General features: G+C 42.0%; 9 protein-coding genes, 1 non-coding gene and 3 pseudogenes across 21 annotated transcripts; 8 read left to right on the top strand and 5 right to left on the bottom strand.

Annotated features, from left to right (window-relative positions):
• Positions 1-138,767: 138,767 nt before the first annotated feature.
• MEX3B (mex-3 RNA binding family member B) lies at positions 138,768-143,046 on the bottom strand. Its single transcript, XM_059056048.2, has 2 exons — positions 142,425-143,046; positions 138,768-141,590 (listed from the first exon to the last, which is right to left on the bottom strand). The coding sequence occupies exons 1-2, from the start codon at positions 142,711-142,713 to the stop codon at positions 140,143-140,145; spliced, it is 1,737 nt and encodes a 578-aa protein (XP_058912031.1). The 5' UTR covers positions 142,714-143,046; the 3' UTR covers positions 138,768-140,142.
• Positions 143,047-221,310: 78,264 nt separating this feature from the next.
• EFL1 (elongation factor like GTPase 1) lies at positions 221,311-355,135 on the bottom strand. 4 transcript variants are annotated; one of them, XM_067030032.1, is made up of 21 exons: positions 355,021-355,135; positions 354,142-354,251; positions 353,121-353,188; positions 351,117-351,201; positions 344,652-344,785; positions 342,549-342,686; positions 340,761-340,975; positions 331,406-331,529; positions 329,580-329,656; positions 328,703-328,839; positions 327,578-327,700; positions 323,909-324,008; positions 319,313-319,464; positions 318,905-319,071; positions 308,808-308,946; positions 259,322-259,453; positions 253,726-253,873; positions 246,554-247,536; positions 236,282-236,466; positions 225,922-226,042; positions 221,311-221,637 (listed from the first exon to the last, which is right to left on the bottom strand). In XM_067030032.1, exons 2-20 carry the CDS (start codon positions 354,230-354,232, stop codon positions 225,947-225,949), a joined length of 3,294 nt encoding a protein of 1,097 aa, XP_066886133.1. In that variant the 5' UTR covers positions 354,233-354,251; positions 355,021-355,135; the 3' UTR covers positions 221,311-221,637; positions 225,922-225,946. The 4 variants fall into 4 exon arrangements, with proteins under 4 accessions (XP_066886133.1, XP_058912022.1, XP_066886132.1 ...); XM_059056039.2 differs by lacking the exon at positions 225,922-226,042; XM_067030031.1 differs by lacking the exon at positions 225,922-226,042 and having other exon boundaries at positions 354,142-354,769; positions 355,021-355,122.
• Positions 355,136-357,751: 2,616 nt separating this feature from the next.
• LOC136793852 (serine/threonine-protein kinase MARK2-like) lies at positions 357,752-369,865 on the top strand. Its single transcript, XM_067030027.1, has 3 exons — positions 357,752-357,879; positions 360,379-360,483; positions 367,714-369,865. The coding sequence occupies exon 3, from the start codon at positions 367,741-367,743 to the stop codon at positions 368,965-368,967; it is 1,227 nt and encodes a 408-aa protein (XP_066886128.1). The 5' UTR covers positions 357,752-357,879; positions 360,379-360,483; positions 367,714-367,740; the 3' UTR covers positions 368,968-369,865.
• Positions 369,866-377,450: 7,585 nt separating this feature from the next.
• Positions 377,451-389,233, top strand: LOC136793851 (serine/threonine-protein kinase MARK2-like). Its single transcript, XM_067030026.1, has 3 exons — positions 377,451-377,578; positions 380,077-380,181; positions 387,417-389,233. The coding sequence occupies exon 3, from the start codon at positions 387,444-387,446 to the stop codon at positions 388,668-388,670; it is 1,227 nt and encodes a 408-aa protein (XP_066886127.1). The 5' UTR covers positions 377,451-377,578; positions 380,077-380,181; positions 387,417-387,443; the 3' UTR covers positions 388,671-389,233.
• A 280-nt stretch (positions 389,234-389,513) lies between these two features.
• ADAMTSL3 (ADAMTS like 3) lies at positions 389,514-857,890 on the bottom strand. Of its 6 annotated transcripts, none has more exons than XM_067030016.1 (26): positions 857,806-857,890; positions 819,728-819,829; positions 759,202-759,321; positions 703,953-704,080; positions 685,013-685,058; positions 666,515-666,751; positions 651,978-652,104; positions 630,443-630,517; positions 623,790-623,947; positions 594,415-594,526; positions 591,794-591,932; positions 590,628-590,678; positions 589,732-589,936; positions 585,016-585,163; positions 583,405-583,489; positions 564,390-564,679; positions 549,344-549,473; positions 524,021-524,213; positions 523,729-523,908; positions 510,059-510,212; positions 497,780-498,839; positions 487,007-487,134; positions 484,750-484,878; positions 459,420-459,602; positions 454,021-454,204; positions 389,514-389,974 (listed from the first exon to the last, which is right to left on the bottom strand). In XM_067030016.1, exons 1-26 carry the CDS (start codon positions 857,839-857,841, stop codon positions 389,743-389,745), a joined length of 4,632 nt encoding a protein of 1,543 aa, XP_066886117.1. In that variant the 5' UTR covers positions 857,842-857,890; the 3' UTR covers positions 389,514-389,742. The 6 variants fall into 6 exon arrangements, with proteins under 6 accessions (XP_066886117.1, XP_066886123.1, XP_066886120.1 ...); XM_067030022.1 differs by lacking the exon at positions 857,806-857,890 and adding an exon at positions 821,293-821,598; XM_067030019.1 differs by lacking the exons at positions 389,514-389,974; positions 857,806-857,890 and adding exons at positions 409,221-409,681; positions 821,293-821,598.
• LOC136793850 (serine/threonine-protein kinase MARK2-like) lies at positions 397,162-408,718 on the top strand. Its single transcript, XM_067030025.1, has 3 exons — positions 397,162-397,289; positions 399,787-399,891; positions 407,128-408,718. The coding sequence occupies exon 3, from the start codon at positions 407,155-407,157 to the stop codon at positions 408,379-408,381; it is 1,227 nt and encodes a 408-aa protein (XP_066886126.1). The 5' UTR covers positions 397,162-397,289; positions 399,787-399,891; positions 407,128-407,154; the 3' UTR covers positions 408,382-408,718.
• LOC136793849 (serine/threonine-protein kinase MARK2-like) lies at positions 421,550-448,193 on the top strand. Its single transcript, XM_067030024.1, has 6 exons — positions 421,550-421,841; positions 422,035-422,186; positions 434,704-434,784; positions 435,802-436,002; positions 439,205-439,309; positions 446,545-448,193. Exon 6 carries the CDS (start codon positions 446,572-446,574, stop codon positions 447,796-447,798), a length of 1,227 nt encoding a protein of 408 aa, XP_066886125.1. The 5' UTR covers positions 421,550-421,841; positions 422,035-422,186; positions 434,704-434,784; positions 435,802-436,002; positions 439,205-439,309; positions 446,545-446,571; the 3' UTR covers positions 447,799-448,193.
• LOC131752074 (transmembrane emp24 domain-containing protein 2 pseudogene) lies at positions 633,350-634,156 on the top strand (annotated as a pseudogene).
• On the bottom strand, positions 819,753-984,699 carry SH3GL3 (SH3 domain containing GRB2 like 3, endophilin A3). Of its 4 annotated transcripts, none has more exons than XM_067030029.1 (9): positions 984,480-984,698; positions 893,100-893,168; positions 886,788-886,860; positions 883,807-883,950; positions 875,896-876,029; positions 871,489-871,647; positions 862,072-862,175; positions 857,806-857,915; positions 819,753-819,829 (listed from the first exon to the last, which is right to left on the bottom strand). In XM_067030029.1, the coding sequence occupies exons 1-9, from the start codon at positions 984,522-984,524 to the stop codon at positions 819,819-819,821; spliced, it is 849 nt and encodes a 282-aa protein (XP_066886130.1). In that variant the 5' UTR covers positions 984,525-984,698; the 3' UTR covers positions 819,753-819,818. The 4 variants fall into 4 exon arrangements, with proteins under 4 accessions (XP_066886130.1, XP_058912007.1, XP_066886131.1 ...); XM_059056024.2 differs by lacking the exon at positions 819,753-819,829 and adding an exon at positions 834,789-835,457 and having other exon boundaries at positions 984,480-984,697; XM_067030030.1 differs by lacking the exon at positions 819,753-819,829 and adding an exon at positions 834,789-835,457 and having other exon boundaries at positions 883,807-883,943; positions 984,480-984,696.
• On the bottom strand, positions 880,680-883,050 carry LOC131752073 (ubiquitin-like modifier-activating enzyme 5; annotated as a pseudogene).
• Positions 957,490-958,578, top strand: LOC131752007 (actin-related protein 3-like; annotated as a pseudogene).
• Positions 984,700-998,586: 13,887 nt separating the features above from the next.
• TRNAV-CAC (transfer RNA valine (anticodon CAC)) lies at positions 998,587-998,659 on the top strand. Its single transcript has one exon. It is a non-coding gene; the product is annotated as a tRNA-Val (tRNA).
• A 123,927-nt stretch (positions 998,660-1,122,586) lies between these two features.
• BNC1 (basonuclin zinc finger protein 1) lies at positions 1,122,587-1,152,815 on the top strand. The gene is made up of 5 exons (XM_067030729.1): positions 1,122,587-1,122,664; positions 1,142,169-1,142,268; positions 1,143,554-1,143,789; positions 1,145,793-1,147,636; positions 1,152,131-1,152,815. The coding sequence occupies exons 1-5, from the start codon at positions 1,122,587-1,122,589 to the stop codon at positions 1,152,813-1,152,815; spliced, it is 2,943 nt and encodes a 980-aa protein (XP_066886830.1).
• The last annotated feature ends 618 nt before the right edge of the window (positions 1,152,816-1,153,433 follow it).

Here is a 1,153,433-nt window from a genome sequence, read left to right as displayed (position 1 = left end):
TATCCATCCAAGCTCAAATTATTTTGACACCTTTGTGAAATAGTCATATGTCTCTTTTCAAAGTGCTTACAATTCTAAACCAGAATTCACGTTAAAGAAAGAAAATGTGGCCCATGTTTCTCTCCTCTTCCCACCCGCCCCCCCAAACATCATAAACACATCTGCACACCCAACGTGCCCAATTAATTTTGGAAGAACCCAGGAAGGTTCTCATGGGTATTTGCAACATGTTCCAGGCATTACCATGTGCCAGATGCAGTTTTAGCCCTCTTGTCCTGCAATGGCCCTCTCAGTGAGTACGTCCAGAAGGCACCCAGCACCTACGAAGACAAGTCCGTCCTCCCTCGAATTATGCTGCACCCCCTTATCTGCTTATGCCCCCCAAAAGTCTGGCAGAGCTTTGCCTGAACCAGCACTTTCAGATTTTATGGCTGGCCCTCCACCTTCCTCCCTAGCACTCAGTTGAGTGAACTGGGAGACAAGCCTAAGTAAAAATACAGCAGGCTCGACTCAGAATGGACCTTCCTCGTTGATGACAGTTTTTCTTACTTGGCCAAGATTATTCTCTTTCTTTAAATCGGTTGCTCTTCCATTAGGGTGTTTTCTGTGCCAGGGGGCTTCTTCATCCCTCGTGCATGCCAGTTCCTGACAGGGTTACCCTGCAGTTCTCTAGATGAACAGGGGCAGGTCTGAACCCCAATGATGGGCTTCGCGGAGGCTCAGAGTAGGTTCTCACTGCCAGTCATCATCATCATATCAACATTTGTTGTAAAATTAGGCCAAAAGAATTTTTTAATGAATCGTTTGGGGTTGCAATCTTTGTACTGAAGGAATTTAAAATACCCATTTACAATAGCCAAGACATGGGAGAAACCTAAATGTCCATCGACAGAGGAGCGGATAAAGAAGATGTGGTACATGTATACAATGGAATATTACTCAGCCATAAAAAAGAATGAAATAATGCCATTTGCAGTACCATGGATGGACCTAGAGATAGTCATACCGAATGAGGTAAGTCAGACAGAGAAAGACAAATATCACATGATGTCGCATATGTGGCATCTTAAAAAACGTGGTACAAATAAACTTATTTCCAAAACAGAAATAGAGTCACAGATGTAGAAAACAAACTTATGGTGACTGGGGGAAAGTAGGGGAGAGGGATAAATTGGAGATTGGGATTGACATATACACACTACTATATATAAAATAGATCACTAAGGACCTACTGTACAGCACAGGAAACTCTACTCAATACTCTGTAATGACCTATATGGGAAAAGAATCTAAAAAAGAGTGGATATATGTATATGTATAACTGATTCACTTTGCTCTACACCTGAAACTAACACAGCATTGTAAATCAACAATACTCCAATAAAAATTTTTAAAAAGAAAACAGAAAACAAAAACCAGACCTCTTGTGGGAAGGTTTTAAAAACCTAAAATAGACAAGTTGCTCTGGCCTACTTTTCAACAAGTCCTAACAAGGCACCGACAGTAAAAACTGGCAGTTTTCTTTTGGTCTTCACCAGACTAGGAACGTGTTGAGGTCTGGTTTGCAATTTTCCACTGGTCAAAAAGACCATTTTCCTAAAGGACAGCCTAGAGGTATTGGCACCTACGGTGGTCCCAGACTCTGCGTCTTCCCTCCCCGCCCCGCAAAAGGGAAAGTGCTGCAAGCGAGCTTTCTGCCCATAGCTAATACATTTATCATCTAAAAGAGACGTATCTTTGTTGGCCAGATCAATGACTTCCCTAATGAAAAGCACATTTCTAGACATAGTCCTAATGAGATCTCATGGAGGGCTTGTGAAGGCTGGAGCAGCCGAAGCCTGCACAGCTTTCAAAGCTAACTGCATCCAGGTGAACGAAGAATACGATTTTCAACCTAGTGCCCGAGTGTCTTTGTTCTTACAAGTGTAAAGTTTCCCCCATTCTCCTTTTTATGGCCACAGGTTTCTGGCTTACCTAACACCCAATAAGGGAGCACAAAAGGGCTTAGTTTTATTGTTTGGTTGTGTTTTATTGACTCCATGTTTTATTCAACTAATGTGTGCCGGAGAGGCAATAACAGTTCAGTTACACCATTCAGGCTCTTCCTCTCCTCCCAGAGCCCGACCACGACCACGACCCAGTGCACTTTTATTACATCCACATGCAGATGTGAAAGGGAAGAAGAAAGGAATGACGGAGGACTGGGAGGTGCTTGGTTAAAGTATTAAAGCTGGAACCACTCCTTTCCCAAATGATCCTTGAAGGCCAAGAGCTTTCCAAAGAATAGCAGTTTGTTCCTGCTGTGGCCATGGCATCAGTCACGCCATCTCTTCTTGGGAGGAGAATGCTGTTGCTCTTTGGAGAAGACCCAGAGGAAACTTTGCCCATTTGAAGGATTAGGTGCATTGGGATTGTGTCATAAGGGCCCAGCAAGCCCGGAGCCGTTGGTCCAGTCTTGGAACCAGTGGCATCTCAGTGGATGTGGAGGAGCTCACTCACACCTCCTTAGATTTTGCTAATATTAATTTTCATGGTGTTTTAAGTAGTTCACAAGAGGTCATAGAACCTAAGCTTTAGAATCAAAGAAACCAAGGTTCAAATCTAGGCTCTGCCACTTCCTAGCTCTGTGAACTTGAATAAGGTACTTAATTTCTCTAAGCTTCTGTTTCTTCACCTGTAAAGTAGGAATAATGTTACTCACCTCAGGGTTTCTGTGGATATTTAATGAGGTAATTATAAAGTATGTGACATATCACCTGAATGCACACAAATTGGTAGCATGTTACCTTTCATACATACATACAGTTGTAAACAAATGCCCTCAATTTTTGTAGTTTGCTTGTTGTCACTTGTCGTTAAAATTTTATCTGTGGTCTTACACATCTTTGTTAACATTATTTTCATTGTATCATAATGTCCCACTGAGTAGAGGTATCATAAATTTTTAGCCATTCCTCATTGCTAAATATGGAAGATTTCCCCAATACCTATGTAAATAATGCTATAATGTATACATTTGTGCATAAATTAATCAGCATTAATTACCATGTCCTAAAATAGATTCATAGCTGAGGACTTACAGGGTCGAAAGTTGGTAACGTTTTTAAGATTCAATACGTATTACTAAATTATTTTCCAAGAAGGGTCCCCTTACGCTTCACAATGATGCTAATAACATCCCTTATTGGCCATCAGAAATGGGAAGAAATAGCCCAAGTTTGACTTCTTTTATGAAATATGCATATTTGGGCAAAGTTCACATTCCCTTCTACATAACAAAGGAAGTGGAAAATAGTGGTAACTGTACAGCTAACAAGAGTTATCCAGAAAATTGAACGAAAGTGAAAATTGAGTTGTCTGAATATTTTCTTAATTCTCCACAATTTCATTTCCAGACATAATCTCAGTAGCACAGAACTACTGTCTCTACATTTTGCAGTCCAAATGCTTTTGTCCTAAATTAGATGAGTTACAAGCTAAGATGTCCAGCCACTTTATGGAGTCTTAAGTACTCAGTAGGTAGAACATGGGTGCCCAATAATGAATTCTGAACAGTTTAAAGGCTGCAGGGGACATAGTGCTTTCAATGCAACCATCAGCATAAGGCTAGCATCACTGTGAGACAGAGCTTACGGATGATCTACCTAAACGTTCTCATTTTTGCAAGTGAGCAAAATGAAACCACGAGAATTTAAGGGATTCGTCCAGTTGCCCAGCTGGTAAGATGCAGGACCAGACCCACCCACAAGCAGGGCTTGTCCCCATGCTGCTTCCTCTTCCTGAGGCATCCATATCACCACTAGATGGTAACCCTTCCTAGAGATGGCCCAGTTCTCAACAACAGTAACCACCTGAAGGACACATCCTGATGGGAGCTGAGAAATGCGCCCTAATGAGAAAAAGCAGGAAACCATTAGTCTACGTGTTAGAATCATATACTGTTAGATTCTGGTTCACCAACAGAAGATGTGTGACTTAGCCCAAGTCCCACATTCACTCTCTCATCACCCCACGTTGGACCTCCTGCCACCTCTATGCAGATAGGAGAGGAGAAGGACTGTTTCCAGTGGAGCAAAGACCCCCACAAGCATCCCGGCCAGGTGAACTCTTGCTCCAGAAATCCAGGAAGCAGAGGCTCCTCGTCTTTGATGGCTCCGTGGTCTAGCAGACCAGCAGCCAAATCCAGCCAGCAGTCTCTTTTCCTAAGGCTTGTGAGCTAAGAATGATTTTTATATTTTTGTAAGGGTTGAGGAAAAAAATAAAACAGAATAAGTGACAGAGACCATATGGCCCACAAAGCCTAAAATATTTACTATCTGGCCCTTTACTGAAAAAGGTTGCCAACCGCACTGTAGATTACAGCTCATTACTGATTTATCAAGCATAGTTTCAAGGTTCCGACTCTATGTTTGCACCTCAAGTTCCCCCTTGTCTGTCAGAACAAATACAGTCTCAAATACTGTAAAGGGTGATATTTGGAAACACGATGCCCAGGGGTTAGGAGTGCTGCTTTCAGAGTAAGTGGGTCTGAGTTTGAACCTCAGTGATTCCATCATGTGTGAGCTGTCAGACTGTGGGAAAACTGCTTTACTTCTGGGAATCATAATCTTCTCACCTATGAAATGGAGGAAATACTAGTAACTGCCTCATAGGATCGTCGTGAGGATGAAATGAGATTATATATATGTTCATATATATGTATATATTTTTATAACCTATAAATTATATTTATATAAATACATTTATGTTACCTTCATATATACATAAATTAGATTACATATATATATTTAAATAACCTGTAAAGTCCTACAGAGATAAAGGTATTTTAACTCATAATATCGGATCTGAAATGAGATTTTTTTTTAGACTTGCCCATTTTAAAAAATACATTATATCTTTTCATCTTTTTTACTGAGGTATAATTGGCATATAACATATTCATTTCCCGTGTACAATATAATGATTCAGTATTTGTAGATATTGTAAAATGATCACCACAGTCTCTAAGTAACATCTATCACCATACGTAGTCACAATATTTTCTTTTTTTGTGATGAGAACTTCTAAGATCTACTTTCGTAGCAACTTTCAAACACGCGATACAGTATTATTGACTAGAGTCACCCGCTTCACTTCACATTCCCAGGACTTATTTATTTTATAGCTCAAAGTTTGTACCTTGGGCTGCCTTCACCCATTTTGCCCATCCCTCACTTTATTAAAGTAATAAAAAGCATGTTTGTTTTTCTTTTCAGATCACCTGTAATGACTTGCCCTTTGAACTGAAGCAATTTAAGGAAGGCAAACGTACCAGAGGGTGTGTTTTTTGACAAAGCTCAAAGATATCCTTGCAGCGTTGAGCCCGTGGACAAAATAAAGATAGTCAAAGCAAGGGGAGAAGAGTCGAGAGAGAATATGAGATTCCTGGGATAATTACTACGCACTGATTCATCGACTCATGTAACAAATGAGTTTTGTACCTGAAAGAATTAAATTAGGCTGTAAAAAATGACAAGCATATAGGGATTTGTTTTTTTCTTGTAACGAGAATTGACAAGCTACCCAGAAGATGGCCACTCAGGCCCCTTTTATGTCCCTGCTCTGCCACCTGCTGCATCTGGCTTTCATGCTCATGGTCACAGGATGACTGACTACTCCAAGCATCAGGCTCATGGAAGTGAAGAGGGCAAAGAGCCAAGGCAAAGAGCCAAATACTTTAAAATGAACTCTCCTCGTGACCTCAGCATACATCTCGTGGACTTCTGCTTCCAAGAAGTAAATGTATTTCTCCCTATTCCTCCAGCTAAATACAAATAAAAATCTTGGACGTTGTACAGCAAGTCCCCTACACAGGGACCTTCAAGTTGCGAACTTTCAAAGATGCGAACATGCATCTGGAACCTGTGCCATCCACGTCAGGCGTGAGTGACATCGCAGCTTGTCCTCCGTCTCCTGTTGCTGACGATCCTTCAGCTCTACCATCTCCCCCCTCCTCTCTCTCCTCCAACCAGTAACTCTTCTTGCCTGTTCGCTCGAAGCCCGCCCCTGGATGCCAGCTGTTGTACTGCACTACTGTACTTTTCAAGGTCTTGTACTGTAAGAGTCAATGTTTTCTTTATTTTTTGTGTTTGTTTTTTATGTATTATTTGTGTGAAAAGTATTATAAACCTATTATAAATAGTACAGTGCTTTATAGCCGATTGTGTTTGTTGGGTACCTAGGCTAACTTTGTTGGACTTACAAACAAATAGGACTTATGAACCCACTCTCAGAATGGAACTCGTTCGTATGTAGGGGACTTACTATATTTAAAATGAATGTAAGAAGACTCCGAAACATGGAGAGAAGAAGACAGACCAGCTGGGGACTTCGGGCGGGACTCAAGGAACAAAACAGTGGTGGGTTCTCTGGGTTTTCTTTTTGTCCTGTATCTCCCAGATTGGGAGCCAAAGAAGCTGGCAACCAAGAGATGCCAACAAGAACAGACAAAAACCCCCACAAAAGCCTGTTCTCTCTAGCCAAAGGACCAGGAAAAGGCAACCTAGAAAAACAAATCTTTTAGACAATAACCTCTCTACTCCAGCCAACTACCCTAGAAAAGAAAAACGTGTCACAAAGTTGCAACAAGGTGCCCCAATAAACACACACACACAGGATGGTGTCAGAGAAGGCCAAGTAGTGACCCACAACCTCCATCACTGCCAACTGATCATGAGTCCCCAGCCCACAGTGTCAGAGAGGACCATCAGGTGCCAGAACCCCCCCACCCACCCAGCAGTAGATAGGACTCCCTCCACAACCACTGGGTGTCAACAGAGGCCAAGGGGAGAACCCGGGTTCATACCTTCACCCAGCTGTAACCAGGAGGGGCCTCCTTCCCCTGCCAGCATGGTGTCAGGAAAAGACATCTAAAACAGATTTAAACAAGACCACCTGGTGTCTTTAACATAATACACAAATGCCCAGGAGTCAATCAAAAGTCTTCTGTCATACCAACAACCAGGAATACCTCAACATGAATGAAAAAGACTATCAGTAGATATCACCACTGACATGAAAGAAATGTTAGTTGTCTGACAAAGATTTTAAAGCAAGATAAAAATGCTCCAACTAGCAACTGCCCATGAACACACTTGAAACAGATATAAAATGCAAAGCCTCGGGGCTTCCCTGGTGGCGCAGTGGTTGAGAATCCGCCTGCCGATGCAGGGGACACGGGTTCATGACCCGGTCCGGGAAGATCCCACATGCCGCGGAGCGGCTGGGCCCGTGAGCCATGGCCGCTGAGCCTGCGCGTCCGGAGCCTGTGCTCCGCAACGGGAGAGGCCACAACAGTGAGAGGCCCGCGTACTACAGAAAAAAAAAAAAAAAAAAAAAAAAAAAAAAAAAAAGCCCGTGTGTGAAATAATAGCTTTCCAACTTAATAATTATAATAAAAATAAAATAGATCTAATTTATAAAAAAAAAAAAAAAAATGCAAAGCCTCAGCAAAGAAATCAGAAGCCTCAGCAGAAGATACCTCATTGCCCAGGAGGACGGGTCACTGAGCCATCCCTAACTGCAAGGGAATGGAGAAAATGTGTCAGAGTAGAGGAAAAAAGGGAAAACAGGGCTTGTAAGTGGTTTGGAATAACCAATCTGTAGCATATTCTGCAAACCTCCTTACAAAATATCTTTGAAGCCAACTGCTTTATTCACCAAAGCAAACTTAGCATTTTCTATGGATCTTTTGATCTTTCCTTCTAGTGTTTATTGCATAAGTGTGTACATATGGCTCCTATTCCTTTGTGAAAATAATAAGTAAATGAATTATTCCTTCACCGTTGACTGGTGATTGATGACTATTGATAAATGGTCTCCGTAGAAAAAGGCTATGAAGACTAGAATCCTTTCATTTTCACACTGATATTCTAATTACTGCTTTTAAGCAAGCTATTAAAAGGTCAATATTTCAGGGGAAACATAAAAATGTTTTCTGAAGTTGCCGTAGTATCAAAGGTTGTGTGTTTTCTAAGACAGTAGATGCCATCAGAGATGTTTTCTTTCAAAGTGACTTTGGAATACATGCACTCAAACAAATTAATGTTCCCCTGACTGACTCCTTTTGCCAGGAGTGACATCACAAGCCAATTTGGATAGACAAGGAGGGGTGGCACAGGCAAAAACTGGAGACACCCTTTACCACCGTGTAAGATATGTGCAGTGACACCTCATTCAAAAAGAAAAGAAAAGAAAAGAAAGAAAGGAAGAAAAGAAAAAAGGTGTTCTGCGTAACTAATATTTAACCAAAGGAGTGGGGACTGGGTGGTGAGTGAGAATATTTCCAAGAACAGAAGGAGCCCCGTGGGTCCAGGCTGAAGCCCTGGTTTCATGGTGAGACACACTGTTCCAGGAGCGGAGTGAGGTGGGCTCAGAACAAGAAGGCTGCTCATTAAAGAAAAATGAACAGTAATAAAGGATGCAGTAAAAATAGTTCACCGATTCAATTTCTTATTAGGTTCTGGGTTCACATGCCTTCAAAACTTTATTTTGAGAAAGATGTAATTCTCATATATGGTACTTGTGATACAGGAGGTTGGGAAGGAGGGGCTGCAGAGGGAGAGGATAATAAGGAAGGGACTTGGGGCAAGAGTTTTCTGTGGGAAATAAAATAAAACTAGAAGGAGTGGTAGGTGCAGAGAGAGTTCTAGAAGTGGAAAGAGCTGCTGGGTGACCTTGATCGTGCTCTGAATCCAGAGGCATTTCCACCTCCCTCTGGCCTTCCAGAGTCTTTGGCTTTGCCAGGTTGTAGAGAAAGGAAAGGGCAGTCAGACAATTTGACCTCCTCTTGGACACTCATACTTGGAGCTAAGGAGAGCTGGAGGCCTGATTCTGATCATGTCACTTTGAGTGCACGTTACAGGAACAGCCTCCAGCTATAGAAACACTAATAGGAATTTAGTGGAAGAGACCTCATCTGAATACATCAGCTCCAACTGTCTTCCTTCAAGATTTAAATGCCTGGGGGGAGGACATAATCAGCCCCCTATGGGTTACATGCACACCTGCTCACCAAGGACCCCTGGTTTGGCAATCCCATTAAGACTAAAAAAATATTGGAACAGTGATGGTCAAAAATGGGGTCATTAATGCCAAACAGACAAAATCCACAGAAGTCCAGTATGCTAGCAGAAGTCTTGGAGGAGTAAGGTAGTTCTGAGAAATGTAAAATGACAACATTTTCAGTCAATGGGATTAGAAATGAAAATCAGAGTAAGTAGGGAATGATTGACCCTGGGAAGAAGGAGGAAAGAGGTGATCTGTGGTCCTACTCTGAGTACACATACCAGGCACCGTGCCCTGAACTTTGGGGGCATTACCTCTTCCGTCCTTAAGACACCCCAGTAAGGAAAGTTCTAATATTTATCCCCATTATACAGATGAGGAATGTGAGTTTCAAAGCAAAAATGGGGATTTTCTTAAGGTCACACAATGGGTGAAGAGATGAGGGAGTTGGAATTAGAGAGCTGATTCCCTCTTGTTAAGAGTCACAGAATTAACAAGTCACAGAGCAAGTGCACAAACCCAAGGGTAACTCCATCACAGCCTTCCTTGTCTATCCCACAGGCCTGGCCCTGAGCCACTGTGTTGTTCTATGTAAGATTCCTTCTTGCTCAAGACACAATAAACACACCCATGTTTTTAAAGCCTCTAATGGAGGTAAAGAGTATAGAGACTTCCAGATTCCAGCCCATGAAGAGATGATAGGCATCACTTAAGACTTCTATAATGTATTGCTGAAATATATGGGTGGAAGTACTTCTTTGACAATAAGTATAATCACAGAAATTGGTTTCAGCAAGTATTTTATGCCATGGTGGCAGGGGGAAAAAATCTGTAATTGGTTAAACTCCCATGTTAATTCCTTACAATTTGGCCATTGCTACAGTACATGAGTCACTGAGCATATTTTCGTTTTCAGTCCTAAGCACAGTAATGTATTATATAGTTTAAAGCTGGAACTTTTAAAGACAGAGTCAAAATTAAAACCATTTTTAATAAAAAGGCTGAAAATTATTGCATGTCATCTTGATGGTTTAAACTATATATTTAATGTTTTTGTTCTTATATCAATCATTGCTATGAAATGCTATTTATTTAGCACCGTTTTTCAACTCAATGCACCCAAACTATATTCTTTAGTCCTCCTATTAATTGGAAATATCCCGCTATATCTGATTTTGTGTGCGGGAACTGTACTCTTGTAACAATGACAGAATTCAATTTTAAAGACTCTACTGTATTATTGCATAGGGTATACTTTATGCCCAAAAGCTTTTGTTAATATTTCTACAAACTGTTACTCTTTTACCTGGGTTTCATCATAGCATTGATCTCGAAAAACTGAAATGCCTGTCCATGTCTTTCTTGTCTTTACCAAACAATTCAGCTTTTAGAGTTACTATTTCTGAGTCTAATTTCACCAAAGGAAACCCTCACCTAGCCATGACACAGAGTGGCCCATACATAGCCTCAGAGGGAAGGGGATGGGGAACAATAGGTCTGTGACTGCTGCATTTTCTTCCTGGGGTCTCTAAGATCATTTCTAAGCGTGTGACGCAGTAGAGGAAACATGATTGAGGGTTGGAAACTCAGAGTTTAGCAAGCCATCTCCATGGCTAAGCTCCTTGGGCTTCAGTCACTAACTCTGTGAAATAGGGATTCCAAATTCTCAGCTCTGTTCTAGCAGATCAGCTCCCTGGAACTCTCTGGAACTCTGTTCTAGCAGATCTACAATTTCGGCAATTTTTTTTTAAGAAAGTGAGTTATGAAGAGGAACTAAAATAAAGTTGAGATACTACATGGTGAAGAACAATAATGAAGCACATTTGCATGATGCTTCCTTCACAGGTGACAAAGTGATATGACATGCACGTTCCTTTTTCAAGGATTCAATAACTCTGTGTGGTAGAGAGGAGACACAGCTGAGAACGTGGATTCATACTCTTCCTCCACTGTTGACAGCATTGTAACTTTGGACCAGTTACATAATGGCTGTGCACCTTAATTTTGCCCTCTCTAAAATGAAAATTATAATAATGGAAACATTTTTACGAGATTGAGTAAAGACACGTAAAGGATGCCAAACAGCACATGGCAACGCTAAGTGCATTAATGACAGTTGATGATCATCACTGTTGTCACCACCATTATTTTTATGCCTTCTGTGGTTGTATGGTATCTGAGGGGCTGAGTGGTGGATGCCGTGGGTTGCCTCATTCAATTTCCATCACAACCTACTTCTCGTCTGTCTCCCCAAAGTCAGAGTCTGAAAGCTAAGAACACTTGCCAGATTCCACTAGGCTAGAGTCCTGAGTAGGATTTTGGTTACACATTTTGGATGAATTTACAAGTGGGGAGAGAGGCAAGGCTGAAGGCATTCATTTTCCTGGTACAATTAAACAGAGGAGTGCAATTCTGGAATGGGAAGCTGTGGTGGAAATTTCCAGATTGGGCAGCTTTTTAACCACATAGAGGCAGAAGCTCCTTTGGTGGCGTGGCTCAGTGGTATGGTTTTTGGAATTGTTCCCCAAAGCTCAAGCCTCTGTTTCTTCCACACCCTCTATGATACTGTGAGCTATGTATATGTCTTACTATCTCTCATTTTCTTAGACTAAGTAGAGAGGATTCTGTTGTCTGCAACTAAGAAGACTCATCAATGTGGAGGGTACAAGCCACTTTGCCTAAACCATAGGCATAAACCATAGAAGGCCGGGTTTATGACTCCAACTTTAGTGGTCATTTCATTACCTCACGGTAAAAGAAAGGAAAATCAGCCAACTTTAATCTGATCATATCTCTAAATATGATCATATCTCTTCTACAATCTAGAAACTGAGCTAGGCACTAGAAATGTTTCTGAGTTAACATGTAGCTAAATGACATCACCTCAAGGAGCTTTTAATCAGTGGAAAAGACAAAACAAAAGCAAATAATATGTAATGTAAGTGCTTTAATAAAGACAAATACTGTACAGCAGGAACATGATGGAGAAAGCAATTATCCTAGGAAGCCATAGTATGGGTTTCTCAGGTGAGGGGTCCAGACAGAGTATGTGGGGAGGAAGTAATTCTATGCAAAGGCAATAGCATTTGCAGGGGCACAGGAGACATAACCATTTATGGCATTTTTAGGGTTGTTTTAATATTCAGGTAAAAATCAGTATAATTTTATTTCACAATCGGGTTAATTTTAAATTGTTATACTTCGTAACTGTTTTGAACCATCTTGATTGCGGTATGTATTACAGGAGATTCAAACAATCAACATAGAAGCCACAGGCTGGGGATTAGCCAAATAAATGCATAGGGCTATAAAGCATTTGGGCTTATTTAATCACATTCATATCACTGTCATTCCCTTTGGAGGAACACCAGGGGCCATTGTGAATTAAAATTGTAAAGAGCCTTTATTCAGTCCACAAGTATTCCTAAGAACTTGCAATGTGCCACGTGCTGTGCTAGACCAGAACCCAGCAAGATCCTTGCCCTGGAGAAACTGACATTATGAGATTGAAGGGGAAAGAGCTCTTTGCTTTATTGTTTTTTAATATCCATTGACTATTAATAGGAAGAAAAATTTTGTAACTTCCCCTCCACGTTCCTTTGCCTGTGCCCAGGACTTTGGACATCTATTATTCCAAAAAACACTCATATCTTTCTCAATCCCTGGGGTCAACATTTCTACTGCTAACAGACTTCCCAGCCTTCTCTTTCTACCCTCTTCCCTACCTGCCCCCCAATTTTTAAGTATCTCTCAAAAGCTTCCCTTGATTTCTCTGCCCAACTTTTTACCCATCTCTTGTTTAAGATCTCAGAGGATTCCATAACATATTGTGATGGAAATAGCAAAGAAATGGGAATCAGAAATTCTGGGTTCTTACATTTTTGCATCCTTGAAAAAGTCACACCCCCTCTCTGGGTGCCCATGTCCCAACTGTAAAACAAACCCCCTGAGAGAGATGACCTCCAAAGTTCCTCTAGTACCAACAACTTGAAAATTTGTGTCTTCCTGAGCCAGGGAAGTTTCTTTCAGATGCAGATATAATTATGTTTGCTGAGGATAATTGAGATGGAACATGAGTGGTAGAACATTTGTTTTTTAAACTTGTTTATAACTAAATGAGGTTGAACTAAATGTGGAGTTTCTCTACCTCTGGTCTAAGGAATATAGAGGGAAAAAAAACAGACAAATTCTGAAAATGCCCACTGTGGAAGCATCTGATGGTCAGCCAGATGGAATGAGTTGTATGCATAATTCCTATAGAATAAATAACCAAAAAACTGATAACTATTAGTAATGAAGCACAAATGTAATTTCTTAATTTGGCCAGCTGGTTTTATAGGCTTCTGCCATCATCTTGAGGATACAGAACATTTTTCAAATCTAAAGCTGAATAACACAGGCTGAAATTAAATTACAAGTGTAGTCTGGACGTCATGATTTCCAGGGACTGATGAGGACAAGGAAGTAGTCATAAAATCTGGTTCTGCTTCTGGTTCTGCTTCTGGTTCCTGTTGCATCCCTACTCACTGAGTAATTCCAGGTAAGTCACCTAAACTTGTTGAATTCATGCCAGCTTTTGTGGGGTTCAATGGAGACTGTGAAAGTAGGAACATTTTGCAAACTGTCAACCACTGTACTTCCTTGGGGAATTCTTACTGCCTGAGAATCCTGAACATCTGTGTTTTCTCTTGTACTTAAAAGGAACTTTAATACGTGATCTCCCATTGTTCCAGATATGGAGCTAAGTGCTTTAAATACATTTTAATTCTCACAACAGTCCTATCTTCATTTTACACATGAGGAGACAGAGATTCAGAAAGATAAAGTAACTTGTCCAAGTTCACACAGCTAGTTAGTAAAAGCAGAGCCAAGACTCAAACTTGGATCTAGCTGAGTCTAGAACAACTAGAAGTTGTTTTATTTATGAAGATACCTTCATAAGATATCCCATAGATAGCCAATAATAAGGGAGGCATCTTTATCAGAATAAAACATGAGGATTCTTCATCCATTTCCAAGCAATGAAGAAGGCAAAAAATATTCTTTGTCTATAGATGGTCCAACTTTCTGGCATCTTTCCAGCCTGCACATTCCGATCATCTTCTCAACTCCAACAGAAAGTTACTGTTCCTTCCTCTCAGGTGCCAAGGGTGCTACTCTGGCCTGGGTATCACAGGGAGACTGCAATGTCCTGGCCTCTTAAAGGTGCCCTCTGAGAAAATCATGATTCAAAAAGACACATGCACCCTGAGTTCACTGCGGCACTGTTGACAATAGCCAGGACATGGAAGCAACCTAAATGTCTGTCAACAGATGAATGGATAAAGAAGATGTAGCACACATATACAATGGAATATTACTCGGCCATTAAAAGGAATGAAATTGGGTCACTTGTAGAGACATGGATGGACCTAGAGTCTGTTATACAGAGTGAAGTAAGTCTGAAAGAGAAAAACAAATAACATATATTAACGCATATATGTGGAAGCTAGAAGAATGGTACAGATGAACCTATTTGCAGGGCAGGAACAGAGACACAGATGTAGAGAACGGACGTGTGGACACGGATGGGAGGGTGGTGGGACGGAGGATGAACTGGGAGATTGGGACTGACATATACACACCATCATGTGTAAAATAGATAGCTAGTGGGAACCTGCTGTATAGCACAGGGAGATCAGCTCCGTGCTCTGTGATGACCTAGATGGGTGGAGGGGGTGGGGCATGGGAGGGAGGTCCAAGAGGGAGGGGATAGATGTATACGTATAGCTGATTCACTTCATTGTACAGAAGAAACTAACAGGACGTTGTAAAACCACTGTACTGCAATTAAAAAAAAAAAAAAAGCGTCCTCTGCCTTTCCACGTCTGAGCTGTTATATTGGCTTGGAGATCTTTGGCTTCCTGGGCTGTTACCACGTTAGTATCTCCCACAAACACAGACTCGGCAGAGCAGGCCTGTTGGTAAGTAGCTGAGGGAGTCAAAAATGCTCCGACTCAGACAGACAAAAGCAAATAGCATCACTTATATGTGCAATCTAAAAAAAATGATACAAATGAACTTATTTACAAAACAGAAACAGACTCACTGACATGGAGAACAAACGTATAGTTACCGAAGGGGAAAGGCCGGTGGGAGGGATAATTAGGAGGTTTGGATTAGCAGATACACATTACTGTATATAAAATAGACAATCAACAAGATCCCACTATATAGCACAGGGAACTATATTCAGTATCGTATAATAACCTATAATGGAAAAGAATCTGAAAAAGAATATCTATATGTATATCTGAATCACTTTGCTGTACACCCAAAACTAACACAACTTTGTCAATCAACTGTAATTTAATTAAAATGAAAAATGCTCCGACTCAGTGAAGAGAAGCTAAGAAAAGCCAAAGGCCAATACAGTCAGGCTTCCTCCTTCCAGTCATCCAACAATTATTTCCCCAGGCTGTCCCCACATCACAGGTTCTGGGGAGGATGTAAGTTACACCTAGCACTTGTTCCTTCTCTCCAAGAGTTCACACCTTCAAGGAACAGAGATAAGACAGAGACGCAATTTCTCTTCAAAGAATGCAGCAAATTTCTGGATGTTAATGCATCTCATTTGTATACACCTGCTATTAAAGGTGTGGGAGACTAAACAGAATGAAAAAAGAAATTTGTTTTATAAACTGATAAACAGCACACTGTCTGGGCCAGGGAGTTGGTCTGACGTTCATCTTTACGCTTGGTTCAAAATCCAAGGCAAGGATTTACAGCTGTTTCTGCAGATTGGAGAATAGTGTATGGGCGACACCACTTCGCATTTGCACCACAGAAGGTAGGAGGCTGTAACCATGGGTAAATCCAGTATATATAACATTCACTGTTCTTATTTCTTTCTCAGAATGCTAGGAGTCTTTATAGGATAGAGTGAGAAGAAAAGAAAAAGGTAAGAAATCCTGTTTCTAGAATCATAGCATCCTTCCCTACTGGAATGTTTGTAGACGTTTTTATAGAACGCCTGGTGGCAACTTGTCATGGGGCAAATGAGGAAACTGAGGCTGTGGGAAAAGGGGTGGCTTGCCAGAATCACACAGCTAACAGCGAGGGCTAGGGCGTCCTGACCTTGTGAATTCAGATGGCTCAAAAGTTAGTTTCTGTCAACCTAAAAAGAGAGAGGAAAGAAGGAAGGAAGAAGGGAGAGAGGGAGGGAGGGAGGGAGGAAGAGAGAGCAAAAGAGAAAGAAAGAATTTATATTTGGCCCTACTATTTTAATGATCGCCAATAGATGTCACATTTTAGAGTAGGGAGAAGATAGTATTTTTGAGACCTATGTTACTTGCAATTCCCCATAGATAAGAGGCTTTTATTGGAACTTTTAGCTTGAGGCTTATTTACCCTAGCCTTGCTGCTGTGGTGTTGAAAATTAAATCCTGTCTACTCCTTACTCTCTATGTCCTCCTACTCCTGCCCTAGCCCCTAACCAGTACCACCCTTAAACCCAGGAAAGAGGGGCCCCTGCCCAGAGCCCTGAGCTTTAGAAGGTCCCTTTCAGCCCTCCTCTAGCCACGCCTCTCCCTATGAGGACAGGAGTCCCCAGGACTACAGGGGCACACTCCTTCTCCGAACTTGTATTCCACCTTCTAGACCATGCACACAGTACCCAGGACCACACACTTCTCTGCCCAAGTGTCCCTGAGCCTACATGCCACCAGTGTGTAAATCACCATGCCCTAGAGGTGACCAAAGTGGGGCTGTGGCTGGCATGGGTTGAGCCTGGAAGCCCAGGTCAAACCCAGAGGTGTGGGCAGAGCTGGGCCACAGGCCAAAGTCTGGAGACCAAAGCTTGACTGCCATGTTCTGAGGACACCATCAATCCAAGGAATCCCAATTTCCTTCAGCTCAAAATTCTAATCTGGCCTTCCAGTTCATTATGAAGGAATATTTCTCATCGTATGAAGAGAGAACATTGATTTAATAATGTGTTAGCTTGACTTATAATGTTTTAACATGGAGACATAGGGTAAGTGGCTCTCCACTTATACTCCTGCTCTGGGCCCCTACATGAAGTTCCAAGCTGTGTTTTGCCTGAAAATGCCTTTCCCCTGTGCAGAGAGCATTAGCTTGATGTTTTCAAGCCTAAAACCAGCCACAGTGGAGGGGTAGGTGTCTGGAGGCATGTTTCTTCCTACTGTTGGTGTTTTCTCTCATGAAAAGAAAGTTCCATTAGTAATACGCCTAGCTGCTCTCTAATCTTTAACTCAGCCCAGCCCAGGAGAGATGGAGTGAGTGCACTGATAGATTTAGAAAGAATAAACCAGGCGTTCTTGACTCTCCTTTTCCTATTGGGATCAAACTTCTCAAAGGAATTAGGAGTTCCCCTCTTTCTTCCACGCATAAGTCCACTGCCTATGACTGGATAGGTAAGTCTGCTAAATGAACTACAAACCAATTTCTCTAATCAATATAAATATGAAAAATAAAACATATTGAATCTAGATGTCAAAAGCAGGGTATAGAACCAAGCTAAGGTCTCTTCTAGAAATGAAAGGATGATTCGATGTTGGGAAATATACCAGTTATATTAGTAGGTCAAAGAAGAAAAATCACATGATTATCTTGATAGATGGTTATTTGATAAAAGGCAACATTAATAATTGATGAAAGCTCTTAGTAAACTAAGGGTAGAGTGATACTTCCGTAGCATGACTTAATAGGCTAAACCTACATCACCCCAAGACTGAAACACTGAACTGTACTGCCAAAGGTATTTTCTGCTAAGTGAGAGGTCTGTGCTTATGTTATCCACATACCTCCCCACTCTCCACTAATTCTTCCCCACCAAATTGGGGGGGAAAATGATTTCCATGGTAAAAAGACTTCAGAAAAAAAATGCATGTTACATCCTTATTTTTGAGTATGATAACATATGCATAATGATGCAATACAAGATTTTAGAAAATGACTTACAATAAATAAAACTTTAAATCTGTTTACCTTTACAGCATTTGACCATGGAAACTTTTCTCATTAACATTTACTCATTGAACACATTTTGTAAAATAATGTGCAGAATGTCACAGTGTCAAAAATAAACCAAATAGGGCTTCCCTGGTGGCGCAGTGGTTGAGAGTCAGCCTGCCGATGCAGGGGACACGGGTTCGCGACCCTGTCCGGGAAGATCCCACATGCCGCGGAGCGGCTGGGCCCGTGAGCCATGGCCGCTGAGCCTGTGCGTCCGGAGCCTGTGCTCCGCAACGGGAGAGGCCACAGCAGTGAGAGGCCCGCGTACCACCCCCCCACCAAAAAAAAAATAAACCAAATAAGTCCATTATTCTACTATTCTACTATTATTTATCCATTTCTAAATAAAACAAGGAAGAGTAATGGGAATAAATACTGGAGATTAAGCAACAAATTATTGCTTTTGGGAGATGATGGGATTGTCTATCTGGAAAACCAAGAGAATGAACTAGAAAAACTAACTTATTAGAATTAATGAGAGAGTTCAGGAAGATGGCCAGTTAGAGAACAAATATACAGTAATATATATATATATATATATATATATATATATATAGTGTGCCTATAAGCCAGCAATAATCAGTAATAGCATACAATTTTAAAGGACTATAATAGCAACAATGATATATATATTAATACCTAAGAATAATTATCACAAAAATAGACTTGTATAAATAAAAAGAAAAACTACAGACCTTTATTGAAAAACTATAGAAGACTTGAAAAACAATTAGAATATGTACCAGATTCCTTTTTGGGAAGAGTCTAAATGTAAAGATATCAGATCAGTTCTCCCCAAAATAACTCATTAATTCAAAATGATTCCAGTCTAAATTTCTAAGAGATTTTAAAAATTTTGTCCCCCAAAATTTCTAATATTCATCTTGAAGAGTAAACAAGACCAGAAGAAATCTTTAAACATTAAATAAATAAAGGAGATAGCTTGCTAGATAATAAAATCTAATATAACTACAATAATTAAAACACTGTGACACTGGTGCTGGATGAGACAAAGAACACAGACCAGAAACAGAACAAAAAAATACAGAAAGAGTTACGAATTTAGTACAACCAAAAGATTTCATTCCAGTGAACAAGCAAACAAAAAAAATGAATATATTGAATTAAATATGATCTTCGGGCTACTGACTAATATGGAAAACAGGAAATGTAAATCCCTCCATCTTCTCATATTTTTAAAATAAATTTTCAACAAAAATAAAATTTCAATATAAAAAATATGTTCACATATACTTCAAGTAAAATGGATTTAAAAGCAGGATAACAAAAATAGAAATAATAAAGGAAAAGATAAGTACAGATTTAAAATTGAATATCTAATTTATCAACTACCTCTTGAATGTCTACTGTGTCAGGCAGTGTACCAGACACTGGCCTTGCTGGGTTTTCCCTAAGTAAGTAGACTCTACTCCCAAGCTGCTTTGCATTTGGATGGAGCCACGTGACTACTTGGGACAATAAAATGCGGCTGGAAGAGATGCAAGCCAATTCATCTGCCTGACTCTACTGAAGAACAAACTACAAACCTCTCAGTCTTCCTCTCACTCCCCTGTTTGCAGCCATCTTGGAGCCACACGTTGAGGATGCTATCACTTGATAGAAGGAAACTTGATCCCACAGTCACCACTTGGAGAAGGAGCCCAGCCAGGAGGACCACATATCCATGAACATCCCCCTGGAACTTTGTATGAGCAAAGAAGAAATCGTTCTTATATTAAGCCATTGACACTTGAGGCTGTTTGTAACAGCACTGTGTCTTAACTGACTAATACAATTAGTACTGAAAGTGGGATTGACTGAGCAGGCAGGGGATGTGCGGATGCCCACAGCAGGCTGGGAGGCCGGATATCCATGCTATACAGAGGCAAAATATTCGGAAAGACTGTCTTAAAAGATAGACCAGGAGACTGTTGATCCTGGAGGAGAAGATAGAAGACACATTAGCTGTGTACATTGGTTGTCTCTTGCTGACTTGGGCAAGGTCTGATAGGAAAGGGCTGCACCCAGGAAAGAAGAGGCTAGTTTATAAGCAAAGCCAAAAGAACAGAAAGATTTCAAACATTTGCAATGACGAAGGGTGAAAAAGCCAACTGCTTCTAGATTCCAAATAAGAACAAGATGGGATTGGAAAAAATCTTTTTTTTTTTTTTTTTTTTTGCGGTACTAGGGCCTCTCACCGCTGTGGCCTCTCCCGTTGCAGAGCACAGGCTCCGGACGCGCAGGCTCAGCGGCCATGGCTCACGGAGCCAGGTGCTCCGTGGCATGTGGGATCTTCCTGGACCGAGTCACGAACCCGTGTCCCCTGCATCGGCAGGCGGACTCTCAACCACTGCGCCACCAGGGAAGCCCTGGAAAAAATCTTTGAGTGGCAAAAATCCAGGAAAAATTCTCAAGGAATCAAATGACCCCCGGCAGTGATTGCAGTAAAGGTGTATCCTTCTTTTCAAATGCTGTTTTAAATAGACTCAAGGTGGCTGCCTAAATCAAGTCTGTGTATGGGTGGGGAAGCAAAGAACCAAGAAAGAAATTGGCCAGGGTTGGGTATGGGGGATGGGGGAGATTGCTAGCACCTAGTACTGAATGAAAGCCAAGAAGTCAGAAGTCTTCTAAGTCTTAAAGGGAATTATGAATTGCTAAAGAAATTAATTTTTTTTTTTTAAAGGAGCTCTGTTCAAGATACAAAACTTGGGGATTCGAGTTGCAGAAACAGGAAGAAGGCAGCAAAGATGTATAGCTCCCAAAATAGTCCATCACCTGCACACTCACTTCCTATTTGGCCAAGGAGCATAACAGAGAAAGGAAAGGTTTTCCAGAGGGTGGAGTCAGGGGCCCCAGACAGCAAAGCAAGGCTCGCTCGCGCGCTCTCTCGCTCTCTCTCTCTCTCTCTCTCTCTCTCTCTCTCTCTCTCTCTCCTTTCCCAACTAGGTTCTCTTCCAGAACAGAATTAAGTCTTAAAGCCCCAAGGCATTACTTACCTTGAAAGGAATGAATTAACTTCTTTCCCATGTGTCTACAATGGTTCTAACTATGTACCAACCAAGGGAGAATTGGAAATAGTCACTCAAGTCATTTTCTGTGTGGCTTATTTTCTCTTGGAACTCCAGCTGAGAAAGGATTCCAGGGAGTTCCTTCCAGAAAGTCAAACCTGGGTCTAATTAGGAAAGCTCTTCTACCACCAAGGCAGGAGACTTCAGGATTTCACCATTGACAGGGACCAGAAACTGCTGGGTGGAAAAGGAACACTCAAATTATACTGACAGGTATGGAAAAATGACAATATCATTTGAGTATAATGTAAAAGGCCTTTAAAATATAGGTATCTTTTTCAACCCAGCAATTCCACTTCTGGGTTGCATCTCAAGAAAATAATTGTAAATAGGTCCAAAGATGTTCATTCACTGAAATGTTAGTCACGGAGCAAGTTTCTTACTGTGCAGACTTGAATATGCAAGAAATATCAAAATATTTTATAATTTGTAATAGAAATCACAGTGGGGGGAAGGGATAGTTAGGGAGTTTGGAACTGACATGCACACTCTGCTATATTTAACTTGGATAACCAGCAAGGACCCACTGTATAGCACAGGGAACTCTGCTCAATATTCTGTAACAACCTAAAAGGGAAAAGAATTTGAAAAAGAATAGATACATGTATATGTATAACTGAATCACTTTGCTGTACACCTGAAACTAATCCCCTTGCTGTACACCTGAAACTATCACAACATTGTTAATCAACTATACTCCGATATAAAATAAAAAGTTAAAAAGAAATAACTAAACTCATAAATAAATAGAAATAAACATGGCATCCCCACCCAATCGTACCAGGAAGGGGGGAAACCAGTCTCGGCTCTTTCTGAAGACTCCTCTTTCTTCTTGGGGTCTCCAGTCAAAGGAATCAGGAAGCTTACGTTGAGTCCAATCTTGGTGGACACGGGTGACTTCCTTTCCCAAGCTGGTGGGGCCTCGTGTAGGCAGTATCCCCCTGCTTCTGTGCCTTGCTTGGAGATGGGAATACTTGCCCAGGCTTAGAGCCTACGCCCCTCCCCGGCCCTCACCCAGTATCAGCCCTCAGCAGCCATTCCCAGTGATGCCCGAGCCCCCTCCCAACCCCTGGGGCACTGCCAGGCCCAGACTCAATCCTTCCACTCTCTCCTCTCCCTTTTATGACTCCAAAACTCCTCTCTCACACAAAGCCACTTTGCCCTTGCTCTTTGCATAATCCCCTCAATAAACTGAGACTTAACCAACAAAAGCCAGGAAGAGAGATGTGTCTTCCTGCCTGATCACAAAGGATCTCAGGGGCTTTGGGCTCCCTTCTTAAAAGGAGGAAGAGTGAAAACTGGGGAGAAGGAACACAAAGAACTTGCGTCCTTTCACATTCTCTACCAAGGCAAAAAGAACACGCCAAATTGTCTTTGTAAATTATTCTGCACTTTTATGATAGCAAAGCAACTGGACATCAACTGTACGATTTACAAAGTGAGGCTATTAAATGTGTTACCATTTATTCAGTGCAAGAAATAATATGCAAGAAATGAAACAAAATGCTATAGAAGATTTAATAACAGAAAAGGTTATTAAGAAACAGTAAAAAGGGGGGGGACAGGAAAGGTGAAAATCGGGTGACCAAAATGTATTTAAATATATCCCACTTCTAAAAACCCAAAATTTATAATGTAAGGGTGTGTGTGTATGTAAGTGAGCCTATACCCACAAATATACGATATTCCAAGACACACTGCATGCACTACAATGTGTGGTGCAATTTTACATCTTTTGTCTTTTTGCTTGCACGTATGTAATGCAGTTTTTATAATGACACATATTTTCATGATCACATGTATATAAAGAACCCGTATCCCTCCCTCTGCCGTGACCCTCTCTCTGGTCCTGCCTGGCTTACAGCTCCAGCAGCTGCCAGCAGCTTGCTCACTCAGACTTTGAAAGAGCAAAGCCCAAGCCCTGTGAATTATAATTGAAAACATTCTTCAAGGGCTTTAAAAGCATTATTGGCTCAGGAGTTTATGCTGAGGATGAGCCAGCCTGGGCTTCATGAGGACTGAAGGGAAGACAGAGAGTCCTGTCAGATCTGGAGGACCTTGAGGGAAGTGGGGGGTTGTGGGAGAGAAAGGAGGTGAGGAAGTTGGGGGTGGTGAGGCAGAGGGCGGGGCCAGGTGTTTCCTTGGAGCGTCTCCTTTAAAGAAGAAGCAAAATATGTGGAAGGGCCCGGGTTTGGATGCTTGTGTGTCTACCTTAAATAAGGCCTGATTCATCGTGCGGTGATGAGGATTTTCCAAGAGTGTAATTCTGGACATCTACCCTGCTCCCAAATTCATCTTACTGTGCATTAACCTGTGGTTCCTTAAGGCTCATCAATGGATCCTTAGGGCCAAACCAAATCAAAGATCTCTGAAGTGTGGTCCAGGAAAATGAATGCTGGCAGGGCACCGTGGGGAGCCAGGTGGGCTCTGCCACTAATAAGATGCCACCTTCTGCGGACTTTCTCCCCCAGATGAGGAGACCCCAGCCAGGCTAAATTATGCTCAGCAGGGTCACCTGCAGAGAGCCCTGAGGGCGGGGATGGGGTGAGGGGTGTCACCTCTCTACTTGGGCAGCTCCTGCTTGGCTGGCTCTGTGTGTGTGTGTGTGTCTCCCTGAGTGTGTGTGTGTCTGTGTGTGTCTCGGCAACTCTCTCTCATACTTTGTAAATGCTTTCATGTCATTTTTATTTTATGTTCTACAGCTGAAAAATGGTTCGGAAACTATGACCCTTGATTTTTGCATTCCCTTTCTCTTCTATCATTTGGTGTGTTTTTTTTTTTTTTTTTTTTTTTAATCAGTGTAGTAGCAACAACTGGGTAGTTCAATACCAGTATGGGAAACACACCTAACACAATGCAGGAACAGGAACAGCACGGGGCGGGGGTGGGGGGGGGGTGGGGGGGTGGGGGGGGGTGGGGGGGGGGGGAGGTGGTCCCTGTCTTGGTCAGCCCTGTGCTTCTCCATCTCCTTAGAGAGGTTAGCACCTCCTGTTTGGGTGTAAAACAAGGATTTATGGGAAGAAAGAGAGAAATAAAGAGGGAAGTAGAGAGAGTGGGCCAGGCAGGAGGAAAAGAGGGAGAGGGGAGTGAGCCTGCGGCCTTGGGCAGTGATAAAACACGGGTGGTATTATCACCTCCATGGGCCCTGGGCACTTTTGACTTCCCGGGCCCCTTCCTCCAAAAAAATGATATTAAAAATTTTATTTTACAGCTGCGTTGATATAAAGACAAATTTAATCTAGCTTTGATTCTATTCATCGTCTTTCTTCTGACTTCTGATTTTAAAAGAAATAAAGGTATTTCGACGGCTCCTAAAATGATCATGGGCCCCGGGGCACTGGCCTTGCTCTTGCCTGATGCGGAATCAGACGCTAAGCACCGCCCATCTCTGCCCCTTGTCCGTGGTCAGCTCCTTCTGGGATGGGCTTGTCCCTACCCTGACCCCACGCTTGGTGCAAATTCCTAAAAGAGGGGTCTAGGTTTTGCACATCTGAGAGATGGAAAGTTAACCATAATGTTCTGTAGGAATTTTTAAGACCTCTCTGGAAGAAAACCATCACAGAAATGGTAGATACATCGGAATGAACAAACTCCCCCTCCTCTTCCCATCTCAACCCCTGCACCATCATCAAGAGAAAAGCAGGCAAATAAATAAGTAATAGCTTGGAAGAAATTAGCAGATCGTCATTGGATGATTTTGCTTGGTTTCAGCAAAGTGCAGTTGGCATTCTTTCTGGTGTACCAGGCAATTAACTGCACAGTAGTGACAAGAGGCAGAGGCTCATTATAAAAATAAAGGAAATGTGTGACCCGGGCACCAAAAGGGAAGAGACAGGACTGAATATCTTTCCAGCCGGGGCTTTGTAAAATAACTGGCCCTCAATCCAAATATCTAACACACAAAGTGAGCTGGGGGCCTCGGAAGGGCCCCATTTAAGAGCAAGGAGCCGACCATGGATGATCAAAGTAAAAAGGAGAAGTCCAGCAAGGTGAGGCGACAAAGAAAGAGGAAGGAGGGAGGTGGCTGTGGAATGTCAGGGTGAAATCGGGAACTCGGTCCCCACGTTTGATTTATGACATCAAGCAGAGTGTCATTGCTCAATCTGGTGAAGGAAGCAGGCGCTGGGGGTACAGCTCCAGATGGAGGTAGGGCATGGCTCTGCAGGGCCCCTTGGACAAACGGGCTTTCAGCACCATCACAAGGTCGCTGGGTGACCTTGGGCGAGTCAGCTCAGCTCTCTGTGCCTCAGTTGCCCCATCTGTAAAATGGGGATGGTTACCTGCCTCTCAGGGTTGCCGTGAAGATGGAACAAGAGCACACGTGGACACCGCCTGGTTAGAATACGAACTCACTAAGGGTTTGCTGTGACTGCCATCAGCAGCCTTCATATTATGGTCAGCATCTTTAGACAGCTCCTGGGGTGTCATGGAGACGGGGCGGGCAGAGTCAGGGTTTGGCTGTGAGGGGTTCCCACTAAAGAGGTGTGTTTGGGGGACTTCCCTGGCAGTCCAGTGGTTAAGACTCCGCCTTCCAATGCAAGGCGAGCAAGCTCATCCCTGGACGGGGAACTGCCGCATGCCCCGGGGCGCGGCTAAAATTTTTTTTTTTTTAAAGAGGTGTGTTTTTAAGATTTGGGGGATTGGAGAAGAATAGAATTGGTGAGGACCCATTAAGTTTTAGTGATTGTTTCTCTCTCTTTCACACACACACACACACACACACACACACACACACACACTACCTCGCACAAGTTCTTCGTGGCTTTTTACATCAAAGTCAGGAGATGAAGCCTCATATAACCTTCATCCAGATATAACCCAGTCTCAAACTAGAGCAGGACCCCAGGCTTCCTGTACAGACACTGCCACACCCGCTGACCCCACGCCCTCCCCTCACTCCCAAGGCCCTCTGGCCATCTCCAGCTCCGAGCTCTGAGGGCTGGCATTTCTGTGGCACGAGTGCATAAAGGAAAGTAAAGAAAGGCCTGGCTCAGCTGAGGGGGCCAGATGCTGGGAACAGTTCACGGAACCCCTGCTGGCAGGGCAGAGGCGGCATCTTCAAAAGGCAGTCCTGCTAAATGAGGTGCTGCTGTTCCCCCAGCCCCGAACCCCGCATGTCTGAGCTCCTTCTGGGGACATGGAGCAGCTTTCACTGGATCTCTCTACCACTGTCCTTATTAGATTTGCCTCCTAAATGCCAGCCGTGAAGGTTCATGTAAGTTTGTAGCTGTAATTTCTTCTGAGAAAAAAAATGAGCCATTTCTTGTTTGCTTTTCATATGTTAGCCAACTTTTAACTTTTCCCTTCATCACCTGCCCAGCTCCAGCCCTTAATCCTGCTTTTCCACACTCTATTCATTGTGAGGCTTACACTAACATCAATAGCCAAAGCTGATGGCATGCTTACTTTACTATGTGCGGCACTGTGCTAAGCATCCTATGTGCATTATCCCTATTATGTTTACAAATGATGAAGGTGACACTCAGAGAGGTTAAGTCACTTGCGCAAAGTCACACAGCAGAAATGAGTTTACCCAAAAGTCAAGGCTGTCTTTTTCCAGAGCCCATGCTTAGAGCACCAACACTCTATTGAAATGGAGTAGGGACCCTATGGTCTATGCCCACCATGTCCTCCGCCTGCCTTCTGTCTGTGGAAAAACTTCAGCCAAAGAATCAGTTTAATCAGAGAAGTGAGAAAATGCAGAAACAAAAGAAAAGCAAACACAAAACAGTCATAGTTTAGTCAGTAAGCAAAGTCAAGGACCTCTAGTTCCTTCTCAAGGGCTATAGATAATATTCTGAGTCATATCCTGTGAGTTGTCTTATAGATATTGAAACTGCCACCAGGTGGAAGAAGTTACTACATGATGACCAGACAGTAGTCATGACATAAGCTGCCACAATACAGAGAACTGGCCTCAAGGAAATGGGAACAAATCAGCCCTGGAACCGAAGATTAACTGTACCTAAAACAATCAAGATGACACTAATCAGACCACCGATGACCAAGTTCAAGATGACTGTCAGAGCTGCCTGTGCTGTTTCTGCATGTATATATTTCTCCCTCTGTCTATAAAAGCTCTTGCCCGCCATTGTCAGTGGGCGGAGTCAGCCTTCGGACAGAAGAAGTCCGCCCTCCACCCCCAGCCCCCGCCCCAGTTGCCAGCATCCAAAATAAAGCAAACTTTCCTTTCCACCAACCTTGCCACTTTATTGGCTGTTTTTGCTTTGTTTTGTTTGCTGTACGCAGGCCTCTCACTGTTGTGGCCTCTCCCGTTGCGGAGCACAGGCTCTGGACGCGCAGGCTCAGCGGCCATGGCTCACGGGCCCAGCCGCTCCGCGGCATGTGGGATCCTCCCGGACCGGGGCACGAACCTGCGTCCCCTGCATCGGCAGGCTGACTCTCAACCACTGCGCCACCAGGGAAGCCCTTTATTGGCTTTTTAGTGGCGAGCAGCCGGACCCCACTTTCGGTTACACTACTAGTTCATTCGAGACAACGTGGGAAATGTAGAAATAGATGTGCTGTTGATAAAATCCATAATTAAAGCACATGCTAGGGTAATTTAAATAGTTAAATGAGGACGTATTATGCTAAGTCTGACTTACACACAGGATTGACCGCAGTACAGCCTCAGAGAACCCAGCCAAGCAGCATGCTAAGCAGACGCCTGGTGAAAGTGAAAAGAGGTGGACGGTTTCCACTCTCTGAGCTTAGTTCGACCAAGCAGGAGCAGGATAAAGTCTTAACTCTGAAAATAAACAAACAAATCCTCAGCTATATAAAGTCCACAGTATCGAATAGAGGTCAGTGGGCTGGGCGAAACCTGGATACGGATAAACTCTGAGGATGGAAATAACAGGGCAGGCACAGCGTCTGAAGTGAGAGACCCCCAGTGCCTGCAGTAAGTCTAGGGTCCACATAAAGCCCAAAATCTGGCTAAAGGCCAGGGACCTATGAAGCCTGATAAACCCTAGAGACTGATGGTGTTGGGTGAATTCTAGACTCGAGTACAGCCCAGCTCTTCTCCATGGGGCACAGCTGAAGATCATTCCTGGGGGACGGTGGTCCCCAGGAGCCATGGGTCTCCACTGTCCCCCCTTCCTGCCTGGCCGGTGGCACCACCTTAAGCTAAGCTCTACGCCCCACCCCAGGGACAGGAACAAACTCTCGATCTCTTTGACATCTTCCTCAGAAGGTGACAAGGGGACCCAGTGCCTATGTGGTGTCAACCATCTGTCAGCTTTCTCCCAAGACTCTGTAACCACTCTCAAAAGAGGTTAGATTTTGTCCTCTTTCAAAGGCACGCTGTGAGAAGCTTGAATTGCTTCCCCAGAGTACCGGGGACTCCGAGGGGCTCCTCAGGCTTTGAATGAGTCCCACCTTTTAGTTTCTCTATACCGGTTTTTACTGCCTGCAATGTCACTTGAAGAAAGATCTCCACCTTGTTAAAGAGTTTGAAAACCCCTGGGCCATATGGTCAACAGGTCCCTTCCAGCTGTTGCCTCCCATCTTCTATGACAAGTCCCTTCAGCCAGTAATCACAGGCACCAGGTGTGAGGGCCCTGCAGGCACCGGCCAACCGGTATTGATTTCTCTCTGGCCCCTACCAGGACGTGGCTCCGCCACTGCACGCCAGTGCTCCAGGGACCAGCCCCGAGGGAAGCTCCGGCTAGCTTTCCAGCTGATGGGCAACAGCTGGCCATATGCTGGCAGCAATCTCATGGTCCTGGTGGCTCATCCTCTCCCCTCCCCCATTCAGTCACCCGGGCCACCAAGCCAAGGCCAGCTTCCTCTTGGCCTATGGAACCTCGGCAAAGTTCGAGAAGACAGACCCAGTGGGAGGCTTCCTGGGGTGGCCAGAATAGCCACTGCATCCCAGGGAGGGACAGGTGAACCTGGAACAGCAGCCTGCTGGCAGCCACAGCCTCCTGCAGCTTGCACAGTCCCAGGAAACCTTCACCACAACCAGCGTTGTCCTCGTTCTCAGCCAGTCTCAAGTGGGAAGCCCGGCTGAGGACAGGACCACCGGCCGGGGACCCGTTTCCCGTGTGGAGGGCAAGGCCAAGGCTCAGGATCACATTCAGCCTGCTCCCCTGTGTGGCCTCACACAGACCTGCATTTGGACGAGATGCATTTGAATCCTGGTTCCCCAGCTTACTAATTAGGGGACCATGAGAATTGGTTTAGTCTCTCTGTGCGTCCATTCCCTCATCTGTAATATAGAGGTACTAACCCCTACCTGGCTGGGTTGCTTGAGGATCTGCTGAACTATTGTAAGAGGTGCAATGCTTACACCTTGTAGTGGGGGTTTTTATTCTTATTAAATTTTTAACGAGGTGTGTACATCTGATGCTGTTCAAAAACGCAAAATCTCTCTCCAGGTGCATGCTGGGGAAGAATCTATCATTTAAATGTTTATCACAGAATCCAGGTGACCTCACTGCCCTATCCACCTCCAATTCCATCTCTGCCACTTACAAGCTGAATGACCTGGATCAAGTCTCTAAAATGAAGGGCTTGAACTAGTCAGTGGTTCTCACACCTTAGCACGTGTCAGCATGGCCGGCTGGGGCCCACCCACAGAGTTCCTAATTCAGAAGGTCTGGGTTGGGGCCTGAGAATCTGTATTTCTAGTTTCCAGGGGATGCTGATACTACTGATAGTCTGCGCTACACTCTGAGAACTACTGGATCTTAAATGTCCTTTCCAGTTCAAATGTTTTATATTTTACCTATTTATATTTTACATAATTATATTTTAAATATTTATATTTTATGCTTTTAGGATTTTACAGTCTAAGACTATATGGGATCTTGACTGGATAAGTTTTCCAGGAAGGCACTGCAATGTAGTATTAAAGAGCTGACAGCTGGAGTTTGTTAGTCGGCCTGTGGAATCCTGGCTGCTTATAAAATTGTGTGCATGTGATCTTGGAAAAATTACTTACCCTCTTACTACATCTTTCTCATCTGGAAAATGGGGGTAATAACACTACCCTACTTTATATAATTTGAGGTAGAGACTGATCGTTGTCCCCCTGAACCCCCACAAAAGAATACTGGTTTTGTGCCCAACCCCAAGATATGGATCATAATTGGTCAAAGCCAGTTAGTTACATTCTCCTTTGCCAGAAACTGTTGGGGGGATGGGCACATGACACAATTCTATAAAGGGGAAGTCTGCTGGGGCCTTCTAGGAAAGATGTTCATCCCTAATTAATGATAAGAATTTCTCAAGGGAAATTCTTTTTTCCCTGTCCTTTTTTCCACTGCTTTCCTGCTCAGGTTGATATCTTATGAAGATATAATGCTGGAGCTGCAGCAGCCACTTTGCCATCATGAGGCCATCCACCAATGACTCGCTGAAGATGGCTGAATGGAAAGACAGAAAGGACTCGAGTCCTTGAGGGGATCTTTGAGCTGCTGGGCCAACTTTGGGGCCATCAACTTCCAGATTCTTGTTCATAAGAGGCCACATTGGTGAGCACTTACTATATTTACTATACACCAGATATGCTTATATCAGTTGATACATGTGAAGCACGTTTTTGTACAATGCCTGGGACGAAGTTCATAATCAGTAAATATAAGCTCTGGGCAATAATGAAAAATCTCAACATTTTCCTGTTGGTAGCATCTTCTTTAATTTTTAATAAAATCTCTGGCTCAAGGAAACAGAGAGGCAGTGTACATTTACTAAGTGCCCACCTGCTACCCTTTTTGCCCCTGAGGACATTATACAAAGTGCATGCACAGTCCTGTCCTTAAGGACATTACAATCTAATGAAGATAAACAAACTAACATTTTGGAAAAAGATAAGTTTTAAAAATTATTATGTATAGCACTAAGATATTTTAAATCTTTTATTTATAAATAAAAGTAAATGGCTTAAAAACTTTAACACCTTAGAAGGTAGCAAATGAAAAGTACAAGTCTTCCTCAGCCTCTCTTTTTTGCCAAGCCTCTCTTTTTTTTTGTTTACAATTTCTTGTATATCTTATCAGGAAAAAGATTATTTATGTACTAACACACACATATTTATCAGTTTTATTGAGATATAATTTACAAACCATACAATTCACCCATTTAATTTGAATTCAGAGTTGTGCAACCTATGTTGCAATCAATTTTAGAACATTTTCATCACCCCAAAAAGAAACCCCATCATTAGAGTCATGCTCCATTTCCCCCTCTCCCCACCCCCTGGCAACCTCTAATCTACATTCTTGCTCTATAGATTTGCCTATTCTGGACATTTCATATACATGGAATCATACAATAAATGGCCTTTTGTGTCTGTCTTATTTCACTGAGCATAATGTTTTCAAGACTCATCCATGTTATAGAATGTATCAGTTCTTCATTTCTTTTTATTTCTGAATAATATTCCCCTGTATGGATATACCACATTTTTATTTACCCACTCATCAGTTGAAGAACATTTGGATTATTTCCATTGGAGGCTATTATGAATAATGCTGTTGGGAACATTCGAACATACAAGCTTTTAAAAAAATTACAGAAAGGGGCTCATCCTGCTATACTTCACAGTTGGTTTTTCACTTAAAAATCCATTTCAAAGATCTCTTTATATTAGCACATTCAGATTGCTGGGTAGAAAAATAAGTGCGTTGGAAGTTTGATAAATGCACTGAGGAGAAGGAATTTGTGAGAGGAAAAAGCCATCTTTTATTTTGAATGAAGCAAATATATAGAGAAAGGAAACAGCTAAGAAGAGATGACACACAAGCAACCAGAAAAGGTGTTGATGAGGTGAATGCTGTTATCACCTACTCTGGTAAATAAGGTAGCTTCTCTTGACATCCCTAGCCTGATTTCTTACCAGAAAAGCACCAACAGTGGGTGAATCGTCAGAACTGACAGACTGAATTGACAGGTGACTCTGCTTGGTTCACATGACCCTGGCCAGACATGCCCACATCCCACCATCATTAGAGCCAGCACCTTCCCCCACCTACCTCCTCTCACTGCATCTCTTGTCCTCATCTTTTCCCAGACCAGTCCTGCATCCATCCTCCTAATCTCAGCAGATAGAAGGTAAACCCCGCACATGCCCAACCCTTGACTATCTCCCAGTGTCTTTTCCTTTTTAACTTTTTATTTTATATTGGAGTATAGTTGATTAAAAATGTTGTGTTAGTGTCAGGTGGACAGCCAAGTAATCACTATTCTCTTTCAAATGCTTTTCCCATTTAGGTTGCTACATAATATTGAGCAGAGTTCCCTGTGCTATACAGTAGGTCCTTGTTGGTCATCCATTTTAAATACAGCCGTGTGTACGTGTCAATCTCAAACTCTCTGACTATCTGTCCTCCACCACCCTTCCCCCCTGGTAACCATAAGTTCGTTCTTTAAGTCTGTGAGTCTGTTTCTGTTTTGTAAGCAATTTCATTTGTATCATTTCTTTTTAGATTCCACTTATAAGTGATATCATACGATATTTCTCTTTCTCTGTCTGACTTACTTCACTCAGCATGACAATCTCTAGGTTCGTCCATGTTGCTGCCAATGGCATTAATTCATTCTTTTTAATTGGACTATCTCCCATTTTCTTTATGAATGAAGCCCAGAAGTGCCCTGGAGTGTCTGCATTTTTAACCACAGGTACCGCCTGGGATGCTGAGAGCAGCCAAAGGATGGGGAGAAGGTAAATAAAGGGAAGACTTAGGCTCCACATGTTTTCCCTTTGTTACCTGTTATTAAGGTAGCTGACACTAGCCTACTCATCCTGAATGCCCACCCACCCTCAGGGCAAACCTCATGCATGATAATGCAGGATCTTCTTATTTCCCACTTTAACACCCAAAGCTGTTATTCCCCCCCCCCCCGCCACCCCGCAAGTCAGAATGGGTTGCTGTATTTGTAAGAATTCACCTGGCGACCAAATCAGACTGGCAGCAGAGTAAGGCTGATTATACAAAAACCCATCTATCCTCATTAATCTGGATAATGATGTGCAGAACCGCAGCCGGGTACCCTGGAAGCTGGCGCTGAGGACCTATGTGCCGGCAAGAGCAGAGGCGGTGACACTGCTCTACACAGCCTCCCTCTTTGATCTGCAGGAGCCACATCAGACGCGATGACAGCCCAACGTCTAAACACAGCCATGGAGACAAATCATTAGCTGGTGTCAGAGGGGATGGGACCAGTTTGCTACAAAATTCAAGTCTGTCCCCTTTCCAAAGGCTCAGGTGACTCAGTCAATCTCTCCTTCCTTTCCCCTGCTCCGCCATCACCACCCATCACCCTTTCTTAGACTTGAAAAAAACTAATCTAGCTTTTTTAAAACGTGGTTTTATAACATTGTGGATGTTTGGAAGTAAAGAATACAAATTTGTGTGTTGCAAACTTTGTCATCTCCCTCGTTGACCAGCTCACATGCAGACTCTAAATCCTGGAATGACCCCATGGGCAGACATAGGCTGCAACGGTTGGGATTTGGCTGACAGGCACATCTACCATATGCTCACGATCACAGCTCCAAAAGAGCTCAGAGCTCTCCCTTCCCAGCAGCAAAATCATTACCTGCACAGCTCCTCAACACCACTTCACTGGACGCACTGTATTTGTTCAATACAAACCCAGACTTGGTACTAAGAGGGCTGAAAATACCTTTGGTTTCAAAGGGAGCAGCTGCTTATCTAAAGTAAGGATTTGGGTACTTCCCTGGTGGCACAGTGGTTAGGAATCTGCCTGCCAATGCAGGGGACACAGGTTCGAGCCCTAGTCCGGGAAGATCCCACATGCCATGGAACAACTAAGCCCGTGTGCCACAACTACTGAGCCTGCGCTCCGGAGCCTGTGAGCCACAACTACTGAGCCCGCATGCTGCAACTACTGAAGCCACATGCCTAGAGCCCATGCTCCATAACAAGAGAAGCACCACAATAAGCCTACACACCGCATCGAAGAGTAGCCCCTGCTCGCCTCAACTAGAGAAAGCCCGCTTGCAGCAATGAAGATCCAATGCAGCCAAAAATAAAGAACTTTTAAAAAAAAAAAATAAATAAATAAAGTACGGATTTGTCCTAATCTGCAATTACCCAGAAGTCTGAGGACTCTCTACTTGAATATCCCCTGGGACCATCAACTTCACCTAAAACTGAACTCCTTCTTTCCTCTCCCAACATCCAAATGAAGTTCTCTTCCCAACCCTTGAATTTATATTCTGGCACCACTCTCCTCACGTTCACCTTCTCACACTCCTCTCTTCCCACCCAAAGCTGCTGTCCCCACTGGATCGGCTTCCAAGCTCTGATGGTCGTTCGGCAGCTTCCATTGATTGCTACAAAGTTCAGCCATTCATTAGCTCCCATCAAATGAGTGCACGTGCTTCTTAATAAGGGTCCAGTTACCACTCTCTCCAACCTCCCATACAATCAAATAAAACAAGAAAGAAGATATTCGAGGGTATTAATATTGGAAAGGAAAAGACAAGAGTCATTCTTTTCATAGGATGTGGTTGTTGCTCTTAAGTTCAAAATAAGCCACTTAGAAGCTATTAAACTAGTGAGAGAGTTCAGGAATATATCACACACATGATGAGTAAACAAAAAATTCCATATCCAATCCATACACATGCAATAATTAAAGAGAAAATATAACAAAAAGAGATTGCCTCCTCAAAAGCAACAAAAATGTGAATGCTTAGAATTAACACTAAACTAGAAGCACACAAGACTTACATGAAAATTACAACACTTTACTAAATAAGCAGAAGAATACTGCATATTCTTAGATAGGAAGAATTATTGTAAAGATGGTAATTTATCCCCTAACTTAATCTATGAATTCAAATCAATCCCAGTAAAAAATCACCACCAAAACTAATTATAGAATGTAGTTATTCAACAATTCTATAAAAGTCTATATAAATCTAAAATCATAGTGAAGAAAAACACAAATAATGAAGAAAGTTTTAAAAATATTAATTTGACAGAAACAGTTCTATGAGAATTTGAAATGTATTACAAAATTATAGTAATGTGTGTCTTTTTGTGTCAGCAGAAAAAGACAAAGAGATCAGTGGAACAAAATTATGACAGAAATCCAGCAATATAGGAACTTAGTTTATGATATTCTGTAGAGAGTGAGTGGGTTAAAGATGGAAGATAAAATAATCAATAAATGCCATTTAGAAAAATTGGCTATCCATTTGGAAAAACATGAGGATTCAACCTTACCTTACACCATACATAGGACTAAAGATAGAATAATAACTCAAGTGTAAAAGTCAAAACTTTGGGAAAAAAAATATGAGAATATTTGTACAATCTCCAGAAGCCATTAAGTATAAGACTAACTAATTTAACCAAAATTTAACCCCAAATTAAAACTTGTTATAAAAGAGACATAGTAGCAAAGTTCAAAGATAATGTACAAATGTTCATACTGGGAGAAAAAATTGTAACAAAGAGAATGGGAGACATGGTATGAGATAAGAGATAAGGCAAACCATGGAGGACCTCAAAGGCCACGGTATGGAATTTCATCTTTACCCCTGGTCAACCACAAAAGGGAAATATACAAGACAATGACAATATGCTTGGAGATTTGCATTTAGAAAGATCATTCTGGCTACAAAGTGGAGGGTGAATTGGAGTTTAGCTGAGGTGGATATGGGCAGACCAATTACAAGGCCTTATACTACAGTGGTCCAGGCAAGAGATGATGACCAGAGTTATGGTGGACATGGAGAGAAGAGGATAGAGGTGAGAGATAGTGCAGGAGTAAAGTTAACAACTCATGGTCCTGGATTGTCATGGGGCCAGGAGTGAAGGAGAGGAAGGTGTCAGGAATTACTGCTAAGTTCTGGGCTTGTGGAACTGGATGGGTGGTGGTTCCATGCAATGAGATAGGAAACAACGGAAGAACATGCTTGGGAAGAAAAGTCAAAGGTTCAGCTTGGGATATGTAAGATGAAGATAGGTTTGAGACCTCATTGCCAATGTATCTATCTGAGTTCCACAGATCCTGGTAAACAGGACAATACAAAGATGTGGCGAAGTGCAGGTCCAGGAATGAAACAAAAAGACACCAGTCCTTGACTTCAACTAGTGTGTCCTCCAATGGGGAAGTGAGGTCCTCCTTCCATGAGTGATAAACAGCTTGTTCTCCCATGTGGAGACACTTCATTTGACTCTGACTGAATCTGTGGAAAGTCTGAGGAACAGGACCAGCATGAGGTCACAACCAGGCCACCAGGGTCCCCGGCCGTCTTATTACAGAAATCATGATGGTGGGATTACAAGTAAACAGTAATTTCTGCTTGTTGTTTATAACTTCTAAATTTTCTCTAATTGAACTTATTTTATTAGGAGACCAAAGACTCAAAATTTTTAACGTGCTTTACAGAGAAAGAAAAATGGAAAACTGAAGATGGTAGAAGGTTATTTTTTCCTTTTTATTTCCTTTAACACATACTATTTTGAAGAATAATGAAGTTTGGGGGGGGAAACAAGAGTGGAAGCGGGACGGGAAGGCCACCAGTGTCCCAGATTGTATTATGACTCTGTGGGAAGGAAAGGGGGGAGGGAGAAAGAACCCTAAGAGCTGCAGGAGACAAAAAAATCCACAAACACCCACTTTTAAGACTAGTGACATCACTTCACTGTACAGCAGAAACTAACACAATATTGTACAGCAAATATACTCCAATTAAAAAAAAAAAAGACTAGTGACAAACTACAGGTGGCTTCCTACCTCACAGAAAATGAGAACACCATTTCTTAACAAAAATGTTTTCCAAAAAATGTCATTGATGCTCTTGTTCTGTGCATCAGAATCACCCAGTGTGCTTTCCAATTTGGAGTCTTTAGTACTTAAACTTAACAAGGTCACTGAGATTAAACAAACTTCTTCCTTTCCACTGTCAGTTCTCTTATTCTCTCTCTCTCTCTCTCTCTTTTTTTTTTTTTTTTTTTGATGTGTACCTAGTAATACGGGTACTCAAACAAATATTTGTTATTGACTAGCTGACTCTGATTCCCTGGCCCTGTGGGATGTGGGCAGGAATGTCTTGACATTTCCTCAAGTGCAGCCAGGGTTGCTTGGGCTGGCGAGGGCTTCCCCAGGTCAGTTCTGCTGGGCGCCACATCTCCTCTGCTTGGGCGTTTGTACCTTTTGCGTCTTTCTGGACCCTCCTTGTCCCTGAGAAATCCCTCTCAGTGCCACTCTGAGCTGCGTTTCACAGTGTGAAAAGCAGATTCTCTGATACCTGCTTCCTGAGTTTGAATCTGGACCCTCATTTTGGTCTCCAGCAGCCTAAAATTAGATGATATCGCTGGGAAGAAAAGCCATCTGGCCAGCAAACCAGCCCCCAACTCCCAAGCCACCCTTCTGTCTCTAAGAGACAGCACCCAACTCGGACGAAAAGAGGGGAGAATTGCCTTTGGGAAATCAACCACATCGGCGGCTCAGTGTACCACCCTTCCCCAAGAGGGAACTTGGGACCTTTGTTACATGGTGCAGTATCTCTCAATTCCAAAGAGTTCAAGTTATGATCAAATTTGGGGTCAGAGTCCCTCATGTTCACAGCAGCACAAAATATAAAACCTGGAGCTGCATTAGCATGTTTCCTCTGATTAGAAATTGCCTGAAAGCAGCTGATTGTAACAACATTAGAAACATCCCTTCTCTGATCCACATAAACAATAGATATGAATATGTTTGTGTGTATAAATATGTGTGTGCAGCTATAGATATATTTATAAACATATATCAGACTAAAGAAACTGAGGAAAGTAGTCTCATTTGCTTTTTTTCCCCCCCTCTAATCAAGATGCATTTTTTGGAGTCTGCATTCAATTCCAATTAAGGGATGTTTTTATACCTTTATAGAGGAACGACTGTATTAACACTACCATTCACTTTAAGTAGTAATTGAATTTTATAAGGTATGAAGCTTTTAATGCTACCTTGAGTCTCAAAAACTTCTCTCTCCTGCGCATGAGCCAGGTGGCTGAGCTCAAAGTACAAAGGCACTGTGACAGGAGCTACCCAGTCACCAGAGAACCTGCATCGTACCTCTGTGCATAGAGAGTTGGCTGATTTTCACATCCAACAGAGGAAGCAATTCCCTTAAAAAAAAAAAAAAAAAAAAAAAAAAGTAATTTGAGGGAATTGGCCCACTGAATTTTTTAAGAATTCAGAATTAGGTTTTAAACATGACAACTGTAAAGAAGGAAGAGGAGAAATATGCAGAAATATGTTCTGTTGGAAAATATATCAGTTAGGAGGAAAAAAAGGAGGACTTTTGCAATCTCCATTGAAATTAATCGTGATGTGTCCCAGCTCTGTCTGCTTTCTTTTTCTTTATTGGATAGTATCTCATTTTTTAAATAAGCTTCTTAAAAATTAAGGTATAGCATGCATACAGAAAAGTGTGCAGATCCTAAGTGTACAGCTCCATGAGTTTTCAAAGTGAACACACCCATACAACTAGTAACCAGGTCAAGCAACAGAATATTAACACCATTTCAGAAATCTCTCTTGTTCCTCCCACTTCACTGCCCTCACTCTCACACAAGTGTCCACTATACTGACATTTTTTTAAACAGCCTGATTGAGATATAATTGTCTGTCTGCTTTCATGACAACAAATCAGAATTTCTATAAGGTCACAAAACAATTATCTGTGCAAAACTTCAAAGAAGTCAGAACAAAACATCAATTGTGTCAACAGGATGAGTTTTAAAAAATTAACCCTTCAGATATGAGCCTGCCCTTATTACAGCCCAGGCCCTTATTACAGCCCAGGCACCTGCTAGGGCCCCACCATTTCCTCCACAGGGTATTCATGAGTTGATGGACAAAAATGCATCAAAACAGATTTGCTGGATCCTGGGAAGATGATGGTGTAGGAAGCACCAAGAATCTGTCTCCCCATCTAGACAAAAATTGCACTGGCAGAATTTGTCTGCTGTAACTATTTTGGAACTCTGGAGTTTATTGAAAGCTTGCAACTTCCAGAAGAAGCCTTAAAAGGTAAATTGCACTTAAGTCCTGTCAATTTCAGATCTTATCTCATCAGCAGTTACCCATCCCCACCCCAGCCCCATGGTGGGCAGCTGTGCACCTATTCCTAGAGCAACTGGCATAAAGTTTTCAGAAGCCAGAGTGGGCGATAAGTACCTTGTCCTCCAACAATCAGGTATCCATGCTCTGATCACAGATTGTTGATTCTGGTCATAAAGGTGCAAACACAGAGGCAGGCAGCCATTGTTATGCCTCCATCATTGTTGTAAGCTCCTCCCCATCCAGCTGAAGTAACTTTCAGAGGATTTAAAAGGCTGACACTTTTCCCTCCATTCATTTTTCTCTTTTTCTCCTTTAGGGAACCAGGCATTAAGGACTAGATCATTTAAAAGCAACTGCCATATACAGAGGAAATAAGAAAGTCACTGAGTATGCCCAGGGAAAGATTTAGGCTCAGAAAAGACCTGAGAAGACCTTAAGTGTACACCTCAGGCTGACCCTCAACATGACGAGAACCTACAATAATTTTTTAAGGTAAAAGAAAAACAGCAAACCCTAGAGAAAGGGAAGAATTCTGACTTACAGAGTTATCACATTATTAGATTCAAATGTCCAGTTTTCAACAAAAAATCACAAGGAATACAAAGCAACAGGAAAATATGGCTCATTCAAAGGAAAAAAAAAAATTAACCAAAAGAAACTCCCAGAGAAAGACCAGATGACTCACCAACTAGACAAAGATTTAAAACAACTGTCTTAAAGATGCTCAGAGAACTGAAGGAAGATGTGGAGAAAGTCAAGAAAATTATCTATGAACAAAATTGAAACATTAATAAAGAGATAGGAAATCAAAAAAGAAATGAAAAAGAAATTCTAGAAAGTCTAGAGCTAAAAATACCATAACTGAAATGAAAAATTTACTAACAAAGGCATATTTGAGCAGACAGAAGAATCAGTAAAATAGGACAGTTGAAACTAAAAATAGGACAGTTGAACTTATTGCATCTGAAGAACTGAAAGAAAAATATTGAAGAAAAGTAAACAGTGTCTAAGGGACCTGTGGGACCCCATCAAGTAGACCAACACATCCATTGTAGGAGTCCCAGAAGGCAAGGAGAGAGAGAAAAGAGCAGAGAGGTTATTTGAAAAAACAGTAGCTGAAAACTTCCCAAGCTTCATGAAAGATATAAACATTCAAGAAGCTCAACAGGCCTTGCAACCATCAGTTGCTTGTGCCCTTCTGATCCCATACCTTGGTGCGTTCAGTTCCCTACCCCCTCTCGTCGATTGTTGCTGCACTTTGAGGACCCGCCGCGGCTGGCGGCAAGTGGCGCCCGAACAGGGACTTGATAAGAGGGACATCTGAATCTCGGTAGGTGAATCCCCGGAGTGAAGAGTGAAAGTGTAGCCACATAGTAAAGTTGATAGTAACTCGGGGCAATAGTCAGAAGTAAAAAAAACATGGGACAAAAAGTATACAAGAAGCTACCTGAGACCACTGATCACGAGAAGGAGTTGTCCACCAGTGCTTTCCAGGCTTTCACAGCTGGAAATTATGATGTCTGTCTGCAACATCTTGCCTGCCTACAAGATATAAACAAAGACGATTATAAAATAATTTTGAATACGGCAGTAGCTGAGTTTTTCAAAAGTAACCAGATAACAACAGATAGTTTAAGACAGACACTTAACCAGTTGAAGAATCAGGTGCACTCGGCTGTTGAAGAAATGGATGGATCAGATGATGTTGAAAACAGTATGTTGTATTACAATCAAGCAGTCATCCTGTATCATGTCCGACAGTATACAGAAGCCATATCCATTGGTGAAAAACTTTATCAGTTCATAGAACCTTTTGAAGAAAAATTTGCCCAAGCAGTGTGTTTTTTGCTCGTAGACCTGTATATATTAACCTACCAAGCTGAGAAATCTTTACATCTTCTTGCTGTTCTAGAAAAAATGATTTCACAGGGCAACAATAACAAAAATGGAAAGAATGAGACTGGTAATTACAGCAACAAAGACGGGTCTAATCATAAAGCTGAAAGTGGAGCTCTAATAGAAGCTGCAAAGTCAAAGATACTATTTTTGTGTTGAAGTATATGTAGGAGGACAAGGGACTTTACTGGCCGGCCATAGTTTAAAGCTAGTTAAAGCTGTTACAAGTTTGAAGTTTCCCTCCTTTCTTCCTTCTGATTTTCCCCAATCTGATTTTGAATTCTCAAATCTGGTGCACCTTAAATTATAATAACGGTACCATTTTAATTTCTTCAGTTTCTGTTACTAATAATAGTTTGGTTTTTTATAAGCATTGGGATTTGGGGAAGTTTGCATTGTCTTATTCTTATCAACCGGTTATTACTTGTGTTACACCCTCATATGCCTTGCTAATAGGAGATTTACAGATTGAGTTTACTTCTGGTTCCTTAGGATATAATATAACTTGTCAGAATTGTATTTTTAGTACTTGCATTCTGCCTATGAAAGGAACTTTTTCTGTTATGATGTTAAAACAACCTTCCTATGTAATGCTGCCTGTAAATATTTCTGAACCATGGTATCATAGTACTAGCATGCAAGCTTGGCTAGAATTATCTGAAGCTTTAAAAAGACCTAAACGATTCATTGGAATATTAATATGTAGCATATTAGCCTTAGCCGCTTTAACAGCCACAGCCGCTACCGCCGGTTTAGCATTAAGTAAAACTGTACAACAAGCACGTTATGTTAATCAGTTGTCTAAAAATACCAGTATTGCATTAGCATTACAAAGTCATATTGATACTCAACTAAAAACTGAGGTTGATGAGTTTAAAAAATGCTCTCATAGGTTTAGGAGACCAAATTATGGCTTTAAAATTGAAAATGCGTTTGATTTGCCATGCTAAATATACTTGGATTTGTGTGACTCAACACGCTTATAATGAAACTGACTGGGATTGGAACAAAATAAAAATGCACTTTTTAAGTGTATGGACTGATGGACACATTAGTTTGGACGTACAAAAACTTAATGCGGAAATACAAGCAATTCAAGAAGCTCATCTACAAGAAGACAGGTCCCAACAATTAATTCAAGGACTCTTGGATCAGCTTCAATGGTTAAACCCAATACATTGGTTTCAAAATGGACTCACAGGATTGATTACCGTGGGGTCATGTGTATTGTTGATGTTAATTGCCTTACCTTGTTTATTACGCTTTGTTGTTGGCCGTCTCGCTGCTCTTCGTCAGGAGGTGTATGGGTTGAAATTGCATTATCAAGCTTTAAAAAATAAAAGAGGGGGAAATGTGGCGAGCATTGCCCTCTGAGGAAGGCGCCATTAAGACCCTCATAAGCCTCAGGGCCCGATTGTACTCTCCTTGGTATGCATCCTGGACTTTATGGTATGAACGTAAAAAAGGAGATGGCCTTTAGCCAAATCGCTCCAGGGACCTGCTCAGTTACTGGGAGTCCCTGGTTGTTCCCTAAAGCTAGGAAAAGCAACCCTGGAGGCGAAATTGGTGCTTTTGAGGGAGAAGCCGAGAAGCCAATCAACCAGCTGATGCCAATAAGGCGTGACTAAGCCGAGAAGCCAATCAACCAGCTGATGCCAATAAGGCGTGACTAAGCCGAGAAGCCAATCAACCAGCTGATGCCGATAAGATGATGACTAAGCAAATTCCCTGCTTTAGGGGTATATATACGGCTATGCTTTGTTATTAAACTTGCCTTGCAACCATCAAAAAAAAAAAAAAAAAAGAAGCTCAACAAACCTCAAGTATGATGAACTCAAAGAGACCCACACTGAAACATACAAACTATCAAAAGGCAATGACAAAGAAAGAATCTTGAAGCAGGAGAGAAGCAACTCATCACATACAAGAGATCCATAGTAATAATATCAGCATATTTCTCATCAAAAACCTTTCAGGCCAGAAAACCATGAGCTAATATATTCAAAGTGCTAAAAGAAAAAAACTATCAACCAAAAATCCTATATTTGGCAAAACTGTCCTTCAAAGGTGAGGGAGAAATTAAGACATTTCCAGACAATTCCCAAAAGTGAAGGAGTTTGTTACCACTAGATCTGCCCTGTAAGAACGACTAAAAGAAGTCCTGCAGGACTTGAAATGAAAGGACACTAGAGAGAAACTCAAAGCCATATGAAGAAATAAAGATTTCAATAAAGGTAAATACATGGACAATCATAAAAGATAGAACTGTTGTAACAATGATTTGTAACTCTGCTTTTTATTTTCTATATGGTTTAAGAGACTAACACTTTTTTTCAAATCACTTATTAGGTTATGCTTTTGGACACACAATGAAAATGTAATCTTATGACATAAACAACTGAAAGAGATGGGGACAGAGCTGTGAAGGAAGTTTTGCATGTTATTATGCTATAAATTCAAACTAGAGCTGTGTAACTTTAGGATGTAATCCCCATTATAACCACACGGAAATAGGTATAAAATTACATACAGAAGGAAGTAAGAGAATTAAATTACCACAAAAATCAACTAAGCACAAAAGAAGACAGAAATTCAAGAAAAGAAGGACCAAAAAATCTATAAGGTATATGGAAAACAACTAGCAAAATGACAGAGTTCCCTCTTTATCAATAATTACTTTAAATATAAATGGATTAAACTATCTGAGAAATCAAAAGACAGAAATTGGTACAATGGATTAAGAAAACAAACAACACATGATCCAACTATATGCTGTCTATAAGAGACTCATTTTAGGTTCAAAGACAGAAACAGGTTGAAAGTGAACGATTGAAAAAGATTTTTCCATGCACATGATAACAAAAAGAGAGCAGAGGTAGCTATATTAATGAGGCAAAATAGACTTTAAATCAAAAAAAGGTTACAAGAGATAAAGACATTATGTATTAATAAAAGTTTCAATACAGCAAAACAATATAACAATTATAAACATTTATGCACATAATAATGGACCATCAAAATATAAGAAGCAAAAATTTACCTAACTGAAGAGAGAAATAGCCAATTTTACAATAATAGTCTCAATGGAGTTAAACAGATAGACAATATACAAAGTGTCTTCTCCAACAACAAAATGAAGTTAGAAATCAACAGTAGAAGGAAAACTGGAAAATTCACAAATTTATGGACATTAAACCACACTCTTAAACAACCAATGGATCAAAGAAGACATCACAAGGGAAACGAGAAACTTCAAAAAGTTAAAAATAGGATTACCATATGCTCCAGCAATTCCATTTTGGGGTATATACCCAAAAGAATTAAGAGCAGGGACTCAAAGAGATATCTGTACACCTATGTTCGCAGCAGCATTATTCACAATACCCAAAAAGTGGAAGCAACCCAAGTGTCCATCAGTGGATGAATAGATAAACAAAATGTGCTCTATATGTGCAATGGAATATCTTCAACCTTAAAGAAGAAGGAAATTCCCACACATGATACAATATGGGTGAAACTTGAGGACAATTTACTAAGTGAAGTAAGAGAGTCACAAAGACAAATACTGTATGATTCCACTTATATGAGGTACCTGGAGTAGTCACATTTATAGAGACAGGAAGTAGAATGGTGGTTGCCAAGGGCTGAGGAGAGGGGAGAGTGCGGAGTTATTCTTTAATGGGTGCAGTGTCTCAGTTTTGCAACATGAAAAGCATTCTGAAAATGAATGGTGGTGATGGTTGGGCATCGGTATAAATGTACTTAATTCCACTGAAATGTTCACTTAAACGTGGTTAAGATGGTAAATTTTATGTTACATATATTTTACCACAATAAAAAAAAATGAAAAAAGAAAACAGATTTGCTGGTGTTGGGCTAAGCTCACAGAGTTTATGAACCCAATTCCACATCCTCCCACAATGTCATTTCCCCCTTCTCTTTGTTTCCTCTTTTTTTTTTTTTTTTTTTTTTTTTTTGCGGTACGCGGGTCTCTCACTGTTGTGGCCTCTCCCGTTGCGGAGCACAGGCTCCGGACGCGCAGGCTCAGCGGCCATGGCTCACGGGCCCAGCCGCTCCGCGGCACGTGGGATCTTCCCGGACCGGGGCACGAAGCCGTGTCCCCTGCATCGGCAGGCGGACTCTCAACCACTGCGCCACCAGGGAAGCCCTCTTTGTTTCCTCTTAATCTGGATTTCGTTACCTGGAAGTATTGCAGCTGAAGGATACCACACCCACCCCAATTCTCCCAAGGTTAATTCTCTGTGAAATATGTTATTCAGGGGCTAAGAGGACTGGCCCTTGGAGCTCGACCACCTGGGTTTGAATTCCAGCTCTGAAACCCAGTAACTGGGTAACATTGGGTAATTCATTTATTCTCTCTATGCCCTCAGTTTTCCTATTTGTAAAATGCAGATGATAGTAGTCCTTTTCTAACAGAGTATTTCTAAGAATTAAATGTTAAATTGTAAGTACAAAGCTGATCAGAATTCCCAGTTCACACTGGGTGCTCAATTATTCAGATTACCAACATTCCATTAAAACAAGCATTAAAAAAAAAAAATCAATGAGACACCAAAACCCATGGATTTGACATTCTTTTATTTCCCAGAGCCACCCACCTTAGCTTTGGTAGTCTAAATGGTCTCCCTTCCTCCAGTCTTGGCCCTTTCCAATCCATTATCCACCTCCAGGCTAAGGAGATCTTTCTGAAAGACAAATCTGACCATGCCCGTCTCCTGTCTAAAATTGTTCAGCCGCCATGGCCATGATCTGGTCCCTGTCTTTTGCTGTTCTCCAAGGTTTCACTTGCACTCCAATTGCACTGAACTGCTTGCAGTTCCTTGAGTCTGCATTTTTTATTTCACATCTCAGTGTTTTGTCCACACAGCTCCCCCTCCTGGAAAGTTCTTTCATTCTTGGTCCACCTGGCAAACATCAGGCATCTTTTAAAGCACAGCTTTGAGGTCACTTTTCCATGAGTTGTTTCCTGGTCACCTTGGCGTCTGATCCCAGAAGTCCTAATACTTGAGTGCCCTTACTTGTCTCCATCTGGTGGGACTGATGCTTATTCCACCTCGTGTTCCCAGTACCCAACAAGATTCTGCCTCAAAATAGATAAATAATGTGGGATAAATGAACCTACTGTGCACCAGCAGACAAGGGGACGTGAGTTATGGTGTCTGCTCTCAAAGAATTTGGAATTAAACTAAGCTTAGATAATACAATCAATGTGCAGTTAAATGTCTCGTTAGGGGCACAGATATAGCCTCACCTTCAAAATGAGGACATCATTTGGGGAGATTTTAGAAACATTAAAATAGCAGCCAGTATCTCTTGAGCACACCTATTGTGTGTCATGTTAATTGTGTTAAAGTCATTATGTCATTTAAGCCTCATTAATTGATTAAAACATCAGTTTGAGCAGATAGAAATCAGACACTAATGCTGCACATAATTGCAGCAGCTCTTAGTTACTGCACTCATTTACTCTCCATATTGCGAGGGTCAGTTTGCATTTACTGACCCTGTTCCAGAAGGAATGCAAAGAGAAAAACAGAGTTAATATAACCTCTGATCCCACAGCAAGACAGTGGTTTTGAAAGCCAAGCTTTAAATAAATAAGACGGGGGCACAGGGGGGCAGGGAGAGAATCTTAACTCCAAATGTTTCTTTTTACTTAGAGGCAAGCCAGGCCACCTTGTAGACCATAGGGCTTTCCTGTAAACCGTGGAATTCAGATATGAAGTAAAGAAGTTTCTGCCACAATGAAAGGGTGGAATTCCACATTTTCTGGTGCACAGAACGTGGAGAGGAGAGAGGTGAAATGAGACGTGAATCCAGGATGCAAAGGCACTTGCCGAACTTCTCCAGGGTGACTGCTGGGACTAAAAGGTCAATATCGTAGGTTATGGAGGAGTTCAAGGTTAGGATACTGTGGCTAGTGGTCTGCTTCCCTGGGTGTAGCTTGAGGAAGCCTGCAGAGCTAGGAAAAGCCCTACATTTAGCCTAAAAACACATCTGAAAGGGGGTAAAATGAGAAGGCAGCACTGAGAAAGAAGGCGTGAAAACGTCTAATTGCCTAGCCATGAAGGAGATCTGGAAGTTCATGTGCCCCAGAGAAGGTCATGAGGGCAGAGGTATAGACGTGGGACAAAGACACTGCAGAACATGAGCCTCAGGATCAAAGGAAAATGACCCAGGCCATGGTCTTTGCATCAGGTGCTCATGCAAGATCCCAAAGCAGCACAGGACCCAGCACAATCCGAGTGGAAACGGCAGTGATCCAGGGGCTGATCACAGCAGCCACCCAACAGAGAAGTCAATCAGGACACAGAAGCCAGCATCAGGTCCCGTACTCACACAGATCTAAGATGACCCCTCACTTCCTGAGGGGTCATTTGAGGAGAAGCAAGAGGGAAGAGAAAAAGTCTGAATGACTGAACATTTATCTAAAAGGGATTCATCCATTCATTCTACAGATATTAAGCTCCTACCACATGCAGGGCAAAGCTGTGGACACTGGGAACACAAGCAGGGAACCATGAGGAAAAGAACCTGCACTCAGAGACCTCTCATTCTGATAGATAAACACACCTCTCGCAAATAAACAAGATGTGTCCTATATCAGAGGATAAGTGCCAAAGAAGGTAATGGGAGTAGGGGTTGCTGTTTTATGTGGAGTGATCAGGAAAGGCCTCAATGGTGATATATGAGCACAGATCTGATCAAATGAGTAGTGGGCCACAAGGATGTCTGGGAGAAGAAGACTCTGGGTAAAAGAGACAGCAGGTACAAAGATGCTGCCCTAGGAGGATGTTCAAGGAAAATCAAGGAGGCCAGTGTGTCTAGAACAGACAGAGCAAGGCAGAGGGTGGTCAGAGAAGAGCAAGGGACCAAATCATGTTGGCCTTACAGGCTTCATAAGAACTTTGGCTTTTATTCTGAGAGAAAAGAGAAAGACTTGACAGGTTTTGAGCAGAGAGTGACTTTACCTGACTTGTATTGTGGATGCATCACCTCTTGGCTAAGGAGTACACGAAGAGTTTATAACTTCCTAACTCAATGAAGGGAAGAAATGAAGAAAGGAAAGAAAAAAAAATAAAAAGAGAGAGGTACACAGTAAATATATAATAAAGTGATTGATGTGATCACACACACACACACATACACACACACACACACACACACACACACACACACACACACACCAGTAAGCACGAACAATATAAATGGACTAAAATCTCCAGCTAAAACCAAATATTGTCAGGAAGGATAAAAGATTGAGTTGCATGTTGTTTATAACACATATGTTTTAAACAGAAGGACACAGAAAATTTTGAGAGAAAAAAGACAAAAAAAGAAAGTGCTAACCAAAAGAATATTGGTTAAAAATTTACTTTAAAACAGAAAGCGTCACTAAAGATAAAGAAAACTGTAGATGATTAAAGATTCCATTCTCCAGTAAGATATTAACAATTCTGCTGCCCTCAGTGCTTTGAAGATGAATGAAAGCCTCTCTAGAGGAGGGCACATCCAGGTCTTGGGGGCCCCTGTCAATGGCATTTCAAGGGAAATGACCAACACACAGTCAACGGTACCAGGAATATAAGGAAAGGACAAAGAATATTGATAAAAACGTCCTCTTCATAGGAGGCAGTTAAAACTAAAAATATAGAACGATTGAAAGTAAAAAAGATGCCACTTACAATAGCAGCTAAAAATATAAAGAATATAGGAACAAATCTAGCAAAAGATGGGCAAACCTTTGATGGAATAAATTGCAAGACTTCATTGAAAAACAATTTTTAAAAGCTTAATGATTGGAGAAATACACCATACTTTTGGATAGGATGACTCAATATTTTAAATATCACTTCTCCCCTAAATTAACTGTAAATTCCATGCAATCCACAACTAAAATCCAAGCAGATGTTTTTTACAACTTTTATGAGGCAAAACACTATTGAAGAAGAAGACAAGAGACATGTGTCACAATGTATTATTAAACTGAGTAACTAAGACAGTAGGCAATCAGTGAGAACAAATAAATAAAAAGACTAGAGAGTCTAGGAACATACTTATACCTATATGAAACTCACTATAAGACCAAGTAAGCATTGCCAATTAGGAGAAAAAAGAGGTGTACTTTTTTTTTTTAAGTAAATTTGTTCTTTTTATTTATTTATTTATTTATTTATTTATATTTTTTTGGCTGCATTGGATCTTCATTGCTGTGCATGGGCTTTCTCTAGTTGCGGCCAGCGGGGGCTACTCTTCATTGCGGTGCACGGGCTTCTCATTGCGATGGCTTCTCGTTGCGGAGCACGGGCTCTAGGCGCAAGGACTTCAGTAGTTGTGATGCACAGGCTCAGTAGTTGTGGCACATGGACTTATTTTGCTCCGCGGCCTGTGGAACCCTCCTGGACCAGGGCTCAAACCCATGTCCCCTGCATTGGCAGGTGGATTCTTAACCACTGTACCACCAGGGAAGTCCTGAGGTGTACTTTTTAATGAATGGCATGGAGACAACTGATATCCATATGGAAAAAAATAATATTGGATACTTACACCATACCAGACATAAAAATCAATTCCAAGTGGACTCAAGACTTGATTATGAAAAGAAAATTATAAAACTTTCAGAAGATAACATACATGAACATCTTTCTAACTTGGGGATAAAGAAGGTTCTCCCCAAATAAAAAATATTTGTGACAAATATCGTATATTAATGCATATATGTGGAACCTAGAAAAATGGAACAGATGAACCGGTTTGCAGGGCAGAAACTGAGACACAGATGTAGAGAACAAATGTATGGACACCAAGGGGGGAACATGGCGGAAGGGTGGTGGTGGTGGTGGTGGTGTGATGAATTGGGAGATTGGGATTGACATATATAAACTAATATGTATAAAATGGATAACTAATGAGAACCTGCTGTATAAAAAAATAAATTAAATTAAATTTTAAAAATATGAACATTACAGTAAATTAAATCAAAAGAAAAAAACTAAATATTTACAGTCTCAAAAAAAATCAAAAAGTAGAATATTTAAAATTCAGCTACATTAAAATTAAGAACTTCTATTTTTGTATATTATTGAAATTTTCTATAACAAAATATTTTAACTTCTGTTAATCAAAAACCACAATAAAGATAGCAAAAAATGGGCCATAAATTAAATGATATATTTAATTCAATGAATTAAATGATAAAGGATTAATATATAAAATACATAAAGAACTTCCCTGAGTCAATCAAGAAAAAAACAAACAACCCAAGAGAAAATGGATAAAAAAGAGTAATGTCATCAAAGGAAAATACAAATGGGCCATAAGCCTATATTCAATTTCATTAGTTTCATCAGGCATTTAAAAAATGTTTATTGGGGGCTTCTCTGGTGGCGCAGTGATTGAGGGTCCGCCTGCCAATGCAGGGGACACAGGTTCGTGCCCCGGTCCAGGAGGATCCCACATGCCGCAGAGCAGTTGGGCCCGTGAGCCATGGCTGCTGAGCCTGCGCGTCCAGAGTCTGTGCTCCGCAATGGGAGAGGCCACGGCAGTGAGAGGCTCGCATGCCACAAAAAAAAAAAAAAAAAAAAAAGCTTATTAAAACGACACGCAGAAAGCTTTTCACATCCACCCAAATGGTAAAAATTGAAAAGTTGGACAATACCAAGTGTTGGCAGGAGTGTGGCACAACTGTAAATCTATATCCACCACTAGAAGAAGAGAAAATTACTATAATCACTTTGGTAAACAGTCTGGCATCACCTAATAAAGTTAAACATGTATATTTCATATGGCCCATATATTCCACTCCCAGGACTATATCCTGAGTAATCTTCACACATATGCACCAGAAGATTATTTCATAGCAAGATTGTTTATAGCAGGGGTCAGCCAACTTTTTCTGTAAAAGGCCAAATGGTAAATATTTTATTCTTTGCAGGTCATCTAGTGTAGCAGGACAGCAATCATTCGATAATATATAAACAAATGAACATGATTGTCTTCCAAAAGAATTTTTTTATGGACACTGAAATTTGAATTGCACATATCCACATGCCATGAAATATTATACTTCCTTTGATTTTTTTTTTACCGTTTAAAAATGTAAAACCATTTTCATGTTGAGAGCCATACAGAATCAGGTGGATTTGACCCATAGGACACTGTTTTCCAGTCTCTGTTTCTAATGTAAAAACAAGATAAAGGTAAAAAGAAACAATACAATTGTCCATCAACAGATAAATAGCTAAATAAGTTGGGAGGTATAAACAATGGATACTATACTGTTGAGAAAGTGAATGAAATTCACACATCAACACAGATGAAACTCAGCAAAGAAATGTTCAGCAAAAGAAATAAGCCAAAAAATGTCACTACACTAGCCAAGTCTTCCAAGAGGCAGACACCAAGGTGGAATTCAGTGTGCAAGGATTTTTGTTAGGGAAAATGCCTATGTGAGAGAAAGTCTGGCGGAGAGAAGGTTGGGTAGAAGCATCCCGGGCTGCCTCCATGCCGTCTCAGAAAGGTGCTCCAGGGAGTCCTTGAGCCAAAGTTGGCCCACAAAGGGCCTGTGTCCCACACAGGTCTCCCTTAGTATCCTCACGAGCGAGCTGTGTGGGGGAAGTAGCCTTGGCACTGACACCCATGAATTTCAGAGTTTAGAGCTAAGCATTAGGTCAATTACACTCCTGTAGAAGGAAATGCAAGGCACGTTCTCATGGTCACCATTATCACCCATGGTATACATCCCACTTACACAAAGTTCTAAAACAGGCAAAACTAAATACCGTTTTGTTGTTGATTTATACAGAGGTAATGAAACATAAATATAAGCAAATGAGGGACTTCCCTGGAGGTCCGGTGGTTAAGACTCCATGCTTCCACTGCAGGGGGCACGGGTTCGATCCCTGGTCAGGAACTAGGATCCTGCATGCCGTGTGGCACGGCCAACAAAAAGAAAGATGAGCAAATGAATGACATACACTCAGGTGGTGGTTTGGTCTGTGGGGGAGGGTGGGGAAGTAACTGAAGAAGTTCACACCACAACTCAGCACTAAGGCACTGGAAATCGCTTCTTCAGCTGGATAGACGGACGGCACATGGGTGTACATTTTGTTAGTAATCACTAAGCTGCAAAAGGATGTTTTATGTACTCTTTTGTATGTATGGCATATTGCCCGAAAATTTTTATTGAAAAGTATACTTTACATATCTAAGTAATAGTATGTGTCAGTATTCAACCATGTTACAGATATAAAGGCTTTGTGCTTGGATATTGTAAGCATTAGAGATTATGCATGTAAAGTCACCTTGCTGAAGCTCAGTAAATAATAGCTCTTTTCCTCCTTTCCTTCCTGCAGAAGTCATCAGCACCAGTCTGCTTTTCTTCAAGTTCTTCTAGGACATGGTGCGTCAGTTTTCACTAAGGAAGTCAGTCAGTGGAAGTAAATCTTAGCTTTTCAAAGGGACCTCAAAGAGCATCCTCTCCATCTTTCTCCTTCTCTCATCACTGTGGGTGTCATGGCTATTGTTTTAATTTCTGCCACTTTCCCGATCAACAGTCACAGGTGCAAAGGAGTCCATCAAGGATAAATCAGCCTGTATTGGTAAAATGCTCTGTGTGATTCTGGCCTGTTCAACTTCCTCTGAAATTCAGAAGTGCCTACATTGTATTCACACAGAGCTTTATATTCTCCACCAGCCAAATTCATTGTAATAGCCACTAAAGTGACGCATTGGACTAGAAGTCAAGACTCCTGGCTTGAGAGAGAGCAACTTGATAAGATAGAAACTTAATAATGTTGAGGAAGAATTTTCCATTTCTAGTTCATTATTATTCATCAGTAATTGAATTTAAATTTTAACAAATGCCATTTTTGCTACCACTGAGGGGTTTTTTTTTTGACCTGTGGATATATATTATAGTAAAATATTTCTGACATCAAATCATTATTGTATTTCTGGAGTGTTGCTAATTTGGTCATGAATTCATCTTCATTTAGTGGAATGCTGGTCTCAATTTTGCTTATTTTCATAATTCAAATTGAACTTTCTTTTTGTATTGAGGTAGGCATCATGTCAATTCTGTTACCCAGGCTACTAACACATGAATAAGAAAAATTTCCATGTACTTCCTTCCTCTGTTTCTTGTTCATTTAATGAAACCAACCAATAAAACCATCCATCCAGGCCCATGCGTCCTTTTTTAAGTGTAAATTTTGACATCTCTGGAAATTGGTCCTTAGTTATTCTATCTTTCAAGATTTCACTTCTAATGTAAATTTTTAGTATACTTTCCTTAAAATTAGGCTACTTTGAGATGTTCAAATTTACTTTTTTAATTGCACAGAAAGTTTTCTATATCCTTTTCTTTCTCCCTTCACCAAAAAAGAATTAAAGAGAGATTAGATAAATTTCTTTATAATTTCCATAGGTTACTGTCTTTTCATTGTTAATTTTTGGCTTAATACAGGCTTACCCAGAAGATATTGTGGGTTCAGTTCCAGATCACCACAATAAAGCAGATATAAGAATAAAGCGAGTCACAATTTCTTTGGTTTCTCAGTGCATAAAAAGTTATGTTTACACTATACTGTAGTCTATTAAGTATGCAATACCATTACGTCTAAAACCAATTTACATACCTTAATTTAAAAATACTTTGTTGATAAAAAATGCTAACCATCACCTGAGCCTTCAACAAGTCCCAATCTTTTTGCTGGTGGGGGGTCTTGCCTCGATGTTGGTGGCTGCTGACTGGTCAGGGTGGCGGGTGCTGAAGGTTGGGAGGCTGTGACAACTTCTTAATATAAGACAATTAAGTTTACAGCATCTATTCACTCTTCCTTTCACTAATGATTTCTCAACTTCATGCAATGCTATTGGATAGCATTATACCCACAGTAGAACTTTTTTCAAAATTGGAGTCAATCCTCTCAAAACCCGCTGCTGTTTTATCAACTAAGTTTTATAATATTCTAAATCCTTTGTTGTCTGCCAACAATCTTCACAGCATCTTCACCAGGAGTAGCTCCCATCTCAAGAAACCACTTTCTTTGCTCATCCATAAGAAGCAACTCCTCACCTTGTTAAAGTTTTATCATGAGTGTGCAGCAATTCAGTCCCATCTTCAGGCTCCACTTCTAATTCTAGTTCTCTTGCTATTTCCACCACATCTGTGGTTACTTCCTCCACTGTAATCTTGAACCCCTCAGAGTCATCTGTGAGGGTTGGAATGCACTTCTTCCAAACTCCTGTTAATGTTGATATTTTGTCCTATTCCCATGAATCACAAATGTTTTTAATGACATCGGAATGGTGAATGGAATGGTGAATCCTTTCCAGAAGGTTTTCAAGTGGCTCTGTCCAGGTACATCAGAGGAAACAACATCTATGACAGCTATCACCTTAAGAAACATATTTCTTAAATAATAAAACTTGAAGTCAAAATACTCCTTGATCCATGGGCTGCAGAATGGATGTTGTGTTAGCAGGCATGAAAATAACATTGATCTCATTGTACATCTCCATCAGAGGTCTTGGGTGACCAAGTGCATTGTCAATGAGCAGTAATATTTTGAAAGGAATCTTTTTTTCTGAGCAGTAAGGCTTACAGTAGGCTTTAAATATTAGTAAACCATGTTGTAAACAGATGTGCTGTCAACCAGGCTTTGTTGTTCCATTTCTAGAGCACAGGCAAAGTATATTTAGCATAATTCTTAAGGGCTTTCAGATTTCCAGAATGGTAAATGAGCATTGGCTTTAACTGAAAGTCACTAGCTGCATTAGCCCCTAACAAGAGTCAGCCTGTCCTTGGAAGCCTTGAAGCCAGGCATTGACTTCTCCTCCCTAGCTATCAAAGTCCTAGATGGCATCTTCCAATAGAAGGCTGTTTCATCTGCATTGAGAATCTGTTGTTTGGTGTAGCCACTTTCATCAATTATATTAGCTAGATCTTCTGGATAACTTGCTGCAGCTTCCCTTTGCACTTTTACATCACGGAGGCAGCTTCTTTCTTTAAACCTCATGAACAACTTCTGCTAGTTTCCTCACCTCTCTTTGTATAACTGAATAGAGTTAAGGCCTTGCTCTGGATTAGGCTTTGGTTTAAGGGAATGTTGTGGTTGGTTTGATCTTCTATCCAGATCACTACATCTTTCTCTGTATCAGCATTAAGACTCTTTCTCTTGCTTATTATTCGTGTATTCACTGGAGTAGCACTTCTAATTTCCTTCAAGAACTTTTCCTTTGCATTCACAAGTTGGCTCACTATTTGGTGCAAGAGGCCTAGCTTTCGGCCTATCCCAGCTTTCGACATGCCTTCCTCACCAAGCTTAATCATTTCTAGCTGACTTAAAGTGAGAGATGCACGACTGTTCCTTTCACTTGAACACTTAAGAGGCTGTTGTAGGGTTGTTAATTGGCCTAACCTCAATATTGTTGTGTCTCAGGGAATAGGGAGGCCTGAGGAGGAGAGAGATGGGGGACGGCAGGTCGGTGGAGCAGTCAGAACACACACAACATTTATGAAGTTTGCTAGCATGGTGCTCCAAAACAATTACCACAGTAACCAAAGATTACTGATTACAAATCACCACAAAAAATATAATAATAAAGAAAAAGTTTGAACTATTGCAAGAATTACCAAAATGTGACACAGAGACAAGAAGTGAGCAAATGATGTTGGGAAAATGGTGCCAATAGACTTGCTCTACGAAAAGCTGCCACAAACCTGCAATTTATAAAAAATTCAGCATCTGCAAAGTGCAATAAAATGATGTATTCCTGTATTATTCTTTCCTCATGTTTTCATCAGATTTAGCTTGCCTTTCCTTTTCTAACTTGGATTGAATCTTCGATCAATTGAATTCACTTCTCATTCCTATCATTTACTTTCCTTTTTGAGCCATAACCCTTCCTTTTATCACTGCTTCCATAGCACTTTTATGTCTGACGTGGAGAATTCTCATTTTCACTGTTCTCTAAGATGTTTGAAATCACAGGTTCAAGTTGACTATTTTTTTTTTTAGGTGATTGCAATTTTTTCCATGTGATTAATATTTGTGATCACAGAAAATGGGCTATATAATTTCTCCCATTTGAAATGTATTAAGGTTTTCTTTGTGATCTAATTACATTTTATAGTTGTTCAATGAACTCTTACCAAAGGGTATTCAACTATTTGTAAGGTACAAATTCCAATTTGGTCTATTTAATTAAAGCCAGTAGTGCTATTATCCAGATTCTCTATATTCTCACTTAGTTTTGGCTGGTTGAACTTTCAGAGATGTAGGAAACTGTGCCAAAGTCTTTCTCTTCTTCTAGCGTTCAAACTTTTTCTTCTTGTTCACCTTTTACAAAAATATTTTGTCTTGTAGGTCAATGACATGCTAGTCATTGCATGTATATTCCCTTATGTCTGTAGAAAGCCTTGTACTTTTTCTCAAAATAAAATAACCTCCATCAATTTTAATGTTTTTATACTTTTAATTCTTAATTATATATTGATAGTACTAATATAGCAGTCTTCCGAGATTTTTGCTTTTTTGTTAGTTTATTTACCTGTGCATATTAGCCCAACATTTTGGTTTTACTCTTCTCATTTTCTTTTTTTCTTCTTCCTTCCTTTCTTAGATACAGACATACCTCAGTGATGTTGTAGCTTTGAATCCAGACCACAGCAATAAAGCAAGTTACAGAAAGTTTTGAGTTTCCCAGTGTACATAAAAGTTATGTTTACACTGTACTGTAGTCTATTAAGTGTGCACCAGCATTATGTTTAAAAAAGCAATGTACATACCTTAATTTTAAAATATTTTATTGCTAAAAAATCCTAACCATCTTCTGAGCCTTCAGCGAGTTGTAATAGTAACATCAAAGATCACTGATCAGAGATCACCATAACAAATAGAATAATAATTTTAAAAGTTTGAAATAATGTGAAAATTACCAAAATGTGACACAGAGAATGAAGTGAGCAAATGCTGTTGGAAAAATGGTGCTTGCTTGACACAACTGCCACAAATCTTCAATTTGTCAAAAACGCAGTGTCTGTTAAGTGCAATAAAATGAGGTATGCCTTCCTATACAGGTAACATATGTGATTTTGTTTGCTATTTTATTGCTGTTTTTCATACTTTCTTATAGTTTTACACCATGTTTCATTTATTTTGTTTTCTTATTAAAATTGGTCATTTAAAAAATTCATACCAGTGACTCCTCCTAAATTTTGTAAAACCATATGTGAAAAAAAAAATATATATATATATATATATATATATTTCTCTAATGATCAAAATCCAAAATAAAATCTCTTGCATGGATAGATGGATCTATCCAACTATCCTATCTATAGGTGATAAAACAAGTATAGTAAAACATTAATGGTAGAATCTAGGTGGTGGGTATATTGATGTTCATTGTAAAATTCTTTCAACTTTATGCTTGAAAGTGTTCAGAAATAAAATATTGGAAACTTAATTAATTGATTAACTAACTTAACACCAAATAAATAAATAAATGAAATCTCTTTCACTATTCCTCTATAAGATGGCACATTTGGTTCACAATTACCTGTCTCTGACTCTCACTTACCTCTCCACAGTTTAGGTAATAATCCTTAGATTTTTTGAATCATTATAATGATGAAATTATAATTTTTACATTATATTTGTTCTGGTTTTTTGCACTTAGTTTACAGAGTATTTATAAAACAATTCTATTTAACTAGTTTAATTCTCCAAGTCAGTGCTTCCATACAGTAACAACCTCATTTTTATTTATTTTGATTCATCTCTTGGCCAACTTAACTGTTTTGTGAAATAATATTCCTCAAAGAGAGTTTATGGATATTTTACTTTCTGGAAACTTTCAGTATCCCTCTCCCATTCCAAAACACACTACCAAACGTAAAATAGATAGCTAGTGGGAAGCAGCCACATAGCACAGAGAGATCAGCTCTGTGCTCTGTGACCACCTAGAGGGGTGGGATAGGGAGGGTGGGAGACGCAAGAGGGAGGGGATATGGGGATATATGTATATGTATAGCTGATTCACTTTGTTATAAAGCAGAAGCTAACACACCATTGTAAAGCAATTATATTCCAATGAAGATGTTAAAAATAAATAAATAAATAAAATAAAATTCAAACAAACAAATAAAAAGAACTTATGGATGCCTTTCACTTATGAATAATTTTGCTAATATAAAAATTAGAGGCTAAAATATTTTTCTTTCAAAAGAGTAATTTGAAGAAGTTTGAATTAAATAAATTTTTAAATTTTATTATTTATTTTATTATTACTGTAAGCCTGAGTATAAATAAACTGCTATTTGTTATTTTACTCCCTACCTAGATGATTTTATATCTATTTATAAAGTACCACAACATATGATGGCTCTGGTCTTTCCTTACCTTTCTTTTATTAATTGTACTTAGTGCTTACTAATTCAGCTTCAGACAGGTTTTCTTCTGTCTTTATTATTATTTCCTTCTTTTCCTCTTCTCCAGGGATTCTGTTCCATACATGTAGTTTCAATATGGTATTGTACTCCATGTCATCTCCTCTCACTATTTTTATTTCTTTGTAATTTTCCTCCAAATTTTGGGAACTTTTCTCAATTTGATTCAACATCAAGAGTTTTCAGATGGCTTTAGCCATGGAAAACAATTTCAACCAAAATCTCAGATGACCCAATTATAAAGAATTATTCAAAAAAAAAAAAAAGATTACCTGCTCTGCTTGAAGTGGGAATAAGGAGCCCTTACCCCACTCCCTAAAACATGTACACCCCTTACACCAGCCTCTGAGACACCCTCATGAGGACCTAGGGTGCTCAGTTCAAAAACCACTGCTCTGTATTTATCATTAAATTTTCTGCAGCATTAACTTGTTCCTTTACTACTTCTATTATTGATTTTGATTTGATGATTTTATTTTTAATGCAAAATACTATATTTAGTTTATTAGACTCATTCTAAACTTTGTAAAGCTGTGTACCTAATTCTTCTGTACATCTGTAACTTTACAAAGCTTAAACTCTACATATAATTGGCAGCACAGGCCAAAACGTTTAAAAGTCAGACTTATTAACATTTGGAGCAGTTTTAGTAGCACATTTGGCATTCATTGATGTTAGGTCTCTTTGAAAAGCCAAAATAGTAAAGGAGGAATTCAATTTATAATTTTCTCCCTTAAAAAAAAGCTAAATATACATTTTAAAAATAAATTTTGAACTACTGAAAACATCTGTCCCAAGGTGGGAGGGGTGCAAGATGTGGAATCAGCTCTGGTGACAACATAAATTGAAAAGGAATGCAATATTCTGTGCATTTTTATAAGTTTTTGTGTCCAGATCTGTTATCAACCATTTTTAAAAGTCATTAAATTTTAGTTTCCTTAAAAGCTCTACTTATCACAGTAATCTCTCTTTTCATCAAAGTCTATTGTGTTTTTATCTCATCCTTGGCTTCCTGAAGTTTACAGAGCTCAAGTTAGATATTGTCTAAAAGTTTTCTGCTCTTTCCTATCATAAACTTTTTTACAAAGTACACTGTTCCTCAGCCTCTTAAGTCTCATGTTCATTTTCTTCCATGTTCAATCCTTTGATCAGAGAGAGAGATCTCAGTCTTGATATTTGCTCATAAAAAGTGTATGTGATACTGCTTTGGCCCCCTCTCTATCTATGTGCTTTCTGTTGGACTTCACATCTCTGCCCATTCCAAACCAACTTGCCTGTGATTTGCAATTTATTTAACCTGAGGAAGGATCTGCCTGGTCAACTTGCTAGTCTGAAGCAGTGTATATTTACTTCCTTGTCAAAACATTAAATGAAAAACACAGTCTCCTGTTTACACTAATACCACAGTTTTTCCAGCTGCTAAATTCTCATTTCTCCATTAGCATATTGGGAATCATAGCCCAGGAGTCAGTGGAGAGAGAGAGAGCCTGAAAGAAAGACTCTATAATGAGGAAGAATTTCCTATGACCTCCTTTTCCCTATACAGCCTTACTTTGTTTCTTAGAGCTTCTTCTAAGTTCGGTAAAGTAGAAATTCCTCCTGGCTTCTAATAAGTTTTTTAATAATATTTCTGGTTTCTAGCTTTATTGGAAATTTGAATCTCCTTCTATATTTTTATAATTATGTCAGTGGGAAACTAGGGGATGGTAAATTAAGAGTCACTGGTTTCCTGCCATCATAACCCACAAACGAGTACAGTTATTCAAATGCATTAGGCCACTGATCAAAACTGCAATCGTCCCTGAAATTATTTGGAATGACTGGTGGTTCTGAGAGTGAATTTGTCCCTTGAGTACTAAGGAGTCAGTGGAGGTCTTGTGTGTATACATATGCATGTGTGTGCCTATGTGTGACATGTGGACATGTACATGTGTACACATGATGTGGAGGTGGTAGAATAATCAAGGGATGGACAAACAAGAAATTTCATTGAATTTAAAATTGGAGAGATTATTTACTAATTTCTGGGGTATTCCATATAGCAACTGTTAATGGTCACTTATTTTATCTCCCCTCTGGACTCAATTCTACTTGGTGCACGGAATTGTAAGGGGCTTTTAGTGGTTAGGTATTCTGCACCTACTCACCTCTTCTTCCATGCTAACGCTACCCAGTTTTATTTCAGCTTCTCAAATGTCTTTATTATTCCCTTCCGCTTTGGGGAAAGTTGATGCAACCCTCAGTGCTCTACGTGTATCCCAATTGATCTAATCCATTCGGGGTCAGACCATCTCCCCTACCACAGGGTTATTGACCTGTGGTAACTGACCTGTGGCTCAGGTAACTGACTTAAGCCAATCAGTGCCTGGCTTTCCCCAGCCTTAGGGACTGATCTAAAATAAGCAGGTGACCGGTGAGATGTGAGAAGAGGTTTGCTGAGGAATTACAGGAACGAAAAAGAGAGAACATACTGAGAGATATGCTTTCTCTTTAGTTATATGGTGTATCTATATCAAACCTGGAACAGTGATGACAATTTGCTAACATGAAGGGAAGTCACCTTGAAGCTGAAGTTGACACTGCAAAAAGTAGAGCAGAAATGGGAAAAAATGGCTAGGTCCTTGAGAAACTGTCGAGTGACTAAATCGATCCCATCCTGAGGTCATCCCCCCTTTGGAATTTCCAGTTTCATGAACCATCAACCATGGCTTTTGTCACTTAAGCCACTTTGAGTTGGTTTTTCATTATCTCGAAACAAAGAGTTCCAACTAACTCAGGGATCACGGGTCATGTTCACCTCTGTATTCCTTCCTTTAAACATGACAACAGCTGTTTCACTCCATCTGTTTCCAAAGTGGTTAGCCTTAAAGGAATGAAAAGCACAGTGGTTCAGAGAAGCCAGCAGTGGAGGTCAGCACCAGGGTGTCAGCCATCTCTGCTGGACTGAACCATGCCAGCTGTCCCACCCAGAGGACAGCCTTGTGATCACTTCAGTCACCTTGGGTTTTTATTTCATGGCACACATGGCATCATCAGATGAGACCATAGTCCCTCCCAAAGCAAGAGTACCTGCCTTATCTTTGACACTTCCCTCCAGGGTATTCTTGGGGGCCCTCTCACAGAAAAGGAGGTAACTGATCCTATAAGTGAAGATTTCCTCTGATTGTACTAGGACAACTGCCTATGGGGTACATTTCTATGTCCCTAGCACTAAACCTAAGACGTCATTCACAGACTGCATCCCAAATGTTTTGTCAATGATGGCACAGGAAAAACAGCCTTCCAGAAAATGACTGAACTCTGCCTAAATAATGAACACCCCTTCTTACAATGCTCACAGTGACCTAATAAAAGCTAATTAATTGCCTCCAAATTGTAGGATTTATTGCACAGATGTTGTAAGAAAAAGGAACAAAAAGTGGTCAACCAAATTAGGAGTAACCAGACTGGTGAAGAAGCAACCAGGAGGGCCTCTGGATAGATCACAGAAGGGGACACATGGTCAGGGGGTCTGGCTCACCCTAGTCTTTCCATTGACAAGCTGTGTAATTGTGGATGGTAACACTTCTCATCCTCCCACCAGGCAGGAGTTTCCAAAGAGCCATATGGGATCATGGATACAAAAAAAGTTTCAATGGCAGCATGAGTTAGAATCCATTCTAGTTCTGGGGGCAGGCAAGGTGAATAAGGCCCTCCAGGGAACTCTCAGTCCAAAGAAATGACCATTCAGAAACTTCCATGTGATACTGGAAAATTGAATGAACCCCTTTTTCCATTTCCATACATCTTGCCCAACTAGATTCCTGTTAAAATAACAAATGGAAAATAAATTAAGAGATGAATATCTTAAACATATGGAACACTGACATTTGTAGTTCAGTATTTCATGATATATTCTAGTATAACTACTTAGGAAAGCATAAAATTAAATCCCTACCTCAAATGATTCTTCAAAATAAATTACAAATTTACATTATATTAAGTATGTTCCAATAAATGAAATCAAACAACTAAGAGACAATATAGCCCTATATTTTTCCAGTCCTGTTTTCTTTAGTTTTATTATTTTTAAAATTTATTTTATTGAAGTATAGTTGATTTACAATGTTGTGTTAATTTCTGCTGTACAGCAAAGTGATTCTGTTATATATATATATATATATTCTTTTTCATATTCTTCTCCATTATGGTTTATCACAAGATATTGAATACAGTTCCCTGTGCTATACAGTAGAACCTTGTTGCTTATCCTATTTTTCCAGTTTTATAATGGATAAATGCTACTATAAATACAAAAGAAATCAAAAATTTCAGAAGCGAAAAAAAGACTAAGTGTCACTGTATTTAAAAGAACTCTCATATTTCATCTGTTATATGATATTTTTAAACAGCTCTAAAATTGGGATCGATGACATCATGAAATTATTTTCAGACATGCAGTAGTTTTGAAGTAGTTGTCATGACTTTCATGTGCCCCAGCTTGGTTATCACTATTTGTCTTACCTTTGCTTCAACTAAGTCTGTTCATTATTTGTACTACATGGCCAAGTAACATAACTGAAAATAGAAAAAAAGTTGCCAAATGTTCAAAGCATCGAGAGGCTGGTACTACAAATTAACACATCAAACAGGACTATAGTTAAGGTGTTGAACACTGGAAACTTCCTGCAGACTTTGAATAGAATCTAACTTTAAATTTAGTGACATGTGATTCAATTAAAGAAAGCACCGGGCTTCCCTGGTGGCGCAGTGGTTGAGAATCCGCCTGCCGATGCAAGAGACATGGGTTCGTGCCCTAGTCCGGGAAGATCCCACATGCCGCGGAGCAACTAAGCCCGTGAGCCATGGCCGCTAGGCCTGCGCGTCCGGAGCCTGTGCTCCGCAACGGGAGAGGCCACAACAGTGAGAGGCCCGCATACCGCAAAAAACAAACAAACAAACAAAAAAAAGAAAAAAGAAAGAGAAAGCACCAAGTCATGAGTTAATTCAAATAGAAAAGTGACAACATAAAAACTTGCAGATTTGGCAAAGTGGGCAGAGTGGATAACAGCTTGGAGGAAAATCATAAAGATAGTCATGGGGTATGTTTTTTAAACTACTGCATCACCAATTGGTCTTGATGGCACGAAGGATGATATTGTGTAGAAAACCATAGATATCAATGAAAAACTTCAGATTCTTTGAAAAAACACAACTTATCAAAACTGACACTAAGGAGATATAAACAATTAGAATATCCCTATATCTAAAAAGAAGTTGAATGCCTAATTTTTAAAAATTTATTTATTTTCTTTATTTTGGGGGGGCATTGGGTCTTAGTTGCTGCACGCAGGATCTTTTGTTGCACCATGCGGGCTCTACATTTCAGCATGCGGGTTTCTCTCTAGTTGTGGAGCACAGGTTTTCTCTCTCTAATTGTGGCACGCGGGCTCCAGAGCGCATGGGGTCTGTAGTTGCAGCGCACGGGATCAGCAGTCACAGCGCACAAGCTTAGGTGCTCTGCGGCATGTGGGATCTTAGTTCCCTGACCAGGGATTGAACCCGCATCCCCTGCATTGGAAGGTGGATTCTTTACCACTGGACCACTAGGGAAGTCCCTGAATGCCTAATTTTAAACCCTCTCATAAAGAAATCTCCAAGCTCAAATAGCTTCAACAGTAAGTTCTTCAAATATTTAAAAAAGAACTTCTATCTTACACAAACTTTTCCAGAGAACAGGAAAGAAGTAGGAAAACCTTCCAGCTCTTTTATTCATCATCCAGCATTTCTTTAAGTCCCAAACCTAAAAAATTTATACAAAAAAGAGTATATAGTCCAATGAACATTGATGCAAAAATCAAAAATAAAATATTAGCAAATCAGATGATCCAGTGATATAAGAAAAAGAAAATTAATAAGGATCAATCAAGTTGGGTTTATTCTAAGAATGCAACTTGGTTTCACATTTAAAACTTAATCACCAGATTAACATAAAATGGAGAAAACAGGTTTTTTTTCAAATAAGTGAGAAAGAAACACATTAAGGAAATTAACCACCCATTTGTGATTTTTTCTTTAATTTTAGCAAATTGAGAATTAAAGGAAACTTCTTTAACTTCCTGATAAAAGGAATCTGCAAAATAAATATATTAATAATATATAAATAATTATATATTAAAATAATATATAACTAAATATATAATTAAATATAATTATATAATTAAATAATTAATATATAAATAATTAAGTAAACTTAATTAATGGTGAAATATTGAAACTGATTTACCTAAGTTTGGAAATGAGACAGATGCCACTATCACCATTTCTATTCAACATTGTACTAGAAATCCTAGTTAGTATAAATAAATAAAGCAAGAAAAAAATAAAGTTCAAAGTGTTAAAGAAAGTATTGGAAATAAGTATCCTTATGTACACATGATTTAACATCCAAAGAATCTAGCGATAAGAAGTAAAAGACCTCTATAGAGAAAATGATAAAATTTTACTGAAAGGAATTTTTGAAAGACCTAAATATTTGGAAGAGTACACCATGTCCATGGATTTGAAGATTCAATATTATAAGGATGCCGTTCACCCAAACTTATCAATAGATTCAATGTAATCTTAATCAGATTCTGGTAGATCTTCCTGTAGAAATTGACAAGCTGATTGCAGAATTTATATGGAAATGCAAAAGGAGCAAGAACATTGGAAAACAAACTTGAAGACAAAGAACATGTTTAAATGATTTATGCTTCCAGATATGACAACTTATTATAAAGCTCCAGTAAGGGGCTTCCCTGGTGGCGCAGTGGTTGAGAGTCCGCCTGCCGATGCAGGGGACGCGGGTTCGTGCCCCGGTCCGGGAAGGTCCCACGTGCCGCGGAGCGGCTGGGCCCGTGAGCCATGGCCGCTGGGCCTGCGCGTCCGGAGCCCGTGCTCCACAACGGGAGAGGCCACAGCGGTGAGAGGCCCGCGTACCACAAAAAAAAACTCCAGTAAGTAGCACTACGTGGTACTGGCACGAAACTAGACGAAAGAACTAATGGAACTGAACTGAGAGTCCAGAAGTACATATATATGTTCACATAAATTTTGACACAAACTAACTTGCAATACATTGAGGAAAGGATGATCTTTTCCATAAATGTCGCTGGGTCAGTTTGCCATCCAGAAAAATTAAAATATCTGAATCCCTTACTCTTACCATAAAAAAAATCAATTCCACCTGGGTCATAGACCCAAATATAATAAGCAAAACAATAAAGTTTCTAGGCAGTAGTATAAGAGAACACAAAGTCTTCATGACCTAGGGGTAGGCTGGTATTTCTTCAAAAAGACACCATCTGCCCTCTCCCCAAAAAAAGCACAAACATTAAAAAAAAGAATAGCAAATTGAACTTCATTAAAGTAAGAATTCCTTTTTATCCAAAGACACCGATGAGAAGGTGAAAGGCAGGCCAATGAGTGGGAGAAGAGGATTTTTACCCAGCATGTATAAAGGACCCTTACATATCAGTTTAAAAAGAGTTAACAGATCCCTGTTCAACCCTAGAAAACAGTCTTAAACAGGAGATTCACAGAAGAGAATCTCCAAATGGCTAATAAGTATATGAAAATGTTCTCAACATTATTAGTCATCAGGAAAATACATATTAAAAACACAAAGAGATACCACTATACACCTGCTAGAACATTTAAAAACAATTTTAATGTAACAATGCCAATTGTTGTCAAAGACATAGGACAACTGGAACTCTCATAGGCACCTGATAGAAGTGTAAACTAATACAACCACTTCAGAAAACTGTCAATATGTACTAAAGTATAATTTACAGCTTTAGCTGTAATTTGCACATAGCATATGACCCTTTAGTGTTTTTTATATATATATAAATATATATATACATATATGTGTGTGTATATATATATATATATCCCAAAGAATTGCATACATATATGCACAAAATACATTATAAGAATATCCTTAGGGCTTCCCTGGTGGCGCAGTGGTTAAGAATCCGCCTGCCAATGCAGGGGACACAGGTTCAAGCCCTGGTCAGGGAAGATCCCACATGCCATGGAGCAACTAAGCCGATGTACCACAACCACTGAGCCCGCGTGCCACAACAACTGAAGACCACACAGCTAGAGCATGCACACCAAAACAAGAGAAGCCACTGCAATGAGACGCCTGCACACCGCAACGAAGAGTAGCCCCCACTCGCCACAACCAGAGAAAGCCCGTGCACAGCAACGAAGACCCAACGCAGCCAAAAAATTTTTTTTTAACTTAATTAATTAAAAAAAGAATATCCCTAGTATCATATTTTAATAGCCCCAAACTGGAAACAAAAAAATGTTCATCAATAGTATATTGTATAGATAGCAGTATAATTACCCAATGGAATACTATATTTTAGTGAAAAATAAACCAACACACAGAAAAATGGATGAATCTCAAAAGCATAATAGTAAGCAAAAGAAGAGAGACACAAAAGAGTACATACTGTATGACTCCATTTACACTAAGCTCGAAAATATGCAAAACAAATGTATGGTGAGGGAAGTCAAGATAGTGTTTCTCTTGAGGGGTATGATGTCTTGGTGAAGGCAAAGGAAGGCATCCAGGGTGCTGGTAATATTCCATTTCTTTTTCTTTTAAATTAATTAATTAATTTATTTATGGCTGCATTGGGTCGTTGTTGCTGCATGCCGGCTTTCTCTAGTTTCAGTGAGTGGGGGCTACTCTTCATTCGGTGGCTTCTCTTGTTGTGGAGCATGGGTTCTAGGTGCACAGGCTTCAGTAGTTGTGGCACATGGGCTTAGTTGCTCAGCAGCATGTGGGATCTTCCCGGAACAGGGTTCGAACATGTGTCCCCTGCATTGGTGGGTATATTCTCAACCACTGTGCCACCAGGAAAGTCCTAATATTCCACTTCTTTTTTTTTTTTTAAGTTGTACAATCTTTTGATCTATAATTTTTACTGTTACTTTATAAACCATGTAAAAATTAATACTCTAAATTTAATGGTGAAACATTTGCCCTTGAAAAATTTTTAAATGTTTACACAAAGAGAAGCAAGAGTTTTTCACTTTGAAGAGTCACACATGGTACAGGAAGACAGTATTCAGGTGTTTTAGCTAAAAATATAACTACAAAGGTATGTTTCATGAGGAGTGGTATGTGTGTGTGTATTTTGGGCAAAATGAATACCCCATTTCATAAATAAATTAATGCATATATTAATATTGAAGTGAATCAAGTAAGGACTCTATATAAGTACTAAAAGTCAACCCACACTTAAATCACAGAACATACCCGATTATGATTAGGGAAGAAACAGTTCTGTTGTGAATTGGAGTAAACTTTACTTTGACAGATTTCATTTCTCCAGGTTTTAAAATTAAACGTCGGGAGAGGCGCTCTGTAAATCCTGTTGAACTCTGCAGTGGATGAGCCTTGAATCATTGGGTAAACAAATAGGAGTCATTTGTATATTCTCTGGAAAAATTTTTTTCCCTTTAACCCATCCACAGCCCAGTATTAGTTTCTTGAATTGATCACTTCTATAAACAATTTTATCCCTGATGATTTAGAGGCTGGATAGCTGGCAAGGAGAGCTGGACAACCAATGATGACACTTTATATTCTGCATTAAGTCCCAGAAAGAGCTTTGCTCCCCAGGTCACCAAAGTCTTCATGTTTGTACTAAGCACTTGTTTTTGTGTACAGATCTTTTTATTTTTAACTTTAAATGTTTTGAAACATGACACAAAAACAGAAAAGGACACAAACCTAAGAGATGAGTAGCTCAGTGTTTTAGCACAAAGCAAACAGCTGCCAATATTCCACTTCTTGATTTCGGTGTTGGTTACACAGGGCCTGCCCAAGTTGGTCTAAAAAGTGAAAAGATTCAATCTCAAGTATATCTGACTTCAAAGCCCTGTTCATTAAATTATTTTAATAAATGTGTGTCTATGGTGGTGATAAGGAGGTCTACTTTAAAATGGGTATGAATAAGAAAATGTTCAAATTACCTCTCCTTTTATCACCCATTTGGTGACTAAAATCAAAGAACCATGACTAAGAAACCACTGCCACCTAGTGGCATCCTGCCCTAATTGCAGGATCAGGTATTTGGGGCATGACTCAACTTCCAAGCGGTCTACTGCCAATTCAAAATAGCAGGATGACAGCAAAAGCTTGTTCGATCTCCCCACACACACCAAATATTTATTTCTTAAGCAATCATTTATGGAAAGCAGTCATTCTTCCTTCAGACTGCTTATCTTAGTAACATAAATATTCAATCGTTATCCTATATTCATAAAAATAACAAGAACATTACCTACTAATCATTGAGCAGTTACAAATGCCAGACACTGCATTAATCTCCTTGCATAAATTATGTCATTATGTCATTTACCACTCATAACAATCCTATGAGCATTCCACTATTCTTTTTTTTTTTTTTTGCAGTACACGGGCCTCTCACTGTTATGGCCTCTCCCATCGCGGAGCACAGGCTCCGGACGCGCAGGCTCAGCAGCCATGGCTCAGGGGCCCAGCTGCTCCGCGGCATGTGGGATCTTCCCGGACCAGGGCACGAACCCGCATCCCCTGCATCAGCAGGCGGACTCTCAACCACTGCACCCCCAGGAAAGCCCTCCACTATTCTTATACTCATTTTAGAAATGAGTAGACTGAGACATACAGAGATTTCCCAAGGTCCACACAGATACTAAGTAATCAGGTTGAGATTTTAATCCAGATCCATAGGATTCCAAATGACCTGCTCTCCTATTTTCCAAGCATGAAAGTTGGACCTTTCCTCCTCAAAGTAGGAAATCCACAGTTGTGAGTTCCAGTGCTCGAGATGCCAAGGACTCACTGTGGACCACAAGCAAATGCCTTTACTTCTCAGGGACTCAGTTTTCTTATCTGCAAACTTTAAGTCTTGCCCAGATGATCTCTAAGGCTCCTTCCTGCCCCATCACCTAATGGCTCCTGAACACAGAAGAAAGGCATTAATCTAAGTCACTTGGAATATGTTTTTGTGGCTTGGTATGACTATTTTTAGACAATCACAGAATAAGAGTTCATTTCATGGAGCCAGCCACAAATTTCCCACAATCTCTGGGGGAAATCCAGGCATGAGGGATTCTAGTGCTTAATGAGATGAGGTAATACAGGAAAATATATAGCTGGAAGAAAATTTTATTAGTGTGAGTAAATGTACATTTTCAAGTGAATTACAAGACCTTAAGAAGTAAATGTATATGCCCCATGGGGAAAATCACCTAAGACTTTAAAACAGAGCATGTAGTGTTCATTTTCAAGCATTCTGAGAACCTCTGCCAATGTGAGTAAAAAGGAAAATTGTGCAGGACTTTTAACCCTAGAAAGAAAAACAAATGACCTCAGAAAAATATCTTCAGTTAAGCAAATTGAGGATACTCTGTGGCAGGTGCAATTGTTAGATAAAGGGGCTTTATAACACAACATGAGTTAATGTATTCATTCAGCAGAATCACACTTATGTGAAATCTGCTGATGTGAAATCTACAGGATTAGCAACATTTAAGAATAATGCATGAAACTTGTCTGGCATTCAAATAGTAAAGCGTGCACCCTCCAGCTCAACATGCCTATTTTCCAAAAAAATAAAGAAAAACAGCATGTTGGCTCATGCAAATACAAGACATAACATTCTGGGTCATATAATTCCTTAAAGTATTTCTAAGTTGTCACATACCTATAATATGTTCGACATGTGCATCCTAGCAAATTCCAATCCCGTGATGTTGATTTCAGAATTTACATCCGTGACAGAACTGTTAGGGACTGGGATGTCTGGTTCTTTCCATTATTATTTCAATAGCCAACCGTAAATGAATAAAATAACAGAGGTAAGACACAGAGGTACAATGAGAAAGGTGCCCCAAAGAGATGCTCTTTTCTCCTATCTTACGTGTTTTACCTCTGCAGAGGTGCTCCTGGTATTTTTCAGTCATTAAACAAGAATTTATCAGTGTGTAAGATAAGAATAAATTCAGAGATTAGGCATTTTAGGGAACACCACTCATGGATTATTTCAAAACCAAGAGTATTGCAAAGAACAAAGGGATCACAGCCTTGATGGGACTAAAGCAACTAATGCATCCCCAATCTGCATCCCATCATGCAAAGGCCCATGGGAACACAGTCACAGATGAGGAGACTGAAGCACAGTGAGAAGGAAAAACTGTGCATGCATCCAACAGACCCAAGTGTTGGTGCCTCCAAGTGTGGCCTGAAAGTCTCTCTGTAGAAAGTTCCCCTGTCCATTTTAGTCTTTTTGCTGCTGTTCACACCCAACCCAACAGCCAACACCCCCTCCCAAGTATCACCTGGTTCCCCAGTACGTACTGCCTCCTCAAGGCTTGCTCTAACCCTAGAAGGCTTAGCTCTCCCTTGCCCAACAGTGATTCATAAATCCACAGATGCTACAGTAAGGATGGACCTTTGAGACATCTAGTCCTCTCTCTTTACGTCAATTTCATCCATCCAACAAAAAAACTGCATACCCCTGGTGACTAGCATCATGCCTGACACAATAGATTATCAAAATTTATTTACTGGATATAAAGATTTGCAAATTGTTCACATTTACAAGTTGAACAAGATCCATTCCCTGCTTTCTCTGAGCTCAGAGCCCAGCTGAGGAGATGGGACATGTTCAAAAGTAACTCTAATTGAACAATAAGAAACAACAGTCATTTAGAGAGGCCTGGATGAAGTGGCACTGGAGGTATATCTTAAAGGATGGAGATAAATTTCAACAGACAGATAAGAACATGCTTTCTCTTTTCTTTAAAATCCTTGCCTTCTAGTTTCCTTGCTCACATTCTTCTGAGAATTTCAGCCACATGGGCTTTTACTTCCAAATAGACGGGCTCATAAACAATCCCCATTGAGTGTTTATGGATTGGACAGATGGATGGGTGGATGGGTGGATGGATGGATGGGTGGGTGGGTGTATGGATGGATGGATGGGTGGATGGGTGGATGGGTGGATGGGTGGATGGGTGGATGGATGGATGGGTGGATGGCAAATGCTCCCTGCTCAAGTTCTGCAATAGCTCCCTATAGTCTACCATTTTGGGTGTTAGCTCATCTTGATTGACTTAATTGACCAAATCCATGTCATAGTTTAACCTTCATTGTGGTCCTGTCAATGCCCTAAATATCTTACAGAAATCCTGTACTAGACCCAACCTTTGGATTTCCCTAAAGGGTTCTTGGGCTGTAAAATGGCCTATTTACCTTCTCAAACTCTCCATCCCCCAAAGCCCAGTTCAAGTCTCACATCTTCCAGGAAGTCATTTTGACTATAGTAGCCCATAGGGAAATCTTTCTTTGAATTTCTGCAAGATTTGTAATGAGAAACACAGAGTTTGCTCCTCAAATACACAAAGGCTGAAATCTTCTTTATTTCAAGTAAAATCAGATTACTGTGCAAGAGATTGCTCTTCATGCACAGAAATGCATTTTGCATTTATGATGTGTTCTTTCCTAGACACCTTGCACAGATCTTTACAAGCTGCTGAGCAAGGAATGGGGAGGGGGTGGAAGGGGGGACAGATGGAAACTGAGCTGAGTTTGAATCCAAGCTTCCTCACTTATAAGTCATTCCTCATCTTTAAAAAAAAAATGGTGGGCTCCCCTGGTGGCGCAGTGGTTAAGAATCCGCCTGCCAATGCAGGGGACATGGGTTCAATCCCTGGTCGGGGAAGATCCTACATGCCGTGGAACAACTAAACCAGTGGGCCACAAATACTGACCCTGTGCTCTAAAGCCCACGAGCCACAACCACTGAGCCCGCGCGCCTAGAGCCCGTGCTCCACAACAAGAGAAGCCACCGCAATGAGAAGCCCGTGCACTACAACGAAGAGTAGCCCCCACTTGCCACCACTAGAGAAAGCTCGCGCGCAGCAGCAAAGACCCAACTCAACCAAAAATAAATACATAAATAAATAATATTTTTTAAAGAGTTTTTAAAAAATGGGATCAAGGGGCTTCCCTGGTGGTGCAGTGGTTGAGAATCTGCCTGCCAATGCAGGGGACATGGGTTCGAGCCCTGGTCTAGGAAGATCCCACATGCCGCGGAGCAACTAGGCCCGTGAGCCACAACTACTGAGCCTGCGCGTCTGGAGCTTGTGCTCCGCAACAAGAGAGGCCGCGATAGTGAAAGGCCCGCGCACCGCGATGAAGAGTGGCCCCCGCTCGCCACAACTAGAGAAAGCCCACGCACAGAAAAATAGACCCAATACAGCCAAAAATAAAATAAATAAATAAATAAATAAAATTTTTTAAAAATGGGATCAAGATACCTCTATTGCATCCATGTCCTGGCTATTGTAAATAGAGCTGCAATGAACATTGTGGTACATGACTCTTTTTGAATTATGGTTTTCTCAGGGTATATGCCCAGTAGTGGGATTGTTGGGTCATATGGTAGCTCTGTATGACAACTGAATGAGACACCTATGTGGAAGCACTTAGTATGGCACATAGCAAACTCTAATTCTTCAATAAATGCTTGGTTCCCTCTTCTATTGGAAACTCTAAACTGTGGAGGCGGGGCTTAAGGCAAAATAGCCCCCTTTATCGAAGGGTTAATATCAAACTCTGAAACTAATAGTCTGATATTTAAATAATTTGTTGGAAGATGACTTTGAAAAAGTCAAGCTTTAACTGTGAAATCTCTGTATTGCAGCGTCAGCCCTCATTCTATAAAACCCTGTAATCTGGAAGAGAACAGGATGGTGTTCTATGCAGGCAATATAAATGTCCCACAGCCCCACAGAGTCATGGCTTTATCAAAACAGTTCAGTTCTCTTACAAGCCGAGATCCTTGACAGCTACATTGTAGCTCTGTAATTATCTATAAAATGCCTGCAGATCACAATGGCCCTTCATTCTTCCCTGTGTCAGTGGCAGCCTTCCCTTGTTATTTGGGGTCTTCTCTTGAGCAGACGTGAGCAACCAGACAAGATAATGCACTGAACTTTGAGGGTCCTGAATCAGAGGGAAGCTCATTCATCCTGGTGCCTTTCACCAGCCCTGTTTACAAACTTCCTGTGACAGAAATCTAAACATGCTTAAGCAAAATAATAATAATAACAATAACAAAGGGTGGGGGAGGGGATTTTTCCATTTGCCCAACTGGGAAGGACAAAGTGGAGGGTGCCGAGTACACTCTCTCCACGCTTCTGGATTCTGCTTCTCCCCGGGCACCGACCTCGTTTGCTCCTTTTACACGTGGGCTTCCTCCTGGTGCCTCTTCCAGTTAGCACCTTATTCCTTTTCCCTTTGTGGTCAGATTTCATGAAATGGGAGTTGACACAAGATAGCTCTGTGTTCTCCTTTCCCCCCTCCCTCCCCAGACCATCCCAGACTCATTTGTGTGCCTTCACTTCATTCTGAAACTGCTCTCATTCCCGTCACCAATAAGCTCCAATTGTCTAATTGACCGTGCCTTGAAGTCTTTGGCCTTATTGGGCTTTTTTGTTGCCTTTGTTTCTCTTGGCTGGCTCTCCCTCCTACATTTCCATGCAACGTTCTCTCCTGGTCTCTTCCTATCCCCCTGGCTGCCCGTCCTTGGCATTCTTTACTGGCTCCCCTCCTTCTCTCCATCTCTTAGATTGTGTTACTCCCCAAGCTTCCATCCTCAGCTCTCTTCTCTTTTCACGCCGTATCTTTTCTTTGAATGTGACATATCCACATTCCTGGCTGTAATTGCCACCTCTAAGTGATGACTATCTCCCACACAGATCTTTCTCTTGAATTCCAGTCTTCTAACTGATCATTGATTATCTCCTTTCCAATGTCCAAAGGCACTTGGAATTCAACATGTCCAAACTAAACTCAGCACCTACTCCATGGCCCTCAACGTTGTTCCCCTTCTTCTCTGTATGGCGCCATCCTTCCCTCGGGATCCCAAGCTAGACATCTGATAGCCATCCTCTGCTTCCCGGTTTAATTAACCCCAGGTCCTGTTCATCTCAAGACTATATCCTTCTCCCCCCAAAACCACTTCCACTGTCTTAGTTCAGGCCTTCGTCATTTCCCACCTGGAGGACCACAAAGACAGCCTCCCTGGTCTTCAGTCTCCCCTTCCCACCTCCTTCTAGTCCAATCTCAAAACTCCTTCAAGTGTGCTCTTTCTAAAACACAACATAATTGTGATTGTGTTACCCATCCATGCCCACTTAAAATTTAAGTTGCTTCCAGCTGTTCTCAGAACAGATCCTAGGGCAAAAATGTATTTTATCAGCTTGCCTTGCCTGTTTCACCAGCCTTATCCCTCTCTGTGAGTCCTCGTGATCCAGCGTCCCCTTCTCCATGCAGGTGCTCCACTGTGGATGCTTTCTCTTACCTCTTCAAGTAGGCCTGAGCTGTTTCTCTGTACAGGGTGTTTTTCCCCCTTATTCACCTGGAAGGTTCCCACTCATCCTTCAAGTCTCCATTCAGCCATCGTATTAGTTTCCTAGGGCTACCGTAACAAACTACTGCTAACTGGGTGGCTTCAACAAGAGAAATTTACTGTCTCTCAGTTCTGGAGGTTGGAAGTCTGAAATCAAGATGTCAGCCAGGATGGTTTCTTCTGAGGGCAGTGAGGGACAATCTGTCTTATTCCTCTTTCCTAGCTTCGGATAAGCCGCAGACATTATTTGACTTATCCATGGCATTCTCCTTGTGACCCCACACCATCTTCACTTCACTTCACAGAGATGCATGTCTATCTCTGTGTCCAAATTTCCCCTTATTATCAGGGCACAGGCATACTGGATCAGGGCCCCCTAATGACCTTAACTTAATCCCCTTCACTTGATGATCTGCAAAGACTCTATTTCCAAATAAGGTCATATTGACGGGTACTATAGGTTAAGACCTCAACATCTCTTGGGGGGAATGCGATTCAATTTTTGTTTCCAATAATGATCCAGACCCTCATATAAACACTTCCCCACTAGGCTTTAGACACTTCTTTACCCAGCAATTCACATGCCAAAACTAAGAAAAAGACCAGGACCCAGTGAGGTAATCTAACTCTGCCCTAGCCATTTGTTCTTGCAGGGAAACTGAACTATTCTCTTCATAGCCTTCCGGGCCAAGGACCAAAGCACAGAAGTTAAAGCCAAGGGTCACCCATAGTGAGGAATCTGATATGGCCCTTCCACACCCCACATTCTGCCACAATGATGAAAAGCTACACCCTGGAGGTAAAAGTGAGCCAGAAGTACATTGGACTCCCTGCCCCCAACTCAGCAATGCAGGGAGAGTTGCTCTGATGCTGAACAGAAAAGGGAGAGAGATGGTGAACTGACGTTAGTCCTTACACAGAATTATAGTCAGAATTCGCATCACCAAGTAGTCTAAAGTCCTCCTTCTCTCTCTCCCTCTCTCTCATATTGAGCCACTGAAACTAAGAAAGCACCTGTGTGTCCAAAAAGAAGATGGATGTAGAGATAAAAATGAAATGACTGGTGGAAGAAATATATAGCATCTTTAGAACAAAAAAACAATTTAACTCAAAACCATGTAGTATTGATACAGCACACTGACTTTTTTTTAAGAAAGGAGAGTGAATGAAGAACTCCTTAGGTTTTTTGGCTTGACGCTTTTAAAATTGATATTCTAACAGTATATCATTTTGTTATTGAAACTACATGTAATGAAAATCCTTCATTGTTCTGACATCTGATTAAATTTCTTCACTTCTTTTGCTCTTTATGTGTTTTTATAAAACTATTTGGGCTTTGGGGGAGAGAGGTGTTATGACACTGGTGGAGAACATTGTATTACTTGGAATCCAGGGGTTGTGAAACATTAAGAAGCAGCAATGTTTTCATAATGTCACAGGCAAAACAATTCTCAGGTCTTGAGTTCTACGACCAAGGCGCCTGGCACGTCACCCATGGCCTCGGAAAGTTTGAAACCCCTTCCTCACCTCAACATTACAGTAGAAAGTCACCCTCTTTGTAAGAAGGCAGGTGGTAAGTGAAATAACAGGATAGCTGTCACATAAAGTGAGGCATTTCAGGACTTGAAGGGGCCTTAGAAATCAACATTTGTGAAAGCTTAAATGGGTCTTTTTGTAGGACACGGTTGCTATTGAGCTGTTTGTCACACAACAGAAGCCCAGGTGGAGGAAATCAGGCTGAGCAGCTCATAGGACACCTTAGGAAGCTGTAGTGTTGCCTAAAGACTTCAGTCCACTGCTACGACAAATGTTCAGATGGTTCTTAAGCTCTAGGGTCCCTTGTCCACAGAGGGCTTTACCTCTAGCAGAGAGGTACAAAGGCCAGTGGTATAAACCTCTCCTAAGAAGGACAGCCAGGGCAAGTATTTTGCAGACAACTGGCTTTGCCAGAGAGGGCAGACCAGGTAAGCACACCCTTCCCCCAACGAGGCTTATTCCTTCCTGAGTAACTTCCCAAGGAACTTTCACCTCTCTGGGCCTCAGAGTCCTCCTTTATATAATGAATGGCCTGGACAACATCATTTGTGGAGTCCCTTTCAGCATCGCAGTTGTATTGCTGCTGTAACAAATTACCACAAATGTAGTGTAGTGACTGAAGCACAGATGTGCAGTTGTATAGGGCAGAAGTCTGAAATGGGTCTCGCTGGGCTCAAATCAGTTTGCCTGCAGGGCTATGTTCCTTCCAGGGACTCCAGGGGACAATCTGTTTCCATGCCTTTTCCAGCTTCTAAAGGCCTCCCACATTCCTTACTTTTCCTCCTCTTGCAGCAATGTCAGGCTGAGTCCTTCTCATTCTGGCATCCCTCTGGTTCTCTCTTCTGATTTCCTTTTCCATTTCTCCAGACCCTTGTGATTACATTGGGCCCTCCCAGATAACCCAGGAAAATCTCCCCATCTTAAAGTCATCTGATTCCATTCAAGTCACCTTATTTCTAACTGCAACCTTCATTTCTCTTTGCCACTTCACCTAACATAGGCACAGATCCTGGAGATTAGGGCACAGACATCTCTGGGCAATCATTATTCTGCCTACCACACCAATAACACAAAATTCTGTTTCTATAATAATCTTGTTTCATGCCTATCACCTACCCTTCACCTACCAAGAGCCTAAACAGTGAGTGCCATTGAAATAAGGAACAAATACTTTGACTTCTAAACCATCTGATGTTGGGAAAGCTAGAAAAGGAGCGAGGAAACTGACATTTATTGAGAGTATCAGCTACTCTGTCACATGCTTCATCTACAGCATTGCATTTGTTACCATTTTCATAGGAGAAAACTGAGAGTCAGGTCGTTTAATTAATATGGCTTGTAAGTGGTTGAGTGGGAATTCAAATCCATGTGCATCAGGACAACTGCAGAGTTTATGTTTTTTTTTCATCTATTAATGCTTTCCCAATTGAGAGTCCCCTAACGCAACTAAAAGAAACACGTGGTTGAATACACTCAGTTCAAAAGACTATCCTCTATTCTGAGATTTTGTCCTTACTATTTTGTTTTGTTTTGTTTTTAGAAGGATTTTTAATTTATAGAAGTATAGAAGGATGGGGTGGAAAACAAGGGCTGTTGAACTCGTACAGACCTGGTCTTGAATCTCAGCTCTGCTGCCCACTGTCCTTGTTACTGAGAAGCGCTGAGCCTCTGTTTGCTTCTCTATAAAAGAGGATAATAAGGTCTATCTCATAGAGCTGTTTCAAAGGTGGAGATAGTACATAGTACCTGGCACGGTACCTAATATTGCTCTGATATTGATATTGACATGAACTCTCCCATTCCACAATCTCTGCAATGCCAACCAATCCCTGGGCTCCATCTAGCCCTGTTATGCAAATGACACCTGTATCCACACTCCTAGGCTGCTTTCTTCCTGGTCCTGATTTTCCCAGAGCATGCTAAGCATCTCTACCTGGACGCCTTAGCAGGGTCTCAAACTCAGTACATCCAAAGCTGAACTCTGCCCGACCCCAATGTCTGCTTTGTCTCCCATTTTCTTTGTTTCTATTAATGGTGCACACCCAGTATCCAGTCACCCAGGCCAGTAACTTGGGCATCTTCTTTGATTCAGTTTTCCCTTAAACTGATAGTTCTTGCCTCTGTAACACCTCCTCCTGCAGGCTTCCTTCTCCCAGTTTCTCACGGCCGCTGTATCAGTGGTATCAGTGTTCACTGCTGCATCCCACACACATACTATGCCCCATGGCCTTTTACTTCCAGCTTCTCTGCCCTGGGTTACTATTTTAGAGGTATCATCACTCCCTTGTCCAGAAGCCTTATAGTTTCCCAGTGCCTGTAAAATCACATCCAGACTCCTTAGCTTAGTTTTCAAGCTCCTTTGCAAGCCCCCACCAGCTTTCCTGTGCTACCTTCTTTCCTACCACTCCCTGCATATGCCCTAAAGTCCAGCCAAATTATCAAGGACCCGCTTTTGCCTCACTTCTCCTCATTGTTGCCTGGTTCCATGCTTTTGCACACACTCCTCCTTCCACAAGATCTCCTCATGTCCTGATAAGACATCCTCCAGGACCTCCTCCCTGGGCCCTCATGTCTCCAGGCAAATGCCACCTACAACAAGCCTTCTTTTCTCTTTAGCCAGTAGACTTCTCTCTTTTAGTGGTTGATGTCTATAGGCCTTCACTATAAAGCTGGGTGATTATGATACCTCACTTTGAATGTAGTGGTCAAAGCTGTATAGGAAATATAAATGTAGATTGGCTTTTAGTTATGTATTCGTAAAGAATAGCTGGTCACTTTTGCCTGGGCAACTAAGCCACACAATACCTGGTCCTTGTCAATGAAAGTTAGGACTGCACTCACTTACTCTGTAAAACAGAGGTCCCAGTGGCTCTCCCAGTAATAGCTGCTTCCCTGGCACCTACCAAAATCCAGTGACAAAAGCGTGACCTCTTCCCTGGTTCCATGGGAAAGAGCCAGTTTCTTAGGTGGTCCCATGAGCTGCAGGAACGCCCCCAGGATCCTTCCCTTTCCTCCCACCAGGGTCAGGGAAGACGGGAAGCGGCATTAAACTCTTCCTACCTTCACACGCCCAACTTGTGAGTCCGTGGTCTCTCTAGGGACCCACTGGTTTAGAAGAAAAAGAAGCAACTTCTAGCTCAACTCCTGCACCTGGAAAGCGAGTTCTTTATGAAATGACTAATCCTTCCCGTTCACCTACCCCACATGCTCCCAAGCCCCACATCTACCAGGAACCAGCTGGTTTTGGAAAGCTTAGCTGACTCTCCGGCTGTCAGTCAACGTCCGCCACCCTGTATCATGGTAGCTTCTAGTCCCAACTGTGCATCAGAATTATCCATGGAGCTTTGCAGGCACAGAAATTCTGCCTCCCATCCCTAACAGACCCCATCATAACCTCCAGGGTCAGGGCCCGCATCTGTACCTTTTATTTAATTGGGGCTTCCCGATTTCTAGTTTGTCATGAGGAGAATGGTCCCACCACAGTGTCTCGAATTACAATATTCACTCCCACTTTATGTGACATTTGGTCCCTCCTCTTGAGGATGCGCTCCCAGTACTTACACCCACATGCCTAGGGTCCTCCGTGTGCTCATAATTTCAGCAGGCCCATCCCTTTCCTGGAGCTGCCCCTTCAGGCGTTTGTAGGGTCCACTGGTGATGGCAGTGCATGATCAGCTCAAGTTCCCTTCCAACCTGAGGAATTCCAGAATCTGCTTCAAGTGGCTTTCTCTGTCTCCCTGGTGGGAGTGAAGCAAAATGACTATTTCTAATCATCTCCCTGAATTGGGAAATGAAATGAATCCTGCTCTACTTAGAGAACTAAGCTGAAAGTTGAGAGAGAGAAAATGATCTTTGAAGCCCCATGCCATAAACTACATTCATAAATTTAAAAAAATAACTTTTAGATCCTTTCACTAGATTTTCTCAAGGTCTTGTTTTACTACTATATTTCAAACAGTCTGAGATCCTTTGCTACTTGATTTTAGTATTATGAGTATCTTGTCACAGAATTCCCAGTTTCCTTTATGTGCTCTTTTCAAATAGTTTCTCTTCATTCTCAAGTGTGATTCTATTTTGTCTTGGGAACAAAACATTTCCCAGGGAATATAGGTCTAACCATATAGTGGGAGGCCATGGAAAAACCCTGTTCCATCTGTAGGTATTTGGTTTACATGGCACACATCCATCTTCAGGGAGAGGGATGCAATGACGAGAAAAAGCCATAGTCGTGGCTCCCCAGTTCATCTTTCCCTTATCACATCTTAAACACTGGGGAAGAGAAAACCAAATATTTTTCAGATTCTGGCTAAGCATCAGCAGGACATTCCTGAGGACCCCGGCGAAGCCTGCTGATTGTGTCATTCAGGGTGGATAATGGTCACTTGGTATCATTAAAGCAGGGACAGGCTGCCTATAAAAGCCATGGCACCAGAAAAATGTAGCCAACAGGGAAGGACTAAAATTCTTCAAGCTCCCATGATGTGCCAGGTGCATCCTCCTTGACCTCCCAACACTGAGAAAAGCAGGTTTGGATGCCACCCGGGGTACATTGTGAAAAGCTCTAAAAACAAATTTCAAATTCGCAGTTTATCATAAAAATTATTATTACCAAAGTCTGTGACAAATGAAGACACTTACCCTCCCCCAGCCCTACCCACCATCACAGCTTTATTTTCTAAAATGTGGGTGATGCCCGAGGGTGCAATGAAGCTCATTGAGGGGATAAACAAGAAGCATGGGTAAGAGTGAGAGACCAACTCAAAGTGAAGGAAAGATGGGGGTTAGGGGTGCATTTTGGCTACCTACTGCTGCCTGAAAGATCACCCCAAACTTAGTGACAGAAAACAGCCAGCGGTTTTTGTCTAGCAAGTTCTGTGAGTCAGGCATTTAGAAGTGGTATAGCCAGGTGGTTCTGGCTTGGGTTTCCAATGAGGTTGCAGCCAAGATGTCAGCTGGGATTTCAGTTATCTGAGGGCTCGACTGGGTTCCCAAGATCACTCAGGTGCTCTTAGTAGGAAGCCTCCGCTTCATGACACCTGGCGTCTCCATAGGGCTCTTGGAGTGTGCTTAGGACGTGGTAGCTGACTGCTCCCAGAAGGAGAGATCCAAAAGAGAAAGCAAGGAGAAAGGCCTGTCGCCTTTTATGACCGAGTCTTGGAAATGGATACCAACATTTCCACTTTATTCTCTTCACAAAAAATGAGTTACTAAGTCCAGCTCACACTCCCAGGAGGGGAATAAGACTCCACTTGTTGAAGGAACCAGTATCACAGCATTTGTTCACACAGTAGGTCCAGTACATATAAACGAGTTCTGTTCTCAGAGCATGTTCGTTAAGTCCAACAAAGTTAGCCTAGGTGCCCAACTAAGACAGTTGGCTTCACTGTACCAGCTACATCACCACTGCTCTCACGCTTGCTTCCGGACATGCTGGGCTTGAAATAAAGATACGGTACTACTGTGCTCTATACAGCTCTGCACAGTAAAGTGCACAAAAGCACAACCACTTGTAGAGGATGCATGCACGTGACGGTGTACGCCAGACACATGAGCTAACTTATGTGATTGGACCTGTGAACGTACGTTCACATGTTTGAAAGTTCGTGACTTGAAGGTTTGTATGTAGGGGACTTACTGTATTTCAAAACCAGGATTTAGGGGATTCAGGTGGGGATTCAGGAATGGAGTGATGGTGGAGAATTCTGCTGTGCACATTTCTTGGCAATAAAAACACTATTTTTACATTCTCACACAGTTGCTTCCAGACAGCCATTTCAAAATGGCAACTCCTTCGGAAGGGTGCGTCATCACTTGCAACTGTAGGAACCTATGGTTCCATATTAGCACAGTCCTTTCACCCACCTTCTGTTTGGGTGCTCAAAGCTAATAAGCAATTGTATCGACTTATTAGGAAGGTCTTACAGGTCATGGGCCTTTTGGGAGGCCCAGGCTAAGCTCACTGCCCCCAGACTGACCCCAAGGCTGCACTGAATGCAGCAAATTAGACACAATATGTTGAACACTTTGCATATTTGCCCTGTGTATTAAATTCATATAATTTTGTAGCAAGAGCAAGAGACATAGCTTTGTCCCTGCAAAGGCTCCCTAACTCCACCTCAGATAAAAATAAGCAAAGCTGCTTTTAGAAGCTTTGTATACTTTTTCCCCTTCTGACAGCCTTCAAGTGGCAGCATATGATTTTGTCCCCGAGACATACAAAGTGTTTTAATTGAAGGTTGTCTAAAAATACAGAACGTTTCCACAACCACGTCTGCCATTAACTCTTCTGACTTTCTGGCGGCATTAAGTCCCGGAAAATTCTTTACATATTGAAAAGTATCCAAGTGTGTCTGCACACTGCTGGCTGTTTGTACTGACAAAACCAAACGGTCTGTTTACAGTTGGTGACCACAGTAATTGGAGGCACTGCAGGGCCCGAGGCAATTTGTTCTTACAACTTGAGAAACAAGCTTAGAGATTTTGTGGCATTTTGCTGAATGTCTCTATTTAAAACATCCTAAGAGAAGTAACGGCCTACGTATCCACTAGACCAATCTGGGGAACTGGTTTTTTATTTTTCTTTTGGTCCCAGTTGGTTGCCAACTGTTTCTGTGACCTTGAACAAATCAGTTAACCCTTATTGGCTTCAGGTTTGTTTAATCTATTGAGTTGGCCAAAAAGTTCGCTCGGGTTTTTCTGCAACATCTGATGGAAAACCCGAACGAACTTTTTGGCCAAGCCAATATAATAATAGCAGTAGCTATTCAGCAGTGACAACGTGCCAGGGAGTATGCAAAATGCTTTATATTGATGATGACACCAATCCTTACCTCATCCCAATGAGACAGGACCTATTATTATGCCCATTATATAAGCCTCCTTCCTCTTGCTTATTTATGTCTTATATGATGGCAAAGAAAGCTTTTCTCTGAGAGGCAGTGGAGGGTCAGGGTAAACAGCATATACTCAGAGAGAGTGCCTGGGTTCAGATGCTAGTTCTTTCATTTACTAGCTGTGTGATCTCAGGCTAACTTGTTAACCTCTCTGTGCCTCCTTTTTTCCCAACAGTAAAATGTGGATAATACTAGGACCTACCTTATAGGCTTGTCCATATGAATTAAATAAGTTAACATTTGCAAAGTACTTAGAACAGTATTTGGTACATAATAAGTTTGGTTAAAAAATTATAAATCTGGATGATCTTGGGCCAGGTTTTTACTGGAAAGAAGAGGTAGGTCGGGGAATTGGATCCTTGATTAGTCAAGGCGGAGAGAAGATGTGCTTTCATGAATGGCCTCTGTCCAGACGGGCCTCTAGAGTGCTGCCTCCCTGGAGGTGAAGAGCCTTGGGGCTGCCCTGCCCGGCCAGGCTGGAAGACAGCAGAGCCTCCCTGAGGTCTCCATCTGCATTTGGAGACACTTCCACGAATGGTAGCAAAGCGCAACCAAACACACAGCAACAAGAGCCACGTTCAGTGCAGAGCAGAAGTCACGGCACCGCATGCAGAATTCCAAGCTGCTGGTCCCAATTAGGCCCAGTCATGACACCCCTTTCCTCTTTCTCTGTAATCCCTACAGCAACCTTGCAAATAATCTATCAAGACCCAAGAGCTTAAATCCAATTTTTGCTCTGGTCCACCCTGGCCCACAGATGGACAGCAGCCATGCACGAACAAAGTCTTAGCTCTTTCATTCCTTCTTCAGCCCAAATATTCTTCACTACAAATGAGAGGCTGCCTTACATATTCCCAAGGCTACTGTGGGTAGTGTAGGAGTTCTCCTCTTTGAGATAACAAGTTGAAGGTCTTTGTACACAGGAACATCTTTGCAGAGGCAACCAAAAAACGAATGTTTCATTCATCAGAACTTAGGGAGTGAAGTGAGAAGTGTGGATTATCAAGAGAAGAGCTGTTCAAGTGGAAGATAAGGGACTTCTGCAGCTGGAGGGCATGAGGAGAAAGTAGATCTGCATTGAACAGGTTCAGGAAAATCAAAGGGAAGAGAGCAAGAGAAGAGATTGGATGTCAAAGAGAATTTGGGGCTGAGCATTGTTTCATGGGAACAGCTGCAGTCCATGTCGGGGATACTCAGAAAAGGAGACATGGAGAGAATTTTTAAGAAGTGTTGCTATGCATTAACAATGTCTCCCCTCCTTCCACCTAGTCTCTCCCTTGGAGATTTTTCAAGAGACTAAGTAAAAACTGGCAGTGTTTTCAACCCTATTATTCTGAGGGACTTTTAATTCCTGTAATTGATACGATGCAAAGATGGGGCCACATGGGGCCCCAGTTATAGTTAGGTTTTGTATGTGTATATATATGACATACTGGCTTTCAGTAGAACTTCAGCCCTGAGATTCCATAGTTCTGAGAACATAGCATCCAGGCAAATGTTACTTAAACAAGTGTGCCACGCCCTCCTAAGGAAAATGTGCCTTTTATCTTGGGGGCCCCCATGACCAACATTAGGAGTGGCTCAGGAGGAACCTTGCACAGAGTGTAAAACAGGGACATGTCAGAATCTCCTGGGGACGCCTACACTTGTGGAGAAGTAGTGGGGTTCCAGCAAACACATGTGGGACCAGAACCAGTTGGCTGTCTTTGGTTATTATTATTATAAATCTCTGGGGACTTCCCTAGTGGTCCAGTGGTTAAGACTCCGTTCTTCCAATGCAGCGGGCACAGGTTTGATCCCTCATTGGTGAACTAAGATCCCACATCCCACTTGGCCAAAAAAAAAAAAAAAAATCTCTGATCCTCCTAGGCCTGGAAAGCAAGTTCTTTATGAAACAGCTAATCCCTTCCTTTCTCCCACCCCACATGAATTCTTCAGCTGTAAGCCAATGTCACTTGTAAGACACAAGAGTGCACCGTTCATTTAAAAATAAATGGGAGGAGCTGAGTCAGAGACCACATAGGCTTCCATGGCTGGGGGAGGGATTGAATGAGTTCTGTCCCCTCTCCTTCACAGCACTTCCTCATCTCCCCTTCACTCACAAACTCCCAGAGTTGTTTATGAGCCCATCATCCCATCAGTGATATCAAGAAGCTCCACAGAGATTCCTGAGCCCGCTGTTAACCAGGCTTCACAGCCACCTTCCGCGCTGGTGGGAACACTCTCTCCTCGGAAACATCGGCCCCTCCCCCCTCGACTTCAATGACGTCACACCGCCTTCAGTTGTCCTCCTAATCCACTGGCTGTGCCTTCTCTACCTCTTCGCAGGCCTACATTCCTCTACATCCCCGTTTTATTTTTCCTCAGGGACTCCACGCTAGGCTCTCAATGTATTACCCTGCTTCCCTTCCCCAAGCAGCCTCATCAATGCACCCAGGTTCATTGCCATCCAGAATGTCAGCACGCTTCTCAGAGCTCAAAAGAGCCCTGTCTGATTGTACACTTTAAATCTCCACTCGGATCTCTCAAAGATCATCCCTATTCTGTGTGTCCAAGACAGAACATGATATCTACCCTTCCAACTTGGTTCTCTTCTAAGATTCCTCCTCTCAGTTAACCTCAAAAATAATAAGAGGGAGAAAAAACAGACACTCTGCTTACCAGATCCCGAATGCCATGCCACACATATTGAAAGTGACTTCTATAAATCTCTTACTTTGCACAAGAATTCTAAAGCTTGGTTCTTTATTGGCACTCGTTTGCAAATAAAGAAACTAAGGAACCGAGAAGTTAGAGGATTTCCCTCCATTAGTAAGTGGCGGCTCCACTGTCTACATAGCTGTCAAGCCAGAAACCAGGAAGACGTCTGTGACATCCTTCCCCTAGCAACAACCTCCTCATCAACTCATCACCAGTCTGTGGCCTGTTAGGAACCCGGCCGCACAGCAGGAGGTGAGTGGCGGGGGAAAGAGGGAAGCTTCATCTGTATTTACAGCCTCTCCCCATCGCTGGTGTTACTGCCTGAGCTCCGCCTCCTGTCAGCATTATGGTGAGCTGTATATTTCAGTATATATTACAGTGTAATAATATAAAGTGCACAATAAATGTAATGTGCTGTTGTCCAGTTTTGCTTCTAAACAGATGTTTATTCGCTCGATTCTCTTTATCTCTGTGGCCACCTCCTTTCTCACCTTCCGTTGTTTCTTTTTTTTTTAATTTTAAAAAAATATTTTATTTTTTAATTAACTTTTATTGGAGTACAGTTGCTTTACAATGTTGTGTCAGCTTCTACTGCACAGCAAAATGAATCAGCCATACATATGTGTATATCCCCTCCCTTTGGGGTTTCCCTCCCATTTAGGACACCACAGTGCATTAAGCAGAGTTCCCGGTGCTATACAGTATGTTCCCCTCAGTTGTCTGTTTTATACATAGTATCAATAGTGTATATTGCTGATAAGCCTGCAATGGCCTCTCCACCTTCCTCTATCTCCTCTTGTTCATTTCTAAAACATTCCCCACACTGCAGCCAAAACGACAGTGAATTTGATCACCTAAGCCTTTTAATATCTCCCCATTGCTTTTAGAATAAAGACCAAATTCCTAATGATGAGAGCCTGCAACACTCCTCAGGGCCAGCTTCCCTCAACCTTCAACTCTCCAGCTGAAGGCTGGGCGCCAGTCACACTGTGTTTTCAATTCCTGGAATGCATCTTACTTCCTCCTTCTTTCACCCAGGCTCTTCCTTCTGCCTAGAATATTCTTTACCCCCTCACTCTACCTAGTTAGTGCCCGGTCACTCTTCAGATCTCAGACCAAATTCATTGTTTCAGAGAAAATTCTCTGCCTCCAAATGATGTGTTCTTTTCCTCAGGGCATTAATCTCCCTCAGGCGTTTGTTTCACTATTTGATTGATGTCTGTATCCCTTGCTGGTTGGTAAGTTCCTTAAAGCAGCGGTCCCCAACCTTTTTGGCACCAGGGACCGGTTTGGTGGAAGCCAATTTTTCCACGGACCGGGGTGGGGGGGTGGGGGTTGTCGGGGGGGATGGTTTCGGGATGATTCAAGCACATTACATTTATTGTGCACGTTACATTATTACATTGTAATATATATAATGAAATATACAACTCACCATAATGCTGACAGGAGGCGGAGCTCAGGCAGTAATGCGAGTGATGGGGAGAGGCTGTAAATACAGATGAAGCTTCCCTCTTTCCCCCGCCACTCACCTCCTGCTGTGCGGCCCGGCTCCTAACAGGGCATAGACCGGTACCAGTCCGTGGCCCGGGGGTTGGGGACCTCTGCCTTAAAGGCATCGACCATATCTATTTTGTTCACCTTTGCATCCTCATTTAACCAGCACAAAGCCTGGCAAATAGCTGGCACTCCTTGAGGTCTGCTGGATGGATGGACGATGGGTGAATGGATGGATACATAGATGAATGGACGGGTGACTGATTAAATAAAGAGGGAATCAGAAGCCCCACCTACTTGCCCTTGTTTTTGTTCCCCACATTTACCTAAAAGATAATTTTTTTCCCTCCTTTGCATGCTCAGCCATGTCTTCGGTATATTGCGTGGGTGTTAAGCACCAGAAGTCGATTCCTATAAACCTAAAAAGAGGCCAGCTGCCAGACTCATGATAGCAATGAACAAAACTGGAGAGGAAAACAGAGTTCTAATCACAGCAGGAGACAGTGCAAAGAGCACTAAACTGATGTCTAGAAACGTGCTTCCAGTCACAGCTTTGTCACACATTAGGTATGATCCCGGAGAAATCGCTCTGCTTTCTTAGCTTCTCGAAATGTTATTTTTTTTTTTAAAGTTGGCGATACAATGTTGTCTTCATCTCTCAGAACCCTCACTTGGCTTATTGATGAGTTTCAGTTTGTTTCAATTACAGTATTTGAATTCTTCACACAATGACTTCACATGGGGTACAAAAGGAAGGTTTAAAATCAGAAAATTCATATAAGAAAGAAGTATCCGTTTTAAATTTCCTTTGGCTTTTTTTCCAGACCAGGTACTAGTGTTTTGCTGCATTTAAAAATAGCAATTTAAATGTTCTCTTTTTATTCACTGTAGTCATTTATTTTCAGTTCTATGGACTTTAAACTAACATAGAAGAAGCCATGGTTATTTCACTGTCAGAATTATTAATTTCTCTTTATCATAAATGCTGCTGAGTGAAGTCATTTTATGTACTGCAGCTCATGGCTGCAGCCTATCGTCTATGTGTCCATCATCAAAACACATTTTCTTAAAAAAAAAAGTTAATAAAGTATAAGCACCACAAATTGAGCTTCATCTTCTTTCTATAATCGCTGAATTTTATTTGTGCCCTTTCCAGAAATTACCTCGGAAAGGGAAGAAAAGCAAGCTTCAGATCTGCATTAAGTCTAATTAAGATAAGTATAGTGCATGACTTGGAGTGAGACCCATACCACCAGGAAACGTGGGTTCATTTCCTGTCTAAGTGTAAATAAACACATCCACTTTGCTGTTAATAAAAGCAATTGCAAGGCAATAAAATGCTTAGCTGACATGAAGAAAGATGGAGTTATGAATACTTAATGACAACACGCCCCAGTTAAGAGACCCAGACCTGGACTATGTTAGTCCAAACGCATGTGAATTTCCACCAGTGAGGGAAGGACCTGCAAGTTTCACAGTGATGCTGAGCTTCAAATGTGTGAGTTCCAGAAACTCAATCTCAACCAAGATTTTGGGATTTATTTTAGATTTGGTATTTTAAACGTGAGAGGGAAGCAACATGTAAATGGTGGATTCAGTGTTCCTTTGTCAGGGGGTGGGTGAATATTGTTGAAAAGGAGTCAAGTTACAGATTTAAAGAAATGCAATCCTCTTTCATATAAGGGTTAACTACAAAAGTACAATTTTTAGACCTGTTTAAAAGTGTTTATATCCATAAGGTCAAACAAGACATTTTATCCAAGGGGAAGGAAAAAGGAGATGCAGGTGGTAACCACATTTTGTTTCGAGGTCAGGCAATCTTGCAGATTGGGGAAAGGTTTACATACATCAGCTGGGAGACCTTGGGCAAGTCTCTTCCCTACTCTGGACTCAGTTTTCCTGGCTACACACTTTAAGATGGATGTCCTCCAAAGTCTCTTTAGCTGGAATATTCCAGGATCATATTCATAATTTTATCAAAGCATGAGTTGAACTTTTCCTGCTTCCAAATTTTCACAAGTGAAAATTTCCCATCTGACTTGTGCATGAACACCTCTTAAGTTTGGTTGTTGAAGGTCATTTCAGATCTACTTTATGGCCTTCAGTCATTAACTCAGCAAACATTTATTGAGTGCCCTGTACCTTGTTTCTAGAAAGTGTTAGGGAGCTACGCAGCTAAAAACCAAACCCTGAAATAAATGCCTTCATTTGAAATTGGTCCCCAGAGAGGCCCTCTCTGTTCATCAGGTACTCCGTGCAACTACTATTTTATTTCATTGTTTTCTAACGATATTGGTGGTCCTGATATTAATCTGTATGAGTAAAATAAATTTTACCTCTGTCTATGACTCTTTTATGACACCAGACTGAACAGAACTTCAACAAATTTAGTAAGAATGTTGGGAAGAGTCAACTGCACAATATAGAGTCCATGGCACATCTAAAATGTACTTTGAATTGAGTTATTTGTAGTGAGGTGGATGGACCTAGACTCTGTCATACGGAGTGAAGTAAGTCAGAAAGAGAAAAACAAATACAGTATGCTAACACATACATATGGAATCTAAAAAAAAAAAAAAAATGGTTCTGATGAACCTAGGGGCAGGACAGGAATAAAGACACAGACGTAGAGAATGGACTTGAGGACACGGGGAGGGGCAAGGATAAGCTGGGACGAAGTGAGAGAGTAGCACTGACAAATACACACTACCAAATGTAAAGTAGATAGCTAGTAGGAAGCAGCTGCATAGCACAGAGAGATTAGCTGGGTGCTTTGCGACCACCTAGAGGGCTGTGGGATAGGGTGGGTGGGAGGTAGGGAGACGCAAGAGGGAGGGGATATGGGGATATAAGTATACATATAACTGATTCACTTTGTTGTACAGCAGAAACTAACACAGCATTGTAAAGCAATTATACTCCAGTAAAGATATTAAAAAAAAAGTTTAAAAAAAACACCTTTAGATAAAAATAAATTTTAAAAATGTACTTCGAGTAGCCTACAAGTATGTCTGACCGAGAGGCAGTCCTCCCCCAAGCCAGCTAAACCTGAGGTTCAACAGGCTGTCCTGGTACCTGCCAATTAGGAAATCAATACATTAGGGTACTGTAAAATAAATATATAAAATAAAAGAAAGAATCAAAGTGAAGAAGAATAGTATGTATAGTACAACGTGAGTAAAAACGAGAGAGAGAGAGAGAGAGAGAGAGACTTGTATAAGGGTGAAAAGACAATCAACTTTTCATTCTATGCTTTTTTATGCTTTTTGGTTTCTGCATCACATACAGGTATTATATCTATTAAAATAATAAGAATTCCATAACTTACTATAAGGAAGAGTATAATCACCAGCATTTGAGGGAGATAGACAAAATTTCATCCACAGAAAGGTGAACATGGGTGGATTCAAGGTGAAAGGGAAATTCAGTGTAAGCCTAGAAGATTTGCTGACCTCGTTTGATTAGTCAAGGACACTCTGAAAAGACAGAAAGAACAAAGAGAGCAAAGGGGTGAAGAGACCATAGGCTGCATTTGTGGCAGGCTGGAGTGTGGGTATTTATAGGTGAGGTAGGCATACTGTTAAGCCTAACAATCTTCACTACTAAAAAGTTCAATGGCATTTATCAACCGTTCTATCACTCACTTAAAGAAGGAAGAGAATAAGCAAAACTCTTTGCCAAGCATTGTCTGTAATGGATGAGACTACCATGTTGGATATCCAAAGTAATCATTCGATGTTTTCTACCCTATGTTCTATGTTTTCTATCCTATGTTACATTTTGGAAAAACACTATAAAAATGAAACCCTCTGGTCCTCTGCTGATTCCCTCCCCCACTTCCTTCTTCTCCACCTTTCTTGCCCTCCAAGCTCTTCATCTACCTGGGGGAGTTGTCGGGCAACAACAAAATGTCTAAAGCCAGGGGCTTCCCTGGTGGCGCAGTGGTTGAGAATCCGCCTGCCGATGCAGGAGACACGGGTTCGTGCCCTGGTCCGGGAAGATCCCACATGCCGCAGAGCAACTAAGCCCGTGAGCCATGGCCCCTAGGCCTGCGCTTCCGGAGCCTGTGCTCCGCAACGGGAGAGGCCACAACAGTGAGAGGCCCGCATGCCGCAAAAAAAAAAAAAAAAAAAAAAAAAAAAAAAAATGTCTAAAGCCAATGTGGTTGGGAGAGCCCATAGCTCAGCACAGCACCACCTCCATCAGGGTATAACTGCTGGTCTGGGCCTTCTCTGAGTTCTTGAGCACCAGGTGCTGAGGGAAAATAGCAAATTCATCCATAGCAGGTGTCTCCATCCTTCAGCAGGTGTAGAAGAGATAACCATGGTAGAAAGTGTCATGCATTCCTCCAGATTTTATTTGCATCGTGCATACTAACACACTTAGGAACATTTAGGTTTTCTGCCAAGGTCTGAAATGGGAGCTTAGAGGCCTGTTCTTGCATACCCAAATTCAAGACTGTACAATTTGCATCTGTTAAAATATGCATGTCCTTTGACCCACCATTTCTATACTAGATATTTATCTTAGAAAAATATATGTACCTTCACAAAATAATTCATATACGAAGATGTCTATTGCACCAGTTTATAATAATGCAAAAAATTAACTACCCATTAATATGGAAGTGGTTAACCAAATTATGATGTATCTGTATTATGGCGTACAACATAGCTTGTAAAAAGAATGAGATATACATATACTCACATGGACAGCTCTCCAAGATATATCAACAAAGGAAAAAAATCAAGGTACAGAAACATGTATATGGCAGAAGGTTCATTCCAAACATACATCTATTCATGTAAGAATATTAATGTACTGGACTCCCCTGGTTAAGAATCTGCCTACCAATGCAGGGGACATGGGTTCGAGCCCTGGTCTGGGAAGACTCCACCTGCCGTGGAGCAACTAAACCCGTGCGCCACAACTAGTGAAGCCTGCGTGCCTAGAGCATGTGCTCCACAACAAGAGAAGCCACCGCAATGAGAAGCCCACACACCACAATGAAGAGTAGCCCCCGCTTGCTGCAACTAGAGAAAGCCCGCACGCAGCAAAGAAGACCCAACGCAGGCAAAAAAAAAAAAAAAAAAAAGAATATAAATGTATTGGAAAAGGATTGGAAGATTCACACCAAACTGACAATGGTTGCCAAGGGCAAAGAGATTAGGAAAAAGGTTGAAAATGAAGTATTCTATTTCTTCTACATTGTTGGGATTTTTATGCAACAAACATGTTTTTGTGTATTACTTGTGTCATAAAAAATAGTAACCCACTAACTTTGTGAAAATTTTGAAAAATACAAAAACACATAAAGAAGAAAATTAAATTCACTTATAATCCTACTTCCCAGAGACATCTACAATTAATATTTGAATGCATTCTTCCAGTATTCTGTGGACCTTTTTATCACTAAGTGTTCAAGGGTTTTCAAACTTTAAAATCCCCAGTACAGAGCATAAAATAACAACGCTGGGTATGAGTTGTACCTTGAAGTTACACCCTTACTAAAAATCAGCCCAGCATTGCATGGGCAATAATTGTGATAAAGTTTTGGCCTCTCTCGTTGCGGAGCACAGGCTCCGGACCCGCAGGCTCAGCGGCCATGGCTCACGGGCCCAGCCGCTCCACGGCATGTGGTATCCTCCCAGACCGGGGCACGAACCCGTATCCGCTGCATCGGCAGGCGGACTCTCAACCACTGCGCCACCAGGGAAGCCCTGTGATAAAGTTTTTAAAACAAATACCAAGGAAAATAAGAGAAATGAAATGCCCTGAAGTGCTGAAACAGGGCTTTTGATTGGTGCAGTCTCTAAATCTTCACCTATTTTAAAATATGCTGGAATTTTGTGTCACTTTTACCAAGAAAATAAATCTTTATAATCTTTCAAATTCTTTCAGGAGCAAGATTTTTTTAAATAAAAATTTACTGTGGTTTATGATAGTTCCCCTCTTCTATAAAGAAACGTAAAGAAACCTCTGTAAAGAAACATATAGGGTTTCCCTGGTGGCGCAGTGGTTGAGAGTCCGCCTGCCGATGCAGGGGACACGGGTTCGTGCCCCAGTCCGGGAAGATCCCACATGCCGCGGAGCGGCTGGGCCCGTGAGCCATGGCCGCTGAGCCTGCGCGTCCGGAGCCTGTGCTCCGCGACGGGAGAGGCCACAGCAGTGAGAGGCCCGAGTACCGCAAAAAAAAGAAAAGAAAAAAAGAAAAGAAACATATAAAATTCCACAACACCAAAATCCAAGGTCTAACAAACATGCCAATGCCAGGAACCAAGTGAGATCTTTCATAACTACAAGGCAGAGGGAGGTAAACTGAGAAAAAAAGCACATCTCACCTCGCAGGAAACACAGGCTTTATCTAAGCAGGTAGCACAGCCTGGAAAAAGATGTGACGTCTTACTTCTCTCATTGTCTTATTCAAAGAGACAGGGTCTGCGCCAGACTCCTAATTGGGCAGTGCTGCAGGTACATTTTCTTGGTGGCCATTAGAGTGTGACCACCACTGCCACGTGATCCAGTGAGGGGGTGTCTGCATAAGTAGAGCTTGCTGAGGAGAGCCAGAAGAGTCTCAGAATTACACGTTGGGTGTTGTGTTTTTGTGTGCTCTATTAGTTCAGCATATCAGAGAATCGAGATCATTAGGTTTCAACAAAGGAGAGTTGAAACAGGCAAGTAAAGGGGAAAGAGGAGAGAGAAGGATTAATTGGGGGGGGAAAGCTCATAAAAAGAGTAAAAACCCTCACTGGACATAGTAAATGCCAAAATTGATGGTGCAGAAAATTGAATCAGTAATGTGGAAAAAAGATAGACAATCATCCTCAGCTTGAAAAGAAAGGGAGGAATAGACTAAAATGATAAAAGATAAAAAAGATACATGGAAGATAATGGCATGTTCTCTGACATATACATGATTGAGATTCCTGAATTACACACCATAATAAATAAGAAAATAATCATCTACAATATAATCAAAGAAAGCATCCCTTAGGTAAGTAATTCTCAAAATGTGGTCTGCAAACCTTTGGGGGGGGGGGTCCCAGTACACTTTCAGATAATTCATAAAGTCAAAACTATTTGCATAATAATGTAATGATATTATTTGCCCTTTTTCACTTTGTCGCTATTTGCAGTGATAGCACAAAAGCAATGGTGGGTCAAGCTCTAGCACCTAAGCTTGAATCAAAGCAATGGCACCAAACTGTATTATTAGACATTATAGTCTTCGCTCTCATGCACTTTTTAAAAAAATGCTAGTATCCTTTAATAATGTCCTGGCTGCAACAGTAAAAGTACCAATTATGAAATATCTTGTCCTTTGTAAACATGTCCATTTATATCTGAGAGATGTGTGCTATGGTCCTGAGCCTCCAGGACATCCCCAGGGAATCTCCCCTCCTAGGAGTCACACTCCTGTGTCATCTTCTCCCACACTGAATAGTGATGACCTGAGTAACCAACAAGATACTGCAGAAATAAGAATGTGTATCTTCCAAGGCTAAGCCATAAAGATACGGTGCCTTTCTCCTTGTGTCTTAGATCACTCCCTCTGGGGAAGCCAGATGCCGTGTTATGAAGACATTCAAGAAGACTTAACAGAGAGGACCCCATGGAGAGGAATTGAGGTCTATCTACTCCCAATAACAAGCATGAATGCGCCACACATGTAAGTGCGCCATCTTGGAAGTGGATCTTAGCTGCAGTCAAGCCTTCAGCCAACAGCCAACAACCTGGCTACAACTTCGTGAGAAACCCTGAGCCAGAATCACCAAGCTAAGCTGATCCCAAATCCCTTCCCCACAGAAACTCTGTGAGATATAATAAATGTTTATTTTTGCGTTAAGCTGATAAATTTAGCGGTCATTTGTTATACCTCAAAAGATAGACATGAAGCTCTGTGTCACCTACAGAAGTTCAGTGGTTGCTCCAAGATAGTTGCTAGCAGAACTAGCCACTTTTCTCATGGAATAGCATTTTTACTGAATGAATAACTGGCAAACTACAGTTATTTAGGAGCAGACATGTGGCACACTTTTTCTCAAAAATAAACAAAGTGAACCTGACACCTCAAGGACAACTGACAGCATTTATTGCCAATGACAAAATTGGGGCTTTTAAAAGGAAATTAGAATTTTTTAGAATTTATATCTGCCACCATGGGTCTTCATAGTTTTCTAATACATAAAGTCTTTTCTGATGAGACAGTGGTGATATTAACTCATGTGATTTTTCAATATGGTTTAGTGAAATCTGTCAACATTTGGAAAGTCTATAGAACTCAGAAACTTAATATATTTTCTAAATGACCAATGTCTGGTATTATAAAAGATCCATTTGAAGTGCAAGTTAAGTCAGTGGATTTTTTTTTTTTACTTTTATTTATTTATTTATTTTTAAATATTTGGGTAATCAGTCATTCTTCTACAGTTACCATTTTATTTTATTTATTTATTTTTTGGCTGTGTTGGGTCTTCGCTGCTGCGCGCGGGCTTTCTCTAGTTGCGGCGAGCAGGGGCTACTCTTTGTTGCGTGCGAGGGCTTCTCATTGCGGTGACCTCTCTTGTTGAGGAGCACGGGCTCTAGGCACGTGGGCTTCAGTAATTGTGGCATGTGGGCTCAGTAGTTGTGGTTCGCGGGCTCTAGAGTGTAGGCTCAGCAGTTGTGTTGCCTGGGCCTAGCTGCTCCGCGACATGTGGGATCTTCCTGGACCAGGGCTCTAACCTGTGTCCCCTGCATCGGCAGGCAGATTCCCAACCACTGCGCCACCAGGGAAGCCCTAAGTCGGTGGTTTTTAATGTAACAGAGGACAAAGAGTTCGTTGCTATGGTTTCAGCATCTACATTGCAGCTCATCTTTAAGAAACTAACATTTACCAAGTTTTGATGTAATATCAAAGGAAGTTTTTCATAACTATCCCAAAAGACTTTAAAAATATTCCTTTATTCTCCAACTACATAACTGTTGCTGTACTTTTTTTCCTACACTTCAATCAAAACAACATAATGCCACAAAGCAAATGAAGAGAAGCAGATATGAGAATTTAACTATTGTTTATTTAGCACCTGTTAAAGAGATTTGCAAAAATATAAAGCAATTCCACTCTCCTCACTGAAATTTTTTTTGGAAAATACAGGTAGTTTTCATTAAAATGTATTATTTATAAGTTTTAATGAGTTTATTACTATATTTTAATGAATTAATAAATATTTTTAAATTCTCACTTTTAATTTCTAATATGGCAAATAATGATAAATATATCCTTCACAAAGGCAAGTTTGCAGGGGAGGTTTTCAAACATCTTTAAACCTATGACCACAATGTTTGATAACAGCTGCCTTATATGAGGAAAAAGACATTACGTGTATGTCTGATTGAAGGGATCACCTCTCTGTTACTCAGAATCTGTTTGGTTACAAATAGATAGATAGATCTATAAACATATATGTATATTTGAAATGATATAAAAGATAAAAACAATAAAGCCATTTAATAAGGAAACAAAAGAAAAGCTTAAAAGTACAGAGCAAAAAAACGAAGGTCAGATATGATCAATTATGATGATGATTGAAGCTAAACCAAAATCTTTTTTTTAAATGGGAGAGACTCTCTAATGGAGTATTAAACATGCTGTTTATAAAAGGCATTCCTAAAATATGGTGGCAAGTAAGCCAGAAAAAAAAGGTCAAATATGTATGATTCCACTTACATGAGGTACCTAGAATAGCAAAATGCACAGATACCCAAAATAAAATAGAGGTTGCCTACTGTTAGTGGGAGGGGGAAACTGGGAGTTATTGTTTAAGGGTTATAGTGTTTCTGTTTGGGATGATGAAAATGTTCTGGAAAGGTATAGTGTTGTAGCACAACACTTTGAATGTACTTAATGTCACTGAATTATACACTAAAAATGGTTTAATGAATTTTGTTATGTATATTATAGTACAATAAAAATGAAAAAATATATAGAAAAAGAAAATGTATTATTATTGTCTTAAGCTGATATAATAGTATGCCCAGAAAATAAAGAAAAACTAACTGAAAAATTATTAGAATATACTAGCATTTAGTAAAAAGACTAATTACAAAGTAAACACACGAAATCCAATAATTTCCTATATACCAACAGCAGTAACTTATAAAATATATTAAAGATTCCATTTTCAAGAGGAAGTTAAAAATATAAAATGCTTAGAAAAAAAGAGCTAAGACATCCTTATATAAAGATATCTATAAGCTTTATTGAATGACTTAAAAAGAACATCTGAAAAATGGAAAAACATATCCTGTTCCTGGATATGTAAGTATATTGTAAGTATGCTTGATATTGTAAGTATATCAATTATCACCAAAGTAATCTAGAAATACAGCTAAATTTCTATCAGAATTTGATATTTTCAACTTGACAAAAAGCAAATTTACAAATTCATCTGGAAGAGTAAGTGTATTAAAATCACTAGACAAAAAGACACAACGATCTAAAATGTGTTCCTAGTACCAAGATATGCCAACTGTTCAATTCATTTAACATTTATGCCATAAAAATCATTCAGCACATACTATGTGAGATGTGCTAAGGATACAGTGATGAACAAGACAAACGACCAGTTCCTACCCTCATGGACCAGTGAGAGGCGGGCATTCAGTAAATCCTGGGGAAAGGAAGAGAGAGAGAGAGAGACAGTGTAGGCAAGGAAAAACATAATTGTTTTCCTTTACCTGTCTTGGGCTGTAGCCCTGCAGATTAGAGTTTTAAAAGATGAATTAACAAAAGAAAAACAGAGTTTGTTAACACATGCATCAAGTGTACATGTGAGAGAACTCAGGGATGAATAACTCAAAGCAGTGGTGATAATAGGGGGTTTATTTAGCATTTTAACAAAGAACAATAAATTTGTGGAGAAGTGACAAGACAAAGGAAAAGGGGTTTAGGCTCTTAGAGGCAGCAAACCGTGAGAAGGTAAACACATGTGGTTAACTAATGGAAGATAAGGGCTATTTTAGTAAGGTTTTCCGTGCTCTGGGCTGATAAGTGTCAGGAGTCCTGGTGAGTTCTGCTCTTCCTGGTTCAGGAAAGAGAGACACCTTTCCAAACTCTTGTCCTGCTTTGAGGCATAGGAGAAGGACAGAGAGCATTTCTTGTGTCTGCTTCTTCTCTACTGCCTTCAGCTCAAAATAACCTTTATGCTACAGAGGCATTCTTGGGGTGGCATATTTTGATCCCCTAGGAAGGAAAGAGAATTACAGTCAGCACTATGGAGGATATAAACAGGATAACATGAGAGGAACTGACAAAATAGGGACGATCCCACCAAGATAAGATCGTCAAGGAAATGGAAGGGGGACCACATAACAAGTGAGAATTAAAGAATGAGAAGTCAACTGTGGGGAAAACCTGAGTAAGTGGGTTCCACACAAAGGGAACGATGGGTGCAAACACCCTGAAATAGGAAAGGCTTTTGAGGCTTCATCAGGTGGCTATGTCACAGGAGAAGCATAAGCTGGCCAGAGCTAGACACAGGAGTTAGATCATGAAGAGACTGTAGGCCATGGTAAGGACTATGGATTGTATTTTGGTAAGACATATACTTCATCTTGGTAAGGATTATATTTTATTTTGATAAGGAGGAGAAACTTTATACTGGAGGCAGTATGATCCAATTTGTACTTTTAAAATGTTCGGCTAGTTGCTGTGTGAAGAATGGATTGTAGGGAGAACATAGTCAAAGCACAGAAAATAGTTAGGTTTTTGAAGTAATATAAGAAAAGGATGGCAGTGGGTTGTACATCAGAGGTGACAGAGAGAATGGAGAAAAGTATATTGAGTTAAGGGACAGACAACATTTTTTTGGAATAGATCCAAATATATATATAGAAACTGAGTACACCATAAATATACATGTTTTAAATCAGTGAAGAAAGAATAAATTATATAACAAATAATTCAGATGTAGTAAGCTCTTCATTTAGGTAAAAATTAAGTCAGAACCCTACCCAAATCTTACACCAAAATAAATTCAACTTAATTGAAAATTTCAATGTGATGCATGGCTTTGTAATTGTTTGGGGGGAGGATAACGAATTTACTCTCTGAATTTTAAGCCCTTTAAAATACCATCCAAGATTTTGAATTTGTGAAATCATGAAAGAAAAGAGATCAGATAAGAGAATAAAAATTATATTACATGTCATCGTTCTTCCTGAGGCTCCTTTTGGAGATCTTCCTTGTTTAGGATGCCTTCGATAGTTTTGAGGAATGCTGGTTAAGTATTTTGGAGAATAGCCCTCAATTTCGATTTTTCCAATGCTGTTCTCAGGAACAGACTGGGATGATTTCCTCTGGGGAGGAGGACCACAGAGGTAAAGCGCCATTGTCATCACGTCATGTCGAGCGATGTCATACCATCAACATGATGACCTGGAGCACAGGGTTGAGGCCGGAAGTTACGCTCTTCTGTTTCCACGGTGCATTCTTTAGAAGTCTCTGCGGCAGCCATGCTTAAGGAGGGGGAATTAGGCTCCACCTACTTGAGGGCAGAGTTACATCGTTTATTTGGAATTCTTCTACATGAGAGATCTGTCAATTCTCCTTCCTTTATTTATTTATTCAATCATTACTTACATCAGTTTGGAGTCATGGCTATTTGTTTTATGCTTAGCCTATAATCTAAATACTGCTTTACTCTGCTGCTCAAACCTTTGGCCATTGGAGCTCTTCAGTTGGTTCCTTCGACCTTTTGACATACTTTCTTTTATCAGCACTTCCTTACTCTCCGGCACTACAAGACAATCCAGGCTCATTTTGTATATTTTCTATCCCACACCTAGTCACTTCTCCAAGAGGCCCTGGTTGCTTTAGTTGGAAAACGGTATTAGAAACCAAGACCTAGGCACTAGGTGTGAAACTACTTTTTTTTTTTTTTTTTTTTTTTTTGCGGTACGCTGCTGTTGGCCTCTTCCGTTGCGGAGCACAGGCTCCGAACGCGCAGGCTTAGCGGCCATAGCTCACGGGCCCAGCCGCTCCACGGCATGTGGGATCTTCCTGGACTGGGGCACGATCCCGTGTCCCCTGCATCGGCAGGCGGATTCTCAACCACTGAGCCACCAGGGAAGCCCGAAGCTACTTTTTAAAAAAATCTCATATGATACCATGCTGTTAAGGATGTTTTAAAACTGGTGTTTTCATCCATTACTGATGGAGTGAATGATACAATTTTTCTGGAAAAAGTAAATTTTCAATGTGTATAGAGCCTTGACTTTTTATTCAGACTTTAATGTTGCATTCTCATGTCTTAAATGCAAAAACTTTTGCTATATTACTTATATTTTTATTTATTTATTTATTTATTTGTGGTACGTGGGCCTCTCACTGTAGTGGCCTTTCCCGTTGCGGAGCACAGGCTCCGGACGCGCAGGCCCAGCGTCCATGGCTCACGGGCCCAGCCGCTCCGCCGCATGTGGTATCTTCCCAGACCGGGGCATGAACCCGTGTCCCCTGCATCGGCAGGCGGACTCGCAACCACTGCGCCACCAGGGAAGCCCTATATTACTTATAATAGCACAATATTAGAAAAGTCAAACAGCATGGAAATGGTTAAATAAAAGAATAAGAGTCATTAAAAAATAAGTTTAAGCCATCTTAAATTATTTGTTGTATAAGATGGCCGGGGTAATAAATAGATATGTAAATGTATGGATGCCATAGGGAAGTGGTTTTTATGAGAATGAGGAACAGTAACATTGTGTGTTTGTGTGCGTGTGTATTGAAATATATGTTACAATTTGTTTATAGTGAAATATCGTTTAAAATGGAAGGAAATTTTCAAAAATGTTAATAGTAATAGCCTCTGGATGACAGAATTATGTAATTTTTATTCTATTTTTTTTCTGTTTTTCAAAAATTCTTTTAAAAGCTGGTACTTATAATCATCCAATGCTAAACACAAAGTAATTTTTTGGTTTTTTTTACTTTGTTTATGTATAGTTTATTTAGTTTAAAATATAAATTATCTAATGAACTAAAATAATGGTATATAATGCAGTTTTTATATAATTGATATGATAGGAAATTATATATCATACATAAATCATCTAGATTCAAGAAAAAAACAATTCAGTGGCTTGAAAATTATATACTAAATTCTGAGGCTGAAGATATACTTATTTAAATATCTGAAAAATGAAAATAGAATTTTTTATAAAATCTGCAAAAGATATATACACTCATGACTGTCCTGTGTGTAAATCTGTCATAGATTGCTATATAAAGTGGCCCTCTAAATAATTACTGTGGGCAATTTGTATTTTATGGATGACTAATTTACCTATTCACTGAATGACACCATGATTTCCTGACAGTAAGCTCCTTATCTGTAATAGAGGAGGAAGGTCTTAACCAGAGGATTGGATCAGCTCTCCCAAAATCACACAGCAAGTTGATGGCAATAACAGGATTCAACACAGCATCAAACACTAGAAAGAGTGCTGGACTAAGGGTTGGGCTATCAAAATTCCTCTGGGCTGATTTGCTTTGTCAGCTTCTCCTGGCCTTGCTAACTCCTTAGAAACAGACATACCTGCCTGGGTCATAGTGGGGATAAGGGAAAGGAACCGACAAATCTCAGAGTACTACAGGGAGTAGAGCACATTGAAACTACAAAGTCAAACAAACTTGGTTTTCAGATGATGGCAAGGCGGGTAATTAATTCACATGGGACTTTGAGTTCTGGGTTTGTTTTTCTCTTATGCAAATCTGGGTTTGTTTTGGTGGAGCAGTTAAGTCAGAATTTTGTGTCATCTTCCCCAGCTACAGGTCACATGACCCAAAGTTTTACCAAAAGCAGCACTTTTATTCTGTAAAGTTGCCAAGGCAACACCAGCTGCTTATGACATCATGTGACTGAGGGGACACAGGCTGATTTTAGAAGCCTAAAATTATCACTCAATCTGTTCACCAAAATTCTGAAACCGCCAAGACGGCCCCAAGCCCAAGGAAAAGCTTCATTAATACTGCTCTGTGGAAATGATGGTGGTAATGAATTATGGATTCTTCTCTGAAGTCTGGTACCACAGCCTCAAATCACATACTAAAAACGTACTCAAGATCAGCGCATGCTGGGCATACAGGACACACCTGCTGATCTGTTTTCAAGTTCTTCCAATACCATGATGAATAAAAATAATTTTTAGTTTTTGTGGAGTTTAAAAAATAAAATTTATTTTTCTTTAAGGCAAATTATATCTCAAATTGTTCAAGATATATTAAAGATGAAAAATAAGAATGGTATTTTTCTACTATAATATATAATTATATAGTAATTGGGAATATATATATATAGTCAATGTTTCAATATTTTTATGATAATAAACTATAGTCCATGGACCATAGTAAAAGTCTAAATTTTAAGGGTTCTCAGAGAGAATTAATTGCATAGACACATTGAAGAGAACTAAATCATTTGTCAGGCATTTAGAAACAGGGACACTAGTCTCAACCTCCCATTATCACCTCTTAGAGGACAAATAAATCAGAATGGAAAATAAAAACCGGATTAACAGCAAATGTAACACTTTATCATATCATGTTGCTCAGGTTTTCCTCTTTTTCATTCTCAAAAACTCACTTTTAAATTAAAATAGTTGCACTGAAATTTATGCTTACCATGACAAATGAGTAAGATTATTGTCAAAGGAAAATATCCAGAGTATAAATATTCCTTGTAAACAGAAAGACTTCTCATCTCCTTACGTTCTATTTTGTGAAGTTGAATAGCTGAGTACCCACTATGTGCAGGACAATGGACTGGGTCCTATGAGGCTACCAAGATGAACAAAACATCATCCTTTCTTCCAAGGAGATAAGATAAACATACAAATAGCTAAACAAAGATGCAAATAATTAACACTAAAAGCAATAGAACCATGAGAGCACACGAAAGGCAAAGGTCCTCTGGCTGGAAGGACCAGAGGAGGCTTCATGGAAAAAGTGATATTTTGAACTGAACCTTGAAGGATGAGGAAGACTTTAACAGGTTGAATGGGGAAGAGCACGCCAAGGAGGGGACACAGTGTGAGCTAAGGCTGGAGAGCTAAGAGAAGAGCCTGAGAAGAGGCAAAAGATACTCAGGAAGCTGTTGGATGGGAGTGGAAGGGTTACACAAAGATTGGGACCAAGTCCCAGAGGAAGCTGAATACCATTCTGAGGCACTTGGACTTGATTCTGAGAATAAAAGGAAATGACTGAAGACTTCTGGGTAGAAGAGCAACTTGTACAGTAAGATCAACTGGGGGAATGTCTGCTGTAGGAAGGCTAACTCAGAGGAGTGGGAGACGTATCAGGGGCCGGTGGAAACCACCTAGTGAGAAGCAATGGAGATGGCAACTGGATAAGGATAAGCAAGCAGAGGGCCTTAAGACGTACGAGATGGTTGATTGGTAAGACATGGTGGCCTGCTGCACTAGTGTGGGGCAAGGGAGTGTTTTAAGACAACACTGATGGGTATTACATGAAGAGAAACAGCACTCGGATCCCCTTAGCCAGCTAAAGGGTTCTGGCTTTGTCTACTGAGCTTGCTCCCACTCCATTCCTTCCAAGGAGGGGTGTGTGTGCCTATACACCCATCTGCATGTGTTCACGTGTCTATGTGATCGGACGTGGAAGGAAAGAAAGGAGAAATAGACTCGACGGGGCTAGAGGAAAAGTTGTCAGGGACTCTAGAAGAGAGAGAAGTCAAGGGATGGAACAGGAGAGAATTGACGACAGAGAGTGAATACAAAAGGGGGGGGGTACGACTTTGATCCCTTAATACATGACAGAGCAAAGAATCAGATTCACTTAAAATTATTTTTCCCTAATGGATGTTTAATTCTGGAGGCCACACTCCAGAACTGAAACGTATGGATCGCAACTTCAAGAGGGTGACATGTGTCATTAACTGTGGTTTGGTTTGGTCTGGTTCTGAGGATGGCAAAGAAGGGAGAGGTTTTTTGTTTATTACTTTCAATATTAAATGTAAAGGCCTAAGTAGCAATGTCCAGGAGGCAGTTCTAATCATTATAATAAAAATTATTGCCCTGAGATCCATGACAATTGTTGAAATGGATTTGTTCATCTGACCAAAATTACTGGTGGCTCAATAAATAGAGTCAATAAGTCAAAATTCAAATTCTAGCTTAGCTGCAAAATTAGCTCTTAGAATATTAATCTGCGTAAAATAGACATGTACATCCTAAAAATTACACCTGTATCTAAATCCAAATTAAAAGAAAATATGTAGTATTCTATAAGTAATCTTATCAAACAATTCAGTTGCATTTTTCAGATCCAATTAAACCAAAGTTGTCTGAGTAATCATTTAAACTATATGAATTTGAAGTTTTTTAGATATGCCTCTTTTTAAAGATAATTCAATTTCATTTTAGAGAATTTGAAAATTATGGAAAAGTAGAAAAAAGTTCTATTTTGCCCATCACCCAAGTAAAAACTGTTTTCATGTTGATATATTTGCTTTCATTTTTTCCTCTATATAGATTTCTTGGTTGCTTTATATAGTTTAAATTATATTTTATGTGTAAATTTGTGTCACTTAATATATTTCTATGCTATAAAAATTTCATAATTATTTTAATAGAGAAGTAACATTCCATCAGGTCAATATACCATGATTATTTAATTATTGTCCATCATTGAAACTGTAGTTATCTGATATTTTTGCTAATAGAGAAACATCTCATTGCATTTTTTTTTCATGTTTAGGTTTGTTTCCTTGAAATGTGTTCTCAGAAGCAGGATTTCTGATTTAAACGTAATTTGATTTTAATCAAAATTTCTTCACCTGATGTATAAATTCAATCTCTCCCATTTCTAATTTTGGGATGTTCAGTAGGAAAGAACAGAAAATTGTGAAATTTCACATAGCAATCCTTACCGTGACATCATTTTCTCTTTTTCTGTTTTTCTCATTGTCAAGCAATCAAGGACTAAAGGCAGGAAGGGTAAACTGAGGCTGGTGTCAGATGCACTGTCCTACCGAAGAGGTAATTAGACACCAGAGGGAACGGTGTGAGGACCACTTGTTTCCCAGTCCTCTGGCTCTGACTGTTGGTCTCTGATTTCTCCACCCAGTTCTGACTGGCAGCTCCCGACATCATCTGAAAAGTTTCTTTGGCCTCCTCTGTCTGGTACCCGTGGCCTGTACCTCAGAGCCCCAGAATAATGGAGAAAAGCAATAATGCCTGCCTGAACTCTGTTTTAACTAACTCAAACCTAGATCCTGCAATATCAATATGTGTCTCTCCTCCCCAAGAAAGCGTTCTAGACTCCACTTAAAGTTGATTTACATTTGTGCAACTCTTTTATGTTGCTGCCCAAAACTAAAATTTATTCACACTTATCACTGTTGACCAGTGTTTTTCAACATTCAACGTGCATCAGAATCATCTGAAGGGCTTGTTAAAACAGCACTGAGGGGTTTCCCTGGTGGCGCAGTGGTTGAGAGTCCGCCTGCCGATGCAGGGGACATGAGTTCATGCCCCGGTCCGGGAGGATCCCACATGCCACGGAGAGGCTGGGCCGGTGAGCCATGGCCGCTGAACCTGCGCGTCCGGAGCCTGTGCTCCGCAGCGGGAGAGGCCACAACAGTGAGAGGCCCGCGTACCGGGGGAAAAAAAAAAAAAAAAACAACAGCACTGAGCCTCACCTCCAGAATTTCTGATTCACTAGGTCTGAAGTGGAACCCAAGAATTTGCATTCCTGACAAATTCCCGGGTGATGCTGATGCTGCTATTCCGTGGCGCACGCTTTGAAAGCCACTACTGAAGAGTTTTCCATTATGTGACTATACCACAATTGATTTATACTTTCTACATTTTTTTTTTTTTTTCGGTACGCGGGCCTCTCACTGTTGTGGCCTCTCCCGTTGCGGAGCACAGGCTCCGGACGCGCAGGCTCAGCGGCCATGGCTCAAGGGCCCAGCCGCTCCGCGGCACGTGGGATCTTCCTGGACCGGGACACGAACTCGTGTCCCCTGCCTCGGCAGGTGGACTCTCAACCACTGCGCCACCAGAGAAGCCCTATACTTTCTACTTTTGACAGACATCTTGGTCGTTTTCATTTAGGAGTTATTATAAATAATGACTGTGAATTTCCTTGTACACATCATTTGTTCACATATGTACCACCTTTCTGTTGGGTCCCTAGGAATTACTGGGTTATAGGGTGTGTATACGTTCAAAGTTAGTAGATCCTGCCAACAAATTTTTCAAAGTAGTTGAACTAACTTACAGTCTGAGGAGCAATAAATATCTGAGAGTTCCTGTAACTTGCAGGGTCCCTACCAGCTTAGGCTTGTGGAGCTTTTAAGTTTCTGCCAATCTGTTAACTATGGGTGGTTTTCATCGTGGTTTTAATGTTCATTTCCCTGATGACTAATGAGGTGGAGGCCTTTTAATATGTTTATTGGACATTGGGATTTCTTTTTATATGAAGTGTCTCTTCAAGTTTTTGCCCATTTTTCTAATTGATCTGAATGAGTTCTTTATACATTTTAGATACTAGGTCTTTGTCAGTTCTATGTGTTGCAAACATTTTCTTCCATTGTGCAGTGTGTCTTTTCATCTTTGCAGGGCCTTCTTGTGAATAGCATTTCTGGATTTTAATGGAGTCTATTTCAGTGTTTCTCAAACTATCTGTGGTGAAGGACCTTTCTTTTTCCCCCTAAATCAACTGGAAACTGAAATTTTTGAAAATACAATAAAATGACTGAATATAAACATGAAATTTTTAAAAAGGCATTCAAAAAACTTTCAACCTTTTATTATCAAGCAATGTATTCAAGAGACCCCTGCCTTTCTCCCTAAGCCTCACCCAATTTTCTGAGAATATTGTACCCAAGAATGAAGTGAAACTCAGGAGAGAGAGGATTTTTGACATTTATACTTACCAATTAACCCTTAAACAAAAGAACATTCAACTGCCAAGATTTTTATTGCTGAATAAAGGTCACAAAAGATATTCTTACCTTATTCCCCCGAGTTTCTTCTCACTTTGTTCTTGACCTTCACTCCATTTCTCTCCCAGTTCGTGAGCCTCCAATCTCCTTGAAGTACAGGGACGGCTAGAGCCATGGATGTGTACACATGATACCTGGTAATAAAAAAATTATTTTAAAATTATATCAAAATGTCCCCAGAATTTTTATTTTACTGTGAGTCAAAATTTCATGTGGACTAGGTAAGTGTCATACTCATAGTATAGCTTGATTTTTAACAAAGCATTTAAAAACTCTCTTGTAGGATCTAATTACAGATAAAATGATGCAATAAAGCAGAAAGATTATATGGTTAGGTCATAGAAAAAGGAATGTTTGAGCAATATAATTATATATATATAAAGAAATTAAAATGTGATGACTGATTTAATTGAGGTGACCCTTGTTTTCTTCTCTGTTATGAGGACTTAAAAATGATTGTGATTCACAGCTGTAACTGTTTCTGTGCTTATCTCCTTCTGATTTTGAACCCATTGAGGAAAGGAGTTATGTCTTATTCATGTTTGCAGTAGATTTTTTTAATAGATAGTCTTTAGCAGGTTAAGAAAGTTCCCTTCTATTCCTAGTTCATTAAAAATTTACCATGAACGAATGCTTAACTTTTTTACCAGTTTGTCCTGCATCTATTGAAATGATCATATGGCTCTCTGCTTTAATCAATGAATGTAGCAGAATGCATGAATTAGATTTTCTAAAGTTAAACTCTTCTTACATTCCTGAAATAAATCCTGTTTGGTTAATGATGTACTGTCACCTCTACACATTGCTGGATTCAGCTTGCTAATTTTTTGTTCATTAGTCCATGTCTGAAACTGATCAGAAGTTTCCCTTTTTCTTACTGTCTTTGATTTTGATATCAATGTTATGCTTGCTTTAATTAAATGAGTGGGAGAAAATTCCTTTTTTTCCTATTTTATGGAATATTTTGTGTGAGACCAGAACTATATGTTCCTTAACTCTTTGTTAGAACCCAACTCTAAAGCCTTTAGACTTAAGTATTTCTTTTGGAGAAAGTTTTTAACTATTGATTTCTTTCCTTAAAGGTTTGTAGGGAAATTTATGTTTTCCATTTTTCTTGAGTCAGTTTTGATGAGTTATATTTTTCCAGGAAATTGTGCATTTTATCTGTTTTTAAAAATTGGGCACAAAGTTGCTCATAATAGTACCTCATTACATTTCAATCTCTGCAACATATGCACTTATGTTGTGTTGCTTTAAGCCACTTTTGTAATTTGTATGGAAGCCATAGAAAACGAATACACCACCCCTAAATGTTAGTGTTTCTGAGTCTCTCTCTTTGCCCCGCCGACCTTCAAATTTTATATTTCTCTGGGGACGTTTTCAAGATTTTCAAAAAAATCTGTATGCCGATGTCTCCCAAATCAGCATCTTCAGCCCTGACATCCTCCCCAAGCTTCAAATTTCTATACCCAACTGCTCACTGGATATGTCCACCTCCACATTCCATGATTCCTCAAATTCAGCGCATCCAAACAGAACTCACCCAAACCTGCTCCTCCGCTGACATTGCCCTTCTCTGAATTGGGGGTCTTCTACCCAAATACCCATGCCGAAACCCAAGTTGTCTTTCACTCACCCCTGGCTTCTCCCTCTCTTCCACGGGTCATTCAGTCATCACGTGTTTTGCAGGGCCTCTCACTGTTGTGGCCTCTCCTGTTGTGGAGCACAGGCCCCCTGACACACAGGCCCAGCGGCCATGGCTCACGGGCCCAGCTGCTCCGCGGCATGTGGGATCTTCCCGGACCGGGGCACGAACCCAACTCCCCTGCATCGGCAGGCGGACTCGCAACCACTGCGCTGCCACGGAAGCCCCATCACGTGTTTTTGATTTTACTCCCTGAGTTTATTTTTCCTCTGCTGCCCATCCCACCTACTTACCGCTGTCTTAGTTCTGACACTCATTACCTTCATTGTAACAATCTCTTCTCTGATCTCTTTGCATCTCAACTTGTTCTCCTGAAGTTCACCCTCCACGGAGTTGAAAGTAATGTCTTTAAAATCTAAAACAATAGCACTTTCCTACTTAAAACCGCCAAAGCCTACACTGCTTCCGGTGAACTTCTCATAGCATGAAAGTGATTTTGCAAATAGTATCTCATTGCTCAAAACAACAGAGGAGAAAGGTAGAAAAGACTATTATTATCCTCACTTACTAATTTAAAAGCTGAAGTACAAAAAGTTAGGTAATTGCTAAAAGGCATATAGCTAGAAGGAAGAGACGACAAACATCTCCATGCCTTGGAATCTACTGGCCACCACGTGTTCTGTTTAAAGCTGGCAGCAAAGAGGGGAGATAGCTACCAGTAAGAATATGAAGGCAGGTTATGTGGGGTGGGTGAATGAAAACAAAACAGAGACGTTGTTTTGTAACGCTGTAATTATTCCCTTAATGTTCAAGTCTAAATGTCTGTTCTCCCTTACCTGCTGTCCAAGCCACCAGATGTCTTGAAAGACAGATGTTTCAGCATGTCAAACTTTTGGCCCCTTTAAAATGGCGAGTTATGGTCCCTGAAATACTCAATTACCAAAAATAAGTGTGCTGTACTTCATAAATCTCCAGCGAAGCCATAAGCACATGGGCAAGGCAGTATGGTAGATGTCATATCACAAGAAGAATTGTAACAGATGTGCCACTACGAAGTTCTTTCTGGAATAGCCTCTACTAGAAAAGGCACACTCCTGTTTCCTACTCCTTATTTCAAGATAAAAAGTAGAGCATATTAATGAAAGGTCTGGACTTACAGGAAAAAAATATACATTATATAATTTGGCCAAATGTCCCTGTCAAGAGTCTGCAAGACAACCCCTGTCCACCCTTGGGATTCCAGGCTCTTTTGTATGATTTTAGCCATCATGGACTCCTCTTCAAGGCTTTCACTTTTCCTTCCTCTTCTCTCCTGCCTCACCAAGAGTCTATAACTCTCATTCTAGAAAAAAAAAAAATGGCATTGCATTGACAAATGTACTGGAAACATAAAATTATATTAGTATTCAACAGGCATGGCAGAGATCTCATCACAATGAGATCTTCCAAAATCTACCTCTGAGTTCCCTGACTCATCTCTTCTCTCTTCTTTTACTTTCTAGAGCCAGGGATAGTTTGAAGCTGGAGAGTATTGACTAGGGGAGCCCCTGCTGGGACTGAGGCATAGTGGAGAGAAGCACAAAGTAGAAAAGAAAGCATTGGCCACAGTTGCTCCTGGATGAGCCATGTGGACGGCCTGAGCTCCTCTACATGTTTCTCATTAGCATTCCAGCCTGTTTTCATCCTTTTCTCTGTGAAAACGTTCTCTCCAGTTCCACTAAGAAAACTGCCTTCTTCCATCCCATCATCAACACATTATTTCTGCAGTCACCCTCCATCTCTACTCCAATTTCATTCTTCCTATCCGCCACTTCTCCCCACACCTGTGCCTTTGACAGCATCCCCTCCAGTTCCTTGGGAGCATTCTTCATCAGTCTTGACCTCTCTGCCCGATTTCTGAAATCTCTTCCTCTCTCTTGGCACTTTCCCTTCAGTAAATATAAGCATGCTTGACTCTCCCATTCTTTTTTAAGACTTCTACTTTAACCCTGTGTGGTAGATAGAATGATGTCCCCTCTACCCCAGACATGTCCATCCTAATCCCGGGAAGCGGTGAATATGTTAACCTTACATGGCAAATGGGACTTTGCCGGTGTGATTAAGCCAAGGATCTTGAGATGACATATGATCCTGGATTATCTGGGTGGGTCCAAGTGTAGCCACGAGGGTCCTTATAAGAGGGAGCCTGGAGGGTCAGAATCAGAAAAGGTGATATGACAACAGAAACATAGGTCACAGTGATGCCATTGGTGGAAGAGAGCCATGAGCCAAGGAGTATGGAAAATCTCTACAAAGTGGAAGAGGCAAGGAACAGATTTTCCAGAGCCTTCAAAAGGAGCACGGTCCTGCGGACACCCTGATTTTAGCCCCATAAGACCCTTTTTCAGACTCCTGACCTCAATAACTATAAAATAATGATGTTTGGTTGTTTCCAGCCATAAAGTTTCTGCAATTTGTTACAGCAGCAATAGGAAACTTACAAATTCTGCATCCCTCTTTAGCTGGCCTTCAAAGAATCTCCTCTTTCCTTACTATCTCCTCAAAATTCCTTACTATCTCAACTTCTCTCCTTCAGTCTCTCCCCAGATGTCACCCAAGGTATTTTCCTACCATTTCCCATTCTGGAACACTTCTCCCCTTCCCCTTCTCCCAAGTTACAGCATGGCTTCCCTCAACTTCCTGAGGATTTCAACATGCAGGGGAGGTCCTGGCTCCGCTCCCTTCTCCAGGGATGACATGTCCCTCTGAGCCTGTCCTGGTCGCTGAGGTCAGCCGTTCCGTCTTTTCCCGGTGCAGCTTCTCCTGGGCGCTACACTGTTGGTGCCATCTGAGTGATGAGGAAGTTGGTACCTTGAAATGTCTTAAATGTCCTTGAATGGAGACGTTAACAAAGAGACCCAAATCGACTTTGTATTACTTCTCCTATCAGATGGAGGAGTCTAGGTCAGTTCTCCCTGGATGTCTCCCTTCAGCTGAGGAGAACTGGCTGCCTTATGTCTCTACCTCAGCAATGCTGTTCTTGCCTGGCCTACTTTCTTTTTACACATATCTTTTTTGGCATCTCGTTTTTCTCAGCTTGGCTGACATTTGATGCCACCCCATCTCCAATATATTCGTTTCCTATTTGAGCTCCAAGTTCTGAGACAAAGAGTCTTGACTCCAACTCCTTGAAGAAGACTCAGCAGCTGAAACTTCCCTTCACTCCAAGGCAACGTGCTCCAAGGTGGCCTCCTGGGTGGGGACAGCAGGCCACACAGTAGAAGCTACGCTCTGAGTCGGCTGCCACGCTGGGGTCTCCGTTCAGGACCTCTTTTTTTTTTTTCTTTTTAACTTTTAATTCTATATTGGAGTACAGTCGATCTACAATGTTCTGATAGTTTCAGGTGTACAGCAAAGTGATTCAGTTATGCATATACATGTATCTATTCTTTTTCCAATTCTTTTCCCATTTAGGTTGTTACGTAACATTGAACAGAATTCCCTGTGCTGTGCAGTAGGGCCTTGTTGGTTACCCATTTTAAATGTAGCAGTGTGCACATGTCAATCCCAGACCTCTTTTTTTTAACCATTTTTCTATTTAAGTACAGTTGATTTACAATGTTATGTTAGTTTCACGTGTACAGCCAAGTGATCTAATTATACATATACATATATATGTATGTAATCTTTTTCAGATTCTTTTGCATGATAGGTTATTACAAGATATTGACTGTAGTTCCCTGTGCTATACAATAGGTCCTTATTGCTTATTTATATACAGTAGTGTGTACCTGTTAATCCCGAACCCCTAATTTATCTCTTTAACCCCCCCAACTCTACTATCCCCTTTGATGTCCATAAGTTTATTTTCTATATCTGTGAGTCTACTTCTGTTGTGTAAATAAGTTCATTTGTCTTCTCTTTTCCTTCATTAGTGACAAGTGCACATATTTCAGCCACTACCGCCTCCTCAAAAAGCCTGATGGGATTGACAAAGAACAACAACCAATAAACAAGAGCAAGCTTTAGAATATTAAAGATATAATTGCCCAAATGTGTTTTTAAATTTTCAGTAGACGTGTGGGAATATAAAAGTGAGGAACTCTCCTAGGTGTATGCATCAAATCTAGAAGATCAAATAATTAAAACACAAATTCCAGAAAGATATATTAGAAGAGGGAGAATCCTATACAAAAATGAAAGAAAATTTCCCCCAGCCAATAGTAAACACCGACCTTCAAATTAAAAGTCCCCACAAAGAGCTGGGGTGGAATGACTGAGAAATGACCCCTATCCAGACATCACTGTGAAGCTTCAGAACATCCAGAATGAAGCCAATGATCCTCAAACTCCTAGATTCTAGAGAGAGAAAAGCAGGTCATTAAAAAGAAAGAAGAATTCAACATAAGATTCTCATCAGTGATTCTGGATGATATAAGACAATAGAACACCCTGTTCTTCTGATGGAGCAGCGCCTTCAGAAGTTTATATAACTGGCTGGTCTGGAAAAAAAAAAAAAATGAGAGACAGGAAACAGTAGCTCCAACCCAACAGAGCAATGAAGGGATATCCCTTGTGACACTAAAGCAACAGGCCTAGAAAAAAAAAAAGCAGTGCAGGTTTCAACAAGCTGGCTGAAATAAATTTCCAGGATAAATGCAATGGTCTCACATTCAGTCCACAAATATCTCCTGCATACCTATGACACAGCAGGCAGAGGACACGGTGAGGGAAACACTGTCCCTGCTTTCATGGAGCTGACAGTCTAGCCCAAAGGAAACTAGCCCTGGTGACTTCCAGATGCCATGCGCAGGCTAGCTCTTCTCCAGCTCCGCCCCACGCCTCAGCTCCCTGTCTGATTGGTGAAGCCGTGCATGACTCAGCTGCTCTCAGCTGCTGGCAATCCAACAGATAAAGGGATTCCAGGGGTGGCCCTCCCCTTCTGTCCCAAGGCCCCATCCGTTCTTCTGTATTCCAAACCAGGGTGTATTTCCTTGCATTCTTCACCACTCCACAGCTTCTCTGGAAGGGAAGCTGCAGGCGAGAGATTAGTACCTTCCTTCCGTCTGCTACATGGGTGAAAATGGATATAACACAATCCCATCAAGGAAAATCTGGAACCGGAAATAGAAACTTGAGAGTCCATTTCACTCTAGTACCTTCCTTTCGCCTGTGGGTGGCGTCTTCCCTGAGACAGAATTTCCCGTTTTATATCTTTTTTGATTTTCAATCAAAATGGAATGGAGGTGGAGTAAAATGGAGGAAGTAATTTCGTGTGTGTGTGTGTGTGTGTGTGTGTGTGTGTGTGTGTGTGAGAGAGAGATACAGCTACCATTTTACCCAGAAATGGAATGAGCCGAGAGATGAAAGAGAGAAAGAAAATTGGAAGTTAAGTGCTACTTAATAGCAGAATAAGGAACTGAGGATGGCTTGCTTTACTTATTATCTGTCCTCCTTGAATTACAAAATAAACAGGATGAAACTTAGTATTTTCTCTATGCAGACTGAAGTGTGACATTACGAGGCTTTGGTAATTAAATTTAATTGGAACCAGATTTATAAAAAGGGCTGTGAGCTGCTGAGGACAAGCACTCTGTATCATTCACCTTCCTCTTCAGCCAATGCTGGCTATTAGTGCTGCTGTAGCCGCCGTTTCTAATTACCATGTGTAACAGAATTTAGAAAGAATTGCTTCTGAGAATGATCAAAATGGGATTTTACTTTTATTGATGATTGATCAATGTTTCTAAGTTCAATCGTAGCTGAACTAAAAGAACACGGACCTCTTTGTAAGTGGCGGCTTTGTACAGCAGGATTTATAGTTAAACGCTGCAAATCATATTTTTGTTAAAGCTTTTACAAGAATTAGTCATTAAAGAGCTGTTTCTCCTTTTCTATCCGCCGCACAGCCAGGACTTTATAGATGTGTGAACAGAAAACTGCTTGTCACTACACACAGTCACCTGCCCCTATTTCAGACTGACCTCTTCCATCAAGGCAAAGGAGTGAAGTGTCACAAAAGCCAGCGGCGGTTCCACGGAGCATTCAGAGCACAGGGGGCGAATGAAAGGGCGGCAGGGAAGCACAGACAGGAAGTAAAGAAGGGGACAAATCCGGGATGCCCGAGTAAGTGTCACAGGAGGGTGGGAACAACATAGGGGAAAGGAGAAGGTAGTTGGGGTAGAAGTGGCAGCTTGAAGAAAGAGAAAGGGAAATAAGAGCAAGGGGGGAAAGCAGCAGAAAACATGAGTGAGAAGTGTGTAGAGACGGACCTGGCCAAGGAGATGCTGGAGCAGGAGTTCCCCTCCATGCCTGGGTGAGAGCAAAGGGACAGATGGAGGAGGAGTTGGGTGGGGGGGTCAAATGGACTCTCAACTTTCTATTTCCGGTTCCAGATTTTCCTTGATGGGATTGTGTTATATCCATTTTCATCCACGTAGCAGGCACCACACATTTCTTCTATAGGACAGGTGATTCTGAAACTAGCATTTATTGAGCAACTATTTGGGGTCTTGTCCTCCAGGCACATTGCTCATCGTTATTTCACTGAATCCTCATAACTAGCCTGTGAGAGAGTATTTATCCCTCTGTAAGGGGTGGGAAAAATTAGTCTGAAGGGGATTAAATAATTCTCTTCATGGTCTAACCTGGACTGATGTTTGTGTGTGTTTAAAAAGTCCTTGTCCTGAACAACAGGAAGACCTAAGGGGCTTTTAAAGTAAAAAGTCAGAGCAACACATGGTCCCTAGAGCCACAGGTTCATTAGACAGAGATCCTGTTTTTAAAATTATCAGTGGTAACAATTGTACCTAATGTTTGTCTCTGAATCATGTGGGTCTCCGTCTTTCCATCATCTGATAGCCATTTTCTTGCTATGTGATTAAGAAGTAAGCCAAGGACATATATTTTAGGCTTTTGTTACAGCACCACGTCACTCCAAGATTCCAGGTACCAAGTGTCAAACTAGATAAGTCACACTAGCTGCAACAGAGCAGATAAACTACAAAATCTCAGGGTAGAAGAGAATATTAGTTTATTTCTGCACCATATTAATCCAAAATAGGCATTTCTGATTAGCAAGCACCGGTCCCTCAGGGATAATTCAGGAACCCAGAATGGGTAGCTGGAGATGGTAGCTACCATCTCCAAGGTTGATGCAGAAGGTCAAGAAGAATGTGTGGGAGGCCTGAGTATTGGGCAAATCCCCTTAGTTCACATTTCATTGGCTAGAACTCAATCACATGACCACGTTCGTTGCCAAGGAGGCTGGGGAATGTAATCTAGCTGCAGTTCCAGAAAGAAGAGAAAATTTATAAGGTTATCAACTAGCTCTGCCACATACATCCAGTTCCCAAATCTTAATTTAGCATTCTCTTCTGGTTTCTAGATATAGATATAGCCAAAATAATTATGGGTTGTTTAAAGCACTTTTGCTTCAAACATATATTGAGCATATACTGTATGTATATGAGTGGGCTAGGCAGGATATGAAATTTGCTTGGAACTATGGATGTCAGTGGAAGATTCTCTGTAATATCTGTTGCGTTCTTTGTTAACCTCCTTGTTTCCACAAGGAGGAAGGAAACATACATGTTGTGTCATGGGCCTTATTTCAGGAGAGAAGATGGAAGCAGTCATTTTGATGGAGGCCAGTTTTCAGTGGGGAGAAAAGGATGCTCTGGCTAAATGTTCCTCAGGCAGTTTTGGTTTCCAAGGGAACCTCTCTGCTCACCCCCAGAAATGCCAGGTTCCCTCTCTGTACTTCCAGGCATCAGGACTCTCCTGCCTGATCCTCAGAGATATCCAGGCATCGCCCCGTCTTTCTTCTCCCACGCAGCCAGTGCTGTCCTGAGGAGACGTTCAGGCTTGGCCGTAGGCAGACGACTATACTGCAATTTACCTCTACCACTCCTTCCAGCCGCGTTAGAAACCGTGTGCCCTCCAAGATGGCCTCCCTGAGCCTCTTCAGATTTGATTCCCAAGGTCTTTGTCACAGATACTGCAAGCTCCAGAGCATCCTAGCATATCTGGCAACTATAACCTGGGCAGTCTTTGCCCACCCCCTAGGCTGGAGCCCACTGAAAGGGATATGTGTCCCTATCCTTTCCTCTAAGTTCTCCTGAGGTCCCCAGCCCCAGGACCCAGCCCACCTCCCTCCCTCTCCCCTGGTCCTTCACACACAGCTTGTTTGCTGTGTGTGTGTGTGTGTGTGTGTGTGTGTGTGTGTGTTGTTTGGGAGCACATAGTCTCTCCTTTTTAAACATTTTTTAAATTGAAGTATAGTTTATTTACAATGTGTGTTAGTTTCAGGTGTACAGCAAAGTGATTCAGTTACATGTATATATGTAACTGATTTTACACACACACACACACACACACACACACACACACACACACACATATATTCTTTTCCCATAAAGGTTATTACAAAATATTGAGTATAGTTCCCTGTGCTATACACTAGGTCCTTGCTGTTTATCTATTTTATATTTAGTACTGTGTATCTGTTACTCCCAAATTCCTAATTTATGCCCCCCCCCACCTTTCCCCTTTGGTAACCATAAGTTTACTTGTTTTGTTCTAGACATTACATCTCAAAACTGATCAAGTCATCCCGAATGAAAACAGCAGCCTCAAATATGACCAATTCAAGGTCCAAAGCCAGTCAAACCCACAAAATATTCTCAGTCCTCAATAGAGCTCCTTGGGGGTTCCCTGTGGGGCAGTCCAGGGAAGACCCTTCATAGAAGAGCCCACGGACTGATGGTGTCATAAAGCCAATGTCCACACGAAGAGACTCGTTCTTTGCTACTTCTCAGCACGCTGTCCCTTGGCTTTTCCAGTGACAGACTGAGCCCGCCCATGAGCCTCTGGTCCTGGTCTTGGCCTTTAAACTCCTCCCCACCCTGCGGCTACCTTTGCCTCAGTGTCCAGAGAACGATCAGAATTGGAGCCGGAAGCAAAGGACAGTGGCTGTCATCCTCCCCACCCAGCCTCCTGTTTCCCTGTGAGAGGAATCTACAGCCTCTGGAAGCCAGCGGAGAGTACACTGATGCAACCCAGGAAAGAGGCATTCACCTCCTCTCATTAATTATCTAATTCATCTGATCAATCTACAGACATATGCTGATGCCTTCTCTCTGCCAGGCCCGGTGCTGGGCAATGAGGAAAGGATGACTCACACAGTCCCTCCTCCCAGGCCCCATCCCAGGGGATTTTTCTACCGGGAGCCTCTTGGTCCTTTCTAGCATAATCCCTTTGCTAAAACAGAGCCTGGAAGGCCCCTTCTCCATACACTGCGCAACAGTGAGAGATGAGAATTTTAATGGATTTTCCACCCCCGCCCCCACCCCGGAGGTATGAGTGAGGGACTTAAATAAAAACAGTCTTGTTCAAGCCAAATAGCCTTGGACTCTGAATATGCACTTCTTCGTAAATCATGGGCTCTCCTCAACCCTTTGCAAGGATCTCAGGAGACACGTTTTCTCCCTGCTTCCGTGGGAGTTGCTAGGAAGAAAGGGGAAGGCGGTGGTCCTCAGAGGAAGGGATGTAAACCCATATCTCCTGCCAATAAGGTTTCCACACAGCCTGGCGGCTGCTCTGGTTTCTTCGTGTTGCATAGAACTGGTTCCCTGGGTCAAAGGTCAATCCCCTACACTTGCGCGGCTGACATTCCTAGAACCTCTCCCATCCACCCATTACCCACAGAAATCTCTCTCCCATGAAACAGTGAGGCTCACACTCGGGTGCTAAACTCTGCTTTCCCGATTAGGCCCTGGTTCCACCCTCTTCTCTTGGGCATGGGTGTCCCTCTAAGGTCAGCTATTCTGAGCTTCCTCCCAGAACACCTGCTCCCGGGGCCAGTCCTGCTAGGCAATCCAGAGTGGGGGGATGGGTGGCAGATCCAAAGGTCCCTGACGGGGGAGCCTCGAAAAACAGGACAAAACGTTCCACTTGGTTGATTTCTCTTCCAAAGTTGAAGAGCTTTATCCTTAGTCTCATCTTAGGAGCAGGGGATTCCTTGTCTTCCTTCCAAGCCTCCTGTTTTTTTTGCATCCTGTCCAGCTGTTTTTCCAGCCTGTGCAGCTGCTGTCTCTGCTCACCCAACTGCTTTTGCAGGACTGGACATGTTTCTTTCTTTGCCTTCTCTTATCTCTTGGCATCAGGCCAAGCAACAGAAGCCACTAATAGTAACCAGCTATTCCAGCCGGGGTCACCGCCCGGAGCCTTTCTTTCTCCTCCATCTATCCCAGGAACAAGTTCTGCTATTTCAGATTCTATCTTGTCTTCAAGGGTCCCATTGGGACCTCCAGGGGTCCTGTGCTACTTTTGCTTATTGGAGAACAAACGCTGCCCTCTCCTGCAAGCTAGGTATGGAGGAAGGGGATCCTCAGGGGTTAAAAACATGTTCCCTGCTTCCCGTTCAATTGGCTCCTCCTTTAGGGTCCTCCACTGCTTCTCTGATGCCCCCCGGGTCCAGTTTTTTGGCCTTAAGAAAGACCCACCTCAGCTACCCACTGCCCCTTCCTGGATCTGGTAGGAGTCTTTGTTTGGAGGATCCAGCCGAGAACATTTTTCCTCTTCCATAGTAGAAGTCCCCATGAGGTCTCTGGATCCCCCTCCTTGTCTATAATGTAGGGCAAATTCTCAAGCAGAGGCAATTCGACCCCTCAAGGAATATTTGGCAATGTCTGAAGGCATTTTTGATTGTCACACAAGGGTGAAGGGTTGCTGCTGGCCTCTAGCGGGTAGAGGTCAAGCGCGCTGGTAAACATCCCACGATGCATAAGACAGCTCCCTCAACAAAGATTACCTGTCTCAAAATGTCAGTGGTGGGGAGGGTGAGAAACCTTGCCCTATGGGTTTTGATCTCAAGGGATCCATGAGATTCTCTCCAGCCTGGCAGTCTATGAAATCCCATCAATTTTGTCCCACTCCCACCCCAGAGGCTTACTCTACCCTCATTTCAAGTTCTGGGTCCCAAGTACTTGGGGAATATCCAATTAGTGTGTGATTTCAAACAGGCTAATAAGAGTAACACCTAATGACAAACTTGTATTCAACCTAAAGAAAGCCTGCCTTGTTTGTATATATTGTGGCACATTTTGTGCATTTTGTGTTTGTAGAGTACTTATCAATTTAACTTGTTTTTAATTCCAGCATTTGTTTGCTGACTGTTGGATGTAGCTGTCCATCAGAACTTGGAAAAATATCTTTACTAAACCTTCAAAATGCAGTTTTGTGTCAATAGAGGAATATGTGATTTTCTTTAGTAACATTCTAGTTTAAGTAGGAGAAATATTGACCTCTTTAAAGGTAAGACATTTTACATCAGCAAATATATTTAAGGAAGGAGAAAAATCTTATATTTCTGTTAAGGCATTTACAAGATTTCCTGATACAGAGGTGTTCTTTCCCCTTGACAATGTTGCAGTAGGTTATCTATAGACTTGAAAGTAATGAAATTGCCTCTCTCTAAACATTCGCCTCTCAAGTCAAAGTTCTTGAATTCAGATTAACCTCTAGAGTGAAGTCAAGTAATTGACATCTACTGTGTCTGAAATCTTTGAAGTCAGAAGCCAATTCCTCAGTCAAAAGCAGGGCCCAGGAACTCAAAGGGAAGAAGAGTTTGTGAAAGTTTGTGTGTGTGATTGTGGTGTCTGAGGAGGGCAGGGCTGTGGCAGGAAGCGGGGTATCTGTCAGGAAGGGCAAAGAAAGAGGTAAGGAAAGCATCTGGAAGAGTGAGCGGGCAAGAGAAAGGCAAGGGGCAAAGAAGAGCAACAGGAGAAGGCCTGGGACAGAAAAATGAGAGGATAGAGAAAGGAAAGGGGGATAAGAGACGACAGCAGGAACGAGGGGCCAGGAAAGATGTGCAAAGAGTGAAATGTGGCAGGGCCCCAATGTTGAACAAGAAATTCCACATTCTTGAGTTAGGCAAAGCAAACTTTTTAAAATAAGAAAAATAGGAAGTTCTTCCTTGCCAGTTCCTTGATCCCTGAGTGTAAGGTAGACGGGAAGGACAGAGAGGGGTAGAGAGACCGAAGGCAGGGTGGGAGGGCCCCAGCCTCAAAACTACAGCGTCATCAGGGCTCTGGGTTTTGTCTGAAGTGCCATACACTCTTTCCCCACCCAACTCCCATGATCTTCTGGTTTCCTTTTGAATTCACATTGAGGTCAGACCCATTCAGTCCCTGAGCGCTTCTTAATCCAGGCATCCAGTGCTGCCAGCTTGCCCCCCGGCCACCTATACCCTGACTCTCAGAACCTCTTTCCCTTCTTGTTCAGCCCAGGCATTTTCTCTGAGACACTCCATCTCTGCCCCCGCCCCACCGCCCCCCCACCCCCCAAGCACCATCCATCATGAGCTCTCTTTCCCTCTTAGGGTAGCAAGAAATAAGGTCCCACAAGCCCTTCACTCACTGGTAAATTTCTGATTCTTCTTGGCATATGACCTCTGAGGATTCTTTGTTGGGCCACAGGACTCAGGTCAGAGTAACCCCCTGACAAGATTTTCCTGCCCCAGACCCCAGGCAGTTCAATCATCCATGATGACTTCCTTCATCCTGGAATTTCATCTTGGAACTGGATGACTCATTGCCACATCAGCAAGGAGGACCTCATCTCCAGTGGAATGCAGGCACATTCCCTGGCATAAGGTGGCTACCTAATTGCTGTAGATTTCACAAGTGGTAACCTGAGAAAATGTCTCAGTGTGTGTGCGTGTGTGTGTGTGTGTGTTTGTGTGTGTGTGTGTGTGTGTGTGTGTGTGTGTGTGTGTTGGGGGGTGTTTTCTTGATGCTATGGTGGTTTTTAGAACCTGGAGAAGTAGATGGCCCACTTACTAAGCAAAGAGGACATGGCTGAGTTACTTTAGCAAACAATAGAGGAAGGGGAAAAAAAAAAAGATCAGGTCAGTGGGCATGCTGGAATGGATATATTACGAGGCCAATAGACCCACTAGAAGAGTATGGTCCACGGGTGGGCCCAGTGAACCCACCGTGCACCAAGGCCACCAGAAAAGAGCTGGCCAGAGGGGCACCAACAACACGAAGCAACGCATTGATAGCTCTCTTCTGCAGGCTGGAGCTGGCTATAGGTAAGATACTCACACAGCTGGGCAGGTTAATAGCAGTCTGTGTGAAGGGGCCCCGGAACAACAGAGGCGGTGCTTCACTCCCAGAAGCCAAGAGACCACAGTGACTGCACATCAGAGGAGCACCCACAGGGAGTTGTGGAGTTTGCTTATAGAGCACAGTGCCCCGAGGGAGCAAAAGAGACAACCAGCCAACAAGGGAACTGCTTGACATCTACAGTCAGAAGAAGGCATGTACGAATGAGAGTAGGAGGCTGATGGAAAATCACCCCACCAGGAAGAATCCACCATGGAAGAGACGATGGACAACCAACTAGACAAAATGACTTGGCCAGTTGGCTTTAGCCAGCCTTTGTCATCAGCTACCCCAGAGCTTGCAAAATGAGCCCACAGATGGAGAGACGGAGGCTACGCGTGGGCCCAACAGCATGCCACCGCCACCTCTGCATGTCCAACCTGCATCAATAGAGGTCAACACTAGGCCTTGGAAATGGCCCTATTCCTTGAGAACAGCAGGCCACAGAGTGGCAAGTTGACTATGTTGAGCCCCTCCATCCTCTCTCTAGGCTTCAGGTCCCATACCCTGTCCCCAGACTGGTCTCTGCCAAACTCAGACAGATCCTGTTAAACTACCTGGCTGGTGACCTCAGCCTTAACTCTGACTTTGGCAAATTCCCGGCCCTTGCAGTCTTAGCTCCTGAAGGAGTTCTACTGCCCCCTCCCTCAACTTTATCCTTCATCTTTACCAGAAAAATGCAGATTTCATTCAAGGTAACATGGTGTCCAGCTAAAAATATTTGATTTCCCAAACCACAGGAATAGTTCTGGCCAATGAGAGGTAGTCCCTGAATGAAAAGGCAAAGGCGTACCAGGAACATGCCTTTTTATGGTCTTCTTCACCCTTTCACCCCCGTTTTCATGCTGGAACCACAGACAAGAGGCCTGAGGGTGCAGCAGCTGTCTTGTGACCCTGAGGCATTAAACATGTAACAGATGACACAGCAGAAAGATGGAAAGAGCTGTCTCTGAGCCACCAGACAAGTGTTGATCAGCTTACTCTGGGGCTCCCTGTTTGTAAATCCACTCAAATTCTGCTTAAGCCACTATAGGAAGTGTTATGGATTGAATTTCAACATATGAAAAAAAAACATAGGTTGTGGTCCTAGCTCCCAGGACCTCAGAATGTGCCCTTCTCAGGAGATAGGGTCCTTAACAGAAGTAATCAAGGAAAAATGAGGTCATTAAGGTAGGCCCTAATCCAATATGATGGGGGTCCTTACTAAACGAGGAGATTTGAAAATAGAGATGGACACACAGAGAGAGAAGATGATGTGAAGAGATCATATAAAGATGGCCATCTACAAATCAAAGTAGCCAAAACGAGATCCTTTCCTCAGAGCCCTTAGAAGAAACCAACCCCGCTGACGCCTTGCTTTCTCCTTCTCACCTCCAGAACTGTTAGACAATACATTCCTGCTGTTGAAGCCATTCAGTGTGGTATTTTGCCAGCCCCAGCAAACAGATGCTGGAGGGTTTTCTGTTATTTGAAACAGGATGCCTGCCTATACGATATGGCCACACCGTCCCCCATCTCCGCCTCTTCTCCCACACTCACCCTACCTATGACCTCAACCATCATCTGACATAATCCAACATTTGGAAAAATCTCCCTGACTTAAGATGACTGTTCAGTGAGCTGTGGGAATAACCAGTAAATTGCATTTAAACTTAATGAGCCATTAAGAACAACTGATCCACCAGAGAGATTCTCAGAGCTCTTAGCAAAAGCCAAGAGTCCAGTGCCTCCCATTCACAGAGGGCCCATCCCTTTCTGAAAAGCATCAACTTGTGTACAGACTGCCTGTGGCCACAAGGTCCTATCACAGACTTGATTCAATAAGATAGGGCCACACAATGACTTGTTTTTGTATTCTGACTGCCCTGGCTCTAAAACCTGCCTATTTCTCTATTTTGAGAAGCTTCTAAGTTTGATTGATTCATTTTGGACATTAGTCTGGATGCAGGAGTATCAATATTCTGACCATTAAGGAAGGATTAATTGGGCTGCCCTGGAAGGGACTTCATTCCAGTTTCCAAATTTGATATATGGCCTCGTTCCACCCAGAACATGGAGACCTAGATTGTGCTTCACTCTCTTATAGTGAGCTACTTGGCAGCCCCAAATTTACAAAGCAAAGGGCAAGATACTGAGGCAGTATGTTCAACATCCCACCCCTGCTACGATTTCCTCTGTCCCAAACGTCTTATAAATGCTTGAGTAAAATCTGAGCCATTCTTTCTCCCTAAATGGGAAATATAGACTGGAGGTTTTCATTCATTTTGATCTCTTCTTTGCAGTGGAATTGCTGGAATCTAGCTGGCACTTAGTTCTAAATATATATGAATGAAGACTGAGCTCTTGAGATTAAACTTTTATGACAATAACACATTGATGTACATGCTCATACAAACAGAAGATTTGAAACACTGCTACTAATAATAAATGGATCATAAAAGCTTCCTAGTAACAAATGTTTGTCTTGGAAATTTAATTAACACAAGCTGGATCCAGTGTAAGATACATTGTTTAGCAAATTCTAATGGTTACTACTAAAAGAGTGCATTTCTTTATTTCTGTGTGTCATTTAAATATAGTTAGCGATTTTTTTTCTTCTCAGATCAATCATTTAGTGAGTCTGGGGGTCAAATATATTACCATTATGTGCCTTACAGCTTACTATGCTATTGTGTATGTAGTATTGTATGTAAACCTGCTTACAGGTTACACTGTGAGTTCTTATAATAAAGTGCCTCAGACAGAGGCCAAGTTTTAGAAGCTACATTTCTAGACTTCTTAAATATCTTCAACCTTTATGTAATAAGTGCTCAGAAACACAAGATTCTTCTAAAAACACTTTTATTCACTGCAGTAAATTCAAAGTCGATGACAAATGTTTAACCTTAACTGTTGTAGAATTTCTAAACAATTTCAAAAAAGATTAAATAAATGAACCCTCTGAAATGTAATCATCCCTGTAAACAGAAATTTTGTCCCTGTCATCTATTCGTATCAATATGTGTTTAAAGCAACAATGGAGATTTTCAGATAATCTCTGAAAATTGTATATTCATTGGTTAAAACAATTATGTAAAAACCACACCCATGAGAAGGCTGGAAAAAATTCTTAAGCTACACACGCACACACACACACACCATTTTGAAATAAGCAGGCACACTGAGGCTCTCTCTTGATAGTCACTTTTTTATATGCCTGTCATGTCTTTGCTTCTAAATGCATCGTTTGCCTAAGGATATGGAAATAAACTTTTTAATAGACATAGTCAAGATAAGCCTAGCACAAATTGTTTCAAGTTGTATAGAAACCCTGGTCCCCAATTCTCCTACTGAAGAGCAGTTCTTTTCTTCTTTGAAGTCATCCTCAACAGATAGAGCCCCTCCCCAGGTCCTCACCTGATTCTCAGGTGAGCCTGTGGGTAGAGGTGAGGAAGGCTTGCTGTCTTAACATGGTCAGAATATTACTAGGTATAAAAGTTTCTTTTCCCCACACGACCTTTTTTCCTATCCACCTTCCCCTGGTGGGAAGGAAGTCTGTGATAAACAGGAATATAAAAACAGGGCTCCGAGTTCGAATAGTCAGATTCATAGGGACAGAAAGTAGAACAGTGGTTGCCAGGACCTGGGGGAAGGGAGGTAATGGCGAGTTGTTTATTGTTTCCTGGATATAGAGTTTCAGTTTGAGATGATGTAAAGGTTCTGGAGATATATGATGGTGGTGGCTGCACAACAAGGTGAATGTACTTAATGCCACTGTATGGTACACTTGTGTGTGTGTGTGTGTGTGTGTGTGTATGCACACAATGGAATATTACTCGGCCATAAAAAAAATAAAATTTTGCCATTTGCAACAACGTAGATGGACTGGAGGGTATTATGCTTAGAGAAATAAGTCAGACAGAGAAAGACAAGTATGTTATCACTTATATTTGGAATCTAGAAAAAATAAAAGCAAATGAATACATATAACAAAGCAGAAACAAACAGACTCACAGATACAGAGAACAAACTACTGTTTAACAGTGGGGGAGGGGTGGGGAGAGACAAGATAGGGGTAGGGGATTAAGAGGTACAAATTACTATGTATAAAATAAATGAGCTGCAAAGATATATTGTACCTTTTAAAAGTCAGATTCTTAGGTTCTAACCCAGACCTATTGCACCAAGTTTTCAGAGGAGACAAAAACCAAGAATCTGTATTTTATATGTTCTCCCAGGTGATTCTTACACACAGTAAACTTTGAGAACCACTGTATCAGGTAAATATAAGCCCAAGGCAGTAAGCTTCAACTCCCAGATGACGAAGTTAATTTTCTCTACTTTTAGATTATGATCTAAAGAATAAGGTTAAGGCAGTAGTTCTCCAGCAGGGGTGATATTTCCCCCAGTGATATTGGGCAATGCTTGGATATATTTTGGGTTGTCACATTGAGGAGTATGCTACTAGTATCTAGTGCGTATAGGCTAGGGCTGCTACCAAAAAAAGTGGTTAAAATGGTAAGTTTGTGTTAAGTATATTTTAACCACAGGTTTTTTTTTTTTAAGTTAAACGAAAAAAGGGCATGGTAGTCAAATAACATCTAGACATTGTACTATGGGAAGCTGTCAATATTAGAAAGGTTCGTCTTGTAGATGCTCCTGTCTGTTGACACAGAAAGGCTTACACTCTCTCCCACAGTACGCGGTCTCAATATGCCTCCTGCCACGGGGGTAGGGGGTAGGGGGTAGGGTGTTAGAACTTTGAAGACCTTGCACCCACTCTCTAGGATGGAGTTGGGACCCTCACAGGAGGACTATCAAAATGATAGAGACTATCAAGAAGATCGTGGCAGTGAAGGAAGAGGGAGGAAGGTAAGAAAGTGGAGGGGAATCTGCACACCCATCAGAGGTAGCCTCTGTATGAACTGGAAGGAGATTCCATGAGAAGAGTCAAGAAATACTCCGCCATACACGCACCCTCATGTTCACTGCAGTGCTAGTCACAATAACCAAGATGTGAAATGACCCGGGTGTCCCTCAACAGGTGAGCAGATTTTAAAATGTGGTATATATTTTAAAAATGTGGTATTTTAAAATGGAACACCAGCCAACCTTTAAAAAAAAGAAGGAAATCCTGCCATTTGGGACAACATGGATGGGCCTGGAGGACATTATGCTAAATGATAAAAGCCGGTCACAGAAGGACAAATATGGCATGATCTCACTTATGTGTGCAGTCTGAAATAGTCAGACTCATAGAAGCAGAGAGGAGGACAAAGATTGTCAGGGGCTGGGGGGCAAGGGGGAGGGGGAGGGGGAGGGGGTGGTCAAAGGGTCTACAATTTCAGTTATGTAAGATAAATAACTTTTGGAGATGAGGGGGGCAGGAAGACACTTTGGGAAGTGATGGGTATGTCTATGGCCTTAAGGGTGATGATGATTTCTCAGGTATCTACTGATCCCCAAACAAATTGAATTAAATACACTAAATTTGTACATAAACATGTATGGGGATGCATACATTAAATGTGGACAGCTTTTTAGGTCAATCATGCCTCAGTAAAGTGGTTTTTTAAAAAGGCCTCCACAGCCTCTTCTGGATTTCCGATCTATTTACCGTTTCTAATCCACTCTCCACTGCTCTCCCACAAGGCCCCTCAGGGATCTGGAAAAAGACCTGGACCTTACAGACACCTTCTTCAGCTGGCCCAAAGCCAATCTTCATGACAGAGCCTCTGCTTGGAAGGCGGCTCCAGTCCTCACCAACCTCCACATCCAGCCACTCACCAAAGCTGGCCACACACCTGGCAGCCAGTGTGATGCCACCCTCATGGTCTGTGTCAGGACTCACTCCAGCATATGAGCCAGTGTGATTAGGTCACTGAGAAGGTGAATGTTTCCCAAGGCCATGCAAACGGAAGGAGGTGTCCCTGCTCTACTCCTATCTGTCCACACCTAGAGTCCAACTGTTCGGTCGTGAGCTACGGGAGCTTGAGGTAAATGGACCCAAAGCGCATCATTTACAGAGAAGTTAAAGCCCCTGAGCTACGTAGCACGGAAGCGAGAAAATTCGAGGTATCACGGTCAGCGCCTTCAAATCGCTGACGAGCTGTCAGGTAAAAGAATAACGTGACTTGATCCATAAAATGAAAGCTGCCCGGTGGAGTTTCAGCTTGTGACTCCGGGCAAGGACCAGCTTTCTCACAGTTAGACGGGCCCAACGGCGCAAGAGTGATGATTTTCCAGACAGAGAATGACAAATACTGTGTGATTTCACTTGTATGTGGTGTCTGAAGAAAAGATAAATAAATAAACAAAGGTAACAAAACAGAAAGAGTCATAAATTCAGAGAACAAACAGGTAGTTGCCAGAGGGGAAGCAGGTTGGGGGAGGAGAAAAAATAGGTGAGGTAGATTAAGAGGTATAAACTTCCAGTTACAAAATAAGTGAGTCACAAATATGAAATGTAGAGTGTGGGGAATATAGTCATTAATTGTGTAATTTCTTTGGACGGTGATAGATGACAATTGACTTATCATTTTGAAACGTATAGAAATATTGAAACACTCTGTTGTACACCAGGAACTAACATAGTATTGTAGGTCAATTATACTCCCCAAACAAACAAACAAACAAACAAACTCATAGAAAAAGAGATCATTCCTATGATCCCAGATGAGGGGGTTGAGAGAGAGTGGAAATTGGGTGAAAGCAGTCAAAAGGTACCAACTTCCAGTTATAAAATAAATAAGTACTAAGGATGTAATGTACAACATGATAACGATAATTAACACTGCTGTACACTATATACAAAAGTTGTTAAGAGAATAAATCCTAAGCATTCGCATAACAAGGAAAATATATATTTTTTTCCTATTTCTGTAAGGTTGTATCTCTATGAAATGATGGATGTTCACTAAACTTATTATGGTCATCATTTCATGACGTATGAAAGTCAAATCATTATGTCATACACCTTAAACTTCTACAGTGCTGTAGGTCAATTACATCTCAGTAAAACTGAGATATAAAAAAGAGAGTGATGACTTCCCAAGCTCTTCAAGAAAACGGGTGGTTCCAGCGTTGGTGGAGGTGCTGTTTGAACTAGATTATATTTAAACTCCCTTCTTGTGCTAAGATTCGCTAAGCCACGAAGCACCTCATTTCATTCCCCTCCTTCCTAATCCAACTGCTATCTCCTGGGTCCAGGCCCTCACCATCTCATCTTGGGTCACTGACAATTTTGCAGGGAATCAATCCTACCTACCACCAGCAACACCCTCTTCCTAAAATATCACATTCCTTCGGGTGCTGCTCTGTTCCAAGGCCCATTCCCAAGCCCATCAAATGTTCATGATTCTTTCTACCTTTCAAAGGTTTGATAATCTTTCCTCCACCCCAGTGAGGTCATAAACTTTGCTCCAGGTAGACCTTTCTTTTCTCTTTTTTACCAGGCTTCCACTTGGATCTTTACTTAAAAAAAGAAAAATCAACACATTTCCTAGACAGAGGGGATGGTTCAGGCAAAGGCATAAATATGTAGAAACACAAGACATATTCAGGAAATATAAGCAAAAGCGTTTGCTCTAAAATCCCATGGTCTAAAATTCCATGACACTCCATTTAGTCATCACCTCAAACATCCTCGTTCCTCTCTTTTTAATAACGGTGTTCTAGCCGCTGAGACTTAAACCTCCAAATCTCCCCGTCCATCCTCACTCTCTAGAGATGCCCTCTGCCACCTCACAGTGTCGATTCTGTTAGCTTGAACCGCATGAAATTGTGATTAATGTAGATCACAAAGGTCCAATATCAGCAATTTCACATGATTCAACCTAATACTTTTTCAAGGCCCTCACAACTCTCTCCTCTTCTCTCATCATCCCAGATGCTCCGCTACCTCACGCCTCACCATCCACCTCCTGGATCATGGCCATGGCTCCTCACCAGGCTCCCCACTCCAGCCCATCCTGGCCTTTTCCCAGCCCATCTGGCTCACTACGAAAACAGTGTCCCCTGATGCCTGCAAGACACACCACAAAACCTCCAGTCGAGCTTTCCAGGCTCTCTACAACCTAATCTGACCTGCTTTTGCAATCTTACCCTCTACTCTTCTGTTCCCCTGGAACCGTCAGTGGAAGGGGTCTTACACCCACCACATCCAGTGATTCCCAAACCTGGCTACACATCAGAATCTCAGGGGGAACTTTTACTTCATCAGCCTGTCAATCAATCAATCAATCTAGCCTTACATTCATTTATACATGGATTTACCATGCGTAGCACTTTAAAAAATTGTTCTAATGACTTCAATTCTAGAGAATTTCTAGGTTCACACCAACACTGAGGAAAGTACAGAGTTCCCACCTCTCCCCCGATGCCCCCACCCACCCTGCCACACACACAGCCTCGTCCACCATCAATGTGGTACATTTGTTCCAATCAATGAACCAACATTGATGCATCATTATCAACTACAGAAAATATTTTGAATAGGTAACGTACAAAATTTCTTTAAAGATCCAAACACCACAAAAGGATATACAATGACAAGTAGGTCTCTCTCCAGCCCCTGACCCCTGACCCCCAGTCTCCCTCCCCAGCGGTCCATTCCATGTATATACAATTATACTTGTAGGTAAGTCTCCATATACAATCTTAATACAAGTGTAGCATACTGTATGTACTCTAATGTACCTTAACGTTTTCCTCTTAAGAATGCATATTGTTCAATATCAACACAAATCAATCTGCTTAATTCTTTTTAACAGCACTCTGCAGAGTTGTCTAAAGTCTAGTATTTATATCTTTAACTAACCATCCCCTATTGAAGGAATAGAGGGAGCTTTTTAAACTGCAGATTTCCAGGCCTCATACCAAATGTACTGAATAAGAATTCCAAAAGGCGGACCCAGGAAGTTCTAGTTCATATACATTTTCCAGATTACTCTCATGTAGGCATCTCAAGGGACTAATATGCCAAGAAAATTGGAGATGGAAGATGTATAGTGATTTCCCCAAAGTCTCAGAGCAAAGGCAGAGTTAGCTGTGCTCCCCGAATAGGAAGAGTGGATGAATGAACAGATCTGGGAGGTACACCATAAAAGTGTGGCTGTGATAAGTAACTCCAAATATCATAGTCCTTTTTATCAAGAGATTTTAAGTGATCATTTTCTTGCTGTACAGTTCACTGATGTTGAAGTGTCTTCTGAGTCATGGGAGGAATATTAAGGTGACATCATCATGGTTTTTAATGAGAAGTGTGTTTTATAGGCCTCTAAGTCAATGGGTGGTAGGTTTGGATATTTTCAATAAGCAGTCTATTAAATTTACTCATAACTCATTGGAGTCACTTTGGGCTGTTCTGTAAAAGCAGGAGTCTTCTGTATGTCTGCACAGGGCATGGTTAAAAGGAACTAAGTTTCCAGAAATCTCTAGTCTCCACTTCACCAAAGACTGCCTGTTGGGCAAAGCATTTAAGCTCAGTTTCTTGGGCTGTAAAATGAGGATAATAATGATAGCCATATTATTCACTACTTCACGGGGTGTCTGTGAGATGATTCATATGAAAGCATTTTGAAAAGTGTAATGTCTCCTATACAAAATAAAATAATAGCATTGTATGAAAGATATGATGTCCATCAAAATGTTCAGACATAGAAGATCTGGCCCAGACAAAATCGACAAACACCCCTCATGCTTCCGATTCTAAATTTTTGAAATTATTTTTGACCTATGAAAGTAATATAATCACATAGTAAACAACCCCAAAGGTCATGAGGATATTAAGTGAAAAAATGATAATAGCAAACATAAGAACTGATAGACAGAGATAGAGAGCACATACCATAAGCCATGCATTATCCTAAATGCTCCTCAGAGCAACCCTTTGAGTTTTGTTACTGTTATTATCCCCATTTCATAGATGATAAAAGTGAGGCACAGAGAAGTTTAGTAACTTTCCCAAGATACACAGCTAGGAAATGGCAGAGCCAGTTTTCTGTTATCACCCCCAAATACCAGCCTTATTCTCCAAGGATGACCACTGTTTAAACAGTTAATTGCATAACTGTATTCATTTTCTATTTGTGCATAACAAATTGCCCTAAAACTTAGAGGCTTAAAGCAACAAACATTTATTATTTCACTGTTTCTGTGGGTATGGAATCAGGGTTTGGCTTAGCTGGGTATTTCTGACTCAATGTCTCTTAGGAGGCAGTCAAGATGTTGGCCAGGGCTGCAGTCTCATCTGGAGATTCAACTTGGAGAGGGTCTGTTTCCAAGTTCATTCACATGGTTGTTGATGGGTCTCAGTTCCTCACAGACTATTGGACTGAGACTCTCAGTTTCTCGTGGGCAAGGGTCCCCCTCAGTTTCTCACACATGGACCTCCCCACAGGGTTGCCTCAGGTCATGGCAGTTGGATTCATCCAGTGTGAGAGATCTGAGACCACACCCAAGAAGCCAGTCTTTTTATTTTTTTTAATTAATTAATTTTCTTTTTTTTTTTTTTTTTTTTTTGGTCACATGCGCTGCTTGCAGGATCTTAGTTCCCCAAGCAGGGATAGAACCTGCACCCTGCAGTGGAAGCGCAGAATCCTAACCACTGGACCAACAGGGAATTCCCAAGCCGGTCTTTTTATAACCTAATTTCAGAAGTGATATCCCATCACTTCTGCCATATTCTGTTCACTAGAAGCAAGTCACAAAGGCCAACCCACACTCAAGGGGTGGGGGTTACACAAAAGCATGAACATCAGGAGGGCAGGGGATTTTTGCAGGCATCTTTTTTTTTTTTTTTTTCTTTAAATTTATTTATTTTTGGCTGCAGTGGGTCTTTGTTGCTGCGCACGGGCTCTCTCTAGTTGCGGTGAACAGGGACCCCTCCTCGTTGCAGTGCACGGGCCTCTCATTGTGGTGGCTTCTCTTGTTGCGGAGCACGGGCTCCAGGCACACGGACTTCAGTAGTTGTGGCACATGGGCCCAGCAGTTGTGGCTCGTGGGCTCTAGAGCACAGGCTCAGTAGTTGTGGCGCACGGGCCTAGTCGCTCCGCGGCATGTGGGATCCTCCCGGACCAGGGCTCGAACCCGCGTCCTCTGCATTGGCAGGCGGATTCTTAACCACTGCACCACCAGGGAAGTCCCTGCAGGCCATTTTAAAGACTGCCTATCATGATAGCCTTCTAAAAATTGTCCATGCATATAAAACTTCTTTTCCACATCACTGATTATTAGAGAAATGCAAATCAAAACTACAATGAGGTATCACCTCACACCAGTTAGAATGGGCATCATCAGAAAATCTACAAACAACAAATGCTGGAGAGGGTGTGGAGAAAAGGGAACCCTCTTGCACTGTTGGTGGGAAAGTAAATTGGTACAGCCACTATGGAGAACAGTATGGAGCTTCCTTAAAAAACTAAAAATAAAATTACCATATGACCCAGCAATCCCACTACTGGGCATATACCCTGAGAAAACCGTAATTCAAAAAGACACATGCACCCCAATGTTCATTGCAGCACTATTTACAATAGCCAGGTCATGGAAGTAACCTAAATGCCCATCGACAGATGAATGGATAAAGAAGATGTGGTACATATATACAACGGAATATTACTCAGTCATAAAAAGGAACGAAATTGGGTCATTTGTAGAGACGTGGATGGATCTAGAGACTGTCATACAGAGTGAAGTATGTCAGAAAGAGAAAAACAAATATCCTATATTAACGCATATATGTGGAACCTAGAAAAATGGTACAGATGAACCTGTTTGCAGGGCAGAAATTGAGACACAGATGTAGAGAAGAAACGTATGAACACCAAGGGGGGAAAGTGGCAGGGGTTGGTGGTGGTGGTGTGATGAATTGGGAGACTGGGATTGACATGTATACACTGATGTGTATAAAATGGATGACTAATAAGAATAAAAAAATAAATAAATAAATAAAATCATCTTCAAAAAAACCTTCTTTTCCAAAAAGCATATCCTTTGCATGTGCCTTTACCGACATCAAGGGGATCCTCCTCCCATTTATTATGACATATAGAATTCCATTGGATGGAAGTTGCGTAACTGAATAAACAAGTCCCCGATTGACGGGAATGCAGTTTTTTTCAAGTAAAACACCATTTTTACTAGTTTTCCTAATGTGTATCGAGCCCCCCTGTGGGCAAGGCTCTGTGTCGGGCGTTGGGAGCACAGAGATGGAAAGAAGAGACCCCTGACCTCAAGGCATCCTCAGCCTAGTGGGGAGAAAAGACAAGGAGACAAACAGTTGTGAAGGCCCCAGCAGATGTCACTGTGGTAAGAGGTACATGGTGTCGTGTAAGCCCCAAAGAGGGACTAAGCATGTCTGATAATTCCAGAAGGAAGTAAACACTTCCTCTTTCCACAGAGGAGCAAACCAAGTCACAAACCTGCCGTTTTTCTCACCCATACCTTCCATGAAAACATGTGCTCTCACTGGAACCAGCACCAAAGACTTATGGGGTGGGTGGGCAGCTTCCATACTGTCATTTTTAGACCATGCCCAGATCCTACAAGGTCTAAGAAATGCCCTAGAAAATGAAGTCAATGTGAAAGAGAAACAAACAAAGAGCCTGGAATTCTGGAAACCAAACAACTGACTACATTTCACTTTTCAGTCAGGGTTTTGGCATCTTTTAGTCACTATCTAAATTAGTTCATGTGATGTTTTTATGGAGTTTTCTTTTTTTTAGAGAGAATTCTGCACTCATTTTACCCTCATCGAATGCTCATTTATTTTGTCTACCTGGAAAGACTGTACTATAGAATTAGCTTAATGTTCATTGTTTAGTTGGTCACAAAACAGTCAAGAGATGACAAGGCTTTAGAATACATGTCGCAGAAATACCCCCGTGCTCATAAGGTACTAGTCATGCTTTGGGTTCTCAGCCGAGTTGCTGTGAGTCCTGAAGTCGTTATAGCAACTGGGCCCTGCTCCACTTTCAGGTCAATTACACTTATCATTAAGAAAGGACCATCATTCCCATGGTTGAGTATTTTGTGGTGAAGGAGTGCTTGCTTTTTCTGAAAATGTCCCTTGTAAAAAACATTTTTCTCAAGTGGTAAAGATAGGAGGATAGGATTTATTGATGCTCAGGTTGGAATCTTAGGTCCAATGCTTACGGACCGTGTGACCTGGGGTAAGTCATTTAACTTCCCTCCAACTCAGTTTCCTTATCTTTGAAATGGACTTATTCATACCTACCCCATGGGGTTGGATTAATGTAAAACCCTTAGCACAGTTCCTGGTCCAGAGTGAGGGCTCATTGAACTATAGCAATCATCACTGACGTCCAGTGGACCAGTGTAAGGATGCTTAATTCTCCCTCACTTTCCACTTCCTGGAAAATAGGTTGGTCTTAATAGTGGGGGGGAGAGAGATGTTAGCTCTTTATCGCCGGTCAGGTTTTAACTGGGTCAGGGGACAGAGGAAGGCAAAAGGGGGACAGGATTCAGCACTAGACTGTCCCCTGCTGCCTAGCCAGGGAGGGAGTGATTCCCTTAAGGTGAGAAAGAGTGAGTGTAGCCAATACAAATCCCATCTCTCCCCAAGTTGCCTTGTCCCCCATAAAGCTTCAAGGACAATTACTACCAGCATCACCCTGGCCAGCAGGCTCAAAACCCCCTTGAGATGGAGCAAATTTGTTCACATTTCTTGGAAAGATAAGGCTTAAGAGATAAAAAGCTCTGGATCTCTTAGTGCCTGATAGTCACTGACAATAATAGAGCTTTTCCCAAGAGCCAATGTTGGTGGGACTACATTATGAGAGTGTTTTACTACAAATACGCACAGCAAAGTCGCAGTGGTTTCTCCCTTACGGTTGTAGAAAGGATCACAGGAGACAATTGAAAAGAAAGCGCTTTGAACATTCCATGCAAACATTATTCTTGATTGAGTGCAATCTACCACTCTTTGGTGGAGAAAAATGATTTCCTTAATTTTGACCTCCCGTGCTCACACAGCAGCCTTGGCTTCCCCTGCAATATTCCTGATATCACTAGAGCTACCCTGGGTAGTGGGCAATCCCAGAGCACCACGGAGGGTCAACCTCTGTGCATTTAAATGTCAGAACAATACCACCAATTTCAAGGCAGTGAAAAGCCAGCAGGGAAGATCCATTTTCTTTGTCTACATCAGGGTCTCTCACCCTGGGCTGGATGAGTCTTTGTTGTGCTTTGCAGGATGTTTAGCAGCACCCCTGGCTGTTACCCACTAGATGCTAGTAGCACTATCCCACGTTGTCATAACCCAAAATGTCTCCAGAGATTGTCAAATCAGGCGTGAGGGGGTTTGCAAAATCACCCCCAGTTGAGAACCAGTAGTCCACGTAAAGAAAGGAAACATGGACCAATAATTGGGGGCAGAGATGTCTGTTAGCTGATATTTCGTTGCTGCAGAAAGACGGATATCAGATGGGTAGCAGAAAGTAGAAAGGGAAACTGCTAGTAGTTGCAGGGCATAAAAGTGTTACCTCTCATCTCTCCAGCTGGAGAACCTCCACAGCAAGTGACCACCTCCACAGTTGTCATTTGCGGAACCTGGGGGATGGGACAAAAAGCCTGCCTTGGATCAAAAGTCAATGCCATCTAATGCCACTAGCATGTGTCCACATCCTCCGCTGGTGACAAGGGCCTGCCCTGCGGAGGAAACCAAGAGTGAAAAGCTCTCTCTCCTCTCAAGAATCCTGGTTTTATTAATATATTCCAAAACTTCATGTCAACAAAGGGGACCTCTCACCACAAAGAAATACGAGTCATCCAAGGGCGTGTCAGTAGCCTCAAAACCTGATTTTTTTTTTCTCGTTTTCTAAAGCAGCATATGGATCGCAAAAAATCTCAGTGAGCAAGAGCCCATGTGAAATTCAACCAATCAAGGCTTCGATTTTTCCTCGCCTTCTCTGGAATCATTCTGCTAAAGCAGCAAAGCAAAGCTGCATAACTAAAGAAATAAGTGCAAAAAGACCCTTGGTTCTGTTCTAGGCACTTCGGAACAGCTGAAAGAAAGGGAGGATTGGACAGTAATATTGCTCCTTGCCAGGCCTCAGCTAACCTCCAGTCCTTGAGGGAGCAAAAAAGGGGGTAAACACTGCCTGGGAACTTGAAGATGTTCCAGAGTTGAAGATGATGCCAGAAATTTCCCAAGCAGGGCCACTCCTTTCTCTCCTCCCACCCCAAAGGCCTGTCTCCTGCCTTTGCACAGAATCATTCAAACCAAACAAATCAGGAGCTATGACGTAGGCAGTGACTAAATTTCCGGACAAATAAAACTGAATACAAAGGGGAAAAGAGGAACAGCCAATATATGTTAGAGCCTACTCCTTGGACTCACCTGCTAAATGTTACCCATCAGCAAAGGTTAAAATAAAAGGCTGCCACATTCCAGGCAGACACCGTTCTCCAGGGCAGCTCAGCTCAGCCTGGAAGTCTGCTGGCAATTCAGCGGTGTGGTCTGGTTATTCCTAAATACTCTCTAGAAGGCAGAGTTCCTGTCAAGTGAAAGCATGCAGCCTCCATCCCTTGACAAAGCCCCACAGCCAGGGAGCAGGTGTAGCCTGCCAAAAAACAAACAAAAACTTCTCCCAAACAACAACAACAGACAGTTAACACCCACAGCCTGTCAACACCAGTTAGCCTGCCTGAGGAGCAGAAGCCTATTAAGACCAATGCTCAAATCTAGCCCCATCCTCTACAAGCAGAGACTGCCATCTCTGGGCTTCCCCCAAGGAAGCCACCTGCAGTGGAAACTCACCACAGCAAGCACAGCCCTCAGGCCCCCTATACTCTTGAGGCCCCTCACTGGGTGGGATTATGACTTTCCTAGGCCCTAGGTGCTTTTGCTCCTTTTCCTCCATAATAATATTATTCAAATTTATTTTTGATCTAACTTTCAATACTTTGATACCTTGTTTTCTTAATGTGCTAGGTACAATTGAATAGGTTTCTGTGGGCCTGAAAATTAAGACGTTGTCTTTGAATATTTTCATTTCCTTTGCTTTATTTTCTTCTAATTTTAAGAGAAATTAAACGTTTTCCTGGGACCCTAAAAGAATCACAGATCCTAGGCACTGTGCCCACAATATCGAATGAGGAAGCTCTGATTCGGTAGATAACTTGCAATTAAAAAAAAAAAAAAAAAATACTGTTACCCACGGCCTATCCACCCAACCAAACACAACCTTGGCCTCTTTTGAAAGTCCACTCTGTTGATAAAATACTGACATAATATGCCTGGAAGTTGCAGCTTTCAATTTGTCACTGAAGAGTGATCCCCTATAAAGGTAGACTCCAAGAAGCTTAAAAAGAAAACAAAAAAAATCAAGTTACCACACAAGATAGATTTTCTTCAATATTTTATTTATATAGAAATACTTAAAAAATGAAGTAGCACCATTACTTAAGTTTTACCTTTATTATGTAGAACTTTAAATGTCAGAAAAATAAAACTCTTGATACAATTTCAAATCTTGTCTCAGCAAATATAATATTAGTATTTGACCATGAGGTTAAAGGCCCTTTATCATAAAATAAAATATACTTTGTTTTTTTAAACTTTGCTCAGTAAAGTACATTTAAGCTCAAGTAACATCACCTACATATACATAAACAAGTGGTAAACAAATGTATTAAAATAGAAATACTAAAACTATAGTGGTGCAACAGAATTTTTGTAACTTGCACTGAATTCTATTTATACAAATGTTAGAAAGCATTAACAGTTCCTTTTGACATGTTTATACATTTCCGTTTTTTGTAATAATATAGAATAAAATATGCTTTATATCACTGAATAGAAAATATGCTGGGTGAAGCAGATCTAGAAGATTTGTCTGAACCTATAAAATCTCCATCCCAACAGAATACTGTTCAAAACATTACACATTTTATGGTTTGTAATTCCGTCACAATTGTGTGATTATTAAAATAATACAGTGTTCTTTGCCATAAGGCCATACTAAAATAAAAAGATTTAACCCAGCTACAAAAAAGTTCACTGAACTTAAATTAAAATACTTGTAAACATCTTTGCAATATGAAATATAATTTTTCAAGTCAAAAAAGAATAAAATACTTCAATCTGTATTAATGCAATTTCTCTTTAAAACTTTTAAACGTTTTTTAATATATAAGAGATATGTTACAGTTTCTTTAACTTTAATAAAGCTGCAGTATCCTGGTTTCACAGGAACTCCTGGCCCTTCCACGAACATTCAAAAAGGATCCACTGTGTTCTATAATAAGCATCGTAGGAACCCAGCCACAAAGGGGAACACACTAAAACAGTCCACACATCCCATAGCACTATTATTATCATCTTCATCATAATAATTATTGTTCATTTTTTCCTACTTTAAGAAAATGGAAAACTTGTGGGGTTTTCTTCTTTTGGAAGCTTCCTATTAAGTACAGTGTAAAAACTATCATTACTAGAATGTCGCCGTTCCTATTATTTATAGAGCATGCATTTAAGTGGTTCGGAGGTTTCCCAGGCTACAGTACTCTTGATGCAGATATCCTGGCAAGTTCCTTTGTTTAAAAATTGAAATTTAAAAAATGAGCGGATACTACAGCTTTCCAAGCTCCTCTTCGGATCTCAGAGTGTGAGCAGGGAGGCGGGGAGGAGAAGGTGGGGCACCAAGTAGGCAAAGAGGCGCTGGGGAGTGAGGATGGAGGGAAGCGGGTTCTCCATCCCCCGCGTGGTGCACGCCGCCTTCAAGAAAAGATGCGGATGGCCTGAGTGACCGCGGTGTGGCAGACCGGGCATTCAGGCTCACTCTTCTCACAGATGCGGTTGGCGCACTCCATGCAAAAGAGGTTGTGGCCGCAGGGCACCAGTGCGGCGATTACTTCGCTCTCAAAGCACACGGAGCAGTCACGGCTGCCCTTACGCCGCAACCCAGAGGAGGAGGATGAAGAGCTGGAGGAGGAGCTGGACGAGGACGAGGAGCCGGACGTGTCCGACGGCTGCAGGCCCGGCAGCTGCGCCCCCAGGCCGTTGGCATAGGCGGCGTAGGCCAGGCCCCCTCCGCCCGGGTCGCTGCGCACCCGGCGAGCCAGGTGGTGCTCGCCCGCCCCCGGAGCCATGTGCAAGGGCGGGGACAAACGGGGGCAGCTGGTGCCCGGGTGCAGCCGGCGGTGCACCAGCAGCCCCAGGTTGGCATTGGAGGGCGCGCTGGCGCCGCCCCCGGGAAAGACCACAGAGGAAGACGAAGCAGACGAAGATGCAGAGGAAGAGCAGGAAGAGGACACGGGAGCTGCAGGTCCGCCTCCCGGGGACCTCTCAAACTGGGCCCAGAGAAGTGGAGCCCCAGGCGGTGGGGCGGGAGCCGGGTCGAAGGTGGGCTGTAGCTCAGGACAGCCGTCAGAGGAAGGCACAGAAGCTTCCCCCGCCGTGTAGGTGTATCCATTGCCATTGTTGTTGTTTCCATTGTGAGCAAAGCTGAGCGCGGGGCTGGGGGGACTATAGTCCGCCAGGCGCGGGGTGGCAGCTGCACTGCCGCTGGTCCCCCCACCGAAGTAAGAGTCTGTGGAGGCGCTGCCAAGCGAGCTGGAGCTGTCGTTGCGATAACTAGAGAAGGGCTTGCGGCCCGGAGTGGGCGTGATGCTGGGGGTGGGCTTGCTCCAGAGGCTGCCTGGGCCGGACCCGCCGGACCCATGATGCAGATCAAAGCCCACATCCGTGCCATTGGCGTGGAAGTCGTTCTCATCTGTGAGCTCAATGATGCCGCCAGTGCGCAGGGCGATGTGCGCCTCGATCTCCTCGCGAGCTCGGTCCACGTTCTCAGGCATGCCGGTCACCTCGAACACCGGCTCCTTGTCGCGGCTGGGCGTCACGATGTACGTGTGCGTCTGCTGCTGGATGCGCTTGATCGTGGCGCCCTTGGGCCCCACCACGAGCCCCACTACGCGGTAGGGCACCCGCACCTGGATGGTGGTCTGCCCCGGCAGGTTAGGCGGCCCGGGCACTGCGCCGTTGAGCGCCGTGTTCTTATTCCGCGAGGCGCGGATCATGGAGAAGTGCTCGGCGGCAGAGATGATCTCCCTCCGAGCCATGGCCACATCCTCCTTCCTGCCCGTCACAACAAAGACAGGCTCCTCCCCACGAACCGGGGTCTTGATATAAGTGTTGGTCTTCGCCCGCAGTGCTTTGATTTTACAACCTGGGAGCCAGAGTGCAGGGGAGGGAGTGGGAGAGAGAGAGACAGACACGCCCATTACCCCGGGGTAACCGCGGGGACCTGGGACTGCCCGCGTACGGGGCAACAGGAAGGCAAAACGCGCGATGGGCGGAAAGGGGGCGGCTCCCTCACGGACCCCGGGCCGCTCCACAGGCTGGAAAGCGGGTTCTACCCGCGAGGCGCTCGAGGAACAGACCGTTGGCTGCCCAGCCCTCCCCCAGTGACTGCAGTCGTCCTGAGCCAAACCCGAGAACCTCAGAAAAAGTCAGCTGGGGAGATGCCGCTGGGATCCAGCGGGACGCGCCGCCGTCCGCCCTGAAGACGAGGCAAAGGGGTTCGGGGAAGGCGACCGAAGGCCGAGATCCTCCAGCGCGGGGGGGACTGGTGGGAATGGGGGGCAGTCCCGGGACCCATTGTTCCTCCTCTGGGCTCCATTCCGCTTTGCAGAAATCCAGAATCCTCCTCCTATCCGATGCTCACTCCTCCTCCTCCCCCCTCCCAAAGGACCGATCAAAGCCCCCCTCCCCCAAGCATCTTATATTTAAATTCTATTTCCCGGGGTGGGCTGGGTGGGGGGAGCTAGGGGAGAAGGCAGTGATTTTCGCAGGAGAAAGCGCATCCCGCCGTGGCCGCGGCGCAGCTCTGGGAGACAGCCTGCCTGCACTTTCTTTGTCTGGGGCGCCGGCCCTTCGCGCGGCTCTTCTTCCCTCCCCAAGGCTCCCCGGCGCCGCGGATCTCGATTCCTCTCCCGCCTTCCCCGCGGGGCGGTGGCCCGAAACCCTCTCACCTCCAGATGCCCATCCCTGCCGGACCCACCTTGCCGCCCCACGATCTCGGCGACATGCTCGGAACTGGGCACCGGCACGCACTCGGTCATGTTCACGCTCTTCTTCCTCGGCTCGCTGTCGTACAGAGACGCGCCCTCGTCACTGTCCAGCCCCAGCAGGGAGAGCTGGTCGAGAGCGAGCTGCAGGGCTCTTTGGTCATCCAGGGTCTCTCCCCCGCCGCTGCCGCCGCCGCCGCCGCCGCCTCCCCCGCCGCCGCCGCCTCCCCCGCCCCCGCCGCTGCCGTTGCGCTCCAGGTCTGCAAACAGCGAGCTGGGCATCGCTCGGCCGTGCGCACCGCGCCCCCGCCGGCCCTCTGCTCGGCGGCGAGAAACTGCGGCCACAAAGGCAGCCGGGAAGCGAGTGGTCAGGGGCGGAGAGGCCGGCCGGCTGCAGAGGGCTCCGTTGCTCCTTTCTCGGCACCGGGAAGAGCGGGTCGCTCCTTGTGGTCCACGCCGGGCAGTGGCTGCGGGAGCCCCCGCCTGGGTCCCCACCCCAGATCTGCTGGCGGGTGGGGTGGGGGCAGAGCTCGAGCGGCGGCCGCGCGTAGCCCCCAAGTGCCCGGCTGGCTGGCCACAATGCCGAGCGAGAAGCGAGCAGGCGAGCGACAGCAGCGTTTCTTTAAGGAGCCCCTCCCCGGCTCCTCCACTCCCTCCCGCCCGCCCGCCCGCCAGCCCTCACTCAGCGCTTTTTCCTCCTCTCCTCCCCGCCTCTTGACTGAGCCTCTGCAGCCAGACGGCTCCAGAGGGGGACGAGGGAGGTGCAACGTCACCGGCGGGAGCTGACTCTACACTGCTACTGACACTATCGCTGGGGGAGGCGATTGGCGCGCGCCGGGCCGGGGGCGGGCGGAGGCCGCAGGCTGAGCGAGCGGAGAGCGAGCGCCCCCCCACCGCCGCGCTCGCCGCAGCCCGCCCCGTCCTCCTCCCGGCCGCGCCCCTCCCCCGCCGCCGCTAACGCCTCTCTTTGTTGCCTAATGCGGGACCGGCAGGCTCGGGACACTTGCCTGCACCTATCAGCTGAGGATGGTCACTGTCCCCAGGTCTCCTCCCTCGCCAGACTGAGAAAAGGAAACGCGCCCAACTCTGATGCCAGGGGCCCGGCTCTAAGAGACTGGTCCTTAGAAAGTCCCGTTAGTGTCCCCCAAATAAACGACCCCTAGAACCAAAGATGCCACTGGGAGAAGCGTCTATTGTCTGCCCAAAAGGCGGGCCAAGCCCTCGGACACGAAAGGCATGTCTCGAGGTCCTGGTGCGCACTGGCAAAGTGGCCCCCGGCGCGGGCTGCCCACCTGCACGGGAGCGCAGGAGACACAAAGGCAAACGCCCGGCCGCATCGCCGCTCGTGCGCGCGCGCGCCCGCAATTCTGTCCCCTTGGGCAACACTTCGCCCACTGGCCCCGAAACTGCGGATTAAATAGCCAGAAACTGGTTGCAGCGCGGGCCTGGTCGGCCCCGCCTCCGGCGACCTCCGGAACGCACCGCGCTGGGGTTCTGCACATGCCACGCGCGCCAGCTGAGACCCCGCGGGCGCTGATACGCGCACGAGCGCCGCGCCGGCACCGCTGGGACGCCGGCCATACCTCCAGCGGGTGGTGCGGGCGTACGCGCCCGCTGCTCTCAGGGCCCTCCCCGCCCCACGCAGGGCCTGCGCAGTGCGCGCGAGGCACGGGAGGGCCCTTTAAGGCGGGCGCGGCGGAGCGCGCCGGCCCCTCCCGCAGCCCCGCCCAAACGGGAGGTGTGCGCTTGCCTCCCCGCCGCTCTTTGTGCATTTCTCTGGGTGGGGGTGGCGTCGGAGGGAGGGTGCGACGGGACCGGCCGGCAGGGACGGCGAGCTGCGCCCCCTCCCGGATCTCCCGGGGGCCGCCTCCGAGCGCTAGAGAGAAGAAAGGAGGCTTTGAGGGGCGGGCCGGAACGGGGCACGCTGCCCGCCGGGCCCGCCACTCAATCCCTCTCCGCCCGAGTCCCCCTCCGCCGCCGACCCGGGCGGATGCCCCCGGGTCCCGGCGCGCGCTCTCCTCCCTTGTTCCGGGCGCCGCCTGGCTCGCCGGGTCCCCTGCGCCTGGCCGGGGCCGTTCCGCAGAGTGGCGGGGGCCGCGGTTCGCGGAGTCGGCCAACGTTGGCGCAGCGGGACTCCTGCTGAGGACAATGAGGCCATGTGGCCGCAACCGCAGACAGGCTTGCTCGGGAATCCTCGTGGTGCCGCGGTGCGATCTCGGCACTCCAAGACAGCGGATCCCCCAAGTGCTCCCTGCGTGACCCAGGGAAGAGTGAGGGAGCGCCCAGGGCCTTGGTTTCTCGTCCGTAAAATAGGGGAAACCATACCAGCACTCCCCACCTCGTGGGTTCTGGGAATAAAATGTGACAATAGGTGGGAGCGCGCTTTGCAGGCAGTCAGGCAACCGCCTTTTGAGAAAACGAAGGTGTTTTTCCTTCCTTGCTCACCTGGAGCTGTCTTGGCAAAGAGGTGCTGATTATTTCCTTAGGGAAATGAGACTTAGAAGCCACTTACAGTGGTTATTTCCTCAGGATGTTTACATCAGCTTCCTGGTGTGTTTCTTCAAAGGGAAAGCTTGGTGAGGGGGCAGGGATTGGGGTGGTGGGCGTGCTGAGTCTTCTGAGAGAGCCACCACCTACACCTCCAGTAGAGAATTCTTGTATTTTTTTTAACCTGGTTTATGGACTCAAGTCCTACCAATTTGAGAATGAGGAGGGAGTGCCCTTGAGGATTCCTAACGAGATGGAGGGCTGGGAATAAAGGGTCCTGGCTGGGGAGGGCCACAGAGGAGGCTCAGCCTGGAGTCCCTTACTAAGGGCCTGTAAACACCGAGGCAGACAGGAAAAGCCCTCCTGAGTCCTTGGCATTTCTATCTTGCTGACACAACAGGCTAGCTTTGGCCTCTCAACTCTGTTTCTAGGGACTTCATAGACTCGATTGCGCCAACTGAGGTTTCTTTTTTCAAATCACAAACATGATGAAGGTAAAGTTGTTCTTCAGCTTCCACAGCTGATGAGGCCTGTACCCAGGTAAATGGGGGCCCTCCTCCCCAAGGTTGCCTGTGCTAGGGACCAGGCCTGTCATACATCCTCCCCCTCCTACCTGCAGTGTTAAGCTTTCAGATGGTCAATTCAGAAATTGGTTTGGAGAACTGGATGCTTCCGAGTCCCTGGGTCATTCCCAGGAAGGTGAATACACTTTGTGGAAGTGACATATTTCATATCTCTCTTCCCTACTAGATCAGGAAGACAGGAGCTCTACCTGCCTGTAAGTATAAATGTTCAATGAAATCACTCATGTCACCACCACCCCCCATGAAGGATAAGCTAAAACTCTGACCACAGGAATTCATGGAAAGCTGCCAATCGCGAGGTGCCCACGACCTTCCATGTAGCCCAGGTCACCCTCCAAGGACCAGAATGCTTCAGTTAAACCTATACAAAGGTCAACGTGGTTTTCTGAAGACACCCACGAAATCAAAGCCCCTCCTGAGGGTAGGAGGGGGATGATTGTGGTGGCAGGAGTTGAGATGGCTGACGGATCCGGTTCCCAGTCCAGCTCTACCCCAGTGTTTCTTGCCTGCAAAAAGAAGGTAGTGTCCCGCTATCCATCTGCTTCTGGGGTGGAGGGTGGTTTAGCAAATGGATAATGATAGTAAAAGGTGACTCATTGTACGTTGCAAAGTCCTAAGCAGATGTATTGGTAAGTGGGTGCTTTCCCCACTGCCACTTCTTATCTACTTGTATCCAGTACTGACTGGTCGGGGTTATTTTCTGACACTTGAACGCTATTATAAAAATAACGATCTGGAAATTTTAATTCACAGTTAATGGCTTGAATAAGCCAAGACATCATAAAACTTGCAAAGTCCAGTTCTGTTTTTAAATAGATAATACACCCAACCCCAAACTTTCTGGTTAGACTTTCCCAGGCGCCTTTAGGACCCCAGAGCTTAACTACTTTTCCTGATGCAGGACATGTTCCCTAAGGATGTCCCCGATGTAGCCATATTATTTTTTTTTATTAGTACAAGAGAGAAGCTTGCAGAATGTGATCTGGTAAGATAATAGAGAAGTTCAGTTGTCATAAAATAAGAAAAGGTAAAAACAAACCAAGATTAGCGAAAGACCACCTTGTTCTTGTTTCCAGAGGCTCCAAACTATTTTGCACACAGCTTGCTTCCTCTTGCAAACTAAATAGCTGGCAAAAGAAACTAAAATCCTCGTGGGAAAACAAGCATACTTTCAATCAACTCATTCAACATTATCGAGCACCTACATACTTTTTTAAAGGCACAGAGGAAAGTGCTGAAGCTACAGAAATGAAAAAGGCAGAGGAAGCCTTTCCCTTGAATGAGGTCTTGTCCAAATCCAGTTCCCAGCAGGGGTAAGTGCCCAGAGGGTAGTGAATCTGCCTAGGGTCCCAAGAAGCCTTCCCAGAGATGTGGAAATTTGAGTTGTACTTTCAAAGGATGACATTAATTGAGACTAGTGCCTAGCATAACATATGATATCTCGTAGGAACTCAATTAATGTTTATTAAATGAATGAGTGAGCCAGATTGAGAAGGCTCGAGGTGTAACTTTCTTAAGTATGTGGATGAATAACAGTCTCTGGGAAACAGCTCAGATTACTTCAGCCATAACTACATGATTTTGAATAATAATAACCACAGGTAATACTTATTAAGCACTTATTATGTGCATGGCAGTTTTACCAAATGCTTTATAATGCAGTATCTTATTTAATCCTCTTAACTACTGAGGTCAATACTTTTATTATCTCCATTTTACAGATGAAAATAGGTTAAGTCACTTGCCCAAGGAGAGGCACATTTATCCTTTTCCTTAAGGAGTACCCCTAAAATGATGTAATCTTCAAATATTAGACCCACTATTGAACCTAAAGTCTTGAAGCTAGTAAGTGGTACTTGAGCCTGAGATCTTAATCAACCCTAAGTTCCTTCGCATCTCTGAGCCGTGGTTCCTCAGAGAGGAAGTATTTCCAGCCCTACTTCTGTAACGATCACATGTGTGAAGGGACTGGAAAGCATTTTCTTTTCCTGATGTTCTGTGGTTTTTATATCATTAACGTGTATGTGACATATAATACATGGAACACACATATTTTAAGAATATTTTAATAATATGGGAAATGTTATCCTTATGTTGAATGAACACAGAAAAGGAGATAAGGAGTGTGTGTGTGTGTGTGTCTGTGTGTCTGTGTTACTAAACACTCAGTAAGCATTAGAAAAAGCAAATGATGTATGGAAACACAAAAGACCCTGAATAGCCAAAGCAATCTTGAGAAAGAAAAATGGAGCTGGAAGAACCAGGCTCCCTGCCTTCAGACTATACTACAAAGCTACAGCAATCAAGACATCATGATACTGGCACAAAAACAGAAATATAGATCAATGGAACAGGATAGAAAGCCCAGAGATAAACCCACACACCTACGGTCACCTAACCTATGACAAAGGAGGCAAGAATATACAATGGAGAAAAGACAGTCTTCTCAATAAGTGGTGCTGGGAAAACTGGACAGCTACATGTAAAAGAATGAAATTAGAACACTCCCTAACACCATACACAAAAATAAACTCAAAATGGATTAAAGACCTAAATGTAAGGCCAGACACTATCAAACTCTTAGAGGAAAACATAGGCAGAACACTCTATGACATAAATCACAGCAAGATCCTTTTTGACCCATCTCCTAGAGAAATGGAAATAAAAACAAAAATAAACAAATTGGACCTAGTGAAACTTAAAGCTTTTGCACAGCAAAGAAAACCATAAACCAGACGAAAAGACAACCCTCAGAACGAGAGAAAATATTTGCAAATGAAGCAACTGACAAAGGATTAATCTCCAAAATTTATAAGCAGCTCATGCAGCTCAATATCAAAAAAACAAACAACCCAATCCAAAAATGGGCAGAAGACCTAAATAGACATTTCTCCAAAGATATACAGATTGCCAACAAAAACATGAAAGAATGCTCAACATCATTAATCATTAGAGAAATGCAAATCAAAACTACAATGAGATATCATCTCACACCAGTCAGAATGGCCATCATCAAAAAATCTAGAAACAATAAATGCTGGAGAGGGTGTGGAGAAAAGGGAACACTCTTGCACTGCTGGTGGGAATGTAAATTGATACAGCCACTATGGAGAACAGTATGAAGGTTCCTTAAAAAACTACAAATAGAACTACCGTAAGACCCAGAAATCCTACTACAGGGCATATACCCTGAGAAAACCATAATTCAAAAAGAGTCATGTACCAAAATGTTCATTGCAGCTGTATTTACAATAGCCAGGACATGGAAGCAACCTAAGTGTCCATCAACAGATGAATGGATAAAGAAGATGTGGCACATATATACAATGGAATATTACTCAGCCATAAAAGAAATGAAACTGAGTTATTTGTAGTGAGGTGGATGGACCTGGAATCTGTCATACAGAGTGAAGTAAGTCATAAGGAGAAAAACAAATACTGTATGCTAACACATATATATGGAATCTAAGAAAAAAAATGTGAAGAGACTAGGGGTAGGACAGGAATAAAACACAGACCTACTAGAGCATGGACTTGAGGACACGGGGAGGGGGAAGGGTAAGCTGTGACGAAGTGAGAGAGTGGCATGGACATATATACACTACCAAACGCAAAATAGATAGCTAGTGGGAAGCAGCTGCATGGCACAGGGAGATCAGCTCGGTGCTTTGTGACCAACTAGAGGGGTGGGATAGGGAGGGTGGGAGGGAGTGAGATGCAAGAGGGAAGAGATATGGAACATGTGTATATGTATAACTGATTCACTTTGTTGTAAAGCAGAAACTAACACACCATTGTAAAGCAATTATACTCCAATAAAGATGTTTAAAAAAAAAAGAAAGAAAAAGCAAATGAATAGGCTAGAAAGAAATACATCAAAGTTTGACAATGAATATTCTTTAGGTAGCAGGTCACAATTTTATTTTCATTTTATTTTTCTGTATATTTCAAGTTCATCTTTATTCAATTAATTTTTTAAAGTAATGCATGCTTAATTTAAAAATTGAATAGTGCTGAAAGTCTTAATAAAATAGAAAGCACCCCATCCCTGCTGTAAACAGAAGCAAAAAAAAAAAACCAAAAAAACAAAAAACCTAAGCTAATCCTAGCACACATTTATTCATTTATTTTTATTAAAGCTTCTGGAATTGTGAGAGGAAAGGGGAAAGTTTCATAAATTTTATTACTGGGCTTTTAAAAGTAGCTTGACTTCTAAAATTTAAACATCATTTAGTTAATAATCAGTAATAACCATCCTACAATATCAGAAAGGAATAAGAATAAGAGAAAGTAATTTTTAAATCTCTGATATACTGGAATTCAAAGAGCCTGGAAGCTCACCGATCTCCAGAAAGAAGGAATTCTTCTTTCTGAGCAGAGATGAAATAAATCAGTGGAATTCAAACTTTTTTTTGCAGTTGAATCCTCTTTTATCCAAGTCTTAGGTTGAGCCCCTATCTATGAAACTGACAAAAGAATGTTAAGATCTCAGGTGTTAGTGTGTGGTCCAAAACTTTCATTAGACAGTAATCAAACTGAGGGCCAGAAATAGATCATCTGACCCAATGTCAATTGCCCAACCGAGAGTCCTGACTTCCAATGTGAGGTGCTCCTATTTTAGGAAATCTGGTATGGCCCCTAGTAAAAGCCCCTTCGGTGTTTTATGGGTCATCTTCACAGTAGTCATACAGTCAAAACTGCTAGTATCAAAACTAAAAGGAACTCTACGATTGCTCCCCAAGTCTGGGTAGTAAAGAATAAGGAAGGGGGAGTGGTGGGGAAAATCTAAAGGCAGTGCCACTCACCTTTCCTCCGCAGCCTCTCTTCCCTGAACTAAATAGTGCCTCTTTAGTGAAGGCATTGTCTCAAGGAGCTACGCAACCCTGCTCGGGAGAGACAGGTGATGCACCGGCAGTGAAGGTTCCAGTCATCACAGTGGTGCTATACCTTCTTAGAGGGACTTCCATACCATAAATAAACAAAACGAGTGCTCTGTATTGGCATATGATACAAGTCAGGCACAATGCTAAACAGCTGGTTACTTTGTCATCAATTCTCACAGCACACCCATGAAGTATGTACTGTCAATTCTATTCTAGAAATTGACTTTCTCAAGGTCACATTTCTAGAAGAGTTGGAACTAGGATTGGAATCCAGCCACTCCAGAATCCAAACTCCAGCCGAACATCTCAAATAGAAGTGTGTCCAGAAAAAGACAAACCAGGATAGTGAAAAGCCTCAAAATCTTGATGGAATTGAAGGAATTATGACTCTTTGGACAAGAGGAGCTTCAGGCTGACAATATTTATCCCTCAGAGTTGAGAATGACAAACAGATTAAAATAATAAAAGAAAAGAAAGTGTCTCACAAGTGCTCAGTAAACAGAGATTTGAAAAAATCAAAAGTGGGAAGGGACAAGGCAGGGAATGGATGGTTTTCTGATATTTAAAGAACTACTCAGTGGGCGGCGGGTTCTGTGAAACTATGTGGGGTGAACAAGGATAGAAGCTACTGGAAGGTGTACTGGCATAGGCTAAGAACTTGCTTAAGTGGCAGATGGGTGGGGTGGGACACTTCCAGGCAATGCTCACAAATGCCTGAGGACCAGGAGACACCTACAGAGGGTTCATGCATTGGCTGGGCAGACAGGTAAATTTAATCAGTGGTGAAATTTCAAGTTTTTTTCAGTTGGTCTGTTGACATTCAACTAGTCACCTAGTCTCTGAGCTTCAGTTTTCTCATCAGTAAAATAAGAATATTAGTCCTTACATAGGCAGGTAACAAATGTGGAATAGTCTTTCTTGCCAGTGGGACACAGACATAGTCTACATGAGGGTTTTCTCGTCAGACCTCTTATAAAAGTGATAGAGTACAGAATGAAAAAAGTAGTAAAAGCTCTTAAGTCTGTTTCAGTACTTTATATGAGTCCATTGTCTCTGCTCTCATAACTTTTTTTAAAAGTAAGGAATACTTCTATAACCTAGAGAATTTGTGTGTGTACCTTAAACATCAGCCCCAAAGTCGAGATGCTAATTAATGAAATACAGCTGTGATATTCTCACAAAGAACTCTGAACTATCATCTAGTTTATCCTCATGATAAAAGCATTGTTTCCCATGCATTTCAGTTCAAACAATAAAAATTATGTCAACAGGGCTATTGACATTTTAGCTAATAATAGAATCCATTATGTTACATTAATAAAACAAATCTGCAATTTTATTTATTAAAATTCTACCATTATCTCTGTAGTAAAATGTATATGCTGCCATATAAAGAAGATTCACTAATGCTGACAACCAAAGAAATCAAGTGAAAGAGTGCTTTTGAGTAAGCACAATCACTAGTGAACCTAACCAAAGAATTAAAATAGAGGTCATAAAGTAAATTCCACATCTCAGGGGAAAAAAAGAAATGTAGTCTCTAGCTGGAAGCATTATAAATAGGAAATAAATGACAAAACACAATAAAGCATACAAAAGCATTAAACAACCAAATAAAGCAAATACCAACAAGTTGGTAATAATAGATATGAGGAGAATATATTCCTTCTTGAAAAGAGATTGAGTCTCAGGTTGGATTTTACCTTGTCAAGGTCAAGGTCATGGTCTCTGGAGCTAGACTGCCTGGGTTTGAGAGATTCCAGCCCTGCTAGTTTTGTGACCTTGAGAGCATGTCTCCTTTTCCCGTGCTCAGTTTCCTCATCTGTACAATAGAAGTGGTGATAGCACCCTGCCTCCCTGGGCTGATGTTAGGCATGAGGAGTGATGCTTGCAGAGGCCCGTGGTGATGCTCACATAGCTGATAAGAAAAACTCTGAAAAAAAAAAAAAAAAAAAGCAGCGCTTGCATTCTCTTGTGTTACTATGTTATGCAGCGGTAAAAAATTAAAACAGCATATAATGGCATCAGATGAGAGCTAGATAATTCCAATGGACATAAACATTTAGAAACAAACCCAAATTGAAAAGTATTTACTATATGACCAGGATAGAAATGCAGATTAGTGGGGGGAAAGATTATTCCAAAAATAATGCTGAGATAGCTGGCTTTTTAGAAGCACTACATTGGGCTTTTTTTTTTTTTTAACCTCACAGCATACAATGGGATAAATTCCAGGTGAGTTGAGGAGTTAAGTTTGAAAAATAAAATCATAAAAGAACTAAAAGGAAATCACTGTTTCTATAATTTTGAAGTTGGAAAAGGGCTTTCTGAGTGTGACCCTAATGGTGGAAATTATTTAGGGAAAGGCTTATATAAAGAAAGTGTACTGTGGGACAAAATAATGTACAGCAGAGCTTCCCAAAATGTGAGGTACCAGCAGTGACATTGGGAGGTACACAGATGAGTCTACTTTGTTTTAATTTTTATATATTTATTTTAATTGTATTATAAGATCTTAGTTTACCAAACCTTAGAATTCACTGATATCAAGGCAAGGAAGAAGCTAAAGTTGGTTTGTACACTTAGAAGGAAGTCAGTTTGAACAAAAATATTAGATAAATAATATTAGAGTTTGTTCTCAGATGTTGTAAAAATATATAATGCAACCGTTCACTATTTACAATAGTGAAAGACATGGAAGCAACCTAAATATCCATCGACAGATGAATGGATAAGGAAGATGTGGTACATATATACGGTGGAATATTACTCAGCCATAAAAAAGAATGAAGTAATGCCATTTGCAGCAACATGGTTGGGCCTAGAGATTATCATACTAAGTCAGACAGAGAAAGACAAATATTATATGATAACACTTATATGTGGAATCTAAAAAAATGTTACAAATGAACTCATTTGCAAAACAGAAGTAGACTTACAGGCATAGAAAACAAACTAATGGTTACCAAAGGGGAAAGAGGGGGGAGGGATAAGTCAGGAATTTGAGATTAACAGATACACACTACTGTATATAAAATAGATAAATAACAAGGACCTACTGTGTAGCACAGGGAATTATAGTCAATATCTTGTAATAACCTATAATGAAAAAGAATTTGAAAAAGCATATATATATGTAACTGAATCAATTTGCTGTACTATGTATATATACTATATATATAGAAATAAAATCACAAATGTATGGGTGAATGATGACTAGAGATGGAAACTATGGATGAGAATGGATGTTCTAATTAAGCTAATTCTTTAAAAATTCATTTATAATTAGAATTTTATATAATTCCAATTAAAACACCTGCTTTTGAGGGGAAGTCTTTCAGAAGTACATCTGAAAGAACACAGAAGAACCAACGGAATATGGGCTAGCCTTCACAATACCAGATATTAGCACATTTTATTTCACTGAACAAACAAACAGAACAGTGTGGTATCAATGCATTGAAACAGGAAACTCAGAAATAGACCCAAGACTGTGTAAAGCTTTGGTAGAGACACCATCCTTTCAGCAAATACTTGGAGTGCCCGTTCTGTGGGCAATGGGCTGGGGTATGGGAATAAAATGGTGAACCAGAGAGAGACATGGGCCCTTCACCACCTCTGCATGCAGTCTAGAAGGGAAGGTGGCATTCATGAAATCACAGGGCAGGGCCCACGACTCTGTAAAATTGCATCTGTGACAAGTGCCATGTAGGAGGGGACCTTGGTGCAAGGAGAGTTTATAAAAAGGGGGATTTGGCTTCTTCTTATCCCATAGAGGACTTAATCTCTGACTTGGAAATAAATGAGACAAGAACATGTTTTCCTGTATAAAGTGACAAAAGCAGGATCAATTGTTCTTTATAACATTTTGGGGAGCACTTAGTATACACCAGCCTCATGCCAGCTGCTCTAATAATCTCAATAATCCAGTGAAATAGAGACCATCATGCTTTCCATTTTTGCCCTGAAGAGCACGGAGCCTTAGCTGGCATGTGACAGGCAGACCCGGGCTGTCCATAGCCAGTTTTCCCTTACTCTCTTTTTCTTTCAACAGCTTTATGGAGGTATAATCAACATACCAAAAAACTGCACATATTCAACATTTACAAGTTGATGCGTTTGGACACACAGCACATCCGTGAACGTGAAAGCACCACCACAGTAAAGGTAATAGATGTATCCATCACCTCCAAAATTCTCTTGTGTCCCTTTTGTGTGTGTGTGGTGAGAACACCAACCTGAGATCTAGTTTCTCAAATTTTTAAGCGCACATTACGATATTGTTAACTATAGGCTATGTGGACAGCAGAAATCTAGAACTTATTCATCTTGCATAACTGAAACTTTATACCCATCGAACAGCAAGCCCCCATTAGCCCTCACCCCATCCATGGTAATCAGCATTCTACTCTCTGCTTCTGAGTTTGACAACTTTAAATACCTCATAGAAGTGGAATCATGCAGTGTTTGCCCCTCTGTGACTAGCTTATTTCACTTAGCATAATGTCCTCCAAGTTCATCCACATTAGCAGGATTTCCTTTTTTAAGGCTGAATAATATTTCATTGTATGTATATACCACATTTTAAAAATTCCTTCATCTGTCTATGGACATTTGGGTTGTTTCCATATCATAGCTATTAGTGAATAATTCTGCAATGAATGTGGGAGTACAGATGTCTCTTTGAAAGTATGATTTCAATTCTTTGGGGTATGTACCCAGAGGTGGGATTGCTAGATCATATGGTAGTTCTATTTCTTTCCCTTTCCACCAAGAATATACAATTTCCAATTTCTCCACATACTTGCCAACACTTTGATTTGTTTTAAAATAGCCATCCTAGTGGGAAGCTGCTACATAGCACAGGGAGATCAGCTTGATGCTTTGTGACCACCTAGAGGTGTGGGATAGGGAGGGTGGGAGGGAAACGCAAGAGGGTGGGGATATGGGGATATATGTATACATATAGTTGATTCACTTTGTTGTACAGCAGAAACTAACATAATATTGTAAAGCAATTATACTCCAATAAAGATATTAAAAAAATAAAATAGCCATCCTAACAGGTATGAGGTAATATCTTATTGTGGTTTTGATTTGCATTTCCCTGATGATTAGTGATGTTAAACATCTTGTATGTCTTCTTTGGAGAAATGTCTATTAAAGTCATTTGCCCATTTTTTAATCTGGTCTTGGCAATGAAATCATGGATATGACATGAACAGCACAGTCATCAAGAGCGTAAGTAAGATGTCTGCACAGCAAAGGAAACCACCAATAGAATGAAAGGGCAACCTACAGAATGGGAGAAAATATTTGCAAACCATATATCTGATAAGAGATTAATATCCAAAATATCTAAGGAAAGACTACAACTCAATAGCCAAGAAACAGAACAAAGCGAAAAACAATACCCCAGTTGAAAAACAGGCAAAGGACTTGTATAAACACTTCTCCCTCTTAATCATTATACTGTGATATGAGCTGAATTTTAGGATTATACACATTCAGGTATGTATGTGTGTCCTAAACATTTGCTCTCATGCCATGTATCTCAATATTTCAAAGTTATAAATCAAGCTATCAACTGTTGAATAAAATGTGTTCTAACCTCCTACCTAGACAAACAGACCTTCCAAATGGCCTGGGAGACCAGGTTAGAATTTAGAATTCTCAGCCTTCTTGGGGTTCTGTCCTGGACCTTGGTCACACAGGGAGGGGTAGCCCTGGCCATGACCCTGTGACACCCACTCCTCTTCTTCCCACGCCCATCGGTTTCAGACTCCATCGCACATCACAAGGGGGCTTCAAGCACAAGTGTGTGGACTTCCCAGCTCCTTCCACACCTTGTTCCCTGCAGACAGTCACACCCTTGGATGCACCTTGAGCCTAGAGGTGCACACACTTCAGTGCAAGACCTGGGTGGGCCATCAGGAGAGGTCCACACTGGGAGTGTACTGGGGCCTCTGGGCAGGGAAGTCCCACTGTGATTTCATACTCTGGGGAGAGGCCTAGCCAGAGGACAGCAGAAGCATGGAGCCCAGGGCAGTGACCTCTCTTATAACTCAACAATTTGAGTTATAAAATAGCAATTGAGATAAGTACTATTATTATCTCCATTTTCTATGTAGGAAAAGATGACAAGTAAAGCTGTATGCTGGGGAACAGAATGGTTGTAAAGTATCTTTCCACTTGTAACATTTCTCACTAGCTGCTTCTTTTCCTTCCTTTTTTTCCCTTTCTCCCCCTCCCTTCCTCCCTCTGTTCCTTCCCTCCTTTCCTTCCTTCTTTACACAAATATTTAGAGAGTGCCCTGTGTGCCAGGTACTGCCTGGGCCCTGGGGTTCAAGGCTAATCAAGATGAATGCTCTCAGGGAGTTTACAACCTAATAAGGGGACTAGCATTGATCACACACAAATAAATGGATAATTACAAACTGGGACAAGTGTGCCGACAGATAAGCATGTGTTGATTTGTTGGTTGCATTTGATTTAAGCTTTCCTGCTGAGGCGGGAAGGAATGTAAATCTGTTTTTCTCTTAAAGCCAGAGGCCTTACATATTTTCACAAATTTCCCAGTTCTGTACATACATGGCCGGTGTAATGAAACTGTTAATATTCCCCATGTGGATTTAGGCAGAGAAGACCTAGAAGCTTATTATTTTTAAAGAGCTTTGTGTAGAGGAGGAGACTCCTAGAAGGAAAATCTGCTTGTGCCTTTAACATTGGCAATTTGGATTTCTGATCACCCACTGATGTTACATCTTTTCACTAACAGTGTTCACGGTTTCTGGTAAGGGAGAAATAAATCCCCATGAACTTTACCTTGGGAAAGGAATGTTTATATCTTTACCATACCTAAGGGTCACTTAGGCAAACATTCCCTAAGAGGCAAAAGCAGCTGGTCTTACCCTCTCCTCCTCCCCTGCCCCGTACTGAACAGTCAAGCTTTTTAAAATTTTTATTCCTTGCAGGGGAAAACCTTATTCGAGAAGTTGTATTTTAGTACACACAAGACACAACACACACACACACACACACACACACACGTTTTCCTGTACCTTTCTCAGGTTTGGTGCAGGTGCCCCAGGTTGGGGGGTGCCCACGGGAACCGGCGCAACCTGGGATGGGTTTTCTGTCTTTCACTACTGTGTCCTCTCCTGCCAAACAGTCCCCAGAGGACTGATCTGGCTACTGCGCATGAGCTGTCCCCGCCCCTGGGACCGCTGGGTCTCTTCCATCTTCTCCATCCTGCCTGTGGTATCCGCCCGCCAGGCCTTTCCTCTAAGTTACCTACAGACTGCACAGCAAGTATAAGTTTGTTTTAGAGGGGTTTTGCTGGGGGAGGGGTTGTTTTGTTTGTTTGTATGCAGGGTTTGGGAAAGCATCCAATACCAGAATCAGAGCTGAGAAAAGAATAAGGAAATGGCTGGGGAGGGGAGACTATCTTGTCTCCAAAGCATCTTTTATCCTACGAGCCTGCAACTTTTTTTTTTTTTTTTTTTTTTTTTTTTTTGCAGTACGCGGGCCTCTCACTGCTGTGGCCTCTCCCGTTGCGGGCACAGGCCCCGGAGGCGCAGGCTCAGCGGCCATGGCTCACGGGCCCAGGTGCTCCGCGGCATGTGGGATTCTCCCGGACCGGGGCACGAACCTGTGTCCCCTGCATCAGCAGGCGGATGGATTCTCAACCACTGCGCCACCAGGGAAGCCCCTGCAACTTTTTTAAAAACCTCTCATATGCCCCCAAGCAGGGAGCAATCACCAGCTTGATCAAGGCAAGTGGGATAGAAACCAAACTCCTAGTGCAGCTTCTGAAGTGCTCCAGGACTTAACACCCAGCCCGCCACCACCAACCACTGTTCCTACCACTGCTACTATTATTGCTACTGCTAATACTATCACTACTGCTACTGTTATTACTACTGTATTACTATTGCTGCTACTGCTACTGTTACTACTGCTACTGTTCCAGCTACTGCTACTACTAATACTGCTATTGCTACTGTTACAACTACTACTATGACTCCTTCTATTACTACTACAGTAGGTCCCCTACATACGAACAAGCTCCATTCCAAGAGCACATTTGCAAGTCCAATTTGTTTGTAAGTCCAACAGAGTTAGCCTAGGTCCCCAACTAACACAATTGGCTGTATAGTACTGTACTGTAATAGGTTTAAAATAATTTCACACAAAGAATACATAAAAAACAAACCCACACAAATAATAAAGAAAACATTTTGACTCTTATAGTACAATACCTTGAAAAGTGCACTAGTACAGTACAACAGCTGGCATCCAGGGGCTGGCATCGAGTGAACAGGCAAGAAGAGTTACTGGCTGGAGGAGGGCGAGGAGGGGGGAGATGGTAGAGCTGAAGGGTCGCCAGCAACAGGAGACGGAGGGCGAGCTGCCATGTCACTCACGCCTGACGTGGATGGAACTCATGTTCGAATCTTTGAAAGTTCGCAGCTTGAAGGTTCATATGTAGGGGACTTCCTGTACTCCCCCTCCTCCTCCCTCTCCTTTCCTCCTCATCATTATCATGATCATTTTGCTATTATCATGAAGCACTTTTTAAGCTTGCAGGTTTGCTGCCACACTAGATGTGTATAACCCTGGGTGATGCCGTGATGCCTTCCATTCTCATTGATGAAATGAGGGTGGTCCCAGCTCACTTCGGAGAACTGTTGCTTTAAGTGAGCTGATGGATCTAAAGTAGATCCCACAGTGCCCCAGCACACAGAAAGCGTTCAGTCAAGGCCACCTGTTATCCTCTCAACCCCTGCGTAGTTTTTCCACCAACGCAGCCCTCCATAACTCTGCCTTGAATCCCCTTCTCTTTCAAATTATTTTCCTTATGTAATTTTTCATCATCCTCTTAGGCACTATACAAAGGCCACCTCCCCGATGAAGCTTCCCACACCGACCCCAGAATCAAAAGCGATTCCTCTCCCTTTTCATCTCCCAGCCAAGAGTTAGGGTCCGTCTCGGGCACCCCTTTCCTTCAGCCTGATATTGATGTTCTTCGTGGATCCTCTTACCTCCCCTGCGAGGCTGTAGGTTGGTTGGGGAAATCTCTACACCACTTTCTTCTAACCGTGTTACCTCAGAAACTGCTTAACATCTGTGTCTCGGTCTCCACTTCTGGAAAATGGGGGCGGGGGAGGATATTCATTGCACGATGCTCGTGGAGTTAGCACAAGAATTTTAAAAAATGCTACACATAATCACATCATGCAGCAAGGAAGCAACAAGGAAGTAGATGCTCAGAAAATGTTTGTGGAGGGATTCTCATGGCAGCTGATGCACTGAAGGGTGAGAAGGTCTACAACTGGAGGGACACAGGGTCGCCTTGGTGAATTAAGTCAGCAGCTGTGAGGGCCACAGATAGCCCTAGCTGACCCCAGTCACAGTGTGCAAGTCTGCAGCCACACAGACGCTACAGTCCCACGGCCCCGCGATGTGGAGGCCGGGGCTCTCCGACTGCAGCCCCACTGTTCCGAGGGGAGCCGCCATCTGTGGCTGCAGGCCCGACACCACCTGGGCGTCTGCCCCAGCACGTGTCGGATGGCTCCTCCAAGGCACAGGCGTCACTGTTCTCCCAGCGTCACATCTGCAAGGAAACCCAACTGCCTTTCACGGAACTGGGCCAGCTGAACTTGAAACAGATTCAAGGCATAGAAATCGGGAAGGAAAACCAGCCATGACAAGTCAGTCTGAAGGAACTCTCATTCAACCTCGCCAGCCCCTGCTCCCTGTATTTCAAAGAAAAGCATTCATCACACCTTTTTCTCTGGAGTGTTGATTTTTCCCGAGGTCAGCACTTTTTAAAAACTTTTCATTTGGATATCATTTCAAACTTACAGAAAAGTTGCACAAACAAGAAGAGGGCAGAGAACATTCATATATTCTTTACCCAGATTCACGTATTGGTAGCATTTATCCCATCTGCTTTATCATTATCTTTCCCTCTCAATATAAATATAGGTACAGATGTAGATGGATATAGATATACACAAAACCATGGTGTACATCATAGTGTGTATATCATGGTCCTTTACCCCTAAATACTTCATCATACATTTTTCTAAGAATAGGGGTATTTTCTTACAAACCCATGCTACAGTTACCAGCTTCAGCATCGATACAATATTTTTATCAGCTCTACTGTCCTATTCCAATGTTGTCAATAAGGGTCAGCACTTTTAAAATTCTCTTCAAGGGCTTCCCTGGTGGCGCAGTGGTTGAGAATCCGCCTGCCGATGCAGGGGACACGGGTTCGTGCCCCGGTCCGGGGGGATCCCACATGCCGTGGAGTGGCTGGGCCTGTGAGACGTGGCCGCTGAGCCTGCGCGTCCGGACCCTGTGCCCCGCAACGGGAGAGGCCCGCGTAAGATTAAAAAAAATAAATAAATTAATTAATTAAAGTTCTCTTCAAAATTAGAAAAGGTGAAAACCTCAGAATGGTTGAATAGGGTCATATTTATTTTAAAACCCTCAGCTTTTGGAGTAAATCTTCACACACACACACACACACACACACACAACTGGCACTGCCTTAAGCAGCCCACCTTGGTTGGCTTTATATCCTTTTATGTTTCTGTTATCGTCGTGACAAACTGCTTCAGCATCCTGTGTCTGTTGTGCAGGCTGGTGTCACAGGTGTTCTAGGAAGGGAGCCCCGGCAGGTGATTAACACCTCAGGGAATGATCTCCATGGAGTGGGGTCTGGCAAAGCCTGTGAAATGTACTCATTCTTTCAACAGTGAGCCATCGAGCACCTCCCCTAGGCAGGGCATCGAAGATACAAATATCAGAGACAATCTCTGTCCCAAACTTGCTTACATGACAGCTGAGAGCACAAACTTAGGAGCAGGATGAACCTGGGTTGTACTTAACTTGTTGTCAGATGTGGGCGGATTATCAAGCTCTGAGCTTCACTTCCTTGAGCTGGGAAATGGGGGTGATAGTAAAAGCTACCCTCCAGGGGTGCTGTGCTGATCCAGTGAGAACATAGGTGCAAAGCTAGTACAGTGCCCGGTACATGGAAGTACTCAGTAAGTGCTCACTGGTGTGATTGGTGGGGAGGCAGGCACATAAACATGGAATTATTCTATCAATACAATCAACCTATTGCTATCATGGTGGTCTAGAGCACCAAGGGGTCCCCAGAGATGGAAGCCCTGTGTCTTTCAAGTGGAATCAGAGATGTCCTCAGAGGAGGCATTTGAACCAAGACTGGAAAGGTGGCGTATAAGCTGACTGGAGGGAGTCTGGAGGCCGAAGGGAAGGAAGAAGGAAGGAAGGAGAGGTAGCCCACGTCCCAAGCAGAGGAAATTGCGTGAGCAAAGCATGGACCACCAAAAGACAACAAATTGCTTCATTGCGGCTGACCTCGGAGCCAGAGGGGTAGGTCACTAGGAGGTGAGGCTGAAAAATTACCAGGGGGCCCAAGGGTACCAGTGACGTGCAGGTAAAATTCCCACGAAGGATCACACGCTAATGGAATCAACCACTCTACCTTTCATCAGCATCAGGCACAGGCTACCAGGGGAGGCTAGAGCTAAGCAAACTAAGCCCCAGTGTGGTCCTGACTTTCCCCTTGTGGCCCTAGCTGGGGATCACGGCAAGTGAGTCGGGCAGCAGAGGGGTCAGGAGAGAGACATCCAGCTCGGTGGGGGGCGGGGAGAGGGTGTGAGAGAAACTTCAGATCATCCATCAATTAGTGATTGAGAGTTTGACTGTGAATTAATTTTGTGCCATGAAACACCAATCCAATTCTGTTTGACTATGTAGCATCTTAGAAAGAAAACAAAATTAACATGAAGCCCCCAAATGGAGAAAAAAAACAAAAAATCAAAAGGGAGGGGTGTGCGGTGAGCCCACCCCTCCCTTTTAATTGCTCAAAATGGCCAGACGCTTTTTCACGAGAAATATTTTCTTCCGACAGTAAAATGAATAAGGTGCATTACAGATGCTTGCAGAAGTATTTCTTTAATCTCTTTCTCCCACTTTCAATTAAGAACCTCTCAGTCATAGCTTCGTTATCTGGTGTGTTGAGTTAATGAAAGGCTGGTTAGTGAACTCTCTGCAGTCTCCCTGCTTCCACCTTCCGTCCTGTCATCTGTGAGTGCTGAGCAAAAACCACCTACCTCCCATCTCCCAAGCACCTCTTCTCATCCTGGTGTTCCTTTCTTTGGGGTGGGGGGCTGAGGGTCCCGTGGTGCTATGCCATGTGCTGGGTTCCAATAGCACAGTCCCCTGGAGCTTTTAAAACACAGTTTACTTTCAAAAAGTCAGTGCTTGCTCCTTCTCTTCCAGTAATAGATTGGCTCAGTGAAGTCAGGTTCTATAATCTGGCCTCGACTTGGCTCCGACAGCAGTTAGTGAAAACAGCACGGAGCGGAGACTGCATTTTTTTTAGATTGCTTGTCCTGTTCACTGGGTCTTTTCCAAAACACTGCTTTTGTTTTCTGATTTTCAAAATATGATCTTATACAAATGCTCATGAAGGGATTGTGGTCCACTTCACAAAGGGATTTTCAGAGGTTATAAGAGGAGAGCGTAGGTTCCCCCAAAGCACTGATCATTGGATTTAGTTGATCACCATTGGTTTTATCTAAAATTCTTGGGGCATGTAGTTTATGCGTCAGAGAGGTGCAGCTGCCACAAACGCGGCCTGGGTGTCCAAACCTCTCCACGGTCCACCTTTTGAATAAGGGCTACAGACTAGCAAGCTATGGCCTTTTCCAATAGCTCTGCCCATCAGAGCTTCTTGTCCTAGACCTTGAACACAACCAGGCCTTGCTGTTAAAGGTGCACCTCTCCCTCCCTCCCCCTTCTCCCAATGTTTGTGAAAAATTAAGACAAAAATCAAAATGCTCTTGAGAAATACCTGAATGAATTCTTAAGAGGAGTTAGAAGGGAAAACATCCTTCCTTCCCTGCCTTTGTGTTTTGATTATGTTTGGTGTTATCTGTGGTTTGCAGAACAGCAAACTATTCAACCCAGCTTTAAAACATGCCCACACTGACACCCACACAAGGGAAATGTGTTGGAAGGACCCAGGATTCTCTGCCAAGGGCAGAAAATACAGCCCCGCCTCGCCAGCGGCCGGGACCACTGTCTGGAGGGCAAGAGCTGTAGCTCACACTTTTTGTCTCTCTGGGGCTGCCCAGTCCCTGATGTTCTCAGCATTTCTGCTTCATTCATTCACAGACTACATTTCTCTGCTTATCTCCATGTAGCTCCTCAATCCAAATACTTAACAGAACTTTCCAGAGTCTCTGAGCCACAAGTTTATTTTAGAAAAAATCTGATTGGTTCAGCTGGAGTCCAATTAGCTGTAACAAGAGGAGGCTGGGTACCCCTCACCCATCGCCCTAGCATGCCTCCCCACGGCATCACCTCATCCCTGGCTCTGACTTTCATAAACTATTGTACGTGTCTGCTGCCTTTGTCCTCGCAGTCCCTGTAATAGGCATTGCTGGAGGGTCTGTTGTTTTGGCCTACCTAACATCTATTACTCCTCCTTCTGGCATCAGAACCCGCCTTTGCCTGTTGAAAAAACCTTGGCCCCAAAAGGCATCTTCCACTCCCCCTACCTTCCTGGCCAGTGGGTCACAATGATTCAAATTCAGAAGATGAGCATGTGGCACAAGCAGGGCCCCTGAGAACTTATCTAGGACTTTTGCTGGACCATTCAGGGAAAGAACCATTCTCTTTTTGCTACAGTTGCCAAATTCAAGCCTGGAGCTGCTGGTGGCCATCTGGGCTTTGCCCCCAAATGAAGCCAACACAGAATAAATGCAGAACCAAGAAGCAGAAACCAATTGTGACAACATGGGTTTGAACAACTAAATCTGAACATGTCTGAAGCAAGTGGACCCCCAAAATCTCTTCTTTGCTTAAGCCCATTTGAGTTGGATTTCTGTCCCTTACATCCAAAAGAATCCCACCTAAAACACCAGTGGAAAGAAATTACTTCCAATCTTCTTAACGGTTTCAGCCTCATCAGCTAACACTCAAAAGAATGAAAGAGCTGAAAAGCCAGTAGAGTTGATGGAGCCCAAGGCTTTATGGTGCAGAGAAGCTTCGCGATTCAAGGGCTGGAGAAGTTTGCCTGAAGCAGGCTGACCCCTAACATTTGTGGCCTAGAATAAGAGGACAAGTGGAGGCTCACATTACATATGTCTAAATATTTAAAGGTTACCAATCAAGCTAACAAACTATTAAAGACGATATAGTCGGGACTTCCCTGGTGGTCCAGTGGATAAGACTCCGTGCTTCCAATGCAAGAGGCCCGGGTTCGATCTCTGGTTGGGGAACTAGATTCCTCATGCATGCCACAACTAAGAGTCTGCATGCCGCAACTAAAGATCCCACATGCCACAGCTAAGACCTGGAGCAGCCTAAATAAATAAATAATGTATTCTATCCCTCTACCTTGACATATATACCTTCATTTTTTACCTAGCAAGGCAGACCCAAATTTAGGATTCTCAGGCTGCTTGGAATTCTGCACTGGAGCAGATGGGCGTAGGAAAGCCTACCACCAGCATGCGGGCAACCTCCCCTCCCATCCCACTCCCTCCAGCTACACCTTCACTGCTAGAAACCTCACACTTGCAGACTCACATCTCAGCCCACAGGACCAAGCTCTGCAGATCTGCCCTTCCCCCAACACTCAGTGTGGTCTGCCCTCAGGAGGACGGACTCAGCAAAGGAGCCCGAGCAGGTCCCAGAATCAAGCCTTGGAGTTTGGGGGGCAGAAAATTCCGGCAACCTGGGTCCCCAGAGAATGGCCTAAAATGGGGAGGCGCAGGCCTTGAGTGCTACGTTCCTTGGCCCTTTAGACTCCTGCCCTGAGAGGAAGACCACGCCTGCAGAAGAGCTAGGACAAGGCCTCTGAAAGCATGGAGCCCAGGGTAGGGCCCCTCCTGTCCAGGTCTAAGGATAGTTCTAGGCTGAGGTCACACACAAGTGACTAGAACTTAGTTTGCAGGCCCCAAGCCATGTACTGGTTTCTAGCCTCATTATTGGTATTTTTGACTGACTAGAGTTTCTATTTTCTAAATTTGTATCGACCATTTAGGATCTGGCTTACTGTTTGATTAAGCCCAGGGCTACTGGGTTGCAGGGAACTTACGCTGTCAGGGAAAGGTGTTTGCACGGCCCTTCTGACTGTGTCTTCCTGCAAGATGAAATTCAGTGATCCCATCAGCTGAAGACATGTTTGCATTAGAAGTTCATTTTCACAGGAATGATCCTGCTAAGGCATAGACTACCCACCGTGGAGCAGCCCTGAGGGCTGAACAACTTGCAGAATTACAACTCATTTACTTCCTGATTTCTCAAAGCACTTTGGATGGGGAACACATGTAAACAAAACCTTCCTGTATGGGCTCTTCTATGAGAATATTGGCATCTGCAGCTATTTTCAAGAGACTCAGGATTATTATAATATTGGGTTGGCCCAAAAGTTCATTCGGGTTTTTCCATCACATCTTACAGAAAACCTGAACTAACTTTTTGGCTAATCCAATATGTTGCTGGGGGGAATAAGAGTTGGGAAGAAAAATGGACATAATGTTAAGGACCTATGGGATTCTGCAAATGCAACTTGGGGGCTCGTACACAGATGGGAAGGCCTGTGTTGGAGTGTGTGACGGATAATTGTAGGATTTATTAAAAACTATTTATAGGGGCTTCCCTGGTGGCGCAGTGGTTGAGAATCCGCCTGCCGATGCAGGAGACACGGGTTCGTGCCCTGGTCCGGGAAGATCCCACATGCAACTAAGCCCGTGAGCCATGGCCACTAGGCCTGTGCATCCGGAGCCTGTGCTCCGCAACGGGAGAGGCCACAACAGTGAGAGGCCCGCATACCGCAAAAAAAAAAAAAAAACAAACAAAAAAAAAACTATTTATAGTACATCAGAAGCAATACAGTCCAGTCATGATACACAAGCACCAAAGTGTTAGACAAACTTTTTGTCCAATCCTATCGGTGTATCCCTGTGACTGTATTCATAACCTCATTTGGAGATAACCCTGAGGTGGAACTAGAGGCTCTTCCTGAATGGGAGGTCAAGTCACATGGCCCTCTATCCCCACCCAAGCACGTGCCTGGTCCTAGGTCAGTAGTGATCCTGGCTTTGGGGCAGATGCTCTGACCTCTGACCTGGAATATCAGCTTCTGGAGACCCACATGGTCCCTCCAGCCCAGGGCTGCTATTCACCTTGAAGGGTTTGCCATCCTCTGTCTGCAGGTATGAAACGGAGCAGGACCTTATGGTCCTCGCCCACCGCCCCCCACCCCATGTCCTTAGCCTGCCTTTTGTCTGTGGAAAACCTTTAGCCAAAGGATATATTTAATCAGAGAAGTGAGAAAATGTAGAAACAAAGGAAAACCAGTCAAAGGAGACCAAATAATAATAGTTTAGTCATTAAGCATAGTCAAGGATTTTAGTTCCTCCATAAGGGCTGCAGATAATATTCTGAGCCATATCCTGTGAGCTGTCTTATAGATACTGAAACCCACACCAGGTGGAGAAGTTAACTACCTGATGACCAGACTGTAGCCATGACATAAGCTGCCACAATTCCGAGAATTGGCCTCAAAGAAATGGAAACAAACCAACCCTGGAACTGAAGACTAACTGTACTTAAAACAATCAAGATGATGCTGGTCAGACCACTGATGACCAATTTCAAGATGACTGTCAGAGCTGACTGTTCTGTTTCTGCATGTGGCCCCCTCCCTCCACTTATAAAAGCTCTTGCCCACTGGTTGTCAGTGGGGAGAGTGGGCCTTTGGACAGGCTTCCACCCTCCTCCGCTCCCCACCTGGTTGCAGGCATCTAAAATAAAGCAAACTTTCCTTTCCACCAACCTTGCCTCTTTACTGGTTTTTGAGCAGCAAGCAGCCAGACCCCACTTTCGGTTACAGGTATCCAGAGATCACCCTAAAGAAAATATTTTCTGCCCTGCTATGCAAAAGGCAGCAATGGCTGTGGACATTGATTAACTCTCTTCCTGCTCCTGTTTTCCTTACTTTTCTGCCAAATCCATGTAACACACTCCTTCCTTCAAAACTGCAGTGTAATAAGCCCTTGCTCGGCGTTGAAGACACAGAGCTAATAAGCAGTTTGTTCTCCAAGGCCTCTCTGCCCTAGTGAAAGAGACACGTATATAGAGATAATCACCACCCAGTTGGATGAGTATGGAATTAGTTTTGGTTTATCTTTTACTTGATTTTACTGTTCATCTCCCCATCAGACTCTAAGCTCCTTGAGGATAGATGGTGGCTGTTTTGCTTTCTATCTCCCCACGGCCTAGCACAAAGTAGGTGCTCACTAAATACTTGTTGAATTAGACAAATACTTCACAGACTTTCGTATCTTGTTATTTCATTCGACTTTCTTAGTGCTTAAAGTGTCACGCGTATTTTTCAATACAATCACATTATCACTATAAACATCAGCTTCAATGACATTTCATATATTTCCTCTATCAGTGTTTTCCAAATTCATCTGACGATAAGAATCGCGTTGGAATGTAGATTCCTGGGCACCATCCCAGTCCCACTGAATCGGAATTTTCCAGGGACCAAGATCATAATCTGTACGGGTAACCAGTGCCTCAAGTGATTGTCAACAGGAAAATCTGGGACATTCTAATGAATTTATCAAGGATTACTTAACCGACTTCTATTTAGATGATTTCTAAAAAGTTTGTTTTTCCGCTTACAGATGACTTCTTTAGAATGTATGTAACAAGTGTAATTACTAGGCCAAGTGCAGCAAATCACTTTCCAACAGGACTGTACCAGTCCATCAGCAGAGAGGAGCACCCATTTCACTTCACCCCCTCAGCAACAGCAGTAACAACTTCTTAAATGTCACTCATCGTATAATTGAATATTTCTCTCCTTGCATTATTTTTATTCCAGTTTTATTGAGATATAATTGACACACAGCACCGTGTAAATTGAAGGCGTACAGCATAATGATTTGACTTATGTATGTCATGAAATGATAATGTTCACAATAAGTTTAGTGAACATCCATTATCTCATATAGATACAAAATTAAACAAATAGGAAAAAATATTTTTCCTTGTGATGAGAACTCGTAGGGTTTACTCTCTTAACAATAACATACAGCAGTGTTCATTCTATTTATCAGGTTGCACATTACACCCCTAGTACTTATTTATCTTATAACTGGAAGTTATATATAAAGTCCATCTGGGCTAATGTGTCATTTAAGACCAGTATTTCTTTATTGATTTTCTGTCCGGATGATCTATCCATTGATATAATTCCTTGCTTTATTTTGCATTGGTTTGATTCCTACTAAGACTGAACATTTTCCTATGTTTGTGGGAATACATAGTTATAATTATATTTTCTCCGAATTTTTTGATCCTATTTCTTGCCTGTTTAATTTTGGTGCCTTAATATTTTTTCTTATTTATCTTTAATGAACTCTTTATGTATAAAATATCAAATCTTGGTCTTTAGTATTTTCTGCAAACATTTTCCCCCTCCTGTTGTTTGCCTCTTGGTTTGAGTTCTTTTTTGAACACAGAAGCTACACACACACACACACACACACACACACACACACACACACATATTCCCCTTTTCTTTTCTCATTACTTCCTTTGTTCCTGCATCACTCCATGGAGAGTCTATAAGTGTCATGCAGTCTAGAGGTCAGGGCTGAAGTTACAAACCTGGGGCTGGGAGTTCACAGCAATAGATGGCATTGAAGACTAGAGCCTAGATGACCGCTTGGAAATAAAGTATTGAAAGAAAAGAAGTAAAAAATCAAGACCCAAAGGACTCCAACATTCAGAGGTCAAAGCAGAGGGAGAGCTGGCAAAGGAGGCTGAGAAGGACTGGCCAGAAAGGTGAGAGCAAGGCCAGCAGCCTAGGGTGTCATGGAAGCCAAGAGGGGGAAGTGTAGAGAAGATGGAGCTCCAGGGAGAGTTTATGTCTAAGGGTGGACAGGCCTCACTCATTCTTCGACTGGTTTCATGGGGGTTTTGGTGGGTTTAGTATTAACTGTTTCATCCACTTGGAATTTCTTTAGAGATATAGTGCAAGGTGAGCTTTGGATTGCCATCAGCCTAGTTATGAAGGGAGGGAGCCCTGGACAGTTTAGCCCTTTCACTTTCTCCACCCTCCCCAATGAAGGGGTAAAGGAGGAAAACTGGCTGGGAATTGTTTCCCTAACTGTGATAAGGGTGTGGTTTCTGGGCCCAGCTGTCTCTGCCTATCTCTCCCATTCTGATTAGAATGGATGCTTGAAGTGAAGGCAGAATTAGGGAGGAAAAAAGAATCTTGGCCAACCACAAGAAATTGCTATCTAAAAATCACTTTCAATTACCGTGTGACTCAGAAAGACAAAAGTTATGGCTTTGTATTTATAGATGAGGAAATACAGTCTGAGAGTAGTCACATGAGTTGCCCCAAATGCCATGCCTAGAAAGAAGTGGAATTGGAGGAAAACCCCTAGTCCAGCCATTCCCCAGTGCACCAGGAGGCCCCGAAACTGGAAGAACAAGATGATGAAGTTCGACACTGCTCCCTTGCTTGAAGGGACATCTCTGGTCCCGACGTGTCTCAGAGAGACACAGACCTGAAGCAAGAGACAGGCGTTGAGCTCAGGTGATCTCATGGCTTTTTGAATTAATGTTGGATTGGCCAAGACGTCCTTTCGGATTTTTCAGTAAGATCTTATGGAAAAACCCAAACAAAATTTTTGGCCAACCCAATATGTTCTGCTTTCTTGAATGAGAGAGAGACTTCTCCAGGGCTACCTTCTCTCCTGGGGAAGGAAACAGGGCTCCATCCATTCCAGCCAAACAAGGCTGCTTTCATACTCTCGTCTGTTCCCTGCCCTCAGACTTAGCAAGGCTGAGAGATCTTAGTCAGTGGTGGGGCTTAATCACCTGACAGGCAAATCAAGTATATACTTAGGGTACAGCAAAGCAGGGGCATCGTAACAATTCTTAGTAAGTAATTTGATATTTTAGAAAAACATGGTGTTGCCATGGAGGAAATTAACCATGTTGAACTTGCATTCAGTTGTTTCAGAGTCTGGTATCATTGTATATTTTGAATTTTACAGTGAGGTGGGATGGGGAGGGGCATGCCATAGTGTTTTTTAGGATTCAGGGCCTCTAAATATATCCTTCCTGCCTTGGTTAGGATTCAGGTATCTGAAGAGGCCTTACTCTGCACCCCTGCCCTGGTATGGAAGGAAGAATTTGAACTTAAGGCTTTAACCTAATATCCTGACTCTGCTCAGGGAATCAATAATATGAATTTTAGAGGACTTAAAGTAGAGATTAACAATTGGCACACAAAAGATGCTCAAAATATGACAGCTCTTGGTTCGATTACCACTAAATAGCAAGCCCTGCGGTCCTCTTCCATGTCAGGGATCAGCAAAAGTTTTTCTGTAAAGGACCAGACAGTAAATATTTTCGCCTTTGCAGGCAATGCCGTCTCTCTGTTACAACTACTCAGCTCTGCTTTCTGTATCACAAAAGCAGCCATAGACAACATATATGAATGCATGTGGCTGTGTTCCAATAAAACTTTATTTAAATATATGGAGATTTAAATTTCATAGATTTCACATTTCCCCTCAACCATTTAAAATATATATAACCATTCTTACCTATGGGCCATATAAAAACAAGCAGCAAGTCCAATTTGGCCTTCAGGCTGTAAGGTGCCAGCCTCCCATTCCCCCCACCCCACCCCCACCTTGTTTCATGTTACCATTGCTTCTTCCTTACCAAAGACCAGCATCAAATTTTTTCTCACTCCTTAAAATGGAAATTAAGTACCAGCCTATCTTCCTTGTTAGAGCCACAGGGACAGTCCAGTCCCCAGAAAGGCAACTGTTAACTTATTTCTCAGCGCCATCACTCTCTCACAACCATGGAAATGTCGCTTGGATTGAGCCCCTTGGCCCCACGGGACACTGGCAGTCGTTCGTGGCAGAGAAGGGGAGCATTCGTCTGGTGATTTCCGGGTGAATGTGCCCGAATGTAACACAGAGGGTCAAAGTGCGGCTCCTCTACTTCCCAGGCTGCGTGACGTCAGAGCAGCTCCTCGGTGTCCAAGCCAGTGACGCTGACGCTCCCAGCTCACCGGAGTGTTGCGAGGATTCAGCAAGATAAGGCACGTTCGGTACTCAGCCCACCATAAATGCTCAACAAACGCAACGGAGATGATCATGAGCTACCAGAGCAAAAGCTGCATGCATGGTTTGTGGCGTGGGCTGGCACCTCCAGGCGGCACGCGACAGAAAGGGGCTCGCGGCTGGGGGAGCTCACAGACATCTCCAACCTGTGCAGAGTGGCATGATGGGTTCAAGTGCTTTTTTGGCTTCCGTGTGGCAGGTAGCACGTTTGTATCTCCAGCTATGGTAAACAGAGTGTGCAAAGACACCAATGCAACCAGCCAGCTCTGACCCTCCAGCCCCTCAAAGTCCCTGCCTCTTCCCAATCACAGAAAAGAAACAATTTGGGGAGAAAGTCCCTCCTAGTGTGACACACACCCCCCCTTGAGTATCTGCTCTCACTTCTGCAGACTGCTTTCCAGGTCTCCCCCAGTGCATACAGATGTTGACGCAGCTGCCAGATTGTGTCTAATGTTCTCCATCTACATGCACCTTATCCCATGTGGCTGCACTGTTGTCCCAGTTAACGGTGTCGGTGGCAGCATACTACCTCTCAGGATAGTTTAACCGTCACTGATGGTCTTAACATTTCCCAACTTTAGGACATCAGGTTAGAGGTTTTTTTCAATGACAAATACAATGCAGTGATCTTTGTGCCCAAAGCCCTTTTATTCTGCTGAATCTTTTTCTTTGATTTCCTTTAGAGAGATTCTAAGGACAGGATCAAAGCAGTACTACACCTGGATCAGGCAAGAGGTGTCTCTCCAACACTCCTCTGGTTGAGTCCTTCCCCATAGGGTAAGGAATCCACAGACCAAAGGAACATGCCCACCTGAAGTCCACAACCCCCCTTCCAGGTACCTGGGACCCCCAGAAGTCCCTGCCCCAAGCTCATCTCCAGACCTGCTCCTGGGTCTCTCCTTCTGAGGTCCAATCTCATCAATAGCGAGCACAGAGCTGGACCCAAGAAATGGCTAAGGGGGCCTGGGATAGTGGTCAGAGTTTGGACATGTGGGCTGTGGTGTCCGTACACATCCACAGGAGGTCCCTCCCAATGATAGATGACCTAGAAACTAGAAAGAAAATAGGTCTGGGGACCAGCGACTGGCGTTCCCCATGTCATCACACTCCAATATGGAACTCCAAGGAGTCTGAGAACTTTAAACATGAACCTGGCCTTCGGTGGTTGTGAAAACATATTTGACACAGTAGAAGGATAGAACACGTTGTATTTAACAGTTCGTAACCTGATCTATGACTCAAAACTATTTAAGCATATGGTATATGAGGCTCCAATTGTACTCTTACTTGGAACCCTGGAAATTATTAGGAGGAGTCCTGGGTTAAAGGTTGTGACCTTTTTTATAGTCTCTTCTATGTCTATATTGCCACATTGCTTTTCCAAATAGCTATACTGGTTTACCATTTATGACTGTATCCATTTCATTATACTTTCTCAGCCACTGAGGATTATAGTTGCTGCTGCTATTATATCTGCTGATTCAGTAGGTGTGAGATGGTCTGTCAACATTGCTTTACTCTGCATTTCTTTGATCACCTGCAAGAATAATAATAAAAAACCACCATTTATTGAGTGTTTATATGCCAGGCACTATGATAAAACGCTCTGCCTGCATTTTCTCATTCATTCTTCCTAGGAACTCTTTGAAGTATGTACAATTAGGATACCTATTTTGGAGATGAGAGCAATGACCTTGGAGAAATAAAGGACCTTGCCCAATACTGCAGTTAGTAATCAGCACAGCCAGAATTAGAAACTTGGTACATTTGACACCCAAATCTGTGATTTTTTAATTGTTATACACATCTTGCAGGTGTCTATTTCCTAGATGTATTTCCTCTTTGGTGATTGACTTTTTTATTATTTTTAAACTTTTTATTTTGGACTAATTTTAGATTTACAGAGGAGGTGCAAAGATGGAACGTAGAGTTCCCATATACCCTTCACCCAGCTTCCCCTAGTGTTAGAATCTTACATAACCATGGCCCATTTGTGAAAACGTAGCAATTAGTGTTGGTACATACTATCTAGGGACTTCCCTGGCAGTCCAGTTGTTAGGACTCTGCACTTCCACTGCAGGGGGCAAGGGTTCAATCCCTGGTGAGGGAACTAAGATCCCACAAGCCACACGGCGTGGCCGAGAAAAAAGAAAAAGAAAGAAACCATCAAAAAAACTATCAACTTCTCAAAAACCAACACAAAAGGTGGAGACAACCACAATGTCCATCAACAGATAAGTGGATAAAAAATTGTGGTCTATCCATACAATAGAATTTTAGCCATTGTATTGGTTTCCTAGGGCCACCATAACAACCGCCACAGACTGGGTGGCTTCAACAACACAAATTTATTTCTCACAGTTCTGGGGGCTGGGAAGTCCAAGAGCAAGGTGTTGGCAGGTTTGGTTTCTTATGAGGCTTCTCTCCTTGGCTCAGAGATGGTGCCTTCTTGCTGTGTCCTCGGATGGTCTGTGCCCTTCTGTGTTGTCTGTGTCCTAATCTCTCTTCTTATAAGGACACCAGTCATATTGGATTAGGGCTCACCCATATAAACTAGTTTTACTTTAATTATCTCTCCAAAGGCCCTATCTCCAAATATAGTCACATTCTGAGGGACTGGTGGTTAGGACTTCAACATATGAATCTTGGACAGACACAATTCAGCCTAAAACAGCCACAAAAAGCAATGAAGTACTGAAATGCACTGCAACAGGGATGAACCTCAAAAACACTATATGCTCAGTGAAAGAAGCCAGACAAGAAAGGTCACATAGTGTATGATTTCATCTATAGTAAATGTCGAGAACAGGCAAATCCACAGAGACAGAAGCAGATTGGTGGTGACCAGGGACAGGGGTGAGGGGGAATGTGGAGCAACTGCTTAGCACGTACCGGGTTTCTTTTGGGGGAGATGAAAATGTTTTGGAACCAGATAGAGGGGGTGGATGTACTAAATGCCACTGAACTGTTCACTTTAAAAGAGTTACTTTGGACTTCCCTCATGGCGCAGTCGTTAAGAATCCGCCTGCCAATGCAGGGGACACATGTTTGACCCCTGCTCCGGGAAGATCCCACATGCAGCGGAGCAACTAAGCCCGCACGCCACAACTACTGAGCCCACGTGCCACAACTACTGAAGCCTGCGTGCCTAGAGCCTGTGCTCCAGAACAAGAGAAGCCACCACAATGAGAAGCCTGCACACCACAACGAAGAGTAGCCCCTGCTCGCCACAACTAGAGAAAGCCCGCACGCAGCAATGAAGACCCAACGCAGCCAAAAATAAATAAATTTTTTTTTAAAAAAAAAAACGTTACTTTTAGGCTCTGTGAAATTTCACCTCAACAAAACAACCACACGCAGTTACCCACTTCCCAGAACCATCCTCCCTCTCATCCTCCCATCTGTTTCTGGGGTCCACCCCCAGCCTCCTGCAGTTTGCCCTTCAGATCCCAGGGAGCACCCCCTGACTCCCATGCTCTTGGTGCTGAGGCCCCCACTGCCCTCCTGAGGCCCTGGGAACATTCCTCCCTTCCTACAGCCAACTGAAACGCTGTCCTCGCTCCCAGCAAGTCCGGGTTTTCTGCTTTCCTGTATTTTCCCACGGAGCAAAGTTTGGTGCTTTTGTACAGGCTGTGCCGTGTTCCCAGAGCTCATTAAACAGCCTCCTCTGGAAAAACAAAAACAGAAAACCGACTTGTCTACGTATTTCTCCTACCTCTGCCCTGGATCCCTTCCTTTCTGCCTCTGTGGAGATCTAGCATCATCATTTATGCTCTCACACTCACGTTTTCTCCCTCTCTCTCTTTCTCTCTCCGTCTCTCTCTCTCTCTCTCCTGTATCTTCAAATTCTCCCTCACGTATGCTCTCTTCCCATTACAATGTCAGCCTGTGCCAGCCTCTCCTTCATAAAGAGTTTCCTTCCTTCCCTCCACATCTCTCTCCAGTTCCTGCCCTATTTCTCTGCCTGTTCGTGTGAGATTCTTTTTTTCCTTTTAAATTGGAGTATAGTTGCTTTACAATGTTGTGTTTCTGCTGTACAGCAAAGTGAGTCAGCTATACGTATACATATATCCCCTCTTTTTTGGATTTCCTTCCCATTTAGGTCACCACAGAGCACTGAGTAGAGTTCCCTGTGCTACACAGCAGGTTCTCCTTAATTATCTACTTTATACATAGTAGTGTATATGTGTCAGTCCCAATCTCCCAGTTCATCCCACCCCGCCTTTCCCCTCTTGGTGTCCATACATTTGTTCTCTACATCTGGGTGTCTATTTCTGCTTTGCAAATAGGTTCCTCTGTACCATTTTTCTACATTCCCCATATATGCGTTCATATATGATATTTGTGACTCACTCTGTATGACAGTGTCTAGGTCCATCCACATCTCTACAAACGATCCAGTTCCATTCCTTTTTATGGCTGAGTAATTGTCCATTGTATATATGCCACATCTTCTTTATCCATTCCTCTGTAGTGTAAGATTCTTGAAAGAACTGTCGCCTGTGTCTCCTCCGTTCACCCCTGAAGTCACAGAGGCACCCTGGCGTCAGTCTCACCCATCCACTTGAAATGACTCCTTCCGCTAGATAATTCTACCACCTTTAGCTTCCCAACCTAGCTTTCTCTTCCTCTAAGAAGCCTCTGCTGGCCCCCAAGTCTGGGATGAGATCTCCTGGGTGTTTCCCAGAACACCCATGCTGACTTCAGCTGGAGCATTTGTCATATTGCACTGTGGTTGCCTGTTCAGCCCATGTCCCCTCCAAGATGGTGAACACCTGAAGGGACACATCTGTGTTTAAAAAACACTCTACAGGGCTTCCCTGGTGGCGCAGTGGTTGAGAGTCCGCCTGCCGATGCAGGGGACGTGGGTTCGTGCTCTGGTCTGGGCAGATCCCACATGCCGCGAAGCGGCTGGGCCCATGAGCCATGGTCTCTGAGCTTGCACATCCGGAGGCTGTGCTCCGCAACAGTGAGAGGCCCCAACAGTGAGAGGCCCACGTACCGCAGAAAAAAAAAAAAAAAACACTCTACACACAGTTCCTGAAAGCACTTGGCATGTTGTATCAATGGACTTATCCCCCTGTAATTTTCTAGGTGTCCAGCAACAATTATCAAATAATCTTTCATTGTTTCCTGGTTCCAAAATGCTAAATAATAAATTTTTATATTTAGCCAAGTTTATTTCTGGGTCTTTTCTTTTGCTCCATTAACCTATGTTTATTTATTTTGAACTTTCATGTGTTTTAAATATAGACCTCTTAATAATTTTATTATAAATATTTCCTCTGTTTTTTAAAATAAAGTTTGAAATTATTTTGTGTATCTCCATCAGTAAGTCTCTTGGCTTTTTTATTCCGATTATATTGTCTATAAAATGTCTCACAGAGAGAAATCCTCTTTCAATAACATTTAGCCTTACCATATGAAGCATAGTATAATTATTTATTCAAATCTTTATTTATATCTTCCAAAAGTCTTCTATATATTGTTTCCTTTCTAGAGATTCTGTATTTCTGGGTACCATGTGCCCTTTCATTACTTTGCCTTGTAATACGTATATATATTTTGCTTTGTGTGTGTATATTATATATATATGTTCAATCGTGTGTATAAAGTATTTCATAATAAAAACTTAAAAAGATCTTAATATCTCAATTGTTTTATTCCCCTGTGATGAAATATTTTTATTAAATTCATAAGGATGATTTCTCTTTTAATAATTTCTTTCAAGTTTCTTCGTCGCAGTGTGTTCAAGAATGCTCCTTTAGCTACACTTATCTGGCATCTAATAATGTACTTTATTATGCCCTCTTAAAATGATGACATCCTTGTCTCTCTTTCCAATATTGTACTCCTCTTATTTTTCACGTCCAGTTACATTGTCTGATCTTTGTGTTGCTTCAAACACTCATCCTCCGTCTGTCATTGGAAGGGAAAATCAGGGGTTCTGATGGGAGTGTGATCTAAGCTTAGTCAGAGGTACAAAGACAGCTGAGTTTCCATGAAATCCTTTATTGATGACAGTGAAAAGGAGGCGTGGTCCCAGGTGGAGGTGGAGGAGTTGATAGGGAAGGTTTCTTCCACTATAACTGATACGGACATTAGCCTGTTAAATCCACGTTCAGTTTTGACAAAAAGTTAACCTTCCTTAGGAATCAGAACATTGTGCAGTACACAAATATGATTCTAAGTTTCATTTTTGTACTAAATGTTCTTTAATTCTGATAGCCAAAAATGGTTGTTTTTTAAGCTCTCATGCTTTTGATTAATTTCTAAACTAAGAAGGACAAAGAATTGTCTTCTGGCAATAAATATCTTCTGTTTTGAAGCTCCACCTGTCCCACCCTCCTGAGCAATGCCTAGTCTGCACTCTACCTAAATGACTTTCCTCTCTGAGCCTTAGTTCTCTTATTGATTAAAAAGTCACTGGACTAGATGACTGCCGTGAACTTGTGAGGATGTTGATCTATGTTGAAAGCACATTTCCTATTGGTATTAGCTGGTTGATTAATGGATTTGTTGATGATACCAAAACAGAGAAATGTGTTTCTGTGGGTGTGGTTGCCAGGCATTGATGAAAAGCTATGTTGGGGGGTAAAATTGACGCTGGGCTAGAGCTGGAGCTTCCAGGTTCCTTCTAAAAACAAATGTCAAGTCCAGGATTTTAGAAATAATTATTTGAACACATGGTTAAACATCACTTCTTTTGTGAATCTTTTCCAAATGTCCTTCAGACACAGAATTTCACATGACTTCCTGAATGCTACTTTGTATACAGCTCTGTTCCCTTACTTTCCACACTTCACCTGAATTATCTTTTTACTTGTCCTTTGTCCCCATGAGACAGTAAGTTCTCTGTCATGTGGGGCTGTGGCTTATGACCTCTGTAAGGCTATACGCCTTCAGCTAAGCACCTGGCAGGTAGCAGCTGGTAAGAGAACTTCTGTTGAATACGTGAGTGAGACAGAGAGAGTGAGTAGGTGAGTAAATGACTTGAAACCAGCTCTGTGGTGTAGAGCCATGCTGTCCAATATGGCAGCCACCAGCCACATGTGGCCACTTAAAATTCACTGAGATTAAATGCAATAAAAACTCAGTTTCTCCACCACACTGGCCACATCTCAAGTGCTCGATAGCCACATGTGGCTGGTGACTATGGTATTGGACAGCACAGATTACAGAAAACTTCCATCATGGCAGAAAGTGCTTTTGAACAGTGCCGGTCCAAAGTCTTATCTGTGTTACACACACACACACACACACACCCCACGGAATTACAGGGACTCTCCAGTGGAGTGACAAGGAGGGCCATCTCACTGCAAGAGATTTAGCTGAGTCCCTAGCAGATATGTAGGGCTCCACCGCTTTTGACGGGCTGGGGGTGGGGGGAGAAGAAAAAGTTCTAGAGGAAGTAAAAGGGGATGCCTTTGCTCCTAGACACCTTCTACTCCCTACTTCAAGCCCTGTTAGAGATCAGGATGCAAGGGGAGACCCAATTGCCATGATGTCGGGCAGGATCTCATTCCTTTCCCAGACAATAAGCCTTCCATTATCTCCCCATTACTCTAGACTTTCGATTTATAAAGGGAAACTCCCATGTCTCACATGATAAATCATCTTTATTTATTTAAGGCTGGGAAGGGGCCAAAAGGCAAACCGTCAGTGAACAGCATGCTGTAACCACAAATGCCTGCCCGGAGAGCCCTCGTGGAGTGCACGCATTCCTTGCCGATTCCAAAGCACTCTCTGTTGGGCGATGTGTGCCAGGACATTTTCAAGTGTGCTGTGTGTTTGTCCCTGGGGCTTGATATGAAGCTCTGCTCATCCATCACCATCTGAAGGTCCACTCCTTCAGGAGAGATGCCTGGCCACAGACATGCCAGCCCCCTTTCGCCAGCTAGGGCTGTGCTCAGACACGGCCAAACTCTCCCATTCCCTTTTTGGAAACGATAAGCAATGGTTACTGTGGGCAATAGGGAAATGCAATCGCTGGATTCTTAATAAAAATTCAAAACTGCCCATGATATGCTAGGCAGCAGCTTCTACGAATGGAAGATTTTACATGAAAAAGATCTCAGAATTCTACTAAACAACAAATGCCACATGAACCATGAATTGTCACACTCTTAGGCTGGACACATAGAAGGGGACCTTCATACCAAGAAAGTAAGTGTCCCCCTATGTTTGGCCCTGGGAATCACACACCAGTCCAGGGATGGGGGCAACACATCGGGATATTGTCTAGAGGGGAGCCAGGAAAGCGACGGAAATGGTGACCAACCATTGCCTTTGTCCACGGAAACCACATTAGCTGACATTTCTCTGGACAGAAGGATGAGGATTCAAAATAAGCCATCAGGCTGAAATTATGACAAGGTAGATCGCAAACAATAAGGATGGACTCTGGTGGCAAAAAAAAAAAAAAAATTATCTGGTGCCCAAAAATTTATTTGTGAAAGTAAATGCCTAAGAGTTTCAGATAACCACAAGCTCATTAGAAGGCAACAGCATAATTGGAATATTAAAAATAAAAACGTGGGCTTCCCTGGTGGCACAGTGGTTGAGAATCCGCCTGCCGATGCAAGGGACACGGGTTCGTGCCCCGGTCCGGGAAGATCCCACATGCCGCGGAGCGGCTGGGCCCGTGAGCCATGGCCGCTGAGCCTGTGTGTCCGGAGCCTGCGCTCCGCAATGGGAGAGGCCACAACAGTGAGAGGCCCGCGTACCACAAAAAAAATAATAAATAAATAAATAAATAAAATAAAATAAAAACGTAAATGCTCATGAATGATACAGAGTGAGTGGGGGTGACTAAGAGTGCCCCCAGTGCTGAAGAACCAGTGTTCACCTACAAGTGCTATCTTAGGAAAGGGGTTCAGAGCAGCGTAATCAGGATGGCATGGGCGGGGAGTGTTGAGTCTGGACAAAAAGTATTGGCAGTACTGATGGATCTCTGTGGATCTCTTAAGGGTCACCTTATAGGGGAGAGATTAGATAGACATTTTACCAATCGGGCTAATTGTTCTGAACAGGTTTCTGAGCAGAGAAAAGAGATGTTCTTGCTCTTTTCTCTGCGCTAGGGGCACCATGCTAGGGGCACAGTTTCATTTAGTCCTTAGGATAACTCCAGCAGGTAGGTCTTATTATCTTCATTTGACACCTGAGAAAGCTGCTTATTAAATATCAAGCTCAAGTTCACAAGCTTGTAAGTGGCATAGCTGAGATTCAAACCTGCACCTACCTGCCAACCAAGTCCCCTTCCTCCAGGGAGTCTCACCTGACTATGTCTCCCCTGACTATCTAGGAAGGCTACCCCCTTGACCTTTGACCTCTCTCAGGTATCACCTTTCCTCTCGGGCTTCTCCTCCTTCTCTCTCCATCCACTCCCTGGGTTCTGTCTTCCTCCCCCCTCCACAGAACCCACATACAAGTTTTCAACCTTCATCACTCCCTGCTGGTGAGTCCTAATACTATCGCCTTAGCTGACCCACTTGCCAATTTCCATTGCCCTATTACTACCCCCAGGGCAGTTTCATCACTGTTAGGTGCATAAGGTCTGGGATGACTGAACACAGCAATCAGCATTGCTTGAACATCTACCAGGCTCAGGGTGAGCTGGGGTGTGTGTGTGTGTCGGGGGTGATCAGGAAGCAACCAACAGGAACAAAAAGATGGTCAGAAATCATCGTTTGATTGTCAAAGAGCACATTCTCTCCATAATTAGCTAGCACTCAGTCCCTGCCTTCCAGGAATTCCCTGTCCATTGGGAGAAGACAAAGACACACTAACCAATAATTCAGGAATTGTGAAGTGATGCATGGGAGCACAGAGGGGGAAGAGCAAGGGTCTGCAGAGGTGTCACGGCCAGTGTTGTGGAGGAGTTTGAGGGGCAGACAACATGGGGAGGGCTTTCCAGGCAAAGTCACATTGGAAATAGAGGGTACGGGGACTTCCCTGGCAGTCCACTGGTTAAGACTCTGCGCTCCCAATGCAAGGGACCCAGGTTTGATTCCTTGTCGGGGAACTAGATGCCGTATGCATGCCACAACTAAGAGCCCGCATGCCACAGCGAAGATCCTGCGTGCTGCAACTAAGACCCAGTGTAGCCAAATAAATAATAAATAAATAAGTATTTTTTAAAAAAAAAAGAAAGAAGGGGCTTCCCTGGTGGCGCAGTGGTTGAGAATCCGCCTGCCGATGCAAGAGACACGGGTTCGTGCCCTGGTCCGGGAAGATCCCACATGCCGCGGAGCAACTAAGCCCGTGAGCCATGGCCGCTAGGCCTGCGCGTCCGGAGCCTGTGCTCCGCAACGGGAGAGGCCACAACAGTGAGAGGCCCGCATACAGCAAAAAAAAGAAAGAAAGAGAGGGTGTGGAACTCCAGGCCTGGGGCCTGCACTGCTCAGAGATGTCAACATGTGTGGGGTGATTTGGGGTGTTAATCACAAAGGTCAAATTGTCAGCTAATAACAAGCAGAGGTGAGGTGACAGGCATTTGGTGTACACATGACTTACGCACTCATGATTGTTATTCATTACGTTTGTTTACTAGAATAAGAGCACAGAGATTTTGGGAAGGGAATTTGGACTGTACCTGCTGATCAATTATAGATGTGCTACCCTCTGATCCAGCAACTGCACTCTGGGACTCTATCTTACAAGAATTCTCATTGTTCAGCTCAGCATTTTTTTTTTTTTTTCGGTACGCGGGCCTCTCACTGTTGTGGCCTCTCCCGCTGCGGAGCACAGGCTCCGGACGCGCAGGCTCAGCGGCCATGGCTCACGGGCCCAGCCGCTCTGCGGCATGTGGGATCTTCCCGGACCAGGGCACGAACCCGTGTCCCCTGCACTGGCAGGCGGACTCTCAACCACCTCGCCCACAGGGAAGCCCAGCATTTTTATTTATTTATTTTTTTTTGGAAATACTGGAACACTGGAAACAATGCAAATGCTTTTTACCAAAGAATTACTTGGCAACTTATCAAACAACCATACAATGGAATATGATGGAGCTGATAAAAAGGAATGAGTTAAATACATAGGTATCAACATGGAAAGGTAACCATGATAAACTGGGTTGTTTTTTTTTCAGTTGTAGATTAAAATATATAGAGTGTAACTTCATTGTGCTTGTGTGTGTGTTCACCCAGGAAAACATCTGAAAGTATATGTCTCAAACTGTACGTAAGGGTTGACGCTACATAGGGGAGGAAGCAAGGTGCGGGGAAGGGGAGGATTTCGCTTTTTACTACATGCGCTTCTGGGTTGCTTAAAAGTTTTGCAAGAAACATGTAAAACTAGTAATTTAAAACATTTAAGGGTTTCCCTGGTGGCGCAGTGGTTGAGAATCCGCCTGCCTATGCAGGGGACACGGGTTTGTGCCCTGGTCCGGGAGGATCCCACATGCCACGGAGCGGCTGGGCCCGTGAGCCATGGCCCCTGAGCCTGTGCGTCTGGAGCCTGTGCTCCGCAACGGGAGAGGTCACAGCAGTGAGAGGCCTGCGTACCACAAAAAAAAAAAAAAAAAAAGTAAATAAATAAATTAAGATTAAATTGTTTTGCCGCGTTGCACAGCATGTGGGATCTTCCCCAACCAGGGATCGAACCCAAGCCCTCTGCGTTGGAAGTGCAGAGTCTTAACCACTAGACCACCAGGGAAGTCCGTAAAATGTTCTTGAATGAAATAAATACAAAGACACTGGCCTGTAATTAAATTAAGTAAAATCTAATAAAATATCTGCTCCATTCTTTCCCCACAGGGCCTCCCACGCACTGGATCTGAGAGCCTGAACTGAGGGGGCAGATATGCAGGCAGGAACCGCAGCAAGTTGGGGCCTCCGGCTGCTGGACGGTGGTGAGTGGTGAAGGAGACAAAGTCTTGCAGTTCCAGCTGGAAGGGGGCCCCGCAAGGGGAAGACAGCTGGTACCCAGAGATGGAATTTTAGGAACCGACATGTCTGATCCATTTCTGCCCTTCACCAGGCAACCTCTCTTTCATTGACTGTCCTCTTACCATCACTGTCCCATGTGCTAAGCAGACATCTCCCTTTTTCCTCCAGCCAGTATCACTCCTGGGGCCTGGCTTCTCACTCATGCTGGAAGTCTCTCTTCTAACATAGCACATGTATACACAGACCATCAGAATCTAGAACCACAATATTAATGAACTGTATAAACCCACAAAAAAATGACGTGGGCACTGGACGAATGCCTAAGAGCATACTGTCTCTGAGCAACTGACCATACTTCTTAAATGCACCTGCTAGCCTTGTATACATCAAGATTTTGAGGACTTATTACAAGACCATACCATGCATTCATTCCTCCAGTCTTTTACCAAGACTCTTACTCTATGCCAGGCTCTTTGCTAGTATATTAGTTAGCTATTGCTTTTGGCTGCTAGTTACAGGGACCCAAAATAAGAGTGTTTTAAACAAGCTATAGGGGGTATTTTTCTCTCACATAATAGGAAACCCAGAGGTAGGGAGTCCAAGACTAGCATGGTGGTTTCTTGATTTCATTAAAAACATTCTATGTTTCTGCTTTATCTTTTTTCCACCATTTTTATATTGTGGCTTCCAGTCTCAAAATTGCCTCATAATCACAATATGGCTGCTGCACTTCCAGTCATCACACCTAAATTCCAGTCAGCAGGGAAGAGAAAAAGGAAATGACAATAAAGACATGCTTTCCACCTGAATCAATCTCTTTCAAAACAGCTTTAATGGAAACTTTACCCAATTTTATTTGTATCCCATTGACTATCTCTATGTGCAAGGAGAATATGGGAAATGTAGGTTTCTACTACAGCTCCTGACAAACAGAGGTTCTGTCAGCAAGGAAGAAAAGAAAAAGAGATACTAGGAAGACATTTCTCACAGCTGGGCACCAAGGGTGATGCAGAGATTAAGACCCAGCTCTGCCCTCAAGGAGCTCAGGCTTCAGGGAGAACAATTTCCTTCCAAAACGGTTAAAAGAATAATTACATCTTGAGACACAAACTTTCATCTCAAGAAAGAGAGTCTGTAATTTAGGATGGCATTATCCCAGAAGATTCTAGACTGCAGAGAATTTTGCTGACTTTGTTTGTTTTTGTTCACTAAGAATTGCGTTTCTGTCTTTGAAATCTGCTTGGGCCCTGCTCCTATCCACCAGCATTTATATTCCTCACAGCTCTGTGGTAGGAAATGGGAGAATTTTTTGCTAATAGCAAATGTCCACAGAATTTCTGGGCAGATTTCCCTGAAAGACACATGACAGCTAGACGCGGAAGGTGCTGCAGTCCTGTCTGTCCCCTCCCCCTCCCTTAGGCTTATCCCAATCATATTCAGGTTGTGGGCACCAATGGCTGCGGCTTTATTAAAAGAGGGATTCCTCTAGGGAGGGGGTAAAACCCTCTGACTGTGCGTTATGTGGCTTTAACTCCAGACCCAGGAGAGACCCAATTTTTCTATTTCATTTTGAGCAGATCCCTTGTTTTCTTAGATAAAGTCAATGTGGCAGCTCCGATGGTTTTCTGCCCCCAGGGAAGAGGGGTGAATTTTAAGCTGGTTACTTCTATTTCTATCTCGGCCTGGGGTGGGGATTTCCCGTGATGGAGCTAAGAATAGAGGAACCCAGAGCCGGAAGCCTGGGGGTGAGCACCCACTTCTGTCACCTTGCCCTCTGCCATTCGCCTGTGCCCTTGCCCTCTGACAAGGGCACAACAGAGGCTCGGCGGTAGGTGGGAGCGTCATGATGGGGGTGGTCCTGAGAGAGGGTGGGGCACCGCAGACGGCCTTGGGGAGTCCGCAGGAGAAGTGGGGTGGGGGGGCACGGGTAGAGTAAAAGCAAGGCCCCACAGACACCCCAACAACCTTGAGAATGGGTCGCACATCAGCTCAGGTGTGTCTGACCCGGTTGTCTTTCATTCAGCCTTAATTAGGAGCGTTCCTTCTACAGGGCGCTAAACCACACACTAGACACGCTATCCCTGCCCGGGGGCGGCGGGGAAGTAGAAGGTCCAAGGAGGGCGCTGTGCGATGTCAAGGAGAAGCCCTCCAGTTGGGCTGATGGGCAACAGGGAGTATATTTCTTCAGAAAACCCCGATAGGTAAGTACTAGAATGAGCTCCATTTGACTCATAAAGAATCTGGGATCAGAGATGGAGAGTAACTTACTCCAGGTGACCCAGCCAGTTAGTGAGAAACAGAGCATTGGGTTCCAGGTCTTGTGATTCTTGGGTCAGATCCAGGGAGGGAGTTTCACCCAGTGGTTAGCCCATGGACTTTGGAGTTTGATTTGACTCCAAATTCTCCTTCTTACTAACCTCTCTGAGCCTCTGCTTTGTCACCTGTGACTTGAGGGTAAGGCTTCCATCTTCTCAAAGGGGCGCTATGAGGCTTGAGTGAGATAATGCACCGGAGCTACTCCACTGTTGCCGTTACTTAATAAGGGGACTAGAGGGAACCCTGCTCGGGGGGCACGACCCAAGGCCAGGAAGTCAGAGTCAGTCAATGAAACATGGATTTCCACTGGGTGGTTTTTCTTACAGCCAGCATCCAAAAAAGCTGAGTTCATCCTCCCTCCAAAGCTACATGCAAACCAGAGTCTGGTCCCCAACTGGGATTGGAGGGAGAATTTAAAACCCACCCTCCTGGACTTCCCTGGTGGCACAGTGGTTAAGAATCCACCTGCCAATGCAGGGGACACGGGTTCGAGCCCTGGTCCTGGAAGATCCCACATGCCGCGGAGCAACTAAGCCCGTGCACCACAACTACTGAGCCTGCGCTCTAGAGCCCACGGGCCACAACTACTGAGCCCATGTGCCACAACTACTGAAGCCTGCGTGCCTAGAGCCTGTGCTCCGCAACAAGAGAAGCCATGACAATGAGAAGCTCGCGCACCGCAACAAAGGGTAGACCCTGCTCAGTGCAGCTAGAGAAAGGCTGCACGCGGCAACGAAGACCCAATACAGCCAAAAATAAAATTACTTAATTAATTAATTTTTTAAAAGCCCCACCCTCCTGGTGGGCCTGGCTTAGCCTGAGACAGCATACGACACTCCTGGCAGACACAGGCCAGCCTCCTCTGTGGACCGGCTCAGCAATTCGGTCCACACTTACCAATCCCCCTCCTCCTACCTTTCTGCCAAGTCCTCCTCGTCCAGGAGTTAGCCTCTGTGGAGTCGGGCCCAGGAGTGGGGCGGCCTGACTCAGCATCAGAGATCAGAGCCCCAGTCTCAGGCAGGGGTGTGGGCAGGACAGTCGAGAGGGGTCCAGCTAGGGGTAGGGGAAGCATGTCTTTGGGCTCTGCCTTCTGCACCGTCTGGGCCAAAGGCAAGCGGAAGATCTGACTCAACCCAGCTGCTTCATCTGGCCTCTCATCACATGCTCATGGTTGGAACCACAGGCCCCAGCGACAAGGGCACTTAACCATAAGCGACCCAGCTGACAAGCCCACTGTCCCATTTCTGGTAAGGTCCCATAGGATTTCTTGAAATCTTGTTCATGGGGTTGCTATGGACCAGACACTCTTTTAATTCTAAAGTTCAAATGTAGCCTTTTCTTTTCCAAAAAAAAAGAATAAAAATCTGCCACAATTCAAAGTGAACTGTGTTTCTATAAAAAGGAAAAAAATAGTACTTTTTCAAAAAACCATAGCCCAAACTGGAACATTTAAATATGAGGCTGATGTATAAATATGCATACCCTCTCATAAAAATAGAGTGGTTTCAGTATATGTTATTTTTTCCCCTTCATTGGTTGAATGTAATTGAAAATCCACCAAAAGCCATCCTGTGGTGAGTTACAGGTCACACCCCTCCCCCGCTTATGGAGACAACTGTTCATCTGGAGAATAGATCTTAGAGCCTCTCACAGGCACATGGTCTGTTGATGCAATAGTTATCCAGTCACCCATCTCCGTTACCTCACACGGAGGTGCATTTCCAGACCCCCAAACAGAGCTGAGGAATGGGCGGAGGCCTGAAAGAGATGAAGGGGGCCACAGGGAGCATTTCAAAGGAGGGGAAAGTGGAGAAGACTCGGAGGTCCGTGTCCCCCCTCAACGAGGTGCTGGGAGCACGCTTGCTCCGAGGAGAAGCTAAGGCAGCATCTCCTTGGAGGCGAGGCGACCGCATTGTGTAAGAGGCTTGGGTTCAGGTCCTGCTCCCTCTCTGTGTGGTTCTGGCCCAGTGATTTCACATCCCTGACTCACTCTAAACTGAGACAGATGATACTGATGCAGAGGTGTGCTGCAGTGACTAACTGAAAACAGGCTCACTCAGCTAGGAAAAGACGTGGGCAGTCATTGGGTCACCCATGGGAAAGGGCTGCATGTGGTTGGCGCTCTGGCAGTTGAAGCATTTATTTTATTTCACAAGAATAAAGAATTAAGGGGCTTCCCTGGTGGCGCAGTGGTTGAGAGTCCGCCTGCCGATGCAGGGGACACGGGTTCGTGCCCCGGTCCGGGAAGATCCCACGTGCCGCGGAGCGGCTGGGCCCGTGAGCCATGGCCACTGAGCCTGCGCGTTCGGAGCCTGTGCTCCGCAAAGGGAGAGGCCACAACAGTGAGAGGCCCTTGTACCGCAAAAAAAAACAAACAAAAAAACAAAAGAATTAAGAACAGGACGAAGAATAGCCACGAGTGAGGATGAAAAGACAAGAAGAAAGCATCTCGAAGTACCAAAAAGTAAGTAAGTGATTGATTAAACACACAGGCACACGCATGGATGGGGGTTTGTCAAGGACTGCAGGGCAGATTGAAGGAGCGCCCCCTCCCATGGCCAAAGCTGGAACTATCTGAGCAACCCAATAAATAAAGGAATATTGGATTATAAACAAAAGTATAACATAAATATGCATGCCTCCATCCTGATGGAAATAAAAGATTGAATAAATTAATAAATGAGAGAGAAGAGACAAATGCCCCGTGCAAAAGAATCCCAAATCATTCCTGTTGGATGCTTCCCCCTACAGGAGCTAGGGCATAATTCTCCATCCCTTAAGTGTGGGCTGTGTGTCCTGGCTTCCTTCAAAAGACCACGGGATGGAAAAGGGGGGCCAGAAAGAGTAGCTTTACCGTGGAGAAGCCTGGCAAACACCGCTCGCCCAAGCAATCAAGGTCAACGTCAGCAGCCATAAATCACATTGACAGTACGTACTCCTGATGTTGGTGTGATAGGATGTAAATGGCACTTTACCCCTTTGGTCTTCCTCGGAAAAGGAAGACCATAACCCCAGTCTAATCGTGAGTAACACATCAGATCAATTCCAATAGAAGGTCATCCTACAAAATACCTGACCACAACCCCTCAACACTGTCTTGGCCACCCCAAAACAAGGAAAGTTGGATTAACCATCAGCCAAGGGAGCCTAAGGAGATGCAGTGACTAAATGTAATGTGGTGTCCTGGATGGGATCCTGGAATGGAAAGAGGACATAGGGAAAAACGAAGAGAATCCAAATAAACTGTGGACTTTAATGAATAATAATGGACCACTATTGTTCCATTAATTCTAACAAATGGACCTTACTGGTATGTAAGATGACAATAATAGGAGAAACTTTGTGGGGGGAAGAGGGGTATAGGGGAACACTGTACTATCTGCTCAATGTTTCTATAAGTCTAAAACTCTTCTTAAATAGTCTATTAATTTAAAGAAGAAGGAGGAGGAGGAGAGAAGAAGGAAAGGTAATTCTTAGCACACTCCTCCATAAAGAGCTGACCTGAGGGAGGGCATGGTCAGCACATAAGGTGAGGGTGACCCAGAGGAGGGGAAAATGGGGTACCCTCATACCCCTCAAAGTTGCGGGGTGGTGGGTGAACCTCCAAGATGAGCCAGGGGAAGGAGCTGGTGTCAGGGAACCGAGTCCAAGGCTGTCCGTGTGCCAGGGAATTCAATAGGAACACCCAAGGTGGGGAATTTCTGGTTCACTAAACTTGATTTCTGTAAAAGAGGAAAATGTCTTTGCTATTTATAACCCCAAGAGACTTCTAAGGAAGTGGCGCTCCATCCAACGAAGACCCTTGTGTTCTGCCAAAGCACCTCTATGGATTCAGACCTGCATGGAGCTGACTTCAAGGGGATGAAAGGGAGAAGGAGGAAGAGAAGAGATGGAGAAGAATCAGCAAAGTGGCAGAAAGCCGAGGACTCCATGGGGTGAAAGGGCCAGTGAGAAGCCCTCCTGGAAAGTAAGCCGAAAGGATTTTTATAACAGGAACGTCAGACGTGCTGTTGTAAGTTGCTTGCATTCCTCCCTACCACCTGAACTTCCTTGGTGACCCACAACTGCCCCATAGAAGGTTCCACTAAAGTGATGGCCCATGGCATCCCCGGTGGCTTCCCTGGGAGAGAAAGAACATGAAGAATGTATGTGGGCAATCACTTAAATGGAGACAAAGCGGCAACTGCAGGGCACAGAGCAGGAAACAATAATTCAGTGGATGTGGGACGCTGGGTATGGAACTGACTGTGGGAATGTAGACCCCCCCCGCTAGGGGGACCCCAGGCGTCTTGGGGAGAGTTGAGACTTCCATGCATCCTTTGGGGAGAGTCTGCCTGGAAGAGGGATGTCAGCCAGTATCTCCTGCACGACCAGGGGCCAGGAGATGCCCGCTGACAGCCGGGCTGCCTGCAATACTCTACCTCAGCGTTGGAGGGCTTGCAAGGGTGATCAGATCCATGTAGGCAGCACGGCAGGGGGCACATGTCCAAGGAAGTGTGCCCGGAGCCTTTCTAGGGAAGACAGGTACCCAGAGCTTGCACTCAGTTCTCACCATGGAGCCCTGCACCCAGTAGGTCCTCAGCATACCCTAGTTCCTTTTCCAGTAAAGCTCTGCTTAAAGAACATGCCAGGCTGATTGTGCCAAAAGAACACAGTGCAGTGCTGTTCCTTTCATCTGGGTGTGTGTTTGCTCCTCTGCTGACGATTGTCTCTTATGGGTAACGACAAACACACCATTCACTAGTTAGCACCCACAGAAAACATCTGTTTTTCTTCTTTCTGGCTGATATTTGGAAATAGAAATCACTGAGTAGCTAAACTGACCGTGTGTGTGTGTGTGTGTGTGTGTGTGTGTGTGTGTGTGTGTGTGTGTGTGTGTGTGTGTGTTGGCGGGGTGGGGAGTAGGAGAGCAGGGAGACAGTGATGAGTGACTCAGTTTAAAATCTCCCCCCACCACTACTGGGCATATACCCTGAGAAAACCATAATTCAAAAAGAGTCATGTACCACAATGTTCACTGCAGCTCTATTTACGATAGCCAGGACATGGAAGCAACCTAAGTGTCCATCAACAGATGAATGGATAAAGAAGATGTGGCACATATATACAATGGAATATTACTCAGCCATAAAAAGAAACAAAATTGAGTTATTTGTAGTGAGGTGGATGGACCTAGAGACTGTCATACAGAGGGAAGTAAGTCAGAAAGAGAAAAACAAATACCATATTCTAACACATATATATGGAAACTAAAAAAAAAAAAAGGTTCTGAAGAACCTAGGAGCAGGACAGGAATAAAGACGCACACGTAGAGAATGGACTTGAGGACATGGGGGCGGGAAGGGTAAGCTGGGACGAAGTGAGAGAGTGGCATGGACATATATGCACTACCAAGTGTAAATTAGATAGCTAGTGGGAAGCAGCCGCATAGCACAGGGAGATCAGCTCAGTGCTTTGTGACCACCTAGAGGGGTGGGATAGGGAGGGAGGGAGGGAGACACAAGAGGGAGGGGATATGGAGATATATGTATATGTAGAGCTGATCCACTTTGTTATACAGCAGCAACCAACACACGCTTGTAAAGCAATTACACTCCAATAAAGATGTTTAAAAAAAAAAAATCTTCCCCACCAGCCGCAGCTGGCTGCCTGGCACAGAATAACTGGCATGGGTTAGGCTCTCAGTAAGTGGTGTCTGTGGTTGCTGTACTGTTGTCAGGAGGCACTGAAGGGTCGGGGGGAGATGGCGGGGCATGAGCATCGATCTCTGCAGTGGTAGAGTGAAGGCGGGTAGAGGGTTCTGGAAAAGCAGAAGCTTTAGAGCATCACCTTTGATGCTGGCCACAGGAGGCCAAGCTCTCAGTTGGATGTGAGACAGATGTTTTAATCTGGACCAGACTTTTTAATACTGACATGTGACCAGTAAGTTTTTAGATCTTTCTGGGATGACATCAAAAGAACTGAAAAGAACTGCATGGTTGCAGTTGGGATATTTTTTAAGGCAGTTCCTTGTCTGTACCCCCTTGAGTTCAGATTGTCCAGTGAACCAGTTATATAGTTCTAGATATTCATGCGGACAAGTTTAGAAAACACTTGTCTGTAGATAGATGGACATAAAAATCCAACTAGATAAGGAAAGAAAAAGTATTATCCATATTTTTGTGAATAACATTACAGTTTTCAATGTAGTTTCTTTTTTTAAATGTAGTTTCTTTGTAACTTTTTAGTTTGATGTCATTTCAAACTTGCAGAAAAGTTGCAGAAAGAGTACAAGGCACTCCCATATACTCTCCACCCAGATTCACCGCTTGTTCACATTTTGCCCCATTTTCTTTATTTTTCTCCCTTTACTGTCCCTTTATTTTTTCACTTTCTCCCCTGATGTATATAGATTGATATATATGTATATATTGTTATTTTTATAATATGTCAACTACATTCTAATATCTTTATCAATATATTAAATGTTATTGTGACTTAAAATAATAATAAATTTTAACAATATACTCATATATTTTAGACAGACACAATTTCTGAACCGTTTGAGACTAAGTTGCAGATATTGTGCCCTTTAACCCTAAATACTTCAGTGTCTATTTCCTAAGAATCGGGTAGTTCTCTTTCATACCCACAGTGCATCAAAATCAGAAAATTTAGCATTGATGCCATTACCTAATCCGCAGTCTGTATTCAAATGACATCATTTGTCCTAATAATCTTCTTTATAGAAAATTTTTTTCCTGGATCAGTGGCTAACCCAGAATGTCACAATTTATTTAGTTTTCATGTCTCTTTCACCTCCCTTAATGTATAAGAGTTCCTCAGTCTTTACCTTCCGTGACCTTGGTACATATTTTAAAATACAGGCCAGTTAATTTACAGGAAGTCCCTCAATCAGGGGTGATCTGATGTCTCCTCATGATTCCATTTGGGTTATAAATTTTTTGGTACAAATACCCCAGAAGTGATGTGTCCTCAGTACGTCCTATCAGGATGCACATGAAGTGGACTCATCCGGCTATTGGTGATGATAATGTTCGCACCAAGGGATGGTCAGATATTAAGAAAATTGGGTTGCACCGCACACTGTTTTATAAACTGCTTTTTCACTTAAGAATTTACTGCAAACGTTTGGTATGTTTTCAATATTCTGACACAGAATCTTTTTAATAGGTGCATAGTTTTCCATTGCACGTCATATTTACTTATTATAACTCCTATGATTTTGCCAAATTGTAACATTTTACCAAATATCTCCTACCATGAGCAACGTGATGCTGAATATTCTTGTAAATAATTCTTTTTGTATACCAAAGACTATTTCCTGAGGGTGAATCCCTAGAATTGGAATTGACAAAGGCTATGAATACTTTTTTTTTTTTTTTTGGCTATGAATACTTTTAAGGATAAAAGATGCCGTTCAAGGGGCCCTGTCCTCACAAGTTTTGGTCAAACTTACGCTCCCCATCAGAGTGTGTGAAGGGGCCCACTTCACCATCTGTCTCCCTACACCCTCCCCAGCTTGGGGTTTTGTCGTTTCCCCAAATCTTTTCTTGTTTTAATTTGTAATCCTTTAGCTAGAAAATTTGACTTTTGCATATATTTTGGACCATTTACGTTACTTCTTTTCTTTAGTTTCCTAATCATATCCTTTGCTAGTTTTTCCTTGAGTTTCCAGCTTTTGTTATAACATACAGTACTTATTGTTGTTATTGGATGAACAATCTGTAAATTGAGTTTTGAGTGCTTTCTTGTTTTTTCTTTCCTTTGTGGGTTATTTTTTAAAAATTTCCAAATACTTTTCCTTTATTTATTTATTTAAAAAAATTATTAGTTATTTATTTTTGCTGTGTTGGGTCTCTGTTTCTGTGCGAGGGCTTTTCTCTAGTTGTGGCAAGCGGGGGCCACTCTTCATCGCGGTGGGTGGGCCTGTCACTATCGCGGCCTCTCTTGTTGCGGAGCACAAGCTCCAGACGCGCAGGCTCAGTAGTTGCGGCGCACGGGCCTAGTTGCTCCCCGGCATGTGGGATCTTCCCAGACCAGGGCTCGAACCCTTGTCTCCTGCATTAGCATGCAGATTCTCAACCACTGCGCCACCAGGGAAGCCCTTTTCCTTTATTTATAAACAGAGTACATTTATACTTGCGTTTGTAATTTTGTCACATGCTTGTAAATATAGTTGTAAAGAATTGCTCCACTGGTAATTAATTTGTGGTGTTAGGTCTCCAGGTTAAAGAGTACCACCTAGGGCTTCCCTGATGGCGCAGTTGTTGAGAGTCCGCCTGCCGATGGAGGGGTCACAGGTTCGAGCCCCGATCCGGGAGGATCCCACATGCCGCGGAGCGGCTGGGCCCGTGAGCCATGGCCGCTGCGCCTTCGCGTCCGGAGCCTGTGCTCTGCAAAGGGAGAGGCCACAGCAGTGAGAGGTCCGCATACCGCAAAAAAAAAAAAAAAAAAGCGCTACCTAGAAGCAAGTATAGTTTGGTGGCGAAGAGCGCAGGCTTTGGGGTCAGACCAACCTGGTGCTGTGTCCCGTCTCCGCTGGGTGACTCTGGGTGAGTCAGCCACACTGGGTCTCAATTTTCTCAACGGTAAACTAGAAGATAATAATAGGGTCGTGGTGAAGATTAAATGAGATATTGTGTGTAAAACGCCTGCTCCTGGGTACTCAGTAAATGTCGGTTGTTAGATAGTTGTTTTGTTATTGTAACCCCGTCTACTGAGGACCACATTCAAAGAGACTCTGATTCACCAGGACGTGTGGGAAGGGCAGACACAGTGTCCAAAAGTGAGCCGCTAAGGACGAGAAGCGAGGCTTTTAAAGAAGTTCACGGCAGGGCCGGGTCTCAGGCTTGTTATGTAACATCCAGCATTGACCTGCTTTACTGGCTTTTCCAGGAGCCCCTGAACCCTCCTAACCCTTCCAAGCTCGAAGTTACAGCATCTGAATGGTTAAGGGGTTGTTGTTTTGATGGGTTGACTTTTCTATGATGCGCAGACGTCTGTCCCGTGGTGACATCCAACAGCTATTTAAGGTCCCCAGATGTACATCTACAGGCTGCTGACTTGGAGTTTTAACGTCGGTTGGTAGCACTTAGGAACCTCTAACTAAGTGAAAAATGAACTTGGGAAACATTGAGCCCAGTGCCTGGCACATAGTAGGTGCTCATCCAGTGCAACGTGTTTCCCTTTGCCCCACTTTCTCTCTCCCCATTACTGATGGACATAGCAGATCATGGGGAAAAGCATGAACCAGCGACCCAGTCATTCCCAGTTCTGGTCCTGCTCATTACCTACTGTAAAATATTGGGCAAGTTAGGTACCCTCTGAACTTCTCTTTGCTCCCCTATAAAATCATGGTCTTGGGGACAATTTGCTTTCAAAGAGCCCTTCCAACTCTAATATCCTATGATGTTATCATATAAGATTTGGCATAACTGCTTATCCCCGGAAGCTCACACTCTTGAGATACTTATACACACTCAAGAACCAAAACACGAGGCATCGGATGCAAACTGCCCCAAGAAGGAATGCCCGAGGGTCTTCAAAAGGGCCTCCACCCGCTTAGCCTCTTATCATCTGACCCGCTCGCCAGGCACTAAATGCCCCTGTAGAAGCTCCCATTTGTCCATCCCCCACCCCCAGAGGCCAGGCTTCCCACTCGGCTCCACTAACTCACTACTTGTCAAGCCCCAGCTATGCAGTTGTTGGTAGAGGGAGGGCGGAATTCTTTCCAGCCTCACGATGGAAATTTTAAGAAAATAATGCGAGACCTTCACAGATAGCCGCACACTCACCGCCACAAATGGCAGCATCACAAAGACAAATATATAACGTTTCAGAACTTGGGAGCGACCCATGCTCAGAAAGGGAGCGATTTGGCTGATACATGGCCATCCTGTGGTACAGCAGAGGGAAAAAAAGCAAAGTTTCTAATTACCCGGCCACAATCCTGTATTTTGATGTAAAAGAGAGGAAATAACTGAGCTCTCTTCTAGTCACAGACACACCAAGGGGCCAAGAGAAAAGCCTTCTACCCAGATCATTGCTGAGCCCGCAGCTGGCCTTCGGCCCAGGCAGGCCCAGCCAACGATCCTCAGATGAACCCCCAGAAGCCGACAGTGGCCCCACTTCATCCTCCCCACCTTTTGCAGGGGTATCGGCAGCAAGTTCCTTCTCAAAACCTCTTCACCCTCTTCGGTGTCCTTTCTCACACATATGTGTTGGAATAGGAGGAACTGGGGTCAGGGAGATCAAGTAACAACCCTAGTTTACTCAGGAATACTGCAAACCAAATCACAGCTCATCCTGTGCACTGGGCACTTCTGATCTGGGCTCCCATTCCTCCTTCACTCTGTGCTTTCTGGAACTCTGACGCACCCTTCATCTCCGCTGAACGTCACCTGTGGCCACGAGGTCAGCCAAGGTCTCTTCTATTATTGGGCTGCAAAATTAATGGAATCAAGCTTCAATCCTAAGATTTTTAGGGCATGACTCACAACCCATCTCAAGGATCTGTCAGAAGCGTCAGCACAGACAGTCTAGCAGGAAAGGATGCTACCTTCCTAAGAATGCTTGGGGAACGCTTAGCTGTGCCTCAGTTTCCCTTAGCATCCCTCTGAGCTGAGGGTGCTCGAGGCTAAGAGGACTTCCCCACTGTCCTGGGGAGACAAACTTTGCAATGTTCCCTGTCTCACAGCATAGAAGCAATTATTGTAGCACCCCCTCTCCCTGACAACGTTCACACGCACCCTGCTACCAGCCTGTCTGGGTTTTACTAGCCATTCATTTTATTTTCAGGATGTATAGGCAGGAGAATGAAAGAGAGACTGCATGGCATGGGTGAGGAGAAAAGGAGAAGAGACTTGGGAAAGGGGAATGAGGGATCCTCTCTTGCTGGTGCTACCTGGCGTCCTGACACCACTGACACCTGATGTATGATTAGTTTGACATTTCTCCTATCTAGACAACAATAAATCATAAACAAAAATCAGTTTATCAGAAAACATACAAGGAAAAAATATTAACACAGATAGTTGTGATACTTGCCCCTCCCACAGCCTAACACAGCAAATTCCATATCTGGCCACGTTTCCCCTCCCCCTCCTTCCATGGGAGATCCTGGGTCTGCCATCTTGGTTCTTGGGCTCCCCTTCTGACAAAACGTGGTCATACCTCCAAGAGGTGAAACAGAGGGCAAACTGATTTCCTTAACTAATTTGGAAAAGGGCAGAAATTTTGCTTATAGGAAAGAAGAAAAGATTTAAAGAGGGGGAGGAGGAGTAAGGGAGTCAAAGGCCCACCAAAGTTGGATTCAAGGAAAGCTTTTCTTAGGCACTGAGGTGAGGAAGTGAGAAAGAAAGAGTTACTTCATTGGTAAGTGAGAGCTGTAAAGAGCAAAGGTAATGGGGAAAGAGGATTTGTGGGTTGTGAAATTCTCCTTTGACAATCTTCGAGGGATCCCAGTAAAGAATTTGGAAAGACGTTTGGAAATTCAATCCTTGCCTTCGATAGTGCTCTTGTTTATTATTCAAGATCTTCAGCAGAAGCCATCTCTGGTAATCTTTAAAATGACCTCCTAGCGACCTCCCATGTCTCTGAATTCCTAGTAGGCAAGTCCCATCTCAGTCCCCAGAGTCCAGTAATCTCCTCAGGATCGACCCCTGATTTTGTGGCATTGGGTGGGAGGTGGAGTGGCTTGCTTACTTGAGTAGGTTGTCTTAGTCCATTCGGGCTGCTCTAATAGAGTACCATAGGCCGGGTGACTTATAAACAATGAAAATTTATATCTCACAGTTCTGGAGGCTGGAAAGTTCAAGATCAAGGTGCTGGCAGATTAGGTAAGGGCCACTTCCTGGTTCATGGACAGCCATCTTTCACTGTGTCTTCACATGGCAGAAGGGGCAAGAGAGTTCTCTGGGGTTACTTTTATAAGGGCACTAACCCCATTCACGACGGTGCTACTCTCATGACCTACTCTCATGACCTAATCATCTCCCAAAGGCCCTACCTCCTACCCGTCTCTCTGGGGATTAAGTTTCAACACATGAACTTTGGAAGGACACATTCAGTCTATAGCATAAGCCTTGCTTGCCTACATGTTCTGGGTTAACAAATGATGCCAGGGGGTTTGAGCCCCCAGTTTCCCCTCAGTGTGCTTTAGAGCCACAGACTGTTAGTGAGTAGCAAACAATAACAATGGTAGTAATAATAACAGGCGCTTATGATGCTCTAGGCACTGGGCTAAAGGCTTTACTTAACCTCATCTCTCTTAATCCTTACAAAAGTCCCCAAAACAGGGATATTATCTTCATTTTACAGATGAGGAAATTTGGGCTCAGAGAGGTTAAGTGAGTTGTCCAAGTTCATCCAGTTTATAAATGGCCCTTCAGGATTCAAACATTGTCCTCTTTGACTCCAGAGTCCAATCCTCTAATCACTTTGACATAGGAACACACTCACCCCCTTATCTATTTCTTTGTGTGACATATGAGGAAACCTAGGTTTACAGTCACTAGATCAGGGATTAAATCCTGAGGTTTCACCATCAGTGATTGGTAGAGCTTGAACTTGAATTCCTGCCTCCTGGCTTCCTATTGGCTGCTTTATCACAGCACCCTCCTCTTCCAGCCCTTCCCTGAGAGGCTGGCCCAAGGCTTGAGAGCTTTGTGATTGGATGGCAGGGAAGGGGGTAGGACTGTGGAGCAGGGTCCACCCAGCGGAAGAGCAGCCCAGAGGACACTGGGAGGGGATGCAGGAGCACCCAACTGTGTCTTGGTTTGTCCCAGACTTCCCCAGTTTAAGCACTCAGGCTCTGGACAAACCCAGACCATTTGTCACCCTACTGGGACCTGAGCTGACAGCAGTGTCTTGGCCTTAGGTCCAGGTCTGAGGCCAAGGCTTCAGATATCCGAGGAGTCTTTGGAGCCCCGAGACCTGCCTGCACCCAATGAGAAGCCATGAGGTGGCCCAGGTCCTGGCTCTGTAGGCCAACATCAACCAGGAGGGGGTCAGCACTCCAGGTGAAGTGTCTTCAGGGCTACAGGGCATTTTAAGTAGCCCGTAATTATCCCCATCATTTAACTGATGGGGGGGACCCTGACATCCTGAAACCTCTCTCAAGACCCTGCAGCACATGAAGGGCAGGGATGGACTGAGTCTCCTGGGCCAAATCCTACTCTTTGGTTAAGGTGTCACGTGGCTGTTCTTAACTTCAGGTGTCTAAGTCGGGAGGTTCCCAAAGTGGGGTCCCTGGGCACTTGATAGAAATGCAAATCCCCTGGGCCCTGACCCACTAAATTAGAAACTCTGGGTGCGGGGCCCAGCACTCTGTATCTTAATCCTTAGTCCTACAGGTCATTCTGGGCAGGGTCAAGTTTAAGAATTACATACTCCTAAGGCATGGATCTTCTAGAACACTGAACTCCTCAGAGGCAGTACTATATGACCTTTCTCTCTTCTTCGCATGTCCAGCATGGGACCTGGCTGTCAGGAAGTCTCAGTACAGTAATAGGCTATGGTCCTGGGGCACTGGGCCTCCAAAGGGAGTGGCCTCAATGGAGGTTGGGGGGAAAGGCAGGAGGCTCATTCTCCCAAAGTGGCGTCAGTTTAATGATTGCCCTTTAAGATAAAGTGGAGACTGTTAGGACTACGCTGAAAAGATGTTAGGGGAAGTGGTTGAAACCACATGGTGAGACAGGCAGACAGAGCAGGCGGAGGGTGGGGCTTATTTCAAGTGATCGCTTCCCACCTCAAGCAGCCTGCCCTTGCCTGGTTCACTCACTGTTTTTAGAGCTCCCCAAGTGGCTGTCTGCAGGAACAGTGTCACCTGAACAAATTGACTACTGGGGAAAATTCCTGAGAGCAGTTTACCAGAACAGATCAATATTTAATTTCTAATGAGCAGTTTTCAATTCGATCCTAGATTGACTGCTGTCTGATTGTCACCTGTAACCACTGCAGGCCTTTGCTCCAGCCAGTGGCCAAGTGCAGCTGATATTACAGCCATGATACCCTGGGTGTTTGGTCTCACTGCTACACCTAGGGCAGCGGTTCCTAAGTGGGACAGTTTTGCCATCCAGAAGACACTGGACAATGTCGAGATATTTGTGGTTGGAACAACTGAGAGATCTAATGGCCTCTAGTGGAGAGAGGCCAGGGAAGCTGCTAAACATCCTTCAACACACAGGACAGAGTCCCCACAGCAAACAAAGGTAGAAAAACCCTGTCTTACTTAGGGCTTCCTCTCCCTGGTGATCACAGTCACCTCCCTGATGGCCTCTCTACCTCCAATTTCACTCTTAAAAGCATCTTTGTTTGTGCCACAACTGTGCACATGCATACACACACACGCACACCCCTTCACAGCAACAGTCACCTACAGTCCAAACTCCACCCACTGTGTAAGCTCTGCACACCCAGGGCCCACTTGTCTTTCCATTTTTGTTTCCCCATCTCACTCCAGTCTCTGAACTAAAGTCCCTGTCCTGGTGACTCTCAAACTTGACTCTGCATCAGAATCTCCTGGGGAATTTGTTAAAACCATGGTTACTGGGCTCCGTCCCCAGAGGTTTTGATTCAGTAGGTCTGGACGGGGGGCTGCAGGATGTGCATTTCTTCTGGGTGAGGCGGCTTCTGCTGGGCTGAGGCCCACGCTCTGAGAACCTCCACCCCACACCAGCTTCTCTTCACCTCTCATCCTGTCCCCCAGCCTCTGCTTCCGTCCAGGATGCCCTTGCTTACTGTCCTTCTACCCACCCAAGTTCTACCCTCAAGGTCCAGATCAAACGCCACCTCCACCCTGCAGCTGCCCTCCTCTGATGCCCAAGGCAAGAAATATCCCAGCCTCGGCTCTCTTTTCAACACTGTGCACCTCTCCGTGGACACTTACTTTCTTCTTTCACTGACAGTTACAGTGAGTCCTCTACATATGAACGAGTTCCGTTCCGAGAGCATGTTCGTAAGTCCAGTTTGTTCGCTAAGTCCAGCAAAGTTAGCCTAGGTCCCCAACTAACACAATCGGCTCTCTAGTACTGCACTGGAATAGGTTTATCATACTTTTCACACAAATAATACATAAAAAACAAGCAGAAAATAAAGAAAACATTTTAAATCTTACTGCTGTACCTTGAAAAGTACAGTAGTGCAGTGCAAGAGCTGGCATCCAGGGGCTGGCAGCGAGTGAACAGGCAAGAAGAGTTACTGGCTGGAGGAGGGCGAGGAGGGGGGAGATGGTAGAGCTGAAGGATCGTCAGCAACAGGAGACGGAGGGCGAGCTGTGATGTCACTCACGCCTGACGTGGATGGCACAGGTTCCCTGCTGGAACCAGATGCACATTCGCATCTTTGAAACTTCTCAACTTGAAGGTTCATATGTAGGGGACTTACTGTATTTAAATGCGTGCTTTACAAGTCAGGCATGCTCCAGAAGAGTAGCTGGAGAGAGTTTAATCAAAGGGACTATTTACAAAGATGTGGGCAGGACTAAGGGAAACTAACAAGGATGCTGAAGCACCCTAAGGCTGCGATGGACAAGGTGGGGAAATGGTCACTGGAGTCAGGAGAGGGTCACCTGATAGGAGCTGCAGGCTTGGGAAGAGGAGCACGGACACCACTAGAGGGCAGCCTGGCAGGGAGGGAGTTTGGGGAATAAATACCCCAGCCTTTCTCTCCAGCACCTCCTGCTGTCCTGCCAGTGCCTCCCACTGGCTAAACCCAAGAAGAAAACAGAAGGCAAAGGGAACATGATGCAGCCCATAGACGTCAGCCTCCCAAGGCTCAGAGCAGGTGGAGAAGGTTGGACAGTGGACCTAGTGGGGCAAAGAGAGGGTCTCCAGCACACGACTTCTCTCTCTACTATGAAATCCCAGAATTATAGCATCCATGTCAGAAATGTCCCCAGGATCCACAACAAGCCTGGGCTTTGCATAACAGAGTAGGTTATTAAGAAATATTTGGTGAGTGAATCGTTCATCATTAGCTGGTGAGTACATCTGGTGATTAATTTTCAGATATTTTATGGAATTTCATCACTCAAAGGAGTTTCTCAGAATATTCTAAGAATGTTTATAGCTCCACAGAAAAACCTGCCAGCTGAGGCCCCCATGACGTGGCTGGGAAAACCAGCTTATCGTATTTCCCAGCCCTGTCCACCAATTTCTCACTTACATATCACTTTATCTTTCAAAGCAAAGAATATAAAATAGGTATGTATCAGGCCTGTGGAGGAATATTTTCTCAGATTTCAAGCAATCAAAGAAAACAGAAAGGAATGGAATCAACAACAGAGATACTAGTCTTTTTAAAGTGAAATATAACCACACTAAAATTAAAGGGAAAATGTTGTCTGCAAAACATATTTGCATTAGAAGTGATCATGAGTTCAAATTGATTGATTTCATGTGAATATGTAAGAAAAACAACTTGAGCTTAAGAGAGAAGTGGTCTTCTATTCTAGCACAACTGGCACCCATTTACTGAGCACTTACTATGTGCTGGGAACTGTACTAAATACTTTATGTATTCTATCTCATTTAATCCTCACAACTGGCATTTGAGCTCTGAACCATTACGATTTTTCATTTTCAAAGATGTTGAAACTGAAGTACTGAGAGGATAAGTAAATTTTCCTGGTTCTCATAGTTGGTAAAAGGCAGTGTTGGAATTTAAATCCAATTTGCCTAATTAAATCCAATTCTCGCTGGAAAATAGATAGCTAAAAGTTGAAACCGTTATCACTATACAAATTCAATTCAATGACTGAGTGCCATTTACACCTACTAAATTAATTAACACTTTTAAAAATTATTATTCAGTTCCATTACTGATGAGGCACTGGTGAAAGTTATACCCACAGAGCTGGTGCCATGGTGGATGACATATACACTTCTGGGAAAGCAACACAGCAGAACCCATCAGAAATTGGAACCACATTCAGAGCGTTTCTACCATGATCAGAAGGCTGGTTCGCTGTCCTGCAGGAACAGGATTCTGCATGAGGGGCAAGGATGTGAGGTCTGGGTCTCAGCTTTGCACTCTTGGGGCAGGAGAAAGACGGTGTCTTCAGATATGGGATCCACTGTGCTTGCATCTACAAGACCCAGCCCCATCTAGGAGCAGCGTCCTCCAAAGGATCGAGGTGGGGGTGGGGTGCGGCACTGGTCAGCCGACTGGGCTGGATCAGGCACAGGATATGGTCCTGCTGAAGCCCTGGGATGGTGTGACTCAGACACTAGGACCCAGACAGATGGGCACAGCCGTGTTCGGAGTTGTAGCCTTCCCAGAAGACTCTTCGTTTGCTCTCACTGACCGGGCCATGGCTGGTCCTAGACGTGACTCATATTGACGTCCAGATGTTGAGCAGGTAGAGCGAGGAGGTAGCGGGGTGGAGGAGGTTCCTTGCTCCACCCTTCCTGAGCTGGCGAAGAGCGGCCTCCCTGCTGCCCCTGCTGGGAACTCTGAGAACTGCAAGGGGTTTTCTGACATCCCGGATCTTGATTTCTTCTGGAGACAAAGTGGGAATCTTCTTCTGCTCCCTCCGTCATCTCTTTGCCTGACGCTACCTTTATATTTTAGCTGAAGCAGCACGCCGAGCATCCCAGCTCTGCCACTAATGCACTTAAACTCTCGCTTCCCTGCTCCGTCAACACTACTACCTCCCTCACAGGGCTTTCCTGAAACCACAGTGTTTCATAAAGGCCTGGCACACAACAGGGAATCGATAAATATTCACTTTCCCCCTTTCCTTATTTTATTTTTCCTTATTTTAATGGATTGCAGGTGAAAACACCTCGGAGTGGTCTTCATTTTATACGATAAGGTCCATCTAGTGTGGGGCTTTCCCCTCCCTCACATTTTTCTTACATGACCAAAGGGTCGGACCTGGCGGCTGTTTCCAGCCCGCAAGAGTCAACCAGGGGCGGGCAGGGCAGTACGGCAGGGATCCACCAGCGAGCAGCAGAGAGCCAGCCTCCACGGGCTCTGAGGCGTGGGGCTGGGGTCTGCACAGGTGACCTAAAGAGCAGGGAGACTTTCCCAGGCTCTGTCATTAGAGGCTCAAGGTCTTGAGGTTATGGGCTGTGTCTAGAGGCAGAGACCTAGGTGAGCGTGAGCCCAGTATGGCTGTTAGGGTAAGAGGAAGTAGTTCTGGGACTTCCCTGGTAGTGCAGTGGTTAAGAATCCACCTGCCAATGCAGGGGACACGGGTTCGAGCCCTGGTCCAGGAAGATCCCACATGCCGCGGAGCAACTGAGCCCCTGCACCACAACTACTGATAGAGCTTGTGAGCCTCAGCTACTGAGCCTCTGCATCACAGCTGCTGAGGTGCACACCTAAAGCCTGTGCTCCACAACAGGGGAGGCCACCACAATGATGAGAAAGCCTGGACGCAGCAACGAAGACCCAACGCAGCCAAAAATAAATAAATTAATTAATAAATCAAAGGCTATTTCTTAAAAAAAATGAAATAAGAGGAAGTAGTTCTACAGAGTCCAGAAGAAATCCTCTCAATCCAGGGGAGTAATAGTAATAATAGCTGCTATTAACCAAATGTGCTGATATCATAAGGATTTATTGGGGGGCTCTTTATATAATATATGTACATATATTTTATATATATATATATTTTAGGCCGTGGTATGAGGGATCTTAGTTCCCCGACCAGGGATGGAACCCGAGTCCTCTGCATTGGGTGTGCACAGTCTTAACCACTGGACTACCAGGGAAGTCCCGCCAATATATATTTTATCTGTGGTCATGTCTAATGTCAAACCTGGTAGACTTGGGCCATAGAGATTCTTCCGGAACATAGAGAAGATACCCCCAGCAGTCATGGGCTTCAGGACCTGGGGCGGGAGGAGGGTATTGAGTACAAGGAGATTCTCCCAGACAGGAAGTGGAAATGGAAACCCTGATGTTTCCTCTTGATGGAGCGTGGAAGGAAGAGAGGCGGGGGAGGAGAGGCAGTAGGTCAGACACGTGGGTCTTGGGTGCCCCGCGCAGCCCAGCTCCCAGGATATGGTGGGGCTAGATGTTAACATGAAGGAAAGGCCAAAAGTGGAGGGAGGGGGGCTTGTGCTCTGCTGGTGCCGGGCGTGGAGCAGGCACGCCGGGTACCCAAGGAGACCCAGAGGCGTGAGGTGGAGAGGAGGCCTGGGTTAGAGCTCTCCAGCCCTCTCTTGGCCTGGAGGGGCCCCCGAAGAGCCGGCGTGCGAAAGCCACGGTTTGAGACCCAGGGGCCTGCCATGGTAAGGGGTAAGGTGACTGTACCATAAAGGCCACAGAGTCCCCAGCTTAGTAGGGGGCAGGTGGAGGGTGTGTCTGAGACTCAGAAGGCTGAGCAGCACCCTGAAGAGCTGAGGGAGGGGCCAGTCAGCAAAGGAGAACAGCTGGACCCCAACCGAAACAAGAAAACAAGCTTCGTGTTAATCTCTGCACCCAGGGAGAAGTAGCCCACGGGGCAGGCATCCCTGCCTCTATGTCTGCTTTGCCTCTCGAGCCCCAGCCACTCCCATTCTCCTTCACAGCAGCCATGCTGGCCTTCTCAGGCCTTCAATGCTGCCATGCTTCCTCCAGCCACAGGGCCTTTGCACATCCCTTCTCTCCTCCCTGCAAACCCAGCCTCCTGGCTCAGTCCTTTTCTTCTCTTCCATGCTCTCTTTTATAACACTTGTCATTTTATTGAGTTGTGATTTTGCATCTATCTTTGATTAACACCCACCTCCCCCCTAGTATTGTAATCTCCATGGGGGCAGGGACCTTTTTTTTTTTTTTTCTTTTTTAAGTTTTTATTTATTTATTTATTTATTTGGTTGTGCTTGGTCTTAGTCATGGCAGGCAGGCTCCTTAGTTGTGTCATGCATGTGGGATCTAGTTCCCCGACCAGGGATCAAACCCCAGGCCCCCTGCATTGGGAGCATGGAGTCTTAACCACTGTGTCACCAGGGAAGTCCCACCATGTTTATTTTCACGCATCACTGTGTGCCCAGCACCCAACAGACACTGGCAAATGACATACCCTCCGTCAGCGTTTGCTGAATGACCGGACAAACAGCTGAATGAATGAACGTGTGGCCACAACCTTGTCTCCATTTTTGGAAGGAGGAACGGAGGTGAGCAGTGAGCTGTGTTCAGCACAGAAGTGGGGAGGAGGGGGACGGCAGGGGGCAGGTCCCACACTCGCTGAAAGAAGCAGACCTTTCCCCACATCACACAAGCTTTTCCTTTACCCCCAAGTCAGAGCAGCATTTTCTTCTTCAGATGAAGAACCTGAGGATTTGCAGGGTCTTTCGGTTTTATGTTTGCTTCTCATGATGAAAATTTTCAGCAGACAAGAAAAGTGAGGAGGACTGTACCATATCCATTGGAGAATAAATATTTTAAAGTAAATTACAGATATCATGGCAATTGACTGTCAAAGACTTCAGTCTGCATCTTTGAAAAGTAAGGACACTTCCCTACCTAACCCAAATACCGCTGTCGCACCTAACAGAGTGATCCGGAATTTCTTACTATCATCTCACACTCAGGTCTTGTTCATATTTCCCCAGTGGGCTCCAAAATGTCTTCTACACTTGGTTTCCTAGACCCAGGAGCCAAACAAAGTCCTTGCACAGAGCAGCATGTTTTGAAAACGATCTCAAATGTCTTAATTCAGACCATATGTTGACCAGCATGGAACACAGAACCAGACATCTCCCATTTACATTCCGGTATCCTGGGTCCTTCTTTATTCTGATCCATTCCTGGATGGCAGGCAAGTCCAGGAAGGAATTGCCACGGAGCCCAGATCCCTGGGGACGCAGGGCTCCTCAGGCATGTTCCAGAAGCCCACGGCAGCCCCCAGGGGAGGCAACATGCAAGCCGCACTGCGGAGGAGCAGAAAGATGAGCCATAAAGAAAGTATTTTCTTTTTCCGAACTTGCCAAGCCCTCCTGAGAAATCTGGCTCCTACTTCTGAAGGAAGGTGCTGCCCCCTAGGCAGGTCCTGGGGGGCAGTGGTGAGGTCGACCTTTGAAAAGTCATCCACTTAAGGGACAAAGCACTTTCTCCGGTTCTTGGCCCCAGTGCAGCTGGCCTGGTGGCCTGAGGTCGGCCAGAGAGGCTGCAGACAGGCGTGTGTCACCAGAATGTGTGGAGGTCAAACTGGGGGATGGACATGGGACTTGGCTGTGCCAGTGAGATTTTTTTTAATCTTGATGGAAATTTTGTGGTTTTCACAATTGCCTTGGGATAAAATAGGACCTTGGTTCATCGTCCCTCAAGTATGGAGCTGCTGAATTGTCCTTTAGAGGATTCTCTTGAGATTCCAACTTATACTTTTTCCCTTGGGAGATTGCAGGAGGGCAGATTTCCCCGCCCCCTACCCTTGGCTTCCTTGCCTCCAAGAGGAGGGAAAGACTGGGAAATTCCACCCCTAAAGAGAATTTCCCCTAACCTTCCCCCTGAAACGGTGGGGTTTGGACAGACTGATACACGTAAGACTCAGTCCTTTGGGGACGGTCACTCTATGTGCTCCAGAAAAGCTGGGGGCAACCTGGAAACATCCTCAGTGCCTGCAGGAGCCCCACTCGACCAGGTGGGTGCAGACGTGGTCACCCAGGCCACCATCCATCACACCTTTGCCCCCGAGCTGCAGCCTGGGCCCTGGTTCCCATCCGGCGTGGCCCCTATACCACCTTCCCTGCCCATCAGGACAGGGTGCCAATCCCAGGCACAGAGTGGGACTCCAAGAGGGTGGAAGAGACTCCTTTCTCACCATCCCCTCCCTTCCCATTTGGTACAGATACTTCTCTGCTGTGGGGACTGTCCTGGGAACAGGAGGATGGTTAGCAGTGGCCCCAGCCTCTACCCACACGATGCCAGGATCGTCTCCAGACGTTGTCAGATGTCCTCTGGGGACCCAAATCATCCTCAGTGGAGAAGCCCTGGTTTAGATCTCGTTTAAAAAGCCAGGAAAGCTGCAGAACTGTGTACACCAGCTGAGAGTTTCACTCTTTGCTGGGAGAACCTCAAACCGTGCATTTCAGCAGCGTTCAGGAGAGCCTCCATTCTTTTCTTGGAGAGGGAGAGTGGCCACCAGGCCGGGCCAGTTGAGTCCCCTAGGTGGCCCTCTACTCATGCTTGGGAAGCTGCGGAACAGTGCTGTCCATTAAATAGGATGAATGGGGCGTTTCCCCCCTGGAAGTGTGAACCCACGAATGCTTTCCAGCCACCGAGGCCCTGTGTCCCCACCCTCTCCCTTCTTCCTTCCTTCCTTCTCACACCCTCATCCCCCAACCAAGGCCTCTGGCTCTGTCCACCCTGAGCTGGACTCAGGCTGGGCGGCTTCTCTGGCCACAGCTAGAATGGCCCTCGGTTGTACCCGTGGCTCTCCCAACACTCTTACTGCTGGCACCTCCTTTCTCTCATGTCCCAGAGGAGCTGCATCAGGGAGGTGGCCTTAGAGCCCTGGTTGACAGATCTGCAGGGCCTGGGTCTGAATCTGGACTTTGCCCATCCCTGGGCTGGGCCCCTGGTCCTCCCCAGCGGTCAACACAGGGAATTCAGGCGATGAACGTAACTTCTGAGCACGGCGCCCAGCTCACCTCGGAGCTCTGATGTGTTAAGAAGGAGGCTTGTCCTGATATCATAAGGATATTATTGGGGGGTTCTTTATATATATTTATATATATTCTTTTTTTTTTAAGCATGCGGGATATGAGTTACCCGATCAGGGATGGAACCCGTGCCCTCTGCATTGGGAGTGCAGACACTTAACCACTGGACCACCAGGGAAGTCCCGCCAGTACACATTTTATCTGTGGTCATGTCCTGCTTCCCTCTTCATCCAGCAGGGGATGGTGAGAGAAGGCTCAGATGGACCAAGCGGAGAAGAAGGGGCAAGAATAAAAGGACAAGGGTCTGAGGGGACCAGGGAAAAGACACAGGAGGTCAAGGGGAAGCGGTGCCTCTGAGAGCCCCGTTGGGTGACCTTGAGAGCAGAGGGCTGAGGCCCGAGGCTCTGCACCCATGGGAGCGCCTGGCGGAGGAGGAGCCCCTGGGATGGAGCTGAGGGGTCATGTGCTGTCCTAGCCCCCCACCCCCGCGCAACAGACTCTGATGTAAAGGGCTGGACCATATCCCCTCTTCCCATCCTCTGTGGGTGTTTGACGGCCTTGTAGTAACATCTGTCGGCACACAGACTACATCCCTCTCCTCCTTCCCCAGAAGGTTTGGGGTGCTGGGCTCCCCCATAAATGGGTGGTTGTTTATTGTCACTTCTGCTAAGGATCCCCCAGGGGAGGTCAGCATCCTCCGGATCCAGGAGATCCTGTTGGCCCTACTGCCCCTTCCAGACCCTTCTTCCACCAAACCCACTTCCCTACCTCACTGAACATCCCGCTGGGCCAGGCCTCTGGTTCTCGGTCTCTCGGGCCCCTTCTGGCTTCAGCTCTTCCTTCGACCATCTCCCAGCAGCCTAAACTCACCTGCTCTCGTGGCCCCTTGCCTGAATCTCCATGCCTGCCCTGCTCAGCTCAGCAGTGTCCTCTGCCTGCCCCGCCTGGGAGCTTCACGGCGGGGTGGGGGGTGGGGGAACAGTACCAATGTGCTGATTGACCTTGTCGTAAAGAAGGTCACCCAAGTCCTCCAGGCAGCCCTCCATGATGCTACAAGTCCTCCAGCAGCCCCGCTCCCTTTTTCCATGACTGCATCCTCAACCTTCACTGCTGCTCTCAGGGCACCAGAACCATCTCCAGCCTCACCTTCTCAGGAGGATCTTTCTTCCTCCTTTCCCTGAAAAGCAAAACAAGATGAAGCAAGGACCATCAGAGGACTTGCTCTGTTTCAAATATAACCTTTTCTCCATCTTCACAGCTGCCACCCAGGTCAAGCCACAATCACCTGCCTGAAGCACCACGATACTTCCCACCTGACCTCCACAGAGCAGCCAGAGTGACCATAAGTTAGGTCACGTCACCCCATCTAGAATCCTCCAAGACTTCCATTGCTCCTAGGAAAAAGATCAAATTCCTCAAATGGCCTTTCGGGCTCTGCCTGGTCTGGCACCACTTTCCCCCAGGCTGTCTCTGCTCTGGCCATGCTGGCTTTGTCTAAGTTCCTCAGACCTACAAAGATTCCCCCTGTCACAGGGCCTTTGAATATGCTGTTCTTTCTGGAACATGATTTCCTCTCCCATCCTGGCCTAGATATGCTCAAAGGTCACTTTCTCAAGAGAAACTTTTCTGGTCCCCCCAGTAGGTCAGGTTGCTTTGGTATACATTCCTTCCTTCAAAGGCACTTATCCTGGATCACTGGGATGTCTTCCTCCCCAACTAGGGTCACCAATAGCTCCTGAGTGCCTGGCACAGCATTTGGTACATGGTTGGAACTCAATAAATGTTGCTTTGTTGAACGAACCTCACCTCCAATCCTTCATCCTCAGTGGACCATGTCCCATTCTCTCTCTCTCTCTCTCTCTCTTTTTTTTTTTTTTTTGGCCGCACCTCGCGGCTTGCGGGATCCTAGTTCCCCGACCAGGGATCGAACCCATGCCCCCTGCAGTGGAAGTGTGGGGTCCTAACCACTGGACCGCCAGGGAAGTCCCCGTTCTCTCTTCCTCTCCCTCTTTACCCACGCCCCACACCAAAGGGTCCGTTAGAGGTGAACTCTTTCCACCACCGTTCCCTTCACCACGCACCCAGCCAGGCTCTCATGTCAGAAATGGGCATTCGTGCCCTCACAGTCCCTCTGACGCCCACCACGAGGATGCAGGGGGTAGATTCTACAGCTGCTATCAAGTCTTTCCAAAAGGCTTGAAAGTCTTTCCACTGAATACTAGATTGGGTGGATTTCTTGGAAACAATGTGCTTCTTAAGAAAGAGATGAAGTTTAATGTTTCTCAGCAGCTTCTTCTTGGTCTGGCTGAATTTACCTAGCTAGGTGTGCTTTTCTGCCTTTTCTGGCTCTCATTTTCATCAGAGACAGCATGCCAACGCCCTGTGGGGCCGTGTTGAGAGCCAAGCTCAGGAACGAGACGGGCTGAGTCTGAGATTCTGTTGCACCACTTCTTAGCTGTGTGGCCTTTAGGAATTTATGGGCATATTACTAGTACATACCTGAGTCGATTGGGAGGCAGTCTAGCACAGGGTTTGGGAACATGAGGTCTGGTGTGAGAGCATCTGCATTCTAAGACCTTAATTCTTGTGTGTAAATAATGTTAAAACCCAGAGGGAAGGTGACCAAGAGTCACTCCATTTCATGAAAGAATTAGCCATCAGTGTGTGTGTGTGTGTGTGTGTGTGTGTGTGTGTGTGTGTGTGTGTGTGTTTCCCAAGAGCCCACACGATTTGGAAAATATACCATTTACAAATAAGCAGAGCTTCTTTGGGCCACCATCACAGGAAAACAGATGGAATCCCACCCCTCTGGCTCTTGTCCACCTGCCATTACATGACCTTTAGTTCTCAGAAAGGGGCCCCCCACAGTTGCTTCTTGAAGTTCTCTGAGAGTATCTCTGAGATGCACCCTCGGGGTATGAAAACGGAGCCGTGCTCCCTAGAGCCCTCGGGGTGTTGAGACTAAACTGTGTTCTGGGCATTAGTGGGAGAGGTGTCTTTGCTCTCTCCTCAGCTGCCCTTTGGACCAGGAAGAAGGAAACTGTACGGTCTTATGTGTCTGGGGCTCAGAGATTTAGCGAGGCAGCTTTTTCAGTGTTTACTCACAGCCTGCGATGGGGTCAGGGAGACAAATCTGAAATGCAGATCCTCGGTGAACTGAGTCGCTCCCGCCTTCTTTTCCTTGCCACTGTCTAGGGCAGTGGTTCACAAATGTACGAGTGCATGAGAATCAGCTGGAAGGATGGGGCGCACGCCCAGTTCCTGATCCGGTAGGACTGAGGTAGGGCCGAGCATGTGCGTTTCTGAACCGTCCTCAGGTGGCGTTGATGCTGCCGGTCTGGGGACCGCTCTCCGAGAAGCCCTGCTTGAGGGCTTCCAAATCGAATCCAAGCGACTGTCCAAGTCCTCTTTCTAGAGTAGGACTCCTGGGACCTGGGACAGTGGCTCTAAGTCACCTAAATTCCTCCCATCCTTGCAGATGTAGAGACCTTGCGGAGGAGTCAGCAGGCAGCTGAGCTGGGTGCCGCACCCCGGAGCTGGCAGTGGAACTGAGCACGGTGTGTGCGTGTGTCATTCAGGGAGCCCAGCAAAGGGGATGGGGGGTATGTGAACGGGGACGCTGAGGGTGTCGGCTGAGCAGGACCTATAGCTGTTGCTTTTCAGCCGTGCCCCACAGACCCCCAGGTGTTCCATGAACTCCGTCAGGAGCAGCTCTCTGCGCTGGCGGCCAGGTGTGGGGCTCCTCTTCTGCCTCCTCCTCCTGCCCTTCCACTCCCGCCTGCAGCAGGGCAGGCTCTGCGTGCCAGGCTCTCAAAACCTTCCTCCTCTCACCAGAGTGCCAACAGGGTCCCTCCCTAACACCTTCCAGTTCGTGTGCAGATGCCACATACTCAGCCAACCTCTCAGCAACCAGATGGCAGTGCCCTGAGTGACGGTGGAGGGCTACTCGGTTATTTATCTTACCTCATCTAATTATATTTTTCCGATTATTAAAGCAATCCATGTTGGATGTGCAAAAGAAACACTTGTTAGGAAAACAGAATGTGGAAAGAAAAAATGGTCTGTAACGAAATCCATAGGGATAGTCAATTTAACAGGCTTGTAAATGTCTTCAGATTCTTTCTGAGCATTTCTTAATGATGCATATATGCATTATAAATACTTCATAAAATGGATTCAAAGTATAGTTTTGTAGCTTTTTAAAAAATATTCCAGGGCTTCCCTGGTGGCGCAGTGGTTGAGAGTCCGCCTGCCGATGCAGGGGACACGGGTTCGTGCCCCGGTCCGGGAAGATCCCACATGCCGCGGAGCGACTGAGCCCGTGAGCCATGGCCGCTGGGCCTGCGCGTCCGGAGCCTGTGCTCCGCAACGGGAGAGGCCACAGCAGTGAGAGGCCCGCGTACCACAAAAAAAAAAAAAAAAAAAAAAGAATTCCAATATATCTCAAATGTCTATGTCATTAAATAAAGATTTTCTTCAAACTTTCTAATGGCTGTTAGTGAGCCACTGTTCAAATACACCATAATTTACATAAGCAATTCTTCATTGGCTATTAGGATTTTTCCCTGTGGTGGCTGTTATTCACAGCCTTGTTTGGGCGTTTTTGTGCACTTGTGTGAATGTTTCCATAGAGGAGATTTCTAGAAAGATGTCTAGGTTAAAGCGTATGACCACTTTACATTTTAACACATACAGTTGACCCATAATGCGGGTTTGAATTGCGTGGGTCCGATTATACCTGTTTTTCAGTAGTAAACACTACAGTGCTACTGGATCCGTGCTTGGTTGAATCTGCTGATGCTGAGCCGTGTGTACCAAGGGCTGACTGTAAGGTTATATCTGGGTTTTTGACTGCAGGGAACTTCAGTGTCCCTAACTCCCTGTGTGGTTCAAGAGTCAACTGTGTACCACACTGGGCTGGGCCACTTCTCAAAGCTGCTTGCTCAGGTCAGAGTCAACAGCTCGAGGGTGACATGTCCCCTCTCACTCACTTCTCAGCTCTCACCCTGCTGCAAACTACGGATGGATTTAATGGCATTGTGCCACGGCTACCAGCATATTACAAAAAATAATGGCAAGTGGGGGTCTCCTTAGAAGGAGCTAAGGGTATGACAAGGAGATCGACCGAGCTATGTGTAGGGGATCTGGGGAATTTTCTTGGAGAGAAACATCCTGTAAGAAGGCAGCAAACACAATTGGTTGAGTAGGTAGCACAAGAGGGTAATAATTTTGAGTATAGCCGGTGACGGCCATTTGAATCCATCCCAAGCTGGGCCTCGGGGACACTTGTCTGGTTTGCTGGAGAGCAAAGGTGCCGAGGAGCTGATTCACTCAAAACTCCATAAAACCCCAGGACGCCAGGGCCCACGGCTTTGAGGCCTTTCCGACATAACGACACAGAAAGGAAGAGGCAAACAAAATCCATCCCTGTAGCTGTGGCAGGAGCATGGCTCAGTGAGCGGTGGCAGCAGCTGGCAGGGGACTGGGGTGCAAGTGAGAGGCAGCAAAGAAGTGACCGCTCCAGAGGAAAGGGAGCTGTGGTGCCCGCAGAACGGTGCCCAGGGAAGGCAGGTGTGATCGGGGGCCTGTGTGAGACCCCCACCAGCCCCCAAACCCACCGCCGGGAGCCTCCTGCAGCATTTGGGGGAAAGGAGGAAGCAGCAGGAGGTCCTGTATGAAGAGGGCCATCAGCTCAATGATCCCTCCAGGCTGGATGAACCCTTGCACATCACTTAAGAAATATTACTCTTTTCTGGGGAAGGGAGTTAGCTCTCCAAGAGAGAAGCCCAGGGAGTCTCAGACTTGAGGGTACTTTTGCCTTCTTTGGAGAAATATTTGACCAGGAAGCACACCTTTTCTACATCAAATTCCACTCCAAATGCTAAATCCTATTTATTTTGAAGGATTGAAGGTGGTGGCAGCAGCAATTTTAAAACATTTCAAAGCCTCTGAAAACAGCCAAATGAATTCACCTCTGATCGACAGGCTCGAAAGTGCAGTTGTTTTAATGTACGAAAATGACTTTGGAAAGGGTAGCATATAAAATGAAAAGTGTGTACTTTCAATGATCTCATGTGATACACTTAACAGAAGAATTCTCCCAGCCCTGATTTTTCTAGACACTCTTTTAAAAAAAAAAAAAGATAAAAGAAGGGGAGTAAACATTCATAACTAGACATCTCATAAGGTCACTTCTTTTTTCTTTCTTTTTTTTTTTTTGAATGAGGGCAAATAAAAAAAGAAACATCTAAATCTGATGTTCAAACAACCTTTCCAGTTTGATCCAATCCTCTTACCTTAAAAGTCCATTTATAAGTGCCCCCAGATCTTTGAGCTGGTTCTTCCCTTTCTTTGCTTCTTCTGGGTTTGAAAGGCAAATAAGTTCTTCCTCCAAAAATGTTCTGTCCAGAATGAACACCATACGGATATGCTCTTTTTCAAACTGAATACTTTTTGGTGAGTTCTCTCCTTTGACCTTTAGTTTCCCAAACCTAAAATAACAGTGTACACACTTGGAAAGAGTTAAAAGAGTTTCCATATCTACTGTAAGGTGAAAGAAAGTTAATTATCCAAGTGAGGCCTTGCAAATTTTACTTAAAGTTAGACTTAAGATGTATGGTGTCCATTTTCACTTGTAAATCACGAAGAAGTTAAGATAAATTTCAAATAGAGCAAAGTATAATTTTAAATAACTGTCAATTGAAATCTCTATGGTGGTAGTTTTCAAACTGAAGTATGCATCGGAATCACTTGGAGGGCTTGTTAAAACACAGCTTACTGAGACCACCCCAGTTTGATTTAGGAGGTCTTAGGTGGGGGCCGAGAATTTGCATTTCCCACAAGCTTCCAGGCGATGCTGTCTGGGGACCACACTTTGAGAAGCACTGCTCTTGGACACATCCACGCCACTAAGACTTCTCTCTCAGGAAGGAGGAAGTGTGGCATTCCAGAAACACTGGAAGAGAGCCAGGAGAACTATGTTCTCAGTGTGGTTCTGTATGACTAAGTGTACACTCTTAGGCTAATCCATACACTTCCACCAGGATTTACTGAGCATCTACTATGTGCAAAGCACAGATGGTATAAAAAATCTTCACTTTCCAAATAAGTAAATGGGGCAGGATCTGTACCCAAACCACACTTACCAGAATGCCCTGGGTACCATAAAAGAGATGCAAATAATATTATGGGCATCAGAAAAAGGTAAGCTCATTTGGTTGGCAATGAGAAAGGTGACATGCTAATAGAGATGGCACTGGACCCAGGCTTTAAGAGATGGGAAGGACACAGGGTGAAGGTGGGGGGACAGCGGGAACCACAAGACATTCTTGAGCAGAGGAGGGTGTCAGGATCAAAGGTGTTGTATTAGTCAAGGCTGTTCAGTACTGGTGATTTAAAGTCAACTCAAACTGACTTCGACAGAAAAAGGCGAGGAAACTTACTTCCTCATGTAACTGAAAAGTCCAGGGATAGCTTTGGTTTAAGGTACAGAATTTAGATGCTCAAAATTGTTCAGAAATTGGTCTCTCATCCATTCCAAAGAGGCCAAGGGACTTGAACACACCAACTGTCCCATCCTGGGTCACATGCAGGTGTGGTGAGGTCAAACCCACTCCAACCTCATGGACCAAGTAGGAATGACGTGGTTTCCCCAAAGAAAAGCAGGGTGTTATTTCCAGAAGGCTTTTGTCTACTGGCTGCTGCATAGGAGAAAACAACTAAGAACTACTATAGATGTGAATAGCCCAAACATGGGATCCAACAGGTCACTATCAGAGGGGGAGCCAATTTAACAAAAGGTCACTACCCACCTCTTAGGTCCCTTGCCAAATGACTTGCTACAACCTGGCTTCCATTCTCGGGGTCTGGTCCAGGGCAACTCCCTGGTCCTCTGTCCCCTCCACCTCAAGCTTCTCTGCAGCAGCAGGAACCCTGCAAGGGGGACCATCCAGGTGGAGGGAGGAGGGGACAATTGCAGTAGTGGCCCCTGTAGACCAGGCCTTGAAAGCCAATCTCTGGAGGATCCATTGTCTCCAAATGTCTAATCAGGGCAGGGTCAGCTCGGCTACCGTGCATCTTTCTCCCACCAGCCTTGAAGACCAATGTCACTTTCCTAGAAGGTTCTGGATCGTTCCTGTCCCTTGTGGATGCTGCTGTGCACTTAGTGGCCAGAGCAGGAGCCCCTGCTGCTCAAGTTCCTTCCGCTGCACCCAATTCTGCTGGGCGCCAGGCCTCCTCCCATGGTGGGCTCCCTGGGGAGCCCATTCCCAAGTAACCGCAGCGTCAGCAGTCCGTGAACTGCTTTCTCCAAGGCTCTCTTGACCCACCTGCTCTTTGAAAAGGGGAAGGAATGGGCCCCTGTGCCAGAGGTACTGGAGCAGCCCAGAGGGCTGGCTGGAGGAAGCCCTGGCCCTGGCCATGAAGGCAACATCAGTGCCTTGACCAGAGCAGGTCTGCACAGGGATGGTTATGTTCGGTGGATGTGGCTGTCTGGGGACCAGGCTGGGGAGAAAAGAAAGCAAAGCCTATGGAGGGTAAAAAGGTGGAGGGAAATGGTGGCTGGCAGGGTCGTGGTAAGTCAGAGCTTCCCAGTGTTGGGAAGACAGCAGGCTGTGGTGAGAGCAGAGCACAGTGAAGTTCAAACGTCCCAGGTGGGGCAGGCCAGGCCCGCGGCGAGGGCCAGAGCAGCCTTGAGTGCTGCCTCCAAAGCAGAGGAGCAGGAAGGGGAGTTGGCGCGGGGGGTGCTTCAGGAGCCGGGAAGACCACACGGAGACCCAGGAAGCTGACATCTCGGCTGGGCCTAGCCCTCACACTTTCCTGTAGCTCCCATTCCAACCGGAAGCACTGGCTGACGTGGGTTCACGAAGGATGGATGAAGGGCAGCCCACAGGCAAGTTTCTCTGGCTTGGCCTTAAGCAGAGAATCAGTCACTGTCCAAAGGCCAACTGTATGGCGGTCCCCAAAGCGAAGGGTCTTGGGGCTAGCCGATCCCACTTGCTATGTTTTGGGGACAGCACATAATCTGACAAGGGGCGCTGGCTACAGTGTAAAACCTGACCTGAAGGAAAGACCATGAAAAGTGAAGAAACCAGAAAGCAAGCACCCCTGGAATTTCGAGTCCTGCCGCCCTCCCCACTTTAGGTCCAGAGTGCTCAAGGTCAGCAGGATGGGAAGACCTCACTAGAGAAAAATAGAAGTGAAATACGCAGTCTGAATTTTTGTCTTATCAGATCAACTGATTGTGTAATCGGCCTGAAATCAGGTATCTTCCCTCTCCGTGCATGCGCACTGCCTCAGGATTGTAATAAAAATAAAAAAGCAATGATAATTGCTTTTAATATATTGGGCACAATACACCAGGTACTGTGTCCTAACGTGGCTTATTTTGTTTCCTCCTCCCAACAACCCCTTCCACGTGAGAAATTACTGACCACTTTACATCTGAGGGATGTAAGGCTTCCAGAGACTTGCCCAGGGTCACCCAGGTAAGAGTGACAGGACCCTAAGCTCTTGTCTCCCTGCTCCTGACCCCGCTGTGGTACTGTCTGATGATATCAGGGCTCTGTGGTTCACAGAAATGTTTTTTATTTTTTCAAAAAGACAACAGATAACAACGTTTTGGAAAAAATGCTACAAATGGTCATTCAAAATTAAGACATAAAAATTTTTCAAGATCACTGATTTGCAAAAAGGTAAAAGTTGCAGTTGTGGTAAAAAGGCCTCTTAAATTTGGACACGAAAGGCTGTTTGTTTATGAGAAATCACACGAAATCTGGGACAGCAGAATTAGAGCTGCTATACCTTTGGCAACGAACCAAAATCAAACAAAATAATCTCAGCCAGACCCAAAGGCCTGGCAAAGATGTGCAAAGGGCAACCCCCAAAGCAAATGGCGCTCCCGGGCACTCCCGGCCCTGAGGCCAAGGTGAGCTGGGAGGGACCAGCGGGCTGGAATACAACTGCCTGGCCCTCTGGAACTTCCTCAGGAACACCGGAGGGAGGGGACACATGGGCTGGGAGAAACCCCATCCCCATGACTCAAGATCAAGTCTCTGGCCTTCCAGCCCTGGGCCAGGAATGGCCAAGCTGGGAGGGCCTTGGCCCCTTCACTTCCAGAGCCCTTCCTCGTGTTCCACCCCCTCCTCCCTCCGGTCTCCTCTGGTCGGTGCTCCCTTGCTCCCCTGGAGTCTGCGACATATGGCTCTGCTCGTTCCCTGCAGGGCAGACATGCCACAGGGTGAGAAGCCTCCCCACCGCTCATTCCTAAATTGCGAGGAGATGCTCTCTGTGCCGTGGGTTCTGTCTATGGAACAGGATCAAAGGAAAGTCTTCTTACTCCTGTGGTCTGGTTTATGTTTTTAGGTTGACATTCATAATCCTGTTTTTAGAATCTGATCTAAATTCTTGGCTTTTATTATTAATTTTATCATTTTTTTTTCTAGTTTAGGAAGTTTAAAGTGCTCTTTGCCTTAAAAAGAAAGGATTACTTGGACTGCTTTACAATGGCACACCTTCTAATTCTAGGATTTAATAATCTGTTCACCCGGAGGGCTCTGGCTCCGGGGCAAGCCTTCTATGGCTGCTGGGCCTTATTTGTTGTTGTAAGACAGGAGAGAAGGGATATTTCTTACCCAGTTCGTTATTAACAGTTCCAAGAGCACAGGTTAATCTAATTTTTAAAATCTAATTTCTGAAATCAATTATTTTTCCAAACTTACCAGCCATAAATCTGAGCCATATAGATAATGATTTTGAATCTTGGACAATGGTAGCTTTGCCTAAGTTTGAGGCACAGAATATAAATATCATAAATATAAAGATGCCCCCAATCCTCCCCTCGTCCTCTGCTATAGTGAAGATTCAGCTTCTGTTGATGGTTTCCCTGACCTAACACAACTCAGGCAACAAACAGTCCCTGGAATCCTTTTGTGATGTACTCAGAGCATGGCTTACCCAGAGGTGCAACTAAATGAGATATGGGACCATGGGCTGTGAATCTAACTTCTACGAGGCCTTAATGATCTCCTACTCCTATTCCCATACAACGCGTGTGAGGATCCAGTAATTCTCTCTCCCTCTCTGCGCAGACACAGACTACACCCCCACACCCCATACACCCAGGGTCATAATAGGAGATGGATATTTCCCCTCAAGTCTATGAAAACTCTGACCCTTCCAGACTCCGCGCCCCTGGCCCACCTGTGCCCTGGGGTTGCCTTGGAAAAGCCATTAGGTCGATGTTGCCTATGCCTGTCCTCTGAGACCTCAGGACCTCAGTGTCAAGAATCCTCCAGGAGTAAGGGTCTTGATTTTGTGGCTTCCTCACTGTCCCTGAGGCCTGTCTGTAAATGACTGCCGGAAACTAATCCCTATGTAAGAATAGGAACAGCCCCATCCCACTTTGGGACTGATAACTCCTTGGTTCGCTTCCAATGAATTCAGTACACTGAGGCTAGGGTCTGAGCGTGCCATGGGGACACGAAATAGAGACACAGTCTCACTATGCTGTCACACGTGGACGGGGTATCCATGGCTGGGGCCCTGTCACCAATTACACACCACAGCAGATTACTCGCATGGCAGATTAGCTATAGCCCTTGGCCTGCCTGCTCGTGGTCGTTTCTGCTTGTTGTTGTCTCCCCAAACGTGGAGAAGGAAGAGAGGCAATCTGTCAACTTGGCACGCCACTTCTCCACACCAGCACATCTGGCAGAGCCCGAGAGAATGCAGAAAGAGCTCCGGCTCTTTCTGGGTTATGCCTCTTTTCTCTATTAAATGTAGCATTTGCTGATAAAGTGCATAGTCTAAGAACACTTTTTATAGCACATCTGGCAGTTTGAATGATATTATTTACAAATGCTATAAATCGATGTGCTAACTTTTCCTGTGTTATCAAAGTTTTCAGATAAACCAAAACGTGGTATAACTCTCCTAAATTAATTCAGATATCAGTATCTGTTCCACTTAGACAGTGAATTATCTAGCTACATTTTCCCCAAAGTCTGGGTCAATTAGACTTGACCAGATATGCCAGGGCTCTGGTATTAAGAATGACGGAGTTTATTAAAAACAACAACAACAAACAAACAAAAAACCATTAACAGCATTTCAAGCCTGGTCTGATAATTTTAGGTGTTTTGAAAAAGAATCCTTCTTTTAAGTGGCTATAAAAGGTATTAGCACAACATCAAAAATTACAAAATCTATTTTTGACTGGATTGCATTTGTACCTTATATGGGGATCTCCCTGAATGAGGCAACTGAGGAGATTTAGGGAAAGTATTTACAATCAAGGCAATAATCTCATCATATTAGCTAATATCCCTTCAGTGAGGCTAAGAGGAAACAGCCAAGAGAATTATAGAAATTTACCTTCTTTTTAAGAAAAGAAAAAGGTATAGGGCATAACTTTAACTAACATTTATTTAAATATGAGTGATGCAATTTATGAGGGAGTGTAAAAACAGAAGGTTTAAAGGCTAACAGTTAAACATTACATTGTTTTGCTACACAAATAAACCGTAAGATGAATCAGCTGTAACAGTGACTTGGTTTAACTAACCTAAAGGTAGCTGGTCTCTCGAGTATGCGGTCCCTCCAAATGATGTTAAATGCTGTGATTCAACGATAAAATATGAAATATGTTTAAGTGGAGGATGTAATCAGAAGTGCGACACTCTGATGACAGGCAGAGGGGTGGGTGCTCAGTGTAGAGGACCCAGCCCACCGGGGGATCTGCACACCCTGCCCCTGGCACTTAGCAGGTTGCCCTCATCACAGCACGAGTCTTGCTGCCAAGGGGTTATACATAGGGTAGGAAGAAGGCACCACTGCAATATTTATAACCTTCTTGCCTTGTACCAGAATCAATTACAAAAACATTTTGGAACGCCCTCTTTAAAATATGAAATGGATCAGCTTTATTGAAAGTGAATGCACAGAGATGATGCAGCATAAAGAAATTTTCCCAGGATCAAAGCCTGGGTGATACTTCCTAACTTACTACAAAGAGAAGAATCTGCCAACAGCAGTAGTTACTTATTTTTGCTGAGGGTTCTCTGCTTTTCTGCGTGCTCCACAATCTTCTCTTCCACATAAAGACCCTTCCGCTTTCGTACCGCATTCATGTACTTCCGGGCCTGGTTCTCAGAATCAGCCTTTTCTCCAAAGTGCAAATACTCCTCCTCAGTGGTTGGTACCCAGAAGGGGTCGCTGGGAATGATCTTGCAAAAGAAGGTGACAGAATGTGCTAGATTATACAAGTATCCTTTCATTTCAAATGCCAATTCATACACTCTTAGCTTAAGAATAAAAGTGAAGCAATGAAGAGTTAAGCTTGCTAGAAATGGTAGTAAACAAATATGGAGGATCACAGGCGGTATGAACAAATGGAAGTAGATTCAACAAAACTTGTAACATACATATTATTTACTCCTAGAGCCTTTACATAACACTAAGTAAGAAAACTATTAATTTTGAATAATATAATAGAAAAAACTCTCCCTTTCACTAGGATATACCTGGGTATCAGTGTCACTTCACTAATTTTGCCTTTGTCCTCAGCAAAGACCAACACATGTAAGTCCATTCTTGATTATTCTGGGCTTTTTGCTCCAAAATTCAGTGCAGTATTAGGAGCTCGGTATTGCCTACAGATGAAGACCACATTCCACAAGATCAGCTTTATCAGTAATAACAGTGAGATTCTGACTTTTATATGCCTTGTTCTTTTTGTTGTTTTTTCTTATTTCTCAATTGGGAGGAAAGAGGTGGTATTTCTCAAGTGGTCTCAAATCCCAACACTTTTCAATTTAAAATGCAGAAATGAAAGAAGAATTTATTTAATAATAGTCACTCTCCAAAACAAGAAAAGGAAATTTCTGTGGACCAGGAAAGGAGAGGTTCTTGGAGGGAGAGAAGAGAGCCCACAGTAATATGTGAGGGCAAAAGCCCCATCCACTTCCCACAGGGAGCCAAGACAGCTGTGCACCAGGAGGGCCAGGCTTTTACTGCCCACTTAGGATGGGCCCAAAGCCACATAAACCAGGTGTGTGGGGACCAGAACCATCCACTCTTCTCTGGAGCTGGAATAACCATGTCTGCCCAGGGCTGTGGCTGAAAATGAGTTGTAGGTCATGAGATAAAAGCCGTCACCTTCTGAAGATCAGACTTGGCCTGTGCTGAGTCTGTTGTCTTGCACCATCCACACTGGTGAAGGCACCAAGCTGAGCCACTGCAAATGCTACAGTTAGAGCTATGGCACTCAGGAGGACAGAGGAGGAGAGAATTCCTGCTGAAAATGACCCTGCCAGTAAGATATACAGAAGACAAAAGGAAATCCAGCACCATGAAAGACAGGTGCCAGACTCAACAAAAGGAAGAATGAATAATCAAATAGAGATAATAAGGTAATCTGAAGAGAAAATTCTAGAGAGTTCATTTAAAAATCCTCCAAGAAATAAAGGAGATGGAGGTGGGGAATAGCATCCGTAACACATTAGGCAGTTGTGAAAAAGAAAGAACTAGAAATCCCAGAAATTAAAATTTTAGACATTAAAATTAAAAAAAAAAGAAACTCAGTGGGTAGGCTCAACAGAAAACTGCTGAAGGGAGAATAAGTAAATTAAAAAGACAGATTTGATATTCAGAATATATAAAGAACTCTTAGAACTCAACAACAAAATAACCCAAACAACCCGATAAAAAATGGGCAAAGGACTTGAATAGACATTTCTCCAAAAAAGATATACAAATGGCCAACAAGCAATTGAAAAGACGCTCAACATTATCAGTCATGAAGGAAATTCAAATCAAAACCACAGTGAGGTACCACTTCACACCCACTGGGATGACTACTATTTAAAAAAAAAAAAAATGGAAAAAAAGTGTTGGTGAGGATGTGGAGAGACTGGAAGCCTCATGCATTGCTGATAAGAATGTAAGATGCTACAGCCACTGTGGAAAAGTCTGGCGGTTTCTCAAAAAGTTAAATGCAGAATTATCATATGACTCCACAATTCTACTCATAGGTATATACCCCAAAGAACTGAAAATAGGAACTCAAACAAGTATCAATACATATACATGCAAGAACATAGCAGTACTATTCACAACAGCCAAAAGGTGGAAAAGCCTAAATGTCCATCAATGGGCGAACAAACTATGGTATACAATACATACAACGGAATGTTACACAGCCATACATAGAATACTGATACATGCTAAATGTGGATGTACCTCCAAAACAGTATGCTAAGTGGAAGAAGCCAGACACAAAAGGTTACATATTATATGATTCCATTTGTGTAAAATGTCCAGAATAGATAAATCACAGACATAGAATGCAGACTGACGGTCACCCGGGGCTGCTAGGGGAGTCTGTGTGTAAGCCCAGATCCAGGAAGGGTTTGGCACATCTCTAAATCCAAGGCAGGCGCGGAGGCTGGAGAGAATGTAACGCAGGGGTTGACAGTGCTGGTGCTGAAGTCAGATCTGCGTGACTGGGGCAAGTTACTTAAAGGCATCCTGTGCCAACTTAGTTCTCTCGTTTGTAAAGGTGTAATATTAAAAGTCCTAATCTCCTAGGATTGTATGAGGACTAAATGAGATCATCAATTTATGTAAAGTCATGCCAGGGATGTAGTAAAAGCACATCACCACCCTCTCTGACACTGCTGAATTCAAGACCAGGGCTACAAGTGTAAGCACAGTTGAATGGAAGTGGAAGGGGAGAGTCTGGAAAGTGGGCAGTGTCTCTGTGTGCTGTTATGAACCACCAGCCTATTGCGGCTGGAAAAACAGACCCACTCAAAGAACTGCTACTGCATTCTGTCCCCGGGAGATGAACCCCTTTGCTTCCACAGTCACCTCTGGGGACCCTGTCTGCCACTCTCCTCCCCCACCCCCAGCCACAACCACATGTCACAACCTCCTAAGTGTGTCAAAGCACAGACCAGTGCCCTCAAGCTGAAGAAGGATGACATGCTAGGTATGAGGACTCAAGTGTCATCAGGGTATACGTCTACAGAGGATAAGCAAAATCTCCAAGGTGCCATTAACCAAGAATTAGCAGGTTGCTGGGGCCCTGCCACATCCAAGTCTAATCTGACAAGGTACCAGAGTAGTGGGGTGATACTGCTGATCTGGAAGTTCCCACACACTGGTGAGTGGATTCAAAGGTGCTGAGAGGCTGGTGGAAGCCTGGGGGCAGGACAAAGGCAGTTGCAGGTGGGGATTTTGTGGCTAGAGACAAGTGGCTGGTAGGAGAGATTCCTGAAACTGGTTGGTGGCACCATACTGGCCCCAGCAGCCAGATGGGACTGGACCAGTCAAGCCATTTCCCGGCCAAAGCCACTGAGGATCTAGGGTACTGTGTTGAAGCTGAGGCTCCCCTCCCCCTTTCCACAGAAGAACCCCTCTTGCTCAGAGAGGGGAAGAAGAAAGTCAGGAAATAGAACATTTATGTGGGCAGTCATCCACAAAGACTATACTTGTAAGAGACTAGTTTTAAGCCAGTTATCAGTGCCCTCCTCTAACTAGTTGGATGATAAACCCATCATAGAATATAAAGAAGCCACATGTTCTTAGCAGGTCTCAGAGGTAGCAGTGAATACATTTTTAATCCAGTTTTAAAAAAGTGACAAATTTTATAAAGAGAAATGAGTGAGGTGTTAGTTGGGAGATATCAGATTCAGACTAGCCAATTGAGGACCAGAGTGTCCTCTTTTCAAAAATGCAACTTCAGAGCTTCAGAAGGGTCCAGTTTTGCCTGGGCCCCCAGTGTATATTTCTGAGGTTTGCTCAGCTTATTTCCCGAGCTGCCAGGGCCGCTTTCTGTGCCCATCTCCAGCTGCCCGGGGGACTCGACCCGATGCCGGCCCACTGCCCACACCTCTGTCCAGCACAGGCAGCTGCTGTTTTCACCTTCACTCCTCCTGTATCTGTGTGGACATCTGGAAGCTTCTTGCCTCAACATGCCAAACAAACTCTCAGAAAAGGGGCAATGGGGTACACTTCACCAGAAAGTGACTAGCCTGGTCCAGTCCCACCTGACCGTGTTAGGGTCATTTTGAATTTTCCCAGTGGGGTAATGACAAGGCAACCCCAAAGGCTGTCCACGTGGTGCTCCACAGAAAGGCATCCTTGAGGCGACAGAGCAGAGCTTGCTATCAGTTTGGAAGAAAAGATGCTTTCTTCTAACTGGCTCACCCAGAATTCACGTGCCTACAGTGAGAATGTTTTTTTGGCAACTCCACAGCCTAAACAGGATGCCATTTTCTAACTTACAGGAAGAAAGGCACCCAAGTGCTAGCTGTTTCCCTGAGCATTACTACAAAAAAAAAAAAAAAAAGCCTAGAAGAGAAAAGCTTTGGGAGCTCTGTTTCAATACTTTGCCCAATTTTCCCTATGGTTATGGCTGGCAGGTGGCAAACACCATGTCCAAAATACACTTCTTCTGTGCGATTGTGATCACTTCTTCCTTGCGATTGTGATCACTTCTTCCTTACCCTGATGTGAACTTCAGCCCACCCCTCAGCAGCGAGTCTTGAGGTTATGCTGACATACATGTAGATCAGCATTGGCTGGTAATATTTTTCCTTCTGTGTCTGTTATTAGCTCCTTTTCTTCCTTTTTCATAGAAGGGTAAAACATAGAAAGAGAAATTATGAGATTGCTGACTTCAAAGGTTTCCTCATGGAAAATGCCTGTAATTTTATTTTCTCTATTTTTTGAAGCACTTTCTCTCAAAAGCTCTTGATTGTAAATTATATGGTGTGGTAGAATACAAATGAAAAAAAGTGCCTTGGAGTGAGAAGCCAGATCTCAACAACTGTGTTATTTCTAAACCTAACTATGGGGGAAAACTGAGACAGCCAGAAAAGATCAGATCAATGACACTTAATTACAATGTAGTTTTCTAGACTTTCAAAAGATTTGAAGCTTTTGGGAACAGGACCATGACAGGTGGCAAGGGGATGACAGAAGGATGGTACAAAACTGGAGCAAACTTCCCTTGACTACATTTTTCTCTCAAGTTATTTATTAAAGGGTGGATTTGTAATGATTAGCTGTAACTAAGTCAAAAACTAATATTTTTTAAAAACTACTATTAAGCATGTCAGATTAACTTCCAGCCCCCCACCCTTTACTTTTTTTAATTTTGAGAAAGGAGACTGAAAAACCATCATGGTTTTCATGTTCACAAAACCTGCCTGTTTGTAAAACTTTGCTGTTTTATATTAACTGTTCCTAAATACTTATTATCCTCTTTTTCTTTGGTATTAGTATTTCAGGTGGGCATACAGATGACCTAGGTTCTGGGGGGAGGGGTAGGTAGGCACACATTTTCTATAAAGCTCAAGACAGTAAATATTTTAGACTGTGGGCCATATGGTCTCTGTTGTAACTTCTCAAGTCTGCTTGAAAGCAGCCACATAAAATACGTAAATGAATGGGTATGGCTATATCTGAGTATATTTTATTTACCAAAACAGGTAATGGGTCATAGTTTGCTGACTCCTGAATGAGTTAAAGACTACATTGCCCAGCCTCCTTGTCAGATGGAGCCTTGTTAGGTGTGGCGGGATGATGTGTTCTGGGCAATGGACTTGGGCAGCATCCTCTTAACGGGACTATGCCCTATTAACGGAGTATGCCCTCTTCCCATTGCCTATTCTTAATGGCCGGTATGCAGAGGTGACAGTAGCAGGTGAAACAGCCACTCTGGACCATCGGTGGAAGCCAAATGTTGAGAAAGGCAGAAAAGTAGCAGGAGCCTGGGCTCCTTCCACAGTGAGCCACACAGCAGCCCTGGACTGCCTCCTGAGACTCAAAAGAGAATCTTCTGCTTAGTTTGAGCCACTCTACTTTGAGATCCTTTTGATAGAGCAGCCTTATCTGTTTCCAGATATACAGCTGACAATTGGGAAATGATGAGAAGTTTAATTTATAGATCTTTAAAAAAATGTGCTTTATAAAGTCAGCTTCAAGGACAAGGGCGACTACAAAATGATGAGGGGACTTCCCTGGTGGCGCAGTGGTTAAGAATCTGCCTGCCGATGCCAGACACATGGGTTCAAGCCCTGATACGGGAAGATCCCACATGCCGCGGAGCAACTAAGCCCGTGCACCACAACTACTGAGCCCGCGCTCTAGAGCCCGCGAGCCACAACTACTGATGCCCGTGCTCCGCAACAAGAGAAGCCACCGCAACGAGAAGCCCACACACCACAACAAAGAGCAGCCCCTGCTCGCCACAACTAGAGAAAGCCTGCGAGCAGCAACAAAGATCCAATGCAGCCACAAAGACCCCACACAACCATAAATTTAAATAAATAAATTTATATAAAAAAATAAAATGATGAGGTATTTTAAACAAATGATAGAATAAATGAATTCAAATATATAATTCTTCCAATAATGATGCCATTACAAGGGCTCTGAATATGTTTTAGATCTGTATTTATAGAGAATCCCAGGGATCACTTAACCTACATGCTCTTTGTTCTGACCAAACATACTATAGCCCAGTTTTCTGCACCAGTGCTGATCAAGGACATTTTTTTTTTCTTTTTTGAATTTTCTTTTATTTATTTATTTTTTATACAGCAGGTTCTTATTAGTTATCTATCTTATACATATTAGTGTATACATGTCAATCCCAATCTCCCAATTCATCCCACCACTACCACCCACCCCCTGCCACTTTCCCCCCTTGGTGTCCATATGTTTGTTCTCTACATCTCTGTCTCTCTTTCTGCCCTGTAAACCAGTTCATCTGTACCATTTTTCTAGGTTCCACATACATTGTTAATATACTATATTTGTTTTTCTCTTTCTGACTTACTTCACTCTGTATGACAGTCTCTAGATCCATCCACGTCTCTACAAATGACCCAATTTTATTCCTTTTTATGGCTGAGTAATATTCCACCGTATATATGTACCACATCTTCTTTATCCATTCATCTGTCGATGGGCATTTAGGTTGCTTTCATGACCTGGCTATTGTAAATAGTGCTGCAATGAACACTGGGGTGCATGTGTGTTTCTGAATTATGGTTTTCTCTGGGTATATGACCAGCAGTGCAATTTCTGGGTCATATGGTAATTCTATTTTTAGTTTTTTAAGGAACGTCTGTACTGTTCTTCCTAGTGGCTGTATCAATTTACTTTCCCACCAACAGCGCAAGAGGGTTCCCTTTTCTCCACACCCTCTCCAGCATTTGTTGTTTGTAGATTTTCTGATGATGCCCATTCTAACCGGTGTGAGGTGATACCTCATTGTAGTTTTGATTTGCATTTCTCTAATAATTAGTGATGTTGAGCAGATTTTCATGGCTATCTGTATGTCTTCTTTGAAGAAACGTCTATTTAGGTCTTCTGCCCATTTTTTGACTGTTTGTTTTTTTAATATTGAGCTGCATGAGCTATTTATAAATTTTGGAGATTACTCCTTTGTGTGTTGATTTGTTTGCAAATATTTTCTCCCATTCTGAGGGTTGTCTTTTCGTCTTGTTTGTAGTTTGCCATGCAAAAGCTTTGAAGTTTCATTAGATCCCATTTATTTATTTTTGTTTTTACTTCCATTACTCTAGGAGGTGGATGAAAAAAGATCTTGCTGTGATTTGTGTCAGAGAGTATTCTTCCTATGTTTTCCTCTAAGAGTTTTAGAGTGTCTGGTCTTCTATTTAGGTCTTTAATCCATTTTGAGTTTATTTTTTTAAATTTTTTTTAGGGAGTGTTCTAATTTCATCCTTTTACATGTAGCTGGTCCAGTTTTCCCAGCACCACTTATTGAAGAGATTGCCTTTTCTCCATTGTATATCCTTGCCTCCTTTGTCATAGATTAGCTGACCATAGGTATGTGGGCTTTTCTCTGGGCTTTCTATTCTGTTCCACTGATCTATATTTGTTTTTGTGCCAGTACCATATTATCTTGATTACTGTAGCTTTGTAGTATTGTCTGAAGTCAGGGAGTCTCATTCCTCCAGCTCCGTTATTTTCCCTCAAGATTGCTGTGGCCCTTCAGGGTCTTTTGTGTTTCCATACAAATTTTAAGATTTTTTGTTCTAGTTCTGTAAAAAATTCCACTGGTAATTTGACAGGCTTTGCATTGAACCTGTAGATTGCGTTGGTAGTACAGTCATTTTCACAATATTGATTCTTCCAATCCAAGAACATGGTATATCTCTCCATCAGTTGGTATCATCTTTAATTTCTTTCATCAGTGTCTTATAGTTTTCTGCATACTGGTCTTTGTCTCCCTAGGTAGCTTTATTTCTAGGTATTTTCTTCTTTTTTTTTGCAATGGTAAAGTTTCCTTAATTTCTCTTTCAGATGTTTCATCATTAGTACATAGGAATGCAAGAGATTTCTGTGCATTAATTTTGTATCCTGCAACTTTACCACATTCATTGATTAGCTCTAGTAGTTTTCTGGTGGCATCTTTGGAATTCTCTATGTATAGTATCATGTCATCTGCAAACAGTGACAGTTTTACTTCTTCTTTTCCAATTTGTATTCCTTTCATTTCTTTTTCTTCTCTGATTGCCATGGCTAGGACTTCCAAAACTATGTTGAATAATAGTGGTGAGAGTGGACATCCTTGTCTTGTTCCTGATCTTAGAGGCAATGCTGGTTTTTCACCATTGAGAATGATGTTTGCTCTGGGTTTGTCATATATGGCCTTTATTATGTTGAGGTAAGTTCCCTATGTGCCCACTTTCTGGAGAGTTTTTATCATAAATGGGTGTGGAATTTTGTCAAAAGCTTTTTCTGCATCTACTGAGATGATCGTATGGTTTTTACTCTTCAGTTTGTTAATATGGTGTATCACATTGATTAACTTGCATATATTGAAGAATCCTTGCATCCCTGGGATAAATCCCACTTGATCATGGTGTATGATCCTTTTAATGTGTTGTTGCATTCTGTTTGCTAGTATTTTGTTGAGGGTTTTTGCATCTATATTCATCAGTGATACTGGTCTGTAATTTTCTTTTTTGGTAGTACCTCTGTCTGATTTTGGCATCAGGGTGATGGTGGCTTCACAGAATGAGTTTGGGAGTGTTCCTTCCTCTGCAAATTTTTGGAAGAGTTTGAGAAGGATGGGTGTTAGCGCTTCTCTAAATGTTTGATAGAATTCACCTGTGAAGCCATCTGGTCGTGGACTTTTGTTTGTTGGAAGATTTTTTTTTTTTTTTTTTTTTTTGCAGTACGCAGGCCTCCCACTGTTGTGGTCTCTCCCTTTGCAGAGCACAGGCTCCAGACACGCAGGCTCGGCGGCCATGGCTCATGGGCCCAGCCGCTCTGCAGCATGTGGGATCTTCCCAGACCGGGGCACGAACCCGTGTCCCTGGCATCGGCAGGCAGACTCTCAACCACTGCACCACCAGGGAAGCCCTGCTGGAAGATTTTTAATCACAGTTTCAATTTCATTACTTGTGAATGGTCTGTCCATATTTTCTATTTCTTCCTGGTTCAGTCTTGGAAGGTTATACCTTTCTAAGAATCTGTCCATTTCTTCCAGGTTGTCCATTTTATTGGCATAGCTGCTCATAGAAGTCTCTTAGGATGCTTTGTATTTCTGCGGTGTCTGTTGTAACTTCTCCTTTTTCATTTCTAATTTTATTGATTTGAGTCCTCTCCCTCCTTTTCTTGATGAGTCTGGCTAAGGGTCTATCAATTTTGTTTATCTTCTCAAAGAACAAGCTTTTAGTTTTATTGATCTTTGCTATTGGTTTCTTTGTTTCTATTTCATTTATTTCTGCTCTGATCTTTATGATTTCTTTCCTTCTACTAACCTTGGGTTTTGTTTGTCCTTCTTTCTCTAGCTCCTTTAGGTGTAAGGTTAGATTTTTTATTTGACATTTTTCTTGTTTCTTGAGGTAGGACTGTATTGCTATAAGCTTCCCTCTTAGAACTGCTTTTGCTGCATCCCATAGGTTTTGGATAGTCGTGTTTTCATTGTCCTTTGTCTCTAGGTATTTTCTGATTTCCTCTTTGATTTCTTCAGTGATCTCTTGCTTATTTAGTAACATATTGTTTAGCCTCCATGTGTTTGTTTTTTACGTTTTTTTCCCTGTAAGTGATTTCTAATCTCATAGCGTTGTGGTCAGAAAAGATGCTTGATATGATTTCAATTTTCTTAAATTTACTGAGGCTGGATTTGTGACCCAGGATGTGATCTACCCCAGAGAATGTTCCGTGTACACTTGAGATGAATGTGTAATCTGCTGTTTTTGGATGGAATGTCTTATAAATATCAATTAAATCTATCTTGTCCATTGTGTCATTTAAGCTTGTGTTTCCTTATGAAATTTCTGTCTGAAGGATCTGTCCACTGGTGTAAGTGAGGTGTTAAAGTCCCCCACTATTATTATGTTACTATTGATTTCCTCTTTTATAACTGTTAGCAGTTGCTTTAGGTATTGAGGTGCTCCTATGTTGGGTGCATATATATTTATAATTGTTATATCTTCTTCTTGGATTGATCCCTTGATCGTTATGTAGTGTCCTTCCTTGTCTCTTGTAACATTCTTTATTTTAAAGTCTATTTTATCTGATATGAGTATTGCTACTCCAGCTTTCGATTTCCTTTTGCATGGAATATCTTTTCCCATCCCTTCACTTTCAGTCTGTATGTGTCCCTAGGTCTGAAGTGGGTCTCTTGTAGACAGCATATATATGGGTCTTATATTTGTATACATTCAGCGAGCCTGTGTCATTTGGTTGGAGCATTTAATTCATTTACGTTTAAGGTAATCATCGATATGTATGTTCCTGTTACCATTTTCTTAATTGTTATGGGTTTGTTTTTGTAGGTCCTTTTCTTGTCTTGTGTTTCCCACTTAGAGAAGTTCCTTTAGCCTTTGTTGTAGAGCTGGTTTGGTGGTGCTGAATTCTCTTAGCTTTTGCTTGTCTGTAAACCTTTTGATTTCTCCATTGAATCTGAATGAGATTCTTGGTGGGTAGAGTAATCTTGGTTGTAGCTTCTTCCCTTTCACTACTTTAAATATATCATGCCACTCCCTTCCGGCTTGTAGAGTTCCTGCTGAGAAATCAGCTGTTAACCTTATGGGAGTTCCCTTGTATATTATTTGTTGTTTTTCCCTTGATGCTTTCAATAATTTTTCTTTGCCTTTAATTTCTGTCAATTTGATTATTATGTGTCTCAGTGTGTTTCCCCTTGAGTTTATCCTGCCTGGGACTCTCTGCGCTTCCTGGACTTGGGTGGCTATTTGCTTTTCCATGTTAAGGAAGTTTTTAACTATAATCTCTTCAAATATTTTCTCACGTCCTTTCTCTCTCTCTTCTCCTTCTGGGACCCCTATAATGTGCATGTTGTTGCATTTAATTTTGTCCCAGAGGTCTCTTAGGCTGTCTTTATTTCTTTTCAGTCTTTTTTCTTTATTCTGTTCCATGGCAGTGAATTCCACCATTCTGTCTTCCAGGTCACTTATCCGTTCTTCTGCCCCAGTTATTCTGCTACTGATTCCATCTACTGTATTTTTCATTTCAGTTATTGTATTGTCCATCTGTTTGTTTGTTCTTTAATTCTTCTAGGTCTTTGTTAAACATTTCTTGCATCTTCTCGATCTCTGCCTCCATTCTTTTTCTGAGGTCCTGGATCATCTTCACTATCATTATTCTGAATTCTTTTTCTGGAAGGTTGCCTATCTCCACTTCATTTAGTTGTTGTTCTGGGGTTTTATCTTGTTCCTTCATCTGGTACATAGCCCTCTGCCTTTTCATCTTGTCTGTCTTTCTGTGAATGTGGTTTTTGTTCTACAGGCTGGATTGTAGTTCTTCTTCCTTCTGCTGTCTGCCTTCTGGTGGATGAGGCTATCTAAAAGGCTTGTGAAAGTTTCCTGATGGGAGGGACTGGTGGTGGGTAGAGCTGGGTGTTGCTCTGGTGGGCAGGGCTCAATAAAACTTCAATCTGCTGGTCTGCTGATGGGTGGGGCTGGGTTCCCTCCCTGTTGGTTGTTTTGCCTAAGGCGACCCAACACTGGAGCCTACCTGGGGTCTTTGTGGGGCTAATGGCGGACTCTGGGAGGGCTCATGCCAAGGAGTACTTCCCAGAACTTCTGCTGCTAGTGTCCTGGTACTCATGGTGAGACAGAGCCACCTCCACCTCTGCAGGAGACCCTCCAACACTAGCAGGTAGGTCTGGTTCAGTCTTCTATGGGGTCACTGCTCCTTCCCCCTGGGTCCCGATGTGCACACTACTTTGTGTGTGCCCTCCAAGAGTGGAGTCTCTGTTTCCCTCAGTCCTGTCGAAGTCCTGCAATCAAATCCCATGAGTCTTCAAAGTCTGATTCTCTAGGTATTCCTCCTCCTGTTGCCAGACCCCCAGGTTGGGAAGCCTGAGGTGGAGCTCAGAACCTTCACTGCAGTGGGTGGACTTCTGCGGTATAATTGTTCTCCAGATTTGAGTCACCCACCCAGCGGTTATGGGATTTGATTTTATTGTGATTGCGCCCTTCCTACCATCTCATTGAGGCTTCTCCTTTGTCTTTGGATGTGGGGTATCTTTTTTGGTGAGCTCCAGGTTCTTCCTGTCAATGACTGTTCAGCTGTTAGTTGTAATTCCAGTGCTCTCACAAGACGGAGTGAGCACACGTCCTTCTACTCTCAAGGCCATCTGAATGAGATGGACGACTTGTCATCTCTAAGATATTCAGAAGCATGAGCTGCAAGTTCTGAAGGCAGTTTTCAGCAACAGCAGCACAAATGAGGAAAGTGTTTCACTTCTCAAGGTCATTACTTTGAAGTGGAATAAGTCTCTCTTCAGTTCTAAGCATCATTTAGCTGCACTCTCCTGTAATCACACATCTGGTCACTAAAACACGTGGCGGATAACACTTATGTTTTTCATTAGGAACATCAGTAATATATTTACACTACAGACATAGCTCTTCAGAAGCTGCCCTTATAAATCCATCCCTTCTACTTCTTACTGGTTTGTGTTTTTATGGAAAAACTGAGTGCCAAAAAGCAAAACCAAAAAGCTAGAAGTTTGGATAAGTGGGAAATTACTACCCATAAGTGTGGGGCATTAACAAATAACTTAAATGTTTTGTGCTACTGTTTTCTACATAATGAAGTACAGCAATGGTATCTATTCAGATATATGCCAATAAAGCCATCAAAACATCATTTAGCTTCTAGAAAAAGATGCAAGAAAAATTTCATAGTAAATCACTGTTAAAATGTAGTTTGTACTGACAACCAAAAAAATGTAACCTAAATTAGAACAACATTAACTTTAGTTCTATCAAGTACTAAGGATGTAACTTTCTCTTTTTAAGGAGAAGCAGACACAATTGAGTGTTTTGGACTAGGAACTTCACTTGTATCAATTTAGCAAATTTAGCAAATTTGCCCTGTCCAAAGTTAGTTTTGCTGAAGTGTCACCTTTCTTTACTTTGCCAGATTCACTTGACTACAGAATTCATTTTAAAGAGAAAGTTCTCCCTCAATTATTCCCATTCCTCTATACTGTCTAAATTTAAACTGCTCGTTGGAAGCATTCTAGAGAAAGGGACCCAGTTGGCTAAAGAAAGTGAAAGAAGTAAAAAGAGCTTAGCACTGAACCTAAACCATGAGCTTTGTTTAAACAGTTTAAGGAAAAAGTCTGGATTATTTGTGTGAAGTTGAGTGCAATGCCACATTGCTGAGAGAGAGCCAAAAGGAACATGACATGGACTCTAAGAATGTTGACAAGAAAACAATCTTCATGCCAGGGAGGGCCTACCAGTGTCAGGCACTAGGTTAGATATTCCATATACCTTATATCTCAGGGGCAAAACAAACTCAGGGAGGTTCCACAATTTGTCCAAATAAGTGGCAGAATTAGTATCTGAAACCAGGACTTCTCAACACCAAAGTCAATGCTCTTTCCACTAAACTATACACCTCCACGGTACAAGAGAATAATGTGAAGTTACTTAGGTTCCCTGTAAACAGTGACAACAGAACTTTCTTAAAACCACCTTTCAAACTTACAACCTACAGTTTAAAAATGCTATTCCTGACCTTAAGGCTTTGTCTTGAAACATAACACATTGCTTTCTGCACATGCCCTATAGCTTTCCTTCACTGATTCTCACACAGGCACCCTCCAACCCAATGTCCTTCTCTCCTCCTTAGCTGCTAGCTTCTACCTTTCCTTTAAGGATCTGTTCACAAAGGCTGGTCTGACCTCCCCGTCCTTTCTTGTTACTATTTTCTTGCCCTAAGTTAAAAAACAATGTGTTCACAATCTTGTCTTCTCTCCCAAGCAATGTGGACCTGTTAAGTTTGCATTTCTGATTACAGATAAGGTTTGCCTTTCACCTACCTTTCCCTACACTGACAATGAAGTGTTTTGATGAGCCATTTTATTCCACAACCTTTGAAAGCCACAGAAGCCTCGAATCTCTACAATGGGGACTGAAGAATATGTAACATGTAATAATTTAAAGGTGTCCCTTGTAAGAAGCATAACTGTTTGCCTTTAAATGCTAGAAGTACTTTTTCCCCAGAGGAAGCAACACCTTCAAGTTTCACTTTCAAAATATCTGTGGTTTTCTTATCTACAATATTATCTTTGGAGGGAAAAAAGGGATTAAATGTTCTGTCTTAAATTTTACATCAAATGAAAAAAAAGAATATATATGTGTGTGTGTATTACAAAGCACATATAACCTAAGGCTCATTCAAACTGGATGAAAAAATGCCATCTGCTTTGTCCTGTCCATTTGACTGAGCAGAGCCAGAGGAAGGCCACATGGCCTGGGAAGTAGTCTGCTACTCTTGGCACCATCTATAAGGAAGCACATCCGTAGATGCAAAGGAAGGAACGGGGATTTGGATTCTTACCTCCCAATGGCTAAATATCAGCTGCGGGCTGGCCAGGCCACTTGTCCTCTTCCTGATTTCATCAGCAAAGCCAAAGCTTTCAGCCACGGGCAGCACAGCCTTGATGATGAACATGTCTGTCCCCTCTTTCATTTCCTCTTGTAGCACTCGACCTTCTCTCTTTGACAAGACCGCATAGACCCGACCTGCAAAGCCATATACACCTTTTAAATTCAGTGACCGGTTACATGTCTTGAGCGACACAAAGATGGGACTACTCCTGGACCCTGTAATGATCAACTGATGATTAACTTTGTTCCCAATAGTTTTGGTTTGCAAAAGCATGGGACATTTTCAAGTGTTTATTTAAACAGTAAAGCGTGACAATTATAGAAAAATTAGAAACAAATGATAACAAAAGGTGAAATCACCCCAAACTGCATTACCCAAAGACAATCCCCTCAACAAAGCATGAGAACCAGGAGACTGTAAAAGGACCTTCTGATACAGTTTCACTACAAGCTGTCTTTGGGTCTGAAATCCAACGAGATGAGTGTGACTGGGCTTTGTAAATGTTAAAATATTCTAGTAACTTCAAGACATTTTAATGTGATGATGATGATTATCGTGATGACAAGCTATTTGGGACTAGTAAGCAATCAACTGGCTCAATGACATTTTTATACTAAAAATTAAAGCCACACATATATATATATGCTTGCTCGTATTTGTTTTAAGCTGGTAATATTTCAGTAGTACAAATATAAGGGTTTTATTCCCTGAAAACTGATAGTCTGGAATCTTTAATATCTGGTAACAATTTTTACTGCCATGTCACAGGAATTCTAGCAAATCCTCTTGGCTAACACTTTAACTTCATCTTTAGGCACAATTCTGCCTTCCACTCAGGAGGGAGACCCCTTCCCCTCTGACTGGCTTCTGTATGACTGCCTCTGGGTGCTCAGACTATCCATTCAACTAATAAGCAGAACAGACTGCAGAGAACAGAGATAAACTGGCGATCACAGACAACTGGAAGGAACTTGCTTTAGCTAATGGGTACACTCATTAAAGCCCCCACTTTCACCTTCCATTTAGAAAAAATAATTTTAATTACATAAGTGAGCTATAAATATATTATCCTTAAAAATTACACACTGCAGTGAAGCAGAGTGCAAGTCTCCTCTGACTACCACACTGAGTTCTGGACTCTGCCCTCTGTCCTAAATAACTGGGTGGTGAGCTGGTGTGGATGCCACCCACCTTACTTATTTTTTATTTTTTAGACTAGGCACTGAGGATACAGGGCAAATTTTTCTCTCTGACTCAGATTTCCCCCTGGTGGTGGTTATTAGGAAGGATAAAGGAAAACAAACGGCAGGAAACCCATTGTGTCACAAGGCTTAAAAATTGAAAAAAACCTTAAAAATTCCGGCGGGCCTTCTGCATCTCTTGGCTTAGCATCAAAACAAATAAGTTAAAAATTCCATCAGTGATGACAGGCACAGTTGTCCTCTTCCCCACTCCCGTGCCGGCCTCCACAGTTTCCCCTTCTTCCTGCCCCACATGCCCTAAGGGACTGCCTCTCGCGTCTTCACTGTGTGCTCTTTCTTTAACACCCAGGCTCTACTGGTTGCCCTGAGCTCTATTAAAATTGCTTCCTTGAAATTGCACAATACTTTTCATATTCCTATCCTAAATGTCTTTTTTTCAATCCTCATTCTCTGTGGTTTCTGCAGCTACTGATCAACACCCTCTCTGACAAATCTCTCCCATCTTAGTGTCACCTTCCTTTGATCCCTGGCCCTCTAACAACCATCATTCTACTGTCTGCTACAATAATTCTTAAGGGTATGAATTCTTCCTAAGAGTATTCTTTGAGGCTCCATACTCTTCTCCAAATAAACTTTCCCTTCAGAAAGCCCTTTAATTTCTCATTTGTGTGGTTTAAATGATTAACTTTGGGACTCCTGGGACTCTATTTCTAAGCCTGGCCTCTCACTGGACCGCCAATCCCACGTTTACTGGGACTGTGGCTGCCAGGGCATCTCCACCGTGGAGCACAACTTCCTTTTAAATTCAACGTGTCTAAGACACAATACATTGCCTATTGCAAAAGGCAACTTTTGCAATTTTCAAGTCATTTCCCCTGTCATTCACACTAGAAATCTCAGAGTCAGAGAATCACAGAACAGTGGGCTAGAAGGGAACTCAGGGGTCAAGTTCTACCACAGTAGTCATTTAGATTCTGCTTGCATATGTCTAAAACTCGCTTCCTCCCAGGGCAGGCCATTCCATCTTTGGACAGCGCTGATTGGTAGACAGTTCTTGAGCCCCGAGTTTCTAACCATTAGGCCCAGTTTTTGTCCTATGGGACAGGTTTAACCCCTTGTCCACAGACCAGCCTTTAAGCTACTTGAAGACAGTATCCAGCCTTCTCTTCTCCAGTCTGAACATCTCCTCTTTCTCTGTCACGACCTTCCTTTCCTGTTCCATCCTGACCACTTTCCTATTTGAATGACTACAATTTATTTACGTTGCTTTTGGAAAGCAGTTTCTAGAAATGAAAGCCACATTTTAGGTACAGTCTGAAAAGCTCTTGTAAAAAGTGGAATAATTAGTGTCTTTATTAGTGATCCCCTCCAGGTTATATATGACTTACCTGAGATTCTTATGAGAAAAAAAAAAACAACTTACTGTAATAGCTACCATGTGTGAACTAGTCATCTCTATTTACTCCTCTACCTCACTCTAAGGAAAGGTTTAAGGTGGTTTATGGAAGTAAATACAAAACAATGGGGTGGGGAGGGAGAAAGAAGGAGTAAATTGGGGCAAACAGACTATGAGGAGCTGGGCCAGCAGGGACGAGCCTCCTGACTGCTGCTGCAGAGGCTGGCTGCTCCTCCCCCTCCTTCATGGGTCATGCCAGCAGGCTTGGATCAATAATTATAATTGGAACTGAATGTAATTAATCATGTGATTTGGGGCCATTCCATTTTAATTCCACTAAAACTAAATCCTAAAACTGGGACACACGGATGGATCACTGAACAATGGAAACCAGCTATAACAAAACCTTCCACATATACTGGGTGCTCGTGACAGGTGTGTCCAATGCTTGGATGCACTCAGGGACCCTTCTCCACTGCTGAGGTTACACTGAGAAATGAATGCAGTCCTATCAATGAGGATTTCTGATCATGTGGCCCCTGGCAGAATATTTTGACACCCCTTCGACTGGTCATAACACCTCAGGCATTTGTTCACTCACTCAAAGGAAGATCGTGGCGCACCCTACCATACGCAAGGTACCAGGGAAGAGGCATCCGCCCGGAAAGAAGCGGCAACAGAAAGGTTGATTGCCTGAACTGGTTTTGATCGGGGCTCCACTTTTAATGATTACACTGTAAATGTCTCAGCCTGTACTCCAGGCCCTCTAAGACCTGGCAGGAACCCACCACTCTAGCTCCTGAAACTGCCAGACCCTAGAGCACAGAGCACAGACTCTATGCTCTAAGCCAAGGTAAACCCCTCCCTGCCCACAGGACACGTTTGAGGTTCTTCCACTCTGAGCTCACAGTTTCTCCAACTCAGAATACTCTTAGCCCAGCTTTATAGTCAAATCCTTTTCATCATTTACAGACCATTCAAAAACAACTCGTTCCACAAAGTGTTCTGTGAGATCCCAAGATCAAAATAATCTCTTCACCATTTGGGCTTCACTGAACCTAATCTGTTCTTTTGTGGCATTACAGATTCTTATATACATATTTTCTTCTTCCATAATAGGCAGTTAAGATTGGTCTGCAGATTCTACCATCTTTAGAGCTGAAAGTTTGGCAATTAAAGGTATGTTATTTTTTTCCAGAATTTAGGAAAGGAAGCAGCTGTCCACAGCAATATTTTCTCTAAGAGTAAACCAACAGGAAACAATGTGAATTTCCAATTTGGGGATGATGGGAAGTAAATTACAGCACATCAAATTGATAGGATATTATGCAGAGGTTAAAATGAAAATTATGAATACTAAGTAGCCAAATGGAAGTGTGTTTATAAAACAAATAAAAAATGTAAAAAGCAAAACATCAAACTGCCTCTACCATAATGCATAACAGTCATGCAAAATGTACTATTATGGACAAAGATGGTAAAAGAAAATGAAAAATGACAAGTTGACTTCCAAGGAGGAAGATTTTTCTTTCATTTTGTGGTTTCTGTTACCGTCGGTAACACTTGTGGTATAACTTCAATTAAAAACACACACACACACACACGAAGAAATCGGTGGGCATTTCTTATTCTTATAAACTAGGTCACACAAACCTCTTTTCCTTTTGTCACAGAACCACCAGACTGCTAAATCAAGCAAATGTGGTCGACAGGATGCAGGTGGTCTTCAACCAAATATGAGATAAAGTGTGCTGTGGATATAATGGGGAATATGGGCTGGTTGCTATTAGATAGAAATGGATGTTAACAAGTCACTCCCACCCTGGGAGGATGTCCTTAGTGAACTGTCAGTGCTCTGTTCACAGCTCCGTGCCCTTACTATGATAATCAGCCACTTAAAAATTCAGAAGGCATGGTGATCAAATCCAAAGTTGACATGAAGCTGGCAAAGGTAATAAATTCTTTGACAGAATCAGGATAACTAGGTAAGGACCCAAATTTAATAAGACACAGTGTGGGTAAATGCAAGGTTTTACTGTTGGGTTCAACCAACCAGTGTCCAGGATTAGAAACATAATGCTGCATAGCAGTGTCTAGAATACCAACTGGAAAGGAGTTTACTGTAAGTTCAACAGAGGTCTTTAGTGCTGTGGTACAAAGAAAGCCAATTTAATACCTAGTTGATGAACTCAAAATTATTCCATCCATCATCAAAGCCCATTTCAAAGTACAATCACTTTCAAAAGAGTTAACCTGTTTTGAATTTTGCTAATCCAAACTTCTCATTAAATTTCACTAAAAACCCATATTTATTCACTAAATTCAATTGTATTTTACTAATTGTTTTACATAATTAAGCTTTGTCACCTTAACTTATTTCTCAAAGCAGGAACCATACTTTGAACATAGTGCTGGCATATACAGCTCAATAAATTTTTGTTGAATTGAATTTTGAAATGCTGGTAAAACATAAAAAGACCTCCAAGTATGAAATAAGAATAAGTTTTTAAAAGTAAACAGTAATACTTACTAAGAATGTTTCTGATACATTAAAACACATATGTTTTAACAATATAAGCATTTATCCCTACAAATAAAATAGAAGAACTATAATAATTGTAGATGTGAGTAAAACTAACACTAACAGAAAAAGTTATATTTTATATGTGAAGTTATTGCCAAAGGTAAAAACAATGGAGAGCAAGAATGAAAGACGTTAACAGGTTAGAAGAAATATGAAAAGAGACAATTTACTAGTCACATGATGATCAATTAAAAACACAAACCAATTCTTATGTCCGTTCAAGCTCATAAAAGGCAATTTTCATGGGTAAAAAAATGATAGTAAAACCACAGTTAGGAAAGCAGGTTTTACAAGTAAAGGAGGTCATTTTCTTGGGATTATTTCCTCAGACAAAACAATTTTAAGATGATTATTTTTTCTGCAAAATTTCCCATTTTGACCATAAGCAATTCTATACATTTCTAAAAGGATTTCTTATTTTAAAAATCTGTGTAGAAAAGAGTTTTAAAAAGAGACTAATTCATCTTACTAAATAAAAAAGACCTGACTTGTCCCCTTTTATGTGTCTTGTGCCAATTCTTGGAGAATTAAAGGAACCGGCAGCAGTCTGAAGTTTTCCTGGAAGATCTCTGAATATCCAGGGAGGAAGCAAAGAGCCTCAGGAACATAGAGGTCTCCTCATTTCTTTTTCCAGGTGAAGGTGGTGATTTAGAAAGAAAAAGGAGAACACAAGTGAAGAGCTGAGTATCCTGATAGACCTTGGATACTAAAAACTAGTCATCATTACCAAAGAATCCCTCAAAACAATAGAAAACAGGCTTAGGAGGAGATTCTCTAGTCTAAGCAAGAAGGCCTCAAAACCAATTCAGGAATAAAAAAAATTCCAGATCATATCTAAACACAGCTTCTTTGTAAGGCAGTGGGTGTGGTAGCCAGTTGATCTCTGAGAAATGTATTAAGAAGGCTGGTACAGACTATGTACAGTGGACCCTTGAACAACACAGGTCTGAACGGTGTGTGTCCACTTATAAGTGGATTTTTCTAAGTACATACTATAGTACTACAAAATTCGCAGCTGAATCTACCAATGTGGAGCCACGTATAGTGAGGGCCAACTGTAAAGTAATATACAGATTTTCAACTGTGTGGTCAGTCAGCACCCCTAAGCCCTGTGTTGTTCAAGGGTCAACTGTACTAACCAATCCACATATACAAGGTTGAGATTTGTACCTGGATAAGGCAAGGCAAAGACATATTCTGCTCCTGAGGGAGAAGAGGACATATAACCCTGAGAGCTAAGATAAGTATCTATTCCTAGAAAGTGCCAGAACTGACTCAGCTGGGCAGGTGAAAAGTGCCAGGATGAAGATCAAAGTGCAGGATGACAAGTGATATTCAAGGGACTGCCTGGTCACATGCAGGGTCCTAGTGGTGACTTCCTAACACAGATGGAAAAATGGACACAAAGGACTGACTCAACAAAGGTGACTCTACAGTCTGCTGGGAATTTCCAATAAATGCCAACAGCTGAACTTAGCTTCATGTGTTGTGCTGAAAAGCTGTCTTTTCAGAAAGGACAAATACTGCTCCAAATGGTTTATGTAAGGAGAGATGGCCATTTGGGGAGGAAATATGTGTTCCTATTATGCTGGGAATAAGGGAGGGAAAGACAGGCATAGATCTACATGGACCCTAGACTTTGGGAAGGCTCATTTCAAACACATGAAGGAAAAGAAAAACTAAAAACCAAACAGGCTTTAGGATAACAAACCCTAAGATAAAATTCCTTTGGGGAGTATATCAATCATGAATGATTCCAATGAGAAAAAAAGGAGGAGAGATCCTCCCCACCCAAAATAAATAGCTCCAAAATAAATCTGTTGGGTCATGGAAGGCACTCTGTTGTGCCTTCTGACTCCTATTTTAAGAGGACAGGCACAGTAGATAGAAGAAGAAGAAGAAGACAGCAAACAAGGGAGGATCATAGTATATCCTGGATGTTGAAAACTAGAGTAAGGTGAGCCTACCAAGTAACAGAGTTAAAGACAACAAAAAGGGTCACAGCTACAACTTGGAGAGGCCAGTGTAACATTAATACAAGGACAGCAAGAAGGCCAGGGGTGGTTCTCAACACCTACGCTACCTCCATTCTCTTCAGTAAGGAGAATGAGGAAGAAACTACAGCAAGTAGAACAAACATGATAGATGATGAAGTTCAAGACAGCCGAGGAGTTGATAAGCAAGTACCTGGCCTTCTTAAACGAGTTCAGGTCTCCAAGACCAGAATTCTATCTCATGGCCCTAGAGAAACTTGCCCCTTTGAGAACTTGTGGATAGCAGGGTAGCTGCCAAACTACAGGTAAAAGGCAAATGATAAAAGAACTTTTTTAAGGATAAAAGCACTGGTTTCCATAAACTACAGACTAGAAAGCCATACACTAATTTCCTACAGAATTTTAAGAAAACATTATAAAGATTTGTATATATTTATAGAAGCATGAGGTAAACCTTTGGGGATGACACGGACTTTCTAACACAAAAATCCTATCAACCTAAGCTTATTTCTTCTTATAAGATGGTTGGTAAGTTGATAATCAGGGGAATGCTATATATACAAAGGACCTCAACTTCATCACAACATTCAATTCACTACTTATTGAGTTTCACTTCTCACCAGACAAGAAAAGGACACATGAAAAAAAATTTTAAAATGAATCAATGTGTGAAGATTATGGTGTTGAGGGACTTCCCTGGTGGCGCAGTGGTTAAGAATCCGCCTGCCAATGCAGGGGACACGGGTTGGAGCTCTGGTCCAGGAAGATCCCACATGCCACGGAGCAACTAAATAAGCCCATGTGCCACAACTATTGAGCCCACGTGCCACAACTACTGAAGCCCACATGCCTAGAGCCTGTGCTCCACAACCGCAATGAGAAGCCGGCACATGGCAATGAAGAGTAGCCCCTACTCGCCGCAACTGGAGAAAGCCTGCGCACAGCAATGAAGACCCAACACAGCCAAAAATAAATAAATTAAAAAAAAAAAGATTATGGTGTTGAGACTTCTTTTTCTTGGCATTAAAAAACCCCAAAACTCCCTTCACTATTGTTGTAATGTTTATTATATATTTTACACACACACACACACACACACACATACACACACACAACCTAAGGGAAGAAATTAATTGTATAGATCCAGTTTACTCATATGTAAATATAGGAGTTCTACATAATTGCAGTCACTAAAATTTAAATCCAGCTTTTGGGGGGACAAAATAGGAAGACAAACTTATTTAAAAAAAAAAATGAGGTTGATCCTGACTTCTCACAAGTGAATGACAAGATGCAACTGCTGAACTGCATTAAAAGAAGAATGCTGTACTGCATGTGGGAGGTAGCAGTGTGTCTGTGTCTGTACGGGTGAGACGGTATCTGGGGTGCTGTTTATGGGTGCTTTATTTAAGAAGGAGGCCGACCGAAGGAAGTATGTCCAAAGGACAGCAACTGGAACAATGGAAGGATTAAAAAAAAAAATCATATCCTGAAAACCAGCTGAAGGATGTGGAGTTTCCCCCTAGATATAAAACTAGAAAACGAATGCTCCCCTCAAATATATGAAGTGCTACTGCATGCAACAGGGACGAAAGGTGGTATGAATGGTGAGAAACCAGCAGGAGACAAGACTTTTTTGCTCAATATGAGAAAGACAGTTTAATCCCGGAACTGGCTGTGAGCTGCCCATCAACTGAAGTATTCAAACAGAGGTGGTATAAGCATCTGTCAGCGCAGGAGAGACTGGAGAAGATCTCTGAGGTCTTTTTTTTTGAAGGAATTAAGACTGCTTGATTCTAATTCTACTTCTGCCTTCTTAAATTAAGCAGGTTCTCAATGGAGATGTGAAGAACACCTGGGAATGGTCTAGATTGGTGTTCCTCGAACTAAGCTACGGATTCCGTGTGATGTTAATAGGATGCTGTATTCAAGTTAAGGCTGGGAAACACCACACATTCCAGGCCGTATCTGCAGATCTGACTCACAGCACATACTACTGGCTTTAAGCCGTCCCACAGTAACCAAATCTATGTACCTGTGTTTAACTCAGCTGTTTTTGAAATGCTGCTATGGGTGCTCAGTTCCTCTCACAGGAACCTTACTGTGATGCAAGCCTACATTTCTTTATGGGGAAGAAAACCCCCAACAATTTAGATTTATGCCTTTAGGAATTACTCGGCAAAAGAAACTTACCAAAAAGAATGTAAAGGAACCCATATTGACTCAAAGGACCTCAGAGCTCGAGAAAACACAACAATTTGGTCCACTCACTCATCCAGTGCTCAATTCCCCCTTCTACCCTCCTCACCACTGAAGCAGTTCCACAATCTCAAGAGGGTACAGAGAACTACTGTGTGCCAGGCATGGTTCTAGGCCCCACAGTTGTGTTCTCATGCTACTCCTCACAACCTCCAATGAATTATTACCTTCTTTTGCAGAGGTGAAGAAAATAAGTCTCACTGAAGTAAAATCTGTCAAAAGTCAAAACAGCTATCAAGTGCCACGGTTCAATGTCTCCTGAGATCTTAAAGGTTCTTCTCCCAAAGAGAGAAAAATCAGCAGCAGGATCTGATGTAATAGTTAGCAGTGAATAAAGTACCAAATAATTTTCTTCTTCAGAAGACACCCAGAATTCACAGAAGCCCTTTGTGTTAGGAGTACGAGAACGTCACCTTATTCTCTGATTGTTGTCACAACTTTGGTTACCCAGACTGATATGGTTATTCCCCTGTGAATAACTACTGCACGGGTTTGGATAGTAAAATACAAGAGAAGTTTAAACCTCATTTATCAGACCTTCTGTTACAGAAATGTCTTTCTATTTTTGCAAAATAAAATATCCTAAGTTGGCAAAACTTCTGCTCCCTTGCCCCCGAGATTTTAATATTTAAGGCCTCTGGCTTTCTAAGATCTTAGTTCCTGAAAATCAGATGATAATGTAGCTTCTGCAAAAAAAAAATATTAAATGAGTTTAAGCTTTCTGATCTGGGAGACTTCCACTGTTATTCATGGTATTTCTCACTGTCTTTACCTTTCTTGCCTTACCGAGAACATCACTGGTGGCCATGATGTCACATGTGTACATCGCTGCCATCAGACGCTGAGGTTTCACTTGCAGTGCATAGCGACAGGCTTCCTTCATGGTGGCAATGAGCTGTCCTGAGAAGGGTCCATAGCAGTCGGTGAGTGAAGACTCTCCTTTCTGGGAAGCCCTCTTCTCAAAGGGCTCGGAGCAGCCACCTTGTAGGTCTTGGTGTTCATCTCTACCAGAACAGGTTTCACCTTCCCCCTGTACCTCTTTTACCAGATCACTTTGTTCTTGATTCTGCTTATCACTTGCTGTTTGGTCTTCAAATTTACTTAGGTCCCATTTTTCCAGAACAAAACAGACACCCATGAGAGGCTCCTCACACATGGGGCCAGAGAGGGTTGCTAGCTGGAAGCCACTCACGATGCTATTGCCCAAATCTCGGTATCTACTGGCTTCTTTTGAAGCTTTGCCATCTAGGCCTGTCCATACTGAATTCTGAAAATCTTTACTTTTATTTACTAATATGTTGGGCCCACATTTTCTTGGGCCAAATGACAAGATTTGGTCAACAGTGTTCCTCCATTTTCTCCCTGTTAGATGTTGCTCTAGTTTTCCTTTGAATTCCCAAATTTTCTCTTGGGTCTTCTGGTGAATCATCTGAGTGTTTTTACCCTCATTCAAAGAGGATATCAATTGCTCCATAGAACGAATCAAATCACTATTTTCTTCCAGAATCTGAGTGACTTCTTCTGGAAGGGGCATGGCTCGAACACTGAGTGTGGCAAGTTTATTGGGGGTAGTCATGGTGATTAGCCCACCAGAGTAAACTTGGATTCCTTCAGGGATTCTGTTTTGATCTTCTTTTGTTTGGTGTATGACTGCAACTTTTTGTTGTTTGCCTATTTCTTCATTGACCATGTCAACTTTGGGGGGTTTTGTGATTGTTTCTCTGAATGGAATAATGGGTTCAGATACACTGATTTGAATCTTTGCAAACCTACAGAGTCAAGAGAAATAACACAAGGTTATAACCAAAATGGCATCAAAACGCCCATGTAGAAATATTACATAATGAATATTCTGCAAAAACAGAGAAATACAAAAATTATTTTACTAGGAAATATTGGTAATTTACATTATATCAGAATTCAAAAACCGCTTTCATTTCAGATTCAAAAGACCACCTCTAATGGGAACAGACCTTCAGGGAGTTCTTTGCATATACTAGAATCTCACTGCTTTGTTCATTCTCAAAATAAACCATGTATTTAGATAAGAATGTTTTGAGTGGAGAATAAATGTTTTAATAAGATTTGACATGAATTCTTTAAAATAATATCTGCCATTTTTAAGAATCTGGAGAAGAAAAGCTCAATGATTATAACTCTAAAGAGACAAAAAAAAAAAAAAAAACCCACAGAACTTCAGGATATCCAGTCAAATCCTGACAGTGGATTTGGCTTTGATGAGGCTCATGGTGAAGCTGGCAAGACCTAGGAGTTTGTCTAGAGTAGCACTCTCCAAAAGATCTTCCTGAAATAATGGAAATGTTCTATATCTGTACTATGATTACAGAGTACTTGATATGTGGCTAGTGCAACCGGGGAAACAAAGTTTTAATTTCATTTAATTTTAATTACATTTAAATAGCCACACGTAGCTACTGAACATTTGAAATGCAGCTAATGTGACTGAGGGACTGAATTTTTAATCTTATTTAATCTTAATTTAATTTAGAATAGCCATATGTGGTCAGTGGCTACTCTACTAGACCGCATAGGTCTTGAACCTCATAGGTCTTGAACCTCAGTCTGGCACCAAGTTCAGAAAGCCCCCTTTCTCACAATGTGTCAAGTTTAGTTTCATGCTGCACTTTCTTCCAGATGAGTTACAAGTTCACAGAGGGCAGATTCTGGAAACTGGCATGGTCTGATTCTGATGACAATGAAACCACGCAATCTTTCTTTTTCTCTTATTTTCTGTTTACCTCATTCCCAGTTAATACTAAAGCTTTGGTCTGGTCTACTATTGGCAAGGTGGATGGACATATGTATAAATGTACATATATATGTATGTACACATACATAAATGCGTGTGTATGTATACATATATAAGAAATTTTTGGATCTTGGAACAATGCTTTTTCCCTGGGAAATGTTATTCAATAAGGAAATTAAATACTAAAAGGTTTTGAAATGCTTACTTTTTTTTTTTTTTTTTTTCTGTAGTACGCGGGCCTCTCACTGTTGTGGCCTCTCCCGTTGCGGAGCACAGGCTCCGGACGCGCAGGCTCAGCGGCCATGGCTCACGGGCCCAGCCGCTCAGCGGCATGTGGGATCTTCCCGGACCGGGGCATGAACCCGTGTCCCCTGCATCAGCAGGCGGATTCTCAACCGCTGCGCCACCAGGGAAGCCCGAAATGCTTACTTTTGATTCTAGATTTGTTTTTGCTTTCTATATTTTGTGGGTTTAGGGCAGGAATTTGGTTCATCTGATTTCATACTTTGTGATAAAATTGAAAACTCAATGAATGGATGGTTTTCTAAAAATGTTACCAAAACTGACTTTAGAATACAGAACCTGAATAGATCATAATGTATGGAAGAAAATTAAAATTTTCTAAAAATAAAAGTCACTTCCAAGAAAGGTTTTGGTTTTGCCAGTGTTTGTTTACTTTCAAAGATTAGTTTATTCCAATGCTACATACATTGTTGCAGAATATACAAGATGGATGTCTACCTGACACTGTATTCATTTAAAATTACTCTGATACTTGAACCTGACAAAGACAGCAGACATACACAAAACTGTAGCTCAATCTTACCCAAGAATTGAGATATAAAATCTAAGATAAAATAACAATGACAAAAATGGATATATATGTGTGCGTTTTTTTTTTTTTTTTTTTTACTAATCACTTATTATGTATGAGGCACTGTGGTAAGTGGTTTACATGTGTTATTTCTTTAGTAGGTATATTATTATCCTCATTTTGTAGAGGAGAAAATCAAATAAGAAATTATCAAATAACTTCTCCAAAGTCACAGAGCTAGTAAGCTGGGTTTCAAATCGTGGTCTGACCTCAGAATCCATGCTCTTAGCCATTATGCTATAATGAAAAATACAATTAAACAGCATATTAAAGGAATAATTCATTACAACACTAAGTAGTTTTTTTTTTTTTTTTTTTTTTTTTTTTTTTTTTTTGCGGTAAACGGGCCTCTCACTGTTGTGGCCTCTCCCGTTGCGGAACATAGGCTCCGGACGCACAGGCTCAGCGGCCATGGCTCACGGGCCCAGCCGCTCCGCGGCATGTGGGATCTTCCCGGACCGGGGCATGAACCCGTGTCCCCTGCATCGGCAGGCGGATTCTCAACCACTGCGCCACCAGGGAAGCCCTAGTAGTTTTTATTATAGGTTCTAAAACTTGATTTGTATTAGGACATCTGTTAAAATATCACATTAAAAGTGTCTAATAGGGCTTCCCTGGTGGCGCAGTGGTTGAGAGTCTGCCTGCCGGTGCAGCGGACACGGGTTCGTGCCCCGGTCTGGGAGGATCCCACGTGCCGCGGAGCGGCTGGGCCCGTGGGCCATGGCCGCTGAGCCCGCATGTCTGGAGCCTGTGCTCCACAAGGGGAGGGGCCACAACGGTGAGAGGCCCGCGCACCCGCAGGAAAAAAAAAAAAAAAAGTGTCTAATAAAGTAATCCACGTAATCATCTTTAAAAATGCTAAATTGGCATTCAATAAAAGTTAATACCCACTCCTGGCTTTTAAAAAAGAAAAAGCGCTTAGAAATCTTAGAAACTGGAAAATATTTTTTTAGTTATCTTTATTTAGAGAAAATATGTTCAACATACTCAGAACATTCAAGAAAACCAACTGCACAGCTTTCAAACTATGAGAGTTGAGTACTATGACACCGTCCTATTTTCCTCATATCATAAGGTCAAAAGGGCTACTAAAAGTCATATTAGTCCTTCCAGTTTCTAAGGTTCCCAAGAATTCTCCCATAGTCGTCACTTATAAGATTAATTAAAATCACTCCACACCATGGAAGGGGAGGTGTGCATTTGGTTGCCACACCTACAAAGTGCCTCAGGGCTAAAGTTTCTTTAAATCCTGGCAGTGCAGAGTCTGTGATTACTTCAAAAGAAGTGCAGTAGACTCTGACTACTCAGCAATTTCCTGTGGCTTCCTGCCATGTCTGATCATGACTACCTTGAGAGGTGTAGGATAAGAGCTCTGACAGTTTCTCTGGCCTAGAGGTCATAGGAGCCTCCTTGTCTCCCACGCATGTACATAACACATTCTTGCACATGTGTATCAAAGTCAAAAGAGCTTATATATTAGAAGGCATAGGCTCTGTCCCATGAGAGGTAAAAAAAAACCCCTCTAGCATTATATATATATGTTCTTATTCTAAGTATATAATTGTAAAATTTAACAGTCATATAGAACAGTACACAAAACAAAACTCTACTGGATCTATGACTTATCACAACATGAACACCATGTAAATAAATCACTACTCAAGTTAAGAAACAGAACATTACTAGCCCTCAGAAGGCCCCCTTATGCATTCTCTCAACCCCATGAAGGTAATTGCTATCTTGATTTTCATTGTAATCCATTTTAAATTATTTTTTTAATCACCTAAACATAAAACCCCCATACTGTATATAGTTCAGTTTGGCCTGCTTTTTGGACTTTATATGAATAGAATCAAACATTGTTTTCTTCAATTGTCTTCTTTTGCTCAATATTATGTTGTGAAATTCATCCATGTTTGCGTAGTTAGCTTGTTCACTGAGATTATTCTATAAAATTCCCTGGTATGGATTTACCATTATTTATTTGTTTATGCATTTTATTTTGAGTTTTTTCCAGGTTTTGGCTATTAAAATTTTTGTTGCTATGAATATTATTGATGCACATTTGTCCAGCTTTGTGTTAAGTATATATAGAATAGAAATGGGAATAGATTTGCCAAGTCGTAGGAAATAACTATCTGCTACCTTAGTAGATAATACCCAAACTACATTCCAAAGTAGTTGTACCAACTCACACTCCCACTAGTTGTGTAGGTGAATTCCTACATCTTTGCCACCATTTGATGCTGTCACTTTAAAAAATTTCAACCACAAATAAGTAATTCAATTAAAATCACTTTTAGATTTAAAGGGGGAATTTTACATGAAATATAATTCTAAGTACCATAAAGCATTATTTTTAAAGAGGAGTTAATGGCCTGAGAAATGTAAGGTTATTTAACATTGGATTTTAATTTGGTAGCAAAGAGTGTGAAAAGAGAGAAAATAAGTTAGTTCAAAAACTCCAAAAAATAACATAACATTTCAATACCATTAAGAAAAAAACCCTCTGAGAATTGTTACTATTTTAAAATACATTATGCCTTACGATTTATCCAATTAGGATTATTCTCTAATCAACATTATAATTATACCTTCAGAAATTCTAAGAAAATGGTGACAACATGAAAGAGATGGAAAAACCTACCTTCCAATTTTGTACTAATTATGGCTATAAAAACATTTAAAGAAACCCAAATGGATGGTGCTGCAGGAGCAGCTCATCTTATTCTACTGTATTATTAGTATTAGTAGTAAAGTAGTACTGTACTACAACAACAACTATCATTACTACCACCACCACCAATTTTACTAGGTTGTTTTAAGGAATAAAGGAGACACACAGAGTTCAACACAGTGACTAACATGTAGTATTTAGTATGTAATCATGTTGATTATTTATAATTGTTATTTTAGCTATAATTATTATTATGGTTATTAAAGTCCCAGAAAATTGAAAAATAAAAGGAAGGAAGGCCATTACAGGGTGATTCATCAAAGAAAAACAAATGGCCAATAAACATATTAAAAAATGTTTCGGGGGGCTTCCCTTGTGGCGCAGTGGTTGAGAGTCCACCTGCCGATGCAGGGGACACGGGTTTGTGCCCCTGTCCGGGAGGATCCCACATGCCGCGGAGCAACTAAGCCCGTGCGCCACAACTACTGAGCCTGTGCTCTAGAGCCCATGAGCCACAACTAATGAGCCTGCGTGCCACAACTACTGAAGCCCACACGCCTAGAGCCCGTGCTCCACAAGAAGAGAAGCCACCGCAATGAGAAGCCTGTGCACCGCAACGAAGAGTAGCTCCCGCTCACTGCAACTAGAGAAAGCCCGCGCGTGGCAACAAAGACCCAACGCAGCCAAAAATAAATAAATACAATTTTTAAAAAAGTTTCAATATGATTATTAAGCACAGAAAGTACATATTAACAATGAACACCTTTTATTCATCTTCCAGGTTGGTGAGATTTTAAAAAATTATGATATACAGGGCTGGCAAAAATTTGGGAAAAGAGACACTTTCAAATACATCTTGCTAGTTACGGTGTAAACTGGAACAGCCTTTCTTAAGGATAATATGGATCATAAGCCTAAAAAATATGCCAGCAATATAATATGCCACCTTTTGAATCAGCAATTATACTTCCAGAAGTTTATCTTAACCAAATAATCAGAGCTGTGTATAGATATCTGTAAGTATTTGAATACATATAGAACAGACTAGGGATTTATGGACCCAAATGTAGTAGTCATAGTTATCTCTGCATGGTAACTGAATGATTCTTTTTATTCTTCTGTATTTCCCTAATTGCTACAATAAACATATATTACCTTTGGAATAAAGAGGAAAAACGTAATTTACAGAAAGTTATTTGGGATGCCTATTTTATGACACTTACGTATCACCATGATAGAGAAATATCAAGATTTACTGAAGGTTTACATTGTAGAGACCACATCAATAAGGAAAGGAAGTCTATCCTAATTACAGCCTATGTTTACAAAATACAATTTTGTTTTGTTACCCTGATATGCTGTGTGTGTATATGCTTAAAGTAAAATATATATATGAAAATATTTTATGACTCAAACTAAAAATGCAAAATCATGCAAGTATAGCAGTAAATACTATTTGTCAGTTATTAAAAATTAAATCTATGATCCAGTAACACAATAACAGTCCATGTTTAAGTTGAGGGCACTTAAGTTTTCTCCAAAGGCAAACCACAGTGTAAGTTCAATGGGTTTAGGAAACACTAAAGCATCCCACCGATTTGGGGGCTACCATTTCTCCATCTCTGTTATCACCTAACCTTTCTTTTAAGTCATCCAGGCATCGTTGAAGGTGGACTTCCCCTGCTGTGACTAAAACGTGCTCTCCCGTTTCCTGAATTAAAATCTGGACGCAGGGATCAGCTTGGTTTAACAGTTTCATTCCTCTGACGAGCTGAGGCATTTCACCTAGGTTAACAAAATGAAATACTGATTAAATACGAGATAAGGACTAATATAATCTAAAGATAACATCTGTGAGAAAACTGAAGGGAAAAGTATAATGAAATAAACTCTTAAAATAATGGTTTACCGTTCTTCCAAATACAGCAATGTGAAGAAAACTACCCTCTAGTAATTTACCTGTACAGATAGCTCACGTGAGACACATGTCACAAACATATCACTGAGACTCCCAAAGCTGATCTATGCCACTTCTTCAAACACTCAGCAAATATAAACTACCATTGTTACACTTGTAAACCCACTTAAATGTATTACACATGTATATATACCTAGAAATGTAACAGAACTCTTCCCAAACAGTACCCATAAAACTATAAAAGCAACAAATAAACAAAGGAAGCATTCAATATGATACTCAATTCAAGAAACTGTACCAGAAGCTCATATTTAAAATAATGACTTATGAAACTGCTTGAGAGAACTGTGGATTTTAGAATAAAGCTGCCCTTTGGGTGAGAGGTGGGATACACTAAGCAGCCACTTTATCCCGTGAGCTATGGGTATCTTCTGCATTCCACTCTGCTGGTGCTTTCGGTATATAGTTGCTTGTTCCCTACAGTTCTTGGGGTACAGGTAGGGATTTGGATCCACATCTGGAGTTCTGCTGCTTTTTCACACCTTTCATATGCATGGTGGCCACTATTCACTCAGGCAGGTCACAGGAATTCTCTTGTTACTACTTTAGCAGAGACATTGGCTTTGAAGGCATTTTTACACAGTCTTGTTTCACTTATACGTCTGAAGGAAGGACTCAGTTAATTCCTCAATGCTTGGCTTTCAACATGCCAAACAAACCAAACCACAGGAGCTTCTGCAATCAGTGGTTTTTCAATATATTCTACCCAAGTTGACTACCCATATCTATTCCATATCTATTTATTTTCCCATTATCTATTTGTTCTTTAAATAAGCTTTTCTTAATGATAACTAACACTTTATAGCGCTAAGTGTGCCAGATAAGCACTTTACATATATGAACCCATGAACTATGAGGCAGGGATGATTACTGTTCTCATTTTATAGATGAGCAAACAGGCACAGAGAAGCTTAAGGAACCTGTGCTCAAGGTCACAGACACACTGGTTTTGAAGCCTGCAGGCAGACAGCCATAAAGCCACACTCCATAATGGGTGTCAGCACCCTCACAGGTCGTGGTCATGAGCCACATGTGGGATGCATGAAATGCTGACGGAAGACAGGGAGTGGGATTTCACTGTATGTGGGGGTGACGGATGTACCCTCATGTTTCCTTTTCAGCATTTGTAGTTTCCTTTGCCTAATTCAGTGGACAGATATTATCTAGTGTTAAGTTAACCTTCACAGAATTTGAAATATGGCTTAACAAGATTCTTGCACAAAGACCACTAATAATACGTATCACACAAGCCCAAGGGAATAATTTTTTAAAAAATGACAAAGCTTTTTGTCAGCTCCCCATCACCAAATTACAAAGTACAAAACAATGTTACCAGTATGAGGACCTAATAAATTCTTTTTAAAATTTTTCCTTATGAATTTATTTGTTTATTTTTGGCTGCATTGGGTCTTTGCTGCTGCGTGTGGGCTTTCTCTAGTTGTGGCGAGCGGGGGCTACTCTTTGTTGCAGTGCGCAGGCTTCTAGTTGCGGTGGCTTCTCTTGTTGCGGAGCATGGGCTCTAGGCACGCAGGCTTCAGTAGTTGTGGCTCGTGGGCTCTAGAGCACAGGCTCAGTAGCTGTGGCTTGCAGGCTCTAGAGCGCAGGCTCAGTAGTTGTGGCGCACGGGCTTAGTTGCTCCGCGGCATGTGGGATCTTCCCAGACCAGGGCTTGAACCCATGTCGCCTGCACTGGCAGGTGGATTCTTAACCACTGCGCCACCAGGGAAGTCCACAAATTCTTAAGAAAACAAAAACAAAAAACCCACTCACATTCACATACACACTTAAATCTGTCACTTCAAGGCAAAGGTGACAGTGTTACAATAAGCAAAGAAGAAGCTTTTTCAAAAGAAATTTGGCCTGTCTGACCAACAGAATACTGCAGAAGTGATATGTGATTTCTAAGGCTAGCTAACAAAAGGTACTGCAGCTTCTGTTTTAGTGTCTTGGACTACTGGCTAAAGCCAGTAACCATATGGTACTCCAGGAAAATCAAGCAGCCCTGAGGAAAGGTCCCTGTGGAGGAACTGAGGTCCCCAGCAAGCACCAACTTATGAGCACCTATGAGTGAACCACCGTGGAAGTCCAGTTAAACCTTCAGATGGCTGCAGCCTGCTGTGATATGTGACTACAACTGCATGAGACATCCCCAAACTGAACCCTTCCAAAATTCCTGACCAAAGGAACCGTGAAAAATAATAAGTGATTATTGTTCTTTCAAGTCACCAAATTTTGGAGTAATATGTTAGGCAGTGTTACATAACTAATGCAACTATAAACCACAATCATAAATAAATAATATATATTCACCTATTTATATATACAGTGCATATCTCCATCAAATACAAATAAGAATATTTTAAAGACTGTTATTTCATTTTCATCTCAATTTTTAAAGTAATTTCTATGTTTGTGTATATTTCATAATGTACATAAAACATCAGCACAAAAGTTCATGTATCTATATAAACATATGTATAGGGGGCTCTTTTCTTTTAACTGATATGGATAAAGGATGAAAGAATTCTGGAAACCAGTAACCCTGCTCTCAGGTAAATAGAATTTCTTGGATTCCTAAAAATAAAGATCCAGAGGCAGGAGTCTGAGCCCTGACTCAACCACTTGCTAACTGCTAACTGTAAGGCCATGGGCAAGTTAACTAACTTCTCTAAGCTTCAGTTTACCTCATGTGAAGATGAGGATAAAAAATAGCACAGGGCTGTTGAGAAGATTAAATGAGATAATGTTAAATCCTTAGAATGTAGCACACAGTAAGGATCAATGATGATGCTGAAAATAATAATGGCTTTGGGCATGTGGAGTTCTGTGTGTTTGGGTGTTGGATTTTGAGTAGACCCCGTGGGCATGGAGCAGAGAGGCGGCCACCATGACATCTGGACCTCAGCTTAGGAAGTCAGAGAAAGAAAACTGAAAGAAGAAATGCTCGGAATGCCTTCACACCGAAAGAAGAGTAAAAAGGCCGTCTTCTAGATTAGTTAGCCCAGTTTGTCAGCATGAAAAAGGAAAGAGGGCCTGGGACACATGTTCTATTCAGAAATAAACAATGCAACTGCCCAGTGCTTCTCAGGGGCAGTACTACTGGGAAGTTGAGGTATAGGAGGGTGGGACATCCCAATAGTCATTAGACATGTAATCCATAAAGAGAGGGGCTATTGCCCCAAAGTAAGGATGGGCATAAGAAACTAGGGCAAAGAGTAAAGAGACAATAAATATCCTCTGAGGGCTCAGAGGAATGAGACTAGCGTCAAGAGAAGTATTCCCAGACATTATAAATGTAAAATAAGATGTTGACATTGTAGTAACAAGAAGACAGAACAGGGGCTTCCCTGGTGGCGCAGTGGTTGAGAGTCCGCCTGACGATGCAGGGGATGCGGGTTTGTGCCCCGGTCCGGGAAGATCCCACATGCCGCTGAGCAGCTGGGCCCCTAAGCCATGGTCACTGAGTCTGCGCGTCCGGAGCCTGTGCTCCTCAGCAGGAGAGGCCACAACAGTGAGAGGCCCACGTACCACAAATTAAAAAAAAAAAAAGAAGACAGAACAATGGGTATAAACTTCAGACATGGAAATATAGAATGGAGTACACTTCAATAACATACTCAAGAATATGCATGGCAAACCCAGCAAGAACAATATACTTGATTGGGAAAAGTAGCAATACTCCTTTAAAAATTATGAAGAAAACTGGGTGCCCCTTCTATCATTTTAGTTTATTTTTTACAAAGTTCAGAAAAATCTAATGCAACACATATGAGGAAATACATTTTGGCACTCAGATGGACAATCTTAAGTAATTCTGTTTATTAGATTACCTTGTTTATGAGAAAGAAATTAATCTTACTGAGTCTGCTATGGGACAGGAAGTAAGCTAGGTACTAGGATCTCTCTTCTCATGTAGCCAAAGCTGTACAGAAGGTGGCCCTTTAGGACTGGGCTTTTACTCGGCTTGGATAATAGCACAGAGTAGCACACAACTATCAAACAGACTCCAAAAAATTATACATTTCTCTTAAAACATTATAGCTTAAATTTCTTTAATCTCTGTTTTAAAAGTAAGAAATAAGATTTAAATAAATACTAGAAACACCTAAGAATAAATTACGGTTGTCAGACTCAAATGTTACAACTTAAATAAAACTGAGCTTTCTTATATTGTATGTGCTTCTTAGGGTTGGAGGCAGTTAGCAAGTAGAATAAAAGAACAAACCATGAGGGGCCGGGATCTGGACAAACCCACAAAGAGGAAGCAGGCATTACACAGAATGGGGTAAATCCATGCAACAATCAAAGGCACTGTCAGTCCACAATGACAGCCCAGAAAGCATGCGTGTCTGAGGCCCAAGGCAGATAGCTGTTTACTAAGACTGAGGATAAAGGCCAGAGATACAGTCCTCCAAATACATATCTGCTCAAGGGTCCCAGGGATCCTCAATGGCTAGAATATGTCTTAGGAAATGAGGCAGAGACAAGCTTTCAGAAGGCCCCAGCTCTGGGGAGGGGAGGGATATACAGATGCAGGGGCAACGAGGCCATTATATACCTCAACAGAAAACTGCCATTTTACACATTGGTTCTCTGGTTTCCTTAAAGCAGTCTGGAGATTCTTCACTGACTACCACTAAGCACTGGGAACAGCGAAGTCACAGGGAATAGGGGGGTTAGTGACAATCATGGAAAGTAAAATACAAGAGTCAATGAAGATGGCCAGGCAAATGGTATAAACCAAAGACTAAGAATTAGTTATTATAGGGACTGGCATATGTAGGTGTCACACAGCCAGACAGAAAGAGGCAGAAAGTGCTTTCTAAACAAAGAGGAAATGCTCAGTGTCCAGATAATCTAGCAAACCTAGAGGGAAGAGGGTATGAATTTTGAACCAAGGAGCTTGGGATAAGATTCTAAGAACCATTCACATAAAACATGAACTTTGCTGAGACATCACCCTGTGCCAGGGTTCTGGGGGATGCAGAGATGACCCTGTTTCTGCCATAAAGAATACAGTCTCCCTGGAGGGCGAAGGTGCCTAAAGACTCCTGGTTCCTAAGACAGAGGTTCGATTCTCCTCAAAATGCTGGTGGTCTGTATGGCCTCATGGCTGGGCAGGTTACTCCTATTACATACCTTCATGAATATTCATAGTCTACTACTGAAACAAATCATGAGGAACCAAGCATTAAATACAAGTATTTTAAAAATGTAATGAACATCACATGCTTTTAAAAACAAGGTCATCTTACTTGGGTGTTTCGGTTCAACAGCAACCCTCACAATAGGGGTGGCTTCAAAGTTGAGTGGTATAAATGGCGGGCAGGATGGCAAGGTACACAGTGTTGCCGATTTCAGCACAAAGTCTTGAAGGCCTCCTATTCCTGCAGGGAGGAAAAGATCCATGGAGTCAATAAAAGATGATAAATTCTGAACTTATGTTAGAAAAATAACAACATCAACCCAGTACATATGTCACAGAGAAAAAAACACTAAACAAATTGGGCTAAAACATACCTACTTTGACCACAGAAATGATCATGTCCAGAAACATATGTCTGAAAATACTAATTACTTTTAAAATTGTAACTCTTAGATTTTAAAATACATTAATTTGATGAAGATGAGTCTCTACTGAAATAATCTCTTTTGCCAAATCTACTTGCTTGTGGGTAAAGGGGATTTAGAGAGGAGAATATCAGCTACTCCCCCACCTCCCTCTCTTGCCCACTCTCCACTTCAGGCTCCCAGCTGATAGTTGCGTAAGGCTCTAAAGCATACATATTTGTCTTTGAGCAGACAGGAGCAGAGAGAATGCCCCAAAAAGGTGAGATGAAGGGGTCATATTGAACCTCACATCCAGAGTAAGAGCAGACAACATTTTAGAACAAATTAAGAAACACAAGGGCGATTTTTGTGCTTTGGGGTTAAAGAATTAAGAATTGAAGAGGGTATGGAAGGGGAGGCTACCTGTTTTAGGGGAAGGTGACATAGGAGAAAGGGGCAGGGATATTTAATCAGCAGTCTGCTTTTGCATCTCGAGCTTAGTAACAACTATGAAAAGGAAACAAAGAAAACAACTTTGCTGCCTTCAGCTGACAAATGGATGTACAGGTACAGGGTGCTGGGGTGCCACACAATCGACCATTCAGCCTGGTGGCGGGGAACTGAATCTGACCACACAGTGTGAAAAGCCCCCTCCCACCGCCCCTTCCGAATGCCTCCAGAATTCACCATCCCACTACGTTAAGGGATCGCTCCAACTGTAAGAACACCTTCCTTACATTAGGCTGAAACGTGTTTCCCCCATCTCTACACATTGTTCTTAGTTCAGTTCTCCAAAGGTCGACAGAAAACGTGCTTCTGCTTTTACCAACTACCCTTTGGATTTCAAAGGCATCTGTCAGATCCTTTTAATACTCTCCTGCCTCACACTAAACCTCATTAGCTCCTTTAACTGTGTAGCTCATGACATGATTTCTAGACCTTTCGTGTGCAGGGGATCCTCTTCAGACTAAAGTTTCCAACTTTCGTGTGCAGGGGATCCTCTTCAGACTAAAGTTTCCAAGGAGCTAAATTCATTCCCAGTGCCTCTGGTTTATTTATTTGGTCAAGGTCTAAACTTATTGCTGTCCTTCTGACCCCAGCACACAGAGAGACCTACACCTGGCCACAGCTTCTTGATAATGTCCTCCATGTACCATGATGTAACACATCTGGGTCTGCCCACGTTTCCACCAAGTCTACTAGAAATAACAACATCTCCCATGAGGCTAGGGGTTTAGGAAAACCCCACAGTAAATATTCTCTTTCAAACCTCATCCATCCTGCTTCTGACCTCTGACTAGCATGCATTTCCTTCCTGCACACACAGCACATGGTTTCAATGAAAAGATAACTGCTGGTCTCTCCTCTGTATCACCAGGGACGCAGGCTGCAGAAGGTCAGTGTATTTTGAACACTGTCTCTTTAAACGTCTGGTTTACATTTTGCTGTTCAAATCACCAAATCTATTCTTGCTATTTAGATATGCCCAGATTTGTGAACAGATTAAAAACATGAAAAAATTGAAACAAAAAAAGTCAATACCACAGTATTCCTAGTCAAGATTAAGACTTTATGGGAAAAGTTATGCTCCAAAGATAGTAAAAAAGTCACTATCTATAATATGTCACTATTTTAACAAATTTTTTAATATAATTTAAAAATCTAAGAAAGGAACCATTAGAGTTATTTGGCTGAATCACAAGAAAATGATTTAAAAATCACTTTGAGAATTTCTTGATGTACTATCAGATAATTATTAAGTGTACAACTTGATATTTATACAAAACACACTTTAAAACAAACTTTCTGTTTTAAAAATAATGCCATCAGGTACAATTTTGAAAAAAAGTGAAACAAATCACTGTATACCCATAACCACACCATTTGAATACTGTCACTATATTCATTTGATGTATTTCCTTTTTTATTCCCTCCTCTACTGGCACACATAATTTACACTGTTATAATCTCCGTATAATTCTGTGTCATTTTTTTTCTATTTAAATCACATGATTTTCACTTCAGTTGTTTAAATCACAATGATATCAATCAAGGAGTTATGTATAATTCCTTCACATAAAGTTCATGTGCTAAAGCAGTTTTCAACTGGGATTGGAGCTGCAGAATGTGTTCCCTTCAGGGAATCATTTTAGAAGTTTTGGGATGGGAAAAGTGATAGGTCAGAGAAAAATATGCAAAATTAGCATGGCATGAATTTGTTTCAAGGATTAAAGAGGGTGCAAAGCTTTTTCCATGTATGTTTTTAAAAAAAGCATATGACTTAAATAAAAGAAAGAGAAAAAACAGGCTGATGAATATGCAGCAAAAGGAATTTACTAAACACCAAGAATTCTAGCTTGTTTTTATACAAACGCCAGTAACTTTTGTCTGACTGAAGATGAACAATTCAAGTCCTCTCTGGTCCTGATTCTTCTCTATATAACAAGGAGTATTAGACATTTCAAGTGAGTGAACTCTAGCTTACAGGCTGGGGTGACACCTGATTAAATGCTGAGTTCTTCCACTGGGTACACAGGCCCTCACCAGGATGTGTACCATACCCTTCAAACTTTTCTTAATCAAAAATCAGCATTTTGGGCTTCCCTAGTGGTGCAGTGGTTGAGAGTAAACAGTATTATTAAAAATAATACTGGAATTTAAAAAAACTTTGTGGGAAAACATGTTATTGCTCTAGCTAGAATATGGTCTCCTAATTGCCAAAGTTTTATTTCAAGACAACTTTAACATTACTACACCCAGAACCATCAACCTGTTCCTCTTAAACTGTTTAATAAGACTGAGTTAATGGATTCCTTTAAATCTTCATAGTAAATGCAAGTTATGTATCATGGATGTCTACAGAGCCTCAGGACTATGAGAGCAATAAACACTACTTTAGAAGACATATGAGGATTCAGACAACTATTAAAACCAAACCAAACCAAACCTTTTTTTTTTTTTTTAAAGTACAGGTTCCCAAAGTAGTTGGTGAGAACCTAGAAAACCTTTGGTTTCAGAAAACTACCTTCTGCTCTAGGTCCTTCTGTCTTTGAATACCAAAGAAGCCCATATCCTCTGATTCTAATTTTATGCCCTTATTCTGCACCTTTCTGGAAACTCAGATTCTGCTCTCTTTGAGTCAACTACAGAGGATATCAGGGGATCCATGCACTTTATAACTCTTATGGAGGGAGCAGGCAGGAAGGTACAATAAATATAAAATGGGCCTTTTCCAAGCCTGCCTGCCGAGCATCTCCAACACAGACCGATATTGCTGAAGTTTTCAGAGGACTGGTCCAGTCTGTCCATGATGCTAAATAAGTTCATTAAATCAACTGCCCTTTACCTTCTTGGTGTTATAGGAGGCCCTGGGGAAAACTCTTGCAACAATGACATCACCATGTCAGGATTTTTTCCCTTCTCGTAGGGACAGATGGAGCTCATAACCAGCTAACAATTACTTCAAGATCTTGGGTCCTTTTCTCAGAAGAGAGACTACAGTAAATGGAAAATGTAACACCTTAAGAATCAAAACCTTTTTTTTTTTTTTTTAAAGAGCCATCTAGACTTGCTATCTTCATCTATATTCCAGAACAGGTGGAAACGGGGCCCTCAGGGTCCAGAACCAGGTAAGGGAGCTATAATTAGGTGTCACTGTGGAGTCTCAATTTATGCATCAAGACCACTTCCATTTATGCCAGACCACCATTCCTGCAAAACAGATGACTCAGTAGAGCTGGCTGTCACCAAGGGAATTAACACAGTTGGAAGGGTCCAGGATTAAAATAGTGGAAGAAATTTCACCTTGGACCTGGAGGCAATGCAGAATACCTAAATGGTGCCTAATATTCACTCAGAGTGAATAAAAGGGCAGTTACTTCCGACTGTCTCTTGGTGTGTTATACCATGATAAAGGATCTACTAATGCTAGCCCAGGAGAAAGGATGAAGCACATTAATTAATTAAAATATTTGAAAACAATGTTTTTATTAGAACAGAAATAGATGTGAAGGACTGTGGGGAAGGGAATACCAGGCCAGGGACACAGCATATACAAAGTGCTGGAGTGTTGTGGGAACCCAAAGTAGTTCAAAATACCTTATGCATAGAATACACCAAGCGGCTGGCAAAACAGGAGGGTGGGGCTTCCCTAGTGGCACAGTGGTTGAGAGTCTGCCTGCCAATGCAGGGGACACGGGTTCGTGCCCCGGTCCGGGAACATCCCACATGCCGCGGAGCGGCTGCGCCCGTGAGCCACAGCCGCTGAGGCTGCGCGTCCGGAACCTGTGCTCCGCAACGGGAGAGGCCACAGCAGTGAGAGGCCTGCGTACCGCAAAAAAAAAAAAAAAAAAAAAAAAAGGAAAAACTAAAAGAAGGGTAGAGAAATGCTTAGTTTTCCAAGTTAGAAATCTGGATTTCATCCTCGTTTCTTCCTGTCCCTTCTTTCCAGCTCCTACATAACCACCAAGACTGATAGCTTACCTCATTTCTCTCTAATTCATCTACTTGTTTCCATATCCACACCCTTCAGAGTAAAGTCTAAGCTTAGCTTGATATCCACATCCCTTAATAATCTCTCTGTTTTCCTTCACCCTCCTGTTTTTTTTTTTTTGTTTTTTTTTTGTTTGTTTGTTTTTTGCGGTACGCGGGCCTCTCACTGCTGTGGCCTCTCCCGTTACGGAGCACTCCGGACGCGCAGGCTCGTGGCCGTGGCTCACGGGCCCAGCCGCTCCGTGGCATGTGGGATCTTCTCGGACTGGGGCACAAACCTGTGTCCCCTGCATTGGCAGGCGGACTCTCAACCACTGCACCACCAGGGAAGCCCTCCTATCGTTTTTATTAGTTCTTCAATGTAATAAACATTTTAACTCTTATCATATTTTTTTTTCTCCAGACTATAGTTTCCCTTTTGATTTTGCTTCTATTTTTTCTCTTTAGTACCTTTATGAGCTTTTTCTATTTTGTGTCTAAACTTCAGAGCTTACAAACTTCAGTGCTCTCAAAGAACTGATATTTATTCAACTTTCTGTTAGTTTTCCAAGAATTTAGTTTCAAGGGCAGGGGCACAGCTAGGCACTTACATAAAGTTTCTTCAATGAACAAGTGAACCTGAGCACAGTTCCTGTCCTCAGAGCTTAAAATCTGGAGGAGGACAAAGGCAGATAAACAGGCAATTACAATATAATGTGATAAATGTCATAACAGGAAAAGTACAAGGTTTATGTGGAGAGAGAAACTGAGAGGTTAGACTTCCTAGCAAAGTTGACATGTAGGAGTATCTGAGATAATTCTGCAGATGCTGTGGGAGGAGAGTGTAGAGGGGGGGAAATGGCACCACTGGAGGTCCAAGTGAGAACCCAAAGTCATTATCTACAGCTGCAGTGTGGAGCAGAAGGCAGGACTGAAAAGACATTTTCAACCCATTCATTTCCACTTCTCTGAGATCTTGCAACTGCCATCAACTTTTTTTCCTTAGTCAACATGTATTCTTGTGATGTTTGATTTGGAATCAGAAGGACTTGAATTTAATTAAAGCTCTAACCTTATGCCAGCTACCTAATCTCTCCCTAGTTTTAGTTTCCATACATATAGCATGTGCTACTTTCATAGGGTTACTGTGAGCCTTAAGTAAGATAATCAAATAAAGAGTTACAGTTGCTGGCACCGAGTGAGTACTCAATAAATGGAGGTGGAGGCAGTTATAATTGGTTGTAGTAGTAACAGTAGTTGTCAGTAATAGTTTTGTTAATCAAAAAGGTTTTTTTGTGTATGGTATGAAGTGCATATTTAATTTTTATATATACTATTAACTAGTTAACTGTAAAGAAGGTTATAATAACTTCTCTATAAGGTACAAATTCATAATCATATCCATTTATAAGCTTTAAATCCTGTCCCACTGACCTAAATTTATATTTTGTATAGTAACACATGGTTTTAAGTGATGCTCCTTCAAAGATATGATTCCAATTCAAATTATTTCAGTAAAATGGAAGAAGTGTACAATGTTTAGCACATAAGAAGAATAAAATGCCTAGTATAGTTTAAGACAATGCTGGAAATTTGTTTTAAGATTTAAAAAGGAAAAAAAAAAGAGATATGGCTTTACACGACCAGGAATTGTAACCAGATTTCTTCTACCTTTAAACTTGAAATATTTCCAAATAAAAACAGGAAGCAGAGTCACTTCTGGATGAAACGGCAACTTCATCACAAGTACGCAAAAGATCCTAGTTGAAATGATCAATGGAAGAAAACTAAGGAAAAACTGAATGCATAGTGAAACTAGAGAGGGCACTTCAAACTTTGAGCTATTTCTGTTAACTGTAGATCAAATTAAGGAAAAATAGCAAGTGTCAGGTCATAACTCCATTCTTGAGAAATTAACACAACTTAAGAAAAATGATTACATACATAGTGTACTAGTGGTGGTCTACTTGATAACAGACCAATGGAAATGAAGAGCCTAGAAACATGTATGTGTGAAGGTAGAAAACCTAATGAAATGGAAAAAATAATACAACTGCATCTCTATCATACACCATCTAGAAAAATAAATTTTACATGGAATTGAAAGCACAAGTCATAATATGATATCATAAGACTGAAGACTGATAATGTCTTACTATATTATAAAATCTACAAAACAAAAATGCCATAAACAAAGTAAAAAGTTATAAAATAGATGTTTTCAATGTTTAAACAAGACAAAGGATTAGTAAGCATAATATATAAAGAACTAGTACAAATCAGTGAAAGAGACATGCAACCAACAGGAATATAGGCAAAGAATATAGTTTCAAGAAAAGACACTAAAAGAAAAGGAAGCTCTAAACATTCAAAAAACATACAAAAAAACCCCTTAATCACATTAATAATAAGGTAAATGTAAATTAAAACAATGAGATACTATTTCACACCAATACAACTGGTATAAGTCTGAAAAGAAACCACGTTTGGCAAGTATGTGCAGAAATCACAGGTCTTATGAACTGGAAGTGGGAACAAAAACCGTTACAACTATGCAGGAGAACAATTCTGTGACGTTGAGCCAAATACACACAGACTGTGCAACTCACCAGTTTGATTTCTACTCGTATATCTCAAATCAGTGTGAGTAGCAGGCACAGTAGTGTACCAGTAACATACCACAAACAGTGGTAAAACTCTAGTGGTAGAAATCTAGGTGATTTGGTAATTGCTGGGAACATTTCTGGTTGGGGCCGACTACAGGCATTAGCGGGCAGAACCACGGACCAGTGCCTTGGAATGTGTGCAAATGTCCCACACAAAGAATTTTCCCAAACCACACAGCTTTTGAGTATTCTGCTGGACAAACCTATTAATAATGATCCGAGTTTAGATTTAACTCCATTTTAAAAGTGAACTATTTTTTGCACAATTTAACACATGCTGAATTTTCAGGAATTTTGTTCTGAAAATGAGCTATTCACCATTTTACCAACAGCCACTCATGGCACCCCAGTCATCAGTGCCATACATCTGCATCAAATTGCATCTGTAGCTGTCACATTCATGGTGGCTACAAGTATGTATCTAACTTGATTATGCCGTCTAGTATAGTCAAATTGGAACATTTACACACTGCAGGGTACTTCATTTTATTGAAAAAAATTTTTTTTAACCAGAAGGTAAGAAAACAGCCTTTTTGTTGCTCCTGCACCTTGAATACTTGCATTGTTTGAATTATCACACAGCAATAAACCCTGGCATTATGCTGTAAATGCATTACATTTGAATTAATCAATTTAGGCCCTAAAAACTGAAACTGTGCTCTCACCTCTGGGCTGCTGGACTTGGATTTCCCTGGTGCCTGGTGTCTGCAGAGGGAGTCTTGGATTCCTATCTGATAGGGAGCTGGAATGTTTCTTGAGGTTAATCAAGGTCCTGGGAGTGAGGTGTCTGACAGACTCAGACTGAAGGCCCTGTTCAATCTTAGTTCCATGGAAAGACCCTAATCTCCGGGTCCACTCACAGGCCACCCTGGCATTAGATGTGAGAATGCATCACCTGATGCCACCCCTGTGTCCTTTACCATTTGTAATGATCACTTTTCCAAAGGTAAATATTTTCCTCAAAGTCAATTCAGGAATTATGGTATTTAGAGGGTCCTATTGAACCTTATATTCTAATATATTGTGATTTCTTTCCAAGTAGGGCTCAAAACAGTGGGTGAAGGAATACTTCACACAATTCCTGTGCTTTTTACATTTATGTCAATAAATTTCTACTGACACTTATGTTTACAGGTCTGTGCTGAGCACCTTGGAGGAGACAGAGATGAAGACCAAGATCTCAGAACTTTCTCTCATTTTAGTATTATAAATGCTCCTAAAGCACTTTTAAAACTCAGTCACATTATTGCTGATAATTTATTCCAATCCCTGAACCTTGGAGCTTGAGATTTTTGTGACCATCACCATGTGTCTGCATCTTGATGTGGCACAGTTACTATGGCATGGCACAGACACAACTTACTTGTATTAGAACCTACCAAAGAAATGTAATTCCTAAGGGAAAAAAATGACAATGATAGAATGTTAACGAAATTTTAAGCAAACATAGGTTATTTGAATTCAAGCCAATACTTTTTCCAGTACATGCATTACTTCCCTGTGAGAGGCAGCTTTCAAAGCAGTTCTGTTATTGTGGACCAATCACTTCACAGACCAATCAAGTAAGAATAAGTAATACAGGTTGGATTTTTTAATGTTAATATTACTACTACAAAACTACAGTAATCAAAACAGTACAGTACTGGCACAAAAACAGAAATATAGATCGATGGAACAGGATAGAAAGCCCAGAGGTAAACCCACACACCTATGATCACCTAACCTATGACAAAGGAGGGAAGAATATACAATGGAGAAAAGACAGTCTTCTCAATAAGTGGTGCTGGGAAAACTGGACAGCTACATGTAAAAGTATGAAATTAGAACACTCCCTAACACCATATACAAAAATAAACTCAAAATGGATTAAAGATCTAAATATAAGGCTGGACACTATAAAACTCTTAGAGGAAAACATAGGCAGAACACTCTTTGACATAAATTGCAGCAAGATCTTTTTTGATCCACCTCCTGGAGTAATGAAAATAAAAACAAAAATAAACAAATGGGATCTAATTAAACATAAAGGTTTTTGCACAGCAAAGGAAACCATAAATAAAACAAAAAGACAACAACAGAGTGGGAGAAAAGTATTTGCAAATGAAGCAACCAACAAAGAATTAATCTCCAAAATATACAAACAGCTCATGCAGCTCAATATTAAAAAACCCACAAATAACCCAATCAAAAAATGGGCAGAAGATCTAAACAGACATTTCTCCTAAGAAGACATACAGATGGCCAAAAAAGCACATGAAAAGATGCTCAACATCACTAATTATTAGACAAATGCAAATCAAAACTACAATGAGATATCACCTAACACCAGTCACACCGGCCATCATCAAAAAAATCTACAAACAATGCTGGAGAGGGTTTGGAGAAAAGGGAACCCTCTTGCACTGTTGGTGGGAATGTAAACTGGTAGAGCCGCTATGGAGGTTCCTTAAAAAATTAAAAATAGAACTACCATATGACCCAGCAACCCTACTCCTGGAAATATGCCTAGTGAAAACCGTAATTCAAAAAGATACACGCACACCAATGTTCACTGCAGCAATATTTACAATAGCCAGGACATGGAAGCAACCTAACTGTCCATCAACAGAGGAACGGATAAAGAAGATGTGGTACATATATACACTAGAACAGGGGTCCCCAACCCCCGGGCCGCAGACCTGTTAGGAACCGGGACGCACAGCAGGAGGTGAGCAGTGGGCAAGCAAGTGAAGCTTCACCTGCCGCTCCCCATCGCTCCCTATTGCTCGCATTACTTCCTGAACCATCCCAACACCCATCCCCCTCCGGCCTGTGGAAAAATTGTCTTCCACGAAACCGGTCCCTGGTGCCAAAAAGGTTGGGGACCGCTGCACTAGAATATTAGCCATAAAAAAATAACAAAATAATGCCATTTGCAGCAACATGGATGGACCTAGAGATTAAGTCAGACACAGAAAGACAAATGTCATATGATATCGCTTATATGTGAAATCTAAAAAAAAAGGGTACCAATGAACTTATTTACAAAACAGAAGTAGAGTCATGGATGTAGAAAACAAACTCATGGTTACCAGGGGATAAAGGGAGGAAGGGCTAAATTGGGAGATTGGGGTTGACATATACACACTACTATATATAAAATAGATAACTAATAAGAGCCTGCTGTGCACCACAGGGAACTCTACTCAACACTCTGTAATGGCCTAGATGGGAGAAGAATCTTAAAAAAAAAAAAAGAGTGGATATATGTATATGTATAACTGATTCACTTTGCTGTACACCTGAAACTAACACAACATTGTAAATCAACTATATGCCAATAAAAATTTTTTTTAATCATGAAAATATATAAAAACTGGGTATGGTTTGGTGCAAAGAATATATACTTCTGTAGAAAGTCAACTCTAAAGGTATCTCTAAATGAATCTGTGCTGGAACTATACTCAATATAACCTATAAGGGAAAAGAATCTGAAAAAGAATACACACACACATATATACACATACACACACATATATATGGCTGAATCACTTTGCTGTACACTTGAAACTAACACATTATAAATCTACTGTATTTCAATAAAAAGTATTTTTTAAAAAATGAAAAAAATGTTAATGAGGTTTTACATTATAGTAGTAATGGGTTTTAATTTTATAATATGATGAAAGCTCATCTGGTTAGTACTGGTATTGTAAAGCAATCAAACCTCTTTATAAAGGACAAAGGAATCTATACTAAAGAGTTGGATTAATGTAGACTCAGTTAAAAAAATAAGTGAAAATAATTAAAGATGGGGCCCCAGATTTATACATCCATTCTCATTTGCTACCCTCTTGCAAAATGACAGGTCAGGGAGCTTCCCTGGTGGCGCAGCGGTTGAGAGTCCGCCTGCCGATGCAGGGGACGCGGGATCGTGCCCCAGTCCGGGAGGATCCCACATGCCGCGGAGTGGCTGGGCCCGTGGGCCACGGCCACTGGGCCTGCGTGTCCGGAGCCTGTGCTCCGCAACGGGAGAGGCCACAGCAGTGAGAGGCCCGTGTACCGCAAAAAAAAAAAAAAAAAAAAAAAAAATCAATAAATTTCTACAAGGTAGCAGTTCTTATTACTATCTAAGAACACTCTAAATGCCTATCAGTATAGGACTGGTTAACTAAATATGCTATACTTGTCCAAAAAACCATACAGCCACTAATAAACTGAATTTTGAAGACTACTGAGACACAGATAAAGCAGAATATAAAATTCTACATAGATAAGATTTATAGATAAAATGAACAGAAATATAAAAATGAAAATTATAATAGTGGTGAGATTAAAAGTGATCATCTTTAAATAAAAAATATTTTGATTTTTACTATGAAAAGTTATTAGACACAAGCTACAAGAACTAAAAATTTAAGCTTTTTAAAGAGCTGCCATTAACAGAATCAAATGGATATAAACTATATAAACTGATATATGGCAAAGGTGACACTGTAGTATAGTGGGGCTTTGATAATGATTTTAAGTCAATGGCGTATCCACACTGGCAGAAACAATCAATCTGACTTCCATCTCACACCACGTACAAAAACCAATTCAGATGGATTACAGGTCTAAATCTCATAAGTTAAAAAATATATATTCTTCATGACTTTGGAGTAAGCAGATTTCTGATACAGGACACAAAAAGCACTAATCTTAAAAAACTGATAAATATTAGACTATATTAAAATTAAGAACTACTGTTCATCAAAAGACACCATTAGAGAACAGAAAGGTAACTCACAGAGTAGGAGAAATCTGCATTAAGTATATCCAACCAGGGACTTTTATGTAGAATATATAAAGAATGCCTACAAATCAATAAAAAAAGGCAGAGAATCTTAAAAAAAAAAAAGTAGACAAAGACAATGATAATTCATAAATGAGTAAAAGTCAATAGTTAATAAATAAGTCAAAAGGAGTTTCACTTCACTAGTCATCAGGGAAACCAACTACTATTCCATACACACCAGAACGGCTCAAGCAAGAACAAAAACAAGTGTTGGTAAAGATACGTAGCAACGGGAACTTTCAGGTCCTCCTGGTAGAAGCATAAATCGGTACACTCACTAAGCCTGAACATAAACCTGCCCTTATAACACAGCAACTTCTCTTCCAAGAGACATGTGTACAAATGTTCAGCAAAAGACATGTACAAGAATATTCAAAGCAACAATATTCATAATGGCCAAATACTGGAAATAAACTAAATGTCCACCGACACAAGAGTGGATAAATTGTGGTAGTTACACAATACAGCAATGAGAATGAACAAATCACAACCATGTGCAGTGACATGGATGAATCTCACAACCAGAATGATGAATGAAAGAAGCCCGACACAAGAGCACATTCTCTATGATTCCGTTCGTACAAAGCTTAAAAACAGGTAAAATTAATCTATGATGTTTGAAGCCAGGAGAGTTGGTACTCTTAGGGGTGGAGGGTGCAGGTGGCAGTAACTGGAAAGGCAGTTGGCTTCTGGCACGTGGGTAGTGTTCTGTTTACAGATTCGGATGCTAGTAACACATGCATAATGTTCAGTTTATGAAAATCTATCAACCTGTGGTTTAAGATTTGCATATTTTTCTATACGACTATTATGCATCAATAAAAGTTACTTAAAAGTGTTATTTGGCAAAAAAAATTACATGGGTATTTAAAGTGCTTCTGAGTCTCTTAGAGATGCCATTAGCTGCAACTATTAAAGATAAACCATTTCAGAGCCTTTAAAAAAGAACTGGCAGCAAAAGAGTGAGCGCATGGTTTGTCTCCTGTATCTTTTCCTTCCACATCATCCAAGGAAGAGTGAAAGGTGTCTTTCACCACAGTGTCCTTACACGGATTCTTCTGAACATGTCTGTCCTTGAGCAAATCACTTCTCTATTCAAGTAAGGGCAGCCGGCCTCCTCCTGACGGCACAGTTCTGTCTATTCTCTGGTTCCTGATGCTCTCCAGTTCATTCATTCAGAAAATGGTCCTTTTAAATACCCACTGGAAGATACTATAAATGGTTTAGAAAACCATTCTTCGGGTTTTGGTCTGTTTCATTTTGGGGGAAAACAAAACAATCCCCAGCAAACATCACACAATTCTCTAAGGCTGCCTTTATTTATGTATAAAAAACGTCCAACACATTACCCAAGATTTTCCAAGTGTCTCATTCCATTCTTACCAGCTACGCTGCTGAAATCTAACCACCATTAGAGAAAAATAATCTCAGCTCACATCATGGGAAATGTTTCTATGGCTCTAAGAAAAACAGAGAATAAGTGCTGTGAAAAAGTAGGTCAGCAAAATAATGTGAAAGTTGTTTACAGCTGATTATTTCCATAATACTGTCCATGGTGGCCTTGTGTATATGGGCCTCTTCAGCAAACACCCCAGAAACACTCTGAGGCAAGATTATCATTTCCAAGTGATAGGAGACCCACAAAAAGGGTTTGTCAGGTGACCCTCCTTTACTCTACCAAGGCACTTGAGTATGTTTTCTCAAACAGCCACAGGTGTCCTTCTGATTTATTAACAAGCTCTGTCCCTAATGAAACCTGTTGCAAACTAAAGAATTCCACTATAACAAAACGCAGAAATGCTAATACAGCATCTGTAAAGAAGCTTTCATAAGACAAACTAATGTGAACAATTTACTCAGACTTCCCAGTCTGTGCCTACTAAGTAGAGTTAGATGGGCAATAACAAAATCCCACTGGCTCCCTGTCCCCACCAGTTCAGACAGGGCCTTCATCTTCCTGTCCACCATCTTCTCTAGGAATCCCAGGGGCTGTTCCGCGTGGGCTCATGAGCTCACACTTGCCACAGATACTCAGGCACTGGTGTTCTCATGGTGCAAAAACTCTGCAGGGGTCTCCGACATAGGGGGAATGCTTCTTCTGTATGCTATACCCTGTTAGAGCATAGATAATGCTTGTGACCCAATGTCTTACAGAGGCCAACTCTTACCTTCCAAAGGTCTCAGTCATGGGAGCAACAGGGCTGGGCCAAAAGGCAAATCCAGTGACAGGTATCATGCCATTCCTCCCCGTGGAGACTAAGGCTTGGCTACTGGATTACCTACCCTGTCATGTCTGGTTTCTTGTTCCTTTGGAGAAGTTTCCTTCCAGGAGGTACCTCAGTCATCTTCAAGGGCCCTTTCTACCAATATCTGGATATGCTCCCCAGAAGGTAAGCAGTCCATGCTGAAGCTGATCCTTGGTACTTAACTGTTTGAGTTATTATTCAACATTAAGAAAATGGCTCATGGTATTTGGCTCAGGAGCAGAAGACAGCGGCAACACTACTGAGCACCCTCAGGCAGTGGGAAAAGCCTTCAGGGAGATATGGAAGCAGCCAGCTTTCCAGATCCAATACCATATCAGGTTGGTAAATGCCTCATCTGGAAAACAAAATCATCTCTAGAACAGTCTATGTTTTAGTAAATATCAAGGGATTTCTTTCAAACTTTGCACACAACTTTTATAGCTTGCTTGTAAAAACAGCCCTGTCGCTGATTTAATGACAGAAACATAAAATGTATACTTCAGCAAGTCCTTAGAGCTCCTCCCTTTCACAGGTGAAGAATCTGAGGGGTATAGTGGGGAAAGACGGATCCCAGATCCCGGTCGCTGGCAGTTCTGCAAAGAGCCCAGTTTTCCTGACTCCCAGGAGGAGGGCTTTTTCCTTTATGCCATGCTTCCTCAATGTGTTCCAGATACGATGAATTACATTTTTCCAGGGCCAATAAATAGTTATAATATTTCTGCTCCTTTCCAAAATCATTGAAATCTCATTCACATGCCTTTCGTCCAGTGAAGGAAAAGTAAAAATGCCAAATCTGTTAAAGACGCAGAGAGGAGGAAGAACTGGTGGGGACAAGGAGGGAGTGGGTCACCCTGTCTCTCCCCTGTAGAGCTGGTTAGCACACAGGAACAGAGTGCACCAGGGTGGAGAAGATGAGGCAATAATTCCTGAAGACTCCAGTGCCTATGCCCAGGATCACCCTTATGGAGGGGCAAAAGGGCTGGGCAAGTAAACACCTGGTGCCCCGTCTACAAATATCTCCAAATAGAGAAAACTGGTTTATATAATGAACATCAGCTGAAACCTTCAAGGGATAAATGAGAGGAAAGTGCCTTGCCAATGTAAACACACTCAGATAAGGAAATGGGGAGAGAGCACTAGCTGTATTTTATCCCAGTTACTACCCCTTCACTGGCAACACTTAGAATCTCAGGTGTTCACGAACACCATTTAGCTGTGCTGTCTTCTTTTCTCTGATCTCTTATCTCCTCCCCATTCCCACTCCTGCTATGGCTTTACTACCTCTCCACTCCGAGCGTCACCAGAATGTCTGGCATCTAGTAGGCCCTCAATAGATATTTGCTGAATGAATGAATGAATGAACCTCGTTTGTGTTAAATGTCAATTAAAATGAAGCAATAGCTGTGATTAGACTGGCAAAAAACCCAGAGCCACTGCAACATAAATATAACACAATGATTGTCATCATAGCATTGTCTGAAACAGGAAAACCACCATACAACAAACTAATTATTCATTAGGAAGGAACTGGTTTAAAATACTTGTGGTACATTTGTAAAATTTATTTAGCCATGAAAAAGAATATAGTAAATTAGAATGTGATAACACTTGAAGATACAGTACTGATAAAATATTCTAAGATATATTATGATAAAAACGCAAAGTAGAGTAAAACAACATTAATAATGAGATTCTTTCCCTCCCTGTAAGAAGATATACTTAGAATATGTTGGTATACTTGGTAAGAAGATATACATGGTATATGGGTAAACCTAATTGTCAAGAACAACAGGTAGATTCTTAAAGTTGGCCCTTCCCAAAGAATATGGAATGGATAAAATGATATCCCAAGTTCCCTGAAGCTTTAAACATCTAGGGTCTTACGACTTGTCATGAGCAAGTTTCCCTTCCATACAAATATGGTGCACTCTATAAAAACTCAATATACGACTTTGTCCTGAATTTGACTGTGATAAAATGATCCCCAGATGACAAATAAGACTTGAGTTAATTTGTATGTTTGCATTTTGCATACAAGTCCAGGAAAACAATTTTTAAAGCCTCTGAATATCACTTAAGAAACAGTTTCATTGTGATTATACTTGAAGATGGAAAGGGAAAAAAACCAGTTACTTGGTACATATCAGATTTATTATCCTCAGTGACAACACAGAAAAATCACAATTAATCATGCAAAAGAGCTGCAGAAGTGGAAGACCCCTGACAGTTTGCTTAAATCAACCTGCTGCAATGTGAAATCTCCTTCATAATATCCCTAAGAGAAGATGGTCACAGCAGTCCACTTCCCCTGATGGAGGAGCATGAATTCAAATTTATGTATGTGTGTGTATGAATTCACTTATCATTATGAACATCTACTGCAGGACAAGTCCTCTGGTAGGCACATGAATATGGCACTGCCTCTACCCGGCAGGCTCTTCTTGGCTTCCTTGTGTTGTATTCAAATCACATTCCTTGTTATAACACCACCACCTCTACCTGTACTCTCTGGAAAAACATGAGCCTTTAAATACTTTTGAAAGCTAGTTATCACACCTTCCGCACCACTGCTGTTTTCATAAAACCCCCTAAAAACTTCTGTTCCCTCTATGCTCCGTATATAAATTTAACAGAGGAAAGTACAACATTTAGGTCAAAAAATCAGTTGCCCACATAGGTATATTTTTAGGCAGTCATTTCAGTTTCACAAAGGTTTTCAGTTTGTGGTTGACGATAGGTTTGCTGCAAACAAACAGTCTGAGGTAGCTGCTAATTCAATCTTAGGTTTCCTTCATGAAGCCTGGGAACCAGTAGAAGGTTCCAACAATAGTCACCTATATTTGAAGTATTATTCTGTTAGGAAGGGCCAGGACAAAACTGAGTCCACCTAGAAATGGCAGAAGAGGATGGCAAGCTGCCTGTAAACCATATTCTACAGTCATGAAGCATAACGAGCCAAAATGTAGTTTGAAGTCAGGTTTAATCACCAGAACAGTCAGCTTGCAAAGGCACTGGCAGACAAACACATGGGAGGAAAAAACTGGGCATCCAACCTTCTATCAAGGCGGGAGCCTCTCTGGCCTGGGGCATTTGTAAAGGGCATGGGACGGAAAGACAATGATGAGATCTGCAGGTAAAAAGGATCTCCCAGCAGGAAAGAGGACTTGGTGGTGACAGCCCACTTATGACCCAGGTTTGGGGGGGGAGATGGCAAAACTAAGCGAGGACTTGTCCAGGGAATTTTACTATAGAAGCCCCTTTGCAATATATTAAATATTAAAATTATCAATTTCTCAAACGTGGGGAGGAAGAAAAGTTGATCATCGTATTTTATAATAATTTTGCCCTTAATATAAACTCTGTTTCCTTTAGTAACTCAAATAAAGCTTTACGTATGCCAGGGTATATCTGCCTAATTCTTCAAGCACATGGGATAAAAATAGATTGGTCAGTGAAGTCTGTTTTCTTAGTAGGTAGCTCTCTCACTTGCTTCTTTGGTAAGTTCACCTCATTATTTTTTGTGGGGGAGAATACTTGCTCCTTAGGATGTGGTGTCACACCACCACTGAGGGCACCTTCCCTTATTAGTCATCACTGGTCACTGGCCCTTTTGTCCCTGCTCTACTGATCATGTAACACTACTCCTCCACTGACTGCAGCAGAAGCCAGCTGAGGAGAATAGGGTTGGTGATAAACTGCACCCACCCTCCCTAAATCTGATGGAAGGAGCTGGAAGAAATGTAATAACAGAGGTTCTAAGGATGGTCTAGCACTGAATTTTTAGCTGTTTTGAATATTATCACTGGGTTTACAATAGGCCCTTGTGCTCTCTGTTTGTGAACAGGGTCAGCTGGCAGCTGGTTAAATTTCTTAGGGAGTTACTGAAGCCAACATTAAAACAAAACCAAGCACAGGATTCCCTAAAAAGTGCAAAGCACCGGGAAGTGTGCCCAGAAGAACAATGTCAGGTTATCTTATGAGTCCAAGAGCAGAATACTTGAGCAGTACATATTATTAATGAAGGGCTCACATTTCCAGGGTGGCTAGTGTCAGTCATGCTTTCCTCCCCAGGGATTTTGGTTTATACTCTATATGGCTGTGGCACTCCAGGACCTCAGAGGTGAGGAGAGATGTGAAACAGGCTAGAACAGGGGCTAAGAAAAGCGACCCAATCTTACAACTGTCATTATAATTGGTGGTAAATCATTATTTTTAATCTAAATATCTTGTCTTTGATATTGTTAGGGAAGTCATCATTATAAATATCTATCTTGGAAAGCACTGACTGCTATATTACTATGCAAAAGATCTGCAGTTGAGATATCCAGGATTCTCAACAGTAAATACTCCTGGTACCCACAGGAAACAGAAGAAGCCGAAAGAAAATTCAAATCATGAGTATAACATACATTCACAGCAACCTCTGAAGAGTGATTTAGGAGCATTCAAAAGAGTTCTTCTGGCAATGGAGAAGACAAAACCCTGCAATCAGGATGACTTGTGAAGCACTGAGCCCAGCTTCCTGGTGCAGGTGGGGGTTACTGACTGCAGTGCTCTTCTCCCTGAGAAGGAACCCAGTCCTCCTCCTGCACCACAGGTCACACTTTACTTCAAATCAGGGCCCAGCTACACCCTCCCAGCAGGACCAACCACAGACACCCAGGCTGTAAAATGGGAGGCATAGCAAACTGCCCAAGAGAGCACAGATACTTTGCGTTGCTCTTTCATGCCCTACTGAACACTCTCCCCAGCATTTCATCTCCTACCTGGTATGTGGGGAATTTTTTCCCACATTTGGAAGAAAATGGAAGCCAAGTAGACTGTAAGGAAGAAGTTGAAAGTTCCTACCACCCAAATTCCTCAGAGATTGACAGATAAGGGATTACTGGATGAAAAGGGGTAAAACAATCTACTCTACAGCCAAAATAAGTATAATCATAAAAACAAAGAAATGGGGCTTCCCTGGTGGCGCAGTGGTTGAGAGTCTGCCTGCTGATGCAGCAGACATGGGTTCGTGCCCCGGTCCGGGAAGATCCCACATGCCGCAGAGCGGCTAGGCCCACGAGCCATGGCCGCTGATCCTGCGCGTCAGGAGCCTGTGCTCTGCAACGGGAGAGGCCACAACAGTGAGAGGCCCGCGTACCGCAAAAAAACCCAAAACAAACAAACAAAAAAACCCAAAGAAATGTCAAGTCTTCTCATCTGAGGACTTTGGGACAAGAACAACTTAAAGAAGGGGGTGAATAATAAGTCCACTGTTCAGCTAAAAAATTAGGAGACCTTCACTTCCCCAGACTGTGTTATTAACATGAAGCAAATGTGTCAGCGAAGGAAAAGGAAAAGACATCTGTCTTTAAACTCCCTGCCACAATGAGCTCTTAGAGACAAAGCCAATTTGAGTTCTGTTGACCATACAAATGAACTCACTATATATATATATATATAAAGAACCCCTCTTCCAGAAGACATGTAGTTCTTAGTAATGCTGTGCGTGTGTGTACACACACACACCCTTCCCCACCACCCTCCAAGTTAGGACATTAGGTCACCTATTTTCAAAAATAAAAGATTAAAATTACATCTCTACCCGACATGGTAAGCCAAGATAAAAATCCACATGGATTTAAAAGTGACATATGTATGCATTTTGTTTGTGTAAGCAATACATACTAAACAAAAATGGAGTGTTTATCAGGGGAAAGGCCAAGACTGTTAACTTTTCTCTATATGCCAGTTTTGCTTAATTCATTATATTGTTTATCTCCCTAAATAAAGAAATGAATTAAATTATATAATTTAATTTTTAAAGATGGTTGAGTTTAACAATCAGTTAGCAAAATTCCTGAAAATTTAACAATTGGCTCTTGTAAGCTGACCATTTCCCTTTTCTGTGTCCTGTAGGGCCTACTGTAGATTTTCTACACCTAAGCTTTCTAGAAATAACTTTTTGGAGCTTCCAGTTTATATGAGTTCCTGTAGAAACAGTCTATAACCTTCATGGTACCAAGGCTGACTCTGCTCTTACTTGCATGCCCGCCCTGTACCCCCTGCAACTGACATCTCGTGATGATGTGCAGCAAATTCCAGTAACGCAGGAGCTTGCTAGTAGGCTTTTGAGCACCTCTCCCTCCCTCCACCCCCCACCTCACTGGAACCTCAGCCTGTAGTGATTTTAGCTAATTTCTAGAGCTATGTTGTTTATCATTTCCTTGAACTCTGAATAGAGGTCACCATACCACTTGGATGCTCTGTTTTACTTTCTTACGTAAGCTATTTTTGATCTACTTTTAAGAGTGATTTAACAAATGTTCTCTATTATACATCACCTTACAAAGGAAGTTCGCAAGGGGATGATGACAAGCACCAGGGCTAACTGTAGCGCTTTTCTACAGAGGAGGCACTTATCAGTGAGTTCAGAAGCAAACACTGTGACATATATTTGGAGTTCAAGTTTCATTTTTTTTCTCCCAATACTGAAGAAAAAATATTGTGAAATGGGTATCACTTCCACTAAGGCTGTTTGGTTAAGATAAAATGCAAATGTTTTAAATCAAGGGGTTACCTATATCCTATAGTTAGTTGCAAATTTAATTTCTACTTTGCTCCAAAGGTGATCTAAGAGATTGTATTTTAATCTCTAACTGGTGAGAATTATTTTGAGTAACTTTTTATTACTAATTTGAAGTTTTAGTTTATTTTATAGTATAACATCCAGTGCAGTTTATATTTGAGGGACTGTATTAAAATTTTACTTGTGACCTAGAATCTGATTTTAAAATCTGACTTATACATAGAGTACAGTGTTTTATGTACACCTAGTGAATCCAGCTTACATTCTAATGGGGGAACTACATAAGCCCAGAAGGTTAGAGAAGTCATGAATCACATTTTTCTCCCTCTCAAAGTTCCAGAGACAGAAAAAGAAGTTTGATGCTGACTCCATTTTCTCTTTTTAGCAGGTATTCTGCTTTAAACTACCTGGATTTTCTGGACTATTTTCCTTATTCTTGAAATATTTCTAAGAGTCTTTCTCTCCCGCCCCGCCCCCCCATCCATAACTACACCCATTACTCAGGGTGTCCTTTTCACCATGAGGGCCCAAGTCCACAGAAAATTTTCTCCTGTTCTTTCTTTCTAGTGTAGACGCATACACACACACACACACACACACACACACACGCACATTCGTATACACATCTATACTGAATTCTCTGTGTTTATTTTCCATGTTTCCAATCTTTTCACTCAGAATTTTAATCTTTTTCCTTTTTAGTTCTATTAGAATTTCTTTAGCTTTCTTTTCATTCACTGATTCAGGTTTCTGCAGTACTGAATCTGTTCCTCACCACTTTGTTTGAAAATCCTACAACCATGTTCTTAATTTCCAGTAATTTTTCCTCCTCTCAGATCATTTATTTTTTGTGACTATCAACTCTGGTTTCATCAATGCAATACCCTCCTAATCTTACTTTGGATAATTTATTTTTCTAAGTTTTCTCCAGGTCAGACAGTCCTATTTATTACTCTTGTCGCTCAAACTGGTCTTTTTCTTTCGAAATGCCGTATCTTTCTATATGTCCGTTGGTGTCTTCCATGTTCACTCGAAGAGAGGAAGTGTCCATGTTAGTTTTCTGAGCGATAAACTGTGACAGATAGTACACAGGTTTTCTGTTCTCATCTTGAGTCTTCACAAAATGAGGAGGGAGGAGTTTAGAGTTATTGAAAATTTCTTTGCCATCTTGGTGATGCAATTACCTCTATGGTATAAGAAGGGGCCAGCAAGTAGAATCAGAGAAGAGGGTTTAACTTTTGTCTCAAATAATATCTTTCTCATGTCCTGAGTAATATAAGCAATAGTTGATTTAATAGGGGTGTATGGGTGTGTGTGTGTGTTCGTGCACAGGCATGCACAAATTATCTTTAATGTCTGTGGAACATTTTAAAAATGGATACTAGATCACAAGTAAAATCTCAATAAAGTCCCCAAAATATATGCTGCACAGCTATTATTTGATTCTCTGATTCACCTAGATTTTTTCCATCCTAGTTTGCATGCCTACTGTGATTTTTAAAAAAGAAAAAAAAGGATTATCTGTCATGAAAATTATTTAAAACATATTTCCACCTCCTTAGGTACTTAAGGAAAACTGACAGTTTTCTTTACCCCCTCTTTTCTCCTTGGCTGCATCCACAGCTTTCCCTAAGCATATTACTATTATCCACATCTCTGTATATTATATATATTCATTGTAAAAAAGGAGAACAACAGAAGAATTGAGCTGCTAATTTCTAAGATTACTTCAAGCAGTAAAGTTTTCTTTTATAGAAAAGAAAGTTTAAAGTTTCATCATTCAAATGTAGCCTATCTAAAACACCTGGAAATGATTTCAAAGTCACTAGTCTAATAGGTATTACTTCCAACCTTACCATTACTGGCCTTTGAAATATAGAAGCTAAAAGCAGACTGAAAGATCAAATACTATAGATAAAAGCATTCTGAAAAGCATACAGTGCTATAAAAACATATGGTGGTAGTATTAAAAATAGATTTGGACATGAAATCCCAAACTCATTCATTTCAATGATTCCTTTAAATCTTGACAAAGGCAGAAAACAGTGAGACTTTAATCCAGATCCAGTTCTGTATCTTACTGGGATCATTTCAGTCCAGTCAATTTTAATCAAATTACACTCCATCCATACATGATTAGAAACAAACCAAGAGGTTTTGGTCGAGTGCCACAGTTTTTTTCTCACAAAGCCATCATGCTCACTTTATTGGAGGACATTTGGAAATTACGTGATCAAATCTGAAAGTAACTTTTCAAGAGTTGCAGGTGGTCTTTCTGACAAGGAATAGCTTTATACTTGTGGCAAAGTTAAAATCTATGGCTGTAACTAATTAGCTGGTGATAAAATAATCACAATGACAATGGACATGGAATAAAAACTGTAAAGAATCTGAGACTCTAACACATGCATGCTAACTGAATAAAATTTATGGCCTCACTCTCATCCATCCAGGAGTATATGGCCAAGATACAGCCAAGAACATGGAAGAAAAGGATGGCTGAAGACACAACTAATGGGATTTTTAAAAAAACATCTGTTGAGGCAAAGAAGGTTAGGCACAGTGCACCTTAAAGTAACAAATACAATAAAACCAGGTGCAGAAATGTATGGAACCTACTAAAATAAATATAAGCAGATGTACCATTTTGTCCTTTAGGAATTACAAAAACTAGAGTTACCCATAAGTAATTATTAGTAATCATCATGCTTACTAAATAAGTGCTTTAATAATCATTACCTTATTTGGGTTTCACAACACTATGGGCAGGAAGCCCCCACATGAATGGACAGGGGATTAACAATAGTAATGAATTTGAAAATGTGCCAGAAGAGATTATGCGCACTCATAGTGCAGTGCCTCTTGACACTGTGTGAGCAAGAGCCCAATACACATCTGCTGAACTGTACTAAACTAATAATATATTCAACAATAATTTTATAAGGCAAAGGAAAGAAGCAAAAAATGTGTGTGCATGTGCACGCGTGAGTGCACGCTGTATAAAGAAAAGCTATGGAAGGAGACATGCTGGTTTGTTAGCAATGATTATATCAGAGAAGCAGTTGCAGAAATGAAACTATTAATTTTTGACACTTCTATACTGTTTGGATTTTTACTATAAGCATGTATTACTTTTGAAACCCAAATGAATGAAATAAAAATTAAAATGTACCAGCTAAATCTGCTAACAAAGGATGGATGTAACTTTTAAAATAGAAAACAATTCAAATTGTATATATCTTTTTAAATAAAAGAAAACACCGTAGGATTCTGCTATGGTTTGTGATTACTGGATCCTGAAAATTGAATAGTGAATTTTATGATCAAATATACTTGCTAGAGGGGAAAAAAACACAGATTTACCAGTATTTATTGAGCACTAACCATCATATGCTAAGCAGTTACCTAATAACTCAGGACTCAGAGAATACTTGTACTCAATTTATCCATAGCCTTCCTTATTTACACCCAATTAGATCGCCTTCCAGCTTTGCAGATAAGCAACCTTACACTCTGAATATTAATTCAAAGATTACTACACTTTCTAAATATCAAAAGTTTTTAGTCATGAAAGTCTACAGCATTATTACATGTAAGCTCAGTTAAGTTGTCCACATTCTGCCTAAATTTGGAGGCACTTAGCTAGAGTAAAATTTGGCAAAGCCTTTAGAAAGACTCATTTTTTTCTGGTGTTGTCAACTGCCTATCATGATAAAGTACACGGCATATTTTGCAACTCAAATTCTAAAAAAGGCCATTCTTCCCTCTTCCGACTCATAAATGGTTAACCATTACTAAATACACCTAGCTTTCAAATTAAGAAGCCAAACTTATTCTTTAGAAATACACATGGCCCTGGACTTCCCTGGTGGCGCAGTGGTTAAGAATCTGCCTGCCAATGCAGGGGACATGGTTTCAAGCCTTGGTCCGGGAAGATCCCACATGCCACGGAGCAACTAAGCCCGTGCGCCACAACTACTGAGCCTGCACTCTACAGCCCGCAAGCCTCAACTACTGGGTCCACGCGCCACAACTACTGAAGCTCATGTGCTCTGGGGCCCAGGTGCCATAACTACTGAGCCTGTGTGCTGCAACTACTGAAGCCCGCGTGCTGCAACTACTGAAGCCCGCACGCCTAGAGCCCGTGCTCCGCAACAAGAGAAGCCATTGCAATGAGAAGCCCACGCACCGCAACGAAGAGCAGCACCGACTCATCCCAACAAAGACCCAGCGCAGCCAAAAATAAAATGTAAATAAATTTATTTATTATAAATAAGTAAAAAAAAGAATTCTTAAAAAAAAAAAAAAAAAGAAATACACATGGCCCGACCAACTGGATGTGCTCACAAAAATCTCTTCTGTGAATTCCTTGTGTGGCTATCCAACTACTGTCCCACTGGGTCTCTCCCACCTAACTTGGAGCCCACTCTCCTAACTCTAGACACAGCACTGTCACCAACACTGCTGGTGGCCATGGTGGCTGAATTGAGCTGCTCTCTCTCTGCCTCGCACTGGAAAACTCCTTTGCCTTCACATTTCGCAGAAGTGGCATCTTCCAGAAAGGACTTTAATTGAAAAAGAGTTTACTGAAAACTTATTTGAGAGTCTCCAGGTAACAAAACAAGATAAATGGAATCTCTTCCAAAACTGGGTTTGGTCAGTGGTGCTGTGGGACTGACTGGATCCTCAGCCCCAGCTCAATCCCAGCTCCTTTACCTGAAGGACATTATTCTCAGATGAGATGGAAATTCAGCCTTCCTTCTATTAGGCCAAACTGTTTTCTCAGATTCATTCCACAAGTATTTCTTGAGCACTCACTTACTTCAAAGCACATTGCTAGATACTGTCAGAGATACAAGGATCAGGTACCATCCTCAAAGAACTTATAGTCTTAAGTCTTAAATTGGTTGGATATACAAGTAACATGTCGGTGTTGACTCTTTTAAAGAATGATTTGAAAAACATAAAGGGCAGCCATTAATAGAATTAAAAATAGGATATGCCTTCTAAAACATAAGAGTATCTAAAAATACAGGAAAATATAGTAAAATACACACTAAAGCAGCATTAAAACCAAGCATAAAGTAAAACAATTAAGGACAAAGTATATCAGTCATAACTAGAGTGACAACAGAATTCATCACCCAAACTAGCATTTACAAAAGTGAAAGGGGGCGCTATTAGTAACTTCTCCAAGACAACAGGCATAAACCTGGATTTCCTGAGCAAGCCAGGTGGTGACTTCTCCCTAGTTATAAAAATAAATAGTTTGCTTTACTAAGAAAGGCAGATGGAGTTAATGGATTCAAATGATCATCCTCCTTTCAGAATCTGAAAATCATGAAGCATACTGAAAAAAATGGAAAACAAAACAGGATACACAAAAATATTCTTTCTACAATTTTTGCAAAGAACAAAGCTACAGACTTGTTACATTTTAAAATAAATGTAAATTTGGTCAAATATTGTGAGTTTTGGAAATATTTTTATATCATTTAAAGTGAATATATACAACTTATCTATAATTACACCAGTAAACTAACATTTTCTGCTTGTTTAGGCTTTTTATTTTTTAAAGACAATTCTATATTTTAACATAGGTTTCACATACTGGGTTCAGTAATAAACTCGCCTAACCTCATAAAGGGAACGGTTTTCCAAATTTATTACCAAAAAAAAAACCTTTGGATATACTAGACTTATGGAGAAAATTAGACTTTTATAGGCCAAACAAATCCAGAAAACAAAGTTACTCAAAAAAATGCAGATATCTTGTAAGACCTGAAGAGACCAATGTTACATTACTTACAAACTCTTCTACAGCTATGAGATTTCAGGCAGTGAACAGCCCTAAGGTATCCCATATCTGGGAGAATTAATATGCCTACAAATGAAAGACAAATAGCCATGTTTGTCTTACTCACAAGACAACCGGCCTACTGTCTAACTCCAAGTTCTACAACTCTAAACTAATGCAGGTCCTTGGGAGAAATTAACTCCTGGTGAATACATTGAATATCAGAGGCAACAAAGAAGCAAACCAGAAGCATAGGACTGGTGGTCATGTGCTGGAAATTCAAGTTCTTAGTACTCTGGTCTTCCATTCTCCCTTTCTGATCTGTAGTCCCTCAATTTTCCCATATATAATCTAAAAGCCAAACTGCCAGCAAACTAATGAATAATTATAATAATAGCTCCTAGAACTTCCATAGACTCTCCTTTCCTCCTGCTCAAAATTCTATTCCATCTCTGTGCTCAGAAGGTGCAACTGGGAGGGCAGCACACAGCCATTTGTCTATTCACTTACACATGCACTGGAACATGTGTCCTAGTAAAGGGCACCCACTGTGTAACAGGTCTGGGCTCAACACCAGAGACACCCAAAGAATGACGATCCTTGGCCCAGAAGCTTAGAGACACCAACTGAAAACACAAACAATGTAATGGAATAAATGTTCTAAGAGAGATGTATTAAAAGAGGTACAGGAACCCGAAGGAAGGAGCCAGATGTAGCCTAGAGAAGGTGGGGAAGGCTTCAGAGAGGCTGCATCTGAACTGGGTCTTGAATCTGAGCTTATCAGGTAGTAAAGGGAAAAAGAACACTTGAAAAGAAACAACATGTGCTGAAACACAGAGGTATAAAATCCTGATATATTCACTGTTGGTGGGAATGTAAATTGGTTCAGTCCCTATGGGGAACAGTATGGATGTTCCTTAAAAAATTAAAAATAGAACTACCGTATGATCCAGCAATCCCACTTCTGGGTATACATCCAAAAGAAATGAAAACAGGATATCGAAGAGAAATCTGCACTCCCACATTTATGGCAGCATTATTCACAATAGCCAAGATATTGCAACAACCTAAGTGTCTGTCAACAGATGAATGGATAAAGAAGTTGTCACACACACACACACACACACACACACACACACGGATATTATTCAGCCATGAGAAGAAGGAAATCTTGCCTTTTGCAACAGTATGAATGAACCCTAAGAGCATTACGTTTAGTCAGATAAGTCAGATAGAGAAAGACAAACACTGTATGATATCACTTATATGTAGTATATTAAAAAGCCAAACTCAGAGAAACAGAGAATAGAATTGTTACCCGGGGGGAATTGGGGAGATGGTATTTCAAGGTACAAACTTGCACCTAGCAGATAAACAAGTCCTGGAGATCTAAGCCACAGCATAGTGATTACAAACAACAAGACTGTATCATAAACTTCAAAGCTGCTAAGAGGCTAGATCTTAATTGTTCCCACCACAAAAAAAGAACGATAATTATGTGACATGATAGGGGTGTTAGCTAACACTACTGTGGTAATCATATTACAATATATAAATGTAGCAAATCCACATGTTGTACACCTTAAATGTAAACACTGTTAAATGTCAATTATATCTGAAAATAAAATTTTTAAAAATCTTGATGTATTCAGGAGTGGTGAGAAGTGAAGCACAGGGTGTAAGGTGGGGGAAGCAGACAGTGAAGACTCTATGAGTTATGGATACAAAACAAGCCTAGGCTCCCAGGTGTGTGACATCAGCAGTGAGGAAGTATGAGGGGGATGGACAAGGGGGGTGTCTCACTATCTCAACTCTTTATGGTCTCTCTTTCCAAACTGGGTAAAACTGACAAAGTCTCACTGTTCATAACTTCTCTTCTCCCTTTTGAGAGGAGCCAAGCTATTTCTCCTCCTGTCCTTCCCAACAGTTTTCTTTTGCCCGCTTATAAAATGAAAGACCTGGGTTCGAGTTTCAACTCTCACTACCCAAGCTTAGAGGAGACCCAGTCTCTCTCTAAGTCTCAGACTCACTTTTTATAGGAAGAAGAGACCGGAATACATGAACCATGAAACTCAAAGACTCAATAGGCAGAAATGTCAAAAATCATTATAGCATATTTTCATTTTAACAGTCATAGAAAGTGAGGAGAATCAGTAGCAGACATATTCTAAATAATGTCAGCTACACAACGGTGCAGGACACAACATCTGCCTACTCGGGGATGGCTGGGTAGTGTGATTTGCTATACAAGTCAAAACCACCTCACAGTTTTCTCCTCTGCAAAATGAAGACAGGAAATTCACTCAAGTTTCTAGTGAGACTTAAATAAGAAAACATAAACAAAACCAAGTCACTGGACACTTGGCATGCAATAGGTGCTAAATAAATATTGGTTAAATCTAGTTTGATATATTATCTTTCAAGTACATTTATATATGTGCCATCTGTATTAGTATCAGTTAACAAAAAAATATGCAAATACAATGACATTGGTTGTGTTAACTGTTTAGAAAGTGAAATTATTATTTTAGAAAAATCGAAGGCTTCCAATTGCATGGGAGATCAGGATATTAGTGATATTTTATATGCTGCTTCATTGCCTACTAAGCAGCATATATTTTCATTGCAATGCTTTTTTCAACTAGAAACAACCCAAGGAGTCGTAACTCAATTTCCAAGGTGAAGAGGAAACCAAATGGAAAAAAATATACAATGAAACAATGCCTTTAGTACTTGGAAGAGAGGTAGGAGGGGCAGGAGAAAGAAAGAAAGGGCCAAAATAAATTTAAATTACTGCTTTGAAATCATTCTTCATGTTCAAACAGCAAGCTAAACTAATTTCAATTTCTTTATCTTAATGATTCAGACATCTCAACCTCTGATAATAAAAGATGCCTGCCTGCATGTTTGCAAGACTCTGGCCTGCACAAGAGGGTATAGTTCATAGTGCCTACACAGAAGAATCCTATTTGTGTTAACAAACTTCAGTCCAGCAAAGCACAAAACCTACTCAGCACTCATATGCCCTTCACCCAACAGTTTAATACTCTTTATAAATACAGAGGCACAGGCTACAAATTTTACACAGGGGCTCTGGCGCAGAGCACAGGCTCACGCACACGCTCACACACAGACACCCTAGTCTTTGTTCCTCTGTTTTCCAATATGATGAAAATCCGTGGGAAAGGCTGCCCCCTTGTGTTCATGTCAGTGCGGCCGTGGACCTTGCTAGAGCGGGAACAACTGGCCACAGATGCCTTTCAATATCCCCTGATGGCTTCAGAGAGCAGACTTATTAGCCCACTAGATCTCTGCCCAGAAATCTAGGCTGGTATAAATGATGATCATCGCTTGGGCTTTCAGAGAAAGTGGCACTGCTTTTGAGTTGGTTCAAGTCCAAGAAAACCATTCTGGACCTCTATTAAGGCACAGCCATGTGCAGCTGGTCCTTGTACATAAAATCAGGATGAGAACTGCTTTTACAACGCTCCTGGTTGTTAGAAGAGACCTTCAGAGGGATGGAATTCCTATCTGTCAAATGGCCTCTGGACCTCTGGCTTTCTGAATGACACCTAGAGAAATCCACAGATAGGAGGAAGGGCAAAGAGGGTACTGAGAACAGCATAGCAACTAAAAGAGGTAGGAGAGCCCAAGATAGGAGCAATTAGGAAGGTTCCCGGAAAAGGAAAACCAACTAAGAGAGAAGGAAAGGCTTATCATAAGAGATCACCTGACTCCACCTTATTTTCTATGGATATGCTTTCAGGTCTGGAAGTTCCCACAAAAGTAGCCAACTTGCCAGAGGTCTCAGCTGGCATACCTGGTGCTTTTTCTCACATAAGAGGCTACCTTATTGACTAGTATGGGATCAAAACTGTGAAGGACCTATAAATAATTTGGAAGATTAAATTTAAGCACCCAGCATAAGAAATCTAACCTACTGGATAATATAGAACCAAACATACAGTAAGCATGAAATCCATGTATGTGAAAGAATGACTAAGTTATAAAATTAAGCAAACGAAGGTTTGTCTTTTCAGAGCAAACAACAGTTCAAAAAAGAAAAAAAAAAACCTCCATCTTATTTTTTTTCTTTTAAGAGACTCTGGATCCTGAGAAAGGAAGGTTTATCAGAGATACTGATATCCCTTCCTCTCTTTCCCAAATCCCTCCACCCCCAAATCTCAAGTGAAATGTCCAAAGAAAGGTAAAAATTAGGGAAAGGCTATGTCAACACAGGAAAAGGTCTCATCCAAATGCCAGAAAATTTGAAAAATGGAGCTAGATTAAAGGTCACCCAGGCATCCTAGAATTAATTTATGCCACTAGGAGAGCAACTGGTTTCTCCACAAATTAAAAAATAAAAGAGATCCTGGACCTCATAAATACCCCAGAGTAAGAAGGCCCAGGGCAGCCGTCTTCATGTTAGGGAAGACCCTGGGGCATAAGCAGTAATTCTGGCTGCTTGCCAGCTGGCTCCATTTGAGACAGCCAGGCCTGGGGCCCACAACAAAAGAGCTTATATGAAAATGGAAAGGGCTTCTCCCCAAAACAGACTAGTATTGATACAATTTAATGGTTGAAAATGATTCGGTATTAATAAAGTTAGGAGACCAGAACAACACAGAGCTGGGTTAAGTCGCAGCCCCTTCCTTAGCTCCTTCCTCACTAGTAATGGCTTAATATGATAAGGATGTCAATCCTTCCCAAATGAACTTGTAAATTCACACACATAAAATTATTTCTTACTATAAAACATGTGTATGTATGAATGTGTGTTTATGCCTGGACAGAAGTTTGGAAAAATACACATTACACTGTATATTCTAAACATCTACAGTGAATACCCCTGGGAAGGTAGTTCACCTAGTATTTTCTGTATTTACTGAGCTTTACAGTGAAAGAGGTGATCACAACTTACTTCTGTAAATAAAATGTCTCAACATAGATATTTAATTTACTAGAATTAAATAAAATGATCTCAAGTTCATATGGAAAAATAAATGTCCAAGAAGAGCCAAAAAAATTATTAAAATGAAAAGTGATAAAACCAGATTAAGAAAGAATGACTGAAACCATCAAAACCAAACAATACAGACTGGCAAATACATCAGAATAGAAAATAGAGCTCAGAATCAGACTACTATAGTATTTGCAGGAATTTCACAGTGACAAAAGTTGTAGTAAAACTTGGGGGTGGGGGGAAGGTTTATTTAATAAACTGTGACGGCACAACAGTTATGCATCTGGAAAAAAAAAAAACTGGAATATGTGGCCTACGGGTAACCTGGTCCATGCCAGAGCTTGGCTGGGCACATGAGAGTTATGTAACGTAAAACGGTCAAAGAACAACGCAAGAAAGAGTACAACTGCCAAAGTATGTGGTAGAGAATAAGAGAATTAAACAAAAAAAGAAAAAAAAGGGGGGAAAAGTATCAGTGGAGCTTAAGACCCTACAAATCACACCTCTGAGAATATGGTACAAAATAACAAGTGGGGATAGACAAGCTCTCTAGGCTATGAGGCCATTGAGTTCTGCCTTCCCTTGGGAACTCCCTTAGTTCAGGAGGCTAGAAAGGGGCCTCAAATGGCTCCTGGGGGCAATTTTGGCCTTTACTAAGCCTAGAACAATGTTTTTCTCTTGACTGGACCAAGGCACACAGAAAAGAACAGAAAAAGACTCAATATCTCTGCTTCTCCAACATCAAAAAGCCTTTTTCAGCCCAGAATATGCCCTCTGAATCTCCCAGAACACCTGGGATACACTGAGTGGAGGAAGAAGCAATTCGTGTCAGTGTCTACATGAGCCAAACGAAGAATTTCCAGTGATAACATCATCTTGCTGCTGGGGCCCCGGATGATCATATCACATTAAAACATCACTATCCTGTTATCCTTAAATGAGAAATGCTCAGACCAAGCCAGGATTTTGCTCTCTCACCTATGAAATTCCAGAATATTTACAATGAAAAGCAAATGTGTTTGCTTCTAAAGAAATGTTTTCCACACCCTTCCTTTTGTACCTGAGAACATTTTAAATTTTGAAGAAATAAATGATAAACCCCAAGTAGCTCTGGCTGCTCATGTGTTCTCTCACCTAAGCTCAGCGATCTTATTATTTGATTAATTCATGCATTCATTCAACCAATATTCACTGAATGAAGTGTAGAGACTTATGAGGCCCAGTCTCCTTAAGGTATTTGCAGTCAGTCCCCCGCCCCCAAATTAGCTTGTGTAGTGTTAGGATGGTACAAGCTAACTGCCTACCATTGAAGGAGAAAGGAACTTTCTTCCCTAATAGAAGGTGTACTGAACTCTCCTCCCCACCCTATAAAACTGGAAAAAGGCCAAGTGCTTTTTAAAAGACAACCATATGTTTTATTCCAGGGCAGAACCTACTTGCTTTCAGCTCCTACTGCTCTTAATACAATTCTAGAGGGTCCAACAAGGACTCCCCTTACAAATGACAGCTTAAAAAAATTCACATATTTCCTTTTAAGAGAACAAATTATACTGCTATTTTGTGGTGTGCTTTATATTTATTAATCACTATATTTTCAGAATAACATTTCAGAAGAATATATACCTATTTTTATAGTTAAAACCTTCTTGCAAAAAAAAAAAAAAAAAATCAAAAATCAAACCTTAACTCTGAATCTACCCCAAACAGCTCATGGCTTTGTTTACCAGGCACGTGATGTGGCCTCTCACAGAGTATCTGGGACACCACCACCCGTCTGCTTATGTCTTCGCTTTGTGTTCAAGCTTGTATACATGCTTCTCAATAGAAAATTCTCTACCTCCTCCAACTTGCAAGTTACCGCCTTCTGCCTCAGCCACTCCTCCTCCTCTAAAACATACACTTCTGGAGTCAGGCTCTGACCCAAATGGAAAGGAGTTCTAACATCCATGTTGGCAATTCAGAAGTTTCAAGAATTCACCTTTTCTGCCTTGCTTCTCCAGGAAACTAATTCCTTTTATCATCTCTACTTACCTCAAGCTTTCTCTTGAAGAGGTTACCAGAAGTTTTGATTCTCTGTTAACTCTGAATAACTAAGGATGAGAGGGAGAGTCAGAGAAGTAGTTTCAGTAAGAGCCAAAGCATCTGATTTCTTCTCTACCTACATTTTTTGGAGGACATTTTTCAGACAGACTTCATAAGAACAACAGAGTACTTTCCCCAGAATGTTTATGGAGGCCAAGTTGAATTTTTCAATTAGATCAAAAGAGTTACGTTTAAATAAGTGACATGCTAAATTAGAAAACTGTTCTTTAATCTTCACAATTATGTGCTTCACTTATGATTTATTTTCTTAACAAGTGTGACAACTGGCAGTCAATTAATTAATGATAATATTTCCCATGGAAATCAATGGTAATAACCATGTTGTTTAATTAACATGTTGCCTTTTGATATTTTCTGAAACAAAATAAGAGGTATCATCCTGTTGCTTCCCATTATCCTCATCTGCAAGATGAAGTGAAAGATCACAGTAAGTACCTTGCCCAAAGTTGCTCAGTTGGAATTTTAACCCAGAGTATCCTATTTCCAATCCATATACTTTGTACTTCTCCCCTCAATTCAACAGGATAAATTCTATAAAACAGCATGAATGGTGTCAAAGAAAGATATTAACATGGTCTTCCCTTCTGACTTAAAAAAAAATAAATTAGATGATATTTCAGGTATAAAAAAGGTAAAAAGAAAAATAAAACAGACAATATAGACTCACTGTTCATCTGATGAAAGAGAATATTACCAATAATTTCTACCCTTCCCAATCACATCCTCGTTCAAGGGAACTACTCTGTTGAACTTGCTGTTTATCTTTTCATGTATTTTTTTATTACATATGCATCTGCTTCTAAACAATATACAATATTTACATGTTTTTAACCTTTACATAAATGGTTGACAACTGGCTTGTTTTTAAAATGCACTATTTGTGAGACTGACCCAAGCTGATGTTTATAGTGTAGTTCATTTTCACCCACGTATAATATTCTACTTTATGACTGCACCATAATTTACTTATCCATTCTTCTGTCAATGGATAATTAGGTTGTTCCCCTCCCCCCATTTTTTTGCTATCGTAATTAGTGCTATTATGAAAATTCCTGTACATGTTTCCTTGTTTGCAAGATTTAAAAGTTTCTCTAAGATATATTCCTAAAAGTGGAATTGCTGTGTCTTGCGGTCACCTATTCTTCAAAATGGTGTACCAATTAACAATTTACATCAACAGTTTATAAATGTTTCCACTGCTCCATCCCTACAACACAGGATACTGCCAGATTTTAAGAATGCCAGATTTTAAGAATTCCACCATTCTAACTGTTATAAAACAATATCTCATGATTTTAAAATACATGCATTTCCTTGATTACTTTCACATTTAATGGGTCTGCTACATTTTAGGTCATACTAGAAACATGTTTCTCCCTCCAACATCACACCTTCCTCTAAACCACATACTTCACCTTTTCTGAAAAGACCAAAAGAGATGTCGAGCCTTCTTAATTACTGCCACCACTCAAAATCCATAGTTACTGTTATCACTCAAAATCGGCTTCCTTCAAACTGTCTTCATAGTCTTTGTAGAAGTACCTTTCTTTTTGGAAAATTTTTTAAAAATTTTATTTAACCATTTACCCTCTCCCCCAAGACTATAATAAATATCTTCATAGCCAAATCTTTGTGTACAATATTAATTATTTCCCTCTGAATCAATCCCTAAAGGTAGCACTTTGCGATCAAAGGATATGATTATTTTTCAAGATATAATTATCTTTAAAACTCTTGATATACAATGCCAAGTTGTACTCCAATGGATGGTATCAATTTAGGGGTATAAGAGAGTATCTTGACAGTCAGTTGCCAGCTGGATAAAACCAAATTTGGCCTTGTCAACAAGACTATTGTGTGAATCATCAAGGATTGCTTCCCAAATTTCATTTAACCATTTACGGAAGTCAAATTATTTCCCCATTCTGTCATGCATTAAAAATACTAAGAAAAGAGGTCAAAGGTCTCACCATCACCTTCTTAAACTTGACCTCTGCTTTATCCTTACCACCTACTCTTTCAGCTTCCTATATCTGACATTTGATCTGTCAGTGTCTTATGAGTTTAGCTAAATTCCAGGCTCTGGCCTCCCCAGTGCTGGCATGACAATTATACAAATAATTATTCAACTCACAAGTGTGATTCCACTATCACTTGAAATGGAATATAACCTGTTACATTTACTATTATGTGTAAGTTCTAAATACAACTGTTCACTTTTTCAACTATTGTATCTGAAATAGGCTTGGTAGGGCCAAAAACAAATGGAAATGAGGAAATTGCAACAAGTCTATGAGCTGAATTTATATGAGGTGGCTCAATGACAGGTGAGCCTGCCCCCTCCCAGCCAACCAGGTCTCAGTGGTTATTTCCTCCACGTTTAGACCTGGGGCAGCTGCAAAATGTCTAACAATAGCCAATATACAGTCCCTCTATGACGGACACTTGACTCAAGCCAATCTTATATTTCCATGTCTGAGCAATACTCACTGGACATCCCGTCTCCATGTCTTCGCAAAGCATCACTGCAATCCCATTTATTTTAGTCAAGGTACAACCTGATGATCTGCTAGCAACTGCTCACTATGGTTTCTCCATGCATTATCACATGCTTCAAAATCTCATACCCTCCCAAGCCTTCTTTACTCTCATCAGCCGCCTATGTTTTTTACACTGTTGAGTTGAGAGAGGTTATATTCTATATACCACTAACCATTTGAACATTTCACTGCATCCCTCATCTTTCCCCTTTCACTACCTCTTTTTCTCTTTGAAAAACAACTATTATCAAACTATTATACACACATACACACACTTTCCCTCTATCTTTGCCTTGACCCAACCACTCCTTCAAACCATTAACCCATGTTGCACCTTTCTTCAACTGAAAAACTTCAGCAAAAACTGTTTCAATTACCTCTTCCTTTATTTCCTCTGACAAGCTGGTCTCTATTTTATAAGTGCCATTTAAGAGTAAAAGAGGACTATTATATTCGGAGATGGAAGGGAAAAAAAATTCCCATCACATAATCATTTGTTCTCATATAATATCTAGAGTGGCAATAAGCTTATTAATAGTCAATTCTTAGGTTATGAAGCGGTATTAGTCTATCTATTCAAAAGAAGTTATGTAGTTTTAGCCAGTTACTCCAGTGAGTGAAAATGAGGATTCAACAGACACATCTTAAAATAAGCATTTTACTAAACCATATGGTAACAATTCGATCTTAGGTAACAGACAAGAGGGCTCCAGCTATCCCATAACCTGCTCAGCTGCCTTAAGAAGTAAAGGGATCAACAGCTTGTCACATTTAAGTGCAACTACAGTACAATGGTTGAAAAGTGTTGAACTAGAGTGTGTATAAAAATGTAACGATAAAAAGAATAATGCATATAAAACTAAAGAAATCCAGCCAAAGTTATAAGTAAGATTCAGGCTATAAATACTTTCATTTGAAGAAAAAAAGAAAAAATATGAACCAACTCTTTTGAATAAAAAAGGGACAATAACAATTGATAACATTATCAAATCACAACTGACAACCAACCAGGTATAGTTGCTTTCATGGTGTTAATCAAATTTCTTAAGGGCCAGATAATTCCTGTGTCATTTAAACTGTTCTGCAAAACAAGAAGCAATGAAAATATCCCCTAATTTGTTATTTCTTCATGCAGCTAGTAGAAAGCTGATATCTAAATTCCACAAATATAAAATATACAAAAAACTATAGATCAGGCAAACTTACAAATACTATAAACACTTTACAGAAAAACTACTAGCAAATTGAATTCACTGCTCTATTAACATATTGAAACATACTCATCAAATAGTTTATTCCAGGAATACAAAGCTGGTTTGATATTAGGAAACATGTTAATGTGATTCACAATATAAGTGGGTCAAAAGAGAAAAACATGTATCACCTGAAAATGTGGAAAACACCAGTGATAAATCTCAGTATCTATACACATTTAAAAAATTAACCTAGTAAACAGAAACAGGAGGATACTTTAGTTACATCATAAAGACTATCCAGATCAAACCTCATAGAAACACTAGAATGTTTATAGGAATTCCTATACTATAAAAGGAATAAGACACCACTCTTAAGCACTGTTCTAAGGGTTACAGCAAATATACTTAAACACAAGGGGAAAAGCTATAAATATTGTGAGAAGAGATTATCTCCAAGAGAAAAACATACAGGCTGCAAAACAGGAGAGAAAGTGTGATTTTTTTTAATTAAAAATATACTACTGAACTGTATACTTAAAAATGGTTAAGAAGGTAAATGTTGTGTTATTACATTTTTATCACAATTTAAAAATATATATACACATATATAGAGTAAAAAAAAAAGACTGGTGGTTATCCCTATGGTTAGAAATAATTCTTATTTAGCTTCCCTGAACTTTTCAAATATATCTCTATCATGACCCACATTATATTGAAAACCATATTTTAAAAAGAACTTCTAAAAAAACAAAACCCTTAGAATTCACATATAAGCCTTATGACCTCAAAATAAAAGACAAACTTATATAGTGAAGAAATAAGGAAAACACAAAGAGAATTGATCATGAGAAAGAGAGTCTACCAGATTGAAAGAATCAGACTTTTTATGTGCCCTGCCAAGATGATTTACAAGTGAACTATTTCAAAACTTTCAAAGAAATGATGATTATCACATTCTGTAGAAATTTCTCTAGAATAACACTGTCCAAAATGGTAACCACTAGCAACATGTGGTTACTGAGCACTTGACATGTGACTAGTGTATCTGATGAAGTAAACTTTTTTAATGTTAGCTGATTCAAATCTATTTAAATAATGGCATATGGCTAATGGCTACCAATTGGACAGTGCAGCTCTAGAGGGTAGAAAAGATGGAAGCTTCCCATTTTGGGACTACCATGACACCAAGAAAATAATGTCAATTTTATTAATAATACAAGAAAAGTCTGGAAGAAATACTAGAAAATAGAATCTAACAGTGCATGGAGAAAATATGAAAATGCTCAAGTATTGTTTTTTTCTAGAAACACAAGGACATCTTAATAACCAGGAAATAAATATAATTCATGATATCCATTATAGCAAGGAGAAAAGCTCTATAACCTTGTCTTCAGAGGCTGAGACTATATCAATAAAAATTAAGTATCTATTTCTGATTTTTAAAAAAACCCAAAACTTTCTTAGCAGGATTAAGAGATATGAATCAATAGGCATCAGCAAACCTGAAACTAAAATACTAGGAATATCTTCATTAAAGTCAGGAAGGAACAAGACAGAAGAGCAGCTATAACTATTATTTATCATACTTTTATAGGCAATAAAAATAAAATGAAATAAGACACATAACTCATAGGAAACAGAACAAATTCATTATCATCTGCAAAAAAAACTTACTAAAATCAGTTGGAACTATCAATACTAAGAAATGACTAATAAGGCTGCTGGTTATTTACTGATTAAAAGTCTACACAAGAGCAGGAAAAGACCTACAAGAACAAACCCAAAACAATTAAGTAAATGGTAACAGGAACACACATATCAATAATTACCTTAAATGTAAATGGATTAAATGTTCCCACCAAAAGATACAGACTGCCTGAATGGATACAAAAACAAGACCCTTATATATGCTGTCTACAAGAAACCCACTTCAGACCTAGGGACACATACAGACTGAAAGTGAGGGGATGGAAAAAGATATTCCATGCAAATGGAAATCACAAGAAAGCTGGAGTAGCAATTCTCATATCAGACAAAATAGACTTTAAAATAAAGACTATACAAGAGACAAAGAAGGACACTACATAATGATCAAGGGATCGATCCATGAAGAAGATATAACAATTGTAAATATTTATGCACCCAACATAGGAGCACCTCAATACATAAGGCAAATACTAACAGCCATAAAAGGGGAAATCGACAGTAACACAATCATAGTAGGGGACTTTAACACCTCACTTTCGTCAACAGACAGATCAGCCAAAATGAAAATAAATAAGGAAACACAAGTTTTAAATGATACATTAAACAAGTTGGACTTAATTGATATTTATAGGACATTCCATCCAAAACCAACAGAATACACTTTCTTCTCAAGTGCTCATGGAACATTCTCCAGGATCGATCATATCTTGGGTCACAAATCTAGCCTTGGTAAATTTAAGAAAATTGAAATCATGTCAAGTTAACTTTTCCAACCACAACGCTATGAGACTCGATATCAATGACAGGAAAAGATCTGTAAAAAATACAAACACATGGAGGCTAAACAATACACTACTTAATAATGAAGTGATCACTGAAGAAATCAAAGAGGAAATCAAAAAATACTTAAAAACAAATAACAATGGAGACATGATGACTCCAAACCTATGGGATGCAGCAAAGCAGTTCTAAGACGGAAGTGTATAGCAATACAATCCTACCTTAAGAAACAGGAAACATCTCGAATAAACAACCTAACCTTGCACCTAAAGCAATAAGAGAAAGAAGAACAAAAACCCCCCCAGATTTAGCAGAAGGAAAGAAATCATAAAGATCAGATCAGAAATAAATGCAAAAGAAATGAAGCAAACGGGAGCAAAGATCAATAAAACTAAAAGCTGGTTCTTTGAGAAGATAAACAAAATTGATAAACCATTAGTCAGACTCATCAAGAAAAAACGGGAGAAGACTCAAATCAACAGAATTAGAAATGAAAAAGGAGAAGTAACAACTGACACTGCAGAAACACAAAAGATTATGAGAGATTACTACAAGCAACTCTATGACAATAAAATGGACAACCTGGAAGAAATGGACAAATTCTTAGAAATGCACAACCTGCCGAGACTGAACCAGGAAGAAATAGAAGATATGAACAGACCAATCACAAGCACTGAAATTGAAACTGTGATTAAAAATCTTCCAAAAGGGTTTCCCTGGTGGCGCAGTGGTTGAGAGTCCGCCTGCCGATGCAGGGGACGCGGGTTCATGTCCCAGTCCGGGAGGATCCCACATGCTGTGGAGCGGCTGGGCCCGTGAGCCATGGCCACTGAGCCTGTGCTCTGCAACGGGAGAGGCCACAACAGTGAGAGGCCCACATACCAAAAAAAAAAATCTTCCAACAAACAAAAGCCCAGGACCAGATGGCTTCACAGGCGAATTCTACCAAACATTTAAAGAAGAACTAACACCTATCCTTCTCAAACTCTTCCAAAAGATAGCAGAGGGAGGAACACTCCCAAACTCATTCTATGAGGCCACCATCACCCTGATACCAAAACCAGACAAAGACGTCACAAAGAAAGAAAACTACAGGCCAATATCACTGATGAACATAGATGCAAAAATCCACAACAAAATACTAGCAAACAGAATCCAACAGCACATTAAAATGATCATACACCATGATCAAGCGGGGTTTCTTCCAGGAATGCAAGGATTCTTCAATATACGCAAATCAATCAACGTGATACACCATATTAACAAACTGAAGGAGAAAAACCATGTGATCATCTCAATAGATGCAGAGAAAGCTTTTGACAAAATTCAACACCCATTTATGATAAAAACCCTGCAGAAGGTAGGCATAGAGGGAACTTTCCTCAACATAATAAAGGCCATATATGACAAACCCACAGACAACATCATCCTCCATGGTGAAAAACTAAAACCATTTCCACTAAGATCAGGAAAAAGACAAGGTTACCCACTCTCACCACTCTTATTCAACATAGTTTTGGAAGTTCTAGCCACAGCAATCAGAGAAGAAAAAGAAATAAAAGGAATCCAAATTGGAAAAAAAGAAGTAAAACTGTCACTGTTTGCAGATGACATGATACTATACATAGAGAATCCTAAAGATGCTACCAGAAAACTACTAGAGCCAATCAATTGATTTGGTAAAGTAGCAGGATACAAAATTAATGCACAGAAACCTCTTGAATTCCTATACACTAATGACTAAAAATCTGAAAGAGAAATTAAGGAAACACTCCCATTTCCCACTGCAACAAAAAGAATAAAATACCTAGGAATAAACCTACCTAAGGAGACAAAAGATCTGTACGCAGAAAATTATAAGACACTGATGAAAGAAATTAAAGATGATACAAATAGATGGAGAGATATACCATGTTCTTGGATTGGAAGAATCAACATTGTGAAAATGACTCTACTACCCAAAGCAATCTACAGATTCAATGCAATCCCTATCAAACTACCACTGGCATTTTTTACAGAACTAGAACAAAAAATTTCACAATCTGTATGGAAAAACAAAAGACCCCGAATAGCCCAAGCAATCTTGAGAAAGAAAAATGGAGCTGGAGGAATCAGGCTCCCTGACTTCAGACTATACTACAAAGCTACAGTAATCAAGATAGTATGGTACTGGCACAAAAAAAGAAATATAGATCAATGGAACAGGATAGAAAGTCCAGAGATAAACCTACACATATATGGTCACCTTATCTTTGATAAAGGAGGCAAGAATATACAGTAGAGAAAAGACAGCCTCTTCAATAAGTGGTGCTGGGAAAACTGGACAGCTACATGTAAAAGAATGAAATCAGAACACTCCTTAATACCATACACAAAAATAAACTCAAAATGGATTAAAGACCTAAATGTAAGGCCAGACACTATAAAACTCTTAGAGGAAAACATAGGCAGAACACTCTATGACATAAATCACAGCAAAATCCTTTTTGACCCACCTCCTAGAGAAATGGAAATAAAAACAAAAATAAACAAATAGGACCTAATGAAACTTAAAAGCTTTTGCACAGCAAAGGATACTATAAACAAGATGAAAGGACAACCCTCAGAATGGGAGAAAATATTTGCAAATGAAGCAACGGACAAAGGATTAATCTCCAAAATATATAAACTACTCATGCAGCTCAGTAACAAAAAAACAAACAAACAAATCCAAAAATGGGCAGAAGACCTAAATAGACATTTCTGCAAAGAAGACCTACAGATGGCCAACAAACACATGAAAGAATGCTCAACATCATTAATCATTAGAGAAATGCAAATTAAAACTACAGTGAGTTATCATCTCACACCAGTCAGAATGGCCATCATCAAAAAATCTAGAAACAATAAATGCTGGAGAGGGTGTGGAGAAAAGGTAACACTCTTGCACTGTTGGTGGGAATGTAAATTGATATAGCCATTATGGAGAACAGTATGGAGGTTCCTTAAAAAACTACAAATAGAACTACCATCCGACCCAGCAATCCCACTACTGGGCATATACCCTGAGAAAACCATAATTCAAAAAGAGTCCTGTACCACAATGTTCATTGCAGCTCTATTTACAATAGCCAGGACATGGAAGCAACCTAAGTGTCCATCGACAGATGAATGGATAAAGAAGATGTGACACATATATACAATGGAATAATACTCAGCCATAAAAAGAAATGAAACTGAGTTATTTGTAGTGAGGTGGATGGACCTGGAGTCTGTCATACAGAGTGAAGTAAGTCAGAAGGAGAAAACACATATATATGGAATCTAAGAAAAAAAAAATGTCATGAAGAGACTAAGGGCAGGACGGGAATAGAACACAGACCTACTAGAGCATGGCCTTGAGGATATGGGGAGGGGGAAGGGTAAGCTGTGTCGAAGTGAGAGAGTGGCATGGACATATATACACTACCAAACGTAGGGTAGATAGCTAGTGGGAAGCAGCCGCATGGCACAGGGAGACCAGCTCGGTGCTTTGTGACTACCTAGAGGGGTGGGATAGGGAGGGTGGGAGGGAGGGAGACGTAAGAAGGAAGCGATATGGGAACATATGTATAGGTATAACTGATTCATTTTGTTGTAAAGCAGAAACTAACACAATATTGTAATGTAATTATACTCCAATAAAGATGTTAAAAAAAAGAAAAAAAGAATATCATTAATTCAATGGATGATGCTGAGAGTAATGATATTCCAAGATAATAAATTATAGAAGGAGGCATTAAGCCAAATACTGAACAAATAACCATTTTTAACTGTCTAATATATACAGAGGTTTTAGTGAATGACTAGGTCATCTTTGTAGGAACCCATCTCAATTATTAAATAATATCCAATAAACTCCTTCCTTATTCAGTTTGGCTTTGTAAATGTTTATTTGTATAAATCTAAAGTAAGCCAAAGTGCAAGAATATACAATGGGGAAAAATCAGTGTCTCTAATAAAAGGTATTGAGAAAACTGGATAACTACATGCAAAAGAATGAAACTGGACCACTTTCTTACACTGTATACAAAAATTAAGTTAAAACGGATTAAAGACTTAAATGCAAGACCTGAAACCATAAAACTCCTAGAAGAAAACAGGTGGTATGCTCTTTGACATCAGTCTTAGCAATACTTTCAGATATGTCTCCTCAGGCAAGGGAAACAAAAGAAAAAAAAAAAAAAACAGTCTTTCCAAGTGGAAATGTTGATACTAAGGTATATTTAAAAGAAATTCACTAGTAAGTGAATTTAAAGTATTACAAATGTACTACAAAGGCTTAGGAGTCACAAACCGTTGAGGTTTCCCTTGAAATAATCAAATCAAATCTGCTAGTAAAACCCTTCGATGGCTTCTGCCTCTTCAGTCACCCCGCATGACTAAGGAGAACACACACTCTCTCTCCATTTAATCCACACTGATTTCCTATCAACCCAGCAACCAACCACGGCAAAACTAAAACCATTTCAGGAAAAGGCTAATTAATATTTATTATTTTCTTCATGTTGCAAAAAGAGGAATATCATGTTTCCTCTTAGAATATGCCCCTGAAGTTTTTAAAGATTTAACCATATGGAAGAGATCTAAAAGTGTGTAAGAAAAGGCTAAAGGTTTGGAATCCTAATTCAATTTCCCCTCACATTTTAATAGGAGCCTGTAGCAAACATTTATTTTTAGAGAAATTCTCAGTAGAGAACTGAACAAAAGACTATTGTGTGTTCAACACAGTAAGGTTTCTCTGGTCTCATCTATACCAACTTTTCAACCATCAGGTTGGAATTAAATGATTTTAAACTTTAAATTGACTATTTCCAGACCATAAAATCTAACCACACTTAGTCAGTGTAAGTATTCCAAGTGAGTTATAGCTGAGTTCAAGTGTGAAATCTGCATTTTTCAAGTGCCAATAAAGGAACTTTCCTTTAGACTTTGCATATATACACTGACTTGTTCAAGAATGCCATATAATGTTTTCATTTCCCTCTCCAACAAAAATTTTCATCTGCACCTGATAAATCTCACTTGGTATCGTTTCTGATGAAAAGCATATGGGTATTGGTCATATCACTCTACTATTTTCTTATTAAAATGAGAACTGTAACTTTTCTCTAAGTTAGGAAGAGTAAAAAAGAAGTTTACAGGCCTGCCTGATCACTATGAACATCACTATGTCTTAATTTGCAAAATGTGTCCTACCACGGGCCTGCTAAAATACAAAAGGAAACAAGTAATTATCTATGATTAGTGGTGTGGTCATCTTAAAACATGTCCACAAATTCCTTGACATATCTCCCATCAAAGGTGGAGTTATTTCCCTCTCTTTGAGTATGGACCAGTCTTAGTCACTCTCCCTTCTTAATAAAGAGAAGGTGGCGGAAATGAGACTGAAGGCTTTAGAGGCTGGGTCATAAAAGCTGATACAGCTCCCTCCTGGCTCTCCCTATTGGGATGCTCACCTGCAGAACCCAGCCACCATGCTGTGAGGAAGCCAGGAGGCCACATGCTCCAGTCCAAATTCCAGTTCCAGAAAAGGTCCCAGCCAACAACCAGCATCAAACAGCAGACAAGTGAGTGAAAAATGCCTTCACATAACTGTAGCGCCCAGACTTTGAGCACTTCAACCAACACCATGTGGCACAGAGACAAGCTGTCCCACAAAACTACATCCAAGCTGCAGATTCATGAAAAATTTACAAGTGCCTTTGTTTTAAGCCACTAGGCTTTGGGTGGTTTATTATGCAGCAACAGATAACTGGAACATGTAGATTAATTCAACCACATTCAGCCAGTCAACTTATTCTTTCCATTCACCCCCTGCCCAACCCCTGCCACAGGAAGACAAACCTGTTTTAAGTAAATAACAATAATGCTGACATAGAAACCTGATAGCTAGAATCCCAGCATTTGTTACCCTTGCTGGCAGTTAGCTTTCTCTTGTTCTGTTTGCTTCTCACCTCTTAACATACCAGAATTCTTGGCCTTTTCCTCTGTCCTGCCTTAAACCTACTCCTACCTTTGAAAGGTTGCTTTTATTAAACACCTGGCTTTATGAAACTGCTACTACTGCTACATATGCTCCAGTTTTTTAATCAATAAACAAGTGAAATTTGCCTTACAAAAGGTAATTCTGACTCTCAGGCTAGTAACTGGTTTAAGATGTTCTGATAGAGCCATTGAAATCGGTTCTCAACCCAACCAAGTAACCATATCAAAAATGTACTGTTCCTTCTAAGGAATACTAGGAAGGGAAATATCCTAATAACTAAAATAAGATTTTTCTCCAAAAAAACACAAGCCTGAGAAGTTAAAGCCTGAGGGAACCTTGGAGATAATCTAGTTCAGGACTTTTTTCAACCAGAGGTATACTGACATAATCCAGGGAAGATTTTCATGACAAAAGTACTAAGAATTTGTATCTTACTCCATCCTCACTGAAATGTCAACCTTCCATAATATAATGGCAATTTTAAACTTGAATTTTGTTTGTTCTTTATTTTTACATTTGTATGCATGTATTTTACAAACAAGATGTACAAAATATAATTTTGTTTATATTTTACAGTTACAGCAATAAAATGTATCCATACAATGCTATTTAATGTTCTGTCCTTAAAGTTTAGAATATATGATAAATATAACAAAAGAAGCCCTGGGAGTCCATAAATAGTCTTTTAAGAAAAAGAAATTAAAGTAGCTGTTCTATTTTTACTATAAGAAATGTTGGTAAAAATTACTCTAGTCCAGGGCTTCCCTGGTGGCGCAGTGGTTGAGAATCCGCCTGCCGATGCAGGGGACACGGGTTCGTGCCCCGGTCCAGGAAGATCCCACATGCCGCGGAGTGGCTGGGCCCATGAGCCATGGCCACTGAGCCTGTGCGTCTGGAGCCTGTGCTCCGCAACAGGAGAGGCCACAACAGTGAGAGGCCTGCATACCACAAAAAAAAAAAATTACTCTAGTCCAAATCATGTGGCAAAACTGAGGACCAGAAAGGTTATACAGTTGGCCTGAGGCCATATAACTAGTTAGTGGCAAAACTATGACCAGAATTTTTGGTATACTCATGTTCTCTAGTCAGGCATGGGGCTCCAGTAGATTTGGATTAACAGAAGGAAAACAATTACTCTCTGCTTCAATTCAGAAGGGAAGTCAAAGTGGTTGGCTGCATTCCACTCCCTTCAATGTTACATTTATAATCATTCTGGAAGACTATCTTCCTCCTTAATGTAAAGAAACGGAACCTTAATGAAGGGGCCTCAGGCAACACCAGGGCAATGTGGAGGAAATGTGGCTGACAGTGTGGACTGGCTATTCAAAAGCCATTCACAACCCCAATATCCCTTGCCTTAATTGTAGAGACTATAAGAGAGTCAATCCTTGGCCTCCACTGAATCTAGGGGTGATCATATGACAAAGTTACAAAGAAATGAGGATATATACATCGGCCCTAAGAGGGCATTTCTTCCCAAATAAAAACATCAGTGCTATGAGAAGGCCTTTGGCCCTTGTGCCCTCTTCCTGCCAGGAATGTTGATGTGATTCCTGGAGATGCAGGAGCCATCTTGGTTCCATGGGGACAAAAGCCACATGTTGAGGATTGCAAACAGGCAAAGAGAAGGAACCTGGCTCCCTGATGACATAGGAGAACCATCCCACCAGCCCTCAACTCTCTGTCCTCTAACTTAAACTTCCTACTGAGTGAAGTTTAAGACTATGCAGTTGGTTTTTTGATTACCTGCAGCTAAATACAATCCTAATTCTTAAACGAAATAAATCTGGCTTTTCTCCTTAATCCATTTTGTCCCAAAGTTGGGTGTCCATCTATCTTATTTTTTTATCACTGAATTTGGTAAATGAATGTTTAATCACCTCCACCACCCTAGCTCGTACCACCACCTCAAAATGTTTTAAAAGATCAGTAAAAGAGAATGAGGCATGTCTCTTTTCTCCAAGATGAAGACAGTTTTAACTTGTAGTTGGTCTCCTGTAGCAGATGGCAGAGTTAAGGGCTGCCTTAGGAAGCAGATGAAAGAGAGATGGTTTCCCTACTTATAACCCAGCTGACCTCAGTCCTGAACAGCATATGGAAATCTAGAAACAGAAAGAAGGAAATCAGAACTATTGCATGTCAAGTTCCTAACCTCTACTGGGGAAAAAGCACAAACAATGAGCCTTAACTGGAGGGATTACTATAAAAACCATTCACTCAACCCTTTATTCAATACCTTTTCTTTCACTTGAACACTGTGTTAAGAGATCTTCCACCTCACCTTCCATTTAAGAAACAAAATTAACTGAATAAAGAGAAATACAGTAATCCCAAGAAAGGCTTATAAACAAAACTAGGGTGTTTTCCATTCATCTTCCCATGTCCTTCCTGATAAAATATTTTGCTGGCTACAGAAGCTCGTAAAGTTATATCAATTGTTAAGGTTCAAAAGCATTTTCCAAAGGGGTGAAAAGAATGGGTAACACTGATAAGAAGCTAGGAATTCTACTAATTTCATACCAAAAGAACAAAACAACAACAAAAAAGGAATGAAAAATTTTTAAAAAGAATGTATCTCAGCAAGGGAGCATCAAAATGCTTTGGCATATTTCCCGGACTAAAGTGGACAAAATCCAGCTGTTCTGGACCAGTAGTCTAGATCATTTCTCTAAAACATAAAAAGAATCCCCAGCCCAAGAAATCACCCAATAAATAGCTCTATAGCTGGCAAGGACCCTAAGGGTTCAGAATGGGATACAACATTCCACAACACACTCAGGTTCCTGTGACGATCCAAGGGAAATTCCTTAAGCTAAGTCTTTAGGATTGCACTAAGGACCTTAAAATGTGAATTCTGCACACAAAGAGCAGAAGCCAAGCAAGTAATAAACATTATGGAGATAAGGAGCAGTATTTATGGATATATAATATAAAGCAGCATTCAATGGATAAAAAATATTGTGAGAAAATAGACGTTTACATCAGAATAGTTTCCGATAATTTAGAACCAGAAATGTCTTACTCATCTAGACTGACTTTAATGTGAGCAGGAATTCTCCTTCTTGCTCCCAAACAAAGGGATCCCCAGCTTAGGATAGAGCATTCACAGATTACTTTTTTTAAAAAGTAGAACTACCATAATTTACAGCAAGCTATTGCTGTGCATGCTAATTACTCAAATGCAGTAAGTTAAAGCCTAAGGACACCAGACAAAAATAAACAAACCAAAAAATGAGATCAAAGTCATTTCCTTTGAAGACTTCACTTAGTTTGTGTGACAGGTAATCTCTCAGAATCGACTACAGATATAATATATAGCACCACCCTACCTAGCACATTTCCTGGAGGTACCTTCTCTAGATCTTCCAGTTCCCTTCCCATCAGAAGATACAGGTTTTCCAGGGTACAGCATGCCATGTGGGGGACCGGGGGAAGGTCATCTAATGGAGCTGAGAAGCCTAATGGCACCTAGGCAAAAAAATAAAATAAATAAATAAAGTAAGATAAGTTAGAAGGCATCAAATGAAAAGATTAGTTAATACCTACAAAGTTACTTTTATTCAAAAGTAAGATATAGTGCAGTCATATTTCATGTGAAATCTGAAACGGCACGATACAAAAATAAGTCTCAGTTTATGAATAAATTCTGAAACAGTGAAACCTCTCAAATATTCAAAAATTGTCAAGAATTCCACATAATCATAAGCTTTATGGCTAAGTAATATAAATTCTGTTGTGACCTGGTAGCACCACATTAACTAACAAACAAAAATCCCCATAGCCCTTTGCTAGTATTTACATGAACCATGTCATACACCAGTTCTGGTGACCACTATGCTATTATTTCAATGCTCATTATTACTATTATCACTTAAAATTGTAATAATATTATAATGTCATGTCAATTATAATCTTATTATAATGTCCTTTAAGCATTCAACAAGGGCTGGTGCTAGTGCTGAGTAAGACATGAAAATGAGTAACTTTGGAAGAGCAGTTAGACATAATAAACATGCCATGTAATGGCCAAACAACTGCTACTGATATTATATGTTACACTGTTCACCTGGAAGAGAGCATGCTGTGAAATATTAGGGACTCATGAGAAGACACAGCACACTCACACGCAAAGATATGCTACAGGGATAAGAGATTTATGAACTTCCCCTACATCATATTTCTTCTTACGGAGATACTGTCTCAAATTATTCAAGATATTGTCTCGAATTATTCAGTGATCCCCATATAAATGCAACTGCCCTGAAAGCATTTCAACCAAGGAACCAACTTATCTTTGATACCAAAAGGCCCAAGGCACTGTGCTAGTGTTGTGAGGAGAATAAAATGTCCAAGACATAACATATACAAAGACAATTACCATTGCAAACCTAGAGTGAGTGACACAAAAGCAGTACAGGCAAGTAAATTCATGAAATCTCAGAGGAGGGAGAAAATAATGTGCTAGGGTAGACTTGGAAACTTCATGAAAATGATGACCTTTCAGGCACCCGATACATTTAAATGTACATGTTCTGACTCAGTGACAACTCTGTAGGGGAGCTCTAAAGACAGGGTGGAAGAAATTTAAAATATAAGGATCAAATTGGAAGAAACAGAATTATGGATAGACAGTATGATCATTCACTTAAAGCAAACTACAGATAAATTATAATTACTAAGACAATTTAGCAAGATGGCCACAGACCAATATACAAAACTTAATTAACTGTATGTCTATAAATCAGCAATAGAAAAAATATATATTTTGAAAACAGTAACTTTTACAATATCAACAAAATAAAAGCTAGGAATTAGTAAAAAAAAGTGATTAAAGATTTTTATAGAGAAAACGATAAAACTTTAATAAAATACATTTTAAATGACCTAAATAAGTGAAGAGCTATACCTAATACATTCATGGATAGAAAGATTCAGCATTGCAAAATGTTGACTAGTGCCATACATGTACCGATTTAAATCAATACTAAAGTCTCCACAGGACTTTTCATAGAACCTGATAAGATGACTGTAAAGTTTACAGAGAAGAGTAGAGAGTTAGGAATAAATGAGATACAAAGAAAAACAAGGTAGAGGAATTTGGCCTTTTAGATGTCAAAACGTGTAGAAAAGAAAACAACACTGAATAGAGACAGTGACAGACAAACAGAAAAAATGAAGTTTAATAGTCCAGAAACAGACCAATGTACATGTGAAATTTGATATATTACAGAATTGACAAAGCGGATTAGTGGGTAAAGATAGGATTATTCAATTAATGGTGTTGGAACAACTGGTTATTTGTATGTGGACAAAAATCAAATTGGATCCCTTCTTCATACCATATATAATACAAACACTGACTTAAACATTTAAACACGAAAGGTAAAACATTAAACTTTAGAAGAAAACAGAAAATTTTGTGTCTTCAGTGTAGTCATAATTTTAATTTTCTTAAACAAGTTACAAAAAATAAAACCCATAATGGGAAAGACTGATGAATTCAACTACATTAAAATTAAGAACTACTGTCCACTGAAAGACACTAAATAAGAAGTGTGACAAGTCCCAAACTGAAGAAGGAATTTGCAAAACTTAAAAATGACAAGGAATTAGTATCCAGAATACACAAAAGAATATACAAAATTAATATCCAGAATATATAAAAACCAATATTAAAAATTATATATTGTACAATAGAAAATTATGCAAATGACTCAGAGATACTTCATAAGAGAAAACAAGAATGACCAATAAACATGTTAAAAGAGTAATAAGGAAAATGTAAATTAAAACCATAACAAAACACCATATCATACCCATCTGATTAGCAAAAATTAAAAGCCTGACAATACCAAATTTTGGTGAGGACGTGGAATAACTGGCACTGTTAAACACTGCTGCTGGGAGTGTAGGTCAGAACTACTTTGGAAGACAATTTGGAATTATCCAGTTAAGCTGAAGATACACACAGGCAATTCCACTATGGGCATATTACCTTGAATTTTTTGCAAATATGCACAAGGAAGATGTACAAAAATATTCAATGTAGCATTGTTTCGATTAGCACAAAATGAAAGCCCAAATACATATAGAAAGGAAAATGGATAAATATTTCTATAATGAAATACAATGCAGCAGTGAACAATAGGAATAAGCATCAACATAAATTTACCTCACAATGTTAAGTTAAAAAGCAAACTGGAGAATAACTACAGTAAGATTCCATTTAAACAAAGTACACAAACAGGATATTTTTTAGTAATGCACACAGAAATTGTAAAACTATAGGGAAAAGCAACAGAAGGATGGAGCAGACAGACTAAAGGCGGTCCTCCTATGATCTCTGCCTCCTGGTGTTCACCTCCTTGTGCAATCCCTTCCCCCTCAGTGTGAGTGGGGCCTGTGACTTGCTTCTCATCAAGGGAATATGGCAAAGGTGATGGGATGTCACTCCCATGATGACCTCATATCACACAAGACTCTGCCGTGCCAGTAAATTCACTGTACAGTCTCCTCTCGGGCCTGATGAAGTAAGCATCCAGGCTGGGAAAGTCCACATGACAGGAAACTGCAGGCAGCCTCTAGGAGCTGACAGCAGCCAAAAGAATCTGGGGGCCTCAGTCTCACAGTTACAAGGATGTGAATTCTGCCAATAACCTAAGGAAGTCTGGAAGCAGATACTTCCCCAGCTGAGCCTCCAGATGAGAATACAACTCAGTCAACATTCTCATCACAGCTTTGTGAGACCCTAAGCAGGACTAGATAAGCTGTGCTCAGACTAACCCACAGAAACGGTGAGATGAGAGAGCAGAAGCAAGAGAACTACAATTCGGCAGCCTGGGGAAGGAAAACCACATTCACAGAAAGACAAAATGAAAAGGCAGAGAACTGTGTACCAGATGAAGGAACAAGATAAAACCCCAGAAAAGCAACTAAATGAAGTGGAGATAGGCAACCTTCCAGAAAAGGAATTCAGAATAATGAGAGTGAAGATGATCCAGGACCTCAGAAAAAGAATGGAGGCAAAGATTGAGAAGATGCAAGAAATGTTTAACAAAGACCTAGAAGAATTAAAGAACAAACAGATATGAACAATACAATAACTGAAATGAAAAATACACTAGAAGGAATCAATAGAAGAATAACTAAGGCAGAAGAACAGATAAGTGACCTGGAAGACAGAATGGTGGAATTCACTGCCATGGAACAGAATAAAGAAAAAAGAATGAAAAGAAACGAAGACAGCCTACGAGACCTCTGGGACAACATTAAATGAAACAACATTCGCACAATAGGGGTCCCAGAAGGAAAAGAGAGAGAGAAAGGACCTGAGAAAATATCTGAAGAGATTATAGTCAAAAACTTCCTTAACATGGGAAAGGAAATAGCCACCCAAGTCCAGGGAGCACAGAGACTCCCAGGCAGAATAAACCCAAGGAGACACATGCCGAGACACATAGTAATCAAATTGACAAAAATTAAACACAAAGAAAAATTACTGAAAGCAACAAGGGAAAAATGACAAATAGCATACAAGGGATCTCCGTAAGGTTAACAGCTGATTTCTCAGCAGAAACTTTACGAGCCAGAAGGGAGTGCCATGACATATTTAAAGTGACGAAAGGGAAGAACCTACAACCAAGATTACTCTACCCAGCAAGGATCTCATTCAGATTCGATGGAGAAATCAAAAGGTTTACAGACAAGCAAAAGCTAAGAGAATTCAGCACCACCAAACCAGCTCTATATCAAATGCTAAAGCAACTTCTCTAAGTGGGAAACACAAGACAAGAAAAGGATCTACAAAAACAAACCCAAACAATTAAGAAAATGGTCATAGGAACATACATATCGATGATTACCTTAAACGTGAATGGATTAAATGCTCCAACCAAAAATCACAGGCTTGCTGAATGGATACAAAAACAAGACCCATATATATGCTGTCTACAAGAGACCCACTTCAGACCTAAGGACACATACAGACTGAAAGTGAAGGGATGGAAAAAGATATTCCATGCAAAAGGAAATCAAAAGAAAGCTGGAATAGCAATACTCATATCAGATAAAATAGACTTTAAAATAAAGAATGTTACAAGAGAAAGGGAAGGACACTACATAATGATCAAGGGATCGATCCAAGAAGAAGATACAACAATTATAAATATATATGCACCCAACATAGGAGCACCTCAATACATAAAGCAACTGCTAACAGTTATAAAAGAGGAACTCAACAGTAACATAATAGTGGGGGACTTTAACACCTCACTTACACCAATGGACAGATGATCCAAACAGGAAAATAATAAGGAAACACAAGCTTTCAATGACACAACAGACCAGACAGATTTAATTGATATTTATAGGACGTTCCATCCAAAAACCGGAGATTACACTTTCTTCTCATGTGCACACAGAACAATCTCCAGGATAGATCACATTTGGGTCACAAATCAAGCCTCAAAAAATTTTAAAAAATTGAGATCATATCAAGCATCTTTTCTGACCACACTATGATATGAGAAATCAATTACAAGGAAAAAAACGTAAAAAACACAAACACATGGAGGTGAAACCATACGTTACTAAATAACCAAGAGATCACTGAAGAAATCAAAGAGGAAATCAAAAAATACCTAGAGAAAAATGACAATGAAAACACGATGATCCAAAACCTATGGGATGCAGCAAAAGTAGTTCTAAAAGGGAAGTTTACAGCAATACAAGCCTACCTCAAGAAACAAGAAAAATCTCAAATAAACAATCTAACCTTACACCTAAAGGAACTACAGAAAGAAGAACAAACAAAACCCAAAGTTAGCAGAAGGAAAGAGATCAGAGCAGAAATAAATGAAATAAAAACAAAGAAAACAATAGCAAAGATAAATAAAACTAAAAGCTGATTCTTTGAGAAGATAAACAAAATTGATAAACCATTAGCCAGACACGTCAAGAGAAAGAGGGAGAGGACTCAAATCAATAAAATTAGAAATGTAAAAGGAGAAGTTACAACAGACACCGCAGAAATACAAAGCATCCTAAGAGACTACTATGAGCAACTGTATGCCAATAAAATGGACAACCTGGAAGAAATGGACAAATTCTTAGAAAGGTATAACCTTCGAAGACTGAACCAGAAAGAAATAGAAAATATGAACAGACCAATCACAAGCAATGAAATTGAAACTGTGATTAAAAATCTTCCAACAAACAAATGTCCAGGACCAGATGGCTTCACAGGTGAATTCTATCAAACATTTAGAGAAGAGCTAACACCCATCCTTCTCAAACTCTTCCAAAAAATTGCAGAGGAAGGAACACTCCCAAACTCATTCTATGAGGCCACCATCACCCTGATACCAAAACCAGACAAAGATACTATAAAAAAAGAAAATTACAAGACCAATATCACTGATGAATATAGATGCAAAAATTCTCAACAAAATATGAGCAGACAGAATGCAACAACACATTAAAAGGATCATACACCACGATCAGGTGGGATTTATCCCAGGGTTTCAAGGATTTTTCAGTACACACAAATCAATCAATGTGATACACCATCTTTAACAACATCTTAAAAACCATATGATCATCGCAATAGATGCAGAAAAACCTTCTGACAATATTCAACACCCATTTACAATATAAACTCTCCAGAAAGTGGGCATAGAAGGAACTTACTTCAACATAATAAAGGTCATATATGACAAACCCACAGCAAACATCATTCTCAATGGTGAAAAACTGAAAGCATTTCCTCTAAGACCAGGAACAAGACAAGGCTTTCACTCTCGCCACTATTATTCAACACAGTTTTGGAAGTCCTACCCACAGCAATCAGAGAAGAAAAAGAAGTAAAAGGAATACAAATTGGAAAAGAAGAAGTAAAACTGTCACTGTTTGCAGATGACATGATACTATACATAGAGAATCCTAAAGATGACACCAGGAAACTACTAGAGCTAATCAGCGAATATGGTAAAGTTGCAGGATACAAAATTAACGCACAGAAATCTCTTGCATTCCTAGAGTAAAATACCTAGGAATAAACCTACCTAGGGAGACAAAAGACCTGTATGCAGAAAACTATAAGACACTGATGAAAGAAATTAAAGATGATACCAACAGATGGAGAGAGATACCATGTTCTTGGATTGGAAGAATCAGTATTTTGAAAATGACTCTACTACCCAAAGCAATCTACAGATTCAATGAAATCCCTATCAAATAACCAATGGCATTTTTTACAGAACTAGAACAAACAATCTTAAAATTTGTATGGACACACAAAAGACCCCAAATAGCCAAAGTAGTCTTGAGGGAAAAAAACGGGAATGGAGGAATCAGATTCTTTGAATTCAGACTATACTACAAAGCTACAGTACTCAAGACAATATGGTACTGGCACAAAACCAGAAACATAGATCAATGGAACAGGATAGAAAGCCCAGAGATAAACCCATGCACCTATGGTCAACTAATCTATGACAAATGAGGCAAGGATATACAATGGAGAAAAGACATTCTGTTCAATAAGTGGTGCTGGGAAAACTGGACAGCTACATGTAAAAGAATGAAATTAGAATACTCCCTAACACCATACACAAAAATAAACTCAATATGGATTAGAGACCTAAACGTTAAGACCAGACACTCTAAAATTCTTAAGAGGAAAACATAGGAAGAATACTCTTTGACATAAATCACAGCGAGGTCTTTTTGATCCACCTCCTAGAGTAATGGAAATAAAAACAAAAATAAACAAATAGGACCTAATGAAAATTAATAGCTTTTGCAAAGCAAAGGAAACTACAAGCAACATGAAAAGACAACCCTCAGAATGGGAGAAAATATTTCAAATGAAGCAATGGACAAAAGATTAATCTCCAAAGTATATAAACAACTCATGCAGCTGAATATTAAAAAAACAAACAACCCAATCAAAAAATGGGCAGAAGACCTAAATAGACATTTCTGCAAAGAAGACCTACAGATGGCCAAGAAGCACATGAAAAGCTGCTCAACGTCACTAATTATTAGAGAAATGGCAAATCAAAACTACAATGAGGTATCACCTCACACCGGTCAGAATGGCCATCATCAAAAAATCTACAATCAGCAAATGCTGGAGAGGGTGTGGAGAAAAGGGAACACTCTTGCACTGTTGGTGGGAATGTAAATTGATACAGCCACTATGGAGAACAGTATGGAGGTTCTTTAAAAAACTACAAATAGAACTACCATACGACCCAGCAATCCCAGTACTGGGCATATGCCCTGAGAAAACCGTAATTCAAAAAGAGTCCTGTACCACAATGTTCATTGCAGCTCTATTTACAATAGCCAGGACATGGAAGCAACCTAAGTGTCTATTGACAGATGAATGGATAAAGAAGATGTGGCACATATATACAATGGAATACTACTCAGCCATAAAAAGAAATGAAACTGAGTTATTTGTAATGAGGTGGATGGACCTGAAGTCTGTCATACAGAGTGAAGTAAGTCAGAAGGAGAAAAACAAATACCGTATGCTAACACATATATATGGAATCTAAGAAAAAAAATGTCATGAAGAGACTAGGGGTAGGATGGGAATAAAACACAGGCCTACTAGAGCATGGACTTGAGGATATGGGGAGGGGGAAGGGTAAGCTGTGACGAAGTGAGAGAGTGGCATGGACATATATACACTACCAAACGTAGAGTGGATAGCTAGTGGGAAGCAGCCGTATGGCACAGGGAATCAGCTCGGTGCTTTGTGACCACCTAGAGGGGTGGGATAGGAAGGGTGGGAGGGAGGGGGACATAAGAAGGAAGAGATATGGGAACATATGTATATGTATAACTGATTCACTTTGTTGTAAAGCAGAAACTACCACACCATTGTAAAGCAATTATATTCCAATAAAGATGTTAACAAAACAAAACAAAACTGTGATATGAGAAAACGTATTGTTTTAAGCTGCTAAATTTGTGGTCATCTGTAACATGCAGCAATAGAAAAAAAATAATACAAAGGATAAACACAAAATTCCACAAAGGAATATGTCTGAAATATTCACTTTTTTTATAAAGTAGCTGAAATTAGGTTTTATGGGGATCCAATTACTGAAATAAGGAGTCATTTGTGCTGTCAATTCATTTTATCATTCCTGCTTTAGTCATCTGACACATAAGCAGTTGATTTCAATCCTGAGCCCCACAAGAGAAAAGACTCTATGTACAGAAGATAAACTGGAGTGCTCATGGAATTTCTAATGCCCAACAAATCAGTGTTTCACTAAATAACAATTTCTTACTCCTCTTGACAGTTTAGAGTGTAAAAAAGGAAAAAAAAATTAACCAAGACCACCCTTTCTGATAAATAACAAACTATCAATTATGTGTAAACCAAGATGGTAAGATGATCATAAATGGATTTTTATACATGCCTTCACTGCACTTCCACCCTCCCATAAAACCTAACCCTATATACACCCACTGATGCGCTCCTTCTTGCTAAATCCAAACATGTCACAGACTAGCACGAACTGCTTAGCCACCACTCAGCACTGCAATGTCCAAGTATTAGACTGCTAAAACTGATGAAATTAGCATTCAAGGCAAGGCAAAGTTGATGGCACAGACTTCTGTCAACTGCCATCTCCCTCTCTCACATTCATACAGCAGCTCCCCTGGTTAACCTGCAAGGAGAGGAGCATGTGCTTTTCTGCTTGTGATGCTGCATGTCTTAGAAGCTCCTAACTTACTGCTTCTTGCTGATCCTGACTGGCTCCCTGGACCTCTGGCATTCACCCTATGACCTTTATCATTTATTTACTACATATATACCTTGTTTATGTCCAAAAATGTTCTGATGGCTCTAGCTTGTGGTTTCTTACTTGCCCTTTGGCTCAGACATAATTAGATGCTAGCTGTTCACCGACTTTCAGACCCTCCTGATCAATTTCTGGGATCTGCCTGCCAAGAAACTGTTGCCTATCATCTGCTCACTGCCCATGCCTTTGGCCTGTGCCACCTAGTTTTTGGATCTTTATATTTCTTGAACATCTGCTATTGCCCTGGCTCCAACATGACATCTGTTCTTACCAGTTCCTTCCTCTAGCCTTGAGCAGAAAAGCCTTATAATTAACTAAATAAGGTTTGAAAACTTGGTTCATATACTGGTTTAAATTCCTAAATGCTACTAAGCGAGACAGGTTTACCAAATGTTACTGAAGTAACACAAGAGGAAGTACACGAGACAGGTTTACCAAATGTTACTGAAGTAACACAAGAGGAAGTACATGGATTCACCTGAATGTGCCTTTCTAGAGACAAAATAAATCTACTAATAAGGTAATCACCAATCTCAACAAATCTGACAAGGTATCAGAACCTTGAAACAATAAACTAATGTTTTACTTCCAATTCTTACCCGCTGCAAAAACTCAAGAGGACTGTATTTGGGCCCCAAGACGAAAATTTTCTTTCCTCTTCGGGCCACGCCACTGAATATTCGAGCAAATGCAATAAAAGGCTCTTGGTCATTTCCTTCCTGGGGCACAGGTTTAGGGGTCTCACTCTCCACCTCTTGCTCAACACCTGCCAGAAGCCAAAGGATAATGAGTGCCAGGAATGCTCTCTCCAATCCAGGAACTGCTGAGAAACTCAGAGGGAACAGGGAATATGCTATATTCAGCCCAGTTTCAGCAAGGAAACACCAAGAATGAAAGTATACTGATAAAAGCTACCTTCAAAGCTAAAAAGCCCAAGAGCTAAAGGATGAGTGTCCCAAGTTAAGTAAAAATCCCGTCTCACCAAAGCCTATTTAGGAAAGCTATACCTTTCGGCTCTTCTCCCTGTGGACTCGTTTCAAGGGCACTCCTGTCCTGGGTGGGCTCCAAGGGTGCTCGGCCCTGCGCGGCTTCCAGCTTCTCTGCGTGCCTCCGTCTTGCACGGTCACGCCTCTCAGCAATCTCCTCCTGAGTGAGAGGTCTACAGGATACCACAGATATGTTAACACCTGGCAACATCAAGCATCTCTCAGTCTGTTCAAGTAGAGAAAACAGCAAGTATTAACGTGGCTGGAGAAGATGATGGTTGGTCCCCCGTCCCTTCCGGGCGGAAGGTTTCTCCAAGTTCTCTCCCACACTGCCATAAGAGGAGAGAAGGCCTAACGGGCTTTCTCTGAGAATGCTGCGTCCCCAGCTAGTCTGAGCCTATGAACTGACATGCAAGAGCCCATGTCCCCACACAGAGCCACACACAACAGCAGGGAACCTTTCTTAGGTACCGATGTGCCTCCTCGATAAGGCAAAGGACAGGAAAAGGAAGGGTGTGAGTAACAGACACCGGGGCTCAGAACACCCCTGTAGAGAGACAAGCATAAGACTTCAATGAGAAACTGAGGTTTTCTCCTTAAGTACAAAAATATATCTTCATGGAGAATTGGGGTCCAAGAAGAAGGGTCAGGCCGAACGCTGGCAATTCATCAGGATAAGAGGTCAAACAGTGATTATCAGTCATTGTGTTAGACCCAAGTACCACCAGAGAAAAGGCAGTGCATGGGTGTGTCTGGCTGTCTGCTAGGGGGTTCATCTGGCGGGTGGGTCATGTTGCTTGATCCTGTCACTTTGTGCCTGCCTCCCCTGCTGTCCCCTACTGTGATTTTATGCTTGTGATTTTATGTGATTCCTGCTTCACTCCCTGGTCTCTGATTTGACACCTGGATGATAATCTCATCTCCCAGCCTGCCATTCCCCTTTCCCCTTCTCTCTCCTTAAGCACTAGAATCCATTCAGATGGCCATTCTGAGTGCACTGTCCACATGCATTCTAAATGGCCACATGCTCTTGGAGATCCCGATGTCAGGTACCCTAAAACCCCTTTTTACGTTGTGTGGGCTACCCTGAGAGGTGAACGCTTAAGTCACTGACTGTCCACTGCTATCCTCTTCAGACACCTGCCTGCTAGACAAGACCTCCCACTAGGGCTGGACACCAATTCTACTCCCTTAGCACCTGCCCCTCGAAATCGAAGAATTTGGTTCTAGGAGTTGGTCCCTTCTAGTCAGACCCAACCCAAAGCAGGTGGCAGGGCTGTGCCGTAAGACACAAAAAAATGAGAGCGCGATCTTTGAGAATGGCTTGCTCAGGTGTCCTTAGACAATCAAACGTGCTGGCAGTTTCGCTGCAAGAGATAAGCTCTTCCTTACCGAAGCTCTACATGTTAAAGGCCTTTCAAACACGGGATAAAAGCTGCTTCCTCATAATTTCTCGTCATGGCTCTTGTTCTGTCTTCTGGAGCAACATCCAACAAACCTTCTTCCCTCTGCTTTCCTTTCAATCATCTGCATTCATGCCCTTCCCCTCCCCCTTCTCTTCTTCAGGCTACACACTCCAGCTGCTCCTTCAATCAATCCTTAGATAACTTACCTTGTTTCTAGACTTTTGTTAAAATCTTTTATAAGAGTATCTGAAAAGTATGAATTAAAATATAAATGCAGAATACATTATTATTACTACAAACAGGGTGGGGAAAAAAAACCTGATGCACTTGTTAGCACATGGAGAGAAACGGTCTCTTCCAATGGGCTTATCACTATGATACGGACATTGTGTTCATCACTCTATGTATATTATAGCACATATTCATCAAAACAAATGACACAGGTATTATTACTCTTAGTTTACCAACGAGAAACTGGAGGCTTAGGAAATTTACATAACTTGACCCAAAGTGACATAGACAATAAATGGAGGAGCCGTAATTCAAATACAGATATGACTCCAAACTCTATACTCGTTATCATCAGGCTATGTCTCCCATCCAGAAGGTATTAAAGACGATAAAATCATCATCACACTAAATAAATGTGGATTTATTTTAGCTTTGATTAAGAAAGAAGCATGGGCTTCCCTGGTGGCACAGTGGTTGAGAGTCTGCCTGCCGATGCAGGGGACACGGGTTCATGCCCCGGTCCGGGAGGAACCCGCGTGCCACGGAGCGGCGGGGCCCGTGAGCCGTGGCCACTGAGCCTGCGCGCGCGGAGCCTGTGCTCTGCAACGGGAGTGGCCGCAACAGTGAGAGGCCTTCGTACCGCAAATAAATAAATAAATAAATAAATAAATAAATAAATAAATAAATAAAAAGGAAAGAAGCATATTTGTTCACATGTATTAAATCCTCATTCTGCCTGAGCTCATAACATGATTAGCATTTTGTATTTACTAAGTCAGCATCAAACGCATGCAGGCTTGCCGTCCATCTGCATGTTTACCCACCCATCCGGTTAGCGCCTACTATGTGCCAGGTACTGCTGAGAGCACTGGGAGTGGTGGCAGAGGTAAACAGAGCAGATGGAAGAGAAGTCAGCAAGGTTTTATATGAAGAACCCATTGTGTAAACTAGTATTTATTGAGAATAAAGAGGAATTTATTTGCAAGAAAACAGAGCTCTACTAGTCAAGGAACATCTGTGGGCGGTGAGTTATTGAGGCTGTAGTTGAGCTAACTATGGATGACAGTTCTGAGGGGACGGCAGTCAGCAACAGCAGGGATGAAGGAGACCAGAGGTGAGAATGCTGACTGGAGTGTCAAATGGCAGACTGGGGAGGTGAACCTGGAGAAGAAAGGAAAAGAGGTAACAACACAAAACCACCCACCCTCAGGATTCCAAGTTGAATGTTCCTGCTCTGGCCTCTGCGAAGCTGGCCGAGGGCTGGGCTAGGAGAGTGCCAGAGAAAGGGCTGGAAAGCTGGCTGTAGTTGGTACGATTAGTAACCACACCACCAGGTAGCTGAGATGATGGGAACCAAGGGACCAAGGAACATGGCTTCTATCTGAAGATCACATCTTGTTACTAAAAGAAGTTGGTTCTCAAGAAGGAAGCCAAAGGAACACAAAGACTCGGGATTCAGAGGGAGAGGAACTGCCTCAAAAACTCCTAGTAGGATGTTACCTAACAGGTACTTATCAGCAAGTAAGTACTCAGCAAGAATTTGATAAGAGTGCAGTTGAGAACAGCAAAAGCAAAGGCCCAGAATCTAAAAAGGGCAGGCAGGTTGGAAGGCTGCCTGCCTAGATTTAGAGGCGGAGGTTAAAAAGCTGCACAGGATGACGGAGGCCAGATTCCACACAGTGAAGTAGAAGACCATAGGTTTTCAAGCTAGACAGATGTAGATTCAAATACTGTTTTGGCCTCCTTCTAGCTATGTGACCTTGAGGGCACTACTTAATCTTTTTAAGGCCTCTTAATTTCCTCAGGTAAGACTGAAACATTAAAACAGTTCCATTGCAGAACTGTTGTTAGATCTAAGTGGCATAATCAATGGTGAGGCAGGAATATTATAAGCGTAATGAACTGCAGCCAATTATTAGTGTTATCATCATTATTAATTATAACATAAAAGAGTAAGATCTGGGGCTTCCCTGGTGGCGCAGTGGTTGAGAGTCCGTCTACCCATGCAGGTAGGGGACACGGGTTCGAGCCCCGGTCCGGGAAGATCCCACATGCCGCGGAGCAACTAAGCCCATGAGCCATGGCCGCTGAGCCTGTGCGTCTGGAGCCTGTGCTCCGCAACGGGAGAGGCCACAACAGTGAGAGGCCCGCATACCGCAAAAAAAAAAAAAAAAAAAAGAGTAAGATCTGAGATGCTGCCTGAGGTACCAGGACCTTCTTCACAAGTAATATTTATATCCTTTCTCTCAGGTTACTTGCAAGATTGTTACACAGAATGCCCCCAGAGTAGCTGTGGATAGCACAGAAGAGGAGCTTCCAAGCTCCTATATCGAGTGAATCTTTTCATTCCAGACACCAAAATCATACTGAAGGAAGGATGGCAAATGGACAGGCAGAGTTAGACACTGGGGCAGGGGAACCAGCTAGGAGACTGCTGCAATAATTCTCACAAGAAATGATCGGTATCTAATCATTTATACTAGCGGAGTGGGGGGCAGTGCAGCTGGGAAGGAGGGGAAGACACATGACCAACTCATATGATGTAGAATAGATCCTCCAAGACTCTGGAAACTTGAGAAATGAGCCATTTCCCTCCACACACGCACAATACACACGAAAATCAGCAGAGATACTCACCCATCCAACAATCTCTACTGGGGCAGACAAGACAGGCTTAGATTAGAACCTGTCTGATGTTCAATAAAAGTTAACTGTGGCTACCACTACTCTTACTGCTCTTCAAACTGACATGAATTCAAATCAACAGTCCCAGAGCTGATTTCAACAACCATCTCCTACAGAGGTATCACAAAAAGATAAAGTACCCTGCAAATTTTATGTTCCCGCAGGGGCTGCGGTATATGAATTCCAGGCTGAGGAGAGAAAGCATTATCTGCACCTTCCCACCCACACCCTCACTGCAGCCCCGTCAAACCTACACCACTTCCCTGGCCCAGCCCAATTTTCCTTTTATCCTTACCTTGGCTTATTCTGAGGCAAAGCCTTAGCATCAACTGCAAACATTTTGGAAACAAAGATAATAACCGGAGCAGTGTCTTCGCTTCCACATTTCATAAAAGCTAAACAGACAGGAAGTAAAACTGTTACTGTTTTTTCCCATTATTAAAGAGCCAGATTTTTCTGAAAACAATTACGAAGTTTAGAACATGGCATCATCTAAATACATAAGCAACCTATAATCTTTTACCACTATGATAAAAATTGCATCTGGAAAATTATAAAATTGCTAGAATAGTAGAGCAAGAGCAAGAGAACTGGCAGAAATGAGGAAAGAAAAGCAAAACTGATGGGGTGGGAGAAGGGCTGGAGGAACTCCCACATAGAACTAAAGCTAGGAAATGGGCTTAACCACCCCCCAAAGCCCTCAGAAATGTTTCCTGTGGAGAAGGGATAGAACTGAGAAATTTTACCAAAGGTCAATAGTCAATAGGTAGCTTACTAATAAAATACATAAAACCCAGTAGCTCTTCCAATCCCTCACAAAAACAAGTTAGAAAATAAAACAGGGGCTTCCCTGGTGGCGCAGTGGTTGAGAGTCTACCTGCCGATGCAGGGGACACGGGTTCGTGCCCCGGTCCAGGAAGACCCCACATGCCGCGGAGCAGCTGGGCCCGTGAGCCATGGCCGCTGAGCCTGCGCGTCCGGAGCCTGTGCTCCACCATGGGAGAGGCTGCAACGGTGAGAGGCCCACGTACCGCAAAAAAAAATAAATAAATAAAAAAAAAATAAAACAGACAAAAATATCTTATCATGATAATAACCAAAAACCTTAGAAATGAATTAAGATTCAATACTGTAAAGATGTCAATTTTCCCTAAATCTATACATTTTAACACACTTTCCTATCAACATATTGACATTTTTCTTAACCTACATAAAAAAACCATTGGTTAAGATAAAAAACCATCGGTTAGTAATTTTTTTAAAAAAAATCACCCCACATCAAAATAATTCACACATAAAGAATTCAACAGTAAAATTCAAATAAGGAATAAAGGAAGCAAGAATTAAATATCTATCAGAAGTCTTGCCAGGGAAAACTTTGAAAGGCTGTGAGGAACAAAGTGACACGCCCTGACTTCAATTTTTAACAGGATCACCCTGGCTGCAGTGTTGAGAAAACACGAAAGGCTATCAAGAACAGCAGCAGGGATACCAGCTGGAAAGCTATTATAATAACCAGATGAGAGATCATGGTTCAGGGAGGACCCAGGGAGGCAGAAGTGGAAATGTTGAAAAGTAGTTGTTCTGGATATATTTCAAAGGAAGAGTAAACAGGATATGCAGATGGACTGGATGCAGGGGCAGGAGATGAATGTGGGAATTAAGAGCATGCCATTGTCATGTAAACTCTTGAGAATGGACAAGATCAGCAGGTAGAAAACAGATGAGGTCCAAAGACTAAGCCTTGCTTTGGGGCATCCCACAGTTAAAAAGTCAGGGAGATGGAGAGGAACTGGAAAAAGAGATTAAGAATACACAGCTAGCTCTGATGGCAAATATTTGGCTTGGCTTCCTAGCCTCAAGAGGCTATTAGAAGTTCAATCTGGAAATTCCTTATGAAAAGTTCCAGCAAAGCAGATTTAAAAGAGCCTATATAGTCAGTTGCTATTCTTGCTGGACCTATAAAAATAATCAGGCCAAGTGTAATGGAACTAAAATTACTTTGCAAACAAATTAGTCTTAATTTGGCTATCTTGGGTAGAAATGAGAGTGATTTCAGAGAGAAAAAAATTATGTTTCAATAGAAACTATAATACACACTTGGGGATATTCGATTCTAGTTCTGTTATCATCTTCGAGGTTTTGTTTTTCTACTGGTAAACTGGACTGGATCCTGAATTCTTCTAGTTTCCTCAAATATTTGGCTACAACTCTCCAAAGTAACATTTCCAATTTTTCTCCCACTTTTGATTCGGAATCACTGAGAACCAAAGCTGCCCCTTTCCTGAAGCCCTGCAAACTGAAGCTGAACAACCTGCAATACACTTGAGAGAGACCACCACACAACATCCCATGTTTAGCAAATCTTCAGGCCTGTTGCTGTGTCAACCGCTCAGAAAGTTTACCTGAACACTCAACAACATCATCAACGACATTTCACAATGCAGATAATACTTGACTCTGACATCTAGAAATCTTGACTGGCTGCCTCCTAGGTTCAGAGGTTGGTTTATAATTTGCTCCAACCATTAACCTTTTTCTTCTGTATCTATAGAAATGCCTCTTATAATACCTAATTAATTGCTTGCCCCTTATAAGCCTAACTTTGAGAGCCCACCTGTATCACTGCCCCCAGAAACGAATTTAACTAGACAGACCTATTGTCAGGACTGAGACTGGTTTAATGAGATGAAACAATCTACCAACTCAGCTTCTGGACTGTGACACTCCTTGAAGACGTTTCAAAGGCAGAACTGTTGAAGAGCAAAATTTGCTACCCCAGAATGTGTTTCTTTGGCATGAGGATTAATTTAGGCTGATTATTTTTAAGAAGCAGAAGACTCAGGAAGTCTTTCTTTTTATGTCCCCTTAGCTGTCTAAAGAATTTAGATAAAGGGCCTGGTCCCAGAATAGAGCTATCCCCAGAAAAGAATATGCAGCTATCACTACAAAGAATATGGGCCAGGTGTGTGGGGGGAAACCTGGCAGGACCTAGAGATCAGAGTCCACTCTGTGTCCCAGAGTCTCTGCACAGCCCAGCAAACATTCTTTTCAACCAAACTTTTGCTTTTCCATCTTCATGTGAATTGCCTTCCTCCTCTTTGAAGCCCTAAACCACTCACAGTATTTAAGGTGAGGGTTTCGGCCAGTTATTCTGTTTTCCTGGGTCTGTCCCATGTATATATGTTATTAAACTTTTGTTTGATTTTTCTGTTTTTTTTTAAAAAAAAAAGAATAAAAGAATAAATAGCCAGGGAGACAGGGAGAAAGTAGGAGTGTGTGGAAGCCTAGAAGTCAAGGAAAAAAGTGACTCAGGAGGGAGGGGTGATCAACCATGTCAAATGGTAGTGACGGATCTAGTCAGATGAGGATTGAGAACTGGCTGAAATATGTAACAAAGGACAGTCAACAGTGGCCCTGAGAACAGCAGTGACTTGGGGGGCAGGGGCTGCAAAGTCAATAGATTGGGAGAAAAAGAATAGGAGAAAGTGAGTACATACACATGAATTTCATGAGCCACACGGAGCCTGGAATGGGAGGATCCCTCACATGGGGAGCGCATATAGGGGGCTTCAAAAGAGCCCCACAGCCCCTGGAATAAATCACTTTTCCACAGTCCCTGGGGACACAACCATGGTGGTGATATGGCACTTTAGGAACACATTCCTGGTTATTTAGGAGGATGGAATATAGCATGATTATAGGATTATGAAATGTGATCAGGGCAAAAGGTAGAAGTCTCAGAGCCTCTGGTATCCCCACTCCACTGGCAGAGCAAAATGGCTCTAGCAAAACTGAAATGTTAGAAAACAAAAGGCAACTGGTGAAATGTTTGTGAAATTGTTTATCTGTGGAATTGGCCATTTGGCCATTTAGCAAACTAGCATTTAGCAAATTGGTCTAGAGTAGTCTGGACTTAGGACAATCAAAAATATGTTACCTGCTGTGTTCATCTTTACCTCACCTGCTTTCAGTGCCTGGGTTTCCGGTGGAAGAGAATCAAATGTTTGCGATCCTGCGCACATCAGTTTCTCCACTCTCTCGGCTGTAATATCAAGGGGACTAGGAAGTTTCTGACACACCATAGCTGAAGTCTGCTGTTAAGGACTCAAAACCTTGAGCAAGTGCCCTCCACCATGGCAGATATTCACAGTATGAACTAAATACTGAGGTAACAATGTACGTCTATAAGATGCCTGGGCTATAAGGCAGCACTACGCCATATATCACATCTCAAAATATGGATACAACTTCAGGGAGTTCATGGACACTCTAGAGCCCAGAAAGGATCTTCATGATAGATAATCTAACACTGACATCCTACGGATCAAGTGAGGAAGGACAACAGAGCTCAGGAGTGTGGCTAACTGTGACCTTTTAAGTCCTCAAAATCTTTTATGTCGTTTCATGAACTGGTATAAAACAACCATCAGCCACAAGCTATGACACAAGAAGGTCCCCCACCAGAGCGAGTGTCACTGTAGGGGTATGTGTCTATCACAGCTCTGAGACCCACTGCTGGTTCACTCCCAGGACATTGTGCCCCCAGCCCACTGCAGGGGTACGGCTGAGTACACACAGGTCAAGGAAAAGAAGACAGTCCAAATTCATCTATAAAATCACTTTAGTTAATGTAAGCCATTTAAAATCAAGTCTTTTTGTAATCACTAATGTGAGAGGAAGTATCAACAAGCTAATGAAAATATGGGTCTAAAATGAACCAGTGCTGTATAAAAAAATAAATAAAATAAAATTCAAAAATAAATAAATAAAATGAACCAGTGATCCTAAGACAAACGTCTAAATTATCTACTTATATGTAAATCTTAGTCTAAAAGTTTTTATTTTACAGGTTACTAAATAAAAACTAAAAACATTTTTTAAGAACATTCAGGTTGATATTAGTATTAGCCCTAGATAATTTTTAAAGTACTTAATACAGTTTCATGGTAGAACCTTAAATAACCCCAGAAGACTTTGGATGGAAATGCGTTATTTTCAGAGGATTTCCAGATTGCAAATAACACACTGGTTTTTCTTGTTTAGTCAAATCTATGATTTCATTAAAAACCATTAAAATAAAGGATACCAAGAACAGCTTGAGATATGGGAAGCCACTGACTGCAAACAGCATTGATCTGAACTTTAGGATCTGAATGCCGTGCCTCTCGGGCTCCAATTTTTAATCCTAAAGAAGTCACGATTTTATCAATTTTTTCTTTGTCCCTATAGTAAATGTACAGGATGGGTGGGGGTGAGGGGTGAGGAGAGAGAAAGATCACATAAAGACACAAAGGAGCAGTGAGGAAAAGGGAATCAACGTTGTTTGACACATTTATTCCTAATGTATTACTTTTACTACCAAAAAAAAAAAAAAAAATGCTTGAAGGGGCTCCTGCCACAGGAGAAAACTGCTCCAACCTCTACCCATACACTTCCAAATGAACTTTTCTTTAAAACGTCCCAAGAAGCACTATTCTATAATCTCCCTAAAAAAGCTATGTCAACTGGTAAAGCAATTGTATAAATAAATACTAAAAAATCATTATTCCATCTCTGGAACAACTCAGAAATTTACTGAAGCAAACATTCTTTTCCACTTGTATCAGGCAAGTTTTTCCCCAAGTGCCCCATTAGTGATCCTTGATATTAAGCACCTTTTCTACTACAATTACTATTTTATTTTAAACTGAGTTTGTATAAACAAAAGTCTAATGTTTCTTTCCATCCTTTATATCTCTTCACCTCAGCACTCTATAAAATATTGCTGTTCTCTCCCTCCTGTCACCCTTTACTTGGGTTACACATACTCCTTTAAATTGTTTCCAAGCCCTGTAATCAACTCCTCTGTAAAGGCTCTGTTCATTTTTTCAGTCTATCTCAGCTTTCTGAAGTGTGACTCATCAAACTGAAAAGTGAGGCAAATTATACTGCCCAATTTATGTAACAATTTATAACAGCCTTACTTTTTCAAGACAGCATCATACAAACTCCATATATTTTCCAGGATCAACTGTACAAATAAAGGTTTCTTTCCTTTTGCCTGTAAAAAAGGATGAATGGGCTTAAATTTCTGAATATTTAATCAGTATCTTACATATTCATTCTTGACATATTTTATTATCAGTGTTTCATTTCTACCAGAAAATATTTACTCAACAGAAAAGTGGAGGAAAGTAGCTATAAGAATGCTCTAAACAGCCAATAATCCACAATCAGTAACAACCCACTGTTCTCTTCCTCCATGTACCATGGACTTCACAAACAAGACCATTTGGGGGATATATCACTGCAGTTGCCCTTTCACTGCCATCAAAGAAATACATGATACCCAAGCTGACAGCTAAAACTTCACTCTAAAATTTCCATGGACTTTGTTCTAAAAAATGTTCTTAAACATGAAAAATGTTCAACTTCAAGGAAGAAGATATTAAAAAAAACAAAGAAAAAACCCCTATTATTTCTCTTACCAAACTGTACAAAATAAGAGCAAGAGCACTTTGAGATGGATAATATACAAGAGCTGGAATATAAATTGATAACCTCTTTCTCAAGAACTATTGGCAAGGTATTGGGAAATTAGGCCATTACCTTTGAATACCTGGTTAAAAAAAGCTCATTGTCAAGACATAAAAATGTATTTATCAAGATGCCCACCACAGCTTTACTTAAAATATCAAAATATTTGTGAAACAGAAATAAAAACTACGTCCAATCTTACAGAATTTATGTAGATTCGACATTTATGTAGAATGATTACGTAAATGATGATGTAATAGGGTCCTTATGTGACAGGAACTGTTCTAAAGACTTTTCTTGGATATTTCATATAATTATCATAACCACCCTATAAGTATTACTATCTCCAATTTGCAGATAAAAAAACTGAGACAAATGTCATGGAACTAGTAAGTGGTGGAGCTGAGATTCAAACAGAGTTGGATTCTCAAACCATGCTCTTTCCCACTTCATACACTGGCTCCTTCTTAAATACACTGTTTATAGAAAGATTTTAATGGCAACAGAAGATGTTCACAATATGATGTCAAGCAGAAAAGCAGCTATATTATATAAACAGCAAAATCTCAACTGAGGGATGTATGTATCTATCCAGAAAGAATGAAAGAAATGAAAACCACAGCGTTAGCAGCGTTGTCTTCTGATATTTTTTCTTTCCTGTGGCTTTATACTTATGAATACCTTCTTAAAGGAATATATATGGCTCTTCAATGAGAATGAATTTATAAAATCCTGAATTTTACATCTAAAAAAAATCTTCAAGAAAAGCATCCTCTAAGGCTATGTGATTCAGCAGCCTTACATCACCTCAATCGATAGAATTAAATGCTCCAGGGAGCGCCTGCCTCTCCACATCAGCAAAGCATGGTGACTGACATTCAATGAGAGAAGGCCTCAGCTAAGACTAGGGATAAAGTGTGGGCCACACAGTGATGTCTGAAAGAGATGTCTCTTTATGAAGGGGACACACAAATGCCTGATGCAAAATATGTGTCTTCAAGTTCACATGCATAGGATCTGAGATTTTTGCTCCTCTTAAAAAGAAAAAAACAAACAAAAAAACCCAGGCAGTCCTTTGTTCCCTATATTTAAAGAACTCTATTTAAGCGATACTTGGATATAAGACACATGAGCTTTAGCCAAATATATACAGTAGAAAATCCCTCATAAACTGACTCCCATAAACCAAGGCCAAATTACAGGCGTGTTACAGTACAGGTTTTCATAGGGCAACAGTGTGACCAACAATCAACAGGGACATATGTCACATTACCTGATCAACCTTCATAATCTTCTTAGCCTTCATATTTATATAATAATCTCCCCACAAGGTTTTCAAAAGAACTTCCTTTTTGATGCCAGTTTTTTGACTGTAGATTTTGGCAAAGTGCTCAATTCTGAAAGAAAAGCAAGTGTTCACTTTATTAATAACAACATAAATAAGTGTGAGTACAGCTAACACGTGAGTGTTTCTGTGCCAGGTACTATTCAACATGTTTTGAATGTCATTTCAACTATCTTACAAGGTAAGTACTAATTATCCCCCCCATTTTACAGAAAAGGAGAATGAAGCACGAGATATCACACAGGTAACAAGTGAAGCTGGGATTCAAACCCAAGCAGTCTCGCTCCAGAGCCCAGCTTCCTGTCCAACTTTCCCTAAATTCATAGGATTCATGCCATACCTCCCTTTTTAAATTCTGCATGTGTAAAACAAGAGGAATAATGGCCAAGGAAATGGAGGCTCCAGCTGCCGATTGCAGCCATGCCAACAATAAACTTTGTTTCAGCCCTTCACTGCTATAGGTTACCTATTGCTCACAAAGAAGACAAACCCTAGAGCCAGAACCTGCCAAAAAAGGCTGTTTAGCATCTGGGATTAAACAGGAAACAGATAGATACACACTTACTTAACTCTCTCCAGCCCTTAGAGAAGCCAGTTAGCACCAGGTCTGCTCTACTGGAAACCCCAGCCACACGAGAGCGGTCACCTGACAAATAACGATGCTGTATATTACAACATCTGCAGTGTCTGGATAAAGGACCTAGAAAAAAATACCTTTTCTGCAGGGAACAGTATGTTCCTACATAATCTAAGCTTTCAGTCCAACTCTCAAAGTACCAGCCATTTAAAAGATGCCTGCTATATTCTCCAATGCAGAAGGAATCCGAAGTTAACAGATTCTAGACAATTCTTTACCTGTCAGTCAACAACTATGGAATCCAGGGGTTAACTACAACCAAGTCCAATTAGCTGATATTCTCTTACGATAATAGAAGCCTGGTGGGAGCTGCAAGAGTGGAAGTTAATAATTATGGATGGAACCAGAAATATGAAGAGCATCAGGCAGCAGCTTAGAAGCAAAAACTGATGCTACAGAAACTGCTGAAGATAAATACCCAATGCCCCCTCTCACTGAGGGCCAAGGGAGAGTAAAACACCCATCAGGAATCAAAATTCATATCATACAGTTATAAGCTACTAACATTCTAAAAGAGATGGCCTCAAAGGTCCATCACTTCCAAAGTAATTCACTATGGTAAGCTTCATTTCCAATTTGATCCAACAGTTATTTATTTTAGAGTTTTTTTTTACTTTTCCAAAACTTTAGTTTCTATTATTATTTTATTTATACTTACATAAAAATTTATATATAAATTGTATATGTAACATGTATATAATATATAATTTATACATTGTTTATATATGTTAGTATCACTATATTATTAATTTATAATCTTTTTCATCTTTTTGGAGGGAACCCATCTTCTCTTTACCAATTTTTACCTTACTCCATAGACATAGCTTTCCTACTCTGGAGGGCTGAAAGGAGCACTCTTGGTCTCTCTCCCACCTCAATGGCTACTCCACAAGCAAAAAGAAGGCCAATGGCCAATACTTATTGGGCAGAGTTCCGATGCCTAAAAAAGGAAGCAAGCTCTGTCTTGCTCCCTACTCCAGGAATCAGTAAAAAAAGCCAAGCTTCCTCCTTGACTTCCTGGAGTTAAGTGCACCTAGAGCAAGGCACAGAACCATCTTTCCAGAGACAAGTCAGCAGACCCTTATCTCACCTTGGGCTTTCTATCTCTCAACACCTGATCTTGCCAAACAGGCTGCAATCCTCCATGCAGATTCGCAGATCCATTACAGGACCTACAGGAGGGAGACAATGGGAGGCAACTACTGTGGCCTGAGGTCCCAAGCACATTCTCCAGCCTAACTCTACCAGGGAGCCCTGTTCTTTACAGTGATGCTCGCTGGGTCCTCAATAAATACAGCCAACACTTTGATCATCTTATTGGCAACTTGGGTCCATTCTTAGATGGTTAGCACTGGAGATAATGACTGAGTGATTTGTATAAGCTTTCAACATAGTTTATATTCCTTGAACTTGAATTGTTTGCCTGACATAGGATCAATTTTTATATATCCTTCATTGACACTTAAAACAAATCCTGACTTTAATTATAATACTATTCATATGGTTTGTTTCTATTTGATGTTAAACTGTGATATGATGCAATACCCCTAAACCACATGCCTGTGGATTTCTACTTATACTTCTATTTTTGTCTCATGAACTTTGCTGTCATGATAATTAATCTCTTTACTACAGAAATGTGCCAATTATCCATATAAAAATGATCCTTATGCCACATTTGCCATAAATTCTGCTCTGCTTATCATTAAGATCGCCAAACCTACTTTCTTTTTATTCACATTTGTTTGACATATTGAGTCAAAGCTTTGGTGTTTACCCTGTGTCCCTTATGCTTTATGTTTATTTTATTTAGCAAACCTCTGGAAATTTCCTTATAAAAGACAGTATCTCCTCAACAGGGGATTCAAACATTTACTGTCATAACTGTTCTGATTAGGTAGATTTCTATTCATGCTTCTAGTATTTTTGTTGTTGTTGTTGTTGCTTTGGGCTACCCAGACTGTTATGTTTTCTTTTATCCTTTACAACAATGTGTCAGATATATGTCTTGTTTTAACTCAAAAAGTGGTAAACAAAGATTTTCACAAACACTGAAACATACTATAAAATCATAAATTATAGTAAGAAATTGGCCATTTGCTTAGACCACTGTCTTCAAACCCTTTTCTAGTCCATCATTTATTTACACATACATATACATACAGACACATAAATCTTTGAAAATCTTGTTTTTCAACCTTTACATTCATTTCAATCCCCCAGTTACCACAAAAGTTGCTTATAAACATCAAACCTTTCTTCATTATTGCTTAGTGCTTTTATTCCTGTGTCTGTCATTAGTTATAATTTTAAAACACTGACAGTTTCTAGCACAACTTCTCCATTCTTGAATTCTATTTTAATTCATTTCCTCTACCGAATAACTTCAAACAAGATTCTCAGAAAAGATTTGCAGGACATGTTTTCCAAGACTACTGACCTATCAATCTTTTGCCCTGAATGACAGGTTGGCCAAGTATGAAATTTCTGGGCCACATACTCTTTTGTGTCCAAGGTACCCAATAGATTAATGTTAACTGCAGGATTCTAAGACACTGCTGCACAGACAAAACTATAAGGAAGGGCTTTTTGTTGTCTTTTCTTTCCTGCCCGTTTTATAGGGTTGGAGCCTCAGCTCTATTTATCTTTATCAGGAACTAGATCGTTGCTGCCACCCACAAAAGTCAATGTGTTTCTGCTTTTTCAGAGCAGATTCTCCTGGAGTAACAACTATTAACAGATTTAGGCCACACAGCCACTAGTCACACTTCTTAATCCTGTCCCACTATATAAGAGTTTATAGAACCATCTGCTAAATTCTGAAATGTACTCATTTCCCACTTTTTGTGACAACTTTCCCTATTGAAGTTGCCAACTTTCCCCATTCACTGACATGTTAGAGGAAAATTGGAAGGAAATGGGTCTCCAGTGCCTTCATTTCCACCAACCCTTTTCCATAAATTAACATGTCAACTAGTTGAGAACAGGCACTAGCAGATCTATAAAGATGACTTTGTCTAATACAGGGGAATTCATTTATTGACTGAAAGTATGTAAAAATGTCCAAAGTTGTGAGAAGTTACCCTCATTCTGTTCATTCAAGTCTCTCCCCATTCCTTCTTCCACAAAAAACTTTCCCTAATTTGTGAGATTTAGACTAAAATTCACATAAAACATTCAATTCTTTATGAAAATCATTACAAGAAAAGGGCAAGCCCCTTACCTTGTAGCTCGCTAGCAAAATTTACAAATTAAGAAATCAATAGGTCTGACCCTGTTATATGACTGAATGAATCACTGTACATTTTAGTTCAAAGAAATTCTTAGACATTATCTTAGACCTATATTCATATTTTTCAGATGAGGAGACAAGGCCCAGAAAATGACAATGGTAAGTCATCAACTACATATGAAAAGTACAAATTTTCAAGTTTATAATTTCCATTTTCACTATATATCCATTATCTGAATTTATTTGTCTGGTATGACCTTTACAGGTACCAAATAAACCAAGGTATCTATAATTTATTACAAACTATCACAGAAAAATTATGGTATTATAATTTATTATGCTGCCCAAGGCAAAATGTGTTCAGTCAAAAGGAAGTTGAAGGGCAAGTTCCTGTAAAAAGGAAGACAAGGAATAGCCAAGGGTGATTTCACCTGGTGCATTATTTCTGGTTCTATTATCCCTGCAAATTATAGGTAAGGTTAAGCTACAACTAAAGTAAATTTCATTATATCCCCACAACTGTTTACCTAAGCCGAAGACATTTTTCTCAAAGTAAAAATCAGCTGAATTTTCTGATTTCACGAGTCAGTAATGGTTGTGGTTAGAAATGTAATCAATTACCTAGCACATTCAAAACTGATATCACTACTACTTGGCCTGAGTGTGTACATACCCAGAAGGGGCAATTACAAAAAACAAGGTTCCCTATATTCCATAGTGAAGATCCCATAAAAGCACTATGGTAAAAAAGCATGAATTTCAGTGCCAGGCAGAGTTTAAACTTAACAACAGCTATGCCACTCAGTGGCTAAGTGATGTTTAACAAATCAATCAATACCTCTGAACCTTAAATAATAAATATTAATACCTATTTAAAAGGATTGTTCTGGGACTTCCCTGGTGGCACAGTGGTTAAGAATCCACCTGCCAATGCAGGGGACACGGGTCCAGGAAGATCCCACATGCCGCAGAGCAGAGCAACTAAACCTGCGTGCCACAATTACTGAGCCTGTGCTCTATAGCCTGTGAGCCACAACTACTGAGCCCACATGCCACAACTACTGAAGCCCACGCGCCTAGAGCCTGTGCTCTGCAACTAGAGAAGCCACCGCAACAAGAAGCCTGCACACCCCATCGAAGAGTAGCTCCTGCTCGCCACAACTAGAGAAAGCCCACGCACAGCAATGAATACCCAATGCAGCCAAAAATAATTAATTTAAAAAAACTGGAAAAAAATAAACGGAGTGTTCTAAGAATTCAATGAAATAATTTAAGTAAAGTGACTAGCTCAATGCCTAGCATATGCACACCCTCAATATAGTGAGTTTCTTTCCACAGTAACTTCTGCTAGTGTAGATAATAAAAGTTGATAATGTATTTGCTCATATATGCATAATAACCTCCAGATGATATACAAGAAACTGCCATGACAAACTAGTTTTCTGTGGGGAAGTGAACTAAAAAGCTAAGGGATAGGGTGGGAGACTTTTCATTGTATGCATTTTTGTACCTTCTGAATTTTGAATTTATTCAAAGAATAAGGTTTAAAAAGTTAATTGTATATAAAATCTACAAAGAGATGCAAAACTGGTTGAATATTCAAAAATCAATGTAATCTACTATATTAATAGTTAAAGAACAAAAATCATAGGATTATATTAATTGATACAGAAAAAGCATTTGAAAAAATTTGACACCAATTCATAGTAATAACTCAGAAAAAAAGGAGTGCAGGGGAACTTCTTTATCTTGACAAAGAACATTTAGAAACAACTTAGAACTAACCTTATACCTCTTGGTGAAAGACTGAAAGATGGGGAACAAGGCAAGTATGTCTACTTTCCCCACTTATTCAAACAGTGGTGGAAGTTCTTGCCAGTGCAATAAGGCAAGAAAAGAAAGGAAAATGGCACAGGACAGGAAGAAATAAAAGTCCTTATTTGCAGATGACATGACTACCTTGTACAGAATCCCAAGGCATCTACAAAAAACTCTTAGAACTAATGAATAGGTTTAGCAAGGTGAGAGTATACAAGATCGACACACAAAAATCAAGTAATTATATTTCAATGCAGTAGAAATGAATATGTGAACACCAAAATAAAAAATACAATACCATTATAATTTCTAGAAAAAAAGAAAAATTAGGTGCAAGCCTAATATAACATGTACAGGAATTAAATGCTGAAAACCACAAAATGCTGATTAAAGAAATCTAAGAAAATCTGCACAAAAGGAGAAACATACAGCCTTCATGGATTAGATGATTCAACATAGTAAAGGCATCAATTCTCCTTAAATTAATATACAAGTTTACCATGCATTTTCCACCAAAATCCTAGCAAAATTTTTTTTGCAGATATAGGCAAAGATTATTATAAAATGTATATGGAAAGGCACAAACCCTTGAACAGCTAAAACCATTCTGAAAAAGAAGAATGTGATGGAAATAATCCACCCAATTTCAAAACTTATTATATACTTAGAGTAATCAGGGCTATGTGGTATTGGTGGAAAGACAGACACATAGATCAATGAAACAGAATATAATACTCAGAAATAGACCTATATAAATATGTCTAACTGATTTGGACAAAGGTACAAAAACAATTCAATAGAGGAAGTATAGGCTTTTCAATAAATGGTGTCAAAGTAACTGGGACACCCACAGCCCCCAAAATGAACCTCGACCCATGTTTCACATCTTATACAAAAACTTAACTCAAAATGAATCACAGACTTAAATGTAAGAAGGAAAACTATAAAACGTCCAGGAAAAACATGAGAGAAAATATTCAGGATCTAGGGCTAAGCAGACTTCTTAATGCCAAAAGTATAATTCATAAAAGGAAGAATCGATAAACTGGACTTCCACTCAAATTAAAAACTTTGCTCTGTGAAAGACACTTATTAAGGTGAAAAGCGAAACTCTAGGCTGGAAGAAAATCTTTATAAAACACATATGAGACAAAGGACTAATATCCAGAATATATAAAAAATTCTCAAAGCTCAAAAGTAAAACATAAATAAATAAAAAATAAAATTAGAAAATGGGCAAAGGACTATACAACAAAGGAGGTAGTCAAGAAAATGAAAAGGCAACCTATTGAATAACAGAAAGTATTTGCAAATTATATACCTGATAAGGGGTTAATACCCCAAATATAAGAAATACTCATACAACTCAATAGCAAAAAACCCAAACAATTCAACTGAAAAAAAGGACAGAGGATATGAACAGACATTTTTCCAAAGAAGACCTACAGACAGCCAACAGGTATATGAAAAGATGATCAACATCACTAAATATTGATCATCACTATCAGGAAAATGTAAGTCAAATGACAATGAGCTATCACCTTACACCTGTTAGAATGGTTATTATCAAAAAAGGTAAGAAATAAGTATTGGTTAAAAAAAAAAAAAAGAAATAAGTATTGGTGAGGATGTGGACAAAAGGAAACCCTTTGTGCACTGTTGGTAGGAAGGCAAATTGGTACAAACACTATGGAAAATATTATGCAGGTTCCTCAAAAAATTAAAAATACAACTACCATTTGATGCAGCAAGTCCACTTCTCAGTATTTATGCAAAAAAACCCCAAAACACTTGAAAAGATATATGCACAACACCTTCATTGCAGCATTATTTACAACAGCCAAGGTATGGAAACAACCTAAGGGTCCACTGATACATGAACGGATAAAGATGATGCAGTATATACATACACAAAACGGAATACTATTCAACCATAAAAAAGAATGCAAACTTGCCATTTCCAACAACATGGATGGACTTCAAGGGCATTAGGCTAAATGAGATATGTCAAACAGCGAAAGACAAGGACAAATACTGCATGACCTCACTTACATGTACGATCTTTAAAAAACAAAACCAAAGAAACAAGCAGCTTACAGATACAGAGAACAGATTGGTGGTTGTGAGAGGCAGGGAGTAGAGGGTTGGCAAAGTGGGTGAAGGGGGTCAAAAGGTACAAATTTCCAGTTATAAAATAAATCAGTCATGGGACATAATGTATAGCATGGTATAGTTAATAACACTATATTGTATAATAGAAATTTCTTAAGAGTCAATCTTAAAAATCCTCATACACACACACACAAATTTTGTAACTATGTATAGTGATAGAAACTAACTAGACTTACTGTAGTGATCATTTCACAATATACAAATATTGATCATTATGTTGTACACTTGAAACCAATACGTCAATTATACACAAACAAAAACAAAATGGGCAAAGGACATGAAAAGACATTTCACACGAGAGGATACACAGATGACAAATCAGCTCATGAAAACATGTTCAACATCACAAGCTGTCAGGAAAATGTGAATTAAAACCATAATAACATATCAGAACACACTTATCAGAATGGCTAAAAAAAGAAAAAAGAAAAAAAATAGTGACAATATCAAATGAGCGTGAAGATGTGGAAAAACTGGATCACCATACATTGCTGGTGGGAATATAAAATGGTACACCAGTTTGACAGTTTCTTTAAAAACTAAACACATGGGATTCCCTGGTGGCACAGTGGTTGCGAGTCCACCTGCTGATGCAGGGGACACGGATTCGTGCCCCGGTCCGGGAAGATTCCACATGCCACAGAGCGGATAGGCCCTTGAGTCATGGCCGCTGAGCCTATGCGTCCGGAGCCTGTGCTCCACAACAGAAGAGGCCACAACAGTGAGAGGCCCATGTACCACGAAAAAAAACCCAAAAAACAAAAAACTAAACACACAACTACCCTATGACTCAGCCGATGCACTTTTAGGCATTCATCCCAGAGAAATGAAAACTTATGTTCACATGAAAACCTACACAGGAATGCTTATAGCAGCTTTACTCATAGTAGCCCCAAACTAGAAAAAACCCAGATGTCCTTCAGTGGGTAAAGAGTCAAACAAACTGTGGTTCAACCATACATGGAATAGTACTAAGCAATAAAAAGGAACCAACTGGTGATGCACACAACAACTTAGATAAGTCTCTAGAGAATTATGCTGAAAATTCAATCCAGAAAAGGTTACATATTATTCAATTACATTTCTATAACATTCTTGAAATGACAAATTATAGAAATGGAGAAGAGTCAGTCGTTAAGGAGGGGTTGGAAGTGGGAGGGAAGTGGGTGTGGCTATATTAGCGGAACATGAAGGCTCTTCAAGGTGATGGATTACATCAATGTTAATATCCTGGCTGTGATATTACACTACAGTTCTTCAAGATGTTACCTTTGGAGGGACACTAGGTAAAGGAACAAGAGAACTCTCTGTATTCTTTCTTATGACTGAATGTGAATCTACAATATTTCAAAATAAAAAGTTTAATTAAAAAATCAATTGGATATAAAAACCACAAAGAGATTTAATTACATTGAAACACTTACCCAAAGCCCCACCCATCTATTGCACTTGTAAATACCACATTTCCCTGGTCTGGAGAGAAGTAAAGGTGAGAATCATCAGTGTCCTCCAAGCCAGTGCTCCAGTCATACACTTGCTCTCCTTGCTCAGAATTTGGATTCACTTGGGATTCAGTCTCTCTCTCTGCTCTTTCTTCTAGCACTTTAGAAGTAAAAAGAGTTCCTGTGAGTGCATTAATCTAGGAGAGATGGTAAAATGGCAGAATGTCATTCAGATGCTTAGCACTCCCACAGCAGGAGACACACTGTCTAACCCTTGCTAAGCCTAGAATCATAAGTTACAGTTTGAGCTCATATTAAGCACACATGGATGGAGATAACGTTTATAGCAATCATTAACTTATATGCTATCAACCCATTCTTTCCACACCCAGCAAAGCTAAACTGGAAGGCTTTTGAAAGGTCATTTTTGTGCTCATGAGTTGAAAGTAGACACTAATCTGTCGTATCTTCAACTTGTTTTCCAGGACCAGGGCCAACTGTCACTAGAACTCAAGGTTTCCAACACCCGAATTCTTCGTTTATAACCTTAGTCAACTCCCTCACCATTTCTCACAGCAGATGTTTGAACTGTTTACCCGTCTCTTCAAGCCCTCTTCCTGACCTCTAACCCCCAACTATTTTCACTCTCAAGTACATAATCTTATTTCCTACCTCCGAAAGAAAACGGAAACTATTATTCAGAAATCCTGCAAGCTCCCCATAATTCAACCTGTAGTTCCATCTATATCTACAAATACCGCTGGCCCTTCTCCTTCCACTGCAGGGAGGGAGTATTTCATTGGTACTCCATCCCTGACTATACCTTCAGGGAACTAGATCCACTGATCCATTCTTTTTCACTGCTCTACCTTTATCATTCCCTTTCTTTAGCAAATAAATATTCTCAAGTTGGTCTCATCAACGGCACTCCACCGTCTTGAAGAAGACATTTCAAACCTCCATGCTTTCTACTCCCGCCTCTTACCACTACTTAACAGGATCTCATTCTTCAACTATAGCAAATAATTTGCAGTTCTTTGAATGAAACATTGTACTATGCTTTTTTTCCTTTATAACTTTGTGTATCTCATTCCTTCTCTCTTGAAGGACTTTACCATAATTCTCTACCTGGCAAACGCTACCTCTCTTCCATCTCAAGGCCTCTTTTGTGAGACTTTTCCTAACTCTCCCTTTCCTCCTGACCCAGTCTGGGTGAAGCAGCCCTCATTTATGCTCTCAAATCACATCCAGGGTTTATCTCATTGTTCTCCAAATCTCTCTTTTAAGTGTTTGTCTCCCCAACCACACTGTGAGATCTTTGAAAAGAGGGACTCTGACCTGTCTTTGTAGTCATAGTCCTTAGCACAGAGTGAACATCCAAGAACTCATTCATTCAACATATAGGTATGTTAATGTTTGCTGAATAAACGAATGAATGCTTTGGTAAAATTTCACCTAAAGACAGATAATAAAAAAAGCCAAAGAGTCTCCTAATATTGCTTTACTGTGAAACCAAACTACAGGATTTTAAACAAGAGAACATTGAAACCTATTGTCCAAGCTTTATATTCAAGGATACTGCCAGGAGATGGAGGGGGCTCCTAAGATGACACTTGTTCTGCCGCCTCTCTTCTGGTATGATGACTGTGACACATGTGAATCGAAGTAAGTGAATTTTCTGTAGCAATGCCTCATACTCAACTCAGCAACTTCCTTACAACTCTTCCTTGAGCCACAATTTTTCAAATACCGAAGTAAAGGATAAAATACCTGTTCTAAAATATTCTTGAGGTGACAATAGGCCTCCTGTGGGGTGAATTTCAGTTCCACTATCAAGCGATCTATCTTATTAATCACTAAAACTGGACGAATGTTTTCGAGCCAGGCTTGTCGCAGAACTGCCTGTGTCTGATTAAAAAAGAAAGGAAAATGTAAAGCTTGTGATATGAAATGAGTAAAGCACATTAGAAAATCAGGATTAATACGCAACTCATTTCCATACTCCTTGATCACAATTCAGACCATGCCAGTCAGACTCAGGTGTTCACCAGACATTCACAAAGTACATAACACAGAAGCATAGAACTACAGATAAGAAACTGTCCTTGCCTTTATGGAACTGACAATTTATTTAAGAAGGATAAATAAAATTATGTAAAAGACAGTGAAGAGTTTTGGAGAATTATACACACACACACACATATACACACACACACACTCACAGAGTTTACTGAATTTGAGTAAATAGTCAGGAAACAAACACTCATGTTGCCAACACACAAGTCGAGAAACAGAACATTCCCCCAGAAATCCCCTGTGTACACCTTCCTGATCATAAACAACCTCTCAGCATTTCCCACTATTCTGCTATTCTAGAGTCAGGTCTGTTCATTTTACTTCTCTTGTCAGGATACCTAAGACACTACAAAGACTAGGGCTGTGCTTCTCCAGTTGGGGGACCTGTGCCCTTACAGGCAATCAGATGGGAAGTTACAGAATAATTAGAGCATATCTTCTTAGAATTATCAATTTTTCTCCATTTCTACAAGAAAACCTCATTTCATTGTGCTTTTGTTTTATTGTGCTTCACAGATGTTGCATTCTTTACAAACTGAAGGTTTGTGTCAACCCTGCGTCAAGCAAGTTTATTAGCACTATTTTTCCAACAGCATTTGCTCACTTCATGTCACTATGTCACATTTTGGGAATTCTCACAACATTTTACATTTTTCATTATTCATTTATTTGTTGTGGTGATCTGTGATGAGTGAACTTTGATGTTACTATTACAACTCAATAAAGGCTCAGAAATGGTTAGTATCTTTTAGCAAAGGAGTATTTCTTTTTTCTTTTTTTTTTTTTTTCTTTCAGTATGCGGGTCTCTCACTGTCGTGGCCTCTCCCATCCATTGCGGAGCACAGGCTCCGCACACACAAGCTTAGCAGCCATGGCTCATGGGCCCAGCCACTCCGTGGCATGCGGGATCCTCCCGGACCAGGGCATGAACCCGTATCTCCTGCGTCGGCAGGTGGCCTCTCAACTACTGCGCCACCAGGAAAGTCCTATAAGCATAACTTTTATATGCACTGGGAAACGAAAAAAAAATTCATGTGACTCACTTTACTGTGATATTCATCTTACTGCAGTGGCTCAGAACCAAACCTGCAATATCTCAGAGGTATGCCTCTAATTTAAACCTTTTCTTATTCTTTTTAAAAAACATTAAAACAAATAAGGGCATTTAAGAAGTAGGACACAAAGATGACAACATTTTTAAAGATAAAACATATGGTTTCAAACAAAAATTATTTTTAAAACTAAGTTTAGAAAGCCACTCTGAGTTTCATGTCGACCGGAGTTACATGTTCACTCTGGCCTTAGGGGTGAACTTTTTGAACTGTGGTGGGAAAGAGAAGAAAGTCTAGATTAAGGATCTGGAAGAGTAAGAAAGGGGAGGAGGAAGGCAGAGAGACAGCGTGTGCTGGTGGGAGGGGGATAGACTGATAAACCAACAGGAGACTCTCCCATCTCAGTATCTTGCTATCAATTACCTCTCACAGTTCAGAAACTTTTCCACTGGAGTGAAACCCCCAGATCCTCCTAAACACCTCTCCCACTTTTGCTGAGTTCCTCTCCAAGAGGACATGACAGATACGTCAAGGCACCTTAAAGTCATTCTCTCTACTACCCCTTCAAAACTTGGGGGATGTATCTCCATCACAGACCAGAAAACTATCGAATGTGAAATGTAAAACCAGCTTTCTGATGGTCAGTGAAACGTCCCAAGTGGCACAAAGTCATAGACAGTCAGTTCCTCCTCTCTCCCCACACCTTCTTTAACCAGTTAAATATTTCCACGTTACAATCCACTACCTGCGGACAGACCCCTTCCACAGCGTCCACTACAATAATGCACCCGTCACAAATGCGAACAGCCGTCGATACTTCCGAGGAGAAATCCACATGTCCTGGAGAGTCTATCAGATTAATCAGGTACTCCTCCTCACCTGAAATGAAATTGGAAGACACACATTTTCAGTTGTACAGGTATACAGTACTCTTCCTCTGGCAACCCAAAGTCAGAGAGCTTCTAAGAAATGACTGAATAAAGCTAAAGAAGACAAAAGCTCAATCAACAGCTACCATTCCAACTTAGTAATTCCCAATGATGGAACTATCAACTCCAAACAGCATCGGTATAAAAGGTTAAAGGATTGTATTTTTCTAATAATCTAGTAACCACTTACCAAGAGCTACTGTGAGCCAGGCACTGTGCTAAACACTTGTGCTAATCACACATGATTGAGCCCTTAAAATATCCACACAACATAAACTTTCTTCTACTCACTGTGCAGATTAGGAAATTGGGACTACAAGAAACTAATGGAAAAGACACAAAGCAGGTGGCCAGCTACTTCCCTACAACTTCTCAAAGAGCAGTGTGTGAATATGCGCAGCAAGACTTACAGTCAATTCCAAGTCACAAATTTAAAGAGCAGCTACTATGTGCCAAGCAGTGTGCTACGTGCGCTCACGTTTGATATACTGTATCCTTTAATCGTCACAACAAAGTTGTAAGCTGAGAGCATGACTCATGCCTATGTGTCCTGTTTTAGCACTGAAAGTCTCACATCCCATCAAACGCCAACGTCAGTCCCACGTCCCACTAAGCCCTAAGTCAGTCCCAGGCAAACCAGAACTCCTGGCCACCCTAGGTTACAGAGAGCACTGTGGACATCTCTAAACAAAGTCAAAGAGCCAGTGCCCTGGAACAATGGCCCCGTGTGCCTCCTTAATCGAGTCTTTTACTGTCAGGTCTCACAGCATCAGTCTCACAGCTACCCTTTAGGATAAGCACCAGGGTCCCAACCAAATAAACCAGAGAAAAGTGAGCAGTGCTAGCAGGGTTCAGGGTTCTATCCGCTCCCATCACATAAAACAAAAGTTATGAGATTTCTGAAATCATTCAGCATTTTTGCAGCCCCACCCTTCATTTCTTAAACATGCTAAAGCTCCCAAAAGGGAAGTGATTTACCCAAGGTCACAAAAGCAGTTGTAAGACAGAAACACACCCAGGTCTATCTACCACCTTAGTCACTTCCTATGAAGGTCACAGATGTTTCTACACTTTGCAGCTGAAGAAACGACACTTGTTTGTTCATTTCGCTAAGAACCAGAATAAGAAATCCTGGAGGGTTTCCTTAGTGGCGCAGTGGTTGAGAGTCTGCCTGCCGATGCAGGGAACACAGGTTCATGCCCTGGTCCGGGAGGAACCCGCATGCCGCGGAGTGGCTGGGCCCATGAGCCATGGCTGCTAAGACTGCACGTCCCAAGCCTGTGCTCCGCAGCGGGAGAGGCAACAGCAGTGAGAGGCCCACATACCGCCAAAAAAAAAAAAAAAACCAGAAACCACTTCCTGAAATCAATATAAGGGTTCTAAACCTCTGCAACCTACTCAGAACTTCTCTATGTTCACATCACCCTGGAGAGAAAGTCAGAGATCAAGGACCAACTATCTTTCACTCAATTTCACATTGCTAATATGTGCCATTACCATAAAGCATGGGGCCTATTGTCAGAACAACTGAAACGGTAACAGCGGCACACCTTTGACTAAGACTTAGAGTGACAGAGAGATGCGCACACGTGCGCGTGCGCGCGCACACACACACACACACACACACACACACACACACACACACACACAAGATGAGAGACTTTAGCATGCTTAAGAGCTGACAGTTAGGCACCAGGACAAAGGAGATAAGTCCAGAGCACAAGTCTTTCACAGTGACAGGAGGCAAGCAAGGATACTAATACTGTTACAGTTTGAGGGGTAGTGGCAAAAGGTTGAGAGAATTCTCCCGTTTTCTGTGAAACGGAATGTAAAAATGTCCGCTGAGATTGTGGGAGAGGGACTGAGAGGTGGACTGGAAGAGACTAGAAGGTTTAAGAGAGCTGTTGCAGAGAATGAGGAAGGCCAGACAGACAACATACTGGAAGTCTGCCAGCAGCCCGAGGACCAGCTGAGAACCCAGTGCAAGTATGAGGAGAAAAAAGTGTAGAGAGTTAGCTCTATCAGGGGTAGAGTTTTAGTGGGAGGACAGAAGGTGAAGAAAGCAAACTGAGGACCTTGGCAAGACTGTCAGCAAAAAGACAAATCTGGGTTGTATGAGGCAGGAAGTAAATGAAGGACAGTGATGCGGCTCAAGAGACTGAAGGGCTCTCTGAAATCAAAGAATGGGTACCTCGCTACACGGGCAACAGAGCTGGGAAGAGTAAAGATTGTGGAGAAGGGAGTATTTGAATTTGAAATGTCAAAGATGAACAGTTCTGGATGATGCTAAAATCCAGAAAGTAGCCATGCCAGAGGGAGGGTGAAGTGGAGATCTACACGTCACTACTGATGAAGCCATGCCGTTGGAGAGGTCATTTTCAGAAACGGTAAAAGCTACCCTGGTGGATTTGGGTAAAAAGGAAAACGATGAGCCAGGTGCCAAAGTCATTAATGAACGGGGACTGGGGACTGACTGATTTCCAAAGACTCCTGGTGCAAACGACGAGGCTGCAAATGTAATTACTTGGCTCCCAGGACTACTACCACATGCTAACTACTCTGTCTTCAGGGGAGTTTCTTAACCCCTGTGAACTCCATCTTGCACATATGTAAAATGAGGATAACATCCATCTCACAGGATTGCTGGGAGGATTAAACAAAATCACGCATATGAGGCATCTGGCTCAGAATCCAACTACCGTGCACCCATTTTCTTAGATCTGGCATCAGCTGAATGCTTCACAAGGTAAAGCATTCATTATGTTAAGAGGAAATAATCTGATCTTTAGTCAAACAAGGGACAATGGAACCCTTCCCTCCCACCCGGGTCCCAAAGGAAGAGGACAGAAATCAGAACCTCGGGTTAATGTTCACATATCTGGAAGGTAAGGGAAGCGACTGATACACGTTGGCCTTGTGTGAATCTGGATGGCATGAATCAGTTTCCCCGCGGCCTAGTCTTAAGAGATTAAGACCAGAGAGCCACAGAGTTGAAACCAACATGGGTGTAAACTCTCCACTTGCCCACAACCACAAACCCCTATGGAGGTGTTTACAAAGAGGTGAACCTGCACATGGATCTCTTTGCAGAAAGCCCTGCCATATCCTTGGTCTCCACATTTGGAGTACATCCAAGCTACAGTGTGGCTGCCACCTGGGTAAATACTGAGTATCCCACTGAACCAGGTTGTTAGCTAGCTAGCACGTATGCCTGAAGTACAAACTGAAAGCCTGTAAGTTAAAGCCCACTGCAATTTGTTCTACATCGTGCTTTACAAATTTTTTTTTTTGTTTTTTGTGGTACGCGGGCCTCTCACTGCCGGGGCGTCTCCCGTTGTGGAGCCACCGTCTCCGTACGCGCAGGCCCAGCGGCCACGGCTCACGGGCCCAGCTGCTCCGCGGCATGTGGGATCTTCCCAGACCAGGGCACGGACCCGTGTCCCCTGCATCGGCAGGCGTACTCACAACCACTGCGCCACCAGTGAAGCCCTGAACACATTTTTGAAAGCTGGTTAAATTAAGAGTCAAAACCAGAAAGCACTTCATTAACATTTAGTACAGAGACCCTCAACTAACAGGGCATTTGGAAGGGGCATGGGAAGGAGGGGAAGAAGTGGTAAACACAAAAATCGCCTGCCGAGTTTCTTCAACCATCAGGTCTCCCTCCTCCAGAAGGGAGATCCCCTTCAGGTTGTCCCACCTTCACAGCAGGAAATGCCCCACTCCAGAGAGTCAATGCTGAGATAGGCATGAGAATGTACCTCGTCTCTCAGATGTTTTGAGAACATGTCTCAGTCAACATCCCAAACTTCCACCCTCATTTTGCAGATGTGGAAAGCAAGGCTCTAACTGTCAAGTGTGGAGACTGCCTAACCCGCAGCCCCTTCTAGGCCATCACGGTCACAAAGAAACACGTTGAATACTTTATGGCTCCACTCCAGTCACCATTGATCAGACTAGGAGATGACCATCCGACCACAGACTGGCAGTCCGTAGGTGCAACCTCTGCCATAGCCTGGCATCAAAAGACAAGCTGAGCAACATCCTGCTCTTGAGATGTATGCTCGTAAACGCAGGAGAAAGCAGCAGTAAGCAACAGAACTAAGGGAAAAAAACAGGAGCTGAGAGGAGGGGTCAGGGAAAGGGGAGTTTATGAAGATGGAGGCACTACGGGTAGGCAAAAGCTATAAAACAGAGAAAAGACTTACAGGGTGAAAACAGATAAAAACAGAGGACTCAACCCAAGGATGACAGTGGAGTCCCAGAGGGAAGATCTGTTAACTTTTACTGATGGTCTCTAGAGCCATCCTGGATCCAGAATCAACATCTGCTTTCAGTTTCTTTGAGATGTCACTCCAATAATGCTCCTGCTTTTGGATTTTCATGAATATTGTTTCCAGTATCATTTCACACATATTCTGTCAATAAGCCATCCCACCCCACCCCAAGCTAGCTTAAGCCTCTGCTCTGTGCAATCTAGGACACTCTGAGAGCAAGTTACCCAAGGTCATACAGTTCAACAAAATAAAGATTAGACCATTCAACTCCCTGGGACCTATAGCCATTTTCCTACAACACTGTACCACAAAGACAAAAGGGACCTGGAATGACTGAAGGTGATGATACATAAAGTAAACCTTAATAAAATGGTTTAAAAAGGGGTGAAGGAACTGGAGACAAAGTCCAGAGAGCAACTAGAATTGACACTAAAGTAATCTTCAAATGAAAACAGACTAATAACATGAGTGTGGAAAAAGGAAGGCTACAAATCTCTTAAAATCTATAAAAATAAGGAGAGAAAAGAAATAAACTGACCGCTGACCCATTCACTGGATCACAGAATGAGGACGTTTAAAAGGTGAGAGGTAGTTTTTAAAAAATAAGGCATCAGGGGCTTCCCTCATGGCGCACTGGTTGAGAATCTGCCTGCCAATGCAGGGGACACGGGTTCGAGCCCTGGTCTCAGAATATCCCACATGCCACGGAACAACTAGGCCCGTGAGCCACAAATTCTGATCCTGTGTGTCTGGAGCCTGTGCTCCGTCAACAAGAGAGGCCACGATAGTGAGAGGCCCACACACCGCGACGAAGAGTGGTCCCCGCTTGCCACAACTAGAGAAAGCCCTCACACAGAAACGAAGACCCAACACAGCCAAAAATAAATATTAAAAAAAATAAAATTAATTTTTAAAAAAGGCATCAGTTTAAATCCTAAACACTGGGAATTCATGTACCTAAGAGCTTCAAAACTGGTTTAGTTCAAAAACACTGCAAGACTGACCTCAAAGAGAAGAGTCATGTCCCATATAGTACAACCCTTGGTGTCAGTCCCAGAGATATGAAGGATAAATCACAGGTCAGTCCATTAGGAAAATGAAATATAGCTTTATTATTTTCTGCTAGTTATAAAAATTCACATTTTGTGTAAAGTTTCCAAACAGTGCAAAACAAATATTTTGAAAAGTGTAAGTTTCACATAATGGAGCCCTTAATAACTACATTTAAGGTTCTGGTATGTTTCCTTCCAGACATCTTTATGTATATACATAATATATTCTTATAACTGAAACACATTCATATAAGTATGTACTCTGCAACTTGCTTTTTGTCTCCTACTTTACGTTTTCTATATAATTACATATAGGTCAAACAGTTGTTTGAACAGCTGCGTAGCATTTCACAGCATGGATGTATCAGTTTACTTAACTATTTTCCTTAACTATTTTACTATTTTCCTTAACTATTTAAGGATGTTGGCATTCTTTTCCCTAATACAAACTGTTGGGTGACTCGTGTGCCTGTATGACTGTTTCAGTCAGATAAATTGCTAGAAGTGTTACTGTCAAAATGGCATCCTGATCTGGGGACAAAAAGTATAGTGATCATGGCAATGCATACACAGCCAAGTAAATAAGACTCTAGATCTAACAGGCAGGCCACAGGACAGAAGGAGGACCTAGCGAGGACATGGGACAATAAGGCTGAACCAGCAAGGTCCTAAGACTCCAGACTTTCCCTCTGAAGATCTCTATACAATCACCTGGGTGAAAGGGGGCACATGTGAGCTGCCAGTTCTTCTGCCCTCAAGCCAGTCAGAGGTCCCCATCTGTATTCAAATCTGGACAGCCTGACTCTGATCTGAAAACAGATCATCTGGAAAGGCCAGAATGAAATTTGTGGAATGTAAAGCAAAAAACCTGAGGCCTGAAATTAATTCAGGAAAAGAAAGAAGGACACAAAAGATACAAAACCATTGTTCTTTAAAACACAGATCGATTTACCTTTTGCATAATGTAGTGAAATGGCACTGGATTTCATAGTGATCCCTCGGACCTGTTCATCCTCTCTGCTGTCCATGTACCTTAACTGTAAAAATGCAACATATGCATCCTTATTTCCCAATGAATTAAAATGTAATATTAAAATGGACTGATTTGGATTTTTGTTTTAAACACTTAAATTTTTAGTCTTATTGCCATGAAGTTGTTCGTTATGTCCATTATTACCTTCTTAATCTCTGCAGAATTTTTCTTTCCTAGTACCACTTCTTCCTTCCACCTTTGCTCTCTCCTGATCAATTTGTAACTTTTATTTTTTATTTTTTTAATGCGTTACGCGGGCCTCTCACCATTGTGGCCTCTCCCGCTGCGGAGCACAGGCTCTGGACGCGCAGGCCCAGCGGCCCTGGCTCACGGGCCCAGCCGCCCCGCGGCATGCGGGATGTTCCTGGACTGGAGCACGATCCCGTGTCCCCTGCATCGGTGGGCGGAGTCTTAACCACTGCGCCACCAGGGAAGCCCAATTTCTAACTTTTTATCAGTTGTAATGCAAGAGTATCATAAACTGTCTACAATGCTAGTAATTTTTTAAAATAAATACACTTTATTTTTTAGAGCAATTTTAACTTTATAGAAAAATTGAGGGCTTCCCTGGTGGCATAGTGGTTGAGAGTCCGCCTGCCGATGCAGGATACAGGGGTTCATGCCCCGGTCCGTGAAGATCCCACATGCCGCAGAGCGGCTAGGCCCGTAAGCCATGGTCGCTGAGCCTGTGCACCGCAACGGGAGAGGCCACAACAGTGAGAGACCCGTGTAACACACACACACACACAAAAGAAAAAAAACAAAAAAAGAAAAATTGACTTGAAAGTAAAGAAGTTCCCAAGTATCCCCTCCCACACACAGTTCCCCCTATTCCTTACATCTTATATTAGTGTGTAGTGTGGTACATGTTACAATTAATGAACCAATATCAATACACTATTATTAATTAAAGTCCATAGCTTACATTATGATTCATTCTTTAAATGTATTATGACGTGTCCACCATCACTGTATCATATTTGTTAGCTGTATTAATCATTTTGAAGAACAAATTGTGGCTTCATTGATCTTTTCTCGACTTCATTAATTTATGGTTTATTATTTCCTTTCATCTAGTCACTTTAGAGTTATTGTACTTTTTCTCACTTCTCAACTGGGAAAAATAAAAGCACCTTATTATTTCATTCAACCCAGTTTTTTTAGCCTTCTATAGACAGTTTCTTGGGCCAGTTCCTCACCCAACGTGCCTCAAGTGCCCAAGTCTTCCTTCAGTATCTTAGGTCTACTTTTTAAATTCAATTTTGCTTCTCTGTCTCCTCTTCTCTATGTTACCAGTCACCTGATAAATCCAGATGACTATACTGTAAATTCACTGAAGGGAGGAACATCTCTACCTTTCTACTGCAAATAAATTATTCCAATTTCTTTCAGTTCACAGTTAAAAACAAAGGTCTCTACCATTTCATTTCGTAAAACATGATCTTCATCATGACCCTCAGGCTTCAGAAGCCTTCTTTGGTACTTAGGTTAGCCTTCAAGGTCTCTGTAATCTGATACATTTTTTCTACCTGCACCTTTTTCTCTCTCAGTATAGGCAAACGTTCCACTCAAATCAAGCACAATCCACAAATTAGCCTTTATGCATTTTATCCACATTATTACCCACTGTGAAGCATCTCTTCCACCTGTGAAATTTTCCACAGTCATGCCAGGTTTTCAAATGATTGGTTGCAAAAACTCATTCTTGCACTTATAAAATATTAATATAAAGTAACATAAAGCAATCTAGAAATAACTTTATCTCAACAATCTATTTTATCTTGCTAAATGAATTGGCAGCTTCTTAGATGCATGAACTATGCTTCATACTTTTTCGATCTTTAGGAACACAACGAAGGACTCGACACACTGTAGATTTGCTAATACTTACTGAAATGCAGGTATATATCAAATATAACATACCTTGCCTGCCAGGCGACTGGAGATGATGCCATTGCTAGATATAAGACAGTCAGCCAGAGTAGTTTTTCCTGTTAAAGTAACAATATTAATTTAATCGATTTCTTTTTTTTAAAGGGTGAGGTAGGTAGATTGTATCAACAAATTTAACATCTAACCATAGAACTGGTTTAGTAAATATTTCCTATTTACCTATACTAAGTGAAGCGAGATACAACGGGCATGTTAATTAGAACTTTGAACAAAACATCACCTGGAAGGACACAGATTCCAGCACTCCACAGTGCTGTAATCTGTACTGCCAACCCTGCGGATCAACCTCACTTTAAAATCCGTCAAGCAACATTGTTTTTTAAGGACAGAAAATTTTTTTTTTTTAATTGAGGCATAATTTACACAGAGCAAAATGCACAGACTCTTAAGTGATAAGACAAAACACTGTACCAATCAAAATATAAAACATCTCGCAGGGCTTCCCCTGTGGCGCAGTGGTTGAGAATTCTCCTGCCGATGCAGGGGACACGGGTTCGTGCCCCAGTCCGGGAAGATCCCACATGCCGCGGAGCGGCTGGGCCCATGAGCCGTGGCCCGTAAGCCTGTGTGTCCGGAGCCTGTGCTCCACAATGGGAGAGGCCACAACAGTGAGAGGCCCGCGTACCCCAAAACAAAAACCAACCAACCAAACAAACAAAAAACATCGGACGAGTTAAACAATCACGTAACACAGGTTCTGAGGATATTATGTCAAGGCTACAGACGTGTTATATTACAAAGCCATTTCAAAATACTTGACAAATACTTAAAAACTCAACTTTTCGTTTAAAAGACAACAAAATAATACTGCATAGAAGAATAACAATCACTACTTAGCTGTGTCCCTCCCACAGCACACTTTTAAAGGAAATAAGACTTGCAGCTTAGCAAGCATCACTCTCATCTGCTGCCCAGAGCATCACTCCACTGACACATGCGAAGAGGCACCCCCTTAATTACTGAAAATAAGCCATTTAGAAAGGATTCTTACCATGGTCAACATGAGCCAAAACACAGATATTCCTGATGTTAGCCGTGTTTTTCTGGAGTTGAATCATCTTATCCAAACTATTGAGCACCATGGTCACTTATTTCCTGTGACTAATAATTAAACACGTATTACAAATGGCTGAAGATCGGGGCGTTAAAAGATCAAGGTTTCTTCTACTGCTGGGAGCTGACAAGACTTCTCGAGTCCCTTAAAGTAAGAACCCAACGGATGCTTCCTTAAGGGAGAGACCCACTCAGGCCCAAGTCCAATTTGAGCGCTTCAACTAATACTGTACCACCACTGTACTTGCGGAGTTTACTCATCCTTCCGGATCGGCCGTTTGCGATGCATCACAAAGCTCGTGGGGGTTGGGTGCACAGTGACACCTGGAACTCTGCCCCGTACTCTGTACTCGGGCATTATTTCTCCAGGTCAGTGATTACATACTGGAAGGGTCTTATGCAGGAGGGAGAGAAGATGCCGACATCTCTCTCTTCCCCTGCTCGATCTTTTTCCAAGCCTCTCCTATCACGCCCACTTGCTTTCACTGGAGGTGAAACACCCAGCTTCCCGACTAAATTTTGGGGTCACGTGCAGGTGCACTGAACATCTTCCATTCCTTTCCACACTGGGGAAACAGAGAAAAAACAAACTCTCAACTCTACATTCCCTTTATCCTCACTCCCTTTCTCTTTGACGATCCCGGGTCCGCACTGAGAAACGGACGACCCGGTCAGGACACTACGATCGGACGGCAGCCGCTCCCAGCCCCGGCTCGCCCCTAGCCCCGTGCCCGCCCTGCCGCCGCGGCGACCCGAGACCGCCACTGCCTGGAGTAGGCGGAAGAGGACGCCCGGACACCTGCGGGCCCGCACTTACCGGCTGCCGCCGACCAGCCAGTCCGCCTCGAACCCCAGCGCCCGGCCGCACCACGCTCTTCGCAGGCGCCCAGACTTCCGCGTCCACCATACGCCCGCGCGTCAGGGGCGGGGCCGGGGACGCACGACCTTTGACCCGTCCGCGTCTCTGGCGCCGCCGGAAGTAGGCGATGCGTGCCTTAGCGCCGCCGCGCCCCGCCGCGCCGCGCCCCGCCCCGCCCCGCCGGTTGCCTGGACTGAGGTCAGCGCGGTGGCGATGCAGAAGCTGCGGGGGCGGAGGAGCTGTGGAGCTGACCCCAAAAGCCGGGAGCATGAGGACCTGGAGTCTGTGTCAGAATTGGACCTGCGGGTAAGAAACGGCCGGTGTGGCGACCGCCGGGGCTTGGAAGCGAGCTGGGGTCTCGAGGAACGGAGCCCACAGAGTGCCGCCCCGCCATGTTGGAGGACGCGGGCCCAACGACATCTCACTTAACCCTGGTTCGCAGTTGCTCGGTGCTCAGCCGCCAGCTACCGCGGGTTAAGCAGTTCCGCTTTGTCGGCTCCTATCCAGGGTCGCAAACTGAAATGCTATGGCGCCAGGCGGATGATATACGCCAGTGTAGCAGCGGCTGGATGTCAGGCTGCCAAGTGTGGACCTGAACCGACGGGGACATTGTATGCCCACAAAATTTCTTTTTAAATTTATTTGTTTTTGGCTGTGTTGGGTCTTCGTTTCTGTGCGAGGGCTTTCTCAAGTTGGGGCAAGCGGGGGCCTCTCACTATCGCGGCCCTTTTGTTGCGGAGCATGGGCTCTAGACGCTCACGCTCGGTAGTTGTGGCTCACGGGCCTAGTTGCTTCGCGGCATGTGGGGTGTTCCGAGACCAAGGCTCGAACCCGTGTCCCTTGCATTGGCCAGCAGAGTTAACAAGTCGGAGAGGTCATATCGTGACTGGAGAAGGGATTCAGTGAGTTTTGGTTTTTGGAGCTTATGGACATAAACAGAAAATATTGATTAATACAGGATGGTTTAAATAAATGATGCAGTGAGTGGAACAGTGTCCCAAAGAAAAAAAGCCATTTTGAAGACTTGTAGTTATCTGTAGAGCTAACATATCGTCCTTACTGTGTACTGAACACTCATGCGTATGCTGTACATGCGTGCATGTGTCAGTCCTTCCAACCACCCGGTGAGGTAGATGGTGTTCTTGTCCTATTTGATATCTAAGGAAACTGGAGCATAGACAGGGTAAGTTATCCCACATGATAAATCTGGTGAATGACAGAGGCAGCATTTGGACCCAGGGAGTCTGATCGGTCTGAGTCCGTGGTCTCACCACCCCACCAGACAACCTCAGCGTCTGCAGTACCACCTCCGCCACATAATGTTACATAACGCCCAGGGTGGCTAGGGTACCATATGACTCCGACCCACATCAGTACTCTGAATATGATGTATGTCTAAAGGCCAGAGATTAGACGTTAAATTCTTTCCTTAATTGATTACTTAATGGTGAGCAGAAAGACAGCATGACTTCAGCAAGAAGAGAGCATGCCCAAATCGTTTATTAGAGTCCTTAATAGGATGAAGAAGGATTTTGACAAATTGGACCCAGGCGATAGAGTTAAAATTGTTTTCGGATTCATTAAATCTTTAACCTGAGATTTCCTTCCGGGTTAGGAAAACACTCAGTGATTTGAAGATGGTATTTATGTAAGATCCAGTTAACTGAGGATCCACTGTAAAGATGTTTCAAAAACTAGGATCTCTGACATTTATTTTTCTTATATTTAGTCACTGGATAGGACATAAAGGAATTCAGTAATCTCTTTCAAGGAGCTTATCAACCGTCACCATTTTCATATCTTCTTAGACTTTTCAAGTCAAAAAAAAAAAAAAAGTCTGGAAAATTTTAATACTGCATTGAAAAACTTAGAAATAAAAGAACCTGTGAAGCTATGTTTCAAATTTATATGTTTCAGGTCGGATTCTCGTCCTTCTGAAATAGTCAAACAGCCTCGCCATGCACCAGAAGTACTCTAAACCAAAGCAGGGGGAGATCGATCTTGGTACTACCTGCACACGGCATCTTAATTCTTGTAAAGTGCAGCGTGTGGCAATAGCTCGGCCTTTGGAGAGACACGTTAAAAAAGGGAAGTTGGATACCGTCCCGACTTATAAAGGTAACATGCCATTTCAAAAACTAAAGAGCCAAAAACCAAAAACTTCCTTCCAGCTTTGAGATCTAACATCAGATCATGATTTTGGTGCATTGCCCAACGTAAGTCTCCGTGGCTTAGGAAAAAACTTTTTTCCCTGTTGTCTACATAGTATCGTATAGTGAGAAAAAAAAAGCAGACTGTTTGCTTGGTGGAGAGTTAAGAGGCCTGGATTCCTGTCCAAATTCAGCCACTTAATTAGTTTTCTCTGTCTCCAGCCATGAAAACAAAGGATACCACCGAACAAGCATTATGTCATACGTGTCACATTATGCCACATTTAGTCGGCACTGTTCCTTTCCTTCTATCCCAGCATGGGTTGAAACTTTACTGAGCATACTGGAGCCTTTGAGAAAGTCAAATAAAGAGCAGCCCTCTTCTCCATTCAAGTTCTGAACCAACCGGTAAAGCAAAAGAGTGAGCAGGCAGAGAACCAAAATACTCCCTTTATACTGAGAAAGGCTGGAGTAGAGGGTGAAGCTTGCATCTGTTAGCAGATGGTCCCTGATACTGAACCTCAGAATACAATAGGCTTGTCCACCCAGCGAGACAGTGTTGGAGCACCAGCTAGGCAACCTGCTCCTCCAAGACTTCCAGCCTGGAATACCTCCGGCCTCCTGGCAACCGACTTGGAAGAGTAAGGACTGTACAACGTATGACCAGGTGCTTCCCCCCAATCAATCTGAGTCTATATAATGGTCTGTTGCTTTTGGGCAGGGAGTGGGGTCCTTTATTTTTACACAGTAGGCTAACTTGTTAGTTCATATTTTTTTGTTAATAATGTAATTGCATATTTAGGCTTACAGCCTTTTCACTGGTTATGTGATATAACTGAACGGGTATGTCCTAATATAAAACCCTTTTGTACGAGTGATGCCATCCACAGTAAAAGTAATGATTTATACGTTAAACCGGTAATAAGAGAATACATACTTTTTCTTTCAATGTCACTCTTACCAGTTCAATGGGTAACTAAAGTATATGGTATCCGTATGGCTGTGATCTGTATGTCAGCCCAGGAGGGAGATCTGTACAAAGGACACATTTTTAAGACAATGCACATGGTGAACAAATATATTGTTATAATCTAATATAGCATACAGTAATTGCTAAGTTAGGTATTTATTGGTATGCAGAGGAGACAGTGTATTGTGTAATAATTTGACATAAAAGGTAATTGGTGAACGGTCTGTACTAGGTCTTTTAAAACAACCATAGGGAGATTTTCTTTTCTCTTTTTTTCCCCACAAAGTCTATTGAAAAAGTACAACAATAGTGATACTCCTTGATGCTGTGACTGTTTACGTATGAGACACACACATACACACACACCCCAACACTAGTTCTGGCTTCTCATTAGCTGGGTTTCCTATAGATTCCTGTACTTCCACTCCCGTAATCCAGTGTTGAGGATCCCTGGGTTCCTTCTGGCCTTCTCTCTCCTCATCTTCCCTAGGGAGGAACAGGGCTCCTTGTACTTCCAGGTTTTCGGGCATGAGACAACGAATACTAAGGGCCGAGGGAATAATTCGTCGTTCTGCGTGATGATGGTACTGCAGGCTTTGTAGATACCTACGGCAGGACAGGTCTGTAGCGGAAGAGAAATCACAATGGGAAGGGACTCTCTCTCACTGTCACCTAAGAATGAGAGAACAGAGCAAAGGCAGAAATGGGATATGATTAGAAACAAAAACGAAAAACTCTACAAGATGGTGAGAAGGGTGACATGCAGATTCTGGAGATGTGGTTCTGTGAAACTGGTGGCTCTTAGACACAGAAACATACCTGCCCCTAGCAGCAGCCTTGCTTTAGAAAGTCATTCAGATTAACATGTAGATAATGAAAATAGGTCAGTATTTGATGTGATACTTCTTAGGGACGACTCTTCTGTGTGCCGGGCACTATAAGGAATAGAGATCTGAATTGAGCATCGTTGTTGACATTTAGAAACTTTACAGTTGAGTTGAGAAAGAAGAGCGGTAGTAGCCTGAAGAATTAGGTAAGTCATACGAGAAATCAAAACAGGAGCTATCACAAGAAGAGGCGAATAATTCACAAGAAAAGTAACGGAACAGTTAGGGCTTCAAACACTTAGACTAAGCAAGACACCACTCCAGGCTAGTCTGGGAATGCATCACGGACTAGTAAGTATTGATATATAGAAAGAGGAGGGATATCCTAAAAGCTTAGGATGAGGCGAGCAAAAAAATCATAAAGCCAGAAAGGTAAGAGGGTGGGTTCAGCGAACATGGTGGTGGGAACCAGAGAATTTCAGGATCTGGGAGATCGGTGTATGGTTCCAAACATGTAGGTTGAGATCAGACTGTGAAGTCTTGCTTGTCAGACTGAGGAGCTTCATTAACGTTTTTCTCGTAGCCAGTAACAAGTTCTCAGTTCTGCTACCAGATAGGACATAGCAGATGGCAGAAAGCCATTACTTCCACTGAAACAGCTTAAAAAGACACATAAATTTTTAAAAATCTCTTTTTAATGGAAGCAAAGAACTAAAATTACAGACCGAGGGGAGCCCTTCCTACATGAGCTGAGATGGCCAACTGTGTACTTCTCTGGGAGCATTTGTCAAGTCTAGGCCAAGGCTGAAAATTCGGGTAGCATCAGCAGCGGGGCCCTCCTAGGGGAAGGGAAGGAAACCAGCGGAGCACCTGACATGTAGGCCAGTGTGACTGACCAACCGGGGTCTGTAAATACCCCTGATGTGTGGCTGGTTTTCCTGGCGGGATGTGTGCTGAGTGATGAGGGGGCATGGTAGGCTAGAGGACTGAGACTTCTAATCATCAAATCACATTTAAAAGGAAGCTAAGTAACAGAACATTGGTTTCCCAAGGGCAAAACCAATTTTCTGTGGTAGAAAAAAATGTTTATGAGAGCTGGAAAAAATCCTGTTTTAAGTTTTTAAACGAGATTTAGAAAATTTGTCACCAAGAGGTGGGGAGAATGCAAGGAGGAGTGCAGACCGTGATAAATGAGGATGGCTGTTCTACGAATGAATCACAGGAACCACACTGCATGGGGTGGGAAGGAAGGGGATGACCTAAGTCACTCTGGAAGTGGGTTCTCACTGGACACCATAAGGCAGTAGACAAAAAGAATACTATACAAATAGTGTCCTCCAGTTGGTAATTTCTTGTTTTGCTTTCACAGGGGTACGTGTTAGCAGCCCTGAAACTACGACCAAGAAAATATATTGCAGATAACGAAAGCCTGGCTTCTCCCTGTCAGAGAAAGAAGTTTACCAACAGGAAAAAGGTATGGACTATATATTAATGACCCTATGTGCTGGAGTGGCATTCAAGGTTTCAGTATGAACGCATAGATACAGGGGGGAAAAAAATTTGCGTGTGTGTGCGCGCACGTGCACGCGTATTCAAGGATCAGTGTATACGCAGTCAACCTTTTAACCCTCCCAATGGCCAAAGCTAGCATGCTTTGAGCAACAAAATAATGATAGTGTTGGATTTCAGTCCCTCGAGATATATCTAGATACAGATATCTATAACTATGTCTAGATATATATGCATCCCCTGGAGTCTGTATGGATATCCAGAAAGTGCATAAATGGGGAAGAAGGGACAACTCTTCCCTTCCAGAGGATTCCAATTAGCAGAAGTAGAAGGAACGAAGGAAATAGAAGGTCACGGTTAGAACAACTTCGTGATAATTGTTGTAGGCACAATCCACAGTGGACGCTAACCTTGAGGGATAGTACTTTACGAAGAAGCAGAGTATTTGCACAGTGTCAAAGTATTGTCTCTCAAAGAAGTATTTATTGACTACAAGGAGAAAAATAGGAACCTAATAGACAGGAAACTTGGCAGAAACTACCTGAACCAAGGATCAAGTCACTAGTAATAGGACTTAGTGGCCTATTGTTCCCCCTGTTAGTATGCATTAAGAAGGGCAATAATGCATAACCTCGCTCTGATCTTGAGAAAACACTAGATAACCCCGGATTGAGGGACATTCTACAGAACCTGTAGCCGGTGTCATGGTCAAAAATGTCAAGGTCATGAAAGACAAGAAGAAATTGAGGAAGCATCACAGATTGGAGGAGGCTAGAGAGGCAAGGCAACAAAACACAATGTGGGATCCTGGATTAGACCTCGGGCAGAATAAAGGACAATAGTGGAAAAATGGTAAAGTCCCAAAATGTTGATATGTAAAAGCCCGGAATGTTTGGGATTTCATCACCCTGTACATGAGAGAGGACCCAAGCCTTACATTAGTGTTTAGATTGTAAAATGTGGACTTTGTTCGGTGTCCTTGCGGAGTTACTAAAGATTACAAAGTATTTCAAACTGCCAAGAAAATAGAGGGGATTTCCTAGAAAACTTTATGTGAGTTGGAAATAAAGGTGTACCTTTTCCACTGTCCCGATAATGCTGCCCACTGCTTGTAACCTATGTAGGCCTTAGAGAAGGAAGGGAGGGAGGGAGGGAGGGAGGGAAGGAGGGAGGGAGGGAAGGAAGGGGAAAGAGGGAAAGAGTCAAGGAGAGAAGGAGGAAAGGACAGAAGAAAGGAAAGGAAAGAAGGAAGTACACCGTTGAGATCTCTGAGGTGTCCCATTACTTATCTTCTGTGTGGCTCAGCCTCATTAGGCTAACACAGTCTTACAAGTTACTGTAAAATGGTTGATTTTTGTCTTCATCAAGTGACCTTGGAAACTCCCAGGCCTGTCGCAAGTGAAGGGGAATTTCAGTTCCAGCACCATGAATGTTTTCTAGAAAGACTCACTGCTCATCTTGAAGCACTATACACTTGACCCTTGCACAATGTGGGAGTTGGGGCGCCCCCACTTCCCGGCCAGGGAAAATCACAAACAAAGTTCTCCTATCCCTAAATCATCTGTCAGCTCAGACTTCTATAAAAGAGGGAAGCGTTTTTTTTCTTGTGTCAGCCCCTTAACGAGATCAAAGTTAATTTTATTCTCTGCTAATAACGTTGGACGTGATTCTGTGCCAACGTCCTAATCAAACAGTGTCTAAACAAAGGAATAAAGTAGTTCCTTGAAAACACTAGGTGACAGATTTAATCTGTAAACCTAAATGAAATATTATTAGGCTCCATCAGCTTTGTGTATAGAGGGAAAGATACCTGTCTATTCTCAGTGCTACTTTTTCCTTTCTCTTTGCGGTGTCCCTGTATGTTGAACATCCAAATAATTTGTAATGATAAATAGTAGATGTAAATGAGTATTTTGGTATAATACATACTATTGAGGGTGGCACCATGAGAAATCATAATTCAGTAGGAACTGTCCATTGTGAGAGGCGGTACAGAGGACAGAGGATGCCACTTTCAGGCGATCACAGTCACTACTGAGGTGGCAGAGGTTGTGTGCTGCCCTAGGGCGGGGCCGCTACCTCCTGTCATCACAGCCGGACTCAGAACAACCTTGGGGTGTTGACAAATTATATGATGCTGCTGCTGCCTCCTCACAGCGCGACCCAGGCAACGTCCAGGACACTGGAACAAAAGCACAATGCGGTATAAACAACGTTGTGAGCTCATGCATGCTGGGGTTCCAAAACCGTGTGCTGCGGCGGCATGGCTAAGGACTAGCTACAGGGAGGGGGTCAGCTGTCCCCGAGGGAAGTGAGGGAGGATGGAAGCCCAGCTCTAAGGACCAGACAGCCCCCCTTCGGAGCCAGAAGTTTCCTTTCCTCCTCTTTTCCCCCAGAAACTTCGACCACCTCTGGGCAGAAGGGGAAAGGACGGGGCCAGTCTGTAATTGACCAGGCTTAGGTTCGGCAATGACTGTGCTTAAAACCAGAAGCCATGGGCAAGGTTGGGTTTTCCTGCTCAGAGCAAAAATGAAGGCTCTGTGTTGAGGTGAGTTCAGTTACAGAAAAAGAAAAAAAAACAAAAATATTTTGACATGCAGTTCTTAAATTTTTCTGTACTCATAGCACCTATTAATTTTTCTTGTAATGTGTTTTATGCTTGAAAAGGTCTTTGCCGTCCTGATAGTTCTAGTCCAGTTTAGTTACTTTTACACTGAGCACTTTAATCAAGTCAGAACGTATTCTGACGTACGTGATGTCTGTGAGTTTGAGCTCTCATTTTGCTTTCTTTTCTTACATTAGTTGACCAATTTCCCTCATACAATCTTTTTTTTTTCCTAACAACATTATTGTGATATAATTCACCTACTGTACAAGTCACTGTTTAATGTATACAATTGAATGGTTTTTAGAGTTGTGCCACCATCGCCACAGTCAACTTTAAGACATTATCACCATCCCCAAGAGAAACCCTGTCCCCTTTAGCATCTACTCCCAATTCCTCCCATGGCCTCTCCCCCCTCAGGCCTAGACAACTGGCTGTTGAGCTACTTTTTTCTCTAGAGGTTTACCGAGTGTAGACACTTCGTATGAAGAGAATCGTACAATTTGTGGGCTTTTGTATCTGCCTTCTTCCCTCCCTGACCATAATGTCTTTAAGGTTCATCACTTTTGTAATACATATTAGTACTTTATTCTTTTTCATGCATGGCCAGATGATATTCCATTGTACGAATACACCACATTTATCTATCGGTCAGTTATTTCCGATTTTGGGGGTTTTATTATGGGTTTGATTTGAGTTAGTCCCACGTCTTGGTTCTTATAAATAATGCTGCTGTGGACATTCACGCACAAGTTTTTGTGTGAACCTGTTTTCGTTTCTCTTCGGTCCATACCGAGGAGTAGAATCACTGGTAACCCATGTGGTAACCCATACATGGAACCTTTTGAAGAACTGTCAGACTGTTTTCCAAAGTGGCTAGACCATTTTACATTCCCGTTTGCAAAGTATTAAGGTTCCAATTTCTCCATGTCCTCATCAACACTTGCTACTCTCTCTCTTTGTGATTAGCATTTCCCCAATGACTAATGATGCTAAATATCTTTTCCTGTTCTTATTGGCCACGTATAAGTCTTTATTGGAGAAACGTCTATTCAGATCCTTTTCAATATTTTAATTAGTTTATTTGCGTTTTTATTATTGAGTTTGAGTGTTCTTTGTATGTTTTAGAAACAAGTTCCCTTTCATATATATGATTTTAAAATACTTTCTCCCACTCTGTGGGCTGTCCACTTTTCTGGATCATGTCCTTCGTAGCAAACAAAGTTTTTAATTTTGATGTGGTCCAATTTATTTTTGTTGTGGTTGTAGCGTGTGTTTTGGTGTCATGTCTAAGAAACCATCTCCTAATCCAAAGCAGGAAGATTCATGGCTACACTTTCTTCCAGGAGCTTTATTGTTTTAGCTCTTAAGTTTAGGTCTCTGATAAGGTTTGCCTTAATTTTTTTTGTATATGTTGTAGGCTAGGAATCCAAGCTCATTCTTTTGTAGGTGGCTATTCAGTTGTCCTGCACCATTTGTTGAGGAGATTATTCCTTCCCCGTTGAATGGTCTTGTCACCTTGGCAGAAAATCAGTTGACACCGGTACATGGATTTATCGCCACACTTGCAACTCTCTTTCATCAATCTGTGTGTCTATGCTATGCTGGTACCACACTCTCAGGATTATCACAGTGTTGTAGTAAGTTTTGAACTTGAGAAGTCTGAGCCCTCCAACTCTGTTCTTTTTCTAGATTGTTCTGGCTATTCTGAGTCCTTTATATTTCCACATGAATTTTAGGATCAGCTTGTCAATTTCTGCAGAGAAGCTGGGATTTTGAAAGGGATTGTGTTGAATCTGTAGATCAGCCTGGGGAGTGCTGTCATCTGAATAATAGTAAGTCTTTTGATCCATAAATATAGGATGTCTTTTCATTTATTTAAATCTTCTTTAATGTCTCGGAAAAAAAAAAAAAAAAAACTTTCTGTAGTTTTATACTGTTTATTTTGGTTTGAACTATTCTTCCCTCTATGATGGGCTGCCTTTGAAGGTTAAACTCATTTTACATGGGTCTGTTTCTCTACTCTAATTATATTCCATGACTCAACGTCTATTCCTGTACTAACGCTGCACTATCTTACTACAATAGCTTTGCGGCACGCTTTGACATCAGATAAGGAAAGTCTTTCTATACCTCTAGTAATTTGCTTTTCTAAAACTTATTCGTCCTCACTCATTCCTCCCACATGAATGTCAAAATTATCGTTAAGTTCCGAAAAAAGAATTCTACGGTAACCTGAGTTGGAATTACGTAACAGGTTTCAGTTCACTTAAAGGAATGGACTGTTCGGCTTCTCTGTTACGTGGTTCAACAGTGTGTTACAGTTTTCTTTATGGGTTCTGTGACGGTTAGTTTTATGTGTCGTTTCTCACCCATACCTGATCAGGTGAAATTTAATGAGGCTTTGGACTTGGAATCGGTGTCGGAATGGGTTGAGACCTCTGGGGCTATTGAGATGGGGTGAGTGTGTATTTTGCCCATGAGAAGGACGTAAATTTAGGGGGGACCAAAGGGCATAATGTTCCGGACCCGTTTCTGTCCCCTCAAAATTTATATATTGAAGCTCTAACCACCAGTGTGACTGTATTTGGAGGTAGGGTCTCTAAGGAGGTTAGGGGTTAAATGAGGCCATAAGGGTGGGGCCTTAATCTGACAGGAGTAGTGTCCTTCTAAGAAGAGGAAGAGACCCCAGAACTCTGGTGTGTGTGTGTGCACGGAGAAGAGGCCATGTGAGGATGTAGTTAGAAGGTGGCTGTCCACAGGCCAGAAAGAGAAGTCTGACCCAAACCAACCCCGACAGCACCTTGATTCTGGACTTGTAGCCTCTAGAACTGGGAGAACATAAATTTCTGCTGTTGAAGGCACCCCATCTGTGGTTTTCTCTTTTGGTGCCCTGCAGACTAAGACAGGGTCTACTACACATTTCTTAAGCATTTTTTTCCCAGGTATTTTTTGATTATAATAGCATTCAAGGTGGTATTTGGAATACCGGTTCTGAGACGTCTGTGCACATAATTACTAGTGTTCCTCTGCTCCTTTTCTTGAAGCCTGCTCTTGTCCCTGTTGCCTCAGATCCATCTATCTTGTAGCTTGTTTTATTGAGCTGCTGCATTCAAAGGGACCCGACCTTGGTTATTAACCTTTGTACTGGAGACGGAGACACTGTGATTTCCAAATGCAGTCCTTGAGGTCAGACACATACATTCATTCATCTTAGAGACCAGTCGGACTTTTCCCCCAAATTAACAAAGAGACAGTATTAGAAACGAGGTGATGATTTGTTACGTGTGTGTGCTTTATTATATATTAGTCTCTTAAATCAAACAGAAAACGAAAAGCGGAGCTACAAACCAAAGTTAACGACAGTACTAGCTTTTCTCATCACCCGTCTATCTACTTTTACCCAAGGTCTTTATTTCTTCCTAAGGCTTTGAGTTACTACTGTCCGGGGTCCTTGACTCCAACCTGAAGAACTCCCTGTGGCAAGGCAGGACTGGTGGTTAAGAACTCTCTCAACTCTTGATTAACCGAGAACGTCTTGATTTCTCCCTCATTTTCGAAGGAAAGTTTTGCTAGATACAGGATTCTTGGTTGGCGGTTTCTTTCCTTCAACACTTCAAGTACATTGAGCCGTGCCATCTGGCCTCCGAGGCTCCTGATGAGAAATCTATCTATCTGCTCATGACCTTCCTGGCAAATCTTCTCTCAGCTTCATAGACTTTCATAACGTTACCTTATCGTGTCTTATGCGACAGAACATTTTGTATGGTATTGTGAAGTCCGTTAAGTTGTAACATTATTTGGAGACCAGAATTTAAGGGAAAGGAATTGACTATTTCAAGTGTCGACATTATGAGGTCTTTAAAATTGTTACACACTTTCAAACTAGAAATAAAAAGGCCACTGAAGTATCCTAACCGATTTTAATTTATAACAAAGTGAACACCGATATCTAATAACACACGTAAAGAAAAATTTCTTGGGGATCCTTTTTCCTAAGTGTAAAGGGGCCTTGAACTCAAAAAGTGAGAAGACCACTGTGGTTTATCCCCAGCTGCGATGGGTCCATTTCTTGCTCTGACCTCACAGTGCACCACTGTGAGGTGCACCTCACAGAAGCCCTATAAGAGCCCAGCTGGGCCCAGGTTTTTGGTCCTCGGAGCCCAGGAAGCTGCTTTTGGTGACCTGACGGCCTTGGACCCACAGTTAGCTGGTTTTTTTCCTTGTTCCTGCCATTTTGTTGACTTTTTTTGGTTATATTTTTTTATAGTTATAGTTTTGTAGCATAGTTAGTGTAGTTAGTACCCGTTAGCGCTGTTGGCACAGTTAGCATAGTTAGCGTTGTTTGTTAGTGAGGATAGTTAGCCTTGCCCAGTTAGTGCCGTCAGTCAGTGTAGGTAGGTCACAAGGATGCAGGGCCTCACAGCCAACTCTGCTGCCAAGGAGGCTCATATTGATGATTATGAGATCCTCCACACCATTGGCGAAGGCAACTTCGCTAAAGTGAAGCTGGCCCGGCACATTGTGACCGGGACACAGGTGGCTGTGAAGGTCATTAAAAAGAGGCATCGGAACTTCTCGACTTCCCAGAAGCGACTGTTGCGGGAAGTGCACTGTATGAAGGCTCTGGATCACCCCAATATTGTCAAACTGCTGGGGGTGACTGACACAGAGGAGGCGATGTTCATAATTATGGAGTACGTCAGTGGTGGGGACATGTACAACTACTTAAACACACATGGCCGGATGACAGAGGCACAGGCCCGAGGCCTGTTCCAGCAGCTGGTCTCCGCTCTGCAACACTGCCACCAGAGGGGCGTCGTGCACCGGGACCTGAAGCCAGCGAACCTCCTCTTTGATGGCAACATGAACCTGAAACTTGCAGACTTTGGCTTCAGCAACATGTGTGACGCCAGCGGGAAACTGGACACGGTCTGCGGCACAGTCCCGTATGCTGCCCCGGAAGTCTTGCTGGGGCAGAGGTACAGCGGCCCCGCGGTGGACGTGTGGAGCCTGGGAGTAGTGCTCTACGTCATGGTAACCGGGTTCCGGCCCTTTGTGGGGAAAGACCTGCGGGAGCTGCGGGAGCAAATCGTAACGGAGCACTACCGCATCCCAACCTACCTTTCTTTAGAGGTACGGAGTCTCCTACGAAACATGATCGCCCGCAACCCCAGTGACAGAGGCACCTTACCTGACCTCATGAGGCACCCATGGGTGACTATGGGCCGGAAGAAGCCACCCCAGCCACCCTGTGAAGAGGACCTGGAGGGGACAGTGACGAGTATGCGGGACTCGGCGTGGGACGACAGGCAGGACGGAGGAGAAGGCAGTGTGAGCTCCAAGAAACCAACGGTGGTGTCCTCCATCAGAGCTGCAGGGCCCTTGTCTTCCGCGGACGTCAGTGGCAGTGAACTCGAGCCTTTTCCAAGCCCTGAGTTGTCCACCCGGGAAACGAGGCGGCTCCACCAGGGAGAAAATGTGCCACAGCGGGAAGACCAGCAGGCAGGGCAGAAGACCAGTGAGCCTGCCTGTCCCCCAGCCAGCCTGGAGTCGAGGACTGCCACCCCCAGCCCAGCCCGCCAGTGTGGCCCTGGGGCGTCCCCCTCCACCAGCAGCAGGACTGGAGCCCCAGCGGGAACCAGCTGCCCCCTGCGTGTGTGCAGCCCTGGAAGGTCCCCCCACGCTGCGCAGCCTGAGAGTATGTCCTCATCCATTCCCTCTGGCCACAGCCAGAAAAAGCAAGGGGTGGCTGGGAGAATCTGGACCTTCTTTGCAAGGCATCTTTGTTGCAGTTGCAAGCTGCCCAGCATGAGGCGTCACAATAAAGTGAAGCGCATCTGAACCCCATGGGTGACCGAGGCAGGAAGATCAGGCCGCCGCGCTCCCTGGGACCTGGTCCAGTGGAAGATGTGTGTGTGTGTGTGTGTGTGTGTGTGTGTTCTCTGCACGGCCTTCAGAAGCATCGTATCCAAGACCCTGGCCTGCTCAGAGAATGGTCCGGAGCAGCCAGGGCGACTGAGAGAGAGGCCACCGTGGCTGCAGGTCCGCCCCTCAACCCCCACCTGGGTGAAACTTCAGAGACTGGACTGTCACTTCCTGGGCACGTCTCCCCTCCCCCAGTCTTCTGTCTTCCGTGTTGGTGGGGGAGGCGGTGGGGGGGGGTGGTTCTTGTTCCAAGAACTCCTTGGTTCTTCCAATTCTAGTTAATAAACTTGATGCTCCAGAAAGATGTATCCCACTCTGCTTTGCGTCTTCCCTGCGCAGAATTGGGGCTGTGCATTTTCCAGGTAGACAAGTGTGTAACCATGTAGTGCTTGGAGTTAATCAGAACAACTAAAGGGCAAGATGACCCAAGAGAATTAGCACAGTGACTCCCAACAGCAACAACTGCTGCACCGCAGGGCAGAAATGCAGAAAGTGTGAAATACCTTCCTGCGCTAACGTTACCGAACATTTTCAGAAGGGCCGAGGGGAACGTTTGGTCCCTGCAGCCTGTGTTCATGACAACAGAGAGGCCCCTGAGAGGATAAGGAGGTCCCGTGAACCAGCCTGTGCGCGGTGTGGTAAGGTCCCTGTGCAGCTGAGTTTCATGACTGTCAACGCGGCAGTTGGGCTCTCCTCTTCCCCCGTGCGGAGGGGCCCCTGATGCATGGGTGTATTTTATTTTTTGGATGTGCACCATTTTCAAAGTCTTTATTGAATTTGTTACAACACTCCTTCTGTTTTATGCTTTGGTTTCTTTGGCCGCGAGGCATGTGGGATCTTGGTCCCCGACAAGGGGTCCAACCCGCACCCCCTGCCCTTGGAAGGCACTGGCCTGCCAGGGAAGTCTCTTTTTAAATTTCCTTGTTTTGATACAGGGGTTTGACCACGGGGACTGGAAGATTATACTAGATGAGCATACTTTCAAACCACTAGATTTGTCAGCGTTCCCTGGTTCCCTGGTTCAATAAGCCCTTGAACACAGGGGTGACTGGAGCAGGGTCTTCTTCCCAGAGGCCTCTCTCTGGGGGCACATGCTCTCGGAGGCATCACCTGCACAGTCCCGTTGGCTCTCGTGCGCTTACAGGTCACTTGCCGACTGCGGAATCCTTCACCGCAAGACACAGAGCACTCTGACCACGTGCCCGTGAACCACCTAAACAAAGAGTACAGCAGCTTAGTAAGGGCAGGTAGGACAGATCGTACAGGAAGTGCCTTCCAAAGGAAAAATCGATCCTAACGTGATGACTTGTCGCAGGGCCCTCACACGTCTCTCTGGGAATGGGCAGCGGCACAGATAACTCCCAGCCATACGCTCAGCTTTTCTTTTACTCAGAGAAGCCACAGAATCACCACGTGGAGACAGCCAGTAGAGGGGCGGGATAGAGCCGTCTTCAAGTACGTAAGGAGCCATGACTTGTGCGGCTTCATAGAGTAGAGCTAGGGCAAAATTAGGTGGAAACTTCAAAAAGGTGGGTTTCAACTCACTGAAACCAAAGGGAAGAAACTAGTGCTAAATCACCTATGTGCTCTTTGTGCTCTGAGACATTTGCATGTTTTCTAATGTAATTGTCATCTTGTTCCCATTCTTGCAGTGAAGGCCCCATGTCCACAGGGCTAAATAGCTATGGTCACATGACTAACATGCCAGCAAAGCTGGGACTGCTTCTAGTTTTATCTCTCACCCTAAAGTTCATAATGACTGAAGGAGACTGAACTAGGAACTGGACACCTTGGAGATATTGAGTGCTCTGTCAGTCAAGATGCCTGAGCTGCCACCAGGAGGCTGCAGAGTAGGGGTTCCTAACCTGAGCCCCGTGGTTCTCCAAGGGAACCATGGACTTGGATGGGAAAAGGAGGACATCGTCATTGTCACTAAGCTCTAACGGCGATTGAGTATTGCCTTCAGTTGTAAAAATGCAGGCCACAACGTAGTAGAGTAGGAGTAGCAGCAGTACCTGTGATTTTGTTACCAACAGAAATCATAGCTCTTTTCACATGACATGAAAATTGTGGCAGGCATCCAAAACAGCAATTACATTCATCACCGTTTCAAAATCAGTGGTACTAGTAGATCCTGTTCTTTAGTGTGTTAATAGAGAAGCAGCTTTACTACTACATCACATTTAAAACTCCTGCAGTAACTGTATTTCAGTATAATTAGTTGGCTTCCTTTGTAATCGAGTGTATTTTATTTTATAGATTTAAAACCCTTGTTTGAGAAGGGAGCCATAGGCTTCTCTAGACTACGGAGGGCTCCGTGGCACTGAAATGGGCAGGACCCCTGATGTAGAGGGATCTAGGGTTAGATGATCTCTACTGTGTCTCCTCGGTCTGAAGGTGTATGACTCTGCTTTTTCTAAGAGCGGCTAAAGGCTTGAGAGTACTCAGTAAATAAGGATAAATTTCCCAGTGTGAATTCTCACTTTGTGAGAATCAAGAATTGACGTAAACCAGTTTTCTTGGATCAAATCCCTCCCGGTTATTCTAGCATGGGGTTGCTGCTTCCTGAGGGACAGATGACTCTTGCACAAGCTCTTCCTTTGAAGGATAGGAAGAGCTCATGCCAGAGTCAAGGTGCCTGCGGCACTGGAAGAGAGGTCAAGGGGCCCGCGGTACCCACGGCTCTTCTAAGGACGTGTTCCGAGGCATCTCCTTTGTTTCACGGTGTGACCATGCCTCCCGCTTCTCCTCCAAGGCACAGATCATGGATCCGGGGTGGGCATTTGCACAGAGCAGTCAGCTGTACAACATTATGTACACCTCCGATTCCTCCTCAGTAAAATGAGGTTGATAATAGTGTCTGCCTCACAGGTTTGTGCTCGGTAAGTGCTGCTAGTGTTTGGTTTTTTGTCTTGGTTTGTTTGTTGTTTTGTTTTGTTTTTTTTTTCTTTGTTTTTACTGTGAATTTTGGCACTGGGAGCTACAATATTGCCTGCCATATCAGTAAACAAAGGATGCTGCAGCCATCAAGCCATCACATGACTGCCCTGACGGTGCACCACCCCGAGGAGACTCAGGATGAGAAAGCACAGGGCACTGGCCCCAGACTGTGGAGGTGCACACTTGTGTCCAATCATAAATAGTCATCCATCTATCAGCTAGAGTATCCGATAATGTAAGAGTCTATGGTGCCAAAGGCCCATAATCTGCACAGGCTACTTTTAATTCCTTTATAATTTTATAAGGGAGGGGTTCCCAATTAACCTCATCATCAGTTTCTCCTTCAAATACCACAGGGAAACAAGCAGCCAATTCAGGCTCGGTAGTTGTGGCTCACGGGCCTAGTTGCTTCGCGGCATGCGGGGTCTTCCGGGACCAGGGCTCGAACCCGTGTCCCTTGCATTGGCCAGCAGATTCTCAACCACTGCGCCACCAGGGAAGCCCCTATGCCCACAAAATTAAAAAATTAAGTAAATCAAAGGAAACGGAAGGAGAGTAGAACGGTGTGCAAGTCTATGGGTTTTCAACCCGTGTTACGCTTTCTTCTGTTCCTAGCTTTCCATCCGGGCCCGACCATATTCCCTTTCCCAGTCCCATCCAGACTGCTTTCCTGTGGGATCTGCCAGCCTGAAAATGGAGTAGGTAGTCTCCTGAAGCCCAGAATTGGTCAGTGAGTTCTGCTGCCTAACCTGTAAGCGGTCTTCTCCTTCCTCAGCTTCCTTGCTGACCCAGGGATTAGACGACTATTTGCTAAATAAATATTATGGATACGTCAATCCTGTCGTCCTGTAATCCCCTCCAAAGGAAAAACCCTTCACAGGGTGATGGAAAGCAGTTTCCCCGTAGTTTCATGGAAAATGTTGTTTTTAATTTGCTGATTGGATGCAGATTTAAAGATAAGTCGACCTTTGAGGATTTGATTCATATCTGAAAACCCTGATAGGCAAGAAAATTGTTTAATTTTTTTTCTAATCTTTGAATTAATTTCTATCCAACCTAAGTTCCTTTCCCATCCAGCTGTCAGGCAATTTCAGTCTTCACTATGTTGGAGGCTCCCTTTTCTCCAAGCAGTAAAATGATCCAGGGAGCAGAGGCATTGCCAATGCAAGAGGAAGGAGTCTTCTCTGGGCTTTAGACATTGGTAATGCTTCCCCCTGAAACGTCTCTTGCTGAAGTTCGCAGAATCCCTTCAGGAGCGGTGCCTCCGCTGCTTTGAAGTTTACGTATGAGGTACAAGAATCTTGGCAAAGCTGGGAGCCGCTGTTGTAGGCTTCCACCTAGCCAACTCTTGATATCCGGCCACCTCCTGGAACACTGATAGAATGGGGCAAAGACCCCCGCTCTTGTAAGAACTCCCTCCCCCTCAATCTTCTACCTCCTTCCTCTCTCTGGGGAATCGTCCCCTCTTCCCTCTCTTGCAGTCCAGGACCATCTGTTTCCTCTTAGGACCTTATTTCCAGAAGGACGTCTGATTTCATCTCTTCATGAATTGTTTTCTAAAAGACAGGAGAACGTGTTGACTTCAGGCAGCTTATATCCTCGGCCCTTCCAAAAGTCCTGCGAGAAGGAAATATCAGGGTCCTGACTACCTGCTTGAAATAAAGGAGGGGAAAAGAACTGGGAGAACAAACTCATTAATATTTCAGTTCATTGCCTCTCTTTAGGAGACCCCTTCAGGGAAATTTTGACCTGCATCTGCTACTTTTTCATCTTGCTGTTTGAATCTTTTTGTTTGTTTGTTTTTTTCATACTGTGTAACTAAATCTTTTCAAATGTCTGTTTCTTTCACTGTGTCAGTCAAAACAGCCATCCATCTCAGAACATCGTTTTCTCTGCCATGTGTATATACAATTGCTCATGTGAGTGAAACTATGATAAGTGATTTATGTTTGCATAGGCGACATCATTGCCCACATGGAATGGGCATCATTGCCCGTAGTAGGCACTCCCTATTTATTCAGTGTGTGAAAGCCAAAAAAGTCCTTTTGAGCCTAAACTTTTCGTTTGGACTCGGCTCTTTTGATCTCTGTCAGTTCATTGGGTTCTTTTCTCTATTTTCTTAATTGTGTACACTATAGTCAAGGTACATTCTTAGGCAGTAAGTATAAAAATATCAATAAAGAGAGGTTCTTGCTTTCCAGGAACGCATACATCAGCTTTCTGTAATTGAGGGTTTTTGAAATGCTCTGTAACAACTTTAACGTTTAGCGCTATCCATTTTCTTTTCATTTCAGATAGAGTTTATTTTACTTACCTAGCAAAGGTGGAGACCTTCAAACGTTTTACTCCAGTACTTGTACCTTTAACGTTTCAGGCAACTCTTGCAGTGCTTTGGTGATTCCAGTGACTTTTGAGGGTTTGCGGCTCTTCCAGAGATGTGAAGATTTTCCATAGTCCTCATACTCTGGTGTGATTTGGAATCATCTAGAAAGGTTAAAATGGCAGATTCCAGAGCTCCACCTAAAGTAGTCACTAGATAATGAAGTGGATCCCAGGAATATGCATTTTTAACCAGCACTGCTGGTGATTCTGTTGCTACAGACACGATGCAGTGGGCAGGTGTCGGACTCTTCACTGGGCGTGACAGGGAACGGAAAGAAGGGCTTTCCCACTATGTTTATAGTCTTGTGCGAATGATAGTCCCACAGCAAAGATCAGGTAAACGAGATAACGACACATTATAGTCAATGAGATGAAGGAATTGAGCAGTGGGTTGAGATAGAGCAAATGGGAATGGTTGCTCTTTTCTCTTCACCTTTATTCCTTTCTTTCTTGATGCCTTAATGATTCATAATGGAAATTTGAAATAAATTTCACACTGTCCATGTTTATCGAATAAAGATTTTGCATTTAACCAACTCGGAGTGTTAAAATCAAGAAAGTTTAACCTGCCACATCTCTCTGTCAAAGGCAGTTGCTTTTCCATTCTGGGCTTTCTCAGTTGCCTTGTTCAAGTAGCCTGTAATAGTAAAAATAATAATAATAATAATAATAAAGTAAAAAAATGAAAGAAAGAAAGAAATGTCCCAACTCCCAAAAGGTTCAAATATGCCAACAAAAGCAAAACTTCCATTTCTTAAATCATCGTCTTTCCACTTCCTAAAACATTCGATCTTTTCTTCGTAGTTTGACTAGGGAACTAGCAGTATTTCCAAGAGCCCCATTCAAGGGGTTTGGAAGTCTTGCTTGACTCCCTCATGGGGACCACGTTGACTAGGCAGCAGAAAGCTGCTGATTCATCTGTACCAGCACAGAATCATGTGTCATTCTGTTCTATACTTTTCTGTAATATAGGAAGAGACTGTGTAAAGAGCAGATGTCTGGACTTGTACAGGACTTTTGCTCCTTTATAGCATTACAGCTGTCGCACAGTAGATGATCGCCAGAGTTGGCCGGAAGTCTGCCCTGAAAGTATGATTCCAGACACGTCAAGGGTTTTAGGATGTATCAGATGACTAAGAGTGCATTTACCCTGAATACTATACAAATAGTGTCCTCCAGTTGGTAATTTCTTGTTTTGCTTTCACAGGGGCTCGAACCCGTGTCCCTTGCATTGGCCAGCAGAGTTAACAAGTCGGAGAGGTCATATCGTGACTGGAGAAGGGATTCAGTGAGTTTTGGTTTTTGGAGCTTATGGACATAAACAGAAAATATTGATTAATACAGGATGGTTTAAATAAATGATGCAGTGAGTGGAACAGTGTCCCAAAGAAAAAAAGCCATTTTGAAGACTTGTAGTTATCTGTAGAGCTGACATATCGTCCTTACTGTGTACTGAACACTCATGCGTATGCTGTCCATGCGTGCATGTGTCAGTCCTTCCAACCACCCGGTGAGGTAGATGGTGTTCTTGTCCTATTTGATATCTAAGGAAACTGGAGCATAGACAGGGTAAGTTATCCCACATGATAAATCTGGTGAATGACAGAGGCAGCATTTGGACCCAGGGAGTCTGATCGGTCTGAGTCCGTGGTCTCACCACCCCACCAGACAACCTCAGCGTCTGCAGTACCACCTCCGCCACATAATGTTACATAATGCCCAGGGTGGCTAGGGTACCATATGACTCCGACCCACATCAGTACTCTGAATATGATGTATGTCTAAAGGCCAGAGATTAGACGTTAAATTCTTTCCTTAATTGATTACTTAATGGTGAGCAGAAAGACAGCATGACTTCAGCAAGAAGAGAGCATGCCCAAATCGTTTATTAGAGTCCTTAATAGGATGAAGAAGGATTTTGACAAATTGGACCCAGGCGATAGAGTTAAAATTGTTTTCGGATTCATTAAATCTTTAACCTGAGATTTCCTTCCGGGTTAGGAAAACACTCAGTGATTTGAAGATGGTATTTATGTAAGATCCAGTTAACTGAGGATCCACTGTAAAGATGTTTCGAAAACTAGGATCTCTGACATTTATTTTTCTTATATTTAGTCACTGGATAGGACATAAAGGAATTCAGTAATCTCTTTCAAGGAGCTTATCAACCGTCACCATTTTCATATCTTCTTAGACTTTTCAAGTCAAAAAAAAAAAAAAAAAGTCTGGAAAATTTTAATACTGCATTGAAAAACTTAGAAATAAAAGAACCTGTGAAGCTATGTTTCAAATTTATATGTTTCAGGTCGGATTCTCGTCCTTCTGAAATAGTCAAACAGCCTCGCCATGCACCAGAAGTACTCTAAACCAAAGCAGGGGGAGATCGATCTTGGTACTACCTGCACACGGCATCTTAATTCTTGTAAAGTGCAGCGTGTGGCAATAGCTCGGCCTTTGGAGAGACACGTTAAAAAAGGGAAGTTGGATACCGTCCCGACCTATACAGGTAACTTGCCATTTCAAAAACTAAAGAGCCAAAAACCAAAAACTTCCTTCCAGCTTTGAGATCTAACATCAGATCATGATGTTGGTGCATTGCCCAAAGTAAGTCTCCGTGGCTTAGGAAAAAACTTTTTTCCCTGTTGTCTACATAGTATCGTATAGTGAGAAAAAAAAAGCAGACTGTTTGCTTGGTGGAGAGTTAAGAGGCCTGGATTCCTGTCCAAATTCAGCCACTTAATTAGTTTTCTCTGTCTCCAGCCATGAAAACAAAGGATACCACCGAACAAGCATTATGTCATACGTGTCACATTATGCCACATTTAGTCGGCACTGTTCCTTTCCTTCCATCCCAGCATGGGTTGAAACTTTACTGAGCATACTGGAGCCTTTGAGAAAGTCAAATAAAGAGCAGCCCTCTTCTCCATTCAAGTTCTGAACCAACCGGTAAAGCAAAAGAGTGAGCAGGCAGAGAACCAAAATACTCCCTTTATACTGAGAAAGGCTGGAGTAGAGGGTGAAGCTTGCATCTGTTAGCAGATGGTCCCTGATACTGAACCTCAGAATACAATAGGCTTGTCCACCCAGCGAGACAGTGTTGGAGCACCAGCTAGGCAACCTGCTCCTCCAAGACTTCCAGCCTGGAATACCTCCGGCCTCCTGGCAACCGACTTGGAAGAGTAAGGACTGTACAACGTATGACCAGGTGCTTCCCCCCAATCAATCTGAGTCTATATAATGGTCTGTTGCTTTTGGGCAGGGAGTGGGGTCCTTTATTTTTACACAGTAGGCTAACTTGTTAGTTCATATTTTTTTGTTAATAATGTAATTGCATATTTAGGCTTACAGCCTTTTCACTGGTTATGTGATATAACTGAACGGGTATGTCCTAATATAAAACCCTTTTGTACGAGTGATGCCATCCACAGTAAAAGTAATGATTTATACGTTAAACCGGTAATAAGAGAATACATACTTTTTCTTTCAGTGTCACTCTTACCAGTTCAATGGGTAACTAAAGTATATGGTATCCGTATGGCTGTGATCTGTATGTCAGCCCAGGAGGGAGATCTGTACAAAGGACACATTTTTAAGACAATGCACATGGTGAACAAATATATTGTTATAATCTAATATAGCATACAGTAATTGCTAAGTTAGGTATTTATTGGTATGCAGAGGAGACAGTGTATTGTGTAATAATTTGACATAAAAGGTAATTGGTGAACGGTCTGTACTAGGTCTTTTAAAACAACCATAGGGAGATTTTCTTTTCTCTTTTTTTCCCCACAAAGTCTATTGAAAAAGTACAACAGTAGTGATACTCCTTGATGCTGTGACTGTTTACGTATGAGACACACACATACACACACACCCCAACACTAGTTCTGGCTTCTCATTAGCTGGGTTTCCTATAGATTCCTGTACTTCCACTCCCGTAATCCAGTGTTGAGGATCCCTGGGTTCCTTCTGGCCTTCTCTCTCCTCATCTTCCCTAGGGAGGAACAGGGCTCCTTGTATTTCCAGGTTTTCGGGCATGAGACAACGAATACTAAGGGCCGAGGGAATAATTCGTCGTTCTGCGTGATGATGGTACTGCAGGCTTTGTAGATACCTACGGCAGGACAGGTCTGTAGCGGAAGAGAAATCACAATGGGAAGGGACTCTCTCTCACTGTCACCTAAGAATGAGAGAACAGAGCAAAGGCAGAAATGGGATATGATTAGAAACAAAAACGAAAAACTCTACAAGATGGTGAGAAGGGTGACATGTAGATTCTGGAGATGTGGTTCTGTGAAACTGGTGGCTCTTAGACACAGAAACATACCTGCCCCTAGCAGCAGCCTTGCTTTAGAAAGTCATTCAGATTAACATGTAGATAATTAAAATAGGTCAGTATTTGATGTGATACTTCTTAGGGACGACTCTTCTGTGTGCCGGGCACTATAAGGAATAGAGATCTGAATTGAGCATCGTTGTTGACATTTAGAAACTTTACAGTTGAGTTGAGAAAGAAGAGCGGTAGTAGCCTGAAGAATTAGGTAAGTCATACGAGAAATCAAAACAGGAGCTATCACAAGAAGAGGCGAATAATTCACAAGAAAAGTAACGGAACAGTTAGGGCTTCAAACACTTAGACTAAGCAAGACACCACTCCAGGCTAGTCTGGGAATGCATCACGGACTAGTAAGTATTGATATATAGAAAGAGGAGGGATATCCTAAAAGCTTAGGATGAGGCGAGCAAAAAAATCATAAAGCCAGAAAGGTAAGAGGGTGGTTCAGCGAACATGGTGGTGGGAACCAGAGAATTTCAGGATCTGGGAGATCGGTGTATGGTTCCAAACATGTAGGTTGAGATCAGACTGTGAAGTCTTGCTTGTCAGACTGAGGAGCTTCATTAACGTTTTTCTCGTAGCCAGTAACAAGTTCTCAGTTCTGCTACCAGATAGGACATAGCAGATGGCAGAAAGCCATTACTTCCACTGAAACAGCTTAAAAAGACACATAAATTTTTAAAAATCTCTTTTTAATGGAAGCAAAGAACTAAAATTACAGACCGAGGGGAGCCCTTCCTACATGAGCTGAGATGGCCAACTGTGTACTTCTCTGGGAGCATTTGTCAAGTCTAGGCCAAGGCTGAAAATTCGGGTAGCATCAGCAGCGGGGCCCTCCTAGGGGAAGGGAAGGAAACCAGCGGAGCACCTGACATGTAGGCCAGTGTGACTGACCAACCGGGGTCTGTAAATACCCCTGATGTGTGGCTGGTTTTCCTGGCGGGATGTGTGCTGAGTGATGAGGGGGCATGGTAGGCTAGAGGACTGAGACTTCTAATCATCAAATCACGTTTAAAAGGAAGCTAAGTAACAGAACATTGGTTTCCCAAGGGCAAAACCAATTTTCAGTGGTAGAAAAAAATGTTTATGAGAGCTGGAAAAAATCCTGTTTTAAGTTTTTAAACGAGATTTAGAAAATTTGTCACCAAGAGGTGGGGAGAATGCAAGGAGGAGTGCAGACCGTGATAAATGAGGATGGCTGTACTACGAATGAATCACAGGAACCACACTGCAGGGGGTGGGAAGGAAGGGGATGACCTAAGTCACTCTGGAAGTGGGTTCTCACTGGACACCATAAGGCAGTAGACAAAAAGAATACTATACAAATAGTGTCCTCCAGTTGGTAATTTCTTGTTTTGCTTTCACAGGGGTACGTGTTAGCAGCCCTGAAACTACGACCAAGAAAATATATTGCAGATAACGAAAGCCTGGCTTCTCCCTGTCAGAGAAAGAAGTTTACCAACAGGAAAAAGGTATGGACTATATATTAATGACCCTATGTGCTGGAGTGGCATTCAAGGTTTCAGTATGAACGCATAGATACAGGGGGGAAAAAAATTTGCGTGTGTGTGCGCGCACGTGCACGCGTATTCAAGGATCAGTGTATACGCAGTCAACCTTTTAACCCTCCCAATGGCCAAAGCTAGCATGCTTTGAGCAACAAAATAATGATAGTGTTGGATTTCAGTCCCTCGAGATATATCTAGATACAGATATCTATAACTATATCTAGATATATATGCATCCCCTGGAGTCTGTATGGATATCCAGAAAGTGCATAAATGGGGAAGAAGGGACAACTCTTCCCTTCCAGAGGATTCCAATTAGCAGAAGTAGAAGGAACGAAGGAAATAGAAGGTCACGGTTAGAACAACTTCGTGATAATTGTTGTAGGCACAATCCACAGTGGACGCTAACCTTGAGGGATAGTACTTTACGAAGAAGCAGAGTATTTGCACAGTGTCAAAGTATTGTCTCTCAAAGAAGTATTTATTGACTACAAGGAGAAAAATAGGAACCTAATAGACAGGAAACTTGGCAGAAACTACCTGAACCAAGGATCAAGTCACTAGTAATAGGACTTAGTGGCCTATTGTTCCCCCTGTTAGTATGCATTAAGAAGGGCAATAATGCATAACCTCGCTCTGATCTTGAGAAAACACTAGATAACCCCGGATTGAGGGACATTCTACAGAACCTGTAGCCGGTGTCATGGTCAAAAATGTCAAGGTCATGAAAGACAAGAAGAAATTGAGGAAGCATCACAGATTGGAGGAGGCTAGAGAGGCAAGGCAACAAAACACAATGTGGGATCCTGGATTAGACCTCGGGCAGAATAAAGGACAATAGTGGAAAAATGGTAAAGTCCCAAAATGTTGATATGTAAAAGCCCGGAATGTTTGGGATTTCATCACCCTGTACATGAGAGAGGACCCAAGCCTTACATTAGTGTTTAGATTGTAAAATGTGGACTTTGTTCGGTGTCCTTGCGGAGTTACTAAAGATTACAAAGTATTTCAAACTGCCAAGAAAATAGAGGGGATTTCCTAGAAAACTTTATGTGAGTTGGAAATAAAGGTGTACCTTTTCCACTGTCCCGATAATGCTGCCCACTGCTTGTAACCTATGTAGGCCTTAGAGAAGGAAGGGAGGGAGGGAGGGAGGGAGGGAAGGAGGGAGGGAGGGAAGGAAGGGGAAAGAGGGAAAGAGTCAAGGAGAGAAGGAGGAAAGGACAGAAGAAAGGAAAGGAAAGAAGGAAGTACACCGTTGAGATCTCTGAGGTGTCCCATTACTTATCTTCTGTGTGGCTCAGCCTCATTAGGCTAACACAGTCTTACAAGTTACTGTAAAATGGTTGATTTTTGTCTTCATCAAGTGACCTTGGAAACTCCCAGGCCTGTCGCAAGTGAAGGGGAATTTCAGTTCCAGCACCATGAATGTTTTCTAGAAAGACTCACTGCTCATCTTGAAGCACTATACACTTGACCCTTGCACAATGTGGGAGTTGGGGCGCCCCCACTTCCCGGCCAGGGAAAATCACAAACAAAGTTCTCCTATCCCTAAATCATCTGTCAGCTCAGACTTCTATAAAAGAGGGAAGCGTTTTTTTTCTTGTGTCAGCCCCTTAACGAGATCAAAGTTAATTTTATTCTCTGCTAATAACGTTGGACGTGATTCTGTGCCAACGTCCTAATCAAACAGTGTCTAAACAAAGGAATAAAGTAGTTCCTTGAAAACACTAGGTGACAGATTTAATCTGTAAACCTAAATGAAATATTATTAGGCTCCATCAGCTTTGTGTATAGAGGGAAAGATACCTGTCTATTCTCAGTGCTACTTTTTCCTTTCTCTTTGCAGTGTCCCTGTATGTTGAACATCCAAATAATTTGTAATGATAAATAGTAGATGTAAATGAGTATTTTGGTATAATACATACTATTGAGGGTGGCACCATGAGAAATCATAATTTAGTAGGAACTGTCCATTGTGAGAGGCGGTACAGAGGACAGAGGATGCCACTTTCAGGCGATCACAGTCACTACTGAGGTGGCAGAGGTTGTGTGCTGCCCTAGGGCGGGGCCGCTACCTCCTGTCATCACAGCCGGACTCAGAACAACCTTGGGGTGTTGACAAATTATATGATGCTGCTGCTGCCTCCTCACAGCGCGACCCAGGCAACGTCCAGGACACTGGAACAAAAGCACAATGCGGTATAAACAACGTTGTGAGCTCATGCATGCTGGGGTTCCAAAACCGTGTGCTGCGGCGGCATGGCTAAGGACTAGCTACAGGGAGGGGGTCAGCTGTCCCCGAGGGAAGTGAGGGAGGATGGAAGCCCAGCTCTAAGGACCAGACAGCCCCCCTTCGGGGCCAGAAGTTTCCTTTCCTCCTCTTTTCCCCCAGAAACTTCGACCACCTCTGGGCAGAAGGGGAAAGGACGGGGCCAGTCTGTAATTGACCAGGCTTAGGTTCGGCAATGACTGTGCTTAAAACCAGAAGCCATGGGCAAGGTTGGGTTTTCCTGCTCAGAGCAAAAATGAAGGCTCTGTGTTGAGGTGAGTTCAGTTACAGAAAAAGAAAAAAAAACAAAAATATTTTGACATGCAGTTCTTAAATTTTTCTGTACTCATAGCACCTATTAATTTTTCTTGTAATGTGTTTTATGCTTGAAAAGGTCTTTGCCGTCCTGATAGTTCTAGTCCAGTTTAGTTACTTTTACACTGAGCACTTTAATCAAGTCAGAACGTATTCTGACGTACGTGATGTCTGTGAGTTTGAGCTCTCATTTTGCTTTCTTTTCTTACATTAGTTGACCAATTTCCCTCATACAATCTTTTTTTTTCCTAACAACATTATTGTGATATAATTCACCTACTGTACAAGTCACTGTTTAATGTATACAATTGAATGGTTTTTAGAGTTGTGCCACCATCGCCACAGTCAACTTTAAGACATTATCACCATCCCCAAGAGAAACCCTGTCCCCTTTAGCATCTACTCCCAATTCCTCCCATGGCCTCTCCCCCCTCAGGCCTAGACAACTGGCAGTTGAGCTACTTTTTTCTCTAGAGGTTTACCGAGTGTAGACACTTGGTATGAAGAGAATCGTACAATTTGTGGGCTTTTGTATCTGCCTTCTTCCCTCCCTGACCATAATGTCTTTAAGGTTCATCACCTTTGTAATACATATTAGTACTTTATTCTTTTTCATGCATGGCCAGATGATATTCCATTGTACGAATACACCACATTTATCTATCGGTCAGTTATTTCCGATTTTGGGGGTTTTATTATGGGTTTGATTTCAGTTACTCCCACGTCTTGGTTCTTATAAATAATGCTGCTGTGGACATTCACGCACAAGTTTTTGTGTGAACCTGTTTTCGTTTCTCTTCGGTCCATACCGAGGAGTAGAATCACTGGTAACCCATGTGGTAACCCATACATGGAACCTTTTGAAGAACTGTCAGACTGTTTTCCAAAGTGGCTAGACCATTTTACATTCCCGTTTGCAAAGTATTAAGGTTCCAATTTCTCCATGTCCTCATCAACACTTGCTACTCTCTCTCTTTGTGATTAGCATTTCCCCAATGACTAATGATGCTAAATATCTTTTCCTGTGCTTATTGGCCACGTGTAAGTCTTTATTGGAGAAACGTCTATTCAGATCCTTTTCAATATTTTAATTAGTTTATTTGCGTTTTTATTATTGAGTTTGAGTGTTCTTTGTATGTTTTAGAAACAAGTTCCCTTTCATATATATGATTTTAAAATACTTTCTCCCACTCTGTGGGCTGTCCACTTTTCTGGATCATGTCCTTCGTAGCAAACAAAGTTTTTAATTTTGATGTGGTCCAATTTATTTTTGTTGTGGTTGTAGCGTGTGTTTTGGTGTCATGTCTAAGAAACCATCTCCTAATCCAAAGCAGGAAGATTCATGGCTACACTTTCTTCCAGGAGCTTTATTGTTTTAGCTCTTAAGTTTAGGTCTCTGATAAGGTTTGCCTTAATTTTTTTTGTATATGTTGTAGGCTAGGAATCCAAGCTCATTCTTTTGTAGGTGGCTATTCAGTTGTCCTGCACCATTTGTTGAGGAGATTATTCCTTCCCCGTTGAATGGTCTTGTCACCTTGGCAGAAAATCAGTTGACACCGGTACATGGATTTATCGCCACACTTGCAACTCTCTTTCATCAATCTGTGTGTCTATGCTATGCTGGTACCACACTCTCAGGATTATCACAGTGTTGTAGTAAGTTTTGAACTTGAGAAGTCTGAGCCCTCCAACTCTGTTCTTTTTCTAGATTGTTCTGGCTATTCTGAGTCCTTTATATTTCCACATGAATTTTAGGATCAGCTTGTCAATTTCTGCAGAGAAGCTGGGATTTTGAAAGGGATTGTGTTGAATCTGTAGATCAGCCTGGGGAGTGCTGTCATCTGAATAATAGTAAGTCTTTTGATCCATAAATATAGGATGTCTTTTCATTTATTTAAATCTTCTTTAATGTCTCGGAAAAAAAAAAAAAAAAAAAAACTTTCTGTAGTTTTATACTGTTTATTTTGGTTTGAACTATTCTTCCCTCTATGATGGGCTGCCTTTGAAGGTTAAACTCATTTTACATGGGTCTGTTTCTCTACTCTAATTATATTCCATGACTCAACGTCTATTCCTGTACTAATGCTGCACTATCTTACTACAATAGCTTTGCGGCACGCTTTGACATCAGATAAGGAAAGTCTTTCTATACCTCTAGTAATTTGCTTTTCTAAAACTTAACTCGTCCTCACTCATTCCTCCCACATGAATGTCAAAATTATCGTTAAGTTCCGAAAAAAGAATTCTACGGTAACCTGAGTTGGAATTACGTAACAGGTTTCAGTTCACTTAAAGGAATGGACTGTTCGGCTTCTCTGTTACGTGGTTCAACAGTGTGTTACAGTTTTCTTTATGGGTTCTGTGACGGTTAGTTTTATGTGTCGTTTCTCACCCATACCTGATCAGGTGAAATTTAATGAGGCTTTGGACTTGGAATCGGTGTCGGAATGGGTTGAGACCTCTGGGGCTATTGAGATGGGGTGAGTGTGTATTTTGCCCATGAGAAGGACGTAAATTTAGGGGGGACCAAAGGGCATAATGTTCCGGACCCGTTTCTGTCCCCTCAAAATTTATATATTGAAGCTCTAACCACCAGTGTGACTGTATTTGGAGGTAGGGTCTCTAAGGAGGTTAGGGGTTAAATGAGGCCATAAGGGTGGGGCCTTAATCTGACAGGAGTAGTGTCCTTCTAAGAAGAGGAAGAGACCCCAGAACTCTGGTGTGTGTGTGTGCACGGAGAAGAGGCCATGTGAGGATGTAGTTAGAAGGTGGCTGTCCACAGGCCAGAAAGAGAAGTCTGACCCAAACCAACCCCGACAGCACCTTGATTCTGGACTTGTAGCCTCTAGAACTGGGAGAACATAAATTTCTGCTGTTGAAGGCACCCCATCTGTGGTTTTCTCTTTTGGTGCCCTGCAGACTAAGACAGGGTCTACTACACATTTCTTAAGCATTTTTTTCCCAGGTATTTTTTGATTATAATAGCGTTCAAGGTGGTATTTGGAATACCGGTTCTGAGACGTCTGTGCACATAATTACTAGTGTTCCTCTGCTCCTTTTCTTGAAGCCTGCTCTTGTCCCTGTTGCCTCAGATCCATCTATCTTGTAGCTTGTTTTATTGAGCTGCTGCATTCAAAGGGACCCGACCTTGGTTATTAACCTTTGTACTGGAGACGGAGACACTGTGATTTCCAAATGCAGTCCTTGAGGTCAGACACATACATTCATTCATCTTAGAGACCAGTCGGACTTTTCCCCCAAATTAACAAAGAGACAGTATTAGAAACGAGGTGATGATTTGTTACGTGTGTGTGCTTTATTATATATTAGTCTCTTAAATCAAACAGAAAACGAAAAGCGGAGCTACAAACCAAAGTTAACGACAGTACTAGCTTTTCTCATCACCCGTCTATCTACTTTTACCCGAGGTCTTTATTTCTTCCTAAGGCTTTGAGTTACTACTGTCCGGGGTCCTTGACTCCAACCTGAAGAACTCCCTGTGGCAAGGCAGGACTGGTGGTTAAGAACTCTCTCAACTCTTGATTAACCGAGAACGTCTTGATTTCTCCCTCATTTTCGAAGGAAAGTTTTGCTAGGTACAGGATTCTTGGTTGGCGGTTTCTTTCCTTCAACACTTCAAGTACATTGAGCCGTGCCATCTGGCCTCCGAGGCTCCTGATGAGAAATCTCTCTATCTGCTCATGACCTTCCTGGCAAATCTTGTCTCAGCTTCATAGACTTTCATAACGTTACCTTATCGTGTCTTATGCGACAGAACATTTTGTATGGTATTGTGAAGTCCGTTAAGTTGTGACATTATTTGGAGACCAGAATTTAAGGGAAAGGAATTGACTATTTCAAGTGTAGACATTATGAGGTCTTTAAAATTGTTACACATTTTCAAACTAGAAATAAAAAGGCCACTGAAGTATCCTAACCGATTTTAATTTATAACAAAGTGAACACCGATATCTAATAACACACGTAAAGAAAAATTTCTTGGGGATCCTTTTTCCTAAGTGTAAAGGGGCCTTGAACTCAAAAAGTGAGAAGACCACTGTGGTTTATCCCCAGCTGCGATGGGTCCATTTCTTGCTCTGACCTCACAGTGCACCACTGTGAGGTGCACCTCACAGAAGCCCTATAAGAGCCCAGCTGGGCCCAGGTTTTTGGTCCTCGGAGCCCAGGAAGCTGCTTTTGGTGACCTGACGGCCTTGGACCCACAGTTAGCTGGTTTTTTTCCTTGTTCCTGCCATTTTGTTGACTTTTTTTTTGGTTATATTTTTTTATAGTTATAGTTTTGTAGCATAGTTAGTGTAGTTAGTACCCGTTAGCGCTGTTGGCACAGTTAGCATAGTTAGCGTTGTTTGTTAGTGAGGATAGTTAGCCTTGCCCAGTTAGTGCCGTCAGTCAGTGTAGGTAGGTCACAAGGATGCAGGGCCTCACAGCCAACTCTGCTGCCAAGGAGGCTCATATTGATGATTATGAGATCCTCCACACCATTGGCGAAGGCAGCTTCGCTAAAGTGAAGCTGGCCCGGCACATTGTGACCGGGACACAGGTGGCTGTGAAGGTCATTAAAAAGAGGCATCGGAACTTCTCGACTTCCCAGAAGCGACTGTTGCGGGAAGTGCACTGTATGAAGGCTCTGGATCACCCCAATATTGTCAAACTGCTGGGGGTGACTGACACAGAGGAGGCGATGTTCATAATTATGGAGTACGTCAGTGGTGGGGACATGTGCAACTACTTAGACACACATGGCCGGATGACAGAGGCACAGGCCCGAGGCCTGTTCCAGCAGCTGGTCTCCGCTCTGCAACACTGCCACCAGAGGGGCGTCGTGCACCGGGACCTGAAGCCAGCGAACCTCCTCTTTGATGGCAACATGAACCTGAAACTTGCAGACTTTGGCTTCAGCAACATGTGTGACGCCAGCGGGAAACTGGACACGGTCTGCGGCACAGTCCCGTATGCTGCCCCGGAAGTCTTGCTGGGGCAGAGGTACAGCGGCCCCGCGGTGGACGTGTGGAGCCTGGGAGTAGTGCTCTACGTCATGGTAACCGGGTTCCGGCCCTTTGTGGGGAAAGACCTGCGGGAGCTGCGGGAGCAAATCGTAACGGAGCACTACCGCATCCCAACCTACCTTTCTTTAGAGGTACGGAGTCTCCTACGAAACATGATCGCCCGCGACCCCAGTGACAGAGGCACCTTACCTGACCTCATGAGGCACCCATGGGTGACTATGGGCCGGAAGAAGCCACCCCAGCCACCCTGTGAAGAGGACCTGGAGGGGACAGTGACGAGTATGCGGGACTCGGCGTGGGACGACAGGCAGGACGGAGGAGAAGGCAGTGTGAGCTCCAAGAAACCAACGGTGGTGTTCTCCATCAGAGCTGCAGGGCCCTTGTCTTCCGGGGACTTCGGTGGCAGTGAACTCGAGCCTTTGCCAAGCCCTGAGTTGTCCACCCGGGAAACCGGGCGGCTCCACCAGGGAGAAAATGTGCCACAGCGGGAAGACCAGCAGGCAGGGCAGAAGACCAGTGAGCCTGCCTGTCCCCCAGCCAGCCTGGAGTCGAGGACCGCCACCCCCAGCCCAGCCCGCCAGTGTGGCCCTGGGGCGTCCCCCTCCACCAGCAGCAGGACTGGAGCCCCAGCGGGAACCAGCTGCCCCCTGCGTGTGTGCAGCCCTGGAAGGTCCCCCCACGCTGCGCAGCCTGAGAGTATGTCCTCATCCATTCCCTCTGGCCACAGCCAGAAAAAGCAAGGGGTGGCTGGGAGAATCTGGACCTTCTTTGCAAGGCATCTTTGTTGCAGTTGCAAGCTGCCCAGCATGAGGCGTCACAATAAAGTGAAGCCCATCTGAACCCCATGGGTGACCGAGGCAGGAAGATCAGGCCGCCGCGCTCCCTGGGACCCGGTCCAGTGGAAGATGTGTGTGTGTGTGTGTGTGTGTGTGTGTGTGTGTTCTCTGCACGGCCTTCAGAAGCATCGAATCCAAGACCCTGGCCTGCTCAGAGGATGGTCCGGAGCAGCCAGGGCGACTGAGAGAGAGGCCACCGTGGCTGCAGGTCCGCCCCTCAACCCCCACCTGGGTGAAACTTCAGAGACTGGACTGTCACTTCCTGGGCACGTCTCCCCTCCCCCAGTCTTCTGTCTTCCGTGTTGGTGGGGGAGGCGGTGGGGGGGTGGGGTGGTTCTTGTTCCAAGAACTCCTTGGTTCTTCCAATTCTAGTTAATAAACTTGATGCTCCAGAAAGATGTATCCCACTCTGCTTTGCGTCTTCCCTGCGCAGAATTGGGGCTGTGCATTTTCCAGGTAGACAAGTGTGTAACCATGTAGTGCTTGGAGTTAATCAGAACAACTAAAGGGCAAGATGACCCAAGAGAATTAGCACAGTGACTCCCAACAGCAACAACTGCTGCACCGCAGGGCAGAAATGCAGAAAGTGTGAAATACCTTCCTGCGCTAACGTTACCGAACATTTTCAGAAGGGCCGAGGGGAACGTTTGGTCCCTGCAGCCTGTGTTCATGACAACAGAGAGGCCCCTGAGAGGATAAGGAGGTCCCGTGAACCAGCCTGTGCGCGGTGTGGTAAGGTCCCTGTGCAGCTGAGTTTCATGACTGTCAACGCGGCAGTTGGGCTCTCCTCTTCCCCCGTGCGGAGGGGCCCCTGATGCATGGGTGTATTTTATTTTTTGGATGTGCACCATTTTCAAAGTCTTTATTGAATTTGTTACAACACTCCTTCTGTTTTATGCTTTGGTTTCTTTGGCCGCGAGGCATGTGGGATCTTGGTCCCCGACAAGGGGTCCAACCCGCACCCCCTGCCCTTGGAAGGCACTGGCCTGCCAGGGAAGTCTCTTTTTAAATTTCCTTGTTTTGATACAGGGGTTTGACCACGGGGACTGGAAGATTATACTAGATGAGCATACTTTCAAACCACTAGATTTGTCAGCGTTCCCTGGTTCCCTGGTTCAATAAGCCCTTGAACACAGGGGTGACTGGAGCAGGGTCTTCTTCCCAGAGGCCTCTCTCTGGGGGCACATGCTCTCGGAGGCATCACCTGCACAGTCCCGTTGGCTCTCGTGCGCTTACAGGTCACTTGCCGACTGCGGAATCCTTCACCGCAAGACACAGAGCACTCTGACCACGTGCCCGTGAACCACCTAAACAAAGAGTACAGCAGCTTAGTAAGGGCAGGTAGGACAGATCGTACAGGAAGTGCCTTCCAAAGGAAAAATCGATCCTAACGTGATGACTTGTCGCAGGGCCCTCACACGTCTCTCTGGGAATGGGCAGCGGCACAGATAACTCCCAGCCATACGCTCAGCTTTTCTTTTACTCAGAGAAGCCACAGAATCACCACGTGGAGACAGCCAGTAGAGGGGCGGGATAGAGCCGTCTTCAAGTACGTAAGGAGCCATGACTTGTGCGGCTTCATAGAGTAGAGCTAGGGCAAAATTAGGTGGAAACTTCAAAAAGGTGGGTTTCAACTCACTGAAACCAAAGGGAAGAAACTAGTGCTAAATCACCTATGTGCTCTTTGTGCTCTGAGACATTTGCATGTTTTCTAATGTAATTGTCATCTTGTTCCCATTCTTGCAGTGAAGGCCCCATGTCCACAGGGCTAAATAGCTATGGTCACATGACTAACATGCCAGCAAAGCTGGGACTGCTTCTAGTTTTATCTCTCACCCTAAAGTTCATAATGACTGAAGGAGACTGAACTAGGAACTGGACACCTTGGAGATATTGAGTGCTCTGTCAGTCAAGATGCCTGAGCTGCCACCAGGAGGCTGCAGAGTAGGGGTTCCTAACCTGAGCCCCGTGGTTCTCCAAGGGAACCATGGACTTGGATGGGAAAAGGAGGACATCGTCATTGTCACTAAGCTCTAACGGCGATTGAGTATTGCCTTCAGTTGTAAAAATGCAGGCCACAACGTAGTAGAGTAGGAGTAGCAGCAGTACCTGTGATTTTGTTACCAACAGAAATCATAGCTCTTTTCACATGACATGAAAATTGTGGCAGGCATCCAAAACAGCAATTACATTCATCACCGTTTCAAAATCAGTGGTACTAGTAGATCCTGTTCTTTAGTGTGTTAATAGAGAAGCAGCTTTACTACTACATCACATTTAAAACTCCTGCAGTAACTGTATTTCAGTATAATTAGTTGGCTTCCTTTGTAATCGAGTGTATTTTATTTTATAGATTTAAAACCCTTGTTTGAGAAGGGAGCCATAGGCTTCTCTAGACTACGGAGGGCTCCGTGGCACTGAAATGGGCAGGACCCCTGATGTAGAGGGATCTAGGGTTAGATGATCTCTACTGTGTCTCCTCGGTCTGAAGGTGTATGACTCTGCTTTTTCTAAGAGCGGCTAAAGGCTTGAGAGTACTCAGTAAATAAGGATAAATTTCCCAGTGTGAATTCTCACTTTGTGAGAATCAAGAATTGACGTAAACCAGTTTTCTTGGATCAAATCCCTCCCGGTTATTCTAGCATGGGGTTGCTGCTTCCTGAGGGACAGATGACTCTTGCACAAGCTCTTCCTTTGAAGGATAGGAAGAGCTCATGCCAGAGTCAAGGTGCCTGCGGCACTGGAAGAGAGGTCAAGGGGCCCGCGGTACCCACGGCTCTTCTAAGGACGTGTTCCAAGGCATCTCCTTTGTTTCACGGTGTGACCATGCCTCCCGCTTCTCCTCCAAGGCACAGATCATGGATCCGGGGTGGGCATTTGCACAGAGCAGTCAGCTGTACAACATTATGTACACCTCCGATTCCTCCTCAGTAAAATGAGGTTGATAATAGTGTCTGCCTCACAGGTTTGTGCTCGGTAAGTGCTGCTAGTGTTTGGTTTTTTGTCTTGGTTTGTTTGTTGTTTTGTTTTGTTTTTTTTTTCTTTGTTTTTACTGTGAATTTTGGCACTGGGAGCTACAATATTGCCTGCCATATCAGTAAACAAAGGATGCTGCAGCCATCAAGCCATCACATGGCTGCCCTGACGGTGCACCACCCCGCGGAGACTCAGGATGAGAAAGCACAGGGCACTGGCCCCAGACTGTGGAGGTGCACACTTGTGTCCAATCATAAATAGTCATCCATCTATCAGCTAGAGTATCCGATAATGTAAGAGTCTATGGTGCCAAAGGCCCATAATCTGCACAGGCTACTTTTAATTCCTTTATAATTTTATAAGGGAGGGGTTCCCAATTAACCTCATCATCAGTTTCTCCTTCAAATACCACAGGGAAACAAGCAGCCAATTCAGGCTCGGTAGTTGTGGCTCACGGGCCTAGTTGCTTCGCGGCATGCGGGGTCTTCCGGGACCAGGGCTCGAACCCGTGTCCCTTGCATTGGCCAGCAGATTCTCAACCACTGCGCCACCAGGGAAGCCCCTATGCCCACAAAATTAAAAAATTAAGTAAATCAAAGGAAACGGAAGGAGAGTAGAACGGTGTGCAAGTCTATGGGTTTTCAACCCGTGTTACGCTTTCTTCTGTTCCTAGCTTTCCATCCGGGCCCGACCATATTCCCTTTCCCAGTCCCATCCAGACTGCTTTCCTGTGGGATCTGCCAGCCTGAAAATGGAGTAGGTAGTCTCCTGAAGCCCAGAATTGGTCAGTGAGTTCTGCTGCCTAACCTGTAAGCGGTCTTCTCCTTCCTCAGCTTCCTTGCTGACCCAGGGATTAGACGACTATTTGCTAAATAAATATTATGGATACGTCAATCCTGTCGTCCTGTAATCCCCTCCAAAGGAAAAACCCTTCACAGGGTGATGGAAAGCAGTTTCCCCGTAGTTTCATGGAAAATGTTGTTTTTAATTTGCTGATTGGATGCAGATTTAAAGATAAGTCGACCTTTGAGGATTTGATTCATATCTGAAAACCCTGATAGGCAAGAAAATTGTTTAATTTTTTTTCTAATCTTTGAATTAATTTCTATCCAACCTAAGTTCCTTTCCCATCCAGCTGTCAGGCAATTTCAGTCTTCACTATGTTGGAGGCTCCCTTTTCTCCAAGCAGTAAAATGATCCAGGGAGCAGAGGCATTGCCAATGCAAGAGGAAGGAGTCTTCTCTGGGCTTTAGACATTGGTAATGCTTCCCCCTGAAACGTCTCTTGCTGAAGTTCGCAGAATCCCTTCAGGAGCGGTGCCTCCGCTGCTTTGAAGTTTACGTATGAGGTACAAGAATCTTGGCAAAGCTGGGAGCCGCTGTTGTAGGCTTCCACCTAGCCAACTCTTGATATCCGGCCACCTCCTGGAACACTGATAGAATGGGGCAAAGACCCCCGCTCTTGTAAGAACTCCCTCCCCCTCAATCTTCTACCTCCTTCCTCTCTCTGGGGAATCGTCCCCTCTTCCCTCTCTTGCAGTCCAGGACCATCTGTTTCCTCTTAGGACCTTATTTCCAGAAGGACGTCTGATTTCATCTCTTCATGAATTGTTTTCTAAAAGACAGGAGAACGTGTTGACTTCAGGCAGCTTATATCCTCGGCCCTTCCAAAAGTCCTGCGAGAAGGAAATATCAGGGTCCCGACTACCTGCTTGAAATAAAGGAGGGGAAAAGAACTGGGAGAACAAACTCATTAATATTTCAGTTCATTGCCTCTCTTTAGGAGACCCCTTCAGGGAAATTTTGACCTGCATCTGCTACTTTTTCATCTTGCTGTTTGAATCTTTTTGTTTGTTTGTTTTTTTCATACTGTGTAACTAAATCTTTTCAAATGTCTGTTTCTTTCACTGTGTCAGTCAAAACAGCCATCCATCTCAGAACATCGTTTTCTCTGCCATGTGTATATACAATTGCTCATGTGAGTGAAACTATGATAAGTGATTTATGTTTGCATAGGCGACATCATTGCCCACATGGAATGGGCATCATTGCCCGTAGTAGGCACTCCCTATTTATTCAGTGTGTGAAAGCCAAAAAAGTCCTTTTGAGCCTAAACTTTTCGTTTGGACTCGGCTCTTTTGATCTCTGTCAGTTCATTGGGTTCTTTTCTCTATTTTCTTAATTGTGTACACTATAGTCAAGGTACATTCTTAGGCAGTAAGTATAAAAATATCAATAAAGAGAGGTTCTTGCTTTCCAGGAACGCATACATCAGCTTTCTGTAATTGAGGGTTTTTGAAATGCTCTGTAACAACTTTAACGTTTAGCGCTATCCATTTTCTTTTCATTTCAGATAGAGTTTATTTTACTTACCTAGCAAAGGTGGAGACCTTCAAACGTTTTACTCCAGTACTTGTACCTTTAACGTTTCAGGCAACTCTTGCAGTGCTTTGGTGATTCCAGTGACTTTTGAGGGTTTGCGGCTCTTCCAGAGATGTGAAGATTTTCCATAGTCCTCATACTCTGGTGTGATTTGGAATCATCTAGAAAGGTTAAAATGGCAGATTCCAGAGCTCCACCTAAAGTAGTCACTAGATAATGAAGTGGATCCCAGGAATATGCATTTTTAACCAGCACTGCTGGTGATTCTGTTGCTACAGACACGATGCAGTGGGCAGGTGTCGGACTCTTCACTGGGCGTGACAGGGAACGGAAAGAAGGGCTTTCCCACTATGTTTATAGTCTTGTGCGAATGATAGTCCCACAGCAAAGATCAGGTAAACGAGATAACGACACATTATAGTCAATGAGATGAAGGAATTGAGCAGTGGGTTGAGATAGAGCAAATGGGAATGGTTGCTCTTTTCTCTTCACCTTTATTCCTTTCTTTCTTGATGCCTTAATGATTCATAATGGAAATTTGAAATAAATTTCACACTGTCCATGTTTATCGAATAAAGATTTTGCATTTAACCAACTCGGAGTGTTAAAATCAAGAAAGTTTAACCTGCCACATCTCTCTGTCAAAGGCAGTTGCTTTTCCATTCTGGGCTTTCTCAGTTGCCTTGTTCAAGTAGCCTGTAATAGTAAAAATAATAATAATAATAATAATAAAGTAAAAAAATGAAAGAAAGAAAGAAATGTCCCAACTCCCAAAAGGTTCAAATATGCCAACAAAAGCAAAACTTCCATTTCTTAAATCATCGTCTTTCCACTTCCTAAAACATTCGATCTTTTCTTCGTAGTTTGACTAGGGAACTAGCAGTATTTCCAAGAGCCCCATTCAAGGGGTTTGGAAGTCTTGCTTGACTCCCTCATGGGGACCACGTTGACTAGGCAGCAGAAAGCTGCTGATTCATCTGTACCAGCACAGAATCATGTGTCATTCTGTTCTATACTTTTCTGTAATATAGGAAGAGACTGTGTAAAGAGCAGATGTCTGGACTTGTACAGGACTTTTGCTCCTTTATAGCATTACAGCTGTCGCACAGTAGATGATCGCCAGAGTTGGCCGGAAGTCTGCCCTGAAAGTATGATTCCAGACACGTCAAGGGTTTTAGGATGTATCAGATGACTAAGAGTGCATTTACCCTGAATACTATACAAATAGTGTCCTCCAGTTGGTAATTTCTTGTTTTGCTTTCACAGGGGCTCGAACCCGTGTCCCTTGCATTGGCCAGCAGAGTTAACAAGTCGGAGAGGTCATATCGTGACTGGAGAAGGGATTCAGTGAGTTTTGGTTTTTGGAGCTTATGGACATAAACAGAAAATATTGATTAATACAGGATGGTTTAAATAAATGATGCAGTGAGTGGAACAGTGTCCCAAAGAAAAAAAGCCATTTTGAAGACTTGTAGTTATCTGTAGAGCTAACATATCGTCCTTACTGTGTACTGAACACTCATGCGTATGCTGTCCATGCGTGCATGTGTCAGTCCTTCCAACCACCCGGTGAGGTAGATGGTGTTCTTGTCCTATTTGATATCTAAGGAAACTGGAGCATAGACAGGGTAAGTTATCCCACATGATAAATCTGGTGAATGACAGAGGCAGCATTTGGACCCAGGGAGTCTGATCGGTCTGAGTCCGTGGTCTCACCACCCCACCAGACAACCTCAGTGTCTGCAGTACCACCTCCGCCACATAATGTTACATAATGCCCAGGGTGGCTAGGGTACCATATGACTCCGACCCACATCAATACTCTGAATATGATGTATGTCTAAAGGCCAGAGATTAGACGTTAAATTCTTTCCTTAATTGATTACTTAATGGTGAGCAGAAAGACAGCATGACTTCAGCAAGAAGAGAGCATGCCCAAATCGTTTATTAGAGTCCTTAATAGGATGAAGAAGGATTTTGACAAATTGGACCCAGGCGATAGAGTTAAAATTGTTTTCGGATTCATTAAATCTTTAACCTGAGATTTCCTTCCGGGTTAGGAAAACACTCAGTGATTTGAAGATGGTATTTATGTAAGATCCAGTTAACTGAGGATCCACTGTAAAGATGTTTCGAAAACTAGGATCTCTGACATTTATTTTTCTTATATTTAGTCACTGGATAGGACATAAAGGAATTCAGTAATCTCTTTCAAGGAGCTTATCAACCGTCACCATTTTCATATCTTCTTAGACTTTTCAAGTCAAAAAAAAAAAAAAGAAAGTCTGGAAAATTTTAATACTGCATTGAAAAACTTAGAAATAAAAGAACCTGTGAAGCTATGTTTCAAATTTATATGTTTCAGGTCGGATTCTCGTCCTTCTGAAATAGTCAAACAGCCTCGCCATGCACCAGAAGTACTCTAAACCAAAGCAGGGGGAGATCGATCTTGGTACTACCTGCACACGGCATCTTAATTCTTGTAAAGTGCAGCGTGTGGCAATAGCTCGGCCTTTGGAGAGACACGTTAAAAAAGGGAAGTTGGATACCGTCCCGACCTATACAGGTAACTTGCCATTTCAAAAACTAAAGAGCCAAAAACCAAAAACTTCCTTCCAGCTTTGAGATCTAACATCAGATCATGATGTTGGTGCATTGCCCAACGTAAGTCTCCGTGGCTTAGGAAAAAACTTTTTTCCCTGTTGTCTACATAGTATCGTATAGTGAGAAAAAAAAAGCAGACTGTTTGCTTGGTGGAGAGTTAAGAGGCCTGGATTCCTGTCCAAATTCAGCCACTTAATTAGTTTTCTCTGTCTCCAGCCATGAAAACAAAGGATACCACCGAACAAGCATTATGTCATACGTGTCACATTATGCCACATTTAGTCGGCACTGTTCCTTTCCTTCCATCCCAGCATGGGTTGAAACTTTACTGAGCATACTGGAGCCTTTGAGAAAGTCAAATAAAGAGCAGCCCTCTTCTCCATTCAAGTTCTGAACCAACCGGTAAAGCAAAAGAGTGAGCAGGCAGAGAACCAAAATACTCCCTTTATACTGAGAAAGGCTGGAGTAGAGGGTGAAGCTTGCATCTGTTAGCAGATGGTCCCTGATACTGAACCTCAGAATACAATAGGCTTGTCCACCCAGCGAGACAGTGTTGGAGCACCAGCTAGGCAACCTGCTCCTCCAAGACTTCCAGCCTGGAATACCTCCGGCCTCCTGGCAACCGACTTGGAAGAGTAAGGACTGTACAACGTATGACCAGGTGCTTCCCCCCAATCAATCTGAGTCTATATAATGGTCTGTTGCTTTTGGGCAGGGAGTGGGGTCCTTTATTTTTACACAGTAGGCTAACTTGTTCATATTTTTTTGTTAATAATGTAATTGCATATTTAGGCTTACAGCCTTTTCACTGGTTATGTGATATAACTGAACGGGTATGTCCTAATATAAAACCCTTTTGTACGAGCGATGCCATCCACAGTAAAAGTAATGATTTATACGTTAAACCGGTAATAAGAGAATACATACTTTTTCTTTCAATGTCACTCTTACCAGTTCAATGGGTAACTAAAGTATATGGTATCCGTATGGCTGTGATCTGTATGTCAGCCCAGGAGGGAGATCTGTACAAAGGACACATTTTTAAGACAATGCACATGGTGAACAAATATATTGTTAAATAATCTAATATAGCATACAGTAATTGCTAAGTTAGGTATTTATTGGTATGCAGAGGAGACAGTGTATTGTGTAATAATTTGACATAAAAGGTAATTGGTGAACGGTCTGTACTAGGTCTTTTAAAACAACCATAGGGAGATTTTCTTTTCTCTTTTTTTCCCCACAAAGTCTATTGAAAAAGTACAACAGTAGTGATACTCCTTGATGCTGTGACTGTTTACGTATGAGACACACACATACACACACACCCCAACACTAGTTCTGGCTTCTCATTAGCTGGGTTTCCTATAGATTCCTGTACTTCCACTCCCGTAATCCAGTGTTGAGGATCCCTGGGTTCCTTCTGGCCTTCTCTCTCCTCATCTTCCCTAGGGAGGAACAGGGCTCCTTGTATTTCCAGGTTTTCGGGCATGAGACAACGAATACTAAGGGCCGAGGGAATAATTCGTCGTTCTGCGTGATGATGGTACTGCAGGCTTTGTAGATACCTACGGCAGGACAGGTCTGTAGCGGAAGAGAAATCACAATGGGAAGGGACTCTCTCTCACTGTCACCTAAGAATGAGAGAACAGAGCAAAGGCAGAAATGGGATATGATTAGAAACAAAAACGAAAAACTCTACAAGATGGTGAGAAGGGTGACATGTAGATTCTGGAGATGTGGTTCTGTGAAACTGGTGGCTCTTAGACACAGAAACATACCTGCCCCTAGCAGCAGCCTTGCTTTAGAAAGTCATTCAGATTAACATGTAGATAATGAAAATAGGTCAGTATTTGATGTGATACTTCTTAGGGACGACTCTTCTGTGTGCCGGGCACTATAAGGAATAGAGATCTGAATTGAGCATCGTTGTTGACATTTAGAAACTTTACAGTTGAGTTGAGAAAGAAGAGCGGTAGTAGCCTGAAGAATTAGGTAAGTCATACGAGAAATCAAAACAGGAGCTATCACAAGAAGAGGCGAATAATTCACAAGAAAAGTAACGGAACAGTTAGGGCTTCAAACACTTAGACTAAGCAAGACACCACTCCAGGCTAGTCTGGGAATGCATCACGGACTAGTAAGTATTGATATATAGAAAGAGGAGGGATATCCTAAAAGCTTAGGATGAGGCGAGCAAAAAAATCATAAAGCCAGAAAGGTAAGAGGGTGGTTCAGCGAACATGGTGGTGGGAACCAGAGAATTTCAGGATCTGGGAGATCGGTGTATGGTTCCAAACATGTAGGTTGAGATCAGACTGTGAAGTCTTGCTTGTCAGACTGAGGAGCTTCATTAACGTTTTTCTCGTAGCCAGTAACAAGTTCTCAGTTCTGCTACCAGATAGGACATAGCAGATGGCAGAAAGCCATTACTTCCACTGAAACAGCTTAAAAAGACACATAAATTTTTAAAAATCTCTTTTTAATGGAAGCAAAGAACTAAAATTACAGACCGAGGGGAGCCCTTCCTACATGAGCTGAGATGGCCAACTGTGTACTTCTCTGGGAGCATTTGTCAAGTCTAGGCCAAGGCTGAAAATTCGGGTAGCATCAGCAGCGGGGCCCTCCTAGGGGAAGGGAAGGAAACCAGCGGAGCACCTGACATGTAGGCCAGTGTGACTGACCAACCGGGGTCTGTAAATACCCCTGATGTGTGGCTGGTTTTCCTGGCGGGATGTGTGCTGAGTGATGAGGGGGCATGGTAGGCTAGAGGACTGAGACTTCTAATCATCAAATCACGTTTAAAAGGAAGCTAAGTAACAGAACATTGGTTTCCCAAGGGCAAAACCAATTTTCTGTGGTAGAAAAAAATGTTTATGGGAGCTGGAAAAAAATCCTGTTTTAAGTTTTTAAACGAGATTTAGAAAATTTGTCACCAAGAGGTGGGGAGAATGCAAGGAGGAGTGCAGACCGTGATAAATGAGGATGGCTGTACTACGAATGAATCACAGGAACCACACTGCAGGGGGTGGGAAGGAAGGGGATGACCTAAGTCACTCTGGAAGTGGGTTCTCACTGGACACCATAAGGCAGTAGACAAAAAGAATACTATACAAATAGTGTCCTCCAGTTGGTAATTTCTTGTTTTGCTTTCACAGGGGTACGTGTTAGCAGCCCTGAAACTACGACCAAGAAAATATATTGCAGATAACGAAAGCCTGGCTTCTCCCTGTCAGAGAAAGAAGTTTACCAACAGGAAAAAGGTATGGACTATATATTAATGACCCTATGTGCTGGAGTGGCATTCAAGGTTTCAGTATGAACGCATAGATACAGGGGGGAAAAAAATTTGCGTGTGTGTGCGCGCACGTGCACGCGTATTCAAGGATCAGTGTATACGCAGTCAACCTTTTAACCCTCCCAATGGCCAAAGCTAGCATGCTTTGAGCAACAAAATAATGATAGTGTTGGATTTCAGTCCCTCGAGATATATCTAGATACAGATATCTATAACTATGTCTAGATATATATGCATCCCCTGGAGTCTGTATGGATATCCAGAAAGTGCATAAATGGGGAAGAAGGGACAACTCTTCCCTTCCAGAGGATTCCAATTAGCAGAAGTAGAAGGAACGAAGGAAATAGAAGGTCACGGTTAGAACAACTTCGTGATAATTGTTGTAGGCACAATCCACAGTGGACGCTAACCTTGAGGGATAGTACTTTACGAAGAAGCAGAGTATTTGCACAGTGTCAAAGTATTGTCTCTCAAAGAAGTATTTATTGACTACAAGGAGAAAAATAGGAACCTAATAGACAGGAAACTTGGCAGAAACTACCTGAACCAAGGATCAAGTCACTAGTAATAGGACTTAGTGGCCTATTGTTCCCCCTGTTAGTATGCATTAAGAAGGGCAATAATGCATAACCTCGCTCTGATCTTGAGAAAACACTAGATAACCCCGGATTGAGGGACATTCTACAGAACCTGTAGCCGGTGTCATGGTCAAAAATGTCAAGGTCATGAAAGACAAGAAGAAATTGAGGAAGCATCACAGATTGGAGGAGGCTAGAGAGGCAAGGCAACAAAACACAATGTGGGATCCTGGATTAGACCTCGGGCAGAATAAAGGACAATAGTGGAAAAATGGTAAAGTCCCAAAATGTTGATATGTAAAAGCCCGGAATGTTTGGGATTTCATCACCCTGTACATGAGAGAGGACCCAAGCCTTACATTAGTGTTTAGATTGTAAAATGTGGACTTTGTTCGGTGTCCTTGCGGAGTTACTAAAGATTACAAAGTATTTCAAACTGCCAAGAAAATAGAGGGGATTTCCTAGAAAACTTTATGTGAGTTGGAAATAAAGGTGTACCTTTTCCACTGTCCCGATAATGCTGCCCACTGCTTGTAACCTATGTAGGCCTTAGAGAAGGAAGGGAGGGAGGGAGGGAGGGAGGGAAGGAGGGAGGGAGGGAAGGAAGGGGAAGGAGGGAAAGAGTCAAGGAGAGAAGGAGGAAAGGACAGAAGAAAGGAAAGGAAAGAAGGAAGTACACCGTTGAGATCTCTGAGGTGTCCCATTACTTATCTTCTGTGTGGCTCAGCCTCATTAGGCTAACACAGTCTTACAAGTTACTGTAAAATGGTTGATTTTTGTCTTCATCAAGTGACCTTGGAAACTCCCAGGCCTGTCGCAAGTGAAGGGGAATTTCAGTTCCAGCACCATGAATGTTTTCTAGAAAGACTCACTGCTCATCTTGAAGCACTATACACTTGACCCTTGCACAATGTGGGAGTTGGGGCGCCCCCGCTTCCCGGCCAGGGAAAATCACAAACAAAGTTCTCCTATCCCTAAATCATCTGTCAGCTCAGACTTCTATAAAAGAGGGAAGCGTTTTTTTTCTTGTGTCAGCCCCTTAACGAGATCAAAGTTAATTTTATTCTCTGCTAATAACGTTGGACGTGATTCTGTGCCAACGTCCTAATCAAACAGTGTCTAAACAAAGGAATAAAGTAGTTCCTTGAAAACACTAGGTGACAGATTTAATCTGTAAACCTAAATGAAATATTATTAGGCTCCATCAGCTTTGTGTATAGAGGGAAAGATACCTGTCTATTCTCAGTGCTACTTTTTCCTTTCTCTTTGCGGTGTCCCTGTATGTTGAACATCCAAATAATTTGTAATGATAAATAGTACATGTAAATGAGTATTTTGGTATAATACATACTATTGAGGGTGGCACCATGAGAAATCATAATTTAGTAGGAACTGTCCATTGTGAGAGGCGGTACAGAGGACAGAGGATGCCACTTTCAGGCGATCACAGTCACTACTGAGGTGGCAGAGGTTGTGTGCTGCCCTAGGGCGGGGCCGCTACCTCCTGTCATCACAGCCGGACTCAGAACAACCTTGGGGTGTTGACAAATTATATGATGCTGCTGCTGCCTCCTCACAGCGCGACCCAGGCAACGTCCAGGACACTGGAACAAAAGCACAATGCGGTATAAACAACGTTGTGAGCTCATGCATGCTGGGGTTCCAAAACCGTGTGCTGCGGCGGCATGGCTAAGGACTAGCTACAGGGAGGGGGTCAGCTGTCCCCGAGGGAAGTGAGGGAGGATGGAAGACCAGCTCTAAGGACCAGACAGCCCCCCTTCGGAGCCAGAAGTTTCCTTTCCTCCTCTTTTCCCCCAGAAACTTCGACCACCTCTGGGCAGAAGGGGAAAGGACGGGGCCAGTCTGTAATTGACCAGGCTTAGGTTCGGCAATGACTGTGCTTAAAACCAGAAGCCATGGGCAAGGTTGGGTTTTCCTGCTCAGAGCAAAAATGAAGGCTCTGTGTTGAGGTGAGTTCAGTTACAGAAAAAGAAAAAAAAAAAAAAATATTTTGACATGCAGTTCTTAAATTTTTCTGTACTCATAGCACCTATTAATTTTTCTTGTAATGTGTTTTATGCTTGAAAAGGTCTTTGCCGTCCTGATAGTTCTAGTCCAGTTTAGTTACTTTTACACTGAGCACTTTAATCAAGTCAGAACGTATTCTGACGTACGTGATGTCTGTGAGTTTGAGCTCTCATTTTGCTTTCTTTTCTTACATTAGTTGACCAATTTCCCTCATACAATCTTTTTTTTTTCCTAACAACATTATTGTGATATAATTCACCTACTGTACAAGTCACTGTTTAATGTATACAATTGAATGGTTTTTAGAGTTGTGCCACCATCGCCACAGTCAACTTTAAGACATTATCACCATCCCCAAGAGAAACCCTGTCCCCTTTAGCATCTACTCCCAATTCCTCCCATGGCCTCTCCCCCCTCAGGCCTAGACAACTGGCAGTTGAGCTACTTTTTTCTCTAGAGGTTTACCGAGTGTAGACACTTCGTATGAAGAGAATCGTACAATTTGTGGGCTTTTGTATCTGCCTTCTTCCCTCCCTGACCATAATGTCTTTAAGGTTCATCACCTTTGTAATACATATTAGTACTTTATTCTTTTTCATGCATGGCCAGATGATATTCCATTGTACGAATACACCACATTTATCTATCGGTCAGTTATTTCCAATGTTTGGAGTTTTATTATGGGTTTGATTTGAGTTACTCCCACGTCTTGGTTCTTATAAATAATGCTGCTGTGGACATTCACGCACAAGTTTTTGTGTGAACCTGTTTTCGTTTCTCTTCGGTCCATACCGAGGAGTAGAATCACTGGTAACCCATGTGGTAACCCATACATGGAACCTTTTGAAGAACTGTCAGACTGTTTTCCAAAGTGGCTAGACCATTTTACATTCCCGTTTGCAAAGTATTAAGGTTCCAATTTCTCCATGTCCTCATCAACACTTGCTACTCTCTCTCTTTGTGATTAGCATTTCCCCAATGACTAATGATGCTAAATATCTTTTCCTGTGCTTATTGGCCATGTGTAAGTCTTTATTGGAGAAACGTCTATTCAGATCCTTTTCAATATTTTAATTAGTTTATTTGCGTTTTTATTATTGAGTTTGAGTGTTCTTTGTATGTTTTAGAAACAAGTTCCCTTTCATATATATGATTTTAAAATACTTTCTCCCACTCTGTGGGCTGTCCACTTTTCTGGATCATGTCCTTCGTAGCAAACAAAGTTTTTAATTTTGATGTGGTCCAATTTATTTTTGTTGTGGTTGTAGCGTGTGTTTTGGTGTCATGTCTAAGAAACCATCTCCTAATCCAAAGCAGGAAGATTCATGGCTACACTTTCTTCCAGGAGCTTTATTGTTTTAGCTCTTAAGTTTAGGTCTCTGATAAGTTTGGCCTTAATTTTTTTTGTATATGTTGTAGGCTAGGAATCCAAGCTCATTCTTTTGTAGGTGGCTATTCAGTTGTCCTGCACCATTTGTTGAGGAGATTATTCCTTCCCCGTTGAATGGTCTTGTCACCTTGGCAGAAAATCAGTTGACACCGGTACATGGATTTATCGCCACACTTGCAACTCTCTTTCATCAATCTGTGTGTCTATGCTATGCTGGTACCACACTCTCAGGATTATCACAGTTTTGTAGTAAGTTTTGAACTTGAGAAGTCTGAGCCCTCCAACTCTGTTCTTTTTCTAGATTGTTCTGGCTATTCTGAGTCCTTTATATTTCCACATGAATTTTAGGATCAGCTTGTCAATTTCTGCAGAGAAGCTGGGATTTTGAAAGGGATTGTGTTGAATCTGTAGATCAGCCTGGGGAGTGCTGTCATCTGAATAATAGTAAGTCTTTTGATCCATAAATATAGGATGTCTTTTCATTTATTTAAATCTTCTTTAATGTCTCGGAAAAAAAAAAAAAAAAAAAAACTTTCTGTAGTTTTATACTGTTTATTTTGGTTTGAACTATTCTTCCCTCTATGATGGGCTGCCTTTGAAGGTTAAACTCATTTTACATGGGTCTGTTTCTCTACTCTAATTATATTCCATGACTCAACGTCTATTCCTGTACTAATGCTGCACTATCTTACTACAATAGCTTTGCGGCACGCTTTGACATCAGATAAGGAAAGTCTTTCTATACCTCTAGTAATTTGCTTTTCTAAAACTTAACTCGTCCTCACTCATTCCTCCCACATGAATGTCAAAATTATCGTTAAGTTCCGAAAAAAGAATTCTACGGTAACCTGAGTTGGAATTACGTAACAGGTTTCAGTTCACTTAAAGGAATGGACTGTTCGGCTTCTCTGTTACGTGGTTCAACAGTGTGTTACAGTTTTCTTTATGGGTTCTGTGACGGTTAGTTTTATGTGTCGTTTCTCACCCATACCTGATCAGGTGAAATTTAATGAGGCTTTGGACTTGGAATCGGTGTCGGAATGGGTTGAGACCTCTGGGGCTATTGAGATGGGGTGAGTGTGTATTTTGCCCATGAGAAGGACGTAAATTTAGGGGGGACCAAAGGGCATAATGTTCCGGACCCGTTTCTGTCCCCTCAAAATTTATATATTGAAGCTCTAACCACCAGTGTGACTGTATTTGGAGGTAGGGTCTCTAAGGAGGTTAGGGGTTAAATGAGGCCATAAGGGTGGGGCCTTAATCTGACAGGAGTAGTGTCCTTCTAAGAAGAGGAAGAGACCCCAGAACTCTGGTGTGTGTGTGTGCACGGAGAAGAGGCCATGTGAGGATGTAGTTAGAAGGTGGCTGTCCACAGGCCAGAAAGAGAAGTCTGACCCAAACCAACCCCGACAGCACCTTGATTCTGGACTTGTAGCCTCTAGAACTGGGAGAACATAAATTTCTGCTGTTGAAGGCACCCCATCTGTGGTTTTCTCTTTTGGTGCCCTGCAGACTAAGACAGGGTCTACTACACATTTCTTAAGCATTTTTTTCCCAGGTATTTTTTGATTATAATAGCGTTCAAGGTGGTATTTGGAATACCGGTTCTGAGACGTCTGTGCACATAATTACTAGTGTTCCTCTGCTCCTTTTCTTGAAGCCTGCTCTTGTCCCTGTTGCCTCAGATCCATCTATCTTGTAGCTTGTTTTATTGAGCTGCTGCATTCAAAGGGACCCGACCTTGGTTATTAACCTTTGTACTGGAGACGGAGACACTGTGATTTCCAAATGCAGTCCTTGAGGTCAGACACATACATTCATTCATCTTAGAGACCAGTCGGACTTTTCCCCCAAATTAACAAAGAGACAGTATTAGAAACGAGGTGATGATTTGTTACGTGTGTGTGCTTTATTATATATTAGTCTCTTAAATCAAACAGAAAACGAAAAGCGGAGCTACAAACCAAAGTTAACGACAGTACTAGCTTTTCTCATCACCCGTCTATCTACTTTTACCCGAGGTCTTTATTTCTTCCTAAGGCTTTGAGTTACTACTGTCCGGGGTCCTTGACTCCAACCTGAAGAACTCCCTGTGGCAAGGCAGGACTGGTGGTTAAGAACTCTCTCAACTCTTGATTAACCGAGAACGTCTTGATTTCTCCCTCATTTTCGAAGGAAAGTTTTGCTAGGTACAGGATTCTTGGTTGGCGGTTTCTTTCCTTCAACACTTCAAGTACATTGAGCCGTGCCATCTGGCCTCCGAGGCTCCTGATGAGAAATCTCTCTATCTGCTCATGACCTTCCTGGCAAATCTTGTCTCAGCTTCATAGACTTTCATAACGTTACCTTATCGTGTCTTATGCGACAGAACATTTTGTATGGTATTGTGAAGTCCGTTAAGTTGTGACATTATTTGGAGACCAGAATTTAAGGGAAAGGAATTGACTATTTCAAGTGTAGACATTATGAGGTCTTTAAAATTGTTACACATTTTCAAACTAGAAATAAAAAGGCCACTGAAGTATCCTAACCGATTTTAATTTATAACAAAGTGAACACCGATATCTAATAACACACGTAAAGAAAAATTTCTTGGGGATCCTTTTTCCTAAGTGTAAAGGGGCCTTGAACTCAAAAAGTGAGAAGACCACTGTGGTTTATCCCCAGCTGCGATGGGTCCATTTCTTGCTCTGACCTCACAGTGCACCACTGTGAGGTGCACCTCACAGAAGCCCTATAAGAGCCCAGCTGGGCCCAGGTTTTTGGTCCTCGGAGCCCAGGAAGCTGCTTTTGGTGACCTGACGGCCTTGGACCCACAGTTAGCTGGTTTTTTTCCTTGTTCCTGCCATTTTGTTGACTTTTTTTTTGGTTATATTTTTTTATAGTTATAGTTTTGTAGCATAGTTAGTGTAGTTAGTACCCGTTAGCGCTGTTGGCACAGTTAGCATAGTTAGCGTTGTTTGTTAGTGAGGATAGTTAGCCTTGCCCAGTTAGTGCCGTCAGTCAGTGTAGGTAGGTCACAAGGATGCAGGGCCTCACAGCCAACTCTGCTGCCAAGGAGGCTCATATTGATGATTATGAGATCCTCCACACCATTGGCGAAGGCAGCTTCGCTAAAGTGAAGCTGGCCCGGCACATTGTGACCGGGACACAGGTGGCTGTGAAGGTCATTAAAAAGAGGCATCGGAACTTCTCGACTTCCCAGAAGCGACTGTTGCGGGAAGTGCACTGTATGAAGGCTCTGGATCACCCCAATATTGTCAAACTGCTGGGGGTGACTGACACAGAGGAGGCGATGTTCATAATTATGGAGTACGTCAGTGGTGGGGACATGTGCAACTACTTAGACACACATGGCCGGATGACAGAGGCACAGGCCCGAGGCCTGTTCCAGCAGCTGGTCTCCGCTCTGCAACACTGCCACCAGAGGGGCGTCGTGCACCGGGACCTGAAGCCAGCGAACCTCCTCTTTGATGGCAACATGAACCTGAAACTTGCAGACTTTGGCTTCAGCAACATGTGTGACGCCAGCGGGAAACTGGACACGGTCTGCGGCACAGTCCCGTATGCTGCCCCGGAAGTCTTGCTGGGGCAGAGGTACAGCGGCCCCGCGGTGGACGTGTGGAGCCTGGGAGTAGTGCTCTACGTCATGGTAACCGGGTTCCGGCCCTTTGTGGGGAAAGACCTGCGGGAGCTGCGGGAGCAAATCGTAACGGAGCACTACCGCATCCCAACCTACCTTTCTTTAGAGGTACGGAGTCTCCTACGAAACATGATCGCCCGCGACCCCAGTGACAGAGGCACCTTACCTGACCTCATGAGGCACCCATGGGTGACTATGGGCCGGAAGAAGCCACCCCAGCCACCCTGTGAAGAGGACCTGGAGGGGACAGTGACGAGTATGCGGGACTCGGCGTGGGACGACAGGCAGGACGGAGGAGAAGGCAGTGTGAGCTCCAAGAAACCAACGGTGGTGTTCTCCATCAGAGCTGCAGGGCCCTTGTCTTCCGGGGACTTCGGTGGCAGTGAACTCGAGCCTTTGCCAAGCCCTGAGTTGTCCACCCGGGAAACCGGGCGGCTCCACCAGGGAGAAAATGTGCCACAGCGGGAAGACCAGCAGGCAGGGCAGAAGACCAGTGAGCCTGCCTGTCCCCCAGCCAGCCTGGAGTCGAGGACCGCCACCCCCAGCCCAGCCCGCCAGTGTGGCCCTGGGGCGTCCCCCTCCACCAGCAGCAGGACTGGAGCCCCAGCGGGAACCAGCTGCCCCCTGCGTGTGTGCAGCCCTGGAAGGTCCCCCCACGCTGCGCAGCCTGAGAGTATGTCCTCATCCATTCCCTCTGGCCACAGCCAGAAAAAGCAAGGGGTGGCTGGGAGAATCTGGACCTTCTTTGCAAGGCATCTTTGTTGCAGTTGCAAGCTGCCCAGCATGAGGCGTCACAATAAAGTGAAGCCCATCTGAACCCCATGGGTGACCGAGGCAGGAAGATCAGGCCGCCGCGCTCCCTGGGACCCGGTCCAGTGGAAGATGTGTGTGTGTGTGTGTGTGTGTGTGTGTGTTCTCTGCACGGCCTTCAGAAGCATCGTATCCAAGACCCTGGCCTGCTCAGAGGATGGTCCGGAGCAGCCAGGGCGACTGAGAGAGAGGCCACCGTGGCTGCAGGTCCGCCCCTCAACCCCCACCTGGGTGAAACTTCAGAGACTGGACTGTCACTTCCTGGGCACGTCTCCCCTCCCCCAGTCTTCTGTCTTCCGTGTTGGTGGGGGAGGCGGTGGGGGGGTGGGGTGGTTCTTGTTCCAAGAACTCCTTGGTTCTTCCAATTTTAGTTAATAAACTTGATGCTCCAGAAAGATGTATCCCACTCTGCTTTGCGTCTTCCCTGCGCAGAATTGGGGCTGTGCATTTTCCAGGTAGACAAGTGTGTAACCATGTAGTGCTTGGAGTTAATCAGAACAACTAAAGGGCAAGATGACCCAAGAGAATTAGCACAGTGACTCCCAACAGCAACAACTGCTGCACCGCAGGGCAGAAATGCAGAAAGTGTGAAATACCTTCCTGCGCTAACGTTACCGAACATTTTCAGAAGGGCCGAGGGGAACGTTTGGTCCCTGCAGCCTGTGTTCATGACAACAGAGAGGCCCCTGAGAGGATAAGGAGGTCCCGTGAACCAGCCTGTGCGCGGTGTGGTAAGGTCCCTGTGCAGCTGAGTTTCATGACTGTCAACGCGGCAGTTGAGCTCTCCTCTTCCCCCGTGCGGAGGGGCCCCTGATGCATGGGTGTATTTTATTTTTTGGATGTGCACCATTTTCAAAGTCTTTATTGAATTTGTTACAACACTCCTTCTGTTTTATGCTTTGGTTTCTTTGGCCGCGAGGCATGTGGGATCTTGGTCCCCGACAAGGGGTCCAACCCGCACCCCCTGCCCTTGGAAGGCACTGGCCTGCCAGGGAAGTCTCTTTTTAAATTTCCTTGTTTTGATACAGGGGTTTGACCACGGGGACTGGAAGATTATACTAGATGAGCATACTTTCAAACCACTAGATTTGTCAGCGTTCCCTGGTTCCCTGGTTCAATAAGCCCTTGAACACAGGGGTGACTGGAGCAGGGTCTTCTTCCCAGAGGCCTCTCTCTGGGGGCACATGCTCTCGGAGGCATCACCTGCACAGTCCCGTTGGCTCTCGTGCGCTTACAGGTCACTTGCCGACTGCGGAATCCTTCACCGCAAGACACAGAGCACTCTGACCACGTGCCCGTGAACCACCTAAACAAAGAGTACAGCAGCTTAGTAAGGGCAGGTAGGACAGATCGTACAGGAAGTGCCTTCCAAAGGAAAAATCGATCCTAACGTGATGACTTGTCGCAGGGCCCTCACACGTCTCTCTGGGAATGGGCAGCGGCACAGATAACTCCCAGCCATACGCTCAGCTTTTCTTTTACTCAGAGAAGCCACAGAATCACCACGTGGAGACAGCCAGTAGAGGGGCGGGATAGAGCCGTCTTCAAGTACGTAAGGAGCCATGACTTGTGCGGCTTCATAGAGTAGAGCTAGGGCAAAATTAGGTGGAAACTTCAAAAAGGTGGGTTTCAACTCACTGAAACCAAAGGGAAGAAACTAGTGCTAAATCACCTATGTGCTCTTTGTGCTCTGAGACATTTGCATGTTTTCTAATGTAATTGTCAATCTTGTTCCCATTCTTGCAGTGAAGGCCCCATGTCCACAGGGCTAAATAGCTATGGTCACATGACTAACATGCCAGCAAAGCTGGGACTGCTTCTAGTTTTATCTCTCACCCTAAAGTTCATAATGACTGAAGGAGACTGAACTAGGAACTGGACACCTTGGAGATATTGAGTGCTCTGTCAGTCAAGATGCCTGAGCTGCCACCAGGAGGCTGCAGAGTAGGGGTTCCTAACCTGAGCCCCGTGGTTCTCCAAGGGAACCATGGACTTGGATGGGAAAAGGAGGACATCGTCATTGTCACTAAGCTCTAACGGCGATTGAGTATTGCCTTCAGTTGTAAAAATGCAGGCCACAACGTAGTAGAGTAGGAGTAGCAGCAGTACCTGTGATTTTGTTACCAACAAATCATAGCTCTTTTCACATGACATGAAAATTGTGGCAGGCATCCAAAACAGCAATTACATTCATCACCGTTTCAAAATCAGTGGTACTAGTAGATCCTGTTCTTTAGTGTGTTAATAGAGAAGCAGCTTTACTACTACATCACATTTAAAACTCCTGCAGTAACTGTATTTCAGTATAATTAGTTGGCTTCCTTTGTAATCGAGTGTATTTTATTTTATAGATTTAAAACCCTTGTTTGAGAAGGGAGCCATAGGCTTCTCTAGACTACGGAGGGCTCCGTGGCACTGAAATGGGCAGGACCCCTGATGTAGAGGGATCTAGGGTTAGATGATCTCTACTGTGTCTCCTCGGTCTGAAGGTGTATGACTCTGCTTTTTCTAGGAGCAGCTAAAGGCTTGAGAGTACTCAGTAAATAAGGATAAATTTCCCAGTGTGAATTCTCACTTTGTGAGAATCAAGAATTGACGTAAACCAGTTTTCTTGGATCAAATCCCTCCCGGTTATTCTAGCATGGGGTTGCTGCTTCCTGAGGGACAGATGACTCTTGCACAAGCTCTTCCTTTGAAGGATAGGAAGAGCTCATGCCAGAGTCAAGGTGCCTGCGGCACTGGAAGAGAGGTCAAGGGGCCCGCGGTACCCACGGCTCTTCTAAGGACGTGTTCCGAGGCATCTCCTTTGTTTCACGGTGTGACCATGCCTCCCGCTTCTCCTCCAAGGCACAGATCATGGATCCGGGGTGGGCATTTGCACAGAGCAGTCAGCTGTACAACATTATGTACACCTCCGATTCCTCCTCAGTAAAATGAGGTTGATAATAGTGTCTGCCTCACAGGTTTGTGCTTGGTAAGTGCTGCTAGTGTTTGGTTTTTTGTCTTGGTTTGTTTGTTGTTTTGTTTTGTTTTTTTTTTTCTTTGTTTTTACTGTGAATTTTGGCACTGGGAGCTACAATATTGCCTGCCATATCAGTAAACAAAGGATGCTGCAGCCATCAAGCCATCACATGGCTGCCCTGACGGTGCACCACCCCGAGGAGACTCAGGATGAGAAAGCACAGGACACTGGCCCCAGACCGTGGAGGTGCACACTTGTGTCCAATCATAAATAGTCATCCATCTATCAGCTAGAGTATCCGATAATGTAAGAGTCTATGGTGCCAAAGGCCCATAATCTGCACAGGCTACTTTTAATTCCTTTATAATTTTATAAGGGAGGGGTTCCCAATTAACCTCATCATCAGTTTCTCCTTCAAATACCACAGGGAAACAAGCAGCCAATTCAGGCTCGGTAGTTGTGGCTCACGGGCCTAGTTGCTTCGCGGCATGCGGGGTCTTCCGGGACCAGGGCTCGAACCCGTGTCCCTTGCATTGGCCAGCAGATTCTCAACCACTGCGCCACCAGGGAAGCCCCTATGCCCACAAAATTAAAAAATTAAGTAAATCAAAGGAAACGGAAGGAGAGTAGAACGGTGTGCAAGTCTATGGGTTTTCAACCCGTGTTACGCTTTCTTCTGTTCCTAGCTTTCCATCCGGGCCCGACCATATTCCCTTTCCCAGTCCCATCCAGACTGCTTTCCTGTGGGATCTGCCAGCCTGAAAATGGAGTAGGTAGTCTCCTGAAGCCCAGAATTGGTCAGTGAGTTCTGCTGCCTAACCTGTAAGCGGTCTTCTCCTTCCTCAGCTTCCTTGCTGACCCAGGGATTAGACGACTATTTGCTAAATAAATATTATGGATACGTCAATCCTGTCGTCCTGTAATCCCCTCCAAAGGAAAAACCCTTCACAGGGTGATGGAAAGCAGTTTCCCCGTAGTTTCATGGAAAATGTTGTTTTTAATTTGCTGATTGGATGCAGATTTAAAGATAAGTCGACCTTTGAGGATTTGATTCATATCTGAAAACCCTGATAGGCAAGAAAATTGTTTAATTTTTTTTCTAATCTTTGAATTAATTTCTATCCAACCTAAGTTCCTTTCCCATCCAGCTGTCAGGCAATTTCAGTCTTCACTATGTTGGAGGCTCCCTTTTCTCCAAGCAGTAAAATGATCCAGGGAGCAGAGGCATTGCCAATGCAAGAGGAAGGAGTCTTCTCTGGGCTTTAGACATTGGTAATGCTTCCCCCTGAAACGTCTCTTGCTGAAGTTCGCAGAATCCCTTCAGGAGCGGTGCCTCCGCTGCTTTGAAGTTTACGTATGAGGTACAAGAATCTTGGCAAAGCTGGGAGCCGCTGTTGTAGGCTTCCACCTAGCCAACTCTTGATATCCGGCCACCTCCTGGAACACTGATAGAATGGGGCAAAGACCCCCGCTCTTGTAAGAACTCCCTCCCCCTCAATCTTCTACCTCCTTCCTCTCTCTGGGGAATCGTCCCCTCTTCCCTCTCTTGCAGTCCAGGACCATCTGTTTCCTCTTAGGACCTTATTTCCAGAAGGACGTCTGATTTCATCTCTTCATGAATTGTTTTCTAAAAGACAGGAGAACGTGTTGACTTCAGGCAGCTTATATCCTCGGCCCTTCCAAAAGTCCTGCGAGAAGGAAATATCAGGGTCCTGACTACCTGCTTGAAATAAAGGAGGGGAAAAGAACTGGGAGAACAAACTCATTAATATTTCAGTTCATTGCCTCTCTTTAGGAGACCCCTTCAGGGAAATTTTGACCTGCATCTGCTACTTTTTCATCTTGCTGTTTGAATCTTTTTGTTTGTTTGTTTTTTTCATACTGTGTAACTAAATCTTTTCAAATGTCTGTTTCTTTCACTGTGTCAGTCAAAACAGCCATCCATCTCAGAACATCGTTTTCTCTGCCATGTGTATATACAATTGCTCATGTGAGTGAAACTATGATAAGTGATTTATGTTTGCATAGGCGACATCATTGCCCACATGGAATGGGCATCATTGCCCGTAGTAGGCACTCCCTATTTATTCAGTGTGTGAAAGACAAAAAAGTCCTTTTGAGCCTAAACTTTTCGTTTGGACTCGGCTCTTTTGATCTCTGTCAGTTCATTGGGTTCTTTTCTCTATTTTCTTAATTGTGTACACTATAGTCAAGGTACATTCTTAGGCAGTAAGTATAAAAATATCAATAAAGAGAGGTTCTTGCTTTCCAGGAACGCATACATCAGCTTTCTATAATTGAGGGTTTTTGAAATGCTCTGTAACAACTTTAACGTTTAGCGCTATCCATTTTCTTTTCATTTCAGATAGAGTTTATTTTACTTACCTAGCAAAGGTGGAGACCTTCAAACGTTTTACTCCAGTACTTGTACCTTTAACGTTTCAGGCAACTCTTGCAGTGCTTTGGTGATTCCAGTGACTTTTGAGGGTTTGCGGCTCTTCCAGAGATGTGAAGATTTTCCATAGTCCTCATACTCTGGTGTGATTTGGAATCATCTAGAAAGGTTAAAATGGCAGATTCCAGAGCTCCACCTAAAATAGTCACTAGATAATGAAGTGGATCCCAGGAATATGCATTTTTAACCAGCACTGCTGGTGATTCTGTTGCTACAGACACGATGCAGTGGGCAGGTGTCGGACTCTTCACTGGGCATGACAGGGAACGGAAAGAAGGGCTTTCCCACTATGTTTATAGTCTTGTGGGAATGATAGTCCCACAGCAAAGATCAGGTAAACGAGATAACGACACATTATAGTCAATGAGATGAAGGAATTGAGCAGTGGGTTGAGATAGAGCAAATGGGAATGGTTGCTCTTTTCTCTTCACCTTTATTCCTTTCTTTCTTGATGCCTTAATGATTCATAATGGAAATTTGAAATAAATTTCACACTGTCCATGTTTATCGAATAAAGATTTTGCATTTAACCAACTCGGAGTGTTAAAATCAAGAAAGTTTAACCTGCCACATCTCTCTGTCAAAGGCAGTTGCTTTTCCATTCTGGGCTTTCTCAGTTGCCTTGTTCAAGTAGCCTGTAATAGTAAAAATAATAATAATAATAATAATAAAGTAAAAAAATGAAAGAAAGAAAGAAATGTCCCAACTCCCAAAAGGTTCAAATATGCCAACAAAAGCAAAACTTCCATTTCTTAAATCATCGTCTTTCCACTTCCTAAAACATTCGATCTTTTCTTCGTAGTTTGACTAGGGAACTAGCAGTATTTCCAAGAGCCCCATTCAAGGGGTTTGGAAGTCTTGCTTGACTCCCTCATGGGGACCACGTTGACTAGGCAGCAGAAAGCTGCTGATTCATCTGTACCAACACAGAATCATGTGTCATTCTGTTCTATACTTTTCTGTAATATAGGAAGAGACTGTGTAAAGAGCAGATGTCTGGACTTGTACAGGACTTTTGCTCCTTTATAGCATTACAGCTGTCGCACAGTAGATGATCGCCAGAGTTGGCCGGAAGTCTGCCCTGAAAGTATGATTCCAGACACGTCAAGGGTTTTAGGATGTATCAGATGACTAAGAGTGCATTTACCCTGAATACTATACAAATAGTGTCCTCCAGTTGGTAATTTCTTGTTTTGCTTTCACAGGGGCTCGAACCCGTGTCCCTTGCATTGGCCAGCAGAGTTAACAAGTCGGAGAGGTCATATCGTGACTGGAGAAGGGATTCAGTGAGTTTTGGTTTTTGGAGCTTATGGACATAAACAGAAAATATTGATTAATACAGGATGGTTTAAATAAATGATGCAGTGAGTGGAACAGTGTCCCAAAGAAAAAAAGCCATTTTGAAGACTTGTAGTTATCTGTAGAGCTAACATATCGTCCTTACTGTGTACTGAACACTCATGCGTATGCTGTCCATGCGTGCATGTGTCAGTCCTTCCAACCACCCGGTGAGGTAGATGGTGTTCTTGTCCTATTTGATATCTAAGGAAACTGGAGCATAGACAGGGTAAGTTATCCCACATGATAAATCTGGTGAATGACAGAGGCAGCATTTGGACCCAGGGAGTCTGATCGGTCTGAGTCCGTGGTCTCACCACCCCACCAGACAACCTCAGCGTCTGCAGTACCACCTCCGCCACATAATGTTACATAATGCCCAGGGTGGCTAGGGTACCATATGACTCCGACCCACATCAGTACTCTGAATATGATGTATGTCTAAAGGCCAGAGATTAGACGTTAAATTCTTTCCTTAATTGATTACTTAATGGTGAGCAGAAAGACAGCATGACTTCAGCAAGAAGAGAGCATGCCCAAATCGTTTATTAGAGTCCTTAATAGGATGAAGAAGGATTTTGACAAATTGGACCCAGGCGATAGAGTTAAAATTGTTTTCGGATTCATTAAATCTTTAACCTGAGATTTCCTTCCGGGTTAGGAAAACACTCAGTGATTTGAAGATGGTATTTATGTAAGATCCAGTTAACTGAGGATCCACTGTAAAGATGTTTCGAAAACTAGGATCTCTGACATTTATTTTTCTTATATTTAGTCACTGGATAGGACATAAAGGAATTCAGTAATCTCTTTCAAGGAGCTTATCAACCGTCACCATTTTCATATCTTCTTAGACTTTTCAAGTCAAAAAAAAAAAAAAAAAAGTCTGGAAAATTTTAATACTGCATTGAAAAACTTAGAAATAAAAGAACCTGTGAAGCTATGTTTCAAATTTATATGTTTCAGGTCGGATTCTCGTCCTTCTGAAATAGTCAAACAGCCTCGCCATGCACCAGAAGTACTCTAAACCAAAGCAGGGGGAGATCGATCTTGGTACTACCTGCACACGGCATCTTAATTCTTGTAAAGTGCAGCGTGTGGCAATAGCTCGGCCTTTGGAGAGACACGTTAAAAAAGGGAAGTTGGATACCGTCCCGACCTATACAGGTAACTTGCCATTTCAAAAACTAAAGAGCCAAAAACCAAAAACTTCCTTCCAGCTTTGAGATCTAACATCAGATCATGATGTTGGTGCATTGCCCAACGTAAGTCTCCGTGGCTTAGGAAAAAACTTTTTTCCCTGTTGTCTACATAGTATCGTATAGTGAGAAAAAAAAAAGCAGACTGTTTGCTTGGTGGAGAGTTAAGAGGCCTGGATTCCTGTCCAAATTCAGCCACTTAATTAGTTTTCTCTGTCTCCAGCCATGAAAACAAAGGATACCACCGAACAAGCATTATGTCATACGTGTCACATTATGCCACATTTAGTCGGCACTGTTCCTTTCCTTCCATCCCAGCATGGGTTGAAACTTTACTGAGCATACTGGAGCCTTTGAGAAAGTCAAGTAAAGAGCAGCCCTCTTCTCCATTCAAGTTCTGAACCAACCGGTAAAGCAAAAGAGTGAGCAGGCAGAGAACCAAAATACTCCCTTTATACTGAGAAAGGCTGGAGTAGAGGGTGAAGCTTGCATCTGTTAGCAGATGGTCCCTGATACTGAACCTCAGAATACAATAGGCTTGTCCACCCAGCGAGACAGTGTTGGAGCACCAGCTAGGCAACCTGCTCCTCCAAGACTTCCAGCCTGGAATACCTCCGGCCTCCTGGCAACCGACTTGGAAGAGTAAGGACTGTACAACGTATGACCAGGTGCTTCCCCCCAATCAATCTGAGTCTATATAATGGTCTGTTGCTTTTGGGCAGGGAGTGGGGTCCTTTATTTTTACACAGTAGGCTAACTTGTTAGTTCATATTTTTTTGTTAATAATGTAATTGCATATTTAGGCTTACAGCCTTTTCACTGGTTATGTGATATAACTGAACGGGTATGTCCTAATATAAAACCCTTTTGTACGAGCGATGCCATCCACAGTAAAAGTAATGATTTATACGTTAAACCGGTAATAAGAGAATACATACTTTTTCTTTCAATGTCACTCTTACCAGTTCAATGGGTAACTAAAGTATATGGTATCCGTATGGCTGTGATCTGTATGTCAGCCCAGGAGGGAGATCTGTACAAAGGACACATTTTTAAGACAATGCACATGGTGAACAAATATATTGTTAAATAATCTAATATAGCATACAGTAATTGCTAAGTTAGGTATTTATTGGTATGCAGAGGAGACAGTGTATTGTGTAATAATTTGACATAAAAGGTAATTGGTGAACGGTCTGTACTAGGTCTTTTAAAACAACCATAGGGAGATTTTCTTTTCTCTTTTTTTCCCCACAAAGTCTATTGAAAAAGTACAACAGTAGTGATACTCCTTGATGCTGTGACTGTTTACGTATGAGACACACACATACACACACACCCCAACACTAGTTCTGGCTTCTCATTAGCTGGGTTTCCTATAGATTCCTGTACTTCCACTCCCGTAATCCAGTGTTGAGGATCCCTGGGTTCCTTCTGGCCTTCTCTCTCCTCATCTTCCCTAGGGAGGAACAGGGCTCCTTGTACTTCCAGGTTTTCGGGCATGAGACAACGAATACTAAGGGCCGAGGGAATAATTCGTCGTTCTGCGTGATGATGGTACTGCAGGCTTTGTAGATACCTACGGCAGGACAGGTCTGTAGCGGAAGAGAAATCACAATGGGAAGGGACTCTCTCTCACTGTCACCTAAGAATGAGAGAACAGAGCAAAGGCAGAAATGGGATATGATTAGAAACAAAAACGAAAAACTCTACAAGATGGTGAGAAGGGTGACATGTAGATTCTGGAGATGTGGTTCTGTGAAACTGGTGGCTCTTAGACACAGAAACATACCTGCCCCTAGCAGCAGCCTTGCTTTAGAAAGTCATTCAGATTAACATGTAGATAATGAAAATAGGTCAGTATTTGATGTGATACTTCTTAGGGACGACTCTTCTGTGTGCTGGGCACTATAAGGAATAGAGATCTGAATTGAGCATCGTTGTTGACATTTAGAAACTTTACAGTTGAGTTGAGAAAGAAGAGCAGTAGTAGCCTGAAGAATTAGGTAAGTCATACGAGAAATCAAAACAGGAGCTATCACAAGAAGAGGCGAATAATTCACAAGAAAAGTAACGGAACAGTTAGGGCTTCAAACACTTAGACTAAGCAAGACACCACTCCAGGCTAGTCTGGGAATGCATCACGGACTAGTAAGTATTGATATATAGAAAGAGGAGGGATATCCTAAAAGCTTAGGATGAGGCGAGCAAAAAAATCATAAAGCCAGAAAGGTAAGAGGGTGGTTCAGCGAACATGGTGGTGGGAACCAGAGAATTTCAGGATCTGGGAGATCGGTGTATGGTTCCAAACATGTAGGTTGAGATCAGACTGTGAAGTCTTGCTTGTCAGACTGAGGAGCTTCATTAACGTTTTTCTCGTAGCCAGTAACAAGTTCTCAGTTCTGCTACCAGATAGGACATAGCAGATGGCAGAAAGCCATTACTTCCACTGAAACAGCTTAAAAAGACACATAAATTTTTAAAAATCTCTTTTTAATGGAAGCAAAGAACTAAAATTACAGACCGAGGGGAGCCCTTCCTACATGAGCTGAGATGGCCAACTGTGTACTTCTCTGGGAGCATTTGTCAAGTCTAGGCCAAGGCTGAAAATTCGGGTAGCATCAGCAGCGGGGCCCTCCTAGGGGAAGGGAAGGAAACCAGCGGAGCACCTGACATGTAGGCCAGTGTGACTGACCAACCGGGGTCTGTAAATACCCCTGATGTGTGGCTGGTTTTCCTGGCGGGATGTGTGCTGAGTGATGAGGGGGCATGGTAGGCTAGAGGACTGAGACTTCTAATCATCAAATCACGTTTAAAAGGAAGCTAAGTAACAGAACATTGGTTTCCCAAGGGCAAAACCAATTTTCTGTGGTAGAAAAAAATGTTTATGGGAGCTGGAAAAAAATCCTGTTTTAAGTTTTTAAACGAGATTTAGAAAATTTGTCACCAAGAGGTGGGGAGAATGCAAGGAGGAGTGCAGACCGTGATAAATGAGGATGGCTGTACTACGAATGAATCACAGGAACCACACTGCAGGGGGTGGGAAGGAAGGGGATGACCTAAGTCACTCTGGAAGTGGGTTCTCACTGGACACCATAAGGCAGTAGACAAAAAGAATACTATACAAATAGTGTCCTCCAGTTGGTAATTTCTTGTTTTGCTTTCACAGGGGTACGTGTTAGCAGCCCTGAAACTACGACCAAGAAAATATATTGCAGATAACGAAAGCCTGGCTTCTCCCTGTCAGAGAAAGAAGTTTACCAACAGGAAAAAGGTATGGACTATATATTAATGACCCTATGTGCTGGAGTGGCATTCAAGGTTTCAGTATGAACGCATAGATACAGGGGGGAAAAAAATTTGCGTGTGTGTGCGCGCACGTGCACGCGTATTCAAGGATCAGTGTATACGCAGTCAACCTTTTAACCCTCCCAATGGCCAAAGCTAGCATGCTTTGAGCAACAAAATAATGATAGTGTTGGATTTCAGTCCCTCGAGATATATCTAGATACAGATATCTATAACTATATCTAGATATATATGCATCCCCTGGAGTCTGTGTGGATATCCAGAAAGTGCATAAATGGGGAAGAAGGGACAACTCTTCCCTTCCAGAGGATTCCAATTAGCAGAAGTAGAAGGAACGAAGGAAATAGAAGGTCACGGTTAGAACAACTTCGTGATAATTGTTGTAGGCACAATCCACAGTGGACGCTAACCTTGAGGGATAGTACTTTACGAAGAAGCAGAGTATTTGCACAGTGTCAAAGTATTGTCTCTCAAAGAAGTATTTATTGACTACAAGGAGAAAAATAGGAACCTAATAGACAGGAAACTTGGCAGAAACTACCTGAACCAAGGATCAAGTCACTAGTAATAGGACTTAGTGGCCTATTGTTCCCCCTGTTAGTATGCATTAAGAAGGGCAATAATGCATAACCTCGCTCTGATCTTGAGAAAACACTAGATAACCCCGGATTGAGGGACATTCTACAGAACCTGTAGCCGGTGTCATGGTCAAAAATGTCAAGGTCATGAAAGACAAGAAGAAATTGAGGAAGCATCACAGATTGGAGGAGGCTAGAGAGGCAAGGCAACAAAACACAATGTGGGATCCTGGATTAGACCTCGGGCAGAATAAAGGACAATAGTGGAAAAATGGTAAAGTCCCAAAATGTTGATATGTAAAAGCCCGGAATGTTTGGGATTTCATCACCCTGTACATGAGAGAGGACCCAAGCCTTACATTAGTGTTTAGATTGTAAAATGTGGACTTTGTTCGGTGTCCTTGCGGAGTTACTAAAGATTACAAAGTATTTCAAACTGCCAAGAAAATAGAGGGGATTTCCTAGAAAACTTTATGTGAGTTGGAAATAAAGGTGTACCTTTTCCACTGTCCCGATAATGCTGCCCACTGCTTGTAACCTATGTAGGCCTTAGAGAAGGAAGGGAGGGAGGGAGGGAGGGAGGGAAGGAGGGAGGGAGGGAAGGAAGGGGAAAGAGGGAAAGAGTCAAGGAGAGAAGGAGGAAAGGACAGAAGAAAGGAAAGGAAAGAAGGAAGTACACCGTTGAGATCTCTGAGGTGTCCCATTACTTATCTTCTGTGTGGCTCAGCCTCATTAGGCTAACACAGTCTTACAAGTTACTGTAAAATGGTTGATTTTTGTCTTCATCAAGTGACCTTGGAAACTCCCAGGCCTGTCGCAAGTGAAGGGGAATTTCAGTTCCAGCACCATGAATGTTTTCTAGAAAGACTCACTGCTCATCTTGAAGCACTATACACTTGACCCTTGCACAATGTGGGAGTTGGGGCGCCCCCACTTCCCGGCCAGGGAAAATCACAAACAAAGTTCTCCTATCCCTAAATCATCTGTCAGCTCAGACTTCTATAAAAGAGGGAAGCGTTTTTTTTCTTGTGTCAGCCCCTTAACGAGATCAAAGTTAATTTTATTCTCTGCTAATAACGTTGGACGTGATTCTGTGCCAACGTCCTAATCAAACAGTGTCTAAACAAAGGAATAAAGTAGTTCCTTGAAAACACTAGGTGACAGATTTAATCTGTAAACCTAAATGAAATATTATTAGGCTCCATCAGCTTTGTGTATAGAGGGAAAGATACCTGTCTATTCTCAGTGCTACTTTTTCCTTTCTCTTTGCGGTGTCCCTGTATGTTGAACATCCAAATAATTTGTAATGATAAATAGTACATGTAAATGAGTATTTTGGTATAATACATACTATTGAGGGTGGCACCATGAGAAATCATAATTTAGTAGGAACTGTCCATTGTGAGAGGCGGTACAGAGGACAGAGGATGCCACTTTCAGGCGATCACAGTCACTACTGAGGTGGCAGAGGTTGTGTGCTGCCCTAGGGCGGGGCCGCTACCTCCTGTCATCACAGCCGGACTCAGAACAACCTTGGGGTGTTGACAAATTATATGATGCTGCTGCTGCCTCCTCACAGCGCGACCCAGGCAACGTCCAGGACACTGGAACAAAAGCACAATGCGGTATAAACAACGTTGTGAGCTCATGCATGCTGGGGTTCCAAAACCGTGTGCTGCGGCGGCATGGCTAAGGACTAGCTACAGGGAGGGGGTCAGCTGTCCCCGAGGGAAGTGAGGGAGGATGGAAGCCCAGCTCTAAGGACCAGACAGCCCCCCTTCGGGGCCAGAAGTTTCCTTTCCTCCTCTTTTCCCCCAGAAACTTCGACCACCTCTGGGCAGAAGGGGAAAGGACGGGGCCAGTCTGTAATTGACCAGGCTTAGGTTCGGCAATGACTGTGCTTAAAACCAGAAGCCATGGGCAAGGTTGGGTTTTCCTGCTCAGAGCAAAAATGAAGGCTCTGTGTTGAGGTGAGTTCAGTTACAGAAAAAGAAAAAAAAAAAAAAAATATTTTGACATGCAGTTCTTAAATTTTTCTGTACTCATAGCACCTATTAATTTTTCTTGTAATGTGTTTTATGCTTGAAAAGGTCTTTGCCGTCCTGATAGTTCTAGTCCAGTTTAGTTACTTTTACACTGAGCACTTTAATCAAGTCAGAACGTATTCTGACGTACGTGATGTCTGTGAGTTTGAGCTCTCATTTTGCTTTCTTTTCTTACATTAGTTGACCAATTTCCCTCATACAATCTTTTTTTTTTCCTAACAACATTATTGTGATATAATTCACCTACTGTACAAGTCACTGTTTAATGTATACAATTGAATGGTTTTTAGAGTTGTGCCACCATCGCCACAGTCAACTTTAAGACATTATCACCATCCCCAAGAGAAACCCTGTCCCCTTTAGCATCTACTCCCAATTCCTCCCATGGCCTCTCCCCCCTCAGGCCTAGACAACTAACTGGCTGTTGAGCTACTTTTTTCTCTAGAGGTTTACCGAGTGTAGACACTTCGTATGAAGAGAATCGTACAATTTGTGGGCTTTTGTATCTGCCTTCTTCCCTCCCTGACCATAATGTCTTTAAGGTTCATCACCTTTGTAATACATATTAGTACTTTATTCTTTTTCATGCATGGCCAGATGATATTCCATTGTACGAATACTCCACATTTATCTATCGGTCAGTTATTTCCAATGTTTGGAGTTTTATTATGGGTTTGATTTGAGTTACTCCCACGTCTTGGTTCTTATAAATAATGCTGCTGTGGACATTCACGCACAAGTTTTTGTGTGAACCTGTTTTCGTTTCTCTTCGGTCCATACCGAGGAGTAGAATCACTGGTAACCCATGTGGTAACCCATACATGGAACCTTTTGAAGAACTGTCAGACTGTTTTCCAAAGTGGCTAGACCATTTTACATTCCCGTTTGCAAAGTATTAAGGTTCCAATTTCTCCATGTCCTCATCAACACTTGCTACTCTCTCTCTTTGTGATTAGCATTTCCCCAATGACTAATGATGCTAAATATCTTTTCCTGTGCTTATTGGCCATGTGTAAGTCTTTATTGGAGAAACGTCTATTCAGATCCTTTTCAATATTTTAATTAGTTTATTTGCGTTTTTATTATTGAGTTTGAGTGTTCTTTGTATGTTTTAGAAACAAGTTCCCTTTCATATATATGATTTTAAAATACTTTCTCCCACTCTGTGGGCTGTCCACTTTTCTGGATCATGTCCTTCGTAGCAAACAAAGTTTTTAATTTTGATGTGGTCCAATTTATTTTTGTTGTGGTTGTAGCGTGTGTTTTGGTGTCATGTCTAAGAAACCATCTCCTAATCCAAAGCAGGAAGATTCATGGCTACACTTTCTTCCAGGAGCTTTATTGTTTTAGCTCTTAAGTTTAGGTCTCTGATAAGGTTTGCCTTAATTTTTTTTGTATATGTTGTAGGCTAGGAATCCAAGCTCATTCTTTTGTAGGTGGCTATTCAGTTGTCCTGCACCATTTGTTGAGGAGATTATTCCTTCCCCGTTGAATGGTCTTGTCACCTTGGCAGAAAATCAGTTGACACCGGTACATGGATTTATCGCCACACTTGCAACTCTCTTTCATCAATCTGTGTGTCTATGCTATGCTGGTACCACACTCTCAGGATTATCACAGTGTTGTAGTAAGTTTTGAACTTGAGAAGTCTGAGCCCTCCAACTCTGTTCTTTTTCTAGATTGTTCTGGCTATTCTGAGTCCTTTATATTTCCACATGAATTTTAGGATCAGCTTGTCAATTTCTGCAGAGAAGCTGGGATTTTGAAAGGGATTGTGTTGAATCTGTAGATCAGCCTGGGGAGTGCTGTCATCTGAATAATAGTAAGTCTTTTGATCCATAAATATAGGATGTCTTTTCATTTATTTAAATCTTCTTTAATGTCTCGGGGAAAAAAAAAACTTTCTGTAGTTTTATACTGTTTATTTTGGTTTGAACTATTCTTCCCTCTATGATGGGCTGCCTTTGAAGGTTAAACTCATTTTACATGGGTCTGTTTCTCTACTCTAATTATATTCCATGACTCAACGTCTATTCCTGTACTAATGCTGCACTATCTTACTACAATAGCTTTGCGGCACGCTTTGACATCAGATAAGGAAAGTCTTTCTATACCTCTAGTAATTTGCTTTTCTAAAACTTAACTCGTCCTCACTCATTCCTCCCACATGAATGTCAAAATTATCGTTAAGTTCCGAAAAAAGAATTCTACGGTAACCTGAGTTGGAATTACGTAACAGGTTTCAGTTCACTTAAAGGAATGGACTGTTCGGCTTCTCTGTTACGTGGTTCAACAGTGTGTTACAGTTTTCTTTATGGGTTCTGTGACGGTTAGTTTTATGTGTCGTTTCTCACCCATACCTGATCAGGTGAAATTTAATGAGGCTTTGGACTTGGAATCGGTGTTGGAATGGGTTGAGACCTCTGGGGCTATTGAGATGGGGTGAGTGTGTATTTTGCCCATGAGAAGGACGTAAATTTAGGGGGGACCAAAGGGCATAATGTTCCGGACCCGTTTCTGTCCCCTCAAAATTTATATATTGAAGCTCTAACCACCGGTGTGACTGTATTTGGAGGTAGGGTCTCTAAGGAGGTTAGGGGTTAAATGAGGCCATAAGGGTGGGGCCTTAATCTGACAGGAGTAGTGTCCTTCTAAGAAGAGGAAGAGACCCCAGAACTCTGGTGTGTGTGTGTGCACGGAGAAGAGGCCATGTGAGGATGTAGTTAGAAGGTGGCTGTCCACAGGCCAGAAAGAGAAGTCTGACCCAAACCAACCCCGACAGCACCTTGATTCTGGACTTGTAGCCTCTAGAACTGGGAGAACATAAATTTCTGCTGTTGAAGGCACCCCATCTGTGGTTTTCTCTTTTGGTGCCCTGCAGACTAAGACAGGGTCTACTACACATTTCTTAAGCATTTTTTTCCCAGGTATTTTTTGATTATAATAGCGTTCAAGGTGGTATTTGGAATACCGGTTCTGAGACGTCTGTGCACATAATTACTAGTGTTCCTCTGCTCCTTTTCTTGAAGCCTGCTCTTGTCCCTGTTGCCTCAGATCCATCTATCTTGTAGCTTGTTTTATTGAGCTGCTGCATTCAAAGGGACCCGACCTTGGTTATTAACCTTTGTACTGGAGACGGAGACACTGTGATTTCCAAATGCAGTCCTTGAGGTCAGACACATACATTCATTCATCTTAGAGACCAGTCGGACTTTTCCCCCAAATTAACAAAGAGACAGTATTAGAAACGAGGTGATGATTTGTTACGTGTGTGTGCTTTATTATATATTAGTCTCTTAAATCAAACAGAAAACGAAAAGCGGAGCTACAAACCAAAGTTAACGACAGTACTAGCTTTTCTCATCACCCGTCTATCTACTTTTACCCGAGGTCTTTATTTCTTCCTAAGGCTTTGAGTTACTACTGTCCGGGGTCCTTGACTCCAACCTGAAGAACTCCCTGTGGCAAGGCAGGACTGGTGGTTAAGAACTCTCTCAACTCTTGATTAACCGAGAACGTCTTGATTTCTCCCTCATTTTCGAAGGAAAGTTTTGCTAGGTACAGGATTCTTGGTTGGCGGTTTCTTTCCTTCAACACTTCAAGTACATTGAGCCGTGCCATCTGGCCTCCGAGGCTCCTGATGAGAAATCTCTCTATCTGCTCATGACCTTCCTGGCAAATCTTGTCTCAGCTTCATAGACTTTCATAACGTTACCTTATCGTGTCTTATGCGACAGAACATTTTGTATGGTATTGTGAAGTCCGTTAAGTTGTGACATTATTTGGAGACCAGAATTTAAGGGAAAGGAATTGACTATTTCAAGTGTAGACATTATGAGGTCTTTAAAATTGTTACACATTTTCAAACTAGAAATAAAAAGGCCACTGAAGTATCCTAACCGATTTTAATTTATAACAAAGTGAACACCGATATCTAATAACACACGTAAAGAAAAATTTCTTGGGGATCCTTTTTCCTAAGTGTAAAGGGGCCTTGAACTCAAAAAGTGAGAAGACCACTGTGGTTTATCCCCAGCTGCGATGGGTCCATTTCTTGCTCTGACCTCACAGTGCACCACTGTGAGGTGCACCTCACAGAAGCCCTATAAGAGCCCAGCTGGGCCCAGGTTTTTGGTCCTCAGAGCCCAGGAAGCTGCTTTTGGTGACCTGACGGCCTTGGACCCACAGTTAGCTGGTTTTTTTCCTTGTTCCTGCCATTTTGTTGACTTTTTTTTGGTTATATTTTTTTATAGTTATAGTTTTGTAGCATAGTTAGTGTAGTTAGTACCCGTAGGCGCTGTTGGCACAGTTAGCATAGTTAGCGTTGTTTGTTAGTGAGGATAGTTAGCCTTGCCCAGTTAGTGCCGTCAGTCAGTGTAGGTAGGTCACAAGGATGCAGGGCCTCACAGCCAACTCTGCTGCCAAGGAGGCTCATATTAGTGATTATGAGATCCTCCACACCATTGGCGAAGGCAGCTTCGCTAAAGTGAAGCTGGCCCGGCACATTGTGACCGGGACACAGGTGGCTGTGAAGGTCATTAAAAAGAGGCATCGGAACTTCTCGACTTCCCAGAAGCGACTGTTGCGGGAAGTGCACTGTATGAAGGCTCTGGATCACCCCAATATTGTCAAACTGCTGGGGGTGACTGACACAGAGGAGGCGATGTTCATAATTATGGAGTACGTCAGTGGTGGGGACATGTGCAACTACTTAGACACACATGGCCGGATGACAGAGGCACAGGCCCGAGGCCTGTTCCAGCAGCTGGTCTCCGCTCTGCAACACTGCCACCAGAGGGGCGTCGTGCACCGGGACCTGAAGCCAGCGAACCTCCTCTTTGATGGCAACATGAACCTGAAACTTACAGATTTTGGCTTCAGCAACATGTGTGACGCCAGCGGGAAACTGGACACGGTCTGCGGCACAGTCCCGTATGCTGCCCCGGAAGTCTTGCTGGGGCAGAGGTACAGCGGCCCCGCGGTGGACGTGTGGAGCCTGGGAGTAGTGCTCTACGTCATGGTAACCGGGTTCCGGCCCTTTGTGGGGAAAGACCTGCGGGAGCTGCGGGAGCAAATCGTAACGGAGCACTACCGCATCCCAACCTACCTTTCTTTAGAGGTACGGAGTCTCCTACGAAACATGATCGCCCGCGACCCCAGTGACAGAGGCACCTTACCTGACCTCATGAGGCACCCATGGGTGACTATGGGCCGGAAGAAGCCACCCCAGCCACCCTGTGAAGAGGACCTGGAGGGGACAGTGACGAGTATGCGGGACTCGGCGTGGGACGACAGGCAGGACGGAGGAGAAGGCAGTGTGAGCTCCAAGAAACCAACGGTGGTGTTCTCCATCAGAGCTACAGGGCCCTTGTCTTCCGGGGACTTCGGTGGCAGTGAACTCGAGCCTTTGCCAAGCCCTGAGTTGTCCACCCGGGAAACCGGGCGGCTCCACCAGGGAGAAAATGTGCCACAGCGGGAAGACCAGCAGGCAGGGCAGAAGACCAGTGAGCCTGCCTGTCCCCCAGCCAGCCTGGAGTCGAGGACCGCCACCCCCAGCCCAGCCCGCCAGTGTGGCCCTGGGGCGTCCCCCTCCACCAGCAGCAGGACTGGAGCCCCAGCGGGAACCAGCTGCCCCCTGCGTGTGTGCAGCCCTGGAAGGTCCCCCCACGCTGCGCAGCCTGAGAGTATGTCCTCATCCATTCCCTCTGGCCACAGCCAGAAAAAGCAAGGGGTGGCTGGGAGAATCTGGACCTTCTTTGCAAGGCATCTTTGTTGCAGTTGCAAGCTGCCCAGCATGAGGCGTCACAATAAAGTGAAGCCCATCTGAACCCCATGGGTGACCGAGGCAGGAAGATCAGACCGCCGCGCTCCCTGGGACCCGGTCCAGTGGAAGATGTGTCTGTGTGTGTGTGTGTGTGTGTGTGTGTGTGTTCTCTGCACGGCCTTCAGAAGCATCGTATCCAAGACCCTGGCCTGCTCAGAGGATGGTCCGGAGCAGCCAGGGCGACTGAGAGAGAGGCCACCGTGGCTGCAGGTCCGCCCCTCAACCCCCACCTGGGTGAAACTTCAGAGACTGGACTGTCACTTCCTGGGCACGTCTCCCCTCCCCCAGTCTTCTGTCTTCCGTGTTGGTGGGGGAGGCGGTGGGGGGGTGGGGTGGTTCTTGTTCCAAGAACTCCTTGGTTCTTCCAATTCTAGTTAATAAACTTGATGCTCCAGAAAGATGTATCCCACTCTGCTTTGCGTCTTCCCTGCGCAGAATTGGGGCTGTGCATTTTCCAGGTAGACAAGTGTGTAACCATGTAGTGCTTGGAGTTAATCAGAACAACTAAAGGGCAAGATGACCCAAGAGAATTAGCACAGTGACTCCCAACAGCAACAACTGCTGCACCGCAGGGCAGAAATGCAGAAAGTGTGAAATACCTTCCTGCGCTAACGTTACCGAACATTTTCAGAAGGGCCGAGGGGAACGTTTGGTCCCTGCAGCCTGTGTTCATGACAACAGAGAGGCCCCTGAGAGGATAAGGAGGTCCCGTGAACCAGCCTGTGCGCGGTGTGGTAAGGTCCCTGTGCAGCTGAGTTTCATGACTGTCAACGCGGCAGTTGGGCTCTCCTCTTCCCCCGTGCGGAGGGGCCCCTGATGCATGGGTGTATTTTATTTTTTGGATGTGCACCATTTTCAAAGTCTTTATTGAATTTGTTACAACACTCCTTCTGTTTTATGCTTTGGTTTCTTTGGCCGCGAGGCATGTGGGATCTTGGTCCCCGACAAGGGGTCCAACCCGCACCCCCTGCCCTTGGAAGGCACTGGCCTGCCAGGGAAGTCTCTTTTTAAATTTCCTTGTTTTGATACAGGGGTTTGACCACGGGGACTGGAAGATTATACTAGATGAGCATACTTTCAAACCACTAGATTTGTCAGCGTTCCCTGGTTCCCTGGTTCAAGAAGCCCTTGAACACAGGGGTGACTGGAGCAGGGTCTTCTTCCCAGAGGCCTCTCTCTGGGGGCACATGCTCTCGGAGGCATCACCTGCACAGTCCCGTTGGCTCTCGTGCGCTTACAGGTCACTTGCCGACTGCGGAATCCTTCACCGCAAGACACAGAGCACTCTGACCACGTGCCCGTGAACCACCTAAACAAAGAGTACAGCAGCTTAGTAAGGGCAGGTAGGACAGATCGTACAGGAAGTGCCTTCCAAAGGAAAAATCGATCCTAACGTGATGACTTGTCGCAGGGCCCTCACACATCTCTCTGGGAATGGGCAGCGGCACAGATAACTCCCAGCCATACGCTCAGCTTTTCTTTTACTCAGAGAAGCCACAGAATCACCACGTGGAGACAGCCAGTAGAGGGGCGGGATAGAGCCGTCTTCAAGTACGTAAGGAGCCATGACTTGTGCGGCTTCATAGAGTAGAGCTAGGGCAAAATTAGGTGGAAACTTCAAAAAGGTGGGTTTCAACTCACTGAAACCAAAGGGAAGAAAATAGTGCTAAATCACCTATGTGCTCTGAGACATTTGCATGTTTTCTAATGTAATTGTCATCTTGTTCCCATTCTTGCAGTGAAGGCCCCGATGTCCACAGGGCTAAATAGCTATGGTCACATGACTAACATGCCAGCAAAGCTGGGACTGCTTCTAGTTTTATCTCTCACCCTAAAGTTCATAATGACTGAAGGAGACTGAACTAGGAACTGGACACCTTGGAGATATTGAGTGCTCTGTCACTCAAGATGTCCGAGCTGCCACCAGGAGGCTGCAGAGTAGGGGTTCCTAACCTGAGCCCCGTGGTTCTCCAAGGGAACCATGGACTTGGATGGGAAAAGGAGGACATCGTCATTGTCACTAAGCTCTAACGGCGATTGAGTATTGCCTTCAGTTGTAAAAATGCAGGCCACAACGTAGTAGAGTAGGAGTAGCAGCAGTACCTGTGATTCTGTTACCAACAGAAATCATAGCTCTTTTCACATGACATGAAAATTGTGGCAGGCATCCAAAACAGCAATTACATTCATCACCGTTTCAAAATCAGTGGTACTAGTAGATCCTGTTCTTTAGTGTGTTAATAGAGAAGCAGCTTTACTACTACATCACATTTAAAACTCCTGCAGTAACTGTATTTCAGTATAATTAGTTGGCTTCCTTTGTAATCGAGTGTATTTTATTTTATAGATTTAAAACCCTTGTTTGAGAAGGGAGCCATAGGCTTCTCTAGACTACGGAGGGCTCCGTGGCACTGAAATGGGCAGGACCCCTGATGTAGAGGGATCTAGGGTTAGATGATCTCTACTGTGTCTCCTCGGTCTGAAGGTGTATGACTCTGCTTTTTCTAGGAGCGGCTAAAGGCTTGAGAGTACTCAGTAAATAAGGATAAATTTCCCAGTGTGAATTCTCACTTTGTGAGAATCAAGAATTGACGTAAACCAGTTTTCTTGGATCAAATCCCTCCCGGTTATTCTAGCATGGGGTTGCTGCTTCCTGAGGGACAGATGGCTCTTGCACAAGCTCTTCCTTTGAAGGATAGGAAGAGCTCATGCCAGAGTCAAGGTGCCTGCGGCACTGGAAGAGAGGTCAAGGGGCCCGCGGTACCCACGGCTCTTCTAAGGACGTGTTCCGAGGCATCTCCTTTGTTTCACGGTGTGACCATGCCTCCCGCTTCTCCTCCAAGGCACAGATCATGGATCCGGGGTGGGCATTTGCACAGAGCAGTCAGCTGTACAACATTATGTACACCTCCGATTCCTCCTCAGTAAAATGAGGTTGATAATAGTGTCTGCCTCACAGGTTTGTGCTCGGTAAGTGCTGCTAGTGTTTGGTTTTTTGTCTTGGTTTGTTTGTTGTTTTGTTTTGTTTTTTTTTTCTTTGTTTTTACTGTGAATTTTGGCACTGGGAGCTACAATATTGCCTGCCGTATCAGTAAACAAAGGATGCTGCAGCCATCAAGCCATCACATGGCTGCCCTGACGGTGCACCACCCCGAGGAGACTCAGGATGAGAAAGCACAGGACACTGGCCCCAGACCGTGGAGGTGCACACTTGTGTCCAATCATAAATAGTCATCCATCTATCAGCTAGAGTATCCGATAATGTAAGAGTCTGTGGTGCCAAAGGCCCATAATCTGCACAGGCTACTTTTAATTCCTTTATAATTTTATAAGGGAGGGGTTCCCAATTAACCTCATCATCAGTTTCTCCTTCAAATACCACAGGGAAACAAGCAGCCAATTCAGGCTCGGTAGTTGTGGCTCACGGGCCTAGTTGCTTCGCGGCATGCGGGGTCTTCCGGGACCAGGGCTCGAACCCGTGTCCCTTGCATTGGCCAGCAGATTCTCAACCACTGCGCCACCAGGGAAGCCCCTATGCCCACAAAATTAAAAAATTAAGTAAATCAAAGGAAACGGAAGGAGAGTAGAACGGTGTGCAAGTCTATGGGTTTTCAACCCGTGTTACGCTTTCTTCTGTTCCTAGCTTTCCATCCGGGCCCGACCATATTCCCTTTCCCAGTCCCATCCAGACTGCTTTCCTGTGAGATCTGCCAGCCTGAAAATGGAGTAGGTAGTCTCCTGAAGCCCAGAATTGGTCAGTGAGTTCTGCTGCCTAACCTGTAAGCGGTCTTCTCCTTCCTCAGCTTCCTTGCTGACCCAGGGATTAGACGACTATTTGCTAAATAAATATTACGGATACGTCAATCCTGTCGTCCTGTAATCCCCTCCAAAGGAAAAACCCTTCACAGGGTGATGGAAAGCAGTTTCCCCGTAGTTTCATGGAAAATGTTGTTTTTAATTTGCTGATTGGATGCAGATTTAAAGATAAGTCGACCTTTGAGGATTTGATTCATATCTGAAAACCCTGATAGGCAAGAAAATTGTTTAGTTTTTTTTCTAATCTTTGAATTAATTTCTATCCAACCTAAGTTCCTTTCCCATCCAGCTGTCAGGCAATTTCAGTCTTCACTATGTTGGAGGCTCCCTTTTCTCCAAGCAGTAAAATGATCCAGGGAGCAGAGGCATTGCCAATGCAAGAGGAAGGAGTCTTCTCTGGGCTTTAGACATTGGTAATGCTTCCCCCTGAAACGTCTCTTGCTGAAGTTCGCAGAATCCCTTCAGGAGCGGTGCCTCCGCTGCTTTGAAGTTTACGTATGAGGTACAAGAATCTTGGCAAAGCTGGGAGCCGCTGTTGTAGGCTTCCACCTAGCCAACTCTTGATATCCGGCCACCTCCTGGAACACTGATAGAATGGGGCAAAGACCCCCGCTCTTGTAAGAACTCCCTCCCCCTCAATCTTCTACCTCCTTCCTCTCTCTGGGGAATCGTCCCCTCTTCCCTCTCTTGCAGTCCAGGACCATCTGTTTCCTCTTAGGACCTTATTTCCAGAAGGACGTCTGATTTCATCTCTTCATGAATTGTTTTCTAAAAGACAGGAGAACGTGTTGACTTCAGGCAGCTTATATCCTCGGCCCTTCCAAAAGTCCTGCGAGAAGGAAATATCAGGGTCCTGACTACCTGCTTGAAATAAAGGAGGGGAAAAGAACTGGGAGAACAAACTCATTAATATTTCAGTTCATTGCCTCTCTTTAGGAGACCCCTTCAGGGAAATTTTGACCTGCATCTGCTACTTTTTCATCTTGCTGTTTGAATCTTTTTTTTTTTTTTTTTTTTTTCATACTGTGTAACTAAATCTTTTCAAATGTCTGTTTCTTTCACTGTGTCAGTCAAAACAGCCATCCATCTCAGAACATCGTTTTCTCTGCCATGTGTATATACAATTGCTCATGTGAGTGAAACTATGATAAGTGATTTATGTTTGCATAGGCGACATCATTGCCCACATGGAATGGGCATCATTGCCCGTAGTAGGCACTCCCTATTTATTCAGTGTGTGAAAGACAGAAAAGTCCTTTTGAGCCTAAACTTTTCGTTTGGACTCGGCTCTTTTGATCTCTGTCAGTTCATTGGGTTCTTTTCTCTATTTTCTTAATTGTGTACACTATAGTCAAGGTACATTCTTAGGCAGTAAGTATAAAAATATCAATAAAGAGAGGTTCTTGCTTTCCAGGAACGCATACATCAGCTTTCTATAATTGAGGGTTTTTGAAATGCTCTGTAACAACTTTAACGTTTAGCGCTATCCATTTTCTTTTCATTTCAGATAGAGTTTATTTTACTTACCTAGCAAAGGTGGAGACCTTCAAACGTTTTACTCCAGTACTTGTACCTTTAACGTTTCAGGCAACTCTTGCAGTGCTTTGGTGATTCCAGTGACTTTTGAGGGTTTGCGGCTCTTCCAGAGATGTGAAGATTTTCCATAGTCCTCATACTCTGGTGTGATTTGGAATCATCTAGAAAGGTTAAAATGGCAGATTCCAGAGCTCCACCTAAAATAGTCACTAGATAATGAAGTGGATCCCAGGAATATGCATTTTTAACCAGCACTGCTGGTGATTCTGTTGCTACAGACACGATGCAGTGGGCAGGTGTCGGACTCTTCACTGGGCATGACAGGGAACGGAAAGAAGGGCTTTCCCACTATGTTTATAGTCTTGTGGGAATGATAGTCCCACAGCAAAGATCAGGTAAACGAGATAACGACACATTATAGTCAATGAGATGAAGGAATTGAGCAGTGGGTTGAGATAGAGCAAATGGGAATGGTTGCTCTTTTCTCTTCACCTTTATTCCTTTCTTTCTTGATGCCTTAATGATTCATAATGGAAATTTGAAATAAATTTCACACTGTCCATGTTTATCGAATAAAGATTTTGCATTTAACCAACTCGGAGTGTTAAAATCAAGAAAGTTTAACCTGCCACATCTCTCTGTCAAAGGCAGTTGCTTTTCCATTCTGGGCTTTCTCAGTTGCCTTGTTCAAGTAGCCTGTAATAGTAAAAATAATAATAATAATAATAATAAAGTAAAAAAATGAAAGAAAGAAAGAAATGTCCCAACTCCCAAAAGGTTCAAATATGCCAACAAAAGCAAAACTTCCATTTCTTAAATCATCGTCTTTCCACTTCCTAAAACATTCGATCTTTTCTTCGTAGTTTGACTAGGGAACTAGCAGTATTTCCAAGAGCCCCATTCAAGGGGTTCGGAAGTCTTGCTTGACTCCCTCATGGGGACCACGTTGACTAGGCAGCAGAAAGCTGCTGATTCATCTGTACCAACACAGAATCATGTGTCATTCTGTTCTATACTTTTCTGTAATATAGGAAGAGACTGTGTAAAGAGCAGATGTCTGGACTTGTACAGGACTTTTGCTCCTTTATAGCATTACAGCTGTCGCACAGTAGATGATCGCCAGAGTTGGCCGGAAGTCTGCCCTGAAAGTATGATTCCAGACACGTCAAGGGTTTTAGGATGTATCAGATGACTAAGAGTGCATTTACCCTGAATACTATACAAATAGTGTCCTCCAGTTGGTAATTTCTTGTTTTGCTTTCACAGGGGCTCGAACCCGTGTCCCTTGCATTGGCCAGCAGAGTTAACAAGTCGGAGAGGTCATATCGTGACTGGAGAAGGGATTCAGTGAGTTTTGGTTTTTGGAGCTTATGGACATAAACAGAAAATATTGATTAATACAGGATGGTTTAAATAAATGATGCAGTGAGTGGAACAGTGTCCCAAAGAAAAAAAGCCATTTTGAAGACTTGTAGTTATCTGTAGAGCTGACATATCGTCCTTACTGTGTACTGAACACTCATGCGTATGCTGTCCATGCGTGCATGTGTCAGTCCTTCCAACCACCCGGTGAGGTAGATGGTGTTCTTGTCCTATTTGATATCTAAGGAAACTGGAGCATAGACAGGGTAAGTTATCCCACGTGATAAATCTGGTGAATGACAGAGGCAGCATTTGGACCCAGGGAGTCTGATCGGTCTGAGTCCGTGGTCTCACCACCCCACCAGACAACCTCAGCGTCTGCAGTACCACCTCCGCCACATAATGTTACATAATGCCCAGGGTGGCTAGGGTACCATATGACTCCGACCCACATCAGTACTCTGAATATGATGTATGTCTAAAGGCCAGAGATTAGACGTTAAATTCTTTCCTTAATTGATTACTTAATGGTGAGCAGAAAGACAGCATGACTTCAGCAAGAAGAGAGCATGCCCAAATCGTTTATTAGAGTCCTTAATAGGATGAAGAAGGATTTTGACAAATTGGACCCAGGCGATAGAGTTAAAATTGTTTTCGGATTCATTAAATCTTTAACCTGAGATTTCCTTCCGGGTTAGGAAAACACTCAGTGATTTGAAGATGGTATTTATGTAAGATCCAGTTAACTGAGGATCCACTGTAAAGATGTTTCGAAAACTAGGATCTCTGACATTTATTTTTCTTATATTTAGTCACTGGATAGGACATAAAGGAATTCAGTAATCTCTTTCAAGGAGCTTATCAACCGTCACCATTTTCATATCTTCTTAGACTTTTCAAGTCAAAAAAAAAAAAAAAAAGTCTGGAAAATTTTAATACTGCATTGAAAAACTTAGAAATAAAAGAACCTGTGAAGCTATGTTTCAAATTTATATGTTTCAGGTCGGATTCTCGTCCTTCTGAAATAGTCAAACAGCCTCGCCATGCACCAGAAGTACTCTAAACCAAAGCAGGGGGAGATCGATCTTGGTACTACCTGCACACGGCATCTTAATTCTTGTAAAGTGCAGCGTGTGGCAATAGCTCGGCCTTTGGAGAGACACGTTAAAAAAGGGAAGTTGGATACCGTCCCGACCTATACAGGTAACTTGCCATTTCAAAAACTAAAGAGCCAAAAACCAAAAACTTCCTTCCAGCTTTGAGATCTAACATCAGATCATGATGTTGGTGCATTGCCCAACGTAAGTCTCCGTGGCTTAGGAAAAAACTTTTTTCCCTGTTGTCTACATAGTATTGTATAGTGAGAAAAAAAAAAGCAGACTGTTTGCTTGGTGGAGAGTTAAGAGGCCTGGATTCCTGTCCAAATTCAGCCACTTAATTAGTTTTCTCTGTCTCCAGCCATGAAAACAAAGGATACCACCGAACAAGCATTATGTCATACGTGTCACATTATGCCACATTTAGTCGGCACTGTTCCTTTCCTTCCATCCCAGCATGGGTTGAAACTTTACTGAGCATACTGGAGCCTTTGAGAAAGTCAAGTAAAGAGCAGCCCTCTTCTCCATTCAAGTTCTGAACCAACCGGTAAAGCAAAAGAGTGAGCAGGCAGAGAACCAAAATACTCCCTTTATACTGAGAAAGGCTGGAGTAGAGGGTGAAGCTTGCATCTGTTAGCAGATGGTCCCTGATACTGAACCTCAGAATACAATAGGCTTGTCCACCCAGCGAGACAGTGTTGGAGCACCAGCTAGGCAACCTGCTCCTCCAAGACTTCCAGCCTGGAATACCTCCGGCCTCCTGGCAACCGACTTGGAAGAGTAAGGACTGTACAACGTATGACCAGGTGCTTCCCCCCAATCAATCTGAGTCTATATAATGGTCTGTTGCTTTTGGGCAGGGAGTGGGGTCCTTTATTTTTACACAGTAGGCTAACTTGTTAGTTCATATTTTTTTGTTAATAATGTAATTGCATATTTAGGCTTACAGCCTTTTCACTGGTTATGTGATATAACTGAACGGGTATGTCCTAATATAAAACCCTTTTGTACGAGCGATGCCATCCACAGTAAAAGTAATGATTTATACGTTAAACCGGTAATAAGAGAATACATACTTTTTCTTTCAGTGTCACTCTTACCAGTTCAATGGGTAACTAAAGTATATGGTATCCGTATGGCTGTGATCTGTATGTCAGCCCAGGAGGGAGATCTGTACAAAGGACACATTTTTAAGACAATGCACATGGTGAACAAATATATTGTTAAATAATCTAATATAGCATACAGTAATTGCTAAGTTAGGTATTTATTGGTATGCAGAGGAGACAGTGTATTGTGTAATAATTTGACATAAAAGGTAATTGGTGAACGGTCTGTACTAGGTCTTTTAAAACAACCATAGGGAGATTTTCTTTTCTCTTTTTTTCCCCACAAAGTCTATTGAAAAAGTACAACAGTAGTGATACTCCTTGATGCTGTGACTGTTTACGTATGAGACACACACATACACACACACCCCAACACTAGTTCTGGCTTCTCATTAGCTGGGTTTCCTATAGATTCCTGTACTTCCACTCCCGTAATCCAGTGTTGAGGATCCCTGGGTTCCTTCTGGCCTTCTCTCTCCTCATCTTCCCTAGGGAGGAACAGGGCTCCTTGTATTTCCAGGTTTTCGGGCATGAGACAACGAATACTAAGGGCCGAGGGAATAATTCGTCGTTCTGCGTGATGATGGTACTGCAGGCTTTGTAGATACCTACGGCAGGACAGGTCTGTAGCGGAAGAGAAATCACAATGGGAAGGGACTCTCTCTCACTGTCACCTAAGAATGAGAGAACAGAGCAAAGGCAGAAATGGGATATGATTAGAAACAAAAACGAAAAACTCTACAAGATGGTGAGAAGGGTGACATGTAGATTCTGGAGATGTGGTTCTGTGAAACTGGTGGCTCTTAGACACAGAAACATACCTGCCCCTAGCAGCAGCCTTGCTTTAGAAAGTCATTCAGATGAACATGTAGATAATGAAAATAGGTCAGTATTTGATGTGATACTTCTTAGGGACGACTCTTCTGTGTGCCGGGCACTATAAGGAATAGAGATCTGAATTGAGCATCGTTGTTGACATTTAGAAACTTTACAGTTGAGTTGAGAAAGAAGAGCGGTAGTAGCCTGAAGAATTAGGTAAGTCATACGAGAAATCAAAACAGGAGATATCACAAGAAGAGGCGAATAATTCACAAGAAAAGTAACGGAACAGTTAGGGCTTCAAACACTTAGACTAAGCAAGACACCACTCCAGGCTAGTCTGGGAATGCATCACGGACTAGTAAGTATTGATATATAGAAAGAGGAGGGATATCCTAAAAGCTTAGGATGAGGCGAGCAAAAAAATCATAAAGCCAGAAAGGTAAGAGGGTGGGTTCAGCGAACATGGTGGTGGGAACCAGAGAATTTCAGGATCTGGGAGATCGGTGTATGGTTCCAAACATGTAGGTTGAGATCAGACTGTGAAGTCTTGCTTGTCAGACTGAGGAGCTTCATTAACGTTTTTCTCGTAGCCAGTAACAAGTTCTCAGTTCTGCTACCAGATAGGACATAGCAGATGGCAGAAAGCCATTACTTCCACTGAAACAGCTTAAAAAGACACATAAATTTTTAAAAATCTCTTTTTAATGGAAGCAAAGAACTAAAATTACAGACCGAGGGGAGCCCTTCCTACATGAGCTGAGATGGCCAACTGTGTACTTCTCTGGGAGCATTTGTCAAGTCTAGGCCAAGGCTGAAAATTCGGGTAGCATCAGCAGCGGGGCCCTCCTAGGGGAAGGGAAGGAAACCAGCGGAGCACCTGACATGTAGGCCAGTGTGACTGACCAACCGGGGTCTGTAAATACCCCTGATGTGTGGCTGGTTTTCCTGGCGGGATGTGTGCTGAGTGATGAGGGGGCATGGTAGGCTAGAGGACTGAGACTTCTAATCATCAAATCACGTTTAAAAGGAAGCTAAGTAACAGAACATTGGTTTCCCAAGGGCAAAACCAATTTTCTGTGGTAGAAAAAAATGTTTATGGGAGCTGGAAAAAAATCCTGTTTTAAGTTTTTAAACGAGATTTAGAAAATTTGTCACCAAGAGGTGGGGAGAATGCAAGGAGGAGTGCAGACCGTGATAAATGAGGATGGCTGTACTACGAATGAATCACAGGAACCACACTGCAGGGGGTGGGAAGGAAGGGGATGACCTAAGTCACTCTGGAAGTGGGTTCTCACTGGACACCATAAGGCAGTAGACAAAAAGAATACTATACAAATAGTGTCCTCCAGTTGGTAATTTCTTGTTTTGCTTTCACAGGGGTACGTGTTAGCAGCCCTGAAACTACGACCAAGAAAATATATTGCAGATAACGAAAGCCTGGCTTCTCCCTGTCAGAGAAAGAAGTTTACCAACAGGAAAAAGGTATGGACTATATATTAATGACCCTATGTGCTGGAGTGGCATTCAAGGTTTCAGTATGAACGCATAGATACAGGGGGGAAAAAAATTTGCGTGTGTGTGCGCGCACGTGCACGCGTATTCAAGGATCAGTGTATACGCAGTCAACCTTTTAACCCTCCCAATGGCCAAAGCTAGCATGCTTTGAGCAACAAAATAATGATAGTGTTGGATTTCAGTCCCTCGAGATATATCTAGATACAGATATCTATAACTATATCTAGATATATATGCATCCCCTGGAGTCTGTATGGATATCCAGAAAGTGCATAAATGGGGAAGAAGGGACAACTCTTCCCTTCCAGAGGATTCCAATTAGCAGAAGTAGAAGGAACGAAGGAAATAGAAGGTCACGGTTAGAACAACTTCGTGATAATTGTTGTAGGCACAATCCACAGTGGACGCTAACCTTGAGGGATAGTACTTTACGAAGAAGCAGAGTATTTGCACAGTGTCAAAGTATTGTCTCTCAAAGAAGTATTTATTGACTACAAGGAGAAAAATAGGAACCTAATAGACAGGAAACTTGGCAGAAACTACCTGAACCAAGGATCAAGTCACTAGTAATAGGACTTAGTGGCCTATTGTTCCCCCTGTTAGTATGCATTAAGAAGGGCAATAATGCATAACCTCGCTCTGATCTTGAGAAAACACTAGATGACCCCGGATTGAGGGACATTCTACAGAACCTGTAGCCGGTGTCATGGTCAAAAATGTCAAGGTCATGAAAGACAAGAAGAAATTGAGGAAGCATCACAGATTGGAGGAGGCTAGAGAGGCAAGGCAACAAAACACAATGTGGGATCCTGGATTAGACCTCGGGCAGAATAAAGGACAATAGTGGAAAAATGGTAAAGTCCCAAAATGTTGATATGTAAAAGCCCGGAATGTTTGGGATTTCATCACCCTGTACATGAGAGAGGACCCAAGCCTTACATTAGTGTTTAGATTGTAAAATGTGGACTTTGTTCGGTGTCCTTGCGGAGTTACTAAAGATTACAAAGTATTTCAAACTGCCAAGAAAATAGAGGGGATTTCCTAGAAAACTTTATGTGAGTTGGAAATAAAGGTGTACCTTTTCCACTGTCCCGATAATGCTGCCCACTGCTTGTAACCTATGTAGGCCTTAGAGAAGGAAGGGAGGGAGGGAGGGAGGGAGGGAAGGAGGGAGGGAGGGAAGGAAGGGGAAGGAGGGAAAGAGTCAAGGAGAGAAGGAGGAAAGGACAGAAGAAAGGAAAGGAAAGAAGGAAGTACACCGTTGAGATCTCTGAGGTGTCCCATTACTTATCTTCTGTGTGGCTCAGCCTCATTAGGCTAACACAGTCTTACAAGTTACTGTAAAATGGTTGATTTTTGTCTTCATCAAGTGACCTTGGAAACTCCCAGGCCTGTCGCAAGTGAAGGGGAATTTCAATTCCAGCACCATGAATGTTTTCTAGAAAGACTCACTGCTCATCTTGAAGCACTATACACTTGACCCTTGCACAATGTGGGAGTTGGGGCGCCCCCGCTTCCCGGCCAGGGAAAATCACAAACAAAGTTCTCCTATCCCTAAATCATCTGTCAGCTCAGACTTCTATAAAAGAGGGAAGCGTTTTTTTTCTTGTGTCAGCCCCTTAACGAGATCAAAGTTAATTTTATTCTCTGCTAATAACGTTGGACGTGATTCTGTGCCAACGTCCTAATCAAACAGTGTCTAAACAAAGGAATAAAGTAGTTCCTTGAAAACACTAGGTGACAGATTTAATCTGTAAACCTAAATGAAATATTATTAGGCTCCATCAGCTTTGTGTATAGAGGGAAAGATACCTGTCTATTCTCAGTGCTACTTTTTCCTTTCTCTTTGCGGTGTCCCTGTATGTTGAACATCCAAATAATTTGTAATGATAAATAGTAGATGTAAATGAGTATTTTGGTATAATACATACTATTGAGGGTGGCACCATGAGAAATCATAATTTAGTAGGAACTGTCCATTGTGAGAGGCGGTACAGAGGACAGAGGATGCCACTTTCAGGCGATCACAGTCACTACTGAGGTGGCAGAGGTTGTGTGCTGCCCTAGGGCGGGGCCGCTACCTCCTGTCATCACAGCCGGACTCAGAACAACCTTGGGGTGTTGACAAATTATATGATGCTGCTGCTGCCTCCTCACAGCGCGACCCAGGCAACGTCCAGGACACTGGAACAAAAGCACAATGCGGTATAAACAACGTTGTGAGCTCATGCATGCTGGGGTTCCAAAACCGTGTGCTGCGGCGGCATGGCTAAGGACTAGCTACGGGGAGGGGGTCAGCTGTCCCCGAGGGAAGTGAGGGAGGATGGAAGCCCAGCTCTAAGGACCAGACAGCCCCCCTTCGGAGCCAGAAGTTTCCTTTCCTCCTCTTTTCCCCCAGAAACTTCGACCACCTCTGGGCAGAAGGGGAAAGGACGGGGCCAGTCTGTAATTGACCAGGCTTAGGTTCGGCAATGACTGTGCTTAAAACCAGAAGCCATGGGCAAGGTTGGGTTTTCCTGCTCAGAGCAAAAATGAAGGCTCTGTGTTGAGGTGAGTTCAGTTACAGAAAAAGAAAAAAAAAAAAAAAAATATTTTGACATGCAGTTCTTAAATTTTTCTGTACTCATAGCACCTATTAATTTTTCTTGTAATGTGTTTTATGCTTGAAAAGGTCTTTGCCGTCCTGATAGTTCTAGTCCAGTTTAGTTACTTTTACACTGAGCACTTTAATCAAGTCAGAACGTATTCTGACGTACGTGATGTCTGTGAGTTTGAGCTCTCATTTTGCTTTCTTTTCTTACATTAGTTGACCAATTTCCCTCATACAATCTTTTTTTTTCCCTAACAACATTATTGTGATATAATTCACCTACTGTACAAGTCACTGTTTAATGTATACAATTGAATGGTTTTTAGAGTTGTGCCACCATCGCCACAGTCAACTTTAAGACATTATCACCATCCCCAAGAGAAACCCTGTCCCCTTTAGCATCTACTCCCAATTCCTCCCATGGCCTCTCCCCCCTCAGGCCTAGACAACTGGCTGTTGAGCTACTTTTTTCTCTAGAGGTTTACCGAGTGTAGACACTTCGTATGAAGAGAATCGTACAATTTGTGGGCTTTTGTATCTGCCTTCTTCCCTCCCTGACCATAATGTCTTTAAGGTTCATCACCTTTGTAATACATATTAGTACTTTATTCTTTTTCATGCATGGCCAGATGATATTCCATTGTACGAATACACCACATTTATCTATCGGTCAGTTATTTCCGATTTTGGGGGTTTTATTATGGGTTTGATTTGAGTTACTCCCACGTCTTGGTTCTTATAAATAATGCTGCTGTGGACATTCACGCACAAGTTTTTGTGTGAACCTGTTTTCGTTTCTCTTCGGTCCATACCGAGGAGTAGAATCACTGGTAACCCATGTGGTAACCCATACATGGAACCTTTTGAAGAACTGTCAGACTGTTTTCCAAAGTGGCTAGACCATTTTACATTCCCGTTTGCAAAGTATTAAGGTTCCAATTTCTCCATGTCCTCATCAACACTTGCTACTCTCTCTCTTTGTGATTAGCATTTCCCCAATGACTAATGATGCTAAATATCTTTTCCTGTGCTTATTGGCCATGTGTAAGTCTTTATTGGAGAAACGTCTATTCAGATCCTTTTCAATATTTTAATTAGTTTATTTGCGTTTTTATTATTGAGTTTGAGTGTTCTTTGTATGTTTTAGAAACAAGTTCCCTTTCATATATATGATTTTAAAATACTTTCTCCCACTCTGTGGGCTGTCCACTTTTCTGGATCATGTCCTTCGTAGCAAACAAAGTTTTTAATTTTGATGTGGTCCAATTTATTTTTGTTGTGGTTGTAGCGTGTGTTTTGGTGTCATGTCTAAGAAACCATCTCCTAATCCAAAGCAGGAAGATTCATGGCTACACTTTCTTCCAGGAGCTTTATTGTTTTAGCTCTTAAGTTTAGGTCTCTGATAAGTTTGGCCTTAATTTTTTTTGTATATGTTGTAGGCTAGGAATCCAAGCTCATTCTTTTGTAGGTGGCTATTCAGTTGTCCTGCACCATTTGTTGAGGAGATTATTCCTTCCCCGTTGAATGGTCTTGTCACCTTGGCAGAAAATCAGTTGACACCGGTACATGGATTTATCGCCACACTTGCAACTCTCTTTCATCAATCTGTGTGTCTATGCTATGCTGGTACCACACTCTCAGGATTATCACAGTGTTGTAGTAAGTTTTGAACTTGAGAAGTCTGAGCCCTCCAACTCTGTTCTTTTTCTAGATTGTTCTGGCTATTCTGAGTCCTTTATATTTCCACATGAATTTTAGGATCAGCTTGTCAATTTCTGCAGAGAAGCTGGGATTTTGAAAGGGATTGTGTTGAATCTGTAGATCAGCCTGGGGAGTGCTGTCATCTGAATAATAGTAAGTCTTTTGATCCATAAATATAGGATGTCTTTTCATTTATTTAAATCTTCTTTAATGTCTCGGAAAAAAAAAAAAAAAAAACTTTCTGTAGTTTTATACTGTTTATTTTGGTTTGAACTATTCTTCCCTCTATGATGGGCTGCCTTTGAAGGTTAAACTCATTTTACATGGGTCTGTTTCTCTACTCTAATTATATTCCATGACTCAACGTCTATTCCTGTACTAATGCTGCACTATCTTACTACAATAGCTTTGCGGCACGCTTTGACATCAGATAAGGAAAGTCTTTCTATACCTCTAGTAATTTGCTTTTCTAAAACTTAACTCGTCCTCACTTATTCCTCCCACATGAATGTCAAAATTATCGTTAAGTTCCGAAAAAAGAATTCTACGGTAACCTGAGTTGGAATTACGTAACAGGTTTCAGTTCACTTAAAGGAATGGACTGTTCGGCTTCTCTGTTACGTGGTTCAACAGTGTGTTACAGTTTTCTTTATGGGTTCTGTGACGGTTAGTTTTATGTGTCGTTTCTCACCCATACCTGATCAGGTGAAATTTAATGAGGCTTTGGACTTGGAATCGGTGTCGGAATGGGTTGAGACCTCTGGGGCTATTGAGATGGGGTGAGTGTGTATTTTGCCCATGAGAAGGACGTAAATTTAGGGGGGACCAAAGGGCATAATGTTCCGGACCCGTTTCTGTCCCCTCAAAATTTATATATTGAAGCTCTAACCACCAGTGTGACTGTATTTGGAGGTAGGGTCTCTAAGGAGGTTAGGGGTTAAATGAGGCCATAAGGGTGGGGCCTTAATCTGACAGGAGTAGTGTCCTTCTAAGAAGAGGAAGAGACCCCAGAACTCTGGTGTGTGTGTGTGCACGGAGAAGAGGCCATGTGAGGATGTAGTTAGAAGGTGGCTGTCCACAGGCCAGAAAGAGAAGTCTGACCCAAACCAACCCCGACAGCACCTTGATTCTGGACTTGTAGCCTCTAGAACTGGGAGAACATAAATTTCTGCTGTTGAAGGCACCCCATCTGTGGTTTTCTCTTTTGGTGCCCTGCAGACTAAGACAGGGTCTACTACACATTTCTTAAGCATTTTTTTCCCAGGTATTTTTTGATTATAATAGCGTTCAAGGTGGTATTTGGAATACCGGTTCTGAGACGTCTGTGCACATAATTACTAGTGTTCCTCTGCTCCTTTTCTTGAAGCCTGCTCTTGTCCCTGTTGCCTCAGATCCATCTATCTTGTAGCTTGTTTTATTGAGCTGCTGCATTCAAAGGGACCCGACCTTGGTTATTAACCTTTGTACTGGAGACGGAGACACTGTGATTTCCAAATGCAGTCCTTGAGGTCAGACACATACATTCATTCATCTTAGAGACCAGTCGGACTTTTCCCCCAAATTAACAAAGAGACAGTATTAGAAACGAGGTGATGATTTGTTACGTGTGTGTGCTTTATTATATATTAGTCTCTTAAATCAAACAGAAAACGAAAAGCGGAGCTACAAACCAAAGTTAACGACAGTACTAGCTTTTCTCATCACCCGTCTATCTACTTTTACCCGAGGTCTTTATTTCTTCCTAAGGCTTTGAGTTACTACTGTCCGGGGTCCTTGACTCCAACCTGAAGAACTCCCTGTGGCAAGGCAGGACTGGTGGTTAAGAACTCTCTCAACTCTTGATTAACCGAGAACGTCTTGATTTCTCCCTCATTTTCGAAGGAAAGTTTTGCTAGGTACAGGATTCTTGGTTGGCGGTTTCTTTCCTTCAACACTTCAAGTACATTGAGCCGTGCCATCTGGCCTCCGAGGCTCCTGATGAGAAATCTCTCTATCTGCTCATGACCTTCCTGGCAAATCTTGTCTCAGCTTCATAGACTTTCATAACGTTACCTTATCGTGTCTTATGCGACAGAACATTTTGTATGGTATTGTGAAGTCCGTTAAGTTGTGACATTATTTGGAGACCAGAATTTAAGGGAAAGGAATTGACTATTTCAAGTGTAGACATTATGAGGTCTTTAAAATTGTTACACATTTTCAAACTAGAAATAAAAAGGCCACTGAAGTATCCTAACCGATTTTAATTTATAACAAAGTGAACACCGATATCTAATAACACACGTAAAGAAAAATTTCTTGGGGATCCTTTTTCCTAAGTGTAAAGGGGCCTTGAACTCAAAAAGTGAGAAGACCACTGTGGTTTATCCCCAGCTGCGATGGGTCCATTTCTTGCTCTGACCTCACAGTGCACCACTGTGAGGTGCACCTCACAGAAGCCCTATAAGAGCCCAGCTGGGCCCAGGTTTTTGGTCCTCGGAGCCCAGGAAGCTGCTTTTGGTGACCTGACGGCCTTGGACCCACAGTTAGCTGGTTTTTTTCCTTGTTCCTGCCATTTTGTTGACTTTTTTTTTGGTTATATTTTTTTATAGTTATAGTTTTGTAGCATAGTTAGTGTAGTTAGTACCCGTTAGCGCTGTTGGCACAGTTAGCATAGTTAGTGTTGTTTGTTAGTGAGGATAGTTAGCCTTGCCCAGTTAGTGCCGTCAGTCAGTGTAGGTAGGTCACAAGGATGCAGGGCCTCACAGCCAACTCTGCTGCCAAGGAGGCTCATATTAGTGATTATGAGATCCTCCACACCATTGGCGAAGGCAGCTTCGCTAAAGTGAAGCTGGCCCGGCACATTGTGACCGGGACACAGGTGGCTGTGAAGGTCATTAAAAAGAGGCATCGGAACTTCTCGACTTCCCAGAAGCGACTGTTGCGGGAAGTGCACTGTATGAAGGCTCTGGATCACCCCAATATTGTCAAACTGCTGGGGGTGACTGACACAGAGGAGGCGATGTTCATAATTATGGAGTACGTCAGTGGTGGGGACATGTGCAACTACTTAGACACACATGGCCGGATGACAGAGGCACAGGCCCGAGGCCTGTTCCAGCAGCTGGTCTCCGCTCTGCAACACTGCCACCAGAGGGGCGTCGTGCACCGGGACCTGAAGCCAGCGAACCTCCTCTTTGATGGCAACATGAACCTGAAACTTGCAGACTTTGGCTTCAGCAACATGTGTGACGCCAGAGGGAAACTGGACACGGTCTGCGGCACAGTCCCGTATGCTGCCCCGGAAGTCTTGCTGGGGCAGAGGTACAGCGGCCCCGCGGTGGACGTGTGGAGCCTGGGAGTAGTGCTCTACGTCATGGTAACCGGGTTCCGGCCCTTTGTGGGGAAAGACCTGCGGGAGCTGCGGGAGCAAATCGTAACGGAGCACTACCGCATCCCAACCTACCTTTCTTTAGAGGTACGGAGTCTCCTACGAAACATGATCGCCCGCGACCCCAGTGACAGAGGCACCTTACCTGACCTCATGAGGCACCCATGGGTGACTATGGGCCGGAAGAAGCCACCCCAGCCACCCTGTGAAGAGGACCTGGAGGGGACAGTGACGAGTATGCGGGACTCGGCGTGGGACGACAGGCAGGACGGAGGAGAAGGCAGTGTGAGCTCCAAGAAACCAACGGTGGTGTTCTCCATCAGAGCTGCAGGGCCCTTGTCTTCCGGGGACTTCGGTGGCAGTGAACTCGAGCCTTTGCCAAGCCCTGAGTTGTCCACCCGGGAAACCGGGCGGCTCCACCAGGGAGAAAATGTGCCACAGCGGGAAGACCAGCAGGCAGGGCAGAAGACCAGTGAGCCTGCCTGTCCCCCAGCCAGCCTGGAGTCGAGGACCGCCACCCCCAGCCCAGCCCGCCAGTGTGGCCCTGGGGCGTCCCCCTCCACCAGCAGCAGGACTGGAGCCCCAGCGGGAACCAGCTGCCCCCTGCGTGTGTGCAGCCCTGGAAGGTCCCCCCACGCTGCGCAGCCTGAGAGTATGTCCTCATCCATTCCCTCTGGCCACAGCCAGAAAAAGCAAGGGGTGGCTGGGAGAATCTGGACCTTCTTTGCAAGGCATCTTTGTTGCAGTTGCAAGCTGCCCAGCATGAGGCGTCACAATAAAGTGAAGCCCATCTGAACCCCATGGGTGACCGAGGCAGGAAGATCAGGCCGCCGCGCTCCCTGGGACCCGGTCCAGTGGAAGATGTGTCTGTGTGTGTGTGTGTGTGTGTGTGTGTGTGTGTTCTCTGCACGGCCTTCAGAAGCATCGTATCCAAGACCCTGGCCTGCTCAGAGGATGGTCCGGAGCAGCCAGGGCGACTGAGAGAGAGGCCACCGTGGCTGCAGGTCCGCCCCTCAACCCCCACCTGGGTGAAACTTCAGAGACTGGACTGTCACTTCCTGGGCACGTCTCCCCTCCCCCAGTCTTCTGTCTTCCGTGTTGGTGGGGGAGGCGGTGGGGGGGTGGGGTGGTTCTTGTTCCAAGAACTCCTTGGTTCTTCCAATTTTAGTTAATAAACTTGATGCTCCAGAAAGATGTATCCCACTCTGCTTTGCGTCTTCCCTGCGCAGAATTGGGGCTGTGCATTTTCCAGGTAGACAAGTGTGTAACCATGTAGTGCTTGGAGTTAATCAGAACAACTAAAGGGCAAGATGACCCAAGAGAATTAGCACAGTGACTCCCAACAGCAACAACTGCTGCACCGCAGGGCAGAAATGCAGAAAGTGTGAAATACCTTCCTGCGCTAACGTTACCGAACATTTTCAGAAGGGCCGAGGGGAACGTTTGGTCCCTGCAGCCTGTGTTCATGACAACAGAGAGGCCCCTGAGAGGATAAGGAGGTCCCGTGAACCAGCCTGTGCGCGGTGTGGTAAGGTCCCTGTGCAGCTGAGTTTCATGACTGTCAACGCGGCAGTTGGGCTCTCCTCTTCCCCCGTGCGGAGGGGCCCCTGATGCATGGGTGTATTTTATTTTTTGGATGTGCACCATTTTCAAAGTCTTTATTGAATTTGTTACAACACTCCTTCTGTTTTATGCTTTGGTTTCTTTGGCCGCGAGGCATGTGGGATCTTGGTCCCCGAGAAGGGGTCCAACCCGCACCCCCTGCCCTTGGAAGGCACTGGCCTGCCAGGGAAGTCTCTTTTTAAATTTCCTTGTTTTGATACAGGGGTTTGACCACGGGGACTGGAAGATTATACTAGATGAGCATACTTTCAAACCACTAGATTTGTCAGCGTTCCCTGGTTCCCTGGTTCAAGAAGCCCTTGAACACAGGGGTGACTGGAGCAGGGTCTTCTTCCCAGAGGCCTCTCTCTGGGGGCACATGCTCTCGGAGGCATCACCTGCACAGTCCCGTTGGCTCTCGTGCGCTTACAGGTCACTTGCCGACTGCGGAATCCTTCACCGCAAGACACAGAGCACTCTGACCACGTGCCCGTGAACCACCTAAACAAAGAGTACAGCAGCTTAGTAAGGGCAGGTAGGACAGATCGTACAGGAAGTGCCTTCCAAAGGAAAAATCGATCCTAACGTGATGACTTGTCGCAGGGCCCTCACACGTCTCTCTGGGAATGGGCAGCGGCACAGATAACTCCCAGCCATACGCTCAGCTTTTCTTTTACTCAGAGAAGCCACAGAATCACCACGTGGAGACAGCCAGTAGAGGGGCGGGATAGAGCCGTCTTCAAGTACGTAAGGAGCCATGACTTGTGCGGCTTCATAGAGTAGAGCTAGGGCAAAATTAGGTGGAAACTTCAAAAAGGTGGGTTTCAACTCACTGAAACCAAAGGGAAGAAAATAGTGCTAAATCACCTATGTGCTCTGAGACATTTGCATGTTTTCTAATGTAATTGTCATCTTGTTCCCATTCTTGCAGTGAAGGCCCCATGTCCACAGGGCTAAATAGCTATGGTCACATGACTAACATGCCAGCAAAGCTGGGACTGCTTCTAGTTTTATCTCTCACCCTAAAGTTCATAATGACTGAAGGAGACTGAACTAGGAACTGGACACCTTGGAGATATTGAGTGCTCTGTCAGTCAAGATGCCTGAGCTGCCACCAGGAGGCTGCAGAGTAGGGGTTCCTAACCTGAGCCCCGTGGTTCTCCAAGGGAACCATGGACTTGGATGGGAAAAGGAGGACATCGTCATTGTCACTAAGCTCTAACGGCGATTGAGTATTGCCTTCAGTTGTAAAAATGCAGGCCACAACGTAGTAGAGTAGGAGTAGCAGCAGTACCTGTGATTCTGTTACCAACAGAAATCATAGCTCTTTTCACATGACATGAAAATTGTGGCAGGCATCCAAAACAGCAATTACATTCATCACCGTTTCAAAATCAGTGGTACTAGTAGATCCTGTTCTTTAGTGTGTTAATAGAGAAGCAGCTTTACTACTACATCACATTTAAAACTCCTGCAGTAACTGTATTTCAGTATAATTAGTTGGCTTCCTTTGTAATCGAGTGTATTTTATTTTATAGATTTAAAACCCTTGTTTGAGAAGGGAGCCATAGGCTTCTCTAGACTACGGAGGGCTCCGTGGCACTGAAATGGGCAGGACCCCTGATGTAGAGGGATCTAGGGTTAGATGATCTCTACTGTGTCTCCTCGGTCTGAAGGTGTATGACTCTGCTTTTTCTAGGAGCAGCTAAAGGCTTGAGAGTACTCAGTAAATAAGGATAAATTTCCCAGTGTGAATTCTCACTTTGTGAGAATCAAGAATTGACGTAAACCAGTTTTCTTGGATCAAATCCCTCCCGGTTATTCTAGCATGGGGTTGCTGCTTCCTGAGGGACAGATGGCTCTTGCACAAGCTCTTCCTTTGAAGGATAGGAAGAGCTCATGCCAGAGTCAAGGTGCCTGCGGCACTGGAAGAGAGGTCAAGGGGCCCGCGGTACCCACGGCTCTTCTAAGGACGTGTTCCGAGGCATCTCCTTTGTTTCACGGTGTGACCATGCCTCCCGCTTCTCCTCCAAGGCACAGATCATGGATCCGGGGTGGGCATTTGCACAGAGCAGTCAGCTGTACAACATTATGTACACCTCCGATTCCTCCTCAGTAAAATGAGGTTGATAATAGTGTCTGCCTCACAGGTTTGTGCTCGGTAAGTGCTGCTAGTGTTTGGTTTTTTGTCTTGGTTTGTTTGTTGTTTTGTTTTGTTTTTTTTTTCTTTGTTTTTACTGTGAATTTTGGCACTGGGAGCTACAATATTGCCTGCCATATCAGTAAACAAAGGATGCTGCAGCCATCAAGCCATCACATGGCTGCCCTGACGGTGCACCACCCCGAGGAGACTCAGGATGAGAAAGCACAGGGCACTCGCCCCAGACCGTGGAGGTGCACATCCAAGGAATGATTTCAGTGAGCCCAGACTCTTGCATCTTCCCATACAGACAAAGGCGCTAAATTCCTTAACTTGAGATAGCTGGTTTTCTTTAATTAACAGTAATCTTTTCATGTTCCAACTACCTGGTCTTTTGTTGCAGAAACTCCTGTATATCGTGGCTCCCCAATCCGCTCCTTGCCACTTCAGGACAGTTTCTCAGCATTATCTGGGATGCTGTGTCCCAAGTTTGAAGTCCTCAGAATGTCTGTCGAATAAAACATACCTCTCCACTTTTAGGTTGTTCATTATTTTCAGTCGACGGCATCAGTGGTCAGTTATCTTCTAGGGACTATGCTATTCAATCATTCATTCATTCATTCAACAAATATTTTTAGAGTGTGCAATGGGGCAGTCGGTGTGCTGAGTGCTGGGGATAACTTGTTAAGCACACCAGCGGTGGATTTGCTCTCCTGGAACTGATGGTCCAGTACGTGGGCAAGACAGGCTGATTGTGGCAAGAGCTGTGCAGAAGAGTGACACGGAAATAGAAAGACATATAGCACAGGGGTCTGGTTTAGTTTGGGGCCTAGGTGGTTTCCCTGAAACTAGATGAATAGGAATAACTAACTGAAAAGAGAGGAAGCAGTATGTGCAAAGGCCATGAGTCAGGAGACAGAACGGTATATCAAAGGAACCAAAAAGACTATTGTGGATGGAGATCCAATAACCAGGCTGGGAGACACAGCAATGAGGCAGAAAGGCGGCCTGAGACCCAAGCACGGAGGGACTTTTATTCTTTCACTCATGTATTCCGGTCAGGCAGCAAATAGGTACTGGGCACTTAGTTACCATGTGCAAGGCATTATTTTAGACATTGGGGGGGACAAAGTGAACAAGATAGACACAGTCCCTATGCTAGGAAATTTGACCTTTGTCCTAAGTACAATGGGGGAAGGCACGGAAGGTTTTGGTTTTTTTTAAAAAACATCTTTATTGGAGTTTAACTGCTTTACAATACTGTGTTAGTTCCTGCTTTATAACAAAGTGAATCAGCTATACGTATACATATATCCCCGTTATCTCCTCCCTCTTGCGTTTCCCTCCCACCCTCCCTATCCCATCCCTCTAGGTGGTCACAAAGCAGCGAGCTGATCTCCCTGTTCTATGCGGCTGCTTCCCACTAGATATCTGTTTTACATTTGGTAGTGTATATATGTCCATGCCACTCTCTCACTTCATCCCAGGTTACCCTTCCCCCTCCCCGTGTCCTCAAGTCCATTCTCTAAGTCTGCGTCTTTATTTCTGTCCTGCCCATATTTTCTTCAGATCCATTTTTTTGGTTTTTTGTTTAGATTCCATATATATGTGTTAGCATACGGTATTTGTTTTTCACTTTCTGACTTACTTCACTCTGTATGACAGGCTCTAGGTCCATCCGCTTCACTACAAATAACTCAATTTCGTTTCTTTTTATGGCTGAGTAATATTCCATTGTATAGAGGTACCACATCTTCTTTATACATTCATCTCCGCTTCACTACAAATAACTCAATTTCGTTTCTTTTTATGGCTGAGTAATATTCCATTGTATAGAGGTACCACATCTTCTTTATACATTCATCTGTCGATGGACACTTAAGTTGCTTCCATGTCCTGGCTATGGTAAACAGAGCTGCAATGAACATTGTGGTGCAGGACTCTTTTTGAACTATGGTTTTCTCAGGGTATATGCCCTGTAGTGGGATTGCTGGGTCGTATGGTAGTTGTACTGTTAGTTTTTTAAAGAACCTCCATACTGTTCTCCATAGTGGCTGTATCAATTTACATTCTCACCAACAGTGCAAGAGAGTTCCCTTTTCAACTGAGGAGCATCATGATGAGTTTGTATTTAGGGTTTTTGTTTTTGTTTTTGTTTTTGCTGTATGCGGGCCTCTCACTGTTGTGGCCTCTCCCGTTGCGGAGCACAGGCTCCGGACGTGCAGGCTCAGAGGCCATGGCTCACGGGCCCAGTCGCTCCGCGGCACATGGGATCTTCCCGGACCGGGGCACAAACCCATATTCCCTGCATCAGCAGGCAGACTCTCAACAACTGCGCCACCAGGGAAGCCCTAGGGTTTTGTTTTTACTTTTTTTTTTTTGATGTGAACCATTTTTAAAGTCTTTATTGAATTTGTTACAATATTGCTTCTGTTTTATGTGTTGGTTTTTTGGCCGCGAGGCTTGTAGGACCTTAGCTCCCCAACCAGGGATCAAACCAACACCCCCTACATTGGAAGGCAAAGTCTTAACCAGTGGACTGCCAGGGTAGTCCCATGAGTTTGTGTTTTCAAAGGTGGTTCTGCTTATAGAGTGGACAAGGCACTCTAGAGAGGAGACAAAACTCAGGAGGCTCCTGGAGTGGTCCTAGTGAGGAATGATGATGGCTTGGACTCCATTGGTAACAGTGGGAAATTGACAAGAACGGATGGAAGTGAGAGGAAGGGGGGACTTTAGGATGCTGTCAATGTGATCTGGAACACTGGCGACGGATCGGATGTGGTGGAGATCATGGGTTTGACTTTGGACATTTTTAAAACCATTGCTTTGTGTTGTCTGTGACACAGAAAGGTTAGTAATGGATTTACCCCGTCTAAGGAACTGTGCTTTTAGCTAGTGTCTCTCATGATCTGGCCCACTGCCTTATCTGCAGGGTAAACCCATGAAATCAGCTTCCCTGTGCTCTTAAGATACACTGTGAGTACAAGAAACAGATATGGGTAGCAGTTAAGAGCACAAGCTATGAAATCAGACTATCTCAATTTGAATTCTGGCCCTTGTAACTGTGAGGCCTAGGGGAGTTGTTCCAACTGTAAAATAGAAAATGAACGACATCGACCTCATAAGTGACTGTGAAGTGATCCACATAAAGCACTTAGCAGAGTGCCTTGTATGGTACATGCTAAGCAAATCATAGTGGTCGAGTTATTAAATCCAAATGACTGGGCATTTTAAAACAAGCCAAAACCTGGTACTGATGAGATGACTACACATACCTCGAGGGGCAGTCCCAGATGTTACAGGGCTGGAACCCAGCCATCGGCTTCTGGAGGTGCTCACAGAAGGCCTCACTCACTTCCTGCCCGTTGGCCATTACGCACTGGGGTCTCTGAACTCGGGCTCCCAAGTGGCCGCAAGTGGCAGAACAATGTGTCCAGCTATCAAGCTCCCAGAAGGTCTCTGTGGAAAGAAAATGAATGTCATGACAGATGAGAAATGATGAGGGGCTGGAGACAACCCTGCCAAAGACCACCGCCAGCTGTTTTCTGGTTCGCTGCCTGTCTGGTGCTCTGAGTAGCACACTGAGAATAAGCCATCATACAGTGCAAGAGAGTCCTTTAAATCTCCTTTTCCCTCAACTAGCTTATTGTAATAACTGGTGGGAATGGCAGCCAGAACGGGGCCCTTGGACCACAGCCTGGGAAAGGGGCTACTGCAGACCAGCTGGATCTGCCAGAAAAATCTCAGAGAGAAGCTGGAGGTATCCTGTGCAGTGCGCTGGCTCCTCAGGACTCTCCAAGCAGAGCCAACAGGACAAGAGTGGAGGGTCTCTCAGGGGATGCCCTAATGGGTTCTGTTTCTCCAAAGTGGATCAGGCCGAGAAATGAAAGATGTTTAGCAGGGAGCAGGGATTAAGCAGAAATGTTAAAGTTGCATTTCAGTTCCATTCTTACTTTTCCATTAATTCTGAATCTAAACTTCAGATAAGTCCTGAAACTGCATACATAATTTGTCCTGGAGACATCGAGAAAGATGAAAATGGGAGTTTCCTTTAGAAACGTTGAAGCTGACCCCCTCCAATAATTATAGCGGTTTTTTCTTTAATCCCCATTCCAAGCAGCCTTTCCCTTCCCTTTTGACACATGGGAAAAAGATGAGGAAGGACACGATGATGACACATTTGTGTATGATCACAGAAAATGCCAGTTTTTTTGTAATAATCAAATAATTGATAGCTACCAGCTGTGTCCAGAGGCTTCCTCACAGAGGGACTGATTTCTTTAACTTGTTTTCCCAGTTTTCCTTTTGATTTTGCATTTTTTGTCCTAAGTTGCATATGGTATCATTTGCAAAGGAGAAGAGAATATATTTTTAGTTGCCTCTCCCCCCAAGGATTACAGTTTATTTAGAACAAATTTTTAAAATAGCTAAGTTTATTGAGAATTTTCCAGGCGATAGGTATTGAGTTAAACACTTTAACATCAATTTTCCATTTAATCCTTATGGCCATGTTGTGAATTAGATTAGTTTTACTTGCAGAGGTGGACACTTAAAAAAACTAAGTGACTTTCCCAAGGTCCTTCAACTGGATTGGAGCCCAGTGTGTCTGTCTCCAAATCTCTTTCTAGTCTGTCACATTTCACAAAGACACCTTAATGATTCAAGGCAGGACACACGTGCATTTCTTTAAAAAAATATGTATTTTTTGATTGAGGTATAATTCATATACAGTAAAATGCTCAGATATCAGGCATGTGGTTTTATGAGTTTTCACAATTGTATGCACTTATGTAACCGTGATCCAAAGCAAGGTATATAACATTTCATCACCCCTATAATTTACTCCTGCCTCTTTTTTAATCAATTCCCCCCCCACCAGGCAACTACTTCTTCATTTCTATTAATATACCTCAGTACTAGCTGTTCTTGGACTTCCTACGATACGTACTCTTGTGTTTGGCTTTTTTTGCTTAACATAATGTTTTTTAGATATACCCATATTTTCCTGTATATCAGTCATTCATTCTTTTATTTTTATTACTGAATAATATTTCATTGTATGAATACACCCACAAAGTTACACCTTTTTCTCATAAACATTTCTGATTTTCTTAACTCTGCCTCTCTCCCTTGGCCTCCTAAAGAGTTTTGCAAGCTTGAAATACCTAGATCGGGTTCTTGTGACCAAGTAGTGATATGTGTGGAAAAAAATATTTGTGAAAGAAGACAAATGAAAGAATTGATTGCATAGATCTTAGCAAATCTTCCCTCTATTAATATTTACCAAGTTAGCAATTGTTTTGCAACTAGAAAACCAATGTCTGCATTACCACCAATAATAATGCAGATTTGGGATATGACGTCTGTGGGCTTCCTCAGGAGTGAAGTTTTTTTTTTTGTTTTTTTTTTTTTTTTCCCCCTCGGTACGCAGGCCTCTCACCGTTGTGGCCTCTCCTGTTGCAGAGCACAGTCTCCGGATGCGCAGGCTCTCACGGGCCCAGCCGCTCCGTGGCATGTGGGATCCTCCCAGACTTGGGCACGAAGCTGTGTCCCCTGCATCGTCAGGCGGACTCTCAACCACTGCACCATCAGGGAAGCCCAGGAGTGAATTTTTTTTTTTTTTTTTTTTTTGCGGTACGCAGGCCTCTCACCGTTGCGGCCTCTCCCGTTGCGGAGCACAGGCTCCGGATGCGCAGGCTCAGCGGCCATGGCTCACGGGCCCAGCCGCTCCGCGGCATGTGGGATCTTCCCGGACCGGGGCACGAACCCATGTCCCCTGCATCGGCAGGCGGACTCTCAACCACTGCGCTACCAGGGAAGCCCAGGAATGAATTTTTTTTTAAAATGTTCAACATCGAAGATAAAAGTTGAATCCCCGAAGGTTGAGGGGGAAGGGAAAAGCTAGTTGGATGCCTAGGAATAATTTTACTTATTGCAAAGTGTAAAACATGGAGGGTCTTTTAACTAAGTCCTTTTCTTAGCACATGCCTGACCACCAGCAAATCCCCCCCAAAAAACCCAAATCCCAGAGACCTGAAGGTAAGGGTTCTCTTGTTGGCCCATTACTGTTGGTTCCAGTGTTGGATGCCTGGAGCATATGCTGTTTATGGACCTTGGGAAATAGAAGTTTACTGCCTGACTGTCTTTGTACTGAGACAAAAAAAAAAAAGGAACACTTGTTTACCAATTAGAAGTTATCTAATTCTTGTTCCAGCTTGGGTGTTCTGAAAGACGACAACTCCTGGGAAATAATTCCTTTGCAATAGAATGCTCTGTCCCAGGACACTCAGGCTCCCACAGATCTGGGAGCTATGTGTGGGGCTGGGTGTGAGGAGTGCCACGGGGGCTTAGTTAGAGTTATCAACTATGCTAACATGTAGCATCTCTGCATGTTTTCAGGGTTTATAGCCTAACTAACAAGGTAGGAAAAAATATATTCACCAGAATTCCAAAAGGGACTGGAGGAAGCAGCTGGGGCTTAGAGGGCTCTTCCCCTGCAGACAGCTTTGGGAACAGAAGAAGGGTGATGTCTCATAGAGGACCTCACATGGTGAGGAGTGCATGAGTGTAAGAGCAGAAGGATGGTGGAGGAATGCTGTGTATTGTGTGATGTAAGACATTCTTGATTCCTCAGTCATGTGACCAAAGTCACGAGCTGCCTGACTGGAGAGACTTCTGAGAGAAGAGGCGTGCAGGGCAGAACTGAGACACCCAACAGACTCATGAGTGGAGAGGGGGAGAGGCAAGGAATAAGGCTGGGACTTCTCAGGGAGCTTGGGGAAGGCACTCGAGAATCAGACAGGTTAAGCCTACCCCGTTTGTTGACAATATTCCATATTAAGATCCTAGAGGACCACAGAGGCTCTTTGGGAAGGGCCACATGGAGGTACACCAGTGCCTTTCTGATCACTGAGAGTCAGGGAGGGCAGTATGGAGAACACTGAAAGAGATGACTATATATTTGGGCTCTAGTAAAGCTTTCTTTTTTTTTTAAGAAGTTTATTTATTTATTCATTTATTTTTGGCTGTGTTGGGTCTTCGTTGCTGCGCGCGGGCTTTCTCTAGTTGTGGCGAGCGGGGCCTACTCTTCATTGTGGTGCACGCGCTTCTCATGGCGATGGCCTCTCTTTTTACGAAGCACGGGCTCTAGGCATGCGGGCTTCAGTAGTTGTGGCATGTGGGCTTAATAGTTGCGGCTCACGGGCTTAGTTGCTCTGTGGCATGCAGGATCTTCCCGGACCAGAGATCGAACCCATGTCCCCTGCATTGGCAGGTGGATTCTTAACCACTGCGCCACCAGGGAAGTCCTCTAGTACAAACTTTCAATGAGTAGCACGTTTCCTCATTTATACAATGGGATAAAAGATTACTGCCCCCAACACTGTGCTATTGTAAATATCTAAAGAGTTCATGAACATCAAAGTGCTTTGTGCATGACACCTATTCCAACTCCCCATCTATTTATGTCTCTGGGTTCCTCTAACTGCCAACAAGAAAAGCCATGGAGAAAGCTCTTTCCATAATCCTTAGTTTGGCATTGGATTCTGTAATCTCATACCAGTTCTGCCAGTGACTCAGTTTTATTCATTTATGAAACATTTAATACTTAACACCTGTGTTCGGTGCTGGAGATACAAAGGACAATAATAAATGATCCCTAATGTCAGTCTAACTGACTTCTGTGATAACTCTCAATCACCTCCAAACTCTGTGGGGGAAAGAGGAGGAGTATTTATTGAGTCCTCAAACCCCTGCAAGTTAAAGCTCATTCTGGTGACAAGACTTCCGTGAGCTCTAGATCGTATCCCTGACAGACAAAAGCAGAAGAAGTCAGCTTCTCACCCTGTGCCGGGGGCTCACTGCAATGACCTTCCCCAGATTACAATACTGACCCCACTACAAGGTGTCTTAAGACTCAATTGATTAGTATTTGTTGAGCACCTACTGTGTGCCTCCTACTCTATTATATTCTTAGGAGTGCAAAAGAAACATTAGACATGGTCTGTACCATTAAGGGACCCACAATTTAGCTGAGGAGACATAAATGAAAGAAGAAACTATTGGAGACCAATGTGTGTTAGGACTTAGGGGGACCAAGGGGTGAGACCACAGAAAGGAGGTCCAAAACAATCAGAGACGGATTCACACAGAAAACAGGAATCAGTTGGCCCTACAGGATGGGAGGTATTGGGGCAACATGATAAAGGCAGTGAGTAGTATACATGCAATGAGCACTTTTTCTGGGTGAGCAATATGAATGGAAGCCACACTTCCAGGGAAGCAGCATGGGGTGTGTGTGTGGAGGGGGTTTGGAACACAGGGCAGGAAACCATGTTGCCTAGAACAGAGTTTAGTGCTAGCTTACAGTGGAGGTCAGGGAAAAGAATTAAGCAGATGTAAAGGCAGGATATGAAGGATCTTGATCCTGGGCAGAGAGTTTATATCCCATTGTAGGTTCTTAGGCAGAGAAGGAGCAGCAAGAAAGTCACAACCTTCTAAGAGAAGAACTGGTAAGACAGACAGATTTAGTGCTCGTTTGTGAGTGGGCAGTGGCAGCAATAGTTAAAACCATTTAATGTCCACTTGTTTACTCCTCGACCCCAGAATCAACCAAACCAGGTCCTACTTTGTACATGTTATAGCACTTGAAGGACAACAAGAATTTGACGCTTACCCAGCAAGTGGAGGATGGATGTTGCCATCGCCTTTCCAACAGCATTGGTGGCTGTACAGACATAGGTCCCTTCACTTTCAAGGGAAACATTCTGCAGCAACAGGGATCCATTGAAAAGCAAGGAAATATTGTCACTCAGAGATCCTCCTTTCTTCAACCAAGTTACATGAGGTTGAGGGACACCTTTGGAAGAAAAACAAATATGACAAAGGCAAATTCCTTTAAGAATAGGGCCACAGGACCATATGCAAATACCATTTAGCATTTTGACCACAAGTCAGGAAATGGGTTTAATCACATATAATAGGAAAAACGGCCCTTTCTATTTCTATAGCTCCTCTATGGCAGGTGGGGGATGCTGCTGAAGCAAAGGGCTTTGGTCTACTGAGCACCGGGTTGGTTTATGTATATAAGTCAAGGAATAGGAGCCAAAGAGGGTGGGCTTGCTCTGTATTGGGAAGGGAGAGAAATTTGAAGTTGAGTGGGGGTAACAGGAGAGTGGTTGGAAAAGAGGAGCTGATTAAGCCGGATGAATGTGGAGGCAGAGACACAGAGAGAAATTCCTAGCAGTGGGTTGTCACAAAGAAGCCTTTTGGAAACAAAAGTATCGAGTATGCTGTGCAAAAGGCAATGAACGTTCCTCCCTTCAGGTGGAATAAAAAATCTTTAGGGAAGTAGATTTTGTTCATCCATGCTTTTGTGAAAGAGGATAATTTCAGGGCACAAAAAGAAGTGTTGCGGGCTTCCCTGGTGGCGCAGTGGTTGAGAGTCCGCCTGCCGATGCAGGAGACACGGGTTCGTGCCCTGGTCCGGGAAGATCCCACATGCCGCGGAGCGGCTGGGCCCGTGAGCCATGGCCGCTGAGCCTGTGCGTCCGGAGCCTGTGCTCCGCAACGGGAGAGGCCACAACAGTGAGAGGCCCGCATACCGCAAAAAAAAAAAAAAAAAAAAAAAAAGAAAAAAAAAAGAAGTGTTGCATTTTAAGTTTGGGTCAATGTAGGGGTGAGCAGACTGTAAGCAACATTTCTGGACACAGAGAGGAGCGTGAGGAATTGAAAGAATTTCTTCCCCCACATCTTGAGAAGTCTTAGCAGTTTGCTGGGCTGTGGGAGGTGAAACTACGAGGAATCTCCTTTCGTTCTTTTTTTTTTTTTTTTTTTAACGTCTTTATTTGGGTATAACTGTTTTACAATAGTGTGTTAGTTTCTGCTTTACAACAAAGTGAATGAGTTATACATATACATATGTTCCCATATCTCTTCCCTCTTGCGTCACCCTCCCTCCCACCCTCCCTATCCCACCCCTCTAGGTGGTCACAAAGCACACAGGTGAACTCCTTTCTTCCTTAAGAGCTGGGGCAGTCTCCGGTGATCCAGCAGGGCTACTGGTTTTGAGGATGTCCTTTCTTCCTGCGGTGCTCTGGCTAGAGAGGCTATGGCAGACATGGCAAGGCTTTCTGACCAGAAAGACATGGCATTGCTGTAATCATCATGACATCTACAATGCACCTTACAAGAGGCAAAACACATGCTCCATGAACACTGAGACACTTTCTCACGATTATTCCCAACTCCTAGGAAGCAGTCATTGTTAGCTCTGTTACAGCTGAGGAAGCTAGTCAAGTCAAAACTAGCTCAGAACGTAAATACACAGAGAAGTGCTAATCACAAGTGCATATATATAGTTTTGTAGTTTCTTCTACAAATATAAATATGGAGAGGTTAAACTTTCCTAAGGTCAACAACTAGTAAACACTGGATCTGAGATTCACATCCATGCAGCTTACTCCAGAACTTACCTTTTAACCACAATGTAGGTAGGTCTTGTATATTTCTTGATAGATTTATTCCTAGGCATCTTATACTTTTTATGGCCATAGTAAGCAGGCTCTTTTAAAGTATATTTTATAGTTGTTTATTCCTGACAATTAGGAAAGCAATGAACACTCACGTCTTTATCTTGTATCTAATCATCTTACTAAAGTTTATTATTCTGAATAGTTTTCAAATGATTTTGGTTTTTTAAAGGTAAACAATCACATCACTTATATGTAATGACAATTTTATCTCTTTTTTCCTATATTTATACCTATAATTTCTATTAACTATTGCATTGTATTAGCTAATGTCTCTAGAACAATGCTGAATCATGTTACAGCAGGCAAATTTGTCTTGTTTCCAGCTTTAAAGGGAACATTACTAATATTTCATCCTTAAGCACGTTGTTTGCTTTTGTTTTCTGTTAGCTGTTGTCAAATCAAAGAAATTTCCTTCTGTTTCTAACTCACGTGGAAATTTCTAAACCTTTGAGCTAATATTTAGTTTATTTTAATTGGATTTTTTAAAAATTAAAGTATTTAAAGTTATTAATTTTCCTTTGAGTACAGCTTTGACTATATATCATATTTTGAGATGAAATAAACCATTACCATTATTTCACTCATTCAAAAATGTTTACAAAGTGCTTATTATATGTGAGACTTTATGCTGGTGCTAAGGATATGTGACCTAAGTTTCCTTCAGAAACTTGATTTTAGAAGCCTTAATTTTGTGGTCCTCTAGGATCTTAAGATGGAAGATTGTCAACAAACGGGGTAGGCTTAACCTGTCTGATTCTCGAGTGCCTTCTCAAAGCTCCCTGAGAAGTCCCAGCCTTAATTTTTAAATTTTAATTCCCTCCTTTAGAGGGAAACATGATTGCAATAAAAGGACATGAGGGCTTATGATAAACATAAACACTGGATGCCACTGACACGTGAAAGCTGTATTTAATGCAGACTGGAGAGAGGGGAAAGAGTCCCACATGAAGGAACATCTAAGCTAATACTTTAGGACAAGTAGAAACACGTCAGGTGAAGGGGGTGGATGTGGCGGTGAGACTGTTTTAGCCAGAGGGAACAGCGTGCAAAAAGGCACAGACACGAAGGAAAATATAGTGCATTTGGGGAATCATAAATTGTTTTTGTGTGTGTGTGGGGTACACGGGCCTCTCACTGTTGTGGCCGCTCCGCGGCATGTGGGATCTTCCCGGACCGGGGCACGAACCCGTGTCCCCTGCATCGGCAGGCGGACTCTCAACCACTGCGCCACCAGGGAAGCCCATAAATTGTTTTTTATGACTGAAGCTTAAAGTACATGGAGTAGGAGTGAGGAGAGATGACTACAGAGGTCAGCAAGTACCCATAAAATGAAAATTTATTATCCACGGTAAGGAGTTTGGTGGCATTTATCCTAAAGGAAATAGGAAATAGTTTCATTCTTTGAAGCAGTGGTTAAAACTATCGGATTGCTGCTTCAGAAACATCGTTCTGGATGTGATGTAAAATGGGGACGAGGGAGGCAAGGGTCAGTAGGACCACTTAGGTGGTTACGAAAGCAATCGAGGTGAGATGCAAAGGGTGCTGAAACAATGGTGGGAGCAAGGGATCTGGAGAGAATAGATTCACTTAGTAAATATTACAGAAGAAAAATCAGTAGGATTTGGTGACTGATGTTCTACACGGGAGTGAAGGAGAAAAAGGACTTAAGGATGACATGCAGATAGAGGGTGGTGCCATTCATTGAAACAGGGAAAATAAGAGAAGGAGCAGACCTGCATGATAAATTCTTATAAGCATGTTGCGGCCTGAGAGGCAGGTGTCGAATTTTACACATACTGGCGGGAACACTCCGGGGACGAGGACCAGTGGGCGCCATTGTCATGCTCTCCCTCTGCTGTGCTCCAGAGCTTCAGAATCTCCCAGAAGAGAGCTTTTACACAGGTCTGCCCTGATTTTTGTGGCTGCCACCTGCGGATGCCTCTGGAGGACAGGGCAGCCTGTGTTCCTGGTCCCTTGAGACCGTAATAATTGGTGTCACCCAGAAAAGAGCTCATACTCCTATCTGGCACCCTCATTTTTGTGATCGCTGTCAGGGGAAACCTCTGTATCACATGGCTCTGGTGGCCAATGGGCCTTATACTTGTGGGTCCCACAGGATTGTGGCCAATGGGGAAAGAGTTCTTAAACAGGTACCGCCCCCCAGGGCACAGCAAGAGGCCACAGACCCAGGTGCTCCTTCTTTCTGTGAAGGAGGCCTATTAGCTAAGCATCATGACTGCACCCGAGGGGCAGGCTTCTGATTAAACATGTATCTTGGGGTTGACTATGATCCCTTGCAGAGACCTCTGAGGGTGGGAGCTATCTTCATGCTCACCCTCTGCCATGCTCCGGGGTGCCAGTGTTTCCTGCAGGCAAGCTTTACGTGCATCCAGTGCCCTGGTTTTTACCTCTGGTATCCTGTTTTTATTTTTATTTTATATTGGAGTATAGTTGATTCACGACGTTGTGATAGTTTCGGGTGTACAGCAGAGTGATTCAGTTATACATACATGTGTATCCTTTTTCAAATTCTTCTCCCATTTAGGTTATTAAAGAATACTGAGCAGAGTTCCCTGTGCTATACAGTAGGTCCTTGTGTGTTGTCCATTTTAAATATAGCAGTGTGCACATGTCAGTCCCAAACTCCCCATCTATCCCTCCCCCCAACCATGCTTTCCCCAGGCTAACCATAAGTTCATTCTCTAAGTCTGTAACTGTTTCTGTTTTGTAAGTAAGTTCATTTGTATCTGGTACCCTGGGTTTTGTGGCTGCCACCCAAGGGATGCTTCTTGATCTGGTGGCTCTGTTAGCCAAGGTTGGAAGGAGTGGGTGTGGGGTTAGCGGTGGGATGGAGGTGGGGGAGGTGGAGGGTGGCGGCTTGCATTCCTGGGTCCCACAGGACTGTGGCAATCAGAGAGGTAGTTCTTGGCAGGCTGCCACTGCCAGGGCACCACACAGACAACGGACTGAAACACACCCTTAGTCTTTCTATGAAGGAGGTCTCTGCTTGTCCTGGAGTTTTGGCCTGAGGGGCTGGCTTCAGGTCTGGCTCACATTTAGTGGCCTATGGAGTTGCTTTTCAAGGAACGTAGGCTGTAGAATGTAGCACCCCTTGGCGCTCTCCCTCCGCCTCGCGCTGGCTCACCACTATCACCCAGAAAAGGAACTTACACACTCATTTGGGGCCCTGCTTTCAGCAGCTGCCACCCAGGGGACCCCTCCAAATCTTCTGACGCTGGTGGGCATCAGGGGTTACACTTACAGTCCCAGAGGACTGTATATATCTACATACTTAAAGGAAAAACTGATCCTGAGGGTCAAGCTTGCAGTCAGCCTGAATCTAGGTTCTGAGAGCCTCCCGTTTGAGACACTGACAGGTCTTAGCACATCCTCAACTATGAGGAGTTGTTAAATACATACAGTAAGTCCCCTACATACAAACCTTCAAGTTGCGAACTTTCAAAGATGCAAACGTGCATTCGCGTGTCCAATCACGAAGTTAGTTCACGTGTCTACAGTACATTGTCACATCGCGTGCATCTTCTACAAGTGGTTGTGCTTTTGTGTACTTTACTGTACAGTACTGTATAGAGGGCAGTAGTACAGTATCTTTAGTTCAAGCCCAGGATGTCTGGAAGCAAGTGTAAAAGCAGCAGTGATATAGCTGGTACTTTTCAAGGTAATGTACTGTAAGATTTAAAATGTTTTCTTTATTTTTTCTGTTTGTTTTTTTATGTATTATTTGTGTGAAAAGTATGACAAACCTATTACAGTTCAGTACTATAGAGCCAATTGTCTTAGTTGGGTACCTAGGCTAACTCTGTTGGACTTGCCAACGAATTAAACTTACGAACGCGCTCTTGGGACGCAACTCGTTCATACGCAGGGGACTTAACTGTAGTAGGCTGCTTGGACAAGCACAAAGGTTAGAGAGACAACCAGGAGCTGAGGCAGAGCTGAATGACAAGGTTCATCTCCTGCATGAGGCTACTCCTTCAAAACTGGGAAAGGTTGTTGCTTCATCTCTATAGAAGCCAACACAGACATAGAGTGGTTGAATGGATGAAAAACCAAGACCCATCCACATGCTGCCTACAAGAGACTCCCTTTAGGTGTAAGGATACACACAGACTGAAAGTGAAGGGATGCAAAAAGATATCCCATGCAACTGGAAGTTAATTTCATGAGGAAAACTGTAAAATCACACAGATGTGGACACTGAAAAACATGCCACTGAACAACCAATGGATCATCTTGCTTTTCTAGATTTTCTTGGGACATAGCACATACACTACCTAAGATTGACCTTGGTGATACAGTGGATGCTCTCGTGTGCTTCTTGAGTGCTAGTTCAATGCCATTTTTACCGCCTAACCTCAGCATTCTGACTCAGAGCTCTAATGAGCAGAAATTCCTCCTGGCCCCATCTAGATAGAGCCCAACCAGCATCTCTGCTCCCAGTGCTGACTATACTTGGTATCTCTCTTACACACTTTATTTTTATTTCAAAGGGTAACATTAGGAAGAGCAAATCAGGTCTCCCTCTTTTCTGCCTACAGACCACAGAAGTAAATCTGCAGTTTCCTGAAAGCCTCAGACCATACTGCTCAAAAATGTCAAGAGTAAAGATGAGAGACTAGGTTAAATTTCTCTTGGGATTCCTTTCAGCTGAAAGATAGGTGTGAGATAAATTCATCCGTTCATCCATCCACCCACCTGTCACTTTATATATTTACTCAACTCACTTTTATTATGTACCTCCTATGACCAGCACTCTTCTTGAGCATTATTACTGCATTAATCTCTCACCTCTCCAGTAGATCATGAGCATAGCGCCTAGCAAAGAGTAGACAAATGAGTATTTGCTGAATGCATAAATGAGTGAACTACTAGAAGAAAATTATATCCCAAAGATTTGTCAGCATGACTTCCTGGTTATTCACGCCAGTGTTCTCTTCCAAGTGGCAAAGATAAAATGCTGACTCCATTATTAAAAATCTTCATAAATTCAGACGCTATTATTTTGGAATCTGTGGTAATTTAGAAAAGGGCGGTATTAGCTGGGAGGAAAATAACCTCCGTGAATATTTTGAGGCAAAAAATGTGAAACATTTCAGAAATCCTTTCAAACACTTAACTAGCCTCTGTATATGTGAATTTAAATTGTTATTTATTAATTAAAGGGATTCCTTTAAGACCTCTGCTAAGTCATTCTCTCTTGAGTAACTGAACATTTTTTAAAGCAACACTAAGTTTGAAAATATTTTACAATTTAATTTAATTTTATTTTATCTCCTGCAACTAGTCCCAATTAAGGGGAGTTTTCTCAAGTTATAAAACCTCTTACAGTGAGAGACCCTGAAGCACTTCACATATATTGGCTTATTCATTATGCCTCTATCATAAGAAGCATGCAAGCAACAGTGCTGTCAATTCTAAATTGAAAACAGGTGTACTAAAGCCCTTCAGCCAGGTAAAACAAGCCACGTGGAGTCCTCGGGGAAGAGCACTCCAGGCAGGAGGAACAGCTCACGCTTCAGCCCTGAAGCAGGGTTCTTACCATGGGGTCCCTGAACCTCATGTAGGTCCACAGATGGAATTCAGGGGTTTGTGACCTTTCCACTTACTCCAGCTGAGATGTAGCATTTCCATCAAATAGGAACATAAGCAACAAACCAAGGTAGCAGTACCTTGGACGAAAATATCTGGAAATCACAGATATTTTCACATCACATTATAATTCTTACAGATATCTCACAATATCTTTTATACCATCACTACTTCAAAACTATGGTATTTATTGGATGAATGTTAGCTTTTCAATTGAATGCATTAGTAAAAAAACATGACTAGATCGCATACTTGCTTTATTAATATTGTGATATCTGTATTTTGATTATAATTGGTTTTCTTTGTAATATATATAGTCTGCATCTGAAAACACTGTTCTGAGAAGCAGTTCCCTAGGCTTCATCAGACTAGACGTCAGGGCATGCTTCTCTTATTTTGGAAAAAGATAAAAGAACACTGGCTGCAGGGATGTGAGCAAGGTCAGAGAAATGGCAGGTCAGGTGGGGACGCAGATCACAGAGAGCCTTATAGGTCATTGTAAGGCTCTGATTTTATTCTAAAGGCTTTGAAGAGTTGTGTGTTCTGACTCTTGATTTTAAAGGACTACTGTGACTGCTACGTTGAGAGTAGATTGTAGGGGGCAAGGGCAGAGAGGGAGACCAGCGAGGAGGCTGTGATTACAATCCAGCCTAGAGGTAATGGTGGGTTGGAGCAGCTTGGTAGCAACTGAAGTGGTGAGAAATGTTCAGATTCTGGATATATTTTGAAGGTGGATATATTTTGAAGGGTTTCTCTGGGGAATGGGGGATTGATGGATAGAGGGCTATGTCAGAGAGAAATGCAGGTCAAAAATGATGTCAGGATTTTAGGCTCACGCAACTGAAATAAAGGCACTGCCATTCTCTGAGACTCAGAGAAAAACTCCATGAAGAAGCAATTTTGGGAGAAAAACTCAGGCATTCAGTTTTGGATAAGTTAGGTTTGAAACATCTGATATTCACTGGGAGATGCTGAACAGGCACTTGGATCTGTTCACCTAGAGCTGAGAGGAAAGGTCTGTGCTGGAAATACAAATCAAGGAGTTGTCAGCATACAGATGCCATTTGAATCCTTGGGCATGAATGAGGTTGATGAGGGAGTGAGTACAGCTAGAGAGCAGAAAATGTCTGAGGACTAGTCCTGAGGTACCTTAACTTAGAGATCAGAGATGTGAGGCAAAGCCGGCGGAGGAGGCTGAAAAAGAACAGGTGATACGGTGGGTGTAGAACTGGGAGCGTGGTTTCCCAGAAGCTGAGGAGAAAGTATTTCGCGAAGGAGGGAATAGCAACTGTCAAATGCAGTCACTGCCAAGTGAAAGGTCTGAGGATTGACCACTGAATTGGCAACCCACAGACTTACATGGTGGGCCTGTTGGTAACCTTGACGACAGCTCTGAAGGTTGAGTGGCGCTGATAAACTTGGCTGTAGTGAGCTCACGGGAGGATGAGGGGAGATGAAATTGGAGGCTGTACAAACTACTCGTGAGGCGTTTTGCTATGATGGAAATCGAGGAATGAGGCAGTAGCCAGGGGGGAGTGGAGTCAAGGTCAGGCTATCTAATGACGGCTTCACTCACCTGGAATTTGCAAACTCTTCCTAACCGTTCTCCCTGCTCCTACACTGGCCTTCCTTTCACTCTTTGATTCCCTACAGTCTATTTTCAACATGGTAGCCAGAGGGTTTCTCCTAAAATATAAGTCAGATCAGGTCATTCCTCCAATGGCTTCCATCTCATTCAGAATAAAAAACAAAGGGCTTATGATGGCTTATATGGCACTACGCGATCTGCTTCTATTATCTAAAAAAACAAACAAACAAACAAAATGCTGAGAGCCAGATTCTTGATGAAACCATTTATGTTCCTGAATCTAGATGTGTCCAAAGTTAGCTACACCCTAGGACTTTCCAGTTTCCAGGGCCAGTAACTTTCTCTATTTTTCTTGAGCCAGTTAGAGGTGGGTCTAACACTTGTAACCATGGGCGTCTGGACTAAAAACTTAGGTATGAAAACAACCCAGATGGCCAAATGGCCACAGCAGCACGCAATTCTGGGAACAAACTGGCATCATCGTGTTCCAAAAGAAAATGTTGGAGATAAGAAGTTTGCAATGAGGAGGGTGAGACCACAGCACTCTACACGACTAACCTGACCAAGTTCATCAGCTTTTAAGAACACAGTGATAATTCCTATGCTGACAATGCCCTCATCTGCCTGTCCAACCTGAACCCATCCCTCAAGTTCAACACCAACAGCTCCTAGACGTCTCCCATCCACAAGTCCCAAAGGTGCCTCAAACGCAGTAGGTCCTACAGCAAATTTGTTCTCCCTCTCCTCTTACCTCCCCATAGGCTTGTTCCACATCATCATTTCAGCACTGCATCTATCCAACCTCCCCACCTCAGAGCCTCAGAGCCACGCCCGGATCTCGCCTCTGCATCCTCCATGCTTCATTTGCCACCAAGTTAGAAAAAAAAATCACTTTTAACTTAGGGTGTTCCTGGATCATCTCCTCTTCTCCATTCTCATGGTCAGTGCTGTGGCTCAGAGCCAGAGTTCCTGCCTTAGTTACTGAAACAACCTCTTAGCTGGATTCCCCACTCTCCAACAATTCTTGTTTTTTAAAAAATTTTTATTGGAGTATAGTTGACTTATAACGTTCTGTTAGTTTCAGGTGTACAGCAACGTGAAACAGTTATACATATACGTATATCCACTCTTCTTTAGATTCTTTTCCCAAACAGGTCATTATAGAGTATTGAGTACCTCCTAGACCATTGATGGGAGTGTAAATTGGGACAACCATTATGGAGAACAGTATGGAGGTTCCTTAAAAAAGTAATTATAGAACTACAGTATGATCCAGCAATCCCACTCCTGGGCCAACAATTCTTCACGCAGCACAAGTCAGAGGGAGCCAAGTACTGAGCCTTGACTGCCTTCAGAAGCTCATGGCCCTGGCATTGTCAGTTCCACATCATTTAGCTCCAGCCACACTCCTAGCCTGACTTTCCAACCCTCCTGCCGGGTCTCTCCTTGCACAGACCTCAGACTGTAGCCAATTCCGTGTCCTGCAGCAAGCCTGCCCTTGCAGGCCAGCTGTCCTCACTCATGCTCTTCACTCTGGAATATTCCTACCTTTTCGTCTTCATGGGCCTGGTCACACCTCCTGGGACCTCCCACACAGAGCTGCTTGTCTACTCCTCCCAGTTCCTACGGTGTTTTATTCGTGCGGACACTGTCGCATTGACAACGTTACGTCATGGTCAGTATCGCGTCTTTCTGGGAGCTCCTTGCTGTCAGCTGAGCATGTAGGAGGTGCTCAGAAGAGTGTGTCGAATTGAAAGTGTTCAGGCTCTTCTTGGCGACGGCCATTCTGACTGGTGTGACGTGATACCTCATTGTAGTTTTGATTTGCATTTCTCTAATTAGCGATGTCGAGCAAAATTGGGTCATTTGTAGAGATGTGGATGGACCTAGAGTCTGTCATACAGGGTGAAGTAAGTCAGAAAGAGAAAAACAAATATCGTGTATTAACGCATATATGTGGAATCTAGAAAAGTGGTACCAATGAACCTATCTGTAGGGCAGGAATAGAGATGCAGACATAAAGAACGGACATGCGGACATGAGGGGGGAAGGGGAGGGGGAGACGAATTAGGAGATTAGGACTGACATATATACACTACCATGTGTAAAACAGATAGCTAGTGGGAACCTGCTGTATAGCACAGGGAGCTCAGCTCGGTGCTCTGTGATGGCCTAGATGTGTGGATGGGGGCGGCTGTGGGAGGGAGGTCCAAGAGGGAGGGGATATATGTATGCATATAGCTGATTCACTTCGGTGTACAGCAGAAACTAACACAACATGCATGGTGAAGCAACTATACTCCAATAATAATAATTTTTTAAAAAGCATTCAAGGCTCCTGTTGTGGACTGGATGTTCATGCTTCATTCCTCCCACCTCCACCACCAAATTCACCTGTTGAAGCCCTAACCGCCCACAGGATGGCATTTGGAAATGGGGCTTTGGGAAGGTAATGAGCTTTAGATGAGTTCATGAGGGTGCATCTCCCATGATGGGATGAGTACCCTTATAAAAAAAAAAAAAGGAAGATACTGGAGATCTCTCTCTCTTTCCATCATGTGAGGAAACAATGAGAAGATGGCTGTCTGTAAGCCAGGAGGAGTTCTCACCAGACACCGAGCCTTCAGGCACCTTGACCTTGGACTTCCCAGCCTCCAACACTGGGAGAAATAAATGTCTGCTGTTTTAGCCACCCAGTCTATGGTATTTTGGTATAACAGCCTAAGCTAAGGCAGCTGTAGAGGAGGACTTGACTTTGGAGTTGTTGCCTGTCATGGGGCTCACCCGTCCTCAAGGCCTTAGGAAACAGGTTCTGCTGCATTCACACCCCAGGCTGGCTGAGACCCTAAGGGAAGGACGTCACCTTAGAGCATCTAGCGGGGCGCAGTCTCAATTCCTGCAGTGCCGTCCTGCTCTGGCCGCACCGGCTCGGAGTGACCAGGCTCCTCTGGCTACCCAGGGCTCCTGACAAGCTCCAGAGCCTCTCCGCAGTTCAGCCGACCTGAAGTCTGAGCTGCAGGTGATTCCACGAGGGGAATGAGCTCCCGTTTCAGGGTGCTCCCTGAAGACACCCCACCTCAGTTGTTCTGAAACGCAGAGCAGGGGCTGGTGAGGATGGTGGTGTGAACGCTGTGCTCAGGAATTCTGCAGTTCATCTCAGCAGAACTTACCGTTCAGCAGAAATTTTTTTTAAAAAGGGAAATCTCCCAGCATGATGTTTTTGGAGTCCATTTTGGTCACTAGTTATTGTGATTCTCTATGACCTCCTAGTTGCTTTCAGTCTCCCGTGCCTGTGCTTACATCACGTGGTGTAGGAGATGACACGTCTGCCACTCTGACTGTCCCCCCACCAACAATCGCCTACCTTTACGCAGACAAGATCCATCCATCCACTGAATGCTCTGGAAGTGCCTACTATGTGCCCGCACTCCTCTAGGTACTGGGGTCCTAGCTTTGCTGGAATGCTGAACATCAGCTTCTCCCACCGTTAGGCTTTCAGCAGAGTACAAGGAGGGTAAGACTCCTCTCAGGAGTCGGCCTCTTTTTTCAGCAATCTAAGGAGACACACTCTATGGGCCTCTCACTTCGTATGAGGCCTCAGGCAACCATCAGCCAGCGAGTTTCCTCGGGGCTGAGACATGCAGACTGACCTCGGGAACACCAGAGCAGTGCATTACACACAGCAGGCGTGTTGAAACAAATTGAATGGAACAAACTACAGGTCAGAGAAATTGTTCTGATCTACAGTATACAACTCTGGTTTTCTTTTTTCTTTCTTTTCTTCTTTTTAAGCTTTAGAGCTCTTTCATTTTTTTAAAATATATATTTCTAAAATTTATTTATTTTTATTTTTTGGCCGCAAGGGGTCTTAGCTGCAGAGCACAGGCTCTTCATGGCGGCACACAGGCTTCTCTTCTAGCTGAGGCGTACGGGCTCAGTAGTTGTGGCGCACGGGCTTAGCTGCCCCGCGGCACGTGAGATCTTAGTTCCCCGACCAGGGATCGAACCCGTGTCCCCTGCACCGGAAGGTGGATTCTTAACCACTGGACCACCAGGGAAGTCCCTCTGGTTGTCTTCTCAAGAGGGTGATGCTTCTCCTTCAGAATATCTTGCAAGGTTTAGATGCGTGCATTTGTAGGCAGGGGCTGCGTAAGAGGGAGAGAAGAATATAGAGTTCCTATGGCGATCCCAGGAGGTTACGGGTGAGGACAGGAAGGCTGAGGGTGAAGGAGAACAGGGAGAAGAAGGGCTGAGTCATGACATGCCTTTGCCATGATCCCTGCATCTTTGGCCTTGCTTGAAAACCTTGCCAAATGCTTGGTATTAATGGATGTCCTCCTATGAGCAGAAACCAGTCAAGGAAGCGAGTTTTTCATCCTTGGTTGATGGAGGGCAAAAGAGAGACCATACGAGGTTGGTGCAAGAGAGAGTGAGAAGCAGAGGGTCCAGGGCAGTGTAAGCCCCCAAGAACTATCCGAAGTCACTTCCAGAAGGCTTTGGAATCTCCAAACCCTTCTGGAACTGAGAGGGGTCAGAGACAATTTAAACCTAAACCTCCACATGGCAAGGGTATGATACTGAGTTTACGCAGATAGTAATGTTCTACACAGACAAGGAATTTCAGAAAACAAAACTAAACTTGGCAACTTTTTAGATGTAAAGGGGGAGACAAAGGTCTCCAGTGCTGAGGAAAGGAGCTGACCCTGCAACTCAACACCTAGAGCATCACTGCACCTGTGAATGTTTTCAAAGAACTGCAGAGGCCAGAGGAAACTCACATGGAATTCTTTATGGTCTTTCAAACCTACAAATGTTTGCTCTGTTGAAACAGCCATAAAATGTCAGAAATAGTTTAAACTGATTTATCTAACCTCAAAGACAGGCTATTTCCCCCAAGACTTAGAGCTCAGAAATAGTCAACGTTCTGTTTCCACAATGCTGCAATCGTTTTTGAAAGGCAAATGTTATGGAAAAAAAGTTCAGAACTGGAAGGGCTGCGAAAAACGCGTGTTGCAAAAAGTCTGCACCTCTGGAGTGTCTTTAAAATAGTCACTGTTTAAAGACAAATTTCCTTCACCCTTGAAGGGCTCATGAAATATTCTATACTATAAAATCCTTGACCTCTTCACACTGCTCTAAAATGCTAGATTTTTCTATCAGTGTATCACGTATATTACACTTGTATGTTTTGTTCATTGGTTTGTTTCCTCCAGCTACTCAACACTCATAGTCTCTTTTTCACAGATGAAAACTGAACATTTAAGCTACCACTAGTCACCTCCAGGGAATGGGAAGAAATGATGTTGCCAGTTTATAAGATTAGAGGCAAACTGAACACAGTGTAGGCAAAGCACAAAGGAATCCTTACTAATTGATGAAACAAATGAACAAGAAGTTCACAGTTTCAGTGTCAAAGAGAGTATCTCAAAGCTACTAGCACAAAAGGTACATACCCTTCTTGACTGGCGGGGTCAATCTTCACAGTGCAGTACATTTTGCAAGACATTTCCCTCTCTTGAGTTAACTGCATACCCTTTTGTTCTTTTGGCAATAGATATGTAACTGTGTTTTCTGGATATAAAGGATTTTCCTTCAATGAGGCCATATCCAGAACTTCCTCCAAATATAAGGCTCTGGCTTTTACCATTCACAGAATTCTCTCGAATAGCTACGGAAGTACGTCCTCTTTAGTAGAATTATGTTAACATATTGGCATAATCAGGTCCCCAAGTAATTTGATCTGAGGACCTTAGAAATAATCTGGGTCATAGCATCGATCCCCAATTCCATAATCAAGAGTCTTTCCTCAAAGGTGGTTTTTTTTTTTTTTTTTTTTTGTACGCGAGCCTCTCACTGCTGTGGCCTCTCCCGTTGTGGAGCACAGGCTCCGGACGCGCAGGCTCAGCAGCCATGGCTCACGGACCCAGCCGCTCCGCAGCACGTGGGATCTTCCCGGACCGGGGCACGAACCCGAGTCCCCTGCATCGGCAGGCGGATTCTCAACCACTGCGCCACCAGGGAAGCCCCCTCAAAGGTTTTTAAAACGTGTTTATTTTGCCATAGAGGAAGGGTGCCTGCCAGCAAGTCCTCTTCCTGGTGTGGTCATCCCTGACCTCTCAGCAACCCTGGACTCCTGCTTTGCTTGGGACTGAGCAGATCTCTCTAACTCCAACAGTCGTATCTCACAAGCACTCCACAGTTCACTGCTGGATAGTGTCCTCTGGGGTCCCGTTTATAGGCTAGAAAGGACCCCTGAGAGTTATTCTATATATTATCTGAAAACTGAAAACCTCCAGTGGTTCCCTGAAGAACAAGACTCAAAGTCAAAGCTGGTGCAAATCAAGCACAGGGATGCATGCTGGAGTTTACAAGTGGTGACAACCACTGACCCCAGCACAGGGAATTCCTCAACAGCAGCTCAAATGGGGATAATCTTGGGACATTTGGAGGCCCTTTCTGATAAACATCAATTTTGGTAATCTATCAATGTAACATTGGGACGTGGATGGACAAATAGCTTTGACACGTTCCTTAAAAGCTACATTCAATGTATGGCTTGTTTGGAAGTCATACACCATGACCTACAAGTTGATCTTGCTGCGGCCACCAGCAAACCCTGGGAACTACGTGTGGGCTGCTGTCAGTGGAGCTCCCGGAGTGATCTCTCGAGGCCTGGTTGACTCCCCAAGGCTACCTTTCCTTCTCCCTCAAGGCATTGACACTTCTCTTGTGTCTCTGAGCTGCCCCACTTACCCTGTTGAGCAGTTCCTCTCTTCTCAGGAGTGATGGGGAATAAGATTGTTTTCCTAGCTCCATAGCTTTGACACTTGTTGGAAGAGAAAAGCACAAAAGCCCTTCACTGTACGGGTACCACTGCTCACAACAGCTCATCCTCCGGCCCCGGGAACCTCACCGTTCTCACCTCACTGTGGGTAACGCTAAGATTTTCTATGTGCCTTCTCTCCACTAGGGACTTAGTTGCTATTCTCTTTTATCACTTGGAAAATTTCTACTAATTTTTAAAAGAGCCATCTTAAGGCCGCTCTTCCATGACCCCCTCTGACACTGAAGCTGATTCCTCCTCTGTGGACCTTTGAACATGCTGACATGCCTATTCCACCTTCAGAATGAGCCCAGAGCATGGCCCCGGCCCTGCCATTTAACCCCAGTTTCTGGTTCACTCCTTGTTACCCACTGTTTCCTAAGGGAGAGTCTCTCAATTTTGAGATAACATTTGAGATAAGTTCCAGGAGACACTTTGGCCCCACTTACTGGCTAAAGCACTGGCTCTTAAATTAAGGTAATTACCTTAACCTTGGCTACACATTAGAATCTTCTTGGGAGTTTTAAAAAACCTTGATTTCCAGGCCATACCACGGACAAATTAAATCAGACTCTCTCGGCAGGGTGGGGTGGGGTCGGAGGTGATGTCCAGGCCTGAACTGACACTACCCATGGTAATAAAATGGCTTGAGCAGATTGTCTGTCAGTCATGAAAATGAACACATGGGTATTCAATTATCAAATACATAACTGGCAGGAATAAATGAATGAAAAATAAGAAGAAACAGAGGGGCTCCTAAATTGGGATGTTACCAAAGATGCTGAAATTCTATGCTGGTCCTCTGTTATCGCACCCTAATGTGGGGTGTTCTCCTCACAGTGACTCTTTTTCTAACATCAGTAGTTCCTGAATGCCTTTTTCAGGCTGTACCAAGAAGCTTTTTAAAATTTCTGGAGATTGAATTCCAACTAAATTTCCTCTCCTCAAGTCCCCACCTCCTGTGGGTCCTGTGCACCCTGCTCTCTCTCTAGGAAGGCGCGATTAGGGCAGAGGAGTGAACGTGGACAAACAAGTCATCCCAGGGCTTCTGATGGTTCTGTGTGTTTAACACGAGAAGGATTCCTCCAGCCTCCACAGCTATCCTGAGCTCTCCACCCACGTCCAGGGGATCTCAGAGCATAAAAGAGCTCAAGTTGAGACCCCTGGGGGGCAGAGAGCAAGTAGGCCCTTTCTACCAAGAGAAGCAGATACGATTGGTTTGAGGCGTTGTCTCTTACTGCCTTTAAAGAAAAGCTCCCCAGCTGCTCCCTAGCAGATCTCAGACAGGTCTGGGGAGCTCAGCACCAACCACGCTGGCTTCCGCTCTGACAGCATCTGAGGAGCCAAGAGGACACAGGGCCCGCCCCAGGCATCACTCGGAGACCCAGGGGAGTGAAGCAACTTGTCACATTATAAAACTGAGCTTCAGAAGATCACCCAGAGAAGACCTGAAGTCGGAAAGCAAAGAGGAGGAGCCCAGGAGGAACCCTGCCTACAGGATCAGCATCCAGCAGGCTCCCCCAGGACCCAGTCATTACAGTGCAGGTGGGCTTAGTGCGTCTTCATATCACAACTGTGGTAATAAAAAACCATGGGGGTAAGAGCTGTCATGGCAGAGAGCTTATATATTAGTTTGGGAGTCATAAGCCCTATTCTAGTGTTCCAACCAGTGGCTTTCAAACAGTAGCAGAACCGATTCTTAACCTTTTTTTGTATACATAGAAGGAAGTCCAATTGACAAAACTGCAGAAATGTGGAGGTCTCTTAGTTTGTACTGTATGCTGTGGGAGAGGCTAGGTAAGGTTGAAAGGTAAGTTTGGGGTCCCTGACAAGGCTCCATGGAACCTACAGTGTGAAACTCGGTTTCTTCACTGGTCTGTTGATGGCGCATAGAAGAAAGGTGCATGGTGGTTTGGAGGTCAGAGGATAAATGGGCACAACGTGAAATTACATGATAAAAGGCCTTGTGGGTCAGCTCTTTTTACAATGTGAAGGGGTGAAGGTTAACACAGGGCTGGGTGTCTGTGAGGTTTTTCAGGGCAGAGACACACATTGGAGGGACTGATGACACGAGTGGGGAATAGCTATGTGGGGAGGAAAGAAGTGTTGCTGATGACAGGCCTGGCCCACGAGAGCTGTGGTCTGAATGCTTCAGGAGATGGCGGGACTCAGTCTCTGCAGACACAGAAGCCCAAGCACATGGCTTTTTGCAGTAAGTATGAAATGTGACAGGTGCTTGAATAGTCCTTTCTGTTTTTCATTCTGCACATGTAGCTAGCTACCTTATGCCAGCATTTCCTTCTACTTCTTGACTGTGTAGAGATTCATGTTTCCTCCAAATGGGAGATTGACATGGACCAAAGGAGAAGAAAATCATGTTCCAAAGAGCATTCAGAATCTTCAGCGGATCTTCAAAGAAAAGACAATTGCTTTACATAATCCAAGTATGAGTACAAAGAGGTCTGGGGCAAGTATATCAAGGGTTAGGTGAGGCAGCGAGGAGTCATTACCGCACGGTGCATGACTCGCCATGTTCCTTTCCTGCTACTGCAGTGATGGGCAAGGCATGCATCAAGGTGGGGCCTCAATCCTCCTGGGGACAGATGGGGACACTCAGGCAGACCTCTGGCCTAACACTGGCTGGCATCCTGCAGGCTGGCGAGAGGCCAGCCTCTCTGTGGACTCTGCCTGGATCCTAGACCTCCCACCATGGGACAGTCTCCAGTGGGCCCTGACTGCTGCTCATACCTGAGCCTCTGATACCTTGTCCCTAAGCTGCAGCACCTCCGAAGTCCTACCTCAGACCTCTGCTTTGACACTCTCCTTTCTGATTAGACCACCTGGGTGCCCATTCTGCTGTCTCAAGCCCAGAGCCTCCTTCTCCCTCCAGTTCCTTTGGAGTCACACAGACTTGGGATTAAATCTTAGCTCCCAAACTCGTTACATATACACACACGGGTAAGTAACTGCACGTAGGGACATTGCTGGCAGTCCAGTGGTTAAGGCTTCTCCTTCCAATGCAGAGGGGGCGGGTTCGATCCCTGGTCGGGGAGCTAAGATCTCACATGCCTTCTGGCCAAAAAACCGAAACATAAAACAGAAGCAATATTGTAACAAATTCAATAAAGACTCTAAAAGTGTGGTCCACATCAAAAAACAAAAAAAATCTTAAAAAAAAAAAAGTAATTGCACAACCCTGAGCATGTTTACTCTTTAGCAACACAAAGATAATGATAATATCCACCTCATAGCCTATTCAAGCTGATACATATTAGGTACTCAAGTTATTGTTATCTGGGGTGATGAGTGTTGATGGTTTTTCAACATGTTTCTTACTGAGATGCTGCCTGTCAGCATATAATCCTTAGCTCTTTGCAATGTAGTTTCTCTCCATGTTTGACTTACCTCTGTGCCAACATCCCAGCCCTAGCCTGGGGATGACTGTGTCCCAGATCCTCAATTAATGACACATCCATTGCTAACTGCTTGATATGCCTGCTCTCTCTTGGATAAGCTCTCCAGAGGCATGGAATCCTAATTTAGTATCTTGAGTGACTGGCTCCACAATCCAATCGACGACCACTGAGCTTAATTTATGACTTTCTGCAGTTTCTTCTCCCCCCAACTTTGCATCCATACTATAGACAGAATGTTCTCTTTAAACACAGATTGGGTCATACTATTACTCTACTTAAAACATTTCTTGGGACTTCCTTGGCAATCCAGTAGTTAAGACTCCACGCTTCCAATGCAGAAGGTGCGGATTTGATCCCTGGTCAGGGAACTAAGGTCCCACGTGCTGCACAGCCGAGCGAAAAAATGAAAACAAAAAATTTTTGCCGCCCCACCTCCAATAAAAGAAAGTCCAAGGGTTTTAGCTTGGCATTAAAAGCCCTTCACAATCTGGTCCCAATGTATACTTCCACACCCACCTCTTCCCACTCTCCCTCACACCCTCTGCTTTAAGTCACGTGGATCTGCTTATGGTTTTGCAAATAAGCCAGGAGCTCTCATGTTTCTGTGCTTTTGCATATATACTGTTTCAACAAAAATGGCCTTCCTTTTTGTTCCAAGTGGCCTGGTTATAGTGTCATCTCTTCGGTCAACCTTCTCCGATCCTTTGGGAGCCTTAACTCTTCTCTCCTCAGTGTGTCTTCATAAACACTTATACTTTTACATTTGCTATATCATGGTTTCCGTGTCTATATATCTGCAAAAACAAGATCTTCTTCATCTCTGTACACTAAGGAACTAGATTGGGCTTAGTAGATGCTTAGTGAATGCTTGCTAAATGGATGGGAAGGTGGATGGAATTTCCAACCTTCTGTGATTGATTGTTTGATTGAATTTAGGGTTCAGAGAGGAGAATGGTGGGAAAATTTCTCTATCATAGGCAGAAGTAGGAAAAACTAGGGCAGAAGAGGTTTTAAAAATACTTTAAAACATATTAGCTATTTCAAGGATTGTATATGGCGTAAATTAAGAGATATAAACATAGTACAGAAGAGGGGATACATTTCAAAAACTAGAGATGAAGCAAAATAAATTAGCTTTGATTTAGAATATGGTCAAAAGCACTAAAATGTTCGGTTCATAAAACAAGAGGAAGCAGATTATCCTCAGGTTTTCTCTTTAAGTATTCTGAAAGTTATATGGAAAATGTCGTGGGTAAATGTATTTTTCTGGAGAGAGAGTTTTTTGCGGGGCGTGGGGGGTGGTCAAAGAGATTTGTGACTTAAAGATGTTAAATCACTGCAACTGAGTTCCACACTGCATAATGTCAACCAGTAGCTGTCGGGGGAAAATAACTGTCAGACACATGAGGCTGTGTTCAGGAATTTAGGCATATAATCTTGCTGCACCACAAAAATTTTCTCAAAGTCCTCCCGTGTAAGGAAAATCATTAAAGCCAGTAAAGAAAGCTAATAATTCAGTTAGACATCAACAAAACTCTAGGCATATTTCACAGCATCTTAAGCCTAAAAAACTCTCCAGATTAAGAAGATACTTTTAAATTTATGTAATACCTTTCTTCTGAAACTGACCAGCATCTCTTAGGTATAAATGGCTTACCTTCTCTGTTCATCTCATGGAGCACCAGGCACCCTGCTGCTACCTGCTTAGACCCTTGCTTCCCACCATCTGCTTGTACACACACTGTGTGCACTCAGCTTTGTACCTTCTTCCTACTTATTCCCCCATCCTCTCCTATCAGTGGGGAACTCAGAAATGACAGAGGTGTAGGGCTTAAATCTTCATCACTAGTAAGTTTAGACTTCCTAGAAAACAATTTGCCTTATTTGCTTTAGTTCTTGTTTAAGCAATAGAGCATTACACCTACAGCTAACGTTCTGTCCCTAAACTTTGCTTTCTTTTCTCTCCCAGGAGTACCAACAATCCTGACATTGGTATATATGTCCTTCCCATGAATGTTTGTATATTTTTGCCATATAGTCATACACTCATAAGTAAAATATATGATTGTACCGTAAGTTTTAACTTTACATGCTAATATGTTGTGAGTATTATGATTATGATTTTAATGAGATATAATTTAAATACTATAAAATTCACCCTCTCAAAGTATACAATTCGGTGTTTGTTTTTTTTTTTTAGTGTACTCATAAAGTTGTGCAACCGTCGGTACTATCTAATTCCAGGACATTTTCATCACCGCAAAAAAGAAACCCGTGCCTATTAGTCATTACTCTCCATTCTCTTAGCATTTTCCTCTCCTCTTCGCCACTGGCAGCCTTTAATTGGTCTCTATGGATGTGCCTACTCTAGACATTTCATGGATATGTAATCATACACTGTGTGATCTTTTGTGTCTGGCTTCTTTCACTTACCATCACTTTAAAGATTCATCCATCTTTTAGCATGTATCAATATTTCATTCCTTTTTATGACTAAAAAAATCCCATTGTATGGATATACTACATTTTCTTTATCTATTCATTAGCTGATGGATATTTAAGTTGTTTCCACTTTTTGGCTGTTAAAAATAAAGTTGCTATGAGCATTTGGGTACAAGTTTATGTGTGAACATATGTTTTCATTTGTCTTGGGCATATAACTAGGAATGGAATTGTTGGGTCATATGTTTAACTTGGAGGGAAATTGCCAAACAGTTTTCCAAAGCATCTTCCTAGCTTAACCTCATTCCAACCTATGGACCAAGAGAGTTTCTTGGAGACTAAAGAGGAGCACAACACACAAGAACACTTTAGAGCAAAGACTCAGATCAGCTGCACCTCTAATGAGCTTAAGGAAGAAGAAAAACAAGCAACCCAATACACACCTAACACGAAATTATAGGATAAATAATGTTCTTGCTAAGCATTAACACACGAAAAAATAAAATATGCAGCTCTTGATATTTACTGGTCCTTTTACTCAGACGAGCTTCCCTGTCTTACCAGAATAGAAGGTGGCAGAGAGGTGCAGTTTAAACTCCCCACCCCTCTCATTTTTAGAAGAAACTTTTTAAAGAATAAGACAAATAACTCTCACAAATAATTTAGAACTTTTAACACTTAGAAATGCAGATTATCAGGTTCTATTACTTAATATCATGATTAGAAATATCATAAGAGTGACTACGGACAATCACTATTGATATCTACACCACATGCATTAAATAAAACATTTGGCTATAACAAAGAACTATGAATCTGTCTGTCTAAAAGGTCTGAATAGATAAGCTCACTCTGATTAGTAGAAAACATTTTAAGGGTAACTGAAAAATAAGAGAAAAATTGATACATGCCACTGATTGACAGTAATAATATAATCTCAGTTTGCAATATGAGAATGTAATTTTGGAAAGCAGTATTCAAGTTTGTAAATGTTATAATGTCCTCCTCTATCAAATGGGGCTGAGTTAGATGATAACCCAGGTCCCTTCTTCCACTAATATAGTAGTGTATTTCCTATTTTAGAGATGGGAGTAGCACAGACACGGGACTCACCTATGGTCATCTACTAGCTCCTGACGGATCTGTCTGTAAAACCCAAGTCTTCCTACCCTTCGTCAACTTCACCATTACTTCCTCTTCACGAGTGAAGTAAGTCAGAAGGAGAAAAACAAATACCGCATGCTAACACATATATATGGAATCTAAGAAAAAAAATGTCATGAAGAGCCTAGGGGTAGGACGGATGGGAATAAAACACAGACCTGCTAGAGCATGGCCTTAAGGATATGGGGAGGGGGAAGGGTAAGCTGTGACGAGGTGAGAGAGTGGCATGGACATATATACACTACCAAACGTAGGGTGGATAAGTAGTGGGAAGCAGCCGCGTAGCACAGGGAGATCAGCTCGGTGCTTTGTGACCACCTAGAGGGGTGGGATAGGGAGGGTGGGAGGGAGACGCAAGAGGGAAGAGATATGGGGACATATGTATATGTATAACTGATTCACTTTGTTGTAAAGCAAAAACTAACACACCCTTGTAAAGCAATTATACTCCAATAAAGATTTTTAAAAAATAAAAAGATGAATCTCCATAAAAAGCCAAGTTAGCTATGACTTCTGCCCATAAGAAAACATAGTAAGTTCACTGCAGGCTTATTTAAAATGGCACATCACTCAAAATGAGGTGTTTATTTTGAAAAGGAAAGACCTCCTGATGAGTTCCTAGGGTGTAGGCCATAGGGGATGACTGCCCGGTAAAGCAAGACCAAATGGGTCCATTCCTACTAAGAGCTGAAAGGGGGCAGGGGGGAGGGCAGAGGAAGACTGCCAACACTGAGCTGCATCGTGGGCCCGAGGGGGGCACAGCGCAGGGTCCAAGGGACTGCAAGAGTCAAGGAGGGGCCAGAGATGGCACAAATGCTGACTGGGCCTGGCCGGAGAATAAACCAAGACAAGCTTAACGGTCTTAGCTGGAGGCTTCATTCATGAAAACAGTTTCCACTGAATCCAGTCCCTGACTTAACGACAGCAAATAATACACCACAGTCCTTTCAATGGCTCATCCCCCCAAAAGCCTAATTGTAAACTATTGTGGGGAAGTAAGAAATTTAGAAATAATGTTAAAAGCTGAGGTTTCTCTTAATAGAAGTCAGATCTATTTTGCAGAATCCTCTGCAGGTGTAGAGCTGTAGAAACTCTAGACATTTGTGGCTTGGCAACTACAGAGTTCCGTTCCGCTTCTCTCCTTGCTGCAGCCAGAGAACGCCACCGGCTCTGTGATGGTAGGTGTGTTTTGCCAGAAAGCTCGCATATTTGTGGGTGGAGTCATTTGGGAGGCTGGAGGGATTTTTCAAAAGTCTGCGTAGGCCAAATACTGCAGGGACTTCCAAGGGGTGAAAAATAACACCTTGGGCGTTAGCAACTTTCCACTGTTTGTGAAGCCAAAGGTGCAGCTCAGGAAACATGGCCAGTAACTAACTGACAATGACAGGGAGGGAGAGCCTTAGAGCTGAATGGCCGTGTCCTAGGATCCTGTCATTACGTGCACCTTTACTCTGGTACCGAGACCAGCCGTGAGGGCTCCTCCGGTTACCCTGGGCTCTCTGGCCTCGGCAAGATTCATCTCAAGTGGCTGCAACTACAGGTACCCCGTTAGAACTAGGAAACCAGGCAAATACAGTTCCCCAGAGAATTAAATCAATGCACAGTAAATGGCAGGCACATGCAAGGTCACCCTAACATAGTAGATCTTAATTTTGAGTTTATAAGTCTCTCTGAGAAACCGATCAAAGCTATTCACACAGGCCCCCTGGCCCCAACAAAATGTATGTGTGTACAGCGTATAATATTAATCTCAGTTGGGGCATGCATGGGCCCGGGGTAAGACTTAAGAATCCATGGCTTAAAGAGACAGAATGGCCCTAGATTAAGACAACGTCAGACTGAAAATGGCATTTCTGTTAAAGAAAGAATGAGTCAGTTAGAAAGAAGGTTTAGCTGCTGTTGTTAAACAAAGCAGAAAGCGCCGCTGAGGCACAGACTGGCGCTGCTCACCCAAGGACAGTCCAGGACAGACAGTCTAGGCCACGGGACCCTGACATTCCCACTCTCCGACCTGGCCTTGCCTAGCACAGCCTTTGTCCAGATGGAGGACACAGCTAATGATTTCCAACAAACCTCCTTGCTCCGACCCCACACTCACCAAGCAATCACCTGCTAGCAGCTGACCTTTTGTGCAGATCTGCCCACCGGGACAGGGTGTCCTGGTCTTGCCAATATGAGCATGCCAGTGTACAGGGTAGGTCCTGTACATGTCCTCAGAGTCCTCAATGAGAATGATTAAACTGCATTCTGTTTTACACACTGGTCTCACGAGCTGGTGTCAGCTCACCCTTGAGAGAGATCCTCTGTCGGGTGCTGGAAAATCAGATTTTAAGCTTGTAGGGCTGTCTGAGCTACCAAAATGCCAGCTGGCGACTCCCGGCCACACTGGGCTGGCATTGTGCCCTCCCACTGGCAATGACCACGCTCACCTTTTACAGGACATTGGATGGTCACGTTTGCTCGCTGGGGTGCTTCCACGATGCCTCCAATCACAACAGAGAGATGGCTGTGCTCTGGTCTGGTGATATTTCTTCCAATAGCCAAGATGACAGGTGCCTCTTAATTCAAAGGGAGCAGGAAACTATGTTAGGTTCAGGCTTTTGCTCTGAGTAAACCGTGCTGCATTTGGTAAGCTTTGCTGAGCTCTCTGAGAGCAGGGGCCGAGTCCTGGCTCTCTCCGTATCCCTCGTGGTGCCCCATGGGGACCTGCACATCCACAGCCTGCAGGTGCGCAGGGGATGGATGGACGGATGGGTGCATTCAGAGAGGTATCTACAAAGAGGCTTTGCAACAACCCTATACAGACTGTGAGGACAGTTTGGTTTTATAACCAAAATTGAGGATAAAGTCCTCTTTGATACTTTGAAAAAGAAGGAATTCAGAAGTTCATGCAAACAAGACATGGCACGGCAGGACTAACATCTCTGCAGTGCAGCCTTGGATGAGTTAAAGCAGGACCAATACCCACGAGGGCTTGGGACCACCTGACTCTTTTCCTGGAAGGAAAATTTGAAACAAACCTGCATAACACTTGCACGGAAAAGATGAATAATAAAAACAAGGTCATAAAGAATCAGGAATTCATTCACAGAATTCTATTTTCCTGGATTTTAAGAACCATGTAGTTTTAACCAGATTCATTTATGAACTCACTCAGGAAACATACTTTGTGCCTGGGCTGGACAATGGGAATATGAAGTTGGAAAACAACCATTCTTGCCCTCAAGCAACGCATAGACTGGTGGGAGACACCATTACCACCATTACAGGGTGCTGGCTGTTGAGGTAGGGAAAGGTGCTGGTTGCCCAGGTGTCTCTCAGGAGCATATGGGGGTCAGGGAAGGCCACATTCCTCTACTGCAGAACTATTGCCATGGTTGGTTTCCCTCCTCCACCCCATTAGCAGGTAAGCTCTTGGAGGGAGAGGCCACATCGTATTTCTTTAATCTGTTTTATCACCAATGCATAGGACATGAAAGAATAACATTTTGGTGTTTGGTAACCATGTATTCTGTAGAAGAGAACTTGGGAATGACCGTGTTTGGGTGAAAAAATGTTCCATTTGCTCCTGGAGTGCTTGGGGCACTGAAATGCTATCCTGAGAATTGAAAAAGATAGGAACTCTTTGGCTGGGAAAGGGCTGTCATTGTCCTATGTCCTCTGGCCCCTGAGGACCTTGCACCAGCTCTCCCACGAATCTGAGCTGTTCTGGGATGGACTTACGGGGAAATCCGTGAGCTGCAAGAGAGACTTCTATTCCTCCCAGCAATTCCAGAACCTTGGAACTGAGGTTTTCTGGAAAAGAGCTGATGCTCACAGGAGAGGACAGTCCAGGAGGGTCAAGGCACAGAAAGTCAAGGCCTGAAGGCCCTACCTTGGGAATGCGGCCAGGAGAGGGACTTAGCATCAAGCCTGGCACATTCAAGGAGCTTTTAAAATCAACTGGTCCAACTTCCTCTATTTAGAGATGTGATGTACTGGCTACATCAATGCTTAGTTGTCTAAATGCTGGGTTGCAATCCCTGATATTGTCTTTTCCTCACCTTAGTTTATTTGAGCCATAGATACCAGAAACCACACAGCAGAGAGTTGGAGGATAACTTTCTTATTTTAGTTTTAATCCCAGAACATGAGCCTGACACAAGGAAGCATTGCTTACAACTTTGCCACCTAAAAATGTTCCTTCATAAAAAAAGCACACTTTAATATTAAAGTGACTTTGTCTACATCCTGGGACAATTTACAATGACAATTTCCTGAAAGTGTTTCTAAGGATTGGGGGGTACGCCATTGCGAGGTATACATCAAGCTTTAAAGGATAATTACTCTCTTTCGCCGGCTGGTGGCGCTTTAAAAGTGAAAAGTCCATACTATCAACACTGCCGATTAAACCCTGTCTCATTAATTCCCAATTCTTAGAAAGCAAACTCCAGAGCAGCTGTTTTCCAGTGTGCTCCTCAGGCCAGCAGCACTGGCATAACCTGGGGACATGTCAACTATGCACATTCTCAGACTCCAACCCAAGCCTGCTGTGTCGGAACCTCTGGGAATGGGGTCTAGAGATTTGTGTTTTCACCCCACCCCGTGGTGATTCTGCTGCATGAAGTGTGAAAACTGCTGCTCCAGAGTTTAGTGTTCAAAACAAAACAAAACCCAGGCATTCCAGGTTTCAACAATGGGCATTACCTGCATACAGCACAGAAGAACTTTCCACATCCGAACCCAGATGATTAGCGACAGAACATCCGTATATTCCTTGTTCTTTCTTTGTAGGTTTCTGTATCTGCATTTTCCCCATTCCATCCACAATGACTCTGTAGAACAGTCAGAAAGAGGATGCGCTCGTGTAACACACTGAACTGTTCTAGAACCACAGCAACTCACAGAGAATGAAGATGGCAAAATGATTGACTTCGGGCTGGCAAGGATCCCAGAAGATGATGTTGTCAAGCTTCCTGCCTATAAGCGGACAACTATATAGACTAGAGGGTGGAAAAGTCCTTCTCGGCTGAAACTCAGAGAAATGGTAGAGCTGGACTGTGCTTAGAGATCCAATCATCCTCTCTCACTTTGCATGAGAACAGACTTTTCTGGATGGACTCAATGCTTAATCTACCATGTTTTTAAAAAGACAAACGGGATTGCAAACGAATTGTAAGATTCGTTTAACTGTAAGATTATACATTTCAAGAAAACGCAACTGCAATTTTTCTTGGTACATTACATAGTTTTCTTTCAAGCATGAAAAATACAGTACTGAATACTAATAGTGAGTTTAAATAATCTGATTTTTCCCTTTCTTTTATAATTTGTTAGTCATTATTAAAATTTCACTAATTTGCACCTTACAAATCCATATGAGACGTGTGTCATTCTCTACAGGAAAATCAAAAGTCCAAGTAAGGTAAACTCTAGGTGAAGTTACAAAAGAAGTATAGCAGGGATTATTAGGCACACACAGTCACCACGCTACTGTTCCTTAATAGTATGGTTTACTGGGAAAGACAATCTCAAACAGGGATCAGCCTTGATTCCCTTGTGTATAGTTCAGAGATACTAAGTGATGCTGTGTCTCCTGCTTCTCTATTTCTCAGTTCTACACATACTGAATTTCACCTGTCTGTCATCATTACTGACCCACACCTTACTGTGTTACGGTTGACTTTAGTGGGTACTACTCCTTTGAAAATGTTAGAAACATTTGCAGTGGGAGTAGCAACTCTGAAGACTAGGGCTGCTTCTAGGCTATCTAGGACAGCCTAGGCTATCTAGGATATCTAGCCTAGGATATCTAGGATATCTGTATGAATTTGAAAAAAAGTTGACCCTCACCCTTGGCAAATGTAGCCTCATAGTTCAGGGGTTAGTGAGCAGAGAGTTCCCTTCTGTCCACCTCCTTCCCTTCCTCTGGAGAGACAATGCCTTGCACAGCTTTGTGGGCAATTTGTGAGCTCAATTTCAGCCAGAGATTTGCCCATTCAGCTGGGTACCTTTGTGCAAAGTACAAACAGTATACACATGCATGGTGGTCCTGAACATGATTTTGGCTATGGAAGGAAAGAGAGAAATAGAAAATTCCCAAGTATTCAGTGAAATATTAGGTATAAGAGAGTGGAAGAGGTTTTTAATAAGAAAACAAGAAGGAAACAGTTGAAAGGGAAAGTTAAAGACAGCAAAATCTGTCAATGGCCAATCGAATCTCCTTTACTAATTTTTTTTAAATTCAGTGTTGACCCACTCTACCACTTATGAACAGAAAATAAACATTGTGCCATAAATTATTATACTCTATATCAATTTTCTCTTCATATTATTTTAACTGGGGTTTCTCTTCTAATTCTACATGAAATAATAAATCTTTTGGTTTATGAGACTAGAGGACCATCCTATATGACTGTCAGTAGAAAATGATTTCACTATTGTTTATATTCTTTCAAATTTCTTCAGAATAAATGTGGAAAACTTAAGAAAATTTCTTCAAATGTTACTTACTTTTTATTATAGCAGTTTAAAAGTCATTGAAAATAGAGAACTTAAATTAACTTTCTCCAGAAGTCACAAGTGAGAAAACAGAGATAATGGATTCTACTTTGTTAATGACATGCCTAAAATTGTATGTTATTAATTTTTTAGCTTTTTTTTATGAATGAGGACAAAATCCTCATTTCTAAATCTGTCACGCTTAAATTATGCTCTTATTTGAGTCCTCAAAGGATTAAGTCCAGTTTTATGACTGTCACTCCTATAAACTCATTTTTATCCAAGTGACATAACCTCCAGAAATACATAATTTTGAAACTCTCTTCAGACTGGCTTCCACTATTATCGCTCATAATAATAAATAAAGAACATCTGTAAGTTTCATTTTCCAATGTTTACAATACCCAATCTCCTAAAGAACTTATGGGCTAACTGTATTGAGTTTCCTGAAAATAATTTGTTTAGTGAATAAGAACATTTTAAAAATAAGTTTACAGTGTTATTTAGAATGTCAGAGATCTATATCATACGTAACGGGGCTTCCCTGGTGGCGCAGTGGTTGAGAGTCCGCCTGCCGATGCGGGGGACGTGGGTTCGTGCCCCGGTCCGGGAAGATCCCACATGCCGCGGAGCAGCTGGGCCCGTGAGCCGTGGCCGCTGAGCTTGCGCGTCCGGAGCCTGTGCCCCGCAACGGGAGAGGCCACAACAGTGAGAGGCCCGCATACCGCAAAAAATAAAAATAAACCAACATTATATCATATGTAACGTTTAATCAATGTTACATTTCCTGTGTGTCAATATTTTCCCACACAAAGGTTTTAAAAATTATATTAAAATGTTTAAAAACTAAAAAAAATTAAAAATAAATGAAAAAGACAAACAAGCAAACCTTAATTTGCCGTTTGTTAAGCCCTCATTTTCTGCCCCGCTCCTTCCAAACAAACTGTAGATGTGGACTTTTCATTTCAGATTTTCACACTGGAAGTGCGTGGACCTTCACTGCTGCCTGGCAATGGTTATTATCTCATTCTCACGGTATGAAAAAGTCAGTGGAGGTAACAAAGCTCAAGCTGCATTATAGTGGATTTTGACCATGCTGTTAAGAATCAGGACTACACTGTGTGAGTTCCTTATGGCTTCCCAAGTATTACACCTGCATGTAAATACCACTTGGAGAATCAGAGATGGTCAGGTGTATCCTCAGGGGTGAGATAATTATTCAGGAAATGAGAAAGAGTACTTGCTCTGCTTTAATTTCATTTTAGTTTTTTCTTTTTTTTTCTTTTTTTTCTTTTTTTTTTGCGGTACGCGGGCCTCTCACTGTTGCGGCCTCTCCCGTTGCGGAGCACAGGCTCCGGACGCGCAGGCTCAGCAGCCATGGCTCACGGGCCCAGCCGCCCCGCGGCATGTGGGATCCTCCCGGACCGGGGCACGAACCCGCGTCCCCTGCATCGGCAGGCGGATTCTCAACCACTGCGCCACCAGGGAAGCCCTAATTTTTTCTTAATGATTTGAAGTTGCTAATAGGTTGTCAGGATCAGTGGTCCATATACTTTTTTTTCCCTGCCCCTTCCCACCTTACAGATCTCAGCAATATGGACTGTTCTGACCACTAAATACTATATGTTTCTTCATGAACTGAACGGGGCCACTTCATTTCCTGTCACTTCATGTTGCTCGCTCATCCTATGCTCCAGCCATAATGAACCTCTGACAGGTTCCAGGACATTCTATGATCTGTCATCACCCCGAGCTTTTGCATATGTTGTTCACTTTATTTGGAATGCCCTTCCCCACTGCAGGCAAACTCTGAATTACCCACTGAGTCCTGGAGCAAATGTAATTCCCCCGGTAAAGCTTTCCCCAATACTCCTAGAGTTATCTTCTGCCCCCTCTGGGCTCCTTTTTCTCTGGTTCATATCTTTAAAAAGATATTTATAAAATATCTTTTTATTCCCACCAGACTGTGATCTTGTCAAGAGTAGGGACCAAATCTTATTTCTAGCTGTGCATTTTCAATGCTTAGTACAGTGCTTTGTATACAGCAAGTTTTCAAAAACATTTAATGACAAAATACATGAATGATTACAACAGAACAGAATAATGGTAGAGAATAAATGTACTAGGAGAATGCAAGCCCCCCTGCAACCCACAAATGAAATATACAAGGGTGGGCAGAAACCAAAACAGCTGAATTGCTCAGAACAAAAACAGGAATATGGCAGACCTAGCTATTACTAGGGCTAGACTTGCACTGTCAAATCCCTATTAAGGAATAGTTGATTAAGAACAAAAGTATAACTAATAACTCTACTTGACAAATGTTTATACACTAAAATGTTTTATTAAATTATTTCATATGTACGTTTGTATGACTCAGCAATTCTCAGATGATTCCTTTGTTTTCTTGACCTCAGTTTTTACAGCACAGTGAGAAATCACTGAGATTAGAAATAGTCGAGGGCTTCCCTGGTGGCGCAGTGGTTGAGAGTCCGCCTGCCAATGCAGGGGACGCGGGTTCGTGCCCCGGTCCAGGAAGATCCCACGTGCCGCGGAGCGGCTGGGCCCGTGAGCCATGGCCGCTGAGCTTGCGCGTCCGGAGCCTGTGCTCCGCAAAGGGAGAGGCCACAACAGTGAGAGGCCCGCGTACCGCAAAAAAAAAAAAAAAAAAAAAAAAAAAAAAATAGTCGAGCACATGTGAACCTTCCTGCCAGGTGATGCCACCCAGTATCCAGCCTGGACCAGTCCGTGGGCTGAAAGTTCTTTAAAGAATCTGATCTTGGCCTTTGCTGCATAACCTTATTCTTAACTTTAAGTAATAACAAGGCTGATCTTTCCATAACATCATCCCTAGTGAATCCACCCACAGCCTTCCCTTCCTAGCTGAGATTTCTTACTCTGCTGGCATCCAAACGTTCTCCACGCCCACGCTGTTTCCTCTTAAGGGAGAGAGGCTCTCAGAAACATAATTCCATTTCAGAATTTCTTCAGCTGAAAAGATTTGTGAAATTCAGAAAAATATATCTAAAACTGAGAACCTTTGTTGCATAAAGGAGTTTAAACATAAGTTTAAAAAATTAATTAGGTAAATTTGAGAAAAAAATGGAAATAAAAATAGATCTTCAAAAAATTCCCTTAAAACATTAAAAACAAAACTCTTAATAGCCATATAGGATTGTTTCCATATCAAATGGCTGCTCCTCAGAGTATGCAGAAACGCATCTGAGTGGGATGTCAGAACCTTTACAGAATTTCCAGGAGTCTCAGCCTCAGAAGCGAATGTTAATTCCATTTGAACAAATCAAACAATCTAAAATCAACTCAATTCAACAAACATTGACTTGAACTGACCGTGCTCTACTACATCCCTGTAGTACTTTATGGCCACAAGTCAACTGATCAACCTTCTCAGCCTCTGTTTCCTTATAATTTCTAATGTGAAACTGTTGAGCCGTCCTCAAAGGGTAGTCCCTGGATGCCAGGGGTCCGTGAGCTCAAAACTATCCTCATAATAGTAAATACTAAGCCATTATTTGCATTGTCCACTGTGTTGACATTTTCACGCATAGTAAAAGCAGTGGTGGGTGAAACTATTGGTACCTGAACTGGAACCAAGGCAGTGGCACCAGAGGGTACCAGTAGTCACTGTATTCTTGGTACCACACACTTGCAGTAAAAACAAAAATGCCAGTCTCCCTTAAGAATGGCCTTAATGAAGCAGTAGAACTTACTAATTTTACTATAACTCGACCCTTGAGTGGAAATTTTTTAATATTCTGTACGACAAAACGGGAAATACAAAGCACTTCTGCTGCATGCCCAAGTGTGTTGGTGTGATTGTGTGAACTGCTAGCTGAACTAGCTGCTTTTTCATGGCATACCACTTTACTTGCAAGAATGACTGACAGACAAACCATGATTATTCGGACTTGGGTATTTGGAAAATATTTTTTTATTTTTTTATTTTTTTATTTTTTATTTATTTATTTTTTTTGCGGTACGCGGGCCTCTCACTGCTGTGGCCTCTCCCGTTGCGGAGCACAGTCTTCAGACGCACAGGCTCAGCGGCCATGGCTCACGGGCCCAGCCGCTCCGCGGCATGTGGGATCTTCCCGGACCGGGGCACGAACCTGTGTCCCCTGCATCGGCAGGCGGATTCTCAACCACTGCGCCACCAGGGAAGCCCGAAAATATTTTTTTAAATGAACAAAAACGAGCTAGCCAATTCAAGGAAAACAGCTGACAGTATTTGTTGCCAATGATAAAATTCTAGCTTTCAGGGGAAAATTAGAATTTTGGAAAATCAGTAACCTTCATTGTGAGTTTGACTGCTTTCGAAAACTCAAAGATTCTTCTAAAAAACTGGGTAGTAATATTAAAGAATATACGTCCTTTTTGTACTGTATGATGAAATGTGTCAACATTTGGAAGACGCGTATAACTCAGTCAGCCAGTATTTTCCAAATGACCAATGTATGATGTTATAAAATCTAGTATAGTTAAAAGATTCATTCAAAGAGCAAGAGAAACCAACAGATTTCATTGTAACAGAGTACCAAAATCTCATTAATATGACTTTAGATTCCACATTCCAGCTAACCTTTAAGAAACTACCACTTGTCTAGTTTTAGTGTAGCATAAAAAAAGAATAGCCACAATTACCTGAAAGGGCTATGAAAATATTCCTTCTCTTTCCAACTGACATATCTGTATGAAGCCAAATTCTCTCTACAAACGTCAATAGAAACAACACATCTTTATTTTTTTTTAACATCTGTATTGGAGTATAATGGCTTTACAATGGTGTGTTAGTTTCTCTGTATAACAAAGTGAATCAGCTATACATATACATATATCCCCATATCTCCTCCCTCTTGCGTCACCCTCCCACCCTCCCTCTCCCACCCCTCTAGGTGGACACAAAGCACCGAGCTGAGATGCTAAAAAAAAAAACAAAAAAAAATATCATTTGTATTCAGAACAAAAGAAATATTGTATGCAAAGAAAAACCAAAAATGCAAATTAAGGAAAATATCCATTGTGCTGGCTTTTTATGATAATCCACTTGCACATGTTTTAAAAAAAATAGCACACCTAAGGAAAAAGAGAAAGCCAACAGAATATTTCAGGGAAATAAAATTTTCAAGTGAAGAAACCAAAGAAAAACAGGTTTTAAATCTGTATTTGCACTTGGACTTGAAAGATCTCAGTATCAGGAATAACAGGGTGTAGCTTCTTTTTTTTTTAATTGAAGTATAGTTGATTTACCATAGTATATTAGTTTCATAACTTCTTTTTAACTATGGGAAAAACCACCAGGAAATCCAATGTGAGGTGATAGATCCCCATCTTACTAATTCTAAAGGGGAACCTTATGGCACCCCAAAGGCATGGAAATACCCCAGAAGTGCTCACATGCACACACACCGTCATACTAGTCACACTTTACTATAGAGATTTTCCTAGAATATACGTGTTTTTTAGAAATCGTCTTGTTTCCCTTTCGTTAACTCGGGATGTAGGAATGAAAGGTGAAACTAGTGTAATGTCATGATGCATTTTTTCATAGCCTTCTTATACCCCAATCTTACAGAAAAATGGTCTGAGAAGGGGAAGAAAATCATTAATTTTTTTGTTTCCATTTATAATTTATGCCAACTGTTTCTCAAATGGGTGTGAAGTCAGAATGATCCTGGTTACTTGACCAGCTGGGAACTAAATTATTAAATTATCCTTTGAAAATTAAAAAAAAAAAAACAACCCACAACCTATCACAACAGATTGAATGTAGAAGCATTTAGGAGAATCCAGCTGTATTTTATTAAGCCAGGAATGAAAGAGATTTGCAGAGACGTAGAACAATGTCATTATCAGTAATTTTTAAAATACTGCTTTTCAAAAATTATGTTATTTATGTGAACATGAATTGGGCTTATTTACTTATTTCTAAATGGATTAATAAACGGCTCTTTTAAATGTTTCATGGTTTTAATTTCTAACATCACTAGATATAACTCACATTACCAAAAGCTCTTCGGGCTTCTCATCATTGTTTTAAGTTTAAAGGGATCCTAAGACCAAAAGATTTGAGAACTGCGAAGTTAGTTGATCTGGAAGGTTAATTCCACTTCAAAAACTTCATTATACTCTTGTGTTCAGCGTTCCAGGCAAAACAATAAAAAATTAGACTTGTTCTATCTTTTTCATTCTAAGACATAGCCTAACAATTTAATATAAAATTTGAATTTTACCTACATTTCTTTTAATGTTTCACATATTAGGTGATGCACAAAAAACGACATGATAAAAATAAAACTTGCATTTTTAAAGTAACGTATGGTTTGCAAAGCAATTTAACATCTGGTGTTTTGTGTCTCTCAACAATCCCTAGAGGCAGATAAGGTGCAGCTTGAGCTCTTAAACTCAAATTGAAAGAAAGCAAAAGGTCTATAACCCTATGTATACAAACAGCCAGATGTGGAGACAGAAAAGAACACAAAAGCGAATTAATATTTCTGTTATCCCGTTATTTTGTGTAAAATGAATGAAATGTGATATTTTTGCACTGATATGGATAACTATCAATAAAATAAGGTGACAACATTGTGTTTCGAACATCTCAAAAAACTTTGATCCTTAGCATCTTATTTTTGGATTTTGTGACAATTACTTCAGATTCTCAATCTTTCTACCAAAGCTTTTACTTGTGTGATCTTCAAACAGCACTGGCAGTGTTCAGGAGATAAGGTCCCTGGTTCTGACTGGCCGTGAATTAGTCATGAGATTCTGTTTTTCAACGACCTCATCAGAAAAGTATTAACCCCTACCCTGCCAAACTCATGGGGCTGGTGTGAGTTCAAATGAGATACCACATCTTCTAGATATGGAAGATTCTAATTTACAGTTCCTACACAATGTAAGGTTACTGTAAGTATGCTTTTTTAATGCCCTTATGTTGATTTTATTTTTAAATGTTAAGAGACCTGCAAAGAGAGAGTCTGTACATGCTTAAATTCAATCTTAACGGTATCCAGTCTTGTATCACACCTATGTGATAGTGATTGGGAAAGTACGATTTCATTTTGAGAATTCCCATGCACATGTGAAAACCATACCCTGACTTTTTTTCTTTTTCATTTAAAAATTCCTTTGATGACAGGTGAGTGTATGGAATACATACAGTAGCAACGCATTTTAGAGTGTATAATGTAAGTAGAAGTAAAGTGTATGATAAAAAATAGCACATGAGAGAGGGGAAAAGGAAGTATAATACTATTAAGATTTTTTTGTTTTGAGACACATAAATTGAACTGTAATTACCAGGCAATAAAATTCACTAACTTTAAGTGTACAATTTGATTTCTGACACATGTATACATTCGTGTAGCCACCACCACAATCAAAATATATAACATTTCTATAACCTCAGAAAGTTTCCTTTGCTCCCTTGCAGTCAAGTCCCCTCCCCCCAAACCTTAGGACTATGACAACCATTCTTTCTATCACTGTAATTTTGCCTTTGCTACAAGTTAATATAAATGGAATTATTATAAAGTATGTAGTCTTTTATGCTTAGTTTCTTTCACTTAACATAATGGTTTTGATTTTCATCCACATTGATGTATATATCCGTAGCTCCTTCCTTATCTATGATGAGCATTTGCCATTTTATGGACATACCATAATTTGTTTACAAAGCCATCAGTTGATGGACATTTGGCCTGTTTCCAGTTTGGGGCTATTATGAATAAGGCTGTTAGAAACATTCAAGTATGCATTTATTTGATATGCTGCTTTCCATCCTTTTACTCTTAACCTATCTGTGTTTTTACATTTGAAGTGCACTTCTTGTTGACAACCTATATGTTAGTTGTTGCTTTGTTACCATCTGACAATCTGTGGCTTTTAGTTGGAGCTTTTGGATTATTTATACTTAATGTATAATCTTATACTTTACATAATATATACAGAAATAGAAGAACACCTTGACAAACTATCAAAAATTATTCAACAATCCACAAAATAACCAAACAGAACTTCTAAAAATTATATATGTGGTCACTGAAATGGAAAACTAAGTGGGTGGGCTAATATCCACTTAGTTTTTTACAATGCTGAAGAGACAAGTAGCTAACTAGAAAGTAAAAGAGGCAATATGAAAGAGAGGTTAAAACACAGGGAAGATTGAGACAGAGAAATTCTCACATACATTTATTTGGAGTTCTAGAAAGAAAGAAGAAAAAGCTACATTCAGAAAGGAAATGGGCTGAGAATTTTCCAGAACTGATAAAAAATATGTATACTCAGTACAGAAAGTGCAACAAATTTCAAGCAAGATCACTAAAACAAGACACTCACGTAGATTTATCATCATAAAACTGCAGAGCACCAAAGATAATAAATTTTGAAAGATAAACAGAGAAAAAGGACATATTACCTACCAGTGAATAATAATTACATTGACAACACACTTCTCAACAACAAAAATGGAAGCCAGAAAACATTATCTATAATAGGCTGAGAAGAAAGTAACTGTTCTCCTAGAACTGGTAGCCACTTAGCCCTCCACTTTAAAATGATGGTGAAGTAAAGACTACTTTGATTTTCTTTCTTTTTTTTTTAAAAAAAAAAAGATCTTTATTGGAGTATAATTGCTTCACAATATTGTGTTAGTTTCTGTGGTACACCAAGGTGAATCAGCTATATGTATACATATATCCCCATATCTCCTCCCACCCTCCCTATCCCACCCCTCTAGGTGGTCGCAAAGCACTGAGCTGATCTCCCTATGCTATGCTGCTGCTTCCCACTAGCTAACTATTTTACATTCCATACCCTAACATTTTTGAGTTTCTTTCCTAAAGAATCCTGTTGGAAACACACTTAGGAGAAGGGATTTGAAAATATTTTCAAGAAAGCTGGAAGAAGAACCATTAAGACGGTATTACAGAGGAAACACTGTATTCTTATTTTACTTACTTTTCAGAGGGTCGTAACAATGCTCCATCCTTGGTCCAAGTATATGTGGCCTCACCGGGGGTAACAAGCTCACACAGTATATTGATGACCTCCGTCCTTCTTGTAATGTAGACTGTATTTCCAATCCTTGAATTTACTGTTTTATTAAGAGAAATCGAGGTGGGCTGGCTTTGCCTCAAGAGAACAGGTCCCTTTGGCTTGAATGTCAGCTTGCCTGAGTTTTTCGAATTTGAGCTTTGGGGCACACTTCCCGGGTGAGCCGCGGGAGGCGCCTCGCCCAGGATGCCCCTCCACTGCACGTGTGCAGACTGCGCCTTCGCTAACTCAGCCACCAGCTGATATATCACCTGGGACGCAAGGTCATCACTGACCTCTCCGGTCTCCATGAGCTGACTCATGTTCCTTATCAGTTCATGAAACTGGGCCGTATCCGTGCTATAGGCTCCCTGTTTCACTGCAGATTCAAACTGCTTTTTCTCAAACTCCCAGGAGTTGGCGTTTCCTGCAGAATGGCTGCAGTGGCCCAACAGAGCTCTTAAGAGAGGCTGGTGATAAATTTGGCCACCGTCCAAATAAAGCTCATTTTTATTACTCCACTTCTGCCTCATCTTATGCCATGTGGCTCCCAAATTATTGGCTTCGTTATGGTCCATCCCAGGATATTCCCCTGTGTGCCCTCCGAGGGCTGGGGGTGCAATGAGTCGGTTGTCAGTGCCAATGAGCTTGAGCACCACTGTCTCTTGGGCAGAGCCTGCGATGCACCGGTACATGCCGATGTCGGAGGCTGCAAGGCTGTGGATTTTTAGTGAGCCTGACTTGGTGATGCCGAGTCGTTTGGAGTTCTGCAGACAATGGCCATCCTTCTCCCACTGGATCAGAGATTTCTGGAATCGTCGCACTGGGCATTTAATAATCACAGATGTGTTGGGCAGCAAATAGGCTCTGCTCCCGACGGTCAGGTTAAGGCGCTTCTCTTCCCTTGTCTGAATGTAGACTCTCTGGACACCAAGGATCTGAGGACCCTGCTTGCCAAGCTTGGTCTTCACCTCCGGTTGCATTTCTGTAGGAAAAAAAAAAAAGAAAGAAAGAAAGAAAAGACAACACAAATATCTCAATAATGAAAGCTTTTTGACTGTAATCTTCCAAGGCTGGCACAAGTCAACAAATTCTTTTTTCCCCTTTTAAGACATTTGAGAACTAAAACATAAGTAATGACATATATATATATAAAATACATCCTTAGATGGGGGTAAATTCCACAACTATCTGGTACTTTAGCAGCAAAGAATCCACGTTTGAATGAATTGCACAGAAGCATGTAAATTATTTTACAAAGCTCTGGTTTGGGGAGGCATGAAGTTAAGTGGTTGTTTCCATCAGTAAGGGTATGTCTGATATGTGGGGCCTCCACCACCTAGGGGAGGAGGCCCCTGAGAATCTAGCATGGCTTGGCCAGGGGTACCCCAAATCTGAGGGAGGCAGTGATTGAGGAGATGAGTGAATGCATTTGAAGGATCTGAAAAGGAGGATGAAGCTGGCCAACTGCAGCAGATAACCCAAGCGGGTCGGTTAAACTAGCATGGGGGCCTAAAGAAGCAAGTGGTCAAAGAAGAAAAGGTGGGACAGGCACTTGGAAGCCAGATGAATCTGAGTTTGAATCTTAGCACTGCCATTTGCACAAGTCATTTAATCTCTCTGAGCCTCAGTTTTCTCACTCGTAAAAATGTGGGTAATGTTAGCAGCTTTGTCAGAGGAATGTGGCAGGTTAGAGCATTTATATCAAGAGCACAGCACATTAACGGGCACTTAAAAGCTCTCATATATGACTATTGTCAGCGGACAAAGGCAGGTCCAGCGAGCAAACAACAGGGCAAGCTGAGACGGATCAAGGGTCGGCTGACTCTTGCTTGTTCCTGGGCATTGGCTGCAGTTAATGGGCTAAGGCCAAAGAGGACACTCCTCAGATCCCATCCGCCAAGAGCAGTGGCTCTCTCCCACTGTCCACCGGCGGGAAGGAAGGCCTCAATGCGTCCTAGGGTGATTCTGAAGTGAGCAGGGGGGGCTTGATGCAGGTGGGAGACTGATTCCTCTTTGAAGATGTACTTAGGTCCATGGGCAGATGGTGGAGCGTGGGCTAGAGGGCCTGGAAGGAGGAAGTGACAGAAGAGAGACTGGATCCACAGAAATGGCACTGTGGAATTCAGGTCACGAGACGAGGTCGGGGGGAGTGGGGGGAATCAGAACCTTGGAGGACCCCGGTTACAGCTCCTCCTGGTTGTAGCACTGGCAGGGATACGCTGGGAGGAGAACCAGATTAAGACTCCGCTTAGATGGGCTTCTCAGGCCCTGGGCACGAACTAGAGTGTGTTCACCAGTACCCTGGTTTGCCAGAAAAACTCCTGGACTCCTCTCCGGTGGCTCATGACCCCTTTAGGGTCTGCCTGCCTGCTGGGGTGTGGTGGCGCCCGCGCCCGTATGTTCAGAAAAGCAACAGGGTTGGGTGCATAACAACAGGGTTGTGGTAGAGAATGTGCTAAGTGAGGGACAGGCATAATGAGTTTGCATGCAAATTCCACAGAGATGCAATTAATAGGCCAGGCCCCTTGTCCACGGTTCTGCCTGTGAATGCTCCCCTCGGGCTCATCTCTAAGTGGAGCGGGGTGGCCTGTCATGCATACACCTTTTCTAGTGGGATGCAGACCCTTCACAGAGGATGTCAAGCTCCCCTCAGCCAGTTAAGGCATCCAGATTTCCTTTCGGTTGGCAACATAGAGTTTTGGACTTACCGCTGTTCAAGTGGAGGATTCCTGGTAAATTTACAGTTCATCTGTTATTATAGGCAGAGATGCTACGCCAAATACTTAACAATCTGCATGGCGAGGGTGCAGTCAACCAGAGCTGACGGCAGCTGTAGCACTGGGCCAGGTCTTTGCAGTGTCCCCTCTCCCGACATTGTTACACTACGAGGAGGTCAGAGGGCTCCTGGCAGGAGGGTCCTAGCAGCTGGGAGACAGTCGTGGGGTTCAGGCAGAGGCTACTTACTAACCATTTGGGAAGTATTTCCCTACTTTAACAACCAGTTACAACTCTGGTGTGTAGAGCTTCAGTATCAACTCTGACTACAGGCAGTGGCTCTCAAACTTTGCTGCGCATTCGAAACACCTGCTATTATTGTTTTTTATTCTCAATACCCTGGGTCTCACCTCTAGAAATTCTGACTTACGGGGAAACAGCCTGGGCATCAGACTTTTTAAAAGCTCCCCAGGTGACTGAAACGGGCAGCAAAGGTTGAGAACCACTGCCCCGGAGCGTCCCACGGCATTAACTCAAAGGCAATCTGATGGGATGCTGCTGGTGAAGGGGGGAAGGGAAAATCAGAAAGAGCATCTGTGTTTTCTGTGCGAACCTTGCCAAAGTCTTTACAACTTGCGGTGTCCTCTGTAAGGAGGAGGTAGGAGGGTTTCTTTGTGGTCTCACCATCAGGAACTCTTGTACTTTCCTCTGAATAGTTAGTCCATTTCCTACCCAATGAACACTGAAACGTGTAATCGACCAGGTTGCCTTTTCCAAGATAGTTATGTTATCAAATTTAGAGCTAAATTTGTGCCCACATGTAACAGAAGTGCAAAATTCAAGACATAATCCTATAATAATCCTAACAAGGCCTATATTCGCCTTGTTTGTTTTCCTTTTTTATTACTCAGTGGTTTCTAATTTTACTTATCTGGTTGCATTTTATGAATACTTATCAGTGGCCTATTGTAGTCACAATGCACGGTATGTATGTATGTCTATACACGTACATATCCATAATATCTACACTACATATAAAAAGAGATCTATAAAGATCTCTTTTTATTATCATTTAAAAGGATTCAGTTGAACACCCTGTCTGGTCATTGATCCCTCAGTGGCGGACAATGGGAAAATAAATGTGCACGTGGATGGCTTTGAAACTTGTTCTTCAAAATCAGAGTTTACGCTGGGTCAAAGTCAGACTTTTGAACTCATGCAACTGAGAGAGATGTGTGGAGACAGACTCTGAGGGCTGCTACAGATGAGGCCATAGCTTGAACATTCCTGCTCTTACTGGGAAGGTGCAGAAGCCCACATGGGGAATGCAGCACATGCCTGGCTTGATACTTCAGGCTGGAGATGATCTGAGGCTGGTATAAGCCCACACAGCATCCTGTGTGGAGATGGGTTCAAATTGCCATGGAGATGGTTTCTAATTACCATGGAGAAGGGTTCTAATTACATTCAGGTCCACTGGTAGCCAGATGTCCCTCAGCTGAGCTTGGGGCTTAAAGTAGATGGGACCTGACTCCTTCAAAAAGGGGAGTCTGCAGGTGACAGGCAGTGTTGAGCCTTGGTAAAGGACCTGCCCATGGCTGGGTGAGCCACACAAGCAGCTCCGCCGCTCCCTCTGGCTGCATATGCCCATCTGTTGGAAGGCAGGCCCTGTGGCCCCAGCTCCACTCCCAACCAGGCCTGTTTAGCAATTACTCACGCTGGGTATGCGGCAGTTCAGTTAGCATGTATGCCTGGGGAGGGGATCAGGCTCTGCCAGGCTGCCAGGTCCCATGGCGTGGGCCAATTCCTCTCTTGGGACTCCAGTGAGTTCCTTTGGAGCAGTGCCTGGAGCGTGGCCTCATCAGACACAGTTGTTGGGCAAGACACTGGTCTGGTTTCAGGTGACTGCCTCCTCCTGCATCTGGATATGCCCCCAAACTGCCACACTGGACAAGCCTGATGAGATAGAGAGTGGCCAGGCAGTGATGGCATCCTCCTGGAGGGCCTGCGGGCAGAGCAAGGGTACCAACCCATCCCTCCACTCTCCCACTGTGCTGAATGCGAGAAATGCCACATCTTTTGGCATTTCTAGAAAACGAAAAGATCTTTCTTCTGGAGGTCCTCTTTCTGGCCTCAGTGTCAACCTGCCCTACCCAGTAAAGGCCAGCTCTGATGCCCGAGGCTGTTGATCACAATTGCCTGCTCGTGTCCAGCCCTAATTCCAGCTGTGTCCCTGCCACGGACGCTAAGTCTTGGCGCCATGCCAGGTTTATGCCCCAAGCCATCTGTGCTGGATGTTTACACTCGGTCTCACCATCACCTGACGGCTGCCACTCGCGAATGGGCTTTGGCTGCAAAGCAGCCTCTAAGCCTTCCTATGACCCTGTGGAACCCAGGGCCCTCAGAATCCAGCCCTGCATGGGGCTGCTTGGTTGGTGATGACTCCCATGGCTCCCACTGGCATGGAGGATCTCACAAGCCCCTTTGGAGCTCCATCAAGAACCCAGGCAGAGAGCTTCCCTGGTGGCGCAGTGGTTGAGAGCCCGCCTGCCGATGCAGGGGACACAGGTTCGTGCCCCGGTCCAGGAAGATCCCACGTGCCGCGGAGCGGCTGGGCCCGTGAGCCATGGCCGCTGAGCCTGCGCGTCCGGAGCCTGTGCTCCGCAACGGGAGAGGCCACAACAGTGAGAGGCCCGTGTACCACAAAAAAAAAAAAAAAAAAAGAACCCGGGCAGCTTTTTTTTCAGATTCTCTTTAGGGTAGAAACACAGGTAGCTGAGAGGAGGCTACAAGGGATGCCATAGGCGGTACTGGTTAAATGGGCTGTGAAGCCCCACGAAGACTACATAGTAAGTGTATCATCAGGCTGAAGGAACGGCTTCCACACTTGGTTCTCATGCACTTTTCAACCAAGGATAGATGAGCTTCTGCTCACAGCACCGCACTAAAAGCTCTCAGGGAAAGGCCACCGATGGTCCCCTAGTGACAAATACAATGTCTCCCTTCAGTATTCGTGCTTGACCCTTCTAGGACACATGGTGCCCGTAATCACTCAGTTCATGGAAAAGTCTCGCCTCCCCACCATTTTTTTAAACCCTTCTTCTGGTCCTTTCCCACCACTGTTCGTTGCCAGCATGCTGCTGGCTGTTGCTACCACCCCTCAGGTGTCAGTGCTTGGCCACTTCCTCCCTTTCTCTTCTTGCTCTAAACTTTTCTTTGGATGATCTTGTAGTTGCATCTAACAACTCTACGTTGATGCCTCCCAAGTTGATCTGTCTAACCTAGACCTTTCTCTAGAGCACAAGATCTAATAGTCCACTGCTGACTGGAAATCTCTTCCTGCTACTACAGGTTTAAAATATTGTAACCTAAACACTTTACCTCTGCCTCCCTAACCCATTCCAATAGTCCTCCTCTTCCTATATGCCCTAAGTTAATGGCTTCATATTCTACGAACCTCCTCAAGGCAGATTCTAGAGTGATCTCGATTATTCCCTGTCCACTGGCATGCCGGCTCTTCCTCTCACAGACTCACAGGTCGGTGAGACTGTTACTATCCATTCCCAACTCTGCATTCAATGATGCCACATCGGTGGCCAGAAACCAACCACGATGGGAGTATCCACACCACGGAAATCAGCAAAGGTAACAAATGACAGCAGCCTCTCCCTCCTCGCCACCCACCTTGCCCCAGGGCTGCTTGTTAAACACTGACAAGCACACCACTGTCCTTTTCACTCCCAACTCTAGCCAGCCGTCAGGTACTTAGATGGGACATCTGAAACATTGTTAGAATGTAGCCTCACTGCTTCTATCCTCACACTCTCTCACCTAGAGATCGTCATATCCCCTTGACTAGACTCCCTGCCTGCACGCTCATATTTTTCCAATATATCCGTATATAAAGCACTATTGACAACAGCCAGGACATGGAAGCAACCTAAACATCCATCAACAGAGGAATGGATAAGGAAGATGTGGCACATATATACAATGGAATATTACTCAGCCATAAAAGGAACGAAATAGTGCCAGTTGCAGAGACGTGGATGGACCTAGAGAGTGTCATACAGAGTGAAGTAAGTCAGAAAGAGAAAAACAAATATCGTATAATATCGCTTATATGTGGAATCTAGAAAAATGATACAGACGAACTTATTTGCAAAGCAGAGACACAGATGTAGAGAACAAACCTGTGGATACCAGTGGGGGAAGGGAGGCTGCGATGAATTGAGAAACTGGGACTGACACATATACACTACTATGTATAAAACAGATATAATAAGAACCTGCTGGGCTTCCCTGGTGGCGCAGTGGTTGAGAATCCGCCTGCCGATGCAGGGGACACGGGTTCGTGCCCCGGCCCGGGAAGATCCCACATGCCGCAGAGCGGCTGGGCCCGTGAGCCATGGCCGCTGAGCCTGCGCGTCCGGAGCCTGCGCTCCGCAATGGGAGAGGCCACAACAGTGAGAGGCCCGCGTACCACAAAAAAAAAAAAAAAGAACCTGCTGTACAGCACAGGGAACTCTACTCAATGCTCTGTGGTTACCTAAATGGGAAGGAAATCCAAAACAGAGGGGATATATGTATACGTATAGCTGATTCACTTTGCTGTACAGTAGAAATGAACACAACATTGTAAAGCAACTATACTCCAATAAAAATTAATGTAAAAAATATATCTAGACAGCTGTCTGAGTAAATAAACCAAAATAAAATCTGACTATGTCACTTCCTTCTTTGATAAAATCTAAACTCCTCATTATGGGGTTCAAGATGCTCTACAGCTCACCTCTCAAGCTTTCCCTTTCACCATAACCCACCTTCAACCTCAGTTCTAATCCTATGGAATTGCCTGCAGTTTCCCCAAACATACCACTCCATTTGTCATACCCCACCTTTGCCAAAACTGTTCTCTTTTCCCAGGTTCTCCTGTGTCCCGTGTGGGTCTGATGAATGGACACAGCTTTCAGAATTCTGCTCAAAGCTTCCTCCTTTTTGAAACTCTTCCTCACATCCCCCAGAAGCAGTGAGCACTTCTGCATCCTTTTATGATATCACTGGCACTTTATTCTCCTTATTTGTTTATATATGTCTCTCTCTGTCCTTAGGGCACAGCACAGTGTCTGGTACATGTAAACAAGAGTAAACAGTAAGTAAGAGTAAACAGTAAGAGAAAAACTCTTACTGTTTATTGAATGGATAACAAATGAATGACTGAGAAAAAGATAAAATAAATGTATGCTGTTGGATGCTGCAGGAGGTGACACAAGCCCAAGAGGGGTGCTGGCGAGGTAGCCCTGAGCCTGTCTGGGTTTCCAAGGGCTACAGCTATGTCAGGCAGGCAGGGGTGGGTGTTACTGGAATCTGAGAAGGCATAGAGGAAGAGTAGAAGCTCTCTATAATGAAAGCTGAAGAGGCAGATGCTGGGCTGGTACAAGGAGGAAGACCAAGAGCTGGAGAGGAGCGAGTGGGTTTGAGATAACCTGGGAAGGGGATGAGGCATATGTTTCTTGATATTTTCATCATATAGTACATGCCTGGGTGCCTCCCCTCCCTCAAAAAAAGGGGTTTTTTTTGACCGCACCATGTGGCATGTGGGATCTGAGTTCTCCGACCAGGGATCGAACCCGCGCCCCCTGCAGTGCAAGTGTGGAGTCTTACCACCGTACCGCCAGGGAAGTCCTCCAACTATTTTGATGTCAGTACTTGGGTGAAAAATAAGAATTCTTCACCAAAACCTGGGAACCTTTAAAACCAGGAGCCATAATTGGAAAAAGTCTAAACTCAAACACTATATTCCTATTATCTTTTGTTTTCTTTAGATGCCTGATTGGAAGCCAAGACAGGTGGGCTTTTAATAGCAATCTGAGGATGATCAAGACTGACATATTTGAAAAGCATGTCTTTGGGTACAACTCATTATGATAAGTACTTTGGGGGCCTACACGGAAAAACTGTCCAGAGCTACTGTCTAGCTACCCCATATAAACTTATACCCTAGTAAGCCAGAAGACACAATACTAGTTACTCTGTTATATTTTGTCCTATCTTAAAGCTATAATAGGAATTAGAGGAAAGTGGTAATGACATTAAAAATAACTAATACTTTTGAGCCTATAGTATGTGCCTGGCACTGTTTCTAAGCACTTTCTAGGCATTAATTCTCAAAACAATTCTATGAGGTAGGTACAACTACTATTCCCATTTTATAGATAAAAAACTGAGACCCACAGAGATTAAATAACCTGCCCAATGTCACATGATGAGATACTGATAGAAATGAGATTTGAATTCAAGTTGGCTTAACCAAAATGTCATATTACTTTTCAGAGATTAAGTGCAACTGAGAAAGATTACTGGGGAAGGTAGGGTTTGTATTGGTCCTTCAAGAATGGGAAGAATGTCTGTTGCTAGATATGGTGGAGGGAAGAATTTAAGCAAGGGGTAAAAGCTGGAGGTGGGAGAATGCAGGGAAGGTCTGGGGAGAAGCAGGCAGGGGGGTATAACTGGACTGTATGGTGCACCGCTGGCCTCTAGGGGGGCCTCAAGACAACTTGCCCCCACCTGCCCTCCACCCCACTGCACATTAAAAGGGTCAAAACGAGGAGCAAGAAGATTCTCTCCTCCATAGAGGATGGGTTTTTACTTAAACTCAAGGCATGACTAGGACACATTTCTAGAAGTGGAGCCCTGAAAGGGAATAAAGATCACAGCATAGTTGGGCTTGATCTTTCTTGTCTTCACAACTCTTCCATAACCGAGGGATTAGGCCTATAAAGAAGACCACACTTTTCCAGTCTGGTGAGCAAAAGGGGTGGATGTGACGTGAAGGAGAGAGGACAGTCAGAATAATGGAATAAAAGATGAGTTCATCCACAGAGAAATGGGAACTTGGGGCCAGTAGAGTGGTTACAAAATAGCTGCTATGATGAATTTCTTGGGACTTCTTAGGAATAGGAAAAACACCCACACATTATTGCCCAGGTAAATCAGATAGCATGAATATGAAGTATGTCTAATCAGGATGGTGATATTATTTTCTTCAGCAAATCCCCGTAGCTCAGGTCAGGGAACTAAAAAACAAGCAAATAAAAATCACCTAAAAGGTGAAGTCATCCTAATTGCTTTGAGACATGACATCTTGGATTCTTTTAAAGGAGATTTCACAAAGCACCTAAGCCTGCGTGTGATCTGCAGTGGTAGGTCAGAAAATATGTATGACAAGAGATGTTCAGTTTATATCTAGAAAGATGGAATTCTGCTTGAACTGACATGGTGAAATGCACTGATTTTGTACACTGTTAAAAATATTATGTATGCACATTTGTTAAATATGCGTGCAAACCGATCTTTGTATAATGTTTGTTCTTTGCGTTATTTTGGTTAAAAATATAAAAGAGGTTTCTTAGGTTTTAAAATCATGTGGATGTGATAAATTACCATGCTTTATTATCTGAAACAGTCAACTCTGTGAAATAGGAGCCCTACTCAGCTGTTACCTGATCTGTGATACAGGATAAAATCATTCATTCCTTTATATCCCCCTGTTCTCTCAACTTATCCTGTGTGTTATCATTTATACACATGGTTGTAATTAAAGTTAAAAGTGATGACACAGTAAAAAAAAAAGATCACCTAAAAGGTAACCCACCAGGGTTGAAGATGAGCAAGGTGACTGAGGTAGTGGGTTAAGGAAGGGCATAGTGATCTGACCCTAGAATTGGTTAAGTGAGTGATGAGGAAATGCCAGCCAATAGGAGTGGTTTCTAGTGCCAGAGCAGGAAGTTTGGGGACAACAGGGAAGGAAGAACCAGAGGTCACAGTGAAGCATTAACTAAATAAGCAGGGGCCAGGTGGGGAACGGTAGAAGAGCAGGAAGCTATTTAAGTACCAAGAAATGAGGGAGTCTAGGGGTCACCCTGCCAAGGGGATGGCTGTCAGTAAAATTGTCCATGTTGGGCAACTGGGATACCAGGGTGTGAGAAAGTCATCCGCACGGATGCTGCTTGTCCTAGGTGTTGGCAGATGTTGGAGAGAAAGAATGGACCCGGTGGTGGTATGTCCTGGCGAAAGGTAGAAAGGATGCTGGAGGTCGGCACACGATGCATTTGAAGGTGGGATAAGGGCGGTGTACGTGCTAAGTGTGTGATGACAGAGGGAAAACAGTACAGAGGCAGGAGGGGTAGGGAGGATGGGTCTGTGCCAAGCTCATCCCTCGGCTCTGATACGGTGGTGGGGGGGGAGAGGATGCCATAGGAGAGTGCAGAGGGAGAAGCCAAACTTATGCAAGCCAGGGCCATTGATCCAAGGTGATGGCATCAGGCCAGGCTGCGGCCGAAGTGGACGCCCAGCTCGGGGTGACTTGGCTGTGCTGGGAGCATGCATTCTTGTCTCTTGTCTGCTTCCATGACCTACATGTTAGCAAGCCAGAGAATGAGACAGGGTCAAGGGGAAATATGACTGTCTTTTTCTCCTGCTTTTTTTTCCTCCCTAAAACTTATCCTTTTACTCTGTTTTCTACCACATGCAGTAATAATTCACAATTTCATCTTCTACCATATTGCATGCCCTAATAACCACGATGTATTCCCACATGTTATTCTGTTATTATTTTAGAGGAAACTGCCAGAATTTAATTTCACTCTCCTCTAAGACAGTTTATGGTCCAGCCACATTGCTAGGCAACCATCCACAATGAATACAAATCAGAGAGGTACGCAGCTTGAAGCATGACACTGTGCCACACGCCACAGACATTCTTGAATTCCAGGATACGATAAAACTTGGGATCTCGAATTTTTGGAATCTCAAGATTTTGAAAACTTGTTCTCAAAGAATTCCCAGGGAAAAAAAAAAATCAATGTTGTCTATGAATCACCATAGAGAGATGGCTAAGAGCGTGGGCTCAGGAAGCAGACAGATTTGTGGTCAAAGAGGCCAAGAGGCCCAACTGGCAGCTACAGATCCTTGGTCAAATCTCGGACCTTCTCTACGTCTTGGATTCCTCATCTCTCAATGGGGATAATACCTGGCTCACAATGTTGCTGGAGACTAAATAAGACAGTGCAATAATGCCTGCAAGGAACTCCACAGAGTAAGTGCTCAATAAATGCCAGGAATGCTATGACATTTTTTAAAGTTACTATCGTTTTTCTTACTTGGTAAGTTTCTTCAGGAAAGTTGCTGGTAAACTAACTTAGTAGTTTATATACATACATATATGTACATACATATATGTACGTATATGTAAGTATATACACAGGATGCATTTGTTAAACGGGTGGATATTTCTTCAAACTGACTTTTCTTAGAGCTGTATCTTGGTCTTCAATATTATACCATTTGCCGCTTATAACAATCCTGAATTCTGCTTGATTTGTTTTACCTACAGATTAGAAACGTGTTGCCCTATGGAAGATGAAGCCACTCGGGGAGAGGAACAGAATCGGCATATCTGGTGAAGCGTGGACTTTCCATACTTACTCCTGCACACAGGCATTCGGCAAGATCTCGCAAGAGGGGGCCCAGGAAGATGCCTGCACACGGTCTCACTGAGGGGGACACGCCGGCCTCTGGCCGTCAGCCTTTGGCATACCTGCTGTCTCCGCTGGGTTCCAACACCACAACTGACAGAACACTGTAATGAGAATTGGGCGACAGAGTCAAACGGAGTGTGAGCAGACACATCCCCCGCAGCAACAGCGACGTCTCCTATGGTGAAACAGGAGGGGTGTTGTGTATGGGTGCACCAATAAGTAAGCATTTCCTAGGACTGAACATCTTTTAGGAGATGGAGATTTTTCCCTCACCCCACCACTCCCCATCACTCCCCTCCCCTCTGCCTTTTCTTTTCTCTCTTCCCTTCTCCCCTCCCTTCCTTCCTTCTTCCTTCTTTCTTTCTGAGATAGTAACTAATTTCTAGTATTTATTGTCATGCGGTTTTATGGTCTTGTAATTGATGTCTAATTTATTTTTTAGATGTCGAATCTAATTTATTTTAATTTATTTTTAGCTATTTATTAATATAGTAGGATGACTTTACTTTTTAAAAAATAACATAGACAATAATATTGTATTAACTTTGTATGGTGACTAGAATTATTGTCGTGATCTTGTCATAACATATACAAACATTGAATCACTATGTTGCACACCTGAAACGAATATAATATATGCCAATTATAGTTCAATAAAAAAAATTAAAATTAAAAAATGACATACACCCATGATCAAGAATTCAAGGAGTAGAAAAGTATGAAAGTAAAGTTTTCGTTTTAAAAAACACCCAAACGTGTAAAGAACATTGAGGAGAGCGAGAAGATGGCGGAAGAGTAAGACACGGGGATCACCCTCCTCTTCACAGATACATCAGAAATACATCTACACGTGGAACTTCTCCTATAGAACACCCACCGAACGCTGGCAGAAGACCTCAGACCTCCCCAAAGGCAAGAAACTCCCCACGTACCTGGGTAGGGCAAAAGAAAAAAGAATAAACAGAGACAAAAGAATAGGGACGGGACCTACACCAGTGGGAGGGAGCCGTGAAGGAGGAAAGACTCCCACACACTAGAGGCCCCTTCGGACTGCGGGTGGTGGAGGGGGGAAGCTTCGGAGCCGCGGAGGAGAGCGCAGCAACAGGGTGCGGAGGGCAAAGCGGGGAGATTCCGCAGAGGATCCGTGCCGACCAGCACTCACCAGCCCGAGAGGCTTGTCTGCTCACCTGCCGGGGGTGTGGGCGGGGCTGGGAACTGAGCCTCAGGCGGATCCCAGGGAAAGGTCTGGAGTTGGCAGAGTGAAAACAGCCTGAAGGGGTTAGTGCGCCACGGCTGGCCGGGAGGGAGTCCAATTGAAGTCTGGAGCTGCCGAAGAGGCAAGAGACCTTTTCTTCCCTCTTTGCCTCCTGGTGCGCGAGGAGAGGGGTTTAAGCGCGCCGCTTAAAGGAGCTCCAGAAACGGGCGCGGAGCTACCGAAGAGACAAGACACTTTTTCTTGCCTCTTCGCTTCCTGGGGTGCGAGGAGAGGGGATTAAGGGCACCGCGTAAAGTAGCTCCAGAAACGGGCGCGAGCCGCGGCTGTCTACACGGACAACAGAGATGGGTGTGGGACGCTAGGGTTGCTAATGCCGGCACCAAGAGGCCTGTGTGCGAGCACAGGTCACTCTCCACACCGCCCCTCCCGGGGTCCTGGGATCCAGGGACAGCTTCCCCGGGAAAACGCACGGTGCGCTTCGGACCGGTGCAGCGTCACGCCGGCCTCTGAGGTCGCAGGCTCGCCCCGCATCCGTGCCCCTCCCTCCCCCTGGCCTCAGTGAGCCAGAGCCCCCAATCAGCTGCTCCTTTAACCCCGTCCTGTCTGAGCGAAGGGCAGACGTCCTCGGACGACCTACGCGCAGAGGCGGGGCCAAGTCCAAAGCTGAGCCCCAGGAGCTGTGCGAACAAAGAGAGGGGGAGGTCTCTCCCAGCAGCCTCAGAAGCAGCGGATTAAAGCTCCACAGTCAACTTGAAGTGCCCTGCATCTGTGGAAAACCTGAACACACAGCGAAATATCCCAAGTTGAGGAGGTGGACTTTGGGAGCAAGATATACCATTATTTTCCCCATTTTTCTTTTTGTGAGTGTGTATGTGGGTGCTGCTGTGTGAGATTTTGTATGTATAGCTTTGTTTTCACCATTTGTCCTAGGGTTAGACCGACCCGTTTTGTTTTCGGTTTTTTGGGGGTTTTTTTTTTCTTTAATAGAAATTTTTCTTCTTAATAATTATTTTTTATTTTAATAACTATTTTATCCTACTTTATTATGTCTTCTCCCTTTCTTTCTTCCCTCCTTTCTTTCCTACTTCCCTCCTTCCTTGCTTCCTTCCTCCCTACCTTTGTCCCTTCCTTCCTTCCTTCCTTTCTTCCTTCCTCCCTTCCTTTCTTCCTTCCTCCCTTCCTTTCTTCCTTCCTTCCTTCCCTCTCTTCCTCCTTCCTTCCATCCTTCCTTTCTTTCCTTTCTATTTTTTTCTCCCTTTTATTTTGAGCCGTGTGGATTAAAGGCTCTTGGCTATAACCTTCAAAGACTGAACCAGGAAGAAATAGAAAATATGAACAGACCAATCACAAGCACTGAAATTGAAACTGTGATTAAAAATCTTCCAACAAACAAAAGCCCAGGACCAGATGGCTTCACAGGTGAATTCTATCAAACATTTAGAGAAGAGCTAACACCTGTCCTTCTCAAACTCTTCCAAAACATAGCAGAGGGAGGAACACACCCAAACTCATTCTATGAGGCCACCATCACCCTGATACCAAAAACAGACAAAGACGTCACCAAGAAGGAAAACTACAGGCCAATATCACTGATGAACATAGATGCAAAAATCCTCAACAACATACTAGCAAACAGAATCCAACAGCACATTAAAAGGATCATACACCATGATCAAGTGGGGTTTCTTCCAGGATTGCAAATATTCTTCAATATACGCAAATCAATCAACGTGATACACCATATCAACAAACTGAAGGAGAAAAACCATATGATCATCTCAATAGATGCAGAGAAAGCGTTTGACAAAATTCAACACCCATTTATGATAAAAACCCTGCAGAAAGTAGGCACAGAGGGAACTTTCCTCAACATAATAAAGGCCATATATGACAAACCCACAGCCAGCATTGTTCTCAATGGTGAAAAACTGAAACCATTTCCACTAAGATCAGGAACAAGACAAGGTTGCCCACTCTCACCACTCTTATTCAACCTGGTTTTGGAAGTTCTAGCCACAGCAATCAGAGAAAATAAAGAAATAAAAGGAATCCAAATAGGAAAAGAAGAAGTAAAGCTGTCACTGTTTGCAGATGACATGATACTATACATAGAGAATACTAAGGATGCTACCAGAAAACTACTAGAGCTAATCAATGAATTTGGTAAAGTAGCAGGATACAAAATTAATGCACAGAAATCCCTGGCATTCTTATACACTAATGATGAAAAATCCGAGAGTGAAATTAAGAAAACACTCCCATTTACCACTGCAACAAAAAGAATAAAATATCTAGGAATAAACCTACCTAAGGAGACAAAAGACTTGTATGCAGAAAACTATAAGACACTGATGAAAGAAATTAAAGATGATACAAATAGGTGGAGAGATATACCACGTTCTTGGATTGAAAGAATCGACATTGTGAAAATGACTCTATTACCCAAAGCAGTCTACAGATTCAATGCAATCCCTATCAAATTACCACTGGCATTTTTTACAGAACTAGAACTAAAAAATTCCCAATTTGTATGGAAACACAAAAGACCCCGAATAGCCAAAGCAGTCTTGAGAACGAAAAATGGAGCTGGAGGAATCAGGCTCCCTGACTTCAGACTATACTACAAGGCCACAGTAATCAAGACACTATGGTACTGGCACAAAAACAGAAATATAGATCAATGGAACAGGATAGAAAGCCCAGAGATAAACCCACACACATATATATGGTCACCTTATCTTTGATAAAGGAGGGAAGGATATACAGTGGAGAAAAGACAGCCTCTTCAACAAGTGGTGCTGGGAAAACTGGACAGCTACCTGTAGAAGTATGAAATTAGAACACTCCCTAACACCACACACAAAAATAAACTCAAAATGGGCAAAAGACCTAAATGTAAGGTCTGACACTATCAAACTCTTAGAGGAAAACATAGGCAGAACACTCTATGACATCAATCACAGCAAGATCCTTTTTGACCCATCTCCTAGAGAAATGGAAATAAAAACAAAAATAAACAAATGGGATCTAATGAAACTTAAAAGCTTTTGCACAGCAAAGGATACCATAAACAAGACCAAAAGACAACCCTCAGAATGGGAGAAAAATATTTGCAAATGAAGCAACTGACAAAGGATTAATCTCCAAAATTTATAAGCAACTCATGCAGCTCAATAACAAAAAAACAAACAACCCAATCCAAAAATGGGCAGAAGAACTAAATAGACATTTCTCCAAAGAAGATATACAGATAGCGAACAAACACATGAAAGAATGCTCAACATCATTAATCATTAGAGAAATGCAAATCAAAACTACAATGAGATATCACCTCACACCGGTCAGATTAGCCATCATCAAAAACTCTAGAAACAATAAATGCTGGAGAGGGTGTGGAGAAAAGGGAACCCTCTTGCACTGCTGGTAGGAATGTAAATTGATACAGCCACTACGGAGAACAGTATGGAGGTTCCTTAAAAAACTACAAATAGAACTACCGTATGACCCCGCAACCCCACTACTAGGCGTATACCCTGAGAAAACCATAATTCAAAAAGAGTCATGTACCAAAATGTTTACTGCAGCTCTATTTACGATAGCCAGGACATGGAAGCAACCTAAATGTCCATCAACAGATGAATGGATAAAGAAGATGTGGCACATACATACAATGGAATATTACTCAGCCATACAAAGAAATGAAACTGAGTTATTTGTAATGAGGTGGATAGACCTGGAGTGTGTCATACAGAGTGAAGTAAGTCAGAAGGAGAAAAACAAATACCGTATGCTAACACATATATATGGAATCTAAGGGAAAAAAATGTCATGAAGAGATCAGTGGCAGGACGGGAATAAAACACAGACCTACTAGAGCATGGACTTGAGGACATGGGGAGGGGGAAGGGTAAGCGGTGACGATGTGAGAGAGTGGCAGGGACATATACACACTACCAAATGTAAATTAGATAGCTAGTGGGAAGCTGCCGCATAGCACAGGGAGATCACCTCTGTGCTTTGTGACCACCTACATGCAATTTTAATTTAAAATTTTACTGCAATTTTATTAGGTATATTAGAAAAAAATAAACTAAGATTAAAACAGTTGCTGAGTGGTGGATTTTTATCCACTATTAAGTGATTAATTCCCAAAAGAACTCTCTGAAGTTAAGAAAGAAGATGAAAGAAACCAACAAGAGGTTCGGGTAGTTATTTTTACTGACATATTTTGACTTAACGAGAGTATCTGGTAAGCACATTTACATTTCCTCTCACCCATCTCTCCTCTGCATTCAATTTGTTTTTGTTAAATTATTTGGCTAACGTCAAGATTTCCTGATATTTACGTTCTGTTCTGAGATGCAATTGCTGGTTGATTACTCTTAATTCTGTGCTTAAATGAATTTATGATTCATCTTCCATCTTTTTTCACCAGCATATGTGCCTTCCTGGATTTTTTATTTTTAGTCATCTTGGTGCTTCACCAGGGCCCTGCAAGTTTTTTGAGATGGGCTTATGGGTATGTATGCTCGGACTGCCTCTCTTGCCTTTCCACATGAAGAACAAACAAGATGAAGAGAAAATACTTGGGTCATATACTTCCTTTCCTTTTGAATTGTGCAGACACTGCATCACTGTCTTCTTGCATCTACTGCTACTGTGAAGGTGTAGGAGGCCAAGCAAGGAATTTTTGTTGTTTATTTGTTTGCCTTTTATGTTCAGAGGCCTTTGGCTCCTTACTTTACCAATGAAGTTCAGCACCTAAGCAGGCTATATCTTAGTGGGTCATACTTTAGTGGCACGTGGTATGCCATTATGGCTTGCAAATTAAAGCTTTTATTAAAGGAAACTAATTCCCCTTAATTATCTCTGAATATTTTTCTGTTCCATTTGTTTTGTTCTTCTCACAAATTCCAATTACACTTGTCTAATCTCCTCTCTCTGCCTTTCCATATCCATCATTGCCTCTAAAAACCAATTTTACATCTTACTCTTTTTCATATCATTTTATGAGTTATTCCAGCTTGTATACCATAGCTCTGTTTCCAGTCATTTTAATTACTTTTTGTTGCTTGTAAAGTAACTTTTACGTCTGCTGTCTAAAGTTCTTCTTTTCACTTCTTTCCCTGACTATTCCAAGTTGTCTTTTCATCTCCTTCTGTTGACTCATAATCTCTTTCTGAACTCAAACCTCATTTTAAAGCCACTTTCCCCCCAGACATCATGACTATAATTTCCTTGGGAATATGGAGCCTATTTTTCAGAACCTTCCTCTGGGTAATACCTTTGTGATACTATGCTGTTCATGTGACTCTTGCTTCCTGTTCCTTTCCCCACACCTTAACTTCTTTCTTCCCCTTCAATTTTTTTCCCCCAGTTTTGATGCATAGTTTTCATGCTGGAGCTTTTTAAATGCAGCTGGCTGTTTGTGAATACCATGGGCTTGGGGAATGAGCTAAGGCATTTCCATAAGTTTGCTGTCTTCAACAGTCCGTCACCAAATTTTTATTTCCTTTGCCCGTATATCTCTTCAGATTTTGGCATTGGAAGGGTCGGTGTGACTCAGGGAACAGCCTCTTAAGTAACTCGTTCACTGTGTAATCATCCAGCAATTGCTGCCCTTCTCCCTCCACACCACTCCATTTCTGCAGCCTTCCTTGGCTGGGAGGCCTAAACATGTGGCTTCTCCTGCAGCTCCATCTCCCCAACGGCTCTGCAGGGACAATCACGGTGTTTCCAGGGGCAGCGCATGGCCCCCATCTAGTGTCTGTAATCAAAGAACCGTTGAGTAGGCCTTTCAGGACCATCACATTTACTCCTAGGGAAATCTATATCCTGCTCGTGCCTGAGGAAATCGTTGTCAGCCCTCAGCCTTCCCTCTCTCGTTTTGGTCCAGATTTTATGGTCTTTGGCAGGTGTGTCTCATAATTGATAGTTTGGGCTTGTGGCCATTTCATTGTTCATTAAAGACAGGATGTTCCCACTCTTTCATTCTCTTTGTGGGTATTTTGTTGTGTTTCACAGAAGGGGAATGGAATTTTTAAAAATACCTTTATTATCCTCTTTAACAGAAAGCCCTAATTATTAATAGTTTTTCAGTACAGAGGGAAGCTTTTTGTAAGCTTTTGAACAAATAATTAAAAATTACCATCTAGCAACTTATGATGTATTTTTTAAACACGTCAAATCATCACCTAGGAGTTCTCCATATAATATAAAAACAGTAGTTACATAATTGCCAATCACCACTCATAAACCATTTCTCATGATCAGTATTTGACCTTTTCTCCCCATTATGAATGGGAAGACCATTTGTAAACCCCTCTTCTGGAGGGAGGTCTTACGTGACCTTGTATCTGCTAAGTTCAAGGTTAGCGTGCCATTAGAGAAGGTTCACAGCTGAGACAGCAGAGATAACAGGACCAGTGCCATTAATTATGACTCACAAAACAGCAAGTTTATGCCAAAGCTTCTATGATTTATTCCATAGAAATATGGTAGATTCTTCTGGAAGAGCTCATGGGAACAACATACCCTGAGTTCTTGTAACTTTGGAACTATTTGTCTGTGACCTTCAAACTTGAAGATCAGTTGGGCAGGACAGAAAATCCTTGGTTCACATTTCCTCTTTTAGTACATTAAAGATGTTGCTCCGGGCTTCCCTGGTGGCGCAGTGGTTGAGAGTCTGCCTGCCGATGCAGGGGACACGGGTTCATGCCCTGGTCCGGGAAGATCCCACGTGCTGCGGAGCAGCTGGGCCCGTGAGCCGTGGCCGCTGAGCCCACACGTCCGGAGCCTGTGCTCCGCAATGGGAGAGGCCACAACAGTGAGAGGCCCACGTACCGCAAAAAAAAAAAAAAAAGATGTTGCTCCATTGTTTTCTATTATGAAGTGTATTGTTGCGAAGTCTGATGCTAACCTGATTTTCTTTCCCTAGTAAGTGACTTGGTCCTTTTGCCTAGAAACACTAACACATTATTCTTTAATCTTTAACATCCAGTGTCTTTAGTAGAGTATGTCCTGATATTGACCATTCTGGGTCAATTTTACCAGATATATGGTGTGCCCTTTCAGTGTGGTGCTTGGAATCTTTTATTTATAGTTTTGTTCTGTTACATTGTTTTGGTTTTCTTTTCTCGGGACTCTAATTGGGTCTCATCCTTTAGACCAAACTCTATAGCTGCATTTTCTACAACACTTTCTTGGGACTCAGGCAGACTCAGATGTTTCTCCTCAATTTTCACTTATTTCTGTAGACAGGACAACTTTATTGGACTTTATATACAATTTTTTTCATCGGTCTGCCTCATTCAACTGTGAGTTCATTGAAGACTGTATTCTTGATTGTCTCAGATTCCTGGTACCTGGCGTAATCAATCATAGCAGTGCTCAGTAAATGACTGTGAAGTTGCTGAGCTGTGGCAATAGGCATACTCAACTTAGAAGAAGCTTCTACAAGTCTATTTATTTCAGTCAACAAGTAAGAGCATTTCTATCCTAAGTACCTGTCTTATCAATAAGCTGAAACTGTCTTGTTGATAAGATTGTATGTGTGTGTGTGTGTGTGTGTGTGTGTGTGTGTGAATATCCCTTTCATGCAGTTGTGTGCTAGTAAATGTTTCACAACAGGTTCATGGAAAAGAGGGCCCTGATTGTAACATTTGCCAATTTCTGTGGTGTAAATATTCCCATCAGGGCTGATTTCAAGCTGTCGTCCAAATGTCATTGAATACAAGGTAGGAAGAGATCACAATTGGTTCTCAAAAGCTAGTATGAACTGGTTCCAACACACTACTGCCTTCCTGAGTCATAATTAATAAATCTATTGAAAACTGGAAAGCCATATTTGGAAATCCATGTATCCTGGACATATCTTGAGCTGTACTTTGTGAAATGTCTCATGTATAGAGATCTTTCCCTTTTTACTTAGCATATGGACATATTTCAAGAATTGAAGAGTTGGCAGGTATAGGTAACTGAATACAGGAGGCAAGGTCAGAGATGATCAGAAGTGTTGGAAAGATGCTGGTGCACTGACAGGGACAGGAAGTAGGTGGGAGAGCTGGTTGGGAATGAAGAGGGTGTCCCTTTGCTTTTCCATAATGAGGATACATCCTACTTGGGGAGCTAAGGACAGGTACTGAAGAGAAAGTCAGAAACTGTTCCTGGAGACAGTCACCCATAGAAGTCAGAGAAGAAGTCCCACCACAGAATCATTGATGGAGGAAAAATGCAGTGATAAAAATCAAAGGGTCAAATACTGAGGTTTTTGGAGATTTGGAAGAAGGCAAACCAATAGAAAAGATGCAGTCGGATAAGTAGGAAATATAAATAACACCAAGAAACACCCTGAAGGAGAATGATGAAAGTAGACAAAATGGCCAAATGCTCCATCAAAGTAGAGAGAACAAAGAATGAGGCGAGGCTACTGGATTTCAGTCAAAGGAATAGGGTCACAAAACGGTCCACAAGGGGTATGTAGATGGCAGAAATCCACCTTTAGTGAAGACTGCCCCATATAAGTGTTGATGCTCCTTTTTTTTTTCAAATTTATTTATTTGTGTAATATATTTATTTTTGGCTGCGTTGGGTCTTCATTGCCGTGCGCAGGCTTTCTCTATTTGTGGCGAGCAGGGGCTACTCTTCGTTGCAGTGCATGGGCTTCTCATTGCGGTGGCTTCTCCTTTTGTGGAGCACGGGCTCCAGGCGTGTGGGCTTCAGCAATTGTGGCACACAGGCTCGGTAGTTGTGGCTCGCAGGCCCTAGAGCACAGGCTCAGTAGTTGTGGTGCACGGGCTTAGCTGCCTTGAGGCATGTGGGATCTTCCCAGACCAGGGCTCGAACCTGTGTCCCCTGCATTGGTAGGCAGATTCTCAACCACTGCGCCACCAGGGAAGCCAATGCTCCTTTTTGGTAACTAGAAAAGCAGTGTAAGAATTGAAGGTTCCTTTCTGCCTAAAACTGGGTTCAGATCTAAGGAAATCAAGGAAAAGGAATGAGCCAATGAATGAACAAGGCCCAAACATGCCATGAGCAGAGCTAATGTCGCGGAGAGAGGAGTATTCCAGCTGCAGCCTGAGAGGCCTGGCTCGGCAAAAAGCAGAAATTCTGGTGTGGCTTTTCAGTCTTTCTGGGTTCAGGGGTAGTGGCCAGTTCCAATGTGGAAGGGCCTCATCCAGAACCGCAAGATGGATGGCTGCCCTGGAATGAGCCATCCCATGCCAGAGGGACGAGCCTGGCAAAAAGCTTTAGGGATGGTGGCAATTTGGTATCAGAGTCTCTGCCAAAACAAAGCAACTGAGAAATGAGAGAAAATTTCAACCATCAAGAGAAAAGCTGAATTCCGTAGGAAACACAAACTGCTGGGCGACACGTGGGCCTAACTGGACCCAAGTCTGAACGCTGGCTCTGTCTTCTTGTGCACGTGGGCACACCTGCTCCTCCTCCCAGATGCAGGTGTCCTGGAGATGTGGCCTTGGCTAGGAGCAGGAAGATGTCTTGACCGTGCCTGGGCTGACCTCTTGGAGTGTGCACAAGCTTGCTCTCGCCTTGGTGAATGGCTGCCTAGGAAAGTGATCTGCCTCAGGTCCAGCCCAGCTCACGTGGCTAACTTCTTCTGTCTCCTCTTCTTTCTTCCAGCAAAATCTCTTCCAGTGAATGATTCTCCTGTCTTCTGTTAGCTGGCTTGAGCTTTACTACAGCTCACTACTTCAACACCATTTTGCATTTCCCCTGTCTTTGCAAAGGCTCTTGAGGAAGAGTATTTACCTGCTCAGAGGTCTATAGGGCCCAAGGACCTGTCAGCAATCTCATGGCCACTGGCCTCAAGGACACTATAGGCCAGATGAGAAGACGATGTGGATGCTCAGGAAGTAGCTCCCCGTTAAAACGCAATAAAAAAAAAAAAACAACCTGGGGTCATTATGAGTTAAAGCTGGGAAATGCTGTATGATTTGAGGGAGTAGAAGACTTCACAGAAGAGGGAAGCTTAGAGCTGGGCCCAGGATTTGAGGGTAACAACAAGAGCACAGACACAAGGCAAGCCTGAGTAAACGTGGTAAAGGGTGTTAATTTTCGTGAAACATACCCAGCAACTACAAATTCTGTTATTCACAGAGGGAATGGACAGGAGAGGAAAGCAAGGATGTCAGCCCCAGCCTCTCCTCTAAAAGGCCAGTGAGAAGAGTTTGTTCAGGAGGTAGGATGGAACTGTGAAGGCCTCTTTTTTCTCAGAGGAAATAAGAAAAGAGATGAGGAAGTTGTGGTATTTTAGAGCACGGCAGGGGTTCTAGGTGCTCCCGGGGTTGCATCCATAAACAAGGTGCCCACCCCCTCTGCTCACGCCTTGTCTTTCCCTTTTCCTGCCTCTTCCTCTTGGGCTAGGGCAGCACTTGCTCAAAGAAGTTATTTCCCAGATCCATCCCTACTTTGGACACATTGAAGGGCTAAGCAACCCTCCCAAGGATGAGGGGCAGGTAGGGAAATGCTTCTCAAATGGTAATGTGCCTGACAACACCTGGGGATCTTGTTCAAATGCAGATTCTGATTCCCTAGGTCAGCGTGGGACTTGAGATCCTCATCTCTTACAAGTTCCCAGCTTCTAAAAAGATGCCCATTTGGCTGGTCCCTGTGTCACACTGAGGGTAGTAAGGTGACCAAGCATTCACGATGCCAAGAGCTCTCTCCACAAATGCGTGGCTATCCCCTCCCTGAAGTTCTGCCCCTAACCTTATGGAGACAGTAACCGGAAGCATTTAATGAGGGTTTGGGGAAACATTTAGGTAGACCCTCAGTGACCTGGGTGAGGACCATGACTTGTGGCTGGTCAGTTAAGATAGTTTATACATACTAGCACTTAATTGAGCTAGACAGTTAAAACAGGAAAAATATAAAACTGTACAACATGCAGATAAAATACTGTCAATCCAACCTGTGCTCAGGGGGATGGGAAGGGTCTACTCTGTTAGGTGCTTCCATACCTAATATCTCATGTTATCCTCAGAACAACCATTGTGTTAAAAGAAAGGAGGAAAATGGAGGCTCACACAGGTTAAGGATATGGAACGAGGTCACTTGCAGGCATTAAAGCCTGTAGGTTCCATTATGGGCCTGTTTGGCTCAAAAGCTCTTACTCTTGCATGAGACATGAGTGTACACAGGTTATACTAAACTTGGGTCACACAAACTCAGGTTTGAATCCTAGCTCTACCCTTGGGAAAGCGACTTCTTTCTGAATGTACCTCTGTTTTCTCATCTACAGAAATGGATACACCTGCTCCCAGGGCCGTTGTAGGATGAGATGGGAGTAGTATCATACAATAGGTTGCAACCATACCATCACTGAATTTAGGACTCAGGGAAGTTCATAAATGTCAGTTACTGACCTTTCTTATTTCTTGAGATTATTTCTAAAGTTAGATTGCCCCTCTGCTCCCAGAAGATATACATTTGGGGCAGTGACTGGAGATTAGAGGACCCTCATTACGGACCTCAACTACCTGCTTCAGAATCTTTGCTAAAACCTCAGCCTATAGACAGGAAGGATGCAGCAAGACTGGAAGAAAGAGCTGGAATAAGAATAAAGGGGGCTGGAATATGAGTCTCATCAGTTCAAGGAAAGCCCTGCAATGTATTCTGGGAAACTGAAAGTTGGTTTTTCCGACCTGTAGGAGATGACCTGATGGACACAGTGATGGGAATACTTTGAGGTGTTAGATGGTGTGGAGATGAGAGAGTGGTACAGAGGCTGGGAATCTGGTGGGCAGTGTAATATCAAAGAGAGAACCCTTGGAATAATGTTAAAAGGCATGGATTCTGCTCCTACCTTGCAGCTTATTTCTGCTATTTGGGTTTAATTTTCCCCACCTGAAAAATGAGGCATTGCTACCAGACTATATTAAGTCCTGCCAGCACCAACACGATAGTTTGGAATTCTGCTTATTGCAATTAACGTGAGCTTGAGAGGGTAAATGGTAAAATCAGCAATGGTATCAACGGAATGCAGAGGAAGTAAAGGTGTGGAAAATTTTCAGAAAGTTGAAATGTCAGGGTTTAATAAATAATTCTATAGAAGGAGACCTAAGGCAGAGAAGAACCAAACCGATTTTGAGTTAATCCTGGGATACAAGAAAGAAGTAACGGGATTTGGTTTAGGGGAAACGTGTTGAGTACAGTTTTAAGTAATATTGAGTAAAAACTGAAAACGGATCATTATGTGTAGGTCTGGACCAGGGCACTTACACAACCCAGAGAGTGAGTAAGTGCCTCCTGAAATTTTGTACCCTAGACATTCCACTCACCTCAAACTAGCCCCAGCTCTCATCTCAGGGAGGAAATATCGAAAGGCTGAAAAAAGGGAGGAGCAGAAAAGAAGGGACTATAAAATTTGCAATGGCCCTTACCTTTGACCAGTCTCCTACAGCTAGATGCGGAGGACAGTCTGTTCTGGCACAGGACTTACGAGAAGATGCCTTGGGTCCTTGACACAATTCATCTGAGAGACTCAGAAAGCTGCCATCCGTTAACAGCTGCTGACAGGTGACCCTGCGATTCTGAGTTCCCCCACCACAGGTCCTGGAACACTGAGAAGACAGAAGGAGGTGAGTCAACGGGCTTGGCCCTCTTCAACTTAGTACAATGCAGGGCTCTTACAATCATCAGCCTGGCGGCCGTGGAGTCACCAGTCTGTCATACCTGCTGCCATTCTTCAATATGCCAGCTAGGAGGGCAATCAAACTGATTGCATGCTCGTAAGGCATGGGGCTTCTCATCTTGGCATTCCTCGGGAAGGGAGGGGGATTCCCCAGGATGCAGGCAGTACACGTCTCGGGTCTGGATTCCAACACCACAGGTAGCTGAGCAGGGTCCCCAAGAGCCCGTGTGCCACCTGTACCAAAAAACAAGTGGGCAACATTAACTGTCCAATGGACTCTGTGCAACAACCAGAGCATGGACAAGTCCCTCTCTGGACTTCCAGACTCCACCCGCCACATCCAGATCCTGGAGTCACAGCAACAACATACGCAATTAAAGTACAGAAATACAATGTTTCAAGGCAAGAAGTGTCAGGAAAGGGTTTAAAGAGTTTACCTGTTTGGGAAAGTCCAGACTAAATTTCTCTCCATCCTAACCTACCACCCTACAGCAATAACAAAATGTTAGTTTTGTTTTGAATAGAGCCCCAAGGCAAGGATGATTTATATAGGTGCCAAAAGAATTTTAAATGCTTAAAGGCACACTTCAGGAAATTTTCAGGGCACCTGGATTCATTATTTGGAATATCTCTAAGAAAATTCTTTTATGTTAGGATTACAACATATATATATGTATGTATATAAAATGTGATTCCTTTCCAATAAGATCTTGGAAAAATCAGGTTTTCTCATGAAACATCTGTAAAAATTAAAACCCACGGCAGCTGCTCATGATACATATTTCCAAGTTGCCTTCAAAAAAGATTCTCTCAATTCACACTCTCACCAAAAGCAAGTGAGATGGCCTGGTTTCTTACAGCCACACCAACACTGGACAATATCATTTAAAAAAGTCTCTGCCTGTCTGATGGGTGAAAAATTGTATACAATGATTATTTTAATTTGTGGATACTTAATTCTTAGTAATCATGAATTTTTAACTAGCTACTGTAAAGATATATCATGAGGAAAGAATTTTTAAATGCTTAAAATGTACATTAATTAAAAAATGCTTGCTCCAGGGTAGTTTGTAACAGCAAAAAAATAATTAATTAATTAATTAAATTTTACAAAGTGGAAGGAGGCCATCTACACATTTAATAATAAAGGGCAAAATAAACAATTGTCTATTCATAAAGCACCATGCTAGCAGCCATTAAAAGTAAAGTAGATATATAGTTACTGACATGGAAATACATTCATGTATTTTTATTAGAAAATAGACATAAAATAGCCATGTTATTTTATGCACTATAAACACATGCAGAAAAAGAATATGGATAATTACACATTGAAATGTTAACAGTGATGATCTCTAAGTGATAGGATTTTTATTTTCTTTATTCTTGCTAGTATCTTTCTCCTGATTTTTCTTATAATAAACATTCATTATCAGAAAAAATAAGTTAGTTCTTTGAAAAATATTAGTGTTTATCTAAAGGTGATTTTTCAGTTTTTCTTATTTCTAACTTTCTATAATAAACATGTTTTACTTATGTGACTAAGAGAAAAAATGAAGAACAGTATTAAAGACAAATAGGGCAAAAAGTAAAATCTTAATTTATGAAGGCAAGAGTTCACAATGATGATATAACAAATACGGAGACTGAATAACAGGCACAAATATGTATGAAATATGAGATGTTAGATATAAGAAAAATGGAAGGATATGTAATAAAAAAATTTTAAGTTGTGAAATACTTCTCTAAGCTCCTGGCTTATCAAAAAGATGAATTTTATTAAGAACACAGAGAACTGAATAATACATTTGAAAATTTTGATGAAATACATGTTATTAGGCAACTACAGAAAGTTCTATTCAAGAAAGGGACTAGAGCTTGCTAATTGCACGACTGAGTGCCTACAAGTTTCTAAGAAACAAGTGAATTCCAATGTTATTTAAAATGTTCCAAAGTAAAGAAGAGGATTAAATAATTTACTGCATATTATGAAGCTCGGTAAAACCTGAGCACAAAATCTGACAAATGTATATAAAGAAAACATTTTCTACCTATGGTTATATATTCTGAATTCTAAATAAAAGAAAAATATAAATCCTAAGTAAAATGGAAGCAAGTCAATCAAAGGATTAAAATAATACACAGTACATGCTATGGATTGAATGTTTGTATCCCTCCCCAAATTCATATGTTGAATCCCTAACCTCCAATGTGATAGTGTTTGGAAATTAGGCCTTTAGGTAGAAATTTGGGTTAGAAGAGGCCATAAGGGTGGGGCCTTCCTGATGGGACTAGTGCCCTTGTAAGAAGATAAACCAGAGAGCCTGCTCTCTCTCTCTCTCTCTCTCTCTCTCTCTCTCTTTCTGCCATAAAAGGACACAGTGAGAAGGCAGCTGTCAGCAAACTGGGAAGAGAGCTCTCATCAAACACTGTACCTTGCTGGCACCTTGATCTTAAAAGTTCTAGCCTCCAGAACTGTGAGAAAATAAACTTTTGTTGTTTAAGCCACCTAGTCTATGACATTTCTGACCACAGTGGAAGTATATTAGATAATCCGCCAAATCTTTAGAAATTATGCAATAATCTTTTAAATTACTCATGGGTCAAAGAAGAAATCACAATGAAAATTAGACAGTATTTTTAAATGCTTGTTAAAAAATATGAAATGTCAAAATCTGTGGGATGCAGCTAAAGCCATGATTAGAAGAAAATCAATGTCTTAAATGCATATATTAAAATGAAAGAAAGGCTGAAAACAATAATCTATTTCAAGAAGTTAAAAAAAACAGTATATTAGACCAAAAAAAGTAAAGGAGAGGAAACAAAAAAAGAGATAAGAACAGAAATGAGTAAACTGGAAAACAAAAGTTGGCTGTTCAAAAGACAAATAAAACTGGTAAATTTATGGTGAACTATGAAGAACAAAAAAAGAGACAGCATAAACATAAGGAATTTAAGGGGAATCTCAAAGGCATTAAAAATAATAAAAGTATAATAGGTGTAAAATGAAAAACATTATGTCAATAAATTTAAATAAATTTAAAAATTGGATTTTTTAAACTTTAGAAATTAAAAAATTCAATTAACATGCAAAAAGACAAATGAATATATAAACTAGCATTTATATTCCTTTAGCACTTACCCTTAAATTATAGCATATATCACTATAAATGTTGATAAGAAAGTCTAGAGTTTCTTGGTATCTCTATTCCTTTTCTTGATCAAGATGAAAGGGCTTCCTGAACTACTCTCATCTGTTACTGCTGTCTAGAATTCTGTTTCTCCTGACTTTCTCATACTTATTTTAATCATTCCTGTTTTGTTTTATTTTTCCATGGGTTTGGTTGAGTTCATTATATTTTTTATTCTGCTTTCTCCTCTGCTATCTTTTTTTTTTTTTTTTGGTACGCGGGCCTCTCACTGTCATGGCCTCTCCCGTTGCGGAGCACAGGCTCCGGATGTGCAGGCTCAGTGGCCATGGCTCACAGGCCCAGCTGCTCCGCAGCATGTGGGATCTTCCCGGACCGGGGCACGAACCCGTGTCCCCTGCATCGGCAGGTGGACTCTCAACTACTGTGCCACCAGGGAAGCCTCCTCTGCTATCTTTTATCCTTAGAGTTACCCTTGGAAATTTAAAGGGCCTATTTAACATCCCTAGAGTTAATCAAAATTATTTCCATCTTCACAAATAGTACAAGGGGCTTAAAGCACTGTAACTCCACAATCAACCTATGACCCAGTTTTACAAGGCTTTGTTGTCCAATATCTATTTCAAATCCATATTTAGATATTATTATTGACTTGCACAGTCAGTGATTCTTTTTTAGATAGCTGTCTTTACAATGTACTTTGGTCAGTATTCATTCTTATATCTCAGACCGTCCCTCTAGGGATCAGTTTTCTGCTTAATAAACACATTCTTTTAAAATTATCTTTAGTGAAAGTTTGCTGATAGTAAAGTCTCCTGGTTTTGCTCACCTAGAATTTCTAACATAATAGTAGTTAACATTTATTGATCACTTACCATGGGCCAAGCTCTTTTTAGAGTGCTTTACATGTATTAACACATTTAATTCTCACATCACCTGTAAGGCCATGGTTTGCTGACCCCATTACAATCTGAAAATACCTTTGTTTCATCTTTGAAATATTATTCACTAAGTATGTGATTCCAGGCTGACAGTTTTTTCCTCTGAGCCATCTGAAGATAATATTCCATTATTACTAATGAGAAGAATACTGTCAGTTTTTGCTGTTCCTCTTATACATCTCTTCTCTCTGATTGCTTCTGAGATATTTTCTTTGTCTTTGGAGTTCCAAGGCTTCCCAACCATGTGTCTAGGTGTGTATTTCTTTTTTATTTTTCCTGCTTGGGATTTGTTGTAACTCCAGATTCTCAGGATTCATATTTTTCATTAACTCCAAAATATTCTCAGCCATTATCTCTTTGAATATTACCAGCTATCTTTTTGTAGCTTCATTTAGATATATACCTTCTCAATATTTCCTCTGTATTTCTTATCTCTAGTACATATTTTACATATCTCATTTGCTCTTTGTGCTTTTTTTCCAGGTAATTTCTTCAGATTTCTCTTCTACTTCACCTGTTTGCCCCATTCCATAACTTTTAAATGTCAGTGATTTTATATTTAACCTCTAGATATTCTATTAGGTTGAACCACATGAAATTGCCAATATTTGACCATTTTTGACCAATGAAATTTAAGTTTTATATGGTTCAACCTAATATTTGGTTCTTTAAAAAAAAATGTCCAAGGGCTTCCCTGGTGGCGCAGTGGTTGAGAGTCCGCCTGCCGATGCAGGGGATGCGGGTTCGTGCCCCGGTCCAGGAAGATCCCACATGCGGCGGGGCGGCTGGGCCTGTGAGCCATGGCCGCTGGGCCTGCGCGTCTGGAGCCTGTGCTCCGCAAGGGGAGAGGCCATAGCGGTGAGAGGCCCGCATACCGAAAAAAAAAAAAAAAAAATGTCCAAGTATTTTTGATAGGTTGTTCCTAGCTTAGGTTTTCATTTCCAGTTTTATACCTTTAAGTATTTTAAACAAACTTATTTTATATTCTGTATCTGATAATTCTAATTATCTGATGCTCTGTGTATCTGATTCCCCACTGATTCTCCCATGTTGTTTATTCCTGAGTTTTTTTTATTTTTGATTATGAGGTCATTCCCGTTAGGTCTTTGTGGGAATTTTAAGTTCTAGGTGGAAGTTACATCATTCCTCTACACAGAATTTGCCTTACGTCTGTCAAAACCAATCTGAATTAATTTTTCAGATCACATAGTCAGATGGATATAACCCCCTCTCCTGCATAAAGGGCTGTTGGTAGCTGTCCCCAAGGAGGTACTAACTTTTATACTGGGTTACCACTCTAGATTCATGCCTCAGCTTCGTTTTGGCTACTGAGGATTTCCCCTACTTTCTTACAAGCTTAGTTCTACATTTCAAGTTATTTTTACATATCTTACCTGGTATTTTAGGAGCTTTAACAAAAGGGCATTCAGGATATCTAGTCCATCACAAGGCTAAAAATGGACATCCACATTCATTTACTTGAAAGTTTAGCAAGTTTAGCTCTAGGACGATCATGACTTTCCCTGAGTTCTCTGAAGATGTTATTCCTTTGTTTTCTGGAAACTCCACTTGTTAATAAGTTCTTGGGGTTAATACGTCTTTCATGTCATAGCTTTTAAGAATTTCTTGTCATCCTTGATTTTCTGCAGTCTCACTATGCCCTATCAAAGTGGGGATTTGTTTTCACTTATTTCTCTTGATACTAGAAGTATTTTTTCCTGAGTTTTAGTAAACAGTTTAATATCTTGCTTCTCTGCCATTATTTCCCTATTTCTGCACTTTCTTCTCTTTTCCCCAAATCATCAACCTTCTGTGGTTTGATTCATTTGACATCTTCAGCACTATCTTCAAGTCACCAACTCTTTCAATTGTCTATAGCTTATTCTTTTATTTCATTGACTTTTTTTCATTTCTAGGTCTTCTAATGCTTTCTTTATAATACACATCTATTCTTACCACATTCCTGCCTGTTTCTATTTCAAAATTTCTAGTTCTTTACATGGATATTATTTATTAGTTATTTCTCCAAAGATCCCAATAATACTTAGTTTAAGGTATTTTTCAGATTGTTCTTATATTTTAATTTCTTCTGGGGTGAATTCATCTTTCAACTACTGAATCTGTGGACTATCTTCATAAGTATTAGATTTTTTTTTTTTTTTTTGGTATGCGGGCCTCACACTGCTGTGGCCTCTCCCGCCGCGGAGCGCAGGCTCCGGAAGCACAGGCTCAGCGGCCATGGCCCACGGGCCCAGCCGCTCCGCGGCACGTGGGATCCTCCCGGACCGGGGCACGAACCCGTATCCCCCGCATCGGCAGGCGGACCCCCAACCACCGCGCCACCAGGGAAGCCCCAAGTATTAGATTTTTTTACATGCTTTGGAACTTCATTTTGCAGCCTCAACTGGAAGAGGGAATTCTCTCCCTCCACCTCCTTCAATCCTTTTCTCTGTCTCTTAACCCTTTCTGTCTCAGTTTTGTTTGCCTCCATCTAGCCCTCCAGCGTCTCCAGTCTAGAACAGGGTCTTATATGGACAATGTGGCACAGAAGCACTGTAAGGACACTGACGATCCAACCACCGGGCCAACAGGTAATCTGGGGCGGTATCTGGTCCCAGGCCTCTATCTGTGTCTGTCCTTCCTCTCCACAAGCGAGCAGCCTCAGGTAAACAATGGCTTCAGGTTGTGATTAGCAGCAGCTTTTTTTCTTTTTTTTCACAAAGAAGCAAAAAACATGGGTCCTTTCCCACGAATTAAAAGGAAGATGTGGGCTTCCCTGGTGGCGCGGTGGTTGAGAGTCCGCCTGCCGATGCAGGGGACACAGGTTCATGCCCCGGTCCGGGAAGATCCCACATGCCGCGGAGCGGCTGGGCCCCTGAGCTATGGCTACTGAGCCTGCGCGTCCGGAGCCCGTGCTCCGCAACGGGAGAAGCCACAATAGTGAGAGGCCCGCGTACCGCAAAAAAAAAAAAAAAAAAAAAAAGGAAGATGTTAAGTTCCTGCTATCCATAGAATTGGATATAATTGGAAGTATATAAGTTAACCTATTAATTAGCCTATTAATATCTAAATTTCCAGGAGCTTTAGAGGTGAGGGAAATCACCAATAGCAGATATATAGGTCATACTTTGATGACAATCAGATTACATGGCTAAATAATTAGAAGGCTGTTGTCGCACTATTAAAACAACTCAGCTTAACTATGTAATTTATTTGAAGTGACTTCAGGATGATCAGGCTTTCAAGAAAGTATGTAACTAGAAGAATCAATTAGTGCCATAAGGAACCAGAAGTGGAACCATTTTTATTCAAGAAATGGATAACAGTTTCTTATTAACAGACAATGAACTAAACACAGAATTTTTTTTTAATTCAAGAACTGGGTAACAAGTCGGTACAGAAACACATTACTCTTGCCTCCTGTTTCCCTACTTCCCTGTCTAGCTGTGTTGAATCCTGTCATAGAAGAAGGCTCTTCCTGGACTAGTGGGACCATTAAGTAACCCCGCATGTTTCTATAAACCGCTGGCTCTCTCTTTGAAAAAGCAAACTCCATAAATAGCAGACACTCAGCAGTTATAGGAAAGACCAAGGGGAGTAACCGCATAAAAGCAAATAAACATATAACACCCCACCTTGGAGAGTTCAGGTTAGTACATCAAATACATTTGCCTTTGGGTAAATAAAGATCTACTGACTGTCCAATCCAATCTCACTGGTAAGTTTCACCCTGCAGTAATATTTCACTGCTATTGCCCTTGGAGTCAGTAAATATTTGTATGGAAATACTGTGCAACACCCTGTTCCTGTTATTCCTACCCCACTGGTTTCTAGAACCTAAAACATTTTTGTAAAATTACCTTTATTTTAGCATCAACCCTTTGTCTCTGCTGATTTTTTTCCAATATGACTCTCAACCTTCAAAAAGTTTATTAAATTTGCAACTTCAAAATAGTATTTCTCTTCACATAAAAGCAGACCCTTAATTTTGCAAAGTGGCCAAGATACATTGTGTGTTGCCTCAATCCTAGCTTGAAAGCTCTGTGAGCAAGATGCTGAAGAAGATAATGTGCAGGATCTCTCGCTGAGGCTGAGGGAAGGAAGGGATCCTGCACGTGGGCTGGTGCGTGAATAAACCAGCATGCTTCCATCAGCAGCCTTAAGGAACAGTTTATAGACTTGTTGTCAAATCTCGCCCTGATTGGTACGCCAAGGAAGGACAGCACTGCAAAACAAACTCAACCCTGCCTTGGCCTCCTGGGCAGGTCAGGCAAAGGCTGTTATTCTTAGAACTAAAACAAACCCTGAGCATTTCAAACAACTCATGAGTAGATATGAGGATAATTGCAAAAACACTAGGCAGAGTCCTAGAGATGTGAGTGAAAAATGTAACCTGAAAGCATGACTCAACAATGAAAGACTAGAGCTGAAAGGGACCTTGGTGATCATAAAGTCTGACACCTTTCGTCAACATTCAGATTAAGAAGCTAGGCACATGGGCTTCCCTGGTGGCGCAGTGGTTGAGAATCCGCCTGCCGATGCGGGAGACACGGGTTCGTGCCCTGGTCCGGGAAGATCCCACATGCCGCGGAGCAACTAAGCCCGTGAGCCATGGCCGCTAGGCCTGTGCGTCTGGAGCCTGTGCTCCGCAACGGGAGAGGCCACAACAGTGAGAGGCCCGCATACCGCAAAAAAAAAAATTAAAAAAAAAAAAAAAACAAGAAGCTAGGCACAGAGAGCTAAGGGACATGTCTGAAATGCCTTGATGGAGGTAGAACTAGGGCTCTATCCCGTTTCCCTGACCCATTCCCACTTCTCTCTGGACTATTAAGACTTACCCCTATCAAGTGTCTAAGGTCAGGGTCCATTGTTGGACTTCATTATACCAGTGAGAAGTGAGCCACTGCTTACTTTTATGGGAGAGTGTTAGCTTATTTCCCGGAGAAGGGCTCCAGGCAGAGGGCACAGTATGTGCAAAGGCCCAGAAGGCATGAATGAGCATGAACATGGGTCATAGTGAATAATTTAGTGTGGCTTCTGGGCAAGTTCCTCAGCGTGAGCGCCTGTGTGTGTGTGTGTGTGTGTGTGTGTGTGTGTGTGTGTGTGTGTGTGTAGCGTGTGATGAGGTGAGAGTGGTCATGACAGGAAATATGGTTCAAGAACCTAAACCAGGGTAACAAAGACTTTATTTGCTGTTATGGGTTGAACTCTTTTCTTCAAAAAGATGTTGAAGTCCTAACTGCTAGTGCCTAGAAATGTGACTTTATTTGGAAATAGGGTCCTTACAGATGATCAAGGTAGGATGAGGTCATTAGATATTGGGCCCTGATCCAATATGTGTAGTGACCTTATAAAAGGGAAATTTCGATGCAGAGACATACAGAGACATATGAAAACACGTGAGGAATGCCATCCACAAGCTAAGGAATGCTCAAGCTACCAGAAGTTAGGAGAGAGGCACAGAACATGTTTTCCCTCACAGCCCTCTGAAGGAACCAACCCTGCCAAAACACCTTGTTTATGGATTTCTAGTCTCCAGATTGGTGAGACAATAAACTTCTATTGTTTAAGCTGCTCAGTTTGTGGTATTTTGTTATGGTAGCCCAAGGAAACAAATACTATGCCAAAGTAAAGAATGTGGATTTTCCACAGGTAAAGGGAAGTCATTGAAGGGTTTTTTGTAGAGGTTCACACGGTCATTCTACAATTTAGAAGGATCTTTCACATAGTCACATGTGTGCATATGGATCAGGGAAACACTAGAAGCAGGAGTTATTTAGGAACTAAGAAATCATTCAGTCAAAACATCTGAATCAAGGCAGTTAGGAATGGATAAGACCTGGGAATTATACTAAGACAAATATCATATGATATCACTTATATGTGGAATCTAAAATATGGCACAAATCAACATATCTATGAAACAAAAATAGACTCACAGACATAGAGAACAGACTTGTGGTTGCCAAGAGGGAGGGGTTTGGGGAGGGAAGTATTGGGAGCTTGGGATTAGCAGATGCAAACTATTATATATAGGATGGATAAACATCAAGGTCCTACTGTATAGCACAGGGGACTATATTCAATATCGTGTGATAAACCATAATGAAAAAGTATGAAAAAGAATATATATATAACTGAGTCACTTTGTTGTACAGAAGAAATTAACACAACATTGTAAATTAACTATACTTCAATCAAATTTTAAAACAAAACAAGAACACCTCTGCAAAACCCTGGAGCACAGAGGGGCATGATTTGGGAAGCAGTATTTTTGAAGGATGCTCTGAGCATTTCTGGAACAGACAGCAGAGATGCAATGATATTCATGGCTACAAATCTAAAAGCAGAGTCAACATCTTGATGATGAATATTTGCGGCACTATATAAACAGTAAAAAGGAAATGACAAGCTAAGGAAAAACTATTGCAGATTCACATGGAAGCCGGCTTTAAATGGGGGATACTCAAGTGGAATTGTGGCAGGTTGGGTACCTCGTTTAAGGACATTTATTAAAAATTTGTAATTGATCTCACCATCTCTATCATTGTTCTCCCCATTTCAGGGTTTGAGCAGTCTTTTAAAAATGTGACTTTATCATTTCATTGTTTAAAGCCTCCAGTGGCTCCCCACTGATTCTCTGGATCACGTCTAAATGCCTACCATGGCCCTGCCATGTCTGATCTCATCTCAGGATACACTGACTTCCTTTCTGTCCAGTTTCCTGACCACACCAACTTCTTCCTTTCCTCGGGGTTTTTGCACATGCTGTTCCTTCTGCACTCCTTCCTCTACACTTCCCCTGGCCAACTTCTACTCCTCTTTCACATCTCAACTCACATAGAACTTCCTCAGAAAGGCCTCCTCTGACCACCTGCACCCAACCCTCAACCCCCACCAATCTATATTAGGTCCTCACGTTACTCTTGTTTCTGAGATATTTTCTGTTTCTTTATAGCATTTATTATAATTTAAGTAATATACTTATTTATGTTTCTGTTTGCTTAACTCTTCCTTCTACCCCATTCCAAGACTCAAGTTTAAGGAAGCAGTTTACAAAATCACATAGGGCATGATTCCAATTTTGTGGGAAAATATGTTGAGATATTAAACTATGTTTTTCACCTCCTGTATTTCCCCTTCTCTTACCCCAGTTCAGATGGGTAGTCTCCATCTTACAGGGCCTCAGAGGAGGGATGGGGCAGAGACAAAGAGACAAAGAAGGACACTACATAATGATCAAGGGACCAATCCATGAAGAAGATATAACAATTGTAAATATTTATGCACCCAACATAGGAGCACCTCAATACATAAGGGAAATACTAACAGCCATAAATGGGGAAATCGACAGTAACACAATCATAGTAGGGGACTTTAGCAACCCACTTTCACCAATGGACAGATCAGCCAAAATGAAAATAAATAAGGAAACAGAAGCTTTAAATGATACATTAAACAAGATGGACTTAATTGATATTTATAGGACATTCCATCCAAAAACAACAGAATACACTTTCTTCTCAAATGCTCATGGAACATTCTCCAGGATAGATCATATCTTGGGTCACAAATCAAGCCTTGGTAAATTTAAGAAAATTGAAATCGTATCAAGTATCTTTTATGACCACAACACTATGAGACTAGATATCAATCACAGTAAAAAAATCTGTAAAACACATGGAGGCTAAAAAATACACTACTTAATAACCAAGAGATCAGTGAAGAAATCAAAGAGGAAATTAAAAAAATACCTAGAAACAAATGACAATGAAAACACAATGACCCAAAACCTATGGGATACAGCAAAAGCAGTTCTAAGAGGGAATTTTATAGCAATACAATCCTACCTTAAGAAACAGGAAACATCTCAAATAAACAACCTAAACTTACACCTAAAGCAATTACAGAAAGAAGCACAAAAAGTACCCAAAGTTAGCAGAAATAAAGAAATCATACAGATCAGATCAGAAATAAATGAAAAAGAAATGAAGGAAACAATAGCAAAGCTCAATAAAACTAAAAGCTTGTTCTTTGAGAAGGTAAACAAAATTGACAAACCATTAGCCAGATGCATCAAGAAAAAAAGGGAGAAGACTCAAATCAACAGAATTAGAAATGAAAAAAGAGAAATAACAACTGACACTGCAGAAATACAAAGGATCATGAGATATTGCTACAAGCAATTTTATCCCAGTAAAATGGACAACCTGGAAGAAATGGACAAATTCTTAGAAATGCACAAACTGCCGAGACTGAACCAGGAAGATATAGAAAATATGAACAGACCAATCACAAGCACTGAAATTGAAACTGTGATTAAAAATCTTCCAACAAACAAAAGCCCAGGACCAGATGGCTTCACAGGCGAATTCTATCAAACATTTAGAGAAGAGCTAACACCTATCCTTCTCAACCTCTTCCAAAATATAGCAGAGGGAGGAACACTCCCAAACTCATTCTACGAGTCCACCATCACCCTGATACCAAAACCAGACAAAGATGTCACAAAGAAAGAAAACTACAGGCCGATATCACTGATGAACATAGATGCAAACATCTTCAACAAAATACTAGCAAACAGAATCCAACAGCACATTAAAACGATCATACAGGGGGAGCGAGAAGATGGCAGAAGAGTAAGACACGGGGATCACCTTCCTCCTCACAGATACATCAGAAATACATCTACACGTGGAACTTCTCCTATAGAACACCCACCGAACGCTGGCAGAAGACCTCAGACCTCCCCAAAGGCAAGAAACTCCCCATGTACCTGGGTAGGGCAAAAGAAAAAAGAATAAACAGAGACAAAAGAATAGGGACGGGATCTGCACCAGTGGGAGGGAGCCGTGAAGGAGGAAAGGTTCCCACACACTAGGAGCCGCTTCGCGGGCGGAGACTGCGGGTGGCGGAGGGGGAAGCTCCGGAGCCGCGGAGGAGAACGCAGCAACAGGGTGCGGAGGGCAAAGCCAAGAGATTCCGCAGAGGATCAGTGCCGACCGGCACTCACCAGCCCCAGAGGCTTGTCTGCTCACCCGCAGGGGCAGGTGGGGCTGGGAACTGAGCCTCAGGCGGATCCCAGGGAAAGGTCTGGAGTTGGCAGAGTGAAAACAGCCTGAAGGGGTTAGTGCGCCACGGCCGGGAGGGCATCCAGTTGAAGTCTGGAGCTGCCGAAGAGGCAAGAGACCTTTTCTTCCCTCTTTGCCTCCTGGTGCGTGAGGAGAGGGGTTTAAGCGCGCCGCTTAAAGGAGCTCCAGAAACAGGCGCAGAGCTACCGAAGAGACAAGACACTTTTTCTTGCCTCTTCGCTTCCTGGGGAGCGAGGAGAGGGGTTTAAGGGCACCGCGTAAAGTAGCTCCAGAAACGGGCGCGAGCCGCGGCTGTCGGCATGGACAACAGAGACAGGTGTGGGACGCTAGGGTTGCTAATGCCGCCACCAAGAGGCGTGTGTGCCAGCACAGGTCACTCTCCACACCGCCCCTCCCGGAAGCCTGTGCAGCCCGCCACTGCCGGGGTCCTGGGATCCAGGGACAGCTTCCCCGGGAAAACGCACGGTGCGCTTCGGGCCGGTGCAGCGTCACGCCAGCCTCTGAGGTCACAGGCTCACCCCACATCTGTGCCCCTCCCTCCCCCGGGCCTGAGTGAGCCAGAGCCCCAGAATCAGCTGCTCCTTTAACCCCGTCCTGTCTGAGCGAAGGGCAAACGTCCTCGGACGACCTACGCGCAGAGGCGGGGCCAAGTCCAAAGCTGAACCCCAGGAGCTGTGCGAACAAAGAGAGGGGGAGGTCTCTCCCAGCAGCCTCAGAAGCTGTGAATTAAAGCTCCACACCCAACTTGAAGTGCCCTGCATCTGTGTAAAACCTGAATAGACAGCGAAATATCCCAAGATGAGGAGGTGGACTTTGGGAGCAAGATATACTATTATTTTCCCCTTTTTTCTTTTTGTGAGTGTGTATGTGAGTGCTGCTGTGTGAGATTTTGTCTGTATAGCTTTGTTTTCACCATTTGTCCTAGGGTTAGACCAACCCATTTTTGTGTTTTTTGTTTTTGTTTTTGTTGTTGTTGTTGCTGTTGTTGTTCTTGGATTTTTTTTTTGCTTTTTTTTCTTTAATACAAATTTTTCTTCTTAATAATTATTTTTTATTTTAATAACTATATTTTATCCTACTTTATTTTGTCTTGTCCCTTTCTTTCTTCCCTCCTTTCTTTCCTACTTCCTTCCTTCCTTCCTCCCCTCCTTCCTTCCTCCCTTCCTTTCTTCCTTTCTCCCTTCCTTTCTTCCTCCCTCCCTTCCTTTCTTCCTTCCTTCCTTCCTTCCTTTCTTTCCTTTCTATTTTTTCTCCCTTTTATTTTGAGCAGTGTGGAGTAAAGGCTCTTGGCACTCCAGCCAGGTGTCAAGGCTGTGTGTCTGAGGTGGGAGAACCAACCTCAGGAAACTGGTCCACAAGAGACCTCCCAGCTCCACGTAATATCAAACGGCGAAAATCTCCCAGAGACCTCCATCTCAACACCAAGACCCAGCTTCACTCAAGGACCAGCAACGAACACTGCTGGACACCCTATGCCCAACAAAGAGCAAGACAGGTCTACAGCCCCATCCATTAGCAGAGAGGCTGCCTAAAATCATAATAAGGCTACCAACATCCCCATACACACCACCAGACGTGGACCTGCCCACCAGAAAGACAAGATCCACCCTCATCCACCAGAACAGAGGCACTAGTCCCCCCAACCAGGAAACCTGTTCAACCCACTGAACCAACCTCAGCCACTGGGGACAGCCACCAAAAACAGAGAGAACTACGAACCTGCAGCCTGCAAAAAGGAGACCCCAAACACAGTAAGATAAGCAAAATGAGAAGACAGAAAAACACACAGCAGATGAAGGAGCAAGATAAAAACACACCAGACCTAACAAATGAAGAGGTAATAGCCAGTCTACCTGAAAAAGAATTCAGACTAATGATAGTAAAGATGATTCAAAATCTTGGAAATAGAATAGACAAATTGCAAGAAACAGTTAACAAGGACCTAGAAGAAATAAAGAGGAAGCAAGTAACGATGAGCAACACAATAAATGAAATGAAAAATACTCTAGATGGGATCAATAGCAGAATAACTGAGGCAGAAGGACGGATAAGTGACCTGGGAGATAAAATAGTGGAAATAACTACTGCAGAGCAGAAGAAAGAAAAAAGAATGAAAAGAACTGAGGACAGTCTCAGAGACCTCTGGGACAACACTAAACACACCAACATTCGAATCATAGGGGTCTCAGAAGAAGAAGAGAAAAAGAAAGGGACTGAGAAAATATTTGAAGAGATAATAGTTGAAAACTTCCCTAATATAGGAAAGGAAATAGTCAATCAAATCCAGGAAGCACAGAGAGTCCCATACAGAATAAACCCAAGGATAAACACGCCAAGACGCATAATAATCAAACTGTCAAAAATTAAATACAAAGAAAACATATTAAAAGCAGCAAGGGAAAAACAACAAATAACACACAAGGGAATCCCTATAAGGTTAACATCTGATCTTTCAGCAGAAACTCTACAAGCCAGAAGGGAGTGGCAAGACATACTTAAAGTGATGAAGGAAAAAAACCTACAACCAAGATTACTCTACCCAGCAAGGATCTCATTCAGATTTGATGGAGAAAGTAAAACCTTTACAGACAAGCAAAAGCTAACAGAGTTCAGCACCACCAAACCAGCTTTAAAACAAATGCTAAAGGAACTTCTCTAAGCAAGAAACACAAGAGAAGGAAAAGACCTACAATAACAAACCCAATAAAAAATTAAGAAAATGGTAATAGGAACATACATATCAATAATTTCCTTAAATGTAAATGGATTAAGTGCTCCCACCAAAAGACACAGACTGGCTGAATGGATACAAAAACAGGACCCATATATATGCTGTCTACAAGAGACCCACTTCAGACCTAGGGACACTTACAGACTGAAAGTGAGGGGATGGAAAAAGATCTTCTGTGCAAACGGAAATCAGAAGAAAGCTGGAGTAGCAATTCTCATATCAGACAAAATAGACTTTCACATAAAAACTATTACAAGAGACAAAGAAGGACACTACATAATGATCAAAGGATCGATCCATGAAGAAGATATAACAATTGTAAATATTTATGCACCCAACATAGGAGCACCTCAATACATAAGGGAAATACTAACAGCCATAAATGGGGAAATCGACAGTAACACAATCATAGTAGGGGACTTTAGCAACCCACTTTCACCAATGGACAGATCAGCCAAAATGAAAATAAATAAGGAAACAGAAGCTTTAAATGATACATTAAACAAGATGGACTTAATTGATATTTATAGGACATTCCATCCAAAAACAACAGAATACACTTTCTTCTCAAATGCTCATGGAACATTCTCCAGGACAGATCATATCTTGGGTCACAAATCAAGCCTTGGTAAATTTAAGAAAATTGAAATCGTATCAAGTATCTTTTATGACCACAACACTATGAGACTAGATATCAATTACAGGAAAAGATCTGTAAAAAATACAAACACATGGAGGCTAAATAATACACTACTTAATAATGAAGTGATCACTGAAGAAATCAAAGAGGAAATCAAAAAGTACTTAGAAACAAATGACAATGGAGACATGATGACCCAAAAGCTATGGGATACAGCAAAAGCAGTTCTAAGAGGGAAGTTTATAGCAATACAATCATACCTTAAGAAACAGGAAACACCTTGAATAAACAACCTAACTTTGCACGTAAAGCAATTAGAGAAGGAAGAACAAAAAACCCCCAAATTTAGCAGAAGGAGAGAAATCATAAAGATCAGATCAGAAATAAATGAAAAAGAAATGAAGGAAACAATAGCAAAGATCAATAAAAGTAAAAGCTGGTTCTTTGAGAAGATAAATAAAATTGATAAACCATTAGCCAGACTCATCAAGAAAAAAAGGGAGAAGACTCAAATCAATAGAATTAGAAATGAAAAAGGAGATGTAACAACTGACACTGCAGAAATACAAGAGATTACTACAAGCAACTCTATGCCAATAAAATGGACAACCGGGAAGAAATGGACAAATTCTTAGTAATGCACAGCTGCCGAGACTGAACCAGGAAGAAATAGAAAATATGAACAGACCAATCACAAGCACTGAAATTGAAACTGTGATTAAAAATCTTCCAATAAACAAAAGCCCAGGACCAGATGGCTTCACAGGTGAATTCTATCAAACATTTAGAGAAGAGCTAACACCTGTCCTTCTCAAACTCTTCCAAAACATAGCAGAGGGAGGAACACTCCCAAACTCATTCTATGAGGCCAACATCACCCTGATACCAAAACCAGACAAAGACGTCATAAAGAAAGAAAACTACAGGCCAATATCATTGATGAACATAGATGCAAAAATCCACAACAAAATACTAGCAAACAGAATCCAACAGCACATTAAAAGGATCATACACCATGATCAAGTGGGGTTTCTCCCAGGAATGCAAGGATTCTTCAATATACGCAAATCAATCAACGTGATACACCATATCAACAAACTGAAGGAGAAAAACCATATGATCATCTCAATAGATGCAGAGAAAGCGTTTGACAAAATTCAACACCCATTTATGATAAAAACCCTGCAGAAAGTAGGCATAGAGGGAACTTTCCTCAACATAATAAAGGCCATATATGACAAACCCACAGCCAGCATCGTTCTCAATGGTGAAAAACTGAAACCATTTCCACTAAGATCAGGAATAAGACCAGGTTGCCCACTCTCACCACTCTTATTCAACCTGGTTTTGGAAGTTCTAGCCACAGCAATCAGAGAAAATAAAGAAATAAAAAGAATCCAAATAGGAAAAGAAGAAGTAAAGCTGTCATTGTTTGCAGATGACATGATACTATACATAGAGAATACTAAGGATGCTACCAGAAAACTACTAGAGCTAATCAATGAATTTGGTAAAGTAGCAGGATACAAAATTAATGCACAGAAATCTCTGGCATTCTTATACACTAATGATGAAAAATCTGAGAGTGAAATTAAGAAAACACTCCCATTTACCACTGCAACAAAAAGAATAAAATATCTAGGAATAAACCTACCTAAGGAGACAAAAGACCTGTATGCAGAAAACTATAAGACACTGATGAACGAAATTAAAGATGATACAAATAGGTGGAGAGATATACCATGTTCTTGGATTGAAAGAATCAACATTGTGGAAATGACTCTATTACCCAAAGCAGTCTACAGATTCAATGCAATCCCTATCAAATTACCACTGGCATTTTTTACAGAACTAGAACTAAAAAATTCCCAATTTGTATGGAAACACAAAAGACCCCGAATAGCCAAAGCAATCTAGAGAACGAAAAATGGAGCTGGAGGAATCAGGCTCCCTGACTTCAGACTATACTACAAGGCCACAGTAATCAAGCCAGTATGGTACCGGCACAAAAACAGAAATATAGATCAATGGAACAGGATAGAAAGCCCAGAGATAAACCCACACACATATGGTCACCTTATCTTTGATAAAGGAGGGAAGAATACACAGTGGAGAAAAGACAGCCTCTTCAACAAGTGATGCTGGGAAAACTGGACAGCTACCTGTAGAAGTATGAAATTAGAACACTCCCTAGCACCACACACAAAAATAAACTCAAAATGGGTAAAAGACCTAAATGTAAGGCCAGACACTATCAAACTCTTAGAGGAAAACATAGGCAGAACACTCTATAACATCAATCACAGCAAGATCCTTTTTGACCCATCTCCTAGAGAAATGGAAATAAAAACAAAAATAAACAAATGGGATCTAATGAAACTTAAAAGCTTTTGCACAGCAAAGGATACCATAAACAAGACCAAAAGACAACCCTCAGAATGGGAGAAAATATTTGCAAATGAAGCAACTGACAAAGGATTAATCTCCAAAAGTTATAAGCAACTCAGGCAGCTCAGTAACAAAAAAACAAACAACCCAATCCAAAAATGGGCAGAAGACCTAAATAGACATTTCTCCAAAGAAGATATACAGATTGCCAACAAACACATGAAAGAATGCTCAACATCATTAACCATTAGAGAAATGCAAATCAAAACTACAATGAGATATCATCTCACACCGGTCAGAATGGCCATCATCAAAAACTCTAGAAACAATAAATGCTGGAGAGGGTGTGGAGAAAAGGGAACCCTCTTGCACTGCTGGTAGGAATGTAAATTGATACAGACACTATGGAGAACAGTATGGAGGTTCCTTAAAAAACTACAAATAGAACTACCATATGACCCCACAATCCCACTACTAGGCGTATACCCTGAGAAAACCATAACTCAAAAAGAGTCATGTACCAAAATGTTTACTGCAGCTCTATTTACGATAGCCAGGACATGGAAGCAACCTAAATGTCCATCAAAAGATGAATGGATAAAGAAGATGTGGCACATATATACAATGGCATATTACTCAGCCATACAAAGAAATGAAACTGAGTTATTTGTAATGAGGTGGATAGACCTGGAGTTTGTCATACAGAGTGAAGTAAGTCAGAAGGAGAAAAACAAATACCGTATGCTAACACATATATATGGAATCTAAGAAAAAAAAATGTCATGAAGAGATTAGTGGTAGGACAGGAATAAAACACAGACCTACTAGAGCATGGACTTGAGGATATGGGGAGGGGGAAGGGTAAGCTGTGACGATGTGAGAGAGTGGCAGGGACATATACACACTACCAAATGTAAATTAGATAGCTAGTGGGAAGCTGCCACATAGCACAGGGAGTTCACCTCTGTGCTTTGTGACCACCTAGAGGGGTGGGATAGGGAGGGTGGGAGGGTGGGTGACACAAGAGGGAAGAGATATGGGAACCTATGTATATGTATAACTGATTCACTTTGTTGTAAAGGAGAAACTAACACACTATTGTAAAACAGTTATATTCAAATAAAGATGTTAAAAAAAAAACGATCATACAACATGATCACGTGGGGTTTATCCCAGGAATGCAGGGATTCTTCAATACATGAAAATCAATCAATGTGATACACCATATTAACAAATTGAAGGAGAAAAACCATATGATCATCTCAATAGATGCAGAGAAAGCTTTTGACAAAATTCAACACCCATTTATGATGAAAACCATCCAGAAAGTACACATAGAGGGAACTTACCTCAACAGAATAAAGGGCATATATGACAAACCCACAGCCGACATCGTCCTCAATGGTGAAAAACTGAAATCATTTCCACCAAAATCAGGAATAAGACAAGGTTGTCCACTCTCACCACTATTATTCAACATAGTTTTGGAAGTTTTAGCGACAGAAATCAGAGAAGAAAAAGAAATAAAAGGAATCCAAATCAGAAAAGAAGTAGTAAAACTGTTACTGTTTGCAGATGACATGATACAATACATAGAGAATCCTTAATAAGCTACCAGAAAACTACAGCTAATCAATGAATTTGGTAAAGTAGCAGGACACAAAATTAATGCACAGAAATATTCTGCATTCCTATACACTAAGGATGAAAAATCTGAAAGTGATATTAAGAAAACTCTCCCACTTACCATTGCAACAAAAAGAATAAAATACCTAGGAATAAACCTACCTAAGGAAACAAAAGACCTGTATGCAGAAAATTATAAGACAGCGATGGAAGAAATTAAAGAGGATGCAAATAGATGGAGAGATGTACAATGTTCCTGGATTGGAAGAATCAACTTTGTGAAAATGAGTCTACTACTCAAAGCAATCTACAGATTCAACGCATCCCTATCAAACTACCACTGGCATTTTTCACAGAACTAGAACAAAAAATTTCACAATGTGTATGGAAAAACAAAAGACCCCAAATAGCCAAAGCAAGCCTGAGAAAGAAAAACAGAGCTGGAGGAATCAGGCTCCCTGAGTTCAGACTATACTACAAAATTACAGTGATCAAGACAGTATGGTAGTCGCACAAAAACAGAAATACAGACCAGTGGAACAGGATAGAAAGCCCAGAAATAAACCCACACACATATGGTCACCTTATTTTTGATAAAGGAGGCAAGAATATACAATGGAGAAAAGACAGCCTCTTCAATAAGTGGTGCTGGGAAAACTGGACAGCTACATGTAAAAGAATAAAATTAGAACACTCCCTAACACCATATACAAAAATAAACTCAAAACGTATTAAAGACCCAAATGTAAGGCCAGACACTATCAAACTCTTAGAGGAAAACATAGGCAGAACACTCTATGACATCAATCACAGCCATATCCTTTTTGACCCACCTCCTAGAGAAATGGAAATAAAAACAAAAATAAACAAATGGGACGTATGAAACTTAAACGTTTTTGCACAGCAAAGGAAAACATAAAAAAGACGAGGAGACAACCCTCAGAATGGGAGAAAATATTTGCAAGTGAAGGAACTGACAAAGGATTAATCTCCAAAATTTACAAGCAGCTCATGCAGCTCAATATCAAAAAAACAAACAACCCAATCCAAAAATGGGCAGAAGACCTAAATAGACATTTCTCCAAAGAAGATATACAGATTGCTAACAAACACATGAAAGAATGCTCAACATCATTAATCATTAGAGAAATGCAAATCAAAACTACAATGAGGTTTCATCTCACACCAGTCAGAACGGCCATCATCAAAAAATCTACAAACAATAAATGCTGGAGAGGGTGTGGCAAAAAGGGAACCCTCTTGCACTGTTGGTGGGAATGTAAATTGATACAGCCACTATGGAGAACAGTATGGAGGTTCCTTAAAAAACCACAAATAGAACTACCATACGACCCAGCAATCCCACTACTGGGCATATACTCTGAGAAAACCATAATTCAAAAAGAGTCATGTAGCACGATGTTCATTGCAGCTCTATTTACAATAGCCAGGATACAGAAACAACCTAAGTGTCCATTGACAGATGAATGGATAAAGAATATGTGGCAAATATATACAATGGAATATTACTCAGCCTTAAAAAGAAATGCAGTTGAGTTATTTGTAGTGAGGTGGATGGATCTAGAGTCTGTCATACAGAGTGAAGTAAGTCAGAAAGAGAAAAACAAGTATCATATGCTAACACATATATATGGAATCTAAAAAAAAAAAGAATGGATCTGAAGAACCTAGGGGCAAGATGGGAATAAAGACGTAGACCTACTAGAGAATGGGCTTGAGGACACGGGGAGGGGGTAGGGTAAGCTGGGACAAACTGAGAGAGTGGCAAGGACATATATACACTACCAAGTATAAAACAGATAGCTAGTGGGAAGCAGCTGCATAGCACAGGGAGATCAGCTTGGTGCTTTGTGACCACCTAGAGGGGTGGGATAGGGAAGGTGCGAGGGAGGGAGACACAAGAGGGAAGTGATATGGAGATATATGTAAAACTGATTCACTTTGTTATAAAGCAGAAACTAACACCACTGTAAAGCAATTATACTCCATTAAAGGTGTTAAAAAAAAAAGATGAAAGGGTCGTTCCAAATGGTTATAGCCTCAGCACCACCTTCCATATACTTAATGTTCTTGGAAAGCTCTGGACAGACTTGACAAAGTGGGCATCCTGACGTCCAGTTAGATCCTAATAGTCCTACTGTATTGTCTCTTCTGCAATTTTCTGCTAGTGCTCTGGTACGGATGACTCTGGAATTCAGTAAACCTGGGGGTGGAAATGGGATGTCCAGGAAAGAAGATTTCCCTATGCTGTTTCTGGGCCTTGCTCACCAAAGTAAGTCTGTAGGTCTTTACTGCCTCATCTCAGCTGAGCACAGCAAGATGGCTCTAATGCAAGTCAAGAAGTTCCCCGAAAAACTCTAGAAACAATAAATGCTGGAGAGGGTGTGGAGAAAAGGGAACCCTCTTGCACTGCTGGTAGGAATGTAAATTGATACAGCCACTATGGAGAACAGTATGGAGGTTCCTTAAAAAACTACAAATAGAACTACGATATGACCCCGCAACCGCACTACTAGGCGTATACCCTGAGAAAACCATAATTGAAAAAGAGTCATGTACCAAAATGTTCATTGCAGCTCTATTTACGATAGCCAGGACATGGAAGCAACCTAAATGTCCATCAACAGATGAATGGATAAAGAAGATGTGGCACATATATACAATGGAATACTACTCAGCCATAAAAAGAAATGAAACTGAGTTATTTGTAATGAGGTGGATAGACCTGGAGTGTGTCATATAGAGTGAAGTAAGTCAGAAGGAGAAAAACAAATACTGTATGCTAACACATATATATGGAATCTAAGAAAAAAAAATGTCATGAAGAGATCAGTGGTAGGACAGGAATAAAACACAGACCTACTAGAGCATGGACTTGAGGATACGGGGAGGGGGAAGGGTAAGCTGTGACGATGTGAGAGAGTGGCAGGGACATATACACACTACCAAATGTAAATTAGATAGCTAGTGGGAAGCTGCCACATAGCACAGGGAGTTCAACTCTGTGCTTTGTGACCACCTAGAGGGGTGGGATAGGGAGGGTGACGCAAGAGGGAAGAGATATGGGAACATATGTATATGTATAACTGATTCACTTTTTTGTAAAGGAGAACTAACACACTATTGTAAAACAGTTATACTCAAATAAAGATGTTAAAAAAAAAAAAAGAAGTTCCCCGTATTTCCTTAGCCGACAACTTAAATGAGAAATATGGCAATGGACCACATCTTTATCCATTCCTTTGCTGATGGACATTTAGGTTGCTTCCATGTCCTAATGAGAACCTACTGTATAGCACAGGGAACTCTACTCAATGCTCTGTGGTGACCTAAATGCGAAGGAAATCCAAAAAGGAGGGGATATATATGTATACGTATAGCTGATTCACTTTGCTGTACAGCAGAAACTAACACAACACTGTAAAGCAACTATACTCCAATAAATTTTTTTTAAAAAAGAAATATGGCTCTATAAAACCCTGTGTCTGGCTCACTGCAGGTGTGGTCTCCCCAGGGATGAAGCACGCATTGAGCTGGTCTCTTCCTAAGACTCTGCAGGTTAGAGAGCAAGACCCACAAGGAAAGGGCCCACCTGTGGGATATATAAGACTGGCTCTCCAGGATGCCCTGACTTATTTGATCCTCACCCTCACCACTTTCAGACCATGAAGGCAGGAGTTTCTGCTTCATAGCCAACACATCTCATGGAATCAAAATCAGAAAGATCAAGAGAACTCCAGAAGCACAACTTATTTCCTGAATGAACATAAAAACCTATCCTTACTCCCGTATGGCACCGGACACAATAAACTTCCTCAATTACTCAGGGTCCTAGACATAACTAAACTCACCTTTAGTGAATACGGGTACCTCATTAGATAGGTGATATAATTACTAAGAGGCAGGAAAGAGAATCTGGCAACAAGAGAGAGGAGGTGATTGGGAATGGGCTTTAAATTTTTGGTTTTAAATTTATCACAGAAGAGTGGTCAAGATTATAAAGGTAAAGGATAGAGAAGAGAAAAAAATGGAGCCTGGATTTTGGAAGGTCTTGTGTGACAGACTAGTGATGCTGAGTTATAATCCTCTGTAGCCAGCAACACATAGGGATAGAGGAAGAGGGGGAAAACCTACCCTTCCTTCTGATAAAATTCCCCAGGATCTTAAAAGGACTTGTGAGAGGAAGCAGATTAACTTTTAAGTTCAAACTTTCAGACCAAGGAGACCAAAAAGAAGTCAATCTTGCCTACTCTTTGGGGCCTGTAACATTACACCCCATAATCTTGAGATCTATGGTAAATCAGTGGGAAGGTAAGAACACACTGGTGTGAGTTCTAGGTACCAAATAGGAGATCACTCAGTCATTCAACAAATATGGACTAAGCACCTACTGTGTACCAGTGCCAACTCGACCTCAGATCCTGTGCTCTTGGATGTGGCTTTAGGCAAAGAAATGTTCTTGAGGAGACAGACAGGAGACAGAACAAAACTGCTGACCTCATGGCTTTGCCAGCAGCAGGCCAGTTCATGTTCATTCATGTTTGATGCAAACAAAAGTCAGACTAAAGGGGTTTCCTGCTGAACCTGGCAGTATCTGTGCATCTTAGCAAGAATCTGGATGGGGCATAACTTGAACAGAGAAGGGAGAACTCTGAAGTAAGCCAGGCTGATGTACTTTGGGTGGACCCACCAGTCTCAATGCACACACATGTTTCTCTGCAAGGGAGGGTGTTACCATTCAGAAGGTGTGTCCTGGGAGCATGAGACAGCACATACCTGGGTGGGCAGGGTTCCGTGTTACAAGCCTGGCTCACTGCTGGAGGACGGTGGACCATATCACACAAGGAGTCATTGACTGTCTGCTGGGTCTGGATGTGTAAGCACACTGCAATGGCTTCTTGATGGCCTGGAAAGAGAAAAAGTGCAAATGACTTAGAATAACTCATTGTGGGGAAAAAAGAAAACAGGGTCTTGAGACTTCTCATTCTTAAGCTACTGCCCTTTTGACCATATTACGTGGCTGAAGCCTGCATTTCAGGGTACAGGTGGAGCAAACGACTTTGCATTTTGCAAAGTCTCCCAGTCTTTGATATTCTCTCCATCACCTTTTAAACTTAGTCCCTCTACTGTCCCTCCCCCAAAGATACTCACTTTAAGACATTAAGAAGCATCCCGACTCCCCATCCACCTTCGGACTGATCTGCATTCCAAATATGCTCAAAGCTAGGAGTTCCCTCTAGTGAATCATCAAAGTGTTCCTTCCAAACATATACAATAATTTCCCTAAGAGGAATTCTCATATCAGCTCCTAAAGAATAACACTCTCTTTATATAATTGAATATGTGCTAAATTTGACATATAACCCTTATTTAAATTTTCATTAGAGTTGGAGTTTCTGTTCACTAATACTATCATTAGTAATATTTCTATTACTAGCAAAAACAACAGCAATGCCTCCCACTGGGAAAGTGATTTGCAGTGTATGAAGTGCTTTCAAATACATTATTTGAGCCCACCATAATCTTGTGAGGTCAAAAGAATGGTATCATTATCTCCATTTTATTAATTCAAGCATAAGGAAACAGTTGAGAGAGAAATGAAGACTGCAAAAGAGTGGTAGATTCAAAACTGAAAATCAGATTTCCTGCTTCCGAATTCAGTGGTCTTTCTTTTGTACCCGAGGGATTCCAAAATGCAATACAGCCAACCAGCTTCCCTGTTCAAATATGAACTTTCACAGGCACATTTTTCCTTTGAGGCTAGACAGGTCTGTCTGACCCCAAAGTCCATGTCTCAACCACTCTTCTTTTTTTGTTGAGACAAAAAAAAAATTATTGGAAAATAAGAACTGAACAAAATATAAATGAAACTTTTGATGAAAAAAGTCAAATGAAAATTGTAATAGCGACTGACTATGCTATTTGAAACACACAAATGTATTCAGTTTCATGCAAAAATGTGTGTTCCATTAAAAGATTGTGGTTCTTTTTCCAAATGCCATGTTTCAATTCAACCATTTTACAATACTTCGCAGAATGCAGTACAGGCCAAAAGTATATATAAAATATGTATTTGAGATGTTCAGTTCTTTTCACTAAATTTTCTTTTGCTTTCTTCAGTTGTAATCTTATGCTCCCATCCATGGCAGGATTAGGTCTTAAATCTCCATGCATCTTCCATGAACCTTTTTCTTTTTTAAATAAACACTGGCTAACCTGAAATACAAGGAGACACTGCTACAACATCACACCTTGGGTTCTCACCAGCAAATGTCAAACTTTCTTAGTGATTTTACAGGGACATAGATGTTCATTTTCTAGCGGGTTTCATTTCTTTTTAATCTGAGAAAAATTCAGTTATCTCTCACATATATTTTAATTTGTAATCAAAATTATTTAGAAACTACACTTAGAGACTATTTTGAAACATTTTCTGGAGATTGGGGGGTGAGTCTGAAAGCACCAAAGTTATCTCATTTTAACCATTTTGATGGAATTTCACATTTGTGACAAATCTTTGGGTCTTAAAGCAACGTTACTCAAAAAAATATAAAAGTTTAATAGGCGATTTAGGATACTTATTGAGGTAGAATGCATTTTCCAAAGACGACCACGAGAATATCTCCCTTCCCACGTACTGGGCCTACAACATGACTTCACCACGTTTTACTTCAAGAGGTTTGAGCAAACCTTTATCCACAAAAGTAAAAACTATAAAAATAAGTTTACTTCATCTTATACTTAAAATGTGGATAGTAATTGCAAACATGCATTTAAAAGTAATAAAATAAATCAAGTGTTGAAATTTCGATGTAATTTTTCTAATAAATTCCTTTGGTAGCATGAGACAACATCCCACTTCACATTTGACTTCTACAATGTCAAAGTAAGAGGGTTGTTTTTTCTTTGGCAAAAAAAATATCCAAAGCCTACATCAAGAAATGAATTCATAATTAAAGGGTAAAAACACAGACTGAGGGGAAGCAGAGCCAATAAATGAGCTAATACATTCCCTTTTGTTGGTTTAAGGTTAGTTTGAGTTGGATTTCTTGTATACAAATCTTGACTAATTCAACATGCCAAGTAACGTCACACACACACACACACACACACACACACACACACACACAAAGAAATACCTGGAGCAATAAAAAAATCTATAGTTAGAACCTTTAAGATGACACCCACTATTTAATGTATCAAATTATTTTTCAAAGTGGGAAAATGATTTGAATAAGAAAATTATGTTGATAAAATAACCAAATAGCCTTGGCCCTTAGAAACAGATGTAATATGCTCTTCTTTTTTTTTTTTTTGCGGTACGTGGGCCTCTCACTGTTGTGGCCTCTCCCGTTGCGGAGCGCAGGCTCAGCGGCCATGGCTCATGGGCCCAGCCGCTCCACTGCATGTGGGATCCTCCCGGACCGGGGCATGAACCCATGTCCCCTGCATCAGCAGGCGGACTCTCAACCACTGCGCCACCAGGGAAGCCCTAATATGCTCTTTTTAAGCACCAGTGGCACAGTAACAAAAATTGATCCTATATGGGTCTATAAAGAAAACACTAAATTCCAAAAGCCAGAAATTATGCAAGTAACATTCTTGACCATAAGAGTCCAACTATAAATGAATAATAAACAATTAACCCACCCCCCAATCCAAACATTAGAATTTTTTTAAAGTCATTTCCTATAAAACTCCTAGGTCAAAAAGAGTGACTAGGTTACACATTGTGACAAGAAAAAAGAGAAAAGGAAGCCTTAAAGCAACTTGAGACTTGATGAACATCTCTTGATGATGGTTTTAATATCATGAAATAGATGAATTTTTTCCAAGAAAATCTAAATTATGAAATTCACTTTAAAATTAAGACCTTGTGATTTTTTTTTTTTTTTTTTTTTTTTTTTTTTTTTTTTTTTTTTTTTTTGCGGTACACGGGCCTCTCTCTGTTGTGGCCTCTCCCGTTGCGGAGCACAGGCTCCGGACGCGCAGGCTCAGCGGCCATGGCTCACGGGCCCAGTGGCTCCGCGGCATGTGGGATCCTCCCGGACCGGGGCACGAACCCGCGTCCCCTGCATCGGCAGGCGGACTCTGAACCACTGCGCCACCAGGGAAGCCCTAATATGCTCTTTTTAAGCACCAGTGGCACAGTAACAAAAATTGATCCTATATGGGTCTATAAAGAAAACACTAAATTCCAAAAGCCAGAAATTATGCAAGTAACATTCTTGACCATAAGAGTCCAACTATAAATGAATAATAAACAATTAACCCACCCCCCAATCCAAACATTAGAATTTTTTTAAAGTCATTTCCTATAAAACTCCTAGGTCAAAAAGAGTGACTAGGTTACACATTGTGACAAGAAAAAAGAGAAAAGGAAGCCTTAAAGCAACTTGAGACTTGATGAACATCTCTTGATGATGGTTTTAATATCATGAAATAGATGAATTTTTTCCAAGAAAATCTAAATTATGAAATTCACTTTAAAATTAAGACCTTGTGTATAACAATAAGCAGGGGGGAAACTCAAAAATGATGTTAAAGATCCAGCCACAATGCTCCCCCCTCAATCCTGCCCTCAAGAGGGAAAAGCAAGAACTGAATTTAGACAGCTGTAGAAACAAATTCTTTCAAACTTTTTGAACAGATAGCATCTATGATATGAACTATTTAAATTACTGAAAGGTATGGAAAACTCCAATTCATCTCACAAAAGAAGTATAAACCTGATGACAAAAATCTATAAAAGAAAAAAACAGATCTACTTCATATAGTGTTGCCTTATACAATGCTATATGACAAATGCAAGCCGAGGGCCATATTGAAAAGAACAGTTAGCATAGGTTTTTTTCCCTCTGCTGATTAACTAGTATGATAGAATAAATACTACTATAAACTCCCAGGTAATGAAAAAAAGTAGAACCATAATATGGTATGGACCCAGAGGAGTGCAATTTTGGTATGAAAATGCAAGTTTTATAAAGCACTCCAAATAGGTGAGTTCTTTTTTAGGAGCCAGATGAGGAGACAGCTGGTAAAAATTAAGGACTGTTGAAAGCCATTTGGCCTTATGAAGGGCATCATAAACATCACTGGAGCCTGAAAGGAAGTGACCAATTATATCAAGAGTAGCTGGAAGAAACTACAGCTAGAGGCCTGTTATGATTTGAAGGGATTTGAAGAGAACAAAACAGCTATTGCTGATGTACCATGTCGGGAACACATCTCCATAGGAAGTATGCTAAAATGAGCCCATAGTGGGCCAAATCAGCTTGCAGTCCTACTTTCTCATTTGCAGGAAGGCATTCTTGTACTCCACCACGCTCAATAGATGATACCTACATGCATCAATATCATTCATACATGCATGGAAAAGCCTAAATACTACCACATTGTAATCAAGTTAAAAGAATACTACATGTGACCTCAAACAACGGGGCATTCACATACCAAATCACTCACACACAAATATTCACACACACTCAAACAGAAACAACCAGATAGGAACTTCCTGCGATCAAGCAGATAAACCCACCTACCCTCACATCCAACCTCGTCTTTCCCTTGCCAGTTTCCATTAGGAGCTGCTCCTCCAACTATTTAAGACTAAGCTCCACAACCAGGCTTTGAATTTCACTCCCTTGCATCTTAGGACATTTGTTGATACTTTGCCTTTTGCTTTCATTCTGGAACTTTCTCCTTGCCTTTATTTTTGTATGTGTATTTTTATTTTATTTTACTTTACTTTTAACATATTTATTGGAGTATAATTGCTTTACAATGTTGTTAGTTTCTGCCGTATAACAAAGTGAATCAGCTATATGTATAAATATATCCCCATATCCTCTCCCTCTTGCGTCTCCCTCCCACCGTCCCTATCCCACCCCTCTAGGTGGTCACAAAGCACTGAGCTGATCTCCCTGTGCTATGCGGCTGCTTCCCACTATCTATTTTACACTGGTAGTGTATATATGTCCATGCCACTCTCTCACTTTGTCCCAGCTTACCCTTCCCCCTCCCTGTGTCCTCAAGTCCATTTTCTACTTCTGTGTCTTTATTCCCGTCCTGACCCTAGGTTCTTCAGATCCATTCTTTTTTTTTTTTTTGATTCCATATATATGTGTTAGCATATGATACTTGTTTTTCTCTTTCTGACTTACTTCACTCTGTATGACAGACTCTAGGTCCATCCACCTCACTACAAATAACTCAACTGCATTTCTCTCTAAGGCTGAGTAATATTCCATTGTACATGTGCCACATTTTCTTTCTCCATTCATCTCTCAATGGACACTTAGGTTGCTTCCATGTCCTGGCCATTCATCTCTCAATGGACACTTAGGTTGCTTCCATGTCCTGGCTATTGTAAATAGAGCTGCAATGAACATCGTGCTACATGATTCGTTTTGAATTATGGTTTTCTCAGGGTATATGCCCAGTAGTGGGATTGCTGGGTCGTATGGTAGTTCTATTTGTAGTTTTTAAAGGAACCTCCATACTGTTCTCCAAAGTGGCTGTATCAATTTACATTCCCACCAGCAGTGCAAAAGGGTTCCCTTTTCTCCACACCCTCTCCAGCATTTATTGTTTGTAGATTTTTGGGTGATGGCCATTCTGGCCAATGTGAGGTGACACATTGTAGTTTTGATTTGCATTTCCCTAATGATTAGTGATGTTGAGCATCCTTTCATGTGTTTGTTGGAAATCTGTATATCTGCTTTGTAGAAATGCCTATTTGGTCATCTGCCCATTTTTGGATTGGGTTGTTTGTTTTTTTGATATTGAGCTGCATGAGCTGCTTGTATATTTTGGAGATTAAACCTTTCTCAGTGGCTTCATTTGCAAATATTTTCTCCCATTCTGAGGGTTGTCTTTTCGTCTTGTTTATGGTTTCTTCTGCTATACAAAAGCTTTTAAGTTTCATTAGGTCACATTTGTTTATTTTTGTTTTTATTTCCATTTCTCTAGGAGATGGGTCAAAAAGGATCTTGCTGTGATTGCTGTCATATAGTGTTCTGCCTATGTTTTCCTCTAAGAGTTTGATAGTGTCTGGCCTTACATTTAGGTCTTTAACCCATTTTGAGTTTATTTTTGTGCGTGGTGTTAGGGAGTTTCATACTTTTACAGGTAGCTGTCCAGTTTTCCCAGCACCACTTATTGAAGAGGCTGTCTTTTCTCCACTGTGTATTCTTCCCTCCTTTATCAAAGAGAAGGTGACCATATGTGCGTGTGTTTATTTCTGGGCTTTCTATCCTGTTCCATTGATCCATATTTTGTTTTTTGTGCCAGTACCATACTGTCTTGATTACTGTAGCTTTGTGGTATAGTTTGAAGTTAGGCAGCCTGATTCCTCCAGCTGTTTTCTTTCTCAAGATTGCCTTGGCTATTCAGGGTCTTTTGTGTTTCCATACAGATTGTGATATTTTTTGTTCTAGTTCTGTGAAAAATGCTACTGGTAGTTTGATAGGGATTGCACTGAATCTGTAGATTGTTTGGGGTAGTACAGTCATTTTCACAATGTTGATTCTTCCAACCCAAGAACATGGTAGGTCCCGCCATCTGTTGGTATCATCTTTAATTTCTTTCATCAGTGTCTTATAGTTTTCTGCATACAGGTCTTTTGTCTCCTTAGGTAGGTTTATTCCTAGGTATTTTATTCTTTTTGTTGCAATGGTAAATGGGAGTGTTTCCTTAATTTCTCTTTCAGATTTTTCATCATTAGTGTATAGGAATGCAAGAGATTTCTGTGCATTAAATTTGTATCCTGCTACTTTACCAAATTCATTGATTAGCTCTAGTAGTTTTCTGGTAGCATCCTTAGTATTCTCTATGTATAGTATCAAGTCATCTGCAAACAGTGACAGTTTTACTTCTTCTTTTCTGATTTGGATTCCTTTTATTGTGGCTAAAACTCCCAAAACTACGTTGAATAATAGTGGTGAGTGTGGGCAACCTTGTCTTGTTCCTGATCTTAGTGGAAATGGTGTAAGTTTTTCACCATTAAGAATGATGTTGGCTGTGGGTTTGTCATATATGGCCTTTATTCTGTTGAGGTAAGTTCACACTATGCCTACTTTCTGGAGGGTTTTTATCATAAATTGGTGTTGAATTTTGTTGAAGGCTTTTTCTGCATCTATTGAGATGATCATATGGTTTTTCTCCTTCAATTTGTTAATACGGTGTATCACATTGATTGATTTGCGTATACTGAAGAATCCTTGTAATCCTGGGATAAACCCCACTTGATCATGTTGTATGATCCTTTTAATGTGCTGTTGGATTCTGTTTGCTAGTATTTTGTTGAGGACTTTTGCATCTATGTTCATCAGTGATACTGGCCGGTAGTTTTCCTTCTTTGTGACATCTTTGTCTGGTTTTGGTAACAGGGTGATGGTGGACTCATAGAATGAGTTTGGGAGTGTTCCTCCCTCTGCTATACTTTGGAAGAGTTGGAGAAGGATAGGTGTTAGCTCTTCTGTAAATGTTTGATAGAATTCGCCTGTGAAGCCATCTGGTCCTGAGCTTTTGTTTGTTGGAAGATTTTTAATCACAGTCTCAATTTCAGTGCTTGTGATTGGTCTGTTTATATTTTCTATTTCTTCCTGGTTCAGTCTCAGAAGATTGTACTTTTCTAAGAATTTGTCCATTTCTTCCAGGTTGTCCATTTTATTGGCATAAAGTGGCCTATAACAGCCTCTTATGATGCTTTGTATTTCTGCAGTGTCTGTTGCAACCTCTCCTTTTTCATTTCTAATTCTGTTGATTTGAGTCTTCTCCCTTTTTGTCTTGATGAGTCTGGCTAATGTTTTATCAATTTTGTTTATCATCTTCTCAAAGAACCAGCTTTTAGTTTTATTGATCTTTGCTATTGTTTCCTTCATTTCTTTTTCATTTATTTCTGATCTGATTTTTATGATTTCTTTCTGCTAACTCTGAGGGGGTTTTGTTCTTCTTTCTCTAATTGCTTTAGGTGTAAGGTTAGGTTGTTTGAGATTCTTCTTGTTTCTTGAGGTAGTATTGTATTCCTATAAACTTCCCTCTTAGAACTGCTTTTGCTGCATCCCATAGGTTTCGGGCCATCGTGTTTTCATTGTCATTTGTTTCTAGTTATTTTTTAATTTCCTCTTTGATTTCTTCAGTGATCTCTTGGTTATTAATTAGTGTATTGTTTAGCCTCCAGGTGTTTATATTTCTTACAGATTTTTTCCTGTAACTGATATCTAGTCTCTTATCACTGTGGTCTGAAAAGATACTTGATACAATTTCAATTTTCTTAACTTTACCAAGGCTTGATTTGTGACCCAAGATATGATCTCTCCTGGAGAAAGTTCCATGAGCACTTGAGAAGAAAGTGTATTCTGTTGTTTTTGGATGGAATGTCCTATAAATATCAGTTAAGTCCATCTTGTTTAATGTGTCATCATCTAAAGCTTGTGATTCCTTATTTATTTTCATTTTAGATGATCTGTCCATTGCGGAAAGTGGGGTGTTAAAGTCCCCTACTATGATTGTGTTACTGTTAATTTCCCCTCTCCTTGCCTTTTAAATGCACCCAAGGCTCTCTGTCATTAAATGACAGCACACGCACACACCTCTCCCCTAACCCACTGTGCCTTCTAGCCTTCTATCTCTCTCTGTTTTCTTTATCATAATTTTTGCCACAAGAAAATCGAATCTATTCATCTCCATTTCATCACCTATCACTCTCCTCCGTCCTTTCAAGTCTGACTTCGTCTCCACCACTCCATGGAGCTGACCCTGTAAGTCATCAGTGACTTCCCCTTGCTGGACCTGGTGCTGATTCTCAGTTTACCTCACTTCACCTCTCAGTGGCCCCAAGGCAGCCAACTCTGGTTCCTACCGCACCACTCCCTCCTGGTTTTGCTCCTATCTGGCTGACCTCTTCATTGTATTGACTTTTGTGGCTCAGTATCCTCCACCCAGCCATTGGATGTTGAATTTCCTCAAAGCTCATTCTTAGACCCTCCCCACAGCTCACAGGTGTTCTCTTCCTGAAGATTTGCATCCATGCCCCTGGCTTCAATTCTCTCCATACACAGATGACTCGTAAATGTATATTTCCAGACTAGATCTTGCCACTTTGCTTCAGATGCACACATTCAACTGTCTCTTTAGCATCTCCATTTAGAAGTCTAAAGGCACTTTAAAATCATTATGTCCAAACTGAAGTCATGATTTCTTTCTGCCAAACTGGACTGCCTGTCAGCACTCATCATCTCAGAAAAGAATCTTAGGACTCAGACCTGCCACTTCACTCCCACTGGCCCACTCCACTGACAGACTTCCCTTCTCAACATCTCTCAAAGTCACCTGCTCACTCCATCTCCATCATCATCACCACTCCAGCCCACGCTCTTGCCTGGACCAGGCAAAAGCTTCCTTGATGGTCCCTCTTACATCTGCTATGAACCCTTCTAATCCATTTTTTACAATACAACCGGACTAACCTTTTTGAAATAAATAAACATTTGATCATTAACTCCCACTTTAATGACTTGAATGGCTTCTCATTGATCTTGGGATAAAGAGTCAAATCAACACAGCCAGTAAGGCCTTAACTGTCTGGCCCCTGCATTCCTCTCTAGCATCATCTCACATTAAACTCCGTCTTTCTCAGTACCCAGGCTGTGCCTGACTTCTTCAGCTCCTGGAATGTCCCATGTGCCCTCCTGCCACGTAGGGCCCTTCCACACGATCTTTTTTTCTGCTGGAAATTCTCTCTGTACCACCATCTCCAACCTCTCTTTTGCTTAATTAATACCTCATCTTTCAGACTTAAGTTCGAGTGTAATTGTTCTTAGGGAAGCTTTCCCTGACTTCCCTAATTAGGTCAAATGCCTCCTATTATATGCTTTCATAGCACCACATACTTCTTCTATAGCTGCTATAACCAGCTGTAACTTTACATACATGTGTGTGTGATCATGTGAGTAACATATTTTCCTCAGTAGATCTGAGTTCCAAAGGTTGGAACTACTGAGTCCATATCACCTAGGCAAGTGCTTGGCACAACAAAATGTGCACTAAATATTTATAGGCTGTTGTTTTTGAATGAAACAATAGAGAGATTCCTGCTAATGTCAAGACCAAGGCAAAGTTGGCATTATCCACATTATTTACTATCGTTTTTGATATTCTGGACAGTGCAGTAAGATATAAAACATAAACAAGACAAATAACTATTGGAAATAGAAAGAGAAAAATCATCATTAATTGCAGCTGATTATTTACTTGAAGAATTCAAAAGAATGCACTCCGAAACTGTTAGATGCATTAAGGGCTTCAGCAGTTTAGTCAGATTTTTTTTAAAAAGGGGAAAAAAACAGTATTCTAATATAAGATGAATAACCTATTATTATTATATTATAAACCAATCATCCCACCAACATTTATTATATACCATGTGTCAGGCCCTGTGATTAAACACCTCTCCAACGTAACCTTGTTTAAGAATCACAGTTAATTTCATTTCTTTTTATGGCTGAGTAATATATGGGGATATATGTATATGTATAGCTGATTTACTTTGTTATAAAGCTGAAACTAACACACCACTGTAAAGCAATTATACTCCAATAAAGATGTTAAAAAAAAGAATAACAGTTAATCGTTTCATTAATCCTAATAAGGTAGATATGGCTCTTCTCATTTTACAAAAATAAACCTCTACAAACTTAAATAACTAGCCCAAAGGGAGTGGCAGAATTAGGGTTCGAAAATGGGGCCAGGCCTCAAAGTCCACGTGTGCTACTAGCCTGCGCTTTTAGAAAATACAAGGGTGAAAATGAAAGGTCATAAATGCAACAAATAATATAAGATACCAGAGAAAACTTTAGTGAGGAATGGTTATGATGTAGTAAATTACAAAACCTTACCAGAGGGTATTAAAAAGGTAAGCATAACTTCTAGAATATACATGTATGTACACATGCACACATACACACACACACATACACACACACACAACACAACGCTATATACATACATACATACATACATACATACACTCTGGAAGATGGAAATTGAATATGTCTGCATGCTTCATACTTTTGGGAATTGAAAAAGAATTCTCTGTTGCCACTCCAGTATGAAAGCAGATCTGTAAAACATTCTTAATCATCAGTAATGACAACAAATGGATTTACTTTTATTTCCTGTATGATGTGAAGGCAAGTTAGAATATACAAATACACAATATCAGGATGTGACCAAAAGTTTATCTTTTTGGAAATCTATAATTTGCGTATCTAATTTTTCTACCAGAAACAGGAATGTTGAAGAAATAACTATATGCCTGTGGAAATTCTACTTTCCTGTGGTTTTCAGTCACTGCAGACTTACCCTCCCTATTATCCAGGGTGAGGGTTAAAAGCCCACATTCAAAACCACACATAAGTGGACTTGTAGAGGCCAAGCCTCTAAAACCACATTAAAATGGATCACAGGGAGGCAAGTATCACTGCCTATAAGTAATGCACTAGAGACAGTAAAGCTGAAATAATCAAAAGCTGTACTTCATCAGGACAAAGACTGTGCCTTCATTTTATACCCTGATATTAAGCCCAGAAGCAAGTGCAGAGCATGGAGTCTGGTGCAGAGCAGGTATCTGGTTTCCTGCATATACAGAGGATTTTATAATCCTCCAAGCTTTCCAGTTTTTATAGAATTTAGTTATGTATTTAAAAGGAAATTTTAAGCTTGAACCCAAGAAATTAAAAACATTACTTTTTACCAAGTTAAGAAGCTTATTATAAGCGCTGACAGTTCAATCAACCCTCTCTAAAGAATGACAATTAAGCTGTTCGTTTTCTGTTTTGGACTGTGTGATGCCCTCTGATCCTCAGCTTCCCCAACTGTAAAATTTGGGTTAGTGGGTATCCAAGGTTCATCTTAATGATATAATTCTGAATTACACAACTCAAGGCACCCTCACAAGGCTAAATCCTGTTTAACTGAAAGTTGAAAGATTACCAAGTTGAGGGCTATTAAAATATGTAAAATGCGTTCCAGATACACAAGAGGATGTCAGAAACAAATGCACACCTTCCTATCAACCATCTGAATACTGAAATGCATTTCTAACATGTGCAAGGCATTTTTCTCCTCACAATAGGCCAAAAGGTCCACAGTGACCATAAGGATAAACTGAATTAGTTAAGTTTCACAAAAACTTTTATGTTTTAAACAGATCCTGGTCATGCTATTACTCCTAAGTATATACCCAAGAGAAATGAAGACATATGTCCATACAAAAATGTGAACATGAATGTTCAGAGCAGTATTTTTCGTAATACCAAAGACATGCGAGTAATCTAAATTCTAACTGATGAATGGATAAATATGATATAGCCATACAATGGAACAGTATTCAGTCCTAAAAAGAAATGAAGTACTGACTTATGCTACAACATGGATGAAGACTGAAAACACACTAAATTAAAGAACGAGGTCACAGAAGATCACTTATTGTGTGATTCCATTTACATGAAATGTCCAGAATAAATAGAAAGTAGATTAGTAGTTGCCAGACGCTGCTGCTAGCAGGGAAATGGGGGCTTGAGGGAAAATGGGGAGTGATTTCTTAAGGATACAGGGTTCTTTTGGGGGGAAAGTGTTCTAAAACTGATTGTGATGATGGCTGCACAACTTGGTGAATATACTTAAAAACACCAAATTGTATACTTTAAATATATAAATCAGATGGTATGTGAATTAATATCTTAATAAAGTTGTTACAAAAAACAGAGAAAATCATTCCAGGAGGTCCAGGCATCCTGGAGGTGGAAACTAGGGCTGTCTTAGTGGACACTGGGAACACAGCAGATCCTAACATTTTGGCATCAGGCTCCCAAAACAAGGTCTAATAGACTCTCCCAACTGAATCAGAATTTACCTGGTCAATTTTCCTTGGGCAACTCCTAGTGGCCTGTTGAGTTCCAAGGACCCAACAAGCCATATTTTCCCATCTGGAGAGGGCCTTCCCAGTCAGGAAAAGAACAGAAGTCAAGGATGACAGAGGACTAGATGCAACAGTAATTCTATCAATGGCAGTATTTAAAAGCCTGAGATTAACACAGTAGTTTGGGGGTATGCAAGCAATAGCAGGGCTTATTTCTGCTCTCATAATGAAAGACAAAGCTCCAAGTCTCTGGTGAAAATACAGCAATATAGTGGCTCAGAAGTGGTAGAGATAGCTGCATTTTGTAGTCATGTAGTAGAAAGTTCCAGACATCTATAACTTCAATTGAATAGGAGAACATTTTTGCATCCCAGTGACTATCTCTAGAGGGTTTCCCCAGATTCACCAAGAAAGTACTAGCTCCCAGATTGCCAAGGGCATATCAGTCTTAAGGTTTCCAAGATATAACAAAAGACATGTCCAAGACCCTGAACCCAGAGGGAGCAGGAGTTAGGTTTGGGGGCAACAGCAGACATGTGGCAGTGTGCAGGTAACTGAGACTTACGTGCCCGGAAGGGAAAAGACACAGCAGACATTTAGGGTCCAAGTGAACCAGGCTAAATTCCTGGCTAGTTGGGACGGGCTTCTAGGAACCAGGGAGAAGCAAGTAACAGACAGAGAGAATCTGGAGGCAGATAAGGGTTCTTCTCCTAACTTGCACATGTGTACCTCCAGGCAAAAGGCAGTAGCTTAGCTGAAACCCAGGGGTAAAGCACACACCACCTCATCTGGGTTTATTGACAGGCTGGTGTCTAGGATAGGTGGGTTTACAGGTTGATTAGACAAGAAAGGAGAAAGACAGATACCATGAAGTCACAGTGATTGGATGGCAAGGATTGAGAATGTACTCAAGAGCCTGAGGGGCAAAAGAAGAGAGGCTTGGGCACAACGACTGGTCCGTGAGCTCTAAGACCTGATCGGGAGCTCCTAGTAATGGGAGCGGGGCTGCCAGGAGGAGCGGAGCCTGCTCTTGAGCCAACTGCCTCCTAAGGCAATAGCTTCCTTATCTTTCCACCACTGGCTGGGACCGAAGTCAGAGCATTTCTAGCCCCCAACTTTAGCCATGACAGCTGGCAGGAAGGCACAGTCAGGAGTCAGTGACAGGATGTCAGGGGCCTGGATTCCTGATGGGATGAATCTCCTTCATGTTAGTACAGGATCTAGGTTTCCCATTGATTATTTCTGCCTTTTTCCTTCCAACAGAGAGAGAATGACTATCTGGACTCCCACTCCCTGCTCATTCACTCCCTTTTGGATCCTGGAATGCTTAGAGCACCTTGGGGCCAACTTCCACCCCAGTGGGGTCCCCTGACTATATTATCACTTCCTAATCCTAACAGGGTCCCCTGGCTATGCATGTCACCCCACACGTACACACACATAAATCCTGGTGATCAGTGTGCTCTGCACTGGTTTCTGGTCCAATGTGCAGGTATGGACCTAAATATTTTCTGAGGATGGCTTCAGACCAAGAGTTGCATCAGATAGGGCAATGCCAGGCTGCCTCAATCTGTAATTCTGTTTCATGCACAAGATTGCCTTAACTAATCATTTCTGCATTTTCCTAGTTATTCTCTATTAATCAGTGACCTCTCACTCCATCTCAGTTAGGCAGATGCTTAGGCCAAGGAGCATAGGCTACAGTGCCATTAGTCCTTTATCTTTCTAGAATAATCACGATGAAAACTGAAAGAAAGAAAAGGCATAGTTTTCAATTATTCAACCTTAACCTCCTTTCGACTTCTGCTAATTTGCATATTCGGCTTAATCGATTTAGTGATTTCTCAAACCATCCGCAATGCAAGACCTAACTGTCCCTTAAACAAAAAAATCACATACCTCCCAAACACGTGGCGGTGCAAGGGGTGAACCCGGCGTACTCCCAGTCGTAAGTCATCTCACTGTCCTGCTCCTGCTGGGAGGCGGCCAGCTCACGGGGGGTGGGGCTCTCATCACAGGCTTCCAGGTGGCAGGGCCGCTCGGTGGGCAGCCGGGGGCCTTCACACTCTTCCTCGGGTAGCTCGGTCTCCGTCTGCGTGAACGTCAGGAGCACGCGGCACTTCACCTCTCGCACCTGAACGCCTGGCCCACACGTGGTGCTGCAGGCGGACCAGGGCTCCGGAATGAACCTGCGTGAAACGGGGGAGCCCCGGGTGGGGGAAGGACACGGGCAATCATTCAAGAGAGGCCACAAAAGGAGTGACAAGCATTCTATGAAGAAAAAAAGTAACTTCATCCAGAGGGAATTCAATATATTTGGAATGCTGTCCTTTTGTTGGTGCTCAAAAATGTGTCATTGACAAATGTTCCAACCCCATCAGCCACGGAAAGCAATCTGCACCAGAGAGACACTGAATTTCTGTACCCATTTTATAATTCAAATTCTGTGCTCTGACCTTTGCAGATCATCACTAAAAGGTTTTCTTTAAGATCTGGTAATAAATAAACCACTGTGTAGAGATCATTTCTACTCGGATTTCTTGTATACTATGGAGATGTTCACCAGTATTTATTCAAGAAATCTTTATTGAGCTTACCCTTTCTTAACAGGCAGAGTTTTATGAAAATGTCTCAATAGTTAGGAGCTAAACTGTAGGATAACAAATGCTTTCTGAAGAGTGGATGAAGCTTTAATATTCTTTTCTAGTTAATATATAAATACACAAAACTTCTGAATCCTCTTGAAAATATCCCAGGTGTTGCCCAGTCTGACTGAATAAAGCATTTATTTCTTATCCTGAATCATTATCCACTAAATCATAGGGTGTCACCCTTTGGTCTGTAGACCAAAAAGGCCTACAAAGGTCAAATCCAGCCTACCTGTTAAGAATGATTTTTATAGTTTCCAATGGCTGGGGGGAAAAAAAAGAAGGATAATATTTTGTGTCATGTGAAAATGACATAAAACTCAATGTGTGTCCATGATTAAAGATTTATTGGAATACAGCCACGGTCACTTGTTCACCCACTGTTTATGGCTGCTTTTGTGTGACACGGCAGAGCTGAGTATTTGCAATATAGACTGTTTGGTCTGCAAAACCTAAAATAGTTATTACCTGGCTCTTTACAGAAAATGTTTACTGATTCCTGCACTGAATTTAAAACATAGATTCAATAGGGACATATATTTTAAAGATACTCTGAAGGAACATTTGCATCATAAGATATTAACAAGTAATAGGCTGGAAAGAGTGCGGTAATAGAATAAGTCTGGGAAACTTTGCTTTCAGTAAGGTTGAATAGGTTTATTTACTGCAAAACTTTTCCAAAAACTATGATATGAATGCATACCATACAAATTTAAGAGGGGAATATGATGTGCATCATTTCCTAAATTTAAGTGAATATACTCCTCTATTCATGGGATAATGTTGTACTAACTAACTTCAGAAAATGCTGCTGAGATGTTTGCTTAAAATGTAGTTCCAAGGCTTAATGTTTAAAATCTCAGAATGATATGGTTACAAGGGTCTCTCAGAGTCATCTAAGCTTCTTTCCCTAGATAAGGCTTCACTACAGTTGTACACAATAGCACATACCAATCAGCAGAATTGAAACACCATTGCCCTAGATGAGCCCAATAAAGAAATAACAATAACTCCTCCCTTTCCGCATTTTGTTTCCTGGGTTGAAAATTGTTAGTGGGAAACCCTATTCTCTAATCCTCATTTTCCATGAAAGGTTTTGCTTAACTTCTCAGGATGGAGTGGTATTGGGGTAATATTTGCATGTTTACTCTCTTCTTTGCTTGCTGCTTTCCCACGGTAGAACTGGAAAGGAGGAGACTGATTAAATTTAAGATGATGCATCCATAGAATGTAATTAAGATGACGTCATTTAAAAGAAGGAGGTGAGTCTATGTGATTGAAAAGGAATAGTCTTCTCTTGAAGACTGTTAAATGAAATAAGTATAGGATGTATATACTATGATATTTTGTCTAAATACACAAAAGGGCATATATATACATATATAGTGTATATACTATATATATAGTATATATTTATAGCTGTATGTCTATATATGCTGATTTACGTATAATTTCTCTTTTCAGGAAGCAAAACTGCAAGAGTTGGGAACTGGAGTGTGTAGAGGGAGGCTTTTACTTTTTGTTTTGCAGCTTTAAAAGGTTTGAACTTTCTAACCATATGGTACGGTACTTCTATGATCATTACTATTTTTCTCTTTTCGCCTTTGTAATAAAAACTTAAAATTTGGGATTACGTTTTAATGGGAAGTAGATTTTCTTCATTCAGATTGGACTCCTGTGTCTTGTAGATTCAGAATCCTGAGAGGAAGGCTCACCTCAATTCCCAACAGGGCAAATGATGGTTACACTTGATATTTTTCTAGGTGTCCTGGATCTTTCAAGTTGTTTTTCTGTTCAATTTTTTACTTAAAAAAAATTGGGGGAATTGTGGGATTTTAGTTCCCAGACCAGGGATAGAACCCAGGCCCTCAAAAGTGGAAGCACAGAGTCCTAACCACTGTACCACCTGGGAATTTCCTCAAGTTGGTTTTCAAAGATCCTTTTAAGGGTCCTCTTAAAACACAAATGTCAGAGCTGTCCAAATTAGCCATGAATGATTTGGGGGAGGTGACGTGGGGAGCCACGGCAACTCCAAAATGTATGCATCTTCTAGCATGATCTTCTATGTATTATTTTTTATTTAAAGGAAAGATAGTGTTCATGCAGTTCTGATCTTGTTTTGTTTTTGTTTCTCTCCTGCAGTAATTTTTTTTAAAGAAAAGAATGGAGCACAGCTGCACACAACCATTTGAAGAGCAATGTCTGGGCACAACAAAACCAGAGAAACAGAGCATGTTCCCTATGTCTTTGCAAAATAGAGAACTTAAAAGAAGAGCAATTCACTAACATGAGCGCTTAGACATAAGAAGACAAAACAACAGAATAAAATGGAAAACTATGAGCTGAAGAAACAAACTATGAAACATAACATTATTAGAAACTAACAAATAATTCAGAACTAAGAAGAAAAACAGAAGAAATATGGCTGAAAATCAAATTAATGACATAGAAGCAAGACTTGGAAGTGAATGCAGTGCTGAGAGAGAAAGAGAAGCTTTTAAAGCAATTAGAGGGGTGAAAGGAGGGATGGGCTGCAAAGGAAGATTTTGGGGTGATGGGAATGTTTTGTATCATGAATGGGGCTGGGGTTTTATGGTTGTATACATCTGTTAAAACTCATCATTTGAATAGACAATTTTTGTATGTAAATTATACCTCTCTAAAATTGATTTTTAATGTAGTTTTTAGAGATAAAATGAGAGAACCTAAATAATCCAATATTGAAGACAAATGGATCCTTCAAGTAGAGGTTTCAACACATGAAACAGAAAAAAAGTGTTCATAAATAAAATATGCGAAAAATGTGCCTAAAATACAGCTTGGAAAGGTATGCTGTCTTCTAGGAAAAAGTGACGAAAAAATGATTAACAAAAAAACCTAGAGCTTTCAGCAGAATAATGTCCCCCCAAAGATGTCCACACCCTAATTTCTAGAATTTATGAATATGTTACCTTACATTGCAAAAGGGATTTTGCAGATGTGACCAAGGTTATGACCTCAAGATAGGGAGATTATCCTAGTGGGCCTAATCTAATCACATGAGTCCTTAAAAACAGAAAAAATTCTCTGGCTGGAGTTAGAGAGATGCATCAGAACAAGAGGCAAGAGAGAGTCAAAGCATGAGAGGTACTCAACACGCTGTTGCTGGCTCCAAGATGGAAGAGGCCAGGAGCTGAGGAATGTAGGAGGCCTCCAGAAGTGGAGAACAACTCCTGGCCAACAGCCAGCAAGGAAATGGAGATTTCAGCTCTTCAACTGCATGGGCCTGAATTCTGCCAACTCCCTGAATGAGCCTAGGAGTGGATTCCACCCTAGGGCCTTCAGAGAAGCATTCAGGCTGACAGACATCTTGATTTTAGCCTAGTGGGATCCAGAGAAACCAGCTGAATCTATTGGGTTTCTGACCTACAGAACTGTGAGATAATAAATTTGTGTAGTCTTAAAGCACTATGTTTGTGTAGATGAATATACCTGGCTTAAAAAAGTAAAACATTGAGGATGAAGAAAGAGTTGTATAAGCATTACCAAAAAAAGTCCCCTATAAGAATAAAAAGTCAGGTGGACTTCAGACTCACAACATTCAAAACCAGAAAAGGATGGAGCAAAAGTTTTGAGAGAGAGAATCTGGGTCCCAAGAATATTATGTCCAGTCAAATTGTTTTCAAATAAAAAAGCCATAATTTTCTGTAAAATAGGAACAGTAATGGTACCAACCTAATGGGGTTAGGTATGGATTAAATGAGATGTCAGAGTGAAAAGTTCAATAATTACAATACAATAAAAAATGACAACATTCATTGCATTATTATTCATGTGAGATACTGTTCTATGTACTTCACATATATTTTATCATTTATTCATAACAACAACCCCATCAGGAAGTATTGTTGTTATTCCCATTTTACAGATGAGGAAACTGAGGGTAATTTGTCAAAGATTACAAAGTAGCTACTGGTGTTATTTTACCCTGCCTCAGCAGTATCATAGGTGAAAGATGCATTTTAAGATCATCCAAGATGACAATAAAAGGATCCCAGGAAAATTCAACAATACTATTTGGGGGCATTTACTTTTCTTATTTCAAAAATGAATAAATGAACACCAATATCCACTTGATAAAATAATTCTTCACTCTAAAAGAAGAAGAATGTAACCTGTATTAGTGAAAGAAAAGCATATTTGGGGGAAAATATTATCAGAAACAGAAGGAAATGTATAGTATCTCCTTAAAATTTAATGACAATAAAATTCAAGGAAGCATTCTACAAAACAAAAGATAAATGATGGGGTTAAGAAGTCAAAACATGGCTGGAAAAAAAAACCTCTGGCTTGGTTGAGAAAAGACTGAAAAATACAAAAATAATGCAAAGTTTGCTCTATGACAGAAGAAAATCCAAATGAATAGTAGGAAATACATTCAATGATGAGGAGGGCAAGTGCTTTTGTTTGAAGGGGAGGTGTGCTTCCAAAACATGGAGGATAAAAGACAAAGAGGTGGGGGAAAATATCACATGTTAAAAATAGAGAAGAGATGCAATACAGACAGTTGGTGAACCTTTAGAATAAATAAGAAAAATAACAGAAAAGAGGCACAAATAACAACAGAAGAAAACTTTCATGCACCCAAGAAAGATTTGAATCTATGTCCTAAAAGCTCTCACTGTTTACCAAAATTATTGAAAAGAAAATAGAACCTGGACTTATTCTAGAAAAATCCTCTAATTTTAAGTATATGGGGAAAATCTTATACCTAAGCAGAAAAAAAAATGGTTCACAACACGAGGAGGAAGGACAGTTTAGGTGCAAATATTTCCTTTTCAATATCCAGAGCCATATGTCCACAGTTTTAAGAAAAAAAAAAAAAAGAAGATAGCTTATTAAACAAGAGTTCATATTCCTGCTCACTTGAGGGTATAAGAAAGGCATCCTTAAATATAGAGGGTCTTAAGAGAGCATGCCATCTGTATAGTCTCCCAGAAAAAAATGCACAAAGATCCACTCCAATTTAATGAGAATTTAATTTTTAAAATTATTATGGGGGAAAAACAAAACAAGATTCAGCACTGCCTGAACACTATAGTATCTTTTGTTTAAATTTTAAAAAGGAAATTTGACAGTAGAAATTAAATGCCTTCAATGTGCCTATCTTCTGGACCAGAAATTCTACCCCAGCAAATGTATCCTAAGGAGACAATTAGAGATGAAGAGATGGGCAATTTGAGATTTGCTACAGTTTTATTTATCATAGTAAATCATTAGAAACAAACTGCAGAGATCCAGAAAGATCTCTCTAAAAATGTAATCGTGATTACATCACTTGTTAAAAATCCTTAAATGGCTCTCACTGCCTCCAGATGAAGTCCAAATTCCTTTATGAACCATGGAAGACCTCCAAGACTTGCTTACTTTCCTAGCTGCCATCACCACCTACTTCTCCTCCAGCCCCCTCTCCATGCTTAGTACCTCAATGTCCAGGTGTGGCCCCCATGGGCCAGTTGGCCAACATGCAACCTCAATACCTGACATGCTGTTCTGACATCTGTGTACATCTTAGGGCATCATTTCATGTACCATCTCTCCTAGGAAGCCATCCCTGAACCCCTAAGCTTTACAATACCGTAATATAATCACTAACTTCTCTATCTGCCCTATTAGACCAACCTAAGGATGGGAGAGACTTGAATTCAGGACTCCTAACATAAAGTTGGAGCTCTTCCTAGTATCACATGCCAGAGAATCACCATCCACCACTTAATAGCTCTGAAATGTTGGATAATTCCTTAATCTATGCCTTTGTTTCCTCATCCCTAAAATGAAGTTAATAATAATGCCTCCTTATGAGGTCATTGTGAGAATTAAATCAGTTAATCCACATGGAACACTTAGAACACAGTCTGGCACAAAAGAAGTCCTCAATATTAGTTGTTTACTGCTGTTGTTGTGAGAAAACCAGCTGCCTGAAACATAACCTAATTTGATTTTAGCAAATACAAATAGCACAAATGCAGAAGCTAAAATAGCAGTGAAGAAAATAAACAAAGTGTTCTAAACCCTTGGTTCTCATATATGAAAAATGGGAGGGAGGGCAGCATGACTAAGGAAGTGTTGTGAATCCCGTAGAAACTAGGAAGGCTCCAGGGAAGAACTTTTAAAACAACAATGAACTGTATCAACTGTCAACATATTCCACAGCTGAAAGTTAAGAAGGTCAAAACTGCAGTTCCCCTGCTTAGCTTTCTTTATAAGCTATAATTTTTATTTTTCTAATTAAAAAGAAAAGCCTTTTGAACATCCACTTTCTATGTAAATTCAGAGCGCGGGCCATAGTCAACCACAGAGGCAGAAATATTTATCTTCTCCAGGAGGGTTTGGGAGGCTTTCCTCAAGGGATCTGAAATACAGCTCACTGTCAACAAGCAAGCATCCCCAAACCACAAGAGACAGGGGTAATAAAAGGATGAACTGGAAGCTGAGATATGTTGTGGTTTTGTTTGGAAATCAAGGGAATGACTAGAGTCAGAAGTGGTAGGAGGAAACCATAAACTTCACACTAGACAGCCAGGAACAGGCCAGAAGCTGCCAGGCAGCGTGAATTATAAAGGAAAGTTGCAGAGAGACCACAGAGGGAGACGGGGAGGAAGGTGGAGAGAGGCAGCCGCTCAGGCCCTGGAACAGGTGCTAGGGCCTCGGTTTTCCATGATGGGAAGAAAGAAGTGGTGTCCTACAGGGGTGAACCAGCTTTGCACAGTGAATACGGACTGGAAGAGCCACCAGCAAAGTCAGGTGGGGCTGACAGTTCATGCAGGCATGGGGATGGATATGGGGCTGGAACCTGCTAAGCTTACACGATATGGGCCTCTTCCAGTTAAGTAAGACAAACTGTATTTTCAGAACTTAAAAGGGACCCTCAGGACTATCTGATCCAATGGTTCCCAAATTTGGATGCACCCCACCCCCAGTCACCCAGCGTGCTTGCTAAAAATGCTGCTGACAAAACCATAGAGATGGAAGTAGGACAGAGATTACCAGGGGCTGGGGGTAGGAATAGGAAGATGGGGAGTCAGTGTTTAGTGGGTACAGAGTCTGTGTTGGGGATGATGAAAAATTCTGGAGATGGATGGTGGTGATGGCTGCACAACAATGTCAATGTACTTAATACCAATGAACTGTACACTTAAAAAGGGTTAAAATGGTCCATTTTAGGTTATGTACATTTTACCACAATTTTAAAAATACCTGGCAGAACCAAAAGAAAAAAAAAGTGCTGGTGACTGGGACCCACTCCCAGAATGTCTGACTTGGTGAGGTCCAGAAATCTGCATTTTAAATAGCACCACAGATGCTTCTATAGGAAGCAATTTGAGACCCACACTTTAAAAAGTGGTATTGTGGTTATCAAAAAAAGGTCTTTCTATTTTAGAGCTACATACTGAAATATTTATGAATGAAATGATATGCTGTCTGGGTGTGCTTCCAAAATGGCCCAGTGGGTGGGAGGTAGTAGTGTAGATGAAGCAAGAGTAGCCCCAAGCTGATAACTGTTGCAGGTGGGTGATGGACACATGGGGGTTCGTTACACTCTTCTCTCCTCATTTATACAACCTTGAAATTTTCTATAACAAGCAAAAGAAAAAAACCTCCTTAAAATCTAAGTGAGGGGGGAGACCTTCAAGATGGCGGAGGAGTAAGACGTGGAGATCACCCTCCTCCCCACAAACACATCAGAAATACATCTACATGTGGAACAACTCCTACAGAACACCCACTGAACGCTGGCAGAAGACCTCAGACTTCCCAAAAGGCAAGAACTCCCTACGTACCTGGGTAGGGCAAAAGAAAAAAGAAAAAACAAGAGACAAAAGAATAGGGACGGGACCTGCACCAGTGAGAGAGAGCTGTGAAGGAGGAGAAGTTTCCACACACTAGGAAGGCCCTTCATTGGCGGGGACAGGGGTGGCAGGGGGATAGCTTCGGAGCCACAGAGGACAGCACAGCAACAGGGGTGCGGAGGGGAAAGCGGAGAGATTCCCAAAGAGATGATTGGTGCCGACCAGCACTCACCAGCCCGAGAGGCTTGTCTGCTCACCTGCCGGGGCGGGTGGGGGCTAGAAACTGAGGCTCCGGCTTCAGAGGTCAGATTCCAGGGAGAGGACTGGGGTTGGTGGCGTGAACACAGCCTGAAGGGGCCAGTGTGCCACAGCTAGCCAGGAGGGAGTCTGGAAAAAAGTCTGGAGCTGCCGAAGAGGCAAGACACCACTGTTTCGGGGTGCGCCAGGAGAGGAGATTCAGAGCACCGCCTAAATGAGCTCCAGAGATGGGCGCGAGCCGCGGCTATCAGCATGGACCCCAGAAACAGGCATGAAATGCTAAGGCCGCTGCTGCCGCCACCAAGAAGCCTGTGTGCAAGCACAGGTCACTCTCCACACCTCCTCTCTCGGGAGTCTGGGCAGCCCGCCACTGCCAGGGTCCCGTGAACCAGCGACAACTTCCCCAGGAGAACACAGGGTGCGTCTCAGGCTGGTTCAACATCACTCCGGCCTCTGCCACCACAGGCTCACCCTGCATTCCATACCCCTCTCTCCCCCCACGGCCTGAGTGGGCCAGAGCCCCCTAATCAGCTGCTCCTTTAACCCCATCCTGTCTGGGCGGGAACAGACGTCCTCAGGCGACCTACACGCAGAGGTGGGTCCAAATCCAAAGATGAACCCTAGGAGGTGTGGGAACAAAGAAGAGAAAGAGAAATTTCTCCCAGCAGCCTCAAGAGCAGCGGATCAAATCTCCACAATTAACTTGATGTACCCTGCAGCTCTGGAATACCTGAAGAGACAACGAATCATCCCAAAATTCAGGCAATGGACTTTGGGAGTAACTGTAGACATGGGGTTTGCTGTATGCAACTGACTCATTTCTGGTTTTAAATTTATCTTAGTTTAGTATTTAGAGTTTATTAGCATTAGTATATTTGTTTATTGATTTGGTTGCTCTCTACCTTTATTTTTAATATATATATATATTTTTTCCTTTTTCTCTTTTTGTGACTGTGTATGTATATGCTTCTTTGTGTGATTATGTCTGTATAGCTTTGCTTTTACCATTTGTCCTAGGGTTCAGTCTGTCCAGGTTTTTTTGGGGTTTTTTTGTTTTGTTTTTTTTTGTTTTTTTGTTTTTTTCAGCATAGCTTTTAGAGCTTGTTATCATTGGTGGATTTGTTTTTTGGTTTAGTTGCTCTCCTCTTTCTTTTTTCTTTTTCTTAAATTACTTTTTAGTTTTTTATTTTAATAACTTTATTTATTTTTATTTTCTTCCTTCCTTCCTCCCTCCCTCCCTCCCTCTCTCTCTCTCTCTTTCTTTTTTTTCTTTCTTTTTTTCTTTCTTCTCTCCCTTTTCTTCTGAGCCATGTGGGTGACAGGGCTTTGGTGCTCTGGCCAGGTTTCTGGCCTGTGCCTCTGAGGTGGGAAAGCCAAGATCAGGACATGGTCTACCAGAGACCTCCCAGCTCCACATAATATCAAACAGCAAAAGCTCTCCCAGAGAGCTCCATCTCAACAATAAGACCCAGCTCCACTCAACAACCAGCAAGCTACAGTGCTGGACACCCTATGCCAAACAACTAGCAACACAGGAACACAAGCCCACCCATTAGCAGAGAGGCTGCCTAAAAGCATAATAAGGTCACAGACACCCCAAAACACACCACCGGATGCGGTCCTGCCCACCAGAAAGACAAGATCCAGCTTCATCCATCAGAACACAGGCACTAGTCCCATCCACCAGGAAGCCAACACAACCCACTGAACCAACCTTAGCCTCTTGGGGCAGACACCGAAAACAAAGAGAACGACGAATCTGCAGCCTGCAAAAAGGAGACCCAAACACAGTGAGTTAAGCAAAATGAGAAGACAGAGAAAGACACAGCAGATGAAGGGGCAAGGTAAAAACCCACGAGACCAAACAGATGAAGAGGAAATAGGCAGTCTACCAGAAAAAATATTCAGAGTAATGATAGTAAAGATGATCCAAAATCTTGGAAATAGAATGGAGAAAATACAAGAACATTTAACAAGGACCGAGAAGAACTAAAGAGCAAACAAACAATGATGAACAATACAATAAATGAAATTAGGAATTATCTAGAAGGAATCAATAGCAGAATAACTGAGGCAGAAGAACGGATAAGTGACCTGGTAGATAAAATAGTGGAAATAACTACTGCAGACCAGAATAAAGAAAAAAGAATGAAAAGAATTGAGGACAGTCTTAAAGACCTCTGGGACAACATTAAATGCACCAACATTCGAATTATAGGGGTCCCAGAAGAAGAAGAGAAAAAGAAAGGGACTGAGAAAATATTTGAAAAGATTATGGTTGAAAACTTCCCTAAAATGGGAAAGGAAATATTCAGTTAAGTCCAGGAAGCAAAGAGAGTCCCATACAGGATAAACCCAAGGAGAAACATGCCAAGACACATATTAATTAAACCATCAAAAATGAACTACAAAGAAAAGCTATGAAAAGCAGCAAGGAAAAAACAACAAACAACATACAAGGGAATCCCCATAAGGTTAACAGCTGATCTTTCAGCAGAAACTCTGCAAGCCAGAAGGGAGTGGCAAGACATATTTAACATGATGAAAGGGAAAAACCTACAACCAAGATTACCCAGCAAGGATCTCATACAGATTAAACGGAGAAATTAAAACCTTTACAGACAAGCAAAAGCTAAGAGAATTAGGCACCACCAAACCAGCTATACAACAAATGCTAAAGGAAATTCTATAGGCAGGAGACACAGGAGAAGGAAAAGACCTAAAATAACAAACCAAAAACATTAAGAAAATGGTAATGGGAACATACATATCGATAATTACCTTAAATGTAAATGGATTAAATGCTCCAACCAAAAGACACAGACTGGCTGAATGGATACCAAAACAAAACCCATATATATGCTGTCTAAAAGAGACCCACTTCAGACCTAGGGACACATACAGACTGAAAGTGAGGGGATGGAAAAAGAGATTCCATGCAAATAGAAATCAGAAGAAAGCTGGAGTAGCAATTCTCATATCAGACAAAATAGACTTTAAAATAAAGACTTTTACAAGAGACAAAGAACGACACTACATAATGATCAAGAGATCAATCCAAGAAGAAGATATAACAACTGTAAATATTTATGCACCCAATATAGGAGCACCTCAATACATAAGGCAAATGCTAACAGCCATAAAATGGGAAATCGACAGTAACACAATCATAGTAGGGGATGCTAACACCCTGCTTTCACCAATGGACACATCATCCAAAATGAAAATAAGGAAACACAAGCTTTAGATGACACATTAAATAACCAAGATGGACTTAATTGATATTTATAGGACATTCCATCCAAAAACAACAGAATACACTTTCTCCTCAAGTGCTCATGGCAATTTCTCCAGGAGAGATCATATCTTGGGTCACAAATCAAGCCTTGGTAAATGTAAGAAAATTGAATCGTATCAGGTATCTTTTCCAACCACAACGTTATGAGACTAGATATCAATTACAGTAAAAAATCTGTAAAAATACAAACACATGGAGGCTAAACAATACACTACTAAATAACCAAGAGATCACTGAAGAAATCAAAGAGGAAATCATAACATACCTAGAAACAAATGTCAATGAAAACACGATGACCCAAAACCTATGGGATGCAGCAAAAAGAGTTCTAAGAGGGAAGTTTATAGCAATACAATCCTACCTTAAGAAACAAGAAAAACCTCAAATAAACAACCTAACTTTACACCTAAAGCAATTAGAGAAAGAAGAACAAAAAAACCCAAGTTAGCAGAAGGAGAGAAATCATAAAGATCAGATCAAAAATAAATGAAAAAGAAATGAAGGAAGGAACAGCAAAGCTTAATAAAACTAAAAGCTGGTTCTTTGAGATGATAAACAAAACTGATATATCATTAGCCAGACTCATCAAGAAAAAAAGGGAGAAGGCTCAAATCAATAGAATTAGAAATGAAAAAGGAGAAGTTAAAACTGACACTGAGAAATACAAAGGATGGTGAGAGATTACTACAAACAACTACATGCCAGTAAAATGGACAACCTGGAAGAAATGGACAAACTCTTAGAAAAGCTCAAACTTCTGTGACTGAACCAGGAAAAAATGGAAAATATAAACAGAACAGACACAAGCACTGAAATTGAGACTGTGATAAAAATCTTCCAACAAACAAAAGCCCAGGACCAGATGGCTTCACAGGCGAATTCTATCAAACATTTCGAGAAGAGCGAACACCTATCCTTCTACTCTTCCAAAGTATAGCAAAGGGAGGAACACTCCCAAACTCATTCTATGAGGCCACTATCACCCCTGATACCAAAACCAGACAAAGATGTCACAAAGATAGAAAACTACAGGACAATATCACTGATGAACATAGATGCAAACATCTTCAACAAAATACTAGCAAACAGAATCCAAGGACACATTAAAACGATCATACAACATGAACATGTGGGGTTTATCCCAGGAATGCAGGCATTCTTCAATACATGAAAATCAATCAATGTGATACACCATATTAACAAATTGAAGGAGAAAAACCATATGATCATCTCAATAGATGCAGAGAAAGCTTTCGACAAAATTCAACACCCATTTATGATAAAAACCATCCAGAAAGTACACATAGAGGGAACTTACCTCAACAGAATAAAGGGCATATATGACAAACCCACAGCCGACATCGTCCTCAATGGTGAAAAACTGAAATCATTTCCACCAAAATCAGGAACAAGACAAGGTTGTCCACTCTCACCACTATTATTCAACATAGTTTTGGAAGTTTTAGCCACAGAAATCAGAGAAGAAAAAGAAATAAAAGGAATCCAAATCAGAAAAGAAGTAGTAAAACTGTCACTGTTTGCAGATGACATGATACAATACATACAGAATCCTTAATAAGCTACCAGAAAACTACTACAGCTAATCAATGAATTTGGTAAAGTAGCAGGATACAAAATTAACGCACAGAAATATTCTGCATTCCTATACACTAAGGATGAAAAATCTGAACATGATATTAAGAAAACTCTCCCATTTACCACTGCAACAAAAAGAATAAAATACCTAGGAATAAACCTACCTAAGGAAACAAAAGACCTGTATGCAGAAAATTATAGAGACAGCGATGGAAGAAATTAAAGAGGATGCAAATAGATGGAGAGATGTACAATGTTCCTGGATTGGAAGAATCAACTTTGTGAAAATGAGTCTACTACTCAAAGCAATCTACAGATTCAACGCATCCCTATCAAACTACCACTGGCATTTTTCACAGAACTAGAACAAAAAATTTCACAATGTGTATGGAAAAACAAAAGACCCCGAATAGCCAAAGCAAGCCTGAGAAAGAAAAACAGAGCTGGAGGAATCAGGCTCCCTGAGTTCAGACTATACTACAAAACTACAGTGATCAAGACAGTATGGTAGTGGCACAAAAACAGAAATACAGACCAGTGGAACAGGATAGAAAGCCCAGAAATAAACCCACACACATATGGTCACCTTATTTTTGATAAAGGAGGAAAGAATATACAATGGAGAAAAGACAGCCTCTTCAATAAGTGGTGCTGGGAAAACTGGACAGCTACATGTAAAAGAATGAATTTGGAACACTCCCTAACACCACACACAAAAATAAACTCAAAATGGATTAAAGACCCAAATGTAAGGCCAGACACTATCAAACTCTTAGAGGAAAACATAGGCAGAACACTCTATGACATCACAGCAAGATCCTTTTTGACCCACCTCCTAGAGAAATGGAAATAAAAACAAAAATAAACAAATGGGACCTAATGAAACTTAAAAGCTTTTGCATAGCAGAAGAAATCATAAACAAGACGAAAAGACAACCCTCAGAATGGGAGAAAATATTTGCAAATGAAGCCACTGAGAAAGGTTTAATCTCCAAAATATACAAGCAGCTCATGCAGCTCAATATCAAAAAAAAAAAACAACCCAATCCAAAAATTGGCAGATGACCTAAATAGGCATTTCTACAAAGCAGATATACAGATTTCCAACAAACACATGAAAGGATGCTCAACATCAGTAATCATTAGGGAAATGCAAATCAAAACTACAATGTGTCACCTCACATTGGCCAGAATGGCCATCACCCAAAAATCTACAAACAATAAATGCTGGAGAGGGTGTGGAGAAAAGGGAACCCTCTTGCACTGCTGGTGGGAATGTAAATTGATACAGCCACTATGGAGAACGGTATGGAGGTTCCTTTAAAAACTACAAATAGAACTACCATACGATCCAGGAATCCCACTACTGGGCATATACCCTGAGAAAACCATAATTCAAAACGAGTCATGTAGCACGATGTTCATTGCAGCTCTATTTACAATAGCCAGGACATGGAAGCAACCTAAGTGTCCATCGAGAGATGAATGGAGAAAGAAAATGTGGCATGTGTACAATGGAATATTACTCAGCTATAAAAAGAAATGCAATTATTTGTAGTGAGGTGGATGGACCTAGAGTCTGTCATACAGAGTGAAGTAAGTCAGAAAGAGAAAAGCAAACACTGTATGCTAACACAGATATATGGAATCTAAAAAAAAAAAAAAAAGAATGGATCTGAAGAACCTAGGGGCAGGACAGGAATAAAGATACAGACGTAGAAAATGGACTTGAGGACATAGGGTGGGCTAAGGGTAATCTGGGACAAAGTGAGAGAGTGGCATGGACATAAATACACCACCAAATGTAAAATAGACAGCTAGTGGGAATTAGCCACATAGCACAGGGAGATCAGCTCAGTGCTTTGTGACCACCTAGAGGGGTGGGATAGGGAGGGTGGGATAGGGAGACGCAAGAGGGAAGAGATATGGGGATATACGTGTATGTATAGCTGATTCACTTTGTTATAAAGCAGAAACTAACACAACAATGTAAAGCAATTATACTCCAATAAAGATGTTAAAATAAATAAATAAAATAAAGAGTAAACCGTGACAACAACTACAACAACAAAAAAAACAAGTGAGGGACTCTCCTGGTGGTCCAGTGGCTACAACTCCGTGCTCCCAATGCCGGAGGCCTGGGTTTGATCCCTGGTCAGGGAACTAGATTCCGCATGTCGCAACTAAAGTTCCCACACACCGTAACGAAAAGATCCCACGTGCTGCAACTAAGACCCGGCGCAGCCAAATAGATAAATAAATATTTTTTTAAAAACACGAAAGTTAAGGGGCATTCCCAATAGAGAGGAAAACATGATTAAAGGGATGGAGGTGAGTGGCAGCGTGTTAACGACAAGGAACAACCAACAGTTCAGTGTGGCTGGAGCATCCCATTCAAGGCAAAGTGAGGAAGCGGTCAGAGATGAGGCTGGGAGCTGGGAAGGCCAACACCCTGCTACAGCTTGTTAGGCTGGTGAACGAGCGCAAGTCTTCAGGGGATGGGGAAACATTGGGATATTCTGAATGTTGTAAGAAAGATCAGATTTGTGCCTTAGCTACACTCCTCTGGGTTAAAGGAGAGATTTCAGGGGATCAAGTGGGGAGCAGATTAGAAGGCTGTTGTAAGTGTCCTGCTAGTGATTTCCGGACCGGGACAAGATGGTCGTAGGAATGGAGAGAAGGAGATGCAACGGAGAAAGATTTTAGTAGATATGACTGCACAACTCAGTAGTTAATTACAGATAAGGGAAGAATGAGCAACAGGCAAGGATGACTGCAGGTTTCTAGTTTGGGGAACTGAGAGCAAACCACTCAACCAAGAGAGGACACACAGAAGGGACTAGCAATTGTGATCTAACTGTGTTTTGAGAAGAGATCCTGGTAGGATGCATCATTCAAGACTGAGAACTCCATGATCATCCTTATGGGACAGCTACAGGCTCCCTTGCAGGTGTCTCAAGTCCCTTTTCTTCTATAGGTTCCTTCCCTTACAGAATCATAGAAGATGAGAGCCAGAAGAAGGTTCCAGTAGCTCTTATATTTTAATTTTTTTTATTTTTGTTTTTTGCAGTACGCGGGCCTTTCACTGTTGTGGCCTCTCCCGTTGCGGAGCACAGGCTCCGGACGCGCAGGCTCAACAGCCATGGCTCACGGGCCCATCCGCTCCGCGGCACATGGGATCTTCCCGGACTGGGGCACGAGCCCATGTCCCCTGCATTGGCAGGCGGATTCTCAACCACTGCGCCACCAGGGAAGCCCCCAGTAGCTTTTAGCCTAACACCCTCCTTGTACAGCTGGGAAGTCTACAGATGGTAACTGACTTGTCTAAAATCCTTATTATCTTTTTAATATGTTTAAGGCTGTCCTAACTTCAGATGAAAAACAAAACCAAAAAGCAAGCACATACATATAACCATTCCTTTCCATCAACTTGACTACCAGACTTCCTTCTTTAGTAGTCTAATACCCATTGCCCCATTTCCTTCCAATTCAGAATTCATTACTTAAAGCTCTGCAACGTTTTACTCCTCTACACTTTGAATACTACTGCTCTAAAAGTAACTGAGAAAGACTTTGTCATACAAAACAGCCTTTTCTCAGTCCCCACAGTTGTTCCTTGGCTTTCGGTGAGGTTTGAGTACTATCTGCTACACCTCTCTTTAAGTGCTTTGCTCCCTTGGTCCTTCTAACAGTGAGCTTTCCTTGGGTTTACTCCTTCATGCTCCACTTCTTCTGACTCAAATTCTAGATCTCCATGCTTCCATCATGAGCCAAACACTCTTCTCTCTTCAATCACTTACTCTGGGGTCATTTGCCTCACGGTGTCCACAGTGTCTTCTGGGTTCACATCCAGATCGGACAGTAGTCCGTGTGGAAAAGTTCTGCGTGTGTCATAAGTGTGATGTGCCAATTCTCTTGGCCCGCATCACTAGAGGCACGGAGCCTTCTCAAAGACAAGGAATCCAGGTGCTCCTGGGGCTCACTGCTGGGCTGAACCACAGGTCAAAGGGACACTGACAAATGAGAGAATGTTCTGAAAAGAGCCATGGGGTTGGTAAGGGATCTAAAAACAACATGTGAAAACCGCTGAAAAGGCTAAGAATGACGAGATTGGGAAAGACAGTGCTCTTGGGATCCAGCTTTATGCAAATTTGTGAAAACTTGTCATGTGGATGCAGCATAGATGTGTTTTTCTCTGTTTCAGAAAGCAGAAATTTGAAGGAGGTTGTATTTTGGCTTAACAGGAAAAAATTTCTTGCAAATAACTCAGGTTGTTCAACCCAAGAATGAGCTGTCTCTCAGCAGTGAACTCTGCCCTTGCTGAAGGTGTTGAAGAAGAAATGCCTGCTCTAAGACAGAGACCAGCCATATCACCTCTGAGATCCCCTTTCCTCTGACACCCTATGAATCACTCTCCCTGTGATAGCCTTTCAGCACCACGGACTTCACATGCCTGATAGGGAATCAGCCGTCCCATCCAATTCCTCAAGTCTACCATTCATAATGTTCTTCTAGATTGCTGGGCTAGAGTCAACATCTTTGATTCCTTGTTCTTTTTAGGTCCCTATACCTCCACCTCCAGAATGTTTCTTTAATATGCTCTTAATACTTGATTTCCATGGATACCATTACAATCCAGACTTGTGGATAGAAGTCATTGGATTTTTGAGTTGGGATGAACCCTAGAGAGATCAAGCCCAGCCTGCTCATTTTATAAGTCAGGAGAATGAGACACAGAAAAATTAAAGTCTTCTCTAAGGTCACATAGTTAAAAGTGGTGGTACTAGGCTCCAAGATTTGTAGTGCCATATTCTTTCCATTGCCCCATACCACAGCAGCTCTGGAATTTCTCCTTTTAATCACTCAGGCCAACCCGATACATTTCGGCCTAACTGGTTTTATAGACATTGGCCATGACTTAACCATGGAATAACTGGTTTATTTGTTTAACACTGTCTGTTTGTTTAATGATGGTCTTTGGTCAAATCATATGTGTTAATCTAGATCTAGGAATTATCCCCAATCTCTTAACTGTAACAGACCACTGGGTCTGCTTTGAGTTAAACAGCACTGTTCTTTTCTGGGCTTCTCACAGATACTGCCAAAGCAGGACTGCTGAATTGTGAAATAAAGAAGAATTCTAGCCAGCTCAAGCTCTCTAGAGTCTGCAAATCCAGGTCATTTGGATTTGAAACATATCATTGTACTCCAATGAGTACAAAAATTACATATATCATGTTAGCTGGCTATGCTCTGATTACTTCCAGAAAAGGCCCTGGACTCACGTTGGTTCTTCAGTTGCTATTCTGGTCTCTTCTAGTTCTTGTGCTTGTTTCAGCCAAGGTAATTTCGCTTCCACTGGACTTTTTTCTGACAAAAAGGGAACATAAACAACAAGCTTAATTATTGTTACTCATTCAAGAGTTGGATATGTGATTGTTATTTGCTGAAGATTTCATCAATAAAGAGGTCACGCTTTTCAAATGCACAGTTCATGAAGTAGCTTCTGGATGGAACCAAAAATTTGTCATACATTTTTTAAATTAACACATTATCAAAATGCAACCAAACCCCATGACACAGTTGAATACATTCTCCAAGTTAGCATAAAAATGCCTTTTATAAATCAGTACCAATATCTGTTGTTTGCATATTAAAGCTCTTACTTCAACTGTTATTAGTTTGCTTTCTTTTTCCACAAATTTTTTTGCCCATTGAATGAGGAAATTAATAGAGAAAAGCAAATAACATAGAAGGCTTAGAAAGTTGGGAGGAGGAGAGTCAGTGCTATGGTTTATTCAAACTTTAACTGCTATAATTGTTGAGGGAAATGATTACTAATTACCACTGGCCTGCAGGAGCAAGCTGGTGCCCCTCTCTGTCCTTTGAAGCTTTCTAAGATGTGAAGAAAGAAACAATCTAATTATGAAATGACAAAGGAAATAATATTGGACTGCTTCAGGGAAATCACAGACACTAAGAAAGTGGCTATAAAAGTACCACTGACTGCAGAAATAAGGAGAAAAGACTTCACTGAAGAAGTTATATAATCAGTGTTTGTACCTTGCATGGAAACCAGTGATTTTCCTGGAAGACAAACATCATCAAATAAATATTTTTTGAATAGTTAGTTGCCTATGAGGCAATTTGTGTGAATAATGCACCCAGAAATAATGAAGAAGAATTTTATCACCCTCTCCAAAGTACTAAGGAAGACTCCTTGGCACTGACACTTGGGAGTAATTCTTTTTCCATTTCCAAAAGGAAATACTTGTCACGAGGACTGGTAATACCTTACTAAAGTATGTATATGGAAATAATCATGTCTAGAGAGGAACATACATCCAAAAGATGATGCCAAGACTTCCCTACCCATGGATGCTACCCATTTCTGCTAATTCATGTGAAACAAATGGGAACTACAAAATAATTTCTAAGTGCATCTATAAATCTAGATTGGGAACTGAAAGTCTTCATTCATTCATGGTAGGCAATAGGACATATGATGAAGCTGGCATTGTTCCTTCCTCAAGAAATGTACACTCTGGTGGAAGGCATGTGGGAATTTTCTTTTTCCTTTTTCTCTTCATCCTCCTTCTCCTTTTTCTTCAAAGCAGAGACTGCATCAAATTATTTTATGCCCACCAAGAAATGTTAATATAAGCCTAGACAGGAGCCACTCTGTATGTACTGAATCAATAAGAGCTCAGTTTCTTCTCCAGGCCAATTAGTCACATAGGTCTAACATCTTTATCTAGGTGGATGGGTCTACTGTAATCTGTCAGTAAAACAATTTTTATAAGAAAGTTAGTACGTTGAAATTCAAATGCTGAAATATTAGTAAGAGACCTGGAAAACACCGTTTGATTTAACTTTAAAATGCACCACAAACTTACCTTTGGGTTTGTAACACGGGATGGGAATGATACATTCTTCCTTGATGTGTAACTTCAGTTGTGGATTACAGCCACCAACGTGCTGTCCACGATGGTTGATACACAGAACAACCCGGTAACGTAACCCCCGGCCACAAGTCACTGTGCACTTCAAAGATGAAAAGAGAAGCCAATGAAATCCTTGTTCATGAAGAGATCCACAAAGGTACTAAGGTCTCATGCACAGGAGAGTCACTAATCTACATGAATGTTAAATACAAAAGGCCATTAGATAAACATTATGTAAGGAAGGGGTGGAGGCTGATTGCCCGATTCTTATGCTTCAGGGCCCCTGCCTTGCAAGGCTTCCTTCCCATTCTCCATTCAAAAAGTATTTCAGGTGAGGTCACAGCGCAAGAAAAATTGAAATGCCCTGAAATCTTTCTATGCAAATATGAAAGAAACTTAATATAGGTTTTCTCAAACTTGACTAAAAATTCACATGACATCATCCAAAACAATTTGCGAAGACAAAAGAAACTTTTCTAAACTATTAATTTTAAAAAATATCAAATTTTGCTCAACCATGCTAGAGGATTATCTTTCTATTCTGTGTATAGAAATTGATCTTCCAAAATTGTTGTCATATGAAAGGGCCATCAAAGAGTATTCAGCCAAAAAGTTTAGGAAAAAAATATTATAGATGTATCAGGCACTTAAAATTAATAAAAACATTATGCTATTTTCTCTGAGTTTTTATGAACTTTGTGTTGTTAGTATTTATTTTCTTGAATTATTTGTTTATGATTTGGAAGGTACTCTTGTCTATGAATGGAATATTTTCCTGTCATGAACATCCAGGATATGTTTTCAATTTATGTACATTATGTTGGTGAGCATATATGTATGTATATGTGTGTGTGGTTTTTTTAAAAATCAAGACTTTATTTTTTAGGACTATTTAAGGTTTATAGAAAAATTGAGCAGATAGTACAGAGTTCCCATATGCCCCCTCTCTGCTACATACAGTTTTCCCTATTGTTAATATCTTGCATTAGCGTGGTACCTTTGCTACAACTGATAAACCAATACTGATACATTATTGTTAACTGAAGTCCAAAGTTCACATTAGGGTTGTCAGCTTAAAAAAAATTTGTAATTTCTTACAATTTCTTTTATTATTGTACATAAACATTTACTCAGATACCCAATATTTGTGTTTTGTGTTCTTTCTTCTTAAAAAGTCATCTCCTTGGTAGGGAAGGGATGGATTGGGAGTTTGGGATTAGCAGATGTAAACTATTATACATAGAATGGATAAACAACAAGGTCCTATTGTGTAGCACACAGAACTATATTTACTATCCTGTGACAAACCATAACGGGTAAGAATATGAAAAAGAATGTATTATATATATATGTATATGTATAACTGAAACACTTTGCTATATAGCAGAAATTAACACAACACTGTAAGTCAACTATACTTGAATAAAATAGATTTTTTTAAAAAGTCACTTCCGTATGGTACAAACTTCAGGCCCCACCAATCCTGGATCCACCCCTGGGAGAGGTCAAGAAGCCTTGGGCATGTGCTAGAGAACACACACTGTTCTGCAGATGTGATCTCACTAACCGTCCTGACACACTGGCAGGTTAGCAGCTTCACTCCCATTTAACAGATGAGCAAATGAACAGCCCACCACCTAAGGACCTTGCTCAAGGTCATGCAGTTCCTAAGAGGCAGAGTGGAAATCCATCCCAGAGCTTCCTTGTCAAAATAATGACTTCACCACTGCTTCATAAAGCTTAAAGATTCTTTCCTGAGTCCACGGATGCTTCTTCAATTGTCACAGATGAGTTGCAGAGGATATGGAGGCCTTTTTCAGCATAGACCCATCTCCAAGAAGAGCAGAATAGCAGGAAACCTCTTATTCCCTCATGCCACTCTTATGACCACTGAACAAATACTGAATGAATTTAGTGATGTTTGAGATTATATCTGACGTCTTGGAAACTGATTCACCTACCCCCACATTCACCTATTTGAAATATATGTGATCTTAAGAGGCTATTTTATATTGGCCAAGAAAGAAACAAAATTCTGCCCGAAGAGAAAGAAAAAATATGATTATAAGGTATAACTACCCTAGAACTGGTCAATCCAAAGGAATATTATTTCCTCAGTAGCTTCTAAGGAAGCTGGACACTGACCCCAATGATGTGGTCAGTGTTTACGACATTCCCGGAACTCCTCTTTCGAGCTGAATACATCCTTAATGATAGCAAATTCTCATCACTGAGAATGTGTTTGATTTTTTAAAAAGTGGAAAGTATGAAGAGCCAAGAAAGATGAATGAGATGCGCTGGTTAACAATCCTTCATGTGGGTATTGTAAGTGACAATAAAGTCATGATATAGATGGGGTGGGGGTGGTATAAAAGCTCTAAAGACAACACAAAACATATGGGTAAGACCTGTAAGAGTGGAAAACAAGCTCTGCAGGTTGTAGAAGTAATGTTGATTTTTGAGGAGGGATCACAATATGATTTTTGGCATATAACTCGAGTTCAAAGAACCGAATGACCTTGCCATAATAAAATCCTTCCATCTCAGTCTATTGATTTATGTGAACAAGGCTTCCCAGTGTGTACATGCAAAACAAACTAAAACAAGAAATCAACAGTTAAAATTAAGAATAAAATTACTGCTGAACCCATGTTTCATTCTGGCAATGGACTATTTTTTAAAGCCCCACTCATCTTCTTGGAAGACTAATTTCAAAGGAAAATTTACTTTTTATGTATAATAATCATTCACGAGAAACTGAAATACATTTAATTGTTGTTTTGGTTGTGTATTAAAATTAAATTTAATAATAACTTAATCCAGGGGAACATTTCTAATACTTAAAGCCTTACGGCTATAGGAAATTAAAATAAATTAATTTCAACTGTTACACATATTTTCTTAGAGAAAAGTAGAATAGGGTAACCAATAAAAGACTTTAAAGCATAAAAGTACATTATATTAGGATAAATTCTGTGGGGTAGTAGTTTGAAAATGTGAGTTGAAGGGGAAAATAATGCAAAGCATTCAAATTATTCAAGAGCTTGTTCATATGTTTTTTTAAAATGGAAGATGGCAAGGATAGAAACCATCATGGCATTTACATTCTACTGGACATATTTTTTTTAATGCTATAACACTTTTATTTTAAAACGTCAGCCTTCCAGACGTGTTAGAAATGACATTCTTTGATTTTTTTTTTTTATTTAAACTTGTGATAAAAATTTTAGATGTCAACCTAAATATATATGAAGGGGTATGTAATTTTCCAAACTTCTTTTGGTATGTGAACAAAAAAAAGGATGGATAACTACTGCCCTACTAAGTACAAATGAAGCAGTAGGGGGTGATGATTTTGAGCCAGGGATATCGGAGAAGGACTGTGATGAGACAGCATCTGTAAACTGGGGCTGGAAGTGGGTCTTTCACCCAGAAAACTCACTTATCTCTACTCTTCAAGTTTCAGTTCAAGTGCTTCCTCCTTTCGGAAGCCTGCTCTGACACCTTCAAGTAGAGTGAATCACCCCACCTCTGTGTGCCGGCCATACAGGACATCATACCGCTCACTGCAGTGTCACACTGCATCACAACTGTTCATTTGCGTGTATGGTTTCTGCAACTGGATTATGAGCTTTTGGCGGGGAGGAAGAAGCAGGTTTTATTTACTCCCAAGGATGGCAGCTGGCGCACTGAATAAATAAATAGATAAATGCATGTGTGTATTGAACTAAATATGTAGGGAGCACTCAAAAGAGCTAAAGAAACGTGAGTCAATTATGTCTCACCCTCTAGTAAATTAAAAGTTTCAGCTTAAAATATTCCCAGACCAGGGATCGAACCCACGTTCCCTGCATTGGCAGGCAGATTCTTAACCACTGTGCAACCAGGGAAGCCCCAATCTTCCAATTCTTAGTAACATGAGTTCTCTCTTTAATCCAGATGAATTAGGGCCTTTTTCAACATCTAGTCATTCTGTGTCATTTCTGCCTTTGCTCAGCCATCTCGGCTTGGCCCTACCTCACAGTGATGTCTTCACCAGGCTCTCGTTTGGTTAAATCTTAAAGATGGGTCAAGCACTACAAGGGCAACAAAGACTTCCCAATCAACTCTGCTCCAATGCCTGTTCCGTTCAGATGTACCATGGTTCTTAATTAATTGTTCTTACCTGCATTGATGCCTGCAATGTTCTCTCTTACATTGTCCTCCAACTGGCTCTTCCTAAGCTCTTTGGGAGTAGGAACTCTGTTCATATACAACTTCTGCCTCCCCCAAGTTGCCCAGTACAGTGTTGGGAGCATAGCAAATAATCATTAAAATCTGAGATTGAATTAAAAAGTGGCATGTACTCAGGACTTCCCCAGTGGCACAGTGGTTAAGACTCCATCTGCTAATGCAGGGGACGCGGGCTTGAGCCCTGGTCCGGGAGGATCCCACATACCGCGGAGCAACTAAGCCCATGTGCCACAACTGCTGAGCCTGCACTCTGGAACCCCATGCCTAGAGCCTGTGTTCCTCAACGAGAAGCCACCGCAATGAGAAGCCCACGCACCGCAACAAAGGGTAGCCCCCGCTCGCTACAACTAGAGAAAGCCCGCAAACAGCAACCAAGACCCAATGCAGCCAAAAATTAATTAATTCCTAAAAAAGTGGCATGTACTCAAATCTTACCTGAGACCACTCCATGGCAATCCACTTGGGACAGTCGAACAGATTGCAGGTTTGCATCACCTTGGGTTTAGGCGCATACATGCACTTCCATTCTTCCACTTGCAGTATCTCTCCATGCATGGACTCCTCCACACACACGAAGCTCCGCCTTTGAATCCCACCTCCACAGGACACCGAACACGCAGTCCAAGGATTATGTTCCCAGCTCAAAAGCAAACAAACGAAAACACATTATTTATTTGTTGCTTGTTTCAAGTTTGCAAAGTTGATTGCAAAAAGTACAGCCTTGGGATAAGAGTAGTGGTTCGGTTGAAAGAGCACAGAATTGGGACCTTAAGACTTTAATCTTAACTGCTACACACAATCTGCAGTCACAAGGTACTTAACTCCTTTGACCCGAAGGTTACTGTCAAATGAGAGTAAGACACCTGCCCTCGTGTATTACCACAACAGGGCCATTTTGAGAATCAAATAAATTAAACTATAGAGTGTGAAAGCATCTTCAAACAGTCTCTAAACTATAAAACACCAATGGACAACATTACTACGGAATCATAGAATCTCAAAGTCGGAAAGAACCATCCTAGTCATCTAGGTATAAAAGGGAATGCAAATTTCTGATCAATTGCAATGCTTAAGGTCCCTCTATAATACCCAGTTATCAAGATACGCTTGACATCTCCAGTGACAGAAAACATCACCCTCTGAGCCAGCCTATTCCATATAATTCTTAGAAAGATCTTTCCTATTATGGACTTGAAGTCTGTTCCCTTATCTCTCTGTGAAAGGTCTAATAACTGTCTCTCTTACATTTTAGTCTATTGCTACAGATACTACAGTTCCTTGCAAATTACTTAGAGCATATTACAGAAAGAAAAAGGAAACCTGTAACTCACCGAGGGAGAGGTTGGAAGTGGTCATAGGGCATGATCTCTTTAAATCCATCACTACAAATGAAATCATTGTGAGAATATAATTTCTAATCAATTAACATATTTATTAATTTGACTAGTACAGGTGTGACATTCCCAAAAGACAGAGCTCTTTCAAATTAAAAACTAAATATGCCGAGTGCTATGAATCATTTCCCCCAAAATTCTGCCACGATCTCCTTAATTTTTAGGAAAATCTCTGACACACAACATCCCCAATTCTATATGAAAATGTAGAAAATGGAACTAGTAATATGTATTCATCAAAGGAGTTTCTCTTAATTTAGATAAATCTATCTATTCCCTTTTATCATCTTAGCAGGTTATTGAATATTGAATGATATTAACACACAGTCATATTAGCAGGATCTTTAGAAAACCATTTTGTTTTACAGAATTTGCCCTTGGAAAAGGCCTCTATTAATAATTACATACACCCGGGATTACAGGAAATGCACAGCTTCGTGATAGGAAATGAAATCCACTGAGAATGCTTCCTTTTCTACTTGCACACTTCTGCCTTAGCCAGCTGGCAGATAAGTGGGGGATTCTGGGACTTGACAGTATGCTGTTATTTTAAGATACTGTAGTAAAGCCAGGAAACTTCCCCAGTCAATCCAAGTCATCAGGTACTAAATTATGCAGCAGGATAGTTTATGCATAGCTGTACGACTCTGGCATGAAAACTCTTCACTTCCTTGCACCATGCATTATTTATACTGAATTTAATGGGTTCACTTCAAAAGTCAAAACGTGGTGATCGGTGACCCAGGTTAAAAAGCTAAAAGGGTGAGTTACTGATATTTACAGCTGGCAGATGGACTAGACACTGTACTTGGATGAAGAGAATGTTCACGCTCTATGTGCAGGAGATGCTCAAAGAGGTTCATTATAAACAGTCAAAGATCACAGCACACGGACTCATAGCCCACAAGAGAGAAGTAGACTGAGTAAGCTGATGAGCCTAATTCCTACTGACCACGGTTATACATGTGAATACAGGTACCTGCCACCAGTGTACGTTCAAGGTTACCCAATGGCAATGTGTTGCCTGGCAAGGGTGGATCAGTCACAGCTGCAGTTGATTTGTTCCTTTTTAAAGGAAAAAGGGTATAAGCAGTTATGCAAACCTTGATGGGCAAGGATCCATGCTGCATTCCTTCAGTTTGGGTTTTGGCTTCACATTCTCAGGGTAGTAATGGCAATAATGGTCAGGAACCACCCTCTTCAACCGGATATCCACACACTCAGCAGAATTGAGCTGATACCCTAAAGCAGCAGAACAAGAAAGTCTGAAGATCACATCCGTTTAGGGTTTACTTGGCAAAGTTATCACTTGCCACACACTTTTTTATTCCTCTGTAAGAAACTTAACTCAGTGGTTCTCAACCCTGGGTGTATAACAGAACCACGTGGGAGGCTTTAATATACACCAACACCCAGGTCCCTTCCTGGTCCCATTAAATCAGAAGCACTGCAGCCAAGAAATCAGCATTTCCACTGGTCAAAGTGGAAGGAGCAGGTGCTTTCTGTTGCCATGATTGTGTTGAGACCAAAGAAATAAAGTTGTCCCTTTATTCCCAGGCTGCGGGGTAGTAGAAACAGCAGATACCCACTGCTTAATCCCAAAGGGATGTAAGGCTCTTTAGCCAAAGCACCTATGGAGAGCTAACAGTTGGACTGAGTGCTATTTTCAGTTTCCCGAACTACTTTAGGTTTAGAGTTGTTGTGGGGGGCGAATAAGATCATGTGTGTCAAAGCTTTGTTAAAAATGTAAATCTCTAGGGCTTCCCTGGTGGCGCAGTGGCTGAGAGTCCGCCGGCCGATGCAGGGGACACGGGTTCGTTCGTGCCCCGGTCCGGGAGGATCCCACATGCTGCGGAGCGGCTGGGCCCGTGAGCCATGGCCGCTGAGCCTGCACGTCCAGAGCCTGTGCTCCGCAACGAGAGAGGCCAATAGCAGTGAGAGGCCTGCGTACCGCAAAAAAAAAAAAAAAAGTAAATTTCTAGACAAATGCTAGGTGATATGGTGCAGCAGCAGCAGCAAAAAAAAAAAAAAAAAAAAAAAAAAAAAAAAAAAAAAAAACCACAGACACACAAAAAACAAACAAACAAAAAAAACCCCCGAAGTTAAGTTCTGAGCCTCAGCCAACTGGTCTAAAGTTCTAAAAATACATTTAAAGGCCCGATTGCTGAGAGGAATCTGATTTTATCAACCAATAGACAGCTTTCTGCAAGTCAAGGCTTAAATGTAAGCTGAGTGTAGAAGGACAGACTGGTATGCATTATAAAAAGCAAGGTCAAAACCACAGGAACGAAAATCCAAATGGAGTCAATAAAGGATTACTTGGGTGCCAATATTTGCCAGAAAGTCTGCCATATCAGATGACAGTGGCAATCTTGGTACTTTCTCCAAACTAATCTCAAGTGTCCCACATAGATGATTGCAGATAAGACCAGGAAAGTCCATCCAAATACCTTGGAGACCAGCAAGCTAATTTTCCTGATTGCACCAAAAACCCTGAAATGCCATTTAACACAAATCATGTAGATTTGATTACTAACATAATTAAATTTTGGTAATGCGTTCCTTGTGGGTTTTATGTGTATGTTTTTATTTTTCCCCAAGACAATAACAGAATGAGATTACAGCTCCTTGAGTTAAAGAAAAAAATCTTTGCTCTAAATGGAAACACATTTCTAGGAGGAGACAAGGAGCATACAGGTGTTTATAATTTGGGGAGAGACACAATTAATTTTCCTCTTCAATTTTGTAGCAGTACAGAAATAGCTAAAAGAGAAAGATGTAAGGCAGACTGCCTTCCTACATTATGAACAAATGTATTGAAATTCTGCCGGTGTACAGAAAGTGGCAGGATATTGGGGGACCCCCAAAAAGAGCCTAAAATGTTCCTTCTGTCCTTACAGCCAACACTATCTTTGGTGGACAGTCACACAGCCAGGTGCTTCCATTGAAGGTTCCAGCAGGACTGATCGTGTCTTTCCTTAGGCACCAGCTAAGAGAAACATCTGTTCTCCTCCCAAGAATTGAACCAACTGAACTAATAAGCTTAGTCCCATTATACATGTCCCTCCCAGAATGGAAAGCTTCTCTTTTAACTTAGGTGTCCAAATGAGAACGTCTCTCTGTGTGTGAGAGCTAGGGAATAAATTAAAAAGAAAGAGATATTTGTTTTTCTGATGGGTAAGAATTTAAAATCCCCCCTATCTCTTGGCTTTTATTTTGGAGTCCATGAGAGACATGCAAACATGTTTCCAGCTCTTTGCTCAAAGTAAAGGATGTTTTCTAAATCCAGTTTTCACCTATGTTCAAGAATAAAGCAAACCCACATTCATTAAAACCACTGCATTCCAGGCCACTGAGTAAGATGCTGTGTGGTTATTTGTCTCTAATTACTACGCTAATTTTTTTAACATCTTTATTGGAGTATAATTGCTTTACAATGTTGTGTTAGTTTCTGTTGGATAACAAAGTGAGTCAGCTATACGTATACATATATCCCCATATCCCCTCCCTCTTGCATCTCCCTCCCTCCTACTCTCCCTATCCCACCCCTCTAGGTGGTCACAAAGCACCAAGCTGATCTCCCTGTGCTATGTGGCTGCTTCCCACTAGTACCTATTTTACATTTGGTAGTACCACGCTAACTTTTAAAATCAGCTTCAAAAAAGCAAACGTGTCATTTCTAACTCTGAGCTCTAAATATTCATGAACAAAGTCTGTGCCTCACCTCCTCCACATGTCACAGTGCAGGGAAAGAAGTCAGTTTGTCTCCACTGATGACTGATTGGCTGGTAAAAGAAGAACTGGACCACGCTGTCCTTGGCTGCAGTGTACCTGGTCTGGACGGAGACAACTTTGATAACATATTCGCAAGCAAGGAGCTAGTGCCTTCCACATCTTTCAACATCAGGTGAACACAAGTCACCTACGTAGACAAACACATCTATCACAATAAACTCTGGTACATGAAGATTCCCAGAATTTTAAGATGTGACAGCATTTCGATTAGATTTGTCATAAATAGGATCTCAAAAGAGCTTTGACCAATCTCCTTGGAGTCATTTTTCCAGATAATTCTTTGCCTATGAATGAGTTCACAAAAATGTAGGTGCATTTTTAGTTTATTTATTTAAGTTTTATTTTTCTTCCTGACACATTTGATTTTAATTTCCATGAGAAGAGGAAATGAGACAGGAAACGTAATCTGGGTTTGCTTACAATATGGCACAAACTGCAATTCTTACATTTATAATAACATCTTTAAGCATCTTTAAGCAGATCCTTCTGAAAAATCCTTCTGAAAGCACAACTATAGAAACTCAAATGTACACAAATCCATGGTGTTTGCATAGAAGTTTTCCAGTATCTAATTAAAATAGAGGAGGGGGCTTCCCTGGTGGCGCAGTGGTTGAGAGTCTGCCTGCCGATGCAGGGGACATGGGTTCGTGCCCTGGTCCGGGAGGATCCTGCATGCTGTGGAGCGGCTGGGCCCTTCAGCTGTGGCCACTGAGCCTGCACATCCGGGGCCTGTGCTCCGCAACGGGAGAGGCCGCAGCAGTGACAGGCCCGTGAACCGCAAAAAAAAAAAAAAAATGAAAATAGAGGAGGGGCACCACTGAGAGTGAGCAAGCAGTTATAGACAGAGGTAAGTTTACTTTCAGGTTATTTTACCCAGGCAGCAAGTCCTCTCCCTACTTTTCTTTTTCTTCCCTCCTGATTGAACAAATGAGTAAATTGAGGAAAAGTCCCAGAACACAACACAAAGAGAAAAAGAGAGGGAAAACAAAGGTTAAGCTGTGGGAGACAGATCCAGAAATGCCAGCATCACATGGAGTTCAAGAGAAAGAATAGAAAAAATAATGAAAAGGTGATATTTGACTACATCATTGTTGAGAATTTCCTAGACCTTAAGAAAAACAAAAGTACTCAGTCTAAAAATATTCATAAAGTTCTGAGCACACATTATAAAAAATACTACAAGGATAAAGAGAAATTCTGAAAGTTATCAGAAAGAAGAAAATGATTCCCTACAAAGGAGTGAGAATCAGAATGGCATCAGACTTCTCACAGGCAATAATGGATGCAAGAAAACAAAAGCATACCTTCAAAGTCATGAGGGACAATAGTTTTTTTAATCTAGAATTCTACAACCAAATTATTAATTGCTAATCAATTATCAATTGTCAACTTATAAACAATCTATGATCAAATTATCAATCAGTAATCAGTGAAATAAAGTTTTTCTCAGATACAAAATGACAGAAACTTTACCACTCAGAAACTCTCACTAGGAAAAAAAAAAAAAACTATGAAAGGATATACTGAAAAAGAAGTAATATAAATCCACAAGACAGTAGTGAGATGCAAGAAGCAGTAATGATGAAATAAATCAGAAAAGCTTATTAGTAAATCTAAATAAGGGTTGACCGAAAAAGAAAACTTTGATGTATTTAATTATAAAATGAAATTGTAAAATTATAAAATGGTGAAAAATTTCAAACATGAGATGTGTGTGGAGGGAGGGAGGGGCAGGGTTACAGTGATGGGATGAGGATAGCACAGAAAAGACTTCTAAGTAGTTTTGCTTCTGGCTATGGAAGAACGGGTTTGTTTCTGATGAATCCTCCCACTGAGAATAAGTAAAAGTGCTGCATAAAATACTTTTTAATGTATTTGAAGGCATCAGAAAACTACCATAGTAGCGAGGATGTGCAGGGCCAATATCCCAGACACAAAGAAAGGCAAGACACGTGAGCATAACATTTGGCACCACCTTTCTGCTCAAGACATTTTCCATTTTACAAGCGGTGACTGAGCAGCTGAGAAGCTGAGCAGGCCTGTCATCAGACTCAAGTGGCTGAGGCACTAAAACCTGGAGCTCCAGGCCCACCAAGGTGAGGAGTGTTGGTAAACAGCCCAGGCTCCCAGCTGGGACCCCAGAAAGCTGTATCCTAGGAATAACAGTAGACTGGAAAGGACTTCCCTGGTGGCACAGCGGTTAAGAATCTGCCTGTCGGGCTTCCCTGGTGGCGCAGTGGTTGAGAGTCCGCCTGCCGATGCAGGGGATACGGGTTCGTGCCCCCGTCCGGGAGGATCCCACATGCCGCGGAGCGGCTGGGCCCGTGAGCCATGGCCGCTGAGCCTGTGCGTCCGGAGCCTGTGCTCCTCAACGGGAGAGGCCACAACAGTGAGAGGCCCGCGTACCACCAAAAAAAAAAAAAGAATCTGCCTGCCAATGCAAGGGATACAGGTTCAAGCCCTGGTCTGGGAAGATCCCATTTGCCACGGAGCAACTAAGCCTGTACACCACAACTACTGAGCCTGTGCTCTAGAGCCCATGAGCCACAACTACTGAAGCCCACATGCTCTACGGCCCATGTGCAGCAACTACTGAGCCCACATGCTGCAACTACTGAAGCCTGCGTGCCTAGAGCCTGTGCTCCGCCACAAGATAAGCTACTGCAGTGAGAAGCCCGCACACTGCAATGAAGAGTAGCCCCCACTCACCACAATTAGAGAAAGGCCGCGTGCATCAGCGAAGACCCAACGCAGCCAAAAAGAAAAATACTGGAAATATTCCATTTTTCAAAGGGAATGATGCCCAGATTCAAATTATTTCAGTCCCTTGGATGAAGGTGATTGGCTGCTTATCTGTCTTCTAGAAGCAATAATTAATCCAGTCTCATATGGTATCTATAATCTTTGCTCTACTATATGCAGTAAAACTTTAACCCTAGATATACAACAAAGATAAAATTTAACACCAACCAAAAAAGTGGGAAAATAGACATATAATCAGAAAAACAGGAAATCCAGATATGGGGATTAACTAATAGAAACTTAAAAATGTAAGTATACCACTACCATTTCCTGTAACTCTGGCCTTGGCTTCATGTCTTGTTTCCCGGCTTGAGGGCCTAGCAACACCTCATTCTATTCCCATGGTCAAAAAACATGTGCTAGCACATAGCTTTTGCCTCAGGCTCTGTTTTTAAGAAAACCTAGACAAAGATACTGTGACTAAATGTTCAAGAAATTAAATGACAAGATGGAGAATTTCACCAGAAACAAAGAAACTAAAACAAAAATAAAATGTGATTGTAGAAATAAAAAGCAAAATAATTTAAATAAATCTCTCAATGAATAGACTTAGTAGACTGGACTGGGGTTCAGCAAATATTATCTTAAAGAACCAGATAGTAAAAGTGAGTTTTCAGGCCACATTATCTTAGTTGTAATTATTCAACTCTGCTGGTGTAGTGTAAAAGCAGCCACAAGTAATATATAAATAAATGGGGGTAGCTGTAAACTCCATTTACAAAGACAGTTGGTCAGCTTGCTGGTCATAATCTGCTGACTTCTGGATTATATACACCTATTCAGAGAATTAGCAAACTGACAGATAAAAAGAAAATGGAAATTAGACATTTGAGATAAAGGTATAATTGTAGTCCCAGAAAAAGAGAACAAAGAGAGTAAGATAGAAGCTATATCTGAAGAGGTAATAAATGAGAAAATCTTCCAAAACTGATCATGGATATCAAGCTACAGATTCATGAAGCACCAGGAACCTCAAGCAGAAGAAAGTTATTAATTATATCAGAGTCAAATTGATGAAAAACAAAGAGAAAACACTTGAAAGCAGGCAAAGAAAAAGGACACATTACCTTCTAAGGAACAAAAATAAGACTGACAGCTGAATTCTCACCAGAATAAATGGAAGCCAGAAGACAATGAAGCAATATCTTCAAAGTGCTGAAAGAAAATAGTTTCACAATGATAAAGAGGTCAAGTCACTAGAAGAGGTAATGATTCTAAATGTGAGTGTACCTAACCACCTAACCTCAAAATATATAATTCAAAAATTGACAAGAAACAGAAAAAATACAGAAAAATGCACAGTCATAGTGGTAGCTTTACCAGGTCTCTTGTGGTAACTTACAGATTAAGCAGACAAAAATCAGTAAGGCTATAATTTTGCATAAAACCATTAATAAATATGATCTAATTGACATATGTAGAACATTGTGTCCAACACCAGAAGACTACATATCACAGTCTTCCAAAATTTGCTACATTCTGAGACACAAATTAAGTTTTAACAAATTTCAAAACATTAAAATAATATAATGTTGTTTGACTATAGTAGAATTAAGGTATAAAATGATGAGATTACTTGAAAATTCCCACATACTTGGATGCTACACTTCTAAATATTCTATAAGTCACTATATCACTATATCGTATATATCACTATGGAAATTACAATACAACTTAACTGAATGATGAAGAAAAAGATTCCACATCAAAATTTGTGGAACAAAATCTAAAGCATACTTTGAGAGAAATTTATAGAGTTAAAAGCATATGTTATGGAAAAACTGGATGAAAATCACTGATCTAAACAGCCATCCCCAAAAGATAGAAAGGACTTCCCTCGTGGCACAGTGGTTAAGAATCCACCTGCCAATGCAGGGGATTGGCATTGGCAATGCCAATGTTCGATCGCTGGTCCAGGCAGATCCCACATGCCGCGTAGCAACTAAGCCCGTGTGCCACAACTACTAAGCATGCACTCTAGAGCCTGAAAGCCACAACTACTGAGACTGCCTGCCACAACTACTGAAGCATGCACACGTAGAGCCCATGCTCCACAACAAGAGAAGCCACCGCAATGAGAAGCCTGCACACTGCAATGAAGAGTAGCCCCCAACTCTCCAAGAATAAATAAATAAATTTATATAAAAAAAGGTTAGAAGAAGAGTAACATATTGAATCTGGAGAAAGTAGAGAGATGGTAACAATAAAGATAAGAGCAAACATTAATGATATGAGAATGAAACTATTTTAAAGTGGTTTATAAAGCCAAAAGGTGTTTCTGTGAAAAGTCTCATAAAACTGATAGGCCTCCAAAATGACTGATTAAGGAAAAAAAAGAGTAAGGACAAATAATCAAAATTAGGAATGAGAAAGAAGACTTGCTACACAATGAAGATTCTCCACACAATGAAGAAATAAGACAATACTATAAAAAATCTATGCCAATAACTTTCAAAGAGCTAGTTGAAATAGACAAATTCCTTGAAACAAAACTGACACATAAGGGAATAAAATATCTGACTTGTCAAGTAATAGCAATCTCACACAAACTGTTACAGAAAATAACAGAGGAAATACTTCTCAATTTGTTTTATAAACCTAGTGTAAAATTAATACCAAGACCCAAAAAAGACATTACAGGAAAAAACAACCCAAAAAACAAAAGCCTCTCCTGGAAAAAAATACCAAAAAAGAATCATAAATAAAATAATTTAACATCATTGGGAAAGGGAACAACAGAGGTTCAACATGGCAGAGTAGAAGGACATGTGCTAACTCCCTCTTGTGAGAGCATCAGAATCACAACTAATTGCCGAACAGTCATCAACAGGAAGACACTGGAACTCAACAAAAAAGATACCCCACAGCCAAAGACAAAGAAGAAGCCACAGTGAGACGGCAGGAGGGGCACAATCACAATAAAATCAAATCCCATAACCGCTGGGTGGGTGACTCACAAACTGGAGAATAATTATACCACAGAAGTCCACCCACTGGAGTGAAGGTTCTGAGCCCCACGTCAGGCTTCCCAACCTGGGGGTCCAGCAATGGGAAGAGGAATTCCCAGAGAATCAGACTTTGAAGGCTAGCGGGATTTAAGTGCAGGACTTTGACAGGACTGGGGGAAAAAGAGACTCCACTCTTGGAGGGCACACACAAAGTAGTGTACATATCAGGACCCAGGTGGAAGGAGCAGTGACCCCACAGGAAACTGAACCAAACCTACCTGCTGGTGTTGGAGGTTCTCTTGCAGAGGTAGGGGGTGTCTGTGGCTCACCACAGGGAAAAGAACACTGGCAGCAGAAGTTCTGGGAAGTACTCTTTGGCATGAGCCCACCCGGAGTCCACCATTAGTCACACCAAAGAGCTGTAGCCTCCAGTTCTGGGTCACCTCAGGCCAAACAACCAACAGGGAGGGAAGCCAGCCCCACCCATCAGCAGAAAGCGGATTATAGTTTTACTGAGCTCTGCCCACCAGATCAACACCCAGCTCTACCCACCACCAGTCCCTCCCATCAGGAAGCTTGCACAAGCCTCTTAGATAGCCTCATCCACCAGAGGGCAGAGAGCAGAAACAAGAAGAACTACAATTCTGCAGCCTATAAACGAAAACCACATTCACAGAAAGGCAGACAAAATGAAAAGGCAGAGGACTATGTACCAGATGAAAGAACAAGATAAAATCCTAGAAAAACAACTAAATGAAGTGGAGATAGGCAACCTTCCAGAAAATGAATTCAGAATAATGATAGTGAAGATGATCTGGGACCTCGGAAAAAGAATGGAGGCAAAGATCAAGAAGATGCAAGAAATGTTTAGCAAAGAACTAGAAGAATTAAAGAACAAACAAACAGAGATGAACAAAACAATAACTGAAATGAAAAATACACTGCAAAGAATCAATAGCAGAATAACTGAGGCAGAAGAACGGATAAGTGACCTGGAAGACAGAATGGTGGAAATCACTGCCACAGAACAGAATAAAGAAAAAAAGCATGAAAAGAAATGAAGACAGCCTAAGAGACCTCTGGGACAACATTAAACACACCAACATTCACATTATAGGGGTCCGAGAAGGAGAAGAGAGAGAGAGAAAGGACCCAAGAAAATATTTGAAGAGATTATAGTCGAAAATTCCCTAATATGGGAAAGGAAATAGCCACCCAAGTCCAAGAAGCATAGAGAGTCCCAGGCAGGACAAACCCTAGGAGAAACATGCCAAGACACATAGTAATCAAACTGGCAAAAATTAAAGACAAAGAAAAATTATTAAAAGCAGCAAGGGAAAAATGACAAATAATATACAAAGGAACTTGCATAAGGTTAACAGCTGATTTCTCAGCAGAAACTCTACAAGCCAGAAGGGAATGGCATGATATATTAAAGTGATGAAAGGGAATAACCTACAACCAAGATTACTCTATCTGGCAAGGATCTCATTCAGATTCTATGGAGAAATCAAAAGCTTTACAGACAAGCAAAAGCTAAGAGAATTCAGCACCACCAAACCAGCTATATAACAAATGCTAAAGAAACTTCCCTAAGTGAGAGACACAAGAGAATAAAAGGATCTACAAAAACAAACCCAAACCAATTAAGAAAATTGTAATAGGAACATACATATCAATAATAACCTTAAATGCAAATGGATTAAGTGCTCCAACCAAAAGACACAGACTGGCTGAATGGATACAAAAACAAGACCCATATATATGTTGTCTACAAGAGACCCACATCAGACCTACGGACACATACAGACTAAAAGTGAGGGGATGGAAAAAGATATTCCCTGCAAATGGAAATCAAAAGAAAGCTGGAGTAGCAATACTCATATCAGATAAAATAGACTTTAAAATAAAGAATGTTACAAGAGACAAGGAAGGACACTACATAATGATCAAGGGATCAATCCAAGAAGAAGATATAACAATTATAAATATATATGCACCCAACATAGGAGCACCTCAATACATAAGGCAAATGTTAACAGCTATAAAAGAGGAAATTGACAGTAACACAGTAATAGTGGGGTACTTTAACACCTCACTTACATCAATGGACAGATCATCCAGACAGAAAATTAATAAGGAAACAAAAGCTTCAAATGACAAAATAGACCAGATAGATTTAATTGATTTTTATAGGACATTCCATCCAAAAATAGCAGATTACACTTTCCTCTCAAGTGCACACAGAACATTCTCCAGTATAGATCACATCTTGGGTCACAAACCAAGCCTCAGTAAATTTAAGAAAACTGAAATCATATCAAGCATCTTTTCCGACCACAATGTTATGAGATTAGAAATCAATTACAGGGGAAAAAAAGTAAAGTAAAAAACACAAACACGTGGAGGCTAAACAATACATTACTAAATAACCAAGAGATCACTGAAGAATCAAAGAGGAAATCAAAAAATACCTAAAGACAAATGACAATGATGATCCAAAACCTATAGGATGCAGCAAAAGCAGTTCTAAGAGGGAAGTTTATAGCAATACAATCCTACCTTAAGAAAAATGAAACATCTCAAATAAACAATCTAACCTTACACCTAAAGGAACTTGAGAAAGAAGAACAAACAAAACCCAAAGTTAGCAGAAGGAAAGAAATCATAAAGATCAGAGCAGAAATAAATGAAATAGAAAGAAAGAAAACAAGAGCAAAGATCAATAAAACTAGAAGCTGATTCCTTGAGAAGATAAACAAAATTGATAAACCTTTAGCCAGACTCATCAATAAAAAGAGGGAGAGGACTCAAATCAATAAAATTAGAAATGAAAAAGGAGAAGTTACAACAGACACCGCAGAAATACAAAACATCATAAAAGACTACTACAAGCAACTATGCCAATTAAGTGGACAACCTGGAAGAAATGGACAAATTCTTAGAAAGGTATAACCTTCAAAGACTGAACCAAGAAGAAATAGAAAATATGAACAGACCAATCACAAGTAATGAAATCGAAACTGTTATTAAAAATCTTCCAACAGGGGGAGGTGAGAAGATGGTGGAAGAATAAGACACGGGGATCACCTTCCTCCTCACAGATACATCAGAAATACATCTACACGTGGAACTTCTCCTATAGAACACCCACCGAACGCTGGCAGAAGACCTCAGACCTCTCAAAAGGCAACTCCCCACGTACCTGGGTAGGGCAAAAGAAAAAAGAATAAACAGAGACAAAGAATAGGGACGGGACCTGCACCAGTGGGAGGGAGCCATGAAGGAGGAAAGGTTCCCACACACTAGGAGCCCATTCACGGGCGGAGACTGCGGGTGGCGGAGGGGGGAAGCTTCGGAGCCACAGAGGAGAGTGCAGCAACAGGGTGCGGAGGGCAAAGCGGGGAGATTCCGCGGAGGATCGGTGCTGACCAGCACTCACCAGCCCGAGAGGCTTGTCTGCTCACCAGTCGGAGCGGGTGGGGGCTGGGAGCTGAGCCTCGGGCTTCAGTTGGATCCCAGGGAAAGGTCTGGAGTTGGCAGAGTGAAAACAGCCTGAAGGGGTTAGTGCACCACGGCTAGCCAGGAGGGCATCCAGTTGAAGTCTGGAGCTGCCGAAGAGGCAAGAGACCTTTTCTTCCCTCTTTGCTTCCTGGTGCGAGAGAAGAGGGGTTTAAGCGAGCCGCTTAAAGGAGCTCCAGAAACGGGTGCAGAGCTACCGAAGAGACAAGAGACATTTTCCTGCCTCTGTCTCCTGGTGCGAGAGGAGAAGGGATTAAGCACACCGCATAAAGGAGCTCCAGAAATGGGCGCGGAGCTGCCAAAGAGACAGGAGACTTTTTCTTGCCTCTTCGCTTCCTGGGGCGTTGAGGAAAGGGAATTAAGGGCACCACGTAAAGGAGCTCCAGAAACGGGCGCGAGCCACGGCTGTCGGTGCAGACAGCAGAGACGGGTGTGGGATGCTAGGGTTGCTACTACCGCCACCAAGAGGCCTGTGTGCGAGCACAGGTCACTCTCCACACCGCCCCTCCCGGGAGCCCGTGCAGCCCACCACTGCCAGGGCCACGTGATCCAGGGACAGCTTCTCCGCGAGAACGCACGGTGCATCTCGGGCTGGTGCAGCGTCACGCCGGCCTCTGCCATCGCAGGCTCGCCCCACATCCGTGCCCCTCCCTTCCCGGCCTGTGCCAGAGTGCCCAAATCAGCTGCTCCTTTAATCCCATCCTGTCTGAGCAAAGGGCAGATGCCCTCGGACGACCTACATGCAGAGGCGGGGCCAAGTCCAAAGCTGAACGCCAGGAGCTGTGTGAACAAAGAGGAGAGGGGGAGGTCTCTCCCAGCAGCCTCAAAAGTAGCTGATTAAAGCTCCACAGTCAACTTGAAGTGCCCTGCATCTGTGGAAAACCTGAATAGACAGCGAAATATCCCAAGTTGAGGAGGTGGACTTTGGGAGCAAGATATACTATTATTTTCCCCTTTTTTCTTTTTGTGAGTGTGTATGTGTGTGCTGCTGTGTGAGATTTTGTCTGTATAGCTTTGTTTTCACCATTTCTCCTAGGGTTAGACTGACCCATTTTTTTGTATTTAATAGAAATTTTTCTTCTTAATAATTATTTTTTATTTTAATAACTATATTTTATCCTACTTTATTTTGTCTTCTCCCTTTCTTTCTCCCCTCCTTTCTTTCCTACTTCCCTCCTTCCTTGCTTCCTTCCTCCCTACCTTCGTCCCTTCCTTCCTTCCTTCCTTCCTCCCTTCCTTTCTTCCTTCCTCCCTCCCTTCCTTTCTTCCTTCCTTCCTTCCCTCCCTTCCTCCTTCCTTCCATCCTTCCTTTCTTTCCTTTCTATTTTTTTCTCCCTTTTATTTTGAGCCGTGTGGATTAAAGGCTCTTGGCACTCCATCCAGGTGTCAAGGCGGTGTCTCTGAGGTGGGAGAACCAACCTCAGGACACTGGTCCACAAAAGACCTCCCAGCTCCATGTAATATCAAATGGCGAAAATCTCCCAGAGACCTCCATCTCAACACCAAGACCCAGCTTCACTCAAGGACCAGTAACGAACACTGCTGGACACCCTATGCCCAACAAAGAGCAAGACAGGTCTACAGCCCCATCCATTAGAAGAGAGGCTGCCTAAAATCATAATAAGGCTACCAACATCCCCATACACACCACCAGACGTGGACCTGCCCACCAGAAAGACAAGATCCAGCCTCATCCACCAGAACAGAGGCATTAGTCCCCCCAACCAGGAAACCTGTTCAACCCACTGAACCAACCTCAGCCACTGGGGACAGCCACCAAAAACAGAGAGAACTACGAACCTGCAGCCTGCAAAAAGGAGACCCCAAACACAGTAAGATAAGCAAAATGAGAAGACAGAAAAACACACAGCAGATGAAGGAGCAAGATAAAAACACACCAGACCTAACAAATGAAGAGGTAATAGCCAGTCTACCTGAAAAGGAATTCAGAATAATGATAGTAAAGATGATTCAAAATCTTGGAAATAGAATAGACAAATTGCAAGAAACAGTTAACAAGGACCTAGAAGAAATAAAGAGGGAGCAAGTAACGATGAGCAACACAATAAATGAAATGAAAAATACTCTAGATGGGATCAATAGCAGAATAACTGAGGCAAAAGGACGTATAAGTGACCTGGAAGACAAAATAGTGGAAATAACTACTGCAGAGCAGAAGAAAGAAAAAAGAATGAAAAGAACTGAGGACAGTCTCAGAGACCTCTGGGACAACACTAAATGCACCAACATTCGAATCATAGGGGTCCCAGAAGAAGAAGAGAAAAAGAAAGGGACTGAGAAAATATTTGAAGAGATTATAGTTGAAAACTTCCCTAATATAGGAAAGGAAATAGTCAATCAAGTCCAGGAAGCACAGAGAGTCCCATACAGGATAAACCCAAGGAGAAACATGCCAAGACACATAATAATCAAACTGTCAAAAATTAAATACAAAGAAAACATATTAAAAGCAGCAAGGGAAAAACAACAAATAACACACAAGGGAATCCCCGTAAGGTTAACATCTGATCTTTCAGCAGAAACTCTACAAGCCAGAAGGGAGTGGCAAGACATACTTAAAGTGATGAAGGAAAAAAACCTACAACCAAGATTACTCTACCCAGCAAGGATCTCACTCAGATTTGATGGAGAAATTAAAACCTTTACAGACAAGCAAAAGCTGAGAGAGTTCAGCACCACCAAACCAGCTTTACAACAAATGCTAAAGGAACTTCTCTAGGCAGGAAACACAAGAGAAGGGAAAGACCCACAAGAACAACCCAAAACAATTAAGTAAATGGTAATAGGAACATACATATCGATAATTACCTTAAATGTAAATGGATTAAATGCTCCCACCAAAAGACACAGACTGGCTGAATGGATACAAAAACAAGACCCATATATATGCTGTCTACAAGAGACCCACTTCAGACCTAGGGACACATACAGACTGAAAGTGAGGGGATGGAAAAAGATATTCCATGCAAATGGAAATCACAAGAAAGCTGGAGTAGCAATTCTCATATCAGACAGAATAGACTTTAAAATAAAAACTATTACAAGAGACAAAGAAGGACACTACATAATGATCAAGGGATCGATCCATGAAGAAGATATAACAATTGTAAATATTTATGCAACCAACATAGGTGCACCTCAATACATAAGGCAAATACTAACAGCCATAAAAGGGAAAATCGACTGTAACACAATCATAGTAGGGGACTTTAACACCCCACTTTCACCAATGGACAGATCATCCAAAATGAAAACAAATAAGGAAACACAAGCTTTAAATGATACATTACACAAGATGGACTTACTTGATATTTATAGGACATTCCACCCAAAAACAACAGAATACACATTTTTCTCAAGTGCTCATGGAACATTCTCCAGGATAGATCATATACTGGGTCACAAATCTAGCCTTGTCAAATTTAAGAAAATTGAAATTGTATCAAGTATCTTTTCTGACCACAACGCTATGAGACTAGATATCAATTACAGGAAAAGATCTGTAAAAAAATACAAACACATGGTGGCTAAACAATACACTACTTAATAACGAAGTGATCACTGAAGAAATCAAAGAGGAAATCAAAAAATACTTAGAAACAAATGACAATGGAGACACAACGACCCAAAACCTATGGGATACAGCAAAAGCAGTTCTAAGAGGGAAGTTTATAGCAATACAATCATACCCTAAGAAACAGGAAACACCTCGAATAAACAACCTAACTTTGCACCTAAAGCAATTAGAGAAGGAAGAACAAAAAAACCCAAGTTAGCAGAAGGAGAGAAATCGTAAAGATCAGATCAGAAATAAATGAAAAAGAAAGAAGGAAACAATGGCAAAGATCAGTAAAAGTAAGAGCTGGTTCTTTGAGAAGATAAATAAAATTGATAAACCATTAGCCACACTCATCAAGAAAAAAAGGGAGAAGACTCAAATCAATAGAATTAGAAATGAAAAAGGAGAAGTAACAACTGACACTGCAGAAATACAAAAGATTATTAGAGATTACTACAAGCAACTCTATGCCAATAAAATGGACAACCTGGAAGAAATGGACAAATTCTTAGAAACGCACAAGCTGTCGAGACTGAACCAGGAAGAAATAGAAAATATGAACAGACCAATCAGAAGCACTGAAATTGAAACTGTGATTAAAAATCTTCCAATAAATAAAAGCCCAGGACCAGATGGCTTCATAGGTGAATTCTATCAAACATTTAGAGAAGAGCTAACACCTATCCTTCTCAAACTCTTCCAAAACATAGCAGAGGGAGGAACACTCCCAAACTCATTCTACGAGGCCACCATCACCCTGATACCAAAACCAGACAAAGACGTCACAAAGAAAGAAAACTACAGGCCAATATCATTGATGAACATAGATGCAAAAATCCTCAACAAAATACTAGCAAACAGAATACAACAGCACATTAAAAGGATCATACACCATGATCAAGTGGGGTTTCTTTCAGGAATGCAAGGATTCTTCAATATACGCAAATCAATCAACGTGATACACCATATCAACAAACTGAAGGAGAAAAACCATATGATCTTCTCAATAGATGCAGAGAAAGCTTTTGACAAAATTCAACACCCATTTATGATAAAAACCCTGCAGAGAGTAGGCATAGAGGGAACTTTCCTCAACATAATAAAGGCCATATATGACAAACCCACAGCCAGCATTGTTCTCAATGGTGAAAAACTGAAACCATTTCCACTAAGATCAGGAACAAGACAAGGGTGCCCACTCTCACCACTCTTATTCAACCTAGTTTTGGAAGTTCTAGCCACAGCAATCAGAGAAAATAAAGAAATAAAAGGAATCCAAATAGGAAAAGAAGAAGTAAAGCTGTCACTGTTTGCAGATGACATGATACTATACATAGAGAATACTAAGGATGCTACCAGAAAACTACTAAAACTAATCAATGAATTTGGTAAAGTAGCAGGATACAAAATTAATGCACAGAAATCTCTTGCATTCTTATACACTAATGATGAAAAATCTGATAGGGAAATTAAGAAAACACTCCCATTTACCATTGCAACAAAAAGAATAAAATATCTAGGAATAAACCTACCTAAGGAGACAAAAGACTTGTATGCAGAAAACTATAAGACACTGATGAAAGAAATTAAAGATGATACAGATAGGTGGAGAAATATACCATGTTCTTGGATTGGGAGAATCAACATTGTGAAAATGACTCTATTACCCAAAGCAATCTACAGATTCAATGCAATCCCTATTAAATTACCACTGGCATTTTTTACAGAACTAGAATAAAGAATTTCACAATTTGTATGGAAACACAAAAGACCCCGAATAGCCAAAGCAATCTTGAGAACAAAAAATGGAGCTGGAGGAATCCGGCTCCCTGAGTTCAGACTATACTATAAGGCCACAGTAATCAAGACAGTATGGTACTGGCACAAAAATAGAAATATAGATCAATGGAACAGGATAGAAAGCCCAGAGATAAACCCACACACATATGGTCACCTTATCTTTGATAAAGGAGGGAAGGATATACAGTGGAGAAAAGACAGCCTCTTCAATAAGTGGTGCTGGGAAAACTGGACAGCTACCTGTAGAAGTATGAAATTAGAACACTCCCTAACACCACACACAAAAATAAACTCAAAATGGGTTAAAGACCTAAATGTAAGGCCAGACACTATCAAACTCTTAGAGGAAAACATAGGCAGAACACTCTATGACATAAACCACAGCAAGATCCTTTTTGACCCATCTCCTAGAGAAATGGAAATAAAAACCAAAATAAACAAATGGGATCTAATGAAACTTAAAAGCTTTTGCACAGCAAAGGATACCATAAACAAGACCAAAAGACAACCCTCAGAATGGGAGAAAATATTTGCAAATGAAGCAACTGACAAAGGATTAATCTCCAAAATTTATAAGCAACTCATGCAGCTCAATAACAAAAACACAAACAACCCAATCCAAAAATGGGCACAAGAACTAAATAGACATTTCTCCAAAGAAGATATACAGATTGCCAACAAACACATGAAAGAATGCTCAACATCATTAATCATTAGAGAAATGCAAATCAAAACTACAATGAGATATCACCTCACACCGGTCAGATTGGCCATCATCAAAAACTCTAGAAACAATAAATGTTGGAGAGGGTGTGGAGAAAAGGGAACCCTCTTGCACTGCTGGTGGGAATGTAAATTGATACAGCCACTATGGAGAACAGTATGGAGGTTCCTTAAAAAACTACAAATAGAACTACCATATGACCCCGCAATCCCACTACTGGGCATATACCCTGAGAAAACCATAATTCAAAAAGAGTCATGTACCAAAATGTTCATTGCAGCTCTATTTACAATAGCCAGGACATGGAAGTAACCTAAGTGCCCATCAACAGATGAATGGATAAAGAAGATGGGGCACATATATACAATGGAATATTACTCAGCCATACAAAGAAATGAAACTGAGTTATTTGTAATGAGGTGGATAGACCTGGAGTCTGTCATACAGAGTGAAGTAAGTCAGAAGGAGAAAAACAAATACTGTATGCTAACACATATATATGGAATCTAAGAAAAAAAATGTCATGAAGAGATTAGTGATAGGACTGGAATAAAACACAGACCTACTAGAGCATGGACTTGAGGATATGGGGAGGGGGAAGGGTAAGCTGTGACGAAGTGAGAGAGTGGCAGGGACATATACACACTACCAAAAGTAAATTAGATAGCTAGTGGGAAGCTGCCGCCTAGCACAGGGAGATCAGCTCGGTGCTTTGTGACCACCTAGAGGGGTGGGATAGGGAGGGTCGGAGGGAGGGTGATGCAAGAGGAAAGAGATATGGGAACATATTTATATGTATAACTGATTCACTTTGTTGTAAAGGAGAAACTAACACACTATTGTAAAACAGTTATACTCAAATAAAGATGTTAAAAAAAAAATCTTCCAACAAACAAGTCGAGGGCCAAAGGGCTTCACGGGTGGATTCTATGGAACATTTAGAAAAGAGCTAACACCCATCCCTCTCAAACTCTTTCAAAAAATTGCAGAGGAAGGAACACTCCCAAACTCATTCTACGAGGCCACCATCACCCTGATACCAAAACCAGACGGAGATACTACAAAAAAAGAAAATTACAGACCAATATCACTGATAAATATAGATACAAAAATCCTCAACAAAATACACGCAAACAGAATCCAACAACACATTAAAAGGATCATACATCATGATCAAGTGGGATTTATCCCAGGGATGCAAGGATTCTTCAATATATGCAAATCAATCAATGTGATACACCATATTATCAAATTGAAAAATAAAAACCATACGACCATCTCAATAGATGCAGAAAAAGCTTTTGACAAAAAGTTTTGACAAAACACCCATTTTTGATAAAAAACTCTCCAGAAAGTGGTCATAGAGGGAACCTACCTACCTCAACATAAGAAAGGCCATATATGACAAACCCAGAGCAAACATCATTCTCAATGGTGAAAAACTGAAAGTATTTCCTCTAGATCAGGAACAAGACAAGGATGTCCACTCTCGCCACTCTTTTTTTTTTTTTTTTTTTGTGGTACACGGGCCTCTCACCATTGTGGCCTCTCCCATTGCGGAGCACAGGCTCCGAACGCACAGGCTCAGCGGCCATGGCTCATGGGCCCAGCCGCTCCACGGCATGTGGGATCTTCCCAGACCGGGGCACGAACCCACGTCGCCTGCATTGGCAGGCGGACTCTCAACCACTGCGCCACCAGGCAAGCCCACTCTCGCCACTCTTATGCAACATAGTTTTGAGAGTCCTAGACACAGCAATCAGAGAAGATAAAGAAATAAAAGAAATTCAAATTGGAAAAGAAGAAGTAAAACAGTCACTGCTTGCAGATGATATGCTACTATACATAGAGATTCCTAAAGATGCCACCAGAAAACTACTAGAGCTAATCAGTGAATTTGGTAAAGTTGCAGGATACAAATTTAATGCACAGAAATCTCTTGCATTCCTATACACTAACAACTAAAGATCAGAAAGAGAAATTAAGGAAACAATCCCATTCACCACTGCAACAAAAAGAATAAGATACCTAGGAATAAACCTACCTAAGGAGGTAAAAGACCTGTACTCAGAAAACTGTAAGACACTGATGAAAGGAATCAAAGATGACACAAAAACAGATGGAGAGATATAACATGTTCTTGGATTGGAAGAATCAATACTGTGAAAATGACTATACTACCCAAAGCAATCAACAGATTCAATGGAATCCCTATCAAATTACCCATGGCATTTTTCAAAGAACTAGAACAAAAAAATCTTAAAATTTGTATGGAAACACTAAAGACCCCAAATAGCCAAAGCAATCTTGAGGGAATAAAATGGAGCTGGAGGAATCAGGCTCCCTGACTTCAGACTATATTACAAAGTGACACTCATCAAAACAATATGCTACTGGCACAAAAACAGAAATATAGATCAATGGAATAGGGTAGAAAGCCCAGAGATTAACCCACCCACCTATGGTCAACTAATCTATGACAAAAGAGGCAAGAATATACACTGGAGAAAAGACAGTCTCTTCAATAAGTGGTGCTGGGAAAACTGGACTGCTACTTGTAAAAGAACATAATTAGAACACTCCCTAACACCACACACAAAAATAAACTCAAAATAGATTAGAGGCCTAAATGTAAGACCGGACACTATAAAACTCTTAGAGGAAAACATAGGAAGAACACTCTTTGACATAAATCACAGCAAGATCTTTTTTGACCCACCTCCTAGAGTAATGGAAATAAAAGCAAAAAATAAACAAATGGGACCTAATGAAACTTCAAAGCTTTTGCACAGTAATGGAAACCATAAACAAGACGAAAAGACAACCCTTAGAATGGGAGAAAATATTTGCAAATGAATCAATGGACAAATGATTAATCTCCAAAATATATAAACAGCTCATGTAGCTCAATATTAAAAAAACAAACAACCCAATCCAAAAATGGGCAGAAGACCTAAATAGACATTTCTCCAAAGAAGACATACAGATGGCCAAGAAGCACATGAAAAGATGCTCAACATCACTAATTATTAGAGAAATGCAAATCAAAACTACAATGAGGTATCACTTCACACCAGTTAGAATGGGCATCATCAGAAAAGCTATAAACAACAAATGCTGGAGAGGGTGTGGAGAAAGGGAACCCTCTTGCATGGTTGGTGGGAATGTAAATTGATACAGCCACTATGGAGAACGTATGGAGGTTCCTTAAAAAACTAAAAGTAAAATTACCATATGACCCAGCAATCCCACTACTGGGCATATACCCAGAGAAAACCATAATTCAAAAAGACACATGCACTCCAGTGTTCACTGCAGCACTATTTACAATAGCCAGGTCATGGAAGCAACCTAAATGCCCATCAACAGACGAATGAATAAAGAAGATGTAGTACATATATACAATGGAATATTACTCTGCCATAAAAAGGAACAAAATTGGGTCATTTGTAGAGATGTGGATGGACCTAGAGACTGTCATACAGAGTGAAGTGAAGTTAGTCATAAAGAGAAAACAAATATTGTATATTAACGCATATATTTGGAATCTAGACAAATGGTACAGATGAACTGGTTTGCAAGGCAGAAATAGAGACACAGATGTAGAGAACAAACATATGGACACCAAGAGGGGAAGGCAGGGGCAGTGGGGGGTGGTGTGTGTGGTGGTGTGATGAATTGGGAGATTGGGATTGACATATATACATTAATATTTATTTTTAAGAATAACTAGTAAGAACCTACTGTATGTAGAAAATAAGTAAAATAAAATTGAAATGTAAAAAAATCATATCTCATGATATATAAAAGGAAAATCCTTTTTATTAATAATAAAATAAATACTTATAAGTAAATACTAATAATAAATTCTAATAAAAAATAATAATGACCAAGTGAGGTTTATTAAAGCAAGGTAAGATTGGTTTAACATCCGAAAATCAGTGGAATTCACTATATAAAAAGGAAAAAAAGAAAAAATATGATCACTTCAAAAAATGCAAAAAAGGGCTTCCCTGGTGGCGCAGTGGTTGAGAGTCTGCCGGCCAATGCAGGGGACACGGGCTCCTGCCCCGGTTCGGGAAGATCCCACATGCCGCGGAGCGGCTGGGCCCGTGAGCCATGGCCGCTGAGCCTGAGTGTCCGGAGCCGGTGCTCCGCAACGGGAGAGGCCACAACAGTGAGAGGCCCGCGTATCGCAAAAAAAAAAAAAAAAAAAAAAAAAAAGCAAAAAGGCATCTAATAAAATTCCATGCTTATATACGTTAATGATGCAAACTAGGAAAAAATTTATTTCATCAGATAAAAACATCTACAAGAAATTTATAGAAAACATCATATACAATTGGGGAATTATAGAGATCTTCATCCTGAAAGTGAGAAGCATGACAAGCATAGCTGCCATCACTACTTCTATTCAGCATTATACTAGATGTCCTAAGTAACGGATTATAGCAGGAAAAAATTTTTAAAGCATAGAATAACTGGAAAAAAGAAACAGAACTCATTATTTTCCAGTGTCATAACTGTGTATGTACATAATCCAAGAGAATTCACAAACTATTAGTATTAGCCGGTGAATATAGTGAGAATATAACGTCAATATACAAAAAAAAATTAGATTTTCATACTCCAGCAGAAAACAAACAGAAAAAAATTTTAAAACATTTGCAATAACATCAAAATAGCAAACATTTGGGAATTAATTTAACAAAAGATATGCAAATCATATACATTGAAAATTATAAACATTATTGAGAAGAATTTTAAAAGAACTAAACAAACAAAGGGATGAATATACCATATTTATGGATTGGAAGACTTGATATTGGAAAGTCAATTTTCTCCAATTTGACCTACAAATTCAATGCAATTCCAATCAAAATCAGCAGAATTTTATAAAAATTTAGAAGCATATTTCAAAATTGATATGGAAATGGAAGGAGTGAAGAATATCAAAGATAATCTTCAAGAACAAAGCTGAAGTACTTACACTACCAGATATCAAGACTTATTTTAATGCTACAGTAATTAAGTCACAATGGTATTGGTGCATATAGGTCAATGAAACAGCACAGAGTGCAGAAATAGACCCAGACATATACAGTTTGGGATTTAAGAGAAATGGGGAAGGGATTGTCTTTTCACCTAATGGTTTTGGGTCAATTGCATAGCCATGGGAAAAAGATATTGATTCCACTTCACAACATATACAAGTATCAATTCTAGTTGGATTATATGTCTTAGTATGAAAGGTAGAACAGTAAGATTTCCAGACGAAAACATACGAGAATATTTTTGATCCTAAATAAGGCAAAGATTTTTTAGCCAGGATACAAGTAGCTTACACATAAAGTTTAAAATTAACAACCTACACCACAACAAAATTAAGAACTTCTGTATGGGGAAACTGATAGCCCTAAATACATTTAATGGAGAACAAAAATTGAAAATAAAATGAATTAAGAATTTAGCTCTAGAAGGTAAAAACACAATACCAAAATAAAACCAGGTAAAGATAAAGGAAACAAAAATTTAAATTTACATAAATAGAATTTTTTAATGAACTCTGAGAGTTACCAAGCCTCGAATCTAGTTCTTAAATGTCTCAGAGACAAACCTTTGGATGGTTTGAACAAAACAAAAATTAGACAAGGAGCCAATGAACAAGTTTAGGAATGAAAGAGACATTGGTACTGTTGAGTCTGTTGTTGTTTTAGTGATAAAGGAATGCTATGATTACTTTTGAAAAGTTAAGTTTGAAAAATTAGATGAATTGGACACTTTTCGAGAAAATAATAAATTGCAAGATTGACTCGGAAATAGAACCCTAAATAAATCAATAAACCTAAGAGGTACTGAAATGGTTTTCTAAGTCTTGTTCATTACCACCAAAAAGAAATAGAATAAAGGAAGGAAGGAAGGATGGGAAGGAGAGAGGAAAGGAGGGAGGGAGGGAGGAAAGGGACGGAGGGAAAGAAAAGGCATTAAGCCCTGATGTTTTACAGAAAGAAATAATCCTTATTGTTGCAGATGCATTTACTTGCTTACCAATATCCATTTCCCTTTCCCTTTCTGCCAGAGGCTTAATTTTGTTCCAAGGTTCCTTCCTCCCACAGGTGTCTCAGATAACTCTCTTTGCAACTTTCAAATATACAATAGAGTGTTGTTAACTTTAGTCACTGTACTATACATTACATCCCCAGAACTTACTTATCTTGTAACTGGAAATCTGTACCTTTTGACTCCCTTCACCCATTTCACCTGCCCCACCCTCTTCCTGCCTCTGGAGAACAAAACCACCAATCTGTTCTCTGTACCTGTGAGCTTCGATTTTTTTTTAGATTCCACAGGTAAGTGAAATCATACAGTATTTGTCTTTCTCTGACTTATTTCACTTAGCATAATTCCCTCATAGGTCCATCCATGTTGCTGCAAATGGTAGAATACCCTTCTTTTTATGGCTGAATAATATTCCTGTGTGTGTGTGTATGTACATATAAGAAAGTTGTATATATATAAATATATATATATATATATTTTTTTTAAATATATATATACCACATCTTCTTTATCCATTCATTCACTGATGGACACTTCGGCTGTTTCCATGTTTTGGCTATTGTAAATAATGCTGCAGTGAACATGGGGATGCAGATATCTTTTTGTCACAGTGATTTTGTTTCCTTCAGATATGTTCCCAGAAGTAGAATTACTAGATCATATGGTAACTCTATTTTTAATTTTTTAAGGAACCTCCATACTGTTCTTCATAGTGGTTGCACCAATTTACATTCCCAACAATAGTGCAAAGGGGTCCGTTTTTTTTCCATATTCTCAACCAACACTTGTTTTCTCTTGTCTTTTTGATAATCGCCATGCTAACAGGTGTGAGGTGATAGCTCATTGTACTTTTGATTTGCATTTCCCTGATGATTAGTGATGTTGGGCACATTTTCATGTACTTGTTGGCCATTTGTATGTCTTCTTTGGAAAACTCTCTATTCAGGTCCTCTGTCCTTTTTTTTTTTTTTTTGGCAATAACACAATTCTGAAAAAAAAATCAATCCATATATTTTCCTCAAGCTACACACTACTCGTCGCTTAAATTTATAATACTGATGAAACTTCATTCAATTCTAGTTCTCCACATTGTCATTTTAAAAGACAATTCAATTGTTTAGAGGTCTATTAATATTATAATATCTTTAAATGTCATTAAAACATGATGCAGTATTATCATTCTTCCTTGGAAAAAGTCCCTGTTACTACCACTGAGAATTTCTGACTATTGTAAGAGAATTTTAATCCAAACTCGGGGAAGGAGTCATATTTGGATATTTGTTCTTCAATTCCAAGGACGCTGGCATTAGAGAGCAAAATAGGCAAAATGGGAGATAAAGGATTCTTTCTTCAAAGTAAATTAAAACTACAAATTAAATAAAAATGCCCCTTCCTCCAATCCTAAAAACTTTAGAAAAATGAAGTTATTAAATCTGTAGGGAACTTTTTCTCCCCCAAGATTTTGTTTTTGCTTTTGTGTTTTGTGACCGGGCAGTAGAGTCACAACAAGTGCTCATACTCTATGAAGACGATCACAAAGATGCAGTTTCTTTCCTTATAACTGCTCTGATCTTCTTCACAAGCCCCCTCCTGACTAGGGAGGGAGGGGAAAACAGCTTACATGGAATTCAATCCTAGGAGGTAAGTCTGGTTCACTCATTTAAAGAGTTCTCTTTAGGTACCGCTGTTTCCGGTGGGGAAGCATCCAGGCTTTCTGCTGTGCACTCATCCAGACCAATCTCCTCTATGGTGGTCTTTTTAAAAATATTTATTTATTTATTTATTTTGGGCTGTGTTGGGTCTTTGTTTCTGCGCGAGGGCTTTCTCTAGTTGTGGCAAGCGGGGGCCACTCTTCATCGCGGTGCGTGGGTCCCTCACTATCGCGGCCTCTCTTGCTGTGGAGCACAGGCTCCAGACACGTAGGCTCAGTAGTTGTGGCTCAGGGGCCTAGTTGCTCCGCGGCACGTGGGATCTTCCCAGACCAGGGCTTGAACCCTTGTCCCCTGCATTGGCAGAAGGATTCTCAACCACTGCACCACCAGGGAAGTCCTACTATGGTGGTCTTTGATGTAGGACCTCACAGAGGCGGGAAAGGAAAGAGGCCTCGGATCCAGGCCTGGAGGTCCTCATCCTGTCCTTGGGCCCACAGCTGTGTCCCTTGTCCCTCTGGCCACTGGGAGGCCCACAGGGAGCCTTAGTGCCTGTGAACTCAGCTGTGTTCTTCCCCAGCCAGGGAGGGGTGGGCTCCTCTGTTGCCCTGCCCAGTCCACATTACTCTTGTGCTCAGTTTCTCGGTGGTGTGGCTGGGACTCCTCCCCAGTCCCTGGCCTGGCTCACAGCCCCTTACCAAGGAGACCAGATGCTGTATTGTCCAAGCCAGGACGTTTCTGAGGATGAAAGGCAGAGCTTCTAAGAATTAAGTCAGGGCTGAAGGTGGAAACTGGGTCTTTTCTGAACAAACTAGGATGTCTGGTCACTCTACATTTACCCCTTCGCTGTAGGGTCATTTTGCCCCCACCATGTCAAGGCTGGCCAGCCAAGAGTACATGGAATGTTCTAGATACCTTCCATGCCACACAGGAGCTGAGGGAGACTCCAGGGAGCTGAACTCAGACGCAACCTGTGACTAAACATTTCATGGCACTCATGCCAATTTCATTCCAAGGTAGCTTCCCCCAGTGGTGGATGGAGATGGCCACCCTAGGAGGCATTTTCCTCTTGAGTTCTAAATGAAAAGTGAAGCAAATCTCCTCCTCTGCCTTTAGCTTTGAAACCTACTTAATATGCTTCCCTGCTCTGCAGAGTGACTGCTGTCATGATCCATGTCTCACTGCCTTGCTTCCTCCATCTTGTCCCCAGTTTTCTTCTTTTACCCACAATGCCCTGAGGCAGAGGAAGCCGACTGTCCACATCCTGGCTGGGGTCTCCCTACAATGAATGCTCCTCCTGAGTGTAGGGTGCTGAGGACACTAAGCCCACAGCTCAGCCTTACTGGGAGTAGAGGCATCCTCTATATTGCAGAAGAAACACTTTGATTTAGTCCCTCAACCTTGGTCCTTGAAATGTTATGGGAACTAAATCAATTTATAGAAGGCTTATCTCCTTCCATAAGCCTGATGTTCAAGACAAAAGTCTAAACTAAAAAAAAGAAGAAAATCCTACCTTAATAATCAAAAGTTGAACATGAATGCTCTTTCCAGTCCTGCTAACAACAGCCCAATCATTAACCACTACTTTCAAACCCCCAGGGTGAATAGGTCCACTGACAAGGGAGATGGTCAAGTAAAGAATGGCAAAAAGGGAAATTAACAAATGTAAATTACATTAACATTTACAAGTGTATACTACTCCTGTTTGGTTAGGAAAATGATTTTATAACAATGGTAAGAAAATGAATTCAAACTCAACTGCCTTACTTGGCTACTTCTAAATAATTTCCAAAATTTATGGAATAGATTTTTCTGTAAAACTCCTTTTTCCATATTTGTGTATATATTACACCAATAATTTAGCTGTGAGTTATGGTAACTACTAGAACAGTATTTGAACTGCTTTAACCAAGAAATTTCCCTCAACAGACCACATTACAGTAACTATCATGTAATATTTCAACAGTTTCTACCTTTATGATTCATGGCAAATGCTTAAAATGAGGTGGAATTCTGATTGGGAGGCATGATGAAATAGGTAAATTTTCTTTTGTGTTAGACTGTTATGGGCTGAATTGTATCCATCCCCCAGAACATATGTTTAAGTCCTAACTCACAGAACCTCAGAATATGATCTTATCTGGAAATAGGGTCTTTGCAGATCTAGTCAAGTTAAGATGAGGTCATTAAAGTGGGTCCAACCCAGTATGACTGGCATGCTTATGTAAAGGGGAAATTTGGGCTCAGGGGTGGACATGCACAGAAGGAAGGTGGTGTGAAGACAAAGGGAGAAAACCTGAGGATCATCCAAGAGGCTAGGAGAGAGGCACAAAACAAATTGTCCCTCACAGCCCTTACAAGGAACCAGACCTGCCCTCACCTTGATTTTAGAGTTCTAGCCTCCAGCAATGTGAGACATAAACATCTGTTGTTGTTTAAGCCACCCAGTTTATGGTGCTTTGTTACAGTAGCCTCAGGAAACTAACACATGCACAGTCTCTAAAAACTGTCTTGCTGTGTTTTGAAATACCTGTGAACATATGAATTTAGCCAGCATCTGCATCACATTGCAAGGCTGAAATCTTCTCTTTGAGAGAGAGGAAAACAGGAAGTTTCAAATCCTCTCGGCCCTGGATAAGTTAGATATGCTATCATAACTCCCCAGAAAGAAAAGAAAGACTTTGTAGGTAGAAAATATACAAAATATCTGGAACTGTGTTTGGAGGAAACCAGAGACAGAGGCTTCCCTAGCTGAAAACTAATGGGAAAAGAAATCAGAAAACATTTTCCTACAGAAACACAAAGTATCCAAATGGGAGAAAGAGGAAGATTTCAGACCAGGAGGAAGAGAAACTTTTTTTTTTCCTTGAAGATGGACACGTTTTTTAAAGAGGGGAAAAGCCACCATCAATGATTAAAATACTTAACCACAGAAACAGATGTCTTTCTCAAAGCCATTTAAGTTTATTTTACTAGATTATTTTCATAAGCATATACTGAAAATTGATATGCACAAGTATCTACTCACAGATATTCAGTAAATTTTCATTGAATGGATAGTGCCTCTTACAGTCCAATCAACAAAGCATACAGCATCAACCACTGGCTCAAGACTCTCTACTGCTCCCTGGTGGCAACATGCACATATTGCAGAAGCAAAATAATACCTCAGGGGCTCTCGTGAAAAATACCCATGACTCAGTAACACAGTAACAGGAGTCATCCATGAGAAACAGATCATTGAGGAAAATAAGAATGTATAGTGAGAAACCCATTGGGAAGAAGAAAAAGTGTACTTTTCAAGAATGGTCCAATCATGAACATATAGCTTCTGAAAAAGTAGAAAAAAGAAATTTTGTCTCATTGGTGCAGTGAGTTGCCAGATTTCAGAATCCACACAATAACCACAAAAGACTCTAACATCCCATGGATGCCTTCATATTTTACTCTCTACATCAGAATATAGTCGTTTTCAACAGTCCATTTACTAAAAGTCCATGAAATGAGGTCTAATCTAGGAACGGTATAAAAGAGGGTGCCTTTATATCTCAGTGCACCCATGGCTGAGTGAAATTAGCACTCAGGGGCAGAGCTGGTTTTCACATTCTCTCTCAGGTCGAAGCCAGGTCTTCCTTTTTTTAAATTCAGCTTCTCTTGGTTGATTGGAATGGAAAGAGATACAATGAAATACATGGCTGACCATCATCAGGGACCTAACACACACTTTTAACCTTCCACTCAAAGGACAGCAATCCCTTGATTGCATCCTGGGCCAAGGAGAGATGAATGGAAGCAGAGTTCCTTATCTTACTAACAACACAGGCTGGGTAATACTACAGTGCTCTGAGACAAAAAAAAAGTAACTAATGGAAAAGGATATTTCCTAGAAACCCACAACATTTGGACAAGCTTATAAGGCAGGGAAAATCATCAGTCATTCTTGCTTCATCAGAGTGTCTCTGATTTTGCCAATTTCTCTCCCACCGAGCACACCACGATCATGAAAGAAAATGGCTGTAGGCACGAAAATGAGTTTCTATTTATGCATGAGTCCGACAGCTGTGTGTAACACCCTCTTTGATAAATAAATATATTTTTTTTTCTGTAAAAAAAAAACCTTTCCAGTCAAGGGAGATCAAAATCTTTCCAGAAATTGAAGTTAAAGACCAGAATTGTTTATTAAATCGGAGAAAACTAGAAGTCCGAGACAGGAAAATAGAAGGTTGAGTACAAATTCAGACAGTGGCAACATGCTGCTAAAATGCATTCTATTAAGAGGTGAATATATAATTGGGGCAAGAAGGTGTAATTTTTAATTATACATGTGATATATGACTGTATTTTTTTAAGAACTATTTTAAGTATTAAAATATTATAAGTAAAACTAAGATCACTCCCCCAAAGCACCAATCCCCTCTAAAATAGCTATTGCTTCCTCAGTGTTTTCAGTTAGGAAAGTATCCTCTCAAGTTAAAAAAAAATGTATACATACACATATTCATATACATACACGTGTGTGTGTGCACATACACTTATAGAAGCAAACAGTTTATGTGTATATGTGTTTTTATGCATGGGATCAATAAACAGTACATTTTCCATGCTAATGCTTTCACCAAACAATATCTTAAAATTTTAACCTTTGTGGCTATTTCTCCTATCCCATCACTGTAATAATGTCTCCTACTTGGTCAGATATCTCCAAACTGACTTGAGAAGAATACAGATCTTCTGAGTAGGAATGAGAAGAGAATTTTTAAAAAGGGTGTGTGTGTGTGTGTGTGTGTGTGTGTGTGTGTGTTTTACCACTTGAGCATCAAATGGGAAAACCCTAAGAGAAGCAAACCAAGCCCAGAATTTATGTATAACAATGGATGAGAGAGAATAGAAGGAAAGAGAGATGACAGTTGGCTTCCCCCAAAGCCTTTCACAAAGCTATTGTCAAGAATTACATTGGGTTGACACTTCAAGGGTCTGACACAGGAGTCATTTCAATGTCTAGGAATGGCATGTCCAGGAATGGCAACTTAAAATGTCTACGAACGGCAACTGACACTTACACCTTCAATGTCAGGAACACATTAGGGCCTGGTGTGGACCCTGGCAAATGAGGACGTGTGCCCTAATGAAAAGGCTGCTGTTACCCAGCTGCAGCCAATTATCGCTATGGCAACATGCAAGCTAGTTGTCAGATCTTCCCATTTTTAAAAAGAAGCAGGAAAAAATACTGGTATTTTAATATTATAATCTCTTGATTTTTTTCAAGGTTGACTATTTAAAACCCAAAGATTCAAAACAACAACTCCACCCAGACCGATCCTTGGCTGGTCACACTGTAGGCAAACAGGACGTCAGTTTGCAAGTCTCATCTAATTCCAAAGGTATTTCTCTGCTGGCACAACCGATGTCTCAATGAAACACTCTTTGACAAATTAATGTGGAACACAGACAGTTCTTTTGAAGACACTGGGTCTTTTCACAGGTAAAGAAATCCCTGGCAATTAGAGCTCTTTTCTTTCTTCCCTTTCCATCTTGAAGTTTCCAAAAAGGGATAGGACAAAACCATCCACTGAAATGCTCTTTTTTGCACGTTCTTAGGTATTTATAGTTTTTATCAGAAGAATTTCAGATTGTGTCACCTTGGAAATATATTGGCCACTACATTTCATATCCTCTGACTGAAGGAAGATGCCTCCGATGTGCCCAAGAGAGGAAACACAGAGTCATGGTTACAAGGCAAGAAGAATTCTTGTGAGGGGACCTCATGACAAGTGTCCAGACAAGGGCTCCTTATGAGACATTGCAGAGGAAACAGGAAAAGGGGTTAAGGAAGGGGGCCTCTGTCTTTTCTGCTCCCCTTTGCAAGGAAAGCAATAGCACAGTTGTGGTTTAAGACATGAAGCATTTAACCACTGACCGTTTTCACCGAAATCCAACTGGAGGTTTAAAACTGAACACAGCAACTAGAGGTTATACATGCAAAAACAATCATTCCCCTATAAAAGTGAAGCTTGTTTCTTAATTATTGGGGTTGGGGAACAGAAACTACTTTAGAGAGATGAACAGTTTTTAAGAACTGACTGTCAAGGTGAAAATATTAATGACACATGCCCTGTATAAAAACAGTCACTGGCTGCCTACTAACCAAACGTGTTCTTTTTAAAATTCAAGATGTGCGGGGCCCCAGATGCATGACATTTATGAAGAGGCTCATCCTACCTTGAAGATGAAATCAGCCATCAGAGGTCCTGGAATCTTAAAGGCCTGCCTCTCGGAGCCCCTCTGAAATTCAACTGTTGTGTTTTCTACAACAAAAACTCCAGGGCTGTTAAAGCTGTGCTCTCCTTTGCTTCCTTGAAGTGTTTTTGATTCAATGACTAAAATTTAAAAATAAAGTTTCAATGAGAGAATATCTTAAAAGCATTTTATTCCAAAAGATACTACAAGTAATAGCATCTGACATCAACACAATATCAATACATCCACTCAGTTTATAAACATTGATTCAAATTTGTAGAATAAATATATAAGCTTCTTAGTTATCTATAAAAAGAAGCGAACAAGAGTGCTAGGTCCAGTTACAGCTACCCAACTCTTTGGAGTCATTTCTATAATAAAGGGAAGAAGAAAACATCTCTGTCTTTATATTTTTTTCATGATGTAGCTATTACTTAAAATAAAGTGATGTTACTCATTTTCTCACCCATTCAGATAGTAAGCCTAGACTTTTATTTAGACAAAACCACAATAAATTCTAAATTTGCTTTAAAAAAAAATTTTTTTTTTTTTCTTTCGGTACGCGGGCCTCTGACTGCTGTGGCCTCTCCTGTTGCGGAGCACAGGCTCCGGACGTGCAGGCTCACTGGCCATGGCTCACAGGCCCAACCGCTCCGCGGCATGTGGGATCCTCCCGGACCGGAGCACGTGTCCCCTGCATCGCCAGGCGGACTCTCAACCACTGCGCCGCCAGGGAAGCCCCCAATTTTTTTTTATTTTGAAATAACTGTAGATTCACAGGAAGTTGCAAGAACAGTAAAGAGGTCGTATGTACTTTTCATCCAGTTTTACCCAATGGAATGGTTACAATCTTACCCAACTATAATACAAAATATCAAAACCACGAAATAGACATTGGTACAATGTGTGCATAGAGTCCTATGCCATTTTGTCACACGTGACCACAACCAAAATACAGAACTATTCCATCACCACAAAGAACTCTCTCATGTGTCACCTCTTTATTCACATTAGCTTTTTTTTTTTTTTTGCGGTACGCGGGCCTCTCACTGTTGTGGCCTCTCCCGTTGCGGAGCACAGGCTCCGGATGCGCATGGCTCACGGACCCAGCCGCTCCGCGGCATGTGGGATCTTCCCGGACCGGGGCACGAACCCATGTCCCCTGCATCGGCAGGTGGACTCCCAACCACTGCGCCACCAGGGAAGCCCTCACGTTAGCTTTTAAAAGGACAGTAGTGCTTTTAGATCTCTTACAGAACAATGCCGACAGCTGAACCAAAATACCACTTCTACCTTATTTCGGTGATTTCTTTCTTTCCCTTCTCTTTTATTTTTCTTTCGTTTTGTAAATGTCACCATTCTTAGTGGACCTGGTTCACCTGCATTTCTGGCTCCAGATCTATTCCTAACTCACTGCCTTGGGTTTGCATTGCCTTATTTCTAAAACGAGGAGTCAGAGCAGACAATCTCCCAGGTCCTCTGCTCCTCAGAAACCTACGCTTGACTCACTGGTACTCAATGGTTCTTTAACCATCTCGAACAAAGGACACAACAGAACCAGAACACCATTCCGTCTCAAACTTAAAAAGCTGATAAAAACTCAACAAAACGATCTGGATTTTATGAGGCTGCAATCCACACGTGCTGTGCTCCGGAGGTGTTATTTGCCGATTTCTGTCTGCCACCCGAGCGGCTGCAGGAATTCAAGCTCCCTGGGCAGACTGCATAACAGGCATTAGGAGACATCCCTGATTATCCCTGACAGGCAGGCTGGGAACTTTTCTGGGAAAATTCAAAGGCTGGACATGAGCTCCTTGATCTGCAGGAGTCCTTAGCAGTCAAAGAATAATGCTGGGTACTGTCAGACACACAAAACCCCTAACACTTTGGCCCTGGTCTCCATGACCGCAGTAGATTTTCGGAAAGTGTGAGATTAAATTCATCTCCTAGTTCCAATGAAGATATCAAACAGAGTGTTAGAAAGTGAATTGTCAGTAAAAATGAGATGGGAAACTGGAGATAGTAAGAGGGACCCACCCTGGATGTATTAGCCCTCTGAAAGTAAAGGAGGAAAAATCATGAGCATTCAGGTGATATCAAAACACATAATGAAGCTGGACAAAATCCATCCACGCAAAGAAGGCGGCATGCAAAACACTGCTTCTAGACCGAGATTTAGCCTGAAGTGACTTGATTAAATTCAAATAGAGTGCAACGGATTCGATGGCTGTGATTGTTTTACCACTGCGCTAACCTTCTGGATCAAAGCTCTCCCAAGTTTCAACTGGCTGCAGAGTTATGGCAGGGGGTGTCAGAATCTGGAAATGCGATCTGGGGGGAAGGAAAGACCAGTGTGACATCCATCTTTTAAACCTGTTAGTTCGGTTTTGATGTTTTGGTTTCTGACGTTGAGTCTATTCTATTACTTCAAAGGTGTCCAAGATCTTTAGTGGCAAGGATGTGAGAACACAGGGGCAAAACCAGTTTTCAAGTACATGTGAATTACCCAAACCACTCTTCTCTGATTCTCATAAAATATCTTTATATCAATTACTTCAAAAGGCTCTCTGGGTCACAAACCCTGGCTGCATACATAGGAGGTCAAAAGCAGGTGCTCTGACCTCAACTGTGTAACTTTGAGTCAGAAGTGGGTGGTCAATAAAGACAAGGGAAGTGATTTGAAGAAGGCACCTTTTTATGGTTTATGGATGCAAACGATTCTGATAGTTTGGATTAACAAAGCCCCTGTGATGAATTCACAGTGAAGCGGAGGTCAGCGTTGCTCTTTAAAAGTTGTCATTTTTATCCGTGGTAAACTTGCTTCTCCTTAGTGCCTGTGCCTCTTAAATTGGCAGAAAAGGAGTTTTTGAAAATCAACAAATCAGATGATGTGTTGACTTATGGATACGTTTTTAAAGTTTTTATTAGTGTCTAGTACTCCATGTGTACACTGCAGCCCTGTGTTGTGATGTGCAATTCACAGCTCATGAGAGCTGCACACACAGCCCTTCAATTCTCAGAGCTTCCACACACCCTCTGAGGTTTCTATAGCAAAACAGACAGTGCTGGGTGGAGACCCCAGGAAATCTATAAACAGCCCCACCACTGTGAAAGGCAGAGGGTAAGAGCCTCCTTTCCTGCAACCCACTGCTGCCTTTTTTCTCCTCTTCAGGCTTAAAATGATGGAGGTGGCAAACAGCCAAGGAAGAGATGATCTGTATCCTCAAATAGATAAAAGAGAAACATCGTATGATATTGCTTATATGCGGAATCTAAAAAAGAAATGATACAAACAAGCTTTGGCATTTATTAGCTGTCTCAACAAAGAAACATATTAGAAATCCCCTCATTTTTGTTGCTTAATCTGAAAAATGAAGTTAGTGTTGTTGTGAGAATAAATAAAATCACATACAAAAAAAAAACTGCATCAGAAATCAAGACCCTCTTAAATCCCCAAACCTTTACAACTCAAGTCTACCATGGTACCTTTAAATATTTTGATCCACACTTGTTATTTTTAAAAGAAATGACTAGAAAAATGGTGAGTGCTACTAACTGCTTCTAGTTGAAGGGCTTGCCCTGAGAAGTATCCATCCAGGTTTCTTTCGAAAGAGACAGGGTCATGCTAATCATCCCAAGAGGTCTCCTTAAATTCTAAGAAGGCCACAAAAGTATTGTCAAGTAAACATGTAATGGGCATTTAGCACAGCTGACTTGGTTATAAATACATCAAACTTATGCTTTGAGTTGTATATTATAGTGTATGCATACTTTATTCAGTATTCATTTCCTTTGATAAGTCATTATGTTCAGGGTTCATGCTTATATTAATACATCTCTACATATGGTCGTCAGACCGCACTTAGAGGACCAAAAAAATCCCAATTCTTACAATTGATAATGGAGGTTTTCAGTATATGGCATCTTGGCTTCTCAAGTTTATTGCTAGTCAAAACACATTTAATGCTGAAGTTTTGCTACAATAAAATCTCTTTTGCAGGAACTCTCTTATTGTTTCCATTTTTGAAAGTTTAGGGAAATCTGGAGCTGTGTGCTTGATATAATGCTGAAGCCAAGCTTGCGAAAGGACTAGAAATTCAGTATTTAAACACCTCTAGGTGATATCCAAGATGGACATTCTGTAATTAAATTCCATTCCACATCAAAGAGACTAACAGTACGCTACTGGGTGTCCTCAGTTCTTCACGATGCAGCCTTTTGGAGGGTGGCAGTTAATATGGATCTTAAAAAGAACAATTTATTACTGCAAAGTGAGCTTAATTTCAGGAATATATCTTTGAATAAAAAATTAAGAAAATACTTGTATAAATCAAGAAAATAAAGCCGCTTCTATATTTAGGTGTTCAGAAAAGGTAACTAAATCCTTTGTAAATGAAGCCAGTTCATTCTATTCACTGGAAGAGAAGGGTAACTTTCAGAAACACTTCTAGAGCCAATTTTGAGATTGTTCAGAAGGAGATATATTCCAAGCAACAGATCTGTCACCTTTGGAGAAATGGGAATATATTTGTGCTCTGTTCCTGGAACCATGCCAGTCTTAAGTATAAAGTTATATTTAATATGCCAGAACATATATGTATGTAAATGAATATTCTACCTCAAAGTATTCATCTCTACCTAACCTGTTTACTGTGTACTTACTCTGTTTTTAGAGCTTATAAAACTCTTTCTAGAGCTGAATGTTAAAGAATTGTCTGTAGTATCACGAGAAAATCAGGGCCAGTCACTGCAATATTTTTTATTTTTTAAAACATCTTTTTGATATGCCATAAAATTCACCCATTTAAAATGTAGTTTCATGGCTTCAGCATATTCACAGAATTGGGAAACCATCATCACAATCTAAGTTTAGAACATTTTTGCCACCCCCCAAAGAAACCCTATATCCGTTAACAACCCCAGACCTGCCACCAACCCAACTCACCCCAGCCCTAGGTAACCACCAATCTACTTTTTGTCTCCTTAGATTTGCTTTACTCTGGACACTTTATATAAAGACAATCATAAAATATGTGTCCTTTTGTGACTGGCTTCTTTCACTTAGCATAATGTTTTCAAGGATCATGTCTATTGTAGCATGTGCCAGTACTTCATTCTTTGTTAGAGCCAAATAATATTCCACATATGCCCATTTTATTTATCCATTCATCAGTTAACAGACATCTGGGCTGGCTTCATGTTATGGCTATTATGAATTACGCTGCTATAAATGTTCAGCACTTCACAGTTTTGAATCCAGGACACTATTTTACAATGTGATCACTCAAATGATTCACAAAATTTGGATCTAAATGATTTTCACCTGTTCTCAAACATCAAGTTTGCATTTACAAGGATGAAGACCTACTCTCATCAAGAGCTGTGGGCCTTAAGCCATTTTAAAAAGAAGCCGAAAAAAATGTTTTGATGCTTCATTGTAGAGAAAGCCTTGAGTGAACTGACCATTATATGGCTATAAACACTTCAATATTTTAGTTACATACATCAGTCACATTCTTTTAGTCATAATTCATATAATAAAGTAAGGGTTGAAAAAGACTTTCCAATAATTGTTCACCCTCATTGTCCTAAAGATACTCTCTTGCTTCTCTAATTTAGGTCATAATTTACTAAAGAATTTCTTTCTTTTTCCAAGATTTTAATCTATACCCTGGTGACCTTAAACATTTTGATATAAACTCTTCTCAAAGGACATTTCTGGTTAGACTACCGGTACTGCAGCCAAAATATACAAACACATATAACACACATGGACAAACACATTTAAAAGCTACCAAAATGCTTGTGTCCCTGAGAAATTTTTATGATTTGAAAATCTAAGATGGTGGCTCAGAAAAAAAAATGGCAAAATATGTCACATTTTAATCCGGTAGACCTTGATTTGTGTGGCTTTAAAACAGTTACAAATAGTGTTTCGTACTGTTTACAGAAAGACAGAGCTGAACACAGTAAGCTTCTTCAAGGCCAGGGGCTCAGTCTTGGCAAAAACTCATTTTCCTGGGAAAAAGTCTAAGAAAGCCCTGCCTATGGCCACAGGAAACCTTGGAAGGGAAGCAGACAAACTTTGGTATTTCTAGTTCCTTTGGGTCCTAAGAGACCAGAAAAGCTAAGACAGAAAGATGCCATGTGACTTTGGCCAAAGAAACAATACAACTTCAGTCCTCTATTGTTTCAGACTCTTAGTATTCTGGGAAACCAGTGTTTACTTTCAGTGCCCCCTAGACCTGAGGTTGTGATATGCTGGCAACAGAGCATGTACTTGTCAGCTATATTCACTGATACAGCTCTGTGTTTTAAATTTCGTTTTGTTATTTTTTATGCCAAACTGCTAAGATCTCCAGAAGACTCTAGACTCCTAGTTTACTCTCCACATAAAAAATAGTTTATTTCACATACAACTTGATTTCCTCTCCCAGGAGGAGATTAGTTTCCCACTAGGGCATGAGAACTAAAAAATTCAGGGTCATAGATCATTCCCTAGTGATATAGACTATTTCAGACCGGTTAGAAGTTCATCTACCTACGCATTAACACAAAGAAATATATATATATATATATTTTGGCTAAATAAATTTTCAGGAAAGAAAAACATGTTAAGATTAAATTCTACTTACAGAGATGTGCAGGTCCTTTCACTGTAATTCTCACACTTCGACTTCCCAAAGGAACAGCAATTACATTTTCTTCCCCTAAGAAAGAACACAAGACAAATGTAATAAAACTTGTGCACTAAAAGGGCCATCAAAATAAGCAACTCAAAACTGGGAGCATCTGTAAAGTGTTCTTAACTATATTCCATTTCCATCGTCAGTCAAGAAATCTTTGGAAAGCAGCTACTGTGTATAAAGCATATTAATACTAATCACATACTTTCATTTAAATACATTTTTAAAAAACATTAAAGATAAGTTTAAATAAATGCACTGGTCTACTTGAGTGAGTCCACAAACTAGGGCTCTCAGGTCATACCCATTCATCTGAGGCTGCTTTTGCCCTACAAAAGCAGAGGTGAGTATTTGTAACAAAGACAATATGGCTCACAAAGCCTAATATATTGACTATCTGGTCCTGCACCAAAAAATTTCGATAATACCTGGCCTAGATAATTACCTAGTGGAAATCCTGGTCCCTGTAGACTTTTTGTTCATGCCGTTACACATTTTGAAATTAATTTTCATTGGCATGTAATAATCTAAGGGCATATGAAATTCTATCCCCCAGTCCCCTATTTGATCATTAAGTGTACTATTAAATGATATTAATACATTATCAACAATATGAATGACTTCAAACAGATGTTGTGTTCTGCTTGTTTAACTTGCAGAGAACAATTTGTTTTGAGAGCCTCTGGGGTGAAATTGTTGGATCAAAGGATGTCACTATGTTTGCTGACTTGTTCATAAGTTTTACTAAATAAAAATACCTATTTATTATTAGAAAATGCAAAAAAGCATACCAGACAAAATGAAACTATTTCCAGAGATCATCACTTCTAACACTTTAAGAAATATCCTTTCTGGATTTTCTGTTTGTTTTTAACACACATACATTAAAAAAAGCAATGAACACTATTTAAATATCCACCATTTGGGGAGGGGTTAAATAAACAATGGTATATCCATGCTAAGGACTACTCTACAACTGATAAAAGTAATGATGAGAAGCCACATTTTTTTAAACATCTTTTTTTTTCATTGTTCCAAGTACTTAATTTTTTATTTTTTTAAACATCTTTATTGGAGTATAATTGCTTTACAATGGTTTTTTAGTTTCTGCTTTATAACAGAGTGAGTCAGCTATACATATACATATATTCCCATATCTCCTCCCTCTTGCATCTTCCTCCCATCCTCCCTATCCCAACCCTCTAGGTGGTCGCAAAGCACCGAGCTGATCTCCCTGTGCTATGCAGCTGCTTCCCACTAGATATCTATTTTACATTTGGTAGTGTATATATGTCCATGCCACCCTCTCACTTCGTCCCAGGTTACCCTTCCCCCTCCCTGTGTCCTCAAGTCCATTCTCTACATCTGTGTCTTTATTCCTGTCTTGCCCCTAGGTTCTTCAGAACCATTTTTTTTTAGATTCCATATATATGTGCTAGCATACGATATTTGTTTTTCTCTTTCTGACTTACTTCACTCTGTATGACAGACTCTAGGTCCATCTACCTCACTACAAATAACTCAATTTTGTTTCTTTTTATGGCTAAGTAATATTCCATTTTATATATGTGCTACATCTTCTTTATCCATTCATCTGTCGATGGACACTTAGGTTGCTTCCATGTCCTGGCTATTGTAAACAGAGCTGCAGTGAACATTGTGGGGCATGACTCTTTTTGAATTATGGTTTTCTCAGGGTGTATACCCAGTAGTGGGATTGCTGGGTCATGTGGTAGTGCTAATTTTAGTTTTTTAAGGTACATCCATACTGTTCTCCATAGTGGCTGTATCAATTTACATTCCTACCAATAGTGCAAGAGGGTTCCCTTTTCTCCACACCTGCTCCAGCATTTATTGTTTGTAAATTTTTTTGATGATGGCCATTCTGACTGGTGGAAGCCACATTACTTGATGTGGAAAGACTGCCAACATATATATTGATTAATGAAAAAAGCAAGTTAAAAAACAATTATATGGACAATGATTTCTTTAATATGACTTCAAAAGCATAGGCAACAAATGAAATAAATTGGACTACATCAAAATTAAACTTTGGCATATCAAAGGGTACTATCAATACAGTGAAAAGGCAACACATAGAATGGGAGAAAATAGTTGTAAATCACATATCAGATATGTTCTGGTTAATATCCAGAACATATAAAGAATTCCTACAACTCAAAACCAATGACAACAAAAAGGAACCCAATTTAAAATTGAGCAAAGGACCTGAATAGACTTTTTTCCAAAGAGGATATACAAATGCCAATAAGCACATAAAAACATGCTCAACATCACTAATCACTAGGGAAATGCAAATCAAAACCGCAAGGAGATAGCACTTCACACTCATTAGGCTGGCCATTATTAAAGAAATAAGATAAAATAACAAGTGTTGGTCACGATGTGAAGAAGTTGGAACCCTTGTGAACAGCTGACAGAAATACAAAAAAATCGTTCAACCACCATGGAAAACAGTTCCTCAAAATATTAAATACAAAAGTACAATATGATTCAGCAATTCCACTTCTGGGTATACCCAAAAGAACTGAAAGCAGGGAGTCAGACAGATATTTGTACACCCATATTCACAGCAGCTTTATTCACAACAGCCAAAGGTGGAAGCAACCCAAGCGTCCATCCACTATCCATGATAGTGGAAATCTATCACGTGGTAAATATACACAAGGGAATATTATTCAGCCTTAAAAAGTAAGGCAGTTCTGACACACGCTATGTAACATAGATGAACCACAAAGACATTTTGCTAAGTGAAATAAGTCAGTCACAAAAGGATAAATACTGTATGATTCCATTTATATGAGGTATGTCAAGTTCAAAGAGACAGAAAGTAGAATGGTTTTTGCCAGGGGATGGGGTAAGACATTATCACAACCTATCTCCAGAACTTTTTTCATTTTGCAAAACTGAAAGCCTGAGCCCACTAAACAATAAGTCTCGGAGGTGGCAGCAGCTGAGACGACAGCGGTGGAGGCAGCGACAGAGGCTGGCTCTGGAGGCCGCAGCCCCGGTCCTGGCTTCGGCCCCAGCCCCACTGTGGTGACGCTCACTGAGCTGCTGGTGCTCCAGGCCGCCCTCCTGGCCACGGCCTCGGGCTACTTCATCAGCATCGATGCGTATGCCAGGGAGTGCTTCTTCCAGTGGGTCACCTTGGGCTCCAAGATGGGCCTCATCTTCGAGGTGGCTGAGGGCGGCTTCCTGGACGTCAACGTGGAGATTACAGGGCCTGATAATAAAGGAATTTATAAAGGAGACCGGGAGTCCAGTGGGAAATACACATTTGCTGCTCACATGGATGGAACATATAAGTTTTGTTTTAGCAATAGGATGTCCACCATGACTCCAAAGATAGTGATGTTCACCATTGATATTGGGGAGGCCCCCAAACAACAAGACATGGAAAGAGAAGCTCACCAGAACAAGCTAGAAGAAATGATTAATGAGCTCGCAGTGGCGATGACAGCTGTAAAGCATGAACAGGAATACATGGAAGTTTGGGAGAGAATACACAGAGCAGTCAACGACAACACAAACAGCAGAGTGGTCCTTCGGCCCTTCTTGGAAGCTCTTGTTCTAGTTGCCATGACACTGGGACAGATCTACTATCTGACGAGATTTTTTGAAGTCCGGAGGGCTGTTTAAAAAGCCTTTTGCTGATGATCCCAAACTCAGAATTCACTGTTTACCAAACATCTTGGTCATAATAATGTCATTAGTTTCTATGTTTTTATTTTCTGAACTGTACATTCACAGCTTCTGTTTCTTTGTGATTAACAGATATTGGGGGAGAACACTTTATTAGGAAAGTTATAGTGAAATTTGACATGTGATTGGCATGATTTCATATTTGAATTCTTCCTCCATTATACAGGTCCTTCCAGAACTCAAACACTGTAAGTGGAATATAGGTGCATAGTCCTTATTATATCTTCTTTCCTTTTGTTTTCATAATAAAATGCAGTTTGTTCAGGATAGTACTTTACTGATAGCACTTTTCTAGAATGACTGCTTTCTTGGGATCCCTTATCCTGCTGTTCAAATCATTAAAGATTTATTTTGTTCAGTCCTTATGAGAAACAACAATCTGAACCTTGACATTTTCTGTCCAGCCTAATGGCAGAGCTCTGTGTCTTAGAGGATGCTACCAGGTTGGTACTTTTATACTTTGTCTATCTTGTTTTTGCTTTAAAGATAAGACTTAAACCAACAACCTTTTTCCCCTTTAAAGTTTTACTTTGAACCTTATAACTCAATCACCTCCACTTAAAATTGTTGACACAAGCAGCTAATAACCATTTTTTGGTTTCTGCCTAACCTTGTAAGAAGTGTCTATTAAAGCCAATTCTCCGGGTGTTGCAGTGAACGGTGGTTCTTTTTCTTTCTATGCTGACTCATCCACTTTCTCTACTCTTGGCACGGAGGAGGTATGCATTCACATAATGGGAAAAATCTGGATTTCTGATGCCAAAGGGTTAAAAGCCTCTTGGATTTCTTTGCCGTGATATACAGCCACTATTTTATTTTTGATCAGTGGCATTTTGGCCACTGTTTAATTAGTGTACTGAACATTACTGTCAGTACTAGGGTGTTTGTTTCTGTTTTTCTTGGGTCTTTCTTTTTTGGCACATGTGAATTTTGTTTTGTATAAAACGAAATGACTTTCTCTTGGCCTCTGATGATGAGTTTAAAATTAAAGGAGCATCTAGTTTTGGTGTGGGGATGATCCAGGATTATGTTGTGACTGATGTATATTAGCTACTTGTACATTATTTTTGGATCTTTGCAAGAGGAAAACTACAAGTAACAAGTTTTATATAATTAATTTAAACTTGTTACAGGCTTTCATGTTCAGGATAAACAATTTTTCAACCTTGGGTGAAAATACTTGCAACAGTTTGTGACTGTGTTTTACCTTAGGACAACTGTTGCATGCCAATTTGTGTGCATATGTATGTGAAAACACTTCAAAATTGAGTTAAAAGATGTAAATTTAAAATTGGTTGTGTATCTAATCTGCCCCAGGTCCAGCAAATAAACAATACTTAAAAAAAAAAAGTCTCCATTCTCTTTCATCAAACCATTGACAGTGGTTACCTCTGAGGAAAGAAAAGAGTTCTAGGAGTGCGTGAAGGGAAACATAGCTCTACACGTTTTGAGTTTTCTATAATGAAAATGTACGGATGAGTTACTTTTAAAATACCACTTTAGAAAGCTAAAAACACTATTTACAAAAGAAAAAGAGAGAAAGAAGAAAATAAAGAACCAGGGCGCAAATGTTTTGCTAGATGAGTTTTGCAAAACCTTAAGGAAACAAGTAAGTTGCAGATATAGGAAGAATGAAAGTTTCCCAGTAGTGATACACAGCTAAAATAACTCAGATACCCAAACCAAACACAGAGATCACATAAATAAATATGTGAACTAAATCTTAATTATGACTGTGGATGTAAAAATAATAAATAAAATAACACAAGTAAATTCCAGAACTCTATCATAAGAATGATACATCATGACTAAATAGAGCATATTATAAAAATGAATGATTGAGTCAACATTAGGAAAATTATTCATATAATTGATTATATTAACAGATCAAATGAGTTAAACATTATGATCACTTTAATGAATATAAAAAGGTAGCTAACACTAATAAGAACCTGCTATATAAAAAGATAAATAAAATTCCAAAAAAAAAGTAGCTAACGAAATTCAGCATGCATTACAATGATTCCTTTCAAAGCCAGAGATAGAAAAAAACACCCTCAATTTAATAAAGAATCAAAAGCCATGAGCAGACTTAATGGTGAAACATTAGAATTATTTCCACCATAGTCAGGAACAAAACAAAGATTATCATCATCATTTTTTCCCCACATTCTTATCCTTGTCAATGTAATTAGAAAATAAATAACTTAGAGGAATATATATTGGAAATAAAAAAAATTTAAAACCTTATTTGTAAATGATATAACTACTTTAAAATTCAAGGAAAAAAACTACTGTAGACCAATATCCCTAATGAATATACTGTAGATGCTACAAGTCTCAATATAATACTGGCAAACCAAATTCAGCAGCACTTCAAAATGATCATACACCATGATCAAGTGAGCTTTACTCCTGGGGTGCAAGGATGGTTCGACATACACAAATCAACAAATACGATACATCACATTAATAGAATAAATAAAAAATCATATTATCATCTCAATAGACACAGAGAAAGCATCTGACAAAACTCAATCATGATTAAAAACTCTTAACCAATTAGGCATAGAAGGAACATATCTCAAAATAACAAAGGGCATATATATTTGTTATATATGACAAACCCACAGCTAACATCATACTCAATGTGTTTTTTATGTTTTCTGTATTTTCCAAATTTTATACAATAAAAAATACAGATTTTTTTCTATAATGTTATTTTTTTAATTATTCAGGAAATTTTCCAGTGGCTTCAGATTTTAAGATGGCATCTACAATAACAGAGGGTGACAAGGATCTCCAAGTAGAGTCAGAATGACTACAATTCTTAGTAAGCTGAGGCTGACCAAAATGCTAAGGACAGTAACCAAACACATGTACTTCATTGTGTTATTATTTAAGGTAGAAGAGTCAATAATACTATGTTGATGAATAACACAGAGTACAGACAACTTTTTAACTTTTTATTTGCTCCTGACTTCTGTCAAGAAATACCTCTATTTAAAAATGATAAAAATAAAGAAACCATAAAATAAACTTTAAATAGGCCCATAGATGTGAAGTCTTCATTTTTCTCTCTTCTGTACTTTCAACGTTCTCTGTAATGAAAAGGGCCTGGAAGCAATGATTCCCCAGGAATAATAAATATTGCCTGTATCTTGGGCTCTAAATACCATTCCCCACTGAAAAGAACCAAGGCTCCACGAAAATACAGGCAATTCTAGGTCTGGAGAAGGAAAAAATTTCAAAGAGAGCCTAAAACACCTTGTTGTTTTAGAATGCAAGGCAGTGTTTAAAATCCAACAGAATTATGTCAAAAGGAGTCACCTTGAACTGCCCCCATTGGCCACATTTTGGACTATATGAGGCCCCAAAGGAATACTGTCTATAATATTATAAAACACTGAATAAATAAAAATCCCTGAATACAGAGTGAGAAATGAAAAAAATGACTGGGGCGCTTCTTTACAGAAGAATGTCTGCAAGTAAATGTAGAGGTAATGATAGAATTAGAAAATTACCATTTGCAACCAAACCCCAGTGTAAGTACTATTTCAAGCCAGGAGCAACAATAGATGTTAAACCTATCATGTGAGAAATTGTTGCAAAACAGAATATTTAACACCTTAAGATAACACCCTGCAGGTTTCTTACAAGGAAACATGGATCTACATAACAGAGTGATCTGTATGTCCCCACTTAGACAAGCGATCAAACACAGCATTACTAATATTGGGAAGGCTGACATCACACAGATGTTCAATCCAGTTCTAATCAAGCCCTGGACCTCACGGCTCAGTTTATAGGAAATATTTGAGGGAGGTCAACAAATTAAACAGCAATCAGACAAACCCAGAATATGGGAAATGCTATAAGACAACTGGGATGAATGCTTTAAAAAGTCAATATTATGAAAAAATAAATGGTCTAAATAAAAGAGACATCTATGTAACAAAAATTGTTTTGAAAATAATAAATTAGAAAGCTTTCTTGAGCTGAAGAAATCCTGTTTGGGTAGATCAACTGGGCTAAGCACTCTCTTAGAAAATCTTTATGAACTAGGCTATAGTGTCTCTGAGAAGCATTTATCCTGTGTACATGTGTGCATATATGTGTGTATGTGTGTGTGTTTGTGTGTGTGTGTTCCAACTACCATCCATTGGCAATTACACACTTAAGTGAAACCTCTTAGACTAGAACCCTTGGCACTTTATTTTAGCCAGATGGTTCAAACTCAGGGGAAATGTGTGTAGAGAGCAATGAACCCCCAGTCGCCTACAGTACTAACTTGTGGGGAAATGCACATTGCAGGGCAGCTGGGCAAGGCTAAGATGGAGCAACCCATAAGAGTCCCCACGTAAGGCTTTAATGTCATTAGGACTTCCCTGGTGGTCCAGTGGTTAAGACTCGGCGCTTCCAATGCAGGGGGAGCGGGTTCAGTCCCTGGTTGGGAAACTAAGATCCGACATGCTGCGGTGTAGCCAAAAAAAAAAAAAAAAAAAGAAGTAGGGAAAGGACTCAACGTCCTTAGATTATGGAAAAGTAATCTATGCTGTACAGTTTTAAATGCCTTCTCCTCCTAAACTGCAATTCCCTTTTGTTTCTGTAACTCTCCCACAGAACAGTTTGATACATCTGACATCCCTGTGGTACTTTTACAGGGCAGTGCCTCCCAGGATCACCTGGAGAACTTATTAAAACACAGATTCCTGATCCTCCCACAGAAATCCTGACCCAGAAGTTTAGGGTGGGGCCCAAGAATTTGCCCATCCCGCAGCCTCCATATGAGGGCTGCTATGGAGCATCTGTGAGCTATGTTTCCAATAGCACTGACCCAGGGTGAGGGAAAACTCCGGGTCTTTAGGACAGGAAGCAGGGATGGTTCTGTAGTCACAAACTTTTCAGCATTTCTTTACCGTTCTGCAGGAAATGGCACAATTCTAGGTCTGACCAGAAATAAAGTGAGAACCCTTGTGAGGTAGACAATTTTGAGGAGGGAGGGGCCAGCTGTACCAAATGTTCAACCGATGAGGGCTTAAAGTGCTGATGGATGAAGCAGTAAAAAGCTTGTTAATGGGCTTGGTAAAGGCAGTTTCAACTGGGTAGTAAGCACAGGAGGCTGTGGTTTGAGGAATAAATGATGACAAAAAAGTAGAAACAGGAAATGTAAACAGTTTTTCCAAAACTTGTCAATAAAGGTAGGTGAAAGATTAGGGTGGTAGCTGGAGATATGGAGTTTAAAAGATGTATATATAAACACACATACTAGTATAGGTATACATACATTATGTATACATACATACACAGACATATTTTGTAAATTATACTTCTATTTAAGATGGAAGACATCTGGTCACATGTAACCCTGATGGGAAAAGGAGACAAGAGAGGATAAAGAAGAGGGAGGGGATGATGTGTGGGGTGAGATCCCTGAGGAAGTAGCGGGGGCTGGAATCCAGGACACAGATGGAGGGATTAATTAGCCTTGGAAAGGAAGACAGACACTTGTGCCTCTGTGATGGGAGGGAGCAAAGAATGGATGGGTGCAGCTGCAGGGCGTGGTCTCTTCTGATGGTTTCTGTCTTATTGGGGTTTTTGGTTTTTTTTTTACAATCTTCTTTGGAGTTTAGCACAGAATCAGTTTTTGTAAATGGTTCATAAATGCTTGAAAAGACATTACATTCCGTCAAAATTCAATGCTCAAAAATACCTGTTAATGTAACATTACTAATTCTGCCGTGCAGCTCCTACTGACTGAAGTGTGTTCAAGTCTTTCATAGCAGTTTTATTTGCTTCAATTTCTTCTTACAGACCTATAGGGCTTTATTTTCTTTATACATTTTGATGTAATGGTATTCACAAATTTTTAAGACTGTTTTTTGATTATTGGTGGATGTAAAATACTCCTCTTTTTTTTGCCTGAGATTCTACTAGTTCTGATATAAATACTGTTGTCATGCTTTCCTTGTCTCCCCTCTTACAATGGGACACTTTTAGGCCCCAGACAAATGGCCTCCAGGTTAATTCCCCCTCAGTCTGGAGCTAGACCCAGATCTCATAGGAGAAAACTGCTTCTTGTGCTTCAGGACAGGTTAAGTATAGACGACTTAAAACCTCCTCTCACAAGTTTGCATATGAGGCCACCAATCAGGTCTGATTCTGAGGCTGCTTTAAAATATATTTTCTAATGGTGTAGAATCCAAGGGTTGAGAACATACCAGATGGAGGAAGGTTTCTTCTCTACCCCATCCTACAAGGTTCATAACAGCAAGTCCACATCTAGGAACACCCAGATTTGGTGGTGGTGTTGGGAACTGGTTCCTGGGGAACACTTTCATTATTTTGAACTATTTCAAAATTTTTTCATTGAAATTTGGGGTAAGAGATCCTTGATACTGCTACTCACTGTGCCATCTTCCAGGGCTTCTTCTCATCACAATTTTAATGTCATTTGCATTATTTTTACTCTACAAACTACTGGGAGAGGCAATATGGAATCGTGGTTAAGATCACAGACCCTGGAGCCAGACAACCTGGGTTGGAATACCAGCTCCACCACTTATAATGGCTGTATGACTTTGGGCAAGTTCCTACCTTCCCTGTGTCTCAGTTACATCTGTAGAATGAGGATAATAAGAATACTTGTTTCAAGGGGTTGTTGAGAGGATTTAATAACATAATACAAGCAAAGGGCTTAGAAGAGAACTTAACCACCAGTAGGACTAGGTAAGCAAAAGTTATTAAAACCACGCTGAGCACATACTATGCCCCCAGGCACAGTCCTAGGTAACCTGAGATAAATGCCTCCTTCGTTCTAGTAAAAACCCATTCCTACAATTAAGAAAACTGAAGTTTTGCAAGTTTAAGTGACTTGCCCAAGATCACAGGCTTCCTAATTAGTAGGGGTGGGGTCAGAACCAAAAACTGCACTCAACTTTTCTACTGTTGAGACCAAGTTATAATTGTATAAACCCAAACTCTCCCATCACAAGTATATTCTTTACAGACTTTGATTTTACGGGTTTCACTTATTTGATTTTGCAATCACTGGGCTGACCCAAGGATCTATGAATTTTGCTTCCACTAACTTCCCTCCCACACATAAACGCTCAAGTCCAGCTGTTGCATCATATTTTTTCTATGTCTCATTTCCTGCCGCAGAATCACAGTTTTGCTAAGTAGCAAGATGTACAGGAAATAAATTGTCCACACAATATTAACTAATCAATAAACATCAGTTTCAGCCCAGAAGGACTGTAATTTATACCAGGTCGCTTATTTTCACTATAAAGTCAAACTAGAACTACACCAACCTAAACACACACATTCCGTGGTAACACAAGAAAAGAGATGGATTCTTTTATCACTCTCACTTCAACAACCTCATTTCCACTTTTCCATTCCTGGTTTTTGTGTTTTTTTTATTTAAAAAATCTGGTTGGGTATTTTGCCGAACAAAACTTTCGGTCAAGCATATTTCCTGTTACTTTCTTGACCCTGCATTTATCTTCTTCAGCTTTTTTAGGCTCAAACACACACACACACCCTCCAATCTCCTCTCCATTCCCAAAAAACAAAGGAGTTATTTTTTAAAAAAGGAAGAAAAGTACCTGAATAAATGTTAATAATAATAATTAATCCTATGGAAAAAATGGAAAAATACTACTTATTTTCCTTTAAAGCGAGACAATGGGTGTGAAAGCATTCATTTTGTAAACTGAAAAACATATAAACACAGAAATGGTGTTTATTAATGCTCTTATACACCCATAACCACTTGGCATCATTTAACCTAAAACGACATTGTGTACAACAGGGGCTGACAACTTTCCAAACTAGGGCAGCCAAGGTTGATTCGAGTCTATCGGTCCCTCTGCGGGTGTGGTGGGGGACTGAGGGGGCGAAAGAAAGCAAAGCCAGTGTGTGGCTACACGGATTCTGAAGCTGGAGGACTATCCACATACTGCCTTTTGACACAGAGGTGGGATAAATGAGACGTGCCATGGAACAAAGATGGGCAAAGTAAAAATCAGAAATTTAACAACCGTCTTTTCAAAAGTAGAGAAGGCACATGGCAGGGATTTGACTTGGTGAGAGCAACCGGCTGGCTGCACGCTGAAAACCGATCCCCATACCTACACCCTCCCTGCGATGACATCCCTACTCCTGCCCTGAGCTGCTCGTGTGCTATATCATGGATGTCTCTTATGGCTGAATCTGCAAATGAGTGTCCTTAGCTATTAGCTCTGGTGTCTCTGTAGAAACTACCTGGAGGTATATCTCTTTAAGGGCTTAAAATGCCTTTACCCCAAAAGAGCAAGGTTAACAGGTTGAGTGCCTAACAGTGAGTGTATGCTTCGGTGCTCATTTCCAGGACTAGCTTTGAATAACATGCGGTAGAGGGGGCTATGTTACATACAGCATCTAACAACGTCTTTCTGTCCAGATGTTCCCCAGCATCCTAGTGTAACAGTTCTTTTCTGCCCTTCATACTGCATCTAAGAAATCAAGAGCCTGGTGAGGACTAAATGGTCATTTGCCTTCTGAGTCTGTAATGGGATGTAGAGGTTCAGAATATGTCACCCCAAGATATGCCACTTTGGCATACTGATTATTTTGAATTAAAGGTACCTGAGAAACAGCCAGTGCAAGAAGGACACTCTGGCCCTCCACTGGAGCAAAGCAGGAGATAAATCTCAGGGGAAGGTACCCTCCCTGTACCAGGGCGGGTAGAAGGCATCCTTATCACCAAAGACAGGGAATTTGGGGCCAAGAAGGCTGTGTAAACAAACATAAATATGTAAAATCTCCTGCGCCCTTTAAGAAGACAAGCCAACTTTGTGGAACCTTTTCATTAAAGCTTTGGAAAATTCTTCATATGAGATCCTAGGACTTACTTCTCTAGTCTCCATTTAATCCCAAGATGTCTGTGTTTGAAAATAAGGAATAAATTACAAATATATTTAACAGACTTTCAGAAATAAAAGCTGTCTTAGAAATCATCTATGCCAGCAGTCTCAGGACGCAGATGAAAAAGCCAAAGTTCCTGTGATCTTGCCTAAGATCACAGACAGTGGCCAAGCAGAGGTTATTACCCTAGTCTTTGGCTTCCAGTCCACTTCTGTTGCACAATATTATTTAGTCTCACTGAAAACATAATAGGAAGCAGAGCTGTCTCCAGCAAAGAGCCTGTATTCATTCGTGCAACAGTTATTGAGCTCCTGTGACGTGCTCAGTACTATACAAGCACTAGGAATAAAATGGTGAAAATCATAGACATGGTGTCTGCTTTTGCAATGCCTGACTGGTAGGAGAGACCAATTAAACAAATAAATACAATTGTCCCTTGAACAACAAGGGGGTGAACGGCACTGAACCTCCATGCAGTTGAAAATCCGCGCATAATTTATAGTCGGCTCTCCGTATCCGTGTTTCCTCTGTATCCAAGGCTCCGCATCTGGGGATTCACCCAACTGAGAATCATATGGTACTGTAGTCTTTACTATTGAAAAAATCCACGTATAGGTGGATCTGCACAGTTCAAGCCCATGTTATTTAAGAGACAACTGTAAATGAAATAATTACTTCTTGCAATAAAGGCTAAGAAGGAAATAGAAAAGAGAAGGGCTGACTTTAGGTAGATTGGTCAAAGAAAATCTCTCTGAGAAGGTGACACTTGAGCTCAAGGTTGAAAACGAGGTAGCCCAGTTAAGAGTTGGGAGAAGCATGTTCCAGGCTCAGGGACTGGTCGATGCAAAAGCCATGGAGGAAAAGGGCACCTGGCATTCTAAAATCATCCAGAAAGTCAGTACGACTGGAGACTAGTGAATGAGGGGCAAAATGATACACATGACATAAGAGCCAGATCCACAAGACTTTGAAAGTCATGGAAAGGGGTATGGATTTTATTATAAGTGTAAAAATAAAGGCAATTCACAAAGAGGTCTTAAGCTGGGGAGTTCCTGGTCAGTCCGGCTACTCTGTGAAAATCAGCCTCCATAACACACTCTCTCAACAGCACCTGCATGTCATTTTCCTCTTGTTTTTTTTTCATGCAGAGGACATAGAAGAAGCATAAATACATGGGAAAGAGCAAGGCAAGGGCGAAAGCCCAGGGATCTAGATTTTCAGTCTTGGGATCTTCTTCCATGCCATGCTCTCTCTCGTGAATTAAATGGGGAAACATCCCATTAAAAAGAACAGGGTCTGGGACTTCCCTGGTGGTCCAGTGGTTAAGACTCTGCACTTCCATGCAGGCGGTGCAGGTTCGATCTCTTGTCGAGGAGCTAAGATCCCACAAGCTGTGCGGCGCGGCCAAGAAATTTTTTTAAAAAATAAAAATGTCAAAAATAAATAAAATGAACAGGGTCTTTGGTTTGAATATTCTTTTGCCACACACAGTTCTAGCATAAGAGTTTTATCCATCAGAATCTTGCCCAAGAAAGATTAATAAGGAGGCAGAAAAAAATGAAATAAGAAGGCAGGAGGAAGGGAAACCAATCTGTGTAGCATGTCAGCAAGCCAGTACAGCCTTCTTTGTTATGGAATAAGTTAAATGTACAGATTATCTTTGGAAATGACAGTCAAAGGAGAAATGAAGAGTGTATGAAGAGAAAACCTCGTGAGAATTACCCTGTGAGGCAGCCCCACAGTCCACCGAGCCCAGGATGCTATATCTGCCAGGAGGAGTACACAGGGATGCTTTGTAAGAAGGTGTGGTTATCTTCACAATGTCCAAAGTTAAGCGTAATGCTGGTGTTCCAGCTCAGCCTTAGGCATCGCTGTATCAATAGGCTTAGCTGCCACCAGGGATAAATGTTCAGTTGACCCTTGAACAACGTGGGGGTTAGGAGCGACAACCCCCTCCAGTCAAAAATCCGAGCATAGGGACTTCCCTGGCGGTCCACTGGTTAAGACTCCGTGCTCTCAATGCAGGGGGCACAGGTTCAATCCTGGTTGGGGAACTAAGATCCTGAAAGCCACACAGTGCAGCCAAAAAATAATAATAATAATAATCTGAGTATAACTTACAGTTGGCCCTCCTATACCCAGTTCCTCATATCCGTTCGCCGTTCCAAGTGGGTGGGTCCAACCCACGACAGATCACTTAGTCATGTAGTATTTACTGCTGAAGAAAATACAAAACCGGGCAGTTCAAACCCGTGTTGTTCAAGGGTCAACTACATAAACAGCTCAGATCAGACAAGCTGAGCTTATTTATTTATTTGTCTCATGGGTGCATGCCCTTGTGTGGACAAGACCAAAATAATGGGCAAGCCTGGAAAAACAAGTGAGTCCCTAAGAAACAAATCAAGATGCTCCAAATAGGGGTGTTGCTGTTTTTAGAGTTTTCCCTCTTTAAAAACTGAGTGGCCTCCAGTTCCCTGTTCCAACAGCCAAAGTTATTGATGCCAGTTGTTATTTCAGTCTCTCTCCTTCTCCCTGTGAACAGGAAATATGCATGCTGTATGTGGATTAATTTCTGATATTTCTCATAGCAAAGCTTCTGGCTCCAGGCTCTTACACCTTGAATCTGCCTCCCTGCAGGATGGAAACGAGGGCCCCTGAGCAACCCTGTACTCTTTCTCCAGAGCAGGGCTGTGCCAATAGCGTCTCCCGGCCATGGCCTCCTTCAGTGTAAGTCCCGGGGAAGATCGGAATGATTGCTTGGCAAAGGTGAGGACGGAGGAGCCTGGTGGACCCCCCAGGTCTGGTGATGAACACTTAGGGATTGACGTGGCTTCGTTTTCCACATTTCTTTCACACAAAGCACGATTAGAGGGAAGTGCTTCCATATGGCCCGTGGAAAACCTCAGCCAAAAACAGCTTCAGCTGGCCAGATTCAGAGCAGCAACAGACATGAAGGGGCCGTAAGGAAAAGCGAGGATGAGAAGCACCGAGTGTTCACGCAGGCAGGCATCCTTGCTAAGTTTAGCCTCAGCCGCAGCACAGGCATATAGAGCCTGAAGACTGGCCAGCAGCCGGCGGGATGCCCCCAGCTCTCACCGCACAGCTCTCCTCACCGCATTCAGGGGTCTGTCTGTGAGCTCCAGCTGCCCTTCCTTTGCAGAAATTAATAAAAAAATATTATAGATTTAGGGCTTCCCTGGTGGCGCAGTGGTTGAGAGTCCGCCTGCCGATGCAGGGGACGCAGGTTCGTGCCCCGGTCCGGGAAGATCCCACGTGCCGCGGAGCGGCTGGGCCCGTGAGCCATGGCCGCTGAGCCTGTGCGTCCGGAGCCTGTGCTCCGCAACGCGAGAGGCCACAACAGTGAGAGGCCCGCGTACCGCAAAAAAAAAAAAAAATTAGGATTTTAGGGGCCCTTCTCCTGGATTGTCCTGAACTGGCATCAGGGGTCTGAGACCCCTTCAAAAAACTCGGAATGGCAAATTTGGGGCTTATGGGGACACATGCATTTTTCTGGAGAGAAAATGCATAATTATCAATAGATTCTCAAAAGGATCTATAATCCCAAAGCTGAAATTCAATGAGAGAGAGGATATGAAGTACCTTCTCAAGAGTGAGGAATGATGCAGTCAAGCAGGTAAGCCCCTTTCAGCCAGCACAGCCCCCATCCCAACCCCTCCCAACCCAGGGCCTCCTCCACATTGTACTTCTCCAAAAAGACTGGTTTCTTGACCCAAATCCACTCAGCTTCTACTCTGGTTCAATTAGAAGTTTCTCAATTTTTAATCTCTCTCAGACCCTGACAAGATGACATCTTTTCTGATGAGATTTCCACACTTTTTAAAGCCAACAGTAACTGTAGGCACTTCCCCAAGGCCTGAGCTGGTGATGATTTTCCCCCATTAGTCCTCTCATCCCAAAGCTGTCCTAGTTAACTCTTCACAGCCCTGCCTGGTTCTTCACTGTCTTCCTCTGGATCTTATTCTTTCCTCTATCTTTGGTTTCTCCTATAATTCACTGTGTTTTGACACCTTTGACAAGACTTTCCTCCACACCCATCAGTAGCTCTCTCAAAAACAATGCCCCGGTGGACCAAGTGCTGACTTTGAAATCTGTTTACATTCAATGTTATGTTAGAGGTGTGACATCCTTTGGTACTCATATGAGCAATATTTCTAATAAAAATATTGCTAGCGTTTACTGAGTTCTCTCTAGGTGCCAGACACTATTTGGAATGCTCAGCATGACTGAGTTATTAAATCCTGACAATAACTCCACAAAGGCGGTACAACCGCTGTTCCCAGTTTAAAATGAGAAAGTCAAGATACACAGAAGAGTTCAAAAACTTGCTCTGTTTACAGAGCTAGTAAACAACAGGCCCAGGCTTTAAACCCAGGCAGTCTGGCCCCAGACTCCAATTTCGTAACCATGTTCCTTAACTTCTCTATTCCTTAGTTTTCTCACCTGTAAAATGGGTTGGACAATGTCAAAACCACAATGTAAGGGGGCTGGTGGAATTAAATGATATGCCTGAAGAGAATGTTGGGAATTATAAAGCATTAGATCAATATTACTAATAACAGAATGGATGGAATGTGATATACTTGGTTTCCCAGCTCCTTAGAAGCCAATGTGTCATATGCCACAGTTCTGGTCAGCAAGGCAAAACTCCCTGGGGAAGACTTCCCTTCCTGACTAAAGGGCACAGTATTAAAAGAATGCCTTTTGCACCACCTTCTTCTTTATCATCTGCTGTGCGAATGTGTTGTCTGAGTATTTGATAGTGACTTAGCAACCCCAGATGAAAGCCATACTCTAAGCTGATGAAGGAGAGACAGGAGCCTGGTTCCTCAAAAACATAGTAAAACAGCTTCCCCAAACTTGACTGCCAGCTCCAGACTTCTTGTTAGAAGAGATATGTAAACTCCTGTATCTATAAGTTGGGTCGTCTGTGAATTGCCATAGAATGCATCTCTCACTGGTACCCCACCACTCAAAGCCAGTTCCTTCAGGAAGCCCATGGATCTCATGGTTTCCAATCTCACCTCGGCCCCTTTGCAGCTACTCCTCTACTTCATTACTGTCTTTTTTTTTTTTTTTTGGCTGCGCTGTGTGGCGTGTGGGATCTTAGTTCACCGGCCAGGGATTGAACCCGGGCCCCAGAAGTGAGAGCAGGGAGTCTTGCTGGGAATTCCCCTCCTTACTGTCTTTGATGAGTTCCTCATCCTCCTTTCCTTGATGGGAGCACTCTCGAGTCTCTGATAGCCCTCACTCTTTTCCTTTTTTATTGAAATATAGTTCATTTATAATACTGTGTTAGTTTCAGGTATACAGCATCTTGATTCAGTATTTTTTCAGATTATATTCCATTACAGGTTATTACAGGATATTGGGTATAATTCCCTGTGCTATACAGTATATCCTTGCTGCTTATCTATTTTATATATAGTAATTTATATCTGTTAACCCCAAACTCCTAATTTGTCCCCCCACCCCCTTGGTAACCACAGGTTTGTTTTCTACATCTGTGAATTTGTTTTATTTTTTTAATTTATTTTTTATATTTTTAGTTTATTTTTTATTTATATTTTAGGGAACCTGAAATCTTTTTATAATTCCTTGGCACCATAGTATGAGCTCACAAAACATCCACTCGTGCTTATTGTCTGCAACAGACAATTTATATGATAGTATTTTTTGCAATAAAAGAATATTAAACCTGTTTCTCAAGTCACTAAGCACCCTCCTGCTACAACTATTCCCAAAGCTTGCATAGATATTTTGTTGTACTTTAAATTTTGTTTTTTTCTACTGTTAATTCCTTTGCCAATGTTTTATCCTAAAGAAGAAGGAAGTGATGTAGAGATCATAGCTTCCAATGAAGAAAAGGATGGCTGGAGAGTAGGGTCATCTGCCTCATCTTCTTTATCCTTCAGCCAGTGTTAACTATGTGTCAGACACTTTTTCATATATAGTCCAATTTGATCCTCACAATGACCCTAAGAGCTGAGCATAATTATTATCCCCATTTGTGAATCTGTTTTAGAGCCCTCACTCTTAAGCAGCTGACTCTACCTCCTAATGAACAGAGTTTAAAAAAAAAAAAAAAAGACAAAACACTGTATTGGAACACAGTTAATTTCTCAAGGGTGCCTGTAGTTATCCAGTTCTTGACATGGTGTGGGTGTGTACCCCTCCTTTATTCCTGGGAAAATCCTTCCCTTGATACATTCTCTCACCTTCTGTTCACTCCTAAACCCACTGCATTCAGGCTTTGGTTTCAGCCAGAAGTTCGTTGAAACCACTCTTGCTAAGGTCACAAATTTGGCTTCAAATTGCCAAAGAGAAATTTTTGGACCTTAATTCCAGCTTACCTCAAAACAGCATTTAACATGGCCGACTATTACCTCCTTTTCGGAATTACTTATTCCTTCAGCTTCCATACTGCTTTGACTAAGTTCTGAGTTTACCTACTCGTTTCATTATCTTTTCACTTGAATTCCCTTAAACTTTTTCCCTGGCTAAATTGTCATGACTTCCTGATATATTCTATATACTCTCTTTGGAGGGACTCAGCTAATTTATAGCTAAAGACCACCAAAACGGGGATTTTGCCACTAGCAACAATGGACTATGTTTCAGATCAACTCTTCCACTCCAAAGATGATCAACATCTGTTTGAAGGTATCAGATAGGTACCAAGGCATTGAATACTTAAGGGGCCAAATCTGGGGAAAGAAGAAAAACCCAAGGAGGTGAATGTTTATCTTTGATATGCATCTCCTCTCCGTGCATTCCTTACCCTGATGAACAGCAAATAAATCCACCCAGCTGCTCAAGCTGGAAAATCTGCAACATCCTACCTTTCTTTTCTCTCTTACAGTCTTCATTCAGAGAATTATCAAACTCTACTGACTCTCCTAAATCTCTCTCCCATCTGTTCCTGCCTCTCCCACCACACTACTCCCGACCAAGGCCTCATTATTTCAAACACCCTGGAGTATTTAAAAATAGCATCCTGCTTAGACTCCTTGCTTCCTGGCTCACCTCCACACGCAGCCAGAATTATTTCATTAAAACACAAATCTAACCATGCCACTCCACTGCCTAAATGGCTTCAATGACTCCATTTAACTTGAAATGTGAAGCACAATGATGAAGGCCTTTACGGTTGCCTTCTCTCTTATTCCCCGACCCTAAATCAATGTGCAATCCTAGTAGTTCCTCAGCCAAGTCCAGGCTTCACTCTAGGGTCACACCATGAACTTTGTGTTTCCTCTGCCTGGAAAATCCTCCCCACCTTCCACCCCTCCTGTAAGGTTCTCCCCATTTTGGAAGAATAAGTAAAATCCCTGTTTCATAAGTTACACCCAAATAAACACGAAGAAATAAAAGAGTTTAAAGTAGGAACACACAGGGACTTCCCTGGTGGTGCAGTGGTTAAGAATCCACCTACCAATGCAGGGGACACGGGTCTGATCCCTGGTCCGGGGAGAACCCACGTGCAGCGGAGCAACTAAACCCGTGCACCACAACTACTGAGCCTGCGCTCTAGAATCCGCGAGCCACAGCTACTGAAGCCCACACACCTAGAGTCCGTGCTCCTCAACAAGAGAAGCCACCGCAATGAGAAGCCTGCACACTACAACGAAGAGGAGCCCCTGCTCGCCACAACTAGAGAAAGCCCGCACGCTGCAACAAAGACCCAACACAGCCAAAAATAAATAAATAAATATATAAATTTATAAAAAACTAAAATAAAGTAGGAACACACAAAAAAAGCACTGGCAGAAGGCACACATGTATAATTTTTTCCCTTTAAGGCAAGGGTCAGCAAACTACAACCTGAGGGTCAAATTCAGCCTGCAGGCTAGTTTTTGTAAATAAAGTTTTATTGGAACACAGCTGTGCCCCTCGGTTCACAGGTTGTCTGTGGCTGCTTTTGCCTGGCAACAGCACAGTGTTGAGTAGTTGAGACAGAAATCATATGGGCTGAAAAGCCCTAAAATATTTACTCTCTGGCCCTTTACAGAAAAAGTTGACCTCCACATTTTTTAAAATAAATTTTAAGCAGATATTATTGAACTTCAAAGATGGAAAAGTCTGAATATGTAGAACTTAGAAACTACTGAGTCTACAAACACAAACAATATTGAAAGTTAAATGACAGAGAACATTAGAAATAGGTACAACAGACAAATAGTATATATTCATGATACAAGTGAGGAAAAGATCACCATTCAAATAGAAAAAAGAGTAAATGACTTCAGCAGCTAATTGAAACATGAAGAAGTGTAAATGGGCAAAAAATGCATGACGATATTTTCTTCCTTGTTAGCAATCAGAGGGGGGCAAAAAAATAATGACTCATAGTTTACCTTAAAATGTCAGCAAATTTTTTTAAAAAGTTATACTCTGTATTGGCATATGTTCAAAGAAACAGGTAGTCTTAGAAGAGGTAATTGGATTAGGGACTTTCCTGGCAGTCCAGTGGTTAAGACTTCACCCTCCAATGCAGGAGGTGTGGGTCCGATCCCTGGTGGGGGAGCTAAGATCTCACATGCCTCCTGGCCAAAAGACCAAAACATAAAACAGAAGCAATACTGTAACAAAGTCAATGAAGACTTTAAAAATGGTCCATATCAAAAAAAAAAAAATCTTTATAAAAAAAGAGGTAATGGGAATAAAAATTTGATATACTACACTTTTTGGAAGAAATTTGTCTTTTAGAACACGGGTCAAAAGTTCTTTCCAACGAAAAAGCATAACATTAGGAAAATGTTATTCTAGTATCAGGTGGTCTAAAGCACATGTTTTATGGTAACATCGTATCGGGTTTAAAACCTACTTTTTTCAGGAGAAACTTGTGACTTTGATTGTCCCCGCACCAGCCTGCAGGTGGTGCCGTCACCAGCACAGACGCCACAGTTGTCTTCCTTGGCGTTGCTCCCCAGTTGGCGGTCGCAGCCCACTGCCTGCAGACAGAAGCACAGCAGTCAGGAGCAGGTAGAGATACGGCGATGTGAGACCTTCTCTATGTCAGAAACCGTATTTATGGCGTTATCCTTCTTAAATGTACGAGTTGGCTCTCTTTTATGAGAATACAGTTTTTAAAAGATATAATAATATATAAAGCTTGACAGTACCCTGTCATTTATATGATTCTTCTCCAAAGGCCAAAGAATTAAAAAAGACTTGAGACTGCCCCTTGACACTCCCACTCTTCGTGTTTTATTTATAATTTTATTCAGATATTTTATGTACATAAAATGAATGGAACATTACAGGTATTTCCTCTCTCCTCTTTCCCCACCCCTTCCCTCTCTTTCTATCCCTACCCTGATCCTATTCTCTCATTTCTTCTCCCAAATGACCACTATTCTGTAGTTGATGTATATATATCCTTCTGGTCCATAGTTGTATTTTAATTTTTTTTTTCTGTTTTAAATCTCAATCTATACCTGTATCTTAATACTGATGATATATCCATATCTCTCTATATTCTGTATTTGTATCTTTGCATTTCCTTCTGTTTATTATTATCTATACCTATACCTATCTCTACCTGATGTCATTATATATATGTGTGTGTGTGTATATATACAACCTTTATAAAAACTTTTATAGGGCTTCCCTGGTGGCGCAGTGGTTGAGAGTCTGCCTGCCGATGCAGGGGACACGGGTTCGTGCCCCGGTTTGGGAAGATCCCACATGCCACGGAGCGGCTGGGCCCGTGAGCCATGGCCACTGAGCCTGTGCGTCCAGAGCCTGTGCTCCGCAAAGGGATAGGCCACAGCAGTGAGAGGCCAACTTTTATAAACAATTTTTTAAATATAAGAAAGGAATTAATGAGAGAGCTATTTCATAGAATATGCTTATACTGATATCCTTCAGTCTTTGGTGAATTACTGCTTTTGTGAGTTGTGTTGTGTATTTGCTAGACTGTGAGCTTCCTTGTATGCGAAAAAAGGCTATGTCTTATATCTCTTTTTATTTTACAAATATGTCTTTTACATGATGTGCGCCCAATAATATTAACTGATGAGTTGGTTTATCTCCACTTCTGCTTACACATTCAACTTTATTTGTATTTATATGCCTGGTGTGTAAGTGCAGAGACCTTAGAGGCAAACAGCCCACTTACAAAACCTGCCCTGTCCTACCACCCCTTTCAAGCTGCATGGTGTTGAACAATTCAAACTCTAGAAGACTCATTTTCCTCAAGAGTAAAATAAGGACAATAATACATACTCCTCAGAGTGTCTACTAAGAATGAAATGAGAAAATATATGTGAAACTCTTAGTACAGTGATTAGAATACTCAAAGGGCTCATCAAAAGAGAGCCCCTTTAATCTCTCTCTGTTTTTCATTTTGTTTTGACTGCTGGGTTGAGCCCCTATGCTTCAGTTTGGAGAACTGTTGGATCAGATTTTGTATCCAAGGTGTTGAAGAGAATATAAAACAGGACGAAGTTGGAACCACATCTATAGACTATTCTTTCCAAAATGTTGGCGCTGAAGGGAAGGAAAAAGATCAAATGAAAGTTTCAGGGAGAGGTAGGAAAAGTTCCAAGGAAGCCTATGATTAGAGATATTTTCAAATTCACAAAGGGCTGTCATGAAGAAAGGGTTTACATTTGTTCTGTGTATTTTCAAACGGTGAAAGCTCCAGGTTTTGGCATAATTTAGTTCAATATGAAAAAATTTTTAAAGTCAGAGTTATCCAACAATAAATATTCAACCATGGGCTAGGTAGGAGACTTTATGGCAGGAAAATTGGAGAGGGGATTAAATTATTTGATGAGCAGCTGAATCCTTTGAGACCTTTCATCCTGATTATATGATTTTTATAAAGATAATAGTAAAATATTAATAATAATAGTTGATTTTTATTAAATGCTTACCACGTACCTGGCATTATGCCAAGTATGTTATACACATTATTTCATTTAATCTTCATAGCAACCTTTTGATACCTTCTATCTCTATTTTACAAATAAGGCATCTGAGTGTCACTGAGGTTATATGACTTTCCTACATTACACAACTAGTGTATTGTTTTAAAACCTGTTTTAAGTTCATCTGACAGCAGAATCCTAACACTATGCTATACCTTCCTCACCTTTAATATCAGCAGATGGACAACAATGAACCCACTTACATAGGCCATTATGTTAATATTTACAAGTACATGTGGAATAACTTAAGAGTGATTGATTTTGGAAACACACTTGCGTGGTTGAGATTCAATCAGTGAGTAACTTGTGCCCATGCAGCTCTCTCAAAGGGTAGTAATTCTACCATCAAACTATAGAAACACTGTTCCTAGGCCAAGCTCTGTCCTCACACATCTGTGTCCCTGAGCACTTTGCATTTCATGAGAATTAGAGTCACCCTTTATCTGGTCATCCAGGAAGGGTGTGGGTTTAGGAGCTAGGATGGGCTTGTTTTGAAGAGTGTTTAGGGTCTTGCCCTTGCAAGACCCTGGGCAATCGAATACCCCCCTGAGCACTGACATTTATTTCACAATTTTTAAAGCTATAGTTCATCCAAATATTACAGCCAAAAATAAGTATGTGAAAACATCACAGAAAAATAATATCTGAAAAGAAGGTCTGGTTGCCTTGTGATTCATAGGGTATAAGCCGGAACTGCCCTTGAAACTGAGGGACTACTGAATTTTGGCTCTCACTTCACATCATAATGAACAGTGAGCAACTTTCTAAGAATTGCCTCAAGTATTTTCAACTTCTGTGACTTTTCCTGAAGTCAAGATCTCTAGTGGTAATGATTTAAAAACCACTAATCGATAAACATAGCAATAAAATTTATTAACATCCATATATAACCAATTTCTATAGAGCCAGGCACTACAGAGTATAAATGAGTAAGACAAGATTTATATTCTACAGTGTAGTTAATGAGACAAATTATATAAGATAGGGGATAATATAAACAAAACTTTAAGATATATGAGCAGAGCTTTGAGGAATAAATACACATATATAAATCATCACTTCAGCTAAGGATTATTTCATAGTTCTGGCATATGATTTCTTAATCAGCTCATAGAAGTCAGTGTTTAAATAAGGGTCATTACTGTATATGAAGCAAAACATGAATTTTCCAGCTCAGTTAAATATAATCCTTCAAGAAGCAAAGAATTTTTTGAGTCAACTTCTGCTTGAGATCTCTGAAAATTGGATTCTACCTTACAAAAAATTCTAACACTCCTGCCTGAAAAATCAGAGGATATGGAGCTATGGTAATCATTAGGAATATTCATAAATATTTAGCTTCTCCAGCCCATGGAGGACTGCACTTCCCCACCCCCTTAGAAATTAAGTGTGGTCATTGACTGTCTTTGGCCAATGAAATATGAGTCTAAGTGTCTGTGTCACTTCTGTAAGAAGTTTCAAGGGTCAGTGTGTGGAGTCACACATTCCCCTTCTCACTGCTGTAGTTACTATGTAAAACATGTTCCAATAAAGCCTCCCTCAGTCTGGGTCTCTGAGATGTTCAAGGGCAAAGACTCCTGCTGACCCACGTTGGCCAAGTAGCGTGAGCTAAAAGTCACCTTTAATTGTCTTAAGCCACAGAGCTTTAGGGGTTGCTGGTTACTGAAGGAAAAACCTAGCCTGTATTATACTGGAGTACTATTTAACTATTAATGGATAGAGCAGAGTCATTAACATCAAAGGGTTGTTTGAAACTGGCCATTTCACATTAAAAATCCAGATTTCTGGCTCCTGTGGACAAATGAAAACTCTGACATGTTTATACACGGTTGCCCCCTTGAGCATATTAATGAGCAGATATGTATTCTCCAGCTCATGACAGCCCTCATCACTCACTATGACTAGACTTGAGCAGTTCTCTTCCAGAGTGGAGGGTAGATATTTGAGTTTCAGCCTCTATACTAAACTGTCTAAGCATCACTCATCTATCGTGCTGACTGCTGTGTACTAGAATCACAACTTACTTCCAGTTAGAAAATTTGGCTATATTTGTAGCAATACAAAACGTACAAATATCATCAGTATAGCGCCATAGTTAAGAAAACAGATTTTGGAATTCGGTTTTCTGGGTTCAAATTCCAGATCTACCATTTTCTAGCTGTGCCGTCTGGGCAAATGACTTAGCCTCTTTAAATTCCAGTTTCCTTATGGACAGAGTGGGGATAATGGCTATCCCAGCTTCATAGTGTACGACGAGCTAACACAGTAAAGTGCTTAAACAATGCCTGACACCTTATAGGCACCCAGTAAGTGTTAGATGCTATTCTTTTTACTAGAAATACAAAGTGATTTCTTCATTTACACAGGCGTCAAGGAATTCAATAAACGTGAATGATAAATCAGACTTGTTCTGCAGATCTGGTTCCAAGCAGGTCCTGTTTCTGATAAAAATCAGACCTCCAAAGCAGAAGCAAATTTCATTCAGTGAGTATAGTTGTCTCATGCTGTCTGCTGTGCTCAGACTCATGGTAGGTTCTTCCCAGGAGCACGGTGACAGGGTCATGTAAATGAGCAAACTGTAAACACACTTGCAAAAATTATTTGTAGTCTCTGTCAAGTGAACATCAGGGCTCAGTTCACTGATCCTAAGGCAATCAGAGAGAATCACACAGTTTACTTTCTCCCATCCTAATGGCTGTGGACAGCCACGGCCACATTGTATGGGAAAGGGAATTTATGTGAACATTGCCCTGTGCAAGGAAAGATACTGAATTCAACTTAGAAACGTCTGAGTCACTTTTGAAGAAGGGCATGCAATTCTTTTGACCTGAATAGCCTTTGCCAGAAGATCACTCAGCTTTCAGCAAGGTATCACCTATGACTGCCCAAAGAATCCACTTACTCATTAGACTCACAGAAACATGATAGGAAGCACACATTTTAAAGGAACTAATTCGGCATTGAAAACCAACTTTATCCTGCAATCCCCTTCAAACCTTGGAAACTGGGCTTCCCTGGTGGCGCAGTGGTTGAGAATCCGCCTGCGGATGCAGGGGACACGGGTTCGTGCCCCGGTTCGGGAAGATCCCACATGCCGCGCTGCGGCTGGGCCCGTGAGCCATGGCCGCTGGGCCTGTGCGTCCGGAGCCTGTGCTCCACAACGGGAGAGGCCACCGCCGTGACAGGCCCACGTACCACCAAAAAAAAAAAAAAAAAAAAACAAACAAACAAACAAACCTTGGAAACTACTGGAGCAAACTATGCACTTCAGACAAATAAGAGGGAGTTCTGGTCAGTGCCCACAAGGAGAAACCAGGGAAAGGGAACCAGTGGAGCCTACAGGGCTGCTGTGTGACAGCTGTTCTGCCGGGCTCCTGAAATACTGTTCATGAAAGAACGAATTTATTTTTTGAGTTTTTTAAAAATGAACTTTAATGTTTTTTAAATGTATCACATAAACTAGTACTTATTTTCATGCTGCCTTATAAATTTAAAAAATCACTATAAAGCCATCTATTTACATTTGTCCTTAACAGCAAAATCAACTCTTTTTTTTTTTTCTCAATACATTTTTTTTTCAATTGGGGTACAGTTGCTTTACAATGTTGGGTTAGTTTCTACTATACAGAGAAGTGAAGTAGAGTTCCCTGTGCTATACATCACATTCTCATTAGTTATTTATTTTATACATATTAGTATATATATGTCAATCCCAATCTCCCAATTCATCCCACCCCCATTTACCCCCTTGGTATCCATATATTTGTTCTCTACATCTGTGTCTCTATTTCTGCCTTGCAAACAGGTTCATCTGTACCATTTTTCTAGATTCCACATATATGCCTTAATATATGGTATTTGTTTTTTTCTTTCTTACTTACTTCACTCTGTATGACAGTCTCCAGGTCCATCCACGTCTCTATAAATGACCCAATTTTGTTCCTGTTTATGGCTGCATAATATTCCATTGTATATATGTACCACATCTCCTTTAGGTTGCTTCCATGACCTGGCTATTGTAAACAGGGCTGCAATGAACATTGGGGTGCATGTGCCTTTCTGAATTATGGTTTTCTCTGGGTATTTGCCCAGTAGTGGGATTGCTGGGTCATATGGTAATTCTACTTTTTGTTTTGTTTTGTTTTTTTGCGGTACGCGGGCCTCTCACCGTTGTGGCCTCTCACGTTGCGGAGCACAGGCTCCGGACGCTCAGGCTCAGCGGCCATGGCTCACGGGCCTAGCGGCTCCGCGGCATGTGGGATCTTCCCGGACCGGGGCACGAACCTGTGTCCCCTGCATTGGCAGGTGGACTCTCAACCACTGCGCCACCAGGGAAGGCCTACTTTTAGTTTTTTAAGGAACCTCCATACTGTTCTCCATAGTGGCTGTATCAATTTACATTCCCACCAACAGTGCAAGAGAGTTCCCTTTTCTCCACACCCTCTCCAGCATTTATTGTTTGTAGATTATTTGATAATGGCCTTTCTGACTGGGGTGAAGTGATACCTCACTGTAGTTTTGATTTGCATTTCTCTAATAATTAGTGATGTTGAGCATCTTTTCATGTGCCTCTTGGCCATCTGTATGTCTTCTTTGGAGAAATGTCTATTTAGGTCTTCTGCCCATTTTTTGATTGGGCTGTTTGTTTTTCTGATATGAGCTGCATAAGCTGTTTGTATATTTTGGAGATTAATCCTTTGTCAGTTTCTTTGTTTGCAAATATTTTCTCCCAGTCTGACGGTTGTCTTTTCATCTTGTTTACGGTTTCCTTTGCTGTGAAAAAGATTTTAAGTTTCATTAGGTCCCATTTATTTATTTTTGTTTTTATTTCCATTACTCTAAGAGGTGGACCAAAAACGATCTTGCTGTGATTTATGTCAAAGAGTGTTCTTGCTATGTTTTCTTCTAAGTTTTATAGTGTCCAGTCTTACATTTAGGCCTTTAATCCATTTTGAGTTTATTTTTGTGTATGGTGTTAGGGAGTGTTCTAATTTCATTCTTTTACATGTAGTTGTCCAGTTTACTCATCACCCACCACTTATTGAAGAGAGTGTCTTTTCTGCATTGTATATTCTTGCCTCCTTTGTCATAGATTAGTTGACCGTATGTGGGTGGGTTTATCTCTGGGCTTTCTATCCTGTTCCATTGATCTATATTTCTGTTTTTGTGCCAGTACCATACTGTCTTGATTACTGTAGTTTTGTAGTATAGTCTGAAGTCAGGGAGCCTGATTCTTCCAGCTCCATTTTTTTTTTTTTCCTCAAGACTGCTTTAGCTGTTCAGAGTCTTTTGTGTCTAGATAAAAATTTTAAGATTTTTTGTTCTACTTCTGTGAAAAATGCCATTGGTAATTTGATAGGGATTGCACTGAACCTGTAGATTGCTTTGGGTAGTATAGTCATTTTCACAATATTGATTCTTCCAATCCAAGCACATGGTATATCTTTCCATCCGTTTGTGTCACCTTTGATTTCTTTCATTAGTGTCTTATAGTTTTCTGAGTACAGGTCTTTTGCCTCCTTAGGTAGGTTTATTTCTAGGTATTTTATTCTTTTTATTGCAATGGCGAATGGGATTGTTTCCTTACTTTTTCTTTCATATTTTTCATCATTAGTGTATAGGAATGCAAGAGATTTCTGTGCATTAATTTTGTATCCTGCAACTTTACCAAATTCACTGATTAGTTCTAGTAGTTTTCTGGTGGAAACTTTAGGATTTTCTATGTATAGTATCATGTCATCTGCAAACAGTGACTGTTTTACTTCTTCTTTTCCAATTTGTATTGCTTTTATTTCTTTTTCTTCTGTGATCGCCATGGCTAGGACTTCCAAAACTATGTTGAATGAGAGTGGCTAGAGTGGATATCCTTGTCTTGCTCCTGATCTTAGAGGAAATGTTTTCAGTTTTTCACCATTGAGAATGATGTTTGCTGTGGGTTTGCTGTATATGGCCTTTATTATGTCGAGGTAGGTTCCCTCTATGCCCACTTTCTGGAGAGTTTTTATCATAAATGGGTGTTGAATTTTGTCAAAAGCTTTTTCTGCATCTACTGAGATTATCGTTTGGTTTTTATTCTTCAGTTTGTTAATATGGTGTATCACACTGATTGATTTGCATATATTGAAGACTCCTTTCATCCCTGGGATAAATTCCACTTGATCATGGTGTATGATCCTTTTAATGTGTTGTTGGATTCTAGTTTGCTAGCATTTTGTTGAGGATTTTTGTGTCTATATTTATCATAACTTTTTTTAATGGTTTACAGGCTACACGTGAGTTTTCAGCATGATCCAAAATTACTTTCTTTCCAGTGGTACCTTCAGTTCATGTCTGCCTCTCTTGTCCTCAGACCCTTCCTGCTGCATTGAGAGCCTTAAAGGAAAGGCCACAAGACAGTGTCTCAATGATGAGCTGTGTTTACATGTTCAGCAAAACTGGGCAATATTAGACCATCAACAGTTTGGTAATGAGGATGATGAACTGTACTCTATGGGTAACTTTTCATCCTTTCAGATTATCCTTCTTATTTGAGAATACTTTTTATTTTTCCAGGCAATTCTGTAATTATCAATGTAACAGGTTCTTGAGCCCTCCACACCTCCTAAAATAGAGTCAATATCCATACCATTTCTTATTTTTTTACTTTTTATTTTATATTGGAGTATAGCTGATTAATGAAAGAACAAACTTAAAATAAGGCCTATAAGGAGAGTAACATCTCCTTTATACAGACCGAAGAGACCAAGGCTCAGAGCCAGTAAGCAGTCACAGGAAACTAATACATCCTGCACCAAGCAGTGTTCACTCCAACCATGTCACTGAGACTGCTTAAGCTGAGGTCAACAATGATCTCTGTGTGGTCCAAATGAAGCAGGCATATTTCAGTTCTTTTCCTTCTTGACTTCTCCGAAGTATTTGGCACTGCAAAATTCCTTCTTAAACACTCACCCACCCATATCTTGTTTTATCCCAGTTTTCTATTAAACAGAAGATTGTTTTGTGTAGTCTCCATCATGTGTACCTCTTCCAATGCTTGCTCCTGAAATGATAGAGCCAGAACTCTGTCCTTGGGAATCTGCCCTACTCATTCAGTCCCTAGGGACATACATTAGCTTTAACCATGGGACGACCCCCAGATCTATATTCCTCATCTAGAATTCTCTCCTAAGCTCTAGATCCATGTATCAACTTGGATATCCATGGGTACATCAGGCTCATCATCTTTTCCCCACACACTTGGTCCTCACTCAGTATTTTCTGTCTTGGTGAAGGGCCTCATCATCTACTTAGTTATTATGTCAGAAATCCAGACATCATTCTCAACTTCTCTCTCTCTCTTCCCACATCCAATCAAACATCCAGCCCTAAAAGATATGCTTCTTTAATCTGCAGAATTTGTCTCCCCTTTTTCAGTCTCCCTACGTCCACCTTACTTTAAGCCCTTGTTATCCCAACTTGACCTATTATTATCTGCTCCAACCCTGTCTTCCCCAAATAATCTGCCACATTGCCACTTGAGTGATCTTTCTAAAAACAATCCCAACTCAGCTATTTCTTATAAAATTCTTCAATGGCTCCTCTCCTCTTATAACTTTCAGAATAAGTTAATGATTGGTTTCCACCTACATCTGTTGCCTCAATTTCAAGCATTATCCCACAGGTATTTTTCACCTCAGCTCTACAGAATGAGTCAAAGATGCTTAAACACACCTACTATCACATCTCTTCACCAGCGCTATTCCTTGTGCTTGGGATTCTCTTCCTCATCTTGGTATATGTAACTTCTACTCAACTTTTCAAAACCTCAGTGTCAAAATATTACCTTGATCACATTGCCCTTCTTTAACCCAGATTAAATTGTTTGTTAGTAACAATTATTTTTCACTATAAAAGCAATATACACTCATTGTCAAAAACTTGGAAAACAAAAAAGCATAATTCCACTGACAAATAATAACTATTATTATCATTTAGTGGAAGAGCTCAAAAGTTGACTGGTGGTTACAAAGGGAAACCATTGACAGCATATGAGATAGAAAAATGAAGTAGTAAACTCTGACCTTGGGGAAGATTAAGCAACAGCAAACATCAAATAAGATGGTTTAAGAGTAGGAAAGAAAGGAAGAGAGATTGCTTAGGCTACCAAGGGAGATTGACTAGTTTAGTCTTGGGGTAGAAAGGTGAAAGTGAGAGAGGAAAGAAGAGTAAAATGTGAGAGATTTGATAGAGGTACTGGGATAGAGGACATGCAAGCAAATACACTCGGTGACTACAATATGAATTCAGGAAGGTAACACTGAGAATTGTGGTGTCACAAGCAGAAATGAATAGAAATAGCAGTTAGAATAACTAGTGGATCTGGGAAGAACAATACTAGTTCACTTGAGAAGGGGTGGGGATTGGAGGAATTCCGATGGTGTATTGGAGGAATTTGTGGAATCTCCCAGAATGGATATCAAGCTTGAACTAGAAAATTCAGGATTGGAGGCTGAGAGAGAAATGAAAGAAAGACCAAGAGTTATGAAAAGCCTCTGCATTTGCAAGTAGATAAGACTCATTTATTCAACCAGTTTTTAAGTGAGGACCTTTGATGGGGCCAGACATTGTCAGGGTACTGGGGTATGGCAGTGAGTCTAAATGTACCAATTAAAAAGACAGAGAATGTCATAGTAGATCAAAAAACAAGATCCAACTATCTGTTGTCTGAAGAAACCCACTTTAAATATAAAAGCATCTATAAATTAAAAGCAAAGGGATGGAGAAAGACACAGTATGCTAACATTAATAAAAATAAAGCAGGGGTAGGTATATTAATTTCAGACAGCAGACTTCAGAGCAAGGGGAGTTATCAAGGGCATTTATGTAATGATAAAGGTATCAATACTCCAAGAAAACATAACAATTCTTAATATGTATATGCCTAACAACGGAATGCCAAAATACACGAGGCAAAAACCTACAGAACTGCAAGGAAAGGTAGATGAATCCACTATTATAGTTGGAGACTTCAACACCCCTCTATCAGAAATGGATAGATCCAGCAGGTGGAAAAAATTGAAGAAGAACTAAACAAATGGAGAGATATTCCTTTTTTGTGGATAGGAAGATTCAATATTATCAAGATGTTAGCTCTTTCCAACTTAATTCCAGAAAGTTATTTTGTGAATATTAACAAACTGATTCTAAAGTTTACATAAAGAGGGAAAAGACCCAGAACAGTCAACACAATACTGAAGGAGAAGAACAGTGTCAGAGGACTAACACTGCCCAACTTCAAGGCTTACGAATAAAGCCAAAGTAATCAAGATGGTATGGTATTGGAAAAAGAATAGACAAATAGACCAATGGAACAGAATAGAGAGCACAGAAATCAACTGACATGAATACAATCAAATGATCTTTGACAAAGGAGCAAAGGCAATACAATGGAAAAAAAAAGATAGTCTCTTCAATGAATGGTGTTAGAACAACTGCACATCCTCATGCAAAAAAATGAATCTAGACACAGACTTACATCCTTCACAAAAATGAACTCAAAATGGATCATAGACCTAAATGTAAAACACAAAACTATAAAACTCCTAGAAGGTAACCTAGAAGAAAACCTAGGTGACCTTGGCTATGGTGATGACTTTTTAGATATAACACCAAAAGCATGGAAGAAATCACTGGAAGAAATTACTGATAAGCTGGACTTCATTAAAATCAAAAGCCTCAGGACTTTCCTGGTGGTCCAGTGGTTAAGACTTCACCTTCCAATGCAGGAGGTGCAGGTTCGATCCCCACGGGTTTGAGGAGCTAAGACCTCACACACCTCGCAGCCAAAAAACCCAAACATGAAACAGAAGTAATATTGTAACAAATTCAATAAAGACTTTAAAAATGGTCCACATCAAAAAAAAAATCTTATAAAACTAAATGAAAATAAGATAAAATCAAAAGCCTCTGGTCTGTAAAAGACACTGTCAAGAGAACAAGAAGACGAGCCACACTGGGAGAAAATATTTGCAAAAGACACATCTGATAAAGGACGGTTATCCAAAATATATCAATAACTCTAAACAATAAGAAAATAAGCAACCCAATTAAAAAGTGGGCAAAAGACCTGAACAGACACCACATCATAGAAGATATATAGGTGATAAATAAGCATGTAAAAAGATGCTCAACATTACATGTCATTAGAGAACTGCAAATTAAAACAACAATATGATACTCCTACACACGTATTACAATGACCAAAATCTGGAACAATGACACCACCAAATGCTGGAGGTGATGTGGAATGACAGTAACTGTTACTCATTGCTGGTAGGAGTGCAAAATGCAGTCACTTTGGAAGACAGTTTGAGACTCTCTTACAAAAATAAACATACTCTTACCATGATACAGCAATCACACTCCTTGGTATTTACCCAAATGTATTAAAAAGTTGTGTCCACACAAAAAGCTGCATATGATGTTTATAGCAGCTTTATTCATAATTGCCGAAACTTGGAAGCAACCAAGATGTCTTTCAGCAGGTGAATGAATGAATAAAATGCGGCACATCCTGACAATGGAATATTATTCAGCACTAAGAAGAAATGAGCTATCAAGTGATAAAAAGACATAGAGAAAATTTAGATGCGTATTACTAAGTGAAAGAAGCCAATCTGAAAAGCCTACACGGTATGATTCCAACTATATGACATTCTGGAAAAGATAAAACTATGGAGGAAGTTAAAAGATCAGTGGTTACCAGGGGTTAAGAGTAGGAGGAATGAGTAGGCAGAGCACAGAGGATTTTTAGGTGAGTGAAAATACTCTGTATGATACCACAATGACAGATACATGTCATTATACTTTTGTCCAAACCCATGGAATATTCAACTCCAAGAGTGGACCCTAATGGAAACTATGGACTTTGGGTGACTATGATGCATCAATGTAGGTTCATCAATTGTAATAAAGGTACCACTCTGGTGGGGGAGTGTTGAAAATGGTGGAGGCTCTGCATGTGTGCGGGCAGGGGGTATATGGGAAATATCAGTACCTTCCACTCAATTTTGCTCTGAACCTAAAAAATTTTAAGTCCTTTTTTAAAAAGGTGGGGGAACGGGAGAGAAGAGTTCAGGAAGAGGCTGGAAAGGTAAGCAAGGATCCTGGATGTCATCATCAATGCAATGACAAGCCATTTAGGGATTTTGGTGGGAGGAGTGAAAAACTCTGATTGAGGCTTTAAGACAATCAGTTTGGCTACTGTGTGGAGAATGAATCAAATGGGGACAGTGTTGGAAGCTGGGAGATCAGGACAGGAGGCTATTGTTTAGGTCAGAATATTGTTTATAGTTTAGGTCAGAGCTAATGCGGGGCTTAGACCAGGAAGGAAATCAGTGGAGATAGAAACGGTGGATTCAAAAGAGGCTTTGGAGGTAGAACTGACAGGACTTGACAATGGATTAGATGTGTAGATTGAAAGAAGAATCAAGAATGACTCCAGGGTTTTGTGGTGAGCAACTGGAAGCCGTTTTCCAGATGAAAAGATGTAGGAAGGAGAAACTAGTCTGAGGAACAAGACCACGGTTCATCTAAGCATATGAAGTCAGAGATGCCTGGCAGTGTCTGACTTAGTAGATGGTTAGGTTCATTTGCTATTGTTCCTACCATTTTTGTTATGAACATAATAGGGTAGATGGAATACTAGGCACTCATTATGTTTACAATTCTTTTTTCCAGTGATCAAAGAAATGGGGTGGAATCCTATCCTTTCCCTACTATCCCCATACTGTCTCAGCAACCTGTCATAGTCCCCTGAATCCTCAGACCCATGACAAGCCGTGGGGTATTATACCTCAGACATACTCACTGCAGCTCTCCAAAGTCCACTCTGAAAAGTCTGCTGGAACACATTCATGCTAATTAATTAATATATAAGTCATTGCTCCCAAAGACCCAAAACAATGAGTTAGTTTTAGTAAGAAAGGTCAGAGAACCTATCAATATTAGCCTTCCAAAGCAGTGATTCTCAAAGTGGGGTCCCTGGGCCAGGAACAGCAGCACCTCCTGGGAACTTGTCAGAAATGCACATTTTCAGGCCCTACCCCAGACCGACTGGATCAGACACTCTAGCATTGGGGCCCAGAACACTGTGTTTTAACAAGTCCTTCATGTGATTCTGATGCACTTTCAAGTTGGAGAACCACTGATCTAGAAAAACCACAAGTCATGTACTACAATCTTTTGATTCTACAGGGGCAAAGTTTACACTATTTTAAATAAGTAAAAGATAAGCTACAGGTGAGTAATACTCCCTAAAAAATCTTTACATTACAATGATCAAAGACAATATTTCATCTGCGTGAACAGAAGTGCAGAAGAAAAAGATTATTGAGAGTGGTCGTGGCACATCCTTGAAGCAGGGGTACAGGAAGTAGGTGTGGCTTACCTGACAGATGCCGCTAATACACATGTCCAAGGAGTCAGCATTGCAACGAGTTCCATCCAAGACCTTGGGTGCCAGCTCCACTACCAAGTTCTGTCCCCGTGCGTGACACTTGAGTGCGCAGGGGGTAGCATGATCGTTGTACTCTGGAAGCCACTCATAATAACGCCCCTGATACTGAACATCATTGTAGGCTGAACACTGCTGGGCTCTGAAGTCCTCCGCATCCGGAGGGCAGTCCTGGGGGGCAGAGAAAAAGGGCCACATGCACATCACCCAGTGAGATGGGCCAACAGAAGGCTGAACAAGTGTACCTGAGTCCCATGAGAGCAGACCCCAATTGCTTCTCTCCCAGAAGTCACTTCATTCCTCCCCTTTCTTTTTTTTTTTTTTTCCTTCAAAACAGAATCTGTAGTGTGGAGTTCTACTGGTACCTCTGTGATAAAGGAGGGGATCACCTCATTTATTCTGATTATTTTTCCACCCAGATTGTTTTCTCCAGTTAATTAAAGCTTACCATACTTAAATGCCAAATTTTGCTCTATTTTAACCATACTGAATATAAATTTTCAAATGCGTTACACAACCTCCTTCTTTTTGAGACAAGGGAAAATGGAATGTTTTTGATGTTTCCAGGTGACCTAATAAGGTCTTCACAGGAAATATTAATTATCTTCCATGCCTTTAGGAGCCATTTTAATACAAAGGATTGTTATTAACTGGCCCCAAACTGCTGTGCTCTGTGGGGGCTTGTGTTTGTTTCATTGCTTTTGTCATTGTTATTTAGTTCATCACCTTTCCTCTCTTGTTTTCAGACCCCCAGCCCTAGCTCTTTACTGGTACCTGGTGCCTGCCTTCAACAGGCTCTAGAATGGAAAGGGATAATGTAGCTTTTTCAAATTCTGTCTACAACAAAAGCAAATAAATCCCAAGTTAATACCCCAAGGAGCTCTCATAATAATAGGACAAAGTGTTTGTACAAGTCTTGATGACTCAAGGGTCTTTTTATTTAATTACTAATCAATCTCATCAGATATTGCCAAAGCAAGATGCTGGATGATAAAAATGTTAGTTTAGGGCTTCCCTGGTGGCGCAGTGGTTGAGAATCCGCCTGCCGATGCAGGGGACACGGGTTCGTGCCCCGGTCCGGGAAGATCCCACATGCCGCCGAGCGGCTGGGTCCATGAGCCATGGCCGCTGAGCCTGCGTGTCCGGAGCCTGTGCTCCGCAACGGGAGAGGCCACAACAGTGAGAGGCCCATGTATCACAAAAAAAAAAAAAAAAAAAAAGTTAGTTTACTCTCCAAAACTGAGCACACTGTGATGACCTAGAGGGGTGGGATGGGGGTTGGGGTGGGAGGGAGGCTTAGGAGGTAAGGGATATATGTATACATATAGCTGAGTCACTCTGTCGTACAGCAGAAACTAACACAACATTTTAAAGCAAATATACTCCAATAAACAACAACAACAACAAGAAGGAGTCCTTGTAAGTTAGGCATAGAGAATAAAAATTGAGAAGCGAGTCTTTTCCATCCTGCGCCTCCGGAAGACCCTGTCCAAGGGCAGAGGTGCCGGCGGCTCCCGTGAGGCTGTGCCAGACCCCCAGGCCCTGCAGGCCAGCGAGCTGGACGGTGCCCACTCCCTGGTCACCAGAACCCCTATCCTCAGCCTCTCGGCCCACGAGACGGGCCAGTCCAATAGCGACTGTGCCGACCCTTCCGAGGTGATGCGTCCCAGGGCCCCCGTTTCCGGCCCGGCGGTGGCCGAGGAGTGCGAGACCACGGCGGGGCACAGGGCGGACACAGAACTCCGCAGCTTTCACTCGGCTGCGGGGCAGAAGGATCTGCTCTCGGACGTCCAGCAGGCGACCCACCTCCAGCAGCTGCGGCAACAGCCCCCGGCCCGATTCGCGCCCCCGGGGTCCTGTCGGGCCTGGAATGACACCCACCGTCCCCAGCGCCCCTACCGGCCAGGACCCCAGTCCCACCCACGGCAGCGCTTGGTTAAAGCGGGCTCTATAGTCAGACTGCCCTGGATTTGAGCCCTGGAGTTTCCACTTTGCTGTGCAAACTAAGCCGCGTGGATTAAAGGCTCTTGGCACTCCAGCCAGGTGTCAAGGCTGTGTCTCTGAGGTGGGAGAACCAACCTCAGGACACTGGTCCACAAGAGACCTCCCAGCTCCACGTAATATCAAACGGTGAAAATCTCCCAGAGACCTCCATCTCAACACCAAGACCCAGCTTCACTCAAGGACCAGCAACGAACAGTGCTGAACACCCTATACCCAACAAAGAGCAAGACAGGTCTACAGCCCCATCCATTAGCAGAGAGGCTGCCTAAAATCATAATAAGGTTACCAACATCCCCACCATACACACCACCAGATGTGGACCTGCCCACCAGAAAGACAAGATCCAGCCTCATCCACCAGAACAGAGGCACTAGTCCCCCCAACCAGGAAACCTGTTCAACCCACTGAACCAACCTCAGCCACTGGGGACAGCCACCAAAAACAGAGAGAACTACGAACTTGCAGCCTGCAAAAAGGAGACCCCAAACACAGTAAGATAAGCAATATGAGAAGACAGAAAAACACACAGCAGATGAAGGAGCAAGATAAAAACACACCAGACCTAACAAATGAAGAGGTACTAGCCAGTCTACCTGAAAAGGAATTCAGAATAATGATAGTAAAGATGATTCAAAATCTTGGAAATAGAATAGACAAATTGCAAGAAACAGTTAACAAGGACCGAGAAGAAATAAAGAGGAAGCAAGTAATGATGAGCAACACAATAAATGAAATGAAAAATACTCTAGATGGGATCAATAGCAGAATAACTGAGGCAGAAGGACGGATAAGTGACCTGGAAGATAAAATAGTGGAAATAACTACTGCAGAGCAGAAGAAAGAAAAAAGAATGAAAAGAACTGAGGACAGTCTCAGAGACCTCTGGGACAACATTAAATGCACCAACATTCGAATTATAGGGGTCCCAGAAGGAAAAGAGAAAAAGAAAGGAACTGAGAAAATATTTGAAGAGATTATAGTTGAAAACTTCCCTAATATAGGAAAGGAAATAGCCAATCAGTCCAGGAAGCACAGAGAGTCCCATACAGGATAAACCCAAGGAGAAACATGCCAAGACACATAATAATCAAACTGTCAAAAATTAAATACAAAGAAAACATATTAAAAGCAGCAAGGGAAAAACAACAAATAACACACAAGGGAATCACCGTAAGGTTAATATCTGATCTTTCAGCAGAAACTCTACAAGCCAGAAGGGAGTGGCAGGACATATTTAAAGTGATGAAGGAAAAAAAACCTACAACCAAGATTACTCTACCCAGCAAGGATCTCATTCAGATTTGATGGAGAAATTAAAACCTTTACAGACAAGCAAAAGCTGAGAGAGTTCAGCACCACCAAACCAGCTTTACAACAAATGCTAAAGGAACTTCTCTAAGCAAGAAACACAAGAGAAGTAAAAGACCTACAAGAACAACCCAAAACAATTAAGTAAATGGTAATAGGAACATACATATCGATAATTACCTTAAATGTAAATGGATTAAATGCTCCCACCAAAAGACACAGACTGGCTGAATGGATACAAAAACAGGACCCATATATATGCTGTCTACAAGAGACCCACTTCAGACCTAGGGACACATACAGACTGAAAGTGAGGGGATGGAAAAAGATATTCCATGCAAATGGAAATCACAAGAAAGCTAGAGTAGCAATTCTCATATCAGACAAAATAGATTTTAAAATAAAAACTATTACAAGAGACAAAGAAGGACACTACATAAAGATCAAGGGATCGATCCATGAAGAAGATATAACAATTGTAAATATTTATGCACCCAACGTAGGAGCACCTCAATACATAAGGCAAATACTAACAGCCATAAAAGGGGAAATCGACAGTAACACAATCATAGTAGGGGACTTTAACACCCCACTTTCACCAATGGACAGATCATCCAAAATGAAAATAAATAAGGAAACACAAGCTTTAAATGATACATAACACAAGATGGATTTACTTGATATTTATAGGACATTCCATCCAAAAACAACAGAATACACATTTTTCTCAAGTGCTCATGGAACATTCTCCAGGATAGATCATATCTTGGGTCACAAATCTAGCCTTGGCAAATTTAAGAAAACTGAAATCGTATCAAGTATCTTTTCTGACCACAATGCTATGAGACTAGATATCAATTACAGGAAAAGATCTGTAAAAAATACAAACACATGGAGGCTAAACAATACACTACTTAATAACGAAGTGATCAATGAAGAAATCAAAGAGGAAATCAAAAAGTACTTAGAAACAAATGACAATGGAGACACAACGACCCAAAACCTATGGGATACAGCAAAAGCAGTTCTAAGAGGGAAGTTTATAGCAATACAATCATACCTTAAGAAACAGGAAACATCTCGAATAAACAACCTAACTTTGCACCTAAAGCAATTAGAGAAGGAAGAACAAAAAAACCCCAAATTTAGCAGAAGGAAAGAAATCATAAAGATCAGATCAGAAATAAATGAAAAAGAAATGAAGGAAACAATAGCAAACATCAATAAAAGTAAAAGCTGGTTCTTTGAGAAGATAAATAAAATTGATAAACCATTAGCCAGACTCATCCAGAAAAAAAGGGAGAAGACTCAAATCAATAGAATTAGAAATGAAAAAGGAGAAGTAACAACTGACACTGCAGAAATACAAAAGATTATTAGAGATTACTACAAGCAACTCTATGCCAATAAAATGGACAACCTGGAAGAAATGGACAAATTCTTAGAAATGCACAACCTGCCGAGACTGAATCAGGAAGAAATAGAAAATATGAACAGACCAATCACAAGCACTGAAATTGAGACTGTGATTAAAAATCTTCCAACAAACAAAAGCCCAGGACCAGATGGCTTCACAGGTGAATTCTATCAAACATTTAGAGAAGAGCTAACACCTATCCTTCTCAAACTCTTCCAAAACATAGCAGAGGGAGGAACACTCCCAAACTCATTCTATGAGGTCACCATCACCCTGATACCTAAACCAGACAAAGACGTCACAAAGAAAGAAAACTACAGGCCAATATCACTGATGAACATAGATGCAAAAATCCTCAACAAAATACTAGCAAACAGAATCCAACAGCACATTAAAAGGATCATACACCATGATCAAGTGGGGTTTATTCCAGGAATGCAAGGATTCTTCAATATATGCAAGTCAATCAACGTGATACACCATATCAACAAACTGAAGGAGAAAAACCATATGATCATCTCAATAGATGCAGAGAAAGCTTTTGATAAAATTCAACACCCATTTATGATAAAAACCCTGCAGAAAGTAGGCACAGAGGGAACTTTCCTCAACATAATAAAGGCCATATATGACAAACCCACAGCCAGCATCGTTCTCAATGGTGAAAAACTGAAACCATTTCCACTAAGATCAGGAACAAGACAAGGGTGCCCACTCTCACCACTCTTATTCAACCTAGTTTTGGAAGTTCTAGCCACAGCAATCAGAGAAAATAAAGAAATAAAAGGAATCCAAATAGGAAAAGAAGAAGTAAAGCTGTCACTGTTTGCAGATGACATGATACTATACATAGAGAATCCTAAGGATGCTACCAGAAAACTACTAGAACTAATCAATGAATTTGGTAAAGTAGCAGGATACAAAATTAATGCACAGAAATCTCTTGCATTCTTATACACTAACGATGAAAAATCTGAGAGGGAAATTAAGAAAACACTCCCATTTACCATTGCAACAAAAAGAATAAAATATCTAGGAATAAACCTACCTAAGGAGACAAAAGACTTGTATGCAGAAAACTATAAGACACTGATGAAAGAAATTAAAGATGATACAGATAGGTGGAGAAATATACCATGTTCTTGGATTGGAAGAATCAACATTGTGAAAATGACTCTATTATCCAAAGCAATCTACAGATTCAATGCAATCCCTATTAAATTACCACTGGCATTTTTTACAGAACTAGAATAAAGAATTTCACAATTTGTATGGAAACACAAAAGACCCCGAATAGCCAAAGCAATCTTGAGAACAAAAAATGGAGCTGGAGGAATCAGGCTCCCTGACTTCAGACTATACTACAAGGCCACAGTAATCAAGACAGTATGGTACTGGCACAAAAACAGAAATATAGATCAATGGAACAGGATAGAAAGCCCAGAGATAAACCCACACACATATGGTCACCTTATCTTTGATAAAGGAGGGAAGGATATACAGTGGAGAAAAGACAGCCTCTTCAATAAGTGGTGCTGGGAAAACTGGACAGCTACCTGTAAAAGTATGAAATTAGAACACTCCCTAACACCACACACAAAAATAAACTCAAAATGGGTTAAAGACCTAAATGTAAGGCCAGACACTATCAAACTCTTAGAGGAAAACACAGGCAGAACACTCTATGACATAAACCACAGCAAGATCCTTTTTGACCCATCTCCTAGAGAAATGGAAATAAAAACAAAAATAAACAAATGGGACCTAATGAAACTTAAAAGCTTTTGCACAGCAAAGGATACCATAAACAAGACCAAAAGACAACCCTCAGAATGGGAGAAAATATTTGCAAATGAAGCAACTGACAAAGGATTAATCTCCAAAATTTACAAGCAGCTCATGCAGCTCAATATCAAAAAAAGAAACAACCCAATCCAAAAATGGGCAGAAGAACTAAATAGACATTTCTCCAAAGAAGATATACATATTGCCAACAAACACATGAAAGAATGCTCAACATCATTAATCATTAGAGAAATGCAAATCAAAACTACAATGAGATATCATCTCACACAGGTCAGATTGGCCATCATCAAAAACTCTAGAAACAATAAATGCTGGAGAGGGTGTGGAGAAAAGGGAACCCTCTTGCACTGCTGGTGGGAATGTAAATTGATACAGCCATTATGGAGAACAGTATGGAGGTTCCTTAAAAAACTACAAATAGAACTACCATACGACCCCACAATCCCACTACTGGGCATATACCCTGAGAAAACCATAATTCAAAAAGTGTCATGTACCAAAATGTTTATTGCAGCTCTATTTACGATAGCCAGGACATGGAAGCAACCTAAGTGTCCATCAACAGATGAATGGACAAAGAAGATGTGGCACATATATACAATGGAATATTACTCAGCCATACAAAGAAATGAAACTGAGTTATTTGTAATGAGGTGGATAGACCTGGAGTCTGTCATACAGAGTGACGTAAGTCAGAAGGAGACAAACAAATACCGTATGCTAACACATATATATGGAATCTAAGAAAAAAAATGTCATGAAGAGATCAGTGGTAGGACTGGAATAAAACACAGACCTACTAGAGCATGGACTTGAGGATATGGGGAGGAGGAAGGGTAAGCTGTGACGAAGTGAGAGAGTGGCAGGGACATATATACACTATCAAAGGTAAATTAGATAGCTAGTGGGAAGCTGCCGCATGGCACAGGGAGATCACCTCTGTGCTTTGTGACCACCTAGAGGGGTGGGATAGGGACGGTGGGAGGGAGGGTGATGCAAGAGGGAAGAGATATGGGAACATATGTATATGTATAACTGATTCACTTTGTTGTAAAGGAGAACCTAATACACTATTGTAAAACAGTTATACTCCAATAAAGATGTTTTAAAAAAAAATTGAGAAGCAAATCCAAAAAGCTGTAATGGCCATTCAGCAGTACCTAATAATGACTTCAAAGCTAGTTAAATCCAAACTAGAAAGTGATGAACATGAAATAATGCCTACTCAATAGGGGGCTGCAAATACACAGGGGTAAAGTACTTTTGAAACTTTAGATAAGGGAGCTTATTATTTTTACAAGTTTCCCCAGAAGGACAAATCACCCCCAAAGTACAATAATGTTAGTTTAAAATTATTAGAAGACATTTGTTTTAGATATTATTCTAATAATTGTTTTTCATTTATTTTTCCAAATAAGCCAATTAATTCTAAAAGCTCAGCAACAAACAAAGCAAAACAATAAGACAATTCAGAGTAAAGTTTATTTAATATAGTCAGGGTTTCCCTGGTGGCACAGTGGTTAATAATTCACCTGCGATTGCACGAGACCCGGGTTCAAATCCTGGTCCAGGAAGATCCCACATGCCACGGAGCAACTAAGCCCGTGCGCCACAACTACTGAGCCTGTGCTCTAGAGCCCACAAGCCACAACTACTGAAGCCCGCGAGCCTAGAGCCTGTGCTCTGCAACAAGAGAAGCCACGACAATGAGAAGACCGTGAACCGCAATGAAGAGTAGCCCCTGCTCGCTGCAACTAGAGAAAGCCCGCACGCAGCAATGAAGACCCAACACAGCCAAAAATATAAATAAATAAATAAATTTATCTTAAAAATAAGGAAATAAAATATTCGGTATGCAACTCTACACACAGTTCTATTAAAATTTATAGAGCATTTTTTGCTATAAACATATCAAATACTCACATTTACAAAATACAAAGATTCACTCAATATTAAAGACATTGCTTACATTTTAGTATGCAAAAATATAGATATAAATATATATGATATCACCAGATGAATTTCCAGAGACTTAAGCTGAGTGAAAAATGCCAATCCCCCAATCTTACTCACATGATTACATCTATACAATGTTCTTCTTTTTTTTTTTTTTTTTTTTTTTTTTTTTTTTTTTTTTTTTTTTTGCTGTACGCGGGCCTCTCACGTTGCAGATCGAAGGCTCCGGACGCGCAGGCTCAGCGGCCATGGCTCACGGGCCCAGCCGCTCCGCGGCACGTGGGATCTTCCCGGACTGGGGCACGAACCCGCGTCCCCTGCATCAGCAGGCGGACTCTCAACCACTGCACCACCAGGGAAGCCCTATACAATGTTCTTGAAGTGATAAAATTATAGAAATGAAGAAGAGATTAGTGGTTGCCAAGGACTAAGGATGGGATGAAGCTGGAGGAAAGTGGGTGTGGCTATAAAAGGAAATGAGAGATCCTTGTGGTGATGGAGTTATTCTTTATCTTGCCTATGTCAATATCAATATCCTGGTCCTGATACTGTACTATAGTTTTGCAAAAATCTTACCATTGTGGGAAACTGGGTAAAGGCAACATGGGATGTCTATGTATTATTTCTTACAACTGTATGTACATCTACAATTATCTCAAATAAAATGTTCAATTAAAAAAAAAACAAAAAAAAGTTGAGCACAAACTTCCCAATTAATGGGAATGAATTCATTGTATACAAACTTCCCAATTAAAGAAAATAGGTACAGAAAGGCAATATATTTTTTTTCTTATTGCAAAAGAAATAAATGTTCATTGTAAAAACTCTGAGAATAGTTTCTATTCAAAAAAAGAACAAATAACCAAGATTCTTATACATAAATCTTTGCACAAATTTTTGATTATTTCCCAAGGACAAATTTCTGGAAATGAAATTTCTGAGAAAAAGAGTGTGTTTCATGAGCTTTTCAAAATATTACCACATTGCCCTCCAGGAAGGTCTTATTATTATCATCAGGCTATATAAGTTTCCTTTTCTCAGTACCTCCTCTCAGTTGGATATTATAATTTTCTAAAATTTTTTCCAATCATAAAGTGTTCCATAGAATTTCAACATTTTAATTTGCATTTCCTTATTATTTAGGTTTAATATCTTTTCATGTATATTTGCTTTTTGTATCAATTCTTCAAAAATTTCTTGTTTTCTGTCCTTCATTTATGTATTGGAATGTTTGTGTTTTTATTATTTTTAACAGATAAAGCTATTAAATTTCATAGTGAAGTTATTGACTCTCTGTCATTTGTATTAGAAATATTTTCCCCATTTAATCTTGTTTTTGGTGCTTTGTGAAGTCAAGAAGTTTTGAATTTTTATGTAGTCAGCTCTATTCATATTTCCTTTTAAGGTTTCTTTCTTTACTAATGAGATATGCTTTTCCCTCCCTGCCCTGAAAACAGATAAATACTTAAATGTATTTTTCTAGTTCCTTTATAGTTTAGCAATTATGTTTAACTCTTTATTACATTTGGAATGTATTTTGATCTATGGGGTGAGGTAGAAATCTAACTTTATTTTTCTGCAAATAGTTATTAACAAATTATCAGCCAGAATTTTAAAATATAATTTCTTCTATTTATCCCCATTTTACTACTTAATTTTTATATTTTACTGTGTTTATGCTTTGGGCCTTGATAAAGTACCTAAAATCCTTTTTGGAAGTAGGTAGGGAATAAGTAAAATATTATTAGTAGACTTTCCCCTGAAATTAGTTGTATTACTTTGCTGTGAATCATTCCAAAATCTTCTATTACATCCACATTTTTCTTTGTTTTCACAAAATTAACCCTTAACCTAGGTCACACCTATGGAAGAAAGTATCAAACTGCAGAAGATTAAAACTGGATGTCATTTCTGTCTTGGAATGAGGACGTCTTCCATCTAGCCATAGAGAAGATCATGAGTGACAAAATTATATCACCTCCTCTTTCCTCAATCAGGGTCAGTTTCTTCTGTATTTGACTCTTTGAAACCCAGAGAGCAGCGTAAAAACAACTCCCCTTGCATTAGGCTCACTTAGCATCTTAAGCACACTTGAGGAAATACAAGTGCTAGCTGTCTGACTCTTGAATGTCTTAAACTCCTCAAACCAAAGAAGTTTCACAAAATCAACTATGGTTAATTAACAGAAGCCAGCCTAAACTGAGCCCTTGCTGAAAGGGTAGCCAGGTTTGTACGTGTGGCCTAGCCTCCTTGGCCACAGCTGATTATCAGAGGCAAACATCCGGTCCACGCCAGGTCAACATTTCCCAGGAATTCAGAATTGCAACAAAAGAGCTGGAGCTGAAAACTCACATCAATCTGGGCTGGGCTAGCCATTTCTTTTATGTGATGCATAAGCACAGTGAGCCAGTTCCCACAGCAAGAGCAACGAATTAGACATGAAAGGTCAGATAATAAAACATGGGTTTCAGCTGAAGGAGTAAGTAACCTGGGCTTCACTTTCTGACCCCCGGGTCCAGGCCCTCAAGATGTGCTTATTCCTAAATTCCGCTAAATATCCACTCACCCATCCAGTGAATCCCATTTTTCTTGAGCTAATTTGAGTGGGTTTCTGTTCCTTACAAATGATGATCCCTGATTAAGACCGCCATATATCTAGCCCATGCTTTCAAGTTTACCGGGAAATATTACTGACATTCTCTCTTCACTACCACCCTATGAGCGAGGTAGGTCAGGATTATCATTACCCTCGTTTGTATAAATGGAGAAAACTGTGATACAAAAAGTCTTTAGTCGCTAGCCCAAAGGCATACAACTAGAGTATGACAGAGCCAAGACTGATTCCCAAAGAAACAAGCATTCCATTATATGATACTGCTTTCTAGTAATCTTGGGGGACACTGACTACTTACATTAAATGCTTTCATTTACATGGCATTCTTCCATTGTCAACACTAAGTCTGTTTAGTCTGATTCAGATGGGGTGCATGCCCTGGCTCAAGACAATCTCGGGATTCTTGTGTCTAATGTTTAGTTGACATTTAGGAAGCTTGGATGCCAAACATCCATCTGCTTTCCTTTCCCTGAGAAGCATTTCTTCATATGAGTTAAGTTCAAGACAACACTTATTTATTAAATATACTTTATGGGTTTTGCCTAGGTGACATGCTGTAAGGAACACAAAAGAAGAATATAATCCATCAGTTACCTAGTGAGCTTGTTATCTTATTGGAGATGTAGCATCTATGTGCATGGAATACATTGAAACAGTGGGTTATTTATTACTGGTATTTGTAGACTTACAGGAGGACTTTGCAATGAAGGAAATAAAATTGTTATCCAAGAGTTAAATTTAAAAGTGGATAAATGGAGCTAATAAGGAAAGAGTAAATCGAAAAAGGAAACAAGAGATCCTAGATCAGGAAGACCTGACTCAGCCAGGAGTGGGTAGCCAGCCTGGGAGGCATAGAAAAGGAGGAGGAGAGGGATTAGGAGGAAGAAGAGGAGAAGGGGAAGAGATGGGGGAGGGGAAAAGGGAGTAAAGCACAGCAGATAACAACCAGCACTCCTTCGAGGACCAATCTGAAGACAGGGGTCTCCTTCCCTCCCTAAAGCCATGAGAATACATAAACCTGTATGGACAACTTAGGGAGAGAAGCCAAGACAGGAGGATTATCTAAGAAACTGTATTTTTATACAAGAGAGACAGACCATTACCTAAGAGATGATTTATGTAATAGGAGTGGACCAAGCTTTAATTTGGGTCAGATATTTAATTTTCCTCCTAGATAAGCAGTGAGTAGGGGCTCAGGAGAAACACAATTTCTGTATAAGCAAATTTGAACATTTTATCTTCATATCCATGTTACAGTATGAGTTAAATTTCATGATCCTCTTATGTAACAAATGCCAAATTTTCTAGCATAAAAATAAATTATTGTAGGTGGCTATTATCAGCTAGAATAAGCAAATGATGCATCATGAATAAGTAACATTTCAGAAGGGATCTGAAGGATGATAGGATAGGATAGAATAGGACAAGATATGAGAAACGATACAAGCAAAAAAGAAACAGCAAAAATAAATTCAGTATCTATGAGGCACAGCCTTGTCTAGCCAGGGTGAAACTTGTGAGTTGAGTAAGATGTAAATCTTACCATCTTTTGGAGGTCCTGAAATGCAAGTAAGGGGAATTAAAAGCAATGGGGATCCACAGAGGAGAGCAACATTATAAAGGGACAGAATAGGTAGCATTTTAGGAGGGCCAGTATGGTAGCAGGATGGACTGGAGTTCCGCAGATAGATATGAGAGGAAGTGGCCCTAGCCCAGAGTAGAAGAAATGGCAGTGAGGAGAAAAAAAAAAAAAAAAACCCCTCTAAGAGAAAGCTGTCAGAAATTAGCCATTCATGGGATCCAGAGCATAAAAGATCTTTCAAGGGTCACATCAAATGTCACCTCTTCTGGAAAGTTGTCAGGGAGCCCAGGGACCCCACTGTGCAGAATTAACCATGCCTCCCTCTGTGCCCATATAAAAAAATGTGTTCATGCTATAAAAACACTCTTACCAAATTATGATACACTTATTTTTAAAAATATGTTCCCTTTGCTTTCTTCCAGCTTTTCCTTTAATTTCATATACCCTGGTATAAAAACATATAAGTAGTGAGTGGATTCAGGCATTAGGCCTCCTTGCTGACATGCATGACTGCCCTTGGAACTTCTCCACTTGCTCTATATACCCCTGATAAGGATAATTCTTTCCTGAGGCCTCGGGCCCAGCCCTGGCTGGAAGAGCCCATGCCGAGTGCTGATGGGAGGGTCATGTCTGAAGATGGCGGTTACCTGGAGCCCCAGTACTGCACATAGGCATGTTCTGTTCCCCTAATCTCCCTGGCCCTTCAGCCCAAAGCCCCATCTCCCCTGACAGAATGAATGCAGGGAGAGCCGCTGAACCAATGCCTGATTTCTCAGGGAGGGAAGTGTGGTCCTCGTTTCCTGGTCATGCCTCCCACTCTGCCACATGAAGCATGGGTTCCTGTACACCACGAGTGAAATTTCTTTGTCTATGAGCTCTGAATGCACATCCCTAACACATCCACACTCCATAACAAAAGAACTTTCAATCGTTCCTTGAATGCCTGGAACCTGCTTTTTTCCCAGGTTCCCTGTCTTCCACTCCCCCCCCCCCCCCCCCCCCCCCCGCCCACCGTCTTCCGCTGACGTGGGCAGAGGTCAGAAATGTAGCTGTCAGGGTCGTTAAGCCAGATCCTCCCCTGTGTTGGGGATCCCTCCTGGGCTGCTGGAACGGAAGGCCCAGGGGCATGGAGGACATCATTTCAGTTGCCTCTGCCTTCAGCTCCCTCCCTGCCCTTCTCTGACCTTTGTCCCTGGCCACCTGTGAATATTCATAAGGCCCTTCCTACTGTTCCTGGGGTTGAAGTTTCTATAACAGTATCGGAAAGTGTAATGTTCCTCCAATTACCTCTGCAATTCATGTGCTCCTGGGCTGTTAGAAGTGACCTTGCTGCTGTCTGGGTGTCATGTCATTATCTGACAAAGCTGGAGACCTCTTCTTCACACTTCTTTCCAAGAAGCATGAAGGTGTAGCAGAGTGATCAAGAGCACACACTTCCAAGGAGCCTGGAACCTGACTGCCTGGGATTAAATTCAGCTCTGTGACCCTGTGCAGGTTACCTAAATTTCCTTCTCTGTAAAAGTGGAGATAAAAATAACACCTACTTTGTAGGGATTATGAGGATTAACTTTATTTATTCATGAAAAGGCACTCAGAACAATGCCTAGCATTTAAGAAGTACTTAATAACTCTGAGCTATTATTGTTGCTATTAATATTATTACTGATCTTGGTTAGGGGTTAGAAAGGTGATACACATGTGACAAACTCCATGGTCCGGAGGGAGGCTGAGAGCCTGAGCCTTCAAATAATCACGTGGAGGAACAGAAGAATTAGCAACCTCAGGAAGAGGACTGAATGTCAGGTCTCTGGGGCTTACCGGCAGTGACTCCTGCTTCTCCATAAAGCACACTTCACCTCCCTATGTGGCCACTGATGGTGACATCCCTTGGATGGAAATGGCGGATCTTGCACTCCCGTCAGATGGGATGCTCAGGTCCCCAGAAGTATAGGTGTGAGCATCTTTGAATCATAAAGCAAGTTTCCCTCAAAAGAGTGCCTGACCTGGGAATCACTAAAGGCAGCTTCCTTGAAAAGAGTGGGTGATGAGCCCCATCTCCAGGGAAAGGGGAGCCACTGACTAGTGAACGAGCATGGCCCATCTTCAGTGAGGCCACCGGAAGGCAAGGAGAAGCAACAGCAGGCCTCACAACTCAGTTCTCTCTCCACCTGAGATAGGCTGCAGAATAGTTCCCACTCCTGCTCTCTGGACTCCTTGGGGTGATAAGAGAGATGAAGATTTCAAGAGGGTTATTCTAAATCCCTAACTAATAAAGCAGGAAGCATCTCCAGTAATTGTATGTAAATAAAGAAAAAACAAGATGTGACCATATTCATACACTCAGTTCACTGTGGTTACATCCACTTACGGTGCTCGACCCCCTTGAACTGTTTCTATGTTATATTCCATGGAATATACCCATATAATCGCTCCTGTAAAGGAACAGACTTCTTACAGATCATGGACACTGCAGCTGGGACTGCCTTTATCCACATCTGGTCTACAGTAGGGCTTGAGTATCACGGCTGCAGACACTTGGCACATGGAGATGGAGGGGTGTCCTGAACACTGCAGATGTGAAAGACCTGCTACAGGGCTCCCTTATTTCCCTGTAAGGAATTTTGTCGGAAACTCTGCACTTGCAATGGCAAGCACAGAAATTAATGTTATTTTCTTATGAAATCTCTCTACGACTCTCTTAGGACTCCAACCCTGAGAAATAGAAAAGGGTGAAATTTACACTGCTGTCTTCCCCCACTAGCTCCCACCTCCTAAGCATCGATTTCTCACCAGCCTGGAGGTTGTAAAGGTTTCTGCAGACTCCTGTGAGGGAGCATCAATTAGAGACCATGTGTACTCCCAAGACCCTCAGAGCCTCAGGGGCATCAGATCTTCACTCAAGCGCACCAAAGTTCTAACCACTGCAACTGATACGCACCAATTTTAGTAGATTACATTTTATCTCTATATTGCATGGCACAACACTCCTAGACCCTTATAACACTTGTGTTGAAAAGAGCTGCCTTTTGGGAGCTAGTTAGAGCAGAGTCTCTCTCTCTCTCTCTCTCTCTCTCTCTCTCTCTCTCACTCTCTCAAACACACACATACATACATACACATACACAAAGAGAGAGAGCGAGAGAGAGAAACCCTAGAATGAAATCTCAGAATGGAACTAGCTAGAGCAGTCTCTCCCCCTCACACACACACACACACACACACACACACACAGAGAGAGAGAGAGAGAGAGAGAGAGAGAGAGAGAGAGAGAGAGAGAGAGAGAGAGAGAAACCCTAGAATGAAATCTCAGAATGTAATATCTTGATCTGGACATTTAAAATGAATTCCCCTGGGGCTTCCCTGGTGGCGCAGTGGTTTAGAGTCCACCTGCCGATGCAGGGGACACGGGTTCGTGCCCCAGTCTGGGAAGATCCCATGTGCCGTGGAGCAGCTGGGTGCGTGAGCCAAGGCCGCTGAGCCTGCGCGTCCAGAGCCTGCGCTCCACAATGGGAGAGGCCACAACAGTAAGAGTACCGCGCACCGCAAAAAAAAAAAAAAAAACATAACATGAATTCCCCTAGATAGCTTCACAGAGTATTCCTTGACAGCATACTGTTGTGAAATTTATTCTGGAATGACTGCAAGGAATTTGCCAGACCAATTTGTCTGAGAAGCCGAGCTGTCCCATTGTGTTAATCAGAATAATGCACCCTCCCCAAAGATGGTCACAACCTAATCCCTAGGATCTGAGAATAGGTTACTTTACATGGCAAAAGGGGCTTTGCCCAAAGCATCCTTTGACTAAGGTTAAGGACCCTGAGAGGGGGAGATTATCCTGGATTATCCAGGTGGGCGAACGTTGCTCAGCTGTGATCACAGGCAGATGTGACTATATAAAAATGGACAGAGAGATGCAATGTTGCTGGCTTTGAAGTTGGAAAAAGGGGCCACAAGCCAAGGAATGTGGGCAGCTTCTAGAAACTGGAAAAGACAAAGAAATGGATTCTTCCCTAGAGACTCCAGAAGGAATGCAGCCCTGCCAACACCTTAATTTTAGCCCAGTGAGACCCATATCAGAATTCTGACCTCCAAAACTGTAAGATAACAAAAAATTTGTATTGCTGTAAGCCAAGTTTGTGGTAATGTGTTGCAGCAGCAATTAAAAAATAAAATGTACCCAGGCAAAAGGTAGTAGATGGAAATGTCTTGTGTGTAAAACCCTGAGGCTAATAATACATCCACGTGCTGGTGTAAGAATGAGTGCTAGGGGACTTCCCTGGTGGTCCAGTGGTTAAGACTCCATGCTTCCAATGCTGGGGGCACGGGTTCAATCCCTGGTTGGTGAACTAAGATCCCACATACTGTGCGGTGAGGCCAAAAATAAATAAACAAAATTAATTAATTTAATTAAAAAAAAAAAATGCTAGACTCTGCATGTACCTAAATGTCAGCCTGTGTCTGTGCTCGGTCAGCCTCTCTCCCTCCTTCATCCCCACCTGGATTCCAGCTCATTTAATTGTGCAGCCACACACATGTGTATCTCTCAATTCCTCAAGTCCATCCTGTCACAGGATATGTGAAACCTATTTGCTTTGTCTCCCAAAATCCCTCCTAGGACATAGTGGACACAAATCAGGCTACCTCAGGGCTGGGTGATATTGGATTTTGAGTGCCCTATAAATAAGCACGATTTTTCCCACCAAAGTTTGAGAGAGAAACATTTCTGCTTTGCCACTGATTAAAACAGACTGAAAACGTGGCTCGAGCTCCACAGACAAAAGGTCCTGCTAACACTGCCTATTCTCCACTCCCCAAGTCTAGAGCTTGAGGCTGTCCAACGAGGAAAAGTTTGGGTCCATAGAACAGAAATGCTTACCCAGGACTGCTGTCTCACACTGGCCCAGGACAGAGAAGGAACAGAGATGGGCAGTCCCTCCAGTAAGTGAAACATTTAAAATAAATGATATAGCTAATTGAGAAAAATTGACTTTTTAAATAAAAAACCTAAATCTCACTTAGATCTTCAGATTTTCAGAATTTCCTTTGAATTCCTGTCATTTTGATTCGGGTATATATCACAAACAACCAAAATGTTTTACGTGGAAAATAGGACTGGTGCTTTCTGACATTTTATTTTGCATTGCACATTTGTATATTTGAATTTTAGTTTTCGTTTGTGTTGATCACTGTAGAATGAGAGCAAGGTTTACAAACCCTTCCTCAGGTGTGGTTTTCTTGAGTCACCTACAGTATTCCTTAACACATTTTGCAGGGAGCGGGACAGGTGTTCTGAAGCAGGAGAAACAGCACTAGACAAGTTCAAGTCTGTATGCTTCCTATGCGGCCTTTGGAAAATAATTTCACCTCCCTCAGCCCCAGTCTCCTCATTTGAAATAAAGAAATAACCACACCTCGTATGCCAACATCTTGGAGACAGTTGTGAGGGTCAGGTGAAATCCTACACATAGAGCACTTTGAACTTTGAAGGCATTTACAAGTATTATGTATTGTTTCTATGAATTCGGAAATTATTAAATGCTTACCAAATTAGATCATACATGTGAACTGGCCTAAAAGGTCAGTATAAATGGCAGGCATGAGATATACAAAACCTGTTGTCAGTTAAATGAATATTCAAATTTTCCACAATGAGTACCAAGAGGCCATTAGCTTTACGGTACATAATAACTTCAAACATGAACATATTTTATGGGCTTATATATTGTTATTACATACAGAACTTACATGATTGCTGCATGTCTTGTATCGAATATTCTGCCCTTCACAATTCCTGAGGAAAAAAAAGAAAATAAGGATTTCATGGAAGTTGCAAGCATGAAAAAAAAAAAACAAGTGAAAACAAGGCACAGGTAAAACTTTTATTAGTGCCCATTACCTCAAAGATTCAAAGTTTAAATTCTAAGAAATAACTTCCAAGGATCAGGAGGCCAAAAAGTCTCATGGAAATGTCACATTAAATACAGTGAATTCTTTAGTTGAATTAACGTAATAATATTACTTAAGCACAGTTTTTACCCCAGGGTCTATATAACCACTGAAATTAATGTATACTGTGTGTGTGTGTAATGTGTGCATATGTTTTCTTTTTCTGTGAAAAAGAAGGTAAAACTACAGGCAGAAGTATTTGTGTAGCACATCCCTGTAAGGGAATTTCTCTTCCTCACTCACTGAGGTCACCAAGTTAGCTGGGCCCTCTATAACCTCCCTCTCTAATCAGTACAATGGTCTCTGTCAGAAATTTGCCTGAGGCAATGCTTATATTTTACTTCAGCCACCAGCCTTATTAAACAAATGCTACAAAATAGTGTTGGGGTGGATTTCTCAGGATACTGATCCTCTAGGATCTGAAGTCATATACGCATGTATGTATATGCTTGAGAATCCTCCAGGGATGACCACACACTATCCTTCCCTCCAACCACTTGCTTTGGGACCCAGCCACTCATCTTCCAGGCAAGCCTTCCTTTTGGATGTGTGGAATTCCATCTGGCAGGTCCTTTCCTCAGTGCAGTGCTTGCTGTTCTGCATTTTACATTAACTTCTTAAAGATAATTCATCTGTGAATGGGATCTTTCCCAGTTTTTCCATGGAGTTATGTTTTTACACTTCATGTGGCCCTGGTCAATTCAATGGCAAATTTGGAGCAAGAAAAGCTAAACACAGGCTTAACTCGCCATCTTGAATTAAAAGTCAAGCATTCATTTGTTTTCGAATAGTCAGTCCTGGAAGAAGAGAACTTTTATTTTTTGGCTGTGTTGGGTCTTCATTGCTGCGTGCGGGCTTTCTCTAGTTGCAGTGAGTGGGGGCTACTCTTCGTTGTGGTGCGTGGGCTTCTCACTGCGTTGGCTTCTCTTGTTGCAGAGCATGGGCTCTAGGCGCGGAGGCTTCAGCAGTTGTGGTGCTCGGGCTCAGTAGTTGTGGCTCACAGGTTCTAGAGCGCAGGCGCAGTAGTTGTGGCGCACGGGCTTAGTTGCTCCGTGGCACGTGAGATCTTCCCAGACCAGGGCTCGAACCTGTGTCCTCTGCATTGGCAGGCGGATTCTTAACCACTGTGCCACCAGGGAAGTCCCTGGAAGAAGAGAACTTTTAAAAAGTGGATCCAAAGAGATCCTTTTTTGCTGGTGTGATTTAAATATGAGCCTATATGAAATGACTGAACAAGTCTATTTCAGCAGTATATAACTCACTGCACATACTTTCTGACGATTCTATTTTTATCAATTACAAAAAGAGAAAGTGAAAACTACTAATCTGCCAAGAAGTATAAAGGAGGAAAACCAAGCATTAATCCCATCATTGGGACTTCCCTGGTGGTCCAGTGGTTAAGAATCCGTCTTGCAATGCAAAGGACACCAGTTTGATCCCTGGTCGGGGACCTGAGATCCCACATGCCTCTGGTCAACTAAGCCCAAGCGCCACAACTACAGAGCCTGCTCGCTCTGGAGCCCATGCGCCCATGGCAACTAATGAGCCTGCATGCCACAACTAGAGAGAAGGCCACGCACTGCAACAAAGAGCCCATGCGCCACAACAAAAGATGCTGCGTGCCACAACTAAGACCTGACGCAGACAATAAATAAATAAATAAATATTTTAAAAATCCCATCACCAAGACCTTTACCCTTAATAATCTGGCATTTCATCTTCCAGTGTTTCTGCCCTGATTTATTTACAGCTGTGAAATCATACAGCCCATTCAACTTCGTATTCATTTTAATCTAATATTATAGCCTTTTCCCATTTTATTAGTAATTCCTTGGAAAAAATTGTTTAATGACTACATAATAGTCCATAATACAGACATTATTTTTTTGTAGGTTTGAATTTGAATTTTTTAAATTGTGGTAAAATACACGTAACATAAAATTTACCATCCTAACCATTTTTAAGTATACTCTTCAGAATTGTAAGTATATTCACATTGTTCTACAGACATTACCTTTTGTGGGTATTCTGCCTCTTCTTTTTCCCTACTTTTAAAATTTACACACATTAAAATTCACGTTTTTTGGGTGCACAATTTCATGCGTTTTCACAAACCCATACAACTGTGTAAGCACTACCACAATCAACATGTGTTAACAGCTCCATCACCCCATAAGTGTCCTCAGGTTGCTCCCTTGTAGTCAACTTCTCTCCACCCTCAGCCTGTGGCAACCACTGATCTGTTTTCTGCCCCATTAATTTTGCCTCTTCCAGAATGCCATGTAAATGGGATCATACAGTGTATAGTTTTTTGAGACTGACTCCTTTCACTTAACATAATACATAAGAAATCCACCCATGTTGTTGCATGTATCCATAGTTTGCTCCTTTTTAATTGCTGAATAGTATTCCACTGTGTGTATGTACAACATTTTATTTACCCATTCATCAACTGGATATTTGGGTTGTTTCCAGCTTGTAGCAATTATGAACTAGAATGTTGTAAACATTCACATACAGGCTTTGTGTGAACATAACTTTTCATTTCTCTTGGGCAAATAATAAGAAGCAGGATTGCTGAGTCTGCTTATTTTATATAATAATGCTTTGCTAAACATCTTTATGCTTTCGTTTTTGTTCACATTTAGGATACATATCTAGAAATGGATAACAAATGGCATTCCTTTTATCTTATGACTTCTTCATGTGTGCGTTTTTAACTCTTGGTTGGCTAAGTATTATTTGATTGGTTGCTTTTTCAAGAAGGGTAAATGTCTCCCATATTATTATTAAACTTTGTTTTTCACATAGGAAAGGCAACGCAGCAAGATATATTACTTTTTTCATGTTCCTTTTTCCTTAAAACTGTAGACACACTTCATTGACCTTTGACATTTAGACTCACAGAAGAGAAGTCTGATTTTTATTCTTTTGTACATGTGTTTTATTTTACTGCCTGGAAGCGTATAGTGTTTTGTTTTGTTACTATTTGAAGTAAAAATTATAGTCAGGGTGTACCTAGTTCTGTGTTTATTTTCATTGATTTTGACTAAAAATGGTTGGCCTTTTTGACTAGAATACTCAAGGTCTTTACTTGCAGTGCTGCATATTATTCTCAGATTATAATTTTGATTACTGCTCTTGTTCCAAGAATATCTGTAATTCTTAAGTTAGAGGTCCCTTTCTCTGCTCCTATTATTTCCTTATTATCTATGATTTTCTCTAATGTACATCTCATTTGTTTGACCTTCTCTTATACTTCCAAGAAATCTCCTACAGATATCCCTCCACATGACTGATTTTCTTTTTCCTGTAGTGATTATTTTGTATTTTATTGTCTGGTATGCTTTTTTTTTTTTTTTTTTTTTTTTTCGGCCATGCCATGCAGCTTGTGGGATTTCAGTTCCCTGACCAGGGACTGAACCTGCACCATGGCAGTGAAAGTGAAAGCCCATAATTCTAACCACTAGGCCACCAAGGAACTCCACTGATACACTTTTTGATACTGCTTTTTCTCTCCTTGCAATGCTTCTTAAACTCACCCTTCTCCATCCACATCTCATACCATGCTCACCTTACTCTCTGCTCCAATTGCATCATGTACCTCAGTCTCTTCATATCTGTTTTCTGGGAGGTGCAGTCCCTGATGGGATTTAGAAAGTATACAGGAGAAAGGCATTTTGGAGTGAAAAGAACAGCACTGTGGCTGCCTCCAAAAGCATTACCTAAATGATACTTAAATTTCTGAACTGGAATACAGACAAAGTGTCGAATTAGTTGCCTCTTTTTAATATAGTTCTCTTGACTTGTAGTTTAGAACATCTTCCTAGATTATCGCAATAGTCTGACCCAGTCTTAGTAGTTTCTAACACTGTATATTTCCATCTTTGTAACTCATCAAAGGTATAGGACTCTGAAATTTATTAAACTCTCAGCCAGGCTACATTAAATTTTAAACATTCCAGAAGCACCAAACTGGGAGTCTGGCAGGAAAAATTTATTAGGGTGGAGAAGTCTCTCTCTTGGTCAAAAGGATATGACTCCATTCTCCTGGGAAACAACAGCTATGCCAGTGGACAAGGTCATTTACTTACATGACTTATCTCATTGTGCTTATTATATGTGGATAAAAGAAGAAAATAAATTACAGAAAAAGTGAAAGGGTAATTTGAAGTACTCTGCTTTTTTTGGAAAAGCCCCAATTGAGGAAAGCAGCTAATAGATTAGGGAAGTGAGAACCAAAATCTTCTTGTATTATGCTGACTTATAACCCTAAAAATCTTTTGATTCCAGTTTCAAGGGGGCAGGTAAATTACAAAAAACATGGCTTAAGAGAGTATTTGAATTGATCTAAATACTGGAATACAAAAAGTGTGGAAAACTTACAAAGAATGACATTTTCTTTAAAAGTGTATTAGAACTTCAGAAATAATTTTTCACATGCATTTTTAGTAATTGTTTAATTTTAGTTATTTAAATGAAAAACAAAACCAATTTTGAAAAACTTAACACTAAGAGAAAAGAACATATTTGCTGATGGCAGCTTGTGTCTCAGGCCTGCCGTGTAGACCATATGGTCGTGGTCTACACCCCACTGCCATCTGCTATGTCCTAATTGTGAGGCACTAACTTGCATCTTGAGTGTTGGGCCTGAAAATCTAAACCTAAAATGTAAGTATATCTCTACTAAAAATGCTACTACAACTACAGCAAAGTGATATGAAAAAGGGAGCATTTCATTTCATGAATTCTCAAAATATAAAGTACCATTTTGGACTCATTCCTTCTCCAATGACTTCTTATGGTGAACCTACTATGTACTAGGATGTGGATATAAAGATGCAGTAGGATTATCTCTCAATTCCCTTAATAAGTCAGCAGCAAGGTTTTTTTTAACCCAACCACCTGGTGGACATTTTTCACGTTCTACTTCATTTTGTCCAACCTAACACACACGGAACACACTGACTGGCCTCTATTGATGTGGAATGCTTGGGTTACAATTTAGTGTGAAAATGAATGGCCACTTTATGAAACAGGCATAAAATGAAATGCAAGTTATTTTAAAGTTAAGGACACTGGAGTCCTAATTCCCCAAGCAGGAACCTGCCAGCTTATTTTGGAAATAATTCCTTTGGCTCAAAGCAACTGAGCTGCAGAAATATTACTTCCAAGTTTTTAATTCCATTCTAATTATTATTTGCAAAAGCTAATGGTTATCAGAAGTATATGAAAGTTCAAGAACATCATTTCATAATTATGTATTTTCTATCCATTACAACATTCATAACACCCTGAAATTGAAGATTTTTGAAGCCATAAATTTACAAATATATAAAAAACATATGTTGATTCCACATGAGGATACATTAAAAACATTAATAAAATTTCCCTGGAGTTTATAGCACTATAATTTATTGCATTCATTTGCTGATGTACTGATTCAAATGCCAGTGTCTTAAAAACTAAGAAGCATGTGTTTTGAAGAATAGAAATATATTAATTTTTTAAAATAGCAGTTAACTTAAACCTGTCTTTCCCATGGTTGGCACTTGAATAGAATATCAAATTGCAAATTTCTGCGAGAGAAAGAGACATTCTGGCTGGCGTATGGTTTACAGTGCAAAAGAACTGAGTGTGTATTTAAATGTAATCAAATTCTGAAATACATTTATCCACAAAGAAATAAATGAGCAAAATAGCCACACTCACTCCCTTTCCTAAATCATAAATTTAAAGGGGCACACTGATAAAAAGAGAAGGCATTTAAAGGCCTTCTAAAGCTTTGGGAGAGCTTTTTGTCTGGTTTTTATGCAACCACCTCCACATACCTCTTCCAAGAAAAATCGACCACAAAAGCTCAATATTTATGAAGAATTTAATGAGTCTCTAAAGCTGTTCCAGGATAAGGAGACCTGATAAGCTTTCCAAGGGAAGTAGGTTTCCTTCTTAACAATCACAGAGTACTTCCAAAATTACAGTGAAACGTCTCAATATGGGAGTGGGTATGTAAGGTTTGGGGCTGCCTAAAACGTGGGGAGCAGGAAAGACAGAATTATTAACAACCCTACTGCCTTTCCTTTTAAGTAATCTAATTTAATTTTTATGCAGAGAAATAACGTTACTGTCCCTGTTTCTTATCAGAATCATGGAAAGAGTGGGTGCACCACAGGCCTGGCCTTATGCCAGGAACCAAGCTGGAGAACAAATATTGCCTCACCATACACTTTTCTTAATGTACATACCTCAGAACACACTATTCTCTCATTTAATTTAAGGGTAACAAGACTACTTTTCATATTAATTTCTCACCTCAAGGCTTCCACAATCAAATGGGATATAAACATCCAACTCAATATATACAACATATGTAGATCAATATGCATGCACCTCAGATTCTTGGGAGAGTAGGTCTATTGTTCCAAAGTGGAAAATTTTTTTCATTTAATGTTAAGACCAAGATATTTAAATTCCCTATGTTGGTGTATGGCTTTTATTTTTTTCCAGTCCATCTGTTTAGTAAGTATATAGACCTCAACAGTCCTGTCTTTAAATTAGGGCTGGAGTTCCTATACTGTGCCTCATATACACACAAGACTTGATCTTCTGTGTCACACATGCATAGCTTCCCCCATTATCAACATTCCCCACCAGAGTGGTGCCTTTGCTACAACTGATGAACCTACATTGATGCGTCCTAATCACCCCAAGTTCATAGTTTACATTGGGTCCATGATTGGAGTTGGATATTCCATGGGTTTGAACAAATGTATGACACGTGTCCATCATTATGGTATCATACAGAGTATTTTCACTGCCCTAAATATCCTCTGTATTCCATCTACTCATCACCCCCACCCCTGACCCTTAACCCCTGGCAACCACTGATTTTTTTACTGTCTTTATTGTTTTGCCTTTTCAAGAATGTCATATAGTTGGAATCATATAGTATGTGGCCTTTTCAGATTGGCTTTTTTCACTTAGTAATATGCATTTAAATTTTCTCCATGTCTTTCTATGGCTTGATAGACCATGTCTTTTTAGTGCTGAATAACATTCCATTGTCTGGATGTACATTTTATTTATCCATTCACCTTACCGAAGGACATCTTGGTTGCTTACAAGTTTGGCAATTATGAATAAAGTTGTTATAAACATCTGTGTGCAGGTCTTTGTGTGAACATAAGTTTTTAACTACCTCGGGCAAACACCAAAGAGCATGAACACTCACTCATATTGTAAGAGTACGTTTAGTTTTGTAAGAAACCGTCTTACTGTTTTCCAAAGTAGCTGTACCATTTTGCATTCCCACTAGCAATGAACGAGAGTTCCTGTTATTCCACACCCTCACCAGCATTTGCTGTGGTCAGTGTTCCAGATTTTGACCATTCCAATAGGTGTATAGTGGTCTCTCGCTATTTTAATTTGCAGTTACCTGATGACAGATGATGTGGAGCATCTTTTCATGTGCTTATATGCCATCTACATATCCTCTTTGGTGAGGTGTCCATTAAGGTCTTTGCCCAATTTTTTAATTGGGTTGTTTGTTTTCTTATTGTTGAGTTTTACAAGTTCTTTGTATATTTTGGATAACAGTCCTTTATCAAATATGTCTTCTGCAAATATTTTCCCCCACTCTATGGCTTGTCTTCTCATTCTCTTGACATTATCTTTTGCAGAATAGAAGTTTTTAATTTTAATGAAGTTGGCTTATCAATTATTTTATTCATGGATCATGCTTTTGGTGTTGCATCTAAAAAGTCACTGCCATACCTAAGGTCATCTAAGGTTTTCTCCTAGGTTATCTTCTAGGAGTTTTATAGTTTGTGTTTTGCATTTAGTTCTTTTATATATTTTGAGTTAGAGTAAGGTTTGTGTCCACATTCAGTTTTCTGCATGTGGATGTCCAGTAGTTTTAGCACCATTTGTTGCAGAGACTATCTTTGCTCCACTTTATTGCCTTTGCTCCTTTGTCAAAGATCAGTTGACTACATTTATAGAGGTCTATTTCTGGGCTCTCTATTCTGTTTCATTGATCCATTTGTCTATCCCTTCAAGAATAATACACTGTCTTGATTACTTTACCTTTATAGTAAGTCTTGAAGTCGAGTAGTTTTAGCCCTCTGACTATTCTCCTTCAATATTGCGTGGACTCTGCTGGGTCTTTTGCCTCTCCACATAAACTTTGGAATCAGTTTGCTGTTATCCACAAAATATTATGCTGGGATTTTGACCGAGATTGCATTGGATCTAAAGATCAAGTTGGGAAAAACTGACATCTTGACCATGTTTAGCCTTCCTATCCATGAAAATGGAATATCGCTCCATTCAACCTTACCTAAAAAAGATTTATGTCCTATTTTACCTGGCCTTTCTAGGTGTATTTATAAATAAATTAAATACTTTATTTTAAAATAATTGTAAATCACATTGATCTGTAAGATAATGAAAAGAAATCCTATGACCTTGTTTCCCCAAATGACAACATCTTGCAAAACTGTGTTACAATAACACAACCGGGATATTTATATTAATACAGTCAGAATACAGAACACTTCTATTACCCCAAAGATCCCTCAAGTTGCCTCTTATAGTCAAACCTTCTTTCCAACCACCCCCAACTCTTCTTTAATACCAGGCAATTACTGATCTGTTCTTCATTTCTATAATTTTTGCCATTTTAATAATATTATATAAATGAGATCATATGGTATGTAAACTTTGGAGAATGGCTTTTTGTACCTCAGCATAATTCTCGGAGATTCATCCAGGTCATTGCCTGTATCAGTGGTTCATTTCTTTTTACTGCTGTGTAGTAGTCCGTGGTATAGATATACTATAGTTTGTTTAACTAGTCACCCACTAAAGAGCATCTGGGTTGTTTCCATTTTGTGGATATTATGAGTAAAGCTGCTAAAAACACTCAGGTTTTCATGGGAAAACAAGTCTTCATTTCTCTGGGATAAATGCCCAGGAGTAGAACTGCTGGGTTGTATGGTAGTTGCAGGTTTATTTTTTTAAGAAACTGCCTGTGGCTGTGCTATTTTACATTCTCACCACCAGTGTATGAGTGATCCAGTTTCTCTGCATTCTTGCCAGCATTTCATGTTGTCATTTAAAAAAAAAAAGGTATTCTGATAGGTATGTAATAAATTATGTCTGATTGTGGCTTTAATTTGCATTTCCCTAACAGCTAGTGATAATAAGCACATTTTCATGTACTTATTTGACATCTGTGTATCCTCTTTGGTGAAATATTTGTTCAGGTCTTTTGTTCATTTACTAATTGGATTTTTTTTTAATTGTTAATTTTTTAAAGTCCTTAATACAGATCCTAGTCCTTTATCAGATATGTGGTTTGCAACTATTTTCTCCCATTGATCTAGGTGCCATTACCACCAATACCACAGTTGCTATTACTGTAGCTGTATAAGTCTTGATAACAGGTAGACTGATTCCTTCTACTCTATTATTTTTGATAATTGTTTTAGGTATTCTGTGGCTTTGCCTTTCCATATAAATTTTAGAATAATCTTGTTTAATCTACATAAAAAAACCTTGCTAGAATTTTGAGTGAAATAAACCTATAAATCAATTTGAGCCCAGCTTTCTTCCCACTTGGTTCCTAGAATATTGGAATCAGAGGATCTTCGTCTGAGAAATCAGAGCAGCCCAAAATAAAATACCTAAAAACATCATCAGGCAATGAGATAGACCAGCCACATCTCCCTAAAATTAAGCTGGCAACTCTTTTCCTTAAACATGAACAACAACACCAACAAAACAAAACAAAACAAAATAAGGATAACCAGAAATCTTAGAAAGGTCTCTAACATGAAATATAGTGACAAAAACAAGACAGAAAACAGTCATTTGGAAAGAACTGAAATTATGCAGGGAGAAGAAAACTCCCCCCAACCCTGCCCCACAAAAGTCTTCTTATATGCTCAGAGATAAAAGAGAAGATACTGCATCTAAAAATCAGGAACAGACTGCTTTTGTTAAAAAAAATAATTCAAGGAACAAAAAATATATAAGAAGAAAATAGAGAAAGAGGAAAAAAGAGAGAGATAAAATACTTACAGAATTGGAAAATAAGTTTAGGCAAATCTCCCAGAAAGCAGGGCAAATGGGCAAAGAGAGGAAAACAGTAAGTCTAATATCTGAATAATATTACATTAACATCTTTTTAAAAATAATTAACAAAAATTAAAATTAAACAAAAATATCTTCATCGAAAATCTATATTCTCCAACACAGCTTTCAATATTCTTCACAAAATTACGCATCCTTACCTATCCCACAGACCCATACTGTAGTCAAGCAGGCTTTTTTAATCAGTCTTGGGATTTATTAATTCATTCATCTATTTATTTATGGAATAAAATATACTAAATTTCCTCTACACATCAGTAGTAATGTTGGACACAGAATAAAGAGAAGAAAGACACCATTTATGCCACCTTAAATGTTTTTTCAATTGTGGAAATAGAAAAAAAAAAACAACACAATGAAATAAACACTCTGATAAAAGTATGTTCACAAGATCCTACAGAAACACAGAAGAACTGCACCTAACCTACTAAATGGTGGAAACTGCCAACAAATGCTTTAAGGAAGAAATGGAGATTCAAAGGACTTTCCAAGGTCAACTATGTGTTGTTAACAACCAAAAGGAGAAAAAGGATGCTTTAGGCAGAAATAAGAGCATTGGCAAAAGATGTGAAGTGATAGGTGAGCACACATTCACTTATTTACTCATTCAATTAACAATGTGTGGGTCCTAATCATATGTTAGATGTTAGACCTTAGAGTGGTGAAGTAAATGTCCCTTCCCTAAAAGGAGTATAATAATAAGAAGCACAAAAGAGGAACATCAAATTTAGATCAAGATGTCAAGATAGGTTTCCTAAATGAGGATGACCTTGAAGAATAAGTAAGAATTAACCAGATATCACACTAAAAAAAGGCACAAAAGTATACGTGATAAGATGCAGATGATTAAGACAATAGGTGCACAAAGAATGGCCAGGTTTAAAATGAAGGAAAGAAGGTAAGGTAACAAATACACCATAGCAGCATTTTGAAACATCGTTAGAAAATAAATCAGAGAAAAATTCAAGTGGCAAGGATCTTGAAAAGCACTCTTAAACACACAGGAAAATAAACAACAGATGAAAGTGACTAAAGTAAAAGTAGAAGACAAACAGAAATAAGAAGTGTTCATGGAGAAGAGGACAGAATAAAGAGGCAAGAACCAACAGTAAATGATACAAGAGAAGAAAATTTTTCCTACAATAAAGAAAGATCTAACTCTGTACAACAAAAGTGGCCACCATGTGCCAAGGAAAAATAAATGAAAAGAGACTGATAGCTAGATGCAACACTGTAAAACTGAGGGATGGGTTTCCCTGGTGGCGCAGTGGTTGAGAATCTGCCTGCCAATGCAGGGGACATGGGTTCAAGCCCTGGTCTGGGAAGATCCCACATGCCGCAGAGCAACTGGGCCCGTGAGCCACAACTACTGAGCCTGCGCGTCTGGAGCCTATGTTCCGCAACAAGAGAGGCCGCGACAGTGAGAGGCCCGCGCACCGCGATGAACAGTGGCCCCTGCTCGCCACAACTAGAGAAAGCCCTCTCACAGAAACGAAGACTCAACACAGCCAAAATAAATAAATAAATTTTTTTTTTTTTTTTTTTTTTTTTTTTTTTTTTTTTTTTTCGGTATGCGGGCCTCTCACTGTTGTGGCCTCTCCCGTTGCGGAGCACAGGCTCCGGACGCACAGGCCTGGTGGCCATGGCTCACGGGCTTAGTTGCTCCGCGGCATGTGGGATCTTCCCGGACCAGGGCACGAACCCGTGTCTCCTGCATCGGCAGGCGGATTCTCAACCACTGCGCCACCAGGGAAGCCCAATAAATAAATTTTTTTAAAAATAAATAAATAAATAAAAAACTTCTGAGGGAAAAATACAGCCTTCTATAGGCAGCCAGGGAGAACAAACAGGTTATCTACCAAAGAAGACAAAAAAATTAAGCCAGCTTGAGAGGTCTGTGAGCAACACTGTATACCAAACTTTATGGAAAAAGAACTTCTGAGTCTTGAGAGGGAAAACTTGTGTCTCGGGAATTTTATACCCAAATAAGCCATTCACTGTTTATGTGTGAAGTCAAGAGAAAGACATTTTCAGATATATTATATAAGGACTCATAAAGTATAAGACCCACAACTTTTTCCTGAAATTAAGAAGGAAGGCTATAAAGTCTTGCTGCTTGAAGTGTGGTCCATGGACAAGCAGCATTGACATTACCTGGGGGTTCGTTAGAAATGAAAGATCTTGGATCCCACTCCAGACCTACTGAATTAAAGTTTATATTTCAACAAGATCCCTAGGTGATTCATATGTGCATTAAAATTCCAGAAGCACAGCTCAAAACATATCCCTGCCAACAAAGTGATGATTCGGAATTAAGAACTGAAAATACTGACAATGAACACTGAAATAATGTATGCACACAACCACAATTAAGTTTCAACGACAGTTTGAAATATGATTATGAAAGAAAAGATATAAAGGGAATAAAGCGTGCCAAGAAACTGAGTATAAAATCCCAGATTATAATAACAAAGCCCCAAAGAGTAGGAATGAAGAAGAAAAGTATAAAATATGCATCAGCTTACAAATATAAATCAAAAGAAACTAGCATTTTATTATTGGCATTGACAGTTATAAAGCAATTATTAAAGTATGGCTTTCAAACATCTTAAATTTAATCATCAGTAATATAAAAACAGGATATATATATATGTACACACATATATATGTACATATATATATACACATATATATTTCCAAATTACCAGAGGTAAAATTTCAGCAAAAAAAAAAGCATAAAAGAAAAGAGAGAATGAAAGGTTGTAAATAGTGATGGTAAGCCAAGAACATATATTGAACTCTTTCTGCCTTATAAATGCCTAGTGAAATGACCAACAAAGTATATTAATATATTAATAGGTCAACAACTCTCCATCATAGCTGGAAATTCATACAGGCTATACACAAGCCAGAAACTTCAACATGCTTGCAAACAAGACTAAATTAAAGGATGGTATACAAATATACTATTCACTATACACAAAAGAGAAGGCTGCCTTTGAAGTAAGTGGAACAGGTCCACAGGAGAACCCACCAATACTCACTAAATCAAATGGACAGATGATGTAGCCAGAACTCCTGGCAATCAATGCCGTGGGAGTGGCTAGTATAAGACAAAAATGTGGATGCATATAAGATCCAGCTGGATAGGGGGCCCTGTGAAACACTCAGTGCCTGTATGGGCTGGGGTACTCTGGAAGGGTTAAGGGAAGTGTAGGTACTGCAGAGACTATCTCCAAATAAAGGAAAGCCACAAAAATTCATTAGCAGAAAGGCAATGTTCCTTCCCACAAATGCCTTCCACTGCAGCTTCTATTCATTCTCCATATTGATACAAAGCTGCAATAGATTTAAAGCAATGATTCTTACCCAAACAGAAGAAAGGCATTTTTCCCATGGAGAGTGAGAACTGAATTAATAAAGGACTTGATAAAACCCTAATTCTAATCTAGATCCCTGATATTTGGAGATAAACACACACACACACACACACACACAAACACACATACATACACATAAGTTATACATATAAACATATTAGTAGATTTTTTAAAAATTGCTCTTCTTTAATAATGATCCTATAGGATCATTTTCCTTCTACCTGGATAATTCCCTTTAGCAATTCTTTTAGCACAAGCCAGACAGTAAAGAATTATCTCAGTTTTTGTTTGTCTCAAAACATCTTTATTTCACCTTCACACTTGAAGTATATTTTTGCTAGATAGAGGAGTCCATTGTAATAGTTATTTTCTTTCAAGATGTTAAGTAATTTCATTATCTTCTAATGTTAAGTTAGCAGTCAACATTATCTTTTCTCCTTTGATGGTAATGTGTCTTTTCTCTCTGGCTTCTTTTAAGATTTTACCATTTTGTGTTTATGCATATTTATTCTCTTTAGGGTGTGCAGAGTTTCTTGAATTTGTGGCTTGAAATCTTTGTAGCAATAACTTTTGGAAATTTGGGGAAATTCTGGGTTACTATCACTTCAAATAGTACTTCTACCCTACTCTCTATCTCTCTTTTCCTTTTAGGACTCCAATTATACATGGCTTAGACCTTTTCATCTTGTTCCATATATCCCTTATTCTATGTTCTGTGTTTTCCCCCCACTCTATAATGTAGCCTGGATATTTCTACAAACCTATACTCTCTTCTACTGTTTCTAATCTGCTATTATGGCCATCTATTTAGTTCATAGTTTTAGTTATCACTTGCTTCTTTTCTCAAATTCCCATATGATTCAATTTTATGGATTACAGTTCTCTGGTGAAATCCTGTATTCTGTTATCTATTCTCATAAATATTTATTACAGGGTTTTTGTTTTGTTTTGTTAACACACAGGTCCAATAACTCTAGTACCTGTTTCTATCATCTGTTTTTCCTCTTGCTCTTGTATCATGGTAAGATTGGCAATGTTTTATTGAATCATTGGCATGATCTATAAAAACTTGTATAATCTCTGGTTGGTGTCATCTTCCTCAAGGGTGTCTTTTTTAAAGCTTCTTGGAGGCAGTTGGAATAACAACAAATTTTATTACTCAAATTAGTGTTGAGCTAATTCAAGACTAGGTTGCAGTCTTTGTAATATCTAGTCTATTTAGGTTTGGTTTTCCCTTTCTCCTAGGGTATAGTCCTTCATGGATACAAACTGATCACCTGAGATGTTTACCAGGGCTTTGAACTCAAATTTTTATGTCCCAGGACTATGAAACTGCCAATAAATCTGCTTAATTTCTCAGCCCCTTAGCAGCTGCTTTCTGCTTGGCTTTTCTGCCTCTTACTGATTAAAAATTGGTGAATGCTAGGATGAAAAATGTGGCTCAGATAAAGTCATTTTTCTGCATATGGCTTACTTGCAGGGATCTTGCAGTCTCAAGTTCTAAGTCCATGATTATGTTTTACTCCTCAATTTCTGGTTCCCAATTACCCATCATTAAATTGTTAATATCTGTAATAGTTTTTATTACATCCAAAGTATGGTCCAAAGTGGAGTGAGACAAATAAGGGCAAAAAAGTAAATTTTTATAAAGCTACATGAATTCAATTTAAAGGCAGGTCTTTCAATCTAAGATTATGTCCTACTTTTTAATGTTAAAATGAAATGATTCTGATTGTAATTCTTTCCTGAAAAGTCTGTGATGGTAGACCATACGTGAGTTTTTTGTTTGTTTGTTTTTATTTTTGTCTTTATTTGACCAAATAAAAAACTGACAACCTATATTAGTTCCAAATAACCTTTTTTTGAACAATTTACTAGTATTTGAAATCCAAAAGTCTGGGAATCAGATTCTTTACCTTCTTCTTCAACATTGGCCCATTCTGCTTTCTCCCCTGTCTATTGTCTTTTAGGTATAAAAGCTGCTTTTCATTTCCTGCTCCAGCACCTTTACATATGCTGGTCTCACTATCTGGATTTTATGTCCCATAACCCTCCACTCTTCGTATAATTGAGTTCCTCTCAGCAGTTGGGTCTCAGCATAGACCCTCAGCACAGAGGACTTCCCTGGATAGGTGCTATCTACTCCCTCGACACAATTTTTTTTTTTTTTTTTTTTTTTCTGTACGTGGGCTTCTCACTGTTGTGGCCTCTCCCATTCCGGAGCGCAGGCTCCGGACGCGCAGGCTCAGCGGCCATGGCTCACGGGCCCAGCCGCTCCGCGGCATGTGGTATCTTCCCGGACCGGGGCACGAACCCGCATCTCCTGCATTGGCAGGTGGACTCTCAACCACTGCGCCATCAGGGAAGCCCACAAATTTTAATTACACATAATTTGATTACATATTGTTTATTGTTTGTCCCCTTAGATTATAAGAACCATTAGGACAGGCTCTGTGTTAGTTTAACTCACAGTTGTTAAACTCCTTACCCACACCAAGGCATAGAAAGCATCTTAGAGCTGGAGACTTAGACAGTATAAGGATTTCTGAAGATTTCTTTGAGAAATCTATGCTATGATCCTACCCCTCACTTTGCTCCAACAGAAAGAGAAGGGATGAGGGCTTCAATCGGCTAACCCCCAGTTGAGAGGAAGAAAGTTTAGGGACACCAGCTGACACGTGCCTCTTGCAGTTGGTTGGTGTCTAATCCACACCTGAGAAATTTAAGGGCTGAGAGCACAGCTGCAGTGGCCTGTGTAAGCAGAGCAGGTGTTGCTGCATTGGCTCCTAGAACTAGGGAGTTTGTTTAGCAAAGTTCACAGGAGGGTTTCCAGTGAACCAGATGTGGGCCGCATGCGAGAGAGCCAGCATCGGGTTGTCTTAGGAACGAACATACCAAGACAGCCACTGAGGGGGTGAGTAGACATAAACAGGAAGAAGCTGGGAGTACGTCTAGGTGTCCAAGTTTAGGAAAGAGCAATGTTACCAAGTCAGAGGACTGCGAATACCACATCTCAAGTGAATTGCAGGCCAGGATCCCAAGGGACTGGGGGGAAGGAGGAGACACTGTCTCAGAAAAATCCATCAAAGTGCTCACAATAGATGAAGCTGGCTTTAAACACCTACTAAACCAGAGAACATCAATACCTGGTCACTAAAGTCAAGGCAGAACTCCCCTCCTCCTCCTCTCCTCTTGCCCAAATCTCCTTTTCTGAGTAAGTACAGAGAAGGTAGAAGAGGCTGAGCAGTAGCCCTTCCTACCCCAAAGGCTTTCCAGTAGCAGCTGACCCCGGTTAGGAAACAGAAGACACAAATGCACACACACACTGAGATCTATAGATCACTTGGCAAAGTCATATTCTAGGCAAAATCAAAGTAATTTTTTAAATTAATAAAATAACAGACATGGAAGCAGTTTGGTTGTATGACAACAAGATGAAAGTGGCCATTCATGGTCCTTAATATTGATATAGTCCTCTAAATCTTTTTAACAGATACAAGTACATACCACCTTTTTAAAAATTTTGCCTTTATCTCTTTTGCCAGTGGATAAGTAGAATTTATGGAATTTTTGTTGTTTAAGTGATGCTTTATGCTTAATAAGGACCATTTATACTGGTGATTCAAATAGAACCTTAACTGAGCTCAAAATTTCGAGCTTAAGTAGTCTCATCCCTTCTATTACTCCTAACAAATTACCTTGCCATTTATCACAGGATATGGATTTTTATATTTTGAGGGCAGGGCATGAGGGATGAATGTCAAGGAATCATAAAATGCTCTAATATGAGGGGTTTGGCTTTTATACTTAGTTGGTGACTGGGGAGGTACATACCATAAAGAAAAGACAAACACAAATAAACCCTACTCTTTTCCCACCTGAACCCTACCATTCATCGCAAAATATTCAGATCCCTCAGATTTGGATTGAGAGGCCAAAATCTTACCTTCCCATGCCAGTCTCCATGCTGGAAACCTCTCCCTCAAATGACTGACCAGCGGTGGGTAAGAACTTGCTCCCTACCTAAGAAGACCCTCCCTGACCCTTGCCCACAGGAGCACAGGCCCCCTATTACAAACCTCACCAGGAAAAATATACCCCGGTACAACACAACATCCATATGGTATGACACACTTAGAGGGCCTTTATTTCTTCACCAAGGTAACACAGAAGAAGCAGCTATACCACTTTGTCATTGAGAGACTAATCCCCGGACTCAGTTCTGCAACCATCTACTTAGGGTTCCAAGCTCTGAGTCAGAACTTGCCCTAACATAATGACACCAACACTAACTCCAGAAGCCTTCCCATGCTTTCCTGGAGTGGACTCAGTGTCCTCCTTCTCAAAGGCCATGTCTACAGTCTCACATCTGCCCTGTTCTGTGCTGTCTCAAGGAAATGAGAATGTACGTGGTCACTCTTTAATATGCCATGACACAGCGACCTTGATGGAATCCAGAGCATTTCTGCTCTATACCTTACACATTCAGGGAACATCCATTTCCTCTTTCACTGGATAACATCCCCAAACTGAAGTTGGTTGCCATCATCTTGGAGTCTTCTTTTGTCCAGAACCAGCACATCCGGTTCCATCCACTTGGGGTTCTGTCTTACCTGAGAGCTCAGGTAAAAATCCTTGGCTAGGATTGACACTACCCCGTGAAGAACTACCTCAAATTGTCTCAAGAACAATGATAGCTGTGGGCTTCTTACAATATATGTTTAGTTTTTAAGAAGCTGATCTTACATTTTAACAAATGTTGCTTAACATAAACATTTCTAAGATGGGAGCCCGGACCTTGCATTACCTTCTTAATCAATGGGGTTGCTCAGAGAAAGTGAACCGAAAGTGATGAAAATGGCAACAGGGTGGAACACAGAAGACGTGACCTCTTACCCCAAGTCTCAACAACTTTGGGCCAGTGACTTATCATGCCCGCCTCCCCTCCCTTAAAGCCCAAAGTGTGTAGTGTCCCAGCTGCTGCAAGCTGGGAGTCTCATGTGGAGGGGTATGGCCACACTCATGAAAATGTGGCCATTACTATTTAAATATGGTAACTTGAGGTAACTTAAATATGGTAACTTGGGAACTTACACCACCATCATGGTACCTTCCAAAGCCAAAAAGCCCAGTTGTCTTCCCAACCTCACCCATGCAAAGGTGCTGACACCCCACAGAGAAGAACAGGAGAAGCCACCCCTTACCTGCCAGTCAAACATCTCCGCAGAGAATAGGACGCTCCTCCCCCACAGGTCCGGGAGCAGTCACTCCAGTCACCCCAGGCATCCCAGTTGCTACCTTTATCTTCATCCAAACGAGTGTTTCTTGAAGTCTGTAAAGTGAAAAAATGCAATAAATTATAGACAAAATGCTAGCAATATCCCAAAAGCTTTCCCAGTTTTTCCAGAGTCTTACTCTAAGCTGTCCACAGAGACTAAAGTTGCCTAAAAATGCATTGTTTTGGAATGGCTACATTAAAACACACACAGACACACACACACAAGATAGTTTTATATGGAAACTCGTGACACGTGAGTACCTTTCCACCTTACAAAGGTTTTATCCAGATGGCTTCCAAGCTCAGTTTTAAATTTGAAATTTTATCATTCCAAAATTTAAATAAATTGGCTAAATATAAATAATGTTTATTATTATTATTTCATTTTTATAACTTACATAGCAGGGTCCCAGCTTGTACCTAAGAAATTCTCTCCATTGTCTGTCATATAGACTGGTGCTTACTCCAAAGAAACCTTTTTGCATGAGGATTTGTGGAACCTCCTGAGAGAGGCTTCACCCCAAGAAAACAAAGCGGATAAAGCTTCAGGGTCCAAGAAAATAGAGAAAGTTCAATTATGAATGCTGTTTGGATTAATTTGTCTTCTGGACTTGCCACCATTGACTTATATCAAGATACTCTAAAGAAAACAGGAAGAGTTAAAAATTTTTTAATATATAGATAGATATAGATATGAAAAGAAATTATGTACAAAACATTATGAAGAGACCTAAAGTAGACTCAAATAAATGGTGAAACACATAGTCCTAAATAGCTGGACTCAATACTGTAAAATGTTAATTCTCTCCAAATTAATCTATAAATTTATGATAACTCCAATCAAAATCCCAAAGGGGATTTTTTTAGACCCTAACAAAATGATTCTAAAGTTCATCTGGTGGAGTAAATGTCTACAAGAGCCAAGAAAAAACTGTACAAGAAGGGAAATTAGAAGGAAATTGCCTCAGTTCAAACAGTATAGAATTGGCATAGCAATAGGCATTCAGATCTATTAAGGTAAGAAAGAGAAGGGTCCAGAAACAGACCCAAGTATAAGGACATAACATAGAACCGCAAGTCGGTGTGATGAATGGTTTAAAAGAAAATAATAGATAACTTCTTAACAAAAGACACCAAAATGAGTTCAGATATATTCCAGAAATTAATATTTTAAACGCTAAACCCATAAAATACTAAAAAAGCTATAGATTAAAAGTCATACAGGCTTGATGTAGCAAAGAGTGTCCTAGATGTGTCAACAAAGGTAGAAACCCCAAAGCAAAAGACTGATAGATTGAATTACATTAAAATAAAAACACACATAGCATTCTCTCTCTCTTCACCTATAGATAAAGGAATAAGTATATGAACATCCACATGAAAATGCCGTAGTAAAAGTACCAGTATGTGGGCTGGAAGAAAACCCACCAAATTGCCTCTAAGGATGGAGGGAGCAGGACTCGGCGTGCACGCTGTTGGGGAAGGACACAAGAGGAATGCCAACGGAACGTTTTATTCCCTTCCCAGCCCTCCCCCAAAAGATCTGAAGCAACTATGACAAAATATTCAACTCGATGAAGCCAGGTGGTGCTATAATAGATGTTAGTTTTATCTGAACGTTTATGAATTTTGAAATTTCTTTTAAAACATACTTTGAGGGGGCTTCCCTGGTGGTGCAGTGGTTAAGAATCCGCCTGCCAATGCAGGGGACGCGGGTTCGAGCCCTGGTCTGGGAAGATCCCACATGCCGCGGAGTAACTAAGCCTGTGCGCCACAACTACTGAGGCTGCGCTCTAGAGCCTGAGAGCCACAACTACTGCAGCCCAGGTGCCTAGAGCCTGTGCTCCACAACAAATAGAAGCTACCGCAATGAGAAGCCTGTGCACCGCAACAGAGTAGCCTGCTCACTGCAACTAGAGAAAGCCTGCGCACAGCAACAAAGACCCAACGCAGCCAAAAACAAAAACAAAAAGACTTTGAGGGTAAAAGGCAATCATTAGAGAAGAATGTAAGCCTATATCATATTTAATACAGGTAAATGTGTACATGCCTAGGGAAATGAGTAAGAGGTTAATTAAAATGTTAGCAGTGGCTACTTCCAGGTGCTAGGAAATTTAAAATTCTTTTGTTCTTTTGTCTCTGAATTTTTTTTTAAGCCAACACTTTAATATTTTAATTGAAAACAAGCAAGGAAACAAACAAAACCACATCCTGTTGACATACAGAAAAGCTCAAGTCAGACAGGACTTAATAGGTGAGTTCTAAGTTGGAAACCAGGAGAGTTTATGAAGGAAACCCTGACATACTAATAAACCAAAGCATGGGACTCAACTAGATATTGCACAGATTTCCTTAAGCCCTTAGGCCAAGTTACCTCATCCAACCAAAAAAAAAAAAAAATTAAGAAAAGGATGTGTAGAAAGGACCTTCAAATGTGAAATGAATAAATAATGACTGGAAGCAAGGAGGAGATTTTCCAATAATTTTCACCCACATCTCACCGGTCAGTGGGTTTCCTGGCTTCTTACCAAGCTACCTATTTATAGCACAGTAAGCAGCCCTACTAGAGGCAGTATTTCAGCAACAGTCAAGTGAAAGGAAAGAATAAACACCTGGCAACTGATCAAGTCTGTCATTGGGAATAAGGGCCAATTAAACCCATACTATTTACTGTTCTAATTAGACCACTGTTCAGTTCGTTTTTCTACACTAAACGTCACCAAACAGAACTGTGTTCTGTCTATAATTTAACATAAAATAAAATTTTAATTCATAAAAAATACAATAAGCAGTTTAATACACTCATCTGGGCTTTTAGGTTGGTGAGTCCAAATCATTTAGGTAAACGTTTAAAATATACACAGCTGAAATTGATTTTTCATTTCGTCACTCGATATACTGATAGGTTCAATGTGAAAAGTTGAAAACCATCATCATATATATTTTAAAATGAAAGTTGAGAGTTCTTTGCAATATTGTTTTAATTTGTTTTTATTCCCACTATCCCATCTGTTCAGTTTATAGTTAGAGTCAGGTTTCTTTCCATAACTTCTCCACCTTTACTTACAAAAAAAAAATATTGATTCTAAAATAACTAAAATGGGCAAGTTATAAATGCAGGCATTTAGTTTCTTTGGTTGAATCAGTAAGATATTTTTCCCCTAAGAAAACAGAGAAAAACTGATATCTCAAGAGGGATCCTTGAGTTTTTCTCCTCTCCTTGGCCATGAAGATGGTGAGATTTTGCTTTGAAACCCCACTGCTATTTCCTTCCAGCCAGTCCTCCTGCCCTTTTCATCATTCTTCGTTTTCCAAAGTGTAGCAATAATATCCCCAGTTTCTACCCAGTTCCCATCTCTTCCCTTTGATGCCAGCAGCATGATAATAACACAAACATTCAGAAAAAAAAAAAATCTCACTGGAGCTGAGCGACACAGAACCTGCTTCCCTGGAACTTACATCCTCTAGAGCAGTGGACAGTGAGACTCCATCCTCTTCTACAGAAGAAACCTTTTCAAGCTTTCTCAAAAGATCTGGTACCTTCAATTGTCCCGGCTCTCTCACGAATATCTCCTCTCTCTGCGCACTCTGCAGTCTGCCCATTTTTTACTTTAAAATGTAGCATCCAGGGCTTCCCTGGTGGCGCAGTGTTTGAGAGTCCACCTGCTAATGCAGGGGACACAGGTTCGTGCCCTGGTCCGGGAAGATCACACATGCCGCACGGAGCGGCTGGGCCCGTGGGCCCGTGAGCCCATGGCCGCTGAGCCTGCGCGTTCGGAGCCTGTGCTCCGCAACGGAAGAGGCCGTAACAGTGAGAGGCCCGTGTACCGAAAAAAAAAAAAAAAAAAAAAAAAAAAAAAAAAAAAGTAAATCTCGGGCTTCCCTGGTGGCGCAGTGGTTGAGAATCCGCCTGCCGATGGAGGGGACACGGGTTCGTGCCCTGGTCCGGGAAGATCACACATGCCGCACGGAGCGGCTGGGTCCGTGGGCCCGTGAGCCCATGGCCGCTGAGCCTGCGCGTTCGGAGCCTGTGCTCCGCAACGGAAGAGGCCGTAACAGTGAGAGGCCCGCGTACCGCAAAAAAAAAAAAAAAAAAAAAAAAGTAAATCTCGGGCTTCCCTGGTGGCGCAGTGGTTGAGAATCCGCCTGCCGATGGAGGGGACACGGGTTCGTGCCCTGGTCCGGGAAGATCACACATGCCGCACGGAGCGGCTGGGCCCGTGGGCCCGTGAGCCCATGGCCGCTGAGCCTGCGCATTCGGAGCCTGTGCTCCGCAACGGAAGAGGCCGTAACAGTGAGAGGCCCGCGTACCGCAAAAAAAAAAAAAAAAAAAAAAAAAGTAAATCTCGGGCTTCCCTGGTGGCGCAGTGGTTGAGAATCCGCCTGCCGATGGAGGGGACACGGGTTCGTGCCCTGGTCCGGGAAGATCCCACATGCCGCGGAGCAGCTGGGCCCGTGAGCCATGGCCGCTGAGCCTGCGCGTCCGGAGCCTCTGCTCCGCAATGGAAGAGGCCACATCAGTGAGAGGCCCGCGTACCGCAAAAAAGAAAAAAAAGTAAATCTCGGGCTTCCCTGGTGGCGCAGTGGTTGAGAATCCGCCTGCCGATGCAGGGGACACGGGTTCCTGCCCCTGGTCCGGGAAGATCCCACATGCCGCAGAGCGGCTGGGCCCGTGAGCCATGGCCGCTGAGCCTGCGCGTCCGGAGCCTGTGCTCCGCAACGTGAGAGGCCACAGCAGTGAGATGCCCGCGTACCGCAAAAAAAAAAAAAAAAAGTAGCATCCAGAACATAACACTGTATCTGAGAATAATACAGACTACATAGTGTCCCTATTACCCAGGTTTCTTTTGATTAAATCAAGTGTCCACCTCTCCTTCCCTCCTCTTCTCTTCCTTCTTCCCTTCCTTCCTTCCTTCCTACCGTTTTAGTCACACTATTTATTGGATTTCATGATGGAGGCAGTATCACATAATGGTTAAAAGTTGTGTGACTCTGGATAAGTTTCTTAACCTTTCTAAATCTATAAATCTATAAAATAGAGATATTTTTACTCCAACAGGATTTAAATAAAATGCCATCTATAGAATGAATCACACAGCATCTCAGTAAATGTAATAAGGAAATGTCTCAATAAGCATAAGGTATCTTTCTTCAAAATAATGTCTTTTTCCAAACAATGACAGGAGAGCCAGCTCTCTTCCATTTTTACTTAAGCAAGGCTTAACATTAATCACTACTGAATTTCCTCTTGCTGATTTTGGCCCAGAATACCAGCCTGCTGAGATCTGTTTGCACCCTGATCCTGTCACCCCATCTACAAGCCACTTTGCTCAGCTTTGCAGCTTCCATGCTCCACCCAAGTCCCTGATAAACATGCTGGACACAGCTCCCTAATCTTACAGAATTCCATATGCACATTTCTGCTTTTTTAAAATAGTAAGTGGACCCTAATGCCAAGTAAGCAGCCAACTAATCAGACTTGGAATCGGTGAACACAGTTTAATGTTACAATACAAAGATGAAATAAAAACCAACCACCATCATCAAGTGTTAGGAGGCGAAAGAGTGGTGGGGTGGGAAGAAAAGAGCCGTTAGGAGGAACTGGATCAGGGACTGTAGGGTGGGGTCTATATTCCTGGGCTGCATGGTGGTGGTGAGTCTCCTGAGAGAAGAGGTACTGTATTTAGCAGTCCCACTTGGGCCAGCCCCAGCTCTGAAATCCAGTGACAATAAAATATGGTTGGCTGATATCAGCCCCATGTTTGACCTGATGGTCACCCTGCAGAGGTAACTTCTATGTTTGTAAGTTGGGTAGCACTAATTCCCAATTCCTTCTTTTCAGACATCCTCATGAGCTGTCTTAAGTAATTATTTAAACTCCAAGTTATTAAAATTTTATAAGGTAAGTGGTTATCTGAACCCTATCTATAGACTTCTTCCCCCAAGTCTGAGTCAACCAACATCATATCACTCAGTGACCCTGTTCTGGGCCAGACTCTGAAGTGGGCATGGAGAAGGAACTGAAGAATCTGGCCCTGCACAAAGCAGCGACCATGTATGTACAGAGTGAGCACCCCTTGCCAATATTTTTCCTACATTCTTTCTAACCTTCTCAACAAACCCTTGAGGTGGATATTACCAATCCCCGTTTTATAGCTGAACAACTGTAGCTTCCAGAACGACGTGTCCAAGGTGTGGGGGAGCCCGGGCAGAACCCCTTCCTGTCTGACCCAGACAAGGCCTGCCTTTTGCTCATGGATGCTCCTCCCCTGCCCTTGTGGACCAGGAATCCAGTAAAGTGCAGCAGCCAACCTATCATCACTTGTAGCTAGCATTTCACATCTTGGATTGAATAAAGCTGCTGCTGTGATTCACTTGACCACAACATTCTTTTGATATCTCAATGAAGTCGTTTTACTTTTTTTCCCTCTCTATATTGCAAGCAGAGCTACACTTCTGTTTTGCAAAAAATATTTGATTTTATCTAAGTTATTCCACGAGGAATACGCGTTCTTGACCGACGTTCACAGACCGGGATGCATTTGTTAATTTTCTCACACAAACGTGTACCAAGGGCTTGCAAAGTTCAAGGATCGGGGAAGATGAGCATGGATCAGGCCCTCAAGACAGTGAGTAGCAGGTGAGAGAGGCTGAAGCATTGGGCAGAATCAGCCCTCAGTCACTGACAGCAACAGACACAAGGACCCAGAACAAGGAGATGACAGAAGCAATTTCTACCTCGGTTAGGAATGCCGGGGCACATACTTTCCAGGGAACACACTAATTCTGCTGGAAGCACCTGGCAGAGCCTCACAGGTCCCCATCAGCTTCTCTCATGTAATGGGATTCCAAGTGCATTCTTAGTTTTGATTCTTCTTTATTTTCTAATTGTAATGGAATTACAACACTTTCCTATTTTCTTCCTTTTGCTCATCTATATTTCCCAGTTTTATATGATGAACATGTATACTTTATGCAATAAAACACCCAATAAAAGTTCTTTTTATAAGGAGTGGGGGGAACACTAAAGAGGAACCTTATGAAAATATATCCAAAGAGGTAAAATGCACTTTGTGCTGTTTGGTTAAAACTATCAGGCCTAAAGATCTCTTAGGAAGTCATATTTTCCTAAGTAAAGTTCTAGCTAGGGAGTATTTTGGATGAAAAATTCAGAAAAGAAAGATATTGTTTACTCATTATATAATAGGATTGTAGAAGCCAAAAATATTGTAGGAATAAGTGTGCTCACATTCTCATAAAGACTCGAGGACTTCTTGCCTTCTTGGATCCCCATGCATAAATCAAATCATAAAATATTTCCCTGACAGCTCTTAAATCTGTAACTTATAATGAACAGCACAGCTCTACCAGTCTTGCAAAAATGTTAGCAATTAAACACAGATTTCACATATAAGGTCACTTATCAGAAATGCTGTATTAACAGGTCCATATTAAAAACAACTCAAAATAAAATGGGTTCCACTGGGATGTTACTTCCCAGACATCAAATAAAGGTTTATTCTAGCATTACCACAAAGGTTATTTAAGGAAATGACAAACGACCCAGATTTTAACAGTAAATACATTCTTTCAGGTCAATACTACCTTAAGATCTTTAACAACAAATTTTTTAAAATATGAATTAGGTAAATGACATAAAATGTCACTGAAGCTGTCACAGAGTCTCAACAACTCAGTTCAGCCAGAATACCTAAAGCACTAACATAGCTAAAGCTATGTGCTAGGCATACACCTCTGTCTTCTTGGTCCATTCTATCCTCTACTGGAAGGTACATATATCCAGATGTCATTACCCTGATAGTCAATGACCACTTGCTAGGATTTGGTCTACCGTTTCCTAGCCAATGTGTTACCTATTATTTTACTACCTTCTTAAAGCCCTTCACTGATTCCTCAGGACACATGTTCTGTACGTCCAGGCTCTCCATGACCTGCTCTATCTCATCCTCCAGCTCTATTCCCTGCAGCTCAGGCTCACACTGCATCCCATATTCCAAGCACACGACATTTCTCATTATTCCCCAAACACAAACACGTTTGCTAAGTCCTACTTCCTTTGGCAAACCCCCAAACAACACCAAGACCCTCCTCTTGGAGCAGCTCTATTTGCAGGTGACCAGTGAGTGAAGATACAGAACTAACAAGCTCTGCTTTCCTGAGGCTGAGGTCAGTACAGTCCAGATTGCTTCTGAGAAAGCATCCTGCTCCCTGGATTTTTCCTGCCAGCCCCACTACATAGGAGGCTGGCCCCAGTTCTGGGATTCCTCACCTCCTTGAGTCTCCTCCCCTAGTTAGCCAGGCATAGACTGACCTGGTTTTATGTACTCCTGGTTATGTACTCCAGTCACCCTGGCTCTCAGATTCCTGGATTAGAGATTGATTCTGCCTATTGTTCTAGTAAAAGAAAAAAAATCTCCCACAAATGTTATGAAGAGGTTCCAAATCATGGCAACCAAGGCTTCTCCACATCAGGATGAAGGAACACCAACTAAACACTCCAGACTTCTGAGAGTGAGACAGGCCTTCTGTATACAGCAATCCAGTCTGTCATATTAGGTCAGAGAACTAGGTCCCAGGGGGAAAGAGGGCAGATTCAGATGAGGATAATTTGAGAAGCATTTTAAAAACAAACTTTGCTGTACAGCAGAAATTAATACAACGTTGTAAATCAACTATATCTCAATTTTTAAAAACCCACACACACTCTTTACTAAGATGAGAACACGGTACAGGGAAACCACAGGGCTGGTGCAACACACCGGGTCTGGTACCAGGCAGGCCCTGTGAATCAGACAATTCACATTATCTGCCTGGGCCTTGTCTGCAAGATGCAGTGAGGGCAGGCAGAGGCTGTAGGTAAAGGGCTGGTTGACAGAAGCTAAGGCCTTTGGTCAAGAATTACAGCCCACAGCAGCCTCACCAAGTGGGAGCTGAGGAAACAAATACACTTCTCTCCTCCCTCTCTCCAATCCCCTGCAGTGCTCACCATTGGCCAAACCCGACCAGGAGCCACAGGGCAAGGGAGACCACTGATGCCGTCCATACAGGTCAGCCCCCTGGGTGCGGCCAGCACAGGGTGGGGAGTGGTGGAGAGTGGATCTGGAGAACAAAGGAAAGCTTTCCGATGCAGCAATTTATTGACTTGCTGGAATATTTTTCAGCAGAGCAGTGACTTCGGCAAACTGTATTTTGGAAAAATTACTCTGGCAGGACTGTGGGGAAAGATTGAGGGAGGAGAGTACAGAGCTGGAAGCCCATTGTATAGGACAGGCAAGAAACAAGAGCTCAGGCTAGACACTGCCAGTGTCTGGAAGAGGAGGACACGGACTTGAGGAGTTTTGTTGTTGTTGTTTATTTGTTCATTTTTTTTATTGAGACATAATTGGCACATTAATATTACATTAGTTTCAGGTGTACAACGTAATGATTCGTTATTTGCACACATTGAGAAATGATCACCATAAGTCTAGTTAACATCCATCACCATACATAGTTAAATTTTTTTTTTTTCTTGTGAGGAAAACTTTTAGACCTACTCTTTCAGACATGAGGTTTTAAGGAGCTAGAACCAATAGGACCTGGGTGCTGACCAGATGCAGGGAGAAAGGAGGCGCTAGCATGACCCTTGGGCTTCCGGATTAAGTGACCTGTGGGAGATGTTCATCTCAGCCTCACAACCATCCTCAGCGCTACCCTTGAGGTGAGATGCTCAGTGCCCTTGGGTACAGAATGCGAGCAGTGCCTAGATTACAGCTAAGATAAAGGGAGCATACTGGTGGTCCCAGGAGGAATCTGGCCTGTGGGTCTGATTCATCTAACTATAATTGTATGGTTTACCCAAAAAAAGGAATTATTTGTTAATGTTTAAAGATATGGAGATTTCGGAGCTTCCCTGGTGGCGCAGTGGTTGAGAGTCCGCCTGACGATGCAGGGGATACAGGTTCGTGCCCCGGTCCGGGAAGATCCCACATGCCGCGGAGTGGCTGGGCCCGTGAGCCATGGCCGCTGAGCCTGCGCATCCGGAGCCTGTGCCCCGCAACGGGAGAGGCCACAACAGTGAGAGGCCCGCATACCACAAAAAAAAAAAAAAAAAAAAAAACGATATGGAGATTTCACATAAAAATCTAGATTTCTGACTTCTCGGGAAAAGGAAAGAGGAAATCAATATAGGCGCCACATCGCAACATGGTAATAACTCAAACTAAGGGTGGCCACACAGTTTTGAAGGGGCATATGCCCTCCAATTTGTACAGTCTCCATCCAGCCACTATGAGGATTCACAGTATCTGCCTGACCCCCAGGGGTCCAAACTGGGAGCTTGCTGGTGATGAATGACTGTCGGTTTGAAGGTAATCAAGAATGTGTATTTGTACTGATGTCAGATTCTTCAGTCTTGCTCCAAACATCATGTTCCAGAGAGTAAGAAACATACACAAATAACAAAAATAAAGCAAAATAGGATGCTCTGCTGTCTTCACTGGACACTGAGTTCAGCCACGTGCACACAGAGGCAGAGTTTAAGAAGTTATTCCATGGTGCATAGTGTCTAAACTCTACTCCCTTTGCACCTCTGGGCTTTGTCTCTGGGGTATTTCAGATATAAAATATTAGTGTATTTAAGAAACTCAAATAAAAATTCCCAAAGCATAGACAAATCATATTCTAGAACACGCCTGTGCTATCACTAACACACAGATCATCACTGTCCCCAGGGAGCCCATCCCAGGAATTACAAAGACCACCTCTTTACAGCACCCCCCCCCCACACAATCCTATATTAAGGATAAGAACAGCTAGGTTACTTTTTTTCCATTAGTGCAATGTTCCTGGCTACTAGACAAGTTAGAAAACAACCATAGCCTCCAACTGTAGCAAGAGGCATAAATAAAAGTGACCTAATACAATTGGGTTTAGTTTTGTTTTGTTTTGACTGTATTTTTTTGTTAAAAAGAAATTCCTAAATACAAAGCTACTTTACATGAAGACAGACTTAATAGGATATTATCGATGATACTTTGGTAAGTCATCATGAAGCATCTACAGCACAACATCAGGTAAGACTGAATAGAAAGGAGAAGCAAATGTTGCCAAATATAAAAGTCTGATGGAGAGTAATGGTAGGCTGGGTAATATGGACCAACCATCCCACGAAGAACAACTAGAAAAGCAAAAATATCTTCCATAAATGAAATAAAGATGTTTTCAGACAAACAAAAATAGACAGAATTCACCATAGGCAGACCAGTCCTAAAGGAAATACTAAAAGGTGTTTTTAGGGTTAAAGGAAGCTTGGAGATACGGAAAGAAATGAAGAGCAAAAAATAAAATGGTAAAGAAGAATGTGGGTAATTCTAAATAAAGAGCAACTATATAAAACAGCAATTATCGTGGCTTGTGGAGTTTAAAATATTTATATGGCATTAATATATCTGACAACAATGACATATGAATCAGAAGAGTGATAAATGACATTAAAGTACCCTAAGATCCTTGTATCACCTAGGAAGAGGATAAAAGGACCAATTAATATTTGACTTTGATAAGTCAAGAATACATGTTTTGTTAAAAATAGAATTACGATATGATCCAGCAATCCCACTCCTGGGCATACACCCAGACAAAATTACAATTCAAAAAGATACATGCACCTCTATGTTCATAGCAGCATTCTTCACAATAGCCAAAACATGGAAACAATCTAAATGTCCATCGACAGATGAATGGATAAAGAAGATGTGGTACATATATACAATGGAATACTCCTCAGCCATAAAAAAGAATGAAATAATGCCATTTGCAGCAACATGGATTGACCTAGAGATTATCATACTAAGTGAAGTAAATCAGAAAGAGAAAGACAAATACCATATGATATCACCTACATGTGGAATCTATATGGCACAAATGAGCCTATCTATGAAACAGAAACAGACTCAGACATGGAGAACAGACTTGTGGCTGCCAGTGGTTGGGGGGAAGAGAAGGATTGGGAGTTTGTAGTAGATGCAAACTATTACATATAGGATGGATAAACAACAAGGTCCTACTGTATATACAGGGAACTATATTCAATATCCTGTGATAAACCATAATGGAAAAGAATATAAAAATAAGAACGTCTATTTGAGTATAACTGAGTGACTTTGCTGTACTGCAGAGATTGGCACAGCATTGTAAATCAACTATACTTCAATAAAAAAAATTTTAAAAAGAATACATATTTTGATCTCTAGTGTTACCACTAAAAGAATAGAAAAGAGTGTACACTTCCAAATGAATAGGTGGGAAAATATACAATAAGGACACATATTCAATCAATCTAACAGAAAGCAAAAATAAAGATGAAAAAATAACATAGAAATGATGGATAAATTTTAAAAGCACATAGTAAAATGAAAGATTTAAATGCAAATATAACAATAATTGCATTAAACCCAAATAGAATAAATTCACCAACTAAAAGACAAAGATTATCAGGATGAATTTTGAAAATTCAATTATATTCTGTTTAAAAGAGACATTCCTTAAATATAAAGACCACAAAGATTGAAAACAAAAAATTGAAAAAAAATGATACCATAAGACTACTAACCAAAATAAATCTAGTTTAGTTACACTAAAGTAGACTTAAGGATGAAGAGACAAATAGAGATGCTTTGTGATGTTGGAAGTTTGAATTCACCAGGATGGAACAAAAATTCTAAAAGTGATGTACCTTATAACACCACCTCAAGATACATAAAGCAAAAACTGACAGAACTATAAGAAGAAAGAGCAAATTCCACAATCATGGTGGGAAGTTTTAACATGTTGACTTCCCAAAGAGATTAAAAATCAGTAAGCATATAGGGTATGGAAACAATTCAATTACAAATAGAATGAATACGCATGTATAGAAACCTATAACCAACCACTACAGACTATATACTCTTTGTATTTATAAAACGTTTGTAAAAATAGATCATAAGCTGGGCCATATAGTGAATCTTAAGAGTTCAGAGGATTGAAATCATACAAGTATTTTCTTTGCCCACAAATCAAATAAGCTAAACGTCAATAAAAAACTAAAAAATTTCTAAATAATCAGAAATTAAGAGATATTCTTTTCTTATGATTTTTAAAGAGATTTATCGACATATAATTATATATCATAAAATTCACCTAACGTGCACAGTTCAATGGTCTTTAGTATATAGAGTTATGCAGCCAAATCATATGTTGAAAAGACTATTCTTTAATTGTTTCGATACCCTTATTAAAAATCAGTTGACCATAAATATGAGGGCTTATTTCTGAGCCCTCAATTCTATTCCATTGATCTATATGTTCATCCTCATGCCACCATCACACTTTTCATTACTATAGCCTTGCAGTAAGGTCTGAAATCCGGAAATGAGCCCTCCAACTTTGTTCTGCCATTTCAAGATTGCTTTGATATTCTAGGTCCCTTGTATTTCCATATGAATTTTAGGATCGGCTTGTCAATTTCTGCAAAAAAACCCAGCTGGGCTTTTTAAATTGAGTTATAACTAACATACAATATTAATTTAGTTTCAGGTATACAACATAGTGATTCAATATTTTTATACATTATGAAATGATCACTGCAATAAGACCAGTTACCATCCATCACTATACAAAGTTGTTAAAATATTATTTATTATATTCCCTATGTGTACATTATATTCCCATGACTTATTTATCTCATAGCTGGAAGCTTGTACCTATTAATCCCCTTCACCTATTTCATCAGTCTCTCCCCCTCTCCTCTCTAGCAACCACCAGTTCATTCTCTGTATCTATGACACTGTCTCTGTTTTGTTTTGTTTGTTCATTTGTTTTGTTTTTTAGTGTCCACATATAAGTGAAATCATACAGTATTTATCTTTCTCTGTCTGACTTATTTCACTTAGCATAAAGCCCTCCAGGCCCATCCATGTTGTCACAATGGCAAGATTTCATTCTTTTTATGGCTGAATAATATTCCGTTGTATATATATATATATACCACATCTTCTTTATCCAGTCATCTATTGATAGACACTTAGGTTGCTTCTATATCTTAGCTATTGTAGACAGCAGTGCAATGAACACAGGAGTACTTATATCTTTTCAAATTAGTATTTTCATTTTCTTTGAATAAATATTTCCAAGTGGAATTGCCAGATTGTATGGTGGTTCTATTTTTAGGTTTTTGAGGACCCCCATGTTGTTTTTCATAATTTGTTGCACCAATTTACATTCCCACCAACAGTGCACAAGGGTTCGCTTTTTCTCCACATTCTCACCAACACTTGTTGTCTCTTGTCTTTTTGATAATAGCCATTCTGACAGGTGTGTGGTAATTATCTCACGATAGTTTTCATTTCCCTGATGATTAGTGATGCTGCGCATCTTTTCATTTACCTGTTGACCATCTGTATGTCTTCTTTAGAAAAATGTCTATTCAAGTCCTCTGCCCATTTTTTTTAACATCTTTGTTGGAGTTTTACAATGTTGTGTTAGTCTCTGCTGTTTAACAAAGTGAATCAGCTATATGTATACATATATCCCCATATCCCCTCCCTCTTGCATCTCTCCCCCTCCCTCCCATCCCACCCCTCTAGGTGGACACAGAGCACCGAGCTGATCTCCCTGTGCAATGCAGCTGCTTCCCACTAGCTATCTATTTTACATTTGGTAGTATATATATGTAAATGCTACTCTCTCACTTTGTCCCAGCTTACCCTTCCCCTTCCCCATGTCAAGTCCATTCTCTATGTCTGCATCTTTATTCCTGTCCTGCCCCTAGGTTCATCAGGACCTTTTTTTTTTTTTTAGATTCCATATATATGTGTTAGCATGCGGTATTTGTTTTTCTCTTTCTGACTTACTTCACTCTGTATGAGACTCTAGGTCCATCCACCTCACTACAAATAACTCAATTTCATTTCTTTTTATGACTGAGTAATATCCCATTGTATATATGTGCCACATCTTCCTTATCCATTCATCTCTCAGTGGACACTTAGGCTGCTTCTATGTCCTGGCTATTGTAAATAGTGCTGCAGTGAACACTGTGGTACATGACTCTTTTTGAATTATGGTTTTCTCAGGGTATATGCCCAGTAGTGGGATTGCTGGATCATATGGTAGCTCTATTTTTAGTTTTTTAAGGAACTTCCATACTGTTCTCCATAGTGGCTGTATCAATTTACATTCCCACCAACAGTGTTAAGAGGGTTCCCTTTTCTCCACACCCTCTCCAGCATTTATTGTCTGTAGATTTTTTGATGATGGCCCTCTGCTCATTTTTAATTGGGTTGTTTGTTTGCTTTTTAACATTGAGTTGTATGAGTTCTTTATATATTTTGGATATATTATCAGATATATGATTTGCAAATATCTTCTCCAGTTCAATAGGTTGCCATTAATAGAGTTTCTTTTTTTTTTTTTTTTGAAAGGTAGAAAAAAAAAATCAATGATCTCAGTTATTTCAAGACATTAGAAAAATGGCAGCAAACAAAACCCAAAGAAAGTAGAGAAGGAAAATAATGAAAATAAAAACAGCAATTAGGAAATAGAAAACAAAAATATACAAAGGAAGATCAACAAATCTAAAAATGGGTTCATTATGAAAACAATTGGCTAAATTCTTTGGCAAGACAACTGAAGAAAAAAAGAGAGAGAAAATCAATTCCAAGAATGAAATGTGTAACATCACTATAGATAGTGTAAGCACTGAAATGCTAAGAGGATGAAAGCCAATATCTTTATGGTAATGTAGTTCAGACTTTAGATTCAGGCCCAGCTCCCCAACCTTGAGGCAGGGCACACTCTGCACAGTATAATTTACCCTCCAGTGGGCCCCACAGGATAAGACAAGGCTGGGACTTCACTTGAAAACCCCCCTTGGCTGTGCTCTTTCCCCTTCCCTATCTTGCTTCTCCCACTCCCTAACTGGATTCCACTGAAGATGCTGCCTGAATAAATCACTTGGATGTGAATCCTCATCTCAGCTCTGCCTCTCAGAACTCAAGCCAAGTAACTTCTAAGACTCTACACACATAAAATACTGATAAAAAGTACTGTGACCCAAACATGACAAAATACTAGCATTAGTTAATTCTGGGTGGCGGACATACATGAATCTGTTATACTAGTCTCTGCATTTTTCTTTTTCTTTACATATTTTTTTCCAATTAAAACAAAAAGTAAGCACTCCTGGGAGGATATGGAGAGGGAGAATTTCTGAGGCATTCAAGTAGTGACAGCAAGTCATTTGCAGGGGAAAAGTCTGCCTTCTCTACAATAACATTTAATGATATAAGACAGGGAAGCAATCCCTAAATATTACAAAAAATGAAAGAAAAGGAAGGAAGGAAGGAAGGGGGGAAGGGAGGGAAGGAGGGAGGAAAGGAGGGAAGGAGGAAGGAGGGAGGAAGGGAGGGAGGGAGGAAGGGAGGGAGGGAGAAAGAAAAAAAGAACCATCTAAGAATATTGTATTACACTCGTCCAAGACCTATTCAAGAATAAAGGCACTTTACCAAAATTTAAACCTTTTGTGCATCAAAGGATACTATTAACAGAATGAAAAGGGAATCCAAGAAAGGCAGGAAATATTTACAAATCATATATCATATAAGGGATTAATATCTAGAATGCATAAAAATAAGTCAACGGCCAAAAAAGAAACACCTCAATTAAAATTGGGCAAAGGACATGAATAGACATTTCTCCAAAGAAGATATACAGATGTCCAATAAGTACGTGAAAAGATGCTCAACATCACTAACCATTAGGAAGATGGAAATGAAAATGCACAATGTGATAACACTTCACACCCACTAGGTTGACTATTATTAAAAACAAAAACAAACAAACAAAAACAAGTGTTGAGGAAAATGTAGAGAAATTGGAACACTTATGCCTTGCTGATGAAAATGTAAAATGGTGCAGCCCCTGTGGAAAACAGTCTGGTGGTTCCTAAAAAAAAAATTAAATAGAATTACCATATGATCCAGCAATTCCATTTGGGGGTATATATCCAAAAGAACTGAAAGCAGGGACTCAGACATTTGTTCACGCATGTTCACAGCAGCATTATTCAAAATAGCCAAAAGGTGGAAACAACCCAAATGTCCATTGACAGATGAATGGATAAACACGATGTAATACATACAGACAATGGAATATGATTCAGGTTTCAAAAAGAATGAAATTCTCATACATGCTACAACATGGATGAAACTTGAAGCCCATTATACTAGTGAAATAAGTCAGACAAAAAAAGGACAAATACTGCCTGATTCCACTTACATTAGAAAGTAGAATGTTGGTTGCCAGGGGCTGGGGGAGGGGAAATGGGGAATTATTCTTTAATGGGTACAGAGTTTCAGTGTGGAAAGATAAAAAACTTCTGGAGGAGAATAGTGGTGATGTTTGCACAACAATATGAATGTACTTCATGCCTCTGAACTGTATACTTAAAAATGGTTAAGATGATACATTTTATGCCATGTATATTTTACCACAATAAAAGAGAAAGAATAAAGGCAACACTAACATTTTCAAATGTAGGAAAAACATTCAGGAAATGGAGCCTTTCTTTAAAACAACAGATGAAGAACTCTAACCAACCAAGAGATGATTCAAAATTTTAAAAACAGAATTATAGAAGTCACATAAAAGGAATGAAGGTGTGTATTTAATCGATTCAAATACTGAACCATGAATAAACAACAGAAAATTAAGGTTGTAGAACAGAATATGTATTATATTAAATTAGTATGCATATGATAAAAATTGGGATGTGAAAGCAGAAACTAACACACCATTGTAAAGCAATTATACTCCAACAAAGATGTTAAAAAAAATTGGGAGGTGAAAGAAGGAAAGTTGCAAGGAAGTCAAGAAATATTGACTAAAATTTAAACATGAAATTTGAAAACATAATAACTCCAACCTCCAAATGTTTTTCCTAATCTTTCGTCATATTCTGAGAGATATCTTTGAGGAAATAATTTATCATTATTCTGTGAAGGAACATTCATGCCAAGTTTGGCAAGTCCTTCAATTTCACTTCATTTCCTTATTATCTATTAAATTCACAAAAATTAAATACTTTAAATATAAAATGGCATGCATCATGTGATGGCATTGTTATCGAATTATGTCAATTTATTTATCCTATCCAAAATCCTATTCATACATGTGTGTGAAAATGTCTAGAAATGCTCTTTACCAAATATAAACACTAGTTATTTCTAGAAAGTGGAATATAGGGTGATTTGTAGTTTTCTTTGTAGTTTTCTGTACTGCTAGATTTTTTAAATAACAAAATACAATTTTTTTTAATGTTAATTATTCTGATAAATAAATAAATCCAACCTGAATCCAAAGAAGTCATTCCACTGTGGCTTCAAAACCCAAGGCAATTCAGTGTCTCTCTGGTTAACGCTTGCCAAGAAGCCCGCATTGGTGTCTGGCATTCCTGTGAGCAATATTTATGGAAACTGTTTCAAGGCATCTCAAGGCTGAGTGAGAACAAGGCCCGCAGTCAGAGGCTATGGATTATTAACTTCCAGCCTTAGACATCTCAACAAATGTTCTAGAAGTGAGACAGGCTGGGACCTGGAACCTGGGACACTTTGCTGCAGTGCTGCAGTGCTTGTACCTGGACAAACATCTCCTAGAGCAACAAAATACCAAGAAACTTTAAGGGACTAAAAATAACTGCGTGCATGCACAGTTGGGGTAAATTATGGACAACAAGATACAAAAAGACCAAAAAAACCCAACCAGCACTTCTGAAGAACAGGGAGCAAAAACAGGGTGTCACTAGCAAAAGCAGAGTGCTGTGCATGCCCCCTGCGCTCACCACCAAAGGGGTGGGCAAAACACCTAAGCCAACCCTCCACCCCTACCCCTGGACACACCCCTACCCTCATGCCATATAAGGAATCAGCTCACCCCCACCCCACATCAGGAAGCAAGCAAGGGAAACTGTTACTTGTTTTTGCTCCCTCCTGTGGCCGCAGGAGCCCCAATAAAGCCTTGCCAGAATACCTTGTCTGGCCTCTTATCAATTTCTATAGATTGGGGAAGGCCAAGAACCCTGGTCTGTAACAGAAGGATATTTCTCAGTTGGGCACTTTTATCCCCCAGGGGCATTTGGCAATGAAGACATTTTTGGTTGTTGCAACTAGGGCAAGGGGGTTGCTACTAGCATCTAATGGATAGGGGCCAGGGATGCTGCTAAACATCCTACACTACATAGGACAGCCCGCCACAACAAAGAATTATCTGACCCAAAATGTCAACTGTGGCAAGGTTGAGAAACCCATTCGAGAAGGATGCATGTCCATACAACCCAGATTCTTTACTCTCAAAACGACTTATACCGGTTAAAGTGAAAAAAAAAAAACAAACCTATTTTCTAAACCAACTTAACAACCAAGCATCATTAAAATCCTCAAACTTCAGCTAGTCTTAACAATGCAAAATGCTTTACTTTCACTCACCACATGGGAACAAAATAATACCCTGCATATGTATAATGCTTCTTACCATTTTAAAGCAGGTTCATGAAGATTACTTTATATATTTTCTTGCCCTACATTAAGAACCGCAAACTAGTCTTAAGGAGCTCCTAATTTCAACATACGTCAAACAATATTCAAAGCATTCATATTTGAAAATCCACAGTAGACTTTTCTTTCCAAGGAAAAAATAAGCATAGACTTTCACATTTAATGATATCAAGTATTTAAAAAATTCTTTTTTGACTTTTCTCAGTGATTTACTTCCATCCATGGTTAGCCATTTCACATAGAAAAACACAGGTTTTGTGCCAACAACTCATCAAGAATATTGCCCAGACCACATTTTAGGGGCATAGGCTTGAAACAAACTCCCACAAGAAATATTATTTGACAGTTACAAAAGTAAGTAATAAAAGAAGTCAGCATGTTGTTTTTATCTCATGCCTCTCCTTCTGGGATTGGCTGGTGGTCTGCATGTCCTGAGCCACCTGTGGTCACCCCAGGTAAAGAGAGAAAACTGAGACATTCTGCATATCTGAGATTGGTGGCCCTGTGACTGGAAAAGATGACAGCAAACTCCTAATTCCTTCACTAAAAATGGTAGGAGAGTCTCCGTAGTTGGATAACAGCCTTGTGTAGGTCACTGCTAAATGGTTGAGGTTTGGATCCACTGAATTTTCATGAACATTAGCCAGAGTTTGGGCAGGTTTAGCAAAGTTAAAATTTTTTCACCCACTCAACAACATTCACCAAGTCCAATTTAGTCACTGCCGTCAAGAAGATTCATCCAGTTGGAAGATAAAACACATACACATACACACACGCACATATATGGATTTATAATACAATCTTACATTAAATCAATCATTTATTTGATTTGATCGTATATTTAATTAACTTTAAAAATATCCAGTGGGAATTTTTAATAATAGAACTTAAACTTTCAGAATCACCAGAGACAATGAACTCAAGCAAAATATGATCTGTAGAGCACAGTACCAAAAAGAAACATATTCCAGATTTGGCTGTACCCCCAAACTATGAACATGATAAAGAAATAAACCAAAAGTAACAGAAATGAGAGTAAGTATAAACAAAACAGGGCATTTTCTTTTCAGCACTTTTATTTCTTTATATTCTATGTCATTGATTCCGTTTTCTACAATTTCAGTTTTGTTCTTTGTTGCTTCTAATGCTATCAAAATCCTGCTGTTGCATCATCTGTTTACATTCGTTCCTTAACTTTTAAGCCCTTTTTTCATCTCATTTTGTGTTTTCATACACTCAATGTTTTCTTCAATTTTATCAATAGCCAAAGCAAATGTTAAACAATTTGTTTCCTGCAATAAATTACCTTCTAAGTATTCCTACTTTAGAATATCGTTTTGTGTTATGATACAGAATCTTTTCACATCTCTCATGTTATTATTCTTGATTTTTACTCATTGTACAAGGAAAAATCTATTCTCGGCTGGTGTTGCCTCAGAAAGTTCTGGGGCAGATTCTTGTTGGACGGACAGATTCTCACTTCTTACCCGGACACTACGGGCAAATTTCTTACACCTAGGCTTAGGTGATACACGAGAAGTAGGTAGTGAATCAACACTAAACGTGATCCCAAAGAAAGAATATCACCCCTGCATCACATTAGTTACAGTTACCAAGATATGGAAGCAGCCTAAGTGTTCATCAACAGATGAATGGATAAAGAAGAACGATAAAGAAGACGTCATACATATATAAAATGGAACACATTTATATATGTATATAATGGAACACTACTCAGCCATACAAAAGAATGAAATTTTGCCATTTGCAGCAAGGTGGATGGACTTGGAAGGCATTATGCTAAGTGCAATAAGTCAGACAGAGAAAGACAAATACTGTACGATATCACTTATAGGCAGAATCTAAAAAATACAACAAACTAGTGAATATAACAAAAAAGAAGCAGACCCACAGATATAGAGAACAAGTGGTGATTACCAGTGAGGGGGAGGGGCAATATAGGGGTGAGGAGTGGGAGACACAAAGTTTGGGTGTAAGACAGGCTTAAGGACGTATTCTATAACACGGAATATTGCCAATATTTTGTAATAACTGTAAATGGAAAGTAACCTTTAAAATTGTAGAATTTTTTTAAATTAAAAACCTTTAAATGTAAAAAAAAAAAAAAAAAAAAAGATGCTGCATCAAAGAATGAAATTTCCATATGTAGTTTCCTGTTCATACCAGTCTCCACACCATATCAAGTGAACCTCCTGGCACAGCTGCCCACCTTCTTAGAAAGGACCCAAACATGTTGGGGAAAATCTACATCAGAGAAAGGTACAAATACCCACAGGTTTATGTTTGGTGTGGCTCCTTTTGTGCTGGATTTACTTGGAGCAGGAGCTTCCGAATATTAACTCACAACAGCCAACAAGGTTCCAAGAGGAATCATATCTGTCTCCCTGTCATTTTAGACTTTATTTCAAGGCCACTTTAAATTTGATTCTGCTTCTAACCTGCTGGATGACCCCCAACACTTGGTTAAGTCAATATATTAGTTTTTCCCTCTTTCCCATAATAATATAAAATGCCAAAATTTTGATGATCTTGAGGTTGCACTCATCAATGACTCAAAGCTACAATCCAACCTCACCTAGTTAACTTAGTCCTTCAGTTCTCAGCTCAGTTGTCACTTCCTCAGAGGAACCTTACCTGACTTCAGTCTGTAATTATAGAGCAAACCATGTGATTATCTGATTAATGTCTGTCTCATCAACTAGACTGTAAGCTCCATAAAATTTGGTATTGGATCTGGTTTCATCTGCCAGTATATCTCCAGAACTTAGCATGGTACCTGACATACAAGAGGCACTTAATAAGAGTATTTACTAAATGAAGGCGTGAATTAATAATTTAGTTAATAAACAAACAAGTGCATAAAGTTTCAATCATAAATGTATTTGGATAAAAAGTCATGTTTTGAGACAATAAATCAGGGAATTAAAATTTCTCCGATACAGAAAGATTTCTCTATGAAACATTTTGAAAGAGAACTGGGCCAGAGCCCTGACTGGTGAATTTATCTCTTTTGTTTACTGTCTGACATTTATCCTTCTCTAAAACAGCTGTTGATTCTGGTCACAACACTAAGCTATGCCACAGAATCCACAAGGGAGAAAGAAACATATCCTACCCACATTCTCAACAAGAATGGGCTGAGACTGGTTCGTTTCTTTATTGCCAGTGTTAAATCTCTTTTCATGACTAAGCAGGAGCTTAAGGAAAGCTAATTCAGTTTTCTGTGGAGCTGGGTTGAGTTAGCAGATATGTTCATTGTAATTGATTAAGAAACAAAACCCTCAGGCTTGTAATAGCTGATACCTGATTCTGGTTCAGCTTAAATCCATAATCCATTGGCTTCAAAATTTGTGTGGAAATATGCGGATTTGGAAGGCCATGAAAGAAGAGGAACCAATTAACATACAAACATCCAAACTGAAGCTTCCAGAAGTCTGGTTTTACACTAAATGAGCCTTCAACATCTTTCTCAAGGATACAATGAAGGAACACAAATGAATATCGATAATTTAACGTGGAATCACAAAGTGTTAAGAGCTGGAAAGGGACCCTCAAGCTTATTACTTTTACAGATGGTAAAACAAAGGCCCAAGTGGAAAAGCTACACAGTCAATCCAGTGACAGAGGGCTTGGATGAGAATTTGGTTATTTCCTCTTGCAACCCAGGACAGTTGCTCACTAAGCACAAAGCTCATGAATTGCTAGTCTACCGCCATCTTTCCATCTTTTACCTTCTCCACTCTTCATCCTAAACATCTAAGCCAGATGGGTCCCTTTAAAGCATCATTTCACATCTGTCACACCCACTCACTGCTCAAACTATTTAGTATCCACTACCCACATTTTTTTGTCCTACTACCCACAGGACAGAATCCAAAGTCTTCAGCTTGGCCATCACGACCCTCCCCTCTGCCTTCCCCCGGCATCCCCATATTACCTCCCTCTATGCTTCCACATGTAACAGCCACTACAGTTCAATTGTTCTGGTCATCACTGATCATCACGCTGGCTATGCATGCATTTGCTGATGTCATTCTCCCTATGGTGACATGTTGATGGCTACCCAGAATCCCTGTCAGCGAACTCCTGGGACCTCAGCTGCAGGATTATGTTATCAGCCTTCAACCTTCAGTCTTTTCAGGAATTGACTCCATTACAGAAAAGCATCTCTCTTAGGGCCATGCCCCTATCCAGGGGCAGTCCACATCCAATGACTAATCAAAGAATTGATATAAAGTCCTGGCCATCTCGGTCCAACTTGGGACAACTCTAAAAGCTTTACTTGCTCCAGAGTTCCTGGAGGTGGGTTGAAGCTGTGTTTGGGTCTGCATTACAGCTGAACTTCTCTCCCTGCACATCCTGCTTCCTTCCCTCTCTTCCATGGGTGTCAATCCCAAGGGAACTCCCAAATACACATCTTGCATCCTAAACTCCGCTCAGCGTCTGCTCCCCAGGAAACCCGACACATAACATTTCATCTCCAAAAATGCCTTCCTCCATTCTCTTTCAAGAATGGAGGTCACTCCTCTTCAGAAATTCTATAGCACATAGAGATCATTTCACTTACTTTACATTAATATGAACCATGGCACACCATTAATTATATCCTAGGCACTTGAAGTCGAAAGCATCCACTATGTTTTACACCTGTTTGTATCCCTAAGAACTAGCACCATGGCATGTACACAGTGAGTGATCAACCCACGAAGACAATGTCAGTGATAATGAAGATGTAACAAATCTTGAGTGGACAATCCAGTTGAACTCATGTGTCACTCTCCTTCCCCTACTTGAGAAAATTCCCAGAGAGCAGAGTACTGCTATCCCCCTAGGCCTCTTATGGCAGGCACTGAATAAATGTCCAACACAACTCTGATGCAGCACTCCCTTTAAAATGAAGGAGAATAAGTTTGCTTTTGTATTCTCAGACATGAGAGAGGAGGTTAGGGAAGGAGGAGACATGTTTTGCTTAAGGGGAATGACATATGAGGAATGTCATACAAGGTCTTTCTTCCAGGCCTAGAACACTCCAGAAGATGCTGAGCAGACACTTGCTGAGAGCTGCCGCTCTGGTGCCAGCGAGTCTGGGTCTGCCAGATCTGATGACCACCCCACCCCAAGCTGCCCTCATCCATCTAGAATGACCCATAGTCTGAAATAGGAGCCCCTTCTCCATCCTTGAAACAGCCAAGCAAAACGATTCCTTTTGTCTCCTTCTCCTGGAGAACAATGGATGTTTGGGAGCCATGGGTTTGCTTTAATTAAAACAAAACTGGATCACAGTAACTCTTATGAAGTAGACAAAAAATAAACAAAAACCCATTATGAGCTGTCAGAGCTGAGGCTTGAATTTTGTGATATATGAGCATGCTCTGACAAGGAAAGAGAAATCTCCTATCCTCCAGGAGAAATCTTAAAAGCTAACCTTGGAGAAAGTCCTCCAGCCAAGGTCACTGCCACTACTGCTCTGAAAATGGGAGAGGCACAGCATCCAGCCTTCTCTTACAGGTGTGGACAGATCTGGCTGGGTAGCTGACAGGAAATCTAACACGTGGGAAATGGAAAAAGTTACTGAAACCATTTCTCCTGCTGGGGCAGAAACAGTCTAAAGTGGCGACAATACTACTGCCTTGAAGTGCCAAATAATGAAATGTTGTTTCAATGCTCTCTCCAAGTGAGGGAAGAGGAAGTGAAAGATGAACAGCAGGGGAAAGCAAAACAGGAAGAGGATGCAAGGGGAGAATCAGGGAAGCAGAAAACCTCAGGAATGGCCAGAACTGGCTCTTAGCTGACAGGGATTTCAGAGGCTTGCAGCAAGAGGGCAGCCCAATACTTCCTTATAGAACTTAATTTCCAGATTACACCTAAACCACATTATGTGGGCAGCGTCCTTTGAAAGCCAATCTAGACTGTCATTTCTGGGAGCTTTGGACGTTTTCTTGGTGTCCAAACACAGATAAATTATGAGACAGTTCCAGTCCTTTTATTTTCCCCCAGAAAAATCCATAACAAAGCTTTGTCTTACTGAAAATTATTTATTCCATTGCATGTTAAGTAAGAAAAATTCCTATTTTACTTCTCTTTTTAAAATGAGAAACTACTTTAAACCTGAAGTGTGCTGTTTTCACCTAAGGCTAGCTTCATCGTGTAACCACCATTGTAAAATATCATTCACATTACACAATGCCCTTCATAAAATGACCCTGGTTTACTAGATAATAGTCAGGAGCATGGGCTTAAAAGTGAAATAGACCTTGGTTGATGTACTGTCACACAAGAGCTGGTGGTTTTGGTCCAATCAGTTATCCTATCTCAATCTAAACTTGCCCATGGGTATAAATAATACAAGACTTGTGTCAGACACTAAGATTGACCTCCAATATCCATGTCCTCCTTCTTTTTTGCTAAAAGAATCCCAAGTGGTCAATCATAAGTCAATATGATGAAGCCTGTTCCCACTTTCCCAGCCTCCCTTGCATTCTGGGTGGCCATGTGACCCAGTTCTTGTCAATGACAGGTAAGGGGACATCTGCTCTGGGTATTCTGGGCAAACACTGCTTTCTTGATTAATAGGACATCAGTGGTCCCATCCTCCTTCTCCCTTTCTTTCCTCTTTGGAGCTCAGTGTGGTATCTGAAGCTGCAATAACCATCTTGCAATAGTAAGAGGAACAGCCAACGCACTGAGTACAGAGAACAGAAGAAAGGGAGCCTACATTTTTTATTGTGGCACTGAGCTACTGTACCAGTCCTATTTGTTTAAGCAACTATTGGTGTGGTGTTATGTTCCTTGCAATTGAAAACCCTCATAACTGATAAAGGTTGTTGTGAAGATTAAAGAAAATACTCTATGCAAGTCTCTTGGTAAAGCATCTGTTACATCGTAGATTTGTCTGGCTTCAAAGCCTGCCCACTGCCATGAAAATAACATTTATCCTTAACATATATTGCCCAATTACACAGGATATATCAAGTGTCACTCTACGTACTTTTCGTTTCATTTATTAATGCAAATAATTTCATATAAGAAGCAAACACTCTCTTTTGACATTACACAAATGCCTACTCTAGAAAGGCATATATAGGAAATCCCAAGCACTAAAATCTTGCTGACAAACCACTGATTGAAAATTAATGCTCAGAGACAACATTTACTTGAGTGTCCATGAGAGACACATATGGGATATCTAATGGAGGTGGAAAGAATTCTACCTTACACAGAGTGGGAATGGAGAAAATCATGGAATCTGAAGTATTCCAAAGTATATAAATTTGAACAAAATATTTTTGGTATCCTTGGCAAATATTAAATCATGAATGTGGTTTAATCTTTATATGGCAGTGCTCTGCTTTTCTAGGATGATTAGAATGACCTGTGCTACATAAATGAACTTTCCACATGAAAAAAGTTGTTTACCCCTTTTGGTATTATTTGAATTAAAGAAATCTTTTCTTGTTAAATCCATTACTATTATAAACAGTAATTATTACACTAGATTGAAATACAACACTTTTAATAACCTCATCCAATCTCCTCAGACAACTATTATAAAGTTGGGTGTTATATTTTCAGGTTAGTGTTAGTTAGACACTAGGAACACATATCTACCTTTTAATTAGTTTCCCTTCCCCCCAACTATGACAGGCAGAGAGATTAGATAGTTGTAAACATTAAACTCATTACAAAAGTAGGTGCTTTTGTGCTGGGGAAAAAAATGAATGTATCACTCAAAAGGTAAAGGAAAGCACACTTTTTAATAAATGTACTAAAATCAAAAAAGATAAATTCCTGTTTTTACCCATGTAAATTCAAGGCAAATGGACACAATGGTAGAAGAGATAAAAATGGAATGATGAGGTAACAAACTCTTACCAAAAGGAAGATGATATACATAAAGTTAGATGTAAGGACAGTTGCAATACCATAGGAGAGTTAAAAACTAAGTACAAGCAGCAACACACAGAAGAGATAATTGATAAATAAAAATCCCATAAGGAGTAGAAAAATTTTAAAGCATTTCCCAGAATGCTGATGAAAAGGATAAGGAAATTCAAACAATGAGAGAGAAAATAATACATGTGGAGATCAAAGAACAATGTTATGTAACTTGTGTTTTTAATTGTATAGAGGGAAACTTTTCTGAGCTGAAGTCAGATTGCCACACCAAGGTTGCAGAGATTCATTTTAGGCAAAATCATTGAAAAGCACCACTCACATAAACACATCCAGGCCAGTTGTCTGAAGTACAGAGATTTAGAACTAATCCTACAAGCTTCTAGACAGGAGAAACATACATGATTACAAATTAAGAAAAATCCTACTGGCCAAGAATTACTTTATTATTTGTATCTGTTATTCTACTTTGTTATTCCAAATTTTGTGTTATTCCTCATTTCTTTTTTGCTAAGGCTAACCAGCGGTTTATTCATTTTATTGTTGTTTTTTTCCAAATAACCATGTTTAAATTTAGCCTTTCAAATGTTTTTAACTATTCTAATTAATAAAATTCTGCTTTCACTTATATTAACTTTTTCTTCTGAATTCCTTAGGTATATTTTGCTTTTCTAATGTCAGGAGTTGAATGTTTGTTTAGTTCCTTTCTATTTATTCTTTCTTACAAAGTTTCCTCTAATTACAGCTTAGGCTGTATGTTTTAACATAACACATTCTTTTTATTTTTCACTTTCATTATTTTCCAGATAACCTACAATCATGGATTTTATTTCATCTTTGATCAAGTAATTATTGGCTTAGGAAAGAGGCTTATTTCATTTTGAATATGACTGTACTTATTTAATTTCTACTTTTTGTTACATATTTCTGGTTTTATTGCATTGTGATAAATAATGTAGTATTATACTCTAATATGGGACATTTGCTGACTTTTCTTTGTGAGCTAGTATATTGTATTTTTGAACTGACCCCTGGGGTTTTTTAAAAAAGAAGACACGTTTTCTGTTTGGAAAGCATAGGGCTCACTATACATCCATTAGATTAACTATGTTGACTATATTTCAATTTATATCACATTGCTGATTTCACCTTTCACTTTCAATAGTTTTCGAGTTGATTTTATCAAATGTTTAGATTGATCATAATTTCTTCAAATAATTATAGTTTTGTCTATTCCTTTATAGTCTTTATACCACTTATTTTTCTTGTTGCATTGGCTAGGTATTCTCGTTTAATACTTAGTATTTTTACATGATTCTTTTATGCCTTCCTTATTTCAATAAGATGTTTTAACACTAATAGGATGCTGGATGACAATATTCACTAACATTTTCCTTACAGTACTAGTGAACTGAAAAAAATTTTATTGGTATTCCATATTGAATACATCACATCCCTTTAATACAACTTTTGAGACAATTCCTCAGTCTGTTAATGACTAAATTTTTCATCTGATAATGACTGAAATTTAAACTATTTTTTCATTCCTAGAAAAACTATACTTGGTCATGATGTAGAAAAAAACCCCCAAACCAAAAAAACCCTCCTGGATTTCACTGATTAATATTTTATTTAGGATTTTAGCCTTTGGTTCATGAGATTAAAGTATAATTTCCTTCTCTATGCTATCTTTGATATTTCAGTATTATACTAGTCTTTTAGAACGTTTTCTATCTTTTTCTACACCCTAGAATAGTTTATATTACATAGAAAATACATGTTCCCTTCAATGGTTGTTAGAATTCATATAGAAAAATATGTTGATGACTTTAATAGATAATTGGCCACTTTTTCAACTTTTCCAATGGATATTGGTCTATTTATATTTTCTATTTTTTATTTTAGGAGTTTGAGTTTTAAGAGTATCCATTGTATTCAATTTTGTTATAAAATTATACATAGTAACTGCTCATAATTTATAATCCTTTTTATATCTGTGATTCTGTTTCTGATATTTATTTGCGTCTTCTTTAATTCTTAATCAGACTTGTCAGAAGTCAGTGTATTTTACTGGTTTTCTCAAAGGAAGAGCTCTTAGCTGTATTGATGAAATATATTGTTTTGTAAATGTTACTCTTCTATTTCAATGTTTTTGCTCTTATCTTTACTTTCTTTGTGTTACTTTGACATCCTTTTATGTGTTTGAGTTGAACATGTGTTCATTTATTTATTTATTTTTAATAGATCTTTACTGGAGTATAATTGCTTCACAATACTGTGTTAGTTTCTGTTGTACAACAAAGTGCATCAACCATATGCATACATATATCCCTATATCCTCTCCCTCTCGAGCCTCCCTCCCACCCTCCCTATCCCACATCTCTAGGTCATTGCAAAGCACTGAGCTGATCTCCCTGTGCTATGTTGCTGCTTCCCACTAGCTAACTATTTTATATTTGGTAGTGTATATATGTCGATGCTACTGTCACTTCACCCCAGTTTCCCCCTCTCTCGCCTTGTCCTCAAGTCCATTCTCTATGTCTACATCTTTATTCCTGCCCTGCCACTAGGTCCATCAGTACCTTTTTTTTTTTTAGATTCCATATATATGTGTTAGCATACAGTATTTGTTTTTCTCTTTGAAAAAGGAACTGTCCTGCACTGTTGGTGGGAATGTAAATTTCTTTTTTAAATTTAATTTTATTTATTTTTTTATACAGCATGTCCTTATTAGTCATCAATTTTATACACATCAGTGTATACATGTCAATCCCAATCGCCCAATTCATCACACCCCACCCCACCCCCACCGCTTTCCCCGCTTTGTGTTCATTTATTTTTATTTTAAATTTTCCCTGCTTTTTAAGCCAAAACATTTCTCTCAGTACTGTTTTCACATGGGAGTTAATTTTTTTAATATAATTATCTGACCATTAGATATTCTACATCTTCCATGGTGCAGCTAATCATTGGGAGGACCTCAATGCCAGGATTGATAGAAAATCCAATGTAATCCCAGCAGGATTGCTAAAGAATAGAATGACTGCTTTCCCCTATTATGGATACTAGATTATTATGCAAGATGATATGTTAGATAAACCTGAGGGAAATTTTTGCCAATATTGCTAATTTGTGCCTTAGCAATATAAAGTTTAGTCAATTTTGCATCTTCCTGCCCTAAGAATGCCTACTGCAGATCAAGTCAAAAGGGAATATTTCTCCCTTGTTCTCACAATATGCATAGCTTCCCCAAATCCCTTCTGCCAAGTAATTAGATCAAAGTAAGAGGAACTGAGGCACTTGCAAATTTTATTGGTAACCTCTTTCTAGGCAAAGACTCTTTCAAATTCTACTGTGTGTCTTAAAGGTGAGGCTTCCTTCTGTCACCAGCAGATTATGAATAACCCAAACACGGTTTAATTTACTAAGAGTCCTTTGGTAGCTGGTTTGACAAACACTGGTCAGTAGCAAACAAACAAACAAACAAACATTTAGGTTATTGAGATGCCAAACAACATACATATGTTTTGGTTTATGAAAAATCTCTCACTGACCCCAAAAATGTCCTTATAAATCTTATAAGAATACTCTTAATGGAAGAAGCTTCTGGAACATAATCATTCATATGAATCTGGTAAGCAGATTAAGGAAGCCCAACATTGAAATGCTTTTTTTCAAAGTCAAATATCCTGATCTGGGCTTCCCTGGTGGCGCAGTGGTTGAGAATCTGCCTGCCGATGCAGGAGACACGGGTTCGTGCCCCGGTCCGGGAAGATCCCACATGCCGCGGAGCAACTAAGCCCGTGAGCCATGGCCGCTGAGCCTGCGCGTCCGGAGCCTGTGCTTCGCAACGGGAGAGGCCACAACAGTGAGAGGCCCGCATATCACACACACACAAAAAAAATTAAATATCCTGATCTTTGTGGACTAAAAGCTACTTTTTTATAAAATCAGTAGCTTTTTCCATCTTATCATAAGGTATATATTTTTGCTCCTGAGAAACACTGTTAGTTTATTATCTCATGGACCCTGTGAACTGTGTAACTGATTAGCTTTATTCCTCCAAGTTGGCTGCTAGAAAGTTCAGAATTATCAATAAATATGTACCCCCTCCTCTCCTGTAGTAAGTATGTAGACCTGTGTGGTGTGCATTTTTATTTTAGTCTTATTTCTGGCTATAACATATTTATTTTAGTCTCATTCTTGGCTATAACATATGCCTTTATCCTTGTTTTTTCTTTGTCACCTACTTCTGGTTTATTTCATATCAGATTTTTCTCTTTATGGGCTGCCTTGTTTAAAATCAGATATAATTTAAAAAAAAAATAAAAACCCTTATTCTGCAACATTTGCATAGTGAGGCTGCCTGATACAGTTTTACTCCCCACTAGATATATATAATTACAGGTGAAGCTCAGAAAATAGCATACTCAGATCAGAAAACCAGTATGGGGAGTACAGGCTCCCCACCTTCTGGAGACATTCAAAGAAAAGCTGGACGACCTCATAACAGAGGTGTAATATCAAACATGACATGTTTTGCCCTCCCTACCAGCAGAGGAGAAGTTAGAGAAAAGATATTTCTACCAGCTGCAGCCATCATTCCCTAGGTGAGATGAGAATTACCCAGGGGCACGTTGCCCCTGATGTTTCCCGGGGTCTGAAAAGGAGACTCCTTTCTCCTCAGCTCCAACAGTGATTTGTGCTTGCATGGTTTGGAGGAGACATATTCTAACTCCTTTGTGCCTTGGTGTGTTCATATCTATAAACCATGAGATTATTTGCTGAACATCTCTTCCTCCTAGAAACAGCTACACCTGTACCTGAGCTGGCAGGTATAAATGAGCAGAGGCAACTTGTCACAAAACAGGCACACGGGTGTTGTGATGCTGAACAGTTACAGCAGTTTGGTCAAGGAACTGCTATGTGAACATCTCCATGGCCAGGGAACCTGGACTCCCATCCCCGGCTTTCCTAGCTCTGCCTTTGTTATGCCCATACTAACTTACTGACAGCTTGAGGATGAAAAATAATATAATTAACAGAATGGGTTTTTTTAGGCTATGATTCTTGGCAATGCCATTAATTATAGAATAATGTCTACAAATCCAAATTAGCATAATAGGTGACTCAATAAAATCCTTACAATTGCTATAATCGCTCAGATCACAAAAACTCAAAAGAGAATTCTTTTTTCTTCCTGCAAACTGCAAAATATATGCCGAAAACTTTTTCCCCTTTAAAGAACTCACACAGATGCACCATAAACTGTTGCCATAAAAATTACTATCTGGACTTAATATCGTTATGAGTTCATAGTCTATATTTTATAGTTAAACAGTTTCAAGCTGTAAAGCATTATTATAAAACAAAAAATATTAACAATTTTTGTTTCAGAGCCTCACTATTCCCTTTATGCTAGGAGGCTCACCACACTTCCCTCTGGTCTGAATACCAACCTTTCATTAAATGTCCGCCTGCAATGCCTATTCCTCATACACCATTCCAGATGTCTATCCAGTGGGAAGGGGTCCCTGGGCCGTTTTGTGGTTGATGTCTGAGTTACCGTCCTGCTTTTACTGGGCACTAAGCCAAATAAATGATCTAAAGCATTCAAAATAGACATCAAAATTAATAAATTTTACTCATATGAAATTCAGGATCATGCACCCTGTATTATGAAGTATGAATGCTGTCAACAAACTAGAGAAGATTTTTAAATAAAGTCATCCCCCTGTAAATTTAATCAACACCATTTTCTCCAGACAGTGAGATAGCTTCCATCAGACAAAGCATAGCGAGTATGGCACAATCATTTGAAAGATTTGCACTAAAATGTAGCATATTGCCAAGCAAGTTATTTTCCAAACCTCTAGACCCACGAACTTTCTCTGGTGAGTTAAAATGACATTAAATTCCACTCATATGTGCGCAACCCACAAAAATGCCAAAGGACAATGAACTTAGCACCAGCCCCAGAATTCCAATCACATTTAGAAGCTGTGACTCACAGTTTCTCCCCATCAAGGTCAGTACCTAACATGTAGACACCCACCTAAGTCCCTCACCCCCAGGAAGAGAACGTTCCTCTCTACTTCTTGCTTTCCATCAACACCTCTGCCATAGCATCACATGAGGATTACTTTTGACCATTTGTCTCCCCTGCTGGGCTACGAGCTAGCTGAAAACAGAAACTGTCTTGTTAGTCATTTTATCACCGACGGCTGCTGTATAGTAGGTGCTCAACTTGTTGGATTGAATAAAAGATCCAGTTCATTTTTGTTTAGGAGGGTTTAAGGAGACATTTTACATTACCTTCCCCATTTCAGTCTTGTGATTACACCCAGACAGTAAATTTAATGAAATGATGAAAATGGAAATAATGTGGCATGTCATAATAAATGCCAGCTCGGGAATTCCTTAAAAGTGTGTTTCCCCAATACAATGCAGTATTGTGCTCTTTCCAAGGGCCATAATTTAGCCAACCCATTTTGACAGATTCTAATGAACCAAATGTCATGTATGACAATATCCATTACCTGTGCTCACTGCAGTCTGACAGCAATCATATTCAGAGAAACACTGTATCCTAAGCTGGCTATTTCTAAAGAAACATACCCCTTTAACAAACACAAAGAAAGATAAACAGGAATGTGTGATGTTCTGATGAAAATCCAACCCGATCTAAGAAGCAGAAAGATAATCTAGCACAAATGAGGAAAATTCAACAAATTCTGTGAAATGTCAATGGAATAAAAATAACGGCTTTATGGAATATAACAAACTGGTTAAAACAGAGCTGAACATTGTTTTATATAGCTTCTAATACAGTTCTACAGTATTTCTTGTAATTCACACTTATTATCAAGTGTAAAAGCAATAGCCCTGGTACATATTATTGCCAATTATTCAAACAGAATAGAATTTTCTTGGGAAATCCATTTTTAAGGAAGAACATTGATCCAACCTGTTCCTTTAAATCCCAGTTTTACTCATATGTTTTGATCTGACAAAGGAAGCATCTGTTAAATGGATAAAATATACAGAGATGACTCATTTATCTGACACCATTAGGGAAATGAGTAATTTTCCAGGTAAAGAAGGATGCCCTCCAGAGTACCATTTTTAGCTTAACTCTTTTTAAATGGAAAGCATACATTAAAGCCTTTAAATTAGGGACCTAGAAAATAATTTTACACCTTCTTGGTACTCAGCATTATTTCAGGGAATACCCATTACTATAAAAGCAACGGGTCAGTTTGTGTGATTCTAACTGCTCCCAACCACTAAGCTTTTGAGCCCTCAAGGCTGGTTGTGAAACTGAGCTATGGTTTTTCAAACCCCAATCTCCATCCCAGCTTCTGACCTTTCTCCCTTCTTTCCCCTTTGCCACACAAAGTGACCTAGGCACCATTCTAAGGAGGATGCTCCAGCCTCAGTCCTTAGTTCACCATTCCAGGCTTCGGATAGCATTTCAGATTCAACTCTGCAGGCTTTATTCCTGGAGTTCCCACTTGGACAATGCATTGGTTTGGAACTTCCTAGGTGGCCAGTTCTCCTGGCCTTATCACTAGCACCTTCTCTGGGTAACCAGTACCTGCAAGTGACCTAGCACATTCTAAAATGTTCCATGTCATTTTTATTTTTTTTTTATTTTCCTCTTACTGTATGTATTTTATTTAAATTTTTAATTTATATTTTTATTGCATATATATAATATACAATATTTATGTCATATATTTATAGTATATATATATATATATAAAACAAAATTTACTATTTTAACCATTTTAAAGTGTACAGTTTTGTGGCATTAGGTACATTCACAATGTTGTGCAATCATTACCTCTATCTATTTCCAGAACTTTCTCATCATCCAAACAGAAGCTCTATATCATTAAACAGCAACTCCCCATATTCCTCTCTCTGCCCAGCCCCTGGAAACTTCTATTCTACTTTCTGTCTCTATGAATTTGCCTGTTCTAGGTATCTCATACAAATGGAATTATACAATATTTATCCTTTTATGTCCGGATTATCTCAGCAAAATGTTTTCAAGATTCAACCATACTGCAACGCATATCAGAATTTCATTTTATTTTAACAGAAAAGTAAACAGAAATATAAAAATGAGATAAACCAAAAAGTTTCTTCCCCGTAAAACAAGAAGAAAACGTCCTCTGTTGCAATGGCGCTGGAGAAAATTGAGGAAATAAAATCTTACAAACTTACGGAATGGAGGTAAAACCATGGGAAACTTTAGGATAACAAGATAATGGGAACGTTGCAGTCATCTTCCTGCAGTGTCCTTCCCTCTTCACACTCCTTGTATTCCTGGCTCTTTCTTCTCTACCTAACCTCCATCCGTGGCATGCCTCAGGCCTCAGGCCTGGGTTCCCTTCCCCTACTCTACCCTCATCTGTTCCTGTATCTTTATTTCTTTTTAATTTAATTAATTTATTTTTTTATACAGCAGGTTCTTATTAGTTATCTATTTTATACATATCAGTGTATACATGTCAATCCCAATCTCCCAATTCACCCCACCACTACCATCCCCCCCATGTCATTTTTAAACATCAGATTTTTAATGTCAGTTTTTAGATGTTATCCATCTCTTAAAGAAAAAAAAAAAATTAGGACCTAACAGGTCAGATACCACACCACTAGGTTACCTGCTCTGTGACAATTCTGTCCCTCTGAAATTAATGCAAAAACCATAGACCTGGGTGGTCTCAAACTGAGATCCATAGAGGTCCAGTAATTTTGAATTTTCTATGCTGAGTTTCCATTGCAGACATAATCTAAAAAATTAATCTAAGCATGTTGAGGCTCATCTGAGGGTGGGGACACATTATAGCCAAATGATGTCCCTGTTCCCTTTTGTATTTCCATTGATGATTGTGTTCAAGTCGATGGATCACCCAAAGTGATTGGGTTTTCCTTTCAAGGAAATCTTTCTCAAACCAGGGTGCAAGTTCTCAGGTTTTGAGTGTTACTGCAAGGGAACATTTCTAGGGGGTTCTCTTCCTTTGTCAAACATGTCCAACCTCAATTTTTTATACCTTTTTAATCACAAAATTATCCTATTAAATGATTTAACATGAGCAACTTTAATGAGTAATGCAAATTACTGTTTCAAACTAACACTTTATTGATGAGTGTTTGTACTGATAGACAGGTATTCATGTTCACAGTACAGTATGCCTTTCACCCAAATGTAGAGGGAGGAGAATCAATGTGTGTGTGTTTGGGTAGGTGAAATTGAACACCTAAACATATTCATCCCCCAAGGCTGCATCCTGCAGACTTCTCTGCTCTGAAAAGTCAAAAAAGGAAAAGATTTCCACAGGAAAATAAAGTTGCTCCGTAGAAGACGAAAGTAAAGCTGAGGTCTTCTGTCTCATTAGTGAAGTTCTTCAAAGAAAAACAAGAAGGACAATGACCCACCAGACACAGAAGGTGGTCGCTTGTTAAATAAGTGTGAGTCTTGGACATCCATTCCCCAATCCTTTCCATTTATTAAAATTGCTCCCAACCCTCAAAGTATCCCAGTATTGGTAGCCACTCCCCCTGAGTGGTCCTTCATCACTATTGAAAAAGAATATTTATCATGTTTTAACAAGCAAAGTATTATACTGTTATTTGCAGAAAACCTGGAAAATATATTTAAAAGAAAATTTGAAACATCCATAATTCTACAATCCAAAGATAACCACTGTTAACAGCTTGGGGTATTTCTTTTTCTTTTTTTTTTTTTAACATCTTTATTGGAGTATAATTGCTTTACAATGGTATTGGGGTATTTCTTTATGTTCTTCTTTCTGTCCACATAAGAACAAAATTGGAGACTTGTATGATTTTGTGACCTAATCTTTCAACTTATGGATATAATACTAATGTGTCCCATGTTATTTTGAAAGTGTATATGTAATAAAAATTTTGTAATATTCCATCTTAGAAATCCCATAATTTACTCAACCATTTCCTTATGGTTTAATATTTAGATTGGTCCTGGTTTCCACATATTATAAACAATGATGAGATCCATGTACTTCTGCATAAACCTTTTTTTTAAACTTAAACTATTCCCTCGATTAATTCTCAGAAAAGACATTAGCTGGGTCTAAAAGTAAACATATTTTTTGTTTGTTTGTTTGTTTGTTTTCTGTACGTGGGCCTCTCACTGTTGTGGCCTCTCCCGTTGTGAAGCACAAGCTCCGGACGCACAGGCTCAGCGGCCATGGCTCGCGGGCCCAGCCGCTCCGCGGCATGTGGGATCTTCCCGGACGGGGGCACGAACCCTTATCCCCTGCATTGGCAGGCAGACTCTCAACCACTGCGCCACCAGGGAAGCCCAAAAGTAAACATATTTTTGAGGCTCCTAATAAAGGTTGCAAAACTGCTTACCAAAGCATTGCACTTATTATTATTCAATAGCAACACATAAGCCTAATCTTTCCCATCACAATCACCAGCACTGGGGTTTCATACTTTTTCTTTTTTTTAAGTAAAGTTGGAGGGTGATGCTATTTGGTCACTGCTTGGATTTACATTTTATTGATTATAAGGGAAGTTGAATCTTTCCAGATGACTTAACGGGTCTTCTGCTTTCCTTTTAGAAGAATAAATTATTTTCCTTTACCATCTATTTTCCTTAATTTTTCTTACAAAGTATTTTATACACTAAGCATTTTAACATAATTTGTATTATATATTTTCCTTTAACTTTTCATTTGAATGATTTTCAATAAGTATACATTTTAAGCCTTCTAAGTAGTCAGTCATCAGTACACTTCATTTTCCATTCATTGTGAGTTTCTCCATCAGAAATTTGAGAAACATCTATTTTTACAGTCTTATTATATTTTTATGGTTTAATTTTTATTTAACTCTCCAGTCCATATGGAATTTATTTTAGCATATGGAAAGGACTTTTAACTTCCTCTAAATACTTAACCAATTGTTCTAATACCACTTGTTGACTATATTAAATGTTTACATTTACTGAAAGTATTTGAGGCTATATTTTTACTTCTCAATAGAGATTATAGTTAATTATGATTTTTGAGATAGTATTATCTTTTTTGTTATTTCCTACAAAGTGTGTAATTATGCTTCTCATTTCCTCTTTGATAAATCATTGCTTTAGGAGAATATTTTTAAATTTCTAAGAGTTTATAGTTTTTTGGCTTAAAACATCTTTTCTTAATGTTTATTTGGATTACTTAGACTCAGAGAACATGGGCTATATTCATCTCCATAGCTTCATTTTTTCTATATCTGCATTTCCTAAATTCTAAGATGCTGCTTCCCACTTTTTTTTTGAAATCAGAATGCAATACAATCAACATTGATATTAGTGATGTTTTTGGATTTTTTTCACAAAAGCTTTTAGTACATCTAACATGTCTTATAGCATATATTTAATTTCTTCTTCTCTTCCACCTGATCTCTCCTGTCATTTGTGAGTACACAGGTTAGCTCTGAGATGTGTATAACATAGCTACAATCTCCTTCTCATCGATTTTATTTCCCTGCCCTTTTCCTCTGTTACTAAATTTCTGAAATCTGTTTTCATTGATTCAATTTTCTGCTGAATCCAGAATGCTTAATACCTCCTGCATCTTGATTTCCTTTGAAACTATGCCTTTCCTCTTTTTTAGTCTTTGTTCACCTCAGCCTGCTATGCCACCTGACGGTCTAAGCGAGTTTCAGAGAGGTAATGACTGAAAAACAAACCAGTCAGTGTGCTGTATTTCTTAGGTTTCTTGTTGCAGATCAATTTTGGAGGGAGGCAATATCTAAGAGTGTTAAGAGAATTGGAGGTTCCCTTTCTCTCAAACTGAAGAACATTTTTTTCGCTTCTGTGACATCCCGTGCTTATACTTTTTTAGAGAGAGTAATCCATCTAGAATCAGATTAAAACCGAGCAGGAGTTAAACGAGGGTATGTTGTGGTGGTGGTGGGGTGTCTCCGAGAGCTGTAGGGAAAGACACCTTATTCACCCCAATACTTTACTAAGGAATCTCTGAGTCTGAGTCACCAGCAGGTGCCTATGGGGCAAAATGACCATGGGGTCCAACACCACTAAATGCTCATGAGCATTAGAGTATGCCAGGTATTTAATGATATTGATGATCAGATGAATTCTGGTGTTTGTTTGTCTGTTTGTTTTTGGCCTCACATCGCAGCATATGGGATCTTAGTTCCCTGACCAGGGATCAAACCCACGCCCCCTGCCAGAGTCTTAACCACTGGACTGCCAGGGAATTCCTGAATTCTGGTCGTTTAAAACAAGATTTCCTGCACTGTGTGGCAAGAGGGAGGCCTAATAGAGAGATGTAGAGCATCGCTACAAGATCACATATGGCAGACCAAAATGAAACTTCAAGGCAACCTCTGATAGCTCTGCCAAATGGGTCAGCTTTGCTAACTTAAAAAGTACTTATGCTCCTAAATAAACTGCAACATTTATATATATCAATGTATCTATATCGATATATATAACTAAACTGTATAGAAAAAAGACTTCCTATACTCTTCATCTGAACCTGGGGAAGAACAAAAGGATTTTTGCATTTATTTTTTGGCTTCTTATTCTAATATTCTGCAATAAAATCTGGCAAGTTTAATGAAGTATTTTTTAACGTAAAAACTGTAAGTGACTATTTTGTCTTAAAACTAAGAGAAAATAAGCTTTTAAAATATTTCTGCTAAGAATTTACCCCAAGTTCATGGCATTAATAAATCCACGTCTTAAAATGGGTTGAATTTGGGATACTTGTGTTCTAAGAGCACTATCCTGTAATGGGGCAGAAAATTAAGCTGCTCCAAGTTAGGACACAGAATAGACTCAACTTGTAAAACATGTTAATGGTAACACAGTTTCACTTGCAATTGCAGGACATACTTAATGTTCTTAAAATATTTTAGTGCTGAACACAGTCATTCAGAATGCAATGCCCACTGACACATTCTTATCTTTGTAAATGCTGGAACTCCAAAATACCTTTTGTCACCAGCCTCTAAATCAATACTCCTCAAACATGTTCTGGTTTCAGAATGTGTGAAACATCATGGGATGCTTTTACAAAGCCCCATGGAATACTAATAAATTAAACTTTAGTTTATTGTTCATATAATTTTGGACTAGTGAAAACTATTTTATGTCATATTTTAGTCTGGCAAAGAGGTCAGGAGCCAAACACTAAAGAACCATCTATAGAATAAACATCTAATTGCAAAATATTTTCTAATCAAGTTCCTTCTTGTGAATTTGATATTTTTAAATTTGCATTATTTAATTTTAGGTATGCAACCTCGTATGGGAAAAAATGAACTCTTCCCTTGAGAAAGACTAGGTTTGATGAGGTCATTAATTCTTCCAAGCTGCAACTTCCTTATTAATAATATGAAAATGATACTAGCCACCTCACAGGAATGTTTCGTTTTGTTGTTCTGTAATTGTTACCCTTTTACTTTTTTTTTTTTTTTTTAATCTTTTTTTTTTTTTTTGCGGTATGCGGGCCTCTCACTGTTGTGGCCTCTCCCGTTGCGGAGCACAGGCTCCGGACGCACAGGCCCGGCGGCCATGGCTCACGGGCTTAGTTGCTCCGCGGCATGTGGGATCTTCCCGGACCAGGGCACGAACCCGTGTCTCCTGCATCGGCAGGCGGATTCCCAACCACTGCGCCACCAGGGAAGCCCCCCTTTTACTTTTTATTATGGAAATTTTCAAATATACATAAAGATAGAATAGTAAAATGAACACCAAGGATCCCTCATTCTGCCCCACAATCAGCAACCCAAGGTCAATTCTAATCCATCCACCACCCACCTACTCCTCATTATCTTGAAGCAAATGCAAAATATCATGTCATTTTATCAGTAAACATTGTCATGTGCCTCTCCAAAAGACACTCTTTTTAAACATAATCACAATGCTGCTTCACATCTTAAAATTTAGCAATTGACAATAAAATATTAATTTTCCAATTTTCTTATGTCATAAATGGTATTGTCATTTGGGGTTTCTTGTTTGTTTAAATCAGGATCCAAATAAGGTCCACATATTGCAACTGGTTGATATATCTTCTACATCTCCTTTCATCTTTTTGGTTCCCGTCTAGTTTTTTTTTTTTTTTTTTTTTCCCCTTTAACAACGTATTTGTCGAAGAAACTGTGTTGTTTGTCCTGTAAAGTTTCCTCCTGTCTGGATTCTGGTGTTGCAGCGGAGCACAGGCTCCGGACGCGCAGGCTCAGCGGCCATGGCTCACGGTCCCAGCCGCTCCGCGGCACGTGGGATCCTCCCGGACCGGGGCACGAACCCGTGTCCGCTGCATCGGCAGGCGGACTCTCAACCACTGCGCCACAAGGGAAGCCCCAGGGAAGGCCCTCTGTTACTTCTTATAAATGGACAGTTGGATCTAGAGCCTTCATTTTTTGTTGTTGTTTTAGCCGCGGGGTGCGGCTTGCTGGATTTAGTTCCCCGACCTGGGATGGAACCTGGGCCCCTCAGTGAAAGCGCCGAGCTCTAACCACTAGACTGCCAGGGAATTCCCTAGAGCCTTTATTTTTTAGGGAGGTGATGGGAAGCACAGATGGTACTGTGCTCTTCTAGCATGCGACGCATCACGTTTGGTTGTCTCTCTTCTTGTGATATTCGCAGCTGTTGATATTCAATGCCTAGAACCATCAAATTCATTAGGGGCTGCACAGTGATGACATTCTCATTCTGTCACTCCGTCTTTATTTACTAGCAGGAGTATTTCTGTTAAGACAAAATCTCTACTATTTGGTCACAGTCATATAGAGAAGGCAGGATAAATGTTTGGGTTTTTTTCTCCCCTTATTGGTTTCCAGTGTCATGAGTTGATACCCTAACACCTGCCAACATTGACTAATACATTCTAGTGTCGTTGTTGACTTAGGAATTTAAATATAGTTGATATATATATATATCCTTTTCAGTTTTTATTCTTACTGATGCTCAGATTGTCCCAATTTATTCTCGTAAGCCTCTCTACAAGTTGGCTGAGCCCTTTCGATCGGACTATTAGTCTGGACAGCTTCCTTACTACCTGGTAATTACATGATGTCCCAGGTTAATTTTGCATATTTCCACCCCCCACAGACCTGGAATAAGCCATTTTTCTATGGAGTTCTGGTTCCTTTTAAGTAGAAAATGGTATTTAGAGACCATAATCTGGACATTAGGGAAGTTGCTAGTACGTTAGCCATTTGGTCACTGTTTTTAGGACTTTTCAGTGAATGGAGCGAGAAAATATGTTCCATTTTGTTTTTGTTTAAGATAAAACACCTCAGGAGTTTTTACAGATACTTACAGTTCAATTTTAGGACTATAGGGTTTTTACTTAATTTCTTCTCTCTTATATTTGCATCTCCTCGCTCCTTCACTGAGAATCTGGGTTCTCAAGAATGCCAGAAATAAAAATTAGATTATCCATCTGTATTGATCATTTGCTTTATCCCACATAACCCCCACAGAAGTCCCAGAATAGCATTGCCAATGCTACCGTCAACAATGTGATCCCTACAAAAAGTTTTATGATTTTATTTTTAGTTCTTTTTGGCCTTGGATATACCCACTTACAGTCAAATTAATATGTCTTAAAGTTACTTGGAATAATTCTTTTCTATGTGGTTACTGCCCTCAGCTGAAAACACAGATTTTTTTCAGTTGTGTTATTTTATTTTTTTATTTTTAGGGATAGTACTTTTAAAATCAAATTTTGTTTTAGAATTTTGTAAATTATTTGCTTGATTCCAAATTCAAATGTATACAGAGAAACTTAACTTGTATCCCTTGCCCCTATACCTTATTCTCTCCCACTTTTTTTTTTTCAACTCTTCACAAATTTCATCCCAACCTGTACAGGGGCCATGCTAATCCTTCCCGTATTGTCAGTTTTACTATATGTGCTGCACAGAGCACACACAGAGGATTTTTTTTTTTGAGGAGTCACATGTAATATCTGATACAGTTCCTGTATATGGAGGCTGCTTAATAAAGGCAGCTATAATCTTAGTTTTATCTGAACTAGAAAAAGCTTCCTCTTCCCTAGCTCTCGAGATTGGAATTGCAGGAGTTATTTTGGATGCAATACTATGTCACATCATTACATCCCACACCCAGCACAATGTCTGGCATGCTGCAGAGATTCTATCAACATTTATTGAGGGAATGAATGAACGACTATTCCTTAGCCTGCTGCTGCTATCAGCACAGACGTCAAATATGAAACGCCTAAATTCACAGCATTATAATCTTTCATGGGAATGGTGTGTTGAGGATTAGGTTTTTATAGAGAGCATAGTTGTATTTAATGTATATATTTAATATATCATAGCTCTATTCAATACACATGTATTTTCATGTAGCAGAAACCTAATTCAAAGGCACATTTTTGAGTCAAAAATCTTGCCTTTTTTTTAATAAGAAAGGAAATATTTCTCAACCATTTTAAACTTTGCAGAATTAAAAACTTGTCAGTGTTACATCCCAGAGGGAAGAGGTTAAGAGAAGGATGCACTCAAAGGGACTAGGAGTTCTGTCCTCGTTGGAGGTCTGCCACATGGAAAAAGTTGAGAATTGAAAGCAGAGCAGCCAGTGTCCAAAAACAGAGAACAATCTGATTCTCCAACCAAGCCTTTGGGCTAACAGTGTTTGGAAGAAAGAACATATTTCCCCACAGCTGCAGGTAGAGAGTAAAAAATAGAAATGAATATACACACACATGCACACAAGAAAGAAATCAGGATAGACTCTTTGCTATAACCAAGAGTAAATAACATTTTTGAAGCATTTATTCCATTCCTTAAAGAAAACTCAGAAATAAAGGTATAGCTAGAATTTCTCCAAGTCTTTTCACTGCTGGAAGTCGGCCTTCTATCCACTCGGTGTCCATGGGAGACACAGAGAAGTTACACAGGCTCGCTCTAGAATTGCTCTTATTCTAGTAGAAGAGATAAGACATCCACATAAATAATTACAAACCCAGATGAAGCCTTGGGGCCCTAAGCAAGGATGAGCTGCTCCTCTCCAAAGAACAGAAAGAAAGCGCTTTACCCTGAGGACTTCTCTCAAAGCTACCTGGAGGAGATGCTGTCTAAGCTGGGCACTGCAGGAAACACAGACATTCAGTGAGGAGCTTGGCCGGCCAAGAGCCTGGCACAGGAAAAGGCTGGAAAGACCTGAAGTCCATTTTGGCCAGAGCACTGGGCACACAAAAAGAAAAGGGGGATAAGGGACCAAGCTATGTAGGGACTTGAATGCTGGTCAGGAATGAGCTATTTCAGAGAAGGAAACCAATGGGACCCACTTAACAAGGGATGTAACAAGGGTTACATCCCTTGACAAGGGATGTAATAACCTTCAACAAGCAAACGTTCATTGTGCGTCTACTACGTGCCAGGCCATGAAGTAAGATCTGAGCCTATGGTGATGAAAGGACACAGTCCCTACCCTGAAGAGGCTCAGAGCCCCGTGGAGAGTCAGAGGAGGAAATAATCCCTGTGCTGGGAGCAGAAGAGGGGGAATTAATGTCAGAACCTCGAAGGAGAGGTTAAAGTCCTCTTTAAGGACTTGGTAACATCCTTAATGAGTTAGATCCAGTTCTGGAAAGGGAGGTGTCTGTTATGGTATGTACTTTAATTTCCACATAACTCAAATGTATTCCTGAAAGCAGCCACATATTACGAACTTTTAGAAGTGGAAACCTGTCCAAAACGATTGTGCATTTGTGCACGTGGAGAATGACGAATATAATTGAAACGGTTTCCGGGAAGAGGCAATATTAAAAGCCATCCGTCACTGTCCTGGGCTATCACTGCCAACCCTGGGCACATGGGGCTCATCAAAAGTGCTCCAAACCTCAGATCCTGGATCATGTTTTCTTGAAATAGTTCATGATGCAGCATCTCCACGGGATTTGCTGTTTGGATAAATAAGTCACCCAGACCAGCAGTAGAAATTCAAACTGACCAGGTGCACTCTCTTTTTACACCCACTCCTCTCTCTTCACTCCCTCCTGCCACCCAGGAAGGTTAGTGATAGCCTACTTGAGAGGCAGAAAATGCTACAAGAGAAAGGCTCCCAGGATGCCAAGGAAAGGAAGCAAGCAAGCAGACCTAATCTCACCTGGGTGGGCAGTAAAGGTGAGGAAGTTACCAGGGGACTTCCTTGCAGAAGTAATAGTTGAGCTGAAGGATGAACAAGAGTTCAACAGAGATGCCAGGTGAGGGGAGGAAGCGGGGGGATAAGAAGCAGAGGAGGATGTTCCAAGCAACTGGGACAATTTGTGCAAAGACGGCAGATGGAGAAGACCCAAGTGAATGGACACATGAAAGCTTCATTAATAAAGCCAGACCTGGAAATTCACTGGAAGGCAATGCCGAGAGAATGTCCAAATGGGACATCCCTAACAGCTACACCCTTGTCCCCCACTTGCCCTTGGAATGTCCCACCAAGCACAGCAGCCAGCAGCACCTCGACCTCAGGGCCACTGATCTCCATTGGTAACTCCAGCCCAAGAGTGCACAGAAAAGTCCAGCCTGGAAAGTTGGGTGATCAACTGTTCCAGTTTGCCTGGATTATCTCAGTCCCAAGAAAACTAGGAAAGCTGGCCGCCTACGAAAGTTGACACGAGACTCATATTACAAGTATCATAAAAGGTAAGATAGAGAATAACACTATAGACACTTTCAAGGTACTTCTCCAACTGGTCTCAGGCATCCACGTGCCAGAACCATTTCCCTACCATCTGGAAGAGCCCTCAAGAATGCCTTCACTACCCAAAGTCCACACCCAAGAAAACACAGTGCAGAGTGATGAAGCTTCAAACATGAGCAGACAAAAGCATCCACGGAATGACCCAAACCTCACAGAGCCTTAGCCCATCAGGAACCTCTTTGCAAGCATGCCTGTACTTTTGTGATGTAGGCCAGAACTGGCCCAACAAAAAGAAACATTTCCAAACTCAAAATAAGCCAATCAAAACATAATGCTTAAAATCCCTCATGATAGGGAAAAAATGCCATTATTGCCTCGACGTCTAGCCCTTCCAACTTCAGCTTGGAGAAGATCAGCAGTCTTTTCTTGCCTGACATGGCTCTCTCTCGGCCGGCCAGCAAATCAACTCACCTTTGTTTTGTAGCTCTCTCAATCTCTGTCATCCTTGACAAGAGAAAGAAATAACATGCTTCCAGTGAGTCCTCCACCTGCCATTTACTCCCCACCCTCATAGCAAGCCTGCAAGGCCAGCCTCCTGGCCCTGGCCCAGCACTGGCCCAAGATAGGAAGACACCACTAAAACCCACTCCCTTTGCTATGCCTGAAGAAGAAAGACCACAACAGAATGCAAGCCCTGGCATTCATTTAAGAGAAACACGCATTTCGTAGCAGAGCAGAGAGGGGGGCCCACTTGCTTTCTTTCATCCAAGGATTGAGGGTGACAGAGTAGAACGACTGGAAGTGACCTAGTCTCAAAGTGCTTGAAGACCTGGAACATCTCTAGGCAGGGACCGGGCAGATCTCAGAGAGAAGAGAAGTTTGGGCACAGCCAGCAAGGGCCCTGTCTCTCAGCAATCCCGACTGCACTGAGGGACGTGTAGGGGATACTGCATTTGGGACCGTTTTTAACTTCACCAGCTTGTATCTACCATTTAACCCACCTGATGAAAGTGATTTAAAAAATGACACGGTATCCCAAAAATGAGTCAAGGAAAACAGCATTAGAAGAGGAAAATGTTTTCATGTTTCAGAGGCTGGAACTGACTCTCCATTTAACAGACCTAATTCTTTTATGCTTGAGAACGAGCCGACGTGTGAAAAAGCTCGATGATAATGAAATTCAGACTCCACGTGTGCCAAAGTCGATCAGAACAGCACGTACGGTTGCGTGTGCAGTGTTCGTGTATTTGCAGTGCGACTGAACTAGGAATCGAGTACAAGTTATTCCAATCAGCGTGTTCCTGTCTTCTCCTAACAGACCATGAGCTCGCCTCATTAGATAGCTAAATCTTTGGAATATCGAAGGAGCGTAACTACATTTGACCAACATTACTCACTAACAAAGGAATGAACTATTCAAACTCAAATGGCTCGCTGCTTAAAAACATTTTACACATAGGCCAGACACAACACAGAAAACTCTCCTATGTGGAGAATGTGTGATCTAGATCCCCAAAGACAATGACAATACCCTATGTGTCCGAGGGCTAATGCCATTTCACTTCACTAGACACTTCAGAAGTTGGTATATACTTCCCAAGTTAAAAACTATTACATAAATAATTTGGAAACATCAAGTGATATTTTCTGAGGCCTGCCAACAGTTTAACCACAATGCAGCTCCCGGCCAAGACATTCATGAAAAGTTCAGAAGAAGTTACTTTGAGAAAAATGGACTCACAGCAAACAGATTTCTCGTCCTTAGAAAGAATGCATAAATCAATAATTAAATAAGGAAGAGGAAAATTTGGTTTGTCATAATCGTTGAAGAAAGAAAGACGTTTAAAAGAAGTCTAGAAAGAAGACTACACAAAGGCTTCATTATTAATATATTATGGTTATGACTCGTATTAAAAATTCATTCAAACATTGCGCTCATACTTTTCCTTCCCGCAGATTAGATGTAAAAATGTCTTAACTGAGCTTCAGGGCAAAGAGCAGGCCCTTGGCTTTGCTACTGCCTGGCTGTGTGATCCTGGGTAAGACACTGTTCCTCTCTGGGGCTCAGATTCCTCACCTGAAAAAACAGAGTCCCTAAACTTCCTTCCAACTCTGTCATGCTACAATTCCAGATGCCTGTCAGGGCTGGGCCACACATCCAGCCCTCTACCTCCCTGGTGATGGAAACAGTAAAGAAAATACAAATTGGAGAGGCGTTTTGAAACAAGTAATCACACAAGTAGGCAGTCAACGGCATCCAGGGGAGGAAAGCGAAGAGTCAACTATGACTCCACTGATGACGTCGTAAGGCCTTAGAATTCTGACAAACACAGAATTTTACAAACTATAGCATTTTACAGATGTAGAATGATTCGCACCAAACCCTGGCTTTGACTTCAGGTAAGGAAGTGAAATTCTTGAAAAGGATGCCCGTCTAAGGTAAGGGGGGGGTGTGGAAGCAGGAGATACTGGAAGTCAGATTTTAAGAGCTAAGAGGAGGAGGAGGAAGCAGCAGGAAACAATAAGAACTTGGAAATCAAGGTCTCTGAAAGCAACAGTAGATCAGAGTATAGCTAACAGCAATGTTAACTTGAAAAAACATCTTGAATCCACTTAAATGTGGGCAGAAAGAGACAAAACAAATGCCAGATCAGCCAGGGACTCCTTACCTGGAGTTACAGGGGAGACAGAAGGTAACAGGGGAGAAAGGATGATGGATATAGACAGTATAAAAGGACCTCTGCGACATGAAATCAAGGTGGTTCTCTTCCAAATGTCCGCAAGCTTATGTTAGAATTTACCCCAGGTTAGTTTCAGGAAAGTCAGAACCCACCACTAACTGAACAGCCAGCCTTATCCCACATGCCTGGAATTCAAGTTAACGCTTTGGGTGTTTTTTGTTTTTGTTTTTGTTTTTCAGCCTTTTAGTGCTTTGTAGCCTAAGGTGGCAAGGTAGACATTACATCAACATGTGCACATGAAAAGACAATCCTTGGACCATAGGAAAATGCACATGGGCATGAATTTCTAAGTGTGCTTAACCACCTTTATCCCACCACAGCTGCCCACAAGGAGGAAGCACATTATAGCCAGTCCACAAAATCTGGGAAGACGTACCTTCCACATTTCCCTGCACCTAACAAACGCTAAAAAATGACACAAAAAGAAAAGAGTATTTGTGCAAAACAAAGAGTTCCCCTAACTTTAAAAAAAAAAAAAAAAAGAAAAGAAATGACTTTCAACAGAGAAACATAAATGCTGGGACAGACTTTTAAGTTAGTCCCATGACAACTCATGAAGCCCCATGTCTAAAGCTTCAGTGTGTTGAAGGGCAGGATGGGAAGACTCGCCATCCTCCTTCCCAGAAAGAGACTTAGGCAGACACTGAGCAGCTCAGTTCTGCCTCATCAGCGATGGGAGAAAGAACAAACTGCAGAACTCAAGACTCCACTTCCTAGAACCAGCCAACACTCAGCCGCTTGCCTGTGAACAGGTCCTCTGGGGGACAAAGCTCTAAAACCACCATGAGGAGTGACCAAAGAATCTACCCCAGAGGCTAGCTGCCTAACAAGGCTTTCCACCACAAGCTCCTTAGCAAGTCATCCCAAACTAACACAGTTTAACTACCTTGTACCACGGATGCAACCGAATGTCAGAACACTTTCATTCCAAGGATCTGCTCACTACATGGGAAGTCGGTGCCATTTTCATCTCCGCTACCACGTTTCACCCAGACCTTGAAAACAATGTCACTCCTACTGTGATAATAATTCTCCCTATAAATGCTATCAGAATGGTTAATTCCAAATTCCCAAAGGAGTTAAGAATGAGCTGATGAAACAACCCATGAATATGAAATCATTCCCTTGGATGTACTAAGGTCTCCAAAGCCCTATTCACTATAACAGTGGAATCGGGATTTGGGGGGAAAGAGATAATTTTCTAGGCGATTCTTCTGAGAGAAGCAACTGGATGTGTTTCAGAGTGGGGGAGCCTGAGGTGTGGAGTGTAAGTTTTAGTTTTTTTCACATGACCATCCGGGTGTCCTTGAGTAAGTCATTTGCACATTCAGAGGCTCTGTTTTCTTGACTTGTAAAATGAGGCATTTGAGCCAAAGTCTCCACCAGTTGTAAAATTCTATGATTCTCTAAGTAACAGTTTACTGCATCGCTGGCAAGCCTGCCTCGATAATCAGAATGATCCAATTAACACTCTACAATGTAGAATAATCATTTTGTAGTTTCGAAAAATAGACTCTTCGGGGGAAGGAGTTCGGATCATGAAATACGGTTGCTTTGTTTTTCAAGACAAATGAGGCATCTGCGGTCCAAAGATGTTGGATGACTTTGTTAAATTACAAGCCAATTAGTGGCAGAAGCAAGACGAAGGCTGTCTGACTAGTCCTGTGTACACTGAACTGCACTGCTACCCAGCTGGCTTCAGAATGGCTTTCTTCGCTAGAAGCCGTCTCAGCCCCCGTATAATCCAGTGTGGCTTTTATGTGACTCATTAAACACAGCCTACATCACAGCTGTGCTTTACTGGCCTCATGGTTATTAGTTTTCCAGACACCTAATCCAGGAGACATTTGAAGAGTGACCTGAAGGTCTTCATGAAAATACACCAGAATAAAATACTTTTAAAAGTTCTACAGGGCTTCCCTGGTGGCACAGAGGTTGAGAGTCTACCTGCAGATGCAGGGGACGCGGGTTCATGCCCCGGTCCAGGAGGATCCCACGTGCTGCGAAGCGGCTGGGCCCATGAGCCATGGACACTGAGCCTGTGCGTTGTATAAAAAAAATAAACAAAATAAAAAATTTTTTTTTTTTTTTTTTTTTTTTTTTTTTTTTTTTTTTTTTTTTTTTTTTTTGCGGTATGCGGGCCTCTCACTGTTGTGGCCTCTCCCGTTGCGGAGCACAGGCTCCGGACGCACAGGCTCAGCGGCCATGGCTCACGGGCTTAGTTGCTCCGCGGCATGTGGGATCTTCCCGGACCAGGGCACGAACCCGTGTCTCCTGCATCGGCAGGCGGATTCTCAACCACTGCGCCACCAGGGAAGCCCCTAAAAAATTTTTTAAAAGAATTTACTGTATAACACAGGGAACAATATTCAATATTTTGTAATAACATATAGTGGAAAATAACCTGAAAAAAATAATAGATATATACACCTGAATCACTTTACTGTACATGTAAAACTAACACAATATTGTAAATCAACTATACTTCAATAAAAATGTTAAAAAAAATTTTTTAAGTCCTACAGGGGTCGTTGAAGAGAGCAAACACACCATCTGCTTGCTTCTCATTTTATCAAATGAGTATTTGATAGGTAGGAAGTTCCTAGTGAACCCAGTTTTGACGCAACAACTTCAGTAACCAGACAGCAGCGCCCACAGCATAAGCACTTTGTCACTCCGATTTCAGGCCGTTGGGACAGCAGGACAGTGCCTCTGGCACATACCCACAAACTACACAGGTAGGTGTACTTAAGCAACATGACAGCACAGACACTGACTCCCCTGGGTGGCAACTCACTCAGACTTAGACCTATTTCTGACCATGGAATGCCAGCAGCTGCTGGCATGGAACAAAGGCTACTCTGGAACACCGCCTCCACCACACCCCAGGTGCGGAATCTTTGGAGGGGCTGCCCTGAAAACCTTTGAGGGACAACCTGGGAACTTCTGTGCAAGAGCAATGCTGCATGCCACCCAATATGCTGCGATCTGTTCCAATATGAGACAGTGCGTTCCAAAGAGCGCAACAGACAGACATTAAACTCTAAATTATGTTGCATCCAGCAACTTGGTTGAACCCTTCAGACATCATGATGTGTGAAAGAAGCCAAACGTAAATGAGTATGTGCTGTATGATTCCATTTATATAAAAAATAAAAGTAAAAACCAAAACGAATCTATAAGAGTGATAGAAGTCAGGATGGTGGTTAATTCTTGGGTGAGGGATATTGACCAGAAGGGGTCCAAGAAGCTTCCTAGGGTGCTGGGAATGTTTAATTGCTGGATCTGGGTGGTGGCTACAGAGGTGTAAAGTTATTTAAAAACTTACCAAGTTCTACACTTCAGATATGGGTGTACTTTACTATATGCTTGTTATAACTTAATAAAAAATTAAACATATTGTGTGAGGTCCTTTGATATTAATGGAGAATATGCTTCTTCCTTTTCTTTAGCATAAGAATACCTGAGAGTCTCTGAATTGAGTCTTTGCAAATAACATTACTAGCAATAACAATAGCTAGATTAAGTGCTTATACACTCCAGAACCTGTGCAGGGAGACATATGAATTATCTCCTTTAATCCTAAAAACATTTCCGTGAGATTGACACCATCATATATTTCACAGATGACAAAACTGAGGCACAGAGAAGTGAAGTAACTTGTCCGAAGTCACACAGCAAATAAAACATCAGAAATGGAGTTCAAATCCAAAGCAGTCTGACTCCTGAGTCTATGTTCTTAGATGTTCTTCACATTTTATGGTATGTTACAGGATAGGGGGAGTTTTCTAACTGAGTCATATTTGATCTAACTTTTCCCCTGAGCCTAAGAAGCTCCCTGATATTACAGTGCAGTCTGCACACTCAGCATTAAGAGAAAAGAGAATCAAGGCTTGGGCTGATGCGTTAACAGTCTCTAGATGATTACATTCTTGAGATTCATTCAACAGATACACCTAGTTTGGTACAAAGGCCTATTTTGTTTGCCTTTGGTAGCAGAGGGTAGATGCTATTATTGGCTTGTTATAGTTTGACCTTGTTCCTTTTCCTTAAAAGAAATACACAGTGGGGGCAACACAGAATGTTTTCATATGCTATTCACCGGGGTCTCTGGAACACTGTGTCCCAGGACAAAATTTCCACGGCGTGCCACACACTTTTAAGATCTGCTTTAGGCCTTTTGGAAAGACTAAAGGGGCTTACTTTCCTCTTTTGCTAGCTTTTATATTGTTATTATATTAAATATCATTTATTTGCAGAACCTGGAGAGGCATCAACCACTCTTTAATTAAAAAACACAGAGCTGGGCTTCCCTGGTGGCGCAGTGGTTGAGAGTCCGCCTGCTGATGCAGGGGACACGGGTTCATGCCCCAGTCCAGGAGGATCCCGCATGCCGCGGAGCGGCTAGGCCCGTGAGCCATGGCCGCTGAGCCTGCGCATCCGGGGCCTGTGCTCCGCAGCGGGAGAGGCCACAGCGGTGAGAGGCCCGTGTACCGCAAAAAAAAAAAAACCCCAAAACCCCACAGAGCTCATGATTTTCCAGACACTCTCTTCTATCCTTTACTGCCTCCTCAGTTAGTTTCTCTGAAGCTCTCATATGAAAACCTGTTAGAGCATTAATTTCTTGATTAAAAGAAGCCATAAATCATAGGCCCTCTAAAAATCCATCAGGGAGAAGGTCCAAAAGCAATGGGATGGTTTAGGCACTCTTAACAACCAGGCCCAAATGCCTGTCCAAAGGATTAACTGGGGTCTATAACATGAATATCGAATCATCTTCCACCCCACCCTTGCTCCCTGTAATAACTATCTGTGGACTCGCTATTCAGGGAACTTAAATGATTGATGTTGACAATTTTGATTAAAAAAAAAAAAACTGGTCTCATCCCACCCCTGCCCCTGACTACCTGGATAGCATCCTGCTCACAGCTGGGTGCACTGGTTTACAGCCTGCCCCTCACCCCAATCCCAGTTCCAGAGCTCAATGTACCAAGCACAGGTCACGCAGTAGAAGCTGAGGATCAAAATCAATGGTGCCTCCCCCTGATCTGGGATACAGAGCACCCTGCGATAGATGTCTCTACCCGCCCTCCATGCTCCATCCTTCATCAACCAGTTATGCTGCCTGAGACTTTAACCCTCCTCTCAGCCTCATCTGCACTCTGCCCACCTCCGAGCCGGCCCCAGAGCCGCGTACCACTCCCTGCTGTCACATCTTACATCTACCCATGTTGGCAGACTGACCTTCCCAGAGCTGCTTCTTCTGAGCAATATCTTTCACCCCCTAACTAGGCCCTGTGCAACTCAAGCCAGAACTCACCAGCCTTGACCACACAGATCAGGACAGCACAGCGGACCTCGGTCCCTGGGCTATCTTCCTCCACCCCGTCATGTCCCGTGAGAAGACATTCTTTCCCCATTCCTCACCCACACTTGGCCCCTTCGGTGCCAAAGTCTACCAGATCTTTCAACGCCACTCATCATCCTAAATCCTAGCCCAGTTTGCACCACTGCCTCAGAAGTTCAGGCCCTATCAGCTAGAAACCTCTGCCTTTGGCAAAAGTGACATTCTCTGTTTCAAACGAGTTGTGAGTGATTTCAAAGACATATGCAGTCTTCCACGCTGTTAGGGCATCAATGTAAGTCGAGAATGGAGAGTCACAGTCCCAAGTGTGCGGTTTCTGCATCTCAGCCAAGCATGGCCTCACTCTCCAGTTGGGTTTCGTGCAGTGATTTAAACACACAAGCATGTGCACACACACGCGCCCTCACACAATGGCATGCATATGTTTTCCCTTTCTGGAAAATGGGCTTGGAAAATAAAAGTTTTGGTGCTGGTAAAAGAAATAAAGTGAGGGCTAAAAGGGCAAAGAAAGTAAAGCTTAATCAGAAAACAGAACTTTTGCCTAACTTCAGAATTACATGATGAATTTGGCAATAGCTGAAATGAACGAATTTAAATATTTATATTAATATGGAAATATTTCTGATGAAAATAAGAGAATGTCACTCAAGGCAATGCCCCAACCAGAGCGAGAACCACACACTGTGCAGGAAGCTACATGCAAGCGCGAGCAGCCCAGCATCTTGGGGTCCTTCCTGGTGTAATGGGTCTATTATATAAGTGGTGCCAAGGAGGAAATATAATTATTTTGAAGTTATTTTTGAGAAAGTGTTTCCTGCCCATTGGCAAATGGCAAAGTCAAAAAATAGGCTCTTTAATGAAGTTCTTACCTGGTCATCATAGCGATACGTGAGGAACTGCTCCCCTGTTGTATCTTCCAGAAAACTTCCCTGAGGGGAGAGTGCAAACTCAGGAAGGAAATAGGCCCCAGGAGACTTCTCTGCTGTGGTCTGAAAGGCAAGATCACTTGGTTACAAATAAGGCCCCAGTAAGGACTCCCAACAGGCAGTCTCTGAAAAGGGTGAGTCCAAGAGAATCCACCCACCAAAAGGCTGTACCAAGAAAAGGGAAGTGCCTATTTACAACAGCCTAGATGTGGAAACAACCTAAATGCCCCTCGACAGATGAATGGATAAAGAAGACGTGGTACATATACACAATGGAATATTACTCAGCCATAAAAAAGAATGAAATAATGCCATCTGCATTATTTCAAATGGCAATAGACCTAGAGATTATCATACTAAGTGAAGTAAGTCAAACAGAGAAAGACAAATACCATATGATATCACTTATACATGGAAACTAAAATACAACACAAATGAACCTATCTGTGAAACAGAAACAGACTCAAAAGATACAGAGAGGGGCTTCCCTGGTGGCGCAGTGGTTGAGAGTCCGCCTGCCGATGCAGGGGACGCGGGTTCATGCCCCGGTCCGGGAAGATCCCACATGCCGCAGAGTGACTGGGCCCGTGAGCCATGGCCGCTGAGCCTGCGCGTCCGGAGCCTGTGCTCCGCAACGGGAGAGGCCACGACAGTGAGAGGCCCGCGTACCGCAAAAAAAAAAAAAAAAAAAAAAGATACAGAGAACAGACTTGTGGTTGCCAAGGGGGAGGGGAGTGGGGGAAGGATGGATTGGGAGTTTGGGATTAGCAGATGCAAACTAGTATATATAGGATGGATAAACAACAAGGTCCTACTGTATAGTGCAGAGAACTGTATTCAATATCCTGTGATACACCATAATGGAAAAGAATATAAAAAAGAATGTATATATATGTGTATATATACACATATATGTATATATAGATATGTGTATATATACACATATATATCTGTATATATATGTATAACTGGGTCACTTTGCTGCACAACAGAAATTAACACAACATTGTAAATCAACTATACTTCAATAAAATTTTTTTTAAAAAGGGACGTGCCCTCTCTTGGCAAAGGCCATGCGAGACACACCAGGTATCTGTGTTGAGGGGCTGTTAGACCAGGATAGCACCCTGGGCCACCTCAAATCAGCTCACACAGTATTTACTCCCTGACACCTGTTTCCTCCTCCTGCCCACAACCTTCCAGCAATGCAGCCACAATGAGGTTACCTTGCTTAAGTTCTGTTGTTACAAATCCATTGTTTCTAGGATGTGCTTTCTTTCCCTTTCCTTTTCTTTCTTTCTTTCTGTTTTTGATTGTTTGGTGAAAGAGTGAGAAACAAACTTATTTTTTCCATACTATAACAGAAGTTCATGTTCCTTGCAGAAACTTTAGAAAATTCAGATGAGTGCAAAAGAAAATAAAAACCACCCATAAATACTCCAACCTATAATACCCCTTTTAATTGTTTTGATGTATTTCCTTTGAGACTTTTTTCTCATCATGCTTTGTATGTTTATATAAAAAAATCCAAGATTAAATAAACATGGATTTTGCAGAAAGACTCCATTGGACTCAAGGAAAGCTCATGCCCTGGCATCTGAATTGGTAGACGTAAGCCCCATTTGTTGGGGTCAAGGGGAGACAGGAAGGACATCATCTGTTGGAGAATATGGCTTGGACACAATGGCCCAATGGACTTGCTACCAACGCCTGCCACGCCCCCATCCAAGGGAAGTTGGAGCATGTAGAGGGCTTATCCAGATCACTGCCTTGATTGGTTCAAGGAGGAACGAGATAAAGGAGATGGAACCCCCAGTGCTTAGCCCCACTTGATCAAAAACACGGGTCCATGACTCTGCCCCCAACAGGGTACCTCACTCCACCTGCTCCAGAAGGAACGAGTAAGAAACAGTGAGAGGCCATGGGTGTAACTCCAAGGAAATCATTTTCTGCAAATAGGAGGAATGGGGAATAAAAGTACCCCTCTAACACCTCTGTTCCACCAAGGGTCACAATTCCAAACTGCAGCAGGAACTACGGTTAAAGCAAAAACAGCCATCTGAATGCTACACATTAAAAAAAAGAAATCAAGATGTGATAGCTTTGTTAAGGCACTTCGAACAGATAAGTCTGTGTTTTGGTTATCCCTACCCTGTTCAAAGAATTTCAAGATTTTCTCATTAAATTTCATTCACATGAGGGGCTCAGCACCAAGCGAGAGACAGGAATCTTCCCAGAGCCCTGCAGCCCCAGATCTCCTTTGCCCTCCCTCTGAATGGCTTGCTTGAGGTCCAGTGACTCCTACCTGAGTGCGAGAAATTGGAAAAACACCTGTGGATGTTCTACCTGCTACACTGTGAAGCCACCCTTGACACGGGTCTGTCACCCCAGTGTTCAGACCACCACCGGGTGTTCTGTGGAGGTTTTCTCTGTTATGTCACCTTCCCGTGGGGAGGCTCTGCTCTAAAATTTAGCATGGTCACCCTGAGGTCCACAGCAAAGCCACCGTGTCAAGAGCCTGGAAAGGAGGTCTGATCAGGCCCAGACAAGGGCACAGAATGCATCTGTCAGACCTGGCCGGCCAGCTCTCTGAGAAGTGCTGGAGATTGTTCGTTAGTGACCTTGGGAGGAAAAGGAAGGGGAGCTAATACCACAGCCTCTACAGAGACAGCCAGACTCTCACACGCTTCAGCAGTGTTCTGTGGGGTGTTCTGAAATATCAGGAAAAGCAAAAAGTCTTCCTGGTAGTAAAGTTTTCCAGTCCTCAGTATTCATTAGTGTGGGAAAAAAATAGCAGACACTTATGACTTGATTATAACTATAGCTGATTACCTCCCACTTTGTGAGCCACTGTTCCAAACTTTACATTGTATTTATCAGGGTTTAAAAAGGTGAGGCGGGAATAAAAACTTCCACGTGAAAATAAAAGGTGCATTTGATGGTAAATGTATGTCTCTGTATGTTTCCCAGGAAGTTTGAGTATGTGTAAAAGTATCACTCTTCTCACCAAGGATAAAAACACATCTAGGTAAACCTCAGGGCTAAATTTTATATAACTGCTGGTAAAGAATGGATTCTATCTTAACATAATTCATGGACACTGATTACCAAAATGCTTAGTGAAGAACGGATAAAAGTTAGTTGTTGTTGTTTGCCTCTATTGGCTTCAGAGATGGTAGAATCATAGTTTTAAAGGCCTGAAGAGGCCTTAGAAGTCATCCAGGTCAAACTCCTTTTTTTAGAAATGAGTAAACTAAGGCTCTGAAAGTGAAAAGACTTGCCAAACACCACAGAGCAGGAGCCAGGTCTGGAATATGTTAGTGGCCATGTGCAAAGACACAGTTAGATCGTTTTACCAAAGAGTGGGGGCTGGGAGCAGCCTAGGATCAACATCTGAAATCAGCTCCCTGAATACACAGGGCCTCCCAGTATGATGCTTATCTTTAGTTGACCATACATTCAACACACATTTATTGAGCACCTACTACATGCCTGTAACTGTTCTACGTGCTATGAATACAATGACGTACAAGAAAGATAAGGTCCCTCTTTTCATGAAGGTTATACTCTAGTGGGAAGAGATACATAATAAAATAAGCAAACAAATTCATAAACAAGAAAATTAAAGCTCTACATGCTATAAAGGAAATAAACAGGGGGATATGAGAATAAGGTTGGGAGAGGGTTGTTTAACTTTAGATAAGAAGATCAGGAAGGCATCTCTGAGAAGACAAGATTTAAGCTAATACCTAACAGGTAAGAAGGAACTAGTCACGCAAAGAGCCAAGGATGAGCATTCATGATGAAAAGAAGAGCAAATACAAAAGCCCTAAGGTGGGAAGCAGGTCGGCGGGACTGCAAATGAGAAAGGAAGTCAGTGCCGCTGGATCCAGTGTGAACAAGGAAAAGAGCGCATGAAATGGAAATAAGAGAGAAAGGAGGAGCTGGGACATTCAAAGCCTTACAGGCCATGGCAAGCAGTTGAAGAACTATAGATTTCAGTTAACACTGACTGCTTTGTGGAGGATAGGTCAGGAGGATGCAAGATGGAATCATATAGATCAATTAGAAGGCCGTTGCACTAATCCAGTTGAGAAGGGATGATTCCTTTGACTGGGAGAATGGCCGCGGTGAAGGGGAGAGGTAGATAGACTAGAAGTTACTGATGGGTGAGAAAAAGCAAGGCATCAAGGATGACTTGAGCAACAGACTACAAAAGATTCAGTATGAGGGACTTTGCTGGTGGTCCAGTGGGTAAGACTCCACGCTCCTAATGCAGGGGGCCCAGGTTCGATCCCTGGTCAGGGAACTAGATCCCACTTGCATGCTGCAACTAAGAGTCTGCATGCCACAACTATAAGTCCGCATGCCGCAACTAAAGATCCCGCATGCTGCAACAAAGATCCCGCGTGCTGCAACTAAGACCCAGCGCAGCTTAAATAAATAAATAAGAGATTTAAGTAGTAAGAAAAAAAGTTCTTTAAGGAAAAAAAAAAAAGATTCAATGGGTGGGTTGCCCTGAGGCAGGAAGGGATCTGCTGGAGAGGGGCAGAGAGTTTGGGTCTGTTTGGGTCACATGAAGTCTGAGATGTGCATGAGACATCCATCCAGGTGGAAAGCTCGAGCTGGCTGTTCAATATGCAAGTCTGGAACTCATAAGGGAGGTCTAAGGCTGAAGACAGAAATTTGGAAGGCATCGTTTTCATTTCCTACACATATATATTTACAGCATCATACTGGAAAGGACCCTCCCTAGAGAATGAGTTTGGCGGACAAGAGGGCTTTGTCTGGAGCCCTCAATAATTTTAATATCTGAGGACTTCCCTGGTGGCACAGTGGTTAAGAATCCACCTGCCAGTGCAGGGGACACGGGTTTGATCCCTGGTCTGGGAAAATCCCAAGTGCCGCGGAGCACCTGAGCCCATGCACCACAACTACTGAGGCTGCATGCCACAACTACTGAAGCCTGCGTGCCACAACTACTGAAGCCCGCATGCCTAGAGCCCGTGCTCCACAACAAGAGAAGCCACCGCAATGAGAAGCCTGCACACCGCAACAAAGAGTAGCCCCCGCTCGCCACAACTAGAGAAAGCCCGTGCACAGCAACAAAGACCCAACATAGCCAAAATAAATAAATAAAATTAAAAATTAAAAAAAATAAATAAGTCTAATATCTGAATGTGAGTAGAAGAGGAGAAGCAAGCAGAAGAGACTAAAAATGATAATCAAGGCTTCCCTGGTGGCGCAGTGGTTGAGAATCCGCCTGCCGATGCAGGAGACACGGGTTCGTGCCCCGCTCCGGGAAGATCCCACATGCCGCAGAGCGGCTGGGCCCCGTGAGCCATGGCCGCTGAGCCTGTGCATCCGGAGCCTATGCTCCGCAACGGGAGAGGCCACAACAGTGAGAGGCCCGCATACCGCAAAAAAAAAAAAAAAAAAAAAAAAAAAAGATAATCAATTAGAGTAGAATGAAGGAAAAAAAGACAAATATTGGGTCATGGAAGGATTCAGCATCAGAGTGACCAATAGTCTTGAATGCTGCTAAGAGACTGAGATGACGCCAGAGACGTGTCCATTGGATCTGACAGCAAGGAGGTCACTGTTGACCTTGACAAGAGTAGTTACGGTGATGTGGCAGGGACAACTGTCATGGTTTTGAGAGGTGAATGGGAGAAGAGGAAGTAGAGACCATGATGAGAGACTCAGAAAGGGGCCATAGATAGAGGGAAACGTGGAATCGCAGGTATTTTTAAAGATAGGAGACACTGGAGCAGGTTTGTTTGCTTACAGGAATCATCCAGTAGCAAGAGAGAGAATGGAGAAGACCAAAGAGGTAACTACAGGTGCAAAACCCCTGAGAAGGAAGAGGAATGGGATCCAAATTGACTGCACAGGCTCTGGCTTTTGTCCAGATGAGGGCCCTTGGCCCACATAAGCCTTCATCAGGCCATACTCCCTAGCAGACTTGGAGCCTCCATCTCCCCTGCGCCTACTCCTTGGATACCCTTCTGCAAGGTCCCAGGGACTCCTGGTCCCAAGATCATCCATTTGTCTCTATCACCCTCTCCGACCACCCCCCACCCACCCCAGCCCCATTCAGCTTTCTCACCTCTGAGCTGGCTCTCTTTCCTGGGCTCCGCTGCAGCTGCAGCTGCCCTACTGGTGAAAGAAAGTGCAGCCACATTTCGTCCCAAATTGCTGCCTTCTGTGGCGAGGGGGGACTGTCCTAAGCCTCTGTAATCAGAGTATTTGTCTGTTGTGCTTCTTTTATTTTATTGTTTTAAATTATCTTCGAACTACCAGAATTTTTTTTTTTTTTTTTTTGGCTGCGTTGGGTCTTCGTTGCTGCGCACGGCTTTCACTAGTTGTGGTGAGCGGGGGCTACTCTTTGTTGAGGTGCACGGGCTTCTCTTGTTGCAGGGCATGGGCTCTAAGCACACAGGCTTCAGTAACTGTGGCACGTGGGCTTAGTTGCTCTGCGGCATGTGGGATCTTCCTGGGCCAGGGCTCGAACCCGTGTCCCCTGCATTGGCAGGCAGATTCTTAACCACTGTGCCACCAGGGAAATCCCCAGAGTATTTTGTCTGTTGTGCTTCTATACTATTAACAGCAACTACAAACATTTATTTCATAAGCTCCAATGAGCTTTTTTTTTTTTTTCTCTGCTTAAATTCGACTGGGTAAAATGATGTTATGTTTGCCCTACATTTTGTTCATTGGTAAAATGATGTTATGTTTGCCCTACATTTTGTTCATTGTATTCCTATCCCAGGCTTCTGTCTCTCCCCCAAGGCATCTCAGTGCAGCATTTTGGAAGAAGTTCCACAGGGCTGAGGACTGTCTCCATCATGTCTGCGTTCCCCAGGGGAGATGCCTGGTGTAAGGTCATGAGAGTGAAAGACTGCTGGCCTGCACTATCTGAGCTATGGACTAGGGGGCCTTCTTCCTCACCAACCCCCATTCTCCTGTGGGAGTTAAACGCTGCTAATCCCTGAGCTAGCCCAGATTCTCTCCAGGCTCACATAACACTCGGTGTTACTGATAAACTGATTTTACATTCACCTCTTTTTATCAATCATTACTCCTGAGTCAATTTTTCAATCATTTGGGAGTCGAGGCTACAGCCTGGTGCCACCCAAGTCCTTTCCCTCTGTAGTGGCGAGGATGCACCACCATGCTTGTTTGAAGAGCCGTCCTGTAGCATCCCATGATCATGAAAGCTCAGTGCTGGGAGGGACTGTTTCAGTCATTTAATCCAGCCTGTCCACCTCAGCAATCCTGCCAGATGCCCTGCAACCTCTGCTTGAATTCCTTTAGTGACGAGGAGCTCACTCTCTTACAAGGCAAAAGGGGTCTATCAGAATATCTAGGAAGTTCAGAGATACCAACCTAGTCTGAAGTGGCCCATTGCTCCCCAAGGGTGGAATGAGGTACCTTTCCTCTGTCATCCTCCCCCACGTCCTTCCCCTGCCTTTCCCTCTCCCTAGAGGGAATTGAATTCTAGAATCTGAACAGAGTGGGATTTGGAAAGGGACAAATATTTGAGTCACAGAGCTATATAACTGGAAGAAATTTTAGAGACAGGCTAATCCCAACCCCTACTTTGGAGCAGGAATTTCTCCTGCAGCATCTTCCACAGTCATGCACACAGACTCAATAGAGGCCCTTTGAAGAGAAAGCTGAGAAGGAAGGAAATTCAAGTTTATTGAGCATCTACTGTGAGCTAGGATTTGTGAACACTGCCTCTATCTGTCCTCACCGCTACGCTGTGAGGTATGTGTCACCAGCCTCTTTTCGCACAGGAAGAAACCAAGACACAGGACATCAGGACATTTAACTAGGGACACACAAGGTCCCAGCTGCTGAGTGAAAGTTCACCCCCATCCCAGTCCCCCAGCTCCCTCAGTGGAAAACAGTCTTGGAAAAACTGGACCTTCCTTGAAGGAGAAACGGCTAAGTTGACTCATGGCTTCATAAAGCAAGCACCCTGGGCAGCAAAGAACACGCACTGACATTCTCACCACATGGGGGTTGACTTCCTAAAGGTCAGGGAGACTCGGTGTCAGGCACCTCCTCACAGGACAGGGTGACCAAAGAGTTCAGGCCCCTTCAGCGGCAAGAGTTGACGGCAGGGTTGGGGGAGGGAGGCCGGACCAGGAAGTGTGCAATCTTCCCAGGGAGCAGATCCAGGGCCGAGGAGAGCAACTGCCAAAATGCATCATCCCACGAGCCACTGTCCACAGCTGCTGAATCACTGGGGATGGGGTCCGAGTCACCGGGGACAGGGTCAGAAGGAATCCAGACGGCCCCTCCAGGGACCTGAGGATGCAGCTGACCCACCTCCCCCTCCAGCTGAAGGCCTTGACTTTGGCAGGAGGAAGTATGGGATGGGGATTCAAGGACAGGATTTCAGCGTCCTAGCCTCCATCTACACCCTGGAAAGGATAGAGAATGTCTATCAAAGACTTGGCTGATGGCATGGAAGGAGAAATAAGTGGAGGAGCAGTGGGTGTTCCTATATATAGAACAGAACCCAATACTCCTCGAAGGTTGAGCAGTCACCATTTAAAAGAATACAAGGGGATTCTCACTGAATTTCAACAAGCCAGTTTAAACGTTTCTTCCAGCCTTGTCTGAGCGCTACAGGTGGACGTTCGTCTCTCTCCAGAGCGTGAACACAGCCAAACACCACACCACTGACCTCTACAGAACTGTGGTGAATAAAGATCACTAAGTTCTCTTTCCTACCTGCCACTGTTAAGCCATATCTGTATTCGGGACCGAGAGCCAGACAGTACCATCCCCGGTCATTCGCGCCCTCTTTAGATCTGGCCCATCCTTTCAGCCTATCAAGGTTCATTTTGGATCCTGAGTCCATCTGCCAACTTTTGCATCGCTCTCTCCCTGCTTCACATCAGCCCAAATTTGAGCAGCACTCTCTCTATCTGTCTCCTTGTTACTGCCACAAACACTGAGCTGGAACAAGGCTGAGCACTGGGCTCTTTACCAGGCCAAGAGAAGCCTGTCTCCAGGCTGACAGTGACTTTACTCACTTAAGGTCTTCTCATTTCATATATCCTCAACTTGGCCACTGGGGATTCAAGAAATGCCTTGTCCGATTCTGCCATGACACAGACAACACATGGAAGTAAGACGCTAGATGGAAGAACTGAGATTCCAACGGATCTTCCTCGGTCGGGACAAAAGCTAAAGGCTAAGAAGGTACAACACTGAGCCACTATTGCAGAACAATTCCCCATGACACCAGGGCTTAGCAGAGGACGGTTACGGTCACTGTCAGGAATATGAATGCATAAGAAGTCAATCTCAATGAATGGCAACCAAGATCTGCAGCAGAGAGTCTAGCACCAGGATGGAAGGCACGGACCACTCCTACCGGTGGAAGGTCCTTTTAAATGATAATATTTGGTGAGTCTGAAAGTCTGTGTTCCAGGTGGAACAGGAGAATCCCCAGGTTCTGGGGACAGTCTGCCAGGAATACATTCTCTGGAGGGTCTCTGGGGGTTGTTCCTCCCAGCCTGGATTACACATGGGACTTTACAGTTTGTACCCTCCAAAGTCCATGAGGGAATAATCAAGTTAACCAATATTATTTAAAGTCAGCATACCAAACACATTTTTGTTCCAAGAAGCAGGATGTGCATTTTGTTTCCTGAACCTGAAACAAAGACTCAAAAAGAAACCTTCAGGATCATCCTACTTTGGTTTTTCAAGTAGGATGTTGTCATTCCAAGATGTTTCAAAGTCGTGGGGGTCCCCAAACTTCCTGATTAAATATAAAATGTATTTACTTTGCCAAGGCTGAAAGAAAATGAGTTTTCACATTTTTTCTGAGTCCTTAAAAAAAATTAATGCTAGGAATTTAAGATTCATCCTTTTTATTTACCATCAACTAATGAATACATTCTCTTGATCTTGTTGGGTTGAAAGGCCTAACATTTGAATGAACATCTGAGTGTGAGTACATCTCAGCCAAAATACCATGTCGTTTCAAACTTCCACTTCACTTTGAGTCGCATTTTCAGCAGACCCTTCTGGATCCCTCTTAGTGCTGGAAGGTGGGTGATGCCTTGTGGGTGTGCATATTCAGAACAAGCTGTTCCATGGAGAAGGTCTTTCCTTGAAATTAAATTTATCGTATTAAGACTCTCTTTAGCAAAGTGGAATGTGGATCTTATAAATGTCATTCATAGCACTACTCTTCCATCTGCCACTAAACACAAATTCTCTCTCTCTCTTTCTCTCTCCTTCCCTCCCCTTCCCCTACACACACACACACACACACACACACACACACACACACACACACACACACACACATCTTGAATCAGCCCTGGCAAGCAGGGCCAAAAGTAATCAGTGAAAAGATCTTGCTGGAACAGATTTCACCTTTCAGTTCCCTGAAAGGAGAAAACCTGAAAATGAAATCACAATACTTCTTTATATATCTGAACTGTCTTTAGCCCTCAGCACCAGGCTTTGTGCATAGGAGACATTCAATAATTAATTTTCCTTCCTAGAAAAACTGACATGGGTTGCCCTTTCCAGCCCCACAGAGCCCTGTATGACTGATGCCTGATTTTCTCTCTGCCACAGAAAGACCAGAATGCTCTGTCTGAAGCGCATGCTGGCATTTCACAAGGGGTTATTTAAAAACTTGATCATTACTCTGAATGGGGAGAGGAAAGAAAGCCTGTCCCTGCCAATATAAACAATACAGATCCTCTTTCCCTGTAGGCCACCCCTCCCACAAAATTTTATTGAAGAGTCTATTTTTCAAGGACTTGAAGGAAGGTGACCCCTTGGAAAGAGACTCAATGAGCAAAATGTCATGTGGAAATAACTCTAAAACACCTCAGGGGGAAAAATTGAAAATTGTAGTCCATGAACAGGACTCCACTGGTAAAGAATAAAGCTAGATGGATGGTCATCGCAACTCTTAATTAACTGTAAACTCCCTACCCACTCTTTCCTTCTCCCAATCCCTCCCCCTCCTCCTGGTCCAGTCTCACTGGTAAGGGGTCATGCTCTTCCTCGCCAAAATCCAGTCAGCAGAGAAGGGAATGATCATTTATTTGAGGAACGTGAGCAACTGTTGTTGCTGAGAAGTGCTGTATGTGAGAACGACCCAGAAAAAGTGCCGTGGAGAAGTTAGGTGTTTCCTCTGTAATTCCCTCCCAGGCATCACTTCCACTCCAACAGGAGTCAGGGTTGAGGGAGAAACAGTCTCGTGGGGCCCAATCTGGTCAGTGGAATCTGCACTTTGATCCCAAAGCGACATACGTATTTTCCCACAGCCTCTTCACCATTGACACTCATGATTACCTCTCTGCAGAGACAAGGCTTCTTTGCTTTTAAAATAGAGTACAGGGACTTCCCTGGTGGTGCAGTGGTTAAGAATCCGCCTTCCAATGCAGGGGACACGGGTTCGAGTCCTGGTTCAGGAAGATCCCACATGCCGCAGAGCAACTAAGCCCGTGCGCCACAACTACTGAGCCTGTGCTCTAGAGCCCATGAGCCACAACTACTGAGCCCACGTGCTACAACTACTGAAGCCTACGTACCCTAGGCCCCGTGCTCCGCAACAAGAGAAGCCACCACAATGAGAAGCCCACGCACCGCAATGAAGAGTAGCCCCCTGGGCTTCCCTGGTGGTGCAGTGGTTGAGAGTCCGCCTGCCGATGCAGGGGACGCGGGTTCGTGCCCCGGTCCGGGAAGATCCCACATGCTGCGGAGCGGCTGGGCCCGTGAGCCACTGCCACTGAGCCTGCGCGTCCGGAGCCTGTGCTCTGCAACGGGAGAGGCCACAACAGTAAGAGGCCCGTGTATCACACAAAAAAAAGACCCACTGTAGCCAAAAACAAATAAATTTATTTATTTCTAAAAATAAATAAGTAAAAACTAAAAATCAATAGAGTACAAATCAGTATTGTACTTTTACCCAGGTGGCGGAGGGAGGGACTCCCCAAAGCATCAAATGTTCTGGTATTTCTTGAGGGTATGTCCAGGGTCTATTCAGTCACCCGGTCAACATACTGTTTATTAAGCACCTACTAGGCACCAAGGCCATTTTTGACATGGAGACGTCATTAGTCAACGAAACAGACAAAAATCACTTTTCTCAAGGAGCTTATATTCTAATTCGGGGAAACAGGAAATGAACAGAATATATAAGTAAGTTATATAATGTGATATAGGAAAAAGAGGTCGGAAGTGCTGGGGGCTTGAGGTATAAACTGCACTTTTAAATAGAACAGTCAGGGGAAGCCAAGGTAGGTCAGGGTTCCTTAGGGAATCATGTTTTATTTTCTGGTTTTCTAAACAGACAAGTTGGAGCCTGCCCTTTTCCTTGGAGGCTTCAAAGTGTCGAGTCTCTCTAGGAACGTGGCTGGGGTCTGCCAGGCTCTGAAGTCATCTGCTTCTACCTACAGCAGCGGTGTGACCCTCTGCTCCTTGGCCCCAAATGCCTGTCTGCCTCTCCACCACCCTGCAATGCAGCCAGTCCAGGCCCCAGCACTCCACCCTGGCTGTTCCAATGTCTCCTGCTCCCCGTTGAGCCACAGCCCACCCCGCCCAGCCCCTAATAGTACAAGCACGGGCATAAGTATGCAGAAAACACCATTACTGGACAACAGACTGATTACATGGGCATGGTGTCTGTTGCCAACGTCAGAGTCCTTTACTAAGCATGAGGCAAATCTGCGTATATCCCAATACACAAGCTTATACAAACTCAGTAGTGAAAGAAAAAGAAAGGAAGGGAGGGAGGGAGGGAGGCAGGAAGGAAGAGGGAGGGAGGAAAGAAATAAAGGAGGAAAGAGAGAAAAGGAAAAAAGCATTACCAGCTCTTCCCGATTGGCCAATGAGACACCACCCAGCCTGACACAGTCCAGAAACATGTCGGGGACATAGTCATGTTTATTCAAGGTCTTTCTCACCCTCACGGCTTTCTTTCTTTCAGGAAACAGCTTGTCTGTGGCTGAAATCCTACAGGTTTTCAAAATGTAGGCTTCCAAGAGAAGAGAAAGACAGAAATGTGCTGTTTGCCCATATTCCGAAAAACATTTATATTCAGCCTAAGCCGGTTTGTTTTTCTAAGCTTAGCAGGGCAGGAAGTCTTCAGTGCTAACGCATCAGCAGAGCTGCCAAGTTTGCTGTTTGGATGCTCCTGCCTTTCAGAATTCTTAAACAAGCAAGGCGATAGGAAGATAGTGATTTACAGTCAGGATGTCTTTGCTCCATGTGTATAAAATGGCAGCACTCTAATTTCCATAAACTACCAAAAAATTCTGGGGGTTTAGCATAAAATGTTAAGGACTTCTTGAAAACAAAAGGTGATGCTTTTAAAAAATTAAAAGGCTAACATTAACCCCTACAATTCAATGGTACCAAAGCCATACTGGAGGCATAAATCAGAAGAAATTGTTACAGACTGTCTTCTGTTTGAAAACAAGAAAAAGGAGAAATGCAAACTACAGCATTTGATCCAAGCAAAGTGTTGGGTGTAATACAAGTTTAGGGATTTAAGTTGGTATAATTTTAATTTCTAAATGATATATGGAATGACACGTAATTTTTTTGCATGCTTAAAACGCAATCACATCATCCCATATTTGTTTGACATGAAAATGTCACTTTGTTTTAAATCCTGAATAAACATAGGATTAGTTTTACAAACGGTACCGGATACATGGAAAGTCACATTCATAAGCCAGACAAACTCGAAGACACTGGACACCTGTTATAATTGGTGATGGATGCTCAAGTTTAGAAATGGGGCCAGATTTGTGGTGGGGAGCCCGGGGGTCCAGCCCACCTCCACAAGAAACTCCGTGGCTCCCAGCATGTTTCTTCACGTCTCCAGGTCTTACCACATCATTAAACGGGGGAGACCGGGCTAGATGAGCTCCAGAACACCCCAGGGCAGGAGGAAAACTGGGGTAGAAGATGAAGGGGCAGGGCTTTTGTTTCTTTACTGTATTTTTTATATTACTAAATTAATAGTGTTGGTATGAATTCAGAAAAAGTCTCCTGAGCAGAAAAATATCCAGTAGTCAAAAAGTAAAACTCTGGTAGCTTTTGTAATGAGGGTCATTGCATTTTCTTAAACCAAAAGCAGTCCCAGGAGAGACATGCAGAGTGATCCCCTCGCTAACTGAAAGGGCCCTCAGAGACAGCTGCCCATGAAGGCCAGGGTTAAAAAAAAAAAAAACACAGAATAACTTCAGGATAAAAGAGTCAATGTGGAAAACTTTAACCATTGTCTTCCCCCCAACAGCCAGCATGAAGAGGGAGAGGGGGGCTCTGAGAGAGATAGCAAGTGTATTTCGATAAGGTGTATTCATGCTCGCAAAGACTCACTTGTTAAAATGGAGCTAAAAACCTTATACCTCCCAAAATTGCTGTGACCATTTAATAAAATAATGCATATGGTTGTGCAATTGTAATTACTCAATTTGTAAGAAGCTATACACATGTATGCTACTATGATTGTTGTTATCAGAAAGTTCCAAAAACAGTGGATATACGTATATGTATGGCTGGTTCATTTCGCTATACAGCAGAAACTAACACAACATTGTAAATCAACTATACTCCAATTTTAAAAATAATAATTTTAAAAAATGAAGTATGGGGGACTTCCCTGGCCACTGGACCGCCAGGGAAGTCCCCCATACCTCTTTTTTTGTGATTAAGTGGTTAAGCCTCCGCATTTCCATTGCAGGAGGCGTGGGTTCAATCCCTGGTCGGGAACTAAAATCCTGCGTGCTGCACGGCCAAAAAAACCAAAAAACAAACAAACAAAAAAAATAGCAAAAGAAATTCTGAAAGACAAGTATTAAATGGTGGCATATTACCAAAAAAAAAAAAGTATGAAATCCCTTGATGAATATCCAAATTTCTTAGCTTTACTTTCAATCTTAATCTAATTTGCACAATATCTGTTACAATCCCACTGTATTTCAAATGTATTTCTTAAACTTTTTTCTAAAAATAGTGAATTTTCTTTGACCAAAAAAACCCAAACAAAGTTCCAAAAGCAAGTTTTTAATATAAGTAGTAATACAAGCATGTACTGAGTATCTCCTCTCTGTAGATGCTGTGCTGGTCATCAGAGACTGAATGAGAGACAGTCCGTGCTCTCAGGGAGCTCCCTGTCTAGGGTTGAGTGTGGACTGAGAAAGAGATCAGTAAATAGGCCCTTCAAAGCCGTGTGATGAGGGCCACTGAGGAAGGGGAAGGACAGGATGCTACAGAAGCACGTGAGAGGGACACGCTTGAGGTGGAGAGGGTGCAGTCAGGGTCACAGAAGGTGTCACAGAGACAACAGCCAAGCTGTGATGGAAAGAACACGTAGGCACTCATCAGGAAAACAGAGAGAAGGATGGAGGAACAGAACCTTGTAGAACACAACAGCAAGCTGGAAGAACAGGCTGCATATCTGGAGCGTGGCATGGGAGGGAAGAGGAGAGAAGTCGGAGAAGCAGACAGGCTGCATCTCAAAGGGGGGTCTGGTGGGGCAGATCACAAAGCCAGGGTTATCCCTAGGAAGCACCAGAGGGATATTAAGTAAAGAAGTGAAACTATATTACAGAGAACGAACTGGAGGGGGAGTGAGACAGAAGTTGGGGAGGCTAGTTAGGCTCCTTTATTATTCCAGGAGAGAGATGACAGTGGCAATGAGGATAGAGAGAGGAAATTGAGCCAAAACAAAATAATGTATCTCAGAACTCAAGCTAAGAAAACAATTATGCCAGCATATGTGAAATACTGGGAGAAATTTTAAAGTTTTAGAAAAAGTTCTAAATAATCAAAATTGACTCTAAAAAACAAAAACTGAAAAATCTCAATGGTCCTTCAACTATTACAGAAATAGAATCAGTATTTAATATTCTTCTCATGAAGAAAACAACAGGTTCAGATGGTTTTAAGGTGAGCTCTACAAAACGTTCAAAGTGTAAATAATTCCAATCTTTAAATAAACTCTTCCAAAGAACAGAAAAAAAGGAACACTCCATAATTCATTTTTATGAGATTATGACCTTGATAACAAACCAGACAAGAGCAACACGAGAAAGAAATTACATACCAATCTCACTCTTGAAATGAAGGCAAAATTCCTACATAAGTAAAATAAATCTAACGTCATATAAAAAGAAACCATCAACAGTAGAATGGATCAATAAATTGTGGTCTATTTATACCCTAGAACAAAACAGAGGAGTGAAAATGAATGATCTCAGCTTCACACATCGACAGAGATGACATTTGAAACCATAACACTGAGCAGAATAGACACAGTATGATTTCATTCATATAAAATTCAGAAAAGGCTAACACCACATAATATGTTATTTGGGGATACATACTCAAATGGCTAAAACAAAATTCACCTTTTGTGGGCTTCCCTGGTGGCACAGTGGTTAAGAATCTGACTGCCATTGCAGGAGACACGGGTTCGAGCCCTGGCCTGGGAAGATCAGACCAGTTGCTCCATAAGCCCATGTGCAACAACTACTGAGCCTAAGCTCTAGAGCCCGCGAGCCACAGCTACTGAGCCTGCGTGCCACAACTACTGAAGCCCGTGCGCCTAGAGCCCGTGCTCCACAACAAGAGAAGCCACCGGTGAGAAGCCCGCACACCACAACAAAGAGTAGCCCCCACTCGCTGCAACTAGAAAAAGCCTGCACGCAGCAACCAAGACCCAATGCAGCCAAAAATAAATAAATAAAATAAATAAATTTAAGGAAAAACGATTTTTTTAAAAATTCACCTTTTGCTGTGGTGGTGTCTGAGCAGAAAGGAGGATGCAGTAAGGAAGGGACACACAAGAGGCTGCAGTGGTATTGATAACATCCTGTTTCATAAGCTCCACGCCTGGACCACCTCATGTGTGGCTGTGCAGGTTGGACACCACGCCCTGCATATGGCCATCTTCCTATAAGCATCATGTTACATAAAGTACTTTGTGTGTGTATGCAAAATAATCATAATAAAATAATGTTTTAAAACTTAAAATACATATTATGCAAAATAATTAGAATCAAAGAATTTATATAATAGTAATATAATAAGAAAATAAGTTTTAAGTCAGACCTGTAAGCATGTTTATTTTTAACACTAGATAAATACGGCCTTTTATATCAATGGGAAAGTGGTAGATTAGCCAATAAACTCTTTGGGACAACAGGTAAATTAGGAGGAAAAAGGGCAAACTCAGATTCCCTACTCAATCAATGCATCAAAATCAATTCCATATGGATAAAATAATTTAAATGTTAAAATATATATGCATGTGTGTGTGTATATATATATATATACACACACACATATTTATGTGTGTGTGTATACATACATTCTAGAATATATATATTCTAGAAAGTGGTGGAATTTTGTAGAATCAAGAATTGTGAAAGAAAAGTCTGATATCATTCTGGTTGTTTTCCCATTGTAAGTTACTTTACCTTTCATCTGGAATTTTTGAACGAATTTATAACAGCGGACAAAGTATTTCTGGTGACAGACAACAAGTAGACTTAATCACAGTGATCACTTTGAAACATATAGAAATATTGAAATACTATGTTGCACATCAGGAACTAACATAGTGCTGTAGGTCAATTATACTTAGAAAACAAAGAAACAAACAAACTCATAGAAAAAGAGATCAGATTTGTGGTCACCAGAGGCCAGAGGATGGGGAGCAGGGGAATTGGATGGAGACAGTCAAAACTTCCAGCTATAAGACAAATAAGTACTAGGGATGTAATGTACAACATGATAAATACAATTAACACTGCTGTACATTACATATGAAAGTTAAGAGAGTAAATTCTAAGAGTTCTCATCACAAGGAAAACATTTTTTCTATTTATTTAATGTTGTATCTATAGGAGACAATGGGTGTTCACAATGGTTTCATGATACATGTAAGTCGAATCATTATGCCATATACCTTAAACTTATACAGTGCTGTATGTCAATTATATCTCAATAAAACTAGAAGAAAACATAAAATTTAATAATCCAAAAAGAAAAAATAAAGTTATTTGTTTAAGAAGTCTAGGGAATTCCCTAGTGGCCCAGTGGTTAGGACTCTGCACTTTCATGGCTGAGGGCCCAGGTTCAGCCCTGGTCGGGGAACTAAGATCCCACAAGCCGTGGATCAGGGCCCCCCCCCAAAAAAGTCTAACTTCTGGCTTCCTAAAACAGTCTCTACTGACTGTGTTCTTTTCATGTGTGTGGGCCACACTTTCCTGTTTCTTTGTGTGTCAAATTTTTGTTGAAAACTAGACATTTTAAATAATATAATGTAGCAGCTGTAAAAAAATCTTTTAACCTTCACCCTTAGGAGTCAGAAATTTCACCAGAATATGTATACGTCTCTGTTTGTGTCTTTTTTCATTGGTCCTGACTGTAGCCCAGTGAGCCCTTTCAGACTCAAGTCTGTGTTCATTCAAGGAAACTTTCTACCAATAGTTGCTTCATTGTTGTCCCTTTTCCATCCATTGCCTTTTCTCCTTCTGCTGTTTCTATTGTTGGAATACCAGGTCTCCTAAATATGTCTGCCAAGTGCCCTAGCTTTTCCCTCATGATCTACACTGTGTGGGTTTCCACTGTTGTAGATGGTATTTCCTCCACATGGATGTCCTTCAGCTCGTTCACTGAATTATTTACTTTGAAAATCTCATTTGTTTTTAGTTGAGGAAAGCCATTTGGGGCTGTAGTGGAATCTCCTTACATTCTCTTGGTGGTTTTTCCAGTTTCTTTCTGTCTCCTCCAGAGCAGTTCTATTTCTATACAAGAGAAACGCTCTAGGTAAGAGTTCTGTGTAAGAGGTATCTGATCTGAGTGGGTTGCTTGTTATTTCTCTTTCTGGCTGCTGAGCCCCCTTAGATGTGCTGCTTTTATACTCTTTTGTGTATATATATTGGTGCTCAAATATGCTAGAACCAAGTGGATACCATCCCGCCATGGCAGAGAGGAAGCACAATCAATGCCCCTGAGGGACCTTAGAGACCCAGCTGGCTAGATAGCAGTCTCCTATCAAGGCACCAAGAGATAACCTCTCTTGGGACTTCCCTGGCAGTCCAGTGGTTAAGACTTCGCCTTCCAAGGCAGGGGGTGCAGGTTCAATCCCTGGTCTGGGAGCCAAGATCCCACATGCCTCGTGGCCAATAAAAACAAAATATAAAACAGAAGCAACACTGTAACTAATTCAATAAAGTCTTTAAAAATGGTCTACGTCAAAAAAAATCTTTAAAAAAAGAAGAGAGAGAGAGAGAAAAAAAACCTCTCTCTTCCCAAGCCCTATTCTCTTCACAGAGGGAGAAAAGTTCTGAGCCACCTTTCAGCATTCATTAGGGGCTGGGAAAGCCTGAATCCTCTCTCAAGACCAGCCTGCTTGCCAGCCCCAGAACCCATCTATCCTTTGCCAGAGGGGCAGCTGGCTTTAGATGGCTGTAGGATTAGGCGACCCTGAATTATTCTGATATAGCATTCTGATATACAGAATGAAATATATTTATATACATATCAGATCTTGATGTGGTGAAAATCTTTAGAAGTATAAGATACTTCTAAAGGCAGAAACCATACAAATATTTATAGAGCAAATATTAAAATTGAAATTGAAAAGCGAGTAATCAAACAAGAAAATACTTTAAACACACATAACAAAAGATTCTTAACTTCTACATATAAAAATAGCTCTTACAAACCAGTAAGGAGATGAGGAAGAGATTAATTTTTTAAATGGCAAAAGACACGAATAGGAAACTCACAAAAGAAGAAATGAAAAGAGCCAATAAACTTATGATATCACTAGCAATAAGAAGAAAGTTAAAAAACTTATCAGATTGGCAAAAATTTTTAAAAATACACTACCCACTGCTGGCAGGGATTGGGTTTGAAACACATTTTGGCAAGTTGGACTTTCAAATGTTTAAATTCAAATGAAGAACAAGTGACAATCTTAATTTTTAAAATGTACACAAAAATTGTTACCCCCCCCCAAATAAAATCTCAGAACAAATACATGTTTAAAAGTTTAAACAGCTAAAACTACAATACAAATAGAACACTGGGGATATGAAGAAGCACTCTGGGGCTTAGCACATTCATTCATTCATTCATTCATTCAGTACTTTTGAGCACTAGCTCTGTGCCAGGCCATAGAAGAAGTACTAAGGACACAGTGGTAAAGGAGACAGATGCAATCCTGCCCTCAAGGAGTTTAAATTCTTAATAAATAAAGAAATAAATAAAGTTTAATCCATAATAAAGAAATTATTATGAGAGCATTTCAGACAAATTTCGCTAATTTTAAAACAGGCAACTTATATGGTTACTTAACCTCCCCACCTAAAAACTAATTTTGAGGGATATGTTGAAACATTACTCATATTTAAACATATTTAAATCATAAGTAGCTTATCAGTACAGTAAGGGGAAAGAGGGACAGAGCTTCACCTGCTCCAGCCTTTGTAAAGATTCAACTCCACATTGGTTATCTTCTGGCGAGGAGAAGAGAACAGAGGAAATTAGCTGGTTGTGGTCTAAGTAAGGGAGGAAAGATGGGGCAAGGTATGCTGATCCCATCTCTTCCCTAGAGGTCCTTTAGGGTTGTACTGTCCAATAAAGTGGCCATCAAGCAACATGGCTATTGAGCATTTGAAGTGTGAGTAGTCTGAACTGAGATGGGCTGTAAATGTAAAATAAACTCCTGATTTCAAAAATTTAGTATTTAAAAAGCAAGGTAAAGTATCTCATTAAGAATTTGTATAGGGCTTCCCTGGTGGCGCAGTGGATGAGAGTCCGCCTGCCGATGCATGGGACGTGGGTTCGTGCCCCGGTCCGGGAAGATCCCACGTGCCGCGGAGCGGCTGGGCCCGTGAGCCGTGGCCGCTGCGCCTGCGCGTCCGGAGCCTGTGCTCCGCAACCGGAGAGGCCGCAACGGTGAGAGGCCCACGTACCGCAAAAAAAAAAAAAAAAAAAAAAAGAATTTGTATGAATGAAAAAGAATATATATACACATATATATACATCTATATACATATATACACATCTATATACATATATACACATCTATATACATATATATATACACAAACACATATATATGGCTGAATCACTTTGTTGTACACCTAAAACTAACACAACATAGTAAATTAACTATACTTCAATTTTAAAAAGAATTTTTATATTGATTACATGTTGAAAGGATAATATTTGGTTTTTTAGGTTAAATGAAATATAATATGTTACTAGAATTAATTTTTTGTGTGTGGCTACTAGAAAATTCAAAGTTACATAGTGTCTTGCGTTACATTTCTATTGAACAATGGTAGTATATAGGATTTTGGAGTAGTTCTTACTTCCCTGAAAGTTCTGAGAAGAAATCCCACTGATCTAAAACAGGTGGGTGTTTCCAATACTCCTTACTCACCAGGATGCAGTCTTGGGTTCAATACTAAACAGATGATCCCTAAACGGGCTGCAGAGAGGAATAATCAAGATCTCGAGGCACTGCAGAAACTCCATGCCTAAGAAGGAGGTCCCATCCACTCATCAATTACTGGCTCTGATGAGAATGACCACCAACCTCAAACCAGCATGAAAGGCTTAACTGCAAGAGTGCATTTTATTTTTTTTATTTTTTATTTTTTTATTTTGTATTTTTTTGTGGTACACGGGCCTCTCACTGTTGCGGCCTCTCCCGTTGCGGAGCACAGGCTCCGGACGCGCAGGCTCAGCAGCCATGGCTCACGGGCCCAGCCGCTCGGCGGCATGTGGGATCTTCCCGGACCGGGGCACGAACCCGCGTCCCCTGCATCGGCAGGCGGATTCTCAACCACTGCGCCACCAGGGAAGCCCAAGAGTGCATTTTAAAAGGCCCATCTTCCAGTGCCAAAATGAAGCTGAGCAACTAAATTCAGCTTAATTCTTGAACAAGAAACCATAAGACAGCACAAATATTCTAGCCACGATGCTGCCTGCCACCTAAGACATGAAACGTCTTCCATTTTCAGCAGCTGCCATTCAAACATAATTCAGTGTGACTACATCTAAGTCTTACATTTTGTGGATGCTGACCATTACTACAGATCTGTTTGTCCCCTCCCATAGCGAGTCAATGCCAACAGTAAATAATGGACTAATGTCACTGGTTGTGTTTAGGAGTAAGTGAAATGCAAATGAATCACAAACCTTCCTTATAGAAAAGCAGTGCTGTTCTGATGAAAGTGTCTTTAAGTGTTTAGAAGGAAAAATGGTGTAGTGCCTCAAAGGCTTGCCTGTATCTACTCAGGGGTTTCTGACAGGTTGTAAAAGAGAGGCGTCTGCTACTTGGCTTAGGGCAGAAACCCAGTCTGTGGAGACCTTGGCTTAGGCCTGACCAGGAGGAAAGTGGAGGGAGGACGAGCTAGCTGCCAGTAAGAAGCTGGAAATAGCTCGTCATGGGTTTCTACACGTCCATGAGGAAGTCGCTCGCAGGGAGAGACCGTTTCATCTTTCTGGGGCCTCGCTCTAGCTTTGCTGTCCTCAGTAAAAAGACAAGAGAAGGAAGAAACAGCCACATTATTGAACAGCTATTATGTGCCAGGCACGTATTAGATGCTAGGCATAGTTCATCCAAATTAATCTCATATCAACCCTGCAAAGCAGTTAATATCACCCCTCTTTTTTAAATAAGGGGGAAAAATTGAGGTAAAGAGAGCTGTCTAGTGTCATGGTTAGTGAGTGTCAGAACCTGTTGGAAAACTCGTTTATTTCCTCCTCACAGAGACGTACAGGATACAAAATCATTTTCTTGGACAAAAAATATATGAGGCTAAACACCTAGAAGAAAATATAAGAGGGTATCTGTGTGGCATCAAGGTCAGAAGGGATTTCTTTTAAAAGACACACAAAAAGGCAAACTATAAATGATAAGATGAATAAACAGCCAAGCATTTATTCATTCAATAAATACTTCTGAACATCTGCCATCTGCCATAGACTGCTCTAGGCACTCAGGATCCATCATCAAACAAAAGAGACCAAAACCTCTGCCAACGAAGGATTTGTATCAAGCATATATAAATGATGTCTACAAATAAGTGAGAAGAAGACAAAAAGGAAAGTCATGGGCAAAAGGTATGAACAAGCAATTTACAGAAGTGGAAACCCACATGCCAGTGAACATGAAAAAATTGTGTATTTCACTAGCAATCAGGGAAATACAAATTATAACATCAAAGACATACCCTTTCATAAATATGAAACTGGCAAAAACGAAAAAGCCTGACAATATCGAGTACTGGAGATGATACGGTACAACAAGGATTCCTAGATTTTTGGTTAGACTATAAATTGGTACAATGACCTTAGATAATAATTTGTGCAATAGCTAGTAAAGTTGAAGATGGTATATCATTTCACTCAGCAATTTCTTTCCTAGGCACAGACCTTAAAGAAATTAACATATAAAAACAACATGTAATAGAATTGTCCATAAAAACAAAATTAGAAACACCTTAATTATTGATAGATGTGCAACAGGAGAATGAAAAAATACATTCTGATGTCTTCATACAATGGAATACTACACAGCAGCAAAAATAAATAAATTAAAGCTACATTTAGGGCTTCCCTGGTGGCGCAGTGGTTGAGAGTCCGCCTGCCGATGCAGGGAACACGGGTTCATGCCCCGGTCTGGGAAGATCCCACATGCCATGGAGCGGCTGGGCCCATGAGCCATGGCCGCTGAGCCTGCGCATCCGGAGCCTGTGCTCCACAACGGGAGAGGCCACAACAGTGAGAGGCCCGCGTACCGCAAAAAAAAAAAAAAAAAAAAAAATGCTACATTTAACAACATGGATGACTCACTAACATAACATTGAGCAAAAAATCCAAGTTCACAGCATTCCATTTACATAAAGCTCTAAAAGTATAAAATAATACTACATATTTTGTTTAGGAATATGTAGCAAAACTATAAAGAAAAGGAAGGGAATTATAAACTCTAAATTCAGAATAGTTACTACACCTGGGGACAAAAGGAAAGGAAAAGAGGAAAATGTACCTAGTTCTTTGTATTGATAATGTTTTATTTCTTTCTTTTTTTTTTTTTTTTTTTTTTTTTTTGCGGTACGCAGGCCTCTCACTGTTGTGGCCTCTCCCGTTGCGGAGCACAGGCTCCGGATGCGCAGGCTCAGTGGCCATGGCTCACGGGACCAGCCACTCCACGGCATGTGGGATCTTCCCAGACCGGGGCACGAACCCGTGTCCCCTGCATCAGCAGGCGTACTCTCAACCACTGCGCCACCAAGGAAGCCCTAATGTTTTATTTCTTAAGCTGGGAGAAGGTACATAAGTATGCACTGTATTACTAGCTAATCCTTTCTAATTCTTAATTATTACATTAAAAATTTAGCAAACTAAGCATAAATCTCAAAAAGAAAATAGAACTTGCTTATGAGGAATCAGATAGGATTCCAAAAATATAAACTAATGCTGTTCTTTATACGTTGTAAACAGCTAATCTTTGCTTTGGATTTCAAATCCACCAGGAAGCCCTAACTTGGAATATCAGCACAAAGTGTGCAGCCAGGGACGTAAAGCACTGTTCTGTGAAGGAGACATCTTAACTGTTTTTCCTAAAAGCAGAATGATAAAACAAAAACAAAAATATTAGATTAAATGGTGTCAGGTTGTCAAAGGCTAAGCCAGCCTTGGAGATGTCTCAGGGCAAAAGCTGTCCCATACCAGAGGCCCAGGTTTTGAAAATATGGTGCAAGTGTGGAAAAGGCCCAGAATGGTCAGGGGAATGAAGCACTCCTGAATTTGGAGAGTGAGGGTATGGGAAAAGCACAGGGTTTATTACTGAATGAATTCAGGGCATGGCTGGATCAGGGACCCAGCAAGGCTACCTCAGGGACCGTTCTGTGCTTCTCACGCTATTTACTTGTCTCCCCAACTCCATATGAACTTCTTCCAAGGCAGAGGGCAGGTCTTCAAGTGAGTCCTCACAGTGTCCAGGGATCTGTGCTAGACTGTGAGGGGCCCAAAGGTAAAGTAGACATAGACCTCAAGGAGTGAGGGAGAAGAGTCAAAGGTGAAGTCCAACAGAGGAGAAGGGTGTGTACAGAAAAAACTCAGCTGCAACGTCAAACAGCATAAGGGAGAGATGAATGGTGGTGAAAGGACTGGGAAAGACTTAGCAAACATCTTGAATCTTGAGAGAGACTGAATCTAGAGAGCTAGGATTAAGAACAGAGGAGTGGGACTTCTCTGGCGGTGTGGTGCAGTAGTGAAGACCACACTTCCAACACAGAGGGCGCAGGTTCGATCTCTGGTCAGGACTTAGCAAACATCTTGAATCTTGAGAGAGACTGAATCTAGAGAGCTAGGATTAAGAACAGAGGAGTCAGGGCTTCCCTGGTGGCGCAGTGGTTGAGAGTCCGCCTGCCGATGCAGGGGACACGGGTTCGTGCCCCGGTCCGGGAAGATCCCACATGCCGCGGAGCGGCTGGGCCCGTGAGCCATGGCCGCTGAGCCTGCGCGTCCGGAGCCTGTGCTCTGCAGCGGGAGAGGCCACAACAGTGAGAGGCCCACATACCACAAAATTTTAAAAAAAAAAAAAAAGAACAGAGGAGTGGGACTTCTCTGGCGGTGTGGTGCAGTAGTGAAGACCACACTTCCAACACAGAGGGCGCAGGTTCGATCCCTGGTCAGGGAATTAAGATCTCACATGCCGTGCAGTGCAGCCAAAAAATAAATTTTAAAAAATTGTTTTAATAAAAAAAGAACAGAGGGACAAGTGGAGAAAGGCTTGAGAGGAGGGGAGAACAAGTAGAGGAAAGCAAGAGGCAGCAGTTCTTTTTGACAAGAGTGTGAATACACAACCAACCACACTATTGGGAGGAACCAGTAAGCCACATACAAGGGCAGAGTAAGAACCAGCAATACCTATCTCAATCATAAACAGAAGTTCTGACCAAGTACAGTTGGCCCTCCACATCCACAGGTTCCACATCTGCGGATAGAAAATATTCAGGAAAATTTTTTCCAAAAAGTTCCAAAGCAAAACTTGAATTTGCCACGCACCAGCAACTACTTCCATAGCATTTCTATTGTATTGACAGTTATTTCCATAGCATTTACATTGTATTAAGTAGTATAAGTAATCTTGAGATGATTTAAAGTATACAGAGGATGTGCCTAAGTTACATGTAAATACTTGAGCATCCTTGGATTTTGGTATCTGCAGGGGGTTCTGGAACCAATCCCCCACAGATACTGAAGGATTATGTACCTACTTCCTTTCATTCTTCCCACTAATGCTAAGTTTCATCTTGACTCAAAAGAATGACCAGTTTCATTAAGCAATATCTTAATCTGAATTTGTGGCCAAAAGTTCAAATATTTCCAAGTGAATTCCCTTATACTTCAATACCTCTGATAAAGATTGGGCAACCTTACAAGGTCTGCTTGGGATGTCTTCCTCTACCAGTATATAACGAAGGCAGTTTGGTCCAACTGACGACAGGTTGGGCAATGAGTCAGTAAGAAAAGTGGATGGGAAGCAAATCAGAATAGATTCACATTTGTTTACAAGTTATAAACAACACATTTTTGTAACTGGAGAAATAAACATAGCTCACTTCTAAGAAAGCAAGCATTTGTAGGAAAGTCATTAGATGACATCTGCTCTCTGATGGAAAATTTAAGGAAAACAGCATGATCCAGACCAAGCCAAGGGGAAGACCAATTAGTATCATTTAGACATCACTATCATGCTTCCTTGTACAATAAACAATCACTGAATCTCTCTACTCTTTAACTCCAGTGTTCTCCAACTAGATACCAAATGCTTCCTTCTTCCAACACACCAGTCTGTAATCTATTCAGTACTCAGTGCCAACAGCAAGGATGAACATTTTTAGTAGGCTCCTTTGGCCAACCTAACATATACTGGTGAAGAAGGGTAAAAAGGGATGGAAGAGAAGAGTGAAAAAGTGAGAAAAGAAGTAAAATGAATAAAGGAAGATGTGCCTAAACTAGCAACAGGTAGAGGGACCCAGCCACTAGCCACTGGCACTGCTATCATACGTTGTCTGAGAAAGACATCAAGTGAATTAGAGAAGCAAGTTTATCTTAGCTCTGACCCTCACTTGTTCTGAGACCTTGGTTAGGTCTATTTGGGGCTCCATGATCTTTGAGGCTCTGTTTATCCTATCTCTGAGTTTTCAAACACAACTGGCCTACCACATACTATGCCATAGAGGATGCAGAGAAGCCTGCTACAATGACTCCACCCCCAGAGCCGCAGGGTCAAGATGTCAGCATTCAGATAACTGAGGTAACCAAGTCGCCCTACCCAGAAACTCTCCCAAATGGCCAAAGGAAAACAGAACAGGGGAATATCAATAGTTTTGAATAATCGTTTTGAAATGATGCCAACCATATGATAACAATTTTAAGGATTTTTTTGGTGTTAGGTCAAGTATTGGCAGGACCCAACAAAGAATAAGTCACTAAGGACAGATTTTTAAATATCGGTTCTTAAGAAAGTGGTACATGGGATTGTTATGGGAGTCTATTAATGACATTGTACAAAAATTTCTAGATGTGGAAGGTTGACAGCTGGAGACCAAGACAATGCACAGGGAAGCCAGGAACAGCTTCACTTGACGTCTCTCTCTTACCAGGGACCAACAGCGGTCAAAGGTAGCTGGCAGAGGGGCCACACCAAAATGAGCCTGTAAATAGGACTATGGCCCCAGCCCCCACAATTAGTCCTTTAGGATGCTGGATGAATCAAGTTACGATTTTAAAAAACTATATGATCCAGAGTGATATTTTGAAGTATTTAACAATTGCTAAGGCACAGGTACCAACCAATAAAAACAGATGGCAGCCGTAACTATTGGTCAGCCAGGTAGGTAGGTATGGCTGGTAGGTACTTGCTTAACTAATCCCAGATCCATTCCTGACAATCTTCAAGATAGATTTCAAGGGTACGCAAGCAAACAATCAGGGAACCTATGGTAGCCATTAGCGCTGTTCATTAAATGTTTCCAGTTCTCCTCTTGGGTTCATGGTAGGAGTGCATGTTCCCAACCCTTTGAAGTTAGGTGTGGCCATGTCACTTGCTTTGGCTAACAAAGCAACAAATGGCTAACAAAATGTGAGTGTCACTTCTATACAGAAGCTTTAAAGAACCAGGGCTCAACTTGCCACATTTTCTATTTTCCTCTGAAATGGCAACCAGCAGTGTTTCAGATGGCAACAGCACTGAGGAGAAACGTGACAGTTATACAAATGAGTGAGAAAAAGCCCTTTGTGTATCATGCCACGGAGAGCTTCTCTGAAGGTTACTGCAGCATGATCTAGCCTATCCTGACTCATGATGATCACTAGTTTGGGGAATAATGCAAAAGGCAATAGAGCCATTGAAACACTCATTCAAGGACAAATGAACAGATTAAAACCAACTTGGAGGGAATTCCCGAGTGGCTCAGTGGTTAAGAATCCACCTGCCAGAGCAGGGGTAGAGAGTCCACCTGCCAATGCAGGGGACACGGGTTCGTGCCCCGGTCCGGGAAGATCCCACATGCCGCAGAGTGGCTAGGCCCATGAGGCCATGGCCGCTGAACCTGCGCATCCGGAGCCTGTGCTCTGCAACGGGAGAGGCCACAACAGTGAGAGGCCCGCATACCGCAAAAAAAAAAAAGGAAATCTCAGGCTTCCCTGGTGGTGCAGTGGTTGAGAATCCACCTGCCGATGCAGGGGACATGGGTTCGTGCCCCAGTCCAGGAAGATCCCACATGCCGCAGAGCGGCTGGGCTCATGAGCCATGACCACTGAGCCTGTGCGTCTGGAGCCTGTGCTCCGCAACGGGAGAGGCCACAACAGTGAGAGGCCCACGTACCACAAAAAAAAAGAAAGAAAAAGAATCCACCAGGGTTTGATCCCTGGTCTGGGAAGATCCCACACGCCATGGAGCAACTAAGCCCATGCACCACAACTACTGAGCCTGCACCCTAGAGCCCACATGCCTAGAGCCCGTGCTCCACAACAAGAGAAGCCACTGCAATGAGAAGTCCACACACCACAACAAAGAGTAGCCCTCACTCACCACAGCTAGAGAAAGCCTGTATGCAGCAACAAAGACCCAATGTAGCCAAAAATAAATAAATAAATAAATCCAACTTGGAAACTACAGGCATCTGCAGCATTAAAAAATAATACCAGAACATGCAAGAGATAATTTTTTGCAAACAAAGTTTGTTTTTTGGAAACAAAGTTTTACTCTGCTCTCTAAATTGTAGATAGCATTTGTTGTGAACACTTAAGGAAATTAAAGTGAACATGAACTTTGAGAAACAAGATATAAAAGATGAGTTGATAACTCAACAGTTTTAAATGAAAAGGGAGCTGGCATAAGAAAACAATGTAAGGAAATAATCTTAATGGATTAGAAGGTGTAAAGAGCAGAAATTACAGAAAATTAACTGCATGCAATTGTTTAGCATAGTAAGATGAGAGATCAATAAAAGTGAAGAAAGAGCAAGGGAAACTAATCTAAACAACACAGAAAATACTATGAAAATAAAATTAACAGAACATCAAGATCTATGGTATAATAACAAAATATATAAAACTTATGTTATCAGAGTACAGAAAGGAGAAGAGAAATAGTATAGGGCTGAAAAATATATTTGAAGAAATAATGGCTAAAATTTGGGGAAAAGCACAAAACCAAAGATTCAAGAACCTGACTCCTTAAACAGAATAATACCAAAGAAATACACAAGACGTACCATAATCAAACATCTGAAATCTAAGGACAAATAATCTAAAAATAAACTAGAGAGAAACAATGTATTACCTTTAGGGGAACAACAATTCAAACGATAATGGACTTTTCATCTGAAACCATAGAGGCCAGAAGGAAGTAGCAGACATTTCAAGTGCTGAAATAAAAGAACATTTGGACCAGAATTCTATACCCAGCAAAAATACCCTTTAGGAATAAAGGGGAAATACAGACATTCTCAGATGAAGGAAAACAGAATTTGTCACCAGAATACCTACCCTTAAAGAAAGGATTAAAAAAGTGCTCTAAAAAGAAGGTACAGGTCAAGATGGCAGACTAGGAGGAAGCGGAATTCACGTCTCTGCACAACTAGGGCACCTACCAGGCACTGGTGGGGGACCACAGACACCTAAGGGGACGGGAGGAACCCCCAGTGACAGGGTAGGATGTGGGGCATGGAGGGGAGTGAGGGAGGAGGAGAAGTGGCGGGATGGGACTGGTGCCCCTGAGGGGCATCTGGGGGAGGGGAAGGGAATCCCATGCCCAAAGGGAGAAATTGGGGAGGACGACTGGGAGGCCAGAGGATCAAAAGGGAGCATGGCCAGGTTTCCCCTGCCCACTTGGGCCCCCCGGGAGCCTGCTGAGATCCCAGGCCTCATCCTCTGCCCACAAAGGCCCCCTTCAGCTGTGCAGGTCCTGAGGGAGTGGGAGGGAGGGAAGGGGGAGGAAAAGTAATGGCCGGACCTCCGGGACTGGCTCCCCTGAGGGGCGGCTGGGGCAGGAGAGGAGTACCTACACCCAGCAGACCCACCCACCATTAGGGGTCCAGCAGGGACGGGGGAGACCCTGGGGGAGACCCGGAGGGGGTACATGGAGGAATGGAAGGGAATGCAGCCAGTGCTTTCCCTGTTCACTTAGGCACTGGGTAGCCTGTTGGTCTCCTGGGCCTAATCCTCTGCCCTCGGAGCTTCCCTCCTGCTGTGCAGAGCCCAAGTCCCGCCCCGATACCTGCACCCAGGGCCCTACCTTTACACTTGGAGACCCATTCTGAGAACCCCTCCAACTCACTGGGCCTAAACCCCACCCACACACTCTCAGCCAGGGCCTTACCTCCAAACTCTGGAACTCCACACTCCAGAGGTCCTCCTTTGGACGTGCTGCCTCTCCCCTTCCAGGCAGGTCCTAAGCACAGGCCCCGCCCCATGCTTGAATGTTGCCCCGCCTAGGTCCTGCCCCCAAGGCCTTTTCTGGCTGGAGTGTCCTGAGTCTAGGCCCTGCCTCACACTCAAAGGTCACTCCCCCACCCCCACCCCCCACCTAGGTCCCACCCCACCCTAAACCCCACCCCTGCCTAAGTTCCACCCCCGCCTAAACTCGGCCCCCCATAGCCAAGGCTTTTTTTTCTTTCTTTTTTCCTCTTTTAGATTGGGGTTCTGCTTTACCTTGTTTTTGACTCATTGTTGATTCATGTGTATTTTCATTTTTCCTAATATATTTTTTTCTTTCTAATTTTATTTTGTTTTTGATTCTTTGTTATTGCACTGCTTTTTTTCTCTTTCTTTTTTTTTTTTTTTTTTTTGGCACGCCACACAGCTTGCAGGATCTTGGTTCCCAGGCTAGAGTTTAGGCTCAAGCTCCAAGTCCAAACTGCTGGACTAACAGAGAACCTCAGACCCCAGGGAATGTTAACTGGAGTGAGGCCTCCTAGAGTTCTTCATCTCATCACCAAGACCTAGTTCCAACTGCCTGCAAATTCCAGTGCTGGACACCTCAGGCCAAACAACTAGAAAGACAGGAATACAGTCCAACCCATAAAAAAAAAAATGAAATGACAAAAAAAATGTTACAGACAAAGGAGCAAGGTAAAAATCTACAAGACCAAATAAATGAAGACGAAATAGGCAACCTAGCTGAAAAGAATTCAGAGTAATGATAGTAAAGATGATCCAAAATCTCAGAAACAGAATGGAGAAAATACAAGAAAAGTTTAACAAGGATCTGCAAGAACTAAAGAGCAAACAAACAGTGATGAACCACACAATAATTGAAATTAAAAATACTCTAGAAGGAATCAATAGCAGAATAACTGAGGCAGAAGAACGGATAAGTGAGCTGGAAGATAAAATGGTGGAAATAACTGCCAGAGAGCAGAATAAAGAAAAAAGAATGAAAAGAATTGAAGACAATCTCAGAGACCACTGGGACAACACTAAACGCACCAACATTCGAATTATAGGGGTCGCAAAAGAAGAAGAGAAAAAGAAAGAGTCTGAGAAAATAATTGAACAGATTATAGTCAAAAACTTCCCTAACATGGGAAAGGAAATTTTCAATCAAGTCCAGGAAGCACAGAGAGTCCCATACAGGATAAACCCAATGAGAAACATACCAAGACACATAGTAATCAAGCTATCAAAAATTAAATACAAAGAAAAAATCTTAAAAGCAGCAAGGGAAAAGCAACAAATAACATACAAGGGAATCCCCATAAGGTTAACAGCTGATCTTTCAGCAGAAACTCTGCAAGCCAGAAGGGAGTGGCAGGACATACTTAGCGATGAAAGGGAAAAACCTACAACCAAGATTACTCTATCTGGCAAGGATCTCATTCAGATTCAATGGAAAAATCAAAAGCTTTACAGACAAGCAAAAGCTATGAGAATTCAGCACCACCAAACCAGCTTTACAACAAATGCTAAAGGAACTTCTCTAAGCAGGAAACACAAGAGAAGAAAAAGACCCACAAAAACAAACCCAAATCAATTAAGGAAATGGTAATAGGAACATACATATAGATAATCACCTTGAATGTAAATGGATTAAATGCTCCAACCAAAAGACACAGACTGCGGGCTTCCCTGGTGGCGCAGTGGTTGAGAATCCGCCTGCCGATGCAGGAGACACGGGTTCGTGCCCTGGTCCGGGAAGATCCCACATGCCGCGGAGCAACTAAGCCCGTGAGCCATGGCCGCTAGGCCTGCGCGTCCGGAGCCTGTGCTCCGCGACGGGAGAGACCACAACAGTGAGAGGCCCGCATACCGCAAAAAAAAAAAAAAAAAAAAAAGACACAGACTGGCTGAATGGATTAAAAAAACAACACCCTTATATACGCTGGCTACAAGAAACTCACTTCAGACCTAGGGACACATACACACTGAAAGTGAGGAGATGGAAAAAGATATTCCATGTAAATGGACATCACAAAAAAGCTGGAATAGCAATACTCATATCAGATAAAATAGACTTTAAAATAAAGATGGTTACAAGAGATAAGGAAGGACACTACATAATGATCAAGGGATCAATCCAAGAAGAAAATATAATAATTATAAATATTTATGCACCCAACATAGGAGCATCTCGAAACATAAGGCAAATGCTAACAGCATTTGCTGTTAGCAAATGGAGAAATTGACAGTAACACAATAATACTGGGAGACTTCAACACCCCACTTACCCCGATAGACAGATCATCCAGACAGAAAATAAATAAGGAAACACAAGCTTTAAATGACAGAGTAGACCAGATAGACTTAATTGATAGACTTAATTGACATTCCTCCCAAAAGCGGAAGAATACACTTTCTTCTCAAGTGCATATGGAACATTCTCCAGAATAAATCACATCTTGGGTCACAAATCAAGCCTTGGAAAATTTAAGAAAACTGAAATAATATCAAGCATCTTTTCCAACCACAACATTATGAGATTAAAAATCAATTACAGGAAAAAAAAACAGTAAAAAACCACAAATACATGGAGGCTAAACAGTGTGCTGCTAAATAACCAAGAGATCACTGAAGAAATCAAAGAGGAAATTTTAAAATACCTAGAAACAGATGAAAACGAAAACACAACAATCCAAAACCTACGGGACACAGCAAAAGCAGTTCTAAGAGGGAAGTTCATAGTAATTCAAGCTCACCTCAAGAAACAAGAAAAATCTGATATAAACAATCTAATCTTACACCTAAAGCAATGAGAAAAAGGAGAAGAAAACCCAAAGTTAGTAGAAGGAAAGAAATCATAAAGATCAGAGCAGAAATAAATGAAATAGAAACAAAGAAAACAATAGCAAAGATCAATAAAACTAAAAGCTGGTTCTTTGAGAAGATAAAAAAAATTGATAAACCTTTAGCCAGACTTATCAAGAAAAAAAAGGAGAGGACTCAAATCAATAAAATGAGAAGTGAAAAAGGAGAGATTACAACTGACACCATAGGAATACAAATGATCATAAGAGACTACTACAGCAACTATATGCCAATAAAATGGACAAGCTGGAAGAAATGCACAAATTCTTGGAAAGGTACAACCTTCCAAGATTGAACCAGGAAGAATTAGAAAATATAAACAGACCAAACACAGGTAATGAAATTGAAACTGTAATTAAAAATCTTCCAACAAACAAAAGTCCAGGACCAGATGGCTTCACAGGTGAATTCTATCAAACAATTAGAGAAGAGCTAACACCCATTCCTCTCAAACTTTCCAGAAAACTGCAGAGGGATGAACACTCCCAAACTCATTCTACAAGGACACCATCGCCCTGATACCAAAACCAGACAAAGATATCAAAGAAAAAGAAAATTATAGACCAATATCACTGATGAATATAGACGTAAAAATCCTCAACAAAATACTAGAGAACAGAATCCAACAACATATTAACAGGATCATACACCATGATCAAGTGGGATTTATCCCAGGGATGTGGGCTTCCCTGGTGGCACAGTGGTTGAGAGTCCGCCTGCTAATGCACAGAACACGGGTTCGTGCCCCGGTCCGGGAAGATTCCACATGCCGCGGAGCGGCTGGGCCCGTGAGCCATGGCTGCTGAGCCTGTGCGTCCGGAGCCTGTGCTCCGCAATGGGAGAGGCCACAACAGTGAGAGGCCTGCGTACCGCAAACAAACAAACAAACAAACAAAAAAGTATGACCTATCCCAGGGATGCAAGGATTCTTCAATATATGCAAAACAATCAATGTGATACACCATATTAACAAATTAAAGAATAAAAACCATATGATCATCTCAATAGATGCAGAAAAAGCTTTTGACAAAATTCAACACTGATTTATGATAAAAACTCTCCAGAAAGTGGGCATAGAGATAACCTACCTCAACATAATAAAAGCCATATATGACAAACCCACAGCAAACATCATTCGCAGTGGTGAAAAACTGAAAGCATTTCCTCTAAGATCTGGAACAAGACAAGGATGTCCACTCTCACCACCATTATTTAACATAGTTTTGGAAGTCCTAGCCATGGCAATCACAGAAGAAAAAGAAATAAAAGGAATACAAATTGGAAAAGAAGAAGTAAAACAGTCACTGTTTGCAGATGACATGATACTATACATAGAGAATCCTAAAGATGCCAACAGAAAACTGCTAGAGCTAATCAATGAATTTGGTAAGGTTGCAGGATACAAAATTAATGCACAAAAATCTCTTGCATTCCTATACACTAACAACAAAAGATCAGAAAGAGAAACTAAGGAAACAATCCCATTAACCATCACAACAAAAAGAATAAAATACCTGGGAATAAACCTACCCAAGGAGGCAAAAGACCTGTACTCAGAAAACTATAAAACACTGATGTAAGAAATCAGAGACAACATAAACAGATGGAGAGATATACCATGCTCCTGGATTGGAATAATCAATACTGTGAAAATGACTATACTACCCAAAGCAATCTACAAGTTCAATGCAATCTCTAACAAATTACCAATGGCATTTTTCACAGAACTAGAACAAAAAATTTTACAATTTGTATGGAAACACAAAAGACCCTGAATAGCCAAAGCAATCTTAAGAAAGAAAAATGGAACTGAAGGAATCAGGTTCCCTGACTTCAGACTATACTACACAGCTACAGTAATCAAGACAGTATGGTACTGGCACAAAAACAGAAATATAGATCAATGGAACAGAATAGAAAGCCCAGAGATAAACCCATGCACATATGGTCATCTTATCTTTGACAAAGGAGGCAAGAATATACAATGGAGAAAAGACAGCCTCTTCAATAAGTGTTGCTGGGAAAACTGGACAGCTACATGTAAAAGACTGAAATTAGAACACTTCCTAACACCATACAGAAAAATAAGCTCAAAATGGATTAAAGATCTAAATGTAAGGCCAGACACTATAAAACTCTCAGAGGAAAACACAGGCAGAACACTCTATGACATAAATCACAGCAAGATCCTTTTTGACCCACCTCCTAAAGGAAGGGAAATAAAAACAAAAATAAACAAATGGGACCTAATGAAACTTAAAAGCTTTTGCACAGCAAAGGAAACCATAAACAAGATGAAAAGACAGCCCTCAGAATGGAAGAAAATATTTGCAAACGAGGAAACTGACAAAGGATTAATCTCCAAAATATACAAGCAGCTCATGAAGCTCAGTATCAACAAAACAAACAACCCAATCCAAAAATGGGCAGAAGACCTAAATAGACACTTCTCCAAAGAAGACATACAGATGGCAAACAAATACATGAAAAGATGCTCAACATGTCTAATCATTAGAGAAATGCAAATCAAAACCACAGTGAGGTATCCACTCACACCAGTCAGAATGGTCATTATCAAAAAATCTACAAACAATAAATGCTGGAGAGGGTGTGGAGAAAAGGGAACCCTCCTGCACTGTTGGTGGGAATGTAAATTGATACAGCCACTATGGAGAACAGTATGGAGCTTCATTAAAAAACTAAAAATAGGGCTTCCCTGGTGGCGCAGGGGTTGAGAGTCCGCCTGCCGATGCAGGGGACACGGGTTCGTGCCCCGGTCCGGGAAGATCCCACATGCTGCGGAGCGGCTGGGCCCGTAAGCCATGGCCGCTGGGCCTGCGCGTCCGGAGTCTGTGCTCCGCAACGGGAGAGGCGACAACAGTGAGAGGCCTGCATACTGGAAAAAAAAGAAAAAAAAAAAAAAAAAAACTAAAAATAGAACTACCATATGACCCAGCAATCCCACTACTGGGCACATACCCTGAGAAAACCATAATTCAAAAAGAGACAGGTAGGGCTTTCCTGGTGGCACAGTGGTTGAGAGTCCGCCTGCTGATGGAGGGGACACAGGTTCATGCCCCAGTCTGGGCAGTCTGGGAAGATCCCACATGCCACGGAGCGGCTGGGCCCGTGAGCCATGGCCACTGAGCCTGCGCATCCGGAGCCTGTGCTCTGCAATGGGAGAGGCCACAGCAGTGAGAGGCCCACGTACCAGAAAAAAAAAAAGAGACATGTACCACAGTGTTCAATGCAGCACTGTTTACCATATCCAGGACATGGAGGCAACCTAAATGTCCATCAGCAGATGAATGGATAAAGAACATGTGGCACATATATACAATGGAATATTACTCAGCCATATAAAGAAACAAAATTGAGTTATTTGTAGTGAGGTGGATGGACTTAGAATCTGTCATACAGAGTGAAGTAAGTCAGAAAGAGAAGAACAAATACTGTATGCTAATGCATATATATGGGATTTTTAAAAGCAGTACTGATGAACCTAGTGGCAGGGAGGAGTAAAGATGCAGACTTACAATATTATGACATAGTATGAGTGTGTTTCATGTTTGGTAATTGCAATCATTGTTGCTTTTGTTGTGGTCATCCATTTACAATGTTTGGTGTCAGTTTATTTATCTCTTGTAAAAATAAAATACAGTGTGTGTGTGTGTGTGTGTGTGTGTGTGTGTGTGTGTGTGTGTGTGACAAAAAGATGCAGACTTAGAGAACGGACTTGAGGGCACAGTGGGGAAAGGGGAAGCTGGGATGAAGTGAGAGAGTAGCATGGACATATATACACTGCCAAATGTAAAATGGATGGCTAGTGAGAAGCGGCTGCATAGCACAGGGAGATCACCTTGGTGCTTTGTGACTACCTAGAGGGATGGGATAAGGAGGGTGGGAGGGAGGCTCAAGAGGGAAGGGATATGGGGATATATGTATACATATAGCTGATGCACTTTGTTGTACAGCATAAACTAACACAACATTGTAAAGCATTTATACTCCAATAAAAATGTGAAAAAAAAGGGTAAGTGATAACAGAAGGAAACCTGGAACTTCAAGAAGGAAGAAAGCACAGTGTAATGGGTGAAAATAGGGTAAAGATAATAGAATAGCCTTCTCTTCATGAGCTTTTAAAAAAATACGTTTGAAAATCGAACCAAAAATTATATCATCTGATGTGGTGCTGAATGTATGAAGAGAACATATTTAAGGCAATTACCATTTTAAAAACAGGCAAAGGTAAAACCTAAATGGAGGTAAAGTTTCTACACTTCACTCAAAGTGTCTGTGATAAGATAACACAACTATGAGAGGCTGGGGGAAAGAGAGAGAGATTCAAAACCTCTATAGATAAATCAACATGTAATTGTAAAAAAAAAATGTTCAAGAAACCCACAGGAAGGCAATAAAAAGGAAACAGAGGAATAAGAGACAGCAAAAACAAACAATAAAATAGCAGGCTAAAACCCTACAAATATAACATATAGTTATAACAATAATAACATATAATTATATAGCATATAATTAAAATATAGCAATAGTTACTCCCAGTGCAAATGGTTGAAATACACCAAATACACCATATACCAGATAGAGACTGGCAGAATGGATTTTAAAAAAAGATACACAACTCAATGATATGCTCTCTATAAGAAATCACTTCAGGTATAACTACATAGACAGGTTGAAGGTAAAAGAATATTAAAATAAAGGAAAATATATTATGCTAATAGCATATTTAATAGTAATTTCTTAAAAAGAGTGGCTACATTAAAGCAGATAAAGTAAACTTCAGAGCATAGAAAATTCCCAGGGACATATAGGAATATTCTACCGAAAAAACATAGGAATACTAAATGTGTATGCAACAAACAACAGAGCTCCAAAATACTTAAAGCAAAAACTGATAAAACTGAAAGGAAATATAGACAAATTCACACTTATAGTTGGAGATATCAGTACCACTCTCCCAGCAATTGATTGATAACTAGATAGAAAATCAGCAAAGCTATAAAAGAATTAAACAACATTGTCAGCCAACAAAATCTATTTGACATTTAAAGAGCACTCTACCCAACAATAACAGAATACACATTCTTTTCAAGTGCCCATGGAACATTCACTAAAATAGACCATATTTTTGGACATAAAACAAATTTAAAAGAATTGGAATCATACACTGTGTTCTCCGACCATAGTGGAATCAAACGAGAAATCAGTAACAAAAAGGTAACAGGAAATTCTGCAAATAGAAACTAAATAACATATTTCTAAATAATTCATGGGTCAGAGAGAACTGCTCAAAGAAACAAAAAAATTCAAAGAAATGAATTAAATTAAAACAAATCAAATTTTGTGGAATATGGCAAAACAAGTTACAGAAAGAAAAATTTATAGCACTAAGTGCTTACATTAGAAAAAAAGGAAAGATCTCAAATTGATGATCTAATTCCACCCCAAGAAAATAGAAAACAAAAAGTAAAAATAGGGCTTCCCTGGTGGCGCAGTGGTTGAGAGTCCGCCTGCCGATGCAGGGGACACGGGTTCGTGCCCCGGTCCGGGAAGATCCCACATGCCGCGGAGCGGCTGGGCCCGTGAGCCATGGCCACTGAGCCTGCGCGTCCGGAGCCTGCACTCCGCAATGGGAGAGGCCACAACAGTGAGAGGCCCACGTACCACAAAAAAAAAAAAAAAAAAATTAAAAATAAAAAACAAAGCAACCAGAAGAAGGAAAAGCAGAAATCACTGAAACAGAAAACAGAAAAACAGTAGAGGAAATCAATGAAAAGAAAAACCTGATAATTTGAAAAGATCAACAAGATGTGTCAACAACAAAAAAAAACTGACAAATAAAAAAAGCAAGACTGATGAAGAATAAAGAAAGATGATACAAACTACCAATATCAGGAATGAAACAGGATATCATTATAGATCCTGCAGTCATTAAAGGATAACTAGGGAATACAACAAACCACTCTACATGCATAAATTCAACAATTTAGATGAAATAGGCCAATTCCTTGAAAAACAGAAACTACCAAAATTCACCCAACATAAAAAAGATAATCTAAATAGCGCTATAACTATTAAGGAAATTGAGTTCATAGTTTAAAGACTGTCAAATAAGAAAGCTCCAGGATCACACAGTTTCTTTCACTGGAGAATTCTACCACACGTTTAAAGAATGAACACTCAAGTCTACACAATCTGTTCCAGAAAACAGGAGAGTAGGAAAGACTCCGCAACTCATTTTATGAACACAGTATTACCTGGATGTCAAAATCAGACAAAGACAGTACAAAAAAAGAAAACTGCAGGTGAATAACTCTCATGAATTTAGATGCAAAAATCCTCAAAACAAAATATTAACAAGATAAAATTCAGCAATATAAAAAGAATGATACATCATGACTAAATATGGTTTATTCCAGGAATGCAAAGCTGTTTTATTATTTGAAAGTCAATCAGTAGAATATACCAAATCAAGAGGTTAAAGAAGTCACAAGATCTTATCAACTGACAAAGAAAAAGGCATCTGACAAAACTAAACACTTATTCATGAAAAAAATTCTTAGCAAATCAGGAACAGAGAAGAACTTCCTCAGCTTAATAAAGAACAATGATCTAAAGGCAATATCATACTTAATGATGAAAGGCTAAATGTTTTCTCCCAGAGATCAGGAATAAGGTGGGATGCCCACTCTCACCACTCTTATTCATAAAACTAGAAGTGATAGCCAGCACAATAAGGTAAGAAAAGAAAACAAAGGCATACAGATTGAAAAGAAATAAACTGTCCTTATTTATAGATAACATGATTGTCTGTTTAATCACCTCCTATTCACTTTATTCATGAGGGAGGGATTCCCACCCTATGGTTATAGGAATGGCCAAATACACAACACATGACACTGGACAGATAAGACAGACAACAGTCCGTTAATCACATATACTCACAGCCCAAGGGTACAGGGCCCCATAGCAGTTTCACTCAGGACAGAGTAGACAAGCAGGAACAAGGGAGGCAGGCTTTGTAGTATCAAGAGAGTGAGGTGGCCTCTGCTTCTCTCAGGAGGATGTAGTTGGCTTGTTTGAACAATTCCACAGGCTGCAGGGAACTGAAACTCACTACTCAGTTATAACTAGGAATTCTGCCTGGCCCCCTATATAAGGAAGGTTGTTTGTCTAGGAGACCATATCCATGGGAGCAGAGTGGGGAGGGGAACTGGCAGATATGCATTCATGGCCATCCTGGGTTCGCCAGATATCAAGGCAGCACATAATACTGGGCCTTAATTTTAGGCCTTACACCACACTGTCTGCATAGAAAATCCCAAAAAATCTACCAAAAACCTCCTAGAACTAATACGTAAGTTTAGAATGGCTGCAGCATACAAAAGCAGCACACAAAATTCAATTGTATTTCTGTGTTTTAGCAAATAACATGTGGATAATGAAACGAAAAATCCCACACCATTTATAACCACTCCAAAAAATATGAAATATACACATATGAAAAGACATGTTCAGGATTTTACAAAACACTTATGAAAGAAGCCAAAATAGATCTAAATAATAAAGAAACAGACCATGTTCATGGGTTGGAAGACTCAGCACAGTAAAGATGTTAATTCTTCCCAAACCAATCAATAGGTTTAACACAATTCCTATCAAAATTCCAGCAAGATGTTTTGTATATATAGACGAGCTTATTCAAAAGTTTATATGAAAAAGCAAAAGAATAGCTAAAATAATTTTGATAAAGGAAGAGTAAAGTGAGAGGAATAATTGTACTCAATTTTAATACTTACTATATAGCTACAGTAATAAAGATACCATGGTGCTGGAGGAGGGGTAAACACATAGTTCAATGTGAACAAAATAAAGTGTCTGGAAATAGACCCACAGAAATACTCCCAGTTGATTTTTGACAAAGAAGCAAAAGTAATTCAGTGGGACCTCCCTGGTGGCACAGTGGTTAAGAATCCTCCTGCCAATGTAGGGGACATGGGTTCGAGCCCTGGTCCGGCACAGGGAAACTAAGCCCATGTGCCACACTACTGAGCCTGCGCTCTTGAGCCCGCGAGCCACAACTACTGAGCCCACGTGCCACAACTACTGAAGCCCATGCGCCTAGACCCCGTGCTCCACAAAAAGAGAAGCCACCGCAATGAGAAGCCCCCGTACCGCAACGAAGCGTAGCCCTTGCTTGCCACAACTAGAGAAAGCCCGCACACAGCAATGAAGACCCAATGCAGCCATAAATAAATAAATAAATATTTTTTAAAAAGTAATTCAGTGGAAGAAGGACAGTCTTGCTCTAACGCTGAAACAATTGGACATCCACAGGCAAAACTGAGTCTTGACCTTAACCTTACACCTTATACAAAAATTAATTCAAAATGGATCACAAACTTAACTGTAAAACTATAAAACATTTAGAAGAAAACAGAGCAGAAAATCTTCAGGACCTAGCAAAGAGTTCTTAGCCATAACACCAAACACCATCATCCACAAATGAAAAAAATGATAAGTTGGACTTTATCAAAATTTAAAATTTTGTTCTGCAAAAGATGCTAATAAGAGGATAAAAAATCAAGCTATAGACCAGGAGAAAATATTCATGAACCACATATCCCATAAAAGGAATTCTAACATACCAAAGAAGTGAAAACTCCTTTATATATACTCACTATCAATGAAAAAAGAATCTATGAATTATAAATATTGAACACAGATTAGGGCTCCATTTGCACTATTACTGCCAACTCTAGTCTCATATTAGTTTGCATTAAGATCACTTTCTTTCTTGACCTCATCAGTGACTGTCAGTTGATGGATTCATTCACTGAATCTCAGAATTATGTGCTAATCCCACAGTCTTATATTACACAACAAAGCTCTGAGCTCAGTGAGTACTTCCACATGACAGTCAAAAAAAAGATACCCATGTCCTGTGTGCCATGTGTCTTTTGAAAGACAAGCTTCCCTTGGTAATTGCTGAAGTGGAAAGAACTCAACATCTATCTGAGCTGGCCAAGGAAGAACCTTGGGAGCCAAGGCTTCCTTGATACACCTTGTGTCCTGGGGTGGGCATCAAAGAAGATCAACTGACAACATAGGAACAAATCAGCAGTGAGGCCAAAAAGGATAGAGACACGTGGCCTGTCACAGTCAAGGGATTCACCAAAGCCCCAATGAGGAAAGACTGAGGGTTATATCAGCATATCATTTGTACTGCTCTGTCTGTGTACACGTAAGTATATGTGCCTATCTATTACTTTTATCAGTTAACTATATAATAAAGTGTGGCTGGTTCATTCCCTAGCATGGGTTGGGCTATTCCCCTTCCCGCCCCCCATATGTTTCGGTTGTCTTTGAAAGCATCTGGTTGCTCCTAAATGTCCATCAACAGAGGAATAGATATAGAAGATGTGGTACACGTATACAATGGAATATTACTCAGCCATAAAAAGGAATGAAATAGTGCCATTTGCAGAGATGTGGATGGACTTAGAGATTGTCATACAGAGTGCAGTAAGTCAAACAGAGAAAAACAAATATCACATAATATCACTTACATGTGGAACCTAGAAAAATGGTAGAGATGAACTTATTTGCAAAGCAGAAATAGACACACAGGCATAGAGAACAAACGTACAGTTACCAACGGGGTAAGGGCGGCGGGGTGGGATGAACTGGGAGATTGGGACTGACATACATACACTACTATGTATAAAATAGGTAACTAATGAGAACCTACTGTATAGCACAGGGAACTCTACTCAGTGCTCTGTGGTGACCTAAATGGGAAGGAAATCCAAAAAAGAGGGGCTATATGTATACGTATAGCTGATTCACTTTGCTGTACAGCAGAAATTAACACAACATTGTAAAGCAACTATACTCCAATAAAAATTAATTTAAAAAACAAAAAAATTAAAAAGTTTTTAAAAGCAGAAAAATAAGGGTCTGGTTGCTAAGTACCTCACTAAGGATCCACCAGGCATCAGCCAGATGTATAGTGGGCACCACAGAGGTAAACAGCCTCCCCACATCAGGGACTGAACAGAGCACGGCCGCCTGCCACTCCACGTGTTCCTTCCCCACTCCATGCACCAAACGTTTTCCTGGCTCTGACAATGGAAGCTGCTAATGCATCCCAGAAAATGTTTACAGAGTGTGCAGCACAAGTGCTCCGCCCCCAAAGCCGTGAACAATGATGCCTGCCACATGCTGGACCTCCCAAGGATGGGAAGGAGGGCTTAGAGGTCAGTTCAGAGCCACTGGGCTACCTCTGAGAAGCAGCGCCATCAAGCCTGTCCTGAGGAGCAAGGCGAGGGCCTGCTTTCATCAGAGGGCCATCGGGGGAGGGAGCAATAGTTGCTGGTGTCCTACCAACCACTGCTCCATGGAAAGGAGGCTCTGCACTCTCAGTGTGAAGTGTTTGCACTGAAAGGAATTTCATTTGAACAGCCACAGGGCTTTGGACCTGCTTCACCCTGCCCATCCCAGAAATTCCCCCCTCTCTTCTCTCTCAACCTCAGCGAAGGGTGACTACAATTATTGCCAACAAATGAGCAACCCTTCCTCCAGAAAGACAGTCATGGCCCTCACGTACAGGCTGGCTCCTTTCCACCACTGGCTTCAACCTTCCACCCCAGCAAAGGGGCAGGTCATCCTCCAGCCTCATGGAGAACCAAACCAAGCAGGAAGAGGGTCTTCACAGGTCCTGCCTTCACCCCTGCAGATGATTTGGACAGTGCTTTCTCCTTGCCAATCTCACCTGGAGTCTTGTCCCCCAGATTCCACTGAGCACCACCAAGAGAAGGGCACTCTTCCGGGCTACTAGCGGGAGTGTGAACTGGCACAACTTGGTAATAAAGAAAAGTATATGTGTATATAAATGTTGAAGATTTCATTATTGATCCTATTGGACAAACTAAAAAAACAACCCAGAGGCAAGGTCAGAAAATGGGGAAGCTTAGTTCAATCTTACCCAACACCTGGACCTATTATTCCTCTTAAGGAAAGAACCATCTCTGTTTACAAAAACCAGCTAGACAAGAAGTTGCTAAGTTCCTGAAGGCAAAGATCAGTAATAGCCAGGGGGAAAAAGAAAAAAGAGATAGACTGTTCCCCCCTAGAACTAAATAGGAATTAGTGTGGGGAGTGAGTAGACAGAAAGGAACAATGAAGAAAGAGAGAGGGGATACGAGAACAACATTCCTTAATACAGAGAATAAAATGTATTGTCCATTATCCATGGAAATTCAGAGAAATGTCAAACTGTTAAATATCCTTGCAACATTCATAAAAGTGAGCATTTAAAAATAAAACTTTCTGCATACTCTCAAGAAAAATAAATCAGAAATTAAAGCAAAATAATTTTTAAAAGTTTGAAAAATTACAAAATACTCCCCTTTGTTGTCCTACCAAATTTTTAACTTTTGATTACATAGAAGGTTTCTAGGAAAAGGTTAATTACCAAAATTGATTAAAGAAGTGGGAAAAACCTGAATAATCCAATAATCATATAAAAAGTTTTTAAAAGTTGTCAAAGAATTACTTGCCCCAAAATGTTCTGGGCCCCATTTATTTTTACTATCAAGGTAAAATTTTACTATTTATTTTACTTTCAAACCTTCAAAGAATAGCTTATCCCTGTGCTAAACTGATCCAGAAAAGTGAAAAAGATGGAAAATGTTTCAATCCATTTTATAAAGTTAACAAAAATTTTTATATTAAAAACCTGGAAAATATAGTACCAACCAACATTACTTATGAATACAGATGTAGTACTTTTCAACAAAATATTTGCAAGCCAAACCCAGCTGAATATTAAAAAGACAGTATATCATAGCCAAGAACAGTTAATGCCGGGAACACAAGGATGATTCAATATTAGGAAACCTATTAATATGATTCATCATGTTAGCAGGTCATACAAGTAAAAGAATATGATAATCTAGATAGCTCTGAAGAATCTTAGTAACCAAGCATATCGGAAATTGTAGCTTTAAATGGACACTCTTGGCAGTAGTTGTTTCTGTGGCGGAACATAGCGCCCCAGGAAAGCAGAGCTACACTAGGTGATGGCCAATCAGAATTTGGAAGCTGCGCTAGGAGCCTCATTTATCAACCCCCTCCCTCCAGACAAATATCAGAGGAGGAAAATCAACACACACAAAAGTCGATGGAGAATGGGGTCTATTAACTAGGGCAGTGTTTTTTTCAAACTGTAAATATAGTCCATGAGTAGGTGATGAAATTAATTGGGTCTTAACCAGTCATTTTGTCATAGAATCAACTGGAATGGAGTGGATATAAAAACAGGTATCACAGTGAACCACTCATGGAAAGAATTAGCATTGTTTCTTGAAACTTTTGTTCCAAAAATATGTATGAATGCATAGATATGTACATGCATTGAGTCATGATGTAAAATGCACTTCCTCCTGTGGGTTTTTTCAGTCAAAAAGCTGAAGTAACACTGAACTAGGGGATTGAGGGGAATCAATTTCTAGACTTCTACTCGCAACAGACTAAGATTTAAGGCTAGAGTTAAAGTTACGAGTAAGATGGGAAGGAAGGTATCATAGCCTCCCTATCCAAGAGGAACACCTATCTCATGAAGTAAAGCTGGCTTCACATCACGAGGTGAGACTTGGCTACAATTCCTCATTAGTGCCGACTCCTCCCAAATCAGTAATGTTAGTTTGTGATGGTGGTGTGAGTGTAGCAACTAAACTATGCTCTCTGGAGCTATATTGCCTCAATGAAAAACCTGGCTTTGCCAGATTAGAGTAGATTAATTATTCAAAAATATTCACTCCTACCCCTAGAGATCATACATATGATCTCTAGGGGAGGAGCATACTTGCCCATCCCAATAATTTTGTGAGGGTTCTTTGGGGGGAGGCTTATAATTTAGTCAATTTTATTTTTTTAATTTTTTAATTAATTTTTATTGGAGTATAGTTGCTTTACAATGTTGTGTTACTTTCTGCTGTATAGCAAAATGAATCCATTATACGTATACACATATCCCCTCTTTTTTAGATTTCCTTCCCATCTACAGCAGGTTCTCATTAGTTACCTATTTTATATGTAGCAGTGTATATATGTCAGTCCCATTCTCCCAATTCATCCCACACCCCTTCCCACTTTGGTATCCATAAGTGTGTTCTCTACATCTGTATCTCTATTTCTGCTTTGCAAATAAGTTCATCTGTACCATTTTTCTAGATTCCACATACAAGTGATATTATATGATATTTGCTTTTCTCTTTCTGACTTACTTCACTCTGTATGACACTCTCTAAGGTCTATCCACATCTCTGCAAATGGCACTATTTCATTCCTTTTTATGGCTGAGTAATATTCCATTGTATTTATGTACCACATCTTCTTTATCCAGCCCACCCCAATAATTTTGGACTTGGCCATACAACCTGCTCTGTCCCTACCTCTGACTGTCTTCAGCTATGTGAGTTGCTTCAGCCAGTGGGGTTTTACAGAAATGACACAAGCAGACTGCATAAGAAAGACCCTTATGCCTTTGGACTTGCTCTCATGTGTCTTTTTTATCACCATGAGAACATGTTCTTCTCAGCCTGCTCGTCTAAGAAGAAGGATGAGAGACCCATGGAGCAGAACCCCATTAAAAAGAGGATCCCTATCAGAATAGAAAGAACGCTCACAAGATCAATGCATACAAATTTTTAAAAATAGAAACAAATATAAGCAAAATGCAATCAATGAACACGTATCTCTAGATAAATTACTCTAAAAAATCACAAATAAATTATAAACAACCTGATCCTGCTTTTTAAAACTTCAGAAAGAAATACAAGAATTTAAAGAAAACATTTTAAGACAACAGAAAAAGCTTAGGAAAAAAAATGGCAAAAGTTGTAAAAACATTACAGATTTTACATTAAAAAACCTTTCCGGAAACACATGCACACATGCTTATGAAGATTAAAAATTTTTTACACTATGCCCAGATGAAAATATAGACTTTGGAATAAGGAAGAAATCATGTATGCATCGCATCATGGCAGACAAAGTGAGGCGCATACAAGGGTTAAAAATCAGATTGGCCAGAGTTCTCTTCAGTAATACTCAATGACAAAAAATACAGAATCAATATTGACAAAGACCTGAAGAAAAAGACTGGGAAAAGTTTTCTTTGATTATATTGTTGAATTTTTTCCTGTTCTTTTTAAGAAATATTAACACATGTTAGATCTCCTTTGTTACCATTTTTCTATAATCATGTGTATGTTTGTCTTCTACATCATCTTATAGGAGACCCACTCTGTCTAGCATGTCCCCAGTTGCTTATTCCACTGCATGCACTCTATTTCTGTTGTTTGTAATGGGATCAGCTGTTTGCTGAAAAACAGCAGGAGGAGGACATGAGGTATGAGACGGGGTGAACTAGACTAGTCCACAGCTTCGATTCTGCACTGTTGTTGGGCTCTTTCTCTTACTAAAGATGTGCTTTCCTTTTCTCTAGAGCTACACCTTCCTTTTATTTTCAACTTCCAACAGTCAGGGAGGTTCTCAAGAAACCCCCTTACTCCACAGCATTTTGGTCAGAAAAGTGCTGTTTTCTTCCTCCCTACGTTATCTCACTCTACCTTCCGTGGTCTCTCCCTGTAGGAGGTTATGTTGTACAATTAGATGATAAAAATTCTGTGTCAGCAATTTTCCCCTTCAACTCTATGTCCCTTGCCATTTTTGGTGTCAAACCAGGCCTCTCTGGGGACAATACCCACTTATTTTTGTGTCCCATCAAGGCCTCCAATTTCACTCTTCTAACCAAAAGTTTACTAGATAGGCACAATTTGTGACAGTCATCATTAGAGAAACCTCTGTCCTGCTCAGAACACAAGGAGACACATGTCAGCCTGCAGGGTCCTCTCTCACTAAGGTCTAGATTTCACAGTACTCAGAAAACAGTACTTCAGAGTTCATGTTTACAAACAGGTACCATCTCCTTGTTTTACTGGAGATAAACTTCATTCTTTTTGTTGCTGTTTGTTTGTTTTATATAGTTTTGTGGGAAGGAACTTGTTACACCTCCATTATGCCATTGCCATTGAAAACAACAGGATTTTTGTTCTTGGAACTTGCCCAAATAACTTTAAAGACCTTCTGGACTGGTCAAAACTATAATATTGATGAGAAAAGTCATGCCTTAGAAGATACTAAACACATTACAAAGCTATAAGAACTTAAAAAGTATGATATTAGCACAGGAAGTAACTGACAGAAATTTTAATGTTTAAAAAGAAATATAAGACTAGAAGAAAACATAGATTACACCTATTTTCTCTCAGTATGAGGTTATTTCTAAGCATGATGCAAAGGCAATGAATTCTTAAACTGAGACTCCTAGAGTAGGCAACTTGAAAATTTTAAAAGTCAGTTTATCAAAAACATAAATAAAATTAAAATATTAATGACAAAATGAGGAAATTATTTGCAGCATATTAAAGACAAAAGACTCATATTCTTTACATATAAAAAGCCACATACAAATTAATGAGAAATTCTCAGTAGAAAAATAGGCAAAAATATGAAGATAAAATCTTTTATTCTATTTCTAATGTCTCAAGGAGACAATACACAAAAGCAGTCATACAAATGGCCCAAAAGTATTTTTAAGAATCTCACTACTAAGATTTCCTTAAATCTTACATTGCCAACTATTGCAAAGAGTACACATTGATAGGCGCTTTCAGAAAGGCAACTAGACGCTTTCTGAAAGGCAACTTGATAGTATAAATCAAAGGTGTTAAAACTGCACATAGCTTTTGACCCCAAGATTATGCTTCAACAAATCCATTTTCTTAGAAATGTACTCAAAGGAAATAATCATAAATGTGAGCAAAGATGGATCTGCAAACATATTTTCATAGCAGCATGATTTGCAACAGCAAAAAACTGATGAACTTAAATGTTCAGCAGTAAAAGAATTAGTTAATAAAATATAGCACACCAAATGATGCAATACTATGAAGACATTAAATATTATTATATTATAATAAATATAAAAATATTTAATGACATGTAGAAATATTCCTCATGTTAAATCTTTACAAAGTTATAATCAAAATACAGTGTAACCACTTTTTAAAAGATACATATATATGTTAATATTCTAAGAAGAATATTGGAAATGTACGCAACAAAATCCTAACAACTGTTAGAATGAAAGGTGTTTTTCATCTTTGTCCTTTCCTGTGTTTTCCACATTTTTTTATAATGAATATGTTTATGTTTTTAAATCAGGGGGAAAATGGAAATTTCAAAAGAGAAAGTGAAGAGAATTTAAAGAGTCCTTTAATACTATAAATGAGTTTTTATTAATAAAAGAGAGTAATTCTTCCTTAAAAATTTGTTTTTCAAAATAACATGCTATTATATTTGTAAATGAAGGCTTGGAGAACAGATGAATTTCTGAGCATTTGACCACAATAATTTATAGCATACATTAGCTGGAGCTGTTCAGTGCTGACAAATTCCAGAAAGTAATTGCATAAAATACTTGGGAGAGGAAATTGCTTTATGCTTCCATGCTATTTATGGAAATTAGCATCTTTGTAAAAATAAACTGAGAGCAATCACAATCATAAACCTTGAAATGTGGTTTCCAAAAGATGTTAGCTCTGCTGCTTTAGGATCCATTAACAATGCAGAGGGGAAACACTGCCTACTTTTTTTTCTCTGTTATGAAATAACTGCATACAATTGCTTTTCTCCTCCTGGATCTTTATTGCCTCCCTTTCTCCTGGCTGCCTCCCTTTGCAGTGCATATATACTGAAGTGTTCACTTTGCTCAGAAGAAACTTCCTAATGATCCTGTTTCCTTCTCAAAGAGTATTACATATTTCCTTTTTGTTTTTTAACATCTTTATTGGAGTACAATTGCTTTACAATGGTGTGTTAGTTTCTGCTGTATAACAAAGTGAATCAGCTATACATATAAATATATCCCCATATCCCCTCCCTCTTGCGTCTCCCTCCCACCCCTCTAGGTGGTCACAAAGCACTGAGCTGATCTCCCTGTGCTATGCAGCTGCTTCCCACTAGCTATCTACTTTACATTTGGTAGTGCATATATGTCAATGCTACTCTCTCACTTCGTCCCAGCTTACCCTTCCCCCTCCCTATGTCCTCCAGTCCATTCTCTACATCTGCATCTTTATTCCTGTCCTGCCCCTAGGTTCTTCAGAACCATTTTTTTTTTTTAGATTCCGTATATATGCTAGCATACGGTACCTGTTTTTCTCTTTCTGACTTACTTCACTCCGTATGACACACCCTAGGTCCACCCACCTCACTACAAAATAACTCAATTTCATTTCTTTTTATGGCTGAGTAATATTTCATTGTATATATGCACCACATCTTCTTTATCCATTCATCTGTCGATGGACACTTAGGTTGCTTCCATGTCCTGGCTACTGTAAACAGTGCTGCAATGAACATTGTGGTGCATGTCTCTTTTTGAATTATGGTTTTCTCTGGGTATATGCCCAGTAGTGGGATTGCTGGGTTGTATGGTAGTTCTATTTTTAGTTTTTAAAGGAACCTCCATACTCTTCTCCACAGTGGCTGTATCAATTTACATTCCCACCAACAGTGCAAGAGGGTTCCCTTTTCTCCACACCCTCTCCAGCATTTATTGTTTGTAGATTTTGTGATGATGGCCATTCTGACCAGTGTGAGGTGATACCTCACTGTGGTTTTGATTTGCATTTTTCTAATGACTAGTGATGTTGAACCTCCTTTCATTTGTCTGTTTGCTATCTGTATATCTTCTTTGGAGAAATGTCTATTTACATCTTCTGCCCATTTTTGGATTGGGTGTTTTTTTGATACTGAGCTGCATGAGCTACTTGTATATTTTGGAGATTAATCCTTTGTCAGTTGCTTCGTTTGCAAATATTTTCTCCCATTCTGAGGGTTGTCTTTTCGTCTTGTTTATGGTTTCTTTTGCTGTGCAAAAGCTTCTAAGTTTCATTAGGTCCAATTTGTTTATTTTTGGTTTTATTTCTGTTTCTTTAGGAGGTGATCTTGCTGTGATTTACTTCATAGAGTGTTCTGCCTGTTTTCCCCTAAGAGTTTTATAGTGTCTGGCCTTACATTTATGTCTCTAATCCATTTTGAGTTTATTTTTGTGTATGGTGTTAGGGAGTGTTCTAATTTCATTCTTTTACATGTAACTGTCCAATTTTCCCAGCACAACTTATTAAAGAGGCTTATTCAGTTCCTCATATTTAGCAATCCACAGCTTCCCCTGAAACTACTCTCTCAAACATTACTGACAATTTCACAAGATCAGGGTGAATTTTCACCTTCGTGTGTCCCTAAAACTAGCTCAGAACCTACTTCAATTCTTCCCTCTTTCTCTCTCAGTCCCACATAATCACTTGTCAAGTTCTATCCCTTCAGGTTCTAAAATGGTGCCCATAATCACATCCTCTTGTTGAGAACTACTCCCCCCTCCCCACAGCCCCATGCTCTCTTGTGAACTGAGCTGAAGTTCTCATCAGTCCCAACCTGCACTGGTGCCAGCGGCATCTCAAGTGTGTTCCCAGTGGTCCAATGGAGTCTTACTGGTGTCTCCCATCACCTCCTGGTCAACGCCCACAGGACTCCATGCTGCCCACTGAATCAAGTCCTCTTTATCACGTATTTATTTAGTGTGCTCGGCAAGGTCCTCCCCAGTGTAGCCACAAACTATCTTTGTTCATCCTTATTTCATACCCCATGCTGTCAAATACCCTACTCTTCAAACATACAGTGTCAGTGGAAACAAAGAGGACAAAACAGATTGAAGACACATTTCTTTCCTTTTTTTAAAAAAGTCTTTATTGAATTTGTTACAGTTTTCTTCTGTTTTATGTTTTGGTTTTTTTGGCCGCAAGGCATGTGGGATCTTAGCTCCCTGACAAGGGATCGAACCCGCATCCCCTGCATTGGAAGGTGAAGTCTTAACCACTGGACCACCAGGGAAGTCGCTAAGAGACATTTCTGAGATGGAACAACTGGAAGTTAGTGGCTGGATAGGTACAAGGAAAGGGCAACAGAGAAGAAGGCATCTAGAGTGGCCCCAGGATTCTGGGTCAAATGGCTAGAAGATGGAGAATCCAGGCACTGAGACCGAGCTGGGTGGGTGGTGAGGCTTTCCATCTAGGAGATATTGTGCCTGAGGCCCTCAAGGAATATCCTGGTGGAGGTAAGTAGCAGCTCACAGATATACTGATCTGCAGCTCATGGAAGAGGCTGACAGAAACCTCTCAGAGATACTGGGTGTCTTCCATTTTAGTGAGGTTACTGAGAAGAAAGAAGGGAAGGAAGGAAGGAAGGAAAGAAGGAAGGAAGGGAGGGAGAGAGAGAGAAAGAAAGAAAAAGAGAGAGAGAGGGAGGGAGGAAGGCCCAAACTAAGCTATCAAAATTGTGTTTTATTTTCAATGTTTACATTTAACAGTTGATGTAAAATAATAGACAGTTTTTTTATCTTTTCAACGTATATATAATCCTATTTGAAGAGAACATCAAACGCCTAAATGTGAAAGCCTGAATCATTATGAGACCTGGGTCCTCCGGTGATAACCCCAGGCAAGAGCTTCTGGAGGGGGAACCAGCAGAGTGATGGAGGCTGCCTGGGGAGAGCACGTGGACAGAGAAAGAAGAGGGCAAAGGGCAGAGCTCTGGAATAAAGCAGCTTTTAAAGAAAGCCAGAGGGCTTCCCGGGTGGCGCAGTGGTTGAGGGTCCACCTGCCGATGCAGGGGACGCGGGTTCGTGCCCCGGTCCGGGAAGATCCCACATGCCACTGAGCGGCTGGGCCCGTGAGCCATGGCCGCTGAGCCTGCGCGTCCGGAGCCTGTGCTCCGCATCGGGAGAGGCCACAACAGTGAGAGGCCCGCGTACTGCAAAAAAAAAAAAAAAAAAAAAGAGAGAGAGCCAGAGACGAGCCAATAAAAGAGCCAGAGATGGAAAGGTCAGAGAGGTAGAAGAGAAAAGGGCGTGCAGGTGTCACAGACGAGCTCCCATTCATTCTCCCACTGGATTCTCACCAGCTCTAGGCAATGACTCTGTAACTATCCGGTAACTCCGGCAACTTGGTAATAAGGTGGAGTCTGCCTCCAGGACAAGTTTAGGTCTTTCTGCTCGGACTCCACCTTTGGTGTCAGCACAGTTTGGAATACGCAGCCAAGATCACTGTAGAGGATGCAGTCACACAGGAAGTCCATTTATAACATAAAACCCAGAGTGCTGGAAAACTCTACCCAAAATAAAACAGGGGGAAGAGGAAAAAGGCCACAATGTCTACCAAGTGTGTAGCAAAGCATATTCCACTAAGAACAAATTATTTTAAGGCAATATTCAAATAAGTGATCAGAAATGTGAGTATACAAAGTTCACTACAGATGGCTAATAACAAACAGAAGTGAACAAACCATCCTGGAAACAACCCAACTGTCCAGTAATGAAATAATGCATTTAAACAAATTACAGTATTGTGGTATATCCAAAAGTGCAATGAACACAGCCATTGCAAACAAAAATGCAGTTATATATGTGGAAAGATGTTCATGACATAATGACTAAAAAAAATGATGCATAAGACAGTATGTTTAGCATGATTCCATTTATCTAAACATATGCATATATTTATATCATATTTATGTATTTAAAAAGTCTGGAAATGAAAATGTTAATAATTATCTGGGCAGTCATATTAAGGCAATTTTTTGAATTCTGATTTTCCTTTCATTTATCTATGTCTTCTATTTTTCTACAAATTTAAAAATAAATATTTTAATTTTATTTTTATTTATTTTTGGCTGCATTGGGTCTGTTGCTGCGTGTGGGCTTTCTCTAGTTGCAGCGAGTGCTGGCTACTCTTTGTTGCAGTGCAGGGCTTCTCACTGCAGTGGCTTCTCTTGTTGCAGAGCACGGGCTCTAGGTGCACGGGCTTCAGTAGTTGTGGCACGCAGGCTCAGTATTTGTGGCTTGTGGGCTCTAGAGTGCAGGCTCAGTAGCAGTGACACACGGGCTTAGCTGCTCTGTGGCATGTGGGATCTTCCCGGACCAGGGCTCGAACCCGTGTCCCCTACATTGGCAGGTGGATTCTTAACCACTGTGCCACCAGGAAAGCCCCCAATTTTTCTACAATTTAAATGTTTTATTTGCATAATTTATCTGCTAGCGGTCAGGGCCTCTAGACACAGAGTGTCAAGTGATGACAATGAGCTCAATCAATTGATTGTTATTTCTTCTCTTAAACGTCTTCCTTGTATAGGGAACAGCAGGAAAAGTGTCACAGAACTCGCCTGGAGAGTTCTCTGGAAGGATGATCGGGAGATATGGCAATCATGCATATGAGAACAAAGAGAGAAACAGATGAAAAGAACGAAAAAACAAAAGGCCCTACCACAAATTAACTGATATCATAAGAAGCTATTGTAAAGGGTGAATCCAAGTGTTACAGATCTCTAACCAAGGCTCATGGAGGACCCGATTCAGTCAAGAGGGTACTGACACAGACCACTATGTCAGACTGAATCTGCCACCTCCTTCTCCTGGGTCAGAAGAGTGGTTTGGAGGGGATTTCTGTAACTCACAACAAACACCCAAGTGTGGATTCTGACTTCTGATTTAAAGGAGATGGAGTGAAAGAAAATGTTGGGATTAATGTTGGTGGTGTCACAGGGGGAGAACTGCCACCAAGACCACAGCCAACACCAAGACATGAACTACTAATACTGGAACTTCCACCATGGTGACAGCCACAGAGACAAAAATACCACCAAGACCAGAACCACTCCCAACCCCAGGACAGATGAAAACCATAATGATCAAGATCAGAAACAGCGACAAGACCAAAAACAATGCCAGAGAGAACCTCTGAGACCAGAACCACCTAACGTAACAATATTTAAAACATCAGACCAGAACCACTGAAATCAGAGACCAGAACTACCACCAAGACTAGTATAGCCCTAGGACTAGAACCAACATGTCTAGTTTTAGTATCAAGATATTGACCCTTCCCAATGCCAAAACATTGGAATTTAGGGGGCAAAGCTCATGATAAAGAGGAGCTAAGTACGCACATTCTAAAGAGGGCTACCAACATAAGGTGACCTCTCCCTTAGAGCTCCCTAAGAAGGGATACCAGCTACCACCTCACTCCTTCCCATCTAAGAAGGAGGACTGAGATGTACTGAATGAAAAAAAGCATCACTCATTGAGACTGGGGATGCCTGCAAGGAGAGACTGGTGATCCACTCTCCAGATGGACATGAGCTTAGACTGGATCCACTGATCTGTCCTAGCAGAGCAAGGACCAGAGAACTGAAGGGAGTTGGCAGGACGGAGAGAGGAGCCAGCGCTGGAGCATCCCATACCCCCACCAACTGCACAGCAAGGATGTGAGCACTTCCTGTGGATTAAGTGGACAACACCAAAGGAACCGGGTTTAAACCATCCTGCCAGCACCCCACCCAACAGGGTTGCCTGGAGGCAAGAAGATCCCAGCAGCATGAGGCAAGCTGGAGCTGGACCTCCTGCTTCAGGAAAGGCATGTCCTGCAGAGCTCTCTGAAGAATTTACCTGTGCTTCCCAGAGGGCAGAGAGTCAACGAGAGCTAGAGAGACGGTGACAACTACCAGAGAGAGGCATCCAGTTAAGTCAAGAGCTGTTTGCCCTTCTCCCCATCCCCTCTCCTTGCTCCCAACCCCAGGAAAGCTGGACTGAGAAAAACTAAAAGGAAGAAAGAGCCCCATACCAGTCCTTACCACTGGTTGAGGTGAGAAGAGAATGGACCACAGTACCACCCCACTTCAGGTACCTGGAGCCACGTGTCAAGGCTAGACTAGACAGAAGGGAGATGACATTTAAATCAAGCAGGGAATCAAAATTTTAAATTGGACTGGAAGACTGCATGGAGGCATGGAAATGGAATGGATTTGGCAAAGCATGGCTGGAGCCCATGATTTGCTCCATATTTATATCCCCCCGAGTTGAGACTTCTCAATGAAGAAGGCTGGAAGAGAGAGGTGGAACAGCAGTGCCTGTCTTCTTAGGGAAGATCAGGGTCCCTAAGGAGCAGGCCCAGAGCAACAGGAAGCTTCCAGGGCCAGGGTGTAAACGGAAGATGGGAGGCCTTTCCAGCTGCCTGAGTGAAGGGAAATGGTGAGCTCCTCCAGAAACAGTCAAGAACGAGTTAGTAAAACACAAGACTGCTGACCTCGTGGCTTGCTCTGCAATCTATCACAGTTATTTGTGGCCAGTGAATACAAAGGTTTCAGTTTTAGCTGATTTAATAAAGAAAATCTAGTTTTTATTAAATGAGTTGGCACATTCCCTGCTCCTTGCAGCTCAGCCTCACACGGCTATTAACTCTCCACCAGCCTCCTGGTGGCAGCACTTACAAGGAAGGGGAGAGACCAAAGAAGACCCCAAGGGCCCCCCAAACACCCAAATCCCAAGATACCTCGGAGAAGCAGCTTTGATTCAAACTCAGGCTGACCCTAGGGAGATAACCAAGTGTCCAACCCTTGGGCGCCCCAAACTGACTTAGCCTTCACTAGAACATTCTCCAGGCCCCGTGATGGGACCAGCCACATCCCCAGCAGAAATCACAGGCATCTCACTTGTTTCAAAGGGTTAATACAGCAACAGCACTTACTTAGTACATTTACTACATGCCAGACAGTTTTCATTTTGTTTGTTACTTTTTTCCCCTTCACAATGGATTAACTCCTCCAGAAAATTCTATGAGGTAGACACGCCTTCTCTACAAATGTGGACACTGAGATGCAGAGATGTTTGTATAACAGGCCTTGAAGTGGTGGAGCTGGGATTCCAACAGCTGATGCTGTGGATGATGAAGCCCGCTGGCCTGAAATCTCTGTTTACAGCCTTCCGTGCACACTGCCCCATACATGGAAACAACACTGCAGCAGCACAAAGATATGGAAAAATCCAAAAGAGGTCAGTGCGTGATTTAAGCTGGGCAAACACTGCCCTTGGCCAAAGGTCAACAGATTGCCTCAAAACACATTTAAATTTTATAGGGTGGTGGAAGAAGGCAAAATGAAACTCTGTGCCTTGAAGCCTCAGCCTCATTTGACCAGCAACAAATCTCTGGAGCTCTCACAGCCTGTTTCAGATCTGCTGATGGGATGGAAAAGCAAGTCTCCATCCTTTTGCCCCAACACTACACCTCGCTGACCACAGAAATCCTAAAGTTACCCTGAAAATATTAACATTTGTTCTAGTAAAAGCTATCTATTGAAATGCGAATACGGGGTAGCACCAATAAAATGAATAATGGGGGAGAAGATGTACCTCACTAACCGGCTCTGCATGAGTCACCGAAATCATGGGACACTGGAGCGGAAAGAGGCCTTAGAAACACTAAGTACAAGAGTGAAATGAGAAGCAGAGAAGTCTGATTAATCTATCCCAGGGTGTACCTCTTTATATATGTGTGTATGCTCATCTAATAGACGTTAGAGCCCTTATTACGTGCCAGGCCCTTTGCCAGCCTTCGGAGTACAGAGGCCACCAAGCAATGTAATAAGAAGTTACATGTGCAAGGAGGGGTTGTCTTGCTTTAATTCATACAAGATACCGTATGGACCAGCATGTTCTAATTCACACAAGGTACGGTATGGGCTAGCAGCATACCTCAGGACACAATACTAAGATGTGCTCTGCACCTTTAGATGTGGGGGTACAAACTGCTTGGCTGAATCTAGTCTACAAATATATATGTCTGGCTTTCAATGCTTTAACAACTGAGAGATAGCATAGGAAGTCTGGATAACCAGCTATCTTGCAAAATAGTACAATCCAGCAATCCTGAGTTTGCATTCTCACTTGGCAATGATCAGCTGGAGTTGAGTAGAGGTTGCTCTTAATAGATGGAGCATGTACCATCAAATTGGCCACAGTCTCCGCCATTCCCTATTGTCTCTCAGGCAATGCTAGCTCCATTCGTTTGAGTCTGTCCAGTGGGTAAATGAGGATGTGATGCTTGAGCTGGGTCCCCCTGGAGCTGGTGGGAAAGACAGGATGCTGAAGAAAAGACTGCAGCGCAGGCGCACTGGTGGCCTCTTCTTGGTCTTCTCGAGCCCACAGGAGCTGGGTCTGTCGCTGGCACAACTGGTGGCACAGCGCCTGGCATGGGGCCAAGGCCGATTAGTGCTCAGTCTGTCCAGTGGCAGCCTCGAATCGACACGGGCCCACGAGCTGCCCACCGCCGCTGCCTCCACAGGGCCTGCCGGCTCTGCCCACTGGACGCTGGGCTTCTCCGACATCCGCTTGGAGCACTGCGAGAGCACTGACGGCCTTCAGCGGCCCCGCCTGCTCTCCACACTGCCCAGCCCCACCAACCAGGTGATCACTATTAACCCCGCGCTGCCTGTGGAGGAGGCCAACCAGGTGATCACTATTAACCCCGCGCTGCCTGTGGAGGAGGTGCCTGAGGACTCGAGGTGAGACAGGCCTTCCAAGGGGACTCCATTCTGCTTTTTGATCTGCTGATTCTGGGTGTGGGTCCCGATGGCCACACCTGCTCACTCTTCCCAGGCCACTCTCCGCTGCAGGAGCAGGAGAATTTGGTGGCCCCCCCATCGGCGACTCCCCAGAAGCCTCACACTTCCCGTGTTGAAGGCAGCTCCAAGTGGCATCTTTGTGGCGACTACAGTAGGCAAGGCAGACATTCTGAAGCGTGCTTTGGACAACAAGAAGGAAAACCCACTCCCCGCAGCCCTGGTCCAGCCCCGAGCTGGGAAATTCTGCTGGTCCCTGGACGAGGCAGCAGCCTGACTCCTGACCATGAGTGCCCTTCGGGAAGCATTCCACATTGTAACCTGTTGTAACCCAGCACCTGAGAGATGCTGCAGCTGGGACCATGCGCATCCCGAGTAGGCGGGACCTTCCGGGGCTGGGACCCGCTGCCAGCCCACTCCAGGCTTCGTTTTAGAAAAGCCCTGCGGTGCCACTGGAAGCTGATAGGGTCCGGCCACCAGCCCTGCCCAGGGGCTCAACCCATGGGCCCGTGGCTCCAGGTGACAGTTATTAAAAAGAGCATTTGAAGAAAGCAAGAGAGAGAGAGGGGGAGGGAGGGAGGACTGCAAAACAGTGTGATATGTGTTGACAGACGTAAACACAATACTTATTTAGTGGCTGAGCTAATGCCACAACCTGGTCTCTGCCCATTCATTGTGTCCTGGCCTGTAGCAGCCAAGTCTCTACAGTGCACATGCAGACAGCCGTTCCAGACTGAAAAAGACAGGATCCATCACAACCCCAAGTTGTCACTCGTATATAGCATCCACAGTGGTATCAAGGCACAGTGGTATTAGGACTCGGAGAGAACCCAAGCGATTGGATTATGCTTACAGCTAAATCAACTAGAAATACCACTTGCTGGAGGTAAGAAACAATTAGATTCTCTTTGGTATAAAATTAACATTAATCATACCACATCTTAGGTGACCTAGAATGAAACTCCTAAGTAAACAGAGGGATGCATACCATTCCTCTTCCCCTCCCTATTACCTGCAGGAGGGCAGAGTGCATGAAGACCATCCATATCAGCAGCCACCAGGGGCTCTTCCAGGAAGCCATGGGGTCCGGTCTCCTGGGGGTCTCACTTGCAGCCTAGAAAGGAGGAAAGATTTGGTTTCCATTCAGCTCTGGACCCAGTGGCAGCACTCATGACTTAACAGACCAACCAAAGGGAGGAACCCTGAGCCCCACATAATGTCTTGGAAAGGTTTGTGTTGGCCCAGGATGGAGCTACCTATTACAGGGTACAGGCTGTCTGGGGCTCTCTTTAGGAGGAGTCCACATCAAAGCCAGGAGGGCAGCCAGACCGGCCTCCAGTGTGCAACCCGTACCTCCAGCCCTCCAGAAGCTGAGCCATCTCTGCACCAGCCACTTCCCAGCCCTTTTGTCAGCAGCAGGGTGTGGCTATTGGCATCCCACTCAGGAAGCCCGCAAGGAGCCAAGGGTTAGGGCACCTGCCAGCTTCCATTGCTTCAGGCAAAACTGAGTCTAAGCCCAACTAAGCCAGCCCAGAGAGGGGATGGGAACTGCCTAAGGTCACACAGCAAGACGGTGACTTTTCTAGGACTGGAATGCAGGTCTTCTGATGGTTCAAGGCTTTCCCCACCAGAAGACACCGTTCATCCTCGGAGCCTCAGCCCTGCAGCCAGAGAGGCCTGAGAGCTGAGTTAAGGGAGGTTCGGAGGGCACAGCCTCAGAACCATACTAGCACAATCTCCTAAAAGTAGGTGAGGGCAAACCAGCAGAGGCCTTCTGAGACCAGGAGGGCAGCGGGGGCTTTCTTCAGAGTTCTCCTGACAGTCTGCAGGGAAATCTAAACGAGGCGAGCCTGGAAAAGCCGAAAAGCCGAGGTCACCCTCGCCTCTCGCTTCGCCTCGCGGGCGCCTTGGCGGAGCCGGTGTCCGGGGGCGGGTCGGTGGCTTCTCTCCATCTGGAGAAAGCATTAAGGGCCTGGCCTAATGCGATCCGCAAATGTGCTGCTGTTTCCGACCTGAGGCGGCGACTCTGGGCCGAAGGGAGGCAGCCAGTGCGGGGCCCTGGGACCCTGCGCCCCCCTCGCTCGCTCACTCGCAGCAGCCGTCCCGGCGCGCACTCCCCCGACCACCCGCCGCCTCGCAGTCCCCGGGCCCCCGCCGCCGCCGCGTCCCAGTCCCGCACTTCAACTTGCCACAGCGGGCGCGTCACTCAGCCCCTGGCACTCTAGGCGCTCGCATCCCACTTGCCAACCGGCCGGACCTTCCGACGCCCAAGACCACTAGGTGCTGTCAGCCCGTTTTCTACCTAGAAAGCCCCAAATCTGAAAATCCCCAACCCGGTGGAGTTCCCTGCAGTCAAGCGCCCCTGAATGTCTCTCCCCCAAACCACCGGGACCCCACGGAGTTTGCCCAGCCCGAGGTCTCCGAGCTTTGCCGAGCGACCCGGTCCTGAAGCTCCCGGGAACAAAGCAGTGCACCCTCCCGCTCGGAGCCCCGCAACCCCGCTCAGAGGTCACTGCCCCGTCTTGCTCCCCCGGAGAGAGCCTTCCCACCCCCGGGCGCCGAGCTCCTAGCACCCACCTGGCGCCGCAGAAGCGTCTGGGACGTGCAGCCCGGGCCGCGCGGGCTCGGCGCGCGCGGAGGAGAGGCGGACAGAAGCGGCCCAGTCAACACCTCGTGCGGAATCCGGGACCGGGACTTCCCCGACGCTGGCCTCCAGCCCGCGGCGCCGCAGTCGCCGCCGCCGCCGAGAAGTTAAATGGGGCTGGGACGGGGCCGCCCCGCCTCTCCCGCCCCCTCCCGGCGTGCGGAGCAAGGCGCTGGCGCGGGCTGAGGCGGAGGGTGCACGCCGCCACCTGCACCGCCCGGCAAGTGCACGGCGCGCCCTCGAGCCCGCCCTCGCGCCGCCCCCGCGCCTTCCGCCCGTGCAGAGGACGCCGGGGGCGCGAAAGGAGCGCGTGAGGCGCCGGGCCGCTCGGAGTGCGCGGGGCCGCGGCGACGGCGAGACTCGGCTGGAACGCAACGCCGCCCGCTTCCTGGAAGCCACTCCTCGCCTTGGGCCGGCCGCCAGGCGTGGTGCCAAGAGCCGGGATTGCCGACGCCGCCAGCGCAGCCGCCGGCAGGCGCGCAGGGGAAAGGCGGCCGCTGCGCCGCGAGCCAGCCGGGGCGCCCCGCCTCAGCCGGAGCCGGGAGCGGGGATGCCATCGCCCCCCCACCCCACCCCCCGCACATCCCCGAGCCTCCTCCCGCCCCGCCAAGGCCCGGGCGCCGACTCCGCTAAGTCAGGCCCAGAGGCCACACGGAGGCTTGCCCAGAACCGCTGGCTCGTGCCTGCGAGCCTCCGGAGCTCCCGGCCAGGCGTGACCAAAGTCAGAGACCAGTGGCCCCACCGGGCCTGCGCCGCCTCCGCCTCCGGAGGCGCCCAGCCCAGACCCCGTGCAGCGGCCGGTGGACCCACCACCAGGACTTTTGGCTGCCAGGGACCACCAGCGACCGACCAGTAGGGGTGCCTCGTAAGCGGGTACCTGGTGCCACTTCCTACGAGCCAAGCTTGAGCTGCTCAGCTACCCAAACCATGGGATGCCCAGGCCTGTGATTTGGGGTGGAGGTGTCAGGCACCGGGAGTGGGGTGAATTTCCTCGTGGACTTGTGGAAGTGAAGTAAGGTGGAACGCTTGTCCCTGGCCTTGGCCTAATCTCAGGGGTATAAATCCAAGGGCCCGGGATTCTCACTATGCCCCCGGCCAAGTCCTACCATAGTCATCATTTCCTTGGGTGCCTAGTGTGTGCCAGCCACGTGCCAAGTTCTTTATGTGCAACTCATCTTCACAAGGGCCCTGTGGTGACAGTAGCATTATACCCATTTCATTGATGGGAAAGCTGAGGCCCAGGGGATAACATAACTTGTACACAGTGAGTTGCAAAGTCAGGGTTGGAGCCCATATCTCTTCTCTCTAAAGCCTCCGTTTGTTCATCTCTGAAGTTGCTCTCCTGTCTGTTCTGTGTTTGGTACATTACAGGTGGTGTTAGAGCTTTACGGAGAGGAGCTGGCCCTGCACGCCTACCTCCCCTATCTTGCTTTCCTTAACTCGGTGATTTCCTCTGGCCAAGAGGAGGATCTCCAGGACGGTCCATGTAAAACGGCTGGAATCTTGCGGGAAGTTAGCAGAGGACATTCAGTATGAAGGAGGCAGAGGAGCAGGCGGCCGTGGGGAGACTAGTCACTGGGGGGAGTGGGGGGCTGGGCTAAACCAGAAAAAATGCACCCATGTACAGTCGATTCTCCTTATTCACCATATCAGTTATGTTCTTATAAAGTAAAGGGAACTTTATAGTGAATTTGGGAATACCAGACCATTGTTCCTGGGGAAGATACAGGGTTAGATTCCTGCCAGACTCTGGTCACTATATTCTCGTGAACCAATCAATAAATATGTGTGTTTCTCCTTATAAAGACATCTTACTTAATATATATTGATTCATTAACACTGAACCCACAACGCGTGCCTGAATGAAGTTTATCTAACACGGGTATGTTATCTAACACAAGGATTTTCTCCACAGGGCACATCACAGCCTTCTTCTGCTTAGGGGCACTAGACAGCACTTCAGCACTGCTCCGGAGGGCCATTTTAAACAGAAGAATCACCAAGAGAAAAGACCAAAATGTGAAAAGTGGCACTGATTAGGCCCTCAAAGGGTACTTGTTTACAGTATGAGAGCTGAAACAAGAAGGCAGAACATGGCCTTGATGGACCTTAGCTGGGAAAATGCATATCAGGCAACTCAAAATGTTCACCCCTCATCAGAGGACCATGAAAGTGCTGCAAGCATTGATTTGAGGGCTGCAAATAAATTTTAGCAAATAGGCAAGTTCACAAATATGGAATCTGCAAATAATGAGGATTGACTTTGTGCTTCTCCTATCAGGGTAGGGTAGAGGAATAATGATGTTAACATTTCCAAACACTTACAAGGCACCAGGTACCATTCCAGGTACTTTGCTTGTATTAACTCAGTCGTCACACCAGCCTATGGGGTAGGTATAACTTTCATTCCACTTTACAAATGAGACTGATGTAGAAAGATTTAAACACTGCATGTTCTAAGCAACTAGACTATACCGTTTCTCACGTCACTCACATTCCCACATGGAGTCCATTGCAAAAATTACATGCATATTCAAGATGAAATGGAGAATTCAAAGAGACATGCTTGTGCAGTGGCAGCCCTGCACTTCCTGTGACCCAGGAAGGCACTGAGAAGGCCTCTGGAGTGGGGGCTGGTGAGGGTGTTGGAAACATCTGAGCTGCTCTGCTCTAAAGTATTAGTGGCTCCTGTCTCATTTAATGAAACTTAAAAGCTTTTGCACAGCAAAGGATACCATAAACAAGACCAAAAGACAACCCTCAGAATGGGAGAAAATATTTGCAAATGAAGCAACTGACAAAGGATTAATCTCCAAAATTTATAAGCAACTCATGCAGCTCAATAACAAAAAATAAAACAACCCAATCCAAAAATGGGCAGAATAACTAAATAAACATTTCTCCAAAGAAGATATACAGATTGCCAACAAACACATGAAAGAATGCTCAACATCATTAATCATTAGAGAAATGCAAATCAAAACTACAAAGAGATATTATCTCACACCGGTCAGAATGGCCATCATCAAAAACTCTAGAAACAATAAATGCTGGAGAGGGTGTGGAGAAAAGGGAACACTCTTGCACTGCTGGTGGGAATGTAAATTGATACAGCCACTATGGAGAACAGTATGGAGGTTCCTTAAAAAACTACAAATAGAACTACCATATGACCCTGCAATCCCACTAGTAGGCATATACCCTGAGAAAACCATAATTCAAAAAGTCATGTACCACAATGTTCATTGAAGCTCTATTTACAATAGCCAGGACATGGAAGCAACCTAAGTGTCCATCAACAGATGAATGGATAAAGAAGATGTGGCACATATATACAATGGAATATTACTCAGCCATAAAAAGAAATGAAACTGAGTTATTTGTAGTGAGGTGGATGGACCTGGAGTTGGTCATACAGAGTGAAGTAAGTCAGAAGGAGAAAAACAAATACCATATGCTAACACATATGTATGGAATCTAAGGAAAAAAATGTCATGAAGAGACTAGGGGTAGGACGGGAATAAAACACAGACCTACTAGAGCATGGACTTGAGGATATGGGGAGGGGGAAGGGTAAGCTGTGAGGAAGTGGGAGAGTGGCATGGACATATACACACTACCAAATGTAAATTAGATAGCTAGTGGGAAGCAGCTGCATAGCACAGGGAGATCAGCTCGGTGCTTTGTGACCACCTAGAGGGGTGGGATAGGGAGGGTGGGAGGGAGGGAGACGCAAGAGGGAAGAGATATGGGAACATATGTATATGTATAACTGATTCACTTTGTTGTAAAGCAGAGACTAACCCACCATTGTAAAACAGTTATACTCCAATAAAGATGTTGAAAAAAATTAAGACATCATTTTCCCTTTGGATTCTGGAGCCTCTAGGGAGTGACCACATCAAGTTGGGAGGCCAGGGCTGAGGCTTTTGCTCTCCCACAAGTGCCGTTGAGTATCAGGCCAGCCCCCTCAAGGAACAGTTTGGTCGGGAGTGAAAAGCAGAAGGGAAAACATGACCAGTTCCCTGCTGGAAGTTCTGCCTTCCTGTTCACCCTAGCAGGTCTTGCAGTCAGTCCTACGTGTGTGGCTAAGGCACTGTGAGTTAGGATCACAAACTCCTCTACGTGTGGGCTGGACCTCACACATGCAGTCCTCAGATTCACCATCTAACTACGCCAAAGGGCTCTCCATCACCCTGCCCAAGTGGAGACACAGAGCCATCCCTCAGTCATTCGCACCCACTCTCCTCTCTTCCCTGAAGCCTGCCCAAATATTTAAACAAGACATTGCCAAAGGCATGGAGGTGGGGGAAGATTGGGGAGTGGGAAGAACAGAAGAGAACGAACCTCCAAAAAGCCAAATCTGTCTGATCAGGCCACTGGGTGTGGCTGCCCAACCGATCTATCTCCGATGGGAGACGGGGCTCAGATCCTTCCCTGCCTACCTCCTGGACTACCTCCCCCCATGAGAACCCCACCGCCTGGGGACAAAGGCAGTGCATTTCAATCCTGAGAGGTCTAAGAAACCAAGTTCCATTTCCTCCCTAAAATCCATCTTCTTGAGTTCCCCATTTCCCTTATCTGTCTCAGAGTTTCCTACCCCTACTCCCTGCATGGCCTACTGACTGAAACCAGACAAGCACAACAATGCAACATTTGTATGAGAGAGACAGACAGAACCAGGGAAGTTCCTACTAGTGAACTTCTGATGCTTCTGTTGGGGTATGTGTGTATTTTACCCTAAGAGAGAGGTGACATCCCTTCAGGGCTTGGGCCTGAATTTGTTCTTGATACAGAATTACTCTTTCTGGTTGCAGAACTCATGAGATGGACTTGAAAAGCACACTCAAGAAGACTGTGTCGGAGGCTTGGAGAAAAGGAGACCTTGTAGGCAAATCCTATAGAAGGTAGAGCTGACTGAAGTAGGAACGAAGGATGCATCAGGGGAAACGTCAGGTGAGCATGGTGTCTTAGGGGTGCGAGATTGCAGAGGGAGTGCTCTCACAGGAAAGATCTGTAAGGGAGCAAGGGATGCAGGATAGGGAAGGGCGGAGAGCAGAGCAAGCCCGTGCCCCAGGGAAGGTCTAGCTCTCTCGTGATCCTCAGGGATCCTGGAGCTGAAGCTACACCATAGAGTTGCCCTGTCTCCAGGCAACAGGACTGGGTTGTATGCACGTGACAGTCATTGCTTCCACTGGAGCTGGGTGGCGGTGGAACCTCCTAAGCAGCTCTTATAAGCCAAAGGCAATGCTCCAGAGCAGGTCTCAGGTGTAAGTCCTGGGCTGCCACACTCACATAAGCTGGGAGATGGGTGTACTTGTCAATAACGAGGGTCTGGACAGGGCTCCGGCACCAACAGCATCTACCACGACTGGCTTCTCAGATGTGCCCCGCCCCACATGGGAAACAGACTCAGCCAGTGGTGATAGTTTTCTGCCTGTCCAGAGTACTTCTTTGGAACAAAAATTTGTTTTATAAAACGTGTTCAAGGCTTCTGCCTCATAAGCAAAAAAAAAAAAAAAAAAGCCCCTGGGAGGAGGTGTGACAGGAGTGGTTCTACTTGGTGAGGGGCTCTGTGTGCTTTGGCACATCCCCCTTCCTGGCTTTTCCTCTCATCCTGCACCCAGATCCCCAAGGAGCTGGGGATCAGATCATGCCAGATCCGTGATTTCACGCCTTCTTAGAGGTGCCAGATCCATCATTTCAAGTCAGGAGTCTTAGGAATTAGGACTGCTGCAGCACTGGAGGTCTGAGCCAGTCAAAATCTCTGTCAGGAGGGTGAGGTGGTGTTAGACTCTTTCTAGAAAGTTCCAAATCTTTAGGATTGGTCAAGGGAAAGCTATAGTCCCCCAAAGTGCTGCAAAGGAATAGAGTTGGGATTTGTTGACCCTTCTCAGGGCCAGAAAACTGCCCAGGCCCCAGAACCAAGGCTGATTTTCACGTGGTCTCCAGGGCTAGGAAGGTGCTGACCTTAGTTTTATGTGCATCTCATACTCTGATAAACCTGTACATATACACAGACATATATGTGCACATAGACTCTACCACGGAACATGAGAAAACCACAGGTACTCTAGGAAGAGTGGATTTACTAATGCCTTTGAATTCATCCCCTTTACGCTTGACAAGAACCTTATCTTCTTCCCCTCAGAGGCACAAGGCCAGTGTGGAGAACACTGGAGCTGTGGTCAGGAAATGTGCTACCTGTCCAGGCTTGGCCACACATTGGGGGACTCCAGGTAAGTCACTTCACCTCTCTGAGCATCACTTTTCTCCATTATTTTGTGAAATATAAAAATTAGAAAGTTCTAAGAGGTCCTTCCACTTTAACTTCTGAGATTGTTTCTATACTTTGCTTGTATAACATAGAAACATCTTCCTAATCTAGAACCCAGCTCTGGAAGTCTCTCCTCATTTCCCCACAACCAGAACAAAAAAGGCCTCTGAGCATCCAACTGACATCAGATTTAAGCATATTGCATATAAGCAAATACTTATGTCTCATTTGAGACTATTGATTCTTTCTTTGCATACAGTTCTCACATGTTTGTCATCTAGTTTTCAAGGCTAAATTAGAGGCTATAATTAGAAAGGGACAGAATACCTCCAGAGAAAAGGGATACTAACAGCATAAAGGTGCTACAGAAAAACTGTAAAAGGCACAAAAGAAATAAAAGACACCATAAGTCTGGTACAGTTTTGTTCATCTTGGTGGGGCCTGAGAGTATCACAGTATCATTGTACAGGGCTGTGTTCATGTTCATGAACCCAGGTTATCTCTGAATTCACTTGTTCCTTAGCTTCTGTTGATGGATGTATGGAAGTACAGGCTACATTTTAGAAAAATATTCACTCACCAAAGGGTTAAATTCTAAGAAAAGGAAAACAAAAGCAGGCACCACACATTCCTTTAATGATTCACCCTTAGCTTCCTGAAAAATTCACACCTAGCACATCATCTCTGACAACTCTAGGAGTCCAAGGTTTTTTTCCAGAATTGATCAATTTTAGCAAAAATAACAGAGTGCAAAGTACTCTGTACACTTTTTTGTTTGAAAATGTGATATCGGTTTTCTTACAAGTCGTCAAGAAGAGTTGTGCACAAAAGCATTTTCTCCCATGCTGCATCGCATGTCACTCACCCTGCACCACAAAATGAGACCCACTTGTTTAGTCTACTTCCCTACGTGTCCCTTACTCTGTCAGATTGGCAATATTTGGGTTGGAAACACCACAAAGAAATACTTGAAAAGTCTTTTTTCAAATATGAGTTCAATAAAAACATTTCTATGTATTAAGTTTTGCAAAACACACTTAACTTTGGGAGAGTTTGGATAGCCCATTAAGCATTTTTATCCCTTCTTTACCAAGACTCAGGCAAAAAATGTTCTATGGATCAGTGTGAAGAACCAAATTCCTTCAGATGCCACCATCTATGTCCAGTCAGCTTTAGGCTTAGAGAACAATTCAGTTCAACGCAGCAAAATGCAATATATATTAATTGACAATCTATTTTTGCCAGATTATGTTCTAGGTCCTGGGAATACAACGGTGTGGTAAGATACAGCCCTGCCTGAAGGAGCAAATGAGATACTGTTTTCCACAATGAGATACTGTTTTCCACAACGGCTGCACCAACTTACATTCCCACCAACAGTGTAAGAGGGTTCCTTTTTCTCCACACCCTCTCCAGCATTTGTTATTTGTAGACTTTTTAATGTTGGCCATTCTGACCAGTGTGAGGTGGTACCTCATTGTAGTTTTTTTTTTTTTTGCGGTATGCGGGCCTCTCACTGTTGTGGCCTCTCCTGTTGCGGAGCACAGGCTCCGGACACGCAGGCCTAGCGGCCATGGCTCACGGGCTTAGTTGCTCCGCGGCATGTGGGATCTTCCCGGACCAGGGCACGAACCCGTGTCTCCTGCATCGGCAGGCGGATTCTCAACCACTGCGCCACCAGGGAAGCCCCTCATTGTAGTTTTGATTTGCATTTCTCTAATAATTAGCGATGTTGAGCATCTTTTCATGTGCCTATTGGCCATCTGTATGTCTTCTGTGGAGAAATGTCTATTTAGGTCTTCTGCACATTTTTTGATTGGGTTTTCTTTTTTGTTGTTGAGTTGTATGAGCTGTTTGTATATTTTGGAAATTAAGCCCTTGTCAGTCACATCATTTGCAAGTATTTTCTCCCATTCTGTAGACTGTCTTTTCTTTTTGTTTATGGTTTCCTTTGCTGTGCAAAAGTTTGTAAGTTTGATTAGGTCCCATTTGTGTTTTTTTGCTTTTATTTCTATTGCCTTGGGAGACTGACCTAAGAAAACATTGGTATGATTTATGTCAGAGAATGTTTTGTCTGGCTGTATTTTTAATAATCCAAGCAAGAGCTCATGATGGCCTAACCTGGTACAAGTAGTAGTGGAAATAGAAGAAAATAGATTTGATACAGTTGTTAAGAGACGTAGAATTGTTAAGACTTGGTGAATGACTTAAAGAGCAGAGAGGAGAGACAGTCAAGGCTGATACCCTGATTCCTGCCATGGGCCATGGGTGATGGCAGTGTCATTCATGGACATTGGGAACGTAAGAGGAAGAGGAGTATATTGGCTGGAGAGAGGCAGTACAGAGATGATGGCTTCACCTGGAACATTTTGAGCTGGAAATGTCTCTGGGTCTAGAATCAGGAAGACAACCTGGGCAGGAGATTTAGATTTGTGACTCCTTAGCATATGGTTGATACTTGAAGCCATGGAGGTTGACAGTGTGGGTGGAAACAGGCAGCTAGCTAGCTCATTCACCATCTATCCATACATCTGTTCATCAGGAAAGGAATTTCTAAATGTTCCCTAATGTGCATGTAGTATGTCTATGATTTCTCCTAAACAGTGAAAATATCACAAGTTTATTTCTTTTTCTCAAAAAACCAAAACCAAGGAGCAATCACTGGGAGCCACTTTTGATTTCTGCCTTTATCTTCACCATTTGTTCTTATGGTTCAGTAGCTCTGGCCTGTTCTTTTGCTCTTTCATTGTGAACTTCCGCCTGAAAGACACACCCACCCCTGAATCCCCCAAGGCGAGTTTGACATTCAATCCAAGCCTGGGTCTCTGGTTTACCATCAAAGCAAGAGAGGGACTTATTCAGCCTTTCCCATGAAATTGCTAAATGCTATTTCATTAAATATGTGCCAGAGCAGTGTATTTTTATTGTTGGTTTTAAAAACCAAGAAAGAAACCAAAAAAACTCCATGAAACAAGTATCCCCAAATTCATGTATGGTGTCAGGAAGATGGAGAACAAAATGACTAGTGTTCTGCAAAGCATAAATAAAGAAAATGGAGAAGGATTTTTCCTTTCAAAAAAAAAAAACCCTGATATTGACATGAAATGTCAGGTCAGGTAGAGACTTCTGATCCAAGGTGATTTGAACTCAAATGTTTCACTCATTCTACCCATTCCCCACTGAAATCACTAAATGGATATTATATAAAATTCTATATGAATGCTGGAAACTGAGGAAGGGAATTATCCCCATAACTGAAACTCAGAGGGTTAATGAGATATACTAGTAGCCATTGCTCTGGCGACAATGGCCCTCGTGATGAAGGAAGAGAGCTGTGCACCGTGAATGTCCTCCGTTCACCCTGCCAGGAAGCTAAGGAGACCATGGGTATCTTGTGGGAGACTCAGCATCACCTGATTCTTTACCACGTGAGGAATGGTACCTCTGTAGGTGTATCTTCCTGTGTGGTACCCTCCTGGCTGCCTCTTACTAGCCTCCTCCTCTGGCTTCCTCCTGGCTATGTAAACCAGAGACTATGGTTTTTAGAATGATCAGTTTAATGTATACAAGATGTGCCACCTTTCTGGTGAAGGTTCTGGGAAGCACTAACCCCTCCATCTTTGGAATCTCAAGAGTCACAAAAGCCTTTAAAGAACGGTCATTTTCTGAGCTGCATCCAGATGCATTGGGAGAGCCAAGACGCAGAGGCAGTATAGCTGAGAGCAAGGCAGCCCCGCGTCCTCTCGTTGTGGGCTCTCAGCTATTACCACTCCTGTGGCTTCACACTGACAGTTATAAATATATACATATAGATCAAATAAATATATGTAGACTAAAATGGGATAAAATGGTAAGATAATAAACTTCACTGAGATGAAAAGTATAGTAAGTTTTGGTGTTCAAGGGGAACCAAGAAACGGAACTCCTCTGTCCAAACCTTGAACCAGTGGAGCAATAATAACAAAGTGTAGGAACACCACACATCGCCTATATTCCTGAGCTTTCCGGGTGCTCTCCACTGATGAGCAGCTCCCGAGAAGGGGAGGGAGGGGCTGAGCTACATTTGCTCAGTTCTTCTTTCTAAACTCATCAGTCAGATTAAGTTCCCCCTGGACCCAGGGCTCATGAGCTAGAGGGTGTAAAGAGGGAAAGAAAGTCATACGAAAAGAGCTGCGTCTATATGGAGGAGGCATCCCAAGTGGAGAAGAAGTGTCCACCACACATACCCCAGCACTCTTTGGATTTTTCTTCCATTAATCTCTTGGGCTTAGTCATTAAGCCTAAGGCCAACTGGAAGAAGACATTTCCCACCTTCATGAGGCTCCTTCTGCCTTACCAACTACTACATTTTTGGGTGTCCTCATTGACAGGGTGGATTTTGCCCCTAGAAAGCTCTGAAATGAGTTGAAACTGTATAATAACTAAATGAACACCACTGTATTAGTTTCCTAGGGCCGTCGTAACAAATGACTACAACTGGGTGACTTAAAGCAACAGAAACTAGTTCTCTCACCATTCTGGAGCCCAGACGTCCAAAATAAAGGTGTCAGCAAGTCCGTGCTCCACCTGAAGGCTCTAGGGGAGAATCCTTCCTCGCCTCTTCCTTGGCTTCTGGGAACATCACTCCAATCTTTCTCTGCTTTTCCCATGGAAGCTTTCCCATGCTTTCCCCATGGCCTTCTGCCCTGTGTATGGCTCTGTGACAAATCTTCCTCTGCTTTCTTTTATAAAGGCACAAGTTATTGGATTTAGGGCCCACCCTAATCCAGGATGATCTCATCTTAACACCCCATCTGCAAAGACCTGATTTCCAAATTCACATTTTCAGGTACTGTAGGTTATGATTGGGACATATCTTTTTGGAGGCCATTAATCAATCCACTCCAGCCACCAATATTAAAGTTTACTATATATTCTATTTCCCACCTGAAATTATGTCCAACGATGTTGTCTGACATAGCTTATCAGAGGTTCTACAACTGAGACCAAACAACATTAAGATACTCTAAGGACAACATACTAATATAAATATAGACATATAGACATATACAGAATATATAAAGAATTCTCACACATTAATAATAAGCAACATTAAATGGTCAAAAGATGGAGTTCCCTGGTGGTCTAGTGGTTAAGACTCCACGCTTCCACTGCAGGGGGTGCAGGCTGGATCCCTGGTCGGGGAACTAAGATCCCACATGCTGCGTGGTGTGGCCAAAAAATAAATTAATTAATTAATTTAATTAAATGGTCAAAAGATTTGAAGAGATGCTTCACCAAAGAAGATACACACGTGCCCAATAAGCATGTGAGAAGCTGCTCAGCATTATTAGTTATCATCAGGCTCTGGCCCATGGGAGGCACCAAGGGGGCTTAGACTTACAGTGCTGTGCACTAAAGAAGAGAGATTCTAGTTGCCAGGGTAGCCACATTCCCAGAGACATTAACAAAGGTGGGGCCTTGGACTAAGACATTGACCACCTAATCTGTAGCAAATGGTTTCTAGTTATCACTACTGAAAAAGAAACAGTGTATGCACATCCCTGGTCCAATCAACTGTGGCCAGTGGATAGGGTCACAATGTTCGGGGTGGCTGATGGGTCCCTCCACAGTGGGTAAAGTAGAAGTTATATGTGGGGCAGACACGCTAAAAGATCAATCTGACAGGTACAGAAATAGCACGGCCTTCAGAGTTGAGCTCTGTGATATTCATTCAGCAAGTCACTTGCCTTCGCTAAGTCCCAATTTCTTCACCTGAAAATAGGAACACTGAAACCTGCCTTAGTATTTTTCATGAAGATTAAACTAGAAAATGCACGTAAAGCAAATGACACAGCTGTCCCAGGAAGGTGGTCTTTCTTCCACCTCCATGGAGGTTAACATAACCGATTCTTCCTGCTCGTGGGGTGGAAAATGAAAGTGGCTCCTGAGAGGAACACTTTAAGCCTGAATTACTCCAAGTCCAAAGGAATGTCCCCAAGAACCCCTGGTCCCAGGACAATCCCAGGAACTGGAACAAGTTTTCCTAAAGGAGCCATAACATCCACTTTGATTCTTAGCCCCCTCCCCACGGTTTACCTCTGAGGCAGAGAAGAACCTTTATGTCAATGGATCTTGGCGTGAGTTTGGGGGCCTCTTCCAGGCAGATAATTCCCCATGCACCTTTCTACTGGACACACTTCATTAGGACATGCCCTCGAATACTCCCTTGATTCTATGTTCTGACATCTCTCTAATGCTCCTATTTCGGCCCTCTGGACTTGGCCTTGAGGTTAGTATTTGATCTGTTTTGCTGATCTCTTGTTATTTCTTACAGACTTGGCTTTTTATTCCCCCTTCCTGCTCTTTGTACTTTTACTTACACTGAGTAGGATCACATTTCCCTTGTCAGCCCACTGAGACCAACCCTTGGTGCCGCCCAAAGGCCAGATCTCAAGCTGGCCTTGCTCAGTACCCACAAGGGGAGATTTGAACAAAACCCAGTTATTCACTGGGACCTAGACCATGCACATGGCCATGCGTGATCTCATAAGGACAGACACCAGGTGAGTCTCCTGGGACTCACTCCATTTGCCTGTGTAGCAAAACAAGAGATGAGGAGTAGGCAAAAGTGAGGATGGGAACTTAGCTTCAACTTCACAGCTTGAAGCTAAGCAGTGCCCATGCTAAGGGTCAAATACACCGGGCAATACCTATTGAATTGAAAGATGTGCCTGCCAGGAGTCCATTAGTTTGAAGGATGGAGAAATCTCAGAAGAACATATCCTCAAGGAAGAGGAAGCCACATAAATAAACTTGATCCATTTAAGAATATCTAGTACTTATTTGTATTTAGAACTGTAGTAGATTAGTGTCCCTGCTTCCTCACCTTTGGCCACAGGTCTGGAGGTTGGCTAGGGTAACTCAGTTCTGGTCCATGTCTCTCTCCGGTAGGCTAGCTTGGGCATGTTCTCCTGGTGAAGATGCAGGTGCGAGAGCACAGGTGGGAAGGCTGAGTGCTATTTCAAGTTTCCGTTTGTATCCAGTTTGCTACAATCCCACAGGCCAAACAAGTCTCAAGCTGGACCCCGAGTCAGAGTGGGCACAGGAGGAGTTTGCAGCCGTGCATGACTGTGCTTAAAAATCAATTCAACATTAAGAATAACCAAGGCCTTTTTGCCAACACAGTGTGTCATGTTTATTGGGCTATTCACAAGTCAGCTAAAACACCATGAAGGGAAAAGACCGGATGCCATCAGTAATGTCAGGAAACAAAATATTTAGTAGTTCTTAGTTTCAAGTGTCGCATTCCATCACAGCTTGAGGAATATGGGCAATTCACTAACAAAACTGCAGTGGGTGCCATTTATTTTTAGCAACAAGAAGCACATACGTTTATTTAACCAATGACTTTTAGGACAGTCAGCAAAAAAAGAAAATGGTATTTTCATGTAGCTAAGACAAGAAAATCATTTATACAAATTAAATGGATACAAAATACATTATAAAGAGAACACACATACAAAAGTCATTAAGCTGGTCAAAGAGCAAGAATGCCACAGAACACCACACTGAGAGAACACTGGTGTGAATTCATTTCCGTTATGAAAGTACGTCCAAAGTTTGAGTTACACATTTACTGAGGTAAAGGCACAATCACCTCCACATAATTAATGGGGAAGAATCCAGATTCCCCATGGAGCACTCCTTCATACCAGTTTTCGTCTATCTGATTGGTTAATGTAATGATATCCCCTTCTTTAAATCCTAGTTCTCCTTGGTTTTCTGGCTCAAACTCATAGAGACCACGACAGCAGGGCTGGTCCATGGGAATGTGAGAACCTGTCCACACCACATGGAGACAAAAAGCACAGGTTAACATGACAGATCACCCAGGGAGCATTGCAAAGGTGGAGAGTTGCAGAGACCACGACAGCAGGCCCCTGACTTCCTTGCCAGGACAAGGCCGGCTCAACCCACCTCACAGGTGCTGTACTTGTGGCCTCTGCCCTCCTCCGCTCTCCCAGCTGCCCCAGATGACCTCCTGGGCCCGCGGCTTTTCTCATCAGTTCTCCCAGAAAGAGAATTCAGGCCCAGCCCCTGTCCTTGAAGCAGCTACTCAGCTCTGCCTGGAGCCCAAGGGAGATGCAGAATTACAAGGCCCAACCCCTGCCCTCAGGGAGCTCATAGTTTCTTTCTGGAGACTGGAAAACACATGGGAAACATTTAAAAAACAAAGATGAGGTACTGTATCACCTATAGCTCAGAGAAGAAGGAAGCAGGAAAGGCCTGCGTGGTCAGGGACATTTTCCTAGAGCTGGTGACCAGGAGCTGGAACGTGGCAGGGTGTGAGACTGGAAAGGGATGAGGAGAATCTCTACAGACCAGCCTGCAGTCTTGGGATTGTTGTACTAAGCCAGAAGTTCTCAGAATAATATTTTTTTAATAATTGCTTTTTCATTTCAAAACTAAAACTAAACATGGTAAAAAGAAAAGACATGCAAAATTGAGAAAAGTTAGCTGTAAACCACTAATGAAGAGGTAACCAATGTTAAATTAACATTATGGCATAGAAGCTTCCAGATATCTTTATGAATATGTTTGTGTATGTATCTACATATAGCTGTTTTCATAAAAGAATTCCTATATATATTACTGTGAACATCTTTCCAGGTTACTTTTAATTACTGACCAGTTGTCAACTGTTATCAGTATAACATAATTTCTTTAACCGATCTCCTATTATAGGATATTTAAAGGTCTTTCCTCCCATCCTTCCCTCCTTCCTTCTTTCTTTCTTCCTTCCTTCCTCTTTCTTTCTCTCTCTTTCCTTCTCCATTCCTTCCTTTTCATTTTCCTGTTTGTTTTCTCTTGGCTTTCATGGATAACTCTTTGAAAAATATCCTAATGTATGTGTATTTACAAATATGTACATTTAATTCCTGAGGGTAAATGTCTAGAAGGAAATTGGCTGTTCATAGACATAGATTTTTCCAAGACTTTCAAAATTTACTATCAATGTATTTTTTTCTATGATTCTTTTTGTCTTAAAAGTACTAGGAACCCCTAATATATTATACACTTTTATACTATAAATATTAACCTTATATCTGTCATGTTTGATACAAGCAGTATTCCCAGCTTATTATCTGTTTCTTTTTTTTCTTTTATTTTGTTTTTGGAGCGTGTACTGGTGATGGGGCAGGGATGGGGGTTTCTGTTTTGTTTTGGCATACATGCAGGAATTTTACACAACATAAGCAGTCAAACTGATGAAACTTTTCATTCATGGTTTCCCTTCTACAATTATATATGAATATTCAACTAAATTTATCTGAGTAATTTTTTTAAATTAATTTTTAATGTGAAAATGTTTTCTTTCAACCCGTTTGGATTTTTGCAAATAAAGGTATTATTTGCTTTTAATAATGTTTAAGCAGTTATCGCAACACGATTTATTAAATAACCCATTCTTCTCCACTGATTTCAAATACTACTTTTATCTTTATCAATATCATACAAATATTTAATTATCATGTGCACTTGGATCTATTTTAGGATCTTCTACTTTGCTCCACTGATCCATTTCAGTAACTGTACCAACACTACTTTAAATATTGTAGCTTTGAAGTAAAGGTTAGTAATTAGTAAAGCACGTTCCTCATTATTACTCTTCTACAGGCATACATTGGAGATATTGCAGGTTTGGTTACAGACCTCCGCAATAAAGCAAACATCTCAATAAAGCAAGTCACCCAAATTTTTTGGTTTCCCAGTGCATATAAAAGTTATGTTTATACTAAACTGTAGTCTGTTAAGTGTGCAGTAGCATTTTGTCTAAAAAAGCAATGTGTATACCTTAATTTAAAAATACTTTATTGCTAAAAAATGCTAACCATCATCTGAGCCTTCAGCGAGTCCTAATCTTTTTGCTGGTGGAGGGTCTTGCCTCGATGTTGGTGGCTGCTGACTGGTCAGGGTGGTGGCTGCTGAAGGCTGGGAGGCTGTGACAACTTCTTAAAATAAGGCAACAGTGAAGTTTGCTGCATCAGTTGACTCTCCCTTTCACAAATGATTTCTCTGTAGCAGGCAACTCTATTGGATAGCATTTTACCCACAGTAGAACTTCTGTCAAAATTGGAGTCAATCCTCTCAAACTCTGCTGCTGCTTTATCAACTAAGTTTTATAATATTCTAAATCTTATATTGTCATTTCAACAGTCTTCACAGTATCTTCATCGGGAGTAGATTCCATCTGAAGAAACCAGAAACCACTTTCTTTGCTCATTCATAAGAAGCAACTCCTCATCTGTTAAAGTTTTATCATGAGATTGCAGCAATTCAGTCACATCTTCAGGCTCCACTTCTAATTCTAGTCTTCTTGTTATTTCTACCACATCTACAATTACTTCCTCCTCTGAAGTCTTGAACCCCTCAAAGTCATCCGTGAGAATTGGAAGCAACTTCTGATAATGTTGGTATTTTGACCTCTTCCCATGAATCATGAATGTTCTTAATGGCATCTAGAATGATGAATCCCTCCCAGAAGGTTTTCGATTTACTTTGCCCAGATCCATCAGAGGAATCTCTATCTGTGGCAGCTGTAGTCTTACAAAATGTTCTTTTTTTTTTCTTTATTTTTTGTGGTACGCAGGCCTCTCACTGCTGTGGCCTCTCCCGTTGCAGAGCACAGGCTCCAGATGTGCAGGCTCAGTGGCCATGGCTCACAGGCCTAGCCGCCCCGCGGCATGTGGGATCCTCCCAGACCGGGGCACGAACCCATGTCCCCTGCATCAGCAGGCGGGCTCTCAACCACTGTGCCACCAGGGAAGCTCCAAAATGTATTCTTAAATAATAAGACTTGAAAGTTGAAATTACTCCTTGATCCATGAGCTGCAGAATAGATGTTGTGTTAGCAGGCATGTAAACAACACTGATCTCATTGTACATCTCCATCAGAGCTCCTGGGTGACTGGGTGCATTGTCAATGAACAGTAATATTTTGAAAGGAATCATTTATTCTGAGCAGTAGGTCTCAACAGTGGGCTTAAAATATTCAGTCAACCATGTAAACAGATGTGCTGTCATCCAGGCTTTGCTGTTCCATTTCTAGAGCACAGGCAGAGTAGATTTAGTATAATTCTGAAGGGATTTAAGATTTTCAGAATGGTAAGTGAGCTCTGGCTTCAACTGAAAGTCACCAGCAGCATTAGCCCCTACCAGTAGAGTCAACCTGTCCTTTGAAGCCAGGCATTGACTTCTCCTCTCTAGCTATGAAAGTCCTAGATGGCACCTTCCAATAGAAGGCCACTTCATCTACATTGAAGATCTGTTGTTTAGTGTAACCACCTTCATTAATGATCTTAGCTTGATCTTCTGGATAACCTGCTGCAGCTTCTACATTAGCACTTGCTGCTTCCCCTTGCACTTTTTTTTTTTTTTTTTTTTTTTGTGGTATGTGGGCCTCTCACTGTTGTGGCCTCTCCCGTTGCAGAGCACAGGCTCCAGACCCAGAGGCCATGGCTCACGGGCCCAGTCGCTCCACGGCATGTGGGATCCTCCCGGACCAGGGCACAAACCCATGTCTCCTGCATAGGCAGGCGGACTCCCAACCACTGCGCCACCAGGGAAGCCCCCCCTTGCACTTTTACATCACGGGAGCAGCTTCTTTCCTTAAACCTCATGAACAACTTCTGCTAGCTTCAGACTTTCCTTCTGCAGCTTTCTCACCTCAGCCTTCATAGAACTGAAAAGAGTTAGGACCTTGTTCTGGATTAGGCTTTGGCTTAAGGGAATGTTGTGGCTGGTTTGATCTTCTATCCAGATCACTGAAACTTTCTCCATATCAGCAATAAAGCTGTTTCACTTTCTTATCATTTGGGTGTTCACCGGAGTAGCACTTTTAATTTCCTTCAAGAACTTTTCCTTTGCATTGACATCTTGGCTCCTGTTTGGTGCAAGAGGCCTAGATTTTCACCTATCCTGGCTTTCGACATGCCTTCCTCACTAAGCTTAAGCAATTCTAGCTTTTGATTTAAAATGAGACGTGCGACACTTCCTTTCACTTGAACACTCAGAGATGATTGTAGGGTTATTAATTGGCCTAACTTCAATATTGCTGTGTCTTGGGGAATAAGGAGGGTGAGGAGAGGGAGAGAGATGGGGGAATGGCAGGTTGGTGGAGCAGTCAGAACACAGACGTTTTTCAAGTTCATCACCTTATATGGGCACAATTTGTGTCCCCCCCCAAAAACAATTACAATAACATCAAAGATCACACATCACCAAAACAAATACAATAATAATGAAAAAGTTTGAATTATTGTGAGAATTACCCAAATGTAACACAGAAACACAAAGTGAGCAAACACTGTTGGAAAAATGGTGTCCATAGACTTGCTCGATACAGGGTTGCCACAAACCTTCAATTTGTAAAGAATGCAGTATCTGCAAAGCGCAATAAAACAAGGTATGCCTGTATTTTAAAATTTCCTATTCCCACAAAATCATTCAACCAGGTAAATTTTAGTATCAATGTATTGAGTTACCCTCATCTTGACTTTAACTGGATGATATTTTTTGAGTATTAATAAGATTAATGTTACAAGATTATTTTTAAATGAATGACCATTGCATGCCTTGAGGAAACCACACTTGTTTATGTGTTGTACATTTATCCTACGTGTAGACTGGGTTTGTTACTATTTTAGATTTTTACCTCTGTATTTTAAAATGAAATTACTTCCTTTTTATATTCTGGTCATGTTTTGGTGTAAGAGCATTTATAAAATAAATTAAACTCTTTTCTCTATTCTCTAAAATATTCAAACTTGAAGACTTGATTAAATGCCCCTAATTATCTAGGCCTATGGATTTCTGAAGACAGAGGGCTTTCTAGGATAGCTTATGATAGTGGCTTAGTGTGTCTGGGAAGGACATATGCTCACCCCAGTCCAGTTCCCTACAGATCCTAAAAGGGACATGTGGCCCCAGTGGTTCCCATGGTTCCATGCAGAGGAGCCAATGGTGAGAGCCTGGGCAGGAGCTGAGGGGCTGCCCTGGCCAAGTGAGGTGATGCCCCTCGGAGAGGGGGTGGAGGGCAAGGACCACCGGTGAGTTCAGAGGGAGACCTGATTGTCCCAGTCAAGATGGAGGTGAAAGGAGGCTGAACCCCACCCCAGGAAAACCACACACTGTATCCACATGAGGCCACCACATGGACAGAGGCCACCACCAGTGGATGGAACAGGCCATCCAGGTGGAGACCAGGGAAGCCTGCACCCCACAATAGCAGACACTTGTTCCTCTTTACATCACCCGAGCAAAGTGAGGTCTGCAAAGCAGGGGAGGCAGCACCCCAGAGCCAGACCAGGCCAGTTTCACGGGTTTTGGCCTTTAAGAAGATGGCTTAATCCTTTCCCATGATTGAAATATCTGCACACGTGTAACCTCTGCCATCCTATGTTTTCCATTTCTATTCCCTTTTTCTATTATTATGAAACATTCTTATTTCTCTCCCTGTCCAGACTTCAACTGAGAGTTGAAACAAATTCTGCTAGAGATTGTGTTCCTTCCTCACCAAGTCTTTTCCATCCTAGTAAAGAGAGAAGATAGATTTGGGTTGGTCAAATGAGAAGCCCCTTTGTCCTGGGGAGGGGCTGGGAGGTGGCAGCAGATTCACCATGCAGCACCCCTTTCTCTGGGGGCAGTTCCCCCCCCCCGGTGCCACCCCACTGCTAAACTTCTGCGCACGCTGTCCACCCCACGTGGGAGTGAGAGCCAACCCCCTGCTGGCATAAGGAGCGTCTTCCACCTACTGCCTTCCTGCTGCAGTGGTTCTCAACCTGGCGGCACATTAAAACGCCCACTGCCCAGGCTGACCCCAGACCAATTAAATCAGTAGCTCTGGCAATGGGACCCAGACAAGGGGGAAATTTTAAAAATTTCTCAGGTGTTTCCAATTTCCAAAGGAGGTTGCAAACCACCAGACTCATGGCCCTCCTTCCCTCGGTTTCCTTTGACCAGAGCCTGGGAGCGTCAAGGAGCTCGTGGGGAAAGGGAAGAGCGAGGTGGCGGGTCAGTGGGGGTTGGGGGGGGGGGGTCTTCTGCCTCTGCACGTGGGAAGCTCCTTCCCAGGTGGTGCTTCCAGGTAGGTCAGCATTTTAAAATCTGGGCCCCCTGCACTATTATCTCTAGAAACTACCTGATGTTTCTAACATGTAGATGGCTCCTTCCATGACAGATGCCCCCATCCCACCCCAAGTCTGTATATTCCTCTTGTCATAATTATGGTAATTGGGAAGTAGAAGGATTTAAATAGGGGGCCCAATGATTTCAAAACATTTGGGGAATTGTGCATTTCCAAGCAGAACTTCCCATTTTCCTTTGGAAATACAGCTATCTGGGTGGGCGGCAGGGCTGGGAGCTGGGCACTGAAACCCTGCAGCAATTCAAGCCTCTGAGTCAAAGTCAATTTTATGAATGAATCACTGTTTCCATGTGGTCTATGAAAATGATTAGTATTCTTTTATCATTTCTCCTACTGTCAGTTTTTAACAGAGACGGAGTCAGATGCCAAAGCACGTGGTGGTCTTGGGAAGCATTTCCTTGAACACAAAATGTCAATGCTAGAAGGGTCTCTGGTGGTCTTCAGTGAACCCTCCTCTTTTTGAAGAAGAGGTCACAGCAGCCTGGCCCCAGAGCTAATGGCAAAGGCAGAAAGAGACACCAGGGCTCCAGACCCCAGCCCATGACCTACCCTCCTGATGTCACCTCCTACGTGATCTATGCCACTGCTAAGGGTTGCCAAGAAATTTCACAGGCTATCACACTGACTACAGGGTTAATTGTGTGTGTGTGTATATATATATTTTTTTCCCCTCCCATTTACTTTGTAAGCTACCTACAATGACTAAAATAAATACTAAATGACAGGCATGCACTTATCCCAACCACCACCTATGTGTGCATACATGTGCACCCCCTGCACACATGCACTGAACAGATCGGGGGTGAGACACATCACTCACTTCTCACTTCATTAATTCCAGGCGAGGGACAATTGCCACACTGCCCACTTTGATTTCCTGAGAGCCGGGAAGTGACCAGGCACTCACATCACACTCCATCAGCAAATGAACCCAAAACATGGCATCTCTCCTGAGACCCCTGAGTGGAAAGCCCCTGGGCCAGAGTTCCCTGACTCAGGTAATAAGACACGAGCACCGGGCTCTCCCCCATCTCTGCGCTGCGTCCCCTCCACCCACTGAACACAGTTCTCTACGGTGCGGGCACCAGGCATATCCATACCCACCAGAGCCTGGTCTGGCTGTCCTGAACTACACCCTCAGCAGGACAATATTCTGCAATATCGTCCAATGCATTTGTCGCGCTGGGTCGTTTTTGCAGTCTGAGGCCCTCAACCCAAGTAGCCATGGCTGCCCTTACTTTAGGGAGAAGGTGGAACCTGCACACGAGCAATCAATGTTTAGCTGGTGAATTCCAAAATAATGCCATTTCAGTTGTGAAATGGTCTGAATGCCAAGGCTTTCAGGCTTTCATGCCAGAGCCAGGTAGGCTCTTATGAGATTTGAGAAGCAGGGGGGCGGGGAGACTTCTGCTTCCAAGGAAGCAGAGCTTGAAGAACTCCAGAGCATAGAGGTTTGTATTACAAGCTGTGGGAGGGAAGGGCTGTTTCCTGCCACCCAGAGAAGAGATAGGAGCTCTTTCTGGAGTCAGGGAGGAGGCCTGGTAAGAGAAGAGGGCAGGGAAGAAGGCTGAACTGCTCCCTGGATTCCACCCTGGGTGGGGGGTCTTAGCCCCACTTCCCACTGGAAGCGTGGGGGAAGGCAGGCCCCCAAAGTGCTCCAGACTTGGGGGCACTGAGCACAGTGGAAATGATGTGTGGTATAATTAAACAGAGAGGGCGTCTGAGGGGGCCACCCTTGGTTCCCCACAAACTGTAAACACATGTCAAGTCCCGGCAGGAAGTGAGGAAGTGCTGCAGGGGCAGCTGGACCAGAGATGGCCTGGGGGTGGCTACACAGGCTCCAAATGCAGAGATCCAGCAACCCAGAGGCAGAGACTCAGGCCCGGGACCCAGGCCTGGACCTGGAGTGACAAGTTATCTCAGCTGTGGAAGCAGTTAAGACCCCGACACGCTTCCCCCCCTGCCACTGTGATGTTCCCTAAACTCTCCCTGCACCCAGGCAACATCTCGGGGTACAGAAGGAGGTAGGAGAGAACCTTGAAGGAAAACCAATAGTCCTTGCGGGAAATTTCAGCCGAATGACTAGGTTTAAATCCTGAATTGACAAAGCAATAAATGGATAGTCTGCACTTTCTATTGGAAGAGACTGCATTACCTTGAAATGGCAAGATTACGTTTTTTTCCACCATTAGAAGAAATGGAAAAAAGATTAAATTTTTTTTTTTTTTTTTTTTGCCCAACAGTAGAAATGGAAAAAAGATTAAGTTGTTTCCGCCATCAGTCTAAACGGAGGCTCGTAAGCAAGTTCAGTTAAAAAGAAATAAAGTTTGTGCTCACTTGCGTGATGGTGTGTGAATTTTCCCTCTCCACAAAAGACAAGTCAGTGTCACCACGGGTAGAACCCAAAAGTGCAGGCAGAAAAGGTGACATGTCCTCAGTGGGACCTTTTCAAACTGGACTAGGCACAAACGTGGGCGAGGTGCCTGAGTGCCCAGCTTCCCTGGATCAGATGCCGCACCTCTGCCCAGATCTTCCCGTAATAAAGGAGGGGTCCTACCCAGCACCCCATCTTTGTTGAACACCCACTCCCCTTTCCCCTGGGGTCTTGCTTCACCACCTCCATCTCTATGCTTTCTCGTGTTTGGTAGTTGGTACCTGACACTACTGAGAATTTGTGCACGTGAGCTCCTGGGAGCCGAAACCCCAACCCAGTCTTCCTTGTTAAGGCACTAAAACAAAGATTATTTTAACAGCAAAAAGGGAGTGTCCCTGTTAAATATTTATTATTCAAGCTCTGTTCCACCCCATTTGGGGAAGAAAAAAAAAAAAAGAGAGAGCCCACCACAAGAATTGTAAAGTGGCCGGTCAGTCAGTACTACATCGGCAACACACAATAGGTCAGGAACCCCTAAACGAAATTTCACTTCCCTCTTGGCAATAATGTGGACCGGTTTCTAACAATATTGGGCCCCCTCTTGTTTTAACAGCAGGAAGATTTTTTGGATGCCCTTCCCCCAACCCCGCCTTTTGTTTCCCAAAGTCCCTGCTGCCAAGGGCTACTCACGTGTACAGAATCGCTGGGCACACTTTACTCTGGTAGGGATAGCCCCACAGTGAATTAATTCTGCAGTCCCAGTTAGCTATAGGGATGAAATACTAACCCTCTGTTTTTCAGTAGACACCATGTGCCAGGACAATATTCTAAGTGCCTGTTAGCAGATTTAATTCTCAGAGAAACCCTCTGATGAGGTACCATTATTTCCCCCAATTTGATGGATGGAGAAACCTAGGTTCAAAGCAATTAAGCAGCAGGGCTGATATTTGACCTCCATCTAGGTCCAGAGTCTGTGTTCCTGATCGCCACTGCATGCATCCACTCTGAAAATTGCTGGCTGGTGAGTTTATGCCCACTCAGTTTCTGAGCCAACCCCAGCCAAGGGGATGGTCCATCACCTAGGTTGGAAAGAGCCTGTGGGTCCTCAGCTGGGCAGGCTCCGGGAGTTCCCGCGCCTTGGGATGCTCTTTATTTTATTTTTTTTTTGAGAGAAATATTGTTTAAAATCTTTTTTAATGAGGTATAATATATACAGATAAGTGCACATATCATAAGTGTATAGTTTAATGAATTTTCACAAACTGAAACATCTGTGCAGCTAGCATCAAGATCAAGAAATAAAACTTTAGTAGCATCTTAGAGCTCAGTCATGTTCTTTCCTCCAATCAGTACTCCCCCAAGGTAATCACTAGCCTGACTCCTAATGCTATACATTAGTTATGTCTGTTTTTTGAGTTTTATGTTAATGGAATCATGCGGTATGCACTCTGGTGTCTCGTTTGTTTCACTCAACGTTATGTCTGTGTGGAGTGTGACTAAGTTCTTCATCTTGTTTAATTTTGTGTGTGTGTGTCTTTTTGATGTATATAACAATATAGTTCAGTATTAGATCCATATAATCTATAAATAAAGACAACGTTTTTGGGGGATGTGTGAGGAATGCTCTTTAGAAGCATCCTCCACTTAAATCTTTCTCTGATCCTGGAAGGCCTGCCCACATCCCAGCTCACCCTGCCAATCACTTGAGGGATGTCCTTCAGCTACTTATTCTCTGTGCTGCTTCAAAGTGAGCAACTCAGGTTTCAATCAAAAAAATAATAATAATAATAACCAAACAAAAACAGGTGTCTACTCCAGGTGGTGGACGAGACACTAGAGTGGAGGTGGCATCAGATAAGCCTGGCGTTTCTGCAGCCCGGCCGTCTCCTGTGCTCCCTCCCTCTCTGTCTGCCATGTGCCAGGACCTGGGAGCCTGTTCTCCAAGGCTGTGTTTCTCATCCTGACTTTGAAGGAGATAAAGGTGGAGGTAGGAGTGGTCAGTGGGGCAGGGGACATCCTTCTCTCCATAGCACTAAAAATCACAGCTCTTTTGCTGTACTTGAACTTGGCTAATTTCCAGCTCACCAAAGGAGCCCTCTGTATTCTCTTCTTCTCTGCTGGCCCTGACTTTGTGTATTTCATTACCTGGAAGCATTTGGTCAGAGCATCCCAACTGAAAGGCAAGCTACAACCCCCACTCCTATTTTTGGGGTTGGGGTGAGGAAGGGGCTGGAGAGAGAAGGAAAATTCACACAACTGCTGTCCGCATGAGTGCCTACCAGGGTACAAGGTATGGAGTCTATGGAAGCTACTGACCTGAGGAGGGCTCTTTGTCTTTTAGTAAATGCCCCAGACGGCTGTGCCTTTTGAGTTTTTGTTCCTGCTTTTTATAGTTTTTCTCTTGCCTCCCTTGTAGTCAGGCTGCGACCTGTCACTTTTTCCTGCCGACAGTGGGCCTTCCGAAAGTCCCCCAGGCCTTTCTAATCTGCTGCTTCCAGTCTGCTGTAGGCTGGGAAATCAGATAACCAATTATGTAACATTAACAGCTGCTGTGTCGTGGGCTCTTGCTCTGTAGCAAGTACCGCGCGTGCCCCAGCACCTCTTATTTATGTGATCTAATTTAATCCTTAGAATAACCCTATGCAGCTGGGGTGATACTTCCTGTTCTTTTGATGACAGAATTTTGACCCAGAGGTGAGAGCCAGGATTTGGCCCTTCCTCTGACTCCAAAGCCCACTTAACAGTAGGGCAGGTGACACCTATCTTGGCTGGGTGAGCTTGTTTTCTGCTCACTTCCTGGTCTCAAGTCTGGAATGCAGAGGTATTTCCATGACTTCTGCTACCCAGGGGCAGCTAAGGAACAGAGAGGAAGGTACCTGAGAACAGGTGGGATCGGCAGTCACCCTGAGACTTACTATACCTGTACCATCTAACTAGAGAGTTCATCTCTTAACGTATTGGGGCAAAAACACTAACTTGGAACTTTCGAGTCTATTTCTGGTTCACACTCATTCTCAAACACCGAGTGTGCACTCTGGGCCAGGCACCACGCCCAACATATTAGACACCATCTCTCTTGAATTAGAACAAGCATATCTGGTTCAAGTTCCCTTCAAAAGGTGTCTTTTTTTTTTTTTTTTTCCAATCTAAAATCTCAAGCTCTTGTAGCAAAAATTTTTTTGAAGCTAACACTTTTCCTTGAGCTGACCCAGACAAAGCATTGGTATATAACTCTGAAAAATACCACAAAACCCATTTTGTTCAACATCTGTAAGTACTATTTTTGTCCATTTGGTAAGAACATATGGGACAGAAACTTCAGATCCCTGGGTTCTGGCTCTGGGTTAGGTCAACTCTGGGCCCTGATTTCCTTACCTGAAAATGTTAAGTATTAATCTATGGTTAATGCTATGGACTGAATGCTTGTGTCCCCCCAGTATTCAGATGTTGAAGTCTAATCCCCAAAGCGGTGGTATTTGGAGGTGGGGACTTTGGGAGGTGACAAGGTCATGAGGGTGGAGCCCTCATGAATGAGGTTAGTGCCACCCTGTGTACAGACACAACAAGAAGACAGCCATCTGCAAACCAGGAAGAGGGCCCTCACCAGACACTGAATCTGCCAGCACCTTGATCTTGAACTTCCCAGACTTCAGAACTGTGAGAAATAAATGTTTGTTGTTTTAAGCCCCTCAGTCTAGTATTCATTATAGCAGCTCAAGCTAAGACAGTTAGGTAGTAAACTAGTAAGTAAAGTCTAGTAAAAGTCTATGAACTACCTTTCTAGAAATAAGAACTCTGTATTTATCCATAGGAGATGTGATTTATTAAAATGACTTGTCAGTGGAACTCAAGCTTAATTATTACAATCTATAAAAATAAGCATGTGTAATTTGTTTTTACCTTAATACCAATCCTCCACCACTTACACAGGTTATATGAGATGGGTTTAACTAGTAAAGTTTGTGCCCACCCCTCTTACAAAGCTTTCCCTTGTGTACGGAGACGACTTTTGCAGATTTCTCAGAAGCCACAGCCCATTTATTTAACAAAGCTTCCTGGGAGGTGACTCCTCAACTACAGCCAGGTCCAGTGCTTGTGGGTTGCCTTTGCCACTCTGAACCAAGGAAAGAGGGAAGATAAATGACAGCCTTAATCAGAGGTGGCTCCCTGGCCGCTGGCATGGGGATCAGCTTGCAGATGGTGTTTTGCTTGGCCAGCTCCTTGCTTTGTACAGTGTGGATTAGTTGACAATACTTTAAAAAATAAGGAGATGGCACATAAATATATGATTTCTGGCTTCTCTTGGAAAATCATAAAGGCTGGCTATCCTAGGTCCACATTCTCAGGCAACAAGCAGCTGCTATTTGGACAGGGCAAGTGTTCTCTAGGTGGCTACAGACTCCTCTGCCTGTGGTGCTCCTGACTTGGAGGTCTGTTGTCAGACATCTTTCACTGGCCTGGCACTGTTTTCTTACACTTTCCTACGTCTCTCATTCCCATGATCTGGCATGAGGGTTTGCACCTGAGGCCACACCCACTCGACAAGTCCAGGAGGTATCACAAACAAGTCCAGGATTCAAAAGAAAAGTCCTCTGGAATTGTGCTGCATGGCTGCCCTGTTTGTAATCCCTGGAAACCGACTTCAACTGGCTATTTTTTAAAACGTAAGTACATATATTACTATTTAGATAACGGTATTTTAAATTTTAGCTTAAAGACCAAGCATACCATTGTAGAATATATATTAAGATTTTAAAATACGCATTTGAGACAATATAACCACTTCAGCCAAGAAGTATTAAAATTCCTACAACTAAGTTAGAAATTACGTCTTACAGGCTTTTCAAAAACTCTTTTTACAGACTATTTAGAAGAGTTACAGGAAACCATTCCCTGCAGCGAGAAAACTTTCTCCCTAAAGCTTCCTTGAGATGAAAAATAAAACAAGGACTCTTCCCCTTTCATACATCAATGGCTACTGATCAACAATAATAATCATAGTTCACATTTTAATTTTTAATAATATTTTTTAAAATACAGAAAATATAAAAATGTTCAATCTGCACTTTTCAAATTTTTAAGAATGCTGAGTACTCAGAAAAGATAAATATTGCAGCCACAGAATTTAGCTGGCAAAGAAACTTGGAATGTATTAAGTCCAATCACTTCATTTAGGGACAAGTGGAAATCAGTCCAGAGATGTTAAGAAACTCTTCCCAAAGTCACACAGCAAATAAGTGCCAGAGTCTGAATTCCAACATGGGACTCCTTTTTTTTGCTTATTTCTCTTTGTTTATAACTCTGACTCTGAACCACTACTGATAATATACAGAAATGGATATTGGGGGAGGGCTGGTGGCAGGGGAAAAAAAAAAACAAGAAAAAAGTGGAAAGAACAGAAGACAAAAAATGAAAAATAAGCTGCTGACTGAGCAATCACCATTGTCACTGCTGTGTGAAATTTTAATTTCCTCTTTGGAAATTTAGGTTAAAAATACATCTATTTCTATTTGCAGAGTGCTCATCTTTTTAAGTTTCACACTTCACACTTTACTTTTGAATAAATGTTTATTTTCAAATGTAATCCTAGAGATTTCACTCCAATGAGGGGAACGACTTAGGCTCTAAACATTATATCCAAGCCCCCTTAGAAGTGTGAAGGAATTTATAAAAGTCTCTTTGTACCTACAGGGAGTTAGAATGTCTTAATATAAGCCATTTGAGAGATTTATTTTTGCCTCGCTCTCAAATGCCTGTAGCACACATTTGGAAACCACATTTGTTCACTCAACTCAGCCTTCCACATTCTTAACGTCCATCTCAGTTTGGTCCATATTAACCCTCAGTTGTGATTATATAAAGTGGTGCCCTCTTTAAGAACAGCAGTGAAAACGAAAACCTTCGCAAAGAAATGGGTTGATTTAAAAAATGTAAAAGATACTCTGTCTTCTAGGCTTTACATTTAGAATTCAGCAAGTGATAACTTACCCAGGGTAGGGAAGATACTTGAGCATAGGTCACAAGCTCCTATACTATTTTCCTCAAAACCAAGGGTTTTCTGGGAACGACCCAGGCACGCATTTTAGCACAAAGACTTTTCTTGGCCTCCCTTTCTCTTTGGGGACACAGAGGCAGCACATGCTGCTGAGGCGTCATGACCCCACACTCAGGGGCTTGGACAGGCGGTGGTTTCTCCTAGCCAGGGCCTAAACTTGGATTTTTGTCTGCAATCCATCATTTCAAGATGTGATTTCCACCACCCCCCGCCCCTTCTCCATTTCTGGCTCACTTTATTCATTCTCCTAAGGACCTAGAAATGATATTATCAAAGATTCCATCTCAGTCCCACAATGGATTCTGCCTAATTGATCTATGTCCTTTCATCTCCCTTTTTTTTTTTTTCTTTAGAAAGAAGAAATGATGAAGAAAATGTTCTTGGAATTCATTTCTGGCAGAGTCCTGTGAGCTTTGCTTTACATTGTTAGTGAAATGCTTGACATTTTTCCTTCACTTTATAAACATTATGTGCAAATCATTCAGAATCCTAATGGAAGGTAATTTCCTATTTAATGCAGGCTATAAAAATGCCATTTTCTTCTGAAACTGTGCTTTAGAAACAAACAGTACAAGATCTCTTCACACTTGCAAATTCTCCCCACAAATCAATGAAGCCCGATGCTGGAAATGGGGACAAAAGCTACCACCAAGGGAACTTTCTAGAGGCAGCCTAGAAAAGGCAAGAGGCATGTCATGGAGTTTGCTGCAATTGAGAATCCAGTTGTGGACACTGAGCCTTCTTAAAAGCCATCTTTGGCACAACTGTGATCTCTGGCTGACCATCACCCTTCTAACAACTTAATCTGCCTAGGGACTGAGCTACTGGCCAAGAAGGAGGGGACGTAAGCACTGACACGCACAGTCTGGATGAGGAAGCCAAAGAACTCACTGTCCTATCAGTGTTTTCCAAGTCAGATGCATACAACAGACTCCCTTTGCAACCACTTGCTGGCCCAATTCCCTCTGATCAAGAATCTTGGAAAGAAATCATTCCCGATGCTCTTGAACATTCTCTAACTTTCCCCAGTATTCTTTCTTAAAGATATAAAATTAAAAATCTATAAGATGAAGTGCCCAGCTCTGCTACTTACAGGCTCTTTGACCTCAGGGAAATCTCACTTAACCTCTCTGATCCTCCACTTACTCATCTGTAAAATGGGCATAATAATGGTACTAGAAATGTGTCTGAAGTATTTAATACATGACCTGACCCCTAGTAAGGACTCAATACGTGTAACTGCTATATTGTTAAATTATTATTACTGCTTTATTTTTTATCACTTCCTCGCAATATTGTTACAAGGATGAAATGAGTTACAAAGCAAAATGAAATGTGTACAAAGCATCAAATAATAATACCTGGCTTATTTTTGGTACTCAAATGCTATGTCCTTATGCCCTTAAATGTTACTTTAATTAAAATACTTTTTCATTTTTATTTTATGCCAGTCTGCGAGGTCAAATTTAGTATAGGTAGATGAAAACACCTTCATCAAAGGAAAACTGAGTTCTCTCTCATAGCAAATGAGAGCATGGTATCTTGGGAGCTTGACTGGAGGCCTCATCTCCAAGAACTACCCCCCTGTTTGGATGCAGGCTGTAAGGGCAGAGAAGGTGGGATAGGGGTTGAGTCCTGGGGTCCTGGGGTCTGCTGATTCTGCTTCATTCAGATATAATACAGGGAGGGAGGTGGGCTGGAGTTTGGACTCATTTGCAAAGTTTTTAGTTAGTTTGTTTATATTCAGCGTCTTTCTAAACAGAAATTTTGAAATGGATTACAATGACATATGTATTCACAATAGAGGTTTTACAAACCAGAAATAGAAAAGTAAAGCCATAAAAAGTAGGGAAACAACATATTTTCATCCAAACACGAGAACCTGTGATTAAAGGTGGGAGGGAACTATTAAAAATGATACTAGAGCAACAGACATACTGTGGGACTCTCCCAAGCAAACTAGGATGCATGGTTGCCCTCAACAAAGGGGAGGAGGAGAACATGCATTAGCTGCGGTCATTTTAATGCCTTATGTGCTTGAACTTCACATATGGCATTGAGCTTCCTGGGGGCAGGGAGAATAGAGAATATAATGGGGTACACAATTTTCTTTAAAGAAGGAAGTACACCTATTCTTCAAAAGCCATCAATTTTCTCATTATGAAATACATTTCTGTTTATTCAAATATTCTTACTGAAATACAATTTTTAGAGAATATATTGAAGAAAGGAAAATTTTGCCCATAATCCTACCATTTAGCCTGGTCTATATGCAGATATTGATTTACAAAGTTATAATCATAGAACACTTATAACTCTGTGTCTTTCTTTTCAAGTTAATATCAAACCATAAACATTTTAATGCTGCTACATAATTTCCAGGTTAGTAAGTTTGAATAGCTGCATACTACCCCATTTGATATACCATTGCCTACTTAACCATTATCCTACTATTGACAAATATATATAAATAAATATTGGTCATTAGGCTGTTCCCACTTATAACTTTTTCTTCTTCTATATAGTGCTGTAATAGATAGAGGAATATGTTTTTGCTTAAATTACTTCTTTAGGATACATTTCCAGGAATGAAGCCACTGTGAGTATATAAACATTTTTCTTAATTTTGATAGATACTGCTAAGTTGATTTCCCAATGAGTCACCCTAGGGGTTGGCAGATTATGGCCTTCGGGCCAAGTAATGTTTTAATGGAACACAGCCATGACCATCCATTTTCATGTTGTCTCTGGCTGCTTTCACACCAGAACAGAGTTGAGTAGTTGCAACAGAGACCATATAGCCCACGATGTGTAAACTACTGGGTTGGCCAAAAAGATCATTCGTGTTTTTTGTAAGAAAACCCGAACGAACTTTTTGACCAGCCCAATGTTTATGACCTGTCCCAGTACAAAAAGAGCTTGCTAACCCTTAGATTATCCTAATGTACATTCCCATACTGCCTGTACACGGTACCACATTCTAACAGAAATGAATTATGTGGAGTCAGACATTTTCTTCCACAACATATTCGTAGTAGATGTTCGTGCTAGAAACTGCAAGCTGGCCATCAAAACCCTCTCTTTCCTTCTTCACAGTAATATAATGTTAGGATGTGGGTCTTCAGCTAACCTCCCCCCCAACCTTTGCAGCTAGTTGTGGTCCTGTGACTAAGCTCTCCCCAGTGGGATGGGAGTGGAAGTGATGTGAACCACCTTTGGCTCATTTCCCTAAGAGGAAATCTCTAGCCCTGGACTTCCATTCTTAATTTCTATCTGGTTTGAACCATTGCTCTCTTGAGTTTCTGTATGACAGCAACTACTATTACCCTAACTACCATGCAAAAACTGGTCCCAGAAGTGGGGTATTGATTGTCATGATAAAAGCTAAAATTAGGGACTTCCCTGGTGGTGCAGTGGTTAAGACTCCACACTCCCAATGCAGGGGGCCTGGGTTCGATCCCTGGTCAGGGAACTAGATCCCACGTGCATGACGCAACTAAGAGTTCGCATGCCGCAACTAAGGAGCCCGTGAGCTGCAACTAAGGAGCCCACCCAGCACAACCAAATAAATATTTTTTTTTAAAAAAAGCTAAAATTAGTGGCTCTGACTCAGTGGCCAGGTAGTGATGAAGAAGAAACAGATATAATCAGTGTGAAAGCTGGCGACCCTTGTTAGGGTGTGGAAAAACATATGGTAAAACTTTTGCCTGTGATAACTTTCAAAGCATACCACATACCAGGAGCTCTAAAGGAAGGAACTGGAGAAAACAGAATGTTAGTGGATGTTACCTCCCATCCTTGGTACATCTAGCAAATTATTATAAGAAAGAGAAGAACTGCCCAGTTTGCAAGCAAAGATAAAAGAGAAGAGAGAAAAATCAGACGTTGGGTCCCAGCATATTAGAAAAGCTTCTGTACCCCAAGGAACAGAAAATAAGCAGGTTGTGCTCCAAATCATTCTCAGAGACTTCTCTCCTCAACCCAGTGAAGGCACCTAGTTCCACAGCAAAGATTAATCTAAAAGTATTGCCTTCTCACTCAAGTCTGCTGTTTCAGATGGCCTCAAGGTAGCCTCAATAAGTTAAGAAAGGTTAGACAAGAAAGGAGAGAAGTAAGGCAGTCTTAAGAGCTATATCTAAGAAAGAAACTTGGATGTGATTACCAGCACATGGAACTGCCTGGGAGATACAGATCAGAAGCTATTCCATTTTTGGAGGCATTGAATTGTGAAAAGCAGTGCGGGTCTACCCTGAAAACATCTGCATCTACTGAAACTTGAAGAACCCTCAAGGCCCCTAAGCAGCAGTAAGCACAATCCTTACAGGAGGCAAGTTTCCAAAGGCCACTTCAGATGTGAAGTGAAGATATGGAAGCCATAAAAGACTTCTGAGAAGGCAAATCTAGGGACCTACAGGATAAAGGACAGGAGCGATTCCTCCTGCCACCTTCCAAGGGAGCAGAACCGGGGTCTAATCTTCGTTCACTGACACAGTCCTTGCCATTCCTGTCCGGCAGAATTCCATCATCTTTAGAGACTAGCGCCTGCTTTGTATTTCCCGATGTAACTAGGTATGGCTGCCCAGCTAGAGACTGCACTTCCCAACTTGCTTTGCCACGACCTGTGGTCACTGGATCTGAGTTCTCATCCCTGGAATGTGAGTGTGTCATTACTGCCTCACTGGCTTAAGAGGAAATGTCTAGCCTCACCTTCTGTTCTTTTTTCCCTTCCTTCTGGCTGGAGTGACAACAACTAGGACAACTTGGAAGCCACAGGGTGATGAAGATGGCAGAGCTACCATCAGCTGTGTCTCCTGAGTGACTCCACGGATGAGAACCACCCATTCTCTTGGAATATCCTCCCTGGATTGTTGCATGAGTGAGAAAATCTTATTTTGTTGAGCATTCGTTGTACTTTGGGTGTCTCTTCTTTTTTAAACAGAAACTAGTGTTACCCTAATACAACACAAAAGAACGTCCCAGAGAACTGTACCTGAGTATCCTCTTGATAAGATTTTAATGAAATCAATTTTATTCAAATAACTTTAAATAAAACTTTACATCCAAATGTAAATTGAAAAGCAGTACTACATGCTAGAAAGAGACTGTAACTGTGAGCACAACTATGATGAAAAATAGACAATTTTATTAAATTCAAGGTAGGCACCTTTGCCTGCAGAAGACTTTTAGCCTGAGGTCTATCTTCTCTGTTAAAACTGGACATAAAAATATTCCAGCACATACCGCAAAAAAAAAAAAAAAAAAAAAAAAAAATTCCAGCACAAAGCTGTATCTTTATCTCCTTGAAATCAGAATGACTAAAGGAGAATCGAAAAAAAGAATAATTTTCTCATGATGTGATTCAAGGTTCTCTAGCTCTATATCCATTTAGCACCTAAAGCCATCTTGGGTAACAAACAGCAGAGAGATGCAGCCAGTGGGACGTATGACACTGAATGACTTGAAGTTTGCATTAATCCAGCAGACTGAGTGCAAGATCGCAGCCTTCCTTTCATGTATCGAATCACTAATGACTATACAATAGGTATGTCTTTAATTCCAAACAATGAATGAATAAGAATGAACACTGTTGGTAGACCATCAATTATGAGGAATATAAGGAATATCTGAAAGATGGAAAGTAGCAGGTGGAGGAAATGAAGCTCAAAATGGTTCCCAAAGAGAGATGCAACAAAAGTGGATTTGGAGGATGCCCAAATCTCAGAGTAAGTGGTTTTGGGAGCTGGATGACTGGTTGGCATTCTGGGAAAAGAGCAGCTTGGTAAGTCCTCCCATCCTGGCTTTGTACCAAGTACCTGGGAGCCCAGGCGTCTGCCTCCAGGAAGGAGTATTGAGTGCAGGGACCTGAAACAGTGCCATGAGGAATGCAACCAGCCAGACAACTAGAAACCAGTGCACCTCACCCAGCGGAGCATCCCTAATCCCTCAAAACCATGGAAAATAGGCAGCAGTAATAGACAGTACCATAGGCAAACTAACGTGGAATCTCAAATTAACAGTTGTGCACAGAACCAAGAATAATTGTTTATCCATTAATGATTGGCAAAAATTGAAGTCTAATGACACAGGTATGGGGAAGCATGTATTTCTCCATTCATGGTAGTGTACCCGTTTTAGCAGGTAATTTGGCAATATCTACAATCACTTAAATGCATTCACTCTAACTCAGTAATTTCATTTCCAAGAAAGACTTGTCTATCAGCCTGTGGAGGCAGATAAAGGACATTCTTTTTAGCAAATAACTGGAAACAACCTTAATGCCCATTAATGGGGAAATGGTATGTATAATGGAAAACTATGAAGTCATTAAAAAGTAGTGGGGTAACATATATACAATGGAATATTAGTCAGCCATGAAAAAGAATGAAATAATGTCATTTGCAGCAACATGGATGGACCTAGAGATTGTCATACTGAGTGAAGTAAGTCAGACAAAGACAAATATCATATGATATCGCTTATATGTGGAACCTAAAAGAAATGGTACGAATGAACTTTTTACAGAATAGAAATAGAGTCACAGATGTAGAAAACAAACTTATGGTTACCAGGGGGAAGAAGGCGGGGGAGGGATAAAATGGGAGATTGGGATTGACATATACACACTACTATATATAAAACAGATAACTAACAAGGACCTACTGTATAGCACAGGGAACTCTACTCAGTACTCTGTAATGACCTATATGGGAAAAGAATCTAAAAAACAGTGAATGTATATATATGTATAACTGATTCACTCTGCTATACACCTGAAACTAACACAACATTGTAAATCAACTATACTCCAATAAAACTTTTTAAAGAATAGTGGGATAGATCTATATGCATGACATGGAAATAACTCCAAGAAATAGTGATAGTTTATAAAAGCTAACCACAGAACAATACATCTAGTATGATCTTGTATTTAAAAAACAGCAAAAAATCTAAAACGATGCGTATATCGTGTATCTATCTATGCACTTAAATAGATATGACAGTGTTCATACCAAATTTTTAACAATGGCTACTCTTAGAGAGGGGCTTGGTATGGAGTGGGTGATCATAGGAAACTAGAGCATGATTTATACCACTTGAATTTTATGTTTCTCAGTTTGACCGTTTTATTTAGGAATATATTTGTGCCATTTGTCTAATTAAAAAATAATGATGCAGCACTTAAGGCAGTGCCTACTATATAGCAGGTGCTCAACATATGCTAATTCAAACTTTTTTAAAATTAGTAAAATATTTGGAAAGTGTTAAAAATGTAAATATAAAGGATAATGTAGCATGATGTTTCTATGGCCAAGGTTTGACACATTAGAAGGCAATAAGTAAAGTGATGGAATTCTTCCTTGATATAAGTACTCAAAACAAGGAAGTAGGAAAAGGGGCATTACTAGGGGGAAAAGGGAATTCACCAAATAACCTAAGAGAGAAATCTGAGGTCTCAAGGTAATCACACAGAATACAGCAATAAGCAGTAAGCAAACGCTTCCAGCAGAGCCGTACCAAAGGGCACACAGCACCTACAGAATGGTCATCTCACCTGTTGTCTTTGCTGAAGAGGTGGTGGATACCCCATTGAGCTCACTAGGACTCCTTTTTATGGGCCGTGGCTTGTATTCTCGTTTGGGGATGTTGGATGCAGCCGATATTCTGTAATACAGATTTGAAGGTCAGTCAGACAGCTGATGAAGAAAGAAAGCTTCCAAGCCTACATTTGCTCTGCTGTGATAAGCCTACAAATTTAGGTCCTAGGTGATGGTCATGAAGGGGGTGATTTTTACACATTGATTCGTGAGTAGCCCAAAGTGATAGCTTTGATATCCCAAATGTAGTTTTTCAACTATATGCAGATATACCTCATTTTATTGCACTTCGCAGATATTGCATTTTTTATAAATTGAAGGCTTGTGGCAATCCTGTGCACTATAGGTGCCATTCTTCCAAAAGCATTTGCTCACTTTGTATCTCTGTCACATTTTGGTAATTCTCAAAATATTTCAAACTTTTTATTTATTATTGTATTTGTTGTGGTGATCTGTGATCAGTGATCTTTGATGTTACTCTTGTAATTATTATGGGCCCCACAAACTGTGCCACGTAAGACGGCAATCTTAACTGATAAATGTGTGTGTTCTGACTGCTGCAGCTACCACCTCCAGCTGTTCCCCCATCTCTCTCTCTCTCTCTCTCTCTCTCTCTCTCCTCAGGCCTCCCTATTCCCCCATCTCTCTCTCCCTCTCTCCTCAGGCCTCCCTATTCCCTAAGACACAACAAAATAGAAATTAGGCCAATTAATAACCCTATAATGGCCTCTAAGTCTTCAAGTGAAAGGGTCTCATATCGCTCACTTTAAATCAAAAGCTAGAAATGATTACGCTGAGTGAGGAAAGCCAAGATAGGCCAAAAGCTAGGCTTCTTGCACCAAACAGCCAAGTTGTGAATGCAAAGGAAACGTTCTTGAAGGAAATTAAAAGTGCTACTCCAATGAACACACAAATGGTAAGATGGTGAAACAGCCTTATTGCTGATATGGAGAAAGTTGTAGTGATCTGGGTAGAAGATCAAACCAGCTACAACATTCCCTTAAGCCAAAGCCTAATCCAGAGCAAGGCCTTAACTCTCTTCAATTCAGCAAAGTCTGAGAGAGGTGAGGAAGCTGCAGAAGAAAAGTTTGAAGCTAGCAGCTATTGGTTCAAGAGGTTTAAGGAAAGAAACCATCTCCATAACATAAAAGTGCAAGGTGCTGATGTAGGAGCTATAGCAAGTTATCCAGAAGATCACGCTAAGATCATTAATGAAGGTGGTTACACTAAACAACCGATTTTCAATGTAGATGAAACAGCCTTCTATTGGAAGATGCCATCTAGGACTTTCATAGCTAGAGAGGAGAAGTCAATGTCTGGTTTCAAAGCTTCAAAGGACAGGCTGACTCTCTTGTTAGAGGTTAATGCAGCTGGTGACTTTCATTTGAAGCCAATGCCCATTTACCATTCTGAAAATCCTAGGGCCTTTAAGAATTATGCTGAATCTACTCTGCCTGTGCTCCAGAAATGGAATAGCAAAGCCTGGATGATAACACATCTGTTCACAGCATGGCTCATTGAATATTTTAAGGCCACTGCTGAGACCTACTGCTCAGAAAAAAAGATTCCTTTCAAAATATTACTGCTCATTGACAATGCACCTGGTCATCCAAGAGCTCTGATGGAGATGTACAATGAGATCAGTGTTGTTTCATGCCTCTTAACACAACATCCATTCTGCAGCCCATGGATCAAGAAGTGGTGTCGACTTTCAAATCTTATTCTCGAAGAAATACATTTTATAAGGCTCTAGCTGCCATAGATAGTGGTTCCTCTTATGGATTTGGGCAAAGTAAGTTGAAAGCCTTCTGGAAAGGACTCATCAGTCTAAATGCCATTAAGAACATTTATGTTTATGGGAAGAGGTCAGAATATCTACATTATCAGGAGTTTGGAAGAAGAATTCCAACCTTCATGTATGACTTTGAGGGATTCAAGACATCAGTGGAGGAAGTAACTGCAGATGTGGTGGAAATAGCAAGAGAACTAGAATTAGAAGTGGAGCCTGAAGATGTGACTGAATTACTGCAATCTCATGATAAAATTTTAACAGATGAGGAGTTGCTTCTTATGAATGAGCAAAGAAAGTGGTTTCTTGAGATGGAATCTACTCCTGGTGAAGATGCTGTGAAGATTGTTGGAATGGCAACAAAGGATTCAGAATAGTATAAAACTTAGTTGATAAAGCAGCAGCAGGGCTTGAGAGGATTGACTCCAATTTTGAAAAAAGTTCTACTGTGGGTAAAATGCTATCCAATAGCATTGCCTGCTACAGAGAAAACATTTGTGAAAGGGAGAGTCAATCAACGCAGCAAACTTCACTGTTGTCTTCTTTTAGAAGTTGTCACAGCCTCCCAGCCTTCAACAGCCACCACCCTGATCAGTCAGCAGCCATTAACATTGAGGCAAGACCCTCCACCAGCAAAAAAGATTAGGACTTGCTGAAGGCTTGGGTGATGGTTAGCGTTTTTCAGCAATAAAGTATTTTTAAATTAGGGTATATACATTGGTTTTTTTTTTTAGACACAATGCTATTGCACACTTACCAGACTACAGTTTAGTGTAAACATAACTTTTATATGCACTGGGAAACCAAAAACTCTGTATGACTCACTTTACTGCAATATTTGCTTTACTGTGGTAGTCTGGAACCAAATTCCCAATCTCTCCTAGGTATGCCTATATTTGTAAAGTATTTGTCTCTCATAAAGTCTCTGAGGCATCTAGCAAGTACCAGGGATGAACTGGGCACTCGACAATGTTAGCTTCCTTCTCTTTTTCCTCATATAAAGATAGAATTAAGAAAAGATGATGGGCTTCCCTGGTGGCGCTGGCGCAGTGGTTGAGAGTCCGCCTGCCGATGCAGGGGACACGGGTTCGTGCCCCGGTCCGGGAGGATCCCGCATGCCGCGGAGCAGCTGGGCCCGTGAGCCATGGCCGCTGCGCCTGCGCGTCCGGAGCCTGTGCTCCGCAACGGGAGAGACCGCAACAGTGAGGGGCCCGCATACCGGAAAAAAAAAAAAAAAGAAAGAAAGAAAAGATGATGCTCATGGGAGCAGTAGATGAACTACCTGCCTACAAAAGTGGATAGTTCAGGTCTTCTCTGGTGGCGCAGTGGTTGAGAATCCGCCTGCCAATGCAGAGGACATGGGTACGAGCCCTGGTCTGGGAGGATCCCACATGCCGCGGAGCAATTAGGCCCGTGAGCCACAACTACTGAGCCTGCATGTCTGGAGCCTGTGCTCCATAGCAAGAGAGGCCACGACAGTGAGAGGCCCGCGCACCGCGATGAAGAGTGGCCCCCGCTTGCCGCAACTAGAGAAAGCCCTCACACAGAAACGAAGACCCAACACAGCCATAAATGAATAAATAAATTAATAAACTCCTACCCCCAACATCTTCTTTTAAAAAAGTGGATAGTTCAGAGACTGTACACACCTTTTGTCTTCCCTCTATAATCACCGCATTGATTTAAGCAAAAATCCCTCCAAATTTATTCATTATAATCATCCTGTGTAAAACAATTTTCTGTTATCAAACCTGGTCAAAAATTAGGGTAGTTTTTTAACCCAGTATTTTAATTAATAGGTTAACCATGCACACTACATATACCACTAATTTTCAGAAAAGTAGAGAATACGCTTATCCGTAAAGTCACAGGGAACCCAGCAATGTTTCTTTGACCATTCAGAGGGTATTTTTGACTCTTTCAATATCTCTCAGAGTCAATGTTATGAACATGGGCTGGTATTTGTGCTGGTGAAGTAAAAACACATCTTCTTCGAGACATTTACATACTATCTGAATACCATCTCACTCCTCTCCATATCCCTAGATGTTGGGGAGGGAGTATATGCCATCCCACCCTCAGCTAAATGCTCATCAAGTCAGCAGTGAAGCCAGGACAGCTCTGTAAGGGTTGAATTCGAAGGCAAGTGAGCAACTTTGGTTGCCCTAAACACAGGTCATGAGTAAGGGCTTGAGTGAAAAGAAAAAGGAGAAAAGCTGCCAGTTCCCTTTTCCCAGTTCTGTCCTATTGGCCAAAGCCATGTATTTATTATCTCAGTGCTATCCCACACCCAACCATGAAAGCCAGCTAAAGAAAATTCAAAACAGAACGGGGCAGAGTGGGAAGGGGAAGATGGAGAGAAAGAGAGAGAGACTGATTTTGATTGATTTTAACTCTGCAGCCCTAGGCTTGTAATGAAGGCAAAGGCTCTTACCGCATCTGTAGCTTGCTCTGTAGCTCCTGCAGAATCTCTGTGGACTGTTTGTGATAGTCTAAAGCTGCCTCTATAAACACGGCCAACTGGCTGACTTGTTCTACCTGCAGCAGAAGTGGAAAATTACTCCATGGAGGCCAGCGCCTGTGTAATGTTCAGAAAGAGAAGAGACCAGCAACAAAGACCCAGCTTTGCAGGGAAGCGCCCTGTCTGCCTGGGCTCTGGTCTATTTCATTTCATTTCATCGCGACGTAATGATCATACAGGTCATGGTATAGAGCTATAAATGCTGGAAAAACATGTTCAAATTTATTTGTGATTATGAAGTTGATTTAACTCAATAAAAAAGTCTACTTTTCCAATTAGATGATCTTCTCAGGAGATGTTTATGCTATAAAGTTCATGGATCTGAAAAAGGAGAGATAAAGCTTTTCCAATTACAGCTGAAGCCAACGTTTAGTAAATGAACTGCTTCCTTAGCGAAGTGTCTCTATGGGCACTTTCTAGCTAAGTCACATCTAGCTAGGAAACTAAGTAAATTAAACTGTTCTCGGATAAGAAGGAAAGCCAGGAAGCAGGGCACGCACCAGGCCAAGACTTGCCAGCCCCCTATACGTTTTTGTTGCCCCCTATATGTTTTTGTTGCTATCAGCACAAAATCATTTCCCTGAAAAAAACAGCCCAAAGTAATGAACTAGAAAGACTCTGGCAGCTCTCCTTCCCATGAACCAAGACATTCATGAAATTAGTGACCAAATTACAGTTGACGTAGAAAAATAAAATGAAAAAGTTATGTTACGTAAAAAAGCCTGGAAGGCCTGGCGATGCATAATTTGAGGAAGAGCCGTCTCCAGTACTGCACTGGAGCTCCCTTCCCTGCTTCCCTATGTGTTTGAGGGGCTGCTACAGAAAAGAATGATTCATTAAGCTGATTTCCACAAGCCTCAGAGGCAGAACCATTGGGTTGAGGTGATGGGATGGGGCGGGGGTGGGAGGCAGCGTGAATCCCGTGAATTCCAAAACCAGACAAAGGTACAAATCAAAATCAATCCCCCTCTTTCCTAAGCTTCCCCATAGTCTATGCATCACCTCCTTACTTCATTTGCTAATCAGCTTAGTGGAAAGTCTGCCTGTTTATTCACCCTTACACCCTCACCCTGCAAAACCAATCATGGACTCCTTTGCCTTCAAAGATCCAAGCTATTTTCATTTGCTATTATTGACTGTGCTTTAGCTGTCTATACTTTCATTTTCCTTGCCCGTGTACACCATTTTAAACACGGGTTCATGTTCACGTAAGATATACATGGACTTCCACTTGGGCCATACTGTGATCAGCGTCTGCACGATGAAATCCCACCGTATTACATTTACTTTACCACACTCTGTGGCTGGAAGAGCAACAAGCCTAGCCTTAAATTTCCAAAATCTCAATAAACAAAACAAAGACAGCCTGGCCCCTACAAAATCCTAAGGATTTCTTAAGTTTCACCTCTTTGGCTTTTACACATACTTTTAAATAAGTCCAGCACCACAGCCTAACAGGATCACAGTAGAATCTGCTATGGATTCCTTACAGTGTAAGAGCTGTGTGCTGGTTAAAATCTGCACCACACTTCTCTATCTTTAGTAAAGTTAATTTATATATTAATACCCACTTTGAAATATGCTTGACATCTTATAATTTTTAAGGGAACAGTGAAAGGTAGTTGAATGAATATTCCTTGAAACACACGTGGTGTTGGTGGGGGTACCACCAGCTATCATCTCTGATGTGACTAAAATACTAGATTATGTATTCCAGAGAGGCATTTGGATTCACTGGATGGCTGACTTTGGGAAGGAAATGGATCTTGGGGTCCCTTAAAACCTGGAAGACAACAGCAGTGCTGTACAGCACCTGCACATAGTAGGTGCTCAATGCAACTGCTGAAGAGGTGGTTGTGAAGCTATAAGTCTCTTGTTGACAGTGAAGCCGTGTGGTGCCCCAAGTGGATTATCTGCCTTTCCCTGCCAGAAAAATGAAAGCTTCCAGCTGTCTCCAGGCCATGAGCAGTGAGCTGTATGCAGGTGGCCTCTGCTTCCCAAACCCCAATGAGAATTCAATACCTGGGCTGGCAGAATCAAGGTTGCAATAAACCCAGCCCTGGCGAGAGTCAAAACCTGTCCAGAAGGTAAAACATTTCTTCCACTGGCCACACCACTCAATTTGGCAAATTCACCTATTGAAGCAGGAAACGTCACCTGGGATGAGAAGAAAAACTTAATTCCACTACCACCTGAGACCTGTGCTGCCACTTGGCTGGTGCTGTCTTGAGAGTAAAGTGTGACCTCACACCCTGGAAGGGTTCCCATGACACACACAGTGGAACAGAATTACCAGAGAATTAGCTCCGGTCTCTGAAAGTAAAGTACACTTGCTGTTGCAGATGAGGTCACATCCAGCTCAGACGCCTCAAGTGAGAAACTCATGATGCAAACAGACTTCCCTATGGGGCAGCTAGAGGTGAAGGAGGCAGAGGCCAGACAAAGGCAATGCTGGCTGACAAACAGGCCGGGTGAGGACCGTGACACTACCTGGGAGGTACATGGAACCATGAAACCAGAAGGAGCTTCTGGTACACAGAAAAGTGGCCCCCCAAAGGCGTCCAAGTCCTGTTTCTCCAAATCTGTGAATATATTACTAGATGGCAAGAGGGCCTTTGCAGATGTGATTTATATAAAGGATCTGGGATTAGGAGATTACCTGCATCATCTGGGTGGGCCCAATATAATTCCAGGGTCCTTTAAGAGGAAGGGAGGAGGGTTACAGTAAGAAAAGGAGATGCGTCAGTGGAAGCAGAACCAGAGTGAGAGATTTGAAGATGCTTCACTGCTGGCTTTGAAGTGGAGGAAGAGGCTATGAACCAAGGGATGCAGGTGGCCTCTAGAAGTTGGAAAAGACAAAGAAATGGGTTCTTCCCTACAGCCTCCAGGAGGAATTCAGCCCTGTCAATACCTTGATTTTAGGACTTCCAACCTCCAGTCTTTAAGATAATAGATTTGTGTTGTTTTAAGCCACAGATTTGTGATGATTCAGCAGCAATAGGACATTGCCATTTCAGAGCTGCTTTGGCCTATTCTCAAATGAAGCAAAATCTAACAGTGGGACTAGCTCTGGTCAGGGACCCCTGTTTATGGGGGATGGGAGTTGTTACCTTGAGACTCATAGGAACCAAACTCATGGGGCTGATGAACCCACTGACGCTGATGGAAGTACCTTAGACCTGGGGATGGGGGCAGAGACTAAGAGCGGGAGAAGTTCCCAAGAGCTGTGAAAAGTGTCCAGGGACACTTGGGTGGGATCTGAGCCACTGGGGGAGTCTGTGGACCAACAGCCATTGAGGGGGCTTGTGGAACTTTGGTTGTACCAAAGGAAGAATGGCTCAAAGGACTACATAGTAAAGGTCCTCTAAGATCAACTCTCTGCAACAGGGATATGGAAGTTGGGGTGGCAGAGAAGGAGCAGGGCTGTGAAATCGCCTCAGACCCTCCAACAATCAGTTAGCAAGGGACTGGTAGGCAGCCAGGTAAATGGGCACAGAGGCACACTCTGAAGACCACGGAGAGAACAGAGAGAACTTGTCGTGAATAGGTAATGCCCCGCCCAGATCCTTGGAAAATATAGTACACACAGCATGCATGAGTGCAAAAATGTGCACCTCCTGGGACCTGGCAATCTGTCCCTTTCACAACTGAAATGACGTACTTCCAGTGGAGGCCACCTTCGATGTGAATTGTGATAATCCAACTGATTTCTGGCTCTGTCATATCAAAGACTCCACTCTTTTTGGATTCCTCAGAGAAGCTGGAGGAAAATTTCTCAGGAATTTTGCAGTCTGGTCATAAACAGATGCCTTTTCCAATAAGGCAAAGACCTTTATTTAGAGTTTCTGAGAATTGAGTCAGGCCATTAAATTCGTATTAAATTAATAACATGGATAATAATCCTCTACACTCTTTTTCTCCACTTTATACTTCTAAAGAATTTCTTGCATGCAGAGGCTCATTTGCCTGACACTGTAAAGGTGAAAGCGACTTTCTAGGGGCATATAGCTGAACAGAGGCAAAACCACAACCAGATTTCAGGTCTTTCACTCTTTGTCGGGAGTGCTTGCTTTCTACGAGTCCAATACTTCCTAAATGCCTTATCCGATACATCACAAATCCCTGGATATGCCAATAATAAAATAAAAATAGTGGTGTGGAAGAGTTCTATTGTCAAACAAGTTTGAGAAACTGCCTTGTGTATCCTCTTTCAGGAATCTCTTGGAGATTAATTTTTCATATATTCATATAAAGACTCTGAAAAGTCTTGTGATAAAGCAAACCTGTTTCATTTTGGTTAACCCAGGCTTTCCCAAACTTATTTGACCATAAAGACGTTATTCACGCAGCACACACTACATCCCATGGAATGAATTTTGGGAAACACCACTCTAGACCAATGGAAAGAACCCAGGAATCTGGAATCTAGTAATTCCACTTGTTCTGGGAGCCCATGGACAGAGGGAGGGGCCCCAGGCCGGGGATTTGTATCAGGAGAGCTTAGAGAATATTGCAGGTGCCTGGCCTCATCGGACTGAAATGGCATCTTCTGTGTGATATTTCTGGCCCCTGCCAACGTCAAAGACTTACATTCCATTATGTCGCGTCGTGAGGAATAAACTTCTCTGCGAAGACAGAAGAGGAGCGTGTTAACAGGCCTAGGGGTGGTTTAGCATTCCCAAGAAATGGCGGTGGAGACTGGGAACCAACTGCTGAATATCCTATACCCCCACCTCAGATCTAACTGTGGGGGGCACAGGGGCCCCTCTCCTAGGGGAGGGCTGCTCTGGGTGCCTCATCCCAACCTGGCACAGCAGAAAGAACCAGCCCTAGACCTGCCCCTCTGGGCTCCTGGGAAATCTCATGGACCAAAACACCTCCTGGCTTGCATCTGCGTGTAGAATAGGAAGCTACTTAGCTCCGGACAAGGGGTGATGTGATGCTCAAGGGCTTCAATCCAGCACTTACTGACAAGACCCCCAAGGACGACAGCATGGTGCCAAAGGAGACTCTTCTCTTTGATTACCCCGTTTCCAACTCTGCCAAAAACAGGTATAAAAACAGGGCTTCCCTGGTGGCGCAGTGGTTGAGAGTCTGCCTGCCGATGCAGGGGACACGGGTTCGTGCCCGGGTCTGGGAAGATCCCACATGCCGCGGAGCGGCTGGGCCTGTGAGCCGTGGCCGCTGAGCCTGCGCGTCCGGAGCCTGTGCTCCACAACGGGAGAAGCCACAAAAAAAGATAGAAAAACAGATGTCACTTTCCCTTAGGAATGAATGTTGGAGTGAACAACTCAGGGCCTTCTCAACACCCCTTCCTTCTTTCCACGAGATAGGAGGAGGAGTGACCCGTCTGATTCATGAGATTAGGGGACCCTGACACCCAGGGCGACTGGACCCTGTGCTGGAAAGGCAAGAGGGGCATGGCCCTGGGGTCTGTATTCTTGAAGAAAGTGGGTTTGTGAAGCAGTTTTTCTGCTCTGCCCACCTCACTCTCCCTGAAGGTGGCTCTGAGGTCTAGACGAGGTCTGGGGTAAGTAGTTGAAGGCCCGTGTGGACCCAAGGCCAAGCTGCCCACTCGATTTTCCAGACAGTCCTGTCCTCTAGGCAGGAGGCTGGTTTGTCATCCTTGTTTGGCTGTCCTGTTTGTCTCTCCGTTGGGAGAATGCAGATGTGAGGACAGATGAGCAACCACATCCTGGAAACCTCCAGAAAATCCTAGGAAGAGTTGCATGATCTGCATTTGGAGACCCAGGAAAGACCAAGCTTGTTAGTTCCGGTTGGAGTTCTCCTCACATCAGACAGATCTTTGGCAGACAGATTTTGTAGGCAGTATCTGGTGAAGCTTTTACTGTGTCTCAGTCAGGGCTATAGGACATGAGGGCTGGAGAAGATACTGCCTGTTCCCTAGAGAGCGAGACTTTGGGGTTTGCATTGTTAGTGCCAGACAGAGTTGGGCAGGTGGCCCCAAAGCTTCAGACACGCCACCTCAGATGCTCTCCCTTCCTTCACACTACTCTGCTTTTCACTTTCTCTTTGGAGGGAACACTTGCAAGCCATTTCCCCAGTCCAGCTTCACTCCTCCCCCCGTGGATGAGATCGAGGAATGTTCATTCATTAGTAGGATGGGTTCTCTGCTCTGCATGGCCAGAGGCCATGGCTCTCAGCCTGTGTCTGGGTGTAAGAGTCAGGCTGGCCCTGTACTGGGGAGGCTTTTGCCAGTGAGGGTGCAACGAGCAGAGTGCAATCGAGACGTGGGTTGGCCATGCCATCCCCTCCAACACAGGTGACCAGGAGGCCTGTATCTTACAGTCATTGGGTGTTCTCATCAGTTAAAAGGGCTTCCCCTTGTTTCCAATCTGGTTTTTGTGTCAATTCCTCAATCAGTCAGAACCCAAAAGGATGATCAGTTCTGACGTATACCCCAAACCTGTAACCCACCATAAGATAAGCATGTCCCACTTGTGTTTGGAGAAAGTGCCAAGGTCTCTGCTGCCTGCTACCATGTCCCTGAGGCCACGTGTTTGACAGAGTCTGTCCTTGAGAAGCAGGCATATACTTGGTCTCTAGCAGGTACCAGGTCAGGTAGAATGTCCAATCCATTGGGCAAAGGCAGGGCCTGCAGACCCACTGTGTTTAATCTGGGAATTAGACAGATCCCAGCCATCTTTAGTTCCTGGAAGAAAACCTAGCCATCACCAGCCATCCTGAAGCACAGCTCTTCATTCAGAGCTTCCTCACCATGAAAAGAAGCAGACATGGATACGAAAGTCTGAGTGATGAAGGATGGACATGAGGTCGGTGACCCAGAGGAAGCAGGAAGTCAGGGTTCTGTGAGCTGCAGAGCCACTGGGCCTGGCCTGGTTGCTGGAGAAGGGCCAAGGACAGGCCTGAGGGTTCAAAGCATGCCTCATCCCACCATGTATTGCTTCTTTGTCTTTCCCCCAATAAGTCACACCCACTATTTATCCCCAAGCACCAGGCAGTTTCAGTATTAGCATGTCAGGTCCAAGGGGAACTGGAGAACATTTTCTAGACCTTGCCTCATCAACAGGACTGCCAGACCACCTGGATATGGCCAGACACTCTCATGGGAAAAGACAAGGTTGTCCCTTTCTAGGTCTACTTGCTGTTACCCCAAAAAGAGAAAGAAGGCAGTCTTCTGGAGCTTCCACGATAACTTGTGAGTCTCCTCAACTATAAACCTGGGAGGGGCAAAGGTTAAGAGCAGCCTCCCTATCATAAGTCACTCAGTAAATGGCAGCTTTTGTCACTGTCATCCTCATCTCACCACCATCAGTCTCCTTAGCACCACCATTATCTTGAGAATCAGCAATCACAGCACGCAGGGTAACCACTACAGTTAAAATTGGCACTAGGAAAGGTGGGAAGAGAAAGAGGTGGAGCCTATTTCCAAGGCAGCCTTTGAAAGTCCTCCACCATTTCATTATTCTCATCTCCTCCCATCTCAATGGCCACCAGTGAAGATGTGGACCCAGGCCCTAAAATGAGGGAGCAGCCCATGCTCCTCAGAGCTGAATGAAGGCACCCCCCACCCACCCCAGGAAACTTTAGGGGAAACACTGCAATTCATGCCTTTGCAGGGCCAACACCAGGACCTCTGTGGGGCCTGAGTTATAAGCTAGCTCTTACTTCTCCCAGGGTGGGGTGGGCAGGGGTTAACTCATTTGTGACAAGCAGAACACTGTCAACAAATGGACAAATGACTGAGTTCTTATAAGGAAGGGATCATTTCTGATTTTGACTGATACTGAAGGGAAACTGAGGTCTCTTGGGTCAACTGCCAAGACCAGAGCAACTGAGACAGGCCTCCCTAATGGAGTACTTTGCAATAGCTCATCACAGATCATGAATAAAGGTCATAAATAAAGCGCATGGGTTGGACAGCATGTCTGACACATGAGATTCAACCTCAGAGTTTAAATCTACCTCTAAAGGACCCAGGACTGGAAGGGCAACGTTTGCTGCAGCCTGATAAGGAATACATGCATCTGATACCTCACACTTCAAAAAATCAAATATGGCAATCCAAGACAAAACCAAACCAAATGGCCTATTGCTAGGGGATAATTTAAAGGAAATTTCTATTTTTAAGGGAAAGCAAACAACAAAGAAAAACAGGGAAAACTGTTATACCTCTTCCCATTTCTCATAAGATGTAAAAGAAAAAAACCTGATAAGATATTTAAAGAAGAAGCATAATAGAATGCACTTTTTGGTACTGAGGTTTAATGGACATGGGGATTTCACATTGTTTCCTCGAGGGTTAATGTCTTGTCAACAGTGGACATAATTCCCCCACAACACCATGGCAGATAAAAGGTGCTCAGTACATTTGGTTTGACTTGACTTGAAAGATGCAAGACCTCAATGTACCTTTTAATCAATTATTAGAAGTAGAACACAGTGTTGCAGAAAAATAAACCCTCTGACTTGTTCCAACAGGTTTGAAAGTCCAACAAATAGGTCCAAAGCTAATGCTGGGCTGAGGTGGCTCGTGGCATCACAGATCCCACTTAGGGTGGGATCTCCGAACGGGGCAGGTGGCCAAGGGCTCTTCCCACCAGGCAGTAAAAAATGCCAAATGACTTCTCATTGCCAAGGCAAAGTGGGCCTGCACAGTGCCCACTTGGGGGTTACCATCCTCTTTAGTTCCATTTAATCTAACTTTACTTGGACAAATAAAATAAGAGCTGGTGGCAGGAGTCACGGTACAATAGGATGTTAGCATTTCTGAGGGGTATGTGTCAAGACCTTCACAATCCCCAAGTTCACAAGCACCACTATGGTGCAGCTGAAAAACTTAGGTCATGCTTTTATATCCCAAAGGTTCACTATGACACGTAAAGGCATCAGAGAGCTGGGTGATGAGTGAGGCTCTCCCACTAGCCAAGAGAGTTGCTCCTCCTCAAACATCTGCCTCACTGAGCACTCTTCACAGTCTTAGCAAAACTGCAAATTACCAGATGACTTCAGCTTTCTATTCTCCTGCAAAAGCACCAATGCTATGGCCTCAAATACGAAGGCTGGTCGACAATGCACTTCACCTAAGACAACCCCACCTCCCCAGGACCAACCCGAGCACATCTCTGAAGCAATTCCAGGATCAATAGGACTTCTCCAGATCTGAGATTTGAGTCAGGACTTGCTGGATATCTGAAGCTATTTCTTAGGCAGGAGAGATAACAGTTATGGAAAATTCCGGAAACTTTGTAACAACTAAGGCTCCAGAGCTTCTCAACATGCTGACCCTAGTCATACAGTCAATGTTTTCATTCACATTAAAGTCTCCTGTTTGGTTTAAATACTTACATCATTTTCTAAAAAATTAAACATGCTTCTTTCAGCCAACTCCTTTGACTCTTCAAATTTTTCTACTGCTTGTCTGACTTCTTCATCTGGTATCTTACCTACTCGCTTCTTTTTATAATCGTAATCCAGGCGGCGGCCTTCCAGCTTTTTCAGGTGGTGCTAAGAGACAAAGGGGTCCTTCAGAGAACTGTGATGCTCAAACACAGCACAAAGAAATATTCAGCATTTCTGTGAAAATAGTCATTGCTTTTTCTTGGCATAAATTCTAGGGGGCAGGATCCCACCTTACACTTCTTTTGCATGCACTGAGCATCTATTAGAGGCTCCCTTCACTGCCGGTATACAAGGGATATTTGTGGAATGAATGAATGGGTAGATGGATGGATGGATGGATGGATGGATGGATGGATGGATGGAAGACAGAATGAATGAGTGTCTATATGGAACATAGGTGCAGTATCAGTATGCAGATTAATTTTCCAAGGTTCTCTATAGGACGCCTCACTTACACTCCATTAATGTCCAGATAATTTCCAACCAAATTAACTATACCCAAAAAACGGATGTTTCTTTTGGTACTATTGTCAACTCCTCACTAAGAATTAGATTATAAAAACACAAATTTCTAGTATTCTCTAGAATACTTATGCATCTTCCATAAAGTTCCCAAACAATTATAGAACAAGTTGAATAAATGCCCTCAATGAATGTGATACAGAGGACAGATGCTCACAGGCAACCTCTGAAATGATGGAATTTCTTTTTAAAAATATGATCTCTTTAACAAAGTGAAACAATTATAAATATTAGAGGTGTCCATTCGTGGAATGCAGTGCCTTGTGTGGTAGTAAGTTCCCCATCACAGTTTGTGTTCAAGTAGAGGGATCCCATGTCAGAAATACTATAGAAGGGATAACCTCACAGGGCAAGGGAGTTTATGACCATAACCCCTGGAAAACAGATATCTGATATTGAAAGTGTATGTGAAAACAGATTGTCTCACTGAAGCATGTGGGTAACTTGACTATTCTTTTTAGTGGGAAGCACTGGTTCTAACCTCCATAATGATTGGATGAAAAGAGTATATGGGACAAAAAGTCAGAATCATCTCTCTTCTGACATGTTCTTCTGACTCTGGGCAGGTCTCTGAATCTCTCTGTGCCTCCACATATGTGGCTGTAAACGGGCACAACCAGGCTTAGTCTGGCTACTTATGGGTGACGAAACATTTATAGAAGCCCTTTGAGTCCACAAGACCTTTTACAGATATGTCAGTCATGTGTTAAATGAACAGGCTCTCCACTCCAGATGTCCAAGATATATAGAACATAGTTGAGACTATGAAAAGCCTTCTGAATATTAGACTCTTATTTCTTGATCATCTATAGGATTTAAGTTTAAATTTACACAGTTTCTCTATCAAACCAGAGTTGAAGAACAAGAGACACCATTTAGAAAATTATATTTTTGCATAGGGAGAAACATTTAAGGATATGTGTATTTTGTACATTTCTCCCACTCACTGCTCCGGATCCACATTTGTGTCCATGCCTAGCTACCCTACTGAACCAGGTCAAATGGAAGAGCAATGTCGTCCAGTGGTTTTTCTGTACAGCTTTCTTCAAGGTCAGCAGGACAAGAAGAAATGGCATATTATGTATTTCAGCAAAGGAGGTATTTGGTTCTAAGGTTCTGCATTTGGGAAAGATGTTTTGGCATCCCCACAACACAGAATGTCTCTTCTCTAGAATCATCTGTTCAAGAATAATTTGTGAGCACAAAGGCTGCGCCAGTCATGCAAAAGTGAACAAAACATGCCTCCTTACTCCAAAGCACTTGCTTCCAAACAACAGAAAAAGAGAAGCAGTGGTGTTCACAGCACGGTGAGCACAGAAGGAGCACCTGATTAAGCCGGGGAGAGAACAAGAGCTTCCCAAAGGACCGAACATCTGAGCTGGGATCTGCAACGTGAGGTGACTTAGCCAGGAGAAGGTGGAAAAGGAGAAAGACAAGGAATAAAAAGAGAGCACAAAGCAAAACATCCCCTGGGGACTGTAAGTAATTCATTGAGGCCGGGCAGAGAGTTCAAGTGGGAAGGGGAGAGAGATCAACCCGTAGAGAGAAGGAGGGGGCAGGAATTAGGGACTACAGTGCTGGATCTTTACCCCCAAAGTCAGTGGGCAGCTACTGGGGGCTTGTACCTTAGGAAGACTGGCTGTGGAGTGGAGAGTGAACTGGAGGGGCCGAGATGTGAAGCCGGGAGTCAAGGGCTGCTGTGCTGTGCTGTGTTTAAACAAGCCGATAGAGAGCAAGGCGAAGAAGGGAGATTCGGAGAGAGGATGCCGGATGTGGCAAAGGCCCTGAGGAGATGAGGATAATGAACTCTGGGGCCCAGTGGAGGACTGGCCTGAGGGGAAGAGGACAATGGGAGTAAGGAGCTGAGGAGGGTGCTGGGGGTGGGGGCGGGGGGGTCAGGTAGCAGAATGTCCTGGGAGTTCCTGAACGGTTGCTTTCATTTTTCTTTCAACCTTCCTGAATTCCCCTCCATAGCCTTTGGTTTTGGTGTAAATTCTAAATGCCTGTACGGGCATCCAGGACCTTCCATTAGGAAGCTCTGGAATAGGGCCCAGTATTTGCATTTCTAACATGCGATGCTGATGCTGCTTAGGGACCACACCATGAGAATCTGGGCCAGAAGAAAGGAAAAGGAGACATCCCCAAGGCTTGGATGACTTCCAAGCTGGCCCAGGCTGCATTCAGATCACTCCTCAAGGCACCACCAGGAAGGTCTTCTGGGCAGCTTCTCAAGGGGGTGCCCAAAGAAGGTCTCAATGTAGCCTGTCCCTCCAGAGTAGAAGTCCCTGACAGGGTAGAAGTCTCAAGACTGTTTTTGCATATCTGCAAAAGCATCACCAAGCAAGTGGAATGTGATTACCTACAGGTCCCTGAAAGCTCCCATGTATGCTCTGGAGGGCCATTTTTAACATTTTTCCAGATACAGAATGTTGATTCCTAGGTACCGATTTCCTTAAGAAGTAATGGAAAATAACGATCACTAGTGCAATGTATCAAAAGACGCAGCTAGGGAGTGTTCTAATTTCATGTAGCTGTCTAGTAATAGCTAGGACATGGAAGCAACCTAAGTGTCCATCGACAGATGAATGGATAAAGAAGATGTGGCACATATATACAATGGAATATTACTCAGCCATAAAAAGAAATGAAATTGAGTTATTTGTAGTGAGATGGATGGACCTAGAGTCTGTCAAACAGAGTGAAGTAAGTCAGAAAGAGACAAACAAATACCGTATGCTAACACATATATATGGAATCTAAAAAAAAAGTTCTGAAGAACCTAGGGGTAGGACAGGAATAGAGACGTAGACATAGAGAATGGACTTGAGGACACAGGGAGGGGGAAGGGTAAGCTGGGATGAAGTGAAAGAGTGGCATGGACTTATAAATACTACCAAATGTAAAATAGATAGCTAGTGGGAAGCAGCCACATAGCACAGGGAGATCAGCTAGGTGCTTTGTGACCACCTAGAGGGGTGTGGGATAGGGAGGGTGGGAGGGAGATGCTAGAGGGAGGAGATATGGGGATATATGTGTATGTATAGCTGATTCACTTTGTTATACAGCAGAAACTAACACATCATTGTAAAGCAATTATACTCCAATAAAGATGCTAAAAAAAAAAGATGCAGCTAGTATGGTATGATTTTGATAATCAAAAATCCAATACACGGAATTCTCTGGCAGTCCAGTGGTTAGGACTTTGTGCTTTCACTGCCAATGATCCGGGTTTGATCCCTGGTCGGGGAATGAAGATCCCACAAGCCGTGGGGTGTGGGAGAAAAAAAAAAGGTTATTAAAAAATAAAGATTGCTTTTTTTTTTTTTTTTTTGGTGGTACGTGGGCCTCTCACTGTTGTGGCCTCTCCCGTTGCGGAGCACAGGCTCCGGACGCGCCGGCTCAGCGGCCATGGCTCACGGGCCCAGCCGCTCCGCGGCATGTGGGATCCTCCCAGACCGGGGCACGAACCCGTGTCCCCTGCATCGGCAGGCGGACTCTCAACCGCTGCGCCACCAGGGAAGCCCAATAAAGATTGCTTTTTAAAAAATTCAGTACAAAGTTTTGCAGTCATTTTGTTAAGTGAGAAATGACTGTAGAAATACGTATCTTGAGCTTGGCTTCTAGCTGGCTTCAACAAGGTACAAAATGAAGGGCTAATTGATCCTGGGAATCTTTCCCAATGAGCCAGGTAAACATAACCGAGTTATTTTTTAACCACCCACAATAAGATGATGCTTTCACTGAGTCGCTATAGAAATGTTCTAATGATTTTAAATAGTATAAACCTCATATTAAACAGCAACAGGCAGATTTATAGCCTAGAAAACTTACCCCAATCTCTTTTAAATCTTTGTCCTGTAGTAACTGAAGTGGATCAATAAAAGTTTGCTTTACATTAATATCAAGAGAGTCTTTCACCTCAGCCATTAGCTTCATGGATTCTCCAACTTCTATCAATGCATTGCCTTCAATAGAAAATACAAATAAAAAAGGTTCTTTAGCAGACCTAACTCTAAGTTAACAGTGATATTTATTTAATTTTTTCCCCAAAGTTTGTGATGATCAATGGTGTGTAACAAGGTCCTCAACTCTGGGACCTTTGAATCTTGACCCAGAGAAAAGAAAATGTAAAAACAAGAAAGTCTTTCTAAATATTTTCCACATTTTCTTCACTACTTCTGCACTTTCTCCACCGCATAGAATAAAACTCTGAGGCTCAGACAGACTGAGGCACTTACCATATCAGCCACTAGATGGGGTTAAAGCTTCTTTTTTTAAACTGGTAGTTTTGTGAACTGGCACCAAGGGTTCCTTAGAGGCGCAAGAACAAAATCCGTCTTTGTAAACAATAAAAGGATTCATTCATCAGGGGTTAAGTATTAACCAATAAAGATTACAATAGAAATAAATGAACAAAACCTCATCTCAGCTTCTAGCTGCTAGGTCTTTTTGAGGCCACTCCTTGTATTCTTGAGATGGGTCTAAGTTTCTCTACCCTTTCTGATGTCAAAGAAAGTCTGGCAGTGTCACACAGGACAGCCTTTCAGCAGAGTGGGAAGGGTCTGCTCTTGCAGTGAGGTCCAGGCCAGCCATGCCAGCCTTGGGCAGCGATGGGCAGCTTTAGCTGGATTAAATCCTGGTATTCGGCACCAGCTAACTTGCAGTAATTTGCAAGCAGGCATCCTGGTAGCTGAGCACTATGAGGGTTGCAGGTTTTCTAGAAGACATCTCTGGGAAATGCTGCACTAAACTGAACTCTTTTTCCTGTAGTTGGGGTTTTCCAAATCAATCTCATAAAAAGTTAGAGCTTGGGGTCTCTCAACTCCCAGGCTTGAAGAAGACCTGAACTCCCAGCCCAAGAATTTGCATTTCTAGCTAATTCTGACCTTCAAGTTGTTTCACCTACGAGTCATAGGCATGTACAGTTTATTCATCTGTAAAACAGCGATAGCAGGGGCTTCCCTGGTGGCGCAGTGGTTGAGAATCCGCCTGCTGATGCAGGGGACACGGGTTCGTGCCCCTGTCCAGGAGGATCCCACATGCCGCGGAGCGGCTGGGCCCGTGAGCCATGGCCGCTGAGCCTGCGTGTCCAGAGCCTGTGCTCCGCAACAGGAGAGGCCACAACGGTGAGAGGCCAGCGTACCGCAAAAACAAAAAAACAAACAACAAAAAAAACAGGGATAGCAATATCGCCTCACCTCACTTTTTATTTTTTTTAAGAAATAGCCTAGATAGAGTATGTTATAGGACCTTGCAAAATGTAAGTGGAAACCATTACTCCAAACCACAGCTGACCGAGACTCCGTTTTGGCGCATGGGTAGCTTTGTTCCTCCTGGGAGGCTATGTCTCCTTAACTAACTCCTCAGAGTCTGGTTCTAACTCATTCTGAGATGGAGATGAGAACGTCCTTTCCTGGCCTGGGGACTCTTTCCTGCCCAGCGGGTCAGAAATGGAGGATATGGCTTCTGACCCCACTGCTTGCTCTGCCACCAGTGCCCACACCCCAGAGTGTCAGTTAATTTAGCTTTGACGAAAACATTTCCAAATATGTTTCATAGAAGGCGCTAAAGGTGACATTCTGAATATTAGCTGTCACCTCCTTGGGTTTGATATCCCCTCTCCTTGCTCAAGATTCCAATTCCACGAGGACGTGGGACTCAGTCTCCACCGGTGGAGGTCTCTGCACTTGAGGAAGTTTCTTTGTGGCCCCAAGAAGAAAGCATCTGACAGCACAGTCTTTTCCTCAGAACAGCAAGCAACCCCTCTGTTCCTAATGCCCTCCTGATGTCAGCTCTCTCTCGCTGGGCACCTAGGAAGCTACCAAATTGTCTGCCCTTCAAATCCCCTGCCCTGTCACCTGACCAGATGCACTGCAGGACTGTCCATGGATGTCAGGGCCTGCCTGGCGGTCTCTCCTGTTCCCTCCACTGGTCAGCCTTCAGGACAAGGAATAGGCCATCTTGGCCCCATTCACCCAGGAAATAAAATAAAATTCACATTATACTGCTCTGAAGGATACTGTTACCCTCTGTGACAAACTAGTGTTTTAACACATGGGATTTTTTTTTTTTAGTTTTCAAAAGACTTTCCCCCCACATTCTTAGATGAATGACTATGGCCTAATACCGGAATCCTCAATTTCTATATCTTGCTTTGCTACCACTACATGAGTAGCAAACATGCCAAATTCTCCCGGAAGATTTAACATATCAAATTCAACTCACACCCAATATAATTTATCAATTTAAAGTAATCTCAATCAAAACTTAATAAGTTTTTTTGGGACTCCCTGAGGGTCCAGTAGTTAGGACTCAGCGCTTTCACTTCCAAGGGCCTGGGTTCAATCCCTGGTCGGGGAACTAAGTCCTACAAGCAAAAAAAAAAAAAATTAATAAGTTTCTTGTCTTTTAGTAGAGGGGACTTAAAATGACTCTAAGTTTCATCTGGAAAAATAAAACATATGAGTATGTCCATGAAATTTTTATAACATCTAGGGGAAATTTTAGTTAAGTATATTAAAATATATTTTTAAATGACAATATTTAAAACAACATGACACTTGATCAAAACAGGGTACAGATCAAGAAAACAGAAAAGAAAGACCAGAAACAAACTTAAAATATATAAAATTTTATAACAAAAAACTTATAGAAAATCAGCAGAGAAAGGTTGAACTTTTCAATAAAGTGTTAGAGCAACTAGCTATGTATTTGTGAGAACACAAAATTAAAACCCTATTGCACAGTACTCATCCATGAAATTCAGGAGCTTGGGAATTTAAAGGTAAGAAAAGAAAACATATGTATGAAAATAAAGTATAAATAAACATTTACACAGCATATTAGTGAAGCAGGGAGGAGTGGAAAATTTTTCTAAACATGATACCAAAGCCATAAACCATAAAAGAAGACCAATGAGCCCCACTGCATAAAAAGCAAAAATCTTGTTCCATTAAAATGACCTCCACCTACAACATCAGAAGGTATATGCCTACCTGGAGCAAAACTTCATCAACATATGAGACAGACAAAAAGCAAGTATCCTGACCACTGAAAAGGCTCATAAACCAGTAAGAAAAAAAAAAAAATGAACACCTTAATAGAAACATAGGCAAAGGACACAAATATACAATCCACAAAGATGATGACAGATGTGAAAAAAAAATCTACCTCACACATAATCCAAAAAATAAAGTTAAAACAGCGCCCAGATATCAGTTTTATTTGCTATAAATCAAATTATCAGTTATTTAAAAGGAAACTAAAAAGATAATTCCCAGAGTTAGTACCTGTGCTGAGAAACACACTCGCATACCTTCCTGGCAGGAGTGTCAAAATGATATAACCTTTCTGGAGGGTCATTTGGGACTATGCTTCAAACACCTGAAAAATAGGGCATACTTTTTTTTTTCTGGTCAAGCACTATGGGTTTATTTAGTAATGTAAAATCCAGTGATGATTAACTTTTCATAGCTGCCTACATATACAAGTTTTCATGGCATACAGATTGTCAAGAGAGCTCTCTAGGTTACAAAAGATACTTGTTACCAGATTTTTTCTACTAAAATAATAACTTTAATGGAAGACATAAGACAAAAAAGTTAGATAAGATTTGGTACAGTATAAGACACCAGCAAGGTGCCAAATTAAGAACAGAAAAAAGGTCTTTAGAAGATAGCAGGTTCTAATATGTATATGTATAACTGTTTCAATTTGTGTACACCTGAAACTAACACATATTGTAAATCAACCATACTCCAATAAAAATTTTTTTAAAAAAGGATAGTAGGTTCTAGCTATTTCTCAAACTATATAAACTTATAAGTAAAGTCTTACCAAATTAGTGTACCAGAGGTACCAAATTAGTATACCAAAGGAGTGGGACTTAGAAAGACTGCATTTCTTTTTTGAAATTCAAAGCATCTCTAGGAACTAGAAAAGTTATTTTACAGATGACTACACTAAAATTTAAACAACAACAAATGACCTACTAAGGTAATGTAAGTATGTTTCAAGGCTAGAAAAACTATCCCCATACTTTCCTGACATCACTCTAAACATAAGAATCGCAGTATGCTAGAATCTCAAAGCTAATATATTAAACATATTTGATATTTGGGGCTTTCTGAAATTATTTTTAGAATTTTACGTTACAAGTGGGAAATGCACTTTTAAATTTTTAATGACATTTTCCTCCTAGAGATAGAATTTAGACATTTATATCTTTTCAGAGCAAAAAAGTCATCAAAATAGGAGACTAGCAGAGTACCAGCCTACAGATAATGGTTACACATGCATGTGTCTTTATTAGTCTCCAAACCATTAGGAATTTATTTCAAACAAGGTTCTCTAAGCCTTCATTATTTGTATGCAAAATCCAGAGAAAACCAGTTTATCAAATTACAATTTCAGGGTCACAATCAGGGAAAATGATACTCTTCCCTGTGGAGAAATACACGTCAGTTGTTGCAGAAGCAATTTAGACCTCTTTTACTGTCTGTTACCCAAGACAAACCTTTGCCAATATCTAATTACCCACAGAATCAAATTTAAATAAAATAAAGTATTAGAAGGTAGCCCATATGATGGGTACAATTTAGATGATCTTAGCCTAAATTTATCTTTTGCTCCTCAATAATGCACACTGACTCAGATATATGTTCCACAGATGATATGCTTTTTCTCAATCACTGCAGAAATATAATTTGTACATCCTGAAAATAGCTTCATCTGTCTATCCATGAAGAAAGAGTCCTCTTATTTGCCTCTGTCGTGTTTTGAATATATAATTCAGAGGTTTACAAACTTTTCCAATGACTGTATTTCAGCTTGTGTTTCATCAGGAAACATTTGAAAGGATGTTTTTACTTTATAGGTTTACTATTTGAAATTCATTGTTGCTCAAGTTAGTAGTAGTGGGCAGTCTTCCTGTAGAGAACAATTCCAAACACAATGAGTAGGTGCCTGCTGGCTCTAATCAATAGGTTGTACCTTTTGTCCTTTCCCTATATTTGACCACACACTATTGTGTTGTCCAGGGCCTCAGGCAAATCAAATTGGTCCTTTCTTCCCACCCCTCCCAAAAGGCCAAAACAGTTCAATGGCTAAGTTTTAAATAAAATTTATAACTGCCTACAATAATCTTTTGAAGTTTTCTTACTAGAATGAAACATGAGTTTTAGGAGAGTTTCTGATTTAGTTGAAGCGGGGTGGGGAGAGTAACAAGCAATAGTCACAGTATTTTTAAACAGTCTAACAATTCAGTGAAGATTATACATCAACTGATGTTGCCCTAAGTTTTCTCAGTTTTAAATGATTTTCTTTTTAATTGCTAGGGAACAGGTTTAGACACCAGAAATAAAATACAGGCCAGTCCATTATTTACATGTTCTTCATCTTGCCCATGAGGTCTTCCAAGCTTTCACCAGAATCTTCCACTGTTACTTCAGGTACAGAATCTTCTTGCTTTGGGGGAACTGTATTTCCTGTATTTCCACTGTAATTCCTTCAGGTAAGTCAGGAATTGGACCTGAAGAATTTTTCAGTTCCCCTTCTGAAACCTCAGGTACCAACTCAATACCCCACTCATTGTCATCATATATTATTATCTCTTCCTCTTCTTGAACAACCTCCTGTGTGGGCAGTGCTGCTACCTTTTTCTTATATTCTTCCTGTTGCTTCCTACAATTTCTGTCATCACACTGAGGATTTGGCTTCATGGACATAGTAGGGAAAAAATCCTGCATTGCATTGTATCCAAGGTAAAAACTAACAGTACCAAAATTTAACACATTCTGTACCAAGATCCCAGCAACCACTCCCATAGTGGTAAGAAGACTGGCTGCACAAACACCTTCTCGTTTCATACTCTTCTCATCAATATTTGCAGCAACTCCAAGCGGTGGAGCACACGCAAAACAAGCAGATTCTCCAGGAATTATGAGCTGTATATACCCTGAAACTGCATTTTCACTGACCCCAGACTCCATCCATGTTTGTCCAAGCTCATTACAAGCTGTATTTATTGTCATTCGAGCTTCAAAATTGTCCACACAGCTAAGAACTAGGTCAACAGGTTTTCCTTCTTCTAATCCACCATTACTTATTCTATTCACAAAATGTTCAAAGTTTTCTACCGTGGTTATATTGTAGTTGTGTACTTCAAAAAGAACATCAGGGGCTTCCCTGGTGGCGCAGTGGTTGAGAGTCCGCCTGCCGATGCAGGGGACGCGGGTTCGTGCCCTGATTCGGGAAGATCCCACGTGCCGCGGAGCGGCTGGGCCCGTGAGCCATGGCTGCTGAGCCTGCGCATCCGGAGCCTGTGCTCCGCAACGGGAGAAGCCACAACAGTGAGAGTCCCGCGTACCGCAAAAAAAAAAAAAAAAAAAAAAAGAACATCAGGATTAATGTTCCTCAAAGTATGTTCTGCTGCTTGAACTTTACTTAATCCTGCTTGATGAGGTTGGAAGAAAAGTCTATTCATATTGGCCAGTTCCACCTTGTTATAGTCAAAGAGCAGAACTTAACCAATGCCACATCTTGTCAGCATTTCAGCAGTCACACCGCCAACTCCACCAACACCTACTATTGCTACAGCAAAGGTACGGATTTTCTCATAGTCACAATTCCCATTCGTTTCAATGCCATCAGGCGGCTGTAGGGGTTGGAATTCACCACCTCGGGGCTCATCTTTTCGATGCGGGCCCGACCGCCTCCTCCATCGCAGCCCCCCGGGGCCCGGCGACTTCTCTCCTGGGCCAGTTTCCGCTCCAGCTCCTCGACCCGCTGCTGCAGCCGCTCCACAGACTCGGCCAGGCTAGGACCCTGGCCGTCGACGTCGCCGCCACCCCATGCTGTTGGCCTGCTGGGCCCACGAGGGTATGTGAGGAGGCACCTCGCGGCGGCCTTCCCAGCCCACAACCCCGACGAAGCCCTCCCAGCGCCTCCCGGACTTGACACATCTCCACCGCTCCCGGCGCAGGCCTCTCAGCCGGGCATACTCTTGACTCAGCAACTTCACTACCAGGAATTTCATCTAAGAACATAATCTTGGATATTCCCAAAGCTTTATCCATGAAAGTACCTATCGTAAATGCTATGTAATTTTTTTTTTCACATAAAGAAGAAAAATCTAAATATCCTAAATGGGACTGATTGAACAAACTGTGGATACATGGAATATTATTCAGCCTTTAAAAACAATATGGTAGAAGACTGTCTTACGACATGGACCATGCTCTAGCCAGTGGGAATAAGCAGATTACAAAAGGGAATTAGGGTATGTATACTATAACCCCATTTTAATTTGTTTAAAGGTGTATGTGAATACATATAAGAATAAACAAAAGGTATAAAGGATATACAGCAAAGTGTGTAATTGGGCCCATCACTGGGTAGGTAACTATGGGTGATGCTGGCATTTTCCTTTATTTTACTTGCCTATGTTTTCTAAACTTCCTGCAATAAACATGTATTCCTTTTCTTTTAATTTTTTTTTTTTTTTTTTTGGCTGCTCCACTCAGCATGCAGGATCTTAGTTCCCCAACCAGGGATCGAACCCACGCCCCCTGCATTGGAAGCAGCAGGGTCTTAACCACTGGACTGCCAGGGAATTCTCGAACATGTATTGCTTTGATAATATGAAAAAAGTAACAAGCGTTGTTAAAATGAAGGTTTTGTGCATAACCTAAAATCGACAAAGGATGCGTTCTCAGCTCTCCCAGGTGATGTGGGAATACTCACCAAAAGTGGAGCCTTCCCCGAGCTCCTTCCCGTATTTCAGCATGCAGTCGCCCAGCAAGCCTTCTGTCTGTGGGTACCCCGTGGTTTTCACCTGTCCTCGGATCTTCGACACAGTGTTCAGCATTCCTAGCTTAGCTCTGTATGCTTAAAAACATTATCATTTGTAATTCCTTAAAATGGCACGGTGGAGTGACAGGTACATAACATGTAACAAACGGGGCTGGAGAAATCAAGGTCGCCCTAGACAAAATGTCAGAGCCCTGAGACAGGAAGGTAACTTGTGTGAACAAGTTACTCTCATGGTTTTCTAGATTCTTAACCAGGGTGGGTGCTAAGGGCACTGTTGCACAAACATGATGGAAAATAGAAATTATGGCACACACTGTTGACTCCCAAATAATAGTAACCGGGGCTCTCATTACCCCACCCAAAGCTTACTCACTGAGTCAGACACTGACACCTGGGCAGACAAATTTTCCTGGGGACCAACTGCAAACTAAGAACAGAATTGCTGAGGTGGATGTTGCAAACTAACTGGTGGTTAACAGCCCCCCACCCCCAAGAGTGTATCCAGACTGATGATATCTAACTTCACGGTACAGGGCCACTGTACTGCACACTCCTGTGTAGGAAGCCTAACCAATAGGAGACAGATGCCCCCATAGGGAACTGGAGTCTGTGTTGATGGTCCCTCAGGTGCAGCTCTACTCCTGGACCCAAGGGAAATGATAGGTGGCCACTAAGTCCTTTCTCTGACTTAGGCCGTAAGTGTATACTAATCCCAGCTCTGTGTGATACACCATGCTAATTACTGGGACTCCAGAGAGACCTAAGACAGCCTCTGACCTCAAGGAGCTCACACTCTAGTTACTGGAAGGCAGAAAACACAAGATGTAATTATGCAAATAAAGTCTGATGTGGTGTACAGAAAGGAAAATATAACAATACGCTGAATAAAGGTGGAAAGAGGCCCCCGCAAAAGTGCAGAAATAGTGTAAGATGCAGAAGGCGGAATGCTTATTATGGTTTATAACCAACAGATAAAGAGTAGGCTGCTTTGACCAAAGAAGAAATTAATACAGGACAAATCAGGAAACACCTAGGGGAAAATGTGACTATGAACTGAACACCAAGCTAAGGATTTGGGAATTTACTCTGTAGGCTAGGAGGTGTTTGAGATAATTATAGGTTGTAAAGGGGTACATTTTTATTCTTTTATTTTAATAATTACATATTTATTTTAAAGTATTCTAGACTAGTGCTTCTCAAACTTTAATGTGCATGCAAAGCACCCAAGGATCCTGTTAAAATGTAGAGTCTGATGCAGTCAGTCTGGGATGAGCCCAAGTTTCTTCATTTCCCACAGTCTCTCAGGGGATGCCGATCCTCCTGGGCCATGGACCACACTTTGAGTAGCAAAGCTTTCGACACTCACGGTGCCAGTCTTTTTGAATCTTGCCCACCTCATCCTTGAAGCACTTATCCTCCCAGTCCCCAGGAACACAGGCTTCACTCTCCTGCCACACAGACAGACAGACAGACAGACAGACAGACACACACACACACACACACACACACACACACACACACACACACACACACACACTGCTCCTCTTCCCCACTGTCAGGGCGGGATGTGGGGTGCAGCAGTCCTGTGACTGAGGGCCACTAAATGGAATGAGAGGCTGCTAGGCCTCCCTTCCTCTTCTCCAGGAATAACCAGAGGTGTCTGGCCAAGTGGACACTTTCATTGTTGGCCAGTACCTCCCTACCCCATTCCAGTGTCAGCTCATTGAGGGCAGGTTCCCTTCCAACTCAACCGTATATCCCAGGACCCAGGAAACCCCCTTGCCTAGAGGGGGTTTAGCATTTGCTAAATATGTGTTGACTGATTCATCAGGAAAAGGGACTTGTGTGGTTCAATCACTGATGAGGCCCAGGAAGAGATGTATGATTATGCTTTTTAAAACTATAATCAGGGCTTCCCTGGTGGCGCAGTGGTTGCGAGCCTGCCTGCTGATGCAGGGGACGCGGGTTCGTGCCCCGGTCTGGGAAGATCCCACATGCCGCGGAGCAGCTGGGCCCGTGAGCCATGGCCGCTGGGCCTGCACGTCTGAAGCCTGTGCTTCGCGACGGGAGAGGCCACAACAGTGAGAGGCCTGCGTACCGCAAAAAAAAAAAAAAAAAAAAAAAAAAAAACTATAATCAGCTGTACAGTTTTAAAGAATTTGATACCTGCCATCCTGCCTGGACATAATATTTTATTCAATGTATGTTTTTAAATTTATTTTCAGATGGTTGGATGTGTGCTGATTCCTACAGCCGAGGGAATCACGATAATTATGTGCAAATAATAAATTCATACAAAGTAAAGGCAGATTTGGAAAGCCACAGAATTCAAAGCTTGGACGCCCTCTATTGGTTTATATAGTTTAGAACTTAGGAAAACTTCATCAAGGGATGCTGCTTCAATACCTAGGAGTCAAAGACCTCCTGTCCAGAAGCTGCGCTAATACTGGACCTTCTCACGTTTATTGTACCTCATTTCATCAGCATTTAAGCCATGAAGTGAAAACCATTTCAAAGTCACAGGCACTGTTAGAACAGGATGGCAGAAATTATTTTTAAAAAGAAAAAAGAAAAAAAAAGAGGAAACAGCTGAATAAGAAAATATGGACAAAATATTTAGTGGGTTTCCGAAGCATCTCATAATAAATGTATTTGCTTAGCAGTGTCTTGCTGCTAAGACCAAGACTCCACCCAAATAACGTCACCATAGTTCACAGAAGTGTCTACTCTGTTTGTCATCAGCTAGGATTCACTGCAACTACCTTTAGTCACTCAACTTAAAAAAACTGAATTTCATTATTCGGGCACATTGTTTCTAGATCACGTAAACCATATGCTCAGTAAACCTGGGTTATTGGAATCTCTGACAGCGAATGAACAATTGAATATTTCAAGACATTTTCTAACTTTACCTGGATTCGGCTGAAGATATTCTGTGGCTTTTGAAAGAATTTCTGCAACAGCTTTATTGGTAATGTCTATTTTCTTAAAAAAAGAGAAACACATGAAGATATTGGTAAATGACAAACAATGAATTCTACAGAAAAACAGAGAAATAAATTTGATTAATTTAATATTTATAACACTATTATAATGATTTTAATCCAAATGGACATTTTCAACACTTTTGTCAGAGGTAATATCTTCTTAACTTTTTGATTCTGGGACATCCTTCCAATAATTGCTCCTCCCGATGATGGTGGAGAACACTAACTTCTTATTCAACATTAAAATGAATATTAATGTAATATTTAGGAAACCTGGACAAGTTATTATGCTCCACTAGATTATTAGTTCTGCTTGAAGGTCTCTCAAAACCAAGACTAGACATTTCTGAGCCAAACTTTCCTTATTTGCTGGGTGAACTTGAATTTCTGTACTTGTGTAAGGATGCCATAATAAGGATTCATATAAGAAACTACCTCAGTAAGCCAACAACAAAAGAATCATCATCACTAGTATCAATATTATCACTGAAATACATATTCTTCTGTTCTGTGGGCCAAAGAGGCTAACGACAAAGATTTCCCTGCCAGGTTAAGACTGAATCTTTCCTTCCTCAAAACCATTCCTGGATACTCTGGCTGTTGGTTAACCAGAAAATGAATGTGAGACTATACAATAAAAGTTAACTATGCACTTTCAATAGCTTTACTTTATACCATCAATGGCCCAAAAGAAAATGTTTTAAAGGAAAAGGAGATCCCGCTCATAAGAGCAGCAATTTAAAAATAAGCAATAATGAGGAAGAAATATTATGAGAAATGTACAATACATACTTGAAAAGCCACATTCCTAGATGGGAAAATTCAGTTTTGGAAAGATGTAAATCCTCCCCCAATTAACATGTAAAAGTAATTCAAAGCCTATCACACTTTCAATTTTTTCTTTTTTTTGTTAAAACTAGGTAAATTAATAATAAAGTTAGATTCATACATCACACTACATACAGGATTAAAAATATGGACCTAAAAACAAATTATAAGAGTACTAAACTATGCAGGAGAATATTTTGAAATATTCTGGGGTGGAAAGGATATTCCAGGCATCACAGAAATCCAAGCATCATAGATGAAAAGACCAAAATTCTGATTCCATAAAATTTCAAATGGAACGGTGAAAAGACACAATACACGAAGTTTGATAAAAGTGGTGAACAGAAACTAAAATGCAAAAATTAAAGGGTTAGTATCTATTATACGCCATACTCCCATAAAAAAAAAAAAAAAAAAAAAAGCAACCTGACTAGAAAGAAGGCAATCCACAAAGAGGAGAGATGCAAGTTGCTTATAAACATTTGACAAAATATTCAGGAAAATTATAAATTAAAAGGAGATACTACCGGAGCCTGTGCTCCGCAACGGGAGAGGCCACAACAGTGAGAGGCCCGCATATCGCAAAAAAAAAAAAAAAAAAAGGAGATACTTTCCACTCACCAGACTGACCCCCCAAAAATCTTTTTTAATTGACTAGACCCCATATAAGGTATTATACAGGTGTGGAGTAATAGGCCCTTTCATATACAATAGGAGTGCTAAATGATACGATCTTTTTGAGATCAAGGTGAAGTACCTATTAAAGTACCATCATACTTTAAAGTACATCATACTTCCAGGGGCTTAGCATCTAGAAACATACCAGTAAACTGCACGGAGGTAAAAAGATGTTTCTTAGACCATTTTACATAGTCATTAAAACTGAAAACAACTTAAATTACAATCAATAGGAGATTGACTTGATAAATTGTGAAACATCCAAATAACGAATACTCTTTAATCACAGGGGGAAAATACACAGAAGATCTATAGGTACTGGGAAGACGTCCACTGTGCGTTGCTAAGGAAAAAAGCAAGCTGGGAGTGATGTCTAACACAAAAATCTCATTTTTGTCATTTAAAAATCTATGACCTGTTCAGGGTCAGAAGCCTTCAACGAAGCACTCTCATCCAACCTGAAATTGTATTTGTTCCCCCTTAGCTGAATGTTTAAAGTTGGGGCCCCAGGAAGGTTTAAAAAGACAGTACAGGGCTTCCCTGGTGGCGCAGTGGTTGAGAATCCGCCTGCCGATGCAGGAGACACGGGTTCGTGCCCTGGTCCGGGAAGATCCCACATGCCGCGGAGCAACTAAGCCCGTGAGCCATGGCCGCTGAGCCTGCGCGTCCGGAGCCTGTGCTCCGCAATGAGAGAGGCCACAACAGTGAGAGGCCCGCATACCGCAAAAAAAAAAAAAAAAAAAAAAAAAAAAGACAGTACAGAAATGAAGAAATGAATCAAACCCATATTACTAATACATGTGTGCTAGCTGTGTGTGTGGAAATGTGCTTGTGTGTATGTGTACTTGAACTGGTAACGAGTTTTGTAAACTTTGAACTCTCTTCAGTATGTTCAATTGTTTATGAAGATCTTTGAAATGTTTAAGAAAATTTGATAACTTAATGTTTATATTTTATTAGAGTTACCAGAAATGTAAGTGCATAGGAAAATCCTGTTTTACATTTGATGTTAAGTTTGAGGGATTCCTATGCACTGCATTTGTATTGCAGGAATTTGCATTAAGGGAATTTGCTTAATTATGTAACTAGTTGGTGACAAATGTATAAGGATTTCATCGGTTCAGCTTATGACTTAATGGAAACTAAAGTGAAGCTTAACTAAAAATGATCATCATTTTTATACTGAAATTACTAAATTTATAAATAAAATCCATATGTGCAGTTTAAGGCTTAAGAAGAACTAGGTTTTTTATCATATAATATCATTTGTATGTGGAATCGAGAAAAATGGTACAGATGAACTTATTTGCAAAGCAGAAATAGAGTCATAGATGTAGAGAACAAACTTATGGTTACCAAGGGGGGGAAAGGGGGTGGTGGGATGAACTGGGAGATTGGGACATATATACACTACTATGTATAAAACAGATAGCTAATGAGAACCTGCTGTGTAGCACAGGAAACTCTACTCCGTGCTCTGTTGTGACCTAAATGGGAAGGAAATCCAAAAAAGAGGGGATATATGTATACATATGACTGATTCACTTTGCTGTACAGCAGAAACTAACACAACATTGTAAAGCAACTAGACTCCAATAAAAATTAATTTTAAAAAAAGAAAAAGAAAAAAAACTAGGATTTAGATGTATAACTTTATATAAATCCAATATTAATTAAAACACAACGTAGAGTGGTCATTCCATGTATACAACCCTCTTTGGACATGAAAAGCCACCAGGTATCGAGGAGTCACCTCTGAGGGGTGAGGATGAGAGGAGGTAGAGGCAGGAATACTTTCTACTTAGACTCTTCTATTTCTTTTGGGAAAAAAATGCCAAGAAACAAATGGCCTAAAACGCACAGGCCTTGATGTACACATACTGGTGGTGCTTCCAGGACAGCCCAGGAATCAATACAAGGAATAAACCCTTTACAAATTAAAGAGGATGCCACTAAACGTGTTGGCAAAAATAGGCAATCAATTTGAACGCTGAAAAAAATAACTCACGTAGTTTAAAAACAAAAAAATTAAAAACAAAACCTCCCTTCTGGAATAACTGGGGACATCGCGGGGTGGGTATGTGCGTTCAGGTTAATAAAATGCAATGCAAATATCTCAGCAAACCATCAGGACAAACAAGGGAAAGCAGAGAGGTGAAAATTATTTTTGTAAAGGCTACCTGGTGTGAGGTCATCTTTGTTGGTAGATTAAATCTGGAATTTCCATTTGTGTTGGTACCCTACCCCTGAGGTGCCCAAAACCTGTGCCACTGACACTCCCAGATCTCAGCCCTTGAGTTAGAGAGCTGCTGGCAGCCCTGATTTCTGACACCTGTTTATAATAATCTCTTTTTTTTTTAGTTTAAAGAATCGGGAGATTAGGATTGACATATATACACTAATAGGTATAAAATGGATAACTAATAAGAACCTGCTGTATAAAAAAATAAAGTTCAAAATTAAAAAAAAAAAGAATCCACATCTGTCATTATATCCTTCTTATTCCTAATGTAGTTTATTTGTGTTTTCTCTTTTCCCTCTCTTGCTCACACTTAGTAGAGGTGGTCTTTCAAAAAAAAAGAGTTTGGGGTTTTATTTATTGATTCTACCTTTTTGTTATTATTGTTTTATATTTTATTAATTTCTCATTTATCTGTATTGATTTCTTCCTTCCACCTAGAGTGATTTACTTTGCTGTTATTTCCTAGCTTTTTGACTTGAATGATTTATTCACTCTCTTCCAACATTTATTTTCTATTAAATGCATTGAAGACTTAGCCATATATCACAGGTTTTGACATATAGAGTTCTCATGACTAAGTGATCTTTAATTTTACTTTTCATTCCCTCTTGAAACAAGATTTATTTTTACATGTTCTTCCATTTCCAAACATCCAGAATTTGGCAACTATACCTTCCTTGTAATCCTTGTGTTCTATGATTTTACTTTGAGAAATTTGTTGAGTTATTTTTCCCATAGCCCAATAAATAATTGCTTACTGAAATTGTTTTAAATAAATTTGAAATGAATTCTCAATTTGAGGACTGCAGATATCTATATTATTTACAATCAGTTAATAGTCATATTTTATGAAAATTCTCTATGAGCCTATCTATTATTTAATTATCTGTTATTTTATGAGAAAGGTATGCAAAATCTTCTCCTCTGATTTTTGTCAGTTCTCTATGCATTGACGGCTTTTACCTTCCATATTCAGATGCCATGTTAAATGATGCATAATGGTCCATAACTGTTATAATTTCCTGATAGATTACATGATACATTTTTCTATAATTTTTTAAAACCTTCTTTTTCCTTTTAGTGGCCTCATATTTTACCTAATTCACCTCTTCTAGAAAGTCCTTAAAACTTCTTGACCTATTAAATATTTCCATGCTTTTCACTGCTGTAATAAAACAGATAATAGATTTTCTTTTTGTATTTCTTCTGTCACTCATTCAGGTTTTGGGAGGGAAAGAAAGTAAACAAGAGGGGTCTCAGTCCAACAACTGAAGCTAAAATTATTGAAATGTACTTTTAAACTTAACATCTCAACTGAATCATTTTATTAGTAATAAAGTTACACAAATATCTTTATCAAGAGATTTTTAAAGTAATTTTAGGTATGCCAATGATGTTTAAATGTTCTATGTTTTTCAATCTTCAGAAACTAACTTTTTCCAAAAGCAAAACAAAATAAGTTTTCTATCAAGGCCTTAACATTTCTAGAAAATTAATTGTGCTCACCCAGAAAATAAGAAGCTCCCTGGAGGACAGTGTGGCCAGGTCCAGGGTATCCTGAAGACAGTAAGCCCTACACCCCCAAGGCACAGTCTGGGGACGGACTTCTTTCCCCAGAATCTGCTGAAAGCTCTACTACCTGCTATAGCCTGTATCCTCCATGTTACACCTGAGGAAGGATGCTTTGCTTTCTCTCTGCCCTCTCTCACCTGGGGACTCTAATTATTAAAAATGGGCTATGTTTAAAGGTCCCAAAACAAAGGGGAAAGGACCTGAGGAAGCTGATAATTAGTGATGGTCCCACTTGCCTCCACCTAGACTACTTCACACAGTTGACCAGGAAGCTTGTTCACGGACCGAGACTCTACAGTCTTCCTTTGTCATGTGTTAACAATCACGTCAGTAACATGCTCATTGTATTTTAAAAATGCTTTCATACACGTTAATTTTTCTGCATAATTCTCAAAAAATCCACATGAGGCAAGCAGAGCACACATTATCATCCTTGTGTCACCCGTCAGGAAAGTCTGAAACCAGCTTATCCAAGTTGATTGACATGGCTGGTTCCAGTGAATAAAAATTACTTGTTATGCAGCTGCTGCAACACGTGGGAACAGGGTCAGAGTCTTCCACACATTAAATCAATATTTATATATTCGAAGAGCCTCCTCCCAGTAATACATTTCGACTCTCCAAGATATTAAATCACAATCACTTTGGCCTAAACTGTTTGCCAAGATGGACCATCTTTTGAGCATTCTGACTTTTGTCCACTAGAGGGAACCAGTTAGCCATATTCCCATCTCCCAAGGTCCAGGGTCTTTATTTGGATCTCGAAGCATGAAAGAACTGCCTTTTGGATTCCATAATCCACACCTGAATTCAAATATCCTAGATCCCCACTCTAATATCCTTTACAGTATCAGTATATCTCACATCACAATGAAAGTCAAATTTATAAGATAATTTACATTAAAATGTTCTCTTACCCTTTCCATGTCAAGAAATTCATCATCTAGTTTCGTTCCTTCAACACCACTTATTTTTTCACTAAACAGCTGTGGAAATAAACACAAGTAATAGTACTGTACAATCATTTGTTATCACAGTATTTGACCCAAATTATTACAAACAAAAACAAAAAAACTCAGGTTCAGCTTGTTGGATTTTTTTAAATTAAGTCCTTTAAGAAAATTGTTGGAAGGAGTAACCATAGCTAAGAACATGGGAAGATACACATTCCTCACTCATTCAACAGATATTTATTATGCATCTACTATATGTAAAACACATGGTAGTTGCTCTAGTAGAAACATAAATAAGATTAATCCTGGTCATCCAGAACCCACAGTTCAGCAAAAGAGTTCATACACCAACAGTCAACTAAAATACAAGGGAGAGGGCTTCCCTGGTGGCACAGTGGTTAAGAATCCACCTGCCAATGCAGGGGACACAGGTTCAAGCCCTGGTCCGGGAAGATCCCACATGCTGTGGAGCAGCTAAGCCCCTGTGCCACAGCTACTGAGGCTGCGCTCTAGAGCCCGCAAGCCACAACTACTGAGCCCGCAAGTCACAACTACTGAGCCCACACACCACAGCTACTGAAGCCCATGCTCCTAGAACCCAGGCTCTGCAACAAGAGAAACTACCGCAATGAGAAGCCCGCGCACTGCTACGAAGAGTAGCCCCGGCTCACTGCAACTAAAGAAAGACTCTGCACAGCAACGAAGACCCAACATGGCCAAAAATAAATAAATAAATTTATAAAATACAAGGGAGAAACAATAAGAACAATACAAAATAATAGTACAGAGCACAGATTATTGTAAACATCTTAAGTGATAAGCATTTCCGTGATTCATAGAAAGGATTCTGCGAACCTACAGTGTAAACGGTAAGGGTGGGGATCATCCAGGACTTGTTTCCTAGAAGGCTTGGCATCTGAACTGGCTTTTTAAGGACAAGGGACATTTCACCAGGCAGGACTAAAGGAAGGCCTTCTGGTGTGAAGCAGCATGAAAAAAAGACCCAGTGGCAGAAATTTGTAGGGCAGTTTCTCAACCTTGGCACTCTGATATATTTAGATCAGATAATTCTTTGCTGAGGAGACTGTCATGTGCATTGTAGGATGTTTAACAGCATCCCTGGCCTCTACCTACTAGAAACCAGCAGCACACACAACCCCATTGTGAAAACCAAGAATGTCTCTGGACAGTTGAGAACTACTGGTATAGGACCAAGTGTGCTCAAGAAACAGCAAGAAATTTGGTTTAGCTGTAATGAATGGTACTCAAGGGAGAATGAAGGAAAATAAAAGCTGAAAGGTAGGCAGAGGCCAGACCACACAGATTCTCAAATGCCAAGGTAAAGAATATGATTGAGAAGTCCCTAGAGTTTCTTCATCAAACAATGCAGTTGGAAAACCTTTTAGAAAACCAACTTTGGCTCCAGTATGGGTTGGACTAGAAAACAAGGAGACTGGATGAGCAGTAGAAAATATGTTGAGTCACTTTCTTTAGAAAAGTACACATCTACAGGATTTGTTTACACCTTTAAAATACTTATATAAATATAAAACTCAGTAGTAAAGGGAGGTGGGTACCACCAATTAATGGTAAAAAAATAAAAAACTGTAGGGCTTCCCTGGTGGCGCAGTGGTTAAGAGTCCACCTGCTGATGCAGGGGACATGGGTTCGTGCCCCAGTCTGGGAGGATCCCACATGCCGTGGAGCGGCTGGGCCCATGAGCCATGGCCGCTGAGCCTGCGTGTCCTGAGCCTGTGCTCTGCAACGGGAGAGGCCACAACAGTGAGAGACCCGTGTACCACAAAAACAAAACAAAACTGTAGGTTGTTTTAAATGTTAAGTGTGGTTTTCTGCTACTGCTTAGACTACTACTATCAGACACACAGCATTACTGTTTAATAGGAAGAATATACATGCAGACAATATTTAACTTAAATTTTGGGTGTGAGAGGGAATTACTTGAAGAGAGATGAAAGATTACCAAAAAAAGGCTACAACTCCCCATCTTCCCTGTTTCTATGTCTTTGCCATCCCTCCTAGACAGAGCTGGAGTCTTTCTACCCTAATGAATCGAGCTGGGCATGTGACTTGTTTTGTCCCATAAAAACAAGCCTAGGCTCTACAAGATCTTGTGTACCTTCACTCATTCTCTTGAAACCCTGCTGCCACCATGTGAACAAGACTGAGATAATTTGCTAGGTGGTGAGAGACAAGTGGCCCCATCACCTTCAGTCAGGACAACCAGTTAATTCCCCAAACCAGAGCTCTTTAGTTTGACCTACAGCTGACTGCAGACACTGTGAAAGCACAGCCGATACCAGCTTAATCTGCTGACCCGTGGAAGCATGGGTCATTTACATGGTCATTGTTGTAGACCACTAAATGTTGGAGCACTTTGTTACTCAATAGAAGCTGACAGATACACTAAGACAATAGTTTTCGCTTTCAGGCTCAGTATTGAAGTCAGAGAGGATTATTCTAATGCCTTGATACCAGGGGTAACCTTCAACAAGAACAATTGAGAATCCCATTGCCATACACCAAGCAGCGTTTGAAACAGATATCCATCAATTAAGTCCCCCAGATCTCTTTTTGTTCAGTAGTGAAATCATTTAAAATATTGGTTCTTAACTTTGGAGGTAATATTCTGAAAATTACACAACTACACCCCAGGAAAAATCCTCCACGTTCTGTTGCATGGTAAATTGCAAAAATGGCCATAATGCTTTGCAGTTCCTCCCATCAAGATATGGATTTTATTTCTCCACCCATAACTTGCTTTGGTCAATTGAATAGAATGTAAACAACCCTGTGTGAGTATTGACTTTGGACCTTATAGATACATTATAGCTATAAATAGACTTGGTAGATACTTCTGCTCACTCTCTGAGGTCCACTGTGACCATCTCCATGTGAATAAGCCTGAGCTTGCCTGCTAGAGAATGAAAGACCACTTGGAACAGAGATAGCCATCCCAGCTGAGTCATCCCAGAGCACCAAAACCACAGTTCACCTGGCCACTGACCATCAAGAGGTCAGTGAGCCTGAGCCCAGCTAAGATCAGCCAGATCAACAGACTCACCCAGTAAATCCCAGCTCAAATTGCTGACCTACAGAGTTGTGAACTAAATAAATGGGTTTTGTTTTAAGTCACTATGTTTGGGGGTGGTTTGTTACACAGCAAAACTGACTGATACAATTAGCTGCAATTTCACAGGGCTACTGGAACCACAGAAGCCCATGCATATACCCTTGCTTTAAAATATCCCTTTGAAAAATCCTTCTAGTATTGAGAGTTAGACCTGAAACCTACCGAGCCTGAATCAGTTCTCACTGGTTCAGGTTATACTTGTTCTATTTTTAGAAATCAGAGTGTCTAATAGAAGGAGTGTTCCCACTTTTAAGAACAGAAACTAATGAGATTAATATTTGTTTCTTATTTGGAAGGAGACACCAATATGGGATTTTTTTCAACAGGAGTCATGGTTAAGAGTCATGATCATTCCTCTGTTTTTCCTGAATTCCCCAGTGATGTTCAGCTGTTTTGAAAAGTAAGTATAAATAGATGCATGGTATTAGCTCTTCAGACCACTTGACGATATTTAATTCTTCATCATTCAAGAAATATTGTTGAGCATCTACTATGTGATAGGGAGACATAAAGATGAGAAAGACAGGAGTGATCACTACAGGGCTCCTGACCTCATTCCAGAGTTACAGAAACTGCAGTCCTATTTCTTGTAAGTGTTGGAAGCTATATATAAATACTGAAGCTTCTACTTCTGGTCAAAATGACTAGATAAACTCAACTATGATACATGGCCTATGCTCTCAATACATAGCAATGAAAGATTAAGTATCAAAAGAGAAAACCAAAAAGATAAGCAATGCTTAAGAAGAGAATAAAGTTTTTGTGAGGACAAGAAAAGGAACAGAAACACAATATGGTGAGCGGGGTTGAAGCCTTAGTCTTGCTGAGCTTATTGTCTGCCACAGGCTCTGGCAGCCAGCAGTCTAGTTCCTTTTGGGTAAAAAGGGATCTAAAGTGTTCCATGAGACAAGAACCTGGAATCAAGCTCTGCTCAAAGGCAGGGGATGGGAAGGAAAAGGAGGCTGGAAAAAATATCCAGATGCAAACCACTGTCTGAGGTTAGTATGTTTGGGAATCTGCAGGCTCATGGAGACCGGAGAGCAAAGAACCAATCAAGTTACCACCTCCACCCGCCACCAGCTCTGTGGCTAGATTGAGATATCCCCAATATCACCATAGAACAGAAGCCATCATTCAGCATTTGGGCCTTAGGAAGCAAGGTGAAGGAAATCACAACCACTAGATAGAAGGGTGCAAAAAGTGACAAAAAGACCCCCTCCCCAATTAAAAGTAAGCCTCTAAATCTAAATTCTAAGGCACATGACTCAATACAACACCAAGTAAGATAGCCAACAAAATCACACATCACAACATGAATTTATTCCTGGTGAAAATACTTTTATGAAACAATCTGACAAAGACTTTATATGTTTAGACATTACCAATATGATAAATGAAGGAATAACTTCTATTAATAAAGAGCAAGTAATTACACAAAAGGAGGGGATTCTTAAATAGCTCTACAAAATTAAAACTCTTGGAAATAAAAAAATAGATAGTCATGAAAATGAAAAATTCAAGAGATGATATAAACTCCAGACTGGGCATAATCAGAGAGAGAACTGGTAAACTGGAAAATATTACTAAGGAAACTTATCAAAGAACAAAAAATTTTAAAGGACAAAGAAGTCTTACTTTTTTAATATGAAATGTCAATGAATATGGAGCATAAGTGAGATGCTCCAAGATATACCTGATAGGCATTCCAGAAAAAATGACATCATATGAGAGAATCAATATTTTGATTTAATAGCTCTTTTTTTCCTACAATTAAAGGAAGATATGAGTCTAAAGTTTGAAAGTACACTCAAGTGCTAAGCAAGATAAATAATAACTCATACCTAGACACATCAAGATCTCAAGAATAAAAATTTCTAAAACTACCACAGGGGGAAAAACAAACAACCAACCAAAGCAACAATAAAAATGACAGATTTCTCTCTGGCAAGAATAGATGCCAGGATACAATGGAGGTAAAGCCTCAAAGTGCTGAGAAGAAATAAGTGAAAATCTAGAATTTTATGTCTCCCTAAACTGTTGTTTAATAAAGAGAACAAAATAAAGATATATACAGACTATCCCTGTCACTAATAAAAGTAATGCTAAAATACTTCATCAAGGAAATAAAAACTGAACCAAAATGGAAAGTGTGGATCACAAGAAACAATGGTGAGAACAGGAATTGAAAAACTATCATGGTAAATGTAACTATTGATTAAAAAACAAACAAGCAAAAGGTAAATTTAAATCCTTAAGCAATAATAACATAAGGAGTGGGAAGGGTGTTCAGTGGATTTTTTTTTTTTTTTTTCGGTATGCGTACCTCTCACTGTTGTGGCCTCTCCCGTTGTGAAGCATAGGCTCCGAATGCGCAGGCTCAGCGGCCATGGCTCACGGGGCCCAGCCGCTCTGCGGCATGTAGGATCTTCCTGGAGCAGGGCACGAACCCGTGTCCCCTGCATTGGCAGGCGGACTCTCAACCACTGCGCCACCAGGGAAGCCCCAGGGAAGCCCCAGTGGATATTTTGGACAGGCTAAGGTTTGTCTGTGTTCAGGAGGAGGTGGGAAATGGGCATAATTGTAACATTGTTTTAATAATGTATGAGAAGTATCTGCTTTATATAATTAATGGTAACTACAAAAAGCACAAAACAATAATATACATATAATACTATGTGGGTTATAACATAGTATTCATACCAGCACATTTGGAAAATCAGTGTTTTCCAATCCAAAAGAAAACAAAGGCAAAGGATATGGAGGGGAACATAAAAGATGACAAGTGGAAACTACAAAATAAGACAGTAATCAGTAGTCCAAATAAATTAGTAATCAATATCTATGTAAGTCAATTCAATTCAACCCATGAAAGGATAATTAATAGAGTAGATTTTTAAAATCCAGCTATATAAAGTTTTTAAGAGACACACCTAAAACACAATGCACAGAAAGAGTGAAAATAGATAAATTATACATACTAGGAAAATACTAATCAAAATAAACCCGGTCAACACTAATATCAAACAAAAAAGACTTTAAGGCAAAGCATTAATAAGGATAGAGACTTAACCTAATAATAAAAGGAACAATCCACCAAAATTCTGTTATAATATAATCCACCTAACAGCATAACTTCTGAAAAAAAAAAAAAGTAAAGCAAAAACTGAAAGAAATAACTGAAACTAACAAATCCACAATCATTATGGGGATGTTCACACAACTCTATCAGAAAACTGACAGATTAAAAAAGAAAATATACTTGGAAGGGATATAGATGTTTTGAATGGTCAAATTAATAACCCTAATCAAATATGCACGAATACATATATCCCTCCGGTCAATAAACAGACAATGTATAGTCTTTGCAAGTATAGACAGAACATGAGAAACACCGATCATTTACTAGGTCACAAATCAGTCAGTACCACAAAGAACATATTTTTAACCATAATGCATTTAAATTAGAAATCTACAATATAAATAACTATGTAGGTAAAAAATTTTAGAATTCAGTCCTAAATTACAATGAGTTTAAAAGGAAATCCTAAGAGGAATTAGCAAAATAATAATAATAACAATAAAAATATTATATGTCAAAACCTGTGAGATGCAGCAAAAGCAGTGTTTAGAAAGCAGTGTATTACCTTAAATTCATTTTTAATAAAAACCACCTCAGTGTTTCAAACTGACACATATCAGTCAATCTAATTCAACAAATATCTGAAAGTCTACCAACTAGGTCAATATGCTAGAGATACAAAGATCAATCAATCTACATTCCAGCCACTTACAGGCCCATTGAGAAGCAAAAGTAAATGGCCACAACACAATGAGATGCAGATAATAGAGATGCAGAATTTGCTGTCCAAACCCAGATGCAAGAAAACAAATTAAATGGATGAAAAGATACCAAGAAATTTCCAGAAATTAGCCTAGAAGAATATATGGAGTGCACCAAGGAGACTAGAGAAGAAGTGGCATTTCTGGCAGAGAGAATAGCATAGGCAAAGGCATACCTTATTAAAAAAATATATATGTATATGGGCTTCCCTGGTGGCGCAGTCGTTAAGAATCTGCCTGCCAATGCAAGGGACACGGATTTGAGCCCTGGTCTGGGAAGATCCACATGCCGCGGAGCAACTAAGCCCATGCACCACACTACTGAGCCGGTGCTCTAGAGCCAGTGAGCCACAAGTACTGATCCCATATGCCACAAGTACTGAAGCCCGCGTGCCTAGAGCTCGGGCTCTGCAATGAGAAGACACTGCAATGAGAAGCCCACACACCGCAAGGAAGAGTAGCCCCCTCTCGCTGCAACTAGAGAAAGCCCGCACACAGCAACGAAGACCCAAAGCAGCCAAAAATAAATTAATTTAAAAATGTATATATATATATATGTGAAGGCACTTTGGAAACAGCATAACAATGCAGTAAAGATAATGAACATGGAAATCAGACCCCAAATGAAAATGAACATACAAGCATATAGGCAGAGGTCAGATTATGAGGCTGAATTTAATCCTGTGGGCAATGGATTTTTAAGCAGGTGAGTGATATGATTGGGTCTGCATTTCAGGAATATAATTTGAATGGTCCATGGGAGAATGCACTGCAGAGGAACCAGAAGGTGGACAAGGAGATCCACTGGGAGATAAGAAGGGACACACACAAGATGAAGAGGTAGACGGGGGAATAGTGTCCAAATTTCACTCTAAAACTCTCCTATCTTCTTCAACTTTAAACACAAGTTGCCCTCACCTATTCAGCTTCTCCATGTCCAAACATTGCCTCTGACCTGGGCTTACTAGATGGAAGTTGTGAATCTAGTCTAATAGCTAAGGGAATGTGTCTCATGTGGTCTTCCCCTGGTGAGAAAGAGGATTATGCTGCACATTAGACCTATCCCAGGATTGCGTGTTGCTATAATCAGAGATAAATCTTCATTCACCATCTACTTCTTGGTAGGCTCCAATTTGTCAATAATGGGAAAATAAAAACAATTTTCCAAGACTACAATCAAGCAGTGATGTAAAAGAAATTTATTTGGGGGACATGAAGCTTTTGCATTTGGCTTTTCATCTAGATGTGCTGGTGTTTTAGTGGTAAATGTTAACACAGCCTTGGCCTTATTCTTGTGCAAAAAAAATCTGTTTTCAAAGAAACCTTGGCTTCTCTACCTTCTACCCTTTTATGAAGCAAGAAAGTAAACAGCAAGAAAGCCAGAATCTAGGAGAAAATGTAAAAAAGCAAATTTTATACCTCAGCATTTTAGAACGTGCTCTAGAACAGTATTTTCCAATATGTGTGCCACAAAACACTAGCTGCACAGGATATGAATAAAGGTCAGACAAAAGAACAGCTCCTTTACCATATAAGTTTGGAAACATGGGGATAAACAAAATTAAGCAGATTTCTTTACTAAAACACTTTTCGGAGACTTTAAAATGTAAATGGGCATTGCAGATTTCCAAGGGGGTGCATATAAGATAGAGCATTTCCCACCCTTATGTGGTCATGGGAGATGTCTCATACGAGGAAAAATCTCAGTGAAGATTTTGAGAAGCCCTGAACCAAAAATTTCACCTTCTCTACTAGCTCCTGTTTTTTTTTTTTCTTTCCACCACTTAGTAGCTATGCTCTACTCTTATCAGCTTGGAAAATATGGCAATACTCAAGTATAAATATAAATAATTAAGGAGACTTGTAAGTTGTTAACATTAGGAGATGAGCACAGGTATTTGTGAGCTCTCTGTACTAGTTTTGCAACTTTTCTGTAAGTCTAAAATTATTTCAAAATATAAAATTTTTTTAAATCTCTGAAGGCTTCAGAGAGCAACCAAGGCAATCAGGAGCTGAGGGGCCAAAATCATAAAGAAGGGAAATGCACCGAGAAGAGCCATACATTCACAGCTGCTTTTCCCCTTTGGGGAAATTCCTGTCTTGCAACACACAATGTAAAAAATCTGAACAGGGCTTCCCTGGTGGCGCAGTGGTTGAGAGTCCGCCTGCCGATGCAGGGGATACGGGTTCGTGCCCCAGTCCGGGAAGATCCCACATGACGCGGAGCGGCTGGGCCCATGAGCCATGGCCGCTGCGTCTGCGTGTCCGGAGCCTGTGCTCCGCAACGGGAGAGGCCACAGCAGTGAGAGGCCCACGTACCGCAAAAAAAAAAAGAAAGAAAGAAGTCTGAACAGAAAGCATCAGCCTAGAACCTGCAGCAGTCTCACTGGGCTGGGGAGAGGAAAATTGAAGTGTGCTGTAACCTAGGAAACCAAGATAGAAGAGGCCAAAATTCTAGGAAAATAAGGAAACATAAAGAAGTAAACCAGACAGGCTCTGTGCAATTTCCTCTCAAGGCTTTTGATAATTCTTAAGCTGTGTATGCACAAAGCAAGATGCTAAGCTACCAATACAAAGAGGCTGCTAGAAGGCTAAAGATCTAAGCGGAGATTTCTGCATTATCACAGTGATCAAGAGACAAAATTAGAGTTCAGGATGCCCAATAACGAGGAACCTCAGTAAATGGGTTTTTGGTTCAAATCCTGAAGGCCTAAGGCCCAGGACTAACTGCAAGGTAGAAAGAGACATGCCCTCACAAAGCCTGATAAGTAAACTTGAATCATTACAATCCCTGTTTGCATCAAGATTCTTGAACTTTACCCTCATTATGTGCCAGAATAAAATTTCTCTCTGGAGGAAATCTTCACATATAGTATCTGCCATTAAAATAAAAAATCATCTAGCATGCCACAAGACCGAACCAAACAACTGAAAATTAAGAAAAAATCCAATAGGCAATCCCAACACTGACATCAAAACTATCTTTAAGATAGCTATGATTAATAAACCCACAGCTAACATCATACTCAGTTGTCAAAAAAAGAAAGCTATCCCTCTAAATTAGGAACAAGACAAGGATGCCCACTCTCCCCACTCTTATTCAACATGGTATTGAAGGCCTAACCAGAGCAATTAGGCAAAGAAAAGAAATAAAAGCCATCCATATTGGAAAGGAAGAAGTAAAACTGTCACAATTTGCAGATGGCACAATTTTATATATAGAAAACCCTAAAGATTTCACTTAAAAACTATTAGGGGCTTCCCTGGTGGCATAGTGGTTGAGAATCTGCCTGCCAATGCAGGGGATATGGGTCAAGCCCTGGTCTGGGAAGATCCCACATGCCGCGGAGCAACTGGGCCCATGAGCCACAACTACTGAGCCTGCGCGTCTGGAGCCTGTGCTCCGAACAAGAGAGCCTGTGACAGTGAGAGGCCCGCGCACCACGATGAAGAGTGGCCCCCGCTTGCCACAACTAGAGAAAGCCCTCGCACAGAAACAAAGACCCAACACAGCCAAATAAATAAATAAATTTATTTTAAAAAGCTCAACTCTCTTCAAAAAAAAAAACTATTAGAAATAATAAACACAGTAAAGTTGCAGGGTATATTATTAACATAAAAAAGACTGTTGCATTTCTATACACTAACCACAAGCCAACAGAAAAAGAAATTAAGAAAACAATCCCAGGGGACCTTCAAGATAGCGGAGGAGTAAGATGTGGAGATCACCTTCCTCCCCACAAATACATCAAAAATACATCCACATGTGGAACAACTCCTACAGAACACCTACTGAATGCTGGCAGAAGACCTCAGACTTCCCAAAAGTCAAGAAAATCCCCATATACCTTGGTAGGGCAAAAGAGAAAAGAAAAAACATAGACAAAAGAATAGGGACAGGATCTGTACCTCTGGGAGGGAGCTGTGAAGGAGGAAAAGTTTCCACACACTAGGAAGCCCCTTCATTGGCGGCGATGGTGGGTGGGTGAGGGGGAAGCTTTAGAGCCATGGAGGAGAGCTCAGCAAAAGGGGTGCCAAGGGCAAAGCGGAGAGATTCCCGCACAGAGGATCGGTGCTAGCCAGCACTCACCAGCCTGAGAAGCTTGTCTGCTCACCTGCTGGGGCGGGTGGGGGCTGGGAGCTGAGGGTCTGGCTTCGGAGGACTGGGGTGGGCTGCGTGAACACAGCCTGAGGGAGCTAGTGCCCCACAGCTAGCGGGAGGGAGTACAAGAAGAAGTCTGGACCTGCCGAAGAGGCAAGAGACCATTGTTTTGGGGTGCATGAGGAGAGGGGATTCCTTCCCCGTCTGCCCACAGAAGGCAGAGCACTGCCTAAACGAGCTCCAGAGACGGGCGGAGGCTGAGGCTATCAGCTTAGACCCAAGAGATGGGCATGAAACGCTAACACTGCTGCTGCAGCCACCAAGAATCCTGTGTGCAACCATGAGTCACTATCCACACTCCCCACCAGAAGAAGCCTGTGCGGCACGCCACTGCCAGGGTCCTGTGATCCAGGGACAACTTCCCCGGGAGAATACATGGGGTGCCTCAGGCTGTTGCAACATCACAGCGGCCTCTACCACCACAGGCTCACTGCGCATTCCAATTATGACTATCGTACCCATCCCTCCCCACAGCCTGAGTGAGCCAGAGCCCCCTAATCAGCCACTGCTTTAACCACCTCCAGTCTGGGCGGGAACAGAACCTGAGGGAGACCTACACGCAGAGGTGGGGCCAAAACCAAAGCTAAACCCCAGGAGCTGTGCGAACAAAGAAGAGAAAGAGAAATCTCTCCCAGCAGCCTCACGAGCAGCGGATTAAATCTCTACAATCAACTTGATGTACCCTGCATCTGTGAAATACCTGCATAGACAATGAATAGTCCCAAAATTGAGGCAGTGAACTTTGGGAGCAACTGTAGACTTGGGGTTTGCTGTCTGTGACTGATTTGTTTCTGATATTTATGTTTATCTTAGTTTAGTTTTTAGTGCTTGTTATCATTGGTGGATTTGTTTACTGGTTTGGTTGCTCTCTTTTTTATTTATATTTTTTTATGTTAATTTTTTTCTTTCGTTTTTTCTCCCTTTTTTTCTGAGCTGTGTGGCTGACAGGGTCTTGGTGCTCCGGCCTGATGTCAGGCCTGAGCCTCTGAGGTGGGAGAGCTGAGTTCAGGACACTGGACCACCAAGACCTCCCAGCCCCACGTAATAGCAATAGGCTAGAGCTCTTCCAGATATCTCTGTCTCAACACTAAGACCCAGCTCCACCCAACGGCCTGCAGGCTCCAGTGCTGGACGCCCCATGCCAAACAACCAGTAAGACAGGAACACAACATCACCCATTAGCAAAGAGGCTGTCTAAAATTATACTAAGTTCACAGACACCCCAAAATACACCATTGGATGCAGCCCTGCCCACCAGCCCCACCCACCAGAACACAGGCACCAGTCCCCTCCACCAGGAAGCCTACAAAAGCCACTGAACCAACCTTACCCACTGGGGACAGATACCAAAAACAATAGGAACTATGAACCTGCAGCCTAAGAAGTGGAGCCCCCAAACACAGTAAGTTAAGCAAAATGAGAAGACAGAGAAATTCACAGCAGATGAAGGAGCAAGGTAAAAAGTCACCAGACTAAACAAATGAAGAGGAAATAGGCAGTCTACCTGAAAAAGAATTCAGAGTAATGATAGTAAAGATGATCCAAAATCTTGGAAATACAATGGAGAAAACAGAAGAAACATTTAACAAGGACCTTATAGAACTATAGAGCAAACAAACAATGATGAATAATCCAACAAATGAAATTTAAAATTCTCTAGACGGAATCAGTAGCAGAATAACTGAGGCACAAGAACAGACAAGTGACCTGGAAGATAAGAGTGGAAATAACTACTGCAGAGCAGAGTAAAAAAAAAGAATGAAAATAACTGAGGACAGTCTCGGAGACCCATGGGACAACATTAAACACACCAACATTTGAATTATAGGTGTCTCAAAAGAAGAAGAGAAAAAGAAAGGGTCTGAAAAAATATTTGAAGAGACTACAGTTGAAAAGTTGCCTATCATGGGAAAGGAAATAGTCAATCAAGTCCAGGAAGCACAGAGAGTCCCATACAGGATAAATCCAAGGAGAAACATGCCAAGACACATATTAATCAAACTATCAAAAATTAAATACAAAGAAAAAATATTTAAAGCAGCAAGGGAAAAGCAACAAATAACATATGAGGGAATCCCCATAAGGTTAACAGCAATTTTTCAGCAGAAACTCTGCAAGCCAGAAGGGAGTGGCAGGACATACTTAAAGTGATGAAGGGGAAAAAGCTACAACCAAGATTACTTTACCTGGCAAGGATCTCATTCAGATTTGATGGAGAAATTAAAACCTTAACAGACAAGCAAAAGTTAAGAGAATTCAGCACCACCAAACCAGCTTTACAACAAATGCTAAAGGAACTTCTCTAGGCAGGAAACACAAGAGAAGGAAAAGACCTACAATAACAAACCCAAACAATTAAGAAAATGGGAATAGGAAGATACATATCGATAACTACCTTAAATGTAAATGGATTAAATGCTCCAACCAAAAAACACAGGCTTGCTGAATGGATACAAAAATAAGAGTCATATATATGCTGTCTACAAGAGACCCACTTCAGATCTAGGGACACATACAGACTGAAAGTGAGGGGAAGGAAACAGGTATTCCATGCAAATGGAAATCAAAAGAAAGCTGGAGTAGCAATTCTCATATCAGACAAAACAGACTTTAAAGTAAAGACTATTACAGGAGACAAAGAAGGACACTACATAATGATCAAGGGATCAATCCAAGAAGAAAATATAACAATTATAAATATTTATGCACCCAACATGGAAGCACCTCAATACATAAGGCAAATGCTAACAGCCATAAAAGGAGAAACTGACAGTAACACAATAATAGTAGAGGTCTTTAATACCCCATTTTCCCCAATGGACAGATCATCCAAAATGAAAATAAATAAGGAAACACAAGCTTTAGATGACACATTAAACAAGATGGATTTAATTGATATTTATAAGACATTCCATCCAAAATCAACAGAATAAACTTTCTTCTCAAGTGCTCATGGAACACTATCCAGGATAGATCATATCATGGGCCACAAATCAAGCCTTGGTAAATTTAAGAAAACTGAAATCATATCAAGTATCTTTTCCAACCACAATGTTATGAGATTAGATATCAATTACAGGAAAAAAAACTATAAAAATTACAAACACATGGAGATTAAACAATATGCTACTAAATAACCAAGAGATCACTGAAGAGATCAAAGAGGAAATCAAAACATACCTAGAAACAAAGGACAATGAAAACACAACGGCCCAAAACCTATGGGATGCAGCAAAAGCAGTTCTGAGGGAGGTCTATAGCAATACAATCCTACCTCAAGAAACAAGAAACATCTCAAATAAACAACCTAACCTTATACCTAAAGCAATTAGAGAAAGAACAAAAACCCCCAAGTTAGCAGAAGGAAAGAAATCATAAAGATCAGATCAGAAATAAATGAAAAAGAAATGAAGGAAACGATAGCAAAGATCAATAAAACTAAAAGCTGGTTCTTTGAGAAGATAAACAAAATTGATAAACCATTAGCCAGACTCATCAAGAAAAAAAGGGAGAAGACGCAAATCAACAGAATTAGAAATGAAAAAGGAGAAGTTACAACTGACACTGCAGAAATGCAAAGGATCATGAGAGATTACTACAAGCAACTCTATGCCAATAAAATGGACAACCTGGAAGAAATGGACAAATTCTTAGAAAAGCACAACCTTCCAAGACTGAACCAGGAAGAAATAGAATATATAAACTGACCAATCATAAGCACTGAAATTGAGACTCTGATTAAAAATCTTCCAACAAACAAAAGCCCAGGACCAGATGGCTTCACAGGCGAATTCTATCAAACATTTAGAGAGGAGCTAACACCTATCCTTCTCAAACTCCTCCAAAATACAGCAGAGGTAGGAACACTCACAATTTTATTCTATGAGGCCACCATCACCCTGATACCAAAACCAAAGATGTCATAAAGAAAAAAAAAAAATAGAGGTCAATATCACTAATGAACATAGATGCAGAAATCCTCAACAAAATACTAGCAAAAAGAATCCACCAGCACATTAAAAGGATCATACACCATGATCAAGTGGGGTTTATCCCAGGAATGCAAGGATTCTTCAATATACACAAATCAATCAATGTGATACAGCATATTAACAAATTGGAGGATAAAACCCATATGATCATCTCAATAGGTGCAGAAAAAGATTTTGACAAAATTCAACACTGATGTATGATAAATACTCTCCAGAAAGTAGGCATAGAGGGAACCTACCTCAACATAACAAAGGCCATATATGACAAACCCACAGCAAACATCATTCTCAATGGTGAAAAACTGAAACCATTTCCTCTAAGATCAGGAACAAGACAAGGTTGCGCACTCTCACCACTATTATTCAACACAGTTTTGGAAGTTGTAGCTACAGCAATCAGAAAAGAAAAAGAAATAAAAGGAATACAAATCAGAAAAGAAGAAGTAAAACTGTCAGTCTGCAGATAACATGATACTATACATAGAGAATCCTAAAGATGCCACCAGAAAACTACTAGACCTAATCAATGAATTTGGTAAAGTAGCAATATCCAAAATTAATGCACAGAAATCTCTTGCATTCCTATACACTAATGAAAAATCTGAAAGAGAAATTAAGGAAACACTTCCATTTATTGCAACAAGAAGAATAAAATACTTAGGGATAAATCTACCTAAGAAGACAAAAGACCTGTATGCAGAAAACTATGACACTGATGAAAGAAATTAAAGATGATACAAACAGATGGAGAGATATACCATTTTCTTGGATTGGAAGAATCAACACTGTGAAAATGAGTATACTACCCAAAACAATCTACAGATTCAATGCAATCCCTATCAAACTACCAATGGCATTCTTCACAGAACTAGAACGAAAAATTTCACAATTTGTATGGAAACAGAAAAGACCCCGAATAGCCAAAGCAATCTTGAGAAAGAAAAATGGAGCTGGAGGAATCAGACTCCCTGACTTCAGACTACACTACAAAGCTACAGTAATGAAGACAGTATGGTACTGGCACAAAAGCATAAATATAGATCAATGGAATAGGATAGAAAGCCCAGAGATAAGCCCACACACATATGGTCACCTTATTTTTGATAAAGGAAGAAAGAATATACAATAGAGAAAAGACAGCCCCTTCAATAAGTAGTGCTGGGAAAAGTGGACAGCTACATGTAAAAGAATGAAAGCAGAGCACTTCCTAACACCATACACAAAAATAAACTCTAAATGGATTAAAGACCTAAATGTAAGGCCAGACACTTTAAAACTCTTAGAGGAAAACATAGGCAGAACACTCTATGACATCAATCACAGCAAGATCCTTTTTGACCCACCTCCTAGAGAAATGGAAATTTTAAAAATAAACAAATGGGACCTAATGAAACGTAAAAGCTTTTGCACAGCAAAGAAACCATAAACAAGATAAAAAGACAACCCTCAGAATGGGAGAAAATATCTGCAAACTAAGCAACTGACAAAAGATTAATCTCCAAAATATACAAGCAGCTCATGCAGCTCAATATCAACAAAACAAACAACATAATCCCAAAATGGATAGAAGACCTAAATAGACATTTCTCTAAAGAAGATATACAGATTGCAAAAAAACACATGAAAGGATGCTCAACATCACTAATCATTAGAGAAATGCAAAGCAAAACTACAATGGGGTATCACCTCACACTGGTCAGAATGGCCATAATCAAAAAATCTACAAACTATAAATTCTGGAGAAGGTGTGGAGAAAAGGGAACTCTCTCGCACTGTTGGTGGGAATGTAAATTGATACAGCCACTATGGAGAACTGTACGGAGGTTCCTTAAAAAACCAAAAATAGAACTACCATATGACCCAACAATCCCATTACTGGGCATATACCCTGAGAATACCATAATTCAAAGAGTCATGTACCACAATGTTCATTGAAGCTCTATTTACAATAGCCAGGACATGGAAGCAACCTAAGTGAATGGATAAAGAAGATGTGGCACCTCTATACAATGGAATATTACTCAGCCTTAAAAAGAAATGAAATTGAGTTATTTGTAGTGAGGTGGATGGACCTAGAGTCTGTCATACAGAGGGAAGTAAGTCAGAAAGAGAAAAACAAATACCATATGCTAACACATATATATGGAATCTAAAAAAAAAAAAAGAAAGAAAGAAAGAAAAAAATGGTTCTGATGAACCTGGGCCAGGACAGATATTAAGGTGCAGACATAGAGAATGGACTTGAGGACACGGAGCAGAGGGGGAAAGGGTAAGCTGGGACAAAGTGAGAGAGTAGCATTGACATATATACACTACCAAATGTAAAATAGATAGCCAGTGGGAAGCAGCTGCATAGCACAAGGAGATCAGCTCAGGGCTTTTTGACCACCTAGAGGGGTGGGATAGGGAGGGTGGGAGGGAGATACAAGAGGAAAGGGTTATGGGGATATATGCATACATATAGCTGATTCACTTTGTTATACAGCAGAAACTAACACAACATTGCAAAGCAATTATACTCTGGTAAAGATGTTAAAAAAAATACAAAGAAAACAATCCCATTTACAATTGCAACAAGAAAAATACCTAGGAATAAATTTAACCAAGGAGGTGAAAGATCTGTACACTGAAAACTGTAAGACTTGAAGAAAGAAATTGAAGAAGACACAAATAAATGGAATGATATTCTGTACTTATGGATTGGAAGAATTAACATTGTTAAAATGTCCATATTGCCTAAAGCAATCTACAGATTCAATGCAATCCCTATAAAAATTCCAAGGACATTTTTCACAGAAATAGAATGAAAATTTCTAAAATTTATATGGAATCACAAAAGACCCCAAAGAGCCAAAGCAATCTTGAAGAAAAAGAACAAAGCTGGAGGTATCACATGCCCTGATTTTAAACTATATTACAAAGCCACAGTAATCAAAACAGCATGGTACTGGCAGAAAAAGAGATACCTAGATCAGTGGAACAGAATTGAGAGCCCAGAACTAAATATATATATCAGATATATCTAAGTTTGTGCGATGTAACTACAGGTGTTATCAGAGGAGAACAGCTCTATAAGTCATCAGTTCTCAAACTTTGATTTCAGAATTCCTTTATATTTTTAAAAATAATTTAGGACCCGTACCACATGCTATACATCAAAAACAATCCCTCATTGATCTTAAAATAAATGTCAAAGGTAAAACTAAATATTCTAAGCATGAACATAACCTTGGGATAAGAGATATCTCAACCAGTTCCCCAAATATTAACTATATATAAAGAAAAAGATTGATATGTCAAAATTCATTAAAAATAAGAGAAGACTGAGAGAGTGGAACATCAAGCCACAGAGCAGAAGATATTTTCAATACATTTATCTGACAGAAAAATACATTCAGATACTTAAAAGAATTCCTACATTAAAAGAAAAGCAACACACTCAATATTTTTTATAATAGGCAAAAGCCTTGTGGAGGCAACTTCACAAAAAGGGGATATCCAAATAGATAAAAAGCATGTGGAAATATTTTCACCTCATTATCATCACAGAAATACAAATTAAACCTCAGCGAGATGCCACTACATCTCTACCAGAATGGCTAAAATTATTTTAAAACAACAATACAAATGCTTCCAGTGATTAATGGAGCAACTGGAACACTCATACACTGTTGGTGGGAGTATACATTGGTACAATTACTTTGGAAAACAGTTTGGCAGAATCTACTAACACTGAATATATAGGGCTTCCCTGGTGGCGCAGGGGTTGAGAGTCCACCTGCTGATGCAGGGGACATGGGTTCATGCCCCGGTCCGGGAGGATCCCACATGCCGTGGAGCGGCTGGGCCCGTGAGCCATGGCCGCTGAGCCTGTGCGTCCGGAGCCTGTGCTCTGCAACGGGAGAGCCCACAGCAGTGAGAGGCGCGCGTACCATTAAAAAAAAAAAACTGAATATATAAATAGCCATACCCTAGGACTCAGTAATTCCGTTCCTAGGTAAACACCCAGCAGAAATTCTTCGTATGCACACTAAAATTCATGTACAAGCAGCATTATTCATAATAACCCCAAACTGGTAACAACTCAAAGATGTATTAGTAGTAGAATGAAAACTACATCATGGCTATTTCTATAATGCAACACTGTACGGCAATTAAAAAAGATACACCTGCCACATGCAACAACATGGGTAGATTTCAGACATAACATTGAATGAAAGAAGCTCATGCTGTGTGATTCTAATTATATAAAGTTCAAAAATAAAAGTAAATATACTGTATTATTCCATTCACATAAAATTTAAAAACAGGAAAAACTAACCCATGATGATAGAAGTAAATGTAGTGGTTACCTTTAATTTTGGGTTACCAGAGAGCCTTCCAGGGAGCTGGTCATGTTCTATATTGGGAACTGGTTTTGTGGATGTGTTCACGTTGTTAAAATACATCAAGCTATGTATGTATGATCTGTCAGTTCCCTGTATATATTTTTTATTTCAATAAGAAAATGTTTAACTCACCCTCCCATGAGCCCTGCATTTACTGCTGTCAATATTTGCATATATCATATTATCATGATTTATTTATCTACAAGGAAGCTTAACAAACAATGCTGGTCCACTTCTTCCTCCTTTGTCTGAATAGTAGAAATAAAGTTCATGTCTGATTATCCATGTCTGGAAGTCTCTGTTCAGTAGAATTGTGACTAAACCATACAAAATTAAATAATCTATATTCAAAAGAACAAAAAGCCTGGGGGTTATTATATGGTGACTGTGTTCCCTGTACCCTAAATGTTACTTCAAGTTTAATCATTACAGCAGCAGGATGAAATTAATTAATGTCAAGAAGAGACAGTAGATAGATAAATACATATAGAAAATACTACATTGAATCAAGATGGTGGCTTGAATACACACATCTTTTTCTCCACTGTACCAAATACCTTTAAATAAACCTGAATATATGTGTGTGTGTGTGTGTGTGTATCAAGACAGAGAGAGAGGCGTATGACACATCCATAACAGTGCTGAAAAACAAAAAGGGTGCCAGCAGCAGATCAGAAATGGTGAGAAATTCCTAGAAGACAGAAAGCAGATGGGATCAGACAACTGAAGAAATAGACCAATATAGACAAGGTAGAAAACTGCTCCCAAGCTAAAAATTAATACAGAGAAATTCCAAATCTAAATAAAGTGAACATAGAAAGAACAGAGTGGGCTTCCCTGATGGCACAGTGGTTGAGAGTCCTCCTGCCGATGCAGGGGACACGGGTTCGTGCCCCAGTCCGGGATGATCCCTCATGCCGCGGAGGGGCTGGGCCCGTGAGCCATGGCCGCTGAGCCTGTGCGTCCGGAGCCTGTGCTCCGCAACCGGAGAGGCCGCAGAGGTGAGAGGCCCGCGTACCGCAAAAAAAAAAAAGAAAAAAGAAAAAAACAGAGTGAGCCCCCAGGGACTCATCAGGAGACTTGATAAAATAACTATATATAAAGCAACAAGGATCAATGGAAACCCTCCAGCCCCATCCCTGTTCCCACATCTATTTCCGAGGGCATGTCCTGCAGTTACTCCATTTTAGTTCAAACCCCTGCCCTACTGCTGATTAGAGAAGTAACCGGGCAAATCACTGAAACTCTCTGTGCCTCCAATTCCTTATCTGCAAAATGTAGAGATATAAAGGCTATTAGATATACATGGGTTATAACCCATATATTAGGGTTAATATATGGAAAGCATTTAGAACAGCATCTGACACTGTTAAGCCCCATTAAATATTAACCATTAATATTATCAACTGACCAACAAGCAGCTAGGGTGTGTGTCCTGCACCCACACTCTAGAGAGAGTGAACTACTCTAATCAGATGGGCCCCAGAGTGGGTGTGAAAATCTCAGAGAAGCCAGAGAACCTTCCAAACATCCCAACAACCTCCTTGTCTTGTCCCCCATGGCCACTCACCCTATTGTAAAACCCACCAGTCCCCACACCCACCCGTACACCCACTCCTTTCAGTAAGAAGGGAAGACTCTTAGGGAAACAAAAAACCTAAGCAAGCTACCTACCTACTGAGCCAGGCCCAGTCCTTCATTCTCATTGACTGACAACCAGGAATCACAGAAATTTGAGGAAAAGTAGGAGCATGAGAGCAAACATCAAAGATGAAACTTTAAAATGATCCAAAGAAAATAGAGATAATCAGGTGTAGAGGGGAACTTCTAGAAGTTCTCATTAAGGCTCACAGATACACTTGAGAAGATATTGCATGCATAAAACAAGAAAAAGCTACAATGAAAAAGGAGCCTTCAGAAGGGGAAAAAGGCTTAATAAAAAAGTGTGAGCGGGCTTCCCTGGTGGTACAGTGATTGAGAGTCCGCCTGCCGATGCGGGGGACACGGGTTCGTGCCCTGGTCCGGGAAGATCCCACATGCCACGGAGCAGCTAGGCCTGTGAGCCATGGCCGCTGAGCCTGTGCGTCCAGAGCCTGTGCTCTGCAATGGGAGAGGCCACAACAGTTAGAGGCCCGCGTACCGCAAAAAAAAAAAAAAAAAAAAGTGTGAGCATTTCATGGACACAGCTGAAATATGAATTGCTATTGAGAAGACAGAGTTGAGGAAATGTCCTAGAATCTACAGACACACAAAAAAAATGAGAAGTAGAAAGAAGTTTGACCCAACCCTCTTCTGGCCCAGACACCCACCTTCTGGATGCCCCACCACTGCATCAGGAAGGCCTGCTGTCCTCAGGCCCAGCTTGGCCTTGGGCTTCCTGCAGGAGCTGATTCTGAATTGTGGATCCACTCTGGGAAAAGGGGTTACAAGTAGAGTAAATATTCCCAGTCTGCACAGAGGCGGACCCCTCTCAGCTCTCACGCCTGGAAATTGGAGGTTATAACTGACAGCGGGGACTAGTTGAATCTCTTCTACTTACTTTTTGCACATCCTAGCTTTTTCTGAAAAAAGGATACCTGTGATTTGGCCAAGGTAGCCTCCTGCAGTTTGCACTATATCGGGCAGAACTTCCTTCAAGTTGGTGGCATGGGGGTAAAGACTTCTCTAATTTTCAGCACTAATGCTGGCTTCCATCCATTTTTATATTTTTCTGGCCATTTTCAATTAGGGTTGATAGATGAGGTTAACATTTTTCCCCATAAACTTCTTTACGTTTCTTTAAAAGTTTGCCAACATGTACTCAAGTCAATAATTATTACTTGCAGGCTTCTATGAATCTGACCTTTTAAAAAATTTGATTCTAACTGGTATTATCTGTTTGATCCTTTCATAGCAAAATGTAAAATTTTCTTTGTAGAAGACCCTGCATGGGTAAGGCAGAGTCTCTCAGGGAACGCAATTAATCATGAAAGTCATGCTGTGGGATTTGTTCTGTTGGGTACCCTTTTCATTGACCTAGGTGGGCAAAGATCTGCTAAGTGTCAAGTAGCTCAAGGCAAGTTACGAAAGATCAGATGAGAAAATGATAAAATGAGCTTTAAATTATAAGACCCAATTTAGCTAAGAAAATGTATTTCATTCTCCTTAAGCCATCCTACCCATCCTAGGAAAATTTCACCACCTTCAAAAGGAGGTAGGAAGTTGACACTGAGAATGTTTTATTCCTAATGCTCACCAATAAATACCAGTCTAAAGAGAGTTCTAACACAGATGATATACCTGAGTTTTTTAAATGAATAAGCAGGGACCCCTTGTTTTAAATAAAAAATTGTAGAACCAAGGCTTGACCTGTGAGAGCTTTTTTCTTTTATATAGATGGTACTTTATAAAACTGAAAAAAAATGAAAAATACAAAATGTAAAATATTACCAAATCTTACTAAAATTTTGACTTAATTATAAAAATTGAGAAGCAATGGTTCCCCCTATTCCCTGTCACTTTATGGGAAGTGACAATAGGTTATACATATTTATCTGCAACCACCCCCAGAGAAGAGACCTTTGCATTCTGACCTCTAGGCACCAAGCTAAACATAGTATTTGGGTGTTAATCTATTCCCTCCTCAGTACTTTGGAGACATTGCAAATTCATTGTTTAATGTTGCTAAGGAAAGTCTGAGAGATGAATTTTTGGTAACTTTTTTCGGACTCATTTATTTTTAGGAGTCTTCATCTTAGAAAAAAATTTACTATCTACTTTATAAAGTCAAGTGTTTTTTCCTCATTCGTTTTTCTTGGTCTACATGGAGCCCCTATAAGTTGGACAATCAGGTCAACAGGTCTGTGAATTTTTTTGAAATCTATAGACAGAAGCAAAGGACCAGAGTCTTTTGGTTTACGTAAACAGGAGGAAGAGAGAGAGAAGAGAGATACTGCTGCTCTGAGAAGTAATTGCACCCCCAAACTCAGGGCAGATCAAAGGTCAGAAAACCCAGGGATCAGAAGTAGGGCCCTAGGTATTAAGGGGACCCTCCTCAAGAGGATCCTAAAAAGGAAGTTTAGTGCCACCAGAAATTTTTTAAGTACATTCACTGCACCAATCAAGCAAATGTTAACCAGAGAGGCCCGGGAGGAAATGAAGCACCTGTGAGGAAGTCAGTTCTGAATACCTACCAGGACCCAAGAAGAGTCACCTGCAGAGTCACCAAACAAGTAGAAGCTTCCCTGCTCCACTTTCCCCTCCTCCCACCCCACACTCCAAACCCCAAGGGCCAGCTTCTCTAGAGCAGGAGACTCAATGAGAGAAAAATGCAAGCACAAACTGTCCTCGATGGCAGTGGCCTGCCTGAGTCCTGCCCCAGCTGGGGAAGGGAGAAGATTAACCCCAGTCATCACTCGAGTTGTGATAATCACGTGGACCTGGAAATTCCAATGGCTGGATTGAGGCTGTGTTACATGATTTAAGGCAGTAGTCTTCAAACTTGGGATCTTGTGGTGACTGCGCGTGGACAGTTTTAAGGGATTCAGTTTTCAGATTCTCAACCTCTGTATGTACTCTTTCCCACCACCGATTTGCCTGAGAAGGCTCCCGAGTCTGTAACCCGCCTTCTGTCACTTTACAAAACAAAAGCACAGCCCACATCTCACATTTCACTGGGTATTGGCCAGGGTGAGAAAACCTCTGATGAATCTGCAACCTCGCTCACTCCCTGGAATCAACAATGACATGTGCTCAAGGCTTTCACCTTCCAAAATGTAACCTTCCCTTCTTTCCCCACATTCCCCTCTGGCGACCTACTCTAGTCCGTACTTCTCAGGACCCTCTCGTAAAGGAGCCATACACACAGACTGTCTCCATTTTCTCACTTTCCTTCACTTCTCAAGCCATGTTGGGCCAGCACTGTCAGCTGCCTGCTCAATACAATCTCCGAGTCTTGCTAATAGTACCCAGGTTTTGCTCAGACGGCAATGTGCCCAGTCCAGACAAGATCACTCTTCCAGAAGTGGCAGTCCCATTCCTTGTTTTCCTAGCATTCCTCACAACTACTGTAGTCATGTGACTCATTATGGCCAATGAGACCCAAGTAGAAGTCAGCTGGGGGATTTCTGGGAAGGGTCCCTCTGAAATGACCATGATGTATAAGGCTGCACAGCCAACTTGAGACTGTAAAGAAAAGGCTTCAAGAACTGCAGACATACATTAAGCTGTTGAACACACGCTGACAGCCTCCTATCTCTGGACTTGGGGTTATATGAGTAAAATAAGCCCAGAACTGTATGCAGCTACAGTTACTTGCAGCCAGACTCATTCCTAATTGATGCACCTTATAACTGATACACCTTAACTGGCTCCATTCAAACTGCTCTCACCAATGACCTTTTAATTTCTAAATGCCCAAAATAAATCTTAGCTCTTCACTTACATGGGCTCTCTGGGCATGTTGACTCTATTGACCAACCTCTTTCTCAAAGTACCTCTTTTCTTGGCCTGTGGGACCTAAGTCTCTTCCCCTTCCTCCCTGGACACTCCTTAATTACCTTTGTAATTTCTTTTTCTCATCCCCCCCACACACTCCTCCCCTCCCCACCCCCAATTCATCAGCCACTAAGTCCTATCCATCTTATACATCCCAAATATCTCTTGATTCTATTTCCTTCTCTCCATTTCCATTAACACACCCTCAGTTCAGGCCACCATCATCTCAACCCTGAACTACTCTCTAAGTGCCGCCCAGATGGGCTCCTCCAATCTCTCCTCCACACTGCTGCCAGGGAGGTATCCAAAATGTCAAAAGAATAATGTCATTCCCCACACTGATTCAGCAGCTCCCTGTTGCCTTTAAAATAAAACACACACTTGGGGCTTCCCTGGTGGCACAGTGGCTAAGAATCCACCTGCCAATGCGGTGGATTCGAGCCCACGGGTTCGATCCCTGGTCCGGGAAGATCCCACATGCTGTGGAGCAACTGAGCCCGTGCACCACAATTACTGAGCCTGTCCTCTAGAGGCCGCAAGCCACAACTACTGAGCCCATGTGCCACAACTACTGAAGCCCATGCACTTAAAGCCCGTGCTCCGCAACAAAAGAAGCCATCGCGATGAGAAGCCTGTGCACTGCAAGGAAGAGTAGCCCCCGCTCGCTGCAACTAGAGAAAGCCTGCAAGCAGCAATGAAGACCCAACGCAGCCAGAAAGAAGTTAATTAATTAATTAATTTTAAAAAGAAAACCAACGCATACTCCTTAACACAGTGTACCACACCCTCTGGGATCTGGCTGCCTCATGGCTCTCCAGCCTCATTCTCTGCCATTCTTGATAAGCATTACACATGCCTCCATTCCTAAATGTTTAGTCCCTCGAAGCATCCTGTTCTTTCCAGCCTTGGTACATGCTATTCCCATTCCCTTGGAAGGCTTTTCCCATCTAGCTAACCCCTAATGATTGCTTCATGGCTCAGCTCAAGTGTCACTAGGATATCCGGCCTGACCCTGAGACACAGTTGGGTGACTCTCCTGCAGGTCCCCTTAACACAGCAAGTGCTAACACAGTACCTATCACGCTGCACTGTCCACCAGCCTCCTGCAGTGTCCTGTGAGATCCTTGGGAAAAGGATCTTGTCCATCCTACTCATGATGGCATTCCCAGCACTAGCACAGGGCAAACCAAACAGTAGGCCTCCTGGCCAATAAATGCCCGCACAAAATGTACTGAAGGGTCACTGAAATAGTCTGTGGACACGTTAAGGATAGTGTTTGAATTTCTATTAGTGACACTTTTCTCCAATAAAAGTCCAGTAAAATTTGGTCCTGAATGATAGCAAGGAAATAATCATAATATCTCTAACCATGTGATCTCCTGGCCTGTGATCTCCTGACCTTCAGTGAAGTTAAGAAGATTTTTTTTTTAATTCTCATTATACAGTTGCTATATGGCAATAATAGAAAAGAAAAGCATGATGATTAATTGAAGGAAAGCAAACCTGTTGTTTTAGTAATGTCAAGATAAGAAAAAAAAATTAGTAACATGATTTTGTCTGGGTCACTTTACAAGAGTTATGTGGAATGTAATCTCAGAAAGTTCAAAAAAAATCCTCCTATATAAATAAAACAGCTGAACAGAAAGTTACAAGTAAAAAGCATGAATCTATATGACTTCTCTTTGGAAATGGGAAGATACCTCTTTCATGAAAAAACAACAAAGAATACAGTATTTAGACTTTTTTAAGCCAATAGATCAGCAACTTGTAAGTGTTGAAGCTTTTAGGAGAAAAGTCTGATTCACCCACCATGTTGCAAATAAAAACCTCCAGGGCCACAGAGGCTCAGTAGATCTCCCTAACTGTGCACATGATCCACTGTCACGTCCTCTCATGCTGACCTTACTCACTCCCCCATACTCCAACAAGAGCCAGACTTATGTGAAACTTCAAAACAGGCGGAGAAGAAATCACCTTATATAGTCTAATCCCTTTCTATAGCCATCACATCCTTTGGTCTTAGCTGTTTGGTTAAATTTAACATTGCTGAACACTCAGTATGACTTTCCCCATTCATTGGAAGGTTTTGGTGATTGCTGGGGTAGTTGTTGATTTTGCCAACACATGGGCCTCAGGGAGGAGAATCCTAGCTGATTTCACATTCAGTTGGTTTTGGAGATCAGAGGCCACTGAGAGATAAGGATAACAGCAAAACCAAAACAAAACAAAATAAACCCAAGTACTTGAGATCACACCAGATGCTTAAGTCAAGGTTGGGTCCATATCTAGAGCTGAGGGCCAGATTTCATAAAAGCTCTCCAAGCCTGGCCACAAGGACCACAATAAAACTGCTAATGTGAACTCATTCACAATTCAAAAATTAAGGTGAGAAAGCCTCACTGCTGCTTGTAATGGCTTGGGTCCACCACCCCTGCCCCCTTCAATACAGTTCCCTCATATAAGATGAGCTGGTCTCGGGCAGGTTCCTGGGAGATGCAACTCAGGACCTTCTCCGTTCTTCTCCAAAGAGCCTCCACTCTCCTCCTGGGCACCCAGCCTGCGCTTCCTTAACAAACCCTCACAACCCTGCCCTCCCAAACTCTTCTCAGGATGTCTTAAAGTACCCACTTGTTTCCACAATGTCATTTGAGCTCAAGGCTAAAGGACTAAAATCAAGTGAGACATCATTGATATTGTAGCAAATAAATAGTAACAATACAATGCACAGTTGGTCTATTTTGAGATGCTGATAAGGGGAAAAGAAAAGGTAAAAAGGAATGTTACATTCTTTTCCTTCCCATGAAAACTTTCATGACCTTGCTCAACACTTCACAATGATACTTCCTTTCTAGGGTTTGTCCCTGAAAAATTGTGTGTAAATCTGTTTTTCATAACTAACAACTAGCACACACAGTTGTGTACAACACAGTGACTCAAATGTTTTATAAGATTATACTCCATTTAAAGTTATTATAAAATATTGGTTATATTCCCTGTGCTGTACAATATATCTTTGAAGCTTATTTATTTTATCCATAGTAATAATATTTTTTTCAATTGTACTTGCTCTTGCCCACACAGACTTTTTCCTACAGTCACACAGGAGGTTTTATTGGATACCTTAATCAGGAAAAGACCTTTCTGTGATCTCAAAGCAGATATCAGAGCCTGCACATATTCTGTCCCTTCTTTGCCAAACTGAAATTATTGACTCAGAAAATTTAGTAATTTGGCTTTTTAAAAAGCAGCTACAATGACAAAGCAAGGAAAGAAAATCAATGGATCAAACTCAATTTCAGAACCAGATTAAGGCAGCAACATTAGTGTGATCACAAAGCATATGCAATGCCTAAGGCAGGTCCAAGAAACTTGCAGAAATGAGGACAGCATAGGCCGGCATCTTCCTCCACCAGCCCTGCAGAGAAGGGACAGGAGGAGTGTGGACTGACTGCCCACATCACTTTTGTGGAAGACATCATTTGAGGAGATTGTCCCTAAAAACCAACACTTTGGGATCTGCACTTCCAACTTACATCACGGCTGTTGAAGGTGCATTCTACTACAGGGCAAAGACAGTAAGTCCCCTACATACAAACCTTCAAGTTGCAAACTTTCAAAGATACGAACGTGCATCTGGTTGCAGCAAGGAACCTGTACCAGCAACGTCAGGTGTGAGTGACATCGCAGCTCGCCCTCCATCTCCTGTTGCTGACGGTCCTTCAGCTCTACCATCTCCCACCTCCTCTCCCTCCTCCAGCCAGTAACTCTTCTTGCCTGTTCACTCGATGCCAGCCCCTGGATGCCACCTGTTGTGCTGTACTACTGCACTTTTCAAGGTACTGTACTGTAAGAGTCAAAATGTTTTCTTTCTTGTGTTTGTTTTTTATGTATTATTTGTGTGAAAAGTATTATAAACCTATTCCAGTGCAGTCCTAGAGAGCCGATTGTGTTAGTTGGGGACCTAGGCTAACTTTGTTGGACTTCCGAACAGATTGGACTTACGAACATGTTCTTGGAACAGAACTCGTTCATATGTAGGGGACTTACTGTAAGTAACACCTGGGATGAAAGTTGCAAGCACCTAATCAGGTCAAAAGAAGAGCTTTCTATTAGGAGCTTCTGCAGACTCCTCTCACTTTGAAAATGTTAGGGGTCCTCCAAGGTCTGGTTTCAACTCTTCCCTCATCTCTTCTCACTCCCCTGCATTCTCTCCTAGGAAATTACATACACTCTCAAAAGCTTCACTTACCATCAAGCACCCAAATTATTATCTTTAGCCCCAAATCACTGCCCTGAGTTCCAGATCCACATATCCAGCCGCTTCCTGAATGTCCCCATCCAAATGCCCCCTACTGAGCTCATCATGTCCCTCTTTCCCTCTGCACCTTCTTCTCCCTTGCCCGCCTGTCCAGACAGCACCAACTTCCTAGGTGATAAGAGCAGAGGCTACAACAAAATCTCCCACGTTACGACTTCTGGCTTTGACCTCAAAAGCGCATATACATCCCAAACTAATTCAACTTGACTTCGGAAAATAATCAGACACAAAACAAAGAGTAAACACTGCCCCAAAGCCTCCTTCCCTAGTCAGCAACACTGGCCTCTACTAGCCTCAGCTTGGACACAGGCCCTGCTGAGGCCCTGGGACATCAGAGAGAGAGACCAGGGAGCTGACCAACACTCCACACTGACCCAGAATTGGCAATAGAATGAGCATTACAGTTTTCGCATTACTGTAGGTTGTTCTAATCTGAACAGTTTGCTGCTCAGAATCTGTGCTGGTTATTTGTCTATTCACTCCCAGCCCCAGCGGCACCCTTCTGCATCTCCTTGGTCATGCTATGCTGAGGCTGGGACTCTGCAATCTACATTTCTCAGGCTTGCATGCCACTGGCTTCTAGTTATGTTCTGATGTGGTGGAACGAGGGAGGAGGGAAAAAAAGGCTCTGTTCCTGCTTTCAGCATCCACCTAGCAGCAGCAAAAAAGCTCCACCTCCTAGTCTTGGCACTTCTAGCAGCAGCTCTGGGGTGTCCCCTTGGGGATTCAAGGCACAGCTCTCACCACCCCCTCAGGGCACAGCCCCCCCACCCCACCCCCGCAACTCGTGGCAGTCCCTCCTCTGACCTCTTAGCTTTTGAGACCACAGTTATTCCCTTTGTCCCTCAGAACCTAGAGGTAGCAGCTGCAATTACTTCAGCATCCACTTGTGTTCTTTCAGCCTCCCAATCCCTGTATAGTCAGAAATCCCTCGTATTTGAAATATTTAGCAAGATTTCTGTATCCTAAAGGGACTCTGAGTTATGATACAGAATTTCTTTTGTTGTGTGGTTTGTTTTCTTTTGTTATAGATTTTATATTTTGCTCACAAAATATCACTTTCCCATGGCAGAAGTCTCTACCTTTGGTTACCATTTATTCTGCCAAGGAGACTGCTTTCCAGAGTGGAAATTGAAGAACACATTATCAGTAAGAGGAAACTGAAACCTCAGAAAGGGGCCAGCCGGACCCGCAGACAATTCTGGGCCCATGATCCATATAACTCAACTTTCAGATTCTCAATTCAACTTTGTACCGAATATTTGAGAAGTTAAGCGAAACACAGGCCTGTTTTAAATGTTTGGTTTTTCTCTCTATGGACACAAATACATTTTAAGATCTGATGAAAAAGAATACTGCTGACGCCTCTCCCTCCTTTGGCCCCTTCCCCACAAGCCACCATCCTATGGAGTCCTGTCCATTCTACCTCCAGCTGCAGGAGCCCCAGTCTAACTCACCAGCACCTGTCCCTGGGAAGACAGCAGCCTCCCACTTTTCTGGTACAGGATGCTGGGATAATTGCATGGAATTAATAATCAGTGTGGAAAATGACAAAGCTTACCTCCCCCCACAGACAAATTAACAGTGGATTACACTGTTGGGAGAGAATTCTCCCCAGGTCTCTCTAGTTTCTGCATGTCTTGCAAGCAGAGGCTTTGCTCCTCCCTTTGTTCCAGACTATCTTTTCAAGGATGTTTGTATAGTGACCAGTCTTAGAAGATATGATGTTTCTCTCCGGGGGGAAAAGGACAGGTTTGTTTACTTTCCAGTAAAATAAAGAGGGTATCTCCCTTTGGAGCAAAGGTCAGGCAGACTTACTACCCTTAATAAAAGGTTCAGGTCCCCCAGGCTCAGGGTTCCTCTCCTATAACACAATCTACTTCGTGTACAGGAGTTACCCAACCCTTTTCACATCTGTCCTGGGGGAATTTGGACTTGGGAGCCCGCACAAGAAAATTCTGCTACTCTGGCTACTGCTATTTTTTGTGAGTAATAAAGTCATTTGTCTCAGACCCAAAAACCTTGTATCTTTTGCAGCATTCATGAAACTGAACATGCTAACTTGTTCGCTTGCAAGTAGGGGAAAATTTTAGACCCTCTACAGTAGTGGCCCCCAACCTTTTTGGCATCAGGAACCAGTTCCGTGGAGGCCAATTTTTCCATGGACTTGGGGGTGGGCGTGGGGGACGGTTCAGGCTGTAAGGTGAGCGATGGGGAGCTATGGGGAGCGGCAGGTGAAGCTTCACTCGCTCGCCCGCCGCTCAACTCCTGCTGTGCGGCCCAGTCCCTAACAGGCTGCGGACCAGTACCAGTCTGTGGCCCAGGAGTTGGGGACCCCTGCTCTATAGTTCTTAGTATACACTACTGAATGTGAAACAAAAACTATCAAGCTTTAGAAGATGAAATAAAGAACAGCTTCATAATCTGGAATCGGGAAAGATGTCTTAAACAGAACACACAAAAGCATTTACCATAGAGAAAAAAGATAGATAAATTTGACTACATTAAAATGAAGAAATCCCATTCATCAACAGACACTATTAGGACAGTGAAGAAGATGTTCACAATAATAAATAATATTGACATACAACTGAAAAAGGCTTATATACAGAATGAATACATATCCTATAAATCAATAAGAAAAATACAGAAAATCCAATAGAAAAATTGGCAAAATAGTTGAGCACACCCTTCACGAAAGAGGAAATCCAAATGGCCAGTAAACATATAAAAAGGCGCCCAACCTCAAAATCAGGGAAATACAAATTAAAATGAAAACCACCGTGGAAAATCATTTTGGAAAACAGTTTGCCATTATTTAGTAATGTACACCATATGATCCAGCCATTCATAGCAGCATTATCAGTAAGAGCCAAAAAACTAAAAACAACCCAGAAGTCCACCAACAGGAGAATGGATAAATAAATTAGGTATGCTATACCACAATAAGAATGAATGAACTATAGCTATACAGAACAACGTACCCCCGCTCGCCACAATTAGAGAAAGCCGTGAGCAGCAATGAAGACCCAACACAGCCAAAAATAAATAATAAATAATTTTTTTTAAAAAAAAGGTAAAAGTAATCCACTGTATTTAGGGATATTTAGGTTATACAATTACAAATAAAAGCAACACGTGATTGCTACAAAAGGTAGGATAGTAATTACTTTTAGGGTGAGAGAGGAGTACATAACTCTGAAAAGCTCCATGGGGACAATGTTCTATTGTCTGGGGTGCTAGCAATGTTCTATTTCTTGTCTTTGATGGGATTACAGTAGTGTTCAGTTTATAAATAAACCAACAATCTGTACACTTATGGTTTTGTTGTTGTTGTTGTTGTTTTGCAGTACGTGGGCCTTTCACTGTTGCGGCCTCTCCGGTTGAGGAGCACAGGCTCCAGACACGCAGGCTCAGCGGCCATGGGTCCTGGGCCCAGCCGCTCTGCGGCATGTGGGATCTTCCCAGACCGGGTCATGAACCCACGTCCCCTGCATCGGCAGGAGGACTCTCAACCACTGCGCCACCAGGGAAGCCCCAATTATGTTTCATACCCTTAAAAATTAGTAAACACAAACACAAAAACACTGAGGAAACAATATCCAGGTCATGAAATTGAACACTGCCAGTAAACCAGAAGCTCCCACATACCCCTTTCCAACACAACCTCCTCCTTTCCCTCATCAGTTGTCACTATCCTGACTTTTACCCCCAAGTGTACATTATTAAATACTACGGTTTACTTCAGTCTGCTTTTGACTTTTACCTAAACGAAATCAATTGAATATTTGCATTTGAGTCTGAAAACTGTTCTTGATAAATCAACTAATTACTATGATGCATATGCTGCTTTGAACATAATATCTTCGTAGTGCACTAAACATAGTTCAGTTGAAACAGAGATAATGTGCTAGAACTTTACAAGTATGTGTGAAATCATGAGAATGCCAATTTAGATTAAGCAAAAGAACATTATCCATGACATTAACTCAGTGCTGTTAATTTGAATTTTACTGGGTTCGTAGTTTTATCTGCATTTAATTTGAAATAAGTTTGGAGTTTATACTTGTCTTAAAGTTCTAAGCATAAGTTTTAACACTTACTTTTACATTCATCCATATTTAAGTAACAATATAATAAAACTAGATTTAACTCAACACAAGGAGTCCCTTATAAAAAGGGGTCCTTAGTTCACACAGATTTGAGAAGCCCTGCCTAGGAATTGGCTCCCATTCTTCCATCTCACCCTCCTGCCTGCACCCAAAGACAAAACCACAGCTTGCTACCTACAGCCAGGAACATTCAACCAGAATGCTTTCCAAACCACCCATGTCATCTCTGTGAAGTACGTCAGGCACTCTGCCTGTTACCTTTGGAATTCATTCCGATTCCATTTGTCATACAGGTGATCAAAACTGGGGACCAAAATCAGGCACCAGCAACTAAGCAAAGTGTGAAAACAGTTTATTTGGGCCAGGTGACAATTCTTTGAAATGCTAGTGACAAGCATCCATAGCTCATACTTTGGCATTGCTACTGCTTAATTACGAACTCAAGTGCAGAAAGTCCTCACCCACTACATTTGTTTCCTACTGCTGCTGTAAAAAATTACCAAAAACTTAGGGGCTTAAAACAACACGGATTTATTTCCTTATAGTCCTGGAGGTCAGAAGTCTAAAATTGGTATTCCAGGGCTACCATCAAGGTGCCGGCAGGGCGGGTTCCTTTTGGAGCCCCCACGGGAGAATCCATGCCTTTGCCTTTTCTAGCTTCGGGAGATCACCTTCACCTGCATCCCTTGGCCCCTGACCCCTTCCTTGCATCACTCCAATCTCTTACAACCACCTTCACTTTGCCTTCTCTTCTGTCCTGCCTCTGTCTTATTAAGGACCCTTGTGATTGCATCAGACCCAACTAGGTAATCCAAGGTAATGCCCCCATCTCAAGATCCTTAACTTAATCACATCTGCAAAGTCTCTTTGCCATATAAGGTAACATTCACAGGTTCCAAGCCTTAGCACACGGACCTACAACACTCAGGTAGCAGAAGTCTGACCTACCACGGTTGTGAATAGGAGGAACGCACTTCTCCTTTGCTTAAAGTTCAAGGGTTCAAAAGAGGCACACAAACTCCTGACCTAAAAGCAATTTGTTTCTATGTGAATGAATCCTAAATTACCTTGGGGGGTGGGGGGTGGGATGGAGGCGCAAGAGGGAGGGGATATGGGGATATATGTATATGTATAGCTGATTCACTTTGTTATACAGCAGAAACTAACACACCACTGTAAAGCAATTATACTCCAATAAGATGTTAAATAAATAAATAAGCATATGTAGAGTTAAGAAAATAGGAATATTAAACACACTTTATTCAAGGTTTTTTTTTTAGTCAGCTAAACTATATATATCTATTTCTTACAATATTATGTAGCTAATGTCAATGCACCGGGTTCCAGAAAGGCTACCTCACCCACAGTCACACCAAGATATTGGCAATAAGAGTTCCTGAAGAGTTTTTTTAAATCCCCATTAATGGACAGAAGTAGGGATGGGCCAAGTCCCCTGAAGTGACAGGTGGCATTTATTCCCCTTGAGATGACCTGTCAGAGCCATCCTAGACCTCTTCATGGGACGCAGGTCTGAAGACCCCTATACCACATGCTTTTCCACGGGAAACTCCCACCGCAGTGAGTCTGTCTTACTGATAATGTGCAGAACTGCATGCCAAGTGACTGTGCATCCAAGGGCCTGACTCCCTTAGGTCCAGCATTGGCCCGAGGGACAAACTCCCCTCTGACCCTGGACCCCTGCGAGCTTGCAGCTGTCCACACTAGGGCACCATGCCGTACCCGCCCTGTAGGGTCGGGGTACCAGAAGGAAATCCCAGGAGGGATGGGAAAGGTCAGGAGTGTGGCTTCTCGGGAGCCAACGTGAGTTGGGCAGGGGAAAGGAGTACTGGAGGAGCAAACTGGGACATTTCACTGGGACCCTGGAGACTAAGCAGCTGGTGGCAATGCTCACAGTCCAAGAGAACAGGAGTCTCCAGACTTTGGGATTTTATGAGCAGTAAATACCAAAAATGGCAGTAGTAGTAATAATAACAATAAAATATAAAATATAATATTTATCATAAATTAGTTATCCAATCATAATTATATTATTAAAATATTACAAAATGTTACATTCAAATAAAATAATAGATATAAAATATAATAATGACATTATTATTAATGTTATTATTTTTACCATATAACAAAGTGTTTTCAAGTTTTCATTTTCTTAGAAAGGGTACTTCTTTTCTATTGCTGTTTCATTTGAATAAGGACCTTTCAATACCCAAATTATAGGAAGAACATAATCTTGGAAATCAGGTAAATTCAGATTTGATAGAAACTCACATTGTTCTCTTATTTGTCCTTATACTTTCCTCACTTTGCTAAGGACCAGTAGTTCACACGTGGAGCCGGAGAGCTGGTGGGACTGGACACCAGGCACTCTTGCCAGCTCCATTTCTACCTGTCCTCCTGCAGGTAGCTCTGCAGAGGAGGTGCCTTCTACAAGAGCAAGGCCTAAGGCCCAGACACTGCGGTGCCAGCACCCACCAGCATCCCTTTCCTTCAATCTGCTCTTCTGATTGGCCAGTTTTCTTTGGGGAAAGCTTAAATGCCATACTCCTGCCTGGTGGTAGACATGCTCTAAGTACTCCTTCCCAGAGCCAGAGAAAGGATTAACTGATTGCTTCCCTCTTCACTCCGGCTGCCAACAAGCCCAACAACAAATCTGAGGATCAACAATAGAAACTCCACGGACCTTCTTACCTGTGTCTTTACATGTAAATAAATTCACGTAGACCTCCACAAGCCTTGACTTTACACCTAATCACGATTCATTATTCTTTTTTACACTTTACATCTAAAATTTCTTGTAAACTGTTTCAAATCCTATGTGGTACAAGACAATGTAAATAATATAAACCCCAAAAATGTTTAGGTTAAAATTATTAAAATTTGCTAAAGTAATTCACTGATGACTGAGGCAAGCATGATGTCTTTTACATAATAACCGAAGTGCAAAGCAAAAATCATTTATGCCACCAGATGAGGCATTAGGGCCCAAACTGGTATAAGCAAAGCTAATTTTTTTCCCTGAAAGATAAAATATAGTGAGCCATCAGATTAATTTAAAATTCACACAGCTTCTAAACAATAAGAGGCACTTTTCTTTTCCATGAACAAAGACGTTTTATTCATATGTGAATAAAGCAAAGATTCTTTCTATTCTATCTACATGAAGCAATTCTGCATTTCTATACAAAATGAGCTATTTTGCACCAGGCAGAGCCATATTACAGAACCGTTGTGCACTCTGGATGAAGTTGTCTGGTTGCACATGCATTAATAACAAAAAGCACTTTGTATTATCAAATAAGAAACAAAATCCTTAAGCCTTCCATGACACTCTCTTCTGTTTTTCCTTCAACACAAACCCATACATTAATGCATTCACTTCTAACCTAGAACTGGGTGTGCTCCATAAGGATGGAGAAAGTGTGTGGGCCCATAGTGAAAGGACCAAATAAAAGAAATGTGAACCTCCATACCAAGTATTTTGGAGCAGTTTTTGGTTGAATTTTTTCCAAGGGTGTAATTTTAAATAGGTTTTGTGAAGTTCGGGGTGGGAGGCAGGGCCTGGGGAGGAATCTCCCCAAAGTGATTACAAACTCATTTAGACAGCAAAGGATAGTTTCTACTTATTTTAAGGTTAAATCCCTGAATTATTCATATTTCAGGATAATGAGGGAGGCATTATAAAAATAGCATATTCTTTAAAGAACTTTACTCTTTCTTCTCCAAAAGTTTAAACCATCTTCTAAAGAGTGTAAATATAGTTCTTAAATTTAACAGGAACCAACACTGACCAACCTGTTAAATTTAACAGGAACCAACATTTATCTTACCAATAAAACTGGATTTGAAATATGAAGTCTTAACTTAAAAACAAAATTCTTCATTAATTACTCCCACTTTTGAGCAACAAATTACCAAGAAGTTCTGATCTCCTGGGTGAATAGCTAGTAAGAAGTGAGACAGCAGAAAATATAATCTAATTTAAAGCTAGAATCCATAGTGATCATTTGGAAGCAAAACATGAATATCATCATAATGGTCCTTGCCATCCCCTTGCCCTCTACAGTGTTCACGGGAGGGATTTTACTCCAATAACAATATCCTTGGATTCTAATCCTAGTACATGCAGGGCATACCTCCCCATTCCTCACCTCCAAAGCAGGTCAACATTTATTTTCCTGTCTTCTTCACCCAAGACAAGGCTTGAGCAAAATGGCCTGTTCCATAGACAATTCCACTGCCCTCATATTCTGTCCCACCCTTTCCTAAAAAAAATGTGTATTTCTTAAATGTGTGATTCTTTTAAAAAGCATACTAAAACACTCAGTGTGTATTTAAAAACATTCATTCCATAAAGACTCACAAAGTGCTTAATCCCCAGTAAGATGCTGGGAGAGGTGACTTTCCAATAGCCTGTCGCCTGTTCCTACCTTTGCCCCTCTGAAGTCCATTCTCAAAGGAGCAACCAGAATGATCTTGTTAAAATTTAAGTCCAATATTCCAGAACCCTGCAATGGCTCCTCTTTTCACTCAACGTAAAAGCCAAAGTCTTTGCAGCATGGCCCCACAGAAACAGCCTCTCATCCTCCCTGACCATCCTTCTTCTCCCCCTCACTCATTCTGCTCCAGCCACTCTCCTCCCTGGTACTCAAACACCTCAGGCAGGCTCCTGCTCCAGGGCCTTTGCACAGGCTGTTCCCTCTGCCTAGCACACATTTCCAGCCGATATCTGCACAGCCAACTTCCTCGCCTCCAAGTCTTTGCTTAAATGTTACCTTCTCGGACTTCCCTGGTGGCGCAGTGGTTGAGAATCTGCCTGCCGATGCAGGGGACACGGGTTCGTGCCCCGGTCCGCGAAGATCCCACATGCCGCGGAGTGGCTGGGCCCGTGAGCCATGGCTGCTGAGCCTGCACGTCCGGAGCCTGTGCTCCGCAATGGGAGAGGCCGCAACAGTGAGAGGCCCGTGTACCACAAAAAACTAACTAAATAAATAAATGTTACCTTCTCAATTAGGTGTACACTGACCATCCTATTTAAAATTCCAACTGCTCATGCCGTACCTCTACTGCCCCAATCCATCTTCCTTTTGTTCTACATTTTCTTTCTCTCCAAAGTCCCTATCACTTTTTTTTTTTTTTTTTTTTTTTTTGCAGTACACGGGCCTCTCACTGTTGTGTCCTTTCCCGTTGCGGAGCACACACTACGGACGCGCAGGCCCAGTGGCCATGGCTCACAGGCCTAGCCGCTCCGTGGCATGTGGGATCTTCCCGAACCGGGGCATGAACCCGTGTCCCCTGCATCGGCAGGCGGACTCTCAACCACTGCGCCACCAGGGAAGCCCTCTCTATCACTTTTGAACTTACCATGTAATATACTTATCGGTTTTGTACACAGATACACCCCAAACACCTAGAAAAGTGTCTAGTACATAGTATGAATAAATGATCAATAAATGTTTCAAATGAACAAATGAATACTTGAAAAGATCCGAGATAAATCACTAAAAAGAAATTCAAACCAATGAAAGATATCAGTAAAGGTCGTTAGTTGAAAATAAGTATACACAAAAATAGATTTTCAAATTTCCAATAATAGCCAGTCAGGAAAATTACATATTTTTAAGCAGGAGAATTATTTATATAAATAAAACCTGTTGGGACTTCCCTGGTGGTCCAGTGGGTAAGACTCTGTGCTCCCAAAGCAGGGGGCCCAGGTTCGATCCCTGGTCAGGGAACTAGATCCCGCACGCATGCCACAACTAAGAAGTCAACATGCCACAACTAAAGATCCTGCGTACTCCAACTAAGACCCGGTGAAGCCAAAATTAAAAAAAAAAAAAAAAAAAAAACTTATTATGGTAAACAAGTAAGAACAGAGCTGTGATGCTCCCCACCTGTCAGCCACTCCTAGAAGCCCTTGATCTCTGAAGGAGAAGGGGCTTGAAAAGCCACACATTAAAAAATGCACAGGAGAAAAGAGCCAATTCACACCAGCAACAAAAAACATTAAGTACTTCAAATACTTAAGAAGAATTTGTTAGACCTATATTGAAATAAAACCTACAAAATACTTACGGGGGGACATAAAAGAATTCAAAAGTATATCGCAAGATATGATAGATTCGTTAAGTGGGAGGATTCAAAATCCCAAACCAGCTGTTTTTCCACAGATAATTACATAACACAACTCCAACAGCAAGGTTTATGTCAATATTTTGAGTAAACTGACAAAGAGATCCTAAAACCCGTCTTGAAAATAAAAATGTAAAAAACAGAAAGTGCCCAAATCAATAGAAAGAGCAATGAACAAAATAGAAGGTTCAGAAATAGAACCAATATGTAGGATCTAGTTTTACAATACAGGTAGCATTTAAGTTCAGTAGGAAGAAGCCAAATTATTTAGTAAACTCACTAACCATATTGATGACAATGAGGAAATTTTTAAAAATTGCTGTAACTGTAACTTCAAAAAAATTCCTGATGAACTCATAAATATTTTAAACATTTAAAAAATGAAATGATATAAATAAAGCCACCATAGGTAGGTGAATATTGGTGCAGTCTCAGTTAGAAGCCTTTCTAAACATGGTTTCGAAATCAGAAACTATGATAAGAAAGACTAATAAAACTGACTAAAATAAATAAATAAATAAATACTATTACATGAAAATAAAGAATTTCTTTTTGTCAAAAGACACCATCCAGTCATTAGAGAGTAAAAAGACAAGCCAGAGAGTAGGAAAATATATGTGCATAACATATAACAGCAAAGAACCAGTACCCAGAATATATTTTAAAACTGCCACAAATAAATGAGTAAAAGAAAAATATTTTTAAATGGACACAGTACTTGAACAGGTATGTCACTAAAAAGGAAATTCAAGTGGCCAATGAATAAATTAAAATGTTCAACCTCTTGGTCTCCAAGGAAACGTAAATTAAAACATCAATGTGTTATTACTACATATTTACCAGAGGGGCAAAAAATCTGAAAGTCTGACAATACCAATTGCTGGCAAGGATGCGAACTATATAACGAAGTTCTTAGAAATCAATAAAACACAAACACATAAGATGTTAAGCTCTATTCCTGAGTAGTGTGGGAGACAGGTGTGCTGAGAACTAGGACCAACACAAAACTGAATCCAGGAAGTAGGTGCAGTTAAGTGCAGCAGCCTCACCCTGTCTCCTACTGGGTGTTTCCTATCTACACTCACATTCCATGAAATGTGGTAACTGTTACAGACCTCATTCACTCTAGGTACCAGAACTGCTGGAGCTCTGAGGCAGCCCCAAGGAAGGTGCCAAAGGTTTCTTTTGTGAATATCATGCTCTGTAAATGATCCATACCTTTGGTCTGCAATTCTGCTTTCCATTTCCATACTGGTGAGGAAAATGCATCCTCATCGGAGAAGGTGATTCCTGAACACCAAATTAGACCCTCAGAGAGAAGGCTGTAATTTAGATACACAGTTGTCACAGCCTAAAACCATAGCCACATCTTCTGATGACTTTAAGTCATTCTCCAGATCGGAAGTTTACATTATTCCTAGAGAGAAATCTGATCTTTATTAAATTTGTCTGAATGTGAAATAAATGCAATTAATATTATTGATAAAATACTTATTTTCCTAATGAATCAATCAGGTTTCTTTCCTCTCCTACAAACTGTCCAAAAGGAGGCTGGTAAGTCTTAAATGCAAGATAGGTTCTCGTATGTCTAGAATAAGTAACTAAGATCTTGCAACCAAACAAGAAAATGAATAAATCGACCTTCAAATGTCTGTTCGCCTCGTGATATCAATAATCCCATTCTGAATTCCACCTTTACATTCCCATTGAGGACCATAATAAGCAAAGTGAATTTTTTTTAAAAAAAATTTGTAAGTCAGGAGGAGACAAAAATATTGGAGCAAAAAGTACTTTTATGATGCACTTTACAAATCTAAAATTGGAATTTACCCTAAGATACAGCCTTCATAATTTGGGTTGTTTATACAGGCATACCTTGGAGATATTGTGAGTTCAGTTCAAGACCACCACAATAAAGTGATGATCACAATAAAGTCACACAATTTTTTTTTGTTTTCCAGCACATACAAAAGCTATGTTTACACTATACTATAGTGTACCAAGTATTCAATAGCGTTATGTCTAAAACAACAATGTACATATCATTTAAAGAATACTTAATTGGGCTTCCCTGGTGGCGCAGTGGTTGAGAATCCGCCTGCCGATGCAGGGGACGTGGGTTCGTGCCCCGGTCCAGGAAGATCCCACATACTGCGGAGCGGCTGGGCCCGTGAGCCATGGCCACTGAGCCTGTGCATCCAGAGCCTGCGCTCCGCAAAGGGAAAGGCCACAACAGTGAGAGGCCCGTGTACCACAAAAAATTTAAAAAAATAAAAAATAAAGAATACTTTATTAACAAAAACTGTTAATCATCATCCAAGCCTTCAGCAAGTCATAATCTTTTTGCTGGTGGAGGGTCTGCCTCAATGTTTATGGCTTCTGACTGGTCAGGGTGGTGGTTGCTGAAGGTTGGGAGGCCGTGCCAACTTCTTAAAACAAGACAACAGTGAAGTTGCCACATCAACTGACTCTTCCCTTCATGAACAATTTCTCTGTAGCAGGCAATGCTGTTTGGTAACATTTTATCCACAGTAGAACTTCTTTCAAAATTGAAGTCAATCCTCTCAAACCCTTCCACTGCTTTATCAACTAAATTCATTTCTAAATCTTTTGTTGTAATGTCAACAATCTTCTCAGCATCATCATCAGGAGTAGCTTCCATCTTAAGAAACCTTTTTGTTCTCCTCATCCATAAGAAGCAACTCCTCATCTATTCAAGTTTTATCAGGAGATGTCAATAATTCAGCCCCATCTTCAGGCTCCACTTATAATTCTAGTTCTCTTGCTATTTCCACCACATCTGCAGTTACTTCCTCCTCTGAAGTCTTGAACCCCTCAAAGTCCATTCACGAGGGATGGAATCCATTTCTTCCATACTCCCGTTAATGTTCTTATTTCTATTTCTTTCCATGAATCACAAATATTCTTAATGGCCTCTAGAATGATGAGTCCTTTCCAGAAGGTTTTCAAATGACTTTGACCAGATCCATCAGAGGAATCACCATCGATGGCAGCTATAGCCTTTCAAAACGTGTTTCTTAAATAATGAGACTCGAAAATCTAAATTACTCCTTGATCCATGAGCTACAGAACAGATGCTGTAATAGCAGGCATGAAAACAACATGGACCTTGTTGTACATCATCAGAGCTCTCGGGAGACCATGTACCTTGTCGATGAGCAGTACTATTTTGAAAAGAATCTTTTTTTCTAAGCAGTAGGTCTCAACAGTGGGCTTAAAATATTCAGTGGGCTTAAAATGTTGTAAACAGATGTGCTGCCATCTAGGCTTTGTTGTTTCATTTATAACACAGAGTATATTTCGCATAATTCTTAAGGGCCCTAGGATTTCCAGAATGGTGAATGAGCACTGGCTTCAACTTAAAGTCACCAGCTGCATTAGCCCCTAACAAAGCCTGTCCTTTGAAGCTTGGAAGCCAGGCATTGACTTCTCCTCTCTAGCTATCAAAGTCCTAGATGGCATCTTCTTCCAATAAAAGGTTGTTTCATCTACATTTAAGATCTGTTATTTAGTGTAGCCACCTTCATTTATTATCTTAGCTATATCTTCTGGGTAACTTGCTGTAGCTTCCACATCAGCACCTGCTGCTTCACCTTGCCCTTTTATATTATGGAGGCCAGAGGAGAGGGAGAGAGATGGGTAACAGCAGGTCAGTAGAGAAGTCAGAACACACAAATTTATTGATTAAGTTCAGTCTTACACGGGCACAGTTCGTGCCACCTCAAAACACTTGCAATAGTAACATTAAAGATCACTGATCACAGGTCACCATAACAAATATAATAATACTTTAAAAGTTTGAGGGCTTCCCTGGTGGTGCAGTGGTTGAGAGTCTGCCTGCCGATGCAGGGGACATGGGTTAGTGTCCCAGTCCGGGAGGATCCCACATGCCACGGAGCAGCTGGGCCCGTGAGCCATGGCCGCTGGGCCTGCGCGTCCGGAGCCTGTGCTCCACAACGGGGGAGGCCACAACAGTGAGAGGCCCGCGTACCGCAAATTAAAAAAATAAAATTAAATTTAAAAAAGTTTGAAATATTGCCGGAATTACCAAAATGTGACACAAGACACAAAGTGAACAAATGCTGTTGGAAAAATGGCACCAGTAGACTTGCTTGACACAGGGCTGCCACAAACCTTTAATTTGTAAAAACAAAAAACAAAACACAAACAAACAAAAAAACAGTATCTGCTAAGTGCAATAAAGCAAGGTATGCCTCTACTGTTAAGTTTCACAGAATGTAAAAACACAGGGTTGTTTTACACAAATTTATTCAATTTACTTTCATAAAGTTGTTAACTGTGCCATAAACAGTGTTACAAGCTGGTGGCTTTCAAAAAATTGAATAGTTCCTGCCTGTTTTTGATAAGCAAACAACAACTTTGGAACACCGAATAAAAATCAGGTGGAAACAACAAAAAAAGGTGAATGGATAAAGAAGATGTGGTACATATATACAATGGAATATTACTCAGCTCTTAAAAGGAATGCAATTGGGTCATTTGTAGAGATGTGCATGGACCTAGACACTGTCATACAGAGTGAAGTAAGCCAGAAAGAGAAAAACAAATATCATATATTAACACATATATGTGGAATCTAGAAAAACGGTACAGATGAACTTATTTGCAAAGCATAAAAGGTAGTATTTTCTACTCTTAAGGTCATGAACAGCATAAACCAGTCCCAAAAAAGTTGTAAATCTCAGGAACAGAGAGAGGGCAAAGAAAAATATTCCACAATTTATGACTATAACTTTTACCAAAGGATCTTTCTTAGCCTTCTCGAAAGCAGAGCCTGAGGCAAGGATTAAAGTGCTGACAATTTATTCCAGAGGCACAAGCCCAAGACTGTGAAGGTGAGGAGAAAAAGGGAGTGAGGCAAGGAAAGATACTAAAGAGTGTGCAATAAAGCATGTGATCATGCTGACACTTTCAAAATAAGCCAGGAAGACAGCAGGTCACCTGGCAGGTGTGCCAACTTGGTACTTAGGACTTTCTCAGAAAGAGCTGCAAGAAAAAACTGGACCTCAGGGTAGCCCATGTAAGGGAGGAAGAAAGGGAAATCCATCTGCCCAGCTCCCTCCTATGGTCTCCCATTGGTTAAGGTTCACTATAGGTAGCCAACAACAGAACACTTCTGGGTTTCACCATCTAGGCCTTAGCAGACACTCCACAGCCAGGCCCTATGCCCACGGTGTGGCGTTCCACCCAAGACCAAAAGTGGAGGGAGATTTGGCACTTGATAGGACTCGGCATGTGGGGCCCAAAGGACACATCAGCCCAGGGCTTCACCTCTGAACTCCAGCCTGCCCTGAGAACTCAGCAAGTGGCAGCAACAGTGGCAGCTGTGTGCTCAGGGAGGAGAGGCTCAAAAGGAGGTGGCAGGGAGAGAATCTCATTAGATGCTCCAGGTTTGGGTTCAATATAGGACCTTTCAAGAAATAAAGCTCTGTCCAATTGCTTTAATGTACTCAGCAATCACTATCAGCAATTTCTGCCTCATTCATTCATTCATTCATACGTACATAATGAGTGGCTATCACAATCCAGTTCCCATCTGTGCTAGGTCCCAGCAAATCAATAAGACAATTCCAGTCCTCACAGAGATCCAAATCTACTCAAGGAAACATGCATTATTCACTAAACAAATATTTATTGAATGCCTCATGTGCTAGACACTCCTCTAGGCCTGGAGACTCAGTGATTAACAGTCAATAAAATGACCACAGAATGGTAAACAATGAGAACTGTACTAATTATAACCCTGAGTAAATGATTACTAGTGTTTTAACTAGTTGTACTGCAACCCGAGTCAAGTATATGAAATCCCATCAGTATACAGGGGTTTAAGAGCAAACAAATAAACAACAATTATACAACACACCAGGGCTTGGGCACTAAATGGGGAGATCTGGATAAAATCCTGGAAAATGGAACCAGAATCCAGGAACCTAGCAAATCCCTGACATTTTGCAAGATGTGTTATTTCAGGAAAAGGTGCCAGTCTGCTGAAAAAACTGACATATGAAATTAGACAAGATCCCACTGAAAGGAATGGAGTAGGGAAGTCCTGTTGACTGCTGGTGTGGCAGCCACTTGCTACCAGTGAGGGGCCCGCTGAACGGATGCCAGCTCAGATAGAATCACTCTGGTGGAGGAAGGACCCACATTCTGAGTCCAGGTCCCAATCTCCAACCAATTACCTGGAGCTTGACTACATTTTGGTTCCCAATATTTTGTAGGGGACCGCAGGTGGCCACAGTCCCTTATTTGGGGTGTGGGATAAAGAAATAAATCCCTGTGTTGAATATAATGATTGTAATAAGGTATAATGATAGTAATAACCTTTGCAGGCATTTTTATGTGCATATGTTTCATTTACTTTTTAAGCCTATGAGAATCATACATATTGAACCTGTAACTGTACTTTAAAATATTTAAGAGAAATTAATTAACAGACTGTATAAATGGTATTGTTTGTGGGATTTAATTGGTTAAATTTATAAATTAAGCACTATTCAAAGAGCAAGTGAAATGAGTGCTTTTCATTTTAACACAAATATTACTAGATTTACAAATAAATTTACAAGATTTCCAAGTTGTTTTGAAAAGCTTACAGTAGAATCGGTTTTCACATTTATAACTTTAATGAATTAGATATTGGGTAAAATACAGGCATACCTCAGCAATATTGCAGGTTCAGTTCCAGACCACTGCAATAAAGCATATCACAATAAAGCAAGTCACACAAATTTTTTGGCTTCCCAGTGCATACAGAAGTTATGTTTGCACTATATTGTAGTCTACCAAGTGTGCAATAGTGTTGTCTAAAAAATAATGTACATATCTTAATTTAAAAATGCAAAGCCCAAAAAAAAAAACCACCCAATTAGTAACAATAGTTTCATGTGATGTACAATAGTAACATCACAGATCACCACAACAAATATGATAATAATGAAAAAATTTGAAATATTGTTAAAATTATCAAAATGTGACACAGAGACATGAAGTAAGCAAATGCTGTTGAAAAATGGTTCCAACAGACTCACTCAATGCAGGGCTGCCACAAACCTTCAATTTGTAGAAAATGCAATGCCTACGAAGCACAATAAAATGAGGTATGCCTGTACTGGTAATCATAAATCTCTCTTTCTGAGCCCTCAGAAATCAAAAACCAAAGGGACAAGAAAGACACAATAGGCCAGGTAAGTACAAAATGCTATAAGGACACTGACAATGGAGCAACCAATTCTGGGGGGACGGTGGTTGTGCAGGAAACAGAGGCAAAAATTCCTAAAGCCGCAGGTGATGTTTCAAGAGAGTTTTTTGTTTTGTTTTGTTTTGTTTTGTTTTAACATCTTTGAGTATAACTGTTTTACAATAGTGTGTTAGTTTCTCCTTTACAACAAAGTGAATCAGTCACACATATACATATGTTCCCGTATCTCTTCCCTCTTGCGTCTCCCTCCCTCCCACCCTCCCTATCCCACCCCTCTAGGTGGTCACAAAGCACAGAGGTGAACTCCCTGTGCTATGCGGCAGCTTCCCACTAGCTATCTGTTTTACATTTGGTAGTGTATATATGTCCGTGCCACTCTCTCACATCGTCACCGCTTACCCTTCCCCCTCCCCATCTCCTCAGGTGGACAGTGGAGGGAGGCTGAAGGGAAGCATACATCAGCACAGAGGAGCATGGGTGTGGCCCACCGGGGTAAGCCAACAGGGCATGGGGTGGAACCTGCAAGTGGTTCTGAATGGCTAGAGCTGGGTCAGCAGACACAGATACGGGAGGGGTGGGCCCGGCAGCTACGGGAACCAATAGATGTTTATCCTGAGGGGGCCTCTGAAGGATTTTTTTTTTAAACATCTTTATTGGAGTATAATTGCTTTACAATGGTGTGTTAGTTTCTGCTTTATAACAAAGTGAATCAGTTATACATATACATATGTCCCCCCTCTTGAGTCTCCCTCCCTCCCACCCCTCTAGGTGATCACAGAGCACCGAGCTGATCTCCCTGTGCTATGTGGCTGCTTCCCACTAGCTATCTATTTTACGTTTGGTAGTGGGCATGACATAATCAGATTTGTGTTTTAGGCAGATCCTTCTGGCAGGGTATGGAAGATGGCCTGCAGGGGGAGAAAAGGTGGGTGTATAAGCAATGTATGCCCTCAGTGTACAGTGATGGTGGGTACAGAGAAGAGTTAACAAGTCTTAAAGTATTCAGGAAGTAAAATCTACAGGATGTGGGCCCTGGAGAGATGTGGCTGTGGAGTGTGTGCCTAGCACAGTGCCAAGGAAGTAACTAAAGACAATCAATTGAACAACAAATTTGTTCAATGTGTTGAACAAATGATGAATAGAATAACGGCAACAATATCAAAACGTGTCGTTTAGTGGAAGTTACTGGGTGTTGAGGCCTTTGCCTAGAGTTTTGCCTTTATTATCCAATTTCATCTTCACATCAGTCCTTTAGGGCAGGTTATATTTATTGTCCTCATTTTGCAAATGAGGAAACCAAGACACAGGGACATTAAATTACTTGCCCAAGCTCACCCAGCTACTCGGGAGAGGAGGCAGGATTGAAACCTGGGTAATCAAGCTCCAGAATTCTTTGTCCAAAGGTGAAGGATGGTTTTACAGTTTCTAGCAATTGGAGTGATGAAAAGGTTTGGGTGGGGGGAAAAAAAGTACAGTTTTGGACAAAAATTTAAGATGTGTGTAGGGCTTCTAGATACAGATGTTTAGGAAAACTGTCAATAGCTCAAGAGAAATGTCAGGAAGCACAAACACAGATTTGGGAATTATCAATAGGAGGTCCCATGGATCCTGAGAGTGGATGGAATCACGGAATATGAACAGAGTGAAAGGAGAAAGAGGACCAGGTGATCACTGATCACTGCTAGTGATCACTGATTTTAAAGAGATGGAAGGAGAAAGAGAAGCCGGAAAATAAAATAGAGCGGTCAGAGAGGTAAGAGTTCCACCAGCAGAGTGGTGTGGCAGGAACCACAGCAGAAGGCAGAAGTAGAAGCCTTCGAGAAGGAGGGAGTCAAAATGCACAATAAAGCAAAGTGGCCGAACAAGATAAAGACAGAAATGCCTGTTGGGTTCTTTTAAGAAGACGTGGGTAACCTTCAATTAACTGAAGCAGTTCCAGAGAGAGAATGAGAAAAAGGCAGATTACACTGGGTGGAGGGGGATAACGCGATACAGGAGTAGAGGCAAAGGGTAGAGATACGCTTTGCAAAAGTCTAGCGGTGAAGGAAAGAGGGAGATGGGAGAGGCTTGAGGGAGGCAGAGCCCTGGGAAGGATTTGCAGAAGAGGCAACACTGATTCAGAGTCAGTAAAGGAGAGGTTGAAGATGTGAGGGGAGAGGCTAGGAGTGATGCCGTGAGGTCTCAGGTCGCAGTGATTCTGGAAGAGCCACCACAAAAAGTGGAAGAGGAAGCCACTCGGGGACATGATAAACGATTAGTGACTCCTCCTGAAGCCAAAGCCATACATGTGTAACATCAGCACAGTTATAAGATCTTCTCCAGCACTTCCTGGCAGCCCCTGGTAGGAGAGAAGACAGATGTCAGATTGCTCCAGAAACATGAAAGACGAGGAAGTGACGGGTTTGCAGGGGTCTGTGAGAAAGGGGCTGTGCCCTGAACGCGATTCGGGCAGGCAGGAAAGGAAGAGAAGCCATAAGATATCCAAACGAGCTTCAGGAAAAGAGCAGGACCTGCCAACACTGCTGAGCTACGTCAGAAATAACAAGCTGAGTGGAACTTTTCTACTGACCTGGAATCACAGCTAAGGTCCAAACTGAAGACCCAAAACTCATAATATCCCACGTTCAAAGTGACCAACAAGCTTCCACCCGTGAACAAGCTTCCACTGCCCTGCACTTTCTTAGAGATGCCAACAATGGTCCGGCACCCCACCCGCGTCAACTGCTCTCCCTCCCACCTGAACACTCCCCAAATCAATAGAAGGAGAGGATGCAGGAGAGGAAGGTAGTAGCCGGCCTTGTGGGGAAAAGGGTCCTTCAGGGTGAGAGGGACATGCAACACCTAAGCCAGATGAGTTGAGTTCAAATCCCATATCTGCCACTGGTAAGCTATGTGACCTAGGGCAATATATATCCACTCTGGTCCTCAGACTTCTCGTCTACAAAAGGGGGATAATAATACCTACTCCATATGATTGTTTCAGGGATTAAGTCAGATAAATTATTTAACATGCTTAGAATTGCACTATGTAAATATTAGCTATTTTTCTTATTTCTTTCCCTTCTCATGGGACACCAATGCGGGTGCTTTCCCTTCCCCAAAGCCAAGTCATGGGGTCTCCCATGGGGACCACTTGCAACATTTGGAGATGCCTTCAAAGAAGGAACACTGCTCTCCTTGGCCCTCAGAGGGTGGGAAAGAAGACTCCAGTTAGTTCCCCTGTCTCAACAAGAAGTTGCAAGGCAGGGAACAGCAGGAGAGGAGCCATGGGGCTTTCCAGGCAGCATCAGGGCTAAGTAAGGAACCCAGCACCAGGAGAAGAGGGTAGGATTCTATACCACTGATGGCACCAAAGGGAGAAGATCCAGCTCACTCTGGAGGAGGGGGTCCTATGCAGTCGAGGGGCTAGGGCAAAGCTGTTCACCCCAAGCAGAACCAGAGCAAGGCCAGGACCTCCCCCCAACACACACCACCTCCAGGTCGGAGACAGAAGAACTGGGCCTCTGCAGCTGTCCCTCTTGCACCCAGCACCAGAGGAAGAAACCCCTAGAAGGAGGAGAGGGAAGAGATTCCTCAGAGCCTGAGCACAGCCCCTCCTGCACCCCAGCAGCCAGGATCCCGCCTCCTCCAGCCACACCGCAGGGAACAGGTTAGGTCACAGTTTCAGAAACGAAGAGTGCTATAAACACGAAGACTGGCAGGAAAGCTTTGGCTCTAATCAAGGTATCCTGAGGGTCACAACGCGCAGAAGAAAGTAGAATTTGCTCCCGCACAGTGGAGAGCACTTATCGGCAAAAATAAAACCAGGTCCTACGTTTGTACAGAGCTGAGACCTCTCCTTAAATTAGACAAATATGAAAGACCTTCTGCCGGCAGCTTCTCCATGGCCACCCTCACCCCACCCGCTCCACTGACTAAGAGCATAACAAACCAGTCCCCCAGGGCGGAGGCCGCTGTTCCACTTGAGGCCCACAGCCTGAAATATCTGTGGTCAGCCTCCGGCGGTAGACCCAGCCTAAACCTGGCCCATGTGTTCAGTATACAAGACAGGGCTTCTGCCTCCCTTCCTCAGTTATGCTCTGATTTCACACTGGAAAAGTCCAGGGCTTCCCTGGTGGCGCAGTGGTTGAGAGTCCGCCTGCCGATGCAGGAGACACGGGTTCGTGCCCCGGTCCGGGAAGATCCCACATGCCGCGGAGCAACTAAGCCCGTGAGCCATGGCCGCTGAGCCTGCGCGTCCGGAGCCTGTGCTCCGCAACGGGAGAGGCCACAACAGTGAGAGGCCCCCATACCGCAAAAAAAAAAAAAGAAAAAAAAAAAGAAAAGTCCAGACCATGTGGCTGATGCCCTAACAACTACCCTAGCTTTCTCCAACCCTCTCTCCCCGAGGACTAAACTCTTTCCTTGTTGGAACCTCCCCTGATGGGAGTTTCCACTCCTCTTCTTAGAACCATGGCGGCACTTCCCCCTCTCCTGCCCCCTACCACCACTATTACACCCCTGGAGTACTGCCAACGCCAAGTCACCACAGCCCACTAGAGTTACTGACCACAGCACTAACAGAGAATCCCACAATCCGGCCTGACCCCCAGCCTCCAGGCCCACCCCTCCCAACCTGCCCACTCCGGCGGTTCTGGGCTATAACAGTCAAGACCACGTGGGTATGACTCCATTGGGAGACGGAGGGCACTTACAAATTGGAGAGTAGATGCACCAGGATCAGAGGAATAGTTGGTTCCAGAGCAGAAGCTGATAGGATGGAATTTAAGATTTCAAGGTGAAGCAGTGAGTGATGTCAGAGTCTCTAGTCTGGCTATGGGAATGGGTGGACACAGTGAGGGAAAGGAAGGCTGCCGGTGTGGAGAAGGGCCAAGAACTCATCCGCTTATTGGCTGACCCACCCAAAACAAAGCTGGCGTGTCACCGTACCAAGGCTGGGAAGAGGATAATTTAATCTTGACTCAGAGGAGAAGGGACCATAAGGGTGTTCAAGTGCTTCTTTTTGTGTTCTTTTAACATTTTATTTTGGAAAATTTTGAACATATCACAGAAGTAGACAGAACACCGTAATGAACCGCCAGTTAGCCATCACCCAGCTTCAACAGTTGTTGAAAATTGTGCCCATCTTATTTCACTAGTATCCCCCTCCTGGTACATCCCCCGCCCCGCACTGTTGATTATTTTAAAGCAAATCCCAGACATCATATAATTTCATTTGCAAATAATTGAGTATGCATGTATCTCTAAGAAGTAAGTGCTCTTCATTTTTTTCAACATTACCAGAAATAATTTTCACACCTAAAAATACTCAACAATAATTCCTTAATACCATCTGACATCCTCTTGGTGATCATATTTCCTCAACAGACTTATGCCCCTTTACAGATGGTTTGTTTGAGATGGGAAGCAAACAAGGCCCATGTGTTCATTGGATTCATTTGTCTCTGTCTTAGTTTGGTTTCCCCCAGAAACAGGTTCCAAGGCAAGGATTTAAGTGCAAACTGTTTATTTGGGAGGTGATAGCAGGAAAACTAGTGGAAGAATAGGAAAATGAGCCAGGCTAGGGAAGAAAGCCAACAAAGGTACACACCACTGGGGACAAATGGAGCACGGTTCCTCTGGACAACTCTGGGAGACAGTGTGGGGCCCCCTTGAGCGTTACCCCAGGCCTGGGAGATGGGGAGGAAGCTTGGGTATTTATCCACCTTCCCCATCCATCACTTGCTGAGGACTGCTTCCAGGGGCATTAACTCTCCAGGCCATAAATTCTCTGGCACTCTGTTCCTCTTGCCATGCATAATCCTACAGACAGAATGAAAGCCCTTGGGCAGAGGGTCACCAGAGTTCCCAGCAGGGTATCAACTGTAGCTGCTCCAGTCCACTAAAAGTTTCTTTCATCTACATTTCCTTCTCTGTCTTGTTCTTTCCCCTTTATTTACTGAAGAAGTGTGTCATCTGCCCTTTAGAATTTCCACATTGTAGATTTGGTGGATTACATTCCCATGGTGTTATTTAACATGTTCCGCTATCTTCAACATTTACTGTGATTTAAATAGTTAGAGACTGATCAGATCCCGATTCCATCTTTTTTTTTTTTTTTTGCGGTACGCGGGCCTCTCACTGTTGTGGCCTCTCCCATTGCGGAGCACAGGCTGCGGACGCGCAGGCTCAGCGGCCATGGCTCACGGGCCCAGTCGCTCCGCGGCACGTGGGATCTTCCCGGACCGGGGCACGAACCCGTGTCTCCTGCATCGGCAGGCGGCTTCTCAACCACTGCGCCACCAGGGAAGCCCCCGATTCCATCTTTTAACAAGAATACCTTGGGCTTCCCTGGTGGCGCAGTGGTTGAGAAGCCGCCTGCCGATGCAGGAGACACGGGTTCGTGCCCTGGTCCGGGAAGATCCCACATGCCGCGGAGCAACTAAGCCCGTGAGCCATGGCCGCTGAGCCTGCGCGTCCGCAGCCTGTGCTCCGCAATGGGAGAGGCCACAACAGTGAGAGGCCCGCGTACCGCAAAAAAAAAAAAAAAAAAAAAGAATACCTGTGGGTGATGCCATGACCTTCCAATTGCATCACATCAGGAAGTAAGGGTCTCTAACAACTAAAGGTTTGTCTAGCTTTAAACAAATTTTCCTCCTCTTTCATTGGTTGGCTATGTTCCTTAATTCAGCATATTCCCAAGCAGGCCAACTTCTTCCAAATGCTATGGAAGCTGAGCAAATATGAAGTAGACAAGTCAAGCTCTGTGTCCTCCAAAGGCCTCCCTGGAAATTTTCAAGGAGGGTTTGCTTGTGACTTAGAACACACACCCGAAGATGTCATTTCTCCTCCCACTCCTCAGAGTGCCTTTCAAATACCAACCTCCTTCTGAAACCAACTTCCATACCAAAACAGTGCAAGCACCACATGTATCTCTCTGACTTTGAATTCTGGATGTGTGAGTCTGCTTACACTGTAAGCTTCAACAAATTCCAAAGCAGAGAGATGCTTAGACCCTCTCAATCTTACCTACACCATTTCCTGAGAAAAGTCTGCCTTTACTGCATTGTAATGCACATAGAATGCATGCTAAAGAAAGAGGCTAAGGCTCTTGAAGAAATGCTAAAATTAAATTCAGAGAATGATCTAGCCCAAAGGAATGCTTCATACAATACTGACAAGTTGAAAATCTTCAGTAATTGATGTCTGGTAAAGAACCTCATTGTAGTTTAATTATCCAAGGTCATTTCTACTTGCCTCCACCAAACCTCCTCCAGACCAGAGTCCATGTTGTCAATTCACTCATTCAAGAAACACTGACCGCTGGAGCTCAGGAAGGGTGCCAGGCTCCGATGGGAAAGAGTTTCTCTTTATCTCTTCTGTGATGCCAGTTCCTTCAATGTCATCCCAGACTCACAATATTCCAGCCTATACATCTTCTTAAAAAGGCATCAGGGACAGTGATCTGTCTTTACTCAAAACACTCTGACACCAAATGTGTGGCTTTTTCTTCCACCCAGCAACCAATTCCCTCATTCTCCAATACCAACTGAGTGTCCTACAATTCAATTCTGACACTGATGACCTGGAGTTGGCATCAGACTCCACAGGTTTCAAGGCTCCATCCCACAAGACTGCCCTCACTTCAGATGCCAGACACAAGTATCGGATCTCCAGTTACCCACACGTCTGTCCCGCTTGGCTACAAGGTTGGGGATTCCCACAGTCTCCTCCTTAGGTTTGATAATTTGCTAGAAAAGCCGACAGAACTCAGGAGAGCACTTTACCATTAACAGTCTATTTTAAAGATACAACTTAGGAATAGCCAAATGCAAGAGATGCAGAGAGCAAGGAAGTGAAGCGGGGAGCAAAGAGCTCCCACGCTCTCTCCGGGCACACCACCCCCATGTGTTCACCAACCGGAAAGTTCTCTGAACCTCTTCTTTTAAGAGTCTTTACTGAGGTGTCATCATGGATTAAATCTTTGTCCATTGGTGGTTAACTCCATCCCCACCCCCTCTCCCCTCCCTGGAAGTCAGGGGGTAGGGCTAAAAGTTTCAACCCTCTATTCATGCCTTGTTCTTTCTGGTGACCAGCCCCCATCCTAAATCTATCTAGGAGCCCTGACTCCACAGTAATCTCATTAGCATATAAGAGACACTCATCACTTAGGAGGTGCTGGGGATTTGGGGAGCTGTGTGCCAGGAACCAGAGACAAAGAACCAGGTGTCAGAGCACCCTCTCCCTCTTCACTATGCCTATGGTGGATATTTTGAAACCTACAAATGACATTTTCTACCCACTGCATTTACCAGAAAAAAAAAAAAAACTCTTATCCCCGGGAGACCACCTGAGTGGCTTCCTCTCCACGTGGAGGCCGAGCCATTCTGATGACTCCGAGTGTCCTTCTGGCCTTTATCCATCAGCGACCAGCATCTAAAAGTCACCTGGAACAGTGCAGTGTGTAGACAGCAAAGCCTCTGCTAATCAAGGTCCTCAGAAAATAACAACAACAAACCATCACAAAGCATTCATTAACGGGGCACAGCAGTAGGGAGGCAGCCTAGACCCACGGAGAAGGGGAGGCCAAATATCCAGGCGTGGAGATGTCTTGAGGGTCCCAACTTCGCCCTTCTCTCTGAAGTTAGCTCTCACACAAGGTCACCAGTCTCTTCCCAACACCTTAGCTGACCTCTGTGGGCCAAACAATTCTGTCCCTGATGACTCCATTCCCCCAGCCTGCCAAATAATGCCCAGGCCCTGGAGATAGGTTCAGTTCCCTCTTACCTGTCCGGCTAGCTAGCCATCTCCTTTATCTCTAGATAATTCCCACTAGACTCCACTGACAGCAGGTACAAACCTGTGCCACAGGCTGTTCTCTCTCAAAAAGGCATAATTCCCCTGTTTGATTTCACCTGGAAAGGGCACGCAGGTTCAGCCTCTTCATTTTAAATAGAAGTGGAGGCCCACAGGGGTTAAGTGACTTTCCCAAGATCACCAGCAGTGGCAGACTGAAATCTAAAACTGTTGTGCCCCAGGGTTACCGGACCATTCAATATGAAAGGAAGCTTGTGTTTGTAGTTATGGAAGAATAATGCAGCTTGCAAATATATAAAGTTGCCCCTAGGCTATCAAACACTGGCTAAGGACTGAGTAATAGAACAGCTACTACTACAGGGGGCTCGAGGGAGAGTCTTCAACCGCATCAAAGGAAGCAGTAAACATCCTGGAAAAGCAAACTGGATGAAAGTGGAAAAAGGGATGGAGAAATGGAGGTAATGGCAGTTGACCCTGGATAATGGAAATTAAGTGGTTTTAGCCTTTTTCCCTTAGCTTTACTGTGATGCTTGAATTTTCTTCTCAAGTAGGTATTTATCATCATAATTAGGGAAAGTAGACCAATAAGCCTGATTCCTAGAGTCACACTCAGAAGCCAGCCTCATCTCGTGGGAGTCATGCAAGATATAACACCTGCCTGGAGAATGCCCTCAGAGGAAACAAAGCATTCAGTAAGCCATGAAACGTACCAGCTCTTTACAAGGCATCCCATCCGCTAGCACAAGCCATGCTGGACTCTCAGGGCACCGCATTCAACCCTGGAGCACGGGCGTTATAGCTTCAGAACTGGCCAGGATCTTTGTCAAAAAGTCAACTTCGGTCTTCTGGGTCAGGGGAGGCAGATGACTAACAGTGCCTAGATGCTCACTAAAGTCCCCATGAAAACTAAAAATAGCAATAGGTCTGGACAAGATAAGAGTGCATTTACCATATACCCAAATCAGAAGGATCTTCCACCGATGGGAAGGAATTCAGGTATATAGTCACTGACAAGTGAACATCAGCCCCCAAACCAGAAGTGGCTGCAGTGTGAAACCGAGTACATCGTTCAGAGAACACACCCTTTCCATCACAGACATTGTAGATTTGTGTGCTTACCATACAGTTTTCTAGTAAGTAGCAGTCCCATGACCTTCAAATTCAGTACGTAGAACACCACAGTGTTCCCGCACATGGAAGTCAGAGTCTTGAGCAAAAGGTGTCTTCTTCTAATTCACAAAGAGCACCATATAGGCTCGCAGTGACCTCATCAATACCCTGACTCCACTGGCTGCTCCTCCACAGAACTCTAAGGGATTCAATCCAAAGCACATAACCAGCCTGACACTGTTGGGAACCCCTTTCTGAAGAAGTCGAGTCCCTATGTCTCATCAATAACTTGCTTGCCTCATCCACCCTGAAGCAACAGCTTCTAGGGAGCAACCCAGCAAGCTACAGAGATGACCAGACCAACTGCATTCCTGGGTGACCTTGGAATAGTGCCTGCAGGCAGGTATACATTTTCATGCAATGAAAGTTTGATCAGAGGTGGCCTCAGGCCCTGCAGGGCCCAGGTCCATTTTATCACTTGTCAGAAAATGGACGCTGGGGGGAAAAGAAGCTATGTCAGCCAAAAACAGCTGCCCAAGATGTGTGACAGACCAGAACTGTCCCATTGGAGACACCGGCTCAGCCGCTGGCCTCAGTCGGTGAGGACAGGGAGGGCACTGTGAGTGAGCAGTGTATACCATCCAGGAGCCAACACTAGGCTTATTCATGGGTAAGTAAATAGAAACACAACAGTCTGAGGCCTATGACCAGAATTTGAAGCATAGGAGAACAAAAATAGCTCCTCGAGGAATAAGAGCAAAGACTTTCTTGCACATAACTTTACTGCAGGGAAGAGTAAAAACTGCTTTGGGTCTGTGATAGGAAATGAGGGCACATTCCTCCAAAATAGGTCAAGTACAAAATAGGAGAGGCAAATGTATCCAACAGAATGAACTGAGTAAAGAAGAGACCACAGAGAAAATTAAAACATCATAGCCAAATTATAGGAAATTCAAGGCCGAGAGGAATGTGCTGAAAAACAGCATGAGGACATGATTAGACACAGTCCAAAGGTGGGACAGCTAGCCTGGTCATTTCAACAAACTGATGTCATGAGAGAAAAAAGAACAAAAAGAAAAAAATCAGGTGAAGGGAACTCTTCTAGATTATAATAGATTTTAAAATGACCAAGCAATTCGACTCGTAGGTATATGCCCAAAAGAACTGAAAAGGTACTCAAATATCTGTACACAGTATTGTGTCCTGAATGTTTGTGTCTCCCCAGCCTCAAAATCCATATGTTGAAGCACCAACTCTCAACGTGATGGTTATTTGGAGGTGGGGTCTTTGGGAGGTAATTACATTTAGGTAAGGAGGATGGATAAGGATTGGTATCCTTATAAGATGAAGAAGAGTCCAGAGCTCTCTCTTTCCCAAAGACATTTGGGAATAATTAGGGAAGTCTGCATATAGGCTGGGCATTGAATGATATAAAGAATCATTGTTAGGTGTGATAATGGTAGCATCGTTAAGGAGAAAAATGCCTTTATTTTTCAGATGTGCACACTGAAGTATTTGGGAACGAAATGTTATGATGTCTGTTCAAGTATTTCAGGAAAAAAGGAAGATGAAGCAAAGGTGGCAAAATGTTAACAATTGTGAGATGCAGGTGATTGGGTCGGGATGTTAACTGTATTTTTCTCTTTAGTTTTCTATATGTTTAAATTTTTTCATAATAAAGGTAAAAAAAACTCCCAGTCAAAATCCCAGCAAGTTATTTTGTAGATATTGACAAACTGATTCTAAAGTTTTACATGGAGAGGCAAAAGACACAGAAGAGCCAAGATTGATATTGAAGAACAAAGTTGGAGGACTGAGGTTATCAGACTGTAAGGCTTACTATAAAGCTACAGTTAAATAAGACAGCATGATATTGGTGAAAGACTACACGAATAGATCAATGGAGCAGAACACAGAGCTCACAAGTAGACCCCCATAAATATGGTCAAGTGATCTTTGACAAAGGAGCAAAGGCAGTACAATGGAGCAAAGATAATCTCTTCAACAAACGGTGCTGGAACAACTGGAATGAACAAAGGACTATAAAATTCGGAATCATCTAGATCCGCTTTGCAAATTGGGGCAACTCCAATCTACCTGGAAGCAGCTTTGAGAAATTTCTGAAAAACATAAAGCAGGCAAGAATGCCTGAAGCAAGGATGGATGGATCCCTCACTCACTGGTCAGACTGGCACACACAATGGGATAAATAAAGGGCCACAGGGTGGAAGTCCCACAGATGCCCCGAAAAGAGCACTCGTGGTAGTTACTAATGAAGGTGGTAGAGTGCCTTACCTAAACTTGGGAAGACACACAAAGAGGAAAGGTACCATTGGCAAAGCAATTAAAGAAAACCCCTGCCAGAGATTTCCTCCAGTTACATTCATTATTTCCACAAATATTAAGTGCCTGTTACGTGAAACTGGGGCTGGGAACACAGCAGCAAACAAAACACACTTGGTGTCTAACCTCATGGTGGCTGTGCTATCCAATCCATACCCACTAGCTACATATGGCCATTTAAATTTTAATTTTAATGAATTTAAATTAAATAACATTTTAGAATTCTAGCACAGTCGCATTAGCCACATTTCAAATGCTCAATAGCCATGTGTAGCTAGTGGCTATCAAACGCTCCCAGGAGCAGCCCTCAGCCAATGCTGGCAGGGCAGGTGGTAGATAAACGCCCCAGCCTCCTGCCTCTGGTTGGCGTAACTCTGACGTGGCTTCCACGCTGTCTCTGAGAGTTCGCCGGCAAGCCTGAGCCCCAGGTGCCCTCAGAAGTCACTAATTTGGTAGCACACCTTTCACTGGCTTCCTTCTCTCCCCTGTCTCCCTTCCCCACTCCCTCACTGCTTTTCCTGGCATCACCTCAAAACCAACAACAACCAAAAAGCTGCCTCCTCACAAATTCCTGTTTCGAAGTCTGCTTATGGGAACCTTCAAACCAAGGAAACAATATACACAGTCTAGCTACACTACCCCCCACCCCCAAACACTCTAACCACCAGAATATACTACCTACACTGTAAGTGAAGCGGCAAGGGTGTTCCTTCAGTGTTGATCCCAAATGTGCTTTTCTTTGAAGGATCCTGAAAATATGCACCCAGCCCTTAAACCATAAATTACTAAGTGTGGACCTTAGTGTATTCAGTATGGAAAGATGTAGCATTGTGGAGGGGTTGAGGGAGAATTGAGAGACCTAAGTCATCACCTAAGCAGGTCTTCTGCTCCCCAGGGACCCAATAGTGGGTTCTCACATATGGACCTTATGAGGGTGAAGCTTGGCCAAATTCTGCTTTAAGGAGCAGAGTTTGATTTTCTGTCCCAGGCAGGAGGCCAGCAGAAAAACTTAACAGCTAGTGTTTATTGCATGTTTATCACACGCCCAGCCCTGTGCTAAGTACTTCAAATGCATTAGCTCATTTAATCCTCTGAGTCCACCAGGTTGGAGCTGTTTTTCTCCCCATTGTACAAAAGAGGAAACTGAGGCTTACAGAAGGGAAGGGGCTTGCCTAAGATTACACCACTACTACACTGCTGTGCTGGGACTCCAACCAGGTCTCCCTGACTCTGAACCCAAACTCTTCACCAACAGGTAATACAATTCCCTTCTAAATGATTATTATAATAAAATCACCATTCATTGAACCATATTATGTTCAAAGCACTTTAGATATGTAACTTCTTATCCTCACCACAACCCTTCAAGTTAGAATTGAGCCAGATACTATGTAAACTTCATAAATACATTAGCCCATGGTTCTGATGAACCTAGAGGCAGGACAGGAATAAAGACACAGAGGCAGAGAATAGACTTGAGGACACGGGGAGGGGGAAGGGTAAGCTGGGACGAAGTGAGAGAGTAGCACTGACATATATACACTATCAAATGTAAAATGTATGGCTAGTGGGAAGCTGTTGCATAGCAAAGAGAGATCATCAGCTCGATGCTTTGTGACCACCTCGAGTGGTGGGATAGGGAGAGTGGGAGGGAGACACAAAAGGGAGGAGATGTGGTATCGGATATATGTATACATATAGCTGATTCACTTTGTTATACAGCAGAAACTAACACAACATTGTAAAGCAATTATACTCCAATAAAGATGTTAAAAAAAAACAATAATAAATAAATACATTAGCCCTAGGAAGAGTTATCTCCATTTCACAGGTAAGAAGACTGAGGCACTAAGAAGCATTTCCCCAGGGACTTCCCTGGTGGCGCAGTGGTTAAGCATCCGCCTGCCAATGCAGGGGACATGGGTTCGAGCCCTGGTCTGGGAAGATCCTGCATGCCACGGAGCAACTAAGCCCGTGTGCCACAACTACTGAGCCTGCGTTCTAGAGCCCACGTGCCACAACTACTGAAGCCTGCACGCCTAGAGCCCGTGCTCTGCAACAAGAGAAGCCACCGCAATGAGAAGCCCGCGCACTGCAACAAAGAGTAGGCCGCGCTCATTGCAACTAGAGAAAGCCCGCACACAGCAACAAAGACCCAATGCAGCTATAAACAAACAAATAAATAAATAAATAAACTTTAAAAAAGAAAAATACTCAGTTTTTTTTGTTGTTGTTGTTGTTTTTAAAAAGAAGCATTTCCCCAGCAAGTGCCAGTGCAGAGAGCCGGCTATATTCTCCTTCCTACCTGGGTGGGGCTCCTTGATTCCATCATGCTCTTCATCTTACCTGAGGAGAGACCCAGCTTCCTCCTCTGCAAATCCTGCTTGGTCAATGCTGAGAGGTAACTACGACTGATCAAGATCTCCTACCTGCTCAGAAGAGACCCAGCAGCAGTCTTCCCAAGGCTCTGCCCCTTCCTTAACCTGCAAGTTGTCCCAGGTCCTGTCTTCTCAGAGTGACGTCACCCCATCCCATTAGCTTTCGGCTAAATGGCTTGGCCCTCGCTCTCTGGTCCCATGCAATCTCCCCTGCCTTGTACCCACCTTTTCTCACTGCCCCAAATGCCCTCAAGAGATCTCAATGAACAAATCAATAGCCTTATCAAAGAAAAGACATATCACGGAGACTACAGGGTTTTTCGTCCTTGGAGAAGTAAATTAAATAAATCCAATAATATTTGTTCCTTAATCTACGCTGGTCTTCTGATAGTACACTCCTTATTTTGATGATAAGCTTCCAAGAATTTTTCAATTATGGCAATTTCAGCTGATTTCCATTCCCAAAGAACCCCCATCTAAATCTACCAAGGAGAATAGATACACCACATTTCTTTAAAATATGCATGTTTGGCAACTCAGAAGGGTACCATCTGCTTCACATAATTTCTGCATGAAGTTTCTGAAAAGCCTACACAACATATATGATCCACTCCTGCTGCAATAGGAGCCAAAACATTCCACTGCTATTGTACAAATCGACTCAGGTTAACTGTGGCTGAAATTGGCCATGGACCTTGCAACGATCAACCCCCTTAGAACACGGCTTACCAATTAAAATATACATATTTAATCAAAGTCATGCTAGAGAGGAAAGATAAACATGAAAATGACATCACCCTCAAGAATCATTTTTGAGCCCTGGGAAAAGCAAGTAGAGAACTGGCAAGAAAAGCAAATTGGGACTCTTTCAAAATGAAGCAAAGGAGAAGGCAAAATAAAGTAGGAATAATTAAAACAAGAAGGGAATGATGATGGGAGTGGAGGGAACCCAGCGAGCCGAGTAAGCACTGTTTCCCTGGTGAGGAATTACAATGCTGCACATGGCAAAATGCCTAACAACCTATAAACAGAAAACACTATGTCCCCAGCGGAGTAAACACATCAAGGCCATTCCTCGCCAGCACTGTAATCTCTGGATAGAGGAGTTCGTTGGTGTGTGACAGACTGTGAGGCATTACCAGAAGTGACTTTGGGGTACGCAAGTCTCCTGAATTACAAAGTAAGAATGTATTCCAGAGCGAGGCCCTTCCCAGGTCACCAGGATGAATCAGAATTGTTAAGTGATTGGAGATCCTCCAAAAGACACACAACCCAACTGCAGATGCAGACAAAACGTTTTTAGTGTTCTGTCCAGGGCTGCAGAAATGTTGCACACCATCATACATAAATTCCCTAGACTTACAGCTCAGAGCAGAGGTTGGCAAACATTTTCTGTAAAGGACCAGAGAACAATATTACAGGCTTTGTGCTCTATGTTGTCTCTTGTCATAACTATTCAGTTCCGCTTTACGCCATAGACAGCATGCATGAAAATGAAGTTGGGTGCGTGTTCCAATAAAACTTTATTTACGGACACTGAAATTTTAATCATATGTAATTATTGGGTGTCACAAAATAGAATTCTTTGGATTTTTTTCAGCCATTAAAAAATGTAAAAATCATTCTTAGCTCATAGGTTGTACAAAAAAAAAAAAAAAGAAAGAAAAATAGGTAATTGCCTATATTTGACCCACAGGCCAGTTTGCCAACTCCTGATTTAGAGCTTCTATTTAATAGAGGCTAAATAGGTGACATATGGTTCAAATGAATGATAAAGGCACCTTGGATTTATTCGAAGATTGAAAATCATGAGGAAGAGACTGAAGGGTAGCACCGGATTTATCTCATGCAATGGTGACAAGTACTGTACTGCATTTAACTTGGAATCACTCAAGGCCTGTCCTTGAGTCCTTACAAGACTACCTGCCAGCTGTATGACCTTGAGCAAGTTTTACTTAACCTTGCCAAGCCTAATTTCCTCCCTTGTAAAAGGAGAAAAAAGACTAGCACCTTCTTTTTTTCCAATAATCATTTTTTTAATTGAGGTATCGTTAATTTACAATGTTGTGTTAGCTTCAGATGTACAGCAAAGTGATTCAGATGTGTGTGTGTGTGTGTGTGTGTGTGTGTGTGTGTGTGTGTGTGTACTCTTTTTCAGATTCTTTTCCATTACAGGTTAGTACCTTCTTGGTAGAGGTATCAAGGAGATGAAATGAGATGCTGTCTCTAAAAATACTTTGCACAGTACCCAACACTTCTACCAAATGCAGCTAATTAGCATTATGATTATACTCATGGAATGATTAGTTGATTGACTACAAAACATTTTTCCTGGATATGAAGATAACACTTCCTGGATGTGAAGAAGTCCCGACTCCTAATTTATGAAAGTCAAAGCTCAAAACAAAGTAGATGCCAGAGGCAAACATCAAACTAATACAATAAAAGAATATTTTAATTTTGGTGCAACACCCCAATGATTCAGCTATTAGGAGTCTGGAAACCTCCAATTTCTATAAAAGTTATAAGCTTGAATTCATGAGAAAGGAATGTAAGCATAAACAGTCATTCAGTCACTCAACAAGCACTTCTAAAGACTTCCAGGACAGCCTGCCTGCCTGGGTTGTAGAAGTGGTAGAGCCACTGACCAAGCCTGCCTCTGCTTCTGCTTCTCGTCTCCATCCCTCACCCCATGACAGAGTGGCCAGCTGTGGATGGTCAAATAGCTTCTATCTCCCACTGCTCAACCCTGGCCCCAGTCAGCACCAAACAGACAGTTGCAGCAGCAGCAGCAGGTGACAAGGAAGATGGTGGACGGCTGCCGGCCTGTGTGCTGGACTATGGTACAGGGGATTGCTATTAAGGAGTCAGCAAAAAAAAAAAAAAGGATGAGAAAGCTGAAAGGAGGGTGATGAAAGGTGTTGATGACCTAGATTTCTTCATTGCTGATGAAGCAACAGAAAAACCTTCATATGCAAAAAAGTGGCCAATCTGCCATGGCATTGTTGAAGAATGGGACTTGATGAAAAGGCTTATGGATCAAATGATCTTTAAATATTTAAGAGCAGAACCTGAAGACCATTTTTGTTTGACTGAACCTCCACCGAATACTCCAGAAAACAGGGAATATACTGCTGAAATAATGTTCTAGGCTCGTACATTTCTGCAGAGGCCATTCTTGCCTTAGCTGCACCCTGGACCTCAAGACAAGTAGGAAAACAATCTGTTGATTGGTACAATAATAGACAGTGGAAACAGTGTCACCCATGCCACCCCTGTAGCTGAAGGGTATGTGATCGGCAGCTGTGTTAAGCACATTCCAAACGCAGGATGAAAAAGAACATATTTTATTCAGCAACTGCTGAGAGATGGAGAAGTAAGAATCCTTCAGAGCAATCCTTGGAAACTTAAACTTTAAACTATACTTATGCCTGCCTAGATTTAGTGAAAGAATTTAACAAGTATGACACAGATGGAGCAAAGTGGATTAAACAGTATACTGGAATCAGTGCTATCTCAAAGAAAGAATTTTCCATTAGTGTTCGTTATTGAGAAATTCTTGGGACCTGAAATGTTTTTTCATCTAGAGTTTGCTAATCCAGGCTTTACTCAACCTGTCTCAGAAGTTGTAGATAAAGTAATTCACAACTGTCCTACTGATGTCAGACGTCCTCTCTACAAGAATATTGTCCTCTCTGGAGGCTCAACCATGTTCAGGGGAATCGGATATCACTTGCAAAGAGATTTGAAAAGAACTGTAGATGCCAGGTTGAAATTAAGTGAGGAACTGAGTGGTGGTAGATTGACATAAAAATCTATCAATGTGCAAGTCATTACACCCAAAATGCTGTCACAGGCAATTTGGTTTGGAGGATCCATGCTGGCTTCCACACCTGAATTCTACCACGTACGCCACACCAGAAAGGATTACGAAGAAATTGGGCTTAGCATTTGTCATCACTATTCAGTGTTTGGAATCATGTAAAATTGACTTTGTAGTTATTGGGGTTAGGGAGATGAGAAAGAAATCATCTTTTGATTGCCTTTTTTGCCTGGATGGTTGGTTTTGAGATTTTAAACTTGACTTGAAATAATAGGACCACACTCAATTACACAGGAATATTTTAGCAAGTTTATCAACATGGGAATGTAAAGGAGAGCCAAAATGATTAAATGTTTTTCTTCAGATTCAGTATTTGAATCGTACGTGTAACAAAAAGAAGCAGGTGTTCGTTCTTTCTGTGCCCTGATAGGTTCTCTATTATTGAATTAGCCAAGATTGATGGGGTTTATCGGTACACTATAAATGTAGCAATAAATATACATAACGCTTGAATTGAACACTTCTAAGTGTAAGATGCAAGAGCTTGCTTATATTTCATACTTTTTATCCTTTGAGGGAAAAAGTCACGGGAAAACTAGTATTTGAGGGAAAAAATGACCAAGTAAAGGACAAATTCAAAAAGTAGCCTATGACACATGGCATAGGCACACACACTCATGGGATTCCAGTTATTAGGAAGTGCCTCCATACCCTGTGCCCACCAATGGTTTTCTTTGCAAGTGCTTTTGGAACTAAGAAGCTATTATCTTGGATTAACCGATACCTGCTAGTGCTTTCTGTTTAACTCTCATTCTGTTTCTTGCAGTAAAAACAAGACTGTTGGACCAGTATTGCAGTTCTATAGTGTCATTTCTTATTAAAAAAATTAATCATTTAATTGGTCATTTTAGAAGCCTAACACCATTCTAATAAAGGCACAAATTTCTTTTGAATACTTCTTTCAAGTTCTTTTTAAGTTAATAAATCTATTTTCTTCAAACCTCTGCAACCGTTCTTTAAAATCCAACAGTTGTAGCAAACTGACGTTTTATGTGTTCTAAACAAATAATTGTTAACTCTTAATATGTCGAGTGCTTTCATTTTTATAACTGGATCTCCACTTGATATTTTCATTTCTATAACTCATTTGCAGTCTGAAAAGTTTTTTTTTAGTTCCAGTCTCTGACATATCATGGCAAGTTAATTTTCATTGCATTTAAAGATATCTGGATCATGAAGAAAAAGTGACAAAACTAAATTACCTTTAAAATTTTTAATAAAAAAGTAGACTTCTGTGTGAGAAGCAGCTTGCAATGTCTGGTAGAAGGGCCTAAAAAGTAATCAAAATAATTTCAATACAACAAAGGTGACATTATTGATGTGTGTACACCCAGCGTTCAGGGAGCAGTGATGACAAGCAATAGCTTTGGAGAAGAAGGAGGAAGAATCAAAGGAAGCTGGGTGAACTAGAGTTCTCCAGGCTCTGAAGATGGGAAGAATTTTCCAGGCAGAAGTAACAGAACAGGCAAAGGACAGAATGAGCCCAAAGCTGCTGGAGAACGGAGGTTGAGTGTTGCTAGAAAGAGCTGAAACCATCACACACCAACTTAAAGAACTAAGAGTCTACCCTACACCTGTAGGGACTTCATGGCAAGGCCTGGAAGGGGAATGACAAAGTCAAATTTATACTAGTGGCAACCAGGTACGGTGCTCCCTTAGGCAAGAGCCATAAGCCCCCGTGGAACAGGGGAATGTGGTGGGAATGGAGAGGAAGGGGTGAATGGGAGAAATATTTAGGAGGTAGGATCTACACAGGACTTACTGACTGCATATTGAGGCTGGGAGCAATGAAGAAGAGAGGAGAAACTGAAATAAGAAGCCATAAAAAATAGCCAAGAAGCAAGAAATGATGGTAGATTCCAGGACAGATGGGTGGCACGGTCTGCTGGTCTACAATAATTGTCAGGGCAAAATGGAAGTCAGCTTCAAAGCCAAGAACAGCCAGGGAACAGGGAGAGAAAAACAAGCAAGGAAAACACACACATCTTATGCACACTGTCAAGCATGTGCAAATAAGTGGGAGAGAGTGGCCAATAGCCAAAGCAGCAGGCAGCATACATTGCTGTATCAGACATTCACTGGATACGTCCTACATGTTCCTTAGGTAGTTCCTGGACACTTGGTACACACAATAAAATACATATAAACAAACAGATTCAAATGTGATTTAATACTGCATTTTAACCAGCTATCTTTTTAAAGTAATTATGATGGCAAACAAAAATATTGCATACCTTTTCTCTTTATTCCACAGAGGAATTAGTTTATCAGACTCTGCATTAGTTAATTCATTCTTTTTTTAAAAAAAAATGATTTCTACCTCTGTAGTGCTTAGGAATCATTTGGGTCGTGTATACATCTCACTTTAGTTATTTTTTTTGTCTTTATTGAATTTTGTTACAATATTGCTTCTGTTTTACGTTTTGGTTTTTTGGCTGCAAGGCAGGTGGGAATCTTAGCTCCCTGACCAGGGATTGAACCCGCACCCCCTGCATTAGAAGGCGAAGTCTTAACCAGGGAAGTCCCAGTTAATTCATTCTTGAGCAATCACGTTCATCACACAGGAAAGCACAACAAATGGAGGGGCCTTCACAATTGCTGAGGTCGAGCCCTCACTCTAAGATGAGAAAGCTCTGTGACGTTGAGGCCATCCCTTTACGTCTCTGGGCCTCCTCTCATTTGATAACACTTGTGAATGAGACTTCAGGCCAAACGCTGGGACACAGGGAGGAATTAGGTCCAGACACTTTTCAAGGGCTGTTCATCTTTTCTCATTTGTTAAAACAGTGAAAATAGCCACTACTTGAGCAGGTGGCTGTGAAGATTACATACGTGTAAGTTCCTCCTTACAGTCTGTGCAAACTAAAAATGTTCTCTAAATGGAAACGCCCATGAAGAACCTCTAATATTGGTTTCATTATTGCCGTTTAGAGATGAGGAAACAAATGCCAAGGAGAGTGAAGTTACTCTCCCAGTCACACTTCTTGGCAAACATGGGAAACCTAGTTTTCTTAAACCCAGATGCTACTCTTTCCCCTGACAGTGAGGCTCCGGCCCCCTCATTAGTCACCACAGCCAGCTGGTGAGGCTAGTAGCCCCCCCATTTTGGCACAACCACTGTTCAAATACAGGGCTCCAGTCTCTGCACTTCCCAGTTCCTTCCACCAACAGCCATAGAGGTTCAATTCCTGGAAGTTCAGCTTCAAGACATCGTGGAATGGAGTTGAATGAAAGGTACATTTAATATACCTGATTTAACAATGCCCACTCAGGTGGAAAAGAAAAAAAGACAAGAAAAGAGAAATTCCTTTATCTTCTCAGTTGCTCCTACACCCACTTCTACTCCCTCAAAATAAAACTGGGCCTCCATCCACTGTCCCCCAGGAAAGAAATCCACCTCTGAAAATCAGGAAAAATAAAAGTGAGTTATGGGCTTTGAGCTCCCAAGGGTCTAAGTCTTTGCTATTTATGGTCAAGTTACGGAATCGTATAGGTTGTTTCGCTCTGAAATTTCTGCATTACATGCTGACTGTTAACACTACTCCTAGTCCTGGATGTCATCCCATCATACTGAGAACTCAACCCTTGAAGAGACATGACCACGAGGTTTAGACAACAATTCTGTCTTTTCTTGGAAAAAGCACTTGATCTAAGACATCAATTTGAATAGCAGGGATCCAGGATAAATAAAACTCAAGGATGTTGTTTAACTTTTGTTAAGCAGATTTTACGAATTACATAAAATTTATCAAATTCTGGGCTTCCCTGGTGGCGCAGTGGTTGGGAGTCCGCCTGCCGATGCAGGGACACGGGTTCGTGCCCCGGTCAGGGAGGATCCCACATGCTGTGGAGCGGCTGGGCCCGTGAGCCATGGCCGCTGGGCCTGCGCATCCAGAGCCTGTGCTCCGCAACAGGAGAAGCCACAGCAGTGAGAGGCCCGCGTACCGCAAAAAAAAAAAAAAAAAAAAAAAAAATTATCAAATTCTGTCTTAAGATACATAACTTTTACTTACGAGGTGTTAAGGCTCAATGAGAGCACGAGGGAAGAGCTCCCATCTGCCTTAGACTATTCTAGAAACTACCTATTCTTGCATCCTCTTCTCAAAATAGTCCCGAATAGGTCACTATGAGCAAAGGGCTCGCTCCCCCTCATTTCTTGCCCATGTTCCCACAGTCGCGTGAGGATGCCCACTCACTTTAAAGCCTGCCTTCTACTGCTCTGTCCACTCAGCACTGTTGAATTCGTATCATGACTAGACAGCTCTCTGCCCTCACACCTGATCATTCCACAGTTCCCACATTATGCTGGCCAAGCTCCTTCGAAGAGAGCCTAACACAACAGCACATGGGCAAATGCTCAACTCGGTTCCATCCAATCTGCCTTCCAACAAGGTTTCCAGGAACAGTCCCAGACGAAAAGCCAAGAGCTGTCTCTACAGAAACCATATTTATCTCCTTAGCAAGTACTGGCAACACCACAGGCAACCAGGAATCATCCTTCTATTATTCAAACCAGAGATGTCAACCTGCCTATGAACCGCTTCAGCAATATGTGCTAGTCTAAGATGTTTAAAAAAAAGTCGCCAACCATTTGGCAATGGCCCATGTTAATTCATCACACATGTTTCTTTTGGCCTGCAGAGGTTTTTTAAAATTTAGCTTAATTGCCAATATTTCAAAACTAGGAAACTTCATTTGAAACATCTGGATTTTGCACATTCCTCCCCCCAAATCAAGAGCATCCAGCCAAACAATAGGTTGGAGTTCAACAGAAGCAGCCATCCAGGTTCCAATCCTGACAACTTGCTGAATGTTCATTCAACATTAGCGGATGGTTCCATTTAGTGTTCAAAAGGCTTAGGATTCCATAAAGGACAACCAGGACAAGAAATGACCAGACAGTCATACCTGCTAAGAAGGGATTTTATTTGGGTAACTCAAAGGACTTCTGCTTCAGGGAAGATGGAGTAGGTATACTTTTCTCTATTCCTCCCACTAACTACAACCAAAATCCTGGGCATTATATATAACACAAACCCAAGAAGGCCCTAACAGGTGGAAAGAAGGAGGCATACTGAGTAGGCACCTCAGGGCCCAAGAAATGACACAGTAGTGAGCTTCCTGAGTTTTCTTTTTCCCTCATACATCCAAGACTTGGAGCTGAAATAGCAGCAACCTGGAAATACCAACAGATGCAGGAAATTAAATAAATAAGTAACCTCAATAAGGCCTGCTCTCTCCAGCCAATGGATCAGGCAAAGAGCAGTCTAGCAAGACAGAAATGTTTAGATAATACCCACTCTACTCCAGCTCTACTCCAAACGCCACAGAAAGGACTGTGACCCCTACCCCCATCCACACTAGCAAAGGATGAGTGGAATGGGGGAACTTGTACCTCTGCCAGGTTATAATGAGGTGACCCCCCCCCCAATTCTCTCTTCCTCTGGATGGTGCCAGAGAAAGTCAAGTAGGGAGCCAGTACTTTCATCCCCACCAGGTAGCAACAAGCTCCACCCTGCTCACACCTTCAATGTCAGTGGACAACATGTGGGGGAGCCTGGACCTCCACTCCCACAAGGAAAGCACCCTCTCACCCTCCTTCCTGGGGTGTATCAGAGGAGGCCTCGTGGAGAATCAGGACTTCTACCACCACCCTGTGGTAATGAGGCCACCCCCTCCCATGGTGTGAGTTGAGGCCACATGGGAAACAGCTACAAGGCACTTCTACCTATCCCAGCCAGAGAGGTATCAGCGCAAGCCTACTGAGGTGCCAGAACTCCCACTCCCACACAGCAATAAGGAGGCACAAACCCTGAATGTCAACAGTCTAAGTGAGAAACCTGGACACTTACCCCCACTTGGAAGTAACAAGGCAATGCCACCACCTTTCCTTGCCAAGGCAGTGGGAAAGAAAGCCAGTAAAAACAGACAATTTAAATAAGATCCAGAGTCTCATAAAATAATACCTAAAATGCCAGAGTTTCAATTTTAAAAATCCTACCATCATGAGAGTATGGCCAGGATGGCAGAGTAGAAAGACTCTGAGCTCACCTCCTCCCATGGGCACACCAAAATTACAACTATTTACAGAACAACTATGGATGAGAATGACCTGAAGACTAGCGAAAAAGGTTTTCCACAACTAAAGATGTAAAGAAGGAGCCACAGTGAGACAGGTAGGAGGGGCAGAGACATGGTATAGTCAAGACTCACACCTCCAGCTAGGCAACCCACAAACAGGAGGATAATTATAATTGCAAAGGTTTTACCCTAGGGGTAAGGGGTCTGAGCCCCACATTGGGATCCCCAGCCTGGGGGTCCTGCACTGGGAATTCAAGCCCCAGAACAAATGGTTTGCATACAGGAGAGCCAGAGGGCTATAGGAAACAGACTCCACTCTTAAATGGCTCATGCAAAATTTCACATGTCCTGAGACCCAATGCAGAGGTAATAATTTGAAAGGAGCCTGGGTCCGACCCACTTTCTGACCTTGGAGAGTCTCCCAGAGAAGCAGGAGGCAACTAGGATTCCCTTTGGGGGTACAGATGCTGGCAAGCACCATGTTGGAGCCCTCCTTCTAGCCTATTAGCACTGGGGCTTACCCACCCACCTGCCAGCTGGTACCAGCCCAGGGACCCCCAGGACCCTCAGCCAGCCATGCCAGGACCTGGCCCCACCTACCAGCAGGCCAGCAACATCCACATGAGGCAGGGCCTGGAAGCCAACCAGGCCAGGGGACAGTCCCACCTACAAGTACAGCCACAGTAGTCAGCCCTGTCTCAACAGAAGGGCCCACTCAGTCCACATAGAAGGCACTACTAGAGCATATAGCTTTGGTGGCCAGAAGGGAGTGTGCTACTGAGTCCCACAGGACATCTCCTACATAAGCCCATTTCTCTGGATCAGGAAAAATAACCAACCTACCTAATACGTAGAGATAAAAATAGTTAGGCAAAATGAGGTGACAGAGGAATATGTTCCAAATGAAGAAACAAGATAAAACCCCAGAAGAAGAACTAAGTGAAGTGGAGATAAGCAATCTACCCAATAAAGAGTTCAAGGTAATGATCATAAAGATGCCCAGTGAACTTGGGAGGAGAATGAATGAACACAGTGAGAAGTTTAACAAAGAGTTGGAAAATATAGAGAAGAATCAAACAAAGCTGAAGAATACAACAACTGAAATAAAAAATATACTAGAAATAATCAACAGATGAAATGATACAAAGGAGTGGATCACCAAACTGGCAGACAGAATAGTGGAAATCACCCAATCTGAAAAGAAAAAAAAAAATTCTTTTTAATGAGGATAGTTTAAGAGACCTCCGAGACAATATCAAGCATACTAACATTCACATTATAAGGGTCCCAAAAGGAGAAGAGAGAGAGAAAGGGACAGACAACTTATTTGAAGAGATAATAGCTGAAAAACGTCCCTAACCTGGGAAAGGAAACAGACATCCAGATCCAGGAATCACAAAGAGTCCCAAACAAGATGAACCCAAAGAGATCCACAGCAAGACACATTATAATTAAAATGGAAAAAATTAAAGACAGCAAGAATCTTAAAAGCAGCAAGGAAAAGCAACAAGTTACATAAAAGGGAACTCCCATAACACTTGTCAGCTACTTTGCAGCAGAAACTTTGCAAGCCAGAAGGGAATGGTATAATATATTTAAAGTGATGAAAGGAAAAAACCTAAAACCAAGAATACTCTACCTGGCAAGGCTATCACTCAGATTTGAAGGAGATATAGAGAGTTTTACAGACTAGTAAAAGATAAAAGAGTTCAGTATCACTAAACTGGCTTTACAAGAAAAGTTAAAGGGACTTCTCTAAGCAGAAAAGACCACAACTAGAAATATGAAAATTATGAAAGGAAATATGTCAATGGTAAAGGCAAATATACAATAAAGGTAGTAGATCAGCCACTTAAAAAGACAGTAGGAAGGTTAAAAGACAAAAGTAGTAAAACCATCTATATCCACAATAAGTAGGTAAAAGATGAACAAAAAGATGTAAATGTGAAGTCATAAACATTAAATGTGGGGCGAGGGGGAATAAAAATGCAGGGTTGTTAGAATGCATTCAAACTTAAGAGATCACCAACTTAAAATAATCATGTATATACATATATATGTATACATATGTATATACATATATATGTTGTTATATATAAACCTTGGGGTAACCACAAAACAAAAATCTGTAATAAAAACACAAAAAAGAGAAAGGAATCCAGACATAACAATAGAACAGTTATCAAATCATAAGGGAAAAAAGCAAACAAAGAAGAAAGGAATGCAAAAGAATTACCAAAAAAAACAGAAAACAATTAACAAAATGGCAGTAAGTAATAATAATAATTTCTTTAAATGTAAATGGATTAAATGCTCCAATCAAAAGATATAGAGTGGCTGAACTGATATAAAAATATAACCCATATATATATTGCCTACAAGAGACTCACTTTAGATCTAGAGACATACACAGCCTGAAAGTGAAGCGATGGAAAAAGATACTCCATGCAAATGGAAATAAAACAGAAAGCTGGGGAAGAAATACTTGGACCAAAATAGACTTTAAAACAAAGACTGTGGGCTTCCCTGGTGGCGCAGTGGTTGGGAGTCCGCCTGCCGATGCAGGGGACACGGGTTCGTGCCCTGGTCCGGGAAGATCCCACATGCCGCGGAGCGGCTGGGCCCGTGAGCCACGGCCGCTGAGCCTGCGCGTCCGGAGCCTGTGCTTCGCAACGGGAGAGGCCACAACAGTGAGAGGCCCGCGTACCACAAAAAAAAAAAAAAAAAAAAAAAAACAAAGACTGTAACATGAGATAAAGAAGGACATTACAGAATGATAAAGAGATCATTTCAACAAGAAGATATAACACTTGTGTGTGTGTGTGTGTGTGTGTGTGTGTGTGTGTGTGTGTATCCCCAACATAGAAGCAACTAAATACATAAAGCAAATATTAACAAACAAAAAAGGAGAAATTGATAGTAACACAATAATAGTAGGGGACTTTAACAACCCACTTACATCAATGGATAGATCATCCACACAGAGAATCAATAAGGAAACACTGCTCTTAAGTGACACATTAGACTAGATGAACTTAAAGATATATAGAACATTCCATACAAATACAGCATAATACACACTCTTTCCAAGTGCACATGAAATATTCTCCAGGACAGATCAGATGCTAGGCCACAAAACAAGTCTTAATGCATTTAAGAAGACTGAAATCATACCAAGCATTTTTTCCAACCACTATGCAATAAGACTAAATCAACTATGAGGAAAAAACCACAAAAACACAGACCTGGAGGCTAAACAATATGCTACTAAACAACCAATGGGTCACTGAAGAAATCAAAGAGGAAATGAAAAAGTTACTTGGAGACCAATGAAAATGGAAACAAAATGATTCAAAATCTGTGGGAGGCAGCAAAAGCAGTTCTAAGAGGGAAGTTTATAGTGATAAAATCCCACCTAAGGAAACAGGAAAAATCTCAAATAAACAACCTAAACTTGCACCTAAAGGAACTAGAAAAAGAACAAGCAAAATCCAAAGCTAGTAGAAGGAAAGAAATAGTAAAGATTAGAGCAAAAATAAATGAAATAGAGGCTAATAAAATAGAAAAGATCAATGAAACTAAGAGCTGGTTCTTTGAAAATATAAACAAAGTTAATAAACCTTTGGCCAGACTCATCAAGAATAAAAGAGAGAGGGCACAAATAAAATAATAAATGAAAAAGGAGAAATTACAACTAACAGTGTATAACTACAAAGGATTATTAGAGATTACTATAAACAATTATATGCTAATAAAATGAACAGTCTAGAAGAAATGGAAAAACATAGACTCTCCCAGACTGAATCAGGAAGAAATAAAAAATACAAACAGACCAATCACCAGTAATCAAATTAATCAGTAATTTTTAAAAGTCCCAACAAACAAAAGTTCAGGACCAAAATGCTTCACAGATGAATTCTACCAAGCATTTAAAGAAGAATTAACACCTAACCTTCTCAAACTATTCCAAAAAATGAAAGAGGAGGAACACTGCCAAACTCATTCTACAAGGTCACCACCACCCTGATACTTAAACCATAAAAAGACACCACAAAATAAAGAAAATAACAGGCCAATATACCTGATGAACATGGATGCAAAAATCCTCAACAAAATATTAGCAAACCAAATTCAACAATACACTAGAAGGATCATACACCATGATCAAGTGAGATTTATCCCAATGGTTCAGAAACGGTTCAATATCCACAAATCAACCAATGTGATATACCACATTATCAAACTGAAGAATAAAAATCATATGATCATTTCAATAAGGATTGAAAAAGCTTTTGTCAAAATCAACATCCATTAATGATAAAAATTCTCAACAAAATTTGTATAGAGGGAATGTACCTCAACATAATAAAGGCCGTATATGACAAGCCCACAGCTAACATCACACTCAACAGTAAAAAGATGAAAGCATTTCCTCTAAGATCAGGAAAAAGACAAGGATGCCCATTCTCATCACTGTTATTCAACATATTATTGGAAGTCTTAGCAATTGTAGTCAGACAAATAAAAAGAAATAAAAGGAATCCAAATTGGAAAGGAAGAAGTAAAACTGTCACTGTTTGCAAGTGACATATACTGGATATAGAAAATTGCCACCAAAAAGCTATAAGAATGAATGAATTCAGTAAAGTTGTAGGATAAAAAATTAATATACAGAAATCTGTTGTGTTTCTATACACCAGCAAAGAGCCATCAGAAAGAGAAATTAAGAAAACAACCCCATTTATAATTGCATCCAAAAAAATAAAATACCTAAGAATCAATCTAACCAGGGAGGTAAAAGACTTGTACTCAGAAAACTATATGACGTTGATGAAAAAAATTAAAGATGATGCAAACAAATGGAAAAAAATATACTGTGCTCATGGATTGGAAGAATTAATATTATTAAAATATTACTCAAGGCAATCTACAGATTCAACGTAAAAATACCCTATCAAAATATCAATGGCATTTTTCACAGAACTAGAACAAACAATTCTAAAATAGGTATGGAAACACAAAAGGCCCTGAATAGCCAAAACAATCTGGAGAAATAAGAACAAACCTGGAGGTATCACATCCCTGATTTCAAACTATACTACAAAGCTACAATCATCAAAACAGTATGGCACCGGCACATAAGCAGACACATAGATCAAGGGAACAGAATAAAGCCCAGAAATAAACCCACACTTATATGGTCAATTAATCTACTACAAAGGGGAAATATACAAAGAGGAAAAGACTACCTCTTCAATAAAACACTAATTCAACAAAATATATGAACTCCTATGTTCACTGCAGCAGTATTTCCAATAGCCAATATATGGAAACAACCTAAGTGTTCATCAACAGATGAATGGATAAAGAAGACGTGGTATATATATATATATATATATATATATATATATATATATATATATATATGTATATATATATATACATATATATGTATATATATACATATATATATATACACACACACACAAGAATAAGAAATGAAATGAAAAGAAAAAGAAAGAATGAAATCTCGTCATTTTCAACACCATAGATGGGCCTTAAGGGTATTGTGCTAAGTGAAATAAGCCACACAGAGAAAGACAAATACCATCTGATTTCAGTTAAATGTGGAATCTAAAAAGTGAAACAAATGGACAAACATACCAAAACAGAAACAGACTCATACATACAGAGAACAAATGAGTGGTTGTCAGAGGGGAGAGGAATGTGGGCATGATTAAATAGGTGATGGAGACTAAGAGGTACAAACTTCTAGTTACAAAATAAATGAGTCTCAAGGATAAAATGTACAACATGAGGAACATAGTCAAGAAGATTGTAATACTTTGTATGGTAACAGATGGTAACTAGACTTATCATGGTGATCATTTTGTAAGACTTAAGACATATCAAATCACTACGTTGTACACCTGGGACGTGATGTTGTAAGTCATTTATACTTCAATTTTTTAAAAAAAATCACCGTCATGCCAAGAACCATGAAGTTCTCAAACTGAGTGAGAAAAGACAATCAACAGATGTCAACATCAAGATTACTATTAAAATCTAAAAACTATTAAAATCATCTGATAAAGATTTTAAATAAGCCAAGAAGTAATTATAAACATGCTCAAAACTAATGAAAAAAATCGAAAGTCTCAGCAAAGTAACAGAAGGTAAAAGAAGTAAATAGAAATGATAGAACTGCAAAATACAATAACCAAAATGAAAAAATTCAACCCGTAACTCAACCGCAGAATTCAGGAGAGAGACAAAAGAATCAGTGAGCTGGAAAGAATAACAAGAGAAATTACCCCATCTTAACAACAGAAAGAAAATAAACTGGAAAAAAAATTAAAAAGAACAGAGCTTAGGAACATGTGGGACTATAACAAAAAAATCTAACATTCACATCATCAGAGTCCCAAAAGGTGAGAAGAAAGAGGGCAGGGATGAAAAGGCACTAGAAAAAACAATGGCTGAAAACTTCCCCAGTTTGGCAAAACACATAAACCTACAGATTCAAGAAGCTAAATGAACCCCAAACAGCATAAGGCAAAAGAAATCCACACCAAAACACATCATTGCCAAACTTCTAAAAACTAAAGACAAAGAAAGAATCTTGAAAGCACTGAGAGAGAAACGGCAAATAACCTATAAAAGAAAAACAATTCAAATGACAGCAGACTTCTCATTAGAAATTATGGAGTGATGTAATATTCAAGTACTGAAAGAAAGTAATTGTCAACCCAGAATCCTATATTCAGAAATGAAGGTGAAATTAAGACATTTTCAGGTGAAGGAAAACTAAGAAAATTTGTCATCAGTAGACTTATCCTAAAGTAAGGGCTGAAGGAGGCTCTCTAAGCAAAAAGGAATGATAAAAGAAGAAACCTTGAAACATCAGAAAGGAAGAAAGAACACAGTAAGCAAAAATATGGGTAAACAGAATAGATTCCTCCTCTTTGAGTTTTCTAAATTATGTTTGATGGTTAAAGCACAAATTATAACACTGTATGACATGTTTCTAAATGTGTATAGAGGAAATATTGAACCCTATTATATTATAAAGGGGGAAGATAATGGAGCCTAAAGAAAACTAACTTCTCTAAACTTCACTGGAACTGGTAAAATGATGACACCAGTAGACTGCAGTAAGTTATATATATAGAATGTAATACCTAGAGCAGCAACTGACAATGCTATTCAAACAGATACAGGTATCTCCCTACTTTTCAAACGTTTGCTTTATGCCACTTTGCTTTTACAAAAAACCTACATTACTACCTGTTTTCACTAATTGAAAGAAATCTGAAGAGGATTTTTACTTTTATGAAAAAAGGAGAAATACAAAAAAAGTGTTCAGCATTTGTTTTGCAGCAAGCTGTTAAAGAGGCAGCACACACCCAGAGCAGCAAGAGTGGCACCACTAAGCTCAATCCCTGGGAACTATACTCAGCATCTCAATATCAAGCTGAGCTTTGAACTGTATCTGTCAGCATATGTAGTTTAACCCAATTTATTTTATGCATCTCTTAGCAAGATGTGTGCTAAGGTAATTGCATCTCTACTTTACTCCATTTCAGCTTATGAAAGGTTTCATCGGAACACTCTACTTTGGATAGTGGGAGAAACCTGTACACTCAAAAATGTTATACATAAATCAAAATAGAATTCTAAAAAAATTCAAGTAACACACAAGAAGGCAAGGAAAAAAAGACAAGAAACAAAAAACAAACAAACAAAAGGTAGCCTTTAGCCCTAACATATAATTACATTAAATGTAAATGGTCTAAAAATACCAATTGAAAGACATATTGGTGGAGTGAATTACCATGACCCAACTATATGCTGTCCACAAGAAACTCACTTCAAGTAAAGCAATATATGCAGGTTAAAAGTAAAAGAATGAAAAAATACATATCATGCAAACATTAACCAAAAGAAAGCAGGATTAGCTATATTAATATCAGATAAAGTAGACTTCAGGGCACATAAAATTAGCAGAGACAGAGAGGGACATTAAATAATGATAATGAATTTAAAAGGGTAAATCTACCAAGTAGACATAGAAACCCTAAATGTGTATTTACCAAACACTTTAACTGCAAATTATACAATGGGAAAACTGACAGCAGTGAAAGAAAATATAGACAATAGATATAATTATAGATAATTATATTTGGAGACTTCTCTCAACAATTAAAAGAACTAGACAGAAAACCAATAAGTATATTGAATTCAACAACACTATTGACCAATAGGATTTAATCAATGTTTACAGGATATTCCACCCAACAACAGCATATACACACTATTTTCATGTGCCTTCAGAACATATAACAAAATAGACCACATTTTGAGCCATAAAATAAACTTCTCAAAATTTTTAAAAGTCAAAATAATATAGAATGTATTCTTTAATGACATTGGGATCAACCTAGAAATCAAAAACAGGGTTAAACAGGAAAAATTACAAACACTGTAAATAATTGTGGATCAAAGAAAAGTCTCAAGGGAAGTCAAAATGTACACTGAATGAATGAAAATTAAAATACAGCATATCAAAATTAGTGAAACACAACTAAAGCAGTGTTGAGAGGAAAATATATAGCATTCACTGCATACATTAGAAAAGAGAAAAGGTTTCCAGTCAATAGTCTACTTCCCTCAAGAACCTATGAAAAGAACAAAATAAACCCAAGCAAGTAAAAGGAAGGAAATAATAGAATAAGAGCAGAGATCAATGAAATTGAAAATGGCAAAACACTGGGGAAAATTAAATAATGACCTGGTTCTTTGAAAAGATCAATATAACTGACAAACCTCTAGCAAGACAGACAAAGAAAAAGGGAGAAGGTATGAAATTACCAATATCAAAAGTCAAAGAGACCCTATACACGTGTAATAAGGGAACTGATGATAATTATTAATAGGGGAATACTATGAATAACTCTCCACACATAAGTCTGATAACCTAAATGAAATGGACCAATTCCTTAAAAAACACAAACTAACAAAACTCCCAAATGAGAAATCTCCAAGCCCAGATGTTTTCACCGGAAAATTCTACTAAATGTCTAAAAAAGAATTAACATCAATTTTACATAATCTCTTACAGAAAACAGAAGAGTAAGCACTTCCCAATTCATTTTATTAAAGTAGTATTACCTGATACTAAAACTAGACAAACACAGTACAAAAAATAAAGACCAAGATCCCAAAAATATAGAAACAAAAATCCATGGCAAAACATTAGCAAATAGAATTAATTCATCAATATATAAGAAGAAGGGCTTCCCTGGTGGCGCAGTGGTTGAGAGTCCGCCTGCCGATGCAGGGGACACGGGTTCGTGCCCTGGTCCGGGAGGGTCCCACATGCCGCGGAGCGGCTGGGCCCGTGAGCCATGGCCGCTGAGCCTGTGCGTCCGGAGCCTGTGCTCCGCAGCGGGAGAGGCCACAACAGTGAGAGGCCCGCATACCACAAAAAAAAAAAAAAAAAAAAAAAAATATATATATATATATATATATAAGAAGAAATATACACCATGATCAAGTGGGTTTTATTCTAAGGACACCCAACTGGTTCAATTTTCAAAAATCAATTAATGTAATCCACCATATTAACAGGCTAAAGAAGAAAAAAAATCACATAATCATATAAACTGATGTAGAAAAAGCCTTTGACAAAATTCAACACCTATTCATGATTTTAAAAACAGTCAGAAATAATAGAATTAGAGAACTTCCTCAACGTGTTAAAAAGCATCCACGAAAGATTTACAGCTAACATTACTCTTAATAGTGAAAGACTGAAAGCCTTTCCTTAAGGGTTGGGAACAAGGCAAGGATTCCACTGTCAACGCTCATTCAAAATAATGCCGGAAGTTCTAGCCAGTGAAATAAGGCCAAAAAAAAAAGTAAAAAAAAAAGGTATATAAAATGTAAAGAAGGAACTAAAACTGTCCCTATTTACAGATAACATGATTGTTTACAAAAAAATTTCCAAGGAATATACCAAAAACCAAACCAAAACAAACAACCCCCCCCAAAAAAAAATCCCTCCCAGAACTAATAAATGATTCAGCAAGGTCACAAGTATAAATTTAATGAAGCATGTATAGGATTTCTATGCTAAAGACTCAACATAGGAGTCATGTCAATGCTCTCTAAACTGATACACAGTTTTGGTGCAATTCCTATAAAAATTCCAGAAATATTTTTGTAGATATAGATATAATTATTCTAAAATTTATATGGAAAGACAGAGGAACTAGAATAGCTAAAACAATTTTGAGAAAGAAGAATAATGTGGAAAGAATCAGTCTGATTTCAAGACATCATGTAGTGACAGTCAAGACTGGGTGTTATTGGCCAAGGGATAGATCAGTGGAAAAGGATAGAGAAGGCATGAATAGATCCACACAAGTATGCCCAACTGATTTTGTCAAAGGTTCAAAAGCAATTCAATGGAGGAGGGATGACTTTTTCAACAAATGGTGCTGGGGTAAAAGAACACTCATAAAACAAAACAAAACAAACAAAAAAAAGACCTTCAACCTAAGTCATACCCTATAAAAAATTAACTCAAAATGGACAACAGGCTTAAACGTAAAACACATGTAGAACTTTTAGAAAAAGACATATGAGAAGATCAAGATCTTGGACTAGGCAGAGTTCTTAGATACCATAAACATGATCCATAAAAGGAGAAATTCTCAAACTGCATTTCATCAAAATTTTAAAGTTTTGCTCTGTGAAAGAAGATGAAAAGACAATCTACAGACTGGGAGAAAATATTTGCAAACCATACATCCAACAAAGGAGGATACTCTAGGATATTATAAAGAATTCTCACAAGTCAACAGTTAAAAAAAATTCCAGTTTAAAAATGGGCTAAAGATGTGAACAGACATTTCACCTAAGAGGAGATACAGAAAGCAAATAAGTACATGAAAAAGTTGTTAAAACATTAGCAATTAGTGAAATGCAAAGTAAAACACAATGACATAACTCCATACATCTAACAGAATGGCTAGAATAAAAAATAGTGACAATAAATCCTAGAGAGGATATGGAAAAGTTGGAACCCTCATACATTACTGGTAGGAATATAAAATGATAGTCACTGTAGAAAAGAGGGAAAGTTTCCTAAAATACTAAAACATGTAACTACCATGTGATCCAACAACTGCACTCCTAAGCATTCAACCCAGAGAAATGGAAAGTTATGTTCACATAAAAACCTGTACATAAATATTTATAGCAGCTTTATTCCTAATAGCCAAACTGGAAACAATCCTGATGTCCTTCAACAGGTAAATGGTTAAACAAACTGATATCTGTAATAAAAAGGAGAAAACTATTGGACTTCCCTGGTAGCACAGTGGTTAAAAATGCACCTGCAATGCAGGGGACACAGGTTCGAGCCCTGGTCTGGGAAGATCCCACAAGCCGCGGAGCAACTAAGCCCATGTGCCACAACTACTGAGCCTAAGCTCTAGAGCCCACGAGCCACAACTACTGAGCCTTCACGCCACAACTACTGTAGCCCTCGTGCCTAGAGCCCCTGCTCCGCAACAAGAGAAGCCACCACAATGAGAAGCCTGTGCACCGCAACAAAGAGTAGCTCCCACTCACCACAACTAGAGATAGCTCGCATGAAGCAATGATGACCCAACACAGCCAAAACTTTAAAATTAAAATAAATAAATAAATTTATTTTTTTAAAAAAGGAGCAAACTACTGATACATACAACAACCTGGATGAACTTGTACAGTATTACGCTGAGATAAAAAATCCAAGCCAAAAGGTTACAGACTATATGGTTCCCTTTATATAACACTTATGAAATGACAAAATTATAGAAAGGAGAACAAATTAGTGGTTGTCAGGCATTACAGAGGGGGTGGGGGCAGAAGAGGAGTGGGCAAGGCCATAAAAGGGCAACATTCATGATCCTTATGGTGATGAATCTGTTCTGTATTGTGTAAATAAATGAGCTCAGCAAGGTCACAGGTGTAAATTTAACAAACCATGTACAGGACATGTATGCTAAAAACTACAAAATCCTGATGAAATAAATCAAAGAGCAAAATACATGGAGAGATATACCATATCCATGTATTAGATAATGTAAATGTAAATATCCTGGTTGTGATAATGCACTATAGTTTTGCAAGATGGAAAAATCTGGGCAAAGGGAATAAGGTATCTGCATTCTTTCTCACAATTGCATGTGAATCTGCAACTATCTCAAAATAAAAAAGTTTAATTTTAAAATACATGGGATTACAAAGAAAACCAATTGTACTGAACTCAGTCATCAAAATACCAAAATATTTATCATACAGTTTTTTAAAAGTTAAGCAGTGTGATAGAGAGGGCATATGCCTATTTGAATTGGGTGGTCAGGGAAGATTTCTCTGGCAAAGTGGCCTGTAATCTGTGCTATGATCTAAATGACAATAAGGAAACACTTTGCAAAGATCTAGAGGAAAGGCATGCAAGGCTGAGGAAACAGTTCTGGCAAAGGCCCAAAGAAAAGAAGACCTTAGCACATCAAAGGAACAAAGAGGGGCCAGTGTGGCTGAACAGCAGCAGGAGAGGGAAGGGAGAGGCCAAGTTATGTGAGGCTTCACAGACCAGAGGAGAAAGTTGGGGTTTTATTCTAAAAGCAACTGGAAGTCACTGAAACACTGAAGACTTGTAAGCAGTCTACATTACATTAACAGAATGACATAGTCTGAGATACATTTTTAGAAGAGCATTCAGGTCAGTGTAGGTAAATGGATTGTACCTGGTAGGAGGAAAGATCTGGAAATTGGGGAGGAGGCTCCGGCAACCATGTAGGCAAGAGGTGATAGAACAAGGATAGTAGTAGCAGAGCCAGAAAGAGGTAAAGTGGATGAGGGATACATTTTTAAAGTAGAACCAAGAGGAAGTACTTTCTGATGAATTAAGGATAAGAGAAAGAAAAAAATCAAAGATGAATCTTGTTTTTGTCTTATTTTACTTGAGCAGTTGAACAATTGACTGAAATAGAAACCACCAGCAGGAAAACAGGTTGTGGTGCTGAAAATTAAGAGTTCAGGTTTGGACATCTTAAATTTGACAACCTTTTATATATCCAAGAGGTGAGGTGATGTAGGCAGTTAGACTTATGAGTTTGTTATGGGTCTGTGTTCAGGAGGAGTGTCTGGGCTAGAAATATAATTTAGAGAGCAATCAACCTATAGATCACGTATAAATCCATGAGGCTGGACAAAACACACCTTAGCAGAGTGCAAGGCTAAGAAAAAGGGGAATTACTCCCAGCCAGAGCTCTGGGGCACTCCAGGACTTAGTTTTCAAGGGGACGAGTTTTCAAGGGGACAAGTTTTCAAGGGGGTGAGAAGGAGCCATTAAAGGAGATCTGCGGGAACAGGCACCGAAGCCAGAGGAAAACCGCACAAGTGTAGAAGGAGCTGTAAGCAGAGAATGGTCCTCTGGGTCAAAGGCTGCTGAGAATCAGATGGGGAAGTGACCATCCAATTTGGCAACTTGGAGGTAGGTCACTCACCACCTAAATAAGGTGGTCTCAGACAGATGGAGAGGAAAGTCAACTGGAATGGGTTGAGAAGAGAATGGGAGATGAGAAAGTAGAAACAGGGCAAGAAAAAACTTTCTCAGTACATTTTGCTGGGAAGGGGAGAGAAGAAATAGGATGGAGGTGAAGCAGGATCCTGGACAAAGGAAGGATTTTTTTCCTTTCTTTTTTATCAGATAGGCAATACTGTTCTATCAAATAGGCAATACTGTTAGGGGAACCACTGACTGAAACCACCCGCCCTGGCCAGGCCCAATAGTAACCACTTGCATGAGTTATCTTACAACAGGAGGTCCTGGTAAGGAACGTGGAACTAACAAGCCACCACCAACTGGAAGAATTCAGGAAAGGTCAAAAGGAGAGAGGAGACACCAGTCCATATGTCCTACCAACCTCCCAGAATCCTCCTCGCTGGAATCTACCTTGGCTGAGCGATGCGCTCACCACCAGGAAGGACCCTGAGTCAGAATGATTGGCCAGAGACAACCCGGAAACTAACACCATCACAATAAAACCCAAGATAGCGTGCCACGTGGCAGAGCAGTCCTCCCGGGTTCTCTTACCCTCTGCTCTCCACCCGGGCGCCCCTTCCCAATAAAGTCTCCAGCTTTGTCAGCACGTGTGTCTCCTCCAACAATTTATTTCTGAGGGTTAGACAAGAGCCCACTCTCGGGCCCTAGAAGAGGTCACCCTTCCTGCAACAGTACTAGAGAACATTCCATGTGCCAATGGAAATGATCCAGGAAAGAAGAAAATATAGTGCAGAAGAGAGATGCAACAGGAGCAAAATCCCTGAGAAAATGAGAGGAGACAGGGTTCAAAGCAGAGTGCAGAGACCAGCCAGGTGTACCCTGTCCTTGTTACACTGGGAGAAACAGAGGAGCACCCACTCATTAGCTGACAGGTCCCTCCAGATGTCTGAACTGTGGCCCATAAGGAAGAAAGAGCACAGATGTGGATGAGGAGATATGACTCAGATATCAGGTTCATGAGTAGGGAGTACCCAAGTCATCCAGCCTGAAATAGCAGCAGCTTCTACCACTGATGGATGATTCAATCAGGCAAAGCACTTGGTGACATCAGGGTTTGAGAAAGATTTAGCCAATGCCAGTGGGAAAGACACCATCATCCAATGAATTACAAAGTCAGAAGGAACAACACTGGGCTCAAGAAGGTCACTGCTGCTGGTGCTGTGGTAAAAACATGTGGGGATGGCCCTGGGAATTGCAAGGGAAGAGCTCATCTGGAAGGCATCTCACAGAAGAACTCGAATAGTTAGAATTGCAACAATGACTTCTCAATCATCCCCAGCACTTCCTCCAGCCCCTTCCCCCCAACTCAACACTTTCCCAGGTTTCTAGTGAAAAAGAAAATCTAGGTATCCACGTGTGGCTGATGTAGACTCTCCAGAATAAATTCACTTACTATTTAGCCAAATAAAATTGTGTATCAGTTCTGTTTATCAGCAGTTTTATTTTCTGGGTAAAGCATGCCAATGATAGCGTCCCCCAAATACACATGATACAACCCCCACACACTTAACGCTGGGAAATATAATTTATAGTCAGTAAAGTTGAAAAATGAATCTGAAAAGAATAGTACACACACACAAAAAAAAATCCCTACTTTTAAATGCATTTTTAATCAAATTCCAAGTGATAGCCTCAATTACAGTTACTTTAGAGAAAAGGCATCAGTGGTAAGAAATGCTTGGATTATACTGTGTTCTTCAGATATTAAAAAAATTAAAACTAATTTAGTTTGAGCATCTACTCTAGCACCCTGAGTTAAAAATATATGGATAGGGCTTCCCTGGTGGCGCAGTGGTTGAGAGTCCGCCTGTCGATGCAGGGGACACGGGTTCGTGCCCCGGTCCGGGAAGATCCCGCATGCCGCAGAGCGGCTGGGCCCGTGAGCCATAGCCGCTGAGCCTGCGTGTCCGGAGCCTGTGCTCCACAACGGGAGAGGCCACAACAGTGAGAGGCCCGCGTACCGCACATATATATATATATATATATATATATATATATATATACACACATAGATTTATGGATTAATTCATCAAGCAGTCTATGTGGAAAGGAGCAAGCATGTTTTAACTTAATACATTTTCTGATGCATCTAAGTAAAAAAATTAATCATTATGGATTTTGCAAAGTGCATTTTTCTTTCTCTCTAATGAGAAAGTGAAACAGGAGACATTCACTGCCTCCCTAGAGATTCTCAAAATTTGCAAAGAATATCCTTCTCTGAAGTGTTTACCCCTAAAGGGTCAGCCTGTGCATTTAGTCATTACAAGGAGAATGTCTTGGCCCCTTGTGACCACTCATCATTTTTCTGATTAATGCATCAAAAGAGAATGGGGGGGAAGGTTACAAGAAAATCCTGTTAGGGGCTCCCCATTCCCTACTGTGTTCCTGGGTCACATGAAAGAGCACTGCTACATAAGGGCAAAAAGAAGTAAATTTAACATGAAGCCCACAAGTGTCATCACCATCTTGTGTCATTGCCAGTTGGTTAGTTTGGGGAGAGAAGAATAAGAGGAAAGAATAAAACTATGCTTTCATGGGATGGGGAATAAGGCTCCTAGAAGTCCATACAGGGAATAAATCTGGCTATTAGCATAGCGTCCAGGTCAGTGCAAGCACAGATGTGGCCTAAGCATCCCACACCAACAATAAATGCTGTCAAGAAAATTATGATGAAATAAACATAATTAATACAGATCAATGAGTGGTGACATATCATTATTGTAAGTTATATTTTTATTGGTCAGGTACAATGCTTAACAAGAAACCACATTGCAGTCTCTGAGCTATTTGTATCTATCTATAATAACTCAAGCTGCATCCCTACCAGTAGAAGAGTAAACCACTCGATTAAGAACCCTTTTCAGGGACTTTCCTGGTGGCATAGTGGTTATGAATCCACCTGCCAATGCAGGGGACACGGGTTCAAGCCCTGGTCCAGGAAGATCCCACATGCCGTGGAGCAATGAAGCCCGTGCACCACAACTACTGACCCTGCGCTCTAGAGCCCATGAGCCACAACTACTGAGCCCGTGTGCCACAACTACTGAAGCTCAAGCACCTACAGCCCATGCTCCACAAGAAGAGAAGCCACCGCAATGAGAAGCCCGCGCACTGCAATGAAGAGTAGCTTGCCGCTAGAGAAAGCCCACATGCAGCAACGAAGACCCAGTACAGCCATAAATAAATAAATAAATGAAAATTTATTAGAAAAAAAATACACCATTTAAAAACAAAGAAAACTTTTCAAGAGAAAAAAGGTATTTAATTACGATCTTGGGACACTTGGGTTATAATCCCAAATGCTGAAGGAAAGGATTAATTAAATCTCGTTATTAACTCAACTTGTACTCTTCTCATTTTACTTGATTTTCTCCTCTTTCCTGTTAGTCTCCACATGTTGCCAAAATGATGCAGAATCCCTGGGGTTTACAATTCTTCATTCTCTGTAAAGTAAGGGGATTTTTTTTCCTGCAGAGATAGGTAAGGTATCAAGAAAGAAGGAAAGGTAACCAGGAAGTTATAAGCTATTTTACCTTGCCTATCATTGAGAAGAATCATCTCAATTTGTCATGGTACTGGTACCCTTATTTGTAAAAGGTCCACTTTATAATCTTTGTCTTTCTCTGAAATACTTTAAGTGAATTATTTAACAATTTCAGAACTGGGATATATTATACAGATACATATATAGATAGATATGTATTTTCTTGAGATATAATTTATACCATACAATTCACAACTTAAAGTATACAATTCAATGGTTTTTAGTATATTCACAAAGTTGTGCAATCATCACCACAATCAATTTTAGAACAGAGACGTGGCTTCTAAATCCTGTAATTCATTATACAGAGAGAAAACTAACATCCAGTTGGGTTAAGTCACGTTCCCCAGGTCACAGAGCTAGTCAGTGGCAGAGCCAGTCCTGGATCCCTGGGAAGTATTAAGCCATTGATATCATCCAGACTCCCTTTCCCCGCTTAGGAAAGTTCTTCATGAATTAAAAACTGCTGTTAAACTGTCTGAGAAGAACATCTGACATTTTTTTTATTGTGCTCCCTCTTATTATATTATGCCTGGTCTAATTTCTCCACCAAATCTGTCACATTGCAAGATTTCTTAGAAAGACCCCTAGAACAGATAAAAATGTATCTATTGGGCACTTTGACCACAAAATGAAGCCCAGAGAGAATCTGTGATGTCTTTCTTTCCAGATAAAGTCACAAAGGATTTCAGCTCACGCAAAAAAAAAGCTAAATTAGACCCTCTGCTCATTTCTTTTTTAATGAGCTGATTATGGGTAGTTAAACTAAATGACCTCATCGCTAGCATATTATTTCACCAATGCCAATAACTTCCTGGGATTTCAACCATTCACTCCGATTAGCGGTCAGAAACCAATTTCAATCATCCAAGGGCTGTGTCTTGCTCATCTCTGAGATTTACTTCCATGAAGTCCATACCCAATAAAAGAATATTTTTCAAAAGAGGTTAGTTTCTTGCCAGTGCTAAGGAAGCTAGCGCAGCAAGCCTAGTCAGCAAGTACGCTGACACTGCCCGGACCACAGCTGCACTCGCCTCCAGGCTGCCCACCCCTCAGTACTGAGCTCACAGCAGCACTTGCTGACTGTTCCCACCTTTAAATGCGCCCACCTCTCTAGTTTCCATGACACTCCTCTCTCCTGGGTTGTACTAATTCTCTCCTTCCTGTGCTCCTCCAGCCCAAAAGTTTCACTTATTTAATAAATATTTATTGAGTGGTTACTGTTTATCAAGTCCTGGCCTAAACATTGTCCCTAAATGTGGGTGCTCCCTTCAGTCTATGTGCAGCTCACTGTGCATTTGCTCACTTTCATTGGCACTTACATTTTTAAATCTCCATTTAGGCTGGAAATCCCCCCAAACTGTAGTTCCAACCTTGGCCTCACCCACTGGCTCCCAGGCCAATGACATCTGAATGTCTCACAAACCTCTCAAAGTGCCCAAACCCCACAGTGAATCCACCATCACCCTGGTCACCTAATTGGCCCCTCATCCAGGACTCCTTATCACCCGAATAGTACCACTGTCCACCCAGTGCACCCAGCTGGAAACGGCACCACCCAGTTTCTTCATGGAAGGGATGCAAGTGAGGGAACAGCACTGAGACTGACAGAAGAGAATCCTCCAATTCCAGCTGCATTTCAGGGACCAATTTGTGGAAGAAGCAGGATGAGACCTCATCTGAAATGTGAATTCTGAATGAAATCTGTAGAACAGATCCAGCAGTGCAGGTGTGGGAAAGATTTTACAATGTGAGCTCTGCCATGGCTGGAAGAGACTGAAATCTTAGAATACAAATTTGCTTGTCAACAGAAACATACACACACACACACACACACACACACACACACACACACGCCAACTCCATGCCATCCTGCGGGTTTTCCTGTTTCCTCCGCTTAGAACGCCTATCCTTTCCACCCACACCCCCTACCACAATTCCTCCTCATACTTAATTCACAAATGACGCGACTCTTCCTCCAGGAAGCTCTCCCTGATGTCCCCACTGTATTTGGCATCCGCTGTGCGTGGAGGTGTGTCTAACACTATTTGTTTACGTGTCTGTCTCAACGTCTCCCCACCAGACTGGCGGCTCTTTGCGAGCAGGTGCTTGGTGCCCAACCCCGGGCCGACACCAGGAAGACGGTGGGGAGGGGAAGGACGGCTGTGTAGCTTCCCAGCCCGGGAGCCGGACGCAGTCGGGCGGGGTCCATTTCGAGGCGCGCGCTGGGAGCGCTGCGGGGCGCGCTGCGGGGCCCCCGCGAGCGCCAAGTACACAGCATCCCGGCATCCGCTGACGCCCGCGCGGCCGCCCCCAAGCGGCAGGACGTGCCCCGGGAGCTCCCAACCAAAAGGTGGGGACTTGAGGGAGGCCCGGCCGGCACCGCACTCTCTGTGTTCCACCTCCCGGCGCGGGTTCAGTAGAGGCACCAAGCGGAGCCTCCAGGCCTCGGGACGCCCACTTTCTCTCCTGCGCCCGAGACCCCGCGGCCCGCCACCTCTGTGCTCTCCTCCGCAGAACCTCTCAGAATTACAGTGGCTCGGGGTGGAGCTGGGGGCCGGGGGCTGGGAAGGAGGAGGCGCCAAGGAGCTGAGGAGAGAGCAGGCGGCCCCTCACTCCACCCCCGCGCCTGCCTAGGCGGGAAGAAATGGAGCCCTTAGAGAGGCCCCTAAGGGCGCCAGAGCCCCAAAGGCCCCGGCGCCTCGAAGGGCCCGCAGCTCCCTAGTCCCCCTTCCTCTCGCCTCTGTGACTCCCTACCTGGCTGGCTTTGTGGAACTGCTTCTTCAGCCCCGCCACCGACATTTCGACGGCGCCCGGCCGGGGCTGGATGGTCTCTGGGCTCTGCCGGGCCACGCGGCCGCGACACGCTGAGGAAGCGGGCGCCGGGGCCGGTCCCCGCGCGGCTGGGCTCCGCCGGGCCAGCCTCCCACGGTCACGGCTACAGCCACAGCCGCTGTCACACTCGCACACACGCGCACACGCTGATGGCAACACTGCGTTCCAAAGCCCCTGCGCAGCCCATTGGCCAAGCCGCGGCGGTATGCAAATGAGGCCGCTGGGGCCGCCCACGCTTCATTGTTGCGTGGAGACCCGGGAAGACTGGAGCTGCTGGGAAAATGGGCCTGGGAGGCTGGGCGTGGGGATGTCCTGGGGTCTGGAGAGCAGAGCCACACAGGGCTGCTTGCTGGGCGTAGGACGGGATGCATCTGGCATTACGATTGCCCTGGATGGGGAGAGAGAGATCACCTTTCTATGCTTCTGGGACTTGGTGCGAAACCTGCTTTTGCTCATAGGCAGTATCGCCTCCCTCAGGTGCATTTTCGGTAGGTTTCTGGTTTTTAAAAGGGACGCTCCGTAATACGCCTTAGTGGGGAGAAATGGAACGGGACAGAGGACCTGCAGTAGGAGGAATTAGTCTGTGGGCGGCTGGTCTGTCTCTTCTTAACCCCACTCGGTGCTCTCGGTACAATCTGGTACTCTAGGAGCCCAAGAGTAATTGGGTAATTTGTTAAATACCGCGCTCGCCTCCATAGAGCGCTGAGCCCACTGTCAACTGTATTAAGAGCAGCTGTCTCCAAGGAGCCTTAAACAGCGCGCTCTGTATCCAGGGGAATTCACCGGAGGACGAACCCAGCTCCCTCGGTAACTCCTACCAGTTGTTGTGTCAGTTACAGAGTGTCCTTTTTCAGAGAGACCAGAGAGCCCATGTGCGCGGAGGTCCAGCCAGGGGTCTGGAGCATCCCACTGATCTTCGTGTCAGAGCTGCGCCCAACAGGTCAGCATTTAAGCGGAATCTGGCCTCCAAAAGTCCTTAGGGCTCCCCAAAGACCTGGAACCCACTCTTAGCAACGCTTAACACTGAAAGATACAACCCTCTTCCTCCTCCAGTCTTCACCTTAAAGAAAGAAGCTCCTCTCTCTGGACCCTCAACAGATCCCATCTGGGATGACCAAGAGCCCCGGTTTACACCTGTTCCCTGGCGTCCACTCCTGGCATCCTGAATTTCTCCAGGATAAAAGTCACACGGGCTCTCCTTTGCCATTAGCTCCCAACTCCCTTATCCCTGACTTCATCCCAGTGAGGATTGGGCTGGTAACTACATCTCCCTGTGCCTCTGTTTCCTCACTTTCCCTTTAGAGGGTGCGAACAGGAGCATTCTTCTTCTGATATGGGAGAAAACAATGAACTCAGTGAAGAATTAGTATGACTTGCATGAGTGCTGTGGGCTTGACTGGCCTACATACAGCTGACATCAGCCACAGATAGGTAACTAAAAGGTATGAGGGTGCTAACAGCTAGGTCCGAATAGCATAGCAAGATGACCTGTCCACACGACAGGCTGAACCCCACTCAACAGCAGGCTCTGACCCAGGGGAACTGCTACTAAGGCAGGGGCGGCTGGGCGCCGGGCCATCTGGAAGGGGCTCACCTGCCTTCTTTCTCTGTGTCCAAGAGTAGTGTAAGTAGGACAGGTTTGAAGGGACTTCTCCCTAAACCAGTCTGACTCTGTGCCCTTTGGGAAAGGGGGTGATTTATTTCAAACTTTTTGGCCTTTTTTCCTTGGTTGATAGCATATTCCAATTTAGTTAATTTTGGTAATTTATCTCTTCATTTCATCAAGTATAGAATTGTAAGTGTATTCTCATCATTTTTTTAATGTCAGAATCGTTCATGCACGTTTTTCCTTCATAAAAGTATTTGTGATCTTTCTTAATTTTTTCTGTGATAAGACTCAGAGGTTTGCCAATTTTGTTGGTCATTTAAAACAGTTCTTGGGACTTTCCTGGTAGTTTAGTGGTTAAGACTCCATGCTTCCACTGCAGGGGGCACAGGTTCCATCCCTGGTCAGGGAACTAAGATCCTGCATGCCACACAGTGCAGCCAAAATAAATAAAAATAAAAAATAAAATTTTAAGTTCTTGAGTTTACTCATCATTGCTGTAATTTATTTTCTCTCATTAATTTCTATCTTTATTATACATTCCTTCCTTCTGTTTTGTTCAGGAGATTGAAGTTATTCACAACAGAAACTGATCCTAAGCTGGAAAAGAATGTATTGGAGAAGGATTATCAGGCAGCCCAGAGGTTCAGGGGATGTAGGGAACCAGGTCGGGGGGATGAGCAGGAACTAGGAATCGGAGTGGTCATATCTCCAGCATGTCCAGAGGCAGCTTGTTGGGATGTGCTCATTCCACCACATGTTCACGCTGTGGCTACCAGAATGAAGGCTAAGCTGTTTCTGCTTCTTTCAGGCACTCACTCCAGATTCAAAGTTCCAGGGGGCAGCATCTGATAAGCTAAGTCTAGATGTTATGCCCCAGCTCTAGTCTAAGACCCACACCATGGTGGATTTCCCCCAGATGCCAAGTAACCAAAAAAAATATCTACAAACAACAGCAACACGAATGCCCACAAATGTTTATCTGGGAACTCCTTAATCCTTTCAGTTGAATGTGTTTTACTTATTTTTATACTTTCTTGTTTTATAATCAACACATGTAAAACTACGAATTTTCCTCCTGAGTACAACTTTGGTTTCACACTTCGTTTTCATTATGTAGTATAGTTCTTCTGATTGTGTTTTAAATAAATTTTTAATTGCAATTACAAAGAGGAAATAACTCTTTGATCCAAATGTTATTCAAGACAATTTTTAAAATATTTTCTAGGTGGTTTGATTTCTATTATTCATGAGATATGAAATTTGAGACTTGTGGTACTATTGTCAAATAACATGTCTTGAAGGGTTTTTTTTAACATACTCTATTATATTTCATTTTATAAATGTACCACAGAGGTTTGAAATAATGTGTATTCTCAGTTTCTAGGATATAGTTTTTCAGTTCATGGGTAACAGGAGCATGTGTTCTACCAAAGTTCCTAGCTCAGAGGGAGATTTCAAAGACGTGCTAGCTGGAGCCACATTGGCCAGTTCAAGGCTTGACTTTTTACATCACCATCACCCCTCCAGGACCCAAGGGCCCATAGCTCCTCAATCTGTTTAGGGAAGGAGTATACAAATGTCTTGGGCTATCTGACAGAGTTGTCTACGTGGTATGAAACCAATGGGAGAGTCCTGAAACACAAACAAGCATCACCCTAAACTGAAGGATCTTTGGGCACTTGGTGGTCTTCAAGGTAAATGACAAGAGGGATGCTGTGGTTGTCTCTGGCACTCTGGACAGATGACCCATGTTCTGGCAGAGGCTTGGGTGTTCTCCTATGTTCCTTTCCTTGTAGTCCTTGGCTCTCCCCTCCACTTTCCCTTCCTTGGGCCACAGAGTACTATGCTAGTGTGCATTCACATCTGTCTGTCTTGTGGTCAGGCCAGCTTTTGAATCTAGTCTTTGCAGCTCTTGTGTCTGGTCCTGGCATGAGTGTCACATTTCTCTGTGGGGGCAGAAGCAGAAGAGCCTTGGGCAGGGGACTGAGGGGGAGAGAAGCCTACTGATTAATGTCTCCGAATATTATCCCATCCTGTATCTCATAAGTCAAGTCTTCTGAGCTTATTGTTCAAATGCTCTGTGTCCTGATTTCTTCTACTTCACTTACCAGAGACTGAGAGAAGCAGTCTACAGTCTCTTGTTACAATTATAATTATGTCTGTTGTGCCTTCATTTGGGAGTTTGCCTTTAAATATTTTAGGGCTGTCATGTTTTGTGACGGCCGTAACTTCCTTGTGGATTGGAATTTTATCCATATAAAATAACATATCTGTCCTACTTATGGATTTTTTGCTTCTATTTTACTTTGTCACATGTAGTTTTTTTGTATCCCTACGTTTTGTTTGTATGAGCTTCATATGTCCTGATTGGTCCTTTTCCTCCTGTCTCTTCTTTTTTCCAGCTTTACTGAGATTAATTAACATACGTGTCATATTACATAAGTTTAAGGTGTACCGTGTGATTTGATACACATATATATTGCAAAATGATCACTACAGTAAGGTTAGTTAACACCTCCATCACCTCATTTGTCTTTCTTTTTCTTTTTTTTTTTTTTTTTTTGGTGACATGAGAACATTTAAGATCTGCTCTCTCAGAAACTTTAAGTATACATCCTTTACTTCTGACCGTTCGTTTTGTTTGACATGTGCTCTTATAAAGAGAATAAAATTTAATTTTGTTTGTGGGCCAAAATATGTTTTAAACGTATTTTCCTAGAGAGATTTAAAGCATTCATATTTATTATGAAAAGGATATATTTGGTCCTAGTTTTGTCATTTTATGGCATGTTATCTGGGGTTTTTTTCCCCCCTTCAAATAGCTCCTTCTATCACTAGTATCTATTTGCTTCAAAGGTTTTCTTTGCTTTTTCTTCCCCTTTACTTTTGTGAGTTATGTACCCAATTTTTACCCACTAGTGGTTATCATTGTTCTATAAAATATTTGAACTTATATTGTCTATCAGCATCAATAATTAAACATTGTAGGGAAGCCATAGCATGATTAGAATGAGCAGCAGCCAGGGCGCATGGATTAGGGCCACCTCATCACCTCCTTCAACTTAAACCAGATCATGCTCTAGCCCCAGCCAGCTGAAAAGCCTCCAGCAAAGACCAGAGTGGGTCCAGTTTCCTTTGTCTGAAACAGAAAAAGAACCAGTTTGAGACTAGTATGTAGGGTGTTGGTTTTAAGCCAGGGAGGCAAAGATGGAGAGAAGACAAACAGAAATTTTGAGATAAAAGAATAGTGAAATTATCTTAAATTCAAAATAAAAGTTTTCACAAGTATATATTTTCCATGATACAATAACACCTAGAGTTTGAAACTATCAAAAAGTGAAAAGGAGGAAATTTTACCTTTGGAATCACCATTGAAACAACTGCTCTTAATATTTTGGCATATTTTTCTTTTACAGCCTTTTTCCTATACAAAATTTAAACACAGCAGGGTCATGACTATGTGTACTACTTTATTTTCTTTATTCTCTTAATTACATGAGCATTTTCTATACTGTCTAGTCTTCACACACATTATTTTCATGACAACTTAAAAACCAGTCATGTAGACATGTCAAATTATATTTGATCATTTTCTATTACTACTCATTTAAAGGATTTTTCCCCCAAATTTTTCATCACTTAAATAACGCTACATTAAACATCTTTTTCCATATTAGGATTTCTTTCTGTATTTAGAATAGTTCCTTAGAATGGATTCCCAGATGTGAAATTAGTGCATCAAAGACTTGAACAGTTCTAAGTGCAAATTGCCATTTATGTAGCATAGTTATAATTGTTCTGACCCTCTATGGTCATTAGAGGAAAATCTTATTTAAAAAAGGAGGGGGTGTCAAAGAGACATGGATCTACATCTTCCCCTTGCCTTGAATTCCATAACTTTAAGCCTGTGGCCTGATATAAACTCCAGATTGCAGTTCTTGGCAGTCTTTGGAGAGCTGAGTTCAAATACTGACGTCTTAAATAATCCTAAAATGTTAGTTTAAGCATGGCCTCTCAATTTCCAGCTTTACTCTTTTTATTTTTTTTCTTGAAAAAAAGCTCTCACCCAGACTCCTTTCTGGGGAGGCACTCTGGGTTACTCATGCGTGAAAGGGTGGAGCTCTGGCCCATTATGTGGCATTTGTGCATTATGCCAAGTATTTAGATAGACCAGACCTAGAAGCATTCCTTCCCTCAATTTAAAAATCTCCACATACCTGTTTGCGCAGAAAGTTGCGAGCGTGGCTATTATTTTGCGTTCCCTGTAACTTCACTGGCCTTTTATTTTGCACATCTGGGAAAGATGTGTGCCCATCGATGAGGTAACAGAGCAGACATGATGAATCCCAGATGCTGAACATGGCAATTTGCCTTGAACTTGCAAGATCACAACTGGGAACAAATGTATAGATTTTCTTCACTTATTGTTTTACATGAAGCTGATGGAAAATCAATTGATGGGTTCCAGAAAAGGCCAGAGGAATCTTTCCATTTTAAAATGTAGAGGAAAAGCAGTGAAGTATTTTTGTGTGTTTAAAAATGAGGATTGGGTTGCAATAAGCACACAGTGAAAGTAAATATAATTAACTGGTGAATTAATGACTTTCATAGTTATACACAATGCATGACTCCATTGTTTTGCACTCTACAAATGTTCAGTTAGAATTCTGGGTCATGGCGTAATGCTAATTAGATTTGTTAATTGCATAGGTGCAGTTTTCATGTTCACATTTTACCCCAGATTTACTTTTAAACAAATGCCAGGGATGAGGAATTAGTGAGTAGTGCCCTGATGGCTTTTGTAAACTACTGCTGCCACCTTGTGGTGCTTCTGAGAAGTGGCAGAGGTAAACCTTTAGGAACCATAAGTTTATTAGACAGTGGTTAGTTGCATGTCACTTACTTATAATTTCAAAGTTTTTTAAGAGCACACTAGCACCTCTAGTCTTCTCACAGCAGCTCATCTGAATGGTGTTGAGTGCAAAATGTTGCTGCAGTTTGGATACCTTGAGATCCTGGATCGCTTCTGGGACTTTGGCTAATCAAGGGTTCTCTTGCAGTTCTTACTGTGTAAGAATCTCAAGAAGAGCTGTTCTGTCACTAAAACTTTAACCAGAGAGGTAGGAGGAGAATATAAATAGAGAATGATGGTCATGGTACTAAAGGAGGAATTTCAAGAAAGAGGAAGTGGCCAATAGAGCCAGTGGTTACTAAGAAGCCCCCTGCATCCCAATTCTATCCTTATCTATCCCCTTTTCCTCAATTTATTTTTTCCTCTTTACTCTAGATACCTGATATTTTAATCATACCTAATTTTTAATTTTGTATCATCCAACTCCACTCCCAGAATGAATAAAAGCTCTATGGCCGCACTGTTCAATAGAACATTCCGTGATGATGGAAATATTCTCTATCTGTGCTGTCCAATACTGAGAAGCACTGGCCAACTGCGGCTATCAATCACTTAAAAGGTGGCAACTGTGGCTCTCAATTTCTACTTTATTTGGTTTTAATTAATTAAAACTTAAATAGCCACACGTGGCCAGTGGCTGTGTTGCGCAGAGCAGCTCTAGAAGGGTAAGAGATTATTCTACTCTATTTACTGCCATGCTCTCAATACCAGAAGAGGACATGGAAGCCTAGAGCCACTCCAGAAACATATTCATCTAGTGAATAAATGACTATGAAGAGGGCAGATGAAGACACAAAGTAGTGTAATAGATTTAGCAAGAAGTTGTGTGTTTGGGGGGCGGGGGTGTTTAGAGAGGAGCTGTGGTCAAAGTAGATGGAGTTGAAAAGCCAAGGAAATGTGAGAGGTTGCTGTTCGTGTTGCATATTCAAGGTGATGTGAACAACGGTCCTGAGAGTGCTGACTCCCATGGAATGGCGAGAGTCAGCTCTGCAGCCAGAGGCTGGACTAAAGGCCAGGAATCCTGCCAGGATGGTCAGCAGATGGAGGGACCACAAGAAACAGGGTTTTCCCACAGGCACATCTGGGTGGGCATCCACAGCAGTGCTGCCATGGAGGATAGGGAATTCCCACCTGGCTGTGGCCTTGTCCTTGAACCTGCAAGTTCCCCAGCTCGTTAAGTGGACCATGAGGTTGATAACAATGACCTGACAGGTGTGGTAGGACTCAGGGAAGCTTTGTCAAATGCATGAGACAGTCTCATTAGTATCATTATTACACATGGCTTATTCCTTTTCTGGTCACTGCTCAGAGTTGCATAGAAGTCTGTGGGCCCTCACTGGCAGGAGATTCTGGGCCTAGACCCCAGCAGTCCAAGCTTGCACGTATCCTCTACCCGTCTCTACTCCAGGCACCTACTGGGACTAATGCTCTAACCGTGTCCCCATTCCCCTTGGGGAAAATGTCAAATTCCTTTTATAACATGTGCCAAATGAAGCACTGAAGGACGTTGAGACATCGATTCTCAGGACTTAGAGGTAATAATTACGGAATTATAGATCACTGAATCATTCTAAGAAAACCCAAAAAGACACAGACATTCCATTTTAAGAAAACAATGTTTGCTGGACTACTAAAGAGTGCTTTTCTCCACCCATTTTCCTATAAGCCCCCATTTTTCAGGGGATAAATCAATCCCCAATTGAATTCATATCCTCTTTCCACTGCCCTTGTGAGAAGAAACTGTGGTTCCCTTTAAGTGTAGGATTTGGTGCATTTACAACTGTAGCAGAAATGCCCTTAGCATCTGGTATTTCAAGAATCTCCCACTTGTTCTGTATGTGCCTCTTGTAATCATACAAGAAAAGTTTACAGTGTCTGTGTTGATTTGTATTAATATTTTTAAAGTTGGTTCATTGCTGTTATGATTACTGTCTATAGGGGGCAGCGAGGGACCTCAAAGTGAAACAGCAGAACTTAAACTACGCATGGCCAAATGTGAGATTCCACAGCTCTCTAAAGCAGTGCTTCTCAATCTTTAATGTCTACATGAATCTCCTGGGTATCTAGTTAGAATGCAGGCTCTGATTCCCTGGGTCTGCAGTAGGCCCCAAGGCCTAAGATTCTGCAATATCTAACAAGCTCCCAGGTGACGCCAGTGCTACTGGTCCAGGGACCACACTTTGAGTAGCAAGGCTGTAAATGACAGTCTTATAGAGACCCCAGATGCAGCTTTTCTTATTTAACACATGCTCATTATATGAATAGTGGACATGCACCATAAACAGCTCCTTGTGTTTAAGTGAACTGGATGGATGGAAAGCAACTGAGTTACAGGTATGTCTTTCCCTTGGCCATGGGGGCAACATTTTCTCTCCTGTGGCTCAGCAACTCTGCTGGTAAACTTCAGAGGCTGGTATTATTTGTCATCACCTTGGCCCAAGTGGGTGCTGGATTCTGAAACTGATTTTGTCAGATTTTGTCCAAACAGTAAGAATGTGCCCTCACCCCTGAAGCATGGAACCAGTGGCCTGCAACCACCTCTGTGGCCCGGGCCATATCAGGCCCCTGAATGTGCAAAGGGAAAAAAGTCACAGTGTATATGGTACATGCCACTGTGCACTCTCACGGCAAGCCTGTGAGATATGTACAGTCTCTCATTCAAAGCTCAGAGAGACAACGCGTCCCCAACAAGAGGTGATTGATCCATCTGTCAAACTCAAGCCTCAGAAGTCTACCCACTGGCCTGGAGAGAATCAGGACTTTAATGTGTATGAATACTCCTTGCTCTAAAGTACACTTCAGTAAAGTTCATTCAGTTAACACACACGTATCGAGCACCTGCTATGCACCTGGACTTGTGCTGGAGGCTGGATCAGCAGAGATGAATCCATTTGTCCTGTAGGAGCAGACATTTGAAACGTGTGAGTAGGTTTCCAAGGAGAGTCTCATGCAGCCTTAGGAGAAGCTGGAGTCGAGTGAGTTGACCGGTGTCTGTCCCTACCACTGGCCCCTCAAGATGCTTTTCCCTGACCAGGGCAGTCATATGGTATTATATAGAGGCTGGATTCCTTTGTGCCCTAACATGACCCTTATTTCTATAGTAAGCTGTGACTTTATTCTCCTCCCTACCAGACTCTGAACTAGAAAACACAGCGTAGTAAGCATGTATTGTATTGGTTAGCACTATTCCATTCTCGTGACTTTTCCTTACTCCTGACCCTTATGTACCCTCTGCCCACCCAGGCTGGGGAACAAGAGAGCTGATGCAGCTGAAGTGACGGAGGACCATCAGGGGTACCGACACACACGCTGCCACCCATCCTCTTTGTGGGCTGGAAGCTTACCTCAAGCAAGCTGCTGGAAGATGAAGCTTTGTCTGGCCCATCTCTGTACAGGCGCGCGCGCGCACACACACACACACACACACACACACACACACACACACACACACACACACTGACTAGTACAGAACCTAATGAACTCTGTCACCCCACAAAATTTGAGAAGTAATTGAGTGAATTAAGATCTCACCCATGGGTTTGCAGATCATGAATGGATTGACGTTAAAGTTCATTAATTTTAGGCAAAACTGACCAAAGCTGTTAGAAATGAGGATCCTGGTAACCTGTGGGAGGGGCAGTCAGGACTGGAAGGGGTCCCAGGGAGGCTTCTGGGGGCTGCTTATGTTCCATTTCTCAGACTGGGTGCAGGGTACATGAGAGGGTTCACTTTGCTAAAATACATTAAGCTGGACTCATAAAGTATGTGCACTCCTCTAGATGCACACACACAAAAATACACAAAGTTCATAACTTTGAAAGATTTTCACTACATAGAACAGCCATTTTAAAAACAGGAGGGCTTCCCTGGTGGCGCAGTGGTTGAGAGTCCGCCTGCCAATGCAGGGGACACGTGTTCGTGCCCCGGTCTGGGAAGACCCCACATGCCGCGGAGCGGTTGGGCCCGTGAGCCATGGCCGCTGAGCCTGTGCGTCCGGAGTCTGTGCACCACAACGGGAGAGGCCACAACACTGACAGGCCCACGTACCGCCAGAAATGAATAAATAAATAAATAAAAACAGGAATTAAATCATAATGTTTAAATCAATGTCAATGAACAAATGCCCTGAATTTTCTCCTTTGCAGATCCATTGCTTCTTAAAAACAAACCAAATCACCAATTACCTAATCTTGGCCACCCCCATGCAATACATTTAAGGCTAGAAACTTCAAAAACAGCCCATCTCTTCTCTATTTTCCATTCTGCTTTTGCTCTCCCCCCACTGATGCTTGTTGAACGACCTCACCTGATTTTTATATAGAAAATTGAGTCCATCTGGTGTTAGCTCCCTCCAGCCCCCTCCTGCCCACTTGAATGCAATCCTGGGAACCGACGTTTTCCTCCCCTGCTTCTCTCTGATGGTGAGGAAAAGGAGCCCCACCTCCTCTTCACCTCTCCGCAGCTCACTCCCGAGGAGCCTGGCCCTGACACACGCCTCCAGGATGGGGGGCATCCCCTCCCCACAGGCAGCAAATGCTGGATGTTCCAGACTTGGCCCCAGCCCATTTGCAAGGTCTTCAGTTTCAGGAAAAGAACCTGAGCTGCTTCCCCACCCCCCACCCAAGGACATTGGTAGAATCATCCCCCGAGATCTGAGTTTACCTTTTATACAATCTTGACACTTTGACTTTTGTCTTATATTTCCTGACTTCCAGACATATGCAGGGCCTAATTTTAAGTGGCTTTGGAAGTTTAGATGTTCAGGCTTTTGCAAATAAATTAATTTCAGGCCTGAAACGCTCAAGTTTCTCTGAAAACCTAGAACCTTTTAAACTCTTTAAACTGGGTGCTTCAGCTGTATAGTCTGAGCGTTGGAGCCCCAGGCCTGGTCTTTCTGTCCTCCATAAAACCCAGATAAAGTGTCTAGCAGGGAAGTACCAGGTGCCACCCAATCTGGGTTTAACCTGATGGAGGGCTCTGGAGAAGCCCAAGTTGCCTAAAATCTAAAATATCCATTTCCTTAAATATGCATTTCCCCAAAATTCATAGTTGTATGATCTATTTTAGGTCACATGTGATAAAGTAGTCTCTAGCCCCTACAGTATCCATGCATTCCCATGGGCACCCAACCTGGGGAGGGGAGTGTAAGCTTGCTTTCTCAACTGCACATCTTCTTCAGGACACAACCTGCACAACTGTCCATGGCACCCCTGTCCACTCTTTTGGAGATATTTTAGGTAAATTTTGGTATCTTTCTGCTTCCTCTACTTTTGACCACATCAGTAACTATTTTTTAGCCACTCCTTCTAAGGATACTTCAACTTTATTTTCATGTTTATAGTACATATTTAACAAATGCCCAGAATTTATACCCAAGGTATCAGATTTATCTCTTTGAAGTGTCTTAGTTCCACTTTACTCTTTAAAAATGGGTTTTACAGAACTTGGTACACCATAGGGAATTATTAATCAAATTATATAACATACAGAAGGTTTATGCCAAATTAATGAGACCTGCCCAGATGATTAGAATGAAGAGGCAAGAGATATAACATCAGTGTACTCAGCTCCACTGCACTTTGTTTTTAAAGCTATATAAATAAATAAAAGGATTAGGCATCACAAAATACTAATTAATACATCCAACATATTTAAAATATATTTGTGGTTTTTCTCTCCTCCACTCTTTTCCTAGAGCCCATGCCTTGCAAGGTCAAGATAATTGAAAAGCATGCTCATAACATAACCCGAGTCTGGGAAGAAGGTAGACACTGTTTTTCTCTTTTTAACATCGTTATTGGAGTATAATTGCTTTACAATGTTGTGTTAGTTTCTGCTGTATAACAACGTGAATCAGCTATACATATACATATATCCCCATATCCCCTCCCTCTTGCCTCTCCCTCCCATACCCCCATCCCACCCCTCTAGGTGGTCACAAAGCACCGAGCTGATCTCCCTGTGCTATGCGGCTGCTTCCCACTAGCTATCTATTTTACATTTGGTAGTGTATATAAGTCCATGCCACTCTCTCACTTCGTCCCAGCTTACCCTTCCATCTCCCCGTGTCCTCAGGTTCATTCTCTACGTCTGTGTCTTTATTCCTGTCCTGCCCCTAGGTTCTTCAGAACCTTTTTTTTTTTTTTTTTTAGATTCCATATATATATATATATGTGTTAACATACGGTATTTGTTTTTCTCCTTCAAGGCACACACTCTTCGGGATAATAAAATACAGGAGATATGCCAACAGCACAAGATATCTGATATATTTTAGATAATCCACCTGGAGACCAGATGACCATAATGGCCTTTTTCTATCCAACCAGCAGGATGTGAGACTCCCTCCACCCTGTCTCCAGCAATGGGCAAAAGAGAGAAATCTACTCCAAAGGACTAATCCACAGACTGATAATGTATACCCAAGGCTATGGCCAAAAGCAGCCATTTTAGGGAGAATATGAGGAATAAAAGGACTGGGGATGGGGAGTAGGGGATGGCAAGGAAGAGTTCCAAAGGAAACTGTTTCTGCTTATGTGCTGAGTAGTTATTACAGACTGAGGTCAAGCATGGAACATATACTGAGAAGACAAATAAACATGATTGTCCATAAACGTTCCTTAAAACTCTATGGCCTACTGCTCCTAAATGGTACATGGGCATGAACTGGGTAGACGAATCCCTACCACCCCTTTTTACTCCAGACAGATTGATTCTATCACTAGAACATAAGTTAAGAATTGACTGAAGGAGGTTTTCAGCTAAACAAAGCAGACATAACACATGTTTATCTCCACCTCTTCCCCAAATCACACAGAAGGACACTAAAAGAATTAGAAAGAGAACAAGAGAAGAGATGACAGACTAGAGATGTCAACCAAATTTGGGGAAATTGAAAACAGTTGAATAAATGGTGCTGCCTTAGCTGAGCTCTGAGAACAAAAATCTGACTGCCTGCAGAGGAGATGAAACTGGTGAAAAACTGATTCCCAGTACAGAAGCCTGGAAAGTTTCAGAAATCAAGGCACAGGCACCTTCAAAGAGAAAGAATAGGGTGGGTTTGGCAGTGCAGGGCAGGAAGCAGAACTGGTTTAAACCTCTAAAAAGGAGGAGGTGGGTCCCCAGATTCCAAGCCCAGGTCACAAAGTCACGGGAATGACCCTGCCTCTCTTTGCAGAAAACAGAAGTCTCATCCTCCAGAGAGACTGGACCAGAGAAACACTGGGAGTGGAGAAGTAAAAGTGGGTGAGGCCCTCCTTCCCCCACCCCACCCCCACTCAGTTCTGAGAATGCTGGCTCCAGGAGGGCTGTCTCTAAGGGAAAACCATGGAACTGATAGATTAGTTGGTGTGTTTGACTGCATAAGAGGACTGTTAGAGTTCTTTTAGAATGTTTGGGGCTGAATCAATGATAAATAAGTGCTATAAAACTAAGTGAACAAAAAATAAGGCAATTATTTAAAATGATATAAGGGAAATAAAATCATAATACAGCATAATACAGGGACTTTCCTGGTGGTCCAGTGGGTAAGACTCTGCACTCACAATGCAGGGGGCCTGGGTTCAATCCCTGGTTGGGGAACTAGATCCCACATGCATGCTGCAACTAAGAATTTGCATGCTGCAACTAAGAAGCCCGCATGCCGCAACTAAGAAGCCCTCATTCCGCAGCTACAGAAGCCCACAGGCCGCAACAAAGATCCCACGTGCCACAACTAAGACCCGGCACAGCCAAAATAAATAAATAAATATTTTTTAAAAATCATATTAAAAAAAAAAAAAAACGGGCTTCCCTGGTGGCACAGTGGTTGAGAGTCCGCCTGCCGATGCAGGGGACATGGGTTCGTGCCCCGGTTCGGGAAGATCCCACATGCCGCGGAACAACTGGGCCCGTGAGCCATGGATGCTGAGCCTGCGCGTCTGGAGCCTGTGCTCCTCAACGGGAGAGGCCACAACAGTGAGAGGCCTGCATACCGCAAAAACAAAACAAACAAACAAAAAAAGTCATAGTAGTGGTATTATGATACCAGTACATGGTATAGCTGTGAACAATATTTGCATAATTGTAATAATGAAAATACAAAAGATTAATTTGACAAAAAACTATAAATTGGGAAGATGGGGAGGGGCATGTATGGTGGTTTAGGAAACAATAGTATTTTAACAGTAGGAAGTCAATAGATGACTTCTAAAATTTAAAAAATCACAACTAGTAATATAAGCATGTTGTATGGAAATAACAAAGTTTAAAAAGAGAGAAAGAGAAGAAAAGGCTGAAAGATTTAAAAGCATGTATTCTGAGTGGTGGAGGTGGGGAGTAAAAATTGAGGTACAGGAAGCCTGGGGTAAAGGACTGCTTCCTTTCCTGTAAGGCATGCACTATCATTTGACTTCTAAAATTATGTACATGTATTGCTTTAGTATGAATTAAATTACATTTTTAAAAGGAATTTGTTGGACATTCTTTAGAATTAGGTGTGCATGTGCTCTGGGTTGAGAGGGAATTAGACCACCTCTTTGCTCCCCTAATCACCAGCAGATGTGTGGATTTCTTCAGAGTCTGAGAGAGGGATTATAAGAGACCACAACATGGACAACAGCCTAGCAGCTGACCAGTGAGACTGATTTGCTTTACTGGCTGCTTCATTCTTCCCTCCAACCCAAAGGCCATAGATGTCTGGGATTATGGAACTGTGGTGCAGTGCCTGCTATGCCCATTTGAATTCCATAAAACTTAGTCAAGAGGTTCCTGCTTTGGCAGCTGAACAATGGTTTTCAGGGGTATAAGTATCCCCAGCACAAATGGTAATGTTGCTTGGAGGGGAAAAGAGATTTAAGTAGAAGCAACAATGATATCTGTGCTAGAGCTATTGGAAAGGCACCCAATTTGGAATGGATGTGTCAACTGAGGACTGGGATCATACCTTATTTTGCAACATAGAAGACACTTCCTATTCAGGCCTCCCAGAGGAAATACAAGGGGAGGTGGCCTAGAAACTAGTGTGTACACCTTTGTTGTGTGGAGCAATTAGAGGGATGGCAAATTCATGGAAAAAATGGAGCTGGTCTTCCACATGTGCTGGTGCAGTGACTAGGCAGGCTTCTGGGGGGCTTAATTAGTGTGTGCATGGTATAGTTTTTCATCCTTTAGTTTTAACCCATGTATGTCTTTATTTTAAATTAGGTTTCTTGTAGATAGCATACAGTTGTTTTTTTTATAATTCAAGCTGACAATCTCTGACTTTTAATTGGAATGTTTAAACCATTACATTTAATGTAATCATTAATATGGTTGGGTTTATATCTACCATCTTGCTATTTGTTTTCTATTTCTCCCATCTGTTCTTTGTTCCCCTTTTCCATTTTTCCTATTTTCTTTTGTGTTAATTAGGTACCTTGGAGGATTCCATTTTGTTTCCACTATTGGCTTTAACTATAGCCCTTTGTTGTATTTTTTTAGTAGTTGCTTTTGGGTTATAATATTCACCTCTAACATGATAGTCTACCTACAAATAAAATTATACTATTTTACTTATTATACATGAAGCTTAAAAGAGTGCACTTCTATTTCCCCCTCCTATCCTTTGTGTTATTTTTATCATACTTTTAAATTCTACGTATGTTATAAATACCACAATACATTATTATTGTATTTGCTTTAAATGGTCAATCATCTTTAGAACAAGATTTCAAATTTAAAAATGTATTTTATATTTACTCACATATTTCATTTCTAGGGCTCTTCTTTCTTTTGTATAGATCTCAGTATCAATTTGGTGTCATTTTCCTTCTGCCTAAATAACTTCCCTTTTTTGCTCAGATCTACTGGCAATGAATATCTCAGCTTTTTTGTGTGGAAAAGTTTTTATTCCACTTTCATTTGAAAGATATTTTCAACGATATTTTTGAAAGATATTTTCACTAGGTATAAAATTCTAGGTTTACAGTTTTCTTTCAGTGCTTTAAAGATGCCATTCCATTATCTTCTGGCTTGCATCTCTTCTGACCAGTAGTCTACAATATTTCTCTTTTTTCATTTGTATGCACCATTCCTTTAATTTCTAACTGTCTTGTGAATTTTTTTTCTCTGTATCCCTTATTTTCAGCAATTTGATTTTGATGTTCCTTACTGTGGTTTTCTCTATTTGTTCTACTTGGGGTTTGCTGAGAGTATTAGTCAGCTTGGACTTCTATAACAAAATACTATAGACTGTATGGCTTCAACAACAGACATTTATTTCTCACAGTTCTAGAGACTGGGAAGTCCAAGATCAAGGTGCTGGCAGATTAGGTTCCTGGGGAGAGACTTCTTCCTGGCTGCAAGAGGCTGCCATTCTCACACGGCAGAGAAGGAGAGAGCTCTCATCTCTCTTCCTCTTTGTATAATGGCACTAATCTCATCATGGGGGACCCCCACCTTCATAACCTCATCTAAATTGAATTACCTCCCAAAGGCCCCACTTCCAAATGCCATCACATTGGGGGTTAAGGCTTCAGCATGTGAATCTGAGTGGGTTACACAAACATTCAGTCAATAACAATGAGCTTCTTGGATGTGTGAGTTTATATTTTTAAACAAATTTGGAAAACTTTTGGCTATTTTTTCTTGAAAAATTTTTATTGCCTTCCCCTTTTCTGGAACTCCAATCACACATTCCCCAGGCTTTTTCTCAATCCAGCTCTACCTAATCAGCCTTCTAACTAGAGTGATGTTTTTTTTCTTAGAATCATTTAGTGAGTTTCTACACTATTATTTGTCAATATAATGGTGAATTTTTTATTTTTGTTTCTTTTTAAAAAATATTTTAATGATTTTTCAGCTTTATTGAGACATAACTGACAAATAAAATTGTAAGATTACTTAAAGTGGACTATGTGATGATTTGATATACATATATATTGTGAAAGGATCCTCCCCATTGAGTTAATTAACACATCTATCCATCACCTCACACATTTACCTTTTTTTTTTGATGAGAACATTTAGGTTCTATTTTCTTAGCAAATTTCATTTATACAATACAGCGTTCTAACCTATAGTCATCGTGACATATATACATTAAATCCTCAAACCTTATTCATCTTATAACTGAAAGTTTATGCCCTTTTACCACCCTCTCTCTATTCCTCCCAATCCTTGCAACCACTTTTCTGCTCTGTTTCCATGAGTTAAACTTTTTTCCCAGAGTCCACATACAAGTAATGCCATGAAGTATTTGTCTTTCTCTGTCTGACTAATTTCACTCAGCATAATGCCCCCCAAGTTCATCCATGTTGTCACAAATGACAGGATTTCCTTCCTTTTTAAGGATAAATGATAGTTACAGGTGTACACACAAACACACATACACACACAATATTAATTCTTCCAATCCATGAGCACAGATTATCTTCCCAATTATTTGTCTTTTGTCAATGTCTCACAATTATCAGTGTAGAGAATTAATATTGTTTAAGCGTCCATACAACCCAAAATGCCCCAAATGTTCTACAGATTCAATGCAATCCCTATCAAAATCCCAATGACATTTTTCACAAAACTAGAAAAAACACCTGAAATTTGTAAGGATGCACAAAAGACCCCCAATAGCCAAAGCAATATTTAGAAAGAAAAACAAAACTGGAGGCATCACCCCTCCTAATTTCAAACTATATTACAAAGCTATAGTAATCAAAACCACATGGTACTGGCAAACAAACAAACAAAAAAGACACATAGATCAATGGAACAGAATAGAGAGCCAGAAATAAACTCACACCTATATGGTCAATTAATTTATGAGAAAAGAGCCAAGAATATAGAATGGAGAAAGGATAGTCTCTTCAATAAAGTGTTCTTCGAAAACTGGATATCCACATGCAAAACAATGAAGCTGGACCTCTATCTTATACCATACACAAAAATCAACTCAAATGGATTTAAGACTTGAACATAAGACCTAAAACAATAAAACTCCTAGAAGAAAACAGGGGGTAAGCTCCTTGACATCAATCTAGACAATGATTTTTGGGGGGACGTAACACCTAAAGCAAAGGCAATAAAATCAAAAATAAACAAGTGGGACTACAAACTAAAAAGCTTCTGCAGAGCAAAGGAAACCATCAACAACCTATAGAAGACAACCTATAGAATGGGAGAAAATATTTGCAAAGCACATATCCAATAAGAGATTAATATCCAAAATATACAAGGAACTAATACAATTCAATAGTAAAAACCAAAACAAATAACCCAGTCAAAAAAATGGGCAGAGGAACTGAGTAGACACGTTTCCAAAGAAGACATTCAAACAGTCAACAGATACATGAAATGCAAATCAAAACCACAATGAAATATCACCTCACACCTGTTAGGATGTCTATTACCAAAAGACAAGAGAAAACAAATGCTGGTGAGGATGTGGAGAATATGGAACACTTGTACACAGTTGGTGGAAACATAAAGTGGTGCAGCCACTATGGAAAACAGTACAGAAGTTCCTCAAGGAATTAAAAATAGAACTACCATATGATCCAGCAATCCCACTTCTCAGTAGACACCAAAGGAAATGAAATCATTATCTTGAAGAGATATCTGAACTCTCACAACAGCCAAGATATGGAAACAACCCGAGTGTCCATCAACAGATGAACAGATTTTAAAATGTGTGGTATATACAGTTGGCTCTCCGTATCTGCATGTTCTGCATCTGCCATACAGAAGGTCAACTGTACTATGACATTTTATATAAGGGACTTGAGCATCCGGATTTTGATATCTGCAGGGAGTCCCATGGATACTGAGGGACAACTGTACATTCAATGGAAATTATTCATCCATGAGAAAGAAGGAAATCCCGCCATTTGTAACAGCATGGATGGACCTTGAGGGCACTATGCTAAGTGAAATAAGTCAGACAGAGAAAGACAAATGCTGTATGATATCACTTATATTTAGAATCTAAAAAAAGCTGAACTCACAGAAACAGAGTAGAAAAGTGGTTACTAGGGACTGGGGGTAGAGGAAATGAGAGAGATATTGGTCAATAAGTACAAACTTCCAGTTATAAAATGACTAAGTTCTGGGGAATCTAATGTACAACATGGTGATTATAGTTAATAATACTGTATTGTACACTAAAGTTGCTAAGAGAGTAGATCTTAAATGTCCTCACCACAAAAAAAGTAATGGTAATTATGTGATGTGATGAAAGTTAGTTAACACTATGACGGTAATCATTTTGCAATATATATTGAATATATGTATCAAATCAACATTTTGTACACCTTAAACTTACACAATGTTATATGTCAGTTATATCTCAATAAATCCTGAAAAAAATAAAACAAGAAGAAAAGGAAATAGATCACAGAAAGAGAAAGCTGAAAAGAAGGCTCAGGACCAGATTGAGGGTTCTGTAATCCCTCAACTTTAGTCAATTGTTCATGCTAATACAATTGCACCTAATGTAACCTAATCTGGGTGAACCCCACAGTACAGATTCTTTAGTAGGTACTGCCTAGATAGGAGATTTGATCCATGGGGAAAAGCCAGTGAAGCAGAAATTGGGATTAGGCTCTTAACTGAGGAAATGAAAGTCTAGATGATCATTGAAATACCACTGGAGAAAGCTCTTCTGATTAAAACTACAGTGCTGGGCCAGCCACTCACGTGGTTGGTTGTGTGGACTATTCACTCGGACTTAGATCACACAGGGCTGTGAGCAGATGACTATGGGGGAGGGACAGTGACCCATGTGCCTCTGAGGACCCAAGACTGTGATGTCCCAAATGAAGAGTGAATGGAGCAGGGTGCTGGTGTAATGCTCCTCTCTCCCATGTATAACAGTTGCTAGTAGTCTGAGAGAAATGATGTAGACACCTACATTTTAGGATGGAATGGAAAATGTGGCATCTAGAAATGATTATAGTTGTTCTCAGAGATGGCACTGTTCTTTCCCCCATACCGTGTCAATTTCCTCTTGCCTCAGGAATTCCTGAAGCCTTACTTTTCCCATTTCAAAGGTTTTCTGCCATCTCCCTAAGAGTGATTTGGGCAGCGAAGACACAGAGCCAATTGCCTTTCTATTAGGGATGCTCAATGTGAAGACATGAACATGCTGAAAATACCAAAATTCATGAAACCAAATTAGCGTGATCCCTGAGAAATACATGTGATCACCTTGCACATTTGGGTAGATCATCCATTTCCTCCTGCGAGTTTCTCTGCCTCCCTGCTCAGCCCCCAGTAGTTTCTCAGGGTAACTTAGAGGACCCTGTTTGGCCTGCACAATCTAGAAGAATTTTGTTGACCATGGTTTGGGCAGCAATGTCCCAGCACGAGTTCAAGTTCTCCAAAAGGGTAACTTTCACAAAGTTTTATTAGCTAAACCCTTGCTCAATATGAAGTTTGCTCCCAATCCCCATACTTTTTCTAAATCCCTTAACAGTGAACCAGATCCCATGAGCTGAACAACAAGCTAGGAGTGTTTAATTCACTTCGTTTTCTCCCTTAATATTCCATGGCTGGTGTACCAGCAGACTCCCTGCAACATTTTGTTCTACCTACAATGTACAACCTGATAAGGTCTGGAAAATTCAGATGGGGTGAGGAGGATTCAGACAAATCTGATTAGCTGGGCAGGGAAAAGTCACTCTGTGAGCAACAACCATTGGCTTCCAGAGAATACCAGACCTCTCCAGAGAAAGGGAAAGGTCGGTTCATATATTTCCTATCTTTCATATTATAGAGCCTGGTACAATTCACTCCAATAGGGAGTATCCTCCTTTTAAGGCCCCTCAAGATACCCTGTACCAGGTGAATGCTGGTGTCTTAGTTTCGTCTTCATGGTTCACACATCCATGGAAAGCTGGTTAGATAAGAGAGAAGACCCATTTTTCCAAACTTCAAGTATGTCATTCCTGCAGTAGATCCAATATCTGAGGGACAGAGATTAGATAAGCATTCCAGGCAGAAATGAGAGCATAAGCAAAGGCCCTGTGACAGGAGAGGGCACAGACCGGAAAGAAAATCAGGGTGCTCGACCACCGAGGCAGAGGAAGTATGGGGTGGAAGAGGCTGGGGCAGTAGTTAGAATCAGACTACACAGGGCCTTGTAGATCCTGTTAAAGATCTGGGTCTGAATCCTAAAAATAATGAGAAATCATTGAAATTTTAATAAAGCAGGAAGCTGATGAGTGGTCTGATCACATTGGCTGCATCTGTGGAGGAGCTTTGGCGTGGAGAACAGATTGGAGGGGCACTGGTGTGGAAGCAGCATTTCAGACGTGAGGCGCTGGCCGGCTGAACCAGGGTGGTTCGGGGAAGCAGAAGGAAGTGAACAGATTCCAGCGACATCCTCAGGCAAAAGGGACAAGACTTGGTGACGGACCAAGTGCAGGGAAGGAGGTGTCAGCAATGACCTTCCTGCTTTGGAAGCTGCCAAGAGCTCAGCTCAGCTTTCCTCCTTCTCTGCTGCCTCTTCTGGCACAGGCAGACGCCCCAGGGAAAAGCAGCGTCAAATGCTAAGTTGATCTTTCGGGTTTTTCTTTGCCTCCCGGATCTTAGCACTGTCCTTTTTCACTGCTTATTTTGGGTCTCTGAGGCCTCAAGAAGACTTTATATTTTGTCCCATTTTTCTAGCTGTTCTCTGAGGGAGGCTTGGCCCGTCACTAGCTGAAATGGAAGAAACAGTCTCCAGTCGACCTCAGAGACTCTGATCTCTGCCCCGCCCCACCCTGATCCCTCACAGGGTCACTGAGCTCTTGCAGTTGGGAGACCCAAGTTCTAGCCCAGACTCTACCACTGACTTTCCCTGTGACCTTGAGCATGCCCCTTCCCACTCTGGGCCCCACTTTTCTCATGCGGTGTCTACCTCACATGCTTGTGGTGTGAGGTAGAATGTAAGTATAGCAGGTTGTTTGTTCAAGGTGATGTGACTTGTGGTCTTTAAGACCCACCTGAGAGCCATGTCCTGTAGTTTCTGCCACCATCTATGACCTTGGGCACCCAGGCAGATCAGCAGTCACTCTGCACCATCTGATGTCCCTGGGGTCCCTCCCAACTTCACAGCAGCTAGCCCAGTTTTGCAGGGCCTGAAGCTTATGTAATTTGGTAGACCCTCTTAAAAAAGAATACTATAGAACAAACACAAAATCAGTTATAAGTGAATATTTTTTTAGAGTGGAAAAAGAAATGTTAATTAGTTCAAATTTAAGAGCTAATAAATACGTATATTAGTCAGGGTCCAGGCTGGAGGCAGAATCCACAAGGTAATTGGAGTAAGAAATGTTTAATATAAAGAATTATTCATTGGTTTAAAAAAATGATTCATTGGTAACAGGGGATTAACTTAAAGGGTAAACAGAACTCTAGGCGATATAGGACTAGTAGATAAACGGAGCAACCATAAACTCTAGGACTGAAAGTACCCAAGGAAGGAACAAATTTGGAAGAGCTCCCCACCCTCCCATCCCCCAGGGCTGAGATTCAGACCTCGATGGAGAGGGTATGGCTGTGGCCCACTGGACGTGCAGAAGTTCGCTGAGGTGTCTCAGGCCAGGTCTGACAAGCAGTAAGCCACCTGCTAGGGTGTGGACTAGACTTACTCAGGAGCTCCCTTCTGGGGTGCAAGCGGAACTTGCTGAAAAGCTTCTGCAGGGGAAACGCACTGGAAAGTTGCCCATCAGGCGAGATTTGTTGGCAATCCTCCAGCTGGGTGCCTGGGAGATGTGCCAGGAGCTGGCTGTGGTGCTGGCAGTAATTGCTGGAACCACCCGTTGGGGTGGCCCTGAAACTTGCATGGGGATAAGCACCATGGGGTGTGGCCAAAAGCCCCAGAAGCGAGAAGAGAAGCAGGAAAATCCAGAAGAAAGAAGAGAAGCGTCCTTGTCCTCCAGTGTCCCTTCAGCACCCTCCTCCGGCAAAGCTTGATGTGATGCCAGCAGGCAATGGGGAAATGTTTACGTGGCTCACCCCAGTATCACAAAGCGGAGCAAAGAAGGGTGGGTAGGAACTGAGAAGCAATAAAGTGATGACTGGCACAGTCCAGGAAAATTACCTATTTCATTACCATCACCATCACTACCACCATCATCATCATCCATTAATTGCTCGACATAACCTTATTATACATTTTTCTTACCCTTTCTAGCTTCATCTCTTTGACTTTGAATGCTTGCTCATATGACACTGATTTTGTGACACTGTTTTCTATAGCAAGACTAGAAAAGTAATCCAGTATTTCTTCTAGCATGCTTGATGGAAATCTATTTTTTTAGTATTGATAGTTCAGAAATAGTAGCCTCCAACTTCAAAGGCTTTTGTTAATGCCCCTTCTGTAACTGCACTCCTGGTCTCTTCAATAGCTTGGAGTGAGGGGCTAGGGTGCTACTGGCTGTTGAGTGGGGGACACAGGGGTGGCTTCCCAGCAGGGAAGGAGGAAGAGACAGGGCACATGTAGAGGATGGACACCCAGCTCGAGCAGCACAGCCAAGCAGAGGTGTGCTGGGGTGGCTGCTTTCTCCACTTAGTCCTGGAGGGGAACCTGCTGATCCTGGGAAGGGACCCCCAACAAGCTAGAGTCTTTGAGGCTTAAGCTTCATTAATTTGACCATCAGTCCACTTCTGCCACTACAGGTAGCAAAACTGACTACCTACCTGTCTTCGGAGGTCTTTGGATGGTTTCTGAAATTCTGCTTTAGCCTCAAAAGTTGTGGACATTATTCAAAGGGCATTACTCTTATGGAAGAGTTTTAGAAACCAGGACAGCCTCTTGGGATAAATGTCCAGACCCCTCCCAAGGGATTATTTTAGAAGCAGCAGCAGTCACGGAAACTCTAGCCAGTCCTAGACAGATAACTGTCTAGGACAGTTATCATGAGTACTAAGGCATAGCAAGTAGAGTTATTTTTATCTTCTTTTATCAGCTAAATCACTTCTTTCAAACATGAAATAACTTTTGAAACAGGGATGGCTGTGGTCAGAATCAATATTTCCCCCAAGATGAGCCTACTTCAGAGAACAGTGCCTCTCCTCCAGTTTTACTGAGATCTAACAATCCCAGACAGGACGCACGCAGGAGGGCGACTAATGATTTTCCAGTTCCGGTCCCGTCCCTCCCTCTCCAACACCCCTCCGTCCAACCTGTATTCTGGGCCACTCTTTCTTGGATGGAAAACTAGAAAGATTTGACATGTTGTTAACTATATTCTTATTTGTGGTTTTTACCCCAGATTTCTATACATTCCTGAGTAGAAAAAAATACAGGTACTGGAAAGTTTAAGGCTATTTTTTCCCAAAGGTTATTCTTAGTGTGGGCTACAGGATAGGGAGGTGGATGAGGGGAGAGCATTTATCCCATGAGGAGGGAAACTGAGGCCCTAGAGAGGCTTACTTGCTTCAGCTATGTCTGCCCTCCATCTGGTATTCTTAGATGCCAGCTACACCAATCTCCCTAACTTTCTCTGCCATCTTATTTATATTCATCTCTATCACAAGAGAAAACTCAACTATCACTCAATATCCAGAAGCAATAATTTTTAAATTGTATGGTTTTTTAAATGAGCAAAATTAAAAGATAGATGACAGATAGAAAATATTTGCAACTTATATCACAAAAAAATGAACTTCAATACCTAATATAGCCAGACCCTAAAAATTCTACATACCAACATTATCCAAGTAGAAATATAATAAGAACAAAAGATACTCTTTGTAGCAGCCACTGAACCTTTGGAGTACCAGAGAAAGGCTGGGGTGTAGGAACAGGTGGGAAAAATCTGTCTCCAAATTTCATATGTTGAAGTCCTAAACCCCAGTACCTCAGGATGCGACTGTGTTTGGAGATAGGGTCTTTAAAGAGGTAACTGGGTTATAATGAAGTCATGGGGGTGGGTCCTGATCCAATATGACTGGTGTCCTTATAAGAAGAGGAAATTTGGACACAGGCATTGCACAAAAGGAAGACACAGGGAGAAGACAGCCACCGACAAAGCAAGGAGAGAGGCCTGAGAAGAAATCAACCCGGCCGATACCTTGATCTTGGATTTTCAACCTCCAGGACTGTGAGAAAATAAATTCCTGTTGTTTAAGCCCCTAGTCTGTGGTACTTTATTATAGCAGCCCTAGCAAACTAATAGAGCCCTGAAGCAGCTCTATTCGTGCTCAGAGAATCACAGAAGATTCTGTCTCACTTTCTATCTTCAGGATGCTCCCAATTGTTGGCTTTCTTCTTTCAGCGCAGCTTTCTGAAACATAGCTACTGCAGGTTTGGTGCCCCAGGGAAGGGCTCTGATTGGTCCAACAGGAGTCAAGTCTCCATCAATAGACCAATCACTTGAGGCCAGGAGGGTGGTATAGAATGATTGGTTCAGGCAGTCTCAATTGATCAAAGGTTCTGCCTGCCACTGCCACTGCTCTTGCTAATTTAAAGCAAGCCAGAGTTCCTACCTGAAGCTCCCCACCCCCTGACCTTCCAAAATATCACCCTAGGAGAGCCACTTGCATGGCAGATGAGGTAGACTCTAACCAGCGGACCCTGAAAATCCAGAAGGACCTTGGACCCTCTTTTAAAACATACATGGTGGGCCTCCCTGGTGGCTCAGTGGTTGAGAGTCTGCCTGCCGATGCAGGGGACACGGGCTCGTGCCCCAGTCCGGGAAGATCCCACATGCCGCAGAGCGGCTAGGCCCGTGAGCCATGGCCGCTGAGCCTGCGTGTCCGGAGCCTGTGCTCCGCAACGGGAGAGGCCACAACAGTGAGAGGCCCGCGTAGTAGTTACATGTTGGATTAATTGTTATGCTATTATTTTCTTGGTTGCTTCCTTTTTTTTCTTTGTAGATGAATTGAGCAGAGAGTCCTAGACATTGTGGAAAAGTTCAAACAATAGTTCTGAGAGGGAAGTGAGGGGAAAGAAACAAGTTTCATGAACTTAAAACTTTTGCTGGGGCAGCCTCTGCCCTTTGAGTTCTAAGAACTCTTCATGTGAGATGTAGAGTCAACATAAATATGTGGACTTCTCATTTAGATGATACCTAATCTAGGGGATCTTAGATCAGTAAACAAAATTGACGGGTTCTCTGAAATTATTTATCTTTTTTTTTTTTTTTTTTTTTTTTTTTGCGGTACACGGGTCTCTCACTGTTGCAGCCTCTACCATTGCGGAGCACAGGCTCCGGACGCTCAGGCTCAGCGGCCATGGCTCACGGGCCCAGCTGCTCCGCGGCACACGGGATCCTCCCAGACCGGGGCACGAACCCGTGTCCCCTGCATCGGCAGGCAGACTCTCAACCACTACGCCACCAGGGAAGCCCTATTTATCTCTTAAGGTACCATAATTTCACTGTGTACCCCAAAAGAGAAAGTCAAAGAAACCTCACAAAATTCCAGCTTCTAGGGTCTACCATCAATTGAAAATTGGGTACAAAAGCACTATCTTCCCTGGATCACTGGCTTTTAGAAGTGTCTCAACTTCAAAGTTTTACTTGTAACAAGTAGCAGCCAAACCTCATGTTGTCTAGTCATCCACTAGGATGGAGTCACGGGAAGAGGACTGGGAATGGATCAAGATGACGACAAGTGGTTGGACTTCCCTGGTGGTCCAGTGCTTAAGACTCCAGCCTCCCAATGCAAGGGGCGTGGGTTCAATCCCTGGTCAGGGAAGATCCCTCATGCCACATGGCATGGCCAAAACAAATTGAAAATTTTAAAAAAATAAAGGGCTTCCCTGGTGGCGCAGTGGTTGAGAGTCCGCCTGCCGATGCGGGGGACACGGGTTCGTGCCCTGGTCCGGGAGGATCCCGCATGCTGCGGAGCGGCTGGGCCCGTGAGCCATGGTTGCTGGGCCTGCGCATCCGGAGCCTGTGCTCTGCAACGGGAGAGGCCACAACAGTGAGAGGCCCGCATACCACAAAAAATAATAATAATAATAAATTTAAAAATAAAGACAAGAGGTGGTCAAGTTCCAGGAGAGCAACAGGACAGGTGATGGTGAAGCAGGTGGTGGGGGTTGGGGGTAGGGGGGTAGGCAGGGAGTTGGGTCAAAGGAACCAAGGCTAAGAATTTGAGGAACAATGGGCAGATACCCAAAGTACAAAATCTGGACCATAAGACTGGGCCAATGTCTAGGCAAGGAACTTGGGTAACAGGCCTGGGGCCACAGCAGCAAGTCTGTCTGAGGATCCTGGATAGAGGCTGCTATGCCAGAGACTCCCTTCTGCATATGGCCCTGACCAGAGTTGGGTGCCGATGGGATTTGGTAGTGTTTATAAAAATGTTTCCATGGTCCCCCATCTGCCTCTGAATCTCCTGGTTGGCTTGTTCAAAATACAAATTACTTAGCTTCCCCTCATCCAGAGCCACCTCTTCCTACCAGATCAACCACAGGGCCAGTACTGAAGAAAGAGCCTTTTCATAACTCCCCACCATTATTTTTATATACCTTAATTTTTAGCACTTTACTGAAGTAGAGATCTGTGCCTTCAGAGAGGGGTAAATAGACATGACTAGATGGAAAGGTATTCTTGATACTGAAACAGCAGTCAGAAGCACTATTTTCCCAACTTAGTAGATCTGGAAAGTTTGGCCCATGAGCCCCTGTCTCATCACCTGACCTTGACTCTTCCAAGCTCCCCATTCCTACTGTCCCTACTCGAAAGCTCAGTATGACTCCCATATCCCAGAATGACAGACTTGAGACAGGAAGTCCTCAGGCTCCCCTCCCCCAATGGGTAGGGACTTAAAATAAGGTCACTGCTCCTGGCAGACTGGCTCAGGACAAGGCATTCCCACCAACCTTGGTTCTACCTCCAATATGAGACCCAGCTCACAGGGTGGGCTGCTTTGACCCCCATTTTTTAGTGTGTCTCTGCTAGTGCTTTGGGGAACTGAGGCTCTGGCCCTACTTGCTGACTGTTGGGTTTCATTTTGCCTCAACCATTTCTGGAGACTCTGCTTTGTGCCTGGTTGTATATGCCCTTCAGACTCCATCCAATCAGCCCCATCCAAGTGTCTGTCTAGTTCCAAACCTAGCACATGGTAAATGCTATGAGAGGTAGCGTGGATCTAAGGTGAAATCACAAGACCACAGGTCTGTCTTGGTTCTGCTGTCACCTTTGGGAAGCCTTGGGTAAATCAGTTCCCATTAGAATACATGGACAGCTGTGTAACTTTAGACCACCAGCCCATGAATCCAGATAACTGAGACAAGAACTGTCAACCCCCAAATCTAAGATATTCCTGTGGGTGATCTATAGGACCTGTATGCAACAATGAATCAGCTCCTTCTCTGCTTCACTTTGATACCCCAAACAAAGCCTCACTTAGAGGTTCATTAAACTGCCATATTGAAACTTTAGAACCAGCCACATGAAAAAAAAAAAATCACTCCAGTTGCAAACATTAAGCATTTGAAGGAGACCAAATACACACTTACTCAATACAGCCAGGTCTCAGCTTCCCCATCTGTAAAACTAGGCTCAGTCCCCAGATCCCTCAGGATGACCAGCAGCTCCAAATGCCAGGAAAGTGCTTCAACAACATCAGGTGAGCTGTACAAATGAGAGGTAATTTGACAAGTCAGCCAGCAGGGAGCAGCCAGTCAAGTCAATGCAAAGTGCTCTAATGCACTTAAAAGCCCAGAAGCAAGCCCAGATGAGTAATAATGGCCTAAACACCACCAGGGATTTCCCCAAGTCTAATTTCCAGGGCTGATGGTCATGGTGTTCCATCTCCATTGAGCTAATTAAGGCACAGCAGAGACAGATCTGACAGAGAAGCTCACCCTGGCCTTGGTCTAGATTTATGGAGATGAGAAGTTGCCAGGAAGGTAAATTAGACATCAACAGGGCTTCCCCCAGGATGGTGAGGTCTCAGGAGCATTAAGGCTGTGAGATTTAAAGTGAATATAGATCAGGGCTATGCAGAGAGACCAGGAGGTGTGGGAGTTAGAGCAAGGTCTCTTCCATTTGCTAACCATGAGGTCCTGCTGTACTCCACTATTCCAGTCCTTCATTTCTTTATCTATAAACTATAGCTAATGTTATCTATCCCAAAAGGTTGCTGTAAAACATGAAACATATGTAAAATGGCAGTATTGGGCCTGGCACAGAATGAGTGCCCAATAAATAGTAGCTATTTTTATATTATGTTATAGTTGTCATGTTTTCTGCTATAGTGAAATATTCACACAAGACCTGAGAAGTGAAAGACTATTTATCTTTCAGACCAAAAGACTCAGCCGAGCCCTGACTGGGACATATGTTCCTTTGGGGAAGATATGTTTACATGGGATGTATCTGCCTAAGGGGCTACTTTTTCTCTCAGCTTCTTCAAATACCAGTCACTTTAGCCAAATTTATACAATTTATATCTCCCGCAGAATTCCTTAATCTTAGTTCGAGATGCTCCCCCCTCCCATTTCTAACCCCTTTCCCACCAGTGCCATGAGCCACATTGGACCATCATACAGGATAACCATAGCCTGTGCTCCCGACAAGTACAGAGGAATCCATACCTCTCTCCTAGTCATTCTTATCACTAACTTTCCAAAATCAGTTTATCTACATAATATCCCTAATTCTGAGCCAGGAAGGTAGGTGCTAGCCGTTAAAATTTTCAGCTCAGTGGAGGAAGAGTAAAGAAATTTCTATTGAGTAGAGCTGTCCAATATATATACATATACATACATACATATATGCACACATACTTTGTGAGAGAGAAATTCAAAGGGCCAAAGTCTAAATCAAAGTTCACCAAGTTCATACATTAGAAGACACATTATTATTAAGAGTTTACTTCTCCCCAAAATTAATCTGTAGATTAATTCCAATCAAATTCCCAAAGGATTTTTTTTGTTTAAATAGATAAGTTAATTATAAATTATATGTGGCAATGCAAAGGACCTAGAGCAGTCAAAGGAATCTTGAAACAGAACGAAGCTTAAGGACACACAACTACCTGATTTCAAAATGTACTATTAAAGCCACAGTAATCAGAAGAATGTGGTATTAATGTAGAACAGATAAATAGGTTAATGGCAGAGAATAGAGTCCTGAAATAGGCCCACACATATAAAGACAATTGATTTTCAACAAAGGCACCAAGGCAATTCAGTGGAGGAAAAGAAATTCTTTCAATAAGTAGGAGCTGAAACAATTAGATAATCGTTGAAAAAAATGAACCTTGACTCCTATTACACACCACACACAAAAATTAATTTAAGATTGATTACTGATTTAAACATAAAAGACTAAACATTTTCTAGGATAAAAAAAAACAGGAGATGGTGGCACAGTGGTTGAGAGTCCACCTGCCGATGCAGGGAACACGGGCTCGTGCCCCGGTATGTGAAGATCCCACATGCCGCGGAGCGGCTGGGCCCGTGAGCCATGGCCGCTGAGCCTGCGCATCCGGAGCCTGTGCTCCGCAACCGGAGAGGCCACAACAGTGAGAGGCCCGTATACCGCAAAAAAAAAAAAAATCACATAATGAACTACTTTTTAGCAATAAAAATGTAACAACTGATACATGCAACAACATGTATGAATGAATGAATGTACATACATGAATTTGAGATTCATGGATGAATCTCAAAAATAGTTTCATAAAAGAAGCCAGACAAAGAAGAGTATATACTGTATATTCCATTTATATGAAGTTCAAGAATAGGTAAAATTAATTTGTGGTCATAGAATTCAGAATAGTAGTTGCCTGTGGGGGATAGGATTTACTAAAAGCGGGCATGAAGCAACTTTCTGGGCTGATGGAAATAGTTTATGTCTTGATTATAATGATAGTTACATAATCACTGATCAAACCTCATCAGACTATATACTTAAGATCTATGCATTTTACTGTATGTAAATTTTACCTAAAAAAAAGTAAAAGACCTTTAAACACACATTTCATTCTAGTTAGTAGGTTTGCTTTTTCACAGTGGGATGTTAGTAATTCAGAATCTGGAGCTAATGAGTGAATTCATTGAGGATAATGAAAGCCAAGTTTCTCACTGTTCAAGAAGGGCGTTAGAAATATGGAAACAGGAAGACTACAATAAACCTTGGAGTGTTGGATTGGAATAGAGGAATCAGTATGAATAGTTTATAATATAAGGTTTTTATTTAGAGATTGATATATTTCCTAGCCCTGACAGCTGGGAGGGCCTCGAAGCAATGACTCCAGTAGCAATGAACACACCCAGTGCCCAGATTTGATTTCTAAATACTATTCTTCTCTAAAAGGAGAATGGCTCCTTGAAGAAAGGGTTGATTCCAGGAATGGGGCAGGGATAGTACAGTATGAACCTGAAACATCTCATCCCACCAGAAAATATGGATGTGTTAAAAAAAAAATGGTGGGAGCATGTCTGAAGGACACAGAAGCCTACCTGACAAGGCTCCCACTGGCTGAACCTTAAACAGTTTGGGAGCCCAATTAAATAATCACGAGGAAACAATTTGAGCATCAAATTAGGTGAATTCTAACCCACAGAATAAAATAAAGAATCCACAAGTCCATTCTGACATAAATAAATATATGCTGACAACTCTTCCTTACGCATAGAAGAAATAATAAATGGAAGAATAATAGTTTTTAAATTATCAGTGCAGGCTAGAATTATTGAGTGAAAGTTTGATGAGTAACAGGGTGTTTACGTAATCTCGAAGTATCTCCTGTAACTACAAAGGGGATGATAGAACTTTACAGAGAAGAAACTTGGTGGACACCTTCTTAACCAAGTGATCAAAGTTAACATCACCAAAATTATGACAAACTGACATCAAGTCCCTCCTAATATGATACACAGACAATAACGGAACATCACTCCTGGGGCATATCTGCCAAAAATTAAAAATTTAAATCTAATCAGAGGAAACACCAAACTAACCCAAATCAAGGGACATGCTATCAAATAACTGACCTGTAGTCTTTTAAAATGTCGAAATCATGAAAGGAAAAAAAGCTCTAGGAACTGTTCCAGATTTAAGAGACTAACAGTTCATGATGACTAAATGCAAAGAATAATTCTGGATTGGATTCTGAACCAGAAAAGAATAGCTATAAGAAGGAACGAAATTGGGTCATTTGTACAGACATGGATGCATCTAGAGACTGTCATACAGAGTGAAATAAGTCAGAAAGAGAAAAACAAATATAGTATATTAACGCATATATGTGGACTCTAGAAAATGGTACAGATGAACCGGTTTGCAGGGCAGAAATTGAGACACAGATGTAGAGAACAAACGTATGGACACCAAGGGGGAAAGCGGCAGGGGTGGTGGTGGTGGTGGTGTGATGAATTGGGAGATTGGGATTGGCATGTATACACTGATGTGTATAAAATGGATGACTAATAAGAACCTGCTGTAAAAATAAATAAATTAAATAAAGTTGAAAAAAAAAAAAAAGAAAGAAAGACAACCTGGCCCTGGGCAGGGGGCATGGACACCCACATGCTTCTCTGGAAGAAGCACTGCAATGAGATACCACATGCCTGTTGGAACATCTAAAATTAAAAAGGCTGATTGTGTGAAGTGTTTGTGAAGATGTGGAGGAACTTGAACTCATATACTGTTGGTGGGAATGTAAAATGGTACAACTATTTTGGAAACCAATTCTTCATTTCTTGAAAAATTAAACAAACACCTATACCATATGACTAGCCATTCCACTACTAGGTATTTACCCAAGAGAAATGAAAGCATTCAATACTTGTACATGAATATTCATAGCAGCTTTATTTGTAATCACCCCAAACTGGAAACAACTCAAGTATCTATCAACAGATAAATGAATAAAAGTGTTGTAGCATATCCAAAAAAAAAGAAAAAAAGAATAGCTAAAAAGGACACAATTGGGACAATTGACAAAATTGAATATGGACCATGGGTTGACAGAGAGTATTGTATCAGTGTTAAACTTCCCAGTTGAGATCTTTGTACTGTGATTATGCAAGAGAATGTCCTGGTTCTTAGGAAATACACACTCAAGTATTTAGGGATAAGCGGGGCTGTCTTAGCCAGTTTGGGCTGCTATAACAGACAACTATAGACTGGGTGGCTTATAGACAACAGAAATTTATTTCTCACGGTTCTGGAGGCTAGCAAGTCCAAGATCAAGGTGCCAGCAGATCTGGTGTCTGGTGGGGACTCCCTGGTTCATAGATGGCTGTGTTCTCACTGTGTTCTCACATGGCAGAAGGAACAGGGGAACTCTCTGGGATCTCTTTTATTTAAGGGCACTAATCCTATTCAGGAGGGCTCTACCCTCATGAACTAATCACCTCTGAAAGGCCCCATCTCCAAATGCCATCACATTGGGGATTAGGTTTCAATGTATGAATTTGGGAGCGGGACACAAATATTCAGTCTATCACAGAGTCCAATGTCTGCTACTTACTCTCAGGTGGTTCAAATAATAACAATAATATGCACTTTTATATGATACATAGGTATGTGTATGTGTGTATGTGTACAGAGAGAGAGAGAGATTGATAAAGAAGCAAGTGGGGGAAAATATGCAAATAATTGGTGAATCTAGATAAAGGGTATACAGAAGTCCTTTGTACTGTTTTTGCAACTTTTCTAAAAGTTTGAAATTACTAGATCAAAATTAAGTTTTATGCATTTGTTATTTTGACTCTGTATTCTTTTTAAATATAGCAAGAATGAAGGTATTTTTATTCCTTTCCCAGACCTCAAAACTCATGGAAAAAAATAGAAGATGTGATCACTGATGAGGTGAAGCTGTCCAAATCTAAAATCTGGTTGGAGACAAGAGATCAGGCTGAGAGCCAACACATGCTTCTCCAGCTGGGTGTCTAGGGAAGAAGAATCTGAGAGAAAATTGATAGTGCAGGATCTTTATCAGGGATTGCTCTTAAATCAATACCTCTGGAAGAAAGGGCATGGAAGCAGGATTGGACAGAGAAATAAAAAGAACTGTAATGCTATCTTGATAAGAGCCTCAGTCCTTCCCCTGGGGAATCTCTGGAGCTGGGATGGCCCTTGGGAAATGCCTCTGGTTTAGACGAGGGGCTGGACCTTTATATCCCTTCATGAACCAGTCATGGGATGACAGCAAAGGAAGGAGAAGGAACCCAAGAGAAGTTACAGAAAAGGGGACAGTTGATATAATATGATCTCAAGGGAGACCTGATTCGAATCAGGTGTGAGAATAGACTTAGAAAGATGTAGATATGCTTCTTCTGAACTAAGCAGGAGTGAAGATAAATCACTTTAAATAGTAAGCAGGTAAATCAGCTTATTCATGGACATCTAAAAACCTAAGATATGTTTGAATTGAGATAAAATTATGTGCTGTTCCCAATCCCAGTTTATTTTATGATTTATGAACATAGATGAGTTTCTTTCATGTGCTGCAGAAGATACAATGAAAAGCTAGAGGTGATACTGGGCAGACCCACTGGCATTTGTTGGTGGAAATGTGGGCTTGTCACAAGTCCAAGATGGGCTCCTGATCCAAACACCAAAAAGAATGAGCTTTTCCAACATCATGGTGCTGTGCAACTTGTCTTGGAATCTGGACAATGCAGTAGCCCAGCTCTTGTAGCATTCCCATGTGCCTTTGAACCTGGATCCAAGAGATTTGTAGCAGCCCACATGGACTGACAACAACATTCCTTATGTTTTATTAATAAATTTTTCTCGATTACTTTACGGTATATGCAAGATTCTCAAAAGTGATTGATTTTATCAGAGCCAGATAGCAACGAAAAGTATGACCAAGATGAACTACGTAACTCACTACAGGGACTGCTTGAGTTTCCAAGGCTTTTCTTCTTGCTTTGTCTTGAAGGCTAGTTTTACAGCATGAATGCAGCTTCTCTCCCTCTTCCTTAGGAAGGTCCAGCTTCATGCTGTAGGGTACATATCCTATTTCAAGGAGTGGTGGATTACTGCTCCTTTTAAAAATCTTTCATGCAGTTTTTCCCTTATGACAGGGTTTCTCAACCTTGACACTATTGACATGTTGGGCTGGATAATTCTTTGTTGTGATGAAGAGTGGAAGAGGTTCTGTCCATTACAAGTTTAGCAGCATCCCTCGCTTCTATCAGAAGTACCCCAACTTCCCGCAGTTGTGACAAAAATGTCTCTGGATGGTTCCAGATGTCCTCCCAGGGGCAAAATTGCCTCTGGTTGAGAACCACTGTCTTAAACTGAAATATTAGAAAAGATTTCAAATATTTTATAACTGCTACACTCTATAGCCTGTCTGTTTACTCCCAATACAAGGCTTTCATAAAAAGCTGGGTGAGGTGTAATCCCAACATCCAACTGTCTCCCCAGGCATCTGTCCATCTCTCTGTGTTTGTAAATTGCAGTGCCTCATTGATCCTTCTTTTCACAGAGTCCATTATCTATTCATATTTTGACTCTAAGAGATGTTTGCTCAAATCATGTCTGCTGTGCATAATGGTCTCAGTAATTTAAAAGCTTCCTGCCAGCAGGCATTTCCCACTATTAACCGTGGTCTTCTGGAAAAAGCATGTTGCTTTTGCATGAGTATGGTTAGGTCTCCCATTCTATTCCAAAGCTTCAAGTGTCATCTTGTCTACAAACAAAATAATTGGGTATTTAGAGTTTATATTCATTTGTCTGCAATTTTAGTCCCTTGGAGATGCTGACCGGACAATATCTCACGATGCTGCTGCAGGACAGGACAGGAGCAGCAGCAAGCAGTAGACTTCTGGACTGAGAGTAACGGAAAGATTATTGTCCTATCTCTGCCTCCTCCCTTTCATTCTGAATGGGTTTTCTTTTTTAAGTCATTGGCATACTTTCTACTTTCAGACAGCTTTTGTGGGTCTAGCAGTGTTTGGAAATCCATATTGTGTATTGCATATTAATAAACCATTTTTTTTCCTTTTCTTGGAATAACTTTGCAATCTGGAAATGCTTCCATGTGGTAGACATTGGTCCTCCCAATTTTGCTTAGAGAAGAAAAAAGAACATATGCTTAGCAGCTAATTTCCCTATAATACTAAGTAAAGCAAAGGCCTTCCCTCTGAATCAGCTGTTTCTCTTTCCATTTCTTCTACAAGCAATCCACTCCTACGCATATATCTGGAGAGAACCATAATTTGAAAGGAAGCATGCACCCCGATGTTCACTGCAGCACTATTTACAACAGCCAGGACAAGGAAGCAACCTAAATGTCCATCGACGAAGGAATGGATAAAGAAGATTGCAGAGACATGGATGGACCTAGAAATTGTCATACAGAGTGAAGTAAGTCAGAAAGAGAAAAACAAATATTGTATAGTATCACTTATATGTGGAATCTAGAAAAAATGGTACAGATGAACTTATTTACAAAGCAGAGATAGAGTCACAGATGTAGAGAACAAACTTATGGTTACCAAGGGAGGAAGGGGGGATGGGACCAATTGGGAGATTGAGATTGGCATACATACACTACTACGTGTAAAATAGGTAACTAATGAGAACCTATTGTATAGCACAGGGAACTCTACTCAGTGCTCTGTGGGGACCTGGATGAGAAGGAAATCTAAATAAGAGTAGATATGTGTATACGTATAACTGATTCACTTTGCTGTACAACAGAAACTAACACAACATTGTAAAGCAACTACACTCCAATAAAACAAACAAACTAAAAACCTCCATGACATATTCTGTATGTTCCAGTCTTACAACAGGGTCATACATCTGAGCATTCTGTCCTTCTCTCTCTGGAAAATCGTTCAACTCATATATTTGTTACTCTGTCATTCGTTCAAATAAATTAATGAGAGAAAAGAAATGAAGACATGTATACAAATAACTAAGGCAGAGAGTAGAAAACAGTATGTGTATCATGCAAGACTTATCAGTTAAATTTTATGAGGGTTCACTTATTTGGGGTTGCTTTTACTTTGTGAGGTCCTGAAATATTTCTTACTATGATCGTCTGTCCTCAAAATATTAAGGCACAATTCAGTGTCTTCTGCTGTTATTGCTTATCTGAGGGTCACACTGAACCCTCAGAATAATTTCCTGTGGCAAAAAGATCATCGCTCTGCAGGCCCAGGGGACAGGGCAACCTCGGTAAGCTGCCTCCTCTGCTGCACGCAAGCGGGCCCATCCTCACCTCGTGGCAGGTTACTGGTGGGGTTAAATGTATACTACTGCCACAAAACACAAAGTACACAGAACAAAAAGGAAGCTTCATGACAGATGCCTTTGGCATCTTCTCAATATTTCTTCTCCAGCGGTATCTTTTCCTTCCCACCCTCATTAGAGAAATCCACCATTAGTCAGTTCAAACACTAAAGAATTTTAACTGGAGTACGAGGGAATTCAGAAGGCCCAGAGCAGGCATGTTCCCTAGGAGTGTAACAGCCATTCTTCTGGCCCTGTCCCTAAGAGTTTGGGTCCTTCTACTCTTCAGGGAAGGCCACAAAGATCTTTGAGAAGCACATTTTACATTAGTTTTATTCCTGACTGGGTTCGGGTTCACCTTTAGGGCAGAGAATGCTAATTGTCCCCTAATATCCATCCTCTCCTTCTTCCTTTTAGTAATAGAACTTCATGAGTTTTGAAAGAACACTTGCCCAACAAGATAGAGACAGCATTTCCCAGCTTTGTAGCTAGGTACAGACAGGTATCTCAAGGTCACCAGAGAGTAAATGGAAGAGCTAGGATTCAAATCTACATAGACAAAGAATATAGTCTATCTATATTCTCACCCTGTCTCCCAACAGTGAAAATGATGAAAATAAGGAGGCCGTTTGTGGATAAAGGAGAGAATTCTAGGAGAGCAGTTTGATTGTTCTCTTCCTTTCCAGAAGTGATATTGATGGCCACCATGGAAGGGCTGGGAGGGGCGGGTGTCACTTGCCAGAGAAGGTGAGCTGGGAGAAGAGCCAGTGCAGGGCATGATAGGAGTCTGCTATGCAAAGGTTTGGCAGGCAGCGCTGGGTATCCAGAGCAGGCAGGTTAAGGGGCGGGAGGGAACTGGACCCAGACAGCCACATCCAGTATGGCCATTCCTTTTTCTTTTTTTTTTATACAGCATGTTCTTATTAACATATCAGTATGGCCCTTCCTTGACCACATGCAGCAGCCTCGAGCTGGAGTGAAGGAAATGGCTAGCTGTCTCAGACACAGAATCTCTGATATACCAGGTTTAAAAGAGCCCTTGCCAGATAATTAGTCCAAACTCTGGCTCACCATCTGCATCCATCCCAGCACTTTTTGAGCATGTCCATCAGTACAGACCCTTTGTTGAGTGCCTGTTCCCCTTTTGAAAGAAAACAATCCTGCAGAATTGTTAGAAAAAATAATACTTATTTCCATGCTACTGTGGACATACATCTGGCATTATGATTTTTAAAAATTAATATGTATAGGTCAGTAGTATATTTGTCTTTATTTGCAAGGCTGCTTTAAAATTCACAGATACAGGGCTTCCCTGGTGGCGCAGTGGTTGAGAGTCCGCCTGCCGATGTAGGGGACGCGGGTTCGTGCCCCGGTCCGGGAAGATTCCCACATGCCGTGAGCAATGGCCGCTGAGCCTGCGCGTCTGGAGCCTGTGCTCCGCAAGGGGAGAGGCCACAGCAGTGAGAGGCCCGCGTACCGAAAAAAACAAACAAACAAAAAAAATTCACAGATACATATCCCTTCTGGTGTTTGAATGTGACAGTGTTTTTTCTTTAGATATTTTAAAAGGTGAGAGTCTGTGGCCTAAGAATTTTCACATGTAATGCTATCCTTCTAAATGGATTTATGAAAAGTTATCTCAGGACTTCTGCTTTTTTGCTGCTGTTAAAAGCTGCTGGCTACAATGTCTCTGCCTTGTGAAAAACTGTGGGGTTTTATTTTAAAATTAGATCCTTGGGTTAATTTAAAGATTATGCCAAGTGTATGTTCCAAATCCACTCATTCCATCTGACCTGCAGGAACACATCTGCTCTGTGTTCGCCCCACCCAACTTCTGACGGTGGCATACATCTGAGTCCTTTGATTAAAGAGAAGAGTTTGTTAGGATGTCATGTACAGTATATCAAAGGAGATCAGGCACCCGTCTGCAAGTCAGATGACAAAAGGAGTGATCAGGACGGTACGGCTAAGCAGACATTGTGAAGAGTCAGCTAAGGGGAATGAGTCATAATTTGGAGAAGTGTTTGTTACCCGTGGTTTGTGTAATAATCACGCACAAGTCCCAGCGTCTGCGACATTAAGTGAAGCAAAGTAATTTCTCCAACATCCATCTGTCCCAAGCACAGAATCAACCAAACTGTAGAACCAGCATGGTAAGGGAGATTCCACAACATTTGGCAATAATTTTCCAAACTGAGATTTGTCCAGCTGTTCAGTCAATGGATCCAGATTAAGAAAGCGCCTTACCTTTAATCAAAGCATGATGAAAAGCTTTTGTTTCTGAATAGCAAGGCTGCCTAAGAACGTCATTTCCTTTTTATTTGAATCAAAATATACATTGTTTTCTGTATTTTTTTTAACTTGAGTAATTGGCTTCCACACTGGACCATCACTTGCACTCTCTGTATCTCTTGAGATGTAAGCTGTCCATCTTGGTGCTGAGACATAGGAAGAGTTAATGCTTCCTGCATGGAGCTACTTCCCAGACTGTTAAGTTCTTACTGCTCAGCATGTGATATACCCCAGCAGCACCAGCTTCCTGTGGACCATTGTTAGAAATGCAGGAACCCAAGCCCCACCCCAGGCCTACTGAATCAGAACCAATGGTTCTAGCGGGTTGGACAGTGCATTCTTTTCTTTTCATGGCCTGATCATTCTTAAAAGAGGAAATGATGTCTTGTTATTTATTTAAAATACAAAGCAGGTACTTTGTAAATTGCTTCTGTGTTACACTCATTCTTCAAAACATATTTATGAAGTATAAACAACAAGGTCCTACTGTATAGGACAGGGAACTATATTCAATATCCTGTGATAAACCATAATGGAAAAGAATATTAAAAGAGAATGTCTTTATGTGTATAAGTGAGTCACTTTGCTGCACAGCAGAGATTGGCACAGCATTGAAAATCAGTTACACTTCAATTTTTTAAAAATTAAAAAAAATACATTTATGAAGTGATGAGTAGGTGTCAAACCCAGTTCCAGGAGCTAGGATAAAAGAGTGAATGGAAAAGGGTCTGTCCCCTTGGAATTTAAATTCTACTGCAATAGATGTATTTCTGAGAAAGCCCTTTTTCTCAGTCTTCACTGTGATGTGTGTCTTCACAGGCTTTTTTACACAAAGCCCATGTCTCTTCTGTTTTCAGGTACTCCATCCATTAACAAACAGTGTCCCAGGTGGAGAGTGCCCAGTGTGCCTGGATTGTCCTCGGGCCCCTCAGGAGGCTCCATCCCTTTCACAAGCCTGAGGCTGAGGGCAGGTTTCCTGATCTTTGTTTTACACAGGTCTCTATCCCAATTCCCCAGGCAATTCAAAGAGCCCCAACCCAGCACGCCAGGAAGAAATTCCCCCTTGTGACTATGAATGTTGTTTCAGAGGATAAAGAGGGGGAAAGTGGAACACAATTCTGGATTTTAAGTCCTGCCTGTGCATGAAGCCAAAAGGAAGCTTCAAGGAGAGATTTTAGCTGTCTCCCTCATCTCAGCCCTGGCATCCTCTGCTGAGGACAAAGGTCTTCCCTGCTTACCTCCCCAGTCTCTGGTGGGCGTAGCCATTCATGTGCTGCTGGGAACGCCAGAGGGCAAGACTCTTCTAGAGAAGCCTGGTTCATCCTGCTGGCAAAGCAATGAGTTAGGGGCTGTTGATGGGGAGGTCAGCCAAGGCTGGATCTCACTTAGCACTCTATTACGCTAAAAGGCATGGAGGAATTAGCTGTTAATCCAGCCCCAGGGAGCTGTATTTAGTACCCCGTGGAGCTGTATTTAGTACAGTATTTAGTACCCATATTTTGACACGTTTAGTTTCATCCAAAGTTCCTGAAGCTGAAGGAGATTTGTTTTTCTATTTGCATATCTTCATGGATATTTAATGAAATATGGGAGAGGAAGCCCATGTGCTTTTACTTTACTCTGTCAATTTCTACAAAAGTCAAGGGACTACCTGTATAGAAAAAATTAAACAAATATTGATGAAAAGCACTTCTTAATACTCTAAAGAGGTGGCTGTCCTAAAACAAAAGCCAAAACTATGTCGAATGGCAAAAAGCTAGTAGCCCCTCTAAGCAAAGGAACAAAACAGAGATTCTCTATTTCCTTCCTTCATTCTTTTTTTAATGTGGATTTTTTCCAGTTTTATTGAGGTATAATTGGCAAATGAAATTTGTATGTTATTTATGTACAACACATTGTACACCTTAAACTTACACAATGATATGTCAATTATATCTCAATAAATCCAGGGGAAAATGTATCTGATTAGATTTCCTAACTATATTTTATTCTTCTCTTCCTCCCCCCAGCAATTATTGAGCATCTACTCTGTGGAAGTAAATGAAGCCCAACCAAATGAGGAAAGCAAAGGTTATTTATTCTGAACTTGCTGTCGTAAGGGAGTCAACCACCATCACTTGCATTTTGGCAGAGACTCAAAAGCAGGCAGAGAAGTGAGTAAGCTATACAGTGGGAAAACACAGAAGGCTTCAGGTGTGCCCTGATTGGAGGCTGTTGGCATGGGGGAGCTGGAGGTGGGCTAACTAGAAGCAGGGTATCCTATGTGATTGGTTAGGGGTGCATATTTGGCTTTCTCTGGTTGGTCCTAAGGTGGAAACCAGGACAAAAATTAGGGGAACTCTTAGTTATTAATGTCCTGGCCATTTGGGGCCAATTGTTAGAGAAGTTATTGTTTAGTTTCCTGGATTGTTGCTAGAGATAGCACTTGGCTTCCTGCAAGTCTGGCTTATAGCAGACCAGCATCCTGGGCTAATTACTGTAGATAAAGGGTTTTCTTTCCTGGGCAAGTTGTGGGCAAAAGTTCTGTTTTTATATTTGGTCATTGTCCATATGTACATTCAGTCTCTCAACTATGTCCCAGATGCTAGGTGCTGGGACACAAACTTATATAAAAATGATGTCTGCTCTTAAAGAGTTTACTGTCTAGTAGTTACCATTGTTATTAATTAATTTATAAAGTTTCTTCTAGTGCAATAAGACATGAAAAAGAAATGAGTAAAGATTAGAATAAAAGTTTACCTTATTATTTTCAGGTGGCTTAAGTGCAGTCTTTGGTACTAGCATATGGGGTAAGGCATACTTTTAGGCCAGTGGGTTGATATTTGAGGCAAGAAGTAGCTTATTTTGTCACTGAAATTATAGTATTTACAACATGACACAGACCTTCCACTTATTAGGCACACACAAGGCCAGATAAGAACTGACCCTCGGGGGTGATTTATAATCTCTAAATACACCACAATCCCAGGCACCTTAAACTGGCTCTGGGAGAGGAGCTCCATCTCATACACGGGAACAAGCAAGACATGCCACATCCAAAAGGGCAACCTACACAGGAATGAGGAACCCACAAAGATCATACCAAGGCAAACATCTTAAAGACCTTCTTCATCTTCACTTTTAGGATATCATTAATATGCCACAACTGTTGGTCTAAGACACCACTCCAAGAATTGCCTTCTTGAGGCAAAGCCCTGAGGAAGGCATGGAAGGAAGGATAGTCCTTTCATTTCCCTCCTGTTCCCTGAAAAATCAGTATCTCACTCCCTCCTCTGCTCAAAAAAAAAAGAAGGGCTCTCTCTTAAAAGAGGAACTGGCTTTGTTCTGTGAGGTATCAGATGGTGGAGATGGGAGCAGATTCTTGAGGCAGCCCGTATCTTATACAAGAAAGGACCATGTCACAACTGATCTACAACAGCATGAGCTGCCTCAGTGGTAATATGCTTTCCATCCAGGCACTGAAAACTGGGTAACCAAGCTTGCCAGGGACATGAGGGGGAATGTGGTAGACCATGTAGTAATGTCCTCAATACCCGCTCCTTACCCATACCCCACTGTGTAGCAGCCATATTCTATGAATGCTCCAAGGATGAGTCCTTCTTGGTCTAAGTCAACCATGACGATCATAAATCTTTGCCATGACATCTGTCTGAGCCAATCAGCTCATAGCACTCTTCAATGAGCATGTGACCCAATTCAGGTCTCTGGGCCATAAGGTGAGGCACTTCTGAAAAATAAAAAATGCTTGCTCGCCTTTTTGAAAGCACTTTAGAAAAGGACACTCTCTGATCTTCTGGAAGGCATGCTGTGCATATGTGAAGCCAGGAATTTCTGCAGCCATTTTGCCACCATAAGGGAGACCAGCTTTAGGATGAAGCTTTCCAAGAGGATGAAGTCAGAGCATAGAGATGGTAAGAAACACCATCCTTAATTTCCTCACTAAGCCACTGGATCAAACCAGCCCAACTTCTGTTCTACAAGTTACAAAAACCAATAAATCCCTTTATTGTCTGAGCTATTTTGAGTTGGGTTTTCTATTTCTTGACCTTAAACAGAACTTATACAGAGGGGATTCCTTTTCTGGAAGAGAGACAGGCCCAGCTGACTTCTGAGGATGTTTCATACCTCCAAACATTTCCCAGACAAGATAAACACACCCATCAAAGACTACTGCTGAGCAAACAAATTACATATTTAACTCTAAATTCAAGCTAAAATGGAAACCTAGACTCTAGGGGCATTAGGAATGCTTCTCCCTCAAATAAATACATATTGCATAAGGGACTGAATGGGGTCTGGGGAGCAGACAAAAGGAGGAAGAGGATTGGCCAAGGCCTGTGATATTCAATACTTAACAATATGCTTAATTTGCCCAGTATTTGAGACTGTCATAGCAGTCCCCTATTTGCTTATAAATTTGCTTTTGTTTGGGAGCAGCAGCTCTGCTGTTTCTCAGACACATCAGCATGCCAGCAACAAATGATGATTAAGGTCTCAGAAGGCCTATGGTCTACCTTTTCCCTAAATCCCTTAAGATGACTTCCCACTTCTGTAGGCAACATCCCCACCATGTGTATTTTACACACCAGGGTGCATGCCAGAGCCCTGAAACAGATTCAAAACATGTAAACTCTGGGATCCAAGATATCTATTTTTTAAATAAATAAAGACACGACTGTCCACGTGGATATTTCCCCTCTGTCTTGGCTCTTTTACCTTCTCTGGTTGAGAGGATGAGCTGAATCCTAAACCTGAATTTGAACCTAAGTGTGTTTGTTACGGTTCCAGAAACACCAGGTCATATTTCCTCCAGAGCATGGACAGAGGAGATGAGGCTTGTTGTTTCTCTTACAAGAAGGAATTCGGGGAGGCCTGTGAGAATCCTGGGGTTATTAGAGGCCTCAGCAGTCACAGTAGGGGAGGTGTCAAGAAAACTTCTGTAAACTCTGGACTTCCTAAGTCCACACTTGCAAACAGGTACCAGAGTGGGGGAGCTCGGGAGTCTCCAGAAGATTCCTCTGAGATGGGAGTGCTTCTGCAGCAAGCTGAGGAGAGGGGTTGGCAAGCCTTTATCAGGCCACAGCCAGTGGGCCCCTTGGTTCTGTCTAAGAGGAGATGCTCAGGACCCCTGGGCTGCAGGCTTCAGTAGATGCCTTTCATTGTCCCCCAATCATACATCCCTGCCTGACAGTCCCCAGAGGCTTTCCTTCATGCAGCCTCAGACTGGTGGGTGCTGAGATGTTTACAGAGTTATTGACAGGTTGCCCCTGACACTCTAGGTAGAGGCCAGGACCCTTACTCCTAAAAGTGCATTTTCAGCTAAACCTCAGCTTCACCCCTCATCTTCCTCCCTATCTGGAATTTAGTGGCTTAGCATGATGCTTAGCACACTTTTAAGGTCTCAAAAGTGCCAGCCATTATTGCTGTTATGTATCTGCCCTTGCAGTTGTACCAATACAAAGCCTTTAAAGAATCCACTTCCACGTTGATGATTTTTCCCACACATGTGGCTATGACACCTGTCAGTCATCTTCCACTCTCCTCACTCTCTCCCATAGACAGTAAATCACCAAAATGCAGCCTTGCAAAGGGGCCCAAAGACAATGGTGTGAACCAGCCTCTCTCAAGGTTTCAGAGCTATTCCTACCCCCTGGCCAACCGATACCCCTGTCTCTACCTGGTGACTCTGATGAAGGAGAAGTGCAATGTGCCCCTCTATGGCACCTCAACGTGGAGTTCTGTGCCTGCTGACTTCTCATATGGTCTATTCAGAGGCCATGACTTGTTCTCCTCCCCTGGCAGCTGCCATGCGCACAAGACTGCCTGCCTTTACTGCCAGCCCCCTCTCTGCTACAGGACCAGCTGAGCGATAAGAACTCTGAGGACCAGCTGACAAATGTGGGGGGGGGCAGGACCTGGTGAAAAGGGAAGGCTCTTTCTACACCTTCAGTTCCCTTAAGTGACCATGTGATGCCTTCAGTTAACGGGCAGGGAGGACACACTGCAGAGCAGAGAGGCTGCATCCCCAGCCAAAATGTAACTGTAACTAATGTGAACTCTGGAACATTGGCCAGATAGCCTCTCCCAAGTACCCACATCAGTGGAGGGCTACAGAGACATGGATGATCCAGAATTGTGGATAATGGGTAGAATTTCTGTGAGGTGGTAAGGTGTGTTGCTGCTATGTTTGAAATTGTGTGTACCCTGAAAATTAGCTTCAGACATCACATTGGAGCTGAGTTTTGAAGTCTCCCTGTTTCCCATTCAGATCCTCCATTACCTCCCAGGCTAGGGAATGGAAGAAGGGAGTGGGCACTGATTCTTGTGTTTGAAGATGTCTCCACCTGTATCTAGTTAGAGAAGTTGATTTAGTACCACAAAGCCTTAAATGGAGAAAATACTCTCCATACATGTCCTACAGGTGGGTTGGTGGGGGGGGGGAGTTGATAAATAATATTCCTTTTTTTTCTTTCCTAAATATGGAACCAATTGATAAATATAAGACTTGTGAAGCAGATGGACAAAGATTTAAGCCATCAGTTTTATTGTTAACAAGCTGATGAGAGAATGTGTCTCTACATTCATGGCCAAAAGGGCTTGCCAACACTCGCAGTACATACGGCCCTTCCATATCACCCCTGGACAGACCTTGGGAGCCCAGGCAGGGAAAATTCAGGTCAGTAACGGACACATCCTCACCCAGGATGGCAGCCTGGTACCTGTCCCAGGTGAGAGGGAAGGAGAGTAACAAGCTGTTGATAGATCAGCTCCTCCAAATGGAGAAATGTAAACCAGTGTATGTCAGCTCTTTTCTAATCAGGTAACTCACTGCAGTCCCATGAAGAGAATCAGGAGTGGGACTAGAGGTGAGGCGTGTCCCTCACTGATGTAATTCCCTTCACCTGAAAACATGTGAAAGCCAGGTTTGCCCTGTAAACTGATATCCCTCCTCCCACAGAGAATCATAATGGCTCTTCCAATAGGAGCTGTTAACATGGTGAAAGTCGGGAGAGTCTGTAGTCGAATGTTATCATCTGGCATCCTATATGGGTACAACAAGCCACAGGCAGAAGAGCTGCAGTTACTCACGGCACTGCTGGATGGAGAGCTCGCCTCTTTCCTTTCATACCTTTCAGGTCCAAGGTCTTTACTCAGGGACCATGGCCTGGGGCAGCTATGGGTTGAACCTGGGTGGGGATCCTAGAGAGGGCCTGTGTCTATGAGTGTCTGCCTAGCAACCTCTCACAACATTTCTTGAAACATGCAGAGAACCGTTTGACATGCACCGCCTTCTGCCTGGATCCTGCCTGTCCCTGCCCCTTGCATAATTTACTCCTCCACATTCTTTGGTCTGAGCTTATTAGCTCACTGGTCACTTTCTCAGGAAGGCTCTCTCCTAATACCCTCACCCCCACTCCTCAAGCCTTTACTATCTACTCTCAAAGAACTATGTTCTTTTCCTTTGGAACATTTATTTGGGACGTGCTTTTGTGTTTGTTGGTGTGATTCTTTGGTCAATTTCTGTCAGCCCCGATAGACTATCAGCTTCGGGAGGATGGAGACTGTGTCTGGTTTTGCCTCCTCCTGTATCCTTAGCACAGTGGCTGGTACATAGAAGGAGTTCAAATATTTGTGGAAGAGTCGAATAAATGAAGAAGTGAATGATTTTACTACCACACCAGAGAACGAAGATTAAAACCAAGGTAATCCACTCTCCCCGTCTGTTAACAACTGGCAAGACGGAAAGGAATGACATGGAGAAGCGATCAAGAACTTGAGCTCTCAAGGCGCTACTAGGAGTCTAATCCCACTTTTCAGTCATGATTAGTAGTGTGACCTTAAGCAAATTACACAACTTGGCTTCCGTTTCTTTCCCTGTTATCAGAGGATAATAAGAGGGCCCACTTTATAAAGTTGCTGTGAGGACGAAACCACATGTAAAGTGGCTAAAACAGTGCCCAGCACTCAGTAAATACTGGCGATGATTGTTCCTTAAGGAGGGAAGGTTGGTGGGTGGGTTGAAGTTGAGAAAGATCCAATAGAACGTATGTTTTCTTCAGATAGAAGGTGAGGTTATCTGCTGGTGGTGGGGTAAAGGATGAAGCAGATGCAGGTTTGAAATGGCTGTTACAAGACCGGGGAAGGGAGGTGACTGCAAGGCAAAGTTGAGGGTCCAGCTAAGGCGGAAAACTGTGAATTTAGAGCAGCACCAACCAGCGGAATTGAATAATTTCCCAAGCAGCTCTCAGCAGCCAGAGAGGAGGAGCAGGAAGAGGGGAGGGATGGAACAATCCTGAATTAAAAGCAGGGCAGAGGCAGGATATTAGCAAGGAACAGGACCTGCTACATGCAAGAATTTATGATAAAGGTGACATTTCAAATAAGAGAGTGAAAGATTATTCAATAAACAATAGTGGGACTATTGGGTAACTCTTTTGGGAAAAGACAAAATCAGATTGTTGCCTAATATAACATATCAAAATAAACTATAAATAATTAGAGTGAAGGTGGAAGGAAGTAAGGAAAGAAGGAAGAAAACAAAGTAGACTATAGGTGACAGTTTATACAACTTTGGCAAGGGGAAGCCTTTTCCAAACCCAACAACCAAATCAGAAGTCATAAATTAAAAGATTAATATGACTAAAGCCTCTATGCCAGAAAATTAATTCTTAGAGTTCAAACTGGGGAAAATATTTGTGATCACACACCCAGGTTCTTCCACCCCCTGGCTTGCATCCTAGCAGGGAGGGGTTTGTGTCACCATCATCTGACTAGGGAGAGACAGATTTTGTGGTGAATACCCACTTTCTCAGCCTAAGATTCACCTGATAATTGCATCTTCTAATGCTGTCGGGCTTTGGCTATGTGCAGTCTCCTCACTTCAATGAGCAAAAAAGTATTTGCAATTCAGTCAATATTATGACATAGTATGAGTGTGTTTCGTGTTTGGTAATTGCAATCATTGTTGCTTTTGTTGTGGTCATCCATTTACAATGCTTGGTGTCAGTTTATTTATCTCTTGTAAAAATAAAATACAGTGTGTGTGTGTGTGTGTGTGTGTGTGAAAAAAAAAGTATTTGCAATTCAATATATAAAGTACCCTTTCCAATCCATAAGAGATGAAGGCAGTAACAGAAAGACAGACAAAGGACTTGCATAGACATTCACCAAAGGAGAAATGCAAACGATTAATAAACATACGAAAAATCAAGAAAGTATTCATCAAAACAATCATATGTTAAATCTTTAGGGACAAGATAGCATGTGCAATCGATAATGTTAATTGGCCAAAATTTTTTGAAAAAAATAAGTTAGGTTTTTACCTATGTCAGATATCAGACTAAATGCAAGAGGAATTAAAGATTTAAATGCAGTGAAAAAATTTAAAAATGAATGGGAATAGAAAATTATATTTTTATATTCTTGATAAGGAGAAAACCTTTCTTAATGTAATACCAAAGCTGACAATTGTGACTAAATAAACATTTTAAACTCCTAAAAGAAAGCTTAAAGCTAAAGGACAAGCAGCAATGAAGTCTTCATAACATGATAAGCAAGGGGCTAATAATATTATATCAAGAGCTCTTGAAAATTAATAAGCAAAAGCTGAACATACCAAGTAGAAAACACCCAATGTCTGATACAAATAAGCATTCAATAAAATCAACAAATAACACAAACAGGCAATTTACATAAGAAGAGATTAAAAAGTGAAAAGATGTGTTGTTTACCCTTATTAAAAATCAAAGAAAGGGGTTTAAACAATTAAACATTAAACTTTCTACTTTCAAATTGACCAAGATTTTTAAAGATTGATAATACCAAATTTGGGTGAGGTTGTGGGGAAATAGGCATTCTCATACTTTGTAGGTGCGAGTGTAAATTGAAACGACCTTCTGGAAGGCAGTTTGCCAATGTGTACCAAAGCCTTAAAAACGTGCACACTATTTGACCAGCCACTATCTTCCTAGGAAGTTATCCTAAGAAACTCATTATGTATGTGTACATAGTTTTGTTTATAGTGCCATTCATCACAGCTTTCTTTTATGGCTAACAGTTGTAAGCCACCTTAATGTCCAATAGAAGAATTGATTAAATAATTTTGGACAGAGCCTACAGATGTGAAGAGATTCATGATATACTTTTAAGCAGATAAAGTAAATTACACACAACTATGTATAAAATAGATAACCAATGAGAAGCTACTGTATAACACAAGGAGCTCTACTCAGTGCTCTGTGGTGCCCTAAATGGGAAGGAAATCTAAAAAAGAGGCGATACATGTAATCTGTATGGCTGATTCACTTTGCTGTACAGCAGAAACTAACAACATTGTAAAGCAACTATACTCCAATAAGAATTAATTTTAAAAAATAAAAATAAAGTAAATTACAAACAATATGTGTAATATGTAATGTAAAGAGTCATCACCTCTGGGGATAAGCTTACAAGTCATTTTTATTTTCCCTTGGTGGCTTCTCTATATTGTCCAAGTTTTCTTCATAACCAAATACCGATTTGTAATCAGAAGACAGTAAATGTTACTTTATTGGGGGACAAATGAGAAATAAGGGGGATAAAACATCATATTCTTAAATACTCCAGATCTCTCAACCCTGTGGATACAAATGGGGACACATCAGCAAAAATCATTCCCGTTTCAGTGTCTCCTGACCCATCTCGAGCCATCTTCCTGGCTCCCTCAAAGCCTCGGCATGCTATTTCTTAGAGGAGGAGGAAGAGGAGTATCACAGGTGCTCTCCATCTTGAGCTCCATCCCCTCCTTCAGGTGTGCTGCTGTGAAGCCACTTGAGGGCGCCTGGGACTGTGACAGTGTGACCAAAGGGACCTGCCCAGGCAGGATGCATGCCCCAGGACGCGATCTCGTGGAAATCCAAATAGCAAGCCCGAGTGCGGCCCAGGGTGCCTGGTATACTCACACGCCCCCTGCCAGAGTAAGGAGAAGTCCTCCTCTCCCATCCTGGTCACATTTTGAACTTGGGCCCCGTTATCCCCCGGAATCCCTCCACTACCCCCACCCCCACCCCGCCTCTCGAAAACACCCCCTCTGCTGCTGCCTTCGGCCCTTCCCTTAATGAACCTCGCACAGAGTCCTGATCCAGTCCCATCAGAGCCTGCTGTTTCTGAGACACCTTGTCCTCCCTCCCACTCGCCACCCATCCCCTCAAGACCCCTCCCTCCTCCCTTACCAGAAATGATAGGGCAAATTCGCCCTAGGAAAAGTCACAGGATTCTCCCAGCTTTAACAGTGGTCAGAGGTTTACTGTGTTCCTGCCATGTGCAGAGCGTGTGGAAATGAGTGTGAGCACACACCCAGGTTCTTCCACCCCCTGGCTTGCATCCTAGCAGGGAGGGGTTTGTGTCACCATCATCTGACTAGGGAGAGACAGATTTTGTGGTGAATACCCACTTTCTCAGCCTAAGGTTCACCTGATAATTGCATCTTCTAATGCTGTCGGGCTTTGGCTATGTGCAGTCTCCTCACTTCAAGGAAGCTGTGCACTCTTTCGTGTGGCCCCCAGGGTACCTTGTTGCTAACAGGTCTGAGTTTCCCCAGATATCCCTGCACCACCTCTGCCAAGCACTGGAAAGGTGAAACCAAGAAGGGACCCAGTACTCAGGAAAGCTGCTTTGTCTGCTGCAGAGAACACCCGCCACCGAACACGCTCACCCACACAGCTTCGCTTTCTTCCACGGATGGTGAAACCTGCCCCACGTCTGCGGTGGGGATGAAGCCTGGAGGGCGGGGCCTGGCACTGCCTGGTAATGAATGCCGGAGGTGTCTGGTGAGTCTGGGAGCCCACGGATGGGTGGAGGGTGGGGACAGTCTCCAGTCATTATTTAAGTGACAGGAAATTCCTTTTGGTAGGATGACCTCATGCTGACGGTACTGGGGAGCGCCTGCCCCAGGCTCAGTCTGGGAAAGGCAGCATCCTGTCCCAGGATGTCACTGCCAGAGGGGTCCCCAGAGGAGGGTACAGGGAGCGCCTTCAGAGTCGGAGGCTTAAGCCATTTGCAGACTCCACAGCCTGGATACAGCGCAGTCAGGTCCTGCTAGACCAACCCCTTGCTGTATCCCCTCGTGTTGGGTTTTTTGGGCCCTCCCACGGGTGCCTAGGAAAACCCAGACACCACACTGCAGCGGGGAGAAGATTGCACCCGAGGTGGCTCTAATTAGACCAGAGGGCAGGGCACGCGCCTGTCGGGTGACAGCTGGAGGACCCTGGGCACGTGTTCGTAACCAAGACTCACTCCCAACCCTCGTCCAGGACCGGCCATTCCTTGTAACTCTGGAATCAGCGATCAGGACACACCCAGCGTACAAACTTCCCTTTGGAGACAAGATGGGCCAGAGGAAGGAGTGGATAGCGGCTGGGACTCCGGCTCCAGGGCCAAGGGCAGGGTTGCACACTCCGGGCAAGTGACTCAGCCTGGGATGCACCATCAGTAGCAGAATCCAGGAATCAGGGCTTTGAAATCATCGTGGGGAGGCCAGAGCCTCCTGCGAGAGGCAGTAGCATCTCCAGCTTGTCCTCCAGGCCACAGGTGGCATGGGTAGTGTGTGATCCTCAGTGCTCAAGGGCAGAGGTCCACTGCAGTGAGCCTCACCCTCCCCCCACCTCCAGCAGAGCAGACAAGGTCCCCGGGCACCATGTAGCACAGGTGCACTGGGCGGTGTGGAGGAGCAGAGCCGTCCTTTCTCTCTTTAAGCTTATGGGGTCATAGGGACTTCCCTGGTGGCCCCGTGGTAAAGAATCCATCTTGCAATGCAGAGGACACTGGTTGGATCCCTGGTCGGAGAACTAAGATCCCACAAGCCGCGGGGCAACTAATCCCGGGCGCCTCAAGGAGAGCGCCTGCACACCCTGGAGCCTGTGCTGCAACTAGAGAGCAGCCCGTGCGCTGCAACAAAAGATCCCGCATGCCGCCACTAAGACCCGGTCCAGCCAAAAAGAGAAAAAAAAAAAGGAAAGAAATTAAATAAATTTTTTTTAAAAAGGTAATGATCTTTAAAAAAGGAGGGGGGCGGGGGGTCATATACCTTATGTGGGCTTCATTCCTTGTCTGTGATCTCTCCTGATGTGTGGTGTGAATGAACCCATAGTCAGACTGGAGACCAATGAATAGATTGATGGAATGACTGTAGTAGCTGCCTCTAGACCAGGTCTGGAGGGGTCCAGAAGCAGCCTCCCACCTCATCCAGTCCTGGAAGGGCCCAGAGGTCAAGAGCAATTTCCCACCCCCAGCATGGGGTGAGGAGGGGATGGGTGAGCTCCAGAACCTGAGGTGCTCTTCACCCCGAAGAGGGGAAGTGAAGGCCACGTGGCACAGTAGGGAAAAGTAAAAGCACTCTTGCTTGCCCTCCCAAGGAACTCAGCTCAGAACTTAACAGTCACAGAAAAATGGGAAATGGAGCATTATGTGTCCCAGACTATGGAAGGAGCCCTGTGGAGGATGATGCTTCAGCAGAGGCTTTGAGGGGAGGGGACTTTCAAGCCTTCAGACTGCCTGTTCAGTACCTGCTCTTATTTATGGTTCTTGAACTGTTTAGCCATAGGAGATATAACTCTTAGACGATACAAGAACATTTGACAAGGAACACCTATTAAGTGCCCCAGCCTTGAGGAAAAAGAGGGAAAGAAACGGGGACTGGAAACCTGGGCAAAGTGCCTGGAGAAAGCACTTGCCTGCACCCCTAGAATGTCAGCTTCCCAAGGGAGGGGATTTTTTGTTTGTTTGCTTTGCTCACCACTGTGTCTCCAGCAACGAAAATAGTGCCTGACACATAGAAGACACACAATAGATATCTGTTGAATGAATAATGCAAGGGGGGAAATCCCAAACCTGGCACTGCTCACCTCATAGCAGAGTAACCACTTTGCTGGGAACCAGTCCCTGGTTCAGCCCTGCTCTCTGCTGGGTGTCAATTCTCATTCCCTCAGTCATTAAAACTCTACTGGTGACTTCCATGCAACAGGAATGGCAGGTGTTGGGGAGGACATTGTGAATCAGATAGAATCTCTCCCCTCTGGGCACTCCCAGTCGGGGGTGGGGGGAAACAGACAGGAGACAGATGTCATCAGCAGGTGGCTGTGTGGTGAGAGGATGTGTGTGCATCACAGGGCGGACACGAGTGACAGGGCTGGGTGAGCCCAAGAAGACTGCACCCAGTGCTTGGGAGTAGGACTTTGAGTTCCAGGCAGATCCAGGCTTGAATCCCAGCCCCACCCTGGCCTAACAATGGGCAAGTTACTTAACCTGAGCTTTCATTTCTTATCTACCAAATGGACATGATGTCCTCCTCATAGTTTTGTGTGAGGATGGAAATTGAGATAGCTCCTGTCAAATGCTCAGCCCAGGGCCAGATTCTTCATACATGCTACTGATGGTATTATTATTATTATTAAGGTATTTAAGAGGAGGTGACATTTGAGCTGGGGCTTAAAGGAGGACAAGAAGAAAAAAAAGAGTAGCTCTAGATGAGAATGAGTGAAGTTATGGTAACTGAGTTTGTCTCTAGAGGGTAGGAAAGCCAGGAGAACTGCATTCATGGCCTCTGTTTGCCCTAGGAAGGAAACAGAAAATATCTGATGAGAAGAGTAGGATGGGGTTTGAGTGGGAAATGGGAGACATTTGGAACAGCTGCCTTTGGGATGGGAGAGGAACCTAACAGGGAAAAGTATAAGAGTTGATCGGATCTGTCAAAAAATCCAGTTATGAGGCTGAAAATCTAATACTTTAATGGGTCAATCAACAATGTTCTGGCCAGGAGTGAGAACCAAGGAGGCAAATAATGGGGCTGGACTGAAATTGGAGCTGGTCAGGAGATGCTGGAGAAGGGGACAGGACTAAGAGACAGAGAGAACTCCTGAGTGTGTTGTTTAAAGAGACTGACCAGTGAGTGATTCCAGGACCTGGCACAGAGCCTACCATGTAGAAGTCATCCCATAAATATCCACTGAATTCATGAAGGAAGGAAGGAATACATGAAACAAACTTATGTTCTAGTTTAACAAAGAAAACAATTGAAGACAGATGTAGGAGACTCTGGTCATTGCCTTCTAAACCTATTTAACTACTGATAAAAGGACCTACTGTAACCTTGACCTCAGGGCAAGCATCATGGCTGGCCTACACTGTTTAGAGTAATCCTGTTCTCCTTTGTTTTGGCTAATGAGATCTACAAGAACTCTGGACCACAGCCCTTCACAGTGAAAAGACATGGCTTTCTGTCTCTGCCCCTTTCCATCCTGGGCCACTGGTGACAAAATATGACATCTGGAGCTGCAGCAGCCCTGTTGCAACCTCAAGGAGATAATCAGTGGACAAAAAGCCAACACGCTGAGGATGGGAGAGTACAAAAACAGGCAGAAGCCGGGTCTTCGATGGACTGGCTGAGCTGCTGTGCCAGTCCTGTGCCAGTCCTGGAACCACTTAGCTCCAGACTTCTTGTTAAGTGAACAGTAAATGCCATTGTGGATTAAGCCTTTTGTGGTTTACTCTTTCTTTCAGCTGAACACATCCTAATTGACACAATGGGTAGATCCACCATTTGCACAATTCACATTGCGGTCTATGTGGAAGCACCCCAGGAATTCTACAGAGTGGCCTCTTGTCAATTGCAGAGGGCTGGTAGCCTGGGAAAGGGGTCTGAAGTTCTTGAGGACTTTGCAGAGTGCGTTTATAGGACGTGAAAAGACAAAAAGACAACACTTCAAGCTCCTAGGTTCCCAGGATGCTCTTCCCAGGGGACTTTTACCGCCTCCACTCCTGTGTTTCCATCCCTCACTGACCACCTACAGGTTCTAAAGCTCAGCCAGCAGGAATTCAGGAAGCCAATCCTCCCAGCCCCCACCCTGATCCCTTTGCCTAGAACCTGGGGTCTTCACTGGTGCTTCGCTCGGAGTCTCCATCCCTTGGCTTTGGGGAGGCACCCCCTGACATCCTCTTCCACATGGAGAAGGGGAGGTATAGCCCATGCATAATGAACTCCCCTTAAGGCCAGCAACCTTCTTGTGGATTCTCCTCTTGTGAGGCGGGGGAGTAGGTGGGTCTATGGAAGCAACACTTGTCCTTGCACCTCCCAGCAAGCTTTGCAGATAGTGGCCACTCCTGCTGGAAGACCCTTGGATTCTCGCAAGATCGAGTAGCTTACTGACTTAACTGCAATTCCAAGCCAACAGGAAAATCCCTCTCTCATCCTGTTACTGCCTTGATTATTCATCCTCTATCCCTGGGGGTATATATTCAAATCCACACTGGCTACATGTTCAGCCTTTTCTCCCTGCTAGATTGGAAACCTTGCAAGTTGGAGGTGCAACTATACTACAAGTACCGGGAGCTAAATTTATCTTCTATTTACATTTGCCTTGGGTCCCTTAATCCTACTTTAGAAAACTGAGGCCCTGCTGATCACTTTAGCCCAGCTTTTGAACTACTGCTGACTGTGTGTGTGTAGGATGGAAAAGTACTTTTTGATTGTCTTAACTTTGTGAAGGACTAAACTCTCCAGAGACCTAGACCAGCCCAGATGAATAATGTGGTTCCAGTAGAAGCAACTGAAATACTAACCACAGAGTAATTCTCCTAAGAGCTCCCGGATCTCACTCGTTCCTTTCCTGTAGCATGTAGAAAGCTACTTTGTTGGCACAGACTGGCTGACCATTGCATCACCAAGACCCAGCACAGTGACGGGCAGCCACTAGGTCCTCAATAAATACTTAAAGAATGTATGAATATTGATATCAAGCTTATTTATCAGGGTCAGATTTTGTGGTTACAATATTAAAATTCCTTGCTTTTCCGAGAGAATATATTAATGACAGCTAATAGTGTTATGGATAGTGAAAGCTTTGACTAAGATAAAAATTAATTATTTAAGTCCATATAAAGAACTACAAGCAAGTCAAGTAGAGCAGGAATTGAAATGCATCTTAAGGACATTTAAGACGGAGGTCAGTGGCGACCTGGGGGAGGGCAGTTTCAACAGATTGGTGAGAGGAAAGGTCAGATCGCTGAGGTCTGAGGGATGAATGAGGAAACAGAAATGGAGAGAATACGGGATAGATATTTCTTTGAAGAAGCTTCGTCGTGAAGAGAGAAAGAGAAGAAGATTTCTTAAAAGTGCATCCAGCAGTTTTCTACTACCCGCTTTCCCCTCTGCCCCCTTCTCTGGCACCTGAAACAACAGAAATAAAATCAGCTTATCAAAGTACACCCTGAAAGAAGCATCCTGAGCCAAGCTCCTCACATGAACCTCATGTCTAGAGCTTCAAGGGATGTGTTTGGTGAGAAGTCATGACTCTAGAACTACTGTGAGAAAGAGGGTGTCTTGGGTGCCTGCTTCAGAGGTGTCTTATTACACATTGTCTGGGCTATTCCTGAGAAACCCCTTCATTGCTTGAAAAAAAGGCTATGGAGTTTCTATAAAATTCATAAACTTACTCTGTTTTTCATTTTAAAATCCAGAGGGATTCCATATGGGAAGGAACAGTTTGGGGATTCCTTCCCAATTGGCCGCAGGTGTGCCCTAGTTCCTACCACCCCGCCCTGCCCCCATCTCACCAGCAACATGACTGGAGACATGGGGGAGGATTCTCTCTGGCCTCCCAGCCATCAGTGTGCTGAATATTCTGAGTGTGACTGCTCTTCTGGCTGAAAAGAGGCTGCCAGGTGGGCAGGGATGCCAGGAGTCTGGGCTCTGGCCCTGAGGCAGCAGCATGCCTGCCAGGTGGAAACTCAGCATCTCCTAAGACCAAATACACAGGTACCCCACAGAAGAAGGGGACGTGAGCACACTTTTGATCCCTCTAAGCCGCACCTTCACTGGATTTTTGTATGGCTGTGGGCCATGCAGTTCTGCTTTAATTCCACAATGAACCAGGCTGAGGGTAGCCCAGATCAGCTGTGTTGACCTGAAGACTTTTTTCCCTCCACTTGTTTTTCACTTCTGTCCTTCAAGCTAAAGTTTCCTGGTCTTTGGATCAATGGCTACCTGTCAGAAGTATGTCTGGCAGTGAAAGCCACTCATAACATCTCCAATTAGAAGTATATATTTTTAAAGTCTCTAATTGGTTAAACACTAATATGGAAGAGACACAAAGAACACACTGCTAAGTGGACCCTCACTATTGGATATGTGACATTTAATAGATTCATCATTTAAATCATTAAGTGCTCACCAAAATATGCCAAGTAGTGACAATTATCTTAGCCAGTCACTTTTCCTAATTCTTCCTGTCTGAATCCTTCCTGGAACAGCCCAGCTCTGAGCCTACAGAGTCCTCTGCTGTGACTTCATCCTTGTGCTGAGAGATGGTGTAATAAAGTGGTCTTAAGATGCAAGTAGACCTGGGCTGAGTCCAAGCTCTGACACCCCAGAGTAGGTGTCCTTGGAAATCACTCCCCTCTCTGAGGTACAGTTACCTCACAAGTACAATGGAGATGACAGCATCTAGCTTGAGGCGTCAGCTGGATGAAGTGAGATACCATCCACCAGGCACCTACCACAGTGCCTAGCATTTCAACAAGGATGCTAAGTGGATGCGATTTCTCTCTAAGATGGAAGGAGCTCAGTCGGAGCTGCTGGACCACACACGAGGCAGGCTCAGGCGCACTTCTGCATTTGTGAGGCAGAGACAGCAGAATGGCACCATGCAGGGCAGACGCATGGTTCTTGGAGGTGAGCAGCCAGCAGCTCCTCTCTGCTGGATCCCTGTGTGGTTTGCAAAGGGGTGAGACAGACGGTGAGGCTCGGCAGGGGGAGAATTGCAAGTGCTGTGCCTCTAGCGACTGAAGAAACTACATCTCAATTAGAAAGAACTGTCTGGAATGTAAAAAGGTCAGGAGCTTTGGAGGGAAGGCAGTCATGTCATTTTGGAATTTATGCAATTGAAGCAAGGGCAGACTGGGTGGGGTAACGAGGCTTTGGAGACAGACAGAACTAGGCTGGCATCCCAGAATGACCACTTATCAGCAGAAAGCCATGGCAGGCCAGTTTCCTCATAGGGGGAGGGTGGATAGTAAGACCCATCTTACAGAATCACTGTGAGATAGTGCAGATGGACACCTCACTCAGAACACCCATCATGATCAGACAACATTAGGTCATGAATCTCTTAGGTCAGGAAAGCAAATGCCAAACACTTTGGAGAGAACATGGCTTAAACCATGGCTTTTACCTAAAAGGAACTATTTCTTCAAAAAAGGAAATCTTGAACATTTTGAACAATCCATATGAACAAAAAGATGGGGAGCTACATGGGAAGTTCACTCATTAGCTCAGTTGTTGAAAGCCCATGTACCTTAGACGGAAGGAGGTCACCTATCCAGGGAAAAATTGAATAGCCTTCAATTCTGCTTCTTTACCACCACCCCCATCTTCAAGACAAACTCACCCTCACCCTGCTTCTCCATCCAACTGCCATTCCATCTCTTCTTATCTTGCTCAGTGATGCTTATTCAGCATCTACACTTGCTGTCTACACATCTCACCACTTAGTTCCTCCTCAATCACCTATGATTGGCCACACCCACTCCAATGAGACTGCCCTTGCCAGCATCACACAGGGACCCTCTAATTGCTTCATTCAGCAACCTCCTCATAATTCTTACCTTCCCTGGCCTGGGTACCATTTCCATTCAGTTTAGAAAACATTTATTTATACCTGCTCTATTTGGACACAAAAAATGCTACAGCGGCCATGAATGCTAGTCAACCACTTCCTCTTAAAATTCTCTCTCTCTTTTTTTTTTTTTTGGCTTTTATAATACTTTTCTTTCTTCCTCCTATATTGTTTGCTGGCTCATCTTCTCCAGTCACTGCTTTCTTACCCATACTTGGAAAGACACTGATGAAAGAAACTGAAGATGACACAATCAGATGGAAAGATTTGGATTGGAAGAATTAATATTGTTAAAATGATCATACTACCCAAGACAATCTACAGAGTCAATGAAATCTCTATCAAAATGCCAATGGCATTTTTCACAGAACTAGAACAAATATTTTTAAATTTGTATAGAAACACAAAAGACCCCAAAGAGCCAAAGCAATATTGAGAAAAACAGAGCTGGAGGAATCATACTCCCTGACTTCAGACTATACTACAAAGCTATAGTAATCGAAACAGTATGGTACTGGCACAAAAACAGACACAAATATCAATTAAAGAGAATAGAGAGCCCGGAAATAAACCCACACATTTATGGTCAATTAATCCATGACAAAGGAGGCAAGAATATACAATGGAGAGAACACAGTATCTTCAATAAGTGATGTTGGGAAAACTGGACAGTTACATGTAAAAGAATGAAATTAGAACATTCTCTCACACCATATACAAGAATAAACTCAAAATGGATTAAAGACCTAAATGTAGGACTAGAAACCATAAAACTCCTAGATGAAAACACAGGCAGAACATTCTTTGATATAAATCATAGCAATATTTTTTTATCTGCCTCCTAGAGTAAAGGGAATAAAGGCAAAAATAAACAAATGAGACCTAATTAAATGTAAAATCTTTTGCACAGCAAAAGAAATCATCAACAAAGCAAAAAAGACAACCTACTAAATGTGAGAAAATATTTGAAAATGATATGACCTATAAAGGGTTAATATACAACATATATAAATGGCTTGTACAGATCAACACCAAAAAAATAAACAACCCAATTTTTTAAATGGGCAGAAGAACTGAATAGACATTTTTCCAAAGAGGAAATGCACATGGCCAACAGGCACATGAAAAAGGTACTCAATATTGTTAATCATCAGGGAAATGCAAATCAAAACCACAATGAGCTATACCACCTTACACCTGTCAGAATGGCCATCACCAAAAAGAATACAAATAACAAATGTTGGCAAGGATGCAGAGAAAAAGGAACCCTCATACCCTATTGGTAGGAAAATGTAAATTGGTGCACCAATGTGGAAAACAGTATGAAGGTTTCTCAAAAAACTAAAAATAGAACTACAATATGACCCAGCAATTCCACTCCTGGGTATACATCCCCCCAAAACCAAAAACACTAATTCAAAAAGATACGTGTACCCCAGTGTTCACATCAGCATTATACAATTGCCAAGATATGGAAGCAACCTAAGTGTCCATCAACAGATGAATGGATAAAGAAGATGTGGTACAAATATACACAATGGAATACTACTCAGCCAGAAAAAGAATGAAATTTTGCCATTTGCAACAATATGGATGGACTTTGAGGGCATTACGTTAAATGAAATAAATCAGACAAATACTGTATGATATCACTTATATGTGGAATCTAAAAAATACAACAAACTTGTGAATATAACAAAAAAAGAAGTAGACTCACAGATATGGAGAACAAGCTAGTGGTTACCAGTAGGGAGAAGGAAGTGGGGGAGGGGCAATATAGGGGTGGGAGAGTAAGAGGTACAAACTATTAGGTATAAAATAAGCTACAAGAATATACTGTACAACATAGGGAATAGAGCAAATATTTTATAATAACTATAAATGGAGTATAACCTTTAAAAATTGTGAATCACTATATTGTACTATATTGTAACATATAATACTGTACATCAACTATACTCCCATTTTAAATTTTTTTTTAAAAATAAATAAATGGGGTTCCTTCTTGACTCCCTTCTCATTGCAATTGACAGGCTCTTTCCCAGAGATCTAATGATCAAATCCAGCTCCAATCTCTCTTCTCAGCTATTGATCCTCTTTTCCTGCTTCCAACTGACATTTTCAACGGAGAGTTACAGGAACCTCAGATCCCACCTGTGCAAAGCAGACCTGTTTCATATGGCCTGGGAGCTCCCCCCGCCCACACTGGACCAGCACAATCAAGCTGCTCCCAGCATCCCCATCCTTCTTTCTGTCCCTCCTTATCAGCTCCCTCCTGCCCAGGGCTTTCACCTCCTGGCCTCACTGTCTGGAACATGCTTCCTCCCTCTTAATCTGGTCCCTACTGTCCAATCTCTCAGGCCTCCAAATCATCTATTACATTGTTAGAAATGCAGATTTCTTGCAACCCACCTAGGATATCCCGAATCAGAATCTTGGGGGAAATGTCCTGGAATTGTACATTTTTATGAAGCTCCCAAGTGTTTATGATGCACTCTCAAGTTGAGAGTCAAGTTGAGAAGGGCCAAAAAAAGAGAGGATATATTCTAGACACATTACAAGCGATAGTTGGCAGGATTTAATGATCATCTGGATATGGAATGTGAGGGAGAAGGAAGAAAGAAGAACCCTTTGGAATTTGAAACCAGGAGAATGAAGTACCAGTAAGTGAACTATAGGAGCCCTGAACTGATTTTAGTGGGTAAGGTATTTCATTCCACTGTTACAGCTTCAGTTTAACATGCTAAGGAGACCCCAAAAGGAAATGAATAAAAGCATTGCTGAGGTCTTTTCTGAAATTCATTATTTGCTTAAATTCAAAACTAGCTTTTATTCTTTTCCTCTACCTAATGTTGAAACCCAAGTTGGAAACCCAAATGAAGGGATAATACGAATGATTTTGAAGTAGATGGGTCTGTGTCAGTGTTGACTAACAAAAGGGAAAAGTATTTGGAGTTAAAGCATGAGCTGAAAAAGAAGCTGCTTAATTAGAGAAGGAGATGTGCTGATACGTTTGAGCTCTATTTTCTAAAACAATTATCCTAATTTACGTCTTTGAATTGCAAAGGAAATAGTTACTCCTGAACTCCCACCTTCAACTTGCCAAAAATATTTAAGCCTTCTTGGAGAGTCTTTTGAAAATGGTCTCTTTTATTGGCACAGTTGTTTATTCGTATTTTAAAATACAATTACAATGTATTAAGTTCTCTACAGAATCGATGCTGTGATCATTGAAATGCAAGATTAAGTTAATGAGAGAAAAAGTGTTTCCTAACTATTCAAACTGTAAAGTTAATTCACTGAAATTCATATTACTTGTCTTAACATGGACTAGCAATGTAGGAAATTATAACTCAATCCAAGTTATACAGTTCCTAAAGAGAATTAGGGATGAACAAATAGTAACTGAACCGCTGACAATTAGAAATAACTCTATTGTACATAAGGAGCCAATGTAGAGTGTTTTATATTAACATTTGTATTTCAGGACCCATACTTTTATAGATATGAAAGTATTTAAATTTGCTGTCACATTCCTTTATGGCCTTAAATCAGCAAAGCCCTGGCTTCTGCCATGACTGGAACCAAATGTTATTTTCTAAAGAAAAGAGCTGCGGGATCAGGGAAGTGTCAGGCAATTCATCAGGAGGGAGGAGGACAAGATGCCAAGACAAGCCCTTGATGCGTTAGGGCATATTAGATACTTAACCCATTCCATAAAATAAAAAGGCTTTTTTTTTTTAATGGAGAAAACATCTCTGAAGTCAGGCTTTCTTCCCAGTATAAAGAGCATTTAGGGTCCTAAATTATAATTTAACAACTAGAGATAGAATGACCTTTAGAGCTAGTGATCTAATGCAGCACCTTCCTTTGCAGATGAGAGTGTGGGATGGGGAGCCCTGAAACCTGGTCAATGGCAGAGCTAGGAGCACTTCCCAGGCTCCCAGGTCCCTCCCTAAGGTGAGGCCACCACCTGGAGCCTTCCACATCTATGCATACTTTTAAACTAAACAAAAGCACTGTGTCTAATTCACCAGGTTTCTAATGGACACCATCATAATTGACTTTACCATGTGCCCAAATCCTGGAATAAAATATAGATGGGACATTACACTCAATCTAAAATTAATGTTTTTACTATGGAGAACAGTATGAAGATTCCTTATAAAAGTAAAAACAGAGCTACCATATAATACATGCACCCCAGTGTTCACTGCAGCACTGTTTACAATAGCCAAGACATGGAAGCAACCTAAATGTCCATTGACAGAGGAATGGATAAGGAAGATGTGGTACATATATACAATGGAATATTAGTCAGCCATAAAAAAGAATGAATTAATGCTATTTGCAGCAACATGGATGGACCTAGAGATTGCCATACTGAGTGAAGTAAGTCAGACAGAGAAACAGAAATATCACTTATGTGATATATCACTTATATGTGGAATCTAAAAAGAAATGATACAAGTGAACTTATTTACAAAACAGAAACAGACTCACAGACTTAGAGAATGAACTTATGGTTACCGGGGGGATGAGTGGGGGAGAGGGATAGTTAGGGGGTTGGGGATTGACATGTGCACACGGCTATATTTAAAATGGATAACCAACAAGGACCTACTGTATAGCACAGGGAACTCTGCTCAATATTCTGTAACAACCTAAATGGGAAAAGAATTTGAAAAAGAATAGATATAGGTACATGTATAATTGAATCACTTTGCTATACAACTGAAATTAACACAACACTGTTAATCAACTATATACTCCAATATAAAATAAAAAGATTTTTAAAAATAAAATAAAATTAATGTTTTTAAGTTAAAACAATTATCTCAGTATGGAGCAATTTTCATTTGGAAAATTTCTGTTGTGTAGTGGGTGTGGGTATACGGTGTTGTCACAACAGAGGTTTTGTTCAATTCAGTAAAGAAATATGAAGGACCTGCTGGGTGTAGGTCCCATTTTAGAGATAATGGAAGAAGGCAGAGGAATGTTATGGAACCAGCCTTCAAGGAGCACAACGTCTAACCAGAAGACAGACAGCCAAATACATAACACAGTCGGTTAAGTATAGGATAGAGGGGATGGTGTGCTGGAGCCAGCTGGCAAGAGCCTTCTTGTTAGCAAGTACGCATCTTGTCCCAGCTCAGCTTTCAGCATCTTCACACTGATAGCCTGAAACTGACCAATGCTATAAAATCAGGGTTCTGAAGAGCCCATGGTTAAACACTTATCACTGCAACACTGCATAGAAGATATCACAGAAGAGATTTGTTTTGGAGGATGAGAAGGAATTTGAGAGAGATCCTTGGGTAAGAGGGTCAGGGGGAAGAAAAAAGTATTCCAGCCAGAAGAAATACATATATAGGGGCATCGCTTGTTTAGGAAATAGTGATACAAGTGGGTCAGTGGCTCTCAAACGTCAATGTGCACCAGTTTCACCTGTAGAGCATGTTAAAACAACTTGTTGCTGGGCTCTGACTCCAGAATTTCTGATTTAATAAACCTGAGGTAAGGCCCAAAGATTTGCATTTCTAACCAGTTCTCAGGCAATGTTAATGCTGCTGGTCCAGAACAGAGGCAGATGATGGAACGCCCCTTGCATGCAAAAAAAAACTTGGATTTTTCTCTAGTTCTTCACCTGTCAAAGTGTGATCTGGGGGCAGCAGCATCAGCATTACCTGCGAGCTTGTTCTAAAGGCAGATTCTCAGGTTACCATTTCAGACCTGTTGAATCAGAATCTTCAGTATATCAAAATCATATGTGATTCATATGCATATAAATTTGATAAGCACTGCTCTACATAGCCCACTGATTCTCAATCCTGGCCCTAAACTGAATCACTTGGGGAGCTTTCCAAAAATACTTATGCCCAGGCCCTACCTCCAGAGACTTTGATCTAATTAATTTAGGATCTGGCCTGGGCACGGGTATAGTTTAAAAGCTCCCTAGGGTATTCTAACGTGCAGCCATGGCTGTGAACCAATGCTCTAGCCGTAACCCTCAGGTGGGAGAAGGGTTCCTTGTCAGGGCAGCTGTTGTGAATATTCCACGATGGAAGTTTGAAAGAGCAGCCAAAAGGTGCAAAGTCATCACTAACTGCTGAGAATGTAACTGGGGCAGGGACAGACAGGTTACCCTCTTTCATGCCTCTCCCTGCTCGCCCCACAAACCTCAGTCTCTTTTTCACTCCTCTCTTCCTTTTGCTTAGCTTTGACCTCCTATTCTGTCTTCCTTCCTCTTTCTTACTCCCTTAACGATATATAATATTAATTAACATAAACATGAGCATATCATTTCAGTATGCAAAGTGCTTTAACATATATAATCTCATTAGATGATATGAAAAGGAGAGTGTTTTAAAACCGTAGTCTTTATCTAATAAGGTTACCTGGCTTTGATCTGTAGTTTAAATAACAGGTGAATTGAATGGTTTGGATTTTACTCTCTCTAAAACAAAACGAATACCAACTACTAATTGAAATGCTTTGTATTTGCATATGGCCCTTGACTGACACACACACACACACACCCCCACACACACCTTAGAACTCGACCCTGGCTGGAGTGAGTTTCTCACCTTATTGCATGGGACACATCTATGCAGCATGTATTCTGAGAGCACACGTAGCATGTACATATTAGATTTTGTAGTCTTCTCGGACAGTTTGGCCATTCCAAACGGCTTTGCCATCTAATAAAAGCCATTAGCTCTGAACTTCAAAAGCATTAGGCCAAGTGAAAGAAGCCAGACATAAAAGACCACCTATTGTAAAATTCCATTTGTATGAAATGCCTAGAAAAGGCAAATCTATAGAGACAGAAGGTAAATTAGCAGTTACCTGTGGGCTGGCAGGGGTGGGGGCAGAAGTAACTGCAAAAGGGCATTGAGGGGGTTTTGGGGGGGAGGGGGTGGCAATATAAATGTTCTAAAATTAGATCACGGCTACAGTTGCACAATTCTATAAATATACCCAAAACTACTGAACTGTCCTGGCAAAATGGATGAATTCCACGATATGTAAATTATACTTCAATAAAGCTACTTTAAAAAATAATAACAACAACAACAAAACATTAGCATTAAATATTTCTCCACCTTAAAGTAAGTTTTTCCACCCTCCTCCTCCTCTAATACTATTCAGTGAAGAGGAGGAAGCAAAACGGTTTTAATGCAGACTAACTGATTTAAGAAAAAATATATATTTACATTGCCCACTGTTTGATAGCATTTTTATTTGCCTCAAAGTACTGTTTAGGCTTGGCAGGGCAAGGAAAGGAGGGAAAAGACAAAAAGGAGGAAAGGTTAAAAAGAAAAGAAATAAAAGCTATGTTACGTTGTTAAAAATAGCTGTCTGGGAAGCTTCTGGCCAACAGGGGAAAGCTGAGCTGCGGAAAAGGGTTAACCCCGCGGGCGCCGACATCTGGCAGGAGTGAGGGCGTTGGCAGAGCCTGGTCCGCCCGTACCAGTCTGTACAGGGGAGCTGTCCCGCCCGCTGATTTATCATTCCCTAATGTCACGGGGATGGGATGTTGAAATTGCGGCTAGAATGTGAAATACGAAAAACATGAAGATTATGATTTAGCGTCTGGGGAAGATCAGCGTTAGCCTTTGGAGAACAGCTCGTAAATGGGAGACATCCTTGGCAATCGCCTGTGGTTTTCAAGACTCCAACTCTCAAGGAAAGCAAGCTCAGGAATTGCGCCGCCGGAGTGTTCTTCTGTTAGAGCAGACAGAGGCAGAGATGGATTAAGAACAAAGCCACTTCAGTGCCGACATGGAGATGGTTCCGGTGCTCACCAGGAGAACCAAAGTAAATTTTAAGTAAACAGAGACCTGATGTTGAAGGATAAATAAGACAATGTGGGGTGTAAACAGCTTAAATCGGTGATTTGAATGACACCTGCGGGTGTCTAGACATGAGGTGCATCCTGATAATTTGTAGCCTCAGAAAAGATACAGATGAGTAGGATGATATCCCCAAATTTTGCTCATTAAAAGTAATAATAGCTTGAATTTTTAGGAGGTGCTAAATAAGAGTACTGAGTAGGGAAATGATGTTAACAGCTATCCATGGAGGAAAGGGTAAGTTAGCAAAAGAAATACAAAACCACATGTGTGTAAATCTGGTATCAAAGATATGGAGAAACACTACTTTCTGTGATTTCTTTTTCCCGACTAGATTTTAGATACTGTGTTGGAGCTTTTTTGCATTTCCACATGTCAGCACGCCCCCGTTTACAGGGGAAAATGCAGTTTCCACATTGTTTGTTGGTTATAGAAATGAGCGTTGACAAGCGTTCCCTCAATGCTTATGGTGTGTTTTAATTACTTCCCGTCATATCGAATGCATCCACAATATGGATTTTAAGAATTGGCCTCAAGACATGGGTGTGTTACACTGAAAGTTAAATAGGAGAGTCTGACTACTAAGTCTTGAATATTCATTCATTTGTTCATTCATTTATTCATTCATCCAGAAAAAGCACGGCCACAGGCACTGTACAAAATGGCAAGTTAGACCCTGCCTTCATAAAGCACCCAGTCTGCCCAATGGAATCACATGGAAAACTCTGTGTGTACTGGGGGCAGGGCGGGGGTTGTACTGAATCCATTTTGCAATAATCGATAGAAAAAATAAATAATGATTTAGAAGGGTGGAATAGGGAGGGTGGGAGAGGGAGATGCAAGAGGGAAGAGATATGGGGATATATGTATATGTATAGCTGATTCACTTTGTTATAAAGCAGAAACTAACACACCATTGTAAAGCAATTATACGCCAATAAAGATGTTAAAAAAATAAATAAGGATTTAAGGAGTTCTTTTTCTGTCTGGCAATATTGGGACATAGCCCAGAAATCAGTACTTCAGATAAATGAGGATAATCTCTCTTCAGAACCAATTAAAAATTATAAAAGAATTTTTGCTAGGAATCACCCTAAAATATAGAGCTCTCTCCCCTGCCTGCCTTGATCTCATTTGGTCATGCTGACCCTAAATTACAGTTACCTTGGCACAGAAAGCCAGGAGCCTGGGAGTTTCTTCTTTGTTTGTTAATTTCATATCACAGTTTTACTTTTATTCCTGTGTGACTTGGGGCAGGCTTGTTAACCATTCTAATTGTGCTTCTTCCTCTGTAAAAGGAGGGGTGGATTTCACTAGATGTTCTTTTTTTTTTTTTCTTAAGGAATTTATTTATTTAATTGTCGCACCATGCACGGCATGCAGGATCTTAGTTCCCTGACCAGGGATCGAACCCATGCCCCCTGCAGTAGAACCGCAGTCTTAACCACTGGACCGCCAGGGAAGTCCTTTTTTTTTTTTTAAACATGGGTTTTTGCTTTTTTTAAAAAGAATTTATTTAATTGGCCACACTGTACACGGCACGTGGGATCTTAGTTTCCCAACCAGGGATCGAACCCGCACCCCCTGCATTGGAAGCACGGAGTCTTAACCACTGGATTGCCAGGGAAGTCCTGAGGTTGCTTTAAATCTTACCTCTAGATGAATGGAGTATAACTGTACATTCACACACCTACCAATTGTGCTACTATTTCTAAGGCAGAGTGAAATTTCCCCTAGCATGCCTTCCCAAATTTCTAGAACACTGGCACAAAATACATTGTACTTTGCATCAATCCAAGTTCATTTTATTCCTAAAACTGGTATCAAGACATTCAGCAAACATTTACTGAGAAGGTACCTGTTCTGTTCCAGGCCCTAAGCGGGTTGCTCCTGTTCATACCCTCTCGAGATATTTTACAAAGGGTTGCTATTATTTTTCTATTGTAAATGCAATCCATGCTTCTTACAGAAAACTGGAAAAATACAACAAAGTAGAAAAAAGGAAAACAAATCAGCATTCGTTGCCCCACTTTAGAGTCAACCACTGGCAACATTTTGGCCTATTTCCTTAAGGTTTACTGTCAACAAATAGTTATTGAGACCCTATGCCAGGCACTGTGCTGAGTGCTAGGAATGGGAAATGTGTGACCCATTTACCCTCACAGAACTCACAGCCTAGGGAGAGAGACCCTTGGAAGTGTGATGACCCGGAAGTACACACTGGAGGGACTTGACCTCGGGGCACTTCCTCAGACTCTGGGTGTAGGAAAGGGTTTCCAAAGGAAGAGACATTTGAGACCTGAAGAATCGAAAGGAGTCATCCAGGAGAGGGGAGAGGTGGCAATGGGAGGAAGGCATGAGTGAAATGTGGGGTTGGGTTTAGGATGGCTGGAGGGCAGGAGGCAGAGGCCTCCAGGAGGAGGGGTGATAAGAGATGCTGCTGGGGAGGGAAGCCAGGCCCTGCCAGGCAGGGTGTTTTTATCAACCCAGTTGTTATTTTTCTGTAGCTACAAGATTGGGTCCTGCTTCTTTTTTTGTTCTTATTTTTAGACTTAATGCTATAACATAATCATGTTTCACATTATTATAAACTATTTTTTAATTCAGTTTTTTGGGGGTTTTCTTTGTTTGTTTGTTTAGTATTCAGAGAGTTGTGCAACCACAATCAATTTTATTTTTTAGTTTTATTTTTTGGCCGCGCTGTGCGGCATGTGGGATCTTAGCTCCCCGACCAGGGAGTGAACCCGTGTCCCCTGCAGTGGAAGCGCGGAGTCTTAACCAGTGGACAGCCAGGGAAGTCCCTACTATAAACTATTTTAATGGATACATAATATTCCCCCAATGGATGAGGCATCATTTACCTAATTTTTTTTTTAAAGAAAGCTTGTTTTTCTTTGCTTCACATTCCACTCCCTTTGTAGCTCTCCAAGGTCTCCAGATAATGACAAATTGGAAAATTCTAAGCAGAATAAATGTGTTAGTTTTTTTACTCCAAATCAGAATTTGAACCGTCAGCCAGAACCCACCACCTGCATGACTCCTGGCAGCAGCTGTTTAGAGTCCCTTCCAGAAGTGAAATCAACATAGCTTTCATTCCCTCCTCTCAACAACCCACTCCCACATCCAAAGATCAACTCACAGAATCCGTTTCTAGGTAGCACCGAGTCCCACCTTCCTCCCACCGCTGGGCTCTGAGCATTCCCATCTCCCTTCCCCTCCCCTGACGAAATCAAAGATTGAAATCAGTTGACAAAACATCAACCTTTTATTAAAGCAAAAGCTTTAGAAGAAAAAAAAAATCTCAGTCAAAAATAATGTACAAGGGACTTCCCTGGTGGTTCAGTGGTTGGGAGTCCACCTTCCAATGCAGGGGACACAGGTTTGACCCCCGGTTGGGGAACTAGATCCCACATGCATGCCGCAATTAAAGAGTTCTCATGCCACAACTAAGGAGCCCGCCTGCTGCAACTAAGACCTGGTGCAACGAAAAATAAATAAATTAATTAAATTAAATTTTTCTTTTAAATGTGTACACCTTAAAAAAATAATAATGTATAAAAAAGCTCACTCCTTCATCTCTCTTAACACCAAAGATGCCACAAGCACTCATTCATACATTTATTCATTCATTTATTCAACAAGTGCTTGTTTATTGTTTGGCTGCTCTCTGAGTATAGAGATTGAAACCTATGTGGCCACTGCCGTGCAGACCTTACAGTTAAAGAAGGGTCTGACGTTCAACAAATAAATATCAAGAAGCATTTTATGACCTACAGTGGTAGGTGCTATGAAGGAAAACATATGTGAAGGAAAAAGCATGGCAAGTTTTAGGAAATGGAAGGAGGCAATGTGGCCAGAGCATGGTGAGAGGGTGGGTGAAGGTGGTTAGATGAACAAAAGGGATTTTCTCTTTTTTTCATCTTTCTCCCTAGCCACAACCATAGAACGTCTTATGGGAGATGCAGCGTTTCTACCCATTTGGAAACCAGCGGGCTTGTCTTCAGACAGGGTGGGCTTGGCATTGGGGTAGAGAAACAAGACATGTAGCCTTCAATTCATTCCATTTCTTATTTCCTTTGGTTTTTGAGGCCCTGAGGGTCAGTAACCTGGTTATGAAGGCAGCCCTCAGGACAGTTAAAATACTAACACCACACATGAATGAAGTTCTGTTTATGTACCTGCCATTTATGTACAGCTCATTGATTTTCTTTCTGTTGATTGTTCTTAAAAGGTATCTTAAGATAGAATGTTTTCATGAGCCCAGATGTTAATATTAATGCTATATCCAACAGCCACAGATTCTCAGAGAAGTAAGCTTGCCTTTAGACTGTATTATTGATTTATTCTGCCCAATCGAATGAGTTGGAACTCTTTTGGTTACAAGTGATAGAAAACCCAACTCAAGTTGGCTTAAGCAAAAAGGGAATTTATTGGCTTATGTTACTGGATAGTCCTGGCATAGGGCTAAGTGTCAGGCACAACTTAATACAGGGGCCAACCAATATTATTAGTACTCAGCACAGCTCTGTTCTTCCAGTGTGTTGATTTTGTTCTCAGACAGTATCTCCCCTCGGGGTCAGAAGGTGGCCACTGCAGCTCATCTTGAAAGCCCACCACGAAAAGGGAGCTGAAGACCATCAGTGCCCACCCTGGGAGGTGGGAGCCGGGAGGGAGACCCACCCAAAATACAAAGGCTCAGAGTAGGGGAGGCATGGGCCCCATAGAAAGAAGCAAAATACTGGAATTTTTTTAATAGGAGAAAGGTAAATAGATCTAAGAATCTCATGCCCCAAAAAATCACTATCAAAAACCTAATTTTTGATAGAACCCATTTATGCTATTTGGTAGAAGAAAATCTCACAGAATAGAAGAGCTGGAAAGCAAACAAAGAACTCATCTGGTTTGATCCTCTTTCTTTTGGCAGGATCAAATCCAGATCTTTCCAGGCAGATGAAAATATATAAATGTTTCCAATGAAAGAACCAAGTCTTGAGCCTGGGCATCTCATGATTCTCAACTCTAACACCCACCCCCTCTTACCCCTCCTTCTCTCCATGCCTTCAACAGATGAAGAAGTGGATTCTATTCTCATTTTCTCCAGTATAAATTCTGCTCTTTACTGCTTCTAAGGCTTCAAATTCCACCATAACATGTCAGATTCACATCATTTTATCATTATGTCATCCGGCTTCCTTCCTATTTTTTTCTTTCATCTTAATTCAGGTTTTGTATCTGGAAAGCATTCCTGAATTTTATAGAAAGAATAAAGCGGATGCCACGTAAAATGTATTTTTTGCAGTAAATATTTTTCAGAAATGTGATTTTGCTCTCCTACCTTGTATAAGTTCCTAAACCTCTCTGAGCCTCCGTTTCCATATCTATAAAATGGGGATAATAATAATAATAAGCTTCATAGGTTTTTTCTGGTGAGGATTAAAACACTTAGAAGTCTGTATCTGGCATTTACTAAGAATTTCATTAGTTCAACAAATGTTAGCTGCTGCTACTATCATTATATCATCATCATTATTTTATAGAGTCTTCTCCTTTTTGGGTATTTCATCCTTGTACAACCAGGCTTTTCTTCAGATCTGTTTCCTCATTCCCCACAGAACAAAAATCCAAACTGGACACTCACTGTGTCTTGATCCTCCCTCCTGCCCACCTTGACTTTAATGTTGCCATTTGATTTGGTTTTCTGTTTGATCTCAAAACTGGGAAGAGTTCAGTGGGCCAGGGACCTAAGTATATGGAGAGAAAGCAGGGATCCTTGCACCTGGATTCTCCACACAGGGCCCTGGTCTTGGTGCATAAACAGCTCTCCTCTCCTGCCAACACTGTGCGCCTCTCCTTGGACCCCAACCCTGGGCCTCGGCCAGCAGCTCCTACAACACCTCTGTGCCAGCAGGGGCCTGAGGCTCAAGGAAGCCTTTGCTCCAGATCTGCCTGCTGTGTCTCCAGGGGCTGCTGGCTGGACATTTGCTGTTTCAACAGTATATACTATCCCCCTCACCTGCCCCCACTCTCCCAAGCATCCAACTTAGTGCTGCTTCTAAACCTCAGGCCCCAGCCCCGGGTCTCCTCTCCTTCCCTCCAACTTTCACGCCTTCAAACCAGAAGACATTCATGACGTCCAGGATCTGCTCGACTCCTCCCATGAGGTTTTGCTACTTTCTCAGGAATCTTGAGTTACTGCTTTCCTTCATTCTGTACCATTTACTCTCAATCAGACAGAAATTCTTTGAAGTTTTCTGACATTTGCTTGGCACCCTTACCCAGCTTCTAGCATGAATGCAGACTTCCCCCATTTTATGGATCTTCAATAACTTAATTTAGAGTTGTAAAGAAGGGCCATGTTACCCTAAAGACTGAGTGTCCCATTTTTTTTCTTGTTCAACCTTTCTTAAGTGAAGCATTTCAACTTTGAAACACAGCTTCTTTTCCTGTTTGTAGTTGTGAGAGAGGGCAATATTGAACTTTTTTTTTTTTTTTTTTTTTTTTTGGCAAAATGTTCAAATTGGAGCCTCAGTAAAATCCTGCTCTGACCACACCCGGGAGAAATGTAGAAGCACTAATGAACAGAATTGTCCCAGGGAAAAGAACACAGGAGGATGAAATGGGAATGGTTTCTCCTGGGTGATGCAGGGTCCGAGCAAGTCAGGGCTTCTGAAGGAGGCTGCCTTCAAGGGCTCTGACTTGCCTGCCCCTGTGGGCCAAAGCCTGCTTTAGCCGCAAGTTTACTATGCAGAGACAGAAAAGGAAATTCATGAACAGAGACAATGTCATGTGTATGGCCACTGCCAAGAATGAGAGCCAGAATGTCTCTCTGGTCGGGCTTCTCCTCGGCCTTTCCTTGTCACAAGGGTGGAGCCCAGCCAGGTGAACCAACCTGACCACCGCCCTGTGTGCGAGCCCGTGGCTGGCTTGTGGAAGCATGTCCTTGCAGGGCTCCTATGGTTCCTCCTCAGCCTGAATGAGGATGCCCACTGTCATCAAGCCAGGTTTGCAGGCAAAGTTCCTGTCCCGTGCAGACACACAACTTGTAGCTTCCTTGGGAGGGTGGAGGGTGTGGGAAGTGACTCTCTCCAAACATTTTCATCTTATTTTCTCCTATGATGCCCATCCAGGCAACCTGCATTGCATATGTTCTTTGAGGCCAAGAGGCTGGCAGGAAAAGGTTCTAGGGGGGCTACACGAGTAGGATGGAACCACACAGCATCACTTAGGGCTCATCACTTTGGCTTAGACTCAAAGCTAACTAGGACTGCTTACTATGCCTTGCCTACTGTCAGGTAGGCAATGGAGGGGAGGAATGTTGGCTGAGGACTGGTTTTTTTTTTGGCCGCACCACACAGCATGTGGGATTTTAGTTCCCCGACCAGGGATCGAACCCACGCCCCCTGCAGTGGAAGTGCAGAGTCTTAACCCCTGGACTGCCAGGGAAGTCCCGGCTGAGGACTTTTGATGTGCGGGAACTTCCAAAGGACAAGGTTGAAGCCAACTAGCTGGGTGGCTCCAGGTGATTCTCTTTTTTTTCATGGTACGCGGGCCTCTCACTGTTGTGGCCTGTCCCGTTGCAGAGTACAGGCTCCGGACGCGCAGGCTCAGCGGCCGTGGCTCACAGGCCCAGCCACACTGCGGCATGTGGGATCCTCCCAGACCGGGGCACGAACCCGTGTCCCCTGCATCGGCAGGCGGACTCTCAACCACTGCGCCACCAGGGAAGCCCAGTGGCTCCAGGTGATTTTCTTTCACTCTCCTGGTCACAGTCTCAAGAGTAAAATGGGGACTGGACAAGACAATTTCTACAGCCTTTTATGGCTCTGACATTCTGAGATAGGACAGTGAAAATAAACTCAGGCAATTACCTAAAAGTCTCTGTTCTCAGAGGAAATGGGGAAAGCTGGAACCTTTGGAAGTTCTCTTTCTCCTGCTAGGGCCATAGCACAGTGCCTGGAAGTGATATAAATCTCTTCTCCCATCTGTGGGGGCCCTGATGGAGTGAGCACTTTGCTTGTGGTGCTAGGCATGGCCATAAGGCTTGGCATTGGCATGGAGTCCTGGGTGCCCTTTGCCTTGTACTGACAGGAAAGCCGAGGCTTACTTCAACTCAGGGACCATTCCTCACCTGCCACTATGTGTGAGGTACCATACAGGGGACACTGAGAAGTAGAAAATACATTTTCCACCCTCAAGGAGATTTCTAGCTAATCTGAACTTCTTTAGTTACTCAACACTCCTCCTTTTCCTTGTTTGCTTCCAGGTCTTTGCATATGATGTGCCCTCAGCCTAAAACACTCTCTCTTTATCCCCCTGTTGTTACGCCTGCTGTCTGTAGCAATGCAGATTGCATACTGCATAGTTCTAGATCTATGTATGCAGATGTAAATGGTGCCTTTAGAAATGTGCAGTGCATAGCCTGTACAACTGTACAGCATGGCTCTGACTGCCTTCTCCACCCCGTTTCTCCTATCTGGGGGTAGCTCATAGTCATCTCAGTTTTCAGCTTAGTCATTACATTTCCTTCTTTCTTTCTGTGCTTCCTCCTTTCCTCTTTCCCTCCATCCCTTTCTCCCTGTCTCTCATAATTACTGAGCATCTACTATATGTCAGGACCTGTGCTAGGAGCTGGGTATATAGTTGTAACAAAACAGATAGGGTCCCTATTAAGCTTACATTCTTGTGAAGTATTTATATTTTATATTTTTCTTCCTCCAGGAAGTCTTCCCTGACTGTACTCATGATTGCCTCAGGTGTCTACTGACTGACTTATGAATGGCTCTGACTTGGGAACCTTTTGCTGTAGAACACAGTGTCTCTGGTATGGAGATAACCTGAGAAGGACAAGTGGGGTTGAAGAGACTCACCTGAAGCCCTGAACCCCTGAACCCAACTGGGCTGGAGCTCCATCCCTTCCAGATTCCTGTCCTTGGGAGCACCCTGGAGCATCCATGAAGCTCAATAGTGAAGCAGTAATTAATATGAGGCCAAGAGCATGTCTTTTCCCTGCCAGGGAGGCCATAAAGTTCCAGAACATCTCAGGGAGGAATGGAGCACCACTCAGGCCTGCCTCCGGGGGCTGCAAAACAATCCTTAATGAATCCTCTGCAGGGGAGGGTGAAATCACCTGCAAGGAGGCAGCTCAGCCTCAGGTGTTCTCCAGGAGGCTTAAAATAGCAGGGCTCCCTCTACAAACACCTTCCAACACTGTTTAGGATGGTGAATGCCAGGAAACTAAGGAATCTGAGCTTAGTGAATTAATTGTTGATGAAATAATGTGAAAAGTGTGCTTACTGTTCATCAGTCTCTACAGAAATTAATTAGCCCTGCTTGGCAACAAGCAGGATCACATTTTCAACTTAATTTATGAATTTGGCCAAATTGTCTATGGGAAGCCTTACCTGGAGGACCTTTCCATGGCTGCTTCGTGTCCAGACAGGCCTTGCCCTTCATAGAAGACATGATTGCTTTAAGGGAGCCCCAACAAGAGGAGAGAGTGGTGGAGGAGGAAAGAGGTTTGATTGCGAAGCTCCAAGCAGACCCATGCCCCTCCAGGCTTCCTGTCTCAGCCCTCCCCGGTGAATCCTTCATCTGAGGAAGGTCTGTTAGCTGAATTGAGGGGTGATGATTCAGAACAACAGGGCTATAACTGTCAGGCACGGTCTGACTTCACATTTAATTATTCTATGCTGGGCTTCCCTGGTGGCGCAGTGATTGGGGGTCCGCCTGCCAATGCAGGGGACACGGGTTCGTGCCCCGGTCTGGGAGGATCCCACATGCCGCAGAGTGGCTGGGCCTGTGAGCCATGGTCGCTGAGCCTGCGCGTCCGGAGCCTGTGCTCCGCAACTGGAGAGGCCGCAGCGGTGAGAGGCCCGCGTACCACAAAAAAAAAAAAAAAAAAAAAATTATTCTATGCTGTGTATGCTAACTCAAATTGCAGGATGATGTGAAAGAAAAATAAACCTAATGAGAAGTGTATTTTTTTTTTTTTGGACTGTTTTTAAATAGGGAGCAGAGAAATTCTCAGGCCTGGCGAGACCAATCGGAGGAACTGGCTGGCACGAGGCATGAATGAGTGCCTATATGCCCGGTACTTGGGCACAGAACTGCTGGCTATCGAGTGTTCGGTCAGGTTTGTCACCATGGGAGTCAGGCTCTCTCACTGCAGCCATTGCGAACAGGAATCCCCACCAGGCTTTCTCCGCTGAGCAGCAGAATCTGATGTAAACCTCTAAGCAGAGTGACTTGAGTGTCACCAGTCTCTGAAACATTTCTGAGAGAGAGCGAGTGATTGAGCATCTATGTGTGTACATGCTTCTTTCTGTTGCTAAAACACCAGTTTTCTCACGGAAAAGCCTGTGAACCACTGAGTTAAAACAGGAGCAGACGATGCTTTGTGACCACCTAGAGGGGTGGGATAGGGAGGGTGGGAGGGAGGCTAAAGTGGGAGGGGATATGGGGATATATGTATGCATATAGCTGACTCACTTTGCTATACAGCAGAAACTAACACAACATTGTAAAGCAATTATACTCCAATAAAGATGTTAAAAAGAAAAAAAAACAGGAGCAGAGAGGGTAAGGGTATGTGTTCCAATCTAACTGAACACTTCTGGCCAGTCTCAGGAGTCAGGAGAGGACAAGAGCCCCCCAGGGTCATTTCTACTACTTAGATTTATTAAGTAATTCAAGTGATAACTAAGCAGGACTATTCTAGGCATTGGGGATACAGCAGGGAACCAGGTAGTCAACGCCATGCTCCCATGAAGCTTATTTTCTATTATGAGCACAGACACAAGCTATCAGCATCTGGTTTCTGATTCTGCTAAAACTTAGACTTGTTAACATTTTATGATGGACCACTTTACTGAACTCTGAGTTCTATATTAGTTTCTGTTTTTAAAACAAAATGCAGGGGCTTCCCTGGTGGCGCAGTGGTTGAGAATCTGCCTGCCAATGCAGGGGACACGGGTTCGTGCCCCGGTCTGGGAAGATCCCACATGCCGCGGAGCGGCTGGGCCCGTGAGCCATGGCCACTGAGCCTGTGCTTCCGGAGCCTGCGCTCCGCAATGGGAGAGGCCACGACAGTGAGAGGCCCGCATACTGGAAAAAAAAAAAAAAATGCACATTGCCTAGTAGACACGTACTTTGTCACCTCCCTTGCGTGCATGGCTGTTTAAATTCATACCTGTACTAATGCCCTCAAATTTAGTTCAAAAAGGTTGTGATCTTCTAAAGACAGCCAGAATCAGCAACCGTTTTAGGACACAGTAAGCCAGGGGAGGAAGTCTGTTTGCCCATGACATTGGCTGTTTGGAGATGATCTTGGGTCCCTGAGAGGCACACCCTTGTAGGTTTATCAGGCTGCATGGAAGGATTCACTCGTGCACCGAATCTGCCACTATGGTCAGGAAGAGCATCTTAGAGGGAGAATGTTGGAGCCCGAGCAAGCGCCTACCTCCTTCCTGTAGGCGTTTGCAGCTGCAACCAGACTACCATTCCCTTTATGAATTTGTGATGTTCTTACCAGCTCACTCTGTGACCTCAGGCTGTGTCTGCCCTTTGTTGACCTCTGTTCTCAAACTGCCAGATATATAATTCCATAGTTCCCTCAGGTTGCCTCTTGGGAGAAGGCAGATTGTATAAACAAAGGTGTGTGGGGGGACAGCTCTAGCCCGAGAGCTAGGCAAAGCAGTCAGATGTGCTGGAAAACCAAGGCATGGTCTTCCTTCAGCCCAGCTCCCCTGCTAAACCAACAGTCACTGTTCCATAACAAATGTCCTTTGCTTTCTTCTCCTCAAGTCACCTGAACCACTATTCCCTCATCTTCTCAGACTGAATGCCTTTCAGGCCCTGCTCACACGCTAGCCCAGCTCTTGAGGGCTGCCCAGATGGTGTTCTCTGGAAGTAATTTCTTCCTCTTTTCTGGCCTCTCACTGCTCTTGAAATGCAGCCATTTGTGTATTACCTTGCCTACAAATTTCAAAGTCCTCAAAGGAAAACCCTGTGCATTCTTAACCCAATTGTCCCCTACTGTCTTCACACTGAAGAGGGACTCAGTATGTGTTTGTTTCTGTGTCTATTCCACCCTGGGAACATTTGAGGACAAATTACTGTTTATAGAAAATGGTGAGATTTAATGAAAGAGGTCTTAATGTTAAGTCCAATTGTGCTGAACATCCAAAATTTTTTCTTTGCTGAAAGCAAATAAGCAGAGTGATCCTCCTTGGCGTCCTACCACCCAGAAACGTGACTTAGGAAGATCTCTCAATCTTCCCTCTCTTTCATTCTTTCTGCAGTTTATATATTACTCTGCCATAGATAACACAGACAAGGGGGTTCGCATTGAGAGCCAGAAGACCAGGGTTCAAATCCCAGCTGTGCCTCTTACTAGCTGAGGGATCCTGCACAAGCCATTAATCCGCCTGAGCTTCAGTTTGCTCAGCTGTGAACTGGAAATAATAATATCTGTGTTGCCTACCTCCAGTGTGGATGTGAAAGTTAAATGAGATGGTATAGGTGCCAGTGCTTTAAAATGGTTTACCCCAGTGTGTTCACCATGTGAAAATCACCAAGACACACAGATATAACATGTGTGTATCTATCATACTCCAGTAAAAGTTCTTTATAAGGTAATACTTTGTACAGACATTTCCAATTGTTTATATACTGTGTACTGAGGAAAAAGATGAAAGAATGATTTAAAGTTGGCTGTAAGTCACTAACAGTCTTGAATCGATGTTGAGTTTGTAAGAGAACTAGCCATTTCGGTTCACTGAGACAACGTCACTTTTTGTTAGTCATTACGTCGTAATTCTCAGTGTTTTAGTTTTACCATAGTCAAATACAATAGAACCATCTTTTGGCAGTCTGGAGACTTGCATTCGAAGTAAAATTTAGGAGCTCTCTATGGAAAAATATATGATACAGTGAAGGATGAGTTCTCTCATTCATGTACATTTTATCTTTAAAATAATAACTGGAATATATGAACTATTTATAATTGCTTGGTTTTTTGTTTGCTTGTTTGTTTGTTTGCTTACCACTTTATCCTCAGTGCCTTGAGTATATAAGAGTGCCCCCATTTACTTAAGAACTAGGGAGTTCGTGGGACACAGGACTTCTGGTGCTAAAACCAAGAACATCCAGGGCAAACTGCGATGGTTGGTCAACCTACTGGCACGTGGAAGATGCTCAGATGTTGGTGGAAGGAAGGAAGACAGGCAAGAAATTCAGGAAGAGTGCAGCATTAGTGGTGAGCATCGCTGCCTTCCAAGAAATTCAGGAATAAATATTGGTACCACACAACTCTCCTTTCCTTTAAGTTTTCTAAAAATGTACCTTATGCGTGCATATTGTGAATGTTTTAACATTCATATTTAAAAGCCACTATTCTGCACTTTAAACACCGTTGTGGGATAAAACGGCCTTCTACAAAATGCTTAATGTTTGGCATTGCATTCCTCAGACCACAGGCAGATGTAAAGATGTGGAAGCTACAACTTTAGACACTATTGTCCTCATTCTTTCCTCCTGACTGCAGGATTTCATTCTAAAAAAGAAGCATGGAAATGTTATTGTAGTCTTTATCGCTGGACAATTAAATTCAAAATGCAGGATTAAGAGTGGGTGTTGTTTTCCTGGCCAAAGGCTTATAGGGCTGGAAGAGACCTCAGCGATCCCTCCAACCCCTTCTATTACCAATGGGAAAAGTCAGGCCAGAAAAAAGTTGGCAGCAGAGCCAGTCGAGGATGATCCTCCTGATTTCCTGTGCATATCCCACTTCCCCACATTGCCTTTTCCTTTTCCTTTGCTGCTCTTGGCCTCCTTGTCTTCATCTTATGGCATTTTTAATCAAATTATAAAATCAGATTTGAGGATCTCCTGTGATTCCAGGGCATGTGCACCTACCTCCAGTCTAAACCTGGTTGCTCTTATCTGACTCTGCCTCCCAAAGATTTCCAAAAAATTAGATACTGTATAGGTCTAATGAGGGTGACTAATAATAATCAATATAAAAGCATTTTAGCCACTAATCTCCAATGAGCAGATATGGCATTATGTATTCTAATTTGGGGGTAAACACTAAAGAATGAGACCCTACAAACTGGCTGTCCTCTGACCCTGTGACTTTGACATGACTGCGGAAAGAGAAGTAAATTGAAGTGGAGTGAATATACAGGACAAGGGATGAGAACAGAGCAGAGTAGCCTGTGCTTTGTATAAGAGACCAGAAAGGTTAACACACCAAACCTTAACTAGTCTCATCAAGATAAAAAGATAGTAAATGCAAAATAACGACATGGGTGATGAAACAAAGGAAACCACTATATGGACTGAATGTTTGTGTCCCTTAAAAGTCCTATGTTGAAGCCCTAAATTCTAATGTATTGGTATTTGGAGGTAGGACCTTTAGGAGGTAATTAGGTTTAGATGAAGTCATGAGGGTGGGACCCCTTGATGGGATTAGTTTTCTTAATAAGAAGAGGAAGAGATATCCCAGAGCTCACTTTCTCTCTGCCATATAAGGGCTCAACAAGAAGGCAGCTGTCTGCAAGCCAGAAAGAGGGCCCTCACCAGAAGCCAAATCCTGCCAGACCTTCAAACTCCAGAAGTCCAAATCTCAGTCTTCAGACTCTAGAACTGTGAGAAAATTAATTCCTGTTGTTTAAGCCACCCAGTCTATAGTATTTTGTTATGACAGCCCGAGCAGGCTAAAGCAACTACATTCACAACTCTCCTAACAGCCTGGCCTCTCAGCTCCTTAATCACTTGTTTCCTATGTTGACCTCCATCCTACCTAAACCATGTATTCCCTGGACCAGGGACTCTCAACCTTGACTGCATATCAGACTCACCCAGGAAGCCTGGACTTCACCATAGTCCATTAGAATTAGAATATTTCTCAAGTTGGGACCTGTTATTTAAAAGTTCCCTGGGTGATTCCAATGTGAAGCCACAATCAAAATCCACTGAACTAAATACATTCAAGCACATTCAAATCAATAAAAAAAAAAAACCTCAGAAAATGGGGAAAGCATAAAAACAAGCAATTTACAGAAGAAATATAAATGGCTAATAAATATGTGGGGAAATGGTTAACTTGCTAGTGGTCAGGGAAATGTAAACATTTTTTAAAAAGATTTCTCTTGGGATTTCCCTGGTGGTGCAGTGGTTTAGAATCCGCCTGCCAATGCAGGAGACACGGGTTCAATCCCTGGTCCGGGAAGATCCCACATGCCGCAGAGCAATTAAGCCTGTGCACCACGACTACAGAAGCCTGCGTACTCTAAGGACTGGGTGCCACAACTACTGAGCCCGAATGCTGCAAATACTGAAGCCCGTGCACCTAGAGCCCATGCTCTGCAACAAGAGAAGTCACCACAATGAGAAGCCTGTGTGCTGCAACGAAGAGTAGCACCCACTTGCCACAACTAGAGAAAGCCCACATGCCACAACAAAAACCCAACACAGCCAAAAAATTTTTTTTTAATTAAAAAAATTTTTTTAAGTCTTTTAAAAAATAAAAGATTGCTCTTTTGGCAAAAATCACAAAGACTGATAATATCCAATGTTAGTAAAAGCGGAGAGCATACTCTCAGAAAATCTTCTAACATATCCTTAGATCAAGAAATTTCATTTCTGGTTATCTCTCCTATGAAAACAACCACATAAGTACATAAGTATCTACACAAGAGTACATAAAGCCAGTCTTTATAGCACTATTTGTAATAGTGTAGAAATCCAATAATTATAGAATAGTTCGATAATTGGAGTACATCCTTACACAAAAAAATTATTCAGCTACCAAAAGAATGGGGTAGAAATATAAGTATTGACATGGAAGGATATGAATCTAACACACATACATGTTATCAATCATATGGGGGAAATAAAGCAAATTTCAGAATAGTATGTCTGGTATAATCTCACACTTGTTAAAAAAATTACCACTACACATAGAGAGAGATACATATACATTTATACATACATAGAAGACTTTCTTAAAGATCTTTCAACAGTAACTACCCTTAGGGGATTGGAAAGGAGTAAGGGGACTTTTGCATTTTACTTTATTGTGGCTATTTTTACAATAAACACGTATGAACTATTTTTGTAATGTAAATAGTCTGATATGAGCTCAAATGGAAGCTTTATAATGAAAAGTTTCCTGTGCCAGAAGGTTGCGGCCATTTCAGGGCCATGTCTTTATCATCATTTACACTTAAAAATCTTTCAGGGAATCCCACAGCTAGGGGTAAGGGGCTGGGTTTTCAAGTTCCTTTTTAGAATTATTCTCCTCAGTTTTAGGAAAGACTGCTATGCCAGTGATTCATTGCTGGTACAGAAATACACAACCTGGCTCTTTTGCCATAAATGTTTCAGTTATGTGGATGTTAGGAGACTCTTCCATTGTTAAAGGATGAGGATGAAAATGAGACTGTAAATGTGGTCAGCAGCCGGGAAAAAAAACACATGAACATCACAGAGCTGGAGATTTGTGGTCAAAGCAAATCCAATGTCAGAAAACATAAAGAAAATACAGAGATGATGCTGGGTAGTAAATAGGTTTCATCTCACAAACAAACACAATTTATTGATTGTGATGCTTGGGAGTCAGGTCGTGAAGCCCCTGAGGCTATATTGTGGCTCAACTGGAAAGTCCTCAAGATCAGTTAGTGATGTCTGCCATGGACCCAGGAAGGGAGAATGGAGACACAGGTAATGCAGTAATAACAGGAAAGAAACACGAATTAAGAAATGCAGTGTTGATTTAACTTTTGCAACCTAGGGTTCATAACTACAATTAACAGAAATGAACGATTTCTACATGATCCGCACCATTTAGCATAATGGTGTAGACATGCAGATATTTGAGTTCTTGAAACAGCCACATGCATCTTGAAGACACTGATCCGTGTTAAAATTCAATTTCAGTTCTCTTCATAAAGGGTTATTTGGACGTTCTCATTAAACGGCTGATGAACACATTCATGGCTCTCTGTGCCACCTTAAGCAATAAATATTTATTTTTACTGAGTCCAAACTACAAAAGAAAGTAGATGACAGAAATAGTTTTCTCCAGAGAGGAGGGGATGGCGGTCTGGAATAGGTATGGAAAGTTCCCTTCCAAAACATTCTCCATAAGCTCTGCACCAGTTAGACTGATCTGGATGAAAATTCAAAAGTCCTTAGACAGAGTCAAACCTCATTCCAGACAATCCTTTGCCGATGTCAGTACCTAGAGAAGAGGCATTTTGACTGGGCAAAGAAGTAAGAAAGGATTCGGCCTATCACTTGGCAACCTCTGCCACCTCTTTTCTCCATTCCCTGCACTTGAAGCATGCCTTGCTTGATATGATTACAAGCGCACACACACTTTACCTAATAAATGCACTACTCTTTTTAAGTGTACATGGGAACATCTACCAAAATTGACCATATGATGCTGGGTCAAAAATTATGTCTCAAAAATTTCAAAGTTTTGGGCTTCCCTGGTGGCGCAGTGGTTGGGAGTCCGCCTGCCGATGCAGGGGACACGGGTTCGTGCCCTGGTCCGGGAGGATCCCACGTGCCGCGGAGCGGCTGGGCCCGTGAGCCATGGCCGCTGGGCCTGCGCGTCCGGAGCCTGTGCTCCGCAACGGGAGAGGCCACAGCAGTGAGAGGCCCGCATACCACAAAAATAAAAAATTTAAAAAAAAAAAAAAAAAAAAAAATTTCAAAGTTTTGAAATTACACAGCATATGTTCCAAGATCACAGTACAATCCTACACATCAATAACAAAATATAACTTTTAAAAACCCCAAATGTTTGGAAATTAAGTAATATACCTCTAAATAACCCATGGGTCAAAGAAGAAACTGTAATGAAAATTGTAAAATATTTTGAATTAAATGATAATAAATATATGATATGACAATGTGTGGGATACAGCTAACTTAGAAGAAAATTTATGGCTTTAATGCATATGTTAGAAAAGCAGAAGGTCAATTACCTGAGTGTTTATCTTGGGAAGTTGGGAAAACCCAAATGAGAAGAAAGGAAATAATAAAGGTTAAGAGCAGAAATTAATGAAATAAAGAGCAAAAGGACAGTTGAGTGAATCAACGAAGCCAAAAGCTGAGTCTATGTAAATAACAATAAATTGATAATTCCTTGGCAATACTAATCAATAAGAAAAGAGAAAAAGCATAAATAACCAATGACAGGAATGAAAAAGGATACATGACTATAGTTCTCGCAGGCATAAAACTTCTCAACAGGGCTTCCCTGGTGGCGCAGTGGTTGAGAATCCGCCTGCCGATTCAGGGGACACGGGTTCGTGCCCCGGTCCGGGAAGATCCCACATGCCGCGGAGTGGTGGGCCCGTGAGCCACAGCCGCTAAGCCTGTGCGTCCGGAGCCTGTGCTCCGCAACGGGAGAGGCCACAACAGGGAGAGGCCCGCGTACCACAGAAAAATAACAAACAAGCAAACAAACAAAAAAAACTTCTCAACAAGGGAATCTCTCGATCTAAATATATAAAATAATAATGCTAAATTTCAAAACAGTTTATAATAGCAACTTTTAAATGGCAGAATTACTTGCAGATTCTACCAGCTTTGTTTCCTATTTTAAGATGCGACCCTGTATAAATAAATTTTCATGATCTCGTTAACCCTGGCTTGATAAAATACTCAGTACAACTCTCACAAGCATAGAATGTCTGGTAAACTTGGAATTTTAGCAGTTAGATCTTAGGAAAGATAGAAAATCTCCAGAATTATACAATTTAGAAGCTTGAGATGCTCAAGAGAGTCTCTTACCTAGACCTCACCTTTAAGGTGAAATATACATGAAAATATTTGAGAAGAGAAGGTAGAACCTCGAACTTCCTCAATCACCAATTAAACTGTCAGTATAGCCTCATATGTATTTCTGGTGATAGCCTAAATGGCATTAAATCTTTACGGTGCTACATGATTTTGAACACCTCTGCAATTAGAACACAAAAGGAAACACAATGTTCAGATTTATAACCATTTTAAGAGCAATCATTATGGTTATGTTCCCAAGTTTTTATTAACCACCTTGTGATTATGAATTACAACCTATTACCATGCTGTTAATTTAAATGTTTACCTTGCTGGGACAGCAAAGCCCTTTAGATCAGTAACCATCTCTCGGATGTTTTTAAAAACTCGCCTTTTGTGTGAAAATGGCTGGACTAGCTCCCTCCTCACTTTGTGTTTTCCAGACCAGGGGCCTTGTTCTAAGGGAGACAATAAACAGATAAAATGGATGAGCAGTATGGCAAGTTCAGGTCAAGGGCACTAGATTGAGAACCCAGGAACCAGGTTGGCATTCTAACATGTAATTAATTTAGTTCTAAATGTAATGAACTGTGTGACTTTGGGTATGTCCCTTCCCCTAATGGGCCTCAGTTTCCCCATCTGAGAACTGATGTTGATGGTCCAGGTGATCTCTGAGGGAGGGGTCTACTTGGGCTAAGCAGCAGACGCACATTGTCCGTTTATGGAGAAAGCAGCAGAGACTCACTCATTCCCTAGGGCTGGCCCCAGGGAAAATGGGCTCCCCTTGTTGGCCCTGGACTTAGGGGGACAGATTGGAGAATATGAAAACAAGGCTCCTCTTCTTTGTGTTTAAACATCCTGCTGTGCAGGAATACCATCAGGTAACTCTAAAGCACCTCTCCCTTCCCCTTTCCTCCCCTCTCCCCCTGCCCCCAGCCATTTATCTACTTGAGAATGCTAAGTCCAAGATGTGAGGAGGGTGCCAGCCTGCCCTATAGTCTAAGAGGCATCTGTGTAAGTCAAGGTACTCCAGAGAAATAGAACCAATAGGAAGTGTATGTATACATATATAGAGAGATTTATTTTAAGGAACTGGCTCACAAAATTATGGAGAATGGCAAATCCAAAATCTTCAGGGTGGGCCAGCAAGTTAGAGACTCAGGGAAGAGCTGATGTTACAGCCCAAGTCCAAAGTTCTTCTGCTGGCAGAATTTCTTCTTGATCAGTGTAGGTCAGACTTTGTTCTAATAAGGCCTTCAACTGATTGGATGAGGCCCACACACAGTATGGAGGGCAATCTGATTTACTCAAAGTCCACTGATTTAACTGTGAATCTCATACAGAAGCTCCCTCACAGAAACATCCAGAACAATGTTTGACCAAATACCTGGGCACTGTGGCCCAGCCTAACTGATACATGAAATTAACCATCACAAGTCCATCCCTTGTCGACTCAGCACCCATACACTTCTCCTTAAACAATAGTTAATCTCAGAACAAAGATAATAACAAGATCATACTTCCACCTAACATGATACCACTATCCTGTGAACAGCTGAAAACACACTAAACCTTTCCCCAGAAGAGGATGCAAACTCCTTGAATAATATTTACTCTTCTCCTTAATATCTTGTATCTTAAATACTGTGATGTAACGTTAACCATACCTAATTTACACAATGTTATATATCATTTCTATCTCAATAGATCTGGGGAAAAAATTTTAAAACAGCCCTTAAATACTATAATATTAAAGTCAATACATCCATCTTATGTTACATGATACACACACACATATACATATATTCATAACAAAATAAGGGAGAAATACTCATTTCTGTAACTGGTTACCTCATAGCTAGTTTTTATAACTACATTCTCCACTATGCAGTCCATATGCCCTTTGCTTTTAGCAAGCACCTCAGCTGGTCATGATTCTTTACCTGGTGGGTAAAGAACCCTGAAGGGTCTGAGCCATCAATGGTCCTACTTGGATTAGGTTTTCCATTGATCTTTTTTTTTTTTTTTTTTTTTTTGTGGTACGCGGGCCTCTCACCGCTGTGGCCTCTCCCGTTGCGGGGCACAGGCTCCGGATGCGCAGGCTCAGCGGCCATGGCTCACGGGCCCAGCCGCTCCGCGGCATGCGGGATCCTCCCGGACCGGGGCACGAACCCGCGTCCCCTGCATCGGCAGGCGGACTCTCAACCACTGTGCCACCAGGGAAGCCCTTCCACTGATCTTACTCACAGGGCATGGTAACACTAATAGATGCCCTAAGGCATCTCCTATATTCCAAACACTCTCTTCCTTACACCCATTGTGGAGTAGTTGTCCAATTTTCCTAGTTGTCCAATTTCCCTTTGATAGAATCAGTCACCCCACCCAACACAGTAACTCCCTTCTTTGCTTGTTGACTTAAAGCTGTAAGGAGCCCAAAGTGGCTGGGTGGCATTCTTAACTTCCAGTCCAATGGAATCATCATGTCTCCTGGTGGAAGAATTCTTCCCTTTTAGAACAAAGACCTCTAGGCCAGCAGAGCACAGCATCGTGGAGACAGGAAGCAAAAATCTTGCTAGTGGGTCACTAGGGGTAATAATGGTTTCTCTCCCATTTCCACCCCTGGATTCCCTGACCCACGAATCCTGGCTATCGAGAAACAGTACCACATATCAGATGTTTATTCAAAGCATATACGGCCTCCTGGAGAACCCTGTCCCAACCCTGCAAGGTATCGCCACCTGGCTGGTGTTATAACTTAGTTTGCAAAAAGCCATTCCACCATGCTATCAAGCCAACCACTTCAGGATGGTGGGGAACATGACAAGACCAGCAAATCCCATGATCAAGAGCCCACTGTTACACCTCATTTGCTATGAAGTGAGTTCTTTGGTCAGAAACAATACTGTGTGCAATACCATGACGTGGATAAGGCATCCTAAAAGTCCATGGATGATAGTTTTGACAGAAGCACTGCATATAGGGAAGGCAAATCCATATCCAGAGTGAGTGTCTATTCCAGTGAGAACAAAATGCTACTGCCTACAAGACAATATCCAAACACACAAGGCCACCCCAATTACAGCCCCTGCTTACTTCTCCAGCCTCATCTGTCATCACTGCCCCCCCAAATTCCCTGATGGAGCCCCCAGAGACACTTCTTCTTTCCCCACTTTGCCATGATCTTTAATAACTCTGCATCTTCACCCACCCATTCATTGACTCATTTGTTCATAGATTCATTGAGTCATTAAGTATCCATTGGTGAGCAGGACAACAAGGTCTTTGCAGATAGGTGTTAAATAAGTTAATACTCTAATGAGATGGCTGGTATGATAGGGAATGTAGTCAGTGCTAGAACAGGAGCAAAAAGTGCCTAATCCACAGGGTAGATGAAGACACCCTGAGGACGAAACATTTCAGTTGAGATCTCAAGAATGCATAGGCATCAGCCTGGTGAAAGAAGTCAGAAGGGTGTTCTGCCAGAGGGGGCAGAATATGTGAAATCCTGGGAGTGAGAGTTGCTGTGACAGAGCAACAGGAGGAGGGGTAGGGGGCGGAGGAGGGGGAGGAGGAGGGGAGGGGGAGGAAGAGGAGGAAGGGGGAGGGGGAGGAGGAGGAGGAAGGGGGAGGGGGATGAGGAGGAGGGAGGGGGAGAGAGAGGAGGAGGGGGAGGGGGAGGGAAATGGAACTGGGAGACACCCAGAGGCTGATGTAATATTCTGAGCAAAAGATGATGAAGGCTTGAAATACATGGATGGATTTTAGAGATATCTAGTAGAAGAAATAGAACTTGGTGAATGATTGGCTGTGGAGAGTTGAGAGAATGCAAGAATATTTCCAGGTTTCTGGCATAGGCAACTAGGAAGAGAGTATCACTAGCTACTGAGATGTTCACTATTTATCCCCAGACCCTGGGAAATATTTGTTGACTAAATCAATGAGTTAATGGAAGAATGAGAATAGCTGGGAAGGAAGATGAGATGATGCCTTTGGTTTTGGATATGGGGGTTGTAAGGCACCTGTGGGATATCTGAGTGGAGATGTCCAGGAGGTCATATTGCATATGCAGGTCTGAGCTCTATAGAGAAGTCTGGGCAGAGGCTTTGCATGTGCTATTCTGTCTGTAAAGTGGGAATAACAGTGTCTCCTCTGCCTCTGAGCCCCACAAGAATCAAATGAGGGAAGAAGTGGTGCTTGGAAGATATCATATGCTAGAAGAAATGGTTTAGACTTGAAATCAGACAGACCTGGTTTTAATCTGTGCTTGTCTCTTTATAAGCTGTGTGTCCTTGGGTAAGTCACTTAATATCTCTGAGCCTTGGATTTTCATCCACAAAATGGAGTTGATACCACCCCTCCCTTCAGGTTACCTTGAAGCTTAGCTGGGCTAAGGATATGGAGCTCCCTTTATACCTGGTGCTGTGAAAGGGCTCAGTATGGCAGCCATCCCTGCTATTGTCTTTTACATTGTGTTCGTAATGCCCTTAGTCCTTGTCATTTCTTTTTTTTTTAAATTAAATTTATTTTATTTTATTGGCCGTGCCATGTGGCATGTGGGATCTTAGTTCCCTGACCAGAGATCAAACCCACCCCTGCAGTGGAAGCGTGGAGTCTTAACCACTGGACCACCAGGGAAGTCCCTAGTCCTTGTCATTTCTAATTACTTTGAGGAGGTGTGACTTTGAGTCCCTCTTTCTTCCACCCACTCGAAAGATCAGATGTGTACCTCTGTCTCATGGGTCTTCCCACCTTTCTCCCTCACAACATAGTTCTATACCGTGGCTTCTCCATAGAACTAGACCAAAAACATGGTAAAAGCCCATGTCAGTTTCATGTGGAATGTCAGCTTCCTGTGGCCAGCTCCACAGAACCAAAGGCATTCCAGGTTCTAAAGCCAGTAAGAACTACTTTCAAACGCCCACCTTGCAGCTGGGTAACCTTGGGCACCTTGTTTAACCTCTCTGAACCTCTCGTTTCCTTATCTGTATAATTAGAATAATATTAGTGCCTGCCTCACAAACTTGCATGAAGGAACAAAGAAGGCTGTGGGGAAGCAGTTTATCAAGGAATCTCAGTGCACTGGGGTGAATGAATAAGATTGTTTTATTTATTGAAAACTTGCCATATTAGTCATGGTCTGTCAAACCCTCTTTTCCTATTGGATAATAACACCCTTGATGATATTTCATTCTGGTTCTAATACAACTTCTTGGCTACTTTTTGTTCATCCACTTTTCTGTTATTGTTGCTTTGAAAACAGTCTTGTTTCATTTCTTAAGATTTAGTTTTGTTCAATAAAAGACGATGGATTCTGGATCCAGCTGCCTTGGTTGTAATCCCAACTCTACAATTACTAGCTGGGAACTTTGGGCAAGTTACTAAACCTCTCTGTGCCTCCATTTTCCTCATCTGTAAAATGGGAATAATGATAGTATCTACCTCATAGGATTGTTGCCATGGTTAAATGAAATCAAAGCCCTAGAAAAGTGCCAGGCACACAAAGTATGTAAGTTTTGCTATTATTATACCCAACTCAAAGACCCTCCCCTTCTCTTGTCCAGGCAAGGCTAGATCTGTGGCTTTGTCTGTTTGATTTCTGTGGTCTCTCTCATCAGCCTTCCCTCTCCATCTTTCCAAAATGAGACCAACATTGGGGCCTGGAGGAATAAGTAAAAGGTAGCTATTGTCCCACTTGCCCCAGCCAGGGAGACCTTCTTTCCCACACAGCAGTTATACACTACACATGGGCTTGATGCCAGCAGGTGGTGCATTCAATAGGCCTGCAAAGGAGGGCTCCCTCCCGGGCACCTCCCAGAGCCATTGATGATCTCTTTAGACTCTTGGCCTGTATATTTCTGCCCCAGCTCACAGCATCCTGTGACATACTTCTGATGTCCCATTCAGTAGTGGTCACTGGCTCCCAAACTCACCTACCCTCAGCTCCCAACTATTAAACCCATGGACCTGTGCAGAATAGATTTTATGTTTCACCCGGGACTGAAACTCCAAGGCCAGAGGTCAAGGAATGGGGAGGTAAGTCCTTCCCCCTCTCTACCCATAGGCCCCACCATGCAGCTCACCCCATGGGCCCTCTCCCACACCTGGGCACTGCTGTATCAGGCTGTGTCAAGGGCTCATTGGTTCCTGACTGAGCCAGGACTCCATCAAACCCACATCCCACCAATTTGACAAGGGTTTTCCCTGAGGCATCCCTCCCTTGGCTTCAAAGAGAGAAATAGCCCTTTCCACTCCCCTGACAGGCTAAGTCTGTCCTCCTCCAGACCTCCTCTTCTAGCCAGTGTTGAGAGGCTGGGGCTGGTAGGGTGATGCCCACACTTTCTGCAGAGGTGGTTTCCCCAGCATCCCTATGCCACAGTTCCCCGACCCCAGAATGCAGGCTCCTTGATCCCTTTATTTCTTAGCTGTAGGCTTTGGTTACCAATTCAGGCACATGATAATCACACCATCCTGTGAAATTTTTTTTTTAAGAGAATTTGCACATTGCTCTCAAAATATATTTGAAAGAATGAATGAAAAACAGGCATATTACAAACCAATATTATAAATATAATAATAGTTATAAACTAAGTGACAATAACTAATGCAATAATAAAAATATGAAATTATTGGGCTTCCCTGGTGGCGCAGTGGTTGAGAATCCGCCTGCCGATGCAGGGGACACGGGTTCGTGCCCTGGTCCGGGAAGATCCCACATGCCGCGGAGCAACTAAGCCCGTGAGCCATGGCCGCCAGGCCTGCGCGTCCGGAGCCTATGCTCCGCAACGGGAGAGGCCACAACAGTGAGAGGCCCGCATACCGCAAAAAAAAAAAAAAAAAAAAAAAAAAAAAAAAAAAAGAAATTATTATAAATATAATTTTATAAATAATATTTAAGGGACTTCCCTGGTGGTCCAGTGGTTAAGAATCTGCCTTCCAATGCAGGGGATGCGGGTTTGATCCCTAGTCGGGGAACTAACTCATGCTGCGGGGCAACTAAGCCTGAGCACTCGGGAGCCCGCGCTCCACAACTAGAGAGAAGCCAGCGCGCCACAACAAAGATCCCGCGTGCCGCAACTGAGACCTGATGCAACGAAATAAATAAATATATATATATACTTTTTTAAAAATAATAATAATATTTAAATTAAAACCTTTTTATAATTAAATCAGAATGAGCCATATGAAACTGCTGCTTTCTGTAGGTCAAAAGTAGTCATGTGTTGGTAATTTCATGTGGGTCAACCTAATGCTTAACTCTTTCTGTGGGTCAGGTATTGTTTCAAAAGCTTTACAAATAACCAGTTAATTCTAATGATGATCTTATGAGAAAAGAATTATTATCAAGGCCATGTTACAGCTGAGGAACCTGAGGCACAATTTCTTACTCAAGAAACCTGCCAAGGTCACACAGCTGGTAAGTGCCATAGCCTGAGTTTAAACCCAAGAAGGCTGACTCCGGATAGCCTGCCCTTAACCACCACCTTACTCTTCAGAAGCAGTGATCTGATAAGTAATTAGCTTCCAATGTAGGCCTTTGTCATTTTTATTCCAAAATCAGGGATGGATTATGGACCCAAACCCTTCCAGGCAGAGACTGTGAGCTCAGCAGGAAACAACACCCCCGGGCAAAAGGAACAAGGCACAGTTCTCCCTGAGCAAACATAGTAAAGCAGACATGGCACCATGTGTTTTTCTCCCAGCACATCTTTTCAACCTATCTCCTCCTGGTCAGTCTTCCCATCAGGAAAATGGGCACATGCAATGTGCACTCAGGGCAATAGATGCAAGAACTAATTAGCGTCTGAAATGTGTGTCAAGATCCCCTGCTAGAGGTACTATAATAAGGGCAAAGTATTCTCACATAAATTCCAGTTTTGCATCCTGTGGCTCGTTCCTCTCTGGGCAGGAGGTGGTGCCCCATCTTGTTGAGATCTGATTTCTAAATGCAACCATGTGTTTTCTTTCATCCAAATGACTGTGCTCATCTCAGGAGCAGCCTTTAATTTTCTTCTTGGAACCAAGGACCGTCCTTACTTACAGCAACAAAAGGTCCCTAGGACAGTGAGGTAAGATTTGAATTAAGATACCTTGGCATATTCCACTCCACAGCAATTAACGGGCAACAGGTTTTTAGCAGCACCCACTCTCTTAAGAGCAGTTACTCTTTGCCTCAAGAATCCCTGAGTATCATGTTATCAACTTGTCCTGATTAAGCAGCCCCCAGAGGCTGGCTCTCTGCAAAGTGGGAAACCAGGTCGACGTCATAGTGAGGACCTCTGTCCTCTGAGGGTCCAGCCTGATGGAGAAGCTATGTGGTAATCAGATCTTGATCTGCATCACCGACATCAAATATGGCCCAGGCTGCATGATTCAGAAGGGGCTGGCTATCCATTTGGCCCATTATCCAGTTTATTCCTTACTCTCACCTGCCTTTTGGCCACCGTTGTTCATTAGCATCTCTCCCAGGAGAAGACAGAAAAGGAAAGAAGAGCCAACTTTTGCTTGTCCGTTTGGCTCCTTGTCAACAACTCTGGTAAGTGCGTAATCTGATGGAACCGTGGTCCAAGATGAGAATTTGGATTCTTTCCCTCTCTCTACCCCTTGCCAGGCATGTGAACTCCTGTTAAGGCTTCAAGTCCCAGCCTTCCTGAAAGCCCCCAGGCAAAGTCAGAAGTTAGTCACTCCCTCCCTGGCTCCTGGAGCCCCTCTCCAGGACTAGAGAACACTCCTAACATTGTGCAGTAATGATCAGGGCCCTCATCTGGCTGCCATTGGTCAGGGAGTTCCTCGAGGGTGGGGTGCGCTCTTTCATCAGCTTAAGTCCCACAGGTTCCGGGCCCAGCACTTGGCACAGGACGGGGGTGTAAGAAATGTATGTTGAATGAACAAATAAACCCAAGAAGACCTTCTTTACTCTTTCCTCTCAAAATCAAGAGTTAATGACGTTTTTTTTTGTTTGGGGGGGTTTCTAGATTTTGATTGGGGGCGTGTCCGTTTATTTTTAAGAAAACAACATCCCAGAATTTCTAGAGGGGGGAAGGCCTTTTTTTTAATACTCTCTTTTTTTAAATTAATTTATTTATTTTTTAAATTTATTTATTTTTGGCTGTGTTGGGTCTTTGTTGCTGGGCACAGGCTTTCTCTAATTGCGACGAGCGGGAGCTACTCTTCATTGTGGTGTGCAGGCTTCTCATTGCAGTGGATTCTCTTGTTGTGGAGCATGGGCTCTAGGCACGTGAGCTTCAGTAGTTGTGGCACGTGGGCTCAGCAGTTGTGGCATGTGGGCTCAGAAGTTGTGGCACACGGGCTCTAGAGCACAGGTCAGTAGTTTCAGCACACGGGCTTAGTTGCGCCGCAGCATGTGGGATCTTCCCGGACCAGGGCTCGAACCCGTGTTCCCTGCATTGGCAGGCAGATTCTTAACCACTGGGCCACCAGGGAAGTCCCGGGAAGGCCTTTTTAACAGACTGTTTCACGTCACTCATTCAGCAAATATTTGTTGATTATCCCTGACGTACCAAGTGCTACTTTATATTTTAGATGCTGGAGAAACAAAACAGACAAAGCCCCTGCCCTTGGGACACTTACATTCTAGTGATGGCATTCTTTCCCGGGTACTATATTGACTCTCTTCTCTCTCTGATTTCCTACCTTATATTCACCTCTCTAGTTCTTTTCCCTGAAGACAATGAACCATCTCAACAGTTTCCACCAAATAAGCAAAAATACGCAAGGCACAATTACAAAATAAACACTTAGGTAAAATGGCAGCACCCCTTTTCGCCCTCTTAGTGTCCCTCAAAATCCATGCTGCTAAGTAAGAAACTTTTTAGGAGACCAGGTGTCAGAGGCAGGAGGCAGGAGGCAATTTCACAGCACAGAGGCAAGTGGCAGGACAGTGTAGCCTTCCCCACGGCCAGCCACCTCCTTTGACACAATGACAGCCAAAGACTCCTGGGCCACCCCAGGAAGGACTGTTCCCCAGGAAGGATGCCTGTTCTGAGCAGGGAGGGAGAAGAGGAGACTAAACCACCTCTGGTTCTGCCTGAGTCAGGTCTTTAAGGGGAAGAACATTTAGTTTATCTAAAATGCTGTGAATTCCCACAGCCTCGGGCAGACCCACGTTCCAACGTAAGCACAAAAACAAACTCTAAAGCCAAGTAAATGACTGGTGATGGTGGTGATGAGCCACAGGTATGTATTATCGTGACCACTGCTCTTCCCTGAGGATTCTCTCTGTGAGGGTAGGGGATCCACCCCACAACTGTAAGGTTCAGACCTTTTTTTTAATATATAAATTTATTTTTTTTAACTTATTTTTATTTTTGGCTGTGTTGGATCTTTGCTGCTGCGCGGGCTCTCTCTAGTTGTGGCGGGCGGGGGCTACTCTTTGTTGTGGTGCGCGGGCTTCTCATTGCTGTGGCTTCTCTTGTTGTGGAGCACGGGCTCTAGGCGTTCAGGCTTCAGTAGTTGCGGCACGTGAGCTCAGTAGTTGTGGCTTGCGGGCTTAGTTGCTCCACGGCATGTGGGATCTTCCTGGACCAGGGCTCGACCCCGTGTCCCCTGCACTGGCAGAGGTATTCTTAACCACTGCGCCACCAGGGAAGTCCCCAGCCCGTTTTTGAGCAACAGCTTTTAGAGCTTGGTATGTAAATGGTGACTGGCAGGTGGATCTGTTCGCACAGTCCCAGCGTATGCTGCCGACACCTAAAGGGAAAGAGATACGTCATGGCTGAGGGCGTTCCTCTGGTCTTGCCATTCTAACGATCGGCTTTAAAACAACCAGAGGGCTTCCCTGGTGGCGCAGTGGTTGAGAGTCCGCCTGCCCGATGCAGGGGACACGGGTTCGTGCCCCGGTCCGGGAAGATCCCACATGCCGTGGAGCAGCTAGGCCCATGAGCCATGGCCGCTGAGCCTGCGCGTCCGGAGCCTGTGCTCCGCAACCGGAGAGGCCACAACAGTGAGAGGCCCGCAGAGGCCTGCGTATCGAAAAAAAAAAAAACAACCAGAGCCGTGATTAAAAAATTCCCTGGTGGTCCAGTAAGTTGACTCCGCGCTTCCACTGCAGGGGGCGCGGGTTTGATCTCTGATCGGGGAACTAAACTCCTGCATGCCGCGTGCTACGGACAAAAAAAATAAATACATAAAATTAAAAGGAAGATCTTTGTGTGGACAAAAAGGCAATAGCTTTTTTTCCTTTTTGGGGGGGAGGTGAAGTGATGATTGAAGTCGTTTTGGCTTTCCTGGTGTCTGGGTGGAAAGAGAACACGTGTGTGACTCTGCCCAAAATGACAGACTGCCTACAGGCTCTATCAACGGCCGGGGAACAGAGTCCTCATGCAGCATCAGTGAGTTCCACAGAGGCTGGGAGGTATGCAGGTAAAAGCGTGAGTCTGGGGGGGCGGGGGCACAGCTCTCCAAGGCCTGTTTCTGAGCAATTGGTGGGAACAACTGTTGAGAAATATTTCTACTTCTGCCCAACTATATTCACCCAGCAGAACTACATACCATGACTTCTGTCTCAGAACAATATTTGCTGCTATTAGCCACCCAAGGGATTGTGTGCACATACGGGCTTCCTGATGAGGTCTTTTGGCTTCATCTGGGGGGGGGTCTCTGTCCTTGTCTTGTGTCTGTCTCCCCCTGAATGACACTGTATGTGGGGGCCTGTTTCCTCTCAAACTCATAGACATGTGTGCGTTTGGCTGTGAGCGAGTATGCAGGCACGTTTACCCCTCTTTACAGACCAGGGAGGGCTCTTGAAAGTCTGTCTCAGAGACTTTAGAAAATGTGGGCAAATTCCACACTCAGGGCATTCTATAGAGGGGAGGGGCAGGTGGCAGCCTTGAAGGCTTGCTGGTGGGGAGGGGCTCCTACAGGCACCCCAGGCCCCAGGAAAGCCAGACCCAGACAGAGAACCCGGGGACTAGACAGTTTTCCCAAAACAGACTGCCTTGCAGTTGCATTCAAGATTATTCAAAATGACTCGGAGCTAAAGCTCTGCACTTGGGCACCAGAGGGCTGCTTGTCCACTGGGCAAAGTCTCTGACACACTGCTAGGTGGAAGAAAGGGTGTTTATGCCACTCCGTACTGTTCAGGTGCAGATGTTCCAGGCAGGCAGCCTCAGAATCAAGCTGACACGCATCCCACAGCATGACAACCACGGCGCGAGGTTCTCAGGAAGGGCTGAGTGCGTGCATTAGGTCACTGAGCTCTGTTACCATTTAACCAGCCTCAGCCTGCGTCGTGGTGACACACATCTGCTGACTGGACGGATCAGTGCACCGCGCTGTAGGCTGACTGGTGGGCCATGCTTGAAAGACTCCTGGCATGTGCCCCTGCCTGCATTTTTCACTCTTGACTGAAAGCATATGCTCCACACAATCAGGACAGTGTTAGCATGTGGGTCCAGGGCGGCTTCCTACACATCTGGCTGAGGCTGGCTGAATCACTTCCCCCGGGAGGGTGGCTTTCAGCCCTGTGACATCTGGAGAGTGGCAGGAAGTGTCTGGATTCATCCCAGAATGATTTTTATCTCCACATACTTTTCCAATTTCATCAGGGCCTCTGTGCCACATTACGAATGACATGTCCACATGTGCCATAGGCAAGAATGACAGAGAAAAAATCATCTTTGACCCTTAAAAGTTGGTCATGTTTTCTGAGGAAAGAGATTGGGCACAAAAGGTATTACAGTGAGAGCCCAGAGATGGCTTGAAATATATGTCACTTACGTTTTAGGTTTGGAAATGAAAGCATCCTTCCCAAACGACTAGTTTATCAAAGCAATGAAAACAGCATTTAAATTTAAAATTTTTCTCTTTCTATTGAGGCATGACTTACATGGAAAAATGCACAAATATCTTCAAATCTTAAGTGTACACCTTTGATGACTTTTAAATTTTTATACATATACATACTCACACAGCCACCACCCACACCAAGGTTTAGAACATTCCCAACTCCCCAGAAGGCTCCCTTGTACCCCTCCCTGTCGATGGCCCACCCATGAAGGTCCCCACTGTTCTGGTCTCTATCACTATAGAGTAGTGAAAAGGGCATTTTTATTCTGAGCTCTTACAGGTTAATAAATATCTCACTATACACAAACAATAGAAATTTTGTAAATTGCCACAAACTTGCATAGCGGACCCAAGGTCAAGGTTCAGATAAAATGCTTTTGTAACACCCATATGTTACAGCATATAGGGGTCCTCCTATACCTGATATTTCACAACTGGGGAAGAACATATTCCCAGAGGAAAACTCCTTATCTTTACTGGGGAGACTTCTGGATTTGTTCTTGTTCCTGAAGCCTATCCGTATCTTGCAGCTGAGTTCACGCATTTGCAAATGTACAACCACATGCCTTCCGGTTCTCCCTTCTTTGAAGGACATCCAGGCCCCAGGCTGAGAGCCCAGGCTCTCAGACCTCGCTCTGCCTCTCCCCTGGTCTTACACCCATCCAGGAATGAGGCCCTCGTTGCAGCTTGCTCCTCTCCAGAGAAAACGCTTAGTCAGACCCAAAGCTAGTCGCTGCAGGCCCCACACTGTCCTCAGGAAATACCAAGAGAAAAGGCTGCCGGAGAGAAGATTAAACCCTCTGAGTATTCCAATATCCCATTTCTAAATTCTGCAGCCATTGTCGTTGGACTGAGTGGACATACCTGCCCTCTTTGCCCGACAAGTTGCCCTCTCTGGGAAATAGCCATGGCTGCAAGCACCTGACCTCAGGTAGACTGGCCTCAGCAACATGGATGCACCTTTTCTGGAGGGTTAGACTCTTTGCCACTCTACCTTTATTTTTAGATTTGAAGACAAGCACTTGGAAGGATTTTCGTTTAAGTTTGGGGCAGGGGGTGCTGTGCTAGCCACAGGAAAGTGGCAGTGCTAATGGAAGAGGCCTAGAAAAGGAGTCCGGAACCAGGGGTGCTTCTGCCCAGGTACGACCCTGACCCACGATGGGACCTGGACAGGCCACAGTCTCTCTGCCCCCAGCTCCCCGTCTGTATGATGCAGGCCATTGTACAAAGCAACTAATCTGAGCTGTCTTACCTAGGGTAGGGGTTGGGGAGACCCACTGGGAATGTGGCGTCTAACAGTGTGGGTTTTTGTCTAAGTCTTAAGCTGTCCTTTAGCTTCTCTAACTGTAAGATGAGGGGTTGAACTCCCTCACACTCCCACAAGGCCCTGTGTGTTCAACCATGCTGATGACAAGGAGGTTTTTCAGTTGCCCGAGAGAAAACATTCCTTCCACAGGAGCTCCAAGCAAAGGGTGTGTCTGATGGGTCACCCCTCCTGCACCTACAGGAAGACTTCGGCAAGGTGGGACTCTGTAGGTAGCTTCGAAGACCCCCAGGTAGGAGGGAGAGAACGTGCATTTCCATGCATGAGGAGGGCAGACTTTTCCTTCTTGGTGGCCAAGTTCACTGTCCATACAGACCCACTGCCAGCAGAGTGACTTTCCACAGACTTGTCGTGTTTTGAGAGCTGGTCCTTGGCAGGACTAGAACACATCCCTGGGAGAGAACACTCATGGGTTTTCTTTGTTGCCGCATCGTGGGGCCCTCACAGTCAGACCAGGGCAGCCTTTGCAGACACTCCAATCGACACAATGGTCTCTGGTCTGTGGGTGGAGTCCACCTTGTCCAGAAATCTGCTAAGAAGGTTCTTTTTCAGGACTTTAAAGGCAGGATGAATTATTGCATTCAGTCTTTTTAATCTATTGGGCTGGTCTCATCCAGGTACCTCCTACTACTAAGAATGGAGTTCATCTTGTAAAATGTGCCAGATTCAGCTTCCAGAATAATTAATCATATATGTGTGTATGTGTTGCTGTAATGCAAATACCCTACAACATCAGGGGTTCTGTTGTTCGCATCCACTTCTGCACCACTGAGGCCCTCAGCCATATGTGAGAGAGAAAACTCTCTTACATGCTACGTGAAGCATCTTCTTCTGTCATTGTCTTGGATTTACCTCACCCACATGCCTTTTTCTGGGTCCTATGCCATGCCATATTCAACACGGATTGTATGGGAAGGTCTCCTTCCTTGCTGTTCATTGTTTTCAAATCAATAATGATGGGCTCTCTTCTCTCTTACCCACCGTTGCTCAGAGTTTACACGGTAAGCACATCTTCATCAACACAATTCATATAGCTCTGAGTAGACTTGTTCCTACTGGCTAATACACAGACCTGTGCTCATGCTATGAGTTCTGGCACATATAATACAAAATGCCCCCTGCATGGCTCTATCAGTGTTACATCTTTGGACCATGCACTTCTTGCCCATAAACTCTTTCTCCACCCAGCAGTCTGCATCTCTGATCATCACTGTGGCCATGAGGGAGCTTTTACAACATCTGGTTGGTTTTTTATTTTTTATTTTTTTATTTTGGTGAAGGGAACTGTTTCCAGGCTGAGAACAACTTAAAAATGTCTCCCCCACCGTGCAGATATCATCAACTTTACCAAGCTTCCTGTGGCAAGCTTTCCCAGGAATTTGCTGCTTAACCATTTCATACCACTCTATGTGGGCTGCCGTAAGATCACTGGGAACTGGTTTGTCTCAGGACATCCCTCGTTCACATGAACCCTCAGTGGTTGCAGGACAGTGACTTATACGTACAATTGATATTCAATGGATGAATGAATGAGCTTGGCATCTTTTAACTTAAATCAAATCTCCACTGCAGACCTACTAATTTTTAATAAAATAAGCTTTGGTTCAAAAGAAGTCTGTGTCTGAAGTGAGGGTATTTTACTGCAGAAAAAAGTTGCCATCCTCTTTAACAATAAGGATGTCGGTGCAGGAAGCTCTGGAATGAAGTTATGTTCTTCCCACCTTTGAGATTCTTCAAATCTTTTTTTTTTTTTTTTTGCCATGTCGAGAGGCATGTGGGATACTAGTTCCCCGACCAGGGATCGAACCTGTGTCCCCTGCAGTGGAAGCGCAGGATACTAACCACTGGACCACCAGGGAAGTCTCTCAAATCATTTTTTATGAGATGGGTTACCTATAAATAATGCCAATTTCTGTTACTTTTCTCCTCCTATTTCCTTCTCCTGAAACATCCTTTTTTTTTTTTTTACCCCATCCCCAATTCTGAGTGTCTGATTATGTCTATTATTCAAGATCCACCCTCCAGGAAGCCCTCCTTGATCTCTCCAGACTCACTTTATTAAGGTATCTCTTTGGCTCTTACAGAGTTCTACCCTGATCCCAGCCCCGTGGATCTTTGCCCAGTCCCCTTACTTGATGCTACGTGGAAAACTCCTGGAGAAAAGGACCAGGCTCTCCCCCAAGAGCATCGCACATGGTAGGCAGTCGGTGAATATGCAGGAATGAATGGTTCCAGTGGGAGTCCCTTTGTGCTGTTCATTTTTAGAAGTGATTCAGATTAGCTTTGGGGAACAGAGATTTCAATTATTACAATCTTCTGTTTCCTCTTTTCCACGTTTGAAAGTCAAGCTGTGGAAAGTAACTCCCATATTCGATTATTAATCTTTAGATATACATATTATAAAATTTATCTTTACATGTTCATAGCTGGACTTTTTGTTATAGTCAAAAAATGGAAACCATCCAAATGCCCATCACTAATAGAATGGATAATAAATTGTGAAATTTCACACACAGGACAATTATAATGAGCAATCTAAGACTGTATGCAACAATTTGGATGCATCGCATAACATTGAGTGAAAAAGCCAGACACAAAAGAGTGTAGTTCCATTTATGTACAACAACAGGCAAAACTAATCTTTGCTGTTAGAGATAGTAACTGCCCTTGGAGGAGTAATGACTGGAAAGGAGGTCGAGGGAGGTTCTATGGTGATAGTGAACTGTTTCTTGATTTGGGTATGACTGCACACATTTTTAGCTTGTGACCATCTACTGAGTATTACATCTATCATACAGGTGTCTCTCTGTAAGCAGATCTCTGCCACATGCACTGTTTTTGGAGAGATTTTGGCCTGGATCCCTCTTTCCAGATAGATGTCAAGAATCAAAAGGTATCAGGAATCAAGCTCTACCAGAATAACAGTTTATCTGTCTAATAGTTATCAACTGCTGTATAAAAAATTACCTTCCCCGCCCAAAACATAGCGGTTTAAAAGAGCAAACATTTATTATCTCATAGCTTCTGAGGGTCAGGAACTTGGGAGCAAGTTAGCTGGGTAGATCTGGCCTAGAATCTCACATGAGGTTTCAACTGAGATGTTGGCAGGACCTGCAGGCATCTGAAGGCTTAACCGGATCCTATAGGATCCAATTCCAACATGACTCATTCGCCTGGTCGTTGACAGGAGGCCTCAGTCCCTTGCCATGTGGATCTCTCCATAAGGCTGCTTGAGGGTCCTCACAACACGGAAGCTGGCCTCCTCCAGAGTGAGTGAGAAGCAGTGCGAGGAAGAGCCATGATGTCTTTTATCACTTATCCTCAGAAGTCACATAACATCTTTCACACCATACTGTATTCATTAGAAAAAAGTCACCAAGTCCAGGGGCTTCCCTGGTGGCACAGTGGTTAAGAATCCACCTGCCAATGCAGGGGACACAGGTTCAAGCCCTGGTCTGGGAAGATCCCACATTACCGCAGAGCAGCTAAGCCCATGCACCACAGCTACTGAGCCTGCGCTCTAGAGCCCATGAGCCACAACTACCGAACCCACATGCCACAACTACTGAAGCCCACGCACCTAGAGTCCGTGTTCCTCAACAAGAGAAGCCACCGCAATGAGAAGGCCGTGCACCACAACGAAGAGGAGCCCTGCTCGCCACAATTAGAGAAAGTCTGCATGAAGCAACGAAAACCCAACTCAGCCAAAAATAAATTAATTAAATTAATTAATTTTTTTTAAGTCACCAAGTCCAGCCTACACACAGGGGAAGAGAATTAAGGTTCACCTCTTGAAGGGAAAAATATTTTTAAATTGTGGACATATTTTTGAAACCACCAAAGTCCACCCACTGACCAAAAATTATTTACATTCTTCCCATATGCAAAAGACACACCCTTTCAAGGCCACCAAAAGTCTCATCCCATCTGAGGATCAGCTCGAAGCCCAGCATCCCATCATTAAAATCAAGTCCAGGTGCGGATGAAACTCCTCAGGTATATGTAGCTCCTTAAGTACAGCTCCTTGAGTACAGTTCCTCTCGATCTGAACTAAATATACAAGTTATGTGCACCACCCAGAGAAACACACTCTCAACATAAGATGATGTAACAGGCATAAGATAACCGCTACTAATGCTTCTGTTCAAAAAGGCGTAAAACAGGAAGCACAATGAAGTCACTAGTAAGTAGCAGTTCTGAAATTCAGCTGCGCAAATTTTGGAAGTTCCTTGATTAGGATTCAGTCCTGTTTCTGCTCAGAAGTGATTCTCATGGCTGTTGGCTCCACCTTCTGTGTTTTCCTTCCTTTTCCATGAAAGGTAACGTATGTTTGTAGCTGCATAGTTTTCTAAGTTTGCTTCTCAATAGAATTCTGGGAGTCCAAAGGCCTCTATTCATGTTGTACTGTCTCTGTCCCTTCTGTCCAAATGTGATTTTTTTTTTTTAGCCATGGAGGCAATACCATGGCTCCTGATCCTGAGATACAAGAGCCTCTCTCCTGAGACACAGGCCCTGAAGCGAATGTGTCACTATATTTCAAACTGGTGTCTGGCCACCATACCCCAACACACCCTCTCTCAACTTGTCACTAACATACCCATGAAAACAGGGGAAAAAAGATTTTTTCAATTCACATTGCTGAAAACTGACACCCCCTCCGCCCCCACCAAAAAACAAAGAAAAGAAAATATTGGGAGGAACTGACATTAAGGCAAACAAAGCAGAAATTTTATAAACTTACTTTAGTTTTCAGCTCATGGAATGATCTGGCTTCACTTCTCAAAACAGAGATCAACAGGAAAAAAAGGAAGATATCTGTACCTTCCTTATCATGACCAGAAACCCAGGCAGCCCACCTCCTGGGCACTGCACTACAAGAGCCCTTCTGCCTGCCCTGCCCCATACCACCCAGTATAATCACCTCTACAGACCCACACAGAGAAGGGCAACCTTGGCAGAAAGAGAAGGGCAACCTTGGCAGAAAGGTCAGGCAAATGGTGACACATACTGTGTATCTCAACATGCGGTCTCCACAAGTGAGGCAGTGGAGACAAAAGGATCCAGGTAGCAGTGCATGCTGGGAATTGTAGTTTTTATGCTTTACAGTACTTCAGAGCCCAAGAACAGGGAAGTTATCATGAGCCCTAATACCAACTAAAACAGAAATTTCTAAATAAAGTAAGAGTGAATACAAATGTGAACATCTTTTTCTTGAAGAGAATCAACATTTTGAATAATAATAATAATAATCTGGATCTAAAACCCCAACTGAGTTTATAAATGAAAGAAACAGAAGAAAGGAAGACTGAAATACCAGTTAACTATTGACCCTAACAATGAAAAAAGCATAAGTAAAACTTTAGGAAGACTTTAACAACTTACAAAAATTAAAAACTGAGTAGGTGTTCCAAAACACTAGACTTCCGCCAGTGGAATTAATATACCTAGAAAAACCAAGAAAATGTTAAAGAAGAATAATAAGGTATACCAGTGATTCTCAAACAAGTATGCATCAGAATCACCTGGAAAGCTTGCTAAAACATGGAGTGCTAAACCCCACTCCAGGGGTTGTAATTCAGTAGATCTGGGTGAGAGCTGAAAACTGGCATTCCAAACAAGTTCCCAGGTGACACGGAAGGTTGACCACACTTTAAGAACCACTGAAAATGTATCATAAAATTACAACAATTCATGAATGGATAAACAAAATGCATATCCATACAATGGAAACTATAAAAAGGAAAAAAATATTGATTTGTCCTACAACACTGATGAACCTTGAAAACATTATGCTAAGTGAAAGAAGCCAGATACAAAGGGCCATGTAGTGTATGATTTCATTTATGTGAAACATCTAGAACATGCAACTCCATAGACACAGAAAGCAGATTAGTGGTTTTCAAGGACTGGAATAGGGGGGAAATGAGGAGTGATGCTAATGGGTATGGGATTTCTTTGGGGGGCGATGAAATTGTTTAGGAATTAGATAGTGGTGATAGTTGTACAACCTTAAGAATATACTGAAAACTACTGCATCTTACATTTTAAAATGGTGAATTCTTGCCATCTGTGACATGAATGGACCTAGAGGGTATTATGCTAAGAGAAATAAGTCAGACAGAGAAAGATAAATACCACTGATTTCACTTATATATTGAATCTAAAAAACAAAAGAACAAACATGCAAAACAGAAACAGACTTATAGATACAGGAAACAAACTAGTAGTTACTAGAGGGGAGGGGGGAGGGGGATAGGCAAAATAGGTGAAGGGGATTAAGAGGTACTAACTTCCAGTTATAAAATTAAAAGTTGTGAAGATGTAATGTACAGCACAGGAAATATAATCAATAATATTGTAATAACTCTTTACAGTGACAGATGGTAACTAAATTCAAAGTGGTGATCATTTTGTAATATATAAAAATATCAGGGGCTTCCCTGGTGGCGCAGTGGTTGAGAGTCCACCTGCCAATGCAGGGGACATGGGTTCGTGCCCCAGTCCAGGAGGATGCCACATGCCGCACAGCAGCTGGGCCCGTGAGCCATGGCCGCTGGACTTGAGCATCCAGAGCTTGTGCTCTGCAGTGGGAGAGGCCACAGCAGTGAGAGGCCCATGTACCGCAAAAAAAAATATATATATATATATATACATATATATATATATCAGATCACTACGTTGTACACCTGAAACTAATATAACACTGTAAGTAAACTATATGTGCGTGTGTGTGTTAAACTAAGATATATTTTGCCTGCTAAATTGGCAAAGAATAAAAAAATAAATTTTCATAGGTTAGAGTCCAGACTTCTGAGAGGGGCGACGATCTGACAATGTACATCTCAAACCTTTAAAGTTTGAGACTCTGCAATATCACTTACATGAATTTATACTAAAGAAATAGTTAAGAGTGTGTCCAAACAACTATCCACCAGGTGGTTGATCAGCAACCTTGTTTAAGATTTTGGAAATCAGAAAGGAGCTATGTGCTAAACAATAAAGGTTATGTTGAAAAATGGTCCATCTAGCAAATAAAATACTATTCAGACATTAAAAATGATGTTCTAGGGGCTTGCCTGGTGGCGCAGTGGTTAAGAATCCACCTGCCAATGCAGGGGACACGGGTTTGAGCCCTGGTCCGGGAAGATCCCACATGCCGTGGAGCAACTAAGCCCATGCGCCACAACTACTGAGCCTGTGATCTAGAGCCCACGAGCCACAACTACTGAAGCCCTCGTGCCTAGAGCCCGTGCTCCACAACAAGAGAAGCCACCGCAATGGGAAGCTCGCACACCACAACGAAGAGTAGCCCCTGCTTGCTGCAACTAGAGAAAGCCCGCGCACAGCAACAAAGACCAAACACAGCCAAAAACATAAATAAATAAATTTATTTTTTTAAATGATATTGTAGAATTAATATTTATTGCCATGGAAAGATGTTCATAATTAACTGTCAAGTGAAAAATACAGGTTACCAAATAGTATATACAGCATGAACCAACTTTTGTTTTAAAAGCTGTGCATGTGATATAAAAGATCCAGAAAGCTGTATACCCAGCATTACAGGGGGTGTCTCTGGGTGAGGAGAATACCATGGATTTTTTTTCTTTTAAGCTATTTTTTCTGCAAGTACTATATAGTGCTTTTGTAATAAGGAAACAATTACTTTTCACTTTTTAAAGGAATGTAATGTAAAACTGAAGGGGACACTCCCTTGTCTGAGATGACACTCTCAGATGCATAGGAAATGGAAACCAGGAGCAATGTGTAAACTGCAGAATAAAATATGGATGGCCTTGGAGGCCCGACTCTTTCAGCTGTATTCCCACCATAGTATTCTTTCCATTGTATTTCTACAATATTCTTTCCCCTGTATTCCTACAATAATATTCTTTATGCTGTTTTCCTACCATAATAGCACATTATTCTGCTAACCAAAGGGGTCTGCTCTTGGGGACTTCCCTGGTGATCCAGTGGTAAAGAATCCGCCTTCCAATGCAGGGGACGCAGGGTCGATCCCTGGTCGGGAAACTACGATCCCACTTTCCACAGGGCAACTAAACCCGCGCACCACAACTACTGAGCCCACTGCCACAACTAGAGAGCCAGCATGCCACAAGGAAGATCCCGTGTGCTGCAACTAAGACCCAATGCAGCCAAAAATAAAATAAATTAAGTCAGAAAAAGGGCTCTGCTCTTGAAAAAATTTGGCAACTTCAAGGAAAAGATGCTTCTTGAAGAGTATCGTGTGTTCTTAGAGAAATTTTTATTTCCCTAAATATCTTATCTCAGAATTCAGAGACCCCCCCAAATCACTGATCAAAGGAGGAGGTAATGACATCAAATTAGAGAAGCTTAATGGACTTGTCTCCACTAACGATAATAACTAACATTTATTCAACACTTGCCAGGCTCCATTCCAAGCATTTCCCACGCACTAACTCATTTAATTCTCACTGCAATGCTATACACTAGGTACTACTATTAACCCCACCTTAGAATGGGAAACTGAGGCACAGAGAGGTTAGGTAACTCGCCTAAGCTCACAAGATTCAAATCTAAGCATTCTGGCTGTAGTCTTGTCAGACTTTTTAAGGTCTCTTTAACAACAAATCTATACTTCTGGGTCCAAAAAACATCTTGCCATCGTCATTTGGGAAAGCTTTCTTACCCTGTCATTGGGCTACCTTTACTCTTTCTGAGAGAGTCAGGGTGGTCCTAGAGAAATGTGCTGTATCATCTATATCCATTTGCTCCTTCCTGATCCTAAAGATGTGGGGTTCCTTGGATCCCCTGAATCTCCTTTCCTGTTCCCCAACCCCACCGTCCCATGGGTTTACATCCGGAGAGCAAGACAGGGGTGAGCCACCACTGGGGCTTTTGGCATGATGGAGCCTCATGGTACTGTATCCTCGGGGGATTCAGAGTTTGCAGATCAAGTCCCACCAGATGCTACGCATGCTACTGGGCGCATCCAGAGCCAGAACCTGTTCGAAACCCCAAAGTGTGGGCAAGAGTCTGAATTTTCAGGTTTTTTCTGAAGTTTCAGGAAGTTATTTTATTGAGTGACAAATGGGGCAGGGAGACAGGAGGAGTCCACCTTCGGTGCAGGGAATAAGGGGTGCCTTGTCCACAGAGAATTTAAAAATAGTAACAGAACTAACTAAAAGTCGATCTGCTTTCTATTATCTCCATCGCCAACAATTCTAAACAACGTCAGTGATAAAAGACTCCAACCTGGTGGGTTGGACCACTCCCCCCGACCTCACCCACAAGCCTTGGTACACCATGGCTTTGATTCCTAGCTTTTCTGATGTTCTACCGTTTTATTTGTGAGGCTGACCATCAACCCCCAATACCCTCTCTCTTCACTGGGGTTCTTGGTACCCCCCAAGTAATGGGTGAAGAGGATGAGAGGCTTTTTTTGGGAGGGAGGGAACAAGATGGCTTTAAAGGCTGTGTCTGTCTGCTTCTTCTCCCCATGAAGGTGTCTGGGAAAGAGGAGTTGCGAAACCAGGCATGGGGCCCAACTCTGGCTTTTCCCCTGAGGGCAGATGTTGTCCCCAAACTTAGAGTCAGGCTCATGCTGGGAAAGGGAGTGTCTTTGAGACCCAGCCCTGATGTCCCAGCTTCTCTTAGACGTTCCCTGTGCCCCAAGGCACAGTTAGTCACTTCCTTCTTGGGCTCCCACAGCACATCGTACACCCCTTTGTTGGAGCGCTGGGCACACTGGAGCACTCATAGATCACCCTACTCTCCAGGCAGCTCCCTGAGGGCAGGAACTTACTTGTTCATCTTTGTTCCCCAGTTCTGACGTAGCGACTGACACAGAGCAGATGCTCAAAAATGTCCAGTGGAACCGAAAATGGAATCACACCCTGTCCTCATTTTTCCCCATGAAACTTGTGTGCTATGGGTCCGTGAGAAATATGGTCTGGGGTGAGGCATCATTCATTCATTCATTCCACATACACTTGTGTATTTTTTTTTTTGCTTGTTTATTCTTATGTCATCATCATTATGCTTAGGTGTTGTTTGTTTTTCTTTACTGTCACTGATCTGAGTAATTTCATTTGTTAAAGACATTAATTTCCTAAGCTGAGAGAGGAACAGCAATTCAATACAAAACAGGGACGTTTCTGGAAAGAAATTCGCACATTGCAGATGGGAAGCTGATGCTGTTCATTCACCCTGTGGTGACAATGGGGACCTGCAGAAAGAGTGGAAGAGGAAGTGGAGGTCGGGCCATCCTCCCCTGGGGGCAAATCTGATGAGAATTGCAGTGCCCTAGCCATCCAACCCAGGGCCTACCTGGGGATAAGGACTGTGAGACCTCAGTGCAGTCAGGGCATTACTTACTAATAGCAGGTGGGGATGAGCTGGGAGGAAAACGTGACAGGACTCCTTCGGTCTTGTACAGGCCACACCCAGTTTAGTCACAACTTCTGAACCCAAAGAATGTTAAAGGGACACAGTGGAGGTTGTACCTGGGGTTTAAAATTTTTTAATGTCCGCCTGCTCAATCCTCTACCAGGAAACGCCCCACACTGCGAGGATGGTCCTCAGAGAAGGATCTGTCCTGAAGAACATCCGATCTTTTGACTGAAAATAACGAGTGGCTAATCTGATCTACTTCCTCCCCTTTAAGCAGAAGAATGTGTACACTCACTTCAATGAGAGCCATGTCAGCAGCAATCACTGTGAAAAAAACCTTCTGCCAAGATGAAATTCAACCTTCGTGGACATATGCTGTGGTGGCACTTTTAAAATATATTTTCTAGGCACCTGAAATGTAAAAGCATGTAAAATAAATAAAAGCCAATTAACACTAGCATCTGGGGAGATGCTGCTTGGGGAAAAGAGAATGGAATGTAGGGGAAATCCTTGGGAAGCACGCAGCTGATAGCTTCAGCAGCACTTCCTGAGGCCTGGCTTTGACCTATTCTGAGAACCTTCCGTGGCCTCTCAGGCAATATTAGCACAGGCAGGGTTTGCAAACCAAAGTCCCATGGGTCAAATCCAGCTCACAGATGTGTTTCATTTGGCTTGAACAGGGTATTCATTTTTTAAAAGATGAAATCTGTAAATAGGACGTGTGCTTTCTAGTTTACCACAGTCCTCACCACTCCCAATTGTGTTACATCGTCTTGTCCATAGCCAAGCCTCTGTGGGAACCTAGATCTGTGACCCCTATGCCCTAGACTCTGGTTCTCAAACTTGGCTACCCACTGGACTAATCCAAGGGAGCTTTATAAAATATCCATGTCTGGGTCCTACCCTCAAAGATTCTGATTTAATTCACCTGGGGTACAGCCCGGGCAGTAGCTTTAAAAGCTCCCCAGGTGATTCTAATGTGCAGCAAAATTTGAGAACCAATGCCCTTAAGAAAGCAAACTGGCTGGAGAGCTCTCACCCCAGGATGTTTCCACCAGGCACTGCTTATCTCCAAATTAACTGGTTCCTTTTACCTAAAGCTGGGCTACCTGGTCAGTAGAAGCACTTCCTCACCTAGATGCTTGCATTTAACCTTCTCTGAAGGGGCTCCAGGCCAAACTCCTCAAAAGATCCCTGATGAAAAAAAAAAAAAAAAAAAAAAAAAGGCTTCCCTGGTGGCGCAGTGGTTGAGAGTCCTCCTGCCGACGCAGGGGACACGGGTTCATGCTCCGGTCCGGGAAGATCCCACATGCCACAGAGCAGCTAGGCCCGTGAGCCATGGCCGCTGAGCCTGTGCGTCCGGAGCCTGTGCTCCGCAACGGGAGAGGCCACAACAGTGAGAGGCCCGCGTACCGAAAAAAAAGAAAAAAAAAAAAAGGATCCCTTTTGAAATAAGGAGTTAGGGCCATTTTTCTAGAGATTTTAATAGTTGGTGATTTAGCCACAGGCACATTCAGAATCAGCCAACTTCTTTGTTTATTTTTTTTATTTTGGCCGCTCCACGCAGCTTGTGGAATCTCAGTTTCCCGACCAGGGACTGGCCCTCCAGTATAGAATCAGCCAACTTCTATTAAGCATGAGGGACTCTCTCATTTGATTCCTCATCTTAGATTTATAACAACTTCACAAAGAAGGTATTACTCTCCCATTTTATAGGTGGGCAAACTGTGATACCTAGCTCTAGGGCCATAAAAGCCTCATTTTGTAATTCAGGGTACAGTTGAATTTATGTCAATAAGCATTCAGTGCCTGTTATGCTGTCTGCAGAGGGCTATATTCCAGAACAGCCCTAATGACTGTTAACAGCCAGCATTTGCTCTGATTGGTCAGTGTCTGTGCCACATTAGTTGGTAAACATTTGAACTTAGAGTCAATGGACTTGTATTAGGCACCAAGCGCTTTGTCATATCACCCCTGTTGCTGGATCCACAACAAAGGTAATTAAAATATGGTCCCAGTGCTTAAAGGCTCAAGCCTCAAGGGAGAAGTAGACCCTGTGAAATACTTATAATAGGATCTACTACACAATAGAAGAGGGTGTAAACTTGAGTGCTGTGAAAGCACCAAGAGGGAAGCAACTATCTCTATTTGGAAACACCAAGGAAGGCTCCACAGAGCAAAAGATAGTTTGACCTGCATGTTGAAGGATGAGTAGGAGTTTCCCAGGAAGAGAGGGGATTAAGGGTGGAGGTACTTGCTGAGCAAAGGCATGGAGGTGCCCCACGCACACCATGTTTGGAAAACTTGGCTTTGAGTCAGGAAAAGAATTTCAGGTTCCCTTGCAAGTTAGTTTATCCTACTTATCTATAAACTTAATGGTTCTGGTACTTAATTATTTTTTCAGTATTTTGGCCCATCAAGGTGAGTTGCAGATGAGTTTCCCAGCTACAAAGACAGAGCTCACTGGTGTTAACAACATCCTTCATCTGTTACCTAGCACCTTTCCCTTTTCAAATAGCATTCCAGAAATCTGAACGTGACCCTTAGCTCCAGCAGAAAGTAATCTCTTTCTCTCTCTTACAGTCACGGGCACACAAGCGTTGCTAATTACCTTATGTTAGCTAATTCCAACAGCAGCGTTATTTTAAAAATCACAGGAAAAGAGAGAAATCAGAGAAAAGGAGCACACAATGTAAACACTAATACTTTGGAATATTTGCTTAAAATCATCTTGGGACAGTTAGAACCTAAATCATCCCACTAATTACTACACATTAGTGTCTATAATTCCTCTTAGCCATGTATTTTAAAATCCACACTTCGTCCCTTAACTCTGGATGACTCTCAATGCTGTTCAATTCAGAAATTATGGATTTTTAATATTCATACGTGAGTTATCTAGAGGCTTATTTGATCTAATTATGGTTCCACCTTCCAAAGTGAATGTATCATCAGAAGTAGAGCACTGTCCAAGATCAGCCAAAATGTCTATGCATGAGCCTGAATTCTCTTTTTCATGTGCATGTGTTTTAGCCCAGAGCAATGTACAGGACTTTGATATCTTCAATATTTTCAAGCTGGAAGATCTGTGCAAGATTAATTACAAACTTAGGGGCCTAATGTAGCTCAGCCCTTCATTATCATTAATGAAGCTTTTTCGTCTGTACCAAGAAGAGAGCTCTAATTGGGTTTATTTCTTACAGTAGAAATACAAGTATCCCTCAGAAGTTTACTTTGCCAACCTATTTTGTCAAGTAAACCTGCTAATTCATGCAAACTGGAGGATCCACTGAGAATAAATCAATTTCATGACAGTAGCTGGTTGGGGGAAGCCCCAATGAAAATCCACTACATCACAACATACATTTAGTTCATTAATCTGTAAGTAGAACCTGGCCTTAATTATTCATGATAATAGCCCTTAATATACTAGTTCGCTGCAGTGTATTTGGTATCAGTAATGGAGGTCTCTATCCTTTAAGAACTTATTACAGCTCTCTGCTATTAAATCTTCACTGAGAGGTGGGGTAAGAGCCTGACCAGGGTTTTCACGGGAATGTCATGTTCGAAGCATAATAATCAGGCTTTGCTGTTCTGAAAAGACTTTCATCCTAAGGATCTCAAAGTGCTTTATGAGCCTTCATTAGTGCCAGGAATACCCCGAAGGCACCAGGGTTTTACTATCTTTGTTTTTTATAGGTGAAGAAACAAGACACAGGCTGGTGAAATGACTTGCCCAAGGTCACAAAACAAATCAGCAGGACATCTTGGCGGGCATAGGCAGGTTTAGGCAGTGACTGTTTTTCTTCAGCCTTGCAAGAAACCAGTTGTGTGTCTTTTGAGCTAGAGGGTCATGGCCATGACTTTAAATGTTTGGGTGGCCCCCATCCACTACGGCACATACAAGGCGCAGAAGAGGACCTCAGTGCCTGCTGAAGGGAGGAATGAATGATAGTCTTACCGGTGCTTTCAATTCAAAAATTCCTTATTAGCTACTCAAACTCTTTCATATACAATTTCTCTCCCACTTTGTACAGCATGTGGAAGAGTCCTGTGAAGTATGCTAAATATGCCGCTATCTCTTTTACAGTTGCACTATGAAGAATTAAGTGTTTGTGGGTTTTTGTTCTTAGGAAGAGAGATTTCCATCTCCCATATTACAGGATTTTAATAAAGGTCCTTTGCTCAGGTTAGCTTCTGCTGTTATATTGGAGAGTTCTAGATAATTAAGTGGTAGGTTCTCCTCATATATCCAGCTATTTTTTTCTAAACCCTCAAGCTTCAAGAAAACCAAGAGAGAGCTTTTAAAAAATTATTTTTTATTGCAAGTGACATCTATAATATGGGTCCCACTTTGAGGTTGGGGGGGAGATCTTTTTTGTTTGTTTTGCTTTAAATGTGTGTATTTGATCCCAGCTCAGATTTACATTTAAAACATTTAAAAAGTATACGCACTCCCAATTGTGTGGAATGTCAGGAAACGAGTTCATTCAGCGAGGAATGAGCTTTCAGCTCTGTCCTTTGTGACAGATTCCAGAGCGTCTCTACCTTAAGGCAGGCGGGTCACCAGGCCGCTTCTGTGACCCCCCCTAACCTGTACCAGGCTGCCGGCAAGCACTCCTGTCAGCTCTGTTTACTCTGGCAAGACTGATGGCATCCAGGTGGATTTCCCAACCCCCACGCCTCCTCACTCTACGCCCCCACTTCCCCCCGCTCAGGCCCACGAAGATGGTTGCATTTGCCAGTTGAATAGCTAGGCAGTGAGTTGCCATGCAAAACTACAGTCTGTGAAAGTGGCTTTTCTCCAGAGTTAAACCAGGGCCTCCGCCCTCCCCACCATCAGCCCTTGCCCCGAACTCTGTCCTCTGGGTTTTAGGAAAATGTGCCTTTTGCTTGTTACTGCCCTTGCCTCTCCCTGGATAAAGTCACTTGTCTGGGAGGGCTGCACTGTTAGGTAGATAATCCTGTTAAGCATCTGGAGGGCCTGGTCAGGGGATGTTCAGCTCAAGAATGTCAGGAGTAGATGGAATGGTGCTGGAGGTGGGCTCCTGGCTCAGGGCTGAGGGTAAACAGGCTGCTTCCCTGCTGGACATCAGCCTCCAGTCTGCCAGCTCCCACTGGCTGGTGATAAGCTGCTGACCCTAAGGACTAACTGCTATGATGGCTATTACATACCAACAAGTGTTGTTTGGGCCCCGTGGATGTGGCGCTAAACACTAGGGACTTACTATGAGTAAGACTCCATTCCCAGGTACTGTGTACAGAGGTGGGGGAGAGGAGAGGTGAAGTTAAAGGACAAGAAAGCAAACGCTAAATAACATGTTACAGAATCCAGAAAGAGAATGATCCCTGGGGAGTGGAAGGATTCGAGATGGTGCTTGAAGGAACAAAAGGCACCAGGACATGGAGGAGAAAAGGGAGGGTGTTCCTGACAGGAGAAATGTCCTAAGCAAAGGTGCTCAGGCAGGAACAAATAAGCTGCATTCGGGGAACATAACAGAGGAACATGGCTGGTGCCAGAGTTCACACTGGAAAGTAATGGAAAAGCAAGGCTGCAGAGCCAGGGCGAGGCTGCGTGAAGAGGGCCTTGAGTGCCAGGCAGAGGGGTTATTCAGCAGACAAAAAGGAAAAAGTTCTGGAAGGATTACCCAGAAAGGTAGGAGGTGACATGATCCAGATGGTGTTCCAGAAAAATTAATCTGGCATCAGTGTGCAGGTGGAAAGAGACTGAAAGCAGGAAGCCGGTTGACTGTAGTAACCCACACACCATTTGATAAGAGCTGGGAGGTGGCTGCTTAACCTATTCACAGACTAGAGCCTTCTTCTACCCCCACCCTCCACACCCTTCTATGGTTAATTTCACTCATCCCTTAGGTCTTGGCTTAAAGGCCACTTCCTCCAGGGAGACTTCCCTGACCAACTTCCAATTAGGCAGAGTACCCCTGCTATATGTTCCCATAGAAGCCCACTTGCTTTGTCATAATTACCTCACTGTGTTGTATGTGTGTGTGTGTGTTAGAAAAAATATATATAACATAAAATTTGCCATCTTAACCATTTCTAAGTATACAGTACAGTAGTGTTAAGTATGTTCACATTTTCATGCAACTATCACCACCATTCATCTCCAGAACTCTTTTATCTTGCAAAACTGGAACTCTGTACCCATGAAACAACTCCCCGTTTCCTTCTCCCCTATCCCCTGGCAACCACCATCCTACTTTCTGTCTCTATGAATGGATACCTCTTAGGTACCTCATATAACAAGTGGAATAATACAGTACTTGTCTTTTTGTGACTGGCTATTCCACTTAGCATAACGTCCTCAAGGTTCATGCATGTGGTAGCATATGACAGAATTTCCATCCTTTTTAAGGTGAAATATATTCATATCATACATATACATATATATCATACATATATACATATATGATATATTCATATCATACATATCATATTTTGTTTATCTATTCATCTGTTGATGTACATCTGCAGACTTTTTAAAAAATACAATGAACTCTGAATAGAACAGAACAGAATAAAAATAGCAGCGTGTACTCTTGTAACAGGGGTAAGTATTGAGAGGGAGAGTCGCTTATCAGAACTCCAATATAATGAGATGAGCAATACAGGAAATAAAATTTATATCATGTGCCCAGAATTCAGTAATATGAAACAAATCCCTTCTCGATCTTGTGCATAGTACAAGTGTTAAGGTGGGTGTTGCTGACTTTTTGTACTGACTCTTCTCACCTTAAACCACCACAGTGAGTGAATGAGGAGTAATAAAGTGCTAGTTCTCCAGGCCACATTTCCCCAGGCATTCTTCACTCTGTGGCAGTGTCTGTCTCAGAATACACACAGACTGGCTGAGTAGGACCAGTCCTCTTGACTGTATGATCCTAGAGGCTTTCATACAACCAGACTGTAATCCTCTGTTCACTGGCCACCGGAGTATGGATTTAGCTCCTAGTATGAGCCTTAGACCCCTTTCCCTCCCAATACCCTTCAGTTCTTTGCTCCCAGAAACTCATGTTAAACCCTAGACAGTTCTTCCTTTAGAGCAGGTCAATAGGGGTTTAAGGCAGCTGTCTGAAAAGTTTATACCTTGTAGCTACAGGTCCACAAGTGTGGGGGAGGACACATATCGCACACACACACACTCACCCTGGGGCCGAGGAAGCAGAAAAGAGAGGCTGCAAGTATTCCTTGGTGACTGTGGGATAGAAAGAAGACGATATGGGTAACCAACACCTCAAATCCTTTCCGCAGTCATTGGCAGGGACACCACCCCCTGCCCTCTATGTTATCACTTTGTTCTGGCCATTACACAGACGTTTGGTGGACACAGCATGATGTAAGTCTGCACCGCAGTGCAGAGCCTCTGTGGGGAGGGCCTCTGCTGACCTATGTCTAGTGCATTTGATTGCCCCCAGGCCCCGGGACTGCACTGGGCCAGGAGCAAAGTCATCAATAAACATCTCTGCTTGGGTTTCCCTGGTGGCGCAGTGGTTGAGTGTCCACCTGCCGATGCGGGTTCATGCCCTGGTCCGGGAAGATCCCACATGTCACGCAGAGGCTGGGCCCATGAGCCATGGCCACTGAGCCTGCGCGTCCGGAGCCTGTGCTCCACAACGGGAGAAGCCACAACAGTGAGAGGCCTGCGTACCAACAAAAAAAAAAAAAAAAAAAACCTCTGCCTGAGAGAACCAACCAAATCTGTATAAACAAGAACTGTGAGCTGAAAATAACTTTGTTCATACTGCCTGATTTTCAATACAGGTAATAAAATAGAAATTCAAAATTAAAGAATCATATCTAATGCTTGCTTGCTGTAAGTGAACTATAAAATTGTTCTTGGAAATCAGAACACCTATTGAAATGTAGAGACACTGAAGACATGAAACTGATACTGAACTTCTAATATAAATTATACATTTGGAAGCAGGACTTAGTCAAAATTGAGTTAAGTTTACACTTTAAGCCCCTCTCCAACTCTAACTACATGACAATGATAGATAAAATGTAAAAACAGAAAACTAAAAATGTATAATCATGCTCAAAAAGAAAATAAGCACTTCCACGGACTATATGTTTATCAGAAATACAAGCTTACAAGTAGTAAGCAGTGGTACTTTTGATGGGTTCACGAGTACCCCATAAGAGATGGGGAACCAAAGCCAGGATCACTGCAGAACCACACAGATCCAAGCACTGAGCAATGACATGGCTTTTCTCAGGTCCTGGATGCTAGGTAGAGCTTCTCTCACCTCCATAAGTATGTGGCTTTTTTAAGAGGTAGTAGTCTTAGTCTATTTTTTTTTCAGCCTTCTTTAATGGGTAAGGGAGTCCTACCTTAATCTCAGTTTTATACAGTGATACCATATCTGGTCCCCACTCTTTTTAAATGAACAGTGAGTAGATTAATTCAATCCAGATGAAATGACAATAAAAGAGCTACCTGAAAATGATTTTAAGATGACTGTTTCAGGGTCTTCAAAGAGCTAAATGAATAACATCCATAAAAGAATAAAATAAAAGAACAAAATGTTATGAAACAAAATAGGCAGAAATGAAACATGAACAGGGGAATATGATAAAGAACTTATAATAAATCTTAGAATTGAAAAATATATTTACTAATGTAAAATATATTCTTCTATATTGAACACAAAAAGAAAAGTAGAATGTTGAGAGATAATACCAGGAAATTTACCCAAATTGAGTATAAAAAGATAAAGATAGGGCTTCCCTGGTGGCGCAGTGGTTGAGAATCTGCCTGCCGATGCAGGGAACACGGGTTCATGCCCCGGTCTGGGAAGATACCACATGCCGCGGAGCAGCTTGGCCCGTGAGCTATGGCCGCTGAGCCTGCGCGTCCGGAGCCTGTGCTCCGCAACGGGAGAGGCTGCAACAGTGAGAGGCCCGCGTAACACACACACACACACACACACACACACACACACACACACAGATAAAGATAAATAACAAAGAGCAGTTTCAGAAACCCAGGATAGAGAGCTTCTAGCATATGTTTAACAGGAGTCTGGAGTAAGAGAATAGAAAAAATGAGGAGAGCAATAGTTGAAGAAATGCTGGCTGAGAATTCTTCCTTATATTGAAATGCACACCAAATACTGAGCAGGATAACTTAAAATAAATCATTCCTAGGCACATCTTTATGAAACTGAAAAAACTCAGGGATAAAAAGAAAAATATTATAGCTGTGTAAGAGGCAAGACAGATTTCCTGCAACAGAATGATGTTAGATCAACAGTGAACCATTCATCAACAATATCAGAAGCCAGAAGACTTCTAATGGAATAAACAACCATCCGTTCAGAATTCTTCGCACAGCTAAATTACCATTTATGAGTCAGAGCAAAATAAAGGCTTTTTCAGATTTACAAAGTCTAAGGGCATGTGCCATTCACAATCCTCACTGGAAAGACTACCAAAGGACTTACTTCAGCAAGAAGAAAAGTGAACCCAAAGGGATGCAAGGCGGTATGAACGAAGAAACAGAGCCCAAAATAGGGAAAAATGTATTGGTGGATTAACTGTTGACTGTAAGTTTGGGCCATAAGTTACCTGAAGATGCATAAGATAAAGAGGAAATGTTGAAACATGAGCCAAAACAAAGAAGTAATTCACCAGCATTAACAAGAAATTGGTCTGCCCTAGATTCTCTTGTTCAGCCATTCAGCAGAGGAGGAATGAGTAACCTGCATCTATTGATTGCCTTATACTCCAGTCTTATTCCAAGAAAGATTTAGGTTAGCTAACCTTCAGCTATTCCTGGTCTATCCTTCATTTTCAGATCCAGGAACTTCCTAAGGGAGTCACTGGCAGCCTTTTGATTGAACCTTTGGCACTAGTCCCAGGGAGGGCTCTCCATGTTAAAATGAATCGTGGGATGTGGGTTTTTTAAGCAATCCAGTCCCTCAAGTCTTCCAAACATAGTAAAGACTTTTAGAAAAACTCAAACTCAAAGGAAAAAGAAACATGGGACCTATGAAAAAATTCTGCAGCACTAAAGAATATGTAAGACCCCAAGGGAAACTCTTCCACCTCAAGTAGGTAAACTTGAAGATAAAGCTGCTTTATATTTCCAATGATATAAAAGAATTCATTAAATCAATCAATGAACAGGTCAGCATAAAAAGAATGCAACAAAATTATACCCATAACAGCTGAAATTCGGTTTCCATTAAAAGTAACAAAAGCAGAATGAAAACTAGAGAGAATCTGTTCATTCAAATAGATGATAATGTCAAGAATGATACACCAAATACAGAATAAATCAATATAAAATATTTTAAATGAAACCAAAAAAAAGACAAGAGATATCAAAAACAGAATACAGATCTGATAGCCAAACTATGAAAAAAACGTTCCTGATAAAGAATGAACAGCTGGTTAAGAACTGATTATCAAAGCTCAATTTGGATATCTCAAAGCAGAATTTGGAGGGAAAAAAACCTGACATTGGAAATCAAGAGGACTCACTGGATTATCCCAGATAGGATCAATAAAAAGGAAACAATATTAACACACATCCTCACGTATTCTTAAACCTCAAAGGAAAGAATACACCTATTATCTGATAATCAGTAATCAGGTCTTTGTGAAATCTCCTACCCTGCAATGTGAGCTGGACCTAGGGACACTCTTCTAACAAAGTAGAGAGGAAGTAATGGGATGTCACTTCCAAGATTAGGTTACAAAAAGATTTTGGCTTCCACCTTGCTCACCATTTCTTGTTCTCTCTTGCTTGCTCTACCATGTTGTAAGCGGCCCTATAGAAAGACCCATGTAGCGAGAAACTGATAACTCTGGCAAACAGCCAGCCAGGATCTGGCGCCTGCCAAAAGTCACATGAGTGAGCTTGGAAGTCAATCTTTTGAGGCCTGCCAACAGCCACATGGGTGAGTGAGAAGCAAATGCTCTCCCAGCTAAGCCTTGGGATGACTGCAGCTGCAGCCAACACCTTGACTGCAGTCTTATTAGACACCCTGGGCCAGAAGTCCTAGCTAAGCCGTGTCCTATGTCCTATGAGACAATAAATGTCTATTATTATTATTATTATTTTTTTTTTTTTTGTGGTATGCGGGCCTCACTGTTGTGGCCTCTCCCTTGCGGAGCACAGGCTCCGGACGCGCAGGCTCAGCGGCCATGGCTCACGGGCCCAGCCGCTTCGCGGCATGTGGGATCTTCCCAGACCGGGGCTCGAACCCGTGTCCCCTGCATTGGCAGGCGGATTCTCAACCACTGCGCCACCAGGGAAGCCCTGTCTGTTATTTTTAAGCCACTAAATTTTAGGGTAATTTGTTACATGGAAATATATAACTATCATACCTATTGTCTGATTACATTTTATTATTTTTTAAATTAATTTATTTATTTTTGGCTGCGTTGGGTCTTTGTTGCTGCCTGTGAACTTTCTCTAGTTGCAGCGAGCAGGGGATACTCTTCGTTGCGGTGCGCGGGCTTCTCATTGCGGTGGCTTCTCTTGTTGTGGAGCACGGGCTCTAGGCCTGTGGGCTTCAGTAGTTGTAGCACATGGGCTCAGCAGTTGTGGCACACGGGCTTAGTTGCTCCACGGCATGTGGGATCTTCCTGGACCAGGGATCGAACCTGTGTCCCCCGTATTGGCAGGTGGATTCTTAACCACTGCACCACCAGGGAAGTCCTGTATTGTCTGATTATATTTTAGATTTTAGAAGAAAGGGAAGAGGAAGAGAAAGAAGAGGGAAGTGCAGGAGGGCATAATATTTCTTTTTTCCATCAAAGAGAGTCAAAAGATACCAGCTTTGATTAAGTACAGAACAAAAAATTTATAAAATGTTTCAAGAAAATTATTACTAGGATTAACAATATGGTGATTGGCTTCCAAATAGCCAAAAGTAAACAGAACATATTTTGTGTGTTGAAATAGCATGAAAATAGCAAAGAAACACTGAGAAAGCATGAAATGAAATCTCTTAAGTCAGAGCAAGTATAGCAATTAGACCAGGTACCATTTTAGAGAACAAGGAATCTCAGGCTGGTTTAAAAAAGAGAATCTAACAATATTTACTTATTTGGTAAACAAATATATCTATTGAGCCCCTACTGGGATACCTGATGAGCAAGCCTGATTCAATCTGACATTAAATACAAACAAGCAATTATAACACAGGATAGTAAATGCAACAATGGGGAAGTACAGGACATAAGAAGAGTTGATTGATGTAACCTTTTCTACCTTAGTATTTTTAACCTCTTTTATTTTAGACAATCCACATATCAGCACCACTCTCCAAGCAGCCTTTCAAGATTCCCAAGCCCTAACCCTAAAGCACACACAAACAAATAGAAATTACATTATCTATAATCTCTGATCATAGTGTAGTAAAGTGATAAAGCATAAAGTTTAAGACCAAAAAAGAAGGCATTAATAAACTGGAAAGCCTTACATAACATCTGACTCAAAGAAAAATACTAATAGTACAATAAGAGATGATCCAGAAAAAAATAATTATGGATATATTACATAAGAAAACATAGCAAATGTGGTTAATGATATATTCAGAGTTGAACCTGTAGCATGAAATTTTTTTTAAAGAATTTAGCATTCAACTTAAAGTTCCAGATATAGAACACTAAAGGAATCCTAAGAAAAATTAGATTAAGAAAATAATAAAGATAAAACAAGGTGACTTGCTGAAGGAACAAATAAAATAGACAATATAGTGACAAATCTGATTAAGAGAAAAACAGAAACAAAATTAGAAGAGAAAATTGACATAACAATAGTTATATTTTTAATTATTATATAATTGCACACAATTATGTTATTTAATTTAAAAATAGCAACTAGATGGATATTTCTCCCTAAAAATAAATAAAATAATTGAAAGAAGAAGAAACAGAAAACTTGAAAAGAATAATAAAGGAAAATGAATCGAAAAAAAAAAACTATTAAAAAAACCTCTCTATCCCTACCAGCAGGTTTCAGGAATAAGGGAATACACACGTGAATGCTGTCAAATCTTAGAGGAACATAATTTCCATGTTAAAAACACTTTTCCATAGCACTGGGAAAAATGGGAAGCTACCAACTGATGTTACAAAACAAACATGTCCATGGACTCCAAACTTCTTTGACTTACATACACACAATTACAGGCCAATTTCCCTTACAAATAGAGATATGAAAACCTAAAATGGAATGAACTCCAAAGGACATTAACTCCACCATTCAGTCCCTCAACAGTCATTCACTGAACACCTATTACTGGGCAAAGATGATACAACAAGCATTATGCTAAACCCTGGGAGATACTAAATCAGTAAGATATGGTCCTTATCATCAAGGAGCAGAGTCTAATTGTGTGTGTGGGGGGGTGGGATATAAAAACAATTAAAATGTGTTAAATGCAAAGGAAATCTGGGGCTTCCCTGGTGGTGCAGTGGTTTAGAGTCCGCCTGCCGATGCAGGGGACACAGGTTCTTGCCCCGGTCCGGGAGGGTCCCACGTGCCGCGGAGCGGCTGGGCCCGTGAGCCATGGCCGCTGAGCTTGTGTGTCCGGAGCCTGTGCACCGCAACAGGAGAGGTCCACAGCAGTGAGAGGCCCACGTACTGCAAAAAACAAAAACAAAAACAAACACACAAAGGAAATCTATTCTCAGAGTACAGCATGGATTAGAGACATCTAGCCCAGCGTGGAAAAGGAAAACAGAGGGCTATCAGTAAAGACTCCTTGGAGGACAGTGAGCTTAAACCAAGCCTAAAGGAAGAGTAGGAATTAGCCCACAGGGAGGTGGGGGGAGCAGTGTTCCACCTCAGCCAGTGAGGTTATTCCAGGCAAAAGAGATAGGAGTGGAGGCATGGAGACAAGCTTGCTTATAAAAAACTACTATGCACCACAATGGTCTACAGGCCTAAGACGGTGCATATGGTTTTTCATACTGTATGTGTAGGGTCTAAACCAAAGGAGGCAGAGTGTGAAGTATAAACAACAAGAAGCTGAGGACAGAGACTGAGGAACATGAAAAATGCAAGTGGAGAAAAAGGAGCCCATGAAGGACATGGAAAATATCTGGTGAGAGAGGGATGAGGAGGACCAGGAGCATGAGATGCCATGGGACTCAGGGAAATTGTGGTCCACAGAGACTAATACAGCAGAGAGTGGTGCAGACAACTGAAGAATGCCCATCAGATGAGAAATCGAGGAAGTGAGCAGCAAGTGTAGCCTACTTTGAAAAGCTTGGACAAGAAGAAGAGAAAGAGTGGAGAAGGTGTGAGATCAGGGAATGTTCTGGTTTTTTGTTTCTCAGGGTTGTTTCAGATATCTGCTGCTGCACACCAAACCACTCTAAAGGTTATGACTTAAAACAAGGATTTATTATTTCTCAGAATTCTATCAATTGATGCAGTAGCTCTTCTGCTGGTCTCTCCTTCGGTCACTCTTGGGCTATATTCAACTGGTGGTTCGTGTGCTTGGGCTAGTTGGGACACTAAGCTTCTCTCTCCACATGGTCTCAGATCCTCTCTCCCAAACTGGTCAGTCATTCTATAGGGCCTCTTCCATGTGGCCATTCTCTCCAGCAAGACAGTCTGGATTTCCTTACAACATGGTGGCTGGGCTCCAAAAGGGAATACAGTAAGTCCCCTACATACAAGCCTTTAAGTTGTGAACTTTCAAAGATGGGAACATGCGTTCGCAGGTCCAATCACGTAAGTTAGTTCACGTGTCTGTCATACATTGTCACGTGCGTGCATCCTCTACAAGTGATTGTGCATTTGTGTACTTTACTGTACAGTACTGTATAGAATGCAGTAGTACGGTATCTTTATTTCAAGCCCAGGATATCTGGAAGCAAATGTAAGAGCAGTGGTGATATAGATGGTACTGCTAAGAAGTGCCATCTGTTGTACTGTACGTTTCAAGGTACTATACTGTAAGATTTAAAATGTTTTCATTATTTTTTGTTTGTTTTTTATGTATTATTTATGTGAAAAGTATTGTAAACCTATTACAGTACAGTACTACAAAGCCAATTGTGTTAGTTGGGTACCTAGGCTAACTTTGTTGGACTTAGTGAACAAATTGGGCTTACCAACGCGCTCTCAGAACAGAACTCGATCGTATGCAGGGGACTTATTGTAATCTAAGAGAGATAAGCTCATCGTTGTCAAGCCTCTACTTGCATCACACCTGCTAATGACCTTTTAGCCAAAGCAAATTACATGGTCAAGCCTAAAATCCACGTGGGAGGGGACTACAAGAGGGTATGAATACTGGGAGACTTGGAAGGATGAATCTATCAATACAACAGTTCACTGTAATGGTGTTTCTTTTCCCCTTAAAATGGGAGAGAGTTTAAAATGTTTATAGGCTGGGCCCAAAAGAATTAACTGAAAGGGAGACACTGAAGATACAATAAAGGGAGATTATCACTAATAGAACCCCAGAGGGTGCACTTGGTGGGGGAAGGAAGAGGAACAGCATCCTCTGAGATGGGAGGAGGTGAGATTTAAAACAGGTGTTTAGGACTTCCCTGGCAGTCCAGTGGTTAGGATGCCACACTTCCACTGCAGGGAGCATGGGTTCTATCCCTGGTTGGAGAACTAAGATCTCGCATGCTGCATAGTGCAGCCAAAAAAAGAGAGAAAAAGAGAAGAAACAATTAAAAACTAAAAAATAAAATAAAACAGGTGTTTAAATATACTTTGGTTAAATCACTGAGGGGAAAAAAGGGGGCGTTGTCCACGGAAATGTGGCACTGGGGTAGAGACTTGGTATTTGTGGTAACACCAACCCCACCATCATTTTGTTTCTCTATCAACGCTCAGTCTGCATGTTGAAGCTGAGGAGGCTGATTATAGTATTGGTCCAGGTTTTTTTTTTTAAAGAGGAATTTTATTTTATTTTATTTTTGGCCGCGCCATGCGGCATGTGGGATCTTAGCTCCCTGACCAGGGATGGAACCCATGCACCCTGCAGTGGAAGCTCCGAGTCTTAACCACTGGACCACCAGAGAAGTCCCCTGACCCAGGTTTAGAATTTGGTTGTTGGATGCTGCAAAAGGATAGCGGTGCCATGAAATTATGGATTACTGGAGAGGGTAATTTGAATAATAGAAACGGGGTTTTTACTCCACAGGTAAGAGACAGAGGCCAGGAAGAGACTGAAAGAGGAAATAGAAGAGTCAGGAAACTAGAGGTTTTTATAAGTTCAAAATACACTGAAGTGTGAACAAAGATGTGAGAAAGGGAAGAGAAGCTGAAGGCCGAGGAGGTCCAAGAATCATAGGGCCAGATTACTGGGTAGGCAGACCACATGAACGCTGAAATCCAGGAATTAATGAAGGTCCAGTTGGGGTGGAAAGTTCTAAGCCAATCCCCAGGGTCAGCAGTGAACGATGGGAAGTGACCAGGAGGTGACAGTTCTGCTGAAGGGCTGCTCACAAGGACAGAGACTGAGTCTGTTGTGTCCTCAGGCACCAGTACAGTGTCTGACACATAGAAGGCACTCAGTATCAATAATTATTGTGCAATAAACAAATGACTTTAATCTACCTTCTTCACTTAACAGCTGAGAAAACTGAGGCTCCCAAAGCTACACAGCTAGTGTTCAGCTAGCCAATGCTTCCCACCTCCTTACAAAACCACACTAAATATGGATTTCCTTCTCAACCTTCCCAGAGGCAGCTGATGATTTTATTACTTTATTACCCCAAAACGACTGAAGTGGCATTTGTCATCCCCTGGGTGCTGGGATGGAATATCCTAAAGTTGAATGACTAAAGGGGGTGGCTAAAAACCTTCCCTGAGGCCTAGAGGGACTCACTTATTAGAAATACATCACATGCATTTTCAAGGCACATTCAAGGAAGCTGGTTCTGTAACCATATCCTCGCCAGTTTGCCAACATTTCATTGTTCTCTCTTCTTCAGGTGCTGTGGTCCCATCGTCTTCACTAAGATTCAGAAAATCAGGAAGTCACACACACGCACCATAGCTGTCCACCCACAGTCACCATAGATTTTTCCATAGACTCTACAGGCTTAAAGAAATTAATTAGCCTTCAGCTGAGTAGGTCTGGGCTGTTAAAGCCTTCCCAACTTTTATCTTTAAATAAAAATGAAAACATCTCCCCCAAAGGCTATTGTCCATTATGGAATCCAACTGAAGAAGAAGGAGGGTGGCGACATGCTCCTCTTTCCCAATGGACCAAAATTTCAAAGCTTCAAATGTGTGGTAAATCTAACCAAAGATAAAGATTTGCAGGTGTTTTTTGCATAAAAGCAAGAAGGGCAGATGTATCTGAAACGTGTTTCTAACCGAATGGGACATCTGCAATCCATTAGGGGTGTCCTGAAGAGAGAAAGTGAGAGGGGAGGTTCAGGCAGAAAGCCTGCTCTGCAGAAACACAAGCATGAGGATGTGTGTGGACCCTTCTGTCAGGATCTGAGGACGCCGAGGTTCTAAAACAGGTTACCTTTTCTCTACCCAGTAAACCAGTTGCTCTTTTTCCTTTCCTTCCATCACGTTATCTCTGAAATGTCAGTGCCTTCTCTTTACTCAAGTACACCTACATGTTTTAGTATTTAAGACTTGGCAGCCACCTCAGATAAAGAGAACATTCCCCTCTTGGAGCGTGTGGACCTTCCTTTCCCAGCACTCACAAGAATAATCGGTGTCCTGACTCGGCTTCTTACACTCCCACAGAACAAAGCAAAATTGTCACCATGGCATTATTTGCAGGTTACTCACTGGCTGTTATGTGCTCTGTTTCAGACTCCCAAGAAAACCACTAACTTTTATTAGAAGGTGTCTAACAAAGGCTGTTGCAAAATACCCACGGCTGTGAAAATGATTCTGAGGTGTGTGAATCCCAGAATGGACGTTATGAAGGTCAGTAGATTTTAATATATAGGATCTATGCCCAGAGCTTGCTTTTGGTCTCCCTTTGAAGTCTTAGATTGAGCTTCTGTGACTGGGTCCAAATTGAGCATAACATGTAACTGTCATGCTCCTTACATGAGTTCCTTCATAAGCATACAGGTCTATTTTCCTGTATAATGTCTCTTACTTACTGACTCACCTTTTGATAAACCATTAGTACTGGGGCATTTTGTTAATTACTAAACTCCTGGTAACAGACAAAACTGGCCTGTTAAAACTTGTGTTGTAACTTGAGGATTTAAAGCCACACCTCTGGGAAACATCAGTATCAAAAACTGATTTGGTGTCAGACACAAGGTGTTAGAAGCCACAGTTTGACAAAGTGGATTCCCAAGTACAGTTGGCAATTACATTTTTTAGAAGACTTCAATTATGCCATTTACAAAAAGGTACTTTTAAGAAGCTACAAGTCAGTAATGTGTTTTTAAATCTCTTCATATAGGGGCTTCCCTGGTGGCGCAGTGGTTGAGAATCCGCCTGCCGATGCAGGAGACGCGGGTTCGTGCCCTGGTCCGGGAAGATCCCACATGCCGCGGAGCAACTAAGCCCGTGAGCCATGGCCGCTGAGCCTGCGCGTCCGGAGCCTGTGCTCCGCAACGGGAGAGGCCACAACAGTGAGAGGCCCGCATACCGCAAAAAAAAAAAAAAAAAATCTCTTCATATATACATTTATAGGTAAGCCCATATTTAAGAAGCACCGACTGCATACAGAAGAGCACTGTTCTAGAACAGTAAAAGTCAACAGTCTCTACCCTCTGAATCTCAAAAGCCAAGAAGAAAACTCTCTTCAAAAATTAAAGTAAAAAAAAAAAAAAAAATTAAAGTATGTGGGGCTTCCCTGGTGGCTCAGTGGTTGAGAATCCGCCTGCCGATGCAGGGGACACGGGTTCGTGCCCCGGTCCAGGAAGATCCCACATGCCACGGAGCGGCTGGGCCCATGAGCCATGGCCGCTGAGCCTGCGCGTCCGGAGCCTGTGCTCCGCAACGGGAGAGGCCACAACAGTGAGAGGCCTGCGTACCACAAAAAAAAAAAAAAAAAATTAAAGTATGTGGGGACTTCCCTGGTGGTCCAGTGGCTAAGACTCTGTGCTCCCAATGCAGGGGGCCGGGGTTCGATCCCTGGTCAGGGAACTAGATCCCACATGCATGTTGCAACTAACAGTTCACATGTCGCAACTAAAGATTCCTCATGCTGCAACAAAGATCCTGCGTGCCACAACTAAGACCTGGCACATCCAAAATAAATAAATAAACAAATAAATAAAATTTAAAATAAAAAAATAATTAAAGTGGTCAGTGCATTTCTGGAAAATATTTTACTTAAGATCAAGGAGATAATCATTACTACAGAATCAATTTGTGCTTTAAAATTAGAAGGATCTCCTCACTTGCCCAGGGTCTGTGGATTGAGGGCCTGTGTTCAGAGATTCTCTCCTAATCGTCTATCACCAAGGTCATCTAAGAGTGAAAGAATGAACAAAGACTGTTATCAACATAGGGCACTTGGTATTTCATTTATCCTTTATTCCAGAATAGTCTTCCAGTAAAACTGAATGTAATACCTTGGAGCAACTGGGTCTGTGTGCCACAACTACTGAGCCTGCGCTCTAGAGCCTGCGAGCCACAACTACTGAGCCCATGTGCCACAACTACTGAAGCCCACGCGCCTAGAGCCTGTGCTCTGCAACAAGAGAAGCCACTGCAATGAGAAGCCCTCGCACCGCCACGAAGAGTAGCCCTCGTTCGCCACAACTAGAGAAAGTCTGCGCACAGCAACAAAGACCCAACACAGCCAAAACTAAATAAATTAAATAAATAAATAAATTTATTTTTAAAAATCTATATCAGCTGAGAAGATTTCCATTGAAAATAAGGGGGAAAAAATCTCAAATTGCCTTAAATGATAAAAGTGATTTAATTGTTCACAATTCTAAGAAGGCTGAAGGCTTCACGCATGGCTTGATCAAAGCTTCAGCTGAATTTCCCTACAATTCTCTCAACTCTACTCAAGCTGCGGGTAACATCGGGGATTACACGTCTCCTTCTTCATGTTTATGGGGAAAGAAGAACTTGGCTTCCTATGACCATCAGACAAAAGTCCTGAGCTTTGAGCTCATTGGACTACCCTGGAACCAATCCCTGGGACCAGGAAAAACCCTGTGATTGGGTCATCTGAACCAATTACCTGTGGGATTGGGGTTGGGTACCCACCCAGAAGAAATGGCTGCGACATGCTTTAGAAGGAATGAAATGGAGGTTGAGGAGGCAATCACAGCATAGTATCTGCTGCAATACTTTTTCATGCCTAGACTCTGGATTACTAATTAATTTTTATTCAGTATCAGAAATGAAGGCTGTAAAGAGGAATCTATTTCCTCTAAATTTGATAAATCAAATTTAAAGATGGTTTTACTTTTTCAAAATCATAAAATGCATAACTCTAAGTTTGTTTTTTCATAGCTCTCTTTTCCCTTAAGAATACACTGAAACTCCCAAAGAAATATTTTAAAAGTTTGCTATCAGTTAGTAATTGAGAATGATTTAAAGTCCATCCTATAGTCCATCTTCCCTAACCCTTTCTTCCCAATTTCCAAAAGCAATATGACCTAGCTTGGAATTCTCAGTTATAGTAACCCAAATATTTTCTCCTTCAACTTGAATAATAGGTTGTTAAATTTGCAGAAGATGCCATGTTCCAAGGTATAATGAATCTTAAAAGTTTTCTTCTGACACATGTTCACCCGCCTCCCAAAACTGTCCTGTCCTGATAAAATCCACTCCAAATTCATCGACTCAATATGCAAAGTGCCAGTCTAAGGGATTTTCAACAACTAAGTATTTCTTCTACACTTTACATAGAAATAGAGCTCCTTGAGTTCAGAGTTGCAATTGTAGTACTAAATAAAGTGTCCAGGGAGGAGTCCACCTGTGATATTTTCTTTGCCCTGCCTTGGTGAAGAGAGGATGAGCTGTTTGGAAGGCAGGCCACAGCCTTCTTATGACTGTCATTGATTGTTTAAAGGCCATGGAGGATGGAATAAATGAGAAGCTAACTTCACGCATCCCAGACATATCAAAACAATGGTAGCCAAACTTGCAATGTTTTCTCCAAGCATTACACTTGAAAGAACCATCATAAGCCTTCAATCTGTCCACATCAGAAATGAATATTCTTTCCTGATTGCAGAGGGTGCCACGGATGCTCACAAACTTCATCACTGTCAGACGCACTCAGGGAAGCAGTTTAGAATCAGGCCTGGGGGGCTTCCCTGGTGGCACAGTGGTTGAGAGTCCGCCTGCTGATGCAGGGGACACGGGTTCGTGCCCCGGTGTGGGAAGATCCCACGTACCGCGGAGCGGCTGGGCCCGTGAGCCATGGCCGCTGAGCCTGCGCATCCGGAGCCTGTGCTCCGCATCGGGAGAGGCCACAACAGTGAGAGGCCCACGTACCAAAAAAGAATCAGGCCTGGGTTTGTCTGCACGTTGAAATTTACAACAGTATTTATCACTCTTCCTTACTGACATCCCCCTCCTTGAGATGTGGCAGTCTTGGGTACCAAAACCCCAAATGCAAGACACAGTGCACTCCCCTTGGTGTAGCAGGACCTTCAGGGCATTTTGGTCTCCTCAACCCCTCACCTTGTGTGAAAGGTGGAGAAACAGGAACAGTTTTCTGCCACCAAAACCCTGTGCCACCTCTGGAATGGCCTCATCTCCTTCCTCTCAATAGGGAGCAGCCCAGGGGCTAGAGGGAAGAAGTTGCAACACCTAGGCCAGGCCTGTGGCAGGCCAGCCTGCCCCCCAGCAGGCAGCTGGGGAGCGGCGGGGGGTGGGGGGGCGGCGTGCAGCTTGGCCTCAACACGGCTTAGTCAGGCTCCAATGCTGAGCTGAGCAGCAGATGTGCCCAGACCTGCCAGGTGTCTGTGTCTGGGCTGGGAGGGGACGGAGGAAATGTGACTCTTGTCTTCCAGTGTTTCCCGGCACCGTCCTCAGAGGAATGTCAAGACTCAAGTGAGGCCACCTCAGAAGACTTTCGACAGAGCCACAGCTCTCTGCCCACACTGCCATGTCAAAAGCCTTTCCCTGTCCTGCCCCTTTGGCCCTCAACACAGTCCTCCTGCCAACTGCCCCAGGGCTAGCTCCTCCTCCGGGCCACTGGTAAGCTCAGGAGGGAGACAGCTACCCACCTGCCCTGCTGTAATATGCTGCCCCCATCAGTGGTGCCCAAACCTCCACAGGTAAAGGTGGGGGTTTTTTTCCCTTTTTAACACGATGATCCCATGATTAAAAATACCCTTTTTTAATTAAAAAAAAGTTTTTTCAAGTTCATTTGTCCCCACCGGGGAAAAATTTTCTTGTGAGAATTAGTTTCCCAAATGAGAGGCTATTCTGAATTTCACAGAACTATTAACAACTAGACGGAGACTTATCAGGGTATAAATATTATAGATGTTTACCAGCCCATTAGTGGGCTCTGAATCCAACACACAAAGGTTGTTACTCGTCTCTGTGTGGCTTCTGAGAATTCCATTTAAAGGTTAGGCGGGCTGTGAGCCATTTGCCAGCAGGAGTTATATTCACTCTACAAATGTTTACTGCACACCTACTATATACTACAAGCCCAGGACTCAAGAATACATCCCTGTATGCAGCAGAGGGTGCAAATGAACAGCACATAGGCCAGATTAAGCCCCAAAACATATTTTGTTTGACTCACACCATATTTATCAAAAATTTGAATTAGTTGCCAACTTTTAAATATCAGAATATTTCCAACTTCTCTTGAAAACTCAGGAAATCTGGCAAAAGTGAGCCCACATTCCCAGCTGATGACAAGCAGAACAACAGCTGATCACCTCACACATGCACTGGCTCTCAGTTCACACAACCCCCACCTGCCCTGCTTCCCCTGACTCAACCTGCCCCACCCCTCAGTATACAGCAGTGGTTCTCAGGATGGGCAATCTCAGCACACCAACCTCAAGAAAGGCCTCACTCAGGGAGACAGCAACCCAACTAAGTCTCTCATTTAAGAAGAGCTGCTTCATGCCTCCATAAGAACAGGTCACAGGGATTTTCTTATTTTGTGCCTTCTCGACTTTTACCCTTTTTAATAAAGGTTTTTTTAATCCCTGGTATCAGTGAAGACATTTTGGTTTTTCGTGCTTGCTACAACAAAAAATTGGACACAAAAGAAAAATGGCAAGGTGGAAGCACAGAAGCACATAGAAGCAAAAGGGGAGGACTGTGGGAACAGGGTAGGCCCTCAGGATGCCCCACTTGCCAGGTGAAGAAGCTGAGGCCTAGAGACAGGAAAGTCATGCCCAGGTCCCATTACTGACCAGTAGGAGAACAGAAGCGTGATCTGGATGATCTCTACCCAGCCGGTGCCACATTCTTTTCTGTATTCAAGGATGGTTTCTCCATCCCAGGTTCTGCTAACATGTTTCCAAGGAGTGGCAGAGAAGCCCATCAAATCTGGGAATAAAGAGGAGGACTGATTTCAGGAGCCACATTTATCAGGTATATGATTCTTAATGAACCTGCAGAAGATAAATTAGCAATTTTCATCTAGTCCTACTGATTCCATATATGGGGGTCCAAACTGTCATATTGGAAGAAATGTGTATGTGGATCCCAATGGTGCATCTTGGGAGAGGTGGCCTATTTTCACATTTTCAAATCGTGTATTGCCAAAAATCCTCCTTGTCTGTAACCAGAAACAGAGTTAAACAGGTTGATGGTGATATCTGTTGCTAGTGAAAAGTTTTACTAAAATATAATTCAGTTGCAACACACACAAAGATACTGACAAAAACCATCAATCAGACAGATTAAAGGTATTTAAGAGGGCCATTGTCTGGGTCTTAGACATTTCAGTGTATTTATAATAAGCATATACAGCCATTCAATAATACTGCAACCAAGGACTCCTCTGGTAACAAATGTAAATTAATTACAAAATCAGTTTTATGTGCAGGAGAAAGGAAGGAGAACGGCATTTGCAGAACAGAAACTATCCCATTTAGCTCTACCTATCTAGCCAGAAACAGGGCTTCATACCTACTTTTAAAGATGAGGACAGTATGAGGCCTAGAAAGCTGACTTTCTCAGTTTCCAATTGCGCAAACCAGCTACACCCATGCCATTCTAACTTCAAAACCTGAGCTTTGTCTGCTGCAGCAACTCATAACACAGAAGCCACTAAGATGAGTAATGACCAAAGTTAAGACAAGGACACATCACAGCCAGGCTAGAGAATGTAATAAGCACAATAAGAGAGGCAGATACAAGTGCTTGGAGTCAGAAGAGGACAAAAGCACACAGAGTGGAGGGTTGGTGGATCAGAGAGGGCTTCTGAGAAGCGGTGACATTTGAGAAAGGTCTTGAAGGATGCACTGTGTTACAAGCAGAGAAGAGCAGCAAGGAGAAAGGTCGAAATGCTGGGAGTGGGAAGGAGAAGGACACAAGCGGAAGGTAAGCAGTTTAGGTTTGGAATTCACAAAGCAAAGCTTCATAATAAAGTCAGCCATGTGAGAAAATGAATCTTGCCAACACCTGTAAGGCAGGGAGGGCAGAGTCCATCACATGAGGCCAGGCAACCTCATACCTGCAAGGAAGAGCACCACACTGCAGACCCAGGACATGGCCAGAACGCCAGCTACGTGTGTCCAGCCTGCGGGGCACAGGCAGCAGGGGCTCTCTGGACCCCGTGAAGCCCAGATACTTTCTTCCACAAGCACCATGGTCGCTCCTTTCCCTCCTCTTCCATTCAGAGGCCTGCGCCATTCAGAGCCAGGACCAATACCCTCCGCCTGAATGAGTGCAACTCGCTTCTTTTCCCCTTTCATTTCACATCTTTTTCCACAACGTGCAAGGGTTTTGTTTCCCTCCAAGGACCTCCACTAGCAGCAAGGTAGGTGGGATAACCTGGGGGAGAAGGAAGTAGGATTCCCCCAAATCCAGCCTTCAGAGAATCCTTTTAGGGACCTGAAAAGGGAGAGAAGGCCTGACTCTCCTCAGGTTCTGTGTCTGCCCCAGGGCGGGGCAGAAGAAAAGCTGGGTCCTGCTTCAGCAGCTGTGGGCCATCTCTGTCAGCTCCTAGGGGTGAAGCATCCCCTGTCCCCAGGACAGGAAACCGGTTCTCCCGGCAGGCCCGCTCCCCATCTGCTCATGGCAGCCAAGCTCCTGTTTGGTTTTCCAGGACATTTAATTTCATTTCGTCCTTACTACCCAATACGAGAGGTGAAAACTTAATCCCATTTTACAACGGAAGCAATTGAGGCTCAGGGAGCAAAGACTTGTCTCAGGAAAGTGGTAAAGCTGAGACTATAACTCCTTAGACAAGGGAAGCGGGGATGCCTGTTGGAGTTCGTAATAAAACTTCCTGGCGCCCCCCTTTCTCCACATCCTGGGACACGTCCCCACACTTCCTCTGGGAATAAAGTTTCTGGTGACGAGGGTGGCACAGCCCTCTTCTTGGCCGCGGTGGGACCCGAGGGCGCCCCAGAGCAGTCAGGGCGGCAGAATCATCCCCCGACATGGGAGCCAGAGAACTTCAGAGCATTTCGCCCTTCCCCGGGACAGGCAAACACCGACACGTCTGTGTCTTTACCGACAAGTGCCTTCAAGCCCGGCGGGGGCAGACACCTTCTCGCCGGCCGCCGGCTAGGTCTCCGCTGTCTGCAGGGGCCACGGCCTCGCATCAGCTGCATCGATTTAGCGCGTTAGTGGGCCCCGGGAGCAGGAGGCGTCTTCCCCCGCTGCGCAGCAGCGCCCGAGCCTCGGGCGACTCGGCAGCCCGGGAGGAGGGGGAGGGGAGAGGAGGAAGGGCGCCCCCCCCCGGGGCGCAGGGGGCGGGCGTGCGGGCACACGCGGTGCGCGGCGCTCCGGAGGGCGGGGGCGGCCACCGCGCCGCGCGGCCCCAGCGCACGAGGAGCAGTCCACTTCGCCGCGGCGGGCCCCGACGGCCGGAGCTTGGATGCGGCGGCGCCCGCCGAGCCGAGGCGGACGCGGGGCGGCCCGAACCGGGGACACGCGCCGGTAGCCCCGGCACTACAGCGGCCGCAGGATGGCCGAGGTAAGCGTGGCGCCCTCCCTGGGTGCGGGGCCCCTCAGCGCGCAGGGCGGGGCGGCCGGGGACGCCGCTCGGACCCCGGGCAGGTCGGTACTCGGGGGTGCGCCAGGGGCCATCTCCCCGAGGGCCACCTGCGCGGCGGTGGCGCGGTCCTTCCCCGAGGCAGGGCGTGAGGGAGCGTCTCTGCGGCGGGGAGGGCCCGTGGGGGCGCCCGGAGCCGTCGCCGCCCGACGTCCCGGCGCCGCGCGACGCGCTCTGGGTGAGCGACCGGGGTTGGCGGGCGGGGGCCGGTCCCCGGGGCAGCCCCGGCGCGTCGAAAGTGCGGGGTCGGGAGAGACTGGGCGGCCGCCTTCCGCACTTCTTCCCGCCCCCTCAGCACCTCGGCTTTCGGTCCAGGGACACTGGGACTGTTTCAACCGCTTTTGCCTCAGAATTAATTAAACAGCTGATTTTTAAAGTGGCCTTTTTTTTTTTTTTTAACCTGGATTTTGTTTCTGGAGAATTAAGCGTGCGGTAGCCTTCGGTCACTCTGAGGACTGCGGAGCCGGGCGAGGGACGGTGACGGGGCCTCCTGTCCGGGGCCGGGGGGAGGGGTTGTCTACAAATCTTTTGTACAAAACTGCAAATGAAGACGCAGACAGGTCGGCTCAGGAAGCTTCCGGGACAGGATAGATTCGAGGGTGCAAGGTCAGGTTTTTATAAAGGTTACAGCTGACCTGCCGGGTGCGCGGAACAGTTCAGCGCGAGGTGTTTCCCCCCTGGTTCAGGCAGCCCCGGAAATCGGGGTCAGGCTCGAGGGTTTCCACGTCCAAGCCAGACACAGTGGGCTCTGGCTACTTGGGGACGGGCAGCCTGCAGGTGACAGGGCTGGACCGGGCTGCGGAGTCGGCGGCGGTGCCCCCGCCGCACTCAGCATCTCCTGCAAGAGCCTGGGCGGCCGGTCCCGCGTTGCGGGTGTTGAACCCCGGCCGCACTGGGCTTCCCGGCCCCGGGGTCGCCGCGCTCGCTCGCCACCCGAGCGCCCAGGAGGGTCCCCGCTGCTGACCGGGCGGCGGGGCAGGGGACCGGGGGTAGGGGGTGCCCGAGGGCGGAGGAGGAGGCCGCGGCGTGGTCCCCGCTGCCCCTCGGGCGCCTCTGGCCAGACCCCGAGCCCCACCGGCCGCCTGGTTTTGCATAACCTCCTAAGGATTTGTCAGCCAGATGTGACAAGATTGTCGAGCAGAGCATGAAGGAGGAGATCTGATATTAATCAGTGCATAGCTCGGAGCCAAACTTTCTCAAATGCGGTGTAGAAACATGTTCTTCTCATTTAAGGCATCTCTTTGTGGCTGCGGGGCTGCCACCGGTCTGACTTTGACAGTTAAATGGAATGCCAACTAGCAGCCTTAATTGTATGACTAAAGTTGTGTGTATTGTTGGGGAGAGGATCAGACACTCTAAGGTTCAGTAATGTCCCCTAGTTTTATGGCCATGCTCACCGCAGTCCTCTGAAGACAGGGCATTTAAATCGGGCCAGACGCGCCTGGTCGCAGCCAGGCCTCTGCTGTTAACACTTAAGGGGCCTAAAAGAGGCCCCACTGGTGTCCTGGGAATCCCTGTCAGTGTGTGTGTGTGTGTGTGTGTGTGTGTGTGTGTGTGTGTGTGTGTGTGTGTGTGTGTGTGTGTGTGTGTGTGTGTGTGTGTGTGTGTGTGTGTGTGTGTGTGTGTGTGTGTGTGTGTGTGTGTGTGTGTGTGTCCCATAGAGCAGATCTAGCAAGAATTTTTTTTAATATATTCTTCTCATCAAAGCAACAAAGATTTTGGCTAGACAGTAAGTAAATTGAAAAACAGCATTTAGCAGATCATTTTTTCTGATGTCCTTTTATTTCTTGCTGTTTTAATTTGATATTGGATTCCATGGGATCTTTTCATAAGATGTCTTAGATTGCTTTTTGCAAATACGTGCTTACGTGTTAAAACTTTTGTTCAGTGATAAATATACTGGCTTCTCAGCTGTCCCCAAATCTGTTGATATATACTACTAAAATTTCATTAAAATTGAACACGTCAAAATAAAAATTTTGTGCATGATGTAAAAGAGCATTACTTCAAATGTTACAGATTGTCCACCATTTGATTTTTGCTTTAAATAGGTGTGAAAAGATAGCCACAACTTTTGCTAAAATAAATTTTGATAAATAGCTTTATCTTTTTTGTCATCCCTAAAAGAATAAGATGTGAGTCATTATTTGATTTCTCATCTAATAAGTTTGCTAACTTTAATTTCCCCAAAAAAGTGTTACTATTTCAACTCAACTGTTGGTTGAACATTTTCTGTTATAGTTAAATGCTAAGAAGAGGTGGTGAAATCTTAGAACAAGTACTGCTCATACTCTGGGAACTCAAATATGTTCAGACATCTGCATAATTTAATTTGGAATATCAACTGTACCCATAGTTCCTATTCCCTTCAGAATAGTAAGGATTTAGTGATGTGCCCCTTCTTCAGTCAGACAGAGAGAGTGGGTAGTTTGCAGTGGTTATTTGGCTGTTGACATCTACTGGGATGTGGAACGATGATCTGTTTGCTCTGGTTATAATTCACTAAAAATGTTAATGAAAATGGAGTAATTGCAGTGGAAGCATAAAATTTACATAGAGGGTTATCTTGATTTTATTTTAATTTTTATGCCTCTCCCATGGATCAGTTAGGCCTGCATCCCAAGCCCATACCCATATTCTGTACCTCAGAAGCATCAGCTTGGAAAGAAGGACGAACCAACCCATTGGGTGAGAAAAGTCATATTGGTTTCCCTGTGGAACAAGTAATAATTGTCCTTTAAGCATACACTTATTATTTCTGAATGCCTATGGACACATATAAATGGGAAAACATTTTAAAAGTTTAGTTTGTCAGTAAAATTAAACCACAGCATATGGGGTGAGGGGCATAAGTGTCTTTTAGCTTTTGTGTATGGCTTTAGAAGTTGTTTTGACAGTGGCCATTAAGGAGTTGCCCTGAAGGTTCCACAAGGTAAATTACTTGCAGGAGGAGCATGCTTTACCCCAGGGTGAATTTTCACCTCTACAGACTTCATTTAGAATGAGTTACTTTTGTCAGAAACAGTCCTGTTTAAAAAGAACTAGAAATATCTTAGCTAAAGTGAAATCTCAGTGCTAGAGTCAATAAATTTTCTAAATTACGTTATTCTGAGTATTCTGTAGATTTTTAAATTTTATTTATTTAGATATTTTGTTTTTGATGACTTATCTGAGAGATATTAAAGCTAACTGATTCTGCACAGAAGGGGCATCTGGAAAGGGTTGGTTTTTTGGTCTTATTTTCCCTTTTAAATCGGTTTCCACCTGAAAACCTTATTTCCTCTTATCTTGTCATTCTTTGAAGCCCTTTTTCCTAATTCTGGAAATTCCACGATACCGGTGCAGCCCCATTTCTCTCCTCAGACACACGCCTATTTTATCCAAAAAGGGTGGGTCTAAACAGTGCAGACCTGCTTCACCAGGGTCCAACTTGGGGCCTTCTCAAACTTCGCACAAATAAGCAAACCAGCTATCGCTGTTCCCGTCCACACATGGACTCATTATTATAAACCAGCCTAACATATCACAGGAGGATGCTGACTTGGGGGTTGATAATTTCACTCAGCTAATGTGAGAGAAAAGAGAGATGGACAAATAAAATGTTGTGAAGGCCAGGTCCCAACAGCCTATGTGGAGGGAAATGGTTGTCTCAGGTAAAGTTAATTCAGGATGCTAACTTTTTTCATAGAGTTATATTAGTTTGGCTCCTCTTACACATTATTTGTGTGATCCTTCAGTACATGCTAGCAAACATCAAAATTATTTTCCAGCTCTACATCAGCTTCCAGAAGCATTGTCCTTGCTCTGTAGCCCTCTGATTATTTATTTTGCTATTCATTATGAGGATAAAATTTTTATACAGACAACTCTGTTTCACGATACACCATGCTGAATGTTAAGACAGTGATCAGGATGTCATAAGTAAGTCTGATCTTTTCTTTTTAAAAATTTCAATTGGAAAATTTAGGGGGTTTTTTACACTTAATTTTTAAAATCTAGTTCTCACTAAGTCCCTAAAAGAAATATTTGCAAAATTTTACTTAGTGATGTTCATAATGTCATCGTTATTTTACATCAGCAGCAATGGTGAAGTTACATTGTTTGTATAGTTGAAATTATCCTGAAGTGTAAATGTCTTTTTTTGTTTTGGTTTTTATTTTTTTCCTTAGGGTGACTGTTGTATCCAGACGTTCCCTACATGTACAGTTAATGTCCTTTTGTTTTTTGTTGTCAAAGTTTTCTGAAGATTACAACTGAGGTCTCTGAAACTTAGGTTATAAAGGAAAAAAAATGCCTCCATATCATTTATATACCTGTATAGTTTTTTGTTGTTGTTGTTGTTGTTAGTTTTTTTAAGAAGAAATATTTGGTTTGGTTTCTAAGGTAGGATTAGCAGATTTTTCTACTTTTTATATTTTGTTTTTAGAACTAATAATTTTAAGGAAAAAGGCACAGCTGTTAAGTTATTTTGGCACAGAGTTTATACTTTGATTTATAGAGATCAAAAGAACACGTATTTTCCCCATCTCCCTCTTTGAACTAAGCGGCAAGAGAAAACCCTACAAGTGCCTCATGCATACTTTCTCCTAACAGGTAGACTTGGGCCAACATCTGTTCCCTGAGTTCTACCTCCCACCTGCCGTTTCTCTGCCACACCCTTCTCCACCCTCTCAGTCTTTGACTGGCCTCTTTTCATCCCCATCCTTGCAGCAAGAAACCAGATTCTGTCAGTTCTCCTTTAGTGTCATTTTTATGTTGCAAATGCTACCTGCCTGGTTTCTGAGCCTTCCCAGGGTCCCCTCTTTCAACCATGCTCATGATAAATGGTGTCTTCCCATTGTTCAGAACGCTGATGGTTCCATGAACCCAAGAGAGAGACTCATGGCTGCCCATCTGGACAGCACCCCCAGCTTTTTGCCTTTCTCGGTCGGCTCTTGTTGCCCATGACAGAAATCTGTGCTCTGTGGCCCAGCCTCCTGGGCTTGACAGACATGTACAGGGTGAGCCTTCTTTACGCCTAGGACTTTGGCATTTCCTGCATGCACTGCTGAGAGCGTGCTCGCTGCCTCTTGGAGAAAGCCTCCTCTGGGCTCTCTGCATAACACTGTTCTCTCCCTCTACGCCATCTTACTCAAAACTAAAATTTGGGGGAGAGGTGGAGTCTTGATTTATTTTTTTTTCACTTTTTATTATAGAGTATTTCAAGCAAAATTGGACTAGTTTAATGAAGCTTGGTGATACGTGCTTGGGGATTCAACAGTGATCAACTTTGGGCCAATCCTGTTTCTTCTGTTTTCCCTACCCGTTCCCCTCACTGTCACCAACACTAAATTCCTTTGAAGCAAATCCTGAGCATTCATTCATAAATACTTTAATATGTAGCTCTAAAATAAAAGGCTCTTTTGTTCAGAAAAGCAATATACCATATAGCATCTAAAAATTAACAATAACTGTAATGTCATTAAATTTCTGAAGTGTTCAAATTCCCTTAATTGTCCCTTTAAGTTTATATTATCATTGGTTTGTTCAAATCAGTATTCAAATAAGGTCCATAAATTGTGTCTATTAATCTATAAGTTTACATTTTACTTTTTTCCTTGCAATTTATCTGTTGAAAAAACTGGGTCATTTGTCTTGTGGAGTACTCCCCAGCCTGGATTTTGGTGGTTGTTTCCTCATGATATCATTTAAACATTCCTCTATCCCCTATACGAGAAGGCTTGATCTAATTCAGATTTGAACTTTGGGGGCAAGAACACCACATATGTAGTAGTATGTATCCTCCAATGCAGAGGCAGGTGACCTAGTTGTTGCCTTTTTCATTAAGAGTTGCAGAATGCTGATATTCTAATTCTTCATCTATTTATTTACTGGAATACTATAAAGAGAATCTTTGCCTCATCAGTGATTTGGTTGCCCTGAACTACAATTTGTATGAAAAAGGATACATGCTTAATTCTTTCCCTTCATTTAATATTTTTTGGTTCCATAGCATCTTCTAAAGGGGGCCAGTGAGTTTTACATTTGTTTTTAACTGCCTTATGAATTGCTAGATTTTCATATAGTAAATGACTCGCACTAGTTTTTAGCAAATCATATTTTCTGTTCAGCAATCCTATTTTTAATGAAATTTTTTAAGTGTGTATTTTGTTGTATGACTATGATACAATACAGCAATTTTTATTTATTTATTTATTTATTTATGGCTGTGTTGGGTCTTCATTGCAGTGTGCAGGCTTCTCATTGTGGTGGCTTCTCTTCTTGTGGAGCACAGGCTCTAGGCGCATGGGCTTCAGTGGTTGTGGCACACGGGCTCAGTACTTGTGGCGCACGGGCTTAGTTGCCCCATGTCATGTGGGATCTTCCCAGACCAGGGCTAGAACCCGTGTCCCCTGCACTGGCAGGCAGATTCTTTTTTTCTTATTTTTTTAAATTTATTTTTTTATACAGCAGGTTCTTATTAGTCATCCATTCTATACACATCAGTGTATATATGTCAATCCCAAACTCCCAATTCACCCCACCACCACCACCACCACCACCACCACCCACCACTTTCCCCCCTTGGTGTCCATACGTTTGTTCTCTACATCTGTGTCTCAACTTATTCCCTGCAGACCGATTCATCTGTACCGTTTTTCTAGGTTCCACATATATGCGTTAATATACGATATTAGTTTTTCTCTTTCTGACTTACTTCATTCTGTATGACAGACTCTAGATCCATCCATGTCTCTACAAATGGCCCAAATTCATTTCTTTTAATGGCTGAGTAATATTCCATTGTATATATATATACCACATTTTCTTTATCCATTCATCTGTCGATGGGCATTTAGGTTGCTTCCATGACCTGGCTATTGTAAACAGTGTTGCAGTGAATCTTGGGGTGCATGTGTCTTTTTGAATTATGGTTTTCTCTGGGTATATGCCCAGTAGTAGGATTGCTGGGTCATATGGTAATTCTATTTTTAGTTTTTTAAGGAACCTCCATACTGTTCTCCATAGTGGCTGTATCAATTTACATTCCCACCAACAGTGCAGGAGGGTTCCCTTTCTCCACACCCTCTCCAGCATTTGTTGTCTGTAGACTTTCCAATGATGCCCATTCTAACTGGTGTGAGGTGATACTTCATTGTAGTTTTGATTTGCATTTCTCTAATAATTAGTGATGTTGAGCAGCTTTCCATGTGCTTCTTGGCCATCTGTATGTCTTCTCTGGAGAAATGTCTATTTAGGACTTCTACCCATTTTTGGATTGGGTTGTTTCTTTAATATTGAGCTGCATGAGCTGTTTATATATTTTGGAGGTTAATCCTTTGTCTGTTGATTCGTTTGCAAATATTTTCTCCCATTCTGAGGGTTGTCTTTTCATCTTGTTTATGGTTTCCTTTGCTGTGCAAAAGCTTTGAAGTTTCATTAGGCCCCATTTGTTTATTTTTGTTTTTATTTCCATTACTCTAGGAGGTGGATCAAAAAAGATCTTGCTGTGATTTATGTCAGAGTGTTCTTCCTATGTTTTCCTCTAAGAGTTTTATAGTGTCCAGTCTTACATTTAGTTCTCTAATGCATTTTGAGCTTATTTTTGTGTATGGTGTTAGGGAGTGTTCTAATTTCATTCTTTTACATGTAGCTGTCCAGTTTTCCCAGCACCACTCATTGAAGAGACTGTCTTTTCTCCATTGTATATCCTTGCCTCCTTTGTCATAGATTAGTTGACTGTAGGTGCGTTGATACATCTCTGGGCTTTCTATCTTGTTCCATTGATCTATGTTTCTGTTTTTGTGCCAGTACCATATTGTCTTGATTAGTGTAGCTTTGTAGTATAGTCTGAAGACAGGGAGTCTGATTCCTCCAGCTCTGTTTTTTTCCGTCAAGACTGCTTTGGCTATTCAGGGACTTTTGTGTCTCCATACAAATTTTTTTTTTTTTTTTTTTTTTTTTTGTGGTACGCGGGCCTCTCACTGTTGTGGCTTCTCCCGTTGCGGAGCACAGGCTCCGGACACACAGGCTCAGCGGCCATGGCTCACAGGCCCAGCAGCTCCGCGGCATGTGGGATCTTCCCGGACTGGGGCACGAACTCGTGTCCCCTGCATCGGCAGGCGGACTCTCAACCACTGTGCCTCCAGGGAAGCCCTGCCATTGGTAATTTGATAGGGATTGCATTGAATCTGTAGATTGCTTTGGGTAGTATAGTCATTTTCACAATATTGATTCTTCCAATCCAAGAACATGTTATATCTCTCCATCTGTTTTTGTGTCATCTTTGATTTCTTTCATCAGTGTCTTAATAGTTTTCTGAGTACAGGTCTTTTACCTCCTTAGGTAGGTTTGTTCCTAGATATTTTATTCTTTTTGTTGCAATGGTGAATGGGATTGCTTCCTTAATTTCTCTTTCTGATCTTTCGTTGTTAGTGTATAAGAATGCAAGAGATTTCTGTGCACTAATTTTGTATCCTGCAACTTTACCAAATTCATTGATTAGCTCTAGTAGTTTTCTGATTGCATCTTTAGGATTCTCTATGTATAGTATCATGTCATCTTCAAACAGTGAGTGTTTTACTTCTTCTTTTCCAACTTGTATTCCTTTTATTTCTTTTTCTTCTCTGATTACCATGGCTAGGGCTTCCAAAACTATGTTGAATAATAGTGGTGAGAGTGGACATCCTTGTCTCATTCCTAATCTTAGAGGAAATGCTTTCAGTTTTTCACCATTGAGAATGATCTTTTCTGTGGGTTGGTCGTATATGGCCTTTATTATGTTGAGGTAGTTTCCCTCTATGCCCACTTTCTGGAGAGTTTTTATCATAAATGGGTGTTGAATTTTGTCAGAAGCTTTTTCTGCATCTATTGAGATGATTGTATGGTTTTTATTCTTCAATTTGTTAATATGGTGTATTACATTGATTGATTTGAGTATATTGAAGAATCCTTGCATCCCTGGGATAAATCCCACTTGGTCATGGTGTATGAGCCTTTTAATGTGTTGTTGGAGTCTGTTTGCTAGTGTTTTGTTGAGGATATTTGCATCTATATTCATCAGTGATATTGGTCTGTAATTTTCCTTTTTTGTAGTATCTTTGTCTGGTTTTGGTATCAGGATGATGGTGGCCTCATAGAATGAGTTTGGGAGTGTTCCTTCCTCTGCAATTTTTTGGAAGAGTTTGAGAACGATGGGTATTAGCTCTTCTCTAAATGTTTGATAGAATTCACTTGTGAAGCCATCTGGTCCTGGACTTTTGTTTGTTGGAAGATTTTTAATCACAGTTTGAATTTCATTACTTGTAATTGGTCTGTTCATATTTTCTGTTTCTTCCTGGTTCAGTCATGAAAGGTTATACCTTTCTAAGAATTTGTCTGTTTCTTCTAGGTTGTGCATTTTATTGGCATAGAGTTGCTTGTAGTAGTCTCTTAGGATGCTTTGTATTTCTGCGGTATCTGTTGTAACTTTTTCATTTCTAATTTTATTGATTTGAGTCCTCTCCCTCTTTTTCTTGATGAGTCTGGCTAAAGGTTTATCAATTTTGTTTATCTTCTCAAAGAACCAGCTCTTAGGGCTTCCCTGGTGGCACGATGGTTGAGAGTCCACCTGCCAATGCAGGGGACACGGGTTCATGCCCCAGTCCAGGAGGATCCCACGTGCCATAGAGCAGCTGGGTCCATGAGCCATGGCTGCTGGGCCTGTGCGTCCGGAGCCTGTGCTCAGCAACTGGAGAGGCCACAACAGTGAGAGGCCCACCTACTGCAAAAAAAAAAAAAAAAAAAAAAAAAAAAAAAAAACCAGCTCTTAGTTTTATTGATCTTTGCTATTGTTTTCTTTGTTTCTATTTCATTTATTTCTGTTCTCATCTTTATGATTTCTTTCTTTCTGCTAACTTTGGGTTTTGTTTCTTCTTCTTTCTCTAGTTTCTTTAGGTGTAAGGTTAGATTGTTTATTTGAGATTTTTCTTGTTTCTTGAGGTAGGCTTGTATAGCTATAAGCTTCCTTCTTAGAACTGCTGTTGCTGCATCACATAGGTTTTGGATCATCGTATTTTCATTGTCATTTGTCTCTAGGTATTTTTTGATTTCCTCTTTGATTTCTTCAGTGATCTTTTGGTTATTTATTAACGTATTATTTAGCCTCCATGTGTTTTGTGTTTTTTATGCTTTTTTCCCTGTAATTGATTTTTAATTTCATAGCGTTGTGGTCAGAAAAGATGCTTGACATTATTTCAATTTTCTTAAATTTACCGAGGCTTCATTTGTGACCCAAGATGTGATCTATCCTGGAGAATGTTCCATGCATACTTGAGAAGAAAGTGTAATATGCTGTTTTGGGGTGGAATGTCCTATAAATATTAATTAAATCTATCTGGTCTATTGTGTCATTTAAAGCTTCTGTTTCCTTATTTATTTTCATTTTGGATGATCTGTCTATTGGTGTAAGTGAAGTGTTAAAGTCCCCCACTATTGTTGTGTTACTGTTGATTTCCTCTTTTATAGCTGTTAAGTTATCTTATGTATTGAGGTGCTCCTATGTTGGATGCATATATATTTATAATTGTTTTATCTTCTTCTTGGATTGATCCCTTGATCATTATGTAGTCTTCTTCTTTGTCTCTTGTAACATTCTTTATTTTAAAGTCTATTTTATCTGATATGAGTATTGCTACTCCAGCTCTCTTTTGATTTCCATTTTCATGGAGTATCTTTTTCCATCCCCTCACTTTCAGTCTGTATGTGTCCCTAGGTCTGAAGTGGGTCTCTTGTAGCATATATATGGGTCTTGTTTTTGTATCCATTCAGCAAGGGCAGGCAGATTCTTAACCACTGCGCCACCAGGGAAGTCCTTGTTCAGCAATTCTTGACCAATCAAGGTGTCTGACGTTTTTTCCCCAATGAAGCCATGTGCTCCCCTAGAGCGGACACTGGGAGTTCCTCATCTTTGTGTCTCCCTGAGGCTCCCCACTGTTACCTGTACATGGTAGATGCTTTAAAAACAAACGGCCCCCACAAAGAAAACAATTTGTTAAATTAATTGGTTTCATTTTGTCAAACTACTAATGGATGGTGAAAGCATGATGAACATCTGGTCCATGTGTAATTCTCCAGGTGGGCATCAGTCCAGTGCTGCCAGTAGCAGATAAGCTACCTCACACAAAAGGACCTCATGGGTTCTCTTCTCCCTTCATCCCAGTTGTCCTGGGACACCTCACAAATGATGTTACTATTTTCAGAATCCTAGTTGTACCTCTGTGGTTTTGCATATGTTAGAAAAACAATGAAAAGTGTAAGAAGTTAGAGAAAAATGAGAGGAGGGAAGGTAGGGAGCAAAAAACAAGAAAAAAATCCAGTTCTAGTAAGAGAAGTTAGAAGTATAAAATGTGTGTTAAGAGGCAGAGTAGCTCCAAAGAGCAATGGGGTAGAGATCTCCCATCCTTGAATCAAGCATTTTCCCAAACCAGGAAGTCTAACTCTGCAGCCACAGAGAGAATGGGAATACAATTTCACTGGAGATGAAAAGAAAGTAAGTTCTCTCCCCACAAGCTAAGGGTGGTCCAGCTGCTTTAGAAGATGTTTTGTATTATAGATAGGCAGTTTTTGATATGCACTGTAGATTTCCAGGACTCAAACATATGAAAAGCCATTGTCTATATTCAACATTTAAAAATGCAACTTGGAAAAACCCATATTATTTTTATTCTAAAGCTTGGTGACTTTTAAAAAGTGATTTGTGATTTAGCTGACTGGATCCTTTGATTTCAAGTTGGGAAATTATGATTCTCAGAACTGAGAATCTGACACAGTCTTAGAATCTCACATTTAAGAGAGGACCATAGACTCTAAACTTGGCCTCAGTGATCTCTACTAGTTAGCAGTTTTTCACATGATTTTTATGTGGCACTCTCCGCGGTCGATAGAAAGATCAATGTGTAAATTAGGAACAGCATTTGACTGCTAGTAAAAGAGCTCCTTAATAATGGTTGCCATCCTTTCTGCTCAGCCATCCTTAGGGCTTGACTTCGAGATTGACCTCAAGTTTGCATCCATGAGGTCCAGCCATCATGTTCTTGTTCCAAGAGGAGGAAGGAGGAAAGGCAAAGAATTCCCCCAGCTGAGTCAGCTCCCATTTATTTTTATTTTTTTTAACATCTTTCTTGGAGTATAATTGCTTTACAAATGGTGTGTTAGTTTCTGCTTTATAACAAAGTGAATCAGCTATACATATACATATATCCCCATATCTCCTCCCTCTTGCGTCTCCCTCCCACCCTCCCTATCCCACCCCTCTAGGTGGTCACAAAGCACCGAGCTGATCTCCCTGTGCTATGCGGCTGCTTCCCACTAGCTATCTCCTTTACGTTTGGTAGTGTGTATATGTCCACGCCACTCACTCACTTCGTCCCAGCTTCCCCTTCCCCTTCCCCATGTCCTCAAGTCCATTCTCTACGTCTGCATCTTTATTCCTGTCCTGCCCCTAGGTTCTTCGGAACTTTTTTTTTAGATTCCATATATATGTGTTAGCATACGGTATTTGTTTTTCTCTTTATGACTTACTTCACTCTGTATGAGAGACTCTAGGTCCATCCACCTCACTACAAATAACTCAATTTCGTTTCTTTTTATGGCTGAGTAATATTCCATTGTATACATGTGCCACATCTTCTTTATCCATTTATTTGTTGATGGACACTTAGGTTGCTTCCATGTCCTGGCTATTGTAAATAGAGCTGCAATGAACATTGTGGTACATGACTGTTTTTGAATTATGGTTTTCTCAGGGTATATGCCCAGTAGTGGGATTGGTGGGTCATATGGTAGTTCTATTTTTAGTTTTTTAAGGAACCTCCATACTGTTCTCCATAGTGTCAGCTCCCATTTATAAGGAGCTTTCTGTAAAGCTCCACCCAACCACTTCTGCTTGCACACATTGGTCAATCCTTAGTCACCTGACCACCAAAGGAGACGTGGAAATTAAGGTTCCTTTACTAAGGCAGATCAGGCAAAGGATATTGGATGGGTGTCTGTAATTAGTAAGCATGGTGTGGCTTTCTCATTGATTCATTCATAATTCTCTTAATACCAGTGGAAAACTTACCAAGTATCAGGCCCAGTGCTAGCCACTAGGTATTGGTTTGGAGTTTTCACTTTTATTGCCTCTTTAGGGAATGATCCGTTATAGAACAACTTTTTTGGAGGTTTTTATCATAGGTATTTTTGGTAGCTCTGTCTGTGCAGAGTCAGATCACTAGAGCCCAGAGGACCTAAGATCTTGCTTGTCGTAGGCCTGGTAGCAACAACAGTTTCACTGTGCTAATTGGTCTTTTCAACTCTCTATCTGTATATCCTCATTAATATGACTAATAGGCCTCTGAGATAGGCAGGAACAGATATCCAACCTATTTTATAGTCAAAGACTCCAAGGCATGGAGCTGAAGGTCATATGGCTTAACAAAAAGTAAGACATAGACTGAGGACAGTCATAGGTTGTACTACCTCTCAGTGAAAGATGCTCAGTGTGATGAGGGGGAAGGAGTTTAGGCTCCCCAGCTCTGCCTCCAGAGGTGTCATTTTAACAGGCAAATCATATTAGTTTCATACTTTTTTCAAAGGTTTACTGTTAGACTTAGGACAAAACCATACTCCTTGGCCTGCCCCACAAGATCCTATGCACAGTGGTCTCTGTCACCTTTCTGACCCTCATTTTCTACCATTAACCTTACTAACTCCACTCCAGCTACCCTGGCCCCCTTTCTGTTCCCTGAGCACTTCCAGCCTCTTTTATGCCTCAGAGGCTTTGCACTTGCTCTGCCTGAAACACTCCTTCAATCTCTAGTTCTTCACTGGCTCCTAGCCATGCCTTAGGACTCAGTTCAAGTGTCATCTCCTCAAAAGCCTTTGATGATGACCCTGTCTAAAAGGCACTTAGCACTACTCCTGCCTCTCCATGCCACCCAGTAAAATTGCTGGCAAAGCTTTCTGCTTATTTCTTCAATAGCACTTACCTTATTCTGAAAAGGTATTGTTTGTTTGTTTACTTGTTTATTCTGTCTCTCTCTTGTAGAATATAAGCTCCTTAAGGGCAGGGACCTCATTATTCTCATTCAACACTTTAGCCCCCAGAGTTTAGAATGCCTGGCTCATAAACACTCAGTAAATATTTATTCAATGAATGGGGTTTCTTTACCATGTGGAACTTTAATATCCTTATAGTTTCTGTCGAGATTAAATGAAACCATAAATATAAGTGCAGTTAGTACCAGATACTGATAATTCAAGATGTTATCTATGCTCAATATCCAGATTTGAGACCACCCTCAAGTAGCCTATAAGTTCCTAGCTTCCTCATTTATAAAACGGGGTGGTGGGGCTTCCGTGGTGGCACAGTGGTTGGGGGTCCGCCTGCCAATGCAGGGGACACGGGTTCGTGCCCCAGTCCGGGAGGATCCCGCGTGCCGCGGAGCGGCTGGGCCCATGGGCCGTGGCCGCTGAGCCTGTGCATCCAGAGCCTGTGCTTTGCAACGGGAGAGGCCACGGCAGTGAGAGGCCCGCGTACCACACACACACACATAAAACAGGATGGTGGTAAGAAATGAGATAACACATAGGTACTGCTTACTGCAATGCCTCACACATAATAAATAAGCAGTCAGTATCATGAACTATGTGACCTTGGGCAAATTACAATCTTCCATAAGTTTGTTTCCTGAGAATAATTCCCTCCTCACAGTGATGTAGTGAGGATTGAATGTGATCACCTATTACACACGAATGTGGAAGGGCAGATGCTGGAAGAATAGCTAGTCTCGCCTTTGGACTCAGAACTACCCAGTAGAATTTTGTGTGATGATGGAAGTGTTCTCATCTCTGCTGTCCTGTACAATAGCCACTAGCCACATGTGGCTCCCAAGCACCTGAAATATGATTAGAGTGACCAAAGAACTGAATTTTTAATTTAATTTTATTTTAATTAAGTAGCCACATGTGGCTAGTGGCTACTATTGGACAAGGCGGACTAAGTAACTTAACCCTACAAAGTTGTCTGGCTGGTATGCAGTTCAGTTTTGTTCCTGAGCCAGATCGCAAATGACTCCCCTCAAAGGGTCAATACCATGAATCTGGAAATCTCAGAAGCCCTCTATGATTTTTCTCCTCTCCACTTCCATCTGGTCCCCCAAGAGTATCCCCCTGAATTTATCTTCAGTGACATGAAAATGTTTGCATGTACTAGAGATGAAAACAGCTTTGAAGTGGACAGTTTTTACTCTCAAGCTCAATAATTCAGGTCCCATCAAAGGCCTGCACTGTCCAGCAGTGGATGTCTGTGTGTCTGCCCCACTGTGTGCCTGCACTGGAGTCCAAGTCAGCCTCTACTGACAAAAGGCCCATGGCAGCATCTCCCCAAGCTGAAGGTAGAGGGTATCTGGGAGAGGAAGTGGGACCCTCAAATCTACCTAAAATCTATCATTACTTTCCATCCCAAAACTGAAAATAACCAAATCATCCATCCTATACTAGGTGTGTCAATAATTTCTGGGTGAATGAATGAGCAAATGATAGTTACAAAAAAGCAAACCAGAATTTTGAATGTTGATTTGTAGCACATCAAAGTGACTAATAACAATTCGGAAATAGTCTGATTAAAATGAGTGCGTAAAAAGCAATAATCATGTCTTGATGAGTTCGGAATGTTGTAAACATCTGTTTTATGTTTCTGAAGAATGGAACAAGTATCAGGATTCTGAAAGAAAGGATGTAAGTTTTAAGAGTTTTCCATTATTGATTTACATGAGTATTTTTTGTCCTGTAATTAGAATTTTTGATTTGATTTCATCTTAGAAGTTTTAATTTGTCTGTAGATAATGATGCTATAATTTTACTACATCGTGGGATTCTGAGGTGGGTGGAAAAAACCCAAGGGCTTTAATATTGGAAGTTTTCTTAGACACTGTAATTAGCATTTTTAGTTCATAAATAATTCTTCTGAGATTTATTTCCATAGATGTTTAATGAGCTTTATTAAGCCTTATTCAAACAGGTTCATATAGAACCACATGAATGTTTTTTATAAAGCAGCATTCATACATTGGAATTACAGATAAAACTGCTTAAAATTCAGTCCCCAAACTAGAAGCTGCTATAACTGTGAATAGTCAGGTTAGATCAGGGAGTGTCAACTGGGGGCAGTTTTGCCCCTAGAGGCATTTGACAATGTCTGGAAACATTTTGGTTTTCACAACTGGGGAAGGGAGGTGTTACTGTGGCACCTGGTAGGTAGAAGCCAGGGATGCTGCTCGACATCCTACAATGCACAGGACAGAGCCCACCACAAATGATTATCCAGCTCAAAATGTCTATTATGCTGATGTTGAGAAACCCTGAGTTGGTGTCAAGAGATGCAGAAAAAAATGAGTTTCAACCTTAGGCTATGAAATGTGCTTAGAATTGTTCCCTCTGTAATGTCACTGTGCTGGGCCTGAGATAGTGTCACTCAGAGTTTCCTGGGGGCTTCCCATGAGTCAGCCTTCTGAGCAGACTCTTTAGGGAGTGGAGGAAGTATGTGCTCAAGGACATCTTTCTCTAATTCAGGCAAGTCCTATTTTCCAAGTAAATAAAATGTGAATTCACTTCAGATAGTTCCAATATCTTGTTTTTAAAGAATGAATAGCATCTTGAGGGACATAATCCAAAATAAGAACTTTTCTTCTTTTAAAAATTTCCATTAAAACAGTCATATTTGTAGAATGTAGGTGGTGAAATATTTCAGAAGTTTAGTACTAAGTGTGCTGGTAGCTATTGAGAGTATAGATGATTGGTTTGCATGTGAGCTGACGTTCAGGGAGTTGCAGGGAAGTTTAGAAGCTGGACAACATAGGAATGCTGCAAACTGAGGTAATGACACTCTTTTAAATTTTGACAGTGTGTAGTAGAAACTAAACCATTACTCATTTTTATCCTTTAACTTCCAGTCAAGATGACTATATAATTATGTGTGTAGGTATATAGATGTATGTGTTTGTGTATTTATCAATAATACATTTGTATATGTGTACACCAGTAGAAACTCTATAACCAAAAAGTAAAATTATTTCTGTCATTAGAGCAATATTTCTTGATCTTTTTTTTCATTATTCACCCCCCTACACGCATCTAAGGAGACTTTAGAAATTTTTTTCTAATTGTGCCTACCGCAATGAAATTTTAGTTTCACACCATATACTATATATGTTTATGTATGTATATGTGTACTTTATACATAAAAAGAATGGAACAGTTTTCACCCTTTGGGGATGGTATACCCCAAGTGAGAATGTATGCATTATTAGAGTGAGAGACTGTTCTGATCATCTGGAGTTCTTTATGTTATATTCTATGACTTTACAAAGAGAAAAACCCTTTTTCCCATATTTCCTGTTTTTTGATAGCCTGTTGAAGGGATTAGGTAACACTGTTGCTGTCTGCTGCACACCTCAGTTATAAACAGCCCTATTCCTTCACCTGAAAATTTCTGTCTAGTTGTTCTGTTCAGGCCCATTGTAATCCAAAAGAAATTGTAGATAACAGTCAAATCATGTAAAGTTTAACCTGTATTTAAGGAAGGTCACTTGTTTTTTAAAAGACTTTATTTTTTTAGAATACTTTTAGATCCATAGAAAAATTGAAAGGAAAGTACAAAGATTTCCCATATATCCCCTACCACCACATAGGCATAGCCTCCCCTATTTTCAACATCCCTCACCGGAGGGTACATTTGTTACAATTGATGAACCAACATTTGACACATCATAATCACCCAAAATCCATGGTTTAACCTTAGAGTTCACTCTTGTTGTTGTACATACTATGGGTTTGGGAAAATGTACAATGACAATTATCTATCATTATAGTATCATACAAAATATTTTCACTGCCCTAAAAATCCTCTGTGTTCTTCCTGTTCATTCCCCAACCCCTGCCAACCCCCTGGCAACCACTGATCTTTTTACTGTCTCCATAGTTTTCCCTTTTCCAGAATGTTTTGTAATTGGAATCATGCAGTATGTAGCCTTTTCACATTGGCTTCTTTCACTTAGTAATATGCATTTACGTTTCCTCCATGTCTTTTCATGGCTTTATAGCTCATGTCTTTTTTGTGCTGAATAGTATTCTGTTGTTTGGGTGTACCATAGTTTATCTATTTGCCAACTAAAGGACATCTTGATTACTTCCAAGTCTTAGAAATTATGAATAAAGCTGCTATAAACATCCATGTGCAGGTTTTGTGTGGGTATAAGTTTTCAGCTCCTTTGGGTAAATACCAAAGACTGCAGTTACTGGATTGTATGGTAAGAGTGTACTTAGTTTTATAAGAAACCACCAAACTGTCTTCCAAAGTAGCTTTATTACTATTTTGCGTTCTCATCAGCAATGAATGAGTTTTCTGTTGCTCCACATCCTCACAATCATTTGATGCTGTCAGTGTTCTGGATTTTGGCCATTCTAATAGGAGTATAGTGGACTGATTTTTTAAAATAATATTTTTATCAAAATATAATTCACATACCATAAAATTCATCCTTATAAAGTATACAGCTAAGTGGTTTCACTGTATTCATTGATTTGTGCAGCCATCACTACTATCTAATTTTAGAACATTTTCATCACCTCAGAAAGAAACTCTGGTCAAAATTTAAACTATCTGTGTTTCAAAGGGTACCATGAAGAAAGTGAAAGGATAAGCCAGGGATTGGAGAAAATATTTGCAAATTGTATACCTGGTAAGAGACTTGTACCTAGAGTATATAAAGAACTCTTACGACTCAATGCTAAAAAGGCAACCCAATTTAAAAATGGGCAAAAGATCTGAACAGACATACAGATGGCCATCAAGCACATGAAAAGATGCTGAACACCATTAGCCGTCAGGGAAATGCAAATCAAAACCACAGTAAGATACCACTTATGCCCAGTAGGATAACTACAGTAGAAAAGGCAAACAGTAACTAGTGTTGGTGGGGATGTGGAGAAATCAGAGCCCTCATAGACTGCTGGTGGGAATATAAAGTTTGAAAAACCGTTTGGGATTTTCTCAAAAAGTTAAACATAGGGTCACAATATGATCCAGCAGTTCTACTCCTAGGAGTATCCCACGCACTGCAACGAAGAGTAGCCCCCCCTGGCCACAACTAGAGAAAGCCCGCCCACAGAAACAAAGACCCAATGCGGCCAAAAATAAATTAATTAATTAATAATTTTTTTTAAAAGATGAAAACAAACAAAAAAGATAACCCTTTCCCCCCACTACCACCCATTAGCAGTCACTCCTCATCCCTACCTGCTCCCCACGACGCCAGTAACCACTAGTCTGCTTTGTGCCTCTATGGATTGTCCTGTTCTTGACATTTCACGTAAATGGAATCATTCCACCTGTGACTTTTTGTACTTGGCTTCTTTCATTAGCGTAATATTTTCAGAGTTCACCCATGTTTTAGCAGGTATCAGTACTTCATTCTTTCTTATTGCCTAGTGATATCCCATTATATAGACATACCACATTTTGTTTATCCATTCATCAGCTGATCAATATTGAGGTTGTTTCCACTTTGGGGCTAATATAAATAATGCTGATTTTAAAGTTCAGGTACAAGTTTTTGCATGGACATATGTCTTCAGTTCTCTTGGGCTTATACTAGGAGTGGAATTGCTTGGTCGTATAGTAACTGTGCTTGTGAGGATCAGCCAGACTGTTTTCCAAAGTGGCTGCACCATTTTACAATCCCACCGGCAACTGATTTTTAAGTGAAGACTAGTTATATACTCCTTAAAGTGTCCTAGGCCTGATTCTCCCCTGCCCTGTCCCCACCAAAGGCCACATAGTCCCTTAATTGTCACATGGAGGGTTTAAACCCATAGTCGTAGGGCTCTTTCATCCCCTCCAAACACTGAGACGCTCCCCAGTGTCAAAGCTCTCTTGAATCATACAGATTCCACACAGCGGCACTTCCCAGGAATCTCACTGACAGAGCTCCTGTGAGAGCTTTTTCTCTTTAATAATAGATTACGTTCCTCAGGCCTCTATCCCCTTTTGAGAAATTCATCTTAAAAATACATGTGAGCTTTGTTATTAATACTAGAACTTTGTTGTCACGTACATCTCTAGTTTCAATTTCAGTTGTATGTTTGCACACTCCGCACCCCCACACCACACCGGACACTTCGACCTGCACCTGGGCGTCGATGCAGTGCTTGTCCAGCCTGTGTGCATCTGTCAGTCACACAGTCCAGTGAGCGGAGTCGGGGAATCATCGTCAGTGTGGTCAGCCATTGCATGTCCTCAAATCTCTCTTGATATTCAGCCTCTGCCTCATTTTCGGGGGTAACGAATTACACATGTGTGTTACTCTCAGTTCTGATTGCTCTCCTATTTACTTGTGTCAGGGTAGCCCGTGTATACCTCTCAGGGTTGCTGTTCTGGTCAACTTAGAGATTTAGTGAGAATGTGACTCTTCTTCACCCTTTCTGTGTCCTTAATAACAAGCAAGATGTTTCCTTCCCACCTGTAATCCTTTCTTATAAAGAGTTCTGGGATTTTAGCCCATTCTTGCATGCAGAATATCTGTGTAGCATGTTCACCGTCTCCAGGTCTGGGGCCAGCTTCCCCTCTTTCCAGGATACACTATACAGGTCTGGGCCTGGCACAGAGTGGGCACACATCACTCAAAGAACATTGCTCAATGGAGGAGTGTGTTTTGTTATGTAAATGTGATGTGTGTTCCACGCCTCACTAACATGCCAGGTATCCCTGTGTTCTCTTCTGCAGGCCATCGGCTGTACTCTGAACTGTAGCTGCCAAAGCTTCAAACCAGGGAAAATAAACCACCGTCAGTGTGACCAGTGCAGACATGGATGGGTGGCCCACGGTAACTTTATTTTGCCCCCTCTCTTGGCCTTTAGTGTACCCTTTAAATAACTTACAGTTATTCAGGAACAGATTTAATATCTAAGAATGACAGCTAACATTTGTAAGTTACTGCTATGTGCCAGGTAACAGCCTAAGAGCTTTATATATGTTATCTCTTTGAATCTTAGTAACTCTATATGATAAGTGTTTATCAACCCCCTTTTTTTTTTTTTTTTTTTTTGCGGTATGTGGGCCTCTCACTGTTGCGGCCTCTCCCGTTGCGGAGCACAGGCTCCAGACTCGCAGGCTCAATGGCCATGGCTCACGGGCCCAGCCGCTCCACGGCATATGGGATCTTCCCGGACCGGGGCACGAACCCGTGTCCCCTGCATCGGCAGGCGGATTCTCAACCACTGTGCCACCAGGGAAGCCCAACCCCTTTCTAAAGATGTAGAGAATGCTGCCTCGGGGCTGTCATTCTGCAACAGTAGAAATGCTCTGTGCTGTCTAATATAGTAGCCTCTAACCCAGGGTTGCTAGATGGAAAAACAGAATGCTCAGTTGAATTTGAATTTCGGTTAAACTACACATAATTTTTTAGCCTAAGTGTATCCCAATGAATATTTTTGGTTTAAGTGTATACCAGTTATTCATTTTTTATCTGAAATGTATATTCAAGTTTAATTTTTATTTGTATTTTTATTTGCTATACCTGACAGCCCTACACTAGCCACATGTGGCTACAAGTACTTAAAATGTGACTAGCGCAACTGGTGAACTGAATTTTTTGTTTTATTTAATGTTAATTAATTTAAATCTAAATTTGAATAGCCATATGTGACTGATGACTGTTGCATGGGACAGCATGGAGTTCAGTGGCTTAACTTGCCCAGCCCAACGACTAGATAGTGGCAGACCAGGGCTCAAACCCAGATCTGTTGGATTTCCAAGTCCAGGTTCTTCCCCAGACCCCATGCTTCCTAGTTTTCCATCCTCTTGATTATGCCCCTGCCACCTTCGTTTTTACCTGTTTTCTGTGCACGGTCCCTACTTGGGGCTGTTTTACTCCTTAGGCATACCACAGGAAAAGGAGAAAAGAAGCCTCTCAGGCTAGTCCATTTTATTTTAGAAGTTCCTGAGAATAACTTGGAGCCAGATACCTATTAAGATTATTAATTGTTTGCATATTTGTGGTTTTTCTACTGGAACAAATAACTGAGAGTTAGTGCTAACCTACTTCTGTGCAGTGTTTCTCTTAAAAGTAGAATCTTGAAAAATGATATCTCTTCAATTCACTTTTTCAGCTCTAAGTAAGCTAAGGATTCCCCCCGTGTATCCAACAAGCCAGGTGGAGATTGTCCAGTCCAACGTAGTGTTTGATATTAGCAGCCTCATGCTGTATGGGACCCAGGCCATCCCTGTTCGCCTAAAAATCCTACTGGACCGGCTCTTCAGTGTGTTGAAGCAAGATGAGGTCCTCCAGATCCTCCATGCCTTGGACTGGACCCTCCAGGATTACATCCGTGGATACGTGCTGCAGGTATGGGGACCATGGGCACTGTTCTCCTAGAATGTCTTCCAAAGCTCGTGTCCATGGAACTGATGTAACGCAGTTGCCTACAGTGCTAAGCCATTGGTAGTCATCCTTCCCTTTCATAGTTATTTCTAATGGCTTAAGCCCTACTTCATGTTCTGGGTGAAATCCAGTGCCTTTCCTCGAGATATCTGTGAGACTTCAGGATGCGGGAGCATCACATATTCTCTGATTTAGGTTTCACTCAGCCAGCTCTTCCACAGTCAACCATTTGCCCCATCCTTGGTGCTGCTTCCATTTCGTTTATTATCCTCAAACTATTTACTGACACAAGACATCATGTTTCAGATTTTACTGAGAGTTTGGGGTTGAGGAAGGGAACTTACATTGCAGAAGGGCACAGCAAATAGTTACAATTTCAGGCCACACCTTCCTGTTCTTTAAAGCCCTCTGCCATCCATCCTACTGCTAATTTTCCTTCCCAGGCTCCATCACCTTGGGATATTTCTGTGTGCATGCTCTGGCTCACTCTCTCTCTGTCCCCCCAGTTCCTTTTGGCCTCCTCGCATTTTCTCTACGTCTCTCCATCATTCCATGCCTTTCGTCCCTTCTCTCATCTCTTTCCTTTGCAGAGTAGTTTACCTCTTTCTGTACCATACTGTGGGGGGTAGGCCTTATGCTTCTCATGCTTCCTATCCAGAGAGGCTATCAAGATGTTTCGACAGCAAAGAACATATTCCCTGGTGTGAATTATATCATTTCTCTGACATATGAAACAGCTACAGTACTTTCTTCCTTGTCACTGCGCTACAAAATGTCAGCTAACTTTGAAAAAAAATTTCAACAAAATGGGCAGATGAACATTTCCAAGACTAACATACACTTCAATCTAACTCAGCTGGGCCATAAGCCTGAAACAAACACTAATAACAACCATTTATTGACTTAGACCCTCTTCCAGTAATCTCACAAGGTAAGTAGATTATCCCCATTTTCCAGTTGGAAAACCGGAGACTGAGTGCTTCTAAATCTTGCTGAAGTCACTCAACTTGTATGCAGCAGACTGAGAATTTGAACCCACTTCTTTCGAACTCTGACAATGCCTCCAGTCTTCCTCTGGAAACATGTTTGCTCACCTCAAGTGCAGGACCCCCAGCAGGCTAGAAACCACCTTTTATGTAGAGCAGCATTATGATCTTACATTATGACATAGATCAATATTTAATGATCCTAATAATCTTGCTTTCTAGTGTTAGGATTAAAAATATGGAATCAATTACCTTGAACCTTTAGTGCATGAAAAATTTATGATTTTACATTCCTCATCATCTTCAAAACTCTTACATGCACTGTGAAAAATCTCAGTAGGCCATCAAATACATGTTCTGTGATAAAATATTTATTGTAGTTTTGGGAAAAGTTAGGCCTTGCTAGAGTTTGAAAGATCTCCAACACGCCAGTGTAATTACAGCTGTGCTTTGTGAGCATGGGCAATAGATCAATACAGGTTCATTTGTTTTTCAATGTTAGTTGCTTGGGAAAGATTATTAAACTTGCAGCGAATAAATACTTGAACTATATCTAGGCCTGATTGCCTCATCTATACTCTTTAGATAAAGAAGTTACTATTGTTCAAATGATACATATTTTAATTTTAGTGGAGGAAAATTATGCCTGATGCAAGACAACCAATTGGTTTGAAATAAGATGGAAAATAATCATTAAACTTCCCTTAGGCTTGAGTGATATAATTTTATTTCTCTCTTCTGGACCACTGCTTACATTTGTGCAGTTTGTTTTCTGCACAGAGTTTCTGTCCTAGGACAGTGGGGTGAGCAAGGGCCAAACTCATCAAGCCTTGTGCTTACAGGGGTGTCTTTTTCTAACATGTACAAAAGTGCCCTGTGGTGCTGGTGGAGGCCCTGACCACATACATGGTTCCTTTTTCTCAGAGAAAAGGGTAAGGAATAGTAAGTTAATTGCCCTTTTTAATTCTGGTTTGGGTTTAGGATGCATCAGGAAAGGTGTTGGATCACTGGAGCATCATGACCAGTGAGGAAGAGGTGGCCACCTTGCAGCAGTTCCTTCGTTTTGGAGAGACCAAGTCTATCGTTGAGCTCATGGCAATTCAAGAGAAGGAAGGGCAGTCCATCATCATCCCACCCTCCACGGCGAACGTAGATATCAGGGCTTTCATCGAGAGCTGCAGCCACCGGAGTGGCAGCCTGCCCCCTCCTGCAGACAAAGGAAACCCCGGCAGTATACACCCCTTTGAGAACCTCATAAACAACATGACCTTCATGCTGCCCTTCCAGTTCTTCAACCCTGTGCCTCCCGCACTGATAGAGTCAGTGCCTGAACCATATGTGCTGGAGCAGGGTCAGGACCAAAGTCAGGACCCCAAACAGGAAATCCACGGACCCTTCCCCAACAGCAGCTTCTTAACTTCCAGTTCCACCCCATTTCAGGTTGAAAAAGAGCAATGTCTAAACTGTCCAGGTCCTGTTACTAAAAAGGAAGACAGCGCCCATCTAAGTGACTCCAGCTCATACAACATCATCACAAAGCTCGAAAGGACACAGTTGTCCCCAGAGGGCAAAGTGAAGTCCGAGAGGAACAGCCTCGGCACCAAGAAGGGCCGAGTGTTCTGCACAGCGTGTGAGAAGACCTTCTACGACAAAGGCACCCTCAAGATCCACTACAACGCCGTCCACCTGAAGATCAAGCATAAGTGCACCATCGAAGGCTGTAACATGGTGTTCAGCTCCCTGAGGAGCCGGAACCGCCACAGCGCCAACCCCAACCCCCGGCTGCACATGCCAATGAACAGAAACAACAGGGACAAAGACCTGAGGAACAGCCTGAACCTGGCTGCCTCTGAGAGCTATAAGCGCCCGGGTTTCAGGGTGACTTCTCTAGACTGTCGGCCTCTCCCTGGCTACACTGGTTCAGGGGAGGATTCCCAGAGCCAGCCAGCCTTCCCAAGCATTGGCCAAAACGGAGTGCTTTTTCCCAACCTGAAGACAGTCCAGCCGGTCCTTCCTTTCTACCGCAGTCCGGCCACCCCGGCTGAGCTAGCAAACACACCTGGGATGCTACCTTCCCTCCCTATGCTGTCCTCTTCAATCCCGGAACTGGTTTCCAGCGAAATGCCATTCGATGCCCTGCCCAAGAAGAAATCACGGAAGTCCAGTATGCCCATCAAAATAGAGAAGGAGGCTGTGGATATAGCGGATGAGAAGAGGCACACTCTCAGCTCAGATGAAGACATGCCCCTGCAGGTGGTCAGTGAAGATGAGCTGGAGGCCTGCAGCCCCCGGTCAGACAGAGCCCCATCGGGAAGCTTAGGGAAACCTGGTCTTGAAGGAGAGAGGCCCTGCCATCTCAAACCGGCGATCGAGTCCAACCGAGCCATCCACCAAACCCCCGAGCAGGCCACATACAACTCGGAGAGGGAGACTGAGCAGAAGTCAGTGCTGACCGTGGTGCCGCGGGACGGGGAGGATGGTGGCCGCGAACCTCACCTCACCCCCGGGGTGGAGCCCTGTGTCCCTTTTCCTGACTATGTCAAACTACAGCAGCGCCTGCTGGCTGGGGGCCTCCTCAGTGCTTTGTCCAGCCGGGGGATGGCTTTTCCTTGTTTTGAAGATTCCAAAGAGCTGGAGCACTCAGGTCAGCACACATTAGCGAGGCCAAAGGAGGAAAATCGCTTCCAGTGTGACATCTGCAAGAAGACTTTTAAAAACGCTTGCGGTGTGAAAATGCATCACAAGAACATGCATGCCAAAGAAACGCACACGTGCACGATGGAGGGCTGTAAGGCCACATTCCCTTCCCGCAGGAGCAGAGACAGGTAAGACGTCTGGTGGCAATCATTTCTTCCAAGGCAGTGGTTCTTAAACTTTAGCATGCATCTGAGTCACCTGGAGGGTTGTTAAAACAGACTTCTGAGCCCTCCCCCTAGAATTTCTGCTTCAGTTGGTCTGGGATGAGATGTGAGAGTTTGCATTGCTAAGTTCCCAGGGGACACTGATGCTATTCCAGGGACCACAGATTGAGAAACTGTTCTATAGATCCAGATTCCTGGATTTTCAATTCCAGAATTTAAGCTCATTTAGCCACAAAACCTGACCTGAAATGATGGGAGGCTATTTTAATCTTTTTAAATCTCCCTTTGTGCGGATTTTTAAAATATATATTCCATACAGAAATGTTAGTGGATTTACTGTGGGGGCATTGCCATGATATGACAGTGTATGCATCATTCTGCCTTTTGAAAGCCTGAGAAATTCTGGATTCATAAACATCTGGCCCCAAGGGTTTGGGATAAGGCATCATGAACTGGTTCACACATTAGAGGGGGAGGAAGCAGGGGAGCTTTTAAAGTTAGGATTGTAGCTCCCCAAAACTTGTCCGATTTTCATTTCACACTATGAAGTCCACAGAATGAAACGTTTTCTCCGATTTCTATTTAACCACTATTTTTGAAAGGAAGAATAACTGCCTGATTGAAGATTTTTGAAATACTAAGATATCAAAGAGTAAAGGCAATTAACAGGTTATTTCAGTGTCTGTGACGTGTGGTTCAAAGATGAGAAGTCTTTCAGTGCCGGGTTTTCTCAGCCCCACCACAGAGTCAGACTGTTTGTACAGAGTGCCCGGGTATAGAGTATCTCTCATCACTGTGGGGACACAGCACTGGCATTACTATCTTACTTGTGCTTTTCTTAATGAACTTGAGTCACATAACGAGTCTTCAGGTCACCTTCCTCCCCAGCCTATAAAGGGAAGAGGAAGCTTACCAAAAGATGACCCAGGAGGCTTTAAGGAGAGAACCAGCTCACTGATGAAATGCAGCATCGTGGATGCTAAATGGTTCACAGAATGTTAAAATGTTACATTCACTCAAACAAGCTTGACTTCGAGCAGCTCAACACCACCATTGCCTCAGTCCAAGTTGCAGCACCTAATTTATTAAGAGGGTGAAAATGTATCGACTCCTACACACATTCCTGGACAGGGCTCCTAAGAACACACACATTGTATTGAGCAGAGAGGATAGGGCAGGGGTGATATTCGTTAAAATTCCTGTTTCTGTTGCTGGATGTTGCACCAAACCACCAAGATACCCAAATTAGTGAGCCAGTGCCCCTCCTCCACCCTCCAAGAGGGGTGTTCGTTCGTGAATAAGCTGTCATTATAAAGAAGAGATAGTCATATCGGTAAGGTTATCCTTGATATTTATGATACTGTTCTGACCTACATTGTCTACTAAATTAGAAGGCATATTGAATTTAAGATACTATTTATTTTTCATATATTTAACATTTTCTTATTTGGGGACCTATTTGTGATGCAAGCCTCCTGCCCCACCACAGGAAAACATCTTTCGTTCTAAATGTAAACCACTAATTCTAGTAGTCTAGAACTTGGACTGCATTTTCCCTAGAATCTGTGATTGACTGCATTTTCCCTAGAATCTGTGATTAAAATGATACCATTTTAAACAGGACTTTGTGAACAGTCCCGGGCCCACCACCATTTTTCTTAGTCAGAGATGAGAATTGCATGGCTGTAAGGATAACTGACTTCCTCTCCTCAAGCCACTGCTGCTGCCAACAGCAGTTCCTAGGAGCCATCACCAAGGGACGAGGACAGCACTGTGGATACTTATTTAGTCAACAAATAGTTAATAACCTTCTGTGTTGGGTGCTCTAGACACAGTTCCTGCCCACGAAGGCCAATGGGGAAGACAGAGCAGTAAGCAGGTGATTACAGCTGAAGGTTGTGGCTGCTAGAAGCTGGGGGGGGGGGTATTCTGTTACGGGCATGTTGGGAGGGCGCCTAACCAAACTCTGAGAAGTTAGGGATGGTTTCCCAGAGGAGTTCTGTCCAATCCAGCAGCTCGCAGAAGTTTTGGTCTCACAGCTCCTTTACAAATTCTTAAAACCTCAAGACCCTCAAGAACTTTTGTCTATTTGGGTTTATATCTATCAATATTTACTGTATTAGAAATTAAAATTGAAAAAATATGTATCACATCACTTAATAAACCTATTATATGTTACCATTACATTTTTATGAAACATAACTACATTTTCTGGATCAAAAACTTAGTGAGAAGCGGCTTTGTTTTACATTTTGCAAATATCTTTAATGTCTGGTCCGGTAGAAGACAACTGGGTTCTCATACCAGCTTCTGCATTCAGTCTGTTGAAATATTACATGTCACGTAGCCTCTGGAAAACTCCACTCTACACTAGTGAGAGAATGAGCCTGAAAAGGGAAAATAATGTCTTAGTATCATCATGAAAGGAGTCTGACTTGAGGGACATCCTGAAAGAATCTCAGGGACCACTAGGGGTACCCAGACCGCAATTTGAAAACCACTGGTCTCAGCTTATCTAAATAGTCAAAAACGGGAGAGAGGAGTTGTGGCAGGGGAGGTGTAGAGGTTTGAAGGGAAGAAATGCAGACCTGGGCAGTAGGCACAGCATTAGTCCTGGAAGCAGAAAGCCTGGCACATGGTCCACAGGGTTTTTGCAGCTGTGGTACTCACTGGTCTCAGGGGACATGGCACCTTGGGAAGTGCATCTAGCCCTCTGAGGATGGTTAAGGAGGAGAGAGTGCTGCCCATATGTTAGCTCTTGGTGTTCATGGGATCCTCAGGAGTTGAGCAAAGGGCCCAGAGGTTTGCTTTGTTGTATCAGGGACCTTTCTGTGCAAGGTGTTCCAGTAAATGTGTTTGTCAGACTTTTTTTTGACCACTTGTGTATACTGGAACCTGTATGTCAATCTAATGTCTGGTTTTCTGCCGAGACATACCTGCCCCTTCAACCCAGGTTGCTGACATAATCACAGGGCAGAGTTGCAGTTGAGAAGAGCTGCTTGCAAAGTGGGTGATCTGGGAGTATAATTCTGATTATGTCCCAAGAAAAGAATGTATAAGAGGATTAAAAAGAAGTTCAGAAATAAATTTGATACATTTATGAGTAACACCCCTCCCATAATGTCTTTGGAGATTTAGAAGAGAAAATTTGATTCCTTGTTATTTAGGTGAGGGTGTTTTTCCCAATTTGACCCTGGCATGCATTCTGATCTGTGTTGGGGGAGGTATTTTCCCTGTTTGGAATAATTCTCCAATCACCTTTAAGATCGTACCCTCTGGTAAGGGGTGTTTTTGCTCATCAATAGTTAGGGGGGGCTTCCCTGGTGGCTCAGTGGTTGGGAGTCCGCCTGCCGATGCAGGGGACACAGGTTCGTGCCCTGGTCCAGGAAGATCCCACATGCCGTCAAGCGGCTGAGCCCTTGAGCCATGGCCGCTGAGCCTGCGCGTCCAGAGCCTGTGCTCTGCAACGGGAGAGGCCGCAACAGTGAGAGGCCCGCATACCGCAAAAAAAAAAAAAAAAAAATAGGGGATCTCCGAGCAAGACCAACATTGATTGACAAGTTACATCCAAATGATATCTTATGAGTAAAAGGCGTGTGTCATAATGGATACTCATTATCTGCCCTTTAGGAGTAATCATTGGCTAGATGATTGGCAGTGTGCTCACAGTGCTGCATTTGCAAGATTTCTGTCTGGTATATACTGAAATGTTGCAAATATGAACTAAATTTAGCACACGCACATATGCACACCCCCCACTCACACTCATGCACACACATACAATTTCTAGCCAGTCAGATTTTCACACCTGTAGATCTTGTGTGGGGGGGATGTATGCATGCTCTAGACCACCATGCAAGCCACATAGGAAATTTTAAATTTTCTGGTAGCCACATTAAAAAAGTAAAAAGAAACAAGTGAAGTAAGTATTAATAACATATTTTACTTCACTCAGCCTATCCAAAATATTATCATTTCAGTATCTGACACTAGCCACCTTTCAGGTGCTCATACACTTATGAGTAGCTGTCATACTGGACAGTGCAGCTCTAGAAGATAATATTTCCTGGTTTCCTTGAAATAAAGTCCTCTGCTTAGTTCCTTATTGTTTGTGACCAGTTTTCTTCTGGGATCTCCTGGTTCCAGTGTCCCAGTTGAACTGGCCTAACTGAAGTAGTCTAGCCATTCTCTAAAGATGAGGTACAAGAACTTATGTGTCAATCAGATTGTGGAAATTGAAGAGAACTACATATTCTGTTGACCTTTCTGGTCAAATGCTAACTTGTGACAAGTGGTGAACGCAGTGAGCAGTGTCCACCACACACACACCGTATCACTTCTCTCATGCCACAAGCTTTCCTGTTACCTGCCTAGTGTCTCTACGCAGAACGAAGGCTGCCTTTAACACGACAGAAACAACAGCCCAACCCATTGCTAACCATCTTTTCACTCTTGTAGACACAGTTCAAACCTAAACCTCCACCAAAAAGTGTTGACTCAAGAAGTGTTGGAGAGCGGTGAAGAACATTTCCGTGCAGCTTACTTGTTGAAAGATATGGCTAAGGAGGCCTGTCAGGATGTGGCTTTCACACAGCAAGCCTCCCCGACACCTGTCATCTTCAAGGGAACGAGTCGGATGGGCAGCCTGGTTTACCCAGTAGCCCAAGTCCACAGCGCCGGCCGGGAGAGCTACACCCCCGGTCTGCCAAGCGAGGGCACCATCCTGGATTTGAGTACTACCTCGAGCATGAAATCGGAGAGTAGCAGCCACTCCTCCTGGGACTCAGACGGGGCAAGCGAGGAAGGCACCGTGCTCATGGAGGACAGCGATGGCAACTGTGAAGGGGCGAGCCTGGTCCCCGGGGAGGATGACTATCCCATCTGCGTCCTGATGGAGAAGGCCGACCAGAGCCTTGCCAGCCTGCCGTCTGGGCTGCCCATAACATGTCACCTCTGCCAAAAGACGTACAGTAATAAAGGGACCTTCAGGGCTCACTACAAAACTGTGCACCTCCGCCAGCTCCACAAGTGCAAAGTCCCAGGCTGCAACACCATGTTCTCGTCTGTTCGAAGTCGAAACAGACACAGCCAGAATCCCAACCTGCACAAAAGCCTAGCCTCCTCTCCAAGTCACCTCCAGTAACAAGGTAGTGGACCACGTTTGCTCAGATAAGCATTTGTCGTAATTCAGGAATAAGGTAGTCCAGAGAAAAGTTTCTAACTCTGTTTAGTTACCATTTGGGGCAAGCGAGGCAAAGAATATTTGAGTTGACTTCATAGTCTTCTACAGCAGGATGAGCAGAAGACAAGCCTTGTGAGAAGTAGCCATTGGGGTGGCATTTCCTATTATTTTTCTTAGCCCAGGAGGTTTGCCACTGACATGGCAAAAACTTTCAGAAACGTGGTTTTCCCCAGATGTGTTTGCACGTTCCCTGGGAGAGCTCCAGGTCTGCAGGTTGACAGCAGGGGCCCAGGACCTGGGGGCAGCTTGAAGTGAGGCTTGTAGTATTAAGGGTCAGTCAGGTGTCCTGGGACACAGACTGTCACCACAGGTGACACCAGGAGCCACTCCCAAAGATCACATTTTTGAGTTCCTGCTTTAATGAGTCTGAAATCTAAACTGGAGTTTGGGAAAATGACTATTTGAGACTATCCCTCCATTTAGATTGGAGAATTGCCTTTTTTCTCCCTGAAGATCTCATGTGTTACTCCAGGGAGTTCTCAAAGGAAGCACGTTGGCCTCTATTATGTAGGAACACAA

Source organism: Kogia breviceps, chromosome 3 (genome assembly GCF_026419965.1).
Source record: "Kogia breviceps isolate mKogBre1 chromosome 3, mKogBre1 haplotype 1, whole genome shotgun sequence".
Taxonomy (NCBI): Eukaryota; Metazoa; Chordata; class Mammalia; order Artiodactyla; family Physeteridae; genus Kogia; species Kogia breviceps.
Note: the sequence above shows the minus strand (reverse complement) of the source record. Positions and strands in the feature narration are given on the sequence as shown.

What these genes read in the sequence shown, in the direction of transcription:
- MEX3B (XM_059056048.2), bottom strand. Translation starts at nt 142,713, where the DNA reads ATGCCCAGCTCGCTGTTTGCAGACCTGGAGCGCAACGGCAGCGGCGGG. An exon ending in CGAGATCGTGGGGCGGCAAG is followed by an intron (nt 141,591 to 142,424) that starts GTGGGTCCGGCA and finishes TCTGGCTCCCAG; the next exon opens with GTTGTAAAATCAAAGCACTG.
- EFL1 (XM_059056039.2), bottom strand. Translation starts at nt 354,232, where the DNA reads ATGGTGCTCAATAGTTTGGATAAGATGATTCAACTCCAGAAAAACACG. An exon ending in TTCACTACATTATGCAAAAG is followed by an intron (nt 344,786 to 351,116) that starts GTAAATCGATCT and finishes ATTTCATTTCAG; the next exon opens with GTGAGGAGGAGTACCTGATT. An exon ending in CATATCTCAAGCTGTTCTTG is followed by an intron (nt 327,701 to 328,702) that starts GTATCCTTTATT and finishes AGCAGACTTCAG; the next exon opens with CTATGGTGTGTCAGAAACTT.
- LOC136793852 (XM_067030027.1), top strand. Translation starts at nt 367,741, where the DNA reads ATGAAGGCTCTGGATCACCCCAATATTGTCAAACTGCTGGGGGTGACT.
- LOC136793851 (XM_067030026.1), top strand. Translation starts at nt 387,444, where the DNA reads ATGAAGGCTCTGGATCACCCCAATATTGTCAAACTGCTGGGGGTGACT.
- LOC136793850 (XM_067030025.1), top strand. Translation starts at nt 407,155, where the DNA reads ATGAAGGCTCTGGATCACCCCAATATTGTCAAACTGCTGGGGGTGACT.
- LOC136793849 (XM_067030024.1), top strand. Translation starts at nt 446,572, where the DNA reads ATGAAGGCTCTGGATCACCCCAATATTGTCAAACTGCTGGGGGTGACT.
- ADAMTSL3 (XM_067030016.1), bottom strand. Translation starts at nt 857,841, where the DNA reads ATGGGGTATCCACCACCTCTTCAGCAAAGACAACAG. An exon ending in CTCTTCAGCAAAGACAACAG is followed by an intron (nt 819,830 to 857,805) that starts GTGAGATGACCA and finishes CCTCCTTTCTAG; the next exon opens with GCTGCAAGTGAGACCCCCAG. An exon ending in GAAAGGACCTGCACATCTCT is followed by an intron (nt 623,948 to 630,442) that starts GTAAGTAGAATT and finishes TTTAAATTTTAG; the next exon opens with TCATTGAATCAAAAACACTT.
- SH3GL3 (XM_059056024.2), bottom strand. Translation starts at nt 984,524, where the DNA reads ATGTCGGTGGCGGGGCTGAAGAAGCAGTTCCACAAAGCCAGCCAG. An exon ending in CAGAGCAAGCTACAGATGCG is followed by an intron (nt 857,916 to 862,071) that starts GTAAGAGCCTTT and finishes TCTGTATTACAG; the next exon opens with AATATCGGCTGCATCCAACA. An exon ending in CTCTTCAGCAAAGACAACAG is followed by an intron (nt 835,458 to 857,805) that starts GTGAGATGACCA and finishes TGGTGTGGACAG; the next exon opens with GTTCTCACATTCCCATGGAC.
- BNC1 (XM_067030729.1), top strand. Translation starts at nt 1,122,587, where the DNA reads ATGCGGTGTAGAAACATGTTCTTCTCATTTAAGGCATCTCTTTGTGGC. An exon ending in CCACCGGTCTGACTTTGACA is followed by an intron (nt 1,122,665 to 1,142,168) that starts GTTAAATGGAAT and finishes TCTCTTCTGCAG; the next exon opens with GCCATCGGCTGTACTCTGAA. An exon ending in ACATGGATGGGTGGCCCACG is followed by an intron (nt 1,142,269 to 1,143,553) that starts GTAACTTTATTT and finishes TCACTTTTTCAG; the next exon opens with CTCTAAGTAAGCTAAGGATT.